Genomic DNA, 1,153,433 nt, shown 5'->3' on the forward strand with positions numbered 1-1,153,433 from the left:
CCAAGCAGAATCCAACAAGCACTATCCAGAGAAAAGGCCGAGTTGTACACCAAGTTATCAGGCAAACAAGAACAAACCACAAACACACTCAGGGGTCAACACACTCTGCCAAGGGCGAAAGTATAACTGACGAGGATAGGAGCTTCCTGAGGCCATAAGAAGCCTTCCCAGAACCAGTGAGAGGCCCCAATAATGAGCCCCAGGTGTGCAGGTAAGCCTGCACTGGGATCATAACCTTTAACCTCAGAAGTGCCAGTCATCAGCACTGGTTCCAGACATTAACCCCACATGTGTGAGTCAAACCTGCACTGAGATCATGACAGTTACCAACCTCTCTGGTCTTCTGGAGCCTGTTCCTGCCATCCTCAGTGACCCATTCGTAACAGAATCACCAGCCTATCCGCAGTCTCTAGGGTACTCAAAAGAAGGAAAGAATTGCAAAAAAAAGTGTCAGAATTTTTCTATATATTTTTTCCTCTTTTTCTCTGGGGCTATAGGAGGATTTTTTCTTTAATGGAGACTAAGCAATTATCCGATCGTGTTGAGCGGCTCGCTGCTGAAGTGCGGGGAATTTCTGACTATCTCGCTCAATCATCTGCTGTAGAACCAAAGATCCCTACTCCTGATGTGTTTTCGGGGGATGGGTCAACATTTTTGAATTTCATGAATAACTGTAAATTGTTTCTTGCTTTGAAGCCTAATTCATCGGGGAGCTCTGTGCAGCAGGTTAAAATTGTCATCTCCCTGCTGCACGGCGATCCCCAGGACTGGGCTTTTTCTCTGACACCTGGAGATCCTATTCTGGCTAATGTGGATGCGTTTTTTCAGGCCCTGGGGTTGTTGTATGATGAACCTAATGCTATTGATCAAGCTGAGAAAACCTTATTGGCTTTGAACCAGGGTCAGGATGCTGCGGAGTTATATTGCCAGATGTTCTGAAAGTGGGCGGTCCTTACTAAATGGAATGATGATGCCCTAGCAGCTCTCTTTCGGAAAGGTCTGGCAGAAACTGTAAAAGATGTTATGGTGGGATTTCCTGTCCCCTCTGGTCTTAACGACTCCTGTCATTAGCCATTCAAATTGATTGACGTTTACATGAACGTAAAGGTACGCGAGAGGCGGTGCTGCCTTTTGAACAAACTTCTGAACCTATGCAATGCGATAGGGTTTTGTCTAGGGCGCAACATCAAGAGTTCAGAAGGTGTAATAAGTTATGCTTTTTTTGTGGGGACGCCCTAAACGAGAAAAACGTTTTGCTCATGCATTTGCGGTGGGCAGTGTACAGCCTAAGTTCATGTTGGCAATTACCTTGATCTGCTCCTTGTCTACTTTTTCTGCTAAGGCCTTTGTTGATTCAGGAGCAGCTTTGAATCTGATGGATCTTGACTTTGCCAAGCGTTGTGGTTTCCCCATGGTGCCCCTGAGAACCCCTATTCCATTGAGGAGGATTGATGCTACCCCTTTGGCGGAGAATAAACCCCAGTTTTGGACCCAGGTGGTAATGCGGGTCGCCCCGGACCATCAAGAGAATTGTAAATTCTTGGTGTTGCACAGTTTACATGATACTATTGTACTGGGTTTTCCTTGGTTACAAACCCATAATCCTATTTTAGATTGGAAATCTCTGTCTGTGGTGAGTTGGGGTTGTCAGTATGTTCTTAGTGACACTCCTTTTTTCTCCACCTCTCCCCAGTCTCAAGACGTTCCTGACTATTTGGCTGATTTTTCTGATGTGTTTAGTGAGAGTAAATCCGCGTCTTTGCCTCCTCATAGGAGTTATGACTGCGCAATTGAGTTAATGCCCGGTTGTAAATTTCCCAAGGGTCGGCTTTTCAATTTATCTGTACCTGAACATGATGCTATGCGATCTTATATCAAGGAATCATTGGAAAATGGTTATATCAGACCATCCTCTTCGACTTTGGGTGCTGGTTTTTTCTTTGTGGCCTAAACAGATGGCTCATTAAGGCTATGTATTGACTATCGTTCCCTTAACAAAATCACTGTTAAATATCAGTACCCGTTACCCCTGATTTCTGATTTATTTTCCAGAGTTAAAAGTGCTTGTTGGTTTACCAAACTTGACCTCGGGGGCGTATAATCTTATTCGCATCAAGCACAGGGATGAATGGAAGACGGTGTTTAATACTCCGGAGGGACATTTTGAGTACCTGGTGATGCCTTTTGGGCTCACTAATGCCCCTTCCGTCTTCCAATCTTTTATTAACGATATTTTCCGGGACCTTGTGGATAAGTTTTTGATCATTTATCTGGATGATATTTTGATTTTTTCCAGTGATTGGGATTCTCATGTGCAACATGTTTGGACTGTGTTCCGGATTTTGAGGGAGAATACTCTGTATGTTAAGGGATCGAAATGTCTTTTTGTGTACAGAGGATTTCGTTTTTGGGATTCATTTTGTCCTCGTCTGCTATTGAAATGGACCCGGCCAAGGTACAAGCCATTTATTATTGGGTTCAGCCCTCTACGCTGAAGGCTCTTCAGAAGTTTTTGGGTTTTGCTAATTTCTACCGTAAATTTATAACTAGCTGAAGAGTCCGGCGCTTCCCGGGCATAGTAACTAACTGTGATTAGTTATAGCAAATTATAATTATCCTCCATCCCATAGTCCCATGCCCATATATCCACCCATCATACATATCCACGATCCCATAGGCCCGTGCCCATATACCCATCATACATATCCTCCATCCCATAGTCGAGTGCCCATATACCCATCACACATCCTCCATCCCATAGTCCCATGCCCATATACCCATCACACATATTCGCCATCCCATAGTTGAGTGCCCATATACCCATCACACATCCTTCATCTCATAGTCCCATGCCCATATACCCATCATACATATCCTCCATCCCATAGTCCCGTGCCCATATACCCAACATACATATCTGCCATCCCATAGTCCCATGCCCATATACCCGTCATACATATCCTCCATCCCATATGCCAGTGCCCATATAACCATCACACATCCTCCATCCCATAGTCCCGTGCCCATATACCCATCATACATATCCTCCATCCCATAGTCCAGTGCCCATATACCCATCACACATCTTCCATCCCATGGTAAACCATTATGACATCATAATGAGCGGCAGGGCTTGCAACCTATGATGACATCAGCGTCGCCATAGCAACCATTATGATATCATAATGAGGGGCGGTGTTTGATACACACACTTTTTCCCCATTATGTAGATAGGGGCAAAATTGTTTGGTGAATTGGAACGCGTGGGGTTAAAATTTCGCCTCACAACATAGCCTAGGACACTCTCGGGGTCCAGACGTGTGACTGTGCCAAATTTTGTGGCTGTAGCTGCGACGGTGCGGATGCCAGTCCCGGACATACACACATACATACATACACACACTTGAGCCCATATACCCATCATACATATCTTCCATCCCATAGTCGAGTGCCCATATACCCATCATACATCCTCCATCCCATAGTCCCGTGCCCATATACCCGTCATACATATCCTCCATCCCATAGTCCAGTGCCCATATACCCATCACACATCCCATATGACATCATAATGAGTGGCGGGGCTTGCAACCAATGATGACATCGCCATGGCAACCATTATGACATCATAATGAGGGGTGTGGCTTGATACACACACACTTTTTCCCCATTATGTAGATAGGGGCAAAATTGTTTGGTGAATTGGAACATGTGGGGTTAAAATTTCACCTCACAACATAGCTTAGGACGCTCTCGGGGTCCAGACGTGTGACTGTGCCAAATTTTGTGGCTGTATCTGCGACGGTGTGGATGCCAATCCTGGACATACACACAAACAGACATACATACACACACTTGAGCTTTATATATTAGATATATATATGTATGTATGTATTCTATATGTCTATATCTATTCTTTCGTTTGTGTTTTAACCTGTCATTGGGCTCCATTATATGTTCATTTTGCAATCCGGCGAGAAATTCTTGTCATATGGATGCCATACGGATGTCACACGGATGCTTAGATGCGAGAAAATCGCATCCTCGCATTCCACTCGGATGACATACGGCTCACTGTTCATGAAACATTTGTACGATTCTAGTCCGTTAAAAACTGACCAATTTTTTTTTTTTTTTATAGGTTGTTTGTGTCTCCGGCCTAACAGAAACATTTGCACCACTTCTGCATTTATCACCCACTCCTGGTTTTGGCTTACAAATACTAGGGTTAAAAAACAAATACTGAATGTGTGCATGTGGCCTTAGATGGAAACCCCAAAGTACATGCTCAGCGTAGAACGCAGGATAAATGTGATCCCAAACTTTATGTAAAATGTTCCCAATAAAAGCTTCAACTTAATCCACAAAAAAAACAAGCCCCCACTCAGGTTTGGCATTTCTGAAGTGATAAGAGCCCTCCTAACTTACAGGTGCATGTCTCCAGAAGCATGAGCGTAATGTACCCGTCACTACAACGGCAGTTTGCAGTTTTCACTGCTGCTTGATTCTGGCAAACACCCATGGAGTAAAAATCGTCACTACACCTGTAGATAACTTCCCGAAGGGATATAATGTCCAAAATGGGTCACTTGAGGGGTATTTTGCTCTTCAAGCACTTATGGGCTCAGTATATGGAGTCTGCACAGTGTTCTAGGAAAATCTGCGCTCCGGCAGGGAAATTGCGTTCTGTCCCTCCCGAGTTTCTCCGCATGGCTAGTAGTACTGTACAGCCACATATGGGGTATTGCCACACTCAGTAGAAATTGTGGGAGAAATTTTGTTGCCATTTTTACCCACTTCTTGTGTGAAAATGTAAAATCTTTGGCTAAAACAAAATTTTGGTGGTAAAAATGTAGTTATTTTTCTTCACTGCTCAATGGTATAAAATTCTCTACACACGCGTGGGGCAAAAAAATGTATGTCCTCTAGGACTAGGAAAGAAAATTTAAAGTGTGAACATATATTGCCATAAAAGCATAGAACTTTGATTAGATATTCAGTTTAAAAATTTACCACCCAGTGCAAAAATGTGTATATAACACAAACAACAGCATAAGTTAATAATATTAACCTGTCAAGTCCCTACACTGCCCTACTATCCCTACCTGACTGTGGAGGTTGGCACCCTAAGAGAAATTATTTTTTTGGTGCCCTCACTCCGCAACGGCTGTCCCAGACTAGCCCTATTGAACCCTGATGAAATACAGGAGGGAAAACAATAAGCAATTAAAAGAGAATTTTTAAATTGAATATCTAAAGTTTTATGCTTTTATGGGAATATATGTTCACACACGCATGGGGTCAATATGATCATTGCACCCCTAGATGATTTCATTGAGAGGTGTACTATGTAAAATGGGGTCACTTATGGGAGGTTCTGCTGTTCTGGCACCTCATGGGCTCTCCCAGTGGGTCATGGCACCTGCAAACCATTACAGTAAAATCTGGCACTCCTTCCTTTTGAGCTTTGCACTGTGCCTGAAAAATATTTCCTGATTACATGTAGAGTATTGGCACACTTAGGAAAAATGGACCTCAGTTTGTTGTGAAAAAAAATTCCTATTAGCACTTAGAAAAAATTAAAAACTTGGGGCTAAAACAACATTTTAGTGGTAAAAATGTAATTTATTCTTTCTTCACCGCTCAGTGGTATAAAATTCTGTGAGGCACATGTGGTGTCAATATGATCACCGCACCCTAGATGAATTCATTAGGGAGTGTAGTTTGTAAAATGTAGTCACATATAGGGGGTTTCTGCTGTTCTGGCACCTCAGGGGCTCTTCCTATGTGACATGGCACCCTCAAACCATTCCAGCAAAATCTAAACTCCAATATGGCGCCTCTTCCTTTCTGAGATTTGCACTGTGCCTCAAAAGTAGTATTCCCCCACATATGGGGTATCGGCGTACTCCGGAGAAATTGCACAACAAACTGTATAGTGCAATTTCTCCTGTTACCCTTTTGAAAATGCAAAATTTAGGGCCAAAATAACATTTTTGTGGTGAAAATGTGATTTTTTTTTTTATTTTCACTGCTCAACATTATTAATTTCTGTGAAGCACCTGGGGGTTCAATGTGCTCATCACACATCTAGATCAGTTCCCTGAGGGGTCTAGTTCCCAAAATCGTGTAACTTGTGAGGGATTTTAAATGTTTAGGAACAAACAAAACACCCTAAAACGATGGACAGCTATGGGAGTCCAGACAAGGAATGTTCAATTAAAAAATATACCTTTATTTGATGATAGTGGCAAACAGTAGTACTATATAAAAAGTGTGCACGTATCAGGACGAAATATCTATCAATAGAATAAAATAAGAGCATACGACTGAGTATATAAATCCAATATTCTAAATGGTGGACCCAAAAGAAAGAAAAATGTAAGAATTTAATTAAAATATGTGTGGGTACATAGTAAAAAATCATCTACAGTACCTCCAACAAATAATGTGAAAAAAATATATGTATACCCATAAAAATTCATATACAGTATGTCCAAAAATAGTGAGGAGAAATTATGCAATTAAGGTGCATAAGTATCAAAATAAACAATAGAACTCATTATCGCACTCAAAGTACATAGTGCTAAAGTGACAATGCAGGAAGAGAAAGGAGGGTAATATATCTTTAAGATCTGCCAGGTCCCGATGTCGCGCACACCCCGACGTGCATTTCGGAAAAAGGTTCCTTCGTCAGGGGTGGCGTGTTGTAAAATCGGTGGGTTTATATACAAACAAATATATGGAGCCAATAACAGTGACCTGAGTAGGAGCGGCGAGTGCGCAGCGAGGAGGACCCGGAAGTCCAGGTGACTGGAGTTACGGGAACCGAGTACCTGGCATTGCGAAGGACACACAGACGCAGTGAGCCAGTCCGCCGGGACACAGGCGGCACATGCGCACAACCTGGGACACAGTATGTAAAGTTGTGTGCCGCAATTAGTCAAACTAGATGTATATTAAATGGAGCCATTTCAATATAAATAAGAAGAGATAATAGTATATAACGGGGGAGTGAAATATAAATATTGATGGTGGACCATTAAGCTAGGTTAATGAAAAGATGCACCAGGAGGAACAGGCTGAGTAAAAAATTATTATATGAAAAATAAAAATAATAAGGATTGTATTATAGATAAGGTGAGTATCAGCCAACCACATTATATAATGGAAAATAAATAATATAGATAAATAAAAATGAGAGAATGGAAAACATGATGAAAGAAATATATAATAAAAATATAGAAATATATCTAAAAAGAATTATATATAATATTGTCAACAAGCCTACAGCCTGCAATGATCCTCAGTCTACTGAACCACCGCACGACCTGCTCTACCCTCTCCTACTGTATCCTCACCCATCCCTGTAGACTGTGAGCCCTCGCGGGCAGGGTCCTCTCTCCTTCTGTACTCATGTGCCCCTTGTCTTACACATGTTTATTATACTTGTCTATATTTCCCCTTTTCACATGTAAAGCACCATGGAATAAATGGCGCTATATAAATGTATAATAATATTATTCTGATTAAATGAAATAATAAACATGAATAATAAACAATAAAGTGCAAATAGAAGTGGGGGCATATACAATGGAGCCCAAAGAAAATAATAAGGGAAAGGGGAAAAGGAGTAACATTGGAGCACCCTAAAAATACATTTATATAATCATTAAGTAATCATAATTCATTCTTTATTCCTAGGAGAAAGTTCAACAATCAATAAAATCTCGATGGAACTTCGCAGGGCGAGGAAGAATCAGCCTCCCGGCAAAACTTACTGTTTAGGATTTATCTGTACAACTTACCGTATATGGTCGTAACCCGATGATTCTGTGGTGCTGCTGTTTTGCTGTTTTCATTGTTTCCCTGTTTTGCCATTTTGATGAGGTCAGCCTTCTACTTTGCAGTCCTGGATGTTTCGGGAGGCTGATTCTTCCTCGCCCTGCGAAGTTCCATCGAATATATGCATATTGTACATATACTTACTAAATTAATCTCTCATATGAGTATAGGACTGTGAAGTGTTTCTGTTGCCCTGACTGGGATCTGACTGACTGATCAGGGATTCTCCAAACGCAACATGGCGTCTGCCAGTTGTTCCAACAAATTTTGCAGTGAAAAAGTCAAATGGCGCTCCTTCCCTTCCGAGCTCTGCTGTGTGCCCAAACAATGGTTTTCTCCCTCATATGGGGTATCGGCATACTCAGAAGAAATTACACAACAAATTTTGGGGTCCATTTTTTCCTGTTACCCTTTTCAAAATAAAAAAATTGGATCTGAAGTACATTTTTTGTGAAAAAAGTTAAATGTTCATTTTTTTCCACATTCCAAAAATTCCTGTGAAGTAAGTAAAGTAGACATGTGGGAAATGTTATTTATTAACTGTTTTGTGTGACATATTTCTGTGATTAAAGAGCATGAAAATTCAAAATTGCAAAATTTTCACCAAATTTCCATTTTTTTACTTTACGACTATCATGAAGTACAAAATGTCATGAAAAAACAGTCTCAGAACCACCGGGCTTCGTTGAAGCGTTCCAGAGTTATAAACCACATAAAGTGACAGTGGTCAGGATAGTAAAAATTGTCCTCGTCATTAACGTGCAAACCACCTTCGGGGTTAATTCAGAAGTTGAAATGGAAAAAAAGCTTAGGACATGTAAGTCTGATAATTTATACATATATATATATATTAATATTTAACACTTTCATTTTAAATATTACTAAATTAAGATTTTATCCCTTAAGGCAAAAATATAAGCAAAAATAATAAACCTTATACTGTACAGTATACAGTATTAGAAAAAATACCTTTTTCTTCACTCCCAATACTTCTTCCCTGCCTGCTGCCCTGATCATTCTCTCTGTATTCGGTGATTAAATCTATATATATCGAAATCCGTTCACTGAGAGATCAGGTTACATCTGCTGCCCATGTAAGTCTATGAACCAGAAGGAGGCAGTTGCAGAAGGTCTCTGCTGCTTTCTAGTACTTTTTCTATCTTGCCACATTGCTGGATTAACAGCAACATTGCTCAGTACTGCTGTATAATGTTCTTCATAACACTGCTGTTTTATATGTGTTATTTATGTTAGCAATGAGAGAACAAGATCACATCTTCTCTATGTGTAAAGTGTACACCCCCAATTCCAGAAAAGTTGGGACAAGTTGTGTTAAAATGTGAAGAAAACAAGAATGCAATAATCTGGAAATCTTTTATAGCCATATTGTATTCACAACAAAACACAGATGAGAAGTTGAACGTTGGACATTTCATTTGAAAAAAATAACTACCGTATATACTTGTGTACAAGTTGGCCTGAGTATAAGCCGAGGCACCTAATTTTGCCACGAAAAACTGGGTAAACTTATTGATGCAAGTATAAGCTGGGTATGCATTGTCCCCTCATCCCTGTCCTAGTATGCATGGCTCCCCCGTCCCTGTCCTTGTATGTGTAAGGGGGTGGCAGGTCCCCTCAGTTGCGCCCTCCTCTCCTTTCGTGTGACCCCCTGTGCACCTTATATAAGCGTGTTCTGATTGTATGTGCTAAATTTGTTATGCAGTGTATAATGTTATGTGTTTGAAATGTGTTTACCGCCATATGTTGCACCCGTTTACTGTGTGTTGTGATGTTCCCCTTTAAATCAACTATGTGTATTTGCTGCATGTGTATATGTGGCGCCCTTGAGGATTCAGCTGCCACAGAGGTACTGCACCTCCTCCTGAGGTGTGATACCCCACCATCCAGGTGAGTTGGAGGCTCCTAACCACACTCCAACACTCGCATCCCACACAACATGGTAGTTCAGCAAAGCCACTTTGCGGCTCCCTGCTTGGAGTGTAGCAGAGCACCTTTGGTGGCTCCCTGCTTGGAACACGAAACGTGCTGGGAGGCGGGTGGAGTTTAGAATACATAAAGAGTGGGAAGGTTTAGGTTTTCAGTCAGTCAGTCAGTCAGTCAGCCAGAGGAGTCAGTGAGAGAGTCACTCAGAGAGGAGTGAGGATCCCTGGAAGAGGGATGGAGGAAGGAGTGCTGCAGCTGCCTCAGTGATCTGAGCCAGCTGGCACAGGAAAGGAAAGAAGGAGAAAGACATTGGACTGAAACCTGATCTTCTATGAGAGAGAGGGATTAGTACGGAACGAAGGAGTAAAAGGCAACAGAGAGGACATGGGTTAGAGGTGAACCCTGCCTAGAAGTTCTAAGCGCAAGGCCGGGGCCCGGTCCCCGAGGTTGTATGGATACTGAAGGTCCTGCAGCAGACACCGGTGGAGTAGTGGGCTGTAAATGCACTACTCCCATCTAAGACTTGAGGGCACAACAGCAACGTGAATAGTGAGCCAGGACTCAGGAGAGAGGAGTCCCCGAAGCAGGCTACAACTGTCTGCCGTACAAGTAGAGTTCTTGGGAACATCTGTCAGGTGGCACTCCAGTGTAACTCGGTACTAGGAGTACTTCACATTTAAAGGCGCTATAAGAGGAGATGTTCAGAAAGGCACATGTTGGCGGAGTGTTGGAAGGGAGCATTCCATCTGATCTGGAGGTTGACTGAGTCCCTGACCCGGAGGACACAGCACGGAGGCAGGCATCTGTGTGTGCTACAAACAGTGAGTAAAGCTTTGGAACTGCACGCCCTGGTGTCCTCCAATTATTCCTGCGCCAACACACCCTGTACCACTACATCTGGGTATCAGCTTCTACACCGCCTGCACCTCTCCTCTGCCCCTACATCTACACTGCCCTGGGGCTACAGCTCCACCTGTGGGGAGCTTCACCATCTTGGCTGCAACACACCACCAGCCCCAGAGGATCTGCATGCAGCGTCCGCCCAACATCCCACTTGCCGAACACCACAGGTGGCGTCACGAACTATTCCATTAACTACAAACCACCATTCAACACCCCTGATTACTTTGGCGCCCAGGGCCACGGACCGGATCACTGTTGCTGTGACACATCCCCCTGACACCGACCCGGTACCGAGTACCCCACGGCCCTGGGAGGGCGACCCATATAGTTAGGATTAGGGAAGGAGTTAATGTTGTGGGTTGGACTTGCAGTCTCAAGGAAAGAGGAAGCTGCAGCTGCTGCTTACCGGTCAGAAAGCCCGGGTAGTCGGCCAGGGCAGATGTCTGCTACAGAAAGGGCATTGCCAGACTCCCGGATGGGAGATACAGTGGGGCAAAAAAGTATTTAGTCAGTCAGCAATAGTGCAAGTTCCACCACTTAAAAAGATGAGAGGCGTCTGTAATTTACATCATAGGTAGACCTCAACTATGGGAGACAAACTGAGAAAAAAAAATCCAGAAAATCACATTGTCTGTTTTTTTTTCATTTTATTTGCATATTATGGTGGAAAATAAGTATTTGGTCAGAAACAAAATTTCATCTCAATACTTTGTGATATATCCTTTGTTGGCAATGACAGAGGTCAAACGTTTTCTGTAAGTCTTCACAAGGTTGCCACACACTGTTGTTGGTATGTTGGCCCATTCCTCCATGCAGATCTCCTCTAGAGCAGTGATGTTTTTGGCTTTTCGCTTGGCAACACGGACTTTCAACTCCCTCCAAAGGTTTTCTATAGGGTTGAGATCTGGAGACTGGCTAGGCCACTCCAGGACCTTGAAATGCTTCTTACGAAGCCACTCCTTCGTTGCCCTGGCGGTGTGCTTTGGATCATTGTCATGTTGAAAGACCCAGCCACGTTTCATCATCAATGCCCTTGCTGATGGAAGGAGGTTTGCACTCAAAATCTCACGATACATGGCCCCATTCATTCTTTCATGTACCCGGATCAGTCGTCCTGGCCCCTTTGCAGAGAAACAGCCCCAAAGCATGATGTTTCCACCACCATGCTTTACAGTAGGTATGGTGTTTGATGGATGCAACTCAGTATTCTTTTTCCTCCAAACACGACAAGTTGTGTTTCTACCAAACAGTTCCAGTTTGGTTTCATCAGACCATAGGACATTCTCCCAAAACTCCTCTGGATCATCCAAATGCTCTCTAGCAAACTTCAGACGGGCCCGGACATGTACAGGCTTAAGCAGTGGGACACGTCTGGCACTGCAGGATCTGAGTCCATGGTGGCGTAGTGTGTTACTTATGGTAGGCCTTGTTACATTGGTCCCAACTCTCTGCAGTTCATTCACTAGGTCCCCCCGCGTGGTTCTGGGATTTTTGCTCACCGTTCTTGTGATCATTCTGACCCCACGGGGTGGGATTTTGCGTGGAGCACCAGATCGAGGGAGATTATCAGTGGTCTTGTATGTCTTCCATTTTCTAATTATTGCTCCCACAGTTGATTTCTTCACTCCAAGCTGGTTGGCTATTGCAGATTCAGTCTTCCCAGCCTGGTGCAGGGCTACAATTTTGTTTCTGGTGTCCTTTGACAGCTCTTTGGTCTTCACCATAGTGGAGTTTGGAGTCAGACTGTTTGAGGGTGTGCACAGGTGTCTTTTTATACTGATAACAAGTTTAAACAGGTGCCATTACTACAGGTAATGAGTGGAGGAAAGAGGAGACTCTTAAAGAAGAAGTTACAGGTCTGTGAGAGCCAGAAATCTTGATTGCTTGTTTCTGACCAAATACTTATTTTCCACCATAATATGCAAATAAAATGAAAAAAAAACAGACAATGTGATTTTCTGGATTTTTTTTTCTCAGTTTGTCTCCCATAGTTGAGGTCTACCTATGATGTAAATTACAGACGCCTCTCATCTTTTTAAGTGGTGGAACTTGCACTATTGCTGACTGACTAAATACTTTTTTGCCCCACTGTATCTGCTGCCCTGGACCAAGGAGTTATACGGACTGAAGGCTTACAACACATGCCCCCAGGACTTGGGAAGGGCCTTCACTGAAGGGGTCTCAGGCACCCAGATGCCAGCGATTGGACCACTGCGAATTTCGGCCACTGTGGACGTTGTGGGTATGGCCACAGCAAAAGTCAGGGAGAGAGCAGGAAGCCATTGTTGAAATTGTCTTTTTTTGTCCATCCTTCATCGTTCTTCAATAAAAGTTACTTTTCCCTGTTGGAGTACAGCTGCATTCAAGACCATTAATTGCCTGGACTGCTGTGACCAGAGGAAGAGAAGGTAACCTGTGGGAAAAGCTGTGTTGGTTCCATCTATCTATTTGCAAGGTACCGGGGGTGATCACTGACCGTTTGCTCAGTGGACCCTGTCTATGTACTGTGTCTTTAAATAGCCCAGCCACAACTACACCCCCGGTCGCCCTTGTTACATATGCATGGCTCCTCCATCCCTGTCCTTGTATGCATAGCTTCCTGGTCCCTGTCCTTGTATGCATGGCTTCTTATCCCCTATCCTTGTATGCATGGCTCCATATCCCCTTTCCTTGTATGCATGGTTCCTATAAAAAAAAAAATATATATCCTACTTACCTTGCCTGCGCGCCTTCACTGCATCTCGTTCCGGCACCAGCAGCTCTTCCTGCCGAGCGATCACATGGCCCCGCTCATTAAGATAATGAATATTCACTCCACGCCAATGGGAGTGGAGAGGCGTAAATATTCATTACCTTAATGAGCGGGGCCATGTGATCGCTCGGACGGAAGAACTGCTGGTGCCAGAACGAACGAAATGCAGCGATGGCGCGCAGGGAAGGCAAGTAAGATGTGTGCTGGAAGCCGGTGGCTGCGGGTGTCACTGTGCGCTATTACAGAGAAATGAGTATTCATTTCTCATTACCAGGGGCACAGGCTTTAGCCACAGCCACCAGCTCCTGCTTCTGTGACCCCCTGGAGGAGTGTTGTCCCATTCTTCTCTGATGTAGGATTCTTGCTGCTCAATAGTCCGTGATCTTTGGCAGATTTTTTATTTCATAATGTGTCAAATTTTTTCAGTTGGTGAAAGCTCTAGATTACAGGAGACCGGTTCATCACCCAAACTCTTCTACTGCACAGCTATGTTGTTGTGATGGAGGCTTTATGTGGTTTAGCATTGTCTTGTTGAAATATACAAATCCTTCCCTGAAATAGATGTTGTCGAGATGGAGCAGATTTTATTCTAACACCTCCATATAATGTTCAGCATTAATAGCGCCTTTAATGATGTGTCAGGTGCCCCTGCCATAGGCGTTACTGCAACCCCAGACTATCAGTGATGCAGGAACTGTGCACCGATAACAATCTAGATGGTCCCGCTTCTCTTGAGTCCGTAGAAGTCGAAGTACCTGGTTTCCATAAAGAATTTCACATTTTGATCCATCAGACCACAGAACAGTTTTCCACTTTGCCTCGGTCTCCATCTTAATAAGTTTTGCCCAAAAGAAGACTGCAGTGTTTCTGGATTATGTTGATGTATGGATTCTGCTTTGGATGATAGAGGTTTAATTTACACTTGTTGATGACTATACTCACAGACAATGATTTCTGGAAGTCTTAGACTACTTTCACACATCAGGTTTTCGGCGTCAGGCGCGATCCGGCGTCGTGCCGGAACGCCGGATCCGGCAAATGTTTCGTAAAACCGGATGTGACGGATCCGGTTTTCTGGCGGATCCGTCTTTTTCTGGACAGACAAAACCGGATCCGTCTCATCCGGTTCATCCGTTTTTCTATCCGTTTTTCGACGGATTACGCCGGATCCGGTTTTTAAAATTGACCCTTGTGGCCTTCCGAACGGGATTGGCTACTGGAAAACTATATATAGCATGTTCCTACAGCCCTTCTTTGACAGGTTGTAGAGGAGAAAGTGTAGGTTGGAGAGAAGAGCAAGTTACTGGCGAAGATGGATGTTGTCATTGGAAATATTTTGAAGAATTTGGCGGATTTTACAGCGGAGGCAAATCGTTTGAGGGTGATTGTTCTGGAGAAGGAGAGAGCGAGACAGCAGCGCATCAGGCATCGTAGACGACGTTTGTGGATCCACCCCATCACAGCCAAGAGAATGACGCGTGGGGTCTATTCTACACTATGCATGGACCTTCGACGAAACCCGGATAAATTTTTTGGATATGTTAGGATGAAAATGGAGAATTTTGATTACTTGGTGGAGCGCATTGCACACCTCATAAGAAAAGCGGACACCTATTGCCGCTTCTCTGTTTCACCCGCAGAGCGTCTGATGGTGACTTTAAGGTAAGCCACATTTATTGGATATGATCGCATCAGAGCACACTTTCACTGCAATCTTGTTGGTGGTAATTTGTATCTCCAAGTGTTATAGGTCAGTTTTGGTATGTAATGCTGTGATTTAAAACTAATTTATTGTTTTTTAATTCCCCACAGATTTCTTGCAACTGGAGAATCCCTTTCGTCACTGCATTTCCAGTACAGACTCGGGATTTCCACCATATCTGGAATAGTGAAGTACACATGCCGTGCACTGTGGGACTCCTTAGCTGAAGAGTTTTTACCAGAGCCCACAACAGAGAGGTGGATTGAAATTGCTGACAAGTTTCAACAGATATGTCAGTTTCCAAACTGCTTGGGCGCTGTGGACGGGAAACATATCCGCATTGTAAAGCCAGCTGGATCGGGATCGGAATATTTCAATTACAAGAAATATTTTTCAATTGTCCTCATGGCCATCGCTGACGCGGAATACAAATTTATTGCGGTTGATATTGGGGCCTATGGCCGCTCCAATGACTCTCAAGTTTTCAAACTGCCATGGGGCGTAAACTGTATGGAAACACCTTCCAGTTCCCACCACCTAGACCGCTGCCGCAAACATCTGGTCCACCTATGCCATTTGTCTGTGTAGGGGATGAAGCCTTCCAGCTGTCAGAACACCTTTTGAAACCGTACTCTAGCAGAGGATTGACAAGACCAAAACGCATTTTTAATTACCGCCTCACAAGAGCAAGAAGAATGGTTGAATGTACCTTTGGTATTCTGACAGCCAAATGGTGGGTCCTATTGACTGCGATCAACCTCAAGACAGAAACTGTGGACGAGGTGATCAAAGCGTGCGTGGTACTCCACAATTTTGTTATCTGCAAGGAACCCATTTCCATTGAGGACACCTCTGAAGAAACCACCTTGCAAGATTACCATGACATTACCACTAGAAGTTCTGTGACGGTTTCAGTAATGAGGGACAATTTTGCACTATACTTTATGTCACCTCAAGGCAGAGTACACTGGCAGGATGACAGAGTGTGAAAGATTTGTGCCCTAACCAAACTTGTGTACCTTCTGTACCAACAGTATATACCTTTGCCAACCAAAGTTGGCTATCTTGTCATGGTCTCTATTTTTAGCTTTAGGCCACAGGTGTGTACCTGGTTGTGTTTTATGCAAAGTATTTCACCTTTTAACAAAAGTTGTGTACATTGTTAGGAAATCACCAACAATAAACACAACTTTTTAGGTGAAATACTTTGCTTCAAACACAACCAGGAACACAACTGTGGCAAAAAGCTAAAATTTACCCACAGTTATATACCTAGTTTTGAATACCATTTCACCTTTTAAATACCCTGTATTTAACCTTTTTCGCCGCAGAAAGAAATGACAGACAACCAGTGTAAAATAATTTAACTTTTATTGAAAAATGTTTTTTTTAGTAAACTTTTTTAAAATTTTAATAAACTTGTTTAATAAAACTTTGAAACTATAAAACTGAAACCATAAAACTGGTCATTTTTATTTAAATACACACATTATAAATCTGTGTAGTGTGTGGTGGAAATACTGCTGTAGGGGCTGCGGGACACTTCGACACTGGGAGTGTGGAGAGAGGACTGGGATCGTGGTGGGGAAGGAACAGTTAGAGGTGAAGGTGTGGAAAAAACTACAGAATGGGTGGACATGTGGGAAGCAGAAGAGGTGGTGGGTGGTGGAGTGGAGGGTTGGGCAGGGACTGTAGGAGCAGATGATGTTGATGGCAAGTTGTATGGGGAAGGAGTTTGGTACGGGGCAGGTTGCTGGAAGTGGGGAGATGTCTGGTACGGGGCAGGTTGCTGGAAGTGGGGAGATGTCTGGTACGGGGCAGGTTGCTGGAAGTGGGGAGATGTCTGGTACTGGGGAGGTTGCTGGTACTGGGGAGTTTGTAGGTACTGTGGAGGTTGCTGGTACTGGGGAGGTTGCTGGTGCTGGGGAGGTGGATGGTGCTGGGGAGGTGGATGGTGCTGGGGAGGTGGATGGTGCTGGGGAGGTGGATGGTGCTGGGGAGGTGGATGGTATGTAATAGGAGGGGGAGGATGGAAAGTGGCTGGAGGTGGATGGTATGTAATAGGTGGGGGAGGATGGAAAGTGGCTGGAGGGGGTGTAGATGTAATAGGAGGGGGAGGATGGAAAGTGGCTGGAGGGGGTGCAGGTGGAGGAACTACTGTGGTGGGAGGAGGAGGAGGTTGGGAGGTAACTTGCTGGAGAGCAGCGTGGCATGAATGCATTACATGCATCTGCTGGGCAGGAGAGAGCGTTTCCATACGCTCCACAACAGACCTGAAAAAGGTGTGGTTTGGCGAAGATCTTGCTTCTGAATGCATGGTTTGCAGAAGTGTCTTCACCTCCAGAATGCTGGAGTTGATCTGCTGATAGCCTGCGGAGATTTGCTCTGACAAGACTTTTAGACAGTTCTGGAAAGATGCATTCAGATGCAAGAACTCTGGCGCATAAGTCTTTTCATGACCCCTCTGCCGCTGCCGCCCAGTACCCGCAGGTGTACTAGAGGTGGCAGGGGCAGAAGGGTGGGGTAAAGGGAAAGCGATCTCCTCACCAGCAGCTTCATGTAATGTAGGCGGCCACGATGCTCCTGTGCTGGTGGATGGGACAGATGGGTCGAATGTGTGGGAAGGCTGGGAAGGTGCAGATGTACCGGGGCGGTCGAAGTGTCCCTCGGTGCCGGTCTCCTCAGGGATCGCCTCAGAAGGGTCCAATCGTGCCGGCTCCCGAGTGCTGCTCACCGTGCTGTGGAATAAAGAGAAAAAAAAACAATTAAAATACTGACATGGTATGGCCCTGGCTGAAAATTTTTTTTACATATAACATTTTTTTTCACATGTGGTGTGTAATATTTACCTTCTGGTGACCATTGTTTCCCGGAGGAACGACAGGGCTTCTGCGTACTTGTACTTGCTCCTGCGTCCTCCAGATCCACTCGGGGCCCGCATCTCTTTATTGAACTCCTTCTTGAAACGATCTCTCACAGACCGCCACCGATTCACAATTCTGTTCCCTGAAACGAGAAAGGAGTGGTTAGTATACAACATCAGTGTTTCCCAAACTCCAGTCCTCATTGTCCCCAGGGGTCATGTTTTCAGGATTTCCATAGTAAATAGAAATCCTGAACACATGATCCGTGGGGACCACGAGGACTGGAGTTCGGGAAACACTGGTTTACATCAAGCAACCGGTACTGTATATACTTACGCTCTTTAATCTGGGCCCGAGCTTCGAGGTCCTCCCAGCGGCCCACAAGGAGCGAACAGATTTCCTCCCAGAGTCGTCGGGTAACGATCAGGTCAGCGTGGCGGCGGTCAGCCATATTCCAGAGCGGCTCCCTTTCTCTGACGAGATCGATGAGGCGGTCCACATCAATCCCTCCATCCTCACCGTCAGAGTCGGGAGCACGCTGTGAAGGCTGTTAAAGAAAAAGACAAAAATAACATAATTAGCCTCCACAAAAGAAATGAAATAAAAAGTGCAAAAAAACAAAGCAAAAATATTTATACTTACACGCTGGTGACCGCCGCGTTGCTGTCGCCGACGACCCTGGGAGGCATTGCGAGGACCTCTTGGCCAAGCACCAGATTGGGAAGACTAGAGAAGAAAACAAAAAATGTTATGTCTTTGGATGTAGGCATTTGTTTGCTGTGTGTGGTCTGCAGAACATTGTTTTCTATGTGTTGTGTGTAGTGTGATGTTGTGTTTCTGCGTTTGATGCAAAAAACTTACCAATTGTGAGCCCACTCCAGGTGTCTGTCCACCCCTTCCTTCTTCTTCTGGGAGCTCCTCTTCATCTTGTGATTCCTGTTTTGAAATAAAAGGCAATGAATAGACATATATTACAGAGAAGATGGATTTTGGAAATAAAAACTTACCGTCAAACGCTGACGATGCGAGGGAGGGCTCCCAGAAGATGATGTGCTGTCTTCCTGGTGGCCACACTCCATGCCTGTGGGTGGTGTTCCAGCTGCTGCCATTGCTGCTGCTGCTGCTGCTGCATCTATTGGGCGGCTGTTGAATAAAGAGAAACAAAGGGCCAATGAATATCTTGATATTCAATAGCCCTAGTTTGGAGGAATGGGTTATTTGATAATTACCGTCTCTCATCTGCTGCTGGCCTCCCCTCCTCAGCATGTTCTATTTGCTGCTCCATTTGGGGTGGTGGTGGTGCGGATGGTGCTGCAGTGGTCTCCTGCTTCGCTTGGTTGCTTTCTTGGGTGGCATGTTGGGTGTGGCTGTGGGTCCCACTGTCTTGCTTTTATATATGTCTTGTGGGCAGAGCTACTGAGCATGCTCAGACCAAAAAACCGGATCCGGCCGCCGGATCAGGCTTTCGCCGGATCCGGCGCATTGCGGCGCTCATAGGCTTTCATTGTGTGAAAAAGCCGGACGCGCCGGATCCGGCGTGTCCGGCTTTTTCGCCGGAGACAAAAAACGTTACAGTAGACGTTTTTTCCAGACGCCGGATCGCGACACATTGCCGGATCCGCCGAAAACCGGATGAAACGCATGGCCATCCGGCGCGATCCGGCGCAAATGCAAGTCAATGGGGGGGAAACCGGATCCGGCATTGCATTTCGCCGGATCCGGTTTCTGTCAAAAGCGCCGGATCGCGCCTGACGGCGAAAACCTGATGTGTGAAAGAGGCCTTATACACACGGATTTTCTTCAGAATCTCTCAATCTCTTGACATTATGTATTGTAGACTCTGGGATAGTCAGAGGACCCAATTCATCAATTCTGACATTGTTCACACAGTTCTTCATGAGGGACTGTGCTGGAGTCAGACGCTTCCATCTCTTGAATAAGGAGTGTCCGACAGGTAGCGTGCGCCTCTGTGCACCATGTCAGAAATCTTACTCCAGTCAGGATTTTCAATTTTACGACTTTTTAAATTTACCTTTCCAAAATTTTGGTGTGACAGCTTTAATGAATTGAGCACAAAATCTTTTTACTTTGGGAAACATTTTTCTAAAAATTTTCCGAGTTTTTACACTCAGTTGTTCAAATTGGTGAATCTCCGACCATCTTTGCTTCCAAGAAACTCTGCATCTCTAACAAGCTCTTTTTAGCACTCTCTTTGCTTCCTCTCCTGCCCTGGAGCTGATGTATGATCAGACAATGTCCCTGTACAGTCAGACACAGCCATTACACAGTACACAGCAGGGGCACATTTATAAGATTATCTCAGCACAGGAGCATTTTTTAACACATCCAATTGTGGAATCAAGATCTATTGATTCAAATGTACTTTGTGAGAATACCCTTTAAAGAGTTATCCCCATCATTATGTTGGCAAATCCATTAGGCGTGGATTTCCCGACATCGTTACAAAGGTCGCTACAGGTCGCCGTATCGTTGCTGCGTCGTTGGGAAGATCTGACTGTTTGACATCTCACCAGCGACCACATAGCGACGCAGCAACGATCCCTGCTAGGTCGTATCGTCGGGATCGCTGTAGCGTCGCTGAGCCCTCTTGAACAGATTCCTAAACTCAATGTGAAACCCCCTTAACTGATCCAAGACTTGGACTCTGAAATGCTCCAGTGCTCTCAAGCTTTTTTTTTTCTGGCAGTCAATAATGGAGTCTTTCAGATCCCCTTTCTTGGTATTGGTTGCACCCCTGTCAGCCTTAACATTATCCCCTATCCTAAGGATAGCTACTGTAACAGCTTTCATTGTCCATGAAAATATTCCTTATCTTCATTCAAAGGGAACCTGTCATCTGTTTTGGCAGCTATAAGATGCGGCCACTATCTTTCAGGGCTTATCTACATCATTCTATTATGCTGTAGATAAGCCCCCGATCCGACCTGCAAGAGAAGAAAAAGAAATTTTATTATACTCACCTGGGGTGCGGTCCGGTCCAATGGATGTCGCAGGTCCGAGTCCGGTGCCTCTCATCTTCTTGCAATGCCGCCCTCCTGTTGCTTTATCGCTCTCCGGCATTGCGCTCCTGTTCAGGCGTACTTCTCTGGCCTGTTGAGGGCAGAGCAAATTCCTGCAGTACGCAGGCGCTGAGTCTCTGACCTTTCCCGGCACATGCACACTGCAGTACTTTGCTCTGCACTCAACAGGGCGGAGAAGTATGCCTGAGCAGAAGCGCGATGCCGGGAAGCGATGAAGCAAGCAGGAGGGCAGCATCGCAAGAAGATGGGAGACACCGGACCCAGACCTGCGACACCCATTGGATCGGACCGCACCGGACCACCCCACCGAGTGAATATAATAAAACATTTTTCTGTAGATAAGCCCTGAAAGGCAGTGGCCGCATCTTATAGTGGCCAAAACAGCTGACAGGTTGGCTTTAAGGGTCCAATCAGAAGCTTCATTATTCTTTGTGGGGTGGAATGGAGGAAAAACTCACTTCAGCCATTGTTAGGCTATGTGCACACGTTAGCATTTTTAAATGCTCAGGAAACTGATCCCCTTCCCAGAAAATGCGCGTCTTTTTTCCTCGCGTTTTTTGCGCGTTTTTTGCACAAAAGACGCGCGTTTTTTGATGCGTGTTTTCTGGGAACATTGGGGAAGGCTAAAAACGCTAAGCAATGCGGAAATTAATGAGCATGCTGCGTTTTTAGCCACTAAGCGATTCCTGAGCGTTTAAAAATGCATGCATTGGCATAAAAAGCCAAAAACACATGCAAATTAATTTGAAGCTTCTTTTAAGCGTTTCTGCAGCGTTTGAGCCGGCACAAACGCTGTGGAAACGCTTAAAAAAACGCAACGTGGGCACAAAGCCTTACTTGGATTTATGGAATTTCGTGTCTGGTGCAAGTGACCCGTTAACTTTATTCTGAAGGTCAGTTCAGTTATGGCAATACTCTATTTAGATTTTGATTATGTATTTATTATTTTAGTTATTATTATTATTTAATTGTTTTTCTGCAAAAAAAGCTTTAAAAAATGCGTTTTGTATCACAAAAATTTTTTTTATAAACACCTATAACTTTTTTTTTTTTTTTTTTAGATATGTGGGGGCTTATTTTTAAGGGATGGAGCTTTATGATTTTTTTTTCCAGTTTGAGTCGCATTTGACATTTTGAACACCTTTTATTCTGTGGCAAATCTTCATAGGAGGACATAATGTGAGATATTGGGACATTCAGTAGGCCACAGCTGCCAGCACCCTACGATCATCATGATGTGATCGAGGGCTTCACGGTATCACACCAATGAGATGCCGCAATTGTAACTGACCGCGGCATTTAAGGGGTTTGACATGTCATGTCGGGAAGGGGTTTATGATATGATTTTTTAGAAATCTTTGATGATATTTTTTAAATATTTACTTTATATTTTATTTTATTGTTTATATTCTTTTGTGATTTATTTTACTTTTTTTTTTTCAATATATAAGTAGAATAGTGACACCCTATACCGTCCCTTAATGTTGTGAATGCTCAATTTTTTACATATAAGAAAGGGAAAGCTGGAGCTGCCAGTGATTTTAGGTTTTAGCGCAGAATTATTCTATGACTTGGCGAATGATGATAATTGATGAGAGATCACTTTTTTATAAAAGCGATGCTGCATTATCTCCTTATGTTTGGCCCATTAGGGCGCAAACTGTCAGCTTCCTGCAGAACAGCAATTTATGACAGAAAATCATTGGACTCTATAGAGTTCTCCCGGCTTTTTGACAGACACAAATCTGCTTGCACAACACCGGCGCTCCGACCTCTGCTTTTAACAATTTCTAAATGTGTTACAGGGGAGTTCATTAAGATGTAGAAAATGCCTGGCAGGCAGAAAGGCCGTAATGATTAGCTCCCGAGGTCAGAAAATGCAACGTACGCAACACGGCCATCCTGACACCGTGCGCGCTCTGCTCGATGCACGGAAAATGCGGGCTCTCCCGCTGCGACCCTCTGCAGTAAGGGCAGGTTGCTTAACCCTTTCAAAACCCTGTAATTTTTTATCTTTCCATTTTTGCACTTTAGTTAAATCCTCCTTTTATTATTTTATTTTGTCCGTCAACATACCCGTGTTTTATTTGTCGGACAAATTTTAGGTGTGAATGATACCTTTTAATTTACCACTTAATACGCAAAAAGATGAGAGCAAAAAATTCCGATTGTGATGAAAAAAACGCAATTCCACCATTTTTTTTTTGCAGTTAGTTTTTACACCTTTCATTGTATGGTAAAAATTTCCATGTCATTCACCAGACAACATTTAGTTTTTTAAGTTTTTTGTGGAAGGTGCAGCGAATAAAAAATGTGAATTCTCATGTTTATTTTTCCCTTTTTACAGTATTTATTGTTCAAGTTAATTCCTTTTGATAGATCAGTCATCTTTGGACTTAGCAGTACCAAATTTTAAATATTTTATTTATCCTTTATTTTAATTTTAAAAAGGGGATTGATTCAAATTTTTCTTTTTTTTAGTCGTCTTTGGGGACTTGAACCTGCCGTCGCTTGATTGTTTATTCCACATCCGGCAACACTGCAGCCTTTGTTTATATAGGAAAAATTAAGTTCTATGAAGTCCAGCCTTTGTACACAGGAGTACCAAGATGGGGGCCTTCAGCAGACCCCCAGCTGCCATAGCAACCAACTGGGATCCCACTTCAGGGGGAAGATTGATAGGTCCCCAAAATGGCACGATATCAGAACTTTGTGCCGTAAATGCTGCTGTCTGAGATTGACAGCAGCGTTTAAAGGGTTAAATACCAAAGTTGGCTGCGAGCTGTATAACACAGACAGCATCTCTTGTGTTTGGCCCATGCCATACTACACACACCACTTGTAACATTTGTGTACGTCACACATCAGAAAGGTCTACAAAGTGATCTTTTAATGATTTGAAGACAAAACATGTAAGTGATAAAATTGCTGTTTTCAGAGAAAATCCAGCGTCCATATGTATTTTTAAGCGTTTTTGGTATAAGCCTTGTGCACCACAGATATCATTATAGGAAATATCTAGGTACTTCCCTGTCAGGACCTTCATTCTACTTGAATGGGACTGAGATGCAGTACCAGACTCTGAGTGGTAAAGTAATATACGTATATACTCGAGTATAAGCAGAAGCACCTAATTTTGTCATGAAAAACTGGGTAAACTTAATGATTCGAGTATAAGCCGGGTATGCATTGTCCCCTCATCCCCATCCCAATATGCATGGCTCCCCCGTCCCTGTATGCATGGTTCCCCGGTCCCTCTCCTTGTATGCATGGCTCCCCGTTCCCTGTCCTTGTATGTATGGCTTCCCTGTCGCTGTCCTTGTATGCATGGCTCCCCCGTCCCATCCTTGTATGCATGGCTCCCCCGTCCCATCCTTGTATGCATGGCTCCCCCTACCCATCCTTGTATGCATGGCTCCCCCGTCCCATCCTTGTATGAATGGATCATCCCCTATCCTTGTATGAATGGCTCCTTATCTCCTATCCTTGGATGCATGGCTCCTTATCTCCTAACCTTGTATGCATGGTTCCTATAAAAAAAAAATCCTACTTAGCTTGCCTGCGCGCCCTCGCTGCATCTCGTTCTGGCGCTAGCAGCTCTTCTGGCCGAGCGATCACATGGCCCTGCTCATTAAGGTAATGAATATTCCCTCCATGCCTATAGGAGTGGAGAAGCATGAATATTCATTACCTTAATGAGCGGGGCCATGTGATTGCTCAGCCATAAGATATACTGGTGCCGGAACGAACGAGATGCAGCAATGGTGCGCAGGAAAGGTAGGTAGGATGTGTGCTGGAAGTCGGCGGCTGCAGCTGTCACTGTACACTATTACAGAAAAATGAATATTCATTCCTCTTTAGCAGCGGCACAGGCTTTAGCCACAGCCGCTGGCTACTGCCTCTGTAACCCGCTTCTCCGCCGCTCCCCCTTTCCCGCCGTCTTTTTGGGACAATCGACTAGTGTATAAGCTGAGAGTGGCGTTTTCAGCACACAAAAAATGTACTGAAAAACTTGGCTTATACACAAATATATACAGTAGTAATAAGCTGAAAATAGAAAAGAGTCCTTCCAGGTCAGCCTAATGTGCAACAATGTTGATCCTGAGGAATGCAAGATGCCATATTCTTCATCTTACGGCAAAAAAAAATCCTTCTCATCTCCTATTATTGCACTAAAGGCTCATACCCATCAACGTGAAAAAAGAGGTTCAATTTTGGTCCAGAACAGTGGGACGAGTGTCATGTAAGTTTTATGCGAGTACAATCTGATTTTTAACACCTAGCATCCGATTTACATGCAAATGCGATCCAATTGCAATGCGATTTTAACATCAGTGTTTACATAGAGCAATTCTCTGTCATTTGCACAGTTTTCAAAGGAAATATTCTTATTTTTATATATATAGAGAGAGATTAGATATACAAATAGATGCAAAATGATATCTATATATAAATATGTGTGTGAGATATATAATCAGTGCTTTGTGTGTGCAGTTTACTGTACTTTGTTTTTAATTAAATAAATTCCTTTTGGAAAAAAAGGCGTGGGATCCCCTGACATTTTATTAACCAGCAGTGGGAAAGCTGACAGCTGGGGGCTGATGTTTATAGCCTGGGAAAAGAGTAATACCCATGTAGCTTCCCAGGCTATTAAAATCAGCTCACAGCTGTATACTTAGCCTTTCCTGGTCATTAAAATGGGGGGACCTCCCCACCAAAAACGACATAGGGTCCCCCTATAATTAATAACCAGCAAAGGCTAGGGAGACAGCTGTGGGCTGATATTAATAGGGTAGGAAGAGGCCATGGATATTTGCCCCTCCCAGAAAACATCAGTTTCAGCGGCCCCTTAAATGGCGCATCTATAAGATGTGCCAATTCTGGCACTTAACCTCGCTCTTCCCATTTGCCCTGTAGCGGTGGCTAGTGGGGTGATATTTGAAGGGATTGATGTAATCTTTGTATTGTCAGGTTACATCAAGTCCAGAAGTTAGTAATGGAGAGGTGTCTATAAGACGCCCCCATTACTATTCCTATAGTCATATTGTATTAAAAAAACACCACACACCTAGAATAAAGTCATTTAAATGAAATAATGACACAGACTCCTTTAATGAATATAAATTAAACCAAGCCAAGATGATGCAAAATTACAGAGTCTCACACTTCTTCTGATTCGCCGTGATAAAAGCAGCTGTGAATTCAGAGCTTCCAGGGCCGACTACCCCACCTGAGGCATGCACAGAGATAAGGTAACGAAAAGCTTAGGAATATGACAGTCCATTGAGGTACAAGGCAAGTTGACCGGAGGGTCACAACCTGGCTTCTTCCTGGCCCTTACGAATGTATCCATGAGACTCAGGCATCCGGTGTGTCCAAATCCTGACTACCCCAAACATATCCATGGATTCGCGATGGTCAGTGGAGCAGATCTTTATTCTTTCAGCCAGGGCTGTGTTCCCTAAGTTATCCTGTAGAAAGACAAATCTGAGTCCCTCATGATGGAGCCATGGCGTCTTGGCTGCTGTCCTGTAGAGAGTCTCTTGTTCTTTTGGATGTCTAGATGTCTTGGCTGAATCTCTGTATATGGAAGTATGTATACTTTTTATAGTTAACAAATGTTCTTCAAGCCAGCATTCACAGGTAAAGGGGAAGAATAGTGATGAGACCGCATTGTTTTATTATGTAATCTATTTGCATAGTTTTTCCTCCTCTGTTTTACAGGTCAACAAACTAGCTGGCCTGGATAATGTGTAATCAGCTAAACTGCAAACATCACTAGTCATCCAGGATAACCGCACAATATGTTACATCAAATGTCAACTTACAAGTCAGTATATAGGCTTATACAAACAAAAGTCTGTAGTCAGTGCTGAGATCTCATCTCCTGAGATCTTGGTGCCGAGATCTCCATTTGCTCATGCGCCGTCCCTGGCCAGCAGCCATTTTCCCGGAGACCAGTCCACTGCATAGGAAACCATGTTACTGCGGGGGCTGTGGACTTTCACAAGATGTTGTCAGAGCCCCCGCAGCCCCGACCCCGCAGCGGTGCACTGCACATCCAAACACCCCCTCATCCCAGCCTGCGGCCGGTAACGTTTATCCGCATTATAAGACGCACCCCCATTTTCCTCCCAAATTTGGGGGAAAAAACGCGTCTTATAATCCGAAAAATACGGTATACAGCTGTGCCAAAAATTAAGAGACCACTGAAAATTTTTCAGTTTGATTTTTCTCTTTATAGTTATATTTTTGAGTAAAATATAAACTGCTAAATCAAAATCAAATACCAACGTAAGCTCAGAAATCAATTGCACTTTTTCTATTGTTGCCTATGAATCTACCTACGCCGGCGACAACTATATTCTCCTTTCCTGGTCAAATGAGTGACTGCTTGCTGCATCAGTCCAGGGTCATTTAGGAGTATCAGGGTCAGCCACCGTGGAGCGGGGGCGCCAATCTCGACTTTGTTTAGGGTGCCAACCTCCGCTGGTAGGTAGAAATTATCAGGGCCCCAATGTAGGGCTATTATAGGTGACACGGTTAGTTGTTGGTTTTTCTGTGTGGTTGTCTCGTTTTTAGCTTCTTTGAATAAAGGTTGTATCTAATAATCTGTATATTTGTATAAGTAAGTCTCCTCCCAAATTTTAAAATATAAATTGCTCTTTTATTCTATAAACTACTGACAACATGTCTCTGAATTTCCAAGCAGTCTGTCCGTCATTGAATGTTAAGGGGTTAAATAGTGAAGGTTTCCTTGCTCTGTCATGGCAAGGGTTAATAAGTTCAGTTGATCTGGAGCTCTCCATCCTGAATTGCCTCAGCTCTTCTGTGTTGGCCACTCCCCTCTGGTATATACTCTTCACTTGAGAGTTGTCAGTGATTATTCTACTTAGTGGTGAAGGAGAAAGTTCAGTGTTTGTAGTTGGTGGTTGGAGACTTTTTCTGGAGATTGCTGCTTGGAGTTGAATTGCTTATTTATCCTTATCCTCTCACATTTGGTTTCCCCTTCCTATACCTCCCCTGTTTCCCATTCTGTTGTTTTGTGAGTGCATTTGTATGATTTAGTTTTCTTTTATCCCTGTCTGTTTACCTCTGTCTGGTTAGTGTTTTCTTGTGCACACCGGCCCCTCACCTCAATCAAATAAGGGTTCAGTTAAAAGCTTAGCTAGGTACAAGACCCTAACGTCTACACCATGTGGGTTACCCAGGGGATAGGGATAGACTAAATCACCACTAGTTTAAGGGATCGAGTAGGTGACCACAGTCCCTTGTCACTACATGTCATTACCTTTTTTTTGTTACTCCCTTTTTTATATGTTTACATTATATTTTATATAATTTTTGTAACGAATGGAAGCGAAGGTGTGGCGCCCCTGAGGCTTAGTCGCCACAGAGGTATTGCATCTTCTACTAAGGTGTAGTGCCCCACCACCTAGGTAAGTTGGGAGCTCCTTTCCACACTCCAACACTCGCATTCCACACAACAGGGTAGTTCTGCTCAACCACATTGCGGCTCAGTGCTTAGAGAGTAGCAGAGCACCTCTGGTGGTTCCCTGCATGGAACACTGGATGTGCTGGGAGGTGGGTGAAGTTGAGATCCATATAAAAGGTTGGGAAGGTTTAGAATTACAGGTCAGTCTGAGGGGAGTCTGGACAGTCAGTCAGGAGAGTCTGAGGACTGGTCCGAGAGGAAGGAGATCCCTAGAAGAGAGAGAGAAAGATGTAGAACTGCAACCTAAGCTTCCATAGGAAAGAGAGACAAGTACGGAATGAAGGAGTAGAGAGAAAAGAGAGGAGTTGTGGGTTGGAAGAGGAACCCTGCCTATAGGTTCTCAGTGCAAGGCTGGGGCCCGGTCCCCGAGGTTGTATGGATACTTATGGTTCTGCAGCAGACACCGGTGGAGTAGTTGGCTGTAAATGCACTACTCCCAACTTAGACTCGGGGCACAACAGCAACTGAATAGAGAACCAGGACTCCGGAGAAGGGGGTCCCTGACAGAGGCTACAGCTGTCTGCCATACGAGTAGAATGGCTAGGAACATCTGACAGGAGAAACTCCAGAGTACCACGGTACTAGAGAGCTTCACACTAAAAGGCGCATTGGCGGAGTTGTTCAGGAAAGGTACATGTTGGCGGAGTGTTGGAGAGGAGAGCCCTGACTTGCCTGGGGGGTTGGCTGAGTCTCTGCCTCGGAGGACACGGCATGGAAGCAGGCACCAGTGTGTACCACGAACTGTGAGTAAAGCATTCAAACTGCAAGCCCTGGTGTCCTCCATTCATTTGCGCACTAACATCTTCAGCACAGCTACACCTGGGTACCAATCCCCTCACCGCTTGTGCCTCTCCTCTAATCTTACATCCACACTGCCCTGGGACTACAGCTCCACCTGTGGGGAGCTACACCATCTTTGCTGCACCATCTCATCAGTCCCAGTGGATCTGCATGCAGCGTTGGCTTAACATCTTACTTGCCAAACACCACAGGTGGCGTCACGAACTGTTCACATAAACTATATCACAAACCACCATTGATTTGGGTGCCCAGGGCCACGGACCGGGTCACCGCTGCTGTGACACATTTCCCCCTGACACTGGCCCGGTACCGAGTACCCACGGCCCTGGGAGGGTGACCCAATTTTGGCGTCACGAACAGGATGACGAGACCCGATACCATCGGGTTCTGTGCGCCTGAAATTTGTGAGACTTTGAACTTTTGAAAATGTGCAGAAGACCCAATTTAATAGACTGTAAAATGGACATTAGAAATGGCCGCTGGCGCGGAGAAGAAGGGGATGAAGAGATGGGAGGTCCTAGGAAAAGACCGCGAAGAGTATTGGGCCTTCCCTGCCTGAATTACTATGTGACAGCGACATGGCCCACCCCCCGAGGGGTTCGTATACTGGCTTGGTATGGAGGCACTGGAAGATGACGACGCCCCCAGAAGGAGGGGCAGAAGAAGCCTGTTGCGGGAAAGGGGCCGGGGCAGGAAGAAGAACGCCAGAACGCAATTTTGGAGAGAGAGGGAAGGAGGCCTGCGGAGTGCGGGGAAATGGATCTCCCTGGCGCTATGGCTGAAGGCTCCAACCCGATCTCCGGGATGAATCACCAACAGCTGGAGGACGAGATTATCCAGCTGACGTTCCGCCTGTGACTGAGGCAGGAGGCCTTATGGAGGCTGAGCAGGCTGCACACCTAGGGTGGGCCTACATCTGCGGTGACTGCTGCCACTGCACCGGAGCAGAGACCACACCGCCAGGAGGCCCCAGGTACGTCTGATGTCCCGACAACTGGGAAGGCCCTGGGGTGCACCACAGTCGCAGCGGCTGGCCAGGTCATGCTAGATCTGGTCTGGGACCGGGATATCAGTCCCCGGGGGGAACACCGGAACCCCTGAAGGTGGCGCTGCAGTACCATACCAGCCTGGATCGGTCCCAGGAAGAGCGGGAGTGTTGTGAGTTCATTCTCCCCTTCACCTTTGATGTCTGATGAACTCCCTCTGCTGGTGAAGAGAGGTAGTGAAATTGATTGGGATGGGAAGAATCTGTCATCTGAACAGGCGGAGTGTGATTGGACATCTGGAATTTCTGAGTGGATATAAGGCAGCCGACGCCCTGCAGGGCTGCTGGTGATCCTTTCTGCTCTGAGCTCTTGCATCCAGTTTAGTTCCTGTCTACTAAAAGCTAAGTTTTTTGCCCTGCTATTATTCCGTGAGATTTTGTCTGGTTTCCTTAGTGTTTGTATTCAGCCAGTCCTGGTTGGGACTGGCTGAATTCCATTTTTGTCTCTGATCAGTTGATCTCTTTGCTCTGTTTTCAGAATATACCTGAGTGCTGATATAGTGATTTTGAAGTCTAGTGACTTCAGGGCCTTTTTCCCTATCAGACGGTTGGGACATTTTTGGTAGGGTTTTTTGCGGATTGCAGCCAGCATCTTTTCTGTCCTGTCCTTTCTAGTTAGTTGGGCCCCATCGTTTGCTCAGCCTGTCTTTCTGTCTGTGTTTGTGTTTTCATCTGTTTTTCACCGACAATACATGTTGGGGGCTGTCTATTGCTTTGGGGTCTGCTCTGGGGCAGTTTAGATTTCCCCTTTCCTTCTTTAGGCTTATGTAGTTCTCCGGCTGTGACGAGGGGTCTAGGGCTCCATAGGAACCCCCCACGGCTACTGTTAGTTGTGGTGTATAGGATCAGAGGTCTGCAATCCGATAGCTACCAACCTCTCTGGTTTTCTGGACTTAGCTTGTGTTTTTGTTTTTTCCTCCTCCGGTGACTCATTCATAACACGGGAGGAAGAGGAGATCTGGGCCCAATGTCAAGCCACCATCCGGCAACTGGCAGCCTTCCTATTGAACTAAGCGATCATGAACTTGGAGTGATCCAAAAACTTTTATTGTATGTAGTTGCACCTCTGTAGGTGCTTTCTCTTGGTTTTACATAAGGACACTTTGCGAAGATGATGTTTTGCATGGACACTTTTCGAAGATGATGTCTACCTCAAAGGACACTGCAAGAAGTCCCGACTGGGAGCGGTATCCAGCACTTACAAGAATCTTTGAAATGTCTTATCATTGATAATGTGTTTTATAAGAGTATTAGTAACTGAGAAATGGCTTTTACAGAGAATTGAGAATGTTTTGATACAGAATTAATAATAAAGAATTGAAAGTAGACAGGTGACGGACCAGGTACTTGCGGTCAGCGTGTTGCGCCTAGAAGAGACAGTGAAAGTAGAAAAATGATCAAGAAATGTGTACTAGAGAAGGAAAAGCTGAATAATGCTGAAGTGATAGTGAGTCACAGACAATGGCACTTAGAATGAAAAATTGCACTTTTAGACTTGAAATTTAGATAGTTAAATAAGAATTGTTTGTAACGTTCAAGAATAAGTACCTCCTATACTAGGAAGTTTAGTATAAGAAAAGTTTGTTCTGCATTACAAAATTTTTGTATGTTTCTTTGTTGTCAACTTTGCTTACCTTGCAGCCCGCGGATGAGCTGTGTTTAACGGGGGGGTATGTGGTGCCCCTGAGGCTCAGTCACCACAGAGGTACTGCACCTTCTCCTAAGGTGTAGTGCCCCACCACCTAGGTAAGTTGGGAGCTCCTTTCCACACTCCAACTCTCGCATTCCACACAACAGGGTAGTTCTGCACAACCACATTGCGGCTCAGTGCTTAGAGAGTAGCAGAGCACCTCTGGTGGTTCCCTGCATGGAACACTGGATGTGCTGGGAGGTGGGTGAAGTTGAGATCCATATAAAAGGTTGGGAAGGTTTAGAATTACAGGTCAGTCTGAGGGGAGTCTGGACAGTCAGTCAGGAGAGTCTGAGGACTGGTCCGAGAGGAAGGAGATCCCTAGAAGAGAGAGAGAAAGACGTAGAACGGCAACCTAAGCTTCCATAGGAAAGAGACAAGTACGGAATGAAGGAGTAGAGAGAACAGAGAGGGGTTGTGGGTTGGAAGAGGAACCCTGCCTATAGGTTCTCAGTGCAAGGCTGGGGCCCGGTCCCCGAGGTTGTATGGACACTTATGGTTCTGCAGCAGACACCGGTGGAGTAGTTGGCTGTAAATGCACTACTCCCAACTTAGACTCGGGGCACAACAGCAACTGAATAGAGAGCCAGGACTCCGGAGAAAGGGGTCCCAGACAGAGGCTACAGCTGTCTGCCATACGAGTAGAATGGCTAGGAACATCTGACAGGAGGAACTCCAGAGTACCACGGTACTGGAGAGCTTCACACTAAAAGGCGCATTGGCGGAGTCGTTCAGGAAAGGTACATGTTGGCGGAGTGTTGGAGAGGAGAACCCTGACTTGCCCGGGGGGTTGGCTGAATCTCTGCCCCGGATTACACGGCATGGAAGTGGGCACCAGTGTGTACCACGAACTGTGAGTAAAACATTGAAACTGCAAGCCCTGGTGTCCTCCATTCATTTGCGCACTAACATCTTCAGCACCGCTACACCTGGGCACCAATCCCCTCACCGCTTGTGCCTCTCCTCTAATCTTTCATCCACACTGCCCTGGGACTACAGCTCCACCTGTGGGGAGCTACACCATCTTTGCTGCACCATCTCATCAGTCCCAGTGGATCTGCATGCAGCGTTGGCTTAACATCTTACTTGCCAAACACCACAGGTGGCGTCACGAACTGTTCACATAAACTACATCACAAACCACCATTGATTTGGGTGCCCAGTGCCACGAACCGGGTCACCGCTGCTGTGACACATTTCCCCCTGACACCGGCCTGGTACCGAGTACCCCACGGCCCTGGGAGGGCGACCCAGAGGCACAGGTGATGAAGTTCACATTCATCTTTTATTTTTTGAGTGGAACCTCGGGACCACTGTCCGGGGGGGCTCCGAAGGGGGCGTGACTAGTGACCCCAGGTACCCGTAGTAAGATGCCTCGAACAGGACCTGAGTAGAATACCTAGGGGTCACAGGTGCCACCTCCAGTTAGACCCCGGACATGTGGCAGCTGTTCCAGCGGGACAAACGGGTAACCAGATTATACAGATAAGGTCGAGCTGACCGATGGAGGCTGGGATACGAGACGAAGCAGGCACTGGAAAAGATCGTCAGCTTCCGGGTAGTTAGGAGGAAGCTGGCTCCAGAACTTTAGCATTGTTCGGATGGTGGAGTGGCGGAAAGGGACGGAACTTGAGTCTCACGGTACAGATGTCATCTAGGCTAGTCGAACAACAGGTCACTGATATTCTGCGGAGACTAACATTGTAAGCAGAGTGCTAAATGGAATGCTATAACAGCGCAGGCACAGCAGAGACAGAACCGGGATTAGCAAGAGTAGATACTTGTTGCTCCGGTACCCTCCCTATGGCGGAGGGGCCAGAAATAATAATTAGTGTGCTGCCATTGGTTAATTAACATTTTCAAAAATGCGCGCAGTCTCTTTAAGAGACCGGAGGTAAGGGGGCAAATCCAAAGCACACTTCCTGGAGGTCTGCTGGCAGCACGCCAGGAAGCAGAGGAGAGACAGCAGCAGAGCGCCGAGGGACAGAGAGAGAGGGTCCTGACAGGGACCACGCAGAGGTACCGGGGAACCCTTGGGAGCAGGAGTGGGTGGGGGACCAGAACTGGGAGCAGAGCCAGAACCGGGTGCAGGGCCAGAACCGGGTGTAACAGTATCCCCCTCTTTATGCCCCCTCTTTTTCAAGCCTGCATGGAATCTTTCTAAGGAGAGGGGCCTGTATGTTCTCTTTAGGCTCCCAAGACCTCTCCTCAGGGCCAAAGCCCTTTCAGTTCACCAGATAATAGGTCTTACCCCTAAAGCCCCCGTCACACATAGCGATCTCACTAGCGAGATCGCTGCTGAGTCACAAGTTTTGTGACGCAACAGCGATCTCACCAGCGAGATCGCTGTGTGTGACACTGACCAGCGACCGGACCCCCTGCCGGTTATCGCTGATCGTCCTGAAATGGCCAGGACATTTTTTTGATCGTTGGTCTCCCGCTGGCCATCACGCATCTCTGCGTGTGACAGGCGGAAGACCAGCGATCAGCGCGCTGGTAACTAAGGTAAACACAGGGTTTCTAAGCAGCGCACTGTGCTTAGAAACCCGTTGTGTACTTTAGTTACCAGCGCAGGGAGCTGGTAACCAAGGTACTCATCGGGTTTCTAAGTGACGCGCGCTGCTTAGATACCCGATGTGTACCTTAGTTACCAGCTCCCTGCATCAGCGCGCTGGTAACTAACGTACACAGCGACGCGCCAGCTCAGCGTCGTTGGTGCTGATCGCTGGTGAAGCTGCCTGTTTGACAGCTCACCAGCGATCATGTAGCGACACACCAGCGATCCTGACAAGTTGATATCGTCGGGATCGCTGGTGAGTCACTATGTGTGATGGGGCCCTTACTCTCTTAGTGGCCAAGATATGCTCCACCTCAAAGACATCATCCTCAAAGACAGGATGTGGAGTGGTATCCGGCTCCTTACAGAAGGAGCTCAAAACTACTGGTTTGAGGAGGGAAACATGAAACGTTAGGCACACGTAAGGAAGCAGGCAATTTCAGTGTGTAGGAGACTGGGTCGATTTGTCTCAAGACTTCAAAGGGACAATGAAACAGGGATTCAATTTGTAGGAAGGCATCTTCAAGCGGATGTACTTGGAGGAGAGCCATACCTTGTCTTCGGGGCGAAAGGTGGGAGCATCCAGGCGTCTTTTGTCCGCATGCCTTTTCATACTTTGAGAGGCTCTCTCCAAAGTAAACTTGGTATCTCTCCAGACTTTCGAGAAATCTTCTGTAAAGGTATCGGCTGCCGGAACGCCAGACGGTCCAGAGATGGGAAGAGGAATTCCGGGTTGGAGTCCAAACACAATCTGAAAAGGAGATTTTCCAGAAGATTCATTTACTTGGTTGTTGTAGGGGAATTCCGCCCAGGGCAGTAACTCTACCCAGTCGTTGTGGTGTGCGTTGATGAAGTGGCACAGGAATTCGGCAGGATTTGCTTGGTCCTCTCCACTTGCCCATTGTATTTGAAATGGTATGCCCAAGAACAATCCAGTTCTATTTTTATCAGTTTACAGATCGCTTTCCAGAACTTTGAGGTGTACTGGACACCCCTGTTGGACACAATGTGGAAAGGAAATCCATGGAGACAGAAGAGGTGCTGATTGAAGTCATTCACAAGTTCAGGAGCAGACATGAGACCGGGTAGTGGAATGAAGTGAGCCATTTTAGAGAATCGATCCACCACAACCCATACCACTGAGCAGCCGGAAGAGGTGGGAAGATCCGTGATGAAATCCATCGCGATATGCTGCCAGGGAGCGGAAGGAATTGGAAAAGGCTGAAGCTGACCGTCTGGCTAGCGTTTAGCAGTTTTGTTACGGGCACACAAAGGACAGGCTGCGACATAGTCCTGGATATCCTTACCCATGGTAGGCCATCAGTAGTAACGAGTGATGAGTTGCAGAGTCTTTTTCTGACCGGTGTGACCAGCCAACTTGGAAGAGTGACCCCACCGAAGGACACGATTCCGTTCCGAGGTGGTCATGAGAGTTTGGGGGAAGCCAGGCAAGGTCAACAGAGGCTATTGACACTAACCTTGATGGTTCAATGATGTGTTGGGGTTCTTCAAGATCAGGAGGCAGGAAGGCTCTGGAGAGTGCGTCAGCCTTGACGTTTTTGTCAGCTGGATGGAAATGAAGAACAGAATTAAATTGAGCGAAAAACAAGGCCCACCGGGCCTGACGGGGATTCATCCTAAGTGCCAATTGCAGGTAGACAAGGTTTTTGTGATCGGTGAATATGACTGTCTGATGAACAGCTCCCTCAAGAAGATGTCTCCATTCTTGCAGGGCTAATTTGATAGCCAACAATTCCCGATCTCCTATGGAATAGTTTCTCTCTGCAGTGGGAAAAAACTTAGAAAAAATCCCACAGGAGACCATACGACTGGTAGATGACTTCTGTGTAAGGACTGCTCCTGCCCCAAAGGAGGAAGCGTCTACCTCCAGGAAAAATTGCTTGTTAGAATTCGGATGTGGAGAACGGGTGCGGAGTAGAAAGATTTTTTGAGGGAAATGAAGGCCTCCTCTGCCTCAGGGGTCCAATCCTTGGAGTTTACACCCTTCCAGGTTAAAGCTGAGATGGGTGCCACTTGGGTGGAAAAGTGTGGAATGAATTGCCGGTAGTAATTGGCAATCCCCAGGAACCGTTGTATGGCTTTTAGCCCGGACAGACGAGGCCACTTGAAGACGGCAGACAACTTTTCCGGATCCATCTTTGTGTCCTCTGCAAGATTAATGCAACTGAGGAAATGCAGAGAGGATTGTTCAAAGAGGCATTTTTCGAATTTGGCATAAAACCTGTTCTCCCTGAGTCTTTGTAAGACTAGACGTACTTGCCTCCGATGCAAGGCTAAGTCTGCGGAGAAGATCAAGATGTCCAGGTAAACAATGACACATGTATAGAGCAGAGCCCTGAAAATGTCGTTTACAAGTTCCTGAAAAGCCGTGGGTGCATTACTTAGGCCAAACGGTATTACCAGACATTCGTAGTGCCCATCCCGGGTGTTGAAGGCGGTTTTCCACTCGTCTCCTCAGATACAGATCAGGTTATAGGCCCCTCTGGGATATAGTTTGGTGAAGATCTTGGCCCCTCGGAGACGATCAAACAGTTCTGAAATGAGCAGTATTGCATGCCTGTTCTTTACCGTGATCTGGTTTAGACCCCGGTAGTCAATACAGGGCCGTAGGGATCCGTCCTTTTTCTTCACGAAGAAGAATCCTGCTCCTGCTGGTGATGATGATTTCCAGATAATTCCTCTGGCCAGGTTCTCCTGAATGTAGTCCGACATGGCCTGGTTCTCTGCTTGAGAAAGCAGATAAACTCGCCCCTGAGGAGGGGATGTTCCAGGAAGTAGATCAATCGGACAGTCATACGACCTGTGCGGGGGTAGTCTCTCTGCTTCCTTTTTCCCGAAGACATCAGAGAAGGACCAGTAAGCAGAAGGTAACCCTGGCAGGGTGGCTGGTTGAACAGGAGGGAAAAAGGTAGAATCTGGGTTATACATGGATCTGTGCAGGAATCTCTCCAACGTAGAACCTCTCCTGTTCTCTAATTTAGGACTGGTTCATGCATAAGAAGCCGCAGCAGACCTAAATGCAAGAGGTGAGACAAATCGGGCAACACGTAAAGATGGATTCTTTCTGAATGAGCTAGATCTACCCGGAGTTCTACTGGCTCAGTCAGGAACTGGACATGCTTGGTCAGAGGTTTGCCATCCACAGAAGTCACCCGCAACAGGTAACGGGTCAGGAAGATGCTGGACTGGTATGCGGTAACGATCCACAACCGCCTATTGGATGAGGTCTCCAACGGCTCCGGAGTCCAGCAAAGTGAGTTCCAAGAATTTTATAGCTCCGAAGGACACGGAGACCATAATTTGCAATGATGGAGAGGAATGCTTCTTACCTAGAGTGGCCTCTCCAACCAACCCTAGGAACAGGAGTTTCCCGACCTCTTTGGGCAGGAATGGATTTGATGCTCAAGACTACTGCAGTAGAAGCAATTCCCTTGTTGGCGGCGTGCCTCCTGGCGACGGCTGGCCAGACTTACATGATCAACCTCCATAACCTCAGGAGAGGAAGTAGACTTGGGAGGGCTAGAGCCCAGGTGGTAGGGCCTTTTGTCTCGTTTGATCTCCTTGGAACGTTCTTGAAAATGCAGATCTATCCAGGTTGCTAGAGATATCAGATCGTCCAAGGTTGTAGGCCTGTCCCGTCCCGCCAGCTCATCCTTGATTCTTCCCGACAAACCCTCTCAGAAGGTAGACACCAAGGACTTGTTGTTCCAGGATAATTCAGATGAAAGAGTGCGGAACTAAACAGCATACTGAGCCACTGTGAGAGTCCATGGACGTAGGCGTAGCAGAGCTGAAGCTGTCGACGAGACATGACCAGGTTCATTGAAGGTCCTGCGAAATGCTTCTAGGAAAGATTGAAGATTATTAACCAGAGGATCCCTTCTCTCCCACAGATTGTTCAGCCAGGCGAGGGCCTCTCCAGTGAGATGTGACATTATGAAGCCCATCTTGGCTCGGTCGGAAGCAAACATATGCCCCAGGATTTTGAAGTGCAGTGTGCACTGATTGATGAAACCCTGACACTGAACAGGGTCACCATGGAAGCAGGTGGAGGATGCCAGGCAAGGACCTTTACTTGCCATGCAGGCAGGTACCTGGGTGCCGGTGGTGGAGTCAGTTGCAGTAGAGGACAGCATTGAATCCATTCGGGTGGACAAGCTGCGTAGATGAGTCGTGATCTTGTCCTGTTGATCCCTTAGAAGGGTCACCTCTTGGCAAAGCTCCACAGTCGGAGGTCTCTGGGATCCAGTGGGATCCATGGCCGGAGCAATCTGTAATGAATGGAAACGGAGGCACAGGTGAAGTTCACTTTTGTCTTTTACTTTTTTAGTGGAACCTCGGGACCATGGTCCGTGGGGCTCCAAAGGGGGCGTGACTAGTGAGCCCCAGGTACCCGTAAGATCCCTCGAATAGAACCTGAGTGGAATATCTAGGGGACACAGGTGCCACCTCCAGTTAGACCCCGGACATGTGGCAGCTGTCCCAACAGGATAAACGGGTAACCAAATTATACAGATAAGGTTGAGCTGACCGACGGAGACCGGTATAAAAGATGAAGCAGGCACTGGCGAAGATCGTCAGGTTCCAGGTAGTTAGGAGGAAGCTGGCTCCAGAACATTAGCATTGTCCAGGGGTTCGGATGACAGAGTGGCGGAACAGGACGGAACTTGAGACTAACGGTACAGATGTCGTCTAGGATAGTCGATCAACAGGTCACTAATATTCTGTGGAAACAAACAGTGTAAGCAAAGTGCTAAACGGAATGCTATAACAGTGCAGGCAGAGCAGAGACAGAATCGGGATAAGCAAGAGTAGATACTCGTTGCTCCGGCACCCTCCCTATGGCGGAGGGGCCAGAAATAATAATTAGAGCGCTGCCATTGGTTAATTGACATTTTCAAAAAATGCGCGCTGTCTCATTAAGAGACCAGAGGTAAGAGCGCGCGCGCGTCCTAAGCATTCTCCCTCGAGGCCTGCTGGCAGCGCGCCAGGAAGCAGAGGAGCGAGAGGCAGCAGCAGAATGCCAAGGGACAGACAGAGAGTGAGGGTCCTGACAGGGACCTCGCAGAGGTATAGGGGCAGCCTTGGGAGCAGGAGCGGGTGGGGGACCAGAACTGGGAGCAGAGCCAGAACAGGGTGCAGGGCCAGACCAGGTGTAGCAATTTTTTACTATAAAGAACCATTAATTCCGTGATGCTGTACATGTGAAGAGGGTTTAAACACATAATACATATATGTAAAATATAAGTACAATAAGCATAAGCTCACAGCGAAAGACTGGTACAGAGGGGGAGAGGACCCTGCCATCTTGGGCTTAAAATCTGCAGGGTAAGTGAGACAGACAGTAGGTCAGGGGGTTGGTGCATCTCCAGTGTTGGTGAGGTTGCTCATTGAAGGGCGGCTCGTTGGGTTGCTCATCGGGGGTTTGCTCATTGGGGTGCTCATCGCAGGGCGGCTCGTTGGGGTGCTTATCGGAGATTGGGCTCGTTGGTTTGTTCATCGGAGTGTCGCTCGCTGGGTTGCCCATCATCATTGTTTTACATTTTCTCTGAAAATCGTAGTCATTTATATTTCCATTTAGACAAATACTAAGTGAGTCTGTAGACCAGTGAACATGCTAATAGAGTATACAGAGAATTGCCTCTGTGCAGATAAATAAGACTTGGTTACTGTAAGAAATCAAAATCTGCTTGCAACCTTTGCTTTCACTCCTTAGTTTTTAAAGGTCAAATGAACTAATGTGTCACGCTCCATATATAATCCCGTACGTGGCAAGCTTGTAAAGCAAAAAGCACGTCAAGATTCATCATATTAGAAACAGGCGTATTGTCAAGTGGTCAAATTGATGAGAACAAAACAGGAATATCTTCTTCATGCTTGTGTCAAGTATCAGACCATTGTCCAGCGTTGGTGTAAACTGGATTGAAAGGTCACAATGACTTTATTATATTTTATTCGGCTTTCTTGACAAAGTAAATGCCTGGACTCGTAGCCTTAATGCTCATTAACTATATTAACTTTCCAGACTAACTGCAATGCTGACTTTATCAATGATTAATTACTGCATCTAGTAACAGTAAAATCTCAAGAACGCTGATGTGTATACCCATTAGGGTTTTGTTCATACAACCATCATAGCTTTGGTTTCTAAAAGGCAAAAAAAACCTCAGCACCAAAATGATAGAGAACGAAGATTTTGTTGCAATAAGTAAATATTTTTTATTCAGTCTCCCATGACAGCACCATGAGACAGGGGATCCGCCATTCAGGAACAGGAAACCTACAGACATAAAGGGGTGACACCTCTCCCAAGCATCAGTTTTTTTCCTGTCCATGACAGGGAACCTTGTCAGACATACCTGTTAAGAAGAATTGTTGGAATCACAGGCCCAGACAGTCAGTTCAGGCAGTGGGGGTCCCCTGCCTCGGCTGGTGCCGGGTCCCTGGAAATGCCACAGTGGGTCCAGGTGGACCGCACGATAGTGAGCGGAGCAGGTGAAGCAGTGTCCGGGGAGGATTACCAGCGCCACCATAAGACAGGTAAGTATACTCCTGGAGCTAGCAACATGGTCTCCGGCATGGCGCCGCCTGGAGTATTCAGCCAGAGGTCAGTGGGTGTGTCCTAAGGCTCTGATGACATGTCTGTTGACACCCAGAGGGTGTGTCGCATGATGCGGCTGGGGCGATCCCGGATGCCGGCCGGGAGGCTGGTCTGGTGACATGTCCTAGACGGGCCCTGGTGATGTGGCCGGGGATGCCATGGTTCTGGGGCGAGGCCTGTGGGTGCGTACTAGGTAAGCCGAATGTCGTGGCTGGCGGGGCCGGATGGTGCAACCGGTGTGTTCCACGGTAATAAGGCTGGGGCGATCTGGACTGGATCCGGAGTCCGGGGAGCATCTGGTCCATTGGCGGGCCTGTTGACTGGTGGCATGGTCACAGGCCTGCGGAGGAGGCGGGGCGAGTGAACTCTGGGGGAGGAAGATGACATCGAGGACCAGGAACCTGCTGACCCGGATATCTGGGGGTACTTGATGAGGGCGTGCCCAGTATAAAAAGGGCACAAGCTTAGACCATGCTTCTGGACCTAGTTAAAGGATGTAGATATGGGAGCAACAGGAGCAGGTACACCCTGCACAGCTGCAACAACCAGCAAGTCGGTCAGAAACCCCACGAGAGTGCAGGAAGTAACAATGCAAGAGAGGGTCTGGATTCTGCAGAGAGGTCCAGCCACAGGAGCTCCAGCAGAGTGGATGAGTCAGCAGCCTCCAGGGAGGATCCATCGACTGAGATGCGCCCCCCTCGTAATCCGGATAAGAAGTGCATAGGGAAGTTGAGACATATGGAGTGTGAGTGTGCATTTTGCAGGTCCCCCTTGCCGGACTCCTTTCCAAAAAATTGTCAGTCTTGTATTTAGCAGACGGTAGCAGAGGAGACACCTAACTTTGCTACAAGCCTAAAATAAATTATTAGGACTGAAATGAGGGAGTCCATGATGTGCCTATCCCAAGGAGGATTCCCTAAGGGGAAAGGAAAAGGACAAAAGACAAATGACTTTATTGGGGATGAGGACTCTTCCGGGTCATCTCGTTCAGCATCCTTTTCTTCGGAAGATGACTCTGGCGGCTTCGGTTTCCCCATAGACCGGGTGGATGAATTGGTGAAGGCGGTCAGGAGCAATATGGGGATAGTAGAGTCAAAAGCCTGAGTGATCTGTTCAGGATGTCATGTTTGGGGGCTAGACCAGAGGAAGCTCAGGTCCATCCCCTTGAACGATAAGATTCACTCTCTGGTACGTCGGGTGTGGAAGAGACCGGAAAGGAAAGGTTCCCTTCCCCCAGCGTTTAAAAGGAGGTACCCTTTTGATGACCCAGTAGCAAATTCCTGGGTAAAAGCCACAAAACTCGATGCGGCGGTAGCCAAAGCGTCGAAGAAATCCTCATTGGCATTTGAGGACCTGGGAACAGTAAAATAACCTCTGGATAAAAAGGCGGACACTTTCCTTAAGGGGTCATGGAAGATGTCGGCAGGAGCTCTGAGGCCTGCGGTGGCACCTACATGTACGGCCAGGTCTATGATGATCTGGTTAGGTCAATTAGAGACTCAACTGATGGAAGGCACCTCAAGAAAATCTATTCTAAGCTCGTTACTAGAGTTGAGCGACTTTTGGTTTTTTAGGGTCGAGTTTCGTTTCGTGAAACCCGACTTTTCCAAAAGTCGGGTCGAGCAAGATCGGCCGATTATAGGGAAAAGTCGGGGTCGTCCCGAAACACGAAACCCAATGTAAGTCAATGGGGAATAAAAGTCGGCAGTGAGAGGAGGACAGGAAACACACCTACAGTGCCCATTTGAATGCCAAAAGCATCAATTCTTCTTACTTAAGCTTGTCAACCTTAATTAACTTCATAATACAAGTTACGCACTGAAAAATGGGGGTTATTTGGCTAAAGTTGTGGGGGGGTAGGGCTGGCTCCAGGTTTTCATGTGCCCTGGGCAAAAGAGCGCCCCTTTAACACATACCACAACTCATCATGCTCCGATACGGCAGAGAAATAGCGGTATAGTACAATGAAAAATACTTCACTTTTTACATCTCATGACGAGGCCCATCTATTTCTCCATACAGAATCATTGGTCCCATATAATGTTTGAAACAGTATATGATGAGCTCCACATAATGCTACAGTATATGTTGGTCCCCATGGATGAAGCTCCACTGTCTTATGGGCCCAAATAATGCTCCAAATATAATGGGCCCCATTTCTAATGCTCTAGTGTATAATGGGCCCTGTAAATGCTGCTCCAGTGTCTGATGTCCACCTTTGGAATGTTCCAGTGTATGGTGGGCCCCATTTATCATTCTCCAGAGTATAGTGCTCCCCAAAAATTGCTGTCCCAACATTGAAAACAATCAAATAAGTCTCCTCGCTAGGGAATCCCTGTACTAGTCTGGACTCCTCGTCGTCCCCATCTTCCATCTCACTGCACAGTATTTCAACCTTGCAAGTGCTGTGATCCTGAGCAAGCAGGGGGGGCCCACTCGTTGGCGACGGCACTGGCACAGGGCCCCTGATAGTACGGTGGTGTGTCTGATGGCGGGTGGGCCGAACCTGCACTTTCATCTGCAGCTTCCTCTTTGTCACCGTGTAAGATGGAACTGTATATGGGAAGGGTAACCTGAGTTTCATCAGGGTCAGATTCAGGCCGTGTAGCGTGCGAGGGGAATGTAGTGGTCTGGGTCAATGTACCAGCAGATTCATCGAGCAGTGGCTGGGCATCAGTGCACTTGTGTTGCCCCCAGGAGTACGGTCGCCACAGTGGCATTACCTTCCTCCTAGGGAGTGTGATGTCATGCTTGGGAGCAACGAAGGATCTCTCTAGCAGGTTAACTGATTGGGCGGCGTTATTCCCACGAGTCATGACCCTCCAAACAGCGTTCATGAAGGCAAAGAGTTTGTTTTACGTGGGCAGTATGGTTGCAAAGCTGAACCTTAAAGGAATGTCCAGAAGGGCACCACCAGGAGTGAAGCCTACGGTTAAATTCGACTCCACCTGGGAAACCTCAACCATGCCAGCTACAGAACAGATGCACACATTGCAAGCTTAATTCCGTTAACGAACGAGACTCCGTCATGCCCCGCGGTCCGAGTCCGGCTTACTAGAGGGACACGTGAGGCTCTGGCACATGAGATTGGCCAATAACTGGTGTGTCATGCCCTTCCATGTCCGTGGCTGCATGTGCGCTACACTGAAAAGGCCAGCGTTTGTCGCTTACAGGTGCAGATAACCCGCTGAACAACGTTAGTGATGGGGATCACTGATTACAATTATTACCCGCGAACGATGACTTCCCAGTAAGTGCAGGTCAACCACAGTTCCAGAATTAGGCCTAACCGTCATTCCTGAAAAAATGAAAAACTTACGTGTGCAAACCACAGGTGCTGTAGCTTGCTTAACAGCTCGCCAGCCGTTCTCACTCCCAGTATGGATTACACGTGATTGCACAAAGGTGAGAAAGGGTACCGTATCCCCGGATAACATGTATGGATAGCGTACACATTCAAAATATATGTCTATACATCAGGAGGCAGGCTCAGACGGTGTTAGGCCCAGTATGGCTTGCACGTGATTGCACAAAGGTGAGAAAGGGTACCGTATCCCAGGATAACATGTATCGATAGCGTACACATTCAAAATATATGTCTATACATCAGGAGGCAGGCTCAGACGGTGTTAGGCCCAGTATGGCTTGCACGTGATTGCACAAAGGTGAGAAAGGGTACCGTATCCCCGGATAACATGTATGGATAGCGTACACATTCAAAATATATGTCTATACATCAGGAGGCAGGCTCAGATGGTGTTAGGCCCAGTATGGCTTGCACGTGATTGCACAAAGGTGAGAAAGGGTACCGTATCCCCGGATAACATGTATGGATAGCGTACACATTCAAAATATATGTCTATACATCATGAGGCAGGCTCAGACGGTGTCAGGCACAGTATGGATTTGACGGCCCAGACTACACAGCGGAGGAGCAGGGAGAGGTAAAGATTGCAAATGCTGGGGCCCTGCCCAAGCAAAGGGGGCCCACTCGTGGGCGTCAGTACTGGCACTGGGCCCCTCATAGTACGGCGGTGTGTCTGACGGCGGGTGTGCACCACCACCGTCAGAGACACTTGATTGCACTATGAGGGACCCTGTGCCAGTGCCCGCGCCCAAGAGTCGGCCTACCCACCTGTCCAGGGCAACGGCACTCGCACGGTGTCGTGCGCTAGGTGGTGACCCCGGCCATGGGGGGGGGGGAGGCAGCACAGTTAGGGAGTTTTAGAAAGTGGCATATGTTGATGTTGGACATTCAGCTGATGCAAAAGGCGAAATAGGTCAAGTCCCAGGAAGAGGTGGACCAAAGCAAGCCATTTTTCTGTCACCCTATGTGTCATCAGGGGAAGGTGGGACAAAATCCTTGGAAACCCATGCATGGTTCATTTTAATGAAGGTTAGATCATCCACATTTTGGGTTGACAGACGGGTCCTTTTTTCTGTCAGGATTGATCCAGCTGCACTGAAGACTCTTTCCGATAGCACACTTGCAGCTGGGCAAGCAAGCTCCTGTAAGGCATATTGTGCCAATTCAGGCCAGGTGTCCAGTTTAGCGGCCCAATAGTCAAAGGGGAATGACCTGTGTGGGAGAACATCGATATGGGAGGAAAAGTAGTTTGTAACCATAGTTGACAACTGCTGTCTCCTGTCACTTTCCATCGATGCAGTATTACCAGTTGTGTGAGCGGTCCGTGAAAAATCAGTCCACAACATTGTCATGAAACCCCTGTCTCCAACGCCACTTCTGCTGTGTGCACCATGAACACCTCTGCCAAGCTGCCCCCGGCCCGTACGGCTCGTGTGAGAACCATCACCGCTGCTGTGTGCTGGGAATGCCTCAAGCAACCGATTTACCAGAGTTGCTTGTTTATTAGCCAATATTAGGTCAAGGTTCTCCTGTGGCATGATGTTTTGTAATTTGCCTTTATAGCGTGGATCCAGGATGCTGGCCAACCAGTAGTCGTCATCGTTCATCATTTTGGCAATGCGGGGGTCCCTTTTTAGGATCTGCAAGGCATAATCTGACATGTGGGCCAATGTTCCCGGTGTCAATGATGCACTGCGAGTGCTGGGTGGAGGAGCACTTTCTGGCAAATCCACATCCCTCCAGTCACGCACAAACCCTGTACCAGACCTTGCCACGCCAACATTTTCACTTGCCCCACGAGATGCATCCTCCTCCCCTAAGTAATCATCCACATCATCCTCCTCCTCCTCCTCTTCTTCCTCCACCTCGTCCAGGAGAGGTCCCTGAGCAGACAATGGCTGAATGTCATCAAGGATTCCCTCCTCCTCTTCCTCCTCATCAACATTGGCTGCAGACGCCTGCTCCTTAAGGTGCGTCAAAGTTTGCATGAGCAGACGCATAAGTGGGATGCTCATGCTTAGGATGGCGTTGTCTGCGCTTACCAGCCGTGTGCATTCCTCAAAACACTGAAGGACTTTACAGAGGTCTTTCAGCTTCGACCACTGCACACCTGTCAACTCCATGTCTGCTCTCAAAGTGCCTGGCCGTGTATCCTCCCACAAATGCATTATGGCCTGCCACTGCTCGCACAGCCGCTCCACCATGTGCAAGGTGGAGTTCCACCTTGTTGCAATGTCGATAATGAGGCGGTGGTTGGGTAGGTGGAGCAATCGCTGCAGCTTCTGCATACGAACGGAGTGTACAGGCGACCGGCGGATGTGCGCGCACAGTCTTCGCACCTTCTGGAGCAGGGCTGTTAACTCCGGATAATTTTTGAGGAAGCACTGCACCACCAGGTTCAAGGTGTGAGCCAAGCAAGGTATGTGGCTGAGTTTTGAAAGGGCTATGGCTGCCACAAAATTACGGCCGTTATCACTAACTACCTTGCCTGCCTCAAGATGTACACTGCCCAGCCATGACTCAGTTTGTCGCTTCAAGTACTCGGCCAGCACCTCGGCGGTGTGTCTGTCGCCCAAACACATCATCTGCAACACAGCCTGCTGACGCTTTCCACTAGCTGCTCGATAGGGGGACACCTCGTGTGCAACAGTGGCAGCTGCAGATGGAGTGATCGTACGACTGCGCTCTGTGGACGAGCTTTCGCTTCTGGAGGAGGAGGAGGAGGAGGAGGAGGGTCGAACGCCTACAGCCAACTGTTTCCTATACCGTGGGCTAGGCAGCACTGTCCCACCACCGCTGTCCCCTGTGGACCCTGCATCCACCACATTAACCCAGTCCGCAGTGATGGACACGTAACGGCCCTGGCCATGCCGACTGGACCATGCATCAGTTGTGAGGTGCACCTTTCCACTCACTGACTGCTTGAGTGCATGGACAATGCGGTCTTTTACATGATGGTGGAGGGCTGGGATGGCTTTGCGAGAGAAGAAGTGGCGACTGGGTAGGTCATAGCGTGGTACTGCATAGGCCATGAGTTCGCGGAAAGCTGCGCTTTCCACCAACCGATAGGGCATCATCTCAAACGAGATTAGTTTGGCAATGTGGGCGTTCAAACCCAGTGTACGCGGATGAGAGACTGAGTACTTTCTTGACCTACTCATAGTGTCTGGGAGGGTGAGCTGGACTTGAGAGCTGCATATGGTGGAAGTAGCGGTGGACAGGGCGGACTGAGAGAGGGTTGATGATGGTGATGGAGTTGGTGTTCTTTCTGATGGCCTAGATTCAGTATTTCGTTGATATAACAGTGGGATTCCCTGACTGCTGTGGCCTTGCAACGACACCTCAACATTTGCTGCTGTGCTAACCGGTGGGCTTACAGTGGGGGAAACAATGTAGCGTTGTTGACTACCTTCTTTGTGATCAGTTGCACATGTGGCACCTGAGGTTTGGTGTTGTGTCCACGCTTGCAAGTGCATGCTGGTTAAATGTCTAAGCATGCAACTGGTATTCAAATTTTTCAGATTTTTCCCTCGGCTAAAGGTCTTTGCGCACTTCTTACAGATAACCTTGGCCTAATCATGAGGATTTTGTTCAAAAAAGTGCCACACTGCACTCTTCCTACTTTGGCAGACATTTTGCGGCCTAGCACGCTGTGATCTTTTGACCGTCTGGACAAGCTGTCCAGCAACTCTTTTGATTTTTGGAACCTGTCTTTGGAGTGCTCGGGCCTGCCAGATAACAGCTGTTGCGATGTCGATGTCTGCTGTGGATGCTCCTCCTCATCTGAGTTATTGGAAGCAGCACCCTCTTCCCCCAATGGATGCCAATCTGGGTCAACAACTGGGTCATCCATCACCTCCTCTTCAATGTCATGTGCACCTTCCTCTGTGTCACCATGTATGGTGGTATAGTGTGCGGGAAGGGGCACCTGAGTCTCATCAGGGTCAGAATCTGGCTCTGTACACTGCGAGGACAATGTAGTGCTCTGAGTGAATGTACCAGCAGAATCATCTATCAGTGGCTGTGCATCAGTGCACTCCATGTCAGATTCATCTTGGCCTGGGTAATTCACCATTTCACTTGATAATCCAGGCATGGTATGTGAAAACAGCTCCATGGAGTAATCAGTAGTATGGCCTGCGTCATCCTTCAATCTTGGTTGGGGTGAAGGACACAAGGAAAGGTGTGGTTCATGAACATGAGCCTCCAATGACGACTCAGTGCTTTTATTTTTTACTACTTCAGAAGAGGAGGCGATAGAGCTGGAGGCTGAGTCAGCAATGTAAGACAAAACTTTTTCCTGAAGCTCTGGCTTTAAAAGCGGTTTGCCAACTCCTAGAAAACTAAGCCTTCGAGGCCTTGTGGAGCCAGACGATGACGCAGGCTCAACACCTCCTGCATTCGGTCCTATTTTGCTTTTGCCACTACCATCAGATCCACCACCAACACCATCATTACCAGCTGCCAACCCCTGCCCAATTCCACGGCCTCTTCCACCAGCCTTCCTCATTTTTGGTAGAAATGTAGACAAAATCCAACAAACTATATAGTAATGTAAAACAAGGTACAAGGTGTCTATAGGACAGGGAAGATTTTGAATTTCTGCAGACACTTGTGGACACTGGACACTTTTGGATTGTGTGAGGCCCACTGAATATCAGAGCGCTATGTCACAGGCTCGATGGCACAGGTGTGAAAAAAGTGACTACAGGATAAGGGAGATTTTGAATTTCTGCAGACACTAGTGGACACTGGACACTTTTGGATTGTGTGAGGCCCACTGAATATCAGAGCGCTATGTCACAGGCTCGATGGCACAGGTGTGAAAAAAGTGACTACAGGATAAGGGAGATTTTGAATTTCTGCAGACACTAGTGGACACTGGACACTTTTGGATTGTGTGAGGCCCACTGAATATCAGAGCGCTATGTCACAGGCTCGATGGCACAGGTGTGAAAAAAGTGACTACAGGATAAGGGAGATTTTGAATTTCTGCAGACACTAGTGGACACTGGACACTTTTGCATTGTGTGAGGCCCACTGAATATCAGAGCGCTATGTCACAGGCTCGATGGCACAGGTGTGAAAAAAGTGACTACAGGATAAGGGAGATTTTGAATTTCTGCAGACACTAGTGGACACTGGACACCTTTGGATTGTGTGAGGCCCACTGAATATCAGAGCGCTATGTCACAGGCTCGATGGCACAGGTGTGAAAAAAGTGACTACAGGATGAGGGAGATTTTGAATTTCTGCAGACACTAGTGGACACTGGACACTTTTGGATTGTGTGAGGCCCACTGAATATCAGAGCGCTATGTCACAGGCTCGATGGCACAGGTGTGAAAAAAGTGACTACAGGATAAGGGAGATTTTGAATTTCTGCAGACACTAGTGGACACTGGACACTTTTGGATTGTGTGAGGCCCACTGAATATCAGAGCACTATGTCACAGGCTCGATGGCACAGGTGTGAAAAAAGTGACTACAGGATAAGGGAGATTTTGAATTTCTGCAGACACTAGTGGACACTGGACACTTTTGGATTGTGTGAGGCCCAATGAATATCAGAGCGCGATGGCACAGGTGTGAAAAAAGTGACTACAGGATAAGGGAGATTTTGAATTTCTGCAGACACTAGTGGACACTGGACACTTTTGGATTGTGTGAGGCCCACTGAATATCAGAGCGCTATGTCACAGGCTCGATGGCACAGGTGTGAAAAAGTGACTACAGGATAAGGGAGATTTTGAATTTCTGCAGACACTAGTGGACACTGGACACTTTTGGATTGTGTGAGGCCCACTGAATATCAGAGCACTATGTCACAGGCTCGATGGCACAGGTGTGAAAAAAGTGACTACAGGATAAGGGAGATTTTGAATTTCTGCAGACACTAGTGGACACTGGACACTTTTGGATTGTGTGAGGCCCACTGAATATCAGAGAGCGATGGCACAGGTGTGAAAAAAGTGACTACAGGATAAGGGAGATTTTGAATTTCTGCAGACACTAGTGGACACTGGACACTTTTGGATTGTGTGAGGCCCACTGACAATGTATGGTGTGAAAAAATGCACGCTCAGTACCTCAGCAGGAAAAAAAAAAAAATTGGGATTGCTTTTTAAAAAGCAGTTTGCAGAGCAGTGGGTAAACAGCAATGCAGCTGTCAGGAAGCCTTAGAAGGCAGCCTAACAACCAACACTGCTGATCCACCACAATATAGCCTCCCCTTGCACTGCACATACAGTGACTGGTGTGTTGTACAGGCAAAATCGCTAGCAACAGAGGCAGTTTTTTTTTCTTCTTCCCTGCCTAACGCTCTCCCTACAGAATCAGCAACCTCTCCCTATGCTAAGATCGGCAGAAGTAAGATGGCGGTCGGCGTGCACGCCCTTTTATAACCCCTGTGACGCCCACCAAAGCAAGCCAATCACTTGCATGCCCTTCTGAAAGATGGTGGTGACCCCTGTCTATGTCATCACGTTGCCCACTGTGTCCGTGGATCCTGATTGGCTGAAAAAGAGCGCAAAACAAACTTTTGAAACGCGACATTGGCGCGTAAGTCGCCGACCTCGTGGCCGACCTCATCCTAGGGTCGGGTTTCGTTTCATGAAACCCGACTTTGCCAAAAGTCGGCGACTTTTGAAATTTTTCGACCCGTTTCGCTCAACTCTACTCGTTACCATTGATACAGGATGCCATAATGTTCTTATCAGATGCCTCTGTGGACTCTGTCAGGTTGGCGGCAAAAGCAGCGGCCTCTCAAATGCTGCTCGGAGAGCGTTATGGCTGAAGTGCTGGCCCGGGATTATTCAGGCCAGGTGTAGACATTGTACTATTCCATGCGAGGGGGATTACCTCTTTGGAGCGGGCCTGGATAAGATTCTGGAGATGGCAGGGGATGATAAAAAGAAATTTCCCAGACTGTCGGCTTCCCCCTACAGGTATCCCTTCAGTAGGAGGAGTTTTGCAATATATCCAAATGGTAATCAACTGATCCACCCTGCATGTATTCACTCCATTCACTGTTAGCAAGCAGCCTGAATGGTACAATTCTCCACCTCTGCTGGCTGTCATTTCTGCTGCAATATAACCAAATGGTAATCAACTGATCCACCCTGCATGTGTTCACTCCATTCACTGTTAGCAAGCAGTCTGAATGGTACAACTCCCCACCTCTGCTGGCTGTCATTTCTGCTGCAATATATCCAAATGGTAATCAACTGATCCACCCTGCATGTATTCACTCCATTCACTGTTAGCAAGCAGCCTGAATGGTACAAGTCCATACTTCTGCTTGCTGTCTGTCTTCTGCTGCTTTACCATTTTGGAACATTTTTTAATGGGCCTGCTAAAGCTTTGGTTTAATTCCTTTGTTGCACTGTATTTAATACTTATTGCTTTAAGGACCCGTCACACCGATTTTGTGACGCAGCAGCGATATTGGGAGCGATATCGCTATGTGTGATACCTCCGACCGGCTCCCCCACTGGCTATCGCTGATCGCTCGAGAACATCCTGGGCCGTTTCTTGTCGGCTGCTTCCTGCTGGGCTTCCTGCTGGCGCCGACGAGCGACACGTGGACGCGGGCGGTAGGACGTCTTCATCGCCGCGTCTGACAGGTAAGTAACGACCACCAGCCACTACTGCATCGCTGGTGAGATCTGCCTGTTTGGCAGCTCACTAGTGACCATTTAGCGATGTAACAGCGATCCTGACCGTGTCGTATCGGTGTCAGGATCGCTGGTGCATTGCTAAATGTGACGGTACCCTTATATCCATGACTGGGGCCTCTCTAGATCTTATCAGGTGGAAGGTGCTATAGCATATAGATGCAGCCTGGTCAAGTGCCTTTGATCATCTAACCACCCCCTGGTGTGCTGGCCCCAGCTGCCAATTTATCCCAAACCAGCTACAACAATTCCTCTCTGCTGACCCTGTAGTTCCTAAGGGGAAGCACGCAGTGTGGGGTGCAGCACGCAAGCATCCCATAAGCAAAGCATCAAGAAAATGGCAGTTATCCATGGCAGTTAATCAAGGCTGGAATCTGGTAACCCATACTTTGCTTTCCCCTTTAACCATGTGTTTTTTTTCTATCCTCCTGTGCTCCCTTGCCATCCACATTCACCACCCCATCCCCCCTCCATCAAGACTCATACACATCAACCCCTCTATACTTCCCTCTCCCATGTACAGCTCCCATGCACTCCTCACCTTCCTGAGAAACCTCAGCCCATCTTGCCCAAGGACATAGCAGAAAAAAACTACTTACAATTCCAACAACTATTTGCTCTTTATCTTCCTCCTCCTACTGATTGCAGGTGACATCTCCTCCAACCCTGGTCCACCATCCCCCAACCTCAACCCCTACCCTACCTCATATCGACACAATAATATTATTAATATTACTTGCACTCCCTCTTCTCCATCTTTTAATTGTGCCATCTGGAATCCACTGTCTGTTTGTAACAAGCTTCCTTTCCTGCCCAACTACTTTCTGAACAACTCTCTTAATCTGTTGGCCCTCACTGAAACCTGGATTCAGGATTCTGACACTGTCTCTCCTGCTGCAATTTCCTATGGTGGCTTACAATTCTCTCATTCCCCGAGACTCACAAACAGACATGGTGGTGGAGTCAGCATACTCCTGTCTCCACAATGCACTTTCCAGGTCATTCCCCCAGTTCCTTCACTCATATTCCCATCTTTTGAGGTCCACACCATCAGGCTCTTCAGTCCCCTCTCCGTCAGAGTAGCGGTCATATATTGGCCCCCAGGCTCACCCACCCACTTCCTTGACCACTTTCCAGCCTGGCTGCCGCACTTCATGTCCTCAGAACTACCCACTCTTATCCTGGGAAACTTCAACATCCCCATTAACAGCCCTACTTCCACATCTGCATCCCAGCTTCTATCACTAACCACCTCTCTAGGCCTCTCGCAGATTTCAACCTCTGAGACACACAAGGACCCTTGATCTGCTCTTTGTCCGGCTCTGTTCAATCTCCCACCTAAGTAACTCACCGCTTCCACTCTCTGACCACAACATTCTCTCCTTTACGCTTACAAATCCTCGCCTACCCCAACTCACTTCTAAATACCACAGTCAGAAATCTATAAGCCATTAACCCTCAGACACTTTCAGACTCCCTACACTCATCACTGTCCCCAATCTCCTCTTTTTCCTGTCCTGATCTGGCTGTTTGTCACTACAATGACACTTAGAAGCACCCTTGACCAAGTAGAGCCCCTCACCCTCAGAACCTCCAAACACCAAGTTAAAACAGCCCTGGCTCACATCGCAAACTCGACTTCTCCAGTGATGCTCTAAGAGTGCTGAACGCCTATGGAGAAAAACCCGCACACCAGAAGACTTCATCCACTTCAAATTTATATTAAGAACCTATAACACTGCCCTTCACCTCGCCAAACAGGACTACTTCACCACCCTGATCTCCTCACTAGCCAACAACCCCAAGAAACTTTTTGACACTTTTCACTCCCTCCTCAGGCCGAAAGCACAAGCCCCTATCACAGACATTTGTGCTGATGATCTGGCCTCCCACTTTACAGAAAAAATAGATAATATCCGTGAGGAAATCTGCTCCCAACCACCAAGTGCTGTGACTCCCATCCCTTCCTGCATCTCCCCTGGCTCACTTTCCACATTTGATCCCATCACAGAAGAAGAAGTCTGCAGACTCCTCTCTTCCTCTCGTCCGACCACATGCACTACCAACCCCATTCCCTCACATCTCCTCCAGTCTCTCTCTCCAGTTGTCACAACTCACCTAACTGCAATCTTTAATCTCTCTCTCTCCTCGGGCATTTTCCCATCCTTCTTCATACACGCCATCGTTACTCCATTACTAAAGAAACCCACTCTCGACCCATCCTGCACAAACAACTACAGACCAGTCTCCAATCTCCCCTACATCTCTAAACTTTTGGAGCGCCTAGTTCACTCCCGCCTTACCCGTTACCTCTCCACTCACTCCCTTCTAGACCCTTCACAGTCCGGCTTCCGCCCCCTACATTCGACTGAAACTGCACCTGAAGTGACCAATGACCTTCTGACAGCAAAAAGTAACGGTGACCACTCTCTGCTCATTCTTCTTGACCTATCTGCAGCTTTCGACACTGTTGACCACCAACTCCTACTCTCTAGGCTCCAGCCACTAGGCATTAAGGACACTGCTCTCTCCTGTTTCTCTTCCTATCTTTCTGACCAGTCCTTCAGTGTTTTGTTCTCTGGCTCCATGTCATCTCCTCTTCCTCTCGCTGTCGGGGTACCTCAGGGCTCAGTCCTTGGCCCCCTTCTCTTCTCTCTCTGCACAGCCCCAATTGGACAGACCATCAGCAGATTTGACTTTCAGTATCATCTTTATGCTGATGACACACAACTATATTATTATTATTATTATTATTATTATTAATATTTATTTATATAGTGCCATTGATTCCATGGTGCTGTACATGAGAAGGGGTTACATACAAATTACAGATATCCCGTACAGTAAACAAACTAACAATCACAGACTGATATAGAGGGGAGAGAGGACCCTGCCCTTTCGGGCTTACATTCCACAGGATGGTGGGGAAGAAGACAGTAGGTTGTGGGGTTGCAGCAGCTCCAGTGATGGTGAGGCGGTGGCTCCAGTAGTGGTGAGGGGGCAGCGGGGATCATTGCAGGCTGTAGGCTTTCCTGAAGAGATGGGTTTTCAGGTTCCGTCTGAAGGATCCGAGTGTGGTTGATAGCCGGACGTGTTGGGGCAAAGAATTCCAAAGGATGGGGGCTATTCGGGAGAAGTCTTGGAGGCGGTTGGGTATTTTTGAGCTGGAGGCGGCAGGAAGTGGAGAGAGCTTGGATGTGTGGTTTGAAGGACAGGGCAGAGTCAAGGGTTACTCTGAGGCAGCGGACCTCCGGAACGGGGGGAAAGCGTGATGTCGTCAATTGTTATAGATAGGTCAGGTAAGGAAGATCTGTGAAATGGGGGAAAGATGATCAGTTCAGATTTGTCAACATTCAGTTTGAGGAAGCGGGAGGAGAAGAAGGAGGAAATGGCTGATAGACACTCTGGGATTTTGGAGAGCAGAGAGGTGACGTCTAGGCCAGAGAGGTAGATCTGAGTATCATCGGCATAAAGGTGGTACTGGAATCCGTGGGACATTATGAATTGCCCCAGGCCAAGTGTATAGATTGAGAAGAGTAGGGGTCCTAGAACAGAGCCTTAGGGGACTCCAACAGAGAGAGGGTGGGATGAGGTAGTGTGGGAGTGGGAGACACTGAATGTGCGGTTGGAGAGGTATGAGGTGATCCAGGATAGGGCAAGGTCTTTGATGCCAAAGGAAGAGAGGATCTGTAGTAGGAGGCAGTGGTCAACTGTGTCAAAGGCAGAGGACAGGTCTAGAAGGAGGAGTATAGAGTATTGTCCGTTTGCTTTGGCTGTAAGTAGGTCGTTAGTAATTTTGGTCAGGGCTGTCTCAGTGGAGTGATGGGGGCAGAAACAAGATTGTAGATTGTCAAAGAGAAGGTTAGATGAGAGATGGGAGGAAAGTTCAGCGTGGACATGCTGCTCCATGAGTTTGGAAGCGAATGTGAGCAGCGATATTGGGCGATATCTGGACACAGCGGTTGGGTCGAGGGTTGGCTTTTTGAATAGGCGTGATTGTAGCATGTTTGAAAGCAGAAGGGAAGGTACCGGAAGTTAGTGATAGGTTGAAGGGGTGGGTTAGAGATGGGATAAGAGTGGTGGCGAGGTTGAGGAGGAGGTGGGATGGGATGGGGTCAAGTGCACAAGTGGTAAGGTGTGATTTGGAGAGAAGATGAGCAAGCTCCCCTTCAGTGATGTTGGATAAGGAGGTTAAGGGGTTTGGGCATTGGTCTGGTATACAAAGGGGTTGTGGTGGTTGAAAAATAAAGACTTGCCATGTTTGGTCTATCTTGTTTTTGAAGTGCATTGTGAAGTCCTCATCAGAGATTAGGGAAGTTGGAGGGGGCAGTGGTGGGCGAAGGAGGGAGTTAAAAGTATTGAACAACTGTTTAGGGTTGTGGGATAAGGAAGATACAAGGGATGTAAAGTAGGCCTGTTTAGCAGAGGTGAGGGCAGATTTGAATGCAAGTGTTGCTTGTTTGAGTGCAGTGAAGTCGTCTTGGGAATTCATTTTCTTCCAGCGCCGTTCAGCAATTCTGGATGCTTGCCGAAGCTTTTTAGTGGTGTTATTGTGCCAGGGTTGTCTATTGATTCGTCCCACTCTGATATGCATGACAGGGGCGACCGAGTCGATGGCTGCTGCAAGAATGGCATTGAAGAAACTAGTGGCAGTGTCTGTGTCATGGAGTGAGGATATGGAGGACAGTGGTAGGATAGAGTCAGAGAGTGTGTGAGTGTCTAGATGAGCAAGGTTTCTTTGAGGGTGCGTGTGTTGCTGGACATGGGTGACAGGTGAGGAGGACAGGGATGAGAAAGTGAGTAGATGGTGGTCAAATAGAGGGAGAGGGGAGGTTGTGAAGTTAGATAGGGTGCAGAGACTGGTGAAGACCAGGTCTAATGTGTGTCCGTCTGTGTGGGTGGCTGAGGAGGACCACTGAGTAAGTCCAAAGGAAGAAGTAAGGGACAAGAGTTTGGAGGCAGCTGACTGGTGGGTGTCAATGGGGATGTTGAAGTCACCCATGATGATGGTGGGAATGTCAGCAGAGAGAAAGTGAAGGAGCCAAGTGGAGAATTGGTCAATAAAAGCAGTGGTGGGGCCTGGAGGTCGGTATATGACAGCCACTTGGAGGTTGGAGGGAGAGTAGATGCAAAACACCCAGGGCAGCGGGGTACTCGGTACCGGGCCGGTGTCAAGGTGGGAATGTGTCACAGCAGCGGTGACCCGGTCCGTGGCCCTGGGCGCCCAATATCAATGGCGGTGATGTTAATGGTGTTAAAGTTTATTAGAATAGTTCGTGACGCCACCCGTGGTGTTTGGCAAGTAAGATGTTGAGCCAACGCTGCATGCAAATCCACTGGGACTGATGGTGTGGTGCAGCAAAGATGGTGTAGCTCCCCACAGGTGGAGCTGTAGTCCCAGGGCAGTGTAGGTGCAATGGATGAGGAGAGGCGCAGAATGGTGTAGATGCTGGTACCCAGGTGTAGTGGTGTGGGAATAACTGGAGGACACCAGAGTATGCAGTTCCAAAGCTTTACTCACTGTTTGCAGTTCACTCAACTGCCTGCCTCCGTACCGTGTTCTCCAGGTCAGAGCTCCAGCCAACCTCCAGGCAGGATAGGATTCTCCCTTCCACACTCCGCCAACATGTACCTTACTGAACGACTCCTCCAATGTGCCTTTAGGTGCGAAGCACTCCAGTACTTAATTACCCTGGAATGCCTCTCTCTAGGTGTTCCTAGTCTTTACTTTTATGACATACAGCTGTAGCCTGCTTCGGGGACTCCTCACTGCGTCCCGGCTCTCTATTCAGTTGCTGTTGTGTCCCAAGTCTATGATGGGAGCAAGGCGTTAGCGGCTCACTACTCCTCCGGTGTCTGTTGCCGGACATAAAGATCCAATCAACCTCGGGGACCGGGCCCCGGCCTTTGCGCTCTCTGGACTGGAAGGGTTCTCTATCTTTCTTCAACCAGCTTCCCACCGTCCTTCTATTCTCCTTCGTTCCGATCTGTTCTATCTCTCTTATGGAAGGTTAGGTTATCAATCTTATCAGTCTCTTTCTCTGTTCTTTCTCGTGCCAGCAGCCCAGATCACTGGGACCTGCTGCAGCACATCCTTCAGACACCCAACTTCTCTCTTCTCTCTCCACTAACCAACCAACCACTAACTCTCACTCTTCCCACTCTTTTATATCATCTCACTCCACCCGCCTCCCAGCACATCTCGTGTTACGAAGCAGGGTTCCACGAGGGGTTCTCTGCTAACCCCCAGCCTGAAGCTGTTAGGTGGCCCCACTGAACTATCCTGTGTGTGGAATGCAGGTGTGGAGCGTGGTCAGGAGTTTCCACCTTACCTGGATGGTGGGGCACTACACCTTAGGAGAAGGTGCAGTACCTCGGTGGTGACTGAAGCCTCAGGGGCGCCACACGGACAGAGTGGACTTCAAAAGAGGGGAGGATAAGGGAGGGAAGAGGTGGGACTGGGTTGAAGGTGCAGTTGGAAGAAAGGTGAAGGCCCACTCCTCCACCATGTCTGTTGCCAGGGCGAGGCGTGTGGGTGAAGTGGAGGCCACTGTTATGAATGAGTCACTGGAGGAGGAGAAAACAAAAATACAAGCTAAGTCCAGAAAACCGGAGAGGTTGGTAGCTATCGGATTGCAGACCCCTGATCCTATTCACCACAACTAACAGTAGCCGTGGGGGGTTCCTACGGTGCCCTAGACCCCTCGTCACAGCCGGAGAATTACATAAGCCTAAAGAAAGAGAGGGGAAATCTAAACTGCCCCAGAGCAGACCCCAAAGCAATAGACAGCCCCCAACATGTATTGTCGGTGAAAAACAGATGAAAACACAAACACAGAGAGAAAGACAGGCTGAGCAAATGATGGGGCCCAACTAACTAGATAGGACAGGACAGAAAAGATGCTGGCTGCAATCTGCAAAAAACCCTACAAAAATGTCCCAACCGTCTGATAGGAAAAAAAGCCCTGAAGTCGCTAGACTTCAGAATCACTATATCAGCACTCAGGTATATTCTGAAAACAGAGCAAAGAGATCAACTGATCAGAGACAAAAATGGAATTCAGCCAGTCCCAACCAGGACTGGCTGAATACAAACACTAAGGAAACCAGACAAAATCTCATGGAATAATAGCAGGGCAAAAACTTAGCTTTTAGTAGACTGGAACTAAAACTGGATGCCAGAGCTCAGAGCAGAAAGGATTATCAGCAAACCCTGCAGGGCGTCGGCTGACTTATATCCACTCAGAAATTCCAGATGTCCAATCACACTCCGCCTGTTCAGATGACAGGTTCTTCCCATCCCAATCAATTTCACTACCTCTCTTCACCAGCAGAGGGAGTTCATCAGACATCAAAGTTGAAGGGGAAAATGAACTCACAACAGGCCGCCATAGCATAGCGCAGCAGGGGAGGCAGTGTCGGAGGGTGTCAGCCATGTTTCAGTGAGGCCAAGGAAGGAACAATTGCGAGAGGTAAAGATGTCGTGAATCACATGGAGTTTATTGCAGACGGAGCGGGCATTCCAGAGTTATCCAGAGAGAGGGAGCAGGGTGGTGTGTTGTGAGTTCATTTTCCCCTTCGTCACTGAGGTCTGGTGAACTCCCTATTCTGGTAAAGGAAGGTAATGAGCCTGATTATCAGGCACCTGAGCCTAATGAGGATGACTGGCTGAGTGGAGTCACGGACTGGATATAAGGCTGCCGACGCCATTCTGCCCTGCGGGTGATTTCTCTGTGGACCTCTAGGACAGCAGTCTGATACCTGCTCCTCTAAAGCTAAGTTTTCTGCTTTGCCTGTTAGCATTTGTGTTTGGTTGTTGTTTTCCTTGCTTTTCTGTATTCTGCCATTCCCTGCTGGGGTGAGCTGAATCTCCTTTTGCCTGTAGCTCTGTCTTCAGAATATTCCTGAGTACTGACATAGCTTTTTTGAAGCCTAGCGTCTTCAGGGCCTTTTTCACTGTCAGTTTGTTGGCTCTTATTTTCATAGGGTTTTTCACGGATTGCAGACAGCAGCCTTCCTGTCCTTTTCTATCTAGTTAGCTTGGGCCCCGTCTTTGCTCAGTCTATCTTTCTGTCTGTGTTAGTGTTTTCATCTTGCTTCACCGTCATTATATGTTGGGGGCTGCCTGTTGCTTTGGGGTCTGCTCTGGGGCAGTTTAGATTTCCCCTTTCTTTCTTTAGGCCTATTTAATTCTCCGACTGTGATCGAGGGGTCTAGGGCATTGTAGGAACCCCCCACGGCTACTGCTAGTTGTGTTGATAGGTTCAGGGGTCTGCAATCCGATAGCTGCCAACTTCTCTGGTTTTCTGGACTTAGCTAGCATTTCTGTTTTTGCCTCCTACGGTGACTCAATCATAACAGAATCACCCGCCATACCGCAGATCCTAGGGTACTCAATAGCAGGAAAGAATTGTGTTTAAAAAAAAAAAAAAAAGGTGTGTGTATATTCTTTCCTCTATATCTCTGAGGCCGTAGGGGGAATTTTTTTTTCTCTCAATGGAGATAAAGCAATTGTCTGATCGTGTGGAGCAGCTCGCTGCGGAAGTGCGGGGAATTTCCGCCTACCTTGCTCGTTCGCATGCTGTTGAACCAAAGATCCCTACACCTGGTGTATTTTTTGGGGATCGATCTAAATTTTTGAGTTTCAAAAATAATTGTAAATTATTTTTTGCCTTGAAGCCTAACTCGTCGGGGAGCTCCGCGCAGCAGGTTAAAATTGTCATCTCTTTGCTGCGTGGCGATCCCCAGGATTGGGCGTTTTCTTTGAAACCAGATGATCCTATTCTTACTAATGTAAACGCATTTTTTCAAGCTTTGGGGTTGTTGTATGACGAACCTAATGCTATTGATCAGGCTGAAAGGACCCTGTTGGCATTGAACCAGGGTCGAGATTCTGCAGAGTTGTACTGTCAAAAGTTCCGAAAGTGGGCGGTCCTTACTACCTGGAATGATAATGCCTTGGCTGCTCTCTTTCGGAAGGGTTTGTCAGAAGCCGTAAAAGATACTATGGTGGGATTTCCTGTTCCCTCTGGTCTGGACGATTCTATGTCATTAGCCATTCAGGTTGATCGGCGTTTACGTGAACGCAGGATTGCACGAGAGGTGTTGCCACCGGTTGAACAGACGTCTGAACCTATGCGATGTGATAGAGTTTTGTCTAAGGCGCAACGTCAGGAGTTCAGAAGGCGTAATAAGCTGTGTTTTTTCTGTGGAGATGCCTCGCATATTATTTCTGTTTGTCCTAAACGAGAGAAACGCTTTGCACACACGTTTTCTGTTGGTGGTGTTCAACCTAAGTTTGTTCTGGCAGTTACTCTGATCTGCTCCCTGTCCACATTTTCCGCCAAGGCTTTTGTGGATTCGGGAGCAGCGCTAAACCTAATGGACTTGGATTTTGCTAAACGTTGTGGATTTCCGATGACACCTCTGCAGATGCCTATCCCTTTGAGGGGGATTGATGCTACTCCTTTGGCTAAAAATAAACCTCAGTTTTGGACCCAGGTGGTCATGCTGGTCGCCCCAGACCATCAAGAAAATTGCAGATTTTTGGTGTTGCATGGTCTGCATGATGCCGTTGTTCTGGGGTTTCCCTGGTTGCAAATTCATAATCCAGTTTTGGATTGGAAATCTGTGTCTGTGGTGAGTTGGGGTTGTTGGTGTGCCTTTAGTGAGGCTCCATTTTTTTCCATCTCTCCTCAGTCGCATGATGTTCCTGACTATTTGGCGGACTTTTATGATGTATTTAGTGAGAATGAGTCTGCGTCCTTGCCTCCTCATAGGAGTTATGACTGTGCAATTGAACTAAGCCCGGGGTGTAAATTTCCCAAGGGTCGGCTCTTCAATTTATCTGTACCCGAGCACGAGGCTATGCGGTCCTATATTAAGGAGGCATTGGAAAAGGGTCAAATTAGACCATCCTCTTCACCCTTAGGTGCCGTTTTTTTTTTTGTGGCCAAAAAGGATGGTTCTGTAAGGCCTTGTATTGATTATCGTGCCCTCAATAAAATTACTATTAAATATCAGTATCCGTTACCCCTGATTTCGGATCTATTCTCTAGAGTTAGAGGTGCTTGCTGGTTTACTAAGCTTGACCTCAGGGGGGCGTATAATCTTATCCGCATTAAGCAGGGGGATGAATGGAAGACGGCGTTTAATACTCCGGAGGGACATTTTGAGTACCTGGTGATGCCTTTTGGGCTCACTAATGCCCCTTCTGTCTTCCAGTGCTTCATGAACGATATTTTCCGAGACTTTGTCGATAAATTTTTGATTATCTATCTGGATGATATTTTGATCTTCTCCAAGGATTGGGATTCTCATGTGGAACATATTCGGACTGTGTTCCGGATCTTGAGGGAGAATTCCCTGTATGTCAAAGGATCGAAATGCCTTTTTGGAGTACAGAGGATTTCATTTTTGGGATTTATTTTGTCTCCGTCAACTATTGAAATGGACCCGGCCAAGGTACAGGCCATTTATGATTGGGTTCAGCCCACTTCTTTGAAGGCCCTCCAGAAGTTTTTGGGTTTTGCTAATTTTTATCGGAAATTTATAGCAAAATTTTCTAGTATTGCCAAGCCATTGACTGACCTGACTAAGAAGGGTGCTGATGTGTTGAATTGGTCTATGGAGGCTGTTGCTTCCTTTCAGGAGCTGAAGCGAAGATTTACCTCCGCCCCGGTTTTGCGGCAACCTGATGTCTCACTCCCGTTCCAGGTAGAGGTGGATGCTTCTGAGATTGGTGCAGGAGCTGTTTTGTCCCAAAAGGATCCTGTAACATCTAAAATGAATCTCTGTGCTTTCTTTTCCCGAAAGTTCTCTCCATCTAAACGTAACTATGATGTGGGGAATCGGGAACTGTTGGCCATGAAATGGGCATTCGAGGAGTGGAGACATTGGTTGGAAGGAGCTAAACATCAAGTTGTGGTCCTCACTGACCACAAGAATTTGATTTACCTAGCGTCGGCTAAATGCTTGAACCCTAGACAGGCTAGGTGGGCCTTGTTTTTTACACGTTTTGATTTTGTGGTCTCTTTTCTTCCTGGAACTAAGAATGTCAAGGCAGACGCCCTCTCTAGGAGTTTCTTTGCTGATTCTCCTGTGGTGACCAAGCCTGCTACCATCTTAGGCGAAGGGGTAGTTCTTTCTGCCATTTCGCCCGATTTGAGACTTGCTCTGCAAGAGTTCCAGGAGGACAAACCTGAGCGTTGTCCCAGTGGAAAGTTGTATGTTCCTGACCAGTGGAAGAAGAGAGTGATGTCTGAAGTTCATTGCTCTGCATTGGCTGGTCATCCAGGTATTTTTGGTACTAGAGATCTGGTGAGTCGCTCTTTTTGGTGGCCCACCTTGTCTCATGATGTCAGGAATTTTGTGCAGTCTTGTGGGACTTGCTCCCGGTCTAAATCTTGTTCTCGCTCTAGTGGGTTGTTGCTTCCTTTGCCGGTCCCCAGGAGGCCATGGACCCATATTTCAATGGATTTCATCTCTGATATGCCGGTCTCTCAAAGAATGACTGTTATTTGGGTGATTTGTGATAGGTTCTCTAAGATGGTTCATCTTGTACCACTCCCTAAGTTGCCATCTTCCTCTGAGTTGGTGCCCCTGTTTTTGCAACAGGTGGTTCGCTTACACGGGATTCCTGAGAACATTGTATCTGACAGAGGAGTTCAGTTTGTGTCTAGATTTTGGAGGACTTTCTGTTCCAAGCTGGGAATTCAGTTGTCCTTCTCTGCTTTTCACCTTCAGACCAATGGGCAGACAGAGAGAACAAACCAGACCTTGGAGTCGTATTTGAGATGTTTTATTTCCGCTGATCAGGATGTTTGGGTTTCATCCTCGATTTTCTTCAGGGCAGGTGGAGCCTTCTGCCTGCCCAGGTGTTGACACTGTGGTGGAGAGAATGCACCAGATCTGGGACCAAGTGGTGGATAAGTTATCTCTCTCCCAGGAAAAGGCCCAGCGGTTTTCCAATCGACATAGGACCATTGGTCCCCAGTTTAAGATTGGTGATATGGTGTGGTTATCATCAAAAAATATTGCTATGAAGGTGGCTTCTCCTAAGTTTAAGCCTAGATTTATTGGACCTTACAAGATTTTGGAGATTATTAATCCGGTCTCTTTTCGTTTGGCTCTTCCTGTCACATTTAAAATCCATAATGTGTTCCATAAGTCCTTGTTGAAGTGGTTTGTTGAACCAGTTGTTCCTGGGGTGGCACCTCCAGACCCTGTATTGGTTGAAGGTAACATGGAATATGAGGTAGAGAAAATACTGGATTCCTGTCTGGCTAGACGGAGACGCCAGTATTTGGTTAAGTGGAAGGGTTATGGTCAGGAGGATAATTCCTGGGTCTCTGCCTCTGATATTCATGCCAAAAGATTGGTGCGTGCCTTTCATCGGGCTCACCCTGATCGCCCTGGTGGCGTGGTTGAGGGTTCGGTGACCCCTCCTCAAGGGGGAGGTACTGTTGTGAGTTCATTTTCCCCTTCGTCACTGAGGTCTGGTGAACTCCCTATTCTGGTAAAGGAAGGTAATGAGCCTGATTATCAGGCACCTGAGCCTAATGAGGATGACTGGCTGAGTGGAGTCACGGACTGGATATAAGGCTGCCGACGCCCTTCTGCCCTGCGGGTGATTTCTCTGTGGACCTCTAGGACACCAGTCTGATTTCTGCTCCTCTAAAGCTAAGTTTTCTGCTTTGCCTGTTAGCATTTGTGTTTGGTTGTTGTTTTCCTTGCTTTTCTGTATTCTGCCATTCTCTGCTGGGGTGAGCTGAATCTCCTTTTGCCTGTAGCTCTGTCTTCAGAATATTCCTGAGTACTGACATAGCTTTTTTGAAGCCTAGCGTCTTCAGGGCCTTTTTCACTGTCAGTTTGTTGGCTCTTATTTTCATAGGGTTTTTCACGGATTGCAGACAGCAGCCTTCCTGTCCTTTTCTATCTAGTTAGCTTGGGCCCCGTCTTTTCTCAGTCTATCTTTCTGTCTGTGTTAGTGTTTTCATCTTGCTTCACCGTCATTATATGTTGGGGGCTGCCTGTTGCTTTGGGGTCTGCTCTGGGGCAGTTTAGATTTCCCCTTTCTTTCTTTAGGCCTATTTAATTCTCCGACTGTGATCGAGGGGTCTAGGGCATCGTAGGAACCCCCCACGGCTACTGCTAGTTGTGTTGATAGGTTCAGGGGTCTGCAATCTGATAGCTGCCAACTTCTCTGGTTTTCTGGACTTAGCTAGCATTTCTGTTTTTGCCTCCTACGGTGACTCAATCATAACAGTGGTGGGCGTCAAAGGCACGGATTTGAGGTTGGAAAGATTTTGGGTGTTTTTTGGATTGGGAGTGATAGTAGGGGGTGATAATGAGAGGTATGAGCTGTGCAGGTCCACGATTGGGAGCTATGTCGCCAGCAGTGAGGAGAAGCAGAGAGAGGCAGAGCAGGTGTGAGGAGGAGAGAGGGAGATGTGTTTTGTTTGTTATTAGGAGTGATCTGAAGTTGAGGACCAGGTAAGCGGAGGAGGTCAGATGGGGGGGCAAGAAGAAAAGAGAGATACTTGGTTACAGGGTGCTGGGGTCTGTGGATAGCGAAGGAGAGTCAGGAGTAATGGAGGAAAAACCATTAGAGCATATTTCAGCATGGTAAGAGTAAGTGTGGAGCTGACAGAAAGAAATTTGGTATATTTTAACAGAGTTCTAGCGTACCTTCTGGTCACTTCTAGCGTACCTTCTGGTCACTTCTGGCTCATGTCTGGCATATTTCAATTGTTATCCTTATAATGGCATCCTTTCAATGGCAGACCAGGGTCTAGGCAGACCAATCTCTAAGAATTTATAACAGCTCAAATGTGCATCAAACAGTCCCAGGTGTGATCAGGAGGGAGGAGCATCAGGGACACTGCTTGCACACACAGGAGGGGATTAATTAATTAATTAGAAGTCAGGAAGGAAGAGAGAATAAAAAAAAGATCCAAAAGGATAGAGACTATTGATAGCAGCCAGATACAGGAGTGATTGGGGTTCAGGAAAGATGGGTGCTGAAGGTATTGCAGCCACGGGACATACCATTGATAGCAGACAGATACAGGAGTGGTTGGGGTTCAGGAAAGATGGGTGCTGAAGGTATTGCAGCCACGGGACATACCATTGATAGCAGACAGATACAGGAGTGATTGGGGTTCAGGAAAGATGGGTGCTGAAGGTATTGCAGCCAAGGGACATACCTGAGGATGAAGCAGATCGATTGTCAGATTGATACCAATAGTGAAGCATAGTGACAATAACAATGAAGCATCTATAGCAGGGAGTTATTCGTCTGGCATATTTCAGTTGTTATCCTTGTAATGGCATCCTTGCAATGGCAGACCAGACTATGCATGTCATTCCCCGACCTTACCCCCACTGTACTACAGAACACCAGTGACTGTCTGTGTGACATCGGCTGCCCTGCCCGCCGATGCCCCATCAGCAGCGGCACCCACCGCAGCCGCTTCTTACCGGCACTCCTCCACCTGCGCGCTCTCCCATCCTCGCTCCCCTTCTGCTGCGGTGCCGTGCGCCGTCCTTAGGCCGCGGGCGCGCGCCCGACCGCTCTCTTTACCTGGCGGTGGGCGTCGCTGAGGGGCTGGGCTTCATGACCACTTCCTGGCAATGAGGTATTTCTGGCGTCCTCCCTATGGGGAAGACGCCTGGTGATTGTGTTGTATTTCTGCACAGTTCTGGCCCCTATAGGTTCTATAATTCTCTTGTCTAGATGTTTCCTCTGGTACTGTTTGTGTCTTCCCTGTCTTCGATCCGTTATCATTCTCTCTGTCTGGTCCACCTCGTCTCGTCCGTGCATTCCACTTCGTGTCTCCCCTGCCAGTCATCTGTGTTCTTGCTTCCTGTCCGGTCTCCTTCCCTTCCCTGGGTTCCTTCGGTCTCAGCTCGTTCCTTACTATATCTGCCCCTGGAGCATCCCTGTTCCGCTTCTGGTCCTGCTTGTCCTTCGAGCCGTCCCTCTTGGTACCTGCTGTCACGGTCCTGACCCCTGCGGTCTTGCCCCTAACGATCCCTGTATAGGGGTCGGTCATCACCTGGCGCGCTCGACCCAGGGGCTCCAGGTCCATGACCCAGAGGGTCCACTCTCAGACGTAGTCTGCTCCTGAGCGTCACAGTATCACCAGGCCATGGACCCCGCCGGTACCGCGGCCGCAACGCAGAAGGAACTACTTTTCTTACGAGAGAATCACACCCAGATTATGTCCTTTATGAAATCCATGGACACCCGGCTGTCCGCTTTGCAAACCACTGATCCAGGGCATGCTCCCCTCTTAGCCAGTCTCCAGCAGGAGCTCGCACAGCAGCGCGATGCTCAGTCTTACATTTTGGGATACATGGCGTCCGTTGATGATCGACTGCTTGCTTTGCAGTCCTCTGTGGCCGCTTCAACCCTACCCCGGGATGCAGTTTCGTCTCTGTTCCCTCGCCTGGGTAAGCCTCCCAGGTATAGTGGAGATCCTAAGTTATGTCGGAGCTTTCTAAACCAGAGCAGACTGCACTTTGAGCTTCTGCCCCAGCAATACCCCACAGATCGCGCCAAGGTGGCGTTCATAGTGTCCCATCTCGAGGGGGAAGCTCTGGCTTGGGTGAATCCTTTCTGGGAGAGGGATGATCCCGTAGTCTCTAGTATCCAGAATTTTCTGGAGATGTTTCGCAAGGTGTTTGACGAACCCGGTCGCTTAGCTTCTACTACGGAGGCGCTTTTTAACCTCCGCCAGGGTTCCCTTACTGTAGGGCAGTACACCATCCGCTTTCGGACTTTGTCTTCTGAGCTTGGATGGAATAATGAGGCACTGGTGGGTGCGTTTTGGAGAGGCCTCTCTGGCAAAATCAAAGACAAGCTTGCCGGTCGAGACACCCCCACCTCCCTGGAGGACCTCATATCCCTGGCTACTCATATAGATCTGCGCTTTTTGGAACGCGCGCGGGAGTCAGCTAGGGAGAAAAGGCCCTTTAGGTTGTATCAAGCTCCCATTCCATGTTCGTCTATACCCTCTACTAGCGCTACTCCCGAGCCCATGCAGATAGATCGTTTCAACTTGTCCGAGCAGCGGCGCAGGGAGAGGATGACAAACGGTCTCTGTCTGTACTGCGGTGGAGCCAACTACTTTGTGAGCACCTGTCCTGAGAGACTGGGAAACGCCTCCACCTAGACCAGGTAAGAGAGGTCTCCCTAGGTGATCATAATTCCTCTCTGCCACTTACCCTTTCAGCTTTGATTATTGCAGGTCGGGAGCGTAGATCTGTGGAGGCGTATGTGGACTCGGGTGCGGCTGGTAATTTCATTCGTCAAGAGGAGGTCGATAAACTCCAGATTCCGGTGGTCATCCTAAAAAACCCACGAGCAATCACCTCCGTTGATGGCAAACCTCTACCCGAGCTCATCACCATGGTTACTGCTGAAGTAGATCTACAAGTTGGAGCGCTCCATCTCGAGAGAATAGCTTTCTACGTTCTGCCTCAATTGTCCCATGCTGTTCTCCTTGGATTGCCCTGGCTCAGGCTGCACGAGCCAGTTGTCGACTGGCGCTCAGGGGAGATTCTGCGTTGGGGCCATTCCTGCCATGGACGCTGTCTGCGGGCCATCGTCCATCCTCGTTCTCTGCCTAGGCCAGTCGATCCTCCGGGTCTTTCCGTGCCTTATCACGCGTACGCTGATGTGTTTAGCAAGAAGGAAGCGGATTCTTTGCCCCCATGTCGAGCTTATGACTGCCCTATCGACCTGATCCCCGGAGCCACCCCTCCCTGAGGGAGAACGTATCCTCTATCCCCAGCAGAGACCACGGCCATGACGGAGTACCTGCAAGAAAACCTGGCCAAGGATTTTATCCGGAAATCCTCGTCCCCTGCAGGCGCAGGTTTTTTCTTTGTTCGGAATAAAGACGGATCACTTCGACCCTGTATTGACTACCGGGGCCTGAACAATATTACCGTTAAGAACCGGTATCTGATTCCGCTTATCCCTGAACTCTTTGACCGGCTGAGGGGGGCTCGGATCTTCACGAAGTTGGATCTGCGGGGAGCTTACAATTTAATCCGGATCCGCGCAGGGGACGAGTGGAAGACGGCCTTCAATACCCGCGATGGTCATTATGAATATCTAGTCATGCCGTTCGGTCTCTGCAATGCTCCGGTTGTGTTTCAGGAATTCGTTAATGAGGTGTTTCGGGATCTACTGTACTCCTGCGTGGTGGTGTACTTAGATGATATTCTTATTTTCTCGCCTGACTTATCCTCTCATCGGAAGAGTGGTCCTGCATCGTCTTCGGGAGAATCATCTCTACGCCAAAATTGAAAAGTGCCTCTTTGAGCAAACGTCGTTACCCTTCCTGGGGTATATAATCACAGATTCCGGTCTGAAGATGGATCCGGAGATGCTCTCTGCGGTACTCAAGTGGCCCCGTCCCGTTGGTATAAAAGCCATCCAGCGCTTCCTTGGATTCGCTAATTATTACCGACAGTTTGTTCCTCATTTTTCCACAGTGACCAAGCCCCTCACGGCCCTGACCCGTAAAGGAACTAAGCCAAACAGCTGGTCTTCTGATCTAAGAGGTTGAGTTTCAGATAGAGAGCGGACATGATGTTGGAGACTGCAGACTGTGACACTCAGGAGCAGACTACGTCCGAGAGTGGACCCTCTGGGTCACGGACCTGGAGCCCCTGGGCCGAGCGCGCCAGTTGATGACCGACCCCTATACAGGGATCGTTAGGGGCAAGACCGCAGGGGTCAGGACCTTGACATCCGGTACCAAGAGGTGTTTTTTAAGCGTTTCCTCAGCGCTTTTAGACACGCGTTTCTGCTGCGGAAACGCTTAAGAAAAGCATCCCATGGAAACATAATGGAATCCGCACATTTTGTGCTAATGGTGCGTTTTTTTCCACTGTGGAAACGCTAAGCGGAAAAAACGCAGCATGTTGATTAATTTTGCGGAAACACACGCGTTTCCTCATACATTCAATTGTATTGCAAAAACGCATAGGAAAACGCATGCTAAAATACTTAACAAAAGTGTCAAAAACGCTTACAAAAGCGCTTCATAAAACGCATGCGTTTTCCCGGGAAGAGGGTGTGCGTTTCCGCTCAGGAATATTCTGCATGAAAAACGCTACGTGGGCACATAGCCTAAAGGATGAGTACTAACACGTGCCCATTCACGCAGAACATCAGCGGTTTCTCAGGGTGGCGGTAGTCATAGAGGGCACTATTAGGCATTTCCAATTTAGAGCTCTCCCCTTTGGTCTTGCTGTGGCCCCTCGAGTCTTCACGAAGGTGGTAGCCGAGGTAATGGCTCTTCTGCGTGAAACCAATGCCTTGATTATTCCCTACCTGGATGATTTTTTTTTATTGTAGGCAGTTCTGCTGATCATTGGTCAGCATAAGTAAGAGAGATAATAATAATCTTTACTTATATAGCGCCAACATATTCCACAGCGCTTTACAATTTAACAGTTTCAAAAATAACAGTCAAAAGTAACAACTTTAGCAATAATACAATAATTACAGCAAATAAGATGACCCTGCTCGTGAGAGCATACAATCTACAGTGAGGTGGGGGAGATATAAAGTACAGGTGTGTATTTACAGTGATGTATTTACAATGATGGTCCAGCCATCTTGAGGGAGTGGGGGATAGATGGGGATAGTGAATGGGTTATACATGCCACTTAATGTATACATAAAATGACTGATTAGGGAATGTGATAGGCTGCTCTGAACAAATGTGTTTTGAGGGAGCGCCTAAAACTGTGCAAGTTGTGGCTGGTCCTAATTTCTTGGGGTAGAGCATTCCAGAGGATTGGCGCAGCGCGGGAGAAGTCTTGGAGTCGGGAGTGGGAGGTAAAGATTAGTGCAGAGGTTAGTCAAAAGTCGTTTGCAGAGCGCAGCGGTCGGTTGGGCTGATAGACAGAAATGCGAGGAGGAGATGTAATGGGGTGCTGCACCGTGGAGAGCTTTGTGGGTGAGACCAAGTGTTTGAATTGGATCCTATAATGAATGGGCAGCCAATGTAATAAAAGGAGGACCCCTGTTCCCTAACCAGCAGGGGGCACTCGATGGAGAGAGAGAGAAGGAGAAGGAAGCAGTAACCTACGTGGCGCTGGAGAACTGGAGGAAGTCAGCGTCTTCCAGGGAGACAGAACGGGGGCTCACCTGATCCAAGGAGAGGATGACACTGAGCAGCGTGAGGGAGTGACATGGACCTGACACCCACGGCTGCGCACCAGACAGAGAGACCCGCGGCCTCCACTGCCCCACTCCAGCCTGCGGCTGCGACCTGCCCGTTGCCAACCGCAGCCGCCACTGCCCGACTCCGGCTTGCGGCTGCGGCCTGCCTGCTGCCACCCGCGGCCACCACCGCCCGACTCCAGCCTGCGGCTGCAGCCTGTACGCTGCCACCCACGGCCGCCACTGCCCAGCTCCGTCCTGCGGCTGCCGCCTGTACGCTGCCACTCGCAGCCGCCACTGTCCCGATCCAGACCACGGTTGTGGCCTATACATTCAGGCTCGCGGCTGCCCCCACCAAGCCTCCGCAAGGGGGCTCCATGCTGAGGAACTCTCCTGGGGCCTGTTGTGCCCCCTCTACATAGGAACGCCAGAAGCCAGCGACAGCTCCTCATTGGCTGGGCCCAGTGACTGAGACGCCGAACGGACACCGCCCGGATAACAACTCTGTAGGACATCAGTGAAGGATAAGTGACACTGTTGTTAGCCAGTTATAATTCAGGAATTGTAGTTGGCCATACCGCGGCCATACAGTTACCGGCACTGGCCGGGTAGTTGATATCATGTTACTTGTGTGTATTATTGTCTAAGTCCCTGCGAGGAAAACTATTGTCAGCTTACTAGTTATACATATAACCAATATATAAAGGTTGAATTTAAGCATGCTCCGTCTCATCACTGCATCCTGCGTACCTGTGAGTACCACATTGCCACCCACGGAGAGGGAAATGTCAGATTTAGGGAGGCTGATAGACGGCGGGAGTAGAAGAAGTTCAGTTTTGGATAGGTTGAGTTTCAGATAGAAGGCGGACATGATGTTGGAGACTGCGGACAGACAGTCACTGGCGTTCTGTAGTACAGCGGGGGTAAGGTTAGGGGATGACGTGTATAGTTGTGTGTCATCAGCATAAAGATGGTACTGAAAGCCAAATCGGCTGATGGTCTGTCCAATTGGGGCCGTGCATAGAGAAAAGAGAAGGGGGCCAAGGACTGAGCCCTGAGGTACCCCAATAGCGAGAGGAAGAGGAGATGAAGTGGAACCAGCGAACAAAACACTGAAGGAGCGGTCAGAAAGATAGGAAGAGAACCACGAGAGAGCAGTGTCCTTAATGCCTAGTGACTGGAGCCTACAGAGTAGAAGATGGTGGTCAACGGTGTCGAAAGCTGCAGAAAGGTCGAGGAGAATGAGCAAAGAGTGGTCACTATTATATTTTGCTGTCAGAAGGTCAATGGTCACTTTGATGAGTGCAGTTTCTGTCGAATGTAGGGGGCGGAAACCGGACTGTGATGGGTCTAGGAAGGAGTGAGTGGCAGCTGGAGCCACCATACCAGGGGGTGGTTAGATGATCAAAGACGTTGGACCTGGCTACAGCTATATGCTATAGCACCTTCCACCAGATAACATCATCTAGAGTGATCCTAGGCATGAGTATAAATCAGTAAGCATTAAATATAATGCAGCAAATGAATTATACTAAAGATTTAGGCCTCTTTCACACTTCAGTTTTTTGTTTCAGTTAAAATCAGCCAAAAAGGCGGTAAAGCGGATCCATTCCTAACTGATGTGAACGGATGGCACAGGATCCTTATTTTGACAGATCCGCAGAATTAAGAATTTTAAAGGAACCGCTGGCGAGAGAGAGAGAGAGAGACCTCATATCCCTGGCTACTCATATAGATCTGCGCTTTTTGGAACGCGCGCGGGAGTCAGCTAGGGAGAAAAGGCTCTTTAGGTTGTATCAAGCTCCCATTCCATGTTCGTCTATACCTTCTACTAGCGCTACTCCCGGGCCCATGCAGATAGATCGTTTCAACTTGTCCGAGCAGCGGCGCAGGGAGAGGATGACAAACGGTCTCTGTCTGTACTGCGGTGGAGCCAACCACTTTGTGCGCACCTGTCCTGAGAGACCGGGAAACGCCTCCACCTAGGCCAGGTAAGAGAGGTCTCCCTAGGTGATCATAATTCCTCTCTGCCCCTTACCCTTTCAGCTTTGATTATTGCAGGTCGGGAGCGTAGATCTGTGGAGGCGTATGTGGACTCAGGTGCGGCTGGTAATTTCATTCGTCAAGAGGAGGTCGATAAACTCCAGATTCCGGTGGTCATCCTAAAAAACCCGCGAGCAATCACCTCCGTTGATGGCAAACCTCTACCCGAGCTCATCACCATGGTTACTGCTGAAGTAGATCTACAAGTTGGAGCGCTCCATCTCGAGAGAATAGCTTTCTACGTTCTGCCTCAATTGTCCCATGCTGTTCTCCTTGGATTGCCCTGGCTCAGGCTGCACGAGCCAGTTGTCGACTGGCGCTCAGGGGAGATAGAGAGAGAGAGATCGCAAGCAGAGGTGGGGAGTTGTACAATAGAATATATTGCAGCACATGAGACAGCAAGCAGAGGTGGGGAGTTGTACCATTAGAATATATTACAGCACATGAGACAGCAAGCAGAGGTTGGGAGTTATACCTGTGTGAAGAGAGAAGATGAATGTTAATTCTTTGCCACGGAATAACTGCTTCTTCTGGTGCTTAGCTAATGGGATGCTTTGCTGAGGGGATGCGCTTGCAAGCACCCCATGTATAATGGCCACCTTGGAGCACTTGGGGTGGCTGCTGAACATTAATAAATCGTGACTAGAGCCCTTAAGGGTGCAGCAATTCTTGTGGCTTATTTTAGACTCAGAGATGCAGGAGTGTCGTCTACCACGTGATAAATTATACAAAAACCTACAAGAGACAAAATGAGCAAAAACCCTGCTATAAGTAAATAAGTAAAAGGCAAAAGTGCATTTAAATAATACAGAGTTCTTAGTAATACTGTTTTTGATCAAAAATAGCATAAAAGCCGTCCCACCATCGACAAGGTGACTCTGATTGGAGCGGTCCTACACTGTCTAATATTAAAAACCTTACTATGTGTCAAAGTTGACCTCAGTGTGTGAATAAGGGCAGACAAAAAGACCAGGTCCCAACCAGTGGACACCAGTCAGGGTGTATGCTTTATGGCCAATGTGAACATGCGTTTATGTGCTGCGTGTATAACAACTTAAACCAAGCTCATTTTTTGTGTTTTTTCTTTGTATTATTGCATTCTTTGCAAGCCGGGGTGTGACCTCCCTCTCTTGAGCTGGAAATTGTATTTAAAGGCTTCCCCTGACTGGTGTCCACTGGTTGGGCCCAGTCCTTTTGTCTGCTCTTAGTCACACACTCAGGTCAACTATGACACCTGGTAAGGTTTTTAATATTAGACAGTGCAGGACCGCCCCGATCAGAGTCACCTCGACGGTGGGATGGCTTTAATGCTATTTATGATCAAAAACAGTATTACTAAGAACTCTGTATTATTTAAATGCACTTTTGCCTTTTACTTATTTAGTTACAGCAGGGTTTTGCTCATTTTGTCTCTCATTACAGGCATAGAGCTCCCTGTTCTAATAGTCAAGCTTTGTTAGAAAGAGAGAAGCAGACATGAATCTGCCCGGTCTCTCTGCTATGCTGTGAGCACAAGCAGTAAGCAATAATAGACCTCGAGCTCTGGGATAGAAGGCAAACAAGAGGGCCACTTAAAGGGAATCTGTCACCTATATTTAGTGATATCATGTAAAGATATCACTAAATTGTGCGTCCCATAAGGATTCTAGTCGAGCCTTTGACTCCCCCCGACCCCGCACCTTTGAGGCATAAATACCTTTTTTAGCTTGTTGTGGATGCATGCAAATCGCTGCGGTCCGGTCCGATGGGCGTGGCTTAGGAGTCTTCTCCCTACCACCTCCTCGGCTTGCTTCACGTAATCTTCGTCTGTGAATTCCACAGACACCGTTGGTTTCCGCGCTTGCGCAATGTAAAGGCCCCCGGCGCCTGCGCAGTATGCTTTGCCTGACTGTGGGCGAAGCATATTATTGCTACTGCGCAAGCGCCGGTATTTTCCGGCGCGGTCTATGCCCCAGAAGTCTTCACATGCAGGACACACTTCCTCTGTCCTCCACACATTACCTGTAGTAATAGCAACTGTTTGAACTTGTTATCAGTATAAAAAACACTTGTTCACAACCTCAAACAGTCACACTCCAAACTCCACTATGGTGACGCCCAAAGAGCTGTCGAAGGACACCAGAAATAAAATTGTAGCACTGCACCAGGCTGGGAATACTGAATCTGCAATAGGCAAGCAGCTTGGTGTGATTAAATTAAGTGTGGGAGCAATAATAAGAAAATGGAAGACATACAAGACCACTGATAATCTCCCTTGATATGGGGCTCCACGCAAAATCTCATCAAAATGATAACAGGAACGGTGAGCAAAAATCCCAGAACGACACGGGGGGGACCTAGTGCATGACCTGCATAGAGTTGGGACCACCGTAACAAAGACTACTATCAGTAACACGCTACGCCACCAGGGACTCAGATCCTGAAGTGCCAGACATGTCCCCCTGCTTAAGCCAGTACATGTCCGAGCCCGTCTGAAGTTTGCCAGAGAGCATTTGGATTATCCAGAAAAGTATTGGAAGAATGTCATATGGTCTGATGAAACCAAAGTAAAACTGTTTGGTAGAAACAAAACTCGTCGTTTTTGGATGAGACAGAATGCTGAGTTTCATCCAAAGAAGACCATACCTACTGTGAAGCATGATGGTGGCAACATCATGCTTTGGGGCTGTTTCTCTGCAAAGGGACCAGGACAACTGATCCGTGTACATGAAAGAATGAATGCTGCCATGTATCGTGAGATTTTGAGCTCAAACCTCCTTCTATCAGCAAGGGCATTGAAGATGAAACGTGGATGGATCTTTCATCATGATATTCATCTCAAGCACACCACCAGGGAAGCGAAGGAGTGGATTTGTAAGAAGCATATTGTAAGGTACACCTGGGGTGGACCCGCTAGACCGTGGTAACGAACCTCCCGGGGGCGAGCTGACCAGGTGGACCACCCCCTATACAGGGAGCGTTTGGGGCAAGCCCGCGGATAACTATTACCACGGCAGCTGGTACCCTGGGGAAGTATCGACAGACAGACAGCTAGAACCGAGTTGGGGACACAGGACTGACGGTACCGGCTTGGAGCCACAGGACAGACGGGCACGGCTTGGAGACACGAGATAGGTGGGCACGGCCTGGAGACACTGGACAGGTAGGCACGGCCTGGAGACACAGGGCAGATAGACACGGCTTGGAGACACAGGACAGGTGGGCACGGCTAGGAGACACAGGACAGGTAGGCACGGCTTGGAGACACAGGACAGGTGGGCACAGCTTGGAGACACAGGACGGGTGGACACGGCTTGGAGACACAGGACCTAGGAGAGAGGATAATGGAAGAGGTGAACAAGCAACGGATGGACAGGACGCGGAAGCGTGCATAGAGAGCGGCCAGAATCACTAGGGAAGAGCTGTGATACTCAGGCACCGCCGGCAGGAAGAGGCGGCCAGATATAGGGGCTAGTAGGAGGGCTTCCGGGTCGTGACCTGTAGTGGAGGAGGAGCAGGCGCGCGTCCTTAGGAGGAGGAGGAGGAGGAGGCGCGCGCGTGCCCAGGCACAGTGTGTGCGCGCACCTGCCGAGCAGGAGGGGCGGGGGCGTGCACCCGGCGCGGTCCGGAAGACCGGATGGAGGCGGCCGCCGGACGGAAGAGAGGAGCCGGGAGAGACCGCGGAGAAGCCCGCGGCAGCCGGCGCCGACACGAGGAGGACACCGGCGAGCGGGTAAGCTGCGGCCGGGAGGAGACAAAGAGAGGTGTGCGCGGCAGCCGCCGCGTGACAGTACCCCCCTTCTTACGCGCCTCCCTCCGCAGTCCGGAAAAAAATTTAGCCAAGATTCGAGGAGCCTGAATGTTCTCTTGGGGCTCCTAGGACCTCTCCTCGGGACCAAAGCCCTTCCAATCAACCAAAAAAAAGGTTCTCCCCTTTTGCTTCCTCATGGCCAAAATATCTTTAACCTCAAATACATCGTCTGCGGAGACAGGCGGAGGCGAGTGAGGGGCCTTAGAAAGGAAACGATTGAAGATGACTGGTTTTAGCAAAGACACATGAAAGGCATTAGGGATACGGAGAGAGGCGGGAAGCCGTAGTTTGTAGGAGACATCATTAATACGGGACAAGACCTCAAAAGGTCCAGTATAGCGGGGACCCAGTTTATGGGAAGGGATCTTGAGGCGAATAAACTTGGAGGCCAGCCAAACTTTATCACCAGGGTGATATGGCGGGGCATCCAGGCGTCTTTTGTCAGCGTGTCTCTTAACTCTGTTACGTACCAACTCGAGAGCGGCCTTGGTCTCCTGCCAGATCCTGGAGAATTCCCCGGTCAGAAGGTCAGCCGCCGGTACACCCGAGGCAGGGGGAACCAGAAGAGGTACACCAGGATGTTGCCAGTAGACGACAAAGAAAGGGGACTTGCCCGAAGACTCACTGACATGGTTATTATAGGCGAACTCAGCCCACGGGAGAAGTTCAGCCCAGTCGTTCTGGTGGACATTGGAAAAATGCCGGAGGTAGTTCACCAAGCACTGATTTGTCCATTCAGCCTGACCGTTGGACTGGGGGTGGTAAGATGAGGAGAAGTCGAGAGTGATATCCATCGATCTGCATAGGGCTCTCCAGAAGCGAGAGGCGAATTGGACTCCTCTGTCAGAAACAATATGTTGGGGCAGTCCATGAAGACGGAAGATGTGCTGAACAAAAATCTTCGCCAAGGCTGGGGCCGATGGCAAGCCGGAAAGAGGGACGAAGTGTGCCATCTTAGAAAACCTATCAACCACCACTAGGATGACAGTACAGTTGGCAGAGTGGGGCAGGTCCGTAATAAAGTCCATGGCAATGTGTTGCCAAGGGGACGAGGGTACTGGAAGCGGGTGTAGAAGACCAGAAGGCAGCTGCCTAGGCACCTTGATCTTGGCACAGGAGAGACAGGAGGCGATGAAATCCCAGACATCCTGGGGAAGAGTCGGCCACCAGTAGTAGCGGGACACCAGGAGAAGTGTCTTCTTAATCCCGAGATGGCCAGCCAGCTTGGAAGCATGTCCCCAGTGGAGGATTCGTCCTCGGTCCTTCTCCAGCACAAAAGTCTTGCCAGGTGGAGGTGAGAGAAGAGAAAGTGGTGCCACCGTGATGAGGCGGGATGGATCCAAGATATGCATGGGTTCCTCTTCGACATCTGCGGGAAGGAAGGACCTGGACAAGGCGTCAGCTTTGAGGTTCTTGTTACCTGGGCGAAAATGCAGATCAAAATCGAATCGAGCGAAGAACAGAGACCACCTGGCCTGGCGTGGGTTGAGTCTCTGTGCAGACCGAAGATAAGCTAGATTCTTATGGTCTGTGAAGATTGTGAAGGGATGTGCGGCGCCCTCCAATAAGTATCTCCACTCCTCTAGAGCTAACTTGATGGCAAGCAGTTCTCGGTCTCCAATGGAATAATTCCGCTCTGGGGTGGAGAAGGACTTGGAAAAGAAGCCGCACGTAACGAGCCTACCGGAGGAAGACTTTTGAGACAAAACCGCTCCAGCTCCAGTTGCTGATGCATCCACGTCGAGGACGAACGGTTTGTTGACCTCAGGACGATGGAGTACGGGAACCGTGGCAAATGCTCGTTTCAGAGATAGGAAGGCCTCCTCTGCTTCAGGGGTCCAGACGTGCGGGTTGGCTCCTTTACGGATCAAAGACGAGATAGAGCCAGCCAATGAGGAAAAATGAGGGATGAACTGCCGATAATAATTTGCGAAGCCGAGAAATCGCTGAATGGCTTTCACCCCTTGGGGACGTGGCCAGTTGAGCACGGCAGACACCTTCTCCGGATCCATACGCAGGCCGGAGTCGGAGATGATATAGCCCAGAAATGGAAGGGAGGACTGTTCAAAGGCGCACTTCTCCAATTTGGCGTACAGGCGATTCTCCCTCAATCGGAACAGTACTCGGCGGACATCTCTTCTGTGGGTGGACAGATCGGGAGAGAAGACCAGGATATCGTCAAGGTACACAACCACACTGGAGTACAGAAGGTCTCGGAAAATGTCGTTCACAAATTCTTGAAAGACTGCGGGGGCATTGCACAACCCGAAGGGCATGACGAGGTACTCGTAGTGTCCATCCCTGGTGTTGAAGGCGGTCTTCCATTCATCTCCGGAGCGAATACGGACGAGATTATAGGCTCCACGGAGATCCAATTTAGAAAAGATTCGCGCCCCTCGTAGCCGGTCGAACAGCTCGGGGATGAGAGGTAGAGGATATCTGTTCTTGATGGTAATCTGGTTAAGACCTCGATAGTCAATACAGGGGCGGAGAGACCCGTCCTTCTTCTTGACGAAAAAGAAGCCAGCCCCAGCGGGAGAAGATGACTTTCGGATGAAGCCTCTGGCCAAATTCTCCTGTACATATTCAGTCATGGCCTGGGACTCGAGTGGACTCAACGGATAGATTCGCCCCCGGGGCGGAGTCGAGCCGGGAACAAGCTCGATGGGGCAATCGTATTGCCGGTGCGGTGGAAGAGCCTCTGCCTCTTTCTTATCAAAGACATCCGCAAAAGCCGAATAGGCCGAGGGCAAATCCGCAGGGCCCGAGACAAGAGACGAGCATTTGAGGGGTCGTACTGGACGAAGACATCTAGTCTGGCAGGAGCAGCCCCAGCGAAGAACGTCTCCGGTCCGCCAATCCAGGACAGGTTCATGCATCCTCAACCACGGAAGACCCAGGAGCAAGGTGTGGGATAGAGACGGCAGCACGAAGAAGGCTATTCTCTCACGGTGCAGGACCCCGATCTGTAATTCCAGCTCTTCAGTGACCAGAGTAATGGTCTCGCGCAAGGGAATGCCGTCGACTGAAGCTAACTGCCGGGGAACCTCCAAGGAACTAACAGGTATCCCCAATCTCTTCACCGCCTCGAGTTGGATAAAATTTCCAGCAGCCCCTGAGTCAATATAGGCTAACTCCGAGAAACGTATGGAACCCTGGATAAACAAAACAGGAAGGGTCAAGGGTAGAGAGGTGTCAAAGGCACCTAGGGAGGCCTCTCTTACCTGTCCTAGGCGGAGGAGTTTCCCGGCCTCACAGGGCAGGAACGCAGAAGGTGGGAGGCACTGCCACAATAGAGACAAAGACCATGAGTGAGTCTCTCCTGGCGGCGTAGCTCCGCGGGCCTGAGTCGGTCAACCTGCATAGGCTCAGGAGCTGACGCCGAGGTGGAAGGCCGAGAGCGGGGAGGACTGCGTGTCGGAGGAGAAAACCGAGTGGGCCTTCTCTCCCTGGCGACCTCGCGGGAACGCTCCCGGGAACGCAGGTCAATTCGCGTTGCCAGCAAGATGAGATCCTCCAAAGACGTAGGTGTATCCCTGCCTGCCAATTCGTCTTTGATTCGGGGCGACAAGCCACGCCAAAAAGCCCCTACTAGAGCCTCATTGTTCCATCCTAGTTCAGAGGACAACGTACGGAACTGGATGGCGTACTGTCCCACAGAGAGAGCACCCTGGCGAGGGCAAAATAAGGACTCGGTGGCGGAGACCAGACGGCCGGGCTCATCAAAGACCTTACGAAATGTCTCCAAGAAGGTCGCGAGCTGGGAGACTATCGGGTCATCATGCTCCCACAGGGGATTCACCCAAGCCAAGGCCTCACCCTCTAAGTGGGATATCATAAAGGCCACCTTGGCCCGGTCGGAAGGATACTGCAGGGATGCCAGCTCGAAGTGCAACTGGCACTGGTTAATGAACCCCCGACAGAGTTTGGGATCTCCAATATAGCATGGGGGTTTGGCCAACTGGGGAGAGGACTGAGAAGCAGCCGCAGGCGCAGGGACAGCGGCTGCCGTCTGTAGAGCTAGTAGGCGGTTATCTACAGAGGCTATGTAGTTCAAAATATGGGCCTGGGTGTCGCGCTGCTGAGCAAGCTCCTGCTGTAAGCCGGAGATTTGGGAGGCAATCCCCGGATCGGAGGTTTGCAGAGATGAAAGTCGGGACTCCATTGACTTGAGGAACGACATGATCCTCGCCTGATTCTCACGAAGGAACAAAAGTTCCTTTTGGGTCGGGGTCGGGGTACCAGCGGAATCCATGGCCTGAGTATTCTGTAAGGTACACCTGGGGTGGACCCGCTAGACCGTGGTAACGAACCTCCCGGGGGCGAGCTGACCAGGTGGACCACCCCCTATACAGGGAGCGTTTGGGGCAAGCCCGCGGGTAACTATTACCACGGCAGCTGGTACCCTGGGGAAGTATCGACAGACAGACAGCTAGAACCAAGTTGGGGACACAGGACTGACGGTCCCAGCTTGGAGCCACAGGACAGACGGGCACGGCTTGGAGACACGAGATAGGTGGGCACGGCCTGGAGACACTGGACAGGTAGGCACGGCCTGGAGACACAGGGCAGATAGACACGGCTTGGAGACACAGGACAGGTGGGCACGGCTAGGAGACACAGGACAGGTAGGCACGGCTTGGAGACACAGGACAGGTGGGCACGGCTTGGAGACACAGGACGGGTGGACACGGCTTGGAGACACAGGACCTAGGAGAGAGGATAATGGAAGAGGTGAACGAGCAACGGATGGACAGGACGCGGAAGCGTGCATAGAGAGCGGCCAGAATCACTAGGGAAGAGCAGTGATATTCAGGCACCGCCGGCAGGAAGAGGCGGCCAGATATAGGGGCTAGTAGGAGGGCTTCCGGGTCGTGACCTGTAGTGGAGGAGGAGCAGGCGCGCGTCCTTAGGAGGAGGAGGAGGAGGCGCGCGCGTGCCCAGGCACAGTGTGTGCGCGCGCCCGCCGAGCAGGAGGGGCGGGGGCATGCACCCGGCACGGTCCGGAAGACCGGATGGAGGCGGCCGCCGGACGGAGGAGAGGAGCCGGGAGAGACCGCGGAGAAGCCCGCGGCAGCCGGCGCCGAGGCGAGGAGGACACCGGCGAGCGGGTAAGCTGCGGCCGGGAGGAGACAAAGAGTGGTGTGCGCGGCAGCCGCCGCGTGACACATATGAAGGTCCTGGAGTGGATCTCAACCCCATAGAAAATCTTTGGAGGGATTTGAAAGTCCGTGTTGCCAAACGACAGGCCCAAAACATCACGGCTCTAGAAGAGATCTGCATGGAGGAATGGGCCAGCATACCACCAACACTGTGTGCCAACCTTGTGAAGACTTAAAGAAAACGTTTGACCTCTGTCATTGCCAACAAAGGATATATAACAAAATATTGAGATGAACTTTTGTTAATGACCAAATACTTATTTTCCAACATAATATGCAAAGTAAATCTTTCCAAATCAGACAAGGTGATTTTCTGGATTTGTTTTCTCATTTTGTCTCTCATGGTTGTGGTCTACCTATGATGTCAATTACAGGCCTCTCTCATCTTTTTAAGTAGGAGAACTTGCACAATTGGTGGCGGAATAAATACTTTTTTCCCCACTGTATATGCTAAAGTTCCAGTGTTTCCTATGTAATGTACAGTGCCTTGCGAAAGTATTCGGCCCCCTAGAACTTTTCAACCTCTTCCCACAAATCATGCTTCAAACATAAAGATACTAAATGTAAGTTTTTGGTGAAGAATCAACAAGCGGAACACATTGGTGAAGTTCAAAGAACTTTATTGGTTATTTTAAATTTTTGTGGAAAGTCAAAAACTGAAAAGTGGGGCGTGCAATATTATTTGGCCCCCTTAGCTTAATACTTTGTTGCACCATCTTTTGCTGCGATTACAGCTACAAGTTGCTTGGGGTATGTCTCTATCAGTTTTGTACATCGAGAGACTGAAATTCTTGCCCATTCTTCCTTTGTAAACAGCTCGAGCTCAGTGAGGTTTGATGGAGATCGTTTGTGAACAGCAGTTTTCAGCTCTTTCCACAGATTCTCGATTGGATTCAGGTCTGGACTTTGACTTGGCCATTCTAACACCTGGATACGTTTATTTGTGAACCATTCCATTGTAGATTTTGCTTTATGTTTGAAGCATGATATGAGGGAAAAGGTTGAAAAGTTCCAGGGGGCCGAGTTCTTTCGCAAGGCACTTATATTCTCCTGCTCCTGTGTCTCCTATGTGATGTATATGCACCAGCCACAGTGTCTCCTATGTAATGTATATATGTATATTCACCAGTCCCAGGATCTCCCATGTGATGTGTATGCTCAGTCCCAGTGTCTACTATATAATATATGCACCAGCTCCATATGATGTATATATACCAGACCCTGAGATATGTAACAATGTATGTATACACTGCCCTGTTCAATTTTTTTTACTATTTATGTAACAAATAGTGATAGATTATATAATATCTTCTACCCTGCTTTACAAAAATGTATTTTTCCTACTAACTCGCCCATCCACCAAATCCATGAAGGGAGTTACTGCTCAACTCAGTTTTTTTTTATTATTTATGCCAACCATTTTAAAAATGTACCATAATTTTGGTACGAGTGTGTGTATATATGTATGGATGTGTATACATGTATGGGTGTGTGTGTATTTATATTATATTGTATTGTGGGGAAAGTAAGTACCGTATTAGACTTACAATTACAATTTTGCACGTTTTCTCACCTACAAAGACTGGAGAGGTCTGTAAATTTTATCGCAGGTACACTTCAACTGTGAGACACAGAATCTAAAAATAAAAAACATAAAATAAGTGTATGATTTTTAAATAATGAAATTGCATTTTATTGCATGAAATAAGTATTTGACCAACCAACCAACCAGCAGGAATTCTGGCTCTCGCAGACCAGTTTTTCTTTAAGAAGCCCTCCTACTTTGGACTCATTACCTATATTTATTGCATCTGTTTGAACTAATTATCTGTATAAAAGACACCTGTCCACACACTCAATCACACTCCAACTTCTCCACCATGGCCAAGACCAAAGAGCTGTCTAAGAACACCAGGGACAAAATTGTAGACCTGCACAAGGCTGGGAAGGGCTACAGGACAATAGACAAGCAGCTTGGTGATAAGGCCACAACTGTTGGCACAATTATTAGAAAATGGAAGAAACACAAAATTCCTCATTCTTCCTCAGTGTGGGTCTATGCAAGATCTCACCTCATGGGGTAAGGATGATTCTGAGAAATGTCAGGAATCAACCCAGAATTACATGTGAGGACCTGGTCAATGACCTGAAAAGAACTGGGACCACAGTCTCAAACTCTTACTATTAATCACACCTATGCCGTGATGGATTAAGATCCTGCAGGGCACGCAATGTCCCTTTGCTCATGCCAGCACTTGCCCAGGCCCATTTCAAGTTCGCCAGTGACCATCTGGATGATCTAGAGGAGGCATGGGAGAAAGTTATGTGGTCAGATGAGACCAAAATAGAACTTTTTGGTATCAACTCCACTCTCTGTGTTCGGAGGAAGAAGAATAAGTACAACCCCAAGGACACCTTCCCAACCATGAAGCATGGTGGGGGAAACATCATACTTTTGCGGTGCTTTTCTGTAAAGGGAACAGGACGACTGCACCGTATTGAAGGAAGGATGGTAGGAGTCATGTATTGTCAAATTTTAGCCAACAACATCCTTCCTTCAATAAGAGCATTGAAGATGGGTCATGGCTGGGTCTTCCAGCATGACAATGACCCAAAACACACAGCCAGGGAAACTAAGGAGTAGCTCCGTAAGAAGCATTTCAAGGTCCTGGAGTAGCCTAGCTGGTCTCCATACCTGAACCCAATAGAAAATCTTTGGAGGAAGCTGAAACTCAGTGTTACCCAGTGACAGCCCCAAAACCTCAAAGATCTGGAGAAGATCTGAATGGAGGAGGGGGCCAAAATCCCTGCTGCATTGTATGCAAACTTGGTCAAGAACTATAGGAAACGTCTGACCTCTGTAATTGCAAACAAACATTTCTGTACCAGATATCAAGTTCTGTTTTTCTATCGTGTCAAATACTTATTTCATGCAATAAAATGCAAATTAATTATGTAAAATCATTCAATGTGATTTTCTGGTCATATATATATATATACACAGTACTAGCTGAAGAGCCCGGCGCTGCCCAGGCATAGTAACTAACTGTGGTTAGTTATAACAAATTATAATTATCCTCCATCCCATAGTCCCGTGCCCATATACCCATCATACATATCCACGATCCCATAGGCCCGTGCCCATATACCCATCATACATATCCTCCATCCCATAGTCGAGTGCCCATATACCCATCACACATCCTCCATCCCATAGTCCCATGCCCATATACCCATTATACATATTCTCCATCCCATAGTCCCATGCCCATATACCCATCATACATATTCGCCATCCCATAGTCGAGTGCCCATATACCCATCACACATCCTTTATCTCATAGTCCCATGCCCATAAACCCATCATACATATCCTCCATCCCATAGTCCCGTGCCCATATACCCATCATACATAAAGATTTTATATTTTAACTGGAAAAGTTGGGGGATCGTCTTACATGCCCAGTCGTCTTATACGCCGGAAAATATGGTATATATATATATATATATATATATATACACTGTATATACTACTCAAAAAAATAAAGGGAACACTAAAATACCATATCCTAGATATCTCTGATTGAAATATTCCAGTTGCAAATTTTTATTCAATGCATAGTGGAATGTGTTCAGAACAATAAAACATAACAATTATCAATGTAAATCAAAATGAATATCCCATGGAGGTCTGGATTTGGAATGATACTCAAAATCAGAATGGAAAATCAAATTACAGGCTGATCCAATGTCATTGGAAATGCCTCATGACAAGGAAAAGATGCTCAGTAGTGTGTGTGGCCTCCACGTGCCTGTATGACCTCCCTACAACGCCTGGGCATGCTCCTGATGAGGCGGCGGATGGTCTCCTGAGGGATCTCCTACCAGACGTGGATTAAAGCATCCGCCAACTCCTGGACAGTCTGTGGTGCAACGTGTGACGTTGGTGGATGGAGCAAGACATGATGTCCCAGATGTGCTCAATCGGATTCAGGTCTGGGGAAAGGGCGGGCCAGTAGCTTCAATGCCTTCATCTTGCAGGAACTGCTGACACACTCCAGCCATGAGGTCTGGCATTGTCCTGCATTAGGAGGAACCCGGGGTCAACCACACTAGCATATGGTCTCACAAGGGGTCTGAGGATCTCATCTCTGTACCTAATGGCAGTCAGGCTACCTCTGGCAAGCACATGGAGGGCTGTGCGGCCCTCCAAAGAAGTGCATGTGTCTGCACAAACGGTTAGAAACCTACTCCATGAGGATGGTCTGAGTGCCTTATGTCCACAGATGGGGGTTGGGCTCACAGCCCAACACCGTGCAGGACGCTTGTCATTTGCCACAGAACATCAGGATTGGCAAATTCGCCACTGGTGCACTGTGCTCTTCACAGATTAAATCAGGTTCACACTGAGCACATGTGACAGACGTGACAGAGTCTGGAAATGCCGTGGAGAGTGATCTGCTGCCTGCAACATCCTTCAGCATGACCAGTTTGGCAGTGGGTCAGTAATGGTGTGGGGTGGCATTTCTTTGGAGGGCTTCACAGTGTTGGGCTGTCAGCACAACCCCTATCTGTGGACGTCAGGAACTCAGACCACCCTCATGGAGTTGGTTTCTAACCGTTTGTGCAGACACATGCACATTTGTGGCCTGCTGGAGGTCATTTTGCAGGGCTCTGACAGTGCTCCTCCTGTTCCTCCTTGCACAAAGGCTGAGGTAGCGGTCCTGCTGCCACGTCTCCTGATAGTGCCTCCAGCCTATGGACACTACGCTGACAGACACAGCAAACCTTCTTGTCACAGCTGGCATTGATGTGCTATCCTGGATGAGCTGCACTACCTGAGCCACTTGTGTGGGTTGTAGAGTCAGTCTCATGCCACCACGAGTGTGAAAGCACAGCCAACATTCAAAAGTGACCAAAACATCAGCCAGAAAGCATTGGTACTGAGATGTGGTCTGTGGTCCCCACCTGCTGAACCACTCCTTTATTGAGGGTGTCTTGATAATTGCCAATAATTTCCATCTGTTATTTATTCCATTTGCACAACAGCATGTGAAATTGATTGTGAATCAGTGTTGCTTCCTAAGTGGACAGTTTGATTTCACAGAAGTTTGATTTACTTGGAGTTATATTCTGTTGTTTAAGTGTTCCCTTTATTTTTTTGAGCAGTGTGTATATATATATATATATATATATATATATATATACTTCTAAATAGACCTCTGTGGGGACTTTGTGGCGGTGTCGATGGGCTCAAACTCCTTACTGTAGCGGTCACTATTAACTTGTATATCCTTTTGAATATGTATAGTTACGTCCATTTGCAGGAAGGGATGAATAGTCCCAGTTTTCTTCTTACTTCCCTATACCCCGATAGATAAATCTTGCCTCTTATTAGTAGGACATGATCAGTGGAGACCCTGCTAAATATGATGCATTAGGACCCTTCACGTTATACCTGTGTGCTGGTTTTAAGACCTATGTAAATTATAGGGGTTTTTTCCTGCCTTGAAATAAGCTAGGATGAATTTGATCTGATTCTGAACGCAGTGAAATTGATCTTTCGATCGTACTGTATATACTGGGATTTCCGCAGCTCGTCCTTGAGTCTTTTCAAGGATTTCTTGATCTGGAATGAGAGAACATTATAAATTGTTTTCTTGTGATATTCTAGGAAATACATTAATATTATGTAATGGATCACATGGCAATTAATGTTCTAGTAAGTGTTAAATGAATGTGTACAGTGGAAGAAGTCCAGAGGTATCGTTAAAGGGAATGGGTCAATACAAAATTACCTATTATTCAAATTAGGATTTTGTTAAATACTGGTATACATTTTCATATATTTTTAATTTTTCTTTTCACTTTTTGTATCAGAGGTCTGAACCTCATCTAGGCATTGGGGTCGCACATAGAAAAAAATGTAATTTGATTGCCCACATTCTTTGCAGGATGAAATGACATTTTTAGTGATACCATTTTTTTAAAGATCTTTTTTCATGTTATTTGTTTAAAGGAAATCTGTCACCCCCTGGGACATTTTTACCTATTAATATGGGCATACAGGTGATAGAATGGCTAAAATACTCCTACCTGTTTGTCCATATTTGCGGTCTTGATGTGCAGAAATTGTCTTTTATTGGTTTATGGTAATGAGTTTTTCCAGGCTCCGGGTCGTGCAGTGCCTGGAAGAAAACTCTGCCTCCGATCTTCATTATCATAGCACCCCCCTCCCATTACCGTCGCACTGCCCTGTGATATGTAGTGGTGGCTCTGAAATCCCGTGCAATCGCACCAATATACTGGACCCCATATTGCAGTAATATCTTCCTTGCTAATCTCTATATAGCAGCCATGCTCCCCAGCCTGGTCCCTATATATCAGCCATGTCCCCATCCTTTTCCCCATATAGCAGCCATGATCCCCCCTTTGTGCCGCTCTTCACATTACACAAAAAAATCCTTCCCTATCCTCCACTCTCGGCGAACAACGTTCTCTTCTTCCACAGCCGGGACAGCGAATGGCAGTGACATCATACGCTGCCAACACACAGTCATCTGCTGGCCTCTAATTGGCTGGTGGCTGCTATTGGTTTTGCAGCACAGAGAGCTGGTCTCTGCACATTTTGTTGGTGGGCCCCTGTACTGGGCTACATCATTACAGGAGTACATGTGCCTGCGGGCCACATGAAACACCCTGAGGGGCCACATGCTGATATATATAGAAAATAAAAAAAAAACTGATGGTATAAACATGTTTTCTGAGCAAAAGTCATTGTGAAGAGAAGTGTATAGTTAGGTTGTGACATCACCTATTGTGAATGGTGGATCCAGTTTTATCTCCTGTATATAGAGGTGTTATCAGTCATTGCACAGGTGGAGGTGAGCTGTGACATCTTATTGTCAATGGTGGATCCTGTTTTATCTACCCTGCAAGAGAAAAAATGAGCAAAAGCCCTGCTGAAACTAAGTAAATAAAAAGCAAAAAGTGCATTTAAACAAGAGTTTTTAGTAATACCGTTTTTGATCAAAAATAGCATGAAAGCCATCCCACCATGACAAGGTAACTCTGATCGGGACAGTCCTACACTGTCTAATATTAAAAACCTTATCATGTGTCAAAATTGACCTCAGTATTTGAATAAGGGCAGACTAAAGGACTGGGCCCAACCAGTTGACACCAGTCAGGGGAAGCCTTTAGGCTATGTGCACACGTTGCGGATTGTAAGCGTTTTTGCCTCATTTTTTTAATTCATTGAATTCAATGGCATTCCTCAATGCTGTGCTAATGCTGCGTATTTTTCCGCGGTGGAATCGCATCGCAGAGAAATACGCAGAATGCTTATTCTTTGTGTGGAATCGCACACACATAGGAATGCAGTGATCCGCTTACTTTCCGCATGTGGCTAAGCCCACCATGCGCAAAGTAAGCAGATCATGTGCAGATGGTACCCAGGGTCTGGAGGAGAGGAGACTCTCCTCCAGGCCCTGGGTACCATATCCCTGTTAAAAAGAATTAAAATTAAAAATTCATGATATTCTCAACTTCCGGTGTCCCCCGCAGCCTTCCCGATCCTGGCGATGCATCTGGCAACTCCCGTTCCCAGTGATGCCTTGCAACAATGACCTGTGATGACGTAGCGGTCTCGCGTGATGCTGGGAACGAGAGTTGCCGGGAGCATCGCGAGGATCGGGAAGGCTGTGGGGGACGCCGGAAGGTGAGAATATCACAATTTTTTTTTTATTATTATTATTATTTTTAACATTATATCTTTTTACTATTCATGTTGCATAGGCAGTATCAATAGTAAAAAGTTGGTCACACTAGTCAAACACTATGTTTGACGAGTGTGACCAATCTGCCAATCAGTTTTCCAAGCGATGCTACAGATCACTTGGAAAACGCTAGCATTCTGCAAGCTAATTACGCTTGCAAAACCCTAGTGTTTAGTGGGAATATGCATGCCAATTCCGCATGCGTATTTCCCACAGCAGGGAGTTGCGGAATTGCGTGTGCACATAGCCTTAAATACAATTTCCAGCTCCGGAGAGGTAGGTCACACCCTGGCTTGCACAGAATGCAAAAATACAAAGAAACTTTTTGCAAATGCACTTTTTGCTTTTTATTTGCTTAGTTACAGCGGGGTTTTTGCTCATTTTTTCTTTTGCAGGTTTTATATGTTTTATGGCCAATATGAACATGCTTTTATATAGTGCATGTGTACCATCTCAAGTCAAGCTCAATTTTTGTGTTTTTTCTTTGTATATAGAGGGGTTATCAATCATTGTACAGAAGGAGTAGGTGAGCTGTGACATCACCTATTGTGATTGGTGGATCCTGTGTTATCTATTGTACATAGGTGTTCTCAGTCATTGTACAGGAGGAGGTGAGCTTTGATATAATCTATTGTGTATGGTGGATCCTGTGTTATCTACTGCATATATATGTGTGTAACAGGTGTCTACCCAGGCTGGGGTACCTCTTTCAGTACCACCCCGTGTTTTCGGAGGTCCACTCTGCGTTGGCTGGAGTCTGAATGAATGACGCTGGCTGGAATACCTGGGTTACATGGGCACATATAAAAGATCACTGCTTCTCCATGTATTTCCAGTCTGACAACACTTTACTCACAGGACACAGAATATATCACACAGATACAGAGGGCCGGCCAATAGAAAAGTGGCAGGCCAGATATGCATTCCAAAAGTCGCAGGTGGCCGGAGCCTGCCGATGTTTACTGTGGAAATTACAAAGGTGGGGGAGAGCGGACAAAAGGGGAATGCTGATGCATTAAGGACATGCATCTCACATAGAACCTATTATACATACATATAACTGTAAAACATATTCTGGGTGCTGAGTGGTTCTGTAACACGGCTCCCGTTTTCAGCGACGCGATCGGCATACACAGTCTGATCCTCAACAGATCGGTTTGGGGATGACCGAAGTTTATGGGGTTGGTACAAGTTCCGTTTGTCGACTTAGTCCATCGGCGTTACCGTTTTGTTTGCCGGGTCTGTGGTAGATGGTGAAGTCCAGAGGTGGTAGGGCTAAACTCCACCGCAGCAATCTGGCATTGTCTCCGGAGGCCCGATTAAGCCAGACTAGGGGATTATGGTCCATTAGGAGGGAAAACTGTCGTCCATACAAATATGGTTGCAACTTCTTGAGTGCCCATACTACCGCCAGGCACTCCTTCTCGATGGCCACATAGCTTACTTCACGGGGCAGTAGTTTCCGACTCAGGTAAGCTACCGGGTGTTCTTGGCCGTCAGGCCCGACTTGGCTCAGTACTGCCCCCAATCCAAACATAGAGGCATCTGTGTGAACCAGGAAACGTTTAGTTGGATCGGGTGCGGCCAATACAGGAGTAATGGTGAGGGCGTCCTTTAGTTGTCGGAAGTCTTCCTCACACTCTGAGGTCCAGGTTACCTGGTGGGGTTGGTTCTTACAGGTCAAATCAGTGAGGGGCTTGGCTACGCTGCTGTAATTGGGAACGAATTTCCTGTAATACCCCGCTGTCCCTAGAAACGCCATGACCTGGGTTTTAGTGCGTGGGATGGGCCATTTGGCTATGGCCTCAATCTTGGCTGGTTCTGGTCGCTGTTTCCCACTCCCCACCCAGTGCCCTAAATACTGAACCTCTGCTTTGCCCACGTGACACTTGTTTGGGTTCAGGGTGATTCCCGGTAGGGCTTCAGCATATTCACGAGGAACATGCGGATAACCCTGGGGTCGTCACAATCGGCGACATTATAGGTTGTGTCGGCTATTTTCCCCACTACCTGGTAGGGCCCCTGCCATGCAGCTTGAAACTTATTCTGCTTAGTGGGCTCTAACACCAGGACCTTCTGTCCTATTTCCAAAGTGCGCTCTCTGGCCCTCCGATCGTACCATACGCGCTGGCGCCGCTGTGTCGCCTGCAGGTTCTCACATACAACCTGGATCAGCTCCTGTAGGCGGTCCCGGAATTCCAGCACATAGGGTACAATAGGTACCCCTTCTATGAGGCCCTCCCCTTCCCAGTGTTCCAGCACTAAGTCTAGGGGTCCCCTTACGCGTCGCCCATATACCAGCTCGAACGGGGAGAACCCCGTGGATTCTTGGGGCACCTCCCGATAGGCAAACTGGAGGTGTGGCAAGAATTTCTCCCAGTCCCTGTAGGTCCTGGTAAAAGTCCCAATGAGCTGTTTTAATGTCCCGTTAAAGCGTTCACACAGCCCATTGGTTTGTGGGTGGTACGGGGCGCTTCTAATGGACTTTACGCCGCACAGCTTCCACAGTTGGTTGGTCACCTCTGCTGTAAACTGGGTACCCTGGTCTGAGATAATCTCCCGGGGAAATCCAACCCGTGAGAAAACCTGGAGCAGGGCGGCTGCCACCGTCTCTGCCAGTATGTTAGGTAACGCAACCGCCTCTAGATACCGTGTGGCATAATCTACCACTGTCAATATATACTTTTTCCCGGACGGACTGGGTTTGGCTAACAGCCCTATCAGATCGACCGCTACTCGGCCAAATGGTTCCTCCACAATGGGGAGGGGGCGTAATTTGGCCTTGCATCGATCCCTCCTCTTGCCAATGCGCTGACAACTGTCACAGGTCTGGCAGTACTGACGAACATCATAGGTTACCCCCCGGCCAAAAAAAGTTTTGTGTCAGACAATGCCTGGTGCGACTGATGCCGAAGTGCCCGGCTAAGGATATGTCATGAGAGATTCGCAGTAGCTCCGGCCTATACTTCTTGGGAACTACCAGCTGTCGTTTTATAGTGGGGCTCGTCCCTGTGTGGTGCTGCTCTGTGATCTGGTAGAGGAGTCCCTGCTTCCATACAAACTGTTCCACTTCCAGTACCCCTCTCCCCTCCTGTGCCTTCCCACGATATCCCTCTAATGAAGGATCCTCAAGTAACTCCCTCTTAAATTCATCTGGGGTGGCCCAAGAAATGTGTCTGGCTATGGGAATACGTGTAGGGCTGGGATGTCTTACCTGGGCCTCCGAGTGTGATTCCGCCTCCGCAGCTCGAGCTTGTCTCCGGGTGGTCACAGGATATGTCTCAGCCAGAGGGGCCACCGAGAATGCAGACAACATGGGCCCCAAGTCATTTCCCAGCAAGACGTCTGCAGGCAAATCCTCCATCAAGCCGACCTCAACAAGGCCATCCCCGACTCCCCAGTTCAGGTGAATCCTGGCAGTGGGCAGTCGATGTATGGCTCCCCCTGCTACACGGATTGCCACTGTCCGGTCCGTCTTCTCTTGGTCCCGGATGAGATGAGGCTTCACAAGGGTCAAAGTTGCTCCGAAATCTCTTAGTCCCTGCATACGTTTCCCATTATCCCACACGACCTGTCGATGCTGTTGTCGATTATCTACACGGGCTGCCTGCATGGGGTCTACTTCATGCAGCACTTCCTCCATCTCTTCCACCCCTTGGTTAGTCGTAGCCCCCAATGCCGGGTCAGCTTCCCCTTGGTAGCAGTGTACAGCAGCCCGGCTGAAGGTAGCTGTTCCCACCTTTGGCCACTGGGTATGCTGAGTCTGGTTGGGACATTGTCTTTGCAGGTGGCCCAGCTGACGGCAGGTGTGGCATCGCGCCCCAGGTGGACTGTGGTAGGCCGGGTTTCTAGCTGGTTCCCCTACAATCTTTGGTGGTTTGGGGCCTTCCAGGTCCATGGGCGGGCCCCTAGTGACCATCTTTGATCCGGACAACTGCGGCCTTCTGGCATCATGATGTTCATCGGCCAGACGAGCGGCTTCCTCAAGAGTCGTTGGCCGCCTGTCCCGAAGCCATTCCTGTGTCTCGGGGGTTAGTCCATTAAAGAATCGTTCTAACAAGAAGAGCTGGAGGACGTCCTCCTTAGTGGTTGCTTGGCTCCCTTGTACCCATTGTAGCAGTGACCGCTGTAATTTACAGGCCCATTCAGCGTGGGTATCGGTTACGCGTTTTGTAAGTCCGCGGAACTTTTGGCGGTATGCCTCTGGTATCAGCGCATACCGGGCCAAGATCACTTCTTTGATCCGCTCATAGTCCATACAGTCCTCATCAGGTACCGTGCGATAGGCGTCCGCTGCCCGGCCTGTCAGCTTGCTGGCCAGAATCTGAACCCGTTCCTCCAGCTTCACTTGATGAAGGGCACACTGCTGCTCAAAGTCCTGCAGAAAGCCATCAATGTCTTCCTCTGCCTCCCCCAACTGTCGGAAGGCATTATACTGGATCTTTTTGTGGCTTACTGTTGGAAGGTACCTGGTCAAAGGCCAGAGCTCCCCCTGCTCACTGACTCTCCTCTCTCCGCTCTGCCATCTCCATCTTGGCCAGCTCCACTTTGGTCTGCTCTGCCATCTCCATTTTGGCTAGCTCTATCCTGGTCCACTCGGCCATCTTTTCCATCAGATCAGTACGCACATCAGCCATCACCTCTCGTATGATCTCTACCGCAGGGTTTGGGCCATAGAACGCCAATCTGTTCATTACCTCCCTCTGGAATTCGGTCTTCTCCACGTTCACATTGGGGCGTACTGCACTGTCGTGTTCCATGATGGCTGCTATCAAATCTGCTTTTGTTTTGTTGCTGGCGATCAACCCTTGGGCTTCCACCAGATCTTTTAATGTAGTCCTCTTTAACTTCTGGTAGTTGTTTTCCATTCATTCCTTTCCTCCTGTAGAAGGGGTATCATATCCCGCTGCCTGCCACCAGTGTAACGGGGTCTACCCAGGCTGGGGTACCTCTTTCAGTACCACCCCGTATTTTCGGAGGTCCTCTCTGTGTTGGCTGGAGTCTGAATGAATGACGCTGGCAGGAAACCCTGGGTTACATGGGCGCATATAAAAGATCACTGCTTCTCCATGTATTTCCAGTCTGACAACACTTTACTCACAGGACACAGAATATATCACACAGATACAGAGGGCCGGCCAATAGAAAAGCGGCAGGCCAGACATGCATTACAAAAGCCGCAGGTGGCCAGAGCCTGCCGATGTTTACTGTGGAAATTACAAAGGTGGGGGGAGGGTGGACAAAAGGGGAATGCTGATGCATTAAGGACATGCATCTCACATAGAACCTATTATACATACATATAACTGCACAACATATTCTGGGTGCTGAGTGTTTCTGTAACACGTAACAATGTGTTTTCAGTCATTGTTCTGGAGGAGGAGGAAGATGAGAGCTGTGCCATCACCTATTGTGAATGGTGGTTCCTGTGTTATTTACTGTTTATAGAGGAGTTATCAGTCATTGTTTTGGAAGAGGAGGTGGTGAGCTGTGACATCACCTATTGTGAATGGTGGATCCTGTGTTATTTACTGTATGTAGAGGAGTTATCAGTCATTGTTTGGAAGAGAAGGTGAACTGTGCCATCACCTATTGTGAATGGTGGATCCTGTGTTATGAGTCATTGGAATCATGCATGATATTGAGTGCTAGAATGCCTTCAGAACAGAGCAAGAAGCAAGAATTTAGTATAAGGCCTAGCGGTCAGTATAACAATTGTAAGATTTCTGATGGTCTTTTTTTGTATAGTGATTTGGATATAATTGAAAACAAACACTTTTGTAATAATACACTGAACATAAAAGCCTGACTTAAGCAGTAGGTCATTTTTAGATGAATCATTCTGTTTGAGAGAATAATATGAAAGGTTCGGTTCTTATAATTAAGGAGGTTTTTGCCCATAATTGATGCAGATCTTGCACACTACAGATCCCTTGACGTACTATGTCTCGGTCTATGTTCGACTGTTGTTTCTGTATCTCTGACTGCATTCATGTCTTGTGTGTTCTCGCTGTCAGATGTGGCAAAACTGTGGACAGTGGCTGCTAGTAGTGCCCCATCTGTAGTGTGAACACAACTTTATCTAAAAGTCTAAAAATACTTTTAAGTCTTGCCAGTCTTTAACTATTAGCCTACTGGAGTAAGGTATGGCAAATGTATAAAGAGGAGCATGCCTCCTAATGAATTTGGTTAATGTTCGGGCTGTCTGTGCCATAGAATGAAATGAATGATGAATAAGCGTAGGTTTTGTACTCTTTCTAATGTAGCGGTGCTCAGAATGCTGATCATTATATAACTCCGCCCACACCACTGATTGGCAGCTTCTTGACAGGTCCATCAGAGCCGGCGCCATTTTTACTGGTGGTTTTCCTTTGTAGCCCACAGGTGGGTTTTCCCAGGCTGAAGACCTTCTCTCTTTGGAGTAGGCAACATATTTAACACACTTAATGTCTTTGTATTTGACGTTAATAACCGAAATTCATCCATCTTCTCTGAATCAGTAATTAACATAAGTATACTTAGCCCAATAGTAATACAAGAATTTTTCTAGTTAGCCAGGACTTGATAAATCTGCGGACATGTGGTGTAGGCTGTGTAACTGTCTTTTTCTGCACCCCTACGGGAAGGGTAGTGGACTGCCTCATTGACATGACAGCTTTAATGTGTGTCTCGTAGGCTTACATTGTGAAAGCAACCTCAGTTTAAAAAACAAACTAGCAAAAATAGGACTTGCATTTTTATTCAATATCTCATAAAATGTAGGGCTCTATTTTCATGTTCCACCTGAAAACCAACCTCAATTTCTTGCCATACCTTCACGAAAAATAAATTCAGAATATTAGATTTTGTTAACTTTGTCCTTAACGAATTCCAGTGTGCCCGTAGTTTCATTTCACTTTGCAGAATAAGTTGTGTGTCCCTAATAACTTATGAGTTGCATCCTGCATTTTTACCAATTTTCAACCTCTAATTTTCAGTTTTCTCTGAGCTAGTGAGTGGATACGAATTGCTACAATGTCTCCTGTACACAGTACACTCAGAAACCAGGGATTTATGCTCTCCTGTCTTTGAGTGAAGAAAAGTTGGACAAACAAAAGGTCAGTAGGGTCTTATCCACTGTAAGGGGGGTATCGGGGTGCTGGGAATTTCTCACCCGATGGAAACGTGTGCTGCAGAACCACAAGTTAATCCGAGGCTATTTCTGTGTTGGTTATCAACGCATTTCAAATTTAAACTTCTTCAAGATGGTTTATCCTGATGAAGAAGTTTAACTTTGAAACACGTTTACAGTAAACTGCACAGAAATATCCTTTGTCTCCTGGTTTCATCTACTGGTATCTTTGGCCGTGCAGTGAACTCCATTTCTCCATTGTTTCTTCTTCTCTCTTTATGCATCACAGGACCGTAAACAGCTTTTTCAAATGTGCTGCTAGTCAGTGCAAGATGTGTACCTATACCAAAAGGTGTGATAAATTTGGAGATTTTGATGACAGTAACCTATTTGACATCAAAGATTTTATAAACTGCAACACCAAAAATGTAGTTTATATCATGGAATGTACTTCTTGCCCACTAAAATATTTGGGTAGCACAAAGCGCACGTTAAAAACTAGGATTAGAGAGCACATTCTTGATATAGAGAATGCTAATATGAATAGAAACATATCGCAGCTCTCCCGATATTTTATTGAGACTCATAGTAAAAAACTGGACTCATTAAAAGTATATGGGATTGAGAAAGTCCACAATCGGATCAGAGGTGGGGACTTAGAACCTGTGCTTAGGAACAGGGAGGCGTGGTGGATGTTCAAATTAAACACTAGTATGCCACGGGGCTTGAATAAAAGAAAAGATACCATGCTCTTTTATTAGACTAGCACTTATTAACCCTTTCCTCTTTGAAACATCTATCTTATCACATTTATAATGAATCTTCATGTTCTGATTAAACATATACTAAAATATGTGGAAATATGGCAGAGTTTTTTTTGCTAGGTTTTTCATGGGGTATTTTTTGTGCACAGAACTGTATTTTCATGCCGTTTTTCGAATCTGCATGTTTAAAATATAAAAACCAAAATATTCGACATAGTTTTATGTTGTACAGTTACTTAAGAAATACTTCTTTATTTGGGAAAGTTTATGACAATAATCTTTCTATATATGCATTAGAACGGGTTTTTTTCAGTGCATGAAGTTTTTTTTTTTTTTTTTTTCAGATATAAACTAAAAATTAAATATAACAAAAAAAAGTTTATGATAACGACTTTTCAATAAATGCATCAGAACGGATTTTTATGATTGGTGTATGATGGGGAATAAAAGAATTAAATGTTTATTTTGGCTGTGCATATAACCAAAAAAATCATATACACTGAAAAAAATTCTTTAGAGCAGTGCAAATTGGAGTTTTTTATCTCCCCTTTAAACTAACGTATTATGGCTGTGTGCACATTTGGTGCGCTAATTGAAATAATCCCTGAAAAAATCTTTTCAATTTAAAATTTTTTTTTTTTTCAGAACATTTTTTTTCAAAAGTTTTTTTTTTTCCCCTCCCTTCTTTGTATACATGTGTATACTAAAAAATGTTCTGTTGTGCTAAAATTAACATTGCACAAAAAAGAAATAAAAATAACATGTAATTGAAAACCGCATGCATTTTGAAAAAAATTGTATCTGTGAATTTTACTGTTGTGAATGGTTGCAACATTGAGATCTGTTATGTTTCTCTTCTATTCAGAAGTTTGCTTCATTTTTTCATGGATAATAACAAGAGAATAATGAATAAAAATTAAGAAATAAAATAAAGATAAAATACTACTAAAGGTGATAATATTGTATCTCAACGAATCAAATTGTTATATGTAATTGTGATTGTTAGTTTTCTGTCTATTTGTTTTAATTAATTATTTAACTGGTGTGTAGACCGGATAGAGTATATAAGATCTACCCATGGACAAAGCTGCGTATCATGATTAAGAGTGCCTAGCCACTCGAAACGCGTAGATCGATCGCATGCCTTGTAACTCATGCTGGCTTTTAAACCTCATTTCTATTGAGTGAATAAAGAATATTTTTCACTACATCGTGGAGCTGGACAAAGTTTTTTCTCATTGCTTTTTCATTGTGCGCTGACACAGCGGTCTCGTGCTCCGATGTTGGAATGCCGTATCTGGTGAGCTGGATTTGTATCCTGATTTAGAACAGTATACAGCCTTACTGTCCAGTGTAGCTATGAATCGAGCTCCGGGATGAGATAAACACTTAAAGGCGGCTGTAACCTGATCCATCAGTGAGCTCCTTTGTCTTGAGCAAGACAATTTGGAGCCGTTTTTCCAAATGAATGGTTAGTTCAAGAGTAAAAAAAATGGTGCAAATCAATTTGCAGGACCTGGTCCAGCAGCCGCTTAAAAATAATCTACGGTTGCTGGACAGGAACCCTTTGAATTGCCACTTACATGACACCATCTGCAGCTCCTCTTTTGATTAGCTGGCTTGACACCATGTCATGTGTCATGGTGTGACGCACATGTGATGTCATGGCAGGCTGGCTAATCAAAAGAAGAGCCGTGGATACCAGCAAGTAAAAGGCGGTTTTCTATGCTACCATGTGGCGGCCACAGATAGCTGACAATTCTTACAGTCTTGCAAATAGATTTTCACCAATTCTATTCAGATAAGGGAAAGTGAAAAGGAGAAAGAAGTGGCTCATAAGGTGGAGAAAGAAGAATTATCTGATGAGCTATATGACAAAGTTTACTTTTTATTATCGACTTATGAAAAGTTTGTTGAAACGACAGTAGCCATTTGTAATAATGGATGGAATGGTTATAGGGCTGTGATTTAACAGTCATTTGTGGGCAACTTCATGAGACGGTAGTGTCCTAGTAAAAAAAAAACACTAATATTTCTTTTATGTGTTGCTTACAGCAAACCGTCTTTATAAAAGCCACCTGTTAAATTTGCGGATTTAAAATAAAAATTTTGGATTTACGCCTAATCTTCCACATAAATACACACAGTCAAAAAGAAAAAAAGACAATTTTTTTTAAATAGTTTGACTTTATTTTGTGGTGATTGGAGAAAAGACAAGTAATAAAGTTAGTAATGGTTATAACATGCTGTACTGTATACTGTGCACAGTCTTCCGAGACTCCTACAGCAGATCACAGCGGATTCGCTAGCCTAGAATTGTGATGTATTGACAGACATAAATTAAAAAAAAAATCAATTTTGTACATTATGGATATAAATGCTAGTAAACAAAATAATAAAAAAGTAACACTAACTGAAATGTAAGTGCACACAAAAGTCAATTATGCCTTGTAAGATGGTGAATGGTCATATATATGGCTGTAGAGAACACAGGACGGGCTTGTCTCATAATCTTCTATAGCTCCAGTGGTCAACGTCAAAGCTCGTGGCTCCTCTTCTACAGTCACATGTCCCTCATTTGATGACCACGGGCTGTCCTTGAAGTTGGCCACCATTCTTGTATGGAGTCTATTTATTATCCATGGTGGTGGCATAATTCCATTTTACACAATCTTCTTCACCAGTCTTGATTTTAAAATTGTATTTTGACCGAGGAAAGGAATTTGTAAAACCACAAATAGTTCTTTATTGTAATGATGTGCAAAAAAACTGACCTGTAACCTATTGACTAAGGTCACTGCAAACAAAATGGGTAAACTAAGGCATAAAAATGATTTGTAGAATATGTTAACATCTGAAAGCATGGTCACTTACTCTCAAAAACTCTGGCTTGACTACCACATGACCATCTGAAAGACTAAAACTATGTCTAACTAGTATCATCAAAAGGGCGTATTCTGTGGTTTCTAGTCAGGGGCACCATTGTTTGTTCTCTGGCACAAGTTGAGTGTCGTACGACAAGCCCTTGGTAATACATAGCTTACCCCACCCCTCTCTTCCTAAGGTAAAGTGAACTGTCCTTATCCGGAAGCAAGAAACAAGTCCCATACTCGGTCAATTCCACTTGTATGCACATTAGCAGTCTGAAAAGGTTGGCTTCTGGTCCTTACTATAATGCCCTTTATACCTCCAGTGGGGAAAAAAATTGGTTGTAAATACTTTTGGTCTCCTTTTGAATAGCACCAATGAAAAAGAAAAAAGTTTTGAGAATAGTTTGTTTCTCTCTGCTTCCATGTCGGGTGGACATGGCCACCTGCTGCAATCTAGAAGAAAATCTGGATTTGTGGTTTATATTAGGAATTTTTCTCTTCTGAGAAGCCAAAGTGGAAAAACATTGACAGCTCTTTCAATATTCTACAAGTATTATTTCACAGTCATAAAATTGGATCCAAAGAACAAAAAAAACCTAAGATGTACCGGTGCCAAGGAAGTGGCATACTGCTTCAGTTCTCCAAAAAGAAAAAAAGCTCAAGTTTTGTGCATACAAGAGGAATTTACTGCATTTTAATAGGTATATATTTCAGACTAGAACACAGGGTAGATTTTCAGAAAAGCCAGGGAGAAGGATCAGGCGCACAGAACAGACACACACAAGATTAAGATCTCATCAACCTAACCCTCATCGAAAATGGATTTAAAATAAAAAAAAAAACGTATCTACAGAAGTAAATTTGTTACCGGATACAATGTCATCTTCCCATTTCAAGTACTATATGACAGTAGGGACTGAAGGAGACTGCACCCCCATGTCTACGTCAAGAGGAATGAACCTATGTCACCACCTAAAAGGCTTTGAAAATTGGTATACACCAAAAACTGTCCAGACCTTATAGTCTATGTAGGAGAACACCACTACTGGAGACTAAAATTAAGTTTTACATTTGTTTAACCCTTCTTTTATGGGTTATGTAATTTAGTTGACATACAGTGTTAATGTAATATAAAACCTAGTGGTCACTTCCATTATTTGGAAGCCATTCTTCTACGCCACATTTATGGCATCACAGATGGGTTTCGGTGCCATCATTGTCATGGTCTCTAAAATAATCGTTAATTCATAGATCATTATTGCTATCATTCAAGAAGGAAACAAAGGCATTCCCATCACTAGGGAGAGCAGCAGTAAGAAGACAGGAACGGTATGTGTTACCTGGTAGACGAGTTATCTACGTAGTGAAATAGATGACAATGAAGCTCTACCGGTGAAATGTATATTTGTCTGTACGTGAGAAAAAATGAAATCAACGGTCCTAAAAAAAAAATGCACATTTTGACATAATATACATATGATAAAGAACCTCCATCCAGATATGTTACTTTATATTCAGTTTGAGTGATGTGAAATGTGTAATTTATATCGAATACATATCCGAGGAGTCAAATGATGGACAATCTGTCAGCAATCCCAGTTTATGAAGACGAATTATATCCCAGATCAAAAATGGGATGTCAAAACGTTTGGTTGTTATTTTATTGCCCTAAATAAGACCCTTCTAAACATTACTACAGGATGCTGGATGTAAATTGATTAAGGGTTAAACAAATGTTACCAGAGTGAGAAAAAATGGTCATTGTAAATTCATCTAAAAAAAAAAATGAATAAAAGTAATAAAAAAAAATAATATCCTCCAGCATTTTTATAAACACCCTGTCCTAGAAGGGATTATGTCTTTCCTTAGCATTAGAATTCTGGATAAGCCAAGGAAATTACTCAACGACTTTACTGGACCAAATAAACCAACAACCACCTTCCAGGTCGAATGTACAAATGGAATTGGAGGGCATGAAACTACTCTCCTCCACCTTCCTCCCCTCTGCTTCTGCTGTGACAAAAAGAACATGGACAACTCACGGTCACAACCACAAAGAAAACAAAAAAATACAAGGAATGTGAGACCAAAAGGTTTTATAATGGAGATCCATGGGGGAGAATAACATTGATGAGATATGGGGAGTTGACTGGTAGGGGGTTTAGGAATCATTCAGACCTTGGAAAACAGAAGAACAATGCAGAAGAAGGCCACATTTTTACACCAGAGACTCCAAACCTCCTCTTCTTTCCTTAAGATCATGTCTCAGGCATGCAAGGCAGTCAGCAGCAGGGACATCCATCGAAAACTCATAACACAGGTATCTCTCACAATGAGAGTGTATGGCCCAAGCACCACAAATGACAAGAAGGGGTCAAAACGCATGCACTCGTACATACCAAGGCAACAACACTGCAACCGTCAGGATGGGTGAGTGGAAAGACAAATGCAACCAACCCCTTATGAATGCGGGTCAGCACTTCAATACAAAATTCTGCTTCATCTCCCCCCAGTAATCCCTGATTTGTCTTGAATAAGGCCCTTATGAGATGCATGGTCCTCACGTATTACCTGCAAATAACAAACTCTCTGTTACATAAAATTGTGCCCACCCATGGGGATTTTGGTCTGGTTGCATCATTGGAAGTCACACACGTCCACACATCTACAGACATTGCCTTCTCCTTCCTCCCCCCACACACAAAATATAAAAGCAATAAGTTTACAAAAATAGAAAATAATTACAGCAGTGGATGGCGGGGAGAGGAGGGAAAGGGGGCCGGCCAGAAAGGAGGAAGATAAGTTGGTCTTAGATTATTTGGCTGAGCAGTATAATATTGGGGGACTATTCAGTGCATCTTCCACCAGGTGCAGCTCTTGCTGGTCAATAAGAACGTCCTTCACGCAGCCTATGAAGCCAGTGTTGTATGCCTTGGGTAGTTTGTATGAGACGCTCAGTTTTTCTATTCCACCTACAGGAAGAGAAAAATACAGCAGTTAGACAATATTAAAGGGGTTGTCTGAAATGCCCCATCAGAATGGAATGGCGGAAGCACATGAGCGCCATTGCTCCGTCCAATGTCCTAGAGAGTCAAGTACATTGCCCGGTTATCTCCATCAGTCTCAAAAACAACAAATGGAGCTACACAATAACTTGCCAAGATAGGAGAACCCTACATAGATGTTCCGTTCTTTAAAAAACACCATAAATTTTACATCTAAATAGGGGGCAGCCATCAAAATAGGATCTGAACCAATGGTTTTTGTCAGCACAGATATGAAGATGACCTAAGGCTACGCTATACAAGTTTTTTGAGGCGTTCAAATACTACAATCTGTTCAAGTGGAAACCACTTTAGGAAATGCTCTCTTTTTGTGGAGTTTTTATTTTCATGAGTTTTGGAAGAATTTTTTCCCTTCAGCTTTTTTTGCAGCCTTTATCTTTGGCAGTGCCTAGATTGGGAGTGTATTCCATCAGGAAGTGACATGCATTTCTTTTTGTCACCCACCAATTGTTTGGGGAAAAAACCCTCAATAGCTCCTTGTATGTAAAGCAAAGTGGATGGATTTTGGAATGAGGCAAATTTTCTGAAATAACTCACAGTGAATACAGCCTAAGGCCAGACATGTCCAGTAATCATCCGTTAGAACAGATCCAGCAGCAATCCATTGACAAGGATTCGTTTTTTTGCTAGTTGGATCACGTGGAAGAGAACTATTTAAAGGATTTGTTTGCCATAGACTTCAATGTTAAAAATTATTTCAACTGGATCAGTATTTTTATGTTTAGATGAACAAAAAAAAGCTGTGTGTGCACAACCTTTTTTGTCAAAGGAATGTTGCTGTATCCGTTCTAACTGATGATTACTGTACATCTGAACATAGTCTGAGAAAGGCAGTACATCATTAAGATGTGAGTCAAGAATAGTGCTGTACTATTGTCACACTGCTTTTCTGAAGTGTAGTCAGCCAATTAGGAGTGTATGCCGAACGTGTCCAGTGGCCACCATAATCGCAGTGTCGGCTAAAAAAAAAAAGTGTACTTTGGTCCGGTTTGAGTAGATCGCTTTTGGAAGCATAAAATGGAGATATGTTGGAGTCTAATTCTGTTGAATAGAGTCTGTATGTTGTTAACTAGTTCACGTTGCCTCAGTTATCTCAATGTCTACGCAGATCAGGTCGGAAAGCCCCTCTTTTTTATGAAGATCTTGAAACGTCGCGGATCATTCCGGCTTGCCCTGACTTGAAGGAACATGAGTAGAAGAACACTGGACAGGATTAGCTATCATCTCATCTCAATTACCACTTGGCCGTTCCACTCAAATCATTGCCGTCTACACCGCGCACGACATTAAATATAGAGATACAAAAGCTTTTAGCACAACATCAATTATCTACTCTGCTTTCATCCATATGAAGTGCACGGCATACAGGATCTGTTCCTGCCATTTTTTTCCTGCATTTTCATATTTTTGTGCGGAGGCATCTGTGTTTTTATTTAATCCTAATTAGGTGACCTAGAAAAAATGGCACTTCCAAATAAGCATAACATCCAAAAAGATAGAGGAAGCATATAGCCATAAAATCACATAGCTTTATTAAGGTCAATACAAAAAGACATAGACAGATCTAAAAGGAGATACATATCCAATATAATACCACAAAGTACATATGTCAATAGGTAACAAGCAATGGTAGGTTTATTACCACAATATGTTCAAAAAGGACAGGAATTGATAGGAGCACTGCTCTCTACCTTTTCACAGTTGCCATTTGTGTAACCTCTTGTGTCATCAGTTTAGGGCTGAAGCTGCAGCTATTTAATAGGACATCTTTGTTCCTTATAGGCACTGTGCCTTTACATATGTAATTTTACCTGTTTGAGGCTAATATATGTGCCCTATTGTTAATTGGCTGTGGGCAATGCATATAATAGGAGCACTGCTTTATATTTTTGTATGCTCAATTATTGCTGTACTATAGGCATTGCCTACTTGATACATTAAGAGCACATGCTTTGCGTCATTTTTTAAACGAGTAAGCTTCAGTTTTTTTATGAAACGTACATATGTACTTTGTGGTATTATATTGGATATGTATCTCCTTTTAGATCTGTCTATGTCTTTTTGTATTGACCTTAATAAAGCTATGTGATTTTATGGCTATATGCTTCCTCTATCTTTTTGGATATTGTGTTTTTATTTATCAGGGTGTATGAGAACAAAGTAATCCTTGGCCGTCCAGCTGTTGCTAAACGGCAGCTTCTACGATGCTCAGACTCATTTTCATTTTATTCGGAGACACAAATGGTGCGGATCTGTCAGCTTTTCACTGCAAACCTAATATGTGTCTCCTGTGCATGTACTGTGTGATCGTGAGGAAAAAAAACACATCAACTCGACCAATGGGGGAGTACGTAAAGATGATCAAAACAAGCTTTTCTTAAAGATAAATCTGCACCTTTCACGGTCTATTAGAAAGTCTAAAACTCTGATACAATTAATTTATTAAAGGGGTATTCCCATCTTGTAAAATGAAGACCTATTGATAGGATAGGGCATGGCTTTATGTTCAGTGCAGTACTAACTTTTGGACCTTTTTAATCTTGAAAATAAAAGGAAGGACATCTGCCGTTCTCCCTTCTAAAGATGCACATACACCTTAGGCCTGTTTCACACTTCCGTTTTTTCAAATCCGTCAAAATCCGTTGTTTTCCGTAAAAAAACGGATCCGCCATTTTTTGCAGGATCCGTTTTTTTTGTCCCATAGACTTCCATTACGGTTACCGCGGATCCGTCAAAAAACGGATCCGTTTTTAAAAAAACGGATCCGTTTGCATCAGTTTCCGTCAAAAAACGGAAACGGATCCGTTTGGCGGACACAAAAACGGAAGTGTGAAACAGGCCTTAGATGACGGTCAACTGAATGAACGCTCTCTCGACTACACCGAACTAAGAGTTCATGTATTGTCAATGAAGAAAGGGGAGAAAGCTGATGTTGGAGACTTTTGTCGGCAAGTTATCTATTGTGGAAACAAATGTCTTCAGCATTTCAATTTACATTGCCCGATCCTTCTCTCCTTCTGATATAGCCTGTTGGAGGAGAGTCATGAGGCTCCTATTGACATTAGATGGTCAGCAGATGTTGCCAAAATTGGCAGTTCAGCCGACATTGATATGTAACCTTTAGTTTTCCTTCACCAAGCCTCCAATAATAATGCAACGTTTTACAATTGTACATGTGAATGAACCAATACGTACCCAACCAGAGGGCACCATCTGTATCAAGTTGTTTTGCCCCAAGTGGAGATGATCCAAAGACTGGAGCCTCATTGCCAACTTGTAGTATGCCATCCCTGTTATTTCTGCAAAACAAGCCATACACAATATGAAGAGGCATGAAGTAACCATATAATAGACATTTTATGAAGTGCAGCAATGACCAGAATGCAGGTACCACAATTAAAGGACAATGTCAATGATGTTGTTAAATTTATATTACATTAGGGTTAACTTACACCCCCAATGCTGCATCGCAAATTCCTCTTGTATCCGCCAATCTCTTGGCGCATTCACACAGCCGCCACCTGACCCCAATGTTTTTACAATTTCTGCAATGGCACAGTACATTGTGTCCCTCATACTCCAGCCTTGGCATGTGAAGCATCCGGAGAGCTTAGAGTCCCAGTGATTTCCTCCCCCCATGAGCGGCAGCCATCCAAAACCATGGCTTACCAGGCCCCATAGAGAGTCCTGTCCTCCATGGAATGTAATGTCAGTACAAATCCTACATCACCTAACCTCTTACATGCCAAATACAAGAAACCCTTATATGTATCTAAGTTTAGACAGACTTTTGATTGTCGGATCATCTTTAAAGTAATCTCAAATTAGTGGACCAGTCTTATCCACTCCTTTGACATAGTCCTAGATATCCTTAGTTTATATAATATGGAAAACCCTCGGTTACGACTGGGAAAAAATAGTTTGCCATTCTTCATCATTGAACTTTATTAAATGATTTCCCATAGCACAGTAGGTTAGCCGGTGAGACAACATTGTGCACACAATGGAGCAAATTCATGTCTTCTTCATCTCAATGATGAGTTGCATGGTGTTAATAGCAATAGAGAGGACAGTCCAAAGGAATGCTCTGGAATCCGGAGCAGGCAAGCCCTCGCACGCCTATGTTAGCTTTTCCACCCGTTTGCCATTCTGCAGATGCCTCACTCTATTCTTATTCCAGGGGGAAGTGAAGGGCATAATGAACAGAGATAATCCCAGGCATATGCTTACTTGACCCAGTGCACCCATTTCCACGTTGACTAACCAATACCAGAAGTCTACTAAGATCGGATGATTTTTGAGGTTACATTTTGATGAACTTTAAACAGTTATCCATATTCCATGGACCATTTTGAGTCCTTCCCACTCATTTTTTGTTCACATAAAACCTTCTAACATTTTGTTTTTACCACATCTTACCTCAGTGCTTTAATGCGAATCCACTGATTGGTGTTAACCGGTACTGTAGAACGGAGGATAACTGGCTTAGATCCTAGATCATAGGTCATCTGAACATATCCTCCTACCACAGCAAGAGCGATGTAGTCGGAGCGTTCTGTTCCTTTTCCACTCCATAAGATGAGACCCTGAGTAGCTTCGGTCTTGATACTCAACTCAAACTGGTTGGTTAGGAGGGCCTTCTCGCTGTGGGAATAAATCGTAGTAAGTATTCACTTATCCTTTGTGTATAGAGCTAGTTGAGGCATTCTCTTGCCTTGGGTGCAACAAGATCATTAGACCTAAAACTGAATTCCTCACAGAATATCTACAGTGAAGGAAATAATTATTTGATCCCTTGCTGATTTTGTACATTTGCCCACTGACAGACATGAACAGTCTATAATGTTAAGGGTAGGTTAATTTTAAAATTGAGATATAGAATAGCAAAAATAAAATCCGGAAAATAACATTTTATAAATTACATAAATGTATTTGCATTTTGTAGTGAGAAATAAATATTTGATCCCTCTGGCAAACAAGACTTAATATTTAGTGGCAAAACCCTTGTTGGCAAGCACAGCAGTCAGATGTTTTTTTGCAGTTGATGATGAGTTTTGCACATATGTCAGGAGGAATTTTGGTCCATTCGTCTTTGCAGATCATCTCTAAGTCGTTAATAAGTTTTCCATGGGATTAAGGTCTGGAGACTGGCTAGGCCACTCCATGACCTTAATGTGCTTCTTTTTTAGCTACTCCTTTGTTGCCTTGGCTGTATGTTTTGGGTCACTGTCTTTTTGGAAGACCCAGCCACGACCCATTTTTTAATATCCTGGTGGAGTGAAGGAGGTTGTCACTCAGAATTTTACGGTACATGGCCCATCCATTCTGCCATTGATGCTGTGAAGTAGACCTGTGCCCTTAGCAGAGTAACACCCTCAAAAAATAATGTTTCCACCTCCATGCCAAAGACCTCAATTTTTGTCTCATCTGACCACAGCACCTTCTCCCAATCAGTCAGAGAAGCATCCAGGTGTTCATTGGCAAACTACAGATGGGCCTGCACATGTGCCTTCTTGAACAAGGGGACCTTGCGGACACTGCAGGATTTTAAACCTTTCCGGCATAATGTGTTATCAATGTTTTTTTTGGTGACTGTGGTCCCAGCTGCCTTGAGATCATTAACAAGTTCCCTCCGTGTAATTTTAGGCTGATCTCTTACCTTCCTCCTCATGATCAAGGATACCCCACGAGGTGAGATTTTGCATGGTGCCCCTGATCGATGTTGATTGACAGTCATTTTGTATTTCTTCAATTTCTTACTAATGTACCAACAGTTGTCTCCTTCTTATCCAGCGCCTTACATATGATTTTGTAGCCCATTCAAGCTTTGTGCAAGTCTATGATCTTGTCCCTGACATCCTTATAAAGCTCTTTGGTCTTGCCCATGTTGTAGAGGTTAGAGTCTGACTGAATAATTGAGTCTCTGGACAGGAGTGTTTTATAAAGGTGGCTATGTAAGACCGCTGCCTTTAATGCAGGTAACGAGTTGATTAGGAGCATCTAAGTCAGGGGTGGGGAATCTCAGGCCCCAGGGCCATTTACGGCCCTCGATGACCTCTTATCAGGCCCCCGAGCAGATTCTCAGGGACCACATTCTTGGGCAGGGAGCTGTATTTTGATTGCCACAAGCTCATTAATTTCTTCATGCTCTTTTGGCACACACACGCAGTGTTCACTACTGAACATTGAAGGGCATTCAATGAAAGATTAAGTCATGAAACCAGTGCCAAAGTCAGGAAGTACTTTGTGGGCGGAGTTTGTACGGCCCCCGAAGGATGGTATAAATATTCAAATGGCGCTTGGCAGAAAAAAGATTCCCCACCCCTGGTCTTAGTGGTCTGTAGGAGCCAGAACACTTAATGGTTGGTAGGGGATCAAATACTTATTTCTCACTGCAAAATGCAAATAAATTGATATCATTTATATAATGTGATTTCCTGGACTTTGTTTTTGATATTCTATCTCAGTGTTAAAATTATAGACTGTTCTTGTCTTTGTCAGTGACCACACTTACAAAATCAGCAAGGGATCAAATATTTTATTTCCTTCACTGTATAAAGAGGACTTACCCATGTATCCATGTTTAGAGGCCTTGTATGGCCCATGTAGCATGCTTTTATAAGGTTACCCCTCGCCTTGAGCATTCTCATTATCATTGTGAAATAGATTTCTAATCTTTGGTTGGTTAAATACTAAGAGCCCGGATTCATTTGGATGATACGAGAGGATCAATCATTTCATATGAATAATTGATTTTGAAAATGGTTACTTCATCATATGTTACAGAATGTCATTTTCTTACTGCCGATGAATGATTGGGTGTGATGGCACCCACTAAACAATTTAGGGGCTAGCATTACAGAATTTCCTATGGTTCTGCCTCAAGAAAAGATTGGGGGGGGTTCTTCTTATCCCGTAAATGGCATTTGGGATAAGGCGTTTATTATTTTATTTTATTTTTTAGGTGTGTCCATTATCTTAGCTTTGGTAAAATATTATAGAAAACTTCTGCCCACTGAAACAATGAATACATGTACAATATCGATACTGAATCACATCACAAGTACAAACCACCAAGAGCACATTGACAATACAACGACACAATATCACAAAACGCCTCCACTTTCCATATTTAGGGCTGGCTGGTATATGTATAGTTAGGGGATACTTCTTATGGCGGAATTAGCAAAACTTCTGGATTCTTTCACCCACACAGCAACAGCTGAGAAGGCAGGGGAAGTTCCCCAAGGGAAAAACCAGGTTGGGCGATATGGACAGTGAGTTCTTATTCTATTACAGTTTCTGTTATGAGAACTTACATTTTTTTCTTTAAGTCTCACTGTCGCCATTGTCTCTTTGAAAGAGCGAGAAGGGAACATATACAAGTTAGGCTCAGGGTTACAAGATAAAATCTCTCCGAGTGAACCTGCACCAGGAAGTAGATCACACTGATTTGTGCCGTGGAGCTTTCGGTCTTCTCTGCTTATATACTGACGTCTGATGTTTTAAATAATGATTATTTCGCAGACAGCTTATCTTTCCCTTTATCTGCCATACACATGCACACTCAGGTTGGCTGAGCACACCTTCACTTTTGCTAGCGAGAGTAGAATAAGTCGCTGCCTGAAGGCAGTTTATGAGGACAAAAGTGGTTTTTCACTTTCAGCAAAGTGGACCCCAAACGTTTGCAAGCATGTAAAGGAAAACCATATGCTACTTGTCCTTCTCCACCAGCTCTCGGCAGCCAAAACACAAAGATCTGGAGCAGCTTCAGAGATGATGTCCATCAACCATTCAGCCAATCACTGAACTCAATGAATGTGTGGAGCCATGATGCATGTGGTCAACGTGACGTCACCACCTCAGTCAGCACATAGAAAAGGGAGGAAGGTAGCGGTGCTGGACTGGGCAGCCAAGGGCCCACCAGTAACCAACTCCAAGGACTCCTATTTTTAACTACATGCAAATATGACATTATCCACAATCACAAATGTATGTAACAATGAACTGGGTAGCTTGGTAAGGGAGCGCTATCGAAAGTCCTTCCTTCTTGCTGCAGTTAGGCTGTATAACCAGCACTGTCCAAAACGGAGAATGACCCAAACAGAGAACTGATAGATCCAAAGTTGTGACAGTCCGGTTACATTTTTTTTTTTTTTCGTGTATGTACCTACCTACTGTCAATGTAATGCCTTTATGCATCTGTACCTGTACTTGTTCCTACCTTGCTGCTGTAATGCTCTGAATTTCCCCATGGTGGGACGATTAAAGGATTATCTTATCTCTTAAATGAATAAGAGGTTGTCTTTGTTTGTACTTAGTGATTCAGGTATATTGTGCCAAGAACTGCTCATAGATGAGGGTGGTGGCCTACTCTTGCAAAGGGGTCCACCTGAGGATTCTCCTGTTTTCCTGTGGGCCAGTCCAAGCCTGAAAGGGAGTGAGTAGCTGAAAGAATTTGATGTTCGCTTTGCTAAAAGTGGAAAACCTATTAAGCACTGGAATCCTTTATCATAGCACACAAGATTTTCAGCCGGTTCTCCGATGATTTTGTTTTCATAAAGTCTATATAGGGCTTAAACGTTTTTACAAGTTGAAGAGTAAACCAGAAAAGATAGGGGTTAATATACATTCTGAAATTAAGTCAATTTCTTAAGGATTTCTAACTGCCCATGGGAAGCTTGTCCATCATCGAAGCCATGGAGGTAAACTTACTCGTAATGATAAAACTTAAAAAAAAAATCAGTGTTTCCATTAAGAAACCTTGAAGTTTCCATTCAGTTCCAACAGCAAAAGTTGCTAATGGTTTGATATGTGGGCGTAAAGGTTCACAAAATGCACTGCACCAGCACAACTGACCCAATATGCCAAGTTAGCAGAATCAGGTGATATATAGTAAAAGGTCAACAGATATCTCCAGACATCTGTACCTAGAACACTGTTTAATACCAGTTGTGCACTCTGAATATGATTTGTAATATTTTTTTTATATAAAAAGAATGTGAAAATGGGACTCTGAAATGTCCCAGTAGAATAGAGTGGTGCCTTTGCCTGCGCCCAACAGCTTCATTCATTGTCTATTGGACTGCAGGAGATAGCCAGGCACTGTACTCAAGCAGAGCAGTTCAGAGAACCATTCTCAAAATTTGTTGTGGGTCCAAATAGTCGTAGCCCTCCCCATCAATCAGCACGTAATCATCACGCTATTGGATGGTAGACCCACTGCGCGACGGTCTGGGTTTACCCTTGAGGGGTGTAGCTAAGCAGAAGCAGCTACCTGGTTCATTACTAGAGCTTCTGATGGTGCGGTCAGGCTTGTGTTGCAGATAGCCACCAGGTACCACTCAATGGCAGTCTCCAGGTGCTGCAGCAGCTGACTATAAGTGTCAAGGACACAGGTACGGACGCAGCTGAGTGACCATGGCGGTAAGCATGTCGGCATCCCTGCTGGGGAAGAGGGAGAGGAACCATGCAGGGACCCCAGCGTTACAGTTATCACCTAAGCTGCAGATACATAATATCTCGAGTTTGGAGCCTTTAAATAGTTTTGGCCATTTAGTTTTGCTGCTCTTAACAATTGCAAATCTCAATTGTCCAACATCACTATTGGTGTCATTTTATTTGATTTAATGTACAGCGTGCACAACTAGGAGAAAACATGGTAAAATCTTACAACAAATACAAAAAGCAGCGACAGACAAAGCAGGCAGCAGAGGTACTTACCTGGGGTCATCGGGATTGTCCACTGGACCAAGACTTTAGAAGCAGAAAGAAAGTGGGAGGCATGCAGTAAGCAGCAGCAGGAAATGTGCAGAAAATTCATTTATACCACCAAACCCAATAGAGCAAGATCCCCCTCCTCCCATAGTAGCCGTAATGTAAAATTCCAAAAATGCACTATTTAGAACTGTTAATCCCTGGCTGATTAGAAAGGTCAGCAAGCCAAGCTAAAACCAACATGAAGACCCTTTCAAATGTATTGATAATTGTCCAAACCAGCCTTATAATAATGCTTGTTCCCGATCATTGCCCTGGGTAAATGCGCCACTGTCCAGCTGATGAGCAAGCATAACCTTTGATCATTGGCTGATTGGATTGTTTTTGCGGAAACTATCATCCGTCGGTGGCCCATCACCCGTGTAAATGGAAGATGTGTGCTACCAGCGATATGCATTGTGCATGGAGACAGAACAAATGTAATAACCCCATACAGTCTCCTTACAGTTTATGTCCACCAGTGTAAAAGGCGCTCAATGTGGATAGCTTTAGAAGCCACCACCTGATTAATAGCGTTAATATAATTTAGGATTAATATATATGCTTTACACGCATTATCAAGTTTTGCCAGTATTTAATCGTAGATTTCCAAGAAACTCTGAAACTTTTTTTTCCTTACAGCAGACTTTGATTTATGACCGCACTCTGTACTCCCACAGCCGCTGTCTATCATCCTGCATTCAGAACTATTACGGTCATTTTTAAAAACATTATTTTATTACTTTGTAGAAAAAGGAGCACTATAGGGGATATGTGTCAAAATGACTCCATTGGGTGGAAGAAAAATGGATTTTGCCTTCATTTTGAGCTGGAGGCACTAGAAGACTCGCTAATCTTGCTTGTTACATTTGACTTGCCTCTCATTTATGGAGGTTAATGGCTGGATTCATCAGTCCATCATCTCCTGCATTATGTGATCTCTGCAGTTGATAAATCTCAAAAGGCATTAAAAAATGTTACTGATAAGGGCTATAGACGTGTCGTCATAATCCTCATTCATGACTGGCATTGTAGAAGCACGAGCAAAGCATTGCACCGCAGAAAATCCCTCTGTGTGTATCGGTGCTAAGTTTTTGCTTGTCTGCTCTGAGGTCTGATTAACTTTAGGGATCTGATTGTTTTTTGGTGGCTGGTATTGAAAATTAATTTAGTGGTGTGAATAAATTTTGGATGATTTCATAATTTTAAGGGGGTTTACCACGAACAAAGTTGATTTTAATCAGTAGATCTTGGAATAATAATAATTTCCATATTTGGATGTGTTTAAATAAAATGTTCCTGTGCTGAGATAATCTTAAAAATGTGCCCCTGCTGTGTACTGTGTAAAGGCTGTGTATGACTGTACAGGAACATGGTCTGATATACCACAGCTCCTGGGCAGGGGAGGAAGCAAAAGAGTATAAAGACATTACAGCATGGGATCACAGATGATTATTTTTGTGAGATAAAGCATTTCACCTCCTGGTTTAAAAAAATGTTTTAGCTGGAAGAATTATTTGCGATCCCCTGTTGTAATGTCTGTGTAGTTTTTTGCTTCTTCCCCTGCCCAGGAGCTGTGGTAGGTGCTGACCGTGAACTGGAGCAGCTCTGCACAGTGAGACACAGCCATTACACAGTTCACAGCAATGGAACATTTATAAGATTATCTTAGCATAGTAACATTTTTTTTTTAAATACATCCAATTGTGGAACTTATTATTCCAAGATCTATTGATTAAAAATGTACATTGCTCGTGGGACAACTCCTTTAAACGATATAGACACCTTTTATAGGCTTTTTTTTACTTGTATTTTGGGCTAAAAATATTTTTCATTTGTTTCATTACAAATTCTGAACCTTTTACAGCCATAGTGTCTCCCTTCAGCTGCAGAATGAGATATATTAGAATCCGTCAGTGCGCTCATACTAGTGGGGAGTTTGTAACCTTTTTTCACCTTTTACCTTTCAACTGATTTATGTCTATATTGAAGTTCAGCTGAACTGAGAAGTTCAGAAAAAGACAAATACAGTTACAATCTGCCCATTAGAAAGAGCTCACGGACAGATTTTGACTTAAATCATTCAGCTAGCAATGTGTAGGGAAGCGCAGAGCCTATGAAAGGAAAAAGGCGCAACATTTTTTTTTAATGAAACCCAATTGCAAAAAAATGATTTTTATCACAAAATAAATGGAAGTTAAAAAATAAATTGTCTTCAAAAGGTACCCATGTCTTTAGGGCTCATTCTGATTTCCCTTTGTCCTGTATAAGTTATCTACCGTCCTGAAGAATTAGGGCCCTAAGGTTATCTTCACACCCGTTCAGTGGCTCAGTCAGGGCGTACATCCGAACCCCCCACAAAACACAATTTGGATGTATGCGTCGACAGGGCCATAGACTGTAATGGTGCCGAGATAGGAAACGTGCACTGACATGCATCATTTTCAGGAGTGTATGCTTACTGGTACATCTATTACGTCTGAGTGTCCGCCTCAAGTAGGCGTATAATGCACCTCAGAGCGCACGTTTGCTTTGTCGGCACCATTACAGTCTATGGCCCCCATCGGTGTATACGTCCGGACCCCGTTTTTGCAGGGGATTCCATACGTATGCCACGGCGGGGATACAGAACATAATGTGAAAGCACCCCAAGAAACTTCCAGCAGTTTTTCTTTTTATTTGAGAAAAACTGATCAAATTCTGAAAGTCAGACCAATTTTTTTTTTCCTATGAGAAAAATTACTGATGTGTGAATGAGCCCTTACTGTTGGTGATCAGCTTGAACCTTGATTAGAACACATAGCCAGGTAAGGGCATGGTTCGACAGCCATATAAATCGGAGCGAGATCGGAACACAGTGCACGGACGGACTGGCCGGCATCTCTCCCAATCCAAACGTGACAACTGCATAAAAATATATGAAGCAGGCAGGCTCTGGTCGGAAGAGCCGCCGGCCAGTCCGTACACTGCGTTCTGATTTCGCTCCGATTGATATGGCCATCTGACTATGCCCTCATGTGGATCAATATGAAAATCAGTTTGCAGTAAGGATGAGCACCATACACATTTTTATCCAAATGCATACATCTTTTTCCTCTTTCATTCTGACCTGCTCCAGCACATGGAGTGTTCTTCCCTAGAAGCACCAAAGGCAGAGGAGATTATGGAGCTTTATAGAGCTACCATAGGTGGCATATGGAGTGCTCACCCATCCATAATACAAAATTAAAGGGGCTCCAAGTGCCACTTTTACAGGGGGTGCGCATGCGGCTTTGCCATGTGAATGTCGTGGACCTTACTATAGTATAGATTAAAACTGTGCTACTAAACTAGGATGTCTCCAGGGTTTAGACTTAAGGTAATCAATTTTGGCCAAACCTAGCCAAGAGCACAAAGGGCATTCAGTGCATATTATCAATGATGGCCACGGGTGCCGAACCTATCAAACCATCACTACTACAGTAAGTTGTTAGTTTGCGGCTCACTACCATAAACCTTCTGCCAAGACATTTTGTGACTCCTACTCAACAATCTGCTGTGATTGCAGCACCCGTCATCCGGCACATCAAAGGATGGTCATCGATTCATATAGTATTGTCTGAATAGAAGCAATATTCGCTTTTAAGCATTGAGGACCCTTTTACAGCTATTCGAAAAGTTTCCAAAGACAAGATACACAGACTACACTATAGAAAGACAAGGACACAAGATAATCTCCATTATTACGCCACTGGACTGCTTGTCTATGATAACGGGTTGCATTGTCCCGTTTACTAGGTGACGCATTACACTTAAGATGATGACAGTGATTCACAGGAGCGGAAGAATCGATGGATGCGTTGAATGTAACAGGGAGATAACAAAGATTTGGGGATACGGGGCGGTCTATATTTGGGCTTCATTTTCATGAACATTGATAACAATAGTGGCCAACAATGGATTTGATAACAGCAACGGGGAATGAATGAGAGATGTATTCTCACATCTGCAGAGACATGTGCAGGCAGTGATCAAGCTCACAGAGATGGAACAGGCAAAATGTTGAAAAACACCTTCAGTGAAGCATGGATCGGGCAGGTGTGGACATTTTACTTACTCAGGTATCTCATTAGTCAGGTGGCTTGAAAACAAGGAAACAACATGGACACATAAGACAGAAGACAGACGTGTGAAATAGACTGACATCTACTTGCACATTAAAGGGAATACCATCACTTAGTAATCAAGTACAGTTCTAGTATCGCTTCAGTTATATTACTGCATGTAGCTGCTGAAGAGTATCCAACATAAAAAAAGTCTCTCCCTTATCTCCAGAAGCCAGGAGAGACTGAATATCCATTATTTATTTTATATATAAATATATTATTTATTTATGGGGGGTTTTTGCACATGCCATTGGTATCTGATCAAAGAGCACAAATTCCTTTTTAATGAAACATCTAAGAACATGTATTATCCCCTTTCCATTTCTATGTTGGCTGCATGCATGCATGTTAAAAGGGTTGTCCAGGTTTGGAGCTCAAGTCTGCAGTCACTCTATGTGACTGCAGACTTGTTGATCCTCACATTGCACTCTGTCAGGATTATTCATGCCAGGAGCAGAAGGGGACATGTGACTGCAAGTATGCGATTTGTATACTTCCTGCCACATTCTATCTATACGTGTCCAGTCTCGCTCAACTCACTTGTATTGAACAAAGCTTCACATGTCTAGTTAGCATGTGATTGCATGTATGCAAATCGCATACTTACGGTCACACGCTCGCCAGCGCCGGAGAATCCCGACAATGGCCAGTGTGCGCACTGTGAGAATTCACAAGTCTGCAGTCACATAGAATGACTGCAGACTTGAGTCCCAAGCCTGGACAACTCCTTTACTTCTTGGTACAACGCTATTGGAGAAACAGAAACTACATATTTTTCAAAGGTAAAATCCAACACGTTATCTACGGCATAAATTGGCATGCTGCTAATTCAAATCTGCAGCATCGGCAATTTGCGCTGCATTTTTTTTTCTGTAAAGTGTGTATGAGATTATTTAAAATCTTCATTCTTGATGCTGGTACTGTAAAATGCATTGGATTATCTGTGTTTGTGCCTTTATGGACGTGCCATTAAAGTGCTGCAGTTAGTGGACACCATGACTTGGATATTTAGAGCATAAAAATTACTTAATGGTCATTTAAAGAAAAAAAAAATCATTAAAAAATAAAAATACGAAAAGTAATATACAGATATATTCCCTTTAATGGTCCAGTCCAGGAGGCAGGACATACTGTGTGGCATATGTTGCAGTGCGCAGCAAATGATCACAAAGTGGTTCTAGACAAGTATGGGATGTAAAAATAATACAAAAAGATTTCCACGGTGAGGTCTATATGACATTGTTATCTCAATTCACTCCGTACCACCATGTAAAATTTATTACTGGAACAGATCTAAAGTCTTATAATGCAGCTATGAATTCTATTTGCCATCAAGTATAAACCCTCCTAAAGTTATGTACAAAACGCCTATATTCATAAAGGGTATAAAATATATACGGTAAACACTCCCGCAATTCCCTGGAGATTGTTGGGAATCACATGCCTTTGTATTTTTTCTGTTCTCACAGCCAGAAAACTAAATCTGAGAAACTTGAAAGTTGGAATGGTTTGTACTCTAACAAAACCTACCCTACATAATATCTGATATGTTCCTCTAGGCCAGGATCTAAGTTATTTGTGACTAGTCAGATCTAAAACTGCTTATATCAGTTGCGTTTTGCTTGTTTGGCTTCATAGTAACTAATCTAAAATATGATGCAAGTCTACAAGAGCTACAAACCATTTTCTAATGGCCAGAAATATCAATTTTTGTGGGATGATTCTATGGGTATGGGCCCTGGGAATAACCAAAGTAAAGGCTGGCAGTGAAGAAATCAAGAATCCAACATTTTTCTTAAAATAACATCCATGTTAATGGAAAAATCAAAGTATTGACTAATAGTACTTCCATGTCTATGGCAACCCCAGGGAGAGATGTACCTTTTGGTCACTGCATTGTGATATTCCAGGTAAGTCTTGCCATCAAAGGACACAGCTTCAGAGTCTCCTGCTGCCTTTTCAATGGTAACTGTTGAAAAAAAGGACACCCAATAATTTATAACAGATATATGTAACAGTGGAATAAATGTACAATATGTAAAGGGGTTTCTGGGATTGTAATATTGACTCTCCATCCTTAGGTTATCAATATTTAACTGGTAGGTGACTCAAGGCATCCCCGCCAATCGTGCTCCGGCACTGCGCCATACATTTCACTGTTGCTGTGACTGGTATTGAATTTGCAGATCAAAATTTAAGAATTACATACACGTGAGTGTTTTATCTAAGCAATAAATATTACTAAATAACCATTTAATGTATAGAAATATTATCGCCTGCCCTTACTTTGGCGTTCATACTATTTAGGACAGACCAACAAGCTTTAGTTTCCATTGCACCCTTTGTCTGTCATCCACCTCTACTGCCCCCAGTCCATAACACCCAGCCATACTGCCCCCCCAGTGCATAACTTATGCAGCGGGGGGCGAGGGGCTGGATCTTATAGATCAAGTGAAGGAATGACTGGTATTAATGAGCTCCCTGTTAGCAGCCACCAGGGTAACAATTCCATTCATGATATTTCTTCCTCCTGAATCTTCCCCATCACCCATGAGTAATATTACTGAGAAATTGAAGAAACCGCAGCAACTCAGCCTTGAGATGTAGACCCCATAATAGTGTAGGGGGGAGAGTTTCCGCTGTGTAACTGCGCCGGAACCAAGAGGGCTGTCACCAAGGTTACTAAGAGAACTGTTTCCGGGGGACATAATTAGAGGACAGACCAGAGACAGTTCTAGAAGGAGTGGGGGCGGAGCGGATATAAAAGGAACGCAGAACGACAGCAGGGGGCACTCGACAGAGCAGGAGAGAAAGAGCAGGAAGCCTAGGTGGCGCCAGAGAGCCGGAAAGAGTCAGCAGCCACCAGGGAGATTGGACGGGGACTCGCCGGTATTAGGGAGAGGACAGCATCAAGCAACACAGCAGGGGGACGCCGACCGGGTTACCGTGGTCGCATTCCAGACACCGACACCCGTGACCGCCGCGGCCCCGGCCTACCCGCTGCCACTTGCGGTCGCCGCTGCCCGACTCCAGCCTGCGACTGCGGCCTGCCCGCTGCCACCAGCGGCCCGAGTCCCTCCTGCGGCTGCAGTCTGCCCACTGCCACCTGCGGCCGCTACTGCCTCACTCCGTTCTGCGGCCTTCCCGCCGCCTCCCGCAGCCACCACTGCCCGACTTCAGCCTGCGGCTGTGGCCTGCTCGCTGCCACTTGTGGCTGCCACTGCCCGACTCCAGCCTGCGGCCTGTCTGCTGCCATCCGCGGCCGCCGCTGCCCGACTCCAGCCTGCGGGTGCGGCCTGGACGCTGCACCCCACGGTGGCCACTGCCCCGTTCCGGTCCGTGGCTGTGGCCTATACGTTCAGGCCCACGGGCGCCACCATCTCGCCTCTGCCAGGGGGCCCAACGCTGAGGGACTCTCTTGGGGCCTGTTGTGCCCCCGCTCCACCTGGGCGTAGAAACGCCAGAAGCTTACGTCAACTCCTCGTCGGCTGGGCCCAGCGGCTGAGACCCTGAACGGACACCTCACGGACAACCACTCTGCAGGACATCAGAGAAGGATAAGTGACACTTCGTCGTTAGCTAACTATAGTTCCTAGACTCATAGTCGGCCAAATCGCGGCCATATTGTTACCGGCCCCGACCGGGTAGTTAATATTGTGTTACCTGTGTGTATTGTTGTTTGAATCCCTGCAAGGACAACTATTGTCAGCTTGCCAGTTACTCAAATAACCCATATATAAAAGTTTAATTTAAGCTTTCTCCGTCTCCGAGCACAATCGGGGATGCTGCGGGGCAAGGGAGGAGCTATGTGGAGCTGGACGGAGCCGATGCAAGGGCTATTTAGGATGCATCCGATGACCCCTGACCTGGAGGCCAAGGTGGCCTTAATGGCGTTGACCAGGGAGGCCCAGGTCCGTGATGTTAAGGCCTCCGGGACAACGAAACACCTTTGTCAGGGTATTACAGATCTTGGAGGAGACTCATGGGAACCTGAGTGACGTGGGAAACCTGAGAACCCGGCTATTCAGCCATATGCAAGGGGAAGGGGAGACGGTCACCCAATACATGAATGTCCTACAGGAGTTATACACGGCCATTGAGCGAAAGGATGGGGTAGGCGTAGGACCCTTTGACATAACCCTATGCGACCTCTTAGTGACCGGGCTGCGAGACCCCCTGACCAAGCAACCATTGCGAGAACTGGTACGGGTGAACCCACGTAGGGCCTTCTAAAAAGGTAGGGAGTGAGGCACGCACCCGAGAGCGAGAACAGGGGGTGACAGTCCCCATTGGAAAGGTCCGGAGCACTGAAACCTCCATGAACGCCATTGGTGAGCCCCAATGGGTGGAAGAAATGTGACAGGAGCTGAAGAGCATTAGGGGCGAATTGGTCGAGGTGAAGAGAAGGGCTGACACTACGAGTAGCCGGCCAGGGCCAGACGCGGCACCCTGGAGCCCTCGTAATTCCCGGGTCAGCTGGCCCCCGTGGCCTCTGGTTTGATTTGATTGTGGCGAACTGGGGCACTTCGCCTGAGAGTACCCTCGGCATGGGAAATACCCACCCCGGCGGCCATTAAACTAAAGGGCTCTGAGCTGGGGGGACGCCGCTCGGAGCCGGAACCAACAACACAGGGTGGTGGAAGTCCCGACGATCTAATAGCAAAGTGTCCGCTGATATGGGCAGAGTTCGAAGGACGTGCGGTGTGCTGCCTGGTGGACATGGGGTCACAAATTACAACCATGCCAGAGACTTATTTCTGGCAGCACTTTCCCGAAGCCATAAGGCCCCAGTGGGGGTCCGTGATAAAACTACTGGCCGCCAACCAGCTACCAGTCCCTGTCGTCGGAGCAGCCTGGATGCAAATTTCGATGTGCGGCAAACAACTTGGCTGGCGAGGTGTGGTCCTGACCCAGGGAGACGCGAGCGATAGACACACTGTTACCCTGGGCATGAATATATTGAGGGAGTTTGTCAGCCTGCTCCTTAGCGAACCAGCCCAGGAGTCTCTAAAACAATGGAGCCCCTGCACCCCCCAAGGGCAAGTCTTCCAACAGCTGGTGAGGGAGGTGCGGGTCCAAGAGGCCTGCCAGAAGGGGGAGGTTCTGGGAAGAGTGATCGCGCATGTGGCTCCTAAGCTCGTGATACCACCAGGACAGACGGTGGTTGCTCTGCCCGTCCAGGCCCATGCATCTCTGGAGGGCATATAGGTACAGGTGGAGCCGTGCTTCTCAGAGCACCTACCCCCCAGAATCCTAGTGGCCCGCACCCTGGCCACCGTGAGGAAGGGGACAGCCCTCATACGCTGTGTCAACCTGGAAGATCGAGATGTCGTCCTAAGACCCCCGCGCCGAAATGGCCAAACTGGTGAAACCCCTGGAGGAAGTGCTCCCGACCTCGGTGTTACAGTTAAAGGTGAATGCAGGGGATCCATGGGCTGTAACTGTACGTTCCATACAGACCGCAGGGTCCCCGCCTGAGCAGAAAGGGCGAGCAATCTTGGAGAAAATACAAGCAGAACACTCCGGCCTAGCACCGACCCAAATACACCAGGTAGAAGCACTCATGGGCCGGTACCGAGAGGTATTCTCCAGCCACGAAGACGACTTCGGGTGCACCACGGCAATCACGCACATCATTCCCACCGAAGGAACGGCCCCCATCAGAGAGTGCTACCGGCAGATTCCCCCGCAACTATTCCAAGGGGTAAAAACACTACTGGGTCAGATGCTGCGCAAAGGGGTTATCAGGGAAAGCCAGAGCCCCTGGGCGGCCCCCATCATGTTGGTGCACAAGAAAGATGGCATGCTGCGGTTCTGTGTGGATTATCGAAAATTGAACGCCTGTACCATCAAAGACTCATACCCGCTTCCCTGTATAGAGGAGTCCCTGTCGGCCCTGGGAAAGGCGACGCACTTTTCTACCCTGGACCTGGCCAGCGGACACTGGCAGGTGCCAATGTCGGAAGAAGATCGTGCCAAGAGTACCTTCATCTTACCTATGGGACTGTTCAAATTTAATCGTATGCCGTTCGAACTAGCCAACGTCTGCCGGGACCTTCCAGCGATTGATGGAGCCGTGTCTGGGTGACTTCAACTTCGAGGCCACCTTGATATACCTGGATGACATCATCATCTACACCGCCACATTTGAGGATCACTGGCAAAGTCTGGGGCAGGTGCTCGGTCGGCTGCAAAAGTACGGGTTGAATGTAAAACCCCAGAAATGCCACCTGTTCTGCACGCAAATCAAATACCTGGAACATATAGTTTCCGCCGAGGGCGTGAGACCGTCTATGGAGAAGGTTGCTGTAATATAGGAGTGGCCTACTCCTGAGATGGTAAAAGATGTGCGGGCCTTTCTGGGACTGGCCGCTTATTACCGTTGCTTTGTAAAAAACTTCGCCGACCGGGACCAAGCCCTGCAAGTCCTGCTGAAGGGGACCCCTGCCGGAGCCAATAGCTTGAAGGTCCAATGGCATGAACCACAGGGAGAAGCTTTCAGAGACCTCAAGACCGCACTCTCGGAAGCCCCAGTGTTGGCCTACGTGGATTTCTCGCAACCGTTCATCCTGCCCACCGACTGGAGCCTGCACGGGCTGGGAGCTCTGTTGTCCCAAGTGCAGGACAGCCGGAAGAAGGTGATCGCCTACGGTAGCCGATCACTTCACGACTCCGAACGCAATCCTGACAATTACAGCTCCTTTAAGCTTGAGCTTTTTGCGGTAGTGTGGGCCATGACGGAGCAGTTCCTGGAGTACCTGGCAGGCTCTGAGGTATTGGCACTAACTGACAACAACCCACTGACCACTTCGAAAATGCCAAACTGGGGGCCATGGAGCAATGGTGGGTGGCTCAGATGGCCAAGTTCAAATACAAAATCATTTACAAACAGGGAGCGGAGAATGTACACGCCGATGCCCTCTTCCGAATTCGATGCACCACTCCTGGGCGGAGTCGAGATGAAGAGCTAGAAGGAGAAGAAACGCCGTTTTCCCTAGGCCGCGCCGAAATCACGGCGGTGACATCAGAACAGTCGCATACGGAACCCACTAGGGGCATCTTAGAACAGTCCCGGGATGAATGGATCGAACAGCAGCAAGAAGATGGAGAAATCTGTCCTCTACGTCGATGGGTAGCCACAAGACAGCTGCCCAACGATGCCCAAAGAAAGTCGCTGTCTAGAGACACTTTGCTAATGCTACGTCAGTGGGAGAAACTGATAATCAAAGGTGGATTATTGTACTGAAAGACAGTGCTATGCACAGAACCAACCGTAGCATGGCAGATAGTGGTGCGGGGAGCCCAGCTCACTGAACTTGCTCGTGAGGCTCACAAAAAAGGGGCTCATTTTGGGGAACAAAAGACTTTTCAGTGGCTACAACAGATGGCCTACCTTCCCAGATTACAAGCCGAAGTGGAAGGAGTTTGCCGTTCATGCCACCTGTGTGAGCTAACTAAACCACCTGAGCAATGGGCTCCTGTACAAACCATAATAACAACAGCACCCCTTGAACTACTGATGATAGACTATTTAACCATCGGTTCGGCTCACCAGGGGTACAAGCACTCTCTGGTCATGGTGGACCATTTTACCAAATTTGCCGTGGTGACCCTAACCCAAGATCAAACAGCAGAATCGTCCACCTACACATCTGTAGGAACTTAAGGTATACGGCTGCCCCCAACGAATTCATTCAGACCAAGGTGCCTGCTTCCTGGGGAAAGTAATGGAAGAACTACATCGTCTATACGGCATTGACAAATCCCGAACCACACCATATCATCCGCAGGGGAACGGGGCCTGCGAGCGGTTTAACTGGACCTTAATTCAAATGTTACTTACCCTGGAAGACGACCGAAAGACCTGTTGGCCCGAATACATCCCCGAACTGGTCTGGGTATATAACAACCGGGTACACCGAGTCACCGGCTACACCCCGTATTCGCTACTCTTCGACCGAGAAGACAAGGGAATCACCGAGGTGGAGTTGGACCCAGAGGAGGAGCAACCATGGGCAGGAGTCTCCTCGTGGGTCCAAAATCACCGGTATCGTCTGCAAACCCTGCAACGAATAGTCCAAACAAAACTTCAGGACCTGGAACATCCAGGGAAGACCCCGTCCCAACCCGCCGAATTCCAGACAGGGGTTTGCGTACTCGTACGAGACCAGCGCCCCCAAAACAAATTGGGGCACCGCTGGGAAGAAAATCCCTACTGAGTACCGTGACGAATAAGTCCAGAAGGGCCGGTGTATGAGATACAATCTAAAAGAGAGGGGTATCACCCCACCCGAACAGTACATCGCAATATGCTGCGACCCTGTATATTCAGACCCCGAGCAGCCCGAGGCCTCTCCTCAGGCCCCAGAGCCTCTGCCCCTTATAGGGAACGATGACGACGAGGAGGACCTTCCGATAGTGCAAGCGGACACTTCTAAGACAATATCCCGATGACCCTGGTCACCCAACCATCTTCCACCACCACAGAAGACTACACCACAGTCGCACCGCGAGGCTCCGAGCGGTCTACAGCCGGAAAACCCCCAGAACGCTATGAGTAGGATCAGTTCATGTGGCAGAAAAGACTTCAATATCAAAAGACAAATACAAGCCCCCCAAGTCCTCGCCTGAGGACTGGCGAGCACACAGGATGGGAGAGTGTAGGGGGGAGTAACCTGCTGTGTAACCGGGCCGAAACCAAGAGGGCTGTCACCAAGGTTCCTAAGAGAACTGTTTCCGGGGGACATAATTAAAGGACGGACCAGAGACAGTTCTAGAATGAGAGGGGGCGGAGCGGATATAAAAGGAACGCAAAACGCCAGCAGGTGGCACTCGACAGAGCGGGAGAGAAAGAGCAGGAAGCCTAGGTGGCACCGGAGAGCCGGAAAGAGTCAGCAGCTACCAGGGAGATTGGACGGGGACTCGCCGGTATCAGGGAGAGGACAGCATCGAACAGCACAGCAGGGGGACGCCGACTGGATGACCGCGGTCGCACTCCAGACACCGACACCCGTGACCGCCGTTGCCCCAACACTGACTGCAGCTGCGGCCTACCTGCTGCCACTCGCAGCTGCTGCTGCCCGACTCCCACCTGCTGCGGCCTGCCCACTGCCACCCACGGCTGCTGCTGCCTGACTCCCGCCTGTGGCTGCAGTCTGCTCGCTGCCACCGCCTCACTTCGTTCCGCGGCTGCGGCCTGCCCGCAGCCATCCGCGGACGCCGCTGCCCGACTCCAGACCACGACTGCGGCCTACCCGCTGCCACCCGCAGCCGCCACCATTTCGCCTCCACCAGGGGGCCCAACGCTTAGGGACTCTCCTGGGGCCTGTTGTGCCCCCGCTCCACTTGGGCGTAGGAACGCCAGAAGCTTACGTCAACCCCTCGTCGTCTGGGCCCAGCGGCTGAGACGCCAAACGGACACCTCCCGGACAACCACTCTGCAGGACATCATACAAGGATAAGTGACACTTCGTCGTTAGCTAATTATAGTTCCTGGACTCATAGTCGGCCATACCGCAGCCATATAGTTACCGGCCCCGACCGGGTAGTTAATATCGTGTTACCTGTGTGTATTATTGTTTGAATCCCTGCGAGGACAATTACTGTCAGCTTGCCAGTTACTCAAATAACCCATATATAAAAGTTGAATTTAAGCTTTCTCCGTCTCCGCCTCGTCACTGCATCCTGCGTACCTGCGAATAGCACATTATTACAGAGCAGGAGGCCGAGTGATGAGTAGAGGGCCGAAAAGTCACCAACACTCTGCTGACTCCATAATTGCAGAGTCCAGACCTCCTCTTTTGTAACATGAGCACAAACAGTGCGCCCCCGCTGAAATCTTCAAGGCCGAGCAGCACAGCTATATGTAGCCATACATCACCAAGCACAATGCTAAGCATCGGATGGAGTGGTATAAAGGCACCACCACTAGACTATGGAGCAGTGGAAATGTGATCTGTCACTTCATAGAACATAAGTCTGGGTTTGGCAAAGTCCAAGAGAACGTTACCTGCATTGAATCAACTGGAAAGTTTGATGGAGGAAGGATGACACTATGGGGTTGTGTTTCAGGGGCTATTACTTGTAGTGCAGGGAGATATTAATACTTCAGCACAAGATGAATAGCTTTGTAAGAACAATTTGGGGAAGGCCCTTGATTGTTCTGAGTCACAAGGTCCATACAGGCATGGTTGGGGGAGTTGGTGGGAAAAAAAATGACCGATCGGATCTCAACCCCATACAACACATTTGGGATGAACTAGAATAGAGAGCATTTGTCAGGGTCTGACCTGACAAATGCTCTTCTAGATGAAAGGGCAAAAATTCCCACAGACTCCTCCAAAATCTTTAGAAAACCTTCCCATAAGAGTAGGAGCCGTTCTATCTGAAACAGGGGGACCAGCTCCATATCAATGTCTATGGAAGCAGAACGGGACGTCAGAAAAGCTCGTGTAGGAGTAAAGCGTAGTATCCTAGTACTTCGGTCCATTTACTATAAATAAGATGTTTCCAGCTATCTGCATTATATTCCTCACTCTGCTTAATATTAATCTATTTAAGTACCGGTTTATTTTCTAGGCAAACTCTCCATTTATAAATGAAATAAAAAAAATTTTTCTTTCCACACAATCCTTTACATAGAACATTTGACAAGAAAAAATCTGTTTATTCCACATTTTATATGCTAACTTTGATCTGTTCTGCATCACAAAAGCATGACCCAAATAGGAGCGGAGTCTAATAAAAGGCGTCCTGCTCCGCTATTCACAGACTGCAAATATAACAGGAAAACGTCATCATGTCAATCGCTCGATTCTACCCCGGCCCACACAAGCCATTCACCGCGTGATATCGGAGCCGAACACACGTTTCATCTTTGTGAAAAGAAACGGCAAACTGACAGCGTAGTTCTCTATTATGAGAGCCAAGCAATTTACTCAAGTATAATTAAGATCTTTGAGTGGCGATATGTATTACGGACGGAAATCTACTTCATGTGCAGAAATTGGTAAAAGTTCTGGACTACTAAAACGCAAGGTCTAACGTACCAGCAGAAAAAAAGCAAAGCTAATATTAAGGATAAAGTAATCACATCCATATGTCCTATAAAGGCATGTGGACATTATAAAATGGGAGCTCTGTGAGCCAGAACATAGAGCTGCTTCAGCCCTAGTGCACCATCTGGCATTACACATCTGGCCATACATATGAATGATATATTATGCTACATTTTCTCTGTAGAAAGTGCTGGTTACACCCATAATAATAGGACCCAAAAATGTCAGACCCCCACTTGCTTTATTATCACATTGAGACGCGTAGGCCCCCAAGCACAACAGATAAAAGTATTCTTGAGATGTGTAGGCCTCCAAACACAATAGATAAAAGTAGTCTGAAACCAGTGATTTTAGCGAGATCACCCAACCATATAATGGCTATGGAAACCTTCCAACTTTCTCCTGACAGGTGATTTGGAGGAGATAAGAATCCCTTTGTTTTGCCACTGCCAGGTGAGTAATCTAAGGCTGGTTTCACATTAGCGTTTTTTAGCGCAGCACATCGTGCGCGGCCATGCGCCATGCACCCCTATGTTTAAGATGGGGCGCATGGTCTAGCATTTGCACACATTTGTATGCGTTTTCGTGCGCATGCATTTTTTGCAATGTGCGCCTAGGCGTGCCAGACGCAACCTGTTGCATTTTTGGTCCGTCCAACCTGTGTCAAAAAAACGCATGCGCACGGAATGCGTCAAAATAACACATTACAGTCTATGGGAACGCATGCGTGCACATTGACATGCGCACGCCTGCGTTTATAATCGCATGCGTTTTAAGAGTTAACAAGGCTAGAAACGCATGCACCTAAAAAAAGCAAACGCATGCAAAATGCATGATGCGTTTTTTGCATGCGTTTCTATTGCGCACGAAGCGCAGTGCTAAAAAATGCTAATGTGAAAGTAGTCTAAGGCCTCTTTCACACTTCAGTTTTTTACAATCAGTCACAATCCGCCAGGTTTTGAAAAAAACGGATCCTCAATTTTCTTTTGAGGATCCGTTTTTTTCCCCATTGACTTCCATTAATGGCGGATTGTGACGGATTGCTGTCCGTTGCATCCGTTTTTTTTGAGGATCCGCCAAAAGTTGCTGTCCGTCACCATCCTCAAAGATTTCAAAACGGAGCTTGCAACGTTTTTTTCTCTGGCGGATCCTCCAGATACTCATTTAACCCGAAATTCTTTCTGGGTGCCGGACAAAAAAAAGATTCTCTCTCATTCTCTCTCTCTCTCTCCATCTCTCTCCTTTTCCAGGCTGCGATTCCTTTAAAATTCTTCATTTGTCGAATCCGTCAAAAAAACGGACAGGTGGCATCCGTTGTCATCACTACTAAAACGGATCCGCCATCCGTCCTTTTGGCGGATTTTGACTGATGCAAAAAACTGAAGTGTGAAAGAGGCCTAAGGTGTATGACCACCTTATTTACGTAAGTTTCTAAAGGGAAGCCATTATCAGAAAATCACCTGTTAAGTAAGATTTTCATATGTTAAATGTAATTTGTAAAAAATGTTGCCAATTTTTTTTTTACATAGCACAGTTTGTATTAAAAATCTTGAAATCTGAAGTTTTTTTTAGACTAATTTCTTGTTGTTTCAGGAAATTAACACATGCATGTACATTAGCCACAATGGTCAGATCCTGATCCTATCTTTTGTATGGAAGTATCTAATGAGCATGTGCAAAATTCATTGTGAAGGGAGAGGGAGCAGGGAAAGCTGTGACACTATCGTGATTGGTGGATCATGTGTTATTTACTGTATATAGAGGTGATATCAATCATTGTACAGGAGGGAGGGAGGTTAGCTGTTACATCACCTATTGTGATTGGTGGATCCTGTGTTATTTGCTTATATATAGGTAATATCAATCATTGTACAGGAGGGGGAGGAGGTGAGCTGTGACATTACCGATTGTGAATGGTGGATCTTGTGTTATCTGTTTATACAGGTGCTTCTCACAAAATTAAATATCATCAAAAAGTTAATTTAGTTCAGATTTAATACAAAAAGTGAAACTCATTTTATAGGGTCATTACAAACAAAGTGATCTATTTCAAATGTTTATTTCTGTTAATGCTGAAAACCCAAAAATCATTATCTCGGTAAATTAGAATAATTAACAAAAAAACACCTGCAAAGACTTCCTAAGCATCTAAAGGTCCCTTAGTCTGTTTCAGTAGGCTCCACAATCATGGGGAAGACTGCTGACTTGACAGATGTCCAGAAGACAGTCACTGACAAACTCCACAAGGAGGGTAAGCCACAAAAGTTCATTGCTAAAGAAGCTGGCTGTTCACAGAGTGCTGTATCCAAGCATATTAATGGAAAGTTGAGTGGAAGGAAAAACTGTGGTAGAAAAAGGTGCACAGGCAACCGGAATAACCTCAGCCTTGAAAGGATTCTTAAGAAAAGGCCATTCAAAAATTTGGGGGTGATTCACAAGGAGTGGAATGCTGCAGGAATCATTGCTTCAAGAGCCACCACACACAGACGTATCCAGGACATGGGCTACAAGTGTCACATTCCTTGGGTCAAGCCCCTCATGACCAATAGACAATGCCAGAAGCGTCGTACCTGGGCCAAGGAGAAAAAGAACTGGACTGTTGCTCAGTGGTCTAAGGTGTGGTTTTCAGATGAAAGTAAATTTTGCATTTCATTTGGAAATCAAGGTCCCAGAATCTGGAGGAAGAGTGGAGAGGCCACAATCCAAGCTGCTTGAGGTCTAGTGTGAAGTTTCCACAATCAGTGATGGTTTGGGGAGCCATGTCATCTGCTGGTGTAGGTCCATTGTGTTTTATCAAGACCAAAGTCAGCGCAACCGTCTACCAGGAAATTTTAGAGCACTTCATGCTTCCCTCTGCCGACAAGCTTTATGGAGATGGAAATTTCATTCTGCAGCAGGACTTGGCACCTGTCTACACTGCCAAATGTACCAATACCTGGTTTAAACTCAACAATATCACTGTGCTTGATTGGCCAGCAAATTCACCTGACCTAAACCCCATCGAAAATCTAATGGATATTGTCAAGAGGAAGATGAGAGACACAAGACCCAACAATGCAGACAAGCTGAAGGCTGCTATCAAAGCAACCTGGGCTTCCGTAACACCTCAGCAGTGCCACAGGCTGATCGCCTCCATGTCACGCTGCATTGATGTAGTAATTGATGCAAAAGAAGCCCTGACCAAGTATTGAGTGCATTTACTGAACATACATTTCTGTAGACCAACATTTCAGATTTTAAAATCTTCTTACAAACTGGTGTTATAAAGTATTCTAATTTACTGAAATAATGACTTTTGGGTTTTCATTGGCTGTAAGCCATAATCATCAACATTAACAGAAATAAACACTTGAAACAGATCACTCTGTTTGTAATGACTCTACACTACAGTTCAAAAGTTTAGGGTCACTTAGAAATTTCCATATTTTTGAAAGAAAAGCAGTTTTTTTTTCCAATGAAGCTAACACTAAATAATTCAGAAAACCATTCTATACATTGTTAATGTGGTAAATGACTATTCTAGCTGCAAACATCTGGTGTGTAATGCAATATCTTCATAGGTGTTTAGAGGCCCATTTCCAACAACCACCACTCCAGTGTTCTTATGGTACTTTGTGTTTGCTAATTTTGTAAGAAGGCTCATAGACGGTTAGAATACCCTTGAAAACCATTGTGCAAGTATATTAGCACAGCTGAAAACAGTTTGGCTGATTAGAGAAGCTATGAACCTGACCCTCCTTTGAGCTAGTTGATAATCTGGAGCATTACATTTGTTGGTTCCAATAAACTCTCAAAATGGCCAGAAAAAAAGAACTTTCATGTGAAACTCGATAGTCTATTCTTGTTCTTAGAAATGAAGGCTATTCCATGAGAGAAATTGCCAAGAAACGGAAGATTTCCTACAGTGGTGTGTACTACTCCCTTCAGAAGAGAGCACAAACAGGCTCTAACCAGAGAGGAAAGAGAAGCGGGAGGCCCCACTGCACAACTGAGCAACAAGACCAGTACATTAGAGTCTGTAGTTTGAGAACTCGATGTCTCACAGGTCCTCAACTGGCAGCTTCATTAAATAGTACACGCAAAACACCAAGGTTACTTACCAGTAGCCGGTTTTTCCGGAGCCCATGACGGCACACATGAGAGAGGGGATCCGCCCAGTCAGGACAGGAACCCTACTGAAGATAAAAGGGCGGTACCTCTCCCTCGCTTCAGTTGGTTTACAGAGCATGAGAGGCCCCCCGGGTTAGTACACATGGTAAAACTATCACCACATTATATCTAACTAAAAAACACCCAAACTAAAGTGCACACCAAAGGAGTGAAAAAGGGGGGGAATATACAGGTGCCGTCATGGGCTCCGGAAAAACCGGCTACCGGTAAGTAACCTTGGTGTTTTCCCGTCTCCCATGACGGCACACATGAGAGACTTTTGTAGAATAAGACACCTTAGGGAGGGACCACCGCTTGCAGCACCCTTCTACCAAAGGTTAGGTCAGTAGAGGAAGACAGATCAAGTTGGTAGTGTTTAAAAAAGGTGGAAGGTGAGGACCAAGTAGCGGCTTTACAAATTTGCTCAATCGATACCTCAGCCTTCTCTGCCCAGGAGGTAGCCACGGGTCTGGTGGAGTGAGCCTTGATGCCTTCTGGAACCGGAGCGCCACTTGCGGAGTAGGATAACATAATGGCCTCCCTGATCCATCTGGCAATGGTACTTTTAGCTACCCCGTGCCCCTTTCTACTACCCTGAAAGGCTACAAAAAGGGACTGATCTTTCCTCCACTGACTAGTTATTGACATATATTGTATTATGGCTCTTCTTACATCTAATGTATGGAACTTTTGCTCCCCCGGGTTTCTGGGATTGTTACAGAACGACGGCAAGGAGATCTCCTGAGTCCTATGAAACTTTTGGACTACCTTGGGGAGATAGGCCGGGTCTGGTCTTAGAACCACTCGGTCATCCAAGATCTGTGTATAAGGAGGATATATAGACAGAGCTTGTAGGTCGCTGACTCTTCGGGCTGACGTTAAGGCTACCAGTAAGACCGTTTTAAGTGTAAGTAGCTTTGGTGACAGCTCTAGTAGTGGTTCGAAGGGATCTTTGGTTAAAGCCTCCAAAACTAGGTTCAGGTCCCAGGGTGGTATCTTTGGGATAATGACCGGCCTTGACCTGCCACAGGACTTAATGAACCGGGACACCCACCTATTGGCTGCTAAATTGCAGTTATATAGGGCCCCCAAAGCTGAGACTTGAACTTTGAGTGTGTTAGTGGCTAACCCCAGTTGCAGCCCCGACTGTAAGAACTCTAGGATAGGTCCCACTGGAGCTACATCCCCTAAAGGTTCCCCCAGGAAGTCTAGGAACTTTTTCCACGTTCTACCGTAGATTTGGGATGTTATTGGTTTCCTACTTTTCAACAGGGTGGAGACTAACCCTGGAGAGAATCCCTGGCGACTCAGTAGCGCCCTCTCAAATTCCAGGCTGCTAGATGGAAGCCCTTCACCTGAGAGTGGACCACTGGTCCCTGGGAAAGCAGGTCTGGAATCTCTGGTAGTATCCATGGATCTGTCACTGACATGAGCCTCAGAAGGGAGAACCAAGGCCTTCTCGGCCAAAAAGGAGCTATAAGAATTATTCTTGCCCGATCCTCCCTGATTTTCCTGACTACTACTGGGATCATTGTTATCGGGGGAAATGCATAGGCCAGGATGAACTTCCAGGGTATTTGTAGGGCATCTACTGCGAAGGGGTTTTCCCTTGGATTTAGCGAGCAGAACTTCCTGTCCTTCCGGTTGTGTGCGGTAGCGAACAGGTCTATTTCTGGTCTGCCCCAGGCCTGAACTATTTGTTGGAAGACTCGGGAGTTTAGGGACCATTCCCCTTGTCTTAGATGCCTGCGACTCAGGAAGTCTGCTTGTATATTTTCTGCCCCCTTTATGTGCAATGCTGTGATGGATAACAGATGTTGTTCTGCTAGCTGGAAGAGTAGATCTGATATTTGCATGAGGCCCCGAGATCTCGTTCCCCCCTGATGATTGATGTAGGCTACTACTGCCTGATTGTCCGTCATGACCCGGGTGTGGCGGCCCTGAAGTAAGGGAAGGAAATGTTTCACGGCTTTTTCCACTGCCCATAGTTCTTTTACATTTGAATTCTGATCGCTTTCTAGTGAGGACCAGGTCCCCTGTATTGTATGGGATCTCAGGTGTGCTTCCCACCCTGTGGCACTCGCGTCTGTCGTAATGATGTCCTCGACTGGTTTTTGCCACGGGACACCAGCTGTTAGATTCTTTTCTACAGTCCACCAGAGCAGGGAATCTCTTACAGCCACTGAGAGACATAGTTTGCCTTCTAAATGCCCTTTTAATTGTTTCTGCGCTGACAGGACTTCCCACTGTAGTTGCCTTAAGTGGTACTGCGCCCATGTTACTGCGGGTATACATGATGTCAGTGAGCCTAAAAGGGACATTGCGTTCCTCAGTGTCATATTTGGCCTTTGTATTGCTGTGCGAGCTAGGACTCTTATCTTGGTCACTTTCCTCTCTGGTAGGAGGCAGCGTTGTTGCTCGGAGTCCAATATCAACCCTAGGAAGGATTGCTCTTTTACTGGGGTTATCCTTGACTTGGGGATGTTTACTATCCATCCTAGTCCTACTAGAGTTGCTATTACTTCCTTCACTTGAAGTGTGCAGTGGGATTCCGACCTCCCTATTACCAGAAAGTCGTCTAAGTATGGGACGATCACTATGTCCCTGGATCGCAGAAAAGACATTACTTCGGCCATCACTTTGGTGAATACCCTGGGGGCTGTAGACAGGCCAAACGGAAGGGCTGCGTATTGGTAGTGTCTCACCTGCCCCTGGATATAGAGCGCTACTCTCAAATATCTCTGATACTCCCGATGGATTGGGATGTGATAGTAGGCATCTTTTAAGTCTATCACTGCCATGAGGCAATGCTGGAACAGGATCTTTGTGGCCGTGTTGATTGACTCCATTTTGAAGGAGCAATTGTCTATCCACTGATTGAGTCTCCTCAGGTTGACAATGGTTCTCCAAGAGCCGTCTGGTTTTTGTATTAAGAAGAGGGGGGAGTAGAACCCCCTTACTTCTTCTTGCGCTGGGACTTCCTGTAGGACTTGTTTTTTCACTAGTCCCAAGACTTCCATCTCCAGGGCCAGCTGTTGCTCTTGGGCTTTCCTTCTGGGTGTTATTTTATTTTTAAGCCGTCCTTGATTATATTTAGGACCCATGTACTGGGGGAGATATTTGCCCAGGCGGAAAGGAAGAGAGAAAGCCTTCCCCCTATCTCCGGCCCAATGTCATTGGGGAGATTTTTTGGAGGAAGTGGAGGGCCCTTTAAACATATAGCCCGATCCTCTTTTTTCTTTAAAGTCCCAGCTTTTTCTATCTCCCGGGGGACGACCCCTGTTAAATCTCCTCCTCCGAAAGGGCTGCTTCTTAGGTTCTCCCGGAAATCGGGGAAAGCTTTTCTTCCTATCCCCCGCATGCTCCAAAATCTCTTCTAGTTTTTTCCCGAAGAGGAATTGGCCATCGCATGGAATGGAACATAACTTGTGCTTAGAGGGTAAATCTCCGGGACACCCTTTAAGCCACAGGGCTCGTCTTGCCGCATTTGACAGGCTTGCTGCTCTAGCTGTCAATCTTGCGGAGTCTGCAGAGGAATCGGCCAGGAAAGCCGCTGCTCCGTGCACCAATGTTAGATTAGCTAGAATTTCGTCTCTAGGAACTCTATCCTTGATCTGGTCCTCTATTTGTTGCAGCCAGACCATGAGGGCACGAGCGGTACAGGTACCGGCTATTGCTGGCTTCAATCCCCCTGCTGAAGCTTCCCAGATGTGCTTCAGAAACCCATCTGCTTTCTTATCAAGCGGGTCTTTCAACACGCCAGAATCTTCTAATGGTAGGGATACCTTTTTGAGGATCTGGCTACAGCCCCATCAATTTTTGGGACTTTTTCCCAGGTTTCTGAGTCCTTCTGGTCAAAGGGGTACCTCCTCTTTGATGTGGAAGGTAAGCCCCCTGACCGCTCTGTCTTTTTCCATTCCCTGTCAATTAGCGCTTTTATTTTATCATTTACAGGGAAGGTACGCTTTCGCTTTTCCTCCAGTCCTCCAAACATTACATCCTCTAATGATTTGGGAGTTTTTTCTTCTTTAAGGCCCATTGTAGCTCTAATGGCCTTGACCAGTTTTTCTATGTCCTCCGTTGGGAAACATGGACGGCCGCCTATATCGCTGTCCGAGGAGGATTCTGAGGACTGCGTAGAGGAAGAGGAGGTGGAGGGGGACAAAGATCTATCCCGCCCCTTCTGCTTTGGCGAGGCCTCTGAATCGGAGCTCCTTCTACGGTTTCTTTTCTTTTTAAGGGCTGCCTTTAGGGAACCTTTCACCTCCTGATGTATTAACTCCTTCAGACTAGTCACCAAATCAGGGGTCTCCTCCTGTATAGTCCTGTTAATACAGTCAGCGCAGAGATCTTTCTGCCACTGATCTGCCAGCGGGTTTTTACATAGGGCGCATTCTCTATTTTTTGTTTTGCTGCTGGCCTTCCTCGCCCCCTAGTGATCAAACAGAGAAAATGGAACCCCATTACCATAAGGGCGACATTCACGTAGATCACTCACCACCGCTGTCAATCAGGGGTACCGATCTCGGAGGCTCCTCAGATGCACTCGTGACGTTTCTCCTGGACGTCCCAGAGTCATGCCGATTGCGCTTATGACTGCCGCTCCCACCACTTGAGCGACTGCTCCTGGTATGTTGGTGGCTCGGCCTGGCATCTGGCGAGAGGTCTTGCTGCTGACGCTGCTGCTGTCGCTGCTGCTGACGCTGCTGACGCTGCTCGTCTTGCCCCACTTCCATTCTGAAGCCTTGGGCATGAGTGCGTCTTCTGTGGTCATCCCCCTTATGTAAGGGGGATCCACTGCACTCTCCGCCTCCTCCGGTTACCCCCACAGCCCCTCCCCCCTGCCATACCGCCGGGATCTCTCTCCACCGATCTTCGTTCTTCACCATGGGCGCCGCCATCTTGAATTGTCGGCGCCGCCTCCGATGTCACGCGGGCACGCCCCTTCCCCAGCGTGCCCTGCGCGTGACGTCAGAGGAGCACGACCCGGAAGCGGCCGCTCCCTCAATGCTCCTGAGCTGCTCCAGAGTAGGGAATCACCGGCAGAGGGGGAGAGGGCGGCACGGCAGAGCCCCCGGACCCCCGCCGTGCTGTTCCTGCGCCCGCTCGGACGCTGAGCCCCGGAGGACCCGCGGACGGCGCTTCCTCCATCCCGACGCCCAGCGCTCAGGAGCCCAGCCTGATCTTCTACGCCGGCACGGGAGAGGGGCAGGTAAGTGTGACCTGCTGTCTTCAGCACGGGTCCCTGTCAGGACAGGAAACCCAACTGAAGCGAGGGAGAGGTACCGCCCTTTTATCTTCAGTAGGGTTCCTGTCCTGACTGGGCAGATCCCCTCTCTCATGTGTGTCGTCATGGGAGACGGGAAAACGCCAGTGTTAACTTCTACAGTGAAGAGGCGACTCTGCGATGCTGGCCTTCAGGGCAGAGTGGCAAAGAAAAAGCCATATCTGAGACTGGCTAATAAAATGAAAAGATTAATAAGGGCAAAAGAATACAGACATTGGACAGAGGAAGATTGGAAAAAAGTGTTATGGACAGACGAATCCAAGTCTGAGGTATTTGGATCACACAGAAGAACATTTGTGAGATGCAGAACAACTGTAAGGCTATGTGCACACGGTGCGGATTCTGCTGCGTTTCCGCTGCGGTTTTGGCACTGCGGAAACGCAGCAGTTCCGCAGACCAAGTACAGTACAATGAAACCCTATGGGTTTTCAAAAACGCTGTGCTGACGGTGCGTTTTTTTCCGTGCGGTTTTGCTGCGGTTTACAAACCGCAGCATGTCAATTGTTTGGGCGGTTTCCGCAGCGGTTTCACACCTTTAACATAGTAGAGGTGTGAAACTGCAGGGCAAAACCACAAGCTAAACCGCAGGAAAACCGCAGGTCACTTTACCTGCGGTTTTACCTGTGGATCCGCGCGGAAAAACCTGCAGCTGAATCTGCAACGTGTGCACATAGCCTAAAGATGCTGGAAGAGTGTGCCTGATGCCATCTGTCAAGCATGGTGGAGGTAATGTGATGGTCTGGGGCTGCTTTGGTGCTGGTAAAGTGGGAGATTTTTACAAGGTAAAAGGGATTTTGAATAAGGAAGGTTATCACTCCATTTTGCAACGCCATGCCATACCCTGTGGACAGCGCTTGATTGGATCCAATTTCATCCTACAACAGGACAATGACCCAAAGCACACCTCCAAATTATGCAAGAACTATTTAGGGAAGAGGCAGGCAGCTGGTATTCGATCTGTAATGGCGTGGCCAGCGCAGTCACCAGATCTCAATCCCATTGAGCTGTTGTGGGAGCAGCTTGACTGTATAGAATGCAAAAAGTGCCCATCAAGCCAAACCAACTTGTGGGAGGGGCTTCTGGATGCATAGGGTGAAATTTCTCCAGATTACCTCAGCAAATTAACTGCTAGAATGCCAAAGGTCTGCAATGCTGTAATTGCTGCAAAGGGACCATTCTTTGACGAAAGCAAAGTTTGAAGGAGAAAATTATTATTTCAAATAAAAATCTTTTTTTCGGACCTTGTCAATGTCTGGACTAGATTTTAAATTCATTTGGCAACTCATTTGATTAATAAAAGTAAGAGTTTTCATGGAAAACACAAAATTGTCTGGGTGACCCCAAACTTTTGAACAGTAGTGTATATAATATATGAGTTTCACTTTTTGTATTGAAGAATTGAAATAAATTAACTTTTTGATGATATTCTAATTTTGTGAGAAGCACCTGTAGAGATGATATCAGTCATTTTACAGGAGGAGGTAGCTGTGACATCGCCTATTGTTATTCGTGGATCCTGTTATCAGCTGTGTGAAGAGGTGTTACCATTCATACTAATCCTTCCTCTGATAAGAAAACAGATTCCCCATATTCCGCCATATACAGGAATTCTTGGCTCTTGTTCTGTAGAAGGGAGAAGCTACCAGAATTATCTTCCCACCGAACAAAAGGATCGGGCAATTGAATTCCAACCACCTAATCCTTATGTCCCTTGACATAATCTGCCCAGGGACAGTTGGAAGGCCCCCATGTATAAGATCAGCCTAGTTATCTAATGTATATGGGGCCTTTATGTAAGGTATAATAAGGTATGGCAGACATCTTTCAGGACATCTCCCTCAATAATCCCATAGAAGAAGAACATAACGCTTCTTTCCTTTATGACTGCATATCCATTTTGGACCAGATAGACTCTAAGTTTAGTGCCCCATCAAGAGCGAGTACAGCATGACCATGTCAGGATCATGTCAAGTTGGATTTCAGGCATACCTGCTCTTCTAAATGCCCGACACCCTTATTAATTGCTGTAATTCCTATCCCATTTCCAAGTTGGAGCTGCTCACAGCTGCTGTGTCATGGACGGCTGAGTATTATTAATATGAGTTTATATTTATAAACCGGGAGCTGTGTGTGCTGCCGGGGTGCCTGAGGGGTCAGCAGCACAGCTGGGGAGGGAATGGGCTGCGGAAGAACTCGAAGATGTTGGAAATGTTATCTTCATGGTTGTCAAGGGGAAAGGAAAGGTGAAGAGGTCGGATGGTGGAATTAGAAGAGTATCACACCGCAGGTAGGAGCCAATCTGCACCGCTGAATCCTCCGGGACTGCGGGAGGTGAAAGTATTATGCGGAGGAAAGCTCAGATTTGATCTTTCTGACAGTCCTTTTCGTTTATCGATTTTTTTCTTCCCATCTCCTGTTCAGTGAGCTGCGAAGTGTGAGAATCCTGAGGAGGAATCATTATCATCGCATACAAATGTGAAACTATACATGTGGAAAAATAGAAGGTGACGGTAGATGGGAAGTACTTGACTTGGCCTGGCTGCTTTGCCCGCTGTTCTATCATTGTGCTTAAATTTTAATATGCTCCATGGGGAAAATAATGGTGGCTCACTGTATTACTTCATCAGAAATGTAGCATTGTAGCTTCAGTGTAGGCAATAAACCCATAAAGACCATATTACCGTACATTGTATTTATAGTGTTTATAATTTCTAAAAATTGCTATGTGCATATTTACTCACCCCATTTGTTATGAAGCCCATAAAAATTTCTAGTGCAATCAATTCCCTTCATAAGTCCCATGCATAGTGAAAGTACATATCCCTGTGTACAATCTAAGTGTCACATGTCTGTCAGTATATACAGTACACATCTTTACTGAAAGACCACAGAGGCTGTAACACCATAAACAAGAGGCACCACTAACCAAACAACACCATGAAGACAAAGGCGATCTCCAAACAATACCATGAAGATCAAGGAGATCTCCAAAAAACACCATGAAGACCAAGTACAGAACCACAAGACCTCGAATTTTACGGTCAAATATAAAATCATATTAAAAATAAAAGATAAATAAAGGCAATCAATACGATTAAAATACCTTTATGAGATAATATTGGTAAATGGTAACCCTATAAAAGCATTGTGCGCTCATTAAATATACAATATATCTTTTTATATAATAATTAATAGAAAACACGGCGGGCAAATAATTCATCAAAATTATATATAATAGTTAATGTATATTACCCTTAGTAAGCTCATCCCAGAAAAGGTGGCAATATAGACAGGGAGCCAATTAATAAAACATATAAGGGCTCCAAACAAAGTGAAATGTGCAAAGGTATTAAATAAATATATATTGAAGCTCAAATATGTAGGAATAAATATAAAGCAGTGTATATATAAAGTGCTAAGTGCAAGAGGTGCCAATAAGAAACAGGGGAGACCAATTAGGGTATATACCTTTAAGACCCCCCGGTTACCAAGCAGCTGCATTTGTGGCCTGCTGGAGGTCATTTTGCAGAGCTCTGGCAGTGCTCCTCCTTTTCCTCCTTGCATAAAGGCTGAGATAGCAGTCCTGCTGCTGGGTTGTTGCCCTCCTATGGCCCATCAAAGTCTCCTGGTAGCGCTTCCAGCCTCTGGACACTATGCTGACAGACACAACAAACCTTCTTGCCACAGCTCGCATTGATGTGCCATCCTGGATGATCTGCACTACCTGAGCCACTTGTGTGGGTTGTAGAGTCCGTCTCATGCTACCACGAGTGTGAAAGCACAACAATCATTCAAAAGTGACCAAAACATCAGCCAGAAAGCATTGGTACTGAGATGTGGTCTGTGGTCCCCACCTGCAGAACCACTCCTTTATTGAGGGTGTCTTGATAATTGCCAATAATTTCCATCTGTTGTCTATTCCATCTGCACAACAGCATGTGAAATTGATTGTCAATCAGTGTTGCTTCCTAAGTGGACAGTATGATTTCACAGAAGTTTGATTTACTTTGAGTTATATTCTGTTGTTTAAGTGTTCCCTTCATTTTTTGAGCAGTGTATAATATGATCACTAGAACTGGCACAAATTGATTTGCAGGACCTGATGCAATGGACACCTTAATAATCTGTAGACACTGGACAGACACCCTTAGAACTGCCTTTTATCGCCAGGCATTCATGGCTCTTCTTTTGATTAGCCGGCCTGACACGACGTCACGTAAGGAGGCTGGCTAATCAAGAAAGGAGCTGCGGAAGCGGTCAAGTCGGAAGCGGTTTTAAGGACTCCTGGCCACAAATTACTTATGCAGCCAAAAGATCGGAGCATGCAATTTATTCGCACCAACTCTAGCGATCATCTTAACACAAGAAAGACAGCCCTCTCATCAGTCTTGACCTTGTTCAGTGAAGTCACAACATTTCTATAAAACCATATTGCCTGTAAAACAGGTGAACTTGCCTTTCTCACAATGGCCTCCTGAGAATCCTCTTTGGCAGATGCACTCGAAGCTCTCTTTCTGTGGTGAGCAGAGTCCACCATTTTGGCAAGGATTTGGTTTCTGTGTACATGGATGCCCATGATATGGAGAGATTTCAATGGCATTTTGAATGTTTTCTTCTCTCATTACAGGAAGACCCTTAATGGAAATCTGCAAAAAGCAAATATGGTTGGAACAGACATAATGTGCTTGATTTATTCTTTCCTTTCTTGTTGAGCATTCTATACAGAACCCATAATATGATAAACTTCAGAAATCTGACACTGAACACTTCCATCTCAGATGGAAAATAGACGCAACTGAAATTTTCTAAAAAGCGATTGAGCAAGGTTTTGGAGTATGTGAACACAAGGACAACATACAAAATCCCATTTATAATTAATTTTGTCTGATTCTAACTAGAGAAGAAGTGTCCATAAAGATTCAACTCCAGAACCAATGAGAAAATGTTAAAATCTAACTTTTAATGTGCAAGTAAAAACATGGTGAGTAAAAGCTAAAAAAAAGATTAAGGATCCATGACCTTATGCGTTTCGGGTTAGCAACCCTTATCCATAGCTGTAGCTAAATCCGAAACGCAAAGCTCATGGATCCTTACCTTAATCTCTTTTTTGCGTTTTCTCACCATGTTTTTAATTGCACACTTAAAGTTATATTTTAACATTTTCTCATTGGTGCTGGAGCCCAGTCCAGCAGGCCCCTTTTCCAGTTACTGACCTGCATACCAGCCTAGTGTGTACCTACACTCCCTGCACCGCAACGCAGCCAAATAAGGTCTACCAGGGTACAGTACCTCCTGACAAAACTGCAGGTGCCAGTGAAATGCGCATTGAGGTGTGCAGCAATTGGTCTCTTTTGTCCATTTCAGCCACAGGTAACAATCCATTATAGGTTCCATAGGTTGAATATGCTACAACTATTATAGCAACTACTATATTTATCTTGTATTGACCAGTTCATATGGGTTAGTAATATGTTTTTGTTATTACTGCCTTAGGATATATGTTATACGTTTTTGGCATTACGGTACTTATATATCTTCTATACCTTGTACCCATAGGATATATTGGCTATTGCTGCCTTTCATTGATTGTTTTAATGTCCATACTGTGTTGCGATTTTATGATGACCGTTTTTACTGTTAGCTTTCTTGTATTCTATATATCTTAATAAAATTGATTTGATATTTTTATATATCTGGATCATGGTATTCCCTCATTCTCTCTATAAGTGTATAAAGGTCTATGAGGGTGCCTATGTGATTTTCACATATGGTCCTCCTTAGAAGTTGAACTGATTACCATTTTTTCTCCTTCCCTGATTCAAACTAGGGTTGCTCATCTACAGCCATCAGCCTCCCACACATACACACTCAGCTTGGGTGAGCATGCATGTTTTCTGAGTAGGTAGTCGATGGCAGACTCTTTGGGCAGCAGCTTCTTTCCCCAACGAACAGGGGGATTACAAGTGTCCGATCTTTATCTCCCCCAACATTTGCCGTAAAAGGAGTAGATCATGAAATGGTTGGCCAGTTCTACCAGTTCAGCCAACAAATATCTAATGTACAAGTCCAGCTTAAGTTGTGAGGTGTTGCAAGTCTGCAGTGGCGGCCACTCAACCACCGACATGATGGCGTCATCAGTACAACTTCTTACCTTCTGGATGGCCCCTTCAAAGCTGGTTGATATGGCTGCAGCTCGAGCCAATTTGCTAAAGTCCGGTGCTCCCCCAACGTAAAGGGATTCCTTCAGGTTTAGAGCGGTGTGCGGAGCCTAGAAGAAAGATTAAAAAGAGGCATCACAATGTGTGCACCGACAGTCTTTATTATTAATGATGACTAATGGCATGCTCTCAACCTTTGCAAATGCTTTCCTATCTGCTACTTTTCTATCTCTGTCCAAGGATGCCAGATCTGGGATTCCAATAAACTGTCTCCTAACTCTTTATACTGCCTATTTTTCGCTACAATCCTCCTTATATTCTCCTAGGTGATAACCTGCTTCTGAACATCACCTATCAGCATGCTAGAGGGCACTCTGATCTTGTCATATCACAGGAAATAACGGAAAGCGAGTTCAATGTATTTATAATGTATACCTGCAGAGCCCTACGATGCTATGAAAGAGTTATATGCAATTTTACCCTGAGGACACCATCCAAAAAAAAATCCCGGCAGCAATGAGCTGCACTTTTTATCATATCTAGGGTGCCCTCTGCTGGCCCTAGGCTGTGGAATTTCTCGAAAAATTCAAATAGTTTCATCTACATAAAAGTCAAAGATACACAAAAACTTTGTGTCCTTAACCGCAAACTAACCACATAAGCCATAATTCCTTCTAGACATTCGTCCTTCACATCCCGCTATTACGGAGAGTGCAGATGTGTACTTGTTAAGCTCTTATCGTGCCACAATATAAGCTGCTATTCCCTAAATAACAAAGACCCCCCCCTCCACCCTCCCATCGATTTAAAGGTCTACATTAATTAGTACTTGATGCTCGCGGGAGTTATGAGATGGATGGCAAGAAATTATTGGAAAAATGCTAACTACAATGAAAAGAAATTGAAAGAGAAAAAAAATACATTAAAACGAGGAGAGGAGAAAAAAAGACACCAAAAGCCGGGACTTAATCTAGTCTAAGGGTGATTAACTGGAATGGAGGGTACACATGGGACGTGGGATGAAACACATGTGCTTATCTTTACCTTACGGGATTTCTGAAATCCAGAGAGTGCAACAATAGCAAAGACAAGAGAGAAGAGGAAAAGGGGGAGAAAAGAAGTCATCAGTGGGTTGTAAAAGCTTTGGCGTGCAGGGCGGCTGACATCATCCATCCACAATACAAAGTTTTTCCAGAAAATGTTAGAAAATAGTCGGTGGTCCCTACAGAGCGCTGAGCGGCAATTAAAGCATCAGTCCATGTTAGAAGCCAGAGACAACTGCTTAACTCAAGCAACGCACTCGGCTTTTCTCTTAATTGTGTGGCCCGGTGCCAAGCGCTACTTGCCATTCTGTTGGGTGATTTTACGTCAATTACAATGCTCTTTTTATTATTATTTACTGGAAACGTCCTGCCTTCCCATAGATCACTGTCACTTCAATAAGACAAGAAGCTGACATGCTACACCGGAGAGGAACGGCTCTTTGTCAGCGGACGTCAATGGCAATAGATTTGTGAGCTCAATGTAACACAATAGATCAACGTTTCAAAGACCATTGCCAATGTAATGAAGCTCAAAAAACAGACAATTTTGTGCTGCTCAATATGTCTAGCAGTTTACTTAGGCTCTGATCATGGATTGTTGCTATATTTTTCACCGTAAAAAAGAGTCCAATCTGCAAAAAAATATTAGAACCCTCCAGAAACCAATTTAAAACTCCATCGGAATTTGGAAACTGATCCAATATGGATCAAATTATCATGTAAGAGCAAAGCCTTACATGATAATATACAGGCATGGCTACTGGTCAGGGCAGGAGCAGACAGACAGAAGACGACCTCTGCACAAGAACAATATATGGGGCTTTTTTTCAGTCCAATAGGTCATCATCATGCACAACTCCATCTGTTTTTGAGTTAGAAGTGGTTACAGTAATGGTATGTCCACCTCTAAACCAGTGGCCATTATATGTACATACTATGCAGAGCGTAGATGGATCTACAGTGGTTTGCAAAAGTATTCGCCTCTCTGGATTTTTACCTATTTTTAAACATTACAACCTGTGTTTACATATTTTTGTAATCTGATTTGTGGGTGATGCATCAGCGCTAAGTAGTCTAAGTTGGTGAAGTGAAATGAGAAAAATGACATAAATTTACGTAACGTTTTTCGGAAGCCGGAACAGGGAAGATGGATAGTGCAAAATGCAGAGATATTCTTGAGCAAAACCTGGTTCAGTCTGTCAGTGATTTGAGACTGGGTGGAGGTTCACCTTCCAACGTGACAAAGACCCAAAGCATACTGCTATTAAAGTAACACTCGAGTTTAAGGGGAAATGTGGAAATGTTCTGGAGAGGCCGAGTCAAAGCCCAGACCTTAATCCAATGGAGAATCTGTGGTCAGACATGAAGATTGCTGTTCACCAGAGGAAACCATCTAACGTGAAGGAGCTGTCACAGATTTGCTTTGAGAAACGGCCAAAAATCAAAGAGGCAAGATGTGTAAAGCTCATAGAGACTTGGCCAAAGTGACTTGCAGCTGTCATTGCTGTAAAAGGAGATTCTACAAAGTACTCACTTTAGGGGGATGAATAGTTATGCACACTGAAGTTTTCAGTTATTTTGTCCGATTTGTTGTTTGCCTCACAATAAAAAGGAAATCAAATATTCACAGTTGTAGGCATGTTCTTTACATGAACTGATGCAAACCCTCAAAAAAACAGTGAAGGCTAGCAAAACGAGAAAAATGCCAAGGAGGTGAATACTTTAGCAAGCCACTATATATGTTGTGTTATTTCATGGGCGCAACTCTTGCTTATAAGAGGAGTCTGGTTATATGACCTAATGCCATCTACATGTGAGCTCAGTCTACAAAAATTCTAGTTTCCTGTGAGAAATTCCCAAACGTTTTTGAAACGTTAAACAAAAATTTCTAACTGTTGTTTTTGTTTTGTATTGTGTTACTAAACAATGGATCACAAAATATCTGAGATGGTCACAGCAGGAGCCAGATATGTGCTCCAAATAACTCCGAGGAACACACAATGCCAGCACCACCTGAGGCTTGAGGTGCCCCTGTGGCGTACACACACTGATGCTGATGTTTAGCATAGAAACGTTTTCAGCAACAATAGATGCGCAGATAATCTGCTTTCTGTTTATATGTAAAGGGACATTGATGTGAAAGGTCGTCATCACTACATACCGGGAAATCTCCCTAGAAAACGCCCTGCGAGAAGACTTATTCAGACGAGATTCCCTTTCAGTGCCACCATATACCGGTATTCTGCATAGTGGCCCTCCCCCCAACAACAGCTGTGCATCAGTTACTTCTTTATCGTTTACAATTCAATAACACAGCGGTGCTGGAGGAAACAGAGTTGTCTATCCACGATGGCACCAACAGTGTAAGGGCTCATTCAGCAGGGGAGTAGGCCCAACTCAGGACCACGGGGGAGCGACCCTCAGTGAGATATATATTACAGGGGACACAGGGTAGTTTTTTTATATAATCTTGGGGAACAGTATATCTTTATATATAAAACTGAATGTGTGTGTGTATATCACCAACCAATTACGAAGCATCTTTCATTTCACCAGAGCTGTTAAAAAAAAAAGCTGAGCTATGATTGGTTGCTATGAGCAACAGCATGTGTGTGTGTCAGCCAACCTCACTCCACATAGCAACAACCAATCACTAAGCATCTTTCATTTCACCACAGCTGTTTAAAAGATGCTGAGCTGTGATTGGTTGCTATGAGCAACAGTTTTCCCACTCCAGAAAACACCTCAGCAGACACTGAGAAATCTAGCATCCCTGGGAACATAAGCTCCCAGCCATTGTTTGCCCCCCAGAAAGGAGCAGAGAGCACGACAGAAATGAATCCTCCCCTCCCGTGCCCATATACACATCACACATCCTCCATCCAATAGGCACATCTTCCCTCTTAAAGGGATTTCCGATATGGAAGTCATGGCAAATCCCTCAGCTCTCTGATTCTGATCCCAGGCTTCTATTAAAGGGATCATTGGTATGGAAGGCAGGGCAAATTCACTCAGCGCTCTGATTCTGATCCCAGGCCCCTCTTAAAGGGATCACCGGTATGGAAGTTAGGACCGTTCCACTCAGCGCTGTGGTTCTGACCCCAGGGTCTCTTAAAGGGATCTCCAGAATGGAAATTAGGGCAAATCCCTCAGCGCTCTGATTCTGACTCCAGGCTTCTAATAAAGGGATCCCTGGTATGGAAGTGAGGGCAAATCCACTCAGCGCTCTGATTCTGACCCCCAGGCTTCTATTAAAGGGATCATTGATATGGAAGTTAGGGCAAATCCATACAGCGCTTTGGTACTGACCCCAAGCCTCTCTTAAAGGGATCTCCGGTATGGAAGTCAGAGCAAATCCCTCAGTGCTCTGATTCTGACCCCAGGCTTCTATTAAAGGGATAATTGGTATGGAAGTTAGGGCAAATTCATCCAGAGCTTTGGTTCTAACCCCAGGCCTCTCGTACAGGGATCCCCTTTCCCATATTCCCCTTCCAATAACAATTATTTTCTTATATCAATCAAACACTTTTTTTCGACACCGGTAGGGCTGGTTCCAGCTATATCTATTTGCAGTGGCTTTTTCCTATTTTTCATTTTTTTCACATGTTGTGACCCCCCCCCCACAAGATCATACAAGACTTTCAGGGGGCATTTCTACAATTAAATTATTTTTTCCTACTTGATTTTCCCTGTAGCTGGGGCAGGTATACTTTATTAGCCAGTCTACTGGCTGCATTGCAGAACTGACAGAGTCTTTTTGTACCCAACAGCTTCCTCCATACATTCATAGATCACATGACTGCTGGGTCCCTAAGAGGGAGCACCATTAGCGCTTCCTCTCACTGTGTGCACAGCGCTTGTTTAGCGCACTGTATACAGCGATCAGGAAGGCAAAGATGATAATAGTCCGGTGGCTCTGGCTGACGGGACAATGTGGGATATTAGGGGTAGTAGTCCGGCGGCTGTGACAGGATGATGTGGGATACTAGGGGTAGTAGTCCGGTGGCTCTGGCTGACGGGATGATATGGAATATTAGTAGTCTGGTGGCTCTGGCTGACGGGACGATGTGGGATATTAGGGGTAGTAGTCTGGTAACTCTGGCTGACAGGATGATGTGGGATATTATAGTGAATGTGGCTATGTGGCATGGGCGGGGCTATACACTCAGCTTTATATATATATATATATATATATTATATATATATATATATATATATATATATATATATATAGATAGATAGATAGATAGATAGATAGAGTCATTACAATTTGTTATAACTAACCGTAGTTAGTTCCTGGGCCCGGGCAGCGCCGGGCTCTTCAGTTAGTATTTTATATTCAGTGGGCACAATATATGTTTTATATTCAGTGGGCACAGTATATGTTTTATATCCAGGGGCACAATATATGTTTTATTTTCAGTGGGCACAGTATATGTTTTATATTCAGTGGGCACAGTATATGTTTTATATCCAGGGGCACAATATATGTTTTATATTCAGTGGGCACAGTATATGTTTTATATTCAATGGGCACAGTATATGTTTTACCTTCAGGGGGCACAATATATGTTTTTGGTCACTTATCACAGTGGTCCTTCAGGACCAAAAAGGTTGGGAAACACTGACCCAGGAGAACACTTAACAATGCAGTTTTAGATGATCATCTCAAAGAGCTTTCACTGTATTTACCATCTATGATATATTATATGTATGATGCTCTATTAGATGTGTATTTTATGTATCAGATACAGTTAGGTCCATATATATTTGGACAGAGACAACATTTTTCTAATTTTGGTTCTAGACATTACCACAATGAATTTAAAAAAAAAAACAATTCAGATGCAGTTGAAGTTCAGATTTTCAGCTTTAATTTGAGGGTATCCACATTAAAATTGGATGAAGGGTTTAGGAGTTTCAGCTCCCTAACATGTGCCACCCTGTTTTTAAAGGGACCAAAAGTAATAGGACAGATTAAATAATTGTAAATAAAATGTTCATTTCTAGTTGGCGATGACTGCCTGAAGTCTTGAACTCATGGACATCACCAGACGCTGTGTTTCCTCCTTTTTGATGCTCTGCCAGGCCTTCACTGCGGTGGTTTTCAGTTGCTGTTTGTTTGTGGGCCTTTCTGTCTGAAGTTTAGTCTTTAACAAGTGAAATGCATGCTCAATTGGGTTGAGATCAGGTGACTGACTTGGCCATTCAAGAATATTCCTCTACTTTGCTTTAATAAACTCCTGGGTTGCTTTGGCTTTATGTTTGGGTCATTGTCCATCTGTAGAATTAAACGACGACCAATCAGTTTGGCTGCATTTGGCTGGATCTGAGCACACAGTATGGCTCTGAATACCTCAGCATTCATTATGCTGCTTCTGTCCTGTGTCACATCATCAATAAACACTTGTGACCCATTGCCACTGGCAGCCATGCATGCCCAAGCCATCACACTGCCTCCGCCATGTTTTACAGATGATGTGGTATGCTTTGGATCATGAGCTGTACCATGCCTTCACCATACTTTTCTGTTTCCATCATTCTGGTAGAGGTTGATCTTGGTTTCATCTGTCCAAAGAATGTTCTTCCAGAACTGTGCTGGCTCTTTTAGATTTTTTTTAGCAAAGTCCAGTCTAGCCTTTTTATTCTTGATGCTTATGAGTGGCTTGCACCGTGCAGTGAACCCTCTTGTATTTACTTTCATGCAGTCTTCTCTTTATGGTAGATTTGGATATTGATACGCCTACCTCCTGGAGAGTGTTGTTCACTTGGTTGGCTGTTGTGAAGGGGGTTTCTCTTCACCATGGAGACTATTCTGCGATCATCCACCACTGTTGTCTTCCGTGGGCACCCAGGTCTTTTTGCATTGATGAGTTCACCAGTGCTTTCGTTCTTTCTCAGGATGTACCAAACTGTAGATTTTGCCACTTCTAATGTTGTAGCAATTTCTCGGATGGGTTTTTTCTGTTTTTGCAGCTTAAGGATGGCTTGTTTCACTGGCATGCAGAGCTCCTTTGACCGCATGTTTCCTTCACAGCAAAACTTTCAAAATGCAAGCACCACACCTCAAATCAACTCCAGGCCTTTTATCTGCTTAATTGAGAATGTTATAATGAAGGGATTGCCCACACCTCTCCATGAAATAGCCTTGGAGTCAATTGTCCAATTACTAATGGTCCCTTTAAAAACAGGGTGGCACATTTTAAGGAGCAGAAACTCCTAAATCCTTCATCCAATTTTAATGTGGATACCCTCAAATGAAAGCTGAAAGTCTGAACTTCAACTGCATCTGAATAGTTTTGTTTAAAATTTATTGTGGTAATGTCTAGAACCAAAATTAGAAAAATGTTGTCTCTGTCCAAATATATGGACCTAACTATGTGTTACATGCTGTATTATATACAGTATATCAGATGCTATATTAGATGTGTATTATATCTATGATGCTATTTTAGATATGCATTAGATGTGTATTATAGGTGTTAGATGCTCTATTATATGTCTTAGATGTGTATTACCTATTCTGTTATTTCTAAACACTGTTTTTCGGTGATTACTTTGTATCTCCGTTCATACTCCACCCACACACACAACTGATACACCATTTGAAAGATAAACTTGCCCCCTTCAGCAGGAAAATAGCCAAACAAACCACACATCTACAATTTGATCACAAAATACAGTTTAAACATTCATTTTCATAAACCTGCAGTAAGGAAAAATGACCTGCAGGTGGCATCACACTACCCCAAAGTACACTACCAAAAGAGATGCTAACAGACATCACAAGCAAATCCAAACCTTTGCCTTGGGGGCTTTCCAGCTTGCCGAGCTGCTTACCCGGCCTATTTCAGGCAAATTGGAGGATTGCACACTTCTCTGCAGGTGAGTCACATATGCAAACACATTTGAAAACATGCACTGCCTATTGAATTGCACACACAAACAAATGATACACCATTTGAAAGGACAAATGACCTGCAGGTGGCAGCACACTACCCCAAAACACACTACCACAAAGCTGCTTACAGACATCACAAACAAATCCTAACATTTGCCTTGGGTTCTTTCCAGCTTGCCCAGCCTATTTCAGGCACATTGGAGGATTGCACACTTCACTGCAATAGAGTCACATATGCAAACACATTTGTAAACATGCACTGCCTTTTTGGTGATTACTTCGCCCCACACACACAAATGGCGAGTCACATATGCAAACACATTTGTAAACATGCACTGCTTTTTCGCTGATTACTTCGTCCCACGCACACAAATGATACATCATTTGAAAGGTAAACTTGCCCCCTTCAGCAAAAAAGAGCCAAACCACACATTCACGATTTTATCACTAAATAAAGTTTAAACATTCATGTTCATATACCTGCAGAAAGAAACAATGACCTGCAGGTGGCACCTCAACCGGAAGACATTTTTTGGCCTCTACTTATCAAACCAATATATTGTTTTACCAATCTACATATATAAATACCTGTCTGTGTTCATCATCTCATGAAATACATTTACATTTGACCAGCTTGCTTTTTTTGAAATTGTCTGCGCCCCCGACGACCAATGTGCGGAAATTTTGCACGGGCCAAGCTAGGTATGTTTTATTAGATCCTGTATTATGTGCATTATATGTACAGTATCTATAGTGTATTATATGTATCAGAATCTGTATTCTAAGGGTACTATACTGTATGTATTAGATGTGTATTATATAATATATGCTCTAATATATGTATCAGATGCTATATTAGATGTGTGTCATATGTATTAAAAGTGTATTTGATGTGTATTACAGATGTTAGATATTGTGACAGAGTCACTGGTAAGGTGATAGAGGATATGTGTCACTGCGCTTAACAACGTCAGTGATATGAAACCAGAGCATTTTTCTCCAGCACACTACGTGTTGTGAGGGTTAAGTTGCATAAAAAGGGCTGGTTTTATGTGGACATTCGTAAAGCGGGTGGGAGAAGGTCCACTTTACCTCCCCTGGTAGACCTGACAGGACCTGCATGAGGTCATGATCATGTGATCAATTACATGACGGGGAAGTTATAGGCTTGGGTTGAAATAACTGAGCTCTACAGGGTCTGGGTTCAGCTAGCCTAGAGAGAGGAGTCTCCAGAGGCTTTGTGGCTTGTCGAGCACAGACTTAATTAACCTGTACTGCTCCAGAGCGGGGTGCCACCCGCAACATATAGACTGTGTTGCAGCATTTTGTTTCTCTTTTGTTGTTTTGTTCCTGTTTTAGCCGGAAAGGCTGAGTTTGTTTTCCCCACTAATTGGTTTAAGCTGCCTTACAATAAACCAACGAGGGATTTAAAGAAACGGTGTTCCCATTTTTCCTACCTCTGTGTGCCACCATGTGAGTGAACTTCCACAAGTGGCGTTTCGAATGTGGGCATTCTTCTGGGAACGCCAGTAGCAGTCGTAGTCAAAACCGCATGTTCTGGGTAAAGGAGGTCGCAAGCCAGCGGATGGCGTCAGGCAAAATAGAGGAATTCCTCAAGCATCTGCTGAGTGCGCAGCAGCAACAGCAGCTGGCCCATGAGGAGAGTAAATTTCTCATCCAGCAACTGCAGCAGCAGCATCAGTCCCAATTCAGACAGCAGCAGCAGATCGAGTTGCTTGCCGAGGCAGTTCGGGGAAGATCGGCATCCCAGCCCAGGAGTCCAGGTGACAACACGCACGTCCGGAAGGCGGTAAGGCGAGCGATGCAGAAAATAACCTCGGGTGATGATGTAGAGGCATTTCTGACTGTTTTTGAGTGGGTGGTGGAGCGAGAGAGACTGCTGCTTGACCAATGGACGGAGGTGTTGGCCCCCTATCTAAATGGCAAGCCCCAAAAGGCTTATTGTGACTTGGCCTTACAAGATGCTCGGGAGTATGCCGAACTGAAAACTGAGATCCTGGCACGCTCAGGAGTGACTATGTCTGTCTGAGCCCAAAGGGTTTATCACTGGGCGTATTGTAGTGATAAGCCACCGCGCTCCCAAATATTCCACTTACTCCACCTGGTGCAGAAATGGTTATAGCCAGAGTCCTCCATGCCAGCCCAGATGGTGGAGTGGGTTGTAATGGACAGGTTTATCCATTCCCTTCCTAGTTCGGTACAGACATGGGTGGCCCAGGGGGATCCTCGGATTGCGGATGACTGGTCGGCCTAGTAGAAAGATACCTGGTGGTCGAGAGGTCCTTAAAGAAGCTGCGGGGTGTGCATCTTCATACTGGGGTATCCAGCGGGAGCCTGAGTCCCAAAAGAGGGGTAATAGAGCCACCACTGGGGGATGTCCAAGGTCCCGTTGAAGGGGTGCAAAAGACTGCTGGTAAGGACTTGATCTGTTGGCAGTGTCACGGTCCTGGACATATTGCTGCCCATTGTCCTTTGTCTTCTGAGCAGATGGACTGCAGTCTAGGCCGGCACTGCTCAAACTTTGCTTACCCTGCTTGCAGTGTGGACCATCAGCCCAGGGATGGGCCTCAGTCATGTTCTGTGACCGTAAACGGGGCGCTGGGGACTATTGGACTCGGGGAGTTTGGTGACCCTGATAAGGTCTACACTCCCCCACCAACTGGTTCCAGGTAAATAAGTGGGCATCTGCTGTATCCACGTGATGCCAAGGATTATACTGTTGCCCAAGTCTGTACAAAAACCAACTGTGGCACTGAGTCCCATGAGGTCAGGGTTGTGAAAGACTTGCTACACCCCGTGATAATCGGCCGGGACTTCAGCCTGTTTTTGGACTTGTGGGGGAAGGCTGCAATGATAAGTGACTAAGACAGAAGCCAACCTAACCTTTCTCAATCCCCACCACAGCCAGAAGTGGAGGAGTTAACCTTATGTGTAATGGTGGGTGTCAAGGATGAGGATGAGGTTCCTGATCTGGGAGTTTCTGGGGAAAATTTTGGCTTTTCTCAAAAGCGGGATGTTACCTTAAAGAATGCATTTGAAAATGTGTCTGTTATTGATGGGGTTGCTCAAGAGCCGGGGGCTGACAACAGGTTCCCACATTTCGCCGTGAATGGTGAGTGGCTATATCGGGTAACCACATTTAGGGAAGGGGAGATTGTGGAGCAGCTGTTGGTTCCAGGACCCTACCGGCAGAAGGTGTTAGACACGGCCCATTCACATGTTTTGGGGGGACATCTGGGGGTTGAAAAAACAGGAACGAACAATGCGGAAGTTCTATTGGCCGGGGTGTTACTGAGAGATCTTAAATTATTATAGATCCTTCCCCACCTGCCAGATAACTGCTCCTTCTACTCACTTCCGACGTCCCCTAGTTCCATTGACGGTGATAGAGGTCCCATTTGAAAGGATTGCCATGGATCTAGTAGGGCCTCTAGTTAAATCTGCACGAGGGTACCAATACATCTTAGTGGTCTTTGACTTTGTGACCCGGTACCCAGAAGCAGTGCCCCTCAGAAACGCTTCAGCCAAGAGTACCACCAGGGAACTTGTTATTTTTGCATGGACAGGTCTACCGAAGGAGATCTTGACTGACCAAGGAACCCCATTCATGAGCAATAAGATGAGGGAATTGTGTAAGGTCCTTCAGACTACCCAGCTGCGAACCTCAGCCTACCATCCTCAGACAGATAGCCCAGTAGAGCACTTTAATAAGACCTTGAAGGAGATGCTCAAGAAGGTCATTGAGAAGGATGGCCGAGATTGGGACTATCTGCTTCCGTTCCTGCTCTTCTCAATCAGAGAATTGCCACAAGACTCTACTGGCTTCTCACCGTTCGAGCTTCTGTATGGTAGATATCCAAGAGGGCTCCTGGACATTGCCAACGAAACCGGGGAAGCTGAGGTCACGCCATACCGAAGCGTCATAGAGCATGTCACCCAGTTACGGGAGAGGATGGCGAAAGTGATGCCAATTGTGAAGGAGCATCTTCTGCAGGTGAAGGAAGCTGAGGCAAGGGTGTACAACCGGTCAGCGAGAGTGAGGCAGTTCCAGCCCGGGGACTGCGTGCTAGTGCTTATCCCCACGGTAGAGAGCAAGTTCCTAGCCAAGTGGCAAGGCCCATACGAGGTGGTGGTGAAGCTGAATGAAGTAAATTAAAAGATACACCAGCCAGGCCATCAAATATACCACGTGAACCTGCTCATGCCATGGCGGGAACGGGAACCACTGGAAACCCCTTGCCTAGGAGCCAGTCGCCAGGTCACAGTGGACAACATCACTGTTGCAGAGACTCTCAAACCAACCCAGAGACAACAGTGTTGGGAACTGTTGCAGCGGAACCGTAACCTGTTCTCCAAGTTGCCAGAGCGTACGCAGGTGACCGTGCATGAGGTGTTGACAAAGCCACATGTAAAGGAGAACCTCAGGCCCTATCACATTTCAGAAGCAGGTCGGGAGGTAATAGCTAATGAGGTGAAGAGGATGTTAGACCTTGGGGTGATCGAGGATTCAAAAAGTGGATGGTCGAGTCCCATTGTCCTTGTGCCGAAGCCCGACGGTGAGTTGCAAACTGAAACAGGTCTCCAAATCTGATGCGTATCCGATGCCCGGGGTAGACAAACTCATTGAGAGACTGGGGACCGCGAGGTACATTACATCCCTCAACATGAGGAAGGGCTACTGGCAGATCCCCATGTCCCAGAGTGCTAAGGAGAAGTCGGCTTTCTCGACGCCAGTTGGGTGTTTGCAAAACACCAGAATGCCTTTTGGTCTACAGGGGGCCCCAGCAACATTCCAGAGGGCTATGGATTGAGTCCTAGCACCGCATAAGAAGTATGCCGCCACCTACCTGCATGACATTGTGGTCTTCAGCCCGGACTGGGGTAGTCATCTAACAAAGGTACAGGCTGTTCTGGATGCGTTGAGGAATGCGGGGTTCACTATCAACCCAAAGAAATGTGCCATAGGAAAGAAAGAGGCCAAATACCTAGGCTATATTGTCAGGAGGAGGGAGATCAAGCCCTACATAAACAAGATTGAAGTGATCCAGAAATGGCCACAACCACTGTCCAAGAAGCAAGTGAAAGCGTTTCTTGGAATTGTGGGTTACTACCGGTGGTTTATCCCAAGGTTCGCCATGACTGCCGCACTATTGATGGACCTCCTTCAAGGCACAAGGTCGACGCTAGTTAAATGGTCTGAAGAAACAGAGATGGCATTCCAAGAGCTGAAGCAGGCTCTATGTAATCATGCGGTTCTGGTTGCACCAGACTTCAACAAGGAGTTCATCGTCCAGACAGATGCAATAGAAGTTGGCTTGGGAGCCGTACGATCTCAGGAGGTGAATGGGGAGGAGCATCCTATCCTGTATCTGAGCTGGAAGCTCTCTTCATGTGAAAGAAACTATGTCATAGTCGAAACGGAGTGCTTAGCCGTAAAATGGGCTGTGGATACAGTGAGGTACTACCTGATAGGCCGTAGGTTTAAGCTGGTATCTGACCATGCCCCTCTGAGGTGGTTGAGGGAAAAGAAGGGAAGAAATGCTCGGGTGATGAGATGGTTCTTGGGCCTCCAAGAGTTTGATTTTCACGTAGAACATAGGCTAGGAAAGTTGCATGGGAATGCAGATGCACTGTCCAGACTCCCCTGCCTAGCGAGTGAAGGTGCCAAAACCCCCGGCTTTGGGCAGAGGGGGGAATATGTAGCAGAGTCACTGGAAAGGTGATAGAGGGGAGATATATGTCACTGCGCTTAACGGCGACAGTGATGTGAAACCAGAGCATTTTTCTCCAGCACACTACTTGTTGTGAGGGTTACGTTACATAAAAAGGGCTGATTTTATGTGGACCTTCATAGAGCGGGTGGGAGATTTTACCTCCCCTGGCAGACTAGCCAGGACCTGCATGAGGCCATGATCATGTGATCAATCACAAGAAGGGGAAGTTACAGGCTTGGGTTGAAATAACTGAGCTCTACAGGCAGTCTGGGTTCCGCTAGCCTGGAGAGAAGAGTCTCCAGAGGCTTTGTGACTCGTCGAGCACAGACTGAACCTGTGCTGCTCCAGAGCGGGGTGCCACCCGCAACATACGGACTGTGTTGCAGAATTTTGTTTTTCTGTTGTTGTTTTGTTCCTGTTTTCAGGCTGAGTTTGTTTTTCCCACTAGTTGGTTTATTCTGCCTTACAATAAACCAATGAGGGCTTTAAAGAGACGGTGTTCCCATTTTTCCTACCTCTGTGTGTTGTCACGTGAGTGAACTACCACAATGTATATTAGAGGTATTGTATGCAGTATTATGTGTATTATATGGTTTAGTAGATCCTGTATATTACAGTATATGTACAGTATCTATACTGTACTGTATGTATCATATGCTGTATTATATGAGTTGTGTATTATATGTACAGTATCTACACTGGATTACATGTGAATTGTATGCTGTATTATATGTATAAAATGCTGAATTAGATGTGGATGATTTCTATTAGTGTTTAATATGTACTATATGCTGCATTATATGTATTATATGCTATATTATATGTATCTATGCTGTATTAGATGTGTATTATCTATTATATATATATTTTGTATTAGATGTGTATAATTTGTTCCCCCGATGAAGCCTACGCGAAACACACGTAAAGGTTGGCAGTCTGGTGATAACACTATGACCGACATGGGTGAGGATCAAGTTTGAACTATCCACTGTACTGTTCCTTTTAAAGGTCTACGCATACTGTTAGTCGTGGTTTAGTATTTTCAATAACTTGGTCATTTTCTTTCATTGTAGTGGTTTTTTTTCCCAGACCTCCTTTTTGTCCTGTGTCCTTCGCAGTAAATTTTACCTATATAATACTTGTGTACCTAATATTTCAATGATTTTATACCCCATATCTATGTATAAAAAACATGGATTTTTGTGAGAACTCACCGTAAAAACCTTTTCTCCAAGACGCTCTTTGGGGGACACAGAGACTGTGGGTGTATGCTTCTGCTGCTAGGAGGCTGACACTAAGTGAAAAAAAGAGGTTAGCTCCTCCTCCGCAGTGTACACCCTCGCCCCTATTGCGGGCGGAAATCAGTTTGGTGACAAAGCAGTAGGAGGACAACAAAATCAGCCTTAATACAGGTACAACATGTCCAATGAAAAACACCACCCCTATATCAAATAAGTAAACATATATTAATTTAAACAAAACAAGAGCCAACTGGTTAATGGGGTGGGTGCTGTGTCCCCCAATGAGCATCTCGGAGAAAAAGATTTTACGGTGAGTTCTCACAAAAATCCAAGTTTCTCCTTCGCCTCATTGGGGGACACAGAGACTGTGGGACGTCCAAAAGCAGTCCCTGGGTGGGAGATTGACTCACCGATCCGAGCTACATGCACCTCTTGTTTAAAGGTGCGCCACCGCTGCTTGGAGAATCCTTCTACCCAGGCTCGCATCCGCTGAGGCCTGAGTATGGATATTGTAATGTTTGGCAAATGTGTGCAGGCTGGACCAGGTTGCTGCCTTGCAAACCTGTTCGGTCAAAGCTTGATGCCGAAGCACCCAAGAGGCGCCCACAGCCCGAGTAGAGTGCGCTCCGATCCCTGCTGGAATCGGCGTGCCTCTAATGCGGTAGGACTCCTGAATAGTCAAACGAATCCATCTGGCTATGGTCGATTTTGAGGCAGCGAGTCCCTTCCTGTGCCCTTCGGGGAGCACGAACAGCGTGTCTGTCTGACGAAAGGGCGTCGTCCTCGACACGTACCTCCAGAGGGCTCTTACCAGGTCTAACGTGTGAAGAACCTTTTCCACATGGTGTACCGATGCTGGACAAAAAGTAGGCAAGACAACATCCTCATTAATGTGAAATGAGGACATGACCTTCGGGAGAAAAGGAGGGGCTGGTCTGAGCACCACCTTATCCTTATGGAAAGTGAGGAACGGAGCTCGGCAGGATAGGGCTGCCAGCTCCGAGACCCACCTGATAGAAGTGATGGCCACCAGGAACACCACTTTCTAGGAAAGGTACCTCAAAGACACATCCTGCAGTGGTTCAAATGGAGCTTCCTGCAGAACACTTAGTACCAGGTTAAGGTCCCAGGCGTCCATAGGCGCCCTATAGGGAGGTACCAAATGGGAGACTACCTAGATAAAAGTCTTCACCTGCACATTGGTAGCAATTCTGCGCTGGAACAAAACGGATAAGGCCGATATTTGTCTCCTGAGGGAACTCGGGGCCAAGCCCGAGTCTAGGCCCGACTGGAGAAAAGCCAAGATGTTAGGGATCGAGAATCTCAGAGGAGAAACACCACGGCCTCGACACCAAGCGAAGAACACCTTCCAGGTGTGGTGGTAAACTAGTGCTGAAGCAGGCTTCTGGGCGCTAATCATTGTAGTGACCACCTTGCTCCCGAACCCTGCCTGGGTTAGAATCCAAGATTCAACGGCCACGCCATCAAACACAGGGCCCCTGAGTTCGGGTGGCAAATCAGCCCTTGAGAAAGTAGATCCGGGCGCTCTGGTAGACGCCAAGGGACGTCGGCGAGTAGCAGCATTAGATCTGCGTACCACGCTCGACGGGGCCAATCTGGGGCCAGCAGGATTGCCGGCACACCTTCCTTCTTGATCTTCTTGACGACTCTCGGAAGTATTGGCAGCGGGGGAAAGAGATACGGGAGGCGAAACTGGTTCCATGGCAGAACCAACGCATCCACCGCGATTGCCTGCGGGTCCCCGAGCGACATATGTGGGCACCTTGACGTTCACTCTGGAAGCCATCAGGTCCACATCCGGTGTTCCCCACCGCTGACAAATCTGCTGGAAGACTTGGGGATGTAGAGACCACTCTCCGGACGCAAGACCCTCCCGGCTGAGAAAATTTGCTGCCCAGTTTTCCACACCCGGGATGTGAACTGCTGAAATCACTGAATGGTTTGCTTCGGCCCACTGAATAATATGCCCTACCTCGCGCATGGTTGCTCTGCTGCGAGTGCCCCCTTCGTGATTTATGTAAGCCACCGCCGTGGCGTTGTCCGATTGAATTCGGACAGGGCGGCCTGCTAGGAGGTGATGAAACTTCTGGAGTGCCAGCCGAATTGCTCCATCTCCAATAAATTGATCGGAAGGTGTGCCTCCTGTGGTGACCACCATCCCTGAGTTGTGTGGTGGTGAAACACCGTTCCCCAGCCGAGGAGACTGGCGTCGGTTGTCACCACCAGCCAATGGTCTGGGGGAAATGGTTTCCCCTGGGTCAGAGAGGAACTGGTTATCCACCATCCGAGAGACTGTCTGACCTGAGAGAACAGATGACACTGCCGATCGAGCGTGAAAGGGTTCTTGTCCCAAGCTGACAGGAGGGCGTGCTGCAGGGGGCGAAGATGGAACTGGGCAAAAGGTATCGCTTCCATTGCTGCCACCATTTTTCATAGAATCCTCATCCCAGATCGGATGGTATGAGGGACTGGTTGGTGAAGTGCCCGGACTCCCTGCCGGAGAGCCAGTACCTTTACCCGAGGGAGAATCACCAACCCTCGGCAAGTGTCGAGATCTTCTGAGGAGATCTTCTGAGCTGGCACAAGGGATGACTTCTTCGCATTAACCAACCACCCTAAGAGGGCAAGAGTATCCAGCGTGATGCTGACATTTTCCTCACATGCCCGTATTGAAGGGCCTTTGACCAAGAGGTCGTCCAGATAAGGCAAGATGACTATGCCTCGAGAATGCAGTATGGCCATGATAAATGCCATAACCTTTGTGAACACTCAGGGAGCCGTGGCTAGCCCAAAGGGTAGCACTACGAACTGAAAAAGTTGATCGTTGATGGTGAAGCGTAGGAACCTCTGATGAGGAGGAAAAATGGGAATATGCAGATATGCATCTTGGATGTCTATTGAGGCCAAGTATTCTCCCTGCTCCATGGCCAATATGACTGAACGGAGAGACTCCATCTGAAAATGTCTGATCCTGACAAATCTGTTCAGAAGCTTCAGGTCCAACACAGGCCTGACCGACCTGTCCTTTTTGGGAACCGCAAAGAGGTTGGAATAGAATCCCTGAGCTCTTTCGTGTTCCAGCACTGGAATAATGACTCCGTTGTGCTGGAGCGATTTGATGGCTCCCAATAGAGCCCTTGCCTGGGCATCTACCCTGGGAAGCCGGGAAAGAAAAAACCATCTTGGAGGGCATCTGACAAATTCTATTTTGTAACCTGAGTACACCAATTCTTCTACCCATGCGTCGTGAGAGACGTTGGCTCAGATGTGGTGAAACCAGAGCAGGCGGCCGCCCACCCTGCTGGTGTCGTCTGGTAAAGGCTTCAAGTCATTTGGCTGATGATCTTTGGGATCTGGATCCTCTCGATCTGGCCTGTTGAGCATGCATTCTCCCCAATGGGTTGGCTCTATATGAGACCTGCCGCTCCCTATCCTGGTTGGGGCGGCCTGAGGCGGCGAAATTGGGCCCTGTAGTCCACCCGGGGTTGCGAAAGGCCCGAAAACGTGCCTGAAAAGGGTGACGAAAAAGTGGTTTGACCTTTTGTTGAGGGAGAAACCCGCTCTTTCCTCCTGTGGAGTCGGAGATAAGTTGGTCCAACTTTTCCCCAAATAGGCGGCCGCACTGATAAGGCAGGGAAGTCAAGGACTTCTTAGAAGTAGAATCGGCTCGCCATGTCCTCAACCACAGGGCTCTTCTGATAGAGATTGCATTAGTGGCAGCAAATGCCGAACAATTGGCCGCATCCAAAGACGCATTAATTACATAGTCTCCGGCCATCGCCATCTGACCTGCGACCTCCAAAATCTCTGCAGGTAGATCCTGTTCCTGCGCGATCTTGTTTAATGTTTCTGACCATGATATCATGGCCTTAGCTACCCAAGTTGCTGCGAACGAGGGAGCAAGTGCAGACCCTGACGCCTCATATACTGACCGAGGTAAGCTCTCAATAAGGCGGTCCGTGGGATCCTTAATCGAGGAAACACTAGAGACAGATAACAGGGTCTTAGTGGCCAGGCGTGAAACCGGCGGATCCACTATCAGGGATTCCATCCACTTTTTTACCGAGGTCCGGAGCAAACGGATACCGTGTTTCGAGTGCCTTTTGACCAGAGAAACGCTGGTCTGGACGTTCTCTATTCCGCTGCACTATGTCCTCAAACTCAGGGTGAGAGGAAAAAATTCTGTGCTGGCGCTTCACTCGCTTAAATGCCACCTTATGCCCTGTAGCCGCTGCGGGATCATCCTCAATCCCCAGGGTCTGATTGACGGCTTCTATGAGGCTGTCCACTGTTTCACATCACCCTGGAGTATCCAGGTCAAGGGGCTCATCTGAGTCGCAATCCGAGATCTGCTCGCTATCAACCACTGGTGACGGGGAGTGAGAAGCAGAGCTTACGGATGCCAAGGCACCGGATGGACTGGGCGACATCGTGTGGATTTGTTTCCTCCGGGTCTGCCTGCAGTGAGAGCGGCCCCTGCAGGCCGAAGGCTCTAGTGAGGTGAAGGTTCCTTTTAAAGACAGCGAGCCACAGTCCCTGCCCTTATCTGGGGCTTGAAGGGACTCTATTGCTCTCGTAAGTGACGCCATGGATTGTGACAGTGATCGGGCCCACTCCGGGGGATTTGACACATTGGTCGCGGTCACAGGGGAGGGCTCCTGGGCGCATTCAGAATCTCAGGCTTCGCATAAACGCTTGCTCTGCGCCCGCGGAAACGCAGCCCGACAAGAGATGCATGCAGCGTAAAAGAACGCGTGTGTCTTTTCCTTCTCGGACATGCTGTATCTGTCCGCTGCTGGGTCTATGGGGAGGAGGTTTTTCCCTGTAGGGTGGCCTCTTGGGCACTTACCCCAGTCCTGCGCCCCCCCATGTGGATCTTCCTTCAAATCGCGTGCCAACATTTGCGGTGCCCGCCAGAGGGTGGGCGCAAGTGACGCGCAGTCCCGGGGGCGGGACTTCCGGCCATGGCCTAGCTCCAGCCGAAGCCGCAGCCTCAATTTTTCCCTCTACCCGACCGGGGGGGGGCGGTATGACGCTACTGACCAGTGCGGTTCCAGGTTGCCGCCTGACGTATCCTTTGCATGGCTAGCGCTGTGGGCTCCACGAGGACTTCCAGGAGCCCTCCCAAACCCTCTCTCCGATGATTCTCTTCCGCCTGCAGCGCAGATATGTGAAGGGGTCTTTGACAAACAAACAGATAGGACAGTGCAGGCACCCTAGCTCCATCTAACCCCTTCAGGGGGTGAGGAGAGGGACCATCCGCCACCTTGCAGCACCGCAGTCTGAGCATTGGTGAAGCAGTGGGGGCTGCACGGACTAGTCTTGTGCCTCTGTACAGCCCATGGTTTCAATACCTAGGGGTGGTCAGAGCTAAGTCCGGCATTGTGTCCCATGTCGCGGGAGAGGATACGTGGAGGCGACACTCTCACGTGCTCGCCCGTTGTTGGTTTGGGGAAATCGGACCCTTTCAATAGGATCCGTTGCCCCTGTCACATCTTCATGGGAAAAAGACGAAGAAAAGGTCTGGAGAAAAACCAGACGTGTGTCTCCATGGACACTAAGCAAAAAACTGATTTCCGCCCGCAATAGGGGCGAGGGTGTATACTGCGGAGGAGGAGCTAGCCTCTTTTTTTCACTTAGTGTCAGCCTCTTGGCGGCAGAAGCATACACCCACAGTCTCTGTGTCTCCCAATGAGGTGAAGGAGAAAAACAAATTTTCATATATTTCTAAGACAGGTCTCATGAGTCCAGTTGTTCTAATTTTGTATAGATCCTGGTACTATACATGACATAATACGGGACAATCTCGGTTTACCTGTCCACACATTTGCAGGGTCTCTCACATTTCAGGCCTAGGTCCAAATGCCAGGTTCGAGCTGCCACCTTGATACATTCCTGCGCACCGACACACTGGTTGGTCGGAGAACAATGTCTCAAGATAACGAGGTTCTAACATTCTCCTCTGGATCGAGCAAGGACTGCACCATTCACGGTTTATGGAGACCAGTCCCTATGATAAAACTTCTTGATTTTAACCCCAGAGCATGTGTATTCTTTGCTTTGGAGTCTGCAAGAACCATTACAGATTAGCCTCATCATGTGAACCTGCTGGCAATTCCGCGGCATAAATCGGACACGTATGAAGGAAAGCCCAAGGCTTCTGTGCTCAGTGATGGTTTCAGGTGAGTTCTATGTAGCACAATGTAACAGCGGCACTCATACCCAGCTTGATGCATCCTCTGCCTGCAATGCTTGGCGAGGAGCTTCATCTCTTACCGGTGACTCCCCTGTGACCTGCTCCTTGTTATTGATGCGCATTAAGCCCTTTCTGCCGCTGCGCTCCAGGGTAACGCTAATCCACATGTTAAGGGGAAGTTTTTCTTTGCTCCTAGAATATAAAATATGGATATTAGATCTTTGCAGACACATATAATGCAGCATGTAGGAGCAAAATATGAATTTAACATGAAGCAAGATGGAAATGTAATTTTTTTTTGTAATATTTATTTATAATCGTCTGCAAACAAGATAAGAATCAGTAACATACATAGCATATAAAGACAAAGAAGGGCATAACAATATCCAGAAAGTGTAGCTTGAAAGATTCTAAAGAAGACGGGGTTATTCAGTATAACAGTCCCTCCCCCAACTCCCCTCCCCCAATGTAATTTATTTTGATACAAAAATGATGGCTATTTGGATTTTAGTTAATCAAGACGGCCACACACATTAGATTACCATCAGGCTAAGCTGTGAATTTAGTCTGTATGGGTGCTATGTATGGGGTGTCCTGACTCTTCCACAATGCCAGGTGGCATTAAAAGCAAAATTTGTTAATATTCAGTCAGTATTTAACTGATTTCGATATCGACATTCACTATACATAGCCCTAAACAGCCTAGCTAGCTTTTGCAATTGCTAGACCCCCATGCCCCATTACATAGCCTGTGCGGTCTTGGTACAACTCTCCAGTGTTGTTAAATCATTAAGGGGTTTAGAATCCAAGGCACCAGACGTTCTCCTCTGATTAATCACTCTATTGGTTACAGCACAAACAGAACAAATAACATGCAACGTTTCGGCCACAGGTGGCCTTTGTCACGCCACCCAAAGAGCAAACAGCATGCAATGTTTTGGCCACCATGGGCCCTTGTCAAGCCATACACAGAGCAATAACATGCAATGTTACGGCCACACAGGGCCTTCGTCAAGCCATAAATAAATAGAAGTGTATACTTGATAAAGGCCCTATGTGGGCGAAACATTGCATGTTATTTTCTCTGTGTATGCTGTAACCAATAAAGTGATTCATTGAAGGAGAACATCTGTTGCCTTTGATTTTGGACCTTTTACATTTTAGCTCGCTGCCAACCGAGCGATGGCTCTGCTGGCAGCTATCTCGTCCAACTTTCCTATACACAGGAATGTATGTTGTCTATAACATTTAATCTCCCAGAGAACAAAAGGATTGAGAGTCTGAAATTGGACATGCCTGATTCTTATCTCCCCCAACATCCTCTATTAGAGAAAAATTGTGAACTCCTTATATGCATTAGAGTATCACCCAAACCAGTCAATATCAGCATGGTCAGGCAACGTTATTCAGATGTTAGCGGGTTTTTATACAAGCCGTATGTAAATATTAGCCATGCTGCTGCCAAAATACTGTATGTCAGCAGTCCCTTCAATAATTTCCTACTGATCTCACGTAAATCTTCCAAGGCCATTGTCCTCAGAACATCCATAAAATGATTCCCACCCAGAGTCGCCGTGTCAGGAGGAGAATATGTACACAGGGTAGTCATATTAAGTCATATTTTTGCCTTAGACTATACACATAAAAGCAGTCGGTCTGTCCCTCCCACGTCATTCTGGCTTCTCGGGGTGACTGAATTGTTCTATTCAAGAACTGTTTGCGTTGTGAATATAATGCGAGATTATTACGTGCAGGAAACGTTTCAGACATAATTCTGCAATTACTATTACATGTACTGTATTCTTTGGTCTTTTTGTGCTAATGAGTACTTGATTATAATAATTTCAGTGATTACATGTGGCAATTGTTTTGGCTGTTCCTTTCTTTGCTTCCCTAATTACCTAAGGCAATTGAGAGTCAAGAACATTAGTGCTGGGAACTTTGTGCCTTGGATTACAACCTCTCCCCCCAAATCTCCACCATTATAATAAAAGAGATGTTATAAAATATGAAGCTGAAAACTTTCCTAGGTTAGGACAGGTGACAAAAATAGTTTATAACCTACTTAATGACAGCTGCTCCTTTGCCAAGATCGTATCGATATTCCAGATGTCCGTCGTGTAAGGCCAAAGATACAAAGTCGCCTTTGCCATCTGTTTTCTGCCCATTGTAAAATAGAAGACCATTGGGGCTGCTGGCAAGGAAGACGACTTCCATAGCAAGTTTTTCCCTGAAGAAGGAAACATAGGTCATGTTAACATTTACATTATTGAGATTTTTAACCTATCTACAATAAGTTTGCTAATATTTATTATTCTCATTTAAAGGCCTTCAACTTGATCTCGAGCCATGGTGTTTTGATGGATGAATGTTCTGTAGGAAGATCGATCTTGTGCAAAGGTTCACCTGGGTCTTTTCCGCCGTCAACTTGATAGTACCAAGCCATTGGGTTGCTGGTCTTTATCCTTGCCTATTCTGTGACCATGATGTCCTTCTCCAGGGTTTCTCCCTTAATATGATGTGTCCAAGGTAGGCAAGTTGTAGCTTGGTGATCCTTACTTCCAGTGACACGCTTCATTTGTTCCAAATTTGATTTGTTTGTTCTTCTTGTCATCCATGGTATTGATAACATTCTTCTCCAGCACCACATTTCTAAGGCATTGATTCTTTTTCTGTCTTTTTTCTTTTCATCCAGGTTACGTATCCATATTTTACCACAGAAAAGACCAAACTATGTACGAGCTGTGTCTTCATTGCCAGTGAAATGTTCCTTGATTACAGGAAGACCTTGTCCAGTGACTTCATTGTTGATTTGCCAATAACTAATCTATTGACTTTCGGTGTCGTTGCTGCATCTTGAGTCATCATTGATCTGAGTAGGTTGAAGTGCTTTACAATTTCCAGTTTGTCACCGTCCATCTCAAATGTGTTCCGCTCGTACCTGCAATAATAAATATCTTTGATTTTGTTTTCAGTAGTAGTCCCATTTCGAGCTTTCCATTTTGACACTCTGTAATAAGTCCTTTGTTCCATCAACCCTTATTGCTATCAATCTTGTATCGCCTGCGTATTTAGAATTGTTGATTATTCATCCAGCAATTTTGATTCCTTCTTTTTTGGCAAGTCCAGCCTTCCTGAAAACAGCTTCTGCATATAAATTGAAGAGATATGGTGGCAGGATGCAGCCTTGTCTGACGTCTCGCTCTACTTTGAACCATGACATGTCACCATGTTTTGTTCATACTGTTGCTTCTTGTTCGATGTAAAGGTTCCTTATGAGGCTGATCAGATGGTTCGGCACATCCATATCCTTCATGGTATTCCAAAGTTTCTAATGATCAACACAGTCTAAGGCTTTGCTGTAGTCGATGAAGCAAAACTACATCTCCTTGTTGTATTATCTGGCCTTTTCCATTATCCATCTAATGTTAGCAATCACATCTCTTATTCCTCTGTCTTTTATGAAACCTTTATGTCCCTCTCAGCTCTTTGTCAATATAATGCTGTAACTGTCTTTGTAGAATCTTCATTGGTATCTTGCTGAAAATTTCAATATTACAATTTTCAAATATACACATTTTTTCCCCTTTGATCTGTTGAGCTGATCAACTGTGATCAATGATGAAATTGAGCAACAAGTGTTTGATTTTTCTACAGTGCCACTGCAGGCTAAATAAAGTATTACACAGCAGTCAATAAAGTCAGCGGACTGTTTCTGCAATGTATAAACCCTCCTGGGTTTCTCCAGAAGGAAAATAGCCACTCCAGAGACAAAAGTACTGACAGCAAAGAAAAAAACAAAACAAGGTCTAAAGGCACTGTAAGGGCCCCGTCACACATAGCGATGCACCAGCGATCCCGACAACGATATGACCTTGTCAGGATCGCTGGTGTGTCGCTACATGATCGCTGGTGAGCTGCCAAACAGGCAGCTTCACCAGCAATCAGCACCAGCGACACGCGGGTAACAAGCGACGCACTTCTCTTAGTTACCCACTGTGTACCTTAGTTACCAGCACGCTGGTGCAGGGAGCTGGTAACCAAGGTACACATCGGGTTTCTAAGCGGCACGCGGCACTTAGAAACCCAATGTGTACCTTGGTTACCAAGCTCCCTGCACCAGCGCGCTGGTAACTAAGGTACACATCAGGTTTCTAAGCGCTTCGCGCCGCTTAGAAACCCGATGTTTATCTTGGTTACCAGTGCCAGCTCGCTGATCGCTGGTCTCCCGCCTGCCACACCCAGCGATGCGTGCTGGCCAGCAGGAGACCAGCGATCAAAAAAATGTCCTGGCCATTCCAGGACGATCAGCGATACACGGCAGTGGGGCCGGTCGCTGGTAAGTGTCACACACAGCGATCTCGATGGTGAGATCGCTGTTGCATCATAAAACTTGTGACTCAGCAGCGATCTCGCTAGCGAGATGGCTGTGTGTGATGGGGGCTTAAGGTTCCACCATGTGAGTGGACAGGGATTACTCACTTTGCAGGTCTTTGAGGTAAACACTGGCACGCTCAGGGTTAAAATGAATCCATTCAGTTTATTACTAAGACAGTTCCAGCAGCCATTTTCACTGTCTGTTAAACATTCAGCTTTAAAAAAATGAATACAGTTTCACACTGACCCCGGTCAGTATAACACGGACGCCTGTCCGTTACCTGCTGGTGTCGGCCACACAGGTTCCTCGATCCCTCTTGTCCCCAGAGGTATCCGTAAACATGGAACAAAATACAGTCTTTTCCTCAACAATACTTCTCACTGACCCCGGTCAGTATAACACTCAAGACCGTTACCTGTTGGATCGGCCACACAGGTTCTCGGATGCCTCTTATCCTCAGAGGTATCCGATAAATATCCATTCCTACGCAGACTCTTTCTGACCCCGATCAGTATCACACGGTTTTCAAGATCATTACCTGTTGGCCACGCAGGTTCTCGGATCCTTCTTACCGCAGAGGTGTCCTGTACACATTTCTCTCTGACCCTGGTCAGTATCACATGGTTTTCAAGACCGTCCGCTCCTTTTGGCTCGGAGTCACCGGCACGGCTTCCCCAGGCTATGTGACGTCCGAGTCTGGAACATGGGAGCTCTGTCCACACTGACAGACTCCTAGCACTCTCTCACATGTGCAACACATCTGCCTTAGATAGGTAACTTGGAGTGGTTACAGGCTATCACATGGCTAGTCACATGTTCATGACCTCATCACAGGTCCTGCAGATTCATAACCACACAGACCTCTTCAGCCAAAACGGGGTACAGTGAGCACCCTCACCACAGCGTGAGGTACATGGGTAGCCAGACCCTCCCAACTCTCATAGCTACCCATAGCCCGGACACAAATGTGAACAACAACTACTTAAAAATTTGTGTACACTTAAGAAAAACACTCTGGGCTACATCACAGGGAGCTACCATCCCTGTGACACATACCTATTAACCACATGACCACCAGTCACAGCACAGCACTTACGTTATATCAGTGGCAAATGTCTGAAGTCCTTTCAGTTCCAAATAGGAGTAGCCATTAAAATGAGGTAGGAAAGGAAGGTTTAGATCCTGGTCGCTGACTATAAAAAAGAAAGAGAAAAAAAAGTAACAAACATAAAATAAGCACAGGTGCCATTGACAAATGGTCCAAAACCTTCCGGTATAACCCGCTGCTGCACCATATGATAAGACTTCACGTGGTACATGCAGGAATGAGCATCTGCAGACGTAAAGGCTGGCTGCCGTCCAAGCATTGCAGGTTGCTTGTGTGCAATGTCTTATATGTTCAGTGTTTGTGCCATCAACAGGTGTGCTATCGAACTTGACAGTTTCGCTAATCCGGTGAGATTATGTTACGGCTCACACTCCGTGTCGTTATTTACCCATGCAAAGCCGAGCGAGATAACGTGACACTCAGTCTATTAAAATCAACATAAAGTTAAGCTCTATATCAATATGTTTCTCCAGCCCAGAAATAGATCCACAAATGATTTATACAGAGTTGTCCTCCCTTACCTTTCCTCTTGGCTAAATTTATGAGAAGTTACAAATCTTCTATTTTTAGGAGTGCACCAATCCTCAAACTCCCAGCGTGCAGGGGATGGGAGGCAATAAAATCCTGGAGGTTGACAGTTTGGATCAATGTTGGTCCAATTTGTGCCATTTCCCATGTTGCAAGCAGAGGCAGTTTGTCTTTGCACTATCAGAGGAGCACAAGGAGACTGAACCTGGCCGGATGCAGTGGTTATGTCAGCTTCAGAGCAGCGCCTCCAAGCTCTACACCACAGAGCTTGCTGCTCATGCTCTTTGTCTAGAAAGTTGCCCCCCTCTGATAGGCTGCAGAGGTGGTAGGTAACCTAGACTACAAGCTGTAAACTATAGAATTAAAAATCCCTGCAATCTTGAAAACGGACGGGATTTTTCATACGATGTAAGTTGCAAATTTGCTTGTTTATAATTACAAGCACTTTGTAATTTTACCAATGATAAAATCACTTTAAAAGGTGGACCGTACGCATCTGTATAGGAACCTAAATGTAACTAACTTGTACTTAAGATCTTTAATTACTTACTTTTTTCACAGAATTCGCCTTCTCTGCCCATTGGGCATTCACACTTGGCTCCACCTTCTGGCAGCACCAGACAAATTGCTGACACATGGCAGGGGTTGGGATCACATGGGTTTCGTTCGTCTGCACATGTAGGTCCTGAAACCACAGAAAATCGTGAATGTTATCTCAAGAGATAAAAATTAATGAGTGGAGCTGAAGTTTATGCTAGTGATGTAGAATAAAGAATCATAAAGTTAAAGGAGTTTTCCAAGCTTACTATATTGATAGCCTATCCATCAGATTGTTGAGGGTCCAGGCATTTCTGGAGTGGTGAGGTCCCCCTCTCCATCCCACAAATAGGTCATCAATAGCTTAGCCCTGGAAAACACCTTCAAGTGTATTCATTATGTATTGACTTTCTGTGAACATTTTATGAATTCTTATGTTCAATTGTTTTGGGGAATTTACACACATGAGAAAAGGGGTGTAGGACTCTCCAAAGACCTGTCCTGTGTTTAATGTGTAGTTTTTACTACTAGATGCCAAGTTTTCAGAAATAGGCAAGAACACAAAATACCCCAGTTACTTTCTGGAGTTCAACTGAGGGAAGGGGGATTAGCTTGGGTATAAACTCAAAAACATCCTGTCAACCATGAACAGTTATCCTGAAATTGTGATCCAGATGCTTATTAAAATTAAAATACAGATATTCTATATTGGGTCATCTTGCAAGGTCATAAGCAGGCTTGATTGGGGCTTGCTAAATCATTAATGGTCAATTCAAGACTGAAGAGTCACATCCATTGAGGTTTGGCCATGTTAAAAAATGGGAGAATCACAGAATAAAATAATATAATGATAACGAATGGCCAAATTGGACATTTTTCTTTATGCTCGACTGCTGACCAGTGCCATGAATGGGAAGGTGTCTTAAAATAAGACACTCAATACAGGTGAACTGAAACTTCCCAATGTACAGCTCCATTGGATGCCATGTTGTAAACCTTTAGTGCCATTTGTTGCACATAGGCGTGTATATTAGAAAAAGGTATACAGTTGACTATGCTCCTCTTTACGATTGAAAAAAAAAACATCCCAAAAAAGACACTCGTTGAATCAATGATACCCAATGAATGCATTTGTGTTATGCCGAGAGCTTTTTGAATACACAATTAATCCAGTTTCTTAACTCTACGTTAAATACAGACCATGCTCACATCGGAAGCCCCAGCCGGATCATCATGTCTGCTGACCTGATCTAATAGCTTCATACTTCCCTTTGAGGCAGTTGATTCAGGTCAGTTTGGCCGGGTCTTCCGATCCAAGCACGATCCGTGTTTCACAATGTAAAACTGACCTTTACTTGTCTGTGTATAACCAGACATAACACCCACTCCTCTAATGTTTACGAGATGCTGTCAGTGGATTACCTGTATAGCCATGTAGGCACTGACAGTGGAACATTCCTGCTTCCTTTACTTGGCACAAAGCCCCATTATGACAAGGATTGGGTTGGCACGGATTATTCCCACATTCACCCACACCACTTCCATACAAGACATCTGCTCCATCTTCCTGTAAGGTGTAGATCTGATTGTTCACATCGAGAATTCGAATGCAACCCTTGAGACCGGTTGATACAGAAGTCCGTTCCTCCACCCTGCATGAAGAAGGTGTGTTATATAAATGACGTGTCAGCTTCTTTACACTTTCCTAACAGGCCAGAGAGTCTCTTAGCAGTCAAGCGGTTATGACATAAATCTCAACAATTTCAAGAACAGCTAAAAAAAAACCTGCAGTAGAAGAAGAGTATTGGAAATTCAAATAGGCTTCTCAAATAGCCATGCAGCAGGGTGCATCATCTCATTCCTCGTGTGCCAAGTTTACTCCAGGCTAAAATACTTTATTATTCATATATCTGGAACAGTAATAACCTCATAGCCTCCAGTCATTTTTCTTGCAGGCATCAGATAGGTGGTGTGCTATAGTGCAATCTGCAGATCTCAGGAGCAGTCGCTCGATTTTCATATTCTATACATACAGGAGTATGATCACTGCTGTCATGGTGGTGGCCTCATCAGATCTGACACCTAAAGCATCATTTACCGTACACACTCATTTGTCCAAATGAAAAGTTCTAGCTCCCGGCTCTTGAGCGTAGGTCGGCTGGTGCTCACGTCTGTCACATTTAGGAGTAGATCCAGTGTCAAACTTGTCTTGACATGTCAATGATCTCACGCACATTCTGTGCAAAAAGTTAGGAACTTGTAATTGTAGCATTTAATCGACAAAACGGAAAAATGTAAGAGCTTGTATCAAGCTGTAAGGTTGTCACCAATCCATTGGACAGAAATAATGCATCGCCCACAAATTCTGAAAACAAAGCCATGTCTGAAAAGAGAGTCACTTGTCCAAGAGCTGAACTGTTCCATCCAATGCCTAATGGGACTGCTGTCGGATTTACTTGCATGTCTCATAGACAATGAGTATTGCATAATAGTGAGCATGCTTCAGCATCCCTCTATTCAGACAGGGATCTGCAGATTCATGTTCTGGATATCAGTAGGAGTCCCAGTGGTTGCACCTACAGATATGTGATAACTTTAAACCTTGGTACAAGCCTTTTTACACCTTCCCATCCCAGGACATAATAGTATGTCATGGGGAGTGTGGTGGTGTATCCTGAGCTCCACCCAGGACAGATGCCAGCCAGTAACTGTCACTAACAGCAGTGATTGGAGCTAGCTCAGATTGCGGTTATTTAGCCACTTAAATGCCGCTGAAAATCTCTTACAGCGGCATTTGATTGAAGCGATCCTGGTGGGGGAATTTTTTTTCTGGCACCCTTGTTTTGAGTCTGTACAATTGCTGGTTGCTGATGGGTTGCCTTTCCTCAGTGCTCCTCTTCATAGGAAATTGTTATTTGTACTATGCAGTTAGCAAATATACACATATCAGTCCTTAGTAAAGAATGTACAGTACCAAGGACAACAGCATAAAGGTGCTGCACATATAAAGCTGCAGAGACTCTCAATGCATGTTTCACTCTTGACTAAGCTCTTAACTGGCGAAACGTGCGTCAAGGCTTTCTGTAGCTTTTTTTGTGATCACCTCTCTATTTCTTAATTCTTATTTTGTTATAGGTTTTTTTTTTCAGATTGAACCATGTGACCAATTTAATAAAATGTATTTTATACTGTTGATAATGTTTTGTGTGGTATCCTTTTGTGAGTAGGTTTTTATTTGTTTATTTATTTTGGTTATCCTGTGATTTTTTTTTTTTTTTGACAGTGCAACACAGGTTTACTAAAAGTACAAACCAGGCTACAAACATCTACGTTGACAAATATAAAAAAAGTTATGGCTCTTTGAACATGAGGAGTTAAAAACAAAGTTCAAAAACTAATATTTGGCTGCATCATTAAGGTGTTAAACATAGTTTGCAGAGCCCTGACATGAGCAGTGAGCTAAACACACGTTGAATATGAAATATATTATCTCATTCCAACAAATACGTACACATTCATCTGGTCTTCAGGAGCTCCACCAATGAACAGGTCAGTGTCTAGGTTAAGACCATCTGTACCCGATGGACTCTCTCCATTCACATGTGCTTCTCCGTCCACAGACAACATACCGCTACGTCGGTTACGGTTCACCACGAGCTGGTGCCATTTGCCTGGTTCCACAGGCACTTTACTTGTAATTATTCCAGTTCCAGACCCAGTATTAAACCTGACAAAAAACACAAAGACCAGTCAGACTTAGGATTCAGTTCAAAGACACAGTGGAATGGGAAGCATAGAAAACCTGAGGAACAATTGCCGAGAATCAGAATGAGATGTTGTAGCATGTGACGTTAGACTTTACCGTACAGTGCACAGTACTGTGATTAGTAGAGTCATTTTAACATGGAAGAAGAAAATAAAAATTTGAATCACAAGGATGGTTTATCAACCTACCTGAGCTCCACAAATCCATTCACCACCGCCAGAGAGATGAAATCCTTTCCTCGAACCTGACCATTGTACATAAGAAGACCGTTCTGCTCCGAAGAGCGGAACTCCATGGCTATGCGTACAGTGTGATAAGCCTTCATCATCTTAAATGCCAGGTAAGACTTGCCTCCGAACCCAGGAATAAAGTAATGAATATCTACAATAGGAATGTTCACAGGTGAATGTGTTGTTCTGAACGCATTAAAACAGATAAAGGAGCATTTAGTAAAGTTGGGTCAGCTGACTTCTGCTATTCATTGGTGACCACCACTTTTGGAAAAGTCACCTACAGATACCGGTTTAAACGGGGTCTCTCATCCTCAAAAATCAATATTCAACAATCTGAATTGGGCACTCAGCCTCTATAAAAATCAAGCTGGTGATATAGTGCTTGAGAAAAATACGCTTAATTTGCATGCAAATGAGGGGTGCTTTGGTGAACCATTGGTGTGACAGAGTTACGCTCCTTCATATTGCATAGTGTCTGCGCCTGGCTCTTCTTTGCGGACATTGCTCGCTACATGGCCAGGAATCTTAAGTGTAGCGGGTGCATTTGAAAAGAAGAGCCAGTGATGAGAATGTGCCCGCACTATGCGTGGCTGGACTCAAGCAGTGTCAGTGCGCATGCGCAAACCTGCAGACTGAGTTCAGACAGTGCTTATTCTTGGAAGCAAGCACTGTTAATCAGAACTGGGGGAAAGGCTTTCAATGTGCAAAGTGAGGGGGTGTAATTGTACGTCGAACATATGGCCACTCCAAGGGAGCACCGAAGCTTCCTCTTTTGCACGGGGAATTAAAAGCATTTTTCTCAGACACTGTACCAATAACACAGTGCTGGTGCGATATTTATAGGGACTAATCCCCCTATATCACTTACATATATTGTTTAGGGGTGGGGGACAGACTCCCTTTAAACCATTGGCACATCTGATTTTTGCTAAAGTTGGGGAGATTCGCACCCCCAGCGAACAAAATATGATGTCATACTCCATCTATAGCACTGGCGGACACAGACAGAAAAGGGCCCCTGTGCAAGAACAACATATGGGCCCTTTGCAGCCCAAGAGCTCCTAAAAATGCAAAACTGCACCTGCTTTGAAGGTAGAAATGGGCCCCCTTACATCTTGGGCCCCTGTGCGGCTTATTCTTTGAAATAATAAATGACTGAATTAGTTTGGATTAACAATACTTTGTACATGTTTTAAAGATTAATTCATAAACTATTACTTGAATTTTATTTTATTTTTTTTTTTAATATTCATGTGATGTTGGACCGAGGCAAGGACGACAATTCCCCATACTAAATTATTACTGCATAGTTTTAGAAGCAGAGATTTGTGAAGGCTTACGAAAACATTTGCCTCTTTTGCATTTTAATAAAGTCGCCCGTAACACATCTCTCATATCCTTTATGCAGGAAAAAAAATCCGTGATCTTACTATGGAAATCTCATAATATTAACGCATTGTTTGTGAAGGGCTTCAAAAATACTGATAATAATATTACAAAACTCGTAGACATCAACACCATCCTTTGGTCTTTTGGTCTAATATTAGGTTCTTTTTATGGATTTAATGAAGATATTTGAACATAACTTGTGTGTTTTCTTGGGTAAAAACAAATTACAAGCTTATTATATTAGCCGCCTGCATCTAATACTATTAATTGACTATTTGAGCTGGATAGGTTTTATTACCAAAAGGAATAGTAGCAGAATATATGGAGCAGTTTGTTTAGTTTCTGTAAATGTATATCTAAACGGGATGTTAGATTATAAAGGGAACTCTGTCATCTCAAAAAGCAATATTTACTTGCAGATATGGGGTAAATCTACAGGTTAATAGCATCACAATGAAGTCCAACCGTCTTGCTAAAGGTGTGGCTACTGGGTAAAAATGAACGTATTTCTTCTTGGGAGCCGCTGACTTTCACTCATGATATATACTGTAAGTAGCGACTAAAAACACACCCTGAGACTTTGATTGACAGCCGACTCTGCAGAACATCTGTGCATAGCGAGCTGTCAATCAACGTGTTGGGGCGTGTTTTCAGCTGGCATTCACAGTATAGTGAGTGATGACTGTTATTGCTCCCTGCGATGACTAAAAGCTGGCTGTGTCTAGAGGAAATAAGTCAATTTTCGGTAGTTGCATTTCCAGTAAGGTGGCCACGAAGCATTGGAATCCTATTTACTTGCAGATTAATCTTATATCTAAAGGTAAATAGTGCTTTCCAAAGTGACAGGTTCCCTTTAAAAAAACAAACAAAAAAACAACACAACATTCCTCTCTCCAATACCCAACTAATTTTGACACAGAAGATCCCATCAGCCTTTGTTTAATGCGGCAGATACATGACTGCTGCAGCCAATTCATTTTCTTCATTGTCACAGGTTGTAATACTAGCATCATGGCTCCAGTCACAAAATGTTTTTTCCACTAGTATGGTATAGGACTGCTGAGACCACTAACTGGCAGCAATGATCATGTGTCTGCTTTAGCACCTGCACTAGTTTGAGGTGGGGTATTAGAAAGTCGATCATTGTTTTTTTAAGTACTATATTTGCTAAGTATTTTTTTAAATTTCATAGCAAATCACTAGGATATAATACTGTATTATGATCGGTGGGTGTTCAACCTCATGGACCCTGCCGTTCACAAAAACAATGGATCATTGGCTATTCCCTGTACAATAGGGCTCTAATATTTTCCAATTGAGTGGTCAGTGGCGGATATTGTAATTATATTCGGTAATTTACAACTACTATTCGTCAATGATAAAAGAAAACAGAGCACCCAAGAGCCGTTGGCTGGATACCATCAAGAGTGACATGGGAATAAACATCAAGCAATGGAAAACAGAGAAGCATGGCGAAATCTGGTCTACAAGTATTCAAGGGCCGGACACAACTGAATGGATGGTATCAAATATTGTCCACAGCAAGAAAACCCCTTTTGGCATCCCCTTTATTAGAACTTTGTACTTACTTTTTTCACAGACCACTCCACCCTTTCCTGCTGGGCAGCTGCAAGTAAACTCCTTTCCATCATCCTCACAGGTGCCACCATGCATGCATGGATGGGAATCACAGGGTCGGGTTGGTTTCTTAGCAGGTACAGGACCACGGGATGGTTTCCGTCTTGGTGTAGGAGGTGAAGTAGTCATTGGCCTCTCGGTGGTAGTAAATGGCCTTCTAATTGTCATTCTCACTGTAGTGGCTGGGTGTTGTAGGAGCGGCACAGGAGTGGTCTTCACAGTTGTTGTTTGTTTCGGTGTTGTGGTGGCCACGTTTGTAGGCAGAACTGGAATTGTGGTTGCTGCTGCTGCGCTGGTCGTTGCCATGATGCTGGTAGTTGCTGCTGTTGTTGTAGTCGTTGTGACCATAGCGGGAACCCAGTCTAATTAAAAAAGATCATAATTTATTAATAAGATTTATTAAGTCATTAAGGACAGATTGATACACATTATATGATTGACTGGTCAATATGAAATCGGTAGGTTCAACCAACTTGATTCCATGGGTATAGACACCATTAGACTCAACTGTTCTACAGAGTCAAAGCTGGGAACACTAACTTTGTAAGATGCTTTTTCTCTGCTTATTTCCATAATGGATTGGGCCAATGGTCATTCTACAGACGTCTCTTTCCTTACCCACTGATCATTTTTGAAGGCCTCAGTTACTATTTCTAACTGCATATTTCTGTTTGTAATATTCACTCTTTAAGCTCTTTGTTTGATTATAGTGCCCAGTTTAGGAAAAATAAAGAGACTAAACTAAGAGATAATTGAGATAAAAATTGGAATACAAGTAAAGAAGGGAATACTATACTAAATCTTGTTTGTTTTTGACTTCATCGTCATGTCCTGTCCTGGTCCAGTACAATCAAACAGCTCATCATAAGACGGGAATACCACCAGTGGAGCATTTCCCAACCATTCCAAGATATTATAGTTGTATCTGCATTGTCATTTCCATCACAAAAGGGGTTAATGAGAACACAAGAGGATTTTCAGTAGCTTGGCCAAACTCCTATCTCAGTGTGCCTTTTGTTTCTCTGGACACCATAGCTTGACCTTTCCATTGGAAAGTATTTCAACCGGCACCGGCCAACAACTCATCAGTGAGATTAATGTCTCTGTATGCATTCATTTGTTAGAGCCAAGGGCCAAAATATCACATCTACAATGAGAAACGGAAAGTGCAAATATTGACATTTCGACATTACGAGTGTTTGAGAGTTGAGAAGAAAGCAGAAAGATGTACCAGGGATCTCACCAAAGTCCAAAAACTTCACGTTGTCTTGAATCGGCTTCTTGACTGTGATTGCCTTCTTCTTGGCGCTCTTGAGTCTTGCCAGTAAAGCTTTCTGCACGTCCAAAGCAGTTAAGCTCGTTGCTACATTAGAGCAGATGAATCAGTGTGACCCAGCTGTATTATACCAACATTAAACATCAGAGAGCGCTCCCAAATACCTCATATACATGCACCAGCTGCCCAATGCAAAGTGAGAACATACTGTAATGCTGCACTTGTGGTGGAACGGCTCCCTGAGGACTATCCGTGCAGTGCCTGAGAGATTAGAGCAAGGCAACATCTCCTGTTCTAGAACATGCTTATTTTTGTCGCAGTCAATATAATTACTCTCTATGAAAACTAATTGTTTAAATAAAGTTTTTGTGCTACATGTACTTTCTATACATTTTTGCAATTTTTTTTAAATTTTTTCATACCACAATCTTTATTAGAAATAAAAAAAATAAATTAGGGATCTTGAAATTTTCACACTGGCCAATATGGTGTTTTAAGGCCCCTTTACATTTAGCGATGCACCAGCGATCCGACCCGGTCAGGATCGCTGGTGCATCGCTAAATGATCGCTAGTGAGCTTTCACACAGAAAGATCTCACAGCGATGCAGCAGCGATGCAGCGGCGATGCAGCGCACGATACTCACCTTTCACACACAGCGATCCTGGCGTCCTCCCGCCCACCTCCACGCGTCGATCGCAGGAAGCCCCAGCAGGAGCGGTCGGAGGTAAGTATCACACATAGCGATATCGCTAGCAATATCGCATAACGTCACAAAATCGGTGACGTTATAGCGATATCGCTAGTGATATCGCTATGTGTAAAACCCCCTTTAGACTCATACTTCCTGTCCTTTCAGGAAAAGTTTACAGCAGTTTCCTTATCATCAGAGGTAGGATTACAATGACAGATAACACCTCTATACACAACTGATAAAGGATCCACCAATCACAATAGGCGATGTAACAGCTACCCTGCTCCCCTTCCCTCCATCATGAACATTATACATACTCATTAGATGCCTCAATACAAAAGATATGGTCATTGCTGCTCATGTACATGTATTGTTTCCTGAAACAACAGGAAGCTAGACACTACAAATGCCCCAGTGGCCAGTGTGAAAATTACATGATTTCTAGCTTTTATTTGGAGCAAAAAATTGTGGACAACCCCTCTAAATATGATAAAAACAATAATCCTGGTAAAATATAGATAACAGCATCTAAAATAACAAACCTGGATCGAAATGAGCCTCCACAATGGCTCTGATGGAGTTGCTTGGCCCCAGGTCCCGCACACGGATGCTTCGGAAGTCCCTCTTCACTTCTGAATTTCGGAGAATATTATCCAACTAGAGGAATAAGAAGGAGAAAGGATTGTCATTAATTGAGCAAGACATTTAATGTAATAGTCCATGTGAGAAACTAGCCATGAATGCCAAGTGCATCCACTTGAGGATTATAGGAGTAGTAGTGCTGTAAGGGATGGCATATTAAGACTTTTTTTTTTAGCTTCACCAAAAGAATATGTTCTTTCCTTGACCTGCTCTTGGAGAACAGAATTACAAGTAAGACAATTTGAGAAACTGGTATGATTTCCATAAAATGTTCACTGCCTCCCTGCTAAGGGAACAAGAAGCAAATTGAGTACAATTCAGTTCTTTCTCCTTTGGCACTGAGAAAATTGCAAAAATATCCCCAAAATAACTCAGGCATTAACTAATGTGTTTTTTCTCTCGCCATCATGTTCTGATGTTCACAACAGTACAGAAAAAGACAGGGTACAGATGGCGGACATTATGTTTGATGGAAAGACAAAAAAATCCGACAAAACTAATACATAATACTAAAATGTGTGTATCTATCAGAGATGAAAAAAAAGGTTGCCAGGACCCTGGTCTAGTGGCCATGTCAGTGATCTGTGGCCAACAGGACCAGGAAACCTCCTCCTACAATGGATCTATAATTGGTGCAACCTGTGCAGACGTTCAAGGGATCAAGAGGGAAAAGGGTCACTAGAACCTCCTAAAAAGATGCAATTGTGTATTATGATGATCTATGTGACGGCGAAGGTCCCATATACTATTCGTGCACACAGGCTCTCATCTGTCTGTGTCTACCACTGATTACCGCCACCACGTCTGTCATTACAGCTGGACACATGAAATTTCTCGGAGCCAACTAATCAAAAGCGGTGCGGAAAGGTGCCTGGCCACTGAAAGCTTGGCTAATGGTAGAAAATTAACTGTACTTCTCCCAGGAGCCACCAGTTTAAGTCAAAAGAGGCGTGCAGATGCAGCTATGGTCACCACTCACAGCACTATTAGCAGCGACTGTCAGGCTGTGTGCACACGCTGCGGATTTTGCTGCGGTTCCGCAGCGGTTTTGGCCGCTGCGGACCCGCAGCAGTTTCTGCTGCGGTGTACAGTACAATGATTCCCTATGGGAATCAAAAACCGCAGTGCAGACGGTGCGGAATTTTCCGCGCGGATTATCTGCGGTTTTCAATCCGCAGAAAGAATTGACATGTCAATTCTTTCTGCGGATTCTCCTGCGGTTTGCCATCTCCTCCATTGAGGAGATGAAAAACCGCAGGGCAAAACCGCAGAGCAATCCGCAGGTAAAACCGCAGGTCTTTTGACCTGCGGTTTCACCTGCGGATTGTACAAAATCCGCGCGGATGAATCCGCACCTTTTCCACAGCGTGTGCACACAGCCTCAGCATGCCTCGGTACTTGGACTAAACCGGCTTTGCACTTATACAGCAGTGACTGTAGCCGTGTCAGCACACCTATGTGACTGAAAGCCGGCAGCTCCTAGGAGGAATAAAGTTAATTTTCTCCCAGAAGGCGGTCACCTTTCTAATGCTATTAATCTGCAGATAAACAGCACTGTCTGATGTGACTGGTTCTCTTTACTTATCAAGTTTGGGCAACCCTTTTAAAGGGAACCTGTCACATCAGACAATGCTGTTTATCTGCAGGTTAATGGCGTTAGAAAGGTGCCCAGCTTCTGAGAGAAAATTAACTTTATTCCTCCCAAGAGCTGCCAGCTTTCATTCACACAGGCGTGCCGACAAGGTTACAGTCACTGCTATATAAGTGCAAAGCTGGCTTTTGTCCAAGTACCGAGGCATGCAGCTTACAGTGCTGTGAGCAGGGACTATAGCCACATCGACATGCCTCTTATGACTTAAAGCTGGTGGCTCCTGGGAGGAATAAAGTTCATTGTCTCCCAGAAGCTGGGCACCTTTCTAACGCTATTAACCTGCAGATAAACAGCACTGTCTGATGTGACAGGTTCCCTTTACAGGGTTGCCCAAACTTGATGAGTAATGGCCTATTGAAAAGGCTGGTGATAAAATTGTTGGGTACCCCCACCGATCCAGAGAAAGGGTCTCTAAAGTGATGCATCTGAGCAAGCAATGGCACAGCTCTACTCTGTCTTTGAGACAGCTGATCACAGTCCTGGTCTATATCTGGCAGTCCCATAGTCAATCAGTGGAGCGTTGGTTAGCGTGAGCACGTTCTGCAGAGTAAGCTCAGACAAGATAATGCTGTCAATCACCAGTGAGAGAGGTGGGGACATGTAAAACCAGTGTGTTGAATGGTACACTGAATCTCCTGGTCACACCCAGGGTGCACCCAGCATGTTCAAACTTTAGTTTCTGCAGAACGTAGGCAGTGATTTGACTGCTAAAGATGCAATATAAGTGCAATATCTCCTATAAGGCTATGTGTTTAGTTTATACTGTTAATTTGGACTGAAAACGCTCCCTTTACGTGTGTGCCCCCAGTAGTTTTCAGCTGCCAAAAAGACGTAGGTTTTTCTTAATGTAAAAGTATTAATTCCAACGTAAGACATGTATCAATTTAGCAGCCTTTATCAGGCAAAATTGACATACATGAGGCACTACCATAACTCGTCTTTCGGCAGTCAGTATTCTCATTAGCCCACAAAGAGGTTTTATAATTGACGGGCGCGCTTTATATTTCACGTCTCAAAAGAGATATTGAAATTAACTTTAGAAATACCAAAAGGGCATTGCATTTCTTTTGAGATTAGCAGAAAGCCCTATTATCACGATAGTTAGTCGCTCACCTCCTGTTCCTTTTCTTAGACCTGTTTAGAAATGCATGAGACATTTAATCCAGAAATGGAATCTGGCTGCTGACAGCTGCGGTGTACGAGAAGAGACACCGGTGTGACCCCGCCGAGGCTGTCGGCTCTATAGACTTGGCTGCCTCGCATGCCATCCATCCCAATAAATTTTATGTACAATAAATTGATTTGGAAATACATAAAAGAAAAATCTGAGTGGAAAAAAAACCAAATGAACAGACCTCCTCTGGAAAAATAAATGGCACAGTCATTGTGCTCCAGCAGATTTATGAATGTTAAGGTCATTTTCATGTGTAAGATAAAATCACATTACTTGACAAGAGCCCGGAATCGGGAGGTTGCATAGGAACATGGCACTTTTGCTGTTCTGAGAATTCAAAATGTCTTTTAAGTCAATCACTCGGTAGATACAAGAGATATGTAAAAAAAAATAAATAAAATTATCGTCAGGGACGTACGCTAGAGAAAAAGCAGCCTAATGAATGCAGCTTGTATTCATTAATTCTCTAGTTATGCTGGTTTCTGTGGAAACAAAATATTAATACACATAGAGGAATATAAGGACTGATCCTGTAATAAATTCACTTCTGTCTTGCAATATGGAACACGTTGGCTTATATAAGAGTTAAGAAAAAGAAATTAAACAATATCATCCACTACAGGGTTAAATCGACAGGTTACTTCATTATATAAGATCTCATTACAATGTAACGACTCCCGCTGACTTTAATTGGGCATTCCTGTTTGGATCGGTTTTACTTTTATAGGTGGCCCGATAAATAATAATGAGGTTTCTGTGCCTGACAGATCAACACCAAGGTCGGATTCACACTTCCAGTTGCTGTGGTTCATGGCCTGCCAATGGGTCTTTTGACCTGAACTTGACAGTCTCACAAATGTCTATAAGGAAGTAGTCAAACACCTGTATAGATCGGACCAAGATCGGAATGCAGTGCACATATTGGCCGGCGGCTCTCCCTACCCAAGAGTGACATCTCCATCTATTTCTATGCGGCTGTCACATTTAGGTAGGGACACCCACCGACCAGTTCGAGCATTGCGTTCCGATCTCCGTCTGATTTATACACCCTAAAGCTATTGAGCTTTGGTTGGGAAACCTGTGGCCGGTCTGCATTACACGGATGTGAGAATGCAACCTGACATTGCACACAGGTAAGGTTAGGTTCTGTTTACATCTATACTATGGCATCTATTCATAGCAAAAGTCACAATGCTGCATGGAATAGCTGATACACGGGTCCAAATGGTGCCCAGTTTAGCGGACTTGGGTTCCATTAAGATTTCCATAATTTTTTCAATTGTCACTGATATGATTTTAATCCTACCACTGTTTTTTTGCATTAATGCACAGGAATTCTGGCAGGTATTGTCACTTTAAGGCATCACAATCAAATGGCTACAGTCTCTAGATGAGGCAAAAGGCTTGACAGTTACACTCGCATTTGCTTGACCAAACAGGTCACTTGTGCTTTTCTTTACTTGCAGAAGGATAACTACAGATACTGATGTCATACAAGTGATCCCTTGATGGGGGTCCCTCGTAGACAGAGTCCTTTCTTCCTAAAAATTATAAGTTTCTTATGGCTTTAAACAAAGCCATTTGCTGAACTTGTTAGTTACGCACCTGCTTCCGAGGCACATTATGTATGGTTTTCATCTCCATGACCCTGTCTCTCGTTTTAAGGATATGTTCGCAAAAAGTTTTTCTAAGGAGTTTTTGGAGTGCAAAATCTCCAAAAGCCTCCTGAAAAACTGCTTCAAAAACTCTTGGAAAACTCTTCCCATTCATTTCTATGGAAAATCCACTCTGGTTTTCATATGATGAGCTTTTTAGAGATTTTTTTTCCCTAATGAGGTTTTTTAAAAACGCCTGGTGGAAAAAAAAAGGTGCCTGTCACTTGTTGGAAGCATATCCTGAAAGACCTCTCTCCAAACTAACAACTCCACTTTCCAATCAAAAAGCTCTTCTGGAAAAATAAAATTGTCAAAAACTCTTCAATTACCCATTAAGCAAACTAATTGGGAAAAGAAAAAAAATGTCAACACCTCCCTAAAAAAGGAGAGTTTCTTGAAACAGTTTCTGCTTGAAAACTCAAGCTTTTTGAACTCCTGAAAAAAATCTCAAGAGAGGAACTCACTCTTTCAGAAGCTGGAAGGATGATCTTTTCCGTCTCCTCTCACTCCCTGCCTCTCCGTGCAACCCACAAAACATGCTTTTCAGGAGTGGTCCAAGTCTTGGTCCAGTCTCACTGTCTTATGTGTTCCTTGCACTAAATGCACAATCTTTAATGAGTACTCCTCAGCCTGATCTATAGATACGACAGGGCAACGCTTCCGCCATCAGAGGCAGGGCATTGATAATTGACTCCTTTGATTGACACCTCCTCTTTCTCCATGATGATGAATTTGGCATCTCCTACTCTATGTGCCAGTGGATGACCGAACATATAAGCTGGTAGGTGGGTAAGCATGAGTGCTTGCAGTGCATAGTAATGTACACAGTGTTGGGCTGGGGTGACATTTTTTCTGGGGGCTTACTGTTCAGTTAGATGTATTATTTCCTGACCCTTTTTCACAAATTTGCCTATGTGTCTATATAAAAATATGTGGGTAGTGTCTTAAATGAATGATAAGGAGCTTTCTCTGGCTGTACACCTTGCATTTAAGTCTACTGTGCCAATTACTGCTTCACAAGGGCCCACTAGGGGTTCACCTGTCCTCCTGCAGGCCAGTCCAAGCCTGAATTTACATATATGATAGCGTGAACAGATTTCCAGGGAACAAATGTGCTGGCAACTGGTCAAACTTGACAAACAATTAATGGCTGGAGAAAGTTAACTGACCACCGCACACATAAGTCAAGTCTCAGTGGCTTATATAATGAGAAAAGCATGCATGTCTCTTCCAAGAAAACCATTTATACAGTGGTAATTGACATCTATGCTGTCACATTGGATTATGAGAGCATGACAGTAACAAGCGTGAAGAAAAACTCTAAGAACTGATGAACTCTTTCATTCTCCGGTGGTCGATGGTCTACGGCAGCAGCCCCCACCCCAACATATTAACAGACCATACAGGACGATAAATATTTGAGCATGTTCAGCTAGAGCATCTGTCGGCTCGGTTCCTCCATCCCACAATAAGTGCATTTTATATCTCCTGTTATAATCTCTCTCTTTATAGTATGGATAACTACCACATTGGAAATCAATGCTGATGCTAATTTTCTCGTTCACATCCTACAATATATCACAAGTTTAGTAGGACCAAAGCTGGGGATTGTGTGAGTGCAGAAAAAGATGTGGGAGTGGAGAGAGAGAAAGTGTGTGGAAAGAGCGAGATTACGAACGGCTATAACAATGGCGCTGTGCGTTTTCTATTCGATACACAGATAAAATAGAAATAGCAGGGGATGGCTTAACTCCTTGTATGCAAGAAAAGTGAATTCAAGGATGAGTTATACCAGCAACGTACGGGGATGTTCAGAAAATTATGTGAGGTCTGAAAATTTGGGACTAAAAAGTTAGACTACAAAAGGGGGCAAGCAAGAATAATCCGTAATGTAATAAAATTAATAACAGGATAGAGTTACCCCCCTACTATAAATTATAGGAATATTCTGCTGCAGGTGAGGAGTATATTATAGAATATGGTATATTGCCCCAGATGCTGCAGAACATTTATCGGGGAGTGAAAAGGCAAGACTGACTTTGAAAAACAGCAGGAAAGAAGGTAGGTATATTAAAACACTCTTTTATTTGCAACATAGATGTTTTAGTATACACACTTCATTTCCTGTGGATGCTGGATTTTTCCATTTTGCTGCTATACACCCAGAAGTGAGAGCCTGCATGCACTGAACCTCCAGTCAAGGCATTTTTCAATAATGGTGACCCGATATACAACTCTTCTATTCTTTGTTACTGACTTTGAAGGGGTTGTCCGTTAGACATTACCTAGGGGTCCAGCACTGGGACTGCTGGGACAAGCACCAACTATACCCCTTTAGAATGGAGCAGCAGTACTTATGCTCAACCCCCATAGAGCTGCCGAGTGCTGCGCTCTGTAGCCCCATTGAGAATGAATGGAATGGCAGTCGGCCATGCACACTGCAGGGACAATCCCTTCGAGGAAGCGCTGGTTGCACATGTTCAGTAATGCTTCACTCACACAGGATATTTTAGGCCTCCATTCTAAGGATCATTTAGCAATTAAATTTATCACCTCTCCTGCATGGACATGTAATATATAAATATATGAACACCCATAAAATATCTATCCATTAAAGGGAATCTGTCACCCTTTTTTGGCTTTGCAGCTGCTGGCATAGACATCGGGGGCTTATCTACAGCATTCTGTAATGCTGTAGCTGAGCCTCCGATGCAACCTGAAAGAGAAGAAAAACACGTTATATTATACTCACCGAGGTGGGCGTTCCGGTCCGATGGGTGTCGCCGTCCCGTCCGGCGCCTCCCTTCTTCATGCGATGATGTCCTCTTCTCCCATCCTGTAATGGCTCCGACGCAGGCGCACTGCTCTGCCCTGCTGAGGGCAGAGCGGAGTCCTGCAGTGCGCAGGCGTCGGGAGAGGTCTGGCGCCTGCGCACTGCAGAATTCTGCTCTGCCCTCAACAGGGCAGAGCAATGCGCCTGAGCCATTTCAGGATGGGAGAAGAGGACGTCATCGCATGAAGAAGGGAGGCGCCGGACTGGACCGCAACACCCATGAGACCGGACCGCCCACCTCGGTGAGTATAATATAATGTGTTTTTCTTCTCTTTCAGGTTACATCGGAGGCTTAGCTACAGCATTACAGAATGCTGTAGATAAGCCCCCGATGTCTATGCCGGCAGCTAATAGGGGATAAAAAGGGTGACAGATCCCCTTTAACAAAGATATAACACCTCAGCTCTTTCATGTAATCCTTTTTTCAAAATGCTTCTACCCTAACTGGTGTGCATATTCCAGGGTGTGTTAAAGGGGTTGTCCAGCCTTACTACAGTTTATTGATGATCTGTTTGATATGTAACAAGGTGGCACTGGGGGGAAGGGGTAGTTGTGGCCGAGTTACTTAAAGGCACAGTCCACGGACAGAGTCCACTGAGCAAATGGTCAGCGAGCACCCCCAGCCCCTTGTACATAAATAGACAGATAATCTATCTTCTCTGGGTTCCACCCATTCGTGGGTGTGGTCATTCCTTGCTGCTCCACACGTTTCTCCTGATTAGGCTGCAAGGGCGGCAGCTCCTTCTTTGCCCGCACCCATTTAGGGCGGGCCTCTTTTGCAAAGGGACGTAGCTTTCTTCTTTTTAGCGCCAAACTGCTTCGTTGACGCCCATGACAAACAGCCTCATCCTTACTTTTCGCGCCAACAGCCGCCATCTTTTCGGCCAAAGTCCCAAATTCAAGCCACAGTGTCATGATCCATTTTTGGATATGTGGCAGACTTTTGCTTTGCATATTAAACCTTTTTTCCTTTCAGACCATTGGGGGTTAATATCAGTTTTTCCCCCCGGTGGCCGCTGGTGTAATTACATGGCTAGTCAGTTTGCTGATGCTGTTGGTGATACACTTCCTCTTTGGAGACCAACCAAGTTGGAGTCAGGCGCTGGTGAGTGCAGTGGAGCTTCAGCTATTACCTTGATCTGGTGCCTAACTCTGCTGTGGTGCATTGCAGCAGAGAAAGCGAAATTTTGTTTTTTAGTTGATTTAACCCCGAGGTGTCTGTCTTTTCTTTCCTTTTGTTATATTGGTGCAGTTTACTTTTTTACCTGTCTCATCTACTAGGGAGGGGGTTTAGCTCTCGGCTAAACAGGAGATAGGGACAGGTCAGTGACTTGGGCCTCACTAACTTCAAGCGTACCCCCAAGTTAAGGAAAGTCAGGGCACCCCCTTTGCCTGAGGGGCAGTTCAGGGGTCCAGGTGCCTTGTCCTCTGTTTTCCCACACTTGTCCCGTGACATTATCACCAACCGACACATTTTTTTTTTCTCTGGTGAGCCATGGCCCAAATGCAGGCCTTTGACCAACTGCTTCAGACCCTCACCAATGAGCTTACGGTGCTTCGGGGTGAAGTGGTGCAGTAGCTGCAGCAGTTGGTGGGGCTCTGGGCCTCGGCTCAGGTGCAGGCACAACCAGAACCCAAGATATCTCAACCTGACAGGTTTTCTGGAGGGAGAGATAAATTTCTGTTTTTTCAGGAGGCCTGTAAATTATACTTCAGGCTCCGCCCCATTCATCAAGGAGTAAGGAACAGCGTGTGAGGATTGTGGTCTCCCTTCTCAAGGGTGATCCCCAATCCTGGGCCTTCTCCCTGCCGACCGATTCACCATCTTTACGGTCACTGGACAGGTTTTTTGTGGCTCTGGTGCTGGTGTATGGAGATACTGATGGCGTCTCCCTGGCGGAAACCCAACTCCCTAAGATCAAGCAGGAGGGCTGGCCTGCTGAGGAGTACTGCTCGGAGTTTAGGAGGTGGGCCACTGACACACAGTGGAATGACCCTGGAGTCATTTTGTGCAGAGTCTGTCCCCAAGGTTGCAGGATACTCTGGTGCAGTACGACGCCCCCAGGTCGTTGAAGGCCACCATGTCCCTTGCCATCTACTTGGATAGACACCTCAGGGGGAGGCATACACCAAATGTGCCCCCTGTAGTCATTGCTAGGGAAGAGGACACACCTGAGCAGTCGGAGGAACCCATGCAGGTGGGAGTAGTTGGTTCCCAAACGGGGTTGCCTGTGGTTCACCGTGGTGTGGGGGCATGTTTTTACTGTGGGCAGACTCGTCATTTCATCGGAGTCTGCCCAGCGCTCACCAAAATACCTGTGCCTTCTAAAAAGCTGCATCCCCCTGGATGGATGGAGGGAGGCGACCAGGGAGTGTATATTTCCTACATTTCTTCCCCTCGGTGTACCCTGTCTGTGGAAGTGATGGTTGGCGGGATAACTGAGGGTATACCGGAGCTTGTAGACTGTGGAGCAGGAGTCAACCTGGTGGACCCTCACTTTGTCCAGACCCATGGCCTGTGGTGTAGAACGCTAGCCAAACCCCCAAGCATCCAGGCCATTGAGTCTGTCCCACTTAGCCACGGGAGGATGACCCAAGTCGTGGATAATATACATCTGCTTATAGGGACTAATCATGAAGAGTCCCTGTCATGTTACGTCTTGGGGGGAATCCCAACACCCATCGTTTTAGGCCTCCTGTGGTTGAAAAAACACAACCCGGTCATAGATTGGCAGTCCAGGGAAGTAGTCAGCTGGGGCCAGTCGTGTGAGGGCTGCTTCCCAGGGGCTACTGTCTCTGCCGTCATTCTACAACTATCCCCTTCTTCTCCAGTGGGGGCAGCAGAGGTGCTGCCAGGGAGTAGGGGCAAGTGTCAACCCTCACCACAAGCTAACCCTGAATGTCGGAGTCCTCGTAGGAGGAGGGGTCAGAGGAGGGTGGTGGTTCCTTCGGTGCATTGTGGGGGTGTGAGTATGATGACACAAGGGGACGCCTCTGTTGTCAGCTCCTTGAAGAGCTCACCATCTTGTGGCAAATGTGTGTGTGGCAATAAACGTTCAGGTCCGGACCTGTGCGTGAACGAGTATGTATGGGTGTCCACCAAAAATATTCGGTGGAAGTGTGCTGCTGGGGTTTGGAATTCTCGGGTGATTGGGCCGTATCGGGTGTCGGCCATTCTCGACCCGGAGACTTGCCAGCTGGAGTTACCCCCAGTAATGCCCGTACACAACTCATTCCCCTGGTCGGTGCTCTGGAGATTTGTGGCACTTCCAGAGCATATGTTACTGTCACTTCCATCAGTCCGTGTTTGCCATAAACCTGAGAGACAAGTGACTGCCGGGGTGAACTCTGGTGGATCGAGGCATCCTCACCGTAGGTTGTTTTCTGGTGAGGTGTGGTGTTGAGGGTCCAGAGGCCCCTCATTGTTAGGGGGGTGCTGTCATGATCCATTTTTGGATCTGTGGCAGATTTTTGCTTTGCATATTAAACCTTTTTTCCTTTCAGGCCATCGGGGGTTAATATCAGTTTTTTCCCCCCCCGGTGGCCGCTGGTGTAATTACATGGCTAGTCAGTTTTACTGATGCAGGTGGTGACCACTCCCACCTTCCTTTAAAAGGTCACCTGATGGTTCAGCTAACTGTTCTGTTGGTGATACATTTCCTCTTTGGAGAGCAACCAAGCTGGAGTCAGGAGCTGGCTGAGTGCAGTGGAGCTTCAGCTATTACCTTGATCTGGTGCCTAACTCTGCTATGGTGCATTGCAGCAGAGAAAGCTAAGTGTTGTTTTTTAGTTGAGTTAACCCCGAGGTGTCTGTCTTTTCTTTCCTTTCGTTATATTGGTGCAGTTCACTTTTTTCCCTGTCTCACCTCCTGGGGAGGGGGTTGGGGAGTTTAGCTCAGGGCTAAACAGGAGACAGGGACAGGTCGGTGACCTGGGCCTCACTACCTTCAAGTGTACCCCCAAGTTAAGGAAAGTCAGGGCACACCCTTAGCCTGAGTGGCAGTCCAGGGGCCCAGGTTCCTCGTCCCCCGTTTTCCCACACTTGCCCTGTGACACACAGGTCACAGAGTCGCTGTCAGCTGACAGCTACATTTCTTCTAGTTCTGGCAGCACATCACAAATTCCAGGCTCACAGTAACGGCCAGCAGCCATCTCAAGCAGTCCCATGGTAACAAGCCTGTTCAGGTCCATCCTGCCGACTACGCCAAGTGTGTAACAAGGTGTAAAGGGGATGGGGGTAGTTGTGGCCAAGTTACTTAAAGGCACAGTCCTTGGACAGAGTCCACTGAGCATACAGTCAGCGAGCACCCCCGGCCACTTGTACATAAATAGACAGGACTGACACAGCTTCTTCCCAGGGGTTACCTTTTCTTTCCAGCCACTGTAGTCCGGCAATTAAAATCCAGGGTCACTGCTGTGATTCAACAGGGATAACTTTATTTTATATTTTGCAATAGTAACGAAGTGGGAAAATTAGTAGAAAAGAAGATACAACACTAGCTTCCTGCTCTTTCCCTGACACTATCCATGGCCGTACCCACAACGGCCACCGTAGCTCACAGTCCCTTCAGCAGGGGCCATCTGAAGTCCTGGGCCTGTGTTATTGTCCTTTAGTCTTTAGTCCGGGGCTGCAGATCCTCTCCCTCCTGGGAGTCTGGCAATGCCCAGGCTGCAGCCACACATCTGCTCAGGGCTAATGTGCCTGAGCTTCTGAACTCCAGCAGCAGCTTTCTGCTGCCTTTTTTGAGCTGCTAGCCCAGCCCAACTGTAACTATTCACTGTCCCTAACATAACTGCAGACAGTCAGGCATACAGAGACAATTTAAAGGAGACCTACACCATAAAGCAATGCAGATATAACACAGCAATATACAGAAACAGTACTCATGTCATTATACATTACATTAATATACTAGACATAAACAATATAAACATATGTTGCCAAATAAAGTAAATGCACATAGGAGAGAGTGGTTCCTGTCACCTCCTTACAGATAGATCATCAATATATGACTGGTAGGGGCCAACACCCGGAACTGATGAGCTGTTTTTATTTCTCGCTGAGTTCAGATGAAAAAAAAAAAAAAGAGCTGAACAGCACAGCTCTGTTCTTTGTGGTAGTTTACAGCTTTTATTGAAATCATTAGGAGCAGAGCTGCAATACTGGGGAATGGCCACTACACGGAGCATTGAGCTGTACCGTTTTGGCTCTGTACGCTGTATCATTCAACCACCGCTGGAGCTAAAAGATGGTCATCAATTTAGTAAGCCTAGAAAATCCCTTTAAGGATCTGAGATGAAGCTCCTTCAGACAGGGAAGTGTTAGGCTATGTTCATACGTTGCGATTTTGCTGCGTTTGTTTTTGCAGGCAAAACCTGTTCTCTGGTCAGTAAAGAAGCTGCTTACAAAAAGCAGGTTTTGCTGCATTTTTATTGTCTCTTGTGGATGCTGATAAGGTTTAGTGCTCTACCAAAAAAACATGATGCAACTTCCTTAGGTTTTTGCACCAAAAATGCAGCAAAACCTGACACCTGCATTTTTTGCTGCGTTTTTGCACTTAATCATTGCTTTCTAGGAGTGTAAAAACGCTGCAAAAACCCAGAAAGAAGTGACAAGGTGCAGTTTGCAAAAGCACAGCAGTTTTCCAATTCAGTCAAGAAAAAAACAAAACAATGTGTGTGCATAAGATAAGACTTCTGAATTCTCAAAAGCAGCTTAAAATTTAAAACGCAGCAAAAACGTAATGTGTGAACATAGTCTTAGCTAAGAAAAGAGAAATTGGGGGAAGTTTAGGTAGGATGTGTGGAATCACTGGGGTCTGTAGCACCGTGCAACATCTTCTCCAATGTTAGATCCAGAGCTTGTTTTAAGGGTAATCAATACTCTCCGACATTAGTATCCACTAATATTACAGATATCAACATTAAACAAAATGCCCTATTGATGCGGCTAATAATAAACATAAATCAGACCAATATATAATAAATAAAATAATCCAAGTACAACTATTTTGGTAAAAAATAATGATTACAGCCATCCGTGATTAAGGATTATTACTAGCAGAAGATCAAATGCCCCTTGTAAGCCAGCAGGGGGCGCTTCCATCCCATCACATTATTTGAGCTGTTGCATGCCGTGTTCACATACAGAAATCCGATCATTATTACATTATTTTACCATATGCATTTCTAGCTGGCGCACAGCTTCATTGATTTACCAAAAGATAAAGCAAAGTAAAAGAACAATCAGCAAATAAAGCAAAACATCACAGGAGTAATGAAACAGATGGAGGATAAGGCCAGAGACAAGGATTTCTTCTGCGCCTTTTGGCATAGACTTCTTAGAAGGGATTCCAAAATATTATCTCTTATGACTGTGCAGCTTCAAATCCCTTATCTGCTCTTCAGTAGGCAATGGTGCTTCTTCCTCAGCTATCAGTAAAAAAGATGAGAAGAACAGAAATGTACCGGTGATGTGGAAGAGAAGGAGAAAAGCTAGGAAACCATGCTCAGAGATCGGATCTAAAAGCCCATATAACTAGTATAAAAAGTTAGAGCTGTCGTGCAATGATGTGGGGATTTGTTGTTTGGTTGTCTGGAGCCCCAACAGCCACATCTTCCAAATTTCCAAGAATGACAATGCAGCGCCCCCTAGGGCCGGGGTTACTCGGTACCGGGCCGGTCAGTTCTTAAAGGGGATGTCACGGCAGCAGTGATCCAGTCCGTAGCCCTGGGCGTGCAATGAAAATATAGAAGATGATGATTTTAGGGAGTAAAGATGGGGCTGATTCGTGACGCCACCCATGGTGTTCGGCAAGGAAGATGATGCCGATGCTGCAAAAGAGACCGCTGGGGCTGTTGATGATGAAGCAGAGTTGTTACAGCTCTCCACGGGTAGAGCTAAGCCCCAGGGCAGTTATAGGCGTTAAAGATGATGTTGGTGGTTGTAGTCCGGGTGCAAGGCAAGTGTCGCTGTAAATAAGTCAGAGGACACAGTGGAGTGCAGTCTTCACACTTTTACTAACAGTTCTTCCAGTTACAATCCCCAGCCAGGGTGCTGTGTCCTCCGGGTCGGTGGTCCAGCCAGCTCTTAAGTAATTCTTGGTACACCGTGTCAGAACCCCTTAAGATGTTCCTTTCCTGGCCGTCTCACTGCTCTGGCTCCCACCTCTCCTGCCCTGTGCCTTCACACACAGTGTCCCAAGCCAGCAGCCTCAGATCCTGTTGGGCAACGTTTTCTTAGCCCCCTTGATCCTAACTGGCTGCCTTTTCAGCGAATGTGTATGGAGTTGGCTGCAGCACATGCAGATACTGCAACCTCCGGTTTTCTAGCTGAGTCCTTAGTTTCTCCACTAGTCTGTGGCCGGTCCCCTACTGCGACCTGGTCCCTCCACCTGACTAAAGTCAGCGTGGATTCAGGCACCACGGGTGGATTCCTCACTTCCCGTGCCCCTAGGACCCCTTCTGTTCACTTCTCTTTCTTCTCTAGTCCAGTCTAGGGACAAGCTTCTCACTGCTCCAGTCCCCAGCACTGTCTCACTCCCTTCACTGTCACTTCCTTCAGCTCCCCCCCTGCTGCATTCTCCACCAACACCCTCTACCCAGTCCCTCCCTGCGCCTGAGAGGTGTAGTGTTGGATGCAAGTGTCTGGGTTCTGGGTAGTGTCCCTTCCTTACCTGAGAGCGGAATACCACACCTCTGGATGAGATGCAGTACCTCTGTGGTGACTGAACCCTCAGGGGCGCCACAAAAAAATTAACTAGTTTATCGTTAATTGGCGAAGGTCCCACCAGTAGGACCTCATTGTTGACCAAGTTATCACCCCATCCAATGGACAGATGATAACTTAATATCACCGAACAATCCCTTTAAAGAAGATTGTCCACTGTTTTGCTATTGATGATTTATCCTTAGGGTAGAGTCTGTATAACTCAGAAGGGAATCGCAAGCAATGCTCGGACTGGCTGGTGGTTCTCCCAACCTGAACGTGACAGCGGCATATAAATACATATTGTTACGCTCAGGTTGGGAGAGTCAAAAGCCAGTACAAGGATTGTGTTGAGATCCTTGTTCGAGTTATATTGCCATCTGACTCTTCCCTTAGGATAGAACATCAAGAGAAGAGTCTAAGAGAACATAATATCATAGACTTTACTGTAGTTTTCTGGATAGCTTATGAATTCTTCCAGCAGACCAGAAGCGCAGCTAAGTGCTCACTTTCCTGGTGTAAAAGTTTCACTTTAGGCGCCTTCAACCACACAACACCTACCTGTCACGTGCCCCGTCCTGTGTGACACGGCCAGCAGGCCGGTAACTAGTACAACAGGACACGGCACGTGTAATTGTCCAGTGTGACGCGGCCCGCAGGCCGGTAACTAATACAACAAGACAAAGGGGGATAGGGAAATATTTACAACGGAGGGCCCTGCAATAGGGAACGGGGAACGTGGAGACCTCCTGCACTCCCCCGAGTCAGTGTCCCTAACGCTCCTAACGTTCCCTATGCCGGTTCCGCACCGGGCGCCGCTCAGGAACCTGTAGCCCTGGCACACACTACACCTATCACTTGATAGGGAGCTAGGTGGCGCAGGCACTGGCCCCACCACTGCACTAACACCAACATGAGGAAAAGTGACAAACAGGGAAACACTTAGCTTTGCTCTCATGCACTTGCTCCTGGCAACAGAGACCAACACCTGAGTGCATCTTCCTCCATTGTGTCCAACATGTGGGTGCAGCTTTGCAGCAACAGCATCCAGCACTGAGTGCCGCCTTGGAGCAACAGAGTCAAGCACCTGAGTGCAGCTGTCCAGCAACCGAGTCCAGAAAACTGAGTGCAGCTCTACACCATAGCTGCCACTCCACCAAGCTTTGCAGGAATTCTTCACTGACACCATAGCTGCCACTCCACCATGCTTTACTCGAACTCCTCGCTGACACCATGGCTGCCACTCCAGGACTCTGAATGAGCCGCCTTGGACTCTCCTCCAGCTCCCCATCCAGCTCCTTCCTTCACCCAGGATGGTTGGAAAGCCCAACAATAATAATATCACCAACGTGAGTGAGCACTACTGACACACCTTTATAGAGCAAACACACCTGTTAGTGATTCCCGTGCAATTACTCTAACCACCACCGGGGGCAAACTATCTCTAAAAACACCAGTGCAATGACCATACTGGCCACCGGGGCAAAACAATCTCTAAGCACAAGTGCAATGACCATACTGGCCACCGGTGAACAAAGCCAACCCTGAGCAAAACAGCTCACAGGAAAAAAAAAGGTTACTTGTGCATTTAATCTGTCAGATCCACCCTGGATCATGACGCTACCGTATCACAAAAAAATCAATCCTCTACTTTATTGCCTGAAATTACACACATTTCCATGAGTGGAAACATCTCTGACCGGCTAATCTAAAGCTGCACCATGCATTGCAAAAAAAAGTCATCTACCTCAGCCAATCAACCACTGCTTTGGTGGGACAGCATGAATAGTTAATAGAATCTCAACCTCATCTTGGATAAACCCTTTTAAACAAAAGGCTGAATAGCAACAGCATTTGCCTTGTCCAGCTTCTTCTCTAGTGCACTCCCAGTCAGTGCAGACAAGGAAATAATTAAAATAGTCCAGATATTGTGGTACTGCAGGAATATTTAGAAATGATGATTGGTGGTTAAAAGTCCCAAATCTTTGTGATCAGAACTCCTACGCAAAAATAGAAAAATTTAAAACCATTTTCATGACTTTTAACTATAAAAGGATTTAGGTCAACGATTTATTGACCTCCATCGACTTTTAAGCTGTTATCCCAACCGGAAACCTGTTTATGTACCTTTTTAAGGCACAACTATGGAGGATTTCTGTGGATCGATCCCATGATCTCCATGGCGGCTCTCGTTGTAAATTGATTGACTTAGATGAGAAAACCCCATTAAGAGAAGTTCATTGCTTTGCTTATGTGCCGTTTTTATACGATGTAATAATAAAGTAATACCGCCATCTAATCCCATCTCCTATTCTCTTCTACCAATAATATTATACATATGGATGATATAGGCGACATTACCATATTCTGAGCCCTTTACGCCGAGCTTTCGTAAGCTTTTCACACATGTCTGAAATTTAATTACAGAAATTCCACCTTCAAACTTTAAAGTAAATATATGGATTCTATAAAAAAACAAATTGCTAATAAATTGGTCTCAAATTGGAGATGTAAAAATAGGGAAGGAAAGAAAAAGGTGAACTTTACTTTCAAATGTCAAAAGCAGAATTATTTTACTTTTTTTCAGCTGCCACCGCATCTCGGCTTAACAAGGTGTTAATTAAATTATGCCCTTTGCGATCTGACAAGGTTGTGAGCGGAGAGACTGTTATTTTGGTTCTCATTGTATTCTAAGCTGTTGGCCTTTTCTTTGCAAACATGGCCCAAGTGGAGTTTAATCAACACATTACAACGTCTAGAATGTCACTGCCGGATCCGGTCCCTCCTTCCAAGAGCAGAACTAAGTAAAGAGCCGCAGTGAAGCCTTTATGACGTCTGTGAGCTCTTATAAGGTATTTAGACAGGCTGCGGTCAATGGGATGTCATCATTGGAAAGAGAAAAAACCCTTTAAGGAGAACTTGTCAGGTGGATTTTACACCCCAAACTAATGTCATCTGTGTAAGGGTATGTGCACACGCTGCAGATTCTGCTGTGGATCCGCAGCGGATTTGGCCTCTGCGGATCCGCAGCAGTTCTGCAGACAGTGTACAGTACAATGCAAGTCTATGGGATTTACAATCCGCAGTGCACATGCTGCGTTTTTTTCACTGCAGAAAAGCTGCGGTTTTAAATCCGCAGAAAGAATTCACAAGTCAATTATTTCTGCGGATTCCGCTGCGGTTTGCCACCTATTCCATTGTCCAGGTGTCAAACCGCAGGGGAAAACCGCTGGCCAATCCGCAGGTAAAACCGCAGGTCATTTTACCTGCGGTTTTACCTGCGGATCCGCACTGAAAAATCCGCTGGTGAATTTGCAGCTTGTGCACATAACCTAAGGCTATGTGCACACGTTTTTGAATGTGGTGCAGATTTGGCCGCGCGGATTTTGTAAAATCGGCAGGTAAATCCGCAGGTCAAAAGACCTGCAGTTTATCTGCGGATTATCCTGCAGTTTGGCCCTGCGGTTTCACCATCTCCACAATGGTGGAGATAGGAATCCGCAGAAAGAATTGACATGTCAATTCTTTCTGCGGTTTCAAAACCGCAGGAAAACCGTGCGGAAAAATCCGCACTGTCTGCACTGTGTTTTTTTATTCCCATAGGGAATAATGGTACTGTACACCGCAGCAAAAACTGCTGCGGACCCGCAGCAGCCAAATCCGCCGCGGAACCGCAGTAGAATCCGCAGCGTGTGCACACACCCTAAAGTCGCTGAAATGTTGATTAATTCCATACCCTTGTTTTAGAAATCCTCGTCTTTGTGCAAATAAGCCGCAAGTGCAGCCAAGTGGGATACGTCACTTGCGGCTCTCCTGCCCGCTCTCCTACTTTCCCCACCTACCGCCTTCCTTAGGTTACTCTTGCTTTTCCCATCAGAGAACGTTCATCATTCCTTGGGGCGATGCATGCACAGTAAGGTCCTGATGAGAACCGGATTATCGATCTGCACATGCACCTCTCCATGGAATGACCTGTGGGAGAACTACGGTGGGAAAGACAAGAGTGACCTGACAGTCGTTGTCATGTCCATTTTTTTCTGGCCACATATAAAGAGATATAAAGACAAGACATGTCCTATTTTGGTCCGTTTTGCTAACCAAACTCGCCCAATTGAACTCTGTGTGCCGTCTACTATTCACTAACCAGTTGTTAAAAGAGGCTCGGGAAATGACATGCGGATGGACCAACCAAAAACGGATGAAAAATGGACCAGCACACAAATAAAAAAACAGTTCAATTTTGCTGACATATAACTACACAGATGTGTGACTAAGAACTGAAGATGCCCCGCAAGGAGCACTTCCCATAAAAATGTAGCCCTTGCATCCTCATTTTTCACCTGATGTAAAAATGGGTTCAGGGTTCTCATTGAAAATACCCAACTATGGAGACTTATTTTCAAAGGTAATGATCCCGGAGAACAAATTGCAAAGTAACTCATACTGGTCACACCAGAGACCTATTTGTCGACCTCATGGTTTTGGGCTTTTTGACTCTCATCTTTTGGTAAAATGTGACGCTTAGAGAAAGCTCAGAAGGAGGGGTATAGGCGTTAATTAACGTAAAACTTGCTGTAATATCCACAAGTAAAATATTTATTTTGTGAATTGATGATAAAATTCGGGGTAAAAATCTCCATGCTTGATGGCCATCACTTCTTCAAGACTATATATATATTTTTGATGATGATAATAATTTTTCAGAACATATAATTTTTTATACACGTTATATTGATGATCTATTATTTATCTGGAAGGGAGATGTTGCTACAGCACATTCCTTCATAAATCATCTCAATCAAAATTCTTTTAACCTTAAATTTACTTTTTCAGTCCATCCGTATACCATCAATTATTTGGATGTGACTCTTTTTGGTAACCACAACATAATTGACATTCTTCCCTACCATAAGGAAACTGACTCCAATTCCATTTTGTTAGCCAGTTCATGTCACCCTCCACATACTGTGAAAAATATCCCCATTGGAGAATTGATCAGACTTAAACGTAATTGTTCTAGATCTGATCTTCTCCCACATGAAACTAATAAAGCTATTACCAAACTTAAACATAGGGGGTATTCCAACTGGTGTCTGAACAGAGCCCAAAAGATAGTGAATCAAATTGATAGATCGGATCTTTTTTCAGACCATCACAAAAATAAACACAATATCAATCATCAATTAACTTTTTCTACCAATTTTTCTCCGCAATTCAAGGATATTGTAAAAATAATACAAAAACATTTACCGATTTTATCACAGGATAATTTACTTTGCCATATTCTAGAAAAAAATAAAATTAATTTCGTAGCAAAAAGGGCGCCCAATTTAGCCCATATTTTGTCACCTAGTTTAGTAGTCAGTAATAATAATAAAAAAAAGTAATTCCAAAAATTGGTTATCATGTATTGGCTTTTTTGGCTGTGGGCATAATTTTTGCATTTCATGTAAACATGTTAAGAAATGCAAATCATTCAATTCTATGTTTACTGGTTTAACTTACAACATTAGGGATTTTATTAATTGTAATACCCCTAATGTTGTTTATCTTATTGAATGTACTTCTTGCTCAATTCAATATGTAGGTTGTACGACTTGTCCTCTTAAACAGCGGATACGCAGACATATGTCTGATACACTAAATCCTTCGGCAGTAAATGTTTCTGCAGTCTCGAGGCACTTTATTACTATTCATAATAGGTGCCTGGATTCCCTTACATTCATTGGCATTGAAAAGGTGTACAAACCAACTAGGGGAGGGGACCACCGCAGAAAGATTCTCAATCGAGAGTCTTTCTGGATCTACAAAGTGGGTACTAGAGTGCCGCATGGTATGAATAAGAGGAGAGATCTAATCATGCAGTATTCTTAGGCAACCTTTTCTCTTCCATGTTACCCTATTTTCCCCATAACAAAAGAAAAGGGAATATAAGTAGGAAGAGGGAAACAAAAGCAGGAAGAAATAACAGAGAGAAAGAAAAGAAAAAAAAAAAAAAAAATGGTAATTTTTTTTTTCTTTTTTTTTTCTGGGTGTTTTTTTTTTTTTCCCTTTTTGTCAATAAATTGTATATAAATTGTTTGTGAATCGCAAGACTTGTTATAACACCATCAAAATATACTATGGCTTCTTTATAACATTAATGTGTGTTTTTTAACTGTTTACATTATACATTAGTATTTTTTCCTTTTTTTTCTCTTTCTTTTTTCCTCTCATCTTTTTTGTCATTTACAAATTTTTTTGTGTGTTGGTCTCCATCCTTTGCACAGTTGATTTAAATTTTTTTTTTTTTTTTTTTTTTTTTTTTTCATGCAAAACGAATGGGTGTGTTTTTCATCTAATTGGTTCACCTGTTTTCTTGATGTGTTTAAATATTTGCTTGGAGACCTTTCTTACGCATTCCATGATTAAGCCCTTTCAGGGTGAAACGCGTAGGAAATTGCTCCCCTCCATACGCCTCTTTATGTCGTTTTTACCTGATGGTATGAAGATTTTATATTCTCAATAAAGCAATTATTATTTTATCTCCTGGAGACGCTGGAAAAATCCTTCTTTATGTTGTGCATGCACTATACACCCGGATCAGGGTGTTTCCGTGCGTCGGAGGTGTGATCAGGAGTGAAGAGGGGTGAGCTGAATACTTCTTGTTTGTGTTCTTCAAGACTATGACACACCAAGAAATTTTCCAAGTTATTAAAAACACACAAGGCAAACTCTACTGAAGCGCAGTAGAATTACAATATCAACATGCCAAATGGTATACAAGATATATACTCAGTAATATTAGGGCATAATAACAATGTCAAACTATAGAAATGCATAGTAAGACACCCAGAAATATCAATATTCAGCAGTGAAGCCATTCTCAGTAACGCTCAACAGCACCTTGTCAAGAGTCCCTGCCAGCAGCTGGTTAGAAGCTAATTGGATGTACCCATATAATATGCCTGAGCGAAAACTACTGTCTGCCTGACTACTAATACGGCTTTGAAGTTTTCGATTATGTAGCCTGTGCCGTTATGGCAGTCACACTATGTGGAATTTTCCATTTCTCTGAAAATTAAACCGAACGTTTATAGGAAGGCAATTGGTCCTACAAAAATCTGCTCTTTGGTATCAAGGGCTTCAATACTTATCCATGCCGGTACACCTCCCCACACTATTTTACCTTTTAGATGTAGTATTAGTCTATATTAATTAAACCCATTTATGTGAACAGCCTTGAATTTGATGATTGACTTCTCGACAGTAATCTTACGTCAAGAGAAACTTACTGCATTTTCAATGCTCCTGGCCGTCTCGCCAAACAGCTCAGACTTGTAGTCAGACATCTCTGGGGTGTAGAAGACCTCTTGACCTTCCAACTCCTCAACAATGAGAACACCTTCAAATGTTTTCGTTTCTGGGAGGAAATAAGAGAAGGATACATATACAAATTAATGGATGGTGCAATGATTGGCTAGCACCAAATATCCAGATATTGCCTACTGCTTTTCCCTAGGCCCATCTGACAGGTGAGAAGTTTTATGGCCAGTGTCTGGTGCAGGGTTAGTAGCATGACACAAGGCTGAACCATGGAAGGTTAGTAATTGATTTACAGTGGGGATGTATATGTAGCGCCATCCTGTTGTAATACATCACTTTACCAGTCAGGACAACTTCCCTTTAGAAGCGGCTTAATACGGACCCTGTACTAGGTGGGCAGTAAAGAAAAAAAAAAAAAAGAATAGGCAGTTATGAGGACAAAATAGTCAGAAGAGTTAGACAATTACATCCAAAAATTAAAAAGGAAATATAGAACTCTTTTTTTTTTTTTAATTATTTCTGCATTCAATATTTCCTGGTCAAATCCCCTTGTCGTCATCATCGTCATGCATCATGCAAGGAGGTCTACACTCACCGTCTCCTACAAGGAAGGAGAAACAGCTAGCTGTAGTATAGAGGTGTTTACCAGTTTTGATTTTTGTTACTTTTTGATTTTTTGGAAATAAAAAAAAATGTTTTACATATGTTGGTGATTATTGAATAAAATTGCACTAAGCTGCAGTCTGAAATCCTCATTCATTTTTAGACCTCTCAATATCCAATTTGTAGCCTGATCCAAGTTTCAGACACTTTTCTTCTGGAAGTGTTTCTCTCAATAATGGTTTGTTTACACGTTGCGGATTGGCCTGCGGAATTTTCCACACAGAATCTGCATCTCTTGATAGAAAACGCAGGCCAAAATGCTTGCGGATTTCATGCGGCATTTATGCGGATCTCTTGCAAATTACTTGCGGATTTCTTGCGGATTGTCATGCATTTTTTGATGTGCGGATTTGCCTTACTCAATGTATAGTCAATGAGTGCAGAAACGCTGCGTTTCCACACAAGGAATTGACATGCTGCGGAAAAAAAAAGCAGGGAATCCGTGCGGATTTTTACGCAACATGTGCACAGCAATTCTCAAATTCCCATTGACTATCATTGTTACTGTACTACATTGTGGATTTGATGCAATTCCTCGCTGTTCAAAAATGCTGCGGAAACAAATCAAAAACCGCAATGTGTGCTCACAGCCTAATATAGGCTGGAAGTGAACTCTTCATTTATAAATCAGCACAGCTTCTATCCTGCACTTATTTCATCTCCATGAGTTTTTTTTCCTATTTTTCTACTCTCCATAAATTTTAGATACTTATTCCCCTCTCCGATCTATGTACAACTCCTTCCCTCTTCTCTGCTGCTATCTCTAACACTGAGACAAGGGGAAATCAGAAAGCTATAACAACCAAGAACAATACTTTTGATGGATTTGTAACATTCTTGCAAAGATAAAGACTTGGAGACCCTAGACAAGAACAAAATGGAAGAATATTTTTAAAGCAGGCTATTTAGAAAGCAAATGATTAATAAAAAAAAAAATGATGTGCTTTTTGAGATACAACATGGTAGATTGGTATTCTGGTGTAACCTTACAATGCAGAGCTACATCTTATTTCCTATATAGACAAAACTAAAATCCAAAAATTGTGAAACTTGCATTTGAATTTTTGACATTAATAAGATTGAAACTTTTTTTTTTTTTTTAAGATGTGACTTTTTTGGGGGGAAGGGGGTTATATTTCAAGTGGTTTTCCCATCAGGACATTAAGTTGTCATAACAGTTCACATATGCCCTTTATGTGCCAGAAGCAAGAGCTGCTATCCGGCCACAATTAGCCAACTGGAGTGACGGAGGCTGGGATCAGCCAATCTCCAAAATGCCTCCATATATTAGGATGTGTCTTTAATGACACAATCCTTTAAGCACAGTATAGAAAACAGTGACTAACTAATAACTTGATGCCGGGATTATCCAAAAATCACTCTGTTGGTAGCTACTAAAAGCTCTGAATATTAACAAGCAGTTTCCTGAAATATTTTATATGTTTAAGAAGTGTAAAAAAAAAATCCACTAAATGTTCTCGCATATATAACAAGCCGATATTATCATAAGGGGCCACTTACTTGGACAGTTTGTGCCGTCTGTATCAATGGCTGGTGTCTTCCCATCAGAGCAACACCCTAGAGGAGTATTGTAGCAACTCGCTCTCTCCATGACTGGGGTAGTGTCAAAGTCCTTGCTCTCCTCACCTTCTTCTTGCTGCTCATCTCCACCCTCAAATCCATCCTCTGTAACAAAAAAAATAAGCATAGGAGAATAAATGCAATAACCTGCTGAAGTTTAACCTAAGATGAGGTTTAACTTTGTACCTGGACACCCACTCAACAATCAAAAAAGCCTTTTAAGACTTGTCTACATACTTGACGGCTCATTTCCGCTTAATTCCTGATCTCCGCTCACTTCCAGGTCTTCATCTCCGCTGCCGCTTCCAGATTCATTGTATGTTTGAGTTGTAGCGGGGCGCCTAGTGGCTAGAGTTACTCTTGGTCTTACTGTGGAGGTGCGGACAACTTGTGTCTGTGTCACCGGCCTGTGAGTGCTACTGTAACGCTTTCGAGGACTTTCAGTCTCCAAAACTAATGGGTAAGAGTCAACTTTTTTGCTGGGATGCCGAGCTTTTGGGGTTGTCGGCGTAGGCAGTGATCGGCCAATGGGTGGTGCTGGGGTTCCAGAGGGGGCTAGTGTTTGAAGATTGGCCATGGTGATGGTTTCTTAAGTATAAAAAAAGGAGAAGAAATTAATTAAGCATCAATATAGCTTTTTCTTACAGTTAGGTCCATATATATTTGGACAGAGGCAACATTTTTCTAATTTTGGTTCTAGACATTACCACAATGAATTTTAAACAAAACAATTCAGATGCAGTTGAAGTTCAGACTTTCAGCTTTCATTTGAGGGTATCCACATTAAAATTGGATGAAGAGTTTAGGAGTTTCAGCTCCTTAACATGTGCCACCCTGTTTTTAAAGGGACCAAAAGTAATTGGACAATTGACTCCAAGGCTATTTCATGGACAGGTGTGGGCAATCCCTTTGTTATGTCATTCTCAATTAAGCAGATAAAAGGCATGGAGTTGATTTGAGGTGTGGTGCTTGCATTTGGAAGGTTTTCCTGTGAAGGAAACATGTGGTTAAAGGAGCTCTCCATGCAGGTGAAACAAGCCATCCATAAGCTGCAAAAACAGAAAAAACTCATCCGAGAAATTGCTACATTAGGAGTGGCAAAATCTACAGTTTAGTACATCCTGAGAAAGAAAGAAAGCAAGCACTGGTGAACTCATCAATGCAAAAAGACCTGGGTGCCCACGGAAGCCAACAGTGGTGGATGATCGCAGAATAGTCTCCATGGTGAAGAGAAACCCCTTCACAACAGCCAACCAAGTGAACAACACTCTCCAGGAGGTAGGCGTATCAATATCCAAATCTACCATAAGGAGAAGACTGCATGAAAGTAAATACAAAGGGTTCACTGCCCGGTGCAAGCCACTCATAAGCATCAAGAATAAAAAGGCTAGACTGGACTTTGCTAAAAACATCTAAAAAAGCCATCACAGTTCTGGAAGAACATTCTTTGGACAGATGAAACCAAGATCAACCTCTACCAGAATAATGGAAATAAAAAAGTATGGCGAAGGCGTGGTACAGCTCATGATCCAAAGCATGCCACATCATCTGTAAAACATGGCGGAGGCAGTGTGATGGCTTGGGCATGCATGGCTGCCAGTGGCACTGGGTCACTAGTGTTTATTGATGATGTGACACAGGACAGAAGCAGCAGAATGAATTCTGAGGTATTCAGAGCCATACTGTGTGCTCGCTCAGATCCAGCCAAATGCAGCCAAACTGATTGGTCATCGTTTCATACTACAGATGGACAATGACCCAAACATAAAGCCAAAGCAACCCAGGACTTTATTAAAGCAAAGTAGTGGAATATTCTTCAATGGCCAAGTCAGTCACCTGATCTCAACCCAATTGAGCATGCATTTCACTTGATAAAGACTAAACTTCAGACAGAAAGGCCCACAAACAAACAGCAACTGAAAACCACCGCAGTGAAAGCCTGGCAGAGCATCAAAAAGGAGGAAACACAGCATCTGGTGATGTCCATGAGTTCAAGACTTCAGGCAGTCATTGCCAACAAAGGGTTCTCAACCAAGTACTAGAAATGAACATTTTATTTACAATTATTTAATCTGTCCAATTACTTTTGGTCCCTTCAAAAACAGGGTGGCACATGTTAGGGAGCTGAAACTCCTAAACCCTTCATCCAATTTTAATGTGGATACCCTCAAATGAAAGCTGAAAGTCTGAACTTCAACTGCATCTGAATTGTTTTGTTTAAAATTCATTGTGGTAATGTCTAGAACCAAAATTAGAAAAATGTTGTCTCTGTCCAAATATATATGGACCTAACTGTATTTGTACCGATACATTAAATACACAGTTATTTATTTTATAATAATGCTCCATAACAAAAATGTGAATCATTGCTTTGCAAAACTTAGGCTACTTTCACACTTGCGTTTCTTTGCGCTGCGCACTGTGCGCAGTGCAAACGCACATAAAAAATGCATCATGCGTTTTTGTGCGCGTTTTTTTTGCGCTGCCGTGCGCATTACGATCCGCACATCAGCACACCCATAGGCTATAATGGGTGGTTGGGTGAAAAAAACGCATTGCGTGCGCATGCGTTTTTTGGGACAAGTCGGATTTGTATTGCGTTTTTTTGGGACAAGTCGGACACACAAAAAATGCAACAGGATGCATTTTGTGCGCCCGAGCGCACACTACAAAAAAACGCATGCGCATACAAACGCGTAAAAACGCATGTGTATGCGCATCCATGTAAAGTATAGGGAAAAAACACATGCTTTTTTGCGCAAAAAACAGCGCAAAAAAACGCAAGTGTGAAACCAGCCTTACAAATATTGTTGCACATGTTTATAAAGTGCCATAATGTCAAAAAGGATGGTGTAATAGGACAACACTAACAGATTATTATCTGCCCAAGATAAAGAAAATCAGAAAAACACGATACCTTGGCAGGGTCCAGTGTTCTTTACTGTAATGGCCCGACCTTGCCTGCAAGCAATTGTTTTCAGCTGACACCAGTCTCCATAGGTCACTCCATCAGAGCCGCATACCTACAGCAAAGTAACACAGGCATCTGAGCAATATTGGGACATAAATGATAAGTGAAAAAGCATCATTAAAATCAAAGATATTGAAGAGCTGGAACAAGGGCTATATGTGCCTAATGACTAATCTCAAGCCACCATTAGTGATGTCAAATGGTTCACCAGGGACTAATGTATTATTCAGGCAGGCTATAGTGGAAGAAGGACACTTGTCTCCAGTGATACCTACAGCGTACAATTTGTTTCTGGTAATTTTTTCCTGAATAGACTGTTGTGTGTAGACGTGAGGAATATTTCTGGTCATATATGACTTATATCCTGCAATTTTCTCCTCTACAGCCTCTATTTCTAATCTTCAGTTGTCTCTTAGCTAGTGAGTGGAAAATAGCTGCTATGTTCCCCCTGTCCCTTCTCTCCACGTTTATCTGATCCAACCTTCCCCCTTCAGCCCTTTTCTTTCCTTCCCCTCTACCTTTTCCTAATTTTTCCTTTTCCATCCACATCCTTTTCCTCTTGGTGTAACCTGTTTTCCCTCTTGATACTTCTTTGGAAATAACTTCTTACCTACTTGTTTAATTGATCACTCTGTTTATATTTTTAGCGCTCAGAGTATTGATTATAACTATAATACCCTCCCAAAAATTGTTGAAAAAATCCCCAAATAAAAAGATTGTTGAAAATAGCTGCTGTGATGTCGTTTAGACACAGCACACACAGATGTAAGGGGGAGGACCGCACCGCGTGTACCTGCTCGCTGGGGCTGGAACTGTTGTGGCTGGATCCCCTGTTGCCTGGGGGAAGAAATAGTAAGCCGGACCAACCTCCTGACCAAGGGGGGCGGGGGATAAAAAGAAAAAGCGCACGCAGCAGAGAGGAGTTTGCGCCAACCCGGGGCAGCGCGCAGTGAGGCGAGTGGTGCGCTCCGTCCCCCCCCTCCCCCGAGTACCGATGCTGCAGCAGCCCCCTGACGTCTGCAAAGGGACTGCTGTAGAGAGAGAAGTCGGCATGCTGCAGCAGTTCAGAGAGAGGAGTGCTCCATCCTGGGAGCACCAGCATTGCGCAGGCCAGCGTCCGCCGTCTCCCGACACCAACAGCGGGGACCAGGGAGAGACGTGCAGTTCGTCCCCGGTGACTACCAGAGAGTAAGGTGCTGTACGCTCCGTATCCATGAGTAGAGTGCACGTGTCACATAAGATTGACTGGGTACGGGACAGACACTAGCTTCCTGATTTTGTCAGTTTATATTTGCCAAGCCATGTTGGGCTCGTATAGGACTCTGGCCAGCGCCCTTGTCAGCCACTGCAGCATATGGGCTAGGGGCTCAGTGAAAGGTACCAGAGACAGATCGCTGCCGCCAGAAGACAGGGCATTGTTGTCTACAGGATACCATGGGAAAAAACACTGCACCAGCCATTGTCGGCGCTTTTGACTTCACAGTCTGAGGCACTACTGACTTTCTAGTCACATTCAACAGAACTGCCGTTACTCAATCCTTTGTTCTTTAACTCTGAATATCCTTTGAAAATTGTACTGCTTAATCCCCCATCTGTTACCATGGAGTATTCCACTGTTAATTCAAATTGTTAACCCTTGCACTGCCTCCTGTCCACCACTGCATCCCGCAACATGCTTACCCAGACACGAGGGATTCTTGCTCTCCTGTTTCTATGTAGCACATGTTCAGAAACAATTAGCAGCATGAGGGACGTTATACAGCAGTACTGAGCAGTATACATGTGAGTCCATCACTGACGTTAAAATAGAACACTTCAAATCAGAAGCACAATATGTGTCTTTCTGCCTCTATCTCGTTCTTCATCCTTGCCGTATAACATAATAGGGACCTAAATATGAATCCGTCATTATTTGTGCAATCTAGCCTATCTTCAGCAAGATGGAATTTTCGCTCTCCTGCCTCTATGTCACACATGTTCAGAAGCAGCAGCATGGAGGACATCAAAGAGTAGTATTAAGCAGTGTAGCTGTGAGTCCAGCACTGAGGGGAAAGTAAACATTTAAAATCAGAAGGACAATCTAGCTTTCATGCTCTACCTCCCAACACTTTTCCATAGCTAGCATGAAATAGGTCACTGTATATGTATTCGTCATTAGTCGGGCAATCTAGCTGCTCTTGAGAAATATGGAATTCATGCCTCTAAGTCACACATGTTGAGAAGTAGCAGCATGGAGGACATCAAGCAGCAGTATTAAGCAGTGTAGCTGTGAGTCCAGCTTTAAACACTTAAAATCAGAAGGACAATCTGTATTTCTGTCTCTCTTTCATGCTCTGCATCCCAATACCTTTTCATAGCCCATAATAGGCAGCTGTGCAGATATTCCTCATTGTTCGTACACTCTGTCTGGTCTTGAGCAAGATAGAATTTAGCAGTTTTCATAGTGAATAAAGAATTAAGGATGTGGAAGTAGATAAGAAGTGGATCATAAATAGAGAAAGAAGCATATTTCACTGATAAGATACGATACAAATTTTCTTATTATGGTTATACCATTGATCTCTGAAAAGTTTGTTTATATAGTGGACTGACACCTCTACTGTTCTTCCGCTGTCATGTACTGTGAGTTCACTGCACACAACCATTAGCAATGTGAATGTCTATTTCATCAGCACAGGGTCCATGAAATGGAGCATTCGCTATACTAATTGCATCAGGGATTTTGTCTATCAAAGAATCCTCTGGTGATCAAATCCTGATTCGCTGGAGGAATAATGATTTAATAATGAAAAAAATATAATTAAAATACAATTTACAATATTAAAGATTAGATTTAAGATATTAATATTGCAGATTCAATATTAACACATACATATGTAATATCCTGTATAATCAATATAATGATGCATAACTGTGTGAATAACACCTCTTAATAAATTTCCTACAAACTCCAATAAGGAAAAAATAAAATTATATTTACTCAGTGATGTACAAATCATTAAATCCATGCAATGTTAAGGTCAACCGGAGAAATCAAATATTCATGCAATGATATGAGCAGAGGGCCTTTTTGTGTCTCCATGTTGGATATGGCCTCACACTGTGTGGTTTTCTGAATAGGATGTGCTCTGTATGTAGGTCAAGTGTTTCCTTGTTGATATAATCAGCCTGTGAAATTGGTAGGCTTCCCCGATGCGTCCATCTGGGTTCAGCAGTGCAGAGGATTTCTAGGCTTAGACATTCCGGCAATGAATGAAGAGAGGCCCTACGATCGTACATTTTTGGAAAAAGTCAAAACCAAATCTAAAATTGACTGCTGTGGGTATTTCTCTTGGGAATTTAGTTTAGGGTCAGAGTATAACCCATAAAAAAGCACAAAACAAAAATAGATATTCTTTCTGCCGCACAATATAATTGGCTTACTCTAGTGCACGTTTATTCCATGTCTACAGAGAAAACGGGAACCTAGACATAAAAGTTCTCAGTGAATTAATATTCAGATTATCACCATAGATTGCTATTGATCAAGGGATCCTTGGAGGAGGACAGAAGGTAGATCTGCCACTTTTACAAGGGGTTGGACCATTTCGTTCATGCTCAAAGATGCTGGTCAGAGAGGCCAACATTTGTGGGTCAGGATATAGGAGGCCCCTGGGAGATAAATTAGAACCTAAAGAAAATCCAAAGGACCCCATACACAAGGCATGAAAGTCAGCTGAAGATGTCGATTTTGGCTGGACCAGTTGACCATAAGAGCCTTCAACTCTGGCCGACAGGAGATGTCAGAGGGAAGAAGGATCAAACAGTTGAAATTTGAATGACCAATCTTTTAGTTTTCAGAGGTTTGAGATATATTTGGTCAAGACTTTCTCCTCTATCCTGAGATGACCATTTCTGTGTATGAGGGAGTTGGGAGAAATAGCTGCAGGCCAAACTTACTTTCAGCCAAGAATTACTTCATGTATATGGCCAGATTTACTTTAAGTAAATGGGGGACTTTCACTTATATTTTGTGAATACAATAAACCATGAGGCTTACCTTAGTTAGATTCGATTCTGGGCACAGAGGTGATGGACACTCACAATGGGCAGTACCTCCAATTACCACACAGGTTGCCCCAAACTGGCATTGAATATCCCTGCAAGATTTAGGAGCTGATGGATCTGGACAAAAAAAAATAGAAAACTATATTGTAGTTCCAAAGATTTAGTGACAAGTTATTGAAATTTCAATCTGACAATATATAAGCCATCTAGATTCTAAAAACATTTGTAACGTTCCACCATGTGAGTGGACGGGGATTACTCATTTTGTAGGTCTTTGAGGTAAACACTGGCACGCTCAGGGTTAAAACGAGTCCATTTGGTTTATTATTTAGACAGTTCCAATAGCCATTACAATGTCTTTTAAACATTCAGCTTTAACACATGAATACAGTCTCTCACTGAAAAATACTTCTTACAGACCCCGGTCAGTATAACACACGGCTGTGAAAACCGTTACCTGTTGGATCGCCACACAGGTTCTTGGCTCCCTGTTATCCTCAGAGGTGTCCGATAAGTGTCAGTTCACATACAATCTCTTTCTGACCCCAGTCAGTATCACACAGTTTTCAAGACCGTTACCTGTTGGCCACGCAGGTTCTCAGATCCCACTTATACACAGAGGTATCCTGTAAATCCTTCTCACTGACCCCGGTCAGGATCACACGGTTTCAAGACAGTCTGCTCCTTTTGGCTCGGACTCGCTGGCACGGCTTCCCCAGGCTATGCAACGTCCGAGCCTGGAACATGGGAGCTCTGTCTGGGCTGACAAACTCCAACACTCTCACACATGTGCAACACACCTTCCTTAGATAGCCTGTAACCATTCCCAGTTACCTATCACATGGCTAGTCACATGTTCATGACCTCATCACAGGTCCTGCAGATTCACAACCACACACATATCTTCAGACAAAATGGGGTACAGTGAGCCCCTTCACCACAGTTTGTGGTACATGGGTAGCCAGACCCTCCCAACTCTCATAGCTACCTGTAGCCCGGACACAAATGTGAACAAAAACTACTTAAACATTTATGTACACTTAAAAAAACACTCTGGGCTACATCACAGGGAGCTGCCATCCCTGTGACACATACCTTCCATTAACCACCAGTCACACCACACATTTTACAGGATTTCTAAGGCATTAAAGGGAACTGGTCACCAGAAAATACTCTATTAAGGCTTCTTTTACACTTGCCGTGTTTTTGCGGCCCGTTTTTGCGTCCCCAATAGATTTCTATGGGGCCGCAAAAACGGGCCGTAAAAATACATTGGAGCGCCATGTGTCGTATGGCCGTATTTACGGCCATGAAAAAATATTGACCCTGCTTGATATTTTTCACGGCTTAAGGACACGGCCCCCATTGAAATCAATGGGGCCGCAAAAACAACAGAAGCTTGTCCAGTGTGTTGATTTTGCGGTACACCGTGAAGACCCTATTTGCGCAACGCCGTATTTTTACTAGGACACTCCCATGTACTTCCTATTTATCACTTCGAAGGCCTGCAGAAATCCGAGAAGATTTTTTGCGGCTTGTTTTTGCCGCAGACCGTGAAAATTACGGCAATACAGCCCGCAAAAAAAAACATGAAAAAACGGGCCACATAAAACAAGACAAGTGTATAAGAAGCCTAACTTGCATATACGGGGTTATTCTACAGGTTAATAGCGGTCTTAACCTGCCCGGAGCCCGCACTTAAACAAATGCCGTGGGGAGAAAATTAATGTTATTCGCCCTGGCAGTGTTCCGGTTTCAGTCACGGGGGGTGGCGCCGCCGCTGGTTCAGTCACCGCTTTGAGTATACACAGCAACGGTTGTTACCATGACCCGATCCTGACTGACAGCCGGCCCCAATGCAGAGCCAGTTCATTTTCTCCCCGCAGCGTTCGGGCAAGTGCGGGCTCCTGCCTAGTTAATAATGCTATTAGCCTGTAGATTAACCCCAAATCTGCAGATTAACAGTGTATCATTCTGGTGACAGATTCCCTTTAAGAGATTAACATGTCCTGTCCGGTCATTGAGGTTATAGGCAGAATTCCCATGGATTATCCTCTAAGCCAACAGACTGGTCAGACCTTTAAAGGGAATCTGACAGCATGTTTTTGCGATGTAATCTGACAGCAGTATGATGTAGGGACTGAGACCCTTATTCCAGCAATGTATCACTAAGCTTACTTGGTGCAGTAGTTGTGATTAAATCAGTTTTCTCTGCTGCAGATCTAGCAGATCTGTCAATGCTGAGCTGTGTATAACCTCGCCCACACCACTGACTGGCAGCTTTCTGTGTAAACTGAGAGAAAGTGGCTAATTAGTGGTGTGGGTGGAGTTACACAGAGCAGTTGACTAGGATGCATGGGACACCTAGTCCTGTAGTGAATCTCCTCCTGATAAAACACTTATGTTCAGGGGTGGATTAAGGGTAGCCAGGGCCCGGGGCAGTTCAGACTCTGTGGGCCCCCCTCGTCACGTGACGGGGGTCACGAATCGTAGAGCCACACTCTACATAGAGAATAATGGGGCCTCCAGCACCGACCTCCACCCGCAGAGCCACACTCTACATAGAGAATAATGGGGCCTCCAGCACCGACCTCCACCCGCAGAGCCACAATCTACATAGAGAATAATGGGGCCTCCAGCACCGACCTCCACCCGCAGAGCCGCACTCCACATAGAGAATAATGGAGCCTCCAGCACCGACCTCCACCCGCAGAGCCCCACTCCACATAGAGAATAATGGAGCCTCCAGCACCGACCTCCACCCGCAGAACCGCACTCCACATAGAGAATAATGGAGCCTCCAGCACCGACCTCCACCAGCAGAGCCGCACTCCACATAGAGAATAATGGAGCCTCCAGCACCGACCTCCACCCGCAGAGCCGCACTCCACATAGAGAATAATGGAGCCTCCAGCACCGACCTCCACCCGCAGAGCCGCACTCCACATAGAGAATGATGGAGCCTCCAGCACCGACCTCCACCCGCAGAGCCACACTCCACATAGAGAATAATGGAGCCTCCAGCACCGACCTCCACCCACACTCCACATAGAGGATAATGGGGCCTCCAGCACTGACCTCCACCCGCAGAGCCGCACTCCACATAGAGAATAATGGAGCGTCCAGCACCGACCTCCACCCGCAGAGCCGCACTCCACATAGAGAATAATGGAGCCTCCAGCACCGACCTCCACCCGCAGAGCCGCACTCCACATAGAGAATAATGGGGCCTCCAGCACCGACCTCCACCCGCAGAGCCGCACTCCACATAGAGAATAATGGAGCCTCCAGCACCGACCTCCACCCGCTGAGCCGCACTCCACATAGAGAATGATGGAGCCTCCAGCACCGACCTCCACCCGCAGAGCCACACTCCACATAGAGAATAATGGAGCCTCCAGCACCGACCTCCACCCACACTCCACATAGAGGATAATGGGGCCTCCAGCACTGACCTCCACCCGCAGAGCCGCACTCCACATAGAGAATAATGGAGCGTCCAGCACCGACCTCCACCCGCAGAGCCGCACTCCACATAGAGAATAATGGAGCCTCCAGCACCGACCTCCACCCGCAGAGCCGCACTCCACATAGAGAATAATGGGGCCTCCAGCACCGACCTCCACCCGCAGAGCCGCACTCCACATAGAGAATAATGGAGCCTCCAGCACCGACCTCCACCCGCTGAGCCGCACTCCACATAGAGAATGATGGAGCCTCCAGCACCGACCTCCACCCGCAGAGCCACACTCCACATAGAGAATAATGGAGCCTCCAGCACCGACCTCCACCCACACTCCACATAGAGGATAATGGGGCCTCCAGCACTGACCTCCACCCGCAGAGCCGCACTCCACATACATGGCTGCTCTCAGTGCTGTGCGCACAGGACCTGTGATGAGGTCACAGGAGGGGAGGAGACAGGGGTCACATGATCGCAGGCCCTGACACCTTACCTCCTGTGATCTCATCACAAGCCTTTGCACGCTACCAGCAGCATCAGCGTTCACGCTACTTGTAGATGCTGCTGGTAGCAGAGCACATAATGCCGCCCCCACGGTCACTCACTTTTAGGTGGGGAGAAGATGGAGTGCCATTGCAGCAGCCAGCAGGAATGTGGTGGGGGCCCCCTTAGAAGCTCTTGTGGTGGGGGCCCCGGGGCTGAAGCCCCGCCTGCCCTGCCTATAATCCGGCCCTGCGCGGTGGCGGATTATAATGGGGCAATTTACTGGCCTGGGCTGTGGGCCCCTTAACCCCACTGGGCCCGGGGCAACTGCCCAAATTGACCTCATTATAATCCGCCACTGCTTATGTTATTGGAATAGCTAACACAAAGACTAGCAAGTGACACATCGCTGGAATCAGGGTCTCAGACCCTACATCAGGCTGCTATCAAATTACATAGTAAAAACCTGCGGACAGAGTACCTTTAAATGCAATTAATCCTAGATAAAGGATTGATTGTTTTGCCATCTAGGCAGATCCTAGCAGACATGGCTTGGCAGTCAATACATGGTAATCACCTGGGATATTGATGACATATCCACAGGCCATACAATAAGATCTTATACAATAATATCTCCTTCTCTACTCCCCCCTTATCTCTTCTTCCCACAACCGCATACAAGACTTCTCCCGTGCTTCCCCCATACTCTGGAACTCTCTGCCGCAACACATCAGACTCTCACCATCAACGGAAATCTTCAAGAAGAACCTGAAGACCCACCTGTTCCGACAAGCCTACAGCCTGCAATGGTCCTCGGTCTACTGAACCACCGCACGACCTGCTCTACCCTCTCCTACTCTATCCTCACCCATCCCTGTAGACTGTGAGTCCTCGCGAGCAGGGTCCCCTCTCCTTATGTACTTGTGTGTCCCTTGTCTTACACATGTTTATTATACTTGTCTATACTTCCCCTTTTCACATGTAAAGCGCCATGGAATAAATGGTGCTATATAAATGCATAATAATAATAATAAATGTCCAATGCATCTAACTGAAGAAATGGCAGCAGAGGGGCGCTCATAAATGAAGAAAGAGAATGTGAGTTCCTATAGAAAAAGATGTACTGTATACGTGCAGCCACCGGGGCACTGTTCTGGAGATAGCTGAGGGTCCCCGGGTGAGAGGAGCATCCATTGAACATTTTTGACGTTTCTTCCATATTTGCTATAAATGACTCAAATGGTAGCACAATATAAATATAGCTCATGTGTATAAGAACTATTGTGATTGGGAAGGCGAATATTGTACAAAAACACAGTCCGTGCCTAATCCTAAGCATTTTATGCTATAATTTTCTTAATCAATACTGAAGATTATTAGATCTCTATGATGATAAAAATCCATTACGATATTGACAGGTCTGGCATTATTTTACTTATGCAAAATGAGACGTAAATCACCCGCAATAAAACTCCTGTGGACCGTATGCCTTTAAATATGACTACAGATGAAAGAATCAATATTGACAGAAGACAGATAGGGTAATGAGCTGCCCGTGTGGGCCGATCAATTGTAAAGTGTTGTCAGCCTTCATTTTGTTGTGTTTCCATGCTCGCTCAAATCTGTTTTCATTCTGCTTTAGTCACTCAAGAAAGTAAATTATTATTGATTGTGCCGACGCTCAATACAAAATCTGTAAAAAAGGTTTCTGCCTCTGCTTCACCTGCCGATGCAACTGTGACACGGAACATAAATATGGCCTGTTCAAGACTTGGTAAGAAGATATCGGTTACATAACGGCGGTATCCATGCTGTGGTAGCGGTAGACGTCTCATACACATGGTGGCGCTACAGGTCTCAAACATCTGGTGTCGGTAGGTGTCTCAAACACCTGGTGGTGTAAGGAATATGGGAAGCAAGGTGTGCCACAGTCCGCGCTGCTGAGTCCACAAAATCACCTGGGATGCAAGATGTTGTAACAAAGTACTTCTTTATTCCTTCCTACGCGTTTCGGCGCCCTTCCTGGCACCTTCCTCAGGGATATCCCTGAGGAAGGTGCCAGGAAGGGCACCAAAACGCATAGGAAGGAATAAAGAAGTACTTTGTTACAACATCTTGCATCCCAGGTGATTTTGTGGACTCAGCAGCGCGGACTATGGCACACCTTGCTTCCCATATTCTCTGGCAGTTTTTCCACGTTGGAGTGGTCGGTGGAGGTCCTGCAGCAGCTGATACTGTGTTATGTCTTCAAGCCAGTTGTGGGTCACACAACTGGAATAGGTGAGTGGAACTGCATTACACCACTCACATCGTAGTGTCACTAGTGATAGGGCACTATTGCGCCTCTTGTTCCCCCACCCTTTTTGTATTGGTGGTGTAAGGAGGAAGACCGGGCTGCGGGTACAAGCGTGATGCCGGATCCAAAACGGTAAGGGCTGCGTCCAGTATTGCCGGGGGGGGAAAAGATGGGGAACCGGACATGTCCCCTGACCCAGTGAGAGGGGGTGTGGTGAGCAGGGAGAGGAGAGAAAAGGAAGCATGGGAAAATTCAGAAGTTTCCCGCCAGCAGAGAATGAAGACAGGGGTGCGCCGCGCTCTGCATTTGGAGAGGGAAGGCAGAGCTGTGACTCGCCAAGGGCATACGTGAAGGCCCCGCAGGAACTGGGAGTGCGCAGAGCATCAGGCACAACGCCAGTGTGAGGTGCTCGCAGTAAGGAACGGGTACCAGGTGCCAAATCGTGAACTGTATTCCCCCATGTGGACAGGTGTGCGGCAGAGCACGTGCCAGGTAGCCAGGTAAAGACTTCCATGGTGTTATCCACATCAGATCTATAGATTAATGGACTAGGGGCTCAACGGGTAAAACCGGAGACCGCCCGTTGCCGCCAGAAACTTGATTGTGTGTTGGCGGGTGACTCCCAAAGACGCTGTGCAGGCCATTGTTGGTACTATAACACCTACTGGACTGCATGCGGCTGAGGAACATAGAAGTCCCAATAAGTTTCATAACAAGACTGTTGTGTTATATTGCAATATCATTTCTTAACTATCTGTTGTCTCCCTGTGAGGAGTTTTCCCTACTGTTATAATTAAATTGTATTATTTTTAACCCTTGCTCTGCATTCCCTGTGTTACTGCATATCTGGACCTGCTTACACTGACGCTACACGTTTCAAAAACATGTTGGCGGTAGACGTCTCAAAAACATGGTGGCGGTAGACGTTTCAAGCACGTGGTGGCGACAGACGTCTCAAACACGTGGTGTCGGTAGACGTCTCAAACACGTGGTGGCGGTAGACATCTCAAACACGTGGTGGCGGTAGACATCTCAAACACATGGTGGCAGTAGACGTCCCAAACACATCTTCAAAAATGCTAAAAAACGGTTACATCCAAAAACCACCAATATAGACGTCCTTACCTTTCTCGCAGCCACTCAGGCCAGGTTTACTGCCGTCTGGGCACTGACTGCACTTCAAACCAGAGATTCCCGTCTTACATGAGCACAGACCAGTCATCTGCTCGCAGTCATCACGCACGGCTCCCGCCTGATCACAGTTACATGCTGCAAAATGGAAGCAAACCATGTGGATAAATATCGTCTAGGATTCTCCATACATGTTATGTCTTATAGGGTATCATATAGGCGTTAAAAAAGTCACATTTAATTCAGTGTACAGCAAATGTAAAAAAAAATTGGGGCAAATTTGCTCTTCTCAGGTGGCACAAAATGCACCAAATTTTGCCCCAACTTGGTAAATCTCGTTTCAGACCTAAAACACTTTTTGCAGCTCTCTTAAAAGGGATATGACTTAATGAAGTGGTGTGTGGCATAGCTTTAATGGGGCGTAGCTAACAATTTGAAATTGTCCCAAAATTTTTCAAAAAAGTAATTGATCCAAGATTTGGTTTGAAATTAGACAGATCTGTCTAAAAATGCTCCACTGGACTGAAGTTCACATTATCCCAGCTTATTAACCTTGCATTCATTACAGGAGCACAGACACATGAGCATAAAGGAGAAAAATTTCCATAACTTCGTTTTCAGTTTCCAATAGTGTCTTCAAATGCTTCTACCAACTCGTTTTGACCATGTGGGTCTTGGCTTGGCTATAGAAACGTCATGCTGGATATTATTCTCCTTCAGAGATACTCCAATTTTGGCATCTAGCATGAGCCACTATGATAACCTTTCCACCATCATATCTTACCCATCTCCGCCTACATCTGTGTTGATTGACAGTGCTGTCTTGTGTGCAGGGAGGTCTGTCTGAAGATGATGGTTGGGCATGTGTTCACTGGAGAAGTGTCAGAGCGCATGCACACACAGCCCTCTCCTCCTCTCCCTGAGACCACTTCACTTTATTTCTGGGTGTAACTTGATTTTGTACTTTTTCTGTGCACCTTCTTAAAAAATTACGGACAGCCAACTTTTTTAAGGACACATTTGAGGCCAATAATATATCGCTAACATTACATGTGATATAAGTCTACAGACCATAAATCCTATATGAAGACATGAGCTGCATTCATTGTGAACTGGAGAAAGGTGAAAAATATGTTTAAAAAATCCGTACAATTTTCTCCAGCTTAAAAAAAAAAAATAACGGGACGCCTTTTTTGTATTGATTGGTCAAGAATTTCTGGATGGTTGGCAAACCTGTTGAGTGGTCCCACCAGAGAAAACAAAGGGATGTGAGTGCATGTACTCCGTCAAGCCCACAGCGAGTTTTTCTTCAGAAAGAACTCGCTTTGGGCAAGGCAGTGCTGTCAAACAACATAGAGGAAAGCAAAATTATGCAAAATCATGCAAAATATGGGGTTTGAATGGTTCACTGAACTGCTTGGGTACACCAAGACCTTGATTAGTGTACTGCATTAAATAGGATCTTCAGTAGAATAGACTGCAGTTTAATAAAATTAGTAGTACATTTTTATAGGTATGTCCCCTACATAGCTATACGTGTTTTGGGGATAAAAAACATCCTATAAGGGGAATGTCAATAATTCAAATGCTATGGGGGATATGGTGTCCATTCATGACGCATAAGGTTAATCTTTTCCTATCCATCATATCCACGAATCCTAGATCTCGGCAGCATATGTAACAGCACAATGATCCCTCGAACTGTTGTCTATCTGCTCATTTGTTTTTACAGTGATCTTCAGCATTTCAATTTTCATGATCCATTGGAAGAAACCAATGGGGAAAATCACATTCCCAATTTCCTGTATTTCTTCAGCCTACTTAAAACTCAGTTCTGAGAGATTTGGTACTATCGCCTAAACCCAATGAGGTTTTCTTTCTATGCTTATAAAACCTTACAAAAAGTCATTTCTATTCCAATGTCTACAAAGACAAAGAGAAGGAGCGTCAGCATTTTGCATATGATGTGCTATTTATGTAATGCCTGCGGTTTACTTGATAAGTAATAATGGCTTTGGTGGCCATTAGACTGGCATTGGATTAAAAACTTGAAGGATGTAATGACATGTATGCTATTTAGATAAGCTGTACGGTGGTCACCACTCGACTATCTCCTCGCCTGCAGCTCTTGTGATTCCTTCTACCTGGCTCATTATGCCTGTCATGCTGCCAAACTGACAGACTCTTGGCTTCCATTACATAACTGACAAGTGGCTGCCCGTAGGGTGGATATGACCCACAAGGCTATGCCGGACATTGAAGCGGGACGCTTCAGCATTTATATCACTCCCTTGCCTTCTTTTTAATGTTCAGACAAGGAGCAAAGAAGAAGCCCTGTCCTGATACAACATAATGCCCAAAATGATGGAGTCCCATTATGTTATTGACGGGGCCTGAATTGGTGAACGCCCCCATGCAGTCGTCCATCACACCTAAGCCGACTCTTCATTGTGTAATTTAGTATCATGCCTTCAGCTTTGCGCTTGGATCAATCCTTGCCTCAGGCTCTCATAAGCCAGCGGGAATCACAGGTTCTGCAAATCTATTCCAAAATGGTTTGCAGTGTCCAAAAATCGCTCTTTACCGTGAAATGTAAACTCTTCATCTCCTGCCTCCAGAATGGATAATTTACCATATGAACATGTGACTGTTTTATTATCAGAAGACAAAGTACTACTACTCCACATTTGCATATGCTATAAACATATGAACATGGAAAAAAAACATGAATAAAAAATCTAAAAACAAAGGAAAAAAACCAAAGGAATAATAAAGAATGCTATATGCAATCTGAGTCATGAAGAGGTAGAGTAGGACCCCATAGTTTTCTAATTTTGTATTATTAGTTCCCCAGAGCTATGAGGCTGAATGGAGCCTTATACCAATAAGAAGTCCAGACCTCATTCTCAGTCACCTGGCAATAGATGTCATCAGGGCCATTCTCCATGAATTGGCCTCCAAGGCTATATCTACATTAGGTATGATGTATACAATGGGCAGACACAGATGGCTGAAAGCTCCCAAACAAGAACAGTATGTGGACCTGGACCCCCTGCTCTCCAATAACTTATGCTTATTAGTACAGTTGGCGCGCATTGACTTGCAGCACCCAGTCCTTTGGCCGTGTCAGTAATTCATGTCCACTGGATGGGAGCCCTAAGAGCTGCTCTTTCCTGATGGCATCTGTTAAGATACAAACTTGGAGGGAAAGCTGATTTTAATCCGCACTGTCAGTGTCACAGTGTGACAGTCATTCTGGATCGGGCTGTAGAAGGTCATCGCGATTAGCTCTGAATAAGGATGTTCAGCAAGGAAAACCCTGACGCACGTTCACTGTCGCTTCTTCCTACGCCCCCCAGGAAGAAACGACAGTGAAACGCGCATCGGGGTTTTCCCTCCTGAGCATCCTTATTCATACAGGTATTGGCAGCACCTTTTACAACCCCCTTGTTATAACTCCATTGTTGTAATGGTCTCTATGCACCTTCAAGCATTTGCACTTTAATACATTGTGTATTGATTGTGATGGGCATTATTTTTCTACTCTACCATATGCAATATATTAATTTAATACCCACTATCCTGTCTCATGCATGGGTTTATACTTAATATTTATTTATACCTTCTCAGTGCTTTGCCATTGTACTTTCAGGTCTATATTTATATCTTTATACTACAACTGTGTTGATAGTTATTTTTCCACTTGGTTGATATTATTATTTCACTCACAGTGTTTGTTTATGATATCTTTTTGAAATAAAATTTATGTACTTAAGTGTTTCACTTAAATTTTTATTATATGGTTGCTCGGAGGTCACTCTGTTTCACGTTCTATGCCCCTTTCTATTATTATTTCCTGTCAAGAATTTTGTTTTTATCTGATTTACATCAATAAAACATTTATATTTTACTTTGGGTTGTGCACTTCCCTTCTTTTAGGTATATAAGCTAACACAGGGGTTGTGACGGTCATCAGGTGAGCAAATCCTGTTTTTACTTTTCCCCTGTAAACCGCATAAGATTCTATCATGCTCATTGACATTCCAACTTTTACTTTATTCCTGACGGCATCTGTGGATTTTCTTCTGATTAGCCGGTGGCCTGGGATGATTCACACGTGATGGCATGCCAGGACGGTTAATCAAAAGAAGAGCCATGAATGCCGTCAGATAAAAGGCGGTTCTCCCTCACCTATTCATGCAGACACAGATTGCTGATGTGGCAGACATCAATTCTCGCCAACTCTGCTCATTAGCGCATCTGATATACAGCGGGTATCATACTTCTAGAAGCTACTAGGGTAGCATTGGACCCTCTTATCTTTGTATATATATCATACAGAGACATTTATTAGTGATGGGTGAATGTGCTCCGAAAAGGTGTTATCCGATCATGCTTTCGTGCTAGCCGAGCGTCTTTGGCGTGCTCTAAAATTATGTTTACGTCCCCATGGCTGCATGTATCGCGGCTGTTCGACAGCCGCAATACATGCAGAGATACAGACAAACAGACAATCCCTGCATGTGTTGCGCCTGACCCACAGCCGTGAAACGTGTAGCTATGGGAACTCGAACATATTTTTCGAGCACGCTTAAGTCCCTCAATTAGCACATGAGCATGCTCAGATAACGCTTTATCCAAGCATGTTTGCTTAGCACTTTTGTACCGATGCCCTCTTTGCTGCAGACTTATGTTTGCTATTGCATATGTCGCGTCCTGGAAGCGGAAGTGTCACAAGTTGGAAATCTCTCCCCCAGCTAAAGAGAGTCAATCTAGTAAAAATCACAGTAATATCCTGCAATTATCAGCTTTGATGCCTTAGCCGAAACGCTTTCTGCTGCTGCTAACATTAGTTTTGCCCTGTCCCTCAAATATCCACAATTTTCATAACATATTTCACACTATTCTTACACACTTATCTTTTTACATTGTCATACATTAATAATGAATGTAGAATTTTTCAGACCCATTCCTTCCACTGTTGCAACAATATTATCGTTTCTGGGTTGCACTCACGTGTACAGCCGCTTTTCTTATCCGTCACGATTCCTCGGAAATTCCAGAAGCCGGGCTCGCATCGGTCACACTTCAGCCCACCTACGCCAGGTTTACAGGAGCACTGGCCAGTGGTGGGATCACAAGTGCCCCCGTAGGAACCGTGCACGTTACACTGGCAGCTGCCTGGAGAAAAAGCAGAATGAATCTGTGTCAATGACCTGTAAGGCGTTCATGTCATTTTAATTATCCGTTTCACTGCCAAACCGAAACTCCAGCTGGCAGCCAAAGGTAAGAAGACACATAAAGTTATGCTCTATGTAGTGAGACATTAAATCTTTTAAGTAGTTCCATATGGCATACTCTGCCGCCAGGGTGTCATTGTGTGCGGTCGTGCGAGGGACGATAATAAAAAGGTCACGAGTCCCTGCAGTGAAGAACTTCCTAGGACGCCGTATCGGGGATATATTCAAGCGGCGATGTATAACCTTGTCCGATCATGGCGAGAGATTTATGGTTACAATCAAATCCTATTTTATTATCGTTAGGAATGATCATCACTTATGACTGTTTGTGCTGCACCCAACGGCGTTAAATACCGGGCGAGTCGCACGAGGCAAAGACGTCAACTCGTGGTAATACCAGACCGTGATTCCACCTCTTTCTATTTAGTTATTCTGGCTATTTATCACAGTAAGTGATTAAGTCAATGAGCAAATGTTTCCCCAAGACCAGTCAATCCGCCAACGAAGACTCGAAATGTTATCACCTACATACAAAATGATGACTTATTTGCAGAAAACGCTGCCCGTGATTCATAGCAGGATTTAAGCCCTTGACAATGACAAAAAAGGGTTAATCAGTTGGAGGCTACGCTGACGATACAGTGAGCAATATGTCACCGTGTATTTTCCTGCATTTAGATCACTACTATTAATAACCCTCGCTCGGTAACATAGCAGGTGACAACATGGGCCGGGCACTGCTGGCACGGGATGCAGCCATTTTCATCTGTAGAGGTGCGGAGAAAAACAAAAAAAAGAAAGAAATAGATGGCAAGATGAATTCCTAGGATTTGCCGTGACTTTGAAACGAGTGAATTAATCTTCAGCCGACTGCTGGAAACATCTCGTGTGGAGCGGCTTTGGGTCTTCGTTCACAGCCGGCAAAAGTGAATCGAGGCCAAGAAGACGGAGCGGTAGATGGATTAAGCTTGCCATATTGCCCTCTCTTTCCGAATGCAGGGACAACGGAGATAGCAGCTGTCTGAAACCCAAACTAACAGGTGCTGGGTGCATTGGATGACATTTCCAGAAAGCTGCTGGGGGTGAGGGTTGTGAGGGACGGAACATGTCTTGCATTATACAATGGATTTTCTTCTCGCAGGAACATGGCCCCTAAAGCCGAACGTGCACTGGCACCTCCGTGTGTGATTTCTGCAGACGGGAACTTTGGTATATTTATAGAAATAATGAAGATCTCACACTTTGCAACATATCCAGGGAGCACAGATCTAGGGTGCTGCTGATTCATCCAGCCGAATCCTCACATCTAAGGGCTGCCCTATCGTCTCGCATGTGGTACTGAGGGCGCACAGTGAAAATTATTTTTGAGAGGTCGATGTTTTGAATAGATTTCAAACGAAGATGTCAATGTTTTTGTTCGTCTTATTCCCTTTGTCAGCTATTAACAGGGCATACGCAATGTGAGCCACGTACTCCCTGATCGCTCTGCCAAATGTCACCTTTTTATTATTAAAGGGTCATTCCCTTCTGCATAACAATGGGTAATGTTGGACAGTGCTTGTAAATAAAAGCAATTTTGCAATTTAACGCTTATTAACATTTTTATCTGTTAACCCATTCATGATCACAGGTATTTTCGTTTTTTGCTCCCCTTTTTCCCAGAGCCATAACTTTTTTATTTTTCAAATAAAATGGCCATGTGAGGGCTTGTTTTTTGCGGGACAAGTCGTACTTTTGAACTACATCATTGGTTTTACCATTCCATTTACTGGAAACAGGGCAAAAAATTCCAAGTGAGGTAAAATTGCGAAAAAAGTTCAATTCCAGAGGTTTTTTTTTTTTACCATGTTAACGAAATGTTAAAACTGACCTGTGATTATGATTCTCCAGGTCATTACGAGTTCATAGATACTAAACATGTCTAGGTTCTTTTTTATTTAAGAGGAAAAAAATCCAAACTTTGGTAAAAAAAAAAAAAAAATTGCGCCATTTATTGATATCCGTAGCGTCTCTATTCGTGATCTCGCGTTGGGTGAGGGCTTATTTTGTGTGTGCTGAGCTGACATTTTTATTGATAAAATGTTGGTGTAGATATGATCTTTTGATCGCCCGTTATTGCATTTTATTGCAATGTAGTGGCGACCAAATAAATGTAATTCTGACATTTTGACTTTTTTTCTCATTATGCCGGTTAGCGATCGAGTTAATTTTCTTTTATATTGATAGATCGGGCAATTCTGAACGCGGAGATACCAAATATGTGTATATTTGATTTTTTTATGTTTTATTTTGAATGGGGCGGAACATTTATAATTTTTTATTATGTTTTAAATATTCTTAAAAACTTTTTTTTTATTTTTTGCATTCTTCAAAAGTCTCCATGGAGACTAGAAGAAGCAGTACTTCGATTGCCTCTGCTACACACAGGCAATGATTAGATGCTCACTTGCTATGGCGCCAAACACTTGCTATGGAGACCTGTGGTTGTCATGCCAACCCATCAATGACCCACGATCACGTGATGAGGTCACCGATGGGCTGGATTTACAGCGCGCTTCCAGTAAACACGAGTTAAATGCCGCTGTCAGAGATTCACAGCGGCATTTAACAGGTTAACAGCCGCGGGTGGTGGTCGGTCTCCTAGGTAACAAACTCTAAATAAAAGAAATGTGTTAATATCACAAAATCAACTACAAGCTTTAATAAATAGTAAATTGCAAAAGTGCTTGCTTTTTTAAAAGCACTATCCAACCTTATCCATCTATGACGGTAGGAGTAACCCTTTAATGCAACTCAAATTCAGTATCTTAATTTGGGTCAGGAATTCATTTTTTTTTTTTACAGTTGAGCTCTAAATCTCCTTCTCTTCCATAAAAAAAGTCAAAGTGCTAAATGCTAAAAATCTAGATGCATCCTGCCACCATTAGGGGAAGCTAATAGTATATACACTTTCAGAACTAGTAAAAAAAACTCCTAGTACAAAAATGTAAGCAGTTCTTCTTTGTTTGATGGCTTGTGACTATCCATCTTCCTCTTGATTACACTCCAGAGGTTTTCAATGGGGTTCAGGTCTGGAGATTGGGTTGGCCATGACAGGGTTTTGATGTGGTTGTCCTTCATCCACACATTGATTGACCTAGCTGTGTGGCATGGCACATTGTCCTGCTGGAAAAACCAGTCCTCAGAGTTGGGGAACATTGCCTGAGCAGAAGGAATCAACTGTTTTTCCAGGATAACCTTGTATGCGCCTTGATTCATATGACCTTCCCAAAGATTAACCTGCCCAATTCCAGCCTTGCTGAAGCATCCCCAACACCAATCCTCCACCAAATTTCACAGTGGGTGCAAGACACTGTGAAGATGACGTTTTTATTTAGCCAAGTCTCCAATAGGTGTCATATGGTCTTTCTCTTTGATAGACCTTATCTCAACTTTCTGAACATCATATTTTTAATATTCTCGCACGATTCTCTTGTGAGTCTCTCGCATGAAAATCTGGCACTGCCGCCGGCACTCGGATCGGAGCGTGCAGCTACATATATTTTTATGCAGCCGCATGCTCCGGTCCCAGTGCTGGTGGCTGTGCCAGGTTTTCATGCGAGAGACTCACATGAGAATCGTGCAAGTCTCTCGCAAGTGAGTATGAGCCCTCAATGGGAATCTGTCAGCATAAAATGACTGTTCAAACCAACCACAGGCTCTTGGTGCACCTATGGCTTGACCAAACAGTTTGGTGAACCTTCCCACCTATTCGCTTCCCATCTATTTCCTCCAGTTCTGTGATTGACAGTTCTGGCTTTAAAGATGCCAGAGATAAATGGAAAACAAGTAAGTAGGAAGGAGCACTGAATTTTTTGGCCACACCAAGGGGAAACAAAGCACCAGTGCTTGGCTTTTTTTTATTATTATTTATTTACAGTGGGGCAAAAAAGTATTTAGTCAGTCAGCAATAGTGCAAGTTCCACCACTTAAAAAGATGAGAGACGTCTGTAATTTACATCATAGGTAGACCTCAACTATGGGAGACAAACTGAGAAAAAAAAATCCAGAAAATCACATTGTCTGTTTTTTTTTCATTTTATTGGCATATTATGATGGAAAATAAGTATTTGGTCAGAAACAAGCAATCAAGATTTCTGGCTCTCACAGACCTGTAACTTCTTCTTTAAGAGTCTCCTCTTTCCTCCACTCATTACCTGTAGTAATGGCACCTGTTTAAACTTGTTATCAGTATAAAAAGACACCTGTGCACACCCTCAAACAGTCTGACTCCAAACTCCACTATGGTGAAGACCAAAGAGCTGTCAAAGGACACCAGAAACAAAATTGTAGCCCTGCACCAGGCTGGGAAGACTGAATCTGCAATAGCCAACCAGCTTGGAGTGAAGAAATCAACTGTGGGAGCAATAATTAGAAAATGGAAGACATACAAGACCACTGATAATCTCCCTCGATCTGGTGCTCCATGCAAAATCCCACCCCGTGAGGTCAGAATGATCACAAGAACGGTGAGCAAAAATCCCAGAACCACGCGGGGGGACCTAGTGAATGAACTGCAGAGAGCTGGGACCAATGTAACAAGGCCTACCATAAGTAACACACTACGCCACCATGGACTCAGATCCTGCAGTGCCAGACGTGTCCCACTGCTTAAGCCTGTACATGTCCGGGCCCGTCTGAAGTTTGCTAGAGAGCATTTGGATGATCCAGAGGAGTTTTGGGAGAATGTCCTATGGTCTGATGAAACCAAACTGGAACTGTTTGGTAGAAACACAACTTGTCGTGTTTGGAGGAAAAAGAATACTGAGTTGCATCCATCAAACACCATACCTACTGTAAAGCATGGTGGTGGAAACATCATGCGTTGGGGCTGTTTCTCTGCAAAGGGGCCAGGACGACTGATCCGGGTACATGAAAGAATGAATGGGGCCATGTATCGTGAGATTTTGAGTGCAAACCTCCTTCCATCAGCAAGGGCATTGAAGATGAAACGTGGCTGGGTCTTTCAACATGACAATGATCCAAAGCACACCGCCAGGGCAACGAAGGAGTGGCTTCGTAAGAAGCATTTCAAGGTCCTGGAGTGGCCTAGCCAGTCTCCAGATCTCAACCCTATAGAAAACCTTTGGAGGGAGTTGAAAGTCCGTGTTGCCAAGCGAAAAGCCAAAAACATCACTGCTCTAGAGGAGATCTGCATGGAGGAATGGGCCAATATACCAACAACAGTGTGTGGCAACCTTGTGAAGACTTACAGAAAACGTTTGACCTCTGTCATTGCCAACAAAGGATATATCACAAAGTATTGAGATGAAATTTTGTTTCTGACCAAATACTTATTTTCCACCATAATATGGAAATAAAATGAAAAAAAAACAGACAATGTGATTTTCTGGATTTTTTTTCTCAGTTTGTCTCCCATAGTTGAGGTCTACCTATGATGTAAATTACAGACGCCTCTCATCTTTTTAAGTGGTGGAACTTGCACTATTGCTGACTGACTAAATACTTTTTTGCCCCACGGTATATAGCACCATTAATTCCATGGTGCTGTACATGAGAAGGGGGTTACATACAAAGTTATATGGGTTATAAGGTTTGAATAATCATTTTGTGCTCACAGATTCCTCTAAACACCAGCTCTTGCATGAAGGTGAATGATGAAGCAGTGATCCTGGACTGAACAGATCTAGGGTTTTAACTTCTGGGCTTAGTGCCTATTACAGGGAGCATCTTCCTTGTTGGAGTGCATTAGAGTCAACTGTCTGCTTACTTATGGGTCAGGAGCTGTGTAGGCAGGCAATCTGAGCTGTCAATTCCATCACAACCTACCAGCCCCTATCCTTTGCCCCCTTTCCCTTTGCTCTTGTGCTACCGGTCATCCTCAGTGATCGGTTGAATGAAACTTACTCAGAGATTCACCAAAAGCCTCGTGAAGCTGAATGATCAGCGATTAGTCGGAGAGCCTACAAGTCGAGTGCTGGCAACTTGCAGCTTTTGTCTCCCTGGCTTTTGTAAAGAGACATTACATCTAACGTGCAACCTCCATATTCTGTGCTGTTCATCACTGCAAAATACTCTACAACGGGATTTCTAGCAGTGAAGCTAGTCGTAAGTGTTACTATCGGGCAAAATTTCTCATGATTATGCATTAAAATGATTGATGGAAATACGTTTATGTGTGGTTTCATAGTTCTACTGTCTGCAATACTATTTTTTCATGGTGAAAACATATGCCATTGGCGGTCTACTGCCGATCTTTCGACTTCAACGTATTCCTGTATTTGCTTAACTTTAAAGTCCATATTTATAGGACACAAAGGTGACATAGTCCTTTTAGTGGCTGCATTAGAATCAGTTTATTTGGGCCCTTGGGCAACACAGTCCCAGTGGGCCCCTCTTCACATTAGATTTTTTCCTCCTAGCCTGCCAAAAGCTATCATTTTATTTTTCAGACAGTAGAGTCGTATAAAGACTTTATTGTTGAGCTGCAGTTCTTATCAGAAACATTTTCCTGATCTCGTTTTATTCCTTATTTTTGGCAAGCGACCAAAACAAGTTATTCTACTATCACTTTTTTTGTGTGTTTATTTAGTTTCTCACGTCATATTATGATAGTTTTAATCGTTCAGGTAATTATACATGCAACCATTCCAAATATGCACATTTTTCTATTTTTATTTTATTTATGTTAGCTTGAAAACAGGGTGCAAAATTAACTTTTGAAGACTTTACTTTTTTTTTTTACAATTTTTATTGGCATTTGATTCAAATCCTGTGATATTGTACTAGATTGTAAAACTACCAATTTGCTATGAAGCCTACCCACAGGTGTACAAACATGCTGACACGGGGCATTTAGTAGGCCTCACAGCTGCTCTGGACAATGCCATGGGCACCCTGCATTTGTGCTGCAGGGAGCGGATAGGATAAAAAAGGATACCTTCCTCCATTTTCAACCTTTGATTGACAGAGGCATCTAAGAAGTTGAAATGGTTGCTCTGATGAGAGATAGTAGTGTGACTCAGGTGCTGGCTGTATATTGCAGCTACAAACTCTCTTCATGCAGCATAAAAAAAAATAAATAAATAGTCTGAACTCAAAAAAAGGAGAAGTTCTGAGGGGAGGGGGAGATAGGCTGTTAACTTAAGTAGTCCATATAGAAGATATCCAGCACACTTTAAAAGTCATCAATTGCAAGGTGGTTTATTTAAAAATGTATATACACAGATGTGAGATAAATCCAATAGAACAGAGATAAATCCAATAAAACAGAAGCGACACTTTAACATAAGACGTTTCGCCCTGTCCTGGGTCTTTGTCAGGAGTCCTTCAGACTGAATATAATTGCTATTTCAATGTTATAGTGTGCATTGTATATACTGTTCTAAAATGCTTGTTCAAAGTTGCACATAAGTAAGAAGTTGCATCACGCGCCATTACAGAACTAGAGACTCCTGACAAAGACCCGGGACGAGTCGAAACATCTTATGCTAAAGTGTTGCTTTTGTTCTGCTCAATCTATCTCTGTACTATTGGACTTCTCTCACGTCTATGTATATGCATTACTGAATAAAATCACCTTGCAATTGAGTGGGGTGGATATCTTTTGCTGCGCATGTATGGCAGGTTTTATCATTGGAAACCTGGGTTGAGTATGCCCCCGAAGCTAGATTGGTACTGGACTTGTTAGTACTGGTAGTCGAATCCTTTTTGAAGAGTTATCAATCACTTGTTAAATAACACTTATTACATGAGAAGACAAATAATAAGGGTATCTTACTTGGGCATCCGGCCAGACCAACTCCAAGGGCAGCAGTGACATTGTCGGGACAGCAGCCATACACCGTGTGAATGCAATGCGGGACCACAGGAGGAACGCTAGTGGAGGAAGCTGTCAAGAAAAAAAGATTTTAAAAAATGGGATAAGGGCACCGAGGTTGAAAGCACCACAGGAGTTACATTTCCTTGCAATAATCCGCTCTCAAGGCTCATTTCACTCTCGGTGGCAGATCTATGTGACAGAACTCAGAATGCCTGGGATAACACATGGCGATGTGAAAGCAAAATACACAAAGCGCATTTTCACATTAAAATGATGAAGCTGCCGCAATTTCACTAAAGCAAAATGCCCTGCGAGAGATTGAGGTGATTGTGTTTCAGGCAGAGAGAGGAGAATCTGGATGATTATAGGGAACTGATTAGGAAGACGTCCAAAGCGAACGTACGACGTAAGTGGAGAATTATAGATCAGTCCCTTCAGTAAACATAGATCTATTTAGGATTCGTTATAACGTAGGCTTTGATTTCTGTCAAATAAGAGGGTGGGCGTAATTATGTTAAAGTACTACCATCATACCGGCATCCTGAAAGCCGCCATTCGGTGGACTGAACCGATACACGTCTATCAATTATCTAGAAGCCACCGCTTCATAAATATTCATGAGCTTCTCAATAATCATGGGAGGGATAGGATATTGCCAGGCCTTAATCTTATAAATGCGGGACTGTAAAATGGCCACTTCTACCCAACGCCATCCTATGGGGGTATATCCTGAGATATAGTGTATAGTGTAACAGAATGAGAACCAGACTGATTAAGACATAAATGATGAATTCGTCGTATTTTTTATGCATCGCCAGACGAGCGTTACCAGGAGGATGTAACAATAATGAGGCAGATCATTGTCTTTAATCATCCGTATTGTCGTTAGGTATTCAGGATGGGGAGATGGCGCTTTTCTCATTTGCATAGCAGCGCAAGATCGGTGAATGCTTCAAACCAAAAAGTATGGAAGAATTACAATGCAATGTCTATGAAATATGCATGTGTATTGCAGGGTACAAAAAATACATCTTAAGACGTCTGTGCACTTTCATTATATGGAGTTGATTATTTTCATAGCCCACACATAAAAGTACCTGATGCGGATGGAGCTAGCACTCAATTTATCCTTATTAAAGCCATTGTCTAAAATTAAAGAAGTGTCCTGTTTTACCTCTTATTTTATTGCCGATGTTCCCTTGAGTTTGCCGTTTTTAATTTTTTTAAATCTGCCATAGGGTTCCAGAGATAAGGGCCTTTTTAAATGCGGCCAATTTTTATAGACTTTACTAAGTAGTCATGGCAAACAGGGTAATTATGCAGAGTAGCCTAAAGACAGACTCCAAAGGATCCAGTGAGCCCCCTTTGGAAAGACCATACAATTTAACTTTAAAAAAAAAAAGGTCAAAATCTCAGAAACCAAAGGCAGATTTAAATGAAAGAAAAAAAAAATATTCAGGGGAGCAGCAGGAAAAAAATAAGCGCTAAACTGTGCACTTTTCACCTGGTGACAAGTCCTGTTTATGCATTCTCAGACTGAATAGGAGGAAAATATTCAATATTATACAACAATTGGCCTCCATACTATTATCCTGAAGTAAATGGCGCAAAATGACCAACTTTAAGAAAAAAAAGATTTTGCAGTACTCTGTCGGGAGTGGTTGTTATGTGGATGTCACCCTGTTGGGAATAATGGCAGTTTTCAAGAAAGAAGTAATTTAATTTGGAAAAATTAAAAGTCCTTCATAAAATTTGCAGAAAGGTAACGTTGAACACACCTAACTACCCCTTATCTGTGAGAAATTGTACACAGAGTATCCAGTGCATATTAATTAAAGGGGTATTTCAAATATTCACCTTATTGGTTAGCTATTGGGTACTCTGGGACCCCACCTACAGTGGCATGTCTACACTCTTGTAGATATGTGTGCTCACATAACTTTGACCAAGGTTTCAGACTTTCATTAGCCTGTTAGGGTTATGGCTTGTTCACCATCATCGTTAGGAAAAGCCAGGTGATGCAAATTTTCCAGCTTTATAAAACCCTAGCCTCCTCTAGCCTTGTGCCAAAACACAGCAGCCATGGGTTCTTCTAGGCTGCTGTCTAGCACTCTGAAAATGAAAATGGTGGATGCCCACAAAGCAGGAGAAGTGTTATGAATAGGTCACCGAGGAGGATAGCAGGAATAGGCTAGGCCACCAGGAAACCAGAAAGGTTGGTAACTCAGCGGATTGCAGACCCCTAATCCTAACAACACAACCAGCAGTAGAAGTGGGGCGTACCTACGATGCCCTAGATGCCTCGGCACAGCTGGAGAACTAACTAAGCTTAAAGCAAGAAAGGTGAAATCTAAACTGCCCCGGAGTAGAACCCCAAAGAAATAGATAGCCCCCAAACATATATTGTCAGTGAAACAAGATGAGGCACAAACACAGGCAGAAAATAAGACTGAGCAAATGATGGGGCCCAAACTGTCTAAATAGGATAGGAAAGGAAAGACTCTGTCTGCAATCATGCAAAAACCCTAAAAAATCCAATACGTCAGATGTACAAAAAACACTGAGGTCTCATGACCTCTCCCCCACTATATCAGCATTCTGGTGTGAACTAGCAGCAAAGCAAAAGAGACTAATATAACAGGGGACTGAATAAACTGACACAAGCTGTAACATATGCAGCGGGGTCCAGCACTGCCCCAACAGGGAGCACACTGAACCCTCACAGAAAAGCAGAAAGAGACAAAACCAGATCAAATGCAAAGGATTAGCAAATGAACAACTTAACTGAAAAATGCAGGATCAGGCAGGAGACAGAAGACTTCAAAATGCACAGGAAGAAACTAATCACCAGCAGCAACTAAGAGAAGCCTGCTCACTTATATCCTCCCAGTCAGTAACCCCTAATTTCCAATCATCGTCGTCAGGTGGCAGACTTCTATCAACCCGGCCAGCTCCACTACCCGCAGTAACCACCAGAGGGAGCCCCGACTCAGAAGTCAGATCAAGAGAATTCACAACAGTACCCCCCCTTGAAGAGGGGTCACCAAACCCTCATCCATGCCACCAGGCCGATCAGGATGGGCCCAGTGAAAAGCACGAACCAATCTCTCAGCATGAATGTCAGAAGCAGAGACCCAAGAATTATCCTCCTGCCCATAACCTTTCCACTTGCCAAATACTGCAGTCTCCATCTAGCCAGACAAGAATCCAATATCTTCTCTACCTCATACTGCAAATTACCCTTAACCAATACAGGGTCAGGGGGCGCCGCAATGGGAACTACTGGCTCCACAAACCTTTTCAGCAAAGATTTATGAAAAACGTTATGAATCTTAAACGTAACTGGAAGAGCCAAACGGAAAGAAATGGGGTTAAGGATTTCCAAAATCTTATAAGGTCCAATGAACCTTGGCTTGAATTTTGGAGACGCAACCTTCATAGGAATATTTTTTGAGGACAACCAAACCATATCACCTACTTTAAACCGGGGAACAATGGTCCTATGCCGGTTGGAAAACCATTGGGCCTTTTCCTGAGAGTGGGACAACTTATCCACTACTTGGTCCCAAATCTGCTGCATTGTCTCTACCACAGAGTCCACACCAGGCCGAAGCTCCCACCTGCCCCGAAGAAAATCGAGGATGAAACCCAAAGTTACAGAAAAAAGGCGCATCAAAGTGGCAGAACTAGCCCTATTGTTTAGCGCGAATTTGGCCAAGGGCAAAAATGAAACCCAGTCATCTTGATCAGCAGATATGAAACATCTCAAATAGGATTCCAAAGTCTGGTTTGTTCTCTCAGTCTGCCCATTGGTCTGAGGATGAAATGTAGAGGAGAAAGAAAACTGAATTCCCAGTTTGGAACAAAAAGCTCTCCAAAATCTGGAAACAAACTGGAACACAATGTTCTCAGGAATCCCGTGCAAACGAACCACCTGTTGTAAAAACAAGGGCACCAAACTCAGAAGATGGCAACTTTGGGAGTGGTACAAGAAGGACCATCTTAGAAAATCTATCACAGATCTCCCAGATAACAGTCATTCTCTGAGAGACAGGGAGATCAGAAATAAAATCCATTTAGATATGGGTCCATGGCCTCCTGGGCACCGGCAGGGACATCAACAAACCACTAGAACGAGAACAGGGCTTTGACCGAGAACAAGTCCCACAGGACTGCACAAAATTCCTGACATCACGAGATAAGGCAGGCCACCAAAAAGACCGACTCACCAAATCTCTGGTACCAAAAATACCTGGATGATCAGCTAACGCGGAGCAATGAATTTCAGACATTACTCTTTTCCTCCATTGGTCAGGGACATACAATTTTCCCATAGGGCATCGTTCAGGTTTGTCCTCCTGAAATTCCTCCAGGGCACGTCTCAAATCGGCTGAGATGGCGGAAAGAACTACACCCTCATTTAGAATGGTAGTAGGCTCGGTCACATCAAGAGAATCCGCAAAGAAACTCCTAAAAAGGGCATCCGCTTTAACACTCTTAGTGCCCGGAAGAAAGAAGACCACAAAATTAAAATCCATGAAAAACAAGGCCCACCTAGCCTGTCTAGGATTCAAGTGCTTGGCTGATTCAAGATAAATCAAATTCTTGTGGTCGGTGAGGACCATAACTTGATGTCTAGCTCCCTCCAACCGATGTCTCCACTCTTCAAATGCCCACTTCATGACCTACAATTCCCGATTCCCCACGTCATAATTACATTCAGATGGGGAAAATTTTAGAGAAAAGAAGGCACAGGGATTCATCTTAGAGGTTACCGGATCTCTTTGAGACAAAACGGCTCCTGCACCAATCTCAGAAGCATCTATCTCCACCTGAAATGGGAGTGAAACATCAGGTTGCCGTAGAACCGGAGCAGAATTGAATCTCCGCTTAAGCTCCTGAAATGCTGAGACAGCCTCTGGAGACCAATTCACCACATCAGCACCCTTTTTGGTCAAACCCGTCAGTGGTTTAACAATACCAGAAAAATTACTTATAAATTTACGGTAGAAATTAGCAAAACCTAAAAACTTCTGGAGAGCCTTCAAAGAAGTGGGCTGAACCCAATCATAAATGGCCTGTACCTTGGCCGGGTCCATTTCAATACCAGACGGGGACAAAATGAGTCCCAAAAACGAAATCCTCTGTACACCAAAGAGACATTTCGATCCCTTAACATACAGAGTATTTTCCCTCAAAATCCGGAACACAGTCCGGACATGTTCTACATGAGAATCCCAATCACTGGAAAAGATCAAAATATCATCCAGATAAATGATCAAAAACTTATCCTCAAAGTCCCGGAAAATATCGTTCACCAAAGATTGGAAGACGGAAGGGGCATTAGTGAACCCAAAAGGCATCACCAGGTACTCAAAATGACCCATTCATCCCCATGCTTGATGCAAATTAGATTATACACCCTCCTGAGGTCAAGTTTGGTAAACCAACAAGCACTTTTAACTATGGAAAATAAATCAGAAATCAGGGGTAACGGGTATTTATCAGTGATTTTGTTAAGGGAACGATGGTCAATACATGGCCTTAATGAACCATATTTCTTGGCCACAAAAAAAATAACACCTAAAGGTGAAGAGGATGGTCTGATATGACCCTTCTCCAATGACTTCTTGATATAAGATCGCATAGCATCATGTTCAGGTACAGATAAGTTGAAAAGCCGACCCTTGGGAAATTTACAACCGGGCATTAACTCAATTGTGCAGTCATAACTCCTATGAGGAGGAAAAGATGTAGACTTACTCTCACTAAATACATCAGAAAAATCAGCCAAATAGTCAGGAACATCATGAGACTGGGGAGAGGTGGAGAAAACAGGAGAGTCAATAAGAACACACTGACAACCCCAACTCACCACAGACACAGATTTCCAATCCAAAACAGGATTATGGGTTTGCAACCAAGGAAAACCCAGCACAATAATATCATGTAAATTGTGCAACAACAAAAATTTACAATTCTCTTCGTGGTCCGGGGAGAGCCACATTATCACCTGGGTCCAAAGTTGGGGTTATTCTCCGCCAAAGGGGTAGCATCAATACCCCTCAAAGGAATAGGGGTTCACAGGGACATCATGGGAAAACCACAACGTTTGTCAAATTCAAAATCCATCAGATTCAAAGCTGCTCCTGAATCAACAAAAGCATTAGCAGAAAATGTAGACAAGGAGCAGATCAAGGTAATCGACAAAAGGAACTTAGGCTGTACACTGTCCACCGCAAATGAGAGAGCAAAACGTTTTTCTCGTTTAGGGCAGACAGAAATAGTATGAGAGGCATCCCCACAAAAGAAGCATAACTTATTACGCCTTCTAAACTCTTGTCGCTGCGCCCTAGACAAAATCCTATCACATTGCATGGGTTCAGAAGTTTGTTCGAAAGGCAGCACCGCCTCTCGCGTAGTTTTACGTTCATGTAAATGTCGATCAATTTGAATGGCTAATGACATAGAGTCGTTAAGACCAGAGGGGACAGGAAATCCCACCTTAACATCTTTTATGGTTTCTGCCAGACCTTTCCGAAAGAGAGCTGCTAGGGCATCATCATTCCATTTAGTAAGGACCGCCCACTTTTGGAATTTTTGACAATATAACTGCAGCATCCTGACCCTGGTTCAACGCCAATAAGGTTTTCTCAGCTTGATCAATAGCATTAGGTTCATCATACAACAACCCCAGGGCTTGAAAAAAATGCATCCACATTAGACAGAATAGGATCTCCAGGTGTCAGAGAAAAAGCCCAGTCCTGGGGATCGCCGCGCAGCAAGGAGATGACAATTTTAACCTGCTGCACCAAGCTCCCCCATGTGTTAGTTTTCAAAGCGAAAAATAGTGTACAATTATTCTTAAAATTCAAAAATTTAGACAGATCCCCAGAAAACACATCAGGAGTAGGGATCTTTGGTTCTACAGCAGATGATTGAGCGAGATAGGCAGAAATTCCCTGCACTTGAGCAGCGAGCTGCTCAACACGATCGGACGATTGCTTAGTCTCCATTAAAGAAAAATTCTTCCTACAGCCCCAGAGGAAAAGAGGAAAGAATATGTAAAAAAAATTCTGACACGTTTTTTTTTTTTTTTTACAATTCATTCCTTCTTTAGAGCACCTAGAGTCTACAGTTTAGGCTGGTGATTCTGTTATGAATAGGTCACCGAGGAGGATAGCAGGAATATGCTTGGCCACCAGGAAACCATAAAGGTTGGTAACTCAGCAGATTGTAGACCCCCAATCCTAACAACACACCCAGCAGTAGCCGTGGGGTGTACCTATGATGCCCTAGACGCCTCCGCTAGCCGGAGAACTAACTAAGCTTAAAGCAAGAAAGGTGAAATCTAAACTGCCCCGGAGTAGAACCCCAAAGAAATAGATAGCCCCCAAACATATATTGTCGGTGAAGCAAGATGAGGCACAAACACAGGCAGAAAATAGACTGAGCAAATGATGGGGCTCAAACTGTCTAAATAGGAAAGGAAAGACACTGCAATCATGCAAAAACCCTAAAAAATCCAACACGTCAGATGTACAAAAAACACTGAGGTCTCATGACCTCTCCCCCACTATAACAGCATTCTGGTGTGAACTAGCAGCAAAGCAAAAGAGACTAATATAACAGGGGACTGAACAAACTGACACAAGCTGTAACATATGGAGCGGGGTCCAGCACTGCCCCAGCAGGGAGCACACTGAACCCTCACAGAAAAGCAGAAAGAGGCAAAACCAGATCAAATGCAAAGGATTAGCAAATAAACAACTTAACTAAAAAAAGCAGGATCAGGCAGGAGACAGCAGACTTCAAAATGCACAGGAAGAAACTAATCACCAGCAGCAACTGAGGGAATCCTGCTCACTTATATCCTCTCAGTCAGTAACCCCTGATTTCTAATCATCGTTGTTGGGTGGCAGACTTCTATCAACCTGGCCAGCTCCACTACCCGCAGTAACCACCAAAGGGAGCCCCGACTCAGAAATCAGATCAAGAGAATTCACAACAGAGAAGGCTATAAGAAGATAGCAAAGCAAATTCAAGTTGTCCCTTCCTCAGTTCGAAATATAATTAAGAAATGGCAGTTACCAAAAAAGGAGAGGTCAAGATAAGGTCTGGAAGACCAAGAAAAATTTCAGTGAGAGCTGCTCATAGGATTGCGAAAAAGGCAAATCAGAACCCCTGTTTGACTGCAAAAGACCTTCAGAAAGATTTAGCAGACTCTGGAGTTGTGATACATTGTTCTACTATTCCGAGACACTTGCATAAACATGGCCTTTATGGAAGAATCATCAGAAGAAAACCTCTCCTGTGTCTTCACCATAAAATTTAGTGTCAGAAGTATGCAGAACATCTAAACATAACTGATGCAATTTGGAAACAAATCCTGTTGAACAATGAGGTTAAAATAGAACTCTTTGGCCACAATGATCAAAGGTATGTGTGGAGAAAACAGGGCACAGAATTTCAGGAAAAGAACATCTCACCAAACATTAAGCATGCAGGTGGACCAAACATGCTTTGGGGTTGTGTTGCAGCCAATGACACGGGGAACATTTCACAGGTAAAGGGAAGAATGGATTCAATGAAATTTCAACAAATTCTTGATGCAAACATAACACCATCTCTAAAAAAAATGAGTTTGGATAGAGGATGGCTTCTACAAATGGACAATGATCCTAAACACATGTCAAAATCCACAATAGACAACATCAAAAGGCGTAAGCTGAAGGTTTGACAATGGCCCTCACAGTCTCATCTGAACATCATTGAAAATCTCTGACTAGACCTCAAAATAACAGTGCATGCAACACGATCCAGGAAGCTCACAGAACTGGAAGCATTCTCCAAGGAAGAATGGATGAAAATCCCTCAAACAAGAATTGAAAGACTCTTAGCTGGCTACAAAATGTATTTACAAGCTGTAATGCTTGCAAAAGGGGGTGCTACTAGGTACTAACCATGAAGGGTGCCCAATCTTTTGCACTGGCCTATTTTCCTGTTTGTAATTTTTAAAATGTAAAAGATATACAGCTCTGGCAAAAATTAAGAGACCACTGCAAAATTTTCAGTTTGTCTGATTTTTCTCTTTATAGGCATATTTTTGAGTAAAATGTAAATTGCTCTTTTACTCTATAAAATACTGACAACATGTCTTCGAATTTTCAAGCACTAAATGTTGTATTTATTTTCAGAAAATGAGAAATGGTCAACATAACAAAAAAATGCAGTGCTTAAAGACCTTAAATAATGCTAAGAAAACAAGTTCATAATCATTTATAAAACAACAATACTAATGTTTTAACTCAGGAAGAGTTCAGAAATCAATATTACGTGGAATAACCATGATTTTTAATCACAGCTTTCATGTGTCTTGGCATGCTTTCCACCAGTCTTTCACACTGCATTTGGGTGACCTTATGCCACTCCTGGTACAAAAATTTAAGCAGTTTTTCTTTATTTCCTCTTGATTACAAGTTTTCCATCTTCCTCTTGATTACATTCCAGAGGTTTTCAATGAGGTTCAGGTCTGGAGAGTGGGCTGGCCATGACAGGGATTTGATGTGGTGGTCCTTCATCCACACATTGATTGACCTAGCTGTGTGGCATGGCACATTGTCCTGCTGGAAAAAAACAGTCCTCAGAGTTGGGGAACATTGCCTGAGCAGAAGGAATCAACTGTTTTTCCGGGTTAACCTTGTATGCGGCTTGATTCATATGTACTTCACAAAGATGAAGCATCCTAAGATCATCACCGATCCTCCACCAAATTTCACAGTGGGTGCAAGACACTGTGGCTTGTACGCCTTTCCAGGTCTCCGTCTAACCATTAGACCAGGTGTTGCGCAAAGCTGAAAATTAGACTCATCAGAGAAGATTACCTTACTCCAGTCCTCTATGGTCCAATCCTTATGGTCTTTTTTGTAAACTTCAGCCTGGCTCTCATTTGCTTCTCATTGATTAAAGGCTTTTTTCTAGCTTAACATGACTTGAGCTCTGTCTCTAGAAGCCTGTTATGAACTGTTCTTGGCATGCACTTCACCCAGCTGCCATTTGCCATTCCTTTTGTAGGTCACTTGATGTCATACTGCGGTTGCTGAGTGACATTCGAATAGGATGGCGGTCATCCCGGTCAGTGGAGAGTCATTTTCTCCCTCTGCCGGTCTGTAGCTTTGTTGTCCCCAATGTCTGCTGCTTGACTCTGTTGTAATGGACTACCGTCTTAGAAATTTTAAGGATGGAGGCAACATGATGCTCTCTGCATCCCTCTGATGGTAAAGCCAGAATTGAGCCCTTCTTTTCCTCACTCAAGACTTTTCTTTTCAACTCCTTAGGCATGGTTAAAAGCTATTTTTTCATTCCTATCACTTTTGGGATATTGCTAGCACTTGTTTTGCAATCCAGCTTGTCCTATTGCAAGAGCCTGTGAGGCACATGTGGTGTCAATAAGAGCACTGCACCGTTATATGAATTCATTGGGGAGTGTAGTTTGTAAAATGAGTTCACATATAGGGGGTTTCTGTGGTTCTGGCACCTCAGGGGCTCTGCCAATATGACATGGCACCAGCAATATCTGAACTCCAATATGGCGCCTCTTCCCTTCTGAGCTTTGCACTGTGACTCAAAAGTAGTATTCCCGTACGTGTGGGGTATAGGCGTACTCAGGAGAAATTTCACAACAAATTATATGGTGCAATTTATCCTGTTTATCCTGAAAATGCTAAATTTAGGGACAAAATAACATTTTTGTGGGAAAAATGTGATTTTATTTTATTATTTTCACAGCTTAACGTTATAAACGTCTGTGAAGCACCTGTGAGTTCAAGGTGCTCACCACACAGCTAAATACATTCTTTGAAGGGTCTAGTTTCCAAACTGTGGTCACTTGTGGGGGTTTCCCCTGTTTAGGCAAATCAGGGGCTCTCCAAATGTGACATGATGTCCGCTAATGATTCAAGGAAATTTTACATTCAAAATGTCAAATGATGCTCCTTTCCTTCTGAGCCCTGCTGTGCACCCAAACAGTAGTTTTCTCCCTCATATGGGGTATCGGCGTACTGAGGAGAAATTGCACTAGAAATGGTATGGTGCAATTTCTCCAGTTACTCTTATGAAAAATGCAAAATTTGTAGCTTAACCCCTTCACCCCCAAGGGTGGTTTGCACGTTCATGACCGGGCCAATTTTTACAATTCTGACCACTGTACCTTTATGAGGTCATAACTCTGGAACGCTTCCATGGATCCCGGTGATTCTGACAATGTTTTCTCGTGACATATTGTACTGCATGTTAGTGGTAAAATTTCATTCAAATAACTTGCGTTTATTTGTGAGAAAAACGGAAATTTGGCGAAAATTTTGAAAATTTCGCAATTTTCCAACTTTGAATTTTTATGCCCTTAAATCACAGAGATACGGCACACAAAAAACTTGATAACTAACATTTCCCACATGTTTACTTTACATCAGCACAATTTTGGAACCAACATTTTTTTTTGTTAGGAAGTTATAAGGGTTAAAAGTTGACCAGCGATTTCTCATTTTTACAACACCATTTTATTTTTACGGACCACATCACATTTGAAGCCACTTTGAGGGGTCTATATGATAGAAAATACCCAAAAGTGACACCATCCTAAAAACTGCACCCCTTAAGGTGCTCAAAACCACATTCAAGAAGTTTATTAACCCTTTAGGTGCATCACAGGAATTTTTTTGAATATTTAAAAAAAAATGAACATCTAACTTTTTTTCATAAAAAAAATACTTCAGGTTCAAATTTTTTTATTTTACCAAGGGTAACAGGAGAAATTGAACTGCAAAAGTTATTGTGCAATTTGTCCTGAGTACGCAGATACCTGATATGTGGGGGAGAACGACTGTTTCGGCGCATGGCAGAGCTCAGAATGGAAGGAGCGCCGTTTGACTTTTTCAATGCAAAATTGGCTGGAATTCAGATTGGACGCCATGTCACGTTTGGAGAGTCCCTGATGTACCTAAACAGTGGAAACCCCCTACAAGTTACCCCATTTTGGAAACTAGACCCCCCAAGGAACTTATCTAGATATGTTGTGAGAACTTTGAACCCACAAGGGCTTTACAGAAGTTTATAACATACAGCGGTACAATTAAAAAATCATATTTTTTCAACAAAAATGATCTTTTCACCCCAATTTTTATTTTCCCAAGGGTAACAGGACCCTAAAAGCTATTGTGCAATTTGTCCTGAGTACGCTGATACCCCACATGTGGGGGTAAACCACTATTTGGGCGCATGGTAGAGCTCGGAAGGGAAGCAGCGCCATTTGACGTTTTTGGCTGGAATTGAGATCGGACACGATGTCGCGTTTGGAAAACCCCTGATGTACCAAAACAGTGGAAACCCCCCACAAATGACACCATTTTAGAAACTAGACCCCCTAAGGAACTTATCTAGATGTGTGGTGAGAACTTTGAACCCCCATGGGCTTCACAGAAGTTTATAACATAAAGCCATACAATTAAAAAATCATATTTTTTCCACAAAAATGATCTTTTCACCCTCAATTCTTATTTTTCCAAGGGTAACAGGACCCTAAAAGTTATTGTGCAATTTGTCCTGAGTACGCTGATACCCCACATGTGGGGGTAAACCACTATTTGGGCGCATGGCAGAGCTCGGAAGGGAAGCAGCGCCATTTGACGTTTTTGGCTGGAATTGAGATCGGACACCATGTCGCGTTTGGAAAACTCCTGATGTACCAAAACAGTGGAACCCCCCCACAAATGACACCATTTTGGAAACTAGACCCCCTAAGGAACTTATATAGATGTGTGGTGAGAACTTTGAACCCCCATGGGCTTCACAAAAGTTTATAACATAAAGCCATACAATTAAAAAATCATATTTTTTCCACAAAAATGATCTTTTCACCCTCAATTCTTATTTTTCCAAGGGTAACAGGACCCTAAAAGTTATTGTGCAATTTGTCCTGAGTACGCTGATACCCCACATGTGGGGGTAAACAACTATTTGGGCGCATGGCAGAGCTCGGAAGGGAAGCAGCGCCATTTGATGTTTTTGGCTGGAATTGAGATCGGACACCATGTCGCGTTTGGAAAACCCCTGATGTACCAAAACAGTGGAAACCCCCCACAAATGACACCATTTTGGAAACTAGACCCCCTAAGGAACTTATCTAGATGTGTGGTGAGCACTTTGACCCCCCCAGTGCTTCACAGAAGTTTATAACACCCGGGCGTGAAAATAAAAAATTCGTATTTTTTCCACAAACATGATCTTTTAGTCACCATTTTTTTATTTTCCCAAGGGTACCAGGAGAAATTGGACCCCAAAAGTTGTTGTCCAATTTGTCCTGAGTATGCTGATACCCCATATGTGGGAGAAAACTACTGTATGGGCACACGTCGGGGCTCGGAAGGGAAGTAGTGACGTTTTGGAATGCAGACTTTGATGGAATGGTCTGCGGGTGTCATGTTGCCTTTGGAGAGCCCCTAATGTACCTAAACAGTGGAAACCCCCCACAAATGACCCCATTTTGAAAACTAGACCCACTAAGGAACGTATCTAGATGTGAGGTGAGCACTTTGAACCCCCAAGGGCTTCACAGAAGTTTATAATGCCCGGGCATGAAAATAAAAAAATCGTATTTTTTCCAGAAACATGATCAATTAGTCCCCAATTTTTTCATTTTCCCAAGGGTAACAGGAGAAATTGAAACCCAAAAGTTGTTGTCCAATTTGTCCTGAGTACGCTGACACCCCATATGTGGGAGAAAACTACTGTATGGACACACGTCGGGGCTCGGAAGGGAAGCAGTGACGTTTTGGAATGCAGACTTTGATGGAATGGTCTGCGGGTGTCATGTGCGTTTGGAGAGCCCCTGATGTACCTAAACTATTGAAACTCCCCACAAGTGACCCCATTTTGGACACTAGACCCCCCACGGAACTTATCTAGATGTGTGGTGAGCACTTTGAACCCCCAAGTGCTTCACAGAAGTTTATAACACTCGGACGTGAAAATAAAAAAATCATTTTTTTCCACAAAAATGATATTTTTGCCCCCAATTTTTTATTTTCCTAAGGGTAACAGGAGAAATTGGACCCCAAAAATTGTTTTGCAATTTGTCCTGAGTAGGCTGATACCCTACATGTGGGGGTAAAACACTGTTTGGGTGCATAGCAGAGCTTGGAAGGGAAGGAGCACCATTTGACTTTTTCAACTCAGAATTGGCTGGAATTGAGATCAGACGCCATGTTGCATTTGGAGAGCCCCTGATGTGCCCAAACAGTGGAAACCCCCAATTCTAACTCCAACCCGAACCCCAACACGCCCCTAACCCTAGCCCTAACCCTAGCCCTAACCCTAACCCTAGCCCTAACCCTACCCCAACACACCCCTAGCCCTAACCCTAATGGAAAAATGGAAATAAATACATTTTTTTAATTTTATTATTTTTCCCTAACTAAGGGGGTGATAACGGGGGGTTTGATTTACTATTTATGGCGGTTTTTATGTTTGGCGGCTGTCGCATGCTAAAAGACGCTTTTTATTGTAAAAATAGTTTTTGCATCACCACATATTGAGAGCTATAATTTTTCCGTATTTTGACCCACCGAGTCATGTGAGGTCTTATTTTTTGCGGGACGAGTTGACGTTTTTATTGGTACCATTTTCGGGCACGTGAAATTTTTTTGATCGCTTTTTATTCCGATTTTTGGGACGCAGAATGAACAAAAACCAGCGTTTCATGAATTTCTTTTGGGGGGGGTGCATTTACACCGTTCCGCATGCGGTAAAATTGATAAAGCGGTTTTATTCTTCGGGTCAGTACGGTTACAGCGATACCTCATTTAGGTCGTTTTTTATGTTTTTGTCGGTTTTATGCAATGAAAACTATTTTATATAAAAAATAATTATTTTTGCATCGCTTTATTCAGCGAGCTATAACTTTTTTATTTTTTCGCTGATGATGCTGTGTGGTGGCTCGTTTTTTGCGGGACAAGATGACGTTTTCAGCGGTACCATGGATATTTATATGCGTCTTTTTGATCGCGCGTTATTACACTTTTTGTTTGGCGGTATGATAATAAATCATTATTTTTTGCTTAGTTTTTTATTTTTATTTTTTAAGGGGTTCGCTACGGACGCGGCGATACCTAATATGTGTACTTTTATTGTTTTTTTTTTATTATTTCCAAAAAATAGATTTATTGGGGGAATATTTTTTTTTTTTTTTCTAATTTATTTGGCGATTTTTTTTAAATTATTTTTACACTTTTTTTATTTTTTTTTTTACTTTATTAAATAGTCCCAGGTGGGACATCGCTGATCTGTCACATCACAGATCACTGTGACAGATCAGCGATCTGTCACAGGCAGTGCACAAGGCTTCCTCATGCCTGCGCTTTGCAGGCACTGAGGAAGCCAGCTTCCGCAGGCCCCCGAAGGCCCCCGTTGCCATCTTGGATTCGGGGGCCTGGAGGAAGGGAGTCCCCCGCAGCAGCGCTGCACATTGCGCTGCCGTGGGGGGCTCAGGGAAGCACGGAGGGAGCCCCCTCCCTGCCGATGCTTCCCTTTAACCCCCGGTACACCGCGATCGTGTTTGATCGCGGTGTGCAAGGGGTTAACGTGTCGGGGGCGGTCCGTGACCGCCCCTAACACATTGTGCCGGGTGTCAGCTATGATAATTAGCTGACACTCGGCCGCGATCAGCGGCGCTCACCATGTGGGCGCCGCTGATCGCGCCGACATACTATCCCGTCCCCGGTCATACGGGCCCGGGTACCGTGGACGGGATAGTACGTCGGATGGCAGAAAGGGGTTAAAGGGAATCTGTCACCCATTTTTAGTGATATCATGTAAATATATCATTCAATAGTGTGTCACATAAGGATTCTATTAGGACTTTTGATTCCCCCTGACCCTGCACCTTTGATGCATAAATACCTTTTTTTATCTCGGTTGAGATGTATGTAAATCGCCGTGGTCCGGTCCGATGGGCGGGGCTTATTCGCCTTCTCCCCCCCTCACTGTCTTGCTCTACGCATTTCTTCTTATTCCTGCTGTTCACGTAGTGTTTCCCCACTTGCGCATTGAAAATGCCTCAGGCGCAAAGCATATAATCGGTACTGCGCATGCGCCGGTATTTTTCAGCGCGTCTATGCCCCGGAAGTCTGCAAATGCAGGATACACTTCCTGGCCGCCGCTGAGGAAGCCATACTGCACAAGCGTCGGAGGCCTTTTTTAATGCGCAAGCATGGAAAACTACGGCATCTGTGATATTCACAGATGAAGCTACATTCAGCAAGCCGAGGAGGGGGGAGAAGGCGAATAAGCCCCGCCCATCGGACCAGACCATGGCGATTTACATTCATCTCAACCGAGATAAAAAAGGTATTTATGCATCACCTCCGCTGCTGCAGAACCTCATACTGCACACCCCTACACTTGAAAATGAAGCCTGCACCTTAAGAAGATGTGGTGAAGAATGCAGTCTATTTATTCCAACTATCAATTGATGTTGATGTAGATGTGTTACTAAAGACGAGCAATGCCTGTCCTGGCGTCCTTTTGGGTAGCTTTGAGGTGTACCTGACTGATGCTAAAAAAAAGAGTGTTAGTCTGTGTGTTACCCGGCTTTCATTCTTTTTGGTACAGATAAGATATGGATAGACATATATGGATAAATGGATGGATAGAGCAGATTTCAGGTGATGCCGTTTTTTAAAAAGCTGATCTGCTTTTGCAGCTGAAAAACATATCCTCAAAAAACGCAGGAAAAACACTGTATGAATGTAGCCTTAGATCAGGAATAGAACAGTCATTTATAGGACATTTCATAACTTTCCCAAAATCCTATGAAAAAATATTCAGCACATTCTGCATTGAATTACTGTACCCAATTTACTATATATTTTAGGAGTCGGTCCATTTTATACCGACTCCGACTCCACAGCCCTGCTTATAACTTCCTAACAAAAAATAAAATTTGATTCCAAAATTGTGCGAATGTAAAGTAGACAGAGGAAATGTTATTTATTAACTATTTTGTGTGACATGTCTGTGATTTAAGGGCATGTTTGCCATATTTCTATTTTTTTTACAAATAAACCCAAGTCATATCGAAGGAATTTTACCACTATCATGAAGTAAAATATGTCACGAAAAAAACAACCTCAGAATCATCGGGATCCGTTGAAGCGTTCCAGAGTTATTACTTCATAAAGTGACAGTGGTCAGAATTGATTAATTAGAAATACATAAAAAAACAAAGATTAATATTTGGTTCATTTGGATTTTTGACTGGAGCAGAATATTACTATATTGATAAAATAAAAGTAAATTAGGTTTCCAAAATTGTGCTGATGTAAAGTCGACATGTGGGAAATGTTATTTAGTAATTATTTTTTGTGACACCACTCTCTGATTTAAGGGTACAAAAAAATTAAGTTTTAAAATTGCAAAATTTTCAACATTTTTGCCAAATTTCAGTTTTTTTCAGAAATAAACGCAAGTTTATATCGAATAAATTTTATCACAAGTTTATCACTAACATGAAGTACAGTATGTCATGAAAAAGAGTGTCAGAATCAGTGGGCTAGGATGAAGAGTTCCAGAGCTATAACCTTATAATGTGACAGTGGTCAGAATTGTAAAAATTGGCTTGGTGATTAAGTACCAATTTGGCTCTGTCACTAAGGGGTTAATTATTACGTCTGGGTGATAGGATTAGAGTTGGGGGAAATATTATGTGTAGTGGATTAAACTATTATTCATGGTTAGTGAGAATTTAATTTGTATTACATGGCTATTATAAAGGGATATGATTTATGGTTGAGGAGATAAAACTTATTTGTAGTTGGAGGAACTATTGCAAATAATTACAATTTATATTTATTACAATTAGCTGGGATCAGTTGTCACATGCTCATACAGTACAAGGCAAGCGAGAAGAATTTTACATTTATCAGTAATGCGGCTCCTGGAATTGGACTTTTTGTCCTGGTCGTATGGCAATTTACAGCCAGGAAGGAGTCCTTGATTATATGTTAGGACATGTAAAGTATGAATTTGGAGTCTATGATTGCCTGTGTAAAGCTCTTTTAACCTTCTCTCGATTGCACCATGTAAATGTAACTTCCGGCTTTATTCGAAATGTGCTGCGGACCGATATAATATATGAAAACTTCTCATTTGCACAATGTTAAAAAAAAAATCTGATTTTACTTTGATGAAATCAGTTCCCTGTGTTGTCGTAAAATGATACCATTAACAAAAGATTTTTTTTTCAGTACACGCCAGAGGTTACAGCTAACTGATGATTTTGACCCAGTAAATTATTGGCACACAGTTGCCAATTGACTGAATGCACATCATAAATTTTAATGAATTAATCTCACCAAAACTGTATGCATCAAAGATCCATTAAAAAAATACATTTTCTAGTACAAATAGAGTTTAATCTAAATCACAATGCAAGTGCTTAATATAAAGGACTATGTGTATGGCCCTTTTCTGCAGTGTGATGAAGCACTGTATCTCAATGAAGGTTTTATGGTCTACAGACCCTGCACAGTGGCGTGAACAGGAGAGAGATCGGTTTCCATTATGGTGCCGGGAATTGCCCCTTCCATGACTCTTAGACCAATATTTCATCCCTTGCTTGCTAACAATGCAGTTCGTCTACAGGTCCTCACAAACCAAAAGTAAAGGACGTGGAGCCGAACCAAAGCTACTGCCCTATTAAGTCACATGCTCTGCCACTATAATTTATATGCCCATACTAGATCTTTAGGTTACAAATAGTAATGAGCGAATGTGCTCGGAAAAGGTGATGAGCAAATGTGCTTGGATAAGGTGATGAGCGAATGTGCTCTGATAATAAGGTGTCAACTGAGCATGCTCGGATGATAACTGAGTGACTTCGGCATGCTCAAAAACTATGTTTGAGTCCTTGAGCTTGCATATCTAGCGGCAATTCAACATCCGCAACACATGCATGGCTTGCCTGTTTGTTAGGCAATCCCTGCATGTGTTGCCGTTGTCGAACAGCCTCGAGACATGCAGCCACAGCGACCCGAACATAGTATTGGAGCACACCGAGGTCGATCACTCGTTACCAGTTACAATGTATAGAAATGACTAATTTGACATATAGGAGGATATTCATCAAAAGTGCTACAAAGAAAAATTGGAGCATTTGGCCAAATCAATTAACCACATGCAGTTTTTCAAAGGAGACAGGTATAGGGGGTGGACATTCCCATCCAATCAGAATCTGTTAGTGGGGCTTCCAAAATCCCCGACCGGAGCTGATATCCTGACATTAGGGCATATTAACAAGTTTAATCAACTTCAAAAACACTGAAAACCTTTTATCTGACTGGATTATTCCTCTTAAGAGAACTAGAACATATTGGGAAATTTCAAAACTGAATAACTATAAAGTTTATCATTCACACCACTAACCATGAAATGAAAGAACCGTGTAAAAACTTGAGAGGTGGGGTCATGGTAACTTCTACCAACTGCTCAATAAAACAAAGAGGTCACACACTTCTTTGCACCCATTTTTTTCAAAATAGGATACCTCGGTTTCTAAAGAAACAAGGGAAAGGTTTTGCCTCTTCTGTGATTTTGATTGCAACTGAGGGTAGTAGAAGGGTTAAACATTTCATAGATGCCTCCGTGTCCATCATTTTAGCCTTGAAGGGTTTTTCTAAAGACTTACAAGGGTTGTCCACCTCTGAGGACAATTTTTTTTCGTTACTAAAAAGCTTGTAACTGGGGCTAAAAAATTACTTTTACAATTCGGTTTCATTAAAAATGTTACACTTATAGGTATTTTTTTTCCCCTGCACATTCAACTTTTTTTTTTTTTAATTCGTTTATTAAACCATAAACAAGTGTACAGCATTCATACTAGTAGATAATGTTAAGCATAATATAAAATACACACGTTTCACACAACATTAAAATGTACAGCAAAATGTAAATACCAGTTGCATACAAATAAAGCAAAACATAATGTGAATCAAGTCACAATGGCCTCGTGTTATTATTCCAGTGATGAGACCTACCCGACTTCTAAACCGTACCTACATCTGCAAGAACAGAAACTATTCCGCAGCCTACTTCCACATTATTAGCTGTTTATTGTGTGACATCTCCACTCTACAAAGTGAGGTGAGAGGAATTCCACCTTTCCCATATCTTTTCGAATTTACCTGGGCACCCTCTGTTCTGATATAACGTGCGCTCATATGGAATAATCGAGTTCACCAAACTGATCCAGGACCCGAGAGAGGGAGATGAACTCCCCATCCATCGCTGCACATTCAACTTTGATTTGGTCATAGATCAGAAGAGCAGAAAAAAGACAGATAAAAGAGATACAAACATTGCCAAAGCACAATTCAAACAAGCTATTTCGCAGCCAGCAATAGACAATGCAATACAGACTATAGAAGGCAAAATGCACAAAATTTTTAATGAAACCTAATTGTAACCTAATTGTAAAAAACATGAACAGCGGCAGAATGGTGGACATATACCAGGATGAGGGATATATACGCAAGTCCAGGATAAGGGACACATAAATCAGGATGGGGGCTATATATACCAGGATGCGGCCCAGGTTACAAGACATATACTAGCAGGCTCAAACTAACCCATAGGGGAACAGGGGAATCTCCTGGTGGGCCCCTGTGCAGACATGGGCTCCCAACCGCACTACATAGGTAGTTCTTGGCATAATTCACATGATTTACTCTATAGAGAAAAATGCAGCATCTCATCATTCATTTACCAAACTACCTTTAGTTTATATTTATTATTATATAGAGATATAATATTTATTATTATATAGCGATATAGGTACATTTTTGAATGAGGGTAGTGTAATATTTGTATGCAGGTGAAAAGTCGTCCCCCAGAGTCATTGTTACTGGTGGGCCCTTGGCACCTCAGTCCGACACTGTATATTAGGCTGGGGAACATACAGTTGTGGCTAAAAATATTGACACCCCTGCAATTCTGTCAGATAATACTCAGTTTCTTCCTGAAAATGATTGCAAACACAAATTCTTTGGTATTATTATCTTCATTTAATTTGTCTTAAATGAAAAAACACAAAAAGAATTCTCCTAAAGCTAAATTGGATATAATTCCACACGAAACATAAAAAAGAGGGTGGACAAAAGTATTGGCACTGTTCGAAAAATCATGTGATGCTTCTCTAATTTGTGTAATTAACAGCACCTGTAACTTACCTGTGGCACCTAACAGGTGTTGGCAATAACTAAATCACACTTGCAGCCAGTTGACATGGATTAAAGTTGACTCAACCTCTGTCCTGTGTCCTTGTGTGTACCACATTGAGCATGGAGAAAAGAAAGAAGACCAAAGAAATGTCTGAGGACTTGAGAAACCAAATTGTGAGGAAGCATGAGCAATCTCAAGGCTACAAGTCCATCTCCAAAGACCTGAATGTTCCTGTGTCTACCGTGCGCAGTGTCATCAAGAAGTTTAAAGCCCATGGCACTGTGGCGAACCTCCCTAGATGTGGACGGAGAAGAAAAATTGACAAGAGATTTCAACGCAAGATTGTGCGGATGTTGGATAAAGAACCTCGACTAACATCCAACAAGTTCAAGCTGCCCTGCAGTCTGAGGGTACAACAGTGTCAACCCGTACTATCCGTCGGCGTCTGAATGAAAAGGGACTGTATGGTAGGAGACCCAGGAAGACCCCACTTCTTACCCCGAGACATAAAAAAGCCAGGCTGGAGTTTGCCAAAATGTACCTGAAAAAGCCTAAAACGTTTTGGAAGAATGTTCTCTGGTCAGATGAGACAAAAGTAGAGCTTTTTGGGCAAAGGCATCAACATAGAGTTTACAGGAGAAAAAAAGAGGCATTCAAAGAAAAGAACACGGTCCCTACAGACAAACATGGCGGAGGTTCCCTGATGTTTTGGGGTTGCTTTGCTGCCTCTGGCACTGGCCTGCTTGACCGTGTGCATGGCATTATGAAGTCAGAAGACTACGAACAAATTTTGCAGCATAATGTAGGGCCCAGTGTGAGAAAGCTGGGTCTCCCTCAGAGGTCATGGGTCTTCCAGCAGGACAATGACCCAAAACACACTTCAAAAAGCACTAGAAAATGGTTTGAGAGAAAGCACTGGAGACGTCTAAGGTGGCCAGCAATGAGTCCAGACCTGAATCCCATAGAACACCTGTGGAGAGATCTAAAAATGGCAGTTTGGAGAAGGCAACCTTCAAATATCAGGGACCTGGAGCAGTTTGCCAAAGAAGAATGGTCTAAAATTCCAGCAGAGCATTGTAAGAAACTCATTGATGGTTACCAGAAGCGGTTGGTCGCAGGTATTTTGGCTAAAGGTTGTGCAACCAAGTATTAGGCTGAGGGTGCCACTACTTTTGTCTGGACCATTTTTGGAGTTTTGTGTGAAATGATCAATGTTTTGCTTTTTGCTTCATTCTCTTTTGTATTTTTTCATTTAAGACAAATTAAATGAATCATAGAATCATAGAATCATAGAATCGTAGAGTTGGAAGGGACCTCCTGGGCCATCTGGTCCAACCCCCTGCTCAAAGCAGGATTCGCTAAATCATCCCAGTCAGATGTCTGTCCAGCCTCTGTTTGAAGACTTCCATTGAAGGAGAACTCACCACTTCTCGTGGCAGCCTGTTCCACTCATTGATCACTCTAACTGTCAAAAAGTTTTTTCTAATATCTAATCTGTGTCTCTTCCCATTCAGTTTCATCCCATTGCTTCTAGTCTTTCCTTGTGCAAATGAGAATAAAGTTGATCCTTCTACAATGTGACAGCCCTTTAGATATTTGTAGACAGCTATTAAGTCTCCTCTCAGTCTTCTCTTTTGCAAACTAAACATTCCCAAATCCTGCAACCTTTCCTCATAAGACAGGGTTTGCAGACCGGTCACCATTCTGGTCGCTCTTTTCTGAACTTGCTCCAGTTTGTTGATGTCTTTTTTAAAATGTGGTGCCCAAAACTGGACACAATATTCCAGATGAGGTCTGACCAAAGAGGAGTAGAGGGAAATAATGACTTCACGTGATCTAGACTGTATGCTTCTGTTAATACATCCTAGAATTGCATTTGCCTTTTTTGCTGCTGCATCACACTGTTGACTCATATTCAGTCTGTGATCTATTAGTATACCCAAGTCTTTTTCACATGTGCTGTCACTTAGCCCTATTCCTCCCATTCTATATATGCTTTTTTCATTTTTATTGCCCAGATGTAGTACTTTGCATTTCTCCCTGTTAAAAACCATTCTGTTAGTTGCTGCCCACTTCTCCAGTTTATTTAAATCTTTTTGAATCCTCTCTCTCTCTTCTCTAGTATTAGCTATCCCTCCTAGCTTTGTGTCATCAGCAAATTTAATCAGTTTACCCTCAATTCCTTCATCTAAATCGTTGATAAAGATGTTGAACAATACAGGGCCCAGGACAGAGCCCTGTGGTACCCCACTTGAGACATTCTTCCAACTGGATGTGCAGCCATTTACGACCACTCTTTGGGTCCGATCACTAAGCCAGTTATGAATCCACCTAACAGTTGCCTTGTCCATTCCATACTTAGTCATTTTTTCAATAAGGATTGTATGAGAGACTTTGTCAAATGCTTTGCTGAAGTCAAGATATACTATATCTACAGCATTTCCTTGATCCACCCAATCAGTGATACCGTCATAGAAGGAAATTAAGTTAGTCTGACATGACTTATTAGTTAGAAACCCATGCTGACTCTGTTTAATCACTTCATTCTTATCCAGGTATTGACATACATGTTGTTTAATAATTTGTTCAAAGATCTTTCCTGGTATAGAAGTCAGACTCACCGGCCTATAGTTGCCTGGGTCCACCTTCTTCCCCTTTTTGAAGATAGGAACAACATTTGCTCTTCTCCAGTCTTCTGGCACTTCTCCTGTTCTCCAAGAATTTTCAAAGATTATGGAGAGGGGTTCAAAAATTTCTTCTGCTATCTCCTTCAGTACTCTGGGGTGTAATTCATCTGGACCTGGAGACTTGAATTCATTTAGGTTAGCTAAGTGTTTCCTCACTATCTTTCTGTTTATAGATATCCTGGATTCTTCTATTCCCTTAATAGGACAGTGAATAACAGTTGATGTTGCATTTCCTTTCTGAGAGAAAACAGATGCAAAATAGGAATTTAAAAGTTCAGCCTTCTCAACATCCTGTCTTACCATTTCATCATTTTCATCCTGTAAAAATCCTATAGCATCTTTGACTTTTCTTTTACTTTTGACATATCCCCAAAATCCTTTATTATTGCTTTTGACATCTCTTGCAAGCCTCAGTTCATTTTCAGCTTTAGCTAATCTGATTTGTGCCCTGCAGGTTCTGCAGACAGCATTATATTCTTCTTTAGATATGCCTCCCTCTTTCCATTTTATAAACATTTTTTTCTTCCTTTTTAGCATGTGCTTAAGTTCTGTGTTCATCCATCCTGGTTTCCTTAAATGCTTCCTATTCTTCCCTCTTTTCGGAATTGTTAACAACTGTGCTTTGAGAATTTCATTTTTCAAGATTTCCCATCCTTCCTGGACATTTTTGTCTTTAAGGATATCCAGCCATTGGATCCCTCCAATTCTCTTTCTGAATCCCTTAAAATCTGCCTTTCTGAAATCTAACCTTGACGTCTGAGTCTTCACAGGTCTTCCACCTCTAGTAATCCAAAATTCTAAAATAGCATGGTCGCTACCTCCTAGGGTCCCAGCCACTTTTACCTCCTCAACCATTTCCTCCCTGTTTATAAGGATTAGATCCAAGGTAGCAGTTCCCCTTGTCTTCTCCCTTACCTTTTGGAAGATAAAGTTGTCAGCAAGAGAGGATAAGAATTTCCTTGACCTGTTAGTTTTGCCTGAGAGAGATTCCCAACAAATGTCTGGATAGTTGAAATCTCCCATGACAACTATGTCATATTTTTTGGAGAACTTGGCCATCTGATGCATAAAGAGTTCATCTATATATTCGGCTTGCACAGGCGGCCTGTAGTAAATGCCTACAATGGTGTCCTTTCCATTGTTCTGTCCTTGTATTCTTACCCAAACAGTTTCCACAGAACTCCCAGTCTCTGAAGCTTCAATCTCTGTGCAGATATACGCGTTTCGAACATACAATGCGACACCTCCTCCTCGTTTATCAAGTCTGTTTCTTGCAGATAATAATACCAAAGAATTTGTGTTTGCAATTTTTCAGGAAGAAACTGAGTATTATCTGACAGAATTGCAGGGGTGTCAATACTTTTGGCCACAACTGTATATTCTAGGATGGGCCAAGGATGGGGAACATATATATACCAGGATGGGACCAAGATGGGATCATATAGACTAGGATGAGAAACATGTATACCAGGATGGGGAACATATATACAGTCCCCACCCTGCTATATACGGTCCCCATCCTGTTATATAACAGGATGGGGAACATATATACCAGGATGGAGGTCACATATTCAAGTATGGGGAACATAAATACCAGGATGGGGTAAATATATACCAGGATGGATAATTATATATATATATACATACATACACCAGGATGGAGGAGATCTATATATATACACATAAACACACACACCAATATGGGGCCATGATGAAGGACATATATACTAGGATGGGCCCAGGATGGTATCATTACTACATAATGAAGAAGCAAGGGGGAAACTTGTATGTGCTTATAAGATTTAGAATGCTACAAGGGCCCATCCATACATCTGAGCAACATGTGAAGCCGATGGGGCAGGGTGGGGTTTGTGGGAGGGGCAGGTCCAAATTTTTCACCAGGGCCCATCAGGCTTTAGTTGCCACACTGAGACTACCCAAATACCCACTATACATTAGAAGTATAATTAAAACAGAGAGGATGCCCCAAATATTCCAATATGATTCTTCCAAAAAGGCAAAGTGAAACAGTGCAAGGAAACTTTGTCTGCACTTTACCACAAGACTTTCAGCCGCTGTAGAAATGAAATACTCAATTTCATGTTTAAAGACTTCTCGCGCAAATAAGCCTCTCATCTGCTTACTATCATTTGTCAGCTGTATGACAATAATCCAAATCCTGCAGTGAGTTCTATGCCAAGAGATTTGGCTCATGAATCTGCAAAGCTTGTAAATGGTCAGAGATCTTATCGCAGATCAGAAGAAATCAAGAGGAAAAAAAAACCCAGTAGGGAAGGGATTAGTGGAAACTGAGAATTATAATAATCCTGTCTCTCACCTCTGCAGGGACCTTGTCCAGCCACGTATAGGTCTTGGCGCCTTTCACAGCGAGTTTTCTTTAATTCGCAGTCATTAGAATAAGTTATACCATCTGAGCCACACACCTATGAAAGATAGAGGAGAGGAGCGACCCATGAATATGTATGGCGGCATCTTGGTCCGGTCACTACCACAATTCATTATACTGGATTAATTGGATTAATCAGCTTTAAACCACATATGTACAGAGATACTCTACTATAAAAGAAACAGATTTCCAAGGGGAGATCATTTCGATTTAACACTATCTAATGGGAAATTCCTAAGCATGAATTGGCAAATTCCCATTAAACCTCCATTCTTGTCTTTCAATGGTGGTGTTGGAACCATGTTACAAATTAGGACTGATTATTATTAATACCACCTTTCCGTTGAATTCTTACCAGGTTTCTCAGCACAGCATGGCAGGTAAAATCACAGATGCAGCGATCATCCTCAGCATCTTCATCCCATGAGCCGCCATATCTCCTACAACGATCTTGTTCACATTCGCTGTCCTCACCAGACCCTGATCCAGCAGCTCCAGATCCACATTCTAGAATAGTGAATACAGTAGATTAATGAAAGTGAAGATTGACTTTCCATACAACTGGACAGCACTGACTCTTCCATGTGGAAAACATTTATGCCACCAATGTCTTAATTCCACTCCAAAAGAGAAAATCCCATGAAACTGGAAGGATGAGTAAGATGATGAAAACACCACTCACCACAGACGTGTGATTGCGACACATAAAAAGGTCTCTTTACTATTTGGAGGACCGTTGAGAAAAAGGTGAAAGGGACAGTGGTTGTGGTAAGCAATCTATAAAGCTTTTTTTTTTTTTTTTAACTGGTTGACAAAAAAAGAATACAAGTATTATAGAACAGACAGTGGAAGTTGTCGCCTACAACTAAGCATGTAAGTCATTCTTCTATCTTGTAGCTTTTCTTATGGTTGGATTATATAGGAAGGGCAAATGTGAGAAATTGCCCAGATCTCCTGCTGAATGGGGACCTAAGAACCTCTCTACCCTCCTTTATTTCTTGCCCAGTTTTTCTGATCCCAACTGGATGTGCAGAACCAGTTATCCAGTGGGTACAGGGGAGCTTTTTATATGGATACTAGTGTATACTTACCCATGAAAGAGTGAAGAGGAGGCCATTGAAGTCTAAGGCCATGTGCACACGATGCAGATATCCGGCGGATCCGCAGCAGATTTTACCGCGCAGAAACGCTGCATATCCGCATTGTGATGTACAGAAGCATGTAAGTCAATAGAAAAAAAAACCGCTGTGCAGACGCTGCGGATTTTTCCGCGCGGTTTTCTTGTGGTTCAAAATATGCAGCATGTCACTTCTTTTGTGCGGTTTTCCACCTGATCCATTCTCCAAAACCGCAGGGGGAAACCGCACAAAAACCAAAAGAAAACCGCAAGAAAACAGGAAGAAATCCGCAGGAAAAATGCAGGTCATTTGACCTGCGGATTTCTTCAATTCTGCGCGGAAAAATCCGCAGAGCTTAACAGTACGTCTGCACTCAGCCTAAGGGAATTGGTTTCTTTTCATTCCTACAATACTTTAGTGGAGAGGGCCATGTGCATGCAGCAGTATCTCTCCTACAGTAAGCGTGACTGTGATAGGGGGTCATATAAGATGGAACCCCCCCAACAACCTTAAAGGGAATATCCACTACTGGGGACATTTTTTTTTACTTAAATGCACGTATTTGGGGTTCAAAATGATTTGAGTTTCATTAAAAATGTTGCACTGTTTGCCTCTGTGTTACTGTCTATTGCTGGCTACGGAGTTATCTGAGAACTGTCAGTGAGCTTCTTCTGGCAGTTCTATGGGAGAGTTTTTAGATCTTTTAATCTTTTTTTTTTTTTTCAAAGCGCCTCTTAGCTGATTTATGACCACAGGCATTCGTAATCTGAGGTGAGCAATTAAAAAGTCTTGCTATTAGCCTTTCCATTATTGTAATAGTGGCAGCTCTAAGATATGGCAAGACATGTAAGAAATTTAATAGCAGACCTTGAACAAACACACAGAAAATTGTATTAATCGAAGCTTTGAAATCATTGAGTTGATAGTGACCAATTGTCTCAATCGGAGCCATCCGCTGAGCACAACCCTTAATTATACATAAATAGGCACATTCATGGTCTCCACCGTCACGATGAACGACTCAGACCCGTCACTACGGCTCTTTCGGTAAATGTAATGCTGTTATGATTGGTCTCTTTTCAAAACGCTTCTTCATTTGCTATTAAAATAAGTAACTTTTAGTGGAAGTGGAACCAGCAGACAATACAAGAAAAAGTCATGTAAAGTCAATGGGTCGCTGTATAATGAGTTCCTACCATGAGAAACACTATTATATAGACGTCAGGTCTGCAAGCGTCTTCACATGGAAACAACCGGGAGAAAAATACAGCTTTTCTGCTGTCAGTCTACATGAATAGCACACAATAGGGTAAAATCCTTTTTTTTCATTAACACAACATTTTTATTCTCAAAGTGTACGACGGAGAGTCTTAACCCCGACCAACTCATTGACCTCTTCCATTTATTACCCTGACAATGGAAGTACAATTCACAAAAGCAAAACGGTTACAGGCGACATCAATGGACATCCGGGCCTGTAGTGAGGAAACATGTATGTTTCTATGGCAGCTTACAATATGCTTATTCAACATGTCTGTAGAGAAGCAACTGAAATCAAAGAAAATTACTAAATATCTGGCAGGAACAATATGGAGTAAAGTAATCCAACAAAACAAGAACCTCACACTAAAGGTGGCCGTACATTAGTTTGATGTAGACCCAATACAGTGTTTTCGTTGGGATCCTCCAACCATCTCATGTTTGTAGGACAGATAAAAATGGATCAGGCATGTTTCATTTCGATATGGCCAATCCTTTTCTTCTTGTGGGACATAGGTCGCATTCACAGCAGTCTTTGGGTAGAGAAGAGGAGCTGTTGTCTAAATGAGCACATAGAAAGTATGTCTAGAATAAGAACATGAAAACCACTCCAGCCCATACGCCCGTTGGAGCATATTAATGAGCCTGAGGGGTCCTAGAAACACTCCTTCATAGGGAACAGTAAAAATCTTTTAAGGCAGAGCAGCTGCCACTTTGGCCATATATTACATGGTCGCCATTTTATTTAAAAAAAAAGCACTCCTCTCAAAATTTTCATTCTCTTAAAACATATTATACAGCACTGTGTACTTCAATAGCTCATTTTGCCTTTACACCCAGCTAATTCTTCTGTTTTCCATTAGGTCTATGACATCTGATGATTAAAAACGGATATCTGAATCCATCTAAGCTCTATGTAGAAACAGGAGGTTAATTTTCCCTGCATGAGTCATGAGCAACTGCAAAAGTCCCTGGCAATGGGGAGGAGGGAGCAGCTGCAGCAGGAATTGAAAAGGAGAATGACTCATGCAGGGAATTAGACTTCCTGTTTCTACCAAGAGCAGAGAAAAGAGAAGAATTAGCTGGGTAGCAGGGTCGGCATTAGGGGCAGGCAGACCAGGCAGATGCCTAGGGCCCCTGCTCTTCCAGGGGCCCCAGCCAGTGGCCATTATGGGGCCCCTGAGTAAGAGGGACCTGCCCCCCCCGCATCACACATTCAACTTATCCACATAGATGCCGATACAGTTAAAAGCAGTGATGGAGGAGAGAGCGTCATGTGACACTCCCTTTCCCATCACTCCCCACTGCCTCTGCCTCAGTGGAGCTGGTGAGACAATGGATGCTCTGCAGAAGCCAGAGCAGCAGGGAAATGAGGAGGAGAGGTAAGTATTGTGTGGGTATCTACTGTACTATCCTGGAATGTACTATATGGTGTTGTGTGTCTTCTGCACTATATGGTGTATGGGGGACTGCACTATACTGTTTTGTGTGTGTTTGCTGCACTATATTGTGTATTGGAGACTACACTATACTGTGTTGTGTGTATGTCTGCTGCACTATACTGTGTATGGGGGATTGCACTATACTGTGGTGTGTGTGCTGCACTATACTGTGTATAGGGGACTGCACTATACTGTGGGATGTGATGTGTCTGCTGTGCTATACTGTGTGTGGGTACTGCATAATACTGTGTGTTTGTTGGCTGCATTATACTGTGTGTGGGGGGACTGCACAATACTGTGTAAGTGTGGGGGATGCATTATACTGTGTGTGGGGGGACTGCACTATACTGTGTGGGGGTTGCATTCTACTGTGAATGGGGAGGCTGCATTATACTGTGTGGGGGCTGCATTATACTGAGTGTGTGTGTGGGGGGCTGCACTATACTATGTGTGTGTTTTGGGGGGCAGGATTACACACTGAGGGGGGGTGCTTTATACTCTGCGGTCCTACATTATACTGTGTGTGTGGAGTGGCTGCATTATTCTCTGAAGGGGCTGCATTATACTGTGTGTGTGTTTGTGGGGGCTGAATTATACTTTGTGGGAGCTGCATTATACTCTGTGAGGGGACTACATAATACTCTGAGTGGGGCTGCAGTATACTCTGAGGAGGGCTGCAGTATACTCTATCAAGGACCATGGGGAGTGCATTTCACTATATGTAATATATGGGACCTGCATTATAGTGTATCAAGTACTATCTGTACCAATCATTCTTCCATAGCCGGAGTAAAGGTAGGTGCACATGGTCAGTAAACGATGCGGATTGGACGCTGTGTGCTTGTGCAGCGTACAGAATAGTGGATGGGATTTCAAGAAATCCCATGTCCACTACGCTTACACAGACACCCTGAAATAACCTGCGGAGACGAACATGTGGCGTGTGTCTCCAGACCGCAGCATGTCAATTTATCTTGCAGAGATGCGAGCCTCCTCAAGATAAATTTCAACCATACAATGTATTGTTTAAAGATCTGAACTCAGTGCATGTAAATACAACCAAAATGTTTCTGCATGATGGCACAATATGTGCGCATTTCGGGCCCCACTTTAAGCTTTTGCCGAGTGTCCCACTTTGTGTTAAACTGGCCCTGCTGGGTAGAAAGGCAAAATGAGCAATTATAAGTACACAGCGCTATATAATATGATGAATGCAATATATTAAGAGGATACAAGTTTCGATGGAAGGAGGAGTGCTTCTTTAACCTTAAAGGGAATCTGTCAAAAGGTTTTTGCGATTTGATCGGAGAGCAGCATGATGTAGGGTAAGAGACTGTGATTCCAGCGATGTGTCACTTACTAATCTGCTTGGTGCAGCTTTGATAAAATTACTGTTTTCTCTGCTGTATATCTATAATAATAATAAAAAATTTTATTTCTATAGAGCCGACATATTCCACACTTTACATTTCAGAGGGGACTTGTACAGACAATAGACATTACAGCATAACAATAGTCACATAGATCATAACAGATACCAAGAGGAATGAGGGCCCTGCTCGCAAGCTTACAATCTATGAGGAAAAAAAGGTAGACACGAAAGGTGGGTGGTAACAATTGCCCTGATTGTTTGGACCAGCGAAAATGTTAAGTGTGTAACAGTACAGACACAGAGGGCTAATAGATGCATAAGGCATGTGGGAACATGATGGGAACATGATACGGGGAACCGGATTATGGTAAAACTTTTGACTGTGCCACACAGGGATAGATTAGGTTAATGTGTTGAGGCGATAGGCCAGTCTGAATAAATGCGTTTTCAGGACACACTTAAAATTGTAGGGATTGGAGATTAATCGTATTGACCTGGGAAGTGCATTCCAAAGAATTGGTGCAGCACGTGTATAGTCTTGGAGACGGGAGTGGGAGGTTTTGATAATTGAGGATGATAACCTCAGGTTATCAGCAGAACGGAGGGCACAGGTAGGGTGGTAGACTGAAACGAGGGAGGAGATGTAGGGTGGTGTTGAGCCATGGAGAGCTTTGTGGGTGAGGGTAATAAGTTTGTACTGGTTTCTGGAGTGGATGGGTAGCCAGTGTAATGACTGGCACAAGGTAGAGGCATCGGTGTAACGATTGGCGAGGAATATGATCCTGGCTGCAGCTTTCAAGACAGATTGGAGAGGGGAGAGTTTGGTAAGAGGGAGACCGATTAGAAGAGAGTTACAATAGTCCAGACGAGAATGAATAAGAGAAACAGTAAGGGCGAGTGCACACGCTGCGGATTGGTCTGCAAATTTTTCTGCGCGGATTTGGCAAAAACCGTAGGTAAATCCCCGGGTCAAAAGACCTGCGTTTTATCTGCAAATTAGCCTGCAGTTTCACACCTCTAAAATGGAGAAGGTGTGAAACCACTGTGGATTCTGCACAAAGAAATGGCATGCTGGGGATTTGAAACCGCAGCAAATCCGCGCGGAAAAATCCGCAGCATGTGCACAGCGTTTTTTGTTTTTCATTGATTTTAATGGTACTGTACAATGCAGCAGAAACTGCTGCGGATCCGCAGGGTCAAATCCGCTGCGGATCCGCAGCAGAATCCGCAGCGTCTGCACATACCCTAAGAGTTTTTGCGGAATCAAAAGTAAGAAAAGGTCGAATTCTAGAAATGTTTTTGAATTGCAGATAACAAGAGCGAGCCAGTGATTGGATGTGGGGGGCGAATGAAAGTTCGGCGTCAAGTATTACCCCAGGACAGCGGGCATGTTGCTGGGGAGTAATAGTGAAACCACACTCAGAATTGGCAATGTCGGATATAGGTACATTAGTAGCGGGAGGAAACACAAGGAGTTCAGTCTTTGACAGGTTCAGTTTCAGATATAGTGAGGACATGACGTTAGACACAGCGTTTAAACAATCGCTGGTGTTTTCTAACAAGGCAGGCGTGATATCAGGAGAAGTGTATAACTGGGAATCATCAGCATAGAGATGGTACTGGAAACCAAATCTACTGATTGCTTGACCAATAGGGGCAATATAGAAGAGACGGGGGCCTAGGACTGATCCTTGAGGCACCCCAACAGTAAGGGGAAGATGAGAGAAGGAGGAACCAGCAAAAGATACAGTAAAGGAGCGGTCAGAGAGATAGGAGGAAAACCAGGAGAGAACGGTGTCCATGATGCCAATAGAGCGGAGCATAGTGAGGAGGAGCTGATGATCCACAGTGTCAAAATGCTGCAGAGAGATCCAAGAGAATTAGCATGGAGTAGTGACCATTAGATTTAGCTGTTAGTAGATCATTAGAGACTTTAGTGAGGGCAGTTTCAGTAGAGTGTAAAGAGCGGAAACCGGATTGGAGAGGGTCGAGAAGAGAGTTATCAGAGAGATAGCAGATTAGACGGGAGTGGACCAGGCATTCCAGGAGTTTAGAGATGAAGAGAAGATTAGAGACAGGTCTATAGTTAGTGGCACAGTTTTGGTCGAGGGATGGTTTTTTAAGTAGTGGATGTATGATGGCGTGCTTAAATGAGGAGGGAAAGATACCAGAAGAGAGAGAGAGTTAAATATTTTAGTTAGGTGAGTGGTGACAGCAGGGGAAAGGGACTGGAGGAGATGTGACGGAAATGGGTCACTGGTGCAAGTGGCTGGGCGAGAAGATGCAGGGAGCCTGCTTACTTCTTCTTCTGTGACTGGTTCAAAATCAGAAAGTGAGCTAGATGCAGTGGGAGAGGGAGAACAGTGCATGGTATGAGGTGATTGGGAGATAATTTCCTGTGGGATATGGTCAGTTTTTTCTTTGAAGTAATTGGCCAGATCGTCAGCTCGAAGCTCTGTGGTTGGGGCGTGCACTCTTGGGTTGAGCAGGGAGAGAAAAGTGTCAAAGAGACGTTTAGGGTTATTGGATAGTGAAGTGATGAGGGTGTTGAAATAGGTTTGTTTGGAGAGGTGAAGGGCAGTGTTGTATGTTCTAAGCATAAATTTATGATAGATGAAATCTTCGTGCAGATTGGATTTTCTCCACAGACTTTTGGCGCACCTGGAGCACCGCTGCAGGAAACGTGTTTGCAGGGTGTGCCAGGGTTGGCGCCATCTGTGTCGTGTTGTTCTACGTATAGGAGGTGCAAATTCATCCAGAGCACTTTGAAGTGTTTCATTGTAATGCTTCAGTGCAGAATCAGGACATGAGAGGGAGGAGATAGGGGCCAATGAAGACGGCAAGTTCTTCATAAGTTTCTGGGTGTTAATGGCCTGTATGTTTCTATAAGTATGGACAGTGGAGGTGACCTGAGTGGCCTGGCAGTTCTTGATAGAGAATGAAAGAAGGTTCTGGTCAGAGAGCGGGAGAGGGGAGTTTACGAAATCATCTACTATACAAAGCCAAGAGAAGACCAGTTCTCTGAATGCTGAGCTATGTGTGACTCCTCCCACACACCTGATTGACAGCTCTCTGTGTAGACTGTATATTAAGAAAAAGCTGCCAAGCGTGACTACACAGAGCAGTAGGACTAGGAGGCAAGAGACAATTACTCCTGTAGTGATAATCTCCTGCTGATATTAGTGAAACAGCATCACACAGCCTAATAAGTGACATCACTGGTATCAGGATCTCAGCCCCTATATCATGGTACTCTCAGATTACAAGGAAAAACCTTGCTGACAGATTCCCTTTAAAATAATATTGCATTTAGTTACTGTTCTGGAAAGGGAACAAAAAAAACTTCTGAGAGCGAAGAACAAAATGAGCAAACTACAAGGTCCATTTGGATGTCGCCTGTCATCAGCATTCACATTGACGCCAGGGGTTTACAGCACAAGCAAAAGTGCTCAGAACTCCTATTTAACAAAGCTACTTGAACGGATGTGCTGATTGTGTAGAAAAATCTCCACAACGCCATGGGTATTTTCAAAGCATACTTTTACCTATAATAATAATTAGAAAAGTAGAGATTGTAAGATACAATGAGAGGAAATATTTTGGGACATGAGAATCAGATATGGCGAGAATGTGAAGTGTGAAATGAAAGAGTCACTGTATCAATCCTCCCTGGTCTATTTACGCAAAACGATCACCAGTTACCAGGAGATAAAAGCAAGGGATGCCGATAAAAGTCTGTCTTTCAAGTCTTCTCTAAACCATCAGCCTCGTCTTCTCTACACCCCCATCCGGCCCCACCAGACTCCATTCCCGCACACATCCCCAGCTTCACCCAAGCCATGCTGCGCTAATGAACTCATGGTAATTACACTTGCGCTGAATATGAGACGGGATATTAAAGACTGTGCTCATAACCGATCACCCGAAAGCTGGAATCACCCTCCGAGCGTTGCTAGGAGACTAGTCAAATATACCCTTATTATCTGGCACTGTGCGGCTCTCCAAAGAAAGACGGAGCAGATCTATAGGACCGAAATGTTCATCCTCGTCGCTTTCCAACACGTCGCATAATACAATAGCGAGATTACACCAAAATCATCATCTCTCCGTCATCCAATGGCGGCTGTTAGACGAACATATTGGGTCAATGTTTGCTTTCAGAAGTGTCCAGAGCCCTAATATACACAGTCGTTTTTCTTCATCGAAAAGGCAGGATTTTTTATTTTCTAGGTCTACCAGATGTGCAGAAATGTACAGGCTTAGTCATTTCATCACCTTCAAAACGTACTAAAAATACAATGATACCGAGGAAGGAATTGAAGGATATTGTTCTGTTAACACCATCCGTGTCTTCCTCTAAGGAAGAAATAAAACTGGCATTTCAACTTTTCGATTTCTGTACGTGGGCTAGCTATGATACTTTTTATTTCGTACTGTCTGGATTAATTTTTCATGCTGTATGCACAGAACAATTTTGACATGGTATACACGTGGTCAAAATTGTTGGTACCCCTCGTTTAATGACAGAAAAACCCACAATGGTGACAGAAATAACTTGAATCTGACAAAAGCAATACTAAATCAAAAATCTATGAAAATTAACAAATGAAAGTCAGACATTGCTTTTCAACCATGCTTCCACAGAATTTAAAAAAAAAATAAAACTCATGAAATAGGCCTGGACAGAAATGATGGTACCCTTAACTTAATATTTTGTTGCACAACCTTTTGAGGCAATCACTGCAATCAGACGATTTCTGTAACTGTCAATGAGACTTCTGCACCTCACGACAGGTATTTTGGCCCACTCCTCAAGAGCAAACTGCTCCAGTTGTCTCGTGTTTGAAGGTTGCCTTTTCCAGATGGCATGTTTCAGCCCTTTCCAAAAATGCTCAATAGGATTTAGGTCAGGGCTCATAGAAGGCCACTTCAGAATAGTCCAACGCTTTCCTCTTAGCCATTCTTGGGTGCTTTTAACTGTGTGTTTTGGGTCATTATCCTGTTGCAAGACCCATGACTTGCGACTGAAACCAAGCTTTTTGACACTGCGCAGCACATTTCTCTCTAGAATCCCTTGATAGTCTTGAGATTTAATTATACCCTGCACAGATTCTAGACACGCTGTGCCAGATGCAGCAAAGCAGCCCCAGAACATAACAGAGCCTCCTCCATGTTTCACAGTAGGGACAGTGTTCTTTTCTTCATATGCTTCATTTATCCATCTGTGAACATAGAGCTCATGTGCCTTGCCAAAAGTTCCATTTTTGTCTCAATTGTCCATAGGACATTCTCCCAGAAACTTTGTGGCTTGTCAACATGTAGTTTGGCAAATTCCAGTCTGGCTTTTTTTAGGATTTTATTTTCAACAATGGTGTCCTCCTTGGTCGTCTCCCATGAAGTCCACTTTGGTTCATACAACAATGGATGGTGCTATCTGACACTGATGTTCCTTGAGCTTGAAGTTCACCTTTAATCTGTTTAGAAGTTTTTCTGGGCTCTTTTCTTACCATTCGTATTATACGTCTCTTTGATTTGTCATCAATTTTCCTCCTGCGGCCACGTCCACGGAGGTTGGCTACAGTCCCATGGAGCTCATATTTCTGAATAATATGGGCAACTGTAGTCACAGGAACATCAAGCTGCTTAGAGATGGTCTTATAACGTTTACCTTTAACATTTTTGTCTATAATTTTCTTTCTAATCTCCTGAGACAACGCTTTCCTTTGCTTCCTCTGGTCTATGTTGAGTGTAATACACACCATGTCACCAAACAGCACAGTAAAGCCCCTGTTACACACTGCGATATCGCTAGCAATATCGCTGTAAAGTCACCGATTTTGTGACGTTGCAGCGATATTGCTAGCGATATCGCTGCATGTGATACTTACCTCCGACCCGCTCCCCCGCTGGTTATCGCTGATCGCGCGAGAAGCTCCTGGACCATTCCTCGTCGGCCACTTCCTGTGGCGCTTCCTGCTGTGACGACGAGCGACGCGTGGAGCTGGGCGGGAGGACGTCAAGATCGCCGCGTATGACAGGTAAGTAGCGATCCCCGACCCCAGCGATGTCACTAGTGAGATCTGCCTGTGTGGCAGCTCACTAGCGACCACCTAGCGATGCACCAGCGATCCTGACCGCGTCATATCGCTGGTCGGGATCGCTGGTGAGTCGCTAGGTGTAACGGTACCCTAAGTATCTGTAGCCCTCTATACAAGCCTACTCACTGATTCCAAGATTGTAGACACCTGTGATGCTAATTAGTGGACAGACCTTGATTTAACATGTCCCTTTTGTCACATTATTCTCAGGGGTACCATCATTTCTGTCCAGGCCTATTTCACGAGTTTTATTTATTTTTTTTAAATTCTGTGGAAGCATTGTTGAAAATCAATGTCTGACTTTCATTTGTTAATTTTCATAGATTTTTGATTCATTAATTACTTTTGTCAGATTCAACTTATTTCTGTGACCATTGTGGGTTTTTCTGAAATTAAATGGAACCTGTTACCCCCCCAGGCATTTTTAACTAAAAGAGCCACCTTGTGCAGCACTAATGCTGCATTCTGTCAAGATGGCTCTTCTATTTGGCGTCCTTTCCACCCCTGAAAAAATTGTTTTTATAATTTGTCTGTCATACCTGTAGTTTGTCCGTGGGGCAGGTCTTTCCCCCCGGACACAGACGCCTCACATCCATCAGTCATTTCTTCCTTTCTTGTGGGCACCGCCTCCTCAGCGTTCATTTATTTTCCTGGCGCCTGCGCTGTAATCTTTTTTCTTGGGCATGAGCAGTTAGTGCTGCCTGTCCACTGACATCACATGATGTCTTCCTTATCGTGCCTGTGTGGATGCGCGGCCCGAGATCCCGCCCCGCAGTCTCTTCTGATTTATTCACACTGCGGGGCAGGGAATCTTGGGCATGCACAGTAGTTCTCTACGGCTCTTCCTCAAATCCCACAGCAATTAGTTATGAGCTGATGATTCCTATGACACTGCACAGTAGGAAAGAGGCGGAGGGATCATGTGATGTCAGTGGACGGGGAGCGCTAACTGCGCATGCCCAAGAAAAAAAAGATTACAGCGCAGATGCCAGGAAAATAAAAGAAAATTAAGGCATAAACTTCATGCTCAAAAGTGAAAAATTTTTGACTTATGTTATGAGCATGAATTCTCTGCATATTGCAATGAAACACGATGAGAATTCATTAGATGCAATGTTGCGATGCGACACTGCGATTTCAGTGTCCCATGACACAAGTAGCTCTAGCCATACACATTAGATTAGCCGAACCTGGTGATTTCGATAGGATTGGTCAACCATTTAATGTGTATGAGGTTATTTCAACTCATCTGTTGGGAGAGAAGGTTTGAGTATTTGGATTTTATCACGCCCAATCCTTTAAATCACAGAATTAATACAACAGGGTGGGGTATTTATATGGATACACCTAAATAAAATGGGAATGGTTGGTGATATCAGCTCCCTGTTTGTGGCACATTAGTATATGGGAGGGGGAAACTTTTCAAGATGGGTGGTGACCATAGTGGCCATTTTGAAGTCAGCCATTTTGGATCCAACGTTATTTTTTCCAATAAGCCACTACCAGAGCTGTTTGGCAGCAACTTTCTCCCCTTAAAAGCAAGCTGAGCGTTGGCTGAATGATTGTTATGCCGACAGCTATCTAATTTATATTGGGGCCTTAAAATAAGCCACAAAAATGGAAACTAAATATGGCTTTGTGAAAGAAAAAAATAGTTAAAAGTTTTGGTTTCCACCATCAGCTCACTAACCTTCAAAGTCTTCAACTCCAGCATTAGTCTTAAAAGCCATCAATCTGCTGTAATGTGCTGGTAATCACCCGTAATAACCCTTAAGCACTCAAAGACATGACTGTCGTTTATACCTCGGGCCCGAGAAGGACTGTAATCGCCACTTCATGAAGGACACAAGCAGAAGACACAAAAAAGGATGTTTGCCAATGTCTCTTTCTCTGGGGATGAGGTTCGGAGCTGGCGATGATAGCATCAATCTCTTCAACAATATGAACAGGAATAGATGTCCTTCCAAATGACTCATATTCAGGTGCTACCTCACAGGTGCCGAATAAACAACAGCTGCCCAAAACCGCTCCTCGCCTGTGCCCACCTTCCTGTGCCAAACAAGTGCATTATAAATGGGTAGCTGAGCAGAAGAGAGAATTGCACAGTCACTTTTACAAACCAAAGCTTGCATATTTACAGAACATCATGTACATTTTGGAGAGAAAGAGGCAATTTGGCAATCGCAATAAACGGACTAGACTGCACCCTTATATTGCCTGGAATCATATGCTAAATGAAAAACATATGTATCAGTCTTTAGATTTGGTGCATATGTATTTGCAAATCCCATTCCATTGGCCATGAGAATAGTCTTTGGCCGCTGAATCGGGAGAGTGAGGGCCACCTCTTATCTGGAGGCATCTGTGGCTCTTCTTTTGATTAGCTGACCTGTGCATCACACCTTAACTATTAAGTGCACCAGGCAAGGTAATCAATAGAAGATGCAGGGATCAGTACTCCCTCTCCCATGCAATGACCACAGAACAGTGTCGTGGCCGATGAAATGGGATCTGCAAATCAATTTGCACCAGCTCAATCAGTTTTTGATTTCTATGTCAGCAAACATTGACAGGGTGGTCCAGACTTCTATTCACTTTAATAGGAGTTGAGCTGAAGTTCAACTTCCACTATGCAGTGTCCAGAATTTTCCAGTTCCTGCTCTTTTTACGGTTTAAATCCCGCTGGTAAAGAAAATAGCTGATCGATGGGGTTGCAGATATCAAATTCCCCCACCAATCTGATATTAAAGACCTATCCTAAGGACAATGTTATTGTTCTGCCACGCAGCCAATGAACAGCTATGTGACATAATGTCCCATGACCACCTGGATGGATGGCGGGAAGATAGCAGGAGCGACACCGATCCAGTAGGTCAGTATGCACTTTTATATTTCCTGCAGACTGCAGCTATTAAGAAGGGGTTATCAGTAGTGGACAACTCCTTTAAAAATAAACCCATCACTCCTGTTCCAAAGATGTCAAGCTCTCCCATCGGTCTCCATATTTCCTGCTAGGTGTGGATGAGCATTTAACTGCTGCAACCAATCACTGCCCAGAGTGGTGAAATGCTTTGGTCACAAGTTTGACCAGACTAAACAGGAAGTATGGAGTTTGGTGAGGACACAAGGGTTGGAGAAGAATCATAGAGGATTAGTAGGGTGTTTTTTTTAGTTAACCCCTTAGTGACCACCAATATGTCTTTTTACTGACCTGAGATATAAGAGAACAGCATTCCACGACAGATGAAAATGCAGAAGCTGTCAGCTGTACACTATTTATTTACATACATTAAATTCCCTATAAGTATGTCTTTGGATTGTGAGAGGAAACCGGAGTACCTGGAGGAAACCCACGCAAACACGGGGAGAACATACAAACTCCTTGCAGATTATTAATATTATTATTCATTTTTATAGCGACATTTATTCCATGGCGCTTTACATGTGAAAAAGGGGCATACAAAGACAAGTACAATAAACATGAGCAATACAAGGCCCACACAAGTACAAAATAAGAGAGGACAGATGTTGTCCTTGGTGGGATTTGAACCCAGGACCCCAGCACTGCAAGGCTGCAGAGCTAACCACTGAGCCACCATACCACCCCACTATAGATGATACATTGCTGCATCAACCACAATCAGTGTTGGCACCGACCATGGCCATTTAACCTCTTAAATACTGCTGTCAATAGTGACTACAGCATCTAGATGGTTAACAGAGTGCGGAGTCTCCCTCTTGCACTCCATCAGCACCTTGAGATCATGATTGTGTGGTCATGATGGTTGTCATGTCATAGCCTTCGAGTATGATGGATATAGTGACCTGGTCAGAAGTTAATGTGGTCAAAATAACATTTTTCATTCCTGCCATTCAACTTGTCATTAGTTCTTGAAAAGCACCTGAAGGGTTAATAAACTACCTGACAGCAGTTTTTAATATGTTGAGGGGTGCTGCTTTTACAATAGTATCACTTTAAAGGGTTCTCCAATATATAGGACCTCTAAATTTATATCAAAATTGAAAAATGAAGCAGTAATTTTTCATTTTTTTAAGGAAACTTACAAAATTTGTTGTCCCTAAAAAAACCCAGATTTTTTACATTTCCTTAAAGAAAAAAAATACAAAAAAAATTACCGCTACATTTTTAAACCGTCTAACATCCTAACAAGATAAAAGGACTTCTGCCAAATAGTTCTGATGTAAAGCAGACATGAGATAAATGTTATTTATTAACTTGTTTTGTGTGGTATGACTATCTGGATTAAAGAGATAATCATTCAAAATTTGAAAATTGCTAATTTTTAATTTTTTTTGCCACATTTCAGATCTTCAGACTTATTTTTTATAAATAGACGCAAGTCGTCAACCTAAATCTACCATTAACAAAAAGTACGTGTCATGATAAAACAGTCTCGGATTCACTAGGATATGTTTTTGCCACATAAAGCGACATGTGAGATTTGAAAAATAATTGCATTGGTCACTATGGCGTTAAATTGGGGTTAGACAACCCCTTTAATGAAGAAGACGCTGCTTTGGCCATTACTTTTCCAATATCACCCAGTGTCTTAATTTGAAATCGGATGCATAATGTCATGGGATGGGTAGATTTCAAGCCTGAAACGTCTACAATACCCTTTTCATGTCAGTGGTTACACCTTTGTAGTTATTAATACCTAGTCTGTAAAAATATAATGTAAAAATATAATTTCTCCACAAATTATTACAATTCTACAGTGTCTGGTATGTGAACAGATCTGCAAATTCCATCAAGTTTCCTTTGCGTGCAGCTGAGCTCCATCGAGTAGTATTGATGTGTCAGCACACCAGAAGCAGAAGCCAGCGGTGCTGTAATCCTCCTATTATCTGCACACCTGCACCATCTTCCCAACTGAAACACATTATAAAATTAGCAAATTCAGAGATCACGAAGATGAGGCTTGTGATGCTTACGGGACGTGAAGAGAACATGAAACAAGAGGATTATGTAACATAAAGACCAGCCAGAGCGAGTGAGGAGCGACAAGCGAGTAAACATCTAATCATTCAGGCCAAATAAAAGATATTCAACATCCGAACCAACTTTTTCTAGACCTCCAGAAAACTAGACGCCAAAGATGCTGATAGGAAATGTAGAGTGTCAATGGGACAGTGAGCAAAAAAAAAACAAAGACATTCCACTAGTTTGATTAATGAAAAACCCAGTCACAGGGGAGCGTGAAGGACATAGACGGATGTCTAGACGGATATACACTGTCGAAACGCGTTTAATTTTTTTTTAATTATGTTTTAAATAACCTCCTCCTCTATGTCCTTCGCGCTCTCCTGTGATCGGGTTTTTCATTAATCACTCTGTCTACCCTCTCCAGAGGTACCCAGCTGGAGCTGCAGTGGACCTCCCTCAATTGGCCGCCTGCCTGGTGCTCCATCTAGACCGTCCTATCTGACTTTGCATGTTCCACTAGTTTGGTCTGATTCTCGGCGTTCCGATGAATGGGTCTGTGATATGAATGGGTTTCATCCATGTGCCGTACATTTCGAAGATGGAAGTATAAATTTGGTCTACGTTATCTTTTAGTTGAGATTGATTTACTAAAATTGAATGAAAATTATTGAAAATTCCATAAAATTTTATAAAAATTAACCTACAAGTCTTTACTCTTACTTTCACAGGGTCCCGAGAGGCATAGACCAAAAACCCTTGGTAGAAAAACTACAGACAACCTAGTGTAGAAGCCTAGATAATGTCTCTATGGATAGTGAAGTAACATTGACCCAGGACTCAAATATCTCTCAATATGGACACCACTGAACTGAGAATACTAGACCTATAAAAACACTGACTTGCAGGTTAAAGGGAATCCTTCAGCAGGTTTTTGCTATGTAATCTGACAGCAGAATGATGTAGGAACAGAGACCCCGATTCCAGAAATGTATCACTTAGCTTACTGTGATACAATAACAGTTTTCTCTGCTTCAGCAGAGCTTGCAATGCTGAGCCCTGTATGACCCCACCCACACCACTGCTTTGTATGTACACTGTACATTGACAAATACCAATCAATGGTGGGGGCAGAGTTGGACTAATAGGCACAAGACACTACTTCTCTAGTGACCTCCTCCTGATAAAACACTGCTTTTATTGAAACAGAAAGAGACAGCCTAGTAAGTGACACATCATTGAAATCAGGGTCTCTGCCTCTACATCATGCTGCCCTCAGATTACATAGCAAAAACTTACTGACAGATTCCCTTTAGACTATAATACACTGTAGTCATCTGAGCCCTCTAGTAGATATAATGCTTTAGAAAAGAACAAAACAATCAGAATTTACCTAACTGTAATTTTCCACTGTAGCAGAAGATACGGCAAGACCAGGAGAAGAAAACTTACTATGAATCCCACTAACTTCTGATTTTGGACACAGCATGGATTCAAAACAAATGCCACCTAACACTGAATTTACCACATGACCATCCTTGAAATGGTTTCATATTGTAGTAAAAAACAAACCTAAGCGCCTAGAATCACCCATCAAATTGTGACTATTGTGGTCAATATTAGAGTTATACCTACCTGCTAATGCTGTCAAGATAGGGGTCTACAGTGCATTGCCAAAGTTTTCGGCCCCCTGGAACTTTTCAACCTTTTCCCACATATCATGCTTCAAACATAAAGATACCAAATGTAAATTTTTGGTGAAGAATCAACAACAAGTGGAACACAATTGTGAAGTTGAACGAAATTTATTGGTTATTTTAAATTTTTGCAGAAATTCAAAAAATTAAAAGTGGGGCGTGCAAGATTATTCAGCCCCTTTAACTTAATACTTTGTTGCGCCACCTATTGCTGCGATTACAGCTGCAAGTCGCTTGGGGTATGTCTCTATCAGTTTTGTACATTGAGAGACTGAAATTCTTGTCCATTCTTCCTCAAGCTCAGTGAGGTTTGGCATTGTTGCCAAAAAGTTTGACTTTGGTTTCATCTGACCAGAACACCTTATTCCACATGTTTGGTGTGTCTCCCAGGTGGCTTGTTGCAAACTTTAAATGACACTTTATATGGATATCCTTGATAAATGGCTTTCTTCTTGCCACTCTTCCATAAAGGTCAGATTTGTGCAGTGTACGACTGATTGTTGTCCTATGGACAGACTGTCCCACCTCAGCTGTAGATCTCTGGATTCATCCAGAGTGATCATGGGCCTCTTGGCTGCATCTCTGATAAGTCTTCTCCTTGTTTGAGATGAAAGTTTAGAGGGAAGGGAGGGTCTTGGTAGATTTGTAGCGGTATGATACTCCAAATCCGGCTTTAAACTTCTCCACAACAGTATCACGGACCTGCCTGTTGTGTTCCTTGGTCTTCATGATGCTCTCTGTGCTTCAAACAGAACCCTGAGACTATCACAGAACAGGTGCATTTATACGGAGACTTGATTACACACAGGTGGATTATATTTATCATCATTAGTCATTTAGGACAACATTGGATCATTCAGAGATCCACAATGAACTTCTGGAGTGAGTTTGCTGCACTGAAACAGGGATTTTTGTGAGTACTCACCGTAAAATCCTTTTCTCCGAGACGCTCATTGGGGGACACAGAGACTGTGGGTGTGTGCTACTGCCGTCTGGAGGCCGACACTAAGTATACAAAAAAAACAAGTTAGCTCCTCCTCCGCCGCATACACCCTCGCCCCGATAGCGGGCGGAAACCAGTTTAGTGCCAAAGCAGTCGGAAAAGCTGACAGCAATTTAGCTCTACCGCAAAAAATCATATGTCTGAAAAAAAGGACCACCCTACAAATAAGGGTTTATACCCATCAAAAATAAACAAAAGCCAACTGGCTATCAGGGTGGGTGCTGTGTCCCCCAATGAGCGTCTCGGAGAAAAGGATTTTACGGTGAGTACTCACAAAAATCCCTGTTTCTCCTTCGTCTCATTGGGGGACGCAGAGACTGTGGGACGTCCCAAAGCAGTCCCTGCGTGGGAGCAACTCATCAATCTACACCGCATGCCTACCTGTTCAAAGGTGTGCCCCTGTTGCCTGGAGAATCCTCCTACCCAGGCTCGCATCAGACGAAGCCTGCGTATGTACGTTGTAATGTTTAGAGAACGTGTGCAGGCTTGACCACATTGCCGCCTTGCATACCTGCTCTGCCGAAGCCTGATGCCGAAGCGCCCAAGAGGCGCCCACTGCCCGAGTCGAGTGCGCCCTTATTCCAGGTGGAACCGGCGTGCCTCTAATACGGTAAGCCTCTTGAATAGTAAGGCGAATCCATCTGGCTATGGTCGACCGTGAGGCCGCAAGCCCCTTCCTGCGCCCTTTAGGGATCACAAACAACGAATCTGTCTGGCGAAAAGGCGCTGTCCTCGACACATACCTCCTGAGGGCCCTCACCAGGTCCAGCGTGTGGAGCGCCTTCTCAACTCTATGTACTGGAGCTGGACAAAATGAAGGCAAAACGATGTCCTCATTAATATGGAACGAGGACACCACCTTCGGCAGGAACGGCGGAGGTGGTCTCAAGACTACCTTATCCTTAAAAAAGGTCAGAAACGGGGCTCTACAGGATAGGGCTGCCAGCTCCGAGACCCGCCTAATAGAGGTTATTGCTACCAAAAACACGACCCTGCAATCCGACCTCCTGCAATGGCTCAAAAGGAGTTTCCTGCAGGGCCCCCAGCACCAGATTAAGGTCCCAGGCGTCTAAGGGAGCTCTAAAGGGGGGCACTAGATGCGAGACTCCCTGAATGAAAGTCTTGACCTGCATAATACTAGCGATCTTTCGCTGGAACAGAACAGACAGGGCCGAGATCTGTCTCCTCAGGGAACTCGGAGCCAAACCTGCATCCAGGCCTGACTGCAGAAAGGCCAGAATGTTGGGAACCGAGAAGGCCAAAGGCGCAACCCCGTGCTCTCGACACCAGAGAAAGAAAACCTTCCAAGTACCATGATAGATCCTCGCCGAGGCCGGCTTCCTGGCGTTAATCATTGTGGCTACCACCTCACGCCCAAACCCCGCCTGGGTCAGGACCCAGGACTCAACGGCCATGCCGTCAAACACAGGGCCCCTAAGTTCGGGTGGTAGATCGGCCCCTGGGACAGTAAGTCTGGCCGTTCCGGTAGACGCCATGGCACGTCTGCGAGGAGCTGTATCAGATCCGCGTACCAGGCTCGACGGGGCCAGTCTGGGGCCAGCAGAATTGCCGGAACCCTCTCCCTCTTGATCTTCCTGATTACCCTCGGGAGAAGAGGCCGAGGGGGAAAAAGGTACGGGAGCCGAAACTGGCTCCATGGAAGAACCAATGCATCCGCTGCAATCGCTCGCGGGTCCTGAGACCGGGCCACAAACCTGTCTAATTTGGCGTTCTCTCTGGAAGCCATCAGATCCACGTCCGGAGTTCCCCACCGTTGGCAAATCTGCTGGAAAACCTCGGGGTGCAGGGACCATTCTCCGGCCGCGACCCCCTGCCGACTCAGGAAATCTGCTGCCCAATTTTCCACGCCTGGTATATGGACCGCTGAAATTACTGAGTGGTGCCTCTCGGCCCAACGGAGTATGTGTTCTATCTCGCGCATGGCTGCCCTGCTGCGCGTGCCTCCCTGGTGATTCACATACGCCACTGCCGTGGCGTTGTCTGACTGGACCCGGACTGGGCGACCCACTAGCCAGTGCTGAAAATGCTGCAACGCCAACCGCACTGCTCGAATCTCCAACAAGTTGATCGGCAGAAGGGCCTCCTGGGGAGACCACTGCCCCTGTGCTGTGTGATGACGAAACACTGCTCCCCAACCGAGAAAACTCGCATCGGTTGTGACCACCAACCATTGATCTGGAGGAAAGGGTTTCCCCTGAAGGCGAGAGGAGTCGCGCGTCCACCATTGCAGTGCCCGCCGGACCTGAAAGGACAACCTGCACTGATGATCCAGGGAGAAAGGACTCCTGTCCCATGCTGCCAAAAGAGCATGCTGCAGGGGGCGAAGATGAAACTGCGCAAACGGGATTGCTTCTATTGCTGCTACCATCCTCCCTAGCACCCTCATCCCAAATCGAATCGTGTGAGGGCCTGGCCGCTGAAGACTCCGAACCCCTCGCCGGAGCGCCTGGGCCTTGTCTCGAGGGAGAATCACCAACCCTTGGGAAGTGTCGAAAATCATCCCTAGGAATGGAATCCTCTGAGCCGGGGTAAGACATGACTTCTTCCCATTGACTAACCATCCCAGGCGGGATAGGGTATCCAGCGTAATGCCGACATTCTCCTCGCAAGCCTGAAAAGACGATCCTTTCACTAACAGGTCGTCCAAGTATGGCAGCACTACTATGCCCCGAGAATGAAGAATGGCCATAACGACCGCCATCACTTTCGTGAAAACCCTGGGTGCCGTGGCCAATCCGAACGGCAGAGCCACAAACTGGAAATGCCGGCCATTTATCGCAAAACGAAGGAACTTCTGATGCGGAGGAAAAATAGGGATGTGCAGGGTAGGCATCCTGAACATCGATTGAGGCCAAATACTCTCCCTGCTCCATGGCCGATATCACTGACCGGAGGGATTCCATCCGAAAGTGCCTGACCTTGATGAACCTGTTTAGGAGCTTTAGGTCCAAAACCGGTCTTACTGTTCCGTCCTTCTTGGGGACTGCGAACAGGTTGGAATAAAATCCCTGGGCCTCTTCGTCCTCTGGTACCGGGATAATGACCCTGTTGTGCAGAAGAATCCTGATGGCCCCTAGCAATGCCTCTGCCTGGGATTGCAATTTGGGAAGACGGGATTGAAAAAATCTCCTTGGAGGGTGTCCGATAAACTCTATTTTGTACCCGAATGACTGACACCAATTCCGCCACCCATGCGTCGTGTGCCACCTCGACCCAGACGTGGCGGAACCTGAGCAGACCGCCTACTCTGCTGTCCTCGGGTACCTGATGCCTCAAGTCATTTTGTAGAGGGCCTCTGAGACCTAGCTCCCCTTGACCTGGGTGGACGGCCCCGCATCCTCCCCAGCGGGTTGGCTCTATACGTGACCTGGCGCTCTCTGTCTTGGTTGCGACGAGCCGGGGCAGTAGAACCGGCCGTTGATGCACATCCTGGGGCGCGAAATGCTCGAAAGCGCGCCTGTGGATGACGACAGGGCGGTCTGCTCTTCTGCTGTGGGAGAAAGCTACTCTTTCCCCCTGTGGCATCTGAAATGAGCTTGTCTAGCTTCTCCCCAAAAAGCCGATTACCCTGATAAGGCAGATATGTTAACGACTTTTTAGAAATCGAATCGGCCCGCCATAGCCTTAGCCACAAGGCTCTCCTAATGGCGATAGCGTTTGCTGCGGCTAGCGCCGCGCAATTAGCTGCATCCAAGGATGCATTAATTAGATAGCCTCCTGCCATCGAGATCTGATTTGCTATCTCAGACACCTCTACCGGCAAGTCTCTGTCCTGCAGGACCTTGTTCAAAGACTCCGACCACGACATCATGGCCTTGGCCACCCATGTTGCTGCGAAAGAAGGCAAAAGCGCTGACCCCGATGCCTCATACACCGAGCGGGCTAGACCCTCCATGAGCCGATCCGTGGGGTCCTTAATGGAAGAACCACTAGGCACCGACAACAACGATCTTGAAGCCAGGCGTGACACTGGGGGATCCACAATCGGAGATTCTGCCCACTCTTTACAGAACTCTGGTGCAAACGGGTACCTTGTCTCTAGCGTTTTCTGCCCTGAAAAACGCTTGTCTGGGCGTTCCCTGTGTCGCTGTACCGTGTCCTCGAATTCTGGATGGGTGCTAAACACCCTATGTGGGCGCCTGGCCTTTTTAAAAGATATCTTATGCCCTGCGGTCAGGGAGACGTCCTCCTCAATACCAAGAGTCTGATTGACGGCCTCAATGAGACTGTCCACTGTCTCCCGACACCCAGGAATATCCAGATCCAAGGCTTCCTGCCTGTCCTCATCCGAACTCTGCTCGCTCTCAGACAATGGTGATGGAGAGCGAGACGCCGCACTCACAGATGCCGAAGCACCGGAGGGGCCCGGAGACGCCATATGGGTTCTTTCCCTGTACGTCTCCTTAGCGAGGGTACGGCCCCTGCAGGCCGGCGGCTCATGTGAGGTGGATGAACCTTCCCAAACCGGAGAGCCGTTGTCTCTACCCCTATCCGGGGCCTGAAGGGTCTCGATCGCCTTCGTAAGTGAAGCCATAGACCGAGATAGCGATAACGCCCATTCCGGGGGCTCCGACCGCCTGGGCTCTGTTGGCGGGGAGGGCTCCTGGGCGCGTTCGGAACTACAGGCCTCACATATCTTAATAGTCTGCGCTCGCGTGAACACAGCCCCACAGGAAATGCATGCGGTATAAAGGAAAGTGTGTTTCTTCCCTTTTCCAGACATACTGCGGAACCAACGGCCAGAAAAAAACCTTTTTCTAAATATTATATCTTTTCCTTTTTTTTTTTTTTATGGCATCCAGGGGTATGAGGAGAAGGAGGACAACCTGCCCTAGTGTGGCCAAGACGGAGTCGCACTTACCCGAGCTCCTGCTGTCTCCCCGTGCTCCTGTGCTGCTGCTCGACTGCCGTCTGGAGGCTCCCAGCTGCTGTCTCCCTGGGTAGGCTGCGATGCTTCCTGACCGCGGCCTACCCCATTCTGACGCCGGGGCCTCCATTTTATTCAGCGCCCGCCCAGTATCCAGGGGGGCGGGCCTTCCCCGCGGCCTAGGCCGCAAGCCGCGGGCTAACTTTCGGCCCTGCCTGCCCGCCGCACCGGGGGGGGGCCTTCCCCCGCAGCCTAGGCCAAAGCCGCGGGCTAAATTTGAGCCCTCTTCCCTGCGGCCTCCTCGCCCTGGAACTGGCGCTGTACACGGCGCCTACTCAGCCCGGCGCGCTCCTTCCCCCGCCCGGCCACTGCCGAGCGCCGTGGTGAGGGAGAAGGGGAACATGCCGCTGCCCCTGCCGCGCCGAAGAAGCCCTCCTGCTCTGCCTGCAGGCAGGAGAGGGGAGACGCTCCAGCCCCTGGAGAGTACGCCGCAGCCCTGGCCTGGAAACCTCCCGCTGCCCAGGAGCCCTGCTTACCTTTGCCCCTGTGCTGTGAGGTAACCCATATTTTCGGAAGGTGCAGGCACCCTAGCTCCGTCCGCCTTGGCTGGGCGAGCAGAGGGACCGTCCGCCACCACGCAGTACCTGATTGGTGTAGCCGTGGGGCCGCACAGACTAGTCTTGTGCCTCTGTGCAAGCCCATGGTTTCGCTACCTAGGGGTGGACAGGGCTAAGTCTGGCATAATGTCCCACGTCGCGGGAGAGGGAACGTGGAGGGACACTCGCACGTGGTCGCCCATTGCTGGTTTGGGGAAATCGGATCCTTTCAATAGGATGCGTTGCCCCTGTCATATTTTCTTTAAAATAAAAAAGAAAAAATAGATGTCTGGGGAAAAGTCCCAGAGATGTCCCTCGGTGCGGGAAAGGATACGCAGAGGAATACTCGCGCGTGCTCGCCCGTTGATGTTTGGGGGAGATCGGACTCTTTCAATAGGGTCCGTCGCCCCTGTCTCCTCTTCATAGCAAGAAAATGTTAAAAAAAAAAAAAAATAGTCTGGAGAGACCCAGACTGCGTGTGCCTCCATCAGACACTAAGCAAAAACTGGTTTCCGCCCGCTATCGGGGCGAGGGTGTATGCGGCGGAGGAGGAGCTAAATTGTTTTTTTGAATACTTAGTGTCGGCCTCCAGACGGCAGTAGCACACAACCACAGTCTCTGTGTCCCCCAATGAGACGAAGGAGAAAGTAAAGGGGCCGAATAATATTGCACGCCCCACTTTTCAGTTTTTGAATTTCCATAAAAATTTTAAATAACCAATAAATTTCGTTCAACTTCACAATTGTGTTCCACTTGTTGTTGATTCTTCACCAAAAATTTACATTTGGTATCTTTATGTTTGAAGCATGATATGTGGGAAAAAGTTGAAAAGTTCCAGGGGGCCGAATACTTTCGCAAGGCATTGTATGTTAGGAACTCCACAAAGGAACATTACAAAGTTGCAGTCAAATTTTTTTTTATGATTCTGTAACAATCGTATCGTAATCACAGCAATAAACCCCCATCTAACCGTATGGCGTGAATATACCACAGTAATACTATTATATGTGCCATTTGGTGATCGTTTTAAGTTAATGTAACACCAATGATCATTGTCCGGTCAACATACTTTGCATAAATTAATAGTACAGGCAAATAAAATAAACTTTGTAATATATCTTATCATTATCTTTCTCCACTGAGACATTTTTTTTCCTGTCTCCTAAACTCTGAGGGATAAAAGACACAGGGGACAGATTGTGATGCTCTTTTCAGTAAGTGCTTCATCTCAATCCTGTGCTGGATTCACAGTTACATTGCTCAGTATTGCTGGATAAATGTCTGCCATTCTGTGGCTTCTGAAGATGTGCTACATAAAGAAAGGAGGGACGGAAGATCTCATGTCTTTGTTTGATGTCTATAGCTGCTAGTCTCCATCCACTAGCTCAGAGATAACTAAAAATCAGAATACGAGTGTCACGGGCTTACCACGACCGAGAGGAGCCAGAATACCACAGCGTCTGATTTCTCCTACTCCTGCACTGATTAGAAGCACTTCACCTTAATATTAAATGGTGCAGGTATCTTTTAGCACTGCAGGGGTTAATCTGCTCAGTTTAGAGCTCTTGGAAGCTTTCCTGCATTAAGGCTCAGCTGTACACTGTGAGCCACTTCATCTCCTATATAATCAGGGCCCTGGCTAGCACTCATTTCCATAGGAAAGCTTTTGCTGCATGGCTGGAGGTTGTTAGTGGATGGTATTGGAGAAGGCGTTTGGTGGATTTATCTGCGACTGTTGCTAGGTTTTGAATGTGTGATAACTCCCTTTCTTCGCCTACTTTGGTTTAACCCCATCCTCCACTCCCTGGTGTTTATGTGTGTATATTTGTATGTTTGTTATTTCCTTTATCCCTGTTCATATTACCTTGTTAGTCTGGTTGGTGTATTAGGGCAGGGGTCCCCAACCGCCGGTCCGCGGCCCAGCACCGGGCCGTTGCAGTGCCCTTGCCGGTCCGCGGACACAAGGGGAGCCGGGGGGCGGTGCAGCAGCTGATACTCACCCTGCATCCCGCGGCGGTTTCATCCAGCGGCGGCTTCATCCAGCGCTGAGCGGTCACGTGCTACCGCTCATTTAAGGTCATGAATATGGACGCCACTCATCTCCCATAGGCGTGGCGTCCATATTCATGGACCTTAATGAGCGGTATCACGTGACCGCTCCGCACAGGAAGAAGCTGAAGCGCCGCGAGATGCAGGGACGTGCAGCGACGGGAAGGAAGTTCAGCGACGTGAGGGTAAGTATGATGGGGAGGATGGGGGAGCCGAGCGGAGCCATAAGGGAGGGAGAATGGGAGCGGAGCCATATACACAGGGGAGGGAGAATGGGAGCGGAGCCATATATACAGGGGAGGGAGAGTGGGAGCAGAGCCATATATACAGGGGAGGGAGAGTGGGAGCGGAGCCATATACACAGGGGAGGGAGAGTGGGAGCGGAGCCATATATACAGGGGAGGGAGAGTGGGAGCGGAGCCATATATACAAGGGAGGGAGAGTGGGAGCGGAGCCATATATACAAGGGAGGGAGAGTGGGAGCAGAGCCATATATACAAGGGAGGGAGAGTGGGAGCGGAGCCATATATACAGGGGAGGGAGAGTGGGAACGGAGCCATATATACAAGGGAGGGAGAGTGGGAGCAGAGCCATGTATACAGGATGGGACAGGGGAGCCATGCATACAACAGGGGGAGCCACACAGAGCTGGATGGGGGGGACCACACATACATTTTCTGATGATTAGAAAATAATCAGCATGTACAGTACTCAAGTACAATTGTTCTTAAGTGCTCAATGCTCCATTTCCTTGTAGGTTCCAATCATCATTAGCAGTGACGGTCATCAGTAGAAGTAGCCCAGTGCTCCCACTGAAACAGAGAAACAAGCCAGGTGCTCCCACTCATTCAAAACCTATGGTGAGTTGAGTCACATTAAAAATGTTATAATTAAATGATAAATATGCACTGCTAAACTACAACCGCGTCCATAGCCCCGCCCCCTTATGACCAAAGCCCCGCCCCTGTCACACCTCCATCCCCGCCCTGCCGGGCCATGGAAGAATGGTCTTGGTTCAAGCCGGTCCCTGGTGCAAAAAAGGTTGGGGACCACTGTATTAGGGTATACTACTACTCCCCTCTTCCCTGGGTGAAGGAAGGGTACAGACTGAGGGTGGATTCTAGAGCTAAGGCAAGGTACATGGCCCTGGTGTCTTCACCATCAGAAGTAATCTGGGGAACAGGGTGAGCTAGGGCAACCCTAGTGTTAGGGATATGGAAGGAAACCCTGGTCCCAGGACACCCAACAGAGTCCTGACACGTAGCTTGGTGAAAATGCAGGATAAAAGTCATATAATGACCAGAAATGGTGTTATTCCTCATTTACTAATACCAACTTTGTATGAAAAGGTACTTAAGTAAACTTTAAAAACTGCACCAAATTGGCCCTGGTGAAAAGCACCCTAAAATCATGGAGGTATTAATCACTGGTACAAGCATCATTTTTTTCCTTGCTTCTACTTGATTCTAAAACATCTTGTGGAGTGTGGTGTGACAAAATCTGACCTCATTCCGAAACCCCATGATATACTTTGTATTCCTCCCTTTGTAATAGAAAACTAACAACAGGAAATTCAGACGGGAAATTGAATTACCGTCTTCACAGGACCCGGCTCGAGAAACATCTATTTTCTTCTTCTGTTTGCAGGATGCAGCTTGTAGCTCACATTGGTTGTCATAAGTGACTCCATCGCTGCCACACACTGGTAGGTACGGATGGCGCTCACATGGCTGGCAGATGCATTGGTTGTTTACACACTTCGCACCAAAGCCACAGATGGTGTTTCCACAAGTCTCTGAAATACAACAAGAAAGAAAGAAAAAAAATGCATAAGATTCACTACTAGGAGGAGCTGCTAAATTTTCAATCACTAGGTAAAGTAAGATCAAGTTTTATCATGAATGGTGAAATCTCCATTTACAAAACATTTGTGTTTATGTGAATCTGAGAAAAGCTTGATGTAGGGGCAGAAACCACAATTCCAGTGATGTGTCACTTACTGGACTACTTGGTGCAGTTTTGATAAAATCACCATTTTCTCTCTAGCAGAAATAGCAGTGCTCAAATGCTGTGCTGTGTATAATCCCTCCCACATCACTGATTGGTCTCCAACCAACGCGTTTCGGCTACGCTCTACTCATGCTTAAATCATAGTCAAAAATGCGTTAGTTGGAGGCCACTGGAGGAACTGCTAGCGTTTTATGATATCTAAACAAATTCTGAAGTTTTATCCATCTGACTCTTCGCTGGAGATTTTTTTTCTCTGCTGTCTGCTAACTGCACTCGGTCCCGGGTGGATCCATGTGAAGACTTACACAGCTTTATTACAACATGGATCTGGTTGTCTGACTCTCCTGTTTCCCCTTTTCCCTTACATTTTTATTAATTTTTGCCGTTTTTTACAACAATCCGTACATATAGGAAAAAATGTTCTCAAAGAAGACAACCTCTTTGAGGCATTTTGACATTATGGAGGGGGTAAATGGTTTGAAGATAGTGAGAGGGAAGATCCACTGTAAAGGTAGCCCATATGCTATGGGTAAAATAAGTGGCTGCACAACTTGCTCGGTGAAAATAAAGGCCCCGTCTCACTAAGCGATCTCGGTAGCGAGATCGCTGCTGAGTCACAACTTTTGTGACGTAACAGCGATCTCACCAGCGAGATCACTGAGTGTGACAGCGATCAGCGAGCGCCCCCCCTGCCGGTATCACTGATCGCTGGAAGAAACCTCTGGACATTTCTTTGGTCGCTGGTCTCCCACTGGCCAGCACGCATCGCTGTGTGTGACAGGCGGGAGACCAGCGATCAGCTGTAAAAAATAATAAAAAAATAAAAAATATAGTTATTCTCACCTTCCGACGTCCCGTTCAGCCATCCTGTCTCTCTCCAAGCTCCGGTCCCAGTGATCCTTTGCACGAATGACCGCGAGACTTCGCGCTCCCGCGAGACCGTGACATCTCGCGGTCATTCGTGCAAAGGATCACTGGGACCGGAGCGTGGAGAGAGGCAGGATGGCTGAACGGGACGTCGGAAGGTGAGAATAACAATATTTTTTATTTTGATTCTATTTTTTACAGCGATGGCCAGCGATGCCGGGCGCTCGGCATCGCTGTGCTGATCGCTGGTGAAGCTGTCTGTGTGACAGCTCACCAGCGATCACATAGCGACTTACTAGCGATCCTGACACCTTGATATCGGTGTCGGGATCGCTGGTAAGTCGCTTAGTGTGACGGGGCCTTTAGGGAAGCAATAGCCCCAAGTCCATTTTTTTTACAAAGTTTTTGTGCAGATGGTACAACTCTATTAAATGGCACTTCGCCAAAAATCTGTTGGAATGGCGCCTTCACCTTTGGAAGAATACAGGTTCCTTGCCATTATTATGCTAGGGCGCAGACGACCATGTAATCTCTCAACTGAGAGAATCGGTGCGATTATGCTAATCATACTCTAATCAGAGATTGATCACAGTGCAATCAGATTTTCTCAGATTAGAAGATGGAGAAAAAAAATTGCTCCATTTTCTCCATTCTGTCAGTCCGTGGAAATCGGACTGCACTCACATGTCATCTGACTTCAGTCCAATGTTTCCACTGACTCATTGACTAGCATAGACAAGCGCGATCCAAAGATTGGATACAACTCTGACATGCAACAATTTTTTCTAGAACCGCCTCGGTACGAGGAAAAAATTGGATATGTACAAAACCCCATAGAATAACAATGGTCCAAGAGCAATCCGAAGGTTTGTCGAATCGTACTTAGACCAAAAATATGGCCATCTGCACAAACCCTTATGCAAACCATTCAGCAGGCACAAGCTACTTTACAACAGCCTGTACTCCGCAGTTGCCTGTTCTGCTAATAATTGATAAATCTGAAATTTCAAGCACATTTATTGCAAAAGAACAATAACAGCGAAGGGGAAAATTGGGAAAATCTGTCTGCATTGTCTTTATGTAAAGGGAACTGGTCATCCGTAATGGACCCTTTACTCTGAATGATCCTGAATCACGAAATCAATGGGTGCCGGTGCGGATAGCACATAATATCGTGACTTCTTTCACTCCAAAGTGCAGCCATTTCTCCATAGAAAAGAAGAGAACACTTACAAGGGGCCATTATGAGGTGTTGATCCCATAAATTTAGTCTATCCTGATGACGAGTCCCCTTTAATTCACCAATGTTTCCAAGTATTTCAGGCATAATAAACTTTCATTACTTTTATTTTTGAGCCTCTAGGAGTAACGACCGAGGCTCGAATCATTCACCATAACAAATGACATGACGGTCCCCATCACAGGTACTGTGCTGTAAATTAAGAAAGTCTTTATCGAGCTCTGCATGCAATAGATGAAAAGAAAACTATTGCTGGCTGAATTACCGATCGCTTCATCTAGTGAATGCCGACTCCTCATACACAACAACGTTATTTTTACCACATCCCCGGAGGACATTTGTAAATTCATAAAAAAAAATGTGAAAAATGGAAAATTGCAGGTCTTGATAACATTTCACGCTAATGTCCCCTGTAATTCACTGCTACTCGCATGGTGTCTGGCAAGTCTAGAAACTAGAGTAATTTGCCGGCAACACAGTCAGGCCAATTCTTTGATTGGTCATGTTCTCCTTTTTCTCCTATTTATAAGGCACGGGCACTTACATTACTCCAACGCCAAGACTATGAAGATTAATGCCGCGTCCATGTCTGCCCCTTCCACAGCTGAGAGGTTTAAAAATAAATGTGGAAGAAATGCTCTCGGCTCGGTTTGCATTATTTTTACCTATTGCGAAGAAAGTGAAATCTCAGAGTGTATCAGTGTTTGATGCTGGGGAAAAATCACAAAATAAACTCCTGGCGCTAGATGTCCTGTCTGCCGAGAAGTTGGCAAATTGACATAAGAAGTCTATCCTATCTTCAACTGAACTTTCAGGGAATCTGTTGTCAGAAAATAACCTAGTGTATAAATCAGATTTTTGTGTTACATGTATTTTTTTTTTTATTTTGACAAATTGTTTTTATCATATCTTTATAAAAAAAATTTAATTTTATGGTTTTCACACTGGTCACCGGTGCTTCTTTTTGACTCCTACTTCCTGGAAGAGTTTTCTGCAGACTCCTTAACATCAGAGGCAGGATTACAAAGACAGATTACACCTTTATACACAGGATCCATCAATCACAATAGGAGATGTCAAGGGTTCAATGACCTTTGCACATGCTCATTAGATGCAAAAGAAAGGGGAGGAGTTTGACCACTGTGGCTAATGTACATGTACAGAAGTCTAAAAAATTCCACAGTGGCTAGTGTGAAAGTTTCCAGATTTAATTTTTTTTTTCATTTCTAACTAGCTGAAGAGCCCGACACTGCCCAGGCATAGTAACTAACTACGGTTAGTTATAACAAATTATAATGATTATAGCTATATATATAAAGCTGAGTCTAGAGCCCCGCCCACTCCACATAGCCACATTCACCATAATATCCCACATCATCCCATCAGCCAGAGCTACAGGACTACTACCCCTAATATCCCACATCGTCCCGTCACCCACAGCCACCGGACTACTACCCCTAATATCCCACATCATCCCGTCAAAGCCACCTGACTACTACCCTTAATATCCCACATCATCCCATCAGCCAGAGCCACCGGACAACTGCCACTAATATCCCACATCATCCCGTCACAGCCGCCGGACTACTACCTCTAATATCCCACATCATCCCATCAGCCAGAGCCACCAGACAACTGCCACTAATATCCCACATCATCCCGTCACAGCCGCCGGACTACTACCCCTAATATCCCACATCATCCCGTCTGCCAGAACCACCGGACTACTACCACTAATATCCCACATCATCCCTTCAACCAGAGCCACTAGACTACTACCCCTAATATCTCACATCATCCCGTCAGCCAGAGCCACCGGACTACTACCCCTAATATCCCGCATCATCCCATCAGCCAGAGCCACCGGACTACTACCCCTAATAACCCACATCATCTTGTCAGCCTGGGGTCAGAACCAGAGCGCTCACTGGAACGGTCCTAACTTCCATACCGGAGATCCCTTTAAGAAAGCCTGGGATCAGAACCAAAGCGCTGGTTGGATTTGCCCTGACTTGCATATCAATGATCCCTTTAATAGAACCCTGGGGTCAGAATCAGAGTGCTGAGGGATTTGCCCTAACTTCCGTACAGGAGATCCCTTTAAGAGAGCCTGGGGTCAGTACCAGAGCATTTGAAGGCAATTGCCCTGACTTCCATACCGGGGATCCCTTTAAGAGAGGCATGGGGTCAGAACCAAACCACTGGATGGATTTGCCCTGTCTTCCATACCGGAGATCCCTTTAAGAAAGGCCTGGGGTCAGTACCAAAACGCTGTGGATTTGCCCTAACTTGCATACCAATGATCCCTTTAAGAGACCCTGGGGTCAGAACCACAGAGCTGAGTGGAACGGTCCTAACTTCCATACCGGGGATCCCTTTAAGAGAGGCCTGGGGTCAAAACCAAAGCGATGGATGGATTTGCCCCGACTTCCATACCGGAGATCCCTTTAAGAGGGAAGATGTGCGTTGTGTATATGGGCACGGGAGGGGGGGGTTCATTTCTGTCATGTGCTCTGCTCCTTTCTGGGGGGGCAGACAATGGCTGGGAGCTTATGTTCCCAGGAATGCTAGATTTCTCCCACCATGTCAGTGTCTGCTGAGGTGTTGTCAAGTGGGAAAACTTGCTCATAGCAACCAATCACAGCTTAGCTTCTTTTAACCAGCGCTGGTGAAATGAGAGATGTTTACTGATTGGTTGCAAGGAAAACTGTTGCTCATTGCAACCATTCACAGCTCAGCTTCTTTTGAACAGCTCTGGTGAAATGAAAGATGCTTCATGATTGGTTGGTGATACACACACACACACATATATACATACATTCACTTTTATATATAGAGATAAATATTGTGCTAAATAAAAAAAACCCACAAAAACTTGATTTAAACAAGTAGTCTTTTTCTGATGATCGCAATGCATGGAGAGGCTGATTCTAATTTTCTTCAAAGGGACTTTTGATAGAAATCTCAAAATAATGCTGACCCACTGACATTCCCCAAAGTCTTGACAGATAAACATATATGATCTCAGTCTAGGAAAAATTAGCGGTGGGAAACAGTCAGCAGGTGTGTCTCTGAGGAGCCGAGGACAGAAGTTGAAGTTCTCCATCATTAAGGGAATTTTCCCTTTCATCAGATCAAAAGAGACATTTTTTTAAATTAGAGTTTGATCTAATGAATGGGAATATTGCCAAAATTGCATAATCTCAATAAATGTACTTTTCTTATTTCTTCCACATCATCACGGATATACAGGACATATGTGTCCATTATATTTCCTTGTGCTTCAACATGAAATCTTGACATTCTCAACTTAAAAAAAAAATATTATTCAAGATACCCTGTTGGGAGATTTTTCTGCTATACATTATACAACCCAAGAACAAAACAAAATGATCACATACCCTATAGTAAATAAATAGTAATAGTACAAGTAAATAACATAGAGTACTTAGCAATATTTTGATCAAAACAGTCATCCCACCACGACAAGGTGTACCCATTGGGACAATCCTGTCTCTAGTATTAAAACCTTACCATGTATCAAACGACCTCAATGTGAATACGGGCAGAGCAAGACCAGGCTCCGACTGTTCCGACACCCACCTATGGGAAGCTATATACATGACATATCTAGCTCTGATAAGGGGAGCTACACCCCTCTTTGTACAAAGTACAAAAAGCTACAGCAAAACCAAAGAAATGAGCATAAGTTGGTATAAGTGCAAAGGGTAAGAGCATGTTCACATGTCAGGCTCAATTCACACTGAGGTCAGTTGATACATAGTGAGGTTTTAATACTTTAGACAGGACTGTCCCAACTAAGCACACCTTGTTGCAATGGGATGGCTTTTACACAGTTTTGATCAAAATAGTGATAACTTAGTATCCTTTGTTATTTACAAGGAAAGTTGTACTTGACCCCGGGGCCTTAACGATGTCCCAGTGATCCCACCAACGATCCGACATGGATGGGATCGCTGGTGAGCTGTCATTAAGACAGCTCCTCCAGCGATCAGGACCAGCGAGCAAGCTGGTTTCTAAGGCCTCTTTCACACTTCCGTTTTTTACAATCAGTCACAATCCGCCAGGTTTTGAAAAAAACGGATCCGCAATTTTCTTTTGAGGATCCGTTTTTTCCCCCATTGACTTTCATTATAGGCGGATTGCCGTCCGTTGCATCCGTTTTTTTTGCGGATCCGCCAAAAGTTCCTGCCCGTCACCATCCTCAAAGATTTCAAAACGGAGCTTGCAACGTTTTTTTCTGTGGCGGATCGTCCAGACACTCATTTAACCCGAAATTCTTTCTGGGTGCCGGACAAAAAAAATTCTCTCTCTCTCTCTCTCCTGCGATTCCTTTAAAATTCTTCATTTGTCGAATCCGTCAAAAAAACGGACGGGTGACATCCGTTGTCATCAGTACTAAAACGGATCCGCCATCCGTCCTTTTGGCGGATCTTGACTGATGCAAAAAACTGAAGTGTGAAAGAGGCCTTATGTAAACATCGGGTATCCAGGAGCCGCGGCTCTTGGATACCCACTGTTTACCTTGGAAACCGGCGTCCAGCTGTAGGGTCGTGGGACGGACTGGGGGGTGGTCCCTCTCTTACCGCGCAGAGATGTAACAGAGACACGATGGAGGCAAATATCGGGTACAACAGGTCCAAGTTTTATTCTCTTCGCCGTCCACCTGACAGCCTCCGCAGTACACCGCACTTCAATTCACTTCACTTATCGGCCCTCCATTTCCAGGGCCGTTTCCCGCACACCGTACTTTACACCAGGGACGTACATATACGTACTGGCCCCTTTTCACTTGTTGACGCTCCTGTCAGATCCGTCACTGTGGCCGCCTTAGGCCCGTAAACCAACAGTACTTTTACTGAATAGTCGTCTCTCTCTCAATACGGTATGCTTCACCTCGGTGCCTCGTCTATACTGCGGTATTTTTCTGTCAGGCCCACCCCCCTGACGTTCTCTCTCCTCAGTCCCCCTGGTTTGGTTTTCCTCAGAGTGCACAAACTGTCACAGTCCTCCTGTCACTCGAGCTCCCCCTGGGGACTAGAACTTTCTGGACTGGGGACTGGGGGACTGGGGACTGGAACTTTCCTCAGTATTTATATCATTCCCGATTCCCTGTAACTCCGCCCCCCATGACCAACGGTTTTCTTAAGCCCTAAGCTAATGTCAAGTCCTTTGCTCACACTCCTCCCTGCCCTCTAATGTTCAATCCAAGGTACTGCACGTCCACTACACTTTCTCAGCTGTTTCCCCACTGTAGTAACTGACACCTATCTAAACTGTGCAAACCTTCCTTTCTCTATTCTGTCAAGTCTGTCCGTCCGGTCACCTTCCCTACACAGCGTCGCTGATCGCTGGTCTCTCACTGCCACACGCAGCGATGCATGCTGGCCAGCGGGAGACCAGCGATCAAAAAATGGCCCAGGCCGATCGAGCACGATCAGCGATACCCGGCAGGGGGGCCGGTCGCTGATCCCCGTCACACACAGCGATCTTGCAGGCGAGATCGCTGTGGCGTCACAAAATCAGCGATCTCGCTAGCGAGATTGCTGTGTGTGGTGGGGCCTTGCCGGCATGACAAGATTAAAGCGGAAATTATAGGGAGCTGATTTTTTGCTGGGAGTGTCAGGTTTAAATGGGAATGAAGGAGGGAATGTTGATGTCATCAGGGGTGGAGACATCATGGAAGGAGGAGTAGGATTTATAAGGGAAGGCTATTTGGGTTTGGGTAGCCATTTTAGGTTAACAGCGACAAAAAAGGATTTCCCAACCATCTTCCATTATTATGTTCCGAAAATGGGATATGGGTCACAGTAATGTTGAATTGTTGTTAATTTGTCTGCTTTGCTTAATTGTGTATTGATTATTTATAATTTTTGCCAAAGCAGCAGACATGGGGGGAGGTCCTCAAAGTTGGTGGATTTGGTTAATGTGGAGCAGTGGGGGGTGTTGGTGAATCTCGGGAGGTTCTGGAACCCCTTTACGTGGAATTAAGTGGTGGTGGGTAGAGTTGAGCGACTTTTGGTTTTTTAGGGTCGAGTTTCGTTTCGTGAAACCCGACTTTTCCAAAAGTCGGGTCGAGCAAGATCGTCCGATTATAGGGAAAAGTCGGGGTCGTCCCGAAACACGAAACCCAATGTAAGTCAATGGGGAATAAAAGTCGGCAGTGAGAGGAGGACAGGAAACACACCTACAGTGCCCATTTGAATGCCAAAAGCATCAATTCTTCTTACTTAAGCTTGTAAACCTTAGTTAGCTTCATAATACAAGTTACGCACTGAAAAATGGGGGTTATTTGGCTAAAGTTGTGGGGGGGAGGGCTGGCTGCAGGTTTTCATGTGCCCTGGGCGAAAGAGCGCCCCTTTAACACATACCACAACTCATCATGCTCCGATACGGCAGAGAAATAGCGGTATAGTACAATGAAAAATACCTCACTTTTTACATCTCATGACGAGGCCCATCTATTTCTCCATACAGAATCATTGGTCCCATATAATGTTTGAAACAGTATATGATGAGCTCCACATAATGCTACAGTATATGTTGGTCCCCATGGATGAAGCTCCACTGTCTTATGGGCCCAAATAATGCTCCAAACATAATGGGCCCCATTTCTAATGCTCTAGTGTATAATGGGCCCTGTAAATGCTGCTCCAGTGTCTGATGTCCACCTTTGGAATGTTCCAGTGTATGGTGGGCCCCATCTATCATTCTCCAGAGTATAGTGCTCCCCAAAAATTGCTGTCCCAACATTGAAAACAATCAAATAAGTCTCCTTGCTAGGGAATCCCTGTACTTGTCTGGACTCCTCGTCGTCCCCATCTTCCATCTCACTGCACAGTATTTCAACTTTGCAAGTGCTGTGATCCTGAGCAAGCAGGGGGGGCCCACTCGTTGGCGACGGCACTGGCACAGGGCCCCTGATAGTACGGTGGTGTGTCTGATGGCGGGTGGGCCGAACCTGCACTTTCATCTGCAGCTTCCTCTTTGTCACCGTGTAAGATGGAACTGTATATGGGAAGGGTAACCTGAGTTTCATCAGGGTCAGATTCAGGTCGTGTAGCGTGCGAGGGGAATGTAGTGGTCTGGGTCAATGTACCAGCAGATTCATCGAGCAGTGGCTGGGCATCAGTGCACTTGTGTCGCCCCCAGGAGTACGGTCGCCACAGTGGCATTACCTTCTTCCTAGGGAGTGTGATGTCATGCTTGGGAGCAACGAACGATCTCTCTAGCAGGTTAACTGATTGGGCGGCGTTATTCCCACGAGTCATGACCCTCCAAACAGCGTTCATGAAAGCAAAGTGTTTGTTTTACGTGGGCAGTATGGTTGCAAAGCTGAACCTTAAAGGAATGTCCAGAAGGGCACCACAAGGAGTGGAGCCTACGGTTAAATTCGACTCCACCTGGGAAACCTCAACCATGCCAGCTACAGAACAGATGCACACATTGCAAGCTTAATTCCGTTAACGAACGAGACTCCGTCATGCCCCGCGGTCCGAGTCCGGCTTACTAGAGGGACACGTGAGGCTCTGGCACATGAGATTGGCCAATAACTGGTGTGTCATGCCCTTACATGTCCGTGGCTGCATGTGCTCTACACTGAAAAGGCCAGCGTTTGCCGCTTACAGGTGCAGATAACCCGCTGAACAACGTTAGTGATGGGGATCACTGATTACAATTATTACCCGCGAACGATGATTTCCCAGTAAGTGCAGGTCAACCGCAGTTCCGGAATTAGGCCTAACCGTCATTCCTGAAAAAATGAAAAACTTACGTGTGCAAACCACAGGTGCTGTAGCTTGCTTAGCAGCTCGCCAGCCATTCTCACGCCCAGCATGGATTACACGTGATTGCACAAAGGTGAGAAAGGGTACCTTATCCCCAGATAACATGTATGGATAGCGTACACATTCAAAATATATGTCTATACATCAGGAGGCAGGCTCAGACGGTGTTAGGCCCAGTATGGATTGCACGTGATTGCACAAAGGTTAGAAAGGGTACCGTATCCCCGGATAACATGTATGGATAGCGTACACATTCAAAATATATGTCTCAGGAGGCAGGCTCAGACGGTGTTAGGCCCAGTATGGATTGCACGTGATTGCACAAAGGTTAGAAAGGGTACCGTATCCCCGGATAACATGTATGGATAGCGTACACATTCAAAATATATGTCTATACATCAGGAGGCAGGCTCAGACGGTGTTAGGCCCAGTATGGATTGCACGTGATTGCACAAAGGTTAGAAAGGGTACCGTATCCCCAGATAACATGTATGGATAGCGTACACATTCAAAATATATGTCTATACATCAGGAGGCAGGCTCAGACGGTGTTAGGCCCAGTATGGATTGCACGTGATTGCACAAAGGTTAGAAAGGGTACCGTATCCCCGGATAACATGTATGGATAGCGTACACATTCAAAATATATGTCTATACATCAGGAGGCAGGCTCAGACGGTGTTAGGCCCAGTATGGATTGCACGTGATTGCACAAAGGTTAGAAAGGGTACCGTATCCCCGGATAACATGTATGGATAGCGTACACATTCAAAATATATGTCTATACATCAGGAGGCAGGCTCAGACGGTGTTAGGCCCAGTATGGATTGCACATGATTGCACAAAGGTTAGAAAGGGTACCGTATCCCCGGATAACATGTATGGATAGCGTACACATTCAAAATATATGTCTATACATCAGGAGGCAGGCTCAGACGGTGTTAGGCCCAGTATGGAGAGCACGTGATTGCACAAAGGTTAGAAAGGGTACCGTATCCCCAGATAACATGTATGGATAGCGTACACATTCAAAATATATGTCTATACATCAGGAGGCAGGCTCAGACGGTGTTAGGCCCAGTATGGATTGCACGTGATTGCACAAAGGTTAGAAAGGGTACCGTTTCCCCGGATAACATGTATGGATAGCGTACACATTCAAAATATATGTCTATACATCAGGAGGCAGGCTCAGACGGTGTCAGGCACAGTATGGATTTGACGGCCCAGACTACACAGCGGAGGAGCAGGGAGAGGTAAAGATTGCAAATGCTGGGGCCCTGCCCAAGCAAGGGGGGCCCACTCGTGGGCGTCGGTACTGGCACTGGGCCCCTCATAGTACGGCGGTATGTCTGACGGCGGGTGTGCACCACCACCGTCAGAGATACTTGATTGCACTATGAAGGACCCTGTGCCAGTGCCCGCGCCCAAGAGTCGGCCTACCCACCTGTCCAGGGCAACGGCACTCGCACGGTGTCGTGCGCTAGGTGGTGACCCCGGCCATGGGGGGGGAGGCAGCACAGTTAGGGAGTTTTAGAAACTGGCATATGTTGATGTTGGACATTCAGCTGATGCAAAAGGTGAAATAGGTCAAGTCCCAGGAAGAGGTGGACCAAAGCAAGCCATTTTACTGTCACCCTATGTGTCATCAGGGGAAGGTGGGACAAAATCCTTGGAAACCCATGCGTGGTTCATTTTAATGAAGGTTAGATCATCCACATTTTGGGTTGACAGACGGGTCCTTTTTTCTGTCAGGATTGATCCAGCTGCACTGAAGACTCTTTCCGATAGCACACTTGCAGCTGGGCAAGCGAGCTCCTGTAAGGCATATTGTGCCAATTCAGGCCAGGTGTCCAGTTTAGCGGCCCAATAGTCAAAGGGGAATGACCTGTGTGGGAGAACATCGATATGGGAGGAAAAGTAGTTTGTAAACATAGTTGACAACTGCTGTCTCCTGTCACTTTCCATCGATGCAGTATTACCAGTTGTGTGAGCGGTACTTGAAAAATCAGTCCAAAACATTGTCATGAAACCCCTGTCTCCAACGCCATTTCTGCTGTGTGCACCACGAACACCTCTGCCAAGCTGCCCCCGGCCCGTACGGCTCGTGTGAGAACCATCACCGCTGCTGTGTGCTGGGAATGCCTCAAGCAACCGATTTACCAGAGTTGCTTGTTTATTAGCCAATATTAGGTAAAGGTTCTCCTGTGGCATGATGTTTAGTAATTTACCTTTATAGCGTGGATCCAGGATGCTGGCCAACCAGTAGTCGTCATCGTTCATCATTTTGGCAATGCGGGGGTCCCTTTTTAGGATCTGCAAGGCATAATCTGACATGTGGGCCAATGTTCCCGGTGTCAATGATGCACTGCGAGTGCTGGTTGGAGGAGCACTTTCTGGCAAATCCACATCCCTCCAGTCACGCACAAACCCTGTACCAGACCTTGCCACGCCAACATTTTCACTTGCCCCACGAGATGCATCCTCCTCCCCTAAGTAATCATCCCCATCATCCTCCTCCTCCTCCTCTTCTTCCTCCACCTCGTCCAGGAGAGGTCCCTGAGCAGACAATGGCTGAATGTCATCAAGGATTCCCTCCTCCTCATCAACATTGGCTGCAGAAGCCTGCTCCTTAAGGTGCGTCAAAGTTTGCATGAGCAGACGCATAAGTGGGATGCTCATGCTTAGGATGGCGTCGTCTGCACTTACCAACCGTGTGCATTCCTCAAAACACTGAAGGACTTTACAGAGGTCTTTCAGCTTCGACCACTGCACACCGGTCAACTCCATGTCTGCTCTCAAAGTGCCTGGCCGTGTATCCTCTCACAAATGCATTATGGCCTGCCTCTGCTCGCACAGCCGCTCCACCATGTGCAGGGTGGAGTTCCACCTTGTTGCAATGTCGATAATGAGGCGGTGGTTGGGAAGGTGGAGCAATCGCTGCAGCTTCTGCATACGAACGGAGTGTACAGGCGACCGGCGGATGTGCGCGCACAGTCTTCGCACCTTCTGGAGCAGGGCTGTTAACTCCGGATAATTTTTGAGGAAGCACTGCACCACCAGGTTCAAGGTGTGAGCCAAGCAAGGTATGTGGCTGAGTTTTGAAAGGGCTATGGCTGCCACAAAATTACGCCCGTTATCACTAACTACCTTGCCTGCCTCAAGATGTACACTGCCCAGCCATGACTCAGTTTGTCGCTGAAAGTACTCGGCCAGCACCTCGGCGGTGTGTCTGTCGCCCAAACACATCATCTGCAACACTGCCTGCTGACGCTTTCCACTAGCTGCTCGATAGGGGGACACATCGTGTGCAACAGTGGCAGCTGCAGATGGAGTGCTCGTACGACTGCGCTCTGTGGACGAGCTTTCGCTTCTGGAGGAGGAGGAGGGTCGAACGCCTACAGCCAACTGTTTCCTATACCGTGGGCTAGGCAGCACTGTCCCACCACCGCTGTCCCCTGTGGACCCTGCATCCACCACATTAACCCAGTGCGCAGTGATGGACACGTAACGGCCCTGGCCATGCCGACTGGACCATGCATCAGTTGTGAGGTGTACCTTTCCGCTCACTGACTGCTTGAGTGCATGGACAATGCGGTCTTTCACATGATGGTGGAGGGCTGGGATGGCTTTGCGAGAGAAGAAGTGGCGACTGGGTAGGTCATAGCGTGGTACTGCATAGGCCATGAGTTCGCGGAAAGCTGCGCTTTCCACCAACCGAAGGGGCATCATCTCAAACGAGATTAGTTTGGCAATGTGGGCGTTCAAACCCAGTGTACACGGATGAGAGACTGAGTACTTTCTTGACCTACTCATAGTGTCTGGGAGGGTGAGCTGGACTTGAGAGCTGCATATGGTGGAAGTAGCGGTGGACAGGGCGGACTGAGAGAGGGTTGATGATGGTGATGGAGTTGGTGTTCTTTCTGTTGGCCTAGAATCAGTCTTTCGTTGATATAACAGTGGGATTCCCTGACTGCTGTGGCCTTGCAACGACACCTCAACATTTGCTGCTGTGCTAACCGGTGGGCTTACAGTGGGGGAAACAATGTAGCGTTGCTGACTACCTTCGTTGTGATCAGTTGCACATGTGGCACTTGAGGTTTGGTGTTGTGTCCACGCTTGCAAGTGCATGCTGGTTAAATGTCTAAGCATGCAACTGGTATTCAAATTTTTCAGATTTTTCCCTCGGCTAAAGGTCTTTGTGCACTTCTTACAGATAACCTTGGCCTGATCATGAGAATTTTGTTCAAAAAAGTGCCACACTGCACTCTTCCTACTTTGGCAGACATTTTGCGGCCTAGCACACTGTGATCTTTTGACCCTCTGGACAAGCTGTCCAGCAACTCTTTTGATGTTTGGAACCTGTCTTTGGAGTGCTCCGGGCCTGCCAGATTACAGCTGTTGCGATGTCGATGTCTGCTGTGGATGCTCCTCATCTGAGCTATTGGAAGCAGCACCCTCTTCCCCCAATGGATGCCAATCTGGGTCAACAACTGGGTCATCCATCACCTCCTCTTCTATGTCATGTGCACCTTCCTCTGTGTCACCGTGTATGGTGGTATAGTGTGCGGGAAGGGGCACCTGAGTCTTATCAGGGTCAGAATCTGGCTCTGTACACTGCGAGGACAATGTAGTGCTCTGAGTGAATGTACCAGCAGAATCATCCATCAGCGGCTGTGCATCAGTGCACTCCATGTCAGATTCATCTTGGCCTGGGTAATTCACCATTTCACTTGATAATCCAGGCATGGTATGTGAAAACAGCTCCATGGAGTAATCAGTAGTATGGCCTGCGTCATCCTTCAATCTTGGTTGGGGTGAAGGACACAAGGAAAGGTGTGGTTCATGAACATGAGCCTCCAATGACGACTCAGTGCTTTTACTTTTTACAACTGAAGAAGAGGAGGCGATAGAGCTGGAGGCTGAGTCAGCAATGTAAGACAAAACTTTTTCCTGATGCTCTGGCTTTAAAAGCGGTTTGCCAACTCCTAGAAAACTAAGCGTTCGAGGCCTTATGTAGCCAGACGATGACGCAGGCTCAACACCTCCTGCATTCGGTCCTATTTTGCTCTTGCCACTACCATCAGATCCACCACCAACACCATCATTACCAGCTGCCAACCCCGGCCCAATTCCACGGCCTCTTCCACCAGCCTTCCTCATTTTTGGTAGAAATGTAGACAAAATCCAACAAACTATATAGTAATGTAAAACAAGGTACAAGGTGTCTATAGGACAGGGGAGATTTTGAATTTCTTCAGACACTTGTGGACACTGGACACTTTTGGATTGTGTGAGGCCCACTGATATCTGAGCGCTATGTCACAGGCTCGATGGCACAGCTGTGACAAAAGTGACTAGAGGATAAGTGAGATTTTGAATTTCAGCAGACACTTGTGGACACTGGACACTTTTGGATTGTGTGAGGCCCAATGAATATCTGAGCGCTATGTGACAGGCTCGATGGCACAGCTGTGACAAAAGTGACGAGAGGATAAGGGAGATTTTGAATTTCTGCAGACACTTGTGGACACTGGACACTTTTAGATTGTGTGAGGCCCACTGATATCTGAGCGCTATGTGACAGGCTCGATGGCACAGCTGTGACCAAAGTGACTAGAGGATAAGGGAGATTTTGAATTTCAGCAGACACTTGTGGACACTGGACACTTTTGGATTGTGTGAGGCCCAATGAATATCTGAGCGCTATGTTACAGGCTCGATGGCACAGCTGTGACAAAAGTGACGAGAGGATAAGGGAGATTTTGAATTTCTGCAGACACTTGTGGACACTGGACACTTTTGGATTGTGTGAGGCCCACTGATATCTGAGCGCTCTGTCACAGGCTCGATGGCACAGCTGTGACCAAAGTGACTAGAGGATAAGGGAGATTTTGAATTTCTGCACACACTTGTGGACACTGGACACTTATGGATTGTGTGAGGCCCACTGAATTTCACAGCGCTATGTCACAGGCAGAAAATGGCTAGTGTATCACAAACTACAAGGTGTATGTAGAATTGGACAGAATAGGAATCTCCCTAGAGTGCAGGTCTGTAAGAACGGAACATGTCCTCGTTTTATTCTCACAGAGTGACACACTGATAGCTTCACTGTGGCTGTGATAACAGCCGTTACACGGTACTGTGTGAGGAGCGTACACCGCTGTATGGTGTGAAAAAATGCACGCTCAGTACCTCAGCAGGACAAAAAAAAAAAAAATTGGGATTGCTTTTAAAAAAGCAGTTTGCGGAGCAGTGGGTAAACAGCAATGCAGGAATGTCAGGAAGCCTTAGAAGGCAGCCCAACAACCAACACCACTGATACACCACTATATAGCCTCCCCTTGCACTGCACACACAGTGACTGATGTGTTGTACAGGCAAAATCGCTAGCAGCAGAAGCAGTTTTTTTTTCTTCTCAGCAGGACAAAAAAAAAAATTGGGATTGCTTTTAAAAAAGCAGTTTGCGGAGCAGTGGGTAAACAGCAATGCAGGAATGTCAGGAAGCCTTAGAAGGCAGCCCAACAACCAACACCACTGATACACCACTATATAGCCTCCCCTTGCACTGCACACACAGTGACTGATGTGTTGTACAGGCAAAATCGCTAGCAGCAGAAGCAGTTTTTTTTTCTTCTCAGCAGGACAAAAAAAAAAAATTGGGATTGCTTTTAAAAAAGCAGTTTGCGGAGCAGTGGGTAAACAGCAATACAGGAATGTCAGGAAGCCTTAGAAGGCAGCCCAACAACCAACACCACTGATACACCACTATATAGCCTCCCCTTGCACTGCACACACAGTGACTGGTGTGTTGTACAGGCAAAATCGCTAGCAGCAGAAGCAGTTTTTGGTGTCTTCTTCCCTGCCTAACGCTCTCCCTACAAAATCATCATCAGCAGCAGCTCTCCCTATTCTGAGATCAGCATGAGTAACATGGCGGTCGGCGTGCACGCCCTTTTATACCCCCTGTGATGCCCCCCAAAGCAAGCCAATCACTTGCATGCCCTTCTGAAAGATGGTGGTGACCCGTGCCTATGTCATCACGTTGCCCACAGTGTCCGTGGATCCTGATTGGCTGAAAAAGAGCGCAAAACAAACTTTTGAAACGAGACTTTGGCGCGTAAGTCGCCGACCTCGTGGCCGACCTCATCCTAGGGTCGGGTTTCGTTTCATGAAACCCGACTTTGCCAAAAGTCGGCGACTTTTGAAATTGTTCGACCCGTTTCGCTCAACTCTAGTGGTGGGTGTTAAATCCCAGGGAAGGGATTGTAAAGCCCGTGAATACTGTTTTTTTTTTCAGTTTATTGGCCAAGTTGTTTAATTGGTGCCTCCGAGCTAGTGCATAGCAGCAGGAGGTAAGATACAATCTGGATGCACATCGAAACACATTAAAAAATGAACCACAATACTTCGATTCCTGTCTTCTCATCAGTCTTTGAGGGCAACGCGGACACACAGTATCTCGGGAACCTACTACTCAGAAGAGGCACTAGGGACGCAGATAGGTAGGAAGAGTTTTTCAGGACTATCGGTGTGGCTCTTAATCAAGGTCCAGCGGCTCTTTTTTTGTTTTGTATGTGTCTTGGTGTGGCCACTCAGGAGTTGCGAGGAGAGTAGGGTGTGCATTAACATGTCATGCTAATGTATTGAATTTGTTTAATGAGAACTTGGAGGGGTTCTTAATCAAATTTAGGAAAAAGTTAAATTCTGTGCATTCATAGAGGACATCATTTGCATAACCCCCTACTGTTTATCCTTTCAATTATATCAGAGCACATTTTATTTTTTTGAGTGGGAATCAATGTTAATGTACCAAAAAATACTGTCACAGATACTCCCCATCTACTTACTGCAGTCTCCCTGTGCCGCCACCTGCAGGTTAATCTGCTGCGTGCATGCTCGTACATGAAGCTCGCATTCATTGCCGTAGGTGTTGCCATCGGTGCCGCACACAGGTTGAGCCGAGTGTACACATTCCGTAGGGCACACGCATCGTCCGGTCTCAGCCTCGCAGATGGCTCCGAACTGACATTTTTTGCAACGATCTGTAATAAAGAACATCACAAAGGGTCAGAACAAAAAGCTCGAAATGCCGTCACTCTGCTTTCCAGCTGCATTTTGTATGTCACTCGTCTGTCCTCCAAAGATAGCTTGGATGCACCTGCACCCACTTTAATTAATTGACCTGCCACCCTGCAGTAATACATCAGATGCTGTTAACTCAACAGCCTGTCCTTGGGCATTCTGACAAGGTCAAAGGCTAGAAAAGGGACAAATGCATTAAAAAAAAAAAAAAAATGTAGCGTTCATTGTAATGTGGGCGACTAATTTACTTCATCAAATCCTGTCTGCAATGTGCCTCTCAGGGGGAAAAAATGTCACATCTCATGTGAATTGTAAAAAAGGAATAGGCAAGGGAATTGTAATAGATCATTCCGCTGCTGCGTTTAGATTTTGTACAAGGCTCAGCAAATCAGCAACCACGCCGTTTGCAAAAGTTTAATTCTCGCTTGGTTCTCAACTGAATTCTAACTTTTGCCCCAAGCAAATATGTTCCGGCTCTCAATAACACTTTTTTTTTTATTATTGTAATTGAAAATACAATTCATTTATGAAAATATTCATTTATTTTCATCGCTTCGTGAAGCAAAAACATTTAGAGAGTATGAAATGGAAGACGTAAAGAAATAAGTACAAAGCGGGAACTCTCCAGATAGTGTATCGTCGCTGTCCAATACATGAAGATGTCCAGTATCCAAAGTATATCACCGAAATGTAAAGACATATTGAAGAATTGTGTCCATCATTATACCCCATGTTGGAGTAAGAGTGGCCCTCAAACTGTCCATAGGCAAAAAGTGAGAATAATTCCTTCTTAATGGCAATTTATCACCTATTTGTGTGGAGGTGAGCTGTATTATCGATCATCTATTGTGAATGGTGGATCCTGTGTTATCTACTATATATATATATATATATATATATATATATATATGTGTATGTTATCAGTCATTTCACAGGAGGGGAGGAATGGTGGACCCTGTGTTATATACTGTATATAGAGGTGTTATCAGCCATTTTACAGGAGGAGATGAACTGTGACATCACCTAATGTGAATGGTGGATCCTGTGTTATCTGCTATATAGAGAGGAACTTATCCACCATTGCACAGAAGGAGTTGGTGAACTGTAACATCACCTATTGTGAAAGGTGGATCCTGTGTCATCTACTATATATAGGTGTTATCAGTCATTGTATTGGAGGGGTAGGAGGTGAGCTGTGGCATCACTTATTGTGAATGGTGGATTCTGTGTTATATACTGTATATAGAGGGGTTATCAGACATTGTACAGGAGGAGGAGGTGAGCAGTGATATCATCTATTGTGAATGGTGGATTCTGGGCAATTTATTGTATATAGAGATGTTTTCAGTCATTGTACAGGGGGAGGAGGTGAGCTGTGATATCACCTATTGTGAATGGTGGATCCTGTGCTATCTACTGTATACAGAGGAAGTTATCAACAACTGCACAGAAGGAGGAGGTGAGCTGTGACAGCACCTATTGTAAATGCTGGGTCCTCTGTTATCTATTGTATAGAGGTGTTAACAGTCTGTCTACAGGAGGGGAAGAAGGTGAGCTGTGACAACCCCTAATGTGAATGGTGGATCTTGTGTTATAAGCTGTATATAGAGGTATTATCCTTTATTGTTAACTTAACAGTGACAATAAAGAGAATACTACTAAAAAGTTATCTGTGAAGAACTGCAAGTGAAAATGGCAAAATTTCAGGATAATTCTAAAAACAAGATAGCATAAAAAAAAGCAAATTAAATGAGTGGTCTACCTTTAAGGACAATTATTTTTTTTTACTCATGTGCATGTATTTGGGGATAAACTTAATTTTTACAATTGATTTTTAATAAATATTTTAATCCATTTCCCTTTTACAGCCTGTGTGCTGCACTATCTATTGCTGACTGCTGAATGAATTAACTAAGAATCTGTCAGTGAGCCTGCTCATCAGTGTCTGATGTAGAGATTGTAACTCTTATCAGTAATTTTCTTAAGGGGGCTTTACACATAGCGATATCGCTAGCAATATCGCTAAAGCGTCACCGCTTTTGTGACGCAGCAGCGATATTGCTAGCGATATCGCTACATGTGACACTTACCTCCGACCGGCTCCCCCGCTGGCTATCACTGATCGCGCGAGATCGGCCTGGTCCATTTCTCGTTGTCAGCTTCCTGCTGGTGCCGACGAGCGAGCCATGGACGCAGGCGGAAGACGGACACCCTCGCCGCGTCTGAAAGGTAAGAGCGACCGCTGCTGCATCGCTAGTGAGATCTGCCTGTTTGGCAGCTCACTAGCGACCATTTAGCGATGCACCAGCGATCCTGACCGGGTCATATCGTGGTCGGGATCGCTGGTGCATCGCTAAATGTAACGGGGCCTTTACATCCACTCAGCTGATTTATGAACACAGATCACATCAAAGTTGAATATACAGGAAAAGACTGTAAAAAAGTTGAATGTTTCAAATTTTTAATGACTACAATTGAAAAAATGATTTTTAGCCCAAAATGCATGCATTTAAGTGGAAAAAAATGTCCCCAATAGTGGACAACCCCTTTTACCCCTTAACGACCAGAGGTACTTCAGATATAGCATTTTCATTTTTTGCGCCCCTTCTTCCCAGAGTCATAACTTTTTTTATTTTTCGGTCAATATGGCCATGTGAGGGCTTGTTTTTTGTAGGACAAGTTGTACTTTTGAACAACACCATTGGCTTTAACATATCATGTACTGGAAAACGGGAACAAAATTCCAAGTATGGTGAAATTGCAAAAAAAAGTGCAATTCCATATTTTTTTTTTACCATGTTCAGTAAATGCTAAAACTGACCTGCCATTATGATTCTCCAGGTCATTACGACTTCATAGACACCAAACATGTCTAGGTTTTTTTTTTATCTAGGTAGTTTAAAAAAAAAAAAAATTTGCGCCATTTTCCGACACCAGTAGCGTCTCCATTTTTCATGATCTGGGGTTGGTTGAGGGCTTATTTTTTGTGCTTGACTTTTTTTCTCATTATGTCGTTTAACGATCGGGTTAATTCTTTTTTATATTGATACATTGGGCGATTCTGAAAGCGGAGATGCCTAAATTGCAGGGATGATTTGAACATTATATTTTAAAAAACATTTTTTTTTATTTTTTGCATGTTACAATAGTCTCCATGGGAGACTAGAAGCTGCAGTTGTCTGGTCACCTCTGCTACACATATGTGATGATCAGATTGCCTGTGTGTAGCAGAAATGCTCACTTGCTATGAGCATCGACCACCGGGCGGCGCTCATAGCAATGTGGCTATGACAAACATAGAGGTCTGGCTGGAGACCTCTTGTTGTCATGCTGACCCATCGGTGACCAGCGATCATGTGATGGGGTCACCGATGGGCGGGATTTACAACGCGCTTCCAGTAAACGCGAGTTAAATGCCGCTGTCAGAAATTGACATCGCGATTCCACCCGCAGTTGTTGCGGGCACATGTCAGCTGTACAGATCAGTTGACATGTGCCCGGAAGGGTGCGCGGTGAGCGCTGGAGTGCGCACCAAACAGGGGGAGTTCGACATGAACGTATTATTAAGCCCAACGTTACAAAGGGTTTAAGACAAAACTTGATCTAAACAATGGGTCATTTTTCCACTTTGATGCATGGAAATTATTGGCGATTTTTGTATAAGGGCTAATGCACAATACCATGCGACGACTCCGTAATATGGCTCCTATTAAAGTTTATGGGACGTAAGTCTACATCGCTGTGCATCTCATTTCATACAATGCCATTTGTCATGTTCCAATAAATGTCGTAATACAGAATTCTTGCCAGGGCAGAATATCTCTGTAATACAGCAGGACATAATGACTCACATTATTTTGTAACTCTCACATCTCAACACTTTGTGGAAAATTTACATATGGTGCAAATTTTGAAATACACAGCATGTCAATTCTTTATGGAGGACATTATTCCATATTTCACCCTTTGCATGAAAACAGTGAAATTGAGGGCTAATCTGAAACAAAATCCGCAAAAATCTGCATGTAACAAAGCAGATTTTTCAGTGAATTCACTGCAGCTTTCCTTATGTATCTATTCCGTGTGCAGATACTCAAAAATGTGTTCTATTACAATAGATTCCTAATGGGCAAAACTGATTATCTTGACATTATATATATGTAATATGCTGTGTATGTCTATTGATTGGTATGTGTACCTTGGTTTATATGGGATCCATGGGGTAATGTTTCTCCTTGCAGACTGACATGTCAAGCATGATATGCCAAGGTGAGGAGACTTTTAAGCCTTGAAATGCTCCTCTGGGAAATATGCAAATTGTCTCTAGAACTCTAGTGCCACCTATAGGAAGTAGCAATCCTAAAAGTCAATATCCAATGAGCATTGCCACATGACTTAGGATTAAAGTGAAAACCTCAATTTGCTGACACTGTTTCGGGGCACTGCCCCTAGTCAGTGCAAAGTGTGAGATCTAGTTTGGCTGGGTGAGAGGCATCTGACTGGGATTCAAGGGGAAATGTTTCTCCTTGTAGAGAGTGACCTATGAAACCTGACATGCCAAAGGTGAGGAGACTTTTAAGCCATGCATGTTCCTCTGAGAAATATGCAAATTGTCTCTTCAGAGAGGAAGAGGACTAGAACTCTCCGCAAGAAACAACATTTACACTCTCCTGTTGAAAGCCCAAGCCAGGTGAACCGGACATGTGGCCAGAATGCCAGACAGCCGATTGCCTAAACAACTGCTGTATGGAGAACTGTGTTGGGGAAAGCGGTCATTCAGGGGGTCAGAAGATACATTACAAAAACTGCCTTAAAGCGCCCTTCAAAAATCTGAGTGTCGACTTCTGCGAATGGGAGAAGCTTGCTCTGGTCTGTCCGGCTTGGCTAGGCATGATCACCTCAGGAGCACGTGCATCTGAAGACACAAGAATACACGAGGCTAAAAATGTGGTCTGTGTGTAAGGCACAAGCGGTATATACTGTCCTGACTACATCTACTTGCTTATTTCCTGTATGTAGGTGAGCCTTTGGGGCCCGGATTGGCTTCATCAGGCATCTCCAGACCCACAGCCACTGATCCTCCTTTAGATCCTGAAGTCATGGTCGTCTTCAACTAACGAATGACGAATGGCAAAGGGTCTAGGATAGAGGATATTGTACCAGGAAGGGGCCCAGGTTTTATACCTGGAAGGGTCCAATGAGGGGGCACATTATACCAGGATGGGGGACATTTTAACTGGAAGAGGCTTAGGATGGGGGATATTATAACAGGAAGGGGCCTAGAATGATAGGCACCATTGCAAGATGGGGGTCAGAATGTGGGCCATTATTAGACAAAGAGACCAGGACTGGGGACATTATTACAGAAAGGGAAAGGATGGGGGACATTACAGGAAGGTGCCATGATGGGGAACCCATTACCCGTATGTCATTTTAGGATTTAGAATGCTACAAAGGCTCTTACATCTATCAAACAGGGAGGTGGGGGCCCTGGTCAAAATTTTGCACTGGGACACATAGGACTCTAGTTATGCCACAGATTACAGCCAACCTCTCCAGTTTTCAGCAATGAGTGCAGCACTTACAAGTTCTGTGCAATAGAGCTTGTAATCTCTGCTATGTAGCTTGACGGATCCTACTGTCTTCAGTGTCCCTGTGCTAAGCCAATCCTGCCAAGGCAAAGATGCTTCTACTTGTAGGACTGGATAGAGCACAATTCAGGCCAGTTGTCAGTTCATGATTTCGTTCCTGACTCTCAATCATGAGCGTACAGCTAGCAGACAAGCAGGAGACCAAGGAGCAGTGTGCTCCTGAAGACAAAACTTGCAACAAAGCAAATTAAAAGAAAAAAAAGCTTCTTGAAATAGCCAAGTGGCTGCTGAAACATGCAGGGTTTCATATTCCCACGTAAGCAGTCACAAAAAAAACTATCCCCCTCATCTAAATGACTCATAATGCATTCACTGATAAGACAGAATAAGCAGGAGAGGTACTGGATCATATAGATTGAAATTGACGGCTAGGTAATGTGCACAGACAGGCAATACAAACTGACCAAATTGCTTATCAGACTGGGGAAAAGTGGTATGATAAACATGCGTGTGCCCGGAGAGTGTGTGTATGGTTTACGATGATGTAACAGATCACCGAGGCTTGTGAGAAGGGACAAAGCCAGAAGCCTCCAAAGCTAATAACAGTGCACAGTCTATGACCTGTCGCTTCCCGACTCTCAGCACTTTCATTACTTGCAACAAGGAGCAGACTCCAAGACCTCATCATTTTACCAGGACCCAGAATCCCATCTAGCAATAAAACAATACTGTGCGGGAATCAAACTGTTAACCCTTTCACTCTGCAGTAGATGTTCACGAATTCAGCTTTGAAGGTCAACAATTGGAAATCTGATTTTGGGAAAAGGTAGGCAAATTTAAAGGCCCCTGTCCACATCAAATACATGCCAATTGCTTGGCCTTCAGCTATCTCCTACAAACACAGGAAAGCTCAGTTCGACTGAGGCACCCATTTTCCCTGCCAGGCTCCGCTAATCATCTACCGAATAATCAAAGGGATCAACATTGATAATCCAACAATGCCCTGACATCATCTGTTGAGAGAGTCAGGAGGTCCCCATGCACATTTGACTGTCAGCCAATCCTGCTGATATTGGTGGGTTTGGATGACTTGTGTGTATGGGGGCCTTAAGATTTAAGCAGAAGAACTTGCAGAAGTCCCAAACCGACCACTGAAGATGAAGATGATTATGCCACCTCAACCCTCTCCAGCATCTGTTTAATCCCAGATCTCATGATATGCACCCTACCTATGGATTGGAACAATTCTCCTTAATTTGGGGTTTCCTTGCTTACTATCAATACATTGAATGGTGCTGGGAGAAGCTTTCCAAAATTCCCACCATTGAAAATGGGGGAGAAGGTCAATCAAAACAAGGTCCCTTTTTTCTACAGGCACCATCAATGAAGATAAAGAAGTTTCCTATATGGCATCTACACCATTATTATGAATCTTTCCAATCCTTTAAAGAACAACTTTCATATCTTAGACATGGAGATGAAGTGACCTATTTAGGATACTTTGTGTCATGCTCGCCATGTCTGTCATGTCCGCCATGTCTGTTTTGCCTCATGACCCCTGGAGCGGTGTGCATGCGCATCTCATGTCTACTGTCCTGCATGTTCCCTAGAGCAGTGTGCACACTCACCTCATGATTGTTGGGCTGCAAGATGCCTGCATTTCTGCTCTGCCTTCTGTGATCGTCTCTGCATGTCTAAAACCCCTGATCATATGACCCTTCCTAGGATCCAGCACTGTCCGGTTCTGCAATCATCTCTGCATGTCTGAAACTTCTGATCATGTGACCGCTCTCTGTTATCCTGAGGATCTGAACCGGAAGTTCTGCCCTGGTCCTGACCGAGAAGTGGAGGTGCCTATGCCCTATATCAGACCGCCCCCTTCCTATGCTCAGGGCCTGAGTATTGTGTTGCTTCCCTGCATGGCTGCTGGGTTGCTCCCTCTATTCTGTGCCCTTGCACTTTGCTCTGTCGTGCGTCTCTGCACACGCTCCGTGCTCGTATTCCGTCTCTTGTCTCGTGCTTTGTCTCGTGTTGTCCTTTGTGCTCTGTTTGTCCTCGCTATGCTTCCTTGTTATGTTTTGCTCTGTACCCTGTCCCTGATGTGTCTCTCTACATGTGCAGGACTCTGTTCTGTACCCTGTCCCTGACGTGTCTCTCTACTCGTGCAGACCTCCGTCTTGTACTCTGCCCCTGGCGTGCCTCTCGGCACATGCAGGTCTCGCCTTGTACCTCCCTGACATGACCTCTGCATGCGCAGGACTCTGTCTCGTACTCTGTGCCTTGTCTCTGATACTTCGTGTGCTCTTCGCATGCGCCTGGCCTTCCTAGTCTCCTGTTTGTGCCTCAGCCGTGCCCGCCCTAGCCGTGCCTGCCTGTGCCGCAGCCGTGCTCGTTGGTCAGTGACAGCTGTGTCGCCTGCTATGCCTCAGACGGGTTCGCTGGAGTCGTGCCCGTCTGTCAGTGCTGCAGCCCATCCAGCTAGCCAGTGCCCCAGCCGTGCTTTCTGTGCTTCTTTGCACTTCACGCTGCCTCTGCACTGTGCTTTAGTGCTCTCTTGCACTCACAGGCCCTTGCCTGGCGCTGGCGTGTCCTCTACAAGCGCAGGCCTCCGTCCTTGTACCTGTCCCTGGCATGTCTCTCTACACGCGCAGGCCTCCGTCCTTGTACCTGTCCCTGGCGTGTCCCCTGCACGCGCAGGCCACCGTCCCTGTACCTGTCCCTGGCGTGTCCTCTACATGCGCAGGCCTCCGTCCTTGTACCTCTCCCTGGCGTGTCTCTTTGTACGCGCAGGCCACCGTCCCTGTACCTGTCCCTGGCGTGTCCCCTACACCCGCAGGCCCTCGTCCTGGAATCTGACTCTGGCGTGTTCGTTGACACGCATCATGTCGCTAACCTTGTCTTGTCTCCTTGCATGGAACCCTGGTTTACTGTCAGATGTCCGGATCCTGCCAATCGCCTACAGAACTACAGAGTCTGATGTCCCGGATGATCGTTGCCCGCTGTCCGGAGATCGATGTCATCGTGCCCCTGTCTACCATCTGCACGTACCATGCTTTGGACCTCGGCGTGCCCTTGCACGCACCTTGCTATATGTACTCTGTGTGTTTACGTTGTGCACCTGTTGTACCCTGAAGTGTTCCTTAATGAAGTTTCCTTGAACTAACGTCTTGTCTCGCCTTGTCTTGTTTCCCTGAGCTGGCCGTCTGGTCCAGCTGCTGTGGTGGCTCACCTACTTGGTCTTGCCCCTGACACTCCCTGTATAGGGGGTGGTTCCTCACTAGGTCAGCTCGCCCTAGGTGGGTGGGTGCCACGGCCCAGAGGGTCCACTCATTCAAGAAAAACGACTCAGCGTAAGCTGACGCTCATCACACTTTGCTTCTAAAGGTACTGTCACACTTAGCGTTGCACCAGCGATCCCGACCAGCGATATGATGCGGTCAGGATCGCTGGTGCATCGCTAAGTGGTCGCTAGTGAGCTGCCACACAGGCAGATCTCACCAGCGAGATAGCAGGGGTCGGGGGTCGCTACTTACCTTTCAAACGAGGCGATCCTGACGTCCTCCCGCCCACATCCACGCGTCACTCGTCGGCGCCACAGGAAGCCCAGCAGGAAGCTGACGACGAGAGACGGCCCAGGACGTTCTCGCGCGATCAGCGATAACTAGCGGGGAGCCGGTCGGAGGTAAGTATCACACATAGTGATATCGCTAGCAATATCGCTGCTACGTCAGAAAAACCAGTGACGTTACAGCGATATTGCTAGCGATATCGCTTAGTGTGACAGGCCCTTAAAGCATGCTGCTCATACATAGCAAGATTGGATAATTTTTAGACAATATCAATATAAAGAATCTTACATTTTGGGTTGTTTATACTGTATTCTATGAAGGTTTTTTTTTAAAAAAGTCCAGTGGACTGGTAGAAATATATTTTCTGGCCATACATAGAAGACTATGATCATCAGGAACTGTCAACCGTCCTTCAGATTGTTCATATGAGCAATTAGATCATGAAAATTCCAGACTTATCTAGCAGATTAGAAGAAAAAAATAAAATAAAAAAAGAACATACTACAACATAGTGGATATCAGAAAGGATTGACGGAAATCAGCCACACAACTTGCATCTGTTTAGCCAACAAAAGCCAAAAAAAAAATCCATCCTGACACATCACATTTGTAGTAAAGCAGACATTTGAGCAATCGTTACCCAATCATTTCCAAACAATATGGTCAAATGGGACATTTCAATTTACTTTTATCCACTCTGAAGCCGATTTATTAAACAGTTTATGACAATTTTGTGGTGTAAAAATTGCACCAAATATTGTAAAATTTTATAACAAATCGTAGAGGCTTTTCTTTTAATCTTTTCTTTTTTAAAGTTAGCAAAATTTGATGGGAAGGGGCATGGACTGGTGTACCCAACAAAGTCAGTATATTTTACCCCACAAAAGTGGGGTCAATTTCTGTGTGCCAGTCCTTGACTTTTTTTGTGGTGGTACATAGTGTTTGATAGAAGCGACAAATATATTAAACAGGTGCAGTCTGTGTGTATCTCTTTAAGCAAATCCATCTACTGTATCCCTGGATAGTTATGAATACTGTACAGCTTGCAGCATCTTAACTCTTGATTAATTATTTACACCCTGTGCCTGTGGCTATGTATTGTAAGATACTGTTATATATCGATATATACACATACATTTCAGTAAATTAGGAAACATCCCACATTGACCTATAAACGCGGACCATTCCCTCTAAATCTCACAGCTTTCGTTCTAGGGATTGTGCCTTTTGTTGACTGTACTACCAATTTTTGATGATATCTTCTACTTTCTCCGGAGATTTGTAGGCGTGCTTGTGTGCATCTCAATAAAGATGTTTCATGCATAGAAAGATGGAAAAACATAAATCCTTATTAAATCCTGACCCTCTGCTGTTGCTTAGAGAGGTTCTTTCACCAGATTTCTCAGTACAAATTGCATACATTATTACTTAGATAGCTTAGACCTGATGAGGCTGGTGTAGCTACTGTGAGTAATCTGATATTAGGATGAGTCTAGCTAGAAAGTGATAGATCACAAGTCCTAGTGTATCCAGTCTCCACCAACCCAGCCAGACTTATAGCTGCAGCTTGTACTCAACATTGTGAGATCTCAGCAGCAACAGGTAGGAGGGACACTGAGAAGCATTCAATCAGGCAAGAGATTCAGGAGCCGCAGGGAAGAGAGATTCTGAAGAGATGCCAAATATGTAAGGTGGGTGAAGATACAACAGCGAAGAGAGACACTGAGGAGCTGTCAAATATTTAAGGTGGGTGAAGATAAGGCATGGAGGAGAACACTGAGGTGCCATCAATCATTTAAAACGGGAGAAGACTCTGCAGGGAGGAGAAGAGTCAGGAGATATCAATCATTTAAGGTGAGCGAAGATACTGCAGGGAGAAGAACACTAAGGAGCCGTCAAATATTTAAGGTGGGAAAAATATTGCAGGGAGGAGAACACTGAGGAGCCGTCAAACATTTAGGGTGGGTGAAGATACTGTAGGGAGGAAAACACAGGAGTTGTCAAACATTTAAGGTGGGTGAAGATACCGCAGGGAGAACACCGAAAAGCTGTAAATCATTTAAGGTGGTCAACGATACTGCAAAATGGAGATCACTGAGGAACTGTCCATCAGGTTAGGTGGACAGAGATTTGGCAGCAGCAAAAAGGAGGGAAGCTAAGGATCTACAAATAAGGTTAGGTGGGGAGAAATTCAGTCAACTTAAAAAAAAAGGATTATACAGCCATTCTGAAATGGATTTCGAAGAAAGTACACCAGCCTCATTAGTTATAAAAGATCTACCTAATAATGTATGCAGTTTTTATGTGAATTCTGCTGACAAACCCCAAGTAACAACCATATGCATTAGGCATTGGTACTAGAATAAATTGAGGTCTTCTACGCCCGTAGGCTCAATATATGGATTAAGAGACATGGCGTATGAAGCTCAGATGATTTCCCTTACCACAGGGCCCCTTGTGTTTAATAGTGATTTCCTTCTTAAGTGCACAAGCCGTAGACTCCAATTCACATGGATTGCCGTAAGTGCGCGAGTCGCTTCCACAGACAGGGTCATAAACGCTTTGGCACAATTGTTGGCACTCGCAGACCGGCTGCTGGTTTTTCACAACACATGATGCTCCGAAACGACATTCCATGTTCAGGCAAGGACTGGGAGCGTGAAGATCTGTAAGAGATAGAGAAAGACATCGGTCAGCTTATGGATGCGCTATATAAAGGCTCGTGCGGACAGCACAATTACAAGCGCTCCCTGAGCTGCAAGCAGGGCAAGCGGGGAGGAAGTATTGCATGCTAGTCATACTCTGCCCCCTAGAGGAGGGAAGGGAACGTCAAGCTGATTGAGCACGTGTAATCCGCCAGCACTGCTGCCATTCTGGATAGAATAAAAGCTGTAATATACAGATACAAACACCATCACAAAATTGTGAGCACTCACAGAATTTGGCTTTCGACCATTCCATAGCTTTACATGAATCAGTAATGCAAAGTTTTTGCTATAAAATACAAGCCGGATGTTTTTAATATTGCATATGTTAAAAATTGGATTTCTTTTAGCAAATCCTGTGAGTGCTACAATAATTCAGATTTTAGTGGACACCTGGTGGCATGCCCTTCTTGAAATGTGCAGAGCTTGAATTACGTTGCTAGAAGTCAAATACAATGGCTGTTTTTGGTAGCTAGTTTCTAAAATGCTGCTTTTAAGTCCAACATGATTGCAGGGTTACAGAGAAGGAAAACAGAGACTGGAACTTGCAATGGGCAAAAGAGGCTGGTTCAAGACTATTTTACTAAATGAGCATCTTACTTCTCCTGGGCTTTGTCTTATCATAAGTGACTTACGCTCCTTCCCCACCGGCCAGGAGCTGTGGTATGTGCCGACCATGTACTGGAGCAACTCTGCATGGTCGGATTCAGCCATTACACAGTACACAGCATGGGGACATTTACAAGATTATCCCAGCACAGGAACATATTTTTAACATCCAATCACGGAACTTATTATTATTTCCAGGTCTATTAGTTAAAATGTACTTTATTCGAGGGAAAACCACTTTAAAGTTGTGTTTCAAAAAGTATTTTTTATTCCAAACTAAAATAGACAGAATATGCTTGCCACAAGCTTCCCATTCATTTAAATAGTTCACACATCACTTTTTTTCTGCATGTATTTTTTAAAAGGCAACATAAATAAGTGCCAAATTGTGCATATTTTTTAGCTTGGTTTTTTATTTACTTTAGGAAAGGTTTTTGCCATGGTAATAAGTCTAAAACATACCTTTGGCAACACCCGTTATTATAATTCCAAGGGCTTTACAAAAAAAAAAAAAAAATCACAAAAAAATGCATTAAAAACAGCATAAAAAATCACTTGCTCTTTCAAAAAATCATTTTTTTAGAAACATTTTTTAGACATGGATTCTTCTGAAAGAAAGATCCAATTATGAAAGACTTGTGTGAATGTACTCTAAGGCATAAAATATATGATCATTTAAGTGGAACAGAAATGAAGCCAAGTTCAAAAAGTGGATTTACTTTTCATGACCCTATACTAAAAATTCAGGAGAATTGCATAACCAGCAATTCCCAAACGGAGTAGATAAATAGCAGGAGAGTTTTGACAACAGTGCAGATATGTTGCAAGTGATTTATACCCCCTTTGAAATTCTGTCAGTAGACTTGACAAAAGAACCTACATACAGTTGTAAATAGCTTTTTTAGACCTGATAAGACTGGTATGCCTCCTTTGAAAATCCGCATCAGAATTGGTGTTTAATCCTAACATTACGATGAGCTTTTAAGGAGTCCAGCAAAAGCTTGTGAAATGCTCATTCTATTATCAGGCAGGTAAACTTTCAGGAGCATTATTTAGCCATTCTGACTTGTCGTTTAATGAAAGTACACCAGCCCCATCAGGTCTAAGAGATCTATTTATTGATGTATGCAAATTGTATGACCAAATCTGGTGACAGATCCACCTTAAGGATAGGTTCACATGGCCAATTTCTACAAATAAGAGAAAAACTGACCGATTACTTTAATCAAGCTTTGATACTTTAATCAAACTTTGATCAGAGTGGCATCAGTTTTTGTGACAGTCCATGAAAATCGGACCACAGTTGGATGTCATCTGAGTGCGGGCCGATTTTTTCTATGGACCCATAGACTTGCATTCCCGATTTTGATCCGACCCCTTGGATCAAAATTGGACCGGTCTTCATTTTTTTTTCCATGGACCACTCGGTCCGAGGGAAAAAAAAGTCAGACATGTGCACAGTCCCATAGAATATTATAGGTATTAATGCTATCCGGGTAGTGCTAGTATGAGAAAATCGACCATGAGCATGACCTCTATTATGGTACCAGGCTTTGTCACAGAGGACTGATAGGCCTTGTCACTTTCTGTACGCCTAGGACCAACTCACAACACCTTACAATGTTTTTTGAAACCCATTAGCAAAAATGATGGGGCCAACCTAGGCTGGGCTCTATATATACAGGGGCCCATATGAAAATATGGAAAAATATCATCAGAGCTTTGTCCCATTGCAAGGTACGCAGGCTGATTATATGGGTAAAATGAACATTTGTGCAGCATTTTTAGACAATAGGACCAAAAAATTTGTGTTAGTGACATATAAGCAAACATATAAGTCAATCCAAAAGCAGCGCTGGATCCAGAATAGAAGGAAGCAAAGCTCGTGGGGGGGGGTTCACATCCAATGTTCAGGATTTGTGTGTCCACCACATGGCACCGAACACCATGACTACCTGCATGTACTGCCATCTTCTATGTGCCATCTGTGCCCGAGCTGAACCCACCTCCGTGTTCTGATCCGGAGTAACAAGTCAAACACGTCAACACAGAATAAGCCACGTTACCCCCAGACTGCGCGAAGCCGATAACCAAGTCCTCACCGAACCATAGATCTTGTCTTACAGAGAGTAATTGCTGCCTTTTCCCTCATGACTTGACCTATTTATACAGCGCTTGTGTTATTATTACCACAGGGCGTTTTTTCTAGAAATATATGCTGTTCCGGGCAAGACGGAGTTAAAAGCAGTGTGCAAAATCCCTGACAAGTTTATGAAAAATAACATCTGTTATTGTTTCATTTCTTCACTTTGCAAACAATTTTTTCTTCTCACAGAAAGTGTAGTCTGAAATTAAAGCTATTGTGAGGTTTTGCTTTTTTTCCCCCCTCTCCTTATCCGCGGAGATCCTGGTTTCCATGGCGATATTAGTGGTTGTAGGCCTTTGCTTCTAAATGTAAATTTTTGCAATGCTTAGAAATTGAAATACAGCAGATCAAAAAGCCTCACAATGCGACATCATGAGAATTCTTATGTCGGCTTCATAAAGTGCTCGCTTTTCAACCATTTGGAATATTTATTATTCGGGAAAACATGTTGCGGTTTCTGTTTAGCTTTTTGTTTTTTTGTTTTTTGCAGTGTGCTGGTTTTATCATTACTTCTTATGCACTTTCATTTGCATGTTGTTTTTTTTTTGCTTTAGAAGAAATTTCCTCTTAAAATAATGCTTCAGCCAGGCACGTAGAGAAAAGAAGAGGAAGAGAAAAAGGGAAAAGGAGAGAAAGAGAAATGGAGAAATAGGAGAGAAAGGAAAGTGAAGGAAGGAAAGGAAAAAGAGTAAAGAAGGAAGGAAGGAAAGTAAAGAAGGAAGATAACAAGAAAGAATGAAAGAGAGAACTAATGAAATTAAGAAAAAAGGAAAGAAAGAGAAGGAAGTAAATAAAAATAAAGAAGGAACAAAAAAGAAAAGTAATGAACAAAATAAAGAAAGAAGGAAAGGACAAAGGAAAGAACAAAAAAGAAGGAAAGAAAAAAAGAAGGTGAGAAAGAAGGAAACAAAGAGAAGGAAAGAAAGAAAAAGGAAGAAAGAAGGAAAGGAAGAATGAACACATGAACTAATAAAAGAAATAAGGCAGGAAGGAAAGAAAGAAAAAAACAAAAGGAGAGAAAGAAAAGTAAAAAAAGACAAGGAAATAAATAAATAAATGAAAGAACGAAAAAAATGAAAGAAAGAAGGAAATTAAGAGAAAGAAAAAAAGAAAAAGGAAGAAAGGAGGAAGAAAGAAAGGAGGAAAGAATGAAAGAAACAGGAATGAATGAAACAAACAAAAAACTGAATATTATTATGCAAAAAATAAAAATAGACAAGGGGAGAGCCACTTACAGAGCTGCAAGTCACCAAGATATTACCCTTAAAACGCTGCCACCTGACTTCCTCCTTGCTTAGAGCAGTGCGCGCCTAAATGATAGTTCGGGCCAGATGCAGAATGGCTCCGCTGTTGTGAACTGTTTACCGTACTTCTCCAATGTTACAATCAGAAGAAGCATTGCCTCGGCAGCATTGGGGGCGGCACTAATCTAACCTCATCCAGCGATTTGGCCAGCTTCAGAGCTGCACTTGTAAACTATATAGTAAACAGCTTGCAAGAGAGAGCTCCTTGTCTGGGAAACTGGCCACCTCTGATAGACTGCAGAGGTGGGCAGTATCCTATGCTACAAGAAGTACACTACAAAATTAAAAATCCCTCTATTTTTGATTTTACAAGTACGTTCAACTTTTAAACAATCACAATGACAAAACCCTTTAGGGTACGTTCCCACAGTCAGTAAACGCTGCGGGTTGGGCTCTGCGTACATCAGCGGCTAGATGTTGCAGCATAGTGGATGGATTCCAAGAAATACCATGTCCACTATGCGTGCACTGATGCCTGCGGATCACCTGCGGAGACGGGCATGTGGCGCGTCTTTCCTGACCGCAGTACGTCAATTTATCTTGGGGAGACGCGAGTCTCACCCATACAATATATAGGATGTGGTGATTCTGCACGGTTCAATGAACACATGCGAAATTACCTGTGTTGAAAAGCTGGCAGCGCTTTGGATGCAGCGGACATGTGCTGCATCCAAAGCGCTGCCAATTAGTGACCGTGTGCACCCAGCTTTAAAGAAGGAATTGTTTTAAGCCACTGACACCATTTAGTCCCGGCATTCTTTTTTGGTTGTCGCCCTCATCATTCAGCCAATATTCATATTGGAAATATGTATTGATTTGCTGCAGCACATTAGGAATTTGAGAAATACTCAGGGACTTTCAGGGATGAGCAAAAGTCCTATGTGCAGCCCTGCGGCAGATCAAAAGCCTCACATGATGAGAGTTATTATCGAGGCTCCATAAACCTTTTGGAGAACACATTACAGGTTCTGTTGCTCGTGGCACACAGTTTGTTTTTTTCAGAAGCTGACATCATTTTCATGATTTGTTTTTGAAGCATTTCCTTTTATATATCATACTTCCAGCCAAGCAAGTTTTGTTATATAATTAAAGATGACTACACCCGGTGTATGAGCGCAGGCGCGCGCCTCCATTTAGTACAAATGGTGTGTCTAATGAACAGGGGCCGGTGCTCCTTTAATCTTTTATGGCAGCTCTAGTTGTGCATGCAAAACCACTTTACATACAATATATATGAGACATAGGCAAGGTAGATTTATTGAGTAGTATTTCTGATGTTATTACAACCGTATATTATAAATGACAAATGCTTTCCCTCTCTACAAAGGCCATTGTAACCTGTGCCACCTTTCCGCGAACCAATAAGCTCAGCAGAGAAATCTTGCCAGGCTTTGTATCGTAAAGCAACACTCCTGGACGGTGTGGATAATGGAAATCTGTTATTCTGTCACATTTCTTCGCAATGCAATTACAAACTGGGTTTGGATTTAAGAAAGAGTTATGAAAAAAGGGGTACTTGAATCACTATTCGGACTCTACGCAGCGACTGCCGGTATTTAGTCGTTTCGGCATTTATAGTGGTTATAAAATGGGATTTTTCGCATCGAAAAATGGAGCACATTTATAAACTACACTCCTCAACATTGAAATGGCAATATCAAGAAGGGGAAGTCATGGAGTTATGGAAGTCAAAGGACTGATAGACAAGTTAATGATCAGCAAATGAACTCGATTTATTAGGATGGAGTATGCGTGTGCAGAAGTCCGCGCACTTATAGCCTTGGCTGCTATCAGTGGGGTTAGGCTAGTTTCACACTAGCGTATGGAGGAGCTGCTGAGGGATGCGGACTTCCTCTGTGAAGCTCCGCCCACTGCCACACCTCCTCTGGTCAGCTCCGCCTCCGTCGGCATGTGGCATGCGTACCCAATCTTTAGCATTGGGTACGCAGGCCGTGCCGATGTATGCGGATGCTTCCACATGCGTCCATTTGATGGTGCGGCAAACACACCAAAATGCAACATGTTGCGTTAGGAGCAGGTCGCCACACGGTCAAAATGATACATGCGGAGGCATCCGCATGCATCGGAACGGCCTGCGTACCCAATGCTAAAGATAGAGTACACAGGCCGCATGTCGACGGAGGTGGAGCTGATCAGAGGAGGCGTGGCAGTGGGCGGAGCTTCACTGAGGAAGTCCGCATCCCTCCGCAGCTCCTCCATACACTAGTGTGAAACTAGCCTTATTAACGGTCAGATTGGGATATGTAAAAAATATATATATTTTATTTAATACATCTAACACAAAAAGATATATTAAACACTAGGTAATTTTCTGAGGACACATTCCCTTTAAAGAGTGCAAATCTATAGGGTGAATTAACGTGACAAATCTGATGAGGCTTTTGCTGGAGACTTTGCCCAGGTAAAATTCTGTCATAAATGACAGTAAAAGGCAAGTTGATGAGATTTTACTAAAGCTACGTTCCCACGTAGCATAAACATAAATGCTGTGGGTTTTTTGCTTTTCTATGCCATGCAGTTTTATTTTGTCTGTGCATTATCTGTGAGCAGTCATTTCTCAGAGAAAAGGAAAACCATTGCAAGGCTCCTGAGGATGCTAGGATATTGCAGAAGGAAGTAGGAAGCATTTAGAGTTTTTCCTACAACGCTTCAATATATTTAGACTGCTGATGCACAAAGGATGAAGGGTTAGCTACTGGGGATGGAGAGGAGGCTACCGGGGATGAAGAGGTGGCTACCGGGGATGAAGAGGTAGCTACCGGGGATGAAGAAGTGGCTACCAGGGATGGAGAAGTGGAAACCGGAGATGAAGACGTGGATACCAGGGATGAAGTGGATACCGGAAATATAGAGGTGGATACTGGGGATAAAGAAGTGGCTACAGGGGATGAAAAAGTGGCTACCAGGGATGAAAAGGTAGCTACTGGGGATGGAGAAGTAGCTACTGGGGCGGAGATGTAGCTACGGGGGATGGAAGGATTGCTACTGCTGAGTGAGGTGGCTACTGCTGATGGAGAGGTGGCTACCGGACATGGAAGGATAGCTTCTGGGGATGGAGAGACGGCTATTGGGGATGGCGATGTGGCTACCGAGGATGGAGAGGAGGCTACAGGGGATAAAGAGGATGCTACCAGGGATGGAGAGGAGGCTACCAGGGATGGAGAGGAGGCTACCAGGGATGGAGAGGAGGCTACTGGGGATGGAGAGGAGGCTACTGGGGATGGAGAGGTGGCTACCAGGGATGGAGAGGAGGCTACTGGGGATGGAGAGGTGGCAGTCATATGAGGTTTTGGGATACCACTATCAGAAATAGCACATGATACAGATTTTGCTGAGGGGTGCAGGGGTTTTAAATTATGACTCTTCACTTCTGATAATTAAAGGAAGTTCTACTGCTCATAATTCCAATTGTTATCTGTAATTAATCCATAATTTAAAAAAAAAAAATCCTATATTGGATCATTTTATTTCTGTTTTTATGATAAAAAATGGATCCAAAAACAGAAATAATTAATGGACAAGTTAATTGAGTTTTAGCACTGCCCTGATATTCTGTAAAGTAAATCTAAAAGCCGACAAACAAAAGAAAACCTGCAGAGGATACTCCAATCCATCAATAAGATTTAGGCTATCAGATGACTATATGAGTGAAAATGGCAGCAATGGAGGGAGTCTGGACTGTGCTGCATATCCAGCTGCTGAAAACTCTATTCAGCCATGTACTGCGCTAACAGCCTGGGAACAATCCTCAGACTGGTGTAATTCTGTAGGCAGAACTGAAAGTCAATATTTCCTTTTTACATATTCTCTCCAGCTGCTCTCCAAGAACATAATAGAGCAACATTCGACTGTTCCCTACAGGAAAAAAATACTAATAGCAATTAACTGAACTGGAGCACGACTTTAACTGCACAGTGTCATTGCTAGAGCCATGTAACTACCTGTAATGAATGGGAGACCATTAGAGCTACTTTGTTCTCCAAGTATTTCAGATGAACTGAAGTCTTACATTCCATACAAACTGCACTTTCAATATATAAAAAAGGAGCTTTTCTTGGATAATTGACAAGTCTACAATTCTGGAAAAAAACACCCATATACTTAATTATCTGCTAGAACAGTGACCTACTGATACCAAAGCCTTATTTTTACTATTGTGATTGATGTCCTCCAAGGAAAGTCCGACGTGGGAGGTGTTGATGTAAAAGTTCTTTGCTGCCCTGTATATTGTGCAGAACCAGGACCCTTGTCATATAAGGGAATTGCTTGTAGATGTCATTTCAGGTGACTTCAGAATGTCATATGTGTGTACATGAAGAATATTATTATTTCTGGCCATTTTATGACTTATAATCTGCATTTTTCATTAGTTTTCCCATCTGCAGACTTTAATTATCAGTTGTCTCTGAGCTAGTGGATGGATACTAACTGCTGTGACATCTCCCATATATAACACTCACACATCAGAGTTTCCTGCTCTTCTGACTATGTAGCACACCCTCAGAAGCACCAGCAGCATGGAAGACCTTATACACCAGAACTAAGCAGTATAGCTGTGAATCCAGCTTTACAGGGAGATAAACCATTTAATGGAAAGCAGCAGCATACGTCTGTGTTGATCTCTGATTCTGTCACTCTGCGCTTCCTTTTTTTGCTCACATCGTGGTCCTTGGCTGATTTTTAGTACAACTTCATTAGAGTAGAGTAGGGATCTGTGACTGTAGATTACAGTAACTACAGTGTCTACGAGGAGTCTGCAATCGTCTGAGATGCACTTCCTGTCTCTGCATTGCTCTAATTATCAGTTCCCTTTGACCTAGTGGGTAGAGATTAGCTGCTGTGATATCTTCTATATACAGCACTCACAGATATGAGGGATCCCTGCTCTCCTGTTTAAGGCTAAAGGTACTGTCACACTTAGCGATGCACCAGCGATCCCGACCAGCGATATGACGCGGTCAGGATCGATGGTGCATCGCTAAGTGGTCGCTAGTGAGCTGCCACACAGGCAGATCTCACCAGCGACATATCAGCGGTCGGGGATCGTTACTTACCTGTCAGACGAGGTGATGAAGACGTCCTCCCGCCCGCGTCCACGCTTCGCTTGTCGGCGCCACAGGAAGCTGACGACGAGAAACGGTCCAGGACGTTCTCGCGCGATCAGCGATAATCAGAGGGGGAGCCGGTCGGAGGTAAGTATCAGACATAGCGATATCGCTAGCAATATCGCTGCTACGTCACAAAAACCAGTGACGTTATAGCGATATTGCTAGCGATATCGCTTAGTGTGACAGACCCTTAAGTGCACACGCTGCGGATGGGTCTGCGGATTTTTTATCTGTGGAACCGCAGGTAAAACCGCAGGTAAAATGACCTGCGGTTTTACCTGCCGATTGGCCTGCGGTTTATCATCTCTACAATGGAGGAGATGGTAAACCCCAGCAGAATCCGCAGAAAAGAATTGACATGTCAATTCTTTCTGCGGATTCAAAACCGCAGCTTTTCCGCAGTTAAAAATCTGCAGCATGTGCACAGCAGAATGTAAATCCCATAGGATAACATGCTACTGTACACTGTCTGCAGAACAGCTGCAGTTCTGCTGCGGCCAAAACCGCAGCGGAACTGCAGCAAAAACCGCAGCGTGTGCACATATCCTTAATGTAGCACCTGTTCAGATTCAGCAAGAGTATGGAGAACATTATACAGCAGCACTAAGCAGTGTAGCTGTGAATTCAGCTCTACATGGAGAAAAACCACATACTGAAAAGCAGCAGCATAGGTCTGTCTGACTGTCGCTCCACTCCCCCTTTTCCTCATATCATGCTCCTTGGTTGCTATTTACTAAAACTCATTAGAACAGAGTACTGTTCTGTGACTACAGCTTAGCTACAGGCGCTATGGGGGGTCAGTAGTAGTCTGAGACACACCTCCTTTCTTCGCATTGGTTCAGGTTGCTGCTCTCTTCAACATGACAGTCCACTGAGCATAAATACAAACCTTACAGTCTCATCTGGAAGGGGGTAATGGACCAATCAAAAAATCATGAACATCAAGTAACTGGAGCAAATACACTCAAGCAAATGAGTTTTGTGCTTTATTCAGATGTCCATTGTGTTTCCGGAAAAAAAAAAAAGATTTTTTTTTCAGTGTGCTGGATACAGTTTTCATCCGATTTTGGCCGTAGTTGCATCCATTTTTTGTATGCAAGAAAAAAAAATATTCCAATCTTCTTCCATTCATTAAACAGTTAATGACAGACTGTATCAGATGAGTGATTTTGATTTGTAAGGCTAGTTTCACACTAGCGTATGGAGGAGCTGCGGACTTCCTCTGTGAAGCTCCGCCCACGGCCGCACCTCCTCCAGTCAGCTCCGCCTCTGTCGGCATGAGGTCTGCGTACTTTATCTTTAGCATTGGGTACACAGGCCGTGCCGATGTATGCGGATGTCTCCGCATGCATCTTTTTGAAGGTGCGGCGACCTGCGCAGAACGCAACGAGGAGGAGGTGCGGCCGTGGGCAGAGCTTCATGGAGGAAGTCCGTATCCCTCCGCAGCTCCTCCATACGCTAGTGTGAAACTAGCCTAAATCAGATCAAAATGGACATGTTTTTGTGTTTTGATTTTTTTTTGTGGACAATCGGTGTTCAAAAAAAAAAATAATACGTGAGCAGCCCGCTAGATGGAACGTGTTCCATTTGCGAAAAAAAAACAAAGCATGCACCTAAAAAAACAGATGTCCATTTTTGAGGTGACCATAATTCAGGTGAGATTTGTTAAGAATTATTGATGAATGACATGCTGCGATAAGGGGTTATCTGAGCATGCTCGGGTGCTAATAGAGTGACTATGGCATACTCGAAGAATATGTTCGAGTCCCTGCTGCAGCATGCTTCATGGCTATTCGACTGCAGGGATTGTCTAACAAACAGGCAATAACCGCATGTGTTGCTGCTGTTTAACAGCCCGGAGACATGCAGCTGCGGGGACTGGAACATATTATTAGAGCAGGCCGAAGACACTTGGTTAGCTTCCGAGCATTGTCAGATAACACCTTATCCCAGTACGTTTGCTCTTCACTATTACAAATCTAAGGGGCTCGTACTGATGAGCCACAGGAAATCTTTACTTCTGTAATAAGGGTGCAAAAACACACTCTCTTTAGCTAAATAATTTAATAATTTTTGCTCCACAACTTTTATATTGAAGATGTATCCTTTTGAGAGGTCATCAGTATCAAATCAGTGGGGATCCAATCAGCACCATCAGCTTCGACAGAACGCGAGTGGATCTGCAGTTCTCGGCAGTGACCACTACGCAGTTGACGGAACTGTGCAGTTCAGCTCCACAACTGCTGTTACCGCCAATGAGAAAAGATGATTATTGGGGGAGCCATGGGTCGCCACCTCCCGATTTTATATTGAAAACCTATTCTGAGGATACTGAAGTAATGGAGAAACACTTTATGCAAGAAGAGTGAGTGTAAAAATATACTTCTACTCTAATTTTACAGAACATTCTGATATAAAATTGCTAATAAAGCAAAACAAGCAATGTCTAAAAATAATCTAATGTCGAAAGATATATTTATGGTAAACTCAAATATGAAGCAAAACTAACAACATCTGCCCCGCTTTTCTCTTAATCTAATACGAGAAATGTGTTAGATGAGGAGTGCTCCAGGACCTGAAGCCCACCAGAAGGTGTTCATTGCACTGCTTTATATGCATCCATCATAGTCACGGAATGCTGGCTGATTATGGAGCACATATGGCACACCCCCACCTGTTCTTATTTTCTACAGATTCCTACTCCTGTCCTTCTCGTGGCTCTGATGGATGGATGTGTATAGATAAATGTGCTCTGCAACATGAGCAATATACATCCTACACATCATTACCTTATATCAGCATATTGTATTTGAACAGTATATATTATATATAATCCTGTAAAGCTATGTACTGTCTCTCGGAAAGTGTGCATATGGACCGACAGACAGCTACTGCATCAACTAGAAGCAGAAATAGACACTGTAAAACATCACTAAAAATATCTTCAGGTGGGAAGAAAGCGTTCCAGGTGCGCTACGTGATACTGTTCTGTTGATCAATGCAATCATAGCATATGTGCATGAGAATGTGCATTAGCATTTTATCAAGGTGTGAAAGGGAAGGAAAAACATGGATAAGCACCCGTGCTGGAGTCCTACTAAGGGGGTATCAATACAGTATTCTGATTCGGAGGTGTTGGGCCCATTATTTGTGAGTTTTGCTATAGCTGTAATACACAGCAAACATGAGCGGAAACTCAACCACATATAGAAACCTGTTTACACCTGGGCATTAAAGAAATGGCTAACACAGTCTCCCAGATTGCATCACTCAATATCCCTGGAAGGTTGGTATTTCTGATAAATGCAGGTCTAAAGCATACACTTTGATAAATATCTTCAAAGCTGGAAGTAGAGCAGCATTGTAAATGCACTGCAATATTTATCTTGTACTGATCCAAAGTTTCAGCTTGTATAAAAGACTAGAGCTAGAGCAGAGCAACAATGGAGTTAGAGTAGAACTACAGTAGAGCTAGAGGAAAGCTTTAGCGGTGTTAGAGAACTAGAGCAAAGCTAGAGTGGAGCTAGAGGAGAACTAGAGCAGAATTACAGCAGAGCTACAGAAGAGCTAAAGGAAAGCTACAGCAGAGCTAGACCAGGGCTACAGCAGAGCTAGAGGAAAGCTACAGAGAAGCTAGAGGAGAACTAGAGCAGAACTACAGAAGAGCTAAGGAAGAACTAGAGCAGTACTAGAGCAGCGCTACAGCAGAGCTAGAACAGACATGCTGAACTGCTTGAGCAGAGCTAAAGTAAAAGTAAAGCTACAGCAGAGCTTGAGCAAAACTAGAGAAAAACTTGAGCAGCGCTAGAGCAGAACTAAAGCAAAGCTACAGAAGAACTAGAGAGCAAAGCTACAGCAAAACTAGAGCAGAGGCAGGACTCTCGAGATTCTTCAGTTACTTTAAAGAGCTCATAAGGGAAATTTGCATTGTTGGATACATAGTCTTTATATCAGGCATTGGTCAGTAATCAAGAAAAGCAAGCATGTTTTTAGCATTATGGAGCTATTTTTTACTAGAAGAATTTGGCCAGGTTTAGGCATTTTTCAAGCACCCATGACCATTTTGTACACTTAAAAAAATAGTATTTTTTTCATCAATGTGATTTTCCCACAGTTTGGGTTTCACATGTTGATTTTTACCATCTGTGCACTGTTTTTGTTTTGTTCTGGTTTTTTTTGTCATTGATTCAATCACTTGAACAGGTGAATAGGACATGTTCCTGTTATTTCTTCATATGGATCAATGATCCTGCATGCAGTCAGTGGAAAAACACTGATGTGTGAAACACTGCCTGAACTGAGGTTTGAAATGCACCAAAAAACATTCATCCCTTTTAGATTTTTTTTTGTTCTTTGCTAGTCAATTTTTAAAACTGCCTGGAAAAGAGGATGCAGATTTGTCATAAAATGTGCCAGATTACAAATGACGCTCAATAATTTTTTTGGCACAAAATAATGGTGTAAATAAAGCCAACCGCTCCGTTATGAAAATCCATCCTTGAGCTGGTGTAATGAGGAGATAAGTGTAACTTATAGCATAGTAAGTACAGGTTGCCTAAATATTAGGCAGTATTAGCACATTTCTCTTATTTTTTTCGAGGGAAAAACAATGTTTTTTGCACTGAGCTATATGAAGCGCATTAATTTTCTAAGGCTCCATATTTATAGTGTCAAGTCATGATTTCATTCATAGCCCTCAAATTATGAAACTTCTACCAGCTTTAACATACTATCCAATACTACAATGCCTATGAAACAACAGGAGTTGAAGACTGCACAATTGCCATCCAAGTTCAGACATGCATGTTGACAATTGCAGCCAAAGATGGGTGGTTATGAGGAAGGTTCTTCTGAGAACTTAGTTCTATTGCAATAGCATAGCTGATTATTTTAATTGTTTTTTTTTTTTTTTTAATAAATTCTGACTTTTAGAAGAGGATTTTAAGAGGATTTTTCTTTTGCAAAGCACCAATACATAAACAGGCAACAAGCACAGAACAAATTAACACCAACAAGTGGATTAAGGAAGGAGTTAAAAGGTTGGTAGAAGCCCAAGCTGCACGAGTGCAAAAGCCTGGAAGCGAGCTCAGAAATGCACAGGGATTTTTGACCACACTAATTAATGAGAGCAAGCTGTGGATGGAGAAAAGTAGTGAGGAGAAATGAGTGTCTGGAGGGAGACAAGTGGTTTAGACAGCAGACCTCAGACCGAAGACCTCACAGACAGACAGAGGAAATCAACCAAGTGGGTCATCCATCCTTACGCCCCAGAGCCTCGGCTGAAAAGAAAGACACAAAATACAGGGAAAGGGGAGCACACATGGAGAAAATAATACTTTAGATAGCGCAGAAAGTCAGCCAATTATGTGGGGGGGGGGCATCCAAAGCAATAACCTGTGTCTTTAAGCTCCTAACCAGCCCCCTCCCCATGTTTTCAAAGAAAAGTAACAGCTGTGGGTTCTTCTTGGACAAAATTAAGAATATAGGCCAGCCAAATGTCTAGAAACTGGAAAAAAGGAACATATATCCAATGTAGCAAGGGAGAGAATAGGATAAGGCTTCAATAGCAAAGTTAATACCACTTAGTTTTGTCTTAATGAGAACTAGAAGTTCTCGGTCAGTTCCAAACCTTATCTGGTCACCAGCTGAAATTTACCCACTGTACAACTTTTCTATGAGGGAGAGACAGAGAGAAGAAAGCAAGACATTAGGAAGAATGAGAGAAGACACATATCAATATGTTTTCTTGGAATTGCACAGGAAAAGGTCAAAGAACATCGACAAGTGTCAGGATGCAGAACCTTAATGAAAATGGAGATATGGGAACACATGGAGAAGCAAAGGAAATGAAGAGGACCTCCCACACTTTCTACTAAAAATTCCCTCCCAAAAACTTGTTTGTGTATGTTTATGGAAGGAAAGATCATTGTAGCTTCAATTGGAAGTTGATAAAATAGGAACACGATAAAGATTGGGAAACCTGGGAAACCTTACCTTCAGATATGGATGGACATTGTGAGAAGTGCATAAATAACATAGTAAAGGTGGTCGAGGTATGTACTCACCGCAAGGACCTTTGTGTTTCATTGGAATGGCTGTTTTCTGGATGCACTCAGCTCTTTGCCGCTCACAGTCATTGGCATAAGTGCGGCTGTCCCGGCCGCAGACAGGCTTGTAGGCACCGTCACAAATAATGCGGTCACAGGAGCAGCGCGTGACTCCTCGACGATTAAGGCACACAGAATTGTGCTTACATTCATCCTTGCACTTATCTAGAAAAGGAGAAGGAAAAAGTTACGGTAAGTTTACACTATTTTATAAACTTTTTAGCAAATTATCTAAAGGGTCTGACATCTTAACACTTCTTCATCAATGCATCTCCAAATAGTAGGACTTATACTGTATGTGGCCAATATCCTTTAAGCCCATCAGCATTCTGTTTTTGAGGATCCAAACTGTTTTACATTTTCACAACTGTTGACAATGTTAAGACCAAGAATACAAAGAAGCGAGAGTAGAGTTGATGCAAATCGATTCGCAATACCCGGTCCACCTGCCACCTCATAAAACATGTGGCTTATGAAAGGTAGCCCTGAGATCAGCTTCCTGTCTCACTGTATCCACGGTTCTCTTTTTCATTAGCTGGTCTGTCATAATGTCATTGTTGCAACATGATGCACATCCACAAAAATGTCCAAAAACATACTAATGCGGTAATTCCTTTATTCCTGTATTTGTGTGTATTTCACTTGGGTATACACTCCTTCCTCTTACTTGTATTTTGTTTGTCTATTTATCTAGGATATGAATTTACTTAATAAAATTTATTTTTTATTTATGATATATCTCTCTTTGTGAGTGGTGTGTTCAGGATACTTTGCATCTACTTTTTGGTCTAAGCATGATGCACATGTGGCATTATACCAAGCCAGCTATTTAACAGAGGAGCCGCGGATGCAGTCAATTAATGGATGGCTCTAAGGGCTGCTATCCACAGCCACAGATCATGGGCATAGCGGATAGACCAGTTCCTACAAAATAATTAGCATCAACTCTAATTGAGAGCCCAGGTTTCTACCCAATGATAAGAATATATGCCTTTAGAAAAAAATAAATCATAGTTTGCAGGGTTTTCCTCTTTGGCCATACCTTGTGTGTTAGAAAAACTCCATATGATAAGCTAATCATAGGATCATCACTACCAATCAGCTGTGATCAGAGGAGGAACCCGGCAGAAATTATTTCTCCTACAATGCCACTATGAGAAAGATAGAGCTTTGCGCAGTTTTCTGTAAAATCATAAGTAATGTGTGGATGCTCTGGTTCCTTTGGAGTAAGACTCCCTTCCTATCTGCTGTCTGCTTTAGCTAATTAGTGAAGGTCCTGAAGATGGGCTTTTAGTTTCATGGTTTTCGATAGCAGCATGACAACAAACATGGTAGAGGCACATTTTAAAGGGGCTCTCGAGCACCTCTCACTTTCACATTGGGAGGTGAGGGATGAGCGATGCCGACAGCCCATACAAGAGACATGCCAGTCACTTTATGATACGTCATCAGAACCTCTAACCACCCGATGTGGAAGCGAGAAGTGCTAGAGAAATTTTTTGTTGTACCCCTGCCCTTATGAATACAAACATGGATGATTTCAATGGTAGTCAGTCCTCACCCAAGAACTCTTTGTATAGGGAATCTACCATCTATATGTAGGAGGGTGGACAAATGTGTGGACTTAGACAGTAAATAGTTAAAATGCATATGTGCCACATGACATGTATCTCTGTCTGGTGTATACTGTGCCTCATATTGTTGCAAATACGTGGTTACTGTTTATTGGAAAGTTGCAGTTAGGGCTGGGGCCACTAGGGGGAGACACAGTGCAGTGAAAGGAAAGGCCTTAAGAACAGCTAAGTCTAGGAAAAGCCAAGTCATGGTGGGCGGAGTTAGTGGAACAGGAGAAGGGGATTTCCAGCCTGAAGGGATAAAAGGGGGAGGTTCCTAGAGAGAGGAGAGCTCAGGAGGAGACAGAAGGAAGAAGAGCCCAGGAAGAGACAGAGGAGAGAGAAGAGAAAGAGAGAGCACAGAAAGGGGGGTGGCCCGGGAAGACAGCGGAAGGGGCAGAGAGCCTGGGGTACTACCGAACTGCTGGAGAGCTGGGCACTGAAGCGAAGTAGGTGTGGCAGCGGGTGGATGGGCCGAGTAGGTGATCGCTGTGGCCGTGGGCCTAAGGCAGCCACAGTGAGAAAGTCTGAAACGATGTCGCACCGGGGAAGCAGAGGAGGAAAGGAAGAGACGTGTTTACGGGTACCCAGGCATGTGTGTCCGGAACTGTTGATGCTGGAAAAGGAACCGAATAAAAGAAACTGTTTGGCTCCTGTCTCCACACAAGTCCCACAAATAACACCAATCCCAATAACAAGGAGTTTGTATTTTCTCCGCGTGCTTGCAATGTAGCAATATACAATGTAGCAATATACAATGCAAATGTATAGGATTGCTAATGGAAATGAGCGAACCGTAATTCCTGGAAGTCCATTTTACAGTTTGAGAGAGATTATCCAAGTAATTTCTGCATATGTATTATGAAGAGTTTTATCAATTTTATATACAGGTTAAGATAGTACTTCTAAGAGGGTCTCCACAGAAGAACGAGAAGAATGTCCTGTATTGTGAGGTGATGCTTTGCATTCTTTTTTTTTGGCATCTCTAAAAGCACACTTACTGTCACACAAATCAATGGTAAAGTGCCAACACAGACTTCTATTTAAATGTTTCCCGACTACATAAGTGTCATTTCACTCTAAGAACATTTTCTTTGTGTTAGAAACGCTTCTGTTCAGATGGTGACAGTGTCACGAAGACATTGATTTACTGCTTCAGACTGCAGTCTTATACAGACTTTTCTATGGTACTGTGTAACAAAAAATGGCACCATCTTCCAAAAGATCCTCAAAAGTGTATTTTTTTTGGCACACCCTGAATGTGTGATTCACAAGGTCAAAGTACATTAACCCCTTCACCTCCATGCCTGTGACCTTCCGGACCAGGGCAATTTTTACAATTCTGTCCAGTACCATTTTATGAGGTAATAACTCTGGAACATGTATACCAGTGATTCTGAGAATGTTTTTTTGTGACACACTGTACTTTATGGTAGTGGTAAATTTAGGTTGATAGTCTTTGGGTTTGTCAAAATATCGAAATTTTGGCAAAAATATAGAAAACTTAGCAATTTTCAAAATTTTTATTTCTTTATGCCCTTAAACCAGATTGTTATATCACACAAAATAGTTAATAAATAAGATTTCCTACATGTCTATGTTACATTGGTGTCATTTTTTAAACATTTTTGTTTTGTAAGTTGCAAGGGTTCAAATTTGACTAGAAAATTAAAATTTTTCCCCAAAAATTTACAAAAATAAAATTTTTTGTAGGGATCACATCACAATTGAAGTGACTTTAAGGGGCCTATATGACAGAATATACCAAAAATTGACATAATTTTAAAAACTGCACTCCTCCATGGGTTCAAAACCACATTCAAGAAGTTAATTAACACTTCAGGTGCATCACAGGAATTGGCAATGTGGAACAAAAAAAATGAAAATGTAACTTTTGCTAACAAACTTTACCACCAAATTTGGCATGTCACAAGGGTAACAAGAGAAAATGGACCATACAGTTTGTTGTTTGATTTCTCCTGAATACTGCAATACCCCATGAGTGGTGGAAAACTACCGATTGGATGTAGGGCAGGGCTCAGAAGGGAAGGAGCACTATTTGACTTGGGTCTAAACAGCGGAAACCCCCAAATGACCCTATTTTGGAAACTACACCCCTCAAGGAACATATCTAGCGGTATAGTTAGCAACTTAAACCCACAGTGGCTTCATAGAATTTTAGAACATTGAGTCGTGAAAATGACAGAATACATTTTTACTGCAAAAATATTGCTTCAGAACTAGTGTTGAGCATTCTGATACTGCAAATATCGGGTATCGGCCGATATTTGCTGTATCGGAATTCCGATACCGAGTACCGATATTTTTTCAATATCGGATACCGGAATCGGAAGTCCCCATAATGCAATGAGCCACTGTTGTGGCTGTGATTGGCTGCTGAAATGATGTCATCATGATGCGCGGTGGTCTGTACCTCCCACACAGCTTTTGCCATAAAGTGAGACCAGGGACTATTTTTTTACAGTGGCGGAGGAATACAGTGCGGAAGGATACCTACCTCCCGTCACTGGATTCCTGGAGCCCCGTAGAGAGCGGTCGCATCAGCTGATGCTGCTGTTCTCCACGAGAGATCGGCATGGGACACGCGTGGATTTCTGCGGATCAGGGAGTATTTTGTTTGTTTGTTATTTTCATATTTTTCCACAGATGACACTGGCTTCGGGGATCAAAGTGACAAGTCATGGTGAGTATGTACTCTATGTTATATGTACTGTATGTCTATATGTATGTATTGTATGAATATATTGTATGCAGTATGTATGTAGTATGTATGCAGTATGTAGTATGTATGTACTATGTATGTATGTTGTATGAATGTAGTATATATGAAGCATGTATGTAGTATGTAGTATGTATGTTGTATGAATGTAGTATATATATGTAGCATGTATGTATGTTGTATGAATGTAGTATACATGTAGTATGTATGTACTATGTATGTATGTTGTATGAATGTAGTATATATGAAGCATGTATGTAGTATGTAGTATGTATGTTGTATGAATGTAGTATATATATGTAGCATGTATGTATGTTGTATGAATGTAGTATACATGTAGTATGTATGTAGTATATATGTATGTTGTATGAATGTAGTATATATATATGTAGCATGTATGTATGTTGTATGAATGTAGTATACATGTAGTATGTATGTATTATATATGTATGTTGTATGAATGTAGTATATATGTAGCATGTATGCAGTATGTATGTTGTATGAAAGTAGTATATATGTAGCATGTATGCAGTATGTATGTTGTATGAAAGTAGTATATATGTAGCATGTATGTATTATTTATTTTTTTTTTTTACATTCAACACATTAGCCGGATGATGGGACTACTACTGTCCCATCATTGGCTAATGTGTCAATCACTGTCATTGTAGCAGGCATCGCCCGATGGGACTTGTAGCCCATTGGACGATGCCTGCACACACACAAGACACCCGGCAGGCCCGCACAGACCACCGACAGCCGGCACAGGCCCCCGAGAGGCCCGTACAGACCACCGGCAGCCAGCACAGACCACCGACAGCCAGCACAGGCCACCCGAGAGGCCCGTACAGACCACCGGCAGCCGGCACAGGCCCCGACAGGCCTGTACAGACCCCCGAGAGGCCCGTACAGACCACTGGCAGCCGGCACAGGCCCCGACAGTCGGCACAGACCCCCCCCCGCACACACAGACACGCACAGTGTCCGCCCACACTCTTCCCCCCCTCCCGAACAGGATGTACTAGGCAAGAAAGGGTTTTTTTTAATTCCAATATTTCTGTCCCATTGACTTGAATGGGACTTCCGGTATCGGAATCGGCGATACCCGGTACTTTTTGTGTAGCCGATCCAATCCGATCCGATATTTCTGAATATCGGATGGTATCGTATACAGAACCAATTTTTTCATTTTCACAAGGGTAACAGAAAAAAACAGACCTCAAAATTTGTTGTGCAAATTTTCCTGAGTACGCCGACATGCCATACGTGGCACACGGCAGAGCTCGAAAGGGAAGGAGCCCCAATTGAATTCTGGAGCGCAATTTGGCTGGAACAGGCTGCTGATGCCATGTAACATTTGAATAGCCATTGTAAGGTAGCGCTGGTTATTCATGTTGGGGACACTCGCTTGGTAGCTGATTAACCAGGTCCGGCACCGGTTTTTCAACATAAACAGTCCATGTGGTTTATTAATCAGCATAAACCATATACTCCAACAGGCTTATATCCAGCAACAGAAAGTTCATGATAGAGCTCGCTCTCTCAGACCTGTGGTCACACAGGTTGTGCAATGTCCAGCAATCAGGCTTCACAGCTTATTTCACAGCTTCACAGTTATTTCCCCCTGTCCGGGGTTACCTTTTAGTTGCTTCTCACTCCAGGCGTCCATTCCCTCCTGGGAACTGTCACACACACGCAGGCCATTATACACAGGCCTTCCCGGGTCAGCGGCCTACACACGTGCTCTTCAGGAAGCCAGCACCTCTTCCAGCACGTCGGCCGGGACCTTTCCACACGGACCAATCAGATCTCTCTCTCATGTGACCTACCCTGGTCACCTTATATGGTCCGTAGCCATGCCCACCGGTGAGATATGGATCACATGGCTATGACCTCATCGCCGGTCCTATTTCAGACACCTAGCTATACACACATATACAGGCTTACTATAATAATAATCTTTATTTTTATATAGCGCTAACATATTCCGCAGCGCTTTACAGTTTGCACACATTTTCATCACTGTCCCTGATGGGGCTCACAATCTAAATTCCCTATCAGTATGTCTTTGGAGTGTGGGAGGAAACCGGAGTACCCGGAGGAAACCCACGCAAACACGGGGAGAACATACAAACTCCTTGCAGATGTTGTCCTTGGTGGGATTCGAACCCAGGACCCCAGCGCTGCAAGGCTGCAGCGCTAACCACTGAGCCACCGTGCTGCCCACAATACTATGGGCGTTTAGACACACGCCCATGGATGGGTTTGTAGGTGACTGGCCCCACCCATCCCACCAGCCACCTGGAAGCTCTCCCTGATACACTAACAAAGACCTCAGCAGTACCTCTGCTGATTAACACACGTTCAAGCTTCCATCCGAGGGCCACCCACCCTGAGATACATAACGGTCATTTACCATCCTGGCGTTAATCCTACCTCCATTACCACAATGGATATGCCTGTGTGCATGTCCCATAGAGCGCCCCCTAGCTGTCACAGCCGTCACTGCACCACATACCTCCCCCCTCTGTTCAAACTTGTGGGGTTGAACACTTAACATCACCCAGGGGTCTCGAGCCCGGGCACCCATGTCACGATGCCCTACAAGTCGAGAGGACCATCTCTGTCTGTTTTGGGTGTCATATGGCATCATATTTACATTAGGCCTCCCCCGCCCCCAGCGGTCAGTATATCGGCCTTGGGCTTTGGCCTTTCAGTCAAAGTCCGTCTGCGTGACCACTCTTTAGTCTCCACACTTTCCTGACTTTTCTCTCCACGACCAGCTCTCCCGGTTGGTGCGGTCATAAGTCTTACTTAGAGTTGAGCCTCCTGACTGGTTTGACCCATGTAGTATATCACAGGAGCTACTGTCTAGGTCTCTCAGTCTCATACTGTGAGAACTGCCACTCGCAGATTTTCAACGTTCATGTTTGGCTGACAGTCCTCGGCCACCTGCCATTTCACTTTATGGAGGATCCCTTCGGGTCCTTATACCTTGGGTTGAAGGCGGCCACCACCTGATGTTCTGCATCTCTTTATTAATCCGTAATCGGCCCAGTTTCAACTGCGCTCTCTCCTGCAGGTACATTACTCAGTATTCCAAGAGCATCCGGAAGTTCCTCAGGCTTTCCATGGATCCAACCACAATGATGAGAATCATGACCTCTTCACCAGATACCTGGACTTCACCATCAGGAGGGATCGTCACCCTTGCCACACCGGAGATATTCACAAGGTCCTGCATTACTTTACTGAGCCTTCCAACGACTCTCTCCACCAGATATTTGGGTACCGGAATTAAATCTTCCCCCAAGCCCAGCCGATTCTTAGCTTCCCTTGCCAGCTCTAGACGTTGAGCAGCTTTCCCATTACTCCACCAGAACATCTGTTTAGCGTGGAGACATTGCAGATGCATATCTGACAGGACAGCTACCCTCTTTGTTGTGTCTTCCCTGGTTGATAGGACCACCAACTGTTTTGTCTCTGGTGCCCAGTTCACACTTCATACTTGGACCACCTTTTTGAAAGCCTCATGCACACCTTCACCAGTACAGGCTTCTTGCACATCTTCGGGTACCTCGATCACGCACTTGAAGATCTTGGGCTTGCTCTCTTCCTGGACAGATGGCTCCGGGTTTACCACGGACACTTCCCTCAAGACCGTTGTCCCAACCGGGTGACTGTCTCGTTCAGCTCTTAGCTCAAAATCTTCATGAGATTTACCCTTTTCGAGACCCTTTGCCAAGATGGGTACTGGCAGTTCCGTCTTATCACTCGCGCTCGGCCGCTGTAAGTCTTCAACCACCAACTTCTTCCGCAGAATATCTCTTACGACTTCTTTGAGCACTTCTACATCTTCTCTGAGGGTCTTATTCATATTTTGCCATGTTGACAGGTGACCTCTGAGCTCAGAGATTTCCTTCTCCAGCTCCTCCAGTCTGTGCTCCCTTTCTACCTTAGAGCCACAGTCACCCCCAGAGTCTGAGTCACCCTGATCAGCTGAGTGAACCCTCCACTTACCCTCTAACTGTGTGTCCGCTCCAGTCATCTTATCTACCAGCTCACCATCAGTCATGTCACGAGACATCATGTCCGTAAGTTGGGCAGACGCACCCCTTCCTCCGGTAACGCCTACATCTGGCCTGTCCACTTTAGGAGGCATCACCATCTCAATGTCTGCCAGCACAACAGTAGAGAGGTCTCCATCCTCCTGCTGTAGAGGAACTCCCCTCTCCCACAAGCAAGAGAACAGTTTAGAGTCCCAGCCTATAACCACTGGACAGGACAAATTTGGGACTATCGCGACATCTTGTTCCGCAATGTCCCAGCCTGTCTCAAAGACTACCCTGGTCACTGTACAATCCCTAGTGCCCCTGTGGTTGCAAGTGACCCCAAACTTTCTGCCGAGTATCTCAGGAGCAACACTCACTAGAGTCACCGGGCTCCCAGGGTCGACCAGACCAACCACATCTTCGTTATTTATCTGGAGGCCACACCCCCGTAGCATCGTGCCGGGTGGGTAGTTTACCAGGCAGACTGGACACATATAGGACATTTGCCCTTTGCAACAGTTCATCTGTACTACCCCTTTTACGTCGGAATGCACCTCCCCTTTTGGGCCCCTATCCCCTTTTTGGACTACTATCCCCTTTTTGGACTCCGCTTCCCCCTGGGACTCCACCCCTTTTTGGGTTATCGCCCCCTTTCGGGATCTCCCCATGTCCCCTCTACAGGACTTCTTATGCCTGAGTTCACACAATACATTTTATGTCCTTTCGGGCTTGTACTGGCCCTTTAAGCATGACACCACACCAGCTCCTGCTGCGCTGTCTTCATGAACCCACTGATCCACAGCAATCTTCGTAACCCCGCCGAGTTACAGCTAGTCGCTTGTCACCTTCGTGACCCCACTGAGCCACCGCAAGCTGCCTTGAAAAAAAACTTTGTGACCCCACCGAGTCACAGCAACACCTTCAGATTTATAGGAAAGAGAGAAAAGAAGAGAAAAAAAACAAAACACATAAACAGTCTCTCACTGACCCCGGTCAGTACAACATGGACTCCTGTCCGTTATCTACTGGTGTCGGCCACACAGGTTCTCGGGTACCTCTTATCCAGAGAGGCACCCTATAGCGACTTCTCAAACAGTCTTTCCCTGACCTCGGTCAGCATACCATAGACTCCTGTCTGTTACCTGTTGAGGTATCCTACAATTTATCAACAGTCTCTTTCTCTGACACCGGTCAGTATCACATGGTTTTCACGACCATTACCTGACGGCCACGCAGGTTCTCAGATCCCTCTACGGCAGAGGTATCCTATAAATTTCACTCACTGACCCTGGTCAGCATAAGGCCCGCCCCATCCGGTCATCGCCGCCTACTAGCGCACATGGACACTTGCGATCTGCGCACCCTATCTTTAGCATAGGGTGCGCAGATCGTGCGCTGGCCGTGCGCTAGCAGGATTTTGCCGTGCGCTGCGCACTTTTGAAGGTGCGCCCATGTGCGCCGAACGCAGCATGTTGCATTTCGGCGCGCACGGCGCACCTTCAAAAGTGCGCAGCGCACGGCAAAATCCTGCTAGCGCACGGCCAGCGCACGATCTGCGCACCCTATGCTAAAGATAGGGTGCGCAGATCGCAAGCGTCCATGTGCGCTAGTAGGCGGCGATGACCGGATGGGGCGGGCAGGGATCCGGGAGGGGGCGGGGCTTAGCGGCGGCCATGCGCAGGCCGTCGCTGCGCTATAAAGCACAAATGTGAAACCGGCCTAACTCATGTTTTTCAAGACTGTCTGCTCTCCTGGCTCAGAGCCGCCAGCACTGCAACATGTGCTTCTTAGAACTGTTGCTCCTAGCAACTGAATTTGTAGACCTCGTCTATTGCCTCTAGCAACAAGGCTACAAAAGTGCCCTTAGCATTCTCCACCAATTGTAAGGTAGCGCTTGTTATTCATGTTGGGGACACTCGCTGGCAGCCGATTAACCAGGTCCGGCACCGGTTTTTCAACATAAACAGTCCATGCGGATTATTAATCAGCATAAACAATATACTGCAACAGGCTTATATCCAGCAACAGAAAGTTCATGATAGAGCTCCGCGCTCTCAGACCTGTGGTCACATAGGTTGTGCACTGTCCAGCAATCAGGCTCTATAGCTTCACAATTATTTCCCCCTGTCCGGGGTTACCTCTTAGTTGCTTCTAACTCTGGGCATCCATTCCCTTCTGGGAACTGTCACACACACAGGCCATTATACACTGGCCTTCCCGGGTCAGCGGCCTCCGCACATGCTCTTCAGGAAGGCAGCACCTCTTCCAGCACGTCAGCCGGAACCTTTCCACACGGATCAATCAGATCCAGGCACTCTCATGTGACCTACCCTGGTCACCTTATATTGTCCATAGCCACGCCCACCGGTGAGGTACGGATCACATGGCTATGACCTCATCGCCAGCCATACACACATATACAGGCTTACTATGGGCGTTTAGACACATGCCCCTGGGTGGGTTTGTAGGTGACTGGTCTCACCCATCTCACCAGCCACCAGGAAGCTCTCCCTGATACACTAACAAAAACCTCAGCAGTACCTCTGCTGATTAACACACGTTCAAGTTCCATCCCAGGGCCACCCACCCTGGGATACATAACGGTCATTTACCATCCTGGCGTTCATCCTACCTCCATTACCACAATGGATATGCCTGTGTGCATGACCCATACAACGCCCCCTTACTGTCACAACGGTCACTGCACCACACCCTTTACATGCCAAAATAACAGAAACCCCAACAAGTGACTCCATTTTGGAAACTACACCTCTTGAGAAATTCATCTAGTCATATAATGAGCATGTTTAAACCTTAGGTGATTCTCAAAATTGTGTAACATTGGGTTGAGTAAATGGAAAATTACCAGTTTTTCCACTAAAATGTTGCTTTGCCCCCAAGTTTTTAATATTAAAAAGTGGTTATTGGAGAAACTGACTAGTTCAATTTGTCACAAAATTTCTCCTCAGTACACCAATACCCCATATGTGTTAAAAAACTACTTTTGAGGCACAGAGCAAAGGTCATCGGGATTCCCATCTAAACCTCCGAATGCCATGATTCAGATGAAACCCTGAGGAATCCATTCACTATAATGAGGCAACAGAGTCACTCTGGACTCCGTCTGGCCTCTGTTCAGTGGACTTGTTCTTTTCAGCAGTGCACACAACTGTGGTTGATTGCAATTGTATACACACCTAAATAGACGGACCCTGCCAGATCATGGGCCAGATAGCGTCCACAGTGCCTCCATCTGCCTCATTATAGGGAATCTTATGTCGGGGGTCCCGTGTGTATCATGTGTTTCAGAGATTTACATGAAAACCCAGATGCAAGCGCTCAGTGCAGAGAGCAGGATAAATGTGAGCAGAGCCTTACTGCGATCTTTGGGAGGAAGAATTAACAAATCAACAGCATGGGAAGAATTGGTTTTATTTATTTTTCATGCCATTCCTCATGCGGAATAAGGCTAGTTTCACACTAGCGTATGGCCGAGGTGCGGAGGGCTACGGGCTTCCTCCGTGAAGCTCCGCTCTCAGCCGTGCCTCCTCCGTTCTGCCCAGCCTCTGTCGGCATGCGGCCTGCGTACCCTATATTTAGAATTAGGTATGCAGGCCGTGCCGATGAATGCAGATGCCTCCGCATGCGTCTTTTTGACGGTGCGGTGAGCGCACCAAAATGCAACATGCTGCGTTTAGCGCAGGTCGCCGCACCGTCAAAAAGACTCATGCGGAGGCATCTGCATTCATCAGCACAGCCTGCATACCTAATGCTAAAGATACGGTACGAGGGCCGCATGCTGACAGAGGCGGGGCAGAATGGAGGAGGCACGGCCGGGGCGGAGCTTCAGAGGAAGCCCGCAGCCCTCCACACCTCGGCCATATGCTAGTGTGAAACTAGCCTAAGTGATTAGATGACTATATTCTTCAGGCCAATGTGATTACAGAGATACAAGATTGATATAGTTTTTTTATGATTGGCTGCCGTCACACACTAAAAAGACGCTTTTCCTTTGCAAAAACTAGTTTTCGTATTGCCATATTTTGAGAGCTACAATTTTGCTATGTTTCTGCCAACACAGTTGTGTGAGGGCTTATTTTCTGTGGGACGAATTGGCGTTTTTGTTGATACCATTTTCGGGCACATAGCATTTTTGATCACTTTCTATTCTGATTTACATTTGTCTTTTTGAGCGTGTTTTAGTTCACTTTTTGTTTGTGGTATGATGAAAAAGCACTGTTTTTGCCTTGTTTTTTATTTATCATCTTACAGCATTCACTGAATGGGTTAACTAGTGAGACAGTTTTATAGATCAATTGTTCCGGATGGGGCGATAGCAAATATGTGTACTTTTATTGTTTATTTTTTACATACAAATACATATTTATGGGTATAATTTTTTAAAAAATTTTTAAATTATTTCGTGGTTTAAAAAAATATTGGTACAGTTTATTTGTACTTTGTTTTTAATTAGTCCCTCTTTGGAACTTTTAACTTTTATCGCTCTGATCGTTATTATAATGCATTTCAATTCAACAGCATTGCAATTCTTTAAACCTATCAGTGTTACACTGATAGAAGCCTCTTAGACCATGCTCCAGGCATGGTCTAAGTAGGCGACCATCACTGGCAGACCCGAAGGTCATCATGATGACCTCGGGTTGCCATGACAATCAAGAAACTTGGCTCAGGCTGCAAACTTCATCTCAGGGGGGCTGAAAATCAATGAAGGAATGAAAATTGCTGCCTGACACTTACTGCATTTTTATTCGTTATAACCATATGCAAATATTTTTTTTTTATGTCGAAGGTGCCTGTAACCTTTAAAAATATTCAAAGACCAGAAGAAATGTGAATGTAAGTCAACAAATGTATATAAAATTTTTACCTGGAGTAAGAGCCTTAGGCCAGGGGTCACACTTGCGAGTACGATGCAAGAAACCTGCGCGAGTCTCTCACATCAATACCCGGCACTCAGGTCTAGAGTGTCGGCAGCAGTGCCGGGTATTGATACGCAAGTTTCTCGCATTGTACTCGCAAGTGTGACCCCGGCCTTACATTGAATGATGCACCTACCACGACCCGTCCACCCTACTCATAGTTCTATTACCAAGGAGGAAAGTGAAAGTGTTGATCTTACCTTGAGCCTGGCACTGTCCTGAGCGCACTTTCATCAGCTCTATTCCTCGAATGCTTCCATTTCTGGTCATCATACACTCATTATCATAGGTCACTCCATCATCAGCGCACACAGGTTCCCTCCGGGCTGGACAGTTTTCTGGCCGTGAGAGCATTTCCACTTTGCGGCTGCGTGGGTGTACCCTGCACACCCGATTCATGTCATTTAGTGCATTTTTACATGGGTCTAGAAATACAGAATACATGTTAACAGGTTATTAATGTAAACCAAACCTTTTTCAAAAACTTTCTATATATTAGGAGTCTTGGATGGTGGTGTGCAAAGAATACATGGCACACCTGGAAAAAACTTGGCTCTCATTTAGGATGTGAGATTTGCAAAAAAAAAAAAAAAGAATAAAAGGATTATCATCTGTTTGCTCTTTCTAACACTTTCTATGACCCTTAGGCCCATTTTCCATGCTCTTCTTTGTCTACAACACAGTTCCTTCGAAGTGGAACCATAAGGATCAAGACTTGAAGAAAAAAGAAACCACAAAAGCGCGCCCATAGGGCTTTACCAGATATAATAAGTAAAAATTGAATTGTTCAGGGTACTCACCCTCAGAGGTTGTGTAATGCCACAACTACTAAATACGCTCAATCCCATATAATGAAGCTGCGGCAGGAGGGTGTAGACAGACAGCGTCTGCTTCCATTAATCAAAGAGGAGATCCAAAAAGGGAAAAAAAAAACAAAAAACACCTGGTTCCCGCGCTGCTCAACCCTCAAATGGAGGAAATCCAGTAGATTCTAGGAGTAGGTTCCAATATCAATGCTTTATTTCATAGTACATACAAAGACAACACGTTTCGAGGTCCATTCCATGACCTCTTCCTCAGGTCGGATGTACAAGAATGAAGACAAATCAAAGGTTGACAGTTTAAATCATATGATTTAAACTGTCAACCTTTGATTTGTCTTCATTCTTGTACATCCGGCCTGAGGAAGAGGTCATGGAATGGACCTCGAAACGCATTGTCTTTGTATGTACTATGAAATAAAGCATTGACATTGGAACCTACTCCTAGAATCTACTGGATTTCCTCCATTTGAGGGTTGAGCAGCGCGGGAACCAGGTGTTTTTTTTTCCCTTTAAGGATCAAGACTTGTGATGAGCGAACGCGATCGGATAAGGTCTTATGCAAGTGTGCTAACTGAGTGACTTCAACACATGCAAGGATTGCCTGTTTGTTAGGTAATCCTTGCATGTGTTTTGGCTGTCTAACAGCTGCAAGACATGCAGCCAGTGTTGGACTGGTGTGCCAAGGGCCCACCAGTAACATTGACTTTGGGGGGCCCACTTTTCACCTGTATGCAAATATTACATGACCCTGGTTAACAAATTTACCTATATCTCTATATAATAACAAACTGGGTAGTTTGGTTAATGACTGAGATGCTGCTTTTTGTCTGAACAGAGAGAATCAAGTGAATTATGACAACTACTGCCTATACAGTAAGGATGGGGGCCCTGATTTGCAAAGTGGCCCACTGGGGGATTCCCCTGTTCCTCTATGGGCCAGTCCAAGCCTGCATGCAGCCGTGGGGAATCGAACATATTTTTCGAGCACATCGAAGTCACTCGTTTAGCACACGAGCATGCTCGAATAACACCTTATCCAAGCACATTTGTTCATCAATAATGAAAAGTAGAACAAACGTGTTATGAAGTTACCCTCCATGAGCTGTATGGACTACCACTATGTTCCTAGGTATAGGAAGAATATTTATCTAAAAATATATATGCTTAGGTAAGCTAAAAAAAATTAAAAGTCCAATAGATCTAATGGGTTGTAGATGCAACTTCATGTAGATGCAACACATACCCATATTCTGAAATAAAGGGGCTGGACAACCAAGATTGAGTATTCAGGTCTTGGATGGACATCTGGGTGCCCAGTAGTAACTGGCCGCACAGTGGCTAATGGTCAGCACTGGTCACACATATGTTGGACTATTTGAAATGTCCTGTACTTATTTGGCAGAGGGCTATTTTCTACAGGTCTGAGTTGAATTGATGATCACACAAAACCAGAATTCCCTGACCCAGATACCCGCACAAACGATACACAGTGAGTATATTTAGCTTTTGCTTACAATGGCTCGGTGTTCTTAGATATTAATCTAGATACACAACACACACACTTTGAAGGATGAAATTCACTACACAGTATATTGGTATAACTGTCTTGAGGGAATATAAGCAAAAAATAGGCCCTAAATGAGATACAGTCAATTCACTCGGAGAAGACAGTTGGCTTTTCCCAGCAGAAATCCATCACCTGTGAGCAATTTGCCAATTATTTCTTCTTTTATTAGTCTGTTATAGCCAGGCATATAACTCACAGGAAGCTTGCCATTTACTATTATTATATGATAACATAGTATCTATATCGCCACCTATGTATATGAATATCTCGATGTCACATTTTAGATACACAGATAATTTGGCCTTTGCCGTCCTCAGCTTGCTCTGGTACAATTCCTCCCTAGCGCCTGTGTATATTGTGTGTTATTATTGCGCCTGGTAATTGCTCTGTATTTATTATTATTTGTAACGGTAATAGTACATAGGTTTTAATGAAGCTGGGATCTAGGGATCCCTGTTCTCTTCTTGATGGAGGTCCCTTCGCCTGTATTCCTGCGTAGATTGTTACTATTATGAATCTTTGCTCTTCGAGGAGAGGATTTACCTTAATCATAAATACGCTTCATTATAAGAATAGCAAGACGGACTGGTAGGTACCGGAGGAATGTGAGCCCGCAGAGGTCATTATGATAGGTGTCACTATATTCATGTGTGTGTATTGCACGGTGCTGGCTAAGCCAAGAAGAATTCTGTTCAGTTCCTCTGAGCATTATAAAATCACCCACCCAAAAATCAACGCAGTTACAGAACAAAGCCTTGTGTTGGTGTATTTGTGTATATTTTGTATTTACAAATTATGACTTTTGCAAAAAAGCTTTTTATGCACAAACATGTGAACTATGTTCCATACAGTAAATCCCCTAATAGGGTGTCAATACAAATTAGACCAATGTCAGCCGTCTCCACCAATATCGGCAAGGTCAGCTAATACTCTAATGTGTATGGGGGCCTCCTGACTCCTCCCAGATAGATAATGTTAGAGGGGAGAAGGATCCGGCCTGTTGGATTTGTTCCCCAGTAGATAAGCAGTAGCAGAGGAATCTGGCAGACACTCCTTCATAGATTACACTAGAGTGCTTGGCTGAGCCAAGTATTTCTGTGTATGGTAGATTCAGGGGAGATAGTGGTCAGTTGAAACGATATTTGGATGACAGCGATGATGCCCATAAATGGGTTGTCTGAAGATGTTTATTTGAAGACCTTTTTACAGGTTACAATAGCAGTTCTGTGGGGGTACTGGGTGTTGGACCCCCACCAATCTTCTATTTTTTTGCCTTGGCTTTTGTTGTGTGTTGCTTGCTTGTTGACGGCTACTCCAGGACAGCTACATTTCTTGCGACTAGAAGTTGTACTGCAGGAACTGGCAACAGATGACAGTGGCTGCTAAACTTTGAACTGAGCCATTGACCACAGCTCCATTCAAAGTGTTTACCTATGGCTTCCACCAGAGCAAAAAACAGCTAATCAGTGGGGGCAGTGGGTGTAGGATCACCAACGATCTGCTATCGATTACCTATTTTGTGAATTGCTCATCAAACACCTATGCCTAGACAATTCCTTTAAGAAATTGATGACATGTCCTTAAAACACGTTATCAACATTAGAATGATGAGGATCAGATATTTGGCATCCCCACCATACCGCCTTTACTTGAAGATGTGGCCAGAAGTTCACAGTGTACGCTATTAGAACACCAAGGTATTTTCGGGTACTGAAACTCAGCTACCATTGGGGTAAATGAGATCTGAGCTGAAATTCTGGAGAATGGCAGTACAGTGGCTCAGTCGTTAGCACTGCAGCCTTGCAGCCCTGGGATCCTGGGTTCAACTTCCACCAAAGACAACACCTTCAAGGAGTTTATATGCTCTCCCCATGTTTGTGTGGGTTTCCTCCATGTTCTATGGTTTCCTCCCACACTCCAAAGACATAGTGATAGGGAATTTAGACTGTGAGCCCCAATAGGGACAGTGATGATGTCTGTAAAATGATGTGGAATATATAAGCAAAGCATAATAGGTAAATGGTCACTGCCATGTATACAGGAGCGGTGCTGTGCCAGTTCTGTAACACTATAAACATCCTGCGGCCAGAGCTCCAAGTATCAGCTAAGTGGCAGAAGTGGCCATGCGTGTGACCTCCATCAACTTAATCAGTAGAATACTATGTAAAGTTATAGTTTATTATATTCTCAGGAGAAAAAGGTATATTTAGGATAATACTATAACAAATGAAAATATTGGATATATTTTATATGATATAATATAGTTTATATTTCTACTCACCACATTGCCCCTCAAACTTCTTGTAAAGGTTCTCCTGATTGTCGCAGGCCTGCTTGTTCAGGGCACACTCGTTCCGGTAGTCTTTTCCATCACTGCCACACACCACATTCTCTGGCATGCCAGCACAGGTGGTTGGGCAGACACACTTCGCAGTTTGCCCATCTGCTGAGCGAACACAGGTGCTTCCATAGCTGCAGGACACAGATGAACAAGGGTCCCTGGAACCTGCAAATGAGAAAATCCAGAATGACAATTAGTACATGACAATGCAATCTTAATTATACTAACACCATATCAAGACACAGTAGGAAGCCCTACAGCTCTGAAGCCATAGGTTCACCTCATGTCATTCCCTACTTTGTGTGTTCTCCATCTAAAATACCAAAAATGTACAGCTTTTAATAAAATTAATCTTTGTGAATTGATGTACGGAAATTAAAAGTAAGCTCCACTGGGGATAAGCATGAATGTGAGAAAATATATAATGCATAATGCAGAAACCCCAGGGACGAGTGCCAATGCAATCAGAGGCCATTGACAAAAAGAATCACGGTGTTGTAATCAGTGAGGTGAGCTGTAGGGAAGCATTTTACATCACAGGATCACTGCCGAGAAATCACTGGGGCACTAGACTAGTAAAAGATGGAGGGTGAGAGGTTGGAAATTGTGATGGTCACCAAGAATCCTTCACATCGGCTTATAGTTGAATACAGTAAAACCTTTTTTTTACGGCTACCCAAAAAGTGGTCTTTTAGGAAGGAAGGGGGAGGCTATCTTTTCAACAAGGTGGTCTTTTGATGAAGCTTCACTGTATTTATGACATTATAAGCAAAAAGGCTTATCATGATTCTGGAGGAGGACATGAATATATCGACGTGTGAGTGAGTATTGTGGAGGTTTTCAATGAGTCATAAGATACACAGAATTCAACAGAAACTTATCACACTCACCCACAAAGCTTTCCACAGTGCTGCACTGTTCTACACCTGCTCCATCATTTGTCTACTACCCAACCAATCATATCTCCTCCCTCATTTCAGTCTTTCAAAGACATACTGAGAGGGAATTTTGATTGTGAACCCCAATTGGGACAGCGATGATAATGTGAGTAAACTGTAAAGTGCTGCAGAATATGTTAGCCCTATATAAAAATAAAGATTATTATTTATTAAGATTGCACCCTACCCATCCTATCCATAGTGCTGCGCCATCCACATCTCCTCCCTCATTATTGCCTACCATCCAGCTTGTCTTGTCCTCAGTCCCGCTCCACCTAACATATACCCCTTCTCTGTTTACCACCCCACCAGTCCTCTCCATAGTGCTGCACCGCCCTACATCTCCTCCTCATCTATGTCTACCACCCTACTTGTCTTCTCCACAATATGGCAATTACCTACAACATCTCCTCCCTCTCTGTCTACCACCCTAACCGTCCTCCCCACAGTGCTGCACTGCCCTACATATTCTTCTCAGCTCTGTCTACTACTCTACTTGTGCTCTCCACAGTGCTGCCACTGCCCTACATCTCCTCCCTCATCTCTACCACCTTACCTGTCCTCCTCACAGTGCTGTACTGCCCTACATATCCTTTTCAACTCTGTGTACTACTCTAATTGTACTCTCCACAGTGCTGTCACTGCCCTACATCTCCTCCCACATCTCGTGCTACACCCTATCCTTGCTCGTGATGCTGTAAATGATCTAAGATTAACCTTCCCCATAATTTAAACCTTACACTCCTGTCTCTCTAGAACTTCTCTCATGCTGCACCAGTTCTGTAGAATACTATACCCCAAACAATCATTTTAGTTCTCAATGTTAACATTTATTAGTGTCCCTTGAAAAACACATCTTTTACAGCAGACTTGTCATATTGTCTCACTTAACTAACTGTCCTAAATTCTCCTTTCCTACAATTTACATCAGAAGTTGGTCCTTTCTATCATCTGTTCCCACACCCTCCATGCACTCAGTAGCACTTTGTATCTGAACATATACAGATACTGGCTAGTGACTCGTTCATGCAGTTTTACATGAATACCCTAATTTTTTATAATGATGGCTGGACTGTATACACTTTTTACCTTTTGTGTCACCCCTTTTTCCACATAAATTGTAAGCTCTTGTGAGCATGATCCTTACTCTTTTTGCACTGAATTATGCGTTACTCTGTAATATCTGATATTTTTTGTACACTCTGAATTGTAAAGTGTCAAGGAATATGCTGGCACTATAAAAATAAAAAAATATTCACATCAGTTATGGCCAGACTTCATAGGAAAGTAAAGGGGTTGTCCGGTCCAAATCGATACGTCTGCAGTCACTCTGTATGACTGCAGGCTTATAAATCCCCCCAGCGCATATATTGTTCGCTGCGAGGATTTGCCAATTTCTTACCCAGGACTGGATGGCTCCATGCACTTGTGTAGAGCGAGGGTGCGCCCTGACTAGTGACATGGCTGTCCAGTGGGCATGGCCAACTAGAGGGTGTGGTCTCACTCTATACAAGGGTATGGAGTGAGGCCACCCTCACTGGATGGGCTTTGGACCGGCGTGTATATACCCTCCATTCCCAGGTCTGAAATCGGTGAATTCCTGCACCGCATAGTGCGTGCACTGGGGGGGATTTATACCTCTGCAGTCACACAGAGTGACTGCAGACTTATCAATTTGGACCGGACAACCCCCTTGAGGGTAGACAATACTATGTGGAACTTGAATGTGACGTTTGCCTTTCTGATGGACATGGGATTAATGGGCTATTTGAATCTGGATGATACAGGAGTTAATTTTGCAGCTAACCGCAGCCTAGTCAGAGGAGGTTTTTGCCTTTCAGTACAGAAACATTAAGGCATTAACAGTATTTATCTGGTTAGGGATTTGCATTGAAAAGAGGCAGTACATAATGCATCTCCTCTAGAGCTATGAAAGAGCCGGAAGCCCTTTTTCTTTATGGATCCCGCTTGTATTTTTGAAGTGTAACAGAAATTTAGAAGTGCAAAAGAAGCAACCCATTTATTGAATATGTAATCAAGATACGGCATTGGGGTAGACTCAAAAAAGACCATATTTTATACATTATAACTGGAATCGGTATAACTAAAAAGGGAAGGCCATGTGTTATACATTTGCTAAGGGAAATGCAAAGTGCCCATATAGTGTGCATTATTATCCAGTATCGGTACAAGCAAGGGATCAGGGAGCCATGCAATACAACTGTGAGGAAGGCACTGCATGGGCAGTAATAGTACGGCTGCACATTAAAGTATATGTATGGCCAGGGAGCTGTAGAATACAGAAAGGAAAGAGGCCATTTGTTATATATCCCATTAGAGAAATGTAAAAACAAGGAGGAGGTAGAAGAAGCAATGTATAACATAGCTAATCACGGGGCTGTGCGGCAAAGAGTGGATCAGGCATCCGATCCAACAACTATATAGATTGTTGTTATACTTCTTTCGGGAATATCATTGGCACTAATACTGTAGCCGAAGATGTGCAAATCATATATGAATTAGGATAAGGAGATGCAATGGTCCCTCAGCTGATAACTCTCAAACAACTGGTGTCTTACCACAAGGTCCTTTGCTGATTACTTTGATTCTTCTCTGCTGGTTGCATTGGGCTCTTTCAAGTTCACACTCATTGCTGTAGGTGGAGTAGTCAGAGCCACAGACGGGGGCTACCAATGATGGGCAAGCAGTCTTCTTGCAGACACAGGTTGCCTGAGATGGGTCAGTACTGCTCTTTTCACACACGGCACCAAATCCACAAAGCATTCCTCGGCATGCTAGAACATAGAAAGGTAACAGTTTAGGAATATGATGGTCATCTGAAATGAAAATGTCAATTACTGGTCAATAGTGTTGATACTGCACCCAACACTAAAAACGATTTTTTTTGTGAAGCTCGGCAACCATAATTCAATACATTTTGTATCTCCACTCTACAAATTTTTTCTACTGAAGGAACCGTTAAGAAAGGTTAGCTACATGATCATCTTCTTTTCTGGATCATAAGATTAAATAATGAGATATAACCAAGATAGAGGTGGACATATCATTGGTGCAACCTGTGCAGCTGCACATGGTCCCAAAAGGTAAGGGGACCACTACCACCTCCAAAGCAGGTGGAATTGTGCGTTATGAGCTCTTGAGATGCAAAGTTCCCGTATATTGGTCTTGCACAGGGAGCCCTCTTCTATCTCTGTCTGCCAGTGATATCAGAAATGGTTAACTGTAATGAACCTGTCCAAATAAATCCAAGAGCAATATAGCAAAGCAATAAATTAATAATATATTTGGAAATGATGACCGGAAGCAATCATGTGATGGTGGAGCACAGCTTTAATGACAGACACTCTCATTAGTCAAGGTATATAATGACCATCTTCTATCGTGTACAATGGGAGGCAGGAGGTGACATGTTAGGAGCCATTACCTCAGACCGCCACAGGGTCCTACTGGACTTAATTAACAGTGGCATGCTCATCTAAAGCATTGCTGTGCCTTGCATCTCCAGCAGAGCTTGTCTTTATAAGTACCCTAACACTTGTATGAATATAGATTTGTTGGAGGATTCTTCCATAACATGCTGTCAAGAGGAAAATACCGCTCAAGATTATGGTGAATTACAAGAGGAAGCCTGAACTAATATTTGCTAAAATAAGAACATCATGAATCCAAGAGGGATTTCCACTATCTGGATGTCAATAAGGTCTTCAGGGATATTGAGATATTGATTTTTATATCAACTGGTCAGAGGTCAACCGACCAGCTGTGCAAGCTCTAAGTCTTCCAGCTGCAAACACAATGAAGTGTCTACAAAAGTGGCTCCTAAAACACCAGTGCCAGCTGTGTTACTCCACACAAAGATATTTAACCTAAGCCAACCATAGCCATTACTTATTTTGTTGGCAGTTCTAAGGTGAACATGCACGTTAATGAGGGATCAACAGTAATAACTTCTGTCTACATGACAGTTGCTAGCTATCATATGTCTAATAGCCGCATAGAAATAGTCAATCTGAAATTACTTGGTCTAAATAGCATCAATCATTCTTGTCCAACAGATGCTGGATTTCCAAAGAAGACTACCAGTAAACAAATACATTATGGCGATAGCTAGCTCCTGCTCCATCTCATTTAGCTCCTATGGTGTAGTTCTAGTAGCTCTGTAATAGTATTCATGAACCAAGAACCTAAAACGGCTTCTCCATTTTCCATAGTCTGTTGTTCTAAGGCTTGATCTGTACCCACTGCAGATCTGGCACAGCCCCACCACTGCTCCCTGTCGGTCTTGTCATGATGGAAGTGTTAACATCACATCCAAAACACTTGTCCTCTGCAGTCAAATAATGGCCTCAATGGTCTTATGTAGTGTACCTTGGCATGACCACTGATCAAAGTGATTGGCTGCAGTGGTCATAATATAATGACCGGCAGGGAGCATCTGAGAGGCATCACTGGATTGGCAATAGATGCATAAGGGTGGTTTAGTTATTTGCAAATAGATCAAGACTTACGTTAAAGGGTGTATTCTAGTTTCAATGTTCTCATATCTGAAGCAATTTGGTAGATCATAAGATTTAAAGTAATATTATAAAATGTGAATATTAACTTGAAGCAATGCAGATTCTGTGTTTGCAATCTCACGGGCCTCCTGGAATAGCTCTTGAACCACACAAACCTAACCACAAGCCACTCCCTTGAGCAACTGTCCTTGAGGTTTTGGATTTCATAACTTTCAATTCCTCGATTAATAAGATGTCCCTTGTTTTCATCACGTCAAGAAGAAGGTTGATTAAGACAGGCACTTGTTAGACTGGATCTCAATCATCCACAGAGTGGTGTCTATGAATAAGACATCATCAAAACTAAATGACTTGGAGACACAAGTGCTTCCTGCGCACTGGAAAGCTCTGATGATTCTTCATTTCTCAGATAGTAGGGTAGAGAAAGCCTATGATCGTAGCAGACATATGATACTTAGCAATGCCATAAAAATGTACACAAGCACTTACAGGAGACTCTGCTGCCTCTAATAAATAACAAGCTTCTATTAGGAGGTACCAGAATATTACATACAGTAAATTTGCCATCCTAATGGGAATGAGACAATAAGTATCATGCGGGTCAATCATTTTATGGGAATATATGGTATATCAAATATATACAATTCAAAATAAACTATTCAGATGCTATTCATATAACTAATCATTTTTCTGAAGAAAATTGCAACAACATTTTCCATCATACCCCTTAGTAATTAAAGTTTCACACATCAGACTTTGGCTCTGGTAGGCTATGTTCACAAGTTGCGTTTTTGCTGCCTTTTGTTCTGCAGCGAAAACCTGCTCTCTTGGCAGTAAAGAAGCTGGTAACAAAAATCAGGTTTTGCTGCATTTTTTGCTGCGTTTTTCAGGATCCCAAAGTTTCCCAAGTTTCTTACACCACAGAAGAATAAACACAGGTCTCCAATGCAAGACATACAGTAGGTATGTGAAACAATAAAACCAATTTTGGAAAAAAGGGAAATTTAATCAAATTATTCAGTGGAAAGAGATTTTTATGTCTGTCTGAGTTTGTAGTACACTGTTTACTTTCATACTTCGGTCAGTCCTTGAGTTGATCAGGTATTGTTCAATTTCACTCCTTGGTCGGCCAATGTTTACTTTACACATATCACAAATTTAATTAAACTGTACTAATCTTGACTGCCATAAAAGAGTTTCACATATTTCTGTACCTGCTTTTTTTCACTAAAAATGCAGCAAAACTTTATGACTTTGTTTTTTTCACAGCATTTTTGCACTTACTACATGGTGGCCCAATTCTAACGCATCGGGTATTCTAGAATATATATGCAGTTTATTTTTGAAGATTTAATAATAATGCAGTAATGCACCCCCCAATCCTGATATGTATGGTTCTCTCACCCCCAATCCTGATATGCATGCTACCCCTCAACCCCCTATCCTGGTATGCATGGTCCCCTGACCCCCCAATCCTGGAATGCATGGTCCTCTCACCCCCTAATGCTGGAATGCATGGTCCTCTCACCTCTCTTTCCTGGTATGCATGGTCCTCTTACCCCCCTTTCGCGGTACGCATGGTCCCCTCACCCTCCAATCCTGGAATGCATGGTCCTCTCACCCCCCCAATCCTGGTATGCATGGTCCTCTCACCCCTCTTTCCTGGTATGCATGGTCCTCTTACCCCCTTTTGGGGTATGCATAGTCCCCTCACCCCCCCAATCCTGATATGCATGGTCCCCTCACCCCCCTTTCTTGGTATGCATGGTCCCCTCACCCCACAATCCTGGTATGCATTATCCCCTCAACTCCCTATCCTGGTATGCATGGTCCCCTCACCCCACAATCTTGGTATGCATGGTCCGCTCACCCCCCAGTCCTGGTATGCATGGTCCCCACACCCCCCTTTCCTGGTATGCATGGTCCCCTCACCCCCCAATCCTGGTATGCATGGTCCCCTCACCCCCCAATCCTGGTATGCATGGTTCCCTCACCCCCCTTTCCTAGTATGCATGGTCCTCTCACCCCCCAATCCTGGTATGCATGGTCTCCTCACCCCAATCCTGATATGCATGGTCTCCTCACCCCCCTTTCCTGGTATGCATGGTCCCCTCACCCCCCTTTCTTGGTATGCATGGTCCCCTCACCCCCCTTTCATGGTATGCATGGTCCCCTCACCCCCCTTTCTTGGTATGCATGGTCCCTTCACCCCCCAATCCTGGTATGCATGGTCCCCTCACCCCCCAATCCTGGTATGCATGGTTCCCTCACCCCCCAATCCTGGTATGCATGGTCCCCTAACCCCCCTTTCCTGGTACGTATGGTCCCCTCACCCCCCCAATCATGGTATCCTCACCCCCCTTTCCTAGTATGCATGGTCCCCTCACCCCCCAATCCTGTTATGCATGGTCCCCTCACCCCCCAATCCTGTTATGCATGGTCCCCTCACCCCCAAATCCTGGTATGCATGGTCCCCTAACCCCCCTTTCCTGGTATGCATGGTCCCCTCACCCCCCTTTCCGTGTAGCTGCGACCAATCAGCGTTGCGGTCCTCTGTCCACGACCAATCAGCAACGCGGCCCTGTACAAAAATATTAAAAAATTAAAAAAAAGTTATTCTCACCTTCCGACTGCCTCCTGTCTTCTTTCCACGTGCCCGGCCTCGCGTTCCCAGTAATGTTTTGCAGCTTAGACCGCTGATGATGTCGGTCTTCGTTCTCGCTCTCGCGAGAGTGACGTCGGTCTCCTTTCTCGCTCTCACGAGAGTGACGTCATCAGCGGTCTAAGCCGCAAAACATTACTGGGAACGCGAGGCCGGGCGCGTGGAAAGAAGACAGGAGGCCGTTGGAAGGTGAGAATAACTTTTTTTTATTTTAATTCTCTTTTTTAGAGATTAAGGCCTGCGCCTGCTGCTGATTGGTCGCGGCCGCCAATCAGCGGCAGGCTCAGCTTACCGTTACAAACAGCTACGCCTGTCGCTGATTGGTTGCGGCCTGGCGGGGGCCTGGCGGCCGCGACCAATCAGCGGCCCGCGATTTCGGTTACAGACAGACACGATAAGGCGTTTATATATATATATAGATTGTTTTCTGTGTGAAAAAAGCTGAAAAAACACTGAAATAAGTGACATCATGCAGTTTTCAGAAACACAGAAGTTTTCCAATTATCTCAGGAAAAAAAACAATGTGTCTGCATGAGATTTCTGAAATCTCATAGCTTTTACTGACACTGTAAAACATAACTTAAAATTTGCATTAAAAATGCAACAATAAAATGCAGCAAAAACGCAACATGTGTCTCCTAACTTTAGCACAACAGTCTCCTATAAACTGGACACATTTGACTTTTATGGACTGAGTATAGAACAGCTGTGATTCTCCTGATCTAAGGGGCCCGTCCCGTCAGACATAGCAATCTCGCTAGCGAGATTGCTGCTGAGTCACAAGTTTTGTGACACAACAGCGATCTCACCAGCGAGATCGCTGTGTGTGACAGCGATCAGCGACCGGCCCCCCTGCCGGTATCGCTGATCGCTGTAGGAAAGCCCTGGACTTTTCTTTGGTTGCTGGTGTCCCGCTGGCCAGCACGCATCGCTGCCTGTGACATGCGGGAGACCAGCGATCTGCTGGTAACTAAAGTACACATCGGGTATCCAAGAGACGTGCGTCCCTTAGATACCCGATGTGTACGTTAGTTAGCAGCGCGTTGATGCAGGGAGCTGGTAACTAACGTACACATCAGGTATCTAGGGACGCACATCCCTTGGATACCCGATGTGTACGTTAGTTACCAGCTCCCTGCATCAGCGCGCTGGTAACTAACCAACACAGCGACGCCGAGCGCGCGGCGTCGCTGTGCTGTTCGCTGGTGAAGCTGTCTGTTTGACAGCTCACCAGCAATCATGTAGCGGATTCACCAGCGATCCTGACACGTTGATATCGTTGTCGGGATCGCTGGTGAGTCGTTATGTATGACGGGGCCTTAAGGCTAGGTGCAGATGACCCTGTATTCTCTCATCAGAGAGAATAGGGACAATTATGCAAATTACACTGATCAAACTCTGATAAGAGCTCAATATGATTGTGAGCAAGCATAGTATAATCCGATTCTCTTGGATGAAGAGAAGATGGAGAAAAAAATGTCATCCGAGCGCAGTCCGATGTTTTCCACGCACTCATTGACTTGTATGGTGGCGTGCGTTGTGAATATCGGATCAAACTCGGACAAGCAGAAGTTTTTTCCACAGGCCACCTCAGTCCAAAGAAAACATCTGACATGTGCACAGCCCCATATAATAACATTGGTTTGTGAGTGATACAATATTTTGTCAGATTGCAGTCGGACCGAAAATATGGCCACGTGCATGAGCCCTAAGGGGACTTTCACATGGCGTTCAGGCACTCGTTTGATGGCCCCACCTGGGTATTAGACTGTAGTGGTGCCGACAAAGTGAAGATGCACTCTGACATGCATCATTTTTGGGAGTGTATACCTACTGGAGACAGACACTCAGACATAGTAGTACAGTCCTGAAAATGATGCACTTCAGAGAACATGTTCACTCTGCCAACCTCATTACAGTCTCTGGCCCCGTCGGCGCATATGTCCATTCAGGGTTCAAATGTAAGCCCCAACGGGGCCATCTAACGGGTGCCAGGACAGAATGTGAAAGCACCCTAACAATCATTTATTAGGCTGTTGTGTTCAGGTTAGGAGACCTGCAGTCGTTGTAGACAATTCTGGTCCAAACTCGGACTGTATAATTTGGATGTGTGAAAAGGGTAGTGGAACATTTACATATATGTGTTTGTTTATAGCAAAACCTCTATTTGATATACAGTCAAGTGACTTCTAGAGGATGGCAAACTGGGCAAGTGCCATAGATTCCTATTTCTTTGTTTTATTGAGATCTCATGTGGAATCTTCGAATGGCTATGTGCACAAAAAATCTTTTTGCAGTATTTTTGTAGCAGAAAATGAGCAGATTATTCAAGACTTTAAGCAGAAACTTTCAAAATCATCTTCCAAGTCTCAAAATTGTTCAGCTTCCGGTACAAAAATTTCTAGAAAAACTTTGTGTGCACATAGCCAGTTAGTGGTGGAAAAATACAAGTCTCCATTGACAGTTCCGCTAGAGTTATATGTTAGAAATATTTGAGCAACGAATCACTATGTTGTTTGGACACTGTATCAAAGCTTTATTTAACAATGTAGGGCAGTATTAGGCTTTGTTCACAAATCAAATTTAATTTGACAGCTAGTCCTGAAACTGAAATCCAAGGTTGGTGTTGGCATTGGAATCCAACCATGGATTTTTCATGGATGTGCTGTGAGCGCGCAATAGATCTGTACCAGGATTAGCCTTATTATCATTTTATAAGATTAATTCTCACTGGGGCTAATGCTGCTTTTATTTCTTCATGGCACTGGCACAAGTCCAGGTGGCAATTTTTCTCTAGCATCTGATATGAAGATACAATTTGCATATTTAATCTCTCAGATGAGCATGCATGGCTGAAAAATCTCCTCACTCTGACATATCAGAGCCAGTATATCGCTCTCCACAAGGAGAAACGTTACCCCTTAGACCCCAGTGCAGAGCCTCTCACCTAGCCAAATCACATCTCATACTTTGCATTGATGAGGTGCAATACCCTGAAACAATGTGTCTGCAAATTGAGATTCTGGTTTACCTTTTTTTTTTTAATCTCAAATCATATTACAAGCTTGTTAAAGAGTCAATATTAACTCATAGGATTGCTGCTTCCAACAGGTGACGCTAGAGTTCTAGTCCTCTTCCTCTCTGAAAATACAATTTGCATATTTAATTTCCCACAGGAGCATGCATGGCTTATAAGTCTCCTCACTCTGACATGCAAGGCTTGGTTTGTCACACTCCACAAGGAGAAACATTACTCCTTAGACCTGCTAGCATTTGGAGACCCTAGTTACATGTGTAACAAGGTGGCACGGGGTGGTAGTCATTACAGTCAGTGAGCACCGCGGCCCCTTGTACACAAACAGACAAGTGAAGCCCTAGTCCTGTGGTACGGTCAGCTAACTCCATCATACGTGTACTCCAGCTGACGGGGATGAGCTTGCAGGAAAACACCACAGTCCTCAGTTCTGTTCCAACGGGAAAACTTTACTAGAACAATACAATGCTTCCTGCTCTGTCCCTGCAACTTAGTGACCTGGCACAGTCTCCACAGCTCCCATCCAGGCCGGGAACCATAAAAGTCCTTCTGGGGTTGGACCGGGGCACCCTCTGTTCCTGGCAGTGAAGAGAGCGTCCCGCCTCGGGCAAGCCTGTCCTGGCTCTGCTGCAGAAACAGGAAATTCCTTCCCTGTCAGCCCGTTGGACCGGCCCCCTTTTTAACGCCTGCTATCCTTGAACTAACTATATACTGTACATATGCAGGTACATGTCATATACAACACATTACACATAAACAGTACAAGTAAAACATTACATATAAGACTTGAGGGAGCCGTTAGGGTGCCGCATGGGCTCAGTGTGTAGGAGAGAGAAGGCAATGGAGGTTCCCCGCCACCTCCTTACACTTGCATAAGACTTGTATAGATTATTGCATAACTTATGCCAAAATCCATTTGAAATCCATGGGGAAAAACTCCCAAGCACAAGAAGATTAGTGAATAATGGGGAGAATCCTGCTGCCTTTTTGGATGATGCAATTTATTTATTATCATTAGAGAATCAATGTAATAGAAGTCATTAACATTCATGAATTCAGGCACACTGCCGATATATAGAGAGGAATTAATAGAAATAAATGTTACTGTCCCTTTAACTGTATTTTATTCACTTGGAAGGTATAGATTAGTTCCATCACTACTGAATCTGTAACTGAAATCACAAGTTTGCAAGACGCAGCCCCTGGCTTTGACACTATCGCTCCGATGAATCTAAAGAAAGTTAATTTATTCCATTTCAGAAACTGGCAACAAATTAAGCTGCTAGCGCTTAACAACGGTGATACATTGTGCCTGTAAAGTAGAAGCTCCCAACGCAAGTAACATCATAGACAAATGGCTGCAAGAATGAGCCCATTACCCCAACATCTCGCATCTGGTGCAGCATCACAATGTTAATTATCGGGAACTCATTTGGTAGGCAAGTAGCCCATATTGAGGCATCCTGGGCTTGTTACAAAACTGAGTGATCTAATGTGAAGCACAAGCGCATTATCATGTCAATGTGTAAATGAACATTTTCTCCGCTCTCTATAGCAAGCGGCAAACTGAAGGGATCTTAAAGCTAAGGTCGGAAGGCATCTTAAAGCTAAGTTATTAGACTAAAAGGAGCTCAAGATGCCAGAATGCATGAAACTAAGCAAGCACTCAGGGAATTAAAGAAGAACGGAATATATGAGTTCAGCTGTAAGATGTGTCTAACCTTCTCTCATTCCATTAGACAATAAAAGCTGTGATGGGTGCAAATTAGATAAGAGTGCTATCACACTCAGGCATGGACTGGCCCACAGGAGAACAGGAGAATCCTCTGATGGGCCCCCATGCAAGAGTGTTAACCACCCCTCTTATATGAGCAGTACCTGTCACAATACAGTTGCTTCACCATATACAAAGGCAGCATCTTATAAAACTAACAAACTACCCAATTTATTGCTATAGAATTTTGGGAATGAGGATAAAGTCATATTTGCAAGTAGCGGAAAAGTGGGATCCTGGAGTTCATGTTACTGGTGGGCCCTTGACACCCCAGTCTGACACTGATTGCACTAATACAAGAGGGAAGACCCATTAAAAAAAATGTTTGTATTCCTTGTTGTTAATCCAAAAAGCCCAGTGCCCGCTGGTGATTAGGCTGGACAAAAAACAAAAGGATCTACGATTATGCATTCTTTCTAGACTGTGTAACATAAGTTTGATAGATTTAACTCTAAGGATATGGTCACCCTAAGTTTTTCTTGTATGATTTTGAAGCAAATCCACATCCAAAACCACTTCAAATGTTTTTTTTTTTTTTTTTTAGAACTCTTTAATGTGGATTTTGGGGAAAATCCATTTCAAAACCCTCATGCGTGAACACACTCTAAAGGCCCCATCACACACAGCGAGATCGCTAGCGAGATCACTGATTTTGTGACGTCACAGCGATCTCGCCAGCGACATCGCTGTGTGTTACACACATCAGCGACCGCCCCCCCCACCGGGTGTCGCTGATCGTGCAGGATCGTCCTGGGCCATTTTTAGATCACTGGTCTCCCGCTGGCCAGCACGCATCGCTGCGTGTGGCAGCAGGAGACCAATGAACAGCGACGCTGCACGCTGGTCTCCAGGGTAAACAGCGGGTATCCAAGAGCTCTTAGAACCCCGCTGTTTACCTTAGATACCAGCGTGCACGCTGGTTTCCAGGGTAAACAGCGGGTATCTAAGAGTCACGCAGCTCTTAGAAACCTGCTGTTTACCTTAGATACCAGCTTGCTCACTGGTCCTGATCGCTGGTGAGTCTGTCTATGTGACAGGTCACCAGCAATCAGCCTAATGATGTCCCAGCGATCCCATCCACGTCAGATCGTTGGTGGGATCGCTGGGACATCTTTGTGTGTAACGGAGCCCTTAGGTTAGGTTCCCACTAAGTTTTTGTTTATTTTAGGAATTCTTTGGGAGCAGATTAGTTTCAATGGCTATATGCACACTGAGTCTTTTAGCTGAGGCTTTGGAGCAGAAACTGAGCCAGAACTCTACTAATGCTCCTTATAAATGCAAAACATACCAACAACTCTTAGTTTCTGCTCAGTTTCCACTCAAAAAACTCAGCAAAAGACTCCTTGTACATACAGGTAAAATCATCTTCAAAAACTGCTTAAAAAAATGTTCGGTCTCTTCTTGACTTTATTTCTCTATATCTGCCTTTTTCCTACACAGTCTCAGAATGATTAGTCCAAAGGTTACTAAAATGTGAATGGACATGACGTGTCTTATTTGAGATATCTAGGATTACAAGCTTGTTTTGTCCCTCACAATGTTGTATCTTACCTGTCTGTATATTCTGATGTATTCATATGTATATCATCTTTCTGGATTGTTATACCTTATTTTGAAAAGTTTAATAAACACATTTATGGAAAAAAAAAATGTTCGGAAAACTACTTATTCCTTTGCTGCTCACATGAGGGTTTTTTTAGCATATTTTTTGAGGTTTTGAAAAATGTCTGGTGGAAAAAAAAAAAAGTGTATGTCACTTCTTTGAAATAGACCCTGATGGAATCCACTATAACTAGGCAATATTCAATCAAAAGGCTGCAAGTATCCTAGAACTCTTCAAAATCAATTCAAGGATCCCTTCAAGAAAAGAAAAACTTAAAAATTCCATAAAATTGAGGATCTTTCTCCAATGCCATTTCCAGTTGAAAAACTCAGTGTTTGGTGTATTAATAAAACACCATGTGAACATAACCTCAATGTGCAAGAGCAAAAAGCTGCAACCTGCAAGTCAATGGATGTATGGTTTAAAAAAAAATTCTAAAAAACCAAAGCTCAGCATATAGACCAGATCTGCCACCAGATTTCACAGCACAAGCTACAAGCTTAGATTATTAAGTAAAGCTCTCAGAGCTGATGATCAGTGAAGTAACTTGAATCTCATGGGCCCCAATGCAAAAGCTCCAATGGTACAAGTCATTGCATGTTTTTAGTAGTACTGGTCACAAATAGGTCAAAGATAATTTTTGGGCCCCTTAGGCTCCAGGACTTGCGTGCGAAAGCAACGCCTGTGTAAAATGCCCAAGCGAGGTAGTTATGGGCGAGTTGCTGTTCCCACTCACTCTGGCACTCTACAAAAAATATGCGTCCCCATCCCTGTGTGCTGCTGTATGTGGGGTGAATCACACTTACTTCTGGGCCTGCAGACCTCCAGGTTTTCATAAAAACAAACAAACTTTTACTGGATATTTTGCAGTCTATCAGGCATATACGATAAGGCACCACGGATTTTCATCTTTCCCACATGTACTGGATACAACTTCAGCCCTGGTTCTCGGAATAGGTAGAGCGTCCCTTTTGCTATCTTTACTAGAACTAGGAACTAGAACTAGGAATTTGTCTCCCTCACTCGTAGTACACCTGGATTGCAACATCTCCCACTTTATCATAGAGTCTGAGTCCATCTTTCCCTGTATCCTTAAATGCTGAGTCTGCTTAAGGGCCCCAACATCCATCTTGGGGCTCCCCAGGCTAGCAGACAGAATCACATAAAAGAGTATTTTTGGCAATACAATGCCTGGAATATTAGTCCCACGTTGTCCCTATCAGCCTATTACGTGAAGGCTACTGCTGACACTTCACACTACTGTCCTGTTCCTGAACTTGACACTAACCCTCAGTTCCTTCTCCACAAACCAGGCCGGCCATTACAGTTAACCCTGCCTAGGCTAGACTGCAGCCCTAGTGGTTGTTACTCTTTTTGACATGAATGCATATACATTGGATACACAGAGTTTTCAGACCCCTTTAAATTTTCACTCTTTGTTTCCAAATGAGAATCATGAGGTCAAAGGAACTGAGCAAGGAGCTCAGAGACAGAATTGTGACAAGGCACAGGTCTGGTCAAGGTTAAAAAAGAATTTCTGCAGTACTCAAGGTTCCAAAGAGCACAGTGGCCTCCAAAATCCTTAAATGTATGTTTGAGACCACCAAACATGGGAGAAGAGCCTTGGTGAGAGAGGTAAACAAGAACCCCAAGATCACTGTGGCAGAGCTACAGAGATGCAGCAGAGAGATGGGAGAAAGTTCCACAAAGTCAACTATCACTGCAGCCCTCCATCAGTCGGGTCTTTATGGCAGAGTGCCCTGACGGAAGCCTCTCTTCAGTGCAAGACATATGAAAGCCTGCATAGAGTTTGCTAAAAAACACGTGAAGGACTCCCAGACTATGAGAAATAAGATTCTCTGGTCTGATGAGACGAAGATAGAACTTTTTGGTGATAATTCTAAGCAGTATGTGTGGAGAAAACCAGGCACTGCTCATCCTCTGCCCAATACAATTCCAACAGTGAAGCATGGTGGCAGCATCATGCTATGGGGGTGTTTTTCAGCTTCAGGGATAGGACGACTGGTTGCAATTGAAGGAAACATGAATGAGGCCAAGTACAGAGATATCCTGGATGAAAACCTCTTCCAGAGTGCTTTGGACTTCAGACTTGGCCGAAGGTTCACCTTCCAACAAGACAATGACACTAAGCACACAGCTAAAATAACAAAGGAGTGGTTTCAGAACAACTCTGTGACCATTCTTGACTGGCTCAGCCAGAGCCTGACCTAAACACAATTGAGCATCTCTGGAGAGACCTGAAAATGGCTGTCCACCAACATTCACCTTCCATACTGACGGAATTGGAGAGGATCTGCAAGGAAGAATGGAAGAGGATCCCAAATCCATTGCATTAAAAAGTTGCGTTCCCGTGCGGTCGGCGGGCACGTCAAAACGACGCATCAGCATACATCGGCATGCCATGCTTACTCAATGTTAAAGATAGGTATGCAGGACGCATGCAGAAGTAGGCGGACCTAAATGGAAGTGCAGAAGTGGGCGGAGCTTCAGGGAGGAAGTACGCAGACGCCTGCAGAACCCCCGAACGCTAATGTGAAACCAGTCTTACTGCTAACAATCAAGAAAAAAGATAGAGAACTTGAGATGATAAATGAAGTCTGTTAGTTAGGAAAGGAAAACATGTAAGGAAAGGAAACTGGAAACAAATGGAGCTTCTATTTAGCATACAGTGCAAACAAATATTCAGCACTTTTCCAAGTGATTACCGTATGTAAAGTATAGGCAGAGTTACCCACAGCAAGGCAAATCATTCGGCAAACAAATTTTACATATGTTTTTACATTTTGCACTATTCTAAATAGTGGATGGGGCATAGTAAAATGGGTCATTACCACACCCTATATGACAAATTTACTTTAATGTACACCAGAAAACTTTCAAAACTTGTAGCTAAAACCTACACGAGTCCATAGCTGGTGGAGATTTAATTCTCTGATGCATGGGCAGCCAAATGTGCCAAATTTATTAGGCGTGCACTTCTTAAATTTGGCGCTCCTAGGTCTAAGAAGATTTCAGTTTATCAAGACTGCTGCATGTAACTCCAGTCTTGATAAATTCTCCCAAAAGAGATGATTTTCAGTAAAAAGCAAAGGTTTTTTTGGGAAGGTTTTTTTCTGCAGGTATCACGTGGAATTTACTGGAGATATTTGGTAAAATCTCAGGAGAGAAAAATCTGATCTCACCATTATTGTTGTTGAACATCTGCTGATGGCAGGATGTCTTCCCAATGATCTAGTTCTGGTATTCTTGCTCCTGGGTCACCACTTCTACAGACATGCTGTAACTTGAAGCTCCTAGCAGGAGCATAACTAGAATAGATGCAGGGGTTGCAGTTGGACCCGGGTCCCGGAGCTTAATGGGTTCAATTGGCCACTTTGGGCCCCATTAGAAAACCAATACTAATATTGACCCATGATAGTTGGGGGCCATATTGGGGCCTTTGAGCTTCAGGTTAGGCCACTGGCTCCTACATATAACACAAAAGCCGTAGCAGATGCCCCCCTTTGTGTGCCATTTCACATACTGACTGGTGTCTTGATAAGTCATGGGCTTTATCAAGAATTAGGTACCAGGTGTGACATAACAGCTGTGAACTATCTCAGTTTCCCTGGGCCTTTTGGGCTTAAAGGGGGCTGAACTGATGTACACTCTGCCCAAAAGTGGGTGCAGGAAAGGGGCATTCCCAGGAAGAGCTGGATTTGGGTACTGGACTAAAATGTGCCCGTAAATATTGGCAATTATGTGACTACCACTTCTGAACCCTCTATTCTTATACCCCTGTAATATTATTACTCCCACTGATAAAGGGGTTCATCCTGTATATAAGACAAATCAAATATGACAAATGTAGTAGATATGTTCAAATTAAAAGCCTCTATACACTGGATTTTAAGAATGCATATTCCCAATTATTATCACGCTAGCATAAAACTGATTTGCTAATGAACTTCCAAAATGCCCAATCACTAACTGATTGGATCCATTATGCGGGCCCCAAAATCAATGCTGTCAGAAGCACATTCCTTGAAACAAGGACCTTTTGGTACCTTTAGGCTATGTGCACACATAGTTTTTTGGGTGTGTGGATTTTGTAGAGAAAACCGCAGGTAAATCCGCAGGACAAAAGTCCTGCGGTTTATCTGCGGTTTTGCCTGCGGTTTTACACCTCATAATGGATGAGGTGTAAAACTGCAGCGTTTCTGCACCAAACAATTGACATGCTGCGGTTTGTAAACCGCAGCAAAACGGCGCGGAAAAAACCACAGGATGTGCACAGCTTTTTTTATTTCCATAGGAAATAAAGGTACTGTACAACGCAGCAGAATCTGCTGCGGACCCGCAGCTGCAGAAACGCTGCGGAACCGCAGCAGAATCCGCACCGTGTGCACATACCCTTACACTTAGCATTGGTAAAAGCCTAAGTAAAGCCTTAAACAAGTGTTGGATGACTTATGTTGTCGATCAGCGAGCGTTACGAGCAGAAATCTACCTGTGTAAACCCAACTTTTTGATGGCGCTGCCATATACAGGAGAGTCTTTCTATACTTGCTCAGAAAGCATTAGCCCCAACTTGTACCTTAGCAATAGATAATTCTCAATTTTTCCGAGTTTTAAGTTAGTACACATAAGTTTTAAATAAACTTATTTTTTGCAAGACATGTAAATTTGGTTCACGTTATGTAACCTCAGCCGCAATTTATCTGGTTCCCTACAACTACCCTCTTTTCGAACATGGAACTGCAGTTGAGCGGTGCCCTCAGACACGGATATGGCCCCCTTCCACAGACTGAACCTGACAAATAAGGAAGTGGCTGGATGCTTTGGGATACATATAGCATCTCTTTTGTATGTAAGAGTTAATGACACAATGCTAAATCTTTAGTGCGGCAGAGGCATGAGAGCTGGAGTGGAATTAATACAAGAGCTGTGAGCTGAGCAGTATGCAAATCCACTGATCACACATCCTCACGCTCAGGCTATCCTCCCCCTCCTAGATACAGAAGCACCTCTATGGCAGGCAGACTATGCTAATGTGACCCAGCTAATCCATATGGCCTGCTCATTGCCCTGACCAAAGGACAAGTATATTGGGAAATAAAAGCTGCTAGCAATGGGGAGATTATGAGGCTTCGCTGAGACGGCGAGCAAGAAAGGGAAGGAAAATTGATAGAAAGCCAAACAAAGGAGAATAATGTGTGGGTGCCGAAATCAATGTGAGAGAAAAGTGTCACCAAAATGAAATACAGTATCTCTAAACAGCCAATAGCTTGTTGAAAAGCATGTGTGTGCTGCTATGTCTACATATATAGAGCTGCTGGAATTTGAGGATTTCTCCTCAAGTTGCCTAAATATTGCTAAAGAGAACAATTACACCCACCCCTGAGGGCCAGGGGTTGAAGTATTGGAATACCATATAAGACCCACTCGGAAACCTCTCATTCACAGTGCCCCAATCTTCACCAATGTGACACTTCCAATATGTCAAATTGTAGGTTAAGATTAGAACAACCCCTTAAATCCGCCAAACACAGATGATTACTGGCCGAATCATCATTTTGGTTGGCAGCCATCTCTACTGGCTCTCCAATACACAGGACTAGCTCATGTCTTCTCCATGAGGGAGCTACCATCAATGCTTGGTGGTGCTTTATCTCCGTGAGAACAAAAGGATTGGGTGGGATTTGGTGGGTTTACCAACATTAGTCTACTGTTATGGTAGGCATCAAACAAGTTCTTTCTTACATACTCATATATCTGAGACCCAGAGACCAGTGTGTTTACAAATCAATTGTCAATGGACAAAAAAAAAATAATCTAGAGACAATATGGTTAGTGTTTAAATGAATATATTTTGGATTTTAAAATAATTTATGATTATTGGGTTTAGTTAAAAATTTTGTCTCTTCTATAACTTCTGTTTCATGGCCTATTGCTAGCTGCAGACTGACTTAACTAAGAATACACCAGTGAGCTCATTATGAAAAGTTTCTGTAAGGGCGCTTTCACATTGCATTCATGGGTCCCACTGGGACATACGTCTGAACCTTCTTACGCAAAACGGGATTAAAAAAACTTTTGTATGAGATTCATTCATTGTGTATTGGAGGAAAATAAGACTGCAGTAACACATCTGTTGCACATGTTCATATGCTGTCTATGGAAATCACATGGACTCCATAGAGTTTCATTAATCCGTATAGACACAAATGGATCTATGCGGCTCAGAGCAACTCCTATAATAATCCGCCCATGGATATCCGTTAACATGGATGAAAAAAAATAAATCTTTTGTATTTCAGGTTTCCATCCATGTTTCATTCATTTTTCACCAATCCATTGTGTAGAGTCAATGACTAAAAAAAAGTACAGTTTATGCCTCCTTTAGTTTTTAAAAACACTTTTTTTTTTAATAAAAAACAGTTGCAAATATTTTTAGCCCAAAAAATACATGCATTTAAGAAGCAAAGACACTGAAGGTGTCTATATCCTTTAAAGAGGACCGGTTTGCTATCATATCATTGTTTCTCATGAACTAACTATTCTGAATATTTTCTTATAGGTTTTGCTGCTCTTCCTCCTATAAAATGACAGCTGGGTGTTACCAGTTGGAGGTGTGCCCACACACAAACATTGACCAATCAGAGCTGACGGTGTTAGACTATGTAGGGACACACCCTTTGGACATGATGAATGGTAACACCCTGTTGGCTATTTAATCATAAATTTCTAGGAAGAAAAACAGAGAAACACAGAGTTCTAAAAAAATGGTCTAGAATGGTTAGTTGAGAGAGAACACGAGTACTCAATAAAACAGAGAGGTCAGGAGAGCTAACAAGTAGTGATGAGTGAACGTGCTCGGATAAGGTGTTATCGGAGCATCGTCAGGTGCTAACAGAGTGTCTTTGGTGTGTTCGAATAATATATTTGAGTCCCTGTGGCTGCTTGTCTCTCGGCTGTTCGACACCTGTAACACATGTAGAGATTGTCTAAAAAACAGGCAATTCATGCCTATATTGCAGCTGTTGAACAGCCCCGAGACAAGCAGGTGCGGGGATTCGAACATATTTTTCAAGCACGCCGAAGACGCTCGGTGAGCACCTGACCATGCTCAGATAACATCACTACTAAAAAGTCCTCTTTTAGCATTATTTATCTATTCCTGTACTCCGCTCATCCTTCATAATCTCCAAATGACCCTACTTGAATAATACATGCATCTGAGCTATGCAATCAAAATAAGAACATCATTTTACATACAAACACAAAAAAAGACCTGCATGCCCTAGAGTTTTACAGTATCATTCCTGTTTGCCGGAGGTGCAGGAAACACAAAGCAATTTACTCAAGGTCACAGGCAGCTGTCACTGAAACCAAACCTGATTAACCTGCATCTACAGATATTACGAGGCCGGCCTTTGTGACATCTCGCACTGATTGCCGGGTCACAGAACCTGAGCAGAATAAGACTAGCAGCCTCATTTAGCATCTGAACACGCACCTTCGAGGGAGTGCATTCAGATACATGGATATATCTTTTTATTGATAGAATATCATCAGAGAACGCACAGCTTTCAGTAATGGGACATGAAATTATGATGTCATAAACACAACAAGCAAAGTCAAAAGATGCTCGAGGTGAATCTATTGGGTTCTTTATGGCTTAATATATCTTTATTATTATCCGGGGCTTATGAGGCTTCTGCATATAGAGCATGTATTAAGAGAAACCAATTGGCACCCACAATGGAAGTTAATGGTAACTTGTGAAAAGTATCATAAAAGTAAAAAGTAAGCTGGCGTTATACGCAGTATTATTCCAAATGAGAATGTAATATTAAGCAAAACTAATAGCACTACATTCAAAATCTTTCTATAGTTTTATAATAGCACCACAGGATGAGCAAAGAATAACATTTACATTAAAGGGAACCTGTCACCCCCCAGGGTGTTTTTCAATTAAAGAGCCACCTTCAGCAGCACTAAGGCTGCATTCTGTGAAGGTGGCTCTTCTTTTTCTGACCCCCAGTAATGCCAAAATATTGACTTTTATAATTAGCTCCTCATACCTGTTCTCCTGTTCCTAGTCCTTTTATTTCTGTACGGTATGGCTAACTCGCAGTGGGTGTGTAAAACTGATTTAAATATTTCCCATTTATTTTCTGTGCTCCTATTTTTGAGGACATTGTCCCAATCAATTCGGCGAAGGTCCTCTCTAAGGGTACCATTACACCTAGCGATGCACCAGCGATCCCGACCAGCGAGATGACACGGTCAGGATCGCTGGTGCATCGCTAGATGGTCGCTAGTGAGCTGCCACACAGGCAGATCTCACCAGCGACATCGCTGGGGTCGGGGGTCACTACTTACCTGTCAGACGTGGCGATCCTGCGTCCTCCCGCCCGGCTCCACGCGTCGCTCGTCGGCGCCACAGGAAGCCCAGCAGGAAGCGGCCGACGAGAAATGGTCCAGGAGCTTCTCGCGCGATCAGCGATAACCAGCGGGGGAGCCGGTCGGAGGTAAGTATCACATGCAGCGATATTGCTAGCAATATCGCTGCAACGTCACAAAATCAGTGACTTTACAGCGATATTGCTAGCGATATCGCAGTGTGTAACGGGGGCTTAAGCTGATCAAACTTTGCTTTCCTGAAATTCAGCATTTTCGTAACCCCCTTCCAGGGGACCTTACTGAAGGATAAGTGGAACTGTATTATATTGTGGTCACTGTTCCCTAGGTGGTGTCTGATCCCCCAGTCATTTATTAATTGGCTTCAGGCGTTTGCTATTTTGGCAAACGTCATAGGGGAAAGGGCACCAGAGAATTGCTCCGGATTATTTTGTTATATAGACTCCATCGGTGAGGCCCATAGGCTGTATGGGGGGCAGGCATGGCTTAGGTACGCTGAAAATTTTTTTGGGAGCATTAAGAGTAGGGGGGAAATCAAGTAAAATGGTGATGGGGGCTTTTGGCTAGGGATGTGTCAGTTTCATCCGGGCCGGGTGAAGTTTTGGTTGTGTCGTTCAAAGTCGGACCAGCAGGGGAAAGGTAGGAGGGTCCTATTAGGCTCTGTTACAGATTCGTTTATGTATCCGGTGAACTGTCTAATGCATTTTTGGAATTTTCAGCCCAGCTGGGAGGGCGCATTGTTATGTCATGCGGATGGATCTTTTTTATCCTGGTATCAGTTTACAGTGATTTTTAAGAGGGCAGTTTATTTGTTGGGCTTAGATGAGTCTCGCATTGCTCCTCACTCTTTTCAAATTGGGGCCGCAAGGGAGGCGGCGTTGGGAGACTTAGGGACTGATGCTATCCGGCATATTGGGAGGTGGCAGTCCAAACAGTATTCCTCTATTTAAAGAGGAGATCCCAAAAGGGAAAAAAAAAAAAAAGTATAGCAGTTATGTTAGGCCGCTAGGGGTGGTTGGGGATTTTTAATATCTGACGGTTGTGTTTTCGTCCAAATGTGGTGTTTATCCTGTATTGTTTAGAGCCTTGTGTTTGTGTTTTCAAGTTCTTCACCATTACTGGTGTGGATTTTCGGCCATTCGTATGTCCATGGGGGAGCCTTGCGAGCTGATGTGAGGAAGGAGGGTAGACAGCTTGGCTTTCCAAGAAGGATGGCGTTGATCCGGAGGCTCGACTTTAGGGGGATGGCTTGGAACAGGGTTTGTGGGAGTTGTATAACAGCGTTTGACTGGACAGAGCTCCGGATATTTTGGCTCTGCATGTGGGTGGCAACAATTTGGGGTTTCGGCCTTTTAGAGAGTTGGTTAAAGATGTTAAGCAGGATTTGTGTGACGGACTCAGCTCCTGCTGAGGCCATTTTTTGAGTGGACCCTCTGGGTCATGGCACCCACCCACCGAGGGCGAGCTTACCTTGTGAGAATCCACCCCCTATACAGGGAGTATCAGGGGCAAGACCAAGGGGGTGAGCCACCACGACTGCTGGGACCAGACGGCCGGCTCAGGGGACACTAGACGAGTGTCTGACGACAAGGACGAGCAGGAAACAAGACGAGACAAGACGTAGGTGCAAGGTAACTTCATTAGAATAACTCAGGATCACATACAGTGTATACAAGCAAAACGTGAAAGGTGTGCGCGTGGGCACGCCAAGGTCCATAGCATGGTACGTGCCACCTAGGTACAGGTAACGGCACGATGGCATCGGACTCCGGACTGCTAGCAACGATCGACATCATCAAGGCATCAGGCTGCGGACATCAGCTCCGGACGTCAGGCCGCAGTCATCCAGCTCATGATCTCTGGCAGCGATCTGCAGGTTCCGGGCATCCGGCAGGCAAACCAGGTTCCAGGCAAGGAAGCACGACAGATGTCCAAGCAGGGTGCGTGTTAGGGAACATGCCAAGGTCCAAGGCTAGGTGCGTGTGTAGGGGACACGCCAGGGTTCAAGGCTAGGTGCAAGGCAAGGTGCGTGTGTAGGGGACACGCCAGGGTTCAAGGCTAGGTGCGTGTGTAGGGGACACGCCAGGGTTCACAAAACGAGACAGGGTGCGTGTGTGGAGACACGCCAAGGCACGAGACAGAGTGCGAGTGTAGACACACGCCAAGGCACAAGACAGAGTGCGAGTGTAGACACACGCCAAGGCACAAGACAGAGTGCGAGTGTAGACACACGCCAAGGCACGAGACAGAGTGCGTGTGTAGAGACACGCCAAGGCACGAGACAGAGTGCGTGTGTAGAGACACGCCAAGGCACAAGGTATGAGACAGAGTCATGAGCATGCCAAGGGCACGCCAGGGTCAGGCGAGGCAGAGTCCTGCGCGTGCAGAGAGGCACGCCAGGAACAGGGTTCAAGGACCAGGCAAGACAGGAATCAGAGCAGAGCAAAGTTAACAAAGAGTTGTGCAAGAGTAGCACGAAAAGGCACAGTGCAAGAACCAGCGTGAGTGCAAGGGAGCACAGAGACCATGGCCGGGAGCGCCGGCAGGTGGTACTGACGATGGCAGTTGCAGGCAGGCACGACTAGAGGCGGCACCGCCGCGGGGCCACGCAGCCAGACCACTATAGCACTGGACGGGGCACGGCTGAGGCACACAGGCGAGCACGGCTAGAGGTGGCACGGCTGAGGCACACCAGGCAGGCACAGACGACCAGGCACGTGCACGGAGGCACGGAGCCACAAGGCAGGGCTAGGCAAAGACACAGGACAGAGACACGTACAGACAGTACGGCAAAGCCTAGTGCGAAAAGTGCAAGGGCGCACGAAACATCAGGGACAATACAAAGAACAAGGCAGAGACCTGCGCATGCAGAGAGCATGCCAGGGACAGGGACAGTCTAGCAGCGGAGCGTAGGCAGAAGCCCAGAGCCGGGCCAAGGGAGAACCTTGGGACTAGACAGAGCGAGGCCTGCACGTGTAGAGACACGCCAGGGACAGGGTACACAGGCGAGGCAGAGTCCTGCGCGTGCAGAGAGGCACGCCACGGACAGGCGAGGCAGAGTCCTGCGCGTGCAGAGAGGCACGTCAGGGACAGGGACAGAGGCAGGGTACCTGAAGCCACAAAGCAGAGCAAGACATGACACGAGGACAGAAACAGAGCAAACAAGGACTACAAGGCAAAGCAGAGCAGGGACAGAAAATGGCACGAGAGACAAACACTAGACAAGACACAACACAAGAGACGGAATACGAGCACGGAGCGTGTGCAGAGATGCACGACAGAGCAGAGTGCAAGGGCACAGAATAGAGGGAGCGCCCCACAGACCAAGCAGCCATGCAGGGATACCACAAAATACTCAGGCCCTGAGCATAGGAAGGGGCGGCCTGATATAGGGCATAGCACCTCCTCTTCCAGGTCAGGATCAGGGGAGCACTTCCGGGTTCAGATCCACAGGATAACAGAGCACAGTCACATGATCAGAGTTCCAGACATGACGAGATGATTACCGAACCAGACAGTGCAGGATCTTTAGGAAACGTCACATGATCAGCGTACTCCCTGTATAGGGGGTGGATTCTCACAAGGTAAGCTCGCCCTCGGTGGGTGGGTGCCATGACCCAGAGGGTCCACTTAAAAAATGGGCTCACAGAATACTCAGGCCATGGACTCCGCTGGTACCTCGGCTACCCGTCTGATGACCCGTCTGTTGTAGAGTCTGATGAAGAATCTGCCCTGTCTCCTGAACTCGCTTGAAAATGGCGGTACCCCGGCCAATCTTCTGATGTAAATCAGACCCGGCCCTTGACCTCTGAACTTGTTTGGAAATGATGGCAGCCAGAGTAAGAAGACTTGCTTGTCTACCCGCAGTCCTCCTCACTAGATCCCCGTGTCTCGTCCGTGGCTCCTGTGTCTTGACCGGTGCAGGTGTCTGTTTCAGATGTTGGATCAACGTTGTTGGAGTGGTTTGTACTAACTCTGGATTCTGCCGAGGAATTTTTTTTTCTTCTTTCCAGCCCCGGTAAGAGGGGGCCTAAGGAGGGGGGTACTGTCATGTCCGCCATGTTTGTCATGTCTGTTTTGTCTCAAGAACTCCTGGAGCGATGTGCATGTGCATATCTTGTCTGCTGTCCTGCATGTTCGCTAGAGCAGTGTGCACACTCACCTCATGTCTGAGCTGCAGGATGCCTGCTCTGCACCCCTGCGGCTCTGCCTGCTCCGCACCCCTGCGGCTCTGCCTGCTCCGCACCTCCTGTGTGAACAGGTCTAAACCTGTTCCTTCATATTCCACTCCTTCCTGCCTATACCCATACCTGCACCTCTTGTGTGAACAGGTCCAAACCTGTTCTCTCATATACCACTCCCTCCTGCCTACACCTGCTGTGTGAACAGGTCCAAACCTGCTCTCTCATACACCACTTCCTCCTGCCTACACCTGCTGTGTGAACAGGTCCAAACCTGCTCTCTCATACACCACTCCCTCCTGCCTACACCTGCTGTGTGAACAGATCCAAACCTGCTCTCTCATACACCACTCCCTCCTGCCTACACCTGCTTTGTGAATAGGTCCAAACCTGCTCTCTCATACACCACTCCCTCCTGCCTACACCTGCTGTGTGAACAGGTCCCTACCTGCTCCTTCTCATGCCACGCCAATCTGTCCTGTGTCTCCAAGCCGTGCCCGCCTGTCCTGTGTCTCCAAGCCGTGCCCGCCTGTCCTGTGTCTCCAAGCCGTGCCCGCCTGTCCTGTGTCTCCAAGCCGTGCCCGCCTGCCCTGTGTCTCAGCCGTGCCTGTCGTGTCTACCTGCCTGCCTGTCTATAGCCTCTGTCAAAGTGACTTGTCCCCGAGTGGGACCAGCAGCCACAGCCAGACACCACCCTGGAGTGGCACCTGACAGCTATCTGCCGCACAAGCCTGACCTCACCATCAGAGGCTCCAGTGAAGACCGAGGTAGCTGTCGTAGTCACACCCCTTCCAGGGTAGTCTGGTTTGTGGCACAGTGGGGCCACAACCCCCCAGCTCGCGCCATTCAGCCAAGGCGCGAGCGTGACAATTTGTTACGGCTGTGGATATTGTACCCGGGAATGATGATCGTGTGGTCTGAAATAGTGCCGCGTAAACTCTGGCGGAATATGAGATCGCTAGTGAAGATTAACAAGGCCAGAATAAAGGTTAATAGGATGGTGTCTTCCTTCATGTCCAGGAACGGGGGCATTGCTGTGAGACATTTGGAGTTGGAAAAAGGGGAGGGCAAATTTTGGTTAGCTGATGGGGTTCATTTGAACGTGGTGGATAGTGATATCTGGGCACTTGGTATTCAGGAAGCCATCGAAAGAGCCATAGCTTTTCAGTCTGGGGGATCCATTGGCATATGGTTCCTCTGTTTTGGAGTTCAATGTGGTGTGGATCTGGTGAAATGTGGAGGGGAGTTCCAGCAGGGGTGGTCGGATCCCCTGTAATTTATTGTGAACAGTGGAACTCTTGTGGTTTTGGTGCTCCCAAGCCAGTGTGGTAATGGCTGGGAGTAAATTGGTGGTATTTTAGGTTCACTTTTTGCTTTGTTAATCACCAGATTCTTGGGAGCTTCAAGGACTTCTCACAGTGGGTAAAATGTTATTCATAATTCAATGTTTTATTGTTTATTTAATAAAACAAAGGCTGCTGTGGCCACATCATTCTAAAAGAAAATTCTTGTCCCTGTTTTCATTTGTGGTTTTATTAAGTAATGGTTGGTTTACATGGGGAATAAGGGGTATTGGGTGTTATTTTATCCCTTCACCTCCACAATACCAGTGTCAAGGCCCCCCTACATAATGGATGCAAGTAGTCCAAAAGTGACTGGACTGGCCAATCATCTGATATGATTAGGGGGCTTCCCAACTCTCACCCAAAAATTGTGTCAGTGGAGAGAAGGTTCAGGTAGTTGGAATTTCAGAGCCCAATCTTTCAGTTTTCAGGAGAGTCTGGAAGAGGCTTTTTCTCTCACCCAGCTTAATAAATGAATTCTTTGCCGACCTGAATGTTCCAACATATGAAGGTAGGTAGGACAGATAGCTGTCTGCCAATTGAATATTAGATTAGTAAACAGCTATTTAATGTGTATTGTCAGCTTAAGGAGTGTTGAATAAGTCTCTGTTCACATTTTCAGTAATCCATTTGTAATGGATTCACTATCAGGGCTCCTACTCATTTGCAAGAAATACGAACGAGTGCAATCCGAGAAAAAAATAGGATTGCACACTAACCAATGTTTTTCAATGGGTTACATCTCATCTGCAGTTTTTTTCTCAGTTGAAATCAGACTGAGAAAAAAAATTGCAGCAAGCTACGATTTGCTGCATATCTCAGATAAGACTCGCCAATGCAAGTCAATGGGTGCGAGAAAAAAAATCGCACGGCATACGGACCATCCGTATGTCATCCATTTTTTTACAGATCCATGCCACAGAATGGTAAGGTAACACTAAATGGTCCTGTAAATGATTGTAGACAAATAGTTGCAGAGAAAAAAAAACATATTACATACGCATGCCATACGGATGTTATACAGATGCTTTGTGAGAAATATCGCATTGTACTTGCTTGACACCTGTCCGTTTTTTCTGTCCTGATATCGGAACGTCTTTTTCCCACATATGGGTATGAGCCCTTAAAGAAAATCCTGGATCAGTTACAAATGAAGCAAAACAGAATGCACGCTTTGGTTTCAGTTTTGCATCCATTTTTGTTCCTTTTGCATCAGATTTGTTTTTAGAGAGGTGTCTATGTTATCTCTAGTTTGTGGGCATGCACCATGCTTAAAGAGGGCTTGTCACCAGGTCAGAAGTAACCAGTTATTACTGTCATTTTATTCCAGCTGCTCCCCTGAATTTTCCATTTTTTATCCTTCTTAAATCCACCGTATGGTTTCAGAGATACAGGCCTTTTTATTTACTGCTAATTTTTATGGTCTTGTAACGATACTGTAGTTAGATAACCTGGGGCTACAGGTTTCTTCCCTATCCCTAAAGCTAAGGGCATCCTAACTACCATTGCTCCCTGGATTACTTCTAATGATGAAGTGACAACAGTCACTAGATCATTACTCCAAATGCCTCCTCAACAAACACATCCAACTCCACACCAAGGAGTTTAGAACTAACTCTGGAAATTCAGATTGCTAGAGGCAAGAGTAAATAGCTGAGGGGAGCGGCCAACACTATACAACTGAGATCCTCAAAGTAAGCAACCTTCAGACTCTAACCTGAACATATTTAACCCTTGCAATGCTAAAGAGAAACACGCAACATTTAATATGATGGAGAAGTGCTTCTAATTAGTGCAGGGGCATGTCTTATCAGACACCGTGGTATTCTGACCCCTCTCCATCCCTGCGAACCAGTGACATGTCTTTACAAGTGGGTGTGGCTCACAGGGTAAATATATAGGCACATCCCTAGAGGATCCTGTGAGCCACACCCAATTCGATTAAGACCAGAAAATGTAGCAGTAAAAATGGCCACATCTCTGGAACTGTATGGTGGATATAAGAAAAATAAAAACTGGAATAGTCAGGGGACTAGCAGAAGTAAAATAAGCACAAAGAAAGTATCCACTTTTCATCTGGTGGCTGGTCCTTGCAGCCTTAGATTTCAATGTTAACAAAACAGATCCAGTTGCTATCCATTTTTCTTTGCAGGGCAAAAAAAAGTTGTGCAGACTATGTTCTGTGATCCAGTTAAAAAATGGATTGCAGCTTGAATGCAGTCAAATGGATGAAAGTTAATGTTATTTAAATCCCCAATCAAATGAATATATCCTGTACTGGATCATTTTATTTCCATTTTTGTCATCCCAAAATGAATCCCAAAGCAGAAATAACTACTGGACGTGTGAATAGAGCCTTATATGTATGCAAATGGAGACCTGTTCTATCCATATTAATGCTTCCCAACAAATTTTCCTCTATATATACTTTTGCTAACTTAATCTTAACATCTCATTTTCTTATTACATAATAATACATTTTATTTCTATAGCGCCAACATATTCCGCAGCACTTTACATTTCGGCGGTGACATGTACAGATGATAGACATTACAGCATAACAATAATCACATAGATCATAACAGATACCAAGAGGAATGAGGGCCCTGCTGGCAAGCTTACAATCTATGAGGAAAAAGGTAGACACGAAAGGTGGGTGGTAACAATTGCCCTGATTGTATGGACCAGCCATAATGTTAAGTGCGTAACAGCTAATGGATGCATAAAGCATGTGGGAACATGATATGGGGAACCTGGTTATGTTAAAACTTTTGGCTGTGCCACACAGGGATAGATTAGGTTAATGTGTTGAGGTGGTAGGCCAGTCTGAATAAATGTGTTTCAGGGCACGCTTTAAACTGTGGGGATTGGGGACTAATCGTATTGACCTGGGAAGTGCATTCCAAAGAATTGGCGCAGCACATGTAAAGTCTTGGAGATGGGAGTGGGAGGTTCTGATTATTGAGGATGCTAACCTCAGGTCATCAGCAGAACGGAGGGCGTGGGTAGGATGGTACACTGAAACAAGGGAGGAGATGTAGGGTGGTGCTGAGCCATGAAGAGCTTTGTGGGTGAGGGTAATAAGTTTGTACTGGATTCTGGAGTGGATGGGTAGTGTAATGACTTGCACAAGGTAGAGGCATCGGTGTAACGATTGACGAGGAATATGATCCTGGCTGCAGCATTCAAGACAGATTGGAGGGGGGAGAGTTTGGTAAGTGGGAGACCGATTAGAAGAGAGTTACAATAGTCGAGACGAGAATGAATAAGAGAAACAGTAAGAGTTTTTGCGGAGTCAAAAGTAAGAAAAGGTTGAATTCTAGAAATGTTTTTGAGGTGCAGATAACAAGAGCGAGCCAGTGATCGGATGTGGGGGGCAAAGGAAAGCTCGGAGTCAAGTATAACCCCAAGACAGCGGGCATGTTGCTGGGGAGTAATAGTGGATCCACACACGGAAATGGCAATGCTGGGTATAGGTACATTACAAGGAGTTCTGTCTTTGACAGGTTCAGTTTCAGATATAGTGAGAACATGACAATTACATGGTTATGTGGGTGGCACTGGCAACTAATTTAATGATATTGCATTATTTTTTGTTCTGCATTACTGGATTTTGTGCTGTAAAATAGAAGATTTCATCCTGAGAGTGTACAAAAAAGTTAATATAACTCCTTGAAGATCACTTGCCCACTGTTCATCCCACGTAATACACACCTGGATGGGCTGACATGAGGACTGCAGATTGCTGGTTCAACCATAAATTAGAATGAAAGCCAATAATGGAAGAAAAGGTGCGTACTCATTAGCACTTCAATGCTGTGAATCTTCGTAGACAGCAGCTCTGAATCAGCAAACTCATTTATAACACTCTGGTCGCTATATACCACTATGTAACCTCTCTACAGGCTTTTCCGTGAACATCACTGCTGTTTGGACAAATGTTCTATGAAAGGTAAGACAGTTAGAAACACTCACCTTTTGAAGCTTTTACAGAAAACGTTATCATATTACAATACTAAAAACTCATAGTACCCTAGTAAGCATGGATGACACTACATTGACCAGAGCCTGACTGGTGTACCTGGGTATGTTCCCCGATTGCTACTCACAAAGGGGACCGACAGGCTATTTTTCTTGTTTATAGTATTTAGACACAAAACTTTTGCATAAAGTAAAGGAATATTTAGTTGAACATCTTTTAAATGTTGTGGCAAACTTTTTCCTCGAACTTATGACAAGCTTCAATGAAGTCCTATATTTCCCCCATATCGTGTAACCCAGAATATCGATAAAAGTGTTGAAACAATTAATAATTTGGTAAATATCTTTGGCTCATTAAAAAATATGTATTGATGTCTAAATGTGCTATATAAATATACAAACTATAAGGGGAGTCCAACATGTCATGGCTTTTCAGATCTTCATAACTGACCCAAAGTCTGGAGATAAAAAGGGCTACTGTAATGTCCATTGCTGGTGTCCCCGCATGGTTTCTCTGCCCTCTTCATGCAGGGACACCGACATACTGACTGCCCCGGATGCAGCAGCGTCTTTGAACTCCTCCTCCCCTGCCTTCTGCGCATGTGTCCCGGCAAAATTAATAGCGCCCAGCCAACAGCTGAGAGGCATTTAGTAAATGAGTTCACCACCTGGAGTGGCACCTGGCAGCTACCAATGCAGTTTGGATCCTAAAATTGGATCATACAACCTGTCCAACTCTACCTTGGAAATGGGTAATGAAGTTTTAAGGGTGGTTTGAAAAGATTAATTTCCAAAGTCTTTTCATTTTGGTTGGATTTTTGCGTAAAAAGTGAATGAAAAGAACACTGTACGCAGATACTATTGTCTGAGCTTATTTATCAGTTACTTAAACTTATCAAACATAACCCAACAATTACTTTAATCTTTTTGAGCAATGGATTGCATAGAGTGGAACCGTGAATGGACCAAGAAGATTAAACATAAATTCATCTGTAAGCTCACAGAAGTCTCAGCCTTATTCCAATGTTTATTGGCTTTTTCTTATCTGCCGGGTAACACCGTGTTTTCCCTACCAAGAGAGAGATAATTATCATATTAATGAAGCCGTATTTTATTTCCAATTTACTTTTTGCCATTTACTTTTTTTCCTTTGTCACATAGGAATAAGAGTAGTGAAAAACAAATAAATGGAAGGCATCAAACAGCTGAGAGGGAGGTAGAAAAGGATGTGATGGGGTACGGTGAAAAGATAATAAGAGAAAAGGAGGATTTTGTAGCTCAAGAGTAGAGATAAAACCATGATTCATTGATGCCACCCTACCTCCTGCAGGTTGAGATGGAAAAGGGAAAATAATAATCAACAGCATTGCCCTTTGAAGGATGATTAGATGCTGAAATAAAATCCTATCTCATGAAGCCGTGCAGACGTTTTTTAGCGACCACTGCTGCCAGGAGATGCCAAATACAAAGCAAAAACATACTAAGAGTAACAGTCTTAAAAATTCCCTTCATGCTTTTATGCACACTTCTAGTCTGCAATGACCAAAAAAAGTAAATCTACTTAATTATGAATCTGAAATCTGCTGATGGACTAAGATACCCCAAAAACAAGAAGCAGATAGAGATAGTCCCTATTAGACAAACTATAGTAAAATGTAGAGAGAGGCATAACTAGTGGAAGGCTAGCAGGACTTCTTCAAACCAGAAGTTGGGCCAACACGCTATGCTTTCTTAGCCAGAATATTTAGATATATGACTAGAATAGGAAAAAAAAAATTTCTCCTGAGGGCATCAGTTAAACGCAATGAATGATCCTACCTACTTTTGACCTGATAAGTTAACTTAACTTATTACCATTGACTATTGCCTTCCAAGTCTTTTGCCTGATAGTGTAATATATGTCCTGAAAATACCATTACCCAGATGTCAACCATAATTGTCCTACCAACCTTGGTCCTCTACCAAAACATCCAATAAGACTAAATATTGAACAGAATTTTGAATTTGTAAACTATCCATGAACTAGGATCCCAATCGCTTTTCCAAAACAGATGAGGGTGTATTTTAGCTCTCTCTGGTTTTACTTTGACCCTACCACAGTGACCAAGGAGCCAAAATGGATGAACTGAATTATGAATTTAGAAACTATCGATTGACTGGGATGCCGCTCACTTTTCCAAAACAGATGACTAAGTTGGACCGCAACTCTCACTGGTTCACATAAACCAAGGAGCATAGACAAGCATGGAATGTAACCCAGATGGTAGCTGCCAGGGCGGTGTCAATGAGCCATTCTATCCGATACTAGGCTCACATCAGCGTATTTTCTCTTAACCGAAATATTTGAGCCAATTATGCTAATCACCCTCTAATCCAACTCTGATCTAAAGCCCCCGTTACACACTGCGATACCGCTAGCAATATCGCTGTAAAGTCACCGATTTTGTGACGTTGCAGCGATATTGCTAGCGATATCGCTGAATATGATACTTACCTCCGACCGGCTCCCCCGCTGGTTATCGCTGATCGCGCGAGAAGCTCCTGGACCATTCCTCGGGCGGGAGGACGCAGGATCGCCTCGTCTGACAGGTAAGTAGCGACCCCCCGTCCACAGCGATGTCGCTGGTGAGATCTGCCTGTGTGGCAGCTCACTAGCGACCACCTAGCAATGCACCAGCAATCCTGGCTGCGTCATATCGCTAGTCGGGATCGTTGGTGCATCGCTAGGTGTAACGGTACCCTAAGTTTGATCATAGTTTGATCACAGTGTGATACGATTTTACCGGATGTGGATAAAATGGAAACAAAATTCTTCATCTGCTCCATTCTGTCAGTCTGTGAAAATGTTTTCCACAAACTTATTGTCTTGCATGGCCGAGTGCAATCCAAATATCGTATCAAACTCGGGCATGCTGCGAGGAAAAAAATCTGACATGTGCATGGCCCCATAGAATAACATTGGTCTGAGTGCGATCTGATGCTTTGTTGGATCGCACTTGGACTGAAGATACGAGCATAATCGGACCGATTTTCTTGGATGAGAGAAAATACAGTTATGTTACCCTAGCCTTATCCAGAGTATTTAATTACAGAGCTATGGGGTAAATGAAATCTTTCCGATGTGCGAAATAAAGTCTTTCAACAACAGTGAAAAATTCATCCTGACGGCACCACTACCCAGCTGTCAACTACAATAGTCCCGCAATTTTTTCCCTCTTACATTCACATTGAATTACTTTTGGCTACTTCTTTTCACATCTTCTGTCCAACTTTTGGATAATTCTATATAAATAATGCCACAATGTTCTCACTTTTTTGCATTTCCACGTGATTAGCATACGCATAGGTTTGTGCAGTCATTAACTAGCTAGCTATATCCCTTTGACTTCTCCTACTCTGTTGCTCTTTGACAGATATAATTGTAATTTTGCATAATGAAAATCATTTCCAGAGGCACTTCTACTGACGCACAGCGGCGGCCTCTCCAACAGTAACTTCTGCAGTACAAATAAATGATGCAAAACGATGTCCAGAACTAAGTTGTGACCTGAATACACTTGTGTGAACAAGATGCGGTGACCTGGTCAACACTTTCTAATGAGGTTACAGGTTGGCTGTAAAGGAGAGCAATCATATCAACATCTTGACATATCTATGACCTCCCCAGCCACATATTATTGCTTGTTGGGCAAAAATGTCCCTGCCTGCTCTGCTGAAAAGTACATAAAGTTGATAGCTATCTAGAATTACTGATGGCCCGCCATGAGACCTTTCTGAGCATTAGTGTCACGGAAGTTTGTAAAGTTGTGTTAGGGAATAAATTGCATTGCTTTAGGACATGAATTGCTGTAGGTTTTACATTATATATGATTTAAACCTTCGAGAAAAACCTCGCTCACAGACATCCCTGCTAAAGGCTGTTATTGAGGATCTGTTTAGAGAATACATCACAATACTTCAACAAAAGATGCATACCAAGAGACTTTAGGTGGCATATGGCAACCCCTCTACAGAAATATTACGGTATATCCAAATTCAATAAAGGGGTCCCCTAATCATTGCCATCAATTATGGCCATCATACCATCTCTCTGTTTGCAAGAACTATGACATTTGATTTAAAGGGAACTTGTCATCAGTTTTTTACAATATAAACAAAAGCCACAGCCTTTTACAACTCTTGTTCCACAGTCCATCAACCTGTTTATAAGCCGCTAACTCCTCTGGCATATCCCCAAAAATACCTTTTATAAGTCTCCTATGCTCTATGCTGATCAGCACAGTTTGGTCTGCTGGGCGATGCTGGTCTGTGCCTCTTCTATCAACAGAATTGCCATTCACCTGCCTTTACTGATATGGATGAACCATCCTACGTCATCCACAGATCACTGCAAATCTTGCCCCTATTTAGTTTAACGGCAGCCACAATTTGTTCTTCTCTACTAAAAGCAGAGCAAGGTCCTGTAATGTACATGCTATGGCGCCAACTTTAATTCAACTTAATAGGTTTTGGCGCATTACATGGCTTTGCTCTGCCTCACTAAGGGTGCCTGAACTGGACTGTTCTTTTCTGTGCAGGCTTAAGATTCTCAGAGATCAGTGGATGACATAGGATGCATCATCCAAATCAATCAAGTCAGGAGGACTCTGCCGATTGAGAAGGCACAGACTGCAGACCTGTAATTCCCATTGTACTTTACTGTGCTAACCCTGGAGACTTATAAAATGTATTTTTGGGGATATGTAGGTTGAGTTATTGGCTTTATATACAGCTTAATGGTCTGTGGTAAGAGCAGGGCAGTGTGCTCCTGAAGATTGAAAGTTAGGACCGATAGGATGATCATGCCGTTGGTCTCAACTGAATATGTTCGTTCAGGCTGCTAGCTAAGGCAGACAAAGCAAACAAAGTTATCCAGCCATTTGGATATAAAACTTCACCAATTTATTAGCATGGCTTAAGTGTAGAGATGAGCGAATATCATCGGCTCCCTCTTTATTCGGCAAGCTATAGCGATTACCGAAGAAGCTGCATCAGGGATCCGGATACCTGGAGTGCTCCCGATAATCAGCTGTTCGGCGCCGCAGCTGCACGTGCTGCGGCTCTGTGATAGTCATTAGTCACAGCACATGCATGGAGAGCCCAACAAACAGGCTTATCCATATATGTGTTGCGACTGTCACAGCCGTGACACATGCAGCTGCAGTGCCGAACAGCTGAATATCGGGAGCGCTCCAGGAATCCAAAGTCCGGGTGCAGCTTCTTCGGTATAGCTTGCCGAATAAGGAGGGAGCCGACGATGTTCACTCATCTCTGTTTAAGAGGTTTCAAGTACATTAAAAAATATTTCATCAATACCTTTTGGTCACAGAACTGTCCATCATTGCAGCAGAGAAAGTTTTGCCTCCCTAGCATGGGAGATTCACAGGGGTAAGGGATGATTGAACTACTTAACTGGTAATCTTTAGGGCAACATGAATGGACTCTAAAACATAGAACCTGTTAGTGTAAGCTCCTTACCTAGATATGTATTCATAAGCACTATCCAGCAATCACGGAAAGATAGAAAGATAGAGTCCAGCTCACCTGCATGCACTACTTGAAGATATGGAGTAAAGGAAGCGTCCTTGCCTTGGGCGTGAGTGATTACAAAAAAAGAAAAATCCATCTCCAGGACAATCCAAAAACTCTTCTTTATTGGTGTGAATAGTAACTCCACTTGAATTAAAATGCCATGGTAGTGGATAAAACAACTAGATTCAGGTAGTGAAACCCTTAATAATGGTAACATGATTTGTTTTATTCACTACATGGTAACATGAGTTGTTTTATCTACTACTATGGCATTTTAATTCACCAACTGGCTTGTTTTCTATTCACACCAATAAAGAAGAGTTTGGGGATTTTCGTGGAGCTCAATTTTTCATTATTTACTATTCAACAATACCCACTTATCAGGATGGAAATAACCCTTTAAAGACTTGCTCCTCCACAAAATGATTGATGATAGTCCTTGCTACTGAAGAACTTTTAGCAAAAATGGTTTTTAAAAGTGAACAAAGTCCCTCTTGGGTCAACTAAGAAGCAGATTCATATATGCACCAACATATGTAAATGCATTTCAGACATATTCTACTCCTCTGAAGGTGCTAGCACTGCGATATCATTTGATTTTATTCACACACTGTGTTTTTATATCAACTAGAATTCCCCTTGGAGTAAATGATCCGGTAACAAAGGATCCCACTCCCTGTATCTCATATAGAAGCCTAATTCATACCTAATTGAAGTAAATGTGTTCCCATTAGCCAATGCCCCTGCTGCACGTATCTATGGAGGAGTGAGAAAATGCAACCAAATATTTTCCGCCTATAATTGAAGGTTTGACATGATGGTGAGGTCATTAATCCATTTACCGTGGAAAAAGCCCAGGCTTGGATTATAAAACCTTACTTGCAACTAGATCTGCCAAAAAGCCTTGTTATTGTTGCGAGGGGGCTGAGGGGCAGCACTTTAGTGGTAATGATAGCTGACTATCCAGTAGAAGACATATCAGATGCATGGCCCAGAAAGGGTTCATTTTCTTCTTCCATTAAATTACTAGCATCTAGAACCACACTAAAACTGTCACTCGCTTCAGGTCCCAAGAGACAACGCAGGATTTATATAAACATCCTCTTCACATCTTTATAACTGCTTCTGCCCTACCCCCAAAGGCCTTTTCACAGAAGCGCCTTTTTTTCTAATCAAACCAGAAATTCATAAAGCTGTAAAAAAAAAAAAAATTGTGCAAGGAAACATCAAAGGATACAGTATTTTATGGGATTTTTTCTTCCCATTGCTGGTATTTTTATTTTAATTATTGTTTACAAATATTGATGGGGGTTTGTCACTTTGTGGGTTTTATTAGGGGTAAGCGTACGTGTGTGTGATTTGCAAAATTGTTAGAGCCAAATAATGCATATTAAATGCGATCTACAAAAGCGGCATCAAAGTGTAGCCAACATGTATTACCATAAGCACGCGCATATAAACATACACATTAGTTATCAACTGCATTACAGTGCAAATGTGTATTGTAGTGTATACATCTTGTGTGCACATGTATTGCATGTGTGTTACAAAATATTATTTAGGTATTTATATGTTTTATTACATTGTGAGTATATAAGTAACTAAATGTGATGTGTTACTATATATTTAGGGATGAGTGAGCATGCTTGGGTGCTAACAGAATGTCTTAGGCTAGGTTCACTTTTGGCCGAGCTGCCACGTTTTATTTATTTTTTGGTGACTATTTATGATGCAGTGTCACAATTTTGTTATATGTTATGTCATCATATAGATGGCTGTTTAGCGGACTGGTATGGGTATGGTCACCATATATATTTCATTTTTATCCATATGCATTTATTATTAACATATATATATATATATATATATGTATATATGTATGTATGTATATATATATATATATATATATAGAAAAAAAATTTGTATATGCATATTATATACTTATTTTTAGTGTGTGGACACCCTTTTGCCGTGCTTTTGCACTTATTTGCCATACTTTGTATTAATAAAGACATTTTTACTTACATTTCTTTTACCTGCCTTCATTATTTTATATGTATATATATTTTTGTATTTATTAATATCATTATTTTGGGTACATATATTTTGTAATCGTTATGTGATTTATATTTGTGTATATACATATATTTTTTTTAATATACACATGGTTTGCATAATATCTTTTGTACATTTTTAATCATATTATACATATATATAAATTTTTTTTGTCATATTTTATTATTTTTTCTCTCCCTATTTTTTTTCATCCGCACCTTGGTGGTGATTTAGGTGTTTTTATCCGAGTGGGTATCCATTCAATTATTCTTGGGACATTTTTTCACCCTTTTGTCATTCTATATTTTATTTGAGGATATATTATGGCTATATATATGGATTATTAGGGTGTATGTTCAATAATTTGGTTTCTTGTATGCGGTAGTTTGTAAATAAAGTATATATTCTAACGAGATTATACAAATGAAATTAAATTTGCTTGAAATGTCACAAAAAAAAAAAATTCATGAGAAACTAAATTTTAAAAGATTCAATTCCTTCACTTCAAGCGAAATGGCTGCCTTTTTTAATAGACATCAGAAGGGGTTAAGAAATTAAAAAAAACAAAACATTGTACTCACCACATCCTTCACCTGCCTGAGTGCCGCAGCTTCCCACCTCGATTCTTCAAAAACTGGCTTGCTTCTTCCTTCCTATTCCTCCAGGCTTTGCTTCCATTTTCATTCTTTGGCCACATTCACATATTCAGTATTTGGTCAGCATTTTACATCAGTATTTGTAAGCCAAAACCAGGAGTGGGTTAAAAATACAGAAGTGGTGACGTGTTTCCATTATACTTTTCCTCTGATTGTTCCACTCCAGGTTTTGGTTTACAAAAATACTGATGTAAAATATTGACCAAACACTGTCCTGGATCTCGTCATATCTAATAGACAGGACATAGGTATCAGTCACACAGAAAACCAACGTTTCGACCACATCGGCCTTTGTCAAGGGCATGACAAAGGCCGATGTGGTCGAAACGTTAGTTTTCTGTGTGACTGATACCTAGTGAATAAATTGCATTATTTGAAAACTCATTTTGCCTCAGGTTTACTATAAGACTATTTATTTATCTTTCCTGAAGGCTTGGTTGTTTTTCCCCCTTCATATTATATATAATAGACAGGACATTCAGTGTCTCCCTCTCCCACATCACCTCCTCAACTCACCCCCTGTCGGTGTTCCCCAAGGCTCAGTTCTAGGACACCTACTCTTCTCCATCTACACCTTCAGCCTGGGACAGCTCATAGAATCCCATGGTTTGCAGTATCATTTCCAAGCCGACGACACGCAGATCTACCTATCTGGACCTGACATCACCTCCCTACTGACCAAAATCCCACAATGTCTGTCTGTTATTTCAGATTTATTTGCTGCTCGCTTTCTAAAACTGAACATGGACAAAACAGAATTCATCATCTTTCCCCATCTCACGCTACCCTTCCACCAGACCTATCCATCAATGTCAATGGCTGCTCACTTTCCCCAGTCCCGCATGTTCGGTGCCTGGAGGTGATCCTCAACTCTGCCCTCTCTTTCAAGCCACATATATCCAAGCCCTTGCCTCCTCCTGCAGACTCCAACTCAGAAATATTTCCCGGATCCGTACATTCCTTGATCAAGAGAGCGCAAAAATGCTAGTGCACCCCTTCATCATCTCCCGCCTCGACTATTGAAACCTCCTACTCTCAGGCCTCCCCTCTAGTACTCTTGCACCACCCCAATCCATCGTACACTCTGTTGCCCGACTAATCCACCTGTCTCCCTGTTACTGCCCAGCCTCTCCTCTCTGCCAAGCCCTTCACTGCCTTCCTATTTCCAGAGGCTCCAGTTCAAAACCCTAACTATGACATACAAAGTCATCCACAACCTGTCTCCTCCATACATCTGTGACATGTGTTATGAATGGGTCACTGAGGAGGATGGCAGGAACAGGCTAAGCCTCCAGGAAACCAGAGAGGTTGGTAATTCAGCGGATTGCAGACCCCTGATCCTAACAAAACAACTAGCAGTAGCTGTGGAGCGTTCCTACGATGCCCTAGACGCCTCGGCACAGCCGGAGAACTAACTAAGCCTAAAGCCAGAAAGGTGAAATCTAAACTGCCCCGGAGCAGATCCCTAAAGGAATAGACAGCCCCCAAACATATATTGTCGGTGAGACAAGATGAGACACAAACATAGGCAGAAAATAGACTGAGAAAATGATGGGGCCCAAACTGTCTAGATAGGACAGGACAGAAAAGATACTGTCTGCAATCATGCAAAAACCCTAAAAAATCCAACACATCTGAGATACAAAAAACCTGAGGCCACACGACCTCACCCCCGCTAGATCAGCACTCTGGTATGAACTGGAAGCAAAGCAAAAGATACTAATATAACAGGGGACTGAACAAACTGGCACAAGCTGTAACATATGGAGCGGGGCCCAGAACTGCCCCCAGCAGGGAGTACGCTGAACCCTCGCAACCAAGCAGAGAGCAAAAAAGGCACAACCAGATTAGATGCAAAGGATTAGCAAAAGAATCACTTAACTGAACCATGCAGACCAGGCAGGAGACTGAAGAGGTCAAAATGCACAAAGAGGAAATCACCAGCAACCACTAAGGAAGCCTGCTCACTTATATGCTCCCAGCCAGTAATCCCAGATGCCCAATCGTCGTCATCAGGTGGCAAACTTCCATCAGACTGGCCAGCTCCACTACTCCCAGTAACCACCAGAGGGAGCTCCAGCTCAGAAGTCCGAGCAAGGGAATTCGCAACAGACATGGTGTCATGAACTCATTTTCTGCTCCACCAGTTGAGGGTTCCCCTTCCGTTCTCCCTCTGGTGGTGACAGGAGGTAGTAAGGTTGGTTTAAGTGGTAGTGATCTGCCACCTGATGAGGAAGATAATGATTGGATCTCTGGAGTATCAGACTGGATATAAGACAGCCGACGCCCTATCCTGGTGCTGGTGATTCAGTCTGCTTCTCAGGTCCTCGACTTCAGCTCTCTTCCAGTCTTCTCAAGATAAGTTTGTTTTTTGCTAATGTTCACACTTGCGCTTGTTGGTCAATTCAGTTTTTTGTGTAATCAGCCTGCCCCTGCTGGGGCTATGCTTAATTTCCACTCCTATTATTCAGTCTTTGCCAATCTGCTTTTTGTCCCTTATTAGATTGGCCTCTTTTTTGCTCTGTCTCAGAATATTTCAGAGTGCTGATATAGGTTTAGAAGTCTAGTGACTTCAGGGTTAATATTGCTATCAGAGGACAATATTTTTGTAGGTTTTTTGGCAGATTGCAGACAGTGTCTTTCCTTTCCTGTCCTTTTTAGTTAGCCGGGCCCCATCGTTTGCTCAGCCTATTTTCCTGCCTTTGTTTGTATTTTCATCTTGTTTCACTGTCAATACATGTGGGGGGCTGTCTTTCCTTTGGGGTCTGCTCTGAGGCAGTTAGTTTTCCTCTTTTCCTGCTCTAGGCTTATGTAGCTCTCCGGTTGTGACGAGGCATCTAGGACCATCGTAGGAACGCTCCACGACTGCTACTAGTTGTGCGGTTAAGATCAGGGATCTGCAATCTGCATAGTTACCAACTTCTCTGGTTTTCTGAGACTTAGCTTGTTGTCTTTTTTTCCTCCTCGGTTACCCATTTATAACACATGGTCTCCGTGTACTTACCTACATGCAACCTTCGATCCTCTCAAGATATCCTTCTCTACTCCGCTCTTATCTCTTCCTCCCACAACCACATAAAAGACTTCTCCCGTGCTTCCCCTATACTCTGGAACTCTCTACCCCAACAACTCAGGCTTTTGCCTACCACAGAAACTTTCAAAAGGAACCTGAAGACCCACCTCTTCCGACAACCCTGCAACCTGCAGTGATCCTCAGTCTGCTGAACTGCTGCATGACCAACTCTACCTTCTCCTAGTGTATCCTCACCTATCCCCTGTAGACTGTGAGCCCTCGTGGGCAGGGTACTCTCTCCTTCTGTACCTGTGTGTGCCTTATATTGCTCTTTATTGTACTTGTCTATATTTGCCCCTTTCACATATAAAGCGCCTTGGAATAAATGGCACTATAAAAATGTATTATAATAATAATGTGTGAACGTGGCCTTAGGCACAGACTAGACCATAAGTGACGTCATGCGACTCCTAGTGAGTACTGAAGAGGGAATAAGACTGAAGATGGAAGAGAAGACAGGAATGGGTGGAAGGAAGTAAGCTAGTAGAGGACAAGGGTGGGAAGTTGAGCATCACCCAAAGAGTTGAGAGGTAAGGAGAGTATATTTATTACTTTTTAACCCCTCCATTTAGTATACTTTGGGGTCTGGAGATGTCAGAATATAATAAATTCAAAGAGTATACAGAGAGAATGGCGCACATAGGATTAGAACGTCAAGGAAGTAAGAAAGACAAGACCGGTAGAAGGCTCACCTTAGATGGTTGTGCTATAGAGGGGATAACTTCAGTGAGGGCATAGATCTAAATGTAGCCTGTAATGATGAGCGAACGTGCTCGGATATGGTGTTATCTGAGCATGCTTGGGTGCTAACTGAATGACTTTGGCGTGCTCAAAATAGGTTTAAGTCCCCGCAGCTGCATGTCTCATGGCTGTTCGACAGCCGCAACACATGCAGGGATTGCCTATTTGTAAGGCAATCCCTGCACGTGTTGCAGCTGTCAAACAGCCGTGAGACATGCAGGTGCGGGGACAAGAACATATTATTAGAGCATGTCAAAGTCACTCATGAGCATGCTCGGATAACACCTTATTCAAGCACGTTCGCTCTTTACGAGTCACCAGTACTCTGTAAGATGATACAAGGATTGCAATAAGGCTTCAAAGAAGTTTGGAAGTGTATATAGACACACCACACAAAAGACACAGATTACCAACTGTCGAAGTAGAAGAGGAGTTGAAAACCTTTATTGACAAGGTCTCTGATGGTACACACTTCCAAACTTCTTTGAGGAACTTTATTTGTATCAAATAAATTCAATGCAAAACGAGTTTCTCAGCCTAATTCAAGATAATTATCTCTAATCAAAACAATATATATATATATATATATACAGTATATATATAATTAATTTTTTTATATTACATACATATTGAATTATGTCCTTATAAAAGTATCCAATGTTTTTATTTCTTTTAATGTATCAATAATACACATGAAAATAAGAAATGTTGTAATCTATCTTATCACAGAAATCTGCCTTTTCCCCCTCCTGGACTGATCTTTCATTTTCATTTCACGGGTAAAATCTGTGTTCAGTGAATATAGATTTTCCCATTAATGAGATGGAAGATGACAGTTGGTGCTGGGAATATTCTATGTAGAGGGAGGCGTTAGCAGGAGGGAGGAGCTAGAGGAATGTATTGTATTATGTGCATAAATGATATATGCACAGTGGCTCAGTGGTTAGCACTGCAGCCTTGCAGCTCTGGGTCCTGGGTTAAAATCACACCACATCTGCAAGGAGTTTGTATGTTCTCCACGGGTTTGCGTGGGCTTCCTCCTACACTCCAAAGACATACTGAATGTGAATTATGTATATAATTGATATTAGAAGCATATTATTTTGTGTGTGCATTGCATCGTCTAATATAGGAGCTTGTATTATACTGCCTCTATTGTTTTAGATTACATGAGTGTGTTTCTGCTCTAAAAATTCCTGTTTTTGTTCAAGTTGCGCTATTGCATGTTAAACTAATACTCATCTAAATCTAACAACCTTCCTTGATTTTCAGAGCTATTATAAGCTTTGTAAAGGTAAGCCAGCATGTTACCATTTGTATGATGATTTGGCCTCTAGGGGCAGTATTTCATGAGCCTCCGTGGCTCATATTTCACTACAAAATATGCAGATAAATGAGGTTCCTTGGGAAACATGATTCATATTCATATGCTTTATTGAGCATTTATGGCAAATAAAGTGAACATTAACTTTACTTACACATCCCTTTGTTCGACACACAACACGAGCTAAGCCGTTGGCAAAAGATAACAGTTCTGATTAAACACATATTATGTGATAACGCGACAAATTGTGTAGAAATAAAAATGTAAGCGTTACAATCAAAGGGCTTGTATCACCTCCGTAAGAAATAAGTAGGAATCTGTTTATTAAACCTCATAAATGATTGCTCAAAAATCTATAGCTTCCAGCTCCATGAACTCGCTATGAAAAAGGAAAAAAAAAAAGTTTTCTATAACCACATAGATGAATAATATTCTGCTTGACACAGTGGGAACAAAGCCAACAAATGTTATTTTACTGTAATAATATATTCATAAGTAATTTACAGAATGTGCCACATGACAGCTGTAGTCAATTGGCGCTAAATGTCAACAGCTGCATTTGTATTGCTTTTTACTTACCTCCCTTACAAAAAGAATCAATGCCTTCACACAGAGTATAAGTTTGATATAAGCAGCTATTAATCCAAACTATATACATCTATTGAGATCCTTTCAGGAGTCTTGGAGCTGTTGGGAGTTCCCCCGCTTCTTCTATGATTTAGTTTCTAGTCTGCTGATCCTTATTTTGCTTAATTTCATCACTATTCCATTGTTTATTTACCGTATTTTATACCCCTGAGGAAGCATTTGTGAAACGCGTGTCAGCTGTATGGTAGGTGAGCCATTGTACTGCTCTTATACTTCTACCAGCATTTGTGTAATCGGCAATTCTTTGGGGTGAACTTACTTGGTCCACAGTGACCACAATTATGTACGCTTTCTTTTACCTGTGACTCATTACCATTCTTGTTGGCAATTTTTGCTTTGATAATATATGTAAGTTTGTTTCGTGGTTATATTACATCATACACATTTCTTGCATTTGATATTTATATGTATACATCATTTTTTGGCTCATTCGTCATTTATTTTCATGTCTTCCATCAAATGCCATATTGCAGAGATATTCTCAAAAAGTCTTCTCAGACTTTTGGCTAAGATCACAAGTAGTATCTTTCAAAAAGGTGGCTTTGGCTTAGGCCACCCTATTAGATTGATAAGTTATGTACACCGGGTTTGGTGCACTTGTTAGTACACCCAGTGTCTCATTTAGTCATCTGGTAGAAAGCATGGCCATTAGCTAAGTTTGAAGTCCCAAGGCGTGAAGTGCACCAGGAGTGGTGACCCTGAGGTGTCAAAATTCTTGGTAACCCCACTGGAATTTTGTCACTTTGCACTTGCACTTTAATTTTTCACACTTAGTTGAGCACACACTCTCAATCCTGGCCTTCTGGTAAGGCAGTTTTACACTGAGAACACCTTCCACTATTTAATACATTTTTTCACTGTGTTTCTTGTCTATTTTTGCGTGTGTGTTCTTCACAAGGACATCTCGGGATACAATTCCCTTATTAGTTCCCTCCTGGACGGTCTGGGGAGGGATGAAGTGTGTGGCCATATGGTTTAGCTCCCCTCTGCACAACCCCTGGATCTCCTTCGGGACATGAGGACTAGTCGATGGCTCCCAGTTCTTGCTTGGGTGGGAACCCAGTCAGATGCTGGCAGCAAGATTGGATCTCCTCCGGCTTCAGTCTCTGACTTTCACTTTGGTCTCTCTGGTTCGGAGGGACGAAGAACGGTTTTGGTGGCCTTCTCTTTTCTGAGTGGGCTGCAATAGTCCACATCTTTGTGCATGGTTTTGCTGTGGCACAAACTAAGGTAACCAGAGTGCAATGACCCTAATGGCCACCGGGGGGGGAAAACTACAACTGAAATCACCACAGTGCAGTGAACCAAATGGCCACCAGGGCAAAACCACCTTTGGCACACAGCCAACCTGGATCATGACACCTCTATATATAGTATAATACACTTCCCATAGTCCTCCATATAGTATAATAGACCACCAGTCATCCATGTACAATTCACTTTCCATAGTATAATGCACCCCATAGTTCTTCATATAGTATAATGTATTCCCCATAGTCCTCGATACAGTAAAATGCAGCAACCCCATAGAGCATAATGCAGCCACCCCACAGTATAATGCAGCCCTGCCATACAATATAATGTAACCCCCATAGAATATAATGCAGCCGCCCTCTTACAGTATAATGCAGCCACCCCTTAGAGCATAATGTAGCCACCCCACAGAATATAATGTAACACCCATAGAATATAATGCAGCCCCCCATAGATTACAATGTAGCTTCCTTATATAGTATAATGTAGCCCCCTCAGAGTATGATGCGATCACCCCCCATAGAATATAATAAATATAATACAACCCCCATAGAATATAATGTAGCCCCGAATAGAATAGAATACAGCCCACCTCCCCATAGAATATAATGTAGCCCCCCCATATTATATAATACAGCCTCCCTCATAGAATATAATGCACCCCCCATGGTATAGAACACAGCCACATAGTATATAGCACAGCCACAAAGTACATAACACAGCTCCCCATGGTATATAGCACTATCCCCCATGGTATACAGCACGACCCCCCATGGTATACAGCACTGCCCCTCCCCATAGTATACAGCACTGCCCCTCCCTGTGGTATGCAGCACTGCCCCTCAACATGGTATACAGCACTGCCCCCCCACATGGTATACAGCACTGCCCCCCACATGGTATACAGCACTGCCCCCCCACATGGTATACAGCACAGCCCCCCATGGTATACAGCACTGCCCCCACATCATGGTATACAGCACTGCCCCCCCACATGGTATACAGCACTGCCCCCCATGGTATACAGCACTGCCCCCATGGTATACAGCACAGCCCCCCACATGGTATACAGCACTGCCCCCCCCTGGTATACAGCACTGCCCCCCATGGTGTACAGCACAGCCCCCCACATGGTATACAGCACTGCCCCACCACATGGTATACAGCACTGCACCCCCACATGGTATACAGCACTGCCCCCCATGGTATACAGCACAGCCCCCCCATGGTATACATCACTGCCCCCACATGGTATACAGCACTGCCCCCCCACATGGTATACAGCACTGCCCCCCCACATGGTATACAGCACTGCCCCATGGCATCTCCACCCCAAGAATGGCCCCACACAGTCACTGTTACATTTAAAAAAAAAAAAAAAAAAACCCACACTCCTCACCTCTTCTCCTCGTGCCCGCGTTGCTCCGGGCTCCTGTCTCTTGCTCTGCCTGGCACACAGTGAGAACGCGATGACATCATCGCGCACCCGCTGTGTCAGGCAGAGCAGGGAATGATGGGAGAGGGAGCTTCAGCTGATGCTCTCCATCATTCATTGCTGTGGGCGGCGGCAGCGGCGGGAGGAGTCGGCGCTGGGAGCAGGCGGGCCCCCCTGCCTCACAGGGGCCCCAGAGCGGCTGCGTGATGTGCCACTAGCTGGGGGCCTCTTGGGGAGTGGGGGCCCTAGGCAGCTGCCGGCTCTGCCTGTGAAGCTGCGTGCAACCCCCGCTGTTCTCCTGCTCCCTGCTCTCCACTCCACTGCATCCCGATTCCCGGCTGTCAACCTGCACACACACCCTCCCGCTTTTAAAGGGCCCGCAAATTTTTTTTTTTTTTAAATAAAATTTTCTCCCCTCTCCTGCAAGGGGCCAGGAAGGATATAATGGAACTAGAGCAAGTACAAAGGAGGGCAACAAAATTAATAAAGGGGATGGGGAACTAGTCTAAAAAAAAAAGAAGACTGAGGGGTGATCTAATAACCAGGTATAAGTATATAAGGGGACAACACAAATATCTCTCCGAGGATCTGTTTATACCATTGAAAGGTAAAGGTCACAAGGGGGCATTCTCTGCGTCTGGAGGAGAAAAGGTTTTTCCACCAACATAGAAGAGGATTCTTTACTGTTAGGGCAGTGAGAATCTGGAATTCCTTGCCTGAGGAGGTGGTGATGGCAAACTCAGTCGAGGGGTTCAAGAGAGGCCTGGATGTCTTCCTGGAGCGTAACAATATTGTATCTTACAGTTATTAGGTTCTTTAGAAGGACGTACTGTAGATCTGGGGATTTATTATGACGGAATATAGGCTGAACTGGATGGACAAATGTTTTTTTCGGCCTTGCTAACTATGCTAGTATGATCAGTGGTTTTTAATATATATTACTTCTACAGTGCTCCATATTGTCCTTGTGAGCATTACTTCCATTCTTGTGAAATCCATATCCATCTTGAGCCTCACCTATACCTATAATGCATCTCTGGGTTTCTTAGAAGACATTTGTACAAGCTGAGATATCTAAGTTCTTTAAGAAATGAAAACAGCATAGAAAAATAAACGTAATCATACATAAAAATGAAAACCTATAGAATTTCATTCTTGAGGTTCACCACCCAGTCCCCTAGAGACAATGGCTATCACAGTTATCAGCGTCTAGAGAGAGGAATCAGACAATTTTCGAGGTTCTTGCCCAGAATAGCACATTTTCATAAATCGAATCTGACTTTGATGATTAAGGCAGCCTTCCCCTGAGTGAAGCTTGTTCCAAATTAGGGAGACTTGACAAGCTGGGGCATATGTGTTTTGATTACAACCATAGATTTATTTAAAAAAAGCTGTAGAGAAGCACATTTCATCTAAAGACAATATTGCGCAACAGTGCGAAAGAGATGGCAACATGTATGTTTTACAGGACATCTGAAATACAAGATAAGATACACAAAACTGGTTGTATGAGATAAGACAAAGTAGCCAAGCACTGAGTTTATCATATAGATACACATTCCACATCCAGTATTACTGCAGGAGGAAGAGTATTTGCCATCATGGCTTTCTCCCACTAGCCGAGACCCCAGATGTCTGGACAGGATTCCATTAATTAGTTAGACTGCTCCAGCGACCCAGTTTTGTCACCTTCTCATGTGAAGGTAGAACAAGGAGGGAGGGAACAATTGAACACGGAGGAAAAAAAGGATGAAATTGATGCCACCTACATGTTAGAAAGAAGGGATGAGCAGAGATGAAATTAATTGTATATTCCCCTTTTTTTTTTGAAGTAATGTGTTCTGCTCAGGAATACAATGTAGCGTGTTAGGATATTTCGTGCTTTGAAATATATTCAGATCCAAGATGCATACAATGCCTGCTGACAAAACTACATTTATTTTTTTTAAATGACTGCAGAAGAGTCTAAAATGTCCATGTTTTACAATCAAACACAATGATGAAAACCCAAATCCCATATACATATTGTAGATCCATATGTACTAATTAATGCAATTAGAGAGGAGCAAAATTATTTGCAAGACCCTGGTCTAGCACCCAATTCGGGAGCCAGTGACTGCCAGATCAAAGATCTACAAACCTCCTTCTACCTGCCGGTATCCCAGAGGATTTTTTGATTTGTAGGTCCGATGCAATGTCATATATATGTCACACCAGGACTACTAATCAAAACAGGTTTTTTGCAAGTAAGACATTTTGAAGGGCTCTGGTCTAGCAGCCATGGACTACCAATGTTACCACTGAACCAGGTCCTGTAAATCTTTTTGATCAACTCTATTTGCATTGGCTCTATGGCTCTTAAAGAGACCCTGACAGGTGATACATACTACCCAAACTGTGTTTAGCATGTACCAGCCTCTGGCTGTATGATCAAAGCCATGTATGTTTGACTCAGGCATTTCAGAGAAAAACATACTTTTAATAGATTCCAGGGACAAAGCCACGTTGTGCACTAGTTGTACAGGCGGGGACCAATGGCATCTCCCCGCTGACAGTGGCTGACAAGTATCTGCCTATGGCTATGATTGTACAGCCAGTGGCTGATTCATGTTGCTGACGGTACAGTGGCTGATACATGTTGGTCATGGTACAGTGGCCGATACATGCTGCCCATGGCACAGTTGCTGAGACATTCTTCCCACGGTACAGTGGCTGATACATGCTGACCACTGTACAGTGGACGATACATGCTGCCGATGGTAAAATGGCTGATATATGCTGCCCATGGTAGAGTGGCCGATACATGCTGCCCACAGTACAGTGGCTGATATATATTGTCCACAGGTACAGTGGCCGATACATGCTGCCCATATTACAGTGGCTGATACATGCTGCCCAAGGTACAGTGGCTGAAACATGCTGATCACGGTACAGTGGTTGATACATGCTGCCCACGGTATAGTGGACGATACATGCTGCCCATGGTACAGTGGACGATACATGCTGCCCATGGTACAGGGGCTGATACATGCTGCCCACGGTACAGTGGTTGATACATGCTGCCCACGGTATAGTGGACGATACATGCTGCCCATGGTACAGTGGACAATACATGCTGCCCATGGTACAGGGGCTGATACATGCTGCCCATGGTATAGTGGACAATACATGCTGCCCATGGTACAGTGGACAATACATGCTGCCCATGGTACAGTGGCTGAGACATGCTGCCCAAGGTACAGTGGCTGATGCATGCTGCCCATGTATTACTTGTCAAGTTGACTTTAACAAATTGAGAATGCACCATAGAGGCAGATCATGTGACTACTATGGGGTCCTTAGAGAGAGGGGGCTAGCTGTAGTTTGTTTACACTGATGACATCATTAAATGCCATGAAAACAGCATAAGGACGTTTATTCAGCAATGCTCACCAAGATGGTAATCATAGATAACAAATTTTGACTTTGTTGCATACTAGAGTTCTGCTTCTATTGCTGTTTTCATGGATTTTTGCAAACCCCAGAGTGAGGATTCTGGTAGTGTTTGCGCCTATCCATTTGTGAACTTTTGAGTTACAGTTCTGTTCCAAATTTTGAATTTTTCTGTACAGATCACATCCTTATTTATTAACATTGTACCTATCAAGGGTGACATTGCCGTACTCTTATGGAGATCAATCGTTATCGGTCACACAGTATTAGAGAAGTTGGATATGTACCACCAACACAACTGAAAAATTTCCAGAAAGTGGAAGGAAATGGCAGCTGTGGTCCAGTGTAGGATTACAGATTGTGCTAGACTCTTTTTTATATTGTATTTGCTATCAATACTATTTTTAACTTTAGATAAAAATTAACCTGAATTTGGTCATGAAGAAAGTTTATCTGAGAACCTGCTGAAATCAATTGCACCAAGAGACTTTTCCCTTCTTTAAATTGTGGACTTTTTCTTTAATGAAATCTAAATAGGTTATGATGACTTTTCCATCAGCAACCTGTTGGGTTATCACAGCTAAAGCAGCAGCTGAGAAGTGCACAAGGGGAGGCGAGGAGGGTGCGAACGATTGAATTCATTTGCACTAATCATCTCACTCACTATGAGTTCTACATGTGACATATTAAACACAATAGTTGAAGTATTCCAGAAGCATTTCCAGAAATAGTGATGTAATATATTCATTAATTAGTTACAGCAGTCTACAAAGTAAAATATCTACACAGAACATGTTTTTTAACCTTTATAAAGGAATAAAAGCCATCCCACCAGTGCCAAAGTGTACCCAGTTGGGACGGTCCTAATAAACTGTGAAGAAAAGCAACTCATAGTCCTGTCTGATATAACTAATACACCGAGAGGGCAAGGATCATGTGGTACAGTCTCCCCACTTTCACCTACATGATATTCCACACACCCTGGAGATACGTAATATCAGCATGGCACAGTTTTGCACAGGCCCCCCATGTCCACATGGGCACAAGGAGGCATGGGGAGTGAGAGTGTGGCCTGCACAACTGCTGTTATGTGAAAAGACCCGTTTACAACCCTGACAGACAGAGGGACTCATTTCACTAGCTCCAGCGAAATGGGGCCTTTTCAGCCCAGTAGGATTGCCACCAGTTCCTCGTTAGATATAAGCCCAGTCCATTAATGGGAAATTATCGGGCCAGAAACCAGCTCCAGTAGCATGTTATTATTATTATTATTATGCATTTATATAGTGCCATTTATTCCATGGCGCTTTACATGTGAAAAGGGGAAATATAGACAAGTATAATAAACATGTGTAAGACAAGGGACACAAGTACATAAGGAGAGGGGGCCCTGCCCGCGAGGGCTCACAGTCTACAGGGATGGGTGAGGATATAGTAAGAGAGGGTAGAGCAGGTTGTGCGGTGGTTCAGTAGACCGAGGATCATTGCAGGCTGTAGGCTTGTCGGAACAGGTGGGTCTTCAGGTTCTTTTTGAAGGTTTCCGTTGATGGTGAGAGTCTGATGTGTTGCGGCAGAGAGCTCCAGAGTATGGGGGAAGAACGGAAGAAGTCTTGTAAGCGGTTGTGGGAAGAAGAGATAAGGGGGGGAAGTAGAGGAGATCTTGAGATGATCGAAGGTTGCGTGCGGGTAGGTACCTAGAGACCATGTCACAGATGTATGGGGGAGACAGGTTGTGGATGGTTTTGTATGTCATGGTTAGGGTTTTGAATTGGAGCCTCTGCGCAATAGGAAGCCAGTGAAGGGCCTGGCATAGGGGGGAGGCTGGGGAATAGCGGGGAGACAGGTGGATTAGTCGGGCAGCAGAGTGTAGGATGGACTGGAGTGGTGCCAGTGTGCTAGAGGGGCGGCCAGAGAGTATGAGGTTGCAGTAGTCAAGGCGGGAGATAAGAGCATGCACTAGTGTTTTTGTGGTTGAGGAATGAGCGGATCTGGGAAATATTTTTGAGTTTGAGGCGGCAGGAGGAGGCGAGGGCTTGGATATGTGGTTTGAAAGAGAGCGCAGAGTCGAGGATCACCCCAAGGCACCGAGCGTGTGGGACTGGGGAAAGAGAGCAGCCATTGACATTGATGGATAGGTCTGGTGGAGGGGTAGAGTGAGATGGGGGAAAGATGATGAATTCTGTTTTGTCCATGTTCAGTTTGGGAAAGCATGTGACGTTAAACAGAGAACATAGAGGTGTGTATTCGTGGATCGAGATAAAAGAGCAGCCCAGGGTTAAATTAGATATTTAATCACCTTAAGTGCACAATAGATAATACACTATATACACAATGGATATACATATATGGAAGTCAGATATGCAAATACGGGTGGTAGTACAATAAGTATAAGCAGATGAAAGAAAAATCTGCTACTGGCTTGATGTATGGTCTTGATGCTGGCAGCCACCTGGGAGGTGTGGGATGCCATCTTTTTACAGTTTCTTACAACACGCTACACAGCGTGACCTCCCTTACAAGTGAACAAAGGGCCATAGCCTCACACAGACACTTATCCCCTTGGTTGCTCACTCCCCTTTCCCACCATTGGAATGGTCCTAGTTTCCCTTCCCATGGCTCTGGTAGCTGAAACCTAGGATGGATCATAACTTCTCTATGAAAGGTCCTAGAGTGATTGTTTTGGTGCCATCATAGTTGGGTCCCATTACACTTGCAGACCAAAAACGGCTTCACTGCCTGGCTTCTACTAGCCATTCTACATATCTCCTCACTCCAGGGTGCTAGAAGGGATCGAGACCCAGACAGGGGTTCAGCCCGTTCCTGAGATCTTGAAAATGTAACCAGTATATGACTGGGGTGCATAATAACTACATAACTCCTTATGAAATAATGGCTGTAGTATGTCTGGGGTGGATTCTTTGAAGCAGTTAAGCAGCTTTTGCTCCCAGCAGGGGTTCATCTTGTCAGAAAGGCATGGTACCAGCTAGGCTGCTGGTAGTATGAACTTTTTCACTTGGAGCTGCTAACACTGGTCCACTTGCTAAGCCATGTGTCCAGTTTCAGCTTCACACAGATATGATACATTCGATTGGCATGAAATTATATTTCCTTTATTCTTCACAAAAACCTTACCATGTGCCAAATATGACCTCGATGTGAATAAGGGCTGAGCAGGACTTGGTTCCAACTATGGACACCCAGTTGATCATTACATTTATATACCTTCCTGGGTGTCCATAATTTGGACCCCGTCCTGCTTGGTCCATATTCAATTTTTGATACATGGTAAGCTTTTAATACTAAAGGTTAGGACCGTCCCGACTGGGTACAACTTGACGCTGGTGAGATGACTTTTACGCTTTTTTCTAAAGCAAAACCAATGTTTATTAAGTACCCTATGTTATTTGTATGGACTATTGCTTTTTACTACTGATAGGAGGGTATATGTTTATTTTGTTTCTCTCTTAGGTTTTGACCATAGTGTCTTGGGCTCCCAAATACGAAGCCAGATGGATTATATGCACATGGATCTGCGGTCTACACGAGAGACAAGAAAAATCTGAGAATCATCACATCTCCTTACACCAATTGTTCGAAGGAATCATTTAGTGGTATAAGCAACCATGTTTCCAAGTCCAGCTTTAGGAATATGGTCGGTCTTGGTGGAGGACACATATATAGAAGAGCCCCTGTGCAAGATCGTATATGGTCTCTTTGCAGTCAATTAGTCCTGTCTATGAGAGAAGCTGCTTGCTGTGTTGGAGGTGGTAGTGGCCCCCTTACCTCTTGGGCCCCTGTGCAGCTGCACAGGTTGTGCCAATGGTCTATCTTTCTATCTTTGGTCTGTCTTTGGAAAAGTCAACATAAAATGAATGCATCTCATAAAACATGCATTTGGTCAAAACATACAGTGAAAAACTGTGCACTTGTCATCTGTAGGTGAAGTAGATTAGATGCATTAATTAGTATTTGCACTAAAATATATAACAATTATCATTATAGAAAACTGGCCTGCCACTTCTTCATATTTTAGGTTTATTCATTCTATTCTACTCTGCATTAAATGGCAAAAATTCTCTGGTAGCACTAGTTGGATATTGATAAAGGCATAATCCCTTTATTCGACATATCAGCTACTATTGCAAAATCATCACCCACTGCATTCATGGCATAATTTTCCATAGGGTATGAGGAGAACAGTAGCTTCAAGGAGCCTTATAAGTCACTCATTGAGTATTTGTGTCAAACCTTCTAAAACTATTTAAAAATGTCTTATCAAGGTTTACCGTAATTTATTAGAGCTATGGAATATCCCTAATTTCTATTGAGTGACATAAATTTGTCAGAAAACTCAAAGGAGATTCATTATTAACATTTAGTCAGTTTTGTATAATTACTTTTTTCATAGACTGTTTTAATCAATTTGCCATGGATGACTAGAAGTGTCCATCACTCAATGCTACATTATATCTTGCAGTTTCTCTCGCCTCCTGCTGCCAATAAGAAATGCCTAACACCTATGTATTGTACATGAACATTCAGAAAAAAAACCTCACATTTCAGCTACATCACAAAAAGGTTTTTCTTACTAACATGATGGAGTTTTCCCTTTTTGGCCCAAAGCAATTTTCATCCAAAATCTACCTATTTACTGCCATGATCTAAACTATTTTCCAATATACCTGAATTAAAAGTTGTCAACCGTATCCTAACTGTACAATCTAACTACTTTTTTTTCCAGCCTTCCTTTTTTGATGACACTTTGAGAATCCCAGTGCATGCTGGTATACTCAAAGTCTCATCAGGGGGCATAGGATGTGGGGTCACTGCCACAGCCTTTGCCTCTTCCTGAAATGAAGCACCATCAGTGACTCTCATTTCAGGGGCTTAGCTAGTCCCTGCACAATGTGCACAATGACAATGCGCTCTCTTGCAGACTCACATCAGCAGTATTGACAAAACAGGAGAGTGCACTGTCAGTTCTCCATGTCAGAATACTTGACATGCAGAGACTAGCAACGACCCTGCTAGTGAAGTCACTTGCAGGGGTGGCACTGGTCTCTACACTCCAGAAAGTCTTAGGACACATACTAACAGTGCGTTCTAGTGCCAGCTCATTACTGCTGATTTGAGCCAGCACAAGAGAGGGCAAACTCACTGTGCACTTCACACAGTGCACATTGTGCAGGGGACTAACCCAGCCCCTGGAATTAGCATCACTGAAGCTTCATTTTAGGGAGGAAGCAGAGGCAGTGACCGCAGCTTCTGCCCCCTGATGACACTCCATTTTAATTCAAGTATATTAGAAAACAGTTTAGACTATTGCACTAAATAAATAGGAATTTAAGACGAAAATTACTTTGTATGTTGGACAACCCATTTAAGGAACCAGTACTTTTCCCACTCTACAATGCCTACAAGGCACAGACTGTACAGATATACTGTTACATACTAATACATTTTGGCTGTCTCTTATAATAATATCCAACATATAAAAGGCTACAAAAATATAGAGGTAGAAAAGGATCTTAGCTTTCATGTCTACCATGCCCAGATTATGCACAGATGCTGTCAGTTTGTTTTTGTCTATACTCGTTAATCTTGGACTTCTGCATTTAGGAAATTTAGGTCCTCAGAACAGATGTCCAACCAAGTGCATTATAGTCTCAAATGACCGGCAAAAGATCATGTCATGCTCTTTAAGATTTTATTTTGCACACACTAAACATAAATTGGAGTTTCAAAGTTTTATTACAAAATTTTGCAAATTTATATTTGAAACAGCATAAGAGTAGGATTTGCTATAAGACAGTCCTATCTATTTCTATCTCCCTATGCTATGTAGGTTAAAGGGGTTGTCTGGTCTAAATCGATAAATCTGCAGTCACTCTGTGTAGCAGCAGACTTATGAATCTCTCCAGCGCCCGAACTGTGGGCTGCGAGGATTCACCGGTTTCTGAGCCATCGCAGGAGATTATGTATAAGTTAGACATGCTTGGCCAGTAAATTCCAAAGTACCTTATATTAATGATAACTTCGCTGTGAATATGCCAAAATTGGCAGAACCAGTCAATAGTCATCTACTAAACTTGTATAAGCTAACATTTCATGGCATTGTGGTGCTATCCAAAAAATCTTCTCCAAAAGATCTGGGGAATGTTAAGTTGGTTAAGACCAAATAAATAGTAGTCTCATACAAATGTACTAATTTATTAGATGATTATTTATAAGCTAACAATGACAATCATTTTTACAACACCTATGCAAAGAATTGACAAGATATGCTTTACACACTAGACGCTAAACGTGTCACTTTCCCTTTGTTGGAAACATTTCATTGAAGGAGTGGACTTGCCGATATTGAGTGCACAAAACAGTAACCCGAGATCACCACAGGATCCACACAAGTCCCTCACCAGCTGGATGAAAATAACCCTTCTATATTTTCCCTGCCGTCATGAACAGATGGAAGGGCAAGGCAGGAAAGCACTTTGGAGATCCGGTTACCTCTAACCAAGCTGGCAATCTTTATCTTAAAAATTATGAATGAACAAATCTAAATCCTTTAATCTTTTGTACTGACTGGATATAGAGCATATTTTTAATTTTCCTTAAGTGCGGGGAAAAAAAGTATATATCTCTCAGTATGCGTAATAATGAGTAGCTTGTATATGAGGATTGGGTGGCCAGATGCCTGGTGTGGAATGACTGCAGACAGCTGGAGCGGGTTCTCCTAGGAATGTAAACAAAGGGATGGGATGTCCTTGCCTTCCTAGAAAAACACAATCCACTGTAATCAGCAGTCAGGAATGTCATCCCATCTCGAAATGAAATCTTTTACAATGTTCATAGACAACAGGAAAAGATTACACCAAGAAAACAATCTTATTGAAGTCATTTTTCCATACTTTGGCATCCCATCTTTTTTTCTTGCTTCCTTTTAACATGGTGTTTTGAGGAATTTAAAAATATCTCTGTATTCTCAATACATTGAACAACTAGTGGAAAACAAGAAAAACTATTTATTCCTATTGTAATAAATATCAAATTGGTTTCACATGGGATGTTGCATTACACTTAATGTACTTGCTTTTTATTTAACTTTCATTTGACCCCCATAGATAGCATGGTGGCTCAATGGTTAGCACTATAATTTTGCAAAGAAGGGGTCCTGGATTCATATTCCACCAAGGGCAACATCTGCAAGGAATTTATATGTTCTCTCTGAGAGGGGTATTTATGGGTATATATGCCACAGAACTGTCATGACTCTCAGAGGCCACAAGTTCAAAAAGGCTCCCTCAGACAGACTTGGTGCAAGCCACTCAATCTTGCAGATTCCAGAGGAACCTCGATCACCCTTTAACCCCTCTACATGAATCTGGTCTTACACCGGGATACAGTGGATTGCTTCTATGAAAGGGCTGCAGTTCAGAAGAGAGAAACAGAGTTTGGAAGGGTTGTCAAGTGGGGGTCAAAGCCAAGTAGTCACATTAGGGACAAAATTGTAAAGCTACTGTGTAGTCAAAATTAACACCGAGGTCAGAAAACAGGAATAATCAGAACAACAAACAGGAGCACAGCAGTATATATCAAGACAGCAATGTTACTGACTGGAAGTGAAGTCAGAGATTCACAGGTTTAAATAGCTGATTGCCCTGCCTAGGGCTCAGGTGTGATTAAAACTTAGACAAAAATTAAGTCCATAGCTCCAATATAAAGCAACACAGAAGGTCCCAGGGAAAAATAGGACTGGCGCTGTCAAGCTTCACAAGCAATAAAGGCAAACTGCTGCTCAGTGATCAAAGTGGAAACATAGGAGGCATGAATTAACACAGATGTTACAAGAACAAGCTGATAAAGTTGATATATGGAAATGAAGTCCAAGATCAGGTTAAACCCATTCTCATTCGGGATGGTACATGTGACCCTAAACAAGGTACTTTAGCTCTTCTTCCATACATGAAATAGCATGTCAATAGAAATGAATAAGTAATGGTAGTGTGTGATAGTGTGTACAGGGGTTGGATCCCATTTTACATTTTTGTTATTAGTTGTGGGTTTCATTGCTCTCCATAGTTATTGCAAGGGAGTCCAAAAATAGCAGTTACATCAGGACCCTGGTGTCGAAGGGGTCCATTGGCCCCATTTTCTCACATAGTTCAGATATACAAATATTAAAAATGGCACAAAAGCTGGGGTCACATTACATATTTTGAACCGTGTCCCAGGATCCCACTTACAGCTCTGAATAAGATTAATAATAACATAGAGAAACGTGTATGTAACAGACGCCAACAACTCTGTATTCTAGTCGCTTACACGTATAAAAAGAGCTGAATGAGATCAAATATAAGGACAGTAATAAGTGCTGAGTGCACGGTTTAAGAATGGCAATAACAATTGCAAAAATATATCACCTGTCACAGGGGAACAGGCAATACAGGAAAGAGCTAGCGGTAAAAGTTACAAGCGCATATGTAAAAATCCTTATACCGGCTCCCTATACAGAGGCTGTATTTGTATTTATTAGGTCATTTATGGCAAGCGGCAGCCATTAACATTCATTTCACTCAAGCAAGTCCCAAAAAAGGTTATTTGCATTGTCCTTCAATGGGATAATTGAGAGGAAGTCTGTGGTACATAGAAAAATAATCTTGCCCCCTACGTCCTCTGTATAGATCTTCTCTGCGTGTGATTATTAAATGACAGCAGACGTGTTCCAAACCAAAGAAAATTGAGACACAAGGGTGAAAAGCAACATGCATTGACAATTAAAGATAAATTAGCGAAAAAGAGAATCTTTGTAGCAGCGGGGAAACTAAATGACAGAATAAGGAAACATTTTAGCAAAAATAACAGAGGACATCAGAATTAATAATGTAGGTGCATCAAGTGCTGGCAGATATCATCATGTAGACAACAAAAAAAACCCATTCTAAATTTTAGCAATTTACAAGAAACTAAAGAGTAACCCAAGTTCAAGCCACTTTTGTCTGGTTCCCATTTTGGCCCAATTAAAACCACATATGGATGATGGGGTTGGGACACTCCGGCACATCTCACTCCTGCACCATGCAGAAACGAAGAGCAATCAAACTCCTGAAAAGGCATTTAATTGAAGAATGGAAGGTGGCAGAACCGCCAATGACTGATCTAGGATGAACAGAAAAGATTAAGGATGTCCCATTCAGAACAGGCAGTGCAAAATAAAAAGACAAAGTCTCCTAAGGGACACATGAAATCAGGAATAGTCTAGTGGATACAAAACGTGATGTCCTTCATGTGTCTCATTTGTGCTTCACAGTAGCGTTTCTTTGTTCCTTAGTCATACTTGGCTTATGAAAAGTCTTGTATAAAAGACTTAGATCTCTTTCTTAAAAAATGAAAATACCTGCACTTAACATAACTCCTCTGTGGTCAATGTGTCTTTTAAGTAGCTAAGCCTTAGGAAGTCTTAATGCTTTTTGATTTTTTGTGTCTATGTAATTTAGACCTCATTGTGTGATGCCACAATCAACCTTGAGGTCGCATGAAATAATGTGCCATTTGTCTGCCATGAGAGAACTCCATAACTGCTCCAGCTTTGTAATGTACACCATATAAGTATTTAGCTTTCAACTGATGAGCTCTCTCAGGTAGTGGAAGTTATATTTATATATGTTTACTCTAGTGATAAGCGAATGTGGTGGGATAAGGTGTTATCTGAGCATGCTTGTATGCTAACTGGGTGACTTCAGCGTGCACGAATATCTTTGAGTCCCCGCGGCTGCATGTCTCGTGGCTGTTCGACAGCTGCAACACATGCAGGCATTGCCTAACAAACAGGACATCCCTGCATGTGTTGCAGCTGTCGAATAGCAGGGAGTCATGCAGCCGCAGGGACTCAAACACATTTTTCGCAGGATCTGTTCTTGACATACTGACAGACAATACCAGTGCAGATGGACGTGTTATCACTAGAGATGAGTAGACAGACACCATACAAGGACCAGCACGGGTACTGGTGATGCGGAAGGTTGCTAGATTTTACAACTGATCTGCAGGTACTGTAATTCAAGGCCAACATTTGCAAAACCCAGGAATTTTTTTTTTACTTTTCCTATGAAGTCAATAGGGAAAGTCTGTTATACCTAAAACTCTGCAATACAGATCCATTTCTGTGTGATATTGTATGTGGATGAGATTTGCTAGAAATGTCATTCCTCATGTATGGTTTTTCAAACCATTGCAGGTAAACATCTTCAAGTTTTGATTGCACTGGTGTCTTCTTATGAGCCATAGGGCCCTTCTGGGTCCTTCATCGGCTGCAGGGCTCAGATCTTGCACGTTTGTTTCAGCTATATTTGGATTCTGCTCTTCTGTATCAGCAGAAAGATTATTTAAACATGGAAACCTGTAAGCATTACAACAAAGGATTGTCTCATTTTCCACTTTGGATGTTCACATCAATGGATGCGCTATTCTGCCACAAGCTTCATCACATTTCTTCAGTGGATAAGCATGGCTAGCATCACTATTCAATGAAACTTTTTAATTAAAATGAATGTTGCACTTATTGTCACTTATGCATTGAATAAATAGAAATTGGATCCATTTCTTTTTTTAGATAATTTTTGGACTAGTGAACAGCACACAGCTATGACTGCAATTTAGTAAAATGTTTTGACTGGTACAGGCAGTGAGTACAGACATTTTTTGCCAAAGATATTTTGTTTGTATGTAAAAGTGACGTCACAGAGCTAGTTACTGGTCAAATTTTTCATGGCTGTCACTATAAATTGTCCAGTTCACTTTGAGTCTATCTATACCAATATAGTCAGCCTAGACTGATGCTCCATTAAATTGGACTGTTGACATCTGTCAGTGCTTGCTCAAAAGACTTAGAATATAATTATTAGAATTGTTTATGAGTAGCATCATTACAGATCTAGACAGAAAAATTGGGAGGTCTATGTATGGGCAGCTATCCAAATACGGCATAGATATACCATATGTTCAATCTATGCAGCGGTAACGGGAACCTGTAGAAAAGGGGTTCAAAGCGTATCTTAAAATAATAGTGTTCCCTACCTTCTATTAGGTCATATGTAAAGAGTTATGATTATTTTGATGCATCTCTCATAATTACTGAATGACTACAGCATCAAAGTTTTGCAGCCACGAAGAAGGTGTTGAATGTCTATCACCCAACTATTATAAAATTAGTAGCACAAAAAAGAGGATGAGAAAAACTGTTTTTAGAGTCTACTCATAACTCAATTCTCTGTTCCCAGGTAGGTTCGTGTGACCCATGACCACAAATTTTGGTCACATACTTTCGGCAGAACCTCTAGAAACACTTATGTCCACATGTGGGAAAAATATTTATTAGTCATAATTTTTAGAATTGCTTAATAAGCCACAGACTTTAGATAAATTTAAGATTTTACACTTATATGCTTCTTGAAAAAGTTATTAATATCTAGAGAGTTTAGGTATATGTTTAAAGTGCTTGTAAAAATAAGCAAGTTACCAATTTACTGTTAATTAAAATTTTGCACCATTCTCTTGATAATTACAATTGTCCTTTTTGTTGTTGTTGGTTTTTTCAGCTCCTTGCCTAGGGGATCGGCAAGCAATGAAGCCTAGAATCAGCAGTCGCATATACGCAGTGCTTATAAGAAGAGATGGAAGTTCTGGTTTGAGATTGACAACAATGAGAACCTGAACTTTTCAGCTGGAAAATTCTCTCTCTCTTCTCCCAGACATCCCTGGAACTCCAAACATTGCAACGGACTTCCAGGAGAATTCGGTGTTTGGTGTTTAGCACCGGACATAACCTGTCCTCTATGCACCCCAAACTTTTACATTTGGATTTACTCATCTCTACTTACAAGCTCTTTTTGATTAAGCTTGTAAGTGCGGCACTGAAGCTGGCTGGGATCTCTGGAGTGTACTGTTAAGTTCCAATCCTGGCGAGCTCAAGCGCCACTATGCATACGATGCTGCAAAGGAAAAGGTGTTCGACACAGTAGCCTTGAAAGAGTACAGTTTAAGTCAACAGTGCAAATATGTTGCTCAGAGTTGTCAATCAAGCAGAAGCCTGCCACCTCCAGCAGTCAGAAAGTCAGCTGACTGGGGAGTAATATGCTCCTGAAAAAAGAAGATGAAACAACCCTTAAAAGGTTATTCAGAACTAGCTCATGCCTTGTCTCTTGGTAGTTAACCATTTATAAGTAAGTGGGAGGGCAAAAAAGGAAACACAGTCTCACCTCAGTGTAGGATTTGACCTTCGCCATATCAAACGCTGAAATGTTTTATTAATACACATATATTTGCATAATCCTCTGCATTCAGTAAAGCAGGTTTTTCTGTCAGTAAACAGTGTAAGTTAATGTCATGAATGCATCTGTCTTGCAATTGCATTTACATAGAATATATTATGAATTGGTTTGATAAGAAAAACATGCTATTTAGCAATTAATTCATATCTATATACAGTAAGAGAATATATAGTCGCTACATGGACATGGGTGTAACGTCTCTAATCAACTGGCCTTGATTTTCTGGCTATTTTTGCTGACTCTCACCAGTCTGCAAAAGATTTTGAGCCATTTCATCCCATTTTGATCCAGTATTCGTGAACAAAGTTAATGAGCAAAACCAGTGATGGATTCAAATGCAACAAAAAATAAAATAAAAACATTGGTAATTTGGGTTAACATGGGTCAACATGGATTGTAATCTTGTGTATTTTTTGTATGTATTGGGTGCACGTATATAAATACTATACAGCTATATTATGCACTACACTCAACTGTGTGACTTTCATTTATACAAGCTAATGATAGGTTGCTATAGGGTTTGTGAGGTAGCGCTGTCATCTAGTAGGGGATCACTCGCTTGGCAGCGAACAAAACACATCCGGCACCAGGTTTTCCATAAAAACATAGCAGTCCATGCGGTTTATTCACCCTCATAAACCACAGCAGCAATGTACAACAGCTTAATATCACCAGCACAGCGTCCATTAAACAGGCTATTCAGCCCCAGTGTTATCTCACCCGTCAGGGTTCCTTATGCGGCTTATCAGGATGTTTTATGTTAGTTCCCTCCAGGGAGCTCTCGGGCACACCTCGCCCTTGCACACGCCCAGCCGCTTCACAGGCTGTTAGTGAGATCCTTCTCCTCACGGGACCTTCCAAACTGGACCAACCTGGTCCCAGCATTCACTCCTTGTGACCTACCCTGGCTACGTTATATGGTCCGTAGCCACGCCCACTGGGTCACATGGCTATGACCTCATCACAGGTCCTTCACCTACTCACATAGCTTTTTACTATAGGTGTTATCAGACACACCCCTGGGTGGGTTTGTGGGCAGCTAGAACCCGCCCATCTCTCCAGCTGCCTGAAGGCTTCTCCCTAACACATAGGCACGAAAGATCAGCTAGGATCAGATAGGGTTGGAGGTGGATGCCACCTGACGTTCTGTATCTGCTTATTCATCTGCAGTCGATCCTGTCTTAGCTGCTCTATCTCCTTCAGGTACGCTACCCGATATTCCAGGAGCATGCGGAGGTTCCCAATGCTTTCCACCGAACCAACCACGTGGTTCCTTATGCGGCTTATCAGGACTTTTTATGCTAGTTCCCTCCAGGGAGCTCTCAGGCACACCTCGCCCTTGCACACGCCCAGCCGCTCCACAGGCTGTTAGTGAGGAGATCCTTCTCCTCACGGGACCTTCCAAACTGGACCAACCTGGTCCCAGCATTCACTCCTTGTGACCTACCCTGGCTACGTTATATGGTCCGTAGCCACGCCCACTGGGTTACATGGCTATGACCTCATCACAGGTCCTTCACCTACTCACATAGCCTTTTACTATAGGTGTTATCAGACACACCCCTGGGTGGGTTTGTGGGCAGCTAGAACCCGCCCATCTCTCCAGCTGCCTGAAGGCTTCTCCCTAACACATAGGCACGAAACATCAGCTCTGCTGATCAGCACATAACCAAGCCTTCGTCTCAAAGCCACCCACTTTGAGACACACCACTGCCACTCCGTATTCTGCCACTCATCCTCTCTCTTGGGACATCCACACAGCGCCCCCTAGTGGACACAGTGGTCATTACACCACAGGTTATTAACAAAATCACTATGTGGTCTTACAATAATGTACACGTATACCGTATTTATTCAGTTGTGCAATATAACTCATTATTAAATCAGTCCCATTTTGCATATATCACTCCTTAAAAGATGCTACTCCAGGACTCCTAGTTTATCATGTGCAGTACAGGGTCGTTTAGCTTCCACCTTTGACATAGACGATTCTATCTGTATAATACACTCTATGCTTCTAGGCACTGTGTACTCCTGCACAGTAGACTAGCAGCCTGATTTTATCTTCTTCCATATACAACAGCATAACCAACTGTGTGATTTTACATAATTGTTAGCTGGTTTCTCTCAGAGCTCAACTCTCCTGCACACCTCCACAACAGAGCTTGGGCAGTGCAGAGAGGAGTTTCTGGCCTGCAGAAGACAGATCAATGATGCAAAACTGCAAATGCTGGTTTTGTTGATGTACCATTGTGTAAAAAAGTGTTCGCCCCTTCCTATTCTTTTGCATGTTTATCACACTTAAAATGTTACAGGTCACCAAACAAATTTAAATATTAGACAAAGATAACACAAGTAAACACAAAATGCAGTTTTAAATGAAGGTCTTCATTATTAGGTAAAAAAGAGATCCAAACCTTCAGGACTCTATGTGATTGCCCCCTATCACCCCTTAACCCTCCGTCAGGCGCAATATAGATTCTCCTCAGTTCATGCGCAATGTGCCTGACAAGCACAGGTCAGAAAACCACCTATAGTAGCTACATATTTCAATTTCAGGACTATAGAAGTAGTCAGTGACCTTCATAGGAATGTATTAAAAGAGATTACACCAAATCAGATGCAAAAAAAAACATTTATTGACCATAAACTTATTAAAACTAAAAGTACCACTTTTCGGTAGTACCGCCAAATAGGCTCCAGTTATCTTTACTTAACTATTTCTTAAATATAAAATTATGGAAAAAAACTTAAAGGATATTGCACTTAGATGTTACTTAATTATTTTCTACTCATCTTCAGTGGTTTCAATTGCAGCAGAAGCAGCACAGGTACACTTAGAAAAGCAAGGCTGGCAGACGAAAGTTGCATGGGAAAGGCAGATTGATTCTTTACATATTTTGCAGTCATATTTAGAAAGCCTTCTGAAACCAGATACAAATGAGCAGGTAGTACAACTGCGTCTTTTAGAAGGTGGTAGAGTCGGTGTTTGTTCTGGAACGTCCTTGGGACGTCCTTTGTATTTTTATCTTTGCCCAAATAATAAGCTAGATCTGTGTCTGTTTCCTCTGTATCAGTGTCATCACCATCCTGCTCTGTTCCAGAATCAGTGTTACATTCTGCTACCTCATCTTCAGATGAAATGTCACTAGATTCCTCTAAATCCTCAGTTACTGCTGGTTCTTCCTCATCATCTTCTAACAAAAAAAATCTTCATTTCTTCTAAATGAAGGGGTTTAGATGAATCATACTGTTTTCTGGCCATTGCAGCAGAAAATCTGAAGCAAGAGAGAAAGAGTATGTGTTAGGGCGCAATGTGCCTTAGAAGCCACCCTCCTTTTGTCTAAGAATACAGTACTTATGTACACTAACTTAGCATTAATCCTTCATAAAACAAGCTAAATACACAATCGTGATGAATAAAAAAAGAAAATACTAACCTTTCAATTTGTGTTGAAATCAGGCGCAATGTGCCTGAGAAGCCAAAGTGTTGATATCTGCTCACTAGAAGGTCTGCTGAGTCACTGTGATATCAGGTTTCACAGAGCCTGTAGAGTCAGGAGATAACTAGGAGGGGTGGGGTTTTCTGATAAGTGGGCAAGGAGAGAGAAGTGAAACTAATTACTGTGTGCCTGTCAGATCTATTGCGCCTGACGGAGGGTTAAAACAAAAATTAACTGTGGATTATCACATCTTTGGGAAGCGGAGTTAAAATTCCCAAGCCACATCCAGGCCTGATTACTGTCACACCTGCTCTCAATCAAGAAATCACTTAAATTGGACCTGCCTGACAAAGTGAAGTAGACCAAAAGATCAAGAAAAGCTAAACATCATGTCACATTTAAAATAAATTCTGGGACAAATGAGAAACAAAGTTATTGAGATCTATCGGTCTGGAAAAGGCTACAAAGCCATTTCTAAAGCTTTGGGACTGCAGCAAACCACAGTTAAAGCTATCATCCACAAATGGCGAAAACATGGAACAGTGGAGAATATTCCTCCGGTGTGGCTGGGTGACAAAAATTACCCCAAGAGCACAGCAGCGACTCTTCCAAGAGGTCACAAAAGACCGGACAACAACATCCAAAGAACTGCAGGCCTCAATTACCAAAGTTAAGGTCAGTGTTCATGACTGCACCATAAGAAAGAGACCCAGCAAAAATGGCCTGCATGGCAGAGTTCCAAGGCAAAAACCACTGCTGAGCAATAAGAACATAAAGGCTCTTCTCAATATTGCCAGAAAACAATAAGATCACAATTTTGCATTGAATCTGGGAGTTAGACCCTTTTTTCCTTGAACTTTTAATTTATCCTTTTGTCATTTTTGCAATGTGTGAACGAGCAGTAAGGTGCCCTTAGCTTATTGTTAGCCCCTTGGGCTCTTGCAATATGTGAGTGGATGACTACCTCTTTATAGTTGAATCCAAGTCACATGTACACTAAATGAGTGAGAAATTCTATACTTGGATTAAGTTGATGATAAAGTAGAGGTGGGGCAAACAGGAGAAAGAGGGGCATTGCAACACTGAGGAGAATCAGGGTGTTGTTGGAAAATGGAGTTTTAGCAGACAAGAATAGGGCCGTCCATTCAGCTCTGTGAAGCTGGATGCACAAAGTACACATTTAATATGCTATGTGAACAATAATGCAATTATGGTAATAAAGCAGTACTATAGCTATCGAAAACTACTCTATGTGAGTTATTGTGGATTATTATGACATCAATGGACTGTCATGAGGTGGGGTCCTTACATTTTATAGTACTGGTCACACATTTCTGTAACTCCATGATACTTTGGAGACATTTCAATAATGTAAAGATGGCATGTCATTTTTAATTTACTTACAAGCCTCCATACACATTAGATAGCTGTCAGCCAAGTAATCATTGTGCTGACAGTTCTCTCATTCCTAACTCCACCATACAAAGAAATGGTTGCTTTGACCGAGCATTCCTGCATTCTCTGTGAGAATCTTCTGCAAACAGCTTTTCCAGCTTTTCTTGAAATCACTGTGGTTAATTTTTACATATTCTCATAAGCTCCATTTTTAATTTTTCAGTCCATTTTTGCTAATTTCATTTCAAAAGCCAATGTGATGAAACTGTAAAATCGTATTGAACCATGGGACATTAAGGGAACACAATCTACTATCTGCAGCCAATGGCACTACCATTCTCAGTAGACTTTTTCTTAAAAGAGGACTTATAGTCCCTCTGGCATAATTAAAGCCATCTTCAGCACTGCTTTCATATGATAGGAACAGTCTTCAAAGAGAAATAGAGGTGGGAGGGTATATAACACAGAGCGGTCTCTCCCTGTGCATCAAGGTCCATGCCTCGTCTCCCGAGGAGAACATGAAAAGCGACAAGCAGGGAGATGGCTATAGAAGAGATTGGATGGACAGTGAGGAAGAGGAGGATTCTGTGTGAACAAGAAAAAGGTCATCATGAATTGTGCATGAGCCAGAGGTGTATGTTACCATGGAAACTAAACCGGGCCCTGGGTGCCGCACACACAATCTGACAGCCTGTAAATTAACTGTATGTCCCCAATAAACAAAAGAGCAGCTCACGTCAACCGTTACTCAAACAGTGGTCATAAATAACAGCAAGAGAAATTATCGCAATAAATAAAAATCTTGAATGCGGACATTAGTAGACCCAAAACACGGGAAAGTGGGTCTAATAAAAAATAACATATGATCGGTGATACTGTATGCTTTATAGTGATGAGCGATCATACTCGTGTGCTAATAGAGTATCCTCGGCGTGCTCGAAAAACATGGATTTTTGTGATTACTCACCGTAAAATCCTTTTCTCCGAGACGCTCATTGGGGGACACAGGTACTGTGGTGTATGCTTCTGCCGCTAGGAGGCTGACACTAAGTGAAAAAAAGAGGTTAGCTCCTCCTCCGCCATATACACCCTCGCCCCTATTGCGGGCAGAAATCAGTTTGGTGTCAAAGCAGTAGAAGGACAACAAAATCAGCCTTAATACAGGTACAACATGTCCAAAACACCACCCTTATATCAAATTAGTAAATGCATATAAATTTAAACAAAACAAAAGCCAACTGGCTAATAGGGTGGGTGCTGTGTCCCCCAATGAGCGTCTCGGAGAAAAGGATTTTACGGTGAGTTCTCACAAAAATCAATGTTTCTCCTTCGCCTCATTGGGGGACACAGATACTGTGGGACGTCCTAAAGCAGTCCCTGGGTGGGAGATTGAATCACCGATCTAAGCTACACGCACCTCTTGTTTAAAGGTGCGCCACCGCTGCTTGGAGAATCCTTCTACCCAGGCTCGAATCCACCGAGGCCTGGGCATGGATATTATAATGTTTTGCAAATGTGTGCAGGCTGGACCAGGTTGCTGCCTTGCAAACCTGTTCCATCGAAGCCTGGTGCCGAAGCGCCCAAGGGGCACCCACTGCCCGAGTAGAGAGCGCTCTGATCCCTGCTGGAATCGGCGTGCCTTTAATGCGGTAGGACTCCTGAATAGTCAAATGAATCCATCTGGCTATAGTCGATTTTGAGGCAGCGAGTCCCTTCCTGCACCCTTTGGGGAGCACGAACAGCATGTCCGTCTGACGAAATGGTGCCGTCTTCGACACGTACCTCCAGAGGGCTCTTACCGGGTCTAACGTGTGAAGAGCCTTTTCCACACGGTGCACCGGTGCTGGACAAAATGAAGGCAAGACAACATCTTCATTAATGTGAAAAGAGGACACGACTTTTGACAGAAAAGGAGGGTCTGGTCTGAGCACCACCTTATCCTTATGGAAATTGAGGAACGGGGCTTGGTAGGATAGGGCTACCAGTTCTGAAACCTGCCTGATAGAAGTGATGGCCACTAGGAACACCACTTTCCAGGAGAGGTACCTCAAGGAGATATCCTGAAGCAGTTTAAATGGATCTTCCTGCAGAACACTTAGGACCAGGTTAAGGTCCCAAGCGTCCATAAGCACCTTATAGGGAGGTACCAAGTGGGAGACTCCCTGGATAAAAGTCTTCACCTGCATATTGGTAGCAATTCTGCACTGAAACAGGACGGATAAGGCCGATATTTGTCTCCTGAGGGAACTTGGGGCTAAGCCCGAGTCTAGGCCCAACTGGAGAAAAGTCAAGATGTTGGGGATCGAGAATCTCAGCGGAGAAACACCGCGGCCTCGACACCAAGCAAAAAACACCTTCCAGTTGTGGTGGTAAATTCGTGCTGAAGCAGGTTTCCGGGTGCTAATCATTGTAGCAACCACCTTGCTCCCGAACCCTGCCTGGGTTAGAATCCAAGATTCAACGGCCATGCTGTCAAACACAGGACCCTGAGTTTGGGTGGCAAACTGGCCCTTGAGAAAGATCTGGGCGCTCTGGTAGGCGCCAAGGAACGTCGGCGAGCAGCTGCATTAGATTTGCGTACCATGCTCGACGGGGCCAGTCTGGGGCCAGCAGAATCGCCGGGACCCCTTCCGTCTTGATCTTCTTGATGACCCTCGGAAGTAGTGGCAGCAGGGGAAATAGATATGGGAGGCGAAACTGGTTCCATGGCAGAACCAACGCGTTCACAGCAATTGCCTGCGGGTCCCTGGCCCGAGCGACATATGTGGGCAACTTGGCGTTCACTCTGGACACCATCAGGTCCACATTCCCCACAGCTGACAAATCTGCCGGAAGACTTCGCAATGTAGAGACCACTCTCCGGACGCAAGACCCCTGCCGGCTGAGAAAGTCTGCCGCCCAATTTTCCACACCCGGGATGTCGACAGCCGAAATTACCGAGTGGTTTGCTTCGACCCACTGCAGAACGTGCCCCACCTCACGCATGGTTGCTCTGCTGCGGGTGCCCCCTTGGTGATTTATGTAAGCTACCGCCGTGGCATTGTCCGACTGAATCCGGACAGGGCGGCCTGCAAGAAAGTGATGAAACTTTTGCAGAGCTAGCTGAATTGCTTGTATCTCCAATAAGTTGATCGGGAGGCGTGCCTCCTGTGGCGACCACCGTCCCTGGGTCGTGTGGTGGTGAAACACCGCTCCCCAGCCGAGGAGACTGGCATCGGATGTCATCACCAACCAATGGCCTGGGGGAAAAGGTTTCCCCTGGGTCAGAGAGGAACTGGTTAACCACCATCCGAGCGACTGCCTGACTTCAAAGGACAGTCGGCACTGCCGGTCGAGCGTGAAGGGATTCTTGTCCCAAGCTGACAAAAGGGGGCGAAGATGGAACTGGGCGAACGGTAGCGCTTCCATTGCTGAAGTGCCTGGACTCCCTGCCGGAGCACTAGCATCTTTTCCTGAGGGAGAATTAGCAAACCCTCGGCGGGTGTCGAGAATCATTCCTAGGAAGGAGATCTTTTGAGCTGGCACAAGGGATGACTTCTTCGCATAGACCAATCACCCTATGCAGGCAAGAGTATCTAGCGTGATGTTGACATTTTCCTCGCATGCCCATATTGAAAGGCCTTTGACCAAGAGGTCGTCCAGATAAGGCAAGACGACTATGCCTCGAGAATGCAGTATGGCCATGGCAACCGCCATAACCTTTGTGAGCACTCTGGGAGCCGTGGCTAGCCCGAAGGGTAGTGCTACAAACTGAAAATGTAGATCGCTGATGGCGAAGCGTAGAAACCACTGATGAGGAGGAAAAATGGGAATATGCACATATGCGTCCTGGATATCTATTGAGGCCAAGTATTCTCCCTGCTCCATGGCCGATATGACTGACCGGAGAGACTCCATCCGGAAATGTCTGAACCTGATGAATTTGTTCAGAAGCTTCAGGTCCAAAACAGGCCTGACAGACCCGTCCTTTTTGGGAACCGCAAAAAGGTTGGAATAGAACCCCTGATTTTTTTCGTGTTCCGGCACTAGAACAATGACTCCGTTGTGCTGGAGCGATTTGATGGCTCCCAATAAAGCCCTTGCCTTTGCATCCACCCTGGTAAGCTGGGAAAGAAAAAACCGTCTTGGCGGGTATCTGACAAATTCTATTTTGTAACCTGAGGCCACCAATTCCTTTACCCATGCGTCGTGAGCGACATTGGCCCAGACGTGGAAAAACCAGAGTAGGCGGCCGCCCACCTTGCTGGTGTCATCAAGGCCTCGAGTCATTTGACCGACGATCTTTGGGATCTAGATCCCCTCGATCTGATCTGCTGAGCACGCAATCTCCCCAATGGGTTGGCTCTATATAAGACCTGCCGCTCCCTATCCTGGTTGGGGTGGCCTGAGGCAGCGGAATTGGCAGCTGTCGTCCACCCGGTGTTGCGAGTTTCGAGTTGCCTTTTGACAGGAGAAATGCCTGTGTGGATGTTCTCTGTGCTGCTGCACTATGTCCTCAAACTCCGGGTGAGACGAAAAAATTCTGTGCGGGCGCTTCACTCACTTAAATGCCACTTTATGCCCCGTAGCCGCTGCGGGATCATCCTCAATCCCCAGGATCTGAATGACGGCTTCTATGAAGCTGTCCACTGTTTCATGTGACCCTGGAGTGTCCAGATCAAGGGGCTCATCTGAGTCGCAATCTGAGGTCTGCTCGCTATCAATCACTGGTGACGGGGAGCGAGAAGCAAAGCTTACGGATGCCAAGGCACCTGATGGACTGGGCGACACCGTGTGGATTTGTTTCCTCCGGGTCTGCCTGGAGTGAGAGCGGCCCCTGCAGGCCAGAGGCTTTTGTGAGGTGGAGGTTCCCTCTAAGGCCGGCGAGCCATTGTCCCTGCCCCTATCTGGGGCTTGAAGGGACTCTATTGCTCTCGTAAGTGACGCCATGGACTGTGACAGTGATCGGCCCACTCTGGGGGGATTTGACACATTGGTCACAGTCACAGGGGAGGGCTCCTGGGCGCGTTCGGATTCGCAGGCTTCGCATAATCGCTTGCTCTGCGCCCACTGAAACGCAGCCCGACAAGAGATGCATGCAGCGTAAAAGAACGTGTGCGTCTTTGCCTTCTCGGACATGCTGTATCTGTCCGCTGCTGGGGATGTGGGGAGGAGGTAGCACCTCGTTTTCCCTGTAGCATGGCCTCTCGGGCAGCACTTACCCCAAAGCGCGCGCCACCAGCTGTGGGAGTGAGCCAGCATGTAAAACTGCTCTAGGGGCGGTTCTTTCGTTCTGCGGCCTAGCCATGCTCCGAAGCCGGGGCCTAAATTTCTTTGCCGCCGCCCAGTGCGGGGCGGGCCGCCGGAAGTGATGCACGGCTCCAGGGGCGGGACTTCCGGCCGCGACCTAGCTCCGGCTGAAGCCGCGGCCTCAATTTTTCCCTTACCTGACCGGGGGGGGGAGCGCGGTACACAAAAAACATGACCGCCTGACGGATCCAGCCACCCTCTGCCTTGCATGGCTGGTGGCTTCCGCCGGCTGGAGCTCCAGCCCTGAGATCTTCGCAAGAGCCCTCCCAGACCCTCTCCTCACCGATGATCCTCTTCAGCCTGAGCGCAGCTATATCATAGAATCATAGAATCGTAAAGTTGGAAGGGACCTCCTGGGCCAGCTGGTCCATCCCCCTGCTCAAAGCAGGATTCGCTAAATCATCCCAGTCAGATGTCTGTCCAGCCTCTGTTTGAAGACTTCCATTGAAGGAGAACTCACCACTTCTCGTGGCAGCCTGTTCCACTCATTGATCACTCTAACTGTCAAAAAGTTTTTTCTAATACCAAATCTGTGTCTCCTCCCCTCCTATGTGAGGGGGCCTTGATAAAATAGGACGGTGCAGGCATCCTAGCTCCATCTAACCCTTTCAGGGAGTGAGGAGATGGACCGTCCGCCACCTTGCAGCACCACAGTCTAAGCATTGGTGGAGCAGTGGGGGCCGCACGGACTAGTCTTGTGCCTCTGTACAGCCCATGGTTTCAATACCTAGGGGTGGTCAGAGCTAAGTCCGGCATTGTGTACCACGACGCGGGAGAGGATACGTGGAGGGACACTCGCACGTGCTCACCCGTTGTTGGTTTGGGGAAATCGGACCCTTTCAATAGGATCCGTTGCCCCTGTCACATCTTCATGGAAAAAGATGAAAAAAGTCTGGAGAAAAAGCCAGACGTGTGCCTCCATGTGTCATGATCCAGGTTGGATTATGACAGATTTTGCACAAGTAACCTTTTTTTTTCCTTTAAGCTGTTTGCTTAAAGTTAGTTTTGCCCCCAGTGGCCGTTAGGGTCATTACGCTCTGGTTACTTTACTTTAGTTGCCCCTGGTGGTCGCTAGTGTTATTGTACGTGATTATGAAGCAGGTGTGATTCCCTGGCTCCTACCTATAAAGGAGTAGCAGGTGGTCTCACTCACGGTTGGTGATATTGCTCATTTCCAACCAAGTCTGGTGAAGGAAGGAACTACAGAGAGGAGTTCCTGGCAGCTCAGGGGAGCTCTGGTGTAATAGCTTCAGGCGGAAGCTGAATTCAGGTGTCGAGCTTCAGGGGTGAAGCTGAACTTTGGTGCCGTACTCTGTTGCTGGGAGCAATAGTAACAGAGCTAAGCTAAGTGGTGTTTTTCCCTGTTTATTACTTTCCTTGTGTGTGTATTAATGCAGTGGTGGGATTAGTTTCTGCACCGTCCAATTCACTAGAAAGGGATAGGTGCAGGGCGAGCTAGGGATTTGAAGTATCCAGCTCCTCGCCAGGTGCGGAGCCTGCCTAGGGATCTTCAGGAGTGTAGGAACACTGACTCAGGGGAGTGCAGGAGGTCTCCGCGTCCCTGTTCCCTATTGCAGGGCCCTCCATTGTAACAGTTTCCCCGGTGTTTCCCTTAACTCTGTTTAAATTTGCCCTGCTGGAGGCGGTGTATCCAGGTTCATGGGTGTTCTAGAAATTCGCCCTGCTGGAGGCAGTGTATCCAGTCACACGTGACATTACACATGGACACCAAGCAAAAAACTGATTTCCGCCTGCAATAGGGGCGAGGGTGTATATGGCGGAGGAGCTAACCTCTTTTTTTCACTTAGTGTCAGCCTCCTAGTGGCAGAAGCATACACCACAGTAACTGTGTCCCCCAATGAGGCGAAGGAGAAATATGTCTGTGTCATGGCAGCTGCATGTCTCATGGCTGTTCGACAGCCACAACACATGCAGGGATTGCCTGTTTTTGTTAGACAATCCCTGCATGTTTTGCGGCTGTCCAACAGCCATGAGACAAGCAGTTGCGGAGACTCGAACATAGTATTCAAGAACGCCAAAGATACTCTGTTAGCACCCGAGCATGCTCAGATAACACGTTATCCGAGCTCGTTCGCTCATCACTAATGCTTTATTTTATAATTTTATCAATGTTTTCAAAACTGATCTATTTGACCTTATAAAGTGAGATGCAAAAAAAGTATTGAATTTGTCATTTTATATAGGTACTAGCTGAAGAGCCCGGCTCTGCCCGGGCATAGTAACTAACTATGGTTAGTTCTAACAAATTATAATGATTCTATATATATATATATATATATATATATATATATACCCTATATGGTTTTACTAAGAAGATGTGAACCATATGCTCTGCATTCCCTGTGTGAACATTGCCACATACGGATTATACTTTTTTGCACTGGTGTGCCACGCGGCCAATCCCTGATTGTAGGCTGGCTGTTTCATTAGGTATTATTGCACCTGTGCAGTTGCCATTTTACTTGGGTCCGCTGCACCCTGATTGTGCATTTGTATTGAGGCAAGTGTAAGGAACTTTGACGTTAGTTTGCCAGCTTACGCATTATGGCCATAATATTGACCAATACCTTACATATATTGATATGTTTTTGTGCACTTTTTATCTTTTCAGGGTGCAGTTGGGCCCAAATGGTTCTGTAAACTGTGGCCTCTGTTCACATGGGATGCATTATAGTTAGCACTGGGCAGCCCCCCTATATGGTTTTACTAAGAGGCTGTGAACCATATGCTCTGCATTCCCTGTGTGAACACTGCCACATACGGATTATACTTTTTTGCACTGGTGTGCCACACGGCCAATCCCTGATTGTAGGCTGGCTGTTTCATTAGGTATTATTGCACCTGTGCAGTTGCCATTTTACTTGGGTCCACAGCACCCTGATTGTGCATTTGTATTGAGGCAAGTGTAAGGAACTTTGACGTTAGTTTGCCAGCTTACGCATTATGGCCATAATATTGACCAATACCTTACATATATTGAGTGCATTTGTATTGAGGCCTGTCTATACAGGTAAGCATCTCTGCCTGTTTTTGTTTTTTTATCAAATATTGGAGGATTTGATTTTTTCCTCTGTTCTGTGGTATATATATATATATATATATAAAGCTGAGTGTATAGCCCCGCCCATTCCGCATAGCCACATTCACTTTAATATCCCACATCATCCCGTCAGCCAGAGCTACCGGACTACTACCCCTAATATCCCACATCATCCCGTCAGCCAGAGCTACCGGACTACTACCCCTAATATCCCACATCATCCCGTCAGCCAGAGCCACCGGACTACTACCCCTAATATCCCACATCATCCCGTCAGTCAGAGCCACCGGACAACTACCACTAATATCCCACATCATCCCATCACAGCCGCCGGACGACTACCCCTAATATCCCACATCATCCCATCAGCCAGAGCCGCCGGACTACTACCTCTAATATCCCACATCATCCCGTCACAGCCGCCAGATTACCACCCCTAATATCACACATCATTCCGTCAGCCAGAGCCACCAGACTACTACCTCCTACCTCTAATATCCCACATCATCCCGTCGGCCAGAGCCACCGGACTAGACTCCCCTAATATCCCACATCATCCCGTCAGCCTTGCGTCAGAACCAGAGCGCTGAGTGGATTTGCCCTGTCTTCCATACGAATGATCCCTTTAATAGAAGCCTGGGGTGAGAATCAGAGTGCTGAGGGATTTACCCTAACTTCCATACCGGTGATCCCTTTGAGAGGCCTGGGGTCAGTACCAAAGCGCAGAGCGGATTTGCCCTCACTTCCATACCGGGGATCCCTTTAAGAGGGGCCTTGGGTCAGAACCAGATCCCTGAGTGGTTTTGCCGTCTCTTCCATACTGGGGATCCCTTTAAGAGAGCTTGAGATCAGAACAAGAGCGCTGAGTGGATTTGCCCTGAATTGCATACCAATGATCCCTTTAATAGAACTCTGGGGTCAGAATCAGAGCGCTGAGGGATTTGCCCTAACTCCCATACAGGAGATCCCTTTAAGAGAGCCTGGGGTCAGTACCAGAGCATTTGAAGGCAATTGCCCTGACTTCCATATCAGAGATCACTTTAAGAGAGGCCTGGGGTCAAAACCAACGCGCTGGATGGATTTGCCCTGACTTCCATACCGGAGATCCCTTTAAGAGAGAAAATGTGACTATGAGATGAGGATGTGTGATGGGTATATAGGCACGAGAGGGGGGGGATTCATTTCTGTCATGTCCTCACTGCTCCTTTCTGGGGGGTAGACAATGGCTGGGAGCTTATGTTTCCGGGGATGCTAGATTTCGCCACCATGTCAGTGTCTGCTGAGGTGTTGTCAAGTGGGAAAACTTGCTTATAGCAACCAATCACAGCTCAGTTTCCTTTAACCAGCGCTGGTGAAATGAGAGATGCTTAGTGACTGGTGGCAAGGAAAACTGTTGCTCACAGCAACCAATCACAGCTCAGCTTCTTTTCAACAGCTCTGGTGAAATGAAAGATGCTTTGTGATTTGTTGGTGATACACACACACACATTCAGTTTTATATATAGAGATAAAGGAAAATAATATCATGTCAATCAGCAAGTCTGGGCAATACTGAGTCACCTGGCATAATTTTCATCATCTTTAATCGCTTTGCTCCTTCTTGGCTTTCTCCATTAGACCTCATTCAAACGTCAATATTTTCCATGTAGACTAAAAACAGACAGATTATTCTGATCAGACTTTGATCAGAGTTTGATCCAACTGTTATTGGTTTTTCTCGTATGTGGAAAGAAAAAAAAAGTTTATCCTTCTCCATTCTTACAGTCTGTAGAAATCTGACTGCACTCGAATGTCATCCGGGGGCAGTCCGATTTTTTTCACAAATCCATATTCTTGCATTGACGATTTTGATCTGACACTTGGATCAAAATCGCACATGTCTCCGATATTTTGATTAGACCAGTCGATTTGATGGAGAAAAATTGGACTTGTACGCAGCCCCAGAGACTATCACAAGTACGAGTGCTATTCATGAAAATCACAGATAGCACTTGAACTCAAAAATCGAATGTGTGAATGAGCCCTTAGGCTGGATTCTCATGTGGTGACTAATGGGCAGGGTGATTCGCAGTAGAGAACTATGCCGCAAAATGCTGCAACTTCATCAAAAGTAAAAAACACGTAAATCCTATGCAGTTTGGGGTAAACCATTTCCAATTCTCAACCACGTGTCATTCAACTGTCCCGCGACTATAAAGTAAGAAGCCAGCCCTCACTTGTAACTGCAACTCCTGCATTGTTTAAAGGGAATCGGTCACCCCCATTTTTGCTCTATGAGCTGCAGCCACCGCCATCAGGGGCTTATCTACAGCATTCTGTAATGCTGTAAATAAGTCCCCGATGTAACCTGAAAGATAAGAAAAACTAGTTAGATTATACTCACCCATGGGTACGGTCCGGTACGGCGCCTCCCATCATCTAGTTATGACATCCTCCTTCTTACTTATGCTGTGACTCCTGCGCAGGCGTACTCTATCTGCCCTGTTGAGGGCAGAGTAAAGTACTCGAGTGCGCAGGCGCCGGACCTCTCTGATCTTTCCCGGCGACTGCACTCTACAGTACTTTACTCTGCCCTCAATAGAGCAGATAAAGTAGGCTTGCACAGAAGCCGTGGCAGAAGTATGAAGGAGGATGTCATCACTAGAAGATGGGAGGCACCGGACTGGACCGCAGCACCTATCGGACCAGACCTCCGGGTGAGCACAATCTACCGTAACTCGTTTTTCTTATCTTTCAGGTTACTTCGGGGGCTTATCTACAGCATTACAGAATGCTGTAGATAAGCCCCTGATGGAGGTGGCTGCAGCTCATAGAGCAAAAATGAGGTGACAGATTCCCTTTAAAGAAGATGTCGCCTCTTCTTTTTTCAGGCGTGTAGCACTACTCTACCTCACCGGTTTCCAGCTTGCCAGGGGATGGTGCATCAATGTGCGTATTAGGGTCCCGTTTCACTTAGCGACGCACCAGCGATCTCGACAACGATACGACCTGGTAAGGATCGCTGGTGCATCGCTAAATGGTCGCTAGTAAGCTGCCAAACAGGCAGATCACTTCACTGTTGCAGCAACGATCCGGCGATCCCTGTAACGACCTCGCTAGTCGTTGGTACCTTGTCACACAGCAGCTTTTCAGACGATTCCCACCTGCGTCCCTGAGTTCAACGAGGTCGCTCGTCGGCGTCAAACACAGCGATGCACGCTGGCCAGTGGGACGTCGACGACGAAAAAAATGGCCCAGGACATTGGAGCACGATCAGCGATATACAGTGCGGGGGGGGTGGGGTGGTGGTGGCCGCTGTGTGTCACATGTAGCGAGATCGCTGGCGAGGTCGCTGTTGCATCACAAAATCGGTGACGCTTCAGCGATCTCGCTATGTGAGAAAGGGGCTTTATGCATCTTTGCCTCTGCATTGTCGGAGGGGTACTGAAGCTGCCAGACTGTGTTACAGTTTAGTATACCTTGCAAGAGTGCATTCCTTGCATAAAAATCTGCACACTACTGATAGACTGCAGAGGTGGCTGGTAACCTAGTCAACAAGATACCACAGATTTAAAATCTGTTTTTGAGAATTGATAGGAATTTTAATAAGAGCTTAATTTCAAAGGTGCTTGCTTTTACAAGCAATTTGCAATTTTACCCATTCCAGAAGTTGAGACAACACCTTTAAAATAGATTTGGAGGTCGTCTTAAATCCATATCCATTTATATTAGTTGCTCATCTGTTTACCATTGATGTTTTACAATTCAGCTTTTTCTTCAGAAGAAAAAGCCTGCCACATCTTAAGGCTGTGTGCACACGCTGCGGATTAGGTGCGGATTCATCCGCGCGGATTTTGTAAAATCCGCAGGTGAAACCGCAGGTCAAAATACCTGCGGTTTTACCTGCGGATTGCTCTGCGGTTTTGCCCTGCGGTTTTTCATCTCCTCAATGGAGGAGATGGCAAACCGCAGCAGAATCCGCAGAAAGAATTGACATGTCAATTCTTTCTGCGGATTGAAAACCGCAGATAATCCACACAGAAAATTCCGCACCATCTGCATTGCGGTTTTTGATTCCCATAGGGAATCATGCTACTGTACACCGCAGCAAAAACTGCTGCGGGTCCGCAGCGGCCAAAACCGCTGCAGAACCGCAGCAAAATCCGCAGCATGTGCACAGCCTAAAGGGGTTCTTCGAGAAATGTACTAAAATAATTAAGTAAATTAAATTATACACATTTCAATATTGAACTTTTTTCTAAATACCTTTATATCGCAAAAAGGTATGCTTTTATCTAGGGCACTCTGTCAGGATCCCAAGATGGCAGCTACCATCAATCACAATACGTCTTAGATTTCAGTGAACACCCTGTAGGAGTAGGAACAAATCTTACAAAAATGTTTAATATTTAAACTTGTATATTTATTTTATTATATTTCTTGGAGAACCATTTTTTAAGAAGGATTCTGTGTATGGACAGCTAGTGTTAGGGCAAGGATAGAGGTTTATTGCAGTTTTTGGGATGATTTAGACGAGCATATGATGGGGACAAGTGTGACATGGACAACACATAGAGAGCGTTTGGTCGATTTTCCACTTGGAAAAATGGTATGCATGCAAAAATTCACAGCATGCAGCACTTTGCTTAATTTTAAGGACCAGAATAATACATGCAATGTTAAGGCAGCTCTTGCACCCAATTGAAATGCAACCACACTAAGCTGCACAAGGAGTCAATCACATCTGCAATTTGTGGACATGACTATTTCCAAAATGGCCATCTGAACCTGGCCACTCAGCTTCAGCTTCCATAGTAAGGATCTGTTAGGGTATGTGCACATGGTGCGGATTCTGCTGTGGTTCTGCAGCTGCGGGTCCGCAGCAGATTCTGCTGCGTTGTACAGTACCTTTATTTCCTATGGAAATAAAAAAAAAGCTGTGCACATGCTGCGGTTTTTTCCGCGCGGTTTTGCTGCGGTTTACAATCCACAGCATGTCAATTGTTTGGTGTAAAACTGCAGGGCAAAACCGCAGATGTCCTGCGGATTTACCTGCGGTTTTCTCTACAAAATCCTCACACCCAAAAAACTACGTGTGCACATAGCCTTAACATCTGTGTCAACAGTTCTGTTGTAATTGGAAATCATGGCTCAGTACTGTCACGTAAAAGACACTGGGGGGACTTAATGAACCACACAGACTTTTGACTGTACATTTCACTGAGGTGTGTTTCATTTTCCCCTCTGCACCAGTCTGTCATTGTAAATTTGTTTACTGTTAACGATATCTATAACTTTGTATGTAACCCCCTTCTCATGTACAGCACCATGGAATTAATGGCGCTATATAAATAAATAATAATAATAATTTTGATGGGAAAAATAGTATCTCTCCTTTCACCATTGTTTCAGAACTACAGTCCTCAAGAGCTACTAACAGATCACCTGGGTAATTCTAAGGGAACTGGAAGACATGATCTGTGTATGACTCTTGAGGACTAGAGTTGGGGAACACTGGCTTATGCGGATGTGTTCAATTTGCTCAAACAGTTAAAGGCCCTTTACACATACAGTCATATGTTAAAGTTTGGGCACCCCAATTAATGTTAACTTTTTTTTATAACAATTTAACAATTTTGGTTTTTGCAACAGCTATCTCAGTTTCATATATCTAATAACTGATGGACTCAGTTATATTTCTGGATTCAAATGAGGTTTATTGTACTTACAGAAAATGTGCAATCTGCATTTCAACAAATTTTGACCGGTGCAAAAGTATGGGCACCCTTATCATTTTCTTGATTTGAACACTCCTAACTACTTTTAACTGACTTCCTGAAGCACTAAATTGGTTTTGTAACCTCATTGAGCTTTGAACTTCATAGCCAGGTGTATCAAATCATGAGAAAAGGTATTTAAAGTGGCCACTTGCAAGTAGTTCTCCTATTTGATTCTCCTATGAAGAGTGGCATCATGGGCTCCTCAAAACAACTCTCAGGCTGTGTGCACACGCTGCGGATTAGGTGCGGATTCATCTGCGCGGATTTTGTAAAATCTGCAGGTGAAACCGCAGGTCAAAAGACCTGCGGTTTTACCTGCGGATTGCTCTGCGGTTTTGCCCTGCGGTTTTTCATCTCCTCAGTGGAGGAGATGGCAAACCACAGCGGAATCCGCAGAAAGAATTGACATGTCAATTCTTTCTGCGGATTGAAAACCGCAGATAATCCGCGCGGAAAATTCCGCACCATCTGCATTGCGGTTTTTGATTCCCATAGGGAATCATTGTACTGTACACCACAGCAGAAACCTCTGCGGAACCACAGCAAAATCTGCAGCGTGTGCACACAGCCTCAAATGATCTGAAAACAAAAATTATTCAACATAGCTTTTCAGGGGAAGGATACAAAAAGTTGTCTCAGAGATTTAACCTGTCAGTTTCCACTGTGAGGAACATAGTAAGGAAATGGAAGAACACAGGTACAGTTCTTGTTAAGCCCAGAAGTGGCAGGCCAAGAAAAATATCAGAAAGGCAGAGAAGAAGAATGGTGAGAACAGTCAAGGACAATCCACAGACCACCTCCAAAGACCTGCAGCATCATCTTGCTGCAGATGGTGTCACTGTGCATCGGTCAACAATGCAGCGCACTTTGCACAAGGAGAAGCTGTATGGGAGAGTGATGCGAAAGAAGCCGTTCCTGCAAGCACACCACAAACAGAGTCGCCTGAGGTCTGCAAAAGCACATTTGGACAAGCCAGTTACATTTTGGAAGAAGGTCCTGTGGACTGATGAAACAAAGATTGAGTTGTTTGGTCATACAAAAAGGCGTTATGCATGGAGGCTAAAAAACACAGCATTCCAAGAAAAACACTTGCTACCCACAGTAAAATTTGGTGGAGGTTCCATCATGCTTTGGGGCTGTGTGGCCAATGCCGGCACCGGGAATCTTGTTAAAGTTGAGGGTCGCATGGATTCAGCTCAGTATCAGCAGATTCTTGACAATAATGTGCAAGAATCAGTGACGAAGTTGAAGTTACGCAGGGGATGGATATTTCAGCAAGACAATGATCCAAAACACGGCTCCAAATCTACTCAGGCATTCATGCAGAGGAACAATTACAATGTTCTGGAATGGCCATCCCAGTTCCCAGACCTGAATATCATTGAACATCTGTGGGATGATTTGAAGCGGGTTGTCCATGCTCGGCGACCATCAAACTTAACTGAACTGGAATTGTTTTGTAAACAGGAATGGTCACAAATACCTTCATCCAGGAACTCATTAATAGCTACAGGAAGCAACTAGAGGCTGTTATTTTTGCAAAAGGAGGATCTACAAAATATTAATGTCACTTTTATGTTGAGGTGCTCATACTTTTGCACCGGTCAAATTTTGCTAAAATGCAGATTGCACATTTTCTGTTAGTACAATAAACCTCATTTGAATCCAGAAATATAACTGAGTCCATCAGCTATTAGATATATGAAACTGAAATAGCTGTTGCAAAAAACAAAATTGTTATAAAGAAAAAAGGTTAACATTAATAGGGGTGCCCAAACTTTAACATATGACTGTAGCGATATCGCTAAAGCGTCACCAATTTTGTGACGCAGCAGCGATATCACTAGCGATATCCCTACATGTGATACTTACCTCCGACCGGCTCCCCCGCTGGCTTTCGCTGATCGCGCAAGAACGTCCTGGTCCATTTCTGCTGGCGCCGACGAGCGAGGCATGGACGCAGGCGGAAGACGGTCACCCTCGCCGCGTCTGACAGGTAAGTATGACCGCCGACCGCTGCTGCATCGCTTGTGAGATCTGCCAGTTTGGAAGCTCACTAGCGACCAGCTAGCGATGCACCAGCGATCCTGACCGGGTCATATCGTGGTCGGGATTGCGGGTGCATCGCTAAATGTAACGGAGCCTTTAGTGTTTTGTCAGACACCTTATACAATTGGGACACTTTCTTTTTGTTTCGGGTTTTTGATGACCAACTTCAAAGCTACAAAGGGCAAATATTTCTCAGGGACCGGTAGAGATTCCTGCATCTTACTAATTTGTGTAGGAGGTGAAGTAACAGATCCTTTTTGGGGTATCAAAACAGTAGAACAATAAAAAGTAAAAATTCGTTAAAAACTTTGCAAAAAAGGTCTATAAATCTAGTAAAAAAATACATTATGAAGGCTGTGAACAATCTTGGTGGGTACGGTTCATTCTATTTACTGTGATTGCTTCAATATCTGTGAGATATAGGTTAAAAGGCACCGCAGAAATCAGAGAATGACATTTAAATCCATACGTATCCTCAGTACGATATGTGTAAGCTGCATTACTTTGACATTGATCTACCCATCCAAAGGAAATTCTCAGTGTATCTGGTTTGCACATCATTTGCTTTATTGGAATGGTATCATGCCTGTTTGCAGTGTGGTCTTAAACTGCCTAGCCTGTCGGATTCTTACTGAATGAGCTATTTTACCTGTGTATCTTTGGTTTTATGCAATTTTATTTTCAATGTAATGGATTTTTCTGTATATATAGTATATATTACAAGTATATCTATCATTCTAATTTTACTCTTTATGCATAAATCAGTAGTACATGTCCATAAACAAAACTGTTTAATATGTATTATTAGGGAAAAGTGGCATCTAACTCACCTTTCAGAAGCTTAATGTTGGCCATACACATTACATGGCAGTCGGCTGAAAAATGGTTTTGCCAATAGTAATCTCACCTGACTCTCCCATACACAACAGCGCTCATTCAGCCGAGCACCCCGATGTTCTCTATGAGAAAGCAGCCAACTTACATGTCTGCTGGTGGCTTATCTATGGGAGAAGAATGTGTTCCACAGTCCAAAATCGCGATTGACATCTCTACTGACAATCAGTTCGCGATCGCCCCCATCCATATCAGACAGTCAGTCAAACCCAATGAAAATAATGTGCGAAGGTGTACATACCCTTTAATGATCAAATATTGCTACTTTTAAATATATATACACTCACTGGCCACTTTATTAGGTACACCATGCTAGTAAGGGGTTGGACCCCCTTTTGCCTTCAGAACTGCCTCAATTCTTCGTGGCAGAGATTCAACAAGGTGCTGGAAGCATTCCTCAGAGATTTTGGACCATATTGACATGATGGCATCACACAGTTGGCGCAGATTTGTCGGCTGCACATCCCTGATGCGAATCTCCCGTTCCACCACATCCCAAAGATGCTCTATTGGATTGAGATCTGGTGACTGAGGAGGCCATTTGAGTACAGTAAACTCATTGTCATGTTCAAGAAACCAATCTGAGATGATTCGAGCTTTATGACATGGCGCATTATCCTGCTGAAAGTAGCCATCAGATGTTGGGTACATTGTGGTCATAAAGGGATGGACATGGTCAGCAACAATACTCAGGTAGGCTGTGGCGTTGCAACGATGCTCAATTGGTACCAAGGGGCCCAAAGAGTGCCCAGAAAAAATTCCCCACACCATGACACCACCACCACCAGCCTGAACCGTTGATACAAGGCAGGATGGATCCATGCTTTCATGTTGTTTACGCCAAATTCTGACCCTACCATCCGAATGTCGCAGCAGAAATCGAGACTCATCAGACCAGGCAACGTTTTTCCAATCTTCTACTGTCCAATTTCGATGAGTTTGTGCAAATTGTAGCCTCAGTTTCCTGTTCTTAGCTGAGAGGAGTGGTACCCAGTGTGGTCTTCTGCTGCTGTAGCCCATCTGCCTCAAAGTTCGACGCACTGTGTGTTCAGAGATGCTCTTCTGCCTACCTTGGTTGTAACGGGTGGCAATTTGAGTCACTGTTGCCTTTCTATCAGCTCGAACCAGTCTGCCCATTCTCCTCTGACCTCTGGCATCAACATGGCATTTCCGGCCACAGAACTGCCGCTCACTGGATTTTTTTTCTTTTTCGGACCATTCTCTGTAAACCCTAGAGATGGTTGTGCGTGAAAATCCCAGTAGATCAGCAGTTTCTGAAATTCTCAGACCAGCCCTTCTGGCACCAACAATCATGCCACGTTCAAAGGCACTCAAATCACCTTTCTTCCCCATACTGATGCTCGGTTTGAACTGCAGGAGATTGTCTTGACCATGTCTACATGCCTAAATGCACTGAGTTGCCGCCATGTGATTGGCTGATTAGAAATTAAGTCTTAACACACAGTTGGACAGGTGTACCTAATAAAGTGGCCAGTGAGTGTATATCTAATATATAAAGCTCAAGTGTGTGTATGTCCGGGATTGGCATGCGCACCGTCGCAGCTACAGCCACAAAATTTGGCACAGTCACACGTCTGGACCCTGAGAGCGTCATAGGCTATGTTGTGAGGCGAAATTTTAACCCCGCGCGTTCCAATTCACCAAACAATTTTGCCCCTATCTACATAATGGGGAAAAAGTGTATGTGTGTATCAAGCCCCGCCCCTCATTATGATGTCATAATGGTTGACTATGGGATGGAGGATGTGTGATGGGTATATGGGCACTGGACTATGGGATGGAGGATATGTATGACGGGTATATGGGCACGGGACTATGGGATGGAGGATGTGTGATGGGTATATGGGCACGGGACTATGGGTTGTAGGATATGATGGGTATATGGGCATGGGACTATGAGATGAAGGATGTGTGATGGGTATATGGGCACTCGACTATGGGATGGCGAATATGTATGATGGGTATATGGGCATGGGACTATGGGATGGAGGATGTGTGATGGGTATATGGGCACTCGACTATGGGATGGTGAATATGTATGATGGGTATATGGGTATGGGACTATGGGATGGCAGATGCGTGATGGGTATATGGGCATGGGACTATGGGATGGAGGATATGTATGATGGGTATATGGGCATGGGACTATGAGATGAAGGATGTGTGATGGGTATATGGGCACTCGACTATGGGATGGTGAATATGTATGATGGGTATATGGGTATGGGACTATGGGATGGCGGATGCGTGATGGGTATATGGGCATGGGACTATGGGATGGAGGATATGTATGATGGGTATATGGGCACGGGCCTATGGGATCGTGGATCTGTATGATAGGTATATGGGCACGGGACTATGGGATGGAGGATAATTATAATTTGCTATAGCTAACCACAGTTAGTCACTATGCCCGGGCAGCGCCGGGCTCTTCAGCTAGTGTATGTATATATATATATATATATATATATATATATATATATATATAATATCTGGTGTTGCTTTTTTCCCCTTTCTCTATCAAGTCAAGTAGGATACTTTTACACTTACCGCATTTTTTCGGTCAGTTATTGGGGCCCGTTTTTACGGGCTGTATTGCCGCTTTTGTGGTGTACCGCAATAACGGGCAGCAAAAAAGTTTGCGGATTGCCGTTTTTTCCACCAATACTATGGAAATAGTATTGGGAAAAAAAACGGCGTTCCGCACAACCGGAAGTGACAACGCACCGCAAAAACAAACTTCCATTTGTTTTTGCGGCCCCATTGATTTACAATGGGGGCCGGGTCCATACGCCGTATAAAAGATCGAGCAAGCTCGATCTTTTATCAGGCCACAAAAACGGCCCTCACGACAGTACGGCACACCTTGGAATTTTGGCGGGCCGATTTTGCGGCCCCATAGAAATCTATTGGGGCCGCAAAATCGGCCCGTAAAATACGGTAAGTGTAAATCCAGCCTAAGGGGTACTTCACACTAAGTGAGATCGCTAGCGAGTTTGCTGATGCGTCACCGATTTTGTGTCGCGCCAGTGATCTTGCTGTGTGTGGCACGCATCAGCGAGCGGTCCCCCCGCCGGGTATTGCTGATCGTGCAGGAATGTCCTGGGCCATTTTTTGATCGTTGGTCTCCCGCTGGCCAGCACACATCACTGCGTGTGGCAGCGGGAGATCAAAGATTAGCGAGCTCCCAGTGCTGTAAGCAGACGCTTGGAGCTGGTATCCAGGGTAAATAGCGGGTAACTAAACGTGCGTGCCACTTAGTTACCCGCTGTGTACCCTGGAAATCAGCATGATCGTGCTGGGAGCTGGTATCCAGGGTAAACGGTGGGTAACTAAGCACGCGTTGCGCTGGTATCCATGGGTACACAGCGGGCAACTAAGCGACACGCGCGTTTAGTTACCCGCTATTTACCCTGGATACCAGCTCCAAGCGTCTGCTTACAGCACTGGGAGCTCGCTGATCGTTGGTCTCCCGCTGCCACACGCAGTACTGGCCAGCGGGAGACCAATGATCAAAAACTGGCCCAGGACATTCCTGCACAATCAGCGATACTAGGCGGGGGACCGGTTGCTGATGCGTGCCACACACAGCGAGATCGCTGGCGTGTCACAAAATCGGTGATGCATCAGGGAACTCGCTAGCGATCTCGCTTAGTGTGAAGTATCCCTTAGGCTGGTTTTACACTTACTGTATTTTTGCGGGCCGATTTTGCAGCCCCAATAGATTTCTATGGGGCCACAAAATCGGGCCGCAAAAATTCCAAGGTGCGCCGTGTGCCGTACGGCCGTGAGGGCCGTTTTTGTGGCCGTGATAAAAGATCGTGAGCTTAGTTACCCGCTATTTACCCTGGATACCAGCGTCCTCGCTGGTCCTGATCGCTGGTGAGTCTGCCTGTTTGAGAGCTCACCAGCGATCATGTAGCGACGCACCGGCGATCCCGACCAGGTAATATCGTTGTCGGGATCGCTGGTGCGTCGTTTAGGGTAAAGGGACCCTGAGAGATGAGTGAATCCAGTGACCAGTCAAGTATGGTGTGGTCGGTGGACGGGAGCCTTGCGGACCACCTACTATCTGCAGTGATCTCCAGCTCCTCTTGATTAGCCTTCCTGCCACAATGTAATTATTTCCATATGACGCACACAACCAGGATGGATAAGTCAAAAGAGGATCCAGGGATGTACATGAATAATATGTGGTTTTCAGGGCTCCCATCCGCCGGCCATGGAATCCTGCTCTAACCGATGGACCTGCATTTGATCATATCTGTAGTCAATTTTTAAAGCAGAGATAAATGAATTGTAATTGTTAACATTTTCTCTAACATAATATCAGCAAAAAAGCTAAAGGTTGACAGATTTGTAACAAAGAAAATCCATCTTTTAATTGTGTTTACCATAAATCATAAATAGGTATTAAAAAGTTGGATTCTTCTCTACAAGATCTTTTCCAGGAACATCATTAGAGATGACAAACTGAAGAAAACAGGGCAATGCTGACATTATTTTGTGTCAAACGGTTTGAAAGGATTGGATGTGTATTAATATTTCATGACGAGAGTCCTATTCTGCTCTCTGGCTGTTCCTTTGCTGTATGACTTCCTTTGCCGCACATGTACAGCCTTTGACAGGCTCCACTCACGGAATCTCGCACACATTTAATTAGAATCTCTATTGGTTGCTTCCGTTAAAGTTTCCACACCAAAATCAATAATTTAATTAGAAAACTGGGCCTATAAAAATCATTAGAGATGCAAGCGACGTCATTCGAGGAGACGCGCGCGTGCGCGTCGGCACGATCCCATTAGCTCCCTGTTGTGAAATCGCCCAACCTCAACCCACCTTCTTCTCTTTTCTAACAATGTCTAATCTCTGGATAGATTTCAAATCAGGAGTTAAAAAAAAAAGTCCTGGAGTTAGTCGAGATAAGAACTTATTGACAAGCAAAGTCCTACGAGGCAGAACTGAGCCGGGCACAATGCATTTGAATGAAAGACGCATGTCCTTCCCTTTCCACAATTTCGAAGGGCAGGGAAGTGAACAGCACTGAACAGGCAAAGCGACTAATGACAGTGATTAATGCTTTCTTTAAAATGTACAATGCGGGGTGTTTTGCCAGGGAGAAATTGAATTTCTTTAACCTTTCCAGAAGTAGGCAACCTGTGGCTCTTCTGCTATTGTTAAACCGCAACTTCTAGTGTAATCTGACAGCAATGAATTTGAGGTTTAATTTACACCTGTATCCACACGTCCTGAAATTGTATTTGCGTGGATGTAAATAGCATTTCCACGGACACTTTGTAATGTCAGTTCTGGCTCAAGGCAGACAGCGGCAAGCGGAATCAGAGAGGCTCTTTTTATCAATGTCTACATAAGAGGTTTTGTTTTGTTAATGGAAACCACAGGGATGTGGATCTTTTGGCCAAGAATAAAATATTCATGACCATTTCATATAAAAGAAAATAATTTGTGGGATACATGATAAAATATAGATGTATTCATAGAGTATTTAAATGTTTTTGAAGACCTAAGTTGTAACATATTGTGCTGTCTAATTTCTTAATGGAGTTGTCCACTATTGGGGAAAAATATATTTTACTTAAATGAATGTAATTAGAGCTAAAAAATGGAGTTTCATTAAAAATGTTGCACCTTTTGCCTTTTATAGCCTTGCACTACACTGTCTATCGTTACCTTTGACAGTCAGGCTGGGAGTTTGTATCCATCATGGCTGCCTTTATCTGCAATCTTCTATGACCACAGACCACATCATAGTTGAATATGCAGGTAAGTAAAGAGTCTGTAAAAGCCAGTGAAAATTTTTTAATGAAACTCAATTGCAAAAAAATATTTTTGGCCCCAAATACATGAATTTACGCATTTAAAAAAAGTCCCCTAAAGGTGGAAGACCTCTGTAATGATTGTTTATACTGGTTTAAAAATGTTTTTTGACCAAAAAGCTCAAAATCCCATGCACATTTGAAAAGTTAAAGACATAAATATAGATGCCTGGGGCCATGACTAGAGGAGGCTTAGGAGATAACTGCATAATGTTTTAGCATTTTACTGGGGTTATCCAGGATTATTTTGCTTTCTTTCTTTTGGTATGGGCTGAAAACGTAACAGGCAGGTAGTTACAAATTAGCTGCCTGTTCACCAGGCATCGGATAAGAGCAGTCACTGACTGCTCTTGCCAGTGATATACCTGCTCCATGTTAACACCGGAGCTCTTCTTCCAGTTTGCTCTGTTAGGGGCATGATTGCCAACGTCATGCTGACTGACAGAGCTACCCGCAGTAAGGCAGCAGAGAACTGGCTGTCAATCAGCATGATGTCAGCAGTCACACCCCATCAACAGAGCAGAGTGGAAGAGAAGCTGCTGCTTTGTCGACATGACGTCAGCAGAAGCCGCAGAATCGCTGGCAGGTGCATTTTGTGACCGCTCTGTATCTGTAGAAATTGGCATCAGGCACAACAGGCAAGTAGGTAGCAATTACTTGCCTGTTACTTTTTAGGTCCATAGTCAGGGCCACCATCAGGGCATTATTGCCTTTACTACTGTATGGGGCCCAGTGATCAGATGCAAAAAGGGGGGCCTGAACACGCTGGCAGCCAGGTCCGCTCAGGCCCCCCTCTCTTTGCTTCTGCTCATCGGGCCCCAGGACATTTTGTTCAACATAAGCTGCCGAACGCCCGATGCATAACACTGTGGTGATTTAAAGATACACCTATAGTGTGGTTAATGCATCCGGCGAATGGAAATGGTCACTGGACTTTTAAGGTGCAGCCGGCCCAGGTCCATCATGGTCCTGACGTTACACGCACACACTGCTCGCACTTCCTCATTCCGGTGAGCAGCGTGCGGTGTGCCACGTATGGGCGGATGGCAGACGAGTAGGCGGAGGCATTAGGCGGACTGGACAAGCAGGCGGAGGCATTGGGCCGACTGGACAAGCAGGCGGAGGCAGTGGGTGGACCGGACGAGCAGGCGGAGGCGGGGGGCAGACCAGAGGGTCAGGCTGAGGTGGCAGGCGGACTGGAGGAGCAGGCTGAGGCAGCAAGCAAGCAGGGTGAGTCTCTCCGGTGAGAAAAGGCTTTAGCTGGCTCACCGTGGCTGCATCTGGTAGCATGTGTGTGGCTGATGAGGGAAGGTGAGTGGTGACTAGGGGCCCACATGCTGGACTCAAGCCCCACCCCCCTGTTGGACGTAGGCCAGGGGGGGGCTAGTAGTGATTTAGGGCCCAGGGAGAGGGTAGTGGGGGACTGGGGGCCCGCGTCCAACATGGCCCAGGGTAGAGTCTAAAGGGGGCCCAGAAAATTTTGCCAGTATGGGGTCCCGAAATTCCTAGTGGCAGCACGAACATAGTTAAAACATTTAATACTTCTGGCAACCCTTTTAAAAGGAACATACACAATCAATCTGCAGCCCAATCTATGACAGCATGTTGTAGGGCATGAAGACCTGAACAGGCTGATATACAGTTTTGTCTGAAAAGATTTAGTACAACTCGTGATTTAGGAATCCAGTGGATAGCTCTACTCACTAATGCACAGCTATCTCTGTATGCAATCAGTTGTTTGGAAAGCTATATATCACTGATTAAGACCATCCATTGGATGTTTAGGCCCATAGAGAACAGAAATGTAAATGGGCACATGATAAGTTTTATTGAATGCTTTGCCCCCTTAAACCACCCCCACTCAAAAAAAGCTATATATTATTGCTCCATTCTATCAGGGTATTACAGACCTATGTTATTAGGATTTCTACAGGGTCCCATGGGTCATCAAGTTATCTATTCTGTGGATTGGATATCTTTGCCCAGCTGGATAAAACCTTTAATGTCTAATTGATATAGGTCTCAAGTCAATGGAGAGAGTCCACTATTTAGTTTCCCCGTGAATGTCACCATCATGGTCTGCCTTTTGTTTTTGTAACTGGAGCAATAGCTCGTTTGTTGCTGCCATCATAGGTGGGAATCACACCTATCATACATTGTTGGGAGTACCCTGAGAATGTCTTCCTCATTTCTGCCTACTATATATGAAAAGTTGACAAATAACAAGCTTTCAAGACTACTTAAGCTGCTTCACCAGGTATGGTTGATTCTGAATAGTGAAAGAAAATAGGATACAAGGGATGAGCGGACTTGTGGCAGCTCGGGTTCTGGTACCCAACACGGATTTTAGTCCAAAGTTCGGTTCGGTTTCCAGAACTGTACCCGAACTTGAACGAGAACCTCATTGAAAACAATGCAGACCCGAACTTTGGGTCTAGGAAAAAAAATCTCTCTCTTGTCCCTGGACTTTCCCTGGAATTCTGAGCATTACTACGGATTTTCGGGACAAGTCCGTGTTCGGAGTTCGGGTTCGCTCATCTCGAGATAAAACACCTAAGACACCTGGATCTGTGGATTTTTCATCATTCTTGCTATCTGGAATTGACCAGTTTGATAGTTTTAATTACTGTTTATGAAATTTCAGAAGGAAGTTAAGGGGTATCTTGGAAAAGTATTTAACAAGCAGGCTTTTATGGTAGAAGTCTTGATGGAAAATTCTGAATAAGGGCTCGTGCAGACTACTGTAATAATCGGACAAGTGCTATCCCACGTTTTGACCGATAGCACTCATGCTCATGTTGTTCTATCTGGCTGTGCACATCTGTTTTTTTTGCTTGGACGGAATTGGTACAGGGAAAAAAATTGCTGCATGCTTATGTTTGATCTGTTATTCAGATTTCACTCAGCCATGCAACTCAATCAGTCTATGGAAACCACTAGACTGCACTGGGATGACATCTGAGTGCAGTCAAATTTCCACGGACTGAAAGAATGGTGAAGATGGAGACTTTTTTTTCCATCATCTCCTCATCCAAGAGAATCAGATTACAGTGTGATCATACTCTGATTAGAGTGTGATTAGCATATTCGGCTCAATTCTCTCAGATGAGAAAAGATACTGTGGTGAGACCCTAGCCTTACTCGGTGTTAAGTTATATGTATAAAACTTTGTAGAATTCAGTAACTTAGTAAGGAAAATCCCTATAAATGAGTAAACTAAAGTCATAGTAACATAGTAACATACTGTAGTTATTAAGGTTGAAGGAAGACTTTAAGTCCATCTAGTTCAACCCATATCCTATCCTAACTTGCCCTAACATGTTGATACAGAGGAAGGCAAAAAAAACCCATGTGGCAAACAGTAAGCTTCACATTGGGGAAAAAATTCCTTCCCGACTCCACATACGGCAATCAGACTAGCTCCCTGGATCAACGCAATATTAAGGAAACTAGTGTATATACCCTGTAATATTATACTTTTCGAGAAAGGCATCCAGTCCCTTCTTAAATTTAAGTAGGGAATCACTCATTACAACATCATATGGCAGAGAGTTCCATAGTCTCACTGTTCTTATAGTAAAGAATCCGCGTCTGTGAGTATGCTTAAACCTTCTTTCCTCCAGACGTAGAGGATGCCCCCTTGTCCCCGTCACAGGTCTAAGAGTAAAAAGGTCATTAGAAAGGTCTTTGTATTGTCCCCGCATATATTTATACATTGTAATAAGATCACCCCTAAGCCTTTGATTTTCCAAACTAAATAACCCCAAGTGTAATAACCTGTCTTGGTATTGCAGACCCCCTAGTTCCCTAATAACCTTGGTCACTCTTCTCTGCACCCGCTCCAGTTCAGCTATGTCTTTCTTATACACCGGAGACCAGAACTGTACACAGTATTCTAAGTGTGGTCGCAATAGTGACTTATATAGAGGTAAAATTATGTTCTCCTTGTTCTCCTCATGAGCATCTATGCCTCTTTTAATGCATCCCCTTATTTTATTTGCCTTTGCTGCAGCTGCCTGACACTGGCCACTAAATGTGAGTTTGTCGTCCACCCATACACGCAGGTCTTTTTGAGTGACAGTTTTGCCCAGTGTTTTACAATTAAGCACATAATTATACATCTTGTTTGTTCTACCCAAGTGCATGACCTTACATTTATCCCCATTAAAGCTCATTTGCCATTTATCAGCCCAAGCTTCTAGTTTACATAAATCCTCCTGTAATATAAAATTGTCCTCCTCTGTATTGATTACCCTGCAGAGTTTAGTGTCATCTGCAAATATTGAAATTCTACTCTCTATGCCCCCTACAAGGTCATTAATAAATATGTTAAAAAGAAGCGGGCCCAAAACTGACCCCTGTGGTACCCCACTGCTAACCGTGACCCAGTCAGAGTGTGCTCCATTAATAACCACCCTTTGTTTCCTATCCCTGAGCCAGCTCTTAACCCACCTACACATATTTTCCCCTATCCCCATTGTTCTCATTTTATGTATCAACCTTTTGTGTGGCACCGTATCAAAAGCTTTTGAAAAGTCCATGTACACCACGTCCACTGCATTCCCTTGGTCCGGTCCTGAACTTACCTCTTCATAAAAGCTTATCAGATTAGTCTGACAGGAACGGTCCCTTATAAACCCTTGTTGATATTTGGTCATGAGGTTATTCTTCTCCAGATACTCCAGCAGGCCTTGATTGGTAAAATGCCCAATCAGGCATTTTCCCGCTGGGCCGCTGTCATGTGGGCCGCGGGCGGCAGCGCCCGCTCATCTGGCCGCTTGCCAGCTGATGCGGCCACTGGCCTGGCTGTTGTTCTCTGCGGGCACGGCGGTTATAGTTTCCAACCCTTCTGGGATTTTTCTATCCCGCACTGCAGGGAGATAAGCCGCCACGCCCCCCCATCCTTGCCCTAGCTTGAGATCTCCCCCCGCCCCGCAGCCACTCACAGCGACGCTTGCCTGCTCTCTTCTCTGTACACAGGACCTGTGATGAGGTCACAGGAGGGGAGGAGTCAGGGGTCACATGATCAGGAGCCTTTGTCCAGACCCCTGATCATGTGACCCCTGACTTAGCCCCTCCTGTGACCTCATCACAGGTCCTGTGTGCACAGCCCTGCCTCTTGGTGTCTGCCGGACTCTGCTGTGCTGGTTGTCATGGTGCTGGATGAGGTATGTGTGGGGTCAGGAGGGGTTTACAGGGTAGATGTAGCAGAGCCGCGTGTGTACGAGTTGTCCGGAGCGGAGCCGCATGTGTACGAGGTGTCCGGAGCGGAGCCGCGTGTGTATGAGGTGTACGGAGCGGAGCCGCGTGTGTACAAGGTGTACGGAGCGGAGCCACATGTGTACGAGGTGTACGGAGCGGAGCCGCGCGTGTACGAGGTGTACGGAGAGGAGCCGCGCGTGTACGAGGTGTACGGAGCGGAGCCATGTGTGTACGAGGTGTACGGAGCAGAGCCGCATGTGTACGAGGTGTACGGACCGGAGCCGTGTGTGTACGGAGTGGAGCCATATGTGTACAGGATGTACGGAGCGGAGCCAAGTGTGTGTGAAGCATACAAAGTGGGCTTTTCCTACGGACACAGGAGTACACGGCGGAGCCCCAAGGAGCATTTTAAAACTCACACATGATGTTCCACCGGAAGTGATATGCTGGAAGCTGACCGGAAATTAGATAATTTCATGAGGAGATTGTGACGGAACTAGGAATGCTTCAGTTCCATCACCATGTCCTCCTCCGATAGCGCAGACAGCAGGATCGCCTTGGAATCGGGGATGCCGGCCATGTGAGCGGATCATGATATGTCCTGCATCGGGAGGCTCAGGTGGGCACTACAATGGGAGCCAGGCTGCTATAGTATATTTATAGAATCTTTCTTTATTTCTTTCTCTCTTTTTCTTTCTCATTCTCTGTTCTGTCTTTCCCTCATTTTCTTTCTCTCTCTCTGTTCTTTCTTTCTCTCTCTAATCTTTCTTTTTTCTTTCTTTCTCTCTGTTCTTTCTTTCTTTCCCCTTTCTTTCTCTCTCTGTTCTTTCTTCTCTCTCTGTTCTTTCTCTCTCGCTCTCCTTTCTTTCTCTGTTTTCTTTTTTCTCTCTCTCTGTTTTCTCTCTTCCTTAAGTGCCAGTCAGTGTGCCCATAATGCCAGCCACTGTGCCCTCAGTACCAGTCAGTGTGATCAGCAGTGCTAAATGGGTGCGGTTGGGCTTGGACATGGGTGTGACTAGTTGCGAAATGGATGTGGCTGGGGCGTGGCCTAAAATTTTCAGCGGCGCGCTGCGCACGCCGCTGTCTTTCTCCCTCTTTCCCTTCTTCAAAACTTGGGAGGTATGATAAGGGCAGCTATGACCAGGGGGTCTGGTTGCCCAATGGATAGCAGTTCTGCCAGGAATTCTGTCACCGTGCGTACAAAAGGGGACAGAGCTTTGGGAGGAGTACTGTAACTAAAAGCAATAAATAGGACTGAGCTGAAATACTGGGCACAGCTGTGACTACATGTTATATATTCGTGCTAATCTCCTCTCACTTCTTGTAACCTACAAGTGTACAAAGATATTATATAGTCAGTTTACCTCTTATTGCACCCCTTACAGCTCTATTTAGCCATAGTGGTTTCCTCCTATTTCTCGCATGTTTATTCCCATACGGTATATATTGTGCACAGGTCCTATTCTGGATGCTAATAAATGTCTCCCATTTTCTTTGTGTATTTTTATGTCTCAGGATATCGTCTCAGTTAATTGCACCAAGATCATCTCTCATCTGTTGGAAATTTGCCTTCCTGAAGTTTAGTGTCCTTGTAACCCCTCTACTACACATCTTATTAAAGGATACATGAAAACTTATTAATTTGTGATCACTATTACCCAAGTGACCCTCAACCCTTACATATGCGGTCTGGCCTGTTGGTTAATATTAGGTCTAGCAGTGCCCCCCCTCTTGTTGGGTCCTGAACCAGTTGTGAAAGGTAATTGTCTCTCATAGTTGTCAAAAACCTATTACCTTTGCTGGAACTGCAGGTTTTGGTTCCCCAATGTATTTCAGGGTAGTTGAAGTCCCCCATAATAATGACTTCTCCTTGAGTCGCAGCTTCATCCATTTGCTTTATGAGGATATTCTCTGTTACTTCCATTATTTTTGGAGACTAATAACAAACCCCTATCAGTAATATATTATTTTTCCCCCTCCCCTTATCTCTACCCACAGGGACTCTACATTTTCATTAGATTCATATATATTATCACGCAGGATGGGTTTTAAGGATGATTTTACATATAAACACACGCCTCCCCCTTGCTTATTTGTACGGTTATTTCTGAACAGACTATAGCCCTGTAAATTAACCGCCCAGTCGTGGCTCTCATCCAGCCATGTCTCTGATATTCCCACCATGTCATAATTTTGTTCCAACAATATTAACTCCAATTCCTCCATCTTGTTGGCGAGGCTTCTGGCATTAGTATACATGCACTTTATGTATCTCTCTGTACCTCTATTCTTTCTTAAATTATTAACTGTTCTAACCCCACCCCCCATGCCACCCCCACCCCCAATGTCATTATTTGTGCCCAGGTCTCTATCTGCACTGTCTTCCCCTCCTATAAAAGGAATACCCTCCCCCCGTCCCTAGTTTAAACACTCCTCCAACCTTCTAGCCATTTTCTCCCCAGCACAGCTGCATCTCAGTCATCTGTTTTTCCTTTCTAAATATTATTTTTACATTCTTACCCTCCAATCATAGGAAATATTTCTTACAGAAAGAGGTAATGGTGCTTTCAATGATGTCGCAGGACCTACGAGTGGCAATATTTAACCCACTGGAACGTGATCTGCACAAGGAAAGAGTTTGCCTTATAAAATATTAACACGCTTCCTTTCATTGCAGCTATCCCCACAGAATGAGATAAGCTGAGTTCAAGTCGTTCGTCTACTCTGTTTTCCAACAACGTGGAGACATGACATCTCTGTTGCATGCAATATTTAAATGGCTTTATTTTTTATACAAAGGGAGCACACTACAAAACACATTACAGGAGGCAGGACGACGACTCTACTTGGATAACAGATCTTTTTACCAGTTGAGCTAGGCTGTGAAACTTGTTTCATACCTATTCCAATTACAAGCAAAACACATCCTGAAATGATCCAATTTTTTAGTGTAGAAGTCATTCTGTTATCAAAGGAAAATAAAATCGGGCCAAGGTTCGTTAATAAATGGGTCAATGCAGTGAGAATCATCTTTTTTATTTAGAGAAATTACTTTCATAATCTATTTTCTTAGAGTAAAGATGATTTACCTTCACATTGTAGAACCTTCTCATTACTGCTGGCCATAGTTAAAGGGGTTGTCTGAGACTTTAACGTTGATGGCCTATATTTAGGATAGGTCATCAATGTCTAATTGGTGAGGGTGCGACATCCGGAACAACCACCGATCAGCTGTTCCCATTGTCAGTGGAGGTCAAAACTGCTCAGTTCAGGAGCTGCTCAGCACAGCTCCATTGATGGAATGGTGGCCGTGGCTTGGTACTGCACATCCACTTCCTATTGATTTGAGTAGGGTGCGGATGTACAGTACCCAGCCGAGCCCACTATACAGTCGACGGAGCTGTGCAGCCCCATAATTGAGCATTTACGGCCGACGTGGACTCCGGGAACAGTTGATCAACAAGGTTCCCGGGTGTCCCACTCCCACCGATCAAACACTGATGACCTATCCAAATGATAGTCCATCAATGTTAAAGTCCCAGACAACCTCTTTGATAAAAAGAGGCTGCACAATCTGCAGTGTATGCTTAGTGGGAGCACTTCCCATCTACCATTACATCAGATTTGACACTATAAACTGCTTACTTTATTATGTAGAGCTCTTAGACCTGATGAGGCCGGTGGGCTTATTTTAATAATATATCAGAAAGGCTGCATAATACTTTCCTAAATATGTAAACTTGATTTTCACCCACATGGCATGACTGACAGCTCCTCAGTGTTCTTTCTCCCTGCTGACTCTCCAGACTAAAAATGATTATGCAGAGTTAACATGCAATGAATTTCCTTTCCAAATTTGGTCTACACCCTTTTCCTTAAGCACCTCAGAGTCCATTCCTTATATTTTCTCTTTTCCATTATTGTTTTGCTCTCATTTCCATTAATGAGCTCTTTGGTGTCCCTCCTCCCTCCTGAGGTCTCACACTGCTCAGTAAAAGCTGCAGCTTTCAATCAGGCTGGTTGAGTGAAGACTGAATATACACAGTATTTGTACTCATAGCACATGACCACTATTAAGCTGGACTCATAAAATGTTCATCTTAATATCACGATTATACTGTCATTCTGACATGGGTTATGAAAGTAAGCACACCAGCCCTATCAGGTCTAAATGATAGATTTATTAATGTATGCAGATTATATTGTGACATATCTGCTTTAAAGTCTATATTAAGGTCTTTTTCAATTTCCACACTCTGAAAGGAATGTTTTTGATAGGTACTTATGCGAATATAAAATAGATATAATTAATTTGCTAACAGCATCATTACAACTTCCATTTCTCTCTATGAAGCCATATCTAAAAACCCCTAAGGACACATCATTTTGCAGATGTACTGAATTCGTTCACTGGTAATTGTCATGGTAGATCAGATACTAGTCTGATCCGCAGACCTGATGCACAATCATTTTCTATTTGCTCGGCTGTCAGGCAAAGAAGAATCTGAAATGTTTCCTAAAGTTTTGACTTCTAATTTTGCACATTTAATCCCTTCCATGAATATGGCAGAGTACAGAGCAGGCAGATACTCTCCAGCCTAATTGATTGCACATCCATTTATCTCTCAGGTCTATTTATAGTGCAGCTTCCAAGCGGCAGAAAGTATGTGTTGTATTTCTAGTCGCACATATAGATAGGTACTAATTTAGTCTCCTGCAGTTAATTACTGGTAAACAGCGAGGATGGACCGTCTATTTTTAAAACTATGAAAAAGCTGCAAATGCAAATCTAATAAATTCACAAAACGCTAAAAATTATTTGGTCTTGAAATAACAAATATCACATTAACATATTTGTGTACAGCAAAAGCCACAGCAGGTGTTGGTAAGTATTTTCAAGGTGTCGTAACAAAGTACAGTCCACCTGTCTCTTCCCCCGAGAGAATGCATGAAAATAGCTGCTCTACTTTTTCACTTTAGACTTCAGAGCTTAGGTGCACGTGTCAACCAGAGAAGTCAATAGCCATACCTTTTGGTACTCTTGCAAATTGTCTCTTCAGATAGGAAGACGACTTGAAATCTAGCGTCACCTATTGGAAGCAGCAATCCTAAAAGTCAATATTGACCCTTTAACGAGCCTTGCTACATGACTTAAGGCCCCGTCTCACATAGCGAGATCACTAATGCGTCACCGATTTTGTGACGCAACAGCGATCTCGCTACATGTGACACGCAGCGGCGGCCGTCCCCCCCACTGGATATCGCTGATCGTGCTCGAATGTCCTGGGCCATTTTTTCATCGTCGGCGTCCCGCTGGCCAGCGCGCATCGCTGTGTTTGATCACTGGATCGTTGCTGCGTCGCTGAAGAGATCTGCCTGTTTGGCAGCTTACTAGGGATCATTTAGCGACGCACCAGCGATCCTTATCAGGTTGCATCGTAGTAGGGATCGCTGGTGCATCGCTAAGTGAAACGGGACCCTTAGAATAAAAGCCAAATCAGAATCCCAATTTGCAGACACACGTTTTGGTGTTTTGCCGCTCCCCAGTGCAAAGGATGATACCTGATTTAGCTGGATGAAAGGCCTCTGATTGGGGTCTAAGGGGTAACATTTATCCTTATGGAAAGTGACATGCCAGAGGCTATGTGCACACGTAGTTTTTTGGGTGTGTGGATTTTGTAGAGAAAACAGCAGGTAAATCCGCAGGCGGTTTTGCCTGCGGTTTTACACCTCATAATGGATGAGGTGTAAAACTGCAGCGTTTCTGCACCAAACAATTGACATGCTGCGGATTGTAAACCACAGCAAAACCGCGCAGAAAAATCCGCAGCATGTGCACAGCTTTTTTTTATTTTCATAGGAAATAAAGGTGCTGTACAACGCAGCAGAATCTGCTGTGGACCCGCAGGTGCAGAAACGCTGCGGAACTGCAGCAGAATCCGCACCGTGTGCACATACCCTGACATGTCAGTGTAAGGAGGCTTATAGGCCGTGCAATGCTCCTCTAGAAAATTAAACATGCAAATTGTGCTTTTAGAGAGGACAGGGATTTGAACTCTAGTGTCACCTTTCAGAAGTAGCAATCCTAAAAGTTAAGGGTTCCGTTAAATTTTGCGATGCGCCAGCAGGACACCAAGGACAAAATGACCCTGGACGTTCGCGCGCGATCAGCGATATCCAGCAGGGGGGGGCCGGTCGGAGGTAAGTGTCACATGTAGTGAGATCACTAGCGATATCGCTGTTGCGTCACAAAATCGGTGACGCTTTAGCGATATCTCAAGCAATCTCGCCATGTGTAAAGCCCCCTTTAGGCTGTGTGCCCACGTTGCATTTTCTAAGCGTTTTTGATGTGTTTTTCGGGGTCAAACCGCATCAAAAACGCTTAAAAGAAGCATCCCATTCATTTTAATGCATTTTGGCCTTTTTGTGCCAATGGATGCATTTTTTACCACTAAGGAAATGCTTAGCGATAAAAAACGCAGCATGTTCATTCATTTCGGCTTAGGTCCACATTTTTGGCTATTTCCTATAGTCCAGAAGATGCGCGGAAAGAACGCATCAAAAATGCACGTTTTTTGCCCCAAAAAAGCGCAAAAATCGCGGCAAAAACGTGCGGGGGAAAAAAACGCGCGTTTTCTGGGAAGGAGACCCGTTTCCTGAGCGTTTAAAAATGCTAATGTGGGCACGTAGCCTAAGGGGTAATGTTTCTCCTAGTGGAGAGTGATATGCCAGGGTTAGGAGACTGCAATGCTACTCTGGGAAATTAAATTTGCAAATTGTCTCCACAGGCAGGAAGAGGACTTTAATTCTAGTGTCACCTATTGGAAATAGCAATCCTAAAAATCAATATCGACCCTTTAACAAGTGTTGGAATATGTTTCGTGCAACAACTCCATTCCTGTCTATGAGTGTTTAGTTGCTAAATTTGTATGCTGTTTATAAAGTTGAAAAAACTCCCAGAGGCTCACACAGGGAGATCATGTGACTGTATTTCCTGTTTTCCTGTGTCTCTGTATGAGAGAAGCAGCCAGCTGTAGATGCTGCACAGATAGACACACAAATGATTTATTCCTGATCTATTAAGCTTATCATATATTGTTCCTGAATAAACAAGCTCTGTTGTCACATACTTGGAGAGTATCGTGAATAATCCGCTGCCAACAACAAGCCTTGCTAATTCCAATAGGTGGCACTAGACTTCTCTTCCTCTCTGAAGAGACAATATGCATATTTAATTTCCCAGAGGAGCATTGCATGGCCTATAAGTCTCCGTACACTGGCATGTCAGGCATTTTTCACTCTCCATAAGGAGAAACGTTAACGTTAACCCTTTCGGTACTGTTCTACCATCACCAGTTCTGGGATCCGGCCACTAAAAAAATGTTGCTGGAGCAATTCATAAATTGACTAGATTGGCAACATCAGGTCACCTTATTTCTAAAAAATATTATATAGATTGGAGGCCCTTATTCTCCTGTAAGTCAGGAACCATTTTCACAAATAACAGGTAATGTTGAGTCACACACCAAATACATAATGGTGATTGTGGCTATTAAAGATACGACCACGGAAGATGGACCTTACCTGAGTGTTAAAAGTATTGCCAAACTTTGTGTATTTTTTTTTTACTTTAAGTGCATGTTATTTGGGCTAAAAATAATTTTTGCAATTAGGTTTCATGAAATATTTTGCACCATAGAGTTAACTGAAAATCAGTCAGTCAGTCACCTAATATGGACTCATGGGGAGTTTATAGCACCTATTATCAGTTTTTTTCTGGGCTACTCTCAGCCTTTACTTAAAAACCACAGACAACATCAAAGTGGTCAATCAAGTTGATTGACCGGTGAATCAAAGAGCCCGTAAAAGCTAAATGAAACCCAAATCCAAAAATGATTTTTTTTTTAGCAAGAAATACATACATTTAAGTAAAAAATAAAAATTCACCCATAAGATTGACAACCCCCTTAAAATGTTTTTCCAAGACCTAAACATTAATGATCTATAAGGGGTCTGACATCAATGATGATGTAGCACCAGCCTTGCTAATCAAAAGTCACGCTGGGGATCCCAGAAGTTAAGAGATTCGCAATCATCCCGTCCATCGATCAGAGACCACTGATTGGTCCCGCGAATTGAGCCACCCATTCCAAAAGTGAAGAGTAACATCATAACAAGAAAATTTCAGCTTCTCAATACAATGGATTTCCTTTTGAACTTTTACCTAAGGACCACAGAGAAAATTCAGGGAATGGTCTTTACATCCTTCTAAGGGCAACATCTCCATCTTTCTTTTCCATGAGTTTACATTCATAAATCATATAATCCTTAAAAGCCACCACTTTCATTTGGGTCTGTGAAATACAGTTGGGCACTGGTGATGAGTGAACGTGCTCGGATAAGGTGTTATCAGAGCATGCTCCGGTGCTATCCAAGTGTCTTCAGCATGCTAGAATAATATGTTCAAGACCCCACGGCTGCATATCTCACGGCTATCTAACAGCCACAACACATGCAGCCGCAAGGTCTCGAACATATTATTCGGGCACATCGAAGACACTTGGTTAGCACTAGAGCATGCTCTGATAACACCTTATCCGAGCACGTTCACTCATTACTATTTGGCATGCATTAATATATGGATTTAATGCATCAATGTTGCGATTCTAAAAAAAAAAAGTTTACAAGTCACCTGTAAAGCCTTGTGAACCCTCTATATAATCAATTAACTGAGAATATCTAGAGTTACCACATGGGTGGATGCCTGTGGCAAGCGTAAAGACAGAAATTGGTTATTTAAACCTCTTTCCTCCAGTGATTTATAAATTAGCATTTCAACACATTCAGCTATGCATGGAGGCTTAAATCTGAAGGCCTTACAAAAATGTCCCCAGTTATGGGAGATAATGAGGAGCGCTGTGAATGGGGAGCGCCAATCTCTTACTGTATACGATGGGAATCTACTAATCCCTGGGGCTGTTACAGAGTAAATTCCTTCTCTATATCTCCGAGAAACATACATTATTATGGATCTGGGTTACAGCGCTGCCACTTTTCCTCCACGTGCACAACACTGTTAATCCTAAAAAAATGACTTTGAAATGAAATAAATGGTGAGAGAAAATATTTGCATAAATGTAAATTAACAAATGAAACATATGTCATGGCCTACTGTTGCAATACTGACGTACTGAAGAACAGCACGACATGACATATTATGAAGTTAAAGCTCCAAATATCATCAGAAGTAACAAGCAAATCGGCCAAAGTCAACATGAAATGTTAACAAATGACAACCCCCCTGTGTGCTGAGATAACGCTCCTATGAATGTTATAGTAAAAACAAGAAATATTACTGCAACAGTACTGAAAAATATTCAGAATTGAGTCCTCAATGATTGATAGCTTTTAATGGCTAAATGAAAAGATGGTAACACATTGCAAGCTTTCGAGACTACTCAGGTCTCTTCATCAGGCATAGACTAATACAAAATCTGAAGAGTCACATATTTTTGCACAATACAGCACAGAAAAAATGCAATAGATGAGACAAGTGACGTAAAGCAGAATTATGATTATGAGAGAGGGAGAAACATAAATATTGGACCAGTTCATAGATAAGGAGTCTGGATGTTTTATTGTCCTCTGATTGGGGTCTCCTAATGTGTTGTGATGCCCCCACAAGGTCTTAGGAGCAAATTCCTTAATTGATGTAAAAAGACATAAATCCATGCGACACATTCATTCTAGCATTGAGAGTGCCAAAGGTCTTTCCTGCAACAGTACTGGTTTTAACTGCGGTTCTTAAAAGCATTGCATGACTTTCTGCACTGCATGGAATATAGAAGAGGTTGTCCACCTTTGGGGCAATTATTTTTTTTCTCACTTGAATGCATGAATGAATGCATGCAACGGAGGCTAAAAATCATTTTTGCAATTGGGTTTCATAAAATTTTTTGCACCGCTTCTTTACTTTAGTGTTGCACTGTCAACTGCTGTCGGCAAAATGCGCTGAGAATCAGTCGGCTCATTGTAACGGTCTGATAGAGAGTTTGTAACTCTTATCTGTCTTTTTCTCAGCTAATTTATAACCAAAGACTACATCAAAGATGAAATTGCTGGAAAACAGAAGAATGTAAAAGCCTACAAGGTACAACTTTTTTAATTGCAAAAATGATTTTTAACCCAAATACATACCGTACCTCTAAGAAAAAAATAATTATATATATCAGTAGTCATTTCAGGTATGGATATAACCTTATGGGACATAACATTTTACAGCCAAGTGATTCACTTTCAAATATATGCGTCACAGAAGCCAAAGATGCCGTACAATGGCTGTATAATGGCTATAACTACGTACCAGATGTAGAGACTTATAGACAGTATACATACCTTTCAAAGGCTGCATTATAAGATCATCAAACTGTATAAAATCAGATTAGTCACAGTTTTTTATTTCTTCAAGGAAAAGTCAGGTGAAGACATTTTTGAAAACACGAAGGCAGAAAAAAACCTAGTTGTGCCGCTTAATAATATAAATGCCACAGTCTGACAGCAGATGCTTGAAGAGTTTCCATTCTGAACCAATTTCTTGATGAACTGAACTTTCATCCTTAACCTAAACTTCTTGCACCCACGTGATCCGTGTGTCCTGTCTCTCCTCTTGAGCAGTCACAGAGTAACATGAATCTGTCTCCCTGACCCCCTATATCTTTGGTTTAGTTCTTTTAGGGCAAGCAGGAAAAACTCAACGGTCTAAGGCCATGAACAGGATGGATTAAAGCTGTAAATGGATCAATGCTCCGCTCTAGGTGCTAAAATAAAATCAATTTCTAACTGCTTGCTTCTGCCTGCATAGGATAAGAAGGTTGGAAGAGGGGAGGGCGAGTGACAGGGCACATTACAAGCGCTGAGATAACAGCATTTATGATCCCTTGCCTAGGAAGACTGCATCTATTCTTGTGCAGCACCAGACTGAACGGAGAAATAAGGAAAGGTTTAACGTAATGAGGATAGTAAGAATATAAATGGGCGAGTAAAATCAAAAACCAGAACATTTTGTGATAACAATTACACATCTGAATGTAGTGAATATGAAAAGTGCCTTTTAAAGAGCTTTTTTTTAAAAAAAATAAATAAAATAAAAATCCAAGGGTGGAACCTGTGGTTGCATCATTCTATGACTTGGCACAGAACTCTGTGTAAGTGTAAGTTGAATTTAGGCAAGAATGCTCATTCCTAACGATAGTCGCAGAGCTGTAGGAGAGAGCAGCGCAACATAGGGTCTTATCCGAGGAGTATGGTAGGCGATAAAATCAAAATTACACTCACCTTTTATGGGTATCTATAAAGCATGTAGTAAAGCACATCAGATGCAGCAGATCCACAGGTCAGTAAATGACCAAACAATATCCAGGAAAGAAAGGAGAGGTTTGTGGACTAGATACTAGTGGTCTTTCCTGATGAAGAAGTCTTTTGTACTTTGAAATGCATAGAATAAACCACTATCCTTTTGACAATCTGGGCTATAATTCTCATCATTGATCAGCAAGAGCGGAAATAATCCACAAACCTCTCCTTTCTTTCCTGGATATTCTTAACTATAGACATTCCATTAATCAACAAACAATCAAAATGCTTGTTCTTTGAATGATATAATAACTGATTTTGTTGTTGCTGCCATCATAAATTATTGACAGCGCATCACCTCATGTAAAGGGGGAATGTGCTGCCGACAACATGATGTGTATAGGGACAGAACGATTTTATCTACATATCTACAACTGTTCTGTTTTCGGTAGCCTGTGCAAACAGGTCAGTAAATGAGTGATGAACTTCTTGCATTATGTTGATCAGCACTCATTAACAAGGAGATCTTCCCATCTAAATGCACCATAAGAGCATATGAACATTAAGGGGCAATTCATCATAGCAATTTCATCAGAATTATGGTGTAAATTGAAAAGTCGCACAATTTTTGAGCAAAGATTTTTTAACATTTGGTATTTTCAAGACAGTTTCTCCCAGCTCTATCAGAACTTTCATGACGAGCTGTGGCATTCCTTATGCCAGAAATCGTACTCAAGTCAGGCACTCAACAGATGCTCCTGTTTCATTAAGAAGCGTGTGCCTCTTAATGAATCAGGAGTCTGACTACAGCATGCCCCTTTATTAAGAACAGTGTGAACACTACCGGTATTGAAGAATCGAGGCCTACATTTATCTTTTAACCACTTTATGATTTGCAAAATCCGGAAACAGTTAAAAGAAGAGGCATAAAACTAAATATGTGCAAAGCAATGTTATTTTGGGTTGCTTTTGTTTAGACAGATCCCAGGTGGAATTCACCTAAATAAATAAGACATCGTGTGCGCAAACTTGGGTTTATGCTCAGTTTCTGCTTTAAAAACTCAGCAAAAAGATTCAGTGGGCACATACCCTTACTCTCCAATCACTAACTTGAAGACATCAGCAGTGGCATACTGTAATGATCTTCCCTGTCTATGGGTCATTTCAGCTGGGATCCAAAAAACACTTTCTGTGATATAAATAATATGTAGTACTGAGAGCAATTGGCCAATAAGACCAATTTTGAGGTGGGCCCTTTGGCACCACATTGTAAAGATAATATTTACTGTATTTCCTCTACTTGCTTATATAGTGTCAACAATTCCACAGTGCTGTACAGACATCATCATCACTGTCCCCATTGGGGCTCACAATCTAAACTCCCTATCAGTAGATCTTTGGAGTGTGAGAGGAAACCAGAGAACCAGGAGGAAACCTACACAATCATGGGGAGAACATACAAGCTCCTTGCAGATGTTTTCCTTGATGTTTGATCTCACATCTCATATTTTCCTAATCCTCATCATTGCAAATTTAAAGATACCCAACTCATTGTTGCAGCCCACACCAGGTAGTTGCAGTCAGCCATTTGGAGACTGTATAGTAAGTAACTAGTCAGCTCATCTATTTGCCAACACTACAAACAAGTTATTTCCTTCAAGATACTTTAACATAGAGCTAATTGGAGAATCATGTCAAAGGCAAACTTCAGTTGAAGATTGCAGAAGGACAGTAGGCATCTTAGGACCGGCAGTGACAGTTACTATTGGTTGTTAAGGTGCCGACATCTTAAATAGGTCAAATACTTGTTTGACTGACATCCATCTCATCCAACCTCCATGTTTATAAACAGGCATGTTCGGTCAGCCAAGTTGGCATGTATTTTCAACGGGAAGATGGGAATAGATCATTACCAGATACTGATAATAAGGAAAAAAGGATCAAGCCTCGAAATCCAACATGCCTTGTCCTCTTCCCTCAACACCATCAATTAGGGAAGAGTTGATAGCAAAATTGTTGAGTTCAGATAACGTTTCTAAAATATGTATGGGGTCCTTAAGACTATGTTAATTTTGTTCTATTACTTTTAAATAGTGTAGTACTGCCATCTTTTTACAAATTCAAATTTATTGCCTCAATGACACCAACTAGAATTTACAAAAATGTGGGCTGATACCATTGTTGAATATCTAAATCAGTCACAATGTCACAAGACTTTAGTGTTCCAGATGAAGGTATCAGAAAGTGTGCAGACATGTCTATTTCAAGCAGAGTGGTTGTCACTGAAACGCAAGTGGCAGCAGATAGAGCAGAGAGAATAGTTACTAGTGAAAGTTATCAATGGGGAAGCAGCAATTTACACTCATCGTGCCCTGAGTTTGCATTCACAAGAGCTTCTGCATAGCGGAGACTGCATCATGTGTGTGTAAATACTGTATACCAGTAGAAAACATGTTGATCGCACATTTTATGATGATGAAATCAATACGGTAATAAGGATTGAGGTTAGGTTAGTCATAAACCATCAAGGCTGCATGCAGACGGATGCGCAAAAATAGGGCTCCCAATCTATACCCATATGGGATTATGGTACAGCTAGGTTTTTATTCACCTGGTGAAAAGATTTAAAAGTACTTTCACAGGGCAGAAGAAGAGCTCATAAAATTGCTCATTCCCAATCACTGGACCTTGTAAACATGCCACCAATCAGCCGACAAATGAGAAAATTGCTTGCCTGTCAGCTGATTGGATTGTTTACACAGGCCCTGAAATCATCTTGGCAGCACATCTATTTGTGCAAACATCAGATCTGCTGCTGACAATTTCCAAACTGCAATTTACAAATTGTAATAACTATCATTGGGTCTTCATTCAGCTTACATTAGCACATATAAATGGGACCCTAAACTTCTTAGATCAATGATCGGTGCTAGTTATGAGCAGACATCTGGTAAAGCAAAACCTACCCAGTAGATTTCTGCCCTAGAATATCATTGCCCCTTTATGGCACCCACCACCATAAACATTACCCTCGCAGAGATCACTTGAGATTAATAATAAATGTATTTTCATGGACATACAACAAGCCACAAAACAGAATAAAATCAATTAAAAATATTTTCCCCTGAGGAAGCCATATCTGTGTGGCAATACGCATGGGGTCTGGCCCCTTTCCAACCCCCTTTGACATGCCGGTCTTTATAAAGTTTTGCAGCAATGGACTACCAAGTTCCTTCACCACCATATATGGTACAAAGGGGCCAGACTCCACAAGCATTTTCCTCAGGGGCAAATGTATTTAATTGATTTTATTCTGTTTTGTGGCTTGTATGCTCAATGAAAATATATTTATTATTATTCTCAGGTGATCCCTGTATTTTCCATACCTCTTGTAATTTTGTTCTGTAGAAAACACATAAAACAAGCCAAATAGCAGCCTGCCCTGTTAGGGATTTTTAACTATTGTTTCCAGAGTACACAACTTTGGGGAAAGAAATCCTGTGGACAGCCTCCCACTAGATTTGGTAAATTTGCTGTAGTTGTGCTATCGAGCAACACATCATGTATGGTCCCCCATGAACTCCAATGGCTGCCTCTGTGGTACCCATGCTCTTGTTTAAATTCCTATAGAGATTGTATAAGACAAGATTTAGGAGTATATCTTATGATTGGATATTGAGGATGAGTATAATGCTGTATAAACATATGAGTTGTGGATATGCTGTTTGGTAATGTTTTTATAAAAGTTTAGTAGTTTAGTGTAATCATATGTAAAAGGTTAAGTATAATTGGGAATGTGTAACTTAAAGGGGTTGTCCCATAAACAACGTAGGTTACCTATCCATGATCACTAGAACAGTGGTCCCAAAGTCCCATTTGTGACCGCTGATCAATCCACAATAGAGGAGGTCACATATGCTTAGTAATACTCCCAGTAACACTTTCAGCCTCCCAATCTTGGGATTGGCCAGGGTCTTAGCAGTTAGACCCCCACATTTATCCTCTATACTTGGTATGATAAATTCCCTTTAATAGGATTAAAAGTATTAAGGAGGAGTTAATGACAACAGAACAAATTCCTATGATGAGTTTTCCAATACTTGGTTCATTTGGTCCTCGTTTCGTGACTTGCCAAAATTTCAATCATTGTTGACAACCCTTTAGTGAGTGTCATAAGTAGATGATAATGATGTTTATACATAGGTTTGAAAGTGAATGGAGGGGATTTCCTGGTCCCACTCTTCCCTACTTTTATTTTTTCCCCTTTTCATCCACTCTACTCATTCCTTCTTTTATGGAATTGTGTGTTTTTGTTTGGAATTGTTTGCATTACTCTATGATATTTGGCGACATTGTCTCATTATTGCAGTGTTATTGTTTTCTAAATAAAACTTGACTTAATAAAAAAAGAATGAAACAAGTAGAGGAGTAGAAGAGAACGTAAGAGAAGAAGCAGAACTGTAAACTAAACTGTAGAAATAATAAACCATATTATGGTCTATTATGTTTAAATTTGGCACCACAATGTCTTTTTACACCTCTGCTGTAGATATGAATCGCTTATTCGACAGGACAGTTTTCTGTTATCTATGGATTTAGGGAAAGGACATATTGACAAAGATGTATAGGCTCTCCAGTATCATTCCATTTCATCTTAACAGCCAAGAATTCTTTTAATTAATGCCTCACATCATCCCAACAGTGTAGGTCATAAACCTTAGGTTTCTTTAACTCTTCATGACTTATTGCTTTTTAGCAACAGGCTGATGGTAATTAAAACAGAGTCCATGTTGCAGTGTACTTGAAGCATCCATTCATTTTGTGCTTCATGTAGCTTTAATTAACTAAATAAACCAACCGATTCTCCCCTTCAGCATTCAGAGGCAAGTTGCTCTACAGTGCTGCCAACTTTATATAATGCTCTTTGCATGTTGCCATACTGTAAGTCAGCATATGAAAACCACTCCAAGCATAAAACTCATCACCATAATTTATCAGAAAAGATTTCATTCAGTCCGGGTAGCTTAGTGAAGTCTTCCAATGATGTCTAAGGTCCCATGACTAAAGTCCATGCAACTGGAGAAGTATAGCTAACTAAATTTCCATAAAAGTTCATGGAAAACTTGTACAACTGTTACACATTCTAAAAAGAACAGTTGCAGTCAGCTGAAATTTTTGTGGTTGGCATTAGTGATGAGCGAACATGCTGGGTATCTTTGGCGTGCTCAAAAAATATGTTCAAGTCCCGCGGCAGCATGTCTTGAGGCTGTTCAACAGCTGCAACACATGCAAGAATTGTCTAGCAAACAGGCGGGTTGCCTGTTTATTAGGTAATTCTTGCATGTGTCAAACAGCGGCAGGAACTAGGACATATTTTTCAAGCACACTGAAGACACTAGGTTAGCACCAGAGAATGCCTTATCCGAGCATGTTCACTCATCACTAGTTGGAATATGTTCTATTGATGTGTAGCATGGTTCTGCCTCTACTTGCTAACATAGAAGGATTGGAGTGACATATAACCGCAGGATCAGACTACAAATATAAGTTTGTAGTCTCTAATCATGAAAACACTTGTCTGTATAGATATTAAATACCTAAAGGGTCAGATTCATCATTTGCAGTTTTGTTTTTTGTTTTTTAAGTCACATTTCCTTTTTTTTGTCCTGTGGTATTTGTTGTTTATTTTTGTGCCAATTTTTTTTAAATGATGCAGGAGGTTCATGAATTTTGCACAAAAGAAAACATTTTTTGTTACTTTTGCCTTTAACTTCTTTTGCACCTTTCTTTTTAAAGTTACATGCGCTTTTAAAATGTTGCAAGAAACTACAGTATAAGCAAAAAAAAAATTGCTGTACAAATAAATCACATGTGGAGTAGGAATCGAGTCCACATATGCAAACATTTTGTAATTTTTTTAGGAAGTCGCAATTTATACATCTGCCACAAACATAGGGAAAACAAAAACCACGTCTACAATGGTGAACATAAAAGTAAACAGGAAAAAAAATTAAAAAATTTTTTAAAGAATTTTGAGCCACTCAAAAACAGGCTAAAAACCAAAAACACTAGACAAAAAGGCACAACAGCAATACTGAGCCAAAATGTTTTTTTCTATTCTCAAGAAATGAATTGAAGGAATTTGTGGCAAAAGTGAGCATACTAAAGCATTTGTTATTTATACACAAATGTTTTGCGTTTTTATATTTTATTATTTAGTTTATTTAATTTATTTCATTTTTTGGACTGCGTCAAATAATTGAAAATGGTGATCCCAGAAGTAGAAGAATTTGGAGAAAGTATTGGCACAAACACCACCCCCTAAAAAAAGTGAAGGAAGAAAAGTAATATTACTAAAGTACATAACTATGGCAAGTATGATGGCTATGCAAAATGTTACATAATACCGTAATTCATTTTATACTTTAGCAAATCCTATAATATACACCCGGCTTGACCTATCATCATTAGGTTCGATTAGTGCATGTCGCACAAGGAACATATCTACCACATCCACAAACTGTGAAGGATGCAATACATATAGAATACTATTGCAAGAATGTACCCGAGCTCCAGTCTGTGAGCAAAACAAACTTGTGTTCTTCTATGATCCTTTTGAACTCATCTGTTTCCTCCATCAACATCTCTCACATAACAAAAGTCTTAAAATCATATTATGCCCCCAAATATCATTAAAGTGGGTACTGTCATAATAATAGACATAAAATAAGCAATAAAGTACAATATACTGATCCATCTTACCTGGCCCTTCCACTGCAGCTTTATTAAAAAAATAAGGTATGATTAATATTTATGCATATATGTTACTTTTCATAAAATTCTGCAGATTAAAAATACAATAGACTTATACATTTTCTGAAAATATAATTAAAAAAAAGGGAAAATTATATTACTCCAATTATAAACATTCATGAAAATAATAGACCCTAAAGAATAATATGAAATACAGGGGAAGAGAAGCATTGACATGTTCTTGTCAGCGTCATTCATTTTTAGTATCAGTTACATCCACAGACATTACTTGAAAATGGAAACTTACAGCATGAATTCTGATGGTAAATCACAATCGGACATGAACTGGCTACTAATATTACTCACAGGAAAGAGCAAGACAAAGCTCATCTGTAACATATGCTGGTAGTTTTACCTACAAGTTATCAAAACCCGATTGGTCATCTGAAGCACTAAATTTTGCATTCTAATGCTGGCCAATCATGAGATGGCTGTTGGCCAAATTCTCGTTAGGTCAACTGTATAGATGGGAGAATTGATTTGCAGGACTTCCGTCCATCGGCCAGGTTAGTAATCTGTGACCGCTGGATGGGAGCTCTATGAATCTACTTATCGCCCAGAATTCCTGGGTTTTCTTCTAATTAGGAAGGGCTGGCACAATTTAGTATATGCATCATGTCACTACGATGATGTTGGGTAAGTCAAAAGAAAGAAGAGCTGGAAATGTCAAGAGGTAAAGAGATTTGCAGAGTTCCCATTCAGCATAGATAACGTACCTGGACTTGAATCCTATAAATTGATTCTCCCATTAATAATCAACAGATTTGTCTCCCAAAAACTCAACACAACAACGTTCTGCTCGACTTAGCATTAATGAGTTTTAAATAAGGATAATTGTGCAAATTGTCTCTTCAGAGAGGAAGAGGACTAGAACTCTAGTGCCACCTATTGGAGGTAGCAATCCTAAAAGTCAATGTTGACCCGTTAACGAGCCTAGTTATTCTCCGCAAGGAGAAATTACACTTCTTGGATATCAATAAGGATAAGTGATGGTTGTGCTTTCCTTTCCCATCTAAAAATAAAAAAGGGTCTGACACTTTATTTTCAAATGCCCAATCCTTATCTTTCTGACATCATTGGGGAAAATCGTTGCGTTTTGGCAGATTTATGTAATGTTTATGGGGGTTTTCAGTACTATCTAGTCAACCTTTGTAGCTTGAAAGAAACTAATGCAGAGGGGATCCCAAGGTTAAGGTTAACAAATTTCCATTTGCAATAAAAAAAACAGCAAAACTGTCATAAGGATAAGGGTTGAACTGGTCTGAGTCTTCATACAAGGCATCCAAGAGCATATATACTCATCCAGCACCTGTGGGGACCAGGATCCAGTCCGATAATTACCAAACAAGTTTGTGAAGTATTATTTCAGACATCACAAAAATCATCCTAATTCCAGATAGTTAGGGATGTGAAGAAGAGACAGCTCACCACACTTGTAATGGCTTCATCTAGGGTGCTTGGCAACTTGAGCAGATCTAGATAATATAATTAAGAAAGAGAAAAGCTGGCATGTTGTCCTTCTTAAGAAAACTCCATATTTATTGTATCTTTATTCCAGAAGTACTAAAACTGCTGATCAGAGATCCTTAAAACCCCCTTTCCTTATTCATCATAAGGGAGTTTTATGAATAAGGACGTTTCTGAAACACATAGGATGTTTGAGGATCAGTATTCAATGGCCTTAGCACGCATGGAATAAAGTTACAATAAACATGAAGTTTTCTCAATAAGGACGGAGTGCCGGATTTTCTCTTACATTGAAATAGAAGGGGGCCAAATTTTAATCTTGGCTGTATAGTCAATGAAGGGATGATAAAACAATGGGACCAAAAGGGCACTATTTTCTTCAGATATCAGAATGAGATCATGTCATGAACCAGTACCTAATTTCCATATTGCTATGGTACTGCATTTTTTCATTGCACCCCACTAGTTATATTATTCGTAAAGCTGAAAATTATTTAAGGAACACACTGAAGTTAACAGCAATATTATATTACTTGGTTTCTAAACCCTTCACGCCTATCAATTCAAAAACAAAAATGCTGTTTTGCATGAGCCTTATGTGACAGAGGAATGATAAAGAAGAAACATGTGGGGATGAATAACAGCTGACATGAAATGTCTTTTGACACATAGTCAATATTCCACTGTGACATCTTTGTAATTACAGTACAATGTTATATGGCACTTTCCAATTCACGAGTGCTTTACAATTATACTTCAGCAACACTCATACAGCCACTTCTGCCAATTCAAAACACCCTCCAACTGGGAAACTGGGACAAAGTATGGTAAGCTCAGAGGTTGAGGATTAGGAGCATGCAACAGAACCTGTTCTCTGATTCTAGGATAAAAGAAGCTGGAACAAAATGCAATGTTTTTATTTTAGGAACATGGAAAGAACCTAAGACAACATCAAATATCGTTCTCATGCCTCATGGGGAACAGTGCCAGCAACAAATCCTCTATAGCGGCTGCTAGAGCTAAGGCACAAAGATACATTATCGGCTTCTAAGTGATGAAACACTACTGGTAAAACAAGTATTGGACAATCACATCTAACAAAGCACTTGATGAAGATTTCTTCGTAACTGCATGTCAAACTGAAGTAGAAGACCCTTTATGTTTGTGACAAAGCATAAAAAGACACTCTTTATAGATGAATTAAGGTTCCCAAGAACAACTTTTATCAACAAAACAATGTTCCTGATAGCCACAAGAGAAAGTCACATAAAAGGCAAATTTCATATTCCCCATATTGATCCTGTAAACTCAGCCGAAAATAAATAGCATTTGTTTTCCAAGTTATTCGGCATCAAAAAATTCACAAAATTTGATACAATGCATAATTGTGGAAAAATGTAGCAGCTTCTATATGCTTAAAAAAATCATCTAGGGTTTAGTAATGGAGGAGTATCTAACTGCAACTCAGCTTGCCAAAATATCAATTAATGGCACACCAATAGCCCAAGAATGCACAAAATTTAATAAGAGGGGTGTGTTAATAAATCTGGAGTATCTTGCTCTAACAGGCTTTTGACAGTCTTCATAAATCCCTCCTTCCCACATGTATCTAATAGAAGATCTTTCTGTGACTCATGAACATGGCACTATTCAGACTGCTTCAATAAATCACATTCCAAAAAGGGAACATTTTTCAATATAAAGAATAGTCGATGTAAATAGAGATGGGCAGACTGGTGGAAATTTTGGTTCTGGTACCCGACCCTAACTTTATTTCAAAGTTCGGTTCGGGTATCAGAACAGTAGCTGAACTTCAACCAGAACCAGAGCCCCATTGAAAATAAAGGTTACCCAAACTGGGAAAGGGAAAAAAAAATCTCTCTCTCTCTGGTCCTAGCCCAGCACTCCGAACATTGGTACGGACTTTTGTGGAAAGTCTGTGCTCTGCGTACCGAACACTAACTATCCGATACGAACGAGGAACTCGCAAGTGTCAGGTTTGCCCCTCTCTAGTTGTAAGCTCAAACATTTCTAAGTGGTACTCGATTAAGTATAGGCTATTACCAGCATATTTACAGCCTGGCTACCTTCTTGATCACAGAAATGTCATTAGTATTAGCACTTCCACCATCTGTGCTTTGCAGCAGAAGTTTCCATTCCGAAGGCCCTCATACACATTAGATAAAATTTGACTGGACTATACTTTTGTTCTTCCTGGAGATAAGGCAATGCTAGAGGAGTCTGACAATGGCTGTCTTATAGAGCGCACAGGAGCTTTCTGCACCCGACAGTTACTGTGTATGAAGCAGTCAGGAGAGATAATGGTCTACCAATTGATCATTCAACCTACAGCTATCTAGTCTGTATTAGTGCTTAAGAAAATGGAAACAGGTAATGACAGGATAAAGGCTACATGTCTTTAGAAATTATAAGCTGGGAAAAACTGGTGCAGAATATACCCGAAATGTTGGCATCTTTGGAAGCCAATGACATTCTTCACCTGTTTAGAAAAAGACATAGCTGATTTGTCTTGATCTACTCTAAAATTGCATTCTCTTAAAAGCCCATGTAGAAGATCTATACTGACGGATGCTTAATTCAATATGACTAAACTGCAAGTTCTGAAGGGATCAATGGTAATTACAGAATATTCATGGGAAAAAAGCAGTAATTGGTCAGAGCGATGTGGCGTGAATCATGAGGTATGTGAGCGGTACATGAGGGATTGTACTTGCTAAGGAAATGTAAGAAGCTGTAAAAAAAAAAAAAAAAAAAAAAAAAAGACCATGCCAAGTCGATATATTGCAAAGCCACAACACTGATAACTATATATAAAATATAACTAATATCAAAAGGTATAAAGCCTACGATGGGTCTCAGTACAACTGTACAGCATGCACATTCACTGAATTGTAAAACTGCCCTTCTCACTTATGGAAATCGGTTTGGAGGAAGTGGGTAGTTAGCTGGCATTAATTTACAAGGTACAGCAGTTTATAAGGAGATTTAGGAATCCGCAGGTAGCTTGTTTTTCACCTGTGTCTAATTTTACTGTCAACTCATGTGAAGGTCAATGTAAAATGCATTACTAATGCATTAGAGAAGAGAATCAATGAGCGCACTGCCAGCAGTGAACCAGAAGAGAAGGAAGTGCAAGGGCTAAATCTCTGCTGTAGAAGTAAACAGATGATTCAGCGAAAGTGGCTGGCAGAGAGATAGATTTAACGATGGCTGTTTTACAAAAAGTCCTACGACTGAAAGGAGAGAATAGGTCTAAACCTGACATCTAAACCTGATGAGAAAGCCCTTGTGAAAGCTATCTGACGCTGGGCGAAACGCACGTCGGGGGTCTCCTCTTGATCCTTTCTGGTGGTCCACACCGGGTCCTCACTGGTAAGCGCCGTCTGTTCCCCTTTGTTCCCATGTGGGTCATATTTAAGTGTTTTGGGCGGTCCACTGCCGGGACTTTACCTTTGCTGGTGTGGTACACCAACGCTTTGGGGTTTTTATTGTTAGGGTTCTTACTTTGTGTGGAAGCTGACACTGTGCACAGAGGCTAGTGCTTGCTCCCATACTGATTTTGCACATATGCACTGTCATTTTTTCAGGGCTATTAGCACTTTATTCATTCATTTAGGGGTATATTCATATATGCCTATCTAGTACATATCATTTGTGCTGACACTGAGCCTATAGACATTTTTCCCCTTGCTGTCTCCTTTTCCTTATTTGTATCTGTTACCATGTATTTTTTGTATTGATTTGTTACTATTTGACTTGATGTTATTGATATGATGATAATAAACCTTTGCTACTTTTTATGCTCCCTTGTCCTCCGATTTTCATCAATTAATAACACAGCCAATGTCCAATTCATACATGAATGTACTGTGGGGTTCTCTTTAAAAATTACAGGAAAAAAATGAAACCGTTGTCACATCAACTCTTTTAGCAGGAAAACCCAGGTAAACAGCTGATTTTGCTAAAAGTAGTAACTATTTGCAAAATATTTGCAGTAGGTGCCATCCATTCACATAAATGTCCATCAATTGACAACTTGCGTTAGCCAGGGCCCAAAACCCTGCGTATTACTCCAATCTGACCCTCGTTATCAGATAATTACCTGCCCTATTATTGGGGTTTTCTGGGTTCAAGAGAAATCGCTGCAGCCCCTCCATGTCACTGGAGAGTGATAAATTGTCACACTGTACATCATGCACAGTGACAGGATTCCCCTCTATTTCTAGAGCAAATCAGTGTTCATAGAACCGCTTGTATGCGATTTGTAATCATGTGCCGATTATATTCTCATCTACTTCACTCACTTATTCCTATAATATACATTATTTTTTAATGATCATGGTAGTCCAGAAAAGAGCACTGCTCCATCAATGGTATTCAGGCGTGATTATTGTGAAACTAACAAAAATGCAAATCTAATATATAAAGCTCAATGTGGGTGTCTATGTATGTATGTATGTATGTATGTATGTATGTATGTCCGGGATTGGCATCTGCACCGTCGCAGCTACAGTCACAAAATTTGGCACAGTCACACGTCTGGACCCCAAGAGCATCATAGGCTATGTTGTGAGGTGAAATTTTAACCCCGCACATTCAAATTCACCAAACAATTTTGCCCCTATCTACATAATGGGGAAAAAGTGTATGTATGTATTGGCATCTGCACCGTCGTAGCTACAGCCACAAAATTTGGCACAGTCGTACGTCTGGACCCCGAGAACGTTATAGGCTATGTTGTGAGGCGAAATTTTAACCCCGCACGTTCCAATTCACCAAACAATTTTGCCACTATCTACATAATGGGGAAAAAGTGAAAGGAAAAGTGTTGGAGGCAAATTGACAACTGCCAGATGTGAATAAGGGGGACTAAAAGAATGAGAGCGATGGTGCCAAACAGCATATACCGTACAGTTGCTAAGGTGGAGCCCTGTCCCAGAGCTGTTTAAAAGATGAAAAATGAGCTGTGATTGGTTGCTATCAGCAACAGATTTCTTTGTAGACAGTTGTGGTAACTGAGGCCTATTATTCTTATCATTTCTATGGTGTTATCGTCCTTCTGTAAAGTTGGAAATAACAAAATTTATTACCGTGCCAACACAGACCACCCTCTGACACAGACTGCAGGGGGAGCCCAGTATCACACAGGATAGGATTAGATACACAGCTCAGCAGTCAGTATCACACAGGATAGGATTAGATACATAGCTTAGCAGTCAGTATCACACAGGATAGGATTAGATACACGGCTCAGCAGTCAGTATCACACAGGATAGGATTAGATACACAGCTGAGCAGACTATCACACAGGATAGGATTAGATACACAGCTCAGCAGTCAGTATCACACAGGATAGGAATAGATACACGGCTCAGCAGGCAGTATCACACAGTATAGGATTAGATACATAGCTCAGCAGACAGTATCACACAGGAGAGGATTAGACACACGGCTCAGCAGTCAGTATCACACAGGATAGGATTAGATACACGGCTCAGCAGATAGTATCACACAGAACTGGGTTAGATAAACGGCTCAGCAGGCAGTATCACACAGGATAGGATTAGATGCACGTTTTTTATGTGCAATATAATCATTATAATTTGTTATAACTAACCACAGTTGGTTACTATGCCCAGGCAACGCCGGGCTCTTCAGCTAGTCTCTAATAAAAGTCAGAAACAGTTAAGCCTCATCACACAATTTAGACACGTGTTGGCTGGCAACTGTCCATATATAGTGGGATATAAAAGTTTGAGCACCCCTGGTCAAAACTGCAAATTGTGAACAGTTAAGCAAGTTAAGATTAAATTCTCTCTAAAAGGCCTAAAGTTAAAAATGACACATTTCCTTTGTATTTCAGGCAAAAATGTATGTTTTTTAACCTTATACATTTGAAAAACTACAAAGCAAGTATCACAACTTGTAAATGGTTTTTGAAGCCAGACAAGCATCTTTCAATTGAAAGGAATTTTCAAAGTTGTCTGAACACATACATCTCCATGGGTGCCCAAACTTTTACACTGACCCATTTTCCTTTCTGTAATTTTAAAATGTAAAAAATGATAATATATTTATTTTTTTGCCTAAAATACAATACTATCCCCCCTAATCCTGACACCTAGTAAGGAACTGGTCATCTCTCCCCCATCCATCTCACCTCTGCAATATACAATCCTCTGTCTCCAAACACAGTCATCTCATGCACCTCTCCTGCTCCCACCTACTAACACTTTCTCTACTCCTCCTCACTACTGGTGATATCGCTCCAAATCCTGGTCTGCCTCACCACATCCCCAAAGTCACTTCTGCCTCCTATCCACGATCTATCACACATTTTCACAACCTTTCTAACCTTAAACCCATTTATCCAGCCCTCAATTCCCAAGTCTCTCTAAGGGTACATTCCCACGGTCAGTAAACACTCTGGGTTGGATGCTGCGTGCATCCGCAGTGTCCAGATGTTGCAGCATAGATGTCCAGATGTTGCAACGCCCACGGATCACCCACAGAGACAGACATGCGGCGCGTTTTTCCAGACTGCAACATGTTAATTTACCTTGCAGAGAGTCTCCGCAAGATAAGTCTCACCTATACAATGTATTGGACTCGGTGATTCCGCACGGTTCAATGAACACATGCGGAATCAACTGCGTTCAAAAGCGCTTCCAATTACTGATTGCGTGCACATACCCTAACAGGAGCTCTGTGGAATACTTCCTCTGTCTGCAACAAACTTTCACACATCCATAATCTTTACTTTACTAACAAACTTTCCTTCCTTTCCATCAGCGCAACCTGGCTCATCCGCTACCAACCTAGCTGCACTTTCATATGGTGGATCCCACCTTTACAACACCCACCTCCCATTAGCAAGCATGGTTTTCTCCTGTCAGATACCTGTTCCTTCACCCAAATCCCACTACCACACTTCTTTACTCTCCCTTCTTTTGGGGTGCATTGTGTGCGCATATACGCCCCCTCCAACTGGCTGTCATTTACTGCCTCCCAGGACCTGCGACCACCTGCTTCACCATCTGGCTACTTCAATTCCTTTCCGCTGACATTCCCACTATTGCCATGGGTAACTTCAACATCCCTATTGACACTTTCCACTCAGCTATCTCTAAGCATCTCTCACTTCTTCCTTCAGCCTTGCTCAATGGTCTTCTGCAGCCACTAACAAAAATGGCCACACACTGGACCTTATCTTCACCTGCCTCTGTTCCCTATCTAACCTCTCCAACTCACTCTTTCTGACCATAACCTACTTAAAATCTCTTTCCTCCCCTCTCCAAGTCCACAAACCCCTCTTCAAAAACTTACACACCCTGGCAGAAATCTTAAACACCTCAACCTACAGTCACTCTCTGAATCCCTTCTCCTTCTTCCAGAGATAAGTACCTAACACAATGCAGATCTTGCTCCCGCTTTATATAACCCCACAACAGCTGCAGCTATCGAATTGGTTGTCCCCATCATACATATCAAAACTCGCACAATTAGCAGGCAACCCTGGCACACCAGCCTGACTAAAGAACTAAGGCCTGCTTCCAGAGTTGTTGAGCAGATATGAAAAAGGTTTCATTCCAATGAGCACTTCATCGCATTCAAACAGTCCCTCACTACTTTCAATTCCACGCTCACTGCAGCAAAACAAACATACATTTCTCATATCCTCCCTGTCTCACAACTCTAAACAGCTATTCAACACTTTTAATTCTCTCCTCCATCCCCCAGCACCACCTCCCTCTCCTCTCAGCTGAAGAGTTTTCCTCATTCTTCAAGCAGTCTGACAACATCAGACAAAGCTTTTTCTTAAAATCTCCACAGCCCCTCCTCACTACGCAACTCTTCTCCTCCAAAGCCAGCTTTTTCCTCTTTCTTCTCCAAATCACATCTCACCACCTGTGAACTTGATCCAATCCCATCCCACCTCATCCCAAACCTCACTAAAGTCTTAATCCCAACCCTAACCCATCTTTACAACCAGTCACTAACTGGTGTCTTCCCCTTATGTTTCAAACATGCCTCAATCACACACACCATCAAAAAGCCCTCCCTTGACCCATCCTCCTCTCTGTCTAGCTATTGCCCCTTATCACTTCTCCCTTATGCCTCAAAACTATTGGAACAACACAACCATTTAGAACAGTCATACCACCTCTCCTCCTTCTCCCTCTTTGACAGCTTACAATCTGACTTCCAACCCCATCATTTCACTGAAACTGCCCAGACTAAAACCACCAATGACCTAACTGCCAAATTCAAGTGACAATACTCTGTCCTCATCCTCCTGGATCTGTCATCTGCCTTCGGCACAGTGGACCATTCCCTCTACAGATTCTCTTCTCTTGGCTTGACAGACTTGGGCCTATCCTGGATTTCTTCATATGCAACAGAGCGGACATTCAGCATTTCCCCCTATCTGTTGGTGTCCCCCAAAGTTCAGTTCTAGGACCCCTGCACTTCTCCATCTATGCCTTCAGCCTAGGACAGCTCAGAGTCCCACGGCTTTCAGTATCACCTCTATGCTGATGACACGCAGAGCTAGCTCTCTGAACCAGATATCAGTTCCCTACTAACTAGAATCCCACAATGTCTGTCTGCTATTTCATCTGTCTTCTCTGCTAGATCTTTCCACCATCTCACTCAACCCTCCCAAAAGACCTATCCAACAAAATTAACACCTGCCCACTCTCTCAGTCCCACAAGTTTGCTGCCTCAGGGTAACCTTTGACTCTGATCTGTCCTTCAAAACACACATCCAAGCCCTTTCTACTTCCTGCCAACTCCAAAATATCTCCTGAATCTGCAAACAATCTGCAAAAACACTAGTGCATGCATGCAACATTTTCCTCCTGCTTTGTGGCCTCTCCTCCAATCTATCCTAAACTCTGCTGCCCGACTAATCTACCTGTTCCTCCACTATTCTTTCCTCCCTGTCAATCCCTTCACTTGCTCCCCATTGCCCAGAGACTCCAGTTAGAAATCCTAATCTTGGCATACAAAGCCATCCACAACCTGTCTCCTCCATACATCTGAGATCTAGTCTCCCATTATTTACCTGTACGCAACCTCCGATCCTTACAAGATCTCTTTCTCTACTCTCCTCTTATCTCCTCTTCCCACAATCACATACAAGACTTTTGCTGTGCACCCCCCCACTCTTGAATTATCTACTTCAACATAATAGACTCTCTCCTACCGTGGAAACCTTCAAAAGGACCTTGAAGACCTACCTCTTCTGAGAAGTGTGCAATCTGCAGTGACCCTTGTTCAGCCAAACTACTGCACGACCAGCTCTGCCTTTACCTGCTGTATCCTCACCTATTCTTTGTAGACTGTGGGCCGGGTCTTCTCTTTTGTACCAGTTGGTGTTCATTTTGTTCAAGATTATTGTACTTGTTTTTTTGTTATGTATACCCCTTTTCAAATGTAAAGCGCCATGGAATAAATGGTACTATAATAAATGATAATCTTTAACTTTAGGCCTTTTAGAGATCATTTAATCTTCAACTTGCTTAACTGTTCACAATAACAGTAATTTTGACCAGGAGTGCCCAAACTTTTACATGCCACTGTACAGGAATGCTCCCTTAAATGAGTGCTTCTGTGTTTTCTATAAGGTCTTGTGCACATGAGTGCTGTCGTTTTCTATGGGGTTGTTCACAAGTACGACTCTTTTCATCAAACTGAGCGGTCCATGGAAAAACACATTGGACTGTTGGGTAAACTAATCAATATTTGTGGGTTCATCTGACAGACTAATGTGTATGGAGGCTTGTAGAATGACATTATACATGTGCATTTTACACATGAAACAAAATGATGCAAAAAATACTGTGTTGTAAAAATTGGAGAAAAAGTAGCGCAAACTGGGTCTTTTGTAACAATTTAGATTAAAAACAGATTATGCTAACCTTATCCATTAAAATATAAGTTTGGAAATGTTCAGTTGCTCTGGATCTACAGGTCATCAGACTGATTTTAGATATGAGATGGATGATTTGTGGAATTGTTCTGCACTGCTGAGGATTGAAGTCATCAGATGCCAGGAAATAATATCATGAGGTTAAATTCGACGCATTTCGAGGTAAACACACTTCTTCAGGAATTAACTGCATAGGCTATGTTGCTAGCCCCTGAAGAAAAACAGTGTTGCACTTCGAAATGCGTTGAATAATACCGCATGATATCAGATGCCAGGAAATCGTATCATATGGTTTTATTAAATGCGTTTCGAAGTACAACACGCTTTTTCAAAAACTAACATAGCCTATGTGGTTACTTCCTGAAGAAGTGTGTTGTACTTCGAAATGCATGGAATAAACTGCATGATACTATTTCCTGGTATCTGATTTCTTTAATTCTCAGAAGCGCATAACACTTCCACAAATCCTCCATCCGAAAGCTAAAAATACTGGAAATTCCAACTTAATGTGAGCAGAGCACACTGTAGATATTTCAGCATTTCTGGTTTTCAGACTAGCAAATATCGGGATTATTAAGCTCTGGTTGATCTAAGCATTGCTTGCTGAACTTATCTGTCAGTGGTTACACTTTGGAAGATCAGTTTAATCTCATCTGCCTCCTGAGGACTGAACGGCCTCCCTTACCCAGCAGCACACGTAAGTCACAGTCGGGAGTGATTTCTCTTTTTCTGTTATGCTTAATTAAACCACCTTAAAATGGTTTCTGTAGCTAAATCTATACAAACCAGCCAAACAAATAAATCAATATAAAATGATGTGGCAAGAAAAATGATGCACTGCTAAAGAACTGTACCATGCACGTCTGTCAATAAAGGGTCTATATGAAATATCTGACTGTAAAGACTCTGATACATACAGTGGTTAATGAAGCTGCGAAGTGACTATTGCTGCCATGGGAAGGCACTGTACTTCACCGCATGTGCAAACTAATGGGCCTGTTCTATGGTGATCGAGACATGCATTAACTGACTGTAGCAAAATGTCATGCTGTTATGAGATCAAATCATGTAAATGCAAGATTCTAACCAAGCATCAGGCTTCACTTTATATTACAAATATCAACATGTTGCATGGTCCCAAGATCCTGATCACCAAAAACAAAAACAGCAGAGGCTAATGTCAAGAATTGCTTGCCTTCACTTTAATAGATCAACTGCAGTACCAAAAAATGGCCACTACACATTGTATGGCGATGTAGTTTACCTTCGGCAGCTGCTCGCCCTGTTTACAGCTCAGTGGCGCAGTCAGGTGTCAGACCCCTAGCTATCTGATATTGACAGCTAATCTTATAGATAATCAATATCAAGGTCCTGACAGCTCCTCAAAATTAAGAATATTTACTAGACCATTGGTTAAGTGAAACAACAGAAATGGGGAATCTTTCTGTACATCAGATTCTAAATAAAACCCCAATTCTCCTATACCCACTACCTGCCAACCCAAATTCTGAAAGCAAATAGGTTGCATGATTCCTTCGTAATAATGGCACAGTGAAGTTGTTTCGTCAAGATGCAACAGGTAATTCACGGCCCACCAAATGTAGGACTTTAGGTGGCCATACACATTAGATAGCTTGCTTTGCATTAAGTTATTTCTTGCTTAATCTTGGCTGAGATTTCTAGAGTTTTCATTAGGGAGAGCAGATTATGCAGCTACCAGACACTTTTGGAAGTAATTTATCTTCCATGGGAATAAAGAATTCAGCCTAGAGATGAGCACATTTATTCAAAACTACAGTATTTGAATTTGCTTTCAAATTTCACACCAAAAATTATATTCCAAAATTTTTCACAATTTGATTCACTTGAATCAGTAAAATGCTGGACTGCTGGAAACCATTTCGATTGCTTTTTTTTTAGGGTTGGGAAGGGGTTAAAGAAAAAAGTGTACACTTATCTTGCCCTTTCACCAGTCCTTGCAACGCAGCTCCAGATCTGTTCTTCTTCTGGCTTACTTCCTCCCTCTGGACTTCTTGTCCATCTTCATTCTCCAATATCTCCAATGCTGGAGGTGGTGTTATAAAAAATGAAGAAAGGAAGACAGAGGGAAGAAGCGAAACATCGAAGGACTAGGCAGAAAGCTGCAGCACTAGGACAAGTTAGTATGATATAGTTTTATTCTTTAGCTCCTGAATTTATTAATGTTCTGGGTTCTTGAGACCTTATAAAGCAATAAGATTTGCATTGAATAAATTCAACACAAATTGATTTCCTGCTTGAATTTGAGGAAATTTGGAGATCTGAATTTTGAAAGATTAAGGCTGGTTTCACATTAGCGCTTTTTAAGCGCACGCACGGCCGGGGGTAGCTCCGCCCCCGAGCCGGCTCTCTGCCCGGCGTGCCCGCCCCTTGCTTGTAGCGCCACCTCCTAGCACACAGCGGCGCCTGCGATCGGCGCACCCCATCTTTAGCATAGGGTGCGCAGATCGTGCGCAGGCCGTGCGCTAGTTGCGCTTTGACCTGCGCTGCGCACTTTTGACGGTGCGCCGTGCGCGCCAAAATCAAAGTTTTCGGATTTTGGCGCGCACGGCGCACCGTCAAAAGTGCGCAGCGCAGGTCAAAGCGCAACTAGCGCACCACCTGCGCACGATCTGCGCACCCTATGCTAAAGATGGGGTGCGCCGATCGCAGGCGCCGCTGTGCGCTAGGAGGCGGCGCTACAAGCAAGGGGCGGGCACGCCGGGCAGAGAGCTGGCTCAGGGGCGGAGCTACCCCCGGCCGTGCGTGCGCTTAAAAAGCGCTAATGTGAAACCAGCCTTACGCTTTCATTTCTAGGTTGGGCATGTCTACATTCAACATGCCCAATCTTTAGCCTAAAGTGTATGATCACCAGCTGTTCTTCGTTACCAAAATGTAAAAAAGGTTTGTCATGCAAATAACATTGTGGGCTATAGGTAAATTAATGACAATATGTACCGTATATATATACATCTGGTGAAGGAAGGTTGAACTTGATGGAACTAGGTCTTTTTCTCAACTTATGTAACTATGTTGTAAAAGGTCTTTCCTAGATTGAAATCTACTCATCAAATGTATTATGAATAAGTTTTTCTTGTAAAAGTCATACAAAAATCTAAGCATATCTTGATATCAGTCTGGCACTGAATACAAGCTAAACAGTGCATGTAAGGACACAGCGCAGAACTAACAAAATTAGCAATGCTCTACAAGAAAGACTGTCACAATCAGTCAGCCATCAATAAAAGTATTTTATCATAATGTGCTGCTCATACAGTACTTCATGAAAAAATGAAGAATTCTCCATGTTAACCATGTTGTAAAGACTGATATAGAAAGTCTAGCAAATATTCAATATAACCTTGAAATTTATTGACCTCAATCCCTGCTCATACAAGTCCAGCAGGAGGTCCAACTCAGGGATTGAGTGTTTTAGTTAAAATTGCAAGATCTCTCCATAACATGCAAAATCTTGTAAGACAGTAAGACTGCCGTGGAGGATGGTGGGATCCTGCTTTGCATACCGGGATAACACAAGTTGAAAGTTTGGAATGGATTTTGCTAGAAAGTTGGGTTATATTAGACGGTGCTTAAAGGGAATCAGTCTTCAATTTTTTTGCTTATCAGCTGTGGCCACCGGCATCAGGGGCTTATGTACAGCATTCTGTAATGCTATAAATAAGCCCCCGATGTTCCTGAAAGAAAAAAAAAGAGTTAGATTATACTCACCCATTGGCGTTCCGGGTCTGGTTCTGGTCCGGAGGGAGTCGCGGTCCGGTCTGTCGCCTCCCATCTTGCAGCGATGACGTTCTCTTCATTCCTGGCCATCGCTGCTCCAGCGCAGGCGCATTGCTCTGCCCTGTGGAGGGCAGAGCAGAGTCCTGCAGTGCGCAGGACCTCTTCCGGCGCCTGCGCACTGAAGTAATCTGCTCTGCCCTGTTGGAGAGTGCTTGTAAAAAGAAGCAGTTTTGTAATTTACTGCTTATTAATATTTGCATCTGTTCTTAAGATAATAACTGCTGACTAGCTTGTAAGCACTGCACTGAAGCTGGCCAGTATTCAGAACTGGCAACATTCTCAAGGGATCCTGGCCAGCTTCAAAACCCCAGTTACAATTTCAGTAGAAAAGAGCTTGTAAGCACTGTGCAGTCAGTCTCCAAAGTCATGAGTAGTCAACAAAAGAAAAGTGTTAATATCTCAAGAATGGCTTAAAATGTAAAAAAAGAAATAAATTGCAAAAGTGCTTATATGTCCAAAAACTATCCAACAATACCAATATGTAAAGACGGGAATCGCCCTTTAAAAGGACACTTATGGAAGCTTTGGTGTGCCACTTCTCGTAAAACAGCTTTAATTAAATACGGTAATATAAAAGGCTACATAGCTGGATTGTAAAATCCAATCTTGATAAACCAGCAAATATCAAGCACCATTTTTTATAACTCTCCTTTGTGGGTCATAGACTAAATAAATGCTATGCACTACACGGGTCATGTGGTTACTCATGCAATAAATCCTCCACTTGCTAACATTAGGTATATCCGGGACTTTCTAAAAAACCAAAAATATGCCTAAGCACTAACAGCTAGGCTGCAGAAATCCGTCTGTCAATCAAAATGACGTCGGAAGTCCTGCACTGTCAACAGATCAGAGCAGAAAAGACACCTCTGCTCTGTCGATGTGAAGTCTGCAGAGGCAGCTGAATCCCCGGCAGGAGCGGTCTGTTCGTGCTTAGGCACATTTTTTTTTAATTTTTTCAGAAAGTCTCAGATATACCCTTTAAGGGAGCATCCACTTACATTTATCTCTAGCATGAGCAGAAGAAATGATCTATTTTAACATGTATCAGGGAGTAGAGATTTGAAAATGTGAATTCTCTGCGAGTAATCTAGAAGCCGGCAGAAAGGAAAAGCATTGAACGCTTTCATTTTGCAAGGGCAGCAAAGAGATAAGAAGGCTACTGAAGGATTCAAATCATCTTTTTTCAAAGCTAGAAGTCTTTTTGAGCCATAGAAAGAGTATGTATTATAGCATGTATGGGAAAACTTTCACGCTGCTTCCATGAAAGGTACAACCTCCCATAAAGGTAGTGTTCCCAGGGACTAATAAGGCTTTTTAGAAGTCCAAAGTACAAAGTCTTTTTAAAATAATAGATTTTTTCCTATTCTTTTTATTTTATTTCATTATTTTATTTCAGCAGTCGAAGCTTCATTGGAAGGGATCAAGGATGTGTAATTGGTACGGATTTTTCTGTGTCAGTTTCCAGCTAAGGCTCAGACACGGTGTTTTAAGACTGAAAAGGGCTGGTGGGGAGAAAAAGAAATCTGACAACAGAGAACAAAGTTTATCTGACAAAAGTTCTAGAAAGTACAAGTGGCCCAGATTCAGAACATGAAGTCTGAAAGAATCCCAAAGGAAATTTATCGTTTTCTTTGCACCTAGAGATAGCAAGCCTCTGGGTCAAGGATAACATGTGACTGTTGTGGAAGGACGGGTGTCAGGCTGAGACTGGCAGGGCAGACAAGTGTTCTAAAGTGAGAAGGTAAAAAGTACAAAAAGTGAAGTTATGTTTCTGCCGAGACTCAGGTAGAAGGTAAACCTGCAGTAATAGACTTCTACAATGACATTCACGCTCATGGCTCACCATTAGAACAAAGAGACTGCAAATCAACAGGTATTCCAGCTTCTGCTCAATAAGGCTGCATTTACACATCTATGGGACACGTATAAACACATCAGTTATCAAAACTGGTCCGTGAGTCTCAGAGTATGTCCTATACTCATCCATTTTGTGGATCAGACTCAAATCATTAAATGGAGTCAATGAGTGGGGTCAAGCGTCCTAAGACATCTATATGGCCATATAGGTCACAGGAAGCTGAATAAAATGATACCCTGATATCTGCGATCTGATGTCATTCTAGAAAGATACATGTTTTTCTTAATATGTAAATGAGATGTTAAGATCTATTGGCTGGACAAGGAGCTCCTTGAGAATCTGCTTGCAGATATCATTAAAAATGCAAAGGGACATCACCAGTGTGAGACATGTAATGACTGACAGTCCTGATCTACATATCTCACACTGGTAACTCTCCCTCTAATTTAAAATAAACTCTGTAGGTAGATTTTCAGGGAGATCTATGTCCGGCCCATAGATCTTAACGGATCATTTACATATTAGGAAAAACGTGAATTTCTTGGGAATAAAATATAAGATTGCAGATATCAAGGTATAATTTTATTCAGTTTCCTATGACCTACATGCCCATATATATGGCTTGGGAGGGTTGATCCTAATAATGGATTCCCTTTAAAGCCTACAGTGCCTACAAGTAGTATTCAACCCCCTGCAGATTTAGCTGGTTTACACATTCGGAATTAACTTGGCATTGTGACACTTGGACTGTAGATCAGCCTGGAAGTGTGAAATGCACTGCAGCAAAAAAGAATGTTATTTCTTTGTTTAATTTTTTTTTAAATTGTGAAAAGTTTATTCAGAGGGTCATTTATTATTCAACCCCTCAAATCACCAGAATTCTGTTTGGTTCCCCTAAAGTATTAAGAAGTATTTCAGGCACAAAGAACAATGAGCTTCACATGTTTGGATTAATTATCTCTTTTTCCAGCCTTTTCTGACTATTTAAGACCCTCCCCAAACTTGTGAACAGCACTCATACATGGTCAACATGGGAAAGACAAAGGAGCATTCCAAGGCCATCAGAGGCAAGATCGTGGAGGGTCACAAGGCTGGCAAGGGGTACAAAACCCTTTCCAAGGAGTTGGGCCTACCTGTCTCCACTGTTGGGAGCATGATCCGGAAGTGGAAGGCTTATGGAACTACTGTTAGCCTTCCACGGCCTGGACAGCCTTTGAAAGTTTCCTCCCGTGCCGAGGCCAGGCTTGTCCGAAGAGTCAAGGCTAACCCAAGGACAACAAGGAAGGAGCTCCGGGAAGATCTCATGGCAGTGGGGACATTGGTTTCAGTCAATACCATAAGTAACGTACTCCACCGCAATGGTCTCCGTTCCAGACGAGCCCGTAAGGTACCTTTACTTTCAAAGCGTCATGTCAAGGCTCGTCTACAGTTTGCTCATGATCACTTGGAGGACTCTGAGACAGACTGGTTCAAGGTTCTCTGGTCTGATGAGACCAAGATCGAGATCTTTGGTGCCAACCACACACGTGACGTTTGGAGACTGGATGGCACTGCATATGACCCCAAGAATACCATCCCTACAGTCAAGCATGGTGGTGGCAGCATCATGCTGTGGGGCTGTTTCTCAGCCAAGGGGCCTGGCCATCTGGTCCGCATCCATGGGAAGATGGATAGCACGGCCTACCTGGAGATTTTGGCCAAGAACCTCCGCTTCTCCATCAAGGATCTTAAGATGGGTCGTCATTTCATCTTCCAACAAGACAACGACCCAAAGCACACAGCCAAGAAAACCAAGGCCTGGTTCAAGAGGCAAAAAATCAAGGTGTTGGAGTGGCCTAGTCAGTCTCCTGACCTTAACCCAATTGAAAACTTGTGGAAGGAGCTCAAGATTAAAGTCCACATGAGACACCCAAAGAACCTAGATAACTTGGAGAAGATCTGCATGGAGGAGTGGGCCAAGATAACTCCAGAGACCTGTGCCGGCCTGATCAGGTCTTATAAAAGACGATTATTAGCTGTAATTGCAAACAAGGGTTATTCCACAAAATATTAAACCTAGGGGTTGAGTAATAATTGACCCACACTTGTATGTTTAAAATTTTATTAAAATTTAACTGAGCAACATAACTTTTTGGTTTGTAAGATTTATGCATCTGTTAATAAATCCTGCTCTTGTGTGAAGTTTGAAGGCTCTAACTTATTTGCATCTTATCAAACCTGCTAAATCTGCAGGGGGTTGAATACTACTTGTAGGCACTGTATGTGGATCTGTATAAAACGGATGACACACAGGAGAAATGCTTTGTACTTCAGAGCTCCATCTGAGTTTCATCCATTTTTAACTAATACACTGCTATGTGTCAATGAATAAAAAAAATTCAGAGAGTCTACTTACTTCAGAGACAAAAATAAGTAGAAAAAAAATTAGGATGACGCCTAAAAAAAAATACTGTAGTCCCACGAATGTATTAAGCTAACTCTACTTTATAAGTAAACAGCTGTAATACTAGACACAGCACAAAGAAAAAAGTGGTAGTATTTCTTAAAGAAAAAAAATCATCCCCTTCTCAATTCCCAACACTCAGGTCCTCTAATTGTATAACGTTTGACCCCATAACAAAACATATTTAGTTTGCTTTCACTTTAGTAGGTCAAAGTCCAAAAATATGAAAAAGAGGGAAAAAAAAATTGAAAGGACAGTTCATAACAGTTTATAAATAAATGAAAGTAACACTGTGACAAAAGGGGATACGCGAAGCTCAGACGACGCAGCCTAAGCCCTTTCCTGTTCTTTATTGTTCTTATGTTTTAACACTGGAAAGAAGGTAAGAAAAGAAAGAGATGAGGATTGAAACTCAAGCACATACTTATTTTTTCCTTCACATTTTGGTTTATGGGAACAAGACAGCACAATAGGGTTTTATCTTAAAACCAGTCACAGTCATAAATTGATAATGCTCAACTTGTTTAGTTGTGTGATACACATTTAACCCCTTCACGACATCCACCATATTTGTACGGTGCATGTCGGAAGAGAGTGTATGGACTCCATACCCCATACCCGGCAAGTGATGGCTGCGTATTACAGCCAGAACCTGCCCCTAATAATTGTGTGTGGAGCAGCGCTCTGCCCGAGATTCTTAACTTGTTATATGCTGCTGTCAATCTCTGACAACGGCATTTAACACTTGCCGTGCGCTGATGTCTTCACTCTGTCTACCGACATGACTGTGACGTGATTGGGGGGTAGCCAATGGGTTGTCATGACAGCGGGGGGTTAGCGGATGATCCCCGTGCTTGTCATTACGGAGCTTCTTTGAAACCCTGTCTGTGGCTGGGTTTCAAAGGAGACCGTGATTTTTTGCTATATGCAGTGATGCTGTGGCCTAACTGTATATAAAAATACACATATGGTATCACCGTTTTTAGAAATGACAGTTCCATCAAAATATAAGCGCAGTTAATCCAATAGATAAATACCATGAACGGAATAAACTCAAGAATGCCAAAATTACATTTTTTGGCTGCCACAATTCCACAAAAAGATGTAGCAAGAGATCAAATATTCAACTCTATCCCAAAATGACTCTAATAAAAACTTTCTCACCCTGCAAAAAATAAGCCATTATACAGCTGCATTAGCCGAAATTTTTTTCTGATTTTGTTCACCACTAAAATAATCAAAAAACTGAACATGTTGGGTATCGCCGTAATCGTATTGATGAGGAGAATCATATTGCATGGTCATTTTTACCACAAAATATACACCGCAAAAATAATTCCCAGAAAACAATGTCAGAATTTTTCACAATTTCACTGCACTTAGAATTTTTTTTCCCATTTTCGAGTAAACTTCTGATGAAGAAGTTGGATGACTTTGAGACACGTTGAAAATAGATTGCAGTTCTACTAGTCCTTTTTCTTGACTTTTCATTTGGATCCTCACCAGCAGCACAGAACAACCCTCTTCCTTTTTTCCTACCTGATAAAATGTTATCACATGGTTTGTGCTGTATTAGTTTTAATTTAATTGCTCAAAATAAATTCTCATTGATATTGTTTGAGGCAAGACAATATATAAGTGCAATAGGTGATTTTTTAATAGATGTAAGTGCAATAGGTGATTTTTTTAATAGATCATGTGTAGGGGTGAAAAAAGATTGCAGAGTAGAAGCCAAGGTAAGACCAGGTTACGGAAAAAATACATAAATAAGTGGAATATTAAGATAATTAAATTCTGTCTGGCTGTTCTGACATTTCTCAGCATTACTTCAGGAGGGATTAATTACTGGGCCAGTGGTGTGATGACAAGCGCTATTAATGCTCTGCCCAAGTCGGGAGGGGTCCGCTAGCTGCCATTTCATAAATCAATGTTTTGCTGAAGAGAGAAGTTTTCTAGGCATCCACCTTGTTTGTTTATAAAAGAAGCATTATTCCTAATTAATGAGGCTGTCGTAGCGGATTGTCAAGCCTTCTGTTTTTGGCTCTAAGGCTGACGCCACGGGAGAATGGCTGGAATTTGTTATTTCTTCCTATGTGTCTCCAACACAGAAATCATTTTTTCTATTCCTTCCTTTGAAAATGGTTAAAGAAAAAAAAATATGAGCAATCAGAAAGATTTCTTTATCAGACGCTCATTAATGCATGAAAAATTTTTCAGCTGGCTTGTTGGTGGCCATGTAAATGAGGAATGCATCAATGGAGATTGCATGAACTTCTGACTCGGTGTCATGGCAGTTGACATTTCACAATGAATTGCGTTGGAGGTAATGATTGTTAATGTGATATCCCAATTACAAGGACATAATTTCTAGGGACACAGCAGAGGACATTGACAAATACGTGATGAAAAAATGATGGCAACTAACCACATTTTAAATTCTGTCGAGAACGGTTACAGAATTTTTTTTTATCCTGTATGACATTCTTCATCTGAAAGTCCCAATACGATGAAGTGAAAACCATTATTATACATCAAAGAGCGCTATTATTATGGTATCATATTAAATGGAAGGTCACGCTGGGCTTAAAGCCTCATGTACAGTATGTGACTATATTGACATACAGTTTAAATACGGAGATAAATGTGAATATGGGGATTGTTGTGCCCAATTTACCTCCATATTTGTGTCAGCATTGATTGTTTTACACTCTGTTGTGTTTTATTTTAGATATATTTTCTCCTACTGCTCAGCAGCCAATATTGATCATTACCAAATCCGATGTTTTGTCTGTTCACTCTCGGACAGAAAATACGATAATCTGCGCAAGCATCAAGCCAAAATCAGAAGTGGGTCAAAAAATGGGGAACAGGTGCAAATCTTTCTACAATAGTGTTCTGGTTTGAGTTTACAAATATTGATCCAAAATACTGCAATTTAGAAGAAGTCTTAAAGAGGATATCTCAAGAAGACAACACCCTCTGTAAACAAAGGAATCCTGGCCATCAGCTGCTATCCACAGGCCAAGTTTTTTATGGTCATACAATTGCCCTGTGGCAGTCAGCAAATGCTTGGTATGGCATGATGACCACTTACATGAATTACCTTCTTTGTACTAGGGGCCTCTTTTAATCAGTAGCTCCCTTCTCTGGCTCATAAAAATGGATCCCGAGTGTGAAAATCCTATCTGGGCTTACAGAAAGAGAGGTTAATAATCTTTTGACCATTTAATGTCATCCCCCAACCATTTTCAAAGGGTTTCTAGTAAGGTCAGTTTAAGACGTCAGTTTTAAGTCTCATACATAAAATATGATGTGTTTGTTTTTTTTACAGTGTGCTAGACCTATTTTTTACAATCCTTGTAATATTCATTTTTATAAAGTGTAAAAAAATGAAAATTATTAAAAACACACACGCTTTTCAAGTAGAAACTGCTATAGGAACCTTGGCCTTTTTGGGGCATTGTTCTTTTTTCTGAACTGATTTTGAAGAGGCTTTATGGTTTATGCACACATCGGCTCTTTAAAATGGATTCCACCCAGTACCTGACTAAAAAGCACTAAAAATGCCTGAGAGAATGAGCATATGCACAGCAATGTAAAAACGACTTGCTTTGCATACTGTATATTCAGTCTTTCTGAACTTCTTTTAATCCTTTCACGCTTCCAAAACGGCAAAACAGATAAATGAAGAGACCTGACTGGTGATGAGCGAACGTGTTTGGATAAGGTGTTATCCAAACATACTTGGGTGCTAATTGAGTGACTTTGGCATGCTCGAATAATATGTTCGATTCCTAGCTCCTATGTGTCTCACAGCACAGGATGTATCACGGCTGTTCGATATCTGCAACACATGTGGGGACTGCCTAGCAGCCTCGAGACATGCAGCAGCGGGTACTCAAACATATTTTTTGAGAACGCAGAAGACATTCGGTTAGCAAACAAGCATGTTCGGGTAACACCTTATCCAAGCATATGTTCGCTCATCACTAGACCTGACCATTCTTCTGAAAACTTACACTCGGAAGCCGCGAAACCATGACAAAGGACAACGAAACGTCAAATATACACTTTAGGAAAAGCATAGCCGGTGTTTTCCTGAAGAGTCTTTTCAGGAAAAACTCAATGGGTAAACTGGTATCTAAAACATAATATATGCACATATCCTTTAAGAGTTTTGGAAGAGTTTTAGAAAAGATTTTTTCCTTAAGCATTTTTTGCAGCTCTTTGATTGGACGTGCCTTTGTTGGAGAAGTTTCGTTCAGGATCAGCTTTAAAGAAGCGACATACATTTTTTTCCCCATACATTTTTCAATACTTTTACAGGGGAAGAACAGCCTTTTACATAAACTCATCATATGAACAGCAAATTTGATTTTCCATAGAAATAAACAGGTAGAGTTTTCCAAGCATTTTTAAAGAGGATGTTAGGTTCATCCTATGAGGTGAGTTCACTAAGCCTTAGGTCTGGGTGGGCACATGCACTCTGGGTGTTTATGCCGAGAGCAGGAAGGGTAGCGAGGACTTGGCACACTTTGGAATCTCAGGAACAGCAGGAACCCAGCAGGGATGGAAGCAAGCAAAAGCTCAGTGTGCACAGAAGGTGGCACACATCAAACATAGAGGTCTGGAGTCTCAATCCCAAGACACAGATGTGTGTGCCAATGATCCTTAGAAATTTCTAGGGAGATTATGTAATTGATCTAAGATGGGCAACTAGCAAAACCAGATGCAGAATACAACAAAGGGCAGCGTACCCAGGAAAAGGAAGCGGAGCAGGTGATTGTTGTGTAACAGAGTATTTTGGAATGGATTTGCTAACAAAAACCTCCCAAACCTCAGTTTGGACATAGCCTAAAGGGCCTGTCACACTAAGCAATATCGCTAGCAATATCGCTATAACGTCACTGGTTTTTGTGACGTTATAGCGATATTGCTAGCGATATCGCTTTGTCTGATACCACCGACGGCTCCCCTGCTGGTTATCACTGATTGCGCGAGAACCTCCTGGACCGTTTCTCGTCGTCAGCTTCCTGCTGGGGCTTCCTGCTGTGGAGACGAGCGACGCGTGGACGCGGGCGGGAGGACGTCAGGATCGCCTCGTCTGACAGGTAAGTAGCGACCCCCGACCCCTGCGATGTCGCTGGTGAGATCTGCCTGTGTGGCAGCTCACTAGCGACCACTTAGCGATGCACCAGTGATCCTGAACGCGTCATATCGCTGGTCGGGATCGCTGGTGCATCGCTAAGTGTGACAGTACCCTAAGTGTCCCGTTACATTTAATGATGCACCAGCGATCCCGACAACGATATGACCTGGTCAGGATCGCTGGTGCATCGCTAAATGGTCGCTAGTGAGTTGCCAAACAGGCAGATCTTACCAGTGACGCAGCAGCGATAAGCGATCCGTTGGCGGTCACTCTTACCTGTCACACCGCAGCGATGATGGCGACTTCTGCCTGCGTCCATGCGTCGCTAGTCGGCGCCAGCGGGACGCCAACGAGGAAAAAATTACCCAGGACATTCGAGCGCGATCAGCGATATCCAGCGGGGGGGCCGGTCTCAGGTACGTGTCACAAGTAATGAGATCACTAGCGATATCACTGTTGCGTCACAAAATCGGTGACGCTTTAGCGATATTGCTAGCGATCTCGCTATGTGAGAAGGGGGCTTTAGAAGTCATGCATGATCCTCAGGATGATTCCTTTTATTTGCTATTTATATGAAAGAAGAGTATATGGACTATGTTATTCTCTGTCTGCTGGATTGATGGACTTTTATCCTGTTACCGAACTGCATTCAGCTTCTGGACTATCTTATCCTTTGTGTGGTGGATTGTATATTTACCTTTCATATTTTTGCCTAAATAAAGGTCTTAGAATTGTTCACTCTTCTCTTGCTCTGTTGATTGTGTGATACCAGAGAAGGACACCGTGACAGGCTCCATCCTGACTCAGATCTATAGTCTTTTTGGTAGCAGCCAAGGATTTGCCGCTACTCCCCTACTACATGCACCTCCTTGGGCATAACAATGAAAGAAGTCGTTATTTACTGGCTTAAAATAATATTTTAATACAATGTAAATATACACCTTTTTTCAAAAACCCAACTTGACCACAAGTGTCATTCTTCAAATGCGCAGCTCTGATCTTGTCGAGCCGGCAAACACTCTGATGCTGGTGACAAAGCCTACCACTGTGTATAAAATGACCCAAAATAAGAACACAGAATGGCAATCTCCTCTGTTATAATGATCTAGAACATGTTCAAAACATCGCTTCCCCAGGTGGCTGACAGAAAGTCCTGACTTGTCAACTTGCTCTTTCAGAAGAAAAAAAAAGTCTTGCATTTGCGTTCTGATTTCTTTTGATTTGCAGAAGATACTAACATTAGACAAGGCAGCCAGTTCACTATGCCCATCTCGGGCTGCTTTGGTTGCAGTGAGCAGGTGTGGCTGCTCCGTTTATTGACCTCCATGGTGAAAATCCTTGTCTTTACGATGTCATTTAATTTGCACCTGGTCTGGTGAGGAGAATTTTAAAGCAGCCATTCTAAATTAAAAGCAAATGTCTGGAAATTGAAAGCCAATTCAGAACAGGTGCATTTTACTGCACATGCAAGATGCAAAACCAATTTAAATAAATCAGCTAATGGAGACGCCTACTGTATAATACATCTACAAATTGCATTACAAGGAAACGCTAAAAGGAAAACACCAGCAAATACAAATTTATATTGTGAACAATAATAATTAAAAAAAAAAAACCCCATAAAGGCCTGATTGTCTATGGCCTAAATACAGCTTTGGCAAAAATTAAGAGACTACTTTTAAATGTTCAGTTTGTCTGATTTTCCTCTTTATAGGTATAATTTTGAGTACAGTGTAAGGCTATGTGCACACACTGCGGATTCTGCTGTGGATCCGCAACGTTTCTGGCCCTGCGGGTCCGCAGCAGTTTCTGCTGCGTTGTACAGTAAAGAGAAAACCAGACAGACCTAAATGCATCTGCACTAATATATGGCAGCTGCACAGGTGCATAAATACCAAATGAAACAGCCAGCCTACAATCAGGGATTGGCCATGTGGTACACCAGTGCAAAAAAATAATCCGCATGTGGCAGTGTTCACACAGGGAATGCAGGGCATATGGTTCAGTGTTCACACAGGGAATGCAGGGCATATGGTTCACAGCCTCTTAGTAACACCATAGAGGAGGGCTGCCCAGTGCCAACTTGATAATAATACATTTTATTTCTATAGCGCCGACATATTCCGTAGCACTTTACATTTCAGAGGGGATTTGTACAGACAATATACATTACAGCATAACAATAATCACATAGATTATAACAAATACCAAGAGGAATGAGGGCCCTGCTCGCAAGCTTACAATCTATGAGAAAAAAGGTGAGACACGAAAGGTGGGTGGCAACAATTGCCCTGATTGTTTGGACCAGCCATAATGTTAAGTGGGAGACCATTTACCTGCTGCGGCTACATAGGAGGATTCTCGCTATCTCCATTCTGGGACCTGTTATTTCTTATGGACAATTACGGATAATTCTTTCGACGTGGTGTACATAAACTGTGTTCCAAATTATTATGCAAAAAGAGTTTAGGAGTGATAAAGTTAGAATTTTTTTGTTTGTCATTTAAACTCATTGATGGTGATGTGTGTCAGGGCTCTTTATATCACTGAAAGCAATTGCAGTTACCTGTGCAAATTAGTTTGGCAGGTGTGTCCAAATAAAGGCAAGACTACTTAAGAAGGCTGTTCCACACTATTAAGCAGCCTACATTTTTTGCCAAAATGGGAAAGAAAAAGGATGTGTCGGCTGCTGAGAAGCAACAAATTGTGGAGTATTAAGGTCAAGGCATGACTACAATCAACATTGCCAAGACACTTCATCGTGATCATCGCACAATCAAGAAGTATATAGCTGATTCCCAGCACACACGTGTGCGTGCTGATAAGGAAAAATTAAGGACTCTTTCCATCAGGCAATTACATCAGGTTAAAAGAGCAGCTGCAAAAATGCCTTGTCATAGCAGCAGACAAGTTTTTGAAGCTGCTGGTGCCTCCAACGTCCCCCAAACAACAAGATGCAGGGTCCTTCAGAGGTTTGCAGCTGTGCGTAAGCCATCCTGTCTACCACCTCTATCCACTGCACACAAGCAGAAAACGGCTCCAGTGGGCCAAACGATACATGAAGACTGACTTCCAAACTGTTTTGTTCACCGATGAGTGCCGTGCAACGCTCGATGGTCCAGATGGATGGAGTGGAGGATGGCTGGTTGATGGACACCTCATGAAAACACAGCTAAGGCGCCAACAAGGAGGAGGTAGAGTAATGTTTTGGGCTGGAATCATGGGGAGAGATTGTCAGCCCCTTTAGGATCCCTGAAGGGGTAAAGAGGAACTCCATAATCTATGTGGAGTTTCTAAAACAGCACTTCCTGCCATGGTTCAAGAGGAAGAACCGTGCTTTCCGCAGCAAGATCATTTTCATGCATGATAATGCACCGTCTCATGCTGCAAATAACACATCTGCATCTCTGGCTGCTATGGGCATAAGAGAGTACAAACTTATGGTGTGGCCACCATCTTCCCCTGACCTCAACCCCATTGAGAACCTCTGGAGCATCATCAAAAGGAGTGTCTATGATGGCGGGAGGCAGTTCACATCTAAGCAACAGCTCTGGGAGGGTATTCTGTCCACATGCAAAACAACTGAAGCACAAACCATCCAAAAACGGACAAATTCAATGGACGAGAGAGTTCAGAAGCTTCTTTCGAACAAGGGGTCCTATGTGCAAATGTAACATCACCTAGAATAAAGTTTTGACTTGAAAACTGTTTGATTTCATTTTGTAATAAGCTGATAATGCTTATAATTTCACAATTGACCATTTTTTTGTTCAAAACAAAAATAAAAAGGTTGAAAACTCTGCTGTGCATAATAATTTGGAACATTCATTTTGAGTGTTTCTTATTTTTAAAAATATACTGTTTTCATAGGCAGTTTGTTCAAAAACATTGCAATTATACTAGAATATTAGATGACTGGAAAACATGGATTTTTGTGAGTACTCACCGTAAAATCCTTTTCTCCGAGACGCTCATTGGGGGACACAGAGACTGTGGGTGTGTGCTTCTGCCGTCTGGAGGCTGACACTAAGTATACAAAAAAAGAGTTAGCTCCTCCTCCGCCGCATACACCCTCGCCCCCAGACCGGGCGTAACTCAGTTTAGTGCATAAGCAGTAGGAGAACGCGCCTTAAATTCAGGCAAGAAATTATACGTCTGGAAAAGGGACCACCCTGATCCTTACATAAGGATTTGTATAACTCAAAATAAGCAAAAGCCAACTGGCTAGTAGGGTGGGTGCTGTGTCCCCCAATGAGCGTCTCGGAGAAAAGGATTTTACGGTGAGTACTCACAAAAATCCATGTTTCTCCTTCGACTCATTGGGGGACACAGAGACTGTGGGACGTTCTAAAGCAGTCCCTGGGCGGGATCTTAGCTCACCCAATCCATGCTATTTTGTGCCCCTGATTAGAGGTGCGCAACTGCTGCCTGGAGAATCTTTCTTCCCAGGCTTGCATCCGAGGATGCCTGGGTATGTACGTTATAATGTTTGACAAACGTATGCAAGCTGGACCAGGTAGCTGCTTTGCACACCTGTTCCGCTGAAGCTTGGTGTCGCAGTGCCCATGAGGCACCCACTGCTCGAGCCGAGTGTGCCTTGATCCCTGCCGGAACCGGCGTGCCACTAATTTCATAAGATTCTTGGATCGTCAGGCGAACCCATCTGGCCAAAGTCGCTTTGGACGCAGCGAGCCCCTTCCGCCGCCCTTCTGGGATCACGAATAGAGAGTCTGTCCGGCGGAAAGGAGCTGTCCTTGTCACATACCTCCTAAGAGCTCTTACCAGATCCAAGGTGTGCAATGCCTTTTCTACCCTGTGCACCGGTGCCGGGCAAAACGAGGGTAAGACAATGTCTTCGTTGATATGGAATGCAGAGACAACCTTCGGCAAGAAGGGAGGAGCTGGCCTTAAAACTACCTTACCCTTATAAAAGGTCAGGAACGGCGGTTTACAAGATAAAGCCGCCAATTCCGAAACCCGCCTAATAGACGTAATAGCTACCAGAAAAACGACCTTCCTGGACAGGTAAGGTAAGGAAACCTCTTGTAACGGTTCGAAAGGAGCCTCCTGAAGGGCCCTGAGCACCAAGTTCAGGTCCCATGATTCCGTCGGCGCTTTATAGGGGGGTACTAAATGTGCGACCCCCTGCATAAACGTCCTAACCTGCCAGACCGAAGCGACCTTTCGTTGGAAAAGCACCGACAGAGCCGAGATCTGCGTTCTGAGCGAACTCGGAGCCAATCCTGCGTCCAGCCCTGCCTGCAGAAAAGCCAGTACGTTGGGGATCGAAAAAACCAGAGGAGCCACTCCGCGATCCCTACACCAACGGAAAAAAACTTCCCAAGTCCGATGATATACTCTTGCCGAGGAAGGCTTTCGGGCACTCACCATCGTGGCTACCACATCGCGCCTGAATCCTGCCTGTGTTAACAGCCAAGATTCAATGGCCACGCCGTCAAACACAGGGCCCCTAAGTTCGGATGGTAGATCGGCCCCTGGGACAGCAAGTCCGGCCGATCTGGGAGACGCCAGGGCACGTCCACCACTAGCTGAACCAGATCTGCATACCAGGCCCGCCGAGGCCAGTCTGGGGCCAGCAGAATTGCTGGAACCTTCTCTCTCCTTAACTTTCTGATGACTCTTGGAAGCAGAGGTAGCGGGGGGAACAAGTACGGGAGACGAAAGTGGCTCCACGGAAGCACCAGAGCGTCTGCTGCGATTGCCTGCGGGTCGAGGGATCGAGCGACGAACCTTTGTACTTTGGCGTTCTCTCTGGATGCCATAAGGTCCACGTCCGGTGTCCCCCACCGTTGGCAGATCTGTTGAAAAACCTCGGGGTGCAGGGACCATTCCCCTGCCGCGACCCTCTGTCGGCTGAGAAAATCTGCCGCCCAGTTTTCGACTCCCGGAATGTGCACCGCTGAAATTACCACGCGGTTCTTCTCTGCCCAACGCAGTACCAGCCCGACCTCGCGCATGGCTGCCTGGCTGCGCGTGCCCCCTTGATGGTTGACATATGCTACTGCTGTAGCATTGTCCGACTGAATGCACACCGGTCGGTGTCTCAGGAAACACTGGAAATGTTGCAGGGCCAATCGTATTGCCCGTATCTCCAGAATGTTGATCGGGAGAATTATCTCCTGAATGGACCACCGCCTCTGGGCTGTGTGACTCTGGAAAACTGCTCCCCAACCATGCAGGCTTGCATCGGTCGTCACCACCAACCACTGCTCCGGGGGAAAAGGTTTCCCCTGGACCAGGGACGAGTCGCGAGTCCACCACCGGAGTGAATGTCGGACCAGCGGAGACATCTTGCACCGATGACTGAGAGACAGCAGCCTCCGGTCCCATGCTGACAAGAGCGCATGCTGAAGCGGACGGAGATGGAACTGGGCAAACGGGATTGCCTCCATCGCCGCCACCATTCTGCCCAACACACTCATGCCGTACCGGATGGATCTGGTGCCTGGCTGCAGAAGGTTCCGTACTCCTTGCTTGATTTTTCGCGCCTTGTCCTGAGGGAGGATCACCAGCCCCCGGGAGGTGTCGAAAATCATGCCTAGGAACACGATTCTTTGGGCTGGAACCAAGGACGACTTGCTCCGATTGATCAACCAGCCTAGACGGGCCAGGGTATCCAGCGTGATACTGACATTCTCCTGGCACGCCTGAAACGACGGCCCCTTTACCAACAGGTCGTCCAGGTAAGGTAGTACCGTTATGCCCCGAGCATGCAGGATGGCCATAACCACCGCCATTATCTTTGTAAAGACTCTGGGAGCAGTGGCCAGACCGAAGGGCAGAGCAACAAATTGAAAATGTCGCCCTCCGATCGCAAAACGCAGGAACCTCTGGTGTGGAGGAAAAATCGGAATGTGCAGATATGCATCCTGCACATCGATCGAGGCCAGGAACTCCCCTGGATCCATGGCTGCAATGACCGAACGGAGGGATTCCATCCGGAACCGCCTGACTCTGATGAATTTGTTCAGGATTTTTAGATATAGTACTGGCCTTACTGTCCCGTCTTTTTTGGGGACCGAAAACAGGTTGGAGTAAAAACCTTGTGTCTCTTCGCTTTTCGGTACTGGGACAATGACCCCGTTGCGCCGTAGCGTCATTATGGCCTGTAACAAACCCTCTGCCTGCGATACTGTTCCGGAAAACCGGGAATGAAAGAATCACCGTGGCGGGAGTCCGACAAACTCTATCTTGTACCCGGACGATATCAGTTCTGCCACCCAAGCGTCGCATGCCACTGCGACCCAAACGTGGCTGAACCTTAGTAGGCGTCCGCCCACTCTGTCGTCCGTAGGTACGGAGCGCCTCGAGTCATTTTGCTGGAGGCTTTTGGGATCTGGCCCCCCTCGTTCTGGGCAAACGGCCTCGGCCTCTGCCCAGCGGATTGGCTCTGTAAGAGGTTTGCCTTTCCCTAATCTGACCATCATTTGCGGAGGTGGATGCTCTGGCCGAAGTCCCCCTCCAGGGGTTACGAAAGGGCCGAAAACGCCTCTGTGTCTGCCTGAATGCTGGCCAAGTCCTCTGCTGCGGGAGGAAACTACTCCTCCCCCCTGTGGCTTCTGAGATAAGCTTATCAAGCTTCTCACCGAACAACCGATTGCCCTGAAAAGGCAATGAGGTCAAGGATTTTTTGGAGATAGAATCCGCTTTCCACAATCTCAGCCATAATGCTCGCCTAACGGCGATCGCATTTGCTGCTGCCACAGCAGAACACTCGGCCGCGTCCAGAGAGGCGCTGACGAGAAAATCACTTGCCCCTGATATCTGATTTGTAACCTCCAAGACCTCCGCAGGCAGATCTCTGTTTTGGAGGGCATTATGCAGAGCGTCCGCCCATGAAACCATGGCCTTAGCCACCCAAGTAGCCGCAAAGGAGGGGGCCAGGGCCGACCCCGCTGCCTCATACACCGAGCGGGCAAGCCCCTCTATAAGGCGATCAGTTGGGTCCTTGATAGAAGAACCGCTGGGTATTGACAATAGCGATCTTGATGCCAAACGTGATACCGGTGGGTCCACTACTGGCGACTCCACCCATCCTTTATGGAGTTCAGGAGGAAACGGATACTTTGCTTGCAGCGCTTTTTGCATTGCAAAACGCTTATCCGGGTGTTCCCTATGTTTCTGGACTAGCTCCTCGAACTCCGGATGCGTGGCAAACCTTCTATGCGGTCGCCTGGTCTTCTTGAAGGAGACCTTGTGACCTGAGGCCGTGGACACATCGTCCTCGATCTCTAATGTCTGGTTGACTGCCTCAATGAGGCTGCCCACCGAGTCTTGGTATCCCAGGCTTTCTGGATTCCAGGCCTCCTCTCCCTCCTCCTCGCCCTCATCCTGTTCGCTTCCCGAGCTCGGCGACGGGGAACGAGATGCCCTAATACCCGCCGCCGAAGCCCCAGAGGGTCCGGCCGACGGGGAACGAGCTCTTTTGCTATGAGCTTGTCTAGTGCTGGAGCGGCCTCTAACGGTCGGAGGGTCCTGAGACGTGGACGAGCTGTCTTCCGCTGGCAGACCACCATCCTTGTCCCTGCCCGGGCCTCGAAGAGACTCAATTGCCCTTGTAAGGGACATCATAGAGTGTGATAAAGACACCGCCCATTCTGGGGGGTCCTGACTTCTGGGCTCTGCAACAATGGGGGGCTCCTGGGCTCGCTCCGACTCGCAGGCTTCACAAAATTTATCCGGCTGCGCCTTAGGCAGCCTGACCCCACAGGAAACGCAAACAGCATATAGGAAAGAATGAGCTTTCCCTTTGCCAGACATATTGCAGGGTAGGGTAGGAGGAGGAGGATAACTCTTTCCTCGACCACTAGTGCGGCACTCGAAACGGGGTTGCACTCACCCACCGGTAATGTCCACCTTGCGTCTCTTCCACGGGGCGTGCGGCGTTACTCGCCGGGGCACTTGCGGCGCACTCCGGGAGATAGGCGGCGGCTTCCGGCCGCACTTCGCGAGGAAATGAGGAGGGGGAGGGGGGCGGAGCTCCCCGGTAACCGTGCGCGCCCGCCGCTCTCCGCCCCTGGAAGTTAGTGGGCGGGACTTCCGGCTACCCCCGGAAGTCGGCGGGCGGGCGCGCGGAACTCCGGACCTCCCCATACAGCGGGGACCGCGGCCGCCGACGGGGCTTCTGGCCGCACTACACGTGCGGCGTTCGAGGGAGGAGGGCGGGAGCTCCCCGGTAACTGAGTGCGCCCGCCGCTCTCCGCCCCCGGAAGTTAGTGGGCGGGGCTTCCGGCTACCCCCGGAAGTCGGCCGGCGGGCGGGCGGAACCTCGGGCCTCACCATACAGCGGGGGCCGCGGCCGCCGACGGGGCTCTGGCCGCACTCCACGCCCATCAACAAGAGAGGTGAGCCGGGCCTCCCCCCTGTGGCTTCTGCGCCGTGGGCTTGTGGTGCTCTCAACCCCATCCCTGGGCCGGGAGGGGGAGGCTACTGCACCAGTCTTCGACGCTTCGCTCCCTTGGCTCACCTGCGCCTCCAGGACCACCCCTGGTCTCCTACCTAGGGGTGGTAGGGGCATTAATGCATTCCCACGTTGCAGGAGAGTAACAACGTGGAGGATCACTCACACGTGCTCGCCCGCTGGGGTTCATGGGGAACCGAATCCTCTTATCAGGATGCGTTGCCCCCTCTTTAGAAAATAACAAAGAAAAAATGGATGTCTGGGGAAAAGTCCCAGATGTGTCCCTCGGTGCGGGAGAGAAAACACGTGGGGGGCTACTCACACGTGGTCGCCCGTTGATGATTTGGGGAGATCGGACCCTCTCTATAGGATCCGTCTCCCCTATCTTATCTTCATAGAAAGAGACCAAAAAAAAAAAAAAATCTAGTCTGGAGCTCCAGACTGCGTGTGCCTCCATCAGACACTAAGCAAAAAACTGAGTTACGCCCGGTCTGGGGGCGAGGGTGTATGCGGCGGAGGAGGAGCTAACTCTTTTTTTGTATACTTAGTGTCAGCCTCCAGACGGCAGAAGCACACACCCACAGTCTCTGTGTCCCCCAATGAGTCGAAGGAGAAATAACAATGACTGCAATTCATATAGGTAATTTAGAGAAAATATGAGGAAATATTTTTTGCATAATAACTTGGAACACAGTGTATATAGGTTTTATGATCTTGATATTGTGCCATCGATACTCTTGGTATTGTGTACTGGCTTTTTGTGCATTGCTACTGTATACGACTTCATTATATTTATTGTATATTTGCCATATACGTATCCTTACCTAGTAGATAACTATACAGTTAATTTGGTATATTTAACTGCACGTTATATGCGGTTCATGTATTAAGCTGCACTATATATGTGATCTATATTGTTTTGATATTATTGTGCCCATATACAGTGCCTACAAGTAGTATTCAACCCCCTGCAGATTTAGCAGGTTTACACATTCGGAATTAACTTGGCATTGTGACATTTGGACTGTAGATCAGCCTGGAAGTGTGAAATGCACTGCAGCAAAAAAGAATGTTATTTCTTTGTTTAATTTTTTTTTAAATTGTGAAAAGTTTATTCAGAGGGTCATTTATTATTCAACCCCTCAAACCACCAGAATTCTGTTTGGTTCCCCTAAAGTATTAAGAAGTATTTCAGGCACAAAGAACAATGAGCTTCACATGTTTGGATTAATTATCTCTTTTTCCAGCCTTTTCTGACTATTTAAGACCCTCCCCAAACTTGTGAACAGCACTCATACATGGTCAACATGGGAAAGACAAAGGAGCATTCCAAGGCCATCAGAGACAAGATCGTGGAGGGTCACAAGGCTGGCAAGGGGTACAAAACCCTTTCCAAGGAGTTGGGCCTACCTGTCTCCACTGTTGGGAGCATCATCCGGAAGTGGAAGGCTTATGGAACTACTGTTAGCCTTCCACGGCCTGGACAGCCTTTGAAAGTTTCCTCCCGTGCCGAGGCCAGGCTTGTCCGAAGAGTCAAGGCTAACCCAAGGACAACAAGGAAGGAGCTCCGGGAAGATCTCATGGCAGTGGGGACATTGGTTTCAGTCAATACCATAAGTAACGTACTCCACCGCAATGGTCTCCGTTCCAGACGAGCCCGTAAGGTACCTTTACTTTCAAAGCGTCATGTCAAGGCTCGTCTACAGTTTGCTCATGATCACTTGGAGGACTCTGAGACAGACTGGTTCAAGGTTCTCTGGTCTGATGAGACCAAGATCGAGATCTTTGATGCCAACCACACACGTGACGTTTGGAGACTGGATGGCACTGCATACGACCCCAAGAATACCATCCCTACAGTCAAGCATGGTGGTGGCAGCATCATGCTGTGGGGCTGTTTCTCAGCCAAGGGGCCTGGCCATCTGGTCCGCATCCATGGGAAGATGGATAGCACGGCCTACCTGGAGATTTTGGCCAAGAACCTCCGCTCCTCCATCAAGGATCTTAAGATGGGTCGTCATTTCATCTTCCAACAAGACAACGACCCAAAGCACACAGCCAAGAAAACCAAGGCCTCGTTCAAGAGGGAAAAAATCAAGGTGTTGGAGTGGCCTAGTCAGTCTCCTGACCTTAACCCAATTGAAAACTTGTGGAAGGAGCTCAAGATTAAAGTCCACATGAGACACCCAAAGAACCTAGATAACTTGGAGAAGATCTGCATGGAGGAGTGGGCCAAGATAACTCCAGAGACCTGTGCCGGCCTGATCAGGTCTTATAAAAGACGATTATTAGCTGTAATTGCAAACAAGGGTTATTCCACAAAATATTAAACCTAGGGGTTGAATAATAATTGACCCACACTTTTATGTTTAAAATTTATTAAAATTTAACTGAGCAACATAACTTTTTGGTTTGTAAGATTTATGCATCTGTTAATAAATCCTGCTCTTGTGTGAAGTTTGAAGGCTCTAACTTATTTGCATCTTATCAAACCTGCTAAATCTGCAGGGGGTTGAATACTACTTGTAGGCACTGTATATTATCTTACACATATTCCCATTTCTGAGATAACAACATTGGTAACTCAGTGCAAATGCCGCGGTGCGCATGCGGTCTATGTCTCCCTGGTAACCTCTGCATGGGGGTGGGTGTCTTTTATACCTCGGGCGCAGGCACGGGGACTTTTCCCCGGCGCGTGCGCTCTGACGCCCGTCTCACTGTCAGAGGACCCGGCTGTTACAAGGCGCATGCGCCACTATCGCGGCTCTGATTCGTCCCTCCATACCATGTGATCACACATGTGATCGCGTTGCTACGATACAAAAAGGTCCTTCTTCCTATTCAGCCTCCATCCCCTTGAGAAAGCGCCTTTGGTGGGCGCAAAACGCGCGTCGGGGTCGCCGTCCGGACCTGTCCACGTCTTGGTAAGCAACCTACCTTCACCCCAATGCATTCATCATGGGCTTAGGGATTACTTCAGCAGGCACTGCTTGCCGCTATCGCTGCTAGCACTTCACTACACTGAGGCAGGATAACCCTCTTCTTTCACAGTTATGGGTATATTTTTGGCCTCAAAATTTACTAGTTTTGGCTAATCCTGCATGATATCTCTTAGACTCATTGTATTATTTGTGCTGCTGTGATTTTTTTGGTGTGGAGGTTGCTACTCTGCTTCCCCGTCCGGATCTGTCTGCCAGCGTCTTATGATTTTTGCAACTTCTGTGTCTGATTTATCACCTGTCTGTGCATTCGTCTATTAATAAATTTTGAACTTTTATAGTTACTTCTGAATCCATTAATCCTTATTCCACCTTTGTTGGTATAATGTTAAGTGTGTAACAGTACAGACACAGAGGGCTAATGGATGCATAAAGCATGTGGGAACATGATACGGGGAACCTAGTTATGGTAAAACTTTTGACTGTGCCACCCAGGGATAGATATCTGTTGGTTTAGCCGATCATCCGGCAGGCAGCTTTACCCCCCAACACTATCATACATAGGAACGCTCAGCTGGCTGAGCGCTCCTATGTTTTGTAGGGGAGAGCTGCTGCAGTCTTTGGGGATGACTGGGAAGTCTGAATTTACACATGCTGGATGCTTCACTTTTGTTGACAAAACCCATCGATATCAGCGTGTTCAGTCAATAGTTTTTCATTGGAATCCATTAAAACCAGATCTATCATAGCTATCAAGGCTCTGTTATAAATTAAATCAATTACTCTAGTGTGAACACAGATGTACTTTTACAAAAGTAAACTCTATTTTGGCTATATTCATGGTAGATTCACGGATGTTGAAAAAAAAAAAAAAAAGAAGCCACGGCCCTACGTCGGACGTGTGATATAACTGATCTAGATGGTCTATGAGAGATGCCACTGACTTGGGCTTCCAATTTTCCTTCTTCAGTAGGAAATTGCTGTTAATGGGACACCATTAATTACATTTAATTACAGATCAAAATTTGGCCATGTTGTAGTTTGATTCATTTTCAATCTGAAGTAACAGATACTGAGCATTTGGATAAATTCACACAGGTCAAAAGTTAAATGAATCTTGCACAGGTGAAAAAAATCCACAGTAGATTACAATAGTAGGGAAATGGACTAGATTTACACCATCTCCTGCACCTGTTTTGGAAATTTGCTGAATATATAGAGCATCAACTCTGCCACAGATTGAGCAAGTGTTTGCTGTGGATTTTATTTACTGGGGAAGAAAAAAACATGCAGTCAAATTCACAAGTAATGAAGAGACCTATATTCAGCTCTGGATTATCTGCAGATCCACAGTAAATTCTACAAATGAGGATTTTAAACCAAAGAATTTTCTTCAATTTTCTTCAGCTAATGTGAGATAATATGCCTAGACAAATGCATACAAACTAGCAATAGAGATTTTAGCTAAAAAAAATCAGAAAAATGTGATTCCCACAGTGTTTTTAGAAGTAATAGCAGAATAGGGAACTAAAACATAACTTGTTATCATAAATTTGAAACTACAAAGACACAACAAACATAGAAATTGGAGCCCTCAAGGGCCAGTGAGGAACAAAGTCTGCTCAATCAGGGCACCAATGGTCTACTCTGTACTACCAAAACCAGTACCACTGGCGGTGTAGAAAACAGACCTATTGAGGTATAACAAACATAAAACATTGCCATATCAACATGGATTTATGAAGGATCGCTCCTGTCAAACTAACCTGATCAACTTCTATGAGGATGTAAGCTCTCAAATGGACCAAGGAGAATCATTGGATGTCATTTATCTCGACTTCTCTAAAGCATTTGACACTGTCCCACATAAAAGATTTGTAAGTAAGATGAGAAAGCTTGGGCTAGGGGAAAATGTGTGTAGATGGGTAGGTAGAGCTGGCTTAGTGATAGAAAACAAAGAGTGGTTACCGTATATACTCGAGTATAAGTCGATCCGAGTATAAGTCGACCCCCCTAATTTTGCCTCAAAAACCTGGGAAAACTTATTGACTCGAGTATAAGTCTAGGGTGGGAATTGCCGAAGATACTGGTACGGTAAATTTCAAAAATAAAAATAGATAAGAATGAATAATGAATAATGGTGGCCCAAAATATTGAAATGCTGCACAACTTATGCCCCATAAATGCTGCACATGAATAATGGTGGCCCAAATATTGAAATGCTGCACAACTTATGCCCCATAAATGCTGCACATGAATAATGGTGGCCCAAATATTGAAATGCTGCACAACTTATGCCCCATAAATGCTGCACATGAATAATGGTGGCCCAAATATTGAAATGCTGCACAACTTATGCCCCATAAATGCTGCACATGAATAATGGTGGCCCAAATATTGAAATGCTGCACAACTTATGCCCCATAAATGCTGCATTACCAGCTCTTCAGTCCCTCTGCGCCGGCTCTTCAGTGACTCAGAGGGCGCGTACTATCCACGTCATCGCGCCCCCTGTACGTCACTGCCAGAAGTCGCGCCGGGAGACAGCGGCACAGAGCGACTTGAAACAACGCCGCCGCAGCCGCCACGGCCCTATCACCCGCCGCCGCCGGGACACTGACAGGCTGCAGGGGACCGCAGACAAGTACCGGGGAACGCGGAGACGACGGGGACCAGGTAAGTTTGAACCGTGACCCGAATATAAGTCGAGGGGGGTGTTTTTCAGCCCAAAAAGGGGGCTGAAAAACTCGACTTATATTCGAGTATATACGGTATTAATGGTGCATACTCAGATTGGGCCAGGGTTACTAGTGGGGTACCACAGGGTTCTGTATTGGGCCCCCTACTATTTAATATATTTATTAATCATCTAGTGGATGGCTTGCACAGTAAAATATCAGTATTTGCAGATGATACAAAACTATGTAAGGTAGTTAACACAAAGGAGGACAGTTTGCAACTATAGACAGATTAGAGTAAATTGGAGAATTGGGCTGAAAAATGGCAAATGAGGTTTAACACAGACAAGTGTAAGGTTATGCACATGGGAAGGAGAAACAGATGCTACAATTACTTACTAAATGGGAAACTGCTGGGGAAATCAGACATGGAAAAAGACTTAGGTGTTATGAATGAGTCACCGGAGGAGGAAAAAACAAATATACAAGCTAAGTCCAGAAAACCGGAGGGGTTGGTAGCTAGCGGATTGCAGACCCCTGATCCTATTCACAACAACTAACAGTAGCCGTGGGGTGTTCCTACGGTGGTCCTAGACACCTCATTCACAGCCGGAGAACTAAATAAACCGAAAGAAAGGGGAAATCTAAACTGCCCCAGAGCAGACCCCAAAGCAATAGACAGCCCCCAACATGTATTGACGGTGAAAACAGATGAAAACACAAACACAGACAGAAAGACAGGCTGAGCAAACGATGGGGCCCTCACTAACTAGATAGGACAGGAAAGAAAAGCAACTGTCTGCAATCACGCAAAAACCCTGCCAAAAATAATGTCCAACACGTCTGATAGAAAAGGCCCTGAAGTCACTAGACTTCAAAATCACTATATCAGCACTCAGGTATATTCTGAAAACAGAGCAAAGAGATCAACTGATCAGAGACAAAAATGGAGTTCAGCCAGTCCCAACCAGGGCTGGCTGAACACAAACACTAAGTAAACAGACAAAATCTCATGGAACAATAGCAGAGCAAAAACTTAGCTTTAGTAGACAGGACTAAACTGGAGGCCAGAGCTCAGAGCAGAGAGGATCACCAGCAACCCAGCAGGGTATCGGCGGCCTTATATCCACTCAGAGATTCCGGCTGTCCAATCACACTCCACCTGTTCAGATGACAGGTTTTTCCCATCCAAATCAATTTCACTACCTCCTTTCACCAGCAGAGGGAGTTCACGGGACATCAAAGGTGAAGGAGAAAATGAGCTCATAACACTTAGGCATCTTCGTCAATAAGAAGCTAAATTGGAGTGCCCAGTGTCAGGCAGCTGCCACCAAAGCAAATAGGGTCATGGGATGCATTAGAAGAGGTCTGGGGACACGAGATGAAAACATAATTCTCCCTCTGTACAAATCACTCATCAGACCACACTTGGAGTATTGTGTGCAATTTTGGACGCCGATGCTCAAGAAAGACATTACTGAACTTGAAAGGGTTCAAAGGCGAGCTACTAAAATGATAAATGGAGTTGGTTCACTACATACCCAGAAAGGTTATCAAAATTAGGTCTATTTACTCTAGAAAAGAGAAGACTTAGGGGAGACCTAATATATATGTACAAGTATATCAGAAGGCAATACAGAGATCTCTCCAATGAACTGTTTGTACCAAGGACTGTGACAAGAACAAGGGGGCATTCTCTTTGTTTGGAGGAAAGACAATTTCTGCACCAGCATAGAAGAGGGTTCTTCACGGTAAGAGCAGTGAGGCTTTGGAATTCTCTTCCTGAGGGAGTGGTGATGGCCAACTCACTGAATGAATTTAAGAAAGGAATGGATGCTTTTCTTGTGAGTAACAGTATAGAAGGTTACGAATAACAGAATATTATAGGTAGATGGTTGACCCAGCTTAGGGGAAGGAATTTTTTTTTTCCCTATGGAGAAAATTGGCTTCTACTGTGGGTTTTTTGCCTTCCCCAGGATCAACAATGCAGAACAGCTGCACTCAAAATAGGCTGAACTAGATGGACATAAGGTCTTCCTTCAGCCTTCAAAACTATGTTACTATGTTAACCACTGACACATTGCAAACTAAAACCAAAGATAAATTTCAGATCCACAAGATTAAAACAAGAACGATCTTACCCAATTCTAGTTGTTCCTTGGACCTCCGGCACTAGTTCAATGAATCTCATATGGAACTAACGGCATTAAACCACTGTAAAAAGCATTCATACCAAAAGTAGAAATCATTATGCCATTTCAAAAGAAAAGGACCACCTTCCAACGCGTTTCATACCTTCAGGACTCATCAGGTGGCTGGAGTCACCTTGTCGATGGTGGAATGGTTTTTATGCTTTTTTTTATCAAAAACAGTATTACTAAGAACTCTTTGTTATTTAAATGTACTTTTGCTTTTTACTTATTTAGTTACAGCAGGGTTTTTGCTCATTTTGTCTCTTGTAGGCTTTATATGTTTTATGGTCAATGTGAACATGCATTTATGTGCTGCATGTACACCAACACTCAAACCAAGCTCAATTTTTGTGCTTTTTTTCTGCGTACAGGAACATGGTCTGATCCTACCACAGCTCCTGGGCAGGTGAGGAAGCAAAAGAGAGTATACAGACATTACAGCATGGGATTACAACTCCTTTCTTGGAGGTAAAATATTGCTGAAAAACAGGCAGTGAAATGTTTTACTTTGCATAAAGAATGAGCTGTGATCACATGCTGTCCGGTCTGTATACTCTGTTATTTCCTCCCCTGGTCATTACACAGTACACAGCAGGGGAACATTTAGAAGATTATCTCAGCACAGGAACATTTTTTTAACCCCTTAATGACAGCCAATGTGTCTTTTTACTGACCTGCGATATAAGAGAATATCATCCCCACACAGGTGACAATCTAGCAGCTGTCGGCTGTCCACTATAGCTGACAACTTGCTGTATCACAAACGATCAGTGTTGGCACCGTCCATATCTGTTTAACCCCTTAGTTGCTGCTGTAAAAAGTGACTACATCGAAAAAATGGTTAAAAGATTGTGGGGGCTTCTGCTTTAATCAAATTGACACACCGAGATTATGATTGTGTGGTCCTGATGTTTGCATTGCAGTTCATGGCCAAATAGCGGCCTTAAGGGGGTTTTACACTAAGCGATATCGCTAGCAATATCGCTAAAACGTCACCGGTTTTGTGACGTTATAGCGATATTGCTAGCGATATCGCTATGTGTGATACTTACCAACGACCGGCTCCCCCGCTGTCCATCGCTGATCGCGCGAGAATGTCCGGCTCCATTTCTCGTCGTCTGCTTCCTGCTGGGCTTCCTGCTGTGTGAGACGAGCGACGCGTGGAGGCGGGCGGGAGGACGCCAGGATCGCTGTGTGTGAAAGGTGAGTATCGTGCGCTGCGTCGCTGCTGCATCGCTGTGAGGTCTTTCTGTGTGAAAGCTCACTAGCGATCATTTAGCGATGCACCAGCGATCCTGACCGGGTCGGATCGCTTGTCGGATCGCTGGTGCATCGCTAAATGTAAAAGGGCCTTTAGAGTCTCCCGGATATAGTGGTCAGTTCAGAAGTTAGCGACATTTAGGTGGTAAACAAACATATTTTCATTCCTGCTATACCACTTTGCATTAATTCCTGAAAATCACCTGAAGGGTTAATAAACTACCTGACAGAAGTTTTCAATATGTCAGGGGGTGCTGTTTTTAAAATGGTATAACTTTTTGGGGTTTTCCAATATATAGCACCCCCAAAGTCACTTCAAACCTGGATAGGTCCCTCAAAAAATAAATTTTGTAACTTTCCTTGAAAAAATGAAAAATTACTGCTACATTTTTAAACCTCCTAAAAGCCTAACAAAATAAATTAGTGTTTTAAAAATGGTGCTGATATAAGGCAGACATGTGGGAATAGCTTAGTTACTCACCGATAACGGTGTTTCTCGGAACCCATGACAGCACCACGGAGAGAGGGGATCCGCCCTTCAGGGACAGGAACCTACAGATAAAAAGGGCGGTACCTCTCCTCCGCCTTCAGTTGGTTACAGAGCATCAGAGGGTCTCCAAGTTAGTTAGACAACAGAAATATATACACAACATTATAATACTGCTTACTTATCAAAGCACCGTGCCTAAACGGAAACACTCTACTAACAGTAAAACGTGCTCACCATACTCGTGAAGGGGAGGGGAATAAGCGGGTGCTGTCATGGGTTCCGAGAAACACCGTTATCGGTGAGTAACTAAGCTATTCTCTCTCACCCATGACAGCACCACGGAGAGAATTTCAGAGATTGGTAGCTTAGGGAGGGACCACCGCCTGAAGGACCCTTCTCCGGAAGGTCAGGTCAGACGTAGAGGCTAGATCTAGGCGGTAGTGCTTGAAAAAGGTAGAAGGTGTTGACCAGGTGGCCGCCTTACAGATTTGTTCTATTGATACCTCAGATCTTTCAGCCCATGAGGTCGCCATTGCCCTTGTGGAATGAGCTCTCAGCCCCTCTGGGATGGTATTTCCGCTGGATGAATATGCTAGGGCGATCGCATCCCTTATCCACCTTGCCAGGGTACTCTTGGATGCTTTGTACCCCTTCCGAGAACCCTGGAAACACACAAAGAGAGACCCTTCCTTCCTACACTTTTTGGTGGCCTCTAAGTATTGTACTAGACACCTTTTAACATCTAAAGTATGGAATTTTTCTTCCCCTTTATTTTTTGGATTTGGGCAGAAGGAAGGAAGGACTACCTCCTGGGACCTGTGGAAATGTGATGACACTTTAGGTAAATAGGCTGGGTCAGGTTTTAAGATGACTCTATCATCTAAAATTTTTGTAAAAGGAGGCCCTGCTGACAAGGCTTGAATATCGCTCACTCTTCGGGCTGATGTTAGTGCCACCAGAAGCACAGTTTTGAGTGATAGGATCCTTAGGGTTGCCGAGTGAATGGGTTCAAATGGAGGGCCTGTCAGTGTTGAAAGTACAAGGTTCAGGTCCCATGAGGGTAACCTTTGACTGATTATTGGCCTAGATTTGATTGCGGCTTTAATAAACCGTGCTACCCAGGGGTCACCTGCCACATCATGGTTATAGAGGGCGCCTAATGCCGCTATTTGTACTTTTAACGTGTTGACCGCCAGACCCTGTTCTAGGCCCTTTTGTAGGAATTCTAGGCTTTTATCAATCTGAACCCCATCCTGAACCTTTGACCCAGAAGTGGATAGGAATTTTTTCCATGTTCTACCGTAAGCTCTCATCGTAACTGGTTTCCTACTTTTTTGTAGTGTAGTTATCAGGTTTTCTGAAAATCCCCTTTCCCTCATCAGTGCCCTCTCAAATTCCATGCTGTTAAATGGAGGTTTGGTGCCTGAGGATGTAGCACTGGGCCCTGCGATAGCAGGTCCGGGAGATCCGGTAGGATCCAAGGGTCGGTTACTGAGAGCATTCTTAGCCAGGAAAACCAGGTTCTTTTGGGCCAGAAGGGGGCTATCAGTATCATTCTTGCCCTGTCCTCCCTGACCTTCTTTAGGACCGCTGGGATGAGCATGATTGGGGAAAGGCATATGATAGACTCTGTGTCCATGGGAGCATAAATGCGTCCAGAGATAGAGGATTCCCCCTGGGATCTAGGGAGCAGAAGGTGTCTACTTTTTTGTTTTTGAAATCGGCGAACAGATCTATGTCTGGGGTCCCCCACATTTTTACAATCTGCCGAAAAATGGACTGCTTTAGTACCCATTCCCCCTGTCGTAACTGGGTGCGGCTCAGAAAGTCTGCCCTCTGATTCTCTGTACCGCGGATGTGTATGGCTGTCAGAGATAGCAGGTTTGCCTCCGCCAGTTTGAGGATTTTGGCGGATGTGTCCATTAGGGCTTGGGACCTGGTTCCCCCCTGGTGATTTATATAGGCTACTGTGACTCGATTGTCCGAAAGGATGCGGACATGGTGATTCCGGAGTAGGGGTAGGAAGTGTGTTAACGCATAGCCTACTGCTAGAAGCTCCTTTTGATTTGAGGAGGCTTTTAGTTCTTGATTTCCCCATACGCTCTGAGCCACCTCGTTGTTCATGTGTGCTCCCCATCCTGAGGGACTGGCATCCGTTGTCACTATGTGTGTTATCTTTGTTGTCCAGGGGATCCCTTTGGACAGATTCTCCTGGCTTTGCCACCAAGCTAGGGAATGAATAGTGCTTGAATTTAGGGTAATACGACCCTCTAGGTGTCCCTCTATTGATGCCTGGTTGGCCAATACGTCCCACTGGAGATCTCTTGTGTGTAACTGAGCCCATTGAACTGCTGGCAGGCAGGCGGATAGGGAACCCAACAGTGACATAGCCTTCCTTAGTGTCATGGAGGGATTTTGGATTGCTCTTGCTGTAATTTGAGTGATCTTCTCTTTTTTGCGGTCTGGGAGGCGACACTCCTGAATGTTTGAGTCTAATGTTAGGCCCAAGTATTCCTGTACCCTGCTGGGCTCCAATCTTGATTTTTTTAGATTTAGAAGCCAGCCCAGGTCTTGTAGAGTGTTCATCACCCTGTCTCTCTGTTCCCTGCATTTTTGAGACGAGCTGCCCGCTATTAGGAAATCGTCTAAATACGGGATTATTATTATGTCTTGTTCTCTTATATGAGCCATCATTTCCGCTACTATTTTGGTGAATACTCGCGGAGCTATCGATATCCCGAACGGCAGGGCCCTGTACTGGAATTCTTTCATTTTGCCTTTTATTGAGACGGCTAACCTTAGATATTTCCTGGAGTCTTGATGGATACGGACGTGATAATAAGCGTCGCTGAGGTCCAACACCGTCATGTAGCAGTTTGGGAACAGGACTTTGGTGGTAGATTTGATCGACTCCATTTTGAAGCTCTGATTCCTGACATATTTGTTTAGTTTTTCAGATTTATAATAGTACGAAAGGTGCCGTCTGGTTTGGTCACTAGAAAGAGGGGGGAGTAGAACCCTTTGCCCATATCCTGTCGGGGAACCTCCTGGAGTACTCCTTTTTTCACTAGGCCTAGGACCTCGCTTTCTAGCGCTTCCTGTTCTCGCATACTGGATCTCAGTGGAGTTGTTACATATTTTTGAGGCGGGAGAGAGAGGAAGTCTATCCTTAGGCCCTCCTGGATTAGGTTTATTATCCAGGGGTTTGTTGAAATTCTCCTCCAGGCTGGAAGGAAAAAGGACAACCTTCCCCCCACCCTGGGCGTACTGTCACTTGGAGGGCTTTTTGTCCCGGGGAGAGTTATTAAAGAAGAAGCCTCTATCTCTTCTTTTGTCATCCCACTTTTGTTCCCTTGGTGGTCTTCTCTGAAAAAACCTCTTATTTCGAAAGGGCCTCTTAAATGCCGCTGGCCCTAAATTTGGGAATCCTTTTTTCTTATCCCCTGCTTTCTGGAGGATGTCGTCTAACGTTTCCCCAAAAAGGAATTTCCCTTCACAGGGGATTGAGCACAGTTTCATCTTGGTCTGTAGGTCCCCTGGCCAACTTTTAAGCCATAGAGTTCTTCGGGCCGCATTTGAAAGTGCTGCCGTTTTGGATGATAGCCTGATTGAATCGGCCGATGAGTCCGCTAAGAATGCAGCCGCTCCCCTTATTACTGGGATAGAATCTAGGATCTTATCTCTAGGTGTCCCTTCCCTCAGTTGTTTCTCAAGTTGGTCTACCCATACCATTAGGGCTCTTGAGGTACATGTCGCCGCTATCGCTGGTCTGAGGTTACCCCCTGCCGACTCCCAAGCCCCCTTTAGAAAGGTATCCGCCTTTTTATCTAGGGGGTCCCTGAGGGTACCCATGTCCTCAAAGGGAAGGGCGAATTTCTTGGATGCCTTAGCGACTGCTACATCAAGTTTCGGGGCTTTATCCCAAGACGTAGATGCGTCCTCCTCAAAGGGATATTTCCTTTTAAGGGAAGAGACAACCAAAAACAAAACACAAAACAAATATCCTGGAATAAAAAAGTAAAAAAATATATTGCAAAAATTGCATGAAAGTAGTAATAATAGTAATAATAAGGGTATTTAGTTAACATAATTTGATCAAAATAATGTAGAAGCCATCCCGCCACGTCACGGCAACCCTTGTGGGACAGTCCTAACTCTTGTATTTAAAACCTTTCCACTTGTCAAATGACGTAAATGTGAACAAGGACAGAGGGACTGAACCACCAGTAATACTATAGGCCAGACAGGATGGATTTTCCAACTCAGACAGGGCGGTCACACCCTTGTATGCACAGAATGCACAATGAAACAAACGAGAAACTGGGTCTGAGCAGAAAAAGTAAATTAATGTGCATGCAAAATGTAATTGCATATGAACACATGACCTTTACACAGAGAAAACCAAAAACAAAACACAAAACAAATATCCTGGAATAAAAAAGTAAAAAAATATATTGCAAAAATTGCATGAAAGTAGTAATAATAGTAATAATAAGGGTATTTAGTTAACATAATTTGATCAAAATAATGTAGAAGCCATCCCGCCACGTCACGGCAACCCTTGTGGGACAGTCCTAACTCTTGTATTTAAAACCTTTCCACTTGTCAAGTGACGTAAATGTGAACAAGGACAGAGGGACTGATCCACCAGTAATACTATAGGCCAGACAGGATGGATTTTCCAACTCAGACAGGGCGGTCACACCCTTATATGCACAGAATGCACAATTTTTGCAATATATTTTTTTACTTTTTTATGAAATCATGCTGTATATAATCTGTGACAGTTCTGTTTGATCATATATGTCATCCCCTGAAGAAGAAATGGTACACATTTCGAAACGCGTTGGGAAATAAATGGATTAATCTTTCTCTTAAATATTGGATTGGTGAATTTATCTGGTAGCGCACAAAAGTCCAAGAATTTATTCCAAAATCTGATGATCCTTATGTTTAAGGGATTCGAGGGCACTCTGAACCTCTGATTTAATTGCGGCCCTTAGGTCAGATGCGAAATCCGGAGTCTCCTGACAAACAATTTCTTTTGTACAGGACTCGCATAGTTTTTTCTCCCATGATACCGGTAGGGGTTTAGTGCAAGTGGGACATTCCCTGTTCTTCTTGTTTGCCTTCTTTTTTCCCTAATAAGGGAGAGGGATTGTATTACAACGGGTGAACATTCACGAAGATCACTTACCCCAAAAAGGCGCGCGGCTGGTACCGGTTCGGGAGACGGAGTCAGGTCCTGTATAGGCTGATCTCCTGGTGGCATCTTGCTCCTTGCTGCTGACGTACTACGCCGCGTGGAGTGACTGCTGGAACGGCCCTCCATGCTTCGTTCCTTCTGTCGGTGGTGGTGTTGGTGGTGCTGCTTCAGCTGCTGCCTGGCATGCTGCTCCTGTTGCTGGTCGCTATCCTCCATGATCAGGATCGCTTCCAGCCAGGAGCTTCTGCGTCTCACCACTTTTAAATTTACCACCCCGTGACGTCACCGCTCTCCCCTGCACGCGCTGGACGGGGATCGCGCTCCTGCGCATGCGCCTGGTCCCGGGACCTGGAAGTCGTCTTCTCTACTTACGGGGCAGCGGCCATCTTGGTACTCTCCGTACCATGGCGCTGCCCCCTTCCATCGGGCCCCGCAGAGCCCCGATCTCCTCTCCGGAGCGGCGACTCCGGCGCCTCCCTCCACTCACTCGGCAGCCCGCATCGGCCCCGGCGGTGGCGGCTTCGGGCACCGCACCTGCCGCGACAGGGGCCTCCCAGCTGCCAATCCCCGGACAGGCCGGCCCCGGCTCCAAACAGGTACGCTGTACTGTGGGTCCCTCCGTCAGGGACAGGAACCCAACTGAAGGCGGAGGAGAGGTACCGCCCTTTTTATCTGTAGGTTCCTGTCCCTGAAGGGCGGATCCCCTCTCTCCGTGGTGCTGTCATGGGTGAGAGAGAAATGTTATTTATTAACGTTTTTGTGTGGTATGTCTATCTGGATTAAACGGATAATCATTCAAAGTTTGAAAATTGCAATTTTTTTTACATTTTTGTCAAGTTTCTGATATTTTTTTTTATAAATAAACACAAAACATATTAACCTAAATTTACCATTATCATAAATCATAATGTACCATGAAAAAACAATCTCAAAATCAATGGGATTTGTTGAAGCATCCCAGAGTTATCACCACATAAAGTGATATTGGTCAGAATTTTAAAAATTGGCTCCATCACTAAGGGGTTAAAACACTTCCAATTGTAGAAATTATTATTATTCCAAGATCTGTTGATTAAAATGTTCTTTTGTTTGTGGAACAACCCCTTTAAACTCTTTACGACCTTAGACATATAGGTACGTACAAGGTCACCTCCCCCTGTTTGATGCGGGCTCTGGTGATGAGCTCTTAACTTTTCCAGCATATGACAGCTGATCTAATCAGCTGACATGTGCCCCTAACAGCTGCGGGTGGAATCTCGATCCTCCTGCAGCGGCTAACATGTTAAATGCCGCTGTCAAATGCAATAAGGGGCGATCAAGAGAGGGAATGTACACAAAATGGAATTAATAAAAACATCAGCTCGGCACGCAAAAAATAAGCTCTCACCCAGCCCCAGATCATGCAAAATGGAGATGTCACAGGTCTCAGAATATAGTGACTTTTTTTTTTTTTTTACATATTTTGGATTTTTTTTTTCACTACTTAGAATAAAAAAGAACCTATACATGTTTGGTATTTACAAACTTGAAATGACCTGGAGAATCACAATGGCAGGTCAATTTTAGCATTTAGTGAACATGGTAAAAAAAAAAAACAATTGAAATGCACTTTTTTTTGCAATTTCATGGCAATTTGATTTTTTTGTTCCCATTTTCCAGTACACCATATAGTAAAACCAAGGGTGTTCAAAAGTACAACTAATCCAGCAAAAAAGAAGCCCTCACATGGCCATATTGATGGAAAAATAAAAAAAAAGTTATGGCTCTGGGTTAGAAAGGGAGCAAAAACCGAAAAGTCAAAAACTTAAAACCCCAAAGTGGTGAAGGCTCCCATACACACTAAATAAAAGTTGGCTGAACCTCCTTATTTGGGCGATTTTGACCCCAGCCAATGTGTATGGTGTCTCCTGACTTATACTGTGTGATGCAAGGGTCAGTTGGAATGCAATTGCCATATCCTTTAATTTGGCGGGGAGATAAGATGATGTCTGTGGCTCTCTTATAAAGAAAAAAGGAGCATTCGGAGGAGCCTTCCTGCATACAGAAGAGTCTGGAGAAAGAGATGTCAGCTGAATGATCATTTAGCCGACAGCTATCTAATGTAAATGGCCAGATTTACCCTAAAAAGTGCTGCCTATTCTTTAGGACACAGTCAGAAGGCTATAGAAATTGGATGGAAATCGAAACGCAATGCACGATGTGAACGTGATAGCTGCATGTATTTCTTTGTAGCTGTGATACTCGAGTCGGGAGAGTCACCGACCAGTCTGAGAATTAGGTTCCAATCTCAGTCCAATTTATATGATTGTGTGACTGCACCCTGACTTGAATGACACTACAGTCAGCTTGTCCATTACCTGAAGGCTGTGTGTACATGTTGCAGATATAGTGCGTTTTTGTCACATACTTCTGCGCAGATTAATGACAAAACCTCAACCAAAACCTGAAGCCAGGAAAATGAATGAGAAACCTTAAAGTGTCCTGCACATGTTGAGTATTTGTGACTTGCAGATTTGGTGCAGAAAACAATCTGCAGCATGTCAATTCTCTGTGCATTTTTCACCATTGACTTCACTCAAATTAGTCAAAAAAGCACCAAAGACATGGCAAAAATGTGCATTTTTGCACCAGCGTTTTTCCTGCCAAGAGATGCAGAAATTATACTCAATGTGTGCACATAGTCTTATAATGATTCCTTCTTACCAAAGAGTGTGCTGTGAGAACACACTGCTTTTAGTACTACTGCTCTCATACTGTTACTTTTGTACTACTACCATCATTGTAATCCAACATATTAGATCCAAACACCACATATAAACATGGCGCATTTGTGTCTCTAAAGGCCCCGTTACACGCTTCAATGTCCCAGCGATCCCACCAACGATCCGATGTGGATGGGATCGCTGTTACATAGTTAGCTGATCGCTGGTGAGCTGTCACATAGGCAGACTCACCAGCGATCAGGACCAGCGAGCACGCTGGTATCCAGGGTAAACAGCGGCTAACTAAGTGCCGTGCAGCGCTTAGTTAGCCGCTGTTTACCCTGGATACCCGATCAGGATGAGTGAGCACGCTGGTATCCAGGGTAAACAGCGGGTAACTAAGCGCCGTGCAGTGCTTAGTTACCCGCTGTTTACCCTGGATACCAGCTCCCAGCGTCTGCTGTATGGCACTGGGAGCTCACTGATCGGTGGTCTCTCGCTGTCACACGCAGCGATGTGTGCTGCCCAGCGGAGACCAACGATAGATTTATGGCCCAGACCATTAGGCAACGATTAACGATCAGCCAACTGATCGATGATCGTTGCTACGTGTCACACGCAACAATGTCGTTGCAACGATATCGTTCAAAATATCGTTGCGTGTAACGGGGCCTTAAAAGTGGTCATTATGTAAGACGAACATTTAGGACCAATGTAAGCGAAATAGTGGACAAAGTCATTAATGAGTTAATAATCCCAATTTAAGCATTTACACAAAGCAAACTGTAATGAGGAAAGAATTGGAAATGGCTGTCTTCTAGTTACTCTAATAACAGAGATTGCAGTGAGTTTTCAAAGTCATTTAGGAGCCGAGAGAAACTCTCACTAAACGATGAAATTTTCTAATTATCTCAGACAGCAATGCCTCCATTTGCTCTGTAGCCGACCTGACTGGTGAAGAGATACTGCCAGAAAGCATATGCAAATAAATGTCATAGTCCTGCAATCACGAATGATGGTACAAGTGCACATAATGCCAAGGACAATGTGGCATGAACTAGAAAACGATCACTTTTATATCATTTTAATTCAACCTACTGCATAATATCCCCTGAAAACATTTCTACCTGCAGTGCACATTGAGCCAATCAGCATGTGGTCTTTCATAATTCACCTTGATTTCTTACCTGCCAAAATATTGGTACTTGTAACAGCCTACGGCAATTATTATACAAAGAACGGCAGCTCAGAATGGCCCTATAACATGGCATGAGAACATAGAATTTGGGAGAAATTATGGTCATAAAGACTTTTTATTTATACTGCATAACATTAACCTATGAAATTAAAAGGGTTGTCAAACTCTTACCAAAATGTATTTTTTGGGGAGTATGCGCATCACAGAGAAAGTTCCTGACTCCTAACCCTAATGGAAAAAATAAGGAGCTAACAAAGTAAATATCTGGAGAACTCAGCCTGGTCACTTACTACAATATTTCCCATTCCCTAAAGGCATGACTGGCTTCCACACTAGCGTACATTAAGGCAACCATAGAAATGGGTCTGAAATCGGATCGCAAGGCACGTATTGGCCAGTGGGTCTCCTGACCCAAGTGTGACAGCTGCATAGAAATATATGAAGCTGTCATGCTCAGATCGGGAGACCCGCCGGCCAGTCTGTGCATTGCGGTCCGATCTCGTACCAATTTAAATGGACGTCTGATTGCACCCTCAGAAGAGAGGTCCACTGGGATTCACACCAATGAACAATTGCCTGTGCTTGGTATGCACAGTCACTTTGTGCTGACTAACTCATTAGGCTAGGGTCACATAAGCGCATTTTCTCTCATCCAAGAAAATCGGTCCAATTATGCATAGCATAGCGTGATTTGATTTCCTCGGATGAGAAGATGAAAAAAAATATATATTTCCATATTCTTCATTCTTTCAGTCCGTTAAAATCTGACTGCACTCAGATGTCATCCGAGTGTAGTCCAATTTTTCCTCGAACTTATTGACTTACATTGTCGAGTGCGATCCGAATATCGGATGAAATTCTTGAATGCTGCAATTTTTTCCTTGGACAGACTGTCTGAGGGAAAAATCAGACATGAGCACAGCCCCATAGAACAACACTGGTCTGAGCATGTTCCGATGTTTTGTCGGATCGCACTCATACCGAAAATACGGGCATCTATGTGAGCGCTTAGGGTATGTTCCTACGGTCAGTAAATGCTGCGGGTTGGATGCTGTGTACCTTCGCAGTGTCCAACCCACAGCAGCCAGATGTTACAGCATAGTAGATGGGATTTCAAGAAATCCCATGCCCTCTATGTGTGCTCCGACACCCGCGGCTCACCTGCAGAGACGTACATGTGGGGCTTCTTTTCAAACCACAGCATGTCTATTTAGTTTGCAGAGACGCGAGTCTCCGCAAGATAAATTTCACCCATCCAATGTATTGGATGCGGTGATTCTGCACGGTTCAATGAACATATGCGGAATCACCTGCATTCAAAAGCTGGCAGCGTCTTGGACGCAGTGGACATGTGCTACCGGTTACTGACTGTGTGGACGTAGCCTTAAAGAATAATCTAATTCTTGCTTCACGTTATATCTTTCCATGATTTAAATTTTGACAGGCATGTGCTCCATGTCTACACTATCTCACTTCCAATGGGGCAAGGAGGAAAGGGTGGTAGCTGAAAGAAGTAGTCCACTACTTGGACAACATCTTCTCATACTCCTAGCTTGGCCCCATAAGATGATAAAGCTTATATTCACCTCCTGTGCTCACACCGTTCCCACGGTGTCAGCACACATTCTCCTGGGGCTTCCATGCTGCTGTTGTAACATGTGACACTGGCGCCCAATCAGCACTGGCATCACTGTCTCCGCCTCCTGTCGAATTGAGCAGGAAGAGGAAGTCAGGACTGCAGCTGAAACCTGGACTTCCTCTTTACATTTGATTTGTTCGAATAGTGATTGGGCATCGGCATCACGTGTTACAACTACTGCACAAGAGCTCCAGGACTGCGAGTGCTGACACAGAGGGAACAGCGCCAGCACAGGAGGTGAGTATAGGCTTTAATATTTTATGGGGGCCAAACAGTTTGATCAAGAAGGGGTGGTCCGAGTAATGGATAACCCCTTTAAAACAAAACAGTAGGCTATCAAATAAAAGTCTGAGTGGTCATGTTCTAGAATAAAAACACCATTTTTGACTACAGTTGTAGTTTCAGGGCACAGACAACCCAAGTCATTCTGCATTTCGTAAAAAAAAAAAGTGAGGATTTTCCAATTTTAGCTTTAGACCTGCACTATACAAGTGGTTAAATGGGTCCTCTGTGTCTATACAAACAGTCTTCTCAGTTATTATTCATCCCATATTGATATAATGAAGCCATTGCATAAGGCTCTCTTCCATAAATGAGCTATAGTCATTTGTCACCAGTAACACAATGAGGTTTTTGCCAGTATTTTGGAGCATTATGTGTTACTACGAAATAGACCATACAATATATCTCTCCTTAAAATGTTGAAAGAGGTTTGTCAGCACTTGCTGAAACAATAACAGTTCAGACTGTAAATTACCCCCCGAAAAAAACAGAATCCTAATATCTCCCTAAGGAGCATCCTGGCACACAAGTGATATAGAATCGGAGACAATCACTAGGGAACGTCTACCAACAGGAGCACTGAGCAATCCTATCATCACTCTGAAAACAGCAGTACAGAGGGATAGAGCTCAGCTCTGCTGGGATGATTATTTGGAGTAAGTTCATCTCAAGGATAATTGTTCACAAAGTACAAGTCATTACTATTTGGTACTACACTTAAAATCTACCACCATCATGATAACATTTTGCCGTTTGGTCAATTAGCTTGTGAATGCTTTAAATGTACTAGCACAATAGGAAAATCAACTCTTAAGTGTCCCAAAATACCTCATTTCTAAAACATAGATCAGTAAAATTGAATAAACTCCTTTCAAAAAAGTATTTTTTACATTCATTAATGAAGGCTAGAGTTAGTTTCCAACCGTGTAGACTAAGTAAGCCTATAAATGTTAAGCCCAACATTCACAACAGATAACCACCGCCAAACTCTTTTGACTCCCCCCTCCAGCATGGCAAACATGGTAGCTGACAAATTTCTCTGGCTGCAGATTATCTCTCAAAGAACAAAATAATCATCTGTTGGAAATCCGATATGCTGCATCCTTCTCTACTCCAACATCATCTGTTTACAATAGAATGTCATCCAATCTCACCAACATCAGTGAGTTTGGCCAACATCAATCTAATGCATTTGGGGGCTTTTAGAGTTGGCCTAGCTTGCCAATTTTGGCAATACCAGCCAACCATCTATTGTGTATGGAGACCTCCTGAGTTTCTTCTGTAAAACAGTGGGACATAAAGAATAAGAATCTCCAGTGCTGTGCGTCATTTGTGGATGAGGAATGAAATCTACTGTCCAAGTAGGACCCAGCGGAACCATCCGAAAGAGGGAGCATTTAAGGAGGGACGAGATTAGATGGAGCACCAGGTCAGGTGAATTTAGTGACACAGTTCCCTGGTAGAAGAGGCCAGCATGCCAAAATGAGAGCAGATTTTGTGCCAATAGAACGGATGGTCAGGATGTGTTTACAGGAAGATGCTGAGGCTCGGTTGCCAGACTTTGACCGGTAGCTTGAACCAGAGGGGTGTGGCACACCTGGAAGCAGAACCCAGGCAATGCTGGACAAGGCCCAAAGACCAGATCTGGGACAAGCAAGTTCCAGAACCCAAACTATGCGGGTCAAGGCCTGAAGACCAGAAACGGGCTGGTCAAGATCCAAAGCACAGACAATGCCAGTCAACAGTCTAGGACCTGTCATCATCCCACCGGGTATGAGAGACATTTGGCAGAGACTTTTTTAAACATATTTTCAAATATAGTATTAGATTAATTGCTCAGTATTCAATCAAGCAAATTCTGACAACCTTGCAGCATGAGGAAGTGGTAAGAATTAAGTAATAGATCAAATTAGAAAATTATTAGCCATTAATTTAATTAATGTACTATGCAAAGTGACTCAAAACTATATTTTAAAAGTCAAAACAAAAGTCCCAAAAATATAATCATCAACTTTTCTAGATTTATCCTAACTAGAACTTTAAGCAGCCATGATACGTTCCTCACAGGCTTCAGAAAAGCTTTCCTTATTGCCAAATAGTGAGAAGTAAATGGCTATGTGGTTGGAAAAGTAATAAGGAAAAAGGTTATTTTAATGATACTGCTTTTTGTCTTATTTGTAGTGCACATAATAGGTAACTTTATCACTACTGGGAATAATTGATTTGAATTTAATTTAAAAAAAAAGAATGAAAAAGAAATGGTTCTTTAAATCAATAGAGTCGTCCAATTTCATTAATTTAATTCATTGCCCAAATCTATGTTCAATCTTAAATACAATTACATACCAGCTCTCAATCATCCCACCATATGTTGCAAACATCTCACAAACCTTTTAATGGCATTGCATTAGCATATAGGATTTAATTAGCAAATGCGTGCATTCCATTATCATATTAAGTCACATGTGTAGGCATGTTGGAAAATCAAGAAGACTTCTGTATTAATATTGTAAGCTACTTTATGTATACAAGGTAGACTGGTTCACCGGAGTACTGAAAATTCGAAAATTCTCAAGTAGCCCATGGTTTTGACACATTCATAAACTCAGGCCATAACACAACAGGGCTTCAACTGCTCTTCAGAAAACCATCTCATCTGAACGTGACTCATTTGCGGCTGCAATCTATATTTATATAGGTTGATTTACAATAGCCAGTATTATATAATAAGACCTCAATGTGTCATGACAACATGGGCATGTTGGTGTTCTGTATAGCTTGATATTGGAAAATTATTTATTCTGGGAACCAAAGGGTCTCCAGCCTAAGACTTAATTCTGAGGTCAATGATATTTCTTGCATGGTGATGAAAGTGATGAGTGAACATGCTCGGATAAGGCATTATCTGAGCATGCTCACGTGCTAACAAAGTGTCTCCCACCTAGCCAGAATCCTACTCCACACTGATGAGGGGCAACACCCCGAAACAGCTGTCTGTGGATGGATACCTGGCCTTGGTATTTCCCTTGTCATATCTGTAAACTCGTAAAGAGCTGGATATTGACTTAAAGGGCCACTTAATATGGTGGTAATGGTGGTTTCCGAAAGGAGCCACCCCTTGGCTGGGTCCTTCCCTGGAGGAAGATCTGGCTAGTCCCGTGTTTGAGACTCTTAAATGAGGCTCCACGGACTTTATTTGCATATTCGTATTTCCCAGGGAGCATTGCACCTAGGATTTCACTGATTGAGCGCCTTTGCCGACTGCCGCAGTGTTTTCTTTGACTGGTCTCCCTGAGGTCAGTGATTGTTTCGTGAACAAAGTGTCTTTGGCATGCTCGAAAAATATGTTGCAAGACATGCAACCACAGGGATGCGAACATTTTTTTGAGGACGTCGGAAACACTTGGTTAGCACAAGAGCATGCTCAGGTAACACCTTATCCGAGCACCTTCGCTCATCACTAATATCTACCTATTGAACTATAAAACATAATTTCCATCTGGTGATACCAGGGCCCATTGTGCGGCAGCATCGTGGCTTCTGTTATAAATGGAGACAGCAACTCTAAACAGAATGATAGAATTGTGCTACTCACCATCATGTAACGTGGATTTTGGAGGATCAAAAAGGCTGCCTGGTTTATCTGCAAAACAAGACAAAAAGAATTCATAAGTTATTATACATTTTACAATCAAAATATATAAAAAAGGCTTCTATGTAAACCAAATACATATTTAGACTGTAGAGAATTCACACGATCCCAGTGAACATGCTACATTTTTAAGATAGAGCTACAATGTAGTGGGGATTGAGGTGCTTATGCCCTTGATGCCTACCGAAAAGCCCTTCATACTGTATACACTAGGGCAAAATCAGCCAAATTTCCCGATTTGGGCTGGACATGTCAACCATCTTATGTTATGAAAACTTCCTGACTGGCCCCAGTCAAGCCACCTTTTAACATTGCTGGGTTCACACGACCGTATTTTCTCCATCCAATAAAAATGGTCCGATTATGCTAGTCAGACGCTGATCAGAGATTGATCAGAGTGGGATCCATTTTTTTGGGTGGTGAAGAGAAAAAAAAGGTTTCTTTGACTTCTCGATTTGGTCAGTCTGTGAAAAATCAACCACATTCGGATGTCATCCAAGTGTGGTCCGATTTTTTGGGACAAATCCATAGACTTGAATGGGCGAGTGTCATCCAATTCTCAGAGGCAAACTGTGCACACTGCAATTTTTTTTTATCAGACCAATAGATCCGTGGAAAAAAAAACTGGACAAGTGCATTACCTTGTTAATTAACATTAGTAAGAGTGCGATCTATTTTTTGATGGACAGCATTTGGACAGAATATACTGTCTGTATGAGCCCTAATAGTAAGAACGGCTAAGTCAAAAGAAACCATTCAAAACATGGAAAATTGCCCGTTCTTCTGCAAGAGTAACAAAAAATCAGTGTTCTTTTCTGTGTTTAAAGCTCCTCAGCAGGAGATACTTTAGCAAAAAGTCTATTTTTAGCCATGTTAGTGGGTATCTGAAGTCCAACTGGTCAGCCAGCAGGGGTGAAGCAGGAGAAAGAAATATCTTTATGCGCAAAATCTAAATTGGAGGGCAGTCACACCAGCAAAACAGTCTCACACAATAATGTTGATTAGAAGAAAAAAAAAAAGAATAATAATGTACTGTGTTGCAGAAATATCAGCACTTAATATCTCGGAGTCACATTACCGCAAGGCACTGCTGATCGGTGAACCAAGACGAGCATTGATGTTAGTTAAAAAAATAAATAAAATAAAAAATCGGTGTTCAACAAAGCAGTAAGATATTTGCCGGCTTCACTATTCCATATTTCATCAGAACCTTTGAAAATGCTAAGTGAGGTATGCACTACCTACTGTGTAAAAAAATGGAAATCTTAGGATGGACTGCTGGTTTAATCAGTCTTACTTAGACTGATCCTATGTAAAGCAGTGGAGTAAGAAAAAAAACACAACATATTTGCATATTCAGAATTTTCTGTATTGGCTGTAAAGGAGATATGGAAAATCTTCTATCAGGGTAGGGTGGGGGTAAGCTAGGCATTGTGCCAATGCACAGTCACTCTTTTATTATGATCGAATGATTATTGAAGGCAGGAGGAAAATAAATATTTCTGGCAGATATTAATCAGCTATTTAAGAAGTTATTTGCCAGCCAGGAGGGGAGATAATGGTGATATCATTTTTTAATTGTGTTCTTTTTCCGAGCTGCAAAGAAGGATTCAGATGGTTTTTTATATAGTCTAGTTCAGAAATGAAACCTTCATTTCACAACTAACTCTCAAAGGAACACAATGTTTCTCGTCGTCTCAGTTTTGTGTCTATAGAAAATGGAGCTACAATTTCCATTATGTGATGCTTATGCTTTGTTCAGAGTTTCATATTCAGAAATGAGATGTAATGACGGATGTATTATTAATGCACTTATTTCCCAGCAGCATGGCGGGCCACCATTCTACGGAAGGTAATACTATTTTTTCTTGTGACATAGTCTAAAGCAGCTCCTGTAAGTCCCTCTTTGAGTGATAGGCTTGTAACTGGCTTTTACACAGCAAACTAGATGATGGGTCACAACAAATAAAACGTTGATGGGCACAGTACATGACTTGGGAGCGAAGAACGTCGCAAGACAGGTGGACTTTTATTTTACTTTATTTTCATATGAAGAACTGAAAATAAAGACTGTTCCAACTAAAATTCAGTCCGATATTTTTCTTTCCCAATATCCTGTTTAAAGGGGATCTGTCCACATATTTTTCTGAAATCTGCATGATGTACAGTCATGGCCAAAAGTTTTGAGAATGACACAAATATTAATTTTTACAAAGTCTACTGCTTCATTTTTTCTAATGGCAATTTGCATATACTCCAGAATGTTATAATGAGTGATCAGCTTAACAGCAATTACTTGCAAAGTCAATATTTGCCTAGAAAATGAACTTTATCCCCCAAAACACATTTCAACATCATTGCAGCCCTGCCTTAAAAGGACCAGCTAACATCGATTTCAGTGATTGCTCCATTAACACAGGTGTGGGTGTTGATGAGGACAGGGCTGGAGATCAATCTGTCATGATTAAGTAAGAATGACACCACTGGACACCTTAAAAGGAGGCTCGTGCTTGGCATCATTGTTTCTCTTCTGTTAACCATGGTTATCTCTAAAGAAACATGTGCAGTCATCATTGCACTGCACAAAAATGGCCTAACAGGGAAGAGTATCGCAGCTAGAAAGATTGCACCTCAGTCAACAATCTATCGCATCATCAAGAACTTCAAGGAGAGAGGTTCCCTTGTTGCCAAAAAGGCTCCAGGGCGCACAAGAAAGACCAGCAAGCGCCAGGACCGTCTCGTAAAAGTGTTTCAGCTGCGGGATCGGGCTACCAGCAGTGCAGAGCTTGCTCAGGAATGGCAGCAGGCAGGTGTGAGTGCATCTGCACGCACTGTGAGGCGGAGACTCTTGGAGCAAGGCCTGGTCTCAAGGAGGGCAGCAAAGAAGCCACTTCTCTCCAGAAAAAACATCATGGACAGACTGATATTCTGCAAGAGGTACAGTGAGTGGACTGCTGAGGACTGGGGTAAAGTCATTTTCTCTGATGAATCCCCTTTTCGATTGTTTGGGACATCTGGAAAACGGCTTATTCGGAGAAGACCAGGTGAGCGCTACCACCAGTCTTGTCTCAGGCTAACTGTCAAGCATCCTGAAACCATTCATGTGTGGGGTTGCTTCTCAGCCAAGGGAATGGGCTCTCTCTCAGTCTTGCCTAAAAACACAGCCATGAATAAAGAATGGTACCAGAATGTCCTCCGAGAGCAACTTCTCCCAACCGTCCAAGAGCAGTTTGGCGATCAACAATGCCTTTTTCAACATGATGGAGCACCTTGCCATAAAGCAAAGGTGATAACTAAATGGCTCAGGGAACAAAACATAGAGATTTTGGGACCATGGCCTGGAAACTCCCCAGATCTTAATCCCATTGAGAACTTGTGGTCAATCATCAAGAGACGGGTGGACAAACAAAAACCTTCAAATTCAGACAAAATAAAAGCATTGATTTTGCAAGAATGGACTGCTATCAGTCAGGATTTGATCCAGAAGTTGATTCAGAGCATGCCATGGAGAATTGCAGAGGTCCTGAAGAAGAAGGGTCAACACTGCAAATATTGACTTGCTGCATTAACTCATTCTAACTGTCAATATAACCTTTTGTTACTCATAATATGATTGCAATTATATTTCTGTATGTGATAAAAACATCTGACAAACACACATAAAAACCAGAGGGCAGCAGATCACGTGAAAATATAATATTTGTGTCATTCTCAAAACTTTTGGCCATGACTGTAGGGGCAGAGACCCTGATTCCAGAAATATATCACTTACTGGGCTGTCTGCTGCAGTTTTGAGAAAACACTTTTTATCTGCAGCAGACCTAGCAGTTCTCTGAATGCTGAGCTCTGTATAACCGTGCCCACATCACTGACTGGCAGCATTATGAGTACACTGTGCAAAGGCAGAAAGCTGCCAATCAGTGGTGGGGATGTGGTTATAGCAAGCAGGATGAATACATGGCAGTAAGTTTTCTAAGTCCTTTAATGATAATCTCCTGCTGATAAAACAGTGATTTTATCAAAACCCATTAAGTGATACATCACTGGAATCAGGGTCTCTTTTCCTACATTATGCGGCTCTCAGATTTGGTGGCAAAAACCTGGTGACAAATTTCCTTTAAGAAGGTGTAGGTTTTCTCTGCTTTGCACAAGAGGGTGCGCTTGGCAATAATCTGATCACAAAATGTACAATTACCTAGACCGACAGTGATCAGATATAATCTGTGGAGAAACCTGACAATAAATGTTCAATTTCTCTACAGCACCACAACAGGAAAAATGAGATATTACACAGTAAAAACAGTGTAAATTAATATCAATGTTTTTTTTTTAGCAAATCAGGGCAGGACAAATTCTGGGATTTTGCAATCATTCTCTTCTGATGATACTGAAAATGAGACCCCCCACTTCCCTTGCTTAATTCAGAATTCTAGTTGCTCAGCCTTGTCCCTCCAAAACCAGCTTCTCCACCATGACAGAAGATCAGCTATTCACCCTCCTGTCAAGATCACATCTCACCACTTGCACGCTTGACCAGCTCCCATCCCACCTCATCCCTAATCTCGCCAGTCTTCATCCCAATCCTAACACATCTCTTCAACCTCTCACAAATGGTGTCTTCCCCTCATTCTTCAAACATGCCTCGATCACACGCATCCTCAAAAAAGACCTCCCTCAACCCATCCTCTGTGTCTAGCTATAGCTCAATATCTGTTCTCCCTTATGCCTCAAAACTACTGGAACAGCATTTCCATCTTGAACTATCCTCTCACCTCTCCTCCTGCTCCCTCTTTGACCGGTTACAGTCTGGCTTCTGACTGCATCACTCAACCGAAACTGCCCTAAATAAAGTCACCAACAACCTACTAACCGCCAAGAGCAAGCGACACTACTCTGTCCTCCTCCTTCTGGACCTGTCTTCTGCCTTCGACACTGTAGACCATTCCCTCCTGCTACAGATTATCTCATCTCTTGGCATCACAGACTGGGCCCCATCCTGGATCTCGTCATATCTAACAGACCGAACATTCAGTGTCTCACTCTCCCACATCACTTCCTCACCTCGCCCCCTGTCTATTGGTGTTCCCCAAGGCTCAGTTCTAGGACCCCTACTCTTCTCCATCTACACCTTCGACAGCTCATAGAATCCCACGGTTTGCAGTATCATCTCTATGCCGATGACATGCAGATCTGACCAAAATCCCACAATGTCTGTCTGCTATTTTAGCTTTCTTTTCTGCTCGTTTTCTAAAACTGAACATGGACAAAACAGAATTCATCATCTTTCCCCCATCTCACTCTACCACTCCACCAGACCTATCCATCAATGTCAATGGCTGTTCACTTTCCCCAGTCCTGCATGTTCGGTGCCTCTGGGTGATCCTCGACTCTGCCCTCTCTTTCAAGCCACATATATCCAAGCCCTTGCCTCATCCCGCCGTTCAAACTCAAAAATATTTCCCGAATCTGTGCATTCTTTGACCATGAAACCACAAAAACACTAGTGCACACCCATATCTCCCACCTTGACTACTGCAACCTCCTACTCTCTGGCCTCCCCTCTAGCACTCTGGCACCACTCCAGTCCATCCTACACTCTGCTGCCCGACTAATCCACATATCTCCCTGTTATTCCCCAGCCTCTCCCCTATGCCAAGCCCTTCACTGGCTTCCTATCGTACAGAGGCTCCAGTTCAAAACTTTAACTATGACATACAATACAAAGCCATCCACAACCTGTCTCCTCCATACATCTGTGACATGGTCTCGCGATACTTACCTACACGTAACCTTCGATCCTCTCAAGATCTTCTCTTCTCCCCTCTTATCTCCTCTTCCCAAAACTTCTTACAAGACTTCTCCCGTGCTTTCCCCATACTCTGGAACTCTCTACCCCAACACATCAGACTCTCACCTACCACAGAAACCTTCAAACGGAACCTGAAGACCCACCTCTTCTGACAAGCCTACAATCTGCAGTAATACTCAGTCTGATAGACTGCCGCACGACCAACTCTACCCTCTCCTAGTGTGTCCTCACCCATTCCCTGCAGACTGTGAGCCCTCGCGGGCAGGGTCCTCTCTACCTCTGTACTTTTGTGTGCCTTGTTTTGCTCATGTTTATTGTACTTGTCTGTATTTGCCCCCTTTTTCACATGTAAAGCGCCATGGAATAAATGGAGCTATAAAAATGTATAATAATAATAATAATTCTAATATCAGGTATATAAAAATAGATATTTTTATATTGATAACCAAAATTTGATTAAAAAGTAGTCTTCTAGTGGGAAGTTTAAAAAAATTAAATAAATACTGACCAAATACTAAACATGTGAACTTGGCCGAAGAGTGGATATGGTATAGAGCTATAGAGCTTTGTCTTGCAGCCCCAATATTGGCAAAAATGTGCAGGATTTATTTACAAGATGAGAGAATTGATTTGCTTATAAACAAGTTTGCTTTGAATTTCACAAAAAATTCAGATTCACCAGAATTTTTTTTTTGGCGATTCATTGAAATGGTGGTCAGCACTGGTTGCTCTTCAAGGCTCTTTGCTGCCTCTAGTGCTGACTAGCCCGCACTACATCATGACATTGCAGGACAAGGAGGTAATATATGTCATCTCACAATGTTATGATGCCTTATTCAGCGGAGGAGATGCCAAAAAGCCCTCAAGAGTGACCTATGCCAGAGGGAGCTGTGCGGCAAGACAGGAAAGGTATTAGATATTTTATCTATTTTTTTAAACTTAAGGCAAAGAAGAAAAAAACATAAAAAATGTGCTTCCCTACATCTGTTTTCCCAAATCACAAAGTTTTGGATCAATTTGTAGATTTTTTTTTTCTATGTTTCAGAAAATCCCTTTAAGTTTCCACCATCTAAGAGATGCAGGGTTCAACTTTGTCAATAGGAAAGCAGCTGGATGAGATGACTTAATACTAGGATCTAAGTGGTAAGGTATCTCTTTGTGGAGAGTGACATGCCAGGTCTGGCATGCCAGTATGAGGAGACTTAAGGCCCTTTTACATTTAGCGATGCACCAGCGATACGACCCAGTCAGGATCGCTGGTGCATCGCTAAATGATCGCTAGTGAGCTGTCACACAGGCAGATCTCACAGCGATGCAGCAGCGACGCAGCGCACGATACTCACCTTTCACACACAGCGATCCTGACGTCCTCCCGCCCGCCTCCACGCGTCGCTCGTCTCACACAGCAGGAAGCCCAGCAGGAAGCAGACGACGAGAAATGGAGCCGCGCGACCAGCGACGGACAGCGGGGGAGCCGGTCGGAGGTAAGTATCACACATAGCGATATCGCTAGCAATATCGCTATAACGTCACAAAATCAGTGACGTTTTAGCGATATTGCTAGCGATATCGCTATGTGTAAAACCCCCTTTAAATGCCTTGCATGTTCCTCTGGGATATTAAATATGCAAATTGTCTCATCAAAGGGACTTGAACTCTAGTGCCACCTATTGGAAGTAGCAGGACTTGAACTGTAGTGTCTCCTCTTCCTCTCTTAAGAGACAATTTGCCTCAATAATATGCACGCTTTCCCCCTCGTAGACCAAGTCTTACAGCATGACACTGCCTTGTCGGCAGGGATTAGTGACTATTTGGGAAAACTTCTCCGGTGAATCCCATTTCATTTTATGTAATGAGTGTTTTTTCTTGTAGAAGCAAAGATTGGCAAGAGATTGCTACTGTGTGGATCCCGATTATGGAGCGCTAAGTGCTTGTTTGCTTAAGTACCCCGTACTATTAGATCTCCTACCAACATTAGCACGGGCATGAATATAACTGTCGTTTAAAATGTGCATCTTTGCAAAATATGAGCTAAATTATTATGTAAACTATATAACCATGTACCGTATATTATACATATGATTACATAGATAAGGAATGTGTGTACTACTTTGGAAAAGAAATGATTTTCAGATAACTATTTAAGGAATACTAAGATATAAGAAGGATTTTCCCACTTAGGGTGCTTTCACATTACATCTAGGATCACATTAGCTGGGTCTGTTGGGGCTTACATCTGAACCCCCAACAAAACGCGATTCAGAAGCATGTGCCAACAGGGCCATAGACTGCATTGGTGATGACAGAGTGAATGTGTGCTCTGCTGTGCATTTTTTCAGGAGTTTACACCTACTGGAGCCGGAACCCACACACAGTCTACTACATTTGAGTGTCTGCCTCCTGTCAGCATACACTCCTGAAAATGATGCACATCAGAGCGCATTTTTGCTCTGCCATCACCATTACAGTCTATGGCCCCGTCGGCGTATACGTCCAGATTCCTTTTTGTGGGGTGTTCGGTCGTAAGCACCAACGGGACCAATGAATGTGACCCTAGACACAATGTGAAAGCACCCTTAAGACGCTTAACTATTAGGCAGTGTCTCCCAGCCTGGAGGACCCAGCACATACACACACACACTACATGGACTGTCTAGATATCTTAAAGAGAACCTACATAGTAATACTGTATATAAGTAGAAAAAAAGACACAGGTCCATGAAGTTCAACCTTTCTCCACGAATTCTACATTCTCTATCCCTCGATTATTTCTAACCCCAATGCCACCGATTATGAGAAGAGCATCCAGCACTTTTATAAATGCTAATATAATATCTGCCATTACTAACTCTTGCGGTAATGAACTCCAAAGTCTGACTGCTCTAACTGTAAAGAACCCTTTCCTATTCAGCTGCCGGAATCGCCTTTCCTCCACGTGTTCTGTGAAAGCCTAATAGAAGATTCATGGTGCCCGAGTGATACCAGCATGAATCAGACATTGGCTGTGATTACAACTGTGTATGTTTTACTCAGAAAAACTGAAGTGTTTCACAGAAAAAAAATACCTTGAAAAGCCTCCCAAGGATGATACTTCTTGGATGACTAGTCCAAGACGCATTCCACTAGACTGATGGCCTTCTCCCCGTACGCACAAGGAAAGACCTGTCAGTCTAGGGGAGAGAGGCTGGGAGAAGTAGCCGGGACAGGCCTTGGACCTAGTTATTTATTCTAGTTGCATAATACCTCACATGCTTTGCAAAGTATATTTTCCCTGAAACGCTGCATCGTTTCAGAGTAAATCGTACATGACTGCAATAACGCAGCCAAAGTCTGATTAACGCTGCCTCTGTTTCAGACAATGAGAATCTTCTGAAAGGTTCTCATTAAGAAGCACTGTGTAATGCTTCATTTACCCTGCAGGGGTGCTGCACGGAAACTAGACACTTCCTGATGGATTCTTGGAACACTTGTATCATCTCCATTTTCACACAAAAGATGAATATTATTGGAATGTCATCAGGTTTTAGGCCACTCAATTGGACAGTAGAGCAATGTACAGACAAGGACCCTGATTACAGCTATGTATCACTTTGCTGCCTTCTGTAGTTTTGATAAAATTTGCATTTTATCAGCAGGACATTATCAGTAGATGACTAATAAACCTGGTGCCAAGTTTTCCTCCATATTCATGAGCTCTTTATAAGCCTGCTCCCACCAATAATTGGCAGCTTTCTGTGTACACTGTGCATAGACAGAAAGCTGCTTATCTGTGGTATGGGAAGGGCTATATAAAGCTCAAAGTCAGCAGATGATAAAACAATGATCCTATCAAAACTACAGCAAGCAGCTCAGTAAGTGATACATAACTGGAATCAGGATTTCTGTACCTACAGCAGATGGTAGAGAAAAAACCTGGTAACAGATTCCATTTAAGAGGTAATGATTGATATTATAGTATGCTATGAGGAGAGAAGGTTTACAAAGCAAGGATACATTTATCACATCAAGAACACAAATCTTAATCTTTAATTGTTTTACATGCTGCTGCTACCTCCTTTTACATTTTTTAAGGTGGTTTGGACCCCCTTATATTTGCCAGACCATACAATCCATGAAAGCTCTTTGTTCTGGAGGACTGCTGGCATGGATAGAAATCAATGGATACCTACTGACTTTAAATGCACATTAGCTTTGTGTTCCAACAGAGATAATAGCCGATCTCAAGAGGACCCAAAAGCACAAGCACCAATAATCAGCTTGATGTTGGGGGACTGACAAAACGAAAGGGGTTTTCCAAATCAGACAACCTCATTAAAGCGTGGTCTTCATGAAAACCTGCACAGTGAAGAATCCAAGCCGGAGAGTATCAGACATATAAGTACATAAGCTTGTTTGCCCAAAATCACTGAGCACAGCTGAGCATAACTAGGTGGTTTTTCACAAGTGGAAACAATTCAGGTTTGTTAGGCTCAGTTTCTCAGCTCTACGGTCTATTCACTGGCACCTTCTACACCACCCAAGAGACATGCACTCTATGCCAGCTATGGTCTTGTTAACACAATATTTAAACCATTCATTATTGATCCAATTCCGAGTTTTATTCATAGGGACTTCAACTTATCAATCGCTACTTCAGTCCACACAATTATATATATGGATCCTTCTACATTTACCGTACATATCACTTCAGATAAGTTCTGAACATCTTAGAAAAGGATCTCCCAGGGAAATCTGATGTAAATCCAAGAATGCAGCAGAATCAATGCCAATGCCTAGAACCAGATCACAATTCTATCTGCATGTCAGATCCCTCTGATCCAATAGGTAATAGATCCTAGTGTTTTCGTTCAGTATATTGAGTGAACGACCCATAGTATTGTATTTGATGAGGGCAAAAAAGTATTATGCAAATCTTTCTAGGTGTGCAATGTTGCGCTAATTCAGTTACTAAAAAGCTGAAATTTTGTCTTCTTTATGACTTTAAGTGGCATTTTAGCTTGAAACATTAATAGTAAACATAAAAACATAAGGCTATCGACTTAATTAAGTCCTTATTTAGGAAGAATTTCAAATAAAAGGAGTGAGGAGAATATTTTATGGATTCAAATGACATAACCAAATGTTTCCCCTAAAAATGAGGTAAAAAATGAGGTACTAGAAGAATATTTGCTTCTTGGATTTGACTACCCCAGGTTCAGACAGGTGGGCAATCTAGGAAAATAGTGAGACACTTCCATTGTGAAGAGTCGGTCACACAAAATTGGTGGTTTCTGAAAGGCTACAGCAGCAGATAGCAAGCTAACATTATTCAATTAATGGAATGCCTTTAAGATCTCATGGTGCATTGGGCGAAAGAAACTAGGTCAGTAAACCAAGGGCATAAGCACCTCCCATGCAAAAGCTCAAATCCTGCCACTCGGGGGGAAAAAACCATGATGGGTTTTAATGAGTAAGATTCATATGTCTCTGCACACACAAACACACACAACCCATAAACAGTTTCTAAATGAGGCAGACAATGAATGAGTAATGATTTATGTGACCCTGGAGTATCGCTCTCATTCACTCCCACATAAGTATGTATTACACAATGCTTGATAGCTCATAGAAAGGTTGATGGGTTTTGGCACTGGCCACACCTACAGTTATTGAGGAAAAGAAGAACGGCAAATCCAAGTGTTGAAGTAGCAAGTAGAATGAGACAAATGTTACATGGGATCATGAAGTAGCGGACCACCAGAGAGACTTTGTGTTGGTAGATCCGGTCCCGCTCAGAAGCTGGCGCAGGGTAGTGGCAGCCAGTCATGGCAAAGTCTCTTCGGTGTCTATCTATGGTCTCCACAAAGCTTTCTCCCAATCCAGTTTTACATCCCCCTTCTAACAGTCATATCTATTTCAACTACATAGTTCATCTGCTGCATATCTACAAATAAAAAACATCCACAAGTAACCATTTCCCAGTTAGGACACCATGGTAGACTCAGACTGTTGTCAGCAAGAGTAAGGCCACGTGTGGTCAAGAAGAACAATAATTTCCTTCTGGCAATCCTCAAGTCCCAAACATAAGTGGTTCTCCAAGACTTTGGATTGTGTGAGGTTCAAGAATCCCATTCCAGAAATGGAAAAAAAGAAATTAGTTAGATCCAACGGTAACTGTAAATCAGAAATGCATCCAGGTAATAGACAATATTGAAGAAAACAATTGCAGCATTTGTTGAGATCTTGCTTGAACATTTATAGAACAGAAAACATTTCTCGAAGTTCTATTGTAAAAACCTTGCATGGTAGATAAGAGTGTCCGTTCCAGCTGCAGGCAGAACAAAAATCCATTCAAAGACGTGAGAAAAGAAAGGGTGTAAGGAAGTACCGTGGTACCTTCACTCCTAGAGGAGATGGTGAGATTTCCACCGTCTGCTTATCAATCTCAGCACAGAGGAATTAAACTTTAAACTTCACCTACTCCAAGAAGCATGGCCTTAATTAGAGCGTAAAAGTCCATTTCCGTTTATAGTGTGAAAGTTCCTTGTCAATACTTCTCGTTTCTTCATTCTCAGGCAGTCCATTTTATCAGGAACACACAAGTGCAATCCTTCTTCCGATGAAATACACTGCCACTTTATTTTCATTCCCCCATTCGCCTCCTCTCTCAAACACAAGAAGAGGCGCCCACCCCCTCCGTTAGTGTCACCCCCACTTCTTTCAACACCAGCACACAGTTTCGTCACTGCGTTCTTCAGTGGTCTTCTCAGGCAGCTTAACAACCATCTCTCAATATCTACCGTCAATGGAAGAAAAAGAAAAAAAGAATAGAATTAAAAAAATGAGAGAGTTCAGGCTCCCGTGGCTCATCAAATGCCGGTCCTTGCGAAAGAACGTTCACCCATTCATCAGACAGGCAGGCACAGAAAATTAAGAGAGAATGAAGCTAGGGGCAATGTCTTGCAGGGGGAGGGCTAGAAGATAACTAGAGTCTCATCGGAAAAATGTATGATAGCGGACCGCCGCTTGCAGCTAAATGCAAGCTCACGATTGCAACGTGCCGTGCGAATACAGGCAAGTTTCTGTATAGGTAAATATGGTCTCACCTGCAGTGCTTCTCAGTACTGTGGACTCTTCTGTATGGTCATTCCATACATGTGATCCTTCTCTGAATTCACTTGACTTGGTTCCAAGATAGTTGCAAGATATATGGGATCTTCAGAGTTTGCAAATTGATTCTCTTTCTCAGTATCCCAAAAAAGGCTGATGCAGGATGTTCAGATTATCTTTCTGGAAGCAAAGTGCTCGAGTAGCAAGCTGGTTAGATTCCAGACAGGTCCACTACTCCCACCAACATCAAGTCTGTTAGTGCGTGGAGACTCCGGTTAGTGTTAGACTTTACCCTGTGTTGTTCAGAGGACTAGCTCTCTCTGTTAAGCTGGACAATCGTGGGAGACTGTAGCAAAGACAGAGCTGGGTACACTACTGTACTAGACAAAGAGTAAAGGCTTTAGGGAATTCTCTTTGCAGCCTCCTCAGGGTCCCTGCCTGTGCATACAAAAGCAAAAAGAGAGGAGGGGGTTGAGCTACTCGGTGGCGGAGGGGGGCACTGCTTCACCAATGCTCTCCCGTCACACAGCATGCTCCAGCCACCGATCTATCACAGAGTGTATACCATGGCTAATAATTGCAAACTACACAAACTCCACCAACATCAGTAACAGCATCACGTCGAAAGCTTCAACTTTTTTAAATCCATGTGATATATCCTAATCATCTAGCGCAACTCCATTCACAAAATGTCAATGTCCACAGTATCTGTCCATTTTTTTTTATGAGCTCCATTCATTTTCGAGGCACCACTTAATCCTTTCTGTGCTGCAATCTCAATTTCTCCAGAAAAGTGCAATAATTTATGTAGTGTTTATGTCTTGAGAGATGACACAATTGTATTTTAGCCACTGCTCACTTTACTAATTAGCAAATACAATACTGATGTGAATACTTATGCACAATGATGACAAAAGTATTCTCAGAGTGATACTTTCATTGGCTAGCCAAAAAATAATATATCTTTTTGCAAATGTGTGTTTGCTTAGCCAATAAAGGTATCACTCCAAGAATACTTTTGTAATCATTGGGCATTTGTTATTGTACATCGAATACAATACTAAAAGACGTACATATAAGCAATATTGAAGAACACCATAAATAAATTATTTTCAGGATCCCTCCTAAGATTTCAAAATGGGACATCAAATTTCTGTAAAACCTATTTTTTCAGCATTTGAAGCAACCCATAACTACAGGGTGGGCCATTTATATGGATACACCTAGGTGGGCCATTTATATGGATACACCTGGGTGGGCTGATATCAAAATGGCCGCCATGGTCACCATCCATCTTGAAAAGATTTCCCCCTCCCATATACTAATGTGCCACAAACAGGAAGTTGATATCACCAACCAGTCCCATTTTATTTAGGTGTATCCATATAAATGGCCCACCCAAGTCTAGCCTTATAAATAGCCCACCCTGTAGTGTATTATTTCCCTTTATACTAAACAGACATCCAAGGAGACTAAAGGTCCCCATGTACATTAGATATCTATTTGCCGATAGCTATGTCTCCCAACTCCATTGTGCACTGCAATACTTGGCACATCCAAATACTCCAACGTTCTCTATGAAAAAATTCACTGCTGACGACTCTGGCTGTGACATTCTCCCCGCTGAACAAGAGGATAGGTGGTTGAAATTCCAATAGTTAGGTCCTTCTCTCCACTGATGTCAATGGTTGGGAGAAAGTCAAGAGGCACAGTCGAACAGCTGAGAGGCATGCAGTCTCGGTGACTCGAACATAATTTTTGTGCACGCTGAAGACAGTCTGTTGGCACCAGAGAATGCTCAGATAACACCTTATTCAAGCACGTTGGCTCATCACTAATATCAATTATTACTATTTACAATTATTAATCACAATGACTAAACTGATGAGCTCTCCAAACCACAGTCTGACATTTGAAACTCATAATTAACTTGAAAGCCTAAAGAGACAGAATCGGACATTAGTCTTTACTCATTTGGTTGACTTTTTTTTGGCTGAAATGATTTGATCAGCTGTTGGAATTAGCGAACAGAAAAAAAAATAAATTGATCCCTTTAATCAACTAAAATCTTGGTTCCAATTAATAGATTGACCCATATTGATTGCAAAGACGTTTGTGTCACTTTCATTTTGCAAACACTCAGCTAAACAACCTTGGTAAGAAAATTTCTTGCGCAAATGTGACATTTAATACGGGACCCTACAGGTCCATTATCTTACATGAAAAGAGATCCTCCTGCCCCAGCAGGGACTTGTAAAATAAAGACTGCTGTGTGCGGCCAATTAAATGGCACAGATAAGTGTGTGTTCATCTTATCTCCGCTCGCTATGTACATGCATACTACATGCACGCTCAGAAAAAAACAAATCCTCCACATACTGGTGAATGGAAAGGGAGGGGGAAGAAATGTAGGAACACAATGGAGCTATTACCCACTATCTGTGTGCATGACTGCTGCAACATTCAGTGCCAGGAACCGTGTTATTATCAGCTGTGCTGGGAGAGCTGAGTGAATATCAGGGTAGTATATACTTCTCCATCTCCAATGGAGTCCATTCAAGAGGTGGGGGTCGTGGATTCATTGTGAAAAGACCCCACATACTCATGCCGTTTACTCGGATTTTGCACTTTCATCATTATGAAGACATTTTTCAACAATGAGCCTACGGGAAATCTCTTTTTAATCTCCAAATGGCTGAAAAGCTGTCAAATTTCCAATTTCCTTAGATGCCGTATATTCAGTGTATATCACAATTGACAGAATTTGGCAATCAAGTACTTAGGGGAATGAGATCTCAAATTACTTTCACAAAGGAAAATGGGAGTTATAGTAAAAACAGCTGAACTAGAAATCAACTGCAGATAATATATTCTGGTTTTATTATTATCCATATGTTAATAAGGATGGATAAGGTTCTGGTGGCCTATAATATAGTCAATGGCTCAAACATTCAGGTCATGGCTCATCAAAGACCATGCGTGAAAAAAATATTCTTTTAGTCTTCTGCATAGGACACTGCACTGGATTTACATATATTGCCGAGCTGAATATATAATCTATAATATAAATAAGGGGTTTTCCTATATGTAAAAAAAAGTGATAACTAATTATTAGAATTGGCCAATAATGTGTGATTGGTGGAGTTCGACTCCCAAGACCCCAACAGATCAGTACTATTGAGTTGTGAGGAGAGAGTATACTCGTTACTCGAGATTTCCAGAGCATGCTCCTGTGATCTCCGAGTATTTGAATGTGCTTGGAGATTTAGTTTCTATCGCCATAGCTGCATGATTTGCGGCTGCTAGCCAGCTTGAATACATGAGGGATTGCCTGTTTCGTTAGGTATGTGGTTTTTCCTGAGGAAGGAGTTCTGTGAAACTCTGAAACGCGTTGAATAAAGACCACTATTAGAATAATCCCTGACTACAATGATTCGCAGCGTGGACTTTTGACCACAATTTCCTACTCTGCATCTTCAACGCCGGTCCCTCAAGGATCTGTGGTTCTGCAGCAGCGAATCCTCCATTGTTTGTCATAAGCTCCATCTGGTGAGTGTATTGCCTGCAATTGCTATATGTACCTCGGATAAAATACTGTTACGCAATTTCTCTTCAACAGCTTTAATAGTCATCATTTCAGTGTGATGCATAGATGATGTCACATCGGCCCAACTAATCAAAAGCTGCTCCAGGGTTCCCGGAATGTAAGAGATTCGCGAGTCTCCCATCAAAAAGTCAGAGACTACTGACCTGGCAGATGGACGAGTGAACGTACCCAAATAAGGTGTTCTCCAAGCATGCTTGGGTGCTAGCCAAGTGTCTTCAGCATGCTAGAAAAATATGTTTGAGTCACCGCGGCTGCATGCCTCGCGGCTGTTCGACAGCAGCAATACAGGCAATCCCTACATGTGTTGTGGCTGTCAAACCTCCACAAGACATGCAGTCATGAGGACTCAAACATATTATTTGAGCAGGGTAGCACACGAGCACGTACGCTCATTACTAATAATGACAGATGGGGAGGATTACAATAGGTTCTATCCTACTTAAACTAAATCATCACCTATGAGGCTGCATTTACTCTGCCCAATTATCAGGAATAAGCGTTCCTAGGAAAACTCGTTATCTGATAATCTGGCAATGTAAATAGGTTGCCAATTCCCCAAAGAGCAAAAGGCTTGTTCATTGGGTAAAATTATCTTTTGGCCTGCTTAAAAGTCACTGTTTTTGAGATTTCTTTTCATCTGCATATATAAGATAATTAGTACAGTGAATAAGAGGATTTTGAATGACTGTCTGTAAAAGTGCTCAATTTGATTCTAAATAAAAGAAAAAAATATATAATTTTTTCTCATATGCAGAAAAAATAAATCCAAGCTTCTCCTATCCATTAGACAATATAAAACAGGGAGCACTAGTTTGTCACAAGGACGACATCCTGATGCTATTGTGTTGATTTCCATGGACCCATTAAATTAAGTGAGTTTGACCTATAAATCAGATGAAAAATGGACATCTCTGCTTTTTATATTTTTTTCACATGAACATAGAATGAATATTTGTGAAAAGCACTGATAGCTTACAAAAACTGATGTGTGAAAGAGGCCTCATCTGGGATCACTTTACTTTGATCCCTCCATATGCTTGTAATATGAGAGGGGTTTATTTACAGATGGTGTTATTTGTTTCTGCATTGTTTACTCACTCTCTATGAATTTACATGCACACCTACGTGTTTGTTATATATATTACAGCTGCGCGCATTAAACTGTCATTCTACCAGTTCACGCAAATATTATGATAATCACTCCCTTCCCTCTGTCCTAGACACTCTTATTAACGTCACTGATGGCAGAGCTGCTTTGTTTAGTAACTTAGTGACACAGACAATACTCCAGTCTTCATATATATCACCCATAGTGCCAGCAGGGTTGAGATCAATAACCATTCCAATTGTCATACAGGAGTTAAAACTCTCCCATGCATAGACACAAACGCTCGCAGCGCAAGTACTCGGTGAAAGGACTCGCAAACACACACCATGCAAGGACTTACAAACCTTTGCAGCATAAAGATTCATTAACCTTCTTGGCTCAGGAGCTCGCAGTCCCTTGCGGCGCAGGGGCTTGTAAACCCTTGACGCGCAAGAGCTCCCAAACTCTCAAAGCACGAGGACTAGCAAACCCTCAAGGTATAAATACTCGCAAAACCTCAAGACACAAGAGATCATGAACACCCATGATACAAGGGCTTGTAAACATTCATGGTGCAAGGGCTCACAAACCCTGATGGCACAAGAGCTTGCAAATCATCACTGAGCAAGGGAATGCAAAATCCTGTGGCATAAGGGCCTGCAAAACCTTGCAGAGCAAGAACTTACCAAACCTTGTAACTCAAGGTCTCACAAAGCCTCGCAATGACAGGACTCACAAAACCTTGTGACTCAAGGGTTCATAAACTCCTGCGGCTCAAGGATTCACAAACACTTGAGGCACAAGGGCTTGCAAACAATCGAGGCACATGGGCTCGCAAACCCACGAGGCACAAGGGTCTTGCAAATCTTCGAGGCACAATGACTCGCAAACCCTCGAGGCACAAGGACTTGCAAACCCACGAGGCCCAAGGGCTCTCAAATCCTTGAGGCACAAGGCGTCACAAATCCTCAAAGCACAAGGGCTCACAAGTCCTCAAGGCAAAAGGTTTTGCAAATCCTTGAGGCACAAGGGCTCGCAAACCCTCGAGGCACATGGGCTCGCAATCCAACAAGGCACAAGGGCTCGCAAATGCTCAAGGCACAAGGGCTCACAAACCCTTGAGGCACAAGGGCTTAGAAACCCACGAGGCACAAGGGCTCACAAATCCTCGAGGCACAAGAGCTCGCAAATCATCGAAGCACAAGGGCTCGCAAATCCTCAAGGCACAAGGTTTCGCAAATCCTTGAGGCACATGGTTTCGCAAATCCTTGAGGCACAAGGGCTCACAAACCACCGAGGCACAAGGTCTTGCAAACCCTCGCGGCACAAGGTCTTGCAAACCCTCGAGGCATAAGGTCTCACAAACCCTCAAGGCATAATGATTCACAACAAACCCTTGAGGCACAAAGCTGGGGCTGGCAAACCCTAGGGGCATAAGAGCTCACAAACACCCATGATACAAGAGCTCAAACCTTCATGGTGCAAGGGCTCACAAACCCGCATGGCACAAAAAATCATCACTGAGCAATGGAATGCAAAACCCTGTGGCACAAGGGCTTGCAAAACCTTGCAGCACAAGAACTCGCCACACCTTGTGACTCAAGGTCTCACAAATCCTCACTTTGAAAGGACTCACAAAACCTTGCAGCTCGAGGATTCGCAAACCCTCATTGCACAAAGGCTCGCAAAGATTTACCATGCAAGGACTCACAAAACCTTCTGGCACAAAGACATGCAAACCCTCACAGTGCAAGGACTGTTATGTCGCCATTGCTGTGCCAAGCTTCACAAAGAGTTAAAATAGTTTTGACTCTAACAGCAGCTTTCAAGTGAGGAACAAATCTCACAGACTCCAGTCACATAGGAGCTGCTGATCAGCTGTCACACTGTAATAACTTGTGCCACAATTGATAGATAAGGGAAAGGAGGTGTGAGTGAGATTTTGGTGCCTGTGAAAAGCGGGTGTTGATAACTAGAGTTCTTTATCAAACCACAGGGTCACATAGCATGTGAGCAATGGCATGTCCATTATTACCAACTCTCTGTACTCCCTATGCACAAAGCTACGCCTGCTCCCCTCATACATGACAATCAATATCATGCCTATTCCCATGTACATTGTGGACGATATTAGGCCTCCTATCCTCCTGTAAACACAATGAGCCGCATTTGTAAAAACTCTTAAAAAGAAAATCTTTGTTGACCTTAGCCACCAATTGGAGCTCAGTTTTAATTTCTTAAACTGCTCGGGTAAAATGTAAGCTGCACTCTTTTCGATAGTTTAGAAAAATCTGCCCCCATGGCTTCAACCTGTTCTGTATAATGACTAGATTACTTCCAGCCTCTTGAACACAAGATTAATAATGTCTTCAACTTCATGCACAAGTCATTTTTTATGTCTTACTCTTGCTTTTATAGCGCTATCGTATTCCACAGCACTTTACACACATCATTGGGGCTCACAATCTACATTCCCTACCAGTTTGGAGTATGGGAGGAAACCGAAGAACCCAGTGGAAACCCACGAAAACACGGGGAGAACATACAAACTCCTTGCAGATGTTGTCCATGGTGGGATTTGAACCCAGGACCCTAGCATGTCTCCATCCTCCAGGTCTAGAGTTTATGATTACACCTCATAACATCCAAACTAAACAGTGGGTGTCTGGGGTTCAACATGTCTTGCTAATTGCTCAAAATGTGTTTACCTCAAATCTAACGCCAAAAAAAGGATATGGACACCTTCAAATCATTTTTTTTCCTGCTTATGTATTTTGGTCTTACAATTATTTTTTTTAATTGGTTTTCATTAAAAAAAATTGCACCATTGGACATTTATTCGGGTAGTCCCATCTCCAAGATCCTATCCCAATATGTAGTAAGTGTAAAAATTATAATATAAGCAGATATCTCCAATTAGAAATGTAGTATAGTTCTGAATAGCTATGTCGCTTATCCCCATGTGCAGTGTATTGCAGTAGCTTAGGCATCCACGGTTAAGACCACTCATATAGTGGCATTTAGGCCTCGGACCAGTATTAATCTATTGGGCAGATCACTGTATTTTCTCAGGCGTATTCGACGTGCGTGTAAAATCACAGCATGCTACGATTGTATGAGTATATCGTCCGAGACTCACCAATGTAAGCCTATGGGTGCAAGAAAAACTCAGACGCCACACAGACCATCCGTCTAGCTGGTGACAAATACGCACACATTTTCCTCATTTCAGCCCAATGAGCAATTTAATTCAATGGAAAAAATCAGTGAGAAATGTAAAGCCATATGCATGTCATACGGATGCCATACAGATACATAGGTGCCACAAAATCACATGATCGCATTACACACGGATTACCATACGGAGAACACTTGTGCGACTCTCGGCAGGGAGACTCGGACCGATTTTCCACACGTTTAGTGTGGCCCCGGCGTTAGGTAGAGAGTGGTCATAACCATGAATACCTAGGCTACAGAATGTTCTCCACATGTGATAAGCAACATAAAGAATCAGAAACTATACTACATTTCTAATTGGAGGTATTTGCTAATATTATTATTACACCTACTACATATTGGGATATGATCTTTGAGATGCAATACCCATTTAAAGGGAATCTGTCACCTTCTTTTTCAGCTATAAGTTGTGGCCAGTGCCTTTCGGGGCTTATCTACAGCATGCTAGAATGCTGTAGATAAGCCCCCAATCCAACCTGAAAGAATAAGAAAAACAATGTGCAGGTGCCAGGAAAGGTCAGAGAGGCCCAGCGCCTGCGCACTGCAGTACTTGGCTCTGCCCTCAACAGGGCAGATCAGAACTCACGAGCCACGACACGAAGCAAGGAAGATGACGACGTCACATGAAGATGGGAGGCGCCGGACCCGGACCTGCGACGCCCATCGGACCAGACCACCCTCGGGTGAGTATAATAAAACTTGTTTTTCTTATTTTTCAGGTTAGAATGGGGGCTTATCTACAGCATTATATAATGCTGTAGATAAGCCCCGAAAGGCAGTGGCCGCAGTTTATAGCTGAAAAACGAGGTGACAGGTTCCCTTTAAGACTCCATTTCTCTGCATAGTACTGGCTGCAGAATGCGATTAACTGAGAATCTGTCAGTGAGCTCATACTGACATGTAGTTTGTAATTCATATCTGTCTATTAATGAGCTTCTTTTCAGCTGATTTATGACCACACACCACAACAAAGGAGAGCAAAGCTTCAATTTGGTCATAAATTAGCAGATAATAGCTCATTAAAAGAGATAAAAGAGTTACAAACTCCCTGTCATAACAGGAGCAGTGGCAACATTAAAAAACTCATTCTGCTGCTGAGCTCACAGATTGGCTGCAGCACTGTCACTACGGTGTCAGTTCTGCAGACAACAGACACTATGAGCATTGGCAGAGACTCACTGCTGGACCTGGGGAGGGTAAGTAAATCACAGTTTGCTTTTTAACAAACTACAGCAAGTTGACAGGGATTTTCCAAAACCAGAAAACCCCTTTAAATTTAGCAAGAAAGTGCAAAGTTGATTGGAGTTGAAATCTGAAAGTTAATATAACAAGTTACTATAATAAGGTATGCATATAAAGAGCTGTATGTAGAATTATGGAAATTTGATGAAGACTTAAGAATTGAAGCAAATGAATGTGGAAGAAAAATGGAAATGCATGCATCACAAGAATAACGAAAAATTGAAAAAAATCCTTTGGCTACAACATATGCCCAGACACTAAGGAAATGACTTTATTTTCAGAATGAACATTATAATAATGTGAGTGCCCCTTAGTGGTCCTGTTGTGTTTTGCAACATTGTAGCTGAGAAATTAAAAGCAATTAAACATCTGGATTTGGAAGTGCTGATCCGCTCCTATGACGATTATAGGGAACCTTTGCAACTCCAAATGTGCTGAACTACATTTACCATTATTCCACAGCCGGCTGAAGTTTATGGAGCAGCTGCTTCTCAGACTATGAGAGTTTTCTTGCAGATATAGGGATGGAAAGAAAGCTAGATATTATTTTAACCTAAAAAAGGGAACAAATTTAGTTTATCCCCTGTACCCTAATACTTTACCTTTTGCATGCATCAACCGTCAGCCCCCCACTAGACAAACTTTGCAGAAATGGTGGACTCAACTTTCCATCATAACCTACCTATATTAGAAAGGTAATGGAGTATATTCCTAAATAAGTTTGTTGACCACAAGAAAACATATAATACATACAGTAGTAACATAGTTATTAAGGTTGAAGGAAGACTTTAAGTCCGTCTAGTTCAACCCATATCCGATCCTAACCTTCCCTAACATGTTGATCCTGAGGAAGGCAAAAAAAAACCCATGTGGCAAACAGTAAGCTTCACATTGGGGAAAAAAATTCCTTCCTGTCTCCACATCCGGCAATCAGACTAGCTCCCTGGATCAACGCAATATTAAGGAAACTAGTGTATATACCCTGTAATATTATACTTTTCAAGAAAGGCATCCAGTCCCTTCTTAAATTTTAGTAGGGAATCACTCATTAAAACATCATATGGCAGAGAGTTTCATAGTCTCACTGCTCTTACAGTAAAGAATCCGCATCTGTGAGTATGCTTAAACCTTCTTTCCTCCAGATGTAAAGGATGCCCCCTTTTCCCAGTCACAGGTCGAAGAGTAAAAAGATCATTAGAAAGGTCTTTGTACTGTTCCCGCATATATTTATACATTGTAATAAGATCACCCAGAAGCCTTCGATTTTCCAAACTGAATAACCCCGAGTGTAATAACCTATCTTGGTATTACAGACCCCCTAGTTCCCTAATAACCTTGGTCGCTCTTCTCTGCACCCGCTCCAGTTCAGCTATGCCTTTCTTATACACCGGAGACCAGAACTGTACACAGTATTCTAAGTGTGGTCGCACTAGTGACTTATATAGAGGAAAAATTATGTTCTCCTCATGAGCATCTATGCCTCTTTTAATGCATCCCATTATTTTATTTGCCTTTGCAGCAGCTGCCTGACACTGGCCAGTAAATGTGAGTTTGTCGTCCACCCATACACCCAGGTCATTTTCGTGACAGTTTTGCCCAGTGCTTTATAATTAATCACATAATTATACATTTTATTTGTTCTACCCAAGTGCATTACCTTACATTTATCCCCATTAAAGCTCATTTGCCATTTATCAGCCCAAGCTTCTAGTTTACATAAATCCTCCTGTAATATAAAATTGTCCTCCTCTGTATTGATTACCCTGCAGAATTTAGTGTCATTGGCAAATATTGAAATTCTACTCTCTATGCCCCCTACAAGGTCATTAATAAATATGTTAAAAAGAAGCGGGCCCAATACTGACCCCTGTGGTACCCCACTGCTAACTGTGACCCAGTCTGAGTGTGCTCAATTAATAACCACCCTTTGTTTCCTATCCCTGAGCCAGCTCTTAACCCACTTACACATATTTTCCCCTATCCCCATTGATCTCATTTCATGTATCAACCTTTTGTGTGGCACCGTATCAAAAGCTTTTGAAAAGTCCATGTACACCACGTCCACAGCATTCCCTTGGTCCAGTCCGGAATTTACCTCTTCATAAAAGCTTATCAGATTAGTCTGACAGGAACGGTCCCTCGTAAACCCATGTTGATATTGGGTCATGAGGTTATTCTTCTTCAGATACTCCAGTATAGTATCTCTTAGAAAACCCTCCAGGATTTTACCCACAGTTGAGGTTAAACTTACTGGCCTATAATTTCCAGTTTTAGTCCCCTTTTTGAATATTGGCACCACATTTGCCATACGCCAGTCCTGTGGTACAGACCCTGTTAATATGGAATCTTTAAAGATTAAAAATAATGGTCTATGACTGTACTTAATTCCTGCAGTAGTCGGGGGTGTATCCCATCCGGGCCCGGGGATTTGTCAATTTTAGTGATTTCTAGACGCCGCCATACTTCTTGCTGGGGTAACATTTAATGGAGAATTTTTATCACTGATCATGTTATCCATCATGGGATTTTCTTGTGTAAATACTGTTGAAAAAAAGTCATTTAGCATATTGGCTTTTTCCTCATCCACCATTTCACCCAGACTATTTTTAAGGGGACCAACACTATCATTTTTTAGTTTCTTACTATTTATGTAGTTAAAGAATATTTTGGGATTATTTTTACTTTGTCTGGCAATGAGTCGCTCTGTCTCAATCATTGCTGTCTTGATTTGCTTTTTACAGAATTTAATTTTCTGCATTTATTCAATGCCTCATCACTACCTACTTGCTTTAATTCTCTAAATGCTTTCTTTTAGTCACCAATTGCGCCCCTTACAGCTCTTTTTAGCCATAGTGGTTTCCTCCTATTTCTAGCATGTTTATTCCCATACGGTATATATTGTGCACAGGTCCTATTCAGGATGCTAATAAACGTCTCCCATTTTCTTTGTGTATTTTTATGTCTCAGGATATCGTCCCAGTTAATTGCACCAAGATCATCACTCATCCATTGGAAATTTGCTTTCCTGAAGCTTCGTGTCCTTGTAACCCCTCTACTACACATCTTATTAAAGGATACATGAAAACTTATTATTTTGTGATCACTATTATCCAAGTGACCCTCAACCCTTATATTTGATATGCGTTCTGGCCTGTTGGTTAATATTAGGTCTAGCAGTGCCCCCCCTCTTGTTGGGTCCTCCACCAGTTGTGAAAGGTAATTGTCTCTCATAGTTGTCAAAAACCCATTACCTTTGCTGGAACTGCAGGTTTCTGTTCCCCAATGTATTTCAGGGTAGTTGAAGTCCCCCATAATAATGACTTCTCCTTGAGTCGCAGCTTCATCTATTTGCTTTATGAGGATATTCTCTGTTGCTTCCATTATTTTTGGAGACTTATAACAAACCCCTATCAGTAATTTATTTTTCCCCCCTCCCCTTATCTCCACCCACAGGGACTCTACATTTTCATTAGATTCATATATGTTATCACGCAGGATGGGTTTTAAGGATGATTTTACATATAAACACAAACCTCCCCCTCGCTTATTTGTACAGTCCTTTCTGAACAGATAATAGCCCTGTAAATTAACCGTCCAGCCATGTCTCAGATATCCCCACCATGTCATAATTATGTTCCAACAAAATTAATTCAATTCCTCCATTTTGTTGGCGAGGCTTCTGGCATTGGTATACATGCACTTTAGGTATCTCTCTGTACCTCTATTCTTTCTTAAATTATTAACTGTTCTAACCCCACCTCCAATTTCATTATTTGTGCCCAGGTCTCAATCTGCATTGTCTTCCCCTCCTATAAAAGGAATATCCTCCCCCCAGTCCCTAGTTTAAACACTCCTCCAACCTTCTAGCCATTTTCTCCCCCGGCACATCTGCATCCTCCCCATTGAGGTGCAGTCCATCCCTAGCGTAGAACCTGTAGCCAACTGAGAAGTCGGCCCAGTTCTCCAGGAACCCAAACCTCTCCTTCCTACACCAATTCCTGAGCCACTTATTAACCTCCCTAATCTCCCGTTGCCTCTCTGGTGTGGCACGTGGTACAGGTTGTATTTCCAAAAATACCACCTTGGAGGTCCTTGCTTTAAGCTTGCAGCCTAATTCCCTGAAATCATCTTTTAAGGACCTTCCACCTACCTCTAACTTTGTCATTTGTGCCACTGTGCACCATGACCGCTGGATTCTCACCAGCCCTTCCCAGTAATCTGTCAACCCGATCAGCGATGTGTCAGACTCGAGCGCCAGGTAGGCAGCACACCGTTCGATGATCCCTGTCTTTGTGACAGATTGCCCTATCTGTTCCCCTAATAATTGAGTCCCCCACTACCAGCACCTGTCTGGCCTGCCCTTCTCTCCTAATTCCCCCCCTACTGGAGCAGACACTCCTCCGGCTTTCAGAGGGCATGCCTTGCTGCAGCAGTGCTACCCCTGTACTGACACCCCCCTCATCTGCCAACTTAGCAAACTTATTGGGGTGTGCCAGATCAGGACTAGCCTCCCTGGCGCTCTTCCGTCTACCCCGCCTTCTGTCACCCAACTAGCTGCTTCACTGTCCTGCAGCTCCAACCTAGCATCCCCCCTCATTTATCCCATTGAGCGTCTGCTCAGTGAGCAGAAGACTCCTTTCCATATTGTCTATGGATCTCAGGGTTGCCAGCTACACATTTAGATCCAGTATCTGGGCTTCCAAATGCACAACGTGCTCACATCTCACATAGCAGTATGCACCCTTGACCGGCTGTTCAAGGATTTCATACATGCGGCAAGATGTACACTGGATGGCATTGGCAATAGTGGAGCACATCCTAATGGGGATTTCACCAGACAGAAAAGATAAGTAAAAATAAAGAGTATTAATAAAATATAAAAGTAATTCAGTAATACCTCCCTTGGAAACTCCCTGAATCCAAAGTCACTGAATCACAAGTCACACACTTACTACCGTTCGCACTTACGCTCAGTTCACACTCGCTCAGGCAGAAGATTTTAAAGATTTTTTTTTCCCTTTTACCAACAAACCACCCTGCTGCTCAATGCACTTCAAAAAGGACGCAATATTCTTGTGCCAATGACACCGTGAGTCACTGTATATGTGCTGTATGAGTGCCAATCATAGAGTGCTTTTATAATGGCACCTTCTGTCATCGTGCCTTTGCTATGCCCACTTCTAGCCCAATTCCCTTATATCACAACATATGCATCAGATATTTTCATATCACTACATTGGTTGTAATTAGAGATGAGCGTAAGTGCTTGTTACTCAAGTTTGTCGAGAGTGCTCGGGTGTGAACTGAGTATCGCGGATGCTCGAGTGACATGTACGAGTCACCGCAACTGCATGTTTAGCAGTTGTTACATAGCCACAAAACTTGCGGTATTGCCCATGTACGTCAGGCAACCAATGCATGTTTTGTAGCTGTGTAACAACTGCTAAACATGCAGCCACGGGGACTCAAGTAGGTTGCTCGAGCACCCGTGATTCTCAGTGCGTACCGAGCACCCAATGCAAATTTGAGTAGCGAGCAATTTTAGTTCTCACTATTTGTAATCCTTTTAGCAATATAATTAGTACAGAAATGCATTGAGCTTTCTAGGAACAAAATGAATTATCTCTAGCTAACAGTTCTGTGTCATACCCCATGGCTCCTTAAAGAGATTACTTGCCCGGCTCTGGGACTTGGATGTAGCTAAAATCCATCATGTATGCATCAGAGCATTTTATCTGCACCAGCTGAGCCCCTATAAAAGATCAAATGGCAAAGCTCCATCCAATGTTTATAAAACAGAGTGGCCATATTGTCATTGTCTATTACTCGGGAACACATGGTTCTCCATGCTCTTGTATTGTGGATCAATGTTGACATGATAACCCAATGACAGCACCACACATTATGGCACAGATTCTGAATGCCAAACAGACATCTTCCTTTTTGTCAGCAAGAAGGAATCTTAAGAGCATCCTAGTAGGTGCAATTTAATTAGTTTTATAACAAGGGTGAAGTAATTTAATTTACATTCACAGATTGTTTTCCAAGAGGGAAAAGGGGGACATTTCAACTGTAAAGTGAGACCTTATTGTAATCTTTCTACAGCTCCAGGGGCAAGTAATGTATTGCTCTGCTATGTAACGCCAAAGCTAAAAATGAAGCCAGTCGCTCACTCATTGCCATCGTCTACATTATCTCCATTCTTCTACAGCTCCATGTAGGTATTTTGTTCTTAAAGGGAACCCTGTCTCCAGGTTTGGTCGATATGAGGTAAGGCAACCATCTTTCAGGCCTGATATACAGCTTTCTTAAACGCTGTATATCAGCCCTCAACCTGACCTGCAGGCAAGAAAAAAAGCTTTTATTATACTCAACTGCAGAGCGATCTGGTCTGATGGGCGTCACGCTTCTTGTCATTCAGACAGTCTCTTCAACATCGCACTCCTGTGCAGGCGTACTTAGCTGCCCTGTTGATGGCAGAGCAAAATGCTGCAGTGTGCTGGAATGGAAAAGGTTAAAAAGCCACGACACCTGTGCAATGCAGTGCTTTGCTCTGCCCTCAACAGTGCAGAGAAGTACACCTGCGCCGTAGTGTGGTGCCGGGGATACTGTATGGATGACTTAGGGACATGTCATTCACACGAACCAAGGAGGACAGCATTGCAAGAAGGGAGGCACCAGATCAAGGTCAGTGACACCCCTAGGACCGAACCGCCCCACAGGCGAGTATAATAAAAGCACTTTTTCCTCTCTTTCAGGTCGGGTTGGGTGCAGAGATACATAATGCTGTATATCATCCCTGAAAGGTGGTGGCTGTATCTCTCATAGCAGCAAAACCGGGTGACAGGTTCACTCTAAGTAAATGGAAATAGTCCGAATATTGTTCCAAAATTGCTTCCAAAATAAGAGCCGATTTTGACGAAAAAGAAAAAAAAAATCCAGTCCTGGTTTTGGTGCAAACAACCAATCTCCTACATAAACTATTGATTAGTTTTAAAAAGCAGTTTGGGCTTGGGATCCCCGGGGAGAAGACGAAGAAATACTCAATTATGAAACAAGCTATTTTGTGCGATGTAGTGGGTGAGCTTATGTACTATGCTTTGTGCAGCTTGCATCAAAAGAACAAAAAAAAAACTGCTAAAGCTTCCAACGCGACAGGAGGGGACTTCTGACACATAGTAGCCATAGACGGAGGTAAAAAGAACATGGTTTAAAATAAAATGGGGGAAGTGTGATGTCCCATGGGGAATAGTAGTAGAGCTCACAATTAATTATCAAGAGGGATGAATGTCGCTAGGTGTTGGCAAAGTCATCTCTTTTTGTGTGGTGTCATCACAAAAATCATACGCATGATTTCTGAGGATTTCAAGGTGATGGTAAGACAATGATTGTGTTCATTTGGATTTAGCAGTCAAATTTATTCCTTCTGACTTTGACATTTGAGGATTCGAGGACATTTGATACTTTCTAAACTGCTACGATTTAACTTAAAACCAATTGCTAAGAAAAAATTCTCTACTGGAATACACAACAGATTGTTCCAGTAGAACGTTCTGTTATTGCCAATTTCCCAGGTATGTTCTTGGCAGGGTCTTCCAACCACCTGCTCCCACCGTATGACCTGGAGGGACTGCTGGATTCAATGCATGTTCCAAACAATTGCAGCCATTATTGTGCTCTTCCGAGTCTATAGCACATTGATTTGTGAGGAATAGTGGTGGGCAGTATTGGTTGGGGGTTGGTTATGGAAATAATAAGCACAGTTCCGTCACTATGGAGATGCTCCAGGTCAACTCTTGAAAAAATAATGAAGTCACAACATTTCTGCATAATTGACAAGTCATGAAAAACAAATGGTAGGCAAATATTCATTCCCAAGACCAATCTTGTCATTCATATGTTGGGAATCTCCAGGCAACATTGAACCCTTTAGTATTAAGTGTTTGGGAACTGCTCCAGTGAGTTGGAAAAAAAATCTTGAGAAGCATGAACAACTGATTGATCAATGTCAATGATGACTTTTTTTATATATTTGAGCCTTCTAAGTCTTAAAGAGAAAATGTAATAAAAATGACCTAATGTTTAAGTCAGGTTTTTGAGGTGCATTTATTTTTTTACAATGTGCTTTGTTCCTATCATCATTTTTATTCATATACACTGCACAAAATTAGTAATCTTGACATTTTCACACTGCCTACTGCTCTTTTTTTAGATTTTGAACTCCTACTTCCTGACCTTTCAGGAAGATTTCAGCAGGCTTCTTATCATCAGAGGCAGGATTACAATATGTTATACCTCAAAACACAGATAATAAAGGATCCACCATTCGCAGTATGCAATGTTACAGTACCCCCTTCCTTTACAATGACCTTTGTACACGCTCATAAGAAGCTTCAATACATTGGAACTCATTGCTGCTAATGTACATGTGAATTTCCCAAAACAAAAGGAAGTAGAAGACTAAATAAAATCCATAGTGGTCATTCTGCAAATTGCAAGATTTCTAATTTTTAGTTTTAATAAAGAAGCTTTTGATAATGAAAAAAAAATTGGCAAATTCCCTCCAAAAAATATATTTTTCAATATATACGGTAATTTCTTTATCAGAAATACCCGATTTAGACAATAGGCCAATTTCGGATGACACATTCCTTTAAAGACAATTTTTACTATGAAGCTCTGTTATTGGCAACTGTATGGATTCAGACCCAGGGATGAGATATAGAATTACTTATTATGTATTTATTCCGATCCCTACAGCTACCATTTATATTGCAGACCTATTATTGATTTCTTTACAGCTATGAATGTGGGGAGTTTCAGCCTAACACAATAGCTATGGGGGGGTCTCAGAAGACAATTTAGAAAGTCTTTACGGATATGGAAAGAACCCAACTATGATGTATGAAATGAATTTTCAGTTACAGAAGTTTGGGCAACACATTTGTCTGATATGCATTTACTCTGCTTTATAGTAAATCCAAGCTAAAGTCAGGGATGAAACAATGAGTTGGGGACATCACTTTCGGTTAAAGATTTTTCCATTTTTGATTTTTCGATATTTTCTATATTTGGTGTTCCTTCAACTTAAGAAAGTACCTAACACAATAATTTTGTTTTCAGTGTAAAACTAGAAGTAAAACCGATTCATTTATATTCATTAATAGAGAAGTGTGCAAGGTCGTTTACTGCAACAATTTTTAACCAGAGGTAAACTTTTTTGATAAAAATTCATCTAAAATTTCTATTTCTTCTAAACCCCAGTGTACAAATGCCCCTTTCCAAATGAACGATGAGCCAAAAATAACAAAACGATGAAGACTTATCACAATAGAATAGATTCACCCATCCCATTCCATCGGCATAGGTCTGTTTCACACTTCAGTTTTTTTGCGTCAGTCAAAATCCGCCAATTTCGGAAAAAAACGGATCCGCCAAAAAAGGGGAGGATCCGTTTTTCCCCCATAGACTTACATTAGTGGCGGATATTGACTGCCGGTCATCTGTCACATCCGTTTTTTGACGGATCCGCCAAAATTTTACCCTCTCCCGGGCGTATGAGACGGACATGTTTAACCCTGAATGCCGTTCCGGAACGTGAATAAGTCTCTCTCTCTCTCTTCCTTTAAAATTCAGCCTTCGCCGGATCCGTCAAAACAACGGTCCGGTGGCACACGTTGCTGTGAAAACGGAGACGATCCGTTTTCCGCGATTTTCGAGGATTACAACTGATCTGCAAAACGCAAGTGTGAAACAGGCTTAAGACAGTAGTCCGTCGAAGACTCATAGCGGGTGTAGGCTACTGTAAATGCTTATAGTGGTATACTTTGGCTTTTGACTTCCATTGTAATAATGAAAAAGGTATATTACATATTGTATAAGATAGCGTTATACTAACCATTGGACAGGCTTACGTAAACTATCGAAAAAAAAACCTCTCACACATGTACCGTTACGTTAGACCGGCTAATCAAAAGAAGAGCCGCAGATAGTGGTAAGTAAGAGATGGTACTCCCGCTCCCATGTGGCGGACATAGACCAATGGAATGGGAAGTCGCACCATCTCTACTATGGAAATTTATCTTCTCCTTTACTTTGTAAGAAATGTGATAGCTACGGCCTTACTATGACCATAACTAATGTCACTGACATCTGTAATGCACCTCATTAAAGGAAAGGGTCAAATCTGATATAAAGATAGCCTTATAGGATTTTACTTTATACACTCCTGCAAATATTATTGCGAGCAGTTGATCTATTTGATCTACATGTATGCCTTAATATGACATGAGCTGTCAATTCCTCTGCTGTACAGGAGAACTAAAATAATGTAAAACACAAATTAATGAAAACGACTGCCTAGTGACAAATATTCACCAAATTATAATGATATATCACTGCCAAGCTGACAAGGGGATTCATTAACAAAAGAGCGTGGTATTATTACAGTTCCACCTATACAAGACAGTGCAAACACTACCATCTACTGAGCTTTAATTTATATTTTACCTAATTCTGCCTTTAATAGGAAGGTTCAATTCTAGAACACTTTTCTCCTTACTGTTTAAATGTAACTAAAATGTAAAAAATGAAGCAATTTTGTGAATATATTATTTAGAATAGTTGTACTAAAAATATTCAATTTTTTTTACGTGTAAAGCACTAAGTTAGATTTATGTCTTGATATAGAAGGAAGTGTAATTTCATGACTTCTCTGTTCCATACTTGTTTTAGATACTTTTCAAGTTAGTAGGAGGTTGTTGTTGGATGGAAAGCAATAAGACTACAAAGGGTTTGTTTGTAGTCTTATCATGGTTAAACAGAAAAGAGAATCCCCCGAAAATTGTTTTGGGCAGATTTGATTCAGGCAATAAAATTCAGTCAGAATCGTATCTGCCCCAAAAAGACATTAGTTATACCATGAGGTCTTTTTAGAGCATAACAAGCCAAAAGCAGGGAAGATGGTTTTCTTTTTACAATCACCTATCCCAAGCTTGACAACGCAGGGCCTCCGCTCTCGGATACGTTTTCTTTGTGGTCTCTTGGCTTGGACTGTGCCTAATGTGTACGTTAGGCTTGACATGTGAGGCCTAGTTAGTCTTGGAAGCAAAGAAAAAAGACAATGGAAGAGAGACCAAAGAGAAGACCAATCTAAAGAAAGCAGTGGATTGGATACAGAGCAGCAGTGGAAGGACAGGGAATAGGCAAGTCCAGGAGAGATAAGTATAATTTTAATTTTTTTTTTGTAATATATATTTTTTATTAAAACAAATAGGACGACAGTACAGTTATTAAATACTTTACAGTATCGGATACAAGCTTTAGGCAGTCTGTATGTCGCAAGGAATATGAGGTTCAACTAACAGAGTCAAACCTGACAGTATATCACAAATAACATCAAGAACAAAACAGTTCAATGGTACAAGTTCAATAAGAATATACAAAATAGTTGTAATACGTCATCAGTGATAGGTAGTCAGAGATTGAAGACGATTAAGGATATGATTGCAGAGTGGGCCCAGATAGAGGATATAGTATCTTGTGGGGCAAGAGTCGTTCAACTGTGAAGGATATCTATGGCGGACAGCCGTAAGTAAAGAGGCTCATTGGAAAGTAGATCGGAGTCAGGGAACATCAAAGGGTTCTATTGGGCGTATTTTTGCCTCCATGAGCACCAAGCATTTAAGAAAAATGGGTGTGAGGGAGATTCCCAGCTAGAGAGCTCCTCCAACCTGTATAGAAGCTTTCCTTTTTCGACCCATTTGGATAAAGATGGAGGTTGAGGGTCCTTCCAATGGGTAGAGATTAAGTGTTTAGCAGCGCTTAATAGCAGGGCCAAGGGCTCATGTTTCTTAAGCTTACAGTCAGGTGTGGGACAGGAAAGCAGTACCTCCTTAGGGGAAAGGGTTTTGGTGATTAGTTTAAGGTCTTTCAATGTTTTGTTGATCCCTGTCCAAAATTCTAAAAGTCGAGGGCAAGTCTAGAATATATGTGACATATTACACGTTCCCAAACCGCACCTCCAACACAGTTTTGATTTAGTTAGTCCAAGATGATAGAGGAACTCGGGCGTTCTATACCATCTTGTGAAAATTTTATATGCGTTTTCTTGTAGCAACGTGCATCTAGAGAAACCTTTTGAGCTAGCTAGAATTTTATGCACTTCTAGATCAGTTAGCGAAATGCCAAGATCTCTTTCCCAAGAGAGAAGACATACTGGTTTCGATGCGGTGGGAGGAGAAATGATGTTTTTGTAAGTCCTGGAAAGCAGCTTGGGAACAGGCATACGTAGCTTCAACAGTAATTCACTCCAGGACCAGCTGGTAAATTTAGCGGTAAACGGTTTTAGAATTTCCAGGGCGTGTCCTTCTTGCAAGAAGTTCTTGGGGTGAGTGTGGGAGTTTGCAGGCCAGATATCTAGAAGAGAAACATTGCCTTAAGACACTGTCACACTAAGCGATATCACTAGCAATATCGTTATAGCTTGTGACGTTATAGCGATATTGCTAGCGATATTGCTGTGTCTGATACTTACCTACGACCTGCTCCCCCGCTGGTTATCGCTGATCGCGCGAGAACAGGCTGGACTGTTTCTCGTCGTCAGCTTCCTGTGGAGACGAGCGACGCGTGGAGCCGGGCGGGAGGACGCAGGATCACCTGGTGTGACAGGTAAGTAGCGACCCCCGTCCCCAGCGATGTCGCTAGTGAGATCTGCCTGTGTGGCAGCTCACTAGCGACCACTTAGCGATGTACCAGCGATCCTGACCGCGTCATATCGCTGGTCGGGATCGCTGGTACATCGCTAAATGTGACAGTACCTTAAGTCTAGTTGGGAGATTGCCCGATAAGGTAAAAGGTGCCAAAGATTAAATGCATCAGTATAGTTGGGGTTGAGAAGATACGGAATGATATTAATGGGAGTAGCTGCGGAAGGTCCCTCACTTGCGGGTTGGGTTTTAGATAAGTCATTTTTGATTTTGAAGGTAGTTAGGGTGATTGGGTCCAGCTTCAGGTGAGAAGGGGGTGTTATATCATTCCAAATATATTGGTGCATGTTATTTTCGAGGAGAAGCAGCTCTAAGTAATTATGTTGCGGGGACTGGTAAGCTGAAGTGAGATTTAACCATCTACTCATATGTATTGCTTTATGATAGGAGGCAAAATCTGGGAGATTTAAGCCTCCTGATAGTCTAGGGAGAGTATGGAGTCTATGAGAGAGTCTTGGCTTTTTAAACTTCCAAACGTATTATTATTATTATTATTATAGCGCCATTTATTCCATGGCGCTTTACATGTAAGGAGGAGTATACATAAAACAAGTACAATAATCTTAAACAATACAAGTCATAACTGGTACAGGAGGAGAGAGGACCCTGCCCGCGAGGGCTCACAATCTTCAAGGGATGGGTGATAATACGTATTGCGAGATTGTTCTCCTAATGGAGGTAGAAAAAAGTTTTGGGGAGAGGTATTGGCACCATAGACATTGTATAAAGTATTTTAGGTGAGATATAGGTTTTAATTATGTTTATCCTTCCTAACCACGAAAGATATGGATGATCGTACATCTTTAATAGCTCCTCAATTGTCTTAGTTAATTTTATGTAGTTTTCTCTATAGAGATCTAGGGGGTTCTTGGTAAGGATAATCCCCAAGTACTTGATATGGATTGTTGGCCATTTGAATGGAGCTGAACTTTTTAGGAAAGAGACTTCTTTGTCTGAAGCAGAAATATTTAGTGCTTCTGATTTATCCCAATTGATTTTGAAGTCCGAAACTTCACTGAATCTTCAAAAAAGGTCTACTACGCTATGAGCTGCTGCTTTAGGATTGGATATTAGAGTATAATTTTTATTTTTTAAGTCCTTCCTGGCTCTACAAAAGATCCAAAAATATGGAAGTTGGCTGGCCACTATTTTGATGGATTCTTGCAAACTGAATCCTGAAAAATTTGGATTCTGGCAAATCAAATCACTGATAGTCTGCAGTATTATTTCAGAGTAAATCTCTGCTCTCATTTAATACTGAAGGCTGGAGACAATCAGCAATCACCGAATGGCTGCAGCAGTCATGTGGCATAATGTCATGTGGCCACTGGGGAATAGGATTGTTGCTGGTCTAGTAGGGAAGAATGAAGTGGTTTTACTTTATGGATTTGGGAAACCCCTCTAAATTTTCAATCTGACTCGCAAAATAAGCCTACAGTTGAAATGTAGAAAGGATACCACTAGAGTTGTGATTTAATCTATTAAGTGAACTATGAATTGATGCGCCTTACTTTGACCTGTATTTTGTTCCCCAGGTATGACATTCTCTTTAGCTTTCTGTCCCTTTATGTCATAACTGGTGCCTTCGCCAAGTGTGCGTTCCTTGGTCAGTATAATGACGGGATTGATCAGTGTGTAATGTTCTCCCTCCTCCCATCTTCCTCAGCTCCAGATGGCACTTAACTTTCAAATCCATATCTCTCTGCATTTACAGCTTGCTCCAGAGGTGGGCTATTTTTTTCCAAGCCTTTAAATCTCCTAGGGTTGTAGAAACCTAAATTAATAATAATTATCCAAGAAAGAAATAAAGCAGGCGGAGAGACTTGCGTGCTGGAGGCAGCTGCCTCTGCTGCTAGAGTGCTTGGAAATAAACACATTAGAGACGCTTATAGGAAGAAAATTGAAAGGAGGGTAGACCATCGAGGACGAGCACATTAAGTGTTCAGGAGACTAAGACACATCTCATGCCTGATACTGAAAAAAGAATACAAACTCCCAACAGGGCAAAAGACAGGATGATACTTTGAGCACAATGGACCAAATAAAAAAAAGATCATTTTCTGGTGGTGAAATCTCTTTTGTAGACTTTTATAAAAAGCAATAAAAAATGTAAGTATAAAAAGAATATATTGTATAAATCAATATTTTTTAGAAAAAAAAATGAAAGGGAGGTCTGTCACAGCCTAGAGACAGGTCTGGAACAACCCATTAATGCACATTCACTGACACTGTCAGACTCCAACATCATGGACAATCTTGGCGACCATCTATTCTGATGGCCAACTCTAGTCCTCATGATCGACCAACAGATCATGTTTTCAAGACTTCTTTAGTATTGCGCAAGTGAAAGAACCTGTGTCAATTCCTTATGCCTTGATAATAATCCATTACCTATGTAATACTAAGGAAATCAATAACTTTTGGTGGGGGCAATCAGGATTGGTAAGTCCTTGATCTACGGCATCAGATGGGCATATTAGCACTGAAGTTGAACAGGATGGGGAGCAGATAGCGTTCTCCCAAGATCTGACCAGCTTCAGTGCAATGCTTATAAAGCTTAATAGGAAAGGCTTTGCAAGTACTACACATGGTCGTGGTACACAAACACTGATAGATCGCAGTGGTGGCCAACAAGCTGGAAACAATATAAAAAATAGCAATATCAGTGCAATTGGGAAAAAAAAAAAAAGAGTAGGAAATTTTGTAGTAAACTGCAAAACTACTTATGTTTATGAGCACAACCAAACAATACCCATTAATAAGGATTGATATAATCCTTCAGGGCAAAGTGGTAATATAAGGGTTTAATTACATAGGGAATCTCTATTCAGTCTTCATCGGTGTGTCCAGGTTTACCATTATTGCATAAAAGCAGATTCTTTTCTTTGAAAAACAATGCAATTATTATATATGAGAAGTGCCTGGCAATGCCTTTACTTGAATACAGAGGAGCTGAGAAACCAAGCAGAACCTATTGAAAAGAACAGCGCTGTTTTTGAGGAAACAAAATACCCTTTTATCTAATCCTGCACAAGTCCCCTTTTAATAATTATAACATACAGTATTTCATATAAGATCTTAGAAAATCTAGCTTAAGCTTTTTATGCTCTTAAGATATTGCAATCATTATATTATATAGCACTGTGTACTTACAATTGCTCATTTTGCCTTTATACCTAGTTAAATTTTCTATTTTCCATTAGGTCTATGACATCACTTGATAAAAAACAGACTAGCTGAATCCTTCAAAGCACTAAGTAGAAACAGGAAGTCTCTTTTCCCTGCATGAGTCACCCTCCGCTTCAACTCCTGACCCAGCTGCTCCACTCATCCCCACTGCCAGGGACTTTGCAGTGATGTTGAATTGTAGTTCTAATGATGACTGATCCAGGTAAGAAAGACTTGCTGTTTCTACATAGAGATTAGAAGGTTTCAGCTAGTCAGTATTTTATCACATAATGTCATAGATCTAATGGAAAAGAGAATAATTAACTGGGTAGAAAGGAAAAATTAGCAATTGTAAGTACACAGTGCCATATATGATGACTGCAATATATTAACAGGATACAAATTTTGATGGAAGTGCTTCATTAAGCCTCATTCAGGCATCCATTTTTTTTGTGAAAGTGAAGAAAAAAAAAAGATGATGTATTTCCATCAGTGTTTTGGATCACAGTTTCATCATTGGGCATTTTGTCCATTTTTTTACTATCAGAGAGCAGTGATGTAGAAAAAAAAAATTGCAGAGCTTCTGATGCCATGTGATTTTCAAGGACCCAAAGACTTGTATGGGTGATTTTAATCGGTTACTGGGATAAAAAATGAACTTTTTTTGTGGACCAAGTGACCATCAGACATGATAATAGCCACATACTGTAACTAGAGATGAGCGACTTTGCCTTTTTTCGGGTCGAGTCGGGTTTCATGAAACCCGACTTTCTCAAAAGTAGGGTTGAACGAAATCAGCCGATTATCGTGAAAAGCCGAAGGCCGACTGAAACACGAAACCCAATGCAAGTCAATGGGGAACCAAGGTCGGCAGGGAGTGGAGGACAGGAGACACACCTACAGTGCCCATTTTAATGCCAAAAACATCAATTCTTATTACTTAAGCTTGTCAACCTTAATTTTCTTTATAATAATAGTTAGGCATTGAAAACTGGGGGTTATTTGGCTAAAGTTGTGGGGGGGGTAGGGCTGGCTCCAGATTTTCGTGGGCCCTGGGCCAAGGAGTGTCACTGGGCTCCTTTAACACATGCCACAATTCATGATCCTCTGATACGGCAGAGAAATAGCGGTATAGTACAATGAAAAATACTTCACTTCTTACATCACATGACTGATATCCATTTTAAATTCTCCAATAGCTCCAAAAATGGACAGTATGTTACTCCATACAGTATTATGGCCACCGCATAGTGCGCTATACAGAGTAATGAGGCCCATATATTTCTCCATACAGAATCATTGGTCCCATATGTCTGAAACAGTATATGAAGAGCTCCACATAATGCTACAGTATATGTTGGTCCCCATGGATGAAGCTCCACTGTCTTATGGGCCCAAATAATGCTCCATATATAATGGGCCCCATTTCTAATGCTCCAATGTATAATGGGCCCTGTATATGCTGCTCCAGTGTCTGATGTCCACCTTTGGAATGCTCCAGTGTATGGTGGGCCTCATATATCATTCTCCACAGTATAGTGCTCCCCAAAAATTGCTGTCCCAACATTGAAAACAATTAAATAAGTCTCCTCGCTAGGGAATCCCTGTACTAGTCTGGACTCGTCGTCATCCCCTTCTTCCATCTCACTGCACTTGGACTGTTTAGGCAGAGGGCGTACAGATGTGATGTCATTGCGCTCTCTGACCAGAATGTCACTGTCAAGAAATGTGGAAGACGTCACGGCGGTGGAGCAGGGAGAGGTAAGTATTTTAACTTTGCAAGTGCTGTGATCCTGAGCAAGCAGGGGGGCCCACTCGTTGGCAACAGCACTGGCACAGGGCCCCTCATAGTGCGGCGGTGTGTCTGACGGCGGGTGGACCCTCCCACCGGCAGAGACACTTTTGCGTACTATGAGGGGCCCTGTGCCAGTGCCGTCGCCCATGAGTATGCCCCCCACCTGCTCAAGGAACCTGCACTTTCATCTGCACCTTCCTCTTTGTCACCGTGTAAGGTGGTATAGTATGCGGCAAGGGGAACCTGAGTTTCATCAGGGTCAGATTCTGGCTGTGTAGAGTGCATGGGGAATGTAGTGGTCTGGGTCAATGTACCAGCAGAATCATCTAGCAGTGGCTGGGCATCAGTGCACTTGTGGCTCCCCCATGAGTACGGTCGCCACAGTGGCATTACCTTCCTCCTAGGGAGTGTGATGTCATGCTTGGGAGCAACGAAGGATCTCTCTAGCAGTTAAACCAACACACAACACAGTTCCCACTCCAGGCCAGCAGGGAGACCTCTGAACCTGACTGCTGAGGAGCTGCTCTCTGTGGTCAGGAGGAGGGAAGTTAGGGCAGTCTGTGAAGGGAAGGGGGAAATGTGTGGACGTGAGAAGGGGAGCTGGAGGATGAGCAGAGTTAAGGCTCACTCCTAGCTGGAGCGCATGGTCCGGATTCCGGTCTCTGAGTTTGTAGGGACACTTACGGCCCTTCAGCAGAAACCGGAGGAAGTAGCAGCTGTAAATGCTGTTCCCAACTAAGGCTTGGAGGCCCCAGCAGCGACATGTGAGAGCCAGAAGGAAAAGGCTACGGCTGCCTGCCATACGAGAAAGTTCCAAAAGAGAGTCAACAGGGGGAACTTCAGTGAACTCAGTACTGCGAGTACCTCAGATAAGCGCTAGAACGGAGGCTACACTACCCATCTGCAGAGAGAGAATTCCAAATTAGCTTCCAGGCTGACCACCTCCTTCTCCATCTGTACTCTGGGTCCTGGACGGCACTTACCAAGTACAGGTAAAGGAACTGTACGACTGTGTCTGTCATCTTTCTCCTGCACCTGGCGCACGGCTCTGCTACATCCTGCACTGCACACCATCTACCAACTCTTTCATCTGCCCTGCGACTACGGCCCTACCTGTGCAGGGCTTCTACATCTTAGCTGCACCACAACATCTGTCCCAGAGAAGCGACACTGCAGCGCGGGTCAATCTGATCAGAAACCACAGGTGGCGTCACGTATCATTCACCTATAAACGTTATTCACCCCTTTGCATGGATGCCCAGAGCCACGGAACGGGTCATCACCACCAACGTGACACATCCCTCTGAGACACCGGCCCGGTACCAATTAACCCCACTGCCCTGGCTGGCCACCCACACTCCATGTCAGATTCATCTTGGACTGGGGAATTCACGATTTGACTTGATAACCCAGGCATGGTATGTGAAAAGAGCCCCATGGAGTAATCTGTAGTGTGGCCTGCCGCATCCTTCACTTTTGGTAGGGGTGAAGGACACAAGGAAAGGTGTTGTTCCTGACCAGGAGCCTCCACTGACGACTCAGTGCTTTTATTTTTTGAAACTTCAGAAGAGGAGGAGAGAGAGCTGGAGGCTGTGTCAGCAATGTAAGCCAAAACTTGTTCCTGAAGCTCCGGCAGCAATTTACCTACTCCCAGAAAAGGGAGCCTTCGAGGCCTTGTGGAGCCAGATGATGACGCAGGCTCAACACCTCCTGCTTTAGGTGCTATTGTGCTTTTGCCACTACCAACAGATGCACCACCACCATCAGGACCAGCTGGCAACCGCCACCCACTTCCATGGCCTCTTCCACCATACTTCCTCATTTTTGTGAAAATGTACCCAAAATACCACCAGCTATATGGTACTGTAAAACAAGGTAGAAGGTGTATCTAGTATTGGTAAGAATTTGAATCTCACTAGAGATTTGAAGACGCTGAACTATTGTCTCAGGCCCAGGAGAGATTACACCTCAATGTAACAGGCTGAAATTGGATGGTGTATGACAAGGTGGAGGGTGTCTATAGGATTGGTGAGAATTTGGATCTCAATAGAGATTTGAGAATGCTGACAATGATGTTCTCAGTCCAAGTATGGACGCAGGCAGCCTAATTAAGCAGGACTGCTGCACACAAAAGGGTAGAAAAATGAACGCTTGGTAAGTTGGTAACTGTGCAGAAAAGAGGAAGAAAAGTATTTTTGCTTTTAAAAAAGCAGTTTGCACAGCAGTGTGCAAACAGCAATGCAGCTATCAGGGAGCCTTATAAGGCAGCCTAATAACCAACAGAGCTGATGCACAAAAATATAGCCTCCCCTGTCACTGCACACAAACTGTGGTGTTGTAAGTGGAAATCGCTAACAGCAGAAGCAGTTTTTTTGTTCTTCTTCCCTGCCTAACGCTCTCCCTTATTCTGAATCAGCAGCAGCAACCTCTCCCTAATGCTAAGATCGGCAGAAGTAAGATGGCGGTCGGCGTGCACGCCCTTTTCTAGCCCCTGTGACGCCACACAATGCCAGCCAATCACTTGCATGCCCTTCTCAAAGATGGTGGTGACCGATGCCCATGTCATCGCGTTGCCCACAGTGTGCGTCCTCCATCATTGGCTGAAAAAGGGCGCTGGAAGCATCTTTTGAAACGCGACTTTGGCGCTCTGGTCGCCAACCTCGTGGCCGACCTCATGCTATGGTCGGGTTTCGTTTCATGAAACCTGACTTCAGCGAAAGTTGCCGACTTTTCAATTTGACCGACCCGTTTAGCTCAATTCTAACTGTAACGTGTATGTGTTCTTTACATGGTTTCTATGGATAGAACAAGTAGGTGAAAAAAAGTGTCTGAATGAGACCTCAGAAATATTTGTCTAATGGAAGGAAAATGTTTGCGGCATTTTAAGTACAAGTCATCTGACTTGTGTTATCCTTTCGATGACTCCTATCTATGCATTACATTGATGCCTCTTAGATGGCTGACAACCTGCATTGCTTTTCCATGCACAGGAGATACTAATGTGAAAGCGAAATAAAAACTAAGTGTCAAATCTGGAAATATCAAGAGCAACATGAGACACTAAAAAGGAGAAGAGAGGAGGGGGCTTTCATAGCTATAAATATACAAGTCGGGAACGGTGCTACGGCGCGTACTGCGATGGCAGGCTGGAAGGAGGAGAGAAGATGCCAATTAACGAGATGAGGAGTAATTGGTGTTTGCTAGCAAATGTTTTCAAACTGCAAACAAAACCTAAATACAAACACATGCCAGGCGTAGTGGCGAAGAGAAACTTAAAAAATACTTTTAATCCTGGCTCAGATGTATTTTGCCGTCCCTTGTATGCGTGCGGCGCACAGACGCTGCTGGCTAATTGATATATATCTGAGAATACACAGTGTGAGAGCTTTGTGCCGCTGTCCCTCCTCCATCCCTTAAAGGTTTATGGCGCACCGATTTACTTGACAATAATGGTATCTGAATGGGAGGGAGGGAGGGAAATCCCGCTCCGGATTCTAATTATTTTCATTTAACACTTGGCAGAGCACTGCACTTAACCCCTGCTGAGAATAGACCGGGGAGAAGTCGGAGCAGCAAAACAAGGAAATAAAAAAAAAAAAAGGATTGAGAAATACGGGAGTAATTCCATGTTATTACACCGGGACGCAATGTGTTGCAATCTCTAAGGATGGATTGAGCCGCATGGAGAGTGGAGTGATAACAAGATCTCCTCCATTTCTGCAAAACATCTATCTGAAGGAAGCACATTTGAAGTAATGAATTAGCTAATATAATGTTATTATTGTAATCGTTCCCTTTGGTTTTCTGAAAGTAGTGACATCGTCTAGGGAAATTCAAGCCCGGGCCAGCCTAATATCTGACACAGACTGTAGAATACCATAGATTGCAGTCCATAGTATGTTGATGAGAACACACAAGAAATGTCTTGAGCCAACAGATGACTACTGTTGAAAGAGAACTGTGGAGTCAGTCATTATCATTATAAAACGGAGCGACTCCTAAAACATATAATAAATTGGGTTTAGTAGTTCAGTGCAGGATGTGCTGTAAATGTTTTTGTAAGAATTTTGGAAAGTTATAAAATATCATATAAATGTCAGTTCTACTCCTGATTTAAGTATCTTGGCTTTTAGTTGAGATTAATCTGTGCTGTACGTTATGTACATGCTCAGTAGTGACCAATGCTGTTGAGTCGGAAGTCAGGAAAACTGAGGAGTCAGAGTCAGTGGTTTTGCTTACTGACTCCACAGCACTGGTTGGAAGACCCCCTTAAACTACTATAGAATTTTTTCATGGACCCACAGATTTGAATGTCTGAGTGCGATCCCATTATCGGACGCAATTCATGCATGCTGCATCTGATGGTCCGAGGAAAAAATTGGACATTTGCATGGCCTCACTGAATATCTGCTCCAACGTTTCAACGGATCGCACTCAGACCAACGGCAATCATAATAGTTACAGGGGGGTTCTGCTACAAGAATGAGTACTAGAGTTCTAGCGCAGCACGGTGGCTCAGTGGTTAGCACTGCAGCCTTGCAAAGCTGGAGTCCTGGGTTCATATCTCACCAAGGACAACATCTGCAAGGAGTTTGTATGTTCTCCCCATGTTTGCGAGGATTTCCTCCCACATTCCAAAGACAGTGATAGGGAATTTAAATTGTGAGGGACAGCGATGATGATGTGTGCAAAAACTGTAAAACGCTGCGGAATATGTTGGTTCTATATAAATAAAGATTATTATTACTAACAGAGGTGAGAGGCAGTGTCTGCAAAGATCACTTAAAGGAAATCTGACACCTCCAGAAACACTATTTACCTGCAGATTTAGGATAATCTGCAGATAAATAGTGTTTAAATCCTGAATGGCTTCCTTACTAGAGCAGCAGCTACAGGGAGAAAATGAAATTTTATTCTTTCTGCATCTGAAAGTAAGGCCACACTACTCCATAACCATTGCATATGCCTGAAGGAGATTTTGAATTTAGCTAATGCTATATTCACACATTTCATCTCTCAAGTGTCATCCGTTTCACCTGTTTTGCATCTGCACTATTTTCCATTGAAACTCGGCAACAGATTTAAAATGTCTGAAAAACAGATAGCAAACGGATGCAAAATGGATGTCTTTGATTGTTCCTCTATTTTTAATGGATCACCATTACAGATGAGCAAATTAATTCTAAGGCAATTCAAATAGGGCGCAAATTTTGCAAAAAAACAAAACAAAATTGAATTGCCTGAATGCAAATTTTTATTTTTTAAGATTTGCTTTTTGTGACTCCAGCAAAATGGCTTTCAACCATGATTGTCCCGCCTTACTCATTCAAGAACGGTAAAAAAATAAAAAGATATTCACCTGGCCCAGTTGTCCTATTGTGCAGTCCTTGTGTCTTATAATTTCCAGTATGGCGGTCTTCTTTGGTTTGGTGTCTTCCTTCATCTCTTGGTATCATTGGCACCAACTATGATGTAGCAACTTTCATGTGGGGCCTAGGCCTCTTTCACACATCAGTTTTTTTACGTCAGTCACAATCCATCGGCTTGACGGATCCGACTATAGGAAAAACTGATGCGACGGATCAGACTATAGGCCTCCGATGACACAGTGTGTCATTGGAGATAAGCCTCTTGCTTTACGGCACTACAGCATGAGAAAATTCGGACGCTGTAGTGCTGCAAAGTGACAGGTGAACTTCAATGACCTGTCGGCGGCGGAGTGATACAATGCGGAGGATTATCTCCATCACTGTATCACTGGAGCCCCTGAAGAGCGGTCACATCAGCTGATGTGACAGCTCTCCATGGGAGATCATCGTGGGACAATCGTATTAATTGGATTACATCAGACACAGGGAGTATATTGTTGGTTTATTATTTTAATTTTTTTTTACAGGTGATCAAGGGCTTTGGGGATTAGGTGTAGATGGTGAGTATGGACTACATGTGTGTTTTTTTACATTCAACACAGAACCCCGCATACCCCTGCACAGCCCCGCAAAAACCTGCAGGCCCACGCACAGCCCCGCAGACCCCCACACACGCATACACACACATAGCCCGCACACACCATACACCGTGTCGGAGCATGCGCTGTTAAAAAAAATAGAATCAGTCACCGGATTCTGTCATGTGTCAGACAGCGACGGATCCGTCACCCATAGGCTTCCATTCTAGCAAAAATCAGACTGCAACAAATTTTTCAACGTAGACAAAAAACGTTTCTATGTCCGTTGCCTCCGTCTGATGGACAATGAATTTCCGACGGATGCGTTGAACGACGGATGAAACATGCGGTCATCCGTCGCAATCCATCGCTAATACAAGTCTATGAGAAAAAAACGGATCCAGCGGCATCGGTCGCCGGATCCGTTTTTTTTCAAAATTCGACGGATTATGATTGATGGCAAAAAACTGATGTGTGAAAAAGGCCTTAGTCTGATCCAAAAATAGGAGCCGAAAGAAGACACAGCGCCGGACAGTAGAAGAGGCAACAACAGACCAAGGAAGACTGGGTGAGAAAAAATTTTAATTTTACCTACAGTTTAATGCTCTGGGCAGACCTCAAATCATTAAAAATTACAATGAATTGACTTAATTACAATTCCTTGACTTCATTCTAGCAAATCAGCTACATTTTTGATTTTGGCCGATTTACTGATCTGTAAAAACTAATGAGCACAGGGCATGCACTTAGAAAAAAAAAAAGGCAAAATGTGCGACTTTCCTCCATTTTTCTATGAAGGAAATGCAGCTAGTTTAACATAATGGACATACAGATTCCTTAGAGAAGAAAAAAAAAGCTTTTTACAATGCAGCCTAAGGGCATGATTCATCATTTGGGGGACTGTCTTTTTTTAACACCAAATTCTTCAAAATGGTGAAAATGGTTCATGAAAAGCAAAAACGTTGTTTATTTTTGTCTTTTGCATTCTAGTGTCTTTTACAGCAAAAAAAAAAGTTGTTTCGCTAAAATGTCGTAAAGTTTACATAAAAAAATGTAGGCATACTTAAAATCATTCTAAGGGGGAGTGGTGGACTGCAGTGCAATTACGCAAAACTTAAAAAAAACAACAAAAAACGTGAAAATGGCGAAAAAAAAAAAAACAGTAAATCACAAGAAGCCGCAACTTAGAAGAAAAATTTGGCAAATATGACAAACAGGCACAAATGCAATAATGAATCAGGCACTAAGTGAGTTCTGTCTGGCAAATTACAATTTACTCATCAGGGTGCCATTGGTTGGTCACCAATTTACTAATGTAATGAATTGCTAATTAAATGAGCAGAACACAAAAGCAAAATGACGAGTATGGTAAATCATGTCCAAGGCATGAATTAATTCATCTCACCAAATTATAGAACAGGAATCGTAATAATGAAAAACAATGTTACACAGCAGAGATCCCAACGTCATTGTCTACTTGACACAGCATTGTTCCCACTGGTGTCAGCAGCTCCACTAGCTCCTTTTCTCCCACAAAGCTATTTATACCTTGGAAGGGATGACTCCCACATAAGTAATAAGGCCTCACTCTCACTGCCCTATAACATGGCCGAGTGCTATGTGTTTTATTGGATAGCACTCGGCCCAGTGTTATACTATGGCGCAGCTCAGATCTGCGATTATTTTCTCATGCCGATTCAGTGCAACCGTTATTTGAACAACGCACGCTCATACAAGTCTATGGGTGCGTTTGACTCATCAGACTGCACTCTTATGTCATCGGATGGCAGTCCAATATCTGCAGACAATAGAGAAGATGGAGAAATTAAGTTCTCCATCTTCTCCATAGTTGTGATACTATTCTCTCTTGTGAGCGAATTAGATCACACTCAGAGACCCTTAGATGAGACTCTGTTTAAGCAAAGTGTCATTAGCAAAATCGGATGAGAGAATATACCCCAGTGTGAACCTACCATAAAAGCACATCTCCAGCCACTTGTGTCTTCCGCCGATGGCGGAGTTATATTGTTATTACTGGTAACTGAATGTTATCAGCTCATATTCAGCAGCCTAAAGAGATACAATAATTTCCCCTCTGCCACCAACATGGCACACGGTAATAGTATGATGCATTTCAGGACAAATGTTATTTAATTGCTAAGGAAAAGACTAGATGGCACAAGGACAAGGCCTGAAAGGCTGAGGACATCTAATTCTGAGGTCTGACAGTGAACAACAGATGCCATAAACATTGAGCTCTATATAAATAGGTTGTACACTGCTATAATACAGCCCTGATAAGTCTTAGGGGTGATACCTCATACCTCCATATGTCCATAATGAAAAACACAAAAAATACATTAATCACACCACATATAGTGGCACACAGAGGTCTGCATTTATAAAAGGAGTGGTCCAAGACTTACCAACTCATCACCTATCCATGTGATGGATTATCAATATGAGGTCTATGTGGGGCCAATGCCCTTACACCCACTGATGAGCACCAAGCGGGCAATAAGCTGCAGCAATCAGTAAGTAAAATACATTGCAGCTATATTCCACCTCCTTCATTGCTTATATTGATGACCTTTGTTCAGGAGAAGTCAGTAATTAAGTCCTGGACAACCCCTTTAAGCAGTTTACACCATTTTTGCACAAAGTCACAATGCAAATATTACGCGTTTCTTTTACACAAGGATTAACAAATACCTAGAGATAGATTTATGCCTAAATTTGCACCATTTTCTATGCACAATATTCGTTTAGGTTTGATTTTCTGACATAACAGTCTAAAAATGACCAAAATATATTAAAGGGGTTTTTCAGTTTCAAAAAACCCTTTCCAGCTGAAGCTTCCTTTATAAAGACTTATCAACTGCGCTTTACTCATACTTACTGGGTCCAGTGATAAAAATAACAGACACTAGGGGCAGCGTTGACAGAACTGGAGCCAGTAACTGACCTCAGTGATCAGCTGCAGTGATATCAGCACTGCAGATGATAAGTGACACAGAGAGTAGCAGCTGAGACTCAGTATTGGACCGGGGGATGGCGAGTAAGGCTCTTTTATTTATTTTTTTTAAATAAACTGAAAACAGGGGACATGGTTTTTCTGCAAAACCTCTGCACGCACATGCACCTTCCGCTAAATTTGGCACAACTTACTGTAATGTATCGTGATGATGTGTGCCCCAGAGAATAAATCGCTCCATTGCCTTTGTAGCTTACAATGTATTCACCATGGTCTCATATCAGAGCATTTACAGCTATTTTAACATGGGATAATTGCTACATGTTGGTTTACAACATAACAAAGGCATCCTGCAACTCTAAATATGATGCGGACTACAAGTCTAAGCATGGCCATGTATTAGCACAATGTTGGAAATTTAACCGGATCTTGTGCACATTGTATGGAAGGAAAGGAAAAAAATTCAACAATGACTAAAATATGAAAATATCTGCAAACCCCTGTGGAGCTCCAGAGAATATATTACCTGTTCTCTGATTAATCAGCGCATTACCATGTAGTAATCCTTACATGACTCAGCGCAGTCTTTTAGGCAATGATTGTAAAAGTACATTTTACTTGGTATCCAATGGTGCTTCTGATGAGCAGCTCACTGCTTGGAATAATTGCGTATTTTCGGCTGTATGCTGTTGGACAGCAATTCCTCTCTCTGCATAGCACGTCTATGAATTCTATGAAAAAAAGCAGAATTTCACCTTTGACCGCTACTTTGCAGGAACATCTGCTCTACACCATTCTGGTGCAATGGTGACCTCTGCTGGTTGATTCATAGTAGGCAGGCCTGATGCTATTTGAGGGCAACTTCAAAGGATTGCAATAACACCCTCAAGAGTGAGAGAGTGTATATATAATCAATATCTCCGTATTGCAGGATTTACAGCTTACTGCAAACATATTCTTAGTGATTACATGCCCAAAATCAGAATAGCACAAGTATGAAATTCTAGATACGAGTACTTCACTGCAAGTTACAACAAAGCATATGGTGTTGAGTGCATTCTGCACATTAGAGCTTAAAAATCAAAAGCTCCATATGGTCCAGCCGGGGGCCACCATGGGGCTCCTACCTATATGTGGCATAGTCAATTTGGTCATCTGCTCTTTCCAATGTTGACTCAATAAATGTAATTTCTACATTAAAGGTTTATTCAAATCTTGGCAAATTCTCATCTATCCATGGGATAGCTAAGCATTAGGAAATGCAACATTGGGACTCCCACTGATTCCCCCCCCCCCCCCGAAAAAAAAACAGCATTGGGAAAAGCTCTTTTATATTTATTAAGTCTAGTGATATACATTTGGGTGAGGACAAGTGCGTGGTTGGCTGTCCGGCCACTCTCCATTGAGCAGATGGGAGGTGAAAGTAAATGAATTAAGGGCGCAGTCAGACAGCTGTATAATTCGGACCGAGATTGGAACATAGTGCATGGACTGGCTCTCCCGACCCGAGCGTGACAGATTCAAGTATTTCTACGTTTCTGGTCAGTAAAGCTGCCGGCCAGTTCGTGCACTGCGTTCTGATCTTGGTCTGATTGCTCCCTAATACTAAGAATGCAACAGGTAAGGAATGAGGGGTGCCCCAAAACTCTTGCCTTGGACACAAAAACAGCTTGCCCCGTTCATAGTAGAGATGGGCAAACCTGAACATTAAAGTTCCGCATCTGTACAGAAAACCTACTGTTCGGGCACGGACACCGAACACTGACTTCGTCAGGAAGTCCATGTTACAGTTCGGGCTTGGACCCCCCGAACACTAGGTGTTTGTTGCACTGTCATGTGCATGACAGTGGGGCAAACACTGCTTATGATTTTACCGCCGATCAGAGAGCTGCAGTTCCCATGCTGTCAGTTTACCTCCAGTCACTGGCATCCTCTGATGGGACTAATGCTCACATCAGCCAATGCCTACTGCTGCTAATAAATCACAGCAGGCGGCAGATGATGGGAGCATTCATCAGCCGATGCCTGTGCTCTAAATAGTTTAAAAAAAAATTGGTTTAGGTTTCCTTGTATTTTTGATAATCAGTCAGGAAAAACTCACAGTTGGGGGCTGCAATCATCAGCTGTCAGCTTCAGCAAGGCTAGTTTTCAAGAATAAAGGGGTCCCCAAGCTGTTTTTTTAATTATTTAAATACATTTTTACTTAAATACATTTTTGACAACCAGCCTTCCTAAACCAGAGAGCTGTGGGTTGGTATTCTCAGACTGGTAAGGGGCCATACATATTGGTCCCCCAGTATAAAAATAGCAGCCCGCAGCCACCCAGAAAAGGCGCGTTAGATGTGCCAATTCTGGCACTTTGTCCGACTCTTCCCACTTGCCCTGTAGGCAGTGGCAAGTGGTCTTCATATTTGTGGGGTTAATGTCACCTTTGTATTGTCTGGTGACATTAAGCCCACAGCTTCATAATGAAGAGGCATCTATAAGACACCTATCCATTACTAATCCTACAATTATATAGTAAATAAAGACACAGCTATAATAGAGTGTTTTCTTTTAAATAAATACAAAACACAATTTTCCTTGTTATCAAAAATACTGGGGAACCCACACTGTTTTTTTATTTATTTAAAGCGCAGACGGCGGCTGATGAATACTCTCATCCACCGCTCCTGCTCTCGATGTTATTAGTGGCAGCAGGCATAGGCTGAGTGGAGCAGTAGTTCCATCAGCTGACACCAGTGACCAGAGGTAAACTTTATGCCTTAAATCACAGCAGCAGGTTCACACTGTCTTTTGAAAGCGTTGGAACCGTGGCTTTTATGAATGAGTCACCGTAGGAGGCAAAAACAGAAATACTAGCCAAGTCCAAAAAACCAGAGAAGTTGGCAGCTATCGGATTGCAGACCCCTGAACCTAACAACAACAACTAGCAGTAGCCATGGGGGGTTCCTACGGTGCCCTAGACCCTTCGATCACAGCCGGAGAACTACATAGCCTAAAGACAGAAAGGGAAATCTAAACTGCCCCAGAGCAGACCCCAAAGCAATAGGCAGCCCCCAACATATAATGATGGTGAAGCAAGATGAAAAAACACTCACACAGATAGAAAGATAGGCTGAGCAAATGATGGGGCCAAAGCTAACTAAATAGGACAGAATAGAAAAGCTGCTGTCTGCAATCCACCAAAACCCTCTCAAAAACAAGAGCCAACAGACTGATAGGGAAAAAAGCCCTGAAGACGCTAGGCTTCAAAAAGACTATATCAGTACTCAGGTATTATCTGAAGGCAGAGCAAAAAGGAATTCAGCTCACCCAGCAGGGAAAGGCAGAAATCCAGAAAAACAAGGCAAAACAAAACCACAACACAAATGCAAAAAGTAGAGCAGAAAACTTAGCTTTTGAGGAGCAGAAATCAGACTGGTCTCCAAGAATCCCTCAGAGTAATCACCCGCAAGGCAGAAGGGTGTCGGCTGCCTTATATCCAGTCAGCAATCCCAGTCATCATCATTCTGCTCAGGTGCTTTGTAATCAGTCTCACTACCTTCCTTCACCAGAAGAGGGAGTTCATCAGACCTCAATGGTGAAGGGGAAAATGAACTCACAACACGTGGCTCTCTGACCAACGGTGATGATTTTACTGCCAATCAGAAGCAGTGTTTGCTGCGCTGTCATGCACATGACAGTGTGGCAAACACTGGATGTCAGGCCCCCCCATTCAATTGAATGGGGTTTAGGTTCGGGTCCTGTTCTGGTATTCGAACCTGAACTTTTTTTTTTTTTTTTTAACTGTTCAGCTGGACCCAAACATCCAGGGGTTCAGCCATCTCTAGTTCCTAATACATTCAGATTCACTACTGCACTCACAAGTCCTCCGTATAAATCAGACAGCTTTTGAACAAATGATCTTCCAGCAAATGGCCATCTCTTTGGAGTCCCTCAGTCACAGCAATGCTTGGCCAAGTGTTCCTGTGTTATCAATAGAAGCCGTGCCAGACTCATCCAGTGGTGAATTGGCTGCTGAAAAACATCACCCCAGATCAGTCTCTAAACCCCAACATCATCCGTCAGGATAGAGTCACACATTAGATTGCTGTTCGATAATGATGAGCGAACATGCTTGGATAAGGTGTTATCTGAGCAAGCTTGGATGCTACCGGAATGTCTTGAGCATGCTCAAATAATATGTTTGAGACCCAGGGCCTGCATGTCTTGTGGCTGTTCGACAGCTGCAACACAAACAAGGATTGTCTGTTTGTTAGCAGCAACACATGCGGGGATTTGCCTAACAGACGCAACGCAAGGCACACAGCCGTGGAGACTAGAACATATTTTTGGAGGATGCCAAGGCCCTTGGTTAGCACATGAGCATGCTCAGATAACACCATACCAGAGCACATTGGCTCATCAGTACTTTTTGATCCAACTGATAACAGCAGGTTTGACTGATTTTGGCCTAACATGCATGCAAAACCTGAAATTAGTAGTTGGGTGCAATAGTATAGGTGGTGTCTTTTAATGAACCCTATGCCAATCATCAATTCATTAAAATACATTTATTTCATTCCTGTACAAGGACTTCCAGTTCTCCGCTATCCGAGGTCCTCAGATGATCCAGCTAAAAGTGCAAAACACTTTACAACAGAGAAAATATAATTGGTTTTGAAAGCTGAATTTTGCTACAGTTGGAGTCGATTACTGCAGACAGCTCCGGCGCGAGGTGACCTGAAGGGATTGGCATTTTGGAGGCACAGAACGTATTGACATACACAAATACCAAATATAAAGTCACCATGACATACACAAATACCAAATATAAAGTCACCATCACCACACAACTGTATCCTGCCCACTGTTTCCTGACTGCAGGTAATGACCGTCTATTTGAGGAGTAGTTAATATAAAGTTCTGATTTTTACATGGTAGGAGGTAAATTCTCCAACTGTGTTTTATATGAGGATACACTTCTTTGTCATTGTTTAACCACAGTCCAGGTACAAAAGTAAAAGTACAATATCTCCTTTACGTTAAGTTCAATATTAAAGTCTAATGCTGTAGGCACACGGCAAAGTCGTCTACTCCTGTGGATTCTGCATCGTAGGCTTCTTTATCCTGCATGCGCCGCCATATGGAGCCTCCTTTATATATTGTATATATTAGGCTGGTTTCACACTTGCGTTTTTTTGAGCTGCGTTTTTGTGCATACGTGCGCATGCGTTTTTTTCCTATATTTAACATGGGTGCGCATTGGTATGCGTTTGTATGCGATTTTCGTGCGCTGCGTTTTTTCCAGTGTGCGTCCATAATTTACAAACGCCACATGTTGCATTTTTTGGTCCGCTCAACTGCTTTAAAAATACGCATGCGCACGTTTTACGCAAAAATTAACATTAGAGTCTATGGGTGTGCGCATACGTGCACATTGTCATGCGCACATATGCGGTTTTTTGCGCATGCGTTTTTTAGGTCAAGATTATCTAGACACATGATAAAACCCACCCCCTCCAAAAAAAACATGTCTATATAAAAAAGTAGGTGTCTGTCAGAACTGTACCACAACTATAGAGACAGCCTGGAGAGCAGACAGACTGCAAAAGAAGACAAGATTTTCAATTCCAGCTTCAGCGGCAAGAATGTGAGTATTATTACATCTAATGTATGCCTGTCCTTATAAATTGTATATGTACTAATGCTTTGTATTATTTTTTCATGCAGTATGTCTTCGGAATTGGAATATTCACCATCCCGGCAGGAACTGGCGCAAGCAGACCGTGAGGTGATTATTTTCGTGCGTTTGGTAAGTATATCTGCCGCTTCTCAAAATATCTAACATTTTTGGTTTTTTTTTTCAGACATCGTCATCTTCAGCGGACGCGACTAGTGAGGGCGAGCAGCATGAGCAGCCAAGCCAAGTCCCGGTGGTGATACGGAATGTAAGTATCAAATGATTTATAATGTCCTTTATTTTTTATCTTCTATCTTTCCTCTTTTCTGGATCTTTTTTTTAACTTTGTATTCACACAAAATTCAAATATCATAATGAATGTTTTTTCTCTAGGTTCCACAACGGGATGAAGACGTCTACCTGGATAATGAGCACCTTATCCGCCAGGTCCAGGAGCATGCCCCGTTGTGGGACAGCCATGACCAGCTGTACAAGGACAATGTGGTGACCCGGTGGCTATGGAATGAGGTGGCCGCAGCATTGATGGATGGCTGGGACAGCACCCCTGCAACCTACAAAAAGGCGTTTAGTAAGTATTTCCCTGCTCTGTTATGCCGCAGTGACTATTGTTCTTGATGGCACTGTTGGGTTTCCCAACAGTGTCATCTGGCTCAAAAGTGACTGCTTTGAGTATTGTATTGCTGTATTGTACCGCATTGACTCTTGTTCGTGATGGCACTGTTCGGTTTCCTGCTAGATATATTCTAGCAGGAAACCCAACAGTGTCATCTGGCTCAAAAGTGACTGCTTTGGGTATTGTATTGCTGTATTGTGCCGCATTGACTCTTGTTCATGATGGCACTGCTGGGCTTCCTGCTAGATATATTCTAGCAGGAAACCCAATAGTGTCATCTGGCTCAACAGTGACTGCTTTGGGTATTGTATTGCTGTATTGTGCCGCATTGACTCTTGTTCGTGATGGCATTGTTGGGTTTAATGATAGCATATATTGTGCATCATACACAATTGTTAAATGTTGTTTGTTTTTCCAACAGTGAACAAGGTCCGAACACGTTGGCGCTCGATCAAAGACCGCGTCAACGCTGATGTTCGTGCTGAGGGGCAGGGTCGCAGTGGTTCAGCGGCAAGGACCAGAACAAAATACCGGTACTATCAAGCTTTGCAGTTCCTAAGACTGGTCCTTGCCACCAGAGCGTAAGTATTATAATTTTTTTATTTTATTTTCATTAATCTGTTTTTCTATTCCACAGCTGATGCTTCTTGTAAATGCATGATAGTAATGTTTTTCCTTTCTTCCACAGCACCTGAAGCAGCACCCTGCAACCTGCCCCTGGAGCGGTCCTTCATCGGACAACCTTGGACCCGTCTCAGCCATCCGACAGCCAGGAAGCACCTTGCACGTCTGCAACACGGACAGCTGCTGACGAGGAAGCTGATCAATCAGGTGTTTCCCTGTACCAGGTCTCTGCCACTGGTTATGCGGGCACTACCCGCCAGCGGCAGAGGGCCTTGGACAGGAATGTCTTGCCCGAGTTTATGCACTTGAGCGAGGCCTTTAATGCCAGCCTCAAGTCGCTGTCAGAGTGGAAAGCGGTTTTTCACTCATGGAATGTGGTTTTAACCACATGGAACACCGCTTCCACTCTGTCAAACAGCGCCTTGACCGTCTGGAGGCCGACCTCAACAGACCAGCGCACCATTTTTTTTAGTAAAATTGAAAAGGGCATGGCGGAACACCTTAATCCTGAGCAACAGCTGAGTGTGCTGCAGGCCTGCAACAATGCTTTCTTGCAGGCTATGCAGCAGAATCGGTACAGGCAGCAGTCAGTGGTGTCATTTCCAACTGTGCCACCATTGACTCGCTTCACCTCACTACCGACTTGTGCTGCATACCATTGCACGGACACCTCTATTCAAAGCCAGGACACCCACCGTTACACCACCACAAGTCTGAGTGCTGCTGGTCATTTAACCGACACCACCATGGCAAGCGCTGCTCCTGTCTGGAGCACCACCGCCACCCCCATACATGCTTGGAGCACAGCCACCATGACCACTCCTCAAACATGGAACAGCCCTGCCGCCAACACTATAACATGTACTAGCCCTGCCACCACCACTCCGTAAACCTGGACCGTCACTGCCACCACCAGTCCTCCTGCAAGGACGAGCACTGCCACCGCCACGACAGAGCATCAGCAGCAGCCACAGCAGCAGCAGCAGGCACAGCAGCAGACGGGGGACCAACATTCCTTATTTGCCCCAAGTTCCAGGCGGGGCCAACAATCAAGGTGGGCATTGGGCCCAAGGAGGTCCAGGCAGGCTAGTTTAAGGAGACAAAAAACAGTTAGGACCACTGTCGCTGAACCTCTGTCCTCTCCTCCTAGTGTGTCTAGCTCCATTCCAATCACTGGCCTCCCTTCCCCCACAAGATTTGTTGCCCCTTCCCCTAGAACACCTTCAACCACTATAAGCTGTTCATCTTCACTGCACACCCCCAACTTGCAACCATCTGCCACCAAATGCAGAAAATAAGTTTGTTATAATTTTTTTGGTTAAAAATAAACTTAAATTTCTGGTTTACCATACCAAAGTTTGATTAATATTTTTTGCGCCACCTACACACACTGCGCTGTACACACAATGCGCCTTAAACTTTGCAAGGTGTCATAAAAAGTGTTTTGAGGATGGGCTGTTTTTACCATCCTCATTTCACTTATTGTAATACTAGGAAAGGGGGATTATAGATATACCTTGTAATTAACAACATACTCTTACTAAGTGTGTGTTGAATAAACTGATGGGTAAAATACACCTCATATGGCCAATACCCAGGCCTATGGCCAATACCCAGGCCTAGTATCATAACTATTTATCAATCATGGCAGATGAATACACATGGGAAGTTGTTTATTTTATTGGAGTGTAAAAAGACATAGTGCACTCGGTACAGGTATCAAAACTGGTTTTTTATAAACATACACACACGAAAACATTTTTACACCATTTAATCTTGCCAGTGCACCCGTCCTACATCAGAGATAAAGTAGGCCGCAAATTGGTCCCTCATTTGGCCAACTTCAACGGATGACCTGAGAGGGTGCTGAGTGAATTCAGGCAATGGGTTAGGAGCATCATCGAGTTCAAAGGTCGGGTGCTCTTTAGCCATCACAAAATTATGTAGAACCACACACGCCTTCACCACCTCATCCACTGTTTCAAGTTTAAGATTAATGGCTGTGCCGAGAATTCGCCATCTGGAGACAAGAATCCCAAAAGCACACTCTACAGTTCTTCTGGCCCTGGTCAGCCTGTAATTAAAGATTTTTTTGGTGTGGTCCAAGTCATGCCTGGAGTAGGGTTTCAGTAGGTTTGCACACATTTGAAAAGCCTCATCCCCAACCATTACAAAGGGCAGTGGCGGAGCTTCGGTGTGGGGAAGAGGCTGTGGCATAGGGAAATTAAATTGGTTGCCATACAACCTCCGGCCCATGTCTGAGTTTTTAAAAGCATGGGAGTCATTACCACGGCCAAATGCTTCAATGTCCACTGCTACAAACATACATCTGGCATCCACGATGGCCATGAGAACTGTTGAAAAGTACTTTTTGTAATTATAGTACTCCGATCCAGTTCTTTTGGGTTTGATGATCCGTATGTGTTTACCATCAACAGCTCCCAAACAGTTGGGGAAATTGCAGACTGTCCAGAATTTGTCAGCAATTTTCATCCACTTTTCAGCAGTGGGCAGGGGCATAAATTCTGGACAAAGAACATTCCAGAGAGCCCGGCAGGTGTCCGCAACAATTCCAGACAAGGTGGAGATTCCAATACGGTACTGGAAGTGTAGTGAAGATAGGGTCTCTCCAGTCGCCAGGAATCTGCAAAACAGAGAAGTAAAAATAATATTTCTGTATATGTTTTTTTAACACAATAAAATAAAAAATTTGTACATTCACAAAAAATAATTAGGCCAGGTTTTGAATAGTACGTTAAAAAAAAACAAACAGCCACACCCCTTTGGTTTTTAATTATTACGTACTGTAATGTGACCAGGAGCCGTTCCTCAGGAGGAATCGCATGACGGAGCGGTGTGTCCTGTCTCCGGATGGATTCTTGGACATGAGCAAGAAAATCCCTGAAGCTTTCTTGGGACATCCGGATATAATCTGAAAATTTATCCGAGTTTGCCTGTAGCTCGCTGTAGAGGGTGTGGTACGCCCCACGGCTCTCCCGGAGTTCAACAATCGGATGTATCCACAAACGCCGCCGCTGCCGTCTTCGCTGTCTCTCTCACTTCCTTTGTTCATGGCAAGCAACTGCATATGCCCTAGCCATCGCGATGTCCAAATCCAAGTTGAAGTGAAAACTCTTCCAGCGCAGATCCATGTTGACACGAGAAAAATCAAGCAAATGTGAACACGGCTGTAGACAGGGTCTATGTATTACCATACCACACTGCCACTGATGTCCCATTGGTGGTGTGTGTTGCAAGATTGTTATCTAGTTTTTTTCTGGGTGAAGACAAACACTGTGCAAAAAATGCATTGAAAACGCATGCAAACGCTGCGCTTTTTTGCTTTATGCGCACAAAAATGCTGCAAAAAAATGCAGCGTTTGTATGCATTTTTTAATGCATGTGTGTACAAAAAACGCAAGTGTGAAAGTAGCTTTATACAGTGGGTATGAAAAGAATTCAGACCCCTTTAAATTTTTCGCTCTTTGTTTCATTGCAGCCATTTGGTAAATTCAAGAGTTCATTTTTTTTCTCATTCATATACACTCTGCACCCCAACTTGACAGAAAAAAAAAAAAAATGTAGAATTTTTTTTCAAATATATTAAAGAAAAACTGAAATATCACATGGTCATAAGTATTCAGACCCTTTGCTCATACACTCATATATAAGTCACATGCTGTCCATTTCCTTGTGATCCTCCTTGAGATGGTTCTACTCCTTCATTGTAGTCCAGCTGCGTTTAATTAAACTGAAAGGACTTGATTTGTAAAGGCACACACCTGTCTATATAAGACCTTACAGCTCACAGTGCATGTCAGACCAAATGAGAATCATAATATCAAAGGAATTGACCAAGGAACTCAGAGACAGAATTGTGGCAAGGCACAGATCTGGCCAAGGTTACAAAAGAATATCTGTAGTACGCAATGCTCCTAAGAGCACAGTGGCCTCCATAATCCTTAAGTGGAAGAAGTTTGGGACCACCAGATGTCTTCCTAGACCTGGCCATCCAGCCAAACTGAGCAATCGTGGGAGAAAAGCCTTGGTGAGAGAGGTAAAGAAGAACCCCAAGATCACTGTGGCTGAGCTCCACAGATGCAGTAGGAAGATGGGAGAAAGTTCCACAAAGTCAACTATCACCGTAGCCCTCCATCACTTGGGCCTCTATGGCAGAGTGGCCCGACGGAAGCCTCTCCCCAGTGGAAGACATATGAAAGCCCGCATAGAGTTTGCTAAAAAACACATGAAGGACTCCCAGACTATGAGAAATAAGATTCTCTGGTCTGATGAGACAAATAACTTTTTGGTGATAATTCTAAGGGGTATGTGTAGAGAAAACCAGGCACTGCTCATCGCCTGCCCAATCCCAACAGTGAAACATGGTGGTGGCAGCATCATGCTATGGGGGTGGTTTTCAGCTGCAGGGACAGGATGACTGGTAGCAATTGAAAGAAACATGAATGCGGCCAAGTACAAAGATATCCTGGATGAAAACCTCTTCCAGAGTGCTCTGGACCTCAGACTTGGCCGAAGGTTTATCTTCCAACAAGACAATGACCCTAAACACACAGCTAAAACAAAGGAGTGGCTTCAGAACAACTCTGTGACCATTCTTGACTGGTCCAGACAGAGCCATGACCTAAACCCAATTGAGCATCTCTGGAAAGACCTGAAAATGGCTTTCCACCAACGTTCACATCCAACCTGATGGAACTGGAGAGGATCTACAAAGAAGAATGGCAGAGGATCCCAAAATCCAGGTGTGAAAAACTTGTTGCATCATTCCCAAGGAGACTCATGGCTGTACTAGCTCAAAAGGGTGCTTCACTCAATACTGAGCAAAGGGTCTGAATACTTACGACCATGTGATATATTAGTTTTTCTTTTTTAATAAATTTGCAAAAATTTCTACATTTCTGTTTTTTTCAGTCAAGATGGGGTGCAGAGTGTACATTAATGAGAATAAAAATGAACTTTTTTGAATTTACCAAATGTCTGCAATATAACAAAGAGTGAAAAATTTAAAGGGGCTTGAATACTTTCTGAACCCACTGTATATTGTAAGCAATAAGTCAAGCTTTAGGGTATGTGCACAAGTAAGCGGTTTTTTCACTTTAAGTGTTTTTACCAAATAAAACGCTTTAAAAATGCTTAAAAGAACCATCATATTCATTTTAATGAATTCTGCACTTTTTGTGCATATTGATGCATTTTTTTCCGTGAAAAAAACGCATTGCGGTAAAAAACGCAGCATGTTCATTAATTTCGCGGGAAAATCCACATTTCTAGCTATTTTCTATGAGACTGGGGACGCTCCGGAAAAAAAACGTGAGGAAGACGCGTGGAAAAAAAAGCCCGTTTTCTGGGAAGGAGTCCGGTTTTCAGTCAGGAATTTTCTGCATACGTGTGCACATACTCTTAAAATTGGCTTTGTACTTTAAAGAAAAAACAGATAAATATTTAGCTAAAATCTACATCTGGTAATTTGTACGTCAGATGTTACAAGAACGAGCCACTTTATGAAGAGTACTTGGTAAAAAGACAGTGCACAATGGCCACATTTATCAAAATGGCATAATTGTAGTCAACTTCTAAATTAGAAAGGTTATTTGGTGAAAACAAAACATCACCTATCGTGTAAGGCCGGTTTCACATTTGCACTTTACAGCATGTTGCATTTCGGCGCGCATTGTGCACCTTCAAAAGTGCGCAGCGCACGGCAAAATCCTGCTAGCGCACGGCCAGCGCACAATCTGCGCACCCTATGCTAAAGATAGGGTGCGCAGATCGCAAGCGCCCATGTGCGCTAGTAGGCGGCGATGACCGGATGGGGCGGGCAGGGAGCCGGCAGGGGACGGGGCTTAGCGGCGGCCGTGCACAGGTCGTCGCAGCGCTATAAAGCGCAAATGTGAAACCGGCCTAAGTGATAGCTTATAGTAATGAGTGAATGTCCTGGGATAAGGCGTTATCCAAGCATGTTCAGGTGCTCACAGAGTGACTTCAGTGTGCTTGAAAAATATGTTCGAGTCTCCGCGGCTGCATGTATGATGACTGTTCCACAGGTGCAACATATGCAGGGATTACCTGTTTGATAGGCAACCCCTGCATTTGTTACGGTTGTCAAACAATGAGACATGCAGCAGCGGGGACTTGAACATATTATTCGAGCAAGCCAAAGACGGTCAGTTAGCACCTGAGCATGCTCGGAAAAAACATTAGCCAAGCACGTTCGCTTATCACTAATAGCTTGTCAACCATGATGTCTGACCTCATGGATTCAGCAGATCGGTGAATTTTTATCCCTGTTGGAATGGAGCACCATAACACATGCTCAATCAATTACCCATGGGGCTGCAGAGTCCCCACTTAAGAAAATAAATGGACTGGCGTTCAGGCATTCAACTTGCTACACCATTCTAGCTGGGAATAAAAGTGCCCAGTCTTGGATAAGGGTATGTGCATGCGTTGCAGATTTAGCTGCAGATTTTTCCACGCAGATTTTGCTAAATCCACAGGTAAAATGACCTGTGTTTTACCTGTGGATTTAGTGAAGATTTCCTTAGGATTTTCTGCAGACTTTGTGAGGATTTTGCCTGCGTTTTTACACCTGCGGATTCCTATAATGGTAGAGGTGTAAAAACGTTGCAGATTCCGCACAAAGAATTGACATGCTGCGGAAAATAAACCGCAGAAAATCTGAGCGGAATTTTCCACAGAATGTGCACAGCGGATTTGGATTTCCATTGGGTTACATGGTACTGTACACCGCATGGAAAACTGCTGCAGATCCGCAGCCAAACCCGCAACGTGTGCACATACCCTAAAAGTTCCCTATTCTGTCCATCAGTGCAGCGGTTACATTCCCACCCATCTGTGTAAAGTGACAAATTTCTGAATGGATATACTTTCGTTTGATAAAGTCATCACCAATAGAGATCATTGCTAATAACTTTTACCCTGGATAAAAGATGGCACTTTTTCTACATTAGGGCCACTTTGGAGCAGACCTGGACCTTTTTCATCATGATTTAGGAAATTGTTTGCTACTTTTTAAAACAGTAGCACTTAAATGTATTTGAATCCAAACTAAAGCAGTGCATTTACACTCACTGACCACTGATCAGCTATATAGAAGCTGACCAGCAGTCAATGAATGATCCATTTAGTATTCTATGTGCAGAAAACAAGCGCTAATATGATTGTTCTGTGCAGATAGAATATCATCATTATCAGCAGCACATCACCTGTTTACACAGGACAATACTCTGCCAATACCAATGATTTTAATGCTGGCATGAACAATCCAATCACCAGGTGAATGAGTGTTTGGCTCATCGTTGTGTGACTGTTAACAAGTTTACAAAAGTCGATGATTCTCAAATGAGTGTTTGTTATCAGCTTGTTGAAATGGGCAATTATTCACATTGATTTTATTCTTCTTTACAAACTGATGTTCAAGGTGCAAATGTTTATAAGAAACTATTTTTGAGTGAAGGGTGCCAAAAAAGTGCAAATGCACTGAGTAATAAGATCAAGTGTATCCTTTCTCTCTAAATAAATTAACAGCACAGTGTGATGAAATTAATAAAATTGGTGCCTATTAGAGAAGAGTCAGATGGCTGTAGAACATGGGCTTAGATCAGAATGCAAGGTTAGAACTGGTCGCGGCTCTCCCAACCCACCCATGATAGCTTCATGTACTTCTCTGTCACTCTCAGGTTTAGAGAGCAGTCAGCCAGTTTGAGTATTGCATTGTGAGTTGTGACTCTTGCCTTAACAGACAGTGGGAATTATTTCACAGTACTGGGTCTATCACCCACATCAGTAAACTGTGGTTGCCAGATGAGAGCCCTGAGAACTGCCTCTGCCCTTCTTGCATCCTTGTCTCCTCTTTTGACTAGCCAGCCTAGTGAAACACCTCTTTACGGTGATGCACATGTGACCCAACACAACACTGACTAATCACAGGAAGAGCCACCAAGATCGGTAATGGTTCTCAGGACTCCTCTTCGGCAGCTATTGATGGTCTGGATCCTGAGAATTGATTTACACCATCTTTAGTTCTAATGGGCACAATAGTGTGCCATTTAGGCAGCCCCTGTCGGTTTACCTTTTATTATGCTGTACATGAAAACTTAGCAGACTGGGTCTTCCCATACAATTAGCCAGAGAAATAAAAGGATAGAACTTGGCAAACACTGTTTTTGGTACAACAGTGGCTTATAGACACATAAGTGTATAGTGTACTGTTGCCGACGCTGAGATTTTTTGATAGGAGATCTGACCATTTATTAATGAACCACCAGATTGAGCCAAAATAGAAAAAAAAAATCTATTGCTTTGATCTTTTCAGCATGAATGGTCTTGCAATGACATCTCAGGCGGAATGATTTTGGTTATTCATACTTAGAGGAGCACTTGAACTCAAAGACCTCAAGTGTATTTGCAGCTTGTCTCCATCGCTTGAACACAGAGCCCTTCCAAAACAAACGCCGGGTAAAATTGTAGATATGTTTTTATTCTGTTGTGTCTTCTCATTGTGTGCTCAGCAGTAATCACATTCCTGTACCTATCACGAGGCCTCCACGCTCCATCCATGATAATGATACTTTTAGAGAAGAAAACAAGTCAACTAAAACAAACGTAGCAGTTTCCCTCCTGGCCGGGTAGAAGAGACACCCGCACAGTATCCTAATGAATATTTAATGAAGGGGAAAACAGGAAGAAAAAATTCCAGCAAGTGAATTTTTGTTCTTCATGTTTTTATAGAGGCGCTAAACATTTCTCTTTGATGACTCCGCTCCCTTATCTGCTGCCAATTTCTGTGAACAGAACCCAAAGCTTTCCTGACTGCGTGTTTTGCTTTTCAAACAGTCTGATGACACCCAAGCCGTTCACAATGTATTATTTAAATATCTATGGGCATAATCCATTATTTTATACACAAGAGAACATTCATATTTAACAAGGTCCACAAAAGGTAGTGACAGGTCTTTTATTTTCTCTCCCTGGGCTCCTGTCCTTTAGAAGGCGAAAGAGAGGATAATTATAGTTGGTATCTCTTCTCCACAAGTTTAGGTCAATGAATAAACCATTAGTCTATTGTCATCCACGATATCAAGGTGAAGAGTGTATCGAGGCCATTACTATTCATCAAGTGCTTCTTTTGATCACTTTATGGGGTGGCCTAGAAAAGGCGATGTCTTACACTTGCCATGCCTATATCATTTCTATCAATTTCCATATAATGCATCTCAATCAGTGAGGCATCCTCTCCGTTGTAAGGCAAATGCTGGCAGAAATGCTTTGCCTGCCTTAAAAAGCTTGTCTGGTCTCTACACAAAAGTGAAAAGCAAGGGGAGTGATGTAAAAAAAAAAATCTGGCATACTGACCATCTTTGACGCCCCCATAGTTTCAGAGCAGGCTACACTAATGGTTTGCATCGGGATGGGAAGTAATAGCGCTCGGCTATTTGATAATCTGACTTTTGAAGTTTGTGATTGGCTGCGGTGGTCTCATAACTCAAACTGCGCATCATCGGATGTGGCTCCATCATCTGACTGTTGCAGTAAAATCCCAGGTCTTGCTGTTCGTATCTTGTAAGAATGGGAGATTGTTGCTCCCTGTGTCGATGCAGAGCACTTGAATGGCCTTCCCTCAACCTAAGGGATTTCAGCTGGTGAGTATGCACTTGTACAGAGGCTTAGCAACCCCTTTGATACAACAGAGGTTTAACAATAATACTGTCTCCTTTTGTGATTTTAATGACATATTATAAGCTGCCTTTGTGGGGCCTAAAAAGCTTTACTAAACATGTAAGTTAGGGTATGTGCACACATTGCGGATTTGGCTGTGGATTTTTCCACACAGATTTTGCTAAATCTGCAGGTAAAATGACCTGCGTTTTACCTGTGGATTTAGTGCAGATTTACTGCTTAATTTCTCCGGATTTCGCCTGCAGATTCCTATAATGGAAGAGGTGTAAAAACGCTGCGGATTCCGCACAAAGAATTGTCATGCAGCGGAAAATGAACCGCTGCAAATCTGCGCGGAATTTTCTGCAGCATGTGCACAACAGATTTGGTCTTTCATAGGTTTACATGGTACTGTACACCACATGGAAAACTGCTGTGGATCCGCAGGGCCAAATCCGCAACGTGTTTACATACCCTTATTGTGCCCCGTGCTAAGAAATTCTGTACACCATTCTGCTCCCTCAGTTAGCATGAACTGCTGCATCCCTCTGTGTCAAGAGTGCTCGATTGATTAGAGTGAGCATTGGCTGAAAATAATCATCCAGCATGCACACAATGCAACAGTCAGCACGCACGCTCACAAACTTCTCTCCTGTCTGCTGCAGCAGCTAGCTCCACTGACTTACCGAGAGAATCTGACCACACCATACTGACACTCCCGATTAGAATGGGATCAGCGTGTGATAATAGTTGACACGATTCTCTCAGATAAAAGAATCTACGGCCATCTGCCCTTACTCTGAAATCTGTGATGGAACATTGGGTTTCTGATGTACTTTTGCTATTTAAACTACTGTAATTCTGCAGGTTTAGCTATATTTAATGCAACAGTAGAACTGCAAAAATTTACAATGGCGTCTTTACAGTGGTCATCTACCCGTGGCCTTGGGGTTAGAAACAATGTTGATCATGGACAGCACATGGATGGCATCGGTTTGCTGCCCTGCACAGACCCATAGACTTGTATTGGAATTTTTTATCTACAATGTGGATCAAAAATGGACATTATTTTTAAGGACTTTGTATTCACATTTCGTGATTAAAAGACACCTAAATAAGGCTTTAAAGGGGTTATTTTGAATATTTTTTTTTTACTATGGGGCTGAGCAGTTACCGGCAGGTAGTTACTAGCTGCCTACTCGTTATGCCCTGTGATACTCTCTCCCAGCTCAGGCAGTGATTCTCCTGCTTCCTTTGACCTCCTGTCCAAAAGCAGCTCTCTCTCTTAAGGGCCTGTCACTGGTTTTGTGACGCAGCAGCGATATTGTTAGCGATATCGCTACATGTGATACCTACCTCCGACCGGCTCCCCCGCTGATTATCGCTGATCGCGCGAGAACGTCCTGGACCATTTCTCGTCGGCCACTTCCTGCTGTGGCGACGAGCGATGCGGGAGGATGTCAGGATCGCCTCGTCTGACAGGTAAGTAGCGACCCCCGACCGCTGCTATGTCGCTGGTGAGATATGCCTGTTTGGCAGCTCACTAGCGACCACTTAGCGATGCACCAGCGATCCTGACCTGGTCATATCGTGGTCGGGATCGCTGGGGCATTGCTAAGTGTAACGGTACCCTTAAGGCCCCTTTACATTTAGCGATGCACCAGCGATCCCGACGATACGACCTGGTCAGGATCGCTGGTGCATCACTAAATGGTCGCTAGTGAGCTGCCACACAGGCACATCTCACAGCGACATAGCAGCGATCTAGCGGTCATTACTTACCTTTCAGACGAGGTGATCCTGACGTCCTCCCGTCCGTGTCCACGCGTCGCTCGTCGGCGCCAGCAGGAAGCCCAGCAGGAAGTACCCGACGAGAAATGGAGCTGCGTGATCAGCGATGGACAGCGGGGGAGCCGGTCGGAGGTATCACACATAGCGATATCACTAGCGATATCGCTGCTGCGTCACCAAATCGGTGATGCTTTAGCGATATTGTTAGCGATATCGCTATGTGTAAAACCCCCTTTAGGCTATACTGTTAGGCAGCAGGGAGTCGGTTGTCAACCAGCATAATGTCAGCAGAGACACCCTGCTGACAGAGCAGGGAGTTAGAAAAGGAACTGCTCTGTAGACATGTCACAGAAAGCAGCAGAATCACCAGCAGGAGGGGTCAGTGACCACGCTGAGCCAGTAGAGATCGTTGAAGCTCATAATGGGCAGATAGTTAGCAACTACATGTCTTAAAGGACTCGTTTTTTCCCTATGGGACTAAGCATTTAAAGTTGCTTTCGTTTGGCTTCAGAAGTTTGAAAAAATTAATTATGTAGCCACGAGAAATCCCTCTGGACTTCTTGTCAGTATTACTTTTTGGTGGTTACTACAGATAGATTTTGTCTAACTGTGGAGAACCATGATGGAAATGATAAATGGGATATTACAGGAGGAAACAGATTAAATTCACCTTAAAGTTGATTGCGGTCATTAAGAAAGCTCTTCACTAAGGCCTGTTTCACACTTCCGTTTTTGTGTCCGCCAAACGGATCCGTTTCCGTTTTTTTGACGGAAACTGATGCAGACGGATCCGTTTTTAAAAAACCGGATCCGTTTTGTTGACGGATCCGCGGTAACCACTAATGTAAGTCTATGGGACAAAAAAACGGATCCTGCAAAAAAATGGCGGATCCGTTTTTTTACGGAAACCAACGGATTTTGACGGATTTGAAAAAACGGAAGTGTGAAACAGGCCTAAATTACCAATCCTTCAGCAGCCTTCCATTCAAGTGCACTCCAGAAATTGGCAGTAATTGTGCTCATGACATCCTTGACAATAATCTTCTATAGATGAATGGGAAAACGTGGATTTGATCTGCGCTGCCGAATAACTGAAGATCCAGAAATATTCACATACTAGAGTGTAGTTTATTCAATCCATTTCGAAGTACAATGACTTCATCAGGATATGCCACACACATTGACTATAATGTTCAACACACATGAGATGAGGTACATTCAATAGAACACTTGCTCTGGATGGATGGTTTGATCTACAACCAAAGACAGCCATTTCAGTATATAGAGGTGTGTAAGTATTAAGAGCTAATGTTTGAACATTATTGATGAGCAAATGTGTTTTTAAGTTCCAGCTGAAAAGTTCGGGTCCTCATTGTTTTCAATGGGATCCAGGTTAAAGTTCGGGTAAAGTTCTGCAGAGTCCACAAACCGAACTTTACAAAAATGTTTGGGTAGGGTACCAGAACCCAAACTTCCACAGGTCCCACTCATCCATAATCGTAAGCATTTATTCACACATCAGTATTTGCATTGGTGTTTGTTTACAAAAACCAGGAATGGAACTTACAAAAAAACCTATAATTGAAAGATTGACACCTGTTCTGTGGCTTGGAAGCACTCCTGGCTTTGGCTTACAAACACTGATGAAATACTGATCAAAATTACTGATGTTTGAATTAAGCCTTATGCATGAACATCACTGCTGATCAGATAGTGTTCAGTTTAGTTGTGCTACTCATCTAAATGTACATCACAGCTCTTGTACACAAGCTCTGGGGTTTTTTCTAGGTATAGATGATAAATATTTTCTAGTAAGGGCGATTTAAACCTTTCCCCTGCCCACTCGTTCAGGATTTGCTTTAGGTTGGATGCTCATTTATATACTTTAAAATATGCAATAAAAATCATTCTTTGTAATGCGAAAGGCAAATCCACAATAAAGTCTGCAAGGATGCAGGTTTTGTAGCAGATTTGTGACCAGATCTGCAGAAAGTGAAATGCCAGCTCTAGCTTGTCAAGGTAAGGAGGCTTATTCGCCGTGCAATGGTCCTCTGGGAAAATAATATGCAAATTGCCTCTTCAGAGAAAAAGAGGACTTGAACTCTATAGCGCCACCTGTTGGTAGTAGCAATCCTACAAGTCACAATCAACCCTTTAACGAGTCTTGTAATATGACTTAGGATAAAAGCCAAATCAGAATCTCAATTTGCAAACACGGTGTTTCGAGCTATTGGCTCTCGTCAGTGCAAAGTATGAGAACTGATTTGGCTAGGTGAGAGGCTCTGGACTGAGGTCTAAGGGGTAAGGTTTCTCCTTGTGGAGAGTGACATGCCAGCTCTGGCTTGTCAAGGTAAGGAGGCTTATTTGCCATGCAATGCGACTTGTAGAATTGCTACTACCAACAGGAGGCACTATAGCGTTCAACTCCTCTTTTTCTCTGAAGAAGCAATTTGCATATTATTTTCCCAGAGGAGCATTGCGCGGCGAGTAAGCCTCCTTACCTTGACAAGCCAGAGCTGGCATGTCACTCTCCACAAGGAGAAACCTTACCCCTTAGACCTCAGTCCAGAGCCTCTCACCTAGCCAAAACAGTTCTCATACTTTGCACTGACGAGAGCTAATAGCTCGAAACACCGTGTCTGCAAATTGAGATTCTGATTTGGCTTTTGTCCTAAGTCATATTACAAGACTCGTTAAAGGGTTGATTGTGACTTGTAGGATTGCTACTACCAACAGGTGGCGCTATAGAGTTCAAGTCCTCTTTTTCTCTGAAGAGGCAATTTGCAGATCTGCAGAGGAATTTTTGCAGCGTTTCAATATGGCCCTAAGGTACTTTGCTCTCCCAACCATTATAGATTATTCGAACGTGCTAATGTGCTAACCGAGTTACTTTGGCGTGCTCGAATAATATGTTTGAGTCTCTGCGGCTGCATATCTTGCGGCTGTTAGACAGCCCCAACATATGCAGGGAATGTCTTGTTAGGCAATCCATGCATGGGTTGCGACTGTCCAACGGCAGCGAAACATGCAGCCGCGGAGACTTGAATGTATTTTTTAATCACTCCAAAGTCAGTCGGTTAGCACTTGAGCATGCTTGGATAATGCCTTATCCAATCACGTATGTTCATCATCACTAGTCCATAACTGTGTGTAGTTTAACGCTGGATTCTTAGGTGAATTGAAGGTTGAAGTTGAGCTAGTAAATAACACGTTTTTGCCTTTGGTTCAGATGTGTAAAGGATTATTTTCCTGTATATCAAATCACCAAATGCTGCTGTTTGCTACAAGTCTTTTTTTTTACCAATTCAATGGTCAAGTCTGGATTAACTCTACGACTGCACAAAGCAAAACAGTCAAAGGACAGTGATTAGTGATGAGCTTAAGTGCTCAAGTTTGCAGCGCGTGCTCAGGTACGTACCGAATATCGAGGATGCTGGAGAAACATGCTTGAATCCCCTCATATTTTGCGACTGTTAGACATCCTTAAAAAAATGCCGGAATTGCCCATGTGTGGCAGGCAATTCACGCATTTCTTTGGGGCTGTCTAACAGTTGCAAAACAAAACCTGCGGAGTGGGGACTCGAGCATGTCGCTCCATTACCTGCAATATCAGTGTGTACCTGAGCACTCGATAGAAACTCAAATAGAGAGCACTTTCGCTCATCACTAATCGTGACCCCAATTTGCAAAATGAAAATGAGCACACATGAGTCGACATATTTAATGCTACAGCACGAAACTGATGGGGAGGTAAAAAATGAGCATAGGAGACGTAGGGTGACAGCCCATTACTTACCAGCACTGAGCCTCCTGTGCTCTACAGAAAGCAGGTGAAGAAGAGAAGAAAAAGAGTTATTCATATAACACACATTGATAGCAGAAGAACACATACATCACTTCTCAGATTCATGAGCCAGTGGCAGATTGTAGAATATTATTTCTTTATATTATGCCCAAAGTAAATCAGTGGAGTATTGAAAAATCAGATCTCAGCAGTCACTTTCCAGCAGGTATCCAATGGTCAATGCAGAGACTGTAATTGTTTTTACGTATTCATGCTTTAATAATAGTTTTCATTGTGCTTATTCGCAACTAGATGATGCACAGGGTTTCTAATGCAAATCTGCATAAAAGGTTGAGTATCTCCAAAATACTTTAAAGGGAATCTGTCACCCCCTGGATGATTTTGATCTATTACTATGGGCATACAGGTAATAGAATGGTTAAACTAGTCTTAGGCTATGTGCCCACGTTGCGATTTTTAAGCGTTTTTGCCGCGATTTTTGGCGCGAAAACGTTTAAAAATCGTGTACAGAACGCCCCCCATGCATTCCTATGGCATTCCGCACATGCTGTGCTAATGCTGCGCTTTTTTCCGCGGCGGAAAAAATCGCAGCATGCTCATTCTTTTGTGCGGAATCGCAAAGAATTGCCGCGATTCCGCACCCATAAGAATGCATGAGAATCGCTTACTTCCCGCATGTGGCTATGCCCACCATGCGAGAAGTTAAGTGTCTCATGTGCGGTTGGAACCCACGGTGTGGAGGAGAGGAGACTGTCCTCCAGGCCCTGGGTACCATACCCCTGTAAAAAAAAGAATAAAAAATAAAAAATCGGGGTATATTTACCTTCCGATGTCCCGCGCTGCATTCCCGGCCTAAGCGTTCCCAGTAATGCGTTCCCGATTTTTTTTATTTTTTTTAGCATTTTTAACATTCTATCTTTTACTATTGATGCCGCATAGGCGGCCTCAATAGTAAAAACCTGGTCACACTTGTCAAACACTATGTTTGACGAGTGTGACCAACCTGTCAATCACTTTCCAAGCGATGCTTCAAATCGCTTGGAAAGTGCTTGAATATCGCACATGAAAATCGCGGCAAAATCGCGATCATAATCGCGGTAAAATCGCGGTGAAATTTCTGGGAAGGAGTGCGGTTTTTAGTGAGTGTTTTAAAACGCTACGTGTGCCCACAGCCTTACTTGTATGTCTCATAGCTGTGGTGTGGATCTCGAGAAATCAATTTCTAATATTTTATGTTAATGATTTCTTCCAGGTTCTGGGCGTGCAGTGCCTGTAAAAAATCTCTGCCTCCTCTCTTCATTATAAAGGTAGCACCCTCCCGTCAGACTACACTAGCCTGTCCAGCGCTGTAATCCTGCGAATGTGCCATGCACGCGCACGGTTATGCAAACCATGTCCACCCTTGTATGGGCAGTGTCTGCATTGATATTCTGCGAAGGCGAGGAAGATCAATGCAAACAAAGATCGTTCAAGGGTTGACAGATTCCCTTTAAATAGGTAATAGCAATAAAGTCACTGCACACAACTTATATTAACTGGAAATGTCACTTTTAGCAAACAATCTTGTAAAGCAAAGCTACAATTTATTACTTTTTGTTCAACTACATGTAACAGCAGCACTATAAGGCTATGTGCATACTGAGTGTTTTGACAGTATAATGAATGACGCTTTTTAAGTACAAACCTCTTCAGGAAGCACTTCTTCTTTGGGGAGTTTTCCTGAGAGCTTTTAAAGAGTTTTGGAAGAGTTTTTTTTTTCCTTAAGTAGTTTTTAGAGCCTTTTGATTGAGCAGTGCTTAGTTTAGACATATTGCATCACTACAAAGATGTAACGCGCCAATATATTTCGGTTTTTTTTGTTTGCCAATCAGGCATATTTCAAAACCTGAAGTGGAAAAATAAAGCTTAAAAGACTCAACATATAAACATCCAAGTTATTTTTTAAGAGTTTTTACAGGTGCTTTTTTTTATAATTCAACCTGCTCCGATTAACTCTTAAAACAACTCCAAGTGTACATGTAAAAAATAAAGACCTGCCTTCAAGATGGTTACATAATGATGAAGATTGATAAGTAAAAGCAGAGCCCATATCCTGTTATACTGACCTGAAAGAATAAATGGAAACTTCAGAACGTAAAACCAAGAAACTACAAAAGTCCCTACTGAGATTCCTTGGACACATCTTTACTTGTTCTTACTGCCATTTCCTATTTAGAAGCATTTTCTGATCATATGTTTTATTATTGTGTAACTGAATCCCTCCTTCCTGATTCTGTTTTGCCAAATGAAAGCTTTATACTTGTGTGAAGTATGTGGGAAAAGCAGCCACATTGATGCTTCCGAGAAATGCAAGGGTCCAGGTTTATTACTATGTGACTATTCAATCTTGCTGCTCTGGATCATACTGCTTCGCCCACCTTCCTCTCCTTAATGTTTCCCGGTTAAAGGTCAATTTAGGACAGCCACATGTAGTTTCAAGATACTGTAATTATGATGAAATGTACTGATTTTGAAAATCAGAAATTGATCCTATACAGATAACTTATTGATCGGGAGGGTCTGACCGCTGGGACCCGCACTGATTGGCAAAATCTTTATCCCCGCAGAGGAGAGCAGCAGTGCACATGCGCAACCTTTCATCCTTTATTGGGCTGCAGAGTAATCCCATAGAGCACAGCTTATTAAAATTTTCAGTCATTCTTAAGATACTAACACTTTTCTTTCATCAGCATGTTGCCTTGGAGACCGACCATCGCTGCTCAACAGCAGGACATGCAGAGTGCTTACCATCTCTTTTCTAACTTGTATCCACAGGTTTAAGCTTGACAGTAATTGCTGCCTCTTAAATCCAGCTAGCTTCAGCACAGTGCATGCAAGCAATGCAGAAGAAGGTGGTCGGTCTCCTAGGTAACAAGCTTTAAACAAAAGTGTTAATATCTCAAGAACGGATACAAATTTTAATAAGGGATAAATTGCTAAAGTGCTTGTTTTTTCAAGTACTATCCAAATATATATATATCTTTGAAGAATGGGAATCACCTTTTAAAATCCTATTGATTTACCAAAGAGAAACTTTATCTAGCCCTGAATTCCCCTTCAGCAGTCAAAATGTAGTGGTCCATGATAACATTGCAGTAAATAGCAATCAATTCAAAAAAGCATGGCTCTACTCTGCCAAAATAAAAATTGCTAGCAGAGAGCTGCTCTCTTTTCGGACTCATGAAAGGGGGTAAAGATTGGGAGTGCCTCATTCATGGCAACTCAATAGGATATATGGACAGGGGTTATCTTCATGAGACAACTTTTTTGGCTGACTGGTTGGTTGGATGAATAATAACAGAAAAGTCAGGCGTAGGGATGAGCAGACCCATGGAACTTCAGGTTCTGGAACCCTGTCACGCCGTTCCAACATACCCGGCCTCCGCTCCCACGCTGTCTCTGCATACTCACCCAGCCATCGCTCCCACGCCGCAGCCCCTCGCCACCCAACAGCCACGGCGGTCACCTTTGACAGGTGCGTGGCCGACGGCGGCTCTGCATGCAATGCGCATGCGCCATAGGCCGCGCCTCCCTTCAGCTTCTTGTGCTCCGGCTATGCCCTGACCCGGAAGCACCCCCTGACCAATGGCAGGCCAGACAGTGGCATATCATGCCTCTTCCCCGAGGGAGGCGCCTGATCATTGTGTTTCCTAGCACACTGGGCCCCGATTCTTCGTGTGCTCTCTGCAGTTTCACAATCCCGTTCTCGTGTGCTCTCTGCAGCAGCCTCGCAGTCCTGCTATCCGTGTCCCCTGCTGTACTCCAGTCCTGCCTCCGGTGTTCCTGTTCCGTCCTACTCCAGTCCTGCCTCTGGTGTTCCTGTTCCATCCTGCTCCAGTCCTTCCTCCGGCGTTCCTGTTCCATCCTGCTCCAGTCCTTCCGTCCTACTCGTGTTCCAGTTCCATCCTGCTCCAGTCCTTCTGCCCTCCTCTAATCCTGTCTCCTGTGTTCCTGCTCCAGCCATCCATCCATGTTCCAGTCTACTGTCTTACTCCACTCATGTCTCCTGTGTTCCAGCTCTGTCCTGTCATCTACACTTCAGTCCCACACTCCTACTCCAGTCCATCCTGAGCCGCCCCTCTCGGTACCGGCTACCGTGGTACTCAAACCCCTGGGCCTGCTCCTAACGGTCCCTTTATAGGGGTCGGTTCCACCTGGCAGCTCGCCCGGGGCCCCTCGGTGCCACGGCCAAGAGGATTCACTCCTGGAGATTCCGGCTCCAGACCAGTCACGCTAACAAACCCGACCCAAACTTTAGCCCAAAGTTCGATTTGGGCACCAGAACTGTATCTTAACTTGAACCCCATTGAAATCAATGGGGAAAAGAACTTTGAAGCAAGAGTTTATCACCAGACAGTAACTCTCCAGTATGAGCATCGAACTTTTAAGTTTGGATTCGCTTGTATTTAGCCACGAGCTTAAATATTAGTATAACGTTTAGATTAAATGCCAAAATAAAAGTGACTGTCTGTGATGCTGAGTCACTTTGCACTGACAAACCATGAGTTGAGATAGTCCAGGAGTCCAAGGTCAAAAGCCAGGAGGTTACATCATAAACAGAAGGAAGAGACAAATGCGTAGTCAGGTCATGGTCCGAGGTCAAAATACCAGGAGGATAGGAGATCAGAGCAAAGAGGTTAAACAGACGAAGGGTCAAAATGAGGTCAAAGGTCAAGCAGCACACTAGATCAATGAGCAAAATACAGTGGGTTTGTTTCATTGTAACCAATTGGTAACTTCAAAAAAGTTCATTTTTTTTCTCATTAATATACACTCTGCACCCCAATGGAAGAATTTTGGAACCACCAGAAGTCTTCCTAGACCTAGCTGTCCAGCCAAACTGAGCAATCGTGGGAGAAGAGCCTTGGTGACAGAGGTAAAGAAGAACCCAAAAATCACTGTGGCTGAGCTCCACATATGCAGTAGGGAGATGGAAGAAAGTTCCACAAAGTCAACTATCACTAGAGCCCTCCATCAGTCTGGCTTTTATGGCAGAGTGGCCAGACGGAAGCCTCTCCTTAGTGCAAGACATATGAAAGCCCGTATAGAGTTTGCTAAAAAACACATGAAGGACTCCCAGATTATGAGAAATAAGATTCTCTGGTCTGATGAGAAGAAGATAGAACTTTTTGGTGATAATTCTAAGTGGTATGTGTGGAGAAGAACAGGCACTGCTCATCGCCTGCCCAATCCCAACAGTGAAACATGGTGGTGGGAGCCTCATGATATGGGGGTGTTTTTCAGCTGCAGGGACAGGACAACTGGTTGCAATTGAAAGAAACATGAATGCCACCAAGTACAGAGAGATCCTGGATGGAAACCACTTCGAGTGCACTGGACCTCAGACTTGGCCGAAGGTTCACCTTCCAACATGACAATGACCCTAAGCACACAGCTAAAATAACAAAGGAGTGGCTTCAGAACAACTCTGTAACCATTCTTGATTGGCTCAGCCAGAGCCCTGACCTAACTCAATTGAGCATCTCTGGAGAGACCTGAAAATGACTGCCCACCAATGTTCACCATCAAACCTGTCGGAACTGGAGAGGATCTGCAAGGAAGAATGGCAGAGGATCCCCAAATCCAGGTGTGAAAAACTTGTTGCATCATTCCCAAGAAGACTCATGGCTGTACTAGGGTGCGTTTAGTCAATACTGAGCAAAGGGTCTGAATACCTATGACCATATATTTCAGTTTTCGTTTTTTAATAAATTTGCAAAAATTTCTACATTTGTTTTTTTCCAGTCAAGATGGGGTGCAAAGTGTACATTAATGAGAAAAAAATGAACTTTTTTGAAATTACCAAATGGCTGCAATGAAACAAAGAGTGAAAAATTTAAAGGGGTCTGAATACTTTCCGTACTAATTGTACAAGGCACAGAGGAACAAACCGCACTTAGCTGAAGCTATGGTTGACAGCTATCTGGGACTGCCAGCTCAGTTAAATAGATGAACAATTACGGACACTCAGCACCTCAATCAAAACACAGACAGCTCAGCACATCCCTCCACCAGATTGGACCACTAAGGCCTGTTTCACACTTCCATTTTTGTGTCCGCCAAACGGATCCGTTTCCGTTTTTTTGACGGAAACTGATGCAAACGGATCCGTTTTTTTAAAAACGGATCCGTTTTTTTGACGGATCCACGGTAACCGTAATGGAAGTCTATGGGACAAAAAAAACGGATCCTGCAAAAAATGGCGGATCCGTTTTTTTACGGAAAACAACGGATTTTGACGGATTTGAAAAAACGGAAGTGTGAAACAGGCCTAAGCTGTCAATCACTGCATAGAAAGCTCAGCATTGAGAGGTGGAATTGTTACACTGTTCTTTTATACAGACTCCAATTAAAAAGACCTAGTTCCTAATATGGTCCATATTATGAGAATCTCAAGTCACTCTAAATTCACATGATGATTCTAAGGCACACACTGAGTATTTGGTGAGTTTTTTACCCCAATTTTTGTCAGCCATAATAGAAACATTTGCACCACTTCTGCATTCTTCACCCACTCCTGGTTTTGGCTTACAAATACTTAGGTAAAAAACTCACCAAATACTGAATGTGTGCATGTGGCCTAACTATGTCCTCACACAAGAAGCAAGTGAGGCGAGCTTCATTCATATTCTCATGATTACTGAATCCCACTGGTTTCAAAGGTGAATATGCTGAAAGCTCAAACCAATATCCCATAGGAAAAGGAAGATGTACTTGCCAAAGAACACAACTCCCCAGACGCTGACACTTCTAATAGGTTTATTTAGGAGTTTAAATGAATGAAAAAGTTTTATATGTCAACTAAACAAGACTTCCCTTTCATAGACAAAAAAAAGAGCAACGTATAACTGACTACTGGAAACAACAAGCAACTCTGACCTAAAGCCCTGAAATGACTCCAGTCCACTTTGGTCTATGCTACAAAATACAAAAAGATTCTGTATTAAAACAAATACATAAATGTTATGATTTTTGGAAAACTAAAAAAAGTAAATAAACAATTTTTTGTTGCTCCTTATTTCCTAGCCATTATAGGTAGATAAGTGCCATAAGGGGGTAACAGAAAAAATGACCCCCAATTTTATTTTTCATGCAATAAGCTGTAGGAAATAAGTTCATGTGACACTTTTGTAATAGCTTGCTGGTTGTGGAACCAATCCATGGTTTTTCCATCATAATACTGTTGTCATTTGCACTTTGGTTTTGAAATATCCAAATGATAAATTAGTAGAGGAGGTCCTTCATTGAAAGGGTTACTCTCCTGTCTTCGGTATTGTATCACATGCCTGCCTGATTGTCAGTTCAGGTCCATATGATGGTCGAGCATCTGGTCCAAACTTTGATGTAGCAAGTAGAGGCAGCTTTGTCTATGCAGCACCAGAGGAGCGAATGGCACTGAAGAATGCTGAATCTAGAGATCTAACCAGCTTCAGAGGACTATTTATAAAGATTTATAGTACAGAGCTTGCCCAAGAGACTGGCCATCACCAAAAGAGCTAGGAAACTAACATTAAGCTATAGCGTTATAGAATTAAATATCCATCCTTTATGGAGAACATAGAGGATTTTTAGTAAGAGGTACTTTGAAAAGTTGCTCGGATTCACAAGCATTTTGCAATTTTACCCAGTTATGATGAGATAACCTCTTTAAAAAGACCCTCATCAAGTTGAGGTTATGAAAGAACGTTTCTCCCTCCATGCATTACAGAAACAGTAATTGCTTTGAAATTAAAACTTGTTTTAGCATTTCACCAAAGATTACAAAAGAAAGGAGGCACATAGGTGGGAAATTCAGATCAATAACCCCTTGTAATTATAAAAGATTGTACAAAGCGGACAATCACTACAAGTAGAGCTTCATATTGTTTTTTGCATAGCACTTTAATAGCAGCACATTGTTTCTCCTCAGTGCCTGCAGACCACTACCTAATTCCCTTTCCTGTGTGCTCCTGACAAGTCCCACAAACTTGGGCTACTGAATTTTGGGCTCCGCCATGCCATGCTCAGCTGCATCCACCAGATATTTGACATATAATCAAACTAATCTAATATTCTACATAACCCTGTACACAACCCTTCCAGCTCAATGTGATATTCTTTGTTTTTACATCATTGTTCTGTTAGTTGGTTTCCAACAGAGCTCAAATGTCCTGCATATTGCTCTAAGTGCATAAGGGAGCTTTTAATAACTAGGCAGTGCAGAGTTGAGACACTAGCAGGGCTGAGCTGTGTTTGTTTCCTGCAGCAGACAGATCAGTGATATGAAACTGTAAAAGCCGCTACAATGATGCATATGGCAGAGGATTATTTTCTGCCATATGCATTAAGATATCATATGCAGCATTTCCTGCTTCATATCACTGATCAGTCTTCTGCAGACATCAAAAACAGCTCAGCCCTGCTAGTGTTTCTTGCCTGCCTGATTGTCAGTTCAGGTCCATGTGATGGTCGAGCATCTGGTCCAAACTTTGATGTAGCAAGTAGAGGCAGTTTTGTCTATGCAGCACCAGAGGAGCAAATGGCACTGAAGAATGCTGAATCTAGAGATCTAACCAGCTTCAGAGGACTATTTATAAAGATCTATAGTACAGAGCTTGCCCAAGAGACTGACCATCACCAAAAGAGCTAGGAAACTAACATTAAGCTATAGCGTTATAGAATTAAATATCTATATGGGAGCTTTTAATAACTAGGCAGTGCAGAGTTGAGACACTAGCAGGGCTGAGCTGTGTTTATTTCCTGCAGCAGACAGATCAGTGATATGAAACTGTAAAAGCCGCTATTGATGATGCATATGGCAGAGGATTATTTTCTGCCATATGCATCAACATATCATATACAGCATTTCCTGCTTCATATCACTGATCAGTCTTCTGCAGACATCAAAAACAGCTCAGCCCTGCTAGTGTTTCAGCTGCGCTTTATTATTACAAGCTCTGTTGTGCAGGCAGATCAGAGCACAGGTCAGCTGAGCTCTGCTGGAAACCACCTAATAGAGAAATGAACTAAATCCACACAGGCAGCTATACTGATGCAGATGGAGGAAGATGAAATCATCGAGACAGAGTACTGTCCAGGAAGAGAGTGCACATTAGCAAAAAGTGTATTCTACAGGTAAAATCAGTGCTGGAGGCACAGCAGAAGCCTGTTGAGAGAAACTATACTGTGCATGATTAACCAGGAGCATTGGGACTACAGCACAACAGATTGAAAGGTGTTCGAAGGGTACATACAGCTTTGGAGTCTAGAGGTGCATTTTTGGCCATGATATGTGCAAAACGAGGCAGATTTAAAAATGAGTTATATTGGCACAATTAAATGAGTACATTACTATATGGCGACATTTGGGGATAAACCTTTAAATGGGTCTGTCTATCAGTACTGTAGATGGGAGACAGGTTTTGCAAGCATTTCTTTATAGCAACCAACAAAGAGTGACATACATTTCTGTTTTAAGATGGAAGATAGAACATCTTAAAAAATTAAACTCTATTTATTCATTTTTCTATGAAATTATAAATGGTTATCGCAAGCTTTATCAGGAAATATTTATAAACTTTTTACATAGAAAAAAACTATATAAAAAGAATAAGTTGTGAACACTAACAATATTAATTCTAATATAAACACCCAATGTCCTTGGCTTTCATGGAATTGCGTTTTTCATTGCGGTAATCACTCACTGGCAATTAATGTCTACATTTTAAAGAGTATCATAGCAACTAGGCCTTTCATGTAGTGAATTTCCACTCGCTCGGGAGGCTTACCATTGGACGTTACCACATAAAGCCACAGACAATGGCAGCCTCCTAAAAGATGCATTGCACAGAATAATTCCATTAACCTTAAAAAGTAGCCGAAACAGGAGAAAGGAGCGGAGAAAAGAAATATCGAGTGTGATGTGCGCAGCAGGAGTCTGGGAATTCACCCACTTGCTTTATCAAAGCCTCTTGGCGATTACCATATTTCCTTAAACTGTCCATGATTTCTTCCCAGATGACTTGATTTCATTTTTCACTTGGTTGAAGTCAAATGGTGCAATTAGCATAGTTAAGCATGGTTGAATTCTGACAGATTATCTTCAAACTTCTCCTCCCCACTTGTGAGGTCCATGGAAATGTGCACTGTTTATACTGATAGATGATGGCATGGGTACTGATGACAACCAATGGACAGCCACACTAACAACCACTGCACAAAACTGGTAGCAATGAGAAAATCTCAGAATCATAGAATGTTAGAGTTGGAAGGGACCTCCAGGGTCATCTTGTCCAACCCCCTGCTCAATGCAGGATTCACTACACCATCTCAGACAGATGTCTGTCCAGTCTCTGAAGATTTCCATTGAAGTAGAACTCACCACCTCTCATGTCAGCCTGTTCCACTCATTGATCACCCGGCCAAAAATTTTTTTTCTAGTATCTAATATGTATATAGAATCATAATCATCACAATCATCTTGATATACAGTGCAGAGGAAGAAATAAGTATTTGGAATTCTTCAGAAATGTGATTCCTTTGCAGTATTTATTGAGTCCTGAAAACTTAGCGTGACAGATAAAGAAATCCCGTAGAAGTTAAAATGGTTGTCTGTGACTTACACTGATGGTATATCCTTATGATAGGTCATCAATGTCTGAACAATGGGGGTGCATCACCAGGCACCTCCGCTGATCAGATGTTCCCAGTGTAGGCGATGGACAGAACTACTCAGTTAGGCTAGTTTCACACTAGCGTTTATGAGCGCAGCGACGGCCTGCGCACGGCCACCGCTTAGCCCCGCCCCTGCCGCGCCCCGCCCCTGCCGCGCCCCGCCGGTAGCTCCGCCCACCGGCGCATGACGCTGCATGCGCCCTGCGTCCCCTATCTTTATCACTGGGGGCGCAGGCCGTGCGCAGTATGCGTTTGGCGGCGCATGCGCCTTTTTGACGGTGCGCCGATGCAACCAAACTGCAGCAGGTTGCGTTTGGCGCAGGTCGGCGCACCGTCAAAAGGACGCATGTGCCGCCAAACGCATACTGCGCACGGCCTGCGCCCCCAGTGATAAAGATAGGGGACGCAGGGCGCATGCAGCGTCATGCGCCGGTGGGCGGAGCTACCGGCGGGGCGCGGCAGGGGGCGGGGCTAAGCGGCGGCCGTGCGCAGGCCGTCGCTGCGCTCATAAACGCTAGTGTGAAACTAGCCTTATGGAGATGCACAGCACAGCTCCGTTGACTGCATAGTGGCAGCAGCCAGGTACTGCATATCTGCCACCTAATCAAATCAATATGAGGTGGATGTGCAGGACGTGGCCAGTCACTATTTCATTGAAGGAGCTGTGCTGCACAACTCTGCAACTGAGCAGTTCTGGATGCTGACCAACCCTGGGAACAGCTGGTCAGTGGAGGTGCCAGGTTTCGCACACCCAAGGTCAGACATTGATGACCTATCCTAAGTATAAGCAATCAATGTGTAAAATCATGGAAACCCCTTTTGTCATGATCCCAGTGCAGGGTTTTGAGCTGCACGTCAGGGGTTAATGTCTGGAGCTCAGTGCAGGTTTTGACCTGCACACCTGGGGTTAATGATTGTGGCCTCTCTTTGGTTCTGGGAGAGCTTCTTAAACCCCTGGGAAGCTCCAATCCCTGTCAGTTATACTTTTGCCTTTGGCCGAGTCTGCTGACCCCTGTGTGCCTGTGCCTGTTCGTTGTTATAGCTTGATTATATGGTTCTGACCCGGTTCTGTTCCCCGTTGAGTTTGCCTGCTGATTCTGTACTGCGCTTCCCTCTCCGTGTATTGCCTGTGATCTGACTACTCTCTGCTCACCCCTCTTGTACCTTGCAGCTATCTCTGTGTATGACTCATTGGCTACGTCCTGACTATCCTCCCTGTCTATGCCCCTTGGTAACTTTGTCTCGCAGTTACCCTGCTAGGAGTTCTCTTGCAGCTCCTAGCTCTCTGGAGTTTAGGCCACGCCCTTAACAGTCACGTGCTTCAGGTCCTGCGGCTCTGAAGCACGCATCTACTCGGCTGCTGCCCGCTCCACAGGTATCTTTGAGCACTGTTCGCTTTACTCAGGACACACGCACTGGCTTAGTGAGCAAGTTCAGTGCGGTGTTCCTGACACCTTTTAATGTGATTTTAAACTGCAGATCTGCAATACATACAGTGTGTCCGTAAAGTCATGGTGCACTTTTGACCAGTCACTGGAAAGCAACAAAAAAAGATAGAATCCTGTAGACTGTGAGCCCTCGCGGGCAGGGTCCTCTCTCCTTATGTACTTGTGTGTCCCTTGTCTTACACATGTTTATTGTACCTGTCTATATTTCCCCTTTTCACATGTAAAGCGCCATGGAATAAATGGCGCTATATAAATGCATAATAATAATAAAATGTGAAATCTGCTCCAAATAAAAGAAACTCTCCCAGTTTCATACCTATTCAGTGCAGTTCAATGTGGGCTCCATTTGCTGCCCTACACACATCCAAACGATAGTGAAGTTCTTACCACACATGGGTAAGGACGGCTGGTGTAACAGAGTGAATAACGTCTGTGATTCTCTGTTTTACGTGATTAATGTCTTTGATACGTTCAATGTAACCATGTTGCTTCCCATAACTCCAAAAGTAAAAGTCTAAGGGCGTCAGATCTGGGGATCATGTATACTTTTCTGTGACTGTTCAAAAGTGCACCATGACTTTACTGACACACTGTATTCTCTCTTTGAAAGTCAATAGAGGCTTAAAAATATATCTGGGTTTTAGACTAGACAAAATATGGACAGCCTTCTCTAAAGACATCAGTACAGGCTGAAATATGCAACTTTGCCTTTAACTTTCATAGATTATCGGAAAGGATACAGAACTGAATGCTCCGCATACAATTCCATATAATTGTATTACTTATCCACTGATGCCTATGGTAACTAAACCTATGCATCTAACATATTTAACTCGTTATTCATTTTCCTTTGCTAACAAGAATTATCATTTTAGTAAGAGATGAAAAAGACTTTATTCATGACCACAATAAGGTAAGTTTTAGCTTTATAATTGAAATTGTTAGTTGGCGAAATGTAGATATCTGCAATGCTCATATTTACCACTAGGTGGCACCAATTTGTATAAGAAAAATGCAAGATGAGAAGTAAAACTTCTAGCATGGGAAATGGATAAGGTTAAAAATGACACATCCATGGGAGTACTGGACTCAGTCTGATCAAAGCATGACAGATAACAGGCACATATTCGGCCTGTAATAAGCTTGCATAATTTGGATTTAAAACTTAGGGTGTACATGGGATGTTCTGAACGCTATGTCACCTACCAGCTTCAGTGTAGAGCACATTGCATCTATCATAACATACAATTATTCTTAGCAGTATGTGGCTGAATAAATCATCTTCTTGAAGTGCAGCCTCATTATTGTTTTCTTAATTTATTAGTACAATATATTTCATATAAAGAGCAACTCCGATTATTTCGTACACGACAATGCCATTAATTGAATAAATCATCTGCCAGCTATGAGCACTAAAGTACACACTAATGGGCACAACAAGAAAACATTCTGTCATGAGAAAAAAAAGAGGTGAAGCTCATATTGGCCAAAGAGTAAAATAGGTACTTTGTACTGAAGAGAGAATGGAGCATTTTCAACAGGGATCTTTTCCCATTAATTATAACGTATGTGTTATACCAGGGGTGGAGATGCCATTGGTGAAACCTGTGCAGCGGCAAAGGAAGCCAAGAGGTACGACGGCACATTTCCACCTGCAAAGCAGCACACAGAATGGTGCATTATGGGATTTGGACTGCAGAGGGCCTATATCATGCTTTGGAATTCGATCCAGCTGCTCTGGTTCTGTGCTGTCCTGTCAGCAACACTGTCAGTGTTGATTACTAGGGATGAGTGAACATGCTCAGATAAGGTGTTATCTTAGCATGCTTGTGTGCTAACAGTGTGTTTTCAGGGTACTCAAAAAATATGTTTGAATCTCTGCTTCTACATGTCTCGCAGCTGTTCGGCAGCCGCAATACATGCAGGGATTGCGTGACAAACAGCCATGAGACATGTAGCCGCGGGAACTCAAACATACTTTTAGAGCACACCGAAGACAGTTAACACTCTGAGCATGTTCGCTCACTACTACTGATTACCTTTTGCCTTTATCCATCCCTTTCGGAGACAGATGTCTTTCATTTGTTATCTAACCTGTACTATCACACTGCAGGTGCTACTAGTTAAACCTCTGTCTGCTGGTCTCCTCTGTTGGTGATTGTCTTTAGTGGATTCTGCTTGGAGTTCTAGTCCAACTTCTGAGTATCTAGGCCAGTCAGTTACGTTCTTTCTTATGCTTTACTCTCCCTCGATTCTTTAGGAGGTACATAATACACTCGATGGCCTTTTAGGGAGCCAGGTCTGAGTTATCTTCTCTAGTTTTACCTTCAGAGTTTCTCCAGGTCGCGCTGAAGCCACTAGATACTATAGTCTGTACAGGAACCAGGTTTAATTTGTGCAGTTTTTTCTTAGTTAAATGCTTTTATCCCGCATTTACTACCATGTGTGCATAACAGCCTTCCACAAAAGTCTTTTTCTGTCTGTGCTATACTATCATTAATATTTTGTAAAGCCTAGCCATGGCATCCTCTTACTTGTGCTACACTCCCAGGGGTCCAGGAAGCTAAGAGTTAACATTGACGTTTCAGCCTCTATGTATAATGGAAGTTTCAACATTGTGACAGATCTGTTGCACAGTGGACGGCAATGGCACCGATGGGCTTCATTCACTTATTACGCCATTTGGATTCATCACGGTGCTTGTTACTTTATTGGCAAAATCAGCCCAGAACTTGACCTATTTGTCAAACATCTTCAAGCTAAACACCAATGTAGATGTGAACTCTGCCTAAAATGCACAACTACTTTATCCAAATGCCTTTATTAGTCCATCTCCTTACTATGACAAATTTGCCAACTATTGGTCAGAAACATAATAATTGCAAACGGTTAGCAATTATTATTATTTATTTTTATAGCATCATTTATTCCATGGCACTTTACATGTGAGGAGGGGTATACATAATAAAAACATCAGTAATCTTAACTGATACAAGTCACGACTGGTGCAGGAGGAGAGAGGACCCTGACCACAAGGGTTCACAATCGTGAGATCTTGCGTGGAGCCCCAGATTGAGGGAGATTATCAGTGGTCTTGTATGTCTTCCATTTTCTTATTATTGCTCTCACAGTTGATTTCATCACACCAAGCTGCTTGCCTATTGCAGCAATAAATCTTGCCAAATCAGACAAGGTGGTTTTCTCGATTTGTTTACTCATTTTGACTCTCATAGTTATGGTCTACCTATGATGTCAATTAGATGCCTTTTGTCCGAGGAAAAAAATAGCATGAATGATTCACATCAGTAAATCGTATTGCACTCGTTCATGCATGTTCAGTGGTTCTGTGGAAAAAAAAAATCTAACTGCACTCGGATGATATCTGAGTGCGGTCTGATTTTCATGGGGAAGATGGAGATTTTTTTTTACCATCTTCTCTTCATCTGAAAAAATGGGATCATACTCTGAGCATACTCTGATCTGATTGTGTTTACTATAATCAGATCGATTTTCTTTTATTACAGAATACAGTCATGCGATCCAGCCTAACAGGAATGCAAACTGTTGTCGGTAACGTGATTATATCATTACCAAGTGTAAGGAACTTTGACGCAGTTTGCCAGCTTCTGTATTAAGGCCTTAATATCAACCAATACCTTACATATATTGATATGTTTTTTGTGCACTTTTAATATTTCTTTCAGGGTGCAGTTGGGCCCAAATGGTTCTGCAAACTTGTGGCCTCTGTTCACACGGGATGCATTCTAGTTGGCACTGGGCAGTCCCCCTATATGGTGTTACTAAGAGGTTGTGAACCAGAAGCTCTGCATTCCCTGTGTGAACACTGCCACATACGGATTATTTCTTCTGCACTGGTGTATTACACGGCCAATCCCTGATTGTAGGCTGGCTGTTTCATTTGGTATTTATGCACCTGTGCAGCTGCCATTTTACTTGGGTCCGCTGCACCCTGTATTAGTGCAGATGCATTTAGGCCTGTCTGGTTTGTATCTGAATTTTTTGGAGGATTTTTTCCTCTTTTTGAGGATATCAGAGTGCGGTCTGATTTTCATGGGGAAGATGGAGATTTTTTTTTTACCATCTTCTTTTCATCTGAAAAACTGGGATCATACTCTGAGCATACTCTGATCTGATTATGTTTACTATAATCAGATCGATTTTCTTGGATTACAGAATACAGTCATGTGATCCAGCCTAACAGGAATGCAAACTGTTGTCGGTAACGTCATTATATCATTACATGACAATGATATAATTGAAGTTTTTATCACCTAGTCGGAAATTTTCTAGTAAAATAAAAACGCCAGTCATTGACTCACATTAGTAGCCAATATCTATTCATGTTCTATCTGCGCTAGGACAATAACCGCGGCAAGGAATGCCCCCCAAGGGTGCAGCGCCAAGCGTTCTCATTTACATAGAAAGACAAATCAAATTCCTTCATACATAAATAACATATTTTTTCCTTAAAGCCATCAATCTCCCTCCAGCCTGTGACAGGTTTCATTAACTGAAGCTATCCATTGTATGACTAACTAGACAGGCTAATTAAAATCACGTATGAAGAAGTGATGCACGCCGGATCCCACACAAACATGTACGGAGCGAGATGTCTCCCCACCAGGCCACAAAGATCTGAAGTAACAACCAGTAATGACACCAGGAACAAAACCATCACTCTTTCAGAAAAATCGACCAGCAAAGCTGAAAGTACGTCCTAATGGACAAAAAAAAACACATTCATCTTCAGACTCTGAGGCTGTGATCTGCAGAGAACGTTGTGGAGAAGACTGAAAGCTTGACTATATTGTCCTATTCTATGAATACTTTCCGGAGGTCAGCGATAAGTGATGCACTGATTTGAGTATTGTGGATCATTTTCATCCACATCTCCTCAATTGATACACTTGAATAGAGTCTGAGGGAATGTTTCAATGGTCAGGAAATGCTGTGGATTCGACGTTGCATACAGCCGCAGCGACCAGATGTTACAGCTAAGTGGATGGGATTTTATGAAATCCCATCTCCACTATGCGTGCAGGGACGCCTCCGGCTTCCCTGTGTAACCGGACATGCGGCACATCTTTATAGACCGCAGCATGTCTATATCTTGTAGAGATGCTCAGTCTCCACAATATAAATAGCACAGTCCTATGTATAGGATGCGGCGATTCCGCACGGTTCAATGAACACATGCGGAATCACAGCCCGTACAAAGGCCGGCAGTCCGGGGTATCTGCTGCGTCCAAAGCACTGCCAATACTGACTGTGGAAACATACCCTGATCCAGCTATCATTTCCACGTATTACGGGAAAGGTTACATCAAAGGTTCAACTCTGTTTACTACTCAAGTGTTTAAACGGCAATAACCTAATAATTTATTCTAGTCATTTTATTCTAGTTAATGAAAATGGAAGCTTTTCCTATTACAAAAAATGTCCTTTAGACTTTAAGAGGTCCTGTCACTATCATAAGATAGATACAAGATTTCTCTCGCGCATCACCCCTACTCTGGAACTCTCTACCACAACATATCAGACTCTCACCTACCATCGAAACCTTCAAAAAGAGCCTGAAGACCCACCTCTTCCGACAAGCCTACAACCTGCAGTAACCACCGATCCACCAAACCGCTGCACGACCAGCTCTACCCTCGCCTACTGTATTATCACCCATCCCTTGAAGATTGTGAGCCCTCGCGGGCAGGGTTCTCTCTCCTCCTGTACCAGTTATGATTTGTATTGTTTAAGATTATTGTACTTGTTTTTATGTATACCCCTCCTTACCTGTAAAGCGCCATGGAATAAATGGCGCTATAACAATAAATAAATAAATAATAATAATAATAATAATAATAATAATAATAATAAATATCTCTATTTTTATCTGGTGTAAAAATGTTGTATTTCTTTTGTTTCTGCGCCTTTGTGTTCCTGAGATATGTCCTCCACTTCTTTGTATATACATCTTGTCTTTTAGCCAACTGGGTGTGGTCCTCAATAAGACACCCACAAGAAAAGGATGAGGACTACGTCCACTTGGTTAAAATGACTTGATTTATATACAGAGGAGGCCATATCTCAGGAATGGAGAGGAGCAGGAATAAAAGAAAAACAACACAGGATTCAGGAGAACAGAAGGATTTACCCTGGGGAAAAAAACTACATATTTAAGGCAAGTAGTAAGTCCTCTTGAAGAGCAGGTGTACACCACTCAATGTTGACCGACAGACCTGCATTACTAAAATATTTCCCTACGAATGGTAAATCATTCCTGATATTAAAAGGAATACCATTTCAAGAGATAGCTTAATAAAAGCAACCCCTTTCTTAAATTGAAAACAGTCAGGGTCCTGATGCAGCTATCTAAGAAGAAAGGTGTTATTAGTTGCCGGACACTCAAATATGCAACTTTGCAAGACATTATCAGTGACCGTTCACATTAGAACAGTTCTAACATCCACAGGGGTTTGCTAAAGCAAAAGAAGTATCGGGCATGTTGAATTTCAGCATGCCCAATCCTTTATTGCTAAAGGAGAGGGAGATGGCAATACAAAAAAAACATTTACATGAATAGTTTGGGGTATTTTTTATGTTAAAGCGGTCATAGAAAGTTCATTGCAGGCCATTTATTTAGAAGTGAAATTGTCTGTTTCCTTTCACTGAACATCACAAAAGTTAGAAATAATGATGAAGCTAATGAGAACCTGTCTTCTCCTAACTCTAGAGATTACACATCTCTATTAGTGATGAGCGAATATGCTCGGAAAAGGTGTGCCTAACAAACAGACAATCCCTGCATGTGTTGCCGCTGTCGAACAGCCGTGAGACATGCAGCTGCGGGGACTCTAAAATATTTTTCGAGCACGCTGAAGTCACTCTGTTAGCACACGAGCATGCTCAGATAACACCTTATTCGAGAACATTCGCTCATCACTAGTTTCTGTACAAATCCTTGGTCCCTGAATGTAATCAAAAAGGGAAATCTGGAGATTGCAGTCTTGTGTAGAGAAAAACTTGACATGTTGGACCTGTCAATTGATTCTAATTGATATAGGAATAATAAAATTGATGAGTAAAATAAAAATGTTTGATTTAAAGCCAGAATATCTTATTTCTGTAAGTTGCAAACAAAATTTAATTTCAAAGATCCAATTTGCTTTCCTTAACTGCTAAGACTATTTTTTACTTACATGTATTGTCTTCTTACCCAGAGCATAAATATCTTTCCCTTTTCCTCACTGAAGGATTACAGGAACTAAATAATCTGCGGCCAAACCCTGAGGTCTGATCTTCTCCACAATCCTAACTGAAACCATACATATCGGAACTGTCTCATTAGGAGCAGTCGCTCCAGTGAAGGGAAATCGAAGAGTTTTGTACAGAATAAAGTTATGCAGCCTTCTAATATACTTTGAATTTCAATTCGTCAAAATGATCAAGATCGCCGCTTGCTGTGAATGAATGTGAACATTCTAATTTACACATAAAAGCCGTAAAACTTTAGGGTTTGTGCACTCAGCATCTATTAGATGTCAGAGCATTCTCTGAGTTTTCCAAGGTAAATACACTTAGAGAAAATGCTGGTGGTATTTTTCTTAAAGCGCCTTCATGATGGGTGTTATTATCTTTGCTTTTGCGGCAGCTCCGCTGAATATTTGCAGCGCTCTTTGTGTGCAAAGAAAACAGTGTTTTAGTACTAGCAGAATGAATGGAATTTCCAAAATGTCTTTCACATATTGCATTTTTAAACCATCAATGCGTTTTTCAAATCTGCAACATGTCAATTCTTTCAGCGGCTTTCCAGCGTTTTTCGCCCATTCAAATGAATGCCTAAAAAATGCAATTAATAATGAATCACAAAGAGACATGGAAAGAAAAATGCAGCAAAAATGTTGTGTCTGAAAATACCATTAATAATACACCAATATTTTGCTTTCAGCTTGACTCAAGTACCAAGACTGAGTATGGATGCAAACTCTGTTGGGTACCACTATTCGGTGGTAAATAAAATCTATTTCCCTGCTCTCAATGAGTTAACCATTATCCTGCCTGACTTCTGGGCTTCCCCTCCACAATGTTCGTATTAAACTATTTAACAAATCACTTGGCAGTGGAGACATGATGGCAGCAATGTGTAGTCTTGTTATTTTGGTCTAAGCTCTCTGAGCCCAGATCCATTTCACAGGCAGGAATGAAAGTAACTTTTAGCTGATCATCATCAGATGTGAGCAGAATACTGGAGGTGGAAATGATCCAGCATCACGCACTGGGACTCTCATCATTAAAATAGAACTAAAAATTGTCCATTTTTCAGGCTTATTTTATTTCTGATGCTCCCCAGAGTACTTTACTTTTTTTTTCCTTTTCAAATCCATCATACAATTCCAGAAATATGGGTCTTTTATTTAGTGCTAATTTTATGTTTAAAAAAAGATTAGTGGTTCACAGGATAAGTATAACCTGAAGACACACCCAAGAGGATCATGTGAGCCACACCCTCTTGTAAAGATGACACACCCCAGAGGATATGAGCCACACCCTCCTGTAAGGATGACACACCCCAGAGGATCTTGTGAGCCACACCACCTTGTATAGCCCATAAAAATTAAGATGAAATAAAAAGACCCATAAGTAAAAAAATAAAAAAATGGAATACTCAGTAATAAAAGCAAAAACTGTGCACTTTTGACCTGCTGACAGGTCTTCTGTAAAGGGTAATTCCCCCATACCCATCATTATCCTGATATTGGAGGGATCAGCAGTTTAACTTGCATGACGGCCCTAAATGTCTCCCCCAACAAATATTGAATGTTAAAGGCAGATCTTCTTGTTCTCCCTGGGGGGTAGTTGGAAGATGGCCACTTTTATGCTGCTAATCTCACAGTCTGTAAGATTTGCACAATGGTATCTTATGTTTCTTGAAGGGGGCAATGCTTCCCTCTGGGAAAATGATCAGCACCGGTATTCTGATGGCAGCAGGGAATAAAGGATCTGTTTGTATTCCCAGTACGGCTGGGCAGCAGCCTGGAGCTGACGGAGAGGAGGGAGAGATAAGAACAAGGCTGAACGCTGCACATCTTTCCATTGGTCCTAAGTGAAATGCGAGATAGGAGGGAGCTCAGCAGGAGGGGGAAAAAATCTGGGGCTCACGTCCAAAAGAGGATTCATCAGAGGCGCAGCAGGACAGAGAAAGATTAAATAAACTTCATGACACCTCATATGTTCCACTTGACAACTGTTCAGGTGAAAGTTACACACTTGCAAATTTGTCATTTAACTCTTAGCGGATACACTGTTCCGCTTTGATCTTTAATTTTTTGTTATTACCTTTTTTGCACCTTTTCTGAGCAAAAAGTTACATAATCCATTATAATTTGTGCAAAAAGGTTTGGCGTACATAAAATTACTCTGGGGGTTAGGACCGAAGTACATTTGAGCAAAATCGAAGCTAGCCGCAAACATCCGCTTTACAAAATCCACATCCACAATGGCGAACAAAGAAATAAAACAGATGAACAAGTAAAAAACAAACTTCAAAATGAATACAACCTAACAATGAATTGGTGCAAAAGAAAAACACAGCAATAGACAAGAAATAGGCACAAATGTACTAATGATTCTGGACCTTTTATGTTTTGCCTTCTGGATTTGGATAGGTACATGGATGTCATATAGATCAAAGGCCAATAAGATTTGAACACAGCAGCCGGATATAGATGAATGGGAACTTGGCTGTCCCCAATGTACTGCTGCACACAAGCAGATGTGACAATTCACAGGATCAGCGACAAATTCATTTATGGAGAGGCCATGGAGACCTTTGAAAATAGGTTAGGCCTCTTTCACACTTCAGTTTTTTACAATCAGTCACAATCCGCCAGGTTTTGAAAAAAAACGGATCCTCAATTTTCTTTTGAGGATCCGTTTTTTTTCCCATTGACTTCCATTAATGGCGGATTGTGACGGATTGCTGTCCGTTGCATCCATTTTTTTTGAGGATCCGCCAAAAGTTGCTGTCCGTCACCATCCTCAAAGATTTCAAAACGGAGCTTGCAACGTTTTTTTCTCTGGCGGATCCTCCAGACACTCATTTAACCCGAAATTCTTTCTGGGTGCTGGACAAAAAAAAAAAAATTCTCTCTCTCTCTCTCCCAGCGGTTCCTTTAAATTTCCTCATTTTCAGGATCCGTCTGAAAACGGATCCTGTGCCATCCATTCACATCAGTTGACAACGGATCCGCTTGTCTGACTTTTTGGCGGATTTGAACTGATGCAAAAAACTGAAGTGTGAAAGAGGCCTAACCAGATGCTGATTGCTGCGATGTATTAACATAGAGAGGAGCTCCTTTATCCCCAGGAATTGTTGTAGCAGCAAAAAATGTACATGGCTACAGATTTTATATTGTTACTCCACTGCCGATTGTAAATGATTACAAAATGTTGAGTCATCAAACAATGTACATGGCTACAGATTTTATATTGTTACTACACTGCCGAATAAAATGAGCCACGGATATATCAGGAAAACAGGTCACGGATGGACAACTGATCCGTCAATAGAAGGCACTTTTTGACTTATTTCCTGAGGACTCAGTACATGGAATATTGGGCATCAGTGAAAAGAGATTTCTGCCACATTGAATAATTTTAAATATATGCAATTGGTCTGAAAATGTCAGTTGTCTTAGCGATGAGAGAACAAGCTAGGGTAAAGTGTCCAAATAATATGTTTCCATGATGCCTTGATATCTGCACTTCAATTTATTTATAAAAAAATCCACATTTTTCTTAACATGTAAATGAGCTGTTAAGAGGGTTGATCATGCTCCCTGAGAATCTTCCTCCAAAGCTCATTAGGATAGCTAACTGTCAGTCATTACATGTCTCACACTAGTAACGTACCCTTTCATTTATAATAAGCTCTGGAGGTAGATTCCCAGGCAGATCTATAACCGGCCCATATATCCTAATAATTAAAGAGTTTATATCCAAAAATAAAGTGGCATGAGGCACTCACCATCCCAATATTATCCTTTATTTGGTTGTTACATATAAAAGCATGGAGACACAAAGTGGAGACATACTAGACGACAGCCATTTTGTGCACACAAATGCGCTTCTACAGGTCAATAGATAGCTGTCAGCCAAAAGATTGTTTGGCAAAAAACTCTCACAACTCCCCTATTTACAGGAATGCTCAGACAAGTACTCCGGTGTTCTCTGTGAGATCCGCTGCCATATTCTTCTGGCGGTGGATTAGCTCCTCCCAAAAAAAATTCAACTGTTGATCCTTTAGAAAACACAGATCCTTCTCTCCCCAATATCATCTGTTGGGGCAACAGTATGCAGTATGGAGACACCCAAACACAGTAGACTCTTGGACGATCCCACGGATATTGGCAGGTTCTGACAAATTTAGTCCAATCTGTCAGCACTGACAGATGGTCAGAATGGCTTCGATATAGGAGAGAACGTCGATGGCATGAAATACCAGATAATAGTTGCACTTTATAGCAGTTTTTTTTGGAAAGCAGTGAGTCAGATGCCTCCATCATGATAAGGGCAAGCATCTAAAGCCCCCGTCACACATAGCGATCTCGCTAGCGAGATCGCTGCTGAGTCACAAGTTTTGTGATGCAACAGCGATCTCACCAGCGAGATCGCTGTGTGACAACGATCAGCGACTGGCCCCCCTTCCGGGTATCGCTGTTGAAAGGTCTGGACATTTTTGGGGTCGCTGGTCTCCCGCTGGTCAGCACGCATCGCTGCTTGTGACAGGCGGGAGACCAGCGACCAGCAAGCAGGAGATGGTAACCAAGGTACACATCAGGTTACTAAGGGGAGCACAGCGCCTAGAAACCCAATGTGTACCTTAGTTACCAGCGCGCTGATGCAGGGAGCTGGTAACCAAGGTACACATCAGGTTTCTAAGTGACGCACGCCCCTTAGAAACCCGATGTGTACCTTGGTTACCAGCTCCCTGCATCAGCGCGCTGGTAACTAAGATACACTGCGGGTAACTAAACGACGTGCGTTGCTTGTTACCCGCATGTCACTGGTCCTGATCGCTGGTGAAGCTGTTTGGCAGCTAACCAGCGATCACATAGCGACTCACCAGCGATCCTGACAAGGTGATATCGTTGTCGGGATCGCTGGTGAGTCGCTATGTGTGACGGGGCCCTAAGGGTGCTTTCACATTGCATTTTGTCCCCATCAGGGCATACGTCCGAAATCCCCCACAAAACAGGGTCCAGGCGCATGCGGGACCATAGACTGCCATGTATCATTTGCGCCTGTAGGAGGCATAGCAGACTGCATCTGAGTGTCCGCCTCCTGTAGGTGTACACTCCCAATAAAAGTGTATGGCAGAGCTCACGTTCATTGTCATCACTATTGCAGTCTATGGCCCTATTGGTGCATGCGTCCGGACCTCATTTTGTGGGGCATTTTTGGACGTATGCCCTGATGGGGACACAGAACACATTGTGAAAACACCCTAAAAGATTAGTACTATTTAGGTAGCATCATTCTGTCATAGGTATACATCGACTTTGCCTAAATGACTGAAATTGAAGTTGTGTGATGTTTTCTGTTCATCAATGGAATCTAATGCTAATCATTCATTTGTGAACACAAAAAAGAAATATTTTCAATAAAGCTTTAAAGCCATTTCCTGAAAGTCGTGAATTATTAAAATTAGCATAAAATTTTTAAGTCTTTCAAGATTTCATTAAAATTCATTTTCCCCTTCAGAGAAATCTCTGTGCCAGAGTCACATGACAAATTGCACACTCCACAGAACAATGAGATTCGGTCTTCTGTGTAATAAGCCTTAAAACAGATCAGATAAACCTCGACCTCGAAAGGAGGACAGCAACCAAACAGATAATCATCCAGCTACAGACAATAAATGATAGGGCATAAGGCTTGGTTCACATGTTGCTGCATCCTGTTTTTTTGATGGCACTTTCTAAAATCCTGGCTGAAACTTCAGCATTTTCACTGTGATTTCAGAAATATGCAATAAAAAAATGCAATGCTATGACATGGCTGATCAGTATCCTTCAACTGAGACATATGAATTATGGATTCTCAATTTACAGGGTCGAGTTTGCCAGAATTTGTGCAAATCAAAAATTACAGCGTAATCCCAATCTACAAAATTGTAAAAGTAGGGTCAGTTTGTAAGTTGGAAACCTATCCATGGGCTGTGTCCAGAACTGCCACTCATTCCCATTCAAAGGAAAGAAGTTTTGACACCATACCAGCAAACGGTGAAGCAAAAGAGAAATAAATACTGGAGTAGATTTATCAAAACTGTCCATTTCTTGGACATAACTTTTTTTTAGATGAAGTATATTTTTATTGATTTTAAAAGATTTTACAGAAAGGAAAAACAGGACATCCAAATCAGAACATTTGAACCCCAACTCAACCCACGCCCCCTCCCCCCAAAAAAACAACCCACCCTTTCAAACACAGTTCCCAAATTACAATACACAATTAAATATAAATTCCAAAGCTCCTACTTCATAATCTTTTTACACTTTGTCAGGACCAGCTAACTAGAGAGGCAATGCATACTTACAACTATATAGTTTTAACCTTCTCCAGATTTATCACAATGGTTCATGCGGTTATGAGTACATTTAAAACTGTCTAGTCTAAGTTTTCATCATTAAATAGTTGGCTTACTTTTCAGTCAGAAAAGTTAGCCACAATTTTGGTGCATTTTTGGCACGGCATGTTGGTAGTTAATCTCTGAGCCTTTTCTGATAAGCCACATCCCTTTTCAGAGTGTTAATGCCCTTTAGTCTGAAAAGTCCTAGTGTCTGAAACATATAAATATGAGGCCCGATCCATTAAGACTGGTGTTTTGTATGCCTGTCATAATGATGGGCATGCAGGAGTAAAGGCCCCGTCACACTAAGCAAGATCGCTAGCGTTATCGCTTAAGCTTCACCGATTTTGTGACGCAGCAGCGATATTGCTAGTGATATCGCTATGTGTGATACTTACCTCCGACCGGCTCCCCCGCTGGCTATCGCTGATCACGCGAGAACGTCCTGGGCCGTTTCTCGTCAGCCGCTTCCTGCTGGGCTTCCTGCTGACGCCGACGAGCGATGCGTGGACGTCTTCATCACCGCGTCTGACAGGTAACGACCGCTGCTGCATCGCTGGTGAGATCTGCCTGTTTGGCAGCTCACTAGCGACCATTTAGCGATGCACCAGTGATCCTGACCGGGTCGTATCGTTGTCGGGATCGCTGGTGCATCGCTAAATGTGACGGTACCCTAAGTTGCACCTAATTCATTAAGAGGTGCATACCACATAATGACTTAGGATCATCTAATAACTGGCATGAGCCTCCCTGCGCCTTGCCAGAAATGTTACTATAGTCAGCGATTGGAGTAACATTTCTTTCATTTATTACACTACAACTAAATTATTGGTGGGCTTCGCGATATCCTATCCCAACTCTGCCTACTTTTGCAGACTTGGCCAAAACTGGTGTGAAAATATCAAATAGTTGTAAAGGTTTTGCTCAAATTCTGGTGAGCAAAAATTTTGAAACATTTGAAGGTGTTTTGTAAAATAAGCCAAAATTCTGGCCTATTTAGCTTGATAAATATGTCCCACTGTTTTTAAAAATGTACTGCCTCTGATCTCAGCCCCCAAAAATGTTTGTTATATCAGATTCCTATATGTAAATGAGTTATCTTCCAGGAGGAAGAAAGCTGTAGGTACCATAGGGTACCGTTACACTTAGCGATGCATCAGCGATCCCGACAACGATATGGATCGCTGGTGCATCGCTAAGTGGTTGCTAGTGAGCTGCCACACAGGCAGATCTCACCAGCGACATAGCAGGGGTCGGGGGTCGCTACTTACCTGTCAGACGCGGCGATCCGGACGTCCTCCCGCCCGCGTCCACGCGTTGCTCGTCGGCGCCACAGGAAGCGCCCGACGAGAAATGGTCCAGGACGTTCTCGCGTGACCAGCGATGAGCAGCGGGGGAGCCGGTCAGAGGCAAGTATCAGACATAGCGATATTGCTAGCAGTATGGCTGCTACGCCACAAAATCGGTGACGTTACAGCAATATTGCTAGCGATATCGCTATGTGTAACAGGGGCTTAAGACTTCAATGAGCCTTGTAACTTGATTTAGGATTATAACTAAACCCCAAAACACCCATCCTTAACTAGTTGGAGCTGAGCAGAGTACTTCACCTTCTCCAACGGTCTAGATGGAAGGTGTGTTTCTTTGAGAATCCTAATATAAGGCTAGTCAGACTTATCGGCTAGGCAAAGCTCCTTGACAAAATGATCGGCAAAATGGCTCCCCTCCAACTGCTAAAAAAGCTGTTATTCTAGATTCACCCCAGTAATTTGCTTCAATATAAGTCAATGTTCAATCCTTTAATGAGCCTTGCAAAATGACTAAGGCCTCATTCAGATGTCCTTTTATTACACATATTCCATCAGTGGTTTGCACAGATAGAACATTTAGCCAATGTGTGTCAACCGTGTTGGACTGGGTTGGCAAAGTCCCATTAGTCACATTGACTCTTGGGACCCACTGTTCAGTTACATGCAAAACTAACCTGACCCTTGTACACAAAATTACTTTTACTTCAAAATAATATTGACTTGGCTAGCTTGTTTAATGAATGATTAGAGTATATCTATTTCTGCAAAATGTAAATCAAGTGTAATAATACTATTCATAAGTACTCCTTCACAGTGGCCTATCTGAGGATTCTCCTGTTCTCCAGTAGGCCAGTTTGAGCCTGTATGTCAACAAAAATAAATCATGGAGACATGTTCATTTTTCATCCACAGTAAAGATCAAAATAAATCATACATATCTATGGGTCTGTGAAAATCATGGAAAGCACACAGACAACATTGGTGTGCAGTCCATGTGATGCATGTGATTAATAACTGAAATGGATAGAAGCTTTATAATTTATTTAATACAAGAAAATAACTGATGAATCAATAACAGTCCGTGTTTTTATGTATGGAAAAAATCACAAATGCCTGCGTGAGGCCTAAGGATATATGAGTGTTTTCTCCAAAAGCAAAAAAGCCTATCCACTATTAGGCTATGTTCCCACGATTAATTTTTTTACACTGCATATTTTCAAAAATGCAAGTAACCTATTTTACTTAATGGGTGCAGAAAATCTGTAACATCAAAACTCCCCAAAATCTCATTGTGGGAACGTAGCCTAATAGTAGATAGGTGTCGTGTGCTTTTGGAGAAGACTCTTGTATATATCCTAATGTCTCTCTTATACATTCCTGATTTTTATTGTACAAGAAAACATTGACAATTGTTCATCATTTTGGATCTGAGTTTTATCAGTGTTTTGTCAGTTTGGCTACGTTCCTACAATGAGCTTTTGGTGAGTTTTTGATGCTGCCAATTTTCTGCACCATTTTGGTAAAAAAGGTTACTTGCATTTTCTCTAAAATACGCAGCGTAAATAACTCATCATAGGACTGTAGCCTTAGGAGGCACCAAAATTCGAAATGTGATTTAAGCACAAGTTGAATGATCAATGAAAAGACTCAGAATTCCTGTGGTTTTTATAAGTATCTTTGATCCCCGCAGGATGAATAGAAAACAGAGATAAACGTACTTCTTGGCTCTTCCTTCAAGGCTTTGGTTAGAAAGATGCTTCGTGTTCATTTCAAAAGTAATTTGTTCCAAGAAATAAGCACTCAAGCTAATAAAGCCTGGTCTCCTATGGATTTCATTCTAATGGGTATTTGACTTGCTAACTGAATTATAGATTTTCTTACATCTCTTTACTGACATTAATTAATGTGGGATACAGATAGATGTTTGTACTTGCTGACAAATAGCAACTTTTTGGAAGCAGTGGTTTTATTTCACCAAAATTTGACAATGAAGTTTTAAAGAGAGAAAAAAAGAATCTTCCCTTGGGTCCAATTGGTCTAAATTAGAATAAATTACTGTTGCGGTAAATGGCAAGTGGGTTGCAGGCATCCATCTGTATGGCAAAGTGACAGCTTTCTTATAGAGGCAGAAGTAAAAAAAATAAAGTGAACTAGGATGCATGCAACCATAATTGAATGATGGGGATCACATATAATACATTATCAGATTCAGTAAATTAAATACCTTTTTGTCAAAAATATAATTGGATGCATTTGTGTAGGTGAAAAGGATACATTATCAACATTCTCTTGTCTTTAAAGGGATCTGAATTTTGTACTTGTTTTTGCATAGGCTTAGGGGTACTTCACACTAAGCGAGATCGTTAGCTAGATCGCTGCTGATGAGTCACTGATTTTGTGACGCAACAGCGATCTCACTGTGTGTGACACGTATCAGCGACCGGCCCCCCCGCCAGGTATCGCTGATCGTGCAGGAATGTCCTGGGCCATTTTTTGATCATTGGACTCCCGCTGGCCAGCACGCATCGCTGCGTGTGGCAGTGAGACACCATCGACCAGCGAGCTCCCAGCGCTGTAAGCAGACACTGGGAGCTGGTATCCAAGGTAAACAGTGGGTAACTAAGCGTGCACGTCGCTTAGTTACCCGCTATGTACCCTGGATACCAGCGTGCTCGCGCTGGGAACTGGTATCCAAGGTAAACAGCGGGTAACTAAGTGCCACGTGCGCTTAGTTACCCGCTGTTTACCTTGGATATCAGCTCCCAGCGCGAGCACGCTGGTATCCAGGGTACATAGCGGGTAACTAAGGGACGCGCATGCTTAGTTACCCGTGTCGTCGCTGGTCCTGATTGCTGGTGAGATCTGCCTGTTTGACAGCTCACCAGCGATCATGTAGCAACACACCAGCAATCCTGACTAGGTCATATAGTTGTCGGGATCGCTGGTGCGTCACTTAGTGTAACGGGACCCTTAGAGTCAGGTACTCTAGCAAAGATTACATTTAAAGGGAACCTATCTTGTCCACCATACCCTCCAACCCAGCAGTATTCACTTATTTATGAGTAAATTTCCTGCCTAACCATCCCTGTATAACGTTTTTCTGTACAAATGAGGCTTAAAAAAGCATTTACACTGCTGTGGATTGCTATGCTAGTGCAGTGCGCGCCTCTGAAACCAGAAATGTACACCTGGCTTCAGAGATGCAGTGATTATGCCAGAATGAGCGGCCCGCATGTGTAAGATTTGCGACAATGACGACGATCATGCAAATTATGTTATCACGCCCACAGATACAAGATAACATGGAAAGAGGGCTGACTAGTCTGGGGCAACTAATGCTCCATCGACTAGTCAAAGCCCTCATTAGCATAGCAAACAGGGGCAATATGAATGCTTTTTTTAAAACCTAATTTTTACAGGAAAATGTTATACAGAGATGGTTAGGCAGGGAAATTACTCATAAATAAGTGAATGCTGCTGGGTTGGAGGGCATGGGGAACCTGGCATGTTCCCTTTAACCCCTACTACTTTCTGGTTCTTTATGCCATCGTATCTCTCTCCACAGTATATCCATTCTACACTACATTGATTGCTGAATTTTCAGTGGCAATGAAGAAAAAAAGGTCTTCACTTCTTGTTTCAAATGTATATGGATCCCACCAAGGCTGGGCCCTTTATAACTAGAAACCCCTTAGTAGCCAACTGGGTTTCCTTTATGGTATGTACACCCTGTGATGTTTTTACATAGGGGAGAGGGGCCTCAAAATGTCCCTGGAACTGGGACCATAACTATCTCTTTCCCCGGGGTACTCCTGATGGTAGAGACTGAGGTCCAAGTCTCCAACCTCACTGCTCATGTTAATCCTTGGCCTGTACCCTCCCCCACCCTATGGAGCCTGGGACAAAAATGTAATGAACAACACACAAGACAAAACAGGGATAACAGAAACCCTCTATCATACCAAAGTACCAACTAACAATAGGAAGGAAGATAGGAACATGGGATAAGGACCAGGAGAATAAACACACAAACAACAGAACACCTCTACATCAACTTCTCTCCAAAACACTTAGCTTAAGCACACCATACAGGAAGACAAATCTCCAATAGCAACTCTTATTCAGCACAGCATCTCCTAAGAGCAAGGAATGAGCACTTTCACTGGCAAGACAGAGAGGGTCTGGCCAGGTTTTATAGGAAGAGTTAAGGACTAGATCAGAAGCAGCTGAAATGGAGCTGCATGCTTCTGACCAGGATAGAAAGGGTCATTAACCTCTTCAGCACAAAAGGAAACCGAACATTTAATTTGAGATGCAAACACAGGCTAAATGAAAGCTCTGCAATTAATAATAATAAATAATAATAATCTTTATTTATATAGCGCCAACATATTCCGCAGCGCTTTACAGTTTAACAGTTTCAAAACACAAGTCATAAGTAACAACGCTAACAATACAATAATTAAAGCAAAATAAGACGAAATAAGATGACCCTGCTTGTGAGAGCTTACAATCTACAATGAGGTGGGGGAGATACAGAGTACAGAGTACAGGGGTGTATATACAATGGTGTATTTACAATGAAGGTCCAGCCATCTTGCGGGAGTGAAGGATGGATGGAGATAGTGAATGGGCTACACGCGCACACTTACACAGAGAATGACTTTGATTAGTGAATGTGATAGGCCGCTCTGAACAGGTGTGTTTTGAGGGAGCACCTGAAACTATGCAAATTGTGGATAGTCCTGATTTCTTGGGGTAGAGCATTCCAGAGGATAGGAGCAGCACGGGAGAAGTCTTGGAGTCGGGAGTGGGAGGTACGGATTAGTGCAGAGGTTAGTCGAAAGTCGTTTGCAGAGCGCAGCGATCGGCTAGGCCGATAGACAGAAATGAGAGAAGATATGTAAGGGGGTGCCGCACTGTGGAGAGCTTTGTGGGTGAGAACAAGTACTTTGAATTGGATCCTATTATGGATGGGCAGCCAATGTAAGGACTGGCGAAGAGCGGACGCGTCCGAGTACCGATTACCCAGATGGACGGTCCTGGCCGCTGCATTAAGTATGGACTGGAGAGGGGATAGTCGAGTGACGGGGAGGCCAATTAATAGAGCGTTGCAGTAATCCAGGCGAGAGTGGATCAATGCAACAGTGAGGGTTTTTGTTGTTTCCATAGTGAGAAAAGGGCGGATTCTAGAGATGTTCTTTAGGTGTAAGCGGCAAGAGCGGGCAAGGGATTGTATATGGGATGTGAAGGAGAGATTGGTGTCGAACATAACACCCAGACAGCGCACCTGCTGCCGGGGTGTTATTGTGGTACCACCCACGGAGAGGGAAATGTCAGATTTAGGGAGGTTAGTAGACGGCGGGAGCAGAAGTTGTTCAGTTTTGGAGAGGTTGAGTTTCAGATAGAGAGCGGACATGATATTGGAGACTGTGGACAGACAGTCACTGGCGTTCTGTAGTACAGCGGGGGTAAGGTCGGGGGAAGACGTGTATAGTTGTGTGTCATCAGCATAAAGATGGTACTGAAAGCCAAATCTGCTGATGGTCTGTCCAATTGGGGCCGTGTAGAGAGAGAAAAGAAGGGGGCCAAGGACTGAGCCCTGAGGTACCCCGACAGCAAGAGGAAGAGGAGATGACGTGGAGCCAGAGAACAAAACACTGAAGGAGCGGTCAGAGAGATAGGAAGAGAACCAGGAGAGTGCAGTGTCCTTAATGCCTAGTGACTGGAGCCTAGAGAGTAGGAGATGGTGGTCAACAGTATCGAAAGCTGCAGATAGGTCAAGAAGAATGAGCAGAGAGTGGTCACCGTTACGTTTTGCTGTCAGAAGGTCATTGGTCACTTTGATGAGTGCAGTTTCAGTCGAATGTAGGGGGCGGAAGCCGGACTGTGAAGGGTCTAGAAGGGAGTGAATGGAGAGGTAACGGGTAAGGCGGGAGTAAACTAGGCGTTTACAGTATTTACAGTACGCAGTGATCTTTTACCCCCAGATTGACATGACACACTCGTGACAAGTTTCCATACTTTTCCCTATTTAACTTGCTTCAATCTTGTTGTTTAGTGCAGAGGTGGAAAGACCATAGTCCTCACAATATCATCATTTGCAGGTTTTTTAGGTCCCTTTTTTCTCTTGTGGTATTTATTGCCAAATTCTTCAAAATAGCGCAAACAGATCGCAAACTTTGCATAATGTAAAAAACGGTCCTTTTTTTTCGTCTTCAACCATTTTTTGACTATTTAGCACAAAAAGTCACTCGGTTTGTAAAATGTTACAATATTTGCGCCTCAATATCTGGAGTAGATAAAATAACTGGGGAGTGGATTGGAGCACACTGGCAATCATTCTTGAGTCTTTTCGAAAAATCGTAAATGATCAATCAGTTGAAAACAGCTGCAAAAGCTAAACTGTGCTCAAAAGGTTCAACATAAAAAAACAGGTGAAGACAAATAAAATAGACTTAAGATAAAACACAAATTAAAAGAATTAGGCCTAAATGAAAAACAGGTGATAAATGCCAAAATTAGCCATTAAAAAGGTGCAACTATGATAATGAATTTGCCCCCACATGTCCAACCTCTGCAGTTGTACAGGGGTCTAGTAGGTTGGGTTGACCATTGCCAATCCTAGAGCCAAGTATCACCATCTATAAGTGAGTGTTGCAAAATTCTTCAAGAAATAACTGGGTAGGCTACTATGATTTATTGGAAAGCAAGGGATTCCCATATGAGTTTTACATGGGGGTACCTGTTGTGTCTCTGTCCCTGCCCTTATGGTTTGATGAGAGCATTGCCTCACAAGATTATACTGTAGTGTGAGAATTTGGGCATTTGCCTGGCTATGTGGGAAATTTGAAAGACAAAATCCTTGTGCACTAAATACCACTACTGTAATACATGAGAAGACTGGGGGAGGTAAATGAAAGGCTCCAAATTCGGAGAGATTCCTTTTGATAAATGCATCCCTTTAGTTCAAGTGCATTAAGACATTTAACAAAGAACAAAACTAGAACATGGCTCAAAAGATGAGAAGCAATGGGGCAGGAGGTCACAATTGGAGGCTGTGGGTGGTTCTTTCTGCTGAGCTGATAGAGGAGGGAGCAACTTTTCTCACAAAGACTAATTTGGTCAAGATGTAGCAATACAATTCTAGATTATATATGCTCAAAAAATCCCTTAAAAGAAGACGTGTCACTTGCTTAAAACATGTAATAATTTTTATCTGGTGTAAATGCTGTTCTCCTGAATCCGGTGTTGTTTTTCTTTGCTACCTGAGCTTCTCCATTCCTGAGATATGACCCCTCTTCTGTGTATATAAATTTAGTCTGTTTAGCCAACTGGGTACACCCATGGATACACCCATGGAGAAGAGTTGAGGACCACACCTTAGCAAGCAAGACTAGATTTACATACATGAAAAAGGGGGCCATATCTCAGTAACAGAGGTGCAAAAATAATTTTAAAAAAAATCGCAAGTTTTAGAACAATGGCATTGACTAAAGTAAGAAATTATTGCACTTTTTCAAGAAGCACTTCCCCCAAAATTTTGGGGGAAATAGGGGTGCGTATTATAATTAGAATTGTAGCTGTGGTGGAGCTTACTGGCTGTGGTGGGTCAGAGTCCTAAGGTCACTACTGTGGAAGCTTCTGAAAGTGGTGAAGGCACGAGTCGGGCAATGGCTGCGGGGCCTGGGCATGAAAGACGAGGTGTTTGGTGGTGCGGAGCCGGGCCAACATTTTGTGAAAGCCCGGAGCCCCACACTTTCCTTACTCTTCTATGCGGTGGACTCCAGGAAAATGGTCGATGGAGGAAGCGCATGCACAAATTGAGATCTCAGCACAGAGATCTCATCTCTCGAGATTTTGGCTTCCAAGATTTCAATTGTGCATCAGCCGCCCCTGGCGACCATTTTCCTGGTCCACCGCATAAAAGCATATGGAAAGTGCGGGGCTATGCACTTTCACAACATATTGACGGATCCCCTACACCACCAAACACCTTGTCGTACCAGCCTGGGGCCCACAGCTGTGGCCCAACTTCTGCCAGCACCGAACACCCAATCTTACCATCCTGGAGCCAGCGATACCTCCTGCCTCTGACAACAGCGACCCTGTCACCTGAGACCCCGCTCCACCACCTCTGACCCATAGGTAAGCTACCGCAAAAGCGGATTACAACATGCACCATTTTATTTAAAAAAAAAATGTTTTTCCTATTTTCATCCTCAAAATTTGGGGTACATCATAAAATCCGCAAAATATGGTATATATTTATAGCAAGTGCCAAATACGCTTTAAATAGTTTGAGGAAAAAAATCTGAATGAAGGGAAACACTGCTGAGATGACAACCCACTGAGGGAGCTAAAATCATTTACGAACCTGTCCAATGTCAGACAGGGGTGGCAAAGGTCAACTAATAACATTATTTTTGGAGGCCCACTAATTTGGTATATGCAATAATAAACTTATCCTAATACATTAAAAATGTTGCTTCTATAAAGCTAGTGAGTTTATTTAATGATTTAATAAATTATGTCTTTGTCATAAATAATAAAGTATATTAGCACTGCTCACTAGCATCCCTTCACAGGGGCCCATCAGGGCATTCACCTGTTCCCTTGTGAGCCAATCCTAACCTGAACCTCCCAGTCTTATCCCACTTTACAACTTTTATAGGACCAAAAAAGGCACATAAATCAGTAATAACATTAAACAAATCAGCAACAAAGATGAGAGACACCAGAGAGTTCTATGATTTCATTTAATGCTAATCTTTTAATCTTGACAGTCCCTAATTGCTTAAAAATTATTATACTACATTACTTTTTTAAGGCTCTGATTTTATTTCAGTTTCTCTAGCCTCCTTTCCTGTTTCCAAAGCAATAAAAACACATTCAAGCATTTTATTACAGCACACTAAAAGGCCAATAAGTGTCAGCAGCATATGAAGCACTTTGGAAAACTGGCTATAAAATATATGGCATCTTCAGGAAGGTCCTGAATTATATCATAAAACTGGAAAGGGAAGCCCATAATTTCACTTAGTGTACCATAATTTAAAGGGATTATGGTACCCCAAAAATGCAAATTAAACTATTTAAACAGTTATAAATATCCTACTTGCAATACATATTTCATTGTAAGTGTTATTTTGAAAACTCGTTTTATTCCACGTGAAAATCAAGGCAGTTTGGTGCACCCTTGGTGTGGCCAAAGGCTCAGTGCACTGTTGTGACACCTCACTTTTCATTATGTTCTGAGATTTTGATTTGTACTGCGGTCCTCCTGTAGAGACTCTGAAGGAGTCAGTGATGCGCATAAAGTAAGGGCAGGAACCTTACATCAATGCCTCCTGTCAGCAGCCACCGCTCATCCATCCAGAAGTATAGCAAGCAGCTCCAGAGACTAGGAGAGAATCACTTGAAAGCTCCTCCATAGCATTACAGAATAGGTCAAAGTCAGTGGTGACACTGATGTATTCTGTGAAGTAACCAAGCCAAGACACTCCTCCTCTCTGATGCTGCTTGGTAGACTTCCAAATGTATCGGTGTAGTGAGCAGCAAGCTGACAGAAGGCATTGATAAAAGGAGGCCCGCCCTCATACTATGCTTGTACCGCTGACTCCTTCAGAAATGGTGTACATGCAGAGGGCAATGGCATGAGCAGTGTAAATCTGAATCAGGGAATGTGTTCATAGTGTATAATGAAAGGGCATAATGGGGCACTGAAGCCTTGGCCACACCAAGGGTGCACTGAAGCACTAATTCACATACGGAATAAAAGGTAACTGTAACAGTGAAATATCTACTACAACTATGATTTTTTTTAAAGGGGCTAAGTCCCTTACATAACTGTTTCGTTAGTTTACTTTGCCTTTTGCAAGTGACAAACTCCCTCTAACGTTAGGAAGCAACCAAGACATTACAAACCGTGAGATGTACAGTTGTGGCCAAAAGTATTGACACCCCTGCAATTTTGTCAGATAATACTCAGTTTCTTCCTGAAAATGATTGCAAACACAAATTCTTTGGTATTATTATCTTCATTTAATTTGTCTTAAATGAAAAAACACAAAAGAGAATGAAGCAAAAAGCAAAACATTGATCATTTCACACAAAACTCCAAAATTGGGCCAGACAAAAGTATTGGCACCCTCAGGCTAATACTTGGTTGCACAACCTTTAGCCAGAATAACTGCGACCAACCGCTTCCGGTAACCATCAATGAGTTTCTTACAATGCTCTGCTGGAATTTTAGACCATTTTTCTTTGGCAAACTGCTCCAGGTCCCTGATATTAGAAGGGTGCCTTCTCCAAACTGCCATTTTTAGATCTCTCCACAGGTGTTCTATGGGATTCAGGTCTGGACTCATTGCTGGCCACCTTAGAAGTCTCCAGTGCTTTCTCTCAAACCATTTTCTAGTGCTTTTTGAAGTGTATTTTGGGTCATTGTCCTGCTGGAAGACCCATGACCTCTGAGGGAGACCCAGCTTTCTCACACTGGGCCCTACATTATGCTGAAAAATTTGTTGGTAGTCTTCAGACTTCATAATGCCATGCACATGGTCGTGTTGTGAGTTCATTTTCCCCTTCGTCACTGAGGTCTGGTGAACTCCCTATTCTGGTAAAGGAAGGTAATGAGCCTGATTATCAGGCACCTGAGCCTAATGATGATGACTGGCTGAGTGGAGTCACGGACTGGATATAAGGCTGCCGACGCCCTTCTGCCCTGCGGGTGATTTCATTGTGGACTTAGGAGACCAGTCTGATTCCTGCTCCTCTAAAGCTAAGTTTTCTGCTTTGCCTTTTAGCATTTGTGTTTTGTTTTTGTTTGCCTTGCTTTTCTGGATTCTGCCATTCCCTGCTGGGGTGAGCTGAATCTCCTTTTGCCGGTTGCTCTGTCTTCAGAATATTCCTGAGTACTGACATAGTCTTTTTGAAGCCTAGCGTCTTCAGGGCCTTTTTCACTGTCAGTCTGTTGGCTCTTATTTTCATAGGGTTTTTCACAGATTGCAGACAGCAGCCTTCCTGTCCTTTCCTATCTAGGTAGCTTGGGCCCGTCTTTGCTCAGTCTATCTTTCTGTCTGTGTTGTGTTCTTTCTTCTTGCTTCACAGTCATTATATGTGGGGGGCTGCCTTTTGCTTTGGGGTGTGCTCTGAGGCAGTTTAGATTTCCCTTTCTGTCTTTAGGCTATTTAGTCCTCCGGCTGTGATCGAGGGGTCTAGGGCATCGTAGGAACCCCCCACGGGTACTGCTAGTTGTGTTGATAGGTTCAGGGGTCTGCAATCCGATAGCTGCCAACCTCTCTGGTTTTCTGGACTTAGCTAGCATTTCTGTTTTTGCCTCCTACGGTGACTCAATCATAACAGAATCACCTGCCATACCGCAGATCCTAGGGTACTCAATAGCAGGAAAGAATTGTTTAAAAAAAAAAAAAAAAGTGTGTGTATATTCTTTCCTCTATATCTCTGAGGCCGTAGGGGGAATTTTTTTTTCTCTCAATGGAGATAAAGCAATTGTCTGATCGTGTGGAGCAGCTCGCTGCGGAAGTGCGGGAAATTTCCGCTTACCTTGCTCGTTCGCATGCTGTTGAACCAAAGATCCCTACACCTGATGTATTTTTTGGGGATCGATCTAAATTTTTGAGTTTCAAAAATAATTGTAAATTATTTTTTGCCTTGAAGCCTAACTCGTCAGGGAGCTCCGCACAGCAGGTTAAAATTGTTATCTCTTTGCTGCGTGGCGATCCCCAAGATTGGGCGTTTTCTTTGAAACCAGATGATCCTATTCTGACTAATGTGAACGCATTCTTTCAAGCCTTGGGGTTGTTGTATGACGAACCTAATGCTATTGATCAGGCTGAAAAGACCCTGTTGGCATTGAACCAGGGTCGAGATCCTGCAGAGTTGTACTGTCAAAAGTTCCGAAAGTGGGCGGTCCTTACTACCTGGAATGATAGTTCCTTGGCTGCTCTCTTTCGGAAGGGTTTGTCAGAAGCCGTAAAAGATACTATGATGGGATTTCCTGCTCCCTCTGGTCTGGACGATTCTATGTCATTAGCCATTCAGGTTGATCGGCGTTTACGTGAACGCAGGATTGCACGAGAGGTGTTGCCACCGATTGAACAGACGTCTGAACCTATGCAATGTGATAGTTTTGTCTAAGGTGCAACGTCAGGAGTTCAGAAGGCGTAATAAGCTGTGTTTTTTCTGTGGAGAGGCCTCGCATATTATTTCTGTTTGTCCTAAACGAGAGAAACGCTTTGCACACACGTTTTCTGTTGGTGGTGTTCAACCTAAGTTTCTTCTGGCAATTACTCTGATCTGCTCCCTGTCCACATTTTCCGCCAAGGCTTTTGTGGATTCGGGAGCAGCGCTAAACCTAATGGACTTGGATTTTGCTAAACGTTGTGGATTTCCGATGACACCTCTGCAGACGCCTAACCCTTTGAGGGGGATTGATGCTACTCCTTTGGCGAAAAATAAACCTCAGTTTTGGACCCAGGTGGTCATGCGGGTCGCCCCAGACCATCAAGAAAATTGCAGATTTTTGGTGTTGCATGTCTGCATGATGCCGTTGTTCTGGGGTTTCCCTGGTTGCAAATTCATAATCCAGTTTTGGATTGGAAATCTGTGTCTGTGGTGAGTTGGGGTTGTCGGTGTGCCTTTAGTGAGGCTCCGTTTTTTTCCACCTCTCCTCAGTTGCATGATATTCCTGACTATTTGGCGGACTTTTTTGATGTATTTAGTGAGAATGAGTCTGCGTCCTTGCCTCCTCATAGGAGTTATGACTGTGCAATTGAACTGAGCCCGGGGTGTAAATTTCCCAAGGGTCGGCTCTTCAATTTATCTGTAACCGAGCACGAGGCTATGCGGTCCTATATTAAGGAGGCGTTGGAGAAGGGTCATATTAGACCATCCTCTTCACCCTTAGGTGCCGGGTTTTTTTGTGGCCAAAAAGGATGGTTCTTTAAGGCCTTGTATTGATTATCGTGCCCTCAAAAAAATTACTATTAAATATCAGTATCCGTTACCCCTGATTTCGGATCTATTCTCTAGAGTTAGAGGTGCTTGCTGGTTTACCAAGCTTGACCTCAGGGGGCGTATAATCTTATCCGCATTAAGCAGGGGGATGAATGGAAGACGGCGTTTAATACTCCGGAGGGACATTTTGAGTACCTGGTGATGCCTTTTGGGCTCACTAATGCCCCTTCTGTCTTCCAGTGCTTCATGAACGATATTTTCCGAGACTTTGTCGATAAATTTTTGATTATCTATCTGGATGATATTTTGATCTTCTCCAAGGATTGGGATTCTCATGTGGAACATATTCGGACTGTGTTCCGGATCTTGAGGGAGAATTCCCTGTATGTCAAAGGATCGAAATGCCTTTTTGGAGTACAGAGGATTTCATTTTTGGGATTTATTTTGTCTCCATCAACTATTGAAATGGACCCGGCCAAGGTACAGGCCATTTATGATTGGGTTCAGCCCACTTCTTTGAAGGCCCTCCAGAAGTTTTTGGGTTTTGCTAATTTTTATCGGAAATTTATAGCAAAATTTTCTAGTATTGCCAAGCCATTGACTGATCTGACTAAGAAGGGTGCTGATGTGTTGAATTGGTCTCCGGAGGCTGTTGCTTCCTTTTATGAGCTGAAGGGAAGATTTACCTCCGCCCCGGTTTTGCGGCAACCTGATGTCTCACTCCCGTTCCAGGTAGAGGTGGATGCTTCTGAGATTGGTGCAGGAGCTGTTTTGTCCCAAAAGGATCCTGTAACATCTAAAATGAATCCCTGTGCTTTCTTTTCCCGAAAGTTCTCTCCAACTGAACGTAACTATGATGTGGGGAATCGGGAACTGTTGGCCATGAAATGGGCATTTGAGGAGTGGAGACATTGGTTGGAGGGATCTAAACATCAAGTTGTGGTCCTCACTGACAACAAGAATTTGATTTACCTAGAGTCGGCTAAACGCTTGAACCCTAGACAGGCTAGGTGGGCCTTGTTTTTTTACACGTTTTGATTTTGTGGTCTCTTTTCATCCTGGAACTAAGAATGTCAAGGCAGACGCCCTCTCTAGGAGCTTCTTTGCTGATTCTCCTGTGGTGACCAAGCCTGCTACCATCTTAGGCGAAGGGGTAGTTCTTTCTGCCATCTCGCCCGATTTGAGACTTGCTCTGCAAGAGTTCCAGGAGGACAAACCTGAGCGTTGTCCCAGTGGAAGGTTGTATGTTCCTGACCAGTGGAAGAAGAGAGTGATGTCTGAAGTTCATTGCTCTGCATTGGCTGGTCATCCAGGTATTTTTGGTACTAGAGATCTGGTGAGTCGCTCTTTTTGGTGGCCCACCTTGTCTCATGATGTCAGGAATTTTGTGCAGTCCTGTGGGACTTGCTCCCGGTCTAAATCTTGTTCTCGCTCTAGTGGGTTGTTGATGCCTTTGCCGGTCCCCAGGAGGCCATGGACCCATATTTCAATGGATTTGATCTCTGATATGCCGGTCTCTCAAAGAATGACTGTTATTTTGGTGATTTGTGATAGGTTCTCTAAGATGGTTCATCTTGTACCACTCCCTAAGTTGCCGTCTTCCTCTGAGTTGGTGCCCCTGTTTTTGCAACAGGTGGTTCGCTTGCACGGGATTCCTGAGAACATTGTATCTGACAGAGGAGTTCAGTTTGTGTCTAGATTTTGGAGGACTTTCTGTTCCAAGCTGGGAATTCAGTTGTCCTTCTCCTCTGCTTTTCACCCTCAGACCAATGGGCAGACAGAGAGAACAAACCAGACCTTGGAATCGTATTTGAGATGTTTTATTTCCGCTGATCAGGATGATTGGGTTTCATTTTTGCCCTTGGCCGAATTTGCTTTAAATAATAGAGCTAGTTCTGCCACTTATGTCACCTTTTTTTTGTAACTTTGGGTTTCATCCTCGATTTTCTTCAGGGCAGGTGGAGCCTTCTGCCTGCCCAGGTGTTGACACTTTGGAGAGAATGCACCAGATCTGTGACCAAGTGGTGGATAAGTTATCTCTCTCCCAGGAAAAGGCCCAGCGGTTTTCCAATCGACATAGGACCATTGGTCCCCAGTTTAAAATTGGTGATATGGTGTGGTTATCATCAAAAAATATTGCTATGAAGGTGGCTTCTCCTAAGTTTAAGCCTAGATTTATTGGACCTTACAAGATTTTGGAGATTATTAATCCAGTCTCTTTTCGTTTGGCTCTTCCTGTCACATTTAAAATCCATAATGTGTTCCATAAGTCCTTGTTGAAGAGGTTTGTTGAACCAGTTGTTCCTGGGGTGGCACCTCCGGACCCTGTATTGGTTGAAGGTAACATGGAATATGAGGTAGAGAAAATACTGGATTCCCGTCTGGCAAGATGGAGACTCCAGTATTTGGTTAAGTGGAAGGGTTATGGTCAGGAGGATAATTCCTGGGTCTCTGCCTCTGATATTCATGCCAAAAGATTGGTGCATGCCTTTCATCGGGCTCACCCTGATCGCCCTGGTGGCGTGGTTGAGGGCTCGGTGACCCCTCCTCAAGGGGGAGGTACTGTTGCGAGTTCATTTTCCCCTTCGTCACTGAGGTCTGATGAACTCCCTATTCTGGTAAAGGAAGGTAATGAGCCTGATTATCAGGCACCTGGGCCTAATGATGATGACTGGCTGAGTGGAGTCATGGACTGGGTATAAGGCTGCCAACGCCCTTCTGCCCTGCGGGTGATTTCTCTGTGGACTTAGGAGACCAGTCTGATTCTTGCTCCTCTAAAGCTAAGTTTTCTGCTTTGCCTTTTAGCATTTGTGTTTTGTTTTTGTTTGCCTTGCTTTTCTGGATTCTGCCATTCCCTGCTGGGGTGAGCTGAATCTCCTTTTGCCGGTTGCTCTGTCTTCAGAATATTCCTGAGTACTGACATAGTCTTTTTGAAGCCTAGCGTCTTCAGGGCCTTTTTCACTGTCAGTCTGTTGGCTCTTATTTTCATAGGGTTTTTCACGGATTGCAGACAGCAGCCTTCCTGTCCTTTCCTATCTAGGTAGCTTGGGCCCCGTCTTTGCTCAGTCTATCTTTTTGTCTGTGTTGTGTTCTTTCTTCTTGCTTCACCGTCATTATATGTGGGGGGCTGCCTTTTGCTTTGGGGTCTGCTCTGGGGAAGTTTAGATTTCCCTTTCTGTCTTTAGGCTATTTAGTCCTCCGGCTGTGATCGAGGGGTCTAGGGCATCGTAGGAACCCCCCACGGCTACTGCTAGTTGTGTTGATAGGTTCAGGGGTCTGCAATCCGATAGCTGCCAACCTCTCTGGTTTTCTGGACTTAGCTAGCATTTCTGTTTTTGCCTCCTACGGTGACTCAATCATAACAGTCAAGCAGTCCAGTGCCAGAGGCAGCAAAGCAACCCTAAAACATCAGGGAACCTCCACCATGTTTGACTGTAGGGACCATAGTCCCTTTTCTTTCAGACGCCGACAGATAGTACGGGTTGACACTGTTAAACCCTCGGACTGCAGGGCAGCTTGAACTCGTTTGGATGTTAGTCGAAGTTCTATATCCAACATCCGCACAATCTTGCGTTGAAATCTCTTGTCAATTTTTCTTTTTCGTCCACATCTGGGGAGGTTAGCCACAGTGCCATGGGCTTTAAACTTCTTGATGACACTGCGCACGGTATACACAGGAACATTCAGGTCTTTGGAGATGGACTTGTAGCCTTGAGATTGCTCATGCTTCCTCACAATTTGGTTTCTCAAGTCCTCAGACAGTTCTTTGGTCTTCTTTCTTTTCTCCATGCTCAATGTGGTACACACAAGGACACAGGACAGAGGTTGAGTCAACTTTAATCCATGTCAACTGGCTGCAAGTGTGATTCAGTTATTGTCAACACCTGTTAGGTGCCACAGGTAAGTTACAGGTGCTGTTAATTACACAAATTAGAGAAGCATCACATGATTTTTCGAACAGTGCCAATACTTTTGTCCAACCTCTTTTTTATGTTTGGTGTGGAATTATATCCAATTTGGCTTTAGGACAATTATTTTTGTGTTTTTTTCATTTAAGACAAAATATATGAAGATAATAATACCAAAGAATTTGTGTTTGCAATCATTTTCAGGAAGAAACTGAGTATTATCTGACAAAATTGCAGGGCTGTCAATACTTTTGGCCACAACTGTAGATACAGTCATATGTAAAAGTTTGGGCACCCCTATTAATGTTATCCTTTTTTCTTTATAACAATTTTGGTTTTTGCAACAGCCATTTCAGTTTCATATATCTAATAACTGATGGACTCAGTTATATTTCTGGATTCAAATGAGGTTTATTGTACTAACAGAAAATGTGCAATCTGCATTTTAACAAAATTTGACCAGTGCAAAAGTATAGGCACCTCAACATAAAAGTGACAATATTTCGTAGATCCTCCTTTTGCAAAAATAACAGCCTCTAGTCACTTCCTGTAGCTATTAATGAGTTCCTGGATCCTGGATGAAGGTATTTGTGACCATTCCTGTTTACAAAACAATTCCAGTTCAGTTAAGTGTGATGGTCGCCGAGCATGGACAGCCCGCTTCAAATCATCCCACAGATGTTCAATGATATTCAGGTCTGGGGACTGGGATGGCCATTCGAGAACATTGTAATTGTTCCTCTGCATGAATGCCTGAGTAGATATGGAGCGGTGTTTTGGATTATTGTCTTGCTGAAATATCTATCCCCTGCGTAACTTCAACTTCGTCACTGATTCTTGCACATTACTGTCAAGAATCTGCTGATACTGAGTTCAATCCATGCGACCCTCAACTTTAACAAGATTCCCGGTGCCGGCATTGGCCACACAGTCCCAAAGCATGTTGGAACCTCCACCAAATTTTACTGTGGGTAGCAAGTGTTTTTCCTGGAATGCTGTGTTTTTTAGCCTCCATGCATAATGCCTTTTTGTATGACCAAACAACTCAATCTTTGTTTCATCAGTCCACAGGACCTTCTTCCAAAATGTAACTGGCTTGTCCAAATGTGCTTTTGCATACCTCAGGCGACTCGGTTTGTGGCGTGCTTGCAGAAACGGCTTCTTTCGCATCACTCTCCCATACAGCTTCTCCTTGTGCAAAGTGCGCTGTATTGTTGACTGATGCACAGTGACACCATCTGCAGCAAGATGATGCTGCTGGTCTTTGGAGGTGGTCTGTGGATTGTCCTTGACTGTTCTCACCATTCTTCTTCTCTGCCTTTCTGATATTTTTCTTGGCCTGCAACTTCTGGGCTTAACAAGAACTGTACCTGTGTTCTTCCATTTCCTTACTATGTTCCTCATAGTGGAAACGGACAGGTTAAATCTCTGAGACAACTTTTTGTATCCTTCCCCTGAAAAGCTATGCTGAATAATCTTTGTTTTCAGATCATTTGAGAGTTGCTTTGAGGAGCCCATGATGCCACTCTTCATAGGAGAATCAAATAGGAGAACTACTTGCAAGTGGCCACCTTAAATACCTTTTCTCATGATTTGATACACCTGGCTATGAAGTTCAAAGCTCAATGAGGTTACAAAACCAATTTAGTGCTTCAGGAAGTCAGTAAAAAGTAGTTAGGAGTGTTCAAATCAAGAAAATGATAAGGGTGCCCATACTTTTGCACCGGTCAAATTTTGTTTAAATGCAGATTGAACATTTTCTATTAGTACAATAAACCTCATTTGAATCCAGAAATATAAGTGAGTCCATCATTTATTAGATATATGAAACTGAAATAGCTGTTGCAAAAACCAAAATTGTTATAAAGAAAAAAGGTTAACATTAGTAGGGGTGCCCAAACTTTTACATATGACTAAGTTACACATTCATGAAATTAGACATGTGAAGTGATAGTTACTTTTATACCATAAATCCACTGATCTTTCTAAAACAGTCAAAACATGAAAGACTAGTATTAGTTAGTATTTAACCCCTTAACCCCCAAGGGTGGTTTGCATGTTCATGACCAGGCCAATTTTTACAATTCTGACCACTGTCCATTTATGAGGTAATAACTCTGAAACGCTTCCATGGATCCTGGTGATTCTGACAATGTTTTCTCATGACATATTGTACTTCATGTTAGTGGTAAAAAAATGTTCAAATATTTGTGAAAAAAATGGAAATTTGGCGAAAATTTTTAAAATTTTGCAATTTTCCAACTTTGAATTTTCATGCCCTTAAATCACAGAGATACGGCACACAAAAAACTTAAGTAACATTTCCCACATGTTTACTTTACATCAGCACAATTTTGGAACCAACATTTTTTTTGTTAGGAAGTTATAAGGGTTAAAAGTTGACCAGCGATTTCTCATTTTTGCAACACTATTTTATTTTTACGGACCACATCACATTTGAAGCCACTTTGAGGGGTCTATATGATAGAAAATACCCAAAAGTGACACCATTCTAAAAACTGCACCCCTTAAGGTGCTCAAAACCACATTCAAGAAGTTTATTAACCCTTCAGGTGCGTCACAGGAATTTTTTGAATATTTAAAAAAATGAACATTTAACTTTTTTTCACAAAAAAATACTTCAGGTTCAATTTTTATTTTACCAAGGGTAACAGGAGGAATTGGACTGCAAAAGTTATTGTGCAGTTTGTCCAGAGTACGCTGATACCTGATATGTCGGACGGAACCACTATTTCGGCACATGGCAGAGCTCAGAAGGGAAGGAGCGCCGTTTGACTTTTTCAATGCAAAATTGGCTGGAATTCAGATCGGATGCCATGTCACGTTTGGAGAGCCCCTGATGTACCTAAACAGTGGAAACCCCCCACAAGTGACCCCATTTTGGAAACTAGACCCCCCCAAGGAACTTGTCTAGATATGTGGTGAGAACTTTGAACCCCCAAGGGCTTCAAAGTTGTTTATAACGTACAGTCGTACAATTAAAAAATCATATTTTTTCCACAAAAATGATCTTTTCACCCCTAATTTTTATTTTTCCAAGAGTAAAAGGACCCTAAAAGTTATTGTTCAATTTGTCCGGAGTACGCTGATACCCCATATGTGGGTGTAAACGACTATTTGGGCGCATGGCATAGCTCGGAAGGAAAGCAGCGCCATTTGACGTTTTTGGCTGGAATTTAGATCGGACACCATGTCGCGTTTGGAAAACCCTGATGTAACAAAACCGTGAAAACCCCCAACAAATGACACCATTTTGGAAACTAGACCCCCCAAGGAACTTATCTAGATGTGTGGTGAGCACTTTGAACCCCTCAGTGCTTCACAGAAGTTTATAACGACCAGGCGTGAAAAAAAATAATCGTATTTTTTCAACAAACATGATCTTTTAGTCCCCATTTTTTTATTTTCCCAAGGGTAACAGGAGAAATTGGACCCCAAAAGTTGTCCAATTTGTCCTGAGTACGCTGATACACCACATGTGGGAGAAAACTACTCTATGGGCACACGTTGGGGCTCGAAAGGGAAGTAGTTACGTTTTGGAATGCAGACTTTGATGGAATGCTCTGCGGGTGTCATGTTGCATTTGGAGAGCCCCTAATGTACCTAAACAGTGGAAACCCCCCACAAATGACACCATTTTGGAAACTAGACACCCAGAGGAACTTATCTAGATGTGTGGTGAGCACTTTGAACACCCAGTGCTTCACAGAAGTTTATAACGACCAGGAGAGAAAATAAAAAAATCGTATTTTTTCAACAAATATGATCTTTTAGTCCCCATTTTTATTTTCCCAAGGGTAACAGGAGAAATTGGACCCCAAAAGTTGTTGTCCAATTTGTTGTCCTGAGTATGCTTATACCTCATATGTGGGAGAAAACTACTGTATGGGCACGTCGGGGCTCGGAAGGGAAGTAGTGACATTTCGGAATGCAGACTTTGATGGAATGGTCTGCGGGTGTCATGTGCGTTTGGAGAGCCCCTGATGTACCCAAACTATTGAAACTCCCCACAAGTGACCCCATTTTGGAAACTAGACCCCCCACGGAACTTATCTAGATGTGTGGTGAGCACTTTGAACCCCCAAGTGCTTCACAGAAGTTTATAACGCCCGGGCGTGAAAATAAAAAAAAAATTTTTCCACAAAAATATTTTTGCCCCCAATTTTTTATTTTCCTATGGGTAACAGGAGAAATTGGACCCCAAAAGTTGTTTTGCAATTTGTCCTGAGTAGGCTGATACCCCATATGTGGGGGTAAAACACTGTTTGGGCGCATGGCAGAGCTTGGAAGGGAAGGAGCACCATTTGACTTTTTCAACGCAGAATTGGCTGGAATTGAGATGAGATGCCATGTTGCGTTTGGAGAGCACCTGATGTGCCCAGACAGTGGAAAACCCCCCCAATTCTAACTCCAACCCTAAAGGTATTGTCACACTTAGCGATGTACCAGCGATCCCGACCAGCGATATGACGCCGCCAGGATCGCTGGTACATCGCTAAGTGGTCGCTAGTGAGCTGCCACACAAGCAGATCTCACCAGCGACATCGCTGGGGACGGGGGTCGCTACTTACCTGTCAGACGAGGCGATCCTGACGTCCTCCCGCCCGGCTCCACGCTTCGTCGCCACAGCAGGAAGCCCAGCAGGAAGCTGACGACGAGAAACAGTCCAGGACGTTCTCGCGCGATCAGAGATAACCAGCGGGGGAGCGGGTCGTAGGTAAGTATCAGACACAGTGATGTCGCTAGCAATATCGCTATAAGTCACAGCGATATTGCTAAGCGATATCGCTTAGTGTGACAGTACCTTAACCCCAACACACCCCTAACCCTAATCTCAGCCCTAACCCTAGCCCTAATGGGAAAATGGAAATAAATACATTTTCTTTTAATTTTATTATTTTTCCCTAACTAAGGGGGTGATAATGGGGGGTTTGATTTACTATTAATAGCAGGCTTTCATTTTTGGCAGCTGTCATACGCTAAAAGACGCTTTTTATTGTAAAAATAGTTTTTGCATCACCACATATTGAGAGCTATAATTTTATTTTTCCATATTTTGACCCACCGAGTCATGTGAGGTCTTATTTTTTGTGGGACGAGTTGACGTTTTTATTGGTATCATTTTCGGGCACGTGACATCTTTTGATCGCTTTTTAATCCGATTTTTGGGATGCAAAATGAACAAAAACCAGCGTTTCATGAATTTCCTTTGGGGGTGCGTTTACACCGTTCCGCCTGCAGGAAAATTGATAAAGCGGTTTTATTCTTCAGATCAGTACGGTTACAGCGATACCTCATTTAGATTTTTTTATGTTTTGGCGCTTTTATGCAATGAAAACAATTTTATATAAAAAATAATTATTTTTGCATTGCTTTACTCTGCGAGCTATAACTTTTTAATTTTTTTGCTGATGCTGTATGGCAGCTCGTTTTTTGTGGGACAAGATGACGTTTTCAGCGGTACCATGGATATTTATATGCGTCTTTTTGATCGCGCGTTATTGCACTTTTTGTTTTGCGGTATGATAATAAATCATTATTTTTTGCTTAGTTTTTTTTTATTTTTTAAGGGGTTCGCTAAAGGGGTTAACTAGTGGGAGCGTTTTATAGGGCGGGTCGTTACGGACGCGGCAATACCAAATATGTGTACTTTTATTGTTTTTTATTTCCAAAAAATGAATTTATTAGGGAATTATTTTTTTTTAATTTATTTCGCGATTTTTTAAAAATTATTTTACACCTTTTTTTTTAACTTTATTACATTGTCCCAGGGGTGACATAGCTGTCATGTGACAGATCGCTGATCTGTCACATCACAGATCACTGACAGATCAGCGATGTCACAGGCACTGCACAGGCTTTCCTCATGCCTGCGCTTTGCAGGCACTGAGGAAACCAGCTCCCTGCAGGCCGCCGAAGGTCCCCGTCACCATCTTGGATTTGAGGACCTGCAGGGCTGGAGCCCCCCGCAGCAGCGCTGCACATTGCGCTGCTGTGGGGGGCTCAGGGAAGCACGGAGGGAGCCCCCTCCCTGCCGATGCTTCCCTTTAACCCCCGGTACACCGCGATCGTGTTTGATCGCGGTGTGCAAGGGGTTAACGTGTCGGGGGCTGTCCGTGACTGCCCCTGACACATTGTGCCAGGTGTCAGCTGTGATAATCAGCTGACACCCGGCCGCGATCAGTGGCGATCACCACGTGGGCGCCGCTGATCGCTGTGACGTACTATCCCGTCCCTGGAGATTAAGTCCCAGGGCACATGGACGGGATAGTACGTCACATGACAGAAAGGGGTTAATATTTAGATTGAATGCCAAAACATGCCACAGTGAATTTGGATGTGTTTAAAACTTGGATACCGTAGTGTTCTATAAACTTCTAAAGAGCAATTGGAGAAAGAAAATATTTGTATGTGAGAGCTATGGATGTCACGCACTATTTAAAATCCTAATAAATCAGCAAGTTGGCTCAATGGTTAGCAATGTTGCTTTACAGCACTGGGGTCTTGGGATCAAATCCCACCCAGGACAATATCTGTGAAGTTTGTATGTTGTTCTAGCTTTTTCGTAGGTTTCCTCCTGGTACTCCAGTTTCCTCTCATATTCAAGACATAGTGATAGCGAATGTACAGTAGATTGTGAGCCCCAATGGGGACAGCGATGGTGATGCCTGTAAGGCTGAGTGCAGACGGACTTTTTAGCCCTGCGGATTTTTCCGCGCAGAATGGAAGAAATCCGCAGGTCAAATGACCTGCATTTTCCCTGCGGATTTCTTCCATTTTTCCTGCGGTTTTATTGCGGTTTTTGTGCGGTTTTCCACTGCGGTTTTCCCCCTGCGGATTTGGTGACAGGGGAGATGGAAAACCGCACAAAATAAGTAACATGCTGCGGATTTTGTACCGCAGGAAAACCGTGCGGAAATATCCGCAGCGTCTGCACAGCGGGTTTTTTTTTTTTCATTGATTTTAAGGCTACTGTACATCACAATGCGGATATGCAACGTTTCTACGCGGCAAAATCCGCTGCGGATCCGCTGCAAATCTGCATCGTGTGCACACAGCCTTAAGCACTGTGGAGTATGATGGCGCTATATAAGCAAAGCGTAGTAATAATAAATAATACTAGTCTAGAGCATTTTGGTACTGGTGTGAGCTGTGCTACTACGGTAATAAGCAACAGTGCCATCCAGAAACCCAGAGCACTAACTTTAGGTTGGGAAGCTATGCTTAAAAATATATTTTGGAACATTATCTTGTCCATAAAAAAACAACAACTTGCCAGCAATTAGTTATAAGTTGTTCTCCAATACACTGGAGTTTATGGTCATAGATTTATGAATTTATTAACCTTGATCTGAAGCACTGGTGTGGAAATAATCTCATAGACATTCCTCCTCACACTAAGGGTACCGTTACACCTAGCGATGCACCAGCGATCCCGACTAGCGATATGACGCGGTCAGGATCGCTGGTACATCGCTAGGTGGTCGCTAGTGAGCTGCCACACAGGCAGATCTCACCAGCGACATAGCTGGGGACGGGGATCGCTACTTACCTGTCAGACGAGGCGATCCTGCATCCTCTCGCCCGGCTCCACGCGTCGCTCGTCACAGCAGGAAGCGCCGCAGGAAGTGGCCGACGAGGAATGGTCCAGGAGCTTCTCGCACGATCAGCAGCGGGGGAGCCGGTCGGAGGTGTCACACACAGCGATATCGCTAGCAATATCGCTGCAACGTCACAAAATCGGTGACTTTACAGGGATATTGCTAGCGATATCGCAGTGTGTAACGGGGGCTTAATATGTTTATAGGGATATCAAAGAAACGTTCACTGATGCCCAACTGCAAACCAACAGAAAAATAATATGATACAGAAGTTGGCAAACAGATAGATGCCAGGTGTCAGAAATCCTTCGATGGTCCTCGCAGTAAGGAAACATTTGTACTTAATGGCCACTAGCCAGCCCTCATTCCCCTTATATCAAGCTTGTAAAGTGAATGACCACCAAATAAGCATTGCTCTATTCCTTCAGCATGTGACTCTGTCAGACCTCTCATTGGGAAACTGTCATTCTTATGAAAATCACAATTGCCATTCATGTGGTCACTCAGAGCAACAGACAGAAAATGCTCAATGACCACAAGTAAATATACTGTAGAATGTGTCCATGCTCTGCTGAGCATTCTCCCTATGTTGTCAAGATTCTCTGTATGAAGGGACCTTGCAATCTTCTTAGGGTTCAATGACCCTTTTAAAAAAACACCACATGACCTACATTTACTCACTGCTTGCTGAGGAGGACACATGGTTTGGCCACCTATGAGAACGCATTTTTCAGTAATTGTGTTTTTCCCTAAACTTCTCAGCTAGAGGCTTCGATATATATGTTGAAAGGCCAGTCAGTTTGGCATCTGCACTAAAATTATAAAAGTTGAAAGTAAATAGTATAAAGTCTAGGTTAAAAAAAAGTTAATACTCAAGATCAGTTTCCTAATCCTCATGGCCGCCCCAATAGAACATGTTTTCAGGATTTCCATATTACATCACTGGTGAGAGAATGATGCTTTTTTAATAATTCCAATGTAATGCTATCAATTCCTGTGCTATATAAGGAAATCCTAAAAACATCATCTGCTGGGGAGAATAGAGGACTAGAGTTTAGGAAACACTGCTCTAGATAGAGTTCAGGAGCAGCTTCTGCCCAATTGTAAAATCAATGTGTATGGTCTGAACCAAAAAAGATAAAATGACTTCTGTTGGAGGTCTGTAAATTGTATGAGCCACCAAGTGATCATAAAAGACTATGAGAATATATTTAACATGTTGCAGAGTTGCCTAAATTACCATTTCACAAACAAAGCTTGACTTATGCAATTTATGATTGATTTGCATTTCCTGACGTCTTTCTAGTGCGCATAGTCATGTACAATCCGTGATGCAATCCTCAACTGAGATGCACTATGCTTCTTGATTGCATTCCCGAAAAGAACAGCAAAATCTGTGGTAAGCTCAAAAACGGAGGGATGGGTGACAATTTATCCCTGGCAAAGGGTTCAGTTATAAAAACTTTTAATTCATTTCCTTGCACAAGAAACAACATGGTTTTAAATTTGAGGACCATGCTAAAGTAATGGTCTACTCATGTCTGGATACCAGTTGTAAATACTGTATGAATGTATTTGCACTAGTGATGAGTGAACATGCTCGAATAAGGTGTTATCCGTGCATGCTTGAGTGCTATCCGAGTGACTTCAGCATGCTCGAAAAATATGTTTGAGTCCCTGTGGCTGCATGTGTTGCAGCTGTTCGACAGCCACATCACATGCAGGGATTACCTAACAAACAGGAAATCCCTGCATGTGTTGCAGCTGTCAAATAACCGTGAGACATGCAGCCACAGGGACTTGAACATATTTTTTTAGCACGCTTAAGACACTATGTTAGCACCCGAGCATGCTCAGGTAACACCCTATTCGAGCACGTTCACTCATCACTAATTTGCACAGTTTAGACAATTTTTTTAATACTAATAGGCAAAAATAAAAACATTAAGAATCGTATCAAATGAGGTGACAAAACATTAAAAAAGCCATTGAAAATAAGGGTGGCACGTCTATTTGTTAGAATACCCCCTTCTTCCTAGGGACATTGCAGTAGTTAATACAAGGATTTACGAGTTTTCTGAGGACACGCTGTATCTCTTTAAGTGCAGCATAAATTAACCAACAGAGATGACAAGACCAGAACATAAACCTTCCAGAAGCAGGTAGTGTTTCAGACATTGTACAACCTACCTCAACGCCAGCCAGCCGTGAAAACAAGAAGGATACTAGCATCCTTGCTTAGAGAAACTGGGTTAACAGTTTGTGTCATGTATACCAAGGGACTGACTGAGTGCTAGTCTGCCCCAATGGGAATTCAATGGAGGAAGCTTTGCCATAGAAAATAAAATCTTGAGCCTTGAACATCAGGAATAACATGTCGCTCTTCACTTTGGAGGTGTAATTTATGTCACATGAAAGAGTACCTTTAATCTTTATAAAAAAAAGCAAACCAAAAGTAGTGTAATATGCGTAAAATATATATCTACAGGACTCATGGATAAAGCATAGCACTAGAGTCTGTCCTACACAGAAGCAGATATACAGAGTATGGTGCAAAAAAAAAAGGTTGTTTATCCAGCTCAACCCAACAAGATAAAATTGCTTCTTTATTGATAATTCATTAAAAATCATATAAATTTGGTATAAAGAACACAACCACCAATGCTTTTTGAGCACTACATGCGTTCTGGGCCTTGGTGTTATTTTCAAAATTGAAGATGCAGCAGTGTTGGAAACACCATGATTAGAGAAGCATGTAGTGTTTGAAACACATTGGTAGTTATGATAGCCTACTAACCACATTGATGTGTATTTTAACTAATTATTAATAAATAAATTATTTTATCTTCTCAGATTGAGCAGGACAAACTCAATTTATTTTTTTATTTTAACCATTCACACATGCCCAGCAATGGAAAAGTCTCTCCAGGACTAAATATGAATAAGAATGCATACAAAGTTACCTTTTATGGGTGCAGTACAATCAAAGTGTCTAGACAGAAAATACCTTTAAAGGTGATATTCCAACTGGGCAAGTTATCACCTATCGATAAAAGAGATGAAAACTTGCTGATTGCTGAGGATACCACTGCTAGGATCAACAGCGATCCAAAGAACAGGGGGTCCCGACATGCCCTATCTGAATTGAGAGTTGGCCATGTACACCATTCATTGTGTATGGGACTGATGGAGATACAAGAGCATCACCATGAACAATGACTAAAGTGGTTTTATGAGCACTAAAGATACCTGTTCTCAAGAACATTGAAGTGTTGGCCAGCAATATTTACTAATTCTTATGGTAGGTGATAACTTGTTTAGTTGGGACAATATTTCAGGTACAGAATTCTTACAATAAGCTTCCGATCTACAATTTCCTACAGCCTAGAAAGTATGACTACATGAGAAAACTCTGTAATAACTACGAGCTCCTGCTTTAAATCATTACATCTATATGATGAATTCCAATAGAGGACCGCATAGATGACATTTTTTGGTACACATAGGGATTCATGTACTTTCTTCCATTTGAGGGGGCGGTTTGTGAAAAACTATATTTTAAAAAGTACATCAAACATACACACAGCTCAAATATTAGCGAGGGTCAAAGCCCACAGCTGTTCAGATCACATCTGGTATACTTGTACCATTCATAATAGACAGAAAGCATGGCGAGACACAAGCATGCCCGCTATTTGATGCATTCCTGCTTTAGATCATAAAATGTAAGAGCAGATGTTTAGTGTATAATGGCTATGTCCATTGCATGCAGACTCCCTCCTGTTTACATGACCAGTGGCCCTAACTATTGCTATGTAAACTGTTTACATAGCAGACAGGAGAGCGCATGTCTGTGTCAGGAGGAGACATGGAGAGTGTATATAGGTGTGTGTAGTGAAACTATGAATGATGATATTAACAATTAGAAAACCCATAAGAGGGCTTAAATGTGCATTCCAAATACAAGGATAATAGTCTGTGCTCATTATGGGGCCGAGATTTCTCCAATACGTCATTCATCAGAATACAAGCATCAATCCTTAGAAATAATATACAGTCATGGCCGAAATTGTTGGTCCCCTTGAAACTGTTCCAGAAAATGAAGTATTTCTTGCTGAATAGTAATGCAATAGCATGTTTATTTCCTTTATTTGTATTGGAACATAAAAAGATTAAAAAGGCAAATTAACCCCTTCACTACCAAGGGTGGTTTGCACGTTAACTCCCGGGCCAATTTTTACAATTCTGACCATTGTCCCTTTATGAGGTAATAACTCTGAAACGCTTCCATGGATATCGGTGATTCTGACATTGTTTTCTCGTGACATATTGTACTTCATGTTAGTGGTAAAATTTCATTCAAATAACTTGTGTTTATTTGTGAAAAAAACAAATTTCGCAATTTTCCAACTTTGAATTTTTATGCTCTTAAATCACAGAGATACAGCACACAAAAACGTAATAAGTAACATTTCCCACATATTTACTTTATATCAGCACAATTTTGGAACCAAAATTTTTTTTTTCTTAGGAAGTTATAAGGGTTAAAAGTTGACCAGCGATTTCTCATTTTTGCAACACCATTTTATTTTTACGGACCACATCACATTTGAAGCCACTTTGAGGGGTCTATATGATAGAAAATACCCAAAAGTGACACCATTCTAAAAACTGCACCCCTTAAGGTGCTCAAAACCACATTCAAGAAGTTTGTTAACCCTTCAGGTGCTTCACAGGAATTTTTTGAATATTTAAAAAAAATGAACATTTAACTTTTTTTCACAAAAAAAATACTTAAGGTTCAACTTTTTTTATTTTACCAAGGGTAACAGGAGAAATTGAACTGCAAAAGTTATTGTGCAATTTGTCCTGAGTACGCTGATACCTGATATGTGGGGGGGAACCACTGTTTCGGTGCATGGCATAGCTCAGAAGGGAAGGAGCACCGTTTGACTTTTTCAATGCAAAATTGGCTGGAATTCAGATCGGACGCCATGTCACGTTGGGAGCCCTTGATGTACCTAAACAGTGGAAAACCCCCACAAGTGACCCCATTTTGGAAACTAGACTCCCCAAGGAACTTATCTAGATGTGTGGTGAGAACTTTGAACCCCCAAGGACTTCACAGAAGTTTATAACGTACAGCCGTACAATTAAAACATTTTTCCACAAAAATGATATTTTTGCCAATTTTTTATTTTCCTATGGGTAACAGGAGAAACTGGACCCCAAAAGTTGTTTTGCAATTTGTCCTGAGTAGGCTGATACCCCATATGTGGGGGTAAAACACTGTTTGGGCGCATGGCAGAGCTTGGAAGGGAAGGAGCACCATTTGACTTTTTCAACACAGAATTGGCTGGAATTGAGATCAGATGCCATGTTGCGTTTGGAGAGCCCCTGATGTGCCCAAACAGTGGAAAACCCCCAGTTCTAACTCCAACCCTAACCCCAACCCACTCCTAACCCTAGCCCTAACCTTAATGGGAAAATGGAAATAAATTTTTTACATTTTATTATTTTTCCCTAACTAAGGGTGATAATGGGGGGTTTGATTTACTATTTATGGCGGTTTTTTTATTTGGTAGCTGTCACACGCTAAAAGATGCTTTTTATTGTAAAAATAGGTTTTTGCATCACCACATATTGAGAGCTATAATTTTCCCATATTTTGACCCACCGAGTCACATGAGGTCTTATTTTTTGCGGGACGAGTTGACGTTTTTATTGGTATCATTTTCGGGCACGTGACATCTTTTGATCGCTTTTTATTCCGATTTTTGGGACGCAGAATGAAAAAACACCAGCGTTTCATTAATTTCTTTTGGGGGGTGCGTTTACACCGTTCTGCGTGCGGTAAAATTGATGAAGTGGTTTTATTCTTCGGGTCAGTACGGTTACAGCGATACCTCATTTATGTCTTTTTTTATGTTTTAGCGCTTTTATGCAATGAAAACAATTTTATATAAAAAATAATTATTTTTGCATCGCTTTATTCTGCGAGCTATAACTTTATTTTTTCGCTGATGACGCTGTATGGCGGCTCGTTTTTTGCAGGACGCTGCTGTGGGGGGCTCAGGGAAGCACGGAGGGAGCCCCCTCCCTGCCGATGCTTCCCTTTAACCCCTGGTACACCACGATCGTGTTTGATCACGGTATGCAAGGGGTTAACGTGTCGGGGCGGTCACCGCCCCTGACACATTGTGCCGGGTGTCAGCTGTGATAATCAGCTGACACCCGGCCGCGATCAGCGGTGCTTACCATGTGAGCGCCGTTGATCGCACTAGATGTACTATTCTGTCCTTGGGACTTAGGTCCCAGGTCACATGGACGGAATAGTACGTCCATTGTAGGAAAGGGGTTAAACAATTTCACACAAAACCCCCAAAATGGCAAGGACAAAATTGTTAACACCTTTCCAAAATTGTGGTTAAACAACTTTCTTTCAAGCATGTGATGCTGATTCAAACTCACCTGTGGAAAGTAACAGGTGTGGGCAATATGGAAATCACACCTGAATCCAGATAAAAATGGGAGAAGTTGACTCAATCTTTGCATTGTGAGTCTTTGTGTGCCACATTAAACATGGAGAACAGAAAGAGTAGAAAACTGTCTGATGACTTGAGAACCAAAACTGTTGATAAATGTCAACAATATCAAGGCTACAAGTCCATCTGCAGAGATCTTGATGTTCCTTTGTCCATGGTGCATAACCTAATCAATAAGTTTACAACCTATGGCACTATAGCTAATCCTCCTGGACATGGATGGCAGATAAAAATTGATGAAAGGTTGCAAAACAGGATAGTCGGGATGGTGGATAAGCACCCGCAATCAAGTTCCAAAGAAATTCAAGCTGTTCTGCAGGCTCAGAGTACATAAGTGTCAGCTCGAACTATGTGTTGTTTGAATTAAATTAAATGCTAGGGCAGGAGACAGAGGTGGACCCACTGCTGACACAGACATAGAAATGATAGACTGCAGCTTGCCAAAATCCTTCTGGTAAAGAGCCATGTCGACAGATTAGACCAAGATAGAACTTTTTGGTAAAGCACATCATTCTGTTTCCCAAAAACAGAATGAGGCCTACAAAGAAAAGACCTACAGTCAAATATTGGGGAGGTTCAAAGATGTTTTGGAATTGTCTGCCTGCCTCTGGCACTGGATGCCTTGACTGTGTGCAAGGCATAAAAAAAAATCTGAAGATTACCAAAGAATTTTGGGTTGCAATGAAGTGCTCAGTGTCAGAAAGCTGGGTTTTTGTCCTAGGTCACGGATCTTTTGGCAGGATGATGACTCCAAACATACTTCAAGAAGCACCCAGAATGGATGGAAACATCTAAAATCTAAATCCCATTGATTACACAGGTCTACGACTAAAAAGCTGTTTGATTATTTTCATCTAATTTCCATGTATTTTGGTGCGCTGAAAACGAAAAAAATATTGAAAAAAATTCTGGACATCAGGATTTGCCACAAAATGCAAAATTATCTTCAAATTTAGTAAATTTTTCTCATTTTTTTTTATCTTAGGGTTTTGAAAGTCAAAATTACTATTAATTAATTCACATCAATGCACTGAAGATATACAATGCCAAAAAATATAACTTTCAAAGAAAAGAACTTGCAGAGTGAGCTAATGAAACCAGCATCAACATGTTGCAAGCTGAACGAGTGGGATCTGACATGCCCGGGCTTGTTTCAATTGTTTTATCTTGGTTCTCGCCTGTTCACACTTTTTAATCTCAGTTCGTGTTAGCTCATCATATTCAACCGTGTTTCCCAAAATTAGCATTATGGCTCAGCGGAAGTGTATTAATTCACCTGACGGTTTCTGTTACATTTGTGGTGAATATACAGTGTTGAAGCAACAGCTGAATATTACAGACTTTGTAAAAAAAAAAGTATACTTCCCATATTTCGGACTAAAGCTTGGAGATCAAGATAAAGCTTGGGCACCTCATAAAGTGTGCAAACGGTGTGTTGAGGACCTCCGAAATTGGTTCAAGGGTAAGAAAAAAGCTTTCCGTTATGGGATTCCTATGGTATGGCGAGAGCAAAAGAACCATAGTGACGATTGTTACTTTTGTACATGCGATGTGAAAGGGTATAATTCAAAATGGAAGCATTCCATTTCATACCCCAATATTCACTCAGCAATTCGTCCCATCCCCCATGGCACAGATATACCAGTACCCAAGGCCCCTGCTACCTTGAAAGAGATAACTAGCTCCGATGAAGGTGGAGTCATACCTGAACCAGATGATGAATCAAGTTCTGACTTTGATGATACAAGACCAAAACTTGTACTATTTCTTCTGTCACTTAATTATCTTAAGATGGACCATCAGTATATTGGACCATGGCTCTACTGTAAGTAGAGCCATGGTCCAATATACTGATGGTCCATTTTAAGATAATTAAGTGACAGAAGAAATAGTACAAGTTTTCTAAAAAGCAAAAATGAGCATCCATATAAAGACTAGGAGTGCTAGGGATGGGGATTGCATCCATAACATAGGGTAAGTATAGGAACAATGTAATATTTATGAAAAAAAATGCTCTCTGCAGGTGCCCAAGTATTATAATTTGCCTCAACTAAACTTACCAGTTGTTTTTATAAACACATTTTCTTTATACATATAAAAAGGCAAAACCAAACTTAAACTACTATTACTCCATTCTATAAATTACACATTCAATTCATCTCATTCTAAAAACAGTAACAGAGCAGCAAATTTCAGCCTTAATAAAATGAGCTGTTCTAAAAGCCGAGATGACAATATTGATCGCACTTAAACTAATGAAACCGTGGAAGCCTCTCTACTGCCGCAGTTTGCCAAGGTCGTTTTGCAGGCGTCTTATTGAGTCATGAAGGGATCGTCTAAAGTGGATTGCAGAGAGGGGGAAAATATGTGTTTGGCTGCCGCGCCTTGTGAGAGTCAATGGACAGTACGAGCAGGCTGGATGAATTGCTGGGCTGGAAACCATAAAAACTCGAGCTAAAAAATGTACTTTTCTCAGACATGTTAGAAAGGGCAGGAGCCCTACATAAAGGGGCTCACCTTCTATGATTTGATATAATTAAGAAAGGAACAACACAACACACACTGGAGATTTATAAGGTGTTGTGAAAGGGAAAAGTGAAACAGTTGCTTACAGGAACAAATGAGATTGATTTAACTGTTGAACTAGCTGAAATACATCTTCAATATTGAGTTAAAATCAATTTTAAAGGAGCCATTCTTGGGAGGCTTTGGCTGCAGGAGGGTGTATATTTGCATTTAACTTGTGGTACCCCAGTTGAGACATTCTTCCAACTGGATGTGCAGCCATTTACGACCACTCTTTGGGACCGATCACTAAGCCAGTTATGAATCCACCTAACAGTTGCCTTGTCCATTCCATACTTAGTCATTTTTTCAATAAGGATTGTGTGAGATACTTTGTCAAATGCTTTGCTGAAGTCAAGATATACTATATCTACAGTATTTCCCTGATCCACCCAATCAGTAATTCTGTCATAGAAGGAAAATAAGTTAGTCTGACATGACTTATTATTTACAAACCCATGCTGACTTTGTTTAATCACTTCATTCTTATCCAGGTACTGACATACATGTTGTTTAATAATTTGTTCAAAGATGTTTCCTGCTATAGAAGTCAGTCTCACCGGCCTATAGTTGCCTGGGTCCACCTTCTTCCCCTTTTTGAAAATAGGAACAACATTTGCTCTTCTCCAGTCTTCTGGGACTTCTGTTCTCCATGAATTTTCAAAGATTATGGAGAGCGGCTCAAAAATTTCTTCTGCCATCTCCTTCAATACTCTGGGGTGTAATTCATCTGGACCTGGAGACTTGAATTCATTTAGGTTAGCTAAGTATTTCCTCACTATATTTCTGTTTATAGATAACCTGGATTCTTCTATTCCCTTAATAGGACAGTGAAGAATAGTTGATGTTACATTTCCTTTCTGAGAGAAAACAGATGCAAAATAGGAATTTAAAAGTTCGGCCTTCTCAACATCCTGTCTTACCATTTCATCATTTTCATCCTGTAAAAATCCTATAGCATCTTTGACTTTTCTTTTGACATATCCCCAAAATCCTTTATTATTGCTTTGGACGTCTCTTGCAAGCCTCAATTCATTGTCAGCTTTAGCTAATCTGATTCGTGCCCTGCAGGTTCTGCAGAGAGCATTATATTCTTGTTTAGATATGGCTCCCTCTTTCCATTTTATAAACATTTCTTTCTTCCTTTTAAGCATGTGCTTAAGTTCTGTGTTCATCCATGCTGGTTTCCTTAAATGCTTCCTATTCCCTCTTTTCGGAATTGTTAACGATGGTGCTTTGAGAATTTCATTTGTCAAGATTTCCCATCCTTCCTGGACATTTTTGTCCTTAAGGCTATCCAGCCATTGGATCCCTCCAATTCTTTCTGAACCCCTTAAAATCTGCCTTTCTGAAATCTAACCTTGATGGCTGAGTCTTCACAGGTCTTCCTCCTCTAGTTATCTAAAATTCTAAAATAGTATGGTCGCTACCTCCTAGGGTCCCAGACACTTTTTCCTCCTCAACCATTTCCTCCCTGTTTATAAGGATTAGATCCAAGGTAGCAGTTCCCCTTGTTTTCTCCCCTACCTTTTGGAAGATAAAGTTGTCAGCAAGTGAGCTCACCTTGCTTCAGAGCCGCCACCAGGTTCCAGCCATTGTCACACACGACCATGCCTGGCTGTAGGTTCAGCGGTGCCAGCCACAGATTGACTGCTCTTACAGAACTGTCCTAAATGCTTCATCATTGTGCGGTTTGTCACCTAAGCATATTAGCTTCAGCACAGCCTGTTGCCTCTTGGCTGAGGCATTGCTGCTGTGCTTCCAGCTTGTGACTGATGTGCTCATTTCAGAGATAGAGGATGAAGAGGAAGAGGTGGTGCAGGAGCTGTAGACTGTGGGGGAGACCCTGATTGACATAGGACACGCAATCCTCAGCATCAGGAGGATGTGTTCCATCCCAAGGTCTGACTGGGTCTCGGTTTCCACTATGTTTTCCCAGTGTGCCATCAGTGAGATGTATCGTCCCTACCCACAAGCACTTGTCCAAGTGTCTGTGGTTAGGTGGACTTTCCCAGTAACAGCATTGTTGAGGGCATGGGTAATATTGTGGAACACATGTTTAACGCTGTGATGGCACCACGGGAGAAATAGTGGCGGCTGGGGACAGAGTACCTTGGGATGGCCGCCGCCATGAGGTTGTGGAAAGCTTCCATCTCTATGAGCCTAAAAGGTAACATTTTGAACACAAGCAGAGAAATGTGTGAATTTAGTACTGTGGGGCATTGGCTGCGTATTTCCGTTTGCGTTCCAATGACTGGTGTATGGACAACTGGTGGCTGAGCTAGGACAAGGACGTGTTTGATGGAGCTAGTTGAGTGTGGGCAACGACAGGTGCAGGGCAGGAGGCATCTTTGCATGTACCATGGACAGGGGATTGGTTTGCACGCACAGTGGAAGCAGTGGTGTCACCTGCAGATACTTCCTGGAGCCTGGGGTTCTGCCCACAGTCAGGTGCTTTGCAGCTATGTGCCTAATCATGCTGGTGGTGGTCAGACTGGTAGTTTTGCTATCCCTGCTGATGCGGGCAAGGCAGGTGGTGCAAATGGCCTGTTTGGGGTTATTGGCAGTCTTTAAAAAACAACCAGACTCAGGAAGACCTAACAGTTGGACTGGCAACTTCCGTCATGTTCGTGTTACAGGGAATAGTTGCCCACCTTCTATCTGCGGCCACCACGCTGCTTCTTCCTGTTTGGGTGCTATGCCTCCCTCCCCCTGTGTGCTGCTGTCCTCGCTCTGAATGTCCTCCTGCCAGGTTGGATCAGCTACTATATCATCCACCACCTCGTCTTCCACTTCTGCACCCAGGTCTTCCTCCTGAGTTTCTGGCAATTGTGTCTCATCATCACCCACCTCTTGTGATACATTCCCACTGTCGCCTTTGTTAGAATGTGGTTACTCAAATATTTGGGTATCGCTACATGCAATCTCATCTTGCCCTGCTTCAAGTGGACCGGGCGAGAGGCCCGAATCTATAAATGGAAAAGTGAACAGCTCTTCGGAGTGTCGAAGTGTGGGATCAGTTGTCTCCAGGCACTCGGCATGGCAGGAGGAAGGATGATCAGGGTGAAAAATGTGTGGTCCAGACTCACGGCTACTCAGACTTGACCGTGTGGAAGACAGGGTGCTGGTGGTGGTGGAAAAGTGACTGGAAGCATTATCCGCTATCCATCCATCAACCTTTTGACACTGTTCTGGTTTCAATACTGCTATTCTGTGGTCCCCTATGAATTCGGACAGGAAGGTCTTGCGAGAAGATGTCGGTGTTTGTTGTGGCACAAGTTCAGCTTGCCCATGGTCACGGCACCTGCATGCACCATCACCATATCCAGTTCCCCGTCCCTTGCCACACGCCTTGCCCATGTTAAATGAACTACAATATTTTCTACACTCACTACAAATGACTGAACTTGGAGTGAACTTATATGTGATCTGTGTGGGTGAAAATGAAAACCACAGTTTAAACTATCTGCCCTGTAGGTAACAATTTTTTTTTTAGCAAACTGGTGTCAATAACTAGGGTAAGACACAGCAAAAAAAGTGGAATAGAGCCCTCAAATGCCACAATTTTTAACCCACAGATAGAAAAGGCGTTTGACAGAGATACCACACTGCTCAATATGTGGCCTGTATTTTTGTTTTTTTTTTACAGAAAAATACTGTATAGAATTACGGTAAGACACAGCAAAAAAAGATGAATGTAGGCCTGAAATGCCCAAATTTGTAGTCCATAGATAGATCAGGCATCTGACAGAGATACCAAACTGTTCAAAATGTGGCCTGTATTTTTGTTTTTTTTACAGAAAAATACTGCATAGAATTAGGGTAAGACACAGCAAAAACAGTTGAATGGAGCCCTCAAATGCCACAATTTTTAGCCCACAGATAGAAGAGGCGTTTGACACAGATACCACATTGTTCAATATGTGGCCTGTATTTTTTTTAAATTTTTACACCCAAATAGTCTATAGAACTAGGGTAAGACACCGCAAAAAAAGGTGAATGTAGGCCTGAAATTCAACAATTTTCAGCACACAGACAGATTAGGCATCTGACAGAGATAGCCCACTTTCAAATATCTGCCCTGTTTTTTTTGTCCAGCAAAATTGTGTCAATAAGTAAGCTATGACACAACAAAACAAATTCTATGGAGGCCTAAATTGGCAAAATTTTGAGCACAATGATATGCGATCCGTGTGGTGGACAAAACCCAGTGTAAAATATCTGCCCTGTAGCTAAATATTTTTTGGCAGCAAAATGGTGTAAAAAATTCTGTAAGACACTGCAAAAAAATTCTACAGAATCACAAAAAATGGCAGATTTTTCTGCACACTCAGTGATGCCTGGGACGGGCAAACCCATTTACAATTACTGGATTTTCACGCTGTACTATGAAAAGGATCTGGCTTTAGTCTGCGGTGTAAACAAGCAAATGGAGAAAAAAAGGTTCTGGATTGCTTTGTAATAAAATAATCAGGATTAACATGCAAAAAAATTATTCCTAGCCACTGATACCTAGGGCTAGGTATGTACAGTCAATATATGTAATAGGCATCAACAGCAGACAGTAATGGAATGGACCCTCTTGATGTATGCAATGATATATATATACCCACACAGTGCCTGCATGCCTTGCTCTGATATGTATATAGCCACATACACTCCCATGCCTACCTAGCACTGCAATCTATATACCCCATAATTAGTCCTTAGGACTGTTGGTTTAGCTGGATTTGTGCATTCTATGATGGTATACCCACACTAACTTATAAACCCCCAAATTTGACCCTATCTCAGAAGCAGCTCTCCCTACACTGTCTGATTCTGGACGTGACTGTGACAAGCAAGGCGGCAGCAGGTCTCTTATAGACTTGATGACGCTGTGCAGCCGCCAATCACTGTAATACCACAACAAAGATGGCTGTGGCATTACAGTGCGTGGCAATCCCTGCATGTTGATTGGCACTCTAAAGAACGCCAACCTTGCAGGGCTGAGACCTGAGCTCCTGCCGAATAATCCCGGAAATGCTCGGTACCGCGAGTAGTGATACTCGGGTGAGTAACGAGCATTGCTCATCACTATTGCCTAATTATATTTGCCTTTTTTTCTTCTTAGAAGTATTGGGAGGATAATGTCTCATTTTCTTTCATAATAAATGTCAACAAATCTCTACAAGGTCTAATTTAAAATTCCAAGACCCAAATGCAAAGTCTGACACTCTCATAGGAACTAGTGCCCTAAATCATCTATCGCCTCTGCCTTCCTCTCTCTAGCTCCATCCTTAATCTCGGTCTCACACTCGAGCGAGAGCATGTAAAAAATCTATCACCCATAGGTAATGTCTGTTCATTGGGTGTTCCACAACAGCTAATCCCAAGTGACCTTTTAAAATCTGAGAAAACTCCTTTATAGAGAGTCTTTCAGCAAAAATCACTGTTCAAACCAAAGGTTTGGTACCTGTCATGGCCAAACAGTTAAGAGCATCTACCCACCTACTTGTTTTACATCTATCTCCACCATTCTAAAGTGGGAGGGGCAGAGATAGACTGAAAACAAGTAGGTTGGAAGGTACGCTGAACCGTTTAGCCACATGAAGGGTGCACCGTGCCTGCACTTGGTTTGAACAGTCATTTGGTGCTGACAGACTCATTTTAAGGAGTAAACAGACATAACATCTAATTGTTCTAGTTGTTTACATAAAAGGATAAAACTTAGTTTCCCATTAAGATGCTGGGCATTGCTACTCTCCACACTCTTTCCAAGGCCTTTGCTGCACAAATGAACTACCTATTATCATCTTCTGGACAGGGTAATCCTGCATGAGTTGTTACTACCTTTTTTGAAAGGGTTTGGAACCAGCTATGCCTTAAAATCTTTGGCTGTGTGCACACGCTGCGGATTCATCCGCGCGGATTTTGTAAAATCCGCAGGTGAAACCGCAGGTCAAAAGACCTGCGGTTTTACCTGCGGATTGCTCTGCGGTTTTTCATCTCCTCAATAGAGGAGATGGCAAACCGCAGGAGAATCCGCAGAAAGAATTGACATGTCAATTCTTTCTGCGGATTGAAAACCGCAGATAATCCGCTCGGAAAATTCCGCACCGTCTGCACTGCGGTTTTTGATTCCCATAGGGAATCATGGTACTGTACACCGCAGCAGAAACTGCTGCGGGTCCGCAGCAGCCAAAACCGCTGCGGAACCGCAGCAAAATCCGCAGCGTGTGCACACAGCCTTTCTTTCAGAGCCCTATATCTGCCAGTTGGTCTACTTATATAATAAATATGTCTTTGATTGTTGAAAAATTGTCTTACAATAAATGTATCATCAAAAATGACCTTTTTAAATCAGATGTTTGTGTTAAATGTATTTTTTAAATGTCTGCATTATTTCCGTATCACAGTCTTTATTTAAAAAATAATAAAACATGCAGTTTTTACACTGGCCACATGGGCTTTTTTTTTTTTTTTTTAAGATTAACTTCCTGTTTTAGGAAATTAACACGTACATTGGCAGCAATGAACAGTGACCTTATATTTTGTATTGAAGCATCCAATGAGCATGTACAAAGGTCACTATGAAGAAAGGGTGAGCAGGGCCACCTGCAAAATTGCTTACTGTGATTGGTAGATCCTGTACTATCAGCTGTGTATAGACATATTACCTGTCATTGTAATCGTGCCTCTGATAATGAAAATGCTGAAAACTCTTCTCCAAACAGTAAGTATCAATCTAAAAAAAGCCTCAGTGGCTGTTGGAAAATGGCAAGAATACTAATTTTTATTTTTAATACAGATCGTGATAAAAAAAATGACTTTTCTTAAATACATGTAACACAAATTCTGATTTAAACTATAGAACATTTTCCGATAATCACTTCCCTTTAACAGCCACCATTAAAAATTATATGATTTACCCTCATCATGGGAGATTTCAACATCCCCATTGATCTTCCCCTCTCATCATCTGCTACTCACCTTTTATCTCTAACCTCCTCATTTGGCTTTTCGCAGCTTACTAATTCTCCAACGCATGAAGATGGAAATTCCCTTGATTTGGTCTTCTCTCGGCTTTGTGCAGTGGATGATTTTGCAAACTCCCCTCTCCCGCTCTCTGACCACAACCTTCTTTCATTCTCTATCAAGAACTGCCAGGCTGCTCAGGTCACCCCCACTGTCCAGACTTATAGAAACATACAGGCCATTAACACCCAGAAACTTATGAAGAACTTGCAGTCTTCATTGGCCCCTATCTCCTCCCTCTCATGTCCTGATTCTGCATTGAAGCATTACAATGAAACACTTCAAAGTGCCCTGGATGAATTTGCACCCCCTATAAATAGAACACCACAACGCAGACGGCGACAACCCTGGCACACTGTGCTAACACGTTTCCTGCAGCGCTGCTCCAGGTGCGCCGAACGTCTGTGGAGAAAATCCAATCTACACGAAGATTTCATCCATTTTAAGTTTATGCTTAGAACATACAACACTGCCCTTCACCTCTCCAAACAAGCCTATTTCAACACCCTCATCACGTCCCTATCCAATAACCCTAAACGTCTCTTTGACACTTTTCATTCTCTACTCAACCCAAGAGTACAGGCCCCAACCACGGAGCTCCGAGCTGACGATCTGGCCAATTACTTCAAAGAAAAAATTGACCAGATTCGACAGGAAATTATCTCCCAATCACCTCATACCATGCACTGTCCTCCCTCCCCCACTGCATCTAACTCACTCTCTTATTTTGATCCAGTCACAGAAGAAGAAGTAAGCAGGCTCCTTGCATCTTCTCGCCCAACCACTTGCACCAGTGACCCATTTCCATCACATCTGCTCCAGTCCCTTTCCCCTGCTGTCACCCCTCACCTAACTAAAATATTTAACCTCTCTCTCTCTTCTGGTATTTTTCCCTCATCATTTAAGCATGCTATCATACATCCACTACTTAAAAAACCATCCCTCGACCAAAACTGTGCCGCTAACTATAGACCTGTCTCTAATCTTCCCTTCATCTCTAAACTCCTGGAACGCCTGGTCCACTCCCGTCTGATCCGCTATCTCTCTGATAACTCTCTTCTCGACCCTCTCCAATCTGGTTTCCGCTCTTTACACTCTACTGAAACTGCCCTCACTAAAGTCTCTAATGATCTACTAACAGTTAAATCAAATGGTCATTACTCCATGCTAATTCTCTTGGATCTCTCTGCAGCATTCGACACTGTGAATCATCAACTTCTCCTCACTATGCTCCGTTCCATTGGCCTCAAGGACACCGTTCTCTCATGGTTCTCCTCCTATCTCTCCGACCGCTCCTTTACAGTATCTTTTGCCGGTTCCTCCTCCTCTCACCTTCCCCTTACTGTTGGGGTTCCTCAAGGATCGGTTATAGGCCCCCTCCTCTTCTCCTTGTACACTGCCCCTATTGGTCAAACAATCAGTAGATTTGGTTTCCAGTACCATCTCTATGCTGACGACACCCAATTATACGCTTCTTCTCCTGACATCACGCCAGCCTTTCTAGAAAACACTGGCGATTGTCTAAACGCTGTGTCTAATATCATGTCCTCACTATATCTGAAACTGAACCTGTCAAAGACTGAACTCCTGGTGTTTCCTCCCTCTTCTAATGTACCTATACCCGACATTGCCATTTCTGTGTGTGGTTCCACTATTACTCCCCAGCAACAGGCCCGCTGTCTTGGGGTCATACTTGATTCCAAGCTTTCCTTTGCCCCCCACATTCGATCACTGGCTCGCTCTTGTCATCTGCACCTCAAAAACATTTCTAGAATCCGACCTTTTCTTACTTTTGACTCTGCAAAAACTCTTACTGTTTCTCTTATTCACTCTCGTCTCGACTATTGAAACTCTCTTCTAATCGGTCTCCCTCTTACCAAACTCTCCCCTCTCCAATCTGTCTTGAATGCTGCAGCCAGGATCATATTCCTCACCAATCGTTACACCGATGCCTCTACCTTGTGCCAGTCATTACACTGGCTACCCATCCACTCCAGAATCCAGTACAAACTTATGACCCTCACCCACAAAGCCCTCCATAGCTCAGCACCACCTTACATCTCCTCCCTTGTTTCAGTATACCACCCTACCCGCACCCTCCGTTCTGCTGATGACCTGAGGTTAGCATCCTCAATAGTCAGAACCTCCCACTCCCGTCTCCAAGACTTTACACGTGCTGCGCCAATTCTTTGGGATGCACTTCCCAGGTCAATACGATTAGTCCCCAATCCCCACAATTTTAAGCGTGCCCTGAAAACGCATTTATTCAGACTGGCCTATCGCCTCAACACATTAACCTAATCTATCCCTGTGTGGCACAGCCAAAAGTTTTACCATAACCAGGTTCCCCGCATCATGTTCCCACATGCTTTATGCATCCATCAGCCCTCTGTGTCTGTACTGTTACACACTTAACATTATGGCTGGTCCAAACAATCAGGGCAACTGTTACCACCCACCTTTCGTGTCTCCCTTTTTCCCTCATAGACTGTAAGCTTGCGAGCAGGGCCCTCATTCCTCTTGGTATTTTGTTATAATCTACTGTATGTGATTATTGTTATGCTGTAATGTCTATTGTCTGTACAAATCCCCTCTGAAATGTAAAGTGCTGCGGAATATGTCGGCGCTATAGAAATAAAATGTATTATTATTATTATTATTAATGCTAATGACATCTTATTAAATTAATACTCACGTTAAAACTATGTAACACAATCCTGTCTATAGCATCTCAACTCCAATTGCTACCATATGTTATCCAGATTAAAAACACTATGGAGCAATAAGAACGCATACAGGACCTTAAAAATGTTTTTGCCAATTTATTTTCTATTCAAAACTCCAATTCATTAGTGCTGTAAATCTATTAGAATCCTTTTATGTTTGAACTATTAATCATGCACAATATATTACATGGGCCCATTATGTATTCCCAACCCACATGAAACAAGCATGAATTAATCTTAATTTATGAGCTAATGCAAGGAATGCAGTAAGATACGGTCATGTTCCCAACGTAAAGCATGAAGACAAATTATCATCCATGGCTCAACATGAATGACGACTTTAGAGTGGTTCCACGCAGCCACCAACTCATTGCCCTCTTTTATCCTACTGATCATTGAAGTCCCCTTGTCTGAATAACTAAGACTATCCCAACAGAGCATGTTTTGTCCCACCACAATAATTTCAGGAGCAGAATGGCTTCTGGATTATGGTGCAAAGACAAGGTCAAAAAGAACGACTGTGTAACTTCTGTGCCATCCACAATGCACCCTGGGATGGTCATTGTTTGATGGACAGTATAAGAATGGCAAGAATCCTACAAAATGCATTCCAGAAGAATAGCGCAAGAGGCCTCTAATCATTGATATGGCACTTCTCTACATGCAACACTACATTTCTGCACAATCTTCCCTCATCCTCATGATTACACTCCTATAACCATTATTGAAACTAACTCATAAAAACCTGTACTATTAATGAAAAATTAAGGCCCTTTCTCACAATGGTTATTTGCTTAGTTCCAGTGCAAAACTTCATAAAGTCCACTGACGGTTTGAGGCCCTTCTTGAACATTCAGCTATACTGCTCTCGTCTGACAATAGCCATCTTACCAATTGGTAAGGATTTATATAGTAAAGTAATTGGTTTGACAGCAAAGTTGCAAATCTTAAACACAAAGCTGTAACTACCTTTATTATTATTTATTATTATAGCGACATTTATTCAATGGCACTTTACATGTGAGGAGGGATATATATAATACAGACATGTACAGTATTCTTAAACAATACAAGTCACAACTGGTGCAGGAGGAGAGAGGACCCTTCTCGCGAGTGCTCACAATCTGCTGACCCCAGCTGGCAAATTAACATCAACCAGTTCCCACAATCCATCTCTTCTGACCCTGCAGTCTGGACTATAAATTTAGAACCATCCTTAGGGGTGCACGCATGTGGGGGTGCACGCATCACAGAAGCAAAGCGTCACGAAGATAAGCGTCGTGATACAGCAGTTATTACATGGCAGTTAGTCAGGGCAGGAGTCAGGTAACCCACACTCTGCTCTCCCTTTTATCCATGTGCTTTATTCCTATCCTCCCATGTTCTCTTGCAATCCACTTTCACTGACCAATCCCCCCTCCATCACGACTCATACATCAGCTCCTCTCTCTTTCCTTCTCCCATGTACAGCTCCCATGCACTTCTCACCTTCTTAAAAAACCTCAGCCCAACTTGCCCAAACACACTGCACAAAAAATCTTCATACAATTCCAAAAACTACTTGCTCTTTATCTTCCTGCTCCTACTGATTTCAGGGGACATCTCCCCCAACCCCGGTCCACCATCCCCCAACCTCAACCCCTACCCCACATCGAAACGTTACTAATCTTACTAATAATATTTGCACTCCTTCATCTCCTTCTTTTAATTGTGCCCTTTGGAATCCATGGTCTGTATGCAACAAGCTTCCTTTCCTACACAATTACTTTCTGAAAAACTCTCTGAATCTGTTGGCCCTCACGGAAACCTGGATTCAGGATTCTGACACTGTCTCTCCTGCTGCCATTTCCCAAGGTGGCTTACAATTCTCCCATTCCCCGAGACCGACAAACAGACCTGGTGGTGGAGTCGGCATACTCCTGTCCCCACAATGCACTTTCCAGGTCATCCCCGCAGTTCCATCACTCTCATTCCCTTCTTTTGAAGTCCACACCATCAGGCTCTTTCGTCCCCTCTCCCTCAGAGTAGCGGTCATATACCGGCCCCCAGGCTCACCCACCCACTTCCTGGACCATTTCTCTGCCTGGCTGCCGCACTTCATGTCCTCAGAACTACCAACCCTTATCCTGGAAGACTTCAACATCCCCATTAACAGCCCCACTTCCACATCTGCATCCCAGCTTCTATCACTAACCACTTCTCTAGGCCTCTCACAGCTCTCAACCTCTGAAACACACAAAGACGGTAACACCCTGGACCTGGTTTTCGCCCGGCTCTTCTCAATCTCCTACGTAGATAACTCACCGCTTCCCCTCTCTGACCACAACATTCTCTCCTTTACACTCACAAATCCTCGCTCACCACAGCACCCTCCTACCTACCACACAGTCAGAAATCTACAAGCCATTAACCCTCAGACACTTTCAGACTCCCTACACTCATCATTGTCCCCAATCTCTTCTTTTTCCTGTCCTGATCTGGCTGTACATCACTTCAATGACACTTAGAAGCACCCTTGACCTAGTAGCTCCCCTCACCCTCAGAACCTCCAAACACAGAGTGAAACAGCCCTGGCTCACATCGCAAACCCGATTTCTCCAGCGATGCTCTAGGTGTGCTGAACGCTTATGGAGGAAAACACGCACACCAGAAGACTTCATACACTTCAAATTTATGTTAAGGACATATAACTCTGCCCTTCACCTCGCCAAACAGACCTACTTCACCACCCTGATCTCACTATCCAACAACCCCAAGAAACTTTTTGACACCTTTCACTCCCTCCTCAGGCCAAAAGCACAAGCCCCTATCACAGACATTTGCGCTGATGACCTGGCCTCCCACTTTATAGAGAAAATAGACAACATCCGTCAGGAAATCCGCTCCCAATCACCAAGTTCAGTGACTCCTATCCCTCCCTGCATTTCCCCTGGCTCACGCTCCACATTCGATCCCATCACAGAAGTCTCCAGGCTCCTCTCCTCGTCCGACTACATGCACAACCGACCCCATTCCCTCACATCTCCTCCAGTCGTCACAACTCGCCTAACTACAATCTTTAATCTCTCCCTCTCCTCTGGCATTTTCCCCTCCTCCTTCAAACACTATAATTACTCCATTACTAAAGAAACCCACCCTCGACCCATCCTGCACAAACAACTACAGACCAGTCTCCAATCTCCCCTTCATCTCTAAACTCTTGGAGTGCCTGATATACTCCCGCCTTACCCGTTACCTCTCCACTCACTCCCTCCTAGACCCTTCACAGTCCGGTTTCCGCCTCCTACATTCGACAGAAACTGCACTCATCAAAGTGGCCAATGACCTTCTGACAGCAAAACGTAATCGTGACCACTCTGCTCATTCTTCTCGACCTTTCTGCAGTTTTCGACACTGTTGACCACCCTCTCCTACTCTCTAGACTCCAGTCACTAGGCATTAAGGACACTACTCTTTCCTGGTTCTCCTCCTATATTTCAGACCGCTCCTTCAGTGTTCTGTTTTCTGGCTCCACTTCAACTCCTCTTCTTCTCACTGTCGGGGTACCTCAGGGCTCAGTCCTTGGCCCCCTTCTCTTCTCTCTCTGCACGGCCCCAATTGGACAGACCATCAGCAGATTTGGCTTTCTGTACCATCTTTCTGCTGATGACACACAACTATACACATCATCCCCTGACCTTACCTCTGCTGTACAACAGAACGCCACTGTCTGTCTGCAGTCTCCAACATCATGTCTGCTCTCTATCTGAAACTCAACCTCTCCAAAACTGAACTTCTTCTGCTCCCGCCATCTACTAACCTCCCTAAATCTGACATTTCCCTCTCCGTGGGTGGCACCATAACTCCCCGACAGCAGGCGCGCTGTCTGGGTGTTATGTTTGACTCCGATCTCTCCTTCACCTCCCATATACAATCTCTTGCCCGCTCGTGCCGCTTACACCTAAAGAATATCTCTAGAATCCGCCCTTTTCTCACCATGGAAACAACAACCCTCACTGTCGCCCTGATCCACTCCCGCCTGGACTACTGTAATGCTCTATTAATTGGCCTCCCCCTCACTCGACTCTCCCCTCTCCAGTCCATCCTTAATGGAGCAGCCAGGGTTGTCCATCTGGCTAATCGTTACTCGGACGCGTCCGCTCTTCGCCTGTCGTTACACTGGCTGCCCATTCATTACAGCATACAATTCAAAGTACTTGTTCTCACCCACAAAGCTCTCCACAGTGCGGCACCCCCTTACATCTCCTCCCTCATTTCTGTCTATCGGCCTAACCGACCGCTGCGCTCTGCTAATGACTTTCGACTAACCTCTGCCCTAATCCGGACCTCCCACTCCCGACTCCAAGACTTCTCCCGTGCTGTGCCAATCCTCTGGAATGCTCTACCCCAAGATATTAGGACCATCCACAATTTGCATAGTTTTAGGCGCTCGCTCAAAACACATTTGTTCAGAGCGGCCTATCACATTCAGTAATCAAAGTCATTTTATGTTTGTGTGTGTGTAGCCCATTCACTATCTCCATCTAACCCCCACCCCCTGAAGATGGCTGGACCATCATTGTAAATACATCATTGCAAATACAAACCTGTGCTTTGTATCTCCCCCACCTCATTGTAGATTGTAAGCTCCCACAAGCAGGGTCGTCTTATTTCGCTTTAATTATTGTATTGTTAATGTTGTTACTTATGACTGTTGTGTTTGAAACTGTGCAACTGTAAAGCACTGCGGAACATGTTGGCGCTATATAAATAAAGATTATTATTATTATTATTACAAGGGATGGGTGAGTATAGAGTAGGCGAGGGTAGAGCTGGTCGTGCAGTGGTATGGTCGATTGGTGGTTACTGCAGGTTGTACGCTTGTCGGAAGAGATAGGTCTTAAGACAATAATTTTCTATCTATTTTGATAAAATCCCCAGATTTAATAGAGTTCTCTAATGATTAGTGATGAGCAAACATGTTCATATAAGGCATTATCCGAGCATGCTTGTGTGCTAATAGATTATCTTCAGTGTGCTTGAAAAATATGCTCCATTCCCCACGGCTGCATGTCTCTTGGATGTTTAAGAGCTGCAACACATGCAGGGATTGCTGAGCAAACAGACAATCCCTGCATGTGTTGCGGCTGTCGAACAGCTGCGAGACATGCTGCCACAGGCATTCTAACATATTTTTCGAGCACGCTAAAGACATTCAGTTAGCACACGAGCATGCTCAGATAACGCCTTATTCAAGCACATTCGTGCATCACTAGTAATGATCTGTTTAATAAAAGTAAATAGAAAGACATGAAAAAGCTGTTACATAAAGGACTAATGAACTACTACATAACTAGTGGGAATCTGAAATTATAAGTAAAGGTATCTCAAATTGATGTCTGATACACGTGTCCATGTTATGCATGAGTTCAAAGCTATATGAAACCATATTATGGCAATCACAGAAGCCTATAGGGCAGTGTTTCTCCGATTTATCCAATTTTATCCTTAGGCATATAGGGTTTTGCTCTCTGATTTAAGTGATCCATCAGATGTCTTATAACAAGAGATGGATAAACCCGAACAATAAAGTTCGGCGTCCATACAGAACACCTACTGTTCTGGCAGGGACACCAAACATGGACTTCATCAGGAAGTCCGTGTTACTGTTCAGGTTCAGCAGCCCGTACACCGGATACTGTTCTGGTACCCGAACCCAATCTTTTCATAACTGTTCGGCCAAACCCGAACATTCAGGTGTCCGCCCATCTCTACTTGTAACATATACTTCATCAGTATATATTGGCACATTTGTAATAGAAATTCTCCAAATACATAATTGTAACTACATAATTAATTGTAACGCAACTGTATGCTAATAAGACCCAAAGCAAGTATAACGTTGAGCAGACTCACTGAATGAACAGTTAAACGCGAGAGAACCAGAGTCAAAACTACAAAAATATAAATTGTTATTAAATACAACAAGACACATATTGGAAGAAAACACATTAAAATGGTAAGGTGAAGGGGTATTTTCTTTGTCATTTACCCCTTCACCTTACCATTTTAATGTGTTTTGTTTCAATATGTGTCATTTTGTTTCCGGCCTGGCTGCCTTATCGGAGCAGCAGCTATTTTCCATGCAGCCACTCGCTTCAAGTTATCGAGAAGTGCAGGAAGATGTTAGTCACCACGCACTATAAAGCAAGCTCACTATAATCACCCCACAGCACTTTGACAGCTTTCTCTGACCACACATGTTACACACTCGCTGCACAGAAGGCTTTCAATGTGTCTGGCTTAACCCCTTAACCCCCAAGGGTGGTTTGCATGTTCATGAGCGGGCCAATTTTTACAATTCTGACCATTGTCCCTTTATGAGGTAATAACTCTGAAACGCTTGCATGGATCCCGGTGATTCTGACATTGTTTTCTCGTGACATATTGTACTTCATGTTAGTGGTAAAATTTCATTCATATAACTTGCGTTTATTTGTAAAAAAACAGAAATTTGGCAAAACTTGAAAATTTTGCAATTTTCCAACTTTGAATTTTTATGCCCTTAAATCACAGAGATACGGCACATAAAAAACGTAATAAATAACATTTCTCACATGTTTACTTTACATCAGCACAATTTTGGAACCAAAATTTTTTTTGTTAGGAAGTTATAAGGGTTAAAAGTTGACCAGCGATTTCTCATTTTTGCAACACCAATTTATTTTTACGGACCACATCACATTTGAAGCCACTTTGAGGGGTCTATGAGATAGAAAATACCCAAAAGTGACACCATTCTAAAAACTGCACCCCTTAAGGTACTCAAAACCACATTCAAGAAGTTTATTAACCCTTCAGGTGCTTCACAGGAATTTTTTGAATATTTAAAAAAAAAATGAACATTTAACTTTTTTTCACAAAAAAAATACTTCAGGTTCAATTTTTTTTATTTTACCAAGGGTAGAAGGAGAAATTGGACTGGAAAAGTTATTGTGCAACTTGTCCGGAGTACGCTGATACCTGATATGTGGGGGGAACCACTGTTTCGGCGCATGACAGAGCTCAGAAGGAAAAGAGTGGCGTTTGACTTTTTCAATGCAAAATTGGCTGGAATTCAGATCGGACGCCATGTCACGTTTGGAAAGCCCCTGATGTACCAAAACAGTGGAAACCCCCCACAAATGAACCCTTTTGGAAACTAGACCCCCCAAGGAACTTACCTAGATGTGTGGTGAGAACTTTGAACCCCCAAGGGCTTCACAGAAGTTTATGACGTACAGCCGTACAATTAAAAAATATTTTTTCCAAAAAAATGATCTTTTCACCCTCAATTCTTACTTTTCCAAGGGTAACAGGACCTTAAAAGTTATTGTGCAATTTGTCCCGAGTACGCTGATACCCCATATGAGGGTGTAAATGACTATTTGGGCGCATGGATGAGCTCAGAAGGGAAGCAGCGCCATTTGACTTTTTGGCTGGAATTGAGGTCAGACACTATGTCGCGTTTGGAAAGCCCCTGATGTACCTAAACAGTGGAATCCCCCAAGTGACCCCATTTTGGAAACTAGACCCCCTAAGGAACTTATCTAGATGTGTGGTGAGCATTTTGAACAGCCCCAGTGCTTCACAGAAGTTTATAACACCCGGGCATGAAAGTAAAAAAATCGTATTTTTTCCACAAACATGATCATTTAGTCCCCAATTTTTTTATTTTCCCAAGGGTAACAGGAGAAAATGGACCCCAAAAGTTGTTGTCCAATTTGCCTGAGTACGCTGATACCTCATATGTGAGAGAAAACTACTGTATGGGCACACGTCGGGGCTCTGAAGGGAAATAGTGACGTTTTGGAATGCAGACTTTGATGGAATGGTCTGCTGGTGTCATGTGCGTTTGGAGAGCCTCTGATGTGCTTAAACTATTGAAACTCCCCACAAGTGACCCCATTTTGGAAACTAGACCCCCCACAGAACTTATCTAGATGTGTTGTGAGCACTTTGAACCCCCAAGGGCTTCACACAAGTTTATATTGCCCGGGCGTGAAAATAAAAAAATCATATTTTTTTTGCACAAACATGATATTTTTGCCCCCAATTTTTTATTTTCCTAAGGGCAACAGGAGAAATAGGACCCCAAAAGTTTTTTGCAATTTGTCCTGAGTAGGCTGATACCCCATATGTGGAGGTAAAACACTGTTTGGGCGCATGGCAGAGCTTGGAAGGGAAGGAGCACCATTTGACTTTTTTAACGCAGAATTGGCTGGAATTGAGATCAGACGCCATGTTGCGCTTGGAGAGCACCTGATGTGCCCAAACAGTGGAAAGCCCCCAATTCTAACTCCAACCCTAACCCCAACACACCCCTAACCCTAATCTCAGCCCTAACCCTAATAGGAAAATGGAAATAAATACATTTTATTAACTTTATTTTTCCTTAACTAACGGGGTGATAAATGGGGGTTTGATTTACTATTTATAGCGGGTTTTTAGGTTTGGCAGCTGTCACACGCTAAAAGACGCTTTTTATTGTAAAAATAGTTTTTGCATCACCACATATTGAGAGCTATAATTTTTCCATATTTTGACCCACCGAGTCATGTGAGGTCTTATTTTTTGCGGGATGAGATGACATTTTTATTGGTATGTTCGGGCACGTGACATTTTTTGATCGCTTTTTATTCCGATTTTTGGGATGCAGAATGAACAAAAAACCAGCGTTTCATGAATTTCTTTTGGGTGGTGCGTTTACACCGTTCCGAGTGCTCTGGACCTCAGACTTGGCCGAAGGTTCACCTTCCAAAAAGACAATGACCCTAATCACACAGCTAAAATAACAAAGAAGTGGCTTCAGAACAACTCTGTGACCATTCTTGACTGGCCCAGCCAGAGCCCTGACCTAAACCCAATTGAAAATGGCTGTCTACCAACATTCACCATCCAACCTGATGGAACTGGAGAGGATCTGCATGAAAGAATGGCAGAGGATCCCCAAATCCAGATGTGAAAACCTTGTTGCATAATTCCCAAGATATCTCATGGCTTTACTAGCTCAAAAGGGTGCTTTTACTCAAAACTGAGAAAAGGGTCTGAATACGTATGTGATAATTCAGTTTTTCTTTTTTAATAAATTTGCAAAAATTTCTACATTTCTGTTTTTTTTTCAGTCAAGATGGGGTGCAGAGTGTACATTAATGAGGAGAAAAAAAAGAATATTTTTGAATTTCCCAAATGGCTGCAAAGAAACAAAGAGTGAAAAATTTAAAGAGGTCTGAATACTTTCCGTACCTACTGTATGCTTTTTGTGTGAATCATTCACACATGTGCCTTTAGGACTGTATATGAAAATCTACAAAGTGATAAAACCACTATTAATAATAGAAAGCGAGATGTAACTGAAGATGAAAGCCTCATCTTCACAGAGCTTCAATAAAAGTACTTGTAAATAGAGCCGCTATAAAGGGCAGGAAAAAAACTGAATGTGTCAATTGGTGATACGTTCCAAACGTCTTGAAAGCCAATGCGCATAAAAAGACCCCCCTAAATAGCATTAAATTGTGCATGTATCAAACATTTTTATTTGGAACTGATCCTTTATTTTAGGACCACCCAATAAAATTAGCTAGACTTCTAAAAGCAGATGTGGCTATAATCGTGCACTTTGTTGGAGGCTTATATTCATTTCACGTCAAAGGACCACATTGTTCTGTAAACTCAAAGGCGTTGAACGGAAGTGCCGTTTTATTACACAGCCTCAACCCCACAGCATTACTAAGTGCGTAAAGGAGGTTGTGAGCGACCCCAGCATTGTCATCCCATTTTACAGCACTTATTGATGGCACTATAGACTGAGGACCAACGGTCTAGCACTAGCCAAGCTGGAATGACCACATTGAATTCAAGGATTGAAACAAGTTGACACTTTCTTAAAGAGAGCCTGTTAATAGATTCATGCTGCTCAAACCATGTGCAGCATGAATCTGCAGAAATGCAGCCAGGTATATTATTCTCTGCAATCCTACAGCATTTTAGAGAATATATACTTTAAATATCTGGTGACAATTGGTAGAGAGGAGACAAGACCAGCATTGCCCCCACCAAGCTCTTCCCAGTGCATCTGCAGGTGTTTGACAGCTCTTTCTGCATGGGAAAGATCTGTAAATCACCTGCAGCAGCACTAGGAAGAGCTGGATGGAGTTGCACCTGGACTAGTCTTATCCAAGGCTCTGCTCACCAGCCAGATCTTTAAAGAATATTTTCTGTGAAATGTCAGGGACTCAGAGCATTTCAGAGATATATACAGAATCTGCAGTCGTAGAGCCAGGCTCTGATTCATGCTGCCTATGTGGTGTGCTTTGATTTAATTAGATTAGAATAACAAGAAGTCAATGCCCGGGATGGGCACATGTTCAATATTCGATTATGAACATAATAAATACGACTTCCCAGAAACAAACACATAGACAAAGCTCTAAATAAATACAACAATAAAACATTTTCCCAACTGGCAACTTAAAGGGAATCGATCTACAGATTTTTGCCAACTAATCTGAGACCGGTGTAATGTAGAGACAGAAATCCTTATTCCAGTGATGTGTCACTTACTGGGCTGTTTGCTGTAGTTTTGATAAAAAAGCACTATTTTATAAGCAGATTTTCATCTCTTGAGGACTAGTAAACTTGCTACCATGTAGTCCTCACTATTCATAAGCAATGTAGAACTATGTCCCCTCCACTGATTGACAGAGTTCTGCCTATGCAGATTGCACACAGAAAGCTGCTAAACAGTGTATGGGCAGGGTTATACAGAGCTCAGCATTCAGAGAAATGGTAGATCTGCAGCAAGCAGGCAAGTGACATCACTGGAATCAGGGTCTCTGCCCCTACATCATGCTGCTCTCAGATAGGGTAGCAAAACATTGTGACAGATTCCCTTTAAGTAGGGGAGAATGGGTTAAGACAATTCACACTACACAATTACTGAGATAATTGAGATATCATGTCAGATGCATAGTTGGCCAATCAAGTATGAACTTAGTGGAGCGAATAACAGTAATTGCCTCCACTGACAGTTTTAGATTAAGGATTATGTCCCCACCCATTCACTTGTTTACTACACAGTACTTGTTGACTGGTCAGGATCGCTGGTGCGTCGCTGCATGATCGCTGGTGAGCTCTCAAACATGCAGACTCGCCAGCGATCAGGACAGCGAGGACGCTGGTATCCCAGGTAAATAGCGGGTAACTAAGCGCCGTGCACGCTTAGTTAACTGCTGTTTACTGTAGATACCAGCTCCCAGCACGAGCACGCTGGTATCCAGGGTACAAAGCGGGTAACTAAGCCATGCGCACGCTTAGTTACCCGCTATTTACCTTGGATACCAGCGTCCTCGCTGGTCCTGATCGCTGGCGAGTCTGCATGTTTGAGAGCTCACTAGCGATCATGCAGCGACGCACCAGCGATCCTGACCAGGTCGTATCGTTGTCGGGATCGCTGGTGCATTGTTTAGTGTAACAAGACCCTTACTCTATGTAGATGTATTCCTTGATTATTTTAGCTTTTAAAAGCTTTTCTAATATCATTACTTTTACTACTATGGAGCTTATAGGGGAACATTAATATAATTATCTTTTTATTATAATTAATGTGCATTTATACAGTGTTCTCATCCTTCGTGGTGCTTTACAATGGAATATTAAAAAATGGATGAATACATATATCTCATACAAATTTTAAAATATATATTTGGAGACAGCTTTACCCAAAGAAGCTTATAATCTAAGTAAACTCTAATCAGTAGATAGGTTTGCATCTGGACATGTAACTGCTTCTGTACGATACTTCATGTTAAAAAACAAACCGATGGAGATAGTTTTTTGGAGATCAAGCGAGAGGCTTTGACAATAGAATCAACCCACGCAAGGGGAATAAGACAAGGGGCGGACATATGATTGGAACATGTGCACTTGTACATTGTTCCAAGAGGTAACGGGGCCGATTACCACTTTTAAAGCAGGTAGAATTGTGTATTTGGATAAGCTATGGGATTGTAAATGCCCCTCATAATCTTCTTGCACAGGGGGACTCTTGTCTGTGTCTACTAGTGCATAAGACCTTGGTATGTGAATAAAACAACAATGCAATTAGTGGAGCACTAAAGAGAGGTAAAATATTTAATTTAATATCAGGTTGGAAATTTAGGTAAGAAGAGATACACTAAACATTCTCAAAGGTATCCTTTAGTGATGAAAGTTCTCGCTACTTGGGTGAGTGTTATGATGAGTCACCGAAGGAGGAAAAAACAAAATACCAGCTAAGTCCAGAAAAACCAGAGAGGTTGGCAGCTATCGGATTGCAGACCCCTGAACCTATCCACAACAACTAGCGGTAGCCGTGGGGGGTTCCTACGGAGCCCTAGACCCTCGATCACAGCCGGAGAACTACATAGCCTAAAGACAGAAAGGGGAAAAACTAAACTGCCCCAGAGCAGACCCCAAAGCAATAGGCAGCCCCCAACATATAATGACGGTGAAGCAAGATGAAAACACTAACACAGATAGAAAGATAGGTTGAGCAAATGATGGGGCTCAAGCTAACTACATAGGACAGGATAGGAAAGCTGCTGTCTGCCATCCGCAAAAACCCTATCAAAATGAGCCAACCGACTGATAGGAAAAACAGGCCCTGAAGTCGCTAGGCTTCAAAAGACTATATCAGCACTCAGGTATATTCTGAAGACAGAGCAAAAGATCAACAGATCAAAGAGAAAAATGGAATTCAGCTCACCCCCGGCCGGGGATGGCAGAACTCCCAAAAAAACAAGGCAAAACAAAAACAAAACTGAAGATTACAAAGCAGAGCAGAAAAACTTAGCTTTGAGATGCAGGAATCAGACTGGTCTCCAAGAATCCAGCAGGAAAATCACCAGCCAGGAAGAAGGGCGTTGGCAGCCTTATATCCAGTCAATTCCAGCCACCCAGTCATTATCTAGCTGCCCAGGTGTTTGGTAATCAGCCTCACTACCTTCCTTCACCAGAGGGAGTTCATCAGACCTCAATGGTGAAGGGAAAAATGAACTCACAACAGGTGAGCATCGGGTAATTGGGAACGCAACAAGTATCAGAGGGGCTTGATCGCCATTCTCCAGTCCTCAGCCTACATGTTTTGTTGTTGTTAAGACAGCAATAAAAATATTGCCTAACATACAAAGGCATTCCCCGCATGTGTTTTGGGCTGTCTAACAACCGTGAAACATGTAGGGTGGGGACTTGAGCATGGCGATCGAGCACTTGTGATACTTAGTGCATTCCCGAGCCCCCGATGCTCAGTTGTGTAGTGAGCACTTTTGCTCATCATTAGTTTAAGGCTGTGTGCCCAGGTTGCTTTTTTTAAGCATTTTTGAAGCGTTTTTCGGGGTCAAACCGCTTCAAAAATGCTTAAAATAAGCATCCCATTCATTTTAATGCATTTTGGCCTTTTTGTGCCAATTGATGCGCTTTTTCCGCATAGGAAACACTTAGCGGCTAAAAACCCAGCATGCTCATTATTTTCCACTTCAGGCCGTGTTTTTAGCTCTTTCCTATGAGTCCAGAAGATGCGCAGAAAAAAAAACGCAGAAAAAAAACGCATCAGTTTTAAGACGCTAACGTGGGCACATAGCCTAAATCTCATTTGAAGGCTCTATTCACATGTCCAACTATCAACCTTTTTTAATGGCTCCAGTGTAAAACAAAAAAAACTTGATTTTTTTTAAACAGAGCAAAAACAGATGCATATGTTGATTTGCATTGCTTTTTGTTCTGTGTGTAAAGGATCCAATTTTACAAAAGATGTCTCTGAACATCTCTATTCCTCTGGGAACGTGCAGTACTTAAAAAAATCTGGATGATATAACTGATCACCAATTAGTATTGATCTACAGTTGTGCTCAAAAGTTTACATATCCGGGCAGAATTTTTGCTTTCTTGGCCTTTTTTCAGAAAATATGAATGGATAACACCAAAACTTTTTCTCCACTCATGGTTAGTGGTTGGGTGAAGCCATGTATTGTCAAACTACTGTGTTCTCTCTTCTTAAATCATAATGACAACCCAAAACATCTAAATGACCCTGATCAAAAGTTCACATATCTCATTTATTAATACCGTGTATTGCCCCCACTAACATCAATGACAGCTTGAAGTCTTTTGTGGTAGTTGTGGATAAGGTTCTTTATTTTCTCAGATGGCAAAGCTGCCCACTATTCTTGGCAGAAAGCCTCCAGTTCCTGTAAATTCCTGTGTTGTCTAGCAAGAACTGCGTGCATGAGATCTCCCCAGAGTGGCTCAATGGACAATGAGGTCAGGAGACTGAGATGGCCACTCCAGAATCTTCACTTTGTTCTGTTGTTAGCCAATGACAGGTAGACTTAGCCTTGTGTTTTGGATTGTTGTCATGTTGGAAAGTCCAAGTACATCCCATGCGCAGCTTCTGGGCTGATGACTGCAAATATGCCTCCCGTATTTGCTGATTACATGCTGCATTCATCTTTCCTTCAACTTTGACCAAGTTTCTTGTGCCTTTGTAGCTCGCACATCCCAAAACATCAGCAATCCACCTCCATGCTTTACAGTAGGAATGGTGCTCCTTTCATCATAGGCCTTGTTGACCCCTCTCCAAATGTAATGTTTATGGTTGTGGCCTAAAAGTTCAATTTTATTCTCATCACTCCAAATTACCTTGTTCCTGAAGTTTTAAGGTATGTCTTTGTGCTGTTGTGCGTATTGTAGGCGAGATACTTTGTGGTATTTGCACAGTAATGGCTTTCTTCTGGTGACTCGACCATGCAGCCCATTTTCCTTGAAGTGCCTCCTTATTGTGCATTTTGAAACAGCCACACCACTACTTTTCAGAGAGTCCTGTATTTTAGCTCATGTTATTTGTGGGTTTTTCTTTGCAATCCAAACGATTTTCCTGGCAGTTGTGGACAAAATTTTTGTTGGTCTAACTCGGAATGTGGTTTTGTTTTTACAGAGTCTCTGATTTTCTATTTGTTAATCACAGTTTGAATGCTTCTGACTGGTATTATCAATTCCTTGGATATCTTTTGTATCCCTTTCCTGTTTTATACAATTCAACTACCTTTTCCCATAGATCCGATTTTCCTGGCAGTTGTGGACAAAATTTTTGTTGGTCTAACTCGGAATGTGGTTTTGTTTTTACAGAGTCTCTGATTTTCTATTTGTTAATCACAGTTGGAATGCTTCTGACTGGCATTATCAATTCCTTGGATATCTTTTGTATCCCTTTCCTGTTTTATACAATTTAACTACCTTTTCCCATAGATCCATTGACAATTCTTTGCTTTACCCATGACTCTCAATCCAGAAACGTCAGTTGCAATCTATTTTTTTGGCAGGACAAAAAAGTTATGCAGGCTACATTTTTAAATCCAGCTAAAAAAGCAGATTGCAGATAGATTACGTTTATATGGAAGACATTTTGGGACACTTCCTTCCACATTCAATTGAATGAATGGATCTTGTACCTGATCATTTTATTTTTATTTCTGTCAACCAAAATGAATCTAAACATTGAAATAACTACTGGACATGTGAACAAAGCCAAATCCTCTGTCACAACAATAAAGTTCCTGCACAATGAAAAGCAATGATTAGAAATGAAGACCTTCAAGAAATAAGACCTACTGTATACAATACTAGAGCCAATAAAGGGACCCGCTTTGTTAGGCATCAATTGTGCTGTTTGTATAGAAATAGAAGCATATACGACCTCATTGTGAAGTGTTACGTGATTTCAAAATACACCAAATTTTTTTTGCTTTTTGAGCCACGAATCTGATAAAATTTGGTTAATACAGAACATGTTGACCCTACTTTTACATCTTCATCTCCTGCTTCTAGGGTTTGCAAAGTTTTCTGCTTCCTTACTAAGTTTTTCACCCTCTCTCTGTAATCTTCCTCCATCCAAACAGTACAAGACCCCTGGGAATCGGCCCTGAGATTTACCAGCTTTGGGACTTCCACAACACAAGGATAATGGCTGGCATCCAGATTTGCAGCCTTGGAGACCAGTCAAATATTAAAAGGATGTAGAAGAACAGTGAGAATCTGAGCAGCAAACAGAAACTGTGACCAGAGCAGCAGAAGCCGTCACAAAATGATACACTACATAATTAAGTCTTTGTTCTAGCAGTTTTTCTAACAGTATAATTTTCTCCTGGATATATGCATGAGCTACAAATGGCCATTATTAGATTTTTGCACACAGAATGCTGCATTCCTCATGAATAATAACGCAGCCATGTGATGACTTTTCAAAACCCCAGAGTAATTGGTTTTGCATTAATCTATTATTTTATTTCCATGTATAAAGTGGTTATGTAAATCCCAGAAATTATGAAACATCATATTTATTTCAACTCTAGAACTTCTATTAAAAAAGTAAAGCTTCATATTTAAGCACTAGTGATGAGCAATCGTGCTTGAATAAGGCATTATCTGAGCATGCTCATGTGCTGAGTGTCTTGGGCATGCTAGTATAATATGATCAAGACCCCACACCTGTCTCGTGGCTGTTTGACAGCCACCACACTTGTCTAACAAACAGGCAATCCATGCATGTGTTGCGGCTGCCAAACAGTTGCGAGACAAACAGGTGCAAGGAATCGAACATATTTTTCAAGCACGGCGAAGTCACTCGGATAACACCTTATAATGGCCTCTTCATCTGACACAAGAATGAATCCCAAAGTTTCAGCAGACGACCAACCATAAGTGAAGGGGACTTTATGACCAGTCACTTACAGTACATTGAGGCTCTACATTTTATGGATTGGACTCATATATTCTATTTTCAGATAATTTGTTTCTAATTATCATCAGATTTTCATCCATGAGCCATCCGTGTGTCCTTTTTTATGCCCGTGTGCAATCCATTAAACTACATTAAAATCAAATACAGTATCCTAGGTTTATAATAAAAATGAATCTTTAAAAATTGGATGACGCTCTGATGGTCCATGAGGGATCCGATTTCTTTCTCGCACCCATATAGACTTGAATGTGAGTCTCATCTGAGACCCAGAAGAGATTAGTGTATGCTGCACTTTTTTCTAAAAATCTTCCATCTGAATAACACTACTGAAAAACACAGGTCAGTGTGCTGTCAGATTAAAAATTGTACAGCACACATGCAATGATAAAGAGTCCTATCAGTAAAGGTACTGTCACACTTAGCGATGTACCAGCGATCCCGACCAGCGATATGACGCGGTCAGGATCGCTGGTACATCGCTAAGTGGTCGCTAGTGAGCTGCCACACAGGCAGATCTCACCAACGACATCACAGGGGTCGGGGGTCGCTACTTACCTGTAACACTAGGCGATCCTGCGTCCTCCCGCCCAGCTCCACGCTCGTCTCTCCACAGGAAGCGCCGCAGGAAGCTGACGACGAGAAACAGTCCTGGACGTTCTCACGCGATCAGCGATAACCAGCGGTTTGTAGGTAAGTATCAGACACAGCGATATCGCTAGCAATATCGCTATAATGTCACAAGTTATAGCGATATTGCTAGCGATATCGCTTAGTGTGACAGTACCTTAAGTTGTCTTGCATATGAAGCACTTTGTATACTTTGTCGGGCTTGCTCACACAAGTGATGGTTATCTTATCTGAAAGAATCAGATCGATTACGGTAATGACACTTGGCTCAAACTCTAGAATTTAAGCCAAGTTTCAAATTATCTCAGATAAGAGAATCATATCCCAAGAGCGGAGAATACGGAGAACTTAATTTCCCCATCTTCTCCATTGTCTGTGTCCACGAAAAAAATCGGACTGCGCTCGGATGGCATCCGACTGCAGTGCAATATTTTACATGCACCCACAGACTTGAATGGGTATGCGTGATCTGATTCACTCACACGAGAAAAGATTCTGAATGAGAAAATAAATGCCGATCTGCACAGCCATGTAGTTTAACATTGGCCTGAGTGCTATCCGATAAATTATCAGATAGCAGTTGTCTACTCGTCCGTTAAAAGCTCATGTGAGTGAGCTCTTAATGTAAAGGTACTGTCACACTTAGCGATGCACCAGCGATCCCGACCAGCGATATGACGCAGTCAGGATCGCTGGTGCATCGCTAAGTGGTCGCTAGTGAGCTGTCACACAGGAAGATCTCACCAGCGACATCGTAGCGGTCGGGGGTCGCTACTTACCTGTCACACTAGGCGATCCTGATGTCCTCCCGCCCGGCTCCACGCTCGTCGCTCATCTCTCCACAGGAAGCACCGCAGGAAGCCGACGACGAGAAACAGTCCTGGACGTTCTCGCACGATCAGCGATAACCAGCGGGGGAGCGGGTCGTAGGTAAGTATCAGGCATAGCGATATCGCTAGCAATATCGCTATAACGTCACAAGTTATAGCGATATTGCTAGCGATATCGCTAAGTGTGACAGTACCTTAAGACTCTTCCCTAATGGAAGATTTTGGTTGAATGAAGTAATGGGCATGTTGGGTTTCAATATGACCAATCCCGTATTCTAAAGGCAAATGAATCCATTAATGGCTTATTCCTCTTCAGGTGTTTCCCATAGAGGAATTGAAAGGATGAGTAGAAAGAAAAAGAAAGTTGGCCAAACGAGCATTCGGCAGTTATTTAAGCTTTATGGACACTTTAATTCAGAACCCTAGGGAATCATCTCCTGCTGTACAGACTCTGAACATTGTTTAACCATGGACATGAGAGCTAAATGGAATAAAAAAATGGATCAGAGAACTCAATTGTTGATCTTAACCCCTTCATGACAGCCAATACATATTTTTACTGACCTGAGATATAAGGGAATATCATCCCCATACGGGTGGCAATCAAGCAGCTTTCGGCTGTCCACTATATCTGGCAACTTGCTGTATCACAAATGATCGGTGTTGGCACCGTCTATATCTGTTTAACCCCTTAGTTGCTGCTGTCAAAAGTGACTACATCAAATAAATGGTTAATAGATTGTGGGGGTTTGCACTTTAATCTAATTGACACACCGAGATCATGATTGTTTGGTCCTGATGTTTGCCATAGCTGTTCATGGCCAAAAGTCAGTTCAGGAGTTAGCAACATTTAGGTGGTAAACAAACACTTTTTCATTCCTGCTATACCACTTTGCATTAATTCCTGAAAATCACCTGAAGGTTTAATAAACTACCTGACAGCAGTTTTCAATATGTCAGGGGGTGCTGTTTTTACAATGGTATCACGTTTGGGGTCTTCAAATATATAGGACTCCCAAAGTCACTTCAAACTTGGATAGGTCCCTCAAAAAAATAAATCTTGTAAATTTCCTTGAAAAAATGAAAAATTACTGCTACATTTTAAACCTCCTAAAAGGCTAACAAAATAAATCAGTGTTTTAAAAATGGTGCTGATGTAAAGCAGACATGAGGGAAATGTTATTTATTAATGGTTTTCTGTGGTATGACTATCTGGATTAAAGGGAAATTAATTCAAAAAGTTTGAAAATTGCATTTTTTTACATTTTTGTCAAGTTTCTGATATATCAATCTAAATTTACCACTATCATAAATTATAATGTGCCACGAAAAAAACAGTCTCAAGATCACTGTAATTTGTTGAAGCATTCCAGAGTTATGACCACATAAAATGACATTGGTCAGAATTTAAAAAATTGGCCCCGTCACTAAGGGGTTAAATAAAAAACACAAGTTACAGCTGTGTCATCAATGAACTTGCTTAGCAGGTCCTGAGAAAAAAAAGATAGATAACATGTTAGGAACTGCACAGGAAGAGAACAGCTGGGAAGCCACAGGTTGCTAAAAATGACTGAGAACATATATCATCACTGCAGCAGTTTAGTACTAACCAACTCTTCGCTGAGTTGCAAGTTGTAAGAAATGTGCTGGACTCCGACCAAGACCCAATATACTGACTTCTATAGAGAAACAGACAATAACGTTTCTGTACACCGAGGAGTTATAGAATGCGTGGGAGGAGGCTAGGTGTTAGGATCAAAGGATGTGCACAGCTTAGGTATGTGATGCCAGACAACCACCACAACATGCCTGAAATTACTGTAACTTCAATTACGGTACTCATGCCTCAGAGAAGCACAAAAATTCCTCAGGATTCAGAACAGAAGTTGAAAAGGAAAAATGTAGTATATGCACTAAATTTATGACGTGGAAGTAAATTCTTGTGCCCATCTAATATATGGTAATTAATTACTGGGGCATGTTGCCAGTAAATAGTAGGACAAAAAAAGCAAAAGGGTTACGGTTCATTCACAGTTCACCAAAAATGCTAATTTTTTATTTGTTCATTTCATGATAATCTGAAATACCCATTTTTAAATACTCAATTATGAAATCCTAGGTTTATTGCCAATAGTGGCAGATACTTGCAATGGAGGTTCTGACTAGTGATGAGCATACTCGGGTGCTATCAGAGCGTCTTCGGCATGCTCGAATAATATGTTCGAGTCCCCACGGCTGTATGCTCGCAGCTGTTAGACAGGCGCAACACATTCTTCAGGGATTGCCTGACAAGCGGACAATCCCTGCATGTGCTGTGGCTGTGAGGACTCGAACATATTATTTGAGCATGTCAAAGACACTCTGTTAGGCTAGTTTCACACTAGCGCTTTTGAGCGCAGCGACGGACTGCGCACGGCCGCCACTAAGCCCCGCCCCTGCCGCGCCTCCGCCGGTAGCTCCGCCTACCGGCGCATGACGCTGCATGCGTCCCCTATCTTTATCACTGGGGGCGCAGGCCGTGCGCAATATGCGTTTAGCGGCGCATGCGCCTTTTTGACGGTGCGCTGAGCGCAACCAAACTGCAGCAGGTTGCGTTTGGCGCAGGTCGGCGCACCGTCAAAAGGACGCATGCGCCGCCAAACGCATATTGCGCACGGCCTGCGCCCCCAGTGATAAAGATAGGGGACGCAGGACGCACGCAGCATCATGTGTCGGTAGGCGGAGCTACCGGCGGAGGCGTGACAGGGGGTGGGGCTTAGCAGCGGCCGTGCGCAGGCCGTCGCTGCGCTCAAAAGCGCTAGTGTGAAACTAGCCTTAGCACTTTATCCAAGCAGATTTGCTCACCACTACTAGGATCCCTTCACCTAAACAGTTCTTTCACATGGGTCAGCGCAGTCCATTTATAAATCCTTATAGACTTTGGTCTGCTGAGAATTCCACAATGATCTCCCACAGAGCTCAGGAGATTTATGAAACTGCAATTCAGCAGGGAGAATTGAAAGTAAAATCGATTACAATTAAAGTAGATTGCTCTACATGTCTCCAGCTATACACTGCTGAAATTAAATTTCCACAATGACTGCTATACGATAACTTTATTACTCTGGAGGAAAACTGAGGAACACTGGGAAATGGATGCAAATGTTGCTGCTTCTCCATCAGTTCATGCAACAGCAAAATCTTCATTCCGCCATCGCCAATGATGCAATTTAGTTCCGCCATAGTTACAGATATCTCAGGTTAATTCCTTCACTATCTGGGTGATCACTACTGAACATTACAGTGGCAGACACTAGCTTCATCAGAGCGGTAAGCTTCAATCCTGTGCTTTTAGACATTATTTTTACCATAGTAAATTATAGGCATCGACAGTCTTTTATCACTCGGGAAAATTACAGGGATGGCATCACAGTATGCATTTGAGATTTTAGTTCTCATGCAGGTTTTTGTCTAAAACGATGTTCTTTGTGTTAAAGGAGTTGTCCGGGACTTTAATATTAATGCCATACCCTTAGAATTGTTCAATGTCTGATTGGTGGGGGTGCAACACCTGGTACCCCACTGATAAGCTGTTCTGTGTCGTCAGTGGGCGAAACTGCTCAGTTACGAAGCTGTTCAACACAGCTTCATCAACTGTATAGTGGTCAAAGCTGGGTACTGAACATCTGCGTATTCAAATCCAGAGAGGTTGGATGTGCAGTACCTGGCCGTGGCCACTATGCAGTCAACGAAGCTGTGCAACACAGCTCCGCAACTAAGCAGTTACAGATGCCAGAAACACATGGGTACCGGAAGTTGCACCCCCACCGATCAGACATTGATGACTTATAAGCGCAGGCCATCAATATTAAAGTCACATATGACCCCTTTGAGATTCTGAACCTCTAAAGTTTGGCACTCAAGCATAGCCATAGAATGGGTACGTAAAGTATTCAGACCCCTTTAAATTTTTTACTCTGTTTCATTGCAGCCATTTGGTAAATACAAAAAAGTTCATTTTTTTCTCATTAATGTACACTCGGCACCCCATCTTGACTGAAAAAAACAGAAATGTAGAAATTGTAGCATTTATTTAAATAAAAAATGAAATATCACATGGTCACAAGTATTCAGACCCATTGCTCAGTATTGAGTAGAAGCACTTTTTTGAGCTAGTACAGCCATGAGTCTTCTTGGGAATGATGTAACAAGTTTTTCACACCTGGATTTGGGGATCCGCTGCCATTCTTCCTTGCAGATCCTCTCAAGTTCCGTCAGGTTGGATGGTGAACATTCATGGACAGCCATTTTCAGGTCTCTCCAGAGATGCTCAATTGGGTATTGCGTCAGGGCTCTGGCTGGGTCAGTCAAGAATAGTCACAGAGTTGTGTGCATTTTAGCTGTGTGCTTAGGGTCATTATCTTGTTGGAAGGTGAACCTTTGGCCAAGTCTGAGGTCCAGAGCACTCTGAAAAGTTTTCATCCAAGATATCTTTGTACTTGGCCGCATTCATGTTTCCTTCATTTGCAACCAGTCGTTCTGTACCTGCAATTGAAAAACACCCCCATAGTATGATGCTGCCACCACCATGTTTCACTGTTGGGATTGTATTGGGCAAGTGATGAGCAGTACCTGGTTTTCTCCACACATACCGCTTAGAATTATCACCAAAATGTTCTATCTTCGTCTCATCAGACAAGAGGATCTTATTTATCATAGTCCTTCATGTGTTTTTTAGCAAACTATATGCAGGCTTTCATATGTCTGCAACTGAGAGGCTTCCAGCGGGCCATTCTGCCATAAAGGCCCGACTGGTGGAGGGTAGCAGTGATAGTTGACTTTGTGGAACTTTATTTTGGCTGTGTCTTTATTTACAAACAATACAACTATAGGATTAGTAATGGATGGGTGTTTTATAGAAGCCTCTCCATTACTAAGCTGTGAGCATTAAGTCAGCGGACAATGCAAAGGTGACATCTCACCAACCCCACTTGCCACCACTACAGGGCAAGTGGGAAGAGTCGGGCAAAGTGCCATAATTGGTGCATCTAATAGATGTGCCTTTTCTGGGCAGTTACGGGCTGCTATTTTTAGGCTGGGGGGACAATAACCATGGCTTCTTACCAGCCTGAGAATACCATCCCCCAGCTATCTACTTTAGCAAGGTTGGTTGTCAAAAATGGGGGGACCTCACGAGTTTGTTTTAATTATATATTTAAATAATTAAAAAAAAACTGTGTGGGGACCCCTCTATTCTTGCTAACTAGCCTTGGTGAAGCTGACAGCTGAAGGCTGCAGCCCCCAGCTGTGTTTTGTCTGGCTGGTTAACAAAAATACAGGGAAAACCACGCTGTTTTTTTAAAGTTATTTATTTACAGCACAGGAGTGGCAGATGAACTCCCATCCCACGCTCCTGCTTTCACTGTAATTAGCGGTAGCAGGTGTTAGATGATGGGAGCTGTAGTCCTATCAGCTGACACCAATGACCGAAGGTAAAGTTTATATCTCTGATCACAGCTGAGCACTCACGCTGTCTTTTGACAGCATGGGTACTGTGGCTCTCTGACTGACGGGGATGATTTCCCAGCTTATCAGAAGAGGTGTTTGCCGCGCTGTCATGCACATAACAGTGCAGCAAACACTGGATGTTTGGGCCCCCTTCAAGTGAATGGGGTCTGGGTACTGTTCTGGTACCTGGACTTTTTGTAACTGTACGGCCGAACTCGCCGGACCTGAACATTCCGGTATCCGCCCATTTCTACTCCTTATATTTTTAATAATGGCATTTGTTTCATTTCCGTCCATCTTTTGATCTCCAATGGAGAAGCAAGGAATCACAATGCGGTCAGTAGATATGTGATAATGTTGGGGCTTGCATCTCCAAGGCCATGTAGTGAAAATGCTGCATTTTTTCTGCAGCTTTTAATGCTGATATATTCTGAAGGTGCCTGCACCATAATGCGTAACAAGCTTCTCTGAATATTGTGGGCTTTTTCTGTGTTTTTGTATGTGGATTCAATTTTTTATGCATTTTCAGTACAGAAAAGCATTTTTTTACATGCATTTTTTAAGGGCTTCCCATAGAGAAAAAAATGCACCATCAAAACACACAGTTCAACAGCCTCTATGAATGTACAGTGGACAGGAGTTTTCAGGAAAGCACATCCACTTTGCTTGGACAGTTAGCCCACGTTCAAACTATAAGTATTTGGTCAGTATTTTACATCAGTATGTGTAAGCCAAAACCAGAAGTGGAACAATCATTGGAAAACTATAATAGAAACACTTCACCACTTCGGCATTTTACACCCACTCCTGGTTTTGGCTTACAAATGCTGATTTAAAATACTGACCAATTACTGAATGTGTGAATGCGGCATTAAATGTAGCAGAATGAAAACGATGCATGGAACATTGCCTAATTTTCTTGTATAAAACTAACTTTAGAGATACGGACAGATAGCTGGTACTATATATTGTATTTTTGCAGGGATCTTGAGAAAATCGCAGCTTAAGAATCAATACATCCGAGTAAATCTTTACTTATGATAATGATCTGCTTTTATAAATGGGAATTTTTTTTTTAACAACATTCGTACATTTTACAGCTCTGAAAAGCCCATTTATGAAGAATGAACAGTTTTCTTTATATACATCATACACAATAGGAACCGTCAAAGTCTGAAGAGTTGAACTTTACTTTTAGTGAAGGCAAAATATTGATTCAAAGCTTTTAAACATGAAGAACAAACAGAGGACGCTGCCTGCGTGCACACACATATGTACAGGTGAAGAGAGCCCAGATGTTTTTTTTTTTTTTTTTTTAAGTTTAATCTCTTCAAGACATGTTTTGGGGAGAAGGGCACAATATACGCAGATGGTTTGACTTTGAAGTCACCGAGCACCTGTTCAACATGCCAAGATCCACCTGTAGTGGAAGGACTGGGATAACTTGGAGGTATGGCTCTGTTCCCAGCAAACTCTCTGGAGCTCTGCGACTCAGTGTGGGCCTCTAAGCCTTTCATCTCAGCTGTCCATACTTTGAATGACTACGCAATCGCTGGCAATAGTTAACTATTCTCTGTGCCAGAAGGGCCTGTCACACTAAGCGATATCGCTAGCAATATCGCTATAACGTCACTGGTTTTTGTGACGTAGCAGCGATAATGCTAGCGATACCGCTGTGTGATACTTACCTCCGACCGCTCCCCCGCTGGTTATCGCTGATCACGCGAGAACGTCCTGGACCGTTTCTCGTCATCAGCGTCCTGCTGGGCTTCCTGTGGCGCCGACAAGTGCCGCGTGGACGCGGGCGGGAGGACGTCAGGATCACCGCGTCTGACAGGTAAGTAGCGACCCCCGACCGCTGCTATGTCACTGGTGAGATCTGCCTGTGTGGCAGCTCACTAGCGACCACTTAGCAATGTACCAGCGATCCTGACCGCGTCATATCGCTGGTCGGGATCGCTGGTGCATCGCTAAGTGTGACAGTACCTAGAGTCTAAGAACTGTACAGACTAGTGATGAGCAAACATGCTCAGATAAGGCACAATCTGAGCATGCTCATGCACGAATCGAGTGTCTTTGCCGTGCTCGAAAAATGTTCTATTCGCTGTAGCTTCATGTTTCACAAATGCTCGACAGCTACAACACATGCAGGGATTGTCTGTTAGATAATCCCTTCATGCGTTGTGGCCAACAGCCACGAGACATGCAGCTGCAGGGACTTGAACATATTTTTTGAGCACGGTGAAGACACTCGATTAGCACCCGAGCATGCTCAGTTAACAGACAATCTGTGCTACATTAAGGATTTTGAAGCAGCAGGGCATGATTGGCAGCCACACAAATTTTATTCATTATGTCACTTTTGAGTAGTTTAAGACTATTAGATTTGTTTTGGCCCTTTTAAATAAGGCTCCTAAGGAACAAGATAAAAATTACAAGGTTTTTACCTTTCAAAACGTAATTATTGTGGCTTGATGCAAGATACACTAAAGAAGACCTATTTATCAGGCCAAAAATGGTCAGTTTTTGCTCTCATTTATTGCTCCAGCAACTAAATATTTGTTGTTGGTTTTTTGTTTGTTAGTAGAATTTAGCGTATGTCTTCAGTTCCCCGCTTATTCGGCAAGCTATAGCGCTTGCCGAATAAGCTACAGTGAGAACCCGGCTTCCTGGATCGCGCCGCCGCAGCTGCATTTGTCGCGGCTGTGTCACAGTCACAGCACATGCATGGAAAGCCCAGCACACAGGCTCTCCATGCATGTGCTGTGACAGTGACACAGCCACAACACATGCAGTACTCAAGATGCGTCCTGACCAATTTGGAGTAGAGTTTTAACCATCAGTGTTTTTCACAGATGGATAAAGAAATAAATTACAAAGCTTGCCCAATACTTTGCAATGTTAAAACTGACCGCACACATACAGAACATGGTAGCCATAGCCTTATATCAGCCCTTGTCACCCATGTTACCAGAGAAAAATAGACATGTCTCCATGTTTTTTGCAAAGACACATGGGCATGCAAACAGCAGCATACATTATAATGGGCAGTTGTTGTTTTTGAACACAGCATGATGAGTGAATGAGATCTATAAAAGAGCGGCAGAGAATCATGTGAGACACGCCCCCTTGCAAAAGACCATAATAATTAGGATCAATTAGAATAGTCCATTTCTCTAGGAACTGTATGATGGATTTAAAAGTAAAAAAAAATACTCAGAGGCACTTTTGACCTGGTTATAGGTCTTATTTGACAAAGAATCCACAGCCAAAAATTACATACATAGTTTCATGCTCATTTTGCAGCTAAAACTTCAATTTATTGGCAAAACAGCATGACCCTAAGCAATAAACTTGTAAATTGTCATAGTGTCCGGCTTCATTGCGACTACACTTCATCTGCTACAACGTGAACGGAGGTTATACGGGGTGCACAGTTTCTTACTGTAGAGCTGTAAGAATGCCATGTGCCACCATACAGCATCAAAGTCTACCATTGTCAACTGGCAGATTGTATACAGATGGAAAATGATTAGGTGCATAACCCATATGGGTACATTCCCAATGCAACAGATTAATTTTAGATATCTTTGTGGCTGCCAAACAGAGGTAATTACATAAAAGGTTTACTTATTAACAATTTGTTTTGTCAGTAAAACACAATATTTGCTTAAATGTCTCACAAAAATGACCAAGATTTAAATTGCAAAATTGTCACAAATAAGTAATTTTTTGCGAGCTTCTATGTGAGCTGAATAAAAGTGCCACGGAAAGGATCAGACGTAATTGATCTCTAAATCACAGAAGATATACATACATTGTGTAACGTGGGCTCGATAAAAATGAAAATGTAAATATAGAAATCACGAGTTTAGTTCCGAAACCCACCAACATATTTGGATTGGTTTGGGTGGCTCACTTTGCACTTGAGTTTGACTCCCAGTCAGTATTGATTTTTTTTGCTGTTATCCCTGTTTGTGGATTTTCATTATAAAGTTTATTTAGCTTCCTAATACTTTAGCTCATGCATATTGCTGTATCGTGGTTCTAAGCAGTATGGATCTCTAAGAGATGTTTTGGTGCCGCTTAGTTCTGCATTAGGAAGTGTAAGGTGGCAGATGGACACATAGTGGATGGGAGATATGTATCGCAGAGGTGGATGTCCTCTGTAATATAAACTTGGAGTAATGCTTTAGTATACATAGTACTAAAAGGGGTCAATTGGCCATGACAGGGTCAGGTTTAGTGTGAGAAGCTGAAGAGTTGGGCACAACAGCTCCTCACCAAATCTCCAATCCTGGGTATGGTTCACAATGTAAATTAGGGCCTGTTTGTCTTACACATGGTCTTGTGTATTGAGGCATGCAGATCTTGAGAAGTGTGTGTCTTTGCTATAGGTCTAAGCTGGACTCTAACTCAGGCGGTTTAAAAGGAGTGACATAAACCAGCCAGACTATTAAACAGAAATGGTTCCTGTGACACCTCATTCCATAGCCAAGAGAGTAGCTTTATTACAGAGGTGATTAGTGCTTATAACATCCCAATGACAGGTGCCTGCCAGGATGAATACAGGATAGCTCCCAGAAATGCATGCAACATGGCATGGACATCATCGCCAACATTGAACTTCCGATGTGAAAGTGAAGTGTGCAAGAAGAACCCATTAATATAGAACCCACACTGCGGGACCGTACTGAGACTCTAATTTCATATGAAGGTTTTTGTAGCATGTTCCCTTGTACAGCCATATGTTAAAGTTTGAGCACCCCTATTAATGTTAACCTTTTTTCTTTTCTTTATAACAATGTTAGTTTTTGCAACAGCTATTTCAGTTTCATATATCTAATAATTGATGGACTCTGAAAATGTGCAATCTGCATTTAAACAAAATTTGACCGGTGCAAAAGTATGGGCACCTCAACATAAAAGTGACATTAATATTTCGTAGATCCTCCTTTTGTAAAAATAACAGCCTCTAGTCGCTTCCTGTAGCTATTAATGAGTTCCTGGATCCTGGATGAAGGTATTTGTGACCATTCCTGTTTACAAAACAATTCCAGTTCAGTTAAGTTTGATGGTCGCCGAGCATGGACAGCCCGCTTCAAATCATCCCACAGATGTTCAATGATATTCAGGTTTGGGGACTGGGATGGCCATTCCAGAACATTGTAATTGTTCCTCTGCATGAATGCCTGAGTAGATTTGGAGCCGTGTTTTGGATCATTGTCTTGCTGAAATATCCATCCCCTGCGTAACTTCAACTTCGTCACTGATTCTTGCACATTATTGTCAAGAATCTGCTGATACTGAGTTGAATCCATGCGGCCCTCAACTTTAACAAGATTCCCGGTGCCGGCATTGGCCACACAGCTCCAAAGCATGATAGAACCTCCACCAAATTTTACTGTGGGTAGCAAGTGTTTTTCTTGGAATGCTGTTTTTTAGTCTCCATGCATAACGCCTTTTTGTATGACCAAACAACTCAATCTTTGTTTCATCAGTCCACAGGACCTTCTTCCAAAATGTAACTGGCTTGTCCAAAAGTGCTTTTGCATACCTCAGGCGACTGTTTGTGGTGTGCTTGCAGAAACGGCTTCTTTCGCATCACTCTCCCATACAGCTTCTCCTTGTGCAAAGTGTGCTGTATTGTTGACCGATGCAGTGACACCATCTGCAGCAAGATGATGCTGTAGGTCTTTGGAGGTGGTCTGTGGATTGTCCTTGACTGTTCTCACCATTCTTCTTCTCTGCCTTTCTGATGTTTTTCTTGGCCTGCCACTTCTGGGCTTAACAAGAACTGTACCTGTGTTCTTCCATTTCCTTACTATGTTCCTCACAGTGGAAACTGACAGGTTAAATCTCTGAGACAACTTTTTGTATCCTTCCCCTGAAAAGCTATGTTGAATAATCATTGTTTTCAGATCATTTGAGAGTTGTTTTGAGGAGCCCATGATGCCACTCTTCATAGGAGAATCAAATAGGAGAACTACTTGCAAGTGGCCACCTTAAATACCTTTTCTCATGATTTGATACACCTGGCTATGAAGTTCAAAGCTCAATGAGGTTACAAAACCAATTTAGTGCTTCAGGAAGTCAGTAAAAAGTAGTTAGGAGTGTTCAAATCAAGAAAATGATAAGGATGCCCATACTTTTTCACCGGTCAAATTTTGTTTAAAGGCAGATTGCACATTTTCTGTTAGTACAATAAACCTCATTTGAATCCAGAAATATAACTGAGTCCATCAGTTATTAGATATATGAAACTGAAATAGCTGTTGCAAAAACCAAAATTGTTCTAAAGAAAAAAGGTTAACATTAACACTTTAACATATGACTATATGACACATTGCTGAAAAATTCTCATTAGAATCATGGACCATACAGCAGTATGTGAAGTGCCTACCGCTTTATAACACAGAAATATATGAACTTTATTGGCAATTATGATGGCCTGACATATGCATAAGCTTTGACTTTATTGGAGATCTAGGTAAATATGCACTATGACCATGAACTTGTCAGTTTACGCCTTTTTACTTTTCTTGAGCTGTATATACACTGCTCAAAAAAATAAAGGGAATACTTAAACAGAATATAACTCCAAATGCATCAAACTTCTGTTAAATCAAACTGTCCAATTAGGAAGCAACACTGATTGACAATCAATTTCACATGCTGTTGTGCAAATGGAATAGACAACAGATAGAAATTATTGGCAATTATCAAGACACCCTCAATAAAGGAGTGGTTCTGCAGGTAGGGACCACAGACCCCATCTCTGTACCAATGCTTTCTGGCTGATGTTTTCATCACTTTTGAATGTTGGTTGTGCTTTCACATTCGTGGTAGCATGAGACGGACTCTACAACCCACACAAGTGGCTCAGGTAGTTCAGCTCATCCAGGATGGCACATCAATGCGAGCTGTGGCAAGAAGGTTTGCTGTGTCTGTCAGCGTAGTGTCCAGAGGCTGGAGGCGCTACCAGAAGACAGGCCAGTACACCAGGAGATGTGGAGGCGACCGTAGGAGGGCAATAACCCAGCAGCAGGACCACTACCTCAGCCTTTGTGCATGGAGGAACAGGAGGTGCACTGCTAGAGCCCTGCAAAATGACCTCCAGCAGGCCACAAATGTGCATGTGTCTGCACAGTTAGAAACCGACTCCCATGAGGATGGTCTGAGGGCCCGATGTCCACAGATGGGGGTTGTGCTCACAGCCCAACACCGTGCAGGATGCTTGTCATTTGCCACAGAACACCAGGATAGGCAAATTCGCAACTGGCACCCTGGGCTCTTCACAGATGAAAGCAGGTTCACACTGAGCACATGTGACAGACGTGACAGAGTCTGGAGATGCCTTGGAGAGTGATCTGCCGCCTGCATCATCCTTCAGCATGACCGGTTTGGCAGTGGGTCAGTAATAGTGTGGGGAGGCATTTCTTTTGAGAGCTGCACAGCCCTCTATCTGCTCGCCAGAGGTAGCCTGATTGCAATTAGGTACGGAGATGAGATCCTCAGACCCCTTGTGAGACCATATGCTGGTGCGGTTGGCCCTAGGTTCCTACTAATGCAGGACAATGCCAGACCTCATGTGGCTGGAGAGTCAGCAGTTCCTGCAAGATGAAGGCATTGAAAGCTATGGACTGGCCCGGCCGTTCCCCAGACCAGAATCCGATTGAGCACATCTGGGACATCATGTCTCACTCCATCCACCAACGTCACGTTGCACCAGACTGTCCAGGAGTTGGCGGATGCTTTAGTCCACGTCTGGGAGATCCCTCAGGAGACCATCCACCGCCTCATCAGGAGCATGCCCAGGCGTACAGTAGGGAGGTCATTCAGGCACGTGAAGGCTACACACTACTGAGCATCATTTCCCTGCCTTGGGGCATTTCCACTGAAGTTGAATCAGCCTGTAATTTGATTTTCCACTTTGATTTTGAGTATCATTCTAAATCCAGACCTCCTTGAGATATTAATTTTGATTTACAGTGACCATTTTTATGTTTTGTTGTTCACAGCACATTCCACTATGTAATGAATACAGATTTGCAACTTAAATATTTCATTCAGTGATATCTAGGATGTGGTATTTTAGTGTTCCCTTTATTTTTTTGAGCAGTATACATATACACACACATATTATGTATCATCACATGTAAAGCGCCATGGAATAAATGGCGCTATAACAATAAATAATAATAATAATAATAATATTATATATATATATACACACACACATACATACATATATATGCACACTTCTATACAAAGCTTTAGATAGCAGGATGAAGTATCATAAGAAGCTAGGTCATGATTAGCACACAATAAATAAGATTTGGCTTTACGGGAGGAAGTAAAATCCATCCAAAGCTTGTAAAATGTAATCTGTCTGACTTGACTCTCAGCAGATGGCGTTGCACCTTCTGAGCCGTCTTGCAGACAAGGGCTGGAGGACAAACCATCAATGGCAGAGGAGTTCAAAGCCATTATAATGCATGCAGTTTGGCTGCCAAGGACAAGGCGCCTCAATAGAAAAAGTCGAAATCACACAAACCACACATCAATGTGCATACACAAATTTTGGCTGAAGTGTCAGGTTGTTACAGGGCAACCTCCAGCCTGCAGATTAGTTCTCATGTCTGAAGCAAAGATCCAGATGTTCCCCCTTGACCTTCCAGATGGAGTCAATCACAAGATACAGAAGGAAGTCTGATAAGTGCAGAGTCCCTATCATTACTTCGTAAACCTTACACAAATATTCTCTATTTAAACACACTGTGGCAGCCAGGAGATGTTCTCAGAGCAAAGAAATCCTGTTAAGCCCCCGTTACACACTGCGATATCGCAAGCAATATTGCTGTAAAGTCATCGATTTTGTGACATAGCAGCGATATTGCTAGCGATATCGCTACATGTGATACTTACCTCCGACCGGCTTCCCCGCTGATTATCGTTGGTCGCACGAGGTCCTGGATCATTTCTCGTCGGGCGCTTCCTGCTGGGCTTCGTGTGGCGCCGACGAGCGACGCGTGGACGCGGGCGGGAGGACATCAGGATCGCCGCGTCTGACAGGTAAGTAGCGACCCCCGACCCCAGCGATGTCGCTGGTGAGATCTGCCTGTGTGGCAGCTCACTAGCGACCACTTAGCGATGCACCAGCGATCCATATCGTTGTCGGGATCGCTGGTGCGTCGCTAAGTGTAACGGTACCCTTAGAGTCAGGGTCCATTTTTTATGTGTAGATATCAGATATGATTATAGGCATGGGAGTTCACATATGTGAACCTCATTTTACATTAATGATAAATGTTAAAACCAGATGATAAATCAGAAAGAGGAAATCATTTGTGCAGTAACTGTTTACTTAATACCAAAGTGTTTGGTACATGACATTTAAGTTGCGATGCAGTCGGGGAATGAATAGGTGTAGCTGTTATTTTCAAACTGGATGCACAGTTCTAGTGTCTTGGGGTTTCCACAAAAGAGAGGGGCCAGACAATTTCACACACTCCTGCACTAATTAGAAGCCCTTCACCATCATATTAAACAGTGCAGGTTTCCGTTAGCAGTGCAGGGGTTAATCTGTTCAGTTGAGAGCTCCTAGAGTGTTCCTGCTTTGATGCTCTCAGCAGTTCAGTGTTGGCCTCTCCTCTCTGTTATATATATATATATATATATATATATATATATATATATATACACACTCGCCTATGGCAATCAGGAATTTCCAGTGTTAGTTTCACACTACCTGGTTCTGGAGTTGGAGGTGTTGGTTGTTTGAAAAGGCATTTGGAGTGTTGTACAAGACTGTTGCTTAGTAATTTGTGTGTGCATATCTTCATCCACTATTATTTGTTTTTTCCTTTCTTTACTTCCCGGTGTTCCACTTTGTTGTTCGTGAGTACATATTCGTATGATTATTATTATTTATTGTTATAGCGCCATTTATTCCATGGCGCTTTACATGTAAGGAGGGGTATACATAAAAACAAGTAAATAATGTTAAACAATACAAGTCATAACTGGTACAGGAGGAGAGAGGACCCTGCCCACGAAGCCTCACAATCTACAAGGGATGGGTGAAAATACAGTAGGCGAGGGTAGAGCTGGTCATGCAGCGGTTTGGTCGATCGGTGGTTACTGCAAGTTATAGGCTATGTATGATTGGTATTTTCATTTATTCCTGCACATTTCCCTTGTTAGTTTGGTTTGTGTGTTCTTATAAACTACCACTCCACTCCACTCTTCCCTGTGTGGGGGAGGTGACAGATAAGGGCTGATTTATGAGCTCAGCAAGGCATATGGCCCCAGCGTCTTCACCATCAGAAGTAATCCGAGGAGCAGGGATAGCTAGGGCACCCCTAGCTTTAAGGAATGGGAAGGGGCCCATAGCCCAGTGATATCCTGCAACAGTACTGTGACATCTGGCAGGTGAAACAGTTGTTCCCCCTGCAAAATCAAATTCTTGTTTAAAGAGTCATCCAGTGAAAACAAGTTTCCACCTATCCAGGGGATATATTATCTTCCTGATCAGTGGATGTCCAACTGCAGGTACCTGAACTGCAAGTTTTAGTCCCCAACAGGGAACTTTTATCACCATTACAAAATGGAGAGTTAGGTCAGGCTGTGCGAAAAAAAGCCAAGTGAAGTGCTCATCAGACCCATATGGAGCAGCGATGAAGTATGTGCATTGCCGCTTCGAACAGGGATAAGTGTTTCCCATTCTGTCTAAGCGGTCAGGCCCATACGAAGTTTGAAAACTACAGTGGCAACTGGACACTGTGGTTCTTGTATGCATTAGAAGCACAAACAGGTCTTTCATTGTTTTCCTTCCTTAAAAGAGGGTGAATGCAAATTTATAGATAGGTTAACGAGCGATAAACATCACATTCTGTTCCCAACAGAGCACTCTAAAAGGTAAGAGTGCTTTCACATTACGCTCAGGCACCCGTTCGTTGACCCCGTTGGCCTTATGTCTGAACCACCCCGCAAAACAGGATTTGGACGTATGTGCAGAAGGGGTCATAGATTATAATGGTGCCGGCAAAGTGAATGTGCGCTCTGATGTGCATTATTTTTACTCATGCATGCCTGCTGGAGGCGGACACTTATATGCAGTCTATTACATCAAGGCACATATGCCCAAATATTATGCACGTCAGAGCGCATGTTTGCTCTGCCGACACCATTATAGTCTATGGCCCCGTCAGTGAATATGCCTGAAACCTATTTGGCGGGTGGTTCAGACATAAGCACCAACAGGGCCACCGAACTGGTGCCAGAACAGTGTGAAGCCAAAAAAATTATTTTCAGATGTTCCCAGAATGTAACATTTCACTTGAATGAGGCAAACACAGAATATGATATGAAAGTTTAAGCTACATTTTATCTCCTCTTCAATGGTGTTAATCTTTTTTGTCAGACTTACTAGTGGAGTCAACCACACTATTGTATCCAGATATTCTACCATGTGTAAATTGAACTGCGCTGGGTTTAAAATCTGTATGTCAATTTGTGCTGCAGATGCAACCGCAGATTTCACACTTTGAAATGCAAAAAGTCAATGTGAAGGCACAATAAGTAATTTTTGTTAATGATATCTGTTGGGCTATTTATTGCTGTGGATGTTACAAAAGGAAATTCCCTGTGTGCACATACTCTTGCTTATTAAGTACAATTTTAATTTTCTGTTTAATTTAGCTTTTATACAATAAAAACATTGGGTGAAGTCATTAAACTACTGCAAAGTGTACAGATAACTGCAGACAAAAAAACTTCCTGTCTTGGCATGTAGAAACCAAGTGTCTCACTATACCAGGAGGAACAGTTACAGTCCCTTTTAAAACAAATAATAGTAATCTAGATAAACATGACGCATGTCTATGGAATGTTCACTAGTAAATATACTGCCACATAAGACAGTCTAGTAAAAACACCGAATGTAAGTCTTACTACATCTGGGTGGTACCATTACTGGAAAGATTACCCAGATCCATAATAATGTTTCCATTGACCACCTGCCATCTCAATAACTTCAGATGACACACACAAACTACTTGGTCACTCGTCCTGACTTCTCTACATGCAGATGAAGAAAAAAATTCAAGTAGTAATTATTGGTAAATTTAGGAGGAAAGATGGTCCATGAAAATCTCCCAAAATGATAACTGGTACTGGTCTTGCTCTTAAATTTTCAGAATCAAAAATCAGGATGTCAATAATTATGATTTGAGAGCAGACTGGCTCAGAGTGGACTTAAGAGTGCACAATCAAATACGGCGGATTGCCAGTGACCTCCATGATCTGAGCACCTGGAGCTTGCACCTCCAATTTCACATTTAGTGCCCACAATTTTAGAAAAGGAATAGAGAAATGATGCTCAAAGTGCGATACCCTCGATAAAAGATACAGCGATCAAAGGGTTGTATCTGCTCACGTGGCTGGGTTGTGACCTGGCACAATTCCGTACTTGTAATAAAGAATGGCTGAAGCACCGACCGCTGAACCACAACATACTATACCTGATGGAGTCGACCTGACTTACAAACGTGTTGTATGAATGAATAAGGATCCAGAGAACATACACCCTTGTCTTCACTTTGTGGCAGCACCCGAGAATCATCGCTCTTTTTCCTATTCAGTTTGAATACACAATAGACAGCTGACCAGGATGCAACCTCTCATTTCTACTAGCTTGCTCTTTTGCTCATTCGAGAGAATACTGTAGGTCCAATTATACTAATCACACTCTGACCAAACTATGATCAGAGTTTCATCCAATTTTCTCAGATGTGGAGAAAAAATTCTCCATCTTCTCCATTGCGAAAATCAGACTGCACTTGGATATCAAGTGCGGTCGGATTTATTCCATTAAACCATAGATATGAATGGGAGTATGCAATCTGATAACTGGGTGCAACTTATGCATGCTACAATTTTTTTCCTTGGACCACATGGTCCACGAAAAAATTGGACATGTGTTTAGAGTAATATTGGTACATGTGCTAGCCGTCAAAACGAAGGAACAGCACTTGTCCAATTTTTACGGTAGTCTGCACGAGAAATATGGCTGTAACATACCTGTTACAGTTACATTTCCTGTCTTCCCTGCCACATTGGCTTACACATGTCTTCAATTTGCTATATTCCAGGATGACTGTAGTGGTTATTTTAATGGAAATAAACAGGTTCAGCAATTGGCAGGAAGAGATAGGTTTGTTTTTCTAAAAGAGGTTTTGCAGCAGCTCTGGCACTTTTCAGCCACCTAATAAATTAATATCTCCATGGACCTTCATGGTGATTTATGCCAGTCTTATTTTTTAATATAAAGTATATTATTCCATATAAACACAGACACAAATGTGTGTATTTCTCCAAATGAAGTATTCCCAGAAATTAGAATATATAGAACATTTGGCTCATACATTGAAAAAACGTGGTCAATCATTCGGTTTTCTGTTAAGCAATAAATTATCTTGGATGCAGAGTTTACAGCACATTTAGTCTACATAGGATAATGGAATCTGCTCCTATTCAAAGAATCAAGCTGCCGACATGTTTCTCACCATAAATATGCCGTCTGGCAACCACATTCTATATAATTTATCTCTTAAAGTGGACCTGTCACCATGATTTCATAAATAGCAATCTTTGGAAATATTCTACAGCTTCTTAATGTCACAGAGAAAATTCATCAATACCATAACCTTCTCCTCTGTAAATCATCCAAGCTGATTGCATAGACATTGGTCAAAGAGAACGACTGTGTGTGATGCTAATATTTTAGTCTATCTTATTATTATTTTACTACGTTATATAGCGCCATTAGTTCCACAGCGCTTTTACAGACATCACCATCACTGTCCTCATTGGAGCTCCCTATCAGAATGTCTTTGTAGTATATAAGGAAACTGGACTATTAGAGGAAATCCACAAAAATAGGGAGAATAAACAAACTCCTTGCAGTTGTTTTGTTTGGAAGTTTTTTATTATTACTTTTTGTACATTTGCTGTGTAACATTGGGTGTATAGACACATGAATATTTTTTCTCTGTGTTCTGATGAGGATATTGCCATTCTCCTATTAGAAGGCATGCAGGTCTTTTAATCGGCAATGGGTCTATGGGGTGCTCTTCAGGAATCAGGGACTTAAAGTCAAGCACCCCGATAGTTAAAGGCAACCTGTCAACAGGTTTTCGCCAGATAAAGTATGGCCACCACCATAAGGCCTTTTTTAAATAGAATGCTGTAAAAAAATCCAAAATTCAGTCTGCAGATCCCCAAAAAACCTCATTTTAAATCACAGATGATGCAGTCCAATGCAGATAGGCATCTCCAATCTTGATCTGGTGCCTCCTGTCTTCCTTCAATTGCAATTGTACATTATCCTCACATTGCCTCCCAATCGTGCTCCTGCACAAGCGCATTTGTCTTTGGCCCTGACAAGGGCAAAGCACAGTGCTGTAATGCCCATGTGCTGGGAAAGGACAAAGAGCGCCAATGGCCTAGAAGTAAAGCTGATGCATGTGACCTACAGTACTTTCCTCTGCCCTTGGCAGGACAGTGAGAAGTGCACTTGCTAAGGAGCGGGATGGTGGACACTGTGTGGATGACGTAGGACGTGTCATCCACATGAAGCAGGGAAAAAGGACAGCAATTGTAAGGAGAGAGGAGCCGGATGAAGACCAGAGATGCCCATTGACTGGATCATGCCATCTGTGAGTATAATAGAAAGTCTTTTTTGGGATCCGTAGACTGAATTGGGTACTTTTTTTTACAGCATCCTAGTCTAGTATGCTGTAAAAGAGGCCTTTACGGTGGAGGTCTTTATAAGGGGAAAACCTGGTGACAAGCTCCCTTTATACACTAGTGCTGCTATTCCTCCGACAGCAGATGTTACAATTCCACTGTCTACATTAAAACCTCCAAGAAAACCAGGTTTGCTCTCTGAATATACTCTTATCTACAGCAGATGTTGGAAACACTACCTACCAAGAATATTAAAGTTTTCTTAAATCCCATTGAATTTGGAAGGATTCACCACTAATAGTTTATAATAATAGAATTACGTAAACCTTAAAGGGGAACATGTCCCATTGTACATGCAGTCCGATCTGTGGACAGCCTGGTTATAAAGTAGAAGCTGAGCAGAATGATGTTCAGGTTTGTGGGAAAAGATTCAGAATAACATGTATTATATAGTGGGTGGAACTATTAGTGATTGACAACCATTTCTGTTTAATAAATAACTCATGGAAAACATGTGCATGTTACTAATATAATGTAATCTAATGGCCAGAATATGTTGCAAAAAATAAAATGTAAGGTTTAATGAAATTTTCTCCATAAAACGGTGTATCAATCTGATCAGTTCTTCCTGCTCTATAACATCTTGCCTGCATATCTGAAAAAAATAGGCAAAACGTCAGGTTCCCTTTAAATGTTGTAATTACCAATCAGTTGTCAGCTATCCGATGTGGTCCACCAACAAGGTCATCAACCACAACTATACATATAATGGTCTGGTCTAGGACACACTACTGCTCTGCAATGCCATCATAATGGGGCTTTTTCCTTGACTAGGATTACTGAACTGTGATTCGTGGTTAACCCTCCCACACCAAACAGTGGTTTCTGACCTCAGTCTATACATCATGAACACATTCTCAGTATCCAAACATAACAGCCTTCTTCTGTTTTCTTAGGTTCAGCTGCAAATACTTTATGACCAGACATCTAATCCACACAATGATAAGTCATCAGCCAGCTTTCTTATTATAAACACATACATTTTTAGGCACAAACTGAAATTTCAAGTCTATGGAATGGATTTGTTCCTCTGAATGCCTTTAGAAACATAAGTAGCGTGCACCATCAGGTACCATTTGGCAGGATTATGTACCCCAAGGCTCAAAATTGGTAATTGTGCTATAGTATAGTGTGCTTATCTCAGATTAGATAGGGTCTAGGAGATAATCTACAAACAACATTAGTAAAGTAAATTTACTAGTTTGGATCTATGGTTAATATGTTTTCTAAATAATAAATTTAAGTAGAGAAATTAATGTGGAAAATAAGAATTACTGTAATAACGTTACAATATTTACTGCAGTTTATAATGCACCATTGTTTGCTTATTTTTTTTTATCTTTGGCTTATATTTTTTCTCAAAATAAAAAGATATTAAGAAAGAAAATAGGGACTGAAACAAGAGGAAAAGGGACAATTAGAAGGAAGTTTTCCATGAACAGCCTAGTGACTTTTAGTTTTTAAACCGTGCAAAACGTCTCATAGCCTTCATACACATTAAACTAAAGGTACTGTCACACTTAGCGATGCACCAGCGATAAGACCCAGTCAGGATCGCTGGTGCATTGCTAAGTGGTCGCTAGTGAGCTGCCAAACAGGCAGATCTCACCAGCGACATAGCAGTAGTCTGGGGTCGTTACTTACCTGTCAGATGAGGCAATCCTGACGTCCTCCCGCCCGCGTCCACGCCACAGGAAGCCCAGCAGGAAGCGGACGACGAGAAACGGTCCAAGACGCTCTCGCGTGATCAGCGATAATCAGCGGGGGAGCCGGTCGGAGGTAAGTATCACACATAGCGATATCGCTAGCAATATCACTGCTACGTCACAAAAAACAGTGACGTTATAGCGATATTGCTAGCGATATCGCTTAGTGTGACAGGCCCTTAAAGTTGGCCGAGAGATTATGTCGGGATAGACGAAGATCCAGCAAGTCCGTTTTTGGACTGCAGTTCCTATTGTTCTCACTAAGATAATTAGCCGATAAGCTCCAGAAGCGGATTTTCAAAAGGAACACAGGAATGCTCGACCGACTGAGTGCGAAGAGTCAGAAGAGATACCAGCTGGCTGAATAATCATCCGAAGCATAGCCGGTAGCTATCTATTGTGTATGGGGCTTTACAGCTAATGCTGTATTGTAAGTGAATCAAATGAGCTCACTATAGAAGGTCCTATGTAGCCCTATATATATATATATATAAACCAGGGGAAGAGTCTTGAGGAGATCATCTGCATATTCCCAGTGCCTTCTGGGATAAGTGAAGAGTCTCCGCGAGCTCAACGATCACTGGGTTTTGGCTGTTGCAGCTGAAAAGAGGAAATCGGAAAACCAGGGGAAGAGTCTTGAGGAGATCATCTGCATATTCCCAGTGCCTTCTGGGATAAGTGGAGTCTCCGCGAGCTCAACGATCACTGGGTTTTGGCTGTTGCAGCTGAAAAGAGGAAATCGGAAAACCAGGGGAAGAGTCTTGAGGAGATCATCTGCATATTCCCAGTGCCTTCTGGGATAAGTGGAGTCTCCGCGAGCTCAACGATCACTGGGTTTTGGCTGTTGCAGCTGAAAAGAGGAAATCGGAAAGCCGCGCGCCGAATTTTGGCTCATCTTTCATCGTTTTTAAGAAATCTCAATATGGAAGAGGCCAGGAGCCATTTGGTGAGCTGCATTTCTTGCTACATGTTCACAGACTTACCAGTGGAAAAGCCAAACTTCACATGCCACAAATGCAAGCTTGTGTCCCTGTTGGAGGAAAAGTTGCAAAGTCTCGAAGAGAGGTTAGCTACGTTGAAGATCATTAAGGAAGGCGAAGAGTTCTTGGACAGAGCAGAATTATCTCTTCATGTTACAGAAAGAGAAGAAATTCAAAGTGCACCTGAAGAAACAGAGGAATGGAGACATGTGACCCAGAGAAGCAGAAGGATCAGGAGGCAGTCAGCACCCATACTCCTCAGGAACCAGTACCAGGCTCTCACACAGGAAACCAATGAAGAAATACATCAGGATAAGACTTTGCCCACAAACAGCAACCTTGTACGCCTTCAGAGTCCTCCTGGATGGAGAAAGAAAAATGTTGTGAAGAAGAAACGGAGAGTGGTGGTCATGGGGGATTCCCTGTTGAGAGGAACAGAGGCCGCTATCTGCAGACCGGATATAACTTCAAGAGAAATGTGCTGTCTTCCAGGTGCAAAAATTAAAGATGTGTCTGACAGGATATCAGGACTCTTCAGATCTACAGATGACTACCCATTCCTGCTACTACATGTGGGGACAAATGACACCGCAAGAAACGACCTGGAAACCATCTGCAGAGACTTTGAAGACTTAGGCAAGAAAGTGAAAGAACTGGGAGCGCAGGTGGTCTTCTCTTCCATCCTCCCAGTGGATGGCCATGGAACAAGGAGGTGGAATAAGATTCTGCAGGTGAACAACTGGCTACGTCGATGGTGCCGTCAGCAACGATTTGGATTTCTGGATCACGGAGTGAGGTACCTTTACGATGGACTACTTGCTAGAGATGGGGTGCACCTTACGAAGACTGGAAAACATGTATTTGGAAGTCGTCTTGCTACACTTGTAAGGAGAGCTTTAAACTAGAACAACATGGGAAGGGAAACAAAAGACCAGAAAAAGCCATACACCTGACAAATGCTATTGAGAACTCTGCTATTAGAAGTGGAAAGGAAGAACAGGAAGAACAAAGACAAAAGAATCTAATTAATAAAAATATTGGAGATAGAGAAACCAATCACAAACTAAAATGTTTCTATACTAATGCACAAAGCATGGGCAACAAACAAGGAGAATTGGAACTACTAACGCAGGAAAAGAAATATGATGTCATTGGAATCACTGAAACTTGGTGGGACAATACACATGATTGGAATACAAGACTAGAAGGATACAACTTATTTGCAAGAAACAGACTTGATAAACAAGGAGGAGGTGTCGCATTGTATGTTAGAAACGCGTATATCTGCACAGAGATTGAAGCTTCAGAGACTGGGAGTTCTGTGGAAACTGTTTGGGTAAGAATACAAGGACAGAACAATGGAAAGGACACCATTGTAGGCATTTACTACAGGCCACCTGTGCAAGCTGAAGATATGGATGAACTCTTTATGCATCAAATGGCCAAGTTCTCCCAAAAATATGACATAGCTGTCATGGGAGATTTCAACTATCCAGACATTTGTTGGGAATCTCTCTCAGGCAAAACTAACAGGTCAAGGAAATTCTTATCCTCTCTTGCTGACAACTTTATCTTCCAAAAGGTACGGGAGAAAACAAGGGGAACTGCTACCTTGGATCTAATCCTTATAAACAGGGAGGAAATGGTTGAGGAGGTAAAAGTGGCTGGGACCCTAGGAGGTAGCGACCATGCTATTTTAGAATTTTGGATAACTAGAGGAGGAAGACCTGTGAAGACTCAGCCATCAAGGTTAGATTTCAGAAAGGCAGATTTTAAGGGATTCAGAAAGAGAATTGGAGGGATCCAATGGCTGGATATCCTTAAAGACAAAAATGTCCAGGAAGGATGGGAAATCTTGAAAAATGAAATTCTCAAAGCACAATTGTTAACAATTCCGAAAAGAGGGAAGAATAGGAAGCATTTAAGGAAGCCAGGATGGATGAACACAGAACTTAAGCACATGCTAAAAAGGAAGAAAAAAATGTTTATAAAATGGAAAGAGGGAGGCATATCTAAAGAAGAATATAATGCTGTCTGTAGAACCTGCAGGGCACAAATCAGATTATCTAAAGCTGACAATGAATTGAGGCTTGCAAGAGATGTCAAAAGCAATAATAAAGGATTTTGGGGATATGTCAAAAGTAAAAGAAAAGTCAAAGATGCTATAGGATTTTTACAGGATGAAAATGATGAAATGGTAAGACAGGATGTTGAGAAGGCCGAACTTTTAAATTCCTATTTTGCATCTGTTTTCTCTCAGAAAGGAAATGTGACATCAACTGTTCTTCACTGTCCTATTAAGGGTATAGAAGAATCCAGGATATCTATAAACAGAAAGATAGTGAGGAAACACTTAGCTAACCTAAATGAATTCAAGTCTCCAGGTCCAGATGAATTACACCCCAGAGTACTGAAGGAGATAGAAGAAATTTTTGAACCCCTCTCCATAATATTTGAAAATTCTTGGAGAACAGGAGAAGTCCCAGAAGACTGGAGAAGAGCAAATGTTGTTCCTATCTTCAAAAAGGGGAAGAAGGTGGACCCAGGCAACTATAGGCCAGTGAGTCTGACTTCTATACCAGGAAAGATCTTTGAACAAATTAAACAACATGTATGTCAGTACCTGGATAAGAATGAAGTGATTAAACAGAGTCAGCATGGGTTTGTAACTAATAAGTCATGTCAGACTAACTTAATTTCCTTCTATGACGGAATCACTGATTGGGTGGATCAAGGAAATGCTGTAGATATAGTATATCTTGACTTCAGCAAAGCATTTGACAAAGTATCTCATACAATCCTTATTGAAAAAATGACTAAGTATGGAATGGACAAGGCAACTGTTAGGTGGATTCATAACTGGCTTAGTGATCGGACCCAAAGAGTGGTCGTAAATGGCTGCACATCCAGTTGGAACAATGTCTCAAGTGGGGTACCACAGGGCTCTGTCCTGGGCCCTGTATTGTTCAACATCTTTATCAATGATTTAGATGAAGGAATTGAGGGTAAACTGATTAAATTCGCTGATGACACAAAGCTAGGAGGGATAGCTAATACTAGAGAAGAGAGAGAGAGGAGTCAAAAAGATATAAATAAACTGGAGAACTGGGCAGCAACTAACAGAATGGTTTTTAACAGGGACAAATGCAAAGTACTACATCTGGGCAATAAAAATGAAAAAAGCATATACAGAATGGGAGGAATAGGCCTAAGCAACAGCACATGTGAAAAAGACTTGGGTATACTAATAGATCACAAACTGAATGAGTCAACAGTGTGATGCAGCAGCAAAAAAAGCAAATGCAATTCTAGGATGTATTAACAGAAGCATACAGTCTAGATCACGTGAAGTCATTATTTCCCTCTACTCCTCTTTGGTCAGACCTCATCTGGAATATTGTGTCCAGTTTTGGGCACCACATTTTAAAAAAGACATCAACAAACTGGAGCAAGTTCAGAAAAGAGCAACCAGAATGGTGACCGGTCTGCAAACCCTGTCTTATGAGGAAAGGTTGCAGGATTTGGGATTGTTTAGTTTGCAAAAGAGAAGACTGAGAGGAGACTTAATAGCTGTCTACAAATATCTCAAGGGCTGTCACATTGTAGAAGGATCATCTTTATTCTCATTTGCACAAGGAAAGACTAGAAGCAATGGGATGAAACTGAATGGGAGGAGACACAGATTAGATATTAGAAAAAACTTTTTGACAGTTAGAGTGATCAATGAGTGGAACAAGCTGCCACGAGAAGTGGTGAGTTCTCCTTCAATGGATGTCTTCAAACAGAGGCTGGACAGACATCTGACTGGGATGATTTAGCGAATCCTGCTTTGAGCAGGGGGTTGGACCAGATGGCCCAGGAGGTCCCTTCCAACTCTACGATTCTATGATTCTATATAAATAACTCAAAATCGGTAGTAGCCCACTCTATACAAATCTCTATACACAGTTTTCGCCTGATTTGAGTGAAATTTGGCACGCCCTCCTCTACGCCCACAGGAACAGAATACTGCACATGTTGCATCTCGCTAGTGTCCCCCGTCATGAGATTGGTGCCCCCGAAGTTAAGCCCTATACATATAATGAAGAAATGTGAAATCTGTAGTAGCCCGCTCTATACAAATTCACAGTTCTCGCCCTATTTGGGGGAAATTTGGCACGCACCTTCTCCACCCACAGGAACAGAATACTGCACACGTTAAATCTCGCTAGCATCCCCCCAAAGTTAGGCAATATAGCTATAATGGAGAAATGTGAAGGTGAAAGTAAAAGTGCTGAGGGAAAAACAACAGTTGTGACTGACAGGGATGGATTATAGCGACGGCACCAAGGAGTCGCTGCTTAAGGGGCTACATCACCACACACAAACATTTCACAAACACCATACAAACACCACATAGACAGCACACATACACCAACCCACAAGCACAACACCACACAAATGCCAGACTACGCTAGACACACACAACACAAACACCACTCCACAAATACAACACCACCCCATAAATACCACATGCACACCACACACACACGCATGGACCACACACGCATGCAAACACACTCAGATGGATGCACCCTATGCACACAGATGAACATTATTGAGCAGCAATATTGGTCAGGTGAAAAATGCCTCATAGTAAGATTGTCATTATTGCTTACTATACAGGGAGCTTTCATCACTGAAGCTGCTGAGGTAAAGTGAAAGCTGAGCTCTGATTGGTTGCTATGGGCAACTAGACAAGTCTGCCTGTGAGGCTGTTTTCATTACTGAGATGTGAGCTCCTTCAGGTCATAATAATACTGTGTGAGGGCTGCTCTGTATTTACTATTCATCCTATTACATATCTTATCAGTGTCAGGCAGGTGAATACTAAAGCATCATAATACTAAGGACTGTTTTTTAAAATGCCGCCCAAAAAGCGACCATCTATTGGGCAAGTTCACCCAAAAGCTAAGAAAGCAAAATTGTGTCAAAGAGCTAAGTGAACAACATGACTCACGGCTTGAAAAGAAACGGATGAGACAGGCTAAATGCAGGGCAGCTGAGACCTCGGAGCAACGGGAATGTCATCTTCACAAGAACCGGATAAGGCAGGCTGAAGCAAGGAATATGGAAACACCTGAACAAAAGGATGAACGTTGTGAAAATGACCGCATACAACATATGCAACGTGTGCAAAGATGTAGGCAGGCTGATTTGAGTTTGGAAGCATTTTACTACAACCCAATTCAAGACTATAGGTCACATCAGAAAGTCATAATTGGCAAAATGGACATAATATGCAAACATTGTCAAGCAAAGAAGTTTAACTTGGAATGTGCTGCTCAAATGGCAAAGTTAGTTTGCGAAAATTTTACTTCAGCTACCATAATCAACAATTTAACATATTTTCCGCAAGCGAAGCCACGGGTATTTATCTAGTAGGTAAGTATTCTTTAAAAAGTGCTGTCCTAGTCAATTTTTTTAGCTCCTAAAAAGAAATGTAAGAAGCTAGCCAGGCAGGAGGCTACATCTCCATTCCATGATATCAAGGCCTGGTCCCCATTCTCTAGATAGATGCCTATCTGGACTGTAGGCATTATTGGTTTTAATAGATCGTAAACCAGCCATGAAAACGTAAGGGGTCGTAACCCCTTAGTGACCAGGAATATGTCTTTTTACTAACCTTACATATCAGACAATATCATCCTCCTACTGGCGAAAATGCAGCAGCTGTCAACTGTACTATATACCTGACACCTTGCATTATCAGCCTTGCTTGGTTTTGGCACCAATCATGGCTCTTTAACCCCTTGGTTTCTGCTATCATTAGGGATTACATTATCTAGCGGCCTGTTCAGAAGTTAGCAACATTTAGGTGGTAAAAATAACATTTTTCCTTTCTGTCATGCCAATTTTTATTCTAGAGACTATAAAGCAAGGACAATTTCTTGTCAAAAAATTGACATACAGAAGATTCACCAAAAAAAAAAAAAGCAATATACAGCAAAAGGTGAAATTAAAACGTAACTTTTACAAGTCGATTAAGTAAAGGGTCCCTAATAGAACAGGAAAAAAAAAAACACCTCGACACACCTTTAAGGATATAGATTATCACCTAAATATAGATAACAATATAACACCAGGATACAGCAATTGGAAATTCACAGTCCAGCATGTATATGCCATAAACCAAATTGCACATATATAATATATACAAATGATGAAAGCCAAAATAATGGCTACACACATGTATAAGGTGCGACAAAAAGAAAATTGGAACAGTCTCCCCGCCAAGTTGAAGCAGAGTCTTCAGAGATCCTGTATGTTAGCAAGGGTCCCTGGAAAAGGAAGTTGGGAAGACAATACACCCTGTTGATCCCTATGGGGCTAGCAATCATCTATCCCCAAAACTCCCGCCCTGACAAGGGCAGTCCACATCTAACCCTATATTGCAGGGAAAGTGCAGGGCATGTGCAATATAGGGTTAGATATGGACTGCCCTTGTCATATACATGCTGGACTGTGAATTTCCAATTGCTGTATCCTGGTGTTATATTGTTATCTATCTTTATTTAGGTGACAATCTATACCCTTAATGGTGTGTCGAGGTGGGTTTTTTTTCCTGTTCTTTTAGGGACCCTTTACTTAATCGACAATTTTAGTGTATTTTTGGGTGACACACACTTTTCAGGCTTTTTATCCAACAGAGTAAAAGTTACGTTTTAATTTCACCTATTGCTGCATATTGATTCAATTTCTATTCTACCCTGAAAAGCACCCGAATGGTTAATAAACTACCTGACAGCAGTTTTCAATATGTTGAGGAATGCTATTTTTAAAGTTGTCTCACTTTGGGGGATTTTACGACATATAGGTCCAACAAAGTCACTTCAAAACTGATTAAAAAAGTAAGTTTTGTATATTTCTTTGAAACAAATGAAAAATTGTTGCTACAGCTTTAAACCTTTAAAAACGGTGCTAATGTAAAGACATGAGGTAGATATTATTTTATAATAATAATAAAATAATTTTATTTCTATAGCGCCAACATATTCCACAGCACTTTACATTATAGAGGGGACTTCTACAGACAAGACATTACAGCATAACAATAAACACACAGATCAAAACAGATACCAAGAGTGAGGGCCGCCCTGCTCGCAAGCTTACAATCCATATGGAAAAAGGGAAGACACGAAAGGTGGATGGTAACAATTGCTATTTAATGACTATTTTATGTAGCATGACTGTCTGGATTAAATGGATAATCGTTGAAAGTTTTAAAATTGCTAATTTTTAGAATTTTTTGACACATTTCAGATATTTTTTATAAAAAGCAGAAAATATTGGCAGAAACTTACCATTACCAAAAAGTACAATGTGTCACAAAAAAACACTCTCAAAATCAATGAGATCTTTTGAAGCATTCTAGCGTTATTACCACTTAGTTACACTAATCAGATTTGAAAAATTTGGCCTGGTCACTAAGGGGTTAAAAAGGTTGTCCAGCACGGACCTTTTTTGGGCATAGATGCTTTTAAAATAACAAAAGGAGGCATACTCACCCATCATGAGCTCCTTGGATCCAGCACTGGCCACACTAAACATTTAACCTGGCTCAGGAAGCTATGTCTACTCCAACCGGAAGTCATGGACCACAAAAGTCTGAGATTGGCAGCAGCGGACAGATGACTATAAAAGTGCATCATTGGTGGTTTCTCTGATAACGCCCCCTTCTAATCACCTGCTGCAGCGAATCACAGGCTTTAAAGATGCTATGACTTAGAAACAAAGCAGACTTCGCCTCCTGAATTGGTGCAGACATCTGGATCACTCTGAAATGGAAAAACAGGGTTTCTGGTAGGAAGGGGAGTATGCTTACTATATTTTAAAAGAATCCATTTCTTAAAAAATTATTCTTTGTTGGGCAATTGCATCAAGATCATGATGGCCATCGATTTTATTGATCACAGGTGGATTTCTCACAAAAAAATTTGTAAGAATCTGTACACTTGTGGCAGATTTGTTGCAGACATTTTTGTGACTGCTCCATTAATATTAATGAAGATTGCAAAAATCTAAGCACTTGCTGCACAAACAACCCATAGAATGGATTTGAGTTTTAGCCATAGAAATGTCTGCAACAAATCTGTAGGAACAATGTCACAAAAAAAAGCCAAACCTAAACAAATACAAGCCTAGTGATATAAAGATGCAAAGAGTAAAGGCCCCTTTACATTTAGCGATGCACCAGCGATCCCGACAACGATACGACCCGGTCAGGATCGCTGGTGCATCGCTAAATGGTCGCTAGTGAGCTGCCAAACAGGCAGATCTCACAGCGATGTAGCAGCGGTCGGCGGTCGTCACTTACCTGTCACACGCAGTGAGGGTGACGTCTTCCGACCGCGTCCATGGAGTCGCTCGTCGGCGCCAGCAGGAAGCCGACGACGAGAAATGGACCATCCCGTTCTAGCGCAATCAGCGATATCCAGCGGGGAGCCGGTCGGAGGTGTCACATCTAGTGAGATCGCTAGCAATATCGCTATTGCGTCACAAAATCGGTGACGCTTTAGCGATATCGCTAGCGATCTCGCTATGTGTGAAGGGGGCTTAAGAATACTGCAATTATGTCGCCACTTAGCAGAATGTTTGAGATCTGCAAACTACAATTACAAGGAGAATTCTGTCGAACAGCCATTACTGAATGGAAGACCGCTACAAAAAGTGACTGCTGAAAAATCCAGCCATTCCTTTCATTTTGGCTTGTGTATCTTCCTTATTTTTAACATAGGAATCTCTGTGGGACACAGTACAAAGATGTACAATATAGAAATGTGTTTATTTTCATACCAACAATACTACAAAAGAATAACAATTTAGAAAAAAATGATTTTCCTGGCAACAATTTGGGTTTGCATGAGAAATGTGATGCTTTTCTTCTATGTTAAACTTAAAATGGCCCATGATTCACAAAGTCTGTATAGGCAGGTCACATTGTGACGGGCAGAGCTTATGTGCGTACAAAATCCTGAATAGATGTTGTCAGGCTGGACTCTTGGGGGGGTTTTGTTTGGGGTATAAAAAAGCAACAAAGGAAATAAAAAAGCGAGACTTTCAAGCAGATTAGCTTCAGTGAAGAAGCCTTCCTCCCTGCCCCCTTTCCCAAGGGCTTTGAAAAGGACATTAAGATGTTCCCTATGAGGAAATGTTTTAGTGCCAGCACAAGACTGAAAAGAGACTGGGCCGGTGGTGTTGAAAGGCTTGCCATACTATGCAGGTTCACCAACATCAGGTCCTTCCATACTGAGAGGGACAGGAAGCAGCATTCTTCTCCGAACACAGGTCATCCATTCGGGTTTCCATATGCACAATAACAAAGCTGCCATTATGTAACCACTCACAGGGAGATGCTTTCTTCACCAAAACACCAGACTTCATCTATTATATCGCTCTGCTGTTCCTCATTAACTCCCAGTATATTATTCCTGATGGAAATGTAGTTTACAGTATGCTTTCCAATTTAATCTATTATCATTTTATATTTAAAAGGATTGTCCAAAACTTGTCCAAAATACTATAGTATAAAATAAATATAACATACTTCCTGCACCAATGCCATTACAGCGATATTGACGCTTGGTCTCCCAAAGCGCGCATGAAAATTTTATGCCATGGGAGCACTGCAATCTATCAGGAGTTGCTGATAGACTGCAGTGCTCAAATTTCTCTTGGTTGAACCTGAGGCAGACAATTAGCCACCACTGATTGGCTGCAGTGGTATAACAGTGTCACATGACGGCACGTCACACACGGACAACGATACAATGGTTAGCGAGTTGAGTTTCTGTTATTTTTATTCTATACTGGGGAATATAGTGTTTAGAAAGGAGTTGACCAACTAGTGGTAAACCTCTTTAAAGAGAAACTGTGAGTTCTCCTGGTTTGTCCACAGATTAATAAATTGACAATTCTGTGCCACCATTCCACTTTTCAGCACTCTCTCTACCAACTAGAGAACCAAAAATCAGCACTGATTGGCCAGTGTTATAGTGTGCAGGGATACACCCAAAATTAGAAACACCCATTTGTCAATCTAATATATAAAGCTCAAGTGTGTGTATGTATGTACAGTATGTATGTATGTATGTATGTATGTATGTATGTATGTATGTATGTCCGGGATTGGCATCCGCACAGCCGCCGCTACAGCCAAAAAATTTGGCACAGTCACACGTCTGGACCCCGAGAGTGTCCTAAGCTATGTTGTGAGGTGAAATTTTAACTCCACGCGTTACAATTCACCAAACAATTTTGCCCATATCTATATAATGGGGAAAAAGAGTGTGTGTATCAAGCCCCGCCCTTCATTATGTCATAATGGTTGCCATGGCGACGCTGATGTCATCATAGGTTGCAAGCCCCGCCGCTCATTATGTCGTCATAATGGTTGACTATGGGATGGAGGATGTGTGATGGGTGTATGGGCACTGGACTATGGGATGGAGGATATGTATGACGGGTATATGGGCACGGGACTATGGGATGGCGGATATGTATGATGGGTGTATGGGCACGGGACTATGGGATGGAGGATATGTATGATGAGTATATGGGCATGGGACTATGGGATGGAGGATGTGTGATAGGTGTATGGGCATGGGACTATGGGATGGAGGATGTGTGATGGTTATATGGGCACTCGACTATGGGATGGAGGATATGTTTGATGGGTATATGGGCACAGGACTATGAGATGGAGGATAATTACAATTTGCTATAATTAACCACAGTTCGTTACTAAGCCCGTGCAGCGCCGGGCTCTTCAGCTAGTTTATTCATAAACTCATACGAGGACTAATCGAGGAACGGCACAACATACAATTATAATGAAAGATGTTCAAAATATGTTTTTGTTCATTGGTAATAAAAGGATTTCCAAAAACAGGTATGTTAGATGAGGTGATGGTCTTTCTTAAAATTAATAAAAATTACTGTGATGTTCCGTAACTATTCAGGAAGCAACACAGCTGGCATTAAAAGTTTCAATTAAAGAGGAATTCTAGAAATTGATGGGGACTAAAAGCTGATTGCCATCCAGGGAGAAAAATAAAGCTGATAGATTATTTATGGAGGACCTGACTGCTCTCCTTAAAGGAGTTGTGCAATACTGGACAACCCCTTTTTTAATAGTCATGGTATATTCTCCTTCATGCTGTCATGTCCTGATCCACCTGCTTTCATCCACAGGTATGTCTGTTGAACCCGCTTCAGAATACTCACTGCACCCCTGAACCCTCATGCATTGTTCACCCTCTGTTTTTAATTGGTCTGTACTCCATTTTTCCCCTGACTTTAATTCCATGTATCATACTTCAAATTGACTGTATGCATATTAATATACCCATCCTCCTCACACCTAGTCTTAGCTATCCATCCTGTCCTACCTCTTTCTTCAACTTTGATGCTAGGCAAATGTCCCATTAACTGCAATCTGTTAATTGCCCCCTGCTGTTAACTGTCCTCCAGCACCCTTCTCCTCCTCCCTCCCACACTCACCTGGCTTCATTTCATGGACATTTGAATGGTATAAGTTGAAGAGAGCAGGTCAGATATGACCTTGGTCAGATGTGACATCATTTGTAGTGACATATTTAAAGTGATACATGAGAAATATTACCAGAAATAGTCCAGAAATCGGTCAGACGGTAAGACTAACCACTGCTTTCTTCCTTTACTTGCTTTTTTTCCCCTCACCATTTTTGCTCCACTAATCTTCACTCTCCTTCGCTATCCCCAAACCCCTGCACCCTCAAACCAAATAACTAACTCCCCCTCCCTCTTACCCCCACCTCACTTTATCTGCAGACATACTCCTTAACCTCAGACCTCTCCTACTAACATACAATACAAGACGATCACTCTCCTTCACCCACCTGCTTTCCCTTTCTCTGCTTCTTCTCACTGCTGGTGACATATCCCCCAATCCTGGCCCCCCTGCCTCATACATCCCACTAATTCTCAACCCTATCTTTCTCACACTAAGAGAAACTACCGTAATCCCTCACACTTAAAACCCGTGCCACTGACCCCCTCCCTCCCGCACCCTCTTTCTGGAGCACTTTGGAATGCTCGCTCCATCTGCAACAAGATCCACGTGATCCACGACCTCTTTACCTCCCACAACCTTTCCTTCCTGGCCCTCACTGAGACCTGGCTGACACCCCCTGACACGGCCTCCCCGGCCGCACTGAGTTATGGCGGCCTCCACTTTACCCACACTCCTCGCCCTGGCAAAAAACTGCTCCTTCAACCCTATCCAACCCCCACCCTTCCTTATCCTCCCTTCTTTCGAGGTTCACTCTGTCCGTATCTACTCTCCCTCTTATTTCCAAATGGCTGTCATATACCGACCACCAGGCTCAGCCACTACCTTCATTGACCAATTTTCCACCTGGCTCCTCCACTTTCTCTCTGCTGACATCCCCACCATCATCATGGGGGACTTCAACATCCCCATTGACACCCACCAACCAGCAGCCTCCAAACTCCTGTCACTTACCTCATCCTTTGGACTTACTCAGTGGTCCTCCACAGCCACCACACAGATGGACATACATGAGACCTCATCTTCACCCGCCTGTTCCCTATCTAATCTCACAACCTCTCCCTTCCCCCTATCTGACCACCATCTACTCACCTTCTCATCCTTGTCCTTCTCACCTGCCTCCCATGTCCAGCCACTAGCACATCCTTGCAGAAACCTCGCACACCTAGACATTCACAGACTGTCAGACTCTCTACTACCTCTGTCCTCCATATCTTCACTCCACAACACAGACAGTGCCACCGCTTTCTACAACGCCACCCTCACACATCAGCCATAGACTCAGTCGCTCCTCTCATGCATGGCAAAGTGCGACAAACCAATAGGCAACCCTGGCACAACAACCTCACCAAAAAACTTCGACAAGCATCCAGGGTTACGGAGCGGCGTTGGAAGAAAACAAGCCTGCCAGACGACTTCACTGCTTTCTAACAAGCTACACTTGCCTTTAAATCAGCCCTCACCTATGCAAAACAGACCCATCTTCACTATCCCACAACCCAAAACTGTTCAGCATATTCATCGCTATCCTCCGCCCACCACTGCCACCTCCAATTCCCCTCATCTCCGCTGAGGACTTTGCCACCTATTTCTAAAACAAAATTGACCAAACAAGGCAAACCTTTACAGTTCCACCACCCCAACCGTTCCACATACCAGACCTCTGCCCTTCCCTAATAATCTCCCTCTCCAACATCACTGAAGGAGAGCTTACTCATCTCCTTTCCAAATCACGCCTCACCACCTGTGCACTTGACCCCATCCCTTCCCACCTGCTCCCCAACATGATCATTCCAGCCCTAACCCATCTCTTCAACCTATCCCTAACTTCTGGTACCTTCCCCTCTGCCTTCAAACATGCCACCATAACACCCATCCTCAAAAAATCAAACCTTGACCCAACTGCTGTGCCCAGCTATCGCCCCATATCAATGCTCCCTTTTGCTTCCAAACTCCTTGAACAGCATGTCCATGCACAACTTTCCTCCCATCTAACTCCCTCCTTGACATCCTGCAATCTGGCTTCTGCCCCACCACTCCACTGAAACTGCCCTGACCAAAATTACTAATGACTTACACACAGCCAAAGCTAACAGACAATTCTCCATCCTCCTCCTTCTTGACCTGTCCTCTGCCTTTGACACAGTTGACCACTGCCTACTGCTACAGATTCTTTCTTCCCTTGGCATCAAAGACCTTGCCCTATCCTGGATTTCCTCATACCTTTCTGACCGCACATTCAGTGTCTCTCACTCCCACACTACCTCCTCATCCCGCCCCCTCTCTGTTGGAGTCCTCCAAGGCTCTGTCCTGGGGCCCCTACTTTTTTCCATCTATACTCTTGGCCTAGGACAACTCAAAGTCCCATGGCTTCCAGTACCACCTGTATGCAGATGACATTCAGATCTACCTCTCTGTCCCAGATGTCACCTCTCTGCTGTCCAGAGTCCCGGAGTGTCTATTGGCCATATCCTTTTTCACCTCTCGCTTCCTAAAACTCAACGTAGACAAAACTGAACTCATTATCTTTCCTCCATCTCATGTATCTTCCCTACCCGATCTACCTATTATGGTAAATGGCATCATGCTCTCTCCAGCACCTGAAATCCGCTGCCTAGGAGTAACTCTTGACTCTGCCCTATCCTTCAAACCGCACGTCCAATCTCTTGCCACCTCCTGTCCCCTCCAACTCAAAAATATTTCCAGAATCCATCCCTTCATCAGTCCTCAATCTACTAAAACTATTGTACATGCCCTCATCATCTCCCACCTTGAATACTGCAACACCCTCCTCTGTGGCCTCCCTGCTAACTCTCTTGCACCACTCCAGTCTGTCCTCAATTCTGCTGCCTAACTAATCCACCTCTCTCCTCGCTACTCCCCTGTCTCTCCCCTCTGCAAATCCCTCCATTGGCTCCCAATTCCCCAACGAATCCAGTTCAAACTACTAACACTGACCTACAAAGCCATCCACAACCTTTCCCCTCCCTATATCTCTGAACTAATCTCCCAATATCTTCCCTCACGTAATCTTCGATCCTCCCAAGACCTCCTACACTCCTCCACACTTATTTGTTCCTCACACAACCGCCTCCAAGATTTCTCCCGAATATCCCCTATCCTCTGGAATGTCATGCCTCAACACGTCCGATTATCCACCACCCTCGGATCCTTCAAACGAAACCTGAAAACCCATCTTTTCAGGAAAGCTTACAGACTGCAATAACCGCCTCACCACCGCCTGAGCTGCCTCCTCATCACCACCAGAGCTGCTGCACCCCGACCTTGTCTTTTTCCCCGCTATCCCGTAGAATGTAAGTCCGCAAGGACAGGGTCCTCTCCCATCTGTACCAGTTTGTCATTGTAAATTTGTTGTGGAAACTTGTTTACTGTTAACGAAATCTATAACTTTGTATGTAACCCCTTCTCATGTACAGAACCATGGAATTAATGGCACTATATAAATAAATAATAGCTCAGCTCTGCAACACTACATAAAAATAGTATACGTCTCTTTCGGACTGGTGCCACATCCATGATCTCCCTTGTGTATTTTTTAGATGGCGATGTGATATTATTAAAGGAGTATTCCCATCTCGAAGGTCCTATCCCAATATGCAGTAGGTATGATAGTAATATTATTAGCAAATGAAATGTAGTATAGTTTTTCTGATTCGCTAGGTCTCTTTCCTCATGTGCATTGTAGGACCTTAGGTATCCATGGTTAAAACCACTAGCAACAAGCTGTCATTATATCAGAGGTCATAACCATGGATACTTCTAAGGTCCTTCAATACCTGCACATGAGGAAAGAGACATAGCAGATCAGAAAAACTATACTACCTTTCTAATTGGTGATTTTTGTTAACAATATTATTTGCACATGTTTAGATAAAAACTGGAATAACAATAAACTCAATAGTGTCTTATCTGAATTAGAAAGGGAAAAAGTAAAACTGGATTTGCTCTCCTGGGGGGTTGTGAAAGTCATTACCCATTTGTTACCTTTTAAACAAAGATGGCTGCTGCCAATCCACCAGATAATAAGCACACTTGAAAGTGGATTTAAAAGCCGTGCTGATGAGGATCCATTATACGATAGGAAACCAGATGCGGTATGGATGTGGTTTTATTTGTCAGCGCATTTCGAGGTGATCATACCTCTTCATCTAGACAAACCACAATTCTTTGTAGTTTGTCCTGATGAAGAGGTTTGTACACCTCGAAATGCATTCACAAATAAAAAGGTATCCATAACATGCATTGTTGTAAGCACGGGTTTTATATCCACTTTCATCTCCAAGTGTGCTTACTAACATTATTATTATTACTACAACTACTACATATTTAACCCCTTCACTACCAAGGGTGGTTTGCACGTTAACTACCGGGCCAATTTTTACAATTCTGACCACTGTCCCTTTATGAGGTCAAAACTCTGAAACGCTTCCGTGGATCCCGGTGATTCTGACAATGTTTTCTCGTGACATATTGTACTTCATGTTAGTGGTAAAATTTCATTCATATAACTTGTGTTTATTTAGGAGAAAAACGGAAATTTGGCGAAAATTTTGAAAATTTCGCAATTTTCCAACTTTGAATTTTTATGCCCTTAAATCACAGAGATATGGCACACAAAAAAGTTCATAAGTAACATTTGCCACATGATTACTTTACATCAGCACAATTTTGGAACCAAAATTTTTATTTGTTAGCAAGATATAAGGGTTAAAAGTTGACCAGCGATCTCTCATTTTTGCAACACCATTTTATTTTTACGGACCACATCACATTTGAAGCCACTTTGAGGGGTCTATATGATAGAAAATACCCAAAAGTGACACCATTCTAAAAATTGCACCCCTTAAGGTGCTTAAAACCACATTCAAGGAGTTTATTAACCCTTCAGGTGCGTCACAGGAATTTTTTGAATATTTAAAAAAAATTAACATTTAACTTTTTTTCACAAAAAAAATTACTTCAGGTTCAATTTTTTTTATTTTACCAAGTGTAACAGGAGAAATTGGACTGCAAAAATTATTGTGCAATTTGTCCTGAGCACGCTGATACCTGATATGTGGGGGGGAACCACTGTTTCGGCGCATGGCAGAGCTCAGAAGGGAAGGAGCGCCGTTTGACTTTTTCAATGCAAAATTGGCTGGAATTCTGATCGGACGCCATGTCGCGTTTGGAGAGCCCCTGATGTACCTAAACAGTGGAAACCCCCCACAAGTGACCCCATTTTTGAAACTAGACCCCCTAAGGAACTTATCTAGATATGTGGTGAGAACTTTGAACCCACAAGGGCTTCACAGAAGTTTATAATGCACAGCGGTACAATTAAAAAATCATATTTTTTCCACAAAATGATCTTTTCACCCCCAATTTTTATTTTCCCAAGGGTAACAGGACCCTAAAAGTTATTGTGCAATTTGTCCTGAGTACACTGATACCCCATATGTGGGTGTAAATGACTATTTGGGCACATGGCAGAGCTCGGAAGGCAAGCAGCGCCATTTGACTTTTTTGGCTGGAATTGAGATCAGACACCATGTCGCGTTTGGAAAGCCCCTGATGCACCAAAACAGTGGAAACCCCCCACAAATGACTCCATTTTGGAAACTAGACCCCCCAAGGAACTTATCTAGATGTGTGGTGAGAACTTTGAACCCCCAAGTGCTTCACAGAAGTTTATAACACCCAGGCGTGAAAATAACAAAAAAATTTTTTTCCACAAAAATGATATTTTTGCCCCAAAATTTTTATTTTCCTAAGGGCAACAGGAGAAATAGGACCCCAAAAGTTGTTTTGCAAATTGTCCTGATTAGGCTGATACCCCATATGAGGGGGTAAAACACTTTGGGTGCATGGCAGGGCTTAGAAGGGAAGGAGCACCATTTGACTTTTTCAACGCAGAATTGGCTGGAATTGAGATCAGATGCCATGTTGCGTTTGGAGAGCACCCGATGTGCGCAAATAGTGGAAACCCCCAATTCTAGCCCTAGCCCTAACCCTAACCCTAGCCCTAACCCTAGCCCTAACCCTAGCCCTAGCGGGAAAATGGAAATAAATACATTTTTTTAATTTTATTATTTTTCCCTAACTAAGGGGGTGATAACGGGGGGTTTGATTTACTATTTATGGCGGTTTTTATGTTTGACAGCTGTCGCACGCTAAAAGACGCTTTTTATTGTAAAAATAGTTTTTGCATCACCACATATTGAGAGCTATAATTTTTCCATATTTTGACCCACCGAGTCATGTGAGATCTTATTTTTTGCGGGACGAGTTGACGCTTTTATTGGTATCATGTTCGGGCATGTGACATTTTTTGATCGCTTTTTATTTCGTTTTTTGGGATGCAGAATTTACAAAAACCAGCGTTTCATGAATTTCTTTTGGGTGGTGCGTTTACGCCGTTCCGGGTGCGGTAAAATTTATAAGGCAGTTTTATTCTTCGGGTCAGTACGGTTACAGCGATACCTCATTTAGGTGGTTTTTTTATGTTTCGGCGCTTTTATGCAATGAAAACAATTTTATATAAAAAATAATTATTTTTGCATCACTTTATTCTGCGAGCTATAACTTTTTTATTTTTGCGCTGATGATGCTGTATGGTGGCTCATTTTTTACGGGACAAGATGACGTTTTCAGCGGTACCATGGATATTTGTATGCGTCTTTTTGATCGCGCGTTATTGCACTTTTTGTTCGGCGGTATGATAATAAATAATTATTTTTTGCTTCGTTTTTTATTTTTATTTTTTAAGGGGTTCGCTTAAGGGGTTAACTATTAGGACAGTTTTATAGGGCGGGTCGTTACGGACGCGGCGATACCAAATATGTGTACTTTTATTGTTTTGTTTTTTTTTATTTCCAAAAAATGAATTTATTGGGGAATATTTTTTTTTTTTTTTTCATTTATTTTTTAATTATTTTTACACTTTTTTTTTTACTTTATTACAATGTCCCTTGGGGGACATCACTGTCCTGTGACAGATCGCTGATCTGTCACATCACAGATCACTGTGACAGATCAGCGATCTGTCACAGGCACTGCACAGGCTTCCTCATGCCTGCGCTTTGCAGGCACTGAGGAAGCCAGCTTCCTGCAGGCCCCCGGAGGTCCCCGTCGCCATATTGGATCCGGGGACCTGCAGGAAAGGAGTCCTCTGCAGCAGCGCTGCACATTGCGCTGCCGTGGGGGCTCAGGGATGCACGGAGGGAGCCCCCTCCCTGACGATGCTTCCCTTTAACCCCCGGTACACCGCGATCGTGTTTGATCGCGGTGTGCAAGGGGTTAACGTGTCGGGGGCGGTCCGTGACCGCCCCTGACACATTGTGCCGGGTGTCAGCTATGATAATTAGCTGACACTCGGCCGCGATCAGCGGCGCTCACCACGTGGGCGCCGCTGATCGCGATGACGTAATATTCCGTCCATGGTAATTAGGTCCATGGTCACATGGACGGAATATTACGTCAATTGTAGGTAAGGGGTTAAGTCATGTGATCACTGCCATCAATGGCAACTGTTTGGCTGCAACCTTTAATCTTCCGTTAGATGGAATTCTGTAAGGCATCTATACAAAGTTTCTTGATTGTTCCTGTGTACTCTCATTTGCTATTTACTGTGCTCACTCTTGCTATAATGCAATGCTAACTTTTGCAATTAATTTTTGAGCACTTCTATATTGTTCATCTTTTGCTTTTGTATTTTAGTCATCAATATGTATTCCTTTTGGGGAACAGAATTTTTCAGCCTGAATACTATAGATATACCTCTTTAGCGTCCTAATATTAAATTTTATTCCATTTCTTTTCCCAGCTTTGTTTGCAATATCTTGTGTGCTTTTTGTTTTTAAAGTTAATTGCATTTAATGAAGATAAATTTTTGTTACTTCTCATGTTTTCGTTTATTCTATTTTGTTTGGGGTATTTTAATATAATATTGTTAGTACAGCCTGACTTGTATTTTTTTCAGATATTTTGTGGTCATTTTGACATTTCCTTCTAAGTTTGGTGGTGCATTCCTACTCTGACACTCTTAGGACAAATTGGAGTCTGTCAGACTATATGGACAAACCTATTTCCAGGAAGACTAAACAAAGAATTGTGTAATGCAGAAATTTAATGAAAAGTTCTTTCACCATCGTTATTTCATTAATAGAAGATTTTAGTCCATCAGACAATTCAAAAGAAGAAACAGGTCTCTTTTAGCAAATAAGGTAAAATATAATTAAGTTATCTTTTTAGTCAAATTGGAAAAAGACCATTTTTTCCAATGGAGAATGAACTGAAACTTTCAGGGTTCGTACCCGACGGTTAGTGTGCTGTCCCATGCTAAACGGTGAAGAAAGACTTCTCCCGGAGGTCTGTTGGAATATTTGGAGGAAAGACGAGAGAGAAAGACGAGAGAGAAAGACGAGAGAGAAAGACGAGAGAGAAAGACGAGAGAGAAAGACGAGAGAGAAAGACGACAGAGAGATGAGCAGACCAATGGAAGTTCAGGTTCTGGTACCTGACATGAACTTGAACCAGAACCCCATTGAAAACAATAATGACCCAAAAACCAGAACCCCATTGAAAACAATAATGACCCAAATTTTGGATTAGGAAAGAATCTCTCTCTTCCATTGGAACTCCGAACACTGCAACAAACTTCTGGGGAAAGTCCGTGTTTGGAGTCCAGCACCAGATACCAACTGTCCGGTACAAACTCCAAACTAAAGTTCAGGTTTGCTCTTCAAAATAAGCTAATTCCTTAGTATAAGGTATATTCTAGATGTCTAGAGATGGAAATTTCTCTTGGTTTCACAAGACATGAGTTCTGTTTTTCTGTTCTATACTATTTCTGTACAGTAATTAAGTATTTGAGATCTCGATATTGTAGATTTTCATCCAGCAGAGCATTACAGTTGTCACCAATTACTGCTTGTAGTGCACTGATCATTAGTTATATGATTGCACCGGCAGGCTGTGCTTCTACATGCCTCGTTTCACATTCATAAAGAGATAATATTTATAGAGGAGATTTTCCAGCTTATGCTTCCATATTTTATAGGCATTATTTGCCACAGTGGATGGTAATTTGTATAAGAGTGGTTCTTATAATGCTCCCAAATAGTGTGAAAAACTGTTGTTATTTAAAGAATAATGTCAAGAATCACAACTATTAGGTCCAGGAAAGATGTATATCTTTGTACAGTGTTAGCCAGTAGATACTATTAGGTCCTAATTCAAGAAAGCAACCAAAGGCCTTATATAACAATATTATTATAATATATTATGTGTGCCATTAGAGGTTTTTATCTGCCTTAAGGTGCTGTTACACTTAGCGATGCACCAGCGATCCCGACCAGCGATATGATGCGGTCAGGATCACTGGTACATCGCTAAGTGGTCGCTAGTGAGCTGCCACACAGGCAGATCTCACCAGCAACATCGCAGGGGTCGGGGGTCGCTACTTACCTGTCAGACAAGGCGATCCTGACGTCCTCCCATCCGCCTCCATGCGTCACTCGTCAGCGCCACAGGAAGCCCAGCAGGAAGCTGACGACGAGAAACGGCCCAGGACGTTCTCGCGCGATAAGCGATAACCAGCGGGGGAGCCGGTCGGAGGCAAGTATCAGACATAGCAATATCGCTATAACGTCACAAAATCAGTGACGCTATAGCGATATTGCTAGTGATATCGCTTAGTGTGACAGGCCCTTTATGGATATTTTTTGGATGTTAACTGCCTTTACGGCCACCTTATGTTAATGATATAGAGAGATCCAGGGACTCCAAACCCGTTGTGTGTTTAGGGTGCCAACCTCCGCTAGTAGGTAGGCTGATGTAATTAGGCTTTTTAGTACACAGGATGGTTGCGTCTATGTTGCATGGTAATGTCTTGTGTTTTAGCAGATATAATAAAAGTTAATTTTTATCTGTATTATTAAGGTTATAGAAGGCCTTTGGTTGCTTTATTATTTAAAGAAACAAAATCTGGTACATATTCTGGAGAAATACTAATTAAACCATGTAAAATATGGAAATTAAGGATCAAGTGAGGAAAATGAGAGTGCAAGAAATAGTCTGCTCCATTTCTATGCAGCAAATGTAGCTGAGCAGAAACATGCAGCTACGTTCATAGTCAAAGGGGAAAACAATACAGTTGATCCAAAGGTAAAACTAATTATATAGGTCAATAATATCGAGTTGCAATGCATAACAGTCATTAAGGTTTTATTATAACTGATTTGGCTTCCATAAGTAGAAGCAGAACCATTGCATGCAGCCATGTTGCATGCCTACATGGTAAAGAACAGTGATACGTGGTCACAACTTGCCACCAGTATTGTTCCAACCAGTACGGAAAGGATCATGAGATGCTCTATGATTAGAGGATGGTCTACTCATATCAAGTGTTAGGTACCATATCCAAGCAATAAACATGAACATGAGAAGATAGTATCATGCACATGTCCCATTCATATATCTAGGCTGGTGCTCAAAACCTGTCAATTGCACACACTTCCTGTCAGAATCAGATATCTATCAACACAATGTTGTATCTACCACTCATCTCCCAATTCATTAGAGGAAACTCAACTGAATCCTACAATTTTGGTGGATTTACCAAAGCATATAATTGGGAATATCCCATGTATTGGATTGGACATTTTTTATTTCAATATGCCCTATCCTTTATTCCAACAGATATACTGTTTCTAGAGCTGATTGGTAGCAGCTTATTACCATCATCCTATTGAAAACACATGTCTGATTTGTCGACCCAAGATTGCATGTAACTGAGGAGGCACAGGCATATGCAGGCAGGGCTGTGGAGTTGGTAAGCTAAACCATGGACTCGTCAAGTTCCCTGACTCCATGACTCCGAATCCACAGCACTGCCTCGCTACTGAACATGTACATAAAGTGCAGCACAGATTCATCTCAACTAAAAGTCGAGATCTTTAGGGTATGTGCACATGCTGCGGATTCTTCTGCCGATCCGCAGCGGATTTGGCCGTGCGGATCCACAGCAGCTCCACAGACGTTGTACAGTACAATGTTAGCCAATGGGATTTCAAATCCGCGGTGCACATGCTGCAGATTTGCTGTGGTTTTAAATCCGCAGCATGTCAATTCTTTCTGCGGATTCTGCAGCGGTTTGACACCTGTTCCATTGTCCAGGTGTCAATCCGCAGGGGAAAACCCCTGGCAAATCCGCAGGTCACTTTACCTGCAAATCCGCACGGAAAAATCCACAGGTGAATCTGCAGCGTTTGCACTCACCCTTACATCTGAAACAGAACAGACATTTATAGGACAATTCATAACTTTCCCAAATTATGAAAGTATTTACAGCACAACCCGCATTGTACTACTGAAAAAAATTTATTATATATTTTACAAGTCAAAGTCGGTCCATTTTATACCGACTCTACCAAAATGGACACTGACTTCACGACTGACTCCATAACAGCTAGCAGGGGTTGTACAGTGCGACAAAATATTAATGTACATAAATCTCTCCTTGTCACCATCTGCACAGAATCTGTATGTTTTCCCACAGCTCAGATTTCTTAACTTCAAAACCAAGCGTAGATTTAAATGGAATGGGTTCTATTTTGATATAAGAAATTACAGTAGATTGTTAGCTCTGCAGGTCACATGGATTAATGTGACAGCATAACCTGCAAAGGATTATATAAATAAGAGAATAGACTATGAGCAGAATATAGAGTATGATCCAGGAATCCATGCATGCATTTTGTCAAAGTTATCTCTGTGTATTTAGTTCCCACAGTGCTCGGAAAAGATAAAAAAACATTTTTTTAACATAGTAGATGCAATCCCTTTTTTTCCCAGTAAGAGGATTAAAAGTCAAATCACATGAAGAGAGTAAAATTCCTCCAGCCAGAGCAAAAAACAAATTCATTATTTTCACAAGATGTTTAAAGCCAGTTTTCACCTCCTGTGGCTATTTAGATGACAGCTCTATAATATGATTCAGAGAAGAAACTTCCCATAATCATTTGTAAGGTTAAGTCAATTCTTATAGTATCAGAAAACACTGTAAAGAGGGGGCAGAATTTGTAGATTTTTTTTTAGTTAGGCCGGGTTCACATAGCGTTAATCAGCCCTATCAACGCATAGCATTGACGGGCTGCGTTAACGCTATAGCATAACGCGATATGCTATACTGCTCGCGTTGATTCATCAGCGCTAGCAGTGACATGCTACGACCACGTCCGAGGCTCCGTCAGTGCTTAATGGCACATCGCGAACGTGTGCCGCTTTATGGCATACGTCGCGATGCGCTAGTTAATGGGAGACTATGGCAGCATTAACGGACTGCATTACACCACGTTATACCGCAGTGTAACGCAGTCCGTTAAATGGACTGTCATAGCGCCGCAGTATGAACCCAGCCTTATACACAGCGATTAGTGATGAGCGAACGTGAGGTTCTTTCTGAGCACGCTCCAGTGCTAACCGAGTGACTTCCGCGTGCTTGAATAATATGATCGAGTACCTGCGGCTGCATGTCTCATGAATGTTACGCAAACCTTGAAACCCTGCAGTCGTGAGATATGCAGCCATGGAGGCTTAAACCTATTTTTCGAGCATAGCGAAGACACTCAGTTAGCACCCGATTATGCTCGGATAACACCTTATCCAAGCACGCTCACTCATCACTAATAGCAACAGCTCATCCTGCTGCTATAAACAAGCTTTGGATCAAGTTTATCTAATCCGATGGAATAGCCTGATGGGGAGACCGAAACTATGCCCACTGTTTCACAATTGCAAAGTCATTGGTGTACCACGCACTGCAGCTGCACCATCTAGACCTGAATTAAAATGAACAGATTTGGGGCTTTACTTTTCACAGGCACTGGATCTTTTGAATTTCCAGATAGGGTATTTTTATACCAATCACTTCATTATTGTACAAGTTTTCTTCTGGAATGGGTTAGTCCCATCTTTGCAAGTTCTGTGGATAAGTGATAACTTGCTGATTGCCAAGGATGGGACTGATGGAATCACATGCACATCACTGCTGCATTCACCATCTAAGTGTCAGCCAGAGATAGAAGAGTGCTGCACTCCCCAAATATAAAAGGTTTCCCCATATTAGGAAACATTCTACAAAAATGTAAAATGAACTAAAGAAGTGAATTACTTCTGTATTGCAGAATTTACAGAGATGTACATACACAGTACAGAGCTGAAAGCCAATATAAAAAATACAGTGGGGAAAAAAAGTATTTAGTCAGTCAGCAATAGTGCAAGTTCCACCACTTAAAAAGATGAGAGGCGTCTGTAATTTACATCATAGGTAGACCTCAACTATGGGAGACAAACTGAGAAAAAAAAATCCAGAAAATCACATTGTCTGTTTTTTTTTTCATTTTATTTGCATATTATGGTGGAAAATAAGTATTTGGTCAGAAACAAAATTTCATCTCAATACTTTGTGATATATCCTTTGTTGGCAATGACAGAGGTCAAACGTTTTCTGTAAGTCTTCACAAGGTTGCCACACACTGTTGTTGGTATGTTGGCCCATTACTCCATGCAGATCTCCTCTAGAGCAGTGATGTTTTTGGCTTTTCGCTTGGCAACACCGACTTTCAACTCCCTCCAAAGGTTTTCTATAGGGTTGAGATCTGGAGACTGGCTAGGCCACTCCAGGACCTTGAAATGCTTCTTACGAAGCCACTCCTTCGTTGCCCTGGCGGTGTGCTTTGGATCATTGTCATGTTGAAGGACCCAGCCACGTTTCATCTTCAATGCCCTTGCTGATGGAAGGAGGTTTGCACTCAAAATCTCACGATACATGGCCCCATTCATTCTTTCATGTACCCGGATCAGTCGTCCTGGCCCCTTTGCAGAGAAACAGCCCCAAAGCATGTTTCCACCACCATGCTTTACAGTAGGTATGGTGTTTGATGGATGCAACTCAGTATTCTTTTTCCTCCAAACACGACAAGTTGTGTTTCTACCAAACAGTTCCAGTTTGGTTTCATCAGACCATAGGACATTCTCCCAAAACTCCTCTGGATCATCCAAATGCTCTCTAGCAAACTTCAGACGGGCCCGGACATGTACAGGCTTAAGCAGTGGGACACGTCTGGCACTGCAGGATCTGAGTCCATGGTGGCGTAGTGTGTTACTTATGGTAGGCCTTGTTACATTGGTCCCAGCTCTCTGCAGTTCATTCACTAGGTCCCCCCGCGTGGTTCTGGGATTTTTGCTCACCGTTCTTGTGATCATTCTGACCCCACGGGTTGGGATTTTGCGTGGAGCACCAGATCGAGGGAGATTATCAATGGTCTTGTATGTCTTCCATATTCTAATTATTGCTCCCACAGTTGATTTCTTCACTCCAAGCTGGTTGGCTATTGCAGATTCAGTCTTCCCAGCCTGGTGCAGGGCTACAATTTAGTTTCTGGTGTCCTTTGACAGCTCTTTGGTCTTCACCATAGTGGAGTTTGGAGTCAGACTGTTTGAGGGTGTGCACAGGTGTCTTTTTATACTGATAAGTTTAAACAGGTGCCATTACTACAGGTAATGAGTGGAGGAAAGAGGAGACTCTTAAAGAAGAAGTTACAGGTCTGTGAGAGCCAGAAATCTTGATTGCTTGTTTCTGACCAAATACTTATTTTCCACCATAATATGCAAATTAAATGAAAAAAAAACAGACAATGTGATTTTCTGGATTTTTTTTTCTCAGTTTGTCTCCCATAGTTGAGGTCTACCTATGATGTAAATTACAGACGCCTCTCATCTTTTTAAGTGGTGGAACTTGCACTATTGCTGACTGACTAAATACTTTTTTTCCCCACTGTATATATGAATTGGTGATATAGCAAGCATGCTCGGATAAGGTGTTATCCGAGCATGCTCGTGTGCTAAGAGTATCTTCAAGTCCCCGCAGCTGCATGTCTCTGTTCAACAGCCGCAACACATGCAGGAATTGCCTTACAAACTGGTAATCCCTGCATATGTTGTGGCTGCGAGACACGCTACCACGGGAACTCAAACATAGTATTCGAGAACGCCGAAGAAACTGTTAGAACGCAAGCATGCTTGAATAACACCTTATCAGAGCACGTATGCTCATCACCAATATGAATTCATAGGTAAGAACTTCCATTGCAGGTAGACCCGAAGTTTTTGAGTGAAAAACTTTGGCATCTGAAAAAAATTCAATATCCATTATGATTTAAAACAAAATGATACATTACAACAGAGTATGCTTATAGGTTTCAAGCAACAATACCCTTATTCATAGCAAAAAGGAGATTTTTCTGGCATCTGTGACTTTGGGGATATAATACCAACCAAATACAATCACACTACTGTAAATTCACACATTATATACAGATCTATACAAAAATATTACAAAGAGAAATGTGCAAACACCATTCGGTGTGATAGCCCATAAATATCTAGGAGCGGAGTCCATTCCTGTCCCGTGTTATTAACAGAATATAAGGCACAAACATCGCACTATAACTAACGTCGCTATTTAGTTTGGTGAAAAGCTGTGGTGAGAAAGACTGGAATTTATATTTAAGGTTTCTAAGGGAACACATAACTGGCATTCCTCACGGGCACAGCTCAGTTAATCCCCCTGACAGAATCTGTGATCAAGAGGTAGTTGGTATGATACCAGCCCCCTGAATAACAAGCTTTATAGGAAGAGCCTATGCTTTGCGAGGAAGTGATTCATCCAAGCTGTGGGAGCCCAAGCGCCTCAAGGTTTAAGTACAATCCCTAAAATCTCATTCTTTTGATTAAAGGTTGTGACCAAACGTGTTCAATTTAATATTTCATACGGAAACCAAAGCAAAAAAAAAAGTAAACTGCACAATGTGTTCTGAAAAATTCTACTAAATAAACTCCCGCATACACAGGAACATTCAGCCAAGTGCTCCTCTGTTCTTTACGAGAGCCTATGCCAGTCTCCTTATCTCAATACTTAACAGAAGTACTGGCAGTAGAAATTCAACAAGTGGGAGGATCCTTCACTTTCACGACATCAACTTTCAGGGGAGAGACCAGAGACTCCAATACTCTTTTTTGAGAACCACTATCCGATAACTCTGTTGGTAGCTTATCTCTTGGACAAAAGGATCAGCAGTGCGAAATTGGACATGCCAAATCATCTCTTCCCTGATGCCATCTCTTGTGGTAGAGTAAGATACACATTAGACTGTTGGCCAAACCCATCAATATTGGCCATTGTAAGGCTAATTTCAAATTAGCGTTTTTTTGCGCAGAGCATCGTGCGCAATACAAACGGGTGCAAAAAACGCATCATGCGTTTTTGCATGTGTCTGCGTTTTTTTATGCGCATTCGTTCTCTAGGGGTTAAAACCAGTGTCTACACATATTTACGCCAAAAACGCATGCGCACGAAAATGCAGACAAACGCATGTCCATGCGCACGCCTGCATTCCATTGACTGTAATGCGTTATTTTGTCGCATTCTGTGCACATGCGTTTTTTTATGCCTTTCGGCAGACCCAAGAATGCAACGGGTTGCGTCTTGCGCGCCTAGGCGCACACGACGAAAAAATGCATGCATACGAACACATGCAAACGCAAGACCATGTGCACGCCATGTTAAACATAGGTACGCATGACAAATGCGCATGGATGCGCACTATGCACTGCGCAAAAAAACGCTAATGTGAAATTAGCCTTAGTCTAATGAGTTATGAGGGCCTTCTGACTCCTCTGAGATGATGTTGGGTAAAGCGCTGCGGAATATGATAGCGCTATATAAGCAATGCATAATGAATAAAATGGGGAACATATAGCTGGCTGTCTAAACTTTAATGCCCAACACTTTTGTGACAGAGGAGATAAGTTGGTGGTAGAGCTCTTTGGCAGCAGCTTTCTTTGCGCTCTCCTTTGAAAACATGTAAAATATTCAGCAGTGCATTTATTTGTATGGTCCACAGCATCACAATGGTACGAGTGCAATCCGATGTTTTTGCCAGATCCCACTTGGAACGAAATTACACTCATCTGCACCTGCGCTAAGGATACGACTTTACTTTTTTATGTGGCTGCTAAAATCTCCCGTCTGGATACAAAACCTAACTGAATAGACACTATTTAGTAAGCATGTACAAAGTGGTAAATGGCACTCATCATAAAATAGCTCAGAATCTGCACTCGGAGGACGCACACATCATGCATATAGGAATTTAATGAGTTGACCATACAGAGCCAGCATTAAGCCTTTACTTCCTGAATGAAAGCCAAACCATATAGTCACAGTAGAAAGTTAAGATCCCGGGGCTAGGAGGAATTCAGCGCTGCGGCCAACAAGTATCTCACTATTTGTTCTCTGTCAAAAAAAGAAACACTCCACCTCTTATGCCTCCCAGGTACAGAAACACTACACCTGAAGCAGAATAACACTACTTACTTATTGTCAGAGCATACCTGCTGAAGCTACGAGAGGAATGCAGAACTGGCTACAGGCCCAGATCCTGCCCGTTGGTACATGAGGAAGAATACAACGGGGGAAGGTATGAAGAATTTGGGAGAAAAAAGGAATATTTAGTAAAAGGATATAACTTAGAAAAATAAAATGTTTCCTTAATTCGCTTTAGTTTTCTTATTGCACTGTAGGTGATGTTTGTTTGGAGATGTAGAAGTGGTAGACATTTCGTTTAACCTTCTTTAGCTCTATTGAAAAAAGTTTCTAATTAAATCAGCCATCAAGTGCGCAGAAAAATGAGGGCTCAGTGCATGAGCCCGCATCAAAGGAAGGGAAGTGGCCGATGACATCAATATACATCATCGGTTGTGAAAGGTTTAAAGTCCAAAAGAAAAATGTATAAGAAAAGGGGCATAAAAAATAATGTCATTCAAAGCATGCTGAATTGCAAAAAAATACCAGAAAAGATTAAATAGGACAGAAGTTACCATTTTTTTGCTCTTTTATATACAGTGATCCTCTAATTATGTTCCAGAGTTAGAAACAAAAACCAGCAAATAATTCCAGCGGATGCTTCCTACTTGGCCATAAAATCCATTTTATTTTTATCTTTTAAAATAGTTCCATGTGGCAGAAACCCAAATATATACAGAGGGACAGAAGAAAAAAGGGCACACTGCTGCTTTATACGTGCAGACTACACGTTTCGACCTTACTAGGTCTTCTTCTAGGTCTTCAATACAACTCCGTGCGGCTTCCTGGCAGTGAGCAGAACCACTAAGGACGTCTAACTGGGTGAGCTGGGTATAATTTTTCTTGTTCCAGAGTTAATGGCCTTTTCACTTAGTGTTAATGATTATAGATTTTAACAAGAGGGAGTGGCTCACAGTATCCTCTGAGCTGTGCTTGCATAATTACCCTGTGAGCCACACCTCATTGGTAAACACAGTAAAAAAATAATTAGCATAAAAAGGCCTAAATCAGAGAGACACAGGAAAATAATAACAAAAACTGGACACTTCATCTCTGAACAGGGTTCTCTTCAACTGCAATGCAAAGGTCTCCAAAAACGCTTTATATGTAGTACCCTTCATAATGCAATATAGACTTTGAAATAACTTTTTGTTAAATAAAAAATGCCTTTTTTCTTTAAGAACCACTTCAAGAAATAACAAAAAAGTTTTGCCTCTTAACTAGAAGAAACTAAAATGTCTGTGTCAAGCTAATAGCGCAAATCAAGGAGCTCATGATAAACCTTTTGTTAGACTGACAAGATCTGACCAAGCAACTTGGGAGGTTTATGGTCACAAATGGCCTGCTGCAGAAGCATGCTGAAAGCCATGATTATGGCCCATTTATTAGTACATTTTGCTGCCATGTTGGTTTTATCGCTCACAGTTTATGGCTGTACAATCACAGGTTTATTTGATAATGACCCTTTTCAATTACATGAATAGTCCAGTATGGTGTGACTTGCTATTTCACTACGTGGGAGGATGAAAATTTAAGGTGCTAATCTTTAACTTCAGAATTGAAATAATGCAAAGCATAAATACTAGCTTGTGTGTATGGGGCATTCAGAATACATAGGATGCCATAAAGGCCTGCATTCCGCTGAATGTCACTGCCTTAAGGTCCCGTTACATTTAGCGAGGCACCAGCAATCCCGACAACGATACGAACCGGTCATGATCGCTGGTGCATGGCTAAATGGCCGCTAGTGAGCTGCCAAACAGGCAGATCTCACCAGTGATGCAGCAGCGGTCTGCGGTTGATACTTACCTGTCACTCGCAGCGAGGGTGACGCCTTCCGCCCGTGTCCATGGAGTCGCTCGTCGGTGCCAGCGGGAAGCCGACGACAAGAAATGGACCATCTCGTTCTCGCGCAATCAGCGATATCAAGCGGGGAGCCGGGTCGGAGGTAAGTGTCACATGTAGCGAGATCGCTACCGATATCACTGTTGTGTCACAAGATCGGTGACGCTTTAGGGGGCTTTAACCATTTTTATTCATGCTCGCCAACTTTTCAATAATATTGTATTGAAAATAACTTTTACTTTTGTAGTTTCTTATAACATTTAACAAGTTTTCTTAATATTGGGGGTCGTGCACACAACTGTAAAACTCAGATGAGAACCATCCGTGATTTTGATGCATGGCACTCGTCCCCATGTTATTCTTTGGGGTCATGCACATGTTTAATTTTTTCCTGAGAAAAAAAATTGCACCATTCCCGATTTGCCTACAATAATTGGATATGTGGCGCCCCTGAGGCTCAGTCTCCACAGAGGTACTGCACCTTCTCCTAAGGTGTAGTGCCCCATCAACTAGGTAAGTTGCAAACTCCTTTCCACACTCCAACACCTGCATCCCACACACAGGATAGTTCAGTAGGTCTGCCTAGCAGCTTCAGGCTGGGGGTAGCAGAGCACCCTTCGTGGAACCCTGCTTCGTAACACGAGATGTGCTGGGAGGTGGGTGGAGTTAGATATAAGTGGGAAGGCTTAGAATTGGAGTTCAGTTCAGTCTGGAGGAGAGGCTGAGAGCAGGCTGACAGGAGGTCAGCCTGAGGGGAGCTCAAGGCGGAGGAAGGCAGTCAGTCTGGAGAGGCTGAGGACTGGTCTTGGTGGAACTAGCTCCCTAGGAGAGGAAGAGAGGAAGGAGTGCTGCAGCTGTCACTGTGATCTGAGTCAGCTGGCACTGGAAAGGAACAGAAGGAGAAGGACGTAGAACTACAACCTAAGCTTCCATAAGAGAGAGAAGGAACAGCGCGAAACGAAGGAGTAGGAGAACAGAGAGGAGTTGTGGGTTGGAAGAGGAACCCTACCTATAGGTTCTCAGCGCAAGGCCGGGGCCCGGTCCCCGAGGTTGTATGGACACTTATGGTTCTGCAGCAGACACAGGTGGAGTAGTTGGCTGTAAATACACTACTCCCATCAAAGACTTGGGACACGACAGCAACCGATTTGCGAGCCAGGACTCTGAGGAGTCCCCGATAGAGGCTACAGCTGTCTGTCATACAAGTAAGGTTCTAGGAACATCTGACAGGAGGAATTCCAGAGAACTACAGTACTGGAGCTCTTCACATTAAAAGGCGCAATAGAGGAGTCGTTAAGGAAAGGCACATGTTGGCGGAGTGTTGGAGAGGAGAACCCTGACTTGCCCGGGAGGTTGATTGAGTCTCTACCCCGGAGGACACGGCACGGAGGCGGGCACCAGTGGGTACCACGAACTGTGAGTAAAGCTTTGAAACTACAAGCCATGGTGTCCTCCATTCATTCGTCGCCAACACCTTCAGCACCGCTACATCTGGGTACCAGCATCTATACCATTCTGCGCATCTCCTCATCCATTGCACCCAGACTGCCCTGGGACTACAGCTCCACCTGTGGGGAGCTACACCATCTTTTCTGCACCACACCATCAGTCCCAGTGGATCTGCATGCAGCGTTGGCTCAACATCTTACTTGCCAAACACCACGGGTGGCGTCACAAACTATTCAACTAAGCTATAACACTATTGACATCACCGCCATTGATATTGGACGCCCAGGGCCACGGACCGGGTCACCGCTGCTGTGACACATACCCCTTACACCGGCCCGGTACCGAGTACCCCGCTGCCCTGGGTGTGAGGGGCGACCTAGATACCACTCGCCTAACTCGTGTCTATGGGTCGGTGGAAAACATCACACTGCACTCGGATGACGCTGACATTATAGGAGTTGGAGAAACTTTATTTTTAAAGGCTCCGTCACCCACATCGAGATTGCTAGTGTGATCGCTGATTTTGAGGCGCATCAGCGATCTCGCCAGCGACATCGCTGTGTGTGACGCACATCAGCGACCGCACCCCCTGCCGGGTATTGCTGATCGTGTAGGATCGTCCTGGGTCATTTTTGATCGTTGGTCTCCCGCTGGCCAGCACGCATCGCTGCGTGTGGCGGTGGGAGAGCAACGATCAGCGACGCTGCACGCTGCTATCTAAGGTAAACAGCGGGTTTCTAAGAGCCGTGCGGCTCTTGGATACTCGCTGTTTACCCTGGAAACCAGCGTGCACGCCAAAAATACTCGGTTAGCACACAAGCATGCTCCGATAACACCTTATCCCAGCACGTTCATTTGTCACTAGTGAACAAATATTTCATTGCAACAGCCAGTGATTGGCTGCACCAATCATGTCTATATGAGGAAGAGCGGGTGCCATTGTCACATGGTGTTCTCAATAAAAGAGGATAATTGAAGAACGACATGAAATCTGGTAAGCTGTACAGAGGAGAATCAGCAGGCTTTATTTTATGCTTTCACAGTGCACTTGGTGCAGAAAAAAAGTACTGAACAACTGGATCTTCTCCAGTCACTCTCAGCTTATAGTTTATGGTAGCAGTCACAATGGAGGTATGCAAGTATCACTGAATAATGAGGAATGTGATGTCTAGTAATAACACAACCACATGTGCCTGTGAGCAAATGATGTCATGTATACTAAATCCGTTGAGGTTTTCTTTAGGTAGTAAAACATATATCGTAAATTATTATGACATGCACAGCATATATCTTAGTATGCAAGATGACTACACAAGAAAGTAGGGCGCCTTGAAACATAGGAAGTTCTTATCTTAACCTGTCTTTTATCTGCCCTGCAATGCCATGTAATTCTTCACTACTTGACAACCCATTCTTACATGCTTAAAGAGGGTGTCCTCTACTTTTTCATGGATAACCTATCCATGGGATTATCAGTCAGGATCCGACACATGGCATCCCTACCGATCAATTGTTCTCGGTGTCAGCAGCCTCTGGCCGGAAATGCTCACTTGCGGAATTGCTCCGTCTTCTGATAGTGGCCGCGGCTGGAAACTGCACATCCGCCTCCTATGGATTTGAATAGGAAGCGGATATGTAGTACCCTGCTGTGGCCATCAGAATATAAAGCAGCTCCGCATTTACGGCCGCCGACACTGTGAACAGCTGATTGTGGGGGTGCCAGGTGTTGGACTGCCAACTGATCATACATTGATGGCTTTACCTAATGATAGGCAATAAATCAAAAAGTAGTGGACAACCTCTTTAAGTGCTCCAGATATAATAAAACAAAATATACATATCTTCCGGACTGACCACCGCTTTATGATGTTGGCAATGTGACTCCAGGCTTTCCCATGACAATGTTATGTCATGTGACTACTGCAGCCAATCGGTGGCACTGGCCACAGATCGGCTGCAGACTTCAGAGTGAATACAGAAAGAAGGAAGCTGACAATATTCGATGACCATCTAAATTCAAAGCACCAACATCACAGGGGTTTGGGAGGAGAGTATGGGGCACACTTATATTTAAAATACTGGACAGCTCGTTTAATTCCGTTACACTTTGTATCCTTACTTACAAGGAACCATGACTTATAATCATGGAAGTTGTATAATACATAGGAACAGAATATAATAGTGACCCTAGTGAACCTATCTAGGCTTGCACAAAATCTTCCTACATAGCATTCATCCATCAAGTTGCCATGGCTCGAGTTCCAGCTAAAGGCAGTTAAATCATAATAATAAATAAATCTAATATAACAGACATCTTGTCAGCCTACATAATAAAGCAATGTAAAAAGTAATTTTAAACATTGTAATAACTTTCTAATAAAAATCAGCTTATTAAAGGATTTACCTGTTTTTAAAAATGCATCTTTAGAAGAATAGCTTTCAAAATTATAAATACAGTGGGTACGGAAAGTATTCAGACCCCTTTAAATTTTTTCATTGCAGCCATTTGGTAAATTCAAAAAGTTTATTTTATACTCATTAATAATAAAGCACTTCAGCAAATAAGGAGGTACCATACTTATATAATCAATCAAATAAATATGTCACAAATTTTTCATATTCATACCCCATATACTGGACAAAAATATATAGGACTGATCGCTATGTAAACACAAGAAACACTGGAAAAAACGATCACCAAGTCCAAAGTAATCAAATAATATATAAATTTTTATTAAGTGAAAAAATATAACAGCAAATAACGGTGGTATACACCAAAGTGCTATGTGCAGTTAAAAACACCACAAAACGGGACACAGATGTGCTGCCATATATAATGCAGAAAAATCTTTCCTATCAAACAAATAGCAAAAAGCCATTTATGTATATATAGTTTATATCATATATACTATGCATACAGCACATTCCCTCAGATATACTATCATGTCAACCAGGAAACCTATATATATATCTTTTATCCAAGCAGCATATATAGAGGATAGTGGCAATGTAGAAAATACAATGCTATGTAGCAATCATTCACATTACATACCGGATGAAATCCACTAAGCTGCAAGGGAGGTAGTGTCAGCGAGGGGATCTGAACGGCAGCGCACCGGCGTCACCCCGACCCTTCATCAGGGGCATTACGCAGAATCAGTGCAACGAGTTTAAAAAGGAAACCGGAACCAATCAGCATAACCGGAAGTGATGTTGGTTACTAAGACAACCACCACAGCGGCCGCTCTCACCACCTCAACCCAGGGTGCGCCGGGAGATCTCTAACACAGCGCACTCACCTGGGGAGACGGGAGAATACAACCTAAGGGGGAGTATAACATAAACCTATAGAAGTGTAATACCGCAGTTAGCGCATGCGCCGTTATGCATACCTCTGTCAGCCGGTGTCCGCGCCAGAAGAGGCCACGCCAGCACACAGATCATGTAACCCGACGTAGCCGCCCACAGGAAATGACATTGGTTGCTAAGACAACCACCACAACAGCCGTTCTCACCGCCTAAACCCAGGATGCACTGGGAGATCTCAGACACAGTGCACTCATGGGAGAATACAAACTGAGGGGGAATATAACACAAACCCATAGAAATGTAATGCCGCAGTTAACGCATGCGCCGTTATGCATACCTCTATGTCAGCCGGCGTCTGCGCCAAAGGAGGCATTTTTAACTGCACATAGCACTTTGGTGCATACCACCATTATCTGCTGTTATATTTTTTCACTTAATAAAAATTTATATATCTTTTGATTACTTTGGACTTGGTGATCGTTTTTCCAGTGTTTCTTGTATACTCATTAATGTACACTCTGCACCCCATCTTGACTGAAAAAAAACAGAAATGTAGAAATTTTTGCTAATTTATTAAAAAAGAAAAACTGAAATATCACATGGTCTTTAGATTCAGACGCTTTGCTCAGACACTCGTATTTAAGGGGTATTTCACACTAAGCGAGATCACAAGCGAGATCGCTGATGAGTCACCGATTTTGTGATGCAACAGCGATGTCGCCGTGTGTGACATGTATCAGCGACCGCCCCCCCGCCGGGTATTAATTATCGTGCAGGAACGTCCTGAACCATTTTTTGATCAGTCTCCCACTGGCCAGCACGCATCACTGCATGTGGCAGCGAGAGACCATCAGTGAGCTCCCAGCGCTGTACTGTAAGCAGACGCTGGGAGCTGGTATCCAAGGTAAACAGGGGGCAACTAAGTGCCGTGCGCGCTTAGTTACCCGCTGTTTACCTTGGATACCAGCTTCCAGTGCGAGCACGCTGGTATCCAGGGTACACAGCGAGTAACTAAGCGACATGCGCGCTTAGTTACCCGCGTAGTCGCTGGTCCTGATCGCTAGTGAGATCTGCCTGTTTGACAGCTCACCAGCGATCCTGACCAGGTCATATTGTTGTTGGGATCTCTGGTGAGTCGCTTGGTGTAACGGGACCCTAAGTCACATGCTTTCCATTTCCTCATGATCCTCCTTGAGATGGTTCTCCTCCATTCATGGTTCCTCCTCCTTCATTGGAGTCAAGCTGTGTTTAAACTGATAGGACTTGATTTGTAAAGACACACACCTATCTATATAAGACCTCACAGCTCACAGTGCATGTCAGACCAAATGAGAATCATGAGGTCAAAGGAAGGCCAAGGAGCTCAGAGACAGAATTGTGTCAAGGCACACATCTGTCCAAGGTTAGAAAAGAATTTCTGGAGTACTCAAGACTCCTAAGAGCACAGTGGCCTCCATAATCCTTAAATGGAAGAAGTTTGGGACCGCCAGAAGTCTTCCAAGACCTGGCAGTCCAGCCAAACTGAGCAATCGTGGGAGAAGAGCCTTGGTGAGAGAGGTAAAGAAGAATCCTAAGATCACTGTGGCTGAGCTCCACAGATGCAGTAGGGAGATAGTAGACTTTTTGGAACTTTCTCCTATCACTGCAGCCCTCCACTAGTCGGGCCTTTATGGCAGAGTGGCCCAACGGAAGCCTCTCCTCAGTGCCAGACATATAAAAGCCTGCAGAGTTTGCTAAAAAAACACATGAAGGACTCCAAGACTATGAAAAATAAGATTCTCTGGTCTGATGAGGGGAAGATAGAATGATCACCAAAAAAGTTCTAAGTGGTATGTGTGGAGAAAACCAGGCACTGCTCATCACCTGCCCAATACATTCACAACAGTGAAACATGGTGGTGGCAGCATCATGCTATGGGGGTGATTTTGAGCTTCAGGGACAGGACAATTGGTTGCAATTGAAAGACACATGAATGTGGCCAAGATATCCTGGATGAAAACCTCTTCCAGAGGGCTCTGGACCTCAGACTTGGCCAAATGTTTACCTTCCAACAAGACAGTGACCCTAAGCATACAGCTAAAATAACAAAGGAGTGGCTTCAGAACTCTATGACCATTCTTGACTGGCCCAGCCAGAGCCCTGACCTAAATACAATTGAGCATCTCTGGAGAGACCTCAAAATGGCTGTCCACCAATGTTCACCATCCAACGTGACTGAACTGGAGATCTGCAAGGAAGAATGGCAGAGGATCCCCAAATCCATGTTAAAAACTTGTTGCATCATTCCCAAGAAGACTCATGGCTGTACTAGCTCAAAAGGGTGCTTTTACTCAATACTGAGCAAAGGGTCTGAATACTTATGGACCATGTGATATTTCAGTTTTTCTTTTTTAATAAATTTGCAAAAATTTCTACATTTATTTTTTTCAGTCAAGATGGGGTGCAGAGTGTACATTAATGAGAAAAAAATGAACTTTTTTGAATTTACCAAATGGCTGCCATGAAACAAAGAGTGAAAAATGTAAAGGGGTCTGAATACTTTCCGTACCCACTGTAGATCACCCGATGTTCAGAGATCAGCTAACATAGTATTTTTTTAAGGCTAAATGGAGAATTTTAGGACTTTTAGTATATCTAGTTCAACCCAAGTAGAAACCTAACAAAGTGTTCAATTCCTCAACAGCACCACCACAGGCAAAATGAAGTATTACATGGAGCCTAATGAATTCAACAGGCTGGCTGGACATGGTGGGTCCTCTAGAGGGAGATGGTCTATGTAGCCACTCTACCTTTTGTCTGATTTGAGGCCCAAATATCTGATAAGGCATTTGAAAACTGGTTTTCTAAATTGAACAACTCCTCTAATCCCCTTGAGTATTATTTCACTGTTGAACATTAAGGCCCATTCGCACAATCCATTTTTCAAATTAATCAAGTAACACTATGATGGACACCTACAACTAAAAATGATTTAATTGCAGTTTTCAAGCCCGAAAAGTGCAGGAATGTCATTATAGGGTAATTGAGTTTTTATGCATTGGGGTTAAGGCTTGTCTTTTTCAATACAATATCTGGATTAGAGATGAACAAATCTCTATCCTGCATCCATGTCTTTCACAGTGTGGTGGGTGTGGGGCGCAAGACATTGTACACTATTGATTTAATAGGGCAGACACCTCTGAGATTCTCATTTACAGAAGAATGTCTAAAACGAGCACTGTAATTTTAGCTCTCGCTTCCCAGATGTGAGTTATGGCTGTTGAACTATTTCTTATTAATTCCTTTTTCTGAGTTGAGCAGGGGACAAGTCAATACTTGTCCTTCCACTAGAAGGCTTTTCAGTGAGTCCCTCCCAGCTTGGGAAAATATATACATATATACGGTATGTGTGATTGGGTGTGTCATTCATGGAAGACCTGAAGGCAACATAGAGTTCTCTGACACATGTGTACAAGGCTTGTAGATTACGACAGCCTGCCTTCTAGAAAGCTCAAACTTGACACTTATTCTGCATTTTTGTCCAAAATTAGACAAATTTCTTGAGCTAGTTGATCTTATACCAATGTGATTTTCCATTACTCACGCTTCCCAGTAGTTCATGAAATACTAGAGTAATATAACCTCCTGTCATGCGAGCAGTAAACTGCTTGGGTGCTCAGTACTCAAATCGAGCACTTTGGAATGCTGAGAGAGATAGAGAGAAAGAGAGAAAGAAAGAAAGAGAGATACAGATAGATCCATTAATTTCCAGCTTCAGTGCGGTTCAGAGACCCAAGCACGCTCGCCCATCACTAGTAAACACACAAAATGGACAAGCACTGCATCTGCTATCTGTAACTTTTGCCTTCTGGTCAATATGATCTCTTGGATGCAGTTGCCTCCTTACCATTTTCCTATGGAGCTGATATGGAAGATCAGCTCTGTTCCTTATCATACTAACCGACATTGATTGTGGCAATGTAGAAACATTTTAAAGTGGGTATTAACCTATGTGGAGTTTTCTTTTTATTATGATTATTTGCATACATATATTTGGGCCTAAGAATCGTTCTTCCTATTTAGTTTCATAAAAGATTTTGCAACATTTTTATTTTATTAGTCTTTATTCTCTGTACAAAAATTAACTTTATTGTGGTTTGTGTTCATAAATCAGCTGAAAGCTAAAAAAAAACACATTAAAGAATTACACACTCTCCAGTTGAACCATCAGAATGAGTTCACCAATTCTCAGTTAACTTATTCTGCAGTTTGCACTAGCCAGTGCAATATGGAGACTACAGAAGGCAACCGATGCAAAAAATTTTTATAACACTCATTTACAAAAATGATTTTTATCCAAATATGCATGCACATAAGCAAGCAATAAAAATCCCAAAAAGTGGATAATCCCTTTAAGTCGTGCCTGGGACAGCAATTCCACCCCAGACCACCCACAAACCATTAATGTCCAGGCACTTACCGTATATACGCTGAGATTTTCAGCACTTTTTTTGTGCTGAAAATGCCCCCTCGGCCTATACACTAGTCATTCAGCAGAAACCAGAGGGGGAGCGGCGGCATGAGCCAGTGGCTGGGAAGTCATACTCACCCCTCCCACGCCTCCCTGAACATCCCCTGCATCCTCCTTGTCCCAGCACTGACAGCTTCTTCCTGCCTTCAGCGGTCACATGGTACCGCTCAGTAAAACTCATGAATATGGACGCCCATGGGCGTGGAAGCATATTCATGAGCTTAATGAGTGGTACCATGTGACCGCTGAAGGCAGGAAGAACTAGAAGCTATCAGTGCTGGACAACGGAGGATGCAGGGACGTTCAGCGATGGCACAGCAGGGTGAGTATGAAGGAGGATGGGGGCAGCACAGGGGAGGATGGGGGCTGCACAGAGGACTGGGGAAGGACAGGGGAAGCATGGAGGATGGGGGGCTGTACAGAGGGCATTGGAAGCACGGAGGACGGGGGCTGCACAGAGGGCATTGGAAGCATGGAGGACGGGGGCTGCACAGAGGGCATTGGAAGCACGGAGGACGGGGGCTGCACAGAGGGCATTGGAAGCACGGAGGACGGGCAGAGCACGGAGGACAAGGCAGGATGGATGAGGACGGGGGCTGCACAGAGGGCATTGGAAGCACGGAGGAGCACGGGGGAGGACAGGGAGCTGAGCCATACATAGAAGGGGGAGCCGAGCCACGCATACTGGGAGAGGGAAAGACACACAGAGCAGGACAGGGATGAGGGGACAATGTACACCCGGCTTATACTCGAGTCATTAAGCTTAGCCAGTTTTCTGTGGCAAAATTAGGGGCCTCGGCTTATACTCGGGTCGGCTTATACTCGAGTATATACGGTATGTGTGCGTGGGGGAAAGGAGAGTGTAATCACTTTCCCATTTGATCCAGGACAGCTGTAAAATTTCTCATGATTATTTAAAGAAAACCAGGACAGTCCCAACAAATTTGAGACTGTTGTAAACTATTTAGTATAGACCAGATACGGTTGTGCAGTGTAATGCATGGTCAACAGACATAGCATCCAAAGCCTCTAAGTAGACAGGAGATGGACAACTGAGTTCACACAAGTATATCTATATAAATGTTGCTTGTGGGCCAAATTTGGCCCATAGAGTGATTATATGTGGCCAGTGACACTGCCACTGCCCCCCCGACACTGCACCTTCAACTGTATCAGCTTCCTGGATTTCGCGCCCACTTTGTTGAGCACTGAAGATCTGCAGAAGATATGTTGCAGAGACCGGAGAAGTGGGGGAATGGGGTAGAGGTATTTTATTTTATTTAATGTTGGGTCATTATACTGCATGGATGGCTATGTAGGGTCCATTTTTCTGTATGAAGGACTATGTGGGGACCATTATTCTGCAAGGAGGACTATGTGGCGCCCATTATCCTGTATGGAGGACTATGTGGGGCCATTATACTGTATGGAGGAAGACAATGTGGGGCCATTATACTGTATTGAGAACAATGTGGGGCCATTATAGTGTATGGAGGACTATGTGTGGCCACTATACTGTGGGGAATAAAAGAAAAACTTCCTTAATTGTAGACTTTAAAAAAAATAACACGGTTGGACTGCGACTTTGTCCAAGCTTTTAATTTTGGCCCAATGTGTATTTGAGTTTGATATTCCTGCTTTAGATTATATGTTCTCTGTATAGCTCTCTGAATAGACTACAAGAAAAACCACACACAACACAAATCCAAATATATCAAATAAATAATAAAAACTAAGTAAAAGTTCTCATTTTGTTTTGGATCTTTTTCATTTGAACATGTTACTAATAACTGTTAAGGATGGTAATGTGCTTGATGGAACTAAGTGACCCCACAAACCAATGTTAGTAAAGGTGTCAGTCATTAGCGTATGATCCATCAAACAGCTGCTTAGGATTAGGTAAGCAGCATGTGGTGTACAAAGCAAATCTTGCATTTTTCTTGCTCACAGTTGGGAATCTCTTACATTTTACAGAGCTATTAAACCTTGTGTTGAAATGAAAAGAGTTCATGTTTCACAGCACTGCTAGAAACAGGAATACAATACACAGGGGATGTCAGCTTCATCACATCTGGTGACCACTGACATCCAATAATTCTCACCTGCATGGGCACTATAATAAACAGTCCTTCAAACTACTGGATTCCAGTACGTACTTGGCCATAATTCTATCACTGATGGTTGATGGAGAGATTTAGTATAGTTTACATAAATATGCATATATAGTAAATCCTCTTTAGAAAAGACCACTTTTTTTAAAGAAAACTTTAACAGTCCAGATTTGGATGTTTGGACATTTAGACTATCCAAGTGACCTTTTTCTTTGAGGAGATCATTCTTCTTAGAACACAATTTTTATGCCAAGAGGTTAACGGCACATATAGCAAATATTTCCTGGTGTACGCAACTTACATGTTTGAGACTCAGGGAAGAGGTTAAACAAATTATCCAGGGATGCTCGCTTTCCCACCAAAGGTGAGTGGCATCATGAACATTGCCTTATTTTAATGAACATGACATATGCACGATATCTAGCAATCTTGCAAATTTTTCAGGGGGTGTGTGGGGTCGTAAAGTTTAATATAGTATCGAGAAGAGCACCTACATTGGGAGACAAATTATCACCTAATTTATTTTCTCTTAAAAATACAACTAATAAAACCTGGCTAACCTGTAATGGTTTTTTCAGATGTGGAGCTACAAAATGTAAAACATGTAGATATGCAAATGTTACAAAAAAATTTTCTGATGCGGCAAATAAAGTGCAATATACCATAAAACAATATATTAATTGTAATTCAACTAATGTAATATACAAGATAGATTGCACCATTTGCAAATTATCATATATAGGGTGTACATCTAGAAAATGAAGATGCGCATTAGGGAACATCTACATGATATTGAAAATACGAATAACATGAATCGTAATATATCAGCTGTGTCGCAGCATTTCATTAGGCACCATGCTAGAAACATCTCGAGTTTTAAAGTGCAAGGAATAGAACAGGTTAACCCCTTACCTACAATTGACGTAATATTCCGTCCATGTGACCATGGACCTAATTACCATGGACGGAATATTACGTCATCGCGATCAGCGGCGCCCACGTGGTGAGCGCCGCTGATCGCGGCCGAGTGTCAGCTAATTATCATAGCTGACACCCGGCACAATGTGTCAGGGGCGGTCACGGACCGCCCCCGACACGTTAACCCCTTGCACACCGCGATCAAACGCGATCGCGGTGTACCGGGGGTTAAAGGGAAGCATCGGCAGGGAGGGGGCTCCCTCCGTGCTTCCCTGAGCCCCCCACGGCAGCGCAATGTGCAGCGCTGCTGCGGGGGACTCCCTTCCTCCAGGCCCCCGAATCCAAGATGGCGACGGGGGCCTGAGGAAGCTGGCTTCCTCAGTGCCTGCAAAGCGCAGGCATGAGGAAGTCTGCAGCAGTGCCTGTGACAGATCGCTGATCTGTCACAGTGATCTGTGATGTGACAGATCAGCGATCTGTCACAGGACAGTGATGTCCCACCTGGGACAAGGTACTAAAGTAAAAAAAAAAAAAAAAAAAGTGTTAAAAATAATTTAAAAAAAATCGCTAAATAAATTAGTTAAAAAAAAAAAAAATATTCCCCAATAAATCCATTTTTTGAAAATAAAAAAAAAACAAAACAATAAAAGTACACATATTTGGTATCGCCGCGTCCGTAATGACCTGCCCTATAAAACTGTCCCATTATTTAACCCCTTTAGCGAACCCCTTAAAAAATAAAAATAAAAAACGAAGCAAAAAATAATGATTTATTATCATACCACCGAACAAAAAGTGCAATAACGCGCGATCAAAAAGACGCATATAAATATCCATGGTACCGCTGAAAACGTCATCTTGTCCCGCAAAAAACGAGCCACCATACAGCATCATCCGCAAAAAAATAAAAAAGTTATAGCTCGCAGAATAAAGCGATACAAAAATAATTATTTTTTATATAAAATTGTTTTCATTGCAAAAAACCGACAAAACATAAAAAAACCACCTAAATGAGGTATCGCTGTAACCGTACTGACCCGAAGAATAAAAACGCTTTATCAATTTTACCGCACGCGGAACGGTGTAAACGCACCCCCCAAAAGAAATTCATGAAAAGCTGGTTTTTGTTCATTCTGCATCCCAAAAATCGGAATAAAAAGCGATCAAAAAATGTCACGTGCCCGAAAATGGTACCAATAAAAACGACAACTCGTCCCGCAAAAAATAAGACCTCACATGTCTCGGTGGGTCAAAATATGGAAAAATTATAGCTCACAATATGTGGTGATGCAAAAACTATTTTTACAATAAAAAGCGTCTTTTAGCGTGCGACAGCTGCCAAACATAAAAACCGCCATAAATCATAAATCAAACCCCCCGTTATCACCCCCTTAGTTAGAGAAAAATAATAAAACTAAAAGAAAATGTATTTATTTCCATTTTCCCGCTAGGGTTAGGGCTAGGGTTAGGGCTAGGGTTAGGGCTAGGGTTAAGGCTAGGGTTAGGGTTAGGGCTAGGGTTAGGGCTAGGGTTAGGGTTAGGGATAGGGTTAGGGCTAGGGCTCAGATTAGGGTTAGGGGTGTGTTGAGGTTAGGGTTGGAGTTATAATTGGGGGTTTCCACTGTTTGGGCACATCAGGTGCTCTCCAAAGGCAACATGGCGTCTGATCTCAATTCCAGCCAATTCTGCGTTGAAAAAGTCAAATGGTGCTCCTTCCCTTCCAAGCTCTGCCATGTGCCCAAACAGTGTTTTACCCCCACATGTAGGGTATCAGCCTACTCAGGACAAATTACAAAACAACTTTTGGGGTCCAATTTCTCCTGTTACCCTTAGGAAAATAAAAAATTGGGGGCAAAAATATAATTTTGCGGAAAAAAATGTTTTTTTTATTTTCACGCCCAGGCGTTCTAAACTTCTGTGAAGCACTTGGGGGTTCAAAGTGCTCTCCACACATCTAGATAAGCTCCGTGGGGGGTCTAGTTTCCAAAATGGGGTCACTTGTGGGGAGTTTCAATAGTTTAGGTACATCAGGGGCTCTCCAAACGCACATGACACCCGCATACCAATCCATCAAAGTCTGCATTCCAAAACGTCACTACTTCCCTTCCGAGCCCCGACGTGTGCCCATACAGTAGTTTTCTCCCACATATGAGATATCAGCGTACTCAGGACAAATTGGACAGCAACTTTTGGGGTCCAATTTCTCCTGTTACCCTTGGGAAAATAAAAAAAATGGGGACTAAAAGATGATGTTTGTTGAAAAAATACGATATTTTTATTTTCACGCCCGGTCGTTATAAACTTCTGTGAAGCACTGGGGGGTTCAAAGTGCTCACCACACATCTAGATAAGTTCATTAGGGGGTCTAGTTTCCAAAATGGGGTCACTTGTGCGGGGTTTCCACTGTTTAGGTACATCAGGGGCTCTCCAAACGCAACATGACACCCGCAGACCATTCCATCAAAGTCTGCATTCCAAAACGTCACTACTTCCCTTCCGAGCCCCGACGTGTGCCCATACAGTAGTTTTCTCCCACATATGAGGTATCAGCGTACTCAGGACAAATTGGACAACAACTTTTGGGGTCCAATTTCTCCTGTTACCCTTGGGAAAATAAAAAAATGGGGACTAAAATATCATGTTTGTGGAAAAAATACGATTTTTTTATTTTCACGCCCGGTCGTTATAAACTTCTGTGAAGCACTGGGGGGTTCAAAGTGCTCACCACACATCTAGATAAGTTCATTAGGGGGTCTAGTTTCCAAAATGGGGTCACTTGTGGGGGGTTTCCACTGTTTAGGTACATCAGGGGCTCTCCAAACGCAACATGACACCCGCAGACCATTCCATCAAAGTCTGCATTCCAAAACGTCACTACTTCCCTTCCGAGCCCCGACGTGTGCCCATACAGTAGTTTTCTCCCACATATGAGGTATCAGCGTACTCAGGACAAATTGGACAACAACTTTTGGGGTCCAATTTCTCCTGTTACCCTTGGGAAAATAAAAAAAATGGGGACTAAAAGATCATGTTTGTGGAAAAAATACGATTTTTTTATTTTCACGCCCGGACGTTATAAACTTCAGTGAAGCACTGGGGGGTTCAAAGTGCTCACCACACATCTAGATAAGTTCCTTGGGGGGTCTAGTTTCCAAAATGGTGTCATTTGTGGGGGGTTTCTACTGTTTTGGTACATCAGGGGCTTTCCTAATGCGACATGGTGTCCAATCTCAATTCCAGCCAAAAACGTCAAATGGCGCTGCTTCCCTTCCGAGCTCTGCCATACGCCCAAATAGTGGTTTACACCCACATGTGGGGTATCAGCGTACTCAGGATAAATTGCACAATATCGTTTAGGGTCCTGTTACTTTTGGAAAAATAAGAATTGAGGGTGAAAAGATCATTTTTGTGGAAAAAATATGATTTTTTAATTGTACTGCTGTACGTTATAAACTTCTGTGAAGCCCTTGGGGGTTCAAAGTTCTCACCACACATCTAGATAAGTTCCTTGGGGGGTCTAGATTCCAAAATGGTGTCATTTGTGGGGGGTTTCCACTGTTTTGGTACATCAGGGGTTTTCCAATCGCGACATGGTGTCCGATCTCAATTCTAGCCAAAAACGTCAAATGGCGCTGCTTCCCTTCCGAGCTCTGCTATGCGCCCAAATAGTCATTTACACCCACATATGGGGTATCAGCGTACTCAGGACAAATTGCACAATAACTTTTAGGGTCCTGTTACCCTTGGAAAAATAAAAATTGTGGGTGAAAAGATCATTTTTGTGGAAAAAATATGATTTTTTAATTGTACCGCTGTACGTTATAAACTTCTGTGAAGCCCTTGTGGGTTCAAAGTTCTCACCACATATCTAGATAAGTTCCTTGGGGGGTCTAGTTTCCAAAATGGGGTCACTTGGGGGGGTTTCCACTGTTTAGGTACATCAGGGGCTCGCCAAACGTGACATGGCGTCCGATCTGAATTCCAGCCAATTTTGCATTGAAAAAGTCAAACGGCGCTCCTTCCATTCTGAGCTCTGCCATGCGCCGAAACAGTGGTTCCCCCCCACATATCAGGTATCAGCGTAGTCAGGACAAATTGCACAATAACTTTTGCAGTCCAATTTCTCCTGTTTCCCTTGGTAAAATAAAGAAAATTGAACCTGAAGTATTTTTTTTGTGAAAAAAAGTTAAATGTTCATTTTTTTTTTAATATTCAAAAAATTCCTGTGACGCACCTAAAGGGTTAATAAACTTCTTGAATCTGGTTTTAAGCACCTTGAGGGGTGCAGTTTTTAGAATGGTGTCACTTTTGGGTATTTTCTATCATATAGACCCCTCAAAGTGGCTTCAAATGTGAAGTGGTCCCTAAAAATAAAATGGTGTTGCAAAAATGAGAAATCGCTGGTCAATTTTTAACCCTTATAACTTCCTAGCAAAAAAAAATTTTGGTTGCAAAATTGTGCTGATGTAAAGTAAACATGTGGGAAATGTTATGTATTACGTTTTTTGTGTGCCGTATCGCTGTGATTTAAGGGCATAAAAGTTCAAAGTTGGAAAATTGCGAAATTTTCAAAATTTTCGCCAAATTTCCGTTTTTTTCACAAATAAACGCAAGTTATTTGAATGCAATTTTACCACTAACATGAAGTACAATATGTCACGAGAAAACAATGTCAGAATCACCAGGATCCATGAAAGCGTTCCAGAGTTATGACCTCATAAAGGTACAGTGGTCAGAATTGTAAAAATTGGCCCGGTAGTTAACGTGCAAACCACCCTTGGTAGTGAAGGGGTTAAAATTCCTTTCCGCGGCGGAGATTCAAAGCGACGCCTGTTAACAAGAGAGGCTTTTTGGATTTATCACCTAGATGTCCGATCCCCGAATGGTTTAAATAAACGAAATGACCTAATGCTTCATTATTGTTGAAAAGATAAATATTTTTCTTTTGCAACATGTATTTTAATTTATTTTGTACATTGCTATGTAATTTTAATGAGTTAATTGTCATGTGATTGTATTTGTGCATGTCATTTGATCAAATGCAGTATATATGCAGCTGAGATCAGTGTATCTCTATGGCTCTGACAAAGATCTTACAGATCGAAACGCGTTGCCGTGTCCGTGTGTATGGCATACTATGAAGATGACATAATTTTAATGTTGAAATAAAGAAGAAATTTTTTTACACGCAGCTGGAACTAATTGTTTTTTCCTATTGATCACACGTCAGTCCAGACGGAGCTCCGAGGTCTGCGGTCTACATTTGGTGAGCTGGCTTTTGTTTGTTTTTATCCTAGACTTGGCCCTATCTTGGATCTCATCATACCTAACAGACCGGACATATAGCATCTCCCACTCACACACCACCTCATCACCTCGCCCCCTATCTATTGGAGACCCACAAGGTTCAGTCCTTGGGCCCCTGCTCTTCTCTATTTACACCTTCATCCTGGGAAAGCTCATAGAGTCCCACGGCTTTCAGTATCATCTCTATGCTGACAACACACAGGTCTACAACTCTGCACAAGATATCACCACCCTACTAACCAGAATCCCACAATGTCTGTCTGCTATTTCATCCTTATTCTCCACTAGATTTTCAAAAGTTAATATGGACAAAACAGAATTCATCATCTTTCCCCCATCTCACTCGACTCCCCCAATGGACCTATCCATTAAAGTAAATGGCTGCTCACTCTCCCCAGTCCCACGAGCTCGCTGCCTTGGGGTAATCCTTGACTCTGATCTCTCCTTCAAACCACATATCAAGCCGTCTACACATCCTGCCGACTTCAACTCAAAAATATTTCCTGGATCCATACATTTCCTGCACGCAACCTCCGATCCTCACAAGATCTCCTTCTCTTCTCCCCTCTTATCTCCTCTTCCCACAATCGCATACAAGATTTCTCTCGCGCATCTCCCCTACTCTGGAACTCTCTACCACAACATATCAGACTCTCACCTACCATCGAAACCTTCAAAAAGAGCCTGAAGACCCACCTCTTCCGACAAGCCTATAACCTGCAGTAACCACCGATCGACCAAACCGCTGCACGACCAGCTCTACCCTCGCCTACTGTATTATCACCCATCCCTTGAAGATTGTGAGCCCTCGCGGGCAGGGTCCTCTCTCCTCCTGTACCAGTTATGACTTGTATTGTATAAGACTATTGTACTTGTTTTTATGTATACCCCCCTCACATGTAAAGCGCCATGGAATAAATGGCGCTATAACAATAAATAATAATAATAATAATAATAATTTCTCAACCAAGAATCTGCAATAAGCCTACTCCATGCCATCATCATCTCCCGCCTTGACTAGTTCAGTACCAGTCCTGACCTGTGTAGCTTAAGATTACTGTACTTGTTTTTTACTATGCATACCCCTCCTCACATGTAAAGCGCCATGGAATAAATGGCGCTATAATACATAATAAAGTGAATTTATTGCAATTTTGCTTCAGTTTTTTTCTGAAGAGAAACAATACAAAAATAGTTGTATATATGGACATATCTTAATATAGAATATGCTCAGTCCTATTATATAATGCATTTCACTTTCCTTTCTCATACAGAAGGGAAATGTAAGAGACCCTTTTACTGCAGTAACAGAAGTTCTGCTAAGACCAGGAGACTAGATGAGCGAAGATGAACTTAAATGTTTGGGGTTCATATCAGACAGGTAGTGTCTGGTGCTAAACACCGAACACAGATTTGTCCTGGAAATGTTTGGCGCTTAGCATCGGACACTAAGTGTTCAGCGTTCTGGGGGAAGGAAAGAGATTTTCCCAGCTCAAATGTTCTGGTTATCACTGTTTTCAATGGGGTTTGGGATCAGGTTAAGCTCAAGGTACAGTTCTAGTACCCAAACCAAACTGGAATAAAGTTCGATTAGGGTACCAGAACTCAAATTTTCATTGGTTTTCTCAACCCTACAGGAGACATTTGTAAAGCTAGTGCTTTGCCATATCAACATGGTCCACAAAGTGTGGATCCATACTAGAAGTATGATACACAATTTTAAAAAAAAGTTTAGTTACTTCCTAATTCTTTTCCATAGTAAAAGAGAGATGGACTCTACAACCCACACAAGTGGCTCAGGTAGTGCAACTCATGCAGGATGGCACATCAATGCGAGCTGTGGCACTGGCAAGGTTTGCTGTGTCTGTCAGCGTAGTGTCCAGAGGCTGAAGGCGCTACCAGGAGACAGGCCAGTATACCAGGAGACGTGGAGGGGGCCGTAGGAGGGCAACAACCCAGCAGGAGGACCGCTACCTCAGCCTTTGTGCAAGGAGGAACAGGAGGAGCACTGCAAGAGCCCTGCAAATGACTCCCAGCATTGGCACGGAGATGTGATCTATGGTCTCCACCTGCAGAACCACTCCTTTATCGAGGGTGTCTTGATAATTGCCAATAATTTCCATCTGTTGTCTATTCCATTTGCACAACAGCATATGAAATTGATTGTCAATCAGTGTTGCTTACTAAGTGGACAGTTTGATTTCACAGAAGTTTGATTTACTTGGAGTTATATTCTGTTGTTTAAGTGTTCCCTTTATTTTTTTGAACAGTGTATAATAGAGCTTCTCTTGTACCCCTGGCACATTATGTAGAGACAACACTAGGAGGTGGATTCTATTAATATTTATATTTTATATTAATATCAAGTGAACTAAAATTCAAAAAATCCATAGTTCTCTGTTCTGACTTGCTCACAGAAACTAGTAATTTATTCATCATGTAAATGACAAGGATGTGAGTCTGGAAGGAAGATATATGCAAGCAGACACAATAGGTGAGTTATAACTCAGATTTCTAAAAGAAAAAAACTAATTAAAAGCAATTTGTCTCCATCAATTAATTAACTTTGATATATAAGTGAGACCATCCTCTGGCTCAGTAAGCAATAACTGCAGCACAGAGTAATTTTCTAGTCTATAGCAACAAAGTTTTGTAAAGTGCCTTTCTCACAATGGGCTCAAAGATCTGAGAAGTTAAGAAAGGAAATCACAAATGACTAGGACCTGCCTTACCATTTGCAGAATTACAGGTGATCTAAAAACACACTTTGCTAAAGTAAAAGAAAACCAAACCAACCGATTTTGGTAACATCAGCCATTCTAATGTGTGTGGTTTACTCCCAAAATATTGGGAGAAATCGGAATCAGTGATGTTGGAATTCTATACTTCTGATTTTTGTTTCCATGGGAGATACAGAAGATAGATTTTAAACTGTAGGATCCTTTTAGACCTGGATTCATTTGAAGAAATAATACAGATCTACTGATTTACTATAAACTGCAAATAGTTCCATGGTAAGGCCAGATTCACATATCCATGGTTATGCACGGAACAGCAGGAGGTCTCCTGACCTGAACTTAAAAGTCTCACACATTCCTATGAGGCTTTTAGGTTCAGGTCAGGAGACCAGCGCCCATATCGTACGCAGACTGAGAAACACAGATAGGTGAATCTGACCTAAGACTCAATGTGCATGGGCAGATGTACAACACAAAGAGTCAGTTCCTTTTCCCTTCTCTTGTACATTTTACGCGATTGTTGGCAGCACATTCTGTTTACCTGGTGTGAGGTAGCGCAGTCATTCAAATAGGGGATACTCGCTTCGCCGCCACAAAACCAGATCCGGCACGGGTTTTCCACAAAACAATCAGTCATTTTGGTTTATTCAGCATCATAAACCATCACAGCAACAGAAAACAGCATATAATCAGCATAGCGTCCACTACAGAGGTTCCCTCTGTTATCCTGTAGTCTTATAAGTTATGCACTGTTCAATGCGCAGGCTTCCTAGCCCCAAGTTATCTCACCCTGTCAGGGTTTCCTCATACTGCTTCACCATGCTGCACATGTTCATTCCCTTCAGGCAACTAATAGGCACACGCCGCCATTACTCACAGCCACTTCACAGGCTGTTAGCCAGGAAGCTCCATCTCAGTGGGACCTATCACACTGGAGCAACCGGGTCCCAGCATTCACATGTGTCCTACCTTGGCCACCATATATGGTCCGTAGCCACGCCCACTGGGTCACATGGCTATGACCTCATCACAAGTCCTTGACCCATTCACACACTCTTTGCAATAGCGTCCTTAAACACACCTCCTGGGTGGGTTTGTAGGTAACTGGGTGCCCGCCCATCTCCCCAGTTACCTGGAGACTTCTCCCTGACACATTGAAACAACACCTCAGCAATATCACTGCTGATCGATATACACATCAGTCTCCATCTCAAGGCCACCCACCTTGAGATACATAATGGTCATTCATGACTCTGCCATTCATCCTCCCTCCTCGGACATCCACACAGCGCCCCCTAGCGGACACAGTGGTCACTACACCACACTGGATAGTGATGCGTGGATGTGCTTTGATAAGGTGTTAGCTGAGCATGCTCAGGTGCTAAACGAGCGTCTTCGACATGCTCTTAAAAATATGTTTGATTTTCCACACCTGCATGTCTCGCAGCTGTTCGACAGCTGTAACACATGCATGGATTGCCTGTTAGGAAATCTCTGCATGTGTTGCAGCTGTCAAACAGCCATTAGACATGCGTGATCGGGGACTCGAAAATATTATTTGAGCACACTGCATACAGTCGGTTAGCACTTGAGCATGTTCTGATAACACCTTATCAAAGCACGATTGCTCATGACTAATAAAGAACAATTTTTACACCTGAAAAAAAAAGATACCAAGAAGAAGTATTTTTGACCACTAGTCATAATTACATTGCACAATGATAGAGTACAAACATTTGTAGGAACAATCGTTCTGCCAATTTTTGCCCTTCTAAATCATTATAAATAATCCCCAGAATTATTATTTAACCGATCGATGAAGGTGTAGAAAGGCATGCATGATCCAACATGAAACAAAGAGGTCTAATTGATAACTTAGAAAACATAACTTGGTAGATGTTTTTCATGATACCATATATTCACCTAGCAAATGTTTTAGGGTATGTTCACTAGGGTGACCGGATCTCATATGGGGGGGAAAAAAAGTCAGAATCTTGTTCGTCTTGACCCCACAAAACGATTCCCCTTTCCAGATATTGAGAGAGCCAAAATTTGAGCTCGATCAAACGACATTAACTCGTGCCGCTCGTCGCTCAAAGTTTGAAAAAATCCAAATTGAGGTATTTTAAGATTTAGGTATTTTGCATAGTCTGTTAGACTATAAAGAATGTGACAACAACATTGCAGAAATAGCCCTGACCAAATTTTTGAACCATTTGTGGTATTTGAATGCAGAGTTGGTGGGATTATCGTTTTTTGATCCCACCATTACAGACAATGAAAAGTTGTTAATGGCTAATAAATTGCTCAGTAGCACAGATGAACCATCAGAGCACGCTAACCTACATGAGTTGATAATTTCACATAGTTATCTAATCTATTCTAGAGCTTTTGTTAAAGTAGTTTTTGAAAGGTCAGAATATAATGCTCAGCATTTGCTTACAACTTGCAGGACATATTGCTTTTGTTCTTCATCTTTTGTCAGAAGGTCGTTAAAGTCGGTTACTTCCTACCTCTTAATTTTTCTTTCCTAACTTTTGGATTTACAACTCTAGCGTGCTCTGATGGTTCATCTGTGCTACTGAGCAATTTATTAGCCATTAACAACTTTTCATTGTCTGTAATGGTGGGATCAAAAAACGATAATCCCACCAACTCTGCATTCAAATACCACAAATGGTTCGAAAATTTGGTCAGGGCTATTTCTGCAATGTTGTTGTCACATTCTTTATAGTCTAACAGACTATGCAAAATACCTAAATCTTAAAATACCTCAATTTGGATTTTTTCAAACTTTGAGCGACGAGCGGCACGGGTTAACGTCGTTTGATCGAGCTCAAATTTTGGCTATCTCAATATCTGGAAAGGGGAATCGTTTTGTGGGGTCCAGACGGACAAAATTCCGGCATCGATTTTTTGCGGTCACCCTAATGTTCACACTGGGCATTTTTGCAGCTTTTTTTCTGCAGCAAAATCTGATTTCTTGGCAGGAAAGAAGCTGCGGAAAAACTGCATGTTTTATTGTTTTTTTTAATGCGTTTTTGGGGCTAACTTGTGTCTCTGTGCATGCTAATTATGTTGAGTGCCCCCAGAAAAAAATAAAACTACTTCCTGTAGAACTGTTCCTCCTTTGAAAAGCTAGCAATTCAAGTGCCGCTACAGTAAAATCACAGACAGGTTTGAATATAGAATACACAGATATACGGTACATATATATATACACACACACACACACACACACAGATATGTCAGTGACATGCATATATAATATATTATATATATATTTATATTGCCACTGTAGTGTAAAATCACAGCAGGAGCAGACAGGATAGAAGGGATGGATTACATACAGTAAATACATACAGAATAGGTATATAGATGTCAGTTACAAATAGTACGGTGTGTGTGCAAATTACCGGACATGTATTTAATTAAAGATTTTTTTTTTGGAAAAATTTGTGTGGGCTCCCGCGTAATTTTCAAAACCAGCAGAGGGAAAGCCGGCAACTGGGGACCGATGTTTATAGCCTGGGAAGGGGTAATATCCATGGAGCTTCCTAGGCTATTAATATAAGCTAACAGAAAAACTGACGGCACATCAAGAACTAGTCTGAACAAGTGCACACCAAAAAACAGCTTGCATATTAAAATTAGGAAATGGTTGCACTCAATTGCTTTAAGCCTATTTTTACAGGAAGGTCGGAACCAAATGTGATTGGATGTAATTAAACCACAGCATGGTGCTAGCTTTCTGACTGAGCACTCCGCCCTTCACCATGCTGTGGTTTTAATTACATTCAAGCACATTTGGTTCCGACCTTCCTATAAAATTAGCCTTTATCAAGTTATTAGCCAGAGGTAAGTGTACACTAGGGTGACCGCAAAAAATCGATGTCGGAATTTTGTCCGTCTGGACCCCACAAAACGATTCCCCTTTCCAGATATTGAGATAGCCAAAATTTGAGCTCGATCAAACGACGTTAACCCGTGCCCGCTCGTCGCTCAAAGTTTGAAAAAATCCAAAATTGAGGTATTTTAAGATTTAGGTATTTTGCATAGTCTGTTAGACTATAAAGAATGTGACAACAACATTGCAGAAATAGCCCTGACCAAATTTTCGAACCATTTGTGGTATTTGAATGCAGAGTTGGTGGGATTATCGTTTTTTGATCCCACCATTACAGACAATGAAAAGTTGTTAATGGCTAATAAATTGCTCAGTAGCACAGATGAACCATCAGAGCACGCTAGGGTTGTAAATCCAAAAGTTAGGAAAGAAAAATTAAAAAAGGTAGGAAGTAACCGACTTTAACGACCTTCTGACAAAAGATGAAGGACAAAAGCAATATGTCCTGCAAGTTGTAAGCAAATGCCGAGCATTATATTCTGACGTTTCAAAAACTACTTTAACAAAAGCTCTAGAATAGATTAGATAACTATGTAAAATTATCAACTCATGTAGGTTAGCGTTCTCTGATGGTTCATCTGTGCTACTGAGCAATTTATTAGCCATTAACAACTTTTCATTGTCTGTAATGGTGGGATCAAAAAACGATAATCCCACCAACTCTGCATTCAAATACCACAAAAGGTTCGACAATTTGGTCAGGGCTATTTCTGCAATGTTGTTGTCACATTCTTTATAGTCTAACAGACTATGCAAAATACCTAAATCTTAAAATACCTCAATTTGGATTTTTTCAAACTTTGAGCGACGAGCGGCACGGGTTAACGTCGTTTGATCGAGCTCAAATTTTGGCTCTCTCAATATCTGGAAAGGGGAATCATTTTGTGGGGTCCAGACGAACAAGATTCTGACATTTTTTCCCCCCCATATGAGATCCGGTCACCCTAGTGTACACACTAGACAGATCGGTCAGGGACCTATCCGATCCATGAGATTACCTTGACGTTCATGGATGGGCTCACATTTTTTTGGCCACGTTTTGTGCTAAGTATCTCATGTGTTTTTCCTAAAAGCCATTATGCTATTCACACTTCATGTATTTCATATTGACATGCCTTAATGCAATTGAGTGCAACCATTTCCTAATTTTGATATTAATATAAGCTCACAGCTTTATACTTAGCCTTTACTGGCTATTAAAATGGGGGACCCCAAAAAAATGATGTGGGGTCCCCCTATAATTAATAACCAGCAAAAGCTATGCAGATAGCTACGGGCTGATATTAATAGCCTCAGAAGGGGCCATGGATCCTTGCCCCCTGACTAAAAACATCAGCTGTTAGATGCCCCAGAAAAGGCACATCTCTAAGTTGCGCCAACTCTGGCACGTAGCCTCACTCTACCTACTTGCCCTGTAGTGGTGGCAGGTGGGGTACTAATTTGGGGATTGATATCACTGGCAGGTGACATCAAGCCCCGAGGTTAGTAATGGAGTGGCGTCAACAAGACGTCCCCATTACTAACCCCACAGTCACATTGTAAGAAAACACATGACACCCAGAAAAAAGTCATTTATTGGAAATAATGACACAGAAGACTCCTTTAATATTCTTAGCACCGTCCAGGTTGAAAACTGTATATCCCCAAGATATGGAATACGGTGTGGTAAACAATGACGGACAGATATGGTATATTGCTGTTTTTTATTTTACTTTTATTACAGGAGATCGAGGGCTTTGCTGGGATTAGGCGTAATAATAAAAGGGAAAACTGTGTTTAGTGTTATTTCAAATAAAAGACTTTTATTCTGGCTGTCTTTATTTAAAGGAAACCGGTCACCCCCAAGGGCCTATTAAAGTAAAAGAGCCACCTTCAGCAGCATTAAAGGGAATCCGTCACCCGTTTTTTGGCCTTTCAGCTGCCGGCATAGATATCGGGGGCTTATCTACAGCATTCTGTAATGCTGTAGATAAGCCCCCGATGTAACCTGAAAGAGAAGAAAAACACGTTATACTCACCGAGGTGGGCGGTCCGGTCCGATGGGTGTTGCGGTCCGGTCCGGCGCCTCCCTTCTTCATGCGATGTCGTCCTCTTCTCCAACAGGGCAGAGCAGTGCGCTTGCGCTGGAGCCATTTCAGGATGGGAGAAGAGGACGTCATCGCATGAAGAAGGGAGGTGCCGGACCACAACACCCATCGGACTGGACGGCCCACCTCGGTGAGTATAATATAACGTGCTTTTCTTCTCTTTCAGGTTACATCGGGGGCTTATCTACAGCATTACAGAATGCTGTAGATAAGCCCCCGATGTCTATGCCGGCAGCTGAAAGGCTAAAAATAGGGTGACAGATTCCCTTTAAGGCTGCATTCTGTGAAGGTGGCTTTTATGTTTATTATCCCTAAGAATGCTGAAATAATGAGTTTTATAGATTTCCCACCATACCTCTATTTATTGGCCAGAATTGGTGCATCTAATAGATGTGACTTTTCTGGGCAGATGCGGGCTGGTGTTTTTAGGCTGGTGGGTCAATATCCATGGCCCCTTTCCAGCCTTAGAATACCAGCTCCCAACTGTGAACTTTAGCAAGGCTGGTTGTAAAAAAAAAAAAAAAAAGGGGGGCCCACGCAGTTTTTTTAAATTTATTTAAATGGTTTTAAAAAAGCATGGGGACCCCTCCATTCTTGATAACCAACCTTGCTAATGCCGTCAGCTGATGGTTGCAGCCTCCAGTTGTGAGTTTTGCCTGGCTTGTTATCAAAAATAGGGGGGAACCCGCTGTTTTTTTAAATGATTTATTTACAGCGCAAGAGCGGCAGATGAATACTCCCATCCGCCACTCCTGTTCTCACTATAATTAGCGGATGACAGGCTGTATGGACCTATCATGCAGCCTGCCATCTAGAGGTAGCAGATCCGAGTGTGAGGTCACATCCGTCTGTCCTTGATGTTTTTGCAGCAAATATGCTGCAAAAAACTCAACCTGCGTATTTGCAGTGTTTTTTCACCAATACATTTGTACAGCCAGTAAGTCTCTGACAGCAAAAGGTTGGAAACAAACAGCCCCCATCTAATCTATATAGGTGCCTCAAGTAAGTCCCACTCACTAAAGCTCCTTACAGCCTCCCTCAACACCCAGGACAAATTTGCACAGACCTGGGACCCTTAGGATGTCTATGATATCACAACCAACTTCTTTAACTCCTGATAAAGTCAGGACCATAAGACATGTTCATATGGTCAGTATTTTACATCAGTATTTGTAAGCCAAAACCAGGAGTGGGTGATAAATACAGAAGTGGTGACGTGTTTCTATTATACTTTTCCTCTGATTGTTCCACTTCTGGTTTTGGCTTACAAATACTGATGTAAAATACTGACCAAATACTGAACGTGTGAATGTGGCCTAATACCTTCCTCCTTGATCTCTTTTGTTCAAACCTTCCCTTGTATCTTATACCTTGTCTTGTGATATGTACCACTCCTTTTCATCTTTTTTTCTCTTCTTATTAAACATTTATTTGAACATCTTATTGACAGATCAAAACATTGGTCATTAACCTGAATTTTGTATTTGAATATGTATTATTCTTGTAAAATATAAATAAAAAAACGCACAAAAGAGAATTTTCAACAATGTCAGTTTCCTGGATTCTTGAACACAAAAATGATTGATCTGTTGAAGTAGAAACACATGTCTATAAAATAAATTATACTTGCTTACTGAGAAGAAACTCAACTCAAAACAGTTTTATCCTGATACTCAAAAACACAACAGGACTGACAAACTCAACAAGTGTTCTGAGTGGTAACAATATATGTCTGCAAAACAAGTGGAAATTTCCAGCTGGCGCTGGTGATAAATAAAATATTACGTTATAACTTATATATTTGTTCACATAATACACGAAGCTCTTCTTCATCTTTTATTCAGGAGGTTTAGAGGCGACCTGGCTCCAGCTCTCAGCTCCTGTTGCTTTCCAAATCTGTCCCTAGACTATAGGGCTTACATGACAGATTATTTACTAATGTTACCTGTGCCACACATTACTATTCATAGAAAATAAGTTTATTTTCCATTTATATCTTTAGATAGAAACTGCGTTAAAACTTTTCGTTTATGCTTTAGTAGATTGCATTACTTTGAAAGTGAATTATTGCATAACCTTGATGTATAGGAGTCTTCCACTGTAAATGTTCTATATATACATAGCCTGATTCATCTGTTTTGCACACCAGGCTTGATGAAGACTGTACTAGCGTAAGAGGCATCTGAATCAAGACCTTTTCCTGCAACGTACGCTGGTTTCCAAGATAAACAGCGGGTATCCAACATCCGCGCAGCTCTTAGATACCCGCTGTTTACATTGGAAAGCAGCATTGCTGATCGCTGGTCTCTCGCTGCCACACGCAGCGATGCGTGCTGGCCAGCGGGAGACCAACGATCAAAAAAAATGGCCCAGGACGATCGAGCACAATCAGTGATACCCGGAAGGGGGGCCGATCGCTGATCCCCGTCACACACAGCGATGTCACTGGTGAGATCGCTGTGGCGTCACAAAATCAGCAATCTCGCTGGCGATATCGCTGTGTGTGACGGGCCTTTACATCTGGCAGCTGATTGTGAGGGTGCCCTGGGTGTTGGACCCCACTTATCTGACATTGATGATTTGTACATGGAGTCATTGAGTCAGGATAGTCAAGGAGTTCAAGGTCAAAGGCCACAAGGGTATATCAGAGGGAAGAGAAAGAGGCGTAGTCAGGTAATGGTCCAGGGTCAATATAGCAGGATGGCGGATCAGAACATAGGGGCTAAACAGACTGAGAGTGAGAACAATGTCTAAGGTCGGGAATGAAAGATCATCAAGCAGAACATTATTATTATTTATTTATAAAGCGCCATTAATTCCATGGTGCTGTACATGAGAAGGGGGGTTACATTCAAAGTTATAGATATCGTTAACAGTAAACAAATTTACAATGACAGACTGGTACGGAGGGGACCCTGTCCTTGCGGACTTACGTTCTACGGGAGGTAAAGAGGTCGTGGATCACGTGGAGCTTGTTGCAGATGGAGCGAGCATTCCAAAGTGCTCCAGAAAGAGGATGCGGGAGAATACAAAGAATAAAAAGTACAGAGTAAACTAACCACACTTAGCTGAAGATGTCTGCCAGAGATCTGGGACTAAAGGCCCCGTCACACATAGCGATCTCGCTAGCGAGATCGCTGCTGAGTCACAAGTTTTGTGACACAACAGCGATCTCACCAGCGAGATCGTTGTGTGTGACAGTGATCAGCGACCGGCCCCCCTGTCGGTATCGCTGATCGCTTTGGGAAACCTCTGGACATTTCTTTCGTCGCTGATCTCCCGCTGGCCAGCACGCATCGCTGTGTGTGACAGGCGGGAGACCAGCGATAAGCGATAAAATAATTAAAAATAAAAAAATTTATTATTCTCACCTTCCGACGTCCCGCTCAGCATTCCCGCCTCTCTCCACGCTCCGGTCCCAGTAATCCTTTGCAAGAATGACCGCGAGACTTCGCGATCCCGCAAGAACGGACGTCATTGCGGTAATTCTCGCAAAGGATTACTGGGGCCGGAGCGTGGAGAGAGGCGGGAATGCTGCGCGGGATGTCGGAAGGTGAGAATAACAATATTTTTTATTTTAATTCTATTTTTGACATGAATCAGCGCTGAACACAGCGATGCCGCACACGCGGCGTCGCTGTGCTGATCGCTGGTGAAGCTGTGTGTTTGACAGCTCACCAGTGATCACAGCGATTCACCAGCGATCCTGACACGTTGATATTGTTGTCGGGATCGCTGGTAAGTCGCTATGTGTGACGGGGCCTTAACAGCCCAGCTAAGAAGCAATGCAATCAACTGGGAAAATGAAAACCTGGAGACAGCCAGCACCTCCCAGTCTCAGATTGGATGGCCGAGATGTCAATCAAAACACAGCTCAGCACGCCCCTGCACCAGACTTGACACTCAGCTGTCAAAGTACTGACAGCTTCAGCATGCCCCTGTGCCAGACTGGATGGCTGAGCTATCAGTAACGGCATCCCAGACACACTGAAGGGTGGAATTTTGACAATCATCTATTGTAAATATAAAAGTAGTGGAACAACCCTTTTAACGTGAATTTGGTTTGCTTTATGCCATTCTTGGTGATAAGGTAGCCCAACTCTGAATATAGATATGGGATTTAAAAAATGTACGAGTACTCATGCAAATATTAACGTACAATCAAAGCCTGAGCAGACTTGTTATATCAAAGTGATAAAGTTTCATTTCTGTACAATGGACAGAAACTTCTAGCCCAAAGATGGCACACTAAAATTCACAATTCTAAAACCAAGAAGAACCCACAATTCTATAACTGAATTCATAGAGTGAAATAATAACATTCTCCACACTTAGTACTAATAAACATCAATGAACTCTTTGTGCCAGACGGAGCTAATAGACATCGGCAGTGGGTGCTGTGACACTATTTTTCATAACCAAAAGGTGCAAATTACCGCCCAAATTCTAATTACACATTACACAAATAAATTGTTGGTTGAGGAAGTGTTTTCTTAAAGCGTGCTTTTCTTACAAATTACGTAATTATTCTGTGACATGCGACATTTAGAAAGACAAATAAGACTAAACTGGAGGAACGGCAGTGGGCTATACAGACCACAGGCTGGGCATGGTGAGACTTTATAAATGCAGACTATTATTCTCACTTAATGTATACGGAAAATAAACACAACTTTGAGTATAAATTATGGAGCAATTAGGTTCCAGCAAAACACATGCAGATAATAGCAGCCAGTCATTTTCTCTAATTGATTGCAGTGCATTCGAGAGGCGGCTGACATATTTCTTGAGAAGTTGTGGGTTATGCTGAGGTGTTTATCCAGTTTAGTGTCTACTGGTTGTGATTATTCTGTGTTGAATATGGATGTCGCCTACAGGGCTTCTGAACCTACATTTTACCTTCCTTATAATGTAGTAAGACTAGAACTATTCACAAACGCCTTCGAGACATTTAACACAGCGGAAGATAAGAAAAACAATACAGCATTTAGGTTATGTGCAGATAGGGACTATTTGCAGAATTATTGCTGAACATTGTGGTAGTAATGTCATTCTAAGAAACCCCATGTACACGTTGCTGAGAATATCCATAGCATGAATCAACCCAGTGCTAAAGATTACATTTAAATTAACGCTAAAGATGTCACTGTGGATTTTAGCCTTTGCAATGGATGGATTTCAGCATCTCCATAAAACCAATTTCAGCAACTATTGTTGCCGATTTTCCTATGTAAGAGAAACTCCTACTATGGCTGACTTAGCTTGTTCCAAAATTGTCCACATCTGAATTGTGGCATGTAAATGTCAATTGCTCAAACCTTATTCTGGCAATAAGGACTACCACGTTCTCCGGGTGTTCTGTCCATGTTATTCACGGGTAGAACATGTACCTATTATAATCTATGGGACCCTTCACGTGTCCATGATTCATACGGGTTGTGTACACAGAAAAAAAAAAAAAAAAATCACAGAGACATGGCCGTTTTTTGATCATCGCCCATAAAATTCTAATTGTTTGAACAATCACAGAAAGCACATGGAAGGAATCCTGTCTTTTTTTATTGAAATAGGATTGAGTTTCTTTTCTTTCACCATAGCAAATGTACTGGTGGTAAAAACATTATGCACTGCTGAAAATCAGTCAATTTTTATCTCATGTCTTAAAAAAAATAAACATCTCTATAAGGCATCAGTCCAAGTTATAACAGCCAGACTTGCTACGATCAGACGATTGCTAGATTGGCATCATCAAGCTGAATTTGCCAGATATCTGTTATAAAACACCTTTAAATGTTGACAAGGTTGGTGGAACTATTCTAGTCAGGGCTTGGCAAAGCCTGAGCAGGAAATTCATTAATTCACTGACACCATATTAGTGGTGTAAATTATGCCAGAAATAAAATATTTTTTTTGCGGAGGCACATGGCAGTTGTAAGATGCACCTAAATCATCAAAACGTATATGCACACAATGTCTTTTTCAGGTGATTTCTGCTTGGAACCAAAGTAAAAACAGTTGCAAAAAATGAACATAATGCACAGCAATGTAAAAACGACATTGCTGTGCTCGTGTTCGGTCTTTTGTCACTTCTTTTAACTGCTTCGAGGTTCAAAAGTCAGGAAGTGGTTAAAAGAAGTAGAATGAGCATTCTTTGGGTGGCTTCAAAGCCTGATATTTAAAGTTTACATTGAAAATAAAAGGCACAGTAAAAATGTAAAAAAAAAAGCCAAAGAGGTCTTAGAAAAAACACCGTTTTCATTTTCCAAAAGAGTCTTTGACTTGGAAAACTCGTTGGGTGCGCTGTTGTCTTAGGCTATGTGCATACGCTGCGGATTGGTCTGCGGATTTGTATCTGCGGAACCGCAGGTAAAACCACTGGTAAAATTACCTGCGGTTTTACCTGCGGATTGTCCTGCAGTTTTCCCCTGCGGTTTATCACCTCTACAATGGAGGAGATGGTAAACCGCAGCAGAATCCGCAGAAAATAAGTGACGTCATTTCTTTCTGCGGATTCAAAACCACAGCTTTTCCAGTTAAAAATCAGCATGTGCACAGCAGATTGTAAATCAGATAGACTAACATGCTACTGTACACTGTCTGAAGAACTGCTGCAGATCCGCAGTGGCCAAAACCACAGCGGATCCGCAGCAAAAACCGCAATGTGTGCACATAGCCTAAAAGACATCATGTGCTTCTTAATGAAATAGGCACATCTTACTTCAGCGATCCCTTCATTAAAGGGGTTGGCTTGGACCTTAAAGTTGATTGCCTATCCTTAGGATAGGTCATCAATGTCTGATCGGTGGGGGTGCGACAACTAGCACCTGTGTTGATCCAAGTGCCCAGCACAGCTTCATCAACGGAAGTGGTCATGGCCGGGTACTGCACATCCACCCCCTACTGATTTAGGGTGCAGATGTGCAGTGTTTGGCTGCGGCCACTATACAGTCAACAGAGCTGCAACTGATCAGCTCCAGACGCTGCCGACACCAGCTGATTGTCGGAGGTGGAGGCTGTCATACCTCCGCTGATCAGACAATGATCTATCCTAAGGATAGGCCATCAATGCTAAAGTCCTGAACAACCCTTTTAAGACTGGAGTTCAAAACACCAATCTTAATGAATCGAGCCCTACGTTTTGAGAAACATTAGATCTGTAGAGGTTTTCAGTCAACCAGAATGATCTAACTCACTGATAACAAATAGAAATTTTGAAATATTGAGAAACTGAAACACAAGATATACTGGAAAGTTGCAGAGCGATCTGTTTAACAATAATATCTGTTTGAATAGATCAAACTTACACATATATCATTTTGAGGAAAGACAATTAATATTGGAAAAAATATTATATAAAAAATTGCCATGAAAGACCAATAAACCCAGGCATACAATGTAAGCTTGAATGATTCTCCCCCTTACTGTGAAAGTGACACATGGTGCAGATAACACTTCACTTTCTAATATTTGTTTTGTGGATTGCTACTAAACTTCCTAGACTTCTTGTTTTCTTGTCAGTTAATTCAGCATCTGATTAACACTCCAATGACCTGTGGGTGAAGCATCTGATGGGGGATGGGAAAGTGTCACCACCAGTAAACAAAACGTTATACAAGTAGAAGACCCTGTCTAAAGTTTTTCTACATGTAAGGCTATGTTCACACGTTGTGTTGTGGTTGCATTTTTTCTGCAGGTAAAACATGCTCTCTTGGCAGTAAAGAAGCTGCTTACAAAAATCAGGTTTTGCTGCGTTTTTTTGCCGAGTTTTTTCTGCATGTTTGTTATCTCTTGTGCATGCTGATAAAGTTTAGTGCCTCCCCAAAAGATCATGATGTAACCTCCTTAAGGTTTTTGCACCAAAATGCAGCAAAACTTGATACCTGAACTTTTTGCACTTACCCATTGTTTTCTATGAGTGAAAAAACGCTACAAAACGCTGAAAGAATTGACATGCTGCAGTTTGCCATAACGCAATTTTCCAAATTAGTCAGGAAAAAAACCAGTATGTGTGCATGAGATTTCTGAAATCTCATAGCTATTGCTGATTCTTTTATGCAAATTTTAAGCCGAGTTTTAAAGTAAGCAGCAATGAAAAGAAACGTGTGAACATAGCCTAATTGTGAATCGCTATAAAACCCAAATTCCTTTAGACACAGACATAATGGATGTTGAGGCGTAAAGACTAGCCAAATTAGAATAAGTTAACTATTTTGATGGCAATATCACTTCTGAAAACTTCCAGATATTTCAGCTGTGAAATTGTGGTTTAATACAGATAGTCAATCATTAAGTATGCATTTGGAATAAATGCAGCCAGTTAGTTTAGAGTCTGACAAGACATGTAAGTATTCAGTCATCTTGATGGAGAACAGAAGCACAAACAAGCATGTCGACTGAGCGAAGGATGGGAAACACATGTCCCCATGTCCCAATCTGGAAGACAAGACTGAAAGTGATGTACTGTAGGTCTGGCAAACATCATGAGAAAGTGGATTCCTTTACCAAGTTTGACTTAGCCGGAGCCAACAGAGGGTAACACGGAGGTGGCAATAGGATTTCACGAGAAGCACTCTAGTAGCAGTGTGCTAACAATTCACATGTGCTGTGAACTTTTCTCTCTCTCACTATGGTGGGGGCAGAAGTCAAGCTACAGATCTTAAAATCTTATCATTCACACCATATCCTAGACAGTGCTGAACTGTCTAATAGAAAATATTGTACTATGTAAAATACTACAATAGCAATACACCTGAGTCTTCCATAGACTTCAGATGCCCAACAACAAAAGGCACGCTTCCTTTGGTTCCGATTCGCACTTTAGTTCTATTTTTCCAATTATTTAGGACAAGACAGTCTGGTGCTTGATAGCTGCCCATTTATTTCCTTCTGCTGCAGGAACGAAGGCCACTTTCTCTTCTTTGGTTGCGCTTGCATAAACCTTGCATAGATTCACATTAACTAAGTGGAAGGGGCAAATACTTTACTCAAGTCAACGCATATAGGAGACAGTGACTCCATCTGTGCTACCTATACAGCATGGTTTCTCAAACTTTTTCTGCTTGGACCTCACAAGACAGACCATGATGAACTCTCATCATCTGTATTGCTGCAGCCACAGAAAGAACTGTAAAGAAATTGAACAGTTTTATGAAAACTCGCTGGTGAGACAAGCTTCAATATTGGTATTTAAGAAAGAGGTACAGAATGATCGGGAATTGCGGATAGGGCAGGGGGAAATTCAGTTCTAATCTTTTTTTTTCTAGAACTTCACTGCTTTGAGAGATATTACATTTTAAGCAGATCTCATAAAAAATAATATTGAAGAGGACGATCTAACATTTGTCATGTGCATCCATCATCCTTTCTGGCATCTGGAAGCAAAATTAACATAACCCACTTTTTATTATTGCTGATAAAAGCACTTTATGCAACAATTTATAAGACCCTCTAAAGTCAATCAGATATGATTCTTCAATCCTCTCAAGATCTCCTTCTCTACTCTCCTCTTACGTCTTCTTCCCATAACCGCATACAGGACTTCTCCCATGCTTCCCCCATACTCTGGAACTCCCTGCCGCAACACATCAGACTCTCGCCTACCATGGAAACCTTCAAAAAGAACCTTCAGACCCACCTCTTCCGACAAGTCTATAACCTGCAGTGATCCGGTCTACTGAACCGCTGCACGACCAGCTCTACCCTCTCCTAGTGTATCCTCACCCATCACCTGTAGACTGTGAGCCCTTGTGGGCAGGGTCCTCTCCTTCTGTACTTATGTGTCTTGTATTGCTCCTGTTTATTGTACTTGTCTATATTTGCCCCTTTTCACATATAAAGCGCCATGGAATAAATGGCGCTATAAAAATTTATAATAATATGTTGGGACTCATCAGTATTAGTGATAAGCGAACGTGATCAGATAAAGTGTTATCCGAGTATGCTCAGGTGATAACCCAGTGTCTATGGCATGCTGGAAAAATAGGAATCCCCGCGGTTGCATGTCTTGTGGCTGTTGGACAGCGGCAACACATGCAGGCACTGTCAAATGAACAAGGAATCCCTGCATGTGTTACTGCTGTCGAACAGCCACGAGACATGCAGCTGCGGGAAGATATTTTTTGAGCACAACGAAGACACTCGGTTAGCACTAGCTTTTCACTGCTTGATCATCACTAGCGGTGCCCCATTTGTGATGCTTACAAAAAAAAAAAAGAGCTAAGTGATCAAGTCCTATTATTTTACATCATAGTGTGTTCATCTCCTAAACCAGCGAACATTGGAAATATTTTTCAGGCGGCTGCATATGATGTTCATTACTTACCGGCCTTACTCTCATTGAACAGATGAATTTTTTGCTAGGTTTTAATCACTAGCAGAATGTTTTTTCTTAAAACCTTGGGTCACCTCTGGTGTAACTCTGGTGACCTTTCCTTATATTTCACCTGTCCTTCCCCCATCCAAACACACTGATCTGGTGTTTGCATTTGTGTAGTAATGTGATCAAAGTGAAAGATGACACATTCACACACGCAATAAAGATCTGAAGGGTTAGTGTAACAAACCGGCACATGGCACTCTCCCAGAGGATGCTATCAATTACATCTGTTTACCACTCACAGGCCGATAGTAGCTTTATGACTGCCCAGGTCATTCTTCCACAGCAGCCGTAATGCGTCCACACGTATGACTGTGTGCACACACTTGGATGTCCTATATATACTTCCGTGCTTGTATTTAGTCTAAATTATGTCTGAATATAGCTGCCCATAGACTTACAATACCTCACTACTCCCCAGGAACAGGAAATGATCAGTTCTCAGACAAAATTTAAGCAATTACTACCCAAACTGTATCCTTCACTATCCCCCTATTGTGGTGGGATGACAAATTTTCAACAAACCAATCAGAATCTTAAAAAAATTAGTATCACTAGATGATCCCTATCCCATTGTATGAAAAATATCATTGGTAATTTAGTCAACTTCTGTCTTAATTTATTTTACCCATTTATATAGCGCCATTAATTCCACAGCGCTTCACAGACATCATCACTATCCCCATTTTGTATCCTACATTCCCTATCACTATGTCTATAGAGTGTGGGGGAAACAAGAAAACACAGAGGAAACTCACATAAAGATGGGGAGAACATACAAACTCCTTGCAGATGTTGTCCTTGGTGGGATTGAACCCAGGACCCAAGCGATGCAAAGCAACAGTGCTAGCCACTGAACCACCGTGCTGATTATTACTGCATCCAGACTGTTTTAACAGATGATGTTGAGGAAAAGAAAGATCCAGTCTGTTGAATTTCAATGTTCATATTTTTTACTTGATGCGGAGATAAATCACTTCCAGAAGACTCTGGCAGCAGTTCTCTCAGAGAACACAGTGTTGATGCGAGAGACTTGTGCGAGTTTCTTGCATCACTCACGGTAGTGTGATCCCGGCCTAATTGCAGTGTAGCAGCAGAGTGGGAACCAAGTCAGAATGTATTTCTCAAGTCGCATCTTCACTTTTTTTTACTCATTTCATTAATACATAGCTAGAACAGATCATGTTCCTTATAAAGTAGATGCAGTTATATAGCATTAGGTAATCTTTTACATAAAAGTATCAGCCACATAAATGGTGAGTTCCATTAGCATGAATATGCCATATATACTCGAGTATAAGCCGCGTTTTTCAGCCCCTTTTTGGGCTGAAAAAGACACCCTCGGCTTATAATCGAGTCACGGTCCCTGCGATTGAAAAAAAAATGACATTCATCTCTCATCGCTGGGGGCCAGGTTCCGCTGTCCTGAGCAGGCGGGGACACTGGCGCACTATGGGGGTCAGGTGCCGGTGTCACCACTGGCTTAGGCCCTGGCCTGGCACTGGTGATATTTACCGTTCCCCGCTACATCACTGCACACCGCTGTCTTCCAGGTCCCTCTGCAGTGACTTTCAGGTCAGAGGGTGCGATGACTTACTCAGTGCGTGCCGCACCCTCTGCTGCTTGAACGTCACTCGAGACCCGGAAGACAGAGCGGCGCGCAGCGATGGAGTGTGGACCATTAAATATCGCCAGTGCCGTGGGCCTGAGCCAGTGGCGACACCGACACCTGACCCCCATAGCGCGCCGGTGTCCCCCCCGCCTTCTCAGGACACCGGCACCTGGCCCCCAGTGACGAGAGGTATGTCATATTTTTTTTAAATGGCAGCAGCAATATATGGGGCATATATATCAATGGAGCATCTTACAGGGCCACCATTATCCTTTGTGCAGCATTATATGGGGCATATACACTCACTGGCCACTTTATTAGGTACACCTGTCCAACTGTGTGTTAAGACTTAATTTCTAATCAGCCAATCACATGGCGGCAACTCAGTGCATTTAGGCATGTAGACATGGTCAAGACAATCTCCTGCAGTTCAAACCGAGCATCAGTATGGGGAAGAAAGGTGATTTGAGTGCCTTTGAACGTGGCATGATTGTTGGTGCCAGAAGGGCTGGTCTGAGTATTTCAGAAACTGCTGATCTACTGGGATTTTCACGCACAACCATCTCTAGGGTTTACAGAGAATGGTCCGAAAAAGAAAAAAAATCCAGTGAGCGGAAGTTCTGTGGCCGGAAATGCCTTGTTGATGCCAGAGGTCAAAGGAGAATGGGCAGACTGGTTCGAGCTGGTAGAAAGGCAACAGTGACTCAAATTGCCACCCGTTACAACCAAGGTAGGCAGAAGAGCATCTCTGAACGCACAGTGCGTCGAACTTTGAGGCAGATGGGCTACAGCAGCAGAAGACCACACTGGGTACCACTCCTCTCAGCTAAGAACAGGAAACTGAGGCTACAATTTGCACAAGCTCATCGAAATTGGACAGTAGAAGATTGGAAAAACGTTGCCTGGTCTGATGAGTCTCGATTTCTGCTGCGACATTCGGATGGTAGGGTCAGAATTTGGCGTAAACAACATGAAAGCATGGATCCATCCTGCCTTGTATCAACGGTTCAGGCTGGTGGTGGTGGTGTCATGGTGTGGGGAATTTTTTCTTGGCACTCTTTGGGCCCCTTGGTACCAATTGAGCATCGTTGCAACGCCACAGCCTACCTGAGTATTGTTGCTGACCATGTCCATCCCTTTATGACCACAATGTACCCAACATCTGATGGCTACTTTCAGCAGGATAATGCGCCATGTCATAAAGCTCGAATCATCTCAGATTGGTTTCTTGAACATGACAATGAGTTCACTGTACTCAAATGGCCTCCTCAGTCACCAGATCTCAATCCAATAGAGCATCTTTGGGATGTGGTGGAACGGGAGATTCGTATCAGGGATGTGCAGCCGACAAATCTGCGCCAACTGTGTGATGCCATCATGTCAATATGGTCCAAAATCTCTGAGGAATGCTTCCAGCACCTTGTTGAATCTCTGCCACGAAGAATTGAGGCAGTTCTGAAGGCAAAAGGGGGTCCAACCCGTTACTAGCATGGTGTACCTAATAAAGTGGCCAGTGAGTGTATATCAATGGAGCATCTTACAGGGCCACCATTATCCTTTGTGCAGCATTATATGGGGCATATATATCAATGGAGCATCTTTCAGGGCCACCATTATCCTGTGTGCATCATTATGCGGGCATATATATCAATGGAGCATCTTATAGGGCCACCATTATCCTTTGTGCAGCATTATATGGGGCATATTTATCTATGGAGCATCTTATGGGGCCACCATTATCCTATGTGCAGCATTATATGGGGCATATTTTGTATGGAGTATCTTATGAGGCCATCATGAACTGTATGGAGCATTATATGGGGCTTCGGATTCAATATGGATATTCAAAAACATTTAAACTACTGATGTCTCAATTAATTTTACTTTTATTGGCATCTATTTTTATTTTTTTAAATTTACCAGTAGCTGCTGCATTTGCCACACTCTGCTTATACTCGAGTCAATACGTTTTCCCAAGTTTTTGTGGTAAAACTAGGGGCCTCGAGTTATACTCGGGTCGGCTTATACTCGAGTATATACGGTATATAAAATACTGCCTGGTTACCCTACATTTGGCTCTCTCGGTTGGTGCACTCTGACAGTCTGATATGCGTTTTGCATAGAGTGAATGCTTTTGAGACTGCCGTGAGCGCTCCACAGGTAATGCATTAAACTATACAGCATGCAGACTGTCACTTCCCACCACTCCAATAAAACGCACAGTCCTGTAGAGTAAAGGCTTTCCTGCTACACTGATACATTTATATCTTGATGGTTCCCATTATACGTGTCTCAAGAGTTTAACTGCAGCATTAGAGGGTGTTTAACAAAAACATAAACCTAGAATGAATGCTAATGAGAAGATTCTGATTTAACAAAAATCATATGCCATATAAAATATGTTCTAGATATAAAAGCTACAATACATGTAATAAAATATACAAGGCATAATACAAAACAAACGATAGGGTTCAGACGAGTGTACGAAAAAATTTTCATCCAGTAAAAACGGTTGATTTCTATTTTATCCATGAGTTTATTTTTTCATCTGTATGGCATCCATATTTATATATTAGCATATTGTAAAATTTATAAGATAAAATACAAATTTTTTGTATTGCAATGTATGCACCAAATTTGGATGCATTATGAATGATCCGCACTAGTTTGCACTTACAGTAGAATTGAATAACTGAGTCTCATCCAAAATATGGAAGAGACGAGCGCATGTTGAGTTTTTTTTCACAAGGACACGTGTGAAAAAAACACTCATCTGAACAGCCCCTATTTAATAAACATTGGCCAGTGTGCTACAATAGTAAGACAGACCTCACAAGTGTGTATGATGCACTGGTCTAAGCAGTGTCGAACTGGGGTGCCAGGGGCCCACCAGTAACATTGATTTTGAGGGGCCCACTTTTCACTTGCATATGAATATTACACTACCCTCCTTCATAAATTTACCTATATCTCTACATAATAATAAACTGGGTAGTTTAGTTAATGAATGAGATGCTGCTTTTTCTGTACAGAGTAAATTATGCCAAGTACTGCCCATATAGTGGGGATGGGGGCCCAGAGTGCACAGGGGCCCACCGGCGGATTCCACTGTTACCCTGTGGGCCAGTCCGAGCCTGGGTCTAAGGCTAAGTTCACACTTGCGTATGGCTGGTCTGCTGATGGCTGTGTACATGCTCCCTTAAACTCCGCCTACTTCCACATGCATCCTGTGTACCTATCTTCTACATAGAGTACGCAGGGACATGCGTTGTATGCGGATGCGTCCACATGCAGCGTTTTGATGTGCCCGCCGACCGCACGGAAACGCAACATGTTGCATCTTTGTACGGACAGCGGGCACGTCAAAATGCCACATCCGGACCATCTGCATACAACGCATGTTCCTGCGCACCCAATGCTAAAAATAGGTACGCAGGACACATGCGGAAGTAGGCGGAGCATAGGCAGAGCTTATGGGAGGACGTACGAAGCCATCCGCAGACCAGCCATCCGCAGACCAGCCATCCGCAGACCAGCCATCCGCAGACCAGCAATCCGCAGACCAGCAATCCGCAGACCAGCAATCCGCAGACCAGCAATCCGCAGACCAGCAATCCGCAGACCAGCAATCCGCAAGTGTAAACTTAGCCTAAACGAGCCTTGACAGTGAAATAAAGGTTAACACTTACTGAAGCAACAAAAAATACATCAAATTAAAATCATGTTATGGCCTGAATGAGGGATACACGGTGCAGGCAGCTGCCTAGTGCACAATGGAAAAAGGGCAATTTATGAATTAAAAAACAATTTTTTCTTGTCCCTGTTGAGTGATATTGTTTCAGGGAAAGCTGAATGATAACCAAAATGAGTACTATATGGCTCTAATATCCTTGTAATTAGCCAACAAATGTCTCACGACACAGCTAGGCAGCCGATTATATATTTTACCATAATTACAATTTATGGACCAGATTTGTTGACTTTTTTTTACCAAATGCCAAAAAACTCAATATTTCTACCATCCCCATAAATGCTTAAAAACATTCTTAATACATTTAGTTAGATAGTACAGTTGAAAAAAAAATCATCCATCAAGTTCAAATGAGTGATGGGAAAGGATAAAAAAAAATTATGCACAGGTACATCTACAGTGCATGACCCAGCCTGCCCTAAAGACTACATTTTTAGTTTTTCCTTCTTGAATATCGATCGACTGGATCAACATTTAGAACACTGTATTTAATTATTTATTTTTCTCATTTACATAGAGCCATTAATTCCTCAGGGCTTTGCAGATATTAACACTATCCCCATTGGGACTCACAATCTAGATTTCCTATATAGATAGGCTGAATACCAGCTTTTGCGGCTGTCCAGCAGCTGCAAATCATGCAGCTGAGGCAACAAAAACTAAATCTCTGACTACTACAAAATACTCAGAGATCACTCGAGCATGCCCGGGGAAACCCAAGCAACGAGTTGACTCACTCATCATTAATCAGTAAGTTTTTAGAGTGTGGGAGTGTGAGAGAACCTTGAGGAAACCCACACAAACATGGGGAGAACAAAAACTCCTTGCAGATGATGTCCTTATTTTCTTCTAAAAAAAATAATTTAAAGCGACCTGTCATCAGGATTTTTCTCAGTAAACTACAGTGTCAGGTTGGCGCCATTATACTGATTGAAATGATACCTGTGGTGAAGAAATCCATCTTGTAGTTGTTTAATGTTCGTTTGCAGTTTGGTGGACGGCGCTTGCGCCGATTGCTTGCAGATAGATGCTACTGCTAGAGCGAAAAACCACCATGGTTACTTACCGGTAGCCGGTTTTTCCGGAACCCATGACAGCACCACCTGAGAGAGGGATCCGCCCCGCCAGGACAGGAACCTACTGAGACATAAGGGGCGGCACCTCTCCCCCGCTTCAGTTGGGTTACAGAGCATTGAGAGGACTTCCCGGTTAGTTACATGTTTAATCCAACACCACAACACTCAAAACACCCTACTAATTGTGCACACCCATACAGTGAAAAAGGGGGGGAATGTACGGGTGCTGTCATGGGTTCCGGAAAAACCGGCTACCGGTAAGTAACCATGGTGGTTTTCCCTTCACCCATGACAGCACCACCTGAGAGATTTTTGGAGACTTCGAAACACCTTAGGGAGGGACCACCGCTTGCAGCACCCTTCTACCAAAGGTTAAGTCAGCAGAGGAGGATAGATTTAATCTATAGTGCTTAAAGAAGGTTGAAGGTGAGGCCCAGGTAGCGGCCTTACAAATCTGTTCGATTGATACCTCTGCCTTTTCAGCCCAGGAGGTCGCCACGGCTCTGGTGGAATGAGCCTTGATGCCGTCAGGAATCGGGATACCACTAGCTGAATAGGCTACACTAATGGCTTCCCTAATCCATCTAGCAATAGTCCCTTTTGAAACCCCATAGCCTTTCCTGGCACCCTGAAAAGCTACGAATAGGGACTGTGACCTCCTCCACTGGCTAGTGGCAGATATATATTCTACGAGAGCCCTTTTAACATCCAGACTATGGAATTTTTCCTCCCCCAGATTTTTTGGATTTTCGCAAAAGGATGGAAGGACAATTTCCTGACCCCGATGGAAATCTGATACTACCTTGGGCAGATAACTGGGGTCTGTTCTTAAAACTACCCTATCCTGAAAGACTTGCGTGTAAGGAGGATTTACTGAGAGAGCCTGTAAGTCGCTTATCCTGCGGGCTGATGTGAGGGCTACTAACAGGATTTTTTTTAGGGTCAAGAACTTTAGGGGTAGCTGATGTAATGGCTCATACGGATCTTTTGTAAGGGCTTCTAACACCAGGTTTAAATCCCAGGGGGCTATTCTGGGTATTGGAATAGGCTTAGCTCTATGGCAGGATTTAATAACTCTGGCTATCCACCTATCTGATGCCAGTTTGCAATTGTAGAGCGCCCCTAGTGCCGACACCTGAACCTTAAGTGTGTTTACTGCTAACCCCATCTGCAACCCAGATTGTAAGAACTCTAGGATGGCCCTAATCGGGGGTTCTTTTCCTAACGGCTTACCCAAGAACTGTAGGAACTTATCCCATGTTCTGCCGTAGATGTTAGTAGTCACCGGTTTCCTGCTTTTTAGCAGAGTGGCCACCAGCCCAGGGGAGAACCCCCTATCCATTAAAAGCGACCTTTCAAATTCCACGCCGTCAGATGGAATCCTTTGACCTGAGCGTGCAATATTGGACCCTGAGCTAGTAGGTCCGGGATTTCTGGCAGAACCCATGGATCGGAGAGGGACATCTTCCGTAGCAGAGCGAACCAGGGCCTTTTTGGCCAAAATGGAGCTATTAGAATCACCCTGGCTTGATCGTTTCTGATTTTTCTTACCACAGTTGGGATTAGAGCTACTGGGGGGAACGCGTAAGCCAGTCTGAAGTTCCACTGGATGTGCAATGAGTCCACTGCCCATGGATTTTCCCTCGGGTTTAGAGAGCAGAACCTTTCTGTTTGCCTGTTGTGCTTGTTTGCAAAGAGGTCTATCACCGGTTCCCCCCAAAGCTGAATTATCTTTTGAAAAATGGACCGGTTTAGCGCCCATTCTCCTTGCCTCAGGGTATTGCGACTCAGGAAATCTGCCTCTATGTTTTCTGCCCCTTTTATGTGTAGGGCTGTCACGGAGTGTAGGTGTTCCTCTGCACTGCTCAGAATGTCTGTTGCTGCTTCCATTAAGGAGTGTGATTTTGTCCCACCTTGGTGGTTGATGTATGCCACTGCTACCTTGTTGTCTGACATGATGCGTACGTCTCGACCCTGGAGTAGCGGAATGAAGTGGCTTAGGGCCTTGCCCACTGCCCACAGTTCTCTCAGGTTGGAGGATGCCTTCCTTTCTTGAGGTGTCCAGGAACCCTGACCTATGAGGCCCCTTAGGTGTGCCCCCCACCCCGAGGAGCTTGCATCTGTTAAAATTATATCTGTCGCCTGTCTGTCCCATGGTATTCCTAAGGTCAGATTTGTCCCGTTCAACCACCAGTTGAGAGAGTCTCTGGTTTTTGAGGAAAGCTCCAACTTCCCTTCCAAACGCCCTCTTAGCGATCTTTGTGCTCTTAGTATCTCCCCCTGGAGTTGCCGGGTGTGAAACTGAGCCCACCTGACCGCCGGAATACAGGATGTTAGGGTACCTAGTAGGGACATTGCTTTTCTTAATGTCATACATGGTTGGTTTCGGCCCGCCAAGGCCAGATTTTGTACCTTCTCTATCTTGGACTCTGGGAGCAGACACTCTTGCCTTTCTGAGTCCAGTATAAATCCTAGGAAGGTCTGTTTCTTTAGGGGTTGTAATTTTGATTTTTTGAAATTGACTATCCACCCTAACTCTTGCAAGGTGTTGATCACCTGAGTCAACTGTGCTGTACAGTGGTCCTCTGAACTGCCCACTATAAGAAAATCGTCCAGGTATGGTATTATGACCGTATCGTGAATCCGGAGAAAGGCTGTCACTTCCGCTATGACCTTGGTGAAGACCCTCGGGGCTATGGATATGCCAAACGGAAGAGCCCTGAACTGAAAGTGCCTTAGTGTGCCCTGAATATAAAGCGCTACCCTCAGGTATTTTTGGTAATCTGGATGGATAGGGATGTGATAATACGCATCCTTTAAATCGACTACGGCCATGAAGCAATCTTGATGTAGCAGCTTCACTGCCGTAGTCACTGATTCCATCTTGAAGGTCGGGTTCCTTATCCAAAGATTGAGGCGTCTGAGATTTATGATTGTCCTGAACGACTGATCCGGTTTTTTTATTAGAAAAAGGGGTGAATAAAACCCCTTTCCTTCCTGTAAGCGTGGCACCTCGGACAGTACCCGCTTGTCTATCAGGCTCAGGATTTCTGTTTCTAAGGCCAGTTGTTCTTCGGTCATCTTCCTGATAGGTGTGATGACGACCACGGGTTTTGGCTGACGAATAAAGGGGATTTTCAGGCCTTCTTTTAGGATGCTCAGAATCCAGGTATTGGAGGAGATCTTTTCCCAGGCCTGGAAAAAGAGTGCCAATCTCCCTCCTACTGGAATACCGGCGTCATTGTGGTGACTTTTTTGAGGTGGAGGTGCCTCCACCAAACATAAACCCTGATTCTTTCTTTCTTTTATCCTCCCATCTTCTCCTGTCAGCGGGAGGACGCCCTCTATTGAATCTCCCCCTCCGAAAGGGCTGTCTCCTCTGATCCATAGGGAATCTGGGGAAGCCTTTTTTCTTATCGCCTGCTTTCTCCAGAATATCGTCCAAGTTCTTGCCGAACAGGAATCGACCATCGCAGGGGAGAGAGCACAATTTGGCCTTGGACTGAAGGTCACCCGGACAGCCCTTAAGCCATAATGCGCGTCTAGCAGCATTTGATAGTGACGCTGCTCTGGCTGTCAATCGCATAGAGTCCGCCGAGGTATCTGCCAAAAAGGCCGCTGCCCCGTGCAAGAGATACATGTCTGATAAGATCTTCTCTCTTGGGACCCCTGACGCCAGCTTCTCTTCTAACTGCTGCAGCCAGATCATGAGGGAGCGTGCCGTGCAGGTGCCCGCTATCGCCGGCTTTAGACCTCCTGCTGTCGCTTCCCATGCGTGCCTCAAATATGAGTCCGCTTTTTTGTCCAGCGGGTCTCTAAGAACCCCTGCATCTTCCAAGGGCAGGGCCGACCTTTTGGAAGATCTGGACACCGCTGCATCTATTTTTGGGACTTTGTCCCATACCTCCGTATCCTTGTATTCAAAGGGGTATCGTCTCTTAGAGGCGGATGGAAGGGCCCCCGATTTTTCAGGCTTTTTCCACTCCTTCTCAATAAGCGCCTGGATTTTCGCGTTTACTGGAAAGGTTCATTTTTTCCTCTCCTGAAGCCCCCCAAACATGACGTCCTCTAGGGTTTTAGCCGCCCTTTCTTCCTGTAGGCCCATTGTGGTTCTAATGGCCTTTAGGAGGGCATCTGTATCTTCTACAGGGAAACATGGCTTACCCCCTGTGTCACTATCTGAGGAGTCTGAGGAGGATGATTTTTCCGCCTGAGATGATACTGACGCGGAATCTGAGGGGGAACTAGGGAAATCCTTCCTGCTTTTTTTCCCTTTTTTCAATAAGGACTTAATTGAGCCTTCCATTTCTGACCTGAGGGCAGATATTAGATTGGCTGCGAAACTAGGCGCTTCCTCCGCCATAGTCCGCTGAATGCACGAAGCACAGAGATCTTTTTGCCAGTCTCTTGCTAGGGGAGATTTACATATAGCACAACCCCTATTCCTCTTCTTGCTTCCCGCTTTTCTGGGCCTTTCCTACAGGGTGAAGCATACAATAGAAAACCCCTATTAATATACTGTTAACATTCACGAAGATCACTCACCACCCGTAATCAAGGGTACCGGACTAGGAGGCTGCTTCGGAGCACCTGACCCGCGCTCTTTGGACCTTGAGGAGTGCCCCGACCTGCGGCTGGGGCGACTGCTGCTTGAATGGCTTCCATGCTTCCTGCCAGAGGGCTGTGAGGGAGGCAGGGACGCTGAACGTTCCTGCTCGGACTCCATTTTGCACCGCCGATCTACAGCTGTCTTCCTCCTTTTAAATTGCATGCCTCCGCCTGGTGAGCGTCTTCCTCCCCTCCCCCCTGCGACCGCCGGCTCAGCGCTTCAGAAGCCGGCCGGCGTCGCACCCAGCGCCATTACACCGTCGCCTTCTGCTGACGTCAGCCGGCGCACCCAGCATTCCAAGCGCCGCTGACGTCAGCGGCCGGAAGACGCCAGCGTCTCTCCCCTACCACGGGGATCGAGATGCGGCGTGCGCGAGGGGAGGGCGGCGCGGTGGGGGCTTCCCGGAGCCACCGGAATCCCATCCACGCCCGCACGAACCCGGAGCCCCAGGGACCCCGGGGACTGCGCTTCCAGGACCCGACGGCCGGCGCTACAGGTAAGCTACCTGTTCTTCCCGCGCCGGGACGGGCCTGGGTCTTATCTTTTTCTTCGCCCATGACAGGCACCGCCACAGTGGGATTCCTTCCAGGACAGGAACCCAACTGAAGCGGGGGAGAGGTGCCACCCCTTATGTCTCAGTAGGTTCCTGTCCTGGCGGGGCGGATCCCTCTCTCAGGTGGTGCTGTCATGGGTGAAGGGAAAAAAATATTTTTTTTTGAAGACCATACTATAAACTGCGGAAGCCCAACATTTATGATAGGAGACATGTCACTGTGACCTGTCATTTAAGCCTGAATGATGACGATGATGCCAGAATACTAAAAAAAATCCTGCCCGCAGGCCTACCCAGAGCTCGAGCATCTTATTACCTGAAAACTGCTAAGATTAAACAACAACCATAAGACAGATTTCTTCAACTCATGTATCACTGTAATCAGTATAACAGTGTCAACATGACAGTGTCTATAGTTTACTGAGCACAATCCTGATGACAGATTCGCTTTAAGCCTTATTTTTTTAAACCATTGATGGTTCTAGGTTCTTTTGGGTGGTTTCAGTGTTTTATTTTTATATAAAATGGTGTTTTTATGCCTGTTTTGCAGTTAATACAGTTGCATGCATTCTTCACTACACTAGTGTTTTTACATGCCCTGTAAGAGACGCATATAAATGTCAAAGAGCACATCCTCACTTTGTCACTTAGCCTCCACCTCGGCTCATCCTGATTATTAGCCTCATTTGTAAAAGGAGAAATAAAACCCTGTCTAATGTCACTCCCCTGAAGGCAGGGAAAATCAATGGCAAAGTGTTCTGCATGGGATTCCAGGGGATTGAAGGCCATCATGAAAAGCTAACATTATCAGACAGATGCTGTGCTGAAGGCTTGTATCTCGGTCACGTCACTCCACTTAACACATGCAGTACGAGATGGGAATCTTAGCTCCATGATATATACAAATACCATTGACCTCCTGCCAATACTGCTAGTCTCCAAGTTCTGGATTAAGGCCCATTCAGACAAGCCGATTATTGGAAAAGAGCGTGCATTAGAGAACTCGTTTGGAGAGTATCAGTTTGTCTAAACATGCTGGAAATCATCCAACATAAGGGCTCGTGGACACACTTGGACATGGTTTTGAAGGATAGCACTCATCCCCATGTTATTCTATGGAATCGGGCACATATGATTTTTTCCTCAGACCAAGACGGTCCAAGGTTAAACATCACAGCATGCACCATTTGTCTCTGAGAATAGGATGGTACATGCCTATTCAACTGTATGGGTCCGTGTAAAAAAAAAAAAAAAATTGGACTGCGTTCAGATGACATCTGACAATATAGAAGGTGGAGACAGTGATGCTAGAGCTGATTGGGCTCTAGGGAGCACGTGTCATGCAACCGCACAGGTGTCCCGGGACCGCGAGTGCCGACACAGCTTGAACAGTACCAGAACAGGAAGGGAATACAGGTTTTTGGGCAGAGACACACTGGTGTATTTCTCCTGCGATAATTGCATCGGCACCTCTCCTGACCTGAGCATGACAGCATAATGGATTACTATGCAGCTGTCAAGCTCAGGTCAGAATAGCAGACAGCCAGTGCGAGTTTTACAATGCGATTCTCGGACGAAAAATACGGCAATGTGTCTGTGCCCTTTTTGTTTTATCAGGCCAAACATTTAGATCAAGAAGGGGTTGTCTTAGCAGTAATGGACAACTTTAAATCCCCCCGTTTTCACAGTTCAAAAATTAAAAAAATATAATGCATAAAAAACTTAGTATTACAGTATGTCTGCAAAAGTTCTGTCTATCAAAATATAAATTTTATTTAAATTGTGCTTTAAATACTGAATAAAAATCTTGAAAAAACAGAATTGTTGTTTTTCAGTTGCTGCCCTTCCCCCCCAAAAAATGACATAAAAAAAGATTAATCTTATATATCCCATATGGTAGCAATAAAAATGTCAGCTCGGAGCCGAAAAATTAGTCCCTTACAAAGCTCCGTCAGTGAAAAAATATACTAATGGGTGTCCGATAATGTTTTTGTTACAAGATACAGAATTTTATTAAGCCACAAAAATATTTTTTAAAAAGTATATCTGATAGCGCTGTTATTGTAATGATCTGAAGAATAATGATACCAGGTCATTTTGCCAGCAAGAAATACAACAAAAACCCCCAAAACAACGGCTAAATTGTATTTTTTTTTTTTTCCCACAATTTCATCCTACTTGGAATTTTGTTTCCCTAGTCTCCAGCGCATTATATGATACAACTACAACTCATCCTGCAAAAATCAAGCCCTCATACGATGATGGGGACGGAAAAGTGAAAAAAAGTTTTGTAGCTCTTCCAAGAACAGAAAGGGAAATAAAAACAAGCACAAAAATATTTTCAGCTCTTGAAATGGTTAAGTCAACATTGCGTTGGTGCTTTAATTTGGCTGTAATAAATGATTTGCCAGTGTTGATATGCAATCAGTCTTCTCTTTACACCTCTGGGCTGGTAGGGTTATAGCAGAATAATTACATAAGCAGACACAAGGCCATAATATGCGCAGCTTGACAATGATCAGATCATGGGAAATGTGGGGGAAGAGCGTGTTAAATTTATTGTAATGCCACATTATTGTGAATTACCCAAACTATGCATCTCCGCAATATAACTTGCAACAATTCTGAAATCTATACATCTGACACAGCTGCGAGGAATGTGCGCGGCTCTGGGATTTTGCAGTCATTGTCATGTTTCTAGGATTGTTATAACCACATTTATGAGATTCATAAATGTATTGTAAAAACATATAGAATGATTAAAAAAATTTTTTCTTTGCTCCTTATGTGATTATTGTAGCCACAAGATCTGACCTGCAATTGCCCTTTTCTACTTTTTTTTTTCTGCTTTGGCACTTTTCATTCGCCCAGGACTTGATTATGGCCCATGGAGGCACCTGCCAAAAAAGTGTGGTGTGGGCCACCTCCTTTGTAAGGCAAATTGAGACATCCGTTACACATTGTCCGAGTGTTGGTCGTGATGTCTGGACTGGGCATGGGTCTCCTGACCAGAAATCCACCTCCTTATATGTGCCTGTAACCATATTTTCCCAGTACGATATGACAAAACATGAGATCGCACTTGGTCCAAGGTAAAAAATCGCAGCATGCTCAAGTTTGATCACATTCAATAAAATGGCGCAGTTAATGGCTCTTGCACAGATTGATCTGGCAAGCTTCGAGAAAAATGGTGGTGAAAGTCGCGCAAATTAACATCTTGGCTGGTCATTGATTTCAAAATTAGGCTGTAGATCTGAAGCCTCTGTCACTCCAGCTCTATTTGCCGCCCAGCGCCACCTTCTCCTGTTTGACTGACAGTCTCTATGCTGTGTGACTTCAGGCAGAGGAGCCTCAAGTCAACAGGAGAAGGCGGCTCTGGACCAGTAATAGATCTGGAGTGACATAGCTAGTCAGTTTCACTTGCATAGCAATTCAAGCTCTGATTTCTCTGTAATGGAGGTACATAATGGCCATGTAAAGGTATTTCTGGACTTGTATATGAAAGCGCTACATGCACATATAAACAGTTTGGGGCGTGAGATCCTTCTGACAGATTTTTTTTTCTACGCGGGATGTAGCCTTCTACCCTGTACTACGTGGCTACAGATGCATGATACTATCAAATTTTTCAATTTTAAAAAGCTAAAATACATTTTTTTTTCTTAAAAATGTAGAGGGCCAACAATTCTGTATTCAGCCATTATGTAGAGAGCAAAAATAAGCTTTTCTGTGGGTAGTGACACACAGGACACAGCTTATGATGGGGCGGCACGGTGGCTCAGTGGTTAGCCTGGGTTCGAATCCCACCAAGGACAACATCTGCAAGGAGTTTGTATGTTCTCCCCGTGTTTGCGTGGGTTTCCTCCAGGTACTCCAGTTTCCTCCCACACTCCAAAGACATACTGATAGGGAATTTAGATTGTCAGCCTCATCAGGGACAGTGATGATAATGTGTGCAAAATGTAAAGCGCTGCGGAATATGTTAGCGCTATATAAAAACAAAGATTATTATTATTATTATTATGATGAATGTCATTGTGGCTAATGAGGATCTGAGCAATCTGACAACTGAGTGCTTGAGATAAAGTTGTTATGTAAACAAAGTTCCAAGACATAATAATATTCTATGTCCCGCGGCCTCGGCCCTGCTGTCTAAGGTGACTGAACTCCGCTTCCTATGCCAGAAGGATCCTCTCTTTCTTGCTCTACATCATCAGTGCTTTCTTTTTGTAGTACAAAGAACGTTGCCCAGAGGAATTGATAATAGGTTTAAAAAGAAAAATCATGTTTTTGTCAATAAGTTTGTTTTCCATTGCAGTCTCCTCAAATTGACACTAATATCTTATATTTTCATATACTGTAGATATTCGCTTGTTGCGTCCCAATCTGTTGAACTCCCACCCCCTTTTAGATAAACATATGAAAGAAGACTACGTCTTTAAAATTGTAGTGGTAGTGAAGGATTTACAGTGGCATGTAAAAGTTTGGGCACACCTTGTCAAAATACTTGTTCACAATGACCATCATTTTGATCTGGGGTGCCAGTACTTTTACATGCCACTGTAAGTAGAGACATATTTTCACCAGACAAAATGCAGCTTTAAAAGACCACCAGTAGGCTACATACAGTGCCTACAAGTAGTATTCAACCCCCTGCAGATTTAGCAGGTTTACACATTCGGAATTAACTTGGCATTGTGACATTTGGACTGTAGATCAGCCTGGAAGTGTGAAATGCACTGCAGCAAAAAAGAATGTTATTTCTTTGTTTAATTTTTTTTTAAATTGTGAAAAGTTTATTCAGAGGGTCATTTATTATTCAACCCCTCAAACCACCAGAATTCTGTTTGGTTCCCCTAAAATATTAAGAAGTATTTCAGGCACAAAGAACAATGAGCTTCACATGTTTGGATTAATTATCTCTTTTTCCAGCCTTTTCTGACTATTTAAGACCCTCCCCAAACTTGTGAACAGCACTCATACATGGTCAACATGGGAAAGACAAAGGAGCATTCCAAGGCCATCAGAGACAAGATCGTGGAGGGTCACAAGGCTGGCAAGGGGTACAAAACCCTTTCCAAGGAGTTGGGCCTACCTGTCTCCACTGTTGGGAGCATCATCCGGAAGTGGAAGGCTTATGGGACTACTGTTAGCCTTCCACAGCCTGGACAGCCTTTGAAAGTTTCCTCCTGTGCCGAGGCCAGGCTTGTCCGAAGAGTCAAGGCTAACCCAAGGACAACAAGGAAGGAGCTCCGGGAAGATCTCATGGCAGTGGGGACATTGGTTTCAGTTAATACCATAAGTAACGTACTCCACCGCAATGGTCTCCGTTCCAGATGAGCCCGTAAGGTACCTTTACTTTCAAAGCGTCATGTCAAGGCTCGTCTACAGTTTGCTCATGATCACTTGGAGGACTCTGAGACAGACTGGTTCAAGGTTCTCTGGTCTGATGAGACCAAGATCGAGATCTTTGGTGCCAACCACACACGTGACGTTTGGAGACTGGATGGCACTGCATACGACCCCAAGAATACCATCCCTACAGTCAAGCATGGTGGTGGCAGCATCATGCTGTGGGGCTGTTTCTCAGCCAAGGGGCCTGGCCATCTGGTCCGCATCCATGGGAAGATGGATAGCACGGCCTACCTGGAGATTTTGGCCAAGAACCTCCGCTCCTCCATCAAGGATCTTAAGATGGGTCGTCATTTCATCTTTCAACATACAACGACCCAAAGCACACAGCCAAGAAAACCAAGGCCTGGTTCAAGAGGCAAAAAATCAAGGTGTTGGAATGGCCTAGTCAGTCTCCTGACCTTAACCCAATTGAAAACTTGTGGAAGGAGCTCAAGATTAAAGTCCACATGACACACCCAAAGAACCTAGATAACTTGGAGATCTGCATGGAGGAGTGGGCCAAGATAACTCCAGAGACCTGTGCCGGCCTGATCAGGTCTTATAAAAGGCGATTATTAGCTGTAATTGCAAACAAGGGTTATTCCACAAAATATTAAACCTAGGGGTTGAATAATAATTGACCCACACTTGTATGTTTAAAATTTATTAAAATTTAACTGAGCAACATAACTTTTTGGTTTGTAAGATTTATGCATTTGTTAATAAATCCTGCTCTTGTGTGAAGTTTGAAGGCTCTAACTTATTTGCATCTTATCAAACCTGCTAAATCTGCAGGGGGTTGAATACTACTTGTAGGCACTGTATATATCAAAGATGAAAGAAGAAATATAATTTTTTTCGTCTTTATTCTGATATTTTTTATTTGATTAATTTGATAGAATTTCTTCTAACAATGCAATTCAAGCCTCTTTCTCATTCTCCGTAGCCAACTGCACAAACCATGGTTACAAGATGGAAGTGATTTTCAGAATTCAGAGCTGATTTTGACTTTCATGATAATCTACCCATATCACAATTTATTTGGCACCACGAACACTCATTCCCTTGTGAATACTACCGCAGCTAGAAGTGGTTTGCAGTGATCTGCCACGTGTTGATGGCCATGGGAGCTAATGAAGAGATTTGCCATTTAGCCTTTCTGACACTCTTCCTAGACTGATTGTTCCCAGTAGAGCAATCACTGAGAAAGAATGAACTACCCCAACTAGACAACTCCCTATCCAATTATCTTCTTGGCTAAAGTGTTGAGAATAGGATCTCTCACAGCAACAGCCATCTGGTCTTAAGACCTCTACATTTTAAGGGGTCACGATTTTTGCCTTTTACAGCTCCTCTAGTTATGTTTTTACTGCTTTTCTGTCATGGTTCTCCTCAAAAGTTATACGAGACCACAAAAACATAGCTGACTTCTTTCTGAGACATCATTGCTTTTGCTCATGAAATACAATAAAAGGATTGTCCTCCTCTGGGGATACTTTTTTATTGCTTAAAAAAATGTATTCTGACAATCATGTTTGGAATTGGATGTCACTAAAATTGTTGCACCTTTCGGTTTCTACAGCTTCTTCTGTGTTGTACTGTCTATTGCAGGCTGCAGAACGAGTTAACTGAGAATCCATCCATGAGCTCCTTCTGATGGGAGAGTTTGGAACTTTTTCTGAGCTCCATCCAGCTAATTTATGACCAAACACCAGATCAAAGTTGGAAGTGCAGGGAAACAACTACAATTTTTAATATAACCCAATTGCAAAAAAAATTATTTTTAATCCAAAATACAGATTTAAGAAAAAAAAAAAAAAAAAAAAGGCGGTCATCCCCTTTATGTATAGCAGATAAGCCACATGTTGTCGAGTGGGGCTTAGCTGCAATGCCAGACACTGCCTAGAATGGCACTTTTTTTTTTTCTTCATTTTATTTTCATATTTTTGCTGTCTCAAACAACTTTTTTAATTATTAAATCTGTTAAATGAGTAAATGTATGTATAGGATTAACCTTAATGAGTAGCAAAAAAATTTAAATCAAAGAATGACCACTTTGCTCTATTCTGCATAGACACAACTAATTTACATTAAAGCTGTAGGAAGTGGATCTCGATCTAAAACAGGAAAACCTCATTAATGTAAAATCCATTGTGTCCAAATGTTTGCTACATCCATAACAAACTTGGTAGGAACTTCTTCAAAGTTCAGAATCACTCAGTCGCCAGCTCTAACCTTCCCTAATGATACACCAAAATAAAGTTCAAAGTTCTAAGGAGGTGACTATGTTCTTGAGTCACAGAACAGATTCCCTGTGAAAATTAGTACTAGTATGTCGGCACGAGAGCAGTGGCCCAGCCCCACGTCCAAACACGCTAGTAAATGGAAGATGGTTTATTATTTACCTTTAGCAATATTAAAATAAGCACTGATTTTTTATATTAATATTTAAGGAGTAAAATGGCCTTTCAGGTTTTTTCCTCATTTTACCATATTATCACCTATCCACAAGTTGACTGCTGGGAACAACAACAATGCCAAGAATGGCATTCAAGTTTCTCATTTAATTGGAGCCATGGCAGAAGATGTGTGAAACCACTCTACTGCTGCCTTGCCAAGGCTTAGAGGGTTATTCCGCACATCCATTACTGCGAGCGGTGGCCTCCGGGAAAATGGCCGCTGCGGGCAGCGCATGCTGATTGAGAACTTGACAACGAGATCTCAGGTGCCAAGATCTCAATATGAGCATGCGCCGCCCCCTGCGGCCATTTTCCCGGAGGCCACCGCATCGCAGTAATGGATGTGCGGGGCAGCTCTGGGCATTCACAAAGTGCCGATGGAGCCCCCGCACCACAGAGGCACACATCAGAAAATCCTCTCATCCCAGCCTGCAGGAACGTGCCACTCTTGCCTCCTCCAGCAGCGACCCTGGGACTCCGCTTCACCGTAGCCATCACCCCCGGTAAGGCCTGTTTCACATTTCCGTTATTTTGACGGGAGGCAAATCCGCCAGAGCGGTTAAAAACGGATCCGCCTCCGTCATGGGCTAAACGGATGCTACAGGATCCGTGTTGTGTACGGATCCGCTGGAGGGGAAAAAATTAAAGGAACCGCGGCGAGAAAGAGAGATTTTTTTTTCTTTGCACGGCTGTTCCGGAATGCTACTCATGGGTTAAAAGCCCTGCTCCAGTGTATCTGCCAGGCATGCGCAATATAAATTAGCGGACCGTCGCTCGGAAAAAACGTTGCAGAGTCCATCTCAGCCGCCCGGGAGATGCTAAAAGTTTGACGAATCCGTCAAAAAACGGGTGGGACGGACGACCGTCAGTCAAGATCCCCCGCTAATGTAAGTCTATGGGGGGAAAAAAACGGATCCGCCCTTTTGGCAGATCCGTTTTTTTCGAAAATTGGCGGATTTTGACTGACGTCAAAAAACGGAAGTGTGAAATAGGCCAAAGCAATAAGACTCAGACTATAAGAGGCACCACAATTTTATTAAAAAGTTTTTCATATTTTTTTCCTAAAAATTTGGGGTGTGTCTTATAATCCACAAAATACAGTAGATACTATCTCTTACCCAAACAGGATAAGGTTATGTATAGTCAATGCTATATCCTTGCCTCATTTTTTACTATTTCTTCTTATCTTTGCTTGGTGTTTCTGTGCCAATTGTTTTACCTCTTTTCTAATACTCCCTTTTAGGGATTGTATAATGGTTTAATATTGAGTGCGCGCTCTCTTTGTTGCCACCATATACCCTATTACTATAAAGGGATTATTATCTCATACCACTGACCTTTTTTTTCGGGTTTCTTTATTTTTTTGGGTGGCTAGTCCTCTTCCTTTCTGAACAGGCAATTTGCATTGCTAGATAGGGGTAACAGTTCAAATGGCAGTATGGTGGCTCACTGGTTACCTCTGTAGTTTTGCAGAACTGGGGTCATGGGTTCAAATACCACCATGGTTAACACTGCAAGCAGTTTGTATGTTCTCCCCGTGTTTGCATGGATTTTGTCTGGGTTCTACGGTTTTCTCCCACAATCCAAATACACATTGAAAGGTAATTTAGATTGTGAGCCTCAATGGGGACAGTGATAATGATGTATATAAAGCCATAATTTCTTAGATCCCCATCATACACATTAGGTAGCTATTGCGCGCATTGTTTGGCCAAAAGCCATCTCTCCCAACTCCCCCATACAGAGGAATATTCGGCTCTGCATTTTGGTGTTGAAATGTGCAAGTAAAAGGACAACTTGGTGTTATCATTCCCCTCGTCAATACGGCATGCCAATCAATGTTGATGGGGTCAGACTGTGTAAGGACAAGGGCAAAGAAAAACCCATTTGTTACTTTTTTCACACAATTCCAGGAAGAATAACAAAGGAATAGCAAAACTGAGAGTTCTAAGAAAAGTTGCTCCATTAGTTTATCCTTTGGGAACTACAAGTTTTTACCTTAACAGGCATGATGGAAGAGCTATTAGCTCATCTTTAGTGTTGTAACGCATAAAACTATATAATTCACAGATAAGCACATACATATTTATGGTAAGTCCCAGAAGTAGAGACATTGGAGAGATTATGAGGACTCACACTTTTTGGACATCCCATGAAGCATCCTGAAGAACGCACTCATCAACCTCTCCCCAACCAGAAATGGATGATAACATGAAACACTAGCACATACTGTATGTAACCATAACAGTCAATGTAGAGAGGTGACATTAAAAAAAAAATGCCACCACATATCCTCCTAATAAAAATGTATGAAAGAGATCAGTGTTGTGAGTTCATTTTCCCCTTCATTACTGAGGCCCAAGGAACTCCCTCTTCTGGTAAAGAAAGGTGGTGAGCCTGATTATCAAACACCTGAGGCTGATGATGATGACTGGCTGAGTGGAGTTACTGACTGGATATAGGGCTGCCGACGCCCTTCTGCCCTGCGGGTGATTTCTCTGTGGGATCCTTGGAGACCAGTCTGAATTCCTGCTCCTCTAAAGCTAGGTTTGCTGCTCGGCCTTTTGCTTTGGTGCTTTGACTTGGTTTTGCTTTGTTTTTCTGGATTTCTGCCATTCCCTGCTGGGGTGTGCTGAATTCATTTAGCTCTGTCTTCTGAAAATACCTGAGTGCTGATTTAGTTTTTGAAGCCTAGCTGCTTCAGGGCCTTTTTCATATCAGCTTGTTGGCTTATGTCTTTGATAGGGTTTTGGCAGATTGCAGACAGCAGCCTTCCTGTCCTTTCCTATCTAGGTAGTTTTGGGCCCCGTCTTTGCTCAGTCTATCTTTCTGTCTATCTTTCTGTCTATCTTTCTGTCTGTGTTAGTATTTTCATCTTGCTTCACCGTCATTATATGTTGGGGGCTGCCTATTGCTTTGGGGTCTGCTCTGGGGCAGTTTAGATTTCCCCTTTCTTTCTTTAGGCCTATGTAATTCTCCGGCTGTGATCGAGGGGTCTAGGGCATCGTAGGAACCCCCCACGGCTACTGCTAGTTGTGTTGATAGGTTCAGGGGTCTGCAATCTGATAGTTGCCAACTTCTCTGGTTTTCTGGACTTAGCTTGTATTTCTGCTTTTGCCTCCTACGGTGACTCATTCATAACAGATCAGATTCTATATAATAGTGATTTAGAATGATGAAATCCACACAAAGTGCACAAGAGTATTACATGTTTTGCAAGGGAAATTACAGAAGCCAGATGTACATTTAAATATAATCAACAGGAAAGTTTCAAGCAAAAATAATCTGCATTATTTCACAATGCCGTGAAACTATAGAGGCTTAACCTTCCAAATGACCTTTGCATTCCATTCGGGATGGTAAAGGAACAGGGGGCATCTTTTTTTGAACATCTAAATGTCGCAGATATGTTGAAGGTGCAAAATAAAAAGTGCAAAAAATTCAAAATAAATATAATATACAATAAGCATTTAGAACAAAAATGTAAAAGGGCATCAAAATAAGTTACCAACATAAGAGCCCCGTTTATTTAGCCAGTGAAAGTTGGCATCCTATTGGCTCATTAAAGGAACGTGTAATGAGAAAATGAACTACAGGTATTGTTTATATCATGTTTATGTGTGAATTTTTTTCTATTTTAGGTAATGTATTATAAATAAACATTAGAAATATTTCAGTGTTCACACTGGGGCTTTTTAAGACTTCCTGCTTCAGGAAATCCACATATACATTAGCTGCAATGAACAGTGACCCTATATTTTGTACTGAAACATCTAATGAACGTGTGCAAAGGTCATTGTAAGGGAAGGGGAGCAGGGTGAGCTGTGATATCATCTATTGTGATTGGTGAAGCCTGTATTATCAGTGGTGTATAAGGTGTTAACTGTCAGTGTAGTCCTGCCTCTTATGATAAAGAGCCTGCTGAAAAATGTTCCTGAAAGTACAGGAAGTAAGAGTATAAAAAAGCCCCTGTCGCCAGGGTGAAAATTGCAATATTACTAATATTGTTATCTAATAAAGATCGGGAAAAAAATTGCCAAAAATATAAAAATAAAAACACTGTCTATTGTAAGTTACAGGATTGTGAGAATTTCTTGTTTGATCACATAGATCCTGTAGTTTTCATTTAAGGGTATGTGAACACGTTGAGTAAAATTTCTGCATGATTTGTGCATCTCTTGGCAGGAAAACCACAGCTACAAAAATGCCCTTATTGGGTGCGTTTTTGCTTGGCCTTTTTGACTAATTTGAGTGAAGTGAATGGTGAAAAACGCAGAGCAAAAACACAGAGAACTGACATGCTGCAGATTATTTCCTGCACCAAATCTGCAAGTTAAGAAAAGCTACGTGTGCATAACATTTCATGTTTCTCATTCTCTTTGCTGGGATCAAGATCACATCAGGTTTTTCTAGAAAATTTGCATGAAATGCACCAAATCTTCAATGTGTGCACAAGCCCTACTGTTTAATTCACAGTTTGGTGTTCTTGGTATTCACACAGTCAAAATTGTTGGTACCCCTTGTTTAATGACAGAAAAAACCACAATGGTCACAGAAATAATCTGACAAAAGTAATAAATCAAAAATCTATGAAAATGACCAAATGAAAACATTGCTTTTCAACCATGCTTCCACGGAATTTTTAAAAAATAAAACTTACGAAATAGACCTGGACAGAAATGATGATACCCCTGAAAATAATGTGACAAAAGGGACATGTTAAATCGCGATGTGTCTACAATCTTGGAATCAGTGAGTGGGCCTGTATAGAGTGATACAGATCCTCACTGTGCTGCTTGGTGACATGGTGTGCATCACACTCAACATGGACCTGTAATAATGGATTTATTATTACTTTAGTAAGATTTAAGTTATTTCTGTCACCATTGTGGGTTTTTCTGCCAACAATTTTGACCACGTGTGTAAACTTTGCGCTGTAGATTTCTAGTAACATTAGATACAAATGGATGGAAGCACTCACCTTCCACACACGATTCCACCTCTTCAAGGTTTCTTAGCGTTATCCTCATTAGACTGGAATTTAACATTAGTTCATTGCGGTGAAGGGGCCACATGTATCGGGGGGCAGGATTGACAAAGAAAATTCTTGTATCTCCAGTGGATACCTGGTTGTCACATATAGTGGGATCTCCGAATCCTCCAACCATCACTTTGTTGCCTCCATCCAGTAGGATCTCATTGGTTACAATTTCTCTGCCCTTTAGATATCGCCATACCCTAATCTAACAAAGAGATTAAAGAAGTTTAGTGTGAATGTAGACATCATATCCCCCTAACATCATATTATCAATGTATCAATTAGTCTTGCAAAATAATGATAATATACTGAGCAAAAATAATCCTGCTTTTGAGGAGCTCCAAAAAAGACAAATAGTGATGAGCGAGCATATTCGGATAAGGTATTATCCAAGCACACTTGTAATCTAATCAAGTATTTTCGGCATGGTAAAAAAAAATGCTCGAGTCACCACGGCTGCATGTCTCACGGTTGTTTAACAGCCACAACACTTGCAGGCATTGCCTATTTGTTAAGGAGTCCCTGCATGTGTTACGGCTGTCGAACAGCCGCGGCGACTCGAGCATTTTATGAGCACGCTGAAAATACTCAATTAGGATACGAGCATGCTCGGATAACACCTTGTCCGAGCACACTCGCTCATCACTAGTTGCTAACTTTCCGTAAGAGTCATACTGCTCAGCCTGACAGATTCTCAGTGAAAAAATTTTCATTTTCATACAATGGACAGTGCAGCACAGAGGCTATAGAAGGCAAACGGTGCAACATTTTTTATAAAACCTAACTGCAAAAATTTGTATTTAAAATACTGTGCAAAGCAGGTGGGGGGAAAATTCTGCCAAGTAAGAATGCTCTCAAAAACAGAACTTTTAATGGTTTCATTTTTGTCAATTAACAAAAAACGGAAAGTGAATGAACAAAAGAGAAATCTAAATCCCATCAATATTTGGTGTGACTGCTCTGTCTTAATCACTTATTCTAGGTACACTTATAGTTTCTGAAGTAACTCCGGAGGAAGTTGTTTAAACATCTTGGAGAATTAACTACAGATCTTCTGAAGATGTCGCTTGTCGAGATCCTTTTGTCTCATGCAATCTTAAGACTGGATGAGGTTGAGATCAGGGCTCTCTTGTCTGTGGGGGGGTCGTATTATCATTTCCACGACTCCTTGATCCTCTTTACACTGAAGATAGTTTCTTGGAGGTGTCTAGTCAATTCCAAATTTATTCTGCAGCAAGTCAACAGCCCCAAACATACAACCAATGTCAGTAAGGACTATCTTCAACGTAAAGAAAAAGTTTTCTTGGAAGTGATTTGGCCCCACAGAGCCCTGACCTCAATATCACCTAGTGTGCCTGGAATTACACAAAGAGACAAAAGGATTTGCACACGCAACATCAACAGAAAATCTGTGTTCTCCAAGATGTTTGGAGAAACCTCTTGGCTAAGTTCTGTCACGATATGTGACTGGCCCTGCGTGACGCGACCCAATGACCGGTTGGTCACCAAACAAGACAAAGAAGGGGGCACCGGGGACACAATTACAACGGTGGGCCCTGCTATAGGGAACTGGGAAAGGGACACCTCCTGCACTCTGCTGCGGCCGAGTCCTGGACTAACCTGACGTCAAGGATGTGGAGTCGGTAAGCCAAACCTGCGACTCCGACTCCTCAATTTCCCTTACACCGACTTCAACTCTGACATATATTGCTTATATTTAAGTGAAAAATTTATTGTAGTACAATGAACATCAGACATTTATTCATTTTTATGATACAATAATCAAGATATTTAGATAGAACATATTTACTTTGTACCCTTGTCTGTAGAGGAGCTTCACTGGTGCTGGAGTGCAGCACTGACTTATCTCAGCTAAAACAAAGCCTAGATCCTCAGGCTACATTCACACCATGGGCGTAGCCAGGATCAAACCTAGGGGGGGCAGAACCACATACTGTTCCGCAGAACCTCATACTGCACACCTCAGCTGCTGCAGAACCTCATACTGCACACCCCTACACTTGAAAATAAAGCCTGCACCTTAAGATGTGGTGATGAATGCAGTCTATTTATTCCAACTATCAATTGATGTTGATGTGTTACTGAAGACGAGCAATGCCTGTCCTTTTGGGCAGCTATGAGGTGTACCTGACTGGTGCTAAAAAAATAAAAATAAAGGAGTGTTAGTCTGTGTGCTACCCGGCTTTCATTCTTTTTGGTACAGATAAGATATGGATAGACAGATATGGATAAATGGATAGATAGATAGAGCATATTTCTAATCTGCTTTTGAAAACATTATCTATGAGCTCAAAAACCTTTCAAGTGATGCGGTTTTTTTAAAAAGCTGATCTGCTTTTGCAGCTGAAAAATGTATCCTCAAAAAACGCAGCAAAAACGCTGTGTGTGAATGTAGCCTTAGATCAGGAATAGAACAGCCATTTATAGGACACGAGCTGAAGGGGCCGGCGCTGCTCGGGGATAGTAACTACGGTTAGTTATGACAAATTATAATTATATATCTATCTGAGTGCAGAGCCCCGCCCAGTCCGCATAGCCACACTCACTATAATATCCCACATCATCCCTTCAGCCAGAGCTACCGGACTACTACCTCTATTATCCCACATCATCCCGTCAAAGCCACTGGACTACTACCCCCAATATCCCACATCATCCCATCTGCCAGAGCCATCGGACAACTACCACTAAGCCGCTGGACTACTACCCCTAATATCCCACATCATCCCGGCAGACAGAGCCACCGGACTACTACCCCTAATATCCCACATCATCCCATAAGCCAGAGCCACGGGGCTACTACCTCTAATATCCCACATCATCCCATCAGCCTGTCATCAGAACCAGAGCGCTGAGTGGAACGGTCCTAACTTCCATACCGGGGAACCCTTTAAGAGAGGCCTGGCGTCAGAACCAGAGCGCTGAGTGGATTTGTCCTGACTTCCATACAATGATCCCTTTAATAGAAACCTGGGGTGAGAATCAGAGCGCTGAGGGATTTACACTAACTTCCATACAGGAGATCCCTTTAAGAGAGCCTGGGGTCAGTACCAGAGCATTTGAAGGCAATTGCCCTGACTTCCATACCAGAGATCCCTTTCAGAAAGGCATGGGGTCAGTACCAAAGCGCAGTGTGGATTTGCCCTAACTTCCATACCAATAATAATAATAATTTTTATTTATATAATACCAATGATCCCTTTAAGAGACATTGGGGTCAGAACCACAGAGCTGAGTGGAACAGTCCTGACTTCCATTACGAGGATACCTTTAAGAGAGGCCTGGGGTCAGAACCAGAGCACTTAGTGGAATTGCGCTAACTTCCATACCAATGATCCCTTTAAGAGACGCCTGGGGTCAGAACCAGAGCGCTGAGGGATTGGCTCTGACTTCAATACCAATGATCCCTTTAAGAGGGAAGATGTGCCTATGGGGTGGAGGATGTGTGATGGGTATATGGGAACGGGAGGGGGATTCATTTCTGTCATGTGCTCGCTGCTACTTTCAGGGGGGCAGACAATGGCTGGGAGCTTATGTTCCCGGGGATGCTAGATTTCTCCCACCATGTCAGTGTCTGCTGAGGTGTTGTCAAGTGGGAAAACTTGCTCATAGCAACCAATCACAGCTCACCTCCTTTTAACCAGCTCTGGTGAAATGAGAGATGCTTAGTGATTGGTTGCTATGAGCAACAGTTTTCCTTGCAAGCAACCACAGCTCAGCTTCTTTTGAACAGCTCTGGTGAAATGAAAGATGCTTCGTGATTGGTTGGTGATACACACATACATTCAGTTTTATATATAGAGATTTCATAACTTTTCCACATTCCTATGAAAAAATATTCAGCACATTCTGCATTGAACTACTGTACCCAATTTATTATATATTTTAGGAGTTGGAGTCGGTCCATTTTATACCGACTCTGACTCCACGACTCCGACTCCACAGCCCTGCCTGATGTCCCACTACGGCTTCCTTCAAATAGTCGCCGAGCAGGATACCTTGTCCCTTACTTACCCTGCACCTATCCCTCACTATGGAATTGGTAAGTGCAGACACTGGTACCACCGCTGCACTAATAAAACACCAACTGGAGATACAACAGACAGGGTTAAACAAAACACCACTTAGCTTTCTCTGCTGCCAATGCACCGTGCAGCAGAGTAAGGCTCCTGAACTCCGCTTTCAGCAGAATCACCACTGCTCCACAAAGCTCCTCTCTTCAGAACCACCACTGCACCAGGTAGCTCCAGTCTTCACCACGGTTGGTATACAAAAAGGACCTGTCATACCTGTCATAACCAACAATCAGCTGATGCACCAGGTGACCTTATATAGGAAGGTGGGAGTGGTGGTTCTGCTGAAGAGAGGAGCTTTCTGGAGCAGTGGTGATTCTGCTGAAAGCTGAGTTCAGGAGCCTTACTCTGCTGCACGGTGCATTGGCAGCAGAGAAAGCTAAGTGTTGTTTTGTTTAACCCTCTCTGAATTGTGGGGGTCTGATTGTGGTGACACAGGGGGATACCTCTGTTGTAAGTTCCTTAAAGAGTTCACCATCTTGTGGAAAACGTGTGCATGGCAATAAACGTTCAGGTTCGGACCTGTGTGTGAACGAGTATGTATGGGTGTCCACCAAAAACATCCAGTGGAATTGTGCTGCTGGGGTCTGGAGTTCTCGGGTGATCGAACCGTATTAGGTCGCGCCACGCGGGCCAGTCACATGTCGTGACAAGTTACTTAAAAAACTGTGCAAGTGTACAGAGAAGAATTGATGTTAATTTAAAAGGTAAAGGCAGTCACCAAATATTGATGTGATCTAGAATTCTCTTTTGTTCATTCACTTTACATTCTGTTAATTCATAAAATAAACTATTAACAATTATATTTTTTAAACAATTCTTTGTGACAATTTGTTTCACACCTTCCTAAAACTGTAAGACAACAAATATAATTCCCCCAAAGATTGACAACGTATTTAAAGTATTTATGCATTATTTTTTATGAGGATAAAGTCATAAAGGATAACATTTGATTTGGCCTAAATATATACATATTTCTAAAGAGCACCAAATACAAATAAATCCTGTATTGATGGTAAGATCTTGTGGGTAAGACAATACTCAAACAAACAGAACAAACAAAAGCAGAAGAGTTTCCACCACGTCACAGCAACTCTACAGTCAGGGCAGGATTAACCCTTTCGCGCCTGAGCCTGTTTTTGCCTTCGTGACCAGGCCAATTTTTTCAATTCTGACCAGTGTCACTTTATGAGGCCATAACTCTAGAACGCTTCAACGGATCCTGCGGATTCTGACATTGTTTTCTCATGACATATTGTACTTCAGGATAGTGGTAAAATTTCTTAGATATGAACTGCGCTTATGTTAAAAAAATCGAAATTTGGCAAAAATTTTGAAAATTTTGCAATTTTCAAACTTTTAATTTTTATGCCCTTAAATCAGAGCGTGATATTGCACAAAATAGTTAATAAATAACATTTCCCACATGTCTACTTTACATCTGCACAATTTTGGAAACATAATTTTTTTTTTTTAGGAAGTTATAAGGGTTAAAAGTTGACCAGCGATTTCTCATTTTTACAACAAAATTTACAACACCATTTTTTTTAGGGACCACCTCACATTTGAAGTGAGTTTGGGGGGTCAATATGACAGAAAATACCCAAAAGTGACACCATTCTAAAAACTGCACCTCTCAATGTACTCAAAACCACATTCAAGAAGTTTATTAACCCTTCAGGTGTTTCACATGAATGAATGGAATGTGGAAGGAAAAAATAAACATTTAACTTTTTTTCACATTTTACTTCAGAACCATTTTTTTTATTTTCACAAGTGTAAAAACAGAAAATGAACCACAAAATTTTTTGTGCAATTTCTCCCAAATACGCCGATACCCCGTATGTGGGGCTAAACCACTGTTTGAGCACACGGCAGAGCTCAGAAAGGAAGGAGTGCCGTTTGACTTTTTCAATGCAGAATTGGCTGGAATTGAGATAGGACGCCATGTCGCATTTGGAGAGTCCCTAATGTGCCTAAACAGTGGAAACCCCCACAAGTGACCCCATTTTGGAAACTAGACCCCTTAAAGAACTTATCTAGATGTGTCGTGAGCACTTTGAACCCCCAAGTGCTTCACAGAAGTTTATAACGTAGAGCCATGAAAATAAAAAATCATTTTTGTTCCACAAACATGATCTTTTAGCCCCCAATTTTTTATTTTCACAAGGGTAACAGGAGAAATTGGACCCCAAAAGTTGTTGTCCAATTTGTCCTGAGTACACTGGTACCCCATATGTGGAAGAAAACTACTGTTTGGGCACACTGTGGGGATCGGAAGGGAAGTAGTGACGTTTTGGAATGCAGACTTTGATGGAATGGTCTGCGGGTGTCATGTCGCGTTTGCAGAGCCCCTGATGTGCCTAAACAGTGGAAATCCTCCACAAGTGACCCCTTTTTGGAAACTAGACCCCCCCAAGGAACTTATCTAGATGTGTGGTGAGCACTTTGAACCCCCAAGTGTTTCACTAAAGTTTATAATGTAGAGCCGTGAAAATAAAAAAATCATTTTTTTTCCACAAAAATGATCTTTTAGCTCCCAATTTTTATTTTCACAAGGGTAACAGGAGAAATTGGACCCTAAGAGTTGTTGTCCAATTTGTCCTGAGTACGCTGGTACCCCACATGTGGGGGGGACCACTGTTTGGGCACACGGTGGGGCTCGGAAGGGAAGTAGTGACGTTCTGGAATGCAGACTTTGATGGAATGGTCTGCGGGCGTCATATTGCATTTACAGAGCCCCTGATGTACCTAAACAGTGGAAACCCCCAATTCGAATTCCAACCCTAACCCCAACACACCCCTAACTCTAGCCCTAACCCTAGCCCTAGCCCTAACCCTAACCCTAGCCCTAACCCTAGACCTAACCCTAGACCTAGCCTCTAGCCTGCCTACCTGCTTTTTTTTTCTTTACTTTTTTTTTATTTTTGTGTTTTTTATTTTTTGTATTTTTGACTCATAGTAACGCCACTTCTCCTCTGATCTCACACTGGCAGATGATCAGAGGAGAAGCAGCGTTACTATGTGACAAGATCGCTGCCCGGCACATAGTAACGCCACTTCTCCTCTGATCTCACACTGACAGATGAGCAGAGGTGAAGCAGCGTTACTGTGTGACAAGATCGCTGCCTGACACAGCTGTGCCAGGCAGCGATCAGCTGTGCCAGGCAGCGATCTAGTCACACTGTAACGCTGCTTCACCTCTGCTCATCTGTCAGCATGAGCTCAGAGGAGGTCAGGAGAAGTCGCGTTATAATGAGGGAGATCGCCGGGAAACAAGCAGCTTTCCTCAGCGAGCTCTCTCATTGGCTGCTGTGACGCGACGTCATCAGGACCTGAACCAATCAGGTCTCGATGACGTCTGGGGTCCCAGCATGCATTGTGCACCGGGATCCCCGCGTTATAAGGTATGAGGGGGTCCCGGGGGGCACAAAACCGCCGACAGTAGATAAACGTCGGCGCTGCACAAAGCCCAGCAAGCGCCAACGTTTATCTACTGTGGGCGGTCGCGAAGAGGTTAAAGACTTCAGAATAGCAGCATATTTTGTACGATGTTAGTTGTGGGTGCATATGGTGGGAAAACCACAGTAAGGCTGGGTTCACATAGCGTTTACGCAGTCCGTTTAACGGATTGCGCTACACTGCCGAGATGAAACACATCCGTTAACGCTGTCATACGCTGCCATTACCGCGCATAGCTAACACATGTCATAAGCAGCATGCGTTAGCGATGTGCCGTCATTCTGTGATGGACCCTCGAACACGGTCTGCAGCATTCGGGGGTCTGTCACTGCTAGCGCAGATGGTGAGGCTGCGCTAGCACGATCGCATAACGTTAGGGAGTAGCATTAATGCAGTCCGTCAGCTCTATGCGTTGAACGGACTGCATTAACGCTATGTGAACCTGGCCTAATAAATTTTGGTAACTTTCTGACCACAGACCACTGCACTGTTTCCACACACAGCCAGGAACTGCTGCTAGTCCATTTTATTGGCAGGTCAGAGCAAAAATTACAAGACACAGCCCATTTATTACAATCAAGACCAAGTCAGTTTGGATAAATGCATCTGGCCTTCCCTCATTTCTAGGTCAAGGACATGGGATTGTGAAGTTCTGTCCTCTGAGGCTGCGAACATTTCTTATTTATAAAGTTATGCTTGGCGTTTGATTCAGACACAGCATACAGACTGAAGAAGAATTAAGTGGTGTCAGAAAACAGGCAAAAAACAATATAAATAATAAAGGACAATAACAGTGTATAAAGAACAAGGATAACAAAACTTTCAGACTGCTTATAAATGTTCTTTTTTTATTTTGTATGCCAATGACATATTTGACATCTAAAAGTAAAAACCTGAAAATCATTTGCAAATAAACTTGCGGAAAACTAATTGTGCATACAACTCCTATGTAGACCTTTGGATCGTCATAAGCACACACAGTAAAGAAATCTATAATATATTTTATTCTGCAGTTAAATATAAATCGGCAAAAAAAAGGGGAAAGGTTGCTTTAAAAGAATCTAGGGTGTGTGGAAAACCATACTGATCATCAGAATCTGCCCCTGCTCCAGCGTCATTGCATAGACAGTCTCAGCAGGGCTAAAAGTGATGACCAATCCTTAGACCCTGCAGCCAATCAGTTGCCTTAGTGGTCAAGGCACTGCTGATCGGGTCGTAAACATTTCCAGTTTAGCAATATTCTGATGGTATGTCTTGTTACTTTTTAGGTCTTGCTTCATCCCTACGAGCTTGTAAAATTTAGGGCAGGTGCAGATGGCTGTGGATTCTTTCATCCAAACCAACTATGCAAATGACACTCTGATCAAACTCTGATCAGAGTGTATGCATAGTGTGACCGATTCTCTCAGATGAGGAGATGGAGAACAAGAATTCTTCATCTCCATTGTGTCAGCACGTGGAAATCGGCCCGCACTCTGATGTCAAACAAATAAAGTCCGATTATTTCCAAACATTCACTGACTTGCATGGTCGGGTGCCACCCAAATATCGGATGCAAAGATTTTTTCATTGGATGGACTCTGTACGAGGAAAAAAAATGGACGTGTGAACAGTTACATAGACAAATATTGGTCTGGGTGCATTATGTTTTGTCACATCGCACTCGGAACGATAGTACAGTCATTTGCACGAGCCCTTAAATAGAGTTGATAACCCGTTTAACCCGATTAGTTGAATCCTATTTTTTTATTATTTTTAATGCACTGAGGGAATACAAACGAAGTGGATGCAAAATGTAATTGCCCTTTTAACTAAAGAACTTGCACTCAAGTATAAAAAAGTATTTCTGTACACTTAAGAAGTCAAGAGGATGGAAGATGAATGAATGTTATAAAGACATGGCTTTAAATCTCCTAAAGCAACATATGGCAATTAACCCACACTCCAGAATTACACTTCCCAGCAAATCTAAGGGGCCCGTCACACATAGCGACGCACCAGCGATCCCGACAATGATATTACCTTGTCAGGATCGCTGGTGTGTCGCTACATGATCGCTGGTGAGCTGCCAAACAGGCAGCTTCACCAGCGATCAGCACCAGCGACACATGGGTAACAAGCGACGCACATCGCTTAGTTACCAACTCGCTGGTGCAGGGAGCTGGTAACCAAGGTACACATCGGGTTTCTAAGCGGCGCGCAGCACTTAGAAACCCGATGTGTACCTTGGTTACCAGCTCCCTGCACCAGCGCGCTGGTAACTAATGTACACATGGGGTTTCTAAGTGCTAAGCGCCACTTAGAAGCCCGATGTGTACCTTAGTTACCAGCGCCAGCTCGCTGGTCTCCCGCCTGTCACACGCAGCGATACGTGCTGGCCAGCGGGAGACCAGCGATCAAAAAAATGTCCTGGCCATTCCAGGACGATCAGCGATACCCGGCAGGGGGGCCGGTCACTGAGAAGTGTCACACACAGCAATCTCACTGGTGAAATCGCTGTTGCGTCACAAAACTTGTAAAGGCCCTTTTACATTTAGCGATGCACCAGCGATCCGACCAGCGATCCGACCCGGTCAGGATCGCTGGTGCATCGCTAAATGATCGCTAGTGAGCTTTCATACAGAAAGATCTCACAGCGATGCAGCAGCGACGCAGCGCACGATACTTACCATTCACACACAGCGATCCTGCGTCCTCCCGCCCGCCTCCACGCGTCGCTGGATGTCACAGCAGGAAGTCTCAGCAGGAAGCGCCCGACGAGAAATGAAGCCGGACATTCTCGCGCGATCAGCGATGGACAGCTGGGGAGGCGGTCGCTGGTAAGTATCACACATAGCGATATCACTAGCAATATCGCTATAACGTCACAAAACCAGTGACGCTTTAGCGATATTGCTAGCGATATTGCTTAGTGTAAAACCCCCTTTACTCAGCAGCGATATCACTAGCGAGATCGCTGTGTGTGACGGGGGCTTTAGTTTAGGCAAATGTTGATTTTTAGATCCAAAATGGGTTTAGTACAAAACTCTTAAAAAAAACCAACAAAAAATTGAGGCACTATTAGACAGATCACAGTGTATTATACAAAAAAAAGGCGAGGTGGGGGTCACCAACTTTCTTCTATAAATGTTGGCAGATTTGACAAAAGATCACAGTGCTATTGCATACATCACTGAGCTAATGTTTGCACTCTGTAAATAGTATTTTGTGTTCTGTTCTCCTGGTATGAATGACCTCCACAGTGGGGGAAAACAACCTTTCACTAAATTATACTTTCTCAACTTTGGCATAAGACCTTGAAGAATACAACTGCCAAAAAAATAAACAAGGAAAAAATAAAGAAAAGGAAAGAAAAGGCTGTACTCTAAGGCCAGGTTCACATAGCATTAACACAGCCCGTTCAACGCATAGCGTTGATGGGCTGCGTTAACGCTATAGCATAACGAGATAAGCGTTATGCTATAATGCTAGCGCTGATGATTCATCAGAGCTAGCAGTGACGGAGCCTCAGACGCTGCAGCCCGCGTCCGAGGCCTCGTAAGTGAATGACGGCACATCGCAAACGCGTGCCGCTTTACGGCATGGGTCACGATGCGCCACATAATGGGGGTCAATGGCAGCGTTAATGGACTGTGTTACACCGCGTTATACCGGATCATGGGACAGATGGGGCATGATCATGGGACAGGATGGATATGATGGGGCAGATAGGGCAGGATCATGAGGCAGGATCATGGGACAGTTGGGGCAGGATGGGGAGATCATATGGGGTCAGGATATGAGAACATATGGCTGGAGCCAGGAATGAGACATATGGGGGCAAGGGTGGGGGATATCATTACCATAGGGGCTAATTAAGAGATATTACTGCAGTGATGTATTTATTTTATTTTTTGATGATACTGTTTTAAATGGGTGGGCGTCCTGTTACTGTACAGAGCAACACTGTTGTCTTTTTTTCTTAAGTAATGTGCTTTGGAAGCGGTGCTCTAGATAACTGTTATTTCCTGCAGAGACGAGCCCTGGCTGGAAGTGACGGCGGTCTGTGCTGGATGAAGATTAAAAGCGAAGATTAAGGACTTCACCTAGAGATGTCACTGGTTAGTCAGTGTTACCTGTTTACTGATATTATACACTGTATACAATATACAGCGGTCCTGTGTACAATGTCACCAGTGATCACTGTATTACCTTTACCTTATACACTATATACAGAGCTCCTGTGTATAATGTCACTGTGATCACTGTATTACCTATATACAGACACTGCATACTAAGTACAGCTCTCCTGTGTATAAAGGCACTTTTGTATTGAAGCATCAAATGAGCATGTGCAAATGTCATTTTGAAAGGAGGGGAAGCAGGGTCAGCTATGGCATCACCTATTTTGATTGGTGCATCATGTGTTATCACTTGTATATTGACATTCTACCTGTCATTACCTGGTATGATAATGAGACTACTGAAAAGACCTCTGAAAAGAACAGGATGCAGGAGCCTAAAATAGTCTCAGCAGCTAGTGTGAAAAATGCAATATTTCAAATTACTTTTTAAATACAAATTGTGATCTATAAAACAAATTGCCAAAATGAAAAAATAATTACTTTTTTTGTGTAAACTGTATAACAATGGGTCATTTCCTAATGAGACAATTGGTTTTCTATTTGGTTTTTGGCACAGCCAGACACTTTTCTAAAGCCATGACAGATAACAAACCAATGTGGTCCCCAAAGCTATGCCCGACTTTCTAGTTATGAAATGGTAAGTGAGCAATATGGTAGCAAGGATAAAATGGGATGATTTTTTAGGAGGGAGCTATTTGATGGGGGCACTCAAAAATCCTAATCTCAGCACATGACTGGTGTATGTCTTCTCAAGCGCTATAAAAGGTTGGTGGTGAATAGTGATGAGCGAAAGTACTGGGATAAGGTGTTATCCAAGCATGCTCTGGTGCTAACCGAGTGAATTTGGCGTGCTTGAAAAATATGTTCCAGTCCCCGCGGAAGCATGTCTCATGGCTGTTCGACAGGTGCAACACACATAGGAATTGCCTACCAAACAAGCAATCCGAACAGCCGCATGACATGAAGCCTTGGGGACACATTTTTCAAGGATGCCAAAGACACTCAGCATCCAGGTAAGCTCGAATAACAGCTTATCCCATCACTAGTGGGAAACTCTTTGGGTGGCCATAAGAGCAACATCTACTGAAGGACAAATTAAAGAATTCTCTTTGTTGGTAATTGTTTAATTTTTGTTTTTTAAAGCGTTTCTCCTAAAGTCAGTTTCCTCTATTGTACAGCTTGGCAATCAGGGTTGACTAAATTGGTGGAGTAGTCAAAACAGATGTCTGGTAGTGGGCCTAATTCCAGATGAAAATTTAGGATCTGTTTTTAAGATTATTTAGAAACGCTAGGCGCTAAATTTGCTAATTATAAAGGTAGCTATATGCCTTGAAAAGTTGTCATCCATTCACTGACTTGGCAGAGGCTTATCTTCCCCAGGAACTGTAAAGCGCTGCAGAATATGTTGGCGCTATATAAAGATTATTAGGAACAATAGGATCAGATATTCAAATCCAACATGCCCGATCCGTCTTTTCCCTGACATCAACTGTGAGGGTATAGTCTGGAAACCGCCAAACGCAAACAATTTTCCTCTTGTTCTGGGTCAGTTCTGTTTTTCAGTTTATTTGTACGGGATAATAAAATGATGCTCTAGGGGAAGAGTACGCAGCTGAAGAATAGGCACAAAAAGCATTTTCACCTTTTGTGACTCAGCATGATGAGTATCTGCACAGACATTCACAGTTTGTGCCATTTCCTCTCCTTGCCCTAATGCCCACAAGATACAGGGAGAGCTTGATAAAAGTTTATTTAACAGAGAATAACTACAAACCTACTTATAACCATTCATATATCATCTATTAGAATACTGTGGGGTATAAAATGAAAGGCTGAACTAGGCTTCTTTAGCTTTCACGAGACATTTAAGGCACAGGTGTCCTCCTATGATTTTGACAGGTACTCAAGGTCTGGAGGGAAGTGTAATCTTTGCTGCACCTATAGTTATGGCTCATTTGGATCAGCCAATAATAGGGAGACAAGCATTCTTAGAAATACCGGCTCCATATTGTCTGTCTAAAACCGGCATACACTCAACAAATGAGCAAAAAGCTCATGCATCAGGAGCAATCATTTTTAAGCTGGTTTAAAAATAATAGTTATTGCTAGCACATCCACCGACGAAAACAGGAAATTGTGCTGCAGAGTACACAATATTCGATGGGCAGAGAATGATTGTATTAATGACCATTCCATGCAGATAGACCATTTGTTGGCTGTGTCACCAAGCCATTGAATCACCAACTATAGGCTTGTATGTAGCCAATCAGCAGTTGTATAACAGACGCGGACAGCACATTGAAATGAGGCATTACTCCCATGATCAGTAGCTCTAAACAAAAATACACATTGATAAAGCTATATCTCCTCGGGGCTTACATATATGTCGTATTGGGTACTTGCGTACTTGCATATATATATTCTATTAATATTCATATTGTGACGTAATCAATTATACTGTGGCTTAGAAGAACTTGATATAAAAATATGCAAACTTCAACTTTATGATCTAAGTTCTGCCAAACAAAAGGTCCAACTACTAAACAGCAGTAGGTACTAGTACAAGTACAAGTCTGACCTGTGTGTCCTCTGCAGCTTCCTTGAGCTGCAGAAATTATGTAGCTCACAATAACTGAACATTTTGAGATAGTGATGAACAGAAGCTGTAATGCAGCACAGGTAGTCCTGTGGCCGAGACATGGGTACAGCAAATGGCTTATATCCAACTTCCATCCCGTACCTGTACTTGTAACATTGGCAGGTGCAGGTGCAGTATGTTCTAGAGAAACCTCTAGTGGTACCTGTGGGTCAGCCTCACATGCCAATAATGGGCAGCAAGATATTATCACTTCTGCAATGGTAATGAGCGGTTGCAATGATGTTACTACCCCATATACCTTCAGTTGCGTTCATGATCGGCAAGTGTCAGGTACACGTCCTATTCTAATGATGAGGATAAGTATACTATTCCTTCCAATTGCCAAGAAATGTGCACAAGTATTGGTAACATCATGGGAACCATGTTCTTCATCAATGCTGAAGTGCTGTAGAATAACTCTTAATGACTTATTGAACAAGCCTAAATCAATTCTTAAAAGGCTTGGTCCTCCATTGTGACTGCAAAATGATGCCAAATACCACACCCACAAGCGGGGATGAATGAGTTTGCTGGTAACACTTCACTCATTTCCGTTGCACGTTGCAGGACTTTCAGCGCCTTAGGTTCATACCTTCAAACCTTCTTTGTTCAACTAAGGAGTGCGTCAAACTAACTGATAAGGATGTAGCCTAAGATACATAACACATTACAGCTGCCTACCTAGAATTACCATAAAGGCAATCTGCTTCATTCAGTCTATTAACCTTTACTCTTCGATACATTTATCATTGTCTTTACTCTTAATTTTCTTTCACTTCCACTCTTAACTCTGGAATGTCAATTATCTGCTTAGTAAATGTTGTATTCTAACCACTCAGATGCAACATCTGACCACACACCACCAGAGTAAAAGACAAACCAGACCCATAATGAACATTATCACCAGCTGAACATAGTATTAGGATAACCAACGTCCCATGATGCCCCAACTCCACTGCAATAGCATCTAACCAATAGTGATATAACAGCAAGCGATAGCCATAGATATATGCATAAACTAATCTGTCATTCCTTATAAAAATTGTGAACACGGCTAACCACCTCCATTCACATTAGACTAAACTAAAGTTGACTGAACCCATCAATATCAGTGGGATTTTCTAACAGTCTAATGTGTATGAGGATTGTCCACCTTTCCCACAACAGTTGATGTTGGGTGAGTGAAGGATCATCATGTTGGAATTCCAATTTATTTATTTTTATTTTACTCATTTATATAGCGCCATTAATTCCATAGCGCTTTACAGACATTGACATCGCTGTCCCCAATGGGGATCACGATCTAAATTCCCTATCTTTGGAGTGAGATGAAACCGGAGTACCCGAGGAAACCCACACAAACACGGGGAGAACATAGACTCCTTGCAGATGTTGTCCTTGGTGAGATTTGAACCCAGGACCCCAGCGCTGCAAGACTGCAGTATTAACCACTGGTAGATCCTTTTAGCTCGCATCAAGGTAACTAACTTATAGAGCGAAGTGCTCATTCATAGAGGAAACAGGAAAGTGGACTCGGGGGAGATATCCGTCAGCTGAACAACTATTCACCCAACTGCTATCTTTTGTGGATGGGGACCTTTAGGCTATGACAGATGATTGCCATTAATTCTACCATAGCATTATTACAGGATAAGCGGTAATCTAATGTTTTCTTCAATGGGACACTCTACTAAAGTTGTCTGACATTTTGATGAGACACGTTAGAAGCCAATGTTCGTAGGTATCCATTGGCTGGAACATCTAATGATGCCCTGATGCATAACTTTAAACTTATTGACCTCCATGAAAAACCTGAACAGAGTCCCTGAACTACCAAATATATTTTTACAGTAATGGTATCAACAAGAAGCAGAGAGGATAATATTTGGGGCCCAGTTCAGGCTCTTCTTCACCGTATATTACAATCCTGCCCAGAGCAAATGGTCACAAAACTCACACAGAGAGTACAGTCCCAATGAAATGGGTGGCATTTCCAACGCCATACGGCCACTTCCAAACCAGGGATGTAAATCTATTACTCCTATGGCACTCTTGTTCTGGCATCAAGTTGAGGCCCTAATATAAAAACCTCACAGTTTTTTCACTTTCTGGCAATTCTCAGTTATTGAAAAGTGCAATAATCAGTTTTTTAAAAACACATAGAAAACTGTTTTAAAGGCCCAATTAGATGTAATGATAATTGGGAATGAGCAATCATCAGAATATTTATTTGCAAATAATCAGTTTATGTAAACATGTCGAGAGTCCATAGGTTGGTTAAGTGGGAGCTGCTTTCAAAGTAATTTACATCAGTTATGAGATTCAATATACCAGATATTCCACTTCAAAGATTTTTTTTAAGTTAACGCCTTTGCTTCTCTTCTTTGAAAAACTTGATGGCAGCCAAAACCCTTAATTCTGGTCTAATTTGTTCCCTAGCCTGGGACTCATTAGGATACTCAGCAGCCATTAAATCCTTTCAGATTTCCTATTGATTTGTCCCACATTAGTGACAAGAAGAAACTTGTTTGCTAGCAATAAATCTTTTTTTTTTTCTAGTTGCTAAAATCTTCAAAATGGCAAGCATGCACAGACACATTCCTTCATTGCTGCAATGGGTTAAGTCCGCTGTAATCTTTCAGACATGAGTTCTGCACTGATCAAGAATCTCAACTACAGTCTTAAAACTCAGAAAGGAAAAAAAATGCCGCCTGAGGCCAGCCTTGGGAATTCAATAACTGCAAGTGTTCGAAATACAAAGCTGCTGAAATAGATGTATTTACCAAATGGTCATTTTGTCTATAAAGTTCTGAAACCCTAATAACAGACTGTAGGCTGCATGGTGGGAAGATATGATGGACAGAAATCCTTTAAACTTAAATGTTCAGTCAGCTAAAAATATCAAAATTACACGCTTCTGTGTGGAATCACAACAGAAAACACATGTTCATGCTGCTGGTAAGTGCTCAGAGAGCTTATAAATGCTATTAAAGAGGCATGGAACAAGTATATGATTGTACGGTCAGACTTTTATCCTCAATGAATGGAAGAAGCTAAGCCGGGAGGGAAAGAGTTAAATGCAGATAGGTCTTAAAGGAGCGGCCAGGAGGTGAGGCCACCTTTGAACTATGGTATTTGGAAGCTATATGACAATACCAATCTTAAACTAAATATATCATAAACCAGAGCGGGTGAAATGATACAGCGTGACATATGGTACCGGTCATAATTCCACTAAAATATGATTCTTCTGTTAGATTCTTATCACTTCTCCAGACAAAACAATATTACATTTAGGTTATATTTTACCATCTTTCTTGTCTGTAGCCTGTTTCCTATTCCCTGCACCTGCTTGAGAAAACTTTTTTTTCTTGCCAAGTAACTACTGATAACAATGAAAAGGCCTTGGGGGGGTCAAAAGAAACTTTAGGTTTTCCCTATGTTCCCAGGACTAGGGAAATGATCTTAGTGCCGCCACATAATCATCAAAGACCATTCCTTCTGAGCCTCAGGCCACCATGTAAATTGAACCAAGGTCTGCCCGGTGGAAACAATGTAGAAAGTATTCACAATATCTGATACATTACATGGGAAGGCATCATGGTTAACTTCTTCACTGCTGTAACAAGGATGCCAGCAGGTTGGCAATGAGATTAGGATGGAGTTATTTCATTGTATCAATGGCAGACAAAGCAACAAGTGATTTATGACATTGTATACATATTTATACGTTCATATGTAACACATAATATATAGTGTAACATACTTGTGGACGGGCCGGTAACCATGTGCCCTTGTTTAATCGGTTAATGTGGCTGCTGTCACAGACAACTGGTGCACAGGCTACCGGCTTGCAGTCATGATGCTTTGTAATCTAATCGTTCAATGAAGCCATTTTACTAGTTTGGAGAAGTTTGAACTCCCTCGCCCCGATTTTACCTTGCAGGAGTAGGTGTGGTGCACAGGGTCCACATTTAGAATCTCCTCCACTGTCCCGGTGAGCACAATATTTGCCTCCTCTTCTCTCTTTTCCAACTCTCTCTCAGGACAATGTCCCTTGCTGTTCCCCAGAAGCGCAGCCACCAGTACTGCTAAAGTCCACAGAGGCATGGCTGAAGCCCTCCACCTTCTCCCCATGTCCAAAGGGAAGAGTGCATCCAAGGCAAAGGAGACCAGAGGAGGAAGAAAAGGTGAGGGCTGCTCACCAAAAAATGTCCACTGGTACAAGGGCTTCCCCCTGGCTCTGCTGCTGTAACAGCAAGGAAAACCTTTCCACTTAGAGAGAAAAGACAAACCCACTCAGGAGGAGGGGGAGGGGGAGGGAGGAGATATTAGTGCTACTCTGCAAAGGGAGTGATGTGAGGTCTTCTTCACAAGGGCTGAGGGGGATTTGCATGCAATCGGAATTGCTGATCAGCACAAGAGGGGGGTGTCAGTGGTGGCCCTGTTCTCCCTTCCAACTGGGTTTGATTCCGCTTTCCTTAACGTATAGCTCTTAGGGGAAAAGTATAGCAAAACGCCACCTCCAGGAAATGCGGCTCAAATCAGGTTAATGGATAATCGGGAGCACAACGTGATCTGCCTGTTAAAGGTACACATGCAACAATGCTGTTGCTGCAAGTGAAGTCTTTTCTGAATATGTTGGCTTAGATCCCAGCGCTCAGGGGACTGCATTGGGAGGAAGAATAGTGAGGAAGGGCAATCTGTATCTGCACTGCAGGCATGCATTCAATAGGGAGGATGCTGGATTTACAAGCATCGTTACTATTCAACTCTACAAAACAGAGTGCTTTTCTATAAATGTGTAAAATTAGAAACTGTGATCAGACTAAACATCTAATGATTGTATTGAGTCTATATTTTCTCTAATTTCCTCCCACATTCTAAAAACATACTTAGATTATTTGAATTATTTTGGCATGGTATTGGTCTTAAGGTGCCTAAACACATTAGATGACCGGCTGACCATCTAATGTGTAGCGGGCTTCTTGACTCTCTACTGGCAGATGTTGGGGAAAGAAGGATCAGGCACTGAAATTCCAAAGGCTTATGGTTTTATTTTCTGTAGAGATAATTCACTTGTTTAGGAAGTTTCTTTCTCCTCTCTCCCTGTTTAAAACACATGAAGATTTGGCCAAGGGGCTCATGTGTATGGCAGAGTATGGAGAGGTAGCTATCTGCTGAGCACATGTTATCTTATGTCTTCACAATCATCTCTCCTGACTCCCCCATACACAAGAACATTTGATGTTATATGTTCTCTATGGAGGAAAAAGTTTCTTCCAAGCTTCCCTGGCCATTTTAGGATAAGACCGAAAGATTGGGCATTTAAATTCTTATGAATTCGGCAGGAGGAGACAGTCAACTGATGTATATGTAGACCTGCCGACTCTCCCCTAACCGATGATTTTTGGACAGAGTTGGGAGGCCCCATACTCACTGTATGATCCTGACATCATCAAATGTTAATGGAGTCCTTTACTGTGTGCAAATGATGTGAAATAAACCATGGGAAATCCGATAACTGAGAGTCAGATCCCCCTTCCAGACTCTTAACTTTGCAAATAATAATAATGACGATAATGGTCATGATCATAATGACGAGAAACACCCATTGCTTAGAAGGGAAGCTTCAGTGTATTGATATTTCTTCCCATTAACTTTTTAGATTACCATAGTATTTTTCAATGAAGAATCTTTATGTGGGCACACATGCCCCATTGTGGATAATTACAATGATGACCTTTGAACCACAAAGTAAAATTTAGTAAAGGATCTACTACAGAGGAATGGACAAAACAGATGTAAGCAACAAGTTAATAGGTTTTACAAGTATACATAAAAGTGTTATAGGTTTGACTTACCAACAGGAGCGGCCATATGGATAATCAGCAATGCTGCTCTTATCTTATAATGAAGGCATTGGTCTGGATTCGACATGACAGTTTTTAAGCATTTCTCAGCCAAAAAAATGTCCTGCAAGTCAAAAACCTGAAAATTAGAGCGGTATAAAGAAATATGCCCCCTACTGGACATTACAGAAGGCAGCATAGAGATTAAGATAGAGCTATACTGCTCTAGGCAAGGGATGGAATCATATGGCCAGGAGGGCAGAGATCACCGCATGCAATACCGTACTTTTCTGGATGAAGAAATTAAGTGACAAATAGGAATGGACACCAAAAAAATTAAAGATTTTTATTTATGCCTAGATTTGGTATCTGTGTATCTCTAAGAGGAACAGACGTTATAGCCACAACCGAGCACCTACATATGAGGGGTCCAAATTCTTCAGGGACATGAAAGCAGAAATGTGGAGGCACCATGATGTAATCCTATTATATAGTGTAATCATTCTTTTTTATATATGAGATGTTTTCATAAATAGAAAAAAAATTCAGCACTCAAAATTTCAATGCAAAGTCAGACTTTTATTAACTTGTAGATGTGATGTTTCGACTCTATACCAATGAGCATTTCTAAAGCATGAAAAAAAGCTTATGTGTATAGCACCGAAACGTCCATCTCTGGGTTTATAAAAGTCAGAATTTGCATTGAAATTTGTAGTGCTGATTTTTTTGTGGATATATGTTGTAAAATTTTCTGGTAGCAAAAACAGAGGCCTGCACCCAACACACAGGGAGACTGGTGCCGATTTCATTTTTAGATAGATATTAGATACTGATAATGGACAGATAATAATTGCAAAATATTAGATTATAAATATATGGATGATAGGCAAATGATAGGAAAGATAATAGAAGAGATAGAAAACAGACAAAGATATTTTAAATTAGCATTGGATTTCACATATCCTTTAATTTGTAGACTTTTTGCCCAGGAGAGGTATGTTTCATAGAAATGGCTCTGATCCCGCCAGAGAAATGTACACCTAGTCGAGGCTGGTGGGCACACGTGAATTTGCCAATTTGTTTGTAAAGCACCTTCATTTTATAAGCATAGTCTATATAGCAGTAATGCAACTCACACTTCCCATACTCAACTATATATCTTAGAACATTCAGAGTGCTGCTGTATTCTTTCATTTGTAGATAGATCGTTAGATAGACAGACAGATAGAATATACTATAGAAAGACAACGGGAAGATAGTAGATGGAAACAAATATAAATTGATGATAAGCAAATAGATTACATATATTAGATACATAAATAGAACAGAGTTAGAAGATAGATAAAAAAATACAGAAAATAGATTATATAGAACACAGACAGGATATTAGAAAGATATATTGTTGACAGATAATACATAACATAAATCAGATAGATGATTTGCATTACCTTTTCCTCAGCTATTCAGTGGAATCCTTGGAGCACGTTATTCAATCATCTTTCCCATCAATGTACAGCTTATGACTGGCAGTCATTCCCAGGCTAATGATAATGATATGCATCAGTACATATACGATCAGGGATGCCAACTGATAAGAATAAATGCCATGCATGCAATCGTCCTCCTCCGGTTTCCAGATCGCTATGCCGGGCAGTCCACGCTAGGGGCGGAGCTACCGCGCACTTGGTTGGTGTGACTACACACGGTAGTTCCTCGTTGTGAGCGATGTGGGAACACAGGATGAAATGCTTCCCACTTGTTTCAAGGCCCAGGAGACATGGAACTCTGTGTCTCAGTTGCCAGATAACGCAGGACGCCAATAGTGGGAATGTGTGCACTCTGCTGTACAAGTGAGCAGAGTGTCTCCCTGTACATGACTGGGAGGAATGCATCACCCGATTTTTATCCTTAGATTTGGGCTGGCTATTTAGGGCCTGCATCTAATCCAGTGCTGTTTATTCAGTTCCTTTGCATAGTGGTATGGCGAGTGCTTCTTGGTTGGGTTCTGGTTGCTGCTCACCATTTTCTAATGGTTACTATTGGTTATTCTTTTATTTAGCTATTGTCTCCAGGTTTCACTTTGGTTTTCATGCTGCTAGCTTTGGTTTTACTCTTGTACCCAACTCCATATCATCTGCGTCACCAGATGCCATCTATCCTGCGACAGCAGTCTGGGAAGGGCTCTGCCCTTTGGGAGTGGGTGAAGAACATCCAGGCCCTTAATAACTTGCCTGGCAGTGGTGGCTTGCACAAATTGCATCTGTGACTGCGCTTTTGCTGGTCCGATGAGATACGCTACAGAGTAGTTGTTCCCGCACATAACACCAACTGTCCAGAAATTCCTGAACAGTCCATAAAAAATTAGGGCATTATTTCCACTGTCCATAAAAGAAATTTAATCCGTCCATGATTTTTTTTTAAGCTGAACAGACTTGTACAGATTTTTATTACGGTATTTATCACCCTTTTACAATTCACAGTGAATGCAGATGTCTTCATATAGGATTTATGGTCTGTAGGCATGTATCACTTATAATCTTAAGGATTTATTATGGTCATCTAATGTGTCCGTAAAAAAGTTGACAGTCCATGATTTTTTGTGGAGCTGTACAGAAAAACTAAAAAATTAATTTGCCAACCCTGTATATGACAACAAACATTACAATCTCTAGGTTTTCCCTCGTTAGTATAGTGGCAAGTACACCAGCAAGTACACCAAGTAAGCACATGAACAAAGTACAATGTGACACTACTTCATGAAGATGAGAAAAAATATCCAAAAATAACTTATTTTGCTGAAAGGAGTGAATGATTGCAGAAGCTTCCAGCTGATGTGGCTCAGATATAAACAATAAATGAATTAACATTTATGGGATCAACTACATCCATCCTAAAATAAAAAAAAATATAAAGGCAGACTAGAGGGAACATGTCAACTTTTTTTTACCATGTGTCAGAATAAGACAATGCCCAATTGCCCTATGCATCAGAGATGGCATATTGGGTAAGATAACATGGACCTCAACTGCCCAAAAAAAAAAGAGGTGTCAGATTGGTAATTCCCTCTTAATCCAGCATGAGACAGACTGATCGCAGACTAATAGGCTTTCACAAGTTAGTTTAGTAATACCAAGCAGATGTTCTTTCCTTTTCATGTCAATTTAATTCATCCTCTGGTCTTGCTCATAGCAAAATCCACTTACTGCTCACCTAAATATATGAATAAATAATATAATATATGGTAAAACGTATAACTTCTTCGGGTTCCTTCAATGGTGTAAGGCCAAAGAAATGAGCAGGAGCATAAAGTGGTATACGTGCAATGCATAATTGCATGTTCACATTGTGGCCATTTCACAGATAACAGCCAAGAAAAAGACAAGATGAGCATAAACCCTATAGTAAGCAAATAATAACACATGTAAATAACATAGGGTTCTAAATTAACACTATTTGATCAAAAAGTGTTAAATCCATCCCACCGCAACAAGGTGTACCCAATCGGGACAGTCCTATCCTGCTCTAGTATCAAGACCATCCCTTGTGTCAGTCAAACTCCATGTGAATGAGGGCAGAGCAGGACAGTGTCCAACTGTAAAGACACCCGTCAATAGGAAGCTATATAGATTAGATGCACATGTCAGAAACGGGGAGTCACACCTCTGTACAAAGTACAAGAAACTACAGTAAAACCAAAGAAATGAGCCAGAACATACAGGTACTTCTCACAAAATTAGAATTGCAAAAAAAAGTTAATTTCAGTTATTCAATACAAAAAGTGAAACTCATATTATATAGAGTAATTGCAAACAGAGTGATCTATTTCAAGTGTTTATTTCTGTCAATGTTGATGATTATGGCTTACAGCCATTGAAAACCTAAGTCATTATCTCAGTAAATTAGAATGATTAACAATAAACACCTGCAAAGGCTTCCTATGTGTTTATAAATGTCCCTTAATCTGTTACAGTAGGCTCCACAATCATGGGGAAGACTGCCGACTTGACAGATTTTCAGAAGGCAGTCACTGACACACTCCACAAGGAGGGTAAGTCACAAAAGGCCATTGCTAAAGAGCTGGCTGTTCACAGAGTGCTGTATCCAAGCATATTAATGGAAAGATGAGTGGAATGACAAAGTGTGGTAGAAAAAGGTGCACAAGCAACCGGGATAACCGCAGCCTTGAACTAATGGTTAAGAAAAGGCCATTCAAAAATTTGGGGGAGATTCACAAGGAGTGGACTGCTGCTGGAGTCATTGCTTCAAGAGCCACCGCACACAGACGTATCCAGGACATGGGCTACAAGTGTCACATTCCTTGTGTCAAGCCACTCATGACCAATAGGCAACGCCAGAAGAGTCTTTCCTGGGCCAAGGAGAAAAAGAACTGGACTGTTGCTCAGTGGTCCAAGGTGTTGTTTTCAGATTAAAGTAAATTTTGCCTTTCATTTGGAAATCAAGGTCCCAGAGTCTGGAGGAAGAGTGGAGAGGCATACAATCCAAGCTGCTTGAGGTCTAGTGTGAAGTTTCCACAATCAGCGATGGTTTTGAGAGCCATGTCATCTGCTGGTGTAGGTCCACTGTGTTTTATCAAGACCAAAGTCAGCGCAGCCATCTACCAGGAAATTTTAGAGCACTTCATGCTTCCCTCTGCCAACAAGCTTTTTGGAGATGGAAATTTCATTCTCCAGCAGGACTTGGCACCTGTCCCCACTGCCAAAAGTACCGATATCTGGTTTAAAATCAACAGTATCACTGTGCTTGATTGGCCAGCAAATTCACCTGACATTAACCACATACAGAATCTATGGGTTATGAAGAGGAAGATGAGAGACACCAGACCCAACAATGCAGACAAGCTGTTGACTGCTCTCAAAGCAACCTGGGCTTATGCGACACCGCATTGATGCAGTAACTGATGCAAAAGGAGCCCCAATCAAGTATTGAGTGCATTTACTGAACATACATTTCAGTAGGCCAACATTTCAGATTTTAAAATCATTTTTTAAGCTGGTGTTATATAGTATTCTTATTTACTGAGATAACTTTTGAGTTTTCGTTGGTTGTAAGCCATAATCATCAACATTAACAGAAATAAACACTTGAAATAGATCACTCTGTTTGTATTGACTATAATTTATGAGTTTCACTTTTTGTATTGAACAACTGAACTAAATTAACTTTTTGATAATATTCTAACTTTCTGAGAAGTACCTGTAAGTTGACATACGTGCTGCACATAAAAGCACGTTTCACACCGTGGCTGTTTCACAGACAAAACCCAAGAAAAAACAAAATGCGCATATACCCTATAGGAAGTAAATAGCATTAATACATTATTCACATAATGTAAATAACATAGGGTACCTACTTAACCCCTTCACAACCTATGACATATAGGTACGTCATAGGTCGTGTCTATACGAGTTCCAGCACTGAGCCCGTATGTTTTCATCAGCTGACATGTGCCCCTATCAGCCACGGGTGGAAACGCGATTCACTCGCAGCTATTAACATGTTAAATGCCGCTGTGAACATCTGACAGCGGCATTTAACATGCTCGTGTCGGAAGCGAGTCACAAATCCGGCCCATCCTCACCATGTCACATGACCACGATTCGCCGATGGGTTGACATGATAACCCTTGGTCTGCAGGAGACCCCTGTGGTTGTCAATGCTGGATCGCTATGAGCACCGCCACGTGGCCAGTGCCAACAGCAGATTATTTTAGCTACACATAGCAAAGCAATCGAATGATCACAGCTTCTAGTTTCCCGCAGAGACTATTAAAGCCAGTAAAAAGAAAAAAATATATATATTTTTAACTCCTTTCCGACATCGGGTGTAATAATATACCAATATCGGACACCCTCCTGTCAGGAACACCGCACTGCACTTGATCACTGAGCCAGTGCGCGTGTCCTGAGTACAAAAACTGTGCACAAAGATACCTGTGGAGCAGAGCAGCAGTGGTGACGATGCATGCTCCAGGCTCACAGGACTTGAAGCATGTGACTGCTGAGGGCGTGGTCTAAATTCCAGAGAGCCAGGAGCTGAGGAAAACTCCTATAAGGGTAACTACTGGACAATGTTACCAAGGGGCACAGATAGAGACAGAAACCAGATCAAGCCGAGGTCAAAGCACGACAGTACCAAAGGGTTAGACAGAATGGATAGTCAGGACGTAGCAATAGATCAGAAACCAGAACGGGCAATAGACGGTACAATAGGGACAAACTGTAACGGAGTAACGATAGCCAAGCCAGGAGGTCAGAACTGGAGAAGACAATAGTACCAAAACGAGAGACGGAGTACAGAGTGAGGGGACAGACCGGGTCATACATGGGAAGCAAACAAGCAATGCAGTATACACGCACACCAGGGGGGTCAGTCACACAGCCAGAACAACAGTATAGCTGACAGAGAACCCTGGTAAAGAGTGAGTATCTATACCCCTCCCAGATCCAGAAAGAGGCCACGTACACTTAACCCTGTGAGTGCAGGGCAAGAACCCTGTTCAAACCATGACACCTCCTGTTATGAATGGGTCACCGAGGAGGGAAAAAAAAGACAACAAGCTAAGTCTCAGAAAACCAGAGAAGTTGGTAACTATGCAGATTGCAGATCCCTGATCTTAACCGCACAACTAGCAGCAGTCGTTGAGCGTTCCTACGATGGTCCTAGACGCCTCGTCACAACCGGAGAGCTACATAAGCCTAAAGCAGGAAAAGAGGAAAACTAACTGCCCCAGAGCAGACCCCAAAGGAAAGACAGCCCCCACACATGTATTGACAGTGAAACAAGATGAAAGCACAAATACAGGCAGGAAAATAGGCTGAGCAAATGATGGGGCCCGGCTAACCAGAAAGGACAGAAAAGGAAAGACACTGTCTGCAATCTGCTAAAAAAAACCTACAAAAATATTGTCCAACACTTCTGATAGCAAAATTAACCCTGAAGTCACTAAACTTCTAAACCTATATCAGCACTCTGAAATATTCTGAGACAGAGCAAAAAGAGGCCAATCCAATAAGGGACGAAAAGCAGATTGGCAAATACTGATAAATAGGAGTGGAAATCCAGCATAGCCCCAGCAGGGGCAGGCTAATTACACAAGAAACTGAATTGACCAACAAGCGCAAGTGAAAACATTAGCAAAAAACAAACTTAACTTGAGAAGACTGGAAGAGAGCTGAAGTCCAGGACCTGAGAAGCAGACAATCACCAGCACCAGGATAGGGCGTCGGCTGTCTTATATCCAGTCTGATACTCCAGAGATCCAATCATTATCTTCCTCATCAGATGGCAGATCACTACCACTTAAACCAACCTCACTACCTCCTGTCACCACTAGAGGGAGAACAGAAAGGGAACTCTCAACTGGTGGAGCCGAAAAGGAGTTCATAACAACCTCCCTTTCATGTGGGTTCCGGCAGTGAACCCGTATCTTTCCCGGCACATGTCAGCTGTTTTGAACACTTGGCATGTGCCCAGAAAAGCCACGGGTGGAATCGCGAACCAGTCGCGGCTATTAACCCATTAAATGCCACAAAAAATGGAGACCCCTACGCGTCTCGGAAAATTGCACTTTTTTTTTTAAACAAAGTTTGGAATTTTTTTCACCACATAGAACCTAGACATGTTTGGTGTCTATGAACTCGTAATAACCTGGAGAATCATAATGGCTGGTCAGTTTTAGCATTTAAAGAACATAGTAGAAAAATCAAAACAAAAAAGCAAATGTGGGATTGCACTTTTTTTTTTTGCAATTTGACCGCACTAGGAAATTTTTTCCCGTTTTCCAGTACATGATATGTTAAAACCAATGGTGTTGTTCAAAAATACAACTCGTCCCGCAAAAACAAGCCCTCACATGGCCATATTGACAGAAAAATAAAAAAGATTTGGCTCTGGGAAGAAGGTAAGCAAAAAACGAGAGCGCAAAAACGAAAATACCTCTGGGGTTAAGGAGTTAAAAAAATATATAAAAAGTTCAAATAACACCTCATTTGCCCCATTTAAAATAAAGAAAACATTTTGTATGGCACTTTCAGAAACCCTCGATCTAGCAAAATTCGAACTGTAAACGGCATAAAGAGAAAAAAAATCAAAATGCCAGAATTAGATATTTTTGGTCGCTGCAACATTGCAATAAAATGAAATAACAGGCAATCAAACCATCATATCTACCTCAAAATGGTATCAATAAAAACGTCAGCTCGGCACGATACATCTCGAAAAATGGTGCCTTTTTTTTTTGCAAATTTTGGAATTATTTTTTACTACTTAAATAAAACAGAACCTAAACATGTTTGTTATCTACAAACTTGTAATGACCTGGAGAATCATAACGGCAAGTCAGTTTTAGCTTTTAGTGAACATGGTAAAAGAAAAAAAAAAAAAAAAAACAACAATTGTGGAAATGCACTTTTTTTGCAATTTCACTGCACTTTAAATTTTTTTTCCGTTTTCCAGTATATGATATGGTAAAATCAATGGTGTAGTTCAAAAGTGAAACACATCCTGCAACTCGTCACACGGCCATATTGACCAAAAACTAAAAAAAAAAAAGTTATGGCTCTGGGAAGACAGGGACAAAAAACAAAAACACAAAAACGGAAAAACTCAAGGTCGTGAAAGCATTAACACTATTTTGTTTAAAAAAGCCATCCCACCGCGACAAGGTGTACCCAGTCGGGACGGTATTATTCTATATCTAGTATTAAAACCTTACCTTGTGGCAACCAATCTTAACGTAAGTAAGGGCAAAACAGGAAAGGGGCCGACTGTTCAGCCACCTATCAATGGGAAGCTAAACAGATGAAGTGTCCTGCTCTGCCCTCATTTACATTGAGGTCAGCTGACACAAGGTAAGGGTTTAATACTAGAAACCAGATAGGAATGTCCCAAAAATGGGTACACCTTGTTGCGGTGGAATGGCTTTTTACACTTTTTGCTTAAAATAGTGCTAATGAAGTACCCTATATTATTTATTTGTACTATTACTATTTACTTATTATAGGGTATATGCTCATTTTGTTTTTTTTCCTTACATAGTGTACTATCTACATGTGCATGGATTACACACATTTTTATATGTATTTCTATATACATTTTTTCCCTCTTCCAGGACTAGATTCACTTAATGTAAACCTTTACTTTTGTTGTCCACTAGCTAATTTAGAATATTTCATTACTTGGATTTACATCAGCAAAGTCTTTGCACACATAGTTACACAGTGGCTAAAAAAACCTAAATCTGGACATGTTCCTGGATGACCATTTTTCAGCAATACCAGTAACGCTGTATATTGTGCTTTATTAAAAAAAAAAAAAACCCTCTAACCCTTTCTGCCATTACCAATTCCATGGGGCGGTGTTCCATAAGTTTACAGGTCAGATAGGAAGCTAATGTTTTTGAACTTGAAGAAAATGCACTTTCTTTAATGACGAGCAGTGATCCTGTGTTCACTGTTGAATCTGCACCAAAAAAAGCATTTATTGTATAAATTATTGTAATGATTTTCTTTATATAGTTACCATATCCTCCTCAGTCTGCACTTTTTGAAGTTAGCCCAGTTTAATAAACCGTTCCATAATTGAATTTTTCCGTACATTGTATTAGTGATTTTGCATAAATTTGATTACCTTTCCTTGAAGAATCTTCTACTTTCCGACAACTGTTTTATGGATTGGTTGCTGAAACTGACCTTCATATTTAAAGTGAACCTGTCACCATGAAAATGCAGTGCAATACGCAGGCACTATGTTATAGAGTAGTGGGAGTTGAGTAGATTGATATATCGCTTAGTAAGAAAAAGTTCAGTATATCCTAAAGGGGGTTTTACACTAAGCAATATCGCTAGCAATATCGCTAAAACGTCACTGGTTTTGTGACGTTATAGCGATATTGCTAGCGATATCGCTATGTGTGATACTTACCAGCGACCGGCTCCCCCGCTGCTCATCGCTGATCGCGCGAGAATGTCCGGCTCCATTTCTCGTCGTCTGCTTCCTGCTGGGCTTCCTGCTGTGACGTCCAGCGACGCGTGGAGGCGGGCGGGAGGACGCAGGATCGCTGTGTGTGAAAGGTGAGTATCGTGCGCTGCGTCGCTGCTGCATCGCTGTGAGATCTTTCTGTATGAAAGCTCACTAGCGATCATTTAGCGATGCACCAGCGATCCTGACCGGGTCGGATCGCTGGTTGGATCGCTGGTGCATCGCTAAATGTAAAAGGGCCTTTAGTAATTTAATCCTCTATTTTTCTGGGATTTTCGGTCAAGTGAGTGGTCCTATCAGTGACTGAGAGCTTTCTGATGGCTGTCAAATCACCGATAGGACAGCCCACTGGAGCACAAATGCCAGAAAGAGCAGAGGATTAATTGGTAAAATACAGGTTATACTAAATCTTTTCTCACAAAATTACATATCAATCTAGTCCGCTCCCCCTGCACTATAACATGCTGACTGCAGATTCCACTGCATTTTCATGGTGACAGGTTATGTTTAAAGGAGTTGTCCAGTCACAAAATAGTCATGGCCTACCCCTAAGGCCTGTTTCACACTTCCATTTTTGACCATCAGTCAAAATCCGCCGTTTTTAAAAAAAACGGATCCGCCATTTTTTTGGCGGATCCGTTTTTTTCCCCATTGAGATGCATTAGCGGCGGATCTTGATGGATGGCCATCCGTTGGATCCGTTATTTGCGGATCCACCAAATTTTTTTGTGTCCGCCGACATGGCCGGATGGACCATGCAACGTTTTTTTTGCTGCAGGATCCGTATTTTAGAGTGCGCATGCCCGGAGGAAGGAAGTCAGCCGGAAATTTAACCCTGAAATCATTTCTGGCGGACAGTAAAAATTCTCTCTCTCTCCTCCCTGGGCTACGGTTCCTTTAAAATTCTTCATTCATCGGATCCGTCAAAAAAAGGTCCAGTGGCATCCGTTCACATCACTTTAGCAACGGATCCGCTTTCTGCCATTTTGGCGGATTTTGACTGAAACAAAAAACTGAAGTGTGAAACAGGCCTAAGATAAGCTATATCAGATCGGTGTAGGTCTGATACTGGGGCACCCTGATTATTCAGTTGTTATAAGCTAAATGTGCAGCTTCATTCAGTATGTAGCAGCAGCTTCATTCAGTATGTAGCAGCAGCTTCATTCGGTACGTAGCAGCACCTGCCAGGTACAGAAGAACATGTCCTATTCAAGTGATTCCGAGTCCATTTGCCATTACCCACACCTATTCACAGGTCATTAATATCTTGTGGCTAGACAACGACTTCAAGACCCAAACACTTCAGTGCTTTACAATCAGAACTTTTATAGACTCAATACACTTCCTAATACAATACAATATCTAGTTTGCTTTTGGTGCAGCAGACTGGCATTGAGTGATATAATGTAAATTATCATCAAGTTACACCCATATCCTTCACTATTGGAAACCTTCAGGGTATAAACAGCACAGCTACCATTTTCTCCAAATTGCATAATCTTAGATTTATCAATTCTAAAGCGCATCTGCCATTTTACTGCCAGTTCATGCAGGTCCGTCCTGTACAGTATTTCGATCACATACCTTTGTGCCATCTGCAAATACAAATTACTATAAAGTCAAACTTATAAACAGGAAGAGCTGTCCATATGCACATGTAGCTTAACTATAGTTAGTCAGGCTGTTTGAATCAATATGCATATGAGGCTGAAGTGCTTTGGGTGTGACAAAGCACTTACCAAGCCTCTGTCTACCTGGTTTTATCACCCACCTGTCATAGCATTCTCATGCATGGCTGTGTGAATTCAAGCAGGAGAAATCAGTACTAGATGGAGAATAAAGCCAGAGAGGCAAAGGCTTTGGAAGTGCTTCATCACACCCAAAACATTTCAGCCCTATTTGCATGTAGATTCAAAAGTCAATTTTTCAGTAATGGAGGAACGGACTGGCTAGCTAAAAATATGGATGGGCTTGTATTTGCAAAAACTATATAAACAGATCAGAGGTAGTGTCATGTTGGCAGACTCCCTTTAATCAATATGGGTACCAATATGAACCCTTGGGCTACAGCATTTGTCACAGTTCTGTTTCAATAAGTGCATCTATGACTGCTCTTTGAATATGGTAATTTAGCCCATTTTGGATCCAATCCTCTATCCAATGATTTAGTAAATAATTTAAACAGAACCTCCCATTTGTAAAGAATCTTTACATTAAAAAATAGTTTAGCAATCACTGAGAACATTGAGGATGTAAACCATCAGGCCCAGGCTATTAAAGCACAATAAAAACTTTTTTAGACTATTACTTCAGTCAGGCAGGACATTCGGTAGAAAGTGGTTACCTCTTAGTGGTGGTGAACATATCCTAGGCCAAGTGTTCCTTGTGCACACAAGTGATAGAAATGCATTGCACAACTCTGCTTTCTCAATGTCACCTGTAATAAAGTCACCTGTGAATCAATTAAATGCAGGGGTGTACAAAAAAGAATGGTCACAAGGTTAAAATACACCTTTGGTTTGCATTCGTATCCAAGATGTCAATACAGTTGGATACAACGTTGTCGCAGCAAGACATCCCCTTAGACTGACAGGTCTGCTGTTTTCAGTACGAGTCCGTCCCTTGTTTTCTACAGCATGGCATTAGGGTGGGCTCATCATGAGCCTAAAGCTATGTCAGCTATGTGAGGTATGGGGAGTGCTGTAAATGATTAATTTTTGATCAGTATTGTATTTTCTTGGGGTCTAAAAAATAACCTGTATATTTGACCCCTGAGCCAAAATAATGGAATTAGAAGCTATCCTTTGTTTTAGATATATGTTGTATCAATGCTTATCATAGAATGGTAGAGTTGGAAGGGACCTCCTGGGTCATCTGGTCCAACCCCCTCCTCAAAGTAGGATTCACTAAATCATCCCAGACAGAGGTCTGTCCAGCCTCTGTTTGAAGATTTCTATTGAAGGAGAACTCACCACCTCTCGTGGCAGCCTGTTCCACTCATTAATCACCCTAATTGTCAAAAAGTTTTTCCTAATATCTAATCTGTCTCCTCCCATGCAGTTTCATCCCATTGTTTCTAGTCTTTCCTTGTCCGAATGAGAATAAAGATGATCCTTCTACAATGTGACAGTCCTTGAGATATTTGTATACAGCTATTAAGTCTTTTTTTGCAAGCTAAACATTCCCAAATCCTGCAACCATTCGTCATAGGACATGGAGGTCGCTCTTCTCTGAACTCGCTCCAGTTTGTTGATGTCTTTTTTTAAAATGTGGTGCCCAAAACTGGACACAGTATTCCAGATGAGGTCTGACCAAAGAGTAGAGGGCAATAATGACTTCACGTGATCTAGACTGTATGCTTCCATTAATACATCCTAGAATTGCATTTGCCTTTTTTGCTGCTGCATCACACTGTCGACTCATGTTCAGTCTGTGATCTATTAGTATCCCCAAGTCTTTTTCACATGTGCTGTTGCTTAGCCCTATTCCTCCTATTCTGTATATGCTTTTTTCATTTTTATTGCCCAGATGTAGTACTTTGCAATTTTCCCTGTTAAAAATCATTCTGTTAGTTGCTGCCCACTGCTCCAGTTTATTTATATCTTTTTGAATCCTCTCTCTTCTCTAGTACTAGCTATCCCTCATAGCTTTGTATCATCAGCAAATTTAATCAGTTTACCCTCAATTCCTTTATCTAAATCATTGATAAAGATGTTGAACAATACAGGACCCAGGACAGAGCCCTGTGGTACCCCACTTGAGACATTCTTCCAACTGGATGTGCAGCCATTTACGACCACTGTTTGGGTCCGATCACTAAGCCAGTTATGAATCCACCTAACAGTTGCCTTGTCCATTCCATACTTAGTCATTTTTTCAATAAGGATTGTGTGAGATACTTTGTCAAATGCTATGCTGAAGTCAAGATATACTATATCTACAGAATGTCCCTGATCCACCCGGTCACTGATTCTGTCATAGAAGGAAATTAAGTTAGTCTGACATGACTTATTAGTTACAAACCCATGCTGACTCTGGTTAATCACTTCATTCGTATCCAGGTACTTACATACATGTTGTTTAATAATTTGTTCAAAGATCTTTCCTGATATAGAAGTCAGACTCACCGGCCTATAGTTCCCTGGGTCCACCTTCTTCCCCTTTTTGAAGATAGGAACAGCATTTGCTATTCTCCAGTCTTCTGGGACTTCTCCTGTTCTCCAAGAATGTTCAAAGATTATGGAGAGTGGTTCAAAAAATTCTTCTGCTACCTCCTTCAGTACTCTGGGGTGTAATTCATCTGGACCTGGAGACTTGAATTCATTTAGGTTAGCCAAGTGTTTCCTTCCTATCTTTCTGCTTATAGATATCCTGGATTCTTCTATTCCCTTAACAGGACAGTGAAGATCAGTTGATGTCCTTTCTGAGAGAAAACAGATGCAAAATAGGAATTTAAAAGTTCAGCCTTCTCAACATCCTGTCTCACCATTTCATCATTTTCATCCTGTAAAAATCCTATAGCATTTTTCTTTTGACATATCCCCAAAATCCTTTTTTATTGCTTTTGACATCTCTTGCAAGCCTTAATTCATTGTCAGCTTTAGGTTATCTGATTCGTGCCCTGCAGGTTCTGTAGACAGCATTATATTCTTCTTTAGACATGCCTCCCTCTTTCCATTCGATAAACACATGCTAAAAAGGAAGAAAGAAATGTTTAAAAGTTCTGTGTTCATTCATCCTGGTTTCCTTAAATGCTTCCTATTCTTCCCTGTTTTCAGAATTGTTAACGATTGTGCTTTAAGAATCTCATTTTTCAAGATTTCCCATCCTTCCTGGACTTTTTTGTCCTTAAGGATATCCAACCATTGGATCCCTCCAATTCTCTTTCTGAGTCTCTTAAAATCTGCCTTTCTGAAATCTAACCTTAAAGTTTGAGTCTTCACATGTCTTCCTCCTCTAGTTATCCAAAATTCTAAGATAGCATGGTCACTACCTCTCCTAGGGTCCCAGCCACTCTTTCCTCCTCAACCATTTCCTCCCTGTTTATAAAGATTAGATCCAAGGTAGCAGATCCCCTTGTTTTCTCCCCTACCTTTTGGAAGATAAAGTTGTCAGTAAGAGAGGATAAGAAATTGGCCATTTGATGCAGAAAGAGTTCATCCATATCTTCAGCTTGCACAGGCGGCCTGTAGTAAATGCCTACAATGGTGTCCTTTCAATTGTTCTGTCCTTGTATTCTTACCCAGTTTCCACAGAACTCCCAGTCTCTGAAGCTTAAATCTCTGTGCAGATATACGCTTTTCTAACATACAATGCAACACCTCATCCTCGTTTATCAAGTCTGTTTCTCGCAAATAAGTTGTATCCTTCTAGTCTTGTATTCCAATCATGTGTATCGTCCCACCAAGTTTCAGTGATTCCAATGACATCATATTTCTTTTCCTGCGTTAGTAGTTCCAATTCTCCTTGTTTGTTGCCCATGCTTTGCGCATTCGTATAGAAACATTTTAGTTTATGATTGGTTTCTCTTTCTCCAATATTTTTATTATTTAGATTTTGTTGTCTTTGTTCTTCTCTTCCACTTCTAATAGCAGTGTTCTCAATAGTAGGTGTCCGGTGTATGGCTTTTTCTGTCCTTTTGCTTCCTTTCCCACATTATTCTAGTTTAAAGCTCTCCTGATGAGTGTAGCAAGGCGACTTCCAAATACGTGATTTCCAGTCTTCGTAAGGGGCACCCCATCTCTAGCAAGTAGCCCATCGTATAGTTTGTTCAACTGCAGATTCTTATTCCACCTCCTTGTTCCATAGCCATCCAATGGGAGGATGGAAGAGAAGACCACCTGCGCTCCCAGTTCTTTCACTTTCTTACCTGTTTTCAAAGTCACTGCAGATGGTTTCCAGGTCGTTTCTTGCAGTGTCATTGGTCCCCACATGTAGTAGCAGGAATGGGTAGCCATCTGTAATTCTGAAAAGTCCAAATATCCTGTCAGACACATTTAATGCTTGCACCTGGAAGAGAGCACATTTCTCTTGAGGTTATATCAGGTCTGCAGATAGCGGCCTCTGTTCCTCTCAACAGGGAATCCCTCATGACCACAATTCTCCGTTTCTTATTCACAACATTATTCTCTCTCCATCCAGGTATACTCTGAGGGCGTACAAGGTTGTTGTTTGTGGGCAGTCTTATCCTGATGTATTTCTTCATCGTTCTCCTGGGTAAGAGCCTGGTACTGGCTCCTGAGCAGTATGGGCGCTGACTGCCTCTTGATCCTCCTGCTTCTGTGGGTCACATGCTTCCATTCCTCTGTTTCTTCAGGTGCACTTCGAATTTCTTCTCTTTCTGTAACATGAAGAGCTAATTCTGCTCTAAGAACTCTTCACCTTCTTTAATGATCTTCAATGTAGCTAACCTCTCTTCTACATTTTGCAACTTTTCCTCCAACAGGGACACAAGCTTGCATTTCTGGCATGTGAAGTTTGGCTTTTCCACTGGTAAGTCTGAACAGGTAGCAAGAAATGCAGCTCACCAAATGGCTACTGGCCTGTTCTATTTGTTAAAGAGATATCAAAGTGGTGAAGAATGTGCCAAAATTCCCGTGCATGGTTTACCAATTACCTACTTTCAGCTGCAACGGCCAAAATCCAGTGTTCTTTGAGCTCGCAGAGACTCTTCACTTGTCCCAGAAGGCACTGGGAATATGCAAATTCTCTCCTCAGGACTTGTAGGACTGTGTCACTGCAGTAACTCGCATGCCTCCCCAGCACTCCTCTGCTTGCCGTGTGGTTTCTCCTTGCGAAAGGCCATCCTGCTGAGTCTGCTTCTTGCACCACTGCTGCATTTGTATGAGGCATTAATTTAGCCATAGTGGGTGTGACCGATCTCTGCAGGAATTTATTCCTGCTGTGTCCTGCAGAGATTAGGTTCCCTGGCCTATCCCGTGCTAGCAAGACCTTTATTAGATTATTTATTATAAAGTTGGTTCCTAGTCAGCCCGTCTGCTAATATCCCGTTCATGCGTGTTTGTATTTTGACTTTCCCGTTTTCGACCCGGTTTGTTTACTCATCCTGTCTTGGCTGTGTTTACTGATTTTGAGCTGCCTGCCCCAACCTCTGATTATGCCTCTCTCTCGGCCCTCTGTACCTCATAACCATACCTCTGACTCTGATTAGCTGCTGAAGACCCGGGGACTGCCCTGGAGTGGTACCTGATGTCTACTGGAGGCAAAGCCTATCCCCCCATCAGAGGCTCCAGTGAAAACTGGGTAGTCACTTAGTTACGCTTCCTCTAGGGTAAGCCCGGCCGGTAGCACAGTGTGTGCACCCCCTCCAGCGTTACAGACTGGTTTACATGTATATCCCTACGATGATCATAGCATCAGGGTTTCAGTATAAATTCTGGATAAACAGGATTCATTCTATAATAGGGTGATGTCTCCATCAGCGCCATTTTAAAAAATGGCTCCATCAATGGTTGGGTTGATCAGACTAGTTTGAATTTTTCAGGCAATTTTTGAAGCCACCCACTAAAAAGAAAACCCTTTGAAAAACTGTGTGCACGTAACCAAAGTGAAATCAGTTTGTCATGGTACAGTCCGGAGTTTATCTTCTGCTGTCTTCACTCCGGACTGGTCATGCGGGGGTTAATCTCCTCAGCCTCGTTCTGGAGCTAGCTGGGCTATTTCAGTCTCTCACAGCCTGCTGACCAGTGTTAGTGATAGCTCAAGCTTCCAGTTTAGAGCCTCTGACCCTTGTACCTTGGTGATCCTCCTGCCTTTGACTGATATTCACGTGTATGACCCGGACTGATCTCTGACCCCATCTCTTGGTATTCGTCTCTGATACGTTCCCTCTCTGGCAGCTGACCCCCCCGGCTTGTACCCCGACCACGTATTTTGTCTCACGTTTTGGACCCCGTGCTCATGTTCTGGCTTTCTGACTCTCGGCTTGGTATTTTGACTACGTGTATTGCTGCTCCTTCTGGTAAGTCTGCTCCTGCTAGTTTTCTGACTCGGTTCGTCTGACTATTCTCTCTCGTTACCTGTGGCACCTGTGCTGTTGCTCAGGGTTGCTGCTCTTAGTGTGTAACCTCTCTTCCCTCACCAGCTCCCCCTGGTGGAGGTTTCACTACACAGTTGTCCTGGACTGCAGCTCAGTGTAAGATATAAGATGGAAGAGATATGACAGCAGGGCCGGACTGGCCATCTGGAAAATGCCAGAAGCGCCTGTCTGGTCGTGGGCTGCCTTGTCTGCTACGTTGCTAACAGAATCTGTGTTCTCAAGACACTCATACTGTTAAGAGTTGTGACGGAGCACCAAATTGCTGACTCCGTCACTTTCCCCAGCAGGCCACGGGTATCATTAGGAATATTGTATTGTAGTAAATCTTGCTTTCCTCCATCCAGGGTAATATTAGTAATATATCCCATCTGTTTCTTTGGGACAGGGACAACATGGGCCTGTGCGATTTCAAATGCCAGGGCTGAATTTCAGCACCAGTCCGTACCTGCATGACAGTGAAGGGTGTATTGCTTCTGCAGAACAATTATCGATCCTACAGTCAGGTTGATGAATTAACTTTTAGTTTACTTTTGCTACTTTCCCTGAAACCAGAAATACATCATTTATATGAGTTTCACAGATCAATTGCTGCCGTCACTCAAAGTAGAAACTTCATCTAAACTCTTCCGGACATGTCCATCCACAAATTTACTGCATTTCCCTTGAGCCTAAAGGTTTCTGGCCACTGGAAAGATACAATAATAGACATTGATTATACATGTGGAAATATTTGTACGGTTTAGATCCAAAGGATTCACACCAGGCTAGATCTCTAAAGTGACACCCAGCCATCTGCTATCATGAGGTCTCTGTCATGGGAGCTTCCTTAAAAAAAAAAAATCAGATGCAAAAATCGAATGCTGTAATATACATGGAAACAACTTCAAAACATGACTTAGGAGGGTTAATCCTACTGACAGATTCCCTTTAAGCCGTCTATATGGCCATGCAGGTCCTAGTAAGCTGAATAGAATGATACCTTGATATCTGCAATCCAATGTCTTATTCCAGAGAAGTCCATATTTTTCTTATACGTAAATGAGCTGTTAAGATTTATGGGCCAGACATAGACCTCCCCGAAAATCTTCTTCCAATGCTTATTATAAATAAAAGGGGGTGTTACCAGTGCGAGACATGTAATGACCAACAGTTTGCTCTCCTGATCTACATGTCACACTAGATTTGGACAACTTCATGGCAACTTCAAAAGTATCTTTAAGGCTACGGTCAAAGATTGCTCTGTGCAGCTGCTACATCGCAACTTAATGGTGAATGGGCTTGCATTGCATCACAAGTAAGCCACAAAAAATCCAACTGAAGTTGACCTTTTTGTAAATTGCTCGTCACTGTTGTGGAAGCCTAGGAGTCTCAATGCAACCGCGTTCATCTGCATTATGCTGCGATGTAGCATTTGTACTGAGTGGTTTTTGTTGAGGTCAAAGCCGCTGTGTAGCTCTAGCCTAAAGGATTGTTTCATACATGAACAGGCATTATTTCTTCCGTTCACATTCATGGTGTTTAAAGGGATTGTCTCGTTTTTTTCTGCAGGAACGGAATGCTCCCCTGCTTGAGTGACAGTTCAGACCAACAGCATTGTATCACCACTGGTACCAAGTGTGCGCTTTCTTATGATGCTGCCTCTGCAGTGTAGAAGAAGCGCAGTAGTACTGAAGCTAGCTGGATTGAGAGCTAACTAAGAGTTCCAGCGATCCGGCAAGTTTCAGAGCAGTGCTTGTAAGCTATATAGAAAGAGTTTTGGGAACACCACACATGTTCAACCACTGCTGCTATACTCTGAGCCGCAGTGACCACTAACCTAGGCAATAAAAGCAAACAATAAAATGAACAATCACTCTGTTCTTTAAAAAGGAGAGGATTTTTAATAACAAGTAAATTGCAATGTATCTCATTTTTCCAAACATTGCCCATTAAAGGGGTTGTCCGGCCTTACGCTACCAGTCTGCAATCACTATAGTGGGTACAGAAATTATTCAGACCTTTAAATTTTTCACTCTTTGTTTCATTGCAGCCATTTGGTAAATTCAAAAAAGTTCATTTTTTTCTCATTAATGTACACTTTGCATCCCATCTTAACGGGAAAAAAAAACAGAACTGTAGAATTGTTTGCACATTTTTTAAAAAAGAAAAACTGAAATATCACATGGTCATAAGTATTCAGACCCTTTGCTCAGACACTCATATTTAAGTGAGATGGTTCTACTCCTTCATTGGAGCCCAGCTGTGTTTATTTAAACGGACAGGATTTGATTTGTAAAGACACACACCTGTCTATATAAGACCTCACAGCTCACAGTGTATGTCAGACCAAATGAGAGTCATGAGGTCAAAGGAACTGGCCAAGGAGCTCAGAGACAGAATTGTGGCAAGGCACAGATCTGGCAAAGGTTACAAAAGAATTTATGCAGTACTCAAGGTTCCTAAGAGCAAAATGGCCTCCATAATCCTTAAATGGAAGAAGTTTGGGACCACCAAAAGTCTTCCTAGATCTGGCCGTCCAGCCAAACTTAGCAATCATGAGAGAAGAGCCTTTGTGAGAGAGGTAAAGAAGAACCCCAAAATCACTGTGGCTGAGCTCCAGAGATGCAGTAGGGAGATGGAGAAAGTTCCACAAAGTCAACTATCACTGCAGCCCTCCATCAGTCGGGCCTTTATGGCAGAGTGGCCCGACGGAAGCCTCTCCTCAGTGCCAGACATATGAAAGCCAGCATAGAGTTTGCTAAAAAACACATGAAGGACTCCCAACAGTGAAACATGGTGGTGGCACCATCATGCCATGGGGGTGTTTTTCAGCTGCAGGGACAAGATGACTGGTTGCAATTGAAGGAAACATGAATGCAGCCAAGTACAGAGATATCCTGGATGAAAACCCAGTGTGCTCTGGACCTCAGACTCGACTGAAGGTTCACTTTCCAACAAGACAATGACCCTAAGCACACAGCTAAAATAACAAAGAGTGGCTTCAGAACCACTCTGTGACCATTTTTGACTGGCCCAGCCAAAGCCCTGACCTAAACCCAATTGAGCATCTCTTTGAGAGACCAGAAAACGGCTGTCCACCAATGTTCACCATCCAACCTGAGGGAACTGGAGAGGATCTGCAAGGAAGAATGTCAGAGGATCACCAAGTTCAGGTGTGAAAAACTTGTTGCATCATTCCCAAGAAGACTAATGTCTGTACTAGCTCAAAAGGGTGCTTCTACTCAACACTGAGCAAAAGGACTGAATACTTATGACCATGTGATATTTCAGTTTTTCTTTTTTTAATAAATTTGCAAAAATTTCTACATTTCTGATTTTTTTCAGTCAAGATGGGTTGCAGAGTGTACATTAATGAGAAAAAAAAAATGAACTTTAAAATTTTCCAAATGGCTACAATGAAAAAGAGTGAAAGTATTCAGGGGTCTGAATACTTTCCATACCCACTGTGTATGTGACTTGTGAATCCTTACATCTTGTCCATGTCATGCTTGGAGCATTCTACATCGCGGGCAGCCATTTGACCACAAGTATGAGATCTGTATACTTCCAGCCACATTCCAACTTGATGTGTCAATACACTCGTATTGAGCGAGGCCGCACGTCTAGTCAGAACGTCACCACATGTATGCTAAATCACATTCTTGCAATCATACGCCTGCCATTCACAACTCCGACACTGGTGAATCGTCACAGTGCACAGTGTGCGCAATGTAAGGATTCACACGTCTACAGTTACATAAAGTAACTGCAGGCTTGTAGCCTAAGGCCAGACAACCCCTTTAAATAAGCTGGAACTATGGTCTTGGTAAGCAAGAAGTCTACATCAATGTAATATTCTGTTTCTACTGTGCACATTGCTATATAATGTTCATTTCTCTGTATGTAATTACTTCTCTGATCAGTATAGATGCTAGTGCAACCTATTATCTGACTGCCTGAAGATTTCCAAATAACCAATGTATTAATGCAATTGTCGTGGGCACGGGGCCAGGTTGTAATGCAGATATCAGTAGAACATGCTGACCCTCATCTACAATTCAACCTGTGCATTTACCTAGGGCTGAATATATCCTCGACCCATTCTAACACGATTTGTCTAACGTCCCCACTTGCAAACAGCTGTAAAATTAATAAATTCTTCTAAGTACGAGGTATCTCTTAGAAATCGCTACGTGGGTGTCATTTAATGTTGAAGCCCTAATAAGAAATGGTGATGAATATTAATGTTCATTACTGGAAATTGAAAAGAAAGGTAATGCTCTGACGGTCTCAACCACCAGGGACCGACCGCCGAGGCCAGTGTCTGGCTGAGGTGTCAGCTGGCATGTTTCATGTCAAGGACCATCAGAGCTGCAGCACTAGAGCAGGGGCTGATTCCAGTGGTAAGTATTGCTGGCTTCTTTCTTTTAGGCCACTTTAGGTCAGTATTTGGTCAGTATTTGTAAGCTAAAATCAGGAGTGGAACAATAAAGAGAAAAATGAATAATGGAAACACGTCACCACTTCTGCATTTCTCTCCCACTCCTGGTATTGACTTACAAATACGGATGTGAAAAAGTGACCAAATACTGAACATGTGAACGTGGCCTTAGGCCTTCTTCATACGTCTGTCTAAAACATGTACGTGAGAAACCGGTACCAGTGTCATCTGTTTTTTCCATCCGTATGTTATCTGTATGTCCCTTTTTACAATCAGTGTTTTCTGTTATGGCTAAAGAAATAAATGACAAAGCTTTTCCTATACTTTATGAAGTTAAACACATACAGCACAAAGATGGCATGTGGACTGTATGCTGAAGCCATCCATATCCTGTACATATTTCATTGACCCATAGACTTGTATAGGCCCTGGTCACCCGTGCTGCCAGAAAAAAACAGCACCATAGATTATAATAGGTACATGTGGGACCTGTGAAGAAAAACGGATACCAAACGTACTGGAAACTCTCATCTCACAATGACTGTTCAAACCAAGCACAGGGGCTCGGTGCATCCTCAAACAGTTCAGTCCACCTTCCCACTTACTTGATTTCCATCCATCTCACCCTCCTCTTCCATGATTGACAGATCTCACTATCGCAGCGGTGGAGAGGGTGTGAAGTTAGAGGGAAAAGTGCTGACTCTTGATCAAAAAAAGTTCTGGATTTGCCCAGAACAATCAATCAGGTTGATGCTTCCACCTGAGCAATACAGATCCTAAATGGGACATGGGGGTTAGCAGTGATTGAATGTGTACAGTGCCTTTCAAAAGTATTCGGCTCCCTGGAACTTTTCAACCTTTTCCCACATATTATGTTTCAAACATAAAGATACCAAATGTAATTTTTTGGTGAAGAATCAACAACAAGTGGAACACAATTGTGAAGTTGAACGAAATTTATTGGTTATTTTAAATTTTTGCGGAATTGCCACGGAAATTTCTGCGGGAATTCCGCAACTCCCTGCTGTGGGAAATACGCTAGAATTCCGCATGTATAATTCCCACGTATTTCCCGCGTTTTGCAAGCGTAATTAGCTTGCAGAATGCTCCAAGCGATCTGTAGCATCGCTTGGAAAACTGATTGAAAGGTTGGTCACACTCGTCAAACAGTGTTTCACGAGTGTGACCAACTTTTTACTAATGAGGCTGCCTATGCAGCATCAATAGTAAAATGAAATAAAGTTAAAAATAAAAAAAAATAAAAAATGGTGTTTTTCTCACCTTCCCGCGCAGCATTCCCGATCCTCGCGATGCTCCCGGCAACTCCCGTTCCCAGTGATGTCTCGCGACAATAACCTTTGATGACGTAGCGAGACCGCTACGGTATCGTGAGACTGCGACTTCATCAAAGGTCATTGTCGCAAGGCATCAATGGGAACGGGAGTTGTCGGGAGCATCGCTGAGGCCTGGGGACGCTGCAGGGGACGCCGGAAGGTGAGACTATCACAATTTTTTATTTTAATTCTATTTTTTAGAGGGATATGGTACCCAGAGCCTGGAGGAGAATCTTCTCTCCTCCAGACCCTGGGTACCATCCACACATTTCCAGCTTACTTTGCGCATGGTGGGCATAGCCACATGCGGAAAGTAAGCGGAACAATGCATTCCTATGTGTGCGGAATTCCTGCGATTCCGCACAAAGAATGGGCATGCTGCGTATTTTTCCGTGGAAAAATACGCAGCATTAGCACAACATGTGCAGAATGCCATTGAATACAATGGCTTGCTTATTTTATGCGTTCTTGCAGTGTTTTCGCGGCGAAAAAACGCAGCAAAAATGCATACAATCCACGGGAATTCCGGACGTGTGCACACAGACTTAGTCTACCTCCTGTCACGTCGCCGCTCGCTCCTGTCGCGCCGCCGCCTCCTGCGCCCCATCAGACTCACCTGACCGCAGCTTCCCGGCGCGTCCCTGTCTGTCCCCCTGCTCTGATGACAGCGCTGGCGTCCTCCCGGGCGCGCACACTTCCTCCTTTGTGAGCCGGTCGCTCCTCCTGGTCCTCTCTATGGTCAGGAGGACCCTGAACCGGAAGCTCCTCCTCACTCTCCCATATCAGGCCGTCGCTCCCTAGTGACGCTGCCTGATTGTCACTTGTACTTCCTTGTGATTCTGGCCCCACTCTTGCTGGCGTACTCCGCTGCTTCCTCTGCTCCCTGCTGTTTTACTTGTATTCTCATCTGTGTTACCTGTTCTCTCCTCCCTGCCGTTCTGCCCCGGTCCAGTCTTCTGAGTTCCAGCCATTCTACCCCGGTCCAGTCTCCTGCGTTCCTGCCGTTCTACCCCGGTCCAGTCTCCTGTGTTCCTGCCGTTCTACCCTGGTCCAGCCTCCAGTGTTCCTGCCTTGCCATCCAGTGTATTCGTCCAGCCTGTACCCCAGTGTTCCAGCCGTACCACCCGGTGTCTCCGTCCTGCTCAAGTTCCTGGGTTTCCCCTGTGCCTGCCCGGGTCTCCGCACTTCCTGATCTTGCTCTCACCGCTCTTCCGGCTACCTTGCCTACTGCCTGTCTGGTCTCCCCGGTCTGCCTGGGTACCAGCTGCCGCGGTAATAGTTTCCCATGGGCCTGTCCCTAACACTCCCTTTATAGGGAGTGGTCCACCTGGTCGGCTCGCCCAGGGGAGGTTCGTTGCCATGGTCCAGTGGGTTCACCCTCGGGGATCCTAACAGTACGATCAGGCCATGAATCCCGCTGGTACCTCAGCAACCACCCAGAAGGAACTGGTGACTCTACGAGACAACCAGGCCCGGATCATGACGTTCCTAAAATCTATGGAATCCCGGCTATCGGCACTACAGACCTCTGATCCCGGAAGTGCATCCCAGCTGGCCAGTCTCCAGCAGGAACTCGCCCAGCAACGCAATACTCGGGGCGATATTTTAAATTATATAGCCTCGGTGGACAACCGACTCCTCTCTCTCCAGTCTGCCGCGGCTGCCCCTGCTCAGGCGCCGCTACCACATCCACCGCCCTGTTTAGCTAAGCCTCCGCGGTATGGCGGGGACCCCAGATTGTGCAGGGGGTTCCTTAATCAGTGCCAATTGCACTTTGAATTGCTGCCTCAGCAAATCCTACGGACCGTGCCAAGGTGGCCTTTATGGTATCCCACTTGGAGGGTGACGCATTGGCCTGGGTAAACTCTCTCCTGGGAGCGAGACGCTCTTGTGGTCTCCCAGCTCTCCACGTTCCTCGAGACCTTTCGCAAGGTTTTTGACGAACCGGGATGCCTGGCCTCAACCACGGAGTCCCTTTTTAATCTCCTCCAGGGTACTCTTTCTGTGGGCCAATATGCCATTCAGTTTCATACCCTGTCCTCTGAGCTCGGGTGGAACAACGAGGCTTTGGTGGGAGCATTTTGGCGGGGTTTGTCTGCTCGTATCAAGGACGAGCTGGCGGGTCGGGACACTCCCACGTCCCTGGAAGATCTCATTTCCCTGGCGACTCACACTGACTTGCGCTTCCAGGAGCGCTCCCGCGAGTCCGCCAGGGAGAGAAGACTTCCCCGCATTTCCCTAGCAACGCGCAGTCCCTCTGGTCCGCGGTTTGGCTCTACCTCCGCTGCCCCGGCATCGGAACCTATGCAGGTAGATCGCCTCAAACCGGCAGAGCAGCGCCGCCAGGAGAGGTTTGACAAGGGTCTCTGTCTTTACTACGGCAGTTCCTCCCATCTTCTGCGCTCATGTCCGGTGAGGCCGGGAAACGCCTTCGCCTAGGACAGGTAAGAGAGGCCTCCCTAGGTGTTAGTGATACCTCTCCACCCTTGACCCTATCTGTCCTATCGAATCTTGGTGCCTCCCGCGTCTCTGAGCTGGCCTATATTGATTCTGGAGCTGCTGGGAACTTCATACAGCTCGAGGCGGTCAAAAAGTTGCGGATACCTGTCAGATCCTTGGAGTCTCCTCAGCAGTTAGCTTCGTCGACGGCGCTCCCCTGCGGGAGGTCGTTACTTTGGTCCCCGAAGAAGTGGAATTACAAGTCGGAGCTCTACATCGAGAGAAGATAGCCTTCCTTGTACTGCCCTCGCTATCCCACACGCTCCTCTTAGGCCTTCCGTGGTTAAGCACTCATGAGCCCGTTCTCGATTGGCGATCTGGGGACATTCTTCGATGGGGTCAGTCATGCCACTCTTCGTGCCTTCTTCCCGTTCAGCCAATCAAGTCGCCTAGGAATCCAGCGGCGCCCTTGGGCTTGCCTTCAGCCCATTGGTCCTTCGCGGACGTTTTTAACAAAAAGGAGGCAGAGTGCCTGCCACCTCATCATCCTTATGACTGCCCCATCGATCTCGTTCCAGGCTCTACTCCACCCCGGGGCCGAATTTATCCTTTGAATCCTCTCGAATCCCAAGCCATGTCCGAGTACGTCCAGGAAAATCTGGCTAGAGGCTTTATCCGGAAGTCTTCCTCACCCGCGGAATTCTTTTTCGTGAAGAAAGATGGGGCTCTTCGTCCTTGCATCGACTACCGGGGCCTCAATGATATCACTATCAAGAACAAGTACCCGCTTCCTCTCATTCCGGAACTGTTTGATCGGTTGCGGGGGGCACGAATTTTCACCAAACTGGATCTTCGTGGGGTCTACAATCTCATCTGCATTCGCCCTGGTGACGAATGGAAGACCACGTTCAACACCAGGGATGGCCACTATGAGTATTTGGCCATGCCCTTCGGCTTGTGCAATGCCCCCACAGTATTCCAGGAATTCGTGAATGACATTTTCCGAGATCTCCTGTACTCTTGTGTGGTAGTGTATCTGGACGATATACTTTTCTTCTCCTCGGATTTGGCTGCCCATAGGAAGAGTGTTCGTCTAGTCCTCTCATGCCTGAGGGAGAATCGCCTATATGCGAAACTGGAGAAATGCTCCTTTGAACAAACTTCTCTTCCGTTCCTGGGGTACATTGTTTCTGATGATTCGGGCTTAAGCATGGATCCAGAGAAAGTGTCAGCCGTACTCAACTGGCCACAACCTCATGGCGTCAAGGCAATTCAACGATTCCTGGGTTTTGCCAATTACTACCGGCAATTCATCCCTCATTTTTCTTCCCTGACCACTCCCATCTCCTCTCTGATTCGTAAGGGGGCCAACCCGCATGTTTGGTCCTCAGAGGCCGAAGAATCCTTCCTTGCCCTGAAGCAAGCCTTTGCTTCTGCTCCAGTCTTTCACCGCCCAGAGACTAACAAACCTATTATTTTGGAGGTGGATGCCTCTGCCTTCGGGGCCGGAGCCGTACTCTCGCAGAGGTCTCCTTCCGGGCGACTGGTCACCTGAACCTTCTTCTCTAAGACGTTCTCCACTCCGGAACGGAATTACTCCATTGGTGACAGGGAGCTTTTGGCCATCAAGATGGCGTTGCAGGAATGGCGGTACCTTTTGGAAGGAGCTGTGCATCCTTTTAAGATCTACACGAACCATAAGAATTTGACTTACATCCGATCGGCACAGAGACTTAATCCACGACAAGCGAGATGGTCCTTATTTTTCGCCAGTTTTGATTTTGAATTGCATTTTTGCCTGGGTAGGAGGAACGTCAAGGCTGATGCGTTGTCCAGATCCTTTCTTGCTGTCGATACTGAGGAGGACCCTACGCACATCCTGGATCCCTCCAAGATCATCACGGTAGCACCCCTCAGTTTGTCTACCCTACCACCGGGTAAGACCTTCGTCCCAGTGACCAACAGGAAACGAGTCTTGCATTGGGGTCATGCCTCCAAGATTGCAGGCCATGTTGGGTTGAAAGAGACCCTTCGTCTGGTCTCACGCTACTATTGGTGGCCCACTCCTCCCCAAGATGTTCGTAGTTTTTTAGCCTCATGTCCATTCTGTGCCAAAAACAAGGTCCCCAGGCAATTACCTTCTGGACTCTTGCACCCGCTTCCAGTTCCTTCGGCTCCCTGGCAGCACATTGCTATGGACTTTGTCACTGACCTGCCTCGTTCTTCTGGATGTACGGTCATCTTAGTCGTTGTGGATAGATTCTCCAAGATGGCTCATTTCATCCCTCTGTCTGGATTACCCTCAGCTCCTGAGTTGGCAAAGATTTTTATCTACCATATTTTTCGTGTCCATGGCTTCCCTCAACGTATAGTCTCTGATAGAGGAGTCCAGTTCACCTCCCGATTTTGGAGAGCGCTCTGCAAATCTATGAACGTCACACTGGATTTCTCCTCCGCATATCACCCTCAGACCAACGGTCAAGCAGAACGTACTAACCAAATTTTGATTAATTACCGCCGTCATTTCTCCAACGCTCACCAGAACGACTGGTCAGACTTGCTCCCATGGACCGAATTTGCGTATAACAATGACGCCAACGAGTCTTCTACCAAGTCTCCCTTCTTCATCGTCTACGGGCTACATCCAGGCGTGCCCCTGCCGATTCCTCCTGTTTCGAGTGTGCCGGCCGCTGATCTTCTGTCTGGGGAGTTTTCCAGGATCTGGCAGGAGACCAAAACCGCTCTCGAACAAGCGCAGGTTAAGATGAAGAGACACGCAGACAAGAGGCGCTTGGACCCACCTCTCTACCATCCTGGCGACAGAGTGTCAATCAATCAATCAAATTTATTATCGCCAAGTACATATTACATATATACAAGGAATTCTTTGTGGCAAAGAGGCAACATAATATATAACAACAGATACAACAAGTAACATCTAACAAGACAGATACAGTATATAGTCTACACATGACGATTTAATTATTGAACAGAGAGTGGATAGAAGCTGTTGGGGGCTCTGAAGCGACGTCCTGAAGGGAGTAGTTGGAATGAGGAGTGTCCCGGGTGAGAGGGATCGGATGAAATTTTCAATGCGTGGGATCGAATACTCTTATCATAAAGATCCTGGATTTTAGGCAGGGGGGAGCCTATAATTCTCTCTGCTGTTCTGAAAGTCCTTTGTAAGCGGAGTTTGTCATGCGCAGTGGCTCCCCCATACCAGACTATCAGAGAGGAACAAATCACAGATCTGATGACAGCATTAAAGAATAAGATCAGCAGATTCTTAGACAAACCATATCTTTTCAGCTGACGCAGGAAGAACATCCTCTGTTGTGCTTTTCTTATAACAGCATCCACGTTTTTCCCCCATTTAAGATCATGAGAGATGATAACACCAAGGAATTTGGTCTCTGTGACCCTAAGAACCACTTCGTCATGGATGTAGATTGGAAGTATCTCATGTTGATCTTTCCTAAAATCCACAACCATCTCAGCAGTTTTTTTAGTGTTGAGTACAAGATTATTGGCTTTACACCAGTCACATATTCTTTCCACCTCACTCCGATACAAGTCTTCAGCATTTCCCCTGATGAGACCAATCAGTGTCATATCATCGGCAAATTTCAAGATTTTTACTGAGTCTGCTGAAGAGATGCAATCATTCGTATAGAGAGAAAACAGTAACGGGGACAAAACACACCCCTGAGGTGCCCCGATGTTTGTGACCAAGGTGTCCGAAGTGAATGGTCCAACTTTTACACTCTGTATCCTGGCTGTCAGGAAGTTATAAATCCACAAGCATAAGTTGAGAGGGACTCCAAGAGCTACCATTTTCTTATGAAGTAAATTCGGATCAATGGTATTGAACGCTGAGCTAAAGTCCATGAAAAGAATCCGGACATATGAGTGCCGTTCATCTGTATGATCCAAAATGTACTTCAGTGCCAGATTGACAGTGTCGTTTGCCGAACGATTCTCCTTATAGGCAAACTGAAGCGGGTCCCATAGCTTCTGCGTGAATTTTATCAGGTGGGACATCATAATTCTTTCGAAGACTTTCATAGCTACAGATGTGAGTGCTACTGGTCTATAGTCGTTCAACTCAGAGGATCCCACTTTCTTGGGGACAGGGATAATTGTGGAATTTTTCCAACACTGAGGTACAACGCACTCTTTCAGTGACACATTGTATATATTTGTCAGTATAGGGGCAAGCTGGGTAGCACATATTTTCAGACACATTGGAGATACACCATCAGGGCCAGGTGCCTTTTTGACCTTAAGTCCCTTCAGGATGCGTATCACCTCTGCCTCGGAGATCACTACTTGGGTGTTGCACAATGAATGATCTTTATATGAACAGACTGAGGAGCTTAGAGATGAATAGCCACTGTGTGTAGAGCTTGCCTCAAATCTGCAGTAGAATTCATTTAACTCTGCTGCCAGACTTCTGCTGGGGTTCACTATAGTGGGGTGGCTTTTATAATTGGTGACCTCTCTTAATCCTCTCCATGCAGATCTAGTATCTTTTGATGAGAACCTTTCCTCCAGAATCTTTGCATACTCGTGTTTGGCTAACTTGATCTCTTTAGATAGCGAGTTCCTAAGTTTCTTGAATTCAGTAATATCGCCTGCTTTATAAGCCTCCTCTTTTCTCTTACGGATCAACCTGACTTTATTTGTAAACCACGGCTTGTTGTTTCCCCGAAAGTGGACAGATTTGGATGGAATAAACGTGTCTTCACAAAAACGGATATATGAGAACACTGCATCAACCCATTCATCCAGACCCAAGCATGTTTCCTGGAATACCTCCCAGTCCGTGCATTCAAAGCATGCTTGCAGTTGCAATTTTGCCTCCTCAGACCATGTCTTCTTTGTATAAACTGTAGGTTTGGATGTTTTCAACCTTTGCCTGTAGGCTGGAATTAAATGAATTAGACAATGATCTGAAAAGCCCACTGCTGCTCTCCTCACTGCCCTGTAGGCCCCTTTTAAGACAGTATAGCAGTGATCAAGCGTATTGTTCTCTCTCGTGAAGCAGTTTATATGTTGAGTAAATTTGGGGAGATCCAGGTTGAGTTTTTTTGAGTGTGGTTATCCTCCAAGTTCATCTGCCTTAGGGTCCCTTCGCACAAATTGGGTCCCCGGTATATTGGACCCTTCGAGGTCTTGTCTCGCATCAACGATGTCTCATACAAGTTAAAGCTCCCTGCCTCACTTCGCATCCCCAATTCGTTTCATGTTTCTCTTCTGAAACCTGTGGTCCTCAACCAATTCCATGCCACTACCACCCGCACTCCCCAGCTTGTTTCCGCCGATGATGCCTTTGAGGTTAAAGACATTCTCACCATGAAAAAGCTAAGGGGAAAGACCTTTTCGATTGGAAGGGTTTTGGCCCCGAGGAGAGATCTCGGGAGAACATTCAAGCTCCCCGGATTTTGGCAAGATTTCTTTCCAGCCTTGGGAGGGGGGCATGTAAGGAGGGGGGTACTGTCACGTCGCCGCCTCCTGCGCCCTATCAGACTCACCTGGCCGCAGCTACCCGGCGCGTCCCCGTCTGTTCCCCTGCTCTGATGACAGCGCTGGCGTCCTCCCGGGCGCGCGCTCCCCGCAGGTCACACCGGGCGCACGCACTTCCTCCTTTGTGAGCCGGTTGCTCCTCCTGGTCCTCTCTATGGTCAGGAGGACCCTGACCCGGAAGCTCCTCCTCACTCTCCCATATCAGGCCGTCGCTCCCTAGTGACGCTGCCTGATTCTCACTTGTACTTCCTTGTGATTCTGGCCCCACTCTTGCTGGCGTACTCCACTGCTTCCTCTGCTCCCTGCTGTTTTACTTGTATTCCCATCCGTGTTACCTATTCTCTCCTCCCTGCCGTTCTGCCCCGGTCCAGTCTTCTGTGTTCCAGCCGTTCTACCCCTGTCCAGTCTCCTGTGTTCCTGTCGTTCTACCCCGGTCCAGTCTCATGTGTTCCTGCCATTCTACCCCGGTCCAGTCTCCTGTGTTCCTGCCGTTCTACCCTGTTCCAGTCTCCAGTGTTCCTGCTGTGCCATCCAGTGTATTCGTCCAGCCTGTACCCCAGTGTTCCAGCCGTACCACCCGGTGTCTCCGTCCTGCTCAAGTTCCTGGGTTTCCCCCGTACCTGCCCGTGTCTCCGCACTTTCTGATCTTGCTCTCACCGCTCTTCTGGCTACCTTGCCTACTGCCTGTCTGGTCTCCCCCATCTGCCTGGGTACCAGCTGCCGCGGTAATAGTTTCCCCTGGGCCTGTCCCTAACACTCCCTGTATAGGGAGTGGTCCACCTGGTCGGCTCGCCCAGGGGAGGTTCGTTGCCGTGGTCCAGTGGGTTCACCCTCGGGGATCCTAACAGTACGATCAGGCCATGAATCCCGCTGGTACCTCAGCAACCACCCAGAAGGAACTGGTGACTCTACGAGACAACCAGTCCTGGATCATGACTTTCGGGGATCCTAACACCTCCTTTATTTTTCATTGTGCTCTGCTGTGGGGTCATAAACTTACATAAGGTATTAATTCCTTAAAGGGAAGCCATCAGAAGATTTTTGCTACCTCATCTGAGAGCAGCATCATGTAGGCAAAGAGAAGCTGAATCCAACGATGTATCACTGATTATGTGAGAACCGCTACACCCAGTAATCTGAGATTTTAGATTTAGCAGTGAAGCAGAAGAGAAAAAGGTAACCCCGCCCACATCACAGCTGACCCCGCCCATAGCACAGCTAATCCCTCTCACACCAGGCTCTCTATGTACAAAGTCCATAGACAGTGAGCTGTCCATCACAGAAGGGGACGTGTTGGAGCAAGGCTCACACAACCAGTTAGTCACAGCAACGATAAGCTACTGGTGCTAAAACAATCATTGTAAGCAAACAAAACCTCAGAGCTAGATGATAGGGGATAAAACACAGATTTCAATGATGCCTATCTCATGCCGTCTTCAGATTAGATGGCGAAAATCTGCTGACAGATTCCCACGTAGGGCCACTGTAGTCAGGGTCGGACTGGGGTGTCTGGGGCCCATCAGGGGAATGGACTCTAGGGGCCCACCCTACTGTTATATGCAAATATCTGTCAGTCGTTATCCCCATTATAGTGGAGCATCGGCTGTAAAACACAGGCGGCTCCTGCACATCTACTGTGAGCCCCTGGGATGTATAATTACAGTAGCTTACATTAATGGGGTTCTTTGGTTAAAACAAGTTATCACCGACCCATGGGCTCCACAGAATAGGTGATCGCTTAGGTCCGACCATTAGAAACTGCACCGATTGGAAGAATGAGGAAGTTTTATCCCTGATAGGACACTTATCCCCATTTTAAAATGGAGTGGCAGGTGGGATATCTGACTGAAGCTCCATTTATTCTCTTTGGTGCTTCTATAAAAAAAAACAAGTTCAGCCACTGAGGGAATGAATGGATCAGTGATCAAGTCAGACATGCCACTCCAGTCTAATGGGGATAAAAGCTCCAATTTCTGCTGATTGGGTCCACATAGTCCACCATACAATATTATGGGCAACCACATAGTCCGCCACAGTATTATGGTCACCACATAGTCCGCCATAGAGTATTATGGGCAACCACATAGTCCGCCATACCGTATTATGGGCAACCACAAAGTCTTCCATACAGTATTATGAGCACCCACATAGTCTGCCATACAGTATTATGGGCACCTCATGGTCCGCCATACAGTATTATGGGCACCTCATAGTCCGCCATACAGTATTATGGGCAACCACATAGTCCGCCATACAGTATTATGGGCACCTCATAGTCCGCCATACAGTATTCTCTGCCCCATATAATGCTCCTCCATACAGTATTACGGGGCACCTGCTCCTTCATACAGCATTATGGGCCCCCTGCTCCTCCATGCAGCACATTATGGCCCCCCTGCTCCTCATTGCAGCACATTATGGCCTCCCCTGCTCCTCCATGCAGCACATTATGGCCTCCCCTGCTCCTCCATGCAGCACATTATGGCCTCCCCTGCTCCTCCATGCAGCACATTATGGCCTCCCCTGCTCCTCCATGCAGCACATTATGGCCCCCCTGCTCCTCCATGCAGCATACTATGGCCTCCTCTGCTCCGGCACAGCTTCCAGCGAGCATGGTGACGAGAATGATATACTATTAAACTGCGTAGGCGACAACCATAGGCCCCCAGAAAGCTATTTTTCCTCTCAGTGGGACCCCATCAGGTAGCCGGCACTTCCAGGGAGGATGGTGATGTAGTATTGGCACAGCATAGGGGCGACCACCGTTGCGTGGGGCCCCAGAAACCTATTTTTCCTCTCATTGGGGCCTCATCACCAGGGAGGGTGCAGAGACAGCAGAGCAGCTCACCACACCAGACTAGCCAGCGCTACACAGGGCAGGAGTCAGACAGAGGGAGCCTGGTGGAGAGCACACAATCACACACCACCACAGAGCGGGGCCCGGGCCGGCACTGCAGGACAGCGGTAGTCGGGAGCCGGCAGAGCTGCATGACCGAGGAGGAGGAGGACACACTGAGCAGGCCGCAGGAGTCAGACAGGGAGCCTGGCAGAGAGCACACAACAGCACCACCACCACACAGCCGGGCCGGCACTGTAGGACAGCGGTAGACGGGAGCCGGCAGAGCTGCATAACCGAGGAGGAGGACACATTGAGCAGGCCGCAGGGCTGCAGGAGTCAGACAGGGAGCCCGGCAGAGAGCACACAACACCACCACCACCACCACACAGCCGGGCCGGCACTGTCCAGCACTGCAGGACAGCGGTAGTCGGGAGCCGGCAGAGCTGCATGACCGAGGAGGACACTGGACGCATTGAGCAGGCCGCAGGGCTGCAGGAGTCAGACAGGGAGTCCGGCAGAGAGCACACAACACCACCACACAGCCGGGCCGGCACTGTCCGGCATTGCAGGACAGTAGTCGGGAGCCAGCAGAGCTGCATGACCGAGGACGACACTGGACGCACTGAGCAGCCGCAGGGCTGCAGGAGTCAGACAGGGAGCCTGGCAGAGACAACACAACACCACCACACAGCCGGGCCGGCACTGTCCGGCACTGCAGGACAGCGGAAGTCAGGAGCTGGAAGAGCTGAATGACCGAGGAGGACAGTGGACACTCTGAGCAGGCCGCAGAGCTGCAGGAGTCAGACAGGGAGCCTGGCTGAGACAACACAACAGCACCACCACCACACAGCCGGGCCTGCACTGCAGGACAGCGGTAGTCGGGAGCCGGTCGAGCTGCATGACCGAGGAGGAGGACACTGGACGCACTGGGCAGGCCGCAGGGCTGCAGGAGTCAGACAGGGAGCCCGGCAGAGAGCACACAACACCACCACCAAACAGCCAGACCGGCACTGCAGGACAGCGGTAGTCGGGAGCCGGCAGAGCTGCATGACCGAGGAGGAGAACACTGGACGCGGCACTGGGCAGGCCGCAGGAGTCAGGGAGCCCGGCAGAGAGTCCACCACCACCACTCACCACCACAAAGCCGGCAGAGAGTCCACACCACCACCACCAGGTCCACCACCACCACACAGCCATCAGCCGAGGCCAAATTTGGACTAGTCTGTGACTGTCTCCCCTAGTGTCCCCTGGACCCCTTCCCCTGCTATTTTATACAATCACCGGACCCGCGGACCGGAGGGCTCAGGGCTGCCTGGCTGTGTACACTGTGTAAGTTAACACACAGGAGCGAGAGCAGCAGGATGAGCGGCGTCGTCCTCTTCTGTTCTGTGTGCTGGCACTGCTATTAGCCAGGCAGCAGCCAGCTACAGAAGAGGAAAGAGCGCGGGGCGGGGCGACTCACCACCCATCAAGAACAGGCCGCCGCCACGCGAACCACTGCAGCAAGGTCACGCGGTGGCAAGGGTGAGAGTGACTCATCGCGCGAGATCAGACGCTCAGGAGCCGCCGCCGCCGCCCGACCGCGCAATATGTGCACGAGCGCTCTTAAAGGGCCCAGCCCCTAAACATTTAAAGGGGCAGGAAATTTAAAGGGCCCCCCATGACCCTCGGGGCTCACCGGGCATTTACCCAGTACCCCGCCAGGCCAGACCGAGCCTGACTGTAGTCCACCGAATCCACCTTGCCAGAATCTAGCTCCAGCGTCTGAATAGCAGTAAAATTCCTGCCATTCACAGGCGCTAGGTGTTGACAACGCTCATCAGAGCCACAGGGTCTCGCTGAGTGCAGCGTGTGGGGGTGGCAGCAGGCTGGTATTTTTAGGCTGCAAAGGTCCCAATAACAATGGACTATCCCAGCCAGATAATACCAGCTCACAGTTGTCTGCTTTACCTTTGCTGATTATCAAAAATGAGGGGGACCCCATGTTCATTTCATTTACCGTATATACTCACGTATAAGCCGAGATTTTCAGCCCATTTTTTTGGGCTGAAAGTCCCCCTCTCGGCTTATACGCGAGTCATATAACGGGGGGGGGGGTCGTCTGTGTCAGAGATCATACTTACCCCCTCCTGGCGCAGTCTCTGCAGCCCCCCTGCTTGTCCCACGGTGTCCGGCGCCTGCCTTCAGCGGTCACGTGGTACAGCTCATACAGACATGAATATGCACATATTCATGTCTTTAATGAGCGGTATCACTTGACCGCTGAACGCAGGCGCCAGAGGCCGTGGGAGAACGGGGCTGCAGAGACCGCGCCAGGAAGGGGTAAGTATTGCGATATTCACCTGTCCCCGTTCCCACGCTGCTCACAGCTGTCTGTTGTGTCCTCTGTCAGATGTTCAGGTCAGAGGGCGCGGTGACGTTGTTAGTGCGCGCCGTGCCCTCTGCTGCCTGAACGTCACTGAGAGATGACGTGGCAGACAGCGGTGAGCAGCGTGGGAGCGTGGACAGGTGAATATCTCAGGTGCCAGGTCCTGAGCGAGCAGCGACGGAGAGGTGAGTAAATCATTTTTCTTTTTTTTTATTTGCAGCAGCATATGGGGATTATTCTGTGGAACATCTTGGGGGGGCATATTCTGTGGAGCATCTTATGGGGGCCTATTCTATGGAGCATCTTATGGGGGCATATTCTATGGAGCATCTTATGGGGGCATAAGATATGGAGCAGCATATTTTATGGAGCATCTTATGGGGCCATTATTAACCTTTATGGAGCATTATATGGGGTGTATTTTGTATGGAGCAACTTATGGGGTGATCATGAACTGTATGGAGCATTATATGGGGCTCCTGATTCAATATGGATATTCAAAAACATTTAACCTACTGATGTCTCAATTTTACTTTTATTGGCATCTATTTTTATTTTTGAAGTTTACCAGTAGCTGCATTTTCCACCTTAGGCTTATAAGCGAGTCAATAACTTTTCCCAGTTTTTTGTGGCAAAATTAGGGGGGGGGGTTGGCTTATACACAGGTCAGCTTATACAACACGAGTATATACAGTATGTATTTACAGTGCCTTGCGAAATATTCAGTCCCCTGGAACTTTTCAACCTTTTCCCACATATCCTGCTTCAAACATAAAGATACCAGATGTAAATTTTTGGTGAAGAATCAACAAGTGGAACACATCTGTGAAGTTGAACGAAATTTATTGGTTATTTTAAATTTTTGTTGAAATTCAAAAACTGATTAGTGGGGTGTGCAATATTATTCAGCCCCTTTACTTTCAGTGCAGCAAACTCACTCCAGAAGTTCATTGTGGATCTCTGAATGATCCACTGTTGTCCTAAATGACTAATGATGATAAATATAATCCACCTGTGTGTAATCAAGACTCCGTATAAATGCACCTTGTCTGCGATAGTCCCAGGGTTCTGTTTGAAGAACAGAGAGCATCATGAAGACCAAGGAACAACAGGCAGGTCCGTGATACTGTTGTGGAGAAGTTTAAAGCCGGATATGGATACAAAATGATTTCCAAAACTTTAAACATCCCAAGGAGCACTGTGCAAGCGATCGTATTGAAATGGAAGGAGTATCATACCACTGCAAATCTACCAAGACCTGGCCGTCCTTCTAACCTTTCATCTCAAACAAGGAGAAGACTGATCAGAGATGCAGCCAAGAGGCCCATGATCACTCTCGAACTGCAGAGATCTACAGCTGAGGTGGGACAGTCTGTCCATAGGACAATAATCAGTCGTACACTTCACAAATCTGGCCTTCATGGAAGAGTGGCAAGAAGAGAGCCATTTCTCAAAGATATCCATAAAAAGTGTCGCTTAAAGTTTGCAACAAGCCACCTGGGAGACACACCAAACATGTGGAAGAAGGTGCTCTGGTCAGATGTGTTAGGTGTCGGGTTTCTGCATCTGCTCTGCAGGAATCCAGAGCCTCACATTCTGCGGGTCTCCTACTGTTTATCTACAGCAGAGGAGTTTGCTCTGCAGCAAATCTCTCCAGAGACTAAGTCCCTCTGTTCTCCTACTGGGCATGCTCACGAGACGATCTCCCATTGGAGATCGGGAGTCATGTGCCCAGGTCCTGCTCCAGATCTCATTGGTCCATCTTGGAGATCTGGAAGCTTCCGACTATAAAAAGCGCGCATGACCGTTCGGCCATGCGCTAGTATAGTCTCTAGTTGCTACTGTGTGAATGATGATGGATGTATGAACCTGCGAATGACTCATTAAGATTCCCCCCCCCTCTGATATTACGAATGTGTACAGGGACTTAGATTCGAGTCAGCGCCAGTGCGTGGCAAGCCTCAAGCCACTACACCATCATCCAGAGTGCTAGCTTCCGACATTGCGCCTGCTTCTTTGCTTTGTCGACTAGCGGCAGTGTCCTACGCCACGCTGCAGCCCTCCTTGGCGTCCGCAGTAGCGACGTCACACGTACAGTAGGTCTAGACAGACGCAGCTCCTTTGCCTTGGGTCCTGCTCCTGTGACCAGATATCGACTGTGCATTTACCTGAGGCCTGTGACACTAACAGGCTCAGCTTTTGTATGTTTGTGTTACAGCGCCTCTGTGAGTTAACAGAGTCCGCTTTGCGCACTTCGGGTGAAGTTGAACCCGTGCGCATTATACCGCCATATAGCACGTCTGCCATTACTCAGCAGCAGTTATAACACCTTCTGCACGGTGGACCCCGAGCGGCGAACGCACTTTATTATTTATTTTATTTAGTGCGCTCCGCCGTTCCTAACAAAATCTAACTTTTTGGCAACAATGCCAAACGATATGCTTGGCGTAAAGGCAACACAGCTCATCACCCTGAACACACCATCCCCACTGTCAAACATGGTGGTGGCAGCATCATGGTTTGGGTCTGCTTTTCTTCAGCAGGGACAGGGAAGATGGTTAAAATTGATGGGAAGATGGATGGAGCCAAATACAGGACCATTCTTGAAGAAAACCTGTTCGAGTCTCAGGTCTTTTGCAGACTCTGACGGAGATTTGTCTTCACACAAGACAATGATCCCAAATATAAAGCAAAATCTACAATGGAATGGTTCACAAATAAACATATCCAGGTGTTAGAATGGCCAAGTCAAATTCCTGACCTGAATCCAATCGAGAATCTGTGGAAAAAGCTGAAAACTGCTGTTCACATACGATCTCCAACAAACCTCACTGTGCTCGAGCTGTTTGCAAAGGAAGAATGGGCAAGAATTTCAGTCTCTCTACAAAACTGATAGAGACATACCCCAAGCAACTTTCAGCTGTAATCGCAGCAAAAGGTGGTGGAACAAAGTATTAAGTTAAAGGGGCTGAATAATATTGCACGCCCCACTTTTCAGTTTTTGATTTTCCACAAAAATGTAAAATAACCAATAAATTTTGTTCAACTTCACAATTGTGTTCCTCTTGTTGTTGATTGTTCACCAAAAATTTACATTTGGTATCTCTATGTTTGAAGCATGATATGTGGGAAAAGGTTGAAAAGTTCCAGGGAGCCAAAAACTTTCGCAAGGCCCTGTATTTATTAGGTTAATACATGTATACTAAAGTACACACACACACAAAGCACTAATTATATATATCTCACAGATATTTATCTAGCTATCTATCGATGCAAATCTTTAACACCTAAACCTCTGTCGTTTCTATTCTGCATTCTATTCCAGCACGTGTCACACGGATGGGGCATCCGTTATGTCATCCATGTGCTGGAAGTATTGACATCTATGCTGACGGAAAAAAATGGATATGTCTACTTGTGGGTCACTCGGACTTGTGCGTGGCCCCATAGATTAGAATGAGTGTGCATGTGTGAAAACTGCCACCACACAAACCATACTGATGTATGAAGGGGGCCTGAGTGTGAAAAGACAATTGTCAATCACTGATAGGACTTGCCCACTGGACTGAAGACCCCAGAAGCAGATATTTTAATGCATTAAACAAAGGATGTACTGAATAGTTTCCCAGAAAACTATATATCAAACTACTTGGCTCTTCATGCTTTATAACATTTTGACTGCAGATAGGACTGCATTTTCATAGTTAAAAGTTTCCCTTAAAATTGATGTTGATAGATTATCCTTTAGATGGCTGACCTCCATCCTAAGCAAACGGGTCATAGCACACAATACAACTAGCATACTCTTGTGGCTCACCCGGTATTGCAGACTGACCACACCATCAACATGATATACTATTAGGCTGTGTGCCCACGTTGCGCTTTTTTAAGCGTTTCCGGAGCGTTTGTGCTGGCTCAGACACTGCAGAAACGCTTAAAAGAAGCTTCACATTAAATTGCATGCGTTTTTGGCTTTTAGTGTCAATGCATGTGTTTTTAAACGCTTAGGAAGCGCTTAGCGGCTAAAAACGCAGCATGCTCATTAATTTCCGCATAGCTGAGCGTTTTTAGCCCTTTCCAATGTTCCCAGAAAACGCGCGGAAAAAACGTGTCAAAAACGCGTGTCTTTTGTGCAAAAAAAAGGCGCAAGAAGCATGCGGAAATAAAACGCGTGTTTTCTGGGAAGGAAATCAGTTTCCTGAGCGTTTAAAAACGCTAACGTGGGCACATAGCCTTACATCAACTTGTGGAAACAGTATAGTTATGATGTAATACTAGGTCATCGTTTATCCGTTACCTCTCGCTTCTGCATTGAAAGTGACTAGTGGCGGCGTTACCACCCCACCTACCTGATGAGACGTGTTAATGATTGGCACGTATCCTGCCTGTGTCCTAGTCTGATGAGCAGGACAAGTGCCCGATTCCTGGCGATTGTGCATGCGTCTCAGCAGGCGTGTAGGGAAATAACATCAGCAGCACCAATGTCATCAGCCACATTGGTATTTTATGGTCACTGGACCAAAGCCCTGAGAACCTCCTCCTACTGCCGACATCCCTGGTGCAACACAATGCATGTATCACACTGCACTGATGACATCCTGCTAGTTAATTAGAAGACGCATCGGGAAATGCCAGCAAGGGTAGCAGGTGGATTGCAGGTCTCTGGTCCGACTCCACTGACCATCAACGTGGCTGCTGGATCAGGGTCCTGTAAATCTTTTTGCTCAGCTCTTACATGAACTACTACCATTCCTCGCAGGTTCTGACAGCTGGAAGCCACAGATCACAATTACGTTAAGTGTTTCTGTCTAACCATATCTTTACTAAATGTGTGACCGTTTATTTGGAAGATTTATTTAAGCCACATCCATAGTTGTCAGATTTTAGGTTTAATTATCCATTGCTCCAGGGAAGAAGCTATTAAGAAATCTATTTTTTTCTTGATGCTTTCAGGTTTGCAGTTTTTGCAAAGTCATAATTAAAGTCCTAGCATGTGAGTATGCCGTGGTAAGGAGATGACGAGAATTGGCAAGGCCTTCTCTTCTGAAGTAAAGTTACCTCCTGATGCAGCAAAATACGAGCATGGTTATGTGAGGGTATTGTGGGCAGACACTGATTTTCGGTGTACTCGTCTCTAACACAGGGTGTAGCAGTCAGCAGTGTATTGTGTGCCATGTCCTACCAACATGTACATAATGTACTGATCCAGTAACTGTGCCAATATAGAGCCAAGCAGAGCCCACATAGTCGCACTCTTGATCAAACAACATAAAGTAGAATAAGAGGCATACAACATCCCACTCCATATTTTTAGCAACTTTATAACTCTCAGCCCAATGATTCCTCCACAGTATGAGCATCCTGCACAGTGAATCCCTAGCAGTATGGCACCGCCATAAACTGAATTACCAACAGCAGGGCTGGGGCACCACAGGCCAGTGGGCCATTTACCCCGACCCCTGTACCCGCTGTATTTTGCTGGCCCATTAATTTCTTTTTGCTCTGTGAGAATGCGCATGCAGTGTTCGCTACTGAATACTGAGGTGCATGGAATGAAAACTTAGGTCCTGAAATCAGTGCCAGGACTCACTTTGCGGGCAGAGTTAACATGCAATATGTACAGCCCTCCACGGATGGTAAAAATATCCAAATGGCCCTGGCAGAAAAAAAGATTCCCCACCCCTGACCAAAAGTACGAGCCCTTCATGAAGTGAATCCCACCAGTATAAGCCTCCCGCGCAGTGAGCTCCCAGCAGTACGGCATCCCCACCCCCTAAATCACCTATATTATGATTCCTCAGGAAGTAAATCCCCACAGTATAATCCCCCACGCACTGAATTCCCCATGGTTTGGGCCCCCCATAATATAAACGGCCACCTCAAAGAATGAGCCTCCCACACTGTGAATCCCACACAGTATAAGCCCTTCACAAAGAGAATCCACCAAAGTATGAGACCCCCATACAGTTTATCGTTCACAGTATAGGATCCCCATACAGTGAAGCCACTTAAATATAAGCCCCCCATACAGTCAATCTTTCACAGTATGGGCCCCCAATAGTGACTCCTCCACAGCATAATCCCTCGTTTCAGTGGTTCCACTCATACAGTCTGTCCCCCACGGCATGAGCCCCCTCATACAGTCTATTCTGCACAGCATGAGCCCCCCTCATACAGTCTGTCCCCCACGGCATGAGCCCACTCATACAGTCTATTCTGCACAGCATGAGCCCCCTCATACAGTCTGTCCCCCACGGCATGAGCCCCCTCATATAGTCTTTCCTCCACAGTGTGAGCCCCTCATATAGTCTGTCCCTTACAGCATGATCCCCTCATATAGTGTATCCCACCACAGTATGAGCCCCCATAGTGACTCCACCCCAGTACATATAAGCCATTAGATATCATATAACCTTCTCCTCCGCTCAGTGCTCTGCACAGGCCTGTACCTGAGAGGACTGTGCTGCTAGATGCCTGTGAGCGCCATTATTACAGTACACACTGACAGAACCACTATGCTGCAGCTCCATAATAGACTCAGACTCCATATAGCTCCTCACCTGCTTCACTTTCTTTCCTGTTTCTTCAGCACTTGTCCTGCTCCATGTGACCCCAGCATGTAGCCAGAAAACTACATTTCCCAGGAGCCCCCTCTCCCGTGCACATATTCTGCTGCAGGTGTGATCGGGGTGTTACTTGCAGAGCTGTCACTGATTTCATGTGGAAAATATCCTGCAAAAGGTGAAAGTCATCATCATCCATACTGTGGATTCAGGAGCTGCACCAAGGATACATTTCTTAAAAGTTTTTTTTTTTGCAGTATATGGCCAAGATTTGGTTAACCCCTTATTGTCACATGTATTTTTTTGGCCTTTTTTACTCTCCTTGTTCCAAGACCCAGAACTCTTTTCTTTTTCAGACACTTTTTTTTTTTTTTTTTAATTTTGAGGGGCGAGTTGTAGTTTTGAATAACGCCATTCATTTTATTCACAGAGTACGGGAAAATGGGGGAAAATATTCCAAATGTAATGAAACTGAGAACAAAAAGTGCAATTCCGCCATTATTTTTTTGCGCTTTGTTTTTACTTTGTTCACCATGAGGTAAAAATCAGCTGCCGATGCGATTCTTCAGGTCAGTCCGATTATGGCGATACCAAAACGTATTATTTTAGAGGTAAAAAAAAATTCTGAATTTAAAAAATAAGTGTTTGTGTCACCATCTTATGATACTTGCTTATTTTTTTTGTATTTTTACATCCACGGAGCGGAGTTAAGGCTTGTTTTTTTTTGTGTGCCTGGAGATGGCATTTTTTTATTGATACCATTTTGTGGTAAATATGGCACTGATTTTTTTTTATTATCTTTTATTTGGGAAAGTGCATCAAAATGTCAATTTTGGCGTTCCGATTTTTTTTTCTTTTTGCCGTTTAACTTAGTTTAAATAATTTTTGATAGATCGCAACTTGAACCTGCGATCGATGAATCGTTTATACTGCAATACTACTGTGTTGTGGTATATAGAGGAATTTTTATAGGGGCCAAGTACCCTGAATGGATATGATAGAAGTTTATTTGGAGTTTTAGACGTGATAAACTCCCATTAAATCCCTGTGTTACAAATTGGAAGCTGCATTTAAAGATTTAAGCTGCAGTTATCAGAGTGCGCGCCGGCAAGGGGCCGCTTGTGTAACTGCAGCTCCTATGGTGGTTTCATCTTTAGTGATCTATGATGAAAATGTCATCAAGGTGGTAAATAGGTCGCCCACTCACCTGGTTGTCATCCCATTGATTGAAAACACTACACTAATTTTACCTTCAAATTATCTGCTAAGGCTAAGTTCACATTAGCATTTGAGTCCGCAGCGTGGTGCTGCGGACTTCTTTCCTTAAGCTCCGCTTTACTTCCGCATGCGTCCTGCGTACCTATCTTTAACATTGTGTACGCAGGGACGTGCATTGTACGCGGATGCGTCGTTTTGACGTGCCCACCGAACGCAAGAAAATGCAACATGTCAACATGACTCAAACGCTAATGTGAACCTGGCCTAAAGCTAGCGTTTGCATGAATTCATATGCCTTGCTTCCTACGCAATGGCAGACACAGACAAAAAAGGGCCCCTGTTCAAGAACAATATATGGGTCCTTTGCAATCCAAGAGCTCCTAAAAATGCAAAATTGGACCCCTTACCTCTTGGGCCCCTGTGTGGCCGCACACTTTACATCAATGATATGTCCGCCTCTGGTCCCATGTCATAGGGCGTTTTCAGCATAAAACTGGTGGCAGATTGTCTTGAATATAAAGCTGCCATTGTCAACTCACAAATAGGACCTATCACAAGACTTATCACCAGATCAAACCTGGACAGTTTTTTTTGCATTAGTTGTATTCCCGCTGCTCCCCTGAATATTCCTTTCTTTGTTTTTAAATTTGCCATTCTGTTACAGAGATATGTGGGTGGCTTTTTATGTCTTCATTTTTATGATTTTACCCTTTTTGTTCACAGGGTAGTTATGCAAAGCATCTTAGGCTCGCTTCAGAGTAGCGTTTTTGCCCGCAGCGCACGGCGCCACTGTGCCCCCTCCGGTCATCTCCGCCTAGTGTTGCACATCACTGCATGCGATCTGCACACCCTATCTTTAGCATAGGGTGCGCAGACCGTGCGCTGGCCGTGCACTAGTAGGATTTTGCGTGTGCTGTGCCCTTTTGACGGTGCTCCGAGCGCACCAAAATGCAACATAGTGCGTTCGGCGCACCGTCAAAAGGGTGCAGCGCACGGTCTGCACACCCTATGCTAAAGTTAGGGTGTGCAGATCTCATGCAGCGATGTGCAACACTAGGCTGAGATGACCGGAGGGGGTGCGGCAGGGGGCGGGACTTAGTGGCGCCGTGCGCTGCGGGCAAAAATGCTAGTCTGAAGCTAGCCTTAAATACATACCCCAGAAGATCCTGAAAGCCATATGAGACCACAAAGACCATACATATTAGCACTGAATGAAAAGACCCATACCTATGGATCCATATGGTGGATTTTAAAGAAACCAAAAATGTATTACTCAGGGAATCAGCCGAAATAAGATAAGGGCAGAAACTGGACACTTTTGATCTGGTGACAAGGTGTATCTTGATGAATCTGGGCAGCACTTTTATTGGCTTTATTAGTACAGAATTTCCGGCTATAGTAAACTGCATTTAATCAGAGAGAAGCTTCCAGGCCCTGAATAAGTCAGATTAGGGAACTGTAAGTCTATAGCTTCAATTATAATTGTGTCCTAATTAGAGGTAGAGTCTACAAATGTAAATAATATTGCCAAAAGGTTAAATGGGTGGTCTGAAACTAATACCTTTCATCCTAAATTATTTTAATAGTTTTTTAATATTGTTTAATTAAAAAGTCCCTACCCTTCCCTCTCTAATCTAATGGCTTTATTTTTTTTTAAATCTATTTGGTGTTGTCTATTTCAGGGGCTGAGCTAGTCCATGCTATACTGAGCATGTGTCGGTTGTTAATTTTGATGTAAGTGAAGCACCCGCTAGGGCAGTGGGGATACTCTGTACCGGTCCACTTCTTAAAGGGGCAGTGTCAGCGCCGGTGACCCGGTCCGTGGCCCTGGGCGTCCAATTAAAGGGGATACTTACAAGGGATGAAAATAAAGAGTTTATAGTAAAATGTTCGTGCCGCCACCTGTGGTTTCTGGTCAGAGGTGACTAGCGCTGCAGTGCAGATCCTCTGGGACTGATAGTGTGATGCAGCAGAGTTGGAATAGCTCTCCACAGGCAGAGCTGTTGTCCCAGGGCAGATGAAAGATGTAAAAGATGTTGTATTTGCTGATGATTGATGAAGATAGCTGTAGCAGTGCTGAGTAGGTGTTGCAGAAAGAATCAGAGGACACAGCTGGGTGCAGTTCCAAAGCTTTACTCACAGTTCTGGTGTGAACAGATGCCCACTTGGTGCCATGTCCTTCAGGTGAGGGGCTCGGTCAACTCCCAGGCTGATGGAGCACACCTTTCCAGCACTCCCTTCAGTATATGCCTTTCCTGACCGTCTCACTGTGTTGCTTTCTCGCCTCTTCCTACACAACACTTCACAGTCAGTGTCCCAGGCCAGCAGCCACAAACCTTATCGGATAACGTGCTCAGTTTGTTTCCTTGCTCCCATTTGGCTGCCTTTCCGGCGTCGATAACTGTGATTAGTGGCTGACGTGCCTAAAGGTGCCACAGCTGTCGGCTTTCTAGTGGAGTCCTATTGTCCACTCCACTAGACTAAGGGCCGAGACCCTTCTGCAACCTGATCCCTCCACCTGACAGCCGTCAGTGTGGAACGAACCCCACGGGTGGCTCTCACCCAGCCCATTCCCCTGGGATCCCTTTCCTCTACAGGGAGCATCTTTCAGTAACTATCCCGTCCAGCAGCTCCTCCCTACGAGTAGCCACTCTGTCTACCTTCTTTCACCTTTTCCCCTATGGGAAGACTGTCCTAACTTCCTTCTATTCTCCCGCTCTAACCCTCAATCTCCACTCACCTCCCAACACCCTTTATGACCCAAGCAGGGGTTGTCCAGGGTGCTACTCTAGGGTGTGTGTTGGCTGCAGGTGTAAAAGTGCAGTCAGGTGCCTTCACCTTACCTAGAAAGTGGGATACCACACCTCTGGCTGAGGTGCAGTTCCTCTGTGGCAACTGAACCCTCAGGGGCACCACATAAGATCAGTACGAGCTCCTTTCTTTATGTGCAATATTATTTTCAGTGCTCAGTGACAGTGCGCTCCCTTGCCATTTCAAATTAGAAGTGACCAGACGGCAAGAGAGCGCACTATTAGTACGCATTGTAAGGAGATTACCTGACGAGGAAAAGCAGAAACCAGCCCCCCTCCCGAAATAACATCACTTTCGTGGGTTAGCTATTCTCTGTTCGCCCTTCTCATTGGGTCATCTCCCTCCAATGCGCACTAACAGTGTGTTGTCTTTCACTACAATAACTAATTATTAAAATACATTTTTAAAAAATTAAGATGAAAATCAATATTAGTTTCAGACCACCCTTCTAATGTTGAAGAGAGGTCTTTAATATATCCTTACTTGCTCTGTACATGTGTTGTGGCCTTGAGTAGTTCTACAGTTCTCTCACAGTCTCCCGAACTGCAGTACCATCCACAGACACCATGCATTAACCAAATATTCAAAGTACACATAATGAATGAATGCCATTCCCCCGTTATAGAAAGAATATGAAAGTGGAACACTCCTAAACATTAATTCCAAAGAGAAAAAATTTAGCAACCATGAACCACAAAGAGTGAGATAAAAGATGAAATTTTATTGAAAAAAATACATTAAAATATCAAATACCAAACAATAAGTTATGAAGGCAAAGGAGGAACAAACAAAAGGGGGATAAACCATAAAGAGGTGACATATATGGGATCAGGAAACACCACGTGATGATAAATTGTATAGGTGCTCAGTAATGTATGTGATTAAACAAATAATGTAATAGACCTAGTGGAAAAGCTTCAAACACATTTAGGGGCACAGAAAAATAAGAGGAGATGCTGGTAACAAGTGTGCCAGCATGAGTTAGGTAGTACCCAGTTGGGCTAGGCAAAAATGTAATGCCCAGACTCCCGCATGTATCCCAAGAGTGACCACTAGTCAATGAAAGTAAATAAAGTCTGCCATTTACCCATATTGTGGTGAAGATGGAACGCCCACACAGTCCCGACGCGCGTTTCGCTACCACTTTTTCAAGGGAAGGTGCACTATGCATTGTATAGAGCTGTCCAGTTCCTGTCAATCAGCTGATTGGGAGTTAGAGCCCCACTGATCCGATATTGATAACCTATACAGTACGAATGGTAAGAAATATTAATGTCCTAAAAAAAAAAACAATAATAGAGGAACATTAATGACATTGTCATTATCTTTAAGCAATGCTCCCATTGTGTCACTGAAGATGGAATATGCAGCTTTTATATTCTTTCTTTGCTGGAATTTCCAAAGTTGTTAGCTCCAGGTGGACGTATATTGCTAAGCTATCCATTAACATTACTTACTAATGTAACCTGAGAAGAGGTGAACTGACAAAGGAACTAAAGGACGTAGAGAAATGTTGGAGGTATATCTCTACTTTTCTTACTATCGGAGTTCATACCCATTGCCTAGATGTGGGCATGGACCCTGCATGATATAGAACAGACATTGTTTATGCCCTAGGACAACTATATCATCTTATTTTACTTTAGGAGACATTCTTCCATGCACAATATATCGTAGATTGATGTTAAATATTTATCTTACAGATATCTCTTTCATATACCGTACTTAGCTCCTATGACTCTGAATGAGATCCCAAAAATGTCCTGAATGCAAATGTCTGGATTTCCAGCACTTGCTATGTACAAAGGGAGCCAATTACCCTGTGAAATGGCATTTCTATATTAGTTTCACTTTAAATAATCTGGAGCCAAACATTTGCATAACATAGTATAAACATTTGCATAATAAAACATTTTTCCTTTCAACTGGCAAAAAAAAATAACATTGTCATACCTAATTTAGCCGGCCTGCAGATTCCCCAAGCATGATGTATTTTTAGGTTATATTCACTGGTCTCATTTTGCTTTAGCTGAATTTTTTTGCCACATTTTTTTAGAAAGGTGACAAAAGGAAGCAAAAAAAACAAAGAACACGTTAACATGGATTTACAGAATAGATTTTTTCAGACTAGATATTGATAGGAAATTGCCAGTGTAACAATACAAATCTCCAATTGGGCCAACAGGAACTCCGCCCAATGCAAAATCTCCAACAGAGGCTCCCCCAATGCAAAATCTTCAACAGGGCCTCCAGTTATCATGTGCCATTGAAGTATTGGTCTTCTCATATGAGCCAAAGAGTCCTATGGTGGCCCAGGTGCAACTGCAGCCTCTGCACCCCCTATAGTTACTTCCCTAGAGATGAGCCATCAAAGTGACATGGGGGTTTCCTAGCACCTCTGCTGTGACCATATGAGGAGATACTCGTATTAACCAGGCAGTGAGCCCGGAGACTTCAAAACAACCAGATAGTGGATACATGACGCCAGAACCACGGACAGCATATATCAGACTGTTAAGCTCACTATGTGAAGTGGACCCACTAAGCCGAGGTCAAGGTGGGTATAGGGTCCCCTGCTGTGGACAGAATGGGGAGCAAGGACAAGCCACACTCAGCAGTTTATGGAACAGCATGATTGATGGACACAGCTCAAATGGAATGGTAAAACCATGGCGAAGATGCCTGGACACATCTATGACCCCCATGAACACTGCTGGGAACAATGTGTCAGAGTATTACTCCACTTTTACGGACCGACAATAAAACCTACAAAACCAAAGATAAAATGGATTTTACAAGAAAAAATGTTAACGTGGGTTGAGAAGGGTGAACAATTAGTAATCAGGGTTGGCCAAAATGCACATAATGCAAGGGAAAGGCAGCAGTACATAAAGTCAGAGATGCGTGCAAGGCTCCCAAAAGGCAAAATTTCCCTGTCTCCATCAGGAGGACGACTCTCCATCTCCTCCTCCTCCCTCTTCTCCTCTTCAGCCCATCCAAGCTGAACAGACGGGGTGAAGTTGGTGTGGGTAGTACCATGAGTAGCACAGTCAACCATCTCCTCTTCTTCCTCCAGAGCCTCCTCATCATTATCACCCAATCTGCACTGAAAAGATGAGATGAGGCTGGGCTCGGTAGTATCACCCTGTGAACTTTCCTCCTCCATTTCCACCTGGTCCACATGCAAAGCTTCCTCTTTAATTGTGAGCATTTGAGTAGAAACAGAAGTGGGATTGTTATACTGATTATGGTGTCATTGTCGCTCACCATCTTGGTTGATTCCACAAAATTTTGTGGAACCTCACAGATGTCAGAAATCTATTCCTACTCATTGATATGTGTGGGGGCTGACCGGAATACTGACAGGCATGTTGTAGCTGGTATTCAACTACTGCCCTCTGCTGCTCACAAAGCCTTGACATCATGTGCAATGTGGAGTTCCAGCTCATGGTTACACCGCACACCAGTGGGTGAGCTGGCACTGCCAGACCATTGGCAGCTGTAGCTGACTTGCAGAAATGGGTGCACACGTGGTGTGCCTTCACAAATAGCTCAGGCAAATCTGGTAGGTTTTCAGAAAGTGCAGAACCACTTTGTTGAACACATGAGCCAGGCATCGTGAGCCAGACATTATCACACATGACCATGCATGGTTGTAGGTTCAAAGTCTAGAGCGACAGATCATTCTGGTCTGTTACATCTTTCAACAACTCTGCAGCGGTGTTCTGCAACTGATATGGATGACCTGCTCCTAGATGACAATTTGGAGATGGAGGATGAGGAGGAGGGAGTGCAGGAACTGGTTTTGGAGGTGGGCGAAATCCTGATGGAACTAGGGCCCGCAATCCTCAGCGTTGGTAGCATTTGTACCATCCCAGGGTCCAACTTGGTCTCTGCCTCCACAAGGTTCTCTGTTATGATTGGGTCACCAAGGAGGAAAGCAAGACCAAGCTAAGCCACAGAAAACCAGAGAGGTTGGTAACTAAGCGGATTGCAGACCCCTGATCCTATCCACACAACTAGCAGTAGCCGTGGAACGTACCTACGATGATTCTAGACGCCTCGACACAGCCGGAGAACTAAATAAGCCTAAAGCAAGAAAGGGGAAATCTAAACTGCCCCAGAGCTAACTCCAAAGGAAAAGATAGCCCCCAAACATATATAGTCGGTGAGGCAAGATGAAAACACAAACGCAGGTAGGAAAACAGGCTGAGCAAATGATAGGGCCCAAACTAACTAGACAGGACAGGAAAGGAAAGACACTGTCTGCAATCACGCAAAAAACCCTGCAAAAACACGTCTGATAGAAAAAATACTGACGTCACTAAACTTCGCCCACTATATCAGCACTCTGGTATATTCTGAAAGCAGAGCAAAGAGAGGCCAATCTAATAAGGGACAAAAACAAACTGGCACAAACAGTAACATAAGGATGGAAATTCAGCACAGCCCCAGCCAGGGCTGGCTGACCACACAAAACTGAAATAGACAGAACCAAATCAAATGTGAACAATAGCAAAAGAATACTTAGCTTGAGCATGCAGGGAGCTGGAAACTAAGACCTCAGGAGGCAGGAAAAAATCACCAGCAAGGATAGAGGGATTCGACTGTCTTAAATCCAGTCAGAAACTCCAAATGTCCAATTGTCCTCCTCATTATCAGGTGGCAGGCCTCTGTTAATTAGATCAGCTCCATTACCTCCTGTAACCACCAGAGGGAGCCCAGAAAGAGAACTCTCGAACCCTCTGTCAATACAACCAGCTCCACTACCTACACTAGTATCCAGAGGCAGGCCAGAAAGTGAATTCACTACAGTTCTCCCAGTATACAGTCAGTTACACAAGAACTTGTCCACGTGTCCGTCATTAAGTGGACAGTCGTAGTAACTGCATTGGTCACAGCATGGGTGATGTTATGGGACACATGCTAGTGTAAGGCAGGGAGTGTACATTGGGAAAAAGAGTGGTGGCTGGGGACCAATTACCAAGGGACGGCTGCCGTCATGAGGGTGCAGAAAGCCTCAATGTCCTGTGAGAATCATGTGGGAATAGTGGATGAGGGCAGGTATATCTCGCCCAGATTCCTTTCCTATGTGGCCTAGTCTGGTCAGTATCGCACCTGCTTACTAATGGATAATGGGAGGTGGATATAAAAGGATGCCAGGTGGTTGTGTGAGTGTCTCAGCCTGGGAACACAGAGAGCCTGTCTGTGTGAGAGACACACGTGAGTGGAAGCAGTGCCCACTGCAACTGTGGTTTCGCTGGACGGGAGAAGCCCGCCAGTTGATAGTTAGGTTGTACTTTGTTTAGTTAGTGCCGGACAGGCAAGGATTTGTTTTATGTTTTATTTCCTTTTGTATTGCTTTCACCTTGAATAAACCTGACCCAGTGTCAGTTATACCCGAATCCAGCTCTGCGCCTGAGTTTCATGCTGAATGCACGTGACCTTTGACCCCAGCAAAGCCGATCCCGGAGTGTTTTATCACAGTCCACAAGTGTAAAATACCAAGCAGTTGATAAATGTGCTAGTTTAGTGTTTGGACCTGTGGGTGGGTGGCTGAGTGTTTGCATTTGTATTCCACGGCCTTGGGTAGGGACAGCTGAATGCAGCGCTGGGACAAAGAATTAGACGTGGTTGCTGATGGTGCTTGTGAATTTGCAACAACAGATACAGGGCGGGAGGCATACACTGATTTTGGACCTAGGCGTTTGGCCCACGTAGTAGGTGCTTTGATGACGTGCCTGAGCAAGCTGGTTGTGGTCAGGCTGGCAATGGTCAGGCCCCTTCTGATATTGCTACGGCACAGGTTACAAATGACCATTCTTTAGTTGTCCGCACTTTCTTTAAAAAAGCGCCAGACTGGGGAACACCTAACCCTTGGCCTGGGAACTTGCCACGTGTGGGTGCTCTGGGAGACAGTTTACTACTGTAACGCCGGTGGGTTTGTACCTTGTTTCTCCGGCGTTACTCTGCATGTTTCTGCTTTAACCCTTTGCTCCTCTCCCCCTAACTAGCAGGGATACTTGTCTGTTATCTTCATGGATGCTGCTCAGTTTCCTGCTCCGCTGCGTAGCTGCACATGTGTTGTGATGTCTTTTCTCCGCTGCATGACTATTTGCATGTGCAGTCCCTGGCTGCCGCTGTGGAAGCTATCCGCAGGTTGCAAGGTCCTCTGCAGCTGGTGCATTACTTTCCACATGTGTCCAGGCTTGTAGCCGCTGCCAGGTGCCCTAAGCCTCAGTTCCTGTGCTGTCTGTGCTGTAATGGTTACTGTTGTGCTTGGGGTGCGCGCGGCCACACAATCCCTGCTTTTATTAGGGTAAGTGTGTGCACCTGAATTGCTTTCCCCAGCTTATTGCTGAGGGGCAGCTCCTATATTATAATAATAATAATAATAATCTTTATATAGCGCCAACATATTCCGCAGCGCTTTACAGTTAAACAGTTTCAAAACACAAGTCATAAGTAACAACTTTAACAATACAATAAGACAACCCTGCTCGTGAGAGCTTACAATCTACAATGAGGTGAGGGAGATAAAAAGTACAGGTGTGTATTCACAATGATGGTCCAGCCATCTTGAGGGAGTGAGGGATGGATGGAGATAGTGAATGGGCTACACACGCACACTTACACATAGAATGACTTTGATTAGTGAACGTGATAGGCCGCTCTGAACAAATGTGTTTTGAGGGAGCGCCTGAAACTATGCAAATTGTGGATAGTCCTGATTTCTTGGGGTAGAGCATTCCAGAGGATAGGAGCAGCACGGGAGAAGTCTTGGAGTCGGGAGTGGGAGGTACGGATTAGTGCAGAGGTTAGTCGAAAGTCGTTTTCAGAGCGCAGCGGTCTGTTAGGCCGATGGACAGAAATGAGGGAGGAGATGTAAGGGGGGTGCTGCACTGTGGAGAGCTTTGTGGGTGAGAACAAGTACTTTGAATAGGATCCTATAAAGAATGGGCAGCCAATGTAAGGACTGGCGAAGAGCGGATGTGTCCGAGTACCGATTAGTCAGATAGATGACCCTGGCTGCTCCATTACGTATGGACTGGAGAGGGGATAGTCGAGTGACGGGGAGGCCAATTAGTAGAGCGTTGCAGTAATCCAGGCGGGAGTGGATCAATGCTACAGTGAGGGTTTTTGTTGTTTCCATGGTGAGAAAAGGGCGGATTCTAGAGATGTTCTTTAGGTGTAAGCAGCAAGAGCGGGCAAGAGATTGTATATGGGATGTGAAGGAGTGATTGGTGTCAAACATAATACCCAGACAGTGCGCCTGCTGCTGGGGTGTTATTGTGGTACCACCCACGGAGATGGAAATGTCAGATTTAGGGAGGTTAGTAGACGGCGGGAGCAGAACAAGTTCAGTTTTGGAGAGGTTGAGTTTCAGATAGAGAGCGGACATGATGTTGGAGATTGCGGACAGACAGTCACTGGCGTTCTGTAGTACAGCAGGGGTAAGGTTGGGGGAAGATGTACATAGTTGTGTGTCATCAGCATAAAAATGGTGCCAAAAGCCAAATCTGCTGATGGTCTGTCCAATTGGGGCCGTGTAGAGAGAGAAGAGAAGGGGGCCAAGGACGGAGCCCTGAGGTACCCCGACAGCAAGAGGAAGAGGAGATGCCATGGAGCCAGAGAACAAAACACTGAAGGAGCAGTCAGAGAGATAGAAACAGAACCAGGAGAGAGCAGTGTCCTTAATGCCTAGTGACTGGAGCCTAGAGAGTAGGAGATGGTGGTCAACAGTGTCGAAAGCTGCAGATAGGTCAAGAAGAATGAGCAGAGAGTGGTCAGCATTACGTTTTGCTGTCAGAAGGTCATTGGTCACTTTGATGAGTGCAGTTTCAGTCGAATGTAGGGGGCGGAAGCCAGACTGTGAAGGGTCTAGAAGGGAGTGAGTGGAGAGGTAACGGGTAAGGCAGGAGTTAACTAGGTGCTCCAAAAGTTTAGCGATGAAGGGGAGATTGGAGACTGGTCTGTAGTTGTTTGTGCAGGATGGGTCGAGAGCGGGTTTCTTTAGTAATGGAGTAATGATGGCGTGTTTGAAGGAGGATGGGAAAATGCCCGAGGAGAGGGAGAGATTAAAGATTGTAGTTAGGTGAGTTGTGACGACTGGAGAGAGAGACTGGAGGAGATGTGAGGGAATGGGGTCGGTAGTGCATGTAGTTGGACGGGAAGAAGAGAGGAGTCTGGAGACTTCTTCTGTGATGGGATCAAATGTGGAAAGTGAGCCAGGGGAGATGCAGGAAGGGATGGGAGTCACAGCACTTGGTGGTTGGGAGCAGATTTCCTGACGCATATTTTCTATTTTTTCTGTAAAGTGGGAGGCCAGGTCATCAGCATAAATGTCTGTGATAGGGGCTTGTGCTTTTGGCCTGAGGAGGGAGTGAAAAGTGTCAAAAAGTTTCTTTGGGTTGTTGGCTAGTGAGGAGATCAGGGTGGTGAAGTAGGTCTGTTTGGCGAGGTGAAGGGCAGCGTTATAGGTTCTTAAAATAAATTTAAAGTGGATGAAGTCTTCTGATGTGTGGGTTTTTTCCATAGGCATTCAGCACTCCTAGAGCATCGCTGGAGAAGTTGAGTTTGCGATGTGAGCCAGGGCTGTTTTACTCTGTGCTTGGAGGTTCTGAGGGTGAGGGGAGCTACTTGGTCAAGGGTGCTGAGTGTCATTCTTGTGATGAACAGCCAGATTAGGACAGGAAAAAGAGGAGATTGGGGACAGTGATGAGTGTAGGGAATCTGAAAGTGTCTGAGGGTTAATGGCTTGTAGATTTCTGAATGTGTGGTAGGTAGGAGTGAACTGGGGTGGGCGAGGATTTGTGAGCGTCAAGGAGAGAATGTTGTGGTCAGAGAGTGGAAGCGGTGAGTTATTTAGGTGGGAGATTGAACAGAGCCGAACAAAGACCAGATATCAAGGGTGTTACCGTCCTTGTGTGTCTCATAGGTTGAAAGCTGCGAGAGGCCTAGAGAGGTGGTTAGTGATAGAAGCTATATAAAGTTACTATTTCCTGTTGGGCATTGCTAGAGCTTCCCATTAAGTTTCTGAGTCTTGCCATGTGTGTTTGGTGTTCAGCTCCTGTTCTGTCTGCGTTGCAGTTCTAGGGGAGCTGATGCTTGTTTTCCGCCTGCTCTGGGGGCTGAGTACCCAAACCTGTTTCTGTTGTCTTGTTTTTCTGCCTTCCCTGGAGGCTGCTTATCCAGGCCTGAACCCTTGATCCTGTATCTGTTCCTGTGCCTAACCCTGTCTGAACTGTGTCCTCTGTGTTATGTTCCTGAAGTCCGTCTGTGTCTGGAACCCTGAACCCAGTGACAGTGAACTAACCTGGGTTCATCTTTTAAAGATGGAGTCCGGTGTTTTTGCTGAGGGTATAATATGCAGTGCTCAGCCTGCTATGCAGTGCTAACTCCGTCCGGCCCCGGTCCAACCAGGCGGTTCTTGCACCATCACGCTTGAGTTCCTTCCTAGGTCCAATGCCAGGAGCATGACGACCATGGTTTGGAACATGACGACCGCTGCCTGTTGCCTAGTCGGTGTCCAATGTCCGGAGTCTGGCGACCGCTGTCTTATTCCCGGAGCTCCACTAACGCTGCCTGATCCTGTTCCGTCCATATCTCAGCTGATGACCTGAGCTGTCACGCCAGTATTTCTGGTCCTGTGCCGTATGTGTCTCTACCGATGACCTGAGCTGCCACACAGGGGTTCCTGGACCTGCGCTGTCTTTGTCTTTGTCCTGGTTCTGTGCCATCCGTGTCCCAGCCGATGACCTGGCCTGCCACGCCGGTGTCCTGATGTTCAGTCTTTGTCCAGATGTCCTTATGTCCTGCCTGTTTTCTGATGTTCCGCCTAAGCCCTGATGTATCCTGTCCTGATGTCTTGCCTGTGTCCAGATGTCCTGATGTCTTGCCTGTGTCCAGATGTCCTGATGTCTTGCCGGTGACCAGATGTCCTGATGTCTTGCCGGTGACCAGATGTCCTGAATTCCTGCCGGTGACCAGATGTCCTGAATTACTGCCGGTGACCAGATGTCCTGATGTCCTGCCTGTGTCCAGATGTCCTGCTTGTGTCCGATGTTCTGATGTCCAGCCTGTGTCCTGATGTTCTGCCAGTGTTCTGATGTCCTGGCTGAGTCCGATGTCTGTCCGATGTTCCTATGTCCAGTCCGTGGTCCTGGTGGTCCAGCCTGTGCTGTTGAGTCGGTCCCGTTCGTGCTCCTGGATGGATTCCTTCTCCGTGGTTCTCGGGAGTCTCCAGCTCTGTTTCTCGGTGACGGTCCCACCAGTGAGCCCTGATCTGACCAGCCGATGCCAGGTGCTGTAGTCCCAACGTTCCTGGACCTGTGCTATCTGTGTCTTGCTTATGTTCTGATGTCCTGCCAGTTCCCTGGGGTCTTACCAGTGATGGCTCCTGCCATTATCATAAGACTGTCTGAGGTCGGTGTCTGATGTTCTCCTACTGTGCCTGTGCTACGCCTGAGGCCTGAGAGAGAGGCCATCCTAGTATGTCCATGCCAGACAACCCTGGACTGCATCAACCCGTGATGACCCTAACCATCATCTGAAATCTGCCCGAGATCGGTGTCTGATATTCTCCTGCTGTGCCTGTGCCTAACCTGTGGGCCGAGAAAGGTCCTCCTAGGATGCCCATGCCAGAAGAACCTGGACAAGGTCAACCCGTGATGACCTCCTGCTTCGTCTGTCAACCTGAGATACTTATCCTTCTTGGTGTGCGTCATCGGGAACCTGGTGTCTGGATGTCTTTTTGCTTCAGTTAAGTAAACTTTATGTTTCTTCATACCTGAAGTTGTGCGGTGTCTTTTAGCTCTCCATATGGTCATCTTGTCCACTAGCACATCTGCCGCTCGCTACCCTTCCCTACTCCGGGTAGGCCCAGGTCCCCCTCTGGTCTAGCGGTCCACGATCACCTGGGACGCATACCCCGTCGTTCGACGACGTGGGAGCGTTGGCTGGTAAGCCACGCTGCGTCCGCGATCGTAACACCTGCCTCCTCCATCTGGCCACCCCGCTGACTATTTCTGCCTGTTGCAGTGCTGCTGACCTTTTCCCTCTATGCTGCAGTCCTTGCTCTATATGGCACAATCCCAGGTTGGGTCAGTAACTTCATTGTCCACCACCTCGTCTTCCACTTCTGCACTTTGGTCCTGTTGATTTGTGATTTGACTTTACAACGTCACTTGTTGGCAACTGTGTCTCATCATCATCATCTAACTCTTGAGACGCTAATTTCCATTCCGCACCGTCATATTCTTCTAACTGTGGCTGCTGAAATATTTGCAAAAAAGTTGAGAATAAAATATAGCGCAAAAATAGGGTCTGATCTTGTTGATAAGTAACAGGAATCATATTGTTATATGCTGACCTTATCCAGGATTATATGGCTTCTTCTGGTTCACAGCTGATTTCAACAAAAGAGAAAATAAAACATGGAGCGTTTCATATCTGCGCTGACGGCTGGTAAAGAGACGTAAAATGCTAGTGAATTATTGTAAACGGTTTAGTTTTATTTTTCAAAACGTTTCGAAGTGTAACCCACTTCAAGAAATATAATATTAAAAAAATAAAAAGTGTGAGGTCACTTGTTTCCTGGGACTCGCCATGGTGGAAGGAAGGAGAATCAGGGTGAGGGTTATGTGGTCCAGACTCTTGCCTAGTGAGACTGGCTTGTGTGGAAGACTGGGTGCTACTGGGAAACATACTGGAAGCATTATCTGCCATCCAACCAACCACCTGTTCCCACTGTATGGCTTCAAAAGTTGTTTCCCGCATCCCTCTGCAAAGTGGGACAGGAAGCTATGTTTTGTGGATGAGTGTGTTTGTTGTACACCTGCAGCAGGCACAGTTTCACCTGACCCACAGCCTCTGCGTGCACCATCAACAGCAAGCCCATATATTTGTCCCTTATGACACAAATTTCATATTATAAATTAAGTAAATGATATATGCCTGCAAACTTTCTGGTATTAACAGGGAGCAGAAAATATGTAGCCTGGTTGCAGCAGCAGTATACCTATAGAAGGCAATAAACCCTGCCTATAAGCCTCTAATCCCAAACTATCCCTCCTCCACCAACTATCCCTACACTAAATGCAGGTCACAGTGGTTTTACTAGATAAAGGACAGTATGTAGTGCAGCAGTGGTATACAATTATTAGAATAGCAGTTTCACCCTGCATATATGCCTGCTTTAGTCTAAGCTGTCCCTCCTAGATCAACTCTCCCTGAACTGCTTCCAGAGGCGAGTGTGTGAGCATCTCGTCAGCCAATCACACTAATGCCAGTAGCCAACATGGCTAAGGCATTATCTTGTGAGGCAAGCAATCCTGGATGTTTATTGGCTGTCTAACTGCTTAAAAACATGCGGTGACTGGACTCCAACATGATGCTTGAGCACCCACGATACTTGATCGAGTAACGAGCATATCCGAGCACCCTGAAGCTCGATCAATTGTCTATCAGTGGCGAGCAAGCTTGCTCATCACTACTAAGGTCTTGGACAACAATCTGAAGACACCGGTGCATGTCCTAATGGGCCTTAATTAGGGCTAGGGAGGTACTGTTGCCGGCAACCTGCAAAGCCCAACATGGAACCCAGCAGAGTTCAGCAGATAGGGGTGAATGAAACAGAACCTGGACCCGGGACAGGTGTATACCACAGACATTGGCTCTATGCTTCCAACCAGGTATGTTTGACTCGCTACAGCATTTCAGAGAAAAACAAACTTTAAGACCCAGATGGGGACCAAGCTACATGGGAGACTAGTCAGAAGAGCTAGTTCTTGGCTACTTTTACCCACCCACTTTTCTTGAGTGATGATGTCTTTCATTATACACGCAAGCAAGGATATACCTGTCACTCAGCAGGTGGGGAGAGGCTCCTGTGCGGCTTTTAAAGTATGCTTAACTCTGAAATGTTGCAATGTTTCAAAGACATACCTAGCTAAAATCATGCATCCAGTGTCTGATACGTGATGCCTGTAGTTCGGGTAGCATGTATCAGCTGTCAAGTTAACTTTGAAGCTCAAGCTTAATTCCCTGCATAGTGTTAGCAAATTAAGGAGTGCAAAACCCTTCTGTCCTTGAATTAGAATGTGGCCAAGTATACAAGCACAAAGTAAATAAATATATTTGACTATTGTGTCAAGAGTCATTTGTATAGTGGCTACTAGAGTTGAGCGATACCGTCCGATACTTCAAAGTATCGGATCGGAATGGATCGGCCGATCTTAAAAAAAAGTATCGGTATCGCCGATTCCGATACCGGAAGTCCCATTCAAGTCTATGGGACTTCCAGTATCGGAATAAGAAAAACCCTGTTTTTGCCTTGTACAGCCTCTCTGGGGTCTGTACGGGCCTTTCGGGGGGCTGTGCCGGCCTGCCAGGGGGTCTGTGCAGGCTCCGGTGGTCTGTGCCGGCCTGCCGGGGGGCTGTGCCGGCCTGCCGGTGGTCTGTGCTGGCTCCGGTGGGCTGTGCCGGCCTGCCGGGGGGCTGTGCCGGCCTGCCGGGGGGCTGTGCAGGCATCGTCCGATGGGACTACAAGTCCCATCGGGCGATGCCTGCTACCATGACAGTGATTGACACATTAGCCAATGATGGGACAGTAGTAGTCCCATCATCCGGCTAATGTGTTGAATGTAAAAAAAAAAATTACATGCTACATACATGCAACATGCATACTACATATATACTACATGCAACATGCATACTACATACATGCTACATTCATACTACATACATGCTACATTCATACTACATATATACTACATGCAACATACATACTACATATATACTACATGCATGCAACATGCATACAACATATATACTACATGCATGCAACATGCATACTACATATATACTACATGTAACATACATACTACATATATACTACATGCATACTACATACTACATATATACTACATGCATACTACATACATGCTACATACTACATGCATGCTACATACATACTGCATGCTACATACATACTACATACATACTACATACATACTACATGCATGCTACATACATACTACATGCTACATACATACCACATATATACTACATGCATGCTACATATATGCTACATACATACTACATGCATGCTACATACATACTACATGCATGCTACATACATACTACATGCATGCTACATACATACTACATGCATGCTACATACATACTACATGCATGCTACATACATACTACATGCATGCTACATACATACTACATGCATGCTACATACAATACATTCATACAATACATACATAGACATACAGTACATATAACATAGAGTAACATACTTACCAATACTTGTCACATTGTTCCCCGAAGCCATTGTCTTTTACGGAATAAATATTAACATAACAAACCACAAAAATACTCACCCATGATCCGAAGCAGTCCACGAGTGTGTCCCACGACGATCTTGGGTAGAGAACGGCAGCATCAGCTGATGCTGCCGTTCTCTACGGGCTGCAGGAATCCAATGACGGAAGGTAGGTATCCTTCCGCACTGTATTCCTCCGCCACTTAAAAAAAAAAAAAAGTCCCTAGTCTCACTTTATGCCATTGCTGTGTGGGAATTTCGTGGCTGCTCTTCCACGTTCTCCTTCCCCAACGTAAGAGAATTTATAAGTATGTTGCCACAATCAGTCTGATGGCCGGACATGTCCAGTGCGGTTTCACTGGTGCTCCAAATACAAATCCAAAGGAAAAAACAGGTGTTCTCCATCACCAAACTTTGTTTTAAAATTGAACATTCACATTTTTCCACAATGTTTTCCAATCATATTAATAATCCATCATGACAGGCAAGGCTACCTCACGCCTTTCAGACAGATATTACATGTCTGTACAAAAGATAATATTTCACCGCGCTATACTGTAAAGTCAAAGGATGAAAATACACTACTCACTTGCTAATGCCTAGGAAAGGCGTGCTGGCCTTAGTGAAGTAGTCACCTTTTTTGCAAGCAATCTATAGTAACAAATCAAGGCGACCAGCCTTCATAATATCACGCTCTCTCTATGTCTTAACAAGTGAGTATTGTTTTTTCATCCTTTCACTTGACCAGTATAGCGTGGTTAAATATTGTCTGTTCTACAGACATCTAATATCTGTCTGAAAGGCGTGAGGTAGCCTTGCCTGTCATGGTGGAATATTAATATGATTGGAAAACATTCAGAAGAAATGTGAGTGTTATCTTTTAGCAATAATTTTGGTGCTGGAGAGCACCTCTTTTTTCCTTTGTATTGAAATATTCTCATGCAGCAATTGTTAGGAATCTGGGTTCTATAATGTCTATGCGGGAATCCAGATTCACACATTTGTCTCCAGAGGGTAAGTCCTTTGTCCCAGCTTCTGAGCATGCTCACGGGACTAGCTCTCATTGGAGTTCAGGAGTCAGGTGCTCAGGTCCTGCTCCTGATTTGATTGGTTATGCTCAGGGCTCTGGAGATTTCCGGCAGGTCCCGTACGCTACAAAAAGTGCGCATGGCCGCTATACCATGCGCTAGTATTTTCATACTGCTGCTGTATGTATGGTGATGGATGCTTGGACTGGTGACTGACTTATTATGAAACCCTTTTCCTCTGATATTACGATTGTGTGAGTGATTGGGCAGCCGCCAGTAGCAGCGCTAGCGTCAGCGTGCTCCAGCTATACTTTTCCAGCAGCTAGCGTCCTGCATCGCGCCAGCGAGTTTGCAGTGTCTCCTCTGTGGCTCCGTGCACACCGCGCTGCGGTTGCAGTCTGTCGGACGTTCGCAGCTGCGACGTTCCGCATCTTTTGTTACGGTAGATCTAGACGGAGTAGTCCTGCGGTTTAAGGCTACTCCTGTGACCGTAAATACCGTATCTGTGTTGCTGTCAGTCTGTGACATAGAACAGACTCAGTGTTATTGCATACTCTGTGCGTGCAGCTCTGTGTGTGAACAGGGCTTGCCCTTGCCTCAGTGCATATTGGGTGCAGTTATACCCAGTGCACACTACCGCCATAGTGCTCTGCCTCTGTTAGCAGCGGTCTTTCCATCTGCCGCACGGTGGACCCCGGGCGGCGAACACGCTTATTTATATTTTTTTAAGCGTGTTCCGCCGCCGTAACAGCAATGTTGTTATTGCCTAATGTTTTTTGTGTTATGTTATATAATGTTACTTTTCAAAAAAGTTTTATAATGCAAAAAGGGCAATTTGGCCCATTGCCAAACTTTTCATATGGCAATATTATGTTTGCCTTTAAGAAAAAAAAAGCAAAAAAGGCAAAACTAAAAATTTGTCTACTACAGTTAACGTCTCTGTGTGATTTCTCAAAAACCCTGTCAACATACTAACATATGCTAACCAATGCAATGAAACAGTCATAGAATCAGAAGGGGTTGAGTTATATATATTTAGACACACTTAAAGAAACAAATTATAACATAGACACAGCATGCTCTTGCCAAGAAGTTGCCCCCTCAGGTGAGATAAAGTAATTATTGAAAATATCATGCACTTTGAGGCCAGAGAGCGGTCTACGCTGAGGGTTCATAGGTGGTCTCACCCTGCGCACATTGTCCGGCCTACGCACAACACCAGCAGAGGAGGAACAATCATGTATCCTGGTGAAGTTATGAAGAACCATACAGGCTTTCACAACTTCTTTAACATTCTGTTCACTCAACTGAAAGGCAGACTGGAGTACCCGCCATTTGGCACAAAGAATGCCAAATGAACACTCCACCAGTCGCCTAGCAAGTGATAGGCGCAAGTTAAAAATTCTTCGCCTGTGGTCAAGGTTGCGCCGGGGATATGGCCTCATGGCCACAAGGACATAAGGGACTGATTCTTCAGTGGAGCCTGGTAGCTGGCGTGGTGGTGGTAGATCCAACTGGTTGGTGCGTAGCCGCCGAGCCATTATGGAAGTATTGAAGACTCTAGAGTCTCCCGTCCTTCCATAGGCCCCAATGTCAACAATTATAAACTTGTATTGAGGGTCTGCCAGAGCCAACAATACAACAGAAAAGTATTGTTTATAATTGAAGAATTGGGAGCCAGAGTTCGGCGGCTTACGCACCCGGATATGTTTGCCATCCAGGGCCCCAATACAATTTGGAAACTGGCATTCCTCCTCAAAGTCCCTTGATATCCTCAATCAGTCTTCCATCCTGGGCTCGGGCATGACGACTTGATGGAGTCTTGTCCAGATTTCACTACATGTTGACCTCACTATGCCAGAAATGGTAGATCTTCCAATGAGAAACTCATGGTGGAGGGCGGCATAAGACAGGCCAGTGGACAGGAAGCTGAAGAACAACAGAAATGGAAAATTTAAGAATGGCTAAAGTCCAAAAACATCAGTTACATGCCGACCAAACTTGGTAGTAATTGAGATAGAATAACACACACATGTTTGGTTGCACAATGACTAAGTGATATGCAGTACATATTAGACCTAACATTCTGGTGTGTAAGTTGAACCATATTTGGACTAAGATGAGGGCATTAAACTTAGTCCAAGAAGACCAAAAAACATACTTCAACCCACACATTATGAACATAGAGAATGTGGTTTTGTAGTACATACCGTATTGTGATTAGAAGTCGCTCTTCTGCAGATATAGCTTTGCGCATCCTTGTGTCCTGAAAGGTTATCCCAGGGTGCACTGTCTCCAAGAGTCGATCAAATGTGGAAATGCTCATGCGACAGTATTGGAAAAATTTCACAGGATGCTCCCGCAGAGAAGAATAGAGGCGGTGAAAATGACCTCTTGTGAGTCGTTGCCTCAAAAGTGGATGGACCCACATGCGTCTCCTCCTCCGCGGATCCACTATCACTGGGTATGGTTGCCCAAAGCGCCGTGACAAAAGCCAGTTGAAGAAAACCTGCTCAGTTGTATTGAAACTCAGACCCTCTGCCATGTTGCATATACAACACCAACACACCTAGTGAAGGCAAGGTCACAAATGGACAGAATGGAGGCAGCCACCTGTTCCTGAGCCAATAAATAGGGTGCAGGCTAATGATTTAAATAGTTTGCAGGCCTCAAAACCGTTAAATGTCCATTTTGCAAGGCTGCAAGAAAATCTCGCCATACGGATTGCATACGGATGCCATACGGAGTACATACGGATGCGGACATGCGCAAAATACGTGACTGCACCTTGCTTACGAATGACCTACGGAGCACTATTTAGGGGTCATTCATCCGTATTACGCCTGTAAACTATGGACCGTATTTTGCGTCGTTTAGTGTGATCCTGGCCTTAGTCGATTCCCTGCAACCTCATTTTCCTTACACTTCAATGCTTGCTTGTGGTTCTCTTTAGTAAGGCCTATCAGAGTTAAAACAAGTAATTCCCATAGAATTAAATGTACAGTCCCGAGCACAAATATGACCACCAGTCCATAGAAGTAAGTACAGAATGTGGTGGACAGGAATTTTTTAAATGGAGGTTGCCAGATCTGTTTTTCCAATAGATGCATATCCCGCCACTGATTTCAGTCTAGCAAACATTTATGGCCTATCTTGAGGACAAATCATAAATGTCAAAGTGGGGAACGCTCTTATTGCACATACCTGAAGATAGACACTTCCTACTTCATAATCATATTATAGTATATAAGTAATTGATTTCTGTGGTAACAGACGATAAATAAACAAGACAGAGGAGGAATCGACGCCTTCAAATAGTGATGCTGATATCAATACCATGGATGGGCAGATGAACAAGCAAATCAATTTTGGAACAAATCAAGCCAGACATGTCACTCAAAGCAAGGATCATCAAGCTATGACTTGCCTACTTTGGACACATCATACGAAGCAATCACTGGAGAAGGACATCACGGTCGGAAGACTAGAGGGAACAAGGTGAAGAGGAAGACCAGCAACCTGATGGCTTGATACTGGCAAGGTAATTGTGGAGAGGACCATGGTGGACCTTTCTAGGCTGGCACAAGATTGTTGTTCCTACAGATCGTTCATCCATCAAGTCACAATGGCTCGAGATCGAGCTGAAGGCTGTAACGAATGGGAACGGAGACACAGATGTTGAAGTGTACATTTGTATATTGCAATTTTCGTGGAACTAAGCAAGCCCCAGACATCCATAGTAAGATCCATCAAGCAGGATCGAATTGGAATGCCTGAGGGACGCAAGGTGCTACCTCCAGTTAGACTCTGGACACGTGGAAGCTGACCCAGCGGAATAGGCAGATAGGCAGGAGTTGCGGGAAGCGGAGTACTCGGCAGATGGCAAGCGGCTGAGTCGAGTAGTGGACAGCAGATGGTAGAACAGGCGCAGGAGGATCAAATGTCGTCCAAGCATTTGTAGTAAGACACGGCTGGCACACTGGGAAGAAAAACCAGAGTAGGGCAGGAATATTAGCGGAACACTGGCATGAGGATGCAGTGAACCTGGAATAGCAACAGGAAGCACTTGTTTCTCAGGCACCTCTCTAAGGCCAGAAGTGCCTGAAATACTTTGAGACACTCAACCACTGGCTGAGATCTATTTTTGAAAATAGTACACTGTCTCTGTAAGAGACTGTGAGTGCGCGTGCACACCTGCGGGGCTCGCGCAGCGTTCCGGAAGCAGCAGAAGGAGCAGACAGCATGGGACGGGAGCCCCAGGAGACCGGCGTCCTCGCCGGGCACCGCACCGAAGCGGCGGCTCCGAGGCCACAGGTGAGGAAGGAGGCACTACAGTACCCCCCCTTTTACGCCCCCTCTCCTTCAAGCCTGCAAAAAATCTCTCCAGTAGGAGAGGGGCCTGAATAATTTCTTTGGGCTTCCATGACCTCTCCTCAGGTCCAAAGTTTTTCCAATCCCGGGTCCTTAACGAAAAAGCTCAAGATTACCGATTTGAGAAGGGAAACATGAAAAGAGTTAGGCACACGCAAAGAAGCAGGCAATTTCAAGTTGTAAGAGACAGCATTAATTTAAGACCTCAAAGAGACTGATGAAGTGAGGTCCCAAATTGTAGGATGGCATCTTCAGACGGATGTATTTGGAGGCGAGCCACACTTTATCTCCAGGCTGAAAGGTCGGAGCATCCAGGCGTCTCTTATCTGAATGTTTCTTCATACGTTGCAACGCTCTCTCTAAATGTCATGTCGGACGCTGTTCACACCACTGCGTCCGGCAGGCAGAGGTAGTTCCACCTCCAGCCACTATAGCCTCAGTGGCGCCGGCTTGATCTTCAGGCTCTCGGGGGTTAATCTTGCTGGAGACCAGGTTGGATTTTTAGTCACGCCCACGGTCTTTAAATAGTCATGCTGGCCTATGGGCGTCGCCGATTATAGCTTGTGTTTCATACCAAGTGGTTCCGGTCTGGAGTGGAGGTGTTGCAGAGAGAGAGAGATTCGTGTCTGGTGGCGTATGATCCGTTGTTATCCTTTCTCCTTCCCATATTTGTGTTTAGTTGTGCCCTGTTCACATTACTGTATATTCCTGTGTGTGTGCGGCGCAGTGCAGTTTAAGTTCTCCCTGTCTGTCATATTTGTGTGGGGGCTTTGGTGGTGTGACTCCTCACCGGGTGGAGGGTTAAGTGCAGGGCTGAGCAGGAGACAAGGAAAGGTTGGAGGCTCAGGCATTTGCACCATCAGCAAAAACCCTGGGTTGAGGGTCAGACAGGGTTTCCCCTAGTTATAGGGACATCACAGGGGCCCCGGGAGTTACAGCCTTAGTTGAACTAAGCCCCCTGTGACACTAAAGCGGTCTTGGTGTCTCTCCATACTTTAGAAAAATCCCTCATAAGAATGTCAGCAGCTGGAGTACCCGAAGACCCAGAGATAGGCAGAGGTATTCCGTGTTGGAGTCCAAACACAATCTGGAAAGGAGACTTGGCAAAGGACTCACTTACGTGATTGTTATAGGAGAACTCCTCCCAGCTCCACCGTCATAATTTTACAAATCGCCCTCCAAAACGTTGAAGTGAACTGAACACCCCTATCGGACACAATGTGGAGATGAAACCCATGGAGGCGGAAAATATGCTGAATGAAGTGGTCGGCAAGCTCAGGAGCAGACGGACGACCAGATAGAGGAATAAAGTGAGCCATCTTCGAAAAGTGATCCACTGCAACCCAGATAACGGTGCAGCCAGAGGAGACGGCAAGCTCCATATTAAAATCCATAGCAATGTGCTGCCAGGGGACTGAAGGAATGGGAAGCGGCAGAAGATGTCCAGATGGAAGGTGCTTCGCAGTCTTGTTTTGCGCACAGGAGGGACAAGCCGAGACGTGCTCCCCTGTGTCCTTTCCGATGGTAGGTCACCAATAGTAACGGGAAATAAGTTGCAAAGTCTTCCTCTGCCCAACATGACCGGCCAACTTGGAAGTGTGACCCCACCGAAGGACTCACCCCCTGTCCGAACTGGATACCAAGGTCTTTCCTGGAGGAACCCAAGAGAGATTCGTAGAAGCTACAGTTCCCATTCTGGTCAGCTGAATGATGTCCTGAGGCTCTTCCTCCATGTTGGGAGACAGACTATCGTTCATCCCTGTCCTACCCCTTCATAGCTCCAAGTTCTGCCCCTCTCTTGATCACCTCCCACTTGTTCTGCTACTCCCTGCGCAGAGTTTACTTGTTGTCAATAAACCTGTTAACTCTTGATCTGCCTCCTGTCCGTGACGACATCCCACGTTCTTGCAGCTTCTACACGCACGCGCGCCTTCAGTGACGTGCCCAGAGACCTGCGGGGCGTGCGCAGGGTCCTGGAAGCAGCAAGAGGAGATGGCAGCACAGGACATGGGATGGGAGCCCCAGGAGACCGGCATCCCCGCCGGGTACCGCGCCGAAGCGGCAGCCCCGAGGCCACAGGTGAGGACGGAGGCGCTACAAAGGCTATTAAAAGAAAGAAAAATATTAACCTAACTCTTCCTACATTCTAAACAACAATAATACATTTATTTCGTGGTTAGAAAAGATGATCAGCATGTCTGATAATCTTTTGATGACTTTATTTCTATGACTAGGGCCTCACTTTGTTTACTCCATTAGGAGTACAAGTACATAATATCTCTTTACAATTTACCAACCAGCAGAAAAAGTGAGAAATGATCATTACAACATAACCTACAAAAAATTATATATGTATTAAGTGCAAGAAATTTGGACTTTCTGGGTAATGGAGAATATTTGTATTGAAGGGTAGATGAAGATGAAAGGCCTAATATGTATTTCATCTCAGAAAGCAAGAAGAACTTGCAAAATATGATTGAAAAGCTTTGAAGTTCTAACACCTATTCTCTAATTAAAGTACTTCATAAAACAATCGGACCATTCACGCCAGGACTGGCAATACTCTTGCTTTCACATCATACATTTCAGCTGGATCTTCTTGGTGCAGTCCCAGCTCTATCAACGAGATCATCTGAGCAGAAATCACATCCAATTTCTCCGTTTGAATTTATCACCGGGAAGACAGGATTAATTACGAAAGAGAAGAAAATGCTTACTCAGAAGATCAATTCAGGTCTCGAATACCAACATCGTCAAAGATTAATAACGCTAAAACAAGCCATAGCCTCTGCCAATATATGGGAATAGATTTGTCAGATGTATTCACTGAATTGATCGTGAGCTCATCTTTATTAAACCTCATAATGCAGAAAATTAAATAGACTTCCTAATACAAAATATCATGAAATAGGATGCAGACTAGCAGTCCCCAACCAGTGACTTGGGAGCTAAATGTGACTTGTGACATCCAACTGAGTGACTCCCCACTGCACTTCCTATAGGTGGCAGTAGAATTTTTTGTTCTCATCCTATTTGCATATTTAAATTCCCAAGGTAGAATTGCATTGCCCCTAAGTCGCCCTTTGATGACTTGGCACACTCTACAAAAAGAAACTTTACACCTTAGAACAGTGGTCCCCAACCTTTTTTGCACCAGGGACCGGTTTCAAGCAAGACCATTCTTCCATGGCCCGGCAGGGTGGGGATGGAGGTGTGGCAGGGGCGGGGCTTTGGTCATAAGGGGGCGGGGCTATGGACACGGTTGTAGTGTAGCAGTGCATACTTATAATTAAATAACATTTATAATGTGACTCAACTCACCATAGGTTTTGAATGAGTGCTCCATCACCCCCTTCTCCCCATCATTGCCTTCACCCCATCACTCCCTTCTCCCCATCATTGCATTCACCCCATCACTGCCGTCTCTCCATCATTGCCTTCACCCCATCGCTCCCTTTTCTCCCCATCATTGCATTCACCCCATCACTGCCGTCTCTCCATCATTGCCTTCACCCCATCACTCCCTTTTCTCCCCATCATTGCCTTCACCCCATCACTGCTGTCTCTCCATCATTGCCTTCACCCCATCACTGCTGTCTCTCCATCATTGCCTTCACCCCATCACTGCCTTCACCCCATCACTCCCTTCTCCCAATCATTGCATTCACCCCATCACTGCCGTCTCTCCATCATTGCCTTCACCCCATCACTGCCGTCTCTCCATCATTGCCTTCACCCCATCACTGCCATCTCTCCATCATTGCCTTCACCCCATCACTCCCTTCTCCCCATCATTGCCTTCACCACATCACTGCCGTCTCTCCATCATTGCCTTCATCCCATCACTCCCTTCTCTCCCCATCATTGCCTTCACCCCATCACTGCTGTCTCTCCATCATTGCCTTCACCCCATCACTCCCTTCTCCCCATCATTGCCTTCACCCCATCACTGCCGTCTCTCCATCATTGCCTTCACCCCATCACTGCCGTCTCTCCATCATTGCCTTCACCCCATCACTGTCGTCTCTCCATCATTGCCTTCACCCCATCACTCCCTTCTCTCCCCATCATTGCCTTCACCCCATCACTGCCGTCTCTCCATCATTGCCTTCACCCCATCACTCCCTTTTCTCCCCATCATTGCATTCACCCCATCACTGCCGTCTCTCCATCATTGCCTTCACCCCATCACTCCCTTTTCTCCCCATCATTGCCTTCACCCCATCACTGCTGTCTCTCCATCATTGCCTTCACCCCATCACTGCTGTCTCTCCATCATTGCCTTCACCCCATCACTGCCGTCTCTCCATCATTGCCTTCACCCCATCACTCCCTTCTCCCAATCATTGCATTCACCCCATCACTGCCGTCTCTCCATCATTGCCTTCACCCCATCACTGCCGTCTCTCCATCATTGCCTTCACCCCATCACTGCCGTCTCTCCATCATTGCCTTCACCCCATCACTCCCTTCTCCCCATCATTGCCTTCACCACATCACTGCTGTCTCTCCATCATTGCCTTCATCCCATCACTCCCTTCTCTCCCCATCATTGCCTTCACCCCATCACTGCTGTCTCCCCATCATTGCCTTCACCCCATCACTGCCGTCTCTCCATCATTGCCTTCACCCCATCACTGCCGTCTCTCCATCATTGCCTTCACCCCATCACTGTCGTCTCTCCATCATTGCCTTCACCCCATCACTCCCTTCTCTCCCCATCATTGCCTTCACCCCATCACCCCCTTCTCCCCATCATTGCCTTCACCCCATCACTCCCTTCTCTCTCCATCATTGCCTTCACCCCATCACCCCCTTCTCTCCATCATTGCCTTCACCCATCACTGCCGTCTCTCCATCACTCCCATCATGGCCTTCTCCCATTACCCCCTCATGGCCTTCTCTCCCCATCACGGTCTTCTCCTCATGTCCCCATCTCCTCCAGGGCCAGGCTCCACCTACACAAACACAGACAAACACACACACACATACATGTACACACACAGACAGACATACACACACACATTATACATACACACAGACACCACCTCTCTCCTCTCACCTGTCCGCAGCATCGCCCGCGCTTCCTCGCTCTGACTCAGCAGCAGCCGCGCTCCTCTCTGTGTCAGTCAGAGACAGGAAGCACGGTCGGCGGGCAGGAAACTGGACGGGTCCTTGCAGCTCTGCTCCTGCTATTCCCTCTTGCAGGCAGCAGAGCTGCTTGGATCGCTCCCTGGCCGCCGCTACACATGAGGGCAGTCTAAGAACTGCTGCGTGCCGCCCCAGCCCTCGCTACGCCACTGTCCGCCCCTGGCTCCCCTTGTGTCCGCAGACCGGCAAGAGCACTACAGCGGCCCGGTGCTGGGCCGCGGACCGGCGGTTGGGGACCCCTGCCTTAGAACACCTTGTCAGAGGTTTGTCACCCAGCCAAACCAATTCTCCTACTTTGCACTGATGAGGAGTAAACACACCAAAACATGTGTCTGCAAAGAGATTTTCTTGTTTGGCTTCTTATTCCAAGTCATTTGGCAAGATTCTTTAAAGAATTCCTACTTCCAATAAGTGGTACTTCCGTTCCAGTAAACTTCCACGCTGAAGAGGTATTTTTCATACATACTGGCAATTGACAGTGACATAGGGTAACCAAACAGTGCCAATTTTGAATGATGTCAGACATTGGACAATTAAATGTGAAGAAATCATTAATTCTTTGATACATATTTAATATGTGTCTTCTCCAATTTTCAGTTGAATGTTGGTCTCAAGGGTTGGGGGAAGTAATTTGAAGCTATCAGAAGGCATACCATACCTAGGATTAAAAGGAATTCTCTCATTTGATATCCCAACACCATAACCCATAGTCTTGTAGACATAACAGAGGGCCCCTAAAGTTTACAAGTGCAAACAGCTAGGGTAGAAAAAGAAGTGCCGCAACAAAGTTTGAGCAAAGTGGCTCAACCATTAATAGCTAGATATCAGCCAAAAACTGAAGGTTGTTCCTCCAAAAGTGGCCTGACGTCATCATAAACAGGAACTCTTGGCTTGGTCAAACGTCTATGTTTGTTGCAATAATCAATGTTGTGATAAGCAACTGCTTGACATGAAAGCTAATCTTTGCTCCCTTCTCGGTCCGCTGCCTTGATTTATGAAATTATCTTCTTAGACCTTTTAAAGCCCATAAGCCACACACCTGTGTCGATTGTTGTTCAAGACTCTAGCTTTGTGTATGCCACTTCCTGTGTACATTGTGCTTAAGCTGCCTCCATTCCTGCATACTTCACTTGATGTGTCCTGCTGCCACCAAGACTCCTATGTCTCCTATGAAACCTATGTCTGCCACATCCTCGCTCACCATATGTTATCATGCCAGAAGCACCAACGCCAGGGGCCCATTTACCTAAATTTACATCTGAACATGATGTGACAATTTGTTTTCTCTTTTTACTGACAATATGTCAGAGCTGTCTTTGTAAACTTTAGACTGTTGGTCAAAATGAGGAAACCAGAATTAAGACAACATTCTGGGCATAATTAGAAAGCTCTGTAGACACATAAGAGGATACCGGCACTGAAAACTATGAAGGGTTGTCCATTTCTATCATTTTTTTTGGTGCAAATAGCTGACAATGGTATAAAACAACAAAAGGACAAAAGCTGGGTCTACACTACGGATGAAAATGACTACTAGAGATGAGCGAGTGTGCTCGAATAAGATGTTATTTGAGCATGCTCATATCTTAATCGAGTATTTTTGGCATGCTCGGAATATAAGAGTAAGTTGCCGTGGATGCACGTCTCCTGGCTGTTCGACAGCCGCAGCACATGCAGGGATTTCCTGTTTCTTCATGCATGCTCACTTATCGCTACTGCCGACCAGATACTGTACATGTTTGCCGATCGGCAGTCATTTAGTAGTCTATTTAAACATGACTTTTGGATATGGGACGGACCCCCACTCCATCTTAAAACCACCATAACTACAGTAAACCTAGGCACTAGAATAAATACACAAAACACATTATTTTGGTTGTTAAAATGCCTACAGCTTTATTTAAATCACAGGATTAAAACAATCACAGTATGGAGTCAGGTGAAGTGCTAGTACATTGGGATTCACAAGTACTGTGACATCCCCAGCTGACTGACATAGAGCACCAGGACAGACAGCCATAAAGGGGCGGCACGCACTTGCCATTCAAACAGAGCCAGTAAACTTTCAGGGCACCAGTGACCCTTTTATCCTCAGTCCTGTGCTTATCCACTGTGCCACCCCTGATTGACGTTACCATTACAATGTCCTTGAGGCTGGCCACCAAAGCCGAGCCTGCTCTCCACCATGAGGTTTTACATCTTCTATCAGTGAAAATGAGTCCACTTTAACTTGTTTGAAACTTCCACCTGACTCCTAAACCACAAAGCTGTGACGGGTTATAAATCCCAAGTCACATTTGACACTTTTTTTTTTTTAAATAAATCACTTTTGTAAAATTATAGACTAGAAGTCCCTGCAAAAGCATTAAGGGCACTAAACTTGGCAAACCTCCGACTCCCAGAAACTCATCCTACAGCGTTCAGGAGAGGAAAACCTCTCTGTGGAGAAAACCTCTAGGGAACCATGGCTGAAGGATTGACCATCCCTTGGGCTCAGAAGGTTAATGCTAATGTTAACTCTTTATAGCCATGATAAAATTGGACTTGGAACAAGATATACCATATCAAATGGCAAAAAATACAATAAAGCATTCATCATTATACAAGCAATAATTAAAATGTTTTAGGAAAGTGATTATAAACAGGACAGGAGGGCGGGAAATGTTCCCGCCAGTTCATCCGGTGAGAGAAAGAGGGAGATAGACAGAGAGTTACCGCCTCTATATATGCCCACCCTCCTCACAGTAAAACACCAGGCACAGATACTGTGCTCCTTCCTCTTAAAGCACCATAACTCTTGCTTAAAATCTACACCGCCATACAAGCAAAGCTGCAGGAGATAAAGGTCCACCCCTCCCATGTCCTCCTCCGCCTAGTGCTCCGGTGGTTTCGTGACCTTTGATATGGGACGGGCCCCACTCCATCTTAAAACCACCATAACTACAGTAAACCTGGGGACTAGAATAAATGCACAAAAAACATTATTTTTGTTGTCAAAATGGCCTCAGCTTTATTTAAATCACAGGATTAAAACAATCATAGTAGATGTCAGGTGAATTGCTAGTACATTGGGATTCACAAGTACTGTAATATCCCCAGCTGTCTGACATACAGCACCAGGAAAGACAGCCATAAAGGGGCGGCACGCACTGGCTTGCCATTCAAGCAGAGCCAGTAAACTTTCAGTGCACCAATGACCCTATTATCCTCACTCCTGTGCTTAGCCTCTGTGCTGCCCAATTGACGTTACCATTACAACATCCTTGAGGCTGGCCACCAAAGTCGAGCCTGTTCACCACCATGAGGTATTACATCCTCTATTAGTTAAAATGAGTCCACCTTAACTTGTCTGAAACCTCCACCTGATTTCTAAACTGCCACCAGAGAGGCCATTTGATACCTTAAATGGACTCGACCCCCATCAACCATGCCTAATAAAGCTATCAACCAGGTCTACATGCTATGGAAATACTGTGCTTACAAGTAACAACATTCCAGGGTAACGATAGATTAATTTTATCAATGCAACTCTGCCAAATTATGATCAATAACATGGTAACTAAAGCAAAATTACAGTCGCTAAACATCCTGAGTGAGGATCCCAAAATGGGGAATCATAATAAAGGGAGTAGCCACAGTCTGAATACCTGTATAATGACATCTGTCATGCCTCAAAAAAAACTATTATACTGCATGTATTATAGCCAGCTCTAATAATTCACCAATTCACAGATTTTGGTTCTAGGAATCACCATTATGAACAGTAGCTCTGCTGTGCAGTAATAATTTCTTAAACCCACCTACTACCCGAAAAGTGACTAGTATATATAAAGAGAAAGATATTATAAATAGGGAGTAATTAAAGCTATACACAATATTACATCAACATTATAACTGACCATTAACCCCTTCACGACGTTTGACGCCACATAGGCGTCATGAAAAGTCGTGCCAAAACGACCCATGACGCCTATGTGGCGTCATGACTTTAAAGCCCCCCTGCGGGTCGGGTGACCGGGGTCACTGAAATGGGGTCCAAAATGGGGTCATTTGTGGGGGGTTTCCACTGTTTCGGTACATCAGGGGCTCTGCAAATGTAGCATGATGCCTGCAGACCATTCCATCAAGTCAAAATTTTAAAACATCACTACTTCCCTTCCGAGCCCCAACGTGTGCCCAAACAGTGGTCCCCCCCACTTATGGGGTACCAGCATACTCAGGACAAACTGGACAACAACTTTTGGGGTCCAATTTATCTTATTACCCTTGTGAAAATAAAAAATAGTGGGCTAAAAATCATTTTTTTAGGGAAAAAAATATTTTTTATTTTCACGGTTCTGTGTTATAAACTTCTGTGAAGCACTTGGGGGTTCAGAGTGCTCACCACACATCTAGATAAGCTTCTTAGGGGGTCTAGTTTCCAAAATGCGGTCACTTGTGAGGGAGCTCCGATGTTCAGGCACAGAGGGGCTCTCCAAACACGACATGGTGTCCGCAAACGATTGGAGCTAATTTTCCATTCAAAAAGTCAAATGGCGCTCCTTCCCTTCCGGGCCCTGCCGTGCGCCCAAACAGTGGTTTATGACCACATATGAGGTATCGGTGTACTCAGGAGAAATTGACCAACAAATTTTAGGATCCATTTTATCCTGTTGCCCATGTGAAAATGAAAAAACTGAGGCTAAAAGAACATTTTTGTGAAAAAAAAGTACTTTTTTTTTTTTACGGATCAATTTGTGGAGCACCTGGGGGTTCAAATTGCTCATTATGCATCTAGATAAGTGTCTTGGAGGGTCTAGTTTCCAAAATGGGGTCATTTGTGGGGGAGCTCCAATGTTTAGGCACACAGGGACTCTCCAAACGCGACATGGCAAATTAAATATTCCAGCATATTTTCCATTCAAAAAGTCAAATGGCGCTCCTTCCCTTCTGAGCCCTGCCGTGCGCCCAAACAGTGGTTTATGACCACATATGAGGTATCGATGTACTCAGGAGAAATTGCCCAACAAATTTTATGATCCATTTAATCCTGTTACCCACATGAAAATGAATAAATTGATGCTAAAAGGAAATTTTTGTTGGAAAAATTAAAACGTCCATTTTTTCCTTCCACGTTGCTTTAGTTTCTGTGAAGCACCTGAAGGGTTAATAATCTTCTTGAAAGTAGTTTTGAGTAGCTTGAGGGGTGCAGTTTTAAGAATGGTGTCATATTTGGGTATTTGGGTATTTTCTGCCATATAGACCCCTCAAAGTGACTTCAAATGTGAGGTGGTCCCTAAAAAAAATGGTTTTGTAAATTTTGTTGTAAAAATGAGAAATCGCTGGTCAACTTTTAACCCTTATAACTCCCTAACAAAAAAATATTGTTTCCAAAATTGTGCTGATGTAAAGTAGACTTTTGGGAAATCTTATTTAGTAACTATTTTGTGTCACATACCTCTCTGGTTTAACAGAATAAAAATTCAAAATTTGAAAATTGCGAAATTTTTAAAATTTTTGCCAAATTTCCATTTTTTTCACAAATAAACGCAACAATTATCGACCTAAATTTACCACTAACATGAAGCCCAATATGTCACGAAAAAACAATCTCAGAATCGCTAGGATCCGTTGAAGTGTTCCTGAGTTATTACCTCATAAAGGGACACTGGTCAGAATTGCAAAAAATGGCCAGGTCACTAAGGTCAAAATAGGCTGGGTCATGAAGGGGTTAAATAATTTTCATAATATTTGGACATAGTAATGGAAATAAACCTATAGCAGAAAAAGTCTACAAAGGCATTATTAATAACCCTGCCACGCCATTGTTAATTGTGTTTCAGGCACATCCTCCAGTTGGGCGAATTTAAATAATAAGACGTGCAGCTGGATACACCGCCTCCAAGTGGCGAATTTAGGTATTACACGTATTTATACAATAGTCTGGAAACCCCGCCTCCAGTAAGGCGAATTTAAATAATAAAGGGGACCCTGGGTAACATTAACAATGGAGGGCCCTGCAATAGGGGAAGTGGAGAACTCCTGCACTCCCCTGAGCCAGTGTCCCTGCACTCCTAACGTTCCCTATGCCGGTTCCGCACCGGGTGACGCACAGGAACCTTAAAACCCTGACTTGCCCTGGTCCTAAACCCTCACTAGGGAATTGGTCGGTGCGGAAACTAATCCCACCACTGCACTAAACACACACAAGGGAAAATGACAATACAGGGGGAACACCACTTAGCTTTGCTCTGTTGCGTACGCTCCTAGCAACAGAGTCCACCACCTGCGTGCATCTTCTCCTCCACCCAGATCCATCACCATAACCGGATCCATCACCATAGTGCAGCCTTGGAGCAGAGTCCACCACCAGTTGCTGCTGCCCAATAAACAGAGTCCCAAAGATGAGTCCAGCTTCTGCCAAAAAGTCCAGCATGCTTGAGTCCAGTTTTCAGCAACCAAGACCAGCATGCTGAGTGCAACTCTCACCATCGTCGCCACTCCACCAAGCCATGCAAGCACCTCCTTCTGACACCATAAACTGCGACTCCACCACGCCATGCCAGCCCTCCATGCAGACTCCATAGCTGACTCAACCCCTCTGGCTGGGCTGCCCAGGACTCTCATTCAGCTCCTTCTTTCACCCAGGCTTCCTTGAGAATGACTAACTCACAATATCACCAACAGTGAACAAACACACCTGAACTCTGTTATAGAGCCTCACACCTGAATTGTAATTAAGTGCACATTAAACCAAAGAAACTATAGTGCACTACCGCTCACCACCACCGGGGCAACTTAGAATGAACGACACCACGTGTAATAATTCTAATGGCCACCGGGGGCAATCAACCCACTTTGGCACCAAGCCAAAGGAAAAAAAGTTCACTTTGTCCATTTACTTGTCAGATCCACCTTGGATCATGACAGTACCCTCTCCGTAATGAGGGGCCTCAGGACCCCCAAGACCACTCCTCATCAGGAAAACACCTACAGTGGGGACGCCCAGATCCTGGGTTCACCCCACCACCACCTGAAACTTCAGGTTTATGACAAACGCACCGCTGGTATTGGCAATGCATGTACTGGATGCACCACTCATCTCCACAGCGCCGACCTGGGGAACGAGTTTATGTATGTGTATGTTTGCTATGAGCTGATCAGACTCCACAACACACTTCCATAAGATGTTTTTTGGTGGCCACCCATACATGCTCGGTCACACACAGGTCCGGACCTGAACGTTTGTTGCCACACATTCGTTTGTCATATTTTGGTGAACTCATTCTGGACTCGACAACAGAGGCATCCCCCTGCTGTCAACACACTCACACCCCCGGTATTCACCAAAGGACACCACCCTCCAACCCTTTCACCATGAGGTTTGCGCCACCAAGGGTTGGTTAATGGAGAGGGTTGAGATTTGTCCCCACTCCCCCGCAGTGCACCTGCTGCTCAAACCTGGAGGAAAAGGGGACAGGAATATGGAGGAAATATACACTCGCTGGTCGCCTTCCTCCACACGACCAGGAGGGGGCGGCTTCTTCGGTGGTATAGAAGATTTGGCATCAGCCCCGCGGACTATAACACCAGTCTGCTCACTACAGGGACGTACCCCTTCACCTCGGGGAACTCCAGACAGCACCACGGGGATCACCAACTCCAGCCACCTGTCTGGGTGCATCCGCCAGTATGAAGAAGTCCCGCTCCCCAGCAGCGACTCTAGGGGGCTTTTTGCCAGCGCCGCAGGGATATGGAGGAAAAATACACTCTCTGGTTGCCTCCACACGACCAGGAGGGGGCGGCTTCTTCAATGGTATGGAAGATTTGGTGTGAGCCCCGTGGACTATACCAGTCTGCTCACTAAAGGGATGTACCCCTTCACCTTGGGGAACCCCAGACAGCACCATGGGGATCACCAACTCCCCCCACCTGTCTGGGTGCGTCCGCCAGTATGAACAAGTCCCATTCCCCAGCAGCGACTCTAGGTGCTTTTTGTCAGACCGCAGCCGCCATTTGATTTTCTGGTTGATCCCCAGGAAAGGCCCCAGACCCTGAATACTGCTGCTGGAACTGCTTCACCATGCAGCATCTCACACACCTCAGTGAGGTCTAGCAGCAATTACTCACAGGTCTCCACATGGCCAAGGCTGACCAGAAAAAAAAAATGTAGGGTTGGTGATAATGTCACGGTCATGTGTGTCTGGACGCAGCGAGTACCGCAAGGCGAACCCATATGACACACGTGACCCTGGATACACCGCCTCCAGTTGGGCGAATTTAAATAATAAGACATGCAGCTGGATACACCGCCCCCAACTGGCGAATTTAGGTATTACATGTATTTATACAATAGTCTGGAAACCCCGCCTTCAGTAAGGCGAATTTAAATAATAAAGGGGATCCTGGGTAACATTAACAATGGAGGGCCCTGCAATAGGGAAACAGGGAAGTGGAGACCTCCTGCACTCCCCTGAGCCAGTGTCCCTGCACTCCTAACGTTCCCTATGCCGGTTCCGCACCGGGCGACGCACAGGAACCTTAAAACCCTGACTCGCCCTGACCCTAAACCCTCACTAGGGAATTGGTCGGTGCGGAAACTAATCCCACCACTGCACTAAACACACACAAGGGAAAATGACAATACAGGGGGAACACCACTTAGCTTTGCTCTGTTGCGTACCCTCCTAGCAACAGAGTCCACCATCTGCGTGCATCTTCTCCTCCACCCGGACCCATCACCATAACCGGATCCATCACCATAGTGCAGCCTTGGAGCAGAGTCCACCACCAGTTGCAGCTGCCCAGTAAACAGAGTCCCAAAGATGAGTCCAGCTTCTGCAAAAAAGTCCAGCATTCTTGAGTCCAGTTTTCAGCAACCAAGTCCAGCATGCTGAGTGCAACTCTCACCATCGTCGCCACTCCACCAAGCCATGCAAGCACCTCCTGCTGACACCATAAACTGCGACTCCACCACGCCATGCCAGCCCTCCATGCAGACTCCATAGCTGACTCAACCCCTCTGGCTGGGCTGCCCAGGACTCTCATTCAGCTCCTTCTTTCAACCAGGCTTCCTTGAGAATGACTAACACACAATATCACCAACAGTGAACAAACACACCTGAACTCTTTTATAGAGCCTCACACCTGAATTGTAATTAAGTGCACATTAAACCAAAGAAACTATAGTGCACTACCGCTCACCACCACCGGGGCAACTTAGAATGAACGACACCACGTGTAATAATTCTAATGGCCACCGGGGGCAATCAACCCACTTTGGCACCAAGCCAAAGGAAAAAAAGTTCACTTTGTCCATTTACTTGTCAGATCCACCTTGGATCATGACAGTACCCTCTCCGTAATGAGGGGCCTCAGGACCCCCAAGACCACTCCTCATCAGGAAAACACCTACAGTGGGGACGCCCAGATCCTGGGTTCACCCCACCACCACCTGAAACTTCAGGTTTATGACAAACGCACCGCTGGTATTGGCAATGCATGTACTGGATGCACCACTCATCTCCACAGCGCCGACCTGGGGAACGAGTTTATGTATGTGTATGTTTGCTATGAGCTGATCAGACTCCACAACACACTTCCATAAGATGTTTTTTGGTGGCCACCCATACATGCTCGGTCACACACAGGTCCGGACCTGAACGTTTGTTGCCACACATTCGTTTGTCATATTTTGGTGAACTCATTCTGGACTCGACAACAGAGGCATCCCCCTGCTGTCAACACACTCACACCCCCGGTATTCACCAAAGGACACCACCCTCCAACCCTTTCACCATGAGGTTTGCGCCACCAAGGGTTGGTTAATGGAGAGGGTTGAGATTTGTCCCCACTCCCCCGCAGTGCACCTGCTGCTCAAACCTGGAGGAAAAGGGGACAGGAATATGGAGGAAATATACACTCGCTGGTCGCCTTCCTCCACACGACCAGGAGGGGGCGGCTTCTTCGGTGGTATAGAAGATTTGGCATCAGCCCCGCGGACTATAACACCAGTCTGCTCACTACAGGGACGTACCCCTTCACCTCGGGGAACTCCAGACAGCACCACGGGGATCACCAACTCCAGCCACCTGTCTGGGTGCATCCGCCAGTATGAAGAAGTCCCGCTCCCCAGCAGCGACTCTAGGGGGCTTTTTGCCAGCGCCGCAGGGATATGGAGGAAAAATACACTCTCTGGTTGCCTCCACACGACCAGGAGGGGGCGGCTTCTTCAATGGTATGGAAGATTTGGTGTGAGCCCCGTGGACTATACCAGTCTGCTCACTAAAGGGATGTACCCCTTCACCTTGGGGAACCCCAGACAGCACCATGGGGATCACCAACTCCCCCCACCTGTCTGGGTGCGTCCGCCAGTATGAACAAGTCCCATTCCCCAGCAGCGACTCTAGGTGCTTTTTGTCAGACCGCAGCCGCCATTTGATTTTCTGGTTGATCCCCAGGAAAGGCCCCAGACCCTGAATACTGCTGCTGGAACTGCTTCACCATGCAGCATCTCACACACCTCAGTGAGGTCTAGCAGCAATTACTCACAGGTCTCCACATGGCCAAGGCTGACCAGAAAAAAAAAATGTAGGGTTGGTGATAATGTCACGGTCATGTGTGTCTGGACGCAGCGAGTACCGCAAGGCGAACCCATATGACACACGTGACCCTGGATACACCGCCTCCAGTTGGGCGAATTTAAATAATAAGACATGCAGCTGGATACACCGCCCCCAACTGGCGAATTTAGGTATTACATGTATTTATACAATAGTCTGGAAACCCCGCCTTCAGTAAGGCGAATTTAAATAATAAAGGGGATCCTGGGTAACATTAACAATGGAGGGCCCTGCAATAGGGAAACAGGGAAGTGGAGACCTCCTGCACTCCCCTGAGCCAGTGTCCCTGCACTCCTAACGTTCCCTATGCCGGTTCCGCACCGGGCGACGCACAGGAACCTTAAAACCCTGACTCGCCCTGACCCTAAACCCTCACTAGGGAATTGGTCGGTGCGGAAACTAATCCCACCACTGCACTAAACACACACAAGGGAAAATGACAATACAGGGGGAACACCACTTAGCTTTGCTCTGTTGCGTACCCTCCTAGCAACAGAGTCCACCATCTGCGTGCATCTTCTCCTCCACCCGGACCCATCACCATAACCGGATCCATCACCATAGTGCAGCCTTGGAGCAGAGTCCACCACCAGTTGCAGCTGCCCAGTAAACAGAGTCCCAAAGATGAGTCCAGCTTCTGCAAAAAAGTCCAGCATTCTTGAGTCCAGTTTTCAGCAACCAAGTCCAGCATGCTGAGTGCAACTCTCACCATCGTCGCCACTCCACCAAGCCATGCAAGCACCTCCTGCTGACACCATAAACTGCGACTCCACCACGCCATGCCAGCCCTCCATGCAGACTCCATAGCTGACTCAACCCCTCTGGCTGGGCTGCCCAGGACTCTCATTCAGCTCCTTCTTTCAACCAGGCTTCCTTGAGAATGACTAACACACAATATCACCAACAGTGAACAAACACACCTGAACTCTTTTATAGAGCCTCACACCTGATTTGTAATTAAGTGCACATTAAACCAAAGAAACTAAAGTGCACTACCGCTCACCACCACCGGGGCAACTTAGAATGAACGACACCACGTGTAATAATTCTAATGGTCACCAGGGGCAATCAACCCACTTTGGCACCAAGCCAAAGGAAAAAAGTTCACTTTGTCCATTTACTTGTCAGATCCACCTTGGATCATGACAAGGAATAGGCATATTGCCCTTCTAGTTAACGGACTTGATTACTTTACCCTTAGCCGCTCCCACTGGCTCAAGGCCACTGGGAATAGGCATATTGCCCTTTGTGTTAATGCACTTGATTTTACCCTTAGCTGCTCCCCACCCGCTCAAGGCCACCGGGAAGAGGCATATTGCTCTTTGTGTTAATGCACTTGATTACTTTTCCCTTAGTCGCTCCCACTGACTCAAGGGCACCCAGATTAGGTACATTGCTCTTCAGTTTAAAGAACTAAACTATTGCATTGTTCAAATGACAACCTTGAAAGAAACAGGAGTTGGTCAATATAAACAGTCAAAATCCATACATCAGCATTCTCAAGTCACATAAAAAAAGAGGGTAATTGAAGCTACATATTGTATTGAAAAGCATACCTACCTATTATTTTTTTCATTCTCCCCTCCAGCCGCTGTTCTTAGCTGGGAGGGCCAATTTATTCTGTGGGCATGCAAAATATGATTGCCATGACCCCAGGGACTTTACCCTAACAGGGTCTTATAAGATATAAATGCTTCTGAAGACCAGGGGGCCAAACCGTGATGGTCACCCCTCCACACCAGGGGGCAATACCCAAGATGTTTACCCCTCCACACCAAAGGGCCATAAGGTCCCGTTACAATTAGCGATGCACCAGCGATCCAGACAACGATACGACCCAGTCAGGATCGCTGGTGCATTGCTAAATGGTCGCTAGTGAGCTGCCAAACAGGCAGATCTCACCAGCGATGCAGCAGCGATCGGCAGTCGTTACTTACCTGTCACACGCAGCTCTGATGACGTCTTCTGCCTGCGTCCATGCGTTGCTCATCGGCGCCAGCAGGAAGCCGGTGATGAGAAATGGACCAGGACGATCTTGCGCGATCAGCGATCTCCAACGGGGGGCCGGGTCGCAGGTATGTGTCACATGAAGCGAGATCGCTAGCGATATTGCTGTTGCGTCACAAAATTGGTGAAGCTTTAGCGATATCGCTAGCGATCTCGCTATGTGTGAAAGGGGCTGTACCCGAGATGGTTGCCCCTCCACACCAGAGGACCATACCTGAGATGGTTACACTTCCAAATCAAGGGCCTTACGCAAGATGGTTCCCCCTCGACACAAGGGGGCCATACCTGAGATGGTTACCCCTCCAAACCAGGGGGTCATACTGTGATGAACACCCCTCCAAACCAGGGGTACATTCCTGAGATGGTTACCCCTATTGACCAAATTATAAGTAACTTCAAGGACCCGCTAAAAAGGAAAAACAAATAACTGTTTTTTTTTTTATATGTATTATATAGATACATATCATGACCAGTAACAGTGTATGAACATGACAGCTTATTGTGAAGTTTAATTGAAAAAGTAGATATCACTAAACACTAATTTTAAGAACTCTTTACCCCCACAACCATTTTTTTTAATTCAGTTCCTGAAATATTTAAGATGTGGGATACATGAGGATGAAAACACCATTCACCGTATATACTCGCGTATAAGCCGACCCCCCTAATTTTGCCATAAAAACTGGGAAAATTTATTGACTCGTGTATAAGCCGAGAGTGGTGCTGCACAAGGGTTAATGGTGGTCCAAAAAGATGCTCCATAGATAAATACCCCCATAAAATGCTGCAAAAGGGTTAATGGTGGCCCAACAAGATGCTCCAAGGATAAAATACCCCCCATATGCTGCACAATCTTAATGGTGGCCCAAGTAGAATCTCCATACATAAACACCCCCCATATGCTGCACAAGGGTAAATGGTGGCCCTAGTAGAAGCTCCATACATAAAATACCCCAAATATGAATATGATGCACAGGGGTTAATGGTGGCCCAAGATGCTCCATACATAAAATACCCCCATATGCTGTACAAGGGTTAATGGTGGCCCAAGATGCTCCATACATAAATACCCCCCATATGATGCACAGGATAATGGTGACCCGAGATGCTTCATACACAAAATACCCCCCATATGATGCACAGGGGTTAATGGTGGCCCAAGATGCTCCATACATAAAATACCCCCCATATGATGCACAGGGGTTAATGGTGGCCCAAGATGCTCCATAGATAAATGCCCCCCATATGATGCACTGGGGTTAATGGTGGCCCAAGATGCTCCATACATAAAATACCCCCCATATGATGCACGGGGGTTAATGGTGGCCCAAGATGCTCCATACATAAATGCCCCTCATATGATGCACAGGGGTTAATGGTGGCCCAAGATGGCCCATACATAAAATACCCCCCATATGATGCACAGGGGTTAATGGTGGCCCAAGATGCTCTATACACAAAATACCCCCCCCCCCATAAGCTGCTGCTGCTATAAAAAAAAAAGACATACTCACTTCTCCGTCGCTGGGGGCCAGGTGCCAGTGTAGCCGCTGGCTCAGGCCCCCCGCACTGGCTATATTTACCGTTCCCGGTTCCATCGCTGTTTCCCGGGTCCTGTGCAGTAACGTTAGCAGAGGGCGCGCACTGACTATGTCACCGCGCTCTCCGCTAAGTCACAGCCAGAGGACCCGGACAGCGGAAAGTATTGCTCTGCTCCCCCGTCATACTCACCACCCCCCTCCTGGCGCCCGGTCTCTTCAGCCCAGAGCCCCTGCTTCCAGCATGATGTCGGCGTCCAAGCTGTTCCTGCATTCAGTGGTCACGTGGTACCGCTAATTAAATATGCGCATATTCATGAGTTTAATGAGCGGTACCACGTGACCGCTGAATGCAGGAACAGCTGGGACACTGAGATCATGGGGAAAGCAGGGGGGCTGCAGAGACGTGCCAAGAGCGGGGAGTATGGTCTCTGACACCCCCTCCCCCGCCGACCCCCGTATATGACTCGTGTATAAGCCGAGAGGGGGACTTTCAGCCCAAAAAAATGGGTTGAAAATCTCGGCTTATACACAAGTATATACGGTAAGTATACAACCAAGGTATACAACAAATTGATACTGGAAAATATCCCATCATAAGGTCAGATATAGTCAGTGATGGGCAATGCTGTGTTATATGCTGTAACAATAAATGAGAAGCCACCTGCTCCTCTACAGCAGTTACAGACAGGCTCTCTAATCACCAGCTGCACATAAATGGTAAGAAATTTAATATGTAGGTCTAGTATAAGCTGCCTGCAGCCATAGGTGCTCGTATGTGCAGAAAACTGCGAGGTTTGTACACTAGTCAGTCAGGCTACCTACATACAATAGATGTCAGACAGGGCTGAAAAATGGGTCCATGTTGTTCTCCACAGCAAGGTGCAGCATCATACTAGGAGTGCCCACTCACCACCCCACCATGTGCTGAGTTATTAGTGCCCACTCACTGCCCGCCATATGTTGCGCTATTAGTGCTCACTCATTGCCCTACCATCTGCTGAGTTACTCCCCGCCCCGAATATTTATTTAACATATGATAAAACATATATGATAAGGCTCCAGGTAATCCACTCAGGCCTGTGCTATCCACCATCTTAGGTAATCTGCTATATAATTGTCTAATTCTGTCTGTCTGTCTGTAATGGAAATCCCGCATTGCTGATTGGTCGCGGCCTAGCTTGGAAAAGAGATTGACAGGTTGGTCACACTTGTCAAGCATAGTGCTTGACAAGTGTGACCAACTTTTTACTATTGATGCTGCCTATGCAGGATCAATAGTAAAAGAGAGAATGTTAAAAATAATAAAAAAATCAGGATATACTTACCCTCTGTCGGCCCCCAGAGTCCTCCCGCTCCTCATTTGCGCTGGCGGCAACTTCCGTTCCCAGGGATGCATTGCGCGAATGACCTCTGATGAAATTGTACAATTTTCAAACTTTTAATTTTTATCCCCTTAAGTCGCAGAGATATATCACACAAAATAGTTAATAAATAACATTTCCCACATGTCTACTTTATATCAGCACAATTTTGGAAGTAACATTTTTTTTGTTAGGAAGTTATAAGGGTTAATAGTTTACCAGCGATTTCTAATTTATACAACAAAATTTACAAAACCATTTTTTTAGGGACCACCTCACATTTGAAGTCACTTTGAGGGGTGTACATGACAGAAAATACCCAAAAGTGACAGCATTCTAAAAACTGCACCCTTCAAGAAGTTAATTAACCCTTTACGTGCTTCACAGGAACTGAAGCAATGTGGAAGAAAAAATAAACATTTAACTTTTTTCCACAAACATTTTACTTCAGAACCAGTTTTTTTATTTTCACAAGTGTAAAGGGAAAATAAACAACAAAATTTGTTGTGCAATTTCTCCTTAATACGCTGATACCTTATATGTGAGAGTAAACCACTGTTTGGGCGCACATCTGAACTCGGAAGGGAAGGAGCATTGTTTGACTTTTTCAATGCAGAAATGGTTGGAATTGAGATCGAACGCCATGTCAGAGCCCCTGATGTGCCTAAACAGTGGAAACCCCCCACAAGTGACACCATTTTGATATCTAGACCCCCCAAGGAACTTATCTAGATGTGTGATGAGCACTTTGAGCCCCCAAGTGCTTCACAGAAGTTTATAACGTAGAGCCGTGAAAATAAAAAATCATATTTTTTCCACAAAATGATCTTTTCACCCCCAAATTTTTATTTTCCCAAAAGTAATATGAGAAATTAGACCCCTAAAGTTGTTATGCAATTTATCCTGAATACGCCGATACCCCATATGTGGCGGTAAACCACTGCTTGGGCGCACCGCAGAGCTCGGAAGGGAAGGAGCGCCGTTTGACTTTTTCAATGTAGAATTGGCTGAACTTGAGATTGGACGCCATGTCGCGTTTGAAGATCCCCTGATGTGCCTAAACAGTGGAAACCCCTTAATTCTAACTCCAACCGTAACCCCAACACACCCTTAACCCTATTTCCAACCCTGATGTGCAATCACATCAGAGGAGAGAGAAATTAATTGACAAAGCAATGAGAGGTAGCACATGTGCGCACAAGCAATGGCGTATAGCCATGAGATAGCGCACGAGTGCGCACCAGCAACGGCAGGCAGCCATGAGGTGAGGTGCGCGTGCACACTGCTCCAGGGGTCACGCAGCACAACAGTCATGAGGTGCGCGTGCACACTGCTCCGGGGATCATGCAGCATAACAGTCATGAGGTGCGCATGCACACTGCTCCAGAGATCATGCAGCATAACAGTCATGAGGTGCGTGTGCACACTGCTCCAGGGATCATGCAGCACAACAGTCATGACAAATATAACAGTGAGGTGCGTGTACACACTGCTCCAGGGATCACGCAGCATAACAGTCATGAGATGCGCATGCACACTGCTCCAGAGATCATGCAGCATAACAGTCATGAGGTGCGTGTGCACACTGCTCCAGGGATCATGCAGCACAACAGTCATGACAAATATAACAGTGAGGTGCGCGTGCACACTGCTCCAGGGGTCATGCAGTATAACAGACATCACGGGCATGACACGCTGTCATGTCGGACGCTGTTCACACCACAGCGTCTGGCAGGCAGAGGTAGTTCCACCTCCAGCCACTATAGACTCAGTGGTGCCGGCTTGATCTTCAGGCTCTCGGGGGTTAATCCTGCTGGAGACCAGGTTGGAAGGTTAGTCACGCCCACGGTCTTTAAATAGTCTTACTGGCATATGGGCGTCGCCGATTATAGCTTGTGTTTCATACCAAGTGGTTCCGTCTGGAGTGGAGGTGTTCAAGAGAGAGAGATTCATATCTGGTGTCGTATGATCCGTCGTTATCCTTTCTCCTTCCCATATTTGTGTTTAGTTGTGCCCTGTTCACATTACTGTTTATTCCTGTGTGTGTGTGGCGCAGTGCAGTTTAAGTTCTCCCTGTCTGTCATTATTTGTGTGGGAGCTTTGGTGGTGTGTCTCCTCACTGGGTGGAGGGTGGAGGGTTAAGTGCAGGGCTGAGCAGGAGATAAGGAAAGGTCGGAGGCTCAGGCATTTGCACCTTCAGCAAAAACCCTGGGTTGAGGGTCAGACAGGGTTTCCCCTAGTAAAAGGGACACCACAGGGGCCCCGGGTATTTCAGCCTTAGTTGAACTAAGCCCCCGTGACATTATAATCGGCCCACATTTTTTCAGGAGTCCATGGATCCATTAGATTCCATAACCCGCCAGTTGACGGCGCTGTCCATACAGGTCTCCGAGTTGAAAGGGGCAGTTCAGCAGCAGGGCCTGGTAGTAGCAAAGGTGCAAACGGCATCTGCAGGTATCGGTGCAGAGCCGAAGTTTCCGCTGCCAGAACGATTTTCAGGCGATCGCAGCAAATTTGTCGTATTTCGGGAGGCCTGCAAATTATACTTCCGCATGCGGCCAATCTCCTCAGGTAATGAGGCCCAGCGAGTAGGGCTGGTGTTGTCATTACTGAGTGGTGACCCCCAAGCATGGGCATTTTCCTTACCAGCTGACTCTGCTACATTTCATTCGGTCGATAATGTTTTTTCTGCCCTCGGGCTCATTTACGATGACCCTGACCGACTGGCTCTAGCGGAATCTAAAATCCGCGCCCTCCGCCAGGGGGAGCGTTTGGCAGAAGACTATTGTTCGGAATTTCGCCGCTGGGCTGTAGACACACAGTGGAATGACCCAGCACTGCGGAGCCAGTTTATTCATGGAGTATCAGGGAGGGTGAAACAAGCCCTCCTGATGTATGAGACTCCGGCATCATTGGAGTCTGCCATGAGTTTGGTGATACGTATTGATCGCCGTTTTCGTCAGGGGGCACAGGAGACGCTACCTCTGGGGGAAAACAGAGGTGCAGGTGTGGTTGAAGTAGATGAGTCCCCTGAACTTATGCAGATTGCTGGCGTGGCACAGGTTCAGCCTCGCGCTCCGGGATTCCGGAAGCCCGGAGCATGTTTCTACTGTGGTAAAGGAGGTCATTATGTTAACGTTTGCCCGGTACTACCTAAGAGGGTCACACCGGCGGAAAACTGTTAAGCTCAGAGGGTATGGAGGAGACCCAACTGAGCGTATGCATATCCTCCATGATGGTATCTCAATGTATGCTCCCTGCCAAGGTTATTATCGCCGGCAGAGAGCTACCTATATCAGTGTTTGTGGATAGCGGTTCCGCCACCAATCTCATAGATGAGGAGTTTGCACACACCGCCGGGTTTAAGATCGAAAAACTTCCTCACCCCATACAGGTGGTGACCATTAATGCTGTTCCCCTCCCTCAAGGGGAGATTACTGAGTTTGTGGCAGAGGTGAAACTCCACATTGGGGTCCTACATTCTGAGTCGGTTACATGTAGGGTCCTCCGTAATCTCCCAGCTCAAATGGTCCTGGGTTTTCCATGGCTGTCCAGGCACAACCCGGTAATTGATTGGAAAACTCAGGACATAGTACAATGGAGTGGTTTCTGCCAAGACAATTGCTTGGCCACATGTGTGTCCGCCGTGACGCCCAGCCTGCCGGAGGCTTTGCAGGATTTCGCGGATGTTTTCTCTGAGAAGGGTTGCTCTGAACTGCCTCCACATAGAGCCTATGACTGTGCGATTAGGTTAAAACCCGGGGCCAAATTACCTAAGGCCAGGATGTTTAATATTTCTGGTCCTGAGAGACAGGCTCTGAAAGACTACATCGCGGAGAGTCTGAGCAAAGGTCACATCCGGCCTTCGTCCTCGCCTGTAGCCGCGGGGTTTTTCTTCATTAAGAAGAAAGATGGGGGGTTACGCCCGTGTCTGGATTTCCGAGAGTTAAACCAGATTACTATCCGTGATCCCTACCCAATGCCGTTGATCCCGGATTTGTTCAACCAGGTAGCGGGGGCGAAATGGTTTTCCAAGCTGGACCTCAGGGGGGCGTATAACCTCATAAGGGTCCGTCAGGGGGATGAGTGGAAGACGGCGTTTAACACTCCTGAGGGTCATTTTGAGAGTCTGGTTATGCCGTTTGGGTTGACCACCGCGCCTGCCGTTTTCCAACATTTTATTAATGATGTATTTGCTCATGTCCTGGGGAGATTTGTGATTGTATACCTGGATGATATCCTCATTTATTCTAGCGATCGGGACACTCATTTGGAGCATGTTAGGCAGGTGTTACAGTTGCTCCGGGAGAACCAGCTCTATGCTAAGCTGGAAAAATGTTTATTTTTTGTCCAGGAGTTGCCCTTTTTGGGATATATTGTGTCCGCAGCCGGTTTTAAAATGGACACCGCTAAGGTGCAAGCGGTGCTGCAATGGGAGAGGCCGGAGAGTCTGAAAGCACTCCAGCGGTTCCTTGGGTTTGCGAATTATTATAGGAAATTTATAAAACACTTTTCGACTGTCGCCAAACCGCTCACGGACATGACAAAAAAGGGTGCCGATCTGGCGAACTGGCCTGAGGTGGCTATACGTGCATTTGAGCGTCTGAAGAATAGTTTTGCTTCAGCCCCCATTCTGGTGCAACCAGACGTGACTAAACCTTTTGTGGTAGAGGTTGATGTGTCGGAGGTGGGAGTGGGGGCAGTACTCTCTCAAGGCTCGTCCTTGAGCGAGATGCATCCATGCTCCTACTTCTCCAAGAAGCTGTTGCCGGCCGAACGGAATTATGATATCGGCAACAGGGAGTTGTTGGCCATCAAACTGGCTTTTGAGGAATGGCGACACTTCTTGGAGGGGGCGGCTCACCAGGTCACAGTTATCACTGACCATAAGAATCTGCTCTACCTGGAGTCGGCCAAGCGTCTGTCTCCTAGGCAGGCTCGCTGGGCATTGTTTTTTACTCGTTTCAATTTTCTTGTGACGTACCGTCCCGGGGCTAAAAGCACCAAGGCGGATGCTTTGTCTAGGTGTTTTCCGGGGGGAGAACCTCGGGAAGAGCCGGTACCCATCCTCCAGAAAGGGGTAGTGGTCTCGGCTCTCACGACTGAGGTAGAGGCGGAGATTGCCGAGGCCCAAGAGGAGGTACCACCAGGTCTTCCCGCCAACAAATCATTTGTACCCCTGCATCTTCGGCTTAAGGTGTTGAAGGAACACCACGATTCGGTACTGGCTGGTCACCCAGGGGTGAAGGGCACCTTAGAGCTGGTATCGCGTCGTTTCTGGTGGCCCAAAATCCGGCAGGACGTGGTCTCGTACGTGGCAGCTTGCATCACGTGCACTAGGGCTAAGTCACCCCGAACCCGTCCTGCTGGCACGCTACAGCCTCTGGGGGTACCCAATAGGCCATGGACAGAAATCTCCATGGATTTTATCACTGACTTGCCAGCCTCGGCAGGGAACACGGTCATCCTGGTGGTGGTTGACCGTTTTTCAAAGATGGCGCATTTTGTGGCGTTGTCTTCTTTGCCCAATGCTAAGACGTTGGCTCAGGTATTTGTGAAGGAGGTGGTCAGACTCCACGGAGTACCGTCTGACATAGTATCTGATAGGGGTACGCAATTTGTGGCGAGGTTTTGGAAAGCTTTTTGCTCAAGGTTGGGGATCAAGTTGTCACATTCATCGGCGTTTCATCCACAGTCTAATGGACAAACTGAGCGCATGAACCAAAATCTAGAACAGTATTTACGATGCTTTGTGTCCGACAACCAGGAGGAGTGGTCTACTTTCCTTCCTCTGGCCGAATTCGCGTTAAATAATCACCGCCAAGAGTCATCAGGAGAGTCTCCATTCTTTTGTGTGTACGGTCAACATCCTCAGTTTTGTACCTTACGTCAGGGTGACTCCGAGGGTGTCCCGGAGGAGGATCAGCTAGGAGCCCAATTGTCATCAGTCTGGAGGCGGGTGAAACAGCGTTTGTTGAGCATGAGTGCCAGGTACAAACGGGTGGCTGACAGTAGACGCGTGCCAGGTCCGGACCTGTGTGTGGGTGAATGGGTGTGGTTAGCTACGAAGAACATAAAACTCAAAATCCCATCTTTAAAACTGGGTCCAAGGTTTATTGGGCCTTTTAGGATTTCTGCCATCATTAACCCAGTGGCTTATCGGTTGGAACTTCCTGCGGTGTACAGAATACATAACGTTTTTCACAGGGCTTTATTGAAAAAGGTGGTAGGCTTGGTGGACACGACGCCGATGCCACCTCCAGTCATGGTGGATGGCGATTTAGAGTTCGAGGTCGCCAAGGTAGTGGACTCTCGAGTAGTACGCCGTACTCTTCAGTATTTGGTGCACTGGCGGGGGTATGGTCCGGAGGAGAGGTCTTGGGTTCCAGCCTCAGACATACATGCGGATCGGCTGGTCAGTTCTTTTCACCGTCGTCATCCGGACAAGCCGGGTCCTATGAGTCTTGAGGGCCCTGGGGTCCCTCGTAGAAGACGGGGTACTGTCATGTCGGACGCTGTTCACACCACAGCGTCCGGCAGGCAGAGGTAGTTCCACCTCCAGCCACTATAGACTCAGTGGCGCCGGCTTGATCTTCAGGCTCTCGGGGGTTAATCCTGCTGGAGACCAGGTTGGAAGGTTAGTCACGCCCACGGTCTTTAAATAGTCTTACTGGCATATGGGCGTCGCCGATTATAGCTTGTGTTTCATACCAAGTGGTTCCGTCTGGAGTGGAGGTGTTCAAGAGAGAGAGATTCATACCTGGTGTCGTATGATCCGTCGTTATCCTTTCTCCTTCCCATATTTGTGTTTAGTTGTGCCCTGTTCACATTACTGTTTATTCCTGTGTGTGTGTGTGTGGCGCAGTGCAGTTTAAGTTCTCCCTGTCTGTCATTATTTGTGTGGGAGCTTTGGTGGTGTGTCTCCTCACTGGGTGGAGGGTGGAGGGTTAAGTGCAGGGCTGAGCAGGAGATAAGGAAAGGTCGGAGGCTCAGGCATTTGCACCTTCAGCAAAAACCCTGGGTTGAGGGTCAGACAGGGTTTCCCCTAGTAAAAGGGACACCACAGGGGCCCCGGGTATTTCAGCCTTAGTTGAACTAAGCCCCCGTGACACACGCATAAAGACAAAAACTGACAAATGGAGAGATCTGAAGAGGGTCTTGCACATGAGAAAATTCAATGATCAGTCTCAGGTTGCTCCTCGACAATCACTTCATAAGTAATTATATTGGGTTGTCATTCTTATAACACTTCCACTGGAGATTTGCCATAATTACACTACACCAAATAAAGTATAAATTACTCAAGGGGCAGTCTCCTAAATCTGGAACAATTTGTCCTACATCCAAATCACTTACTTTGACTAGTAAATAAATGAGAACAAACTGAAGATGCACCATCATTTCTGGAAACTTAGCTCATAGATCATCGTGCTTTTATTTCTTACCTGTTGAAATTTTAACCACAAACATCCTCCACACTATTAATGCCTAAAATAGTATCTGCTTCAATGACATCAATGCACATTTTTAATATCATGTAGATTTTCTGCAATCTGAATAGGTCCAAAATTGTGGGCTGCTTGTTTTCTTGCCACGAGGAGAAGGCTAGGAGAACACGTGGGGACCGGAGCACAAAGGGTAGCAACACAAGGTATACGGATCCAGGCATGGTTGGATGAGTACCAAGAGTGAAAAATGAGTGACTGTGAGGCTATGTGCACACGTAGTTGGAAGTGCTGCGGATTTTTCCACGCGGATTTTGAAAAATCCGCAGGTCAAAATACCTGCGGTTTACCTGCGGATTAGCCTGCGGTTTAGCCCTGCGGTTTCACACCTCACAATGGTGAAGGTGTGAAACCGCAGTGGAATCCGCACAAAGAATTGACATGCTGCGGATTGTAACCCGCAGCAAGTCCGCGTGGAAAAATCCGCAGCATGTGCACAGCGTTTTTGGTTTTACCATTGCAGAAACTGCTGCGGACCCGCAGGGCCAGAAACGCTGCGGATCCACAGCAGAATCTGCACCATGTGCACATAGCCTTAAGAAGGAGCAGGGTCCAGGGGTCACGAGGAGCATGGACAGCGTGAGACAAAAACACTGTGGGAAAGGCAAGGTAGAGTTAAACGAGTACAAGGAGAGTAGTACAAAATAAATACTACTGGGGCCTGAGCTAGCAGAAGTAACAAACTAATCAGGCATGGTCCTAGGGAGGAAGAGACAAGAAATACCCCGTATTTTACCCCTATTGTAGGAGAGACACTTCCGGGTCAGGACGCGACAGCCTCATAGAGCGCAGGAGACGCTCGCCCCAAACCGACCAGGGAGCACGCACGCACACTGGAACCCAGCAGCAGGCTGACAACCAGGAAGTGCCGGAGAGGAGTGGGAATGCCCCAACCAGCAGTGCGCCGGGACGATGCAGTGAGTATCGGGGGACCGGCGGCTACCCTCCGAGGTAACAGATACTACCATATTATAATAAATAAATAATACTACGATACTATATCTGAAGGATTTCACCATACTAAAACTAAATGATACTGTGGCATCCCTGCGGGTCCAGTGGCCACAGAGGTACTGCACCTCATCCAGAGGTGTGGTATCTCACGACCAGGTAAGATGGGGGCACTTTACCACACTCCTAACACTGCACCCAACACACACTAGTTAGTCAGGGCATCTGGTGTACCCTTTGGGAGGATGGCCTCATCCCAGACTGGCTAGGAAAGGGTGTTGGGGGGTTAGTGGGGAAGGTAGGTAGAAGGGGAGGAGCTTAGAAAGTGGAGTGATTTAGAACAGCCAATCATTGACAGCGAGTGGGCGGAGCTTAGAGAAAGAGTGGGAGATTTGAAGGCAGTTGGGAGAGTCCCTCAGGGGAAGACCAAGTGGAAGGACGTGTTAGGAGAAGCTCCTGTCAGGAGGAGCTGCTGGACGGATTGGCTTTGCAGGAAAGCTCCCTGAAGAAAGGAGTGATATTTCTAGAGTCCCAAGCTGATAGCCATCAGGTGGGGGAAGAAATTAGGTCACAGAAGGGTCTCAGCCCCTAGCCTAGTGAAGTGAACATCGAACTTAGCTACCAAGCTGACAGTTGTGGTTGCTGTTTGGGCCACAGCGAACTTCCACAGTTACCTTCTCCGGAAAGGCTGCCACATAGGATCAAGAAATCGCCTGAGTTACGAATTCTGACAGGATCCGCGGCAGCTAGCCTGGGATACTGACTGTGAGATGCTGATAGGAAGGAGTTAAACAGCATTAAGGAGACGGCCTAGGAAGGTATATACTGACAGGGAGTGTTGGAGGGGTGTACTCCTCTACCTGGGAGTTTACTGGACCCCTGACCCGGAGTATACAGCAATGAGGTGGGCACCTGTACTACAGAACAGAACTGTGAGTAAAGCCAATTGAACTACAGGCAATTGTGTCCTCTACCATTCTTTCTGCGTCATCAACCAGATTCTGCTACATCCACCCCTCCACGCTACCCCACCATCTGTCAACTAATCTCAACGGCCCTGGGACTACTGCTCTACCTGTGGAGAGCCATTTCCACCTCAGCTGCGTCACACCAACAGTCTCAGGGGAACAACACAGCAGCGCTGGTCACCTCTGACCAGAATACCATAGGTAGTGTCACGTATTCATATATAGACTTTATTCCCATTTTACTACACCCAAACATCAACAACATTTGACTGTCTGGAGCCACGGACCGGGTCGCAGCCACTGTGACATCCCCTTTGAAGTCGACGGGCCCGGTACAGAGTACCCCACGGCCCCCGGGGCGCGTCCATACTACCATACTCTAACTGAATAATGCCACCAAACTATATCTGAATAATACCAGTTATGCAATACCAAGACAGGTTATTACACTTGGGGTTATTTAGTTTGGAAAAACAAAGGCTAAGGGGTGATCTTATTACAATGTATAAATATGATATTGCCAAGAAAAAGAATTTGAATGGCACTCACCGGATAAAAATTTTCAAGACTTTATTCCGAATCCTTGACAGGAGAACGGGAGCAAAAAACAGGAGTAGAAGGGTGGAGAGGTTGCTGCCAGAGTCCCCTAGGAAACCATATTGGTACTGCATTCCCAAAGTGCATAAGTCCATGTCCAGTCCACTAGGACAACCCATTGTGTCTGGAATAGGATCCCTTACGGAACCTCTTTCCCAGTACATGGATTGGCTTCTGCGCCCCTTGCTCAGGAACGTCCCCTCATACATTAAAGATACTAACAATTTTTTGGATGTCATTAATGATTTTGAGTGGCAGTCAGGTTTTTCCATGGTTTCCATCGATGTGGAAAGTCTATATACAAAAAATCCCCCAAAATATTGGAGTAGGTGTTATAAGAGAGATCTTAATCACAACCGATAAGGACGCCACCTGTATTGATTTTTTGTGTGAGGGGTTGCAATTTGTCCTTGGGCACAACGCATTCAACTTTCAGGATACATGGTTTCTGCAGCAGGTTGGGGCCGCTATGGGGACTCCGGTGGCGTGCACTTTCGCCAATCTCTTTCTGGCATATTTTGAAAATAGGTATATCTATTCCAAGAAAAATTTGTATCAGAGACATATTAAATTATTCATTCGTTATGTGGACGACATATGTATAGTTTGGGATGGTTCCAAAAAAACGCTTCTGTATTTTGTTTCTTATCTCAATGATTCGAAGGACATGAATATTAGGGGTGATTCGTTAGAATTCCTGGACGTCTTCTTAGAGGTCAATGATGGTTCTGTGAGCACTACAGTTTACCGTAAGCCGTCATCTACAAATGCCATGTTACATTATGATAGCTATCATCCACCATATATGAAACATTCTCTTCCATACAGTCAATTTCTAAGATTGAAACGTATAAATAATACAACTGTGGGCTATGAAAATCATTCTGTAGATTTATGTAAAAGGTTTAAGGAAAGGGAGTACCCCAGTAAATTACTTGAGGAGACAAAAACTAGAGTTAAATAGAAAACCAACGTTTTGGGAGGAAATAAAAATAAAGACAAAAAATACAAGAGTGATAGGAGGTTTGTCTTTAGTTTTGGTTATAGTCCTATGGATAACCTTGTTAGATCAGTGATTCATAAAAACTGGCATTTGCTGGAACAAGAGAGTGATTTATCTAAGATAGTAAAAAGGGTCTGCTTTTTGCATGCAGGAGGAGTACTAGTTTAAAGGACATACTGATTCATAACCGCATGGATAGCAGACAGGATGATTGGCTTGGTTCGATTATCCCTAAAGGGATAGCAGGATTTTGCACGGCCAGCGCACGATCTGCGCACCCTATGCTAAAGATAGGGTGCGCAGATCGCAAGTGTCTATGTGCGCTAGTAGGCGGCGATGACAGGATGGGGCGGGCAGGGAGCCGGCAGGAGGTGGGGCATAGCGGCGGCTGTGCGCATGCCGTCTCTGTGCCATAAAGCGCAAATGTGAAACCGGCCTAAGCGATATCGCTAGCAATATCGCTGTAAAGTCAATGTTTTTGTGACGCAGCAGCGATATTGCTAGCGATATCGCTATGTGTGATACTTACCTCCGACCGGCTCCCCTGCTGATTATCGCTGATCGCGCGAGAACGTCCTGGGCCGTTTCTCGTTGGCTGCTTCCTGCTGTGGCGACGAGCGACGTGTGGACGCGGGCGGGAGGACGTCAGGATCGCCTCGTCTGACAGGTAAGTAGCGACCGCCGACCGCTGCTATGTCGCTGGTGAGATCTGCCTGTGTGGCAGCTCACTAGCGACCACTTAGCGATGCATCAGCGATCCTGACCGCGTCATATCGTGGTCGTGATCGCTGGTGCATCGCTAAGTGTAACGGTATCCTTAGGGAAATTATAAATGTGGGCAATGTCCCTTTTGTGTGCAGCATTTGATAGACCGCTGTTTACACATAGATGCGGTCAGGCACTGTGTTTCTGACTTCATCTCTTGCAAAACCACCCATGTAGTCTATGTGATTTTCTGCCCCTGCAGGTTTTTCTACATAGGGAAGATGATACAGCCCCTATATGTGAGATTTAGAGAAAACTATAATTCTGTTTCTACAGGGAAAGGTGTTCCTAGATTAATCAGCCACATTACAAAGAGAAGGCTGGTAGTGCAATAAGAGACTGCGCTGATGTGGTAGAATTCAAGATATCTTTATTGCCAGCGCGTTTCCTGAGCCAGTCCCAGCTCACTTCATCAGGGAATGAGCTGGGACTGGCTCAGGAAACGTGTTGGCAATAAAGATATCTTGAATTCTACCACAGCAGCGCAGTCTCTTATTGCACTACCAGCCTTCTCTTTGTACCAAGTCCTTGGACCTCGTGCAGACTGCTGCAGCTGTTTTATGAGATTATAGGTGTTGTGACTCTCACAACCCTATCAGGTGAGCCTAACACTTGCTGTGCACTCATCTACTTTCCATACAGACATACGCATTGGAAGCGCCCTGTCTCCTCCTTTTCTTTTTAATCAGCCACATTAGGGAGGCGCATGGGGGGATCCCAATGTTTTGTTATTTGAGGGGATAGAAAAAGTGGAGCTATCGATTTACATAAAGATCTTTTGAAAAGAGAAGCGAGGTTGATTTGAGCACTCGCGCACTTGAATCCACCGGTTTAAATGACAGGATAGATATGTCCATTTTTCTTTAAGGTAGTATATTGGTGCTTAATGTTTTTTGTATTTCTTGTACATTTAACAGTTTTTTTTTTTTTTTTTTTACATTTTTGTCTAATAATTTTGTGTAATTTTGACCTGTTGGATGCACCTGTTGTGGGTGTCATTGTTACGAGGAGTTTCCCTGTCAGCAGGTATTTCTCCTTCCGATGCCTTCATTTTATTATGTGACCTGTGGAAGCGCAGTGTGTGCACGAAACGATCGTCGTTACTCCTGTTTTTTGCTTCCGTTCTCCTGTCAAGGATTCCCTAATAAAGTCTTGAAAGTTTTTACCCGGTGAGTGCCATTCAAATTCTTTTTCTTGGCAATATGATGAACTTTGTGGTTTTCATGTGACTGAGCACCTCTGGGTAATCTTGGAAGTTATAGCCGGCTGTGGCTTCTGTGAAGTATTTTAGCCGGAGGTGTGAGCTTGTTAGTTGTGCCGTCCAGCTCTCTTCTTTGGACTAAGTATAAATATATGCAGGGACAGTACAAAGACTTTTCTAATGATCTTTTTACTCTTAGATCTGTGACGGGGACAAGGGGGCATCCTCTACGTCTGGAGGAAAGAAGGTTTAAGCATAATCACAGACGCGGATTCTTTACTGTAAGAGCAGTGAGAGTATGGAACTCTCTGCCATATGATGTTGTAATGAGTGATTCCCTACTAAAATTTAAGAAGGGACTGGATGCCTTTCTTGAAAAGTATAATGTTACAGGTTATATACACTAGTTTCCTTAATATTGCGTTGATCCAGGGAACTAGTCTGATTGCCGTATGTAATATTGCTATACAAGCACCAGATAACAACACCATACAGAGATTAACCCCTTTCTGCCATCTGACGTACTATCCCGTCCATGGGACCCGGGCTCCTATGCCCATGGATGGGATAGTACGTCTAGCGCGGCCGGGAGTCAGCTGATTATCACGGACCGCCCCCGACACGTTAACCCCTGGCATACTGCGATCAAACACGATCACAGTGTACGGGGGGTTTAGGGAAGCATCGGAAGGGAGGGGGCTCCCTCCGTGCTTCCCTGCGACCCTCGCAGCAGCGCGATGTGCAGCACTGCTGCGGGGCCTCCTGCAGGTTCCTGGATCCAATATGGCGGCGGGGACCTTCGGGGGCCTGCAGGGAGCCAGCTTCCCCAGTGCCTGCAAAGCGCAGGCATGAGGAAGCCTCCAACAGTGCCTGTGTCAGATCGCTCATCTGTCACAGAGATCTGTGATGTGACAGATCAGCGATCTGTCACATGACTGTGATGTCCCCCCTAGGACAGTATAATAAAGTTAAAAAAAGGTAAAAATAATTTATAAAAAAATCGCTAAATAAATTAAAAAAAAAAAACAAAACTATTCCCTAATCAATTCATTTTTTGGAAATAGAAAAAAAACAAAACAATAAAAATACACACATTTAGTATCGCCACGTCCGTAACGACCCGCCCTATAAAAGTGTCCCATTAGTTAATCCCTTTAGTGAACCCCTTAAAAAATAAAAATGAAAAACAAAGCAAAAAATAATGCTTTATTATCATACCGCCGAACAAAAAGTGCAATAACTCGCGATCAAAAAGACGGATATAAATAACCATAATGCCGCTGAAAACGTCATCTTGTCCCGCAAAAAACGAGCCACCACACAGCATCATCAGCAAAAAAATAAAAATGTTATAGCTCGCAGAATAAAGTGATGCAAAAATAATTATTTTTTATATAAAATTGTTTTCAGTGCATAAAAGCGCCAAAACATAAAAAAAGACATAAATGAGGTATCGCTGTAATCGTACTGACCCGAAGAATAAAACTGCTTTATCAATTTTACTGCATAGCGGAACGGTGTAAACGCACTCCCCCAAAAGAAATTCTTGAAATGCTGGTTTTTGTTCATTCTGTGTCCCAAAAATCGGAATAAAAAGCGATAAAAAAAAGTCACGTGCCCAAAAATGGTACCAATAAAAAAGACAACTTGTCCCACAAAAAATAAGACCTCACATGACTCGGTGGGTCAAAATATGGAAAAATTATAGCTCACAAAATGTGGTGATTAGAGTTGAGCGACTTTGGTCGCATCGGGTTTCATGAAACAAAATTTGAGTTGGATGAAACTGGTCCGACTAGGGCAAAAAAAGTCGGTGTTTCGTCCAGAACACGACCCCAATGCAAGTCAATGGGGAATAAAAGTCGGCATTGAGCGGATGATGCAAAATGCTTTATTTTTTTTCTTTTAATACTCCCTGTGTGATGGTGCTTTGAGAATCCCACTGCATGCTGGCACACTCAAACAAGTTGTCATCAGGGGACATAAGCAGCGGTCACTGCCACAGCCTCTGTCCCCTCAGAGAAATGAAGCGTCATCAGTGATTTTCCTTTTTAAGGGCTGGGGTTAGACCATGCTGTACTGAGCATGTGTCGGTTGTCAATTCTGATGGATTCTCAGTAGGATCTTGTCACTATGCATTGGTCTTCTCAGTGTACAGTGACAGTGCGCTCGCTCACTGCCTCTCATCAGAAGTGTTGAGCCAGCAAGTGAGCGCACAGTCAGTGCACATTGTAAGGAGAAAATGAGTGATCAGAGAGCAACACCGCCCCCACACTTGTTTTTACTGCAAAATATGAATGCTGTAAATCTGACTAAAAAAACAAAGGCAAAATTGTAGGTTTTTTTTTTTAAAACATTCCCCCCAGTAGAAAAATTTGAGATGTCCTGCCATAAATATATCTCCATGTAAATCTGTCTTATGCAGCGAGTTACTGCCTGAAAAAGGTGGACATTTTGCAGTACTGGAGTCTAATGCCAACCTTGCTTATTCCTAGTTGGGAAGTCTGCATGAAAACATTACCTGGCTTGTAGAGATGAACAAATTGATTCACATAACCCTGGTCCAGTGGTTAGGTCAGTATTCCATGGCTTCTGGACAGAAGCCCGGCCTGCAGCCTCCCATGATGTTTTGTATGCGCGTCACGCAGGAATGATTACATTGCGCCAAGCTGGCTAATCAAAAATATAGTTGAGACTGTTGGTAGGTAGGAGGTGGTTTGCACTGTTCCCGTTTAGCAGTTACAGAATACTGGCTGCACTAGGGCCCTGCCAATCAATTTGCTCATCTCTATTCACTTGATGAGATCACATTATGTCAGAAAGGGTGCAGCAACACACTGCATCGCATACACTGGTGACCAATCCTGACTGGTATTCTATGTGCTATATGGAGGGCAAGAACACAGACACTTCCTTTACTCTGTCCATTATGTCGATTCTGCCATTGCTGAAAACCTGCCACATCTAAGTTTAATGCAAGGGTGGCATTTAAAAAGAAAAAAACTGTTTTGCTTCCACCATCTCTTCCTCCATAAGCAATACCCTATACACTGTAGTGACTAGCCTTTTTGCTCCATCCCATTCACTGTAGTACCTGGCACACTGATGACCATACTAGTATCGATCAGCTTTATACTGTGGTTTAACCCATTCAAGTGAAATGGTAGAGTTATTGAGATATGCTGCAGGCACAAGCCTCATTGGCATAGACAGTACTGTAGTGAAGGGTTTGTGGCGCATCCATTGCCATCAATGTGAATCTGGGAAAGTGCCTTTAATAAATTTAAAAAAAGAAAAAAGAAAAAAAAAACACAAAAAGGTTGGGCACAGTCCCTGCAACACAAAAAATGATGCTATAGCATCTATTCCTCTAGACACAGCTTTTGACATTTAGAATTGGGGATAAAGATGATTGTGCAAAGTTCTATGTTTCTCTGTCCAAGGGCATGAATTCTACTGTGATTTGCCAAAAAACACAGCACAAAATGCATCTAACCATAACATGTGACCTCATTCTTGCTACAAAATGTGGGCTCACTGGGTGAGGTGGATCCTCTAAGCCCAAAGTTTGTGTCTGCACACGTGCTACGGGTATCCATGCAACAGGCGGGTGCATCCTGTAAACCACGGGCAGAAACATACAAAGTCTTAATAAGGTCCTAGAAGCTGCAAGTGGACTGGAGATGTCATGGAAACCACAGGCAGACATGAAACAGGGTTACTGGAAGCCGCAGACAAATAGATGATGTCCTGAAGACAACTCACAGGTAGCAGGTGTGCTGGAAGCTGCAGAAAAAGAGGTGACGTCATGGAAACCACTGACAGTGGAGTTAATGGAAGCCGCAGACAAACAGTGAAGTTCTGGAGACCACTGACAGGTACTGTGAACAGACAACTAAAAGAGTTTATAGCAAGTCCTAATTCCAAGGCCCAGGTGTGTGTCTTGGAAAGACTTATATAGGTCTAGGATAGGAAATACAACACATGGAAACTTAAAGTCTAGCGGACTGGGGTTAGGGAAGCAAAGTTCCAGGACAGGAGAAATATTATATCAAGTTGGATGAAACACATAGGGTGGGCTGCGCTGCTGGAGTAATTTTATTCTTCAACAATTGTGATAATAATAAGATTTTTTTTATTCACAACGTGTTTAAACACTGTACTGGCGTCTTGATCAAGTGAAAACGCCATTAAGGCTTTGAATTACATGCATAGAAAACTTATTATCTTCATCATTGTTGAAGAATCAATTTATTCCAGCAGTGCAGCCCACCTTACGTGTTTCATACAACTGAATCCAATATTTCATCAACCAGCTACGTAGCAGCAGCAGCTGTTATTCTTCATGCCTAGAGAGGGGTTGTATGTGTCACACCGCCACCAGGTGAGCGTAACTAGCACTTACCAACACTCCCTCTATGGAGTATCACCCTATTGTGCGCTCTGTTCCCTACATCTAGACTTATTCATTCTCCACTGAGAAAGCAGAGCATGAAATTCAGACCAAATGTTTTAATCCACTTACATTCCTGGTACTCAGTTAAATCATTATAAATGTTACTTACTTAGTGTGGAATGTCAACCATTTTACAGATCTTGGCCTTATCTGCGCAAATATGTTCCACTCGACTGTAATACTGTACAACTAATAAATGTGTGACCTGATAGGCTGACATGTCAGGTGGTTGATGTTTATGTTGTGGATTTATATTGGGTGAAGCTGTTGGACAGATAAGATTTTTGGTTATTCTAGCCCCTTAACCCCCGGAGATTTTTTCGGTTTTGCGTTTTCGTTTTTCGCTCCCCTTCTTTCCAGAGCCATAACTTTTTATTTTTTATTTTTCCATCAATATGGCCATGTGAGGGCTTATTTTTCCGAGACGAGTTGTACTTTTGAACAACATAAGTGCTTTTAGTATGTCGTGTACTCGAAAACAGGAAAAAAATTCCAAGTGCAGTGAAATTGCAAAAAAAGTGCAATCCCACACTTGTTTTTGATGGCTTTTTTGCTAGGTTCACTAAATGCTAAAACTGACCTGCCATTATGATTCTCCAGGTCATTGTGAGTTCATAGACACCAAACATGTCTAGGTTGTTTTATATCTAAGTGGTGAAAAAAAATTACAAAGTTTGCTAAAAATAAAAAAAAATTGCGCAATTCTCCGAGACCAGTAGCGTCTTCATTTTTCCTGATCTCGGGTTGGGTGAGAGCTTACTTTTTGCGTGCCGAGCTGGTGTTTTTCATGATACCACTTTTGTGCAGATACGTACTTTTGATCGCCCATTATTGCATTTTAATGCAATGTCGCAGCGACCAAAAAAACATAATTCTGGCGTTTCGATTTTTTTTTTTTTTCTTACCACCCGTTTAGCGATCGGGTTAAATCTTTTTTTTATTGATAGATCGGGCAATTCTGAACCTGGCAATACCAAATATATGTATGTTTGATTTTTTTTTTATTGTTTTATTTTGAATGGGGCGAAAGGTGTGGTGATTTAAACTTTTATATATTTTTTTTTAATATTTTATAACTATTTTTCTTTAAGTTTTGGCATGCTTCAATAGCCTCCATGGGAGACTAGAACCTGCAATAGCTTGATCGCCTATGCTACATAGAGGTGATGCTCAGATCGCCTCTATGTAGCAGAATTACTGCATTGCTATGAGCGCCAGTCACTGGGTGACGCTCATAGCCATCCGGCATCAACAACCATAGATGTCTCAAGGAGACCTCTGGTTGTTATGCCGACGAACCGATGCCTCCGATCAGGTGGCATGGGTCAGCGGTGCGCGTATTTCTGGCCCAATGGCCGGAAGCACACGTTAAATGCCGCAGTCAGAGTTTGACAACGGTATTAAACTAGTTAATAGGCGCAGGTGGATCGCGATTCCACCTGCGCCTATTGGGGGCACATGTCAGCTGTTCAAAACAGCTGACATGTCCAGGCATTGATGCGGGCTCCCCACCGGAGCCCACATCGAAGCGGGGGTACTGCCATTGGACGTACTATTCTGTCCAATGGAGGTAAGGGGTTAGAGAAAGTAAAAATGGAGATGAGTAAATCAATCCATTGATTCAGTACACAATCACTATTTACACATAAGAACTGTGAAATCTACTCTTTGTGTTAGATCTAAGGCATAACGTTTCTGCTTATGGAGAGTGACATACTGGTTCTGGCATGCCAATGTAAGAAGGCATATTCGCTTTGCAATGCTCCTCTGGTAAATTAAATATGCAAATTGCCTCTTCAGAGAGCAAGAGGTTTAGAACTCTATACACCTTTTGGATGCAGCGGTCCTACATGTCACTATCGATCCTTTAATGAGCCTTGAAATATGACTTGGGAGTAACAATACCTCTTAGATCTAAGTCCAGAGTTTTACCTAGCCAAATCTGGTCTTATACTTTGCACTGACAAGGGGCAATACCTTGAAACACTGTCTGCAAATTGAGATTCTGATTTGGCTTTTATCAGTCATATTGCAAGGCTTGTTAAAGGGTCGATAGTGACTTGAAGGATTGCTGCTTCCAACAGGTGGCGCTATAGAGTTGTAGTCCTCTTCCTCTCTGAAGAGGTAATTTACATACTATTTGCTTTATGCAATGAAGGAGTCTGCTTAACATAGATCTATCTTCACTGCTTATGTGTAATGTGTATTTATCTGTGTAATGCATATATATTTGTTTAATGTTTACTAATATGTGTATGTGTCTGATGTGTATGTATCTGTGTAATACGTAATTGTATAGTATGTGCAAATATGAGTTTATTGTTTATTACTTTGTACATGTGTATAATGTGTATGTATTTTTGTAATACGTATGTATGTAATGTGTGTGTACAAATGTGTTTAATCTTTATTCATTTGTGTATGTGTTAATGTGTATGTATCTGTGTTACACATACAGTATATGTATGTAATATGTGTATATATGTGTGTACAATGTTTATTGATATTTGTATATTTGTGTGTAATATGTATGTGTAAGGTGCGCAATCTTTATTAATATGTGTATGTGTGTAATGTGTATGCATCTGTGTAATATGTATGTGTGTCATGTATGTCTATATACTGCATATATGTGTTTAATGTTTATTAATATGTGTATGTATAATGTGTATGCATTTGTGTAATATGTATGTGTAGGTAATGAGTGCATATGTGTGTGCAATGTTTATTGATATTTGTGCAATATTTCTGCGTAATGTGTGTGTGTATGTGTAATGTGTATATGTGTGTAATGTTTATTAAAATGTGTTTAATTTGTATGTATCTGTGTAATATGTATGTGTGTCTATATATTTATGTGTGTAATGTTCATTAACATGTGTATGTGTAATGTGTATTCTTCTGTGTAATATATACTGTATGTGTTGGTAATAAGATAAGATAAGAAAATCCTTTAATCGTCCCACCATGGGGAAATTCAGAGCATTACAACAGCAAGGCAGGAACAAATACAGATACAAATGCATAAAGGCATTACATTGACAGTAGGTAGGTACATATACGAAAAAAAAAAAGATATAACTGGACTATCACAACTTTGGATCTATCAGTTCACTGTTTGGGTCGTTCTCCGCTTTGGACAGTGCTGGTTATACAGCCTAACTGCAGCAGGAAGGAAGGACTTTCGATAGCGCTCCCTCTCACATTTAGGATGAAGTAGCCGGTCACTGACAGTAATGCACACCTTTGTCACGGTCTCATGCATGGGATGGGAATCATTCTGCACCATGTAGCTCACCTTGGCCAGTATCCTCCTGTCGCCTACTTCCTGAACGGGATCAAGGGGGCATCCCAGGACAGAGCTGGCCCTTCTAATTAGTTTGTCCAGCCTATTCCTGTCCCTGGTTGATATGCCACTACCCCAGCACGCCACACCAAAGAAAATGACTGATGCCACAACAGAGTTGAAGAAGGATGCTGTCACGCTCGCGCCTTGGCTGAATGGTGCGAGCCGGGGGGTTGTGGCCCCACTGTGCCACAAACCAGACTACCCTGGAAGGGGCGTAACTACGGCAGCTTCCTTGGTCTTCACTGGAGCCTCTGATGGTGAGGTCAGGCTTGTGCGGCAGGTAGCTGCCGGGTGCCACTCCAGGGTGGTGTCTGGCTGTGGCTGCTGATCCCACTCGGGAACAGGACACCTTGACAGAGGCTATAGACAGGCAGGCAGGTGGACACGACTGAGGCACAGGGCACGGCTTGGAGACACCGGACAGGCGGGCACGGCTTGGAGACACCGGACAGGCGGGCACGGCTTGGAGACACCGGACAGGCGGGCATGGCTTGGAGACACAAGACAGATTGGCGTGGTATGAAAAGGAGCAGGTAGGGACCTGTTCACACAGCAGGTGAAGGCAGGAGGGAGTGGTGTATGCTGGAACAGGATCTGGACCTGTTCACACAGGAGGTACAGGTATGGATATAGGCAGGAAGGAATGGAGTATGAAGGAACAGGTTTGGGCCTGTTCACACAGGAGGTTCAGGTAGACAGAGCCGCAGGAGTGCGGAGCAGGCAGAGCCGCAGGAGTGCGGAGCAGGCAGAGCCGCAGGAGTGCGGAGCAGGCAGAGCCGCAGGAGTGTGGAGCAGGCAGAACAGCTAGGGAGCCGTGCAGACAGAGCGGCTAGGGAGCCGTGCAGACAGAGCTGCGAGCGTGCAGATGCACAGTTAAAGAGGACACAAGGAAAGACACGGCAGGGAAGGAACCAAAAACAAGGAGACTGACAGACAGAGGTAAGACTGAGTTCAGACAGAGGCACAGGGACAAAGACACAAGGACCAGGATATTCTGCCTCCTGGCAGGCAGACAGAGTACGGACAAGGTACAGGGAACAAGACTCAAGGGCCAGGATATTCAGCCTCCTGGCAGGCAGACAGGATACAAAGCAAGACTAGAGTAATCCTCCAGAGAAGGAGACACACAGAACAGGGCCTGGCTTCCTCAGCAGCGAGATACTGTGTATAGAAATTGCTCAGGCAATGTTTCAGTGGGAGTGGCGAAACTAAATAGTCAAGGGCTCCAGGTGGTTGGTCAGGGACAGATTACCCAGGTGCACCCAGACTGCATAAGAACCAGAGAGTTCAGGCGCCGCCCCCCTATACACACAGTCAGGAAACATGGAGAGCAAGCAGGAAAACAAGAGGCATAGCACATGGAGCTCAGGGCTGGCAACAGACAGATTTCACAGCATGGTTTGAAGGAGAAAGTAAGTTGGTGCGCGGGGGATGGGAGGCCATGCAGTTATGCCAGCAGGGTTGTTACAGTACCCCCCCCTTTACGGCCCCTCTTCCTCAAACCTGCCAGAATGACCTGAAGAAGGAGTATGGGACCACACACAGTCCAGGTTGACACGACCTCCTTCACGTAGGGTGGAATATGTGTGCCATCAGGAATCCCAGAGTGCCAAGCTTCTTGGTGCCCGATGGAGTCAGCTTCCAACACCGAGGGTATAAGGACTTGGATCTCTTCCTCCAGAGCGGAAGAAAGCAGGGACCTGGAAGCCTCAGACTTGACCCCTACATCAGCCGGCCAGCTGGAAACCGAAGAGACCTTTACCGAGTCCAACTTCAGCCCGATATCCCAAGAAAATTGGACCTCCTCTTCCAGACGGGTAAAAAAACAGAGATGCATAGGCCACTGTTCTCACCTCTTCATCCACCTGCCACATGGAAGTTGGAGGCATACATACGGGGAGCCACCTCCGCCTGTTACCCGGAACAGACTGGACCACTTCTTTCAAGTAGGCGAACGAGTACTGCTTAATCCTGGGACCTTCACCCACTGACCATAGAGGAGCCGAGGGCATCCACTCAGGATCAATCTTCAGCCCATTATCCTGGGGAAGACTATCAAGTGTCAGGGATGTTCCTGAGGACTGGTCACTGGTATGGTCACCGGAGTTGTACGGAGAGGGCGCCACTGTTTTCTTTTCTTCAGTGACGTCAGTACACCATGGCTTGATAGCCGGCAGATCAGGTGGAGAAGGAGACGATACAGAAGATTGACCTTGCAGTAATGGAACTAGACACCTCTGTTGGCTAGGCAGATCCAAATATAGCACCATGCTGGGTCTTTGGACCGGAAGGGGCAATAGAGTGCCCGGCTCAAAACGACCGGTGGGCAAGTTGGTCAGCAGGTGGAAGACAAATGTCTCTGTGTATAATACTCCGATTAGGAGCTGTAGTTGACCCCTCAATGCTGGACTGTTCACAAGTAGGGCTCGGCCATCACCAAACCCCCTGCATGGATTCTGGAGCGGTGGGGCAGGAACCATGCACAGACTTCGTCTGGCTTGTAGCTTGCATACATCTGCACGGCCGAAACTCCCACAAGGCACCGGAACAGTCACAGACTTTAGTAGCGAGGAGGTACTCTCACCAAGGGCAGTCTCTCCTACTGGCCCAAGGTTCTGGAGCTTTGGCTTCACAGGGCTGAGACCATCAGGATGTTCCTTCTCAGGACTGGCCTCTAGCGACAACCTAGCCAGCCCCTTTTTCTTAGACCTCTTGGATCTTGCATGGGGGGCTGCTTTGGCAGGCTGAGGAACAGATGGGTCATGGACGGTCACAGACGGAGAAGATGAATTGGTCACAGGTCTCTTTCGTCCGATCCGTTCCTGGAAGCTAGGAGGGGAAGACTTTTCAGGAGACACTGTACTAGGCTTGTCAAAGGCTTTGCAGAAGGCCACCAGGAAGGCCGGTAAGCTCGAGGTGATGGGATCCCCTGCTTCCCAAAGGGGGTTGAGCCACTGCAACGCATCTCCTGTTAAGTAGGACATTAGTAATCCTACCTTTACCCGATCGCTGGCGAAGTAGGGAGCATGCCATTGAAAATAGCGTAGGCACTGCTCCATAAAGGCACGACACTGCTTGGGGTCCCCATCATATCTTGGCGGGTCCGAGGGATTTTCAACTTTAGGTATGCCAGCCTCTAGTTGAGCAAACAGTCTATTGGAGACCACAATGGTGGGTGGAGCAGTGAAGGATTGGGCTTCAGACCGGGTAAATTTATTTGGTTGCCCATACTGGCAAAAAAGTTCATCTTGCTCCGAGGGCGAAAGGACATGGGACTCAGCGGGGACCATGGCCTGAGCAAACTGTCATGCTCGCGCCTTGGCTGAATGGTGCGAGCCGGGGGGTTGTGGCCCCACTGTGCCACAAACCAGACTACCCTGGAAGGGGCGTAACTACGGCAGCTTCCTTGGTCTTCACTGGAGCCTCTGATGGTGAGGTCAGGCTTGTGCGGCAGGTAGCTGCCGGGTGCCACTCCAGGGTGGTGTCTGGCTGTGGCTGCTGATCCCACTCGGGAACAGGACACCTTGACAGAGGCTATAGACAGGCAGGCAGGTGGACACAACAGGCACGACTGACGCACAGGGCAGGCGGGCACGGCTTGGAGACACCGGACAGGCGGGCACGGCTTGGAGACACCGGACAGGTGGGCACGGCTTGGAGACACCGGACAGGCGGGCACGGCTTGGAGACACCGGACAGGCGGGCACGGCTTGGAGACACCGGACAGGCGGGCATGGCTTGGAGACACAGGACAGATTGGCGTGGTATGAAAAGGAGCAGGTAGGGACCTGTTCACACAGGAGGTGTAGGCAGGAGGGAGTGGTGTATGCTGGAACAGGATCTGGACCTGTTCACACAGGAGGTACAGGTATGGATATAGGCAGGAAGGAATGGAGTATGAAGGAACAGATTTGGGCCTGTTCACACAGGAGGTGCAGGTAGACAGAGCCGCAGGAGTGCGGAGCAGACAGAGCCGCAGGAGTGCGGAGCAGGCAGTGCCGCAGGAGTGCGGAGCAGGCAGTGCCGCAGGAGTGCGGAGCAGGCAGAGCCGCAGGAGTGCGGAGCAGGCAGAACAGCTAGGGAGCCGTGCAGACAGAGCGGCTAGGGAGCCGTGCAGACAGAGCTGCGAGCGTGCAGATGCACAGATAAAGAGGACACAAGGAAAGACACGGCAGGGAAGGAACCAAAAACAAGGAGACTGACAGACAGAGGTAAGACTGAGTTCAGACAGAGGCACAGGGACAAAGACACAAGGACCAGGATATTCTGCCTCCTGGCAGGCAGACAGAGTACGGACAAGGTACAGGGAACAAGACTCAAGGGCCAGGATATTCAGCCTCCTGGCAGGCAGACAGGATACAAAGCAAGACTAGAGTAATCCTCCAGAGAAGGAGACACACAGAACAGGGCCTGGCTTCCTCAGCAGCGAGATACTAGCTGAGTATAGACATTGCTCAGGCAATGTTTCAGTGGGAGTGGCGAAACTAAATAGTCAAGGGCTCCAGGTGGTTGGTCAGGGACAGATTACCCAGGTGCACCCAGACTGCAAAAGAACCAGAGAGTTCAGGCGCCGCCCCCCCTATACACACAGTCAGGAAACATGGAGAGCAAGCAGGAAAACAAGAGGCATAGCACATGGAGCTCAGGGCTGGCAACAGACAGATTTCACAGCATGGTTTGAAGGAGAAAGTAAGTTGGTGCGCGGGGGATGGGAGGCCATGCAGTGATGCCAGCAGGGTTGTTACAGGTGCAAGGAGTGCCCCCCTAAATCCGAAGGCTCTCAGCCTTCTGAGCAGATAAAGCCTACTGTGGCCCTTCCTGTACACTGCATCCAAGTGATGGGCCCAGTCAAGCTTATTATTGAGGATCACACCAAGGTACTTATAGGTGTCGACTATCTCAATGTCATTTCCCTGAATGTTCACCACTACTGGTGGATTTTTTCCCTTGCGAAAGTCCACCACCAATTCCTTGGTCTTCCCGGAATTAATCCTAAGGTGGCTCCTCTGACACTACTCCACAAAAGCTTGGTTAGTATCTCTGTACTCTCTTTCATCTCCTCCTGTGATGAGGCCTACTATTGCAGAGTCATCAGAATACTTCTGCAAGTAGCAGCTAGATGAGTTGCACTTAAAATCCGCAGTGTACAGTGTGAAGAGAAATGGGGCAAGAACTGTACCTTGAGGTGCCCCTGTATTGCAGTGTCTGACACACTGTCCCGAACCTTTACAAACTGAGGTCGGTTTGTGAGGTAGTTAAGGATCCAGGTGGAGAGTTGGAGGTCCACGCCAACAAGGCCCAGCTTGTCTCTCAGTAGACCTGGCTGTATAGTATTAAAAGCACTAGAGAAATCGAAGAACATTATTCTCACAGTGTTCCCAGGTTTCTCCAGGTGAGAGAGAGTCCTATCTAGAAGGTGGATAATGGCATCATCCACACCAATGCCCGGCCTGTAGGCAAACTGGAGAGGGTGTGTGTATGTAATGTGTGTGTATATAGAGTATGTGTGTGCAATGTTTATTGATATTTCTATAATGAGTGTAATATGTATTTGTGTGTATGTGTAATGTCTTTACATTAGTGACATGACAAGAATTTGCATAGCTAATCATATGCTAAATATTAGCAAGTCAAAGTTATGTATGAGATAGCCAAGATGATTGTCTATAAAATGATGGTAGTCTCACGTTCCAAGCTGACACAAAAGAGAACAGAAAGCAGTCCCAGAGTCCAAAAAAAGAGTTAATATAAAGTATCTTTATTGAACACATCCTACATAAAAAACAGACAGACTGCAACAGTGGGACTAAAAGATGGAATCAGATGAATTCCAGCATAAAAATGCCCAAGGAGGGCTGGATCACGTTCCAAGCTGTAGTGGATGATGAGATTTGGAGCCTGAAAGTCAAAAGTTCAAAACATTCTTACCTTTTTGCTCATCATTGTATGTGTGTAATTTTTATTCATATTTTGTATAATGTGTGTGATATTAATATGTTTTGTATCTATGTAGTATGTAATAAATGTGTATGGTGAAGCTACATACCGTAATAAGCCTTTGTATATATGTTTCTTTTATTCTGTATAGTGGAAAATCGCTTTTTGCGATTTATTGTGAAATCAGCCAAGAAATCTGGTCATTTTGGTTTTCACTAGCCCAGTATAGGTCATTGTGCCTTTATTTTTTTGTGGTATAAAATAATGTAGGAGATTACGCTATTCTGTACAAAGGTATACAGGAAAATAAAGTATGCCACACAATATGTGTTTTTGTACAACTGGACCCTACTTGTGATGTTTCCAAATATATGTCAATATGATCCACCTGACAAATGCTTTGGGTGAAGGCTTCAAACTTGATGTTAGCAAAGTCATTTGTTTACCAGGAATGACCAACCAAGTTCATTACACTATAAGAATTACTATTTAGCATCAGAGATAATCACATCCCCACCACCTTTCCCTGATCTCCAACCCCACCTCCCCCGTATCTTTTGACCAAACAGGTTTGATATAAAGCTAGTCATATGCCTCAGAATTAGGCACTTTTTGAATGATTTTGCCAGATGTGACTGGTCTAAGAAGGCTGATATTTCATTATTCTCATTTAATGGTCCTCAAATTGAGGAACATTTCAGTGACTTGTAGATGGCTCGTACATAGCTTGATCTTTTCTGTGGTAACATATGGATGTGAAACCTGGACGATAAAGAAACAAGACAGAAAAAAAATTGATGCATTCAAAATGTCGTGCTGAAGAAAGGTGTTATCAATACAATAGATGGCAAGAAGAACAATTAAATCAATTTTGGAACAAATAATTAAAACCAGACATGCCACTCAAAGCAAGGATCATCAAGCTACGACTTGCCTACTTTGGACACATGATACGAAGAGGGCAATCCCTGGAGGAGAGCATCATGGTCGGAAGAATAGAAGAAACAAGGAGAAGAGGAAGGCCAGCAAGCCGATGGCTTGACACTATCAAGATAACAGTGGAGAAGTCTCTGGTGAACCTATATGAGCTTGCACAAGATCAATCTTCCTACAGATAGTTCATCCATCATGTTGCCATGGCTCAAGATCAAGTCGAATGCCATATAAAAAAAAACAACAAACCAATGGCTGTAACGTACAGCAGGCAGGATGCAGGCAGTTACAACTCTCCTAGTGGACCAAGCTCAATATCTTACCATACTTACTTGAACTAAAAATGACTGAAACTTCTTACTGAAGCTTTATCTAAATAAGGTACCATGCAAAAAGTGCATGCACCAAAATCTACGAAGGTTAAGATAGTAAATGGCAAGACAAGACCAACTGGCTTATAGCTTCTTTAAAAGCAAAAATGTAACACATTGTCTTCTGTCATTGAGACAATACTAATGACCCATCTGGATAATCTGAGTAGTCTCCACCTCATTTTATTCTTCTTTGTTTTCACCAGCATCAATTCAGTTTAGAGAGATCACGTCAAAGAATTCTATGTGATTGTTTTGACTGGGTAACTAAGATTAAGAACACTCGTCTTTCAAGTTTAATTATATGACATGACAATAACCAAACATCAGTGCAGGTACTGAAATATCAAGATGCTTTGCTTTTCTAAGCTATCATTTCATCTTAGCTGTTCTCTGTGGTCCTCATGCTTCTGTATTACATCGGTACAAAGACTATAGGATTCTCATAGCCTCTAGTGCATCTATGAATTTCATGAGAGAAAAAAAGAAACACAATCTCAAGTACAGATTACACAATCTACAGCACATTCCTGATCATCCAAACCAGGATATTTATGGGTATATATGGGTCGCCCCTCACACACCCAGGGCAGCGGGGTGCTCGGTACCGGGCCGGTGTCGAGGCGGGAATGTGTCACAGCAGCGGTGACCCGGTCCTTGGCCCTGGGCGCCCAATATCAATGGCGGTGATGTTAATGGTGTTAACGTTTATTTGGATAGTTCGTGATGCCACCCATGGTGTTTGGCAAGTAAGATGTTGAGCCAACGCTGCAGGCAGATCCGCTGGGATTGATGGTGTGGTGCAGCAAAGATGGTGTAGCTCCCCACAGGTGGAGCTGTAGTCCCAGGGCAGTGTAGGTGCAATGGATGAGGAGAAGCGCAGAATGGCAAATATGTTGTTAGCCAGGTGTAGCGGTGCAGGAATAACTGGAGGACACCAGAGTATGCGGTTCCAAAGCTTTACTCACTGTTTGCAGTTCACACAACTGCCTGCCTCCATACTGTGTTCTCCAGGTCAGGGCTCTAGCCAACCTCCAAGCAGGATAGGATTCTCCCTTCTACACTCCGCCAACATGTACCTTTCTGAACGACTCCTCCAATGCGCCTTTAGGTGCGAAGCACTCCAGTACTTAGTTACCCTGGAATGCCTCTCTCTAGGTGTTCCTAGTCTTTACTTGTATGACAGACAGCTGTAGCCTGCGTCGGGGACTCCTCACTGCGTCCCGGCTCTCTATTCAGTTGCTGTTGTGTCCCAAGTCTATGAGGGGAGCAAGGCGTTAGTGGCTCACTACTCCTCCGGTGTCTGTTGCCGGACATAAAGATCCAATCTTATGGAAGGTTAGGTTATCAATCTTATCAGTCTCTTTCTTATGGTCTTTCTCGTGCCAGCAGCCCAGATCACTGGGACCTGCTGCAGCACGTCCTTCAGACACCCATCTTCTCTCTTCTCTCTCCAACTAACCAACAACCCTCTAACTCTCACTCTTCCCACTCTTTTATATCATCTCACTCCACCCGCCTCCCAGCACATCTCGTGTTACGAAGCAGGGTTCCACGAGGGGTGCTCTGCTAACCCCCAGCCTGAAGCTGTTAGGTGGCCCCACTAAACTATCCTGTGTGTGGAATGCAGGTGTGGAGCGTGGTCAGGAGTTCCCACCTTACCTGGATGGTGGGGCACTACACCTTAGGAGAAGGTGCAGTACCTCTGTGGCGACTGAAGCCTCAGGGGCGCCACATATACCCTATGGAGCGCTGAAGCAATATTCCAGCCCAAAGAAATGGAGCATATAAACCATACTAATAGAATCAAAGTTTGAATGTAAAATGTAATTTTAATGACACAAATAGTTTAAAACGGACAATAATTACAAGAATTAGTGATGAGCAGGTATACTCGTTGCTCAAGTATTTTGGCATGCTCGGAGATTTAGTTTTCGTCATCTTACCTGCATGATTTGCGACTTGTAGACAGGCTGAATACATGTGGGAATTCCCTGACAAAAAGGCATTCCACACATGTATTCAAGCTGTCTAGCAGTCGCAAATCATGCAGATGAGACAACGAAAACTAAATCTCCGAGCACGCCAAAATATTCGGAGAACACCCGAGCATGCTCAGTCTACTGCTGTTGGTTTGGTTACTGCTGCCAATCAGGGTTCAGCTATAGTAACCTGCAATAGCCAGCAGTGAGCAGTTCTTGGGACTAAGTCCTTCTTTTGGCCCACTGAGCATGCCTGTGGGAAGTACTCTCATTGGAGGTCTGAGGTCACATGCTCAGGTCCTATTGCTACTCCCATTGGACCACTAGGAAGGTCCCGGAAGGACGCTGCTATAAAAGAGTTGCATAGCTGCACGACCATGCGCTAGTATAGACTCTTATGGTTAGTTGTGTGTGTGATGACGGATGCAGGAAACTGGTGACTGACACATTATAACTCCCCTCCCTTGGATACGCATGGTATAGGGCAATTAGAGTAAGAGTCAGTGCCTGCTAGTGGCTTTGTTTTGAGCCACTGTGCTACCCAATCTCAGCACCATACCTAGCGCCATACTGTGCCATCCAGCACGAGGCATAAGTGTCGGGACTGCACTGTATGCACATCAAGTGCTTTATCTTTTGTGAGGTTACTCAGGCACCGCTGTTGCAGTGCCGAATGCTAGGGGGTCTAGAAGGACTCTAACCCTGTGCCAGTGGGGTAGGCTACTGTGATCTAACCGTAGCATTCATCCTGTGGTATTGCGGCCCTGTGAAGTAACAGGGTTCGCCTTCTAGTTCACCGGGTGAAGTTAACCTGTGTGTATTTGCTATGCCACCAGTCAGTGTCTGCCATTACCGAGCAGCAGTTCTACATCTCTGCACGGTGGACTCCAGGCTGTGAACGCACCTCATTATCATCTTTATTATTTGGTGCGTTCTGCCAGCCTAACATTATACTAGCGCCAGGGTCTGGCTAGTAATGGCAGATGAACAGCGACTACAGCGGTACATCCAGCAGCTGGAGGGCAGGTTGGCGGCTCTTGAGCACTCAGACTCAGCTGTGAATGTTACCGCAGTCGCTGTTCAGGCAGCCACGGAGGCTGTCTCTCGTGTGTCCCCTGCAATCCCTGCCCCGACTTTGTCCCGCCTCCCAATGCCCGAGAGGTTCTCGGGCGATAGTGCTTCTTGTAGGGGTTTTGTGAGCCAGTGTACCATACAGCTGGAGCTGCTGGCTGCATGATTCCCCTCTGAGTGGGCTAAAGTGGGATTTGCTATTTCCCTCTTGTTGGGCAGGCGTCGGAGGTCCAAGAGGCCATGGCGGATTCTTGTGCGGGATCCAGGTCCCTGTCCGCGCGAGCACCCGTGGTCTGTCACAGTTGCCTGCAGTCTGGTCACCCTGCCAACAAGTGCCCACAGCGGCCGGGAAAACACTCGCTTCTAGTGGCCTTTGGAGGAGGCCTACTAGATACTGCAACGTTTTCCTCCAAGCTGTCCTTTGAGGGGACGCTTGAGTTTGGCTCTTTCACTCTGGCAGTGGAGGTTTGCGTGGACTCCGGGGCGGAGGGCAATTTCATGTCGTCTGCCTTTGCCCAACGACACGCAATTCCTCTGGTTTTACTACCTCAGCCAGTCACCATCAGAGTGGTGAATGGAGCGATACTACCCTCTCAGATTACCCACCAGACCGCCCCGCTGATACTCTCGCTGTCTGCTTCCCATCAGGAGGCGCTATCGCTTCTTGTCATACCCAAGGGTATAGACCAGGTCCTCTTAGGGGTCCCCTGGTTGCGTCATCATTGTCCCCATATAGAGTGATCCTCGGGGAGAATTCTCAGGTGGAGTAAATCCTGTGAGGGTAGATGTCAGAGGGAGTGCATTCAGGTTTCCTCCACTCAAGTTCCCGCAGATATCTCTTCTCTCCCTAAATACTATCGACAGTATGCAGACGTTTTCTCCAAGAAGGTGGCCGAGATCCTTCTGCTTCACCGCCCCTTTGACTGTCCTATTGATCTCTTGCCTGGTGCTGAGCCTCCCCGGGGTCGAGTCTATCTCCTATCTCCCGAAGACAGAGGCCATGTCTCAGTATATCAGGGAGACTCTGGCAAGGGGATTCATTAGGAAGGCGGTGTCACGTCGGCGGCGGTGACCGCCGCCGTTCCAGGCAGTGGCGGGGCCCGCCGCCGCCTGTACTCACCTGCCCTCAGCTCGCCACTCTGTGCCCGCCTCCTCCTCACTCCCGTCCTCCCGGCGCATGGTGGTCACGTGCACTCGCCCTAGGCTGCGGGCGCGCGCTCTGCAGGTTCCTTAACCCTGCAGCGCCTGCCCAGAGATTTGGCCACCCAATCAGACTGCAGCGCGTGCTATATCAGGCGTCTTCAAGATGGTGGAGACGCCTGATTATCGTGTGCTGCGCCTTGCGGTATTCTGGCCAAGTTGTAGGGGCTCTTCCCTGCAACTCTCTCTGAATTCCTGCCTTGCCTCAGTCCTGTACTCCTTGTTCAGTTCTGTACTCCGTCCTCCGTCCTGTACTTCCTACTCAGTCCTGCACTTCGCACTCAGTCCCGTACTCCTGTACTCCATCCTGTACTCCGTTCTCAGTCCTGCAACCCATACTCAGTCCTGTACTCAGTCCTCCGTCCTATACTTCCTTCTCAGTCCTGCACTCCGCACTCAGTCCTGTGCTCCTCATTCAGTCCTGTACTCCGCCCCGTGTGCCTGACCCGTCCTGTATCTCTGGTTCGTCTTGTGCTCTGGTTCCGCCAGTCCCTCTCTGGTCCTTTGAGCTGCCCCTCTTGGTTCTAGCTGTCTCGGTATCTGTCTTCCGAGGGTCTGCCCCTAACAGTCCCTGTATAGGGGTCGGCTCCACCAGCCGCGCTCGCCCCAGGGAGCTCCAGTTCCGCGATCCAGAGGGTCCACTCTCGGTCGTTACCTTCCTTGTTGTTACAGCATAATCAGGCCATGGACCCTGCTAGCGCCTCGGCGGCCATGCAGAAAGAATTGCTCTTTTTGCATGAGAACCAGACCAGAATATTGTCCTTTATGAAATCCATGGACATCCGCCTTTCCGCCTTACAAACTGCTGATCCAGCAAATGCCTCGTTGCTAGCTGGACTCCAGCAGGAGCTCGCGCAGCAGCGTGACGCCCAGTCCCACATTTTGAGTTACATGGCGTCCGTGGACGACCAACTTCTGTCCCTACAGTCCTCTGCTGCCGCTTCAGCTCTACCTCGGGACCCCATATCTCACCCGCCACCACGCTTGGGGAAACCTCCTAGGTTTAGCGGCGACCCCAAGTTGTGTCGGGGGTTTTTAAACCAGTGCCGGTTGCAATTTGAGCTCCTGCCTCAGCAATACCTCTCTGATCGAGCCAAAGTAGCCTCTATTGTGTCCCATCTTGAGGGGAAGGCCTTAGCTTGGGTAAATCCCCTGTGGGAGAGAGATGACCCTGTGGTATCTGGCATACAGAACTTCCTAGATACCTTCCACAGGGTATTTGACGAGCCTGGACGCGTAGCCTCCACCACTGAGGCTCTTTTCAATCTTCGCCAGGGTTCTCTCACCGTAGGACAGTATGCCATCCACTTCCGGACACTGTCCTCTGAACTCGGGTGGAATAATGAGGCCTTGGTCGAGGCCTTTTGGAGGGGACTCTCCGGCAAAATAAAAGATGAGCTTGCCGGCCGAGACACTCCTACCACCCTGGAGGATCTTATATCCCTAGCCACCCGTATAGATTTACGGTTTCAAGAACTCTCCCGGGAGTCAGTTAGGGAGAAGAGACCTTTTAGGCTATATCAAGCGCCCATTCCCCGCTTCCCGGCGTATTCTGATAATTCCGCTCCCAAGCCCATGCAAGTGGACCGAGTAAAGTTGTCCGAGCAACAATGCAGGGAGAGAAGGATGCAGGGGCTATGCCTTTACTGTGGCGGGGCCAATCATTTTGTGTGTGCTTGCCCAGTGAGGCTGGGAAACGCCTCCACCTAGGCCAGGAAAGAGAGGCCTCCCTAGGTGACACCGATTCCTCTCTGACCCTTACCATTTCGGCTTTAATTGTTTTAGGTCGGGAGAGTAGATCTGTGGAGGCGTATGTGGACTCGGGTGCGGCTGGTAACTTCATCCGGCTCAAGGTAGTGGACCAGATCCGGATTCTGGTGGTTACTCTAGAGAATCCACGCACCATTTCCTCTGTGGATGGCAAACCGCTACCTGAACCCATCACCATGGTCACTGTCGAGGTGGAGATACAAGTTGGAGCTCTTCACCGAGAAAAGATTGCCTTTTATGTTCTTCCTAATTTGTCCCACGCCGTGCTCCTCGGCCTACCATGGATATGCCTACATGAGCCCGTTCTGGGGAGATCCTCTGCTTGGGACACTCCTGCCATGAACATTGTCTGTTGTCGGTATCTCGCCCTGGTCCGCAGCACGCTCCTACCGATCTTCCTGGGCATTCCCACGGCTTATCACTTGTACGCCGATGTCTTCAGCAAAAAAGAGGCTGAGACTCTGCCGCCGCATCGATCCTACGATTGCCCAATTGAGCTGATTCCAGGAGCTATTCCCCCCAGGGAAAGAACTTATCCACTGTCTCCGGCAGAGACCGCAGCCATGTCTGAATACATCCGGGAAAACTTGGCTCAGGGTTATATTCGGAAGTCATCTTCCCCTGCTGGAGCAGTGTTCTTTTTCGTCCGGAAGAAAGACGGATCCCTTCGGCCATGTATTGACTACGGAGGCTTGAACAGTATCGCAGTCAAAAATAGGTATCCTCTCCCGCTGATCCCTGAACTCCTTGACCGTTTGAGAGGGGCCCGGATCTTTACCAAATTGGATCTGCGGGGAGCCTATAACTTGATCCGAATCCGTGCCGGAGATGAGTGGAAGACAGCCTTCAATACTTGGGACGGCCATTACGAGTATTTGGTTATGCCTTTTGGTCTCTGCAATGCCCCGGCGGTTTTCCAGGAGTTCGCTAATGAGATCTTTCGAGACCTACTATACTCATGTGTCATCGACTCTATGCTAAACTAGAGAAATGCCTGTTCCAGCAAACCTCATTGCCCTTCCTAGGGTATATTATCACGGACTCTGGGGTGAAGATGGACCCCGAGAAGTTTTCTGCTGTACTCAAATGGCCACGTCTGGTTGGAGTAAAAGCCATCCAACGGTTCCTGGGTTTAGCAAACTATTACAGGCAGTTCGTTCCCCACTTCTCTTCAGTGACAAAGCCCATCTCTGCTCTGACCCGAAAAGGGACCAAAGCAAATGTCTGGACTCCAGATGCTGAAGAGGCCTTTCTTGCCTTGAAACGGTCCTTTGCTACCGCCCCGATTTTACACCGGCCGTTAGTCAATAGGCCCTTCATCCTAGAGGTGGATGCGTCCTCCACTGGAGCAGGGGCGGTCCTTTCCCAATGGACATCCTCTGGCCAATTGGTGCCTTGTGGGTTCTTCTCTAAATCATTGTCCCCCGCAAAATGCAACTATTCAATTGGAGAACGGGAATTACTGGCCATTAAGATGGCTCTGGATGAATGGCGGTATCTTCTGGAGGGGGCGGTCCATCCATTCATAATCTTCACGGACCACAAGAATTTGGCGTATCTTCAGTCTGCGCAAAGGCTCAACTCCAGGCATGCCAGGTGGTTGCTATATTTTTCTCGCTTTGACATCAAACTCCATTTTCGACCTGGGGACAGAAACATCAAGGCAGATGCCCTATCCAGGCCCTTGCAGTCACCTGAGACTGAGGAGGCCTCTTCTTATATCATTGAGCCTGCCAAAGTTATCACCGTGGCACCCGTGACGCTCTCCCCCATTCCGCCGGGCAAGACCTTCGTCCCGCAGAATAAGAGGTTGGAAGTCCTAGACTGGGGGCATTCCTCCAAGATTGCAGGCCACGTCAGGGTCAAGAAAACCCTCTGTCTCCTCTCGCGCTACTATTGGTGGCCTTCTCTTCGCCAAGATGTGACAGATTTCGTAGCCTCCTGCACGACTTGTGCTCAGAACAAAGTACCAAGAAGTCTGCCGTCCGGCCTGCTTCACCCTCTGCCTCCTCCTGAGGCCCCTTCGCGACAGATTGGTATGGACTTCATTACCGATCTACGTCGCTCTTTCGGGTGTACTACTATCCTAGTAGTGGTCGATCGCTTCTCCAAGATGGCCCATTTTATCTCGCTGCCCGAATTACCCACGGCACCTGAATTGGCCAAGGTCTTCATCCACCATATCTTCAGGCTTCATGGACTCCCTCAACGAATTGTCTCTGATCGAGGGGTTCAGGTTACCTCCCGATTCTGGAGGGCGCTCAGCAAACTCATGGGTATATCTCTGGACTACTCCTCTGCCTATCACCCTCAGTCCAATGGGCAAGTGGAACGGATCAACCAGGTATTGGCAGCCTACCTGCGTCACTTTTCTAACGCCCATCAAGACAACTGGGTGTCCCTCCTGCCATGGGCAGAGTTCGCCCATAACAACCATCCTAATGAGTCCACCACTAAAATGCTGTTCTTCGTGGTTTCTGGCCAGTATCCTGGTGTTCCTCTACCTCTCTCCACGCCTTCTGGTGTTCCTGCAGCGGATGCACTTTCTTCCAAGTTTTCTCAAGTCTGGAGTGAGACCAGAGAGGCACTTGAAAAATCCAGTATCCGGATTAAGAGACATGCTGACAAGAGATGCAGGGACCTTCCGCCATACCAACCTGGTGACAAAGTCTGGCTGTCAACTAGGCATAGCCACCTAAAGATGCCCTCTTACAAACTGGGTCCACACTACTTTCGTCCGTTTGAGGTTCTTGGACGCATTAACAACGTGGCTTATAAATTGGGATTGCCGGCTTCACTCCGGGTCCCTAACGCCTTCCATGTCTCGCTCCTTAAACCTGTTGTTCTTAATCGGTATCGCCCGGTACCACCTCCTTCTCCTCAGCCAGTAGGGGCTGATAACATATTTGAGGTAAGAGATATTTTAGCCATGAAAAGAGTTATGGGGCGAACCTTCTTCCTTATCGATTGGAAGGGTTTTGGTCCTGAGGAGAGGTCTTGGGAACCTAGAGAAAATGTTAATGCTCCTCTTCTTTTAAGGAAGTTTTTGTCCAACCTCAGGAGGGGGAGATGTAAAGGGGGGGGTACTGTCACGTCGGCGGCAGTGACCGCTCCGTTCCAGCAGCAGCGGCGCCCGCCGCCGCCTGTACTCACCTGCCCTCAGCTTGCCACACTGTGCCCGCCTTCTCCTCGCTCCCGTCCTCCCGGCGCGTGGTGGTCATGTGCATTCGCCCTAGGCCGTGGGCACGCGCTCTGCAGGTTCCTTAACCCTGCAGCGCCCGCCCAGAGGTCTGGCCGCCTAATCAGATTGCAGCACGTGATATATCAGGCGTCTCCAAGATGGTGGAGATGCCTGATTATCGTGTGCTGTACCTTGCGGTATTCTGGCCAAGTTGTAGGGGTTCTTCCCTGTAACTCTCTCTGAATTCCAGCCTTGCCTCAGTCCTGTACTCCCTGTTCAGTACTGTACTCCGTCCTGTACTCCATCCTCCGTCCTGTACTTCCTACTCAGTCCTGCACTCTACACTCAGTCCCGTACTCCTCACTCAGTCCTGTACTCTGTCCCGTGTGCCTGACCCGTCCTGTATCTCTGGTTCGTCTTGTGCTCTGGTTCCGCCAGTCCCTCTCTGGTCCTTTGAGCTGCCCCTCTTGGTTCTAGCTGTCGTGGTATCTGTCTTCCGAGGGTCTGCCCCTAACGGTCCCTGTATAGGGGTCGGCTCCACCAGGTGCGCTCGCCCCCGGGAGCTCCAGTTCCGCGATCCAGAGGGTCCACTCTCGGAAGTTACCTTCCTGGTCGTCACAGGCGGTGTCACCAGCGGGGGCGGGATTCTTCTTCGTCCAGAAGAAGAATGGAGAACGACATCCCTGCATCGATTACAGGGGTCTTAACGCTATCACCGTTAAGAATAAGTATCCCTTGACCCTGATATCGGAACTGTTTGATAGGCTACGGGGAGCGACAGTGTTTACTAAACTTGATCTGCGGGGTGCTTACAACCTGATTCGCATCCGTGAGGGGGACAAATGGAACACGGCTTTTAACACCAGGGACGGGCACTATGAATACTTGGTGATGCCCTTCGGGCTGTATAATGCCCCAGCCGTCTTCCAAGACTTTGTGAATGACATCTTCTGGGGAATGCTCACCACCTCAGTGGTAGTCTTTCTGGATGATATCCTCATCTGATCTCCAGATATTGACTCTCACCGGAGATATGTTTGCAAAGTTTTCAACCTCCTACAGGCAAACTCCCTCTACACCAAGTTGGAGAAGTATGTGTTTGAGCAGGAGTCCTTGCCTTTCCTGGGCTATATCATCTCCGCCCAGGGATTGGCCATGGATCCTGCCAAGCTACGTGCGGTGATGGATTGTCAGGAGCCCCATTCTCTCAAAACGGTGCAGCACTTTATGGGGTTCATAAGTTGTTATCGCCAATTCATCCCCCACTTCTCGACTTTGGTAGCCCCCTTGGTGGCCCTCACCAAGAAGGGTGCAAATCCCAAGTTGTGGTCGGAACCTGTCTCCAAGGCCTTCTCCTCCATTAAGTCCCATTTCGCTAGCACTCCCATTCTACATCACCCCGATGTAGATAAACCCTTCATTCTGGAGGTGGATGCCTCTTCTGTCAGCGCTGGAGTGGTCCTGTTCCTGAAGGACACGCATGGTCGGAAGCACCCATGCTTCTTTTTCTCTAAGACCTTCACACTGGCGGAGAGGAATTATTCCATCGGGGACAGGGAGTTGCTAGCGATGAAGTTGGCCTTCTCAGAGTGGAGACACCTCCTGTAGGGGGCTCGCCACCCTTTCCAGGTGTTCACCGACCACAAGAGCTTGGTGTACTTGCAGACAGCCCAACGGCTAAATTCTCGCCAGGCCAGATGGTCCTTGTTCTTCTCCCGGTTTCACTTCACCCTCCATTTTCTCTCCAGTGAGAAGAACGTCCAGGCCGATGCTCTCTCCCTCTCCGTAGTGCCATCGGAGGAGCCTCAGCTGATCGTCCCGTCCGAGAGCCTGAGGACCGTGGCTCCGGTTGCCCTTGAGTCAGTACCTCCGGGCAAGACATTTGTCCCTGCCTGTCTGCGACCGGAGCTCCTCTCTTGGGCTCATTCGTCTAGGGTGGATGGACATTTCGGGACAAAACCTCTGAGCTTCTGGCGAGGACGTACTGGTGGCTGCATATGACCTGTGACGTCAGGGCTATATTCAGGCGTGTGTCTCTTGCGCCCAGAATAGGTCCCCTCGGCAGTGGCCAGCTGGGCTACTTTACCCCCTGCCGGTAGCGGACAGGCCCTGGGAGATGGTCGGTATGGACTTCGTGGTGGGACTGACCAAGTCCAGTGGCAGCATGGTCATTTGGGTTGTCACCGACCATTTCTCCAAGATGGTGCACCTGGTACCTCTCCTGGTTACCTTCTGCATGGGGCCTTGCAGCATTGTTCATTAAACACGTTTTCCTCCTGCACGGCATGCCGGACAAGATTGTCAGCGACCGGGGTCCCCAGTTTACATCTCATTTCTGGAGAGAACTCTGTTGTCTGCTCAGTATTGAGATCTCTCCTCGGCCTATCATCCCGAGACAAACGGGTTGGTGGAGAGAGCCAACCAGACCCTGGTCACATATCTACGACATTTTGTCCCGGTCAGGCAGGATGACTGGGCATTCTTGCTGCTGTCGGCGGAGTTCGTTTTGTAGAGTGAACAAGACGCCGGGAATGACATCTTTGCTGAGCAGGCTCCTCTGCGGCCGTAGAGGAATGGGAGACCGCAGATGGCAAGGCTCGGGATTCCTCCTGTGCAGAGGCAGGAACCTGACACCTAACAAGGTCCTTCCCTCCCAGAAGAAGCCTCCCCCGGCAACAGAGGTGACAGTCCCGATAGTTCTGGCCTTAAAGGGCACCGGAAACCATTGACTCTGTCTCGGCTCATCTTCTTACACCTTTGCTTATTCAGCGCCATCACATTTTGCAGCACTTTACAGATATCATCATTACTGTCCCCATTGGGGCTCACAATCTGCATTCCTTATCAGTAAGAAGTTGGAGTGTGGGAGAAAATCGGGAGGAAACCTACGCAAATCAGGGGAGAACAGGGTCTAGTGGCATTAAGTGGACTTACAGTAGATCTTCGGGTTTTATAGTTTTTGTGATTATATCATCTTATGTTTCCTTTTACTTCTTTTTTTTTTTTCAAACATTTCATCTATCATTAAATTCTTTAGTGGTGTATTAGGGAGTAAAGGGAGTAAGGAAATTCCATAGCATGAACAGTTCTCAAAGTAGGAGGTGATGAGTGAGGTTGAGAGGTAAAAGTGATTAACATTTAGACGTGTTTATAGGATAAGTAGAAGAAATTGACAAACTTCTGTGTCTTTACGAGCCCTTGAGAAAACAGACACATTTAATTCATTTTTTGTAGTGTGTGATAAGGGTGGAAACATGCATGCTTGCCAAGTCATAATGGGAGTTGCAGTTTGCAACAATTGAAATGCCAAGCTATAGAACATCCCCATTGAACATTGTGGCAACAGTACAGACCATTGTGGTTCAATAGTTGGTACTGGTGCTGTCAGAAAACAAAATAGCACATAAGAAGGCATTGTAAGAATCTGAAGTCTCAAGTTTTGTGAAGTCCATCATTGGTGTCTCCATCACCATTACGGTGCAAAATTAAACCTATAGATTAGATGCGCTACGTACTTCTTTGTTCCTCAAGATCAGGCTTGACTTTATCATAGAGGCAGATCATTAGGATGTCAATGGGACTCTAAAAATAAAGGGTACGAAGATTTGGTACGTCCTATACACTATGTGTCAAGAACCTGTGCTGGACTCCCACAAAAGTTCTTGGTTGTTTTTTTTTTTTGCACAGGTCGGTAGAAAATTGGGTCATGAAAAGTTTCTGTGAATGGGGAGAACAAAACTCTTTACAATAATGAGGGTCACAATTTTGATCTTTGCTTTGGCACTACTCATCTTTTGTGTATGCTACCGTGTAAAGAAAAAAGGAAGGAAAAAGGGATAAAATAAAGTAAAAATGAAAAAATTAGGAAAGAATTTTTTTAAAAAGTACAATTTAACTTAGGAATATTTACCATGCAACTGATACTATCAAAGTAGTTATGTAGGACCAACACATATAAATCTTTCACAATGCTGGTGATGTGCTCACACTTTTTGCTGCAACAGTAACATACTGTCACATACCCGCCTCTCAGCACGTGACTTGGGGTTGTGCCTGCAAGGGTTAATCTATCTCCTCTCACTCAGTGCAGCATTCAACCTCTGTTCTATGCTGCAGTGGGAGCATAAATCACACCCCGATCCAGACCACACACCTTGCTCATACACGCTGCCACTTCTCACCGAACACACGGGCGATGAGTCCCGGAAGTACTACTACTACTATGTGCCATTCACCTGGTGAACAAACTCTAAGGCTATGGATTCTTTAGAGCATACAAGATTTTAAGTTTTAATATAAAAGGTACAGTGCTTACAATAAGAGAAATAAAAATGGAAATAAAAAGTGACATTAAAATATGCATAAACAGTGATAAAAAAAATGGAGAAAACTTACAGATATATTGAACTTTGCAGTCTGGTATTCTGTCCCTGAGGGAGGGAGAAATATGGAATGGCTCACATCGGCTTTCCTTTCTGCCCCCACATGTGAACATCTTTCTTTGTGTGTAGGCCTAATTGATAGACTTAGTCAAGATATCAGATTGCTTGACCAGCCTCTCATATTAATATTCTAATTGCTGGTTTGTGACTGGACCATGGCTATTTTACCAATGAATACATTATTATTCTCTGAAACTCTTTGTGTAACCTTTCTCATAGATAGATAGTGTCATGCTGCAATTGGCATCTCTCCATAAAAGACACTAGAAAGGTGTGAAATATTTCCACTTTGTGGTTCTCAGTAAAGCCCCCTGGCAAGATTGGAGACAGGAGACTGCCTTCTCAGGATAACATTATGCTGTGAACTTTGTGAAGACCCGCAGTCTAAGGACAGATGTTAATTACTGCTGGTCATACTTCCATATATACAGTATATATACATATTTCACTACACATACATATTACAAAAATGACATTCCACTAGCAAACAATGCTACCATCAAACAAGAGAATTGCCCAGTAGATATTTTCAGCAAGGCCGTTTCAGCCTACAGGTGATCTCAGGTTATGATTATTTTATACCGAGAGGAATTCTTGTCATCATATCCATCACACAATATGTAAAAGCCAAGGCTGGCCAGAATTTAGGATGATCATCACGAGACAATGAATGATTTTCATCAGCTTTTCTGTCCACACTAAGAACACTAATTAAAACACTGGAGAATATTTGCTCTCTATAGAGAAATATCTTGCTGAGGACAGACCAAAGCGATTACAAACTAGATGCTCTATTGCTTGTTCTATTACCAGTCACACTACTTTAATAAAATATTTACGACAAATGTTCGAGCCATGAGCTGGGAAAGTATACAGTTCCAACAATGATGGATGACTTTATGGCCTTCTTCCAGGTTTAACAGTAAAGATTTCACTTATTTTAAGATGTATGTAGAATTTAATGCATAACCTTTTCAGCCATCCCTGTCAATGTAGGGCAGCAGTATATTCTGTATGGATTTATGGCCGTAGTCTATGGGGCCACAGGGTCAAGGTGAAGCTTCATACACAAAGTACATTTACCATACGGTTTGTAATTCCTTAAGTACCAAAGCTCTTGAAGTCCTGTCACTAGTCATCTCAATTATATGAGATTTCTGATGTGTATACAGTGTGACGGATGAGACACAGCTCAATATAGTGGTAGAACTTCCCTGGAAGATACTGTTCTACCTAAGGATCAGAATATATTGCTGCAAGCTCTTCATATACCAGAGGCAACTCAATTGTAGTTTCCCAAAAACTAGACTCCTCACAGATTAGATGCACTGACTTATAGTAGTAAAACTACAGAAGATACTTTAAAAGGATGAGATTACTGTAGAAATTAGTGGTATGGCTGTATGGGTCCTAAAACAATAATAAAAATGATACCTGTCTTGCAGTAATCTGATGTGCCATCGTTGAGAAATTAAAGGCTTTGTCCAAGATGCGATAGGGGATAACCTACTAGGACCCCCAACGATCTCGAGGCTGAAGGTCTGAAGAGCTCCATCTGAATGGAGTGGAGGTTGGGCTCCAACCAATTTCAATGGGAGTGGAGGAGATGGACGCACGCTGGGCACTCCCACTGAAAATGATTGGCGTGGAGGTGCACATGGAAAGTGTCCGCACCATTCGGTTGGTGCTCTTATGAGCCCCATTCCCAGCATTTGGACTGCCAGTGATCAGGCAGATATCCCCTATCCTATGGATCAGGGGTGAATGTATGATCACTGCAACCTATGTAGTTGCGTAGGGGCCCAAAAGGTAAAGGAGTCCAAGAGGTAAGGGAGCCCATTTGCGCCCCCAAAGCAGATGGAGCTGATGAGCTATTTGGCTGCAAAGGATCCTCATATTGTTATTGCACAGGTTCCCTCTTCTGTCTGTGTCCAACAGTACTATGGATAGGTGTTAACTTAATATCATGGTACAAACACTTTAAGCTTTGAAGCCACCCTAAGATCTCCCTCAAAATACATTTGGGGTATTTCAATGTACTCCGAAAACATTGACATGCCCCTGATGTTCCTCTAGGCTACTTCAAAGCTTGATTTCTCAGCATTAGCACATCAAATTCCTAAAGGTATCACGTTTATTGGGTTCTGGACAGCCATACTACTGAATTTATGTAAGTAAAAACATCCTGACAGGTTCCCTTTATTGGTTAGCTAACCATATTAAATGTGATGATCTAAAGATAATCTTCTCTGTTAACTACTGCTGAGATCTACCCCTATAGTCTCTAGGGTCAGTGTTCATTGATATTCATTGATGACCATAGATTTCAGTTGTGCTTAGATGCAGCCTGTCAGGTGATATCCTAATGAATAGAACAGTTGCATATGACCTGCCGGTCATAGTGCGCATACCTGACTGCAGCGCCAATAATTCCCTTTGGAGCTGCCAAGTGTGGCACTAAGCTTTTTATGGCAGAGACTGAATGGAGCAACAGTCAGGCTTGTGCACAGCTGCTCTACTATACCGCAGGTGCAGACGGCAGGATCGGGTCGAATATGCAAATGACACTGTGATCAAACTCTGATCAGAGATTGATCATAGTGTGATCCGACTCTCTCGGATGAGGAGAAGATGGAGAACAAGATTTCTCCATCTTCTCCATTGTGTCACTATTCAGAAATCTGACTGCACTCAGATATCATCCAAGTACTACAGTCCGATGGTTTCCACACTCTCAGTGACTTGAATGACCAAGTGTGAATGTCGGATCCAACTCATACATTCTGTGATTTTTTTTTCCTCAGACTGTCTTGGTTCGAGGAAAAAATTGGACATGTGTATGGCTCCACATTTTAACTTTATTAAAATGTCCCAGGGGGGACATAACTGTCATGTGACAGATTGCTGATCTGTCACATCACAGATCACTGTGACAGGTCAGCGATCTGTCACAGGCTGTGCGGCAGGCTTCCTCGTGCCTGCGCTTTGCAGGCACTGAGGAAGTAGACTCCCTGCTGGCCCCCGAAGGTCCCTGCCGCCATTTTGGATGCGGGGACCTGCAGGGAAGGAGACCCCCGCAGCAGCGCTGCACATCGTGCTGCTGTGGGGGTCGCATGGAGGTACGGAGGGAGCCCCCTCCCTGCCGATGCTTCCCTAAACCCCCGGTACACTGCGATCGTGTTTGATCGCAGTGTGCCAGGGGTTAACGTGTCGGGGTGGTCAGTGACCACCCCTGACACATAGTGCCGGGTGTCAGCTGTGATAATCAGCTGACACCCGGCCGCGATCAGCGGCGCTCACCACGTGAGCGCCGCTGATCGCTATGACATACTATCCCGTCCCTGGGAATTAAGTCCCAGGGCACATGGAAGGGATAGTACGTCATATGGCAGAAAGGAGTTAATGATATCTCTTATATGTGCAATTATAAGAAAACTAACAATATGATGTGATATTTTCATACATTGCTTTCATTGAATATAATACTAAATTCCTAAAAATGCCTAAAGACAGCTAAAGTAATTACAAAACAAAATGCAATAGTCAAGAAATCAAAGACTCCAATTTTTACTCATTTGCACAGCCGTTTCTGAAGTGGAATAAGCTTCAGATCAAATTGTGGAGAAGCCAAATAAAGCAAACAAAATTCATGAAATATGAAAGCACCTCACACGATCCACCGCTGCATCCTTCCATACTGAGGTCCCTGCTGGGACATCAACTAAAAAAAGCTCGTCAGACAGACATGCTCTTAGACAGGAAATTGAAGAACATCACAGCTGTTAAAGAAAAAAATGAAGAACTTTACACACTGCCCATTGTACAATAATTTCTCATCTTGGCCATAAGACAGCAACATCTCTACAATGAGATGCAGCTGCCTGGGACAAGAAAAAGTATTTTTAAGTTAAATGCACAACCAAATTGTTCCCTGTCACTTTCACTAAATATGTAATGTATGTACCTGGTATAAATGCCGCTGTTCTACTGAATCCAACAATGTTTTCCTTTTGTTCCTGTTCCTCTTCATCCATGAGTTATGGTCCCATTTTCCCTTTATATAACTCTTCTCTGTTGGAGTCTCCTTGAGGACCAGGTGGCTAAAAAGGTATGATTTACATACAAGGAGGAGGCCGTATCTAAGGCAAGAAACAACAATGGATTCAGGAGAAAAGACATTTTCACCAGGTAAAAAAAAAACATATTCAACTGAAAGCTAAACTTTATAAGTTCTTTATAATTGTTATGGGTGCACTGTGTGTGGAAGTTGTTAATGAGGCTCCATCTAGTAGGTCCCATGGGTTTCCCTGACCTTCACCCTTTAAACTCTGTTCAGGGATCTGGACTTACACAGGGGCCCCTGGGTTGGAATCATGGAGTAGGCTGCTGGCCAGTGGAGCAAGCTGGCGGAGGGAAGTGATAATTGTCAGAAAACGGGACAAGGTAAGAACTACAGGCAAAGCAAGAGTACACAGAGTGCAGACAACCAGAGTATTATTCTCTATAACTGGAGTTTGAAACTGACTCTTAGGAGTTGGAATAGAGAGCTACCCCATTCAGTACTTAGAGCAGGGAGAAACAAAAACTAGCTAAGAATTAATGTTCAAGCTACTAAGCTGAGCAGAGCCATAAGTCCCAGGAGTAAAACAGGACTACTGCATTGTTGCCCACCATCTGGAGCGGACATAAAGGGTACAGACATTGGCACAGATAACACAATAATCCTGGATAAGCGCAGCACTACAAGACTACAGTGGAGAAAATAAGAATTTTATACACTGCTGATTTTGCAAGTTTTCCCACCTACAAAGAATGGAGACGTCTGTAACTTTTATCTTTATCTGTGAGAGACAGAATCCATAAAATTGCATTGTATAATTTTTAAATAATTAAATTGCATTTTGTTGCATGAAATAAGTATTTGATCACCTACCAACCAGCAAAAAACTTTGGCTCTTCATAATAAGTAATCCAAAGTAAATTATACTACACCCTATGGTTCACCCTATGGTCGCTAATCCAGGATGAATCCCTGATTTGTTCTCATTTCATACAGATCATAGATGGAAAATATCATGATTGACAGTTTAGGGCCCATTTATTTTTGCCTGATTACATAAATGCTGATTGGCTACTTGGAAGATAATCACCCTACATCAGATTCATGTGACTACGCAAATGACTTGAATATAAATGAATATCATAAGGAGTGTTTCCGAACCTGATGACACAATCTCACCATCTTTGAACCGAGTGAATGGATGCTGTTGTGTTTCGTCTATTTAAGAAATATTTTTTTGTAAACACGCTATTTAAGTATCATCGGCAAAAAAAAAAAAAGTCCAACCCATCCTTTCTTCTAGAAAATCATCAGAGGGAAGATAAAACAGAGGCAAAGCAAAAACTTATAAGAGGGCCATTTAGATACAAAGCTTTCAAGAATGATCAAGATCACATTTATAGTCATGAGCACATGTTTACTATTCATTTTGTTAATTTTCCAAATTGCAAAAAGTCAAAGACTAATATCTGGAGGCAAAAATCTAGCATATTACAGATACTATTTGGGAAAGTACTGGTATTCTTGTTGCTCACTTAATTTAAAGAAGGTTTACATGCCAGAAAGTAACATTGGTATAGATATGGGCAGATATCCTAAACATTTTTAAAAAGAAGAATCAAATTCTGCACCCAAGCTTCTTTATTGTTGGTCTGCATGTTTTGTAATTCAGAACCTTTGACACATCACACAGCTGTGGTCATTGACTTCAGGATATCTTAAAGGGTTTGTACGGCCTTAGGCTACAAGTTTGCAGTCACTCTATGCGCGATGTGGAAATTCTCCAGCACCGGCGGGCGCGTGACCACAAGTGTGTGATTTACATACATGCAGTCACTGACTAGACGTGCGCTGCCTCACTCATTGCAAGTGTATTGAGCTAGGCCAAACAAGTCTAGTCTGAATGTGGATGGAAGTATGCAAGTCTCATACTTGTGGTAACATGACCACCTGCTTCCGGCGTCGATATCAGAAAATCCTCACAGCACTCTATGTGACCACAGACTTGTAGACTGGACAACCATTTTACTGGACAGTTGTAATTGGTAGTGGATTTAATCAGGAGATGTTAAATTTGCCAATGGTGGTTCCGCTGCAGGGAACATGAAGCTTTTTATGGTGTCCACTGTAAAAGTACTGAATTCTCCAGAGCAAGAAATATCTGACGCGGACGTGGTTTGTGGAACCACTGTGCCACAGACCGTGGAGAGTCTGGAGGGGCGTGACAAAGCGATCACCTGACTGTTCACTAGAGCCTCTGATGGTGAGGTTAAACTTGGCTCCTGATGAACGCCAGGTGCCACTCCAGGGCAGACCAATGGTCGCACAGCAGCTGGACCCAGAAGACAGATTGACCATATTTATTGCTCTGCTAATCCAAATAAAAGCCATCGACCTGTAACAAAAAGAAAGCAAAAAAGCAACAATATCCTTACCTCTCCGCTGCTCAGTCACATCCCCCGCTGATCCATCAGAAAGGATTAAGTGGTTTACACAGGGACCGCTGCTAATGCAACCAACCCCATGTAAACCACTGCCAGAATGAATTATTTAATCTCTGCCCGGAGATGAACTAATGAGCGTGGGAAAGTTTCTGCATTTTTTCCCCACACTCATTAGTTCACCTCAGGTCAGCCAGTGACATCAGTGAGGCTGCGCGAAGTCCCCTGGCTGACCGGAGGTGAAAAAATGCAATTTTGCTGCGGGAGCCCACGCATTTTTTCCGACGAAATAACACCTTAATTTAACACCTAGATGTCCCAAATTTTACTCACAAACCCTAATTTAATTATTAGTCAGGGACATATAAAAAAAATACATGAAATAAAATGGTTTACTATATATAAACCATGTGTCATTTCATGTCGGGTTTTGCATTGATTTTACAGAAGCCGGCAATTGATTTAATGGCTATTCTGCTATGTAGAACTCTATGAAATATAAATATATATATATATATATATATATATATATATATGTCTCTCAATATATATGTATTCTATGTGTCTATATCTATTCTTTCATCTGAGTTTTAAGCTGTCATAGGGATCCATTATATGTCCATATTGCAAGCCTGCGAGAAAATCTCGGCATACAGATGCCATACGGATTACATATGGATGCTTAGATGTGACAAAATCGCATCCTCACATGAAAATCGGTTGACATACGGATCACTATTCATGAAACATTTGTGCGATTGTGGTCCGTCAAAAATGGACGCTTTTTTTGTCGTTGTGTGTGACTCCAGCCTTACAAATAGAAAAGGATCCTAAAGTGAGGACACCACATAATATCTCACAAATACAGTAGCTAAAGAGGTATTTTAAAGCAACCATCTAACCTATCCCTAAAAAGTAACTATACATTTTGCATATATACTCACATTCCCAGCTCACCTCTTATCTTATGCCACTCCCGCCGCCACTGCTCCTAATGTTCCGATACTCTTCAATCTGCATGGCCGGTACACGGTATGCGCCAATGTCATCATCATGTGTATATCCCCCAGTTCAGAAAAGGCATGGGAGGCATAGTTTAGATTTACCACTAAACTCTCCTTGAATCTCCACTGGAAATATTGGAGAGGACTGGAACATGAGAAGCGGAGAATGTGGCAGTGGGAGAAGGATGGAGGTGGTCAGAGAAATGGTGATGCAAACAGCCTAGTTATTTTTTTAAGGGTAGGGTGGAAGGACGCTTTAATAGTTTCTTGAATTAAAAGATTATAGTAAAGAAGGGCACGGCATAAACAGATGGGGCAGGCGCACAGTATCAAGACTACAGCACTTGAGATTTCTCTTAGATTAAGATACTAAGCTAGCCCACTGACAGGATTAAAAAATGTTATTCCAAGCTTGGTCTGGTGGGTTTTTTTCCCATGCATGTTTAGCAGAGATTGACCTTTGTAAAGAAAGGATTAAAAATGGATTTAAAAGGCCTACCTGAAAGCCAAAGCAAAATATTAATTCATATATAGGTGAGAGAGAGGCCAATGTGAGGGGAACCTATTACAAATATCTAGAGTGTTTACACAGACGTAAAAAAAATATATATTCCCAGGAACAAGGAAAGACTGAAACTTTTCTACAATGTGCGAGGGATTTAATACAGCTTCTACTATAGGTAATCCCCAGATGTTGGCTTAATTTCAGGCTGACCATGGATTTTCAAAGCAATTGTTAAAAATTGTATTAGATGTGATTAAGAATGTTACGTCCGTTTCTGAACCCCCTTCTAAGACCTGTTCCTATGTCGCTGGGTGGTGCCTGTTCATGACATTACTAAGATGTTTCTCACCCTGACCTCCTGTTATTGATCTTGGCAATCCCTGGACCTCATCTCTGACTGTTGGTTCTGTTCAGCCTCAGCCGTCTCTGGTTTTGACCCGGCTAAGATGACCCTCCTCTGCTAGCCCGCTCTACCGGCCAGCAGCCACTGTGTGGAGGTAAGATAACCCAGAGGGCCTTGCATAAGCTCAGATCCCGGGATAGGAGTTAAAAGGTGAAGGCCAGGGTTCCCCTGGGACCTACTAAGAGGAGAGGGTTGTGCAAAATCTGTCCCTAGAAACTCTATAAGAGCCGCTAATCTTCCACATAGAGCAGTGTTACAAAGAACTACCATTGTTTCTAAGTTTACATTGCTAATAATTTTACATTCATGTGCATCACTTAAAAAAATGTTTGCATGTAGTGGTGGGCTGAAAGGAGCGACCATGGAGAATGTCCCCTGTGGCACTTACCACCTACTATTGTATGCAGCCAAGAAAAAGTAGAGAGGTAGCCATACATCTGTCTGGTTTTACTGTCTCCATATTCGCCAACAATATCAGAGGGGAGTGATGCCTTTATATTCCTGCAATGGAAGTCTGGTCAGTCTGGGTCATTGATATCAGAGGTGAAATCCCACCAAGATTTTTATCCAGGGGGTACACCAAGCCTATTCCAGCCCTGCATGCACATTAGTTATTTTAAAGTCCTTATGTCACGATCCATTTTTGGATCTGTGTCAGAGTCTGGACTCTCTTATATAAACCTCCTTCCTTCCTGGCCCTCGGGGGTTAATATGGGTTTTTGCCCCCGGTGGCCATTGGTGTTACTACAAGTTTAGTGAGTCTGCTGCTGGGTCCCCCCCGGTGGCCGCTGGTGTTACTACATGTTTAATCAGTCAGCAGGTGTGACCACTCCCTCCTTCCTATAAAGGGTCATCAGGTGCTGCACTCACTGTTGGTGATATTATTCATTTGGAGACCAACCAAGCTGGACTCAGGAGCGGGCTGTGTTGCAGTAGAGCTCCAGCTATCCCCTTGTTCTGGTGCCTTACTCTGCTGCTCGGAGCTAGTTTCACACTTGCACCTTTTTGCGCAGCGTTTCGAGCGTACATGATATGCATGCCAAAAACGCGTGCAAACGCTTGTAAACGCTGCGTTTTTGTAGCATTATCATGCGCATTATGACAAAAAATCACAGTTTTTATGCGTTTGTAAGCGTTTTTACATGCGTTTGCGTTTTTTATGCGCAATGGTAGTCTAGGTGTCACATTTCACAGGAGAAAAATACTTGAAAAATTTTTGCAACACACTCCACCAATGGGACAGCAGTGGGCGTGTGTTATGGGAATTCTTTATATAGACCCTGTTTACAGCTGAATTCTTCACATTTGCTTGCATTTTCCTTTGTGAAATACGGATCTGTGCTGGTAGAGTTTTTACTTTGACTTGGATCTGGACATCAGGATGGCTCAGGCTTATGCAGTTGCTTGCCATCAACAAAGGGAGAGAGAGAGGCAGTGAAGATGGCAGCGGTGGCGTTTGTGGATACATCCCATTATTAAACTCCGGGAGAGCCGTGGAGCGTACCATAACCTCTACAGTGAGCTACAGGCAAACCTGGAGAAATTTAATGACTATACCCGGATGTCCCAAAAAACCTTTAATGATTTGCTAGGTCGTGTCCAAGAAGCCATCCAGAGACAGGACACGCAGCTCCGTTGTGCGATTCCTCCTGAGGAACAGCTCCTGGTCACATTACGGTACGTAGTATTGCAAAACTAAGGCCTGTTTCACACTTGCTTTTTTTTGCAGCGCGTTTTTCCCGCAAAAAAACGCATTGAAAAACGCATACAAAAGCATACAACTGCTGCGTTTTTTTCAAGCATTTTTATGAGCATGCATGAAAAAAACGCAGCGTTTTTAAGCGTTTGTATGCGTTTTTAGTGCGTTTTTACCACGTTTGCGTTTTTTTCCAACATTAGGTGGCCACTCACACTAACCCAAACCATGACTTTACTAACCCTAACCCTAACCCTGACCCTAACCCTAACCCTAACCCTAACCCTGACCCTAACCCTAACCCTAACCCTTAACCAAACCATACTTAACCCTAACCCTGACCCTAACCCTAACCCTAACCCTAACCCTGGCCCTAACCCTTAACCAAACCATACTTAACCCTAACCCTGACCCTAACCCTAACCCTGACCCTAACCCTTAACCAAACCATACTTAACCCTAACCCTGACCCTAACCCTAACCCTGACCCTAACCCTAAACCCCCTTAACTAACCCTAACTTTACCCAAACCCCTAAATTCCATTGTCTAAACTAATGGTAAAAAAAAAAACGCATGTGCAAAAAAACGCATACATAAGCATGCCAATGCGCACATATGCTCACCATAGACTTATAATGGGTGTCTTGCTGTAAAAAAACGCATTGCGCGCGCATGCGTTTTTTTGAGGCAAATCGGACGCACAAAAAATGCAACAAGTTGCATTTTGTGCGCCCGAGCGCATACCGCAAAAAAACGCATGCGCGGTAAAACGCGTACAAACGCATGTGTATGCGCACATAAGCGCATCCCATGCAAAGTATAGGAAAAAAAAACGCATGCGCTATTTAGCGCTAAATTACCGCGAAAAAAAACGCAAATGTGAAACCAGCCTAATGCCTGCATAATTTTCTTGGTTCTGTCATGTACTATTCCAAAGCTGGCAGAATTATAGTTCTACCATGTAGTTAACAAAAGGCTGCATTTTTTTTTTCAGATTATTTTTGGTGTTTTAAAAATCCATATACATAAATATTAACTTTTGTTTTTTCTTGGTTTCCCAGATTCCTGGCTACTGGAGAGAGCCTCTCTTCACTCCACTTCCAGTACCGGATTGGAATATCCACGTTGTCTGGAATTGTTGCAGACACCTGCCGAGCTTTGTGGAACATTCTCTGTCCAGAATTCATGCCCCTGCCCACTGCAGAAATGTGGTTGGAAATCGGCAAAAAAATCTGGACAGTCTGCAATTTCCCCAACTGTTTGGGAGCAGTTGATGGGAAACACATCCGGATTATCAAGCCAAAAAGAACTGGATCTGAGTACTACAACTATAAAAAGTATTTCTCTACAGTACTCATGGCCATTTCTGATGCAGAATGTATGTTTATTGCAGTGGACATTGGTGCATTTGGCCATGGGAATGACTCCCAGGCCTTTAAGAACTCGGACATGGGCCGGAGGTTGTATGGCAACCAGTTCAATTTCCCCATGCCACGGCCTCTTCCCAACACTGAAGGTCCCCCACAGCCCTTTGTAATGGTTGGGGATGAGGCATTCCAGATGTGCCAAAACCTGCTCAAACCCTAATCCAGCCGGGACTTGGACCACAACATAAAGATTTTTAATTACAGGCTGACCAGGGCCAGAAGAACTGTAGAGTGTGCCTTTGGTATACTTGTCTCCAGATGGCGCATTCTCGGCACAGCCATTAATCTGAAACTAGAAACAGTGGATGAGGTGGTGAAGGCCTGTCTGGTTCTACATAATTTTGTCATGGCTAGAGAGCACCCAAATTTAGATCTTGATGATGTTGCTCCTATCCCATTGCCTGAATTTACTCAGCACCCTCTCAAGTCATCCGTTGAAGTTGGGCAAATGAGGGACCAATTTGCGGCCTACTTCAACTCAGATGTAGGACGGATGGAATGGCAAGAGCAAATGGTGTAAAAATTGTTTCTTGTTGGTATGTTAATAAAAAAACTGTTTTGATACCTGTACTGAGTGCACTCTGTGTTTTTACACTCCCAATACTATTATCAAGTGGCCAGGTGTACCACTGAATTTATGATGCTGTGTTTTGTGCATCATGAATTTACTAGTAATCCTAACCAGGTGACTATACATACACACACAAGTTGTATGACCTTTATCATCTCTACAGTGTGTGTTCAATTTGCAGCGACAGTGGAGATAATACAACTAATATTTGTGTCACATGGACCGATTTTACAAATAGTGATTTGTGGATGCACTGGCATCCTTCACTTTTTATGACACCTTAAAATGTGACTATAAATATTTGTAGGATCACTACTGTGGCTTAATTTTGAAAGCACACTGGAGACATAATAAAGTTTATACAACTTCTACAATACCCAGGCCTGGTGTCATGCTGAAGTGAGGACGACTTCACAAAGTTATCACACATGGGCAGGAGAATACACATTAAACTGCAGCATCGCTACAGTCTGCTTCAAATAGTACAACAAAAGGTATCAAACCCGCTATCATCAATACATCTTTAAGAATAGGCGACTCCCTGAAATAATGTTGAACCTACAAGAGGACCTGGAGTCTCAATTGCCCCAAAAGGAATAAACACAAACAAAAACGTCCTATATCTTGTGAAAATATCTTTTTATTATTAGAATATACATAATAGTACAAACATGATAAAAAATGAGTGTATTATCCTAGGTGGTAAGACACATAAGAAGTGCATCAGGAACTTTCATATAGCACACATTAATAATGTTAGTACAAAAAGGTAGGTTGTGCAAAAATTGTAAACAGTAAATAGGCCAACCATCCTAACTCCCCTAAAAGGCTGTTAGGAATGCGTATATAATCCAATATAATCAGCCAAAAGTCACCATAAATTCCTCAGCAATCATAAAATGCCAGGGGAGGCTGAAGGAATGGTATCCCTATATAGTCACTGACCAAAACACACACTACCTGAGATAATGAAAATTTCTAAAGTGCTATAGTGCAAAAAAAATCCTTACCCATGTGGGGTCCTGATGCTCCTCACTATAAACCGACGCGTTTCACCCAATAGGGCTTCCTCGGGGGGCTGTGTAGTGACTGCTTACAGCACAGGCATCTTTATATAGAGACAATACTGGGCAGGACATAACGCGTGCCATCCTTTAAACCCACGCATGCGCAGAAGGACCCGGAAGTCCCGCCGCGTCACTTCCAGCCTTCTCAGAGCCCAGTGCATATCAGCGCGACGGCGGTTGCCATGGAGCGCAGATAAACAGTGGGGCCGTTCAGAATTCTTCAGCGACGCGGCAGGCAGGGCACCACCGCACATGCGGGAAGATGACATCACCGGGGATGTAATATTCATGCCAGTACGTGTTAGAGTGACTTCTACATAACGGGCGCAGAGGTCCAAGGGACTAAAATTACATCATCAATTAATGACAAACTAGACTGTGCAACTATTAGCCAACATGTGAACAAAAAAGTCATACAAAGGCTTTCAACGGTACCGCAGGCTGAACATCCCAATGATGTAAAAAATAACTAATCCACAAATGTGTTAATTACACCAGCACTTATTATGATAACATGCATTGCAAACACAATATATATATGAAAGTTCCTGATGCAATTCTTATGGGTCTTACCACCTAGGATAATACGCTCATTTTTTATCATGTTTGTACTATTATGTATATTCTAATTATAAAAAGATATTTTCACAAGATATAGGACGTTTTTGCTTGTGTTTATACCTTTTGGGGCAATTGAGACTCCAGATTCTCTTCTAGGTTCAACAAAGTCTGCTTCAAATATATGTCTACTGAAGCAATGCTGCACGTTAAAACTCATGTGTAATCACCTGCCCAGGTGTAATCGTTATGATGCAAGGCCAGGGTATTGATATAACATGTATATATAACATTTATTTTCACCATCATGTCATCAGTTTATTCAGCACACACGTAATAGAGTATGTGGTTATTTACAAGGTATATCTACAGTCCCTTTGCCTTGTCTCAAAAATAGTTAAATGATGATGGTAATAAAAAAAATAGGCAAGGTAAGAATAGATATGCCTTGCACTCAACTCCATCCTCTATTTCAGGGTTCCCAAACTCTAGTCCTCAAGGCCCACCAACAGATCATGTTTTAAGGATTTCCTTTTTTTTGGCTCAGGTGAAGCAGTTATCACCGGAAAAACGGTATTCCTTTAAACGTGATCTGTTGGTGGGCCTTAAGGACTGGAATTTGGGAACCCGAATCCATTCAGTCTGTGCAATAGAAGACTGAAGAGATTGGTGGTGAAAATGCAAGTCATCTAAATTTGATTTTTTGACACCACATATCTCCAAGACTAACACAAGACACATAGTAATGGAGATATCTGTTGTCAAAAACACTAAGCTATATGACTTGTATTTTCCACACCAGTCTCTACATTCTTCTAATATTGCACAGACTGAATCGAGCAGGGTTCCCCAACTCCAATCCTCAAGGCCCACCAACAGATCATGGTTTAAGGAATTCCATTGCTCCGGTGATAACTGCTTCACCTGAGCAATAAAAAAGTAAATCCTTAAAACATGATCTGCTGGTGGGCCTTGAGGACTGGACTTTGGGAACCCGACTCCATTCAGTCTGTTAAATAGAAGACTGAAGAGACTGGTGGCGCAGTGTGTAGTCGGCAAAAGACAAATTAATCAAACCATATTTTTTGAAAGCAGAATTGCACATTTATTTTTTTTTTTTAAATAATTTTTTTCATTATGAATCACGTTTGGGGGAAGATTGGGATACTTTGGGGGTGTGGAGAGACGAGGAACAGCTGGAAGTTGAGGAAGGGGTTCTAGGAGAAGGGGCGACGAAAGTACTGGGGGAAGGGAGCTCTGGGATGGACATGGAGGCAGGTTGACACACATTAGGAGGATAGGGTGGATGGACAAACAAACTCTTTTTTTTTTTGCCGCAGGAGTATCCTGCCTGGACCGACTTCCACCGTGTGACCGCTTTACCGCCTTGAGCTGGTGGACCGTGGCGTTGACCTGTAAAAGATGGAATATGGGTCACCCCTCTGATGCTCTGTGGTGGCGGTGGCGGTGCTCCTAGAAGTGGCGGTGGCGGTGCTACTAGAAGGAGACAAATTTGTGGCGATGCTCCAAGAAGTGGCGGTGGCAGTGCTCCTAGAAGGAGACAAAGTTGTGTTGGTGCTCCTAGAAGTGGCGGCGGTGAAGGTGCTCCAAGAAGGAGACAAACTTGTGTCGGTGCTCAAAGAAATGGCGGTGGCGGTGATCCTAGGAGACAAAGTCATGTCGGTGTTCCGAGCAGGAGAAATGTTGGCGGGACTCCTAAGAGGAGAATTGGTGGCGGTGCTCCTTTGATGAGGAGTGGTGGCGGTGCTCCTTTGATGAGGAGTGGTGGCGGTGCTCCTTTGATGAGGAGTGGTGGCGGTGCTCCTTTGATGAGGAGTGGTGGCGGTGCTCCTTTGATGAGGAGTGGTGGCGGTGCTCCTTTGATGAGGAGTGGTGGCGGTGCTCCTTTGATGAGGAGTGGTGGCGGTGCTCCTTTGATGAGGAGTGGTGGCGGTGCTCCTTTGATGAGGAGTGGTGGAGGTGCTACTTTGATGAGGAGTGGTGGAGATGCTCCTTTGATGAGGAGTGGTGGCGGTGCTCCTATGATTGTGAGTAGTGGCGGTGCTCCTTGAATGCTGTTGAGTGGTGGTGTCGGTGCTCCTAGACGGAGAAATGTTGGCGGTGCTCTGAACTGGAGAATAGGTGTCGGTAGCCCAAGCAGGTTCTGTGGTGGCGGTGCTCCAAGCAGGTGGTGCGGTGGCGGTGGTGATGCTCCAGACAGGAGCAGCACTTGCCATAGTGGTGGTGGCAGAGGAGTGTCCAGCAACACTTGGACTTGGGGTGGTGTAGTGGTGTCCGGCTTGCCTTGGAATGCAGGAGGCCGTGCAGTGGTATGCAGCAGAAGTCGGTAGTGAGGTGTAGCGAGACAGTGGTGGCACTGTTGGAAATGACACCACTGACTGCTGCACATACCGATTCTGCTGCATAGCCTGCAAGTAAGCAGTGTTGCAGGCCTGTGACACACTCAGCTGTTGCTCAGGACTAAGGTGTTCTGCCATGCCATGTTCAATTTTACTGAAAAAATGGTGCGCTGGTCTGTTGAGGTCGGCCTCCAGATGGTCAAGGCGCTGGTCGACAGAGTGGAAGTGGTGTTCCATGTGGATAAAACCACATTCCATCAGGGAAAAACCGCTATCCACTCTCGCGGACAGCGCCTTGAGGCTGGCCTGAAAGGCCTCGCTCAAGTGCATGAACTCGGGCATGACAGGCCTGTCCAATGCCCTCTGCCGCTGGCGGGAAGTGCCCGCATAACCAGTGGCAGAGACCTGGGACAGGGGAACACCTGATTGACCAGCTTCCTGGTCACCAGCTTTCTGTGTTGCTGACCTGCAAGATGTTTCCTGGCTGTCAGATGGCTGGGACGGGTCCGAGGTTGTCCGATAAAGGACTGCTCCAGGGAAAGGTTGCAGGGTACTGCTCCAGGTGCTGTGGAAAGAAAGGAAATACATTACTATCATGCATTTACAAGAAGCTTCAGCTGTGGAATAGAAAAGGACAGGTTAAAAATAAAACAAAAAATTAGACTTGCACTCTGGTGGCAAGGACCGGTCTCAGGAATGCCAACTCGTGATAATAACGATATTTTCTTCTGGTCCTTGCCGCTGAACCACTGCGAACCTGTCCCTCAGCACGAACATCAGTGCTGAAGCGGTCCTTCATCGAGCGCCAACGTGTGAGGACTTTATTCACTGTTGGAAAAACAAAGATAAAACATGACAGCGAACGGCCAATATGGGTTTTTTCTTACCTGAAACTGCCGTTACGCCCCACCCGTGCTGGTAGCCAAGCAAACCCCTTCTATAAAATTAACAACACCACACATTATAATCTTTGGATAATTATGGCCACAGCGGCCAGTTTATTAACAAACAAAACATAAACATTGTTTAACAATAAATATTAAATATGCCATATTAAATGACATGAAGGGGAGGGGTCTTGGAGCCCATAAAAGATCTGGCTTAATATTTGGCAAAATGTCCAACGAGAACTTCAACCGCCACGTTACCCTCAGCCGTACACCACCAGCTCGAGGGCACCATAAATCCCGTTCCGGGAAGGCCAACCACCAAACAGCTCCCGGGGTAAAAACCCCATCCAGAGCCCGTAACCAAATTCCAGATAACCCACACAATTTAACTGTCTGGAATTTTGCCTACAATTCCTTTTTACGCTGAATCAGTGTCAACTCCAAGAACCCCACCCTCCGCCACACACGAACAGCCCTGACCACCTCAGGCTCGAGAGTGCCCCAACACTGCAACCGCTCTCTCAATTCCTTCTTGCATCACAAGTGCCCACAAATCAATTCCTATCTCATTCAAATGAACCCCATCGTCTCTCCAAAAATTACCCACCCTAGCTTCCAATTCGAAATGCCGCACACTGATACCCTATTCCTTGAAACAAAACTCGACACGGCCGGATTCAACTTCATCCTAGCCCTATTAATTCCTTTCATGGATCGAGCCACTCTCCATCTTAGCCTGGGGACGATATCCGACCATACAATCGTGACCCCGGGAAAAGACGTCCACAACCTAAGGAAGTCGAATCGAATATCCCTGATCAACTCCCTGACAGGTTTAATGCCCAAATCGTTCCCTCCCAAATGCACCACCAAAATGTCGGGCGCTTTATCCAGATGGGCAAATCTGGAAAACTCAGATAACGCCCTGCTCCATACCATCCCTCGAAAACCCAACCATCGAACAATGACCAGGTCTGTCATGGTCCAGTCCGGAGTTTATCTTCTGCTGTCTTCACTCCGGACTGGTCATGCGGGGGTTAATCTCCTCAGCCTCGTTCTGGAGCTAGCTGGGCTATTTAAATCCCTCACAGCCTGCTGACCAGTGTTAGGCCTCTTTCACACATCAGTTTTTTGCCTTCAGGCGCGATCCGGCTTTTTTTTGTAAAACCGGATCCGGCAAAATGCAATGCCGGATCCAGTTTTTCCCCATTGACTTGCATTAGCGCTGGATCGTTCCGGATGGCATTGCGTTTCATCCGTTTTTTGCCGGATCCGGCAACTTGTCTCATTCCGGCGTCTGGAAAAAACGGCTACTGTAACGTTTTTTGTCTCCGACGAGAAAGCCGGAAGCGCCGGATCCGGCACTTCCAGCTTTTTGCTACAATGAAAGTCTATGGGCGCCGGAATGCGCCGGATCCAGAAAAAGACGGATCCAGCCACCGGATCCGTTTTTTTAAGTCTGCACATGCTCAGATCCAATTGGCCAGCCCCCAGGAACAGATATAACCTGCTAGACGGATCCAGCAAAAAAACGGATCCGTTTCTACAGTTCTTCAAAATTTATGCCGGATCCGTTTTTTCTAAAAATAGCCAGATCCTGCCTGACGGCAAAGTGATAGCTCAAGCTTGCAGTTTAGAGCCGCTGACCCTTGTACCCTGGTGATCCTCCTGCCTTTGACTGATATTCACGTGTATGACCCGGACTGATTTCTGACCCCGTCTCTTGATATTCGTCTCTGCTGTTACGTTCCCTCTCTGGCATCTGACCTCCTGGCTTGTACCCCGACCACGTATTTCATCTCACGTTTTGGACCCCGTGCTCATGTTCTGGCTTTGACGCTCGGCTTTGGTATTTTGACTACGTGTATTGCTGCTCCTTCTGGTACGTCTGCTCCTGTTAGTTCCTGACTCGGTTCGTCTGACTATTCTCTCTCGTTACCTGTGGCACCTGTGCTGTTGCTCAGGGTTGCTGCTCTTAGTGTATAACCTCTCTTCCCTCACCAGCTCCCCCTGGTGGAGGTTTCACTACATTATCACTAACCACTAGAGTTGAGCGAAACGGGTCGAAAAAATTCAAAAGTCGCCGACTTTTGGCAAAGTCGGGTTTCATGAAACGAAACCCGACCCTAGGATGAGGTCGGCCACGAGGTCGGCGACTTACGCGCCAAAGTCGCGTTTCAAAAGTTTGTTTTGCGCTCTTTTTCAGCCAATCAGGATCCACGGACACTGTGGGCAACGTGATGACATAGGCACGGGTCACCACCATCTTTCAGAAGGGCATGCAAGTGATTGGCTTGCTTTGGTGGTCGTCACAGGGGGTATAAAAGGGCGTGCACACCGACCGCCATCTTACTTCTGCCGATCTTAGTATAGGGAGAGGTTGCTGCTGATTCTGTAGGGAGAGCGTTAGGCAGGGAAGAAGACAAAAAAACTGCTTCTGCTGCTAGCGATTTGGCCTGCACAACACACAAGTCACTGTGTGTGCAGTGCAAGGGGAGGCTATATTGTGGTGTATCAGTGGTGTTGGTTGTTGGGCTGCCTTCTAAGGCTTCCTGACACGCTGGCATTGCTGTTTACCCACTGCTCCGCAAACTGCTTTTTTAAAAGCAATCCAATCTCCCTTATCCTCTCGTCACTTTGGTCACAGGTAGCTGTGCCATCGAGTGTGTCACATAGCGCTCAGATATCAGTGGGCCGCACACAATCCACAAGTGTCCAGTGTCCAAAAGTGTACGCAGAGATTCAAAATCTCCATTATCCTCTCGTCACTTTGGTCACAGGCAGCTGTGCCATCGAGCGTGTCACATAGCGCTCAGATATCAGTGGGCCGCACACAATCCACAAGTGTCCAGTGTCCAAAAGTGTACGCAGAGATTCAAAATCTCCATTATCCTCTCGTCACTTTGGTCACAGGCAGCTGTGCCATCGAGCGTGTCACATAGCGCTCAGATATCAGTGGGCCGCACACAATCCACAAGTGTCCACTGTCCACAAGTGTACGCAGAGATTCAAAATCTCCATTATCCTCTCGTCACTTTGGTCACAGGCAGCTGTGCCATCGAGCGTGTCACATAGCGCTCAGATATCAGTGGGCCGCACACAATCCACAAGTGTCCACTGTCCACAAGTGTACGCAGAGATTCAAAATCTCCATTATCCTCTCGTCACTTTGGTCACAGGCAGCTGTGCCATCGAGCGTGTCACATAGCGCTCAGATATCAGTGGGCCGCACACAATCCACAAGTGTCCACTGTCCACAAGTGTACGCAGAGATTCAAAATCTCCATTATCCTCTCGTCACTTTGGTCACAGGCAGCTGTGCCATCGAGCGTGTCACATAGCGCTCAGATATCAGTGGGCCGCACACAATCCACAAGTGTCCAGTGTCCAAAAGTGTACGCAGAGATTCAAAATCTCCATTATCCTCTCGTCACTTTGGTCACAGGCAGCTGTGCCATCGAGCGTGTCACATAGCGCTCAGATATCAGTGGGCCGCACACAATCCACAAGTGTCCACTGTCCACTAGTGTACGCAGAGATTCAAAATCTCCATTATCCTCTCGTCACTTTGGTCACAGGCAGCTGTGCCATCGAGCGTGTCACATAGCGCTCAGATATCAGTGGGTCGCACACAATCCACAAGTGTCCAGTGTCCAAAAGTGTACGCAGAGATTCAAAATCTCCATTATCCTCTCGTCACTTTGGTCACAGGCAGCTGTGCCATCGAGCGTGTCACATAGCGCTCAGATATCAGTGGGCCGCACACAATCCACAAGTGTCCAGTGTCCAAAAGTGTACTCAGAGATTCAAAATCTCCATTATCCTCTCGTCACTTTGGTCACAGGCAGCTGTGCCATCGAGCGTGTCACATAGCGCTCAGATATCAGTGGGCCGTACACAATCCACAAGTGTCCACTGTCCACAAGTGTACGCAGAGATTCAAAATCTCCATTATCCTCTCGTCACTTTGGTCACAGGCAGCTGTGCCATCGAGCATGTCACATAGCGCTCAGATATCAGTGGGCCGCACACAATCCACAAGTGTCCAGTGTCCAAAAGTGTACGCAGAGATTCAAAATCTCCATTATCCTCTCGTCACTTTGGTCACAGGCAGCTGTGCCATCGAGCGTGTCACATAGCGCTCAGATATCAGTGGGTCGCACACAATCCACAAGTGTCCAGTGTCCAAAAGTGTACGCAGAGATTCAAAATCTCCATTATCCTCTCGTCACTTTGGTCACAGGCAGATGTGCCATCGAGCGTGTCACATAGCGCTCAGATATCAGTGGGCCGCACACAATCCACAAGTGTCCACTGTCCACAAGTGTACGCAGAGATTCAAAATCTCCATTATCCTCTCGTCACTTTGGTCACAGGCAGCTGTGCCATCGAGCGTGTCACATAGCGCTCAGATATCAGTGGGCCGTACACAATCCACAAGTGTCCACTGTCCACAAGTGTACGCAGAGATTCAAAATCTCCATTATCCTCTCGTCACTTTGGTCACAGGCAGCTGTGCCATCGAGCGTGTCACATAGCGCTCAGATATCAGTGGGCCGCACACAATCCACAAGTGTCCAGTGTCCAAAAGTGTACGCAGAGATTCAAAATCTCCATTATCCTCTCGTCACTTTGGTCACAGGCAGCTGTGCCATCGAGCGTGTCACATAGCGCTCAGATATCAGTGGGCCGCACACAATCCACAAGTGTCCACTGTCCACAAGTGTACGCAGAGATTCAAAATCTCCATTATCCTCTCGTCACTTTGGTCACAGGCAGCTGTGCCATTGAGCGTGTCACATAGCGCTCAGATATCAGTGGGCCGCACACAATCCACAAGTGTCCACTGTCCACAAGTGTACGCAGAGATTCAAAATCTCCATTATCCTCTCGTCACTTTGGTCACAGGCAGCTGTGCCATCGAGCGTGTCACATAGCGCTCAGATATCAGTGGGCCGCACACAATCCACAAGTGTCCACTGTCCACAAGTGTACGCAGAGATTCAAAATCTCCATTATCCTCTCGTCACTTTGGTCACAGGCAGCTGTGCCATCGAGTGTGTCACATAGCGTTCAGATATCAGTGGGCCGCACACAATCCACAAGTGTCCACTGTCCACAAGTGTACGCAGAGATTCAAAATCTCCATTATCCTCTCGTCACTTTGGTCACAGGCAGCTGTGCCATCGAGCGTGTCACATAGCGCTCAGATATCAGTGGGCCGCACACAATCCACAAGTGTCCACTGTCCACAAGTGTGTGCAGAAATTCTAAAACTCCCCTGTCCTATAGACACCTTGTACCTTGTTTTACATTACTATATAGTTTGTTGGATTTTGTCTACATTTCTACCAAAAATGAGGAAGGCTGGTGGAAGAGGCCGTGGAATTGGGCGGGGGTTGGCAGCTGGTAATGATGGTGTTGGTGGTGGATCTGATGGTAGAGGCAAGAGCAAAATAGGACCAAATGCAGGAGGTGCTGACCCTGCGTCATCGTCTGTCTACATAAGGCCTCGAACGCTTAGTTTTCTAGGAGTTGGCAAACCGCTTTTAAAGGCAGAGCATCAGGAAAAAGTTTTGTCTTACATTGCTGACTCAGCCTCCAGCTCTATCGCCTCCTCTTCTTCAGTTGTAAAAAGTAAAAGCACTGAGTCGTCATTGGAGGCTCATGTTCATGAACCACACCTTTCCTTGTGTCCTTCACCCCAACCAAGATTGAAGGATGACGCAGGCCATACTACTGATTACTCCATGGAGCTGTTTTCACATACCATGCCTGGATTATCAAGTCAAATGGTGAATTACCCAGGCCAAGATGAATCTGACATGGAGTGCACTGATGCACAGCCGCTGATGGATGATTCTGCTGGTACATTCACTCAGAGCACTACATTGTCCTCGCAGTGTACAGAGCCAGATTTTGACCCTGATGAGACTCAGGTGCCCCTTCCCGCACACTATACCACCATACACGGTGACACAGAGAAAGGTGCACATGACATAGAAGAGGAGGTGATGGATGACCCAGTTGTTGACCCAGATTGGCATCCATTGGGGGAAGAGGGTGCTGCTTCCAATAGCTCAGATGAGGAGCATCCACAGCAGACATCGACATCGCAACAGCTGTTATCTGGCAGGCCCGGAGCACTCCAAAGACAGGTTCCAAACATCAAAAGAGTTGCTGGACAGCTTGTCCAGAGGGTCAAAAGATCACAGCGTGCTAGGCCTCAAAATGTCTGCCAAAGTAGGAAGAGTGCAGTGTGGCAGTTTTTTGAACAAAATCCTCATGATCAGGCCAAGGTTATCTGTAAGAAGTGCGCAAAGACCTTTAGCCGAGGGAAAAATCTGAAAAATTTGAATACCAGTTGCATGCTTAGACATTTAACCAGCATGCACTTGCAAGCGTGGACACAACACCAAACCTCAAGTGCCACATGTGCAACTGATCACAACGAAGGTAGTCAGCAACGCTACATTGTTTCCCCCACTGTAAGCACACCGGTTAGCACAGCAGCAAATGTTGAGGTGTCGTTGCAAGGCCACAGCAGTCAGGGAATCCCACTGTTATATCAACGAAAGACTGATTCTAGGCCATCAGAAAGAACACCAACTCCATCACCATCATCAACCCTCTCTCAGTCCGCCCTGTCCACCGCTACTTCCACCATATGCAGCTCTCAAGTCCAGCTCACCCTCCCAGACACTATGAGTAGGTCAAGAAAGTACTCAGTCTCTCATCCGCGTACACTGGGTTTGAACGCCCACATTGCCAAACTAATCTCGTTTGAGATGATGCCCTTTCGGTTGGTGGAAAGCAGAGCTTTCCGCGAACTCATGGCCTATGCAGTACCACGCTATGACCTACCCAGTCGCCACTTCTTCTCTCGCAAAGCCATCCCAGCCCTCCACCATCATGTGAAAGACCGCATTGTCCATGCACTCAAGCAGTCAGTGAGTGGAAAGGTGCACCTCACAACTGATGCATGGTCCAGTCGGCATGGCCAGGGCCGTTACGTGTCCATCACTGCTCACTGGGTTAATGTGGTGGATGCAGGGTCCACAGGGGACAGCGGTGGTGGGACAGTGCTGCCTAGCCCACGGTCTAGGAAACAGTTGGCTGTAGGCGTTCGACCCTCCTCCTCCTCCTCCTCCTCCAGAAGCGACAGCTCGTCCACAGAGCGCAGTCGTACGAGCACTCCATCTGCAGCTGCCACTGTTGCACACGATGTGTCCCCCTATCGAGCAGCTAGTGGAAAGCGTCAGCAGGCTGTGTTGCAGATGATGTGTTTGGGCGACAGACACACCGCCGAGGTGCTGGCCGAGTACTTGAAGCGACAAACTGAGTCATGGCTGGGCAGTGTACATCTTGAGGCAGGCAAGGTAGTTAGTGATAACGGCCGTAATTTTGTGGCAGCCATAGCCCTTTCAAAACTCAGCCACATACCTTGCTTGGCTCACACCTTGAACCTGGTGGTGCAGTGCTTCCTCAAAAATTATCCGGAGTTAACAGCCCTGCTCCAGAAGGTGCGAAGACTGTGCGCGCACATCCGCCGGTCGCCTGTACACTCCGTTCGTATGCAGAAGCTGCAGCGATTGCTCCACCTTCCCAACCACAGCCTCATTATCGACATTGCAACAAGGTGGAACTCCACCTTGCACATGGTGGAGCGGCTGTGCGAGCAGAGGCAGGCCATAATGCATTTGTGGGAGGATACACGGCCAGGCACTTTGAGAGCAGACATGGAGTTGACAGGCGTGCAGTGGTCGAAGCTGAAAGACGTTTGTAAAGTCCTTCAGTGTTTTGAGGAATGCACACGGCTGGTAAGCGCAGACGACGCCATCCTAAGCATGAGCATCCCACTTATGCGTCTGCTCATGCAAACTTTGACGCACCTTAAGGAGCAGGCGTCTGCAGCCAATGTTGATGAGGAGGAAGAGGAGGAGGGAATCCTTGATGACATTCAGCCATTGTCTGCTCAGGGACCTCTCCTGGACGAGGTGGAGGAAGAAGAGGAGGAGGAGGAGGAGGATGATGGGGATGATTACTTAGGGGAGGAGGATGCATCTCGTGGGGCAAGTGAAAATGTTGGCGTGGCAAGGTCTGGTACAGGGTTTGTGCGTGACTGGAGGGATGTGGATTTGCCAGAAAGTGCTCCTCCACCCAGCACTCGCAGTGCATCATTGACACCGGGAACATTGGCCCACATGTCAGATTATGCCTTGCGGATCCTAAAAAGGGACCCCCGCATTGCCAAAATGATGAACGATGACGACTACTGGTTGGCCAGCATCCTGGATCCACGCTATAAAGGCAAATTACAAAACATCATGCCACAGGAGAACCTTGAACTAATATTGGCTAATAAACAAGCAACTCTGGTAAATCGGTTGCTTGAGGCATTCCCAGCACACAGCAGCGGTGATGGTTCTCACACGAGCCGTACGGGCCGGGGGCAGCTTGGCAGAGGTGTTCGTGGTGCACACAGCAGAAGTGGCGTTGGAGACAGGGGTTTCATGACAATGTTGTGGACTGATTTTTCAAATACCGCTCACACAACTGGTAATACTGCATCGATGGAAAGTGACAGGAGACAGCAGTTGTCAACTATGGTTACAAACTACTTTTCCTCCCATATCGATGTTCTCCCACACAGGTCATTCCCCTTTGACTATTGGGCCGCTAAACTGGACACCTGGCCTGAATTGGCCCAATATGCCTTACAGGAGCTCGCTTGCCCAGCTGCAAGTGTGCTATCGGAAAGAGTCTTCAGTGCAGCTGGATCAATCCTGACAGAAAAAAGGACCCGTCTGTCAACCCAAAATGTGGATGATCTAACCTTCATTAAAATGAACCACGCATGGGTTTCCAAGGATTTTGTCCCACGTTCCCCTGATGACACATAGGGTGACAGAAAAATGGCTTGCTTTGGTCCACCTCTTCCTGGGACTTCACCTATTTCGCCTTTTGCATCAGTTGAATGTCCAACATCAACATATGCCACTTTCTAAAACTCCCTAACTGTGCTGCCTCCCCCCCCATGGCCGGGGTCACCACCTAGCGCACGACACCGTGCGAGTGCCGTTGCCCTGGACAGGTGGGTAGGCCGACTCTTGGGCGCGGGCACTGGCACAGGGTCCCTCATAGTGCAATCAAGTGTCTCTGACGGTGGTGGTGCACACCCGCCGTCAGACACACCGCTGTACTATGAGGGGCCCAGTGCCAGTACCGACGCCCACGAGTGGGCCCCCCTTGCTTGGCCAGGGCCCCAGCATTTGCAATCTTTACCTCTCCCTGCTCCTCCGCTGTGTAATCTGGGCCGTCAAATCCATACTGTGCCTGACACCGTCTGAGCCTGCCTCCTGATGTATAGACATATATTTTGAATGTGTACGCTATCCATACATGTTATCCGGGGATACGTTACCCCTTCTAAACTTTGTGCAATGACGTGCAATCCATACTGGGCCTAACACCGTCTGAGCCTGCCTCATGCTGTATAGACATATATTTTGAATGTGTACGCTATCCATACATGTTATCCGGGGATACGGTACCCCTTCTAACCTTTGTGCAATGACGTGCAATCCATACTGGGCCTAACACCGTCTGAGCCTGCCTCATGCTGTATAGACATATATTTTGAATGTGTACGCTATCCATACATGTTATCATGTTATCCAGGGATACGGTACCCTTTCTAACCTTTGTGCAATGACGTGCAATCCATACTGGGCCTAACACCGTCTGAGCCTGCCTCATGCTGTATAGACATATATTTTGAATGTGTACGCTATCCATACATGTTATCCGGGGATACGGTACCCCTTCTAACCTTTGTGCAATGACGTGCAATCCATACTGGGCCTAACACCGTCTGAGCCTGCCTCATGCTGTATAGACATATATTTTGAATGTGTACGCTATCCATACATGTTATCCGGGGATACGGTACCCCTTCTAACCTTTGTGCAATGACGTGCAATCCATACTGGGCCTAACACCGTCTGAGCCTGCCTCATGCTGTATAGACATATATTTTGAATGTGTACGCTATCCATACATGTTATCCAGGGATACGGTACCCCTTCTAACCTTTGTGCAATGACGTGCAATCCATACTGGGCCTAACACCATCTGAGCCTGCCTCATGCTGTATAGACATATATTTTGAATGTGTACGCTATCCATACATGTTATCCGGGGATACGGTACCCCTTCTAACCTTTGTGCAATGACGTGCAATCCATACTGGGCCTAACACCGTCTGAGCCTGCCTCATGCTGTATAGACATATATTTTGAATGTGTACGCTATCCATACATGTTATCCGGGGATACGGTACCCCTTCTAACCTTTGTGCAATGACGTGCAATCCATACTGGGCCTAACACTGTCTGAGCCTGCCTCATGCTGTATAGACATATATTTTGAATGTGTACGCTATCCATACATGTTATCCGGGGATACGGTACCCCTTCTAACCTTTGTGCAATGACGTGCAATCCATACTGGGCCTAACACCATCTGAGCCTGCCTCATGCTGTATAGACATATATTTTGAATGTGTACGCTATCCATACATGTTATCCGGGGATACGGTACCCCTTCTAACCTTTGTGCAATGACGTGCAATCCATACTGGGCCTAACACTGTCTGAGCCTGCCTCATGCTGTATAGACATATATTTTGAATGTGTACGCTATCCATACATGTTATCCGGGGATACGGTACCCCTTCTAACCTTTGTGCAATGACGTGCAATCCATACTGGGCCTAACACCGTCTGAGCCTGCCTCATGCTGTATAGACATATATTTTGAATGTGTACGCTATCCATACATGTTATCCGGGGATACGGTACCCCTTCTAACCTTTGTGCAATGACGTGCAATCCATACTGGGCCTAACACCGTCTGAGCCTGCCTCATGCTGTATAGACATATATTTTGAATGTGTACGCTATCCATACATGTTATCCGGGGATACGGTACCCCTTCTAACCTTTGTGCAATGACGTGCAATCCATACTGGGCCTAACACCATCTGAGCCTGCCTCATGCTGTATAGACATATATTTTGAATGTGTACGCTATCCATACATGTTATCCGGGGATACGGTACCCCTTCTAACCTTTGTGCAATGACGTGCAATCCATACTGGGCCTAACACCGTCTGAGCCTGCCTCATGCTGTATAGACATATATTTTGAATGTGTACGCTATCCATACATGTTATCCGGGGATACGGTACCCCTTCTAACCTTTGTGCAATGACGTGCAATCCATACTGGGCCTAACACTGTCTGAGCCTGCCTCATGCTGTATAGACATATATTTTGAATGTGTACGCTATCCATACATGTTATCCGGGGATACGGTACCCCTTCTAACCTTTGTGCAATGACGTGCAATCCATACTGGGCCTAACACCATCTGAGCCTGCCTCATGCTGTATAGACATATATTTTGAATGTGTACGCTATCCATACATGTTATCCGGGGATACGGTACCCCTTCTAACCTTTGTGCAATGACGTGCAATTCATACTGGGCCTAACACTGTCTGAGCCTGCCTCATGCTGTATAGACATATATTTTGAATGTGTACGCTATCCATACATGTTATCCGGGGATACGGTACCCCTTCTAACCTTTGTGCAATGACGTGCAATCCATACTGGGCCTAACACCGTCTGAGCCTGCCTCATGCTGTATAGACATATATTTTGAATGTGTACGCTATCCATACATGTTATCCGGGGATACGGTACCCCTTCTAACCTTTGTGCAATGACGTGCAATCCATACTGGGCCTAACACCGTCTGAGCCTGCCTCATGCTGTATAGACATATATTTTGAATGTGTACGCTATCCATACATGTTATCCGGGGATACGGTACCCCTTCTAACCTTTGTGCAATGACGTGCAATCCATACTGGGCCTAACACTGTCTGAGCCTGCCTCATGCTGTATAGACATATATTTTGAATGTGTACGCTATCCATACATGTTATCCGGGGATACGGTACCCCTTCTAACCTTTGTGCAATGACGTGCAATCCATACTGGGCCTAACACCATCTGAGCCTGCCTCATGCTGTATAGACATATATTTTGAATGTGTACGCTATCCATACATGTTATCCGGGGATACGGTACCCCTTCTAACCTTTGTGCAATGACGTGCAATCCATACTGGGCCTAACACCGTCTGAGCCTGCCTCATGCTGTATAGACATATATTTTGAATGTGTACGCTATCCATACATGTTATCCAGGGATACGGTACCCTTTCTAACCTTTGTGCAATCACATGCAATCCATACTGGGCGTGAGAACGGCTGGCGAGCTGTTAAGCAAGCTACAGCACCTGTCCAGACAAGTACAGGGATTCCCTAGCGAGGAGACTTATTTGATTGTTTTCTATGTTGGGACAGCAATTTTTGGGGAGCACTATACTCTGGAGAATGATAGATGGGGCCCACCATACACTGGAACATTCCAAAGGTGGACATCAGACACTGGAGCAGCATTTACAGGGCCCATTATACACTAGAGCATTAGAAATGGGGCCCATTATGTTTGGAGCATTATTTGGGCCCATAAGACAGTGGAGCTTCATCCATGGGGACCAACATATACTGTAGCATTATGTGGAGCTCATCATATACGGTTTCAAACATTATATGGGACCAATGATTTTGTATGGAGAAATAGATGGGCCTCGTCATGAGATGTAAAAAGTGAGGTATTTTTCATTGTACTATACGGCTACTTCTGTGCCGTATCGGAGCATGATGAGTTGTGGTATGTGTTAAAGGGGCGCTCTTTCGCCCAGGGCACATGAAAACCTGCAGCCAGCCCTCCCCCCCCACAAATTTAGCCAAATAACCCCCATTTTTCAGTGCTTAACTTGTATTATGAAGTTAATTAAGGTTGACAAGCTTAAGTAAGAAGAATTGATGCTTTTGGCATTCAAATGGGCACTGTAGGTGTGTTTCCTGTCCTCCTCTCACTGCCGACTTTTATTCCCCATTGACTTACATTGGGTTTCGTGTTTCGGGACGACCCCGACTTTTCCCTATAATCGGACGATCTTGCTTGACCCGACTTTTGGAAAAGTCGGGTTTCACGAAACGAAACGCGACCCTAAAAAAGCAAAAGTCGCTCAACTCTACTAACCACACATTTAAACAGGATTTTGCATTTTTTTTTTCTTTGGCCATGGATCTGCTGCATAACTTGGCAGATCAAGTGTCCAGTTTGACGCAGATGGCGGAGGACTTTTCTGTGAATCATCAGTCCCTTGTCATGTCTCAGACCCTCTTACAGAAAGAACTGACTGAGACTATTAAGACCATGCAGGGAAACACCTCTCATATTGTTTGCCCACCAGGTGACTCTGTAGATGTTATTTTGCACTCTCCTGAACCCTCAGTTAAACTTCCAGACACATTTTCTGGCGAAAAAGATAAATTTCATATATTCAAGGAGAGTTGTAAATTATGGTTTTCTCTTAGACCCCGATCGTCTGGGGATGAGACTCAGCGGGTGGGGATTGTTATCTCCTTACTTAGGGAGGGTCCCCAATCCTGGGCTTTTTCGTTGCCCCCTACCGCCCCTGAACGGATGTCGGTAGATAGGTTCTTTGAGGCCCTAGGACATATCTACGACGAACCGGACCATGTTAGGGTGGCAGAGGACACTATTTTGGGTCTGGGGCAAGGAAAGCACTCAGCCGAATGGTACTGCTCCAAATTCCGTCGATGGTCCACTGAGGTGTCCTGGGACGACTCTGCACTGAGATGTCTGTTCAGGAAGGGACTGTCGGATTGCTTGAAGGACGCTCTGGCTCTCCATCCACCTCCCAGTTCATTGGAGGAGGCTATGAGTCAGGCTATCCGTATGGATCGGAGACTGCGGGAGAGAGGTGTTACTATGCGAGGGGTTCCGTTTTTCCCTGCTAACCCTGATGTTTTGCTTCCATCTGAACCTATGGAGGTGGGAGCCACCAACCCCCAGGAGAAAGAGAGGAGACGGCGACGTGATGGAAAATTGTGTTTTTACTGCGGAGATCCCGGACATTGGAAAAAAGACTGCCCCTCCTGTCCTCTAACAAGCGGCTGAGTCTGGGTGATAATCGTGGAGGTCACCCAGACTCTCAGGTACCTTTTTCTTCCTTTTCAAGAGTACTGCTAAAGGTGGAACTTGGTGTTGAGAACGGCTTTTTCCATACTTCGGCGTTTGTAGACTGTGGGTCATCCCTGGACCTGATTGACTCTAAGCTGGTGGCTCGCTGTAGATTAGGGATAGTTAGGTTGGGGACTCCCTTAAAAATTGTGGCTATTGATTCTACACCTCTCACTAAGGATGGTCTCCATTTCAGTTCTAAAGAATTTACCCTCAGGGTGGGGGCCCTACACCAGGAGCGCATGTCATGCTTTGTTTTGGATAACTTCCCTGCTGGCCTGGTGTTAGGGTTTCCCTGGTTGCAACGGCATAACCCAGTTATTGACTGGGGGTCCCGGGATATTGTTAAATGGGGACCTGGGTGTTCTGAAAATTGTCTTGCTACTGTGTCTATGTCATCCGTCAACCTGGAGGGTATTCCGGAGTACCTAAAGGGTTTTAAGGATGTGTTCTCCGAAAAGGAGGCTGAGGTTCTACCACCACACCGCCCATTCGATTGTGCCGTGGATCTTGTTCCCGGTGCCAAATTGCCCAAAGCCCGGCTGTACAATCTCTCCGGCCCTGAGCGGGCTGCTATGAAGGAGTATATCTCTGAGAGCCTCCGTAAAGGGCATATATGGCCATCTGTCTCTCCCATGGCAGCGGGGTTCTTTTTTGTAAAAAAGAAGGATGGTGGTTTACGCCCATGCCTCGATTTTCGAGAACTGAATAAAATAACCATAAACGCCTACCCTCTCCCACTGACACCTGATTTGTACAATCAATTGTCGGGGGCCAGGTGGTTCTCTAAGTTGGACCTCAGGGGAGCATACAATCTCATCCGTATGCGGGAGGGGGATGAATGGAAAACTGCGTTTCTCACCTCTGAGGGTCTGTTTGAAAATTTGGTTATGCCCTTCGGTTTGACTACCGCACCAGCGGTATTCCAGAATTTCATTAACCATGTTTTTTCTGATTTTATTGGACGTTTTGTAGTTGTTTATCTTGACGATATACTTATATATTCTTCTGATAGACAAAGTCATATGGGTCATCTTCATGCGGTTCTCCAGAGGCTCAGGGAGAACTCACTCTTTGCCAAATTGGAGAAGTGTTCATTTTTTACTCAAGAAGTGTCCTTTCTAGGGGTCATCCTGTCTGCTGAGGGGTTTCGCATGGACCCTAGGAACGTACAGGCCATTGTGGATTGGGTGCAACCCAGAGATATCAAGGGTCTTCAGCGATTTCTGGGTTTCGCCAATTATTATAGAAAATTCATCAAGGGGTTCTCTCAAGTGGTCAAACCCCTCACTGATCTCACCCAAAAGGGAGCGGATCTTAAAAACTGGTCAGCTCCAGCTGTGGCGACGTTTTCTTTGTTAAAAGAACGTTTCATGACTGCTCCGGTACTGGTGCAACCTGACTTGTCTAAACCATTCATCGTAGAAGTGGATGCCTCTGAAGTGGGAGTGGGGGCTGTATTGTCCCAGGGGCCCACCACATTAACTATCTTAAGACCCTGTGCCTTCTTTTCTAAAAAATTTTCCTCTGCTGAAAGGAATTATGATGTGGGTAACCGAGAGTTGTTGGCCATTAAATTGGCTTTTGAAGAATGGAGGCATTTTTTGGAGGGGGCTGTCCATCGTATCACTGTCATTACAGATCACAAGAATCTGTCTTACATCGAATCCGCCAAACGTCTGACTCCGAGACAGGCAAGGTGGTCACTTTTTTTTTTCCCGATTTCAGTCTTCCATCACTTTCAGACCAGGTTCCAAGAATGTGAAGGCGGATGCCTTGTCTCGCAGCCTAGATCCGGTATCGCCTCTGGAGCCTCCTTCCTCCATTCTTCAGCGTGGGGTGGTGGTGGCTTTGGTGTCCCAGAGATTGGAGCAGGAGATTCGTGAGGCCCAATCTCTTGCTCCCCCGTCCATACCTGAAAATAAGCTCTTTGTACCTGTCCAGTATCGGTTAAGAGTGCTTCGGGAGTTCCACGAATCAGCTCTGAGTGGACATCCAGGAATCTCGGCCACTCGTAAAGCCATCACTAGGCTGTTCTGGTGGCCCTCGTTGACTTCTGACGTCACTGGTTTTGTGTCCTCCTGTGAAACTTGTGCCCGCACTAAAGCCTCCCACAACCGGCCGGCCGGGGAATTGGTGCCACTGCCAATTCCGGATAGACCGTGGACTCACCTGTCCATGGATTTTATCACCGATCTCCCACCCTCTAATGGCAAAACCGTGATCTGGGTAGTTGTGGATAGGTTCAGCAAACAAGCACATTTTGTACCCTTAACGGGCCTTCCTAATGCTGAGACTCTATCTAAGCTATTCATTGAGCATGTGATTCGGTTGCATGGTGTGCCTGTCAGTGTGGTGTCTGATAGAGGGGTGCAATTCGTGTCAAAATTCTGGAGAGCTTTTTGTAAAAGGCTGGGCATCAGTCTGACCTTTTCATCGGCATACCATCCCGAGACCAATGGTCAGACTGAAAGGACCAATCAGGCTTTAGAGCAGATCCTGCGGTGTCTTGTCACATCCAGACAGGATGATTGGTGCTCTATGATACCTATGGCGGAATTCGCCTTCAATAATCGTGTCAATCAGTCTACTGGTACTTCTCCTTTCTTCCTCAACTATGGGTTTCACTCTCATTTTGGTGAATTCTCCAGACTAGATTCAGAGTGTCCAGGGGCTGATTCAGCCTTTTTGCGGTTGGAGAAACATTGGGGAGGCTCAGGGCAAATATAAGGTTTTTGCAGATAAACGACGCTCGGTGGGGCCGACTTATCAGGTGGGGGATAAGGTATGGTTATCCACCAAAAACATAAGGCTGAGAATTCCCTCTGCTAAGTTGGGTCCCAAGTTTATCGGTCCGTATGAGATTTTAGAGGTGATTAATCCTGTGGTCTTTCGCCTGCGGTTGCCTCCGTCATTACGGATTCCTAATGTGTTCCATAAAGCGCTTCTGAAGCCGTCGGTGCCTTCCTCTGACGAGTCTCCCTCGCACCCGCCGCCTGTTATGGTAGATGGGCAGACCGAGTACAAGGTGGAACAGGTGGTGGATTCTCGTACGCTCCATCGTTCACTTCAGTACTTGGTCCATTGGAAAGGATACGGTCCTGAGGATCGGTCATGGGTGCCAGCGCGTTCGGTCCATGCGGATCGGTTGGTCCGAGCCTTTCACGCTCGTCATCCAGGGAAGCCTGGGGGTCCAGTGGCCCCCCATTGAGAGGGGGGTACTGTCATGGTCCAGTCCGGAGTTTATCTTCTGCTGTCTTCACTCCGGACTGGTCATGCGGGGGTTAATCTCCTCAGCCTCGTTCTGGAGCTATCTGGGCTATTTAAATCCCTCACAGCCTGCTGACCAGTGTTAGTGATAGCTCAAGCTTGCAGTTTAGAGCCGCTGACCCTTGTACCCTGGTGATCCTCCTGCCTTTGACTGATATTCACGTGTATGAACCGGACTGATTTCTGACCCCGTCTCTTGATATTCGTCTCTGCTGTTACGTTCCCTCTCTGGCATCTGACCTCCTGGCTTGTACCCCGACCACGTATTTCGTCTCATGTTTTGGACCCCGTGCTCATGTTCTGATTCTCGGCTTTGGTATTTTGACTACATATATTGCTGCTCCTTCTGGTACGTCTGCTCCTGTTAGTTCCTGACTCGGTTCGTCTGACTATTCTCTCTCGTTACCTGTGGCACCTGTGCTGTTGCTCAGGGTTGCTGCTCTTAGTGTATAACCTCTCTTCCCTCACCAGCTCCCCCTTGTGGAGGTTTCACTACAGGTCCCTGTTAAAACCCAGTTGCCTACCATCCGGCCTCATGTCCGCCCGAAGCGCCCCCCAATAAACAAAAGAGTGTCGGAAAATCCAAGCCAAGTAAGGATGGCGACCTGAAATACATAACAACAACAAGAATTGTTAATTCCCCGCATACGGGCCATACCACTTCAATCAATGACGCACATAAGTTCGATAGCGGCTCGAATTCCAGTGGCCAATATGCTTGATCACGTCTGCCCCTATGCCAAGACTGTCAGCCTCAGATGCTGCCCCAATCCTAAAAGAATGGGACCCATACGCGTCTGGCGGAAGGCCCAACTCCCCCAAACCCATTTTTAGCAACACAATGAACTGGAAACGGGACAAAAATGCCCCGCCCTCATGGCACAACAATGGGCCTACCCGACCTGGCCACAAACGCCAATACAACTTCAAACACCTTTTTGGGCATCTCACGGCCCCGTCCACGCTCCCCAACACCACCCGCCTACCTCTTCCTAGCTGATCGGTTTTCGAACGCCGAATCCAAAACACAACACCTCCTGCCCCGAATTCCACGTCCTCTGCCAACAGACCGCCAGCCCTGCCCCTACTGTGAGACACTAATTCGCCTATACGCAGAGCCCCAAAGAATGCTAAAGAAAAAGCTAACTGGAACAATGCTGCCTCAAAACTAGAAGCACAAATCGTCTCTAGGACTCTCCCTAACTGTTCCAATACACTAAAAGTTATCGGCCTACACCTGTCAACACTTTGGTTACCCTTCCGAAAACCTTTTAGAGCCTGCTTTACGAGGAAATCTTTCGTCACATCAACCGAACCCTCGATCTTAAAACCGAATGCCAGACCAGCAATAAATTTGTTAACCTTTGAAATAGACCAACCCATTTCCACTGCCCTGCCAACCAAAAACAAAACCCCTGACGTCTTCTCCTCCACAGACGACAGCCGTCCCCAATGGGACCTCCAACTCTGCCATATTCGCCATGATGCCTCATATGACGTCCAAGTCTGACTCAACACTGACTCACGAATCAACCTTCCTGCTCTTCCATAATGATCTGCCACAAGTGAGAAGGGCATTCCGCTCCGGAGGTCTCTGCGCCTGGTGCCAGCTCCCGGAAATGCTCCCATTGCAAATGAGACAAAGCATCCGCTATAGAGTTTTGGACACCTGGGACATGCATCGTCGAAATCCACGCATTCAATTCAAGGCACCATAAGACAAGTTCTCTCACTAGCTTAATCACTGGGGGGGATGAAGCAAAGTGTTGATCATTGACACCACACTCATATTGTCGCAATGAAACCTAACCCTGTGGTTCTCGAACATGTCACCCCAAATCAAAACTGCCACAACAATGGGAAACAATTCCAACAAAGCCAAATTTTTTGTGAGACCTTTTTGACGCCACCACGCCGGCCAGCTCCCAACACTCCAACGCCCCCTACAATAAGCTCCATAACCAACACCTCCTGCTGCAGCGGTATAAATTTCGAAATCAAAATCATTCAATATCTCCTGCTGTATCAGAGATTTACCGTTGTAAAGGCCCCGTCACACATATTTTTGTGACACAACAGCGATCTCACCAGCGAGATCGCTGAGTGTGACAGAGATCAGCGACCGGCCCCCCTGCCAGTATCGCTGATCGCTGCAGGAAAGGCCAGGACTTTTTTTTGGTCGCTGGTCTCCCGCTGGCCACCACTCATCGCTGCATGTGACAGGTGGGAGACCAGCGATCTGCTGGTAACTAATGTACACATCGGGTATCCAAGGAAGGTGCGTCCCTTAGATACCTGATGTGTACGCTAGTTACCAGCGCGCTGATGCAGGGAGCTGGTAACTAACGTACACATCGGGTATCTAGGGACGCACGTCCCTTGGATACCCGATGTGTACGTTAGTTACCAGCTTCCTGCATCAGCGCGCTGATTACTAACGTGCACAGCGGCGCTGGGCGTCGCTGTGCTGATCGCTGGTGAAGCTGTCTGTTTGACAGCTCACCAGCGATCACATAGCGATTCACCAGCGATCCTGACACATTGATATCGTTGTCAGGATCGCTGGTGAGTCGCTATGTGTGACTCCAGCCTAAGTCTCCAAAAAACGCTGCCAAACCGCCAGATCTTCCCGGTGTTCCTTATTCAAACGAATAAAGTGGTGCGCCAACCGTGCGCCCAACGTCGCGCCAGATAACCTACGGCAGAAAATTCGGCCCATGGGCATAATCCTACAGGCAAAATTCAACCTTCCTAGCAGCGACTGCAATTCTTTCAATGTCACCTTTCGCAGTCTCCCAACTCTCTGTACTTCCAGCCTTGGCGACAACAATTTGTCCTCCGGTAACCGACACTCCATTTTCTCCGAGTCAATCAGTATACCCAAAAAACTTAAGACCGTGCAAGGGCCTTCGGTCTTATCTCTCGCCAACGGTATTCCAAAAAGCTCTGCCACCCATTCCATTGCGGCCAGCATATTCCGACATAGAGCTGAATCTGGTGGGCCTATAAACAAAAAATCGTCCAAATAATGAATCAAGGACGGAACACCGGACACAGCCCTAACCACCCTTTCCAAAAAAGTACTGAACGCCTCAAACCGTGAACACGAAATTGCACAACCCATCGGCAAACATTTGTCCAAATAGTAACCACCGTTCCAAAAACATCCCAACAAGGGAATGCTATCCGGGTGTACCGGTAGTAACCTGAAGGCCGACTCAGTGTCGGTTTTTGCCAACAATGCCCCCATGCCATACCTGCGAACCCATTGCACAGCCGTATCAAAAGAAGTATAAACTACCGAACACAACTCCTGATCAATGCCGTCATTGACCGACAACCCCTTTGGATAAGATAGATATTGGATCAACCTGAATTTATTCGGTTCCTTCTTTGGAACTACCCCCAACGGGGAAACAATCATCCCTTCTACTGGGACCAACGTAAACGGACCTGCTATTCTACCCAATTCCACCTCTTTCATTATTTTTGCACTCACCACCTCTGAATGCAGGTCAGCCGACCTCAAATTCTTAATCGAAAAGGGGACCGTGTGGCTGGGAGGAGGGATTCTAAAACCATCCACAAAACCATTCTGTATCACCCCAGCCTTCCCATGATCAGGGTACCTACTTAGAAAGGGGGCCAACCTTTGGAGCCTCACCGGCGTCTCCCCCTTGACCGGCCGCCACTGCTGGCTTACCCTTTGCTTTCCTAAAACATTTCGATGCTCCATGTGAGCTACCGTTGCAATAGGAGCAAACATGCTTGAACTTGCAGGTACTGCCGTACTTTCACTGACCGTCGTTGAACTGCCAGCATGTTCCTGACTTTTCTCTCGCCCCCGACACCCCTTGACTACCACTTTCGTGTCCTCCCTGCTGGCTGTCACTACCTCCGATGCAGAGAAAGGACTGCCCGTACCTAACTGGCGCCATCACCTTTAACCAAAGCCCGATGTCTTTCTGGTCCCACCGAATCTCCGGCCGTACTGCCTTCCTCTGCCTGAATTGTTCATCATAGCGCAGCCATGCCTGACCTCCGTATGTACGATGTGCCTCCCCAATCACATCCAAATAACAAAAGAGGCCGGAACAATTGTCAGAAGACTTTTCCTCAATCACACTTGCCAATATTGCAAATGCTTGCAGCCAATTATCGAATGTCTGCGGTATCAGCCGCCACCTCCGCTTTTCCTCTTCCTCCTTCTTACTATCATTCTTCTTCCCCCTATCCAAGTTAAACTTTTCCAACGGAAGGAGGGAGAAAATCTCCACATACTAATCCCGCCAAATCTTCTCTTTCACCTCTTTTTTCAAGTGTGCTCCCAACGGCCCCTCAAAGCACACGTACACCTCCCCTTTTGCTCGGTCATCCAATTTCACCGAATCCGCCTTCTCTTTCTCCATCTGAACCGACACGGATACTCCTGCCACTGGTACCTGCTCCTCTCCGACCGGCCTCAAAGCCTCGCCCACCAGGCGTGGGCCAGACTCCAACCCTGAGATCCATGCGCTCACCGCTGACACCCCGGACACGGGCCCCACTGCCACCGGTACCTGTTTCCCCCGACTGACCTCAATGCCTCGCCCGCCATGGCTGGCCCAGACCCCATCCCCGAGGTCCATGCCCCCGTTGGTGACACCCCTGACCCGCTTGTCGCCCCCCCTTCCATCCTCCTTAAACTGTGTGACATGCTAAGCAAAATATCACGCAGGCACGGCGCCTCTGACCCAATAGTCCCCCCATCCTTTTGGCCAATCCTAACCCCCGACTCCCTTCCACTTTATTAACTACAGCCCCTATGGGCAACAGACAATACATCCCCGCCAGCTGGACATCCCGAATCCTGCCACTCTCCAGCCCGCTGTCGCTCACCGTTGGAATCGGAATCTTCAGCGCCACTCAGATGCCCCAGGCCCTCGCCCCTGGCCTCCTCGTCACCACGGGGAACTGGAGCACCTGCAGCATGCCGAACCACCAACCTCAGCCTTGATCTTGACCTCGACCGTCCACGAGACTCTGGCTGATCAGATAGGTACGTCCCCCGGCCCCTGCCAGGCAGCTTGTCTTCGCTGCCCGCCGCTCCTCTGGACAGCCGCTGATTGCCAGGACCCTGCAGCAGGTCGACCCCATGCTGCTGCCTGCCCGCCAAAGCCCTCTGCTGCGTCCTCTTCATCGCTGGCCCCCCAATCGGGCCACCACCTGGGGTGCCAGCTGTGCCGCTGCTCCCGTTGTCCCTGTCGTCATCATGGCCGGCCACCGCTGGCCTCCCGCGTCCCGCTGCCACCTGATGCCCCCGGGAAGCCTCGCCCTTCCCAGGTGTGCCGCAGGCCCGTGCTGCCACCCGCGGTGCTGGTGCAGGCCGCACTTCCGGTGCGGCCCTCACTTCCTGTGCGGCCTGCACCGCGGCTACCCGCCGCCTTCCTGCGCATGCCGGCCGGCTTGCTGGATTCCTGCCGGAGGTGGCGCAGCGTGGGGGAGCCTCGCCGCTGCACCTGGCCTCCGCAGGGTCCCCGGAGGGGCTCCGGAGCCTGCGCCTGCTGCGCGTGGCTACCACAGGTGACAGTCTCTCCGGGGGCCGCGTCCTCCTCCTCCCGCCTGCATTCTCCCAGGTCCTGGTGCCTTCGAGCAGAGAGGACAGCTGCTCCTCCAACCACCCTCCTCGCCTGGACCTTGCAGTGTTCCGCAGCCTGCCGATCAGCACCTCCACCGACTCCATCAAGCTCAGGTATGGGGTCTGCTCCCGGTGTCTTCCTGTGCCAGAGTGTGGTTTTTCCCGCACTTTTTACCCTTTACCCATAACCACTCCTCCCCACACTCCTCCCCTATCCTGCCTCCACCAATCCACACCGAGCCCACCCTGTCCAGAAAAACCCTACATGTCCCAGCGCAGTCATGGGGGCCTCCACTAAGCTGCGCTCTTTTCCAGCCCCCTTCTTTATGCAATGCACTGATGCCAACATCATTATCAGCACACAAACCTAAGTGAACTTTACAAACAGTCAATGCGGCATTACAAAATAATTCTATACAAAAAGCAATCACTGTTGGTCATGAGGGGACTGATGTGTTTGATGCAAGAATATATCTTGCAACAAACACACCAGTACCTTCAAGGCCAAGAGTGAAAACAGAATCAAGACAGCAGTGCAATGCACAAAGCAATCACTGTTGATCATGAGGGGACTGATGTGTTTGATGCAAGAATATATCTTGCAACAAACACACCAGTACCTTCAAGACCAAGAGTGAAAACAAAATCAAGACAGCAGTACAATACACAAAGCAATCACTGTTGATCATGAGGGGACTGATGTGTTTGATGCAAGAATAAATCTTGCAACAAACACACCAGTACCTTCAAGACCAAGAGTGAAAACAGAATCAAGACAGCAGTGCAATACACAAAGCAATCACTGTTGATCATGAGGGGACTGATGTGTTTGATGCAAGAATAAATCTTGCAACAAACACACCAGTACCTTCAAGACCAAAAGTGAAAACAGAATCAAGACAGCAGTGCAATACACAAAGCAGTCGGTTGTGAGCTCATTTTCTCGTTCACCTTTGATGTCCGATGAACTCCCTCTGCTGGTGAAAGGAGGTGGTGAAACTGATTTGGATGGGAGAAACCTGTCACCTGAACAGGTGGATTGCGATTGGACATCCGGAATCTCTGAGTGGATATAAGGCAGCTGACGCCCTGTAGGGTTGCTGGTGATTTCTCTGCTCTGAGCTCTGGCCTCCAGTTCAGTTCCTGTCTTCTAAAGCTAAGTTTTGCTCTGCTATTGTTCCATGAGATTTTGTCTGATTTGCTTAGTTTTGTGTTCTGCCGGCCCCCGCTGGGGCTCTGCTGAATTTCCATTTTTGTCCCTGATCGGTTAAATCTGTTTTGCTCTGTCTTGAGAATATATCGGAGTGCTGATATAGGGATTTTGAAGTCTAGTGATTTCAGGGCCGTTTTTCCTATCAGACGTGTTGGGACATTTTTGGTAGGGTTTTTGCGGATTGCAGCCAGCATCTTTTCTGTCCTTTCCTATCTAGTTAGTTGGGCCCCATCGTTTGCTCTGCCTGTCTTTCTGTCTGTGTTTGTGTTTTCATCTGTTTTCACCGACAATACATGTTGGGGGCTGTCTATTGCTTTGGGGTCTGCTCTGGGGCAGTTTAGATTTCCCCTTTCTTTCTTTAGGCTTATTTAGTTCTCCGGCTGTGAAGAGGCCTCTAGGACCACCGTAGGAACGCTCCACGGCTACTGTTAGTTGTTGTGAATAGGATCAGGGGTCTGCAATCCGCTATCTACCAACCTCTCCAGTTTTCTGGACTTAGCTTGCATTTTTGTTTTTTCCTCCTCCGGTGACTCATTCATAACAGCAGTCACTGTTGATCAAGAGGGGACTGATGTGTTTGATGCAAAAATATATCTTGCTACAAACACACCAGTACCTTCAAGACCAAGAGTCAATGCAGCATCACAGAGCAGCTTTATACTTACTGAACGCCTTTTTTGAAGTAGGAGAGGTGCTGTCCCACCTCATTCCAGAGCCGCCGGGTCACCACTATGTCCTTGTACTGCTGGTCACGGATGTCCCACAACGAGATACGCTCCTCAACAAGGCGGATTGGGGCGTCATTATCAATGTACACGTCTTCTTCATCCCGTTGTTGAACCTATAACAAACAAAAAAAGTATCTTGAAAATTTTGGAGAATGAAAAAGATAAAAAAATAGAAATAAAAGAAGGAATATAGAAGATGAAAATCAGGACCAAAAAAAAAAAAAAAACCACAAAGGAACATTGAAATACTATATACGTATATTACGTCTCCTCGCCGCGACTTGGCTACACTGCTCCCGCTCAGGCTGCTCCCGCTCAGGCTGCTCTTCGGCCTCACTTGTTGTGTCCGATGTCTATATAAAAAAAAGTTTACACATTTCTAGATGCAGCAGCTATACTTACCCAAAGGCAGCAAGATGCTCTCCTCACGATCAGCTTGGGCCAGTTCTTGCTGGAATGGGGAATTGGCCGATCCAGAAGACATGATGAAATTTAAACCAAAAAAAAACATTAGTACATAATAAATTGTACAGGACACACAGACATTATGTTGAAAAATACTCACATTTTGGCTGCTGAAGCTTGAATCCAAGGCTCCTGTCTAGTCTTCTTTCAAGGCTGTCTGTAGTTGCTCTTCTCTTGCTGTCTGTAGCTGCTCTTATCTTCAAGGCTGTAGTGGTGTGGCCCTGAAGACACCTTGTTTTATCTACACTCCTCCCAAACAATGTTGCTTGTTTAGGGGGAGGTTTAAACAAGTGTCTAGACATTGTTTACTGAAATCGCGTGCACGCAAAAAAAGCACTGAAGTGCGCACATCCAAGCGCACGCCAGCGACCCCATAGACTGCAATCCTATTTTTTTGCACATACCGCGCACACATGTGCGTGCGCGATTTTTTAACGATGTTGGGTGGAACAAAAAATGCAACATGTAGCGTATGGCCTGTCTGGAGGCAAACCTGGAAAATGTGCAGCGCACGCAAACGCTGATGATCGCGTGCAATCGCTAAACACTGCGCACGCCATGTTAGAGATAGGGGAACATGGCTCGTGCGCCCGATAGCGCACGATGCGCTGCGCGATAAAATGCTAGTGTGAAACCAGCCTAAGGCTACTTTCACACATCAGTTTTTCGCCGTCAGGTGCGATCCGGCATCGCGCCGGATCCGGCAAATGTTATGTAAAACCGGATGTGATGGATCCGGTTTTCTGCCGGATCCGTCTTGGTCATCAGACCAAAAACCGGATCCGTTTCATCCATTTTTCCATCCGTTTTCCGCCGGATTACGCCACATCCGGTTTTTAAAAACGCACCTTGGGGGCTTTGAAATGGGATTGGCTGCTGAAATCTATATATACCGTGTTCCTACAGCCCATCTTTGACAGGCTGTAGAGGAGAAACTGCATGTTGGAGAGACGAGCAAGTGACAGGTGAAGATGGATGTTGTGATGGCAAATATTTTGAAGAATGTGGTGGATTTTACAGCGGAGGCGAACTGTTTGAGGGTGATTGTTCTGGAGAAGGAGAGAGCAAGACAGCAGCGCATCAGGCATCAGCCTCGCCGTTTGTGGATCCACCCCATCACAGCCAAGAGAATGACGCGTGGGGTCTATTCTACACTCTGCATGGACCTTAGACGAAACCCGGATAAATTTTTTGGATATGTTCGGATGAAAATTCAGAATTTTGATTACTTGGCGGAGCGCATTGCACACCACATAAGAAAATCGGACACCTATTGCCGCTTCTCCGTTTCACCCGCAGAGCGTCTGATGGTGACTTTAAGGTAAGCCACATTTATTGGATATGCTCGCATCAGAGCACACTTTCACTGCAATCTTGTTGGTGGTAGTTTGTATCTCCAAGTGTTATAGCGGAGTTTTGGTATGTAATGCTGTGATTTTTAACTAATTTATTGTTTTTTAATTCCCCACAGATTTCTTGCAACTTGAGAATCACTGCATTTCCAGTACAGACTTGGGATTTCAACCATATCTGGAATAGTGAAGCACACATGCCGTGCACTGTGGGGCTCCTTAGTTGAAGCGTTTTTACCAGAGCCCACAACAGAGAGGTGGATTGAAATTTCTGAAAAGTTTCTACAGATATGTCCATTTCCGAACTGCTTGGGCGCTCTGGATGGGAAACATATCCGCATTGTAAAGCCAGCAGGATCAGGATCGGAATATTTCAATTACAATAAATATTTCTCCATTGTCCTCATGGCCATCGCTGACGCGGAATACAAATTCCGCGTCACAAATACAAATACAAATTGCTGTTGATATTGGGGCCTATGGCGGCTCCAATGACTCTCAAGTTTTTAAACTGTCTGCCATGGGGCGTAAACTGTATGGAAACACCTTCCAGTTCCCATCCCCTAGACCGCTGCCGCAAACATTTGGTCCACCTATGCCTTTTGTCTGTGTAGGGGATGAAGCATTCCACATGTCAGAACACCTTTTGAAACCCTACTGTAGCAGAGGATTGACAAGAACAAAACGCATTTTTAATTACCGGCTAACAAGAGCAAGAAGAATGGTGGAATGCTCCTTTGGTATTCTGACAGCCAAATGGCGTGTCCTATTGACTGCGATCAACCTCAAGACAGAAACTGTGGTCGAGGTGATCAAAGCTTGCGTGGTACGCCACAATTTTGTTATGTGCAAGGAACCCATTTCCATTGAGGACACCGCTGAAGAAACCACCTTGCAAGATTACCAGAACATTACCAATAGAAGTTCTGTGACGGTGTCACGAATGAGGGACAATTTTGCACAATACTTTGTCACCTCAAGGCAGAATAGACTGGCTAGATGACAGAGTTTGATAAATTTCTGCCCTTAACCAAAGTTGTGTACCTTCTGTACCAACAGTATATACCTTTTCCAAACAAAGTTGGCTATCTTGTTGTCTATCTTGTCGTGGTTTAACTATTTTTACCTTGACCACAGTTGTGTACCTGGTTGTGTTTTAGGCAAAGTCTTTCACCTTTTACCAAAAGTTGTGTACATTGTTAGGAAATCCCCAACAAGATACACAACTATTGGTAAAAGGTGAAATACTTTGTCTAAAACACAACCAGGAACACAACTGTGGCCAAAAGGTAAAATTTATTTACCTTTTACCCACAGTTATGTACCTGGTTTTGTATACCTCTTTACCTTTTGTATACCCTGTACTTAACCTTTTTTTATACCATAGTTCGCCGCAGAAATAAGACAGACAACCAGTGTAAACCAATACTTTAAATTTTATTGAGAACATTTTTTTTTTAATAAACTGTTAATTGTTCAAAATTTTTCTCTTTTTTATTTGAATACACACATTTATAAATTAGTGTAGTGTGGGGTGGAAATAATGCTGGAGGGGCTGCGGGACACTTCGACACTGGGAGTGTGGAGAGAGGACTGGGATCGTGGTGGGGAAGGAACAGTTAGAGGTGAAGGGGTGAAAAAAGCAAGAGAATGGGTGGACATGTGGGTGGCAGAACAGGTGGTTGATGGTGGAGTGGAGGGTTGGGCAGGGAATGGAGTTGCAGATGATGTGGTTGCGAAGTGGTAGGGGGAAGGAGTTTGGTACGGGGCAGGTTGCTGGAAGTGGGGAGGTTGCTGGTACTGGGGAGTTTGCTGGTACTGGGTAGGTGGCTGGTACTGAGGAGGTGGCTGGTATGGAATAGGAGGGGGAGGAGGGACAGTGGCTGGAGGGGGTGCAGGTGGAGGAACTACTGTGGTGGGAGGTGGAGGTTGGGAGGTAACCTGCTGTAGAGCACCGTGGCACGAATGCATTACATGCATCTGCTGGGTAGGAGATAGTGTTGCCATGCGCTCCACAACAGACCTGAAAAAGGTGTGGTTTGGAGAAGATCTTGCTTCTGAATGCATTGTTTGCAGAAGTGTCTTCAACTCCAGAATGCCGGTGTTGAGCTGCTGAAAGCCTGCAGAGATTTGCTCTGAGAAGACTTTGAGACAGTTCTGGAAAGATGCATTCAGATGCAAGAACTCTGGGGCATAGCTCTTTTCCTGACCCCTCTGCCGCTGCCGCCCAGTACCCGCAGGGGTACTAGAGGTGGCAGGGGCAGAAGGGTGGGGTAAAGGGAAAGCGATCTCCTCACCAGCAGCTTCATGTAATGTAGGTGGCCACGATGCTCCTGCGCTAGTGGATGGGACAGATGGGTCGAATGTGAGGGAAGGTTGGGAAGGTGCTGGTGTGCCGGGGTGCTCGAAGTGTCCCTTGGTGCCGGTCTCCTCAGGGATCGCCTCAGAAGGGTCCAACCATGCAGGCTCCCGAGTGCTGGTCATCGTGCTGTGGAACAAAGAGAAAAAAACACAATTAATATACTGACATGCCATTGGCCCTGGCTGAAAAAAAAATTAGACATGTAAACATTACTTTTGGACATGGGGTGTGTAATATTTACCTTCTGGTGACCATTGTTGCCCGGAGGAACGACAGGGCTCGTGCGTACTTGTACTTGCTCCTGCTTCCTCCAGATCCACTCGGGGCCCGCATCTCTTTATTGAACTCCTTCTTGAAACGATTCCTCACAGACCGCCACCGCTTCACAATTCTCTCCCCTGAAACGAGAAAGCACAAAGTGGTTAGTATACAACATCAGTGTTTCACAAACTCCAGTCCTCATGGTTCCCAACGGGTCATGGTTTCAGGATTCCCATAGTGTTGCTCAAAAGGAAATCCTGAAAACATGATCCGTGGGTACCACGAGGACTGGAGTTCGGGAAACACTGCTTGACATCAAGCAATGGGAACTGTATATACTTATGCTCTTGAATCTGGGCCCGAGATTCAAGGTCCTCCCAGCGGTCCACAAGGAGCGAACAGATTTCCTCCCAGAGCTGTCGGGTCACAATCAGATCAGCATGCCGGCGGTCAGCCATATTCCAAAGCGGCTCCCTTTCTCTAACAAGATCGATGAGGTGGTCAACATCAATCCCTCCATCCTCACCGTCAGAGTCGGGAGCATGCTGTGAAGGCTGTTAAAGAAAAAGAGAAAAATAAAATAATTAGCCACCACACTTAAAGAAATGAAATAAAAAGTTCAAAAAAAACAAAGCAAAAATATTATACTTACACACTGGTGACTGCCGAGTCGCTGTCGCCGACGACCCTGGGAGGCACTGCGAGGACCTCTTGGCCGAGCACCAGATTGGGAAGACTAGAAAAGAAAAGCAAAAAAATTATGTGGTTGGATGTAGGCATATGTGTTTGCTGTGTGATATCTGCGCTACATTGTTTTCTATGTGTTGTATGTAGTGTGATGTTGTGTTTCTGCGTTTGATGCAGGAAACTTACCAATTGCGAGCCCCCTCCAGGTATCTGTCCACCCCTTCCTTCCTCTTCAGGGAGCTCCTCTTCAGCTTGTGATTCCTGTTTTGAAATAAAAGCCAATGAATAGACATATATTCCAGAGATTATGGATTTTGGAAATAAAAACTTACCGTCAAAGGCTGACGATGTGAGGGAGGGATCCCAGAAGAAGATGTGGTGTCCTCCTGCTGGCCAGTCTCCACTCCTGATGCTGCTGCTGTTGCTGCTGCCGGTGCTGCTGCATCTATAGGGCGTCTTCTGCTGGTGAATTAAGAGAAACAAAGGGCCACTGAATATACTGATATTCCATGGCCCTATTTTTGAGGAATGGGGGATTTGATAATTACCGTATGTCATCTGCTGGTGGACTCCCATCCGCATGATCACCAAGGTCCCTTCGCTCCATTTGGGGTGGTGGTGCTGGTGGTGCAGTAGTCTCCTGCCTTCTCCTGCAGCTGTCGCCTCTCTTGGGTGGCATGTTGGCTGTGGCTGAGGGTCCCACTGTCATGGTTTTATATATGTTTGCTGTGGGCAGGGCTACTGAGCATGCTCAGACCGGATCCGGCACATTGTGGCACTCATAGACTTTCATTGTGTGAAAAAGCCGGACGCGCCGGATCTGGCTTTTTCGCCGGAGACAAAAAACGTTACAGTTGCCGTTTTTTGCAGATGCCGGATTGCGACACATTGCCGGATCCAGCCAAAACCGGACAAAACGCCTGACCATCCGGCACGATCTGGCGCTAATGCAAGTCAATGGGGAAAAACCGGATCCGACATTGCATTTCGCCAGATCTGGTTTTTGTAAAAATAGCCGGATCGCGTCTGACGGCGAAAAACTGATGTGTGAAAGAGGCCTAAAGGCCCTTTTACATTTAGCGATGCACCAGCGATCCAACCAGCGATCCAACCCGGTCAGGATCGCTGGTGCATCGCTAAATGATCGCTAGTGAGCTTTCATACAGAAAGATCTCACAGCGATGCAGCAGCGACGCAGCGCACGATACTTACCATTCACACACAGCGATCCTGCGTCCTCCCGCCCGCCTCCACGCGTCGCTGGACTTCACAGCAGGAAGCCCAGCAGGAAGCAGACGACGAGAAATGGAGCCGGACATTCTCGCGCGATCAGCGATGAGCAGCGGGGGAGCCGGTCGCTGGTAAGTATCACACATAGCGATATCGCTATAACGTCACAAAACCAGTGATGTTTTAGCGATATTGCTAGCGATATCGCTTAGTGTAAAACCCCCTTTAGTCTTGTTTTTTAGTTTATTTTACCCTTAGGTGTCTGTCGTATCTTTCCTTGTTTATTATTTGGTGCAGTTCACTTTATTCCCTGTCTCACCTCCTGGGGAGGGGGTTGGGTGTTTAGCTCAGGGCTAAACAGGAGATAGGGACAGGTCGGGGACTTGGGCCTCACTACCATCAAGTGTACCCCCAAGTTAAGGAGAGTCAGGGCACCCCCTTAGCCTGAGGGGCAGATCAGGGGCCCAAGTTCCTCATCCTCTGTTTTCCCACTACTGCCCAGTGACACCTTATGAGACAAGTGCCCATAATTTGTGCAAAAGAGATGCCCATAATGGGACTATACAACTACAGGAAATAGATTTTGGGATCTGAACACTGATATGAAAGGACAATTGAGCGGCGTGTAATCAGTATAGCCTTGCCTTGCAGCTGCTTTTAGCCAATTGGCATCCCCAAAAATGAATTGTAGTAATTTTGAAATTTTGAGTGGATTGGAGTATCTGCTTCCCCCAAATTTTCACCTTGGTGCCAATTCTTTTAAGATAAAGCCACCCCCATACTTCAAATCCAGGTCCTATACAGCACCTGTTATTTTAAACCTTTATGGATATCTCTCATATTGATACCTATACTGTGCATCTTATAATATGAAGGTGGTGCATTAATATCACTCATCTAAGGGGTAATGTTTCTCCTTATGAAGAGTGACATGGCTGACACGCCAGTGTAAGGACACTTATAGGCCATGCAATGCTGAGGGAAATTAAATATGCAAATTGTCTCTTCAGAAAGGAAGAGGACTAGAACACTATAGCGCAACCTATTGGAAGCAGCAATCCTAAAAGTTAATATCAACCCTTTTGCCTTGCCACATGACTTAGAATAAAAACCAAACCAGAGTCTCAATATGCAAACAAGTATTTTGGGACATTACCCCTCCTCAGTACATATTTAAAGAGATTCTGTCAGCAGATGAGAAGGTGAATTTAAATGAGTGATCCCGCTGTGAAGCACCGAGTGTCTCTACTAGGTTTGAAAAGTCATTTTGTGATGACAAAGTCCCTTTAATTTCATAGATGAGAATTGCACAGCTATAAGCCAACTTACCCTTGGCATGTCAGGCATGTCACTCTCCATATAGAAAAACATTACCCATTAGATCCCAGTCAGAGGCCTTTCATACAGCCAAACCAGATCTCATACTTTGCACTGATGAAGAACAACTCCCCAAAACACGTGTCTGCATATTGTGATTCTGGTTTGACTTTTATCCTAAGTCATGTTGTAGGTAACAGCAGGTTGCAGGATGCAGTGACGAGACGCAAGACTGGATGAACTTTGAAAAGCAAACTTTTTATAATTTAAAGCCGCTAGGGCTATACTAAGCAACCAAAAAGGGATAACAACAGTTGTCCTCGCAGGGACTCAGTACAACCAAACACTATTTGGAAAGAACACGACTAACCCGGCCGAGGCCGGTTACTATGGGGCCACGGTTTGGCCGTCTACGGGTCCTTATACTCTAATGTATAATGTCACTTATCCGTCCTGACGTCCCTCGGCGTCTTTGTGGAAGTTGCATTGCTAATGAAGCTGCTTTGGCGTCTTTGAGGCTGCTCTGGCGTCTTTGATGAGGCTGCTGTGGCGTCTTTGATGAGGCTGCTGTGGCATCTTTGAGACTGCCTTGGCGTCGCAGCCACTGGGCCCAGCTGCTGAAGATTTGGAGTAGTCTTCGGGCACCCCAGCACCCAGGAGGAGTTGGGGCACAACAGGCCCTGATGAAGTCCTGAGATGAAGTAACCCCCTGTTGTAACAGTGGGGTTGCGCTTGTTAGCGAGTTCAATGGGACTCCTGTCCCCAAGCAGGGTTGTGTCACAGTAGTCAAGAGTGGCGGTTTACTGGCCGCGTGCACAGCCTTGGGCTGTGTGCAGAGTGTCTCTGTTGACGAGGAACAGGCCCCAACTGCCGACTGCAGCGGGACGAAGGCGGCTGTGAGCGGTGATAGACAGGCCGCAACCATGGGCTGACGTGAACTGGCAGCGTCCGCGTGTGGCAGCGGGCAGGCCGCAACAGCGGGCTGAAGGAGGATGGCAGCAGCCGGGAGAGGGAGCAGACAGGCCGCCGAGGGCTCGAGCTCAGCGGTCACGGCCAAGGATGACTGGGGGAAGATCGTAATCTGGGATTGGGGTGAAGAGACAGTCTCCTGTCGGTAAGCTCGGTGCCTCTTTCCTGAGGGTCACTGCATATCTACCCTCTGCTGCTGGTCTCTTTTCTGAACTGTCAGTGTCCTTCCTGCTCTCTCCTGCTCCGTGTCTGACGTATCACCAACTGACTCCTCTGCGCGCTCCCTGCCCCTTTTATGCTCGCCCCTCCCCTTGCTGTCCTGTCACTCTCAGCAGTCCACTCTCCTCCTCTATTCCCCGGGTACTGTTACCATAGGAGCTCAGATGGCGGTCCCCTTGGTTCCCGCCTGGACACTCTGTGGGGGTCCTCCCTACAATGTCGCAGGCTCATTAAAGGGTCAATATTGAATTCTAAGCTTGCTACTTCCAATCACATGTAATAAATCCTTATTATAATTACTTTTCAATCATTGTAAAGTATTTATGGATTAAATGGTGAAGCATTTTATCAACCACATAAAGATTTCAAAAAAATGTTAAAATAATGGAAGCGTGGAAACAAATGCTAAAAAGGGGATTTGCTTTGAAGGGGTTAAGTCCGGGTCACTCTGTATCTTTCCTAGAACATGACAAGGTATTTCAGTCCTCGGCACACTCGCTAAGAGCAGGCTGTGACAGGCTCTCCAAATGCTGCATGGCATCTCGAGTGCTGCCTCTTACTCGCTCTCTCAACCAGATTTGGATTCAAAGGATGAATTGGGAATTTTTCTTTTTTTGTTCTGCCTTGATTGCTCTTTTTTTTCATTACAAAGCAAATAGACAGGTCAGAACTATTTCGCTCAAACAACAGAAGGACCGACTTCTCGGTAAAGTTCAGAACCTATGGGAACAAGGAACCTATTCATAACAGTGTCTCCTAGTAAAGTTTTCTTTGCAGCATTGACTTTCCTGCTTCCTACGTTGAAGATTTTGGGGTGGGTTTTTACACATTTTAATCCTGTTAAACAGGATGGTGATCACATAACACAAATATGTTGAGCCCTCAGTATGGACATGTTTTCAGGTTCCTTCTACAGTTATGACCTGATTCTCTACTTTATGTCTACATAGCTTCAGAACTGTTGTGGTCTGGCTACACAGATGTGTTCGCCATTTCCATTTCCATTAATTCCTCTAAAGATTCCTATTTCACACAATACGAAGTCAATACATTATCACCACTGGCCAAAAAAATCCTCAACAGGCTGCAATTCACATCACAACCACTGGGTGGTTACATGTACACACATATAGAATAAATGTCTCCTGACAGAGTAACCTTTCAATTCACATCATGACCACTGGGTGGCCACATATAAACACATACAGTGTGGGAAATAAGTATTTGATCCCTTGCTGGTTTTGTAAGTTTTCCCACTGACAAAGACATGAACAGTCTATAATTTTAAGAGTAGGTTAATTTTAACATTGAAAGATAGAATATCAAAAATAAATTATTTATTATATAAATTTATTTGCATTTTGCAGTGAGAAATAAGTATTTTATCCCCTACCAACCATTAAGAGTTCTGGCTCCTACAGACCAGTTAGACGCTCCTAATCAACTCGCTACCTGCATTAAAGGGAATCTGTCACCCATTTTTTGTGATATCAGGTAAAGATATCACTCAATTGTGCGTCCCATAAGTATTCTAGTAGTACCTTTCATAGCCCCTGACCCCCTCACCTTTGATGCAAAAATACCTTTTTAATCTGTCTTTTGATGTATGCAAATCGCCGGGGTCCGGTCCGATGGGCGGGGCTTATTCCCCCCTGTCTTTCCCTACGCACTTGTTTCTTCTTATTACTGCGTTCAAGTAGGGTTTCCGCACGTGCACATCGAAATGAGCCCTCATGCGTGCACAGTATGCTTTGCCCAACTGTGGGCAAAGCATAAAAATAGTATTGTGCATGCGCCGATATTTTGCATCACTTTCTATGCTTCGGAAGTCTTCCAAGGCAAGCTGTCTGTTCCTAGACGCCAGAAATCTTACTGAAGCCCTGAACATTACACCGGAAGCTTCCGGTGTAATGTGCAGGGCTTCAGTAAGATTTCGGGCATCCAGGAACAGACAGCTTGCCTTGGAAGACTTCCGGGGCATAGAAAGTGATTCCAGTGTATTGCTCAGGGCTTCAGTAAGATTTCTGGCGTCCAGGAACAGACAGCTTGCTTTGGAATACTTCCAAGGCATAGAAAGTGATGCAAAACACCGGCACATGCGCAATACTAATTTAATGCTTTGCTCACAGTTGGGCAAAGCATACTGCGCACGCGCGAGGACCCTTGTCAATGCACTCACGCGGAAACGCTACGTGAATGCAGTAATAAGAAACAAGTGCGTAGGGCAAGGCAGGAGGGGGGTGAAGGAGACTAAGCCCCGTCCATCGGACAGGACCGCGGCGATTTGCATACATCAAAAGACAGATTAAAAAGGTATTTTTGCATCAAAGGTGGGGGGTCAGGGGCTATGAAAGGTACTACTAGAATACTTATGTGACGCACAATTGGGTGATATCTTTACCTGATATCACAAAAAATAGGTGACAGATTCCCTTTAAAAACAGCTGTTTTACATAGTCACCTTTATAAAAGACTCATCTCCACAGACTCAATTAATCAGTCAGACTCTAAACTCTTTCTACTACATGGGCAAGACCAAAGAGCTTTCTAAGGATGTCAGGGGCAAGATCATAGAACTGCACAAAGCTGGAATGGGCTACAAAACCTTAAATAAGACGCTTGGTGAGAAGGAGACAACTGTTGATGCAATAATAAGAAAATGGAAGAAATACAAATTGACTGTCAAATGACATCGCTCTTGGATACCATTCAAAATCTCACCTCGTGGGGTATCCTTGATCATGAGGATGGTGAGAGATCAGCATAAAACTACATGGGGGTAACTTGTTAATGATCTCAAGGCAGCTAGGACCACAGTCACCAAAAAACATTGGTAACACATTACCCCATAAAGGTTTAAAATCCTGCAGTACCCACATATTCCTCCTTCTCAAGAAGGCACACATGCAGGCCCGTCTGAAGTCTGTCAATGAACACTCTGGATGATTCTGTGAGCAGGGCCGCCATCAATGCATTACTGCCCTGACTGGCATATGGGGCCTGGTGGGTAGAGGGGGCCCGCATCAGGCCCCTTCTCATCTGCTCACCGGGCCCCTACTGGCAGGCTGTCCTGCTCGCCATGCCTGTCATGTCCGCCATGTCTGTTTTGCCTCATGACCCCTGGAGCGGTGTGCACGCACATCTCATGTCTGCTATCCTGCATGTTCCCTAGAGCAGTGTGCACACTCACTTCATGACTGTTGAGCTGCGGGATGCCTGCGTTTCTCCTCTGCCTTCTGTGAGCGTCTCGTCATGTCTAGAACCCCTGATCATGTGTCCTTCCTATGTTCCAGCAGAGGCTGGTTCTGCATTCATCTCTGCATGTCTGGAATTCTGATCATGTGACCTGCCTAGGTTTCAGCACTGGTTCTGCAATCATCCCTGCATGTCTGGAATCCTGATCATGTGATTGCTCCCTGTGATCCTGGAGGATCTGAACTGGAAGTTCTTCCCTGCTCCTGACCCAGAAGTGGAGGTGCTATGCCCTATATCAGACCGCCCCTTCCTATGCTCAGGGCCTGAGTATTGTGTTGCTTCCCTGCATGGCTGCTTGGTCTGCTGGGTCGCTCCCTCTATTCTGTGCCCTTGCACTTTGCTCTGTCATGCGTCTCTGCACACGCTCCATGCTCGTATTCCGTCTCTTGTCTCGTGCTGTCCTTCGTGCTTTGTTTGTCCTCGCTATGCTTCCTTGTTATGCTATGTTCTGTACCATGTCCCTGACGTGTCTCTCTACACGTGCAGGCCTCCGCTCTGTACCCTGTCCCTGGCGTGCCTCTCTACATGCAGGCCTCCACTCTGTACTCTGTCTAGTCCCAAGGCTCTCCCTTGGCCCGGCTCTGGGCTTCAGCCTACGCTTCGCTGCTAGACTCTGTCCCTGTCCCTGGCTTGTCTCTCCACACGTGCAGGCCTCGTCTTGTACTTTGCCCCTGGCATGCCCTCTGCATGCGCAGGACTCTGCCTCTTACCCTATGCCTTGTCTCTGATGTTTTGTGCGCCCTTGCACTTTTCGTACTAGGCTTTGCCGTGCTGTTTCGCACGCGTCTCTGTCCTGTACCTTTGCCTAGCCCTGCCTTGTGGCTCCGTGCTCTCGTGCACATGCCTGGTCGCCCTGTGCCTGCCTGTTGTGCCTCAGCCGTGCCCGCCATCCAGTGCTATAGTGGTTACCGGCTGTGTGAGCCGCAGTTGTGCCGCCTCTAAGTCGTGCCCGCCTGCTTATGCCACCGTCGGTACCGCCTGCCGGTGCCCCAGCCATGGTTTCCGTGCTCCCTTGCACGCACGCTGATTTTCGCACTGTGCCTTTTCGTGCTACTCTTGCACAAAGTCTTTTGCTTACTTTGCTCTGCTCTGAACCCTGTCTTGCCTGCCGGATTCCGTAACCTGCCGACCGCTGCCAGAGGTCCGGACCTAGATGACTGTGGCCTGATGTCCGGAGCTGATTTCCGCAGTCTGATTCCTGGACCCTGTCGGTCGATGCCAGCACCCCAGATTCCGATACCACCGTACCCTATCTTGGTCCCTGGCATGTCCTCTGCACGCGCAGGCCTCCGTCCTGTATCTCTCCCTAGCGTGTCTCTTCACACGCGCAGGCCACCGTCCCTGTACCTGTCCCTGGCATGCCTGTTGGCATGCGCAGGCCTCCGTCCTGTGATCCTGACCCGGGCGTGTTTGTTGACACGCATCCTGTTTCTAACTTTGTCTTGTCTCCTTGCATGGAACCCTGGTTTGCTTACCAGATGTCCGGAACCTGCCGATCACCTTCAGAGCTACAGAACCTGATGTCCCGGTTGATCGTTGCCTGCTGTCCGGAGTCCGATGTCCTCGTGCCTCTGTCTACCATCTGCGCGTACCATGCTTTGGACCTCGGCATGCTCTTGCACGCACCTTGCTCTATGTACTTTGTGTGTTCACGTTTTGCACCTGTTATACCCTGAAGTGTTCCTCATGCCTTGGACCTCGGCGTGCCCTTGCACGCATCTTGCTTTATGTACTTTGTGTGTTCACGTTTACCTGTTGTACCCAGAGGTGTTCCTTAATGAAGTTTCCTTGAACTAACGTCTTGTCTCGCCTTGTCTTGTTTCCCTGAGCCGGCCGTCTGGTCCAGCTGCTGTGGTGGCTCACCCCCTTGGTCTTGCCCCTGACACTCCCTGTATAGGGGGTGGATTCTCACTAGGTCAGCTTGCCCTAGGTGGGTGGGTGCCATGGCCCAGAGGGTCCACTCATTCAAAAGGAAAACGACTCCGCGTAAGCTGACGCTCGTCACACAGGCTAAACCAGACCCTTAGCGGTGCTGTGGCAGTTGAATGCTATTGACATGCGGCCCGGGCCTGCACGCCAAAGTTAACAGCCACCAGCCTATCGGTCACTGGCAGCTGACGTTGCCGGTGTCTGATGTCATTGTCAGTCGCCGGTGAGTGCATGCTTCAGCTGCGTGGAGGGAGCTTCACCGCAGGAGTGCGGTCAGGTAAGAACTTGTTTTTTTTGTTTGTTTTTTTCTTTTATTGAAAGTGGAAATCTGGGGGGCCCGAGGCAGACTGTGAGACACAAGGGCAGAATGCTGGAAACCGGGGCAGAATGCAAGACACGGGGCAGAATGCAGGACACAGGGGCAGAATGAGAGACACGGGGACAGAATGCGAGGCAGAATGGGGGCAGAATGTGAGACACGGAGGCAGAATGGACATGGGGCAGAATGTGAGACATGGGGCAGAATGTGAGACTTGGGGGCAGAATGTGACAGTGAGACACAGAAGGCGGCAGAATGTGACAGTGAGACAAAGGAGGGGGCAGAATGGACACAGGGGAAGAATGTGACTGAGACACAGGAGGGGGAAGAATGTGACAGTAAGACACAGGAGGGGGCAGAATGTGACAATGAGACACAGGAGGGGGCAGAATGTGAGACACAGGAGGGGGCAGGATGCGAGACACAGGGCAGGATGGGAGACACATGGTGCAGGATCATGGGGCAGGATGGATATGATGTAGACAGATGGAGCAGGATGGGGAGATCACATGGTGCAGAATGGATACTCTGGATACTCATGAGGGCAGTATGAGAGAAAATATGGCTGGAGCCAGGAATGAGACACACGGGGGCCAGGATGGGGGGATATTATTACCATAGGGGCTAATTAAGGGATATTATTACTGCAGTGATGTATTTTATTTTTTTGAGGATACTGTTTTAACACTAGAACTACCGCATGTTTCATAATACCTATAATTACCATTAGAGGTCATTTTGACCCCCATTCAAAAGTACTGACTCTGGAGTAAAAATAACTTTTTTGTTGCCAACAAATTAAAGAACATTTATTTTAACTTAGTAGGAACAGTGTTAAGATCAAGTACAGCACGCATTTTCCTTTTACATGGTCATAGCATGCGGTGTCCAACAGTTAATACAAACAGTACTTTCTTCCACTTTCCCAGTGCATTTTCCACAAACTGGTTTGTTACAGCTTGTGCAAGTTTTAGTTGTTTTGCTTTCGTTGCATCTTCCAACTCCATATTTTCGACGCTTGCGGATTTCTTGTCCTTTTGTTTGTGGTTCAGACATTGCGGATGATGGGCCACTTCTTCTGACTCATTTTCAGATAAATTCTGAAGACATTTCAAAATTTCATCACTTGTCAGACCCCTCTGCTTACTCATGCTTCAAATATACGTCGCAAAAAGGGACTTGTAAGATTGCAGAAGTAATAAAACTACACTGTACAAACATGCAGAGTTGTAGCTTCAACTGTAATGTTTGCTACTGAAGTGCAGATAGAAATCGCTACAAGAGACATGGATCAAACATGTTTAGACAAAACAAAATGCTGAATCATCCCTGATATGCAAAGATACAATTACACTCTACAGGTAGGGAGAAGCACTGTGATTTTCTGTACTCTGTAATATTAGGTGACTTGCCTACTACTACTTTTATGTATGGGGTCAAATTGACCCCTTCAGTACTTATAGGTATGAATTGTAAAATCCGGGCCCCTGAAAAAGTTACAATTTATTTTTGTGTCCCAAAATATACACTACCATGAATAAATAAAAGTCACAAAAAGTCAGAACTCGTTTGTTAAAATTTTAGAAATTATAGGAAAAAGAAATAGCAAAAGGGTCAAAATGACCCCTCCGGTAGTTCTAATGTTAAATGGGGGAAGGTCCTGTTACTGTGCAGAGTGACACTGTCGCCTTTTTTTCATCTGGTGTTGTCACGTCGCCGTCAGACTCGGGGCCTGCTTTTCCGCCCTCAGCCACTAGGAGGTGACGGACTGTCACACCGCCCTCGGGCTCAGGGCCTGCTGTCCAGGCCTCGGCCACCAGGAGGCGCCGGACTGACATGTCGTCGTCGAACTCGGGGCCTGCTGTTCCGCCCTCAGCCACTAGGAGGCGCCGTGGCTTGTGCCCGAGTGATGGCGGCAACAGTGAAAGGGCTTCTGCGCAGGCGTCTAGTGGACGCAGACTCCGCTCCTCTGTCAGTCATGAAGGGGTTGGTGCATCGTCATCAGGTCTGGTCCTGGGGGCAGTCCTGATGACATCATCAGCCCGGGAGCCTGTGAGGGATGACCTGATCCCTCAAATACCTTGGGACTGGGCTTGCAAGCCGCCGGATATATTCTTGGTTTCCCTGTGTGAATTGCTATAGTTGACTGACTCTGACCTTGGCCTGGACTTCTGACTCTGCTTCTGGCTAACGATTCTGTACCTCTGCTGCCCTCCTGGTTTATGACTCTGACCTTGGCATGGACTTCTGACTCTGCTTCTGCCTAACGATTCTGTACTTCTGCTGCCCTCCTGGTTTATGACTCTGACCTTGGCCTGGACTTCTGACTCTGCTTCTGCCTAACGATTCTGTACCTCAGCTGCCCTCCTGGTTTATGACTCTGACCTTGGCCTGAATCTGACTCTGCTACTGTCTACTGTTTTTGTACCTTGCTGCCCGACTGGTTTAGACCCGGATACCACTACGTTTTTGTCCTGTTTTGGAACACCTTTCTGGCGACCGTCCTGCTCTGGCCACTGCTCCTATTCAGACAGCGCCTCCTGGGCTCTGCTATAAATCCAGATCCCTGTATAGGGGTAAAGGGTATCAGTGTTTCTCGGGGTGTTGGCTGGCTGCAGTCCAGACCGCAGACGGATGTCACATTATATCCGGCCATAATAAAAAAACCTGCTTTTTGTGTATATGTCCATCTTACATAAAAGCAGTCTCCTGAATTTTTTTTTTTTTCTTTCTTCTTCTGACTGAGCTGATTTCCTGGCCTAACACCTGCTCCAGAGCACAGCCTGAAGGAACACTCCCATCTTCCTACACCAGCATGCTGCAGCCTGGAAGCTTCAAGGGAAATGCTGAGCGTCAGAAATCCACATTTTTGGGACGTTGGCCTCTTGGCAGCTCTGGTCGTGCTGGCCCAGAGTCTCAGGTATTGCCCGCAAATGCAGCTAAACTTTTGTTACCTGTCTCTCTCTCTCGTTTTCTAATAAAACTGTGTGTGAAGGCTTATGTGGATTGTGGTTCCGCAGGCAACTTCATGGATTTTTTGCTTGCAAAAAATCTTGGTGTACCTCTGCTAAAACTTAATGCCCCTATTCAGACCACTGCGATTAATGGTACATCCATTATCCAGGGTGGAGTGGAATTTGTTGCTACAGACATTGCTATGTCAGTGGGGGCATTACACAACGAACAGATGTCATTTTTTGTCATACATAATTTATCTAATCCAGTTGTGTTAGGCATGCCATGGTTGCACCAGCATAATCCGGTTATTGACTGGCGCATAGGTGATATCGTGCGCTGGAGTCCACGGTGTCAGAATCACTGTATGTCACTGTCAGTGAACCAAATTAAAATTAAAAACCCCTCCATTCCATATGCGTTCAGAGATTATGAAGATGTCTTCTCCATAGTGGAGTCTGAGAAACTACCTCCTCATAGAGAGTACGACTGTCCTATAGACTTGGTCCCAGGTGCCCATCTCCCTAAGGGGAGAATATTCAACCTCTCTGGTCCGGAGTGTGTAGCCATGAATGACTACATAGCAGACAGTCTACGTAAAGGCTTTATTAGACCTTCCACCTCACCTGTAGGAGCTGGGTTTTTCTTTGTAGAAAAAAAAGATGGTGGACTCAGACCATGCATTGATTATCGTGAGCTGAACGCAATTACTGTAAAAAATCAGTACCCGCTCCCACTCATTCCTGATCTGTTTAATCAGCTACTGGGAGCCCGCTGGTTTACTAAACTTGACCTCCGGGGGGCATATAATCTGGTCCGCATAAGAAGCGGTGACGAATGGAAAACGGCCTTTAATACACCTCTTGGTCACTTTGAGTACCTTGTAATGCCGTTCGGACTCAGTAACGCACCTGCCGTATTTCAACACTTTGTCAATGATATTTTCAGAGACATTTGTGGGGTGTATGTCGTCGTGTATCTTGATGACATTTTGATTTATTCTGCTGACCCTGTGACACATGCTCAACACGTCCGTTCGGTACTGCAGAGACTGCAGAGACTTTTTTTTTTGCCGAAGAGGTACAGATCTTTGGATACATGGTCTCAGGCAAGGGGTTTCGTATGGACCCTGCCAAGATTCAACCCATTAAGGCTTGGGTGCAACCCAAATCGCTGAAAGCGCTGCAGCGATTTTTGGGATTTGCGAATTATTACCACAAGTTTATCAGGGGTTTCTCTGAGATTGCAAAGCCACTCACGGACCTTACCCGAAAAGGGGCGGACATGACTAATTGGAGTCCTGAGGCTATTAGGGCATTTTCCACACTAAAAGAGTGCTTCGTGGCCAACCCGGTTCTGATTCAACCAGACTTAGACTGCCCGTTTATTGTAGAAGTTGATGCCTCCGAAGTCTGAGTGGGAGCAGTGCTATTACAAGGCACTGCATCCCTCACTCAGCTTCGCCCATGTGCGTTTTTCTCCCGCAAATTCTCTGCCACGGAGAGAAACTATGACATCGGTAATCGGGAATTATTGGCGATCAAATGGGCCTTCGAGGAATGGCGCCACTTCCTCGAAGGTGCCAAACACAAGGTCACTGTTATTACAGACCACAAAAACCTAACCTACCTAGAGTCAGCTAAAAGACTAAATCCCAGGCAGGCCAGGTGGGCCTTGTTGGCATTCTGTAGAGCATTGGTGTGGAGTTGTCCTTCTCCTCGGCATACCATCCCGAAACTAATGGTCAAACTGAGCGTACTAACCAAGCTCTGGAACAATACCTCCGCTGTTATGTGTCAGGACATCAGACCGATTGGGTGGAACATCTGCCATTGGCTGAGTTCTCCCTCAATAATCGATATCAAGACTCCATTTAAACTACCCCTTTTTTTGTAACCTTGGACTACATCCGCACTTTGGGTCGTTTTCGGCCAGGATGTCGGAGCTCCCTGGGGTTGAGCAAAATATACATCGGCTAAAAACGATTTGGTCTGAGGTTAATTCAAATTTGAAAGGGGCTCAGGTTAGACAGGCTTCGGCTGCAAATAGATGACCATCTAAGGGGCCGCACCTGGGAGTTGGCGACAAGGTTTGGCTCTCTACAAAAAAACATCAAGCTTAAGGTACCGTCTGCCAAACTAGGTCCCAGGTTCATCGGCCCATACGAAGTTATCGAGGTGGTTAACCCAGTAGCCTTCCGCTTAAAACTTCCACAGTCATTCAAATTGCCTAACGTATTCCACAGGTCTCTCCTCAAACCTTATCGTTCTCCCATTCACCCTGTTGAGTCCCCTCCTCCTCCTGTTTCGGTCGGGGGAGCTCTGGAGTATGAAGTCCAGGGTATCCTTGACTCCCGCCTTGTGAGGGGCTCAGTACAGTATCTGGTACACTGGAAGGGCTACGGCCCAGAGGAAAGGTCCTGGGTTCCTGCGGGGAACGTCCATGCCAAGACATTAATTAGGAGATTTCATCTCCTTCACCCTGACAAACCGGGTTTTGAGGGTCCGGAGGCCCCTCCTGGAGAGGGGGGTACTGTCATGTCGCCGTCACTCGGGGCCTGCTGTTCTGCCCTCAGCCACTAGGAGGCGACGGACTGTCACGCCGCCCTCGGGCTCAGGGCCTGCTGTCCAGGCCTCGGCCACCAGGAGGCGCCGGACTGACATTTCGTCGTCGAACTCGGGGCCTGCTGTTCCGCCCTCAGCCACTAGGAGGCGCCGTGGCTCGCGCCCGAGTGATGGCGGCAACAGTGAAAGGGCTTCTGTGCAGGCGTCTAGTGGATGCAGACTCCGCTCCTCTGTCAGTCATGAAGGGGATGGTGAATCGTCATCAGGTCTGGTCCTGGGGGCGGTCCTGATAACATCATCAGCCCGGGAGCCTGTGAGGGATGACCTGATCCCTCAAATACCTTGGGACTGGGCTTGCAAGCCGCCGGATATATTCTTGGTTCCCCTGCGTGTTACTGTGTGAATTGCTATAGTTGACTGACTCTGACCTTGGCCTGGACTTCTGACTCTGCTTCTGCCTAACGATTCTGTACCTCTGCTGCCCTCCTGGTTTATGACTCTGACCTTGGCCTGAATCTGACTCTGCTACTGTCTACCGTTTTTGTACCTTGCTGCCCGACTGGTTTAGACCCGGATACCATTACATTTTTGTCCTGTTTTGGAACACCTTTCTGGCGACCGTCCTGCTCTGGCCACTACTCCTATTCAGACAGCGCCTAAAGGGTATCAGTGTTTCTCGGTGTTGGCTGGCTGCAGCCCAGACTGCAGACGGACGTCACAGGTGTATTGTAGAAGTTGGGGAAAAAAATTAAGTAATGTGTTCTGCAAGTGGAGCTCTAGATAACTGTGTTATTTCCTGCAGAGACAAGCCCTGGCTGGAAGACGTGATGGTGGTCTGTGCTGGATGAAATATGAAAAGCGAAACTGAAGGACTTCACCTAGAGATGTCACTGGTGAGTCAGTGTGTTACCTGCACATGGACACTATAAACTATATACAGAGTGCAGTTTGTACAATTTCACCAGTGACACCGTATTGCCTGTGCACTGACACTATACACTACATACAGAGTTCCTGTGCATAATGTCACCGATGATCACTGTATTACCTGTACACTGGCACTATATACAGAGCTCCTGTGTATAATGTCACTTATGGTAATAGTATTATGTTTTTTTTATTAATGATCAGTATTGTCAGTATTGTAGTACTTAGTTACTATGTGGTGGTAATATGTGTTCTGGGCATGGTGCGGTGGTATTTGTCCTTTTGGATGTGATGATATTGGTCATTTTAAAAATTGAAAAATAAATAATGTACCTAAATTGTATTGGATATTTTAACAAATGTTTAATAGGTTAGAGTAGAGTAGGGCCTGGCCAAAAGAGTCTACCTTGTCGTGGTGGCAGATTTAAAAAATTTTTTTGGCCAAAACAAGAGCTGCTGGCTATGTGTGTGATCTGGAGATGGGAACTGTAAGGCTGGAGTCACACTGCCGAATTTCTCCTGCGATAATCGCATCACATACCATGGACTGGCTGGCACCTCTCCTGACCTGAGTATGACAGCGTGATGGATTACTATGCAGCTGTCAAGCTCAGGTCAGGAGAGCTGACAGCCAGTGCGAGTTTTACGATGCAATTCTCGGATGAAAAATATGCCAGTGTGTCTCTGCCCTTAATGTGTGATTGGTGAGAAGTCGAGGTTTTCCAAGAGAGAGTGGTGGGACTGTGGACAGTTCGAGGGGTGGAGGGCAGGGTGGGCTGGTAATTCCTAGTGGCATTCCTGTCTGTGAGTGATTGGGAGTAGGTGCTGTGGTCAGATGAGGCAAAATGTCAAGACGCCTGTCACACCGCTCTCACCTGGGGCGGGACCTCGGGCCCGACGTCACCACTTCCGGTGACGAGGCCGCTTCGGAGGTCCTGTCAGGTGCACATGTGCACCTCTCGTACCTAGTCCCATGGTTGCACAGTGTTCTTGGTGCGCACGAGCGCTCTTCTCAGCTCTGTCTCCAGTCTGTTCCTCTCTGTGGTCCTGGAGGACTGACCTGGAAGTCCAAGTGCTCATGTGCTATATCAGGCTACCTCTTCCTATGGGAGGTGCCTGATTATGGTTGTGCTTCCTGGCTTGGTCTGCTTTGTCCTTGCTTGGCTGCATGCGGTACTCGGGTCCTCTGCCTTGTACTCTGCCTTGCCGTGCTTCCCAGCACATGTTCCGTGCATACACACTGCTCTGTGTTCTATCGTGCTTCATTGCACATGCTCTGCCTCTGGTCTGTGCTCTGTCATTCTCTTTTGCACACACCCTCTGTCTAAACTTACACTCAGGCGTTCTCTCTGTGCACGCTCTGTTTAACTCTATACTCGGGCGTGCTCCTTTGCACACACCCTGCTTTGCTCGCACCCGGGTGTGCTTGTCTGTGCACGCCATACGTGCTCTTGTGTACCTGCCTTGCACTATCCCGTATCTAGCGCACTCCCGTGTACACACTATAACAACCCTGCTGGCATTGCTGCATGGCTTCCCATTCCCCATCACCAACTTTCTCACTGCTCCAGGCCATGTTGTGATTTCTGTCTACTGCCAGCTCCATGCTCTGTCTCCTGTCTGCTCTGTGCATGTTTCCTGGCTGTGTGTATAGGGAGGTGGCGCCAGAACTCTCTGGTTCTTATGGAGTCAGGGTGCACCTGTCTAATCCATCCCTGACCAACTACCAAGAGCCCTCTAGTATTTAGGGCAGTTCCACCTACTGGAACCTTGCCTGTGCAATGTGTTAACTCAGTTAGTGTCTTGTTACTGAGCTGCCAGGTCTTGCTCTGTTTCTCCTTCTCTGGAGGTCTTACTCCTAGCTTTGCTTGGTACTCTCTGTCTGCCCTCTAGGTGGCAGAATATCCTGGTTTCTGTGTATTTGTCCTAGCTTTGCCTTGCCTTGTACCTGTCTTGCTGCCCTCCAGGAGGCAGTATTTCCTGGTCCCTGTGCTGTAGTTCCTATCCTTGCTTTGTATCTGTGTACTCTGGTCCCTTTGTCCTTGGTCCTATTCCTTGTCTCGCACTATTACCTTGTCTGAACTCTGTCCTACCTCTGTCTGCCTGTCTCTCTGTCTTTGGCTTCTTTCCCTGCTGTGTCTTTCCTTGTGTCCTCCCTGTCTGCTTGTGTTCTGGACTCTTGCGGTTCTGTTTTGGCCTGCTTCTGCTGCTGCAGAACCTCTGGCTGTTCTCCAGCTCTTCTCCGCAGCCTTGCGGTTCTCCTCCTGTGTGAACAGGTCCAAATCTGTTCCTTCATACTCCACTCTTTCCTGTCTTCCCTGCTCTTCCTGTGTGAAGAGGTCTCTATCTGTTTCTTCATACTCCACTCCTTCCTGCCTATATCTGTACCTGCACCTCTTGTGTGAACAGGTCCAAACCTGTTCCGTCATTCTCCACTCCGTTCTGCCTGCACCTGCTGTGTGAACAGATCTCTACCTGTTCCATCATATGCCGGGCCAGCCTGCCCTGTGTCTCTGCCGGGCCAGCCTGCCCTGTGTCTCTGCTGGGCCAGCCTGCCCTGTGTCTTAGCCGTGCCACCACCTCCCCAAGTGGGATCAGCAGCCACAACCAGACACCACGCTGGAGTGGCACCTGGCAGCTGCCTGCCGCACAAGTCTGACTTCACCATCAGAGGCTCCAGTGAAAATCAAGGCAGCTGTCCTAGTCACGCCCCTTCCAGGGTAGTCTGGTTTGTGGCACAGAGGGGCCACAACCCCCTGGCTCACGCCCACCAGTCAGTGTGTGAGCGTGGCACATGCCTTTTATTGTCCTGTACTCTCCGTGCTTCTGTACACTCGTCCTGTACCCTGCGTGTCCCTGCTTTGCACGTTCCTGCAGGCACACTCACTCGTGTCTCCTGTGAGCCGGCCACTCTCCGTGCCTCGGTACACTCGTCCTGTACCCTATGTGTCCCTGTGTCCATGCTTTGCACGTTCCTGCAGACACACTCACTCGTGTTTCCTGTGAGCCGGCACCTGGTGCCAGCAGCCGTGGCACCTTACCCCCTTGGGCTTGCCGCTGACACTTCCTGTATAGGGAATGGTCCGCACTAGGTCAGCTTGCCCTGGGAGCGTTGGTACCACGACCCAGAGGGCCCACTCCAGGAGTCATCACACAAAAATTGTGCTTTTTGGCATTAACTCATCTCACCATGTTTGGAGAAAGAGAAATGCTGTCTATGACCCAAAGAACACCTTCCCCACTGTCAAGCATGGAGGTGGAAACATTATGTTTTGGGGGTGTTTTTCTGCTAAGGGCACAGGACTAATTCATCAATGGAAGAATGGATGGAGACTTGCACCGTAAAATCCTGAGTGGCAATCTCCTTCACTCCGCCAGGACATTAAAAATGGGTCATGACTGGGTCTTCCAGAAAGACAATGACCCAAAACATACTGCCAAGGCAACAAAGGAGTGGCTCAAAAAGAAGTACATTAAGGTCATTGAGCGGTCTAGCCAGTCTCCAGATCTTAATCCCATCGAAAACTTATAAAGGGAGTTGAAGCTCTGAGTTGCCAAGCGACAGCCTCAAAATCTTAATGATTTAGAGATGATCTGTAAAGAGGAGTGGACCAAAATTCCTCCTGACTTTTGCGCAAACCTCATCAACAACTACAAAAAAGTTTGACTGCTGTGCTTGCTAACAAGGGTTTTGCCACCAAGTATTAAGTCTTGTTTGCCAGAGGGATCAAATACTTATTTCTTACCGCAAAATGCAAATACATTTATATAATTTATACTTTGTGATTTTCTGGATTTTATTTTTGATATTCTATCTCACAATGTTAACTTAACCTACCCTTAATATTATAGACTGTTCGTGTCTTTGTCAGTGGGCAAACTTACAAAATCAGCAAGGGATCAAATATATTTTTTCCCCCACTGTATAGCATAAACATCTCCTGACAGAGTAACCTTGCAATTCACATCACAACCACTGAGTGGCCACATGTAGATACATATAGCATAAACATCTCCTAATAGAGTTTCACAAAGTATCACAAAATCATGTTTTTTTTTTTCCACAGCTATTCATAACCTTCCACTTATGTTGGGACATGTTGAGGAAAGGTAGGGAAGGGCATACTGTAGCTATATATGACACCCTATTAACCCCTTTAAGACCCTGCCCTTTTTAGTTTTTTTGTTTCTGTTTTTGCTCCCCTACTTCCCAGAGACATAACTTTTTTTATTTTTCCATCAATATGGCCAGGGCAGGACAAGTTGTACTTTGAACGACACCATTAGTTTTATCAAGTCATATACTAGAAAATGGGGAAAAAACTTCCAAGTGCGGTGAAATTGCAAAAAAAAGTGCAATCCCACACTTGTTTGGGTGACTTTTTTTGCTAGGTTCACTAAATGCTAAAACTGACCTGCCATTATGATTCTTTAGGTCATTACGAGTTCATAGACACCAAACAGGTCTAGGTTCTTTTTTATCCTAAGTAATGAAAAAAATTCCAAACTTTGTTAAAAAAAAAAATTGCGCCATTTTCCGAGATCCGTGGCGTCTCCATTTTTTGTGATCTCAGGTCGGTTGTGAGCTTATTTTTTTTCATGCCGAGCTGACGTTTTTATTAATATTAAACAAAGAACCTGGCACTCAACTTGGTAGTAATATGTAGGTGAATTTATTCCCAGACAGTGGTACAGTATAGCACATCAAAATGTTTCGGTCAATTTACGCGACCTTCATCAGTTGTGTACTAATAATTGTGGCAGGATATGCAAAAGAGGCTTTATGTTCTCACAGTGAGAGCCCATGAGCAGTAATGCTGAATGATTCAGTCTGTGTAGTAGCATTGGTGGATGCAGCCAAGCGTTCAGAGCTGCAGACACGGCTTGCACCGTTGGTCAGACCTTTTGCATATCCTGCCACAATTATTAGTACGCAACTGATGAAGGTCGCGTAAATTGACCGAAACGTTTTGTTGTGCTATACTGTACCACTGTCTGGGAATAAATTCACCTATATATTACTACCAAGTTGAGTGCCAGGTTCTTTGTTTAATATTGTCACGGTTTGGGAGCCTACCTAGTCACCACTCTCTAGCTGTGTACACGTTTTTGCTATAAGAGCTGACGTTTTTAGTGATACCATTTTCGTGCAGATACAATCTTTTGATCGCCCGTTATTGCATTTTAATGCAATGTTGTGGTGACCAAAAAGCGTAATTCTGGCGTTTTGATTTTTTTTTTTCTTGCTACGCAATTTAGTGATCAGATTAATCCCATTTTTTATTGAGAGTTCGGGCGATTCTAAACATGGGGATGCCAAATATGTGTATGTTTGATTTTATTTTTATTGTTTTATTTTGAATGGGGCGAAAGGGAGGTGATTTCAACTTTTTTTTTTTTTTTGGCATGCTTCAATAGCCTCAATGGGAGGCTAGAAGCTGCCATAGCCTGACCGACTCTGCTACATATAGGCAATGAGCATATCGTCTATATGTAGCTGAATTACCACATTGCTATGAGCGCCGACCATAGAGGTCTCCAGGAGACCTCAGGTTGTCATGCCAACACCCCGGTGACCCCCGATCACGTGACGGGGGTCACCGGTGTGCGTATTTCCGTCCCGATGGCCGAAAGCGCTTGTTAAATGCCGCTGTCAGAGTTTGACAGTGGCATTTAACTAGTTAATAGGCACGGTTGGATCATGAATCCACCTGTGCCTATTGCGGGCACATGTCAGCTGTTCAAAACAGCTCAGAGGTCCCGGTAATGATGTGGGCTCATCGCCGGAGCCCACATCAAAGGAAGAGAGGCAACCTCCATAGTACTACTACAGTGGAGGTCGTGAAGGGTTTTTAAAGGGAACTGGTCAGGTCTCCAATCTGTCCCCAATTTGATAAAGAGTTCCATGCAATTTTGTAAGGCTAAGTGCACACGTACCGGAACTCTCGCGGAAATTACCGCGAGAATTCCGGAATTCCATTCCGCGGGAAAATCGCATTTTAAATTCCCGCGATTTTCCCGCGGAAAAACTAGCATTTTGCAAGCGTAATTAGCTTGCAAAATGCTAGCGTTTTCCAAGCGATCTGTAGCATCGCTTGGAGAACTGATTGACAGGTTGGTCACACTCGTCAAACATAGTGTGACTAGTGTGACCAACTTTTTACTACTGAGGCCACCTATGCGGCATCAGTAGTAAAAGATAGAATGTAAAAAAAAAATAAAAAACTGTGTTATTCTCACCCTCCGACGTCCCGCGCATCCGTTCCCAGTAATCCTTTGCGAAAATGCCCGCGATGACGTCAGTTCTCGCGGGATCGCGACGTCACGCGAATGACCGCGAGACTTCGCGATCCCGCGAGAAGGGACGTCATCGCGGGCATTTTCGCAAAGGACTACTGGGAACGAGAGCGTGAAGAGAAGCGGGAAGGCTGCGCGGGACGTCGGAGGGTGAGAATAACAATATTTTTTATTTTAAATTCTATTTTTTACAGGGATATGGAACCCAAAGCCCGGAGGACAGTCTCCTCTCCTCCGGACCATGGGTACCATCCGCAATTGTTCTGCTTACTTTCCGCATGGTGTGCACAGCCACATGCGGGAAGTAAGCGGAACAATGCATTCCTATGGGTGCGGGATCGCCGCGATTCCGCAAATTAATGAGCATGCTGCGGTTTTTACCACGAAGCAATTCCGCCGCGGTAAAAACCGCAGCATTAGCACAGCATTGCGGAATCCCATAGGAATGCATGGGATGCTTATTTTTCGCGGCAAAATCGCGCAGTTAAAACCGCCGTGGAAACGCGAAAAAAACGCCACGTGTGAACTCAGCCTAACACTCCAGTATTTGAAGAATAAACTTTTATCCCAAGTAAAAGCTTTTTATTGAATCTATACTCTTGTCTCTTGAGCTGCACACTTATTAGGGATCTTTAGGGGTGACCTTGACCCCCACTGATCTGCACGAAATTGAAGATACAAAAAACATAATAATGTTTAATGACAGTAATAAATCTCTATAGTCTAGACATCTGTAATTTACCTTTTGTCAATGCTTTTCTTTCTAAGGGCTTAATCCACCTTAAGGAGGCTGACATTCACACATATGTGTGAGTGTTACAGTCCAAGAGAAATGGGCACATTTTTTTTATCAGCTATCCTCCTTGTTGCATACATTTTTTTTGTCATCCATTTTGTCACTGAAGCAAATAAACTGTGAGAACCTTTTTTTCTAGTGACTCTTATGAAATGTACCCACGTTGCAGAAATGCTGCGGAAAGTTCCGCAACATTTGCGCACTCCCGCCGCAAATAAAACGAATGCGAATTCGCATGCATTTTTCCCGCGGAAAACAAGCGTCTTGCAAGCATTTTTCGCTTGCGGACAATCGATTAGCATCGCTTGGAATGTGATAGGTAGGATGTTAAAACAATAAAAAAATAAAAAATATTGTTATTCTCACCTTCTGAAAGCCCCCGATCTGCTCTGCGGAGCTCCTGGTATCTTCTGGTCCCAGTAATGCTTTGCGCGAAGGACCTGAGATGACGTCACGCTCGTGAGAGCGCGACGTCATCGCGGTCATTCGTGCAAAGCATTACTGGGACAGGAAGATACCGAGAGCGTGGTGAGAGGCGGGAGGACTTTGGGGGTCCGCCGAAGGGTGATTATATCTCTATTTTTTATTTTTATTCTATCTTTTACAGGATTATGGTACCCAGGGCCCAGAGGACAGTCTCCTCTCCTCCAGGCCCTGGGTACCATCCGCACATGATCCGCTTACTTTGCGCATGGTGGGCATAGCCACATGCGGAAAGTAAGCGGATCAATGCATTCCTATGGGTGCGGGATCGCCACGATTTCTCAAAAAGAATGGGCATGCTGCGGATTTTTCCGCTATGCAACTCCGCAGCGGAAAAATCCGCAGCTTTAGCGCAGCATTAGCACAGCATTGCGGAATCCCATAGGATTGCATGGGATGCGCTTTTTTTTGCGCTTTCGCGGGAGAACGCAAAAAAAGCAACTTGTGCACACAGCCTAAAGTGAGTCTGTCAACAGTTTTTGTTATGTAATCTAACATCGGCATGATGTAGGGTCAAAAATCCTGATTCCAGCGATATAGCACTTAGTTTACTGCGTGCAGCAGTTGTGATGAAATCATAGTTTTCTCTGCTGCAGATCTAGCAGAGTTCTGAATGCAGAGGTGTGTATAACCTCGCCCACACCACTGACTGGCTTCTTTCTGTGTACAAGCAAAAAACAGATGAGAATAGGACATGCTCTGAGAGTCATGACTAAAGACATGGGTGTGTTCCTTGGTCAATGAAACTCTATGGGTCCGTGTGGTGTACGAGAATAAAACGGATGTCACTAGGATATGAGACATAGGGATGTGAGTGCAGCCCTAGTGGTTCGTATGTTTATCTGATTAAATTATTTTCTCCCTCGTTTGTATAACATCAAGCAGTATGATTATTATGTCATCAGATTAGATCCATGGTATGGGCTGTGCATACAATCACCTCTGACTGGGATTGACAATGAGTGTCACATTTTTGTGAGACCTTTGGGTCATAGCCATATGTGAAGTAGCATGGCACAATATAACGATAAAGGGGTGACCTTATTTTCTAATAATTAAATTCTCGGTGGGATAAAGTCAGGACACCTTCATTGATCTTTTCATTGGATCCTTGCATATCACAAACAAACAAAATCTCTCTTGTTGAAGTTCAGCATTGCTTCCATCTGCTGAAGTTGTACCCAACTGCAAAAAGCATTAAAGCCAATATTAGAAAGTTAAGTTTACCCCGGGTAATAATTTGCACTGATGCATAAAACAGATACAAACCACAATATTGCACAATGGCAGTCATTTTTCGAAGGGCGCTGATGTCCTCCTGTTTGCATCTGTCAGTTAACTACATTGTAGTGTGGCCAGGGCAGTAGCCATGGGCAAAGTACTCGTCTCTTATGCCCTGGTATGTTACATGAAGATCAAAGTCCTGACTGGGTGTGTGGATTTGTGCTATGCAGGCCGCATGATGTTGGTCACTTTGACGGGCCAGGACCGGATGTTGAACAGGTCAGTGAGGGAGACCACCAATTAATAAACAGTCTTTTAGACAGGCAGGTATGTTGGGATACTTGAGAAATAGCAAGCATGTTTTAGAAACAGAATAACAATGTTGCATAGGCACCTCCCATCAGGCGGAGGTGCCTTACATAATAAGTGTCTCCTAGCCATCAGCTGTAGACAGTTTAGGACAGCGCATGTGGTCCCTTTAAGATGCCCTAAGCACTGTGCCTGGGGATCTGTGAGCCGTGCTCAGACATCAGGCAGCAGGAGAAGCGGAAGGAGTTCAGGGCTGAGGCGGTGAGTGAGTCGGCGTCCCTGCCAAGGGAAGGTGAGGTATCGTGCAGGGTCGCCGGAGCTACACACATGTTGCACCAATGGTATTTCTGCCACTGGGACTGAGAGAGGTTGTCTTACATTAGGTTGGGAGAACCTGTGTTTGAATTAGGTGATCAAATTGGATCTGTTCCAGAAGAAACAAAGCTGTCTCTCTAGTGACAGTTTTAAGGGCACCCTATAAATCAATGTCCGATCCTTTAACAAGTTTGGTAACATGACTAAGGGCTTATTCAGAGGAGTGTATTATACATCCTTGTGCTGTAACATGACACACTAACCAATGCCAGTCCAGTCAATGATTTAGTTCACATGAACAGTTTTACATCAAATAAAGTCTTACAAAAAAATTTCAGCATGCACTGTGATCTGTTTTTGAGATCAGAGTCTTCCAACTCAATGGATGCAATAAAAAAAAAAAACATACAGAGTCTATCCCTATCCATAAATGCTATACAGACCCTATCAATATCCATAACAGAATTTCTACAACAGTAAGAGACTCTCTGGTCAGCTGTGGCGTCTTGGCCTAGTATTAGATGGCTGGGTTATAGGCAATTGACAGGGAATTTTATAAGCCAGGCAATGATCCTGGGGAAAAAATGGTATCCAAAAAAATTAGCTGTCCTCTAGTGCTACATTTCGGGGGTTAGTCACTCTATAAATCAATGTCTAACCCTATATCAATATAAGTGATGGGCTAGTGATAAGTGGCAAAAAAGGCAGTGATGTACATAGAGCTGGAGAAGAAGAGCGAGGGATGTTACACCAGTAATTAATAGTTTTTGTGGTGGAATTAGACTTTAAAGATAACCTGTGTCCAGTATTTGCTCTGATTTTATTCCCCTGAGTATTGTGTATTTTGTTCTTTTCAAAATCCGTCTCGTGGTTCCAGAGATTTGGGCCTTTTTATTTAGTGCTCATTTTCAACAAGTGGGCATGGCTCACAGGAAAATGCTACAGAGCAGCCTAAAGGCACACCCAAGAGGATCCTGTGAGACACGCCTCTTTGTAAAGATCATAAAAATTAGCAGAAACTAAATGATGGATTCTAAAAAAAAAAAACTAAAAACATCATTAGTCAGAAGAAGTGCTGGAATAACATACATGCAAAAAATGCCCTGTTTTGACCTGATGACAGATTCTCTTTAAAGCAATGATTAATAGTGAAGAGGTTAGTGTTCCTTTCATAGTTATTGGAAAGGACGCCCCAGTGCACACGATGTAACTAGGGCTTCCACCTATGGAATTTTTAATTACCGGTGTCCTCTTATATAGCATGGGGGCTCCTCTTAGGTAACAGAGCTCAGTTTCTATTGCTACATCTGCACCCCCTATAGCTTCACTTGTGGTTCAGATGCCCCAAGGAATTCTTGGTGGCATTTGCTTTCCTCCAGAGAGCAGGTGACAATTCCTGATTGTGTCACCTGAACTAATGGTAAACTGATGGTTAATGAAGGAGCTGACTGCTGTTCACCACTAATAAACTGTTTACCCTTAGGCTGAGTGCACACGTACTTTTTGGCCCTGCGGATTTTTCCGCGCAGAATTGAAGAAATCCGCAGGTCAAATGACCTGCATTTTTCCTGCGGATTTCTTCCATTTTTAATGCGGTTTTCTTGCGGTTTTTGTGCGGTTTTCCCCTGCGGATTTGGAGACTGGGAAGGTGGAAAACCGCACAAAAGAAGTAACATGCTGCAGATTTTGTACCGCAGGAAAACCGCGCGGAAAAATCCGCAGCGTCTGCACAGATTTTTTTTTTTTTTTTTTTCATTTCCATGCTACTGTAAATCACAATGCGGATCTGCAGCGTTTCTGCGCGGTAAAATCTGCTGCGGATCCGCAGGAATTCTGCATCATGTGCACACAGCCTACATCAGCAATTGCTTTAAGGATAAGCTTTTTCTTCTTGGATGGTCAGAAGCAGTGTAGACAGCTTCTTTGCATGCTGTTGTCATCACATCTACTCCTCTGCAACCTACAAATCACATTCCTTAAATAAACCCTTTAACAAATTATCCTGCTCAATTTCTACCTGACAGGAAGAATGAAGACAGACTACTGACAATGACAGCCTTATGGGATGGATATCGGAGTAGCCAGGCAGGGATTTTACATAGGGTCAAGAAAGCCTAATGTGCCATTAAAGACAATTTTTCAGACCTGAAATAAAGAAAGTGTTCAGATTCAGGTTTATTTCTAAGATATCAGGTGATCATTTGGCTGCAGTTCCTAATGAGGAAGCAGTGAACCCAACAAATCTCTTTGAGATGTTTTCTCTGATTTCTGCAAATATACTGGACTGTCCAGTTGAGAGAATTCATTCATTCTGAGTTCATCCTCTGTTCAGAATCCACATCAGTTGGTCAGAGTGGTTGCAAATAGTGTCTATTGATTTGGAGGACCTGTCATGCAAGCCGCGGAAAACATGCATGTGTTGATTTGAAAAGGCCTCAGGTTGCATCCATGGGGTAGCTTCTTACTGGTGGAGGGAGCTTAGGGAAAAGCATCAGACACAAAATCAGTGAGGCAATTATTAGGACAGACTCGGATATAAACACTGTAGGGGTTCACACTCGTTGGTAGCCAGTGAGGTCCTCACAGGTACAAGTTTCTGACTCCAACAGGTTAAAGTTTACTTTTTTTACATAAACTTTCAACGTAACGTAAAAAGGTTTTCTTCAGTTCAAAATATTCAATTTTCTCGGGGTAGGCACAATAAAGTAGTACACTCTCACCCACAGATCAGTACAAGTAGCGCTTATCCTTAGATCTGTTCATCATTAATGATGGTTTCCTCTCCAACACTACAGACCACACCTGAGGCAACCGAGATACCTTATACAGGGCCTGCTAGCCTTTAACTGGAATTTATGGGAGCAATCTTTCCTGCTCAAGTTCTTTTGGCCGCTTCTAAATCCTGGACCCGAAATCTGGTCCACTAAAATTCCTCTCAGTAACTTATTGTTACCGGACCACTCTTTTCCGAGGTCAGGAACCTCAGGGCAACATACCTGCCATCCAGGACTTTACCTCCTGCTTTTCTACAACACCCAGTCAGCAATAACTGGATTAGAGTCCAGTAGTAGAAACTTATATAGGTCGTCAGAAAGTATGATTGGCTGCAGAACTCATTTTGCTATTGGGGTATTGACTGGATTACTAAATATCCCAGTCAGATGGAAACTAAACTTGTCAAGGAGCAATACCAGTAGGTCTGGCTCGCTGACCAGGCATTTGTGCTTGCACTATGCAGCTCTGACAGTGTCACTGAGTTAGTGGTGCTCAACAGTGGCGATTGTTGGTGAAACTGGCAAGGTAAATTTCTAAAATCATTACATAGATACAGCGTCGGACTGGAACACCTTGGGCCCACCAGAGAAAATCATTCTTGGGGCCCACTATGTAGCTATGTAGAGAAAATACAAGACCACCAATTGTGCGGTAAAACACGCTAATATCAGGGTATAATATAAGGTAGTACATGTCTTAATTATGTAGCAGGAGTTGGGGTAGCCTCCCTCATAGAATATAAAGCAGCCCCCTCAAATAGTATAATGCAGCCTCCTCATAGAATATAATGCTGCCCCCTTCATAGGGTATAACGCTGCCCCTTCATAGGGTATAACGCTGCCCCTTCATAGGGTATAATGCTGCCTCCTTATAGGGTATAATGCTGCCCCCTCATAGGGTATAATGCTGCCCCCTCATAGCATATAATGCTACCCCCCTCTTAGGGTATAATGCTGCCCCCCCTCTTGGGGTATAATGCTGCCCCCCTCATAGGGTTTAATGTTGCCCCCCTCATAGGGTGTAATGCTTTTATATAGAGATAGACAGATAGATATGGGATAAATAGATCTATGGATAGATGGATATATAGATAATAGAGATAGACAGATATAGATAGCTACAGATAGAGATATATAGTCTATCTATTGCTATCTATTATCTATATATCCATAGATCTATCTATCCCATATCTATCTGTCTATCTCTTTAGCTATCTTTCTCATATCTATCTATCTATCTATCTCTATATCTGTCTCTCGCTCTATCTATTATCTATATATCTCTATCTATCATCTATCTTTCTATCTATAGCTACCTATCTCTATATCTATTTATCCATCCATTATCTATCTATCTAAAAGGGAAACAGCACAGTACTTAACTTCAGGTGCCTGGCCCCTGGCAGAAAGTCCCGTTTTCAGACACAATTTCAATATTCACTCCAAATAAAGGCAGCAATTCATAGTAATTGAAAAAGTGGTAGTGAGTTTACTTCAGCCCACATATCAAGGCATCTATCTATCTATCTATCTATCTATCTATCTCTATATCTATATCTATCTCTATTTTAGATATAGCTATAGAGAGATAGAGATAGATAGATAGATATGGGGTAAATAGATATATGGATATATATATATACTGTATAGATAGATGGCTATAGAGATAGATAGATATAGAGGTAGAGAGACAGATAGATAGAAAGAATAGATAGATATAGAGATATATAGAGATAGATGGATAGATAGAAAGAATAGATATAGAGATACAGTTGTGGCCAATAGTATTGACACCCCTGCAATTTTGTCAGCTAATACTCAGTTTCTTCCTGAAAATGATTGCAAACACAAATTCTTTGGTATTTATTATCTTCATTTAATTTGTCTTAAATGAAAAAACACAAAAGAGAATGAAGCAAAAAGCAAAACATTGATCATTTCACACAAAACTCCAAAAATGGGCCAGACAAAAGTATTGGCACCCTCAGCCTAATACTTGGTTGCAAAATTTGTTGGTAGTCTTCAGACTTCATAATGCCATGCACACGGTCAAGCAGTCCAGTGCCAGAGGCAGCAAAGCAACCTCAAAACATCAGGGAACCTTCGCCATGTTTGACTGTAGGGACCGTGTTCTTTTCTTTGAATGCCTCTTTTTTTTCTCCTGTAAACTCTATATTGATGCCTTTGGCCAAAAAGCTCTACTTTTGTCTCATCTGACCAGAGAACATTCTTCCAAAACGTTTTAGGCTTTTTCAGGTAAGTTTTGGCAAACTCTAGCCTGGCTTTTTTATGTCTCGGGGTAAGAATTGGGGTCTTCCTGGGTCTCCTACCATACAGTCCCTTTTCATTCAGACACCGAAGGATAGTACGGGTTGACACTGTTGTACCCTTGGATTGCAGGGCAGCTTGAACTTGTTTGGATGTTAGTCGAGGTTCTTTATCCAACATCCGCACAATCTTGTGTTGAAATCTCTTGTCAATTTTTCTTTTCCGTCCTCATCTAGGGAGGTTAGCCACAGTGCCATGGGCTTTAAACTTCTTGATGACACTGCGCACGGTAAACACAGGAACATTCAGGTCTTTGGAGATGGACTTGTAGCCTTGAGATTGCTCATGCTTCCTTACAATTTGGTTTCTCAAGTCCTCAGACAGTTCTTTGGTCTTCTTTCTTTTCTCCATGCTCAATGTGGTACACACAAGGACACAGGACAGAGGTTGAGTCAACTTTAATCCATGTCAACTGGCTGCAAGTGTGATTTAGTTATTGCCAACCCCTGTTAGGTGCCACAGGTAAGTTACAGGTGCTGTTAATTACACAAGAAGCATCGCATGATTTTTCGAACAGTGCCAATACTTTTGTCCACCCTCTTTTTTATGTTTGGTGTGGAATTATATCCAATTTGGCTTTAGGACAATTCTTTTTGTGTTTTTTTTATTTAAGACAATTTAAATGCAGATAATACCAAAGAATTTGTGATTGCAATCATTTTCAGGAAGAAACTGAGTATTATCTGACAGAAATGCAGGGGTGTCAATACTTTTGGCCACAACTGTATAGAGATAGATGGAAAGAATAGATAGATATAGAGATCTATAGATAGATAGAGAGATAGATACATAGATAAATAGATAGATTTAGAGATAGATATAGATAGATATAGAGATAGACAGATAGATATGGGATAAATAGATAGATCTATGGATATATATATATATATATATATATATATACACTGTATAGATAGAAGAAAGATAATGGATAGCTATAGAGAAAACTAGAGATAGATAGAGAGATAGATAGATATGGGATAAATAGATCGATGGATAGATATATATATATATACTGTATAGATAGATAGAAGAAAGATAATGGATAGATTTAGAGATATATAGATAGATATAGGGATAGATATAGAGAGAGATAGATATAGAGAGAGAGATGGATACTGTAGATATAGAGATAGATAGACAGATATAGAGAGAGAGATATAAAAAAACAAAACACAATACTCACCTCTCCTCCTCGCTCCCACGCTGATTCCGGCAGTCGGCTTCAGTGTCAGGAGCTGCCCCATCTGCCAGACACAGTCGGTGCGCGATGTAGTGACGCCATCGCCCACCGGCTGTGAGTCAGAAGAGGGGACTGATGGGAGAGAGAGCGTCATCTGACGCTCTCTCCCATTACAATTGAGGGCGGCGCCGGCCCTCACTTCCGCATAGCGGCTGGGGGGCGGGGCCCCTGGGGGAGTGGAGACCATGAAATGATATTCACTACTTTCCACGCCCATGTGGGCGTGGGAAGCAGAGAATATTAATTTCCTTTTAGCAGCGGGGACAGGGGCTCCTGGCTGCTTCTCCGCTGGCACAGGGTCCCCATTAGCAGCTGCGTGGTGTGCTGCTATTAGCGACACACCACTGGCTGGGGGCCCCTGGAGCAGCAGGGGCCTAGGCAACTGCTAGCCCTGTATGTTAGCAGGTGCCAGGGCCCACCAGATGCCAGGGCCCACTGGAGAATCCTCCAGTAGGCCAGTCCGACGCTGCATAGATATGGAATATCTAATAGATACACAGGGTGGGCCATTTATATGGATACACCTGTGTGAGCCATGTATATGGATAGTCCTAAATAAAATGGGAATGATTGGTGATATCAACTTCCTGTTTGTGGCACATTAGTATATGGGAGGGGGAAAACTTTTCAAGATGGGTGGTGACCATGGTGGCCATTTTGAAGTCGGCCATTTTGGATCCAACTTTACAAATGGCCCACCCAGGTCTATCCATATAAATGGCCCACCCTGTAGATTGATAAACCCCTTCATCTTGCTGCCAACTTTCTTTTCTGGGTGACTTTATGACTGAATACTTGTGCCATAAGTCTGGGATGTCTCTGCAATTTCCGCAGTCTCTGCAATTTCCCTTGACAAAAAATTAGTTGTATACAAAATTTAATTCTGCAAAATTTTAGTTTTTCTTCCGATCCAAAGATTCACTGCAACGTGGGTTCATTCTTTGAATATTTAATTTAATTTGGCACAGGAAATCCTTGGCTCATAAAACATTAACTCCTGACGGAATCAGTGCATCTGATATACATGGAAAAGGTCTGATTGCAAATTTGCGAAACCCTGGAAGCAGTGCCCTGTGCATTATTCCACGTCCCTCATGGTTCCACAGTGTTTACTGACAACTTTCCTGGAAGTTTTCATGTCTACAGTTCTATTTCATCTGCTCATTACTTTGCAGCCAAAGCTGTGTCTTTTCTATTGAAGCAGACAAGAAAAACTGCAAGACCCAGCAGCAGCCATCTGGTGAGGACCCACCTGTACTTTCTTCTCCAGATGAAAGCGTAGTAATCATGTACAGCGCAGTAGTGGCAGCATTAAGTAACTTATCAGTAGTTGCCTACTGTTCTAGTAATTATTTGTCTTGTGTACCTTTATAAACCGTTATATAATGGTAACAAATGATCGATTATAAATATATCTAGAACAGAAGCTAATATATTCTGTTAGTGCATCGCCACCTGCTGGCCAGTGAGAATGATGACGTGAGGTGACCTGTTATGAGTTACTTGAAGAACAGAGAATAGAATTATACAGTGGCAAGTAAAAGTTTGGGCACCCCTGGTCAGAATTACTGTTATTGTCAACAGTTAAGCAAGTTGAAAATGAAATGATCTCTAAAAGGACTAAATCTAAAGATTACACATTTCCTTTGTATTTTAGGCAAATTTTTAAATATATTTTCATCTTTTGCATTCTAAAATTACAGAAAGGAAAATGGGCCGATCAAATTTTTTGGGCACCCTACATGGTTAGTACCTAGTACGACTGCCTTTTGCAAGGATCACAGCTTGTAAATGATTTTTGAAGCCAGTAAGAGTCTTTGAATTTTTGTTTGAGGGATTTTCATCCATTCTTCCTTTTAAAATTCTTCCAGTTCTGTGAGATTCCTGAGTCGTCTTGTATCCTCCGCTATTTTGAGGTCTAGCCACAGATTTTCAATGATGTTCAGATCAGGGGACTGTGAGGGCAATTGTAAAGCATTCAGTTTGTGTCTTTTGAGGTCATCTATTGTGGATTTTGATGTGTGTTTAGGATCATTATCCATTTGTAGAAGCCATCATCTTTTCATCTTTAGCTTTTTTACAGATGGTGTTATGTTTGCATCAACAATTTGTTGAAATTTCATTGAATCCATTCTTCTCTCTACTCGTGAAATGTTCCCCGTGCCATTGGCTGTAACACAACCCCACAGCATGATTGAGCCAACCACATGCTTAATGGTTGGTGAGATATTCTTTTCCTGAAATTTTGTGCTCTTTTCTTCTACACACATACCTTTGATCATTGTGGCTAAAGATTTCTGTTTTAACCTCATTGGTCACTTGTTTCCAAAATGCATCAGACTTGTTTAGATGTTCTTTTGCATATTTCTGCTGCTGAATTTTATTGTGAGGATGCAGGAGAGGTTTTCTTCTGATGATGCTTCCATGAAGGCCATATTTGGGCAGGTGTCTCTGAACAGTAGAACAATGTACCACAACTCCTGAGTCTGCTAAATATTTCTGAAGGTCTTTTTGCAGTCAAGCTGGGGTTCTAAGTTGCCTCTTTAGCAATCCTATGAGCATCTCTCACTGATATTTTGCTTAGTTTTCCAGACCTTATTGTCACAACTTCAGCTGCAGACGCGGCCCAGCAGGCGCCTCCACGCCAATGGCGAGGGGCGAGCATCCCCCGGGGACGCAATATGGACCCTTTATACCACAGAGGGGGACCCGTGCCTACCCGAACTAGGAAAGGGCAGCGACCGGGATTCTGTGGCAGCTGAGCATGTGGACAAGGACACGTAGGACTTGATGACACCGCACAACTTCAGGTATAAATAAAGTAAAGTTTACTTAAAGTAAAGTCACAGTACATAGACAAAACCAGGACACACGAGGTCATCAGGGCATCAGGACACACGAGGTCATCAGGACACACGAGGTCATCAGGACAGCAGGGTCACCCACAGGACATCAGAGTCACCGGCAGACATCAGACGGGAGTCGTTTGGTTCCGGACATCCAACACGACCTACAGGCACCACTGCAGTCATCCAGCTCCAGGCTCCAGGCAGCGGTCATCAGGTTCCAGACTGGGGTCGTCAGGCTCCGGGCATCAGACCTAGGAAGGAAATCAAGCGTGATGGTGCTAACACCGCAGGATTGCTGGCCCTGCATGGAGCTACCACCGCATGGTAGTCAGAGCACAGCATAGTAGATGCTCAGCAGGAACACCGGTTACAAGAGTCTCAGAGTCACTGGGTGAAGGGCTCCAAACACAGAGGGATTCCAGGAACACAAGACAGCAGACAGTTCAGACATGGTCAGGTAAAGGATAGGTACAGGATCAAGGATTCAAGCCTGGATACACCGTCTCTAGGCCAGGGCGAATTTAGACAGGGTCAGGTACAGGATCAGGGATTCAGACCCGGATATACCGCCTCCGGGGCAGGGCGAGGGAACAGGACGAATCAGGAATCAAGGCAGGGAATTTGGTACCATAACCGAGACAGACAAGGGCCACAGACACACATGGAAAAGTCCAGGAGCTTTGTGAGTAGCTCTGGCCCCACCCATAGGGCAGAGTCAGTTTATAAAGGAGCTGTCCCTCAGCAATTAGCTGGGGAGAGCATCTCAAGTACACACTAATCCTGATAAAAGCAGGGAAGGTGTGGCTGTGCACGCCCTAAGCACACACAGAAACCACTGCAGCACTATCAGTGCAGGAACTGCAGCTTAGAGCACCTAGCATTGTCTGCCAGCCAAGACACACGTGGAAAGTCATGCACCAGCTGCAAATGACCTCACAACCCGCGGACAGCTTCCACAGCGGCGACCAGGGACCGCACATGTGAATGGTCAAGCAGCAGAGCAAAGATCTAACACCACATGTGCAGCTACGCAGCAGAGCAGGGAACTGAGCAGGCTCCATACAGGCAAAAGCCAGCAGTATCCCAACTCAATTAGGGGGAAAGGTGCAAGGGGTTAAAGCAAAAAACATGCATTGTCACGCCGACAAACAAATACAAACAGAACAGCGTGACACTTATCTTGACCTCAACTGTTACTGTTAACTATCATTTCTTAATTACATTTCGAATTGAGGAAATGGCAACTTGAAAATGCTTTGCCTTCTTCTTGTATCCTTCTCCTGCTTTGTGGGCTTCCAACATTTTCATTTACAGAATGCTGGGAGCTGCTTAGAAGAACCCGTGGCTGCTGTTTTTTGCCACAAGGTTAGAAGAGGCTGGTTTTTATAAAGCTGGGAAATTTGCATCACCTGGCCTTTCCTAACGATGATGGTGAACAAGCCATAACCCTTACAGGCTAATTAAGGTCTGAAACATTGGTCAAAGTTATCTGAGCACACAAATCTCCAAAGATGCCCAAACTTTTTCATCTGCCCATTTTCCTTTTTGTAATTTTTAAAATGTAAGAAATGACATTGTATATATATTTTTGCTTAAAATAAAAAGTAAATGTATCATCTTTAAATTTAGCTCTTTCTTTTACAGATCATTTCATCTTTAACTTGTTTAACTGTTCACAATCAAAGTAATTTTGACCTTGGGTGCCAAAACTTTTACATGCCACTGTAAGATCTCCAGACTGTCCTCTATCATATACATGCTTACTCTCAACTCAATGTAAACGCTACATATTTTGACTTATTAGTTTGAGGAAGAAAGTGGAAACTAATTGGTTGGAATATGATTATGTGCAGACTTTAAAGGCGTTTTCCATTATTTTATACTAATTAAACAAAATAAGCATATGTTGTCACCTGCTGGTCTACTGGTTTCCTCCTCTAGGGTGGAGCTTTAGGTGATCATAAGCCACTGAATGGCTACAAAAGCCACATCTCATCTGAGCCAGGAAATATAGTGGTTGAGTTATTAAAGCTTTTACGGCAGAAAAATGGTGTAAAAGCTTTGAAAAGTCATAACGTTTTTCCGACTTTTTGTGAGTTTGCATCAGCTCCAACAAAATAGGTGGAGCTAGGAGGAGCTGGGTATGGAATAGGTATGGCCACTCCGCATGTCTAATTAAATGTGATGGCGTTTTGTATGCCAGAACTTCTACTTCTGGATAGACTGGACTAGCATTTTCTGGTGTGGCACACGGAGGTACACGCCATGCTTGAGATCTGCCAAATTCATTAAGTGGCTTGCAACTCTTAATGAATTCAGCACCTTGTACTCTATCAAAACTGGTGTAGCGCGAGTGCACATCGCAAATTTTGATAAATCGACCATATGCAGTCTCCATAGTCTTTCTTCTGGCTCAGGCAAAACATGGACACTGCAGCCAATCACTGTTTACCTGCAGTGGTCACCAGATACCCACTACTGGAGTAGGAAACCAGGATATCATTCAGCAGTACAAACGAGTCGAGAAGGTCAAATAGATGTTTTTTTAATGCTTTTTTAAATCAATCATTTAAAGTAATATAGTGGACATCTCACTTTAATGTATCTTGATACAAACTATTCTCTTTAACTACCCATGTGCAGGTTGAGGATTACTCTGTGCCTGAACTTACTAAGCCTTATAATATGATCCTTCTAAGAAATGAATGAACCTTCTGATATTTGTGGTTTTCCCACAGAAAGTGAATTGGTTTTTAATCTAGAACACATGTTAAACCACAATATCCTCCAAAGTAGCAGAACGTGTGGTAGGAAGGACATATTTGTCTCTGAAACTCTGAATTCCAAAATAGCTAAGATTTCAGTATTCAGTCTAATTTAGACAGGTGTATGGTAAGTGTGCTATAAGCTGGCCATACACCTTAGCTATCAGTCAATAAGATGTTGACTATCAGTTGTGTTTACCGACTCCTCATGCTAACATGCTTTTCAATATTAGGGACCTTTCTGTCTTAAGAATTGTGAGCTCCTTTTACAGACTAAGTCCTATTCCACGTCTCCATTTGTACATCTGGACACTGTGGCTCTTTCTGAAAATGAAACATCCCACTGGCACACACAGGAAAGGCTCCTGGGAGGATTCTGTGACATCCAGGAGATTTGACAACTCTTCCATGAGTATTGGCCATCTCCTCACCTTCCTTGGACCTACCAGACTTTCCGTTGTCGGACGCCTCTAAGGTTGACTTATCTCCTTAAGAAACAAAAGAACCAGGTTTTGAAATTACCATAAACATTTTTGATCATTGTCTTTCCTGCCAGTTGAGGAGGGCTCTTACACATAACATGGTCGTCCGGGCCAACCGAAATTTTAGAGTTTGGTTGGCATAATGTCTAATGTGTATGCCAGTAGAATACTCATTTGGCTGACATTTATTCATCTAAACTCATTCATAGACATGCGCACTCAGCTGAATATAGAGGGGTCTCCTCAGGCAACTGCTTATCTCCAGAAGAACCATGGATCAGCATGTCTGATCTGTCTTTTCACTGTGATCTGATGTGTCTGATGATTCAGAAATAAGACCCAGACCCTCATGATTCTACTAACCAAACTCATAGTGCTCTTCTCTTGAATACACTGGACTCAAACTATATATTCTGTGATTAGTTCTATTAGCCAAGTGTCACAATTATTTTTTCTTTGTGCCATGTTGTTTAGTAGGAGAGCAGTCCTTACATAAGGAGGCATAGTCCAATGACAGATCCGCTTTAATGCAAAAGAGGTCATATAATTGATAGAAAACATGGATCCAAAGCGGAGTTAAAATCATCTTGTGCAAACAAAGATTTAGTCATCTTCTCTAAAGTAAGGCCAGACCACACAGATTGATGACATGTAACGGCTACTGTATATCATGCTAGTTTTCAGTCCAGTGACATAAAGGCTGGAGATGTTGTCCACTAATATGAGAACTTTCATGGTTGTCCTCTCCATTGTTCCTAAACTTTTCCAAAATCAAGACCATGCAGCTCTACCAAGAAGAGATGAGAGAGAAGATCCAAGTCCGATAAGAATCCTGAAAATATCTTATTTCTTTTGTGCTTTGTGAAGTGTGAGAGATGGCTGTGATTTGAAAGCTGAGATTATTTACTGCGGACTGATCCATGCTTTGATGTGAGATCTGGAAGGTAGAGCTAATTCCTTCACACCTGACTACATTACCTGTCATGTCTGCATACTACTAGCTTCATTCACATCATCAAAGGGATCTCATTTCGAAGAAATGCACTGATTCCTGTAGGAAACCAGCAACCATAAAAAAATCTTCTTATAGGAAGCAATGATGGATGTAAATAATGCCAATGAGTGACACAGAATGGACATGGCCATTGTCGGGGGAGTAGATGGGATGAAGGACAAATATTTTGGATTGCTGGGAAAGAGGAAGGACTTAGCTGACTTAGGAGGACAAGTAAGACATTTGGCAATGAAGGGTGTGTTATAGGTCTATGCTAAATGAGTGTGTGTGTATAATTTTTGTGTGGTTTAGGGTTTAAAGGCACAAAAACTAGCAACTAAACAACCATGACAGGAAAGCAGACAGGTCTACTTTAAAAAATATCTGAGCAAAATTTTTAACTACCCTTGCAAGTGTATTTTTTTTCTTTCATCAACTTGTCTACTCCTTCATAAACATATTATAAATGTCCCAATTTAAAAAGCAACAATTCTAAGGGGTTGACCACTACTTATAAATTGATGACCTATCTTCTGGAAAGATCATCTATAACAGAATTTGGCCCCGAAGCTGATCTAAAAGCACTGAAGCAGCAAAGTTTGTGAAAATCTAAATTTGTTTCATTCTGAAAACTTTTGTCCTTGACTATTTGTAGGTATATTTAATAAATGCTAGGAGTAAGGCACAATTTTATAGACCCCTGATAAATCAATAAGCGAAATGCTCATCAGGGTACTAGGCAGTATGTGTCAAGAGATCTATAAACCTGGCAGTAAGTGGGTGGGAAACCAGGTCCTTTGATATTTTTGGACCTGTTTTCACATTTATATTGTCTGATTGGTTGGCTATAGTGGTTATAATGTTTTATGCATTTATACAATTAACTTTTTTATCACTTTGAGTGGAAATTTCTTGTGTCCACCCACTTGATTTTGACCTTTATTGTGATAAATGGTGTATTTTGTTCATATAAGACTGTGTAGTATGACCACACTACCCTGTTTGGGTTTTCAAATAAGTGTCTTTAAAATATATTTTGAAACTTGTTTATTAGCACAAAAATTAGATATTTTTATGATTCTTCACTTCTAGTGCTTGATAAATTATTAATATCTTGTATGGTCCAAAAGAGTAATTTATAGGTTACTACGGAGGTCAATTTTCTTTATACTCTGGTCCATTAGGTCCTTTTTAGCCTTAGGGCCATTTGAACATAATTGACAATGAGAATTTTGGTTTATCCAGTCCAGAGATGAATGTTTCTATTGTGCTAAAAATAATTATTAATAATAAACTTCCAATTGGGTTTTCGGACGGAGAATCAGTAATCCTGCCCTTGATTCTAGCTTGCTACCAAACATCTATTACTTTTTTATGGAAATGCTCCCTTACAATTGTTGTATCCTACGAAGATGAAAGAAAATAGATTGTTTTGTCTGCAGCTCAGCTGAGACAATGGAAATGGAGCTCACATTCCCAGTCTATATATGTCGGGTACTAGAGCCAAAATGTCTACTGCTAAAATATGTAGTCATATAATGCTATACACCATATAGTCTGATAGCATATGCTATCATATAGTGTCTTATTATCTAAAATGAAGATGTTAATTATGCAATTAATATCACTTTATTCACGCATGCAGTATACTTGTTAATATAGAAGATATGTAATCATTATCTCACTACATATTTATATTCATATAGATGATCGATTGCTTTATGATGATGCAAATTAAAAACTATTTGTAAAATTCAACAAATTATTTATTTAAAGGCACTTGGTATTGTTCTCTGGGGATAACTACATCATTTATATCAGTGAGATCAAATTTGTGAGAATGGCTGTGTAGATTGGGTCTATTAACCCCAGTCAGAAGCCTCTCACCTAGCCAAATATGATCTCTTGCTTTGCATTGAAACATGTGTCTGCAAATTGAGATTCTAGTTTGGCTTTTATCCTAAAGCCCCCGTCACACACAGCGAGATCGCTAGCGAGATCACTGCTGAGTCACAAGTTTTGTGACGCAACAGCGATCACACCAGCGATATCACTGTGTGTGACACCTATCAGCGACTGGCCCCCCCGCCGGGTATCTCTGATCGTGCTCGAAAGCCCTGGACGTTTTTTTGATCGTTGGTCTCCAGCTGGCCAGCATGCATCGCTGCGTGTGGAAAGCGGGAGACCATCGATCAGCGAGCTGGAGCTGGTATCCAAGGTAAACCGCGGGTAACTAAGCGTGTGCGTCACTTAGTTACCCACTGTGTACCTTAGATACCAGCATGCTGGCGCTGGGAGCTGGTATCTAAGGTAAACAGCGGGTTTCTAAGCGCCGCGCAGCGCTCAGAAACCCGCTGTTTACCTTGGATACCAGCTCCCTGCACCAGCACGCTGGTATCAAAGGTACACAGCGGGTAACTAAAGGCCCCATCACACACAGATCGCTGATTTTGTGACGCCACAGCGATCTCGCCAGCAAGATCGCTGTGTGTGACAGGGATCTGTGGCGCTCCTGCGGGTCCAGACACCACAGAGGTACTGCACCTCAACCAGAGGTGTGGTACCCCACAACCAGGTAAGGTGGATGCACCCAACCAGAATTCCAACACCCACACACAGTAGTGTAGCAGAGCACCCTTCATGGCTCCCTGCTTGGAACACGAAGTGTGCTGGGAGGTGGGCGGAGTGTAACAAGGCGGGAGAGTCTAGGCTGAGGTTAGAGAGCAGATCACCTCAGCGGGAGGGAAGGAGAAGGATGTAGTCTGCGCAGCTCCCAACTGCATTGGGAGTGCCAGACTGTTTGGACTAAAGAAACAGCAGATTCTCCGAAGGAAGATTTGTTCTTCCAGGGACACGGTTGGAAAGTCATCCCGTGGGTCCCATTCCACGCTGGCGGCTGTCAGGTGGAGGAAGGAACCAGACTGGTTGCAAAGGGAATGGCCCCTAGCCTAGTTCGCATTCCTCTGGGAGCCACTAGCAAGCCGATTGCTTTGGTTGCTTTATGGACCATCGCCCCTTCCACATTTAGTCAGACCGGAAAGGCAGCTATATAGAGTAACGGGAACGGTGGGTCGTTGCCTGAACAGGATTCGCAGCTGCTGGCCCGGAACGCTAATTGTGACGCGCTGGAGTGGAAGAAGGAGTTTAGGCAGCATATAGTTTGGAGACGGCCAGAAAAGGAACACACTGACAGGGAAGGCTGGAAAGGTGCATTTCATCTTATCTGGAAGTTATCTGGACCCCTAAACTGGAGGACTCAGTCAGGACTGAAGCGGGCATCTGTGTGCACCAGACTGTGAGTAAAGCCTTTGGAACTACAAGCCCTTGTGTCCACCACTTATTCCTGCGCCACTCATCCAGCACCGCTACATCCTCCACTTTACATTCCTCTCACGATCTACCAACTCTCTTCATCTGCCCTGGGACTACAGCTCTACCTGTGGAGAGCTTCAACATTGCTGCACCATAACATCTGTCGCAGTGAAGCAACCCTGCAGCGCTGGTCAAACTGACCAGAAACCACAGGTGGTGTTACAAATCATCTCATAGACTTTATCCCCATCTATTCTACCCCTTTTACATGACCGCCTGAGGCCACGGACCGGGTCACTGCCACTGTGACATCTCCCATTGAAATCAACGGGCCCGGCGCCGAGTACCCCACTGCCTCCGGGGCGAGTCAGATCAGCGACCGGACCCCCTGCCAGGTATCGCTTATCATGCTCGATCGGCCTGGGCCATTTTTTGATCGCTGGTCTCTCGCTTGCCAGCACGCATCGCTGCGTGTGGCAGCGAGAGACCAGCGATCAGCGTCGCTGGATGCTCGTTTCTAATGTAAACATTAGGTATCCAGGAGCCGCGGCTCTTGGATACCCGCTGTTTACCTTGGAAACCGGCGTACATGCTGGTTTCCAAGGTAAACAGCGGGTATCCAGGAGCCGCGCAGCTCTTAGATACCCGATGTTTACCTTGGAAACCAGCGTGTACGGCGGTTTCAAAGGTAAACAGCGGGTATCCAAGAGCCGCGGCTCCTGTGTAGTGTCGGTGGTGGGGTGCCGAGCTGGGGGGGTGGTCCTACTTATATACCGTGCAGAGATGACAACAGACACGATGGAGGCAGATTCTGGGTGCAACAGGTCCAAGTTTATTTCTTCACTTGCCGTCCGACTGACGGCACACCTCGCGGCCCTCCGTTTCCAGAGCCGCTTCTCACACCGTACACTGGAGACGTGTCTGCACACACCGTCCCCTCCTTTACTGTTGACGCTCCTGACAGTTCCGTCACTGTGGCCGCCTTAGGCCCATTAACCAACAGCGCTTCTACTGCTCAGTCGTCGTGTCACATACGGTGTCTTACACCCAGTACCTCGTCTCAACTGCGGTCCTTTCCTGTCAGGACCACCCCCCTGACGTCCTCTCTCCTCAGTCCCCCTGGTCTGGATTCTCCTCAGAGTGCACAGACTGTCGTAGTCCTCCTGTCACTTGAGCTCCCCCTGGGGACTGGAACTTTCTGGAACCCTCCCTCAGTATTTATAACTTCCCCGGTTCCTTGAAACTGTCACTCTGTCACCACGCCCCCCATGACCAACGGTTTCTAAAGCCCTAAGCTGCTGTAAAGTCCTTTGCTCACACTCCACCCTGCCATCTAATGGTCATCCCAAGGTACTGCACGTCCACTACACTTTCCTAGTTGTTTCCCCACTGTAATCACTGACTCCTACCTACACTGTGCAAACCTATCTTTCTTCACTCTGACTAGTCCGTCCGTCCGTCAGGTCACCTTCCCTACACTCCCCCTTCCTTTGTCCATTGTCGTCCTCGACAATCGTCATCCCTGCCTTCGTCGTTCTGAATCTACACCTACATTCTGTTGTCGGACCAGAAGTTGAGCCAAACCCACTATCTGCGGGGGCCGAACCATACTGGGAGCACTATGCTCTGAGCAGCCTACTGCTACTCACCAGCGCGCACGCCACATGACAACGTCTTTCAAATTGGGCAAGGTACACCCGTATTCTCTCTACGGCGTGTATCTTTCCCCTACTCTCCCCTACTGTTACCTTTCACTATCCGGTACGCCATGATCGAGGACACTCACCTACCAGATCATTGCCGGCGCCCGCCTTTCCTTCTTCAGGGGTGTCCGTGGTGTTGGGGACCTGACCTAGGACGGCTGTCTTTCTCACGTCTTCCAACTCATTTTCCTTCTTTCAATTACATGTCATGGTCGGCGTCCCGGTCTCCCAGACCTCCTCAACTCTTAGATCCCTACCGGATCTCACAATTTCCTTTGGTCCCGCAGACCTTCCCTTACCCGGAACTGTTGCATTTTACTTTGCATATTATACATCATACAACTTTATAATAGCACAAGTACCCCATTTTTTATAATTTTTTTTTTTCCGTTTTCTTTTGCTCATTTTAAAACCAACATATAACAACATAACATTGCATGTCTTCTTTCTCCCCCCTTCCTTGGACATGGACACTCCCTCTCTTCTAAGTATCCCCGCTCTGTCAGTCTAACAAGTAAACACAAACTATCCTGTAAGAGGAACATAGAAAAACAGACATAAAAATCACAGATAAACATTTCCTTTTTTTTTTTAAAAGCTGACCGCGAACTGTCCTTTTGACCTGCACAACGGTGCAACGAACTACTGACAGTTCAATCCTCCTTTCGGTGGTCAGTAGTATGGGACCCCACAACCGTGGAGCTCCCAGGATGCAAGAAGTGTCCCTTTCTGCAAGATAGTATAAACGAGCCGTCCCGGGGGTCGTGCAGCCGCCATGACAGCCTCTCCCCTCTCATGGAGCAGGTTCCAGACTTCCTGCCCCCTGGCCCTCTTCTTCTCTATAACTCCTGCGACCCAAACAGAGGGTCCGGCATGAGCCCTGGAGTCCGGTGGGCGGGACTTAACCGAGGAAGGACGTGGATCAGAGGCGGCCGATGATTCCTGCGGCTCAACAGCCGCTGGGGCCAGGTGGCAAATGGGGACAACCGGGTCCTTGGAGGCTGGAATCACAAGGCCCACTAAGTCGGCCGCAGTCGACTTCAGCAGCGGCATAACCGCGGCCTCAGGACAGGCCGCATCCACTACTTCCAATGGAGCCGGAGTAACGGCCGGTTCCAACGACGCAGCTGCTATCAGCAGGGGGAACGCAGCAGCGTCTTCTTTGGATGACTTCCGCACTGGCGGCTCCAGGCGGGGTACCTCAGGGACTTGAGCAGGGGCCTCGCACAACTCTGCATACACCACTGGGCCCGATGTACCCAGGCCTTCCGGTGCGCAGGGGGCAGCGTGCTGCGGCGGAATGATGAGGGCCGCTGGCGGAGGCACTGGTGGTGCCGGGGGTACTCTCACCTTCCCCGGCGCTGCGGCCTCCATCACATCAATACGTGGCTTCACCCGCAGCCTCCGTCCCTCGCTCCACTGTCCCGCGGGTTTTTCCCCTAAACTCGGGGGCTCCGATGAGAAGTCCTCTGCTGGTATTGGTGGCGGCCGTTTTCGCTGACTCCGCTCAGGCTCCGCTCCCCAGCTCAGCATCCCGCTGCTCTCCCGTGGCTCTGAGGGCGACTTCTGGCACAGCTCCATCCCCTGCCGCCACTGCCACTCTAGGCGGCCGATGCCCCGACACCTGCAGAGTCTCATACCGTCCGTTGGGCAGCACTCGAATGGCATCAGACAGCCGCAGCCAAGTTTTTCTTCTGTGCCACTCCCTCTGTGAGGTGAGGTGTCGGCAGGCCTCTCCACCATCCTGTCAGGGTCCAATATATGGAAGCGTCGATTTCCAGGCACATACTGCTTCCTTTTGGGGTACGTTGGAGGGGGTCCCAGTCCATTCAACACGACTGCAAACACCCGGACCTCTCCTCTGCGCTGAAGCAACACCGCCATACTGCACAGTACCTGGTACCGCCCCGGATCCTCTGCTGGCCACACAGATCCGCCACAGCGCTTCCCATTTGTATTCCACAGGTAGGTCATTTGTAATCCACAGGTAATTGTAATCCAAACAGAGTAGTCCAAGTCCTTTTCCATTCTTTGAGGCAGGCCTGCCGCAGAAGATGATGTATTAGCGGCGTCTATCCTGCCGACTACGCCAAATGTAGTGTCGGTGGTGGGGTGCCGAGCTGGGGGGGTGGTCCTACTTATATAACGCGCAGAGATGACAACAGAGACATGATGGAGGCAGATTCTGGGTGCAACAGGTCCAAGTTTATTTCTTCACTTGCCGTCCGACTGACGGCACACCTCGCGGCCCTCCGTTTCCAGAGCCGCTTCTCACACCGTACACTGGAGACGTGTCTGCACACACCGTCCCCTCCTTTACTGTTGACGCTCCTGACAGTTCCGTCACTGTGGCCGCCTTAGGCCCATTAACCAACAGCGCTTCTACTGCTCAGTCGTCGTGTCACATACGGTGTCTTACACCCAGTACCTCGTCTCAACTGCGGTCCTTTCCTGTCAGGACCACCCCCCTGACGTCCTCTCTCCTCAGTCCCCCTGGTCTGGATTCTCCTCAGAGTGCACAGACTGTCGTAGTCCTCCTGTCACTGCGGCTCCCCCTGGGGACTGGAACTTTCTGGAACCCTCCCTCAGTATTTATAACTCCCCCAGTTCCTTGAAACTGTCACTCTGTCACCACGCCCCCCATGACCAACGGTTTCTAAAGCCCTAAGCTGCTGTAAAGTCCTTTGCTCACACTCCACCCTGCCATCTAATGGTCATCCCAAGGTACTGCACGTCCACTACACTTTCCTAGTTGTTTCCCCACTGTAATCACTGACTCCTACCTACACTGTGCAAACCTATCTTTCTTCACTCTGACTAGTCCGTCCGTCCGTCAGGTCACCTTCCCTACACCTGGATACCCGATGTTTACATTAGAAACCAGCTTGCTCGCTGGTCCTGATCGCTGGAGGGGCTGTCTATGTGACAGCTCACCAGCGATCAGCCTAATGATGTCCCAGCGATCCCATCCACGTCGGATCGTTGGTGGGATCACTGGGACATCGTTATGTGTAACGGGGCCTAAAGCGACGCATGCGCATGTTACCCGTGTCGTCGCTGGTCCTGATCACTGCTGAGATCTGCCTGTTTGGCAGCTCACCAGCGATCATGTATCGATACACCAGCGATCCTGACAAGGTCATATTGTAGTCGGGATCGCTGGTGCACCGCTATGTGTGATGGGGGCCTAAGTCATCTGGCAAGGCTCATTAAAGGGTCGATATTGACTTTTAGGATTGCTACTTACAATAGGTGGAAATAAAGTTGAAGTAATCTTCCTGTCTAAAGAGAAAATTTTGCATATTTAATTTCCCAAACGAGTACTGCACGGTCTATGATCCTACTTCAAGACTGCTAAAGTAGAAACGTGTCAACACCAAAACTCTGTCCTCTTTGTGACCTGATTCTACTGGAAATGTAATAAAGCTGCCAAGATTTTACCAGATACATCAGTTTTTTGTTATATTGGATTTATAAGCCTACTTACCCTGGTATGTCAGATATGACAATCTCCATAAGGAGAAATGTTACCCCTTAAATCCCAGTTAGAGGTGTTCATACAGCCAAATCTGATCTCTTGCTTTGCACTCAGGAGGGGAAAGACCCCAAAACACGTGTCTGCAAACTATGATTCTGGTTTGACTTTTTATCCAAAGTCATAATGCAAAACTTAAAGGGTCAATATTGACTTTTAGGATTGCCACTTCCAATATGTGGCATCAGAGCTGTAGTCCTCTCTCTCTGAAGAGACAGATTGCACAGTTTGTGTCTGGGCTCTCTAAAAATCCATTTAGATGTGTTAATAGAATGCTTGTTTTCTAATTATTTGCTTGTGCAAACATTACGGCAATCACCTAATGCTCATTTGTGGGTGATTGGATCACTCATGCCAGTATACAGTTCCTTTTATGGCAAAGCGATTTTTATTTTGTTTGCCCTCTCGTTTTTCTTCTTCCAAGAGTCATAACTGCTTTATTTTTCAGTGTCGGCAGACTTATTTTTTGGAGAAATGTGCAGTTTTGAATGACACTATTCATTTAACCAAACAATGTACCGAGAAACAGAAAAAAAATCCAAAATAAATAAAATGGTGAAAAAAATACAATTCCGCTATTGATTTTGAGTCTTGTTTTTCAGCATTCATTGCATAGTAACATGACCTGTCAGTGTGATTCTCTGGGTATGGCCTCATACTCACTGGCGATAAAATCGGACGATTGCAATCCAATTTTTAATCGGATTGCACTCTGACCCATGTTAGTGAATGGGTGACATCTCACTTGCAATTTTTTTCTCAGCCAAAATCGGTCTGAGAAAAAAATCGCAGCATGCTGCGATTTGCAGCGATTTTCCTCAATTGAAGTCAATGGGTGCGATTTAAAAAACGGACCATCCGTTTTTAACGGATACATGACCATTCTGTGGTATAGAACACTGTAAATGGTCCTGTAAATGACTGTAGAAAAAGATTGGCTGGGGAAAAAAAACGGATGGAAAAATAAAAAAATCGCATAGAAATCGCATGACACTGGCATAACACTCCACCCTTTTTTCCAGTCCAGAAATCGGACCGCTTTTTTAATTGCCAATGGGTATGAGGCCTATGTCCGATTACCAAAATTGCATCTATTTTATTTTTACTTTTAGGTGATGGGAAAAAAATTCAGAAGTGTCTGAGAAAAAAAAATTGTTTGTGATGTCCTGTTTTTTTATTTTTTCTTTGATGGAGCTGTGTGAGGGCTTGTCTTTGCGTGGTGAGCTGGATTTTTCATTAGTACCATTATGGGGTATATAACACGGTATCATAGCTGTTTGTTTTATTTTTAAGTAGGTGAGGTGTTAGAAAAACCTCAAATTTTGCATTTTTTACATTGTTTACAATACTGTATAATTAGTTTTTATTTTAATTTTTTACATTATTGCTAAGTCTTCTTATAGGATTTGAACCTGCAGCTGTTTGATTGCTTGTACTATTTATAGAGAAAATCATGGTCTCTTAAGAAGCTCAGTCTATGGGCTCGTACTCACTTGCGAGAGACTTGCACGATTCTCGTGTGAGTCTCTCGCATGAAAACCTGGCACTGCCGCTGGAACTGGGACCGGAGCGTGCGGCTACATGTATTTGCTCTGTACATGCTCTGGTCCAAGTGCCGGTGGCAGTGCCAGGTTTTCATGTGACAGACTTGCACGAGAATCGTGCAAGTCTCTCGCAAGTCAGTATGAGCCCTAAGGATGGGATTCACAGGAGTACCAAGATGGCAGTGACAGTGGCTGTTTAGTAGACCCCCGGATGCCATGGTAATACATTGGTACACTATGATCTCTTTGTGGGGAGCAAGATGAGACTGTGTGCTTTCCATTTAAATGCTGCTGTCAAAGATCGCAGCATCTAAATCATTAATATCAGCATCTAAATCGTTAACAGCAGCATCTAAGTGTAATATAGCTGGCAACTACCAGGTGTAGAGACAGATTAGCTGAGTTAAATCATCACTCTTGGCAATACAATGTCATGTGTAAACCAGACATGTGTTGCTGATAAAAATGATATATGTTAACAATTATTCTGTGCACATAGAATTCTGGTCTTGGTTTGAATGATTATTTTCTGCTGACAGACTTCCCTTAATGACCTTAATAGCTTAAAGTATATTAGTAATGGTAAGGGTCCATATATTTTACCTACATTTTACGAAAATGCCTACACTACTTAGAGATGCAATACTTTCTTCCAAACCCTCTAAAATATATGATTACTCTAGGTCTGGCAAGGAGCCAAAATAACCCAACTGAGCTGTTTAAGTAAGAAATTACTGGCCATAAATCTCATTATATTGTAAATGGATTGTTTCCGGAGCTGATGTTAGTAAGGTAAAGGACCATTAACTTTATCCCTTAATATACACATTGAGCCATTCAGCTGGTAATGGAAGTTAATAGAGTAATGTACATTTTGAGGACTTCTTCTAGACTTAACAGATAAGTCCCAAATATTTTTTTATCACACCCCTAATTTTTATTGTTAAATATTCCTCGTTCATTGCTGCACACCCTCATATATTATAAAAGGATTTATAGCTATATTTTACCATAAGTCCATTTTATTTTGGTAGTTAATTAGCTAATAAAGACAATTGAACAACAAGGTCATGAATAATTTTATGGAAATGCAGCAAGTTAAAAATTACCTATCCCTTCACATAAAAACTGTAGAAAATCATGATCTTGCTGTTTTCAACCCCCACAAGATAAAACCGTTTTTGGTGTACGTGCCCATCTAATATGTCCTGAAATTGTCCCAATTCTCATGCTATGTAAGTTACCACTGATTCATTTTGAATGAGTAGTTTCTATTAAACAATATTCTACCAGCACTATAGGTGCTGGGGCTCCCTTTCCTTCACTTCACAGCATGTCCAATGGCTTGCCTGTCCTGAACTAAACGCCAACCTCTCTGTTATACCGGCATGCTATTTGGCACACAGGAGATCAAGACAAGCGCAGTGACAGAGGCTTGACCTGACTTCCTGTAATCCTTATCTTCTGCTGAAGACAGATTACACTTGACAACAGGCAGGGGTAAGCAAGTTATACAGAAAAGGCACATCTAATGGGCAGAATAAGAAATCCAGTTTTAAATAAAGTTGTCATGATTCCTCCTAACTGAGTGTCTGGACGCAGTGAATTACAGTTCTGACATCCAATCTAGTAATGGGGCATGCTGAGCTGTCAGTGTGGGGGTGAACAGCTCAGCAGTTAAATCGGATGCTGGGGGGTGCTGAACAGTCATTGTCTGGAGTGACAGTTTAGGCCTCTTTCACACTTCAGTCTTTTTGTTTCAGTCAAAATCCATTGTTTTGTGAAAAAAAAAAAAAAAGGATCCAGCAAATTTGGCCGCTGGATCCGTTTTTTTCTCATAGACTTGTATTAGCGACTGATTGTGATGGATGGCCGTCCATTTCATCTGTCATTTGATGGATCCATCATAAAATCTGAGTGGTCGGCCTGAGACAATGGACAAAGTAACTTTTTTTGTGTACGTCGAAAAGTCGAACAGAGACGGATTCAGTGCTTTGGCTATAATGGAAGCCTATGGGCTCAGGATCCGTCGCTGTCCGTCAAAAGACGGAACCCGTTGCTGGATTCCGTTTTTTCAAACTGAGCATGCCCGGAACAATTTCTCTTCATTTAATTTAATCCCCACAGCCTTTCTGGCACATAAAAACTCTCTCTCTCTCCAGAATTCTGTTCCTTTAAATTTCTAGAGAAAACAAAAAGCAAAAACAAATATCCTGAACTAAAAAGTAAAAAATATACTGCAAATAATGCATAAAGGTAGTAATAATAATAATTTTTTTTTTATTTATTTTTTTTAATCCTTTAAATTTCCTACAACTCCTGCTTCGACGAATCCGTCAAAAAAACGGATCCGATGCATCAGTTTTTTACAATCTCCACAGGATCCGTTTTTTCTACACTTTGACAGATTGTGACTGATTCTAAAAGACTGAAGTGTGAAAGAGGCCTTAGCTGTCCAATCAGGACCAGGATGTGCCAGGGCTTCATTCATGTGTCTCTTGTCCAGAGTAATTGCCTGATTATTTAAACAGCTCTCTGCCTTAAGGCCCCGTTACACGTATCAATGTCCCAGTGATCCCACCAATGATCCGACGTGGATGGGATCGCTGGGACATCATTAGCTGATCGCTGGTGAGCTGTCACATAGACAGCCCCTCCAGCGATCAGGACGAGCAAGCAAGCTGGTTTCCAATGTAAACAGCGGGCATCTAAGAGCCGCGCAGCTCTTAGATACCCGCTGTTTACCCTGGAAACCAGTGTGCACACTGGCTTCCAAGGTAAACAGTGGGTAACTAAGAGCTGCGCGGCTCTTAGATACCTGCTGTTTACCTTGGAAACCAGCGTCACTGATCGCTGGTCTCTCTCTGCCACACGCAGTGATGCGCGCTGGCCAGCGGGAGACCAATGATCAAAAAACGGCTCAGGGCGATGGAGCATGATCAGCGATACCCGGCAGGGGGGCCGGTCGCTGATCCATGTCATACACAGCGATTTCGCTGGCGAGATCGCTGTGGCATCACAAAATCAGCAATCTCACTGGCGATATCGCTGTGTGTCGGGCCCTTAAGATTGCTGCCAATTGTAGCTTTGCTCCAGAGGAATGTGCTTGTTCTGTGCGCCTTGTCCGGTAATCTGGTCTTTGCTGCTGAACCTAGGATTTTTCTTTACCATCCGTTTGTCTAGCCCTTTTGTCATGATTCACTACCTTCTTGGAATATTGACCTTTTACCATTACCTGAATAAACTTTTGTCTCACCCCTCTTTCTATAACATACTCTCTTGGCTTTTCACCTTGGACCTCAGACTACCCCATCTCATAGCTTGTCCATGAGTAGAGATTAGCATCACAAAAGTCATCTGTAGATTCCCTTCTTGTAGCATAAATAAGATTAGTTGCACACTGCTTGACAAAACATAATGGTCACAGCAGCTTCTTTATTATATAAACCATTACAAAGTTTAATAATAACTAATAATACTTTTACCACTCCAGACAATGACTGTTCAGCACCCCCCAGCATCCGATTTAACTGCTGAGCTGTTCACCCCCACACTGACAGCTCAGCATGTCCCATTACCGGATTGGATGTAGCGCTATAGCATGCAAACAAGAAATATGTGAAACTTGAATTGCATTACTACTCTAGAAAATTAGAAACATTGAGAATACTTAGCGCATAAAATGGTCAATTCATGTGTACCTGGCAGTCATGATAAGGTGATTCTTGTTGCTGGGAACCTGCCTAAAGTGAATCCTCTCTTAGGCAGAAGCCTACATTTATATTGGAAGGTAGGATCCTGCTGTAATTGAAAGTGGCTGAGTGGTGGAGTGCTCAGTCAGAGAGCCTATGTATACAAATATCAAAAGACTGATGTCACTTCCCAACAGAAATCATGTGTGATGAGGTGCTTACTAAGAGTAGCCATGTCTTGGTTCTTGTAGTATCTCCAACTCCAAGCCATCTCTTGGTTCTTTCAGTAACTTCAACTCCAGCAAATGTCGCTGGTGGCGCATTTTCAGTAGCATCTATCGCTTGCCGATAGTCCACAACATTTGTGCCACCGACACCATTATGCTGGAACCAAATTTCTTTCTACTTCAACAAGATGGTCTGTGCAAGCCCCCCCCCCACCAGTGGGCTGCGCTTGTGCACATTGAGAGTACCGCATGCCAATAGATGCTACTGTGCATGTGCCGCCAGAAGCGCCATTTTATTGGAGCAAAAAAATGGACATGAATGGGCTCAGATAACACCTTATGCGAATGTTCGCTCATCAGTAATCCCCAGGTCTTCTCTATATTGCACCCCTCACCTCCTACTACTGCTCGTAAGACGCATAAGCAATGGAGGAGGAGTTCTCCTATGCTAGTCATGTTCTAAGTGTTAGGCTAGTCCTCCAGGAGCTGTAAAAAATAGGACTTTTTTGTTTAAAGGGAATCAGCCAGCAGGATTTCACCCAAATCTATTTTTATTCGTATGTAGCTCTTTCAAAGACAAGTCAATACCCTTACATGACCAGTCCGTTCCTCCATTATGGAGAAATCTGAGTATGAATTGATATGAAAATGAGGCTGTAGAACTATTGCAGATTTAAAGCCTCTGTCACTTCAGCTCTATTCCTCTCCCAGCTTCGGGCAAAGCAGCCATCAGTCAAGCAAGAGGAGGCGGCGCTGGGTGCGGAATAGAGCTGTATTGACAGAGGCTTAAGATCTCCAAAAGCCATTGGATATCAATTCAAACTCTGATTTTTCAGCAATGGAGGAACAGAGATAAATATATCACTGGTCTCCCTTAGAAAGTGCTACATGCACATATACTGTAAATAGTTTGGAGTGACAAATCCTGCTGACAGATTTTAGTAAAGACACCGTTAATTTTAGTTTGTTTCAGTGCACATATGTGACTTCCAACATACAGACTGACAAGACTTTGTTGAGTAAAACTTCTTTACCTACTTTCTAAGAGTTGCCCTTTTAGAAGGTTAGTCTTTAACTCTGTGCAATGCCATGTTGCTGTGATACAATACACTCATGGTGTCCCTAATACTATATTGGGGTAGGTACACTAGGTGCTCCAACTGATGCACTGCTAGTCATCATGCAGCTGCAATGCAGATATCCAATCTACAGTAGTCAGATATCATGTAGCCATAGCATAACAGCATCCTAACTAGGATCAAGACGCACCAGCTGATCACGAATGGTATAATTGTAGTTTTCTATATGTTAAGTGGGGGTTATATTGGCAGATGTACATTATATACTGTATACAATTAATGTGTTTCTGTGTATTGTACAAGTCAAATATTTATTAATAGTTGTATCTTTCATGGACTCGGCTCATACGGTCCCCAAAACTTATATTGACGTGAAGCGTACTTTAAGGTATTGGAAAAGAAAAAAAATCATCACAAGACAGATGCTTCATTTCAATTTGGATCACAGTCGTGCTGCTATGAAATGGAAGAGAGAACACAGCAAATATAAATCACAGAGCTTAACTCAATCAATTATCCAATCTCCCTGATCTTACCAACATTGTGCAGCCGGCAGTAGATATTAAAATGGACTGCAGATTAGATTTCCATGGATGTAATAGCAATAGAAGCATGTTACACAGCATTCCATATTGGCTCTGACAACAGGCAAATCCCAATATGTCAATTTGTTTCCAACAAGTATAGGCTTTCAATCCAAGCGACAATTACAAATGGCTTCTGAAGAAAACACATTTTTTAGAATTTTTTTATTTTTGAAGTTTTTGGAGGGTGAGGACAGGGAGGACCATAACAACTAACCTCAAATAAGTTGCATTGTGCACAATGGGGGAAAAAAGTATTTAGTCAGCCACCAATTGTGCAAGTTCTCCCACTTAAAAAGATGAGAGAGGCCTGTAATTGACATCACCATAATTTGCTAAATAAATCTTGCCAAATCAGACAAGGTGATTTTCTGGATTTGTTTTCTCATTTTGACTCTCATAGTTGTGGTCCACTTATGATGTCAATTACAGGCCTTTCTCATCTTTTTAAGTGGGAGAACTTGCACAAAGGGTGGCTGACTAAATACTTTTTCCCCCCACTGTATTTGGGCTCACAACTAGAGATGACCGAACCCAAATGGTAGAAGTCAGTGTCCGGTGCCAAACTCTGAAAATGGACTTCTTACTGTACTGTATTACTGTTCAGGTTCAGCAGCCTAATAAAGCTGGTTGAAAGGCTGGAGCGCAGCCAAGCAACAAGTTTTAAGGTTGTGGGCACTTCTGGCCCCATCACAGCCAAGTAATGGCATGGCTGTGATTGGCCAGAGAACCACGTGACCCACCGTGAAAGTGTAAATAAATAAATAATAAAAAAAACCCTGATGTGTGTCCCCCTCTATTCTTAATAACCAGCAAAGGGAAACCAGACAGCTGTGAGCTAGTCTTATTATGCAGAGAGGGGGCCAATTTTCATGGACATTCCCAGCCTATCAACCCCCAGCTGTCTGCTTTATCTTTACTGGTCATTAATGGAGACCCTAGAAAAAGTATGTGGGGTTCCCTCTAATTTTCATAAGCAGCTAAGGCAAAGCAGACAGCTGCGGGCTGATATTAATATGCTGGGAAGGGCCTTGGATATTGGCCCTTCCCCAACCTAATAAGACCAGCTAACAACCGCCGTAGAAATGGTGCATCTTTTAGATTTGCCATTTTTGATGCTTCACTTCAGCTCTTCTCGATTTCCCTGGTGCGGTAGCAATTGGGGTAATGGGATTGTAGGGTTGATGACAACTGTGTAATGTCACATGCAAGGCACTGATCCACTCCTCCATTTGGACCTTCGCCTCCTGGTTCAAGGTTATAATTTTTTTTATTATACTGTATGTTATTTTAAGCTATTTCCCAATCCAAATTGGTTTGCAGGGCAATTGTCCTGCTCTCACCCCAATTTTGCTTTCTTTTTCACCCTCTAGCCCTTACAACGCCCCGTTTACAGCCAATTTACAGCAGCAAAGTTCAGCTCCGCATTGGGGTTATATGGTTTTTTTAAGTCCCGGATCTCCCCCTTAAATATCTACAGCATGTCGAGGATTGTAAAAGTCGCTTTGCTTTAACAACATAACATCCCTAACCTTACCAGACAATAACTTTAGATTACATGGACTTTCTTTCACCCAAATGTAACATATTACTAATGGCCGAGCATACCAAAAATAAGCAATTCTTAGTAAATAACTAACAGCTTGTGTCTCGCCAGTGCTTTTGTAGGACCTGGCAAACACGTGAATGCTGGGTCTCTACTAGCATAACAAAGCTGTTGAGTCCTATCAGACCCAGATCAACTCTCTTAGTAACCTATGTCACTGTAATGGGTTGTTTTTCCCTGTAACTGAGGCTAAGGCCGGCGTCACACTAGAGAGGAATACGGACGAGTGAGAGGCTATAAAAAAACGCATTGCCCACGGGCAAATGATTCTCTATGGGATAGCTCCCATCAGCCGTATTTTTCTCGGACCACCTGTGTGACTTGCGAGAAATATGCAAGACTTTTCCTGGTCACAGGAAATGGGCCAATCTATCATCAGGAAGCTTAGACATGCAAATTAGCTCAAATAGCGCTCCAGACATCCAGCAAGTACGCCTCCACGGAGTCCTGCAGCGTCATGTCTGGCCACATTAATGTGGAGCTCCTAATTGTGTTGGTACAGGAAAGGCCCGAACTTTGGGATCAATGGGATGCCCATTATTCTGTCCGGGGCCGCAAAGAGGCGGCATGGAGGCACATCTGTGTGCACATGTTCCCAGACTATGCTCAACGGCCACATGAGGAGCAACAACACAATTCGTAAGTAAATGTCATTTTTACCAATCAGCTTAAAGGCCAGAAGTGAGCTTTTTTAAATGTAGCCCCTACAATCCTAGACTGTGTATGTAGGTATCTGTTTGCTAAAGAAAAATTTACATAATAACCACCCCCTACTAGGCCACGTGACTATGCGAAATGTTAGGAATATTGCTTGGCACAATTCCAAAAGGTTACAGTCCCTTTTCACTTCACATTGCAGTAGAGGATGTGATGAGACGCTGGCGCAGCATCCGTGACCAGTACCGGCGGGAAAGACAGCAGAGGGCCAGGAGTGGGGCAGCAGCACTGACCAAGCGGAAACAATGTACATCTATTTTGACCGCTTGGCATTTTTGGCACCCAGTATGGATCTCAGACCGTAAGTACAGACATCACACCACATGACACATATGCTTTTTAGGGTCAGAGCTACAATTGTTTTTTCGTACATTTCCTAACAGAACTCAGTCCAACCTCACAGAGAGGGAGACAGGGTCGGATACTGAGCCCATTATAGATCCGGATGGGGGATGTGAAGAGGTGGCTGGCCCATCTTCTGACCAGAGCTTTTGCAACCCCCAAGCTCCACCAGCACCAGGCCCAGCATCAGGTTCTGCACCTGGTCCAGACCCAGCAGAGCCACCAGCAGCCAGCAACTTAGAAGAACCTGGCAACAGCAGCAGCCCTACTGGCCGTGTTGAGGTGTCCCCCCAGCCTGCAGCCGTAGGCCGCCATGGGAGACGGAGAAGGGACAACACTGGCTCTGATACCCGGAGGCATGTAGACACAGGTGTCCTAAATTACCTGTCCAGGGCTGCCCAGGATGAGGGAGGAGTCATATTCCCGAAGCCTGGCCCGGTACCTCCGTCCCCTACCCCGTGAGGTGAGGCTACGTGTGCGCGGATCCATTCAGATCCTAATTGATGCATGCACACCCCAATGACCCATATGAGTTGTTTGAGTATCTTGAGAGGTTGCAGCTCTCAACCCGTAACCGTCTCCGCCTTGTCCGACAACCAGCTGTGCATGCTCAATTAGGATCTGAGTGTCCGCCTGCACGTGTGCCTACACCTCCACCCATCCCCCCCCAAACCAACCTTGGCCACAACAGGGCCAAATGGCAGCCTATAACCAACCTGCCCAATATGGCCACTTGTACAGACCTGGTGTTGGAGGCTGGCCCCAACCTGGGTTTGGACGACATGGTCATATTGGGGGGTATGATGGACGTGGCTACAATCAGCCACAGGATTATAATCAACAGTATCCTTATGGTCTCTTTGGTGCGCAGCTGCTGGAACATGGCCACATCTTCCCACAGGGCCAAGATCATCCACCCCAACAGGGTGATGGTCAAGCTGGGCACCCCAACCCCCAACAAAGAGATGAAGGCCTCCCGCCATCACCGCCACTAAGCTATAATTTCTTGTTACCTCTTTGTGTGTCAAAAAATGACAATGTTATATACAGAAAAGGCTAAATGGCCTGGGCAATATCTGCCATATGACAAAAATATGGTACACCGTATTGTAAGCTATTTTTTGCATTTTTAAAACATTTGAAAATGCATCTTTGGCCTTCTCCCTGAATTATTTTAGGCATTCAAATAAGTAAGTCAACTTTATCACATATAAACAGACAACACAAATCAGAGAAGACCAAACAAAAGAAATGATATACACACACATAAGAACATCACAACATAGATACAGCCTGATCTTGCCAGGTAGTAGAACCATGAGGTGAAACAAAATACTGGGTGAACACATCACGTACTTTGAGTCCTGAGAGAGGATGCCGTAAAGGGAGCACATGTGGTGTAGGCCTAGCCCCATTGTCCACCACACCTTCAGTCACATCAGATGAGGAGCAATCATGCAGTGTAGTGAAGTTATGGAGGACCACACAAGCTTTGATGACCTCATTGACGTTGGCTTCACTCAGCTGAATGGCAGACTGGAGGACATGCCATTTGGCACAAAGAATGCCGAAGGCACACTCCACCAGTCTTCGGGCACGTCAAAGACGCACATTAAAAATCCTGCACCGGTGGTCAAGATTTCTGGGTCACCCTCCAAGGGCCGTGGGGTACTCGGTACCGGGCCGGTGTCAGCGGGATGTGTCACAGCAGCGGTGACCCGGTCCATGGCCCTGGGCGCCCAAGTAATGGGGGAATGGAAATGGTGGAATGTAGTTAATGGAATAGTTTGTGACGCCACCTGTGGTGTTCGGCAAGTGAGATGTTAAGCCGACGCTGCATGCAGATCCTCTGGGGCTGGTGGTGTGTTGCAGCCAAGATGGTGAAGCTCCCCACAGGTGAAGCTGTAGCCCCAGGGCAGTGTAGATGTGGAGTTGGAGGAGAGGCACAAGCGGTGTAGAAGCTGGTACCCAAAGGTAGCAGTGTTGGGTGTGTTGGCGCAAGAATCAATGGAGGACACCAGGGCTTGTAGTTCCAAAGCTTTACTCACTGTCTGTAGTACACACAGGTGCCTGCCTCCATACTGTGTCCTCCGGGTCAAAGGGTCAATCAACCTCTAGATCAGATGGAATGCTCCCTTCCAACGCTCTGCCAACATGTACCTTTCTGAACGTCTCCTCTTATAGCGCCTTTAAGTGTGAAGTACTCCTAGTACTAAGTTACACTGAAGTGCCTAATGACTGATGTTCCCAAGAACTCTACTTGTACAGCAGACAGCTGAAGCCTGCTTCGGGGACTCCTTGCTCCTGAGTCCCGGCTCACTATCCAAGTTGCTGTTGTGTCCCCAAGTCTTGGATGGGAGTAGTGCATTTACAGCCCACTACTCCACCGGTGTCTGCTACAGGACCATTAGCATCCATACAACCTCGAGCACCGGGCCCCAGCCTTGCGCTTAGAACTTCAAGGCAGGGTTCTCTCCTAACCCACGTCCTCTCTGTTCCCGTTTACTCCTTCGTTCCGTACTAATCTCTCTCTCTTATGGAAGATCAGGTTTCAGTTCAATGTCTTTCTCCTTCTTTCCTTTCCCGTGCCAGCAGACCCAGGTCACTGAGGTCTGCTGCAGCACTTCCTTCCTCCATCCCTCTCTCAGGGATCTTCTTTCCTCACTCCTCTCTGAGTGGCTTCCTCTCCCAGACTGACCTGTAAACCTCCCCGCTCTTTTATGTATTGTAACTCCACCCGCCTCCCAGCACGTTTCATGTTCCAAGCAGGGAGCCACCAAAGGTGCTCTGCTACACTCCAAGCAGGGAGCTGCAATGTGGCTTTGCTGAACTACTCTGTTGTGTGGGGTGAGAGTGTTGGAGCGTGGTCGGGAGCCTCCAACCTACCTGGATGGTGGGGCACCACACCTCAGGAGGAGGTGCAGTACCTCTGTGGTGACTGAGCCTCAGGGGTGCCACATTTCTGCGTGGGTATGGCCTCATGACATGCCTGGTCAATTGGAAGGCTTCATCCCCCACTAGGACATAAGGCACCGCTTCTTGATTTGAGCCTGGCAGCTGACATGGTGGTAGGTCCAACAGTTTATTGCTGTTGTGAGCTCATCTGTTCATTCACCTTTTGTGTCCGAGGATCTCCCTCTTCTGGTGAAGGAAGGTAGTGAGGCTGATTTGGATGAAAGAAACCAAACACCTGATCAGGTGGATTATGACTGGGTAACAGGAGCTTCAGACTGGATGTAAGGCAGCTGACGCCCTTCTGAGTGGCTGGTGATTTCTCTGCTGGATTCTTGGAGACCAGTCTGATTCCTGCTTCCCAAAGATAAGTTTTTGCTCTGCTATTGAACTTATTAGTTTTGGTTTTGTTTCCCTTGTTTTTTGAGTTCAGCCATCCCCGGCTGGGGGTGTGCTGGATTCTTATTCCTTGATCAGTGTTCTCTTTTGCTCTGCTTTCAGAATATTCTGAGTGCTGATATAGGGTTTGAAGTCTAGTGACTTCAGGGTCCTTTTTGCTTATCACAAAATCATTATAAGAAAGGAATATAACATAATATTGAAGTGAACATGTATTCCCATAAAATTTAATTTTATTCAGTAGAAATTAAAAAACACCTATGACTGTGAATAAATAATCAATAAATTTCCTTAAAAGCCCTGTTAAAGGCTACAATATACTATCTGCACCCTTCCTTGCCGTGGAGGTTGGCACCCTAATAGATACGGTTGTTTGGCGCCCCCACTCAACGTCGTCTGACCCTGTCTCCCCTACCTCACCCTACTTTCACAGGTGGGAAAACAATGCCAGATAGAAAAGATATGAAGGAAGGGAAAAACCTTAGTATACACAGAATGCAATGCAAGAGTAACCAGGGCAATAAGCCCACAAATATAATGATAGTAAAGGTAACCCAAAAAAAAAGGCTACTGCCATTAGCCCTCACAGAACAACTATTAAAATTGCCTATTAATACACAATAAACCAATGAGCCAGAAGATAACCATGAATTGCTACCAGCATGATGAATAAGATAAACATGCAGACAAGGACATCACGTCCCAGCAATAAATTAGCAGTATATGGCAATTGGTAATCGCCTCTGTTAATACAGATAAAGAAACCACTGATGGTGTATAAATATAAACATGATGTAACATTGTTCCATAATAAACAAATAAATAGATTTTAGAACACCACCCGGTGGTTACTTATCGTCAAAGTCGCCCCGACGCATTTCCCCGGTGTAACGGTTCATCAGGAGGCCACAGACTTCAATACCACTGATACTCGATATGCTCCATGATGCCAAAAGATAACAGCCTTGTTTATATCCTGAGCCAGGGTCAAGATTCTGCAGAAATGTACTGTCAAAAATTCCGAAAGTGGGCGGTCCTCACCACTTGGAATGATGGTGCCTTGGCAGCTCTCTTTCGGAAGGGTTTGTCAGAAACCGTAAAAGATACTATGGTGAGATTTCCTGTTCCCTCTGGTCTTGACGATTCTATGTCATTAGCCATTCAGGTTGATCGGCGTTTACGTGAACGTAAAATTACACGGGAAATGCTGCCACCTGTTGAACAAATGTCTGAACCTATGCAATGTGATAGAGTTTTGTCTAGGGCACAACGTCAGGAGTTTAGAAGGCATAATAAGCTGTGTTTTTTCTGTGGAGATGCCTCTCATATTATTTCTGTCTGCCCTAAACGAGAGAAACGCTTTGCACACACATTTGCTGTAGGTGGTGTACAACCTAAGCTTCTTCTGGCAATTACTCTGATCTGCTCCCTGTCCACATTTTCCGCTAAAGCCTTTGTGGATTCAGGAGCGGCCTTGAACCTAATGGATTTGGATTTTGCTAAATGTTGTGGTTTCCCTATGACACCCCTGCGGACGCCTATTCCTTTGAGGGGTATTGATGCTACTCCGTTGGCGAAGAATAAACCTCAGTTTTGGACCCAGGTGGTAATGCGGGCTGCCCCAGACCATCAAGAAAATTGCAGATTTTTGGTGTTGCATAATTTGCATGATACCATCGTTCTGGGGTTCCCCTGGTTGCAAATCCATAATCCAGTGTTGGATTGGAAATCTATGTCTGTGGTGAGTTGGGGTTGTCGGTGTGCTCTTAGTGACACTCCTGTTTTCTCCACCTCTCCCCAGTCGCATGAGGTTCCTGACTATTTGACTGATTTTTATGATGTGTTTAGTGAGAGTAAGTCTGCGTCTTTGCCTCCTCATAGGAGTTATGACTGTGCAATTGAGCTGAGTCCGGGGTGTAAATTTCCCAAGGGTCGACTTTTTAATTTATCTGTAGCCGAACATGAGGCTATGCGTTCTTATATTAAGGAGTCGTTGGAGAAGGGTCATATTAGGCCATCCTCTTCACCCTTGGGTGCTGGTTTTTTTTTTTTTGTGGCCAAGAAGGATGGTTCATTAAGGCCCTGTATTGTCTATCGCTCCCTTAACAAAATTACTGTTAAATATCAGTATCCGTTACCCCTGATTTCTGACCTATTTTCTAGAGTTGAAGGTGCTTGCTGGTTTACCAAGCTTGACCTCAGGGGGGCGTATAATCTTATTCGCATTAAGCATGGGGATGAATGGAAGACAGCGTTTAATACTCCGGAAGGACATTTTGAGTACCTGGTGATGCCTTTTGGGCTCACTAACGCCCCTTCTGTCTTCCAGTGCTTCATGAATGATATTTTCTGGGACTTTGTGGATAAGTTTCTGATCATCTATTTGGATGATATTTTGATCTTTTCCAGGGACTGGGACTCTCCTGTGGAACATGTTCGGACTGTGTTCCGGATTTTGAGGGAAAACTCCCTGTATGTTAAGGGATCGAAATGTCTTTTTGGTGTACAGAGGATTTCATTTTTGGGATTTATTTTGTCTCCTTCAACTATTGAAATGGACCCAGCCAAGGTACAGGCCATTTATGATTGGGTTCAGCCCACTTCTTTGAAGGCTCTCCAGAAGTTTTTGGGTTTAGCTAATTTTTATCGTAAGTTTATAGCCAATTTTTCTGTTATTGCCAAACCATTGACTGATTTGACTAAGAAGGGCGCTGATTTGCTGAATTGGTTTCCAGAGGCTGTTTCTTCTTTTCAGGAGCTGAAGCGGAGGTTCACTTCTCCGGTTTTGCGCGACAACCCGATGTCTCACTCTCATTTCAGGTGGAGGTTGATGCTTCAGAGACTGGTGCAGGAGCTGTTTTGTCCCAAAAGGATCCTGTAACATCTAAAATGAACCCCTGTGCCTTCTTTTCCCGAAAGTTCTCTCCTTCGGAACGCAACTATGATGTGGGGAATCGAGAACTGTTGGCCATGAAGTGGGCATTTGAGGAGTGGAGACATTGGTTGGAGGGAGCTAGACATCAAGTTGTGGTCCTCACTGGCCACAAGAATTTGATCTACCTTGAGTCGGCTAAACGCTTGAATCCGAGACAGGCCAGGTAGGCCTTGTTTTTCACACGTTTTGATTTTGTGGTCTCCTTTCTTCTGGGCACTGTGATAAAACACTCCGGGATCGCCTTTGCTGGGGTCAAAGGTCACGTGCGTTCCGCATGAAACTCAGGCGCAGAGCTGGGATTCGGGTGTAACTGACCCTGGGTCAGGTTTATTAATAGTGAAAGCAATGCAAAAGGAAATAAAACATAAAACAAATCCTTGCCTGTCCGGCACTAACTAACAATGGACAACCTAACTACCAACTGGCGGGCTTCTCCCGTCCAGCCAAACCACCGTTGCAGTGGGCACTGCTTTCACTCACGTGTGTGTCTCTCACACAGACAAGCTCTCTGTGTTCCCAGGCTGAGACACTCACACAACCACCTGGCATCCTTTTATATCCACCTCCCATTATCCATTAGTAAGCAGGTGCGATACTGACCACACTAGGCCACATAGGAAAGGAATCTGGGCGAGATATACCTGCCCTCATCCACTATTCCCACATGATTCTCACATATCCCCCCCCCCCCCCTCTGCTCAGACCACTCCGGTCGAGCAATGACACCCGCCAAACAGTGCACTCGGGACAGGGCATCTGCATTCCCCATCTGTACCCCTGGGCGGTGCTCCACCGTAAAAGTGTAGGCCTGCAGGGCAAGGAACCACCGGGTCACCCGGCTATTCCGTTCCTTGTTCAAGTGCATCCACTTGAGAGGGGCATGGTCAGTGATCATCCTGAACTTTCGGCCCACCAGGTAATATTTGAGGGCCTCTAGAGCCCACTTAATGGCTAGGCACTCTTTTTCCACGACTGCATACCTTTGCTCGTGTTTATTCAGCTTCCTGCTGAGATAGAGGACCGGGTGTTCCACTCCGTCCCTCACTTGTGACAGTACGGCCCCGATACCGGTATCAGAGGCATCCGTTTGTACCACAAACTCGCTGCGGAAGTCCGGAGTCACCAGTACGGGCTGAGAGCAAAGTGCCCGTTTTAGGCTATGGAAGGCTTCTTCAGCCGCTAAACTCCATTTAATCATGACGGAGTCTTTCCCTTTTGTAAGATCCGTCAGGGGGGTAGCGATGGCTGCAAAATTGGGTATGAACCGGCGATAATAGCCGGCGATCCCCAGGAAGGCTTGCACCTGCTTCTTGTTGACAGGTTGTGGCCAGTCCTGAACCGCCTGAATCTTATCAACCTGGGGTTTAACAACACCCCTCCCAATTACATACCCCAAATACCGGGCTTCTTCTAGCCCGATGTGACATTTCTTGGGGTTTGCGGTTAGACCTGCCTCCCACAGGTCGTCAATCACAGCTTGTACTTTCTGGAGATGAGTCTCCCAGTCCAAGCTGTAAATGACAATGTCGTCCAAATAGGCCAAAGCGTACTGCCTATGTTGCCTCAGGACTCGATCCATCAGTCTCTGGAAGGTCGCTGGTGCTCCGTGCAGTCCAAACGGCATATACACATACTGAAATAGACCTTCTGGGGTAGCAAATGCCGTCTTTTCTCTGGCAGCCTCCGCCAGAGGGATCTGCCAATACCCCTTTGTTAGATCTAGGGTCGTAATATACCGGGCTTTTCCTAACCGATCTATTAACTCGTCGACCCGGGGCATAGGATAGGCATCAAATTTTGAGACCGCATTCACTTTCGTGAAGTCATTGCAGAACCGGATGGTGCCGTCCGGTTTAGGAATTAGCACAATCGGGCTGGACCACGCACTGTGCGATTCCTCAATGACTCCTAACTCTAACATTGCCTTCACTTCTCGGGAAACGGCGCGCTTCCGGGATTCGGTAGGGCTTTACGTGAACCGTGACACCAGGTTCCGTTACGATGTCATGTTTCATTAGCGTAGTCTGCCCGGGTTTTTCTGAGAAAAACTTTTGGTTGTGAAGTAAAAACTGCCTGACCTCAGTCTTTTGCCGCTCCGAGAGAGTCTCTGCAACCCGTACCTCCGGTACGGTATGTGAGCAGACGGGACGGGGCCAACTCCGCTGACAAGGCAGACCGGTCCTTCCAGGGCTTTATCAGATTTACATGATAAATCTGTTCAGGTTTCCGTTTACCTGCCTGGTATACTTTGTAATTTACTTCACCAACTCTTTCCTTGATCTCAAAGGGGCCCTGCCACTTTGCCAGGAACTTACTGTCCACCATGGGGACCAGGATCAACACCCTATCTCCGGGTGCAAACGTACGGATCTTGGCGCCCCTATCATAGATTCTTTTTTGGGCTCCTTGAGCCTGTATCATGTGTTCTTTGACGATAGGCATAACAGCCGCAATACGGTCCTGCATTTGTGTGACGTGATCTATCACCGTTTTAAACGGAGTGACCTGACCCTCCCAGGTTTCTTTTGCAACGTCTAACAGTCCGCGAGGACGTCGGGCGTACAATAACTCGAAAGGCGAGAATCCCGTGGAAGACTGGGGTACTTCCCTGATGGAAAAAAGCAAATACGGAAGTAAATAGTCCCAGTTCTTCCCATCCTTGTCTATCACCTTTCTCAGCATCTGCTTCAGAGTTTTATTGAACCGTTCAACCAACCCGTCTGTTTGAGGGTGATACACGGATGTGCGTAACGGTTCGATTTGTAACAATCGGCAGAGCTCCTTCATTATCCTGGACATAAAGGGGGTCCCCTGGTCGGTGAGTATCTGTTTTGGTATACCGACCCGGCTAAACACATGCACCAGTTCCTTGGCAATTGTCTTGGTGGCCGTGTTACGCAAAGGGATGGCCTCTGGGTACCGGGTGGCATAATCCAAGATGACCAGGATATGTTGGTGTCCACGTGCAGACCGTGGAAGGGGCCCAACTAAATCCATCCCAATCCTCTCAAACGGGACTTCAATAATAGGTAGGGGTACCAAAGGGCTACAGAACCGGGGCTTAGGTGCAGAGGCTTGGCAGTCAGGACAAGACTCAGAATATACACGAATATCGTGATGCATGCCTGGCCAAACAAAACAGTGTAATATCCTTTCGGTGGTTTTCTGGACTCCCAGATGACCTCCCATCACATGTCCGTGGGCCAGGTCCAGCACCTGCCGCCGGTAGGGTTTTGACACGACTAATAGTTGCACCGTATCTTCCCCCTTTTTCTCTATCTGATAGAGTAAATCATTCTCCAGAACCATGTAAGGATATTCCAGCCTAGAGCCAGGTTCGACGGGTACCCCATTTATCACTTTTACATTTGTCCTAGCCTGAGAAAGGGTAGGATCCTTTATTTACTCGCTTTGGAAGTCATCTTTCTGAACTTCTAAATCCGGCAAACGGGGAGGTGGACGGCTGTCGGCCTCCTCCTCTTCCCCGGTCTCCTCCGTATCACCCGCCATGACTGAAAACGGGAACTGCAGGTCATCTCCCGCAGACTCCTCCCCCGAGTCCTCCGGGGAGACATCCTCCAGGGGCTCGAGACCCTCACGCGCCCTGGGAGAAGAATCATGTACACTATTACCCGAGGGCATCAACTGATTCTCCCACAATTGCCAGAAGTGGGGAAAATCCCGGTCCAGGATAACATCATGCAATAACGCCGGGACAAGTCCCACTTTATGTTGCACAGACCCATAGGAAGTAGTAATGCATATGACCGTGGTGAGGTAAGAACAGGTGTCTCCATGCACACACGTTACAGAAAATTTGTCTGATGGTCCAGTCGGGGCTGACACCAGACTGGCCTTCACCAGAGTCACCACACTTCCCGAGTCTAACAATGCCACCACATTTTTGCCATCAACAGTTAAATCACACAAGTGTTTTTCCGCATCCTTTTGACCGGCATTCACACTCACTACCCGTGCAACCATAGACATGCGGTTTTTCGAGTCTGTGACGTCGCACTGCATGGGTTCAGTAGTGACCGGACAGTTCGCAGTAATATGTCCCATCTCTTGGCAGCGGAAACACCTAACGAGCCCCTTGCTTAGACCATAGTTCGTTACTCTCGGCCTCGCAGTGCGGGCAGTCCCATTTTCCTCCCCCACTGTCTTAGGGATTTTTCCATCTCCCCTACTCCCTGGAACAGTCTTACCGGTTCCACGTGGAGATGATGAAGAACGAGGTGGGGTAACGTCGTCTCGGAGTCCTTCCGCCACGGAGTAACGTTCAACCAGATCCACCAGTTGATCTGCCGTCGTAGGATTTCCATGGCTTACCCACTTCCTCAGGGCTGGCGGTAGAGCTCTCAGGTACTTGTCCATGACGACTCTCTGGATTATCTCTGGCGCTGTCAACACCTCGGGTTGTAGCCACTTCTTCGTCACGTGGATCAGGTCGAACATCTGTGACCGTGGTGGTTTATCCGGCTGATAAGTCCATTGATGCACTCTCTGTGCACGGACAGCGGTCGTCACTCCCAGCCGGGCCAAGATCTCGGCTTTCAATTTGTCAAAGTCCTGCGCGGCTTCAGGTTCTAAGTCATAATAAGCCTTTTGGGCCTCACCGGAAAGAAACGGGGCAATCAGGCCGGCCCATCGTGCCTTCGGCCATTTTTCTCGTACCGCCGTCCGTTCAAACGTGGTCAGGTATGCTTCGATGTCATCTTCGGTCGTCATCTTCTGCCAGTATCGACTCACGTGAATCACTCTCGACTCTGCTTCCAGGTTAACCTCAGGTAAGCTTGCTAAGCGCTGCGCCACCTGCTGGAGAAGCGAACGATCGGTAACTGTCATGTCCACCAACTCCTTCAGCTGGGCCATCATCACCCAATTAGCTTCTTGCTGGACGGCGGTGGACTGTACCAGCGCTTTCACCACGTCCTCCATGCTCATGCTTGCAACGTGATGCCCGCGTTCTCCACCACAATGTGATAAAACACTCCGGGATCGCCTTTGCTGGGGTCAAAGGTCACGTGTGTTCCGCATGAAACTCAGGCGCAGAGCTGGGATTCGGGTGTAACTGACCCTGGGTCAGGTTTATTAATAGTGAAAGCAATGCAAAAGGAAATAAAACATAAAACAAATCCTTGCCTGTCCGGCACTAACTAAACAATGGACAACCTAACTACCAACTGGCGGGCTTCTCCCGTCCAGCCAAACCACAGTTGCAGTGGGCACTGCTTTCACTCACGTGTGTGTCTCTCACACAGACAAGCTCTCTGTGTTCCCAGGCTGAGACACTCACACAACCACCTGGCATCCTTTTATATCCACCTCCCATTATCCATTAGTAAGCAGGTGCGATACTGACCAGACTAGGCCACATAGGAAAGGAATCTGGGCGAGATATACCTGCCCTCATCCACTATTCCCACATGATTCTCACAGCACTAAAAACGTTAAGGCTGATGCCCTCTCTAGGAGTTTTTTGGCTGATTCTCCTATTGTGACCAAGCCTGCTACCATCTTAGGTGAGGGGGTGGTTCTTTCTGCCATCTCGCCCGATTTGAGACGTGCTCTGGAGAAGTTTCAGGAGGATAAGCCTGAGCGTTGTCCCAGTGGTAGGTTGTATGTTCCTGACCAGTGGAGGAGGAAAGTGATGTCTGAGGTTCATTGCTCCGTGTTGGCTGGTCATCCAGGTATTTTTGGTACTAGAGATTTGGTGAGTCGGTCTTTTTGGTAGCCTGCCTTGTCTCGTGATGTCAGAAATTTTGTGCAGTCCTGTGGGACTTGCTCCCAATCTAAGCCTTGTTCTCGTTCTAGTGGGTTGTTGATGCCCTTGCCGGTGCCCAGGAGGCCATGGACCCATATTTCAATGGATTTTATTTCTGATCTGCCTGTCTCTCAGAGGATGACTGTTATCTGGGTGATTTGTGATAGATTCTCTAAGATGGTCCATCTTGTACCACTCCCTAAGTTGCCATCTTCCTCAGAGTTGGTGCCCTTGTTTTTGCAACAGGTGGTTCGCTTGCACGGGATTCCTGAGAATATTGTACCGGACAGAGGAGTTCAGTTTGTCTCTAGATTCTGGAGGACCTTTTGTTCCAAGTTGGGAATTCAGTTGTCATTCTCCTCTGCTTTTCACCCTCAGACCAATGGGCAGACGGAGAGAACAAACCAGACTTTGGAGGCTTATTTGAGATGTTTTATATCTGCTGATCAGGATGATTGGGTCTCATTTTTACCCTTGGCCGGATTTGCTTTAAATAATAGAGCTAGTTCTGCCACTTTGTTGTCACCCTTTTTCTGTAACTTTGGGTTTCATCCTCGATTTTCTTCAGGGCAGGTGGAGTCTTCTTCCTGTCCAGGGATTGACACTGTGGTGGAAAGAATGCAGCAGATTTGGGACCAAGTGGTGGGTAAGTTGTCTCTTTCCCAGGAAAAGGCCCAGCGGTTTTCTAACCAGCATAGGACCATTGGTCCCCGGTTTAAGGTGGGTGATATGGTCTGGTTGTCATCAAAGAATATCTCTATGAAAGTGGCTTTTCCAAAATTTAAACCTAGACTTATTGGACCTTACAAGATTTTGGAGATTATTAATCCGGTCTCTTTTTGGTTGGCTCTTCCTGTCACATTTAAGATTCGTAATGTGTTTCATAAGTCCTTGTTGAAGAGGTTTGTGGAACCAGTGGTTCCTATGGCGGCACCTCCTGACCCTGTGTTGGTTGAAGGTAACATGGAATATGAGGTAGAGAAGATACTGGATTCCCGTCTGGCTAGACGGAGACTCCAGTATTTGGTTAAGTGGAAGGGTTATGGTCAGGAGCATAATTCCTGGGTCTCTGCCTCTGATATTCATGCCGAAAGATTGGTGCGTGCTTTTCATCGGGCCATCCTGATCGGCCTGGTGTCTTGGATGAGGGTTCGGTGACCCCTCCTCAATGGGGAGGTACTGTTGTGAGCTCATCTGTTCATTCACCTTTTGTGTCTGAGGATCTCCCTCTTCTGGTGAAGGAAGGTAGTGAGGCTGATTTGGATGAAAGAAACCAAACACCTGATCAGGTGGATTGTGACTGGGTAACAGGAGCTTCAGACTGGATGTAAGGCAGCTGACGCCCTTCTGAGTGGCTGGTGATTTCTCTGCTGGATTCTTGGAGACCAGTCTGATTCCTGCTTCCCAAAGATAAGTTTTTGCTCTGCTATTGAACTTATTAGTTTTGGTTTTGTTTCCCTTGTTTTTTTATTTCAGCCATCCCCGGCTGGGGGTGTGCTGGATTCTTATTCCTTGATCAGTGTTCTCTTTTGCTCTGCTTTCAGAATATTCTGAGTGCTGATATAGGGTTTGAAGTCTAGTGACTTCAGGGTCCTTTTTGCTTATCAGTTGTGTTGGTAATATTTTTAGCAGGGTTTTCTCGGATTGCAGACTGCAGCTTTTCTGTCCTGTCCTTTTTAGTTAGCTTGGGCCCCATCGTTTGCTAAACCTATCTTTCTGTCTGTGTTAGTGTTTTCATCTTGCTTCACCGTCATTATATGTTGGGGGCTGCCTATTGCTTTGGGGTCTACTCTGGGGCAGTCAGTTTTTCCCTTTTCTCTCTTTAGGCTTATTTAGATCTCCGGCTGTGACGAGGTGTCTAGGATCACCGTAGGAACACTCCACGGCTACTGCTAGTTGTGTGATAGGATTAGGGGTCTGCAATCCGCTAGTTTCCAACCTCTCTGATTTTCTGGGCTGAGCTTGTGTTTTGTTTTTTCCTCCTCAGTGACTCAATCATAACAATTGCGCAGCCGCCGACCCATAATGGAAGAACTGAAGACTCTAGAGTCTCCAGTTCTTCCATAAGCCCCAATGTCTACAATTATAAACTTGTAGTTGCTGCCAACCAGAGCCAACAAAACTACAGAAAAATATTGTTTATAATTATAGAATTGGGACCCTGAGTTCGGCGGCTTACGCACACGGATGTGATTCCCATCCAGGGCTCCAATACAATTGGGGAATTGGCAGTGCAACTCAAATCCCCTGGCAATTCTCAACCAGTCTACCATCTTGGACTCTGGCATGACCAGATGATGAACTCTGGACCAGATTTCCGAACATGTAGCACGAACAATGCCGGATATTGTCGATCGCCCAATCAAAAACTCCAGATGGAGTGCTGCATAAGAAAGGCCAGTTGAGAGGAACCTACAATTAAACAAATGTAGAAAATATATACATTAAAATACATGCTCAAGGATGCACACATTACATATAGATCACCTGAACAGTGTGTAAGTAAGAAGCTAGGCGAACAATACATATAAACATGTCCCACGGCTATGTAATGTGGAATAACACATCAAAGTGTTCTAAGTTTCAGAGCATATATTTGGTACCAATACCTAATGGTTCTTGGCCAAAAAGGGGTTACTGAGTAAGAGAATTAGTTGAGAAAATAATCATCTACATACATTCTGTAGCTGAGAAATACATACCGTAACGTAAGGAGAAGGCGCTCCTCCGCAGAGATACATTTGCGTATCCGGGTGTCCTGGAAGGTGATCCCTGGGCGCACTGTCTCCAACAAGGCATCAAAGGTAGAAACAGTCATCCGACAATAGAGGAAAAACTTGTCAGGATGTGTCCTCAGAGATGCATAAAGCCTGTGAAAATGGCCTTTATTGAGGCGTTGTCTCAAATGCAGATGCACCCTCATGTGTCTCCTCCTCGGATCCACAATCACTGGGTATGGCTGGCCAAAGTGCCTGGACAAAAGCCAGTTGAAGAGAACACGGTCAGTTGGGGTGAACTGAAGTGTGTCAGACATGTTTGCTAACGACCTGCACGACACCCACACAAGCACAGCACCAAAATGGGCAGATTAGAGGCTGCCACCTGATGTTGAGGCTATAAATAGGGTTGGTGCTGATGATTTAAATTATGTGCAGGCCTCAAAACCGTTAAATATCCATTTTGCAAGGTTGCGAGAAAAAAACGGTATACGGATCACATATGGATGCTTACATGAGAAAAATACGCGGCCACACCCTGACAACGGATGACATACGGAGCACTATTTAGGGACCTTTTATGCGTATTACGGACGTAAAATACGGTCCGTATTTTTCTACCTTGTGTGTGACTCCAGCCTAATATAGATGCCTCGGTACTAATCCATACCTCCCATTCCCGACTTCTCCCACGCTGCGCCAATCCTCTGGAATGTTGTACCCCAAGAAATTAGGACTTTCCGCAATTTGCATAGTTTTAGGCTCTCCTTCAAAACGCGTTTGTTCAGAGCAGCCTATCACGTTCACTAATCTAAGTGTGCGTGTGTAGTCCATTCACTATCTCCATCTATCCCTCACTCCCTCAAGATGGCTGGACCATCATTGTATATACATCATTGTAAATACACACCTGTACTCTGTCTCCCCCACCTCATTGTAGATAGTAAGCTCTCACGAGCAAGGTCATCTTATTTTGCTTTAATGATTGTATTTTTAACGTTGTTACTTATGACTTGTGTTTTGAAACTGCTAAACTGTAAATCGCTGCAGAATATGTTGGCGCTATATAAATAAAGATTATTATTATTATTATTATTATGACCCAGTTACAGTGGGAAAAAATCATCAATACAGGAAAAAAATGTTCCTCATGGATCTTTTATGATCTTTTGGGGTAGAACTTAGGTAAAAAAAAATATCTACCGTACACATACAATAAATCTGCAATTTTTTAATTTTGTCGTCACGGCAAAAAAAATATAAAAAATCAGATTCCTTTCATATAAATTACATGTGTAACGAAAAAAAAAGAAAATGGTATTCAAACAATCATAATAACCTGTGAAATAAATTTGGTGTGAAATGTAAATAGTAAAAAAAAAATATATATGGTAAATGAAAAAAAAACTAAACCAAATAACAGCAATATCTGAAAAAAAAATAAAGTTAAGGCTGCTGAAAAAGGGAGCAAAAATGGAAAACAAATATAATAAACTGGCTGGACATTTAGGAATTAATAAAAAATAAAGTATGAAACTTTGGTGTTATCTACACACAGGAAAGATATATATCTTTGTACCGTGTTAGCCAGTAGATAGAAAAATATTTAGAATTGAGAGTCCTCAGTGGTTGATAGCTTTTAATGGCTAACTGAAAAGATTATAACACATTGCAAGCTTTCGAGACTACTCAGGTCTCTTCATCAGGCATATAGACTAAGGCTGGAGTCACACTAAAAACGCAAATGTGAAACCAGCCTAACCTACGCAAAATACGGTCAGTATTTTACATGCGTAACACGGATGACAGACCCCTAAATAGTGCTCCGTATGCCATCCGTAATCAAGGTGTGGTCGCGTATTTTGCGCATGTCAGCATCCGTATGTAATCCGTATGGCATCCGTATGGTGAGATTTTTCTCGCAGGCTTGCAAAATGGACATATAATGGAGCCCTATGACAGTTTTAATAAAGAAATGAAAGAATAGATATAGACACATAGAATGAATATATATATATATGAACAACGACAAAGCAAAGTCCAGCAATAACGTGAGCAATCCAGGATGCTGTTAAAAAATTTTTTCTTTTTATTCATAAATCCATTAAAATGCAATGGTCCAAGCAGTTCAAAACAGCAATAACGCAGAGATTCTGGACCGTGAAGAAGGCGGGTTCTACCGCTGAAACGCGTAGTCCTATCTGCACGACTTTCCTGCGTTATTGCTGTTTTGAACTGCTTGGACCATTGCATTTTAATGGATTTATGAATAAAAAAAAATTTTTTTAACAGCATCCTGGATTGCTCACGTTATTGCTGGACTTTGCTTTGTCGTTGTTCACATTTGTATGGATGGACTCCTACATCCAGATCCGGGCACAACGGAGTTAACCAGGTCAGCTGAGGTTCCAGGTGGTTCACAGGAGTGAGCTGGTCTACATTGTTGGGGATATATATATATATATATATATATATATATATATATATATATATATATTCTATGTGTCTATATCTATTCTTTCTTTCTTTATTAAACATGTCAGTGTGAGTTTACTGTATAGCGCACTGAATTGCCGGCTTTGCTAAAAGACACCTGGTGCGTATTTCTCGCAAGTCACATGTGTGGTCCGTGTGTAATCCGTATTTTTTGCGCACCCATAGACTTGCATTGGCGTATTACGGCCGTAGTACGCTGACAATCGCAGCATGCTGCGATTGGCATGGAGCCTAGAATACGGATGAGAAATATACGGCTGGTGCGAGGGACCCCATAGAGAATCATTTCGTCCGTGTTTAATGCGTGCTTTTAGCGCCTCTCTCTCGGCCGTATTCCTCGCCAGTGTGACCCCGGCCTAATACAAAATCTGAAGAATCACATATTTATACTCAACACAGCAGAGAAATAATGCAATAGATTAGACAAGTGACGTGAAGCAGAACTATCATTATGGGAGATGATAGACAGTTGTGGCCAGGCTCGGTCTGGCCTGGCGGGGTAGCGGGGAAATGCCTGGTGGGCCCCGATGAGAGGGAAAATAGGTCGCTGGGGCCCTTTAAAAATGCAGCCCTTTTAAAAGCATGGGCCCTTTAAGAGCGCGTCCCAGACTTTGCATAGTCGCACACAGGTACCAGCCTCTCTCTGACACGGCGACGGGCGACCCTGACTGGCTCCACTCCACAGAAGGACCTTGCGTTCTACCGTTCTTTACGGGCGGTGACGGCGTGCGCTCCCCTTTCCTGCTCTGCTGCTGGCTGGCTAATAGCGTGACACCTCTGCTCTCTGGCTGCTCCCAGCCTCCCACTCTGTACTGCTGGCTCCGGCTGTGTGGTGAGTAGTGTAGTCTGTGTCCTATCCGTGACCTCAGGCTCTCTCAGTCTCAGTTCTGCTCTGCTGGCTCCCGCTGTCCTGCCGGCTGTGTGGTATGATGAGTGAGTGTGACACAGTCTCACTCTCTTTTCTCCGGGCTCCCTCTGTCCTGCGGCCTGCCCTGTATATCATGGGGCAGTGCTGTATATCATATGGTGTCTGGGTCAGGGTAAGTTTTTGTGTGGGGTCAGGAGGGGTTTACAGTGTGGATGTAGCAGAGCCGTGTGTACTAGGTGTAAGGAGCAGAGCTGTGTGTGTACGAGGTGTGCGGAGCAGAGCCCTGTGTGTACGAGGTGTACGGAGTGGAGCCGTGTGTGTACGAGGTGTACGGAGCGGAGCCATGTGTGTACGAGGTGTACGGAGCGGGACGCATGTGTACGAGGTGTACGGAGCAGAGCCACGTGCGTACGAGGTTTACGGAGAGGAGCCGCGTGCGTACGAAGTGTACGGAGAGGAGCCGCGTGCGTACGAAGTGTACGGAGAGGAGCCGCGTGCGTACGAAGTGTACGGAGAGGAGCCGCGTGCGTACGAAGTGTACGGAGAGGAGCCGCGTGCGTACGAAGTGTACGGAGAGGAGCCGCGTGCGTACGAAGTGTACGGAGAGGAGCCGCGTGCGTACGAAGTGTACGGAGAGGAGCCGCGTGCGTACGAGGTGTACGGAGAGGAGCCGCGTGCGTACGAAGTGGAGCTGCGTGTGTGTATGGAGCAGAGCCGCATGTGTATGAGGTGGATAGAGAGGAGCCACGTGTGTATGGAGCGGAGCCGCGTGTGTACGGAGCAGAGCCGCGTGTGTACGAGGTGTACGGAGCGGAGCCACGTGTGTACGAGGTGTGCGGAGTTGAGCCGTGTGTGTACGAGGTGTGCGGAGCGGAGATGTGCGTGTATTTTGGCATGGGGGGCCCCATTTGAAAGTTCGCACTGGGGCCCATAACTTTGTAGCTACGCCACTGCATGTGGGGCTGTGCTGTATACCATGGAGCTGTCCTTTATACCAATGGGGGCTGTGCTGTATACCAATGGGGGACTGTGCTGTATACCAGTGGGGGGCTGTGCTATATACCATGGTGCTGTGCTTTATACCATGGGCCTGTGCTTTATACCATGGGGGCTGTGCTGTATACCATGGGGGCTGTGCTGTATACCATGTGGGGCTGTGCTGTATACCAATTGGGGACTGTGCTGTATACCATGGGTCTGTGCTGTATACCATGTGGGGCTGTGCTGTATAGCATGTGGTGCTGTGCTGCATACAATGTGGTGTTGTGCTCTATACCATGTGTGTGTGACGGACTCAGCTCCTGCTGAGCCCATTTTTTGAGTGGACCCTCTGGGTCGTGGCACCCACCCACCGAGGGCGAGCTGACCTTGTGAGATTCCACCCCCTATACAGGGAGTGTCAGGGGCAAGACCAAGGGGGTGAGCCACCACGACTGCTGGACTAGACGGCCGGCTCAGGGGACACTAGACGAGTGTCTGACGACAAGGACGAGCAGGAAGCAAGACGAGACTAGACGTAGGTGCAAGGTATCTTCATTAGAATAACACAGGATCACATACAGAGTAAACAAGCAAAACGTGCGAGGTGCGCGCGTGGGCACGCCAAGGTCCATAACATGGTACGTGCCAGATGGCACGCCTAGGCACAGGTAATGGCATGATGGCATCGGACTCCGGACTGCTGGCAAACCGACAGGGTCCAGGGATCAGGCTGCGGACGTCAGCTCCGGACATCAGGCCGTAGTCATCTGGTTCCGGACCTCTGGCAACGGTCGGCAGGTTCCGGGCATCCGGCAGGCAAACCAGGGTTCAGGCAAGGAGGCACGACAGATATCCAAGCAGGGTGCGTGTTTAGGGAACACGCCAAGGTCCAAGGCTAGGTGCGTGTGTAGGGGACACGCCAGGGTCCAAGGCTAGGTGCGTGTGTAGGGGACACACCAGGGTTCAAGACTAGGTGCAAGGCAAGGTGCGTGTGTAGGGGACACGCCAGGGTTCAAAGCGAGGTGCGTGTGTAGGGGACACGCCAAGGTTCGCAAACGAGACAGGGTGCGTGTGTAGCCACGCCAAAGCATAGAATAAGACAGTGCGTGTAGAGACACGCCAAGGTACAAGGTATAAGACAGAGTGCGTGTAGAGACACGCCAAGGTTCAAGGTACAAGACAGAGTGCGTGTAGAGACACGCCAAGGTACAAGGCAGAGTGCGTGTAGAGACACGCCAAGGCACAAGACAGAGTGCGTGTAGAGACACGCCAAGGCACAAGACAGGGTGCGTGTAGAGACACGCCAGGGTTCAGAGCAGGGTGCGTGCTAGGAGCCACGCCAGGGCACAAGGAAGGGCTGCGTGCTAGGAGCCACGCAGGGACGCACACCTCACTGGCCAATGCACACGGCTGTAACGCCAGCACGAGGCACGACTAAGGCACAGGAGGGGGCAAAGGAACCTTCGTGCTAGGAGCCACGCCAGGTTCAGGGCAGGGTGCGTGCTAGTAGCCACGCCAGGGTTCAAGGCAGGGTGCGTGCTAGGAGCCACGCCAGGGCACAAGGAAGGGCTGCATGCTAGGAGCCACGCAGGGGGCACGCCACACTGGCCAGTACACACGGCTGTACACAAACACGTGGCACTTACCACGGCACAGGAGACGGCCAAGGGGAACCCACGCCGGGGTTCAATGCAAGGACAAGGCAGGGAACAAGGCAAGGAACACAAGCAGAAACAGAGCCAGGTCAGAGCGAGGACAGAGTCTAGCAGCGGAGCGTAGGCAGAAGCCCAGAGCCGGGCCAAGGGAAGACCTTGGGACTAGACAAAGAAACGAGCACTAAGGAGAGGAGAAATGGTGCGTGTGCCAGGGAGCACTACAGAGCACCATAGGAGAGAGCGAGGCAGAGCAAGCAAAGACTGAGACCATAGGGAGGAACACAAAGCAAGGAATAGCAAGGCAGAGAACACAGGGAGGACTACAAGTCAAAGCATAGCAAAAGCAAGACATGGCAAAACAGGCGAGGCAGAGAACAAAGGAAGGACTACAAGTCAAAGCATAGCTAAGGCGAGACATAGCAAAACAGACTAAGACAAAGAACAGCAGAAGGACTACAAGGCAAAGCAAGGCAAAGACAAACATGGCACGAGAGACAACACAAGACAAGAGGCGGAATACGAGCACGGAGCGTGTGCAGAGACGCACTACAGAGCAAAGTGCAAGGGCACAGAATAGAGGGAGCAACCCCACAGACCCAGAGCCTTGCAGGGAAGCAACACAATAATCAGGCCCTGAGCATAGGAAGAGGCGGCCTGATATAGGGCATAGCACCTCCTCCTCCAGGTCAGGACCAGGGGAGAACTTCCGGGATTCTAGACATGACGAGATGATAGCAGAACCAAACAGTGCAGGATCTTAGGAAACGTCACATGATCAGGGTTTCAGACATGACGAGATGATCACCGAACCAACCAGTGCAGGATCCTAGGAAGAACACATGATCCGGGATTCTAGACATGACGAGATGATTGCAGAACCAGACAGTGCAGGATCTTAAGAAACATCACATGATCAAGGACTCCAGACATGACGAGAAGATCACAGAAGGCAGAGCAGAAACGCAGGGATCCTGCAGCTCAGACATGAGGTGAGTCTGCACACAGCTCTAGCGAACATGCAGGACAGCAGACAAAACATGCGCATGCACATCGCTCCAGGAGTTCTTGAGACAAACAGACATGGCAGACATGGCGGACGTGACAGTGTGGCTGTGCTATATACCATGGTGCTGTGCTATATACCATGTAGGGCTGTGCTGTATACCATGGGCCTGTGCTGTATATCATGTGGTGCTGTGCTGTATACCATGTGGTGCTGTGCTGTATACCATGTGGGGCTGTGCTATATACCATGTGATGCTGTGCTATATACCATGTGGGGCTGTGCTGTATACCATTGGCCTGTGCTTTTTATCATATGGGGTTGTGCTGTATACCATGGTGTATTTCTGTATACCATGGCACTGTGCTGTATACCATGTGGGGCTGTGCTGTATACCAATGTGGGGCTGTGTTATATACTATGTGGGCTGTGCTATTTACTATGTGGCTGTGTTATATACCATGGGGGGTACATTATACATTATATTCTATGGAGGAGGCTGTCATATAATATGGGGGGCTACATTATATTCTATGGGGAGGTGGGCTGTATTATATTCTATTCGGAGCTACATTATATTCTATGGGGGGCTGTATTATCTTTATTATATTCTATGGGGGGTGATTGCATCATACTCTATGAAGGGGCTTCATAATACTATATGAGGAGGCTACATTGTATTCTATGGGCAGCTGCATTATATTTTATGGGGGGCTAGATTATATTGTATGGGGGCTTTATTATACTATGAGGGGGCTACATTATATTCTATTGGGGCTTCATTATACTATATGAGGAGGGCTACATTGTATTCTATGGAGGGGCTACATTATACTATAAAAGGGGCTGCCATATATTCTAAGGAGGGGCTGCATTATATTATATGAGGGGGGCTGCATTATATTCTATGGGGGTTACATTGTATTCTGTGGGGTGGCTACATTATGCTCTAAGGGGTGGCTGAATTATGCAATAAGAGGGGGGCTGCATTATATTCTATGGGGTGGCTGCATTATACTATATGTGGGCTGCATTATACTGTATTGAGCACTATGGGGAATACATTATACTATATGTAGAACTATGGGATGCATTATACTATGGGAAGTGAATTGTACTACATGGATGACTGGCGGTGTATTATACTATATGGAGGACTGAGCAGCATATTGTAATATATGGAGCAGTGTATTATATTATATGGAGGACTGAGTGTATTTTGATATATGGAGGGCTATGAGGAGTGTATTTTACTATATGGAGGACTGTGGGGAGTGTATCATACTATATGGAGGACTGAGGAGTGTATTATACTATATGGAGGACTATGGGGCACATTATATTATATCGAGGACTATGGGGTGTAAACTGTAGATGTGCTGCTGATAACATGATACTGTATGGGGACAGACTGATCTATTAGTGATTGTTCTGTCCCCATCATTCTTTCTCAGACTTCAATATTGTCGATCACACTGATTTAGCATCCTGAACTCAGCGCATGTAAATACAATCGAAATGCTTCTGTGTGCTGTGCAATATGTTAGCATTTGGGGCCCTATTTTAAACTTTGCCTAGGGCCCCACTTTGCCTTAAACCGGCCCTGCTCATACACATGACATGATGCATCAACACAGATCACAATCTCTGCCAGTGCCTCCTATATAAGATACACACACCCTTATATAGCCTAATATGTCATATGAGGCCTGTATACCGACCGTACAGACAGCACGGTCGGTATACAGGCCTCATATGACATATTAGGCTATATAAGGGTGTGTGTATCCTCCTGTATGCCGTACATAGGCAGAGAGTACAGTCTGTACAGTATATAGGAGGCCGACCGTCTGTATGTCTTATAGGGGGCCTAATACTAGGCCGACAGTCTGTATGTCTTATAGGAGGTCGACATTCTGTATGTCTCATAGGAGGCCTAATAGGAGGCCGACAGTCTGTATGTCTTATAGGAGGCCGACAGTCTGTTTGTCTCACAGGAGGCCTAATAGGAGGCCGACAGTCTGTATGTCTCATAAGGGGCCTAATAGGAGGCCGACAGTCTGTATGTCTCATAGGAGGTCTAATAGGAGGCCAACAGGCTGTATGTCTTATAGGAGGCCGACAGTCTGTATGTCTCACAGGAAGCCTAAAAGGAGGTCAACAGTCTGTATGTCTCATAGGAGGCCTAATAGGAGGCCAACAGTCTGTATGTCTTATAAGAGGCCGACAGTCTGTATGTCTCACAGGAGGCCTAATAGGAGGCCAACAGTCTATATGTCTTATAGGAGGCCGACAGTCTGTATGTCTCACAGGAGGCCTAATAGGAGGCCGACAGTCTGTATGTCTCATAAGGGGCCTAATAGGAGGCTGACAGTCTGAATGTCTCATAGGAGGCCTAATAGGAGGCTGGCAGACTGTATGTCTTATAGGAAGCCTAATAGGAGGCCAACAGTCTGCATGTCTCATAGGAGGCTTAATAGGAGGCTGACAGACTGTATGTCTTATAGGGGGCCTAATAGTAGGCCGACAGTCTGTATGGCTTATAGGGGGCCTAATAGTAGGCGGACAGTCTGTATGTCTTATAGGGGGCCGACAGTCTGTTTGTCTCATAGGAGGCCGACCGTCTGTATGTCTTATAGGGGGCCTAATAGGAGGCCGACACTTTGTATGTCTTATAGGAGGTATAATAAGAGGCCGACAGCCTGTATGTCATATTCGAGGCCAATATATCGTACATACCGCAATATCGGCATCCTATATACTGTACATACCACACTCTCAGCCTCTTAAAGAAAGTTTCTGCTATAGGAGACCGAGAATGCGGTCTGTATGTGATATAGGATGCCAAGAGTACAGTCTGTACTATGTATAGGAGGCTGAGTACGGTCTGTATAATATATAGGAGGCTGAGAGTACGGTCTGTACGATATATAGGAGGCTGAGAGCGCGGTGTGTACGATATATAGAAGGCTGAGAGTGCGGTCTGTATGATATATATAGGAGGCTGAGAGTGCGGTCTGTACGATATATAGGAGGCTGAGAGTGTGGTCTGTACGATATATAGGAGGCTGAGAGTACGGTCTGTACGATATATAGGAGGCTGAGAGTACGGTCTGTACGATATATAGGAGGCTGAGAGTACGGTCTGTATGATATATAGGAGGCTGAGAGTGCGGTCTGTACGATGTATAGGAGGCTGAGAGTGTGGTCTGTACGATATTTAGGAGGCTGAGAGTGCAGTCTGTATGATATATAGGAGGCTGAGAGTGCGGTCTGTACGATATATAGGAGGCTGAGAGTGCGGTCTGTATGATATATAGGAGGCTGAGAGTGCGGTCTGTATGATATATAGGGGGCTGAGAGTATGGTCTGTACGATATATAGGAGGCTGCGAATACTGTCTGTATGATAGGAGGCTGAGAGGGTGGTCTGAACGATATATAGGAGGCTGAGAGTGCGGTCTGTACGATATATAGGAGGCTGAGAGTGCGGTCTGTACGATATATAGGAGGCTGAGAATGAGGTCTGTACGATATATAGGAGGCTGAGAGTGCGGTCTGTACGATATATAGGAGGCTGAGAGTGCGGCTGTACGATATATAGGAGGCTGAGAGTGCTGTCTGTACGATATATAGGTGGCTGAGAGTGCGGTCTGTATGATATATAGGAAGCTGAGAGTGTGGTCTGTACGATATATAGGAAGCTGAGAGTGCGGTCTGTACGATATATAGGAGGCTGAGAGTGCGGTCTGTACGATATATAGGAGGCTGAGAGTGTGGTCTGTACGATATATAGGAAGCTGAGAGTGCGGTCTGTACGATATATAGGAGGCTGAGAGTGCGGTCTGTACGATATATAGGAAGCTGAGAGTGCGGTCTGTACGATATATAGGAAGCTGAGAGTGCGGTCTGTACGATATATAGGAGGCTGAGAGTGCGGTCTGTACGATATATAGGAGGCTGAGAGTGCGGCTGTACGATATATAGGAGGCTGAGAGTGCTGTCTGTACGATATATAGGTGGCTGAGAGTGCGGTCTGTATGATATATAGGAAGCTGAGAGTGCGGTCTGAACGATATATAGGAGGCTGAGAGTGCGGTCTGTACGATATATAGGAGGCTGAGAGTGCGGTCTGTACGATATATAGGAGGCTGAGAATGAGGTCTGTATGATATATAGGAGGCTGAGAGTGCGGTCTGTACGATATATAGGAGGCTGAGAGTGCGGCTGTACGATATATAGGAGGCTGAGAGTGCTGTCTGTACGATATATAGGTGGCTGAGAGTGCGGTCTGTATGATATATAGGAAGCTGAGAGTGTGGTCTGTACGATATATAGGAGGCTGAGAGTGCCGTCTGTACGATATATAGGAGGCTGAGAGTGCCGTCTGTACGATATATAGGAGGCTGAGAGTGCGGTCTGTACGATATATAGGAGGCTGAGAGTGCGGCTGTACGATATATAGGAGGCTGAGAGTGCGGTCTGTACGATATATAGGAGGCTGATAGTGCCTTCTGTACGATATATAGGAGGCTGAGAGTGCGGTCTGTACAATATAGAGAAGGCTGAGAGTGCGGTCTGTATGATATATAGGAGGCTGAGAGTGCGGTCTGTATGATATATAGGAGGCTGAGAGTGCCATCTGTACGATATATAGGAGGCTGAGAGTGCCATCTGTACGATATATAGGAGGCTGAGAGTGCCGTCTGTACGATATATAGGAGGCTGAGAGTGCGGTCTGTACGATATATAGGAGGCTGAGAGTGCGGCTGTACGATATATAGGTGGCTGAGTGTGCGGTCTGTACGATATATAGGTGGCTGAGAGTGCGGTCTGTACGATATATAGGAGGCTGAGAGTGCTGTCTGTACGATATATAGGTGGCTGAGAGTGCGGTCTGTACGATATATAGGTGGCTGAGAGTGCGGTCTGTACGATATATAGGTGGCTGAGAGTGCGGTCTGTACGATATATAGGTGGCTGAGAGTGCGGTCTGTGCGATATATAGGTGGCTGAGAGTGCGGTCTGTGCGATATATAGGTGGCTGAGAGTGCGGTCTGTGCGATATATAGGAGGCTGAGAGTGCGGTCTGTATGATATATAGGAGGCTGAGAGTGCGGTCTGTACGATATATAGGAGGCTGAGAGTGCGGTCTGTACGATATATAGGAGGCTGAGAGTGCGGTCTGTACGATGTATAGGAGGCTGAGAGTGCGGTCTGTACGATATATAGGAGGCTGAGAGTGCGGTCTGTACGATGTATAGGAGGCTGAGAGTGCGGTCTGTACGATATATAGGAGGCTGAGAGTGCGGTCTGTACGATGTATAGGAGGCTGAGAGTGCGGTCTGTACGATATATAGGAGGCTGAGAGTGCGGTCTGAACGTTATATAGGAGGCTGAGAGCGTTCTCTTTTGCGCACTGTACAGCTTGCTAAAAGGCGCACATTTTAGTGGGAGAGGCCAAAAAATGAACACGTAATAAAACCGTTTATGGTAGCCATAGGGTGGGCCCCTAGAGTCAATTCCCCTGGTCGGCCCTAGGCACCCCTGTCCGACCCTGGTTGTGGCCATAAATATTGGAATATTATCTAAGAAACTCGTAAAGTCAGGTTTTTGTTTTTTTAATAAGTGATATATCTAAATACACAATGCAATTTCTCAAGAAATTAAAAAAAATGTTACATGATAAATTTTATTTAATTGCAGTGTCGTGCAGCAAAGTATGGAACACAGAGTGAGTAATTTACAGGGAATTCACTATACATGTAACACATTTATTGTAAAGGCTTTTCATTATCCAGCCGTGCGTGTAATATACTGTATACATGTCTGCCCCCTGCTGGCCAGGTGCAATTGTTTGCTCAGGGGTCACCAGCTTCTGTCATTTGTTTCTACAGCTGAAGGATATCAAAAACGGGCTCGGAGCCAGACATAAATTGGAAGTAGGTGGATTGACATATCCGTCAAACGTTCTTTCCTGTGTGAAATTTTCAGTGGTTTCCTCTGGGAGATAAACCGTTGCCCATTGAGGTGACAAAACCACAAGCAAAGTAGCCGAGGCTAAATACAGTAAATGGTATTCTAGAAAAATCTGCTAATCTGACTTGTTTCCCCAACATCAATTATCCCTGGATCTTACACTTCCTTGCTCCTGGAAATCTCTGGTTATCTTGGAGCAGATTCCTAAAATATCTCAAGTCCTAAAACAAATTTGCTCATCTGCTGAGAATTAACAGAAGTGAGGAAATCTCCTTGATTGCTACTTTCTGTCTTTTTGTGCTGAATTTATTGCTGTTCTAGGTATAAATATTTAAACGATAAGAAATCTCTGGAATTCAGTCTTACTAAGAATCAGTCATTCTGTTTTCACGGTCACATTCTATGGTCATTCTTCAACATCTCCTCTGATGAAGGCATTTACACTTTTTTGGCACGTTCTAAAACATCTAGTCAGTCATAATTTTATTAGAGATCTTCAGTGCATTTTTTTTTTTACTTAAATGTCTGAGTTATGAATTAATAATTTTTACAGTTGGGATTCAATAAAAAATTTGCAACATTTGGCTTCTTTTAAAGTGGTCAAAAGTAGCCAGTTCTTTCTTTATTTTATTCCTGCTGCTCACTAAATTGTAATGCTTTTAGTTTTTTTTTTTGTTTTTTTAATTTTCAAAATCTGATATGGTTTCAGAGATATGGTCTTTTTCTTTAAAGTTCATTTTTATGGCCTCAACCTAGGGAGCGGTGCTTAAGGGATCCTCTGGGGCGTGTCTTTAGGCTGCTTTGTATTATTACCCAGTGAGCAACGCCCCCTTGTAAAGACCATTAAATAAAAAAAGCCCATATCTCTGGAACTGTATGGCTGATTTATAGAACTCAGACAAAAAATATTCAGATCAGCGGGAATAAAATAAAGGGTAAAAGCTGGCCATTTTAGACCCAGTGGCAGATCTTTTAGGCTGCTTGTTTCCCAGCTCCCAGCTCATTGCAGCTGCAGAGCAATTGATCTAAGAATTGGTTAATGATTTTGTTCCGAAAGGGCGTTTGTAACTCTTTATCTGCCTTTTATCGAGTTCCTATCACCTGATATAGAAAAATCAAGTGTTGATGGGATTCAGTAGGTGCATGATTGTAAGATATTCTCAACTAATTATACATGGAAAAATGTGACGCGAGTCACGATTGTAAATATATAAACTACTTACAGTAAGTAAAGGGAAATCCCTAAGAGATATGTTGGTACATAGCCAATATAAGAGGCCGGCCAAGAAGGGAACATGGCTCGACAGGAAACCTGTCGGTTTCTTCAAATGTGGAGACTGTAGCCTTTGTAAGTGGATGAAACCCAACAAATCTTTCCACAGTTCAGTGACGGGGAAGGTTTTTTATCAACGAGACTTATCAAACTGTAAGACCACTGGTGTGGTCTATCTTGCCACATGTTCCTGCCCTAAAGATTATGTGGGTAAAACTAAAAGGGAGTTCAGAAGGAGAGTGGGGGAACATGTGGGAGATATTAGAAATAGAAGGGACACTTCACTCGCTAAACATATGCAATGTGTTCATAATAACTCCCTTGCTGATATAAAATTTACGGTTATTGAGGTGGTCAATATCAATCCCCGTGGGGGTAATATAGATAAGACCATCCTCAAAAGAGAATGTGAGTGGATCTTTAGAATGGAGAGCCTTGAACCGATGGGGCTAAATGAGCAACTGTCATTTACCTGTTTCTTATAGCAGAATGGGCCCTTTGAATCTATATATGTTGAGTCAGGCCTCTATCGTACTTTGAGTACAATGGTTGCATATACTAACCTATGAGATAAGAGAATTTATTTATTTATCTGTTTTCCATCTATTACCTTTTTTTGAATGCTGGACTTGATTGCAACTCTTGCGGGAGTCTAGATCTAGACCCCTATGGATTTTCCAAGTAGATTGTTTTGATATCATTTCCCTCAATACTACATGGGACTGGACACCCCAGAATTAAGAACCATTGAGGTAGTTTTAAGGAAAGATTAATGCAGATTATTCTTCTATGGTGCGTTTTTATGTAATGAAATAGTGGAGAGAATTAAAAAGAAAATCATTGAGGTCTCCAGGATAATATAAATGCATTATCGATATCAATGTGTATATCTATTATGTACTAAGAAACTGAGAGTCTGCATCTACCTACCTGTATGGTTATATATTATGTCTGTATGCGGGCATGACATTATCTCTTTCCCTAGAGAATATACATATGGATATCATTGGGAGACACTGCCATGGTCTCCCTGTTGTTATGGATGCGGGTCTTTTTCGAACAAGATCCCCCCCCCCCCCTTTGTTTGTATATTACGGACATCGCGCGATGTGGTCTGTGAGCATTACTACAGAAATCACATGCGCATTTGAGGAATGAAGAGACTATAAAATTATATTACGATCCATTCGCTATGTTAGTTGATCTAGGGATTTGATGTGCCCGGCGGGTGTGTGCACTGGTTCGATTTGAGTCAAGTTATCGCGAGACATGATGCGAGATCTCTGTCCTGACATCAGACATGCGCACCAAGAGGATTTCATGTGCCCGGCAGGTGTGTGCACTGTTTGGATTTGAGTCAAGTTATCGCGAGACATGATGCGAGATCTCTGTCTTGAGATCAGACATGCGCACTGAGAGGATGTGTGCCGACAGAGCGCCTTGACAATCAGGTGACTAATGACACTCCAGTCTGACATGCGCACAGACGCTGGGGGGTGTGTCCCGACGCAGCGTTCGTGGCTGGCGCACGCTGTGGCGGTAGTTTTAAATAGAGGGATATCGGGACAGTGCAGCCATTATACCACATCAGGACACTAGTAAGGTTGCTATCGAGCCTCCTGATGATCCCAAAGGGGTGAAACGCGTTGAGGCGTCTGAGACTATGGGACAGTAGATGGATTTCACGATGAGTATCCTTACTCCTTTTTTTGAGCTTTCCACTGATGAAATCGTTTTATCTATTGTCTGACAATATGATGAGATCTATGAATCAATGCTGTGGATATGGGCTCAATTTGTGACTTTGGCTATCTTTATATATCATGATCTATATATATATGTGAGGATGTGGCATCTTGAATTATATATATATATATATATATATATATATATATATATATATATATATATATATATATTTTTTTTTTGGGATTTAAGATTACATGCTGCTACAACTAGGTAGTTTGACACACGTTGTTGGCTGCTGATGAATCATGATATTTTTTATCCTCTCAGCTATATCTATATGTTTGAGCCACGAGTCTAGATGGGATTGTATATAGCACATTAATCCTTTAATATCATTATCTTTAGTACTGTATCCCCATATGCCTATTTATTTATGTGTTCTATTATATCTATTATATGTGTAATTTTTTGTGGGTTCTAGGGTCCCCCTTATCGTAGGATTCTCTCTCTTATCTGATAGGGGTCCCCTTAGCATCGGGGAAGGGACTCCATTAGAGGTGCCAGGGTGCAACAGGGTCCCCAGGGACAGCCATCGTTGAGCGGGGGCGCCACAACGTTCCCCCTAGGGTGCCAACCTCCGCGGCTAGGAAGGTGACAACAGGAGATATTAATAGGGACTCCTAGGTTATTCCCCACATTTATGTGTTTTGGATTTTTTGGACACTTTTTTTGTTTAGTCTTTTTGTGTTCACTTGTGGTGTGACCCTCGTTGGTTTTTTATTAATAAAGTATTATTTTTAGGGTATATTATATGATTTATTACTTTGAGACCCTTGAGTATTTAAATTGATTTTTTGCCATAAATTCGGAGTTGTAATGGCCAGTTTTCTAGCAGGTCCGTTGAATTCAGATATCTGGTTAGAAGATGCAAATCAAGCATTTAACGTTAGTGGTACTCTAGATAAGAGCACTGGCCCTTTGGCACTTAAGAATCTGTTCAATGAAGTCTATACGGGCTATAAAGAATATCTCAAGTCTTGGTGGGAGATTAGGACATTAGAAAATTACTTGAAAAATCGGATTGTACCAAGAGGACTGAGGATCAACATTAGTCCTTCTCAAAGGGTTGCCTCACCTGAGTTTTTGAATATTTGGACAAAGGAATCCATTGAGTCATCAATCAGGTTTATGCAAATCTTATTATTAGAGGAAAAGAAGATTTTTGAGAAAGCGAGTAGCCAACTTAATAAACTAATTGAACAGGTCCTTAAACTTAAAACCGACTCCGATTTTGTTAGGAGGGAGGGACTTTTACAAACCTCTGTGGAAAGATATCAGGCCCTTTTGAAGGAAAGAAAACATCTTCAGTTTCAAAGGGACCTGGGAGACTTTAGTGAGAACCAAATATTTAATTTTCAAACAGAGAGGTATTCTGAGGCATCATCTTCAGATTTGGAAACCTCTGATACATCGAGGACTGAAAGGACATCATTCAGCGCATCTTCTTTTTTTAGAGGTGCTGTCCCAAAACGGAGATGGCAGGAGGGAAGGGGAGGGAGAAGACGAGGAAGGGGTACATACAGGGGTGGGATGAGACAACAAGTATCCCATTCAGTATCCAACACACCAGCAGCACCTGCAAGGCCCCCCTCTGTGACTCCCTCTTCTACTACACCCTCATCTTCCTCTTTTTTGGAGCAGGGTGCGAGGGCAGGGTATCAGCTAAGAACTCGGTTCAATTAATTAAAGGCCAAGTTTTAAATCTGTCCTCGCATACCCTGAGTGGAAATGAGTTGAATGTGCTATCAAGGGGCCTTAATTTTGTGCCGACAAATAACTTTAACTGTTTTGAGTGGGTAAAGGACCTGAACCTTTTCTGTAGAAAATTAAAATGGAAGAAATTCTTTAGACATAATGACCGAGAGGAATGTCTTAGGCAGGGTCTCAGTGATGAAGATATTGAGAGCTATCAAGCACTTCTGGGTCTCCTCAGAGAGAATGAGAACATCCCAGAGGATGGTAGAGGTCCTTTCACTAATTTAAAGAACAAGAGTGAAAAGATGCCACCACTAGGTGACACTAAAAATATTGACATTTTTATGTCATTAGTGGAGAGAGATCTCAAAATGCTAAATAACAAAAAGAAAGGCTGGGATGAAGAAGAAAATTTGACGATAGGGGAACGAGATGCCCTTCTTGGTCTTAAAAAGAACGATCAGGTGGTCATTAAATCATCTGACAAAGGTGGGAATCTTGTTATCATGAACCATCTTGAATATCACAAGATGTGTCAAAATATTCTACAAGATAGGTTAACATATGAGGTCCTTAAAACTAATCCAATACCCAAGTACAAGGGAGAACTGATCACAATAGTTGAGGGGGCCTGGCTTGATAAATTAATTTCGAAAACAGAGTATGATTTTTTGTTACCTAAGTTTCCGGTGATGGCGACCTTTTATGCACTTCCAAAAGTGCATAAAGGTCTAGATCCACTGAAAGGACGACCTATAGTCTCAGGGGTCGACTCCCTGACACAAAACTGTGGTATCTATGTGGACCAAATTTTACGTCCTTTTGTTGTCTCTATACCTTCATATCTCAGAGATACATCGGATCTATTATTGAAACTGGAGGGTATCCATCTTGATGGGGATGCGTGGCTGGCATCGATTGACATTAAAGCATTATATAGTAGCATCCCACACCGGGATGGGATGAGGAGTGTGGAACATTTTCTTCAACAGCGATCAATAGCTTGCAGAAAACATAATGCTTTTGTGCTATCTCTTCTTGGTTTCACACTTACACATAATGTGTTCACTTTCGATGGGGAGTACGTCCACCAGCTCAGGGGCACTGCGATGGGGAGTTCTTGTGCCCCTTCATATGCAAATTTGTTCCTGGGCTGGTGGGAGGAAACTATTGTGTTTGGAGGAGAAGGAAAATGGTGGCAGGAATACATCTCTATGTGGTATCGTTATATAGATGATGTTTTTGTGGTATGGTCAGGTGGTAAAGAAAAATTTGAGACTTTTGTAGGTGAACTTAACTGTAATGATGTTAATCTGAGATTTACCTACGAGATTGAGAAGCAGGTATTAGTCTTTTTGGATGTTAAAATCAAAAGAGAATCCTTTGGGACTATTTCCACAATTATCCATCGTAAACCCACCAGTACTAACAGTCTGCTTCATTGGCAGAGTCACCACCCTATTCCCCTCAAAAGGGGCATCCCTAAAGGCCAGTTTCTTAGGCTTAGGAGAAACTGTTCGAGAAATGACTATTTCTATAATCAGGCTGGAGATATGTACAACAGATTCAGGGAAAAGGGCTATCCGGCACATGTTTTGGATACAGCATTTAAATTTGCGGAGAAAGCGGATAGGCAACAACTTCTACAAAAACATACTGAAAAGGATATGTCAGAAACCTTGAGGATTATAGGTACATTTGATACCAAACATCAAGAAGTGAGTAAAATTCTGATGAGACATTGGGACATTCTGAAATTAGACCCAGAGATTGGAGGCCTGATAGGCGAACGGCCAAACATTACGTTCAGGAAGGGGAAATCCCTAAGAGATATGTTGGTACATAGCCAATATAAGAGGTCGGCCAAGAAGGGAACATGGCTCGACAGGAAACCTGTCGGTTTCTTCAAATGTGGAGACTGTAGCCTTTGTAAGTGGATGAAACCCAACAAATCTTTCCACAGTTCAGTGACGGGGAAGGTTTTTTATCAACGAGACTTATCAAACTGTAAGACCACTGGTGTGGTCTATCTTGCCACATGTTCTTGCCCTAAAGATTATGTGGGTAAAACTAAAAGGGAGTTCAGAAGGAGAGTGGGGGAACATGTGGGAGATATTAGAAATAGAAGGGACACTTCACTCGCTAAACATATGCAATGTGTTCATAATAACTCCCTTGCTGATATAAAATTTACGGTTATTGAGGTGGTCAATATCAATCCCCGTGGGGGTAATATAGATAAGACCATCCTCAAAAGAGAATGTGAGTGGATCTTTAGAATGGAGAGCCTTGAACCGATGGGGCTAAATGAGCAACTGTCATTTACCTGTTTCTTATAGCAGAATGGGCCCTTTGAATCTATATATGTTGAGTCAGGCCTCTATCGTACTTTGAGTACAATGGTTGCATATACTAACCTATGAGATAAGAGAATTTATTTATTTATCTGTTTTCCATCTATTACCTTTTTTTGAATGCTGGACTTGATTGCAACTCTTGCGGGAGTCTAGATCTAGACCCCTATGGATTTTCCAAGTAGATTGTTTTGATATCATTTCCCTCAATACTACATGGGACTGGACACCCCAGAATTAAGAACCATTGAGGTAGTTTTAAGGAAAGATTAATGCAGATTATTCTTCTATGGTGCGTTTTTATGTAATGAAATAGTGGAGAGAATTAAAAAGAAAATCATTGAGGTCTCCAGGATAATATAAATGCATTATCGATATCAATGTGTATATCTATTATGTACTAAGAAACTGAGAGTCTGCATCTACCTACCTGTATGGTTATATATTATGTCTGTATGCGGGCATGACATTATCTCTTTCCCTAGAGAATATACATATGGATATCATTGGGAGATACTGCCATGGTCTCCCTGTTGTTATGGATGCGGGTCTTTTTCGAACAAGATCCCCCCCCCCCCCTTTGTTTGTATATTACGGACATCGCGCGATGTGGTCTGTGAGCATTACTACAGAAATCACATGCGCATTTGAGGAATGAAGAGACTATAAAATTATATTACGATCCATTCGCTATGCTAGTTGATCTAGGGATTTGATGTGCCCGGCGGGCGTGTGCACTGGTTCGATTTGAGTCAAGTTATCGCGAGACATGATGCGAGATCTCTGTCCTGACATCAGACATGCGCACCAAGAGGATTTCATGTGCCCGGCAGGTGTGTGCACTGTTTGGATTTGAGTCAAGTTATCGCGAGACATGATGCGAGATCTCTGTCTTGAGATCAGACATGCGCACTGAGAGGATGTGTGCCGACAGAGCGCCTTGACAATCAGGTGACTAATGACACTCCAGTCTGACATGCGCACAGACGCTGGGGGGTGTGTCCCGACGCAGCGTTCGTGGCTGGCGCACGCTGTGGCGGTAGTTTTAAATAGAGGGATATCGGGACAGTGCAGCCATTATACCACATCAGGACACTAGTAAGGTTGCTATCGAGCCTCCTGATGATCCCAAAGGGGTGAAACGCGTTGAGGCGTCTGAGACTATGGGACAGTAGATGGATTTCACGATGAGTATCCTTACTCCTTTTTTTGAGCTTTCCACTGATGAAATCGTTTTATCTATTGTCTGACAATATGATGAGATCTATGAATCAATGCTGTGGATATGGGCTCAATTTGTGACTTTGGCTATCTTTATATATCATGATCTATATATATGTGAGGATGTGGCATCTTGAATTATATATATATATATATATATATATATATATATATATATATATTTTTTTTTTTTTTTGGGATTTAAGATTACATGCTGCTACAACTAGGTAGTTTGACACACGTTGTTGTCTGCTGATGAATCATGATATTTTTTATCCTCTCAGCTATATCTATATGTTTGAGCCACGAGTCTAGATGGGATTGTATATAGCACATTAATCCTTTAATATCATTATCTTTAGTACTGTATCCCCATATGCCTATTTATTTATGTGTTCTATTATATCTATTATATGTGTAATTTTTTGTGGGTTCTAGGGTCCCCCTTATCGTAGGATTCTCTCTGTTATCTGATAGGGGTCCCCTTAGCATCGGGGAAGGGACTCCATTAGAGGTGCCAGGGTGCAACAGGGTCCCCAGGGACAGCCATCGTTGAGCGGGGGCGCCACAACGTTCCCCCTAGGGTGACAACCTCCGCGGCTAGGAAGGTGACAACAGGAGATATTAATAGGGACTCCTAGGTTATTCCCCACATTTATGTGTTTTGGATTTTTTGGACACTTTTTTTGTTTAGTCTTTTTGTGTTCACGTGTGGTGTGACCCTCGTTGTTTTTTTATTAATAAAGTATTATTTTTAGGGTATATTATATGATTTATTACTTTGAGACCCTTGAGTATTTAAATTGATTTTTTGAAGTAAAGGGAGGTCAAACAATCCGAGGTCAGGTCCAGGAAATGGCGCAGTGCGACAAAGGGAAGTCAGAGACAAAGTCCAATACACAAGCCAAGGTCAGGAAAGCCGGTGAGACAAAACAGGTTACAGGGAGCAGGCACAAGCAAAGTCAGATCACAAGCAAAGGGTCTGAGTCCAGAAGAGAATAAAGTCAAGCTGGGCCAGGCACAGAGAGCAGAGGGATCAATGTTACACAGGCAAAAGCAAGTGTACGATTGACACTGGGGGGAGGAACTTGTGTAACAACCCTGCCGGCATCACTGCATGGCCTTCCATCCCCCACCTGCCTTGCACACCAACTTACTCACTACTCCGGGCCATGCTGTGAGTTCTGTCTTCTGCCGGCCCCCATGCTGTGTGCCTCTTGTCTCCTGCCTGCTCTCTGTATATTTCCTGGCTGTGTGCATAGGGGGGCGGCGCTGGCACTCCCTGGATCTTATTGAGCCAGTGTGCACCTTCCTAGGATGTCCCCAGCCAATTGCCAAGAGACCTCTGGTACCCATTGGATGCTACCTGAGCAACTATTTCCCTCAGTGTCTTCCTGCTGAGGTGCCAAGTCCTGTCTTGTTTCCGCCTTCACTGGGGGCTGTGTGGCGCCCCTGAGGCTCAGTCGCCACAGAGGTACTGCACCTCCTCCTGAAGTGTGGTACCCCACCATCCAGCTAAGGTGAAAACACCTGACCACACTCCAACACCTGCACCCCACACCACAAAGTAGTGCAGCAAAGCACCTTCGGCTGCTCCCTGCTTGGAGTATAGCAAAGCAATTCTTGGTGGCTCCCTGCTTGGAACACGAAACGTGCTGGGAGGTGGGTGGAGTTTAGTTCGCACCAAAAGAGCGGGAAGAGTTGAGTCAGTCAGTCTTTCATTCAGTCAGTCAGTGAAGATGTAGAAGGACAGAGTGTGAGACAGAGAAGATCCCCGGAGAGGGATGGAGGAAGGAAGTGCTGCAGCAGGCCACAGTGATCTGGGTCTGCAGGCACAGGAAAGAGACAGAGAAAGGAAGCTTGATTCTCCATTGGGAAGAAGGATTAGCATGGAACGTGAGGAGAATAAGAGAACAAGGACCAGGGTTAGAGGAGAACACTTTTCAAGTTCTAAGCGCAAGGCCGGGGTCCGGTCCCCGAGTTTGTACGGATACTAATGGTCCTGCAGCAGACACCGGAGGAATAGAAGTAGTAACCACTTTATTCCCACACAAGACTTGGGGGCACAATAGCAACATATTAGTGAGCCGGGACTTAATAGCAAGGAGTCCCCGAAGCAGGCTACAGCTGTCTGCCGTACAAGTAAAGTTCATAGGAACATCTGACAGGAGGAACTCCAGTGTAACTCAGTACTAGGAGTACTTCACTCAAAGGCGCTATAAGAGGAGACGTTCAGAAAAGGCACATATGTTGGCGGAGTGCTGGAAGGGAGTATTCCATCTGGCCTGGAGGTTGACTGAGTCCCTCACCCGGGGGACACGGCACAGAAGCGGGCACCTGTTTGCACAACAGACTGTAAGTAAAGCTTTGGAACTATATGCCCTGGTGTCCTCCACTTATTCCTGCGCCAACCTGCCCAGCACTGCTACATCCCTCGCACCTGACACTACACCATCTATGTGTCACTTCACCTACACTGCCCTGGAACTACATCCCTGCCTGTGGAGGGCTATAACATCACTGCTGCACCACACCATCTGTCCCAGAGGATCTGTCTGCATCGTCGGCTTACATCTCTATTGCCGAGTACCACAGGTGGCGTCACGAATCACTTGTAAACTTTCACTACCATAAGCACACTGAATATTCCCCTTTTACAATGGGCGCCCAGGGCCACGGGCCGGGTCCCAGCTGCCGTGACATCTCCCATTGAAGCTCATCGGGCCCGGTACCGAGTACCCCACAGCCCTGGGAGGGCGATCCAGCTGCATTCCCAGACCTGTTACCGTGCGCTTTGTGTCCTATGTTTCCGCCTCCCTGAGGGCTGCATACAAAGGCCTGTGTCCTTGTCCAGTATCTCTTCCCATGTCTGTCATTGTCTGTACTGTGTCCTATTCCTGTATCTTATCTTGTTCCTTTACCAAACCTTGTCTGAACTCAGTCCTAACCTTTGCCTGTTTGTCTCCTTGTCTGTGGCTTCTTTTCCCTGCTGTGAGTATATCCTCATGTCCTCTCCATCTGCCCTGCTCTTGTCCCTTGCTCTGTGGTCCCACTCTGCTCTTGCTCTACGGTCCCGATCTGCCCTGCTCCACGCCTTGCGGTTCTGCTCCTTGTGGTTCTGTCTTGCTCCGCTCCTTGCGGTTCTGCCTTGCTCCGCTCCCTGCAGTTCAGCCTTGCTCCACTTCCTGCGATTCTGCCTTGCTCCGCTCCCTGCATTTCTGCCTTGCTGCGCTCCCTGCGGTTCTGCCTTGCTCCCTCCTTGCGGTTCTGCCTTGCATCTGCTCCTTGTGGTTCTGCCTTGCATCCGCTCCTTGCGGTTCTGCCTTGCATCGCCTCCTTGCGGTTCAGCTTGCTGCACTGCAACCAGCATCTCTGTTCTGCTCTCCACTCTGCAACCTTGCGGTCCTGCTCTACTTCTATTCTGCAACCTGCGGGTCAGGTCCCTACCTGTTCCCATATACCCTCCAGTCTGAGCAGGCCCCTACCTGTTTCCATATACCTGCCCGCATTTCTGTCCCTACCAGGTCAATACCTGGCCTGCCAGAGTACCAGCTGTGTCCGCCTGTCCTGCCAGAGTGCCAGCCATGCCCACCTGTCCTGCCAGTGTCTCAGCTGTGCCCGCCTGCCAGTGTCTCAGCTGTGCCCGCCTGCCAGTGTCTCAGCTGTGCCCGCCTGCCAGTGTCTCAGCCGTGCCCGCCTGTCTGCCAGTCAAGCCCATTGCCCGTTCCTGTCCTAGCGTTCCGTCCCCCAGTGGGATAAGCAGCCACAGCCAGACACCACCTTGGAGTGGTACCTGGCAGCTACCTGCCGCACAAGCCTGACCTCACCATCAGAGGCTCCAGTGAACACCATTGTAGCTGCTTAGTCGTGCCCCTTCCGGGTAGTCTGGTTTATGGCACAGTGGGGCCACACCCTCCACTCTCGTGCCAACCTGTCAGGGTGCAAGCGTAACAACTAGCAGGCGTAGAAACCTGATTAAGGAAAATGAACACAGGTAATTGCAGCACAGACTGACAGCCCCGACACAAAGTAACAAAAACACAGAAAGAGTGGAAATCGTGACAGAAAATATGTAAGAGCGTTTCCTAGTGAACGGACAAGTTTGTTCTGCTATTATAGAATTCTAAAATTGCAGTTATGCTGGAAACTTATACTTTATGGATTGCCCTTGGGTTGCACTGAATCACCACAAGAGCATGGACCTCTCAGGGTGTTGGTGGAGGCATTGTTTTGCAGTGGTTGAAGAGCCATAGGTTAAGTGGCCACTGATAATTATCACTAGTGTTGAGCATTCCGATACCGCAAGTATCGGGTATCGGCCGATACTTGCTGTATCGGAATTCCGATACCGACTTCCGATATTTTTTCAATATCGGAAGTCGGCATCGGAATCGGAAGTTCAAAGTTGATTGACAGCCTGACGTCATCATGATGCGCGGTGTGTGCGCATCATGATGCGCCGTCATTTCGGGCCTGCCGGGGGTCTCTGCCGGCCTGCCGGGGGGCTGTGCCGGCCTGCCGGGGGGCTGTGTGGACTGCCCGGGGTCTGTACCGGCCTGCCGGGGGGCTGTGCCGGCCTGCCGGTGGTCTGTGCACCCTGTGGGGGTCTGTGCCGGCCTGCCGGGGGGCTGTGCCGGCCTGCCGGGGGGCTGTGCTGATGTCCGGGGGTCTGTGCAAGCATCGTCCGATGGGACTACAAGTCCCATCTGGCGATGCCTGCTACCATGACAGTGATTGACACATTAGCCAATGATGGGACAGTAGTAGTCCCATCATCCGGCTAATGTGTTAAATGTAAAAAAAAAAAAAAAATACTACATACATACTACATACATACTACATGCATGCTACATACATACTACAAGCTACATACATACTACATACATACTACATACATACTACATATATACCACATATATACCACATATATACCACATACATACTACATACATACTACATACATACTACATACATACTACATACATAACACATATATACTACATACATACTACATGCTACATACATACTACATACATACTACATGCTACATACATACTACATATATACTACATGCATGCTACATACATACTACATACATACTACATGCATGCTACATACATACTACATGCATGCTACATACATACTACATGCTACATACATACTACATGCTACATACATACTACATATATACTACATGCATGCTACATACATACTACATGCTACATACATACTACATATATACTACATACATACTACATACATGCTACATACATACTACATGCTACATACATACTACATACATACTACATACATACTACATGCATACCACATGCATACCACATACATACTACATACATACTACATACATAACACATATATACTACATGCATGCTACATACATACTACATGCTACATACATACCACATACATACTACATGCATGCTACATACATACTACATGCATGCTACATACATACTACATGCTACATACATACTACATACTACATACATACTACATATATACTACATGCATACTACATACATACTACATACATACTACATACTACATGCTACATACATGCTACATATATACTACATGCTACATACATACCACATATATACTACATACATACTACATACAATACATTCATACAATACATACATAGACATACAGTACATATAACATAGAGTAACATACTTACCAATATTTGTCACATTGTTCCCCGAAGCCATTGTCTTTTACGGAATAAATATTAACATAACAAACCACAAAAATACTCACCCACGATCCGAAGCAGTCCACGAGTGTGTCCCACGACGATCTTGGGTAGAGAACTGCAGCATCAGCTGATGCCGCCGTTCTCTACGGGCTGCAGGCATCCAATGACGGAAGGTAGGTATCCTTCCGCACTGTATTCCTCCGCCACTTTAAAAAAAAAAAGTCCCTAGTCTCACTTTATGCCATTGCTGCGTGGGAATTTCCCACACAGCAATGGCATAAAGTGAGACTAGGAACTTTTTTTTTTTTAAGTGGCGGAGGAATACAGTGCGGAAGGATACCTACCTTCCGTCATTGGATTCCTGCAGCCCGTAGAGAACGGCAGCAACAGCTGATGCTGCAGTTCTCTACCCAAGATCGTCGTGGGACACACTCGTGGACTGCTTCGGATCGTGGGTGAGTATTTTTGTGGTTTGTTATGTTAATATTTATTCCGTAAAAGACAATGGCTTCGGGGAACAATGTGACAAGTATTGGTAAGTATGTTACTCTGTTATATGTACTGTATGTCTATGTATGTATTGTATGAATGTATTGTATGTAGTATGTATGTAGTATATATGTGGTATGTATGTAGCATGTAGTATGTATGTAGCATGCATGTAGTATATATGTAGTATGTAGCATGCATGTAGTATATATGTAGTATGTATGTAGCATGTAGTATGTATGTAGTATGTATGTGGTATGTATGTAGCATGTAGCATGCATGTAGTATGTATGTAGTATATATGTGGTATGTAGTATATATGTGGTATGTAGTATATATGTGGTATGTATGTAGCATGTAGTATGTATGTAGCATGTAGTATGTATGTAGCATGCAGTATGTAGCATGCATGTAGTATATATGTAGTATGTATGTAGTATGTATGTAGCATGCATGTAGTATATATGTAGTATGTATGTAGTATGCATGTTGCATGCATGTAGTATATATGTAGTATGTATGTTGCATGTAGTATATATGTTGCATGTAGTATATATGTAGTATGAATGTAGCATGTAGTATGAATGTAGTATGCATGTTGTATGTATGTAGCATGTAATTTTTTTTTTATTTTTTTTTACATTCAACACATTAGCCGGATGGTGGGACTACTACTGTCCCATCATTGGCTAATGTGTCAATCACTGTCATGGTAGCAGGCATCGCCCGATGGGACTTGTAGTCCCATCGGACGATGCCTGCACAGCCCCCCGAAGCCTGCACAGCCCCCCGGCAGGCCGGCACAGCCCCCCGGCAGGCCGGCACAGCCCCCCGGCAGGCCGGCACAGCCCACCGGAGCCTGCACAGCCCCCCGGCAGGCCGGCACAGCCCACCGGAGCCTGCACAGCCCCCCGGCAGGCCGGCACAGCCCCCCGGCAGGCCGGCACAGACCCCCTGGCAGGCCGGCACAGCCCCCCGAAAGGCCCGTACAGACCCCAGAGAGGCTGTACAAGGGAAAAACAGGATTTTTCTTATTCCGATACCGGAAGTCCCATAGACTTGAATGGGACTTCCGGTATCGGAATCGGCGATACCGATACTTTTTTTTAAGATCGGCCGATCCATTCCGATCCGATACTTTGAAGTATCGGACGGTATCGCTCAACTCTAATTATCACACATGGACAAAATGTTGGTGATCAGAGTGTCTACAAGCTTTTCTCCATTCACATTTAGGCTGCGTTCACATGCGTTTTTTTCGCAGCGCTTTTTGACGCGCGATTTTGCCGCGAAAATGCAAAAAAACAGCATCCCATGCAATCCTATGGGAAAAATGCGCAGCTTGCTCATTATTTTGTAGCATCGCAGCGATTCCGCCCACATAGGAATGCGTTGTTCTGCTTACTTTCCGCATGTGGCTGTGCCCACTATGCGAAAAGTAAGAAGAACATTTGCAGATGGTACCCAGGGGGTGGAGGAGAGGAGACTGTCCTCCGGGCTGTGGGTACCATATCCCTGTAAAAAATAGAATTAAAATAAAAAAATCGGGTTATATTCACCTTCCAACGTCCCGCGCAGCCTTACTGATGCTCCCGCCAACTCCCTTTCCCAGTAATGCCTTGCGGCAAGGACCTGTGATGACGTAGCAGTCTCGCGAGACCGCTACAGTATTGCGAGACTGCTTCGTCATCAAAGGTCTCGCAAGGCATTACTGGGAACAGGAGCGTCGCGATGATCGGGAAGGCTGCGCGGGACATCAGAAGGTGAGAATAACACGATTTTTTACTTTTTTTTAATTATTTTTAACATTAGATCTTTTTACTACTGATGCTGCATAGGCAGCCTCAATAGTAAAATGTTGGTCACACTAGTCAAACACTGTGTTTGACCAGTGTGACCGACCTGTCAATCAGTTCTCCAAGCGATGCTACAGATCGCTTGGAAAACTAGCATTCTGCAAGCTAATTACGCTTGCAAATCGCTAGTTTTTCTGCAGGAAAATCGTGGGAATTTAAAATGCGGTTTCCCGCGGAATGGAATTCCTGCAGTAACTTCCGCGGGAGTTCCGCAACTTGTGCACTTTGCCTTAAGGGAGGGAATTTGCAGTACCATTCACAGCCACTATACAATGTATGGCGCTATGCTTCTTCTAGAGTGCCATGGCCACTTTAAACATTAGATCGCCAATCTGATATTGATATTTCATCCTAATGATAGCTCATTATTATTATTTGTTATTATAGCGCCATTTATTCCATGGCACTTTACATGTGAGGAGGGGTATACATAACAAAAAACAAATACAATAATCTTGAACAATACATGTCACCGACTGGTACAGGAGGAGAAAGGACCCTGCCCGCGAGGACTCACAGTCTACAAAGGATGGATGAGGATATCAATATTGAACGCTCACTGTTTCAATAAGTTAATAAACTGAATAAAAAAATTATAAATCATTTTATTTATAGAAAATGTCAATCCCCTGTAAAGATGCCCTGAATTTTTGGCCACTGTGTATCTCCCTCCTCAGTAACTTTTTGTCCACTGATGGTTGTTAGGTCAAATCCTTCTCAGAGGACTACAATCATAACTATTCATACTACTCTGTCTGAGATGGAGCTCTCATCTCTAACTCCTGAATGCTGTCACTTTGATCACCTCTGTGACTTTTACTGTGCTGCTGTTACCTCGATCTCTCCTCTTTCACTATGCTGTCTACTCTCTATCCTCTCTAGCTCTCACTGTGCTGATGTCTCTTAGACAGATTTCTCCTATCTCACTATGCTGTTTTCTCAATCTCCTCTGTGGCTCTCACTATGATGTTGTTACCTCCATTTCTCCTCTCTCACTATGCTGTCAACTCTCTTTCCTCTCTAGCTCTAACTGTAATGATGTCTCAGATGGATTTCTCCTATGTCACTATGCTGTTATCTCTATCTTCATTTTGGTTCTCACTGTGCTTTTGTTACCTTGATCTCTCCTCTTTCACTATGCAGTCATCTTCATCACCTCTCTGGTTCACACTGCACTTTTGTCTCTCAGATGGATTTCTACTATCTCTCTATGCTGTCATCTCAATCTCAACTATGGTTCTCACTGTGCCACTGTTACATCGATCTCTTTATTTCACTTTACTGTCTTCTCGATCTCCTCTGTGGCCCTCACTGTGCTGCAGCTCTCACTTGTCACAACTCAAAAATGAATTCAGGAGTGGGTTTCTGTTTGGGGCTTGTATCCTATTGGTCCAGGGCTGTGGCATAGCTAAGGTTTTGGTTCAGGAGGGGCAAAACTTCTCAGTGGGCCCCTAACCAGATAACCTTGATAACAACTGGGTGACGCACCCTAATAGTGGAGGAGAACCTCAGCAGATGACTGCACTGTTGCTGAAAATAATCTCTATATAAAGACCAATATTGATATTACCGCCATATGGTCAGTGGTAGATACCAGTCCTACAGAACATATAAGTGATCACAGCACAGTTACAGATAATGACTTACAGCTGACGTTCTTAGTGGTGGAGTCGTTCACTTTTCTGGTCTTTTCCATCTGGCCCAGTCGATATGACAACTCCACGACTCGGCTGCGGAGATTACAATAAAGACACATTTCACGTCTCATATTTTCAGCACTGTCCCCAATGGGACGATTCCCAACATGCACAAACTCCTTATATGTAACAACTATAAGGGTACTACGGAATCTAATTTGGTGAGATAATACGAGACTGGGACCAAAGTTGATGCAAATAAGTATTTTTAGCAAGGGTAACACAACTAACAGAGTTCTTCCAGCAATGGTGACGAAAACACAGCAAGATCTAGAGTGAAGCAAATAAAGTAAAACTAGCAGAGCACTTCCTGCAATAGTAACGAAAACACAGCTCAATATAGAATGATGCAAGTAAGGTAAAAATACCACAGCACTTCCTGCAATAGTAACGAAAACATAGCACAATATAGAATGATGCAGAATATCTGAAGAGCGGAACGCGACCGCTAATATGAACCAGTCCAACAGTAATATGACTCTGGTGTGCACAAGGCACTAAACGTAGGAGTCTGGCAGTAAGTACAAAAGTAAGCACACCAAATTTAATGAGGCAATGTTATGAATGAGCATGCACACAACACTAAAGTGTAGAAGTCCAGCAATCATAAGGGTGGAAATGCACACGGCACTTAAACGTAGAAGTCCTGCGTGATACAGGAGCGGCATAAACAGGAGAAGCAATGCAGCCCTAACAAGCACAGACCTAAAGGAAATGGAGATGTCTGGATTCGTTACTAGTCACAGGAGTTCCAGGGGTGAAAAGCTCCACACTAGAAGTCCAAACCATAGTTAAGCACAGACAGCATCAGGGAGAGGCACAGAGGACTGTAGGCGGCAGAACGTGTAAAGGCAGAGCACCGAGTAATGAGCAGCAGCAGCAGGGAGTCCACCAGCAGACAGACAAGAGCTCTGAAGCCAACAGCAACAAAATACTCAGGCACAGAGGAGCACATGACCTGGACTTAAATAATCAGGACAGACAGGAAGTTCCTTGACAGGGCGAGATACGAGACTCCACCTTACGACAGGGCAAACAGGCAGAAAGGAAAGTCCGGAATCCTTACATTACTCCCACCTCAGAAACTGCCTCAGGACGATCCAGAACCAGGCTTTTCAGGATATTTCTGATGGAAAAGTGTAATCTTTTGAGGAGCACAGATATTGACAGGTACGGACTGGGGCTGAAATTCAGCCCTGGATTTGAAACCACACAGGCCCCTGCTGTCCCCGTCCCAAGCACCAGATGATATATATAAAAACTAATGTTACCCTGGATGGAGCTAAGCAAAATTTATTACAAGACCAATATTTTTAATGATACCCGTGGCCTGCTGGAGTAAGATATGGAGTCAGCAACTGTGTTCTCCATCACATGTCTTAACAGTATGGATATCTTTAGAACACTGATTCTGCTAACAATGTAGCAGACAAGGCAGCCCACAACCAGACAGGCCCTTCTGGCATTTGCCAGAATTGCCCGATGGCCAGAGCGGCCTTGGATATTGCTCACCTGCTCCAAAGAGTTCCCCTCAGACGGATATCCTTGCCACTTGATGAGGTACTGCAGTTAATTCCTGCTGATCCTAGAGTCCAGAATGTTTTCCACAACAAACTGTTCTTGTCCGTCCACCAACACAGGCTGAGGAGGTGTAATACGACCATGAAAAGTATTTGGAGACACTGGTTTTAATAGGGAGACATGAAACACAGGGTGTACCGTTAAGGTCCTTGGTAACTTCAGACAACAGGCAACGGAACTCACAATCCCAGAGATCTTGAACGGGCCTATGAATTTTTGTCCCAGTTTCTGTGATGGAATGTTCAATCTCAAGCTTTTAGTTGATAACCACACAGAGTCCCCTAGCTTGAACATAGATAAAACCTCTGAAACCTATCGGAAAATCTTTTATATCTCTCCTGTGCAGTAGATAGTGATTCTTTCAGGGTTACCAGATTCTGTCTTCATTGCCGCCAACCTCTCATGAACTGCAGGCACTGGTGCATTGATCGGGGATCTGGGAAGAATACTGGGATGATAACCCAGGTTGGCAAAGAAGGGTGTTACCTTAGTAGATGAATTCTGAGAGTTTTTGTAAAAAAAAATACTGCTAGCGGAAGTAACTTCAACCAGTCATCCTGCGAATGGCTGATATAGCATCGAAGATACTGTTCCAGAGTCTGATTAGTCAGCTCCGTCTGCTCATTATGCTGAGAATGATACGCAGAAGACAGACAAACATTAACACCAAGCGCAGAACAGAATCCCTTCCAGAACCTGGACGTAAACTGCACTCCCCGATCCGAGATGATTTCATCGGGAACTCCATGTAGCCGGAACACATTCTGGATGACCAGATCTACCGTCTCCTTGGCTAAGGGAAGACCAGTACAAGAAATGAAGTGGGCAGCTTTAGTAAGGTGATCTATAACCACAAGAATAGAATTCTTTCCCCAGAGGTGGACAATTCTATACTATAAAGTCCATCGAAATAGACCCTCAAGGATGAGTGGGGATGGGTAGTGGTTGAAGCAATCCAGTAGGTGATACACTAGGAGGAGTATTAAAGCGTGCACATACCTCACAAGAGAGAACATAGCTCTTCACGTTTTTCAGACAGGTAGGCCACCAAAAGAAACGGCTCAAGAACTCCTGTGTCTTCTGTATACCCGATGACCTGCCAGCTTGGAGTAATGGACAAACTTGAGGACCTGCAGCTTTACGGCCTCTGGAACATATAAATGATGATCCCAGACCCACATACTCTTCTTGAGAACTAAGTTCACATCAGCAGTCAGGTTGGCGAGAAATGGGTCTGCGTCATAGACCTCCTTAATGGTCTTACATAAGTCCTTTTTCTGAATGACTCCGACAAAGTTGGCATCAGACAAGACGGTCTTAGATAGGGTCCCAGGTATGGAATCCATGCTGTGGATTCGGGACAAAGCATCCGCTTTCCTATTTCATGAACCTGGAGGGGTACGAAATGACAAAATTAAATTGGTTCAAAAATAGACTCCATCGAGCCTGCCATGGAAAAGACATCTAGCAGATCTAAGGAATTCCAGGTTGTGATGATCTGTGAGCACAATAACTTGTTGTGCTGCCCCCTGCAGATGGTGCCTCCATTCCTTAAATGCAGCGATAATGGATTGAAGCTCTTTATCTCCCACATCATAGCTCTTCTCTGCAGCGGGAGTCTGTGAGAAAAAAAAGCACATGGATGTAACAGACCCTTCTCTCTTCTTCTCTGTGAGAGGATGGCCCTCCAGAGCACAGTCTGAAGCATCCACTTCCACAACGAAAGAATGTGCTGAGTTAGGGTGAATTATTACAGGTGCAGATATAGGGAAGTGGACTGACCTATGAACCTGTCTGAAGAGGAAAAGTGAATGTAAGGCTGGATTCACATTAGCGCTTTTTAAGCGCACGCACGGCCGGGGGTAGCTCCGCCCCCGAGCCGGCTCTCTGCCCGGCGTGCCCGCCCCTTGCTTGTAGCGCCGCCTCCTATCGCACAGCGGCGCCTGCGATCGGCGCACCCTATCTTTAGCATAGGGTGCGCAGATCGTGCGCAGGCCGTGCGCTAGTTGCGCTTTGACCTGCGCTGCGCACTTTTGACGGTGCGCCGTGCGCGCCAAAATCTGAAAAGTTCGATTTTGGCGCGCACGGCGCACCGTCAAAAGTGCGCAGCGCAGGTCAAAGCGCAACTAGCGCACGGCCTGCGCACAATCTGCGCACCCTATGCTAAAGATAGGGTGCGCCGATCGCAGGCGCCGCTGTCCGCTAGGAGGCGGCGCTACAAGCAAGGGGCGGGCACGCCGGGCAGAGAGCCGGCTCGGGGGCGGAGCTACCCCCGGCCGTGCGTGCGCTTAAAAAGCGCAAATGTGAAACCGGCCTTAGATGGGCAGTAAATATACTTGATGTGACTTTGTATATATGTGTGGAAACAGCTGGAATCAGGAAGAGATAGGTGTAAGACCTGGTTTTGGCCACTAGGGGGAGACAAAGAATAGCAGGAGGAGACGGTGCAGTACTGAGGTTTGGCCACTAGAGGGAGACAAAAGAAAGCAGGGAAATGACTTAACAGCAGCTAATGCTTAAGAAACCGCATAGTCATGGTGGGTGGAGTTACGGGGACTCGATAGGGGAATTTCCCAGGCAGGGGAATAAAAAGGGAGAGAGAGCGCCCCAGGGAACTTAGCCAGTCCAGGAGGAGTTCAGAGCAGCTCAGCTCATGAGGAGACGGAAGAAGGACGAGCTCCCGGAGGGACTGGAAGGAGAGACAGTCAGGGGGTGGCCCTGACAGAATAGCCACAGGACAGAGGACACTCAGGGGTACCAGACAGATGGACTCAGTCAGGGGAAGTGCAGTGGTGGTGGGCCTAAGGCAGCCACCGTGAAAGAACCGCGAGGGACGCTGCTTTAATTGAAAGCAGGAGGTGAAAAGGTATCCGGGCTTGTGCATAGAAGTTGTAGTGCTGCTGTGGTCGTCGGGAGGGTGGCCAATAAAGAGGACCCGTTTGAACGCATGTTGGTTTCTGTCTCCAGTCAGTTCGCGGCGAAAATGGACCACCCCCCAGTCGGCACACGGTCCGACAGACGTAAACCAGGACTTAAGACAATCAAAGGCTTCCTGAGCCTGTAAGGACCACAAGAAAGTCTTTTTCTTCTTGGTTAGCTGTGTAATGGGTCGAACAATTTCAGAGAAATTATGAATAAATCGTCTATAAAAGTTTGCAAAGCCGATGAAACACTGGACCTCCTTGACATTTTTAGGTGCGGGCCAATCAAGAATAGCCTGAATCTTACTTGCCTCCATGTTAAGCCCCTGTGGCGAGATGACATACCCCAGAAATTGAATCTCAGTGCGAAGGAATTCACATTTCTCAGGCTTAATGTAGAGGTGATTCTCTTTCAGACGCCTCAGAACGGTTTTAATATGCTACTGATGTTCCTTCAAAGAATCAGAAAAAAATCAAAATATCGTCCAGATAGATCACGACAAAATGGACTAACAGATCTCTGAAAATATCATTAGCCAGATGTTGGAAGGTTGCCGAAGCATTGCAGAGACCGAAAGGTATCACCAGATATTCAAAGTGCCCATACCGACATCTAAATGCTGTCTTCCATTCATCTCCAGAGCGGATCCAAGGTAATTATACGCTCCTCAAAGATCCAACTTGGAGAAGATTTTAGCCTGTCATACTCTTTCCAGCAATTTAGGAATCAACGGTAACAGGTAGCGATTCTGGATGGTTACCTTATTGAGCTCCCAATAGTCAATACAAAGTCTAAGAATTCCATCCTTCTTTTTAACAAAAAAGATGTGTGCTCCAACCAGTGATGAGGAGGGGCAAATGAAACCCTTAGCCAAATTCTCATCGATGTATTCCTTCAAAGCCTTCAGCTCCTGATAGTGGGTAGACATTCTTGAATGGAATAGCTGCCCCCAGGAGCAGTTCAATGGAACAATCATACAGTCTGTGAGGAGGAAGCTGGTCTGCCTTTTTCTTCTCACAAATATCCAAAAATTCACTATAAAAAGATGGTAATAAAAATACCTCAGTGGTAGATTCCGTATCCTCAGGACTTCACTGGCTTGTTACTGGTGTCTCCTTTAATGTGAAAGTGATCTCCTTAGTCTCCCAGTTGATAATAGGATTTTGCGACTGCAGCCATGGAATTCCTAAAATTAAAGGGAAATGTGGTGACGAGATCAACATAAATGACAGCATTTCCTGATGATCGGGCTCTATGAAGACTTCCAGAAATCTCCTGATGCATCCACCGATTCCATAGATAATGGGGCGGCTCTCTGCTGAGTCTGTATGCCATGTTTCCTGCAAAGGTTAAGTCCATAAAATTACCTTCTGCCTCTGAATCCATCATAGCTGCACAAGGAATCCATTGTTCCAGCGACCGGATCTTAATGGGAAGGGAGCAATGTGTGTCTTTATCCTTCTGTGTCTTAGGAGAGGCAGTCATAGATAGAGAGTAAAAGATGGCAATCACCGAAAAACTAGACTTAGACATAACGGATTCAGCATCCTGATTCTCAAATTCCCCTTCCGTGGCCACATGGGACAGTTGATAAAGAAGTGATCTGACTGACCACAGTAGAAGCACAGACTTTCCTGGAAACGATGCTCCCTGTGCTCGTTACTCTCACGCCGCTGTAGAGCATTCACCTCCACCTGCATGAGAACTGATTCAGCCTCCCAAGAGGACTTGCCTGTAGGCTCTTTAGAAGGAAGGGAAGAGTTAGTGACACGATTAGAGGCTGCAAATGTCTCCTGTCTACGCTCAGAAATTCGTATGTCAATGCATACACAATGCTGTATAAATGCATCTAACTTTTCTGGAGCATTTGCATGAGCTAACTAATCTTTCAACACACTAGACAATCTTCTCTTAAAAATGGGTAATTGGGCATAATTGTCCAAAAACGTATCCACCACCAGCCGTCTAAACTCAGTAGCATATTGGATGACAGAACGCTTACCCTGACGTAATGATAACAAGGCGGTTTTAGCTGTAGTGAATCGATTAGGACCATCAAACATCATAGACGTAGCAGCAAGAAAATCGTCATTGTTATTCAAATGAGGGTTATGAGACTCCATCAGTGGATTTGCCCATGCGAGAGATCAGGAAGTAAGTAACATGATTATACATAAAACCTTAGATCAATCAGTAAGGAAGTGGGCAGCATGCACATCAAAATAGAAAAGGCATTGATCACTGGCAGATTATAATGAGGTCAATCTGGGCGGTAGCCCAGGGCCCAGTGGTGTGGGGGCGCCCTCCAGCCCAGGGTAAATTGCCCCATTATAATCCGCCACTGGTTACAGGAGACCCCATAATTTGACATGTGAGCCTGCTGTGCGGCAGCTGCTGCCCCGCCCCCACCATACACTTGTCCCAGTACAATGGGCAGCCTCCTTGTAAGCCGCCACCCACACTGTGCCACGGCCACGGCAGACACGGAATGGCACAAGGAGCCCGCCATTTCCTTTTTATCTCCTCGCCTTCATTTACCACTGTACCCTCTGCGCCCCCCCGCACATGAGAGCCGTATCCCCCGCTGCCCACACACACAGCGTCGCCTCACCAGGCAGTTAGTTGCCATAGCTACCGGGGTCTGGGCGGCGCTGTCCACAGCACTTCCCGCTGCTGGTAGATGTGCTGATGACGTCTCATGTGTATGGTGCATACCGGAGCAGATGAGCGGGACGCAGAGGCTGGTAAAGTACAGCGTGTAATGGGCAGGCGGTGGAGTAATGTGTTACCAGCCCTGCTGCTCAGTGAGCGCCTCTGTCATGGTGGCCGGCGTCTTCTGATTGTTATTCCATTCCATGTGTTCCGTGAGGAGGGAGTGACTGATCAGCAGACTGGTAATGCGGCACTGGGCGCAGTGTGGTGTGATGGCATTATGGTGGAAGAGCAGAGGGGCATTGCTAACTGTTGTTTGCCCCAATCCCCATCACCCACCAGTGCCAGTCACACCTGGCGCCCACTCAACACCATATGGACAGCCATAGCAGCACCGCCACAGCAGCACTATTCTCACCATCATATACCCCCACAGCATCACGATCATATGCCGCCACAGCAACACTATTCTCACCATCATATACCCCTACAGCATCACCAACATATACCGCCACAGCAGCACTATTCTCACCATCATATACCCCCACAGCATCGCCATCATATACTGCCACAGCAGCACTATTCTCACCATCATATACCCGCACAGCATCGCCATCATATACCGCCACAGCAGCACTATTCTCACCATCATATACCCCCACAGCATCGCCATCATATACCGCCAGAGCAGCACTATTCTCACCATCATATACCCCTACAGCATCGCCATCATATACTGCCACAGCTGCACTATTCTCACCATCATATACCTCCACAGCATCGCCATCATATACCACCATCGACCAACACAATTTGCATCATCATATACCCCCATAGCATCACTATCATATACCGCCACAGCAGCACCAATGTCACCATCATATGCTGCCATAGCAGGGCTATTCTTGCCTTTATATACTACCATATCAGCACCATTCTCTCCATCGTATCCCGCCAGACTTCCACAGCTCAGATGTCTGGCAGCGAACGGCTGCAAGGAAAATAGAACAATTTTCTCCCTGCAGCCGAACATCCAATTTGGCATCAGCATATATTTTACACTGTGTTTACCTGTATTTAATATTATGGAGAATACTAATGAAAGAGTACTCTGTTCTTACCCTGCGGTGATCTATCTCTGACCCTCTAGTGTGTATGTGTGTGTATGTGTGTATATATATATATATATATATTACACTGCTCAAAAAAATAAAGGGAACACTCAAACAACAGAATATAACTCCAAGTAACTCATACTTCTGTGAAATCAAACTGTCCACTTAGGAAGCAACATTGATTGACAATCAATTTCACATGCTGTTGTGCAAATGGAACAGTCAACAGATGGGAATTATTGGCAATTATCAAGACACCCGCAATAAAGGAGTGGTTCTGCAGGTGGGACCACAGACCACATCTCAGTACCAATGCTTTCTGGCTGATGTTTTGGTCACTTTTGAACGTTGGTTGTGCTTTCACACTCGTGGTAGCATGAGATGAACTCTACAACCCATATAAGTGGCTCAGGTAGTGCAGCTCATCCAGGATGACACATCAATGCGAGCTGTGGCAAGAAGGTTTGCTGTGTCTGTCAGCATAGTGTCCAGAGGCTGGAGGCGCTACCAGGAGACAGGCCAGTACACCAGAAGATGTGGAGGGGGCCATAGGAGGGCAACAACCCAGCAGCAGGACCGCTACTTCAGCCTTTGTGTAAGGAGGAACAGGAGGAGCACTGCCAGAGCCCTGCAAAATGACCTCCAGCAGGCCACTAATGTGCATGTGTCTGTCAAATGGTTAGAAACCAACTCCATGAGGATGATATGAGGGCCTGACATCCACAGATGGGGGTTGGGGGGGTTGTGCTCACAGACAAACACTGTGCGTCCCTCCAAAGAAATGCCACACCACAACATTACTGACTTACTACCAAACCGGTCATGCTGAAGGACGTTGCAGGCAGCAGATCGGTCTCCATGGCCTCTCAAGACTGTCACGTCTGTCACATGTGCTCAGTGTGAACCTGCTTTCATCTGTGAAGAGCACAGGGCACCAGTGGTGAATTTGCCAATCCTGGCGTTCTGTGGCAAATGCCAAGCATCCTGCACGGTGTTGGGCTGTGAACACAACCTCCAACTGTGGGCATCGGGCCCTCAGGCCATCCTCATGGAGTCGGTTTCTAACTGTTTTGCAGACATGCACATTTTTGGCCTGCTTGAGGTCATTTTGCAGGGCTCTGGCATTGCTCCTCCTTTTCCTTCTTGCACAAAGGCTGAGGTAGCGGTCATGTTGCTGGATTGTTGCTCTCCTACGGCCCCCTCCACATCTCCTAGTGTACTTACCTGTCTTCTGTTAGCGCCTCCAGCCTCTAGACACTACGCTGACAGACACAGCAAACCTTCTTGCCACAGCTCGCATTGATGTGCCATCCTGGATGAGCTGCACTACCTGAGCCACTTGTGTGGGGTGTAGAGTCCGTCTCATGCTACCACGAGTGTGAAAGCACAACCAACATTCAAAAGTGACCAAAACATCAGCCAGAAAGCATTGGTACTGAGATGTGGTCTGTGGTCCCACCTGCAGAACCACTCCTTTATTGAGGGTGTCTTGATAATTGCCAATAATTTCCATCTGTTGTCTATTCCATTTGCACAACAGCATGTGAAATTGATTGTCAATCAGTGTGGCTTCCTAAGTGAACAGTTGGATTTCACAGAAGTTTGATTTGCTTGGAGTTATATTCTGTTGTTTAAGTGTTCCCTTTATTTTTTGAGCAGTGTATATATCTACTATATAAAGCTCAAGTGTGTGTATGTATGTATGTATGTATGTATGTGTGTATGTCCGGGATTGGCATTCGCACTGTCGCAGCTACAGCCACAAAATTTGGCACAGCCACATGTCTGGACCCCGAGAGTGTCCTAGGCTATGTTGTGAGGCAAAATTTTAACCCCGCGCTTTCCAATACACCAAACAATTTTGCCCCTATCTACATAATGGGGAAAAAGTGTGTGTGTATCAAGCCCTGCCCCTCATTATGATGTCAAAATGGTTGCCATGGCGATGCTGATGTCACATAGGTTGCAAGCCCCGTCGCTCACTATGATGTCATAATGGTTGACTATGGGATGGAGGATGTGTGATGGGTTTTTGGCACACTGGACTATGGGATGGAGGATATGTATGACGGGTATATGGGCACAGGACTATGGGATGGCGGATATGTATGATGGGTACATGGGTACGGGCCTATGGGATGGAGGATATGTATGATGGGTATATGGGCATGGGACTATGAGATGAAGGATGTGTGATGGGTATATGGGCACTCGACTATGGGATGGCGAATATGTATGATGGGTATATGGGCATGGGACTATGGGATGGAGGATGTGTGATGGGTATATGGGCACTCGACTATGGGATGGAGGATATGTATGATGGGTATATGGGCACGGGCCTATGGGATCGTGGATATGTATGATGGGTATATGGGCAAGGGACTATGGGATGGAGGATAATTATAATTTGCTTTAACTAACCACAGTTAGTTGCTATGCCCGGGCAGCGCCGGGCTCTTCAGCTAGAATATATATATATTTTATAAAATCTTGGCTCATTGTCTTGCTGGAAGACCCAGCCACAACCCATTTTTAATGTCCTGGTGGGGGGAAGGATGTTGTCACTCAGGATTTTAAGGTACATAGCTCCATACATTCTCCCATTGATGAGGTGAAGTAGTCCTGTGCCTTTAGCAGAGAATCACCCCAAATGTGAAAGACAGACTAATCCGGCCACCGCTGCCACGTGCCACACTCTCACAGCAGCGCTACTGCCCCCCTCTTCCTCCTGCACATCAAGACGTAGACGTGCGGGAGGACGTTGCAAGACACCGTGGGTGCGCGGCCCGCCTACTCACATTGCCAAAGAGGAGCGCAGTCCGAGCAAAGCGGCTCCTTCTGCCGCCCGCGGCCTGCTCACTCCTTGGCAGCTGCACCATCCAGACTCCAGTCCTCCTCCTCCTTACTGAGTCTGCACTGACTCCCCGGCCACCAGAGCCGTCCACCACCTCCAGGCATCAGCTGCGAGCTGGGCTGCTTAAAGAGAAAAAGATCGCCGGGGATCGGTCACTGTCACAATCAGCTCTCCACAGTCACACAGGCCAGCCCAGAGGAGAGGAGGGAGGGAACGTGCCGCAGCCTGACAGACAGTGAGTGAGTTGTCAGTGTGATGATATGTTGAGCTGCTTGTCCTGCTGCTGTGCTCTGCCAATGCCGGAGCCAGACCAGTCTGCCATAATTCCCCATGTAAACTGTCTGTGCCTCACTACTATGTTGACCAACATCACTGTGTGCAGTGCACCCACTATGCTGTTCAGGTGGAGCAGCCGGATACCTTTTCCTGGCACCTGGCTGCACTCTGTCGCATGACCACATCACATTACCGGGGGCCCACAGAGTCTGAACAGCCCGGGGCCCTGGCTACCCTTTATCCACCCCTGGCATTGATTCACAAACCCACGAAACTTGTAGCAGTCTTCACTAAACCTAAATGGTGGTAACTTGGGAGGGCTAGTTGCCTGTGGCTGCGCTGGGAGTGAAGGCGCCAGTGCAGCCATCAGATTAGCCACCTGATTACTTAAATCCTGAAGCGCCTGCCCAAAATGGACCTCCCAGTTAGCAACCTTGTCTTGCAGAGCCTCTATATCCCCCTGTAATGAGTGGATCATATAGAACAACTGATCCAACTTTGTCTCAGTCGACATTATCCCAGCAGATTCCTTTGGGGCCTGAGTATACTGTAGCAACTATGTCATCATGATCCAGACCGGGTTTTGAGTCCTGTCCTCCCTTTTTTACGGTCTGGTCATGCCAGGGGTTAACTTTCTCAGCCTTAGTCTGGACTCAGGTTTGTTATTTATCTCCGCTGTGTCCTACAGACCATGTCAGTTATATCTTCTGCCTACCGCATGTGTAGCTGACTCCGTTTGCCCTGATTTGTCCTGCTGCTTGCTTACTGAACCTCTGTCTATTTATCCCCTCTTCCCTTCCCGACTCAGTGTTTCCCTTTCGTGTATTGACTCCCTGGTTTTGACTTGGATTGTACCCTGACTTGTTGTTCTATCTTTTGTCTATGGCATATCTGCTTCTGACTGGTACTGACCCATTTGGCTTGTTTGTGACTCTGTGTTTGCTTATTCCTTTTGTACTCTGCTAGTCTTATATCGACCCAGCTTGTTTAACTATTCTGCTGACACATGCTGGTGGCCTCGCTGCTGCATTGAAGGTCTGGCCTTGCTGTGGGCAGTTTCCCTCCACTCTATTGCCACCTAGTGGAGATTGCATTTACCTGCATTGCAGAGGCGTGACATTATAACTGACCAAACTGACAGGTTTTTTTCTCTGCTCCTCTTTCTATGGATCCGCTCCATACCTTGGCTGATTAAAAATCTAGTTTGACGCAGCTGGTGCAGGATTTGTCTGTGGAACATAGGGCTCTGGCCAATTCTCATAGCCTACTGCAGAGGGAGCTTTCTGGGACGGTTAAATCTCTTCAGGGATCTATTTCCCAAAGTTTAGAATTACAGGTCAGTTGGGAGAGGAGTCTAGAGGGTCAGTCAGTCAGGAGAGACTGAGGATGGATCCCTAGAAGGAAGGATGGAGGAAGGAGTGCTGCAGCTGCCTCAGTGACATGAGCCAGTTACCACCCGGAGCCGGAACCGCAGCTGGAACCGCCAGGTATGAATACTGCCCTGGGGCTGACCCTAGCTTTGGGAGCGGAACCTACCGATAGGAATGGCTTGGTTGACCTCCGCCGCCGACCCCCGACTGCAATACCATTAGCTGAAGTCCCGATGGACACTGAAGAATCGGATTCAGGGGAATCAGCGGCAGCAGTGGCTGAGTCCCCAACAGCCGCAGAAGCGCCATCGGAGGTAGCGGATATGCCGTCCCCTCAGGCAGTAGATGTTTCAATGGCCCTTTCCATTACCCCGACCAGTCCCTATCTCACCCTGTGGGAGGCAGAGTATATGCAGCTAGCAAGTAGTCAGCAGGACGAGGATACCACATCTGGTAGCAGTTCCAATTCGACTTCCAGAACCCCAGGAGGGGACCACAAATAAAGAAAAACTTTCAAATCTCGTTACCCAGGAGGGTTTATTTGCACCAGTTGTGCCTTGTTTTGCTATTATGTTTTTGTTTTTTCTGGTAGCACATTTAGTTGCCCTGTTTTGATTGGCAGAATTCTTCAATTTTGAACTAGCGATCCTGAACTTGGCGTGATCCAAAAACTTTTATTGTAAATAGTTGCACCTCTTTAGGTGCCTTCTCTTGGTTTTACATATGGAGACACTTTGCGAAGATAATGTTTTTGCATGGACACTTTTTGAAGATGATGTCTACCTCAAAGGACACTGCAAGAAATCCCGGCTGGGAGCGGTGTCCAGCACTTACAAGAATACCGTATATACTCGAGTATAAGTCGACCCGAGTATAAGTCGACCCCCCCTAATTTTGCTACAAAAAACTGGGAAAACTTATTGACTCGTGTATAAGCCGAGGGTGCACAGTGAGTGGCCTCAGTTATCTGCATAGTATGTGGCCCCAGTTATGATGCACAGTGAGTGGCCCCAGTTATCTGCACAGTGAGTGGCCCCAGTTATCTGCACAGTGAGTGGCCCCAGTTATCTGCACAGTGAGTGGCCCCAGTTATCTGCACAGTATGTGGCCCCAGTTATCTGCACAGTATGTGGCCCTAGTTATGATGCACAGTATGTGGCCCCAGTTATGATGCACAGTATGTGGCCCCAGTTATGATGCACAGTGTGTGGCCCCAGTTATCTTGACAGTGAGTGGCCCCAGTTATCTTGACAGTGAGTGGCCCCAGTTATGATGCACAGTATGTGGCCCCAGTTATGATGCACAGTGTGTGGCCCCAGTTATCTTGACAGTGAGTGGCCCCAGTTATCTTGACAGTGAGTGGCCCCAGTTATGATGCACAGTATGTGGCCCCAGTTATGATGCACAGTGTGTGGCCCCAGTTATGATGCACAGTGTGTGGCCCCAGTTATGATGCACAGTGAGTGGCCCCAGTTATGATGCACAGTGTGTGGCCCCAGTTATGATGCACAGTGTGTGGCCCCAGTTATGATGCACAGTGTGTGGCCCCAGTTATGATGCACAGTGAGTGGCCCCAGTTATGATGCACAGTGTGTGGCCCCAGTTATGATGCACAGTGTGTGGCCCCAGTTATGATGCACAGTGTGTGGCCCCAGTTATGATGCACAGTGTGTGGCCCCAGTTATGATGCACAGTGTGTGGCCCCAGTTATGATGCACAGTGTGTGGCCCCAGTTATGATGCACAGTGTGTGGCCCCAGTTATGATGCACAGTGAGTGGCCCCACCATGTTGCTGCTGCCGCTGCCTCTCTTACAGAAAAACCCAAAAAACTGTATACTCCCCTCAGTCGCTGCCCCCTGCTCATCGGTGTTGTGCTCTTGTGACGGACTCAGCTCCTGCTGAGCCCATTTTTGAGTGGACCCTCTGGGTCGTGGCACCCACCCACCGAGGGCGAGCTGACCTTGTGAGAATCCACCCCCTATACAGGGAGTGTCAGGGGCAAGACCAAGGGGGTGAGCCACCACGACTGCTGGGACCAGACGGCCGGCTCAGGGGACACTAGACGAGTGTCTGACGACAAGGACGAGCAGGAAGCAAGACGAGACTAGACGTAGGTGCAAGGTATCTTCATTAGAATAACACAAGATCACATACAGAGAAAACAAGCAAAACGTGCAAGGTGCGCGCGTGGGCACGCCAAGGTCCATAACATGGTACGTGCCAGATGGCACGCCTAGGCACAGGTAATGGCATGATGGCATCGGACTCCGGACTGCTGGCAAACCGACAGGGTCCAGGGATCAGGCTGCGGACGTCAGCTCCGGACATCAGGCCGTAGTCATCTGGTTCCGGACCTCTGGCAACGGTCGGCAGGTTCCGGGCATCCGGCAGGCAAACCAGGGTTCAGGCAAGGAGGCACGACAGATATCCAAGCAGGGTGCGTGTTTAGGGAACACGCCAAGGTCCAAGGCTAGGTGCGTGTGTAGGGGACACGCCAGGGTCCAAGGCTAGGTGCGTGTGTAGGGGACACACCAGGGTTCAAAGCGAGGTGCGTGTGTAGGGGACACGCCAAGGTTCACAAACGAGACAGGGTGCGTGTGTAGCCACGCCAAAGCATAGAATAAGACAGTGCGTGTAGAGACACGCCAAGGCACAAGGTACAAGACAGTGCGTGTAGAGACACGCCAAGGTACAAGGTACAAGACAGAGTGCGTGTAGAGACACGCCAAGGTACAAGACAGAGTGCGTGTTGAGACACGCAAAGGCACAAGACAGGGTGCGTGTAGAGACACGCCAGGGTTCAGAGCAGGGCTGCATGCTAGGAGCTACGCAGGGACGCACACCTCACTGGCCAATGCACACGGCTGTAACGCCAGCACGAGGCACGACTAAGGCACAGGAGGGGGCAAAGGAACCTTCGTGCTAGGAGCCACGCCAGGTTCAGGGCAGGGTGCGTGCTAGGAGCCACGCCAGGGTTCAAGGCAGGGTGCGTGCTAGGAGCCACGCCAGGGTTCAAGGCAGGGTGCGTGCTAGGAGCCACGCCAGGGTTCAAGGCAGGGTGCGTGCTAGGAGCCACGCCAGGTCACAAGGAAGGGCTGCGTGCTAGGAGCCACGCAGGGGGCACGCCACACTGGCCAGTACACACGGCTGTACACAAACACGTGGCACTTACCACGGCACAGGAGACGGCCAAGGGGAACCCACGCCAGGGTTCAATGCAAGGACAAGGCAGGGAACAAGGCAAGGAAAACAAGCAGAAACAGAGCCAGGTCAGAGCGAGGACAGAGTCTAGCAGCGGAGCGTAGGCAGAAGCCCAGAGCCGGGCCAAGGGAAGACCTTGGGACTAGACAAAGAAACGAGCACTAAGGAGAGGAGAAATGGTGCGTGTGCCAGGGAGCACTACAGAGCACCATAGGAGAGAGCGAGGCAGAGCAAGCAAAGACTGAGACCATAGGGAGGAACACAAAGCAAGGAATAGCAAGGCAGAGAACAGGGAGGACTACAAGTCAAAGCATAGCTAAGGCGAGACATGGCAAAACAGGCGAGGCAGAGAACAAAGGAAGGACTACAAGTCAAAGCATAGCTAAGTCGAGACATAGCAAAACAGGCTAAGACAAAGAACAGCAGAAGGACTACAAGGCAAAGCAAGGCAAAGACAAACATGGCACGAGAGACAACACAAGACATGGCACAAGACAAGAGGCGGAATACGAGCACGGAGCGTGTGCAGAGACGCACTACAGAGCAAAGTGCAAGGGCACAGAATAGAGGGAGCAACCCCACAGACCCAGAGCCTTGCAGGGAAGCAACACAATAATCAGGCCCTGAGCATAGGAAGAGGCGGCCTGATATAGGGCATAGCACCTCCTCCTCCAGGTCAGGACCAGGGGAGAACTTCCGGGATTCTAGACATGACGAGATGATAGCAGAACCAGACAGTGCAGGATCTTAGGAAACGTCACATGATCAGGGTTTCAGACATGACGAGATGATCACCGAACCAACCAGTGCAGGATCCTAGGAAGAACACATGATCCGGGATTCTAGACATGACGAGATGATTGCAGAACCAGACAGTGCAGGATCTTAAGAAACATCACATGATCAAGGACTCCAGACATGACGAGAAGATCACAGAAGGCAGAGCAGAAACGCAGGGATCCTGCAGCTCAGACATGAGGTGAGTCTGCACACAGCTCTAGCGAACATGCAGGACAGAACATGTGCATGCACATCGCTCCAGGAGTTCTTGAGACAAACAGACATGGCAGACATGGCGGACGTGACAGTACCCCCCTCTTTAAGCCCCCTCTCACCGGGGCTGGAAAGAAGAAAAAAAAAAAAAAATTTTCTTCGGCAGAAACCAGAGTTTAGTACAAACCACTCCAACAATGTTGATCCGACATCTGAAACGGACACCTGCACCGGTCAAGACACAGGAGCCGCTAACGAGACATGAAGATCCAGTGGGGAGGACTGCGGTTAGACAAGCAAGTCTTCTTACTCTGGCTGCCATCATTTCCAAATGAGTCCAGAGGTCAAGGGCCAGGTCTGATTTACATCAGTAGAGTTGCCGGGGTACCGCCATATTCAGGAGAGTCCAGGAGACAGAGCAGATCAGAATCTATAACAGACGGGTCATCAGACGGGTAGCCGAGGTACCAGCGGAGTCCATGGCCTGATTAACTGTGACGGACTCAGCTCCTGCTGAGCCCATTTTTGAGTGGACCCTCTGGGTCGTGGCACCCACCCACCGAGGGCGAGCTGACCTTGTGAGAATCCACCCCCTATACAGGGAGTGTCAGGGGCAAGACCAAGGGGGTGAGCCACCACGACTGCTGGGACCAGACGGCCGGCTCAGGGGACACTAGACGAGTGTCTGACGACAAGGACGAGCAGGAAGCAAGACGAGACTAGACGTAGGTGCAAGGTATCTTCATTAGAATAACACAAGATCACATACAGAGAAAACAAGCAAAACGTGCAAGGTGCGCGCGTGGGCACGCCAAGGTCCATAACATGGTACGTGCCAGATGGCACGCCTAGGCACAGGTAATGGCATGATGGCATCGGACTCCGGACTGCTGGCAAACCGACAGGGTCCAGGGATCAGGCTGCGGACGTCAGCTCCGGACATCAGGCCGTAGTCATCTGGTTCCGGACCTCTGGCAACGGTCGGCAGGTTCCGGGCATCCGGCAGGCAAACCAGGGTTCAGGCAAGGAGGCACGACAGATATCCAAGCAGGGTGCGTGTTTAGGGAACACGCCAAGGTCCAAGGCTAGGTGCGTGTGTAGGGGACACGCCAGGGTCCAAGGCTAGGTGCGTGTGTAGGGGACACACCAGGGTTCAAAGCGAGGTGCGTGTGTAGGGGACACGCCAAGGTTCACAAACGAGACAGGGTGCGTGTGTAGCCACGCCAAAGCATAGAATAAGACAGTGCGTGTAGAGACACGCCAAGGCACAAGGTACAAGACAGTGCGTGTAGAGACACGCCAAGGTACAAGGTATAAGACAGAGTGCGTGTAGAGACACGCCAAGGTTCAAGGTACAAGACAGAGTGCGTGTTGAGACACGCAAAGGCACAAGACAGGGTGCGTGTAGAGACACGCCAAGGCACAAGACAGGGTGCGTGTAGAGACACGCCAGGGTTCAGAGCAGGGCTGCATGCTAGGAGCTACGCAGGAACGCACACCTCACTGGCCAATGCACACGGCTGTAACGCCAGCACGAGGCACGACTAAGGCACAGGAGGGGGCAAAGGAACCTTCGTGCTAGGAGCCACGCCAGGTTCAGGGCAGGGTGCGTGCTAGGAGCCACGCCAGGGTTCAAGGCAGGGTGCGTGCTAGGAGCCACGCCAGGGTTCAAGACAGGGTGCGTGCTAGGAGCCACGCCAGGGTTCAAGGCAGGGTGCGTGCTAGGAGCCACGCCAGGGCACAAGGAAGGGCTGCGTGCTAGGAGCCACGCAGGGGGCACGCCACACTGGCCAGTACACACGGCTGTACACAAACACGTGGCACTTACCACGGCACAGGAGACGGCCAAGGGGAACCCACGCCGGGGTTCAATGCAAGGACAAGGCAGGGAACAAGGCAAGGAAAACAAGCAGAAACAGAGCCAGGTCAGAGCGAGGACAGAGTCTAGCAGCGGAGCGTAGGCAGAAGCCCAGAGCCGGGCCAAGGGAAGACCTTGGGACTAGACAAAGAAACGAGCACTAAGGAGAGGAGAAATGGTGCGTGTGCCAGGGAGCACTACAGAGCACCATAGGAGAGAGCGAGGCAGAGCAAGCAAAGACTGAGACCATAGGGAGGAACACAAAGCAAGGAATAGCAAGGCAGAGAACACAGGGAGGACTACAAGTCAAAGCATAGCTAAGGCGAGACATGGCAAAACAGGCGAGGCAGAGAACAAAGGAAGGACTACAAGTCAAAGCATAGCTAAGGCGAGACATAGCAAAACAGGCTAAGACAAAGAACAGCAGAAGGACTACAAGGCAAAGCAAGGCAAAGACAAACATGGCACGAGAGACAACACAAGACATGGCACAAGACAAGAGGCGGAATACGAGCACGGAGCGTGTGCAGAGACGCACTACAGAGCAAAGTGCAAGGGCACAGAATAGAGGGAGCAACCCCACAGACCCAGAGCCTTGCAGGGAAGCAACACAATAATCAGGCCCTGAGCATAGGAAGAGGCGGCCTGATATAGGGCATAGCACCTCCTCCTCCAGGTCAGGACCAGGGGAGAACTTCCGGGATTCTAGACATGACGAGATGATAGCAGAACCAGACAGTGCAGGATCTTAGGAAACGTCACATGATCAGGGTTTCAGACATGACGAGATGATCACCGAACCAACCAGTGCAGGATCCTAGGAAGAACACATGATCCGGGATTCTAGACATGACGAGATGATTGCAGAACCAGACAGTGCAGGATCTTAAGAAACATCACATGATCAAGGACTCCAGACATGACGAGAAGATCACAGAAGGCAGAGCAGAAACGCAGGGATCCTGCAGCTCAGACATGAGGTGAGTCTGCACACAGCTCTAGCGAACATGCAGGACAGAACATGCGCATGCACATCGCTCCAGGAGTTCTTGAGACAAACAGACATGGCAGACATGGCGGACGTGACAGCTCTGCAGTGACTGTGCAGGCAGAGAGCGATAGTGCTGTCTGACCTGAATGTCACTGCAGAGGACGCAAGACAGCAGAGCGCAGGGACAGGTGAATATGCCTCCCAACCCCCCTTCATACTCACCGGGTCCTGGCGCTTGTCTCTGCAGCTCCTCTGCTTGTTCCATGTTGTCGGCGCTGCTCTCTTCCTGGTTCAGCGGTCACGTGGTACCCGCTCATTAAAGATGCGCATATTTAATGAGCGGGTTCCATTTGACAGCTGAAGCAGGAAGAGAGCAGCGCCGACAACATGGAACAAGCAGTGGAGCTGCAGAGAAGGGTGAGTATGATCTGACACCCCAGCTCCCCCTCCCCCGCCGATCCCCCCGGCATATGACTCGTGTATAAGTCGAGAGGGGGACTTTCCGCCCAAAAAAATGGGCTGAAAATCTCGACTTATACACGAGTATATACGGTAACTGTTGAATGTTTTACTGTGAAGTATTTGATAATGTGTTTCATAAGAGTATTAGTAACTGAGAAATGGCTTTTATGGAAGAATTAGGAATGTCTGATATAGAAATGAGTGATATGAATAAAGAATTGAAAGTGACAGGTGACGGACCAGGTAATTGCAGTCAGCGTCTTGCGTCTAGAAGAGACAGTGAAAGTAGAAAAATAAATGTGTACTAGAGAAAGAAACTGGAAAAATGTGTTACAGAGAATAGCACTTTGACTTGAGACTTGCACTTAGAATTAAAAATTTAGATAGAATTTAAGATAGAATTGTTTGTAATGTTTAAGATGAGTACCTCCTATACTAGGAAGATTAGTATAAGAAAAGTTTGTTATGCATTACAAAATTTTTATATGTTTCTTTTCTGTCTACTTTGTTATCTTGCAGCCCGCGGATGTGCTGTGTTTAACAGGGGGGTATGTGGCGCCCCTGAGGCTCAGTCGCCACAGAGGTACTGCACCTTCTCCTAAGGTGTAGTGCCCCACCACCTAGGTAAGTTGGGAACTCCTTTCCAAACTCCAACACCTGCACCCACACACAGGATAGTTCAGAAATGGACCAGATTGCGGCTCCATGCTTAGAGGATAGCAGAGCACCTTTCGTGGGTCCTTGCTTTGTAACACGAGACGTGCTGGGAGGTGGGTGGAGTTAGATATAAAAGAGTGGGAAAGTTTAGAATTACAGGTCAATCGGGAGAGGAGTCTAGAAGGTCAGTCAGTCAGGAGAGACTGAGGACGGATCCCTAGAAGGAAGGATGGAGGAAGGAGTGCTGCAGCTGCCTCAGTGACCTAAGCCAGCTGGCACGGGAAAGGAACAGAAGGAGAAAGACGTAGAACTGCAACCTAAGCTTCCATAAGAGAGAGAAAGAACAGTGCGGAATGAAGGAGTAGGAGAACAGAGAGGAGTTGTGGGTTGGAAGAGGAACCCTGCCTATAGGTTCTCAGCGCAAGGCTGGGGCCCGATCCCCGAGGTTGTATGGACACTTATGGTTCTGCAGCAGACACCGGTGGAGTAGTTGGCTGTAAATGCACTACTCCCATCCAAGACTTGGGGCACAACAGCAAGTGAATAGAGAGCCAGGACTCTGGAGAAAGGAGTCCCCAATAGAGGCTACAGCTGTCTGTCATACAAGGAGAGTTGTTAGGAACATCTGACAGGAGGAACTTCAGAGTACCACGGTACTGGAGCTCTTCACACTAAAGGGCGCAATAGAGGAGTCGTTCAGGAAAGGTACATGTTGGCGGAGTGTTGGATTGGAGGATTCGGACTTGCCCGGGAGGTTGATTGAGTCTCTGCCCCGGAGGACACGGCACGGAGGCAGGCACCAGTGTGTACCATGAACTGTGAGTAAAGCTTTGGAACTAGAAGCCCTGGTGTCTTCCATTCCTTTGTGCGCCAACACCGTCAGTACTGCTACATCTGGGTACCAACATTCCTCACACCGTCTGCACCTATACACTGCCCTGGGGTTACAGCTTCACCTGTGGGGAGCTACACCATCTATGCTGCAACACACCATCAGCCCCAGAGGATCTGCACGCAGCGTTGGCTTAACATCTTGCTTGCCAAACACCACAGGAGGCGTCATGAACTATTCCCTTCCATTAACTACAAGCCACCATTGATTTGGGCGCCCAGGGCCACGGACCAGGTCACAGCTGCCGTGACACATCCCACTGACACCGGTCCGGTACCGAGTACCCCACAGCCCTGGGAGGGCGACCCAGAGTAGGCCATGACTCAGGCTATCCGTATGGATCAGAGGCTGTGGGAGAGAGGTGTAGTGAAGTGAGAGGTTCATTAGCTTCCTGTTGCTCTTGCTGTTATGCCACCTTCTCAACCTATGGAGGTGGGGGCCATCAACCTCAGAGAGAAAGAGAGGAGAGAGCGACACAAAGAAAAATTGTGTTTCTGCTGTGGAAATCCTGAATATTGGAAAAAGGACTGTCCCTCTTGCCCACCGACTAAAGCTGGGGTCATACTGCGCTATAGGCAGTCCGTTGATGGACTGTGTTACACCGCGGTGTAACACGGTGTAACGCAGTCCGTTAATGCCGCCATTGAGCCCCATTGTCGGGCGCATAGCAATGCATGCCGTAAAGCGGCACACGTTCGTGATGTGCCGTCATTCGCTGACGGAGCCTTGGACGCTGCCTTCAGCGTCTGAGGCTCCGTCACCGCTAGCGCAGATGATTCATCTGCGCTAGCGGGTATAGCATAACGTGATCGTGTTATGCTATACCGTTAGTAGCCCGTCAACGCTATGCGTTGACCGGGCTGCTAAAACGTGATGTGAACCTGTATTAACAAGCTGCTGAGTCTGGGTGATTGTCGGGGAGGTCACCCAGACTCTCAGGTACCTTTTTCCTCATTTCATAAAATATTGTTGGAAGCGGAATTTTGTTGTGGGAATTGCTTCACGCCCACTTCTGCTTTCATGGACTGCGGGTCGTCCATGAACTTTATTGACTCTAACTTGGTGACAAAGTGCAAGTTAGGGACTGTTAGGCTTGAGACTTCTATTCATATTGTGGCTATTGACAAAACACCGTTGCCTATGAATGTTTTTAAATTTGTCTCAGAGGAGTTGCTCCTTAATGTGGGTTCCTTGCAGCAGGAACATATTTCATATTTTTTTCTGGACAATCTTCCTGCGGGACTGTTGTTGGGATTTCCTTGGTCACAGTTACACAATCCTGTGATTGACTGGGACTCTCGGGACATTGTTAAATGGGGTCCTAATTGGGTTAAAGGTTGTCTTACCTCTGTACTGGTGTCACCCATAAATCTGGAGGGTTTTCCGGAGTACCTGAAGGATTTTGAGGATGTTTTTTTCCAAAAAGGAGGCCTAGGTCTTACCACTACACGGCCCTTTTGATTGTGCTATTGTAATATGCTGGAACACAGAGAAACACAGTACAACAAACGTGGAAAAATACTCTGCTGTAAATAAATATCTAACAATAAACAGCAAGTGCTAGTAAAAAGATGATAACAAAATAGGGGATTTAGTTGATACGTTTTTTTGCAAAAAATGTATACTAAGCCGCTCTATCAAACATCAAGGTATTCTCAGAAGAGCAATCCTAACCAATGTATTTAAAAACTGACCATGTGAACAGTACCTAAAGGAGCAGGATTCAAAAAGGTAATGTCTGATGTGGACACGCTATGTAACACGGCTTTATATGTGCATGGCCCACATGAGAGAGGTGGAAACCTCCCAAAAACTTGCAAAAGCAAGAAACCAATTGAATACAAATGCATGGGCCATGCGCACAGTGAATAAGTCGGTAGGACAGTATTCACACCACCAAGAGACTGGAACACAGAGAAACACAGTACAAAACAAATGTGAAAAAATACTCCGCCGTAAAAAAATCAAACAATAAACAGCAAGTGCTAGTAAAAAAAATGATAACAAAGCAGGGTATTTAGTTGATACGTTTTTTGCAAAAAATGTATACTAAGCCGCTAAACCAAAAGCCAAGGTATACCCATCAGAGCAGTCCCAACCAATGTATTTAAAACCTGACCATGTGAACAGTACCTAAAAGAGCAGGATTCAGAAAGGTAATGTCTGATGTGGACATGCTGTGTAAGATGTCTTTGTAACGTCCGTCTGCAAGTCTGGGCTGCAGAAAGACAGCACCCCGATACCCTTTACCACTATACAGGGATCTGGATTATCTTTCTGAATCCTGCTCATTTAGGTACTGTTCACGTGGTCAGGTTTTAAATACATTGGTTAGAACTGCTCTGATAGGTATACCTTGGCGTTTGGTAGAGCGGCTTAGTATACATTTTTTGCAAAAAAAAAGTATCAACTAAATCCCCTATTTTGTTATCATCTTTTTACTAGCACTTGCTGTTTATGGTTAGATTTTTTTTTTACAGCAGAGTATTTTTTCACGTTTGTTGTACTGTGTTTTTCTGTGTTCCAGTCTCTTGGTGGTGTGAATACTGTCCTACTGACTTATTCGCTGTGTGCATGGCCCATGCGTGTTATGGTCGGCGGAACGCACCAGATATAAAATAATAAGAGGTGCGTTCGCCGCCCGGGGTCCACCGTGTGGTAGTTGGTAAGACCGCTGCTGGGCAATGGCAGATGCACCAGAAGGTGAAGTAGTGCGCACGGGTTAACGTCACCCGAACGCTAGGAGCGGCTCTGTTCAGACACAGAGTCGCTTGCCAGAAATATATACAAAGGTGCTGGCCCTGTTATCGTCACAGGAGTCAGCGTGTGGCGTCGCAGCCGCGAACACCAATAGCTGCTGTTAATGCAGCGCAGCGGCAACTATAGTCGCAAGCGTCGGCGCCGAGGACCGGGCACCGACGGACGCTAGTGTAGGCGAAGGAGCACTGTGGCGTAGCTTGCCTCTACCTGGTGCTGACCTGAGAACACACTGTCACCAATCGTATTATCCGAGGGAAGGGGTTTCATAATGAGTCAGCCACCAGTCCATGCATCCGTCACCATTCACACACATAGCAAGATAAGTCTACACTAGCGCATCGCCGAGCGACCCTGCGGGCTTTTTATAGCGATGCGCTTCCGGAACCTTCCATTAGCTTGGGAAGGACCAATCAGATCCGACGCAGGACCTGAGCATGTGACCCCTGCTCTCCAGTGAGAGGTCAAGTTGCGGGCATGCCCAGTAGCACGGCATGAGGACTTAGCCTCAGGAGCGGTTCCCTGCAAAGCAGGTTGCGCTGCCATTGCTGCACCAGAGGTGGCAGCAACATCCAGGCTGCCAGAGCGAGTCTGAGCGGCTCGCCGTGTTTGCTGAGCAACACCCGGAGCGGTCGAGGAAGAATGGGAGACCGCAGGATGTCTGGCTCTGGATTCCCGCTGTGCAGTGCCAGGAATCCGACGCCTAACAATGCGTTTGTATTCTATTGTAATGTGCTGAAAATGTCGCCATGGATCTGAGACAGACCAAGAGTTAAAGGTTTATTTACAGGGACTTTACTCTCCATGCAGGGAGAAGCAGTGGGGGTTAAATGTGACAGAGAAAACAGTAAAACAGCAAAATAGACTAAAGAAAGCTATTAAACAGTTATGCAGCATTGAAACGGTTAAACTTGGATTCTTACAACTTATCAGTCCGAGGAAAGCTTGATTAAAGGGTCTCTTTCTCCCATGTTGGCACCGACAACAGCGGTGCATGCTGTCTCTGTAGCCTCTGGATAAAGCAAGGAGCAGGGAGACGCTGCGGAACTGAGTCTCCCCTGCCCTTAGTCTCTATATGATATCACGGCTGTCTTTCCATAAGAACGATATTGCGCACACTGGGAAGTCTCTCTGCCACACTCAGGGGCTCCGGCTTGTCACCACAGTCACCCGGACTGTGCACTCGAGTCACTGCCTCTACACTCTCAGGGGGGAGGTTTCCCCTGGTTACGGAGGCTACCGAGTCCATGTACTCACATACGGCGTTCACTATGTCTCGTACTACAGTCCAATCCTCTGACAGGGAGTTCTCTCTCTCTGGGAGCGCGGTGCTGCAGCCTGCTCTCTGTCTGGTGCGCTCTGCTCAGTCTCTGGTGTGCTCTTCTTTCGCACCCTCAGCCTGCACAGCTTCCGATCCACCCTCCCCTTCTCTTCCCTCACTGCCCCTTACAGTCACATTGCCCAATCGGTCCAGGGCAGAAAGTCTTCCCCCCAGCAACCCTGCTGTCTGCCTAGGTGGTTCCAGATATGGAGCAGGAAAGGTAACCCCCTTTTTGACTCTTCTTCCTCTTCACCACTTACAATATTAATCTGATTCTGGGTGCTAAATTGCCCAAGGTCCGTCTTTACAACCTCTCTGGTCCGGATCCTACCTCTCATGATCCCAGTGCAGGTTTTTGAGCTGCACGTCAGGGGTTAATGTCTGGAGCTCAGTGCAGGTTTTGACCTGCACACAAGGGGATAATGATGGTGGACTCTTTCTGGTTCTGGGAGAGCTTCTTAAACCCCTGGGAAGCTTCAATCCCTGCCAGTTATACTTTTGCCTTTGGCCTAGTGTGCTGACCCCTGTGTGCCTGTGCCTGTTTGTTGTTATAGCTTGTTTCTATGGTTCTGACCAGGTTCTGTCCCGGTTCTGTTTCCCGTTGTGAGTTTGCATGTTGATTCTGTACTGCGTTATTATCTCTGTGTATGACTCATTGCCTGTGACCTGACTACTCTCTGCTCGACCCTTTTGTACCTTGCAGCAATCTGTGTGTGACTCATTGACTACGTCCTGACTATTCTCCCTGTCTATGCCCCTTGGTAACTTTGTCTCGCAGTTACCCTGCTAGGAGTATGGTCGCCACAGTGGCTTTGCCTTCCTCCAGGGGAGGGTAATGCCAGGCTTGGAGGCAATGATGGGTCTCTCTCGCAGTCAATCCATACATGCAATACAGTTCCTCTCCAGGCCACCAGGGGGAACTCTGAACCAGGATGGAGGGTAGGGGTGCTCTCTGAGGGCCAAGAGAAAGGAGTGGTCAGATAGTCTGCGGAGGGTGAAGTGTGCAGATGTGTAGAAGGAAGCTGTAGGTTGAGCTAGGAAGGAGAGCTCCCTCAGCTTGAGAGCGCACGAACTGGAGCCTGGTCTCCATGGCTGTACGGATACTAAAGGTCCTACAGCAGATACCAGAGGAGTAGGAGGCTGTAAATGCCCTTCTCCCATCTAAGACTTGAGGCACAACAGCAGCTTGGATAGAGAGCCAGGACTAGAGAGGAGTCCCCGAGAGAGGCTACAGCTGTCTGCCGTGCAAGTGAGGTTCTTGGGAACATCTGACAGGAGGAACTCTATAGTAACTAAGTACTGGAGTGCTTCACACCACAAGGCGCTAGGAAGGAGACTGTACAGCCCGTCTGTGAGAGAGAATCCCTGAGTTGCTTCCATGCTAGCCTGCTCCAATACCATCTGTAATCAGGACCCTGGACTGCAGTTATCAAGTAAAGGTACAGAAATTGCACCCGCTGTGTCTTGTCTGCTTCCTACCCTTACGGCACTGCTACATCACCATGCCAACCACCACTACACTGCCCTGGGACATTAGCCCTGCCTGTGGAGGGCTATACCATCACTGCTGCACCACACCATCTGTCCCAGTGGAGCTGTCTGCAGCGTCGGCTTAACATCTCCCTTGCCGAACACCACAGGTGGCGTCACGAACTATTCCATTCCATTAACTACAACCTCAATTACTTGGGCGCCCAGGGCCACGGACCGGGTCACTGCTGCTGTGACACATCCCCCTGACACCGGCCTGATACCGAGTACCCCACAGCCCTGGGACGGTGATCCACTCCTAGCTCCCTGGAGTTTAGGCCACGCCCCTAGCAGTCACGTGCTTCAGGTCCTGCGGCTCTGAAGTATGCATCTACTCGGCTGCTGCCCGCTCCACAAGTATTGTTGAGCACAGTTCGCTTTACTCAGGACACGCGCACTGGTTCAGTGTGGTGTTCCTGACATTATAACTGGCCTGCAATTTTTTTTTCTCTCCTCACCTCTGCAGCATGGACCCAATGTGTGCTTTATCTGAGCAGGTGAAATGCTTGACTCAGTCACTGCAGAAGCTTAGTTTAGAACACTAAGCTCTGGCCCAGTCTCAACGACGGGTTGAGGATTCAGTTCAAGGGGTACTTTCCGCAGGCTTCCAGCAGGTGGGGAATAGAGATGTCATTTTGGTCCCACCCGAATCCCCGGTTAAATTGCCAGATACGTTTTCTGGTAACAAAGATGATTTCAGGGCATTTAAGGAGGGCTGTAAGCTCTTTTTCTCTTTGAGACCCCGCTCCTCTGGGGATGAGAAACAGAGGGTGGGGGTAGTTATGTCCCTGCTTAGGGGGTCCCCACAAGCCTGGACATTTTCGCTTTCCTCTTCTGCCCCTGAGAGAATGTCTGTGGATGCGTTTTTTGAAGCCTTAGGGCTTATTTATGATGAGCCTGATAGAGTGCGGTTGGCTGAGGACAAGGTGATGAGTGTCTGTCAGTGGGATCACTCGGCCGAATGGTTCTGTACTGAATTCAGATGTTGGGCAGCCGAGATTTCCTGGAGTGATGCCGCCCTTCGGGGGCTGTTCCACTGTGTGAACGTCTGAAGGATGCTTTGGCACTCCATCCTCCGCCTGACTCCCTGGAGGATGCCATGACCCAAGCGGTTCGCATGGATCACAGACTGCGGGCTAGAGGCATTATGCAACGGGAAACACCATTATTCTTCAGTAGAGATGAGACCCGGACTCTTCCTGTGGCTATGGAGGTGAGTGCTGTCACCTGTGAGGAAAAAGAAAGAAGACGTCACCGGGACAAGCAGTTGTGCTTCTATTGTGGGGAATCCGGACGCTGGAAGAAGGACTGCCCCTCCTGTCCATCATCCTCCAAGATGGCGGGAAACGACTAGGTCTGGGTAGTAGTCGAGGAGGCTACCCAGACCTTCAGGTACAATTTTCCTCACGTGCAAAAATGGTGCTGCAGGTGGAACTGGAACTTGGTTATGGTCCTGTTCAGACTACTGCTTTTGTTGACTGTGGTTCTGCTGTGAATCTGATTGATACCAAAGTTATGACTCTCAATAAGATAGGGACAGTCAGGCTTCAGGATCCTGTTAAACTTGTAGCAATTGACTCATCTCCTCTTACCCAGGGCGGTATCTGTTGCAGGTCTGAACTTTTTTCTCTAAAAGTGGGTTCCACTCCTGTGGAAAAACTAAGTTGTCTTGTGCTAGATAACTTGCCTGCAGGACTGGTACTGGGGATACCTTGGCTTCAATGCCATAATCCTACCATTGATTGGGTTACAGGGGAAATCACTCAATGGGGATGCAATGATAAATGTGATAACCTGGGACATCTTGTTAACACTGTTAAATCCGTGTCTGTGTCGTCTGTCGGTCAGGAAGGTATTCCGGAGTACCTGAAGGATTTCGAAGACATTTTTTCCGAAAGTGAGGCTGTAGCGCTGCCACCACATAGACTCTACGATTGTGCCATTGATTTAGTACCGGGAGCCAAGTTACCTAAGGCTCGATTGTTCAATTTGTCTAGGCCTGAGAGCCAAGCCATGAAGGAGTACATAGCTGAGAATCTCCGCAAAGGGCATATCAGGCCTTCTGTGTCACCTGTGGCAGCAGGATTCTTCTTTGTGAAGAAAAAAGATGGTGGTTTGCGGCCGTGCCTCGACTTTCGAGAACTTAACAAGATATCGGTTAGGAACACTTACCCGCTTCCCATCGTCCCAGAATTATGTAACCAGTTAGCGGGGGCCCAATGGTTCTCCAAGTTAGATCTGCAGGGGGCCTACAATCTGATAAGGGTTCGGGAAAGGGACGAGTGGAAAACTGCATTCCTCACATCAGAAGGACTCTTTGAGAACCTGGTTATGCCGTTTGGGTTAACTAATGCACCCGCTATTTTCCAGAATTTCATCAATATTGTGTTTTCTGACCTGATAGGCCATTTTGTTACTATTTATATGGATGACATTTTGGTGTATTCCCCGGACAGTAAATCTCACTTGCAACATCTAAGGACAGTTCTCCAGAGACTCAAGGAGAACCAATTGTTCTCTAAATTGGAAAAATGTTCGTTTTTGTACAGGAACTGTCTTTTTTGGGGTTGATTGTGTCCTGTGAGGGGTTTCATATGGATCCTAAGAAGGTGCTGGCGATCGCTGACTGGGTTCAGCCTCGAGATCTCAAGGGGCTCCAGCGCTACTTAGGATTTGCGAACTATTATCGAAGATTCATTAAAGGTTTCTCACAAGTGGTTAAACCACTCACGGATCTTACCCAGAAGGGCGCTGATGTAAAAAATTGGTCTGTACTCACTAAGAAGTCCTTTTCAGCGATTAAGAAATGTTTCATGTCTGCCCCGGTGTTGGTACAACCAGACCCGTCCAAACCATTCATTGTGGAGGTGAATGCTTCTGAAGTGGGGGTGGGGGCTGTGCTGTCCCAGGGTCCGGCCACCCTTACCAATCTCAAACCCTGTGCCTTCTTCTCCAAGAAGTTCTCCTCTGCTGAGAAAAACTATAATGTAGGCAATAGAGAACTTCTTGCGGTCAAGCTGGTGTTTGAGGAATGGAGGCACTTTTTGGAAGGGGCGGCTCACCCTATCACGGTTGTCACGGATCACAAAAATTTGGCATACCTTGAATCTGCTAAGAGGCTTACTTCTAGACAAGCCCGTTGGTCACTTTTTTTTTCACGATTTCAGTTCTCCATTACTTTTCGACCGGGGTCCAAAAATGTTAATGAGGATGCCTTGTCCAGAAGTTTTGATCCAGTGTCTCCCCCTGAGCCGCCGTCCTCCATTCTTCCCCCAGGGGTGGTAGTAGCGGGGGTCTCAACTGAGTTGGAACAAGAAATTCTAAGGGCTCAGGCCCTAGCTCCGGCAACCAGGCCAGGGGATAAACTGTTTGTTCCAGATTCGTTGTGGCCTAGACTTCTGCAGGAGTTTCATGAGTCTAGGCTGAGTGCTCATCCAGGTATCACGGCCACTAGAGAGGTAGTAGCCAGGGGTTTTTGGTGGCCTTCACTAAGGTCCGATGTCAAGGATTTTGTTTCTGCTTGTGGCATGTGTGCCCGTTCCAAAAGTTCGCATAACCGACCGGCTGGGGAACTCATACCTTTACCGGTTCCTGATAGGCCATGGACTCACCTTTCCAGGGATTTTATTACCGGCCTTCCACCTTCCAGGGGTAATACCGTGATCTGGGTGGTGGTAGATAGTGTCATGATCCAGGACGGGATTTCGCTTTGACCCGTCCTGGTTATACTATGGGTTAATTGTGCTGCCTCTCTCTGGCAGCAGGAGGCTATTTAGTGCTCACTGGACCTGGGTCCGGTGTCAGTTATACTCCTGCCCTCGGCTGAGTTAAGTGACCTCTTGTATACGTGTGCCTTGTGCCTGATATCTTGCTTGCTTGTTCGGTTGTTGACCTGGTTCTGTCCCTGTTACGAGTTCTGCCTGACCCTCTTGTACTGCGCTACCTCTCGTGTATGACTGCTTGTGACCCGACTCCTCTCTGCTCGTCCACTTGGTACCACGTCGCCCTCTTGTGTGTGACCTTTGGCTCTGTCTGACTACCCGTCTGTTTGTCCCTCCTGTACCTCGTTTGCCCGTATTGCTGTGACCTCTGTTTTGCCTGACTCTGAGTTGTTGTATGGTGTCCTGTCCTATCTGAATACAGGACGCTAAGCCCCGCCCCCTTGCAGTCACATGACCATAGGTCCCGTGCAGACTATTCAGTTTCCGTGTCCGCAGGTCCTATGCCTCTTTACTTTCCAGCGCTGACTGGACCCTGACACTATCAGCCTGAAGCACGCATGGTCACCGCTGCTGCCCTGCTCCCCAGGTAACTTTTAGCACTGCTTCTGTACTCAGGACACGCGCACTGGCTCTATGAGCAAGTGCAGTGCGGTGTCTCTGACAGATAGGTTTTCTAAACAGGCCCATTTCATTCCCTTGCAAGCATTACCCTCAGCAGAAACATTGTCAAGGTTGTTTGTGCAGCATGTGGTCCGATTGCATGGGGTACCCCTGAATGTTGTGTCTGACAGAGGTGTGCAGTTTGTGGCCAAATTTTGGAGGGCGTTCTGTATCAAATTGGGCATCTCACTCTCCTTCTCATCGGCATATCACCCGGAGAGTAATGGTCAGACAGAACGCACCAATCAATCTCTGGAACAAATTCTCAGGTGTCTGACCTCCGCCAGACAGGAGGATTGGTGTGATGCGTTACCGTTGGCGGAATTCGCTTTTAACAATCGGGTGAGTCAGTCCACTAACATGTCCCCATTCCTGATTAACTATGGGTTTAATCTGCATTTTGGGGAGTTTTCACGGGTGGATCCGGTTGTCCAGGGGCAGAGGGGTCCGTTCAATGGTTAAAAAACCTCTGGGCTGAAGTCCGGCGTAATATCTCTCGGGCCCAGGGGAGATACAAATATTTTGCTGACAAAAAGAGAACTTCGGGAGACATGTTTCAGGTGGGAGAGAAGGTCTGGCTCTCCACACGTAACATCAACTTAAAGGTACCATCAGCTAAGTTGGGACCAAAGTTCATTGGTCCATACGAGATTATGGAGATAGTCAACCCAGTGGCATATAGGTTGCGTCTCCCCGCCTCTTTAAAAATATCCAATGTGTTCCATAAATCTCTGATGAAACCCGCAGGGTCTGTCAAAGAGGACTCTGAGTCTGTTGTTCCTCCAGTGCTGGTGGAGGGTCAATTGGAGTATGAGGTCGGACATATTGTGGACTCTCGGCGGGTGCGCCGCTCTTTGCAGTACCTGGTCCACTGGAAGGGATATGGACCAGAGGAGCGCTCATAGGTCCCTGCTCGTTCTGTACATGCAGATTGCCTCTTTCGGGCTTTCCATGACAAGTACCCTGGGAAGCCTGGGGGTCCAGAGGCCCCCCCCGTTGAGAGGGGGGTACTGGCATGATCCCAGTGCAGGTTTTTGAGCTGCACGTCAGGGGTTAATGTCTGGAGCTCAGTGCAGGTTTTGACCTGCACACATGGGGTTAATGATGGTGGCCTCTTTCTGGTTCTGGGAGAGCTTCTTAAACCCCTGGGAAGCTTCAATCCCTGCCAGTTATACTTTTGCCTTTGGCCTAGTGTGCTGACCCCTGTGTGCCTGTGCCTGTTTGTTGTTATAGCTTGTTTATATGGTTCTGACCTGGTTCTGTTTCCTGTTGTGAGTTTGCCTGTTGATTCTGTACTGCGTTATTATCTCTATGTATGACTCATTGCCTGTGACCTGACTACTCTATGCTCGCCCTTTTGTACCTTGCAGCTACCTCTGTGTGTGACTCATTGGCTACGTCCTGACTATTCTCCCTGTCTATGCCCCTTGGTAACTTTGTCTCGCAGTTACCCTGTTAGGAGTTCTCTTGCTGCTCCTAGCTCCCTGGAGTTTAGGCCACGCCCCTAGCAGTCACGTGCTTCAGGTCTAGCAGCTCTGAAGTATGCATCTACTCGGCTGCTGCCCGCTCCACAGGTATCGTTGAGAACAGTTCGCTTTACTCAGGACACACGCACTGGCTCAGTGAGCAAGTTCAGTGCGGTGTTCCTTACAGTACCACTATGAAAGAGTATATCTCTGAAAGTCTACGTAAGGGTCACATCACATCCGTCCCTCTGTCTCTCCACTGGCGGCTGTATTCTTTTTTGTAAAAAAAAAAAAAAGATGGTGGTTTCAGCCCTTGCCTCAATTTTTGGGAATTAAATAAGATCACTGTGAGAAATACTTATCCCCTCCCGCTCATCCATGATTTGTATAACCCATTATCTGGGGCCAAGTGGTTTTCTAAGTTGGACCTCAGGGGAGCATATAACTTTATACGTATTCAGGAAGGGGATGAGTGGAAAATGGCCTTTCTCACCTCTGAGGGTTTGTTTGAGAATTTGGTTATGCCCTTTGGTCTCACTAATGCATCTGCCGTGTTTCAGAATTTTATTAACCATGTATTTTCTGATTTCATTGGGCACTTTATGGTGGTTTACTTAACTTAGATGATATCCTGGTATTTTCATCTGACAAACAAGATCACATGGGTCATCTACATGCAGTTCTCCAAAGGTTACAAGAGAACTCTCTTTTTTCTAAACCTAAAAAATGTTTATTTTTTTTCCAAAGGCTGTCCTTTTCTGGGTTCATCCTGTCTGCCAAAGGATTTCGTATGGACCCTGGGAAGGTATGAGCCATTGTGGATTGGGTGCAACCCAGAGACCTGAAGGGTCTTCAGCGATTTTTGGGGTTTGCCAATTACTATAGGAAATTCATTAAGGGGTGTTCACAGGTGGTCCAGCCCCTCACGGATCTTACTCGTAAGGGGGCTGATCTAAAAAACTGGTCAGCTCCAGCAGTGGCGGCGTTTTCTTCATTAAAGGAATGCTTTATGTCTTCTCTTGTTTTGATCCAGCCCGATCCATCTGAACCGTTTATTGTTGAGGTGGACGCATTGGAAGTGGGGGGGGGGGGCGGTGTTGTCCCAGGGACTCGTTACTTTGACTAACCTGAGACCCTGTGCCTTTTTCTCTAAGAAATTCTCTCCTGCTGAAAGAAATTGCGATGTTGGGAATCGGGAGTTATTAGCCATAAAGTTGGCTTTTGAAGAATAGAGGCATTTTTTTGGAGGGGGCTGTTCATCAGATCACGGTGATTACGGACCACAAGAACCTGTCCTATACTGAGTCTGCCAAACGTTTAACTCCTAGACAGGACAGGTGTTCGCTATTTTTTTCATGCTTTCATTTTCTCATCACTTTTCGACCTGGTTTCAAGACTGTCAAGGCCGATGCCTTGCCTCGTTGCTTGGATCCGATATCACCTCCCGAACCTCCCGAATGTACTTTTTCAGCATGGGGTGGTCGTGGCAGCAGTGTCCCAGAACTGGCACAGGGGATTAGTGAGGCTCAGTCTCTAGCTCCTCCATCATTGTCTGATAACAAGCTCTTCATCCCTGTTCAGTACCGATTGAGGGTGCTCCAGGAGTTCCACAATTCTGCTCTTAGTGGACATCCGGGAATCTCAGTCACTCATAGAGCTATTGCTAGACTGTTTTGGTGGTTCTCTGTGGCCTCTGATGTTGCCGTGCTTGTGTCTGCTTGTGATTCTTGTGCCCGTGCTAAAAGCTCCCATAACCAGCCAGCCGAGGAATTGGTGCCATTGCCAATTCCGGATAGACCTTGGGCTCATTTGTCCATGGACTTTATCACTGATCTCTCTTCTTCCAATTTCAAAACTGTAGTCTGGGTGGTGGTGAACAGTTTCAGTAAATAGGTGCATTTTGTACCTTTGGCAAGCCTGCCTAATGCTGAAATACTATTGAGGTTGTTTGCTGATCATTTGGTGCGCATGGTGTGCCCTTGAGTGTTGCTTCTGATAGAGGGGTACAATTTGTGCCCAAATTCTGTAGGGCTTTTTGCAAAAAGTTAAGTATTAGTTAGGCCTTTTCTTTGGCCTATCATCCTGAAACCAACTGTCACACGGAGAGGACCAATCAGTCTTTTGAAAAAATGTTGCAGTGTCTTGCCACATCCCAGCAGGATGATTGGTGCTCTTTGTAGCCAGTGGCGGAGTTTGCATTTAATAATTGGATCAATCAGTCCATGGGGCACCACTCCATTCTTTTGTAACTAAAGTTTTGACCCCCATTTTGTTGAATTCTCTAGGCTGGATTCAGGGTGTCCTAGGGCTGATTCGGCTATTCAGCAGTTGCAGGAGGTGTGGAGGGAGGTCCAGAGGAACATTGGAGAGGCTCAGGGCAAACATAAACATTTTGCTGACAAGCGACGGTCTTCAGGGCTGGTATTTTTAGTATGGATAAGGTATGTGTTAGGAGTCGGATTTCTGCCTCTCCTTTGCTGAAATCTAGATCCTCACATTCTGCAGTCTCCTGCGCTTTTCCTGCTGCAGAGGAGATTGCAGAGGAGATAGCCTCTGGAGAGAGTTGCCGCAGGGCAAAGTCCTTTGTTCCCTCATCTGAGCATGCTCATGGGACGGACTCCCATTGGAGTTCGGGAGTCAGGTCCTCAGGTCCTGTGTCGAATCCCATTGCCTCTTCCTGGAGCCTTGGAGATTTCCGGAAGGTCCCGTTCGGTATAAAAAGCGCGCATGGCTGTTCCGCCATGCGCTAGTATATTCATACTTGCTGCTGTATGTTTGTTGATGGATGCATGGACTGGTGAATGACTCATTTGAAACCCCCATTCCTCTGATACTACGTCTGTGTGAGTGTTTGAGTTCTGCCAGTAGCAGCGCTAGCGCCAGCGAGCATTAGCTCCATCTACCTCAGCAGCTTAGCGTCTGACATCGCGCCTGCGTTACCAGCGGTGTCACTAGGCGGCACTATCCATGCCGCGCTGCAGTAGCAGCTTATTAGCACGTTTGCAGTTGCAACGCTATGCACACTTGTCTCCACGGTAGGTCTCTGCGAGTGTAGTGCTGTCATATTTTAACTACTCCGGTGACCATTTACCGTGTGTGTGCTGCTGAATTCCTGTGCACCTAACAGGTTCAGCATACTTATATTTATTATTTGTCTATATGACTCTGTGAGTTCAACAGAGTCTGTGCTGTGCACTTTTTGTGTAGTTTAACCCTGTGCACACTACCGCCAGATTGCTCTGTCGTCACTTAGCTGCGGTTTTTCATCCTCCGCACGGTGGACCCCGAGTGGCCAAGGCACTTTATTTATATTTTTATTTAGTGCTTTCCGCCACTCCTAACAGTATGGTTGTCTACTAAGAATATACAGTTGAAGGTTTCTTCTGTTATGCTGTGTCCTAAGTTTATGGGCCATTACAAAATCAAAGAGGTTGTCAACCCAGTTGCCTTTTGCTTATGCCTTCCTCTGTCACTTCGGATCCCCAAGGTGTTCCATAAGTCCCTCCTGAAGTCATTTCTGTCTCCCTCTGTTGTGTCTCCATCCCTTCCGCCACCTGTCTCTGAGAATGGTCAGACTAAGTATGAAGTGGAGCGGATTGTGGATTCTCGCATGGTCCTCCATTCACTTCGGTCCTGAGGAGCGATTGTGGGTTCCAGTGTGGTCTGTCCATGTGGATCGATTGGTATAGGCATTTCATTCACATTACCCTGGGAAACCTGGTGGTCTGGTGGTCTCCCTTGAGAGGATGGTACTGTCATGATCCAGACCGGGTTTTGAGTCCTGCCTCTTTTTTTTCCAGTTTGGTCATGCCAGGGGTTAACTTTCTCAGCCTCAGTCTGGACTGAGGTTTATCTCTGCTTTGTCCTGCAGACTATGTCAGCTATAGTTTCTGCCTATGGCATGTGTAGCTGACTCTGTTTGTCCTGATTTGTCCTGCTGCTTGCTTACTGAATCCATGACTATTTATCCCCTCTTTTCTTCCCGACTCAGTGTTTCCCTTTCGTGAATTGACTCCATAGTTTTGACTTGGCTTGGACCCTGGCTTGTTGTTCTCTCTCTTGTCTTTGGCATATCTGCTCCTGACCGGTACTGACCCACTTGGCTTGTTTGTGACTCTGTGTTTGCTTATTCCTTTTGTACTGCTCTACAGCTTGTTTGACTATTCTGCTGCCACCTGGTGGTGGCCTTGCCACTGCATTGCAGGTCTGGCCTTGCTGTGTGCAGTTCTCCCTCCACTCTATTGCCATCTAGTGGAGCTTGCATTTACCTGCATTGCAGCGGCGTGACAAAAGGGTACTACGGAATCTAATTATGTGAGATAATACGAAACTGAGACCAAAGTTGATGCAAATAAGTATATTTAACAAGAGTAACACAACTAACAGAGTTCTTATTGCAAAGGTAACAAAAACACAGCACAATATAGAGTGAAGCAAGTGAAGTAAAACTAGCAGAGCACCTCCTGCAATAGTAAAAAAAACACAGCACAATATAGACTGATGCAGAATAAATGAAGAGCGAGGTGCGACTGCTAATATGAACCAGTCCAACAGTAATATCATGCTGGCGTGCACAAAGTACTAAACCTAGGAGTCCAGCAGTAAGTATGAAAGTAAGCACACTGGATTAATGAGGCAGTCCTGCGATGTTATGAATGAGCATGCACACAACACTAAAGTGTAGAAGTCAAGCGTGATACAGGAGCGGCATAAACAGGAGAAGGTCACTGTATGTCTCACACAAGTCCAGCAACGCAGCCCTAACAAGCACACAGACCTAGACAAAGTCGAGATGTCAGGATTCCTTACTAGCCACAGCAGTTCCAGGGGTGAAAAGCTCTACGCTACAAGTCCAGACCGTAGTTAAGCACAGACAGCATCAGGGAGACGTACAGAGGACTGTAGGCGGCAGAACGTGTAAAGGCAGAGCACTGAGTAACGAGCATCAGCAGCAGGAGCTCTGAAGCCAACAGCAACAAAATACTCAGGCACAGAGGAGCACATGACCTGGACTTAAATGATCAGTACAGACAGGAAGTTCCTTGACAGAGCGAGATATGAGACTCCACCTTGGATCAGGGCAAACAGGTACATTGCCCTGTGTGTGCCCCCCGGACAGTCACAGTAACCTGAGTTCTCCTATAACAATAAGTGCCCACTTTACATTTAATAATGTCCCAAGTCTCTGCCCTATACATCTCCCTTATACACAGTATGGTGTTCTCTTATACACAGTATAATGGCCACTCACGGACCCCTTAGTATCCCCAAACCTGTTTGATAGATCCAAAACTGTAATCTCCATACTGTATGATAGCCCCCTCTCTCATCAATGCTGTCAGCTGTATCGGCATCTAGCCGATACAGTTGAACCTGCGATGATGGGCGGGGGGGCCCACTGCTGGCACCGGCCTCCCGCCTGCTCAGGGGCCCCATAGCGGCTAGGCGTCAGTGCAGGGAGATCGATTCTCCCTGCTCTGCTGCAGAATGTAACTGTATCAGTGCGCTGTGCACGGCGATACAGTTTACAGTAGCGTAGCTCTGGGTGGGCCCCCTCAGAGCACAGGACCCAGGGCGATGGCCCCCTCTGCCCCCCCTGGTAGCTACGCTACTGGTCCAATGGCAGACAAACGCATAAGAAGTACCCTGTGCAAGAACAATATATGGAGCCTTTCCAGTCAAATAATGTGTATGTGGCAGAAGCAGTTTGCTGGGTTAAGGTGGAAGTGGGCCCCCTTGCTTCTTAGGCCCCTGTGTGGCTGCACAGATTGCACCTATGCAAAGCCAGCTCCTGCAGTAACGGCGGAAGTTGCAGCAGGTATACTCCTGCAGGTACTCTATGTGGCTGCAGAATTGTGAATCTTCACATCCCTCGCACTCCGTGCTGTGAGGATTCACCGGCGACCGCACCGGAAGAGTTGGGTGTGTGACTTGCATGTGATTTGCAAGTGCACGTGCTGTCTAGATACAAGTGTAATGAGCAAGGCTAGATGTAGTCTAGTAGGAATGTGGCTGCAGATATGCAAATCACATACTTGCGGTAACATGACCACTCCCTCCCAGCACCGGCACTGGAGAATCCAAACATCGTGTAAGGAGTTGAGCGTCTTACCCCTTTAAGGCTCCATTTTATGAAACATGTATGTATATATGTATTTATATATATTTGACTCTGTTGTATTATTTTTATTTCTGTAGGCCCCACAAGGAGGGTCATCTACTCGTATTCATGTGTTTTAACCCCTTCATGACCCAGCCTATTTTGACCTTAATGACCAAGCCATTTTTGGCAATTCTGACCAGTGTCCTTTTATGCGGTAATAACTTAGGAACGCTTCAACGGATCCTAGCGATTCATTCTGAGATTATTTTTTTTATTAAATATAGGGTTTCATGTTAGTGGTAAATTTAGGTCGATAATTTTTGCATTTATTTGTGAAAAAAAAACGGAAATTTGGCGAAAATTTTGATAATTTCGCAATTTTCACATTTTGAATTTTTATTCCGTTAAACCAGAGAGTTGACATTTGAAGTCACTTTGAGGGGTCTATATGGCAGAAAATACCCAAAAGTGACACCATTCTAAAAACTGCACCCCTCAAGCTACTCAAAACTACATTCAAGAAGATTATTAACACTTCAGCTGCTTCACAGCAGCTAAAGCAATGTGGAAGGAAAAAATGGACATTTTAATTTTTTCCAACAAAAATTTTCTTTTAGCATCAATTTTTTCATTTTCACATGGGTAACAGGATAAAATAGATCCTAAAATTTGTTGGGCAATTTCTCCTGAGTACACCGATACCTCGTATGTGGTTATAAACCACTGTTTGGGTGCACGGCAGGGCCCAGAAGGGAAGGAGCACCATTTGACTTTTTGAATGGAAAATATGCTGGAATATTTAGCAGTTGCCATGTCGAGTTTGGAGAGTCCCTGTGTGCCTAAACATTGGAGCTCCCCCACAAGTGACCCCATTTTGGAAACTAGACCCTCCAACAAACTTATCTAGATGCATAGTGAGCACTTTGAACCCCCAGGTGCTTCACAAATTGATCCGTAAAAAAAGACTTTTTTTTCACAAATATTTTCTTTTAGCCTCAGTTTTTTCATTTTCACATGGGCAACAGGAGCAAATGGATCCTAAAATTTGCTGGTCAATTTCTCCTGAGTACACTGATACCTCATATGTGGTCATAAACCACTGTTTGGGCACACGGCAGGGCCCGGAAGGGAAGGAGCACATTTGACTTTTTGACTGGAAAATTAGCTCCAATCGTTAGCGGACACCATGTCGTGTTTGGAGAGCCTCTGTGTACCTAAATATTGGAGCTCCCCCACAAGTGACCCCATTTTGGAAACTAGACACCACAAGGAGCTTATCTTTTTTTTTCTCCTTAAAAATGATTTTTTAGCCCGCTATTTTTTATTTTCACAAGGGTAACAGGAGAAATTGGACTACAAAAGTTGTTGTGCAATTTGTCCCGGGTACACCGATACCCCATACGTGGGGGGGAACCACTGTTTCGGCGCATGGGAGAGCTCAGAAGGGAAGGAGCGCGATTTTGGAATGCAGACTGATGGAATGTTCTGCGGGCATCATGTTGCGTTTGCAGAGTCCCTGATGTGCTTAAACAGTGGAAACCCCCCACAAGTGACCCCATTTTGGAAACTAGACCCCCCCAAGGAACTTATCTAGATGTGTGGTGAGCACTTTGAACCCCGAAGTGCTTCACAGAAGTTTATAACGCAGAGCCGTGAAAATAAAAAATCCTTTTTTTTTCACAAAAATCATTTTTTTTGCTCACAATATTTTATTTTCCCAAGGGTAACAGGAGAAATTAGACCCCCAAAGTTGTTGTGCAAATTTTCCTGAGTACGCTGATACCCCATATGTAGGGGGTAAACCACTGGTTGTGCACACGTCGGGGATCGGAATGGAGGGAGCGCTGTTTGACTTTTTGAACGCAAAATTGGCTGGAATAAATCACGGTGCCATGTTGCGTTCGGAGACCCCGTGATGTGCCTAAACAGTCGAAACCCCTCAATTCCAACTCGAACTCTAACCCCAACACATCACTAACCCTAACTACAACCCTAACCCCCAACACACCCCTAAACCTAATCCCAACTCTAACCCTAACCACAAGCCTAACCCTAATCCCAACCCACCCCTAATTCTAGCCCTAACCCTAATTCTAACCCTAACCCTAATTCTAACCCTAACCCTAATTCTAATCCTAATCTAATCCTAATATTCTAACCCTAATTCTAACCCTAATTCTAACCCTAACCCTAATTCCAACCCTAATTATAACCCTAAATGAGGAAAAATATTTATTTTATTTTATTGTTTGTGCATGGCTATGGGGGTGATATCACAGTGATCAAAATGAAAAATGAATGGGCAGCCGGCAAATTCATGGGTGCCGCCATCTTGGATAATGGCAGGCGCACTGCGCATGCGTCCGCCATTTTCCAAGATGGCGGCGCCCATGATCCAGATGGCGTGACACCAGGAGCCACAGCAGGACATTGGAGGTACCAGGGGGGAATCGGAAGGTGGGGGGAGCGAAAGGAATAAGGAGGGGTGCAGATGATGACGGCGGTGACCGATCGCCACCGTCCAGCGGTGGCGGGGGCCGATGGCCCCTGCCAGTCAGTGTGGGGGAGGGAGTCGGGTGTCGGTGTCCAGCCATGTCTGATGCTATTGCAGCATCGGCCATGGCTGGATTGTAATATTTCACCAAATTTCATTGGTGAAATATTACAAATCGCTCTGATTGGCTGTTTCACTTTTAACAGCCAATCAGTGCGATTGTAGGCATGTGGGGGCTAAGCCACACCCCCTGGGATTAAATATAGAATGTCCTCTTTGTGCGGGTCAGGTGACCTTTCAGTGACCCCAGTCACCCGACCCGCAGGAGGGCGATTTATAGCATGACGCCTACGTAGGCGTCATGGGTCGTTTGGGCATGACTTTTCATGATGCCTATGTAAGTGTCCTGGGTTGTGAAGGGGTTAATGGACACTGCCTGCGGACTATCAGTACAGGCACTTGATAAATAGTAGATAAGAAAAGGAAGTGGACATTGACTAGTGAATCTAGCTCATATTGAGCTGTTATATATACGTTTCTCCCTGTGTGGAGTATCTACTGTAAAATAGTAAAAAAAAAAGTTTTATTGCAGTTTTATCAGCATTGTGGCATTGTCGGGGATGGCAATGGTTTAAGGAAGGGAGAATGTAAGGGGTTGAGCGTCTTACCCCTTTAAGCCTCCATTTTATGAAACATGTATGTATATATGTATTTATATATATTTGATTCTGTTGTATTATTTATATTTATGTTGCTATGTTTCTGCACAGTGTACATAATAGGGACAGTGCAGTGTACAATATGTCCTCTAGATGGGGGCACAGAGCTCAGTTGGTTACTTCACACTGTAAATAGTTAACTATAGGAGAGGTTAGTTGGGGAGTAAGACAGGAAGGTCTTCCTGGTTATATTCAGTCAGGAGCCTGACGCCGCAGTGCTCGAATGGGCAATATGCCCGAGTTGCCTAACTACTCCGTAATGTTTAAAGGTATTCCCAGCCATCCACGTGAAGAATTAAAAGAAGAACCAGGTACAGCAGACCCAGCAGTAGAGAGGAAAAGAAGGAAGTAGATGAAGATGGAAGGTCACCATAAAAATATATGGGCAGGTCACTCCAGTATGTGGTAGATAGCCTCGTGGGATGGATCTCTGTTGTCTGAGGCGAAGCAGACGGGACAACAGTCTACCGTGGTGACACTCCGCCGGGAGGACACTGAGGGGTGGTCTGAGATACCCCATCCCGCGGAAACACTTAGTGACTCAAGGAACAGTGAAGGGAAAGATGAAGTAATGTGCTGTCTTTACTGTGATGGAAATTCTGGTTACTACGTGGATGTGTTGTGTTCTGAAGCAAATAAATATGTTCAGTTAAGAGTTGCCCTGGCCTGTGTCTCTATTCTTTGGGATCCAGGACCAGCTTAACGTCAGCGCAGCAAAGAAGATGCTGACAGCACCGTGAGTACCAATTGTAACATGCAAGAACAAAGGTACCGTTTTCCTGTAGAGGGAGGCCAGGGTGTACAATGCCCGACAACCTCAGCCATGACTACCGCCCTGGCCGACCTTTACAATCACGCAATGTGAGGATTAACAAGTCTGCAGTCACTCAAAATACCTGCAGACTTGTAGCCTAAGTCAATGGCCCCAAAATGCATCAAGAAGCAGGCACTTGCAGCTAGGCTTCACTGCCAGGTGAGCCAAGAAGAGAACGCCATTATTGAGCAGTATTCTGTAGCATGCATATTAATTTTTTTTTCATGGATACTATGTATTTACAATGCTATAGTATATGATGGTGCTATAGTAAGAACAGATAATACTCCTGTTTCTGAAGTAAAGTGTTGGCTACTATGATAGCGCTTTCCTGATGGAGATGAGCCGGGAATATTAATTATTGATGCATCATTATTATGCATCACTTTCCTAATCGCCGTTGAGACTGAGAGAGGCACTATGAGATCGGGGAGAAAACGAAAACTTGGATTACACAGCAAAATCCATGAAGTTTAATGCGTGGGAGCTCGCTGCCAAGTACTGGTCTGCTGCAGTGGGTTGTACTTGGCTCCGCAGGAGACGCTGTATGAGTTCGCCTTGGCGTGCTCCAGAGCAGCATTCAATTAAATTAAGTGCCTCCGTGAATTTTCCTGCTTCTGCTTGGATCGATCACATTTATTGCACTGGCATTTTCCTGCTCCTCATCTTCTCCTGCCGTCTGGTTAAAGAACTTCATTTGCAAGATTGGTTGCAGATAAATGTTGATTGAATGGAATATATTAACTAATGCACTTTCTGAGTTGTGTCAAAACTGTTTGGGCTTAATTTATGATAATTGTCATAGTATTAGTGGGAAATGAGACGTTATATCCAGAAGAGATAAAATGCAGATCTCAAAATCTGTAAAATATCTAAAGATATTTAAAAGGAACACCCCAGGTGCAGAAGTTATATGGTACATTCACAAAACTGTTTTTTTTCGGTCTGTGTCCACAATGGGTCACAAATGGACCAATTTTATCCTATGTGCTGGTGCATAAGGGCAATTTTGCACATGGATCTCAGGTATGCATGGAAAAAATTGGTATGGTAAAACAGTGACTAGTTGGTGCTACAAAAATGTGCACTAGAATGCGGTGAATCGTAGCCCTCTCAATCATGAAATGGACCCCAAAAAGACCGTTCCCCATGCCTCTGAGTCAGAAGGCCACAGCAAGGGTCAAGGACTAGTAGCCTCCCCTAGCCAAAGCGGAAACTATAGGAGACCCAATCTCACTCCTAGCATGTGCCTGGGTTCCCACCCAAGCGAGAACTAGGAGCAATTGATGGTTGGCTCCCCTCCCTAGAGAGGAGAACCAGAGGTCAGAGGGAAGCGGAATCTGATGGCCACACAATCCCCCCCACTAGACCTATCAAAATGGAAATTGTAAGGGAACCAACTGCTCCTCACCAGATATGAAAGAGTCACATAAAACAGAAGTGTGAGTAACACTGACTGAGTGAAGCATCGGGATAGAGGACTTGATAGATTGTAGCTTGTGAGCAGGAATCTCACTCCTTTTGATATCTCATCAAAATAGTTTAATTAAAATATTGGCTTTCCGTGAAATGAATACCCATATAATCAATATGCACATTGCTGTAAATGTAATAACCAGTACTTACTGTAGTAAAGGACTTTTGCATTGAGGCTATGAGCCCACGTTGCATTTTAATCCGGACACTCAAAACCGGACTCCTTCCCAGAAATCACGCGTTTTTTCCGCGATTATGTTCGCGATTTTGCCGTGCGATATTCAAGCGCTTTCCAAGCGATTTGAAGCATTGCTTGGAAAGTGATTGACAGGTTGGTCACACTCGTCAAACATAGTGTTTGACAAGTGTGACCAGCTTTTTACTATTGAGGCCGCCTGTGCGGCATCAGTAGTAAAAGATAAAATGTTAAAAATGATAAAAAAATAAAAAAATCGGGGTATATTTACCTTCCGACGTCCCGCGCAGTCTCAGCGACGCTCCCGTTCCCAGCGATGCCTTGCGAGACCTGTGATGACGTTGGTCTCGCGTTGCTATAGCGATCTCACGAGACCGCTAGAGTAACGCGAGACTACGTCATCACAGGACCTTGCCGCAAGGCATTACTGGGAACGCTGAGGCCCGGGAAGGCTGCATGTGACACCGGAAGGTAAATATACCCCGATTTTTTTATGTTTTAATCTTTTTTTTTACAGGGGTATGGTACCCAGGGCCTGGAGGACAGTCTCGTCTCCTCCACACCGTGGATACCAACCGCACATGAGACGCTTAACTTCCCGCATCGTGGGCATAGCCACATGAGGGAAGTAAGCGGTTCTCATGCATTCCTATGGGTGCGGAATAACGGCAATTCTTTGCGATTCCGCACAAAAGAATGAGCATGCTGCGATTTTTTCCGCGATGCGATTCCGCCGCTGAAAAAAGCGCAGCATTAGCACAGCATGTGCGGAATGCCATAGGAATGCATGGGGTGCGTTCTGTACGAGTTTTTTAAACGTTTTTGCAGTGTTTTCGCGCCGAAAATCAAGGCAAAAATGCTTAAAAATCGCATTGTGAGCACACAGCCCGAAAGCTCCATAATTCATGTGTGTCCGCACTCATATTAAAATTCATCAAGGATACATATGATAAAAACAATACATTACTGATATATATTGAAGTGCATAAAAAATTGATTACACAAGCGTCTGGTGGCAACAGTCTCTAATGCATGTTGAAATTCATTAATGTACCTAAGTTCAAGGAACGAGGTGTCATTTACTATAGCAATTACAGATTAACAGTGTAATTCTGGTTTCACATTAGCGGTTTTTAGCGCAGCGCGTCCATGCGCATGCGCGATGCGCCCCTATGTTTAACATGGTGCGCGCATGGTCTAGCGTTTGCACGCGGTCTTATGCGTTTTCATGCGCATGCATTTTTTTGTAGCGTGCGCCTAGGCGCGCCCGACGCAACCTATTGCATTTTTGGGTCCGTCCAATAGCGTAAAAAAAATGCATGCACACGCTTGCGCACGGAATGCGCAAAAATAACACATTACAGTCTATTGAAATCGCATGCGTTTTAAGAGTTAACATGGCTAGAAACTGGTTAAAGAGCATGCGCCTAAAAAACGCAAACTCATGCAAAACGCATGATGCGTTTTTTGCATGCGTTTCTACTGCGCATGAAGCGCAGCGCTATAAAACGCTAATGTGAAACTAGCCTAATGCCTGCATTGATTATATAGGCATTAGTGATGATGCTGGGATTAGGTGTTATCTGAACACGCTCGTGTGCTAACCGAGTGTCTTTGGTGTGCTCGAATACTGTATTCGAGTCCCCGCGGCTGCATGTGTAAAGAAAGAAATAGTTTGTTTGATGCAGTGAGTAACCAGAGTCAGAGAAGGGGTTAACAAGTATCTACTAAACAATCAATAACAGTTAGGCTATGTGCCCACGTAGCGATTCTCATGCAGAATAAACCTGAGCAGAATCGCACACCCTGCTCCCGGGAAAACGCATGCGTTTTTTGACACGCTTTTGTATGCGTTTGTCAAGCGTTTTTGCCTGCATTTTCCTAAGTGTTTTTGCCCATACAATCGATGGTATGCGGAATCGTGCGCGATTCCGCAAAATTAATGAACATGCTGTGTTTTTAAACGCTAAGCGTTTCCACAGCGGTTAAAAATGCACCATTAGCACAACATGTGCGTTTTTCATTGCAAATCCATTGGATGCTTTTCTTAAGCGTTTCTGCAGCAGAATCGCTTGTCTAAAAGCGCTGCAGAAACACTTAAAAACGCTACGTGGGCACACAGCCTACTACTCCTCGCAGGGAGGTAAAGGCAATGGCAAAAGAATATACAAGATAAACAAAACACTTATCGATTGAAGTTCTGATAGGGGGAAGGCTGGAATATCTCCCAGCGGCGTCTCAAATGATGCTCAAAGTCTCTGGCTCTGCTATGAAGAAACGAGCAACACTGCCGCCCGACAGTGCTGAAGGATTCAGTCCTCTTTGTCTTTGGAATGCTAGAACGTGGAAACAGTCCTTTGCATGAATGTCCCAGAAATGGTGCCAGGCATGGGTTGCGAGCGCGTGCACTAGCCACAACAATCCGCTGTTTTTTGGAATAGTCCTTAAGCTGTTGTTCCAGTATCTTGGATGAAAGAGGGGTATTCAGCGGTAAGGATACAGACAGTAAGTCAATAGCATCAAGAGTAATCTCAAAGTCAGCACATGGAGGTCTGGAAACAGAGCAGTCATCAGTAGGAGCTGCGGAGAGGGAGTCAACCGTCTCCTGTCGCCTTCCCGCCAAGTCTGACCTGTTCCTGCACTCAGGCCCCCTTAAGTACCCCGTTCCCCTGCTGTCTGACCGGATGGTCTCTCCCTCTCAGAGGACATCTCCCAAGCTAGAAGTTGTGACAGCCCGGATAGTTCCAGCACATCGCTGACTCCATCTTGTCTCACCTTCTTACACCCCCTCTCTTTTCACTCGCCATTCCTCGGGTGAGACGTCTGGAACACGACTAAGGAGTCTATTTACAGGTTCAACGGTTTGCTGCCAAATGAATTGGTCTTGATCATACCGAATGGGGTCTGGCCGGCCATTGTTTGTTTGGAACGACGTGGATTAGAAGGAATAGTGGAGCCTGCTGGTAGAGGCAAGGCTGAATCTTCATTCGCTGTAACGTTGTCTTCAAGAGTCTCAGGGCCCTGATCCGCGGGTGTACTGCCAGATGGTTGTTCGAGATCTTCCTCTTCTTCCTACTCCACAGTCATAAGAGGCACCTCTTTAGAATCTTTGGGAGGCTCTTCCCTCCATCTGGGATCTTCTGAGAGGCATGGCCGGAGCAAATTCCTATGGACCACTCTGGTGGGCGCATTCTCTTCTCCTTCTGGAAAAACTTCATATACAGGTCCTTCCACACCAACTTGATGCTTAACTCTGTATGGCCTACTTTCTCAATGATTTTCCAGCTTGTTAAGGGGACGCTTGTCCAGCACCAACACTCGATCACCCACCTGAAGACCTGTCCCCCGGAGAGGAAGTTTCTCAACATGTTCCAGCTCCTGGAGCCAGGTCAGCACTAGACAATGCAAGGTGTGCAGATGGTGACGATGTTCTCAGACCCAGCTGTCCGTGGGTAGTCCTCCACTGGATCCAGTTCCAACTCCGTGATGTCCTTCCCTGCTATGCCGAATAACAAGGAGTAAGGCATGTGACCAGAGGTTTGATGGACTCGATTGTTATAGATCCATACGAGTTCAGTGACGTATTCTGGCCACCTGGCCTTTCAATCATCTTCCAGAGTTCTTATCATCTGAATCAGGGTACGGTTGAATCGTTCGCAGGCCCCGTTTCCCTGCAGATAATATGGTGTGGTATGTGACCTGTCAAATCGGTAGATTCACTGCAATTCATCCATCACTTTGCCTAAGAAACATGCTCCCTGGTCTGAATGGATCCGCTGTGGACACCCGTCCAACTGAATGAAATGTTTGCAGATAGCATACGCAGCAGTCTCAGCTGTCTGATCTGGGGTGGGCATCACCACCGCAAATTTTGTGAAATGATCAATAGTGTTGAGCGATACCATCCAATATAGAGAAATATCGGATCGGATTGGATCGGCCCGATACAAAAAAAAGTATTGGGTATCGCCGATTCCGATACGGGAAGTTCCATTCAAGTCAATGGGACAGAAATATTGGAATGAAAAAAACCCTTTCTTTACTTGCACATCCAGTTCAGAAGGGGGGAAGAGTGTGGGCGGGGCATGGGCGGACACTGTGCGTGTCTGTGTGCAGGCGGGGTCTGTGCGGGCCTGCCGGGGGTCTGTACGGGCCTGCCGGGGGCTTGTGCCAGCTGCCGGGGGTCTGTACGGTCCTGCCGGGGGCTTGTGCCGGCTGCCGGGGGTCTGTACGGGCCTGCCGGGGGGCTTGTGCCGGCTGGCTGCAGTCTGTACGGGCCTGCTGGGGGCTTGTGCCGGCTGCCGGGGGTCTGTACGGGCCTGCCGGGAGCTTGTGCCGGCTGCCGGGGGTCTGTGCGGGCCTGCTGGGGGTCTTGTGTGTATGCAGGCATTGTCCGATGGGACTACAAGTTCCATCGGACGATGCCTGCTACAATGACAGTGATTGACACATTAGCCAATGATTAGAGTTGAGCGACTTTTGGTTTTTTATGGTCGAGTTTCGTTTCATGAAACCCGACTTTTCCAAAAGTCGGGTTGAGCAAGATCAGCCGATTATAGGGAAAAGTCGGGGTCGTCCCGAAACACGAAACCCAATGTAAGTCAATGGGGAATAAAAGTCGGCAGTGAGAGGAGGACAGGAAACACACCTACAGTGCTCATTTGAATGCCAAAAGCATCAATTCTTCTTACTTAAGCTGGTCAACCTTAATTAACTTCATAATACAAGTTACGCACTGAAAAATGGGGGTTATTTGGCTAAAATTGTGGGGGGGTAGGGCTGGCTCCAGGTTTTCATGTGCCCTGGGCGAAAGAGCGCCCCTTTAACACATAATACCACAACTCATCATGCTCCGATACGGCAGAGAAATAGCGGTATATTACAATGAAAAATACTTCACTTTTTACATCTCATGACGAGGCCCATCTATTTCTCCATACAGAATCATTGGTCCCATATAATGTTTGAAACAGTATATGATGAGCTCCACATAATGCTACAGTATATGTTGGTCCCCATGGATGAAGCTCCACTGTCTTATGGGCCCAAATAATGCTCCAAACATAATGGGCCCCATTTCTAATGCTCTAGTGTATAATGGGCCCTGTAAATGCTGCTCCAGTGTCTGATGTCCACCTTTGGAATGTTCCAGTGTATGGTGGGCCCCATCTATCATTCTCCAGAGTATAGTGCTCCCCAAAAATTGCTGTCCCAACATTGAAAACAATGAAATAAGTCTCCTCACTAGGGAATCCCTGTACTAGTCTGGACTCCTCGTCGTCCCCATCTTCCATCCCACTGCACAGTATTTCAACCTTGCTGTGATCCTGAGCAAGCAGGGGGGGCCCACTCGTTGGCGACGGCACTGGCACAGGGCCCCTGATAGTACGGTGGTGTGTCTGATGGCGGGTGGGCCGAACCTGCACTTTCATCTGCAGCTTGCTCTTTGTCACCGTGTAAGATGGAACTGTATATGGGAAGGGTAACCTGAGTTTCATCAGGGTCAGATTCAGTCCGGGTAGCGTGCGAGGGGAATGTAGTGGTCTGGGTCAATGTACCAGCAGATTCATCGAGCAGTGGCTGGGCATCAGTGCACTTGTGTCGCCCCCAGGAGTACGGTCGCCACAGTGGCATTACCTTCCTCCTAGGGAGTGTGATGTCATGCTTGGGAGCAACGAAGGATCTCTCTAGCAGGTTAACTGATTGGGCGGCGTTATTCCCACGAGTCATGACCCTCCAAACAGCGTTCATGAAGGCAAAGTGTTTGTTTTACGTGGGCAGTATGGTTGCAAAGCTGAACCATAAAGGAATGTCCAGAAGGGCACCAACAGGAGTGGAGCCTACGGCGTAATTTGACTCAACACGGGCAACCTCAACCATGCCAGCTACAGAACAGATGCACACATTGCAAGCTTAATTCCGTTAACGAACGAGACTCCGTCATGCCCCGCGGTCCGAGTCCGGCTTACTAGAGGGACACGTGAGGCTCTGGCACATGAGATTGGCCAATAACTGGTGTGTCATGCCCTTACATGTCCGTGGCTGCATGTGCGCTACACTGAAAAGGCCAGCGTTTGTCGCTTACAGGTGCAGATAACCCGCTGAACAACGTTATTGATGGGGATCACTGATTACAATTATTACTCGCGAACGATGATTTCCCAGTAAGTGCAGGTCAACCGCAGTTCCGGAATTAGGCCTAACCGTCATTCCTGAAAAAAATGAAAAACTTACGTGTGCAAACCACAGGTGCTGTAGCTTGCTTAACAGCTAGCCAGCCGTTCTCACGCCCAGTATGGGTTACACGTGATTGCACAAAGGTGAGAAAGGGTACCGTATCCCCGGATAGCATGTATGGATAGCGTACACATTCAAAAGATATGTCTATACATCAGGAGGCAGGCTCAGACGGTGTTAGGCCCAGTATGGCTTGCACGTGATTGCACAAAGGTGAGAAAGGGTACCGTATCCCCGGATAACATGTATGGATAGCGTACACATTCAAAAGATATGTCTATACATCAGGAGGCAGGCTCAGATGGTGTAAGGCCCAGTATGGCTTGCAAGTGATTGCACAAAGGTGAGAAAGGGTACCGTATCCCCGGATAACATGTATGGATAGCGTACACATTCAAAAGATATGTCTATACATCAGGAGGCAGGCTCAGACGGTGTTAGGCCCAGTATGGCTTGCACGTGATTGCACAAAGGTGAGAAAGGGTACCGTATCCCCGGATAACATGTATGGATAGCGTACACATTCAAAAGATATGTCTATACATCAGGAGGCAGGCTCAGATGGTGTAAGGCCCAGTATGGCTTGCAAGTGATTGCACAAAGGTGAGAAAGGGTACCGTATCCCCGGATAACATGTATGGATAGCGTACACATTCAAAAGATATGTCTATACATCAGGAGCCAGGCTCAGACGGTGTCAGGCACAGTATGGATTTGACGGCCCAGAGTACACAGCGGAGGAGCAGGGAGAGGTAAAGATAGCAAATGCTGGGGCCCTGCCCAAGCAAGGGGGGCCCACTCGTGGGCGTCGGTACTGGCACTGGGCCCCTCATAGTACAGCGGTGTGTCTGACGGCGGGTGTGCACCACCGTCAGAGACACTTGATTGCACTATGAGGGACCCTGTGCCAGTGCCCGCGCCCAAGAGTCGGCCTACCCACCTGTCCAGGGCAACGGCACTCGCACGGTGTCGTGCGCTAGGTGGTGACCCCGGCCATGGGGGGGGAGACAGCACAGTTAGGGAGTTTTAGAAAGTGGCATATGTTGATGTTGGACATTCAGCTGATGCAAAAGGCGAAATAGGTCAAGTCCCAGGAAGAGGTGGACCAAAGCAAGCCATTTTTCTGTCACCCTATGTGTCATCAGATGAAGGTGGGACAAAATCCTTGGAAACCCATGCATGGTTCATTTTAATGAAGGTTAGATCATCCACATTTTGGGTTGACAGACGGGTCCTTTTTTCTGTCAGGATTGA

The 1,153,433-nt window shown here is 44.6% G+C and overlaps 1 protein-coding gene and 2 long non-coding RNA genes across 15 annotated transcripts; 1 reads left to right on the forward strand and 2 right to left on the reverse strand.

Moving 5' to 3' along the window:
- Nucleotides 1-100,308: 100,308 nt before the first annotated feature.
- Nucleotides 100,309-819,937, reverse strand: AGRN (agrin). Of its 13 annotated transcripts, none has more exons than XM_073585329.1 (41): nt 819,475-819,937; nt 801,161-801,422; nt 597,451-597,471; nt 526,463-526,510; nt 468,119-468,136; nt 355,576-355,791; nt 351,999-352,223; nt 347,527-347,751; nt 333,940-334,146; nt 318,426-318,647; nt 306,587-306,781; nt 288,403-288,603; nt 260,696-260,847; nt 260,272-260,377; nt 233,935-234,045; nt 225,931-226,095; nt 220,909-221,052; nt 213,534-213,658; nt 209,441-209,546; nt 206,761-207,111; nt 206,464-206,628; nt 204,249-204,376; nt 181,854-181,968; nt 180,574-180,705; nt 179,294-179,704; nt 176,271-176,463; nt 175,828-176,043; nt 173,739-173,968; nt 172,330-172,464; nt 171,240-171,336; nt 167,831-167,995; nt 165,846-165,957; nt 145,673-145,684; nt 144,622-144,738; nt 142,927-143,116; nt 119,859-119,946; nt 117,929-117,952; nt 113,800-113,832; nt 108,496-108,720; nt 107,272-107,375; nt 100,309-103,983 (listed from the first exon to the last, which is right to left on the reverse strand). In XM_073585329.1, exons 1-41 carry the CDS (start codon nt 819,670-819,672, stop codon nt 103,826-103,828), a joined length of 6,348 nt encoding a protein of 2,115 aa, XP_073441430.1. In that variant the 5' UTR covers nt 819,673-819,937; the 3' UTR covers nt 100,309-103,825. The 13 variants fall into 13 exon arrangements, with proteins under 13 accessions (XP_073441430.1, XP_073441431.1, XP_073441434.1 ...); XM_073585330.1 differs by having other exon boundaries at nt 180,586-180,705; nt 819,475-819,934; XM_073585333.1 differs by lacking the exon at nt 597,451-597,471.
- LOC141097853 (uncharacterized) lies at nt 226,782-227,741 on the forward strand. Its single transcript, XR_012234056.1, has 2 exons — nt 226,782-227,194; nt 227,296-227,741. It is a non-coding gene; the product is annotated as an uncharacterized lncRNA (long non-coding RNA).
- Nucleotides 419,674-421,282, reverse strand: LOC141097856 (uncharacterized). Its single transcript, XR_012234058.1, has 2 exons — nt 420,495-421,282; nt 419,674-420,332 (listed from the first exon to the last, which is right to left on the reverse strand). It is a non-coding gene; the product is annotated as an uncharacterized lncRNA (long non-coding RNA).
- Nucleotides 819,938-1,153,433: the final 333,496 nt, after the last annotated feature.

The sequence above is a fragment of the Dendrobates tinctorius genome, unplaced genomic scaffold (assembly GCF_039654945.1).
Source record: "Dendrobates tinctorius isolate UK_male_01 unplaced genomic scaffold, ASM3965494v1 ptg000086l, whole genome shotgun sequence".
NCBI lineage: Eukaryota > Metazoa > Chordata > Amphibia > Anura > Dendrobatidae > Dendrobates > Dendrobates tinctorius.

What these genes read in the sequence shown, in the direction of transcription:
- AGRN (XM_073585329.1), bottom strand. Translation starts at nt 819,672, where the DNA reads ATGGGGAGAAGGTGGAGGGCTTCAGCCATGCCTCTGTGGACTTTAGCA. An exon ending in AGGACAGTGCCAGGCTCAAG is followed by an intron (nt 334,147 to 347,526) that starts GTAAGATCAACA and finishes CTCCTTTTCTAG; the next exon opens with ATAAGTGCAAGGATGAATGT. An exon ending in GAAACACAAAGGTCCTTGCG is followed by an intron (nt 318,648 to 333,939) that starts GTGAGTACATAC and finishes TATCTCTTACAG; the next exon opens with ATCTTCACGCTCCCAGTCCT.